Source organism: Ranitomeya variabilis, chromosome 6 (genome assembly GCF_051348905.1).
Source record: "Ranitomeya variabilis isolate aRanVar5 chromosome 6, aRanVar5.hap1, whole genome shotgun sequence".
NCBI lineage: Eukaryota > Metazoa > Chordata > Amphibia > Anura > Dendrobatidae > Ranitomeya > Ranitomeya variabilis.
The window spans coordinates 493644268-494740504 of record NC_135237.1 but is presented as its reverse complement, the minus strand read 5'-3'; the positions used below and the strand labels follow the sequence as shown (position 1 = coordinate 494740504).

Sequence of the window (1096237 nt, the reverse complement as noted above, 5' to 3'; positions counted from 1 at the left end):
CTCAGGGAACCATCTTTTTTGGCCACGAAAAAAAAACCTGCTCCCAGAGGGGACGAAGATGGACGAATATGTCCCTTTTCCAAGGACTCCTTAATATAATTCCGCATAGCAGTATGCTCTGGCAGTGACAGATTAAATAAACGACCCTTAGGGAACTTACTGCCAGGAATCAATTCTATAGCACAGTCACACTCTCTATGAGGAGGGAGCGAATTGAGCTTAGGCTCCTCAAAAACATCCCTATAGTCAGACAAAAACGCAGGGATCTCAGAAGGAGTAGATGAAGCGATTGAAATTGGAGGTGCATCATCATGAACCCCCTGACATCCCCAGCTTAACACAGACATTGTTTTCCAGTCCAGGACAGGATTATGAGTTTGTAACCATGGCAGACCAAGCACTAGTACATCATGTAAATTATACAGTACAAGGAAGCGAATCACCTCCTGATGAACGGGAGTCATGCGCATGGTCACTTGTGTCCAATACTGCGGCTTATTCATAGCCAATGGTGTAGAGTCAATTCCCTTCAGAGGGATAGGAACTTCCAGAGGCTCCAGACTAAAACCACAGCGTTTAGCAAATGACCAATCCATAAGACTCAGGGCAGCGCCTGAATCCACATAGGCATCGACGGAAATGGAAGACAGTGAAAAAATCAGAGTCACAGACAAAATGAACTTAGGCTGCAGAGTACCAATGGCAAAAGATTTATCAACCCTTTTTGTGCGTTTAGAGCATGCTGATATAACATGAGCTGAATCACCACAATAAAAACACAATCCATTTTTTCGCCTATAATTTTGCCGTTCACTTCTGGACTGAATTCTATCACATTGCATAGTCTCAGGTGCCTGTTCAGAAGACACCGCCAAGTGGTGCACGGGTTTGCGCTCCCGTAAACGCCGATCAATCTGAATGGCCATAGCCATCGACTCATTCAGACCTGTAGGCGTAGGGAACCCCACCATAATATCCTTAATGGCCTCGGAAAGACCATTTCTGAAGTTTGCAGCCAGGGCGCACTCATTCCACTGAGTAAGCACCGACCATTTCCGAAATTTTTGACAATATATTTCCGCTTCATCATGCCCCTGAGAGAGGGCTAATAAAGCCTTTTCAGCCTGAATCTCCAGGTTGGGTTCCTCATAGAGCAATCCCAATGCCAGAAAAAACGCATCCACATTGAGCAATGCAGGATCCCCTGGTGCCAATGCAAATGCCCAATTCTGAGGGTCGCCCCGCAGGAAAGATATTACAATCTTAACCTGTTGAGCAGGGTCTCCAGAGGAGCGAGATTTTAAAGAAAGAAACAATTTACAATTGTTCCTGAAATTCAGGAAGGTAGATCTATCTCCAGAAAAGAACTCTGGAATAGGAATTCTAGGTTCAGACATGGAAGTGTGAACAACAAAATCCTGTATGTTTTGAACTTTTGCCGCGAGATTACTCAGGCTGGAAGCCAAACTCTGGACATCCATGTTAAACAGCTAATATCAGAGCCATTCAAGGGTTAAGAGGAGGTAAGAAGCAGCTAGACAGCAATTAAGGGCTAGGCAGCAAAACTCTGAAGGAAAAAAAAAAAATTTCCCTTACACACTTCTTTTTCTCCTGCTTCAGCCCAAACAATTAACACTTTGTGGGCCGGCTATACTGTCATGAATCCCAATGGCTAGGGATAGCAAGGGACAAGCAAAGTAATACAAAATATCGGACGAGCTCTAGGGTGATGGAACCTGGGCTGACCGCTGCCCTACGCCTGACAAACGCAACTAGAGATAGCCAGGGAGCGTGCCTACGTTGGTTCTAGACGCCACGCACCAGCCTAAGAGCTAACTAGTACTGCAGAGAAAATAAAGACCTCACTTGCCTCCAGAGGAATGAACCCCAAAAGGTATAGTTGCCCCCCACATGTATTGACGGTGAAATGAGAGGAAGGCACACACATAGAGATGATATATATAGGTTCAGCAAATTGAGGCCCGCTGTAAACTAGAAAGCAGAACGATACAAAAGGGGTCTGAGCGGTCAGCAAAAAACCCTAATCAAAAAAAACATCCTGAGATTACAAGAACCCATGTGCCAACTCATGGCACATGGGGAGAACCTCAGTCCACTAGAGCTACCAGCTAGCATAGAGACATAATAAGCAAGCTGGACAAAAAAACCAACAACTGAAAATCAGCACTTAGCTTATCCTGAAAGATCTGGGAGCAGGTAGGCAGGAACCAAACAGAGCACATCTGAATACATTGATAGCCGGCAAGGGAATGACAGAAAGGCCAGGTAAAATAGGAACCACCCAGCCTCTGATGGACAGGTGGAAACCAAAGGCCGCAACCCACCAAAGTCACCCAGTACCAGCAGTAACCACCAGAGGGAGCCCACAAACAGAATCCACAACAGAACACGCTGCGTATTTCTCACAAGTCACACTGCTGGTCCGTGTGTAATCCATATTTTTCTCGCCCCCATAGACTTTCATTGGCGAATTTTTTGAGCAATACAGTGACGAACGCAGCATGCTGTGATTTTCTACGGCCGTAGAAGACCGTATAATACGGATCCATAAAATACGGCTGATAGGAGCTGGGCCATAGAGAATCATTGGGCCGTGTGTTATGCGTATTTTACGGATGTATTTTCTGCGCTCTTACGTCCGTAAAACTCGCTAGTGTGACGCCGGCCTTATATAGATGTATTTAGCTGTAGCTGGATACCTAAGTGCTTGCTCACACATTGTGTTTCTTCCGAGTTTATTCTGCGCTTTTGCTGCCCAAAAATGCACGACTTTACTGTACCTACAAAGTGAATAAGATTTCCGAACTCTCATGTACCTGCTGTTACTTTTCTGCAGTTTCTAATCTGCAGCATGTCATTTTTGTCAGCGTTTTTCACTCATTGAAATTAATGGGAAAAAATGCATTAAAAAAACGCATTAGAAACGCACGCAAAAATGCATTGTTTTAAGAAGTTTTCCCTTCTCAAGAGATACTTTTTTTGGTGCAGAAATGTCTGCTGCAAAGTCTGCTAACACGGATGAGCCATTGAAAATGTCAAGTTAGGTTTCCAGTTAAACTGGACATTAAACTGAATCATGTCACATACAGGAAATGCTACGTCTGTTCCTTCCGGCAACCTTGTGCATCTCATGTTCAGAGGCTTAGCTACTAGAACTAACTTGGAACCGTAGCTTTGCATCTTAAAATCAGTTGTGGCATGGTATAAAATGAAAAAATTCATGGTTACCTGCTGCCTGGTGAAGGTCTTATTTACGCCTAAAAAACCACTTACCCGTTCATTATTAGAATAACACACAGAACTGATTTCAGCTTGATATTTAAATAGTGAGGGAGATTTTATCATAAAGTTCTTAAACTTTTGTATTCCGCACAGTCGCTTGCTCTAATCAATGTCATTATCTACTCGCAGTACAACTTATCATTATGGAGGTTTTCAAACTTGATAAAGGCAGTTACCAAATAGAATAAGATGGCCTTATGTTGTTATTGTGACCTTTATAAGCACGCATTTTCAGAAAAAATAATGACGTCTCCTGACATTTGATAATCAGAACAAAATGGTCTTTAGTCTTCAAATACCTAGAAGTTAGGTGAAAGAAAACCACAAAACATCAAAACATATGCAGATGGTACAGCTCTATAAAAGAGGCCAAAGCATGACCAGTAAGTATAAGACTTTGAACCGTCTTCTGTATTTTTCTGTCCTTTCTTGATTATGTCTATTAATGCTCATGCACACAACCGATTCTCTCGTATGAGTGCTATCTGTGGTTTTCACAGAGATAACTTGTACTCATTATGCTCTATGGGGCTGAGCACGTCTGAAAAAAAAATCAGAGACATGTCTGATTTTTAGCTGAGCGTCGGATCAAAATCGACAATGCAAGCCGGGAAAAACATCGGACTGTAATCAAATGACATTACGGATTAATTTCACGGACTGACAGAATGGAGAGGGAGGAGAAACTTTTTTTTCTCTCCACCTCCAAGAAAAAAAATGCCATAATCGGACAGTTTTTCTTGGCTGAAGAGAGAGCAGTCATGTGCACCTACCTTTAGGCTCGCTCACATGAACGTATAATCGGACGAGTGCAATCCGATAAAAGGGGATTGCACTCAGACCAATGTTATTCAGGGAGCCGGTGTACATCTACATTTTTTTTCTCAGCTCTATTCGGCGTGAGGAAAAAAAAAAGCAGCATACTAAGATTTCACTCCGAAATTGGATGGGTGCGAGAAAAAAAAAACAGATGCCATGTAGACCACCAGAATGGCATCCGATTTTTACAGATACATTGCAATTCTGTAGTATAGGAAACTGTAAATATTTCTGTAAAAGATAAAAGATGCTGAGTAAAAAAATGGATTGTGTATGGATGACAAGTGAGAAAGAAATTGTCTGACTTTTCTCGATGAGAATGGGACCGATTTTTTCATATGCTCGTGTGACCCCGGCCTTACTGGGAAAGTGGGATGATGGCTCCTTTAGGGTATGTGCACACGCTGTGGATTTTGCTGCAAAAAACGCGCGGAAACGCAGTGGTTTATTTTCCGCAGCATGTCAATTCTTTGTGCAGAATCCGCAGCGGTTTTACACCTGCTCCAATAGAAAACTGCAGGTGTAAACCCGCAGCGGAAACCGCAATAGAGACCGCGATAAATCCGCAGAAAAAAACGCAGCGGTTTTGCCCTGCGGATTTATTAAATCCGCTGTGGAAAATTCCGCAATGGAATCCGCAGCGTGTGCACATGGCCTAAGAGGTTGTTGTACAGTTTTCTCAGCCTGTAAATTACTGAAGTAATCAAACCATTAGAAGCGATAGTTTTGGTAGTATAGAAGCCATCACATCTTGATCGATAAAGTCTGAGTAATTTTAGTACTAATTTTATTTCACTAAATAAACTCTTTCCTCTTCAAACTGTGATTAGGTCTGAATTAAATTATGCGTGTGACCTGAATTCTGTACGATAAATATATTATAAACACATGTACATACCACATGCTAAGGAGAGCGGAAAAAACCCCATCCGAATCCAGGACTCTCCTACATATAATAAATACAACATCTACACAACATCGTGCTGATAAGATATGTGCAGGGTAAACTCAGCACATAATTAAGGATTATTATTCCTAGATTATATGAGGATGGTGGCGACAGGACTGGGAAGACAATTGAGAACAAAAGTTACTGAATGGCCAAACTCACCATACGATCAATGCCATCAATCTTTATACATAACTGAGAAAGTCCCAATATGTGAATAATGTGCTGACAACTACATGAAGAATCAATCCCACACCGTATGCTACTAATATGGAATAGTAAAAACAATGTGAAATTATGAGGAAAAGAAAAAACTTGTTACCACAATATGTTTGCACAGCATAGTGCATGGTGTGACAGTTCAGTCCATTATTAATCCTGATCTATTTCTTGATGTTGAAAAACATGTCTACCTTCACATCCATTTGACTGATGTTCTTCATTCTATAAAATATGCTTTTATATTCTTCAAAATATAAAGTGTCATGCTGTTCTTTATTTATCAGTTAAATTGACCAAAGCCAATCTGTGTGTGTAAGGGGTGTACCGGGACCGGGTGATGCTCCACTCCCTTTCCTCATGTTGATATTATCTTGTTCGTATAATTGTACATACAATTACATGATGCTGCTATATGTATATACAGTATATATCTATGTGTTGTGTAGAAAGGGACAGTGCAGTTATAGGATTAGCCACTAGAGGGGGGCATAGTAGAATAGGTACTTAGTATGATAAATAGTTAACTTAGGAGGGGCCTACTGTAAGTAAGACAGGAGTATTACCTGATAGGACACAGTCGGCCAGGGAACCCAGTCAGGACAGGGAGCCCAGGCAGGTCAGCTGGGCCTGGGAGCCCCCAGTTATGCAGTGGGCCATGCAATGTTCAAGTGCTAGCCCAGTCATCCAGGAGCAGAAGTGACAGCAAAAGTGGAGCAGAAGTGACTGCAGGACAGCAGAAGGGACAGCAGAAGTCACCGCAGAACAGAAACGCAGGTCGCACCAAGATGTGGTGGCTTACTACGTGGGCAGATGAACTAGGGATCTCCTGAAAGTAGTTGAGCCAGATAGGGAGGACGCTGCAGTTCCGAACGAGATGGTACGACCCGGGAGCACCCCGGGAGATGACAGGAGAAGCACAGGGAAAGTGAAGGATGCATACTGTCTGAATTTCCATGTCAATGCTGTGATTTATCTGGATGTGCTGAGGATGGATTCAAGTATTTTTTTTTGTTTTTATCCCTATAACAGGGAATTTTTTTCATTTTTGTGCTTTTGATTTTTCCCTCCCTTCTTCCAAGAAACAAAACTTTTTTATTTTTCTGTCAACATAGTGATATGAAGGCCTGTTTTTGGTGGGACAAGTTGTCCTTTTGAATGATACAATTCATTTTAACAAATAATCTCCTGAAACACAGGAAAAAATTACAAGTGGGATGAAATGGTGAAAAAAATACAATTCCACCAAAGTTTTTGAGTTTTGTTTTATGTAACTCATTGTGCAGTAAAAATGACCACAAAGAAACAATAATCCTGGTCAGTTCAATTACAGCAATACCAAACATGCATCAACTGGTTTCTATTTATGTGATGAAAAAAAAATCAGGATATTAAAAAAAAACGGTATTTAGACCCACCAGTAATTGTATTTCCAGGAATCCATCCTGACAGCACCATGGAGGACGTAATTCTTATCCATAGTGGGACAGAAGACCACGAGTGTTTAAAAGGACCATCCCCCTACCATCCTCCAGTGATTTTCCAAAGTAACACCTCTGGATGGATGCAAAAAGAGAATTTTATTTAAACATAACACTCATTATACAAATGTTACTTCACATAAGTATGCAGCGTATTTGTAATAGGGAGGGAACTAACAGTGCTGTCAGGATGGATTCCTGGAAATACAATTACCGGTAGGTCTAATTACCGTTTTTCAGGTCATGGAGAAGTACCAAAGGAGATTTTTTTGGTCCTAGGGTGGGACTACTGCATGAAGCACCTTCCTGTCAAAGGCTAGCTGAGATGACACTACATCTGGTTTGTAATGTTTAGAAAAGGTACTGAGACTAGACCAGCATGCAGCCCTGCAGATCTGATCTGCCGAAGCACCCCCTTTCTCTGCCCATGAAGCGGCTATAGCCCTGGATGAATGAGCTTTAAGGCTGCCTGGGGGCCTCTTTCCCTGTGCCTGATAAGCTAGGCTAATGGTGGACCTAATCCATCTCGCAATGGTAGATTTCAATGCTTTTGTCCCTTTATTAGGACCTCTAAAAAGGATAAACAGATTACTATCCTGTCTCCAGGCCCCAGTTGCCTCCAAGTACTTAAGTACGGTCTCCCTAACATCCAAGTTATGGTAAAATTTCTCCTTCTGGTTTTTGGGAAACTGACAAAATGATGGAAGCACTACCTCCTGATTCATATTTGAATCTGAGACCACCTTAGGAAGAAAACCTGGATCAAGTCTTAAGACCAGTCTATCATCAAATATTTGCAGATAGGGGTTCTGAGTGGACAGGGCCTGAAGTTCCCCCAGTCTTTTAGCCGATGTAATGGCTACTAGAAAGGCTGTTTTGAGGGAAAGATTAGCAATGTCTATATCTTCTGCTAGATCAAAAGGATTTTTGCACAAGTCATTAAGGACAAGGTTAAGATCCCAAGGGGGGACAGTTTTCCTTATTAAGGGTCTTAGCCTCAGAATTGCCCTGGAAAAATGAGCTATCCCGGGGTGGGAGGCTAGGGAAGAATCATAAAATGCGCTCAGGGCTGCCACTTGGACTCTTAGAGTACTCGGTTTAAAACCTTTCTTAATTCCCTGCTGCAAAAAATCAAGAATTTTGGGAATGTCAGGATGGTCAAAATCAACCATTGTGTCTCCACAAAAACTGCAGAATTTTTTCCAAATTTTTAAATAAATTGCAGAAGTTACTGGCTTCCTACTTGCTTGGAGGATGGAGATGACCCCTTCTGATAGCCCTTTTGCTTTCAGGATCTGGCGTTCAGGATCCAAGCCGCTAATTGGAGACTGTCTGGGTTCTGATGAAGAATCGGACCCTGAAGGAGTAAATCTCTTCTTTTTGGAAGGAGAAAAGGTTCTTCTACCGCCAACTTTTTTAGTAAGGGGAACCAGCTCCTTTTGGGCCAGAAAGGAATCACTAGAATGATCTGAGCTCTGTCTTCGTATATCTTCCTGAGGATTCTTGGGATTAATGCAAGAGGGGGGGAAAGCATATAACAGACCCCTGCTCCATGATTGAGAGAGAGCATCTATACCCGCCGGTCTTTCCCACGGGTTCAGTGAATAAAAGGTTTCGACCTTTGCGTTCCGTCTGACGGCTGAAAACTTCGTTGTTTAGCTCCCACTCTGTAGCTGACAGATTTTTTCTGCTCAGAAAATCCGCAACCTGCTTCTTCAAACCCTCCAGATGCACTGCTGAAATTGAGAGCACCAATCTTTCTGCCCAACTGAAGATCTGATCCGCTAGATGTTCTAATTTTGGATGTCTTGCACCACCCTGATGCCGAAGAAAGGCTACCATCATTGTGTTGTCTGACAGAATCTTCAGGTGTTTGTTCTTTAGTAGAACCTGTGCTGAATACAGGACCTTCCAAACCGCGTGTGATTCTCTGTGATTTGAGGAATTCTTGCTGTCTTATGAATTCCACTGCCCCTGATAGTATCTTCTGAGGACTTGACAACCCCAATCTTGTTGGCTTGCGTCTGTGGTCACCGTAACTGCTGGAGACTGGATCCACGGAACACCGACCTGGAGATTTCTGGGAACAGTCCACCACCGTAGGGATCGTCTGATCTGATGGGATAGATGGAACTCCCTGTCCAGTGAGGCTTGTCTTCTGTCCCAGGAAGCAAGAACTGCCCTCTGTAACTGATGGGAATGAAACTGGCTCCAGTTGACACAGGGGATGCAGGCTGTCATTAATCCGAGGATCTTCATTACATCCCTGATGGAGAGTCGGCTTCTTAAAAAATGACGAATCCTTTTTGTTAAATCGGTCCACTTCCCGTCTGGAAGAAAAGATTGTCTGACGTTTGAGTCTAGGATAACTCCCAGAAACTTTATTCCTGGTTTGAGTGTCAGGTATGACTTTGACCAGTTCACCACCCAACCTAATTTCTGCAGAGTGGAGATCACCAACTGACAGTCGATTTTGAGGTACCCTATAGAGTCTGCCACTATTAGGAAATCGTCTAAATAGGGTACTATCATGATGTCTCGATTTCTCAGATAAGCCACTATTTCTATGACAAGCTTTGTAAAAATTCTGGGCGCTGATGCCAAACCAAATGGGAGAAAAAAATCACAGAGAAAAAAGCAGAGATGATTACCTGCTGAAGCCTCCAAACAAATGCACTAGCAGGGCGCATCGGACCCGATTAATGATGGCAAAAACACAGGTGCAAAAAATACCGATGAAACAACCACTTTCAATCCAGTATTGGCTGTTTGGCATTAGTGCACAAAAAGATAAGCGATAATAGTCTGTATGTGGCATTGCTCACACAGGCAATGCAGAGCATCTGGTTTACAGCCTATTACTAACGCACATACAGGCGTGCCGCCCAGTGCTACAAAATGCATGCTGTGTGAATAGAGGCCTACAGTTTACAGAGCCATCTTAGTCCGACTGCGCCCTGCAAGATAAAGTGCAAAAAAACCCACATATCAATGTATGTAAGGTATTAGTTTATATTTGTAGCACTGGGCGGCCCGCCTGTATGTGCGTTAGTAATAGGCCATAAACCAGATGCTCTGCATTGCCTGTGTGAACAATGCCACATACAGACTATTATCGCTTATCTTTTTGTGCACTAATGCCAAACAGCCAATACTGGATTGAAAGTGGTTGTTTCATCCGTATTTTTTGCACTTGTATGTTTGCCATCAGTAATCGGGTCCGATGCACCCTGCTAGTGAATTTGTTTGGAGGCTTCAGCAGGTAATCATCTCTGCTTTTTTCTCTGTGATTTTTTTCAATTTTCTGGAGGATTTTTAAGTCCTCTTTTTGTGTCTGTGAGCTTTTACTCAATGTTTAGCGTTAGGACCGGCAAAAACGTAAGGACCTTGACGCGGGTTGCCGGCTTACGTATTGAGGCCCCAATATAAACTAACCCCTTACATACATTGATATGTGGTTTTTTTTGCACTTTATCTTGAAGGGCGCAGTCGGACCAAGATGGCTCTGTAAACTGTAGGCCTCTATTCACACAGCATGCATTTTGTAGCACTGGGCGGCCCGCCTATATGTGCGTTAGTAATAGGCTGCAAAACCAGATGCTCTGCATTGCCTGTGTGAACAATGCCACATACAGACTATTATCACTTATCTTTTTGTGCACTAATGCCAAACAGCCAATACTGGATTGAAAGTGGTTGTTTCATTGGTATTTTTTGCACCTGCGTTTTTGCCATCATTAATCGGGTCCAATGTGCCCTGCTAGTGCATTTGTTTGGAGGCTTCAGCAGGTAATCATCTCTGCTTTTTTCTCTGTGATTTTTTTCAATTTTCTGGAGGATTTTTAAGTCCTCTTTTTGTATCTGTGACCAAACCAAATGGGAGGCAACGAAATTGGTAATGGTAGACTCTTCCTTCTTTTTCCACCGCAAATCTGAGGTATTTTTGGTGATCTGTGAAGATTGGTACGTGATAATATGCACTCTTTAAGGGTACAGTGCACATTACCATGTCTTTTCCTAACAGGGGAATTGTAGAACGTATAGATTCCATCTTGAACCTTTTGTATTCTAGCCATTTGTTTAGGGGCTTGAGGTTTATTATCGTTCTGGATTCCCCCGAGGGCTTCTTTATAGAGAAGATGCCCAAGTAATGACCCCTTCTATCTCCTGAGAAGGAACAGGGGATATCGCTGCTATCCGCAGAAGATCCTGGATGTCCAACACATAGGGGAGACTGAAGAGATATGGACGTTGGACACAAAAAAATTTCCTGGGTGAAGGGTGTCAAATTCTATTCTGTACCCCTGGGAGATAACCTGGAGAACCCAAGGACTTCTGGTAATCTTCCCCACTCTATCCGGAAGTTCGACAGCTGCCCCCTATTCTGACGGCATCATTTCCTTCGAAATTCTGACCTAGATGTCGAGGGACCTGAATCCCTATTTTCGTTCCTACTTTCTCCCCCTTTTTGACAGCTCTTCTCCCCTGCTTTCCCTTACCCCTATAGTCTGATCTTTGACTATGATAGGGCCTGCGAAAGGGCTGATACTTTCTACATTTTTCCTCTGCAAACTCCTTTTTCTCATCTGAAGCTTTTTCCAGAATATCATCAAGAATGGGTCCAAAGACTCTACTCCCTAAGAAAGGGATGGAGCACAGCTTATTTTTAGAATGAACATCACCTGACCAGTTTTTCAACCATATAGCCCTCCTGGCTGCATTTGATTAAGACTGGCCTCTAGCTGTGAACCTAACCGACTCTGCAGTAGCATCTGCTAGAAAGCTGGTCGCTAGCTTTACACTGTGTTCCAAATTATTATGCAAATTGGATTTAAGTGTGATAAAGATTTAATTGTTTTGTTTTTCAAATAAACTCGTGGATGGTATTGTGTCTCAGGGCTCATTGGATCATTGAAATCAATCTTAAACACATGGGATAATTAGTTTCCCAGGTGATTCTAATTAAAGGAAAACTACTTAAAAATGATGTTCCACATTATTAAGCAGGTCACAGTTTTCAAGTAACATGGGAAAGAAAAAGGATCTCTCTACTGCTGAAAAGCATCAAATAGTGCAATGCCTTTGTGAAGGGATGAAAACATTAGAAATTTCCCGAAAACTTAAGCGTGATCATCGTACTGTTAAGAGATTTGTGGCTGTATCTGAGCACAAATGTGTTTGTGCTGATAAAGGCAGAATGAGGAAGATTTCTGCCAGGCAAGTTCATCGGATTAAGAGAGCAGCTGCTAAAAAGCCATTACAAAGCAGCAAAAAGATATTTGAAGCTGCTGGTGCCTCTGGAGTCCGTCGAACCTCAAGGTGTAGGCTCCTTCAAAGGCTTGCTGTGGTGCATAAACCTACTATTCGGCCACCCTTAAACAGTGTTCACAAGCAGAAATGGTTGCATTGGGCCCACACATACATGAAGACTCATTTCAAAACATGCTTGTTTACTGATAAGTGTTGAGCAACCCTGGATGGTCCAGATGGATGGAGTAGTGGATGGTTGGTGTATGGCCACCATGTCCCAACAAGGCTGCAACAACAGCAAGGAGGTGGAGGAGTCATGTTTTGGGCCAGAATCATGGAGAAACAGCTGGTAGGGCCCTTTAAGGTTCCTGAAGGTGTGAAAATGACCTCTGCAAAGTATATAGAGTTTCTGACTGACAACTTTCCTCCATGGTGTAAAAAGCAGAAATGTGCCTTCAGGAGCAAAATCATCTTCATGCATGACAATGCACCATCTCATGCTGCAAAGAAAGCCTCTGAGTCACTGGCTGCTATGGGCATAAAAGGAGATAAACTCATGGTGTGGCCACCATCTTCCCCTGACCTCAACCCTATAGAGAACCTTTGGAGTATCATCAAGCAAAAGATCTATGAGGGTGGTAGGCAGTTCACATCAAAACAGCAGCCCTGCAAGGCTATTCTGACTTCATGCAAAGAAATACAAGCAGAAACTCAATGGATGCAGGAATTGTGAAGGTGATATCAAAGGTTTCCTATGGTAACATGTAACTTGGCCTGTTAGGATGTTTTGGAGTTAAATAGCTTTTTGTTCAGTGAATGTGACCTCCTAATGCTGCAAATTCCACAAATGAGCATTTTCAGTTCTTTAAAACATATCAAATGTTTTGATATTCTACTGTACCTAATAATTTGGAACAGTGCATTTTAAGTTTTTATTCATTTTGGAGATGATACTGTTATCATTTGGAGGTTTATTCACTAAAATTCGATGTATACTCTAACGGGTGATGACTTTTATTAGACTGACTGTCATTTGCACCAACCATTTAGGAAAATCAGAGAAAAATGTCATTTGCATAATAATTTGGAACATAGTGTAGTAGAGGAATTGCTTTTATAATGGTCTCTCCAGGGGTTCTAGCTGAAAACTGATCTTTCAAGTCATCTACCCACAAATGCATAGCCCGCGCCACAGATGTTGCCACTATATTTGTGCGGATTACCGCCACTGAGCTTTCCCAGGCTCTTTTTAAGAGCCCGTCCGCCTTGCGATCCATCGGCTCCTTTAAGCTAGAGGAGTCCTCAAATGGAATGGCGGTTCTCTTAGAAACTTTTGCAAGAGGAATGTCAATTTTTGGGATATCTTCCCAGTCATTGACTTCTTCATGATTGAAGGGGAGGCGGAGTCTGAAGTCTCTAGGAATTGATAACCTCCTTTCCGCTTCTTCCCATTCTTCTAAAATCATAGAACGAATAGGGGCATTAACGGGAAAGACTTTTGAGGTCTGTGAACGTAGCCCCCCAAACATTTCATCCTGAACTGTCAGAGTAGATGCGGGTTCCTCAATCTGCATAGTCTGTCTAACTGCTCCCAGGAGCTCTTCTATATCATTAGACGAAAACAAATATTTCTTCCCTCTCTCTGGAGGATCCCTGCTTAACTCCAATTTTCTCTGCCTTTCCTTGGATCTCTTTGGATCCTGGGGGTCAGACTGGATGGGCTGGGGAAATGTTAAGCCAGATATTGAGGCCTGCACCTCCTCTCTGACAATGGCTCTCATATTCGTGATGAGAGAGGCCTGTTCTTCTCCCACAATACGACTTGTGCAAGACTCGCAGAGAGACTTCTGCCAGGAGTCCTTAAGACTTATGGCACAAATGGGACATTTCTTGCACTTCCCGGACTTCTTAGCCACCGAAGAGGACAAGCCCTATAACACACAATATAAAAATGTTGCATGAGCCTATATGCTTTAGTGAAGATATGAGGGAGCAAGCCCCTGCCCGGGACTTACATGTGCCTGGGCTCCTGTAGTATCTCGGGTTTTGCATTATCATCCATACCGCCAGTTAAGCTGGTAACCCACATAGCCCACACATACCATTATACTGTTGCCGCCCTGTCCCGGACCTCCTGATGCCTCAAGGAGTAGGAGGAGAGAAGACGCTGCCCCATGCTGTCGGCCGTGACCTGGAAGTAAAGTGCGCGGAAGCCGCGAACCGGAAGTGACTTGCGCAGGAGCGCGATCCAGAAGCGAGCACCCGCCGTGCTCCCAGATCCTGCAGACACACCGGATCCTACTCCAAGATGACCTGTGGCACTACCCCTGGATCCACTTGCTAAGGGTGTACCCTGCAGAGGCGTTCAATGACAGGTACATCGGGGTCTTGCGCCAAGGGTCGAGAGCCCCCCAGGGGGAAGCAACCCTGAACCAGGAGCAACGACACACTGGTGCTGCTGAGGGACTCTATAACTCGGTTGTCAGCACAGCAGAGTCTTGTAGTGGGAAGGAAGAGGCTGTGAGCTCCCCGATCCTCACTCTCTGCACAGGACGGACGGACGAACTCTCGTCGTTCCCATCCACAGTGGGACAGGAAAAACACTGAAGAGTGGTAAGGGGAGGGTCCTTTTAAAATTTCGTGGTCTCCTGTACCACTATGGATAAGAAGGACATCCCCCATGGTGCTGTCAGGTGGTGACCTGGAAAAAATGTTTTGATACAATAAATTGGTTTGATAAGTAGTGTGAAGGAACAAATTAAGAAAGATTCTCCATTTTGGGCTTTTGACTCCATTTTCTTGTTGCTTAAAGGTTATTTAATTAGGTAAAAGGTTATAGCTGCCATGAAGTAACTTTATCTTGTTGTTCACAAGTCTGTTATTCAACTAGGCTATTGTTTATGTTCTGCTACAAGGCCAGAGTTTTCTCTTGAACCAGATAAGGGACTCGGGGGTGTATCGCTATACAAGACTCTGAGGCACCTGTTGGTATGCTTTTTCTATGCCAAGAAGACCATATCTGTAGTTTCTGGTTTTTCTGTATCCTCATGGGTTAAGTTTTTCCGGCATTCTTATAGGTTAAGAACTGTGAGCATGTTCTCATGCTGATTGGTTGAAGCATAATTTCTATGATTATGAAAAGTGATACACAATCAACGGGGGCCAGAGATCTGCTCGATCCCCCCAAACAGAGACACACGTCTGGTCATTTTCAGTTGCCGGCAACGCCCTGTAGATTAATTTGGAAATCACTGAGTCAACCGTGAAGGATCAATTTAGATCCTCCCTCAACAGTAGAGGCTAAAAAAATGTCTTGAGTTTGTGTTGCCACCTGCAGGTAATTGTTTTTTTCTGCAGGTTTCTGAAAATGAATGCTTAAACTGTATTTATTGATCAGATCATGAATGTGTGATTTGTTTGTGTCTTTTCTTGCTGAAGGGGGCAAGTTTACCTTTCAAATGGTGTATTATTTGTGTTATGTGGGGCGAAGTAATCACAGAAAAAGCAGTGCATATTTACAAATGTGTTTGCATATGTGACTGACCATTTGTAATGTGGGGTGAAGTAATCACTGAAAAAGCAGTGCATGTTTACAAATGTGTTTGCATATGTGACTCACCTGCAGTGAAGTGTGCAATCCTTGAATTTGCCTGGAATAAGCTGGATAAGCACTTTCGCAAGCTGGAAAGACCCCAAGGCAAATGCCACCTGCAGGTAACTTGACCTTTGAAATGGTGTATCATTTGTGTGTGTCGGTGGAGTATAAACGGAGCAAGTGTGCAATTGAATAGGCAGTGCATGTTTACAAATGTGTTTGCATATGTGACTCACCTGCAGTGAAGTGTGCAATCCTCAAATGTGCCTGAAATCCCCAGGGAAAGGAGTTCGGCAAGCTGGAAAACCCCCAAGGCAAATATTAGGATTTGTTTGTGATGTCTGTAAGCAGCATTGCCCTAGTGTGCTTTGGGGCAGTGAGTAGTGTGGTGCCACTTGCAGGTCATTTTTCCTTACTGTAAGTTTATGAAAATTAATGTTTAAACTGTATTTTGTGATCACATTGTGGATATGTGGTTTGTTTGGCTATTTTCTTGCTGAAGGGGGCAAGTTTACTTTTCAAATGGTGTATCATTTGTGTGTGTGGGTGCAGTATGAATGGAGATACAAAGTAATCACCGAAATAGAGTGTTTTGAAATAATATAGAAGGATCAAGGTTATAATAAATAAATAGCACCAAATTATTGTAGCTTTCCTTTACTATACAGTATAGTGAATACTAGGGTTGAGCGAAACAGATCGGCCAATTTCAAAAGTCGCCGACTTTTAGCAAAGTCGGGTTTCGTGAAACCCAAGCCGATCTCACTGTGGGATCGGGTCGGCGGTCGGCGATCTTCGCTCCAAAGTTGGGTTTCGTTTTATATATATATATATATATATATATATATATATATATATATATATATATATATATATATATCATTGAGACACATATATATATATATATATATATATATATATATATATATATATTTACTTCAGCGCGATATATGTGAAAAGCCGGTAATTCAATTGCCGGCTTTTCATTTCTCCTGCCTAAACCCGACATGATATGAGACATGGTTTACATACAGTAAACATGTCATATCCCCCTTTTTTTTGCATATTCCACACTACTAATGTTAGTAGTTTGTATGTGCAAAATTTCGGCGCTGTAGCTATTAAATTTAAGGGTTAAATCGCGGAAAAAATTGACGTGGGCTCCCGCGCAATTTTCTCCACCAGAGCGGTAAAGCCAGTGACTGAGGGCAGATATTAATAGCCAGGAGAGGGTCCATGGTTATTGCCCCCCCGTGGCTAAAAACATCTGCCCCCAGCCACCCCAGAAAAGGCACATCTGGAAGATGCGCCTATTCTGGCACTTGGCCACTCTCTTCCCACTCCCGTGTAGCGGTGGGATATGGGGTAATGAAGGGTTAATGCCACCTTGCTATTGTAAGGTGACATTAAGCCAGATTAATAATGGAGAGGCGTCAATTATGACACCTATCCATTATTAACCCAATTGTATGAAAGGGTTAAAAAAAAACACACACACATTATTAAAAAGTATTTTAATGAAATAAACACACAGGTTGTTGTAATATTTTATTGCTCTCTCAATCCACCTGAAGACCCTCGCTCTAAAAATAATAAACCAACAATATACATACAATCCGAGGATCTGTCACGTCCCACGATGTAAATCCTTCTGAAGGGGTTAAAATATTTTACAGGCAGGAGCTGTGCTAATGCACTCGCTGCTGCCTGTAAACCCCGGCGAATGAATGAAGGTAATGTAGGTCAATGACCTGTAGTTACCTTCATTCGCGGTGAGGCGCCCTCTGCTGGATGTCCTCATGAACTGCAGCCTGGTAAAAGTTCCCACGCTCGAGGTCATATGAGGACATCCAGCAGTGGGCTCATCACCGCGAATGAAGGTAACTACAGGTCATTGACCTACATTACCTTCATTCATTCGCCGGGGTTTACAGGCAGCAGCGAGTGCATTAGCACAGCTCCTGCCTGTAAAATATTTTAACCCCTTCAGAAGGATTTACATCGTGGGACAAGACAGATCCTCGGATGGTATGTATATTGTTGGTTTATTATTTTTAGAGCGAGGGTCTTCAGGTGGATTGAGAGAGCAATAAAATATTACAACAACCTGTGTGTTTATTTCATTAAAATACTTTTTAATAATGTGTGTGTGTTTTAACCCTTTCATACAATTAGATTTATAATGGATAGGTGTCATAATTGACGCCTCTCCATTATTAATCTGGCTTAATGTCACCTTACAATAGCAAGGTGGCATTAACCCTTCATTACCCCATATCCCACCGCTACACGGGAGTGGGAAGAGAGTGGCCAAGTGCCAGAATAGGCGCCTCTTCCAGAGGTGCCTTTTCTGGGGTGGCTGGGGGCAGATGTTTTTAGCCACGGGTGGGCCAATAACCATGGACCCTCTCCTGGTTATTAATATCTGCCCTCAGTCACTGGCTTTACCGCTCTGGCGGAGAAAATTGCACGGGAGCCCACGCCAATTTTTTCCGCGATTTAACCCTTAAATTTAAAAGCTACAGCACCGAAATTTTGCACATACACACTACTAACATTAGTAGTGTGGAATATGCAAAAAAAAGGGGGATATGACATGGTTTACTGTATGTAATCATGTCTCATATCATGTCGGGTTTAGGCAGGAGAAATGAAAAGCCGGCAATTGAATTACCGGCTTTTCACATATATCGCGCTGAAGTAAATATAAAAATATGTAGATTTCCCATTCACTTGCATTGGGTTTCGTGTTTCGGCCGATCCCCCGACCCCGACTTTTCAAGAAGATAGGCCGATTTCACCCGAATCGACCTCAAAAAAGGAAAAGTCGCTCAACCCTAGTGAATACATTAAGACATAGAATGCAAAAAAATATGCAGTACATAAAACCATATAGAAACAATTGAGTCCCAGCTGCAAGATCACAGTGAAACTGTTCATTTAATCCATTAGACATCACACTGAGGTAATTTCCTCTTGAGCAGCAACCCTCTGAGATTATCTCCCTGGTTTTACTTTAAAATTAACTATCTGAGGTCTGACACTTTAATTTTAATTAAATGCTTGATTTTGGTCGTTTTATCCTGGTTTTTATTATTTTGACACTTAATTTTAAACATTTCTTTATCGCTTTGACCACAGTTCCAAATGATTGACCTATGTTCATTTGAAAAAGCACTTCCATCAAAATTTGTATCCGAATATTATAATATATCACAATCATCATATTACATTGCACTGTGTACTTACAATTCATCATTCATCAGTCACTTCCAAAGTCAATGACGGGGGAGGAGGGAGCAGCTGGGATAGGAGGTGAAGAAGGGAATGATAAAAGCAGGAACAAGAGACTTCCTGTTTCTACAAAAAGCAGAGAAAAGAGAAGAATTACCTGGGTGGAAGGAGAAAATGAGTAATTGTAAATACACAATGCTGTATAATATGATGATTGCAATATAATAAGAGGATAAAAACTTTCATGGGAGTCCTTCTTTAAGCTACAGTGGGGAAAATAAGTATTTGATACACTGCTAATTTTATGTTTTCCCACCTACAAAGAATGGAGAGGTCAGCATATTTTTGCTATGTAATCTGAGAGCACCATAATGCAGTGAAAGATGGCCTGATTCCAGCGATGTGTCACTTACTGGGTTATGTTTTGCTGTTTCATTGCAATCAGTGTTTTATTAGCAGGAGATTATCACTACAGGACTAGTAGTTCTTGTGTCTCCTAGTCCACCCAACCCCCAGCACTGATTAATAGCTTTCTGTCAATATAAATAAAAATCTGCCCATCATTAATGTGGCTGAGTTTATACAGGGCTCAACATCTCAGCTCTGCTAAATCTGCAACAAAGGAAACTGTGAATAAATTACAACTGTTGCAACCAGTAAACTGAAACATCGCTGGAATCAAGGTCTCTGTCCCTACATCATGCTGATGTTGGATACAAAGCAAAAAACCTGCTGAAAGATTCCCTTTAAAGGTATGTGAACACAGCGTCTTTTTAAGGCAGGTTTGCTCTGAAAGCCGCTTGAAAAAGTCACTCTAAAAACACTTAAAAACATGAATAAATGCATTTCTTTGTCAACAACTTGGTATCTATGTATTCAGTCTTTTGATTGTCTTTTAACAGCTTCTGGTTTTCAAAGATGCAAAGTGGATAAAAGAAGTGACCTGGCAACTTTGGCTTTTGAGGACACGAAGACAGATGGGAGATGCCTAGTATCTTCTGCTGTGTTTAAAAATGTTAAAAAAGCGCTTTTCCTGAAGTGGGTTACACTTAAAAAACTTGGCAGGTACGCTTGAGTTTTAAAGATATCATGTACACATAACCTAAGCCACATCTCTCATTTTGTTCAAAGCATAAATAAACTTTTACATTTTTTTTAGATATTTTATTGCTTCATAAAAGCAAAGTTGATCATTGTGGTTTTGGTTAGATCCAGATCCACATAACAATGGCTTAAAACACAGGGTGCAAGCGCCTGGCTAATATGGGAGTGTAACACCCCAGGTAACCGGTTGTTACAGTGGCATTGCTTTCCTCATGGGGAGAGTGATTTCACGTTTGGAAGCAGGGAAGGATCCATTTGTCAGGTAATCAGCACATACAACGCCATTCTGACTTCAGGCCAGAAGGGGGAGCTCTACAAACGACTTCAGGGGAGCTTCTCTCTCTGGTCAGGAGGAGGAGTCAGTTGCTAGGCAGTTAGGAAGAGTTAGTAGTTGGTGAGAGGAGAGTGACGTGTGAGGAGGGAAAGCTGGAGCCGTGCAGCTCCTGGAAAGAAAAGACAGAGCAGAGCAACTGATAAAGAGACTGAAAGGGAAAAGAGGCAAAGGCGAAGTTAAGACCAGAGAAGAATAGCTGCAATTTAGCTACCTCTTGACAGAGCGGAGACACCGGTGGCTGGAAAACCGAGGTTGTGAGGGGCTCTAAGACTCACAGCAGAAACCGGCAGGACAACTGAAATACAGGTCACTTGCCCGCCCTAACACCTGAAGACACAGTGGCGTATGGAGCCCGGGTCATGATAGAGACCCTGTGAAAAGGCTCGAGCCGCCTGTCATACAGGTTAGTGTCCCACTTACACAAAGGACAGAAAACTCTTGAGGACCTTGTTGGACAGCTATAGGTAGCAAGGAAATACACCACAGCGATAAAGGGAAGGCTTCTAACCCCACCTGGTAAGGGGGAAATCCCAACTTGCTTCCAAGCCGGCCGGACCACCACCAGCACCTGCGATCCGGTACCCTGGACCGTGGCTGCCTGAATTGCTTCAGTAAAGAGACTGCAACCTTGTGTCCTCTGTTTCTTATTACACCATCTTCATCTACACACGGGAGCCCTGGGGACCTACTTCACCTGTGGGAAGTTATGCCATCTAGCTGCCATAACATCACCCCAGAGGACCCCTTTAAGGAGCGTCGGTCCCTACTGACCGAGTACTGTTATGATTAGTGTTGAGCATTCCGATACCGCAAGTATCGGGTATCGGCCGATAATTGCGGGTATCGGAATTCCGATACCGAGATCCGATACTTTTGTGGTCTCGGGTATCGGTATCGAAACAACATTAATGTGTAAAATAAAGAATTAAAATAAAAAATATTGCTATACTCACCTCTCAGACGCAGCCTGGACCTCACCGAGGGAACCGGCAGCGTTGTTTGCTTAAAATGCGCGCTTTTACTTCCTTCCGTGACGTCACGGCTTGTGATTGGTCGCGTGCCGCCCATGTGGCCGCGACGTGACCAATCACAGCAAGCCGTGACGTAATTTTCAGGTCCTCAATGCCTAATTCTAGGCATTCATGATTTTAAAATTACGTTCCGGCTTGTGATTGGTCGCGTCGCGGTCACATGGGCGACGCGACCAATCACAAGCCGTGACGTCACGGGAGGCAGGAGACGCGCGCATTTTTTAAATTACGTCACGGCTTGTGATTGGTTGCGTGCCGCCCATGTGACTGCGACGCGACCAATCACAGCAAGCCGTGACGTAATTTCAGGTCCTGATGCCTATTTCTGCATTCAGGACCTGAAATGAATGAAAATCATGAATGCCTAGAATTAGGCATTGAGGACCTGAAAATTACGTCACGGCTTGCTGTGATTGGTCGCGTCGCGGCCACATGGGCGGCACGCGACCAATCACAAGCCGTGACGTCACGGAAGGAAGTAAAAGCGCGCATTTTAAGCAAACAACGCTGCCGGTTCCCTCGGTGAGGTCCAGGCTGCGTCGGAGAGGTGAGTATAGCAATATTTTTTATTTTAATTCTTTATTTTACACATTAATATGGATCCCAGGGCCTGAAGGAGAGTTTCCTCTCCTTCAGACCCTGGGAACCATCAGGAATACCGTCCGGTACTTGAGTCCCATTGACTTGTATTGGTATCGGGTATCGGTATCGGATTAGATCCGATACTTTGCCGGTATCGGCCAATACTTTCCGATACCGATACTTTCAAGTATCGGACGGTATCGCTCAACACTAGTTATGATCCCTAGTGGCGGAGGATCACAAATAGATCAGCAAGTGATTAAACTAAGGACGAGCTCTAGGGAGATGGTAACTGGACTGATCGCAAATCTGAACCTATCCAAAACAACTAGAGGTAGCCGGTGAACGTGCCTAAAAAATTCTTAGACGTCTCGAGCCAGCCTGAGGAACTAGCTACCCCTAAAGAGAAAGAAAGACCTCGCTTGCCTCCAGAGAAATAATCCCCAAAGATATAGAAGCCCCCAACAAATATTAACGGTGAAGTAAGAAGAAGGCACATACATAGGGATGAAATCAGATTCAGCAAAAGAGGCCCACTAGTACTAGAAAGCAGAAAATAGAGCAGGGGTCTATGCGATCAATAAAAAACCCTTACAAAATATCCATCCTGAGATTTCAAGAACCCACACACCAACTAACGGTGTGTGGGGAGAAACTCAGCCCACTAGAGCAACCAGCAAGCGAGGGAATTACATTTTAGCAAGCTGGAACAGAAAACATGATAAACACTGCTGATCAAAAAATGAGCAAACAAAACTTAGCTTATCCTGGATGGACTGGGAGCAAGGTAGTCAGAAGGAATCTGAGTAGCACTGATTACATCGACAGCCGGCCACAAGTGGAAGTAAAACAGAGCTATATAGGAACCTCCCAGAGGATAACGAACCAGCTGATAGCCAGAGACCAGCAGGATAACAAACAAAGCCACCAGGGGGAGCCCAAAGCAAAAGTCACACAATACCACCAGTGACCACAATAGGGAGCCCGAAAACAGAGTTCACAACAGTACCCCCCCCTTAAGGAGGGGTCACCGAACCCTCATGAAAACCCCCAGGGCGATCAGGATGAGCCACATGGAAGGCACGAACCAAATCGGCCGCATGAACATCAGAGGCGACAACCCAAGAATTATCCTCCTGACCATAGCCCTTCCACTTGACCAAATACTGGAGCCTCCGTCTAGAAACACGAGAATCCAAGATCTTCTCCACCACGTATTCCAATTCTCCTTCAACCAGCACCGGGGCTGGAGGCTCAACCGGAGGAACCACAGGTACCACATACCTCCGCAACAACGAGCGATGGAACACATTATGAATAGCAAATGATGCCGGGAGGTCCAGACGGAATGACACATGGCCAAGGACTTCCAGAATCTTATAAGGACCGATAAACCGAGGCTTGAACTTAGGAGAGGAGACCTTCATAGGAACGAAGCGAGAAGACAACCACACCAAGTCCCCAACGCGAAGTCGGGGACCCACACAGCGACGGCGGTTGGCAAAGAGCTGAGCCTTCTCTTGTGACAACTTCAAATTGTCCACCACATGATTCCAAATCTGATGCAACCTTTCCACCACAACATCCACTCCAGGACAGTCAGAAGGCTCCACCTGACCCGAGGAAAAACGAGGATGAAACCCCGAATTACAAAAAAAAGGAGAAACCAAAGTAGCAGAACTAGCCTGATTATTAAGGGCAAACTCGGCCAACGGTAAAAAAGTAACCCAGTCGTCCTGGTCAGCAGAAACAAAACATCTTAAATAAGTCTCCAAGGTCTGATTAGTTCGCTCGGTTTGGCCATTCGTCTGAGGATGGAAGGCCGACGAAAAAGACAATTCAATGCCCAACTTAGCACAAAAGGTCCGCCAAAATCTAGAAACAAACTGGGATCCTCTGTCAGAAACAATGTTCTCAGGAATCCCGTGCAAACGAACCACATTTTGAAAAAACAGTGGAACCAACTCGGAGGAGGAAGGCAACTTAGGCAAGGGCACCAAATGGACCATCTTAGAAAAACGATCACACACCACCCAGATGACAGACATTCTCTGAGAGACAGGGAGATCTGAAATAAAATCCATGGAAATGTGCGTCCAAGGCCTCTTCGGGACCGGCAAAGGTAACAGCAAACCACTGGCACGAGAACAGCAAGGCTTCGCCCGAGCACAAATTCCACAAGACTGCACAAAGGAACGCACAGCCCGCGACAAGGAAGGCCACCAAAAAGACCTGGCCACCAAGTCTCTGGTACCAAATATTCCAGGATGGCCCGCCAACACCGAAGTATGAACCTCGGAGATGACTCTGTTGGTCCATCTATCCGGGACAAACAGTCTCTCCGGTGGACAGCGGTCAGGTCTATCCGCCTGAAACTCTTGCAGCACACGTCGCAAATCTGGGGAGATGGCAGACAAAATCACCCCTTCTCTAAGGATACCAGCCGGCTCTGAATCTCCAGGAGAGTCAGGCACAAAACTCCTAGAAAGAGCATCAGCTTTCACATTCTTCGAACCCGGCAGGTACGAGACCATGAAATCAAAACGAGAGAAAAACAACGACCAACGAGCCTGTCTGGGATTCAGCCGCTTGGCCGACTCGAGATAAATCAAATTCTTGTGGTCAGTCAAGACCACCACACGATGTTTAGCTCCCTCGAGCCAATGTCGCCACTCCTCAAATGCCCACTTCATAGCCAACAGCTCCCGATTACCGACATCATAATTCCGCTCGGCAGGCGAAAACTTTCTTGAAAAGAAAGCACATGGCTTCATCACAGAGCCATTGGGGCTTCTCTGCGACAAAACAGCCCCCGCTCCAATCTCGGAAGCATCAACCTCCACCTGGAAGGGAAGTGAGACATCTGGCTGACATAAGACCGGAGCCGAAGAAAATCGACGCTTCAGCTCCCGAAAGGCCTCCACAGCCGCAGAAGACCAATTAGTCACATCAGAACCCTTCTTGGTCAAATCCGTCAAAGGCTTAATAACGCCAGAAAAATTAGCTATGAAGCGACGGTAAAAATTAGCAAAACCCAAGAATTTCTGAAGACTCTTAACAGATGTAGGCTGCGTCCAGTCATGAATAGCCTGAACCTTGACTGGGTCCATCTCAATAGTAGAAGGAGAAAAAATGAAACCCAAAAAAGAAATCTTCTGGACTCCAAAAAGACATTTTGAGCCCTTCACAAATAAAGCATTGTCACGTAGGACCTGAAAGACCATCCTGACCTGCTTAACATGAGACTCACAATCATCCGAAAAAAACAGAATATCATCCAGATACACAATCATAAACTTATCCAGATATTCACGGAAGATGTCATGCATAAAGGACTGAAAGACTGAAGGAGCATTAGAAAGTCCAAAAGGCATCACCAAGTACTCAAAATGGCCTTCAGGCGTATTAAATGCAGTTTTCCATTCATCACCCTGTTTTATACGCACAAGGTTATACGCACCACGAAGATCTATCTTGGTGAACCAACTAGACCCCCTAATGCGAGCAAACAAATCAGTTAACAATGGCAAAGGATACTGAAATTTGACCGTGATTTTATTCAAAAGGCGATAATCAATACAGGGTCTCAGGGAACCATCCTTTTTAGCCACAAAAAAGAATCCTGCACCAAGAGGGGATGAGGACGGGCGAATATGTCCCTTCTCTAAAGACTCCTTTATATAACTCCGCATGGCAGCATGCTCCGGCACAGATAAATTGAAAAGTCGTCCCTTAGGAAACTTACTACCAGGAATCAAATTTATAGCACAATCACAGTCCCTATGAGGAGGTAGAGAATTGAGTTTGGGCTCCTCAAATACATCCTGGTAGTCTGACAAAAACGTAGGGACTTCAGAAGGAGTGGACGAAGCAATTGACACCACAGGAGCGTCACCATGAATTCCCTGACAACCCCAACTTGACACCGACATAGCTTTCCAATCCAGGACTGGATTATGAGTCTGCAACCATGGTAGACCCAACACGACGACATCATGCAAATTATGCAGTACAAGAAAGCGAATCACCTCCCGATGAACAGGAGTCATGCACATGGTCACTTGTGTCCAGTACTGAGGTCTATTCGTAGCCAATGGTGTAGAATCAATTCCCCTTAGTGGAATAGGGAATTTTAAAGGCTCCAAATCAAAACCACAGAGCCTGGCAAATGACCAATCCATCAGACTCAGGGCAGCACCTGAATCTACAAAGGCATTAACCGGGTAAGATGACAGGGAACAAATCAGGGTAACAGACAAAATGAAGTTAGGCTGTAAAGTACCAATGGTGACAGATTTATCAACCTTTTTTTTGCGCTTAGAGCATGCTGAGATAACATGAGCTGAGTCACCACAGTAAAAGCACAACCCATTTTGCCGTCTATAACTTTGCCGTTCACTTCTGGTCAGAATTCTGTCACATTGCATAGATTCAGGTGTCTGTTCAGAAGACACCGCCAAATGGTGCACAGGTTTGCGCTCCCGCAAACGCCGATCAATCTGAATGGCCAGAGTCATTGACTCGTTCAGACCTGCAGGCGTAGGGAACCCCACCATGACATTCTTAATGGCTTCAGAAAGACCTTCTCTGAAATTTGCAGCCAGGGCACACTCATTCCACTGAGTAAGCACCGACCATTTCCGAAATTTCTGGCAGTACACCTCTGCTTCATCTTGCCCCTGCGAGAGGGCCAATAACGTTTTTTCAGCCTGGTTCTCAACATTAGGTTCCTCATAGAGCAATCCAAGGGCTAGAAAAAACGCATCTACACTAAGCAATGCAGGATCCCCTGGCGCCAATGCGAAGGCCCAATCTTGGGGGTCACCACGCAAAAAGGAAATGATAATCTTAACTTGCTGAACAGCATCACCAGAGGAACGAGGTTTCAAAGAAAGAAACAACTTACAATTGTTCCTAAAATTCAGGAACCTAGATCTATCTCCGGAAAACAACTCCGGAATAGGTATCCTAGGCTCTGACATAAGACTGTGAACAACAAAATCCTGAATACTTTGAACCCTAGCAGCAAGATGATCCAGACTGGAAGCCAAGCTCTGGACATCCATGTCAGCAGCTGAACTCAGAGCCACACCAAGATTAAGAGGAGGAGAGAAGCTAGCCACAGCAGCTAGACACACGGCAACAAAAAAAAAAAAAAAAAATGTCTCAAGGCTTCTTTTCTCCTGCTTCTGCCATGCAATTAACACTTTATCGGCCGGCTGTACTGTTATGATCCCTAGTGGCTGAGGATCACAAATAGATCAGCAAGTGATTAAACTAAGGACGAGCTCTAGGGAGATGGTAACTGGACTGATCGCAAATCTGAACCTATCCAAAACAACTAGAGGTAGCCGGTGAACGTGCCTAAAAAATTCTTAGACGTCTCGAGCCAGCCTGAGGAACTAGCTACCCCTAAAGAGAAAGAAAGACCTCGCTTGCCTCCAGAGAAATAATCCCCAAAGATATAGAAGCCCCCAACAAATATTAACGGTGAAGTAAGAAGAAGGCACATACATAGGGATGAAATCAGATTCAGCAAAAGAGGCCCACTAGTACTAGAAAGCAGAAAATAGAGCAGGGGTCTATGCGATCAATAAAAAACCCTTACAAAATATCCATCCTGAGATTTCAAGAACCCACACACCAACTAACGGTGTGTGGGGAGAAACTCAGCCCACTAGAGCAACCAGTATGCGAGGGAATTACATTTTAGCAAGCTGGAACAGAAAACATGATAAACACTGCTGATCAAAAAATGAGCAAACAAAACTTAGCTTATCCTGGATGGACTGGGAGCAAGGTAGTCAGAAGGAATCTGAGTAGCACTGATTACATCGACAGCCGGCCACAAGTGGAAGTAAAACAGAGCTATATAGGAACCTCCCAGAGGATAACGAATCAGCTGATAGCCAGAGACCAGCAGGATAACAAACAAAGCCACCAGGGGGAGCCCAAAGCAAAAGTCACACAATACCACCAGTGCCCCACAATAGGGAGCCCGAAAACAGAGTTCACAACAGTACCCCCCCCTTAAGGAGGGGTCACCGAACCCTCATGAAAACCCCCAGGGTGATCAGGATGAGCCACATGGAAGGCACGAACCAAATCGGCCGCATGAACATCAGAGGCGACAACCCAAGAATTATCCTCCTGACCATAGCCCTTCCACTTGACCAAATACTGGAGCCTCCGTCTAGAAACACGAGAATCCAAGATCTTCTCCACCACGTATTCCAATTCTCCTTCAACCAGCACCGGGGCAGGAGGCTCAACCGGAGGAACCACAGGTACCACATACCTCCGAACAACGAGCGATGGAACACATTATGAATAGCAAATGATGCCGGGAGGTCCAGACGGAATGACACAGGGCCAAGGACTTCCAGAATCTTATAAGGACCGATAAACCGAGGCTTGAACTTAGGAGAGGAGACCTTCATAGGAACGAAGCGAGAAGACAACCACACCAAGTCCCCAACGCGAAGTCGGGGACCCACACAGCGACGGCAGTTGGCAAAGAGCTGAGCCTTCTCTTGTGACAACTTCAAATTGTCCACCACATGATTCCAAATCTGATGCAACCTATCCACCACAACATCCACTCCAGGACAGTCAGAAGGCTCCACCTGACCCGAGGAAAAACGAGGATGAAACCCCAAATTACAAAAAAAAGGAGAAACCAAAGTAGCAGAACTAGCCCGATTATTAAGGGCAAACTCGGCCAACGGTAAAAAAGTAACCCAGTCGTCCTGGTCAGCAGAAACAAAACATCTTAAATAAGTCTCCAAGGTCTGATTAGTTCGCTCGGTTTGGCCATTCGTCTGAGGATGGAAGGCCGACGAAAAAGACAATTCAATGCCCAACTTAGCACAAAAAGTCCGCCAAAATCTAGAAACAAACTGGGATCCTCTGTCAGAAACAATGTTCTCAGGAATCCCGTGCAAACGAACCACATTTTGAAAAAACAGTGGAACCAACTCGGAGGAGGAAGGCAACTTAGGCAAGGGCACCAAATGGACCATCTTAGAAAAACGATCACACACCACCCAGATGACAGACATTCTCTGAGAGACAGGGAGATCTGAAATAAAATCCATGGAAATGTGCATCCAAGGCCTCTTCGGGACCGGCAAAGGTAACAGCAAACCACTGGCACGAGAACAGCAAGGCTTCGCCCGAGCACAAAATCCACAAGACTGCACAAAGGAACGCACAGCCCGCGACAAGGAAGGCCACCAAAGAGACCTGGCCACCAAGTCTCTGGTACCAAATATTCCAGGATGGCCCGCCAACACCGAAGTATGAACCTCGGAGATGACTCTGTTGGTCCATCTATCCGGGACAAACAGTCTCTCCGGTGGACAGCGGTCAGGTCTATCCGCCTGAAACTCTTGCAGCACACGTCGCAAATCTGGGGAGATGGCAGACAAAATCACCCCTTCTCTAAGGATACCAGCCGGCTCTGAATCTCCAGGAGAGTCAGGCACAAAACTCCTAGAAAGAGCATCAGCTTTCACATTCTTCGAACCCGGCAGGTACGAGACCATGAAATCAAAACGAGAGAAAAACAACGACCAACGAGGCTGTCTGGGATTCAGCCGCTTGGCCGACTCGAGATAAATCAAATTCTTGTGGTCAGTCAAGACCACCACACGATGTTTAGCTCCCTCGAGCCAATGTCGCCACTCCTCAAATGCCCACTTCATAGCCAACAGCTCCCGATTACCGACATCATAATTCCGGTCGGCAGGCGAAAACTTTCTTGAAAAGAAAGCACATGGCTTCATCACAGAGCCATCGGGGCTTCTCTGCGACAAAACAGCCCCCGCTCCAATCTCGGAAGCATCAACCTCCACCTGGAAGGGAAGTGAGACATCTGGCTGACATAAGACCGGAGCCGAAGAAAACCGACGCTTCAGCTCCCGAAAGGCCTCCACAGTCGCAGAAGACCAATTAGTCACATCAGAACCCTTCTTGGTCAAATCCGTCAAAGGCTTAACAACGCCAGAAAAATTAGCTATGAAGCGACGGTAAAAATTAGCAAAACCCAAGAATTTCTGAAGACTCTTAACAGATGTAGGCTGCGTCCAGTCATGAATAGCCTGAACCTTGACTGGGTCCATCTCAATAGTAGAAGGAGAAAAAATGAAACCCAAAAAAGAAATCTTCTGGACTCCAAAAAGACATTTTGAGCCCTTCACAAATAAAGCATTGTCACGTAGGACCTGAAAGACCATCCTGACCTGCTTAACATGAGACTCACAATCATCCGAAAAAACCAGAATATCATCCAGATACACAATCATAAACTTATCCAGATATTCACGGAAGATGTCATGCATAAAGGACTGAAAGACTGAAGGAGCATTAGAAAGTCCAAAAGGCATCACCAAGTACTCAAAATGGCCTTCAGGCGTATTAAATGCAGTTTTTCATTCATCACCCTGTTTTATACGCACAAGGTTATACGCACCACGAAGATCTATCTTGGTGAACCAACTAGACCCCCTAATGCGAGCAAACAAATCAGTTAACAATGGCAAAGGATACTGAAATTTGACCGTGATTTTATTCAAAAGGTGATAATCAATACAGGGTCTCAGGGAACCATCCTTTTTAGCCACAAAAAAGAATCCTGCACCAAGAGGGGATGAGGACGGGCGAATATGTCCCTTCTCTAAAGACTCCTTTATATAACTCCGCATGGCAGCATGCTCCGGCACAGATAAATTGAAAAGTCGTCCCTTAGGAAACTTACTACCAGGAATCAAATTTATAGCACAATCACAGTCCCTATGAGGAGGTAGAGAATTGAGTTTGGGCTCCTCAAATACATCCTGGTAGTCTGACAAAAACGTAGGGACTTCAGAAGGAGTGGACGAAGCAATTGACACCACAGGAGCGTCACCATGAATTCCCTGACAACCCCAACTTGACACCGACATAGCTTTCCAATCCAGGACTGGATTATGAGTCTGCAACCATGGTAGACCCAACACGACGACATCATGCAAATTATGCAGTACAAGAAAGCGAATCACCTCCCGATGAACAGGAGTCATGCACATGGTCACTTGTGTCCAGTACTGAGGTCTATTCGTAGCCAATGGTGTAGAATCAATTCCCCTTGGTGGAATAGGGAATTTTAAAGGCTCCAAATCAAAACCACAGCGCCTGGCAAATGACCAATCCATCAGACTCAGGGCAGCACCTGAATCTACAAAGGCATTAACCGGGTAAGATGACAGGGAACAAATCAGGGTAACAGACAAAATGAACTTAGGCTGTAAAGTACCAATGGTGACAGATTTATCAACCTTTTTTTTGCGCTTAGAGCATGCTGAGATAACATGAGCTGAGTCACCACAGTAAAAGCACAACCCATTTTGCCGTCTATAACTTTGCCGTTCACTTCTGGTCAGAATTCTGTCACATTGCATAGATTCAGGTGTCTGTTCAGAAGACACCGCCAAATGGTGCACAGGTTTGCGCTCCCGCAAACGCCGATCAATCTGAATGGCCAGAGTCATTGACTCATTCAGACCTGCAGGCATAGGGAACACCACCATGACATTCTTAATGGCTTCAGAAAGACCTTCTCTGAAATTTGCAGCCAGGGCACACTCATTCCACTGAGTAAGCACCGACCATTTCCGAAATTTCTGGCAGTACACCTCTGCTTCATCTTGCCCCTGCGAGAGGGCCAATAACGTTTTTTTCAGCCTGGTTCTCAAGATTAGGTTCCTCATAGAGCAATCCAAGGGCTAGAAAAAACGCATCTACACTAAGCAATGCAGGATCCCCTGGCGCCAATGCGAAGGCCCAATCTTGGGGGTCACCACGCAAAAAGGAAATGATAATCTTAACTTGCTGAACAGCATCACCAGAGGAACGAGGTTTCAAAGAAAGAAACAACTTACAATTGTTCCTAAAATTCAGGAACCTAGATCTATCTCCAGAAAACAACTCCGGAATAGGTATCCTAGGCTCTGACATAGGACTGTGAACAACAAAATCCTGAATACTTTGAACCCTAGCAGCAAGATGATCCAGACTGGAAGCCAAGCTCTGGACATCCATGTCAGCAGCTGAACTCAGAGCCACACCAAGATTAAGAGGAGGAGAGAAGCTAGCCACAGCAGCTAGACACACGGCAACAAAAAAAAAGAAAAAAGTCTCAAGGCTTCTTTTCTCCTGCTTCTGCCATGCAATTAACACTTTATCGGCCGGCTGTACTGTTATGATCCCTAGTGGCGGAGGATCACAAATAGATCAGCAAGTGATTAAACTAAGGACGAGCTCTAGGGAGATGGTAACTGGACTGATCGCAAATCTGAACCTATCCAAAACAACTAGAGGTAGCCGGTGAACGTGCCTAAAAAATTCTTAGACGTCTCGAGCCAGCCTGAGGAACTAGCTACCCCTAAAGAGAAAGAAAGACCTCGCTTTCCTCCAGAGAAATAATCCCCAAAGATATAGAAGCCCCCAACAAATATTAACGGTGAAGTAAGAAGAAGGCACATACATAGGGATGAAATCAGATTCAGCAAAAGAGGCCCACTAGTACTAGAAAGCAGAAAATAGAGCAGGGGTCTATGCGATCAATAAAAAACCCTTACAAAATATCCATCCTGAGATTTCAAGAACCCACACACCAACTAACGGTGTGTGGGGAGAAACTCAGCCCACTAGAGCAACCAGCAAGCGAGGGAATTACATTTTAGCAAGCTGGAACAGAAAACATGATAAACACTGCTGATCAAAAAATGAGCAAACAAAACTTAGCTTATCCTGGATGGACTGGGAGCAAGGTAGTCAGAAGGAATCTGAGTAGCACTGATTACATCGACAGCCGGCCACAAGTGGAAGTAAAACAGAGCTATATAGGAACCTCCCAGAGGATAACGAACCAGCTGATAGCCAGAGACCAGCAGGATAACAAACAAAGCCACCAGGGGGAGCTCAAAGCAAAAGTCACACAATACCACCAGTGACCACAATAGGGAGCCCGAAAACAGAGTTCACAACAGTACCCCCCCTTAAGGAGGGGTCACCGAACCCTCATGAAAACCCCCAGGGTGATCAGGATGAGCCACATGGAAGGCACGAACCAAATCGGCCGCATGAACATCAGAGGCGACAACCCAAGAATTATCCTCCTGACCATAGCCCTTCCACTTGACCAAATACTGGAGCCTCCGTCTAGAAACACGAGAATCCAAGATCTTCTCCACCACGTATTCCAATTCTCCTTCAACCAGCACCGGGGCAGGAGGCTCAACCGGAGGAACCACAGGTACCACATACCTCCGAACAACGAGCGATGGAACACATTATGAATAGCAAATGATGCCGGGAGGTCCAGACGGAATGACACAGGGCCAAGGACTTCCAGAATCTTATAAGGACCGATAAACCGAGGCTTGAACTTAGGAGAGGAGACCTTCATAGGAACGAAGCGAGAAGACAACCACACCAAGTCCCCAACGCGAAGTCGGGGACCCACACAGCGACGGCAGTTGGCAAAGAGCTGAGCCTTCTCTTGTGACAACTTCAAATTGTCCACCACATGATTCCAAATCTGATGCAACCTATCCACCACAACATCCACTCCAGGACAGTCAGAAGGCTCCACCTGACCCGAGGAAAAACGAGGATGAAACCCCAAATTACAAAAAAAAGGAGAAACCAAAGTAGCAGAACTAGCCCGATTATTAAGGGCAAACTCGGCCAACGGTAAAAAAGTAACCCAGTCGTCCTGGTCAGCAGAAACAAAACATCTTAAATAAGTCTCCAAGGTCTGATTAGTTCGCTCGGTTTGGCCATTCGTCTGAGGATGGAAGGCCGACGAAAAAGACAATTCAATGCCCAACTTAGCACAAAAAGTCCGCCAAAATCTAGAAACAAACTGGGATCCTCTGTCAGAAACAATGTTCTCAGGAATCCCGTGCAAACGAACCACATTTTGAAAAAACAGTGGAACCAACTCGGAGGAGGAAGGCAACTTAGGCAAGGGCACCAAATGGACCATCTTAGAAAAACGATCACACACCACCCAGATGACAGACATTCTCTGAGAGACAGGGAGATCTGAAATAAAATCCATGGAAATGTGCATCCAAGGCCTCTTCGGGACCGGCAAAGGTAACAGCAAACCACTGGCACGAGAACAGCAAGGCTTCGCCCGAGCACAAAATCCACAAGACTGCACAAAGGAACGCACAGCCCGCGACAAGGAAGGCCACCAAAGAGACCTGGCCACCAAGTCTCTGGTACCAAATATTCCAGGATGGCCCGCCAACACCGAAGTATGAACCTCGGAGATGACTCTGTTGGTCCATCTATCCGGGACAAACAGTCTCTCCGGTGGACAGCGGTCAGGTCTATCCGCCTGAAACTCTTGCAGCACACGTCGCAAATCTGGGGAGATGGCAGACAAAATCACCCCTTCTCTAAGGATACCAGCCGGCTCTGAATCTCCAGGAGAGTCAGGCACAAAACTCCTAGAAAGAGCATCAGCTTTCACATTCTTCGAACCCGGCAGGTACGAGACCATGAAATCAAAACGAGAGAAAAACAACGACCAACGAGGCTGTCTGGGATTCAGCCGCTTGGCCGACTCGAGATAAATCAAATTCTTGTGGTCAGTCAAGACCACCACACGATGTTTAGCTCCCTCGAGCCAATGTCGCCACTCCTCAAATGCCCACTTCATAGCCAACAGCTCCCGATTACCGACATCATAATTCCGGTCGGCAGGCGAAAACTTTCTTGAAAAGAAAGCACATGGCTTCATCACAGAGCCATCGGGGCTTCTCTGCGACAAAACAGCCCCCGCTCCAATCTCGGAAGCATCAACCTCCACCTGGAAGGGAAGTGAGACATCTGGCTGACATAAGACCGGAGCCGAAGAAAACCGACGCTTCAGCTCCCGAAAGGCCTCCACAGTCGCAGAAGACCAATTAGTCACATCAGAACCCTTCTTGGTCAAATCCGTCAAAGGCTTAACAACGCCAGAAAAATTAGCTATGAAGCGACGGTAAAAATTAGCAAAACCCAAGAATTTCTGAAGACTCTTAACAGATGTAGGCTGCGTCCAGTCATGAATAGCCTGAACCTTGACTGGGTCCATCTCAATAGTAGAAGGAGAAAAAATGAAACCCAAAAAAGAAATCTTCTGGACTCCAAAAAGACATTTTGAGCCCTTCACAAATAAAGCATTGTCACGTAGGACCTGAAAGACCATCCTGACCTGCTTAACATGAGACTCACAATCATCCGAAAAAACCAGAATATCATCCAGATACACAATCATAAACTTATCCAGATATTCACGGAAGATGTCATGCATAAAGGACTGAAAGACTGAAGGAGCATTAGAAAGTCCAAAAGGCATCACCAAGTACTCAAAATGGCCTTCAGGCGTATTAAATGCAGTTTTTCATTCATCACCCTGTTTTATACGCACAAGGTTATACGCACCACGAAGATCTATCTTGGTGAACCAACTAGACCCCCTAATGCGAGCAAACAAATCAGTTAACAATGGCAAAGGATACTGAAATTTGACCGTGATTTTATTCAAAAGGTGATAATCAATACAGGGTCTCAGGGAACCATCCTTTTTAGCCACAAAAAAGAATCCTGCACCAAGAGGGGATGAGGACGGGCGAATATGTCCCTTCTCTAAAGACTCCTTTATATAACTCCGCATGGCAGCATGCTCCGGCACAGATAAATTGAAAAGTCGTCCCTTAGGAAACTTACTACCAGGAATCAAATTTATAGCACAATCACAGTCCCTATGAGGAGGTAGAGAATTGAGTTTGGGCTCCTCAAATACATCCTGGTAGTCTGACAAAAACGTAGGGACTTCAGAAGGAGTGGACGAAGCAATTGACACCACAGGAGCGTCACCATGAATTCCCTGACAACCCCAACTTGACACCGACATAGCTTTCCAATCCAGGACTGGATTATGAGTCTGCAACCATGGTAGACCCAACACGACGACATCATGCAAATTATGCAGTACAAGAAAGCGAATCACCTCCCGATGAACAGGAGTCATGCACATGGTCACTTGTGTCCAGTACTGAGGTCTATTCGTAGCCAATGGTGTAGAATCAATTCCCCTTGGTGGAATAGGGAATTTTAAAGGCTCCAAATCAAAACCACAGCGCCTGGCAAATGACCAATCCATCAGACTCAGGGCAGCACCTGAATCTACAAAGGCATTAACCGGGTAAGATGACAGGGAACAAATCAGGGTAACAGACAAAATGAACTTAGGCTGTAAAGTACCAATGGTGACAGATTTATCAACCTTTTTTTTGCGCTTAGAGCATGCTGAGATAACATGAGCTGAGTCACCACAGTAAAAGCACAACCCATTTTGCCGTCTATAACTTTGCCGTTCACTTCTGGTCAGAATTCTGTCACATTGCATAGATTCAGGTGTCTGTTCAGAAGACACCGCCAAATGGTGCACAGGTTTGCGCTCCCGCAAACGCCGATCAATCTGAATGGCCAGAGTCATTGACTCATTCAGACCTGCAGGCATAGGGAACACCACCATGACATTCTTAATGGCTTCAGAAAGACCTTCTCTGAAATTTGCAGCCAGGGCACACTCATTCCACTGAGTAAGCACCGACCATTTCCGAAATTTCTGGCAGTACACCTCTGCTTCATCTTGCCCCTGCGAGAGGGCCAATAACGTTTTTTTCAGCCTGGTTCTCAAGATTAGGTTCCTCATAGAGCAATCCAAGGGCTAGAAAAAACGCATCTACACTAAGCAATGCAGGATCCCCTGGCGCCAATGCGAAGGCCCAATCTTGGGGGTCACCACGCAAAAAGGAAATGATAATCTTAACTTGCTGAACAGCATCACCAGAGGAACGAGGTTTCAAAGAAAGAAACAACTTACAATTGTTCCTAAAATTCAGGAACCTAGATCTATCTCCAGAAAACAACTCCGGAATAGGTATCCTAGGCTCTGACATAGGACTGTGAACAACAAAATCCTGAATACTTTGAACCCTAGCAGCAAGATGATCCAGACTGGAAGCCAAGCTCTGGACATCCATGTCAGCAGCTGAACTCAGAGCCACACCAAGATTAAGAGGAGGAGAGAAGCTAGCCACAGCAGCTAGACACACGGCAACAAAAAAAAAGAAAAAAGTCTCAAGGCTTCTTTTCTCCTGCTTCTGCCATGCAATTAACACTTTATCGGCCGGCTGTACTGTTATGATCCCTAGTGGCGGAGGATCACAAATAGATCAGCAAGTGATTAAACTAAGGACGAGCTCTAGGGAGATGGTAACTGGACTGATCGCAAATCTGAACCTATCCAAAACAACTAGAGGTAGCCGGTGAACGTGCCTAAAAAATTCTTAGACGTCTCGAGCCAGCCTGAGGAACTAGCTACCCCTAAAGAGAAAGAAAGACCTCGCTTTCCTCCAGAGAAATAATCCCCAAAGATATAGAAGCCCCCAACAAATATTAACGGTGAAGTAAGAAGAAGGCACATACATAGGGATGAAATCAGATTCAGCAAAAGAGGCCCACTAGTACTAGAAAGCAGAAAATAGAGCAGGGGTCTATGCGATCAATAAAAAACCCTTACAAAATATCCATCCTGAGATTTCAAGAACCCACACACCAACTAACGGTGTGTGGGGAGAAACTCAGCCCACTAGAGCAACCAGCAAGCGAGGGAATTACATTTTAGCAAGCTGGAACAGAAAACATGATAAACACTGCTGATCAAAAAATGAGCAAACAAAACTTAGCTTATCCTGGATGGACTGGGAGCAAGGTAGTCAGAAGGAATCTGAGTAGCACTGATTACATCGACAGCCGGCCACAAGTGGAAGTAAAACAGAGCTATATAGGAACCTCCCAGAGGATAACGAACCAGCTGATAGCCAGAGACCAGCAGGATAACAAACAAAGCCACCAGGGGGAGCTCAAAGCAAAAGTCACACAATACCACCAGTGACCACAATAGGGAGCCCGAAAACAGAGTTCACAACAGTACCCCCCCTTAAGGAGGGGTCACCGAACCCTCATGAAAACCCCCAGGGCGATCAGGATGAGCCACATGGAAGGCACGAACCAAATCGGCCGCATGAACATCAGAGGCGACAACCCAAGAATTATCCTCCTGACCATAGCCCTTCCACTTGACCAAATACTGGAGCCTCCGTCTAGAAACACGAGATTCCAAGATCTTCTCCACCACGTATTCCAATTCTCCTTCAACCAGCACCGGGGCAGGAGGCTCAACCGGAGGAACCACAGGTACCACATACCTCCGAACAACGAGCGATGGAACACATTATGAATAGCAAATGATGCCGGGAGGTCCAGACGGAATGACACAGGGCCAAGGACTTCCAGAATCTTATAAGGACCGATAAACCGAGGCTTGAACTTAGGAGAGGAGACCTTCATAGGAACGAAGCGAGAAGACAACCACACCAAGTCCCCAACGCGAAGTCGGGGACCCACACAGCGACGGCAGTTGGCAAAGAGCTGAGCCTTCTCTTGTGACAACTTCAAATTGTCCACCACATGATTCCAAATCTGATGCAACCTATCCACCACAACATCCACTCCAGGACAGTCAGAAGGCTCCACCTGACCCGAGGAAAAACGAGGATGAAACCCCAAATTACAAAAAAAAGGAGAAACCAAAGTAGCAGAACTAGCCCGATTATTAAGGGCAAACTCGGCCAACGGTAAACAAGTAACCCAGTCGTCCTGGTCAGCAGAAACAAAACATCTTAAATAAGTCTCCAAGGTCTGATTAGTTCGCTCGGTTTGGCCATTCGTCTGAGGATGGAAGGCCGACGAAAAAGACAATTCAATGCCCAACTTAGCACAAAAAGTCCGCCAAAATCTAGAAACAAACTGGGATCCTCTGTCAGAAACAATGTTCTCAGGAATCCCGTGCAAACGAACCACATTTTGAAAAAACAGTGGAACCAACTCGGAGGAGGAAGGCAACTTAGGCAAGGGCACCAAATGGACCATCTTAGAAAAACGATCACACACCACCCAGATGACAGACATTCTCTGAGAGACAGGGAGATCTGAAATAAAATCCATGGAAATGTGCGTCCAAGGCCTCTTCGGGACCGGCAAAGGTAACAGCAAACCACTGGCACGAGAACAGCAAGGCTTCGCCCGAGCACAAAATCCACAAGACTGCACAAAGGAACGCACAGCCCGCGACAAGGAAGGCCACCAAAAAGACCTGGCCACCAAGTCTCTGGTACCAAATATTCCAGGATGGCCCGCCAACACCGAAGTATGAACCTCGGAGATGACTCTGTTGGTCCATCTATCCGGGACAAACAGTCTCTCCGGTGGACAGCGGTCAGGTCTATCCGCCTGAAACTCTTGCAGCACACGTCGCAAATCTGGGGAGATGGCAGACAAAATCACCCCTTCTCTAAGGATACCAGCCGGCTCTGAATCTCCAGGAGAGTCAGGCACAAAACTCCTAGAAAGAGCATCAGCTTTCACATTCTTCGAACCCGGCAGGTACGAGACCATGAAATCAAAACGAGAGAAAAACAACGACCAACGAGCCTGTCTGGGATTCAGCCACTTGGCCGACTCGAGATAAATCAAATTCTTGTGGTCAGTCAAGACCACCACACGATGTTTAGCTCCCTCGAGCCAATGTCGCCACTCCTCAAATGCCCACTTCATAGCCAACAGCTCCCGATTACCGACATCATAATTCCGCTCGGCAGGCGAAAACTTTCTTGAAAAGAAAGCACATGGCTTCATCACAGAGCCATCGGGGCTTCTCTGCGACAAAACAGCCCCCGCTCCAATCTCGGAAGCATCAACCTCCACCTGGAAGGGAAGTGAGACATCTGGCTGACATAAGACCGGAGCCGAAGAAAACCGACACTTCAGCTCCCGAAAGGCCTCCACAGCCGCAGAAGACCAATTAGTCACATCAGAACCCTTCTTGGTCAAATCCGTCAAAGGCTTAACAACGCCAGAAAAATTAGCTATGAAGCGACGGTAAAAATTAGCAAAACCCAAGAATTTCTGAAGACTCTTAACAGATGTAGGCTGCGTCCAGTCATGAATAGCCTGAACCTTGACTGGGTCCATCTCAATAGTAGAAGGAGAAAAAATGAAACCCAAAAAAGAAATCTTCTGGACTCCAAAAAGACATTTTGAGCCCTTCACAAATAAAGCATTGTCACGTAGGACCTGAAAGACCATCCTGACCTGCTTAACATGAGACTCACAATCATCCGAAAAAAACAGAATATCATCCAGATACACAATCATAAACTTATCCAGATATTCACGGAAGATGTCATGCATAAAGGACTGAAAGACTGAAGGAGCATTAGAAAGTCCAAAAGGCATCACCAAGTACTCAAAATGGCCTTCAGGCGTATTAAATGCAGTTTTCCATTCATCACCCTGTTTTATACGCACAAGGTTATACGCACCACGAAGATCTATCTTGGTGAACCAACTAGACCCCCTAATGCGAGCAAACAAATCAGTTAACAATGGCAAAGGATACTGAAATTTGACCGTGATTTTATTCAAAAGGCGATAATCAATACAGGGTCTCAGGGAACCATCCTTTTTAGCCACAAAAAAGAATCCTGCACCAAGAGGGGATGAGGACGGGCGAATATGTCCCTTCTCTAAAGACTCCTTTATATAACTCCGCATGGCAGCATGCTCCGGCACAGATAAATTGAAAAGTCGTCCCTTAGGAAACTTACTACCAGGAATCAAATTTATAGCACAATCACAGTCCCTATGAGGAGGTAGAGAATTGAGTTTGGGCTCCTCAAATACATCCTGGTAGTCTGACAAAAATGTAGGGACTTCAGAAGGAGTGGATGAAGAAATTGACACCACAGGAGCGTCACCATGAATTCCCTGACAACCCCAACTTGACACCGACATAGCTTTCCAATCCAGGACTGGATTATGAGTCTGCAACCATGGTAGACCCAACACGATGACATCATGCAAATTATGCAGTACAAGAAAGCGAATCACCTCCCGATGAACAGGAGTCATGCACATGGTCACTTGTGTCCAGTACTGAGGTCTATTCGTAGCCAATGGTGTAGAATCAATTCCCCTTGGTGGAATAGGGAATTTTAAAGGCTCCAAATCAAAACCACAGCGCCTGGCAAATGACCAATCCATCAGACTCAGGGCAGCACCTGAATCTACAAAGGCATTAACCGGGTAAGATGACAGGGAACAAATCAGGGTAACAGACAAAATGAACTTAGGCTGTAAAGTACCAATGGTGACAGATTTATCAACCTTTTTTTTGCGCTTAGAGCATGCTGAGATAACATGAGCTGAGTCACCACAGTAAAAGCACAACCCATTTTGCCGTCTATAACTTTGCCGTTCACTTCTGGTCAGAATTCTGTCACATTGCATAGATTCAGGTGTCTGTTCAGAAGACACCGCCAAATGGTGCACAGGTTTGCGCTCCCGCAAACGCCGATCAATCTGAATGGCCAGAGTCATTGACTCATTCAGACCTGCAGGCGTAGGGAACCCCACCATGACATTCTTAATGGCTTCAGAAAGACCTTCTCTGAAATTTGCAGCCAGGGCACACTCATTCCACTGAGTAAGCACCGACCATTTCCGAAATTTCTGGCAGTACACCTCTGCTTCATCTTGCCCCTGCGAGAGGGCCAATAACGTTTTTTCAGCCTGGTTCTCAAGATTAGGTTCCTCATAGAGCAATCCAAGGGCTAGAAAAAACGCATCTACACTAAGCAATGCAGGATCCCCTGGCGCCAATGCGAAGGCCCAATCTTGGGGGTCACCACGCAAAAAGGAAATGATAATCTTAACTTGCTGAACAGCATCACCAGAGGAACGAGGTTTCAAAGAAAGAAACAACTTACAATTGTTCCTAAAATTCAGGAACCTAGATCTATCTCCAGAAAACAACTCCGGAATAGGTATCCTAGGCTCTGACATAGGACTGTGAACAACAAAATCCTGAATACTTTGAACCCTAGCAGCAAGATGATCCAGACTGGAAGCCAAGCTCTGGACATCCATGTCAGCAGCTGAACTCAGAGCCACACCAAGATTAAGAGGAGTAGAGAAGCTAGCCACAGCAGCTAGACACACGGCAACAAAAAAAAAAAAAATGTCTCAAGGCTTCTTTTCTCCTGCTTCTGCCATGCAATTAACACTTTATCGGCCGGCTGTACTGTTATGATCCCTAGTGGCGGAGGATCACAAATAGATCAGCAAGTGATTAAACTAAGGACGAGCTCTAGGGAGATGGTAACTGGACTGATCGCAAATCTGAACCTATCCAAAACAACTAGAGGTAGCCGGTGAACGTGCCTAAAAAATTCTTAGACGTCTCGAGCCAGCCTGAGGAACTAGCTACCCCTAAAGAGAAAGAAAGACCTCGCTTGCCTCCAGAGAAATAATCCCCAAAGATATAGAAGCCCCCAACAAATATTAACGGTGAAGTAAGAAGAAGGCACATACATAGGGATGAAATCAGATTCAGCAAAAGAGGCCCACTAGTACTAGAAAGCAGAAAATAGAGCAGGGGTCTATGCGATCAATAAAAAACCCTTACAAAATATCCATCCTGAGATTTCAAGAACCCACACACCAACTAACGGTGTGTGGGGAGAAACTCAGCCCACTAGAGCAACCAGCAAGCGAGGGAATTACATTTTAGCAAGCTGGAACAGAAAACATGATAAACACTGCTGATCAAAAAATGAGCAAACAAAACTTAGCTTATCCTGGATGGACTGGGAGCAAGGTAGTCAGAAGGAATCTGAGTAGCACTGATTACATCGACAGCCGGCCACAAGTGGAAGTAAAACAGAGCTATATAGGAACCTCCCAGAGGATAACGAACCAGCTGATAGCCAGAGACCAGCAGGATAACAAACAAAGCCACCAGGGGGAGCCCAAAGCAAAAGTCACACAATACCACCAGTGACCACAATAGGGAGCCCGAAAACAGAGTTCACAACAGTACCCCCCCCTTAAGGAGGGGTCACCGAACCCTCATGAAAACCCCCAGGGCGATCAGGATGAGCCACATGGAAGGCACGAACCAAATCGGCCGCATGAACATCAGAGGCGACAACCCAAGAATTATCCTCCTGACCATAGCCCTTCCACTTGACCAAATACTGGAGCCTCCGTCTAGAAACACGAGATTCCAAGATCTTCTCCACCACGTATTCCAATTCTCCTTCAACCAGCACCGGGGCAGGAGGCTCAACCGGAGGAACCACAGGTACCACATACCTCCGAACAACGAGCGATGGAACACATTATGAATAGCAAATGATGCCGGGAGGTCCAGACGGAATGACACAGGGCCAAGGACTTCCAGAATCTTATAAGGACCGATAAACCGAGGCTTGAACTTAGGAGAGGAGACCTTCATAGGAACGAAGCGAGAAGACAACCACACCAAGTCCCCAACGCGAAGTCGGGGACCCACACAGCGACGGCAGTTGGCAAAGAGCTGAGCCTTCTCTTGTGACAACTTCAAATTGTCCACCACATGATTCCAAATCTGATGCAACCTATCCACCACAACATCCACTCCAGGACAGTCAGAAGGCTCCACCTGACCCGAGGAAAAACGAGGATGAAACCCCGAATTACAAAAAAAAGGAGAAACCAAAGTAGCAGAACTAGCCCGATTATTAAGGGCAAACTCGGCCAACGGTAAAAAAGTAACCCAGTCGTCCTGGTCAGCAGAAACAAAACATCTTAAATAAGTCTCCAAGGTCTGATTAGTTCGCTCGGTTTGGCCATTCGTCTGAGGATGGAAGGCCGACGAAAAAGACAATTCAATGCCCAACTTAGCACAAAAGGTCCGCCAAAATCTAGAAACAAACTGGGATCCTCTGTCAGAAACAATGTTCTCAGGAATCCCGTGCAAACGAACCACATTTTGAAAAAACAGTGGAACCAACTCGGAGGAGGAAGGCAACTTAGGCAAGGGCACCAAATGGACCATCTTAGAAAAACGATCACACACCACCCAGATGACAGACATTCTCTGAGAGACAGGGAGATCTGAAATAAAATCCATGGAAATGTGCGTCCAAGGCCTCTTCGGGACCGGCAAAGGTAACAGCAAACCACTGGCACGAGAACAGCAAGGCTTCGCCCGAGCACAAATTCCACAAGACTGCACAAAGGAACGCACAGCCCGCGACAAGGAAGGCCACCAAAAAGACCTGGCCACCAAGTCTCTGGTACCAAATATTCCAGGATGGCCCGCCAACACCGAAGTATGAACCTCGGAGATGACTCTGTTGGTCCATCTATCCGGGACAAACAGTCTCTCCGGTGGACAGCGGTCAGGTCTATCCACCTGAAACTCTTGCAGCACACGTCGCAAATCTGGGGAGATGGCAGACAAAATCACCCCTTCTCTAAGGATACCAGCCGGCTCTGAATCTCCAGGAGAGTCAGGCACAAAACTCCTAGAAAGAGCATCAGCTTTCACATTCTTCGAACCCGGCAGGTACGAGACCATGAAATCAAAACGAGAGAAAAACAACGACCAACGAGGCTGTCTGGGATTCAGCCGCTTGGCCGACTCGAGATAAATCAAATTCTTGTGGTCAGTCAAGACCACCACACGATGTTTAGCTCCCTCGAGCCAATGTCGCCACTCCTCAAATGCCCACTTCATAGCCAACAGCTCCCGATTACCGACATCATAATTCCGCTCGGCAGGCGAAAACTTTCTTGAAAAGAAAGCACATGGCTTCATCACAGAGCCATCGGGGCTTCTCTGCGACAAAACAGCCCCCGCTCCAATCTCGGAAGCATCAACCTCCACCTGGAAGGGAAGTGAGACATCTGGCTGACATAAGACCGGAGCCGAAGAAAACCGACGCTTCAGCTCCCGAAAGGCCTCCACAGCCGCAGAAGACCAATTAGTCACATCAGAACCCTTCTTGGTCAAATCCGTCAAAGGCTTAACAACGCCAGAAAAATTAGCTATGAAGCGACGGTAAAAATTAGCAAAACCCAAGAATTTCTGAAGACTCTTAACAGATGTAGGCTGCGTCCAGTCATGAATAGCCTGAACCTTGACTGGGTCCATCTCAATAGTAGAAGGAGAAAAAATGAAACCCAAAAAAGAAATCTTCTGGACTCCAAAAAGACATTTTGAGCCCTTCACAAATAAAGCATTGTCACGTAGGACCTGAAAGACCATCCTGACCTGCTTAACATGAGACTCACAATCATCCGAAAAAAACAGAATATCATCCAGATACACAATCATAAACTTATCCAGATATTCACGGAAGATGTCATGCATAAAGGACTGAAAGACTGAAGGAGCATTAGAAAGTCCAAAAGGCATCACCAAGTACTCAAAATGGCCTTCAGGCGTATTAAATGCAGTTTTCCATTCATCACCCTGTTTTATACGCACAAGGTTATACGCACCACGAAGATCTATCTTGGTGAACCAACTAGACCCCCTAATGCGAGCAAACAAATCAGTTAACAATGGCAAAGGATACTGAAATTTGACCGTGATTTTATTCAAAAGGCGATAATCAATACAGGGTCTCAGGGAACCATCCTTTTTAGCCACAAAAAAGAATCCTGCACCAAGAGGGGATGAGGACGGGCGAATATGTCCCTTCTCTAAAGACTCCTTTATATAACTCCGCATGGCAGCATGCTCCGGCACAGATAAATTGAAAAGTCGTCCCTTAGGAAACTTACTACCAGGAATCAAATTTATAGCACAATCACAGTCCCTATGAGGAGGTAGAGAATTGAGTTTGGGCTCCTCAAATACATCCTGGTAGTCTGACAAAAATGTAGGGACTTCAGAAGGAGTGGATGAAGAAATTGACACCACAGGAGCGTCACCATGAATTCCCTGACAACCCCAACTTGACACCGACATAGCTTTCCAATCCAGGACTGGATTATGAGTCTGCAACCATGGTAGACCCAACACGATGACATCATGCAAATTATGCAGTACAAGAAAGCGAATCACCTCCCGATGAACAGGAGTCATGCACATGGTCACTTGTGTCCAGTACTGAGGTCTATTCGTAGCCAATGGTGTAGAATCAATTCCCCTTGGTGGAATAGGGAATTTTAAAGGCTCCAAATCAAAACCACAGCGCCTGGCAAATGACCAATCCATCAGACTCAGGGCAGCACCTGAATCTACAAAGGCATTAACCGGGTAAGATGACAGGGAACAAATCAGGGTAACAGACAAAATGAACTTAGGCTGTAAAGTACCAATGGTGACAGATTTATCAACCTTTTTTTTGCGCTTAGAGCATGCTGAGATAACATGAGCTGAGTCACCACAGTAAAAGCACAACCCATTTTGCCGTCTATAACTTTGCCGTTCACTTCTGGTCAGAATTCTGTCACATTGCATAGATTCAGGTGTCTGTTCAGAAGACACCGCCAAATGGTGCACAGGTTTGCGCTCCCGCAAACGCCGATCAATCTGAATGGCCAGAGTCATTGACTCATTCAGACCTGCAGGCGTAGGGAACCCCACCATGACATTCTTAATGGCTTCAGAAAGACCTTCTCTGAAATTTGCAGCCAGGGCACACTCATTCCACTGAGTAAGCACCGACCATTTCCGAAATTTCTGGCAGTACACCTCTGCTTCATCTTGCCCCTGCGAGAGGGCCAATAACGTTTTTTCAGCCTGGTTCTCAAGATTAGGTTCCTCATAGAGCAATCCAAGGGCTAGAAAAAACGCATCTACACTAAGCAATGCAGGATCCCCTGGCGCCAATGCGAAGGCCCAATCTTGGGGGTCACCACGCAAAAAGGAAATGATAATCTTAACTTGCTGAACAGCATCACCAGAGGAACGAGGTTTCAAAGAAAGAAACAACTTACAATTGTTCCTAAAATTCAGGAACCTAGATCTATCTCCAGAAAACAACTCCGGAATAGGTATCCTAGGCTCTGACATAGGACTGTGAACAACAAAATCCTGAATACTTTGAACCCTAGCAGCAAGATGATCCAGACTGGAAGCCAAGCTCTGGACATCCATGTCAGCAGCTGAACTCAGAGCCACACCAAGATTAAGAGGAGTAGAGAAGCTAGCCACAGCAGCTAGACACACGGCAACAAAAAAAAAAAAAATGTCTCAAGGCTTCTTTTCTCCTGCTTCTGCCATGCAATTAACACTTTATCGGCCGGCTGTACTGTTATGATCCCTAGTGGCGGAGGATCACAAATAGATCAGCAAGTGATTAAACTAAGGACGAGCTCTAGGGAGATGGTAACTGGACTGATCGCAAATCTGAACCTATCCAAAACAACTAGAGGTAGCCGGTGAACGTGCCTAAAAAATTCTTAGACGTCTCGAGCCAGCCTGAGGAACTAGCTACCCCTAAAGAGAAAGAAAGACCTCGCTTGCCTCCAGAGAAATAATCCCCAAAGATATAGAAGCCCCCAACAAATATTAACGGTGAAGTAAGAAGAAGGCACATACATAGGGATGAAATCAGATTCAGCAAAAGAGGCCCACTAGTACTAGAAAGCAGAAAATAGAGCAGGGGTCTATGCGATCAATAAAAAACCCTTACAAAATATCCATCCTGAGATTTCAAGAACCCACACACCAACTAACGGTGTGTGGGGAGAAACTCAGCCCACTAGAGCAACCAGCAAGCGAGGGAATTACATTTTAGCAAGCTGGAACAGAAAACATGATAAACACTGCTGATCAAAAAATGAGCAAACAAAACTTAGCTTATCCTGGATGGACTGGGAGCAAGGTAGTCAGAAGGAATCTGAGTAGCACTGATTACATCGACAGCCGGCCACAAGTGGAAGTAAAACAGAGCTATATAGGAACCTCCCAGAGGATAACGAACCAGCTGATAGCCAGAGACCAGCAGGATAACAAACAAAGCCACCAGGGGGAGCCCAAAGCAAAAGTCACACAATACCACCAGTGACCACAATAGGGAGCCCGAAAACAGAGTTCACAACAGTACCCCCCCCTTAAGGAGGGGTCACCGAACCCTCATGAAAACCCCCAGGGCGATCAGGATGAGCCACATGGAAGGCACGAACCAAATCGGCCGCATGAACATCAGAGGCGACAACCCAAGAATTATCCTCCTGACCATAGCCCTTCCACTTGACCAAATACTGGAGCCGCCGTCTAGAAACACGAGATTCCAAGATCTTCTCCACCACGTATTCCAATTCTCCTTCAACCAGCACCGGGGCAGGAGGCTCAACCGGAGGAACCACAGGTACCACATACCTCCGAACAACGAGCGATGGAACACATTATGAATAGCAAATGATGCCGGGAGGTCCAGACGGAATGACACAGGGCCAAGGACTTCCAGAATCTTATAAGGACCGATAAACCGAGGCTTGAACTTAGGAGAGGAGACCTTCATAGGAACGAAGCGAGAAGACAACCACACCAAGTCCCCAACGCGAAGTCGGGGACCCACACAGCGACGGCAGTTGGCAAAGAGCTGAGCCTTCTCTTGTGACAACTTCAAATTGTCCACCACATGATTCCAAATCTGATGCAACCTATCCACCACAACATCCACTCCAGGACAGTCAGAAGGCTCCACCTGACCCGAGGAAAAACGAGGATGAAACCCCGAATTACAAAAAAAAGGAGAAACCAAAGTAGCAGAACTAGCCCGATTATTAAGGGCAAACTCGGCCAACGGTAAAAAAGTAACCCAGTCGTCCTGGTCAGCAGAAACAAAACATCTTAAATAAGTCTCCAAGGTCTGATTAGTTCGCTCGGTTTGGCCATTCGTCTGAGGATGGAAGGCCGACGAAAAAGACAATTCAATGCCCAACTTAGCACAAAAGGTCCGCCAAAATCTAGAAACAAACTGGGATCCTCTGTCAGAAACAATGTTCTCAGGAATCCCGTGCAAACGAACCACATTTTGAAAAAACAGTGGAACCAACTCGGAGGAGGAAGGCAACTTAGGCAAGGGCACCAAATGGACCATCTTAGAAAAACGATCACACACCACCCAGATGACAGACATTCTCTGAGAGACAGGGAGATCTGAAATAAAATCCATGGAAATGTGCGTCCAAGGCCTCTTCGGGACCGGCAAAGGTAACAGCAAACCACTGGCACGAGAACAGCAAGGCTTCGCCCGAGCACAAATTCCACAAGACTGCACAAAGGAACGCACAGCCCGCGACAAGGAAGGCCACCAAAAAGACCTGGCCACCAAGTCTCTGGTACCAAATATTCCAGGATGGCCCGCCAACACCGAAGTATGAACCTCGGAGATGACTCTGTTGGTCCATCTATCCGGGACAAACAGTCTCTCCGGTGGACAGCGGTCAGGTCTATCCACCTGAAACTCTTGCAGCACACGTCGCAAATCTGGGGAGATGGCAGACAAAATCACCCCTTCTCTAAGGATACCAGCCGGCTCTGAATCTCCAGGAGAGTCAGGCACAAAACTCCTAGAAAGAGCATCAGCTTTCACATTCTTCGAACCCGGCAGGTACGAGACCATGAAATCAAAACGAGAGAAAAACAACGACCAACGAGGCTGTCTGGGATTCAGCCGCTTGGCCGACTCGAGATAAATCAAATTCTTGTGGTCAGTCAAGACCACCACACGATGTTTAGCTCCCTCGAGCCAATGTCGCCACTCCTCAAATGCCCACTTCATAGCCAACAGCTCCCGATTACCGACATCATAATTCCGCTCGGCAGGCGAAAACTTTCTTGAAAAGAAAGCACATGGCTTCATCACAGAGCCATCGGGGCTTCTCTGCGACAAAACAGCCCCCGCTCCAATCTCGGAAGCATCAACCTCCACCTGGAAGGGAAGTGAGACATCTGGCTGACATAAGACCGGAGCCGAAGAAAACCGACGCTTCAGCTCCCGAAAGGCCTCCACAGCCGCAGAAGACCAATTAGTCACATCAGAACCCTTCTTGGTCAAATCCGTCAAAGGCTTAACAACGCCAGAAAAATTAGCTATGAAGCGACGGTAAAAATTAGCAAAACCCAAGAATTTCTGAAGACTCTTAACAGATGTAGGCTGCGTCCAGTCATGAATAGCCTGAACCTTGACTGGGTCCATCTCAATAGTAGAAGGAGAAAAAATGAAACCCAAAAAAGAAATCTTCTGGACTCCAAAAAGACATTTTGAGCCCTTCACAAATAAAGCATTGTCACGTAGGACCTGAAAGACCATCCTGACCTGCTTAACATGAGACTCACAATCATCCGAAAAAAACAGAATATCATCCAGATACACAATCATAAACTTATCCAGATATTCACGGAAGATGTCATGCATAAAGGACTGAAAGACTGAAGGAGCATTAGAAAGTCCAAAAGGCATCACCAAGTACTCAAAATGGCCTTCAGGCGTATTAAATGCAGTTTTCCATTCATCACCCTGTTTTATACGCACAAGGTTATACGCACCACGAAGATCTATCTTGGTGAACCAACTAGACCCCCTAATGCGAGCAAACAAATCAGTTAACAATGGCAAAGGATACTGAAATTTGACCGTGATTTTATTCAAAAGGCGATAATCAATACAGGGTCTCAGGGAACCATCCTTTTTAGCCACAAAAAAGAATCCTGCACCAAGAGGGGATGAGGACGGGCGAATATGTCCCTTCTCTAAAGACTCCTTTATATAACTCCGCATGGCAGCATGCTCCGGCACAGATAAATTGAAAAGTCGTCCCTTAGGAAACTTACTACCAGGAATCAAATTTATAGCACAATCACAGTCCCTATGAGGAGGTAGAGAATTGAGTTTGGGCTCCTCAAATACATCCTGGTAGTCTGACAAAAATGTAGGGACTTCAGAAGGAGTGGATGAAGAAATTGACACCACAGGAGCGTCACCATGAATTCCCTGACAACCCCAACTTGACACCGACATAGCTTTCCAATCCAGGACTGGATTATGAGTCTGCAACCATGGTAGACCCAACACGATGACATCATGCAAATTATGCAGTACAAGAAAGCGAATCACCTCCCGATGAACAGGAGTCATGCACATGGTCACTTGTGTCCAGTACTGAGGTCTATTCGTAGCCAATGGTGTAGAATCAATTCCCCTTGGTGGAATAGGGAATTTTAAAGGCTCCAAATCAAAACCACAGCGCCTGGCAAATGACCAATCCATCAGACTCAGGGCAGCACCTGAATCTACAAAGGCATTAACCGGGTAAGATGACAGGGAACAAATCAGGGTAACAGACAAAATGAACTTAGGCTGTAAAGTACCAATGGTGACAGATTTATCAACCTTTTTTTTGCGCTTAGAGCATGCTGAGATAACATGAGCTGAGTCACCACAGTAAAAGCACAACCCATTTTGCCGTCTATAACTTTGCCGTTCACTTCTGGTCAGAATTCTGTCACATTGCATAGATTCAGGTGTCTGTTCAGAAGACACCGCCAAATGGTGCACAGGTTTGCGCTCCCGCAAACGCCGATCAATCTGAATGGCCAGAGTCATTGACTCATTCAGACCTGCAGGCGTAGGGAACCCCACCATGACATTCTTAATGGCTTCAGAAAGACCTTCTCTGAAATTTGCAGCCAGGGCACACTCATTCCACTGAGTAAGCACCGACCATTTCCGAAATTTCTGGCAGTACACCTCTGCTTCATCTTGCCCCTGCGAGAGGGCCAATAACGTTTTTTCAGCCTGGTTCTCAAGATTAGGTTCCTCATAGAGCAATCCAAGGGCTAGAAAAAACGCATCTACACTAAGCAATGCAGGATCCCCTGGCGCCAATGCGAAGGCCCAATCTTGGGGGTCACCACGCAAAAAGGAAATGATAATCTTAACTTGCTGAACAGCATCACCAGAGGAACGAGGTTTCAAAGAAAGAAACAACTTACAATTGTTCCTAAAATTCAGGAACCTAGATCTATCTCCAGAAAACAACTCCGGAATAGGTATCCTAGGCTCTGACATAGGACTGTGAACAACAAAATCCTGAATACTTTGAACCCTAGCAGCAAGATGATCCAGACTGGAAGCCAAGCTCTGGACATCCATGTCAGCAGCTGAACTCAGAGCCACACCAAGATTAAGAGGAGTAGAGAAGCTAGCCACAGCAGCTAGACACACGGCAACAAAAAAAAAAAAAATGTCTCAAGGCTTCTTTTCTCCTGCTTCTGCCATGCAATTAACACTTTATCGGCCGGCTGTACTGTTATGATCCCTAGTGGCGGAGGATCACAAATAGATCAGCAAGTGATTAAACTAAGGACGAGCTCTAGGGAGATGGTAACTGGACTGATCGCAAATCTGAACCTATCCAAAACAACTAGAGGTAGCCGGTGAACGTGCCTAAAAAATTCTTAGACGTCTCGAGCCAGCCTGAGGAACTAGCTACCCCTAAAGAGAAAGAAAGACCTCGCTTGCCTCCAGAGAAATAATCCCCAAAGATATAGAAGCCCCCAACAAATATTAACGGTGAAGTAAGAAGAAGGCACATACATAGGGATGAAATCAGATTCAGCAAAAGAGGCCCACTAGTACTAGAAAGCAGAAAATAGAGCAGGGGTCTATGCGATCAATAAAAAACCCTTACAAAATATCCATCCTGAGATTTCAAGAACCCACACACCAACTAACGGTGTGTGGGGAGAAACTCAGCCCACTAGAGCAACCAGCAAGCGAGGGAATTACATTTTAGCAAGCTGGAACAGAAAACATGATAAACACTGCTGATCAAAAAATGAGCAAACAAAACTTAGCTTATCCTGGATGGACTGGGAGCAAGGTAGTCAGAAGGAATCTGAGTAGCACTGATTACATCGACAGCCGGCCACAAGTGGAAGTAAAACAGAGCTATATAGGAACCTCCCAGAGGATAACGAACCAGCTGATAGCCAGAGACCAGCAGGATAACAAACAAAGCCACCAGGGGGAGCCCAAAGCAAAAGTCACACAATACCACCAGTGACCACAATAGGGAGCCCGAAAACAGAGTTCACAACAGTACCCCCCCCTTAAGGAGGGGTCACCGAACCCTCATGAAAACCCCCAGGGCGATCAGGATGAGCCACATGGAAGGCACGAACCAAATCGGCCGCATGAACATCAGAGGCGACAACCCAAGAATTATCCTCCTGACCATAGCCCTTCCACTTGACCAAATACTGGAGCCTCCGTCTAGAAACACGAGATTCCAAGATCTTCTCCACCACGTATTCCAATTCTCCTTCAACCAGCACCGGGGCAGGAGGCTCAACCGGAGGAACCACAGGTACCACATACCTCCGAACAACGAGCGATGGAACACATTATGAATAGCAAATGATGCCGGGAGGTCCAGACGGAATGACACAGGGCCAAGGACTTCCAGAATCTTATAAGGACCGATAAACCGAGGCTTGAACTTAGGAGAGGAGACCTTCATAGGAACGAAGCGAGAAGACAACCACACCAAGTCCCCAACGCGAAGTCGGGGACCCACACAGCGACGGCAGTTGGCAAAGAGCTGAGCCTTCTCTTGTGACAACTTCAAATTGTCCACCACATGATTCCAAATCTGATGCAACCTATCCACCACAACATCCACTCCAGGACAGTCAGAAGGCTCCACCTGACCCGAGGAAAAACGAGGATGAAACCCCGAATTACAAAAAAAAGGAGAAACCAAAGTAGCAGAACTAGCCCGATTATTAAGGGCAAACTCGGCCAACGGTAAAAAAGTAACCCAGTCGTCCTGGTCAGCAGAAACAAAACATCTTAAATAAGTCTCCAAGGTCTGATTAGTTCGCTCGGTTTGGCCATTCGTCTGAGGATGGAAGGCCGACGAAAAAGACAATTCAATGCCCAACTTAGCACAAAAGGTCCGCCAAAATCTAGAAACAAACTGGGATCCTCTGTCAGAAACAATGTTCTCAGGAATCCCGTGCAAACGAACCACATTTTGAAAAAACAGTGGAACCAACTCGGAGGAGGAAGGCAACTTAGGCAAGGGCACCAAATGGACCATCTTAGAAAAACGATCACACACCACCCAGATGACAGACATTCTCTGAGAGACAGGGAGATCTGAAATAAAATCCATGGAAATGTGCGTCCAAGGCCTCTTCGGGACCGGCAAAGGTAACAGCAAACCACTGGCACGAGAACAGCAAGGCTTCGCCCGAGCACAAATTCCACAAGACTGCACAAAGGAACGCACAGCCCGCGACAAGGAAGGCCACCAAAAAGACCTGGCCACCAAGTCTCTGGTACCAAATATTCCAGGATGGCCCGCCAACACCGAAGTATGAACCTCGGAGATGACTCTGTTGGTCCATCTATCCGGGACAAACAGTCTCTCCGGTGGACAGCGGTCAGGTCTATCCACCTGAAACTCTTGCAGCACACGTCGCAAATCTGGGGAGATGGCAGACAAAATCACCCCTTCTCTAAGGATACCAGCCGGCTCTGAATCTCCAGGAGAGTCAGGCACAAAACTCCTAGAAAGAGCATCAGCTTTCACATTCTTCGAACCCGGCAGGTACGAGACCATGAAATCAAAACGAGAGAAAAACAACGACCAACGAGGCTGTCTGGGATTCAGCCGCTTGGCCGACTCGAGATAAATCAAATTCTTGTGGTCAGTCAAGACCACCACACGATGTTTAGCTCCCTCGAGCCAATGTCGCCACTCCTCAAATGCCCACTTCATAGCCAACAGCTCCCGATTACCGACATCATAATTCCGCTCGGCAGGCGAAAACTTTCTTGAAAAGAAAGCACATGGCTTCATCACAGAGCCATCGGGGCTTCTCTGCGACAAAACAGCCCCCGCTCCAATCTCGGAAGCATCAACCTCCACCTGGAAGGGAAGTGAGACATCTGGCTGACATAAGACCGGAGCCGAAGAAAACCGACGCTTCAGCTCCCGAAAGGCCTCCACAGCCGCAGAAGACCAATTAGTCACATCAGAACCCTTCTTGGTCAAATCCGTCAAAGGCTTAACAACGCCAGAAAAATTAGCTATGAAGCGACGGTAAAAATTAGCAAAACCCAAGAATTTCTGAAGACTCTTAACAGATGTAGGCTGCGTCCAGTCATGAATAGCCTGAACCTTGACTGGGTCCATCTCAATAGTAGAAGGAGAAAAAATGAAACCCAAAAAAGAAATCTTCTGGACTCCAAAAAGACATTTTGAGCCCTTCACAAATAAAGCATTGTCACGTAGGACCTGAAAGACCATCCTGACCTGCTTAACATGAGACTCACAATCATCCGAAAAAAACAGAATATCATCCAGATACACAATCATAAACTTATCCAGATATTCACGGAAGATGTCATGCATAAAGGACTGAAAGACTGAAGGAGCATTAGAAAGTCCAAAAGGCATCACCAAGTACTCAAAATGGCCTTCAGGCGTATTAAATGCAGTTTTCCATTCATCACCCTGTTTTATACGCACAAGGTTATACGCACCACGAAGATCTATCTTGGTGAACCAACTAGACCCCCTAATGCGAGCAAACAAATCAGTTAACAATGGCAAAGGATACTGAAATTTGACCGTGATTTTATTCAAAAGGCGATAATCAATACAGGGTCTCAGGGAACCATCCTTTTTAGCCACAAAAAAGAATCCTGCACCAAGAGGGGATGAGGACGGGCGAATATGTCCCTTCTCTAAAGACTCCTTTATATAACTCCGCATGGCAGCATGCTCTGGCACAGATAAATTGAAAAGTCGTCCCTTAGGAAACTTACTACCAGGAATCAAATTTATAGCACAATCACAGTCCCTATGAGGAGGTAGAGAATTGAGTTTGGGCTCCTCAAATACATCCTGGTAGTCTGACAAAAACGTAGGGACTTCAGAAGGAGTGGACGAAGCAATTGACACCACAGGAGCGTCACCATGAATTCCCTGACAACCCCAACTTGACACCGACATAGCTTTCCAATCCAGGACTGGATTATGAGTCTGCAACCATGGTAGACCCAACACGACGACATCATGCAAATTATGCAGTACAAGAAAGCGAATCACCTCCCGATGAACAGGAGTCATGCACATGGTCACTTGTGTCCAGTACTGAGGTCTATTCGTAGCCAATGGTGTAGAATCAATTCCCCTTAGTGGAATAGGGAATTTTAAAGGCTCCAAATCAAAACCACAGCGCCTGGCAAATGACCAATCCATCAGACTCAGGGCAGCACCTGAATCTACAAAGGCATTAACCGGGTAAGATGACAGGGAACAAATCAGGGTAACAGACAAAATGAACTTAGGCTGTAAAGTACCAATGGTGACAGATTTATCAACCTTTTTTTTGCGCTTAGAGCATGCTGAGATAACATGAGCTGAGTCACCACAGTAAAAGCACAACCCATTTTGCCGTCTATAACTTTGCCGTTCACTTCTGGTCAGAATTCTGTCACATTGCATAGATTCAGGTGTCTGTTCAGAAGACACCGCCAAATGGTGCACAGGTTTGCGCTCCCGCAAACGCCGATCAATCTGAATGGCCAGAGTCATTGACTCATTCAGACCTGCAGGCGTAGGGAACCCCACCATGACATTCTTAATGGCTTCAGAAAGACCTTCTCTGAAATTTGCAGCCAGGGCACACTCATTCCACTGAGTAAGCACCGACCATTTCCGAAATTTCTGGCAGTACACCTCTGCTTCATCTTGCCCCTGCGAGAGGGCCAATAACGTTTTTTCAGCCTGGTTCTCAAGATTAGGTTCCTCATAGAGCAATCCAAGGGCTAGAAAAAACGCATCTACACTAAGCAATGCAGGATCCCCTGGCGCCAATGCGAAGGCCCAATCTTGGGGGTCACCACGCAAAAAGGAAATGATAATCTTAACTTGCTGAACAGCATCACCAGAGGAACGAGGTTTCAAAGAAAGAAACAACTTACAATTGTTCCTAAAATTCAGGAACCTAGATCTATCTCCAGAAAACAACTCCGGAATAGGTATCCTAGGCTCTGACATAGGACTGTGAACAACAAAATCCTGAATACTTTGAACCCTAGCAGCAAGATGATCCAGACTGGAAGCCAAGCTCTGGACATCCATGTCAGCAGCTGAACTCAGAGCCACACCAAGATTAAGAGGAGGAGAGAAGCTAGCCACAGCAGCTAGACACACGGCAACAAAAAAAAAAAAAAATGTCTCAAGGCTTCTTTTCTCCTGCTTCTGCCATGCAATTAACACTTTATCGGCCGGCTGTACTGTTATGATCCCTAGTGGCGGAGGATCACAAATAGATCAGCAAGTGATTAAACTAAGGACGAGCTCTAGGGAGATGGTAACTGGACTGATCGCAAATCTGAACCTATCCAAAACAACTAGAGGTAGCCGGTGAACGTGCCTAAAAAATTCTTAGACGTCTCGAGCCAGCCTGAGGAACTAGCTACCCCTAAAGAGAAAGAAAGACCTCGCTTTCCTCCAGAGAAATAATCCCCAAAGATATAGAAGCCCCCAACAAATATTAACGGTGAAGTAAGAAGAAGGCACATACATAGGGATGAAATCAGATTCAGCAAAAGAGGCCCACTAGTACTAGAAAGCAGAAAATAGAGCAGGGGTCTATGCGATCAATAAAAAACCCTTACAAAATATCCATCCTGAGATTTCAAGAACCCACACACCAACTAACGGTGTGTGGGGAGAAACTCAGCCCACTAGAGCAACCAGCAAGCGAGGGAATTACATTTTAGCAAGCTGGAACAGAAAACATGATAAACACTGCTGATCAAAAAATGAGCAAACAAAACTTAGCTTATCCTGGATGGACTGGGAGCAAGGTAGTCAGAAGGAATCTGAGTAGCACTGATTACATCGACAGCCGGCCACAAGTGGAAGTAAAACAGAGCTATATAGGAACCTCCCAGAGGATAACGAACCAGCTGATAGCCAGAGACCAGCAGGATAACAAACAAAGCCACCAGGGGGAGCTCAAAGCAAAAGTCACACAATACCACCAGTGACCACAATAGGGAGCCCGAAAACAGAGTTCACAACAGTACCCCCCCTTAAGGAGGGGTCACCGAACCCTCATGAAAACCCCCAGGGCGATCAGGATGAGCCACATGGAAGGCACGAACCAAATCGGCCGCATGAACATCAGAGGCGACAACCCAAGAATTATCCTCCTGACCATAGCCCTTCCACTTGACCAAATACTGGAGCCTCCGTCTAGAAACACGAGATTCCAAGATCTTCTCCACCACGTATTCCAATTCTCCTTCAACCAGCACCGGGGCAGGAGGCTCAACCGGAGGAACCACAGGTACCACATACCTCCGAACAACGAGCGATGGAACACATTATGAATAGCAAATGATGCCGGGAGGTCCAGACGGAATGACACAGGGCCAAGGACTTCCAGAATCTTATAAGGACCGATAAACCGAGGCTTGAACTTAGGAGAGGAGACCTTCATAGGAACGAAGCGAGAAGACAACCACACCAAGTCCCCAACGCGAAGTCGGGGACCCACACAGCGACGGCAGTTGGCAAAGAGCTGAGCCTTCTCTTGTGACAACTTCAAATTGTCCACCACATGATTCCAAATCTGATGCAACCTATCCACCACAACATCCACTCCAGGACAGTCAGAAGGCTCCACCTGACCCGAGGAAAAACGAGGATGAAACCCCAAATTACAAAAAAAAGGAGAAACCAAAGTAGCAGAACTAGCCCGATTATTAAGGGCAAACTCGGCCAACGGTAAAAAAGTAACCCAGTCGTCCTGGTCAGCAGAAACAAAACATCTTAAATAAGTCTCCAAGGTCTGATTAGTTCGCTCGGTTTGGCCATTCGTCTGAGGATGGAAGGCCGACGAAAAAGACAATTCAATGCCCAACTTAGCACAAAAAGTCCGCCAAAATCTAGAAACAAACTGGGATCCTCTGTCAGAAACAATGTTCTCAGGAATCCCGTGCAAACGAACCACATTTTGAAAAAACAGTGGAACCAACTCGGAGGAGGAAGGCAACTTAGGCAAGGGCACCAAATGGACCATCTTAGAAAAACGATCACACACCACCCAGATGACAGACATTCTCTGAGAGACAGGGAGATCTGAAATAAAATCCATGGAAATGTGCGTCCAAGGCCTCTTCGGGACCGGCAAAGGTAACAGCAAACCACTGGCACGAGAACAGCAAGGCTTCGCCCGAGCACAAAATCCACAAGACTGCACAAAGGAACGCACAGCCCGCGACAAGGAAGGCCACCAAAAAGACCTGGCCACCAAGTCTCTGGTACCAAATATTCCAGGATGGCCCGCCAACACCGAAGTATGAACCTCGGAGATGACTCTGTTGGTCCATCTATCCGGGACAAACAGTCTCTCCGGTGGACAGCGGTCAGGTCTATCCGCCTGAAACTCTTGCAGCACACGTCGCAAATCTGGGGAGATGGCAGACAAAATCACCCCTTCTCTAAGGATACCAGCCGGCTCTGAATCTCCAGGAGAGTCAGGCACAAAACTCCTAGAAAGAGCATCAGCTTTCACATTCTTCGAACCCGGCAGGTACGAGACCATGAAATCAAAACGAGAGAAAAACAACGACCAACGAGCCTGTCTGGGATTCAGCCGCTTGGCCGACTCGAGATAAATCAAATTCTTGTGGTCAGTCAAGACCACCACACGATGTTTAGCTCCCTCGAGCCAATGTCGCCACTCCTCAAATGCCCACTTCATAGCCAACAGCTCCCGATTACCGACATCATAATTCCGCTCGGCAGGCGAAAACTTTCTTGAAAAGAAAGCACATGGCTTCATCACAGAGCCATCGGGGCTTCTCTGCGACAAAACAGCCCCCGCTCCAATCTCGGAAGCATCAACCTCCACCTGGAAGGGAAGTGAGACATCTGGCTGACATAAGACCGGAGCCGAAGAAAACCGACGCTTCAGCTCCCGAAAGGCCTCCACAGCCGCAGAAGACCAATTAGTCACATCAGAACCCTTCTTGGTCAAATCCGTCAAAGGCTTAACAACGCCAGAAAAATTAGCTATGAAGCGACGGTAAAAATTAGCAAAACCCAAGAATTTCTGAAGACTCTTAACAGATGTAGGCTGCGTCCAGTCATGAATAGCCTGAACCTTGACTGGGTCCATCTCAATAGTAGAAGGAGAAAAAATGAAACCCAAAAAAGAAATCTTCTGGACTCCAAAAAGACATTTTGAGCCCTTCACAAATAAAGCATTGTCACGTAGGACCTGAAAGACCATCCTGACCTGCTTAACATGAGACTCACAATCATCAGAAAAAAACAGAATATCATCCAGATACACAATCATAAACTTATCCAGATATTCACGGAAGATGTCATGCATAAAGGACTGAAAGACTGAAGGAGCATTAGAAAGTCCAAAAGGCATCACCAAGTACTCAAAATGGCCTTCAGGCGTATTAAATGCAGTTTTCCATTCATCACCCTGTTTTATACGCACAAGGTTATACGCACCACGAAGATCTATCTTGGTGAACCAACTAGACCCCCTAATGCGAGCAAACAAATCAGTTAACAATGGCAAAGGATACTGAAATTTGACCGTGATTTTATTCAAAAGGCGATAATCAATACAGGGTCTCAGGGAACCATCCTTTTTAGCCACAAAAAAGAATCCTGCACCAAGAGGGGATGAGGACGGGCGAATATGTCCCTTCTCTAAAGACTCCTTTATATAACTCCGCATGGCAGCATGCTCCGGCACAGATAAATTGAAAAGTCGTCCCTTAGGAAACTTACTACCAGGAATCAAATTTATAGCACAATCACAGTCCCTATGAGGAGGTAGAGAATTGAGTTTGGGCTCCTCAAATACATCCTGGTAGTCTGACAAAAACGTAGGGACTTCAGAAGGAGTGGATGAAGCAAATGACACCACAGGAGCGTCACCATGAATTCCCTGACAACCCCAACTTGACACCGACATAGCTTTCCAATCCAGGACTGGATTATGAGTCTGCAACCATGGTAGACCCAACACGATGACATCATGCAAATTATGCAGTACAAGAAAGCGAATCACCTCCCGATGAACAGGAGTCATGCACATGGTCACTTGTGTCCAGTACTGAGGTCTATTCGTAGCCAATGGTGTAGAATCAATTCCCCTTGGTGGAATAGGGAATTTTAAAGGCTCCAAATCAAAACCACAGCGCCTGGCAAATGACCAATCCATCAGACTCAGGGCAGCACCTGAATCTACAAAGGCATTAACCGGGTAAGATGACAGGGAACAAATCAGGGTAACAGACAAAATGAACTTAGGCTGTAAAGTACCAATGGTGACAGATTTATCAACCTTTTTTTTGCGCTTAGAGCATGCTGAGATAACATGAGCTGAGTCACCACAGTAAAAGCACAACCCATTTTGCCGTCTATAACTTTGCCGTTCACTTCTGGTCAGAATTCTGTCACATTGCATAGATTCAGGTGTCTGTTCAGAAGACACCGCCAAATGGTGCACAGGTTTGCGCTCCCGCAAACGCCGATCAATCTGAATGGCCAGAGTCATTGACTCATTCAGACCTGCAGGCGTAGGGAACCCCACCATGACATTCTTAATGGCTTCAGAAAGACCTTCTCTGAAATTTGCAGCCAGGGCACACTCATTCCACTGAGTAAGCACCGACCATTTCCGAAATTTCTGGCAGTACACCTCTGCTTCATCTTGCCCCTGCGAGAGGGCCAATAACGTTTTTTCAGCCTGGTTCTCAAGATTAGGTTCCTCATAGAGCAATCCAAGGGCTAGAAAAAACGCATCTACACTAAGCAATGCAGGATCCCCTGGCGCCAATGCGAAGGCCCAATCTTGGGGGTCACCACGCAAAAAGGAAATGATAATCTTAACTTGCTGAACAGCATCACCAGAGGAACGAGGTTTCAAAGAAAGAAACAACTTACAATTGTTCCTAAAATTCAGGAACCTAGATCTATCTCCAGAAAACAACTCCGGAATAGGTATCCTAGGCTCTGACATAGGACTGTGAACAACAAAATCCTGAATACTTTGAACCCTAGCAGCAAGATGATCCAGACTGGAAGCCAAGCTCTGGACATCCATGTCAGCAGCTGAACTCAGAGCCACACCAAGATTAAGAGGAGGAGAGAAGCTAGCCACAGCAGCTAGACACACGGCAACAAAAAAAAAAAAAAATGTCTCAAGGCTTCTTTTCTCCTGCTTCTGCCATGCAATTAACACTTTATCGGCCGGCTGTACTGTTATGATCCCTAGTGGCGGAGGATCACAAATAGATCAGCAAGTGATTAAACTAAGGACGAGCTCTAGGGAGATGGTAACTGGACTGATCGCAAATCTGAACCTATCCAAAACAACTAGAGGTAGCCGGTGAACGTGCCTAAAAAATTCTTAGACGTCTCGAGCCAGCCTGAGGAACTAGCTACCCCTAAAGAGAAAGAAAGACCTCGCTTGCCTCCAGAGAAATAATCCCCAAAGATATAGAAGCCCCCAACAAATATTAACGGTGAAGTAAGAAGAAGGCACATACATAGGGATGAAATCAGATTCAGCAAAAGAGGCCCACTAGTACTAGAAAGCAGAAAATAGAGCAGGGGTCTATGCGATCAATAAAAAACCCTTACAAAATATCCATCCTGAGATTTCAAGAACCCACACACCAACTAACGGTGTGTGGGGAGAAACTCAGCCCACTAGAGCAACCAGCAAGCGAGGGAATTACATTTTAGCAAGCTGGAACAGAAAACATGATAAACACTGCTGATCAAAAAATGAGCAAACAAAACTTAGCTTATCCTGGATGGACTGGGAGCAAGGTAGTCAGAAGGAATCTGAGTAGCACTGATTACATCGACAGCCGGCCACAAGTGGAAGTAAAACAGAGCTATATAGGAACCTCCCAGAGGATAACGAACCAGCTGATAGCCAGAGACCAGCAGGATAACAAACAAAGCCACCAGGGGGAGCCCAAAGCAAAAGTCACACAATACCACCAGTGACCACAATAGGGAGCCCGAAAACAGAGTTCACAACAGTACCCCCCCCTTAAGGAGGGGTCACCGAACCCTCATGAAAACCCCCAGGGCGATCAGGATGAGCCACATGGAAGGCACGAACCAAATCGGCCGCATGAACATCAGAGGCGACAACCCAAGAATTATCCTCCTGACCATAGCCCTTCCACTTGACCAAATACTGGAGCCTCCGTCTAGAAACACGAGAATCCAAGATCTTCTCCACCACGTATTCCAATTCTCCTTCAACCAGCACCGGGGCAGGAGGCTCAACCGGAGGAACCACAGGTACCACATACCTCCGAACAACGAGCGATGGAACACATTATGAATAGCAAATGATGCCGGGAGGTCCAGACGGAATGACACAGGGCCAAGGACTTCCAGAATCTTATAAGGACCGATAAACCGAGGCTTGAACTTAGGAGAGGAGACCTTCATAGGAACGAAGCGAGAAGACAACCACACCAAGTCCCCAACGCGAAGTCGGGGACCCACACAGCGACGGCAGTTGGCAAAGAGCTGAGCCTTCTCTTGTGACAACTTCAAATTGTCCACCACATGATTCCAAATCTGATGCAACCTATCCACCACAACATCCACTCCAGGACAGTCAGAAGGCTCCACCTGACCCGAGGAAAAACGAGGATGAAACCCCGAATTACAAAAAAAAGGAGAAACCAAAGTAGCAGAACTAGCCCGATTATTAAGGGCAAACTCGGCCAACGGTAAAAAAGTAACCCAGTCGTCCTGGTCAGCAGAAACAAAACATCTTAAATAAGTCTCCAAGGTCTGATTAGTTCGCTCGGTTTGGCCATTCGTCTGAGGATGGAAGGCCGACGAAAAAGACAATTCAATGCCCAACTTAGCACAAAAGGTCCGCCAAAATCTAGAAACAAACTGGGATCCTCTGTCAGAAACAATGTTCTCAGGAATCCCGTGCAAACGAACCACATTTTGAAAAAACAGTGGAACCAACTCGGAGGAGGAAGGCAACTTAGGCAAGGGCACCAAATGGACCATCTTAGAAAAACGATCACACACCACCCAGATGACAGACATTCTCTGAGAGACAGGGAGATCTGAAATAAAATCCATGGAAATGTGCGTCCAAGGCCTCTTCGGGACCGGCAAAGGTAACAGCAAACCACTGGCACGAGAACAGCAAGGCTTCGCCCGAGCACAAATTCCACAAGACTGCACAAAGGAACGCACAGCCCGCGACAAGGAAGGCCACCAAAAAGACCTGGCCACCAAGTCTCTGGTACCAAATATTCCAGGATGGCCCGCCAACACCGAAGTATGAACCTCGGAGATGACTCTGTTGGTCCATCTATCCGGGACAAACAGTCTCTCCGGTGGACAGCGGTCAGGTCTATCCACCTGAAACTCTTGCAGCACACGTCGCAAATCTGGGGAGATGGCAGACAAAATCACCCCTTCTCTAAGGATACCAGCCGGCTCTGAATCTCCAGGAGAGTCAGGCACAAAACTCCTAGAAAGAGCATCAGCTTTCACATTCTTCGAACCCGGCAGGTACGAGACCATGAAATCAAAACGAGAGAAAAACAACGACCAACGAGGCTGTCTGGGATTCAGCCGCTTGGCCGACTCGAGATAAATCAAATTCTTGTGGTCAGTCAAGACCACCACACGATGTTTAGCTCCCTCGAGCCAATGTCGCCACTCCTCAAATGCCCACTTCATAGCCAACAGCTCCCGATTACCGACATCATAATTCCGCTCGGCAGGCGAAAACTTTCTTGAAAAGAAAGCACATGGCTTCATCACAGAGCCATCGGGGCTTCTCTGCGACAAAACAGCCCCCGCTCCAATCTCGGAAGCATCAACCTCCACCTGGAAGGGAAGTGAGACATCTGGCTGACATAAGACCGGAGCCGAAGAAAACCGACGCTTCAGCTCCCGAAAGGCCTCCACAGCCGCAGAAGACCAATTAGTCACATCAGAACCCTTCTTGGTCAAATCCGTCAAAGGCTTAACAACGCCAGAAAAATTAGCTATGAAGCGACGGTAAAAATTAGCAAAACCCAAGAATTTCTGAAGACTCTTAACAGATGTAGGCTGCGTCCAGTCATGAATAGCCTGAACCTTGACTGGGTCCATCTCAATAGTAGAAGGAGAAAAAATGAAACCCAAAAAAGAAATCTTCTGGACTCCAAAAAGACATTTTGAGCCCTTCACAAATAAAGCATTGTCACGTAGGACCTGAAAGACCATCCTGACCTGCTTAACATGAGACTCACAATCATCCGAAAAAAACAGAATATCATCCAGATACACAATCATAAACTTATCCAGATATTCACGGAAGATGTCATGCATAAAGGACTGAAAGACTGAAGGAGCATTAGAAAGTCCAAAAGGCATCACCAAGTACTCAAAATGGCCTTCAGGCGTATTAAATGCAGTTTTCCATTCATCACCCTGTTTTATACGCACAAGGTTATACGCACCACGAAGATCTATCTTGGTGAACCAACTAGACCCCCTAATGCGAGCAAACAAATCAGTTAACAATGGCAAAGGATACTGAAATTTGACCGTGATTTTATTCAAAAGGCGATAATCAATACAGGGTCTCAGGGAACCATCCTTTTTAGCCACAAAAAAGAATCCTGCACCAAGAGGGGATGAGGACGGGCGAATATGTCCCTTCTCTAAAGACTCCTTTATATAACTCCGCATGGCAGCATGCTCTGGCACAGATAAATTGAAAAGTCGTCCCTTAGGAAACTTACTACCAGGAATCAAATTTATAGCACAATCACAGTCCCTATGAGGAGGTAGAGAATTGAGTTTGGGCTCCTCAAATACATCCTGGTAGTCTGACAAAAACGTAGGGACTTCAGAAGGAGTGGACGAAGCAATTGACACCACAGGAGCGTCACCATGAATTCCCTGACAACCCCAACTTGACACCGACATAGCTTTCCAATCCAGGACTGGATTATGAGTCTGCAACCATGGTAGACCCAACACGACGACATCATGCAAATTATGCAGTACAAGAAAGCGAATCACCTCCCGATGAACAGGAGTCATGCACATGGTCACTTGTGTCCAGTACTGAGGTCTATTCGTAGCCAATGGTGTAGAATCAATTCCCCTTAGTGGAATAGGGAATTTTAAAGGCTCCAAATCAAAACCACAGCGCCTGGCAAATGACCAATCCATCAGACTCAGGGCAGCACCTGAATCTACAAAGGCATTAACCGGGTAAGATGACAGGGAACAAATCAGGGTAACAGACAAAATGAACTTAGGCTGTAAAGTACCAATGGTGACAGATTTATCAACCTTTTTTTTGCGCTTAGAGCATGCTGAGATAACATGAGCTGAGTCACCACAGTAAAAGCACAACCCATTTTGCCGTCTATAACTTTGCCGTTCACTTCTGGTCAGAATTCTGTCACATTGCATAGATTCAGGTGTCTGTTCAGAAGACACCGCCAAATGGTGCACAGGTTTGCGCTCCCGCAAACGCCGATCAATCTGAATGGCCAGAGTCATTGACTCATTCAGACCTGCAGGCGTAGGGAACCCCACCATGACATTCTTAATGGCTTCAGAAAGACCTTCTCTGAAATTTGCAGCCAGGGCACACTCATTCCACTGAGTAAGCACCGACCATTTCCGAAATTTCTGGCAGTACACCTCTGCTTCATCTTGCCCCTGAGAGAGGGCCAATAACGTTTTTTCAGCCTGGTTCTCAAGATTAGGTTCCTCATAGAGCAATCCAAGGGCTAGAAAAAACGCATCTACACTAAGCAATGCAGGATCCCCTGGCGCCAATGCGAAGGCCCAATCTTGGGGGTCACCACGCAAAAAGGAAATGATAATCTTAACTTGCTGAACAGCATCACCAGAGGAACGAGGTTTCAAAGAAAGAAACAACTTACAATTGTTCCTAAAATTCAGGAACCTAGATCTATCTCCAGAAAACAACTCCGGAATAGGTATCCTAGGCTCTGACATAGGACTGTGAACAACAAAATCCTGAATACTTTGAACCCTAGCAGCAAGATGATCCAGACTGGAAGCCAAGCTCTGGACATCCATGTCAGCAGCTGAACTCAGAGCCACACCAAGATTAAGAGGAGGAGAGAAGCTAGCCACAGCAGCTAGACACACGGCAACAAAAAAAAAAAAAAAAAATGTCTCAAGGCTTCTTTTCTCCTGCTTCTGCCATGCAATTAACACTTTATCGGCCGGCTGTACTGTTATGATCCCTAGTGGCGGAGGATCACAAATAGATCAGCAAGTGATTAAACTAAGGACGAGCTCTAGGGAGATGGTAACTGGACTGATCGCAAATCTGAACCTATCCAAAACAACTAGAGGTAGCCGGTGAACGTGCCTAAAAAATTCTTAGACGTCTCGAGCCAGCCTGAGGAACTAGCTACCCCTAAAGAGAAAGAAAGACCTCGCTTGCCTCCAGAGAAATAATCCCCAATGTATAGAAGCCCCCAACAAATATTAACGGTGAAGTAAGAAGAAGGCACATACATAGGGATGAAATCAGATTCAGCAAAAGAGGCCCACTAGTACTAGAAAGCAGAAAATAGAGCAGGGGTCTATGCGATCAATAAAAAACCCTTACAAAATATCCATCCTGAGATTTCAAGAACCCACACACCAACTAACGGTGTGTGGGGAGAAACTCAGCCCACTAGAGCAACCAGCAAGCGAGGGAATTACATTTTAGCAAGCTGGAACAGAAAACATGATAAACACTGCTGATTAGTGTTGAGCATTCCGATACTGCAAGTATCGGGTATCGGCCGATACTTGCTGTATCGGAATTCCGATACCGAGATCCGATATTTTTGTGGTATCGGGTATCGGTATCGAAACAACATTAATGTAAAAATGTGTAAAAGAGAGAATTAAAATAAAAAATATTGCTATACTCACCTCTCCGACGCAGCCTGCACCTTACCGAGGGAACCGGCAGCGTTGTTTGTTTAAAATTTGCGCGTTTACTTGGTTACGTGAAGTCCCGGCTTGTGATTGGTCGCGGCGGCCATGTTGCCGGGACGCGGACCAATCACAGCAAGCCGTGACGTAATTTCAGGTCCTTGCAGGATTTTAAAATTACGTTCCGGCGTTGTGATTGGCGCGTCGTGGTCACATGGGCGCCGTGACCAATCACAAGCCGTGACGTCACGGGAGGCTGGACACGCGTGCATTTTAAAATAAGCGCGTGTCCAGCCTCCCGTGACGTCCCGGCTTGTGATTGGTCACGGCGGCCATGTTGCCGGGACGCGGACCAATCACAGCAAGCCGTGACGTAATTTGAGGTCCTGCAGGATTTTAAAATTACGTTCCGGCGTTGTGATTGGTCCGCGTCCCGGCAACGTGGCCGCCGTGACCAATCACAAGCCGGGACGTCACGGGAGGCTGGACACGCGCTTATTTTAAAATGCGCGCGTGTCCAGCCTCCCGTGACGTCACGGCTTGTGATTGGTTGCGCCGCGGTCAACCAATCACAAGCCGGGAGGCTGGACACGCGCTTATTTTCAAATGCGCGCGTGTCCAGCCTCCCGTGACGTCACGGCTTGTGATTGGTTGCGCCGCGGTCAACCAATCACAAGCCGGGAGGCTGGACACGCGCGCATTTTCAAATGCGGATTTTCAGTTTTGTGAAAAAAATCTTACATCTTTCTTTGTCAATCTCATTTTTTTTAAGACGCATTTCTAATTTACTAGATCAATCACCAGGTCCTGCTCAGTATGCAGCGCCAACGCTCCATCAGTGGCACAGCACTCTGAAGGTTGCACTGGCATGGATATAGTACAGCGGCTTCTTGGAATACTGAAGAGGCTTTTCATAGCCCAGAAATCAATGTGATGGATATGGACGTTCTAGCTTTCAAATCTTAAAAAGAAGAATAAATACATAAATAGAATAAATACCGCGGTCAACCAATCACAAGCCGGGAGGCTGGACACGCGCGCATTTTAAAAAGCGCGCGTGTCCAGCCTCCAGTGACGTCCCTGCTTATGATTGGTCACGGCGCCATGTTGCCGGGACGCGGACCAATCACAGCAAGCCGTGACGTAATTTCGTCACGGCTTGCTGTGATTGGTCCGCGTCCCGGCAACATGGCCGCCATTAACCAATCACAAGCCGTGACGTCACGGGAGGCTGGACATGCGCGCATTTTAAAAAACGCGCGTGTCCAGCCTCCAGTGACGTCCCGGCTTATGATTGGTCACGGCGCCATGTTGCCGGGACGCGGACCAATCACAGCAAGCCGTGACGTAATTTCGTCACGGCTTGCTGTGATTGGTCCGCGTCCCGGCAACATGGCCGCCATTAACCAATCACAAGCCGTGACGTCACGGGAGGCTGGACATGCGCGCATTTTAAAAAACGCGCGTGTCCAGCCTCCAGTGACGTCCCGGCTTATGATTGGTCACGGCGCCATGTTGCCGGGACGCGGACCAATCACAGCAAGCCGTGACATAATTTCGTCACGGCTTGCTGTGATTGGTCCGCGTCCCGGCAACATGGCCGCCCTGACCAATCACAAGCCGGGACTTCACGTAACCAAGTAAAAGCGCGAATTTTAAACAAACAACGCTGCCGGTTCCCTCGCTGAGGTTCAGGCTGCGTCGGAGAGGTGAGTATAGCGATATTTTTTATTTTAATTCTTTCTTTTACACATTAGTATGGTTCCCAGGGCCTGAAGGAGAGTTTCCTCTCCTTCAGACCCTGGGAACCATCAGGAATACCAAGAGTTCAGAATGAAGGACAGCATCCAATCCAGGTGAAGTTACAAACGATTTATTGTGCCATAATGCAACGTTTCAACCCTTGTGGGTCTTTGTCAAGCATACATATCAGTGAAACTGACGGCCTTAAATAGGAAGTAGACAACTACCCCCACCCAGGTCCGCCCATACAAATTTACATGTTACATAACCGGTGATAAAAGATTACAAAAACTGTGAAAATCATCTCATATACATAATTAAAAACACATCATGATGTCCTTGAGAAACATAGTAATTAATAACTCTCCCTACGATCCATTTAGTGAGCACATGTGTCCAGTTCTATATAAACAAACAACGTTATCTATTAGCCACAGACCTATCAGCATCACCTCACATAATAGTGAGACTACCAATGGCAGCCGCCGTTTCATATCTCCAAACCACCCACCATTAAGAAAGGCCAATCATTCATCACATTACTCTAATGTCAAAGCTGTTCCTCGCCCAATACCTGCACAATAGCCAGCGATTCATGGTGTCTGTCCGCAGCTGTTAATCTCACCGACCGGAAGCAAAGGGCTGGACATGACTATTGCGCATGTCTGTTGGCTCCATGGCAACGCTGTGAATAAGCAGCGCCTCAGCGATGTATTACAAACAAGAAGGAGACTGGCTATTCCAGGTAACGGAGTTAATCCAAACTCCGTCCCGCAGTACAAAAACTTTGCCGCTGGAACTATAATCCGCGGAGAACCACCTCTGATCGCTAAAAAGAACGGAGTCTAAAAAGGTTCTATTGCATATATACCGGCTAAAAATAAAAAAGCCGGATGTAACAAATGCGCATGCCCGCCCTCCCCATGGTAACGCTGTAAATAAACAACTAGCAGCGCTATAGCGTCAGTAATGTATCTCACCCACCGTAGGGAACTGGCTACTCCAGATAACGGTGTCAATCCAAACTCCGTCCAGAGGCCAAGGAACTGCATCACTGAGGCTATAGTCTGCGATCCAGAGCCTCCGATCACTAAAAAGGGGGATAGAATCCAAAAAAAAATTATTACAAATGGGACGGTCCTCTGGCTATGCATACATCATCACCACAGTTAACCCCAGAGCACATCCCATCAGAACATGGGAGTTATGACATAAAAGGGGAAAAAAACAAAACATATTATTAGCAACTATTAGGCCCACTATGACATAACCCGCATGGCCTAAAAAGCCATGATTATTCGCGGGTCTCTTAGAATAACGGACATATTCATGACGAAAAAAATAGGGGAGGGGGAAGAACATAACGTTAAATTAATACTGCCCACTATGATCACAAAGAAGAACATCACGAGGACAAAGTGATGACCAACCACCCATTAAAAACAAATAAATCCCACAGACTCCGAGTCGCACGAATCACAAAACGCCTATCCAACTATACCGATCAGGATACACATAATAAGAGGTTGTAATCAATGTTTAGCCCACCAGGCTGGCGAGAACCTAACCTGGAAATCCATTTGAGTTCCTTCTTTTTGAGTAATTTAACCCTATCACCACCTCTACGTAGAGGGGGTACATTATCAATCACTCTAAAACGTAACTGACTAACCGAGTGCCCGCATTCCACAAAATGTTTAGGTACAGGTAAATCTACTTTTTTGGTTCTGATGGTACTCTTGTGCTTTCCAATACGGGATTTAATTTCCATAGTGGTCTCACCTACATAGGTAAGACCACAAGGGCAAACAATTAAATAAATAACGAAACTGGACGTGCATGTATATCTCTCTTTGATATAGAACCTCTTTCCCGTATGTGGGTGACTAAATTGATCTCCCTTAATCATGTTCCCACAGCATGCACATCCCAAACAAGGGAAGTTACCAGATCTCAAAGGACCCAACAACATCTGTACATTACCAACCGTTGACCCTATATCAGATTTTACAAGCTGGTCCTTCAAGTTACGTCCCCTTTTGTAGGATAGAATCGGTGGTAGGGCAAATTCTGCAATATCTGGAAATCCTTTATGTAAAATATGCCAATGTTTAAAAATCACATTTTTTACATACCCACTAGCCGTATTAAACGTAGATACAAAGGGAATTCGCTTTTGTTCCACCCTCACTTTCTTCTCCCTTACCGACACTCTCGGTGTCTCCTTGGCCCTGTTCAAAAAAATTTTAACACTAGTCTCCGGGTACCCTCTTCTCAAAAATTTGTTACACATTTCATCAAGTCTGATGTCTAGACGGGATTCATCTGAAACTATTTTCCTGACTCTGAGCATCTGGCTCCAAGGTAATGACTCCAACATATTCCTCGGATGGTGACTGCTAAATTGCAACAGACTATTCCTGTCTGTTGTCTTCACATACAGATCCGTTTTCAAGGAGGACCCCTCCTTATACACCATTGTGTCTAAAAATTGTACCTGCTCTTGAGAGTGTGTTATAGTGAAGCTAAGCTCTGGGAATATATTGTTAAGTTCATTGTGGAAATCCATAAGTTCATCCAGTGATCCCTCCCAGACCACAAATACATCGTCGATGTAGCGCCACCAGGCCCGAACGAGGGGCCAAAACCGGGAGGAATACACGTGCTGGTCCTCGAGCACCGCCATGTAGATGTTAGCATATGTGGGGGCCACGTTGGACCCCATGGCGGTGCCCCTCAGCTGCAGGTAGTAATCATCCCCAAAAAGGAAATAGTTCCTTCTGAGGATGAACCCCAACAGCTGGAGGACCAGACGTGCACGGTCCGGCCCCACGTCCGCGCCCGATAGCGCCACATCAACAGCTGCCAAACCCCTGTCATGATCAATAGAGGTGTACAACGAGACCACATCAAAAGACACCAAATATGTGCCAGTTGTAACATCAAGATTTTCAATCTTATTCAAAAAATCATCCGTATCCCGGATGTAGGATTTTGCTTGTGAGGCAAAACCCGACAACACTTTGTCAAGAAAAATTGAGACCCTGTTGAAAACAGAGTCCCGACCCGACACAATCGGGCGGCCGGGGGGATCAAAATAATCCTTGTGGATTTTCGGCAAAACGTATATTAATGGCCGAACTGGACACTTAATAACCAAATATTCAGACAGCTTAGAGTCAATCAGGCCATCTAACAGGGCCTCATTGACTATAAGCTGCAACTCTTGCTGGAACCGCAAAGTGGGATCACTTGTAAGTTTACAATAAACACTGGTATCGGCTAATTGGCGTAGTATTTCCCCTTTGTATTTAATAGTATCCATCACAACCACTGCTCCGCCTTTGTCGGCTGCCTTAATCGTGATGGATGTATTCATAGAAAGATTTTTCAAAGCCTGTCTCTCTCCAGCAGTAAGGTTACATTGAACACGATTTCTATGCGTCCTTTTTAATATCTCAAAGTCTTTTTCAACCAGCTGTATAAAAGCCTCAACTACATGGGTTTTAGTGGGTGGTACAAAGTCACTCTTATTATATAAACCAAGGTCCTGAGAAGAAAAAACATCGGTATTACCAACATCAGTATTATCAACATTAACCGGACTCATCACGTCCCGTTTTTTATCTGCAAAAAATGATGTCAAGCGACATCTCCTAAAGAAGGCAAAAAGGTCAGTTTCAAGTTCAAACCAGTCAGGAAGATTGGTAGGGCAGAATGACAGGCCCTTCTCCAGAACTTTCAATTCAACTGGGGACAACGTTACAGAAGAGATATTGACTACTAAAGCCTTGTCTCTTAGTTGTTGAGTCCCCGTCTCTCCTCTCCAGTCCTCTGCTTCATTGCTGTATTCCGTGTCATTCTCTGTCCTTGTATAGATTTTACTCCTCTTATGTTTCCTTCCGCCCCTCCGGTATCTCCTCCCGGAGCGGTATCTGTCACAGTTTCCTTCTCCAAAAAATGTGTGGATGTTGCAGCTCCCATATTCGAATCGTCCGTAGAGTCAGAGTCGCCGGTAGTAAAACCAAAGTGCTGTTTACCCTCATGGGCTCTCCTACGGCGACGAGGTTGAGAGGTCCTATTGTTCCTATATGGGTATGTCTGTTTCCCCATATGCCAGGGAAAAACCCGTCCTGTCTTATAGTCTTCATTGTCACGAAACCATTTAGTCCTTTTCGTGCTCTCATTATCAGCACGGAATTTCATCAGGTTAGTGTTCAACCGCGTCATAAAAGCACTCATATCAGCTGTTGTTAAATTAACTGTAAGCAACTGCTCGTATTCAATGATTGTTTTCCTAAGAGTCTCTATTTCCTTATTCAGAAATTCAATGTTCAATAGCATTAGATCAAAGCAATATTTGTTTGTTATAGACTCAAATTTAGAGCAAAACAGAGTGTTATCAGTTAATAATGTAGGCCGAAGGTGCGGACGTAGTCCACGAGGTATTCTACGCACCTTATAATATTCCGTCAATGTAGACATATGTAGTTCCAGTGAAATCAACCTCCATTTTTCGTTCTCATATTTCCTTTTCAACATGTCGCCAGAAGGAACACTCAAGAAGGTAACATCAGTCTGTGCAGCGTTAATGATTCGTGCGGCATCATCATCCGTGTAGGAAAAAATATTACTGGCACCATCCAGTTCACCAATATCTGGATTAAAGTTAATTTGAGTCATTGTTCACAGGTGCACGCTGGCCAAGATCCAAATGCAATGTAAACTCAAGAAAATGGCGGCTAACAGCACTACCGTAACTTGTGGCTGCACGTCCTAGCTCCACAGGATCCAAGTGGAGATTTACATACCAAGAGTTCAGAATGAAGGACAGCATCCAATCCAGGTGAAGTTACAAACGATTTATTGTGCCATAATGCAACGTTTCAACCCTTGTGGGTCTTTGTCAAGCATACATATCAGTGAAACTGACGGCCTTAAATAGGAAGTAGACAACTACCCCCACCCAGGTCCGCCCATACAAATTTACATGTTACATAACCGGTGATAAAAGATTACAAAAACTGTGAAAATCATCTCATATACATAATTAAAAACACATCATGATGTCCTTGAGAAACATAGTAATTAATAACTCTCCCTACGATCCATTTAGTGAGCTACGAAAAACGGAGGTTGATTTCACTGGAACTACATATGTCTACATTGACGGAATATTATAAGGTGCGTAGAATACCTCGTGGACTACGTCCGCACCTTCGGCCTACATTATTAACTGATAACACTCTGTTTTGCTCTAAATTTGAGTCTATAACAAACAAATATTGCTTTGATCTAATGCTATTGAACATTGAATTTCTGAATAAGGAAATAGAGACTCTTAGGAAAACCATCATTGAATACGAGCAGTTGCTTACAGTTAATTTAACAACAGCTGATATGAGTGCTTTTATGACGCGGTTGAACACTAACCTGATGAAATTCCGTGCTGATAATGAGAGCACGAAAAGGACTAAATGGTTTCGTGACAATGAAGACTATAAGACAGGACGGGTTTTTCCCTGGCATATGGGGAAACAGACATACCCATATAGGAACAATAGGACCTCTCAACCTCGTCGCCGTAGGAGAGCCCATGAGGGTAAACAGCACTTTGGTTTTACTACCGGCGACTCTGACTCTACGGACGATTCGAATATGGGAGCTGCAACATCCACACATTTTTTGGAGAAGGAAACTGTGACAGATACCGCTCCGGGAGGAGATACCGGAGGGGCGGAAGGAAACATAAGAGGAGTAAAATCTATACAAGGACAGAGAATGACACGGAATACAGCAATGAAGCAGAGGACTGGAGAGGAGAGACGGGGACTCAACAACTAAGAGACAAGGCTTTAGTAGTCAATATCTCTTCTGTAACGTTGTCCCCAGTTGAATTGAAAGTTCTGGAGAAGGGCCTGTCATTCTGCCCTACCAATCTTCCTGACTGGTTTGAACTTGAAACTGACCTTTTTGCCTTCTTTAGGAGATGTCGCTTGACATCATTTTTTGCAGATAAAAAACGGGACGTGATGAGTCCGGTTAATGTTGATAATACTGATGTTGGTAATACCGATGTTTTTTCTTCTCAGGACCTTGGTTTATATAATAAGAGTGACTTTGTACCACCCACTAAAACCCATGTAGTTGAGGCTTTTATACAGCTGGTTGAAAAAGACTTTGAGATATTAAAAAGGACGCATAGAAATCGTGTTCAATGTAACCTTACTGCTGGAGAGAGACAGGCTTTGAAAAATCTTTCTATGAATACATCCATCACGATTAAGGCAGCCGACAAAGGCGGAGCAGTGGTTGTGATGGATACTATTAAATACAAAGGGGAAATACTACGCCAATTAGCCGATACCAGTGTTTATTGTAAACTTACAAGTGATCCCACTTTGCGGTTCCAGCAAGAGTTGCAGCTTATAGTCAATGAGGCCCTGTTAGATGGCCTGATTGACTCTAAGCTGTCTGAATATTTGGTTATTAAGTGTCCAGTTCGGCCATTAATATACGTTTTGCCGAAAATCCACAAGGATTATTTTGATCCCCCCGGCCGCCCGATTGTGTCGGGTCGGGACTCTGTTTTCAACAGGGTCTCAATTTTTCTTGACAAAGTGTTGTCGGGTTTTGCCTCACAAGCAAAATCCTACATCCGGGATACGGATGATTTTTTGAATAAGATTGAAAATCTTGATGTTACAACTGGCACATATTTGGTGTCTTTTGATGTGGTCTCGTTGTACACCTCTATTGATCATGACAGGGGTTTGGCAGCTGTTGATGTGGCGCTATCGGGCACGGACGTGGGGCCGGACCGTGCACGTCTGGTCCTCCAGCTGTTGGGGTTCATCCTCAGAAGGAACTATTTCCTTTTTGGGGATGATTACTACCTGCAGCTGAGGGGCACCGCCATGGGGTCCAACGTGGCCCCCACATATGCTAACATCTACATGGCGGTGCTCGAGGACCAGCACGTGTATTCCTCCCGGTTTTGGCCCCTCGTTCGGGCCTGGTGGCGCTACATCGACGATGTATTTGTGGTCTGGGAGGGATCACTGGATGAACTTATGGATTTCCACAATGAACTTAACAATATATTCCCGGAGCTTAGCTTCACTATAACACACTCTCAAGAGCAGGTACAATTTTTAGACACAATGGTGTATAAGGAGGGGTCCTCCTTGAAAACGGATCTGTATGTGAAGACAACAGACAGGAATAGTCTGTTGCAATTTAGCAGTCACCATCCGAGGAATATGTTGGAGTCATTACCTTGGAGCCAGATGCTCAGAGTCAGGAAAATAGTTTCAGATGAATCCCGTCTAGACATCAGACTTGATGAAATGTGTAACAAATTTTTGAGAAGAGGGTACCCGGAGACTAGTGTTAAATTTTTTTTGAACAGGGCCAAGGAGACACCGAGAGTGTCGGTAAGGGAGAAGAAAGTGAGGGTGGAACAAAAGCGAATTCCCTTTGTATCTACGTTTAATACGGCTAGTGGGTATGTAAAAAATGTGATTTTTAAACATTGGCATATTTTACATAAAGGATTTCCAGATATTGCAGAATTTGCCCTACCACCGATTCTATCCTACAAAAGGGGACGTAACTTGAAGGACCAGCTTGTAAAATCTGATATAGGGTCAACGGTTGGTAATGTACAGATGTTGTTGGGTCCTTTGAGATCTGGTAACTTCCCTTGTTTGGGATGTGCATGCTGTGGGAACATGATTAAGGGAGATCAATTTAGTCACCCACATACGGGAAAGAGGTTCTATATCAAAGAGAGATATACATGCACGTCCAGTTTCGTTATTTATTTAATTGTTTGCCCTTGTGGTCTTACCTATGTAGGTGAGACCACTATGGAAATTAAATCCCGTATTGGAAAGCACAAGAGTACCATCAGAACCAAAAAAGTAGATTTACCTGTACCTAAACATTTTGTGGAATGCGGGCACTCGGTTAGTCAGTTACGTTTTAGAGTGATTGATAATGTACCCCCTCTACGTAGAGGTGGTGATAGGGTTAAATTACTCAAAAAGAAGGAACTCAAATGGATTTCCAGGTTAGGTTCTCGCCAGCCTGGTGGGCTAAACATTGATTACAACCTCTTATTATGTGTATCCTGATCGGTATAGTTGGATAGGCGTTTTGTGATTCGTGCGACTCGGAGTCTGTGGGATTTATTTGTTTTTAATGGGTGGTTGGTCATCACTTTGTCCTCGTGATGTTCTTCTTTGTGATCATAGTGGGCAGTATTAATTTAACGTTATGTTCTTCCCCCTCCCCTATTTTTTTCGTCATGAATATGTCCGTTATTCTAAGAGACCCGCGAATAATCATGGCTTTTTAGGCCATGCGGGTTATGTCATAGTGGGCCTAATAGTTGCTAATAATATGTTTTGTTTTTTTCCCCTTTTATGTCATAACTCCCATGTTCTGATGGGATGTGCTCTGGGGTTAACTGTGGTGATGATGTATGCATAGCCAGAGGACCGTCCCATTTGTAATAATTTTTTTTTTGGATTCTATCCCCCTTTTTAGTGATCGGAGGCTCTGGATCGCAGACTATAGCCTCAGCGATGCAGTTCCTTGGCCTCTGGACGGAGTTTGGATTGACACCGTTATCTGGAGTAGCCAGTTCCCTACGGTGGGTGAGATACTTAACTGACGCTATAGCGCTGCTAGTTGTTTATTTACAGCGTTACCATGGGGAGGGCGGGCATGCGCATTTGTTACATCCGGCTTTTTTATTTTTAGCCGGTATATATGCAATAGAACCTTTTTAGACTCCGTTCTTTTTAGCGATCAGAGGTGGTTCTCCGCGGATTATAGTTCCAGCGGCAAAGTTTTTGTACTGCGGGACGGAGTTTGGATTAACTCCGTTACCTGGAATAGCCAGTCTCCTTCTTGTTTGTAATACATCGCTGAGGCGCTGCTTATTCACAGCGTTGCCATGGAGCCAACAGACATGCGCAATAGTCATGTCCAGCCCTTTGCTTCCGGTCGGTGAGATTAACAGCTGCGGACAGACACCATGAATCGCTGGCTATTGTGCAGGTATTGGGCGAGGAACAGCTTTGACATTAGAGTAATGTGATGAATGATTGGCCTTTCTTAATGGTGGGTGGTTTGGAGATATGAAACGGCGGCTGCCATTGGTAGTCTCACTATTATGTGAGGTGATGCTGATAGGTCTGTGGCTAATAGATAACGTTGTTTGTTTATATAGAACTGGACACATGTGCTCACTAAATGGATCGTAGGGAGAGTTATTAATTACTATGTTTCTCAAGGACATCATGATGTGTTTTTAATTATGTATATGAGATGATTTTCACAGTTTTTGTAATCTTTTATCACCGGTTATGTAACATGTAAATTTGTATGGGCGGACCTGGGTGGGGGTAGTTGTCTACTTCCTATTTAAGGCCGTCAGTTTCACTGATATGTATGCTTGACAAAGACCCACAAGGGTTGAAACGTTGCATTATGGCACAATAAATCGTTTGTAACTTCACCTGGATTGGATGCTGTCCTTCATTCTGAACTCTTGGTATGTAAATCTCCACTTGGATCCTGTGGAGCTAGGACGTGCAGCCACAAGTTACGGTAGTGCTGTTAGCCGCCATTTTCTTGAGTTTCCATCAGGAATACCGTCCGATACTTGAGTCCCATTGACTTGTATTGGTATCGGGTATCGGTATCGGATTGGATCCGATACTTTGCCGGTATCGGCCGATACTTTCCGATACCGATACTTTCAAGTATCGGACGGTATCGCTCAACACTACTGCTGATCAAAAAATGAGCAAACAAAACTTAGCTTATCCTGGATGGACTGGGAGCAAGGTAGTCAGAAGGAATCTGAGTAGCACTGATTACATCGACAGCCGGCCACAAGTGGAAGTAAAACAGAGCTATATAGGAACCTCCCAGAGGATAACGAACCAGCTGATAGCCAGAGACCAGCAGGATAACAAACAAAGCCACCAGGGGGAGCCCAAAGCAAAAGTCACACAATACCACCAGTGACCACAAGAGGGAGCCCGAAAACAGAGTTCACAACAGAGTACCACAGGTGGCGTCACAAACTTTCCTTATTTCTACAAATCCCTTTAAAGACTATGCCTTTAACATGAACGCCCAGGGCCAGGGACCGGGTTGCCTCCTCCGTGACACATCCTTTTAAGTACCGGACCTGGTACCGAGTACCCCATGGCCCTGGCGGGCACACCATCAGCAGACCACAATGATGTACAGGCTCAATGGAGAATCGTCTGTACACCAACATGCTCATGCACTAAGGCCGGTTTCACACATCCGTTTATTTCCGGTAACGAAAAAAACAGTATCGGAGATATCCGTGTCCCTGTATCCATGTGTCCGTGTGTGTACTACGTGTGGCACACGTGTGGCAACCATGTGCCATCCGTGTGCTACATCAGTACCACACTAACAGCCGCCGGGGAAGAAGCGCTACAGTAAGCACTGTTCCCCGACGGCTGGTGCTGAAGCCGGCTCTCATCATTCTCCCCTGCCAGCGAGCAGAGGAGAATGATGAGTGTTATGTTAAAGTCTGAACAACAGCAGGTGGGGGATTTTGGGACTCTTACCACCATCATCCAACACCTACTGCCGCTAATAACAGTGACAGTAGGTGCGGATGATTGGGGTATTCCACAGCCGCCGGCTGCGATCTAAGGAAATAAATGAATGAAAAACCCAACTCCCAGCTGTCAGCTTCTGCAAGGTTGGTTATCAAGAATAGAGGGTTGCACACGCTGTTTTTTTTATTATTTAAATAAATAATTTAAAAAAACGGCATGTGGTCCCCCCATTTTTGCCAACCAGCCTTGCTGAAGCTCACAGCTGGGGGCTGCTATTCTCAGGCTGGTAAGGGGCCATTGATATAGGACCCCCAGCCTAAAAATAGCAGCCCGCATCTGCCCAGAAAAGGCGCATTCTCGCTGGTGAATGATGCTGCGCTCGCAGCATCTCATTCACCAGTGGTTTTTGCCTTTTCGCATCTTGGCACCGTCCAGGTTGAAAATTATTTATCCCCCAGACGTGGATTACAGTGTGGGACACAACGACGGACAGGTATGGTATATTGTTGGTTTATTATTTTACTTTTATTACAGGAGATCGAGGGCATCGGGGAATTCGGTGTTGCAGTAAGTATGGCTTAATTTAGAACATTAAGGAGTCTGTGTAATTTTTTCAAATAAAGGATTTTATTCTGGTTGTGTCTTTATTTAACATTACAACTATAGGGTTAGCAATGGATAGGTGTCTTATAGACGGTTCTCCATTACTAAGCTGTGGGCTTGATGTCACCGCAAAGGTGACATCAACCCCACAAATATTACCCCACTTGCCATCGCTACAGGGCAAGTGGGAAGAGCCGGGCAAAGCACCAGAAAAGGCGCATCTAATAGATGCGTCTTTTCTGGGCAGCTGCGGGCTGCTGTTTTTAGGCTGGGGAGCTTATATCAATGGCCCCTTACCAGCCTGAGAATAGCAGCCCCCAACTGTGAGCTTTAGCAAGACTGGTTGTCAAAAATGGGGGTGATCCCACGCAGTTTTTTTTTTATTATTTAAGTAATTTTAAAAAAAACAGTGTGGGGACCCCTCTATTCTTGATAACCAACCTTGCACAAGCTGACAGCTGAGGGTTGCAGCCCCCAGCTGTGAGTTTTGGCTGGTTGGTTCAATAAAATAGGGGGGAACCCATGCCGGGATTTTCATTAATTTATTTCCTTAGATCGCAGCTGATGGCTGTGGTGTTGTGAATTCTGCTCTTGGGCTCCCTCAGGTGGTTGTTGGTGGTAGTGCAGTTGTCTTGGGGTTGTAATCCGGGCAGGTGTTTCTGCTGATTGCAGCTCTATTAGGTATTTAGGTGTGCAGGCTCCATGAGTCAGTGCCAGTTGTCCATTGTACTTGGAGGGATTGCATCTCTCTCTTGCTCCTCGTGCCATGCTGCCAATTCAGATAAGATAAGTGTCTGTTTTTTTGTCTCTGTGCACACATGCAGTGTGCTTTGCAATTCAGTGCAATTTATTGTATTTTTTGTCCAGCTTAGACTTGTTTGGATTTTTCTGTCTGCTGGATTCTCAGGAGATGCAGATATACTTTCTATGTTAGATGTGGAATATTTGTATTTTCTGCTGTGGATATTTTTAGGATTTTAATACTGACCGCTTAGAATTCTGTCCTATCCTTTACTATTTAGCTAGAAGTGCCTCTTTTGCTAAATCCTGTTTTTCTGCCTGCGTGTGTCTTTCTCTTGTACTCACAGTCAATATTTGTGGGGGGCTGTCTATCCTTTGGGGTACTGCTCTGAGGCAAAATAGAATTCCCATTTCTATCTATAGGGGTATTTAGTTCTCCGGCTGTGTCGAGGTGTCTAGGACTCGTTAGGTACATCCCACGGCTACTTCTAGTTGCGTGTTAGTTTAGGGTTTGCGGTCAGTATAGGTACCACCTCTCCTGAGAAAGTCTTTCATGCGGCTCCAAGGTTACCAGATCATAACACTGTGGAATACCCCAATCATCAGCACCTACTGTCACTGTTATTAGCGGCAGCATGTGTCGGATCATGGGGCAAAACACTGACGATACCGGTACTGGTTTTACATATATGTTTTTAACATGAGAACTATGGTTATTGTTGTGAAATTGGATTTTGGGCTCCCCCGGTGGCCACTGGTGGAATTGAACTGGTGTGCATCATCCCCTCTGTTCACCTGTTTCCATCAGGATGTGGGAGTCGCTATTTAACCTTGCTCCTCTGTCACTTCCATGCCGGTCAACATTGTAATCAGAAGCCTTTCTGTGCATGTTCCTGCTACTAGACAACTCCCAGCTAAGTTGGACTCTTGTCCTCGTTTGTTTTTGCATTTTGTTCCAGTTCACAGCTGTAGTTTCGTTTCTGTGTCTGGAAAGCTCTTGTGATCTGAAATTGCCACTCTGATGTTATGAGTTAATACTAGAGTCTTAAAGTAATTTCAGGATGGTATTTTGATAGGGTTTTCAGCTGACCATGAAAGTGCCCTTTCTGTCTTCCTGCTATCTAGTAAGCGGACCTCAATTTTGCTAAACCTATTTTCATACTACGTTTGTCATTTCATCTAAAATCACCGCCAATATATGTGGGGGCCTCTGTCAGCCTATCGGGGAAATTTCTCTAGAGGTGAGCCAGGACTATATTTTCCTCTGCCAGGATTAGTTAGTCCTCCGGCCGGCGCTGGGCGTCTAGGGATAAAAACGTAGGCAACGCTACCCGGCTACTGTTAGTTGTGCGGCAGGTTTAGTTCATGGTCAGTTTAGTTTCCATCCTTCCAAGAGCTAGTACTCATGTTTGCTGGGCTATGTTCTCTTGCCATTGAGAACCATAACAGTTTGACCGGCCAAAAAGGGTTAAATTAATTGACAGAGAAAGGAGAGAAAAGAGAAGTCTGCTGAAGATTTATTTATTTTTTTTTTTTTCCCTTCCCTTCAGTTCTGAGTGTGCTTGCAATCGAATCTCTTGCAAGTCTGCCTATATTGCAGCCTTTCTCTCTCTCTCTCTCCTTCTAATCCTGGAATGGCTCTGTGTTCACCTGTTTAAAATGGATATTCAGAGTTTAGCTGCAGGTTTGAATAATCTCACCACGAAAGTTCAAAATTTACAAGATTTTGTTGTTCATGTTCCTATATCTGAACCTAGAATTCCTTTGCCTGAATTTTTCTCGGGGAATAGATCTTGCTTTCAAAATTTCAAAAATAATTGCAAGTTGTTTTTGTCCCTGAAATCTCGTTCTGCTGGAGATCCTGCTCAGCAGGTCAGGATTGTGATTTCCTTGCTCCGGGGCGACCCTCAGGATTGGGCTTTTGCATTGGCTCCAGGGGATCCTGCGTTGCTCAATGTGGATGCGTTTTTTCTGGCCTTGGGGTTGCTTTATGAGGAACCTCAGTTAGAGCTTCAGGCGGAAAAGGCCTTGATGTCCCTATCTCAGGGGCAAGACGAAGCTGAAATATACTGCCAGAAATTCCGTAAATGGACTGTGCTTACTCAGTGGAATGAGTGCGCCCTGGCGGCGAATTTCAGAGAGGGTCTCTCTGATGCCATTAAGGATGTTATGGTGGGGTTCCCTGTGCCTGCGGGTCTGAATGAGTCCATGACAATGGCTATCCAGATCGATAGGCGTCTGCGGGAGCGCAAACCTGTGCACCATTTGGCGGTGTCTACTGAGAAGACGCCAGAGAATATGCAATGTGATAGAATTCTGTCCAGAAGTGAACGGCAGAATTTAAGACGAAAAAATGGGTTGTGCTTCTATTGCGGTGATTCAACTCATGTTATATCAGCATGCTCTAAGCGTACTAAGAAGCTTGATAAGTCTGTTTCAATTGTCACTTTACAGTCTAAGTTTATTCTATCTGTGACCCTGATTTGTTCTTTATCATCTATTACCGCGGATGCCTATGTCGACTCTGGCGCCGCTTTGAGTCTTATGGATTGGTCCTTTGCCAAACGCTGTGGGTATGATTTGGAGCCTCTTGAAACTCCTATACCCCTGAAGGGGATTGACTCCACCCCATTGGCTAGTAATAAACCACAATACTGGACACAAGTAACTATGCGGATTAATCCGGATCATCAGGAGATTATTCGCTTTCTTGTGCTGTATAACCTACATGATGTGTTGGTGCTTGGATTGCCATGGCTGCAATCTCATAACCCAGTCCTTGACTGGAAAGCTATGTCTGTGTTAAGCTGGGGATGTAAGGGGACGCATGGGGACGTACCTGTGGTTTCCATTTCATCATCTATTTCCTCTGAGATTCCTGAATTCTTGACTGAATATCGTGACGTTTTTGAAGAAACTAAGCTTGGTTCATTACCTCCGCACCGGGATTGCGATTGTGCCATAGATTTGATTCCGGGTAGTAAATACCCTAAGGGTCGTTTATTTAATCTGTCTGTGCCTGAACATGCTGCTATGCGAGAATATATAAAGGAGTCCCTGGAAAAGGGACATATTCGTCCTTCGTCATCTCCCTTAGGAGCCGGTTTTTTCTTTGTGGCTAAGAAAGATGGCTCTTTGAGACCGTGTATTGATTATCGGCTTTTGAATAAAATCACGGTTAAATATCAATATCCGTTGCCACTGCTGACTGATTTGTTTGCTCGCATAAAGGGGGCCAAGTGGTTCTCTAAGATAGATCTCCGTGGGGCGTATAATTTGGTGTGAATTAAGCAGGGGGATGAGTGGAAGACTGCATTTAATACGCCCGAGGGCCACTTTGAGTATTTGGTGATGCCTTTTGGTCTTTCAAATGCCCCTTCAGTCTTTCAGTCCTTTATGCATGACATTTTCCGTGAATATTTGGATAAATTTATGATTGTGTATCTGGATGATATTTTGATTTTTTCGGATGACTGGGACTCTCATGTCCAGCAGGTCAGGAGGGTTTTTCAGGTTTTGCGGTCTAATTCCTTGTGTGTGAAGGGTTCTAAGTGCGTTTTTGGGGTTCAAAAGATTTCCTTTTTGGGATATATTTTTTCCCCCTCTTCCATCGAGATGGATCCTGTCAAGGTTCAGGCTATTTGTGATTGGACGCAACCCTCTTCTCTTAAGAGTCTTCAGAAATTTTTGGGCTTTGCTAACTTTTATCGTCGATTTATTGCTGGTTTTTCTGATGTTGTTAAACCATTGACTGATTTGACTAAGAAGGGTGCTGATGTTGCTGATTGGTCCCCTGCTGCTGTGGAGGCCTTTCGGGAGCTTAAGCACCGCTTTTCTTCCGCCCCTGTGTTGCGTCAGCCTGATGTTGCTCTTCCTTTTCAGGTTGAGGTCGACGCTTCTGAAATCGGAGCTGGGGCAGTTTTGTCGCAGAGAAGTTCCGATTGTTCCGTGATGAGACCTTGTGCCTTTTTCTCGCGTAAATTTTCGCCCGCCGAGCGGAATTATGATGTTGGGAATCGGGAGCTTTTGGCCATGAAGTGGGCTTTTGAGGAGTGGCGTCATTGGCTTGAGGGGGCTAGACATCAGGTGGTGGTATTGACTGACCACAAAAATCTAATTTATCTTGAGTCCGCCAGACGCCTGAATCCTAGACAGGCGCGCTGGTCGTTGTTTTTCTCTCGGTTTAATTTTGTGGTGTCCTACCTGCCGGGTTCTAAGAATGTTAAGGCGGATGCCCTTTCTAGGAGTTTTGAGCCTGACTCCCCTGGTAACTCTGAACCTACAGGTATCCTTAAGGATGGAGTGATATTGTCTGCCGTTTCTCCAGACCTGCGGCGGGCCTTGCAGGAGTTTCAGGCGGATAGACCTGATCGTTGCCCACCTGGTAGACTGTTTGTTCCTGATGATTGGACCAGTAAAGTCATTTCTGAGGTTCATTCTTCTGCGTTGACAGGTCATCCTGGAATCTTTGGTACCAGGGATTTGGTGGCAAGGTCCTTCTGGTGGCCTTCCCTGTCTCGAGATGTGCGAGGCTTTGTGCAGTCTTGTGACGTTTGTGCTCGGGCCAAGCCTTGTTGTTCTCGGGCTAGTGGATTGTTGTTGCCCTTGCCTATCCCGAAGAGGCCCTGGACGCACATCTCGATGGATTTTATTTCGGATCTTCCTGTTTCTCAGAAGATGTCTGTCATCTGGGTGGTGTGTGACCGTTTCTCTAAGATGGTCCATTTGGTTCCCCTGCCTAAGTTGCCTTCTTCTTCCGAGTTGGTTCCTCTGTTTTTTCAAAATGTGGTCCGTTTGCATGGTATTCCGGAGAATATCGTTTCTGACAGAGGAACCCAATTCGTGTCTAGATTTTGGCGAGCATTCTGTGCTAGGATGGGCATAGATTTGTCTTTCTCGTCTGCTTTCCATCCTCAGACAAATGGCCAGACCGAGCGGACGAATCAGACCTTGGAGACATATTTGAGGTGTTTTGTGTCTGCAGATCAGGATGATTGGGTTGCTTTTTTGCCTTTAGCGGAGTTTGCCCTCAATAATCGGGCCAGCTCTGCCACCTTGGTGTCTCCTTTTTTCTGTAATTCGGGGTTTCATCCTCGATTTTCTTCTGGTCAGGTGGAATCTTCGGATTGTCCTGGAGTGGATGCTGTGGTGGAGAGGTTGCATCAGATTTGGGGGCAGGTAGTGGACAATTTGAAGTTGTCCCAGGAGAAGACTCAGCTTTTTGCCAACCGCCGGCGTCGGGTTGGTCCTCGGCTTTGTGTTGGGGACTTGGTGTGGTTGTCTTCTCGTTTTGTCCCTATGAGGGTTTCTTCTCCTAAGTTTAAGCCTCGGTTCATCGGCCCGTACAAGATATTGGAGATTCTTAACCCTGTGTCCTTCCGTTTGGACCTCCCTGCATCTTTTTCTATTCATAATGTTTTTCATCGGTCATTGTTGCGCAGGTATGAGGTACCGGTTGTGCCTTCCGTTGAGCCTCCTGCTCCGGTGTTGGTTGAGGGCGAGTTGGAGTACGTTGTGGAAAAAATCTTGGACTCCCGTGTTTCCAGACGGAAACTCCAGTATCTGGTCAAATGGAAGGGATACGGTCAGGAGGATAATTCTTGGGTGACTGCCTCTGATGTTCATGCCTCCGATCTGGTCCGTGCCTTTCATAGGGCTCATCCTGATCGCCCTGGTGGTTCTGGTGAGGGTTCGGTGCCCCCTCTGTTGTGAATTTGGATTCTGGGCTCCCCCGGTGGCCGCTTGTGGAATTGGACTTGTCATCCTCTTTCCTGTTTCACCTGGTTCCATCAGTAGTGGGTGTCGCTATTTAAGCTCATTTCTCTGGTGGTTTCTTGCCGGTCAACAATGTTATCTGATGCCTCTCAGTGCTTGTTCCTGCTTCTAGACTACTACTAGATAAGTTGGACTTTTGTCCATGTTTTGTTTTTGCCTATTTGTTCCAGTTCACAGCTGAAGTTTTGTTACTGTGTCTGGAAAGCTCTCGTTGATCAGGGATTGCTACTCTGGCGTTATGAGTTAATGCCAGAGTTTAAGGTAATCTCTGGATGGTGTTTTGTTAGTGTTTTTCTGCTGACCATGAAAGTATACTATCTGTCTTCTGCTATCTAGTAAGCGGACCTCAAATTTGCTAAGACTATTTTCCTGCTGCGTTTGTTGTTTCATCTGAACTCACCGTCATTATATGTGGGGGGCTACTGTCTTCTTTGGAATATTTCTCTAGAGGTGAGCCAGGTCTTATATTTCCCTCTGCTAGCTATTTAGGTCTTAGGCCAGAGCTGGGCATCTAGCGATAAATAGGAAATGCTACCTGGCTATTTCTAGTTGCGCGGCAGGCTTAGTTCATGGTCAGTATAGTTCCATCTTCCGAGAGCTTGTCCCTCTATAGGCTTGCTATGATCTCTGCCTGCAGAGATCATGACAGTTTGACCGGCCAGTAAAGTGTTAAAGACCCAGGTTGAGAAAGGAGAGTTATAAGAAGTCTGCTGGAATTTTTTTTTTTTTTTTTTCCTCCAGTCTGCCTTGCTGCAGTCTTTTTTCTCTCTCTCCTCCTAATCTCTGTATGGCTCTGTGTGCACCTGACCAGGATGATTGGGTTGCTTTTTTGCCATTGGCAGAGTTCGCCCTCAATAATCGGGCCAGCTCTTCCACCTTGGTGTCCCCGTTTTTCTGTAATTCGGGGTTTCACCCTCGATTTTCCTCCGGTCAGGTGGAATCCTCGGATTGTCCTGGAGTGGATGCGGTGGTGGAGAGATTGCATCACATCTGGGGGCAGGTTATGGACAATTTGAAGTTGTCCCAGGAGAAGACTCAGCGTTTTGCCAACCGTCATCGTCGTGTTGGTTCTCGGCTTTGTGTTGGAGATTTAGTGTGGTTGTCTTCTCGTTTTGTCCCTATGAGGGTCTCTTCTCCTAAGTTTAAACCTCGGTTCATCGGCCCTTATAGAATATTGGAGATTCTTAATCCTGTTTCTTTCCGTTTGGACCTCCCTGCGTCCTTTTCCATTCATAACGTTTTTCATCGGTCGTTATTGCGCAGGTATGAGGTACCTGTTGTACCTTCAGTTGAGCCTCCTGCTCCGGTGTTGGTTGAGGGTGAGTTGGAGTACGTTGTGGAGAAAATTTTGGACTCTCGTGTTTCCAGACGGAAACTCCAGTATCTGGTCAACTGGAAGGGTTACGGCCAGGAGGATAATTCTTGGGTCAATGCATCTGATGTTCATGCTTCTGATCTTGTTCGTGCCTTCCATAGGGCTCATCCTGGTCGCCCTGGTGGATCTGGTGAGGGTTCGGTGCCCCCTCCTTGAGGGGGGGGTACTGTTGTGAATTTGGATTCTGGGCTCCCCCGGTGGCCGCTTGTGGAATTGGACTTGTCATCCTCTTTCCTGTTTCACCTGGTTCCATCAGTAGTGGGTGTCGCTATTTAAGCTCATTTCTCTGGTGGTTTCTTGCCGGTCAACAATGTTATCTGATGCCTCTCAGTGCTTGTTCCTGCTTCTAGACTACTACTAGATAAGTTGGACTTTTGTCCATGTTTTGTTTTTGCCTATTTGTTCCAGTTCACAGCTGAAGTTTTGTTACTGTGTCTGGAAAGCTCTCGTTGATCAGGGATTGCTACTCTGGCGTTATGAGTTAATGCCAGAGTTTAAGGTAATCTCTGGATGGTGTTTTGTTAGTGTTTTTCTGCTGACCATGAAAGTATACTATCTGTCTTCTGCTATCTAGTAAGCGGACCTCAAATTTGCTAAGACTATTTTCCTGCTGCGTTTGTTGTTTCATCTGAACTCACCGTCATTATATGTGGGGGGCTACTGTCTTCTTTGGAATATTTCTCTAGAGGTGAGCCAGGTCTTATATTTCCCTCTGCTAGCTATTTAGGTCTTAGGCCAGAGCTGGGCATCTAGCGATAAATAGGAAATGCTACCTGGCTATTTCTAGTTGCGCGGCAGGCTTAGTTCATGGTCAGTATAGTTCCATCTTCCGAGAGCTTGTCCCTCTATAGGCTTGCTATGATCTCTGCCTGCAGAGATCATGACACCCCTCCTTGAGGGGGGGGGGGGTACTGTTGTGAAATTGGATTTTGGGCTCCCCCGGTGGCCACTGGTGGAATTGAACTGGTGTGCATCATCCCCTCTGTTCACCTGTTTCCATCAGGATGTGGGAGTCGCTATTTAACCTTGCTCCTCTGTCACTTCCATGCCGGTCAACATTGTAATCAGAAGCCTTTCTGTGCATGTTCCTGCTACTAGACAACTCCCAGCTAAGTTGGACTCTTGTCCTCGTTTGTTTTTGCATTTTGTTCCAGTTCACAGCTGTAGTTTCGTTTCTGTGTCTGGAAAGCTCTTGTGATCTGAAATTGCCACTCTGATGTTATGAGTTAATACTAGAGTCTTAAAGTAATTTCAGGATGGTATTTTGATAGGGTTTTCAGCTGACCATGAAAGTGCCCTTTCTGTCTTCCTGCTATCTAGTAAGCGGACCTCAATTTTGCTAAACCTATTTTCATACTACGTTTGTCATTTCATCTAAAATCACCGCCAATATATGTGGGGGCCTCTGTCAGCCTATCGGGGAAATTTCTCTAGAGGTGAGCCAGGACTATATTTTCCTCTGCCAGGATTAGTTAGTCCTCCGGCCGGCGCTGGGCGTCTAGGGATAAAAACGTAGGCAACGCTACCCGGCTACTGTTAGTTGTGCGGCAGGTTTAGTTCATGGTCAGTTTAGTTTCCATCCTTCCAAGAGCTAGTACTCATGTTTGCTGGGCTATGTTCTCTTGCCATTGAGAACCATAACAGGTTATGTTTTTTGAGATATTGCCTTGTTTGCCTACAGAAAGGTACAATGTAGATACAAACTTTTTTCCTGACATATTCTATATATTTTAGGCCATGTGCCCACGCTGCGGATTCCATTGCAGAATTTTCCGCAGCGGATTTGATAAATCCGCAGTGCAAAACCGCTGCGGTTTTTACTGCGGATTTATCGCGGTGTCTATTGCGGGTTCGGCTGCGGGTTTACACCTGCAGTTTTCTATTGGAGCAAGTGTAAACCCACAGCGGAATCCGCACAAATAATTGACATGCTGCGGAATAAAAACCTCTGCGTTTCCGCGCGTTTTTTCCGCAGCATGTGCACATATTTCACGGATTTCGTTTCACATAGGTTTACATTGTACTGCAAACTCATGGGAAACCGCTGCGGACCTGCAGCTGTGGAAACGTTGCGGTTCCACAGCGAAATCCGCAGCGTGTGCACATACCCTTAGGGTGCGTGTCCACGTTCAGGATGACCGGCGGTATCGTCGGAGCGGCTAAGCCGCTCGTCGCTGAGCCCCGCCCCCTTCTGGGACGCGATGATGCCGGATGTGTTCATTGTACACATCCGGGATCATCGCACCCCTCGCATAGGGCCCTTTGTTATTCCTTGCGGCGACGCAGCGTCGCCGCAAGGTACACGGACATGCTGCGATCTGAAAAGACGCGCAGCATGTCCGGAGTCGCAGGGCCGCCGCGTGTGTGTTTCCACGCATAGTGGACACGGGATTTCAAAAAATCCTCTCCACTATGCTGGAACATCTGGACGCTGCGTGTTTGACGCTGCAGCGTCAAACACGCAGCGTTTCCTGACCGTGGACACACGGCCTTAGGCTATATCCAAGCAAACATTCTGCCAGTCAGCGTGCTATGTGCACCAATAAATCTCTATATGTTTACAATGGCAGCACACACTGGTCTCCTCCATTTAGCAGACAAGTCAATGCTAGCTTATTGGCAGAAATCTCCTGCACCTGTCCATGATATAAACAAATATACGTACCAGCAAGCAGACCCAGTCATTTCTGCAATTTGTGGATGTGAGGGGTCTAACAATTGTAGAGTTTGTGTGAACATACCTTCATCACATACAGCTTGTCATACATTTTTTAAATAATCCTTAGCAACATTTTTTCCAACACTTGTCCTGCATTTTTTGTATGTAGTTTTGTCTTGAAGGGAATCCATTGCCAGGTTTTTTCCACCTAATCTGAGAGCAGCATAGTGTAGATACAGAGACCCTGATACCAGCCATGTGTCACTTTCTGGGCTGCTTGCTATAGTTTTGATAAAATCACAGTTTTATCAGCAAGAGACTATTACTAGAGGTCTAGTAACTCAGCTGACATGTAGTCCTCCATATTTATAAGCTCTGTATAAACCCAAGACACACATGCAGCTGTAAAACCCTTAACGACCAGGGGTATTTCAGTTTTAGAATTTCTGGTTTTGCTCCCCTTCTTCCCAGAGCCATAACTTTTTTAATTATTTATATCAATATGGCCATATGAGGGCTTGTTTTTTGCAGAATAAGTTGTACTTTTGAATGACACTATTGGTTTTAACATATAGTGTAGTGGAAAACGGGAAAAAAAATCCAAGTGTGGTGAAATTGCAAAAAACGTGCAATGCCACGGTTGTTTTTTTTTTCTTACCATGTTCACTAAATGCTAAAATTGACCTGCCAATATGATTATGCACATTGTTATGAGTTCACAGACACCAAACATGTCTAGGTTCTTTTTTATTTAAGTGGTAAAACAAAATTTAAAAAAAAAAGGCCCCATTTTCCGAGACCTGTAGCGTTTCTATCTTTCATGATCTGGGTCTGGTCAAAGGCTTTTTTTGCACACTGAGCTGATGTTTTTATTGATACCATTTTGGTGTAGATGCAGTCTTTTGATCTCCCATTATTGCATTTTATTGCAATTTAGTGGCGACCAAAAAAACGTAATTCTAGTGCTGGAGACTGATCTGGGACGGTTGGTTGCCAAATAGATTCCTGACCACCCTCCCAGATCCGGTAATTCCTGTGATCAAAATGCTGATTATGTGAAAGTTAATTTGATGCATGATGATAAGATATCTTGTGGTACAGGAGAACTCAGCAATGTCATGCTGTGGGGTGCTGTTGCTGAGGATCCCCAAAAAGGAGCCAGCATTAGTACTAAGGGTGAAGGCAGCAGGCATTGAGACCATGAAGCAGGAGGTCCCGTGCAGCTGACCATTGTCACGGCCATCTGTGATATGGCTGGTAGTACCTGTCCCATGCTTAGCACTGCTCCTGAGGTATTGGGGGAGAAAGGGGAAGTGGTACCCACAACCTGTCAGGAAAGGGTTGTCCTCCAGGGAGATGGCCTACATAGCCACATTTTCTTATAGCATGAGTGCCCAGAATGCAAGTGATGCGCTGTCTTCTAGGCCCTCATCACCCTGTGGGACAACTGAACTGGCTGCGGATTCAGAGCAGGTCCCAGACGGTTCCAGTGAGGTGGTCACAATGGAACATGTCAAACAAGTGACTGGAGTGGTAGATAAAATGGAGGCATAGTCCTGTGGGCTGAGAAGTCAGTTACCTGGGAGTCGGTAGTCTCTAGTGCGGCACACACCCCGACGCGCGTTTTGGAACTGGTCCTTCATCAGGGGGTGATAAACCCCCTCCAGTCTCTTGTTTGACATGATCCATTGTGAACATTTCATTTAATCCTTTTACTCCACTCACTGCCATGTAGTCCATTGTGACTAAATTCACCTTCTAGCTATATTATTTGTTTGTTATTCATCTTCCTTTTCCACCTTGCACTTTGCACCTTGCATTTGCACATTTGTGTGCATTTATTTTTATCTTTATTTATTTTTCACTAACTTTATAATAATTATCCATATATATACTTTTTATTTGGTCCACATATGTTTGTTTGACTATTTTTGTTTTTCCACTTAGTGCATTTCTTTGTTTGGCTTTTTAGCTACTCATGCTGCTACTGTATATACAGGGTGGGCCATTTATATGGATGTGGAGCGCCCCCACACCGCCGCAGGGCCGAGGGGTACCCGGAGCCGGGCCTCTAGGTCTCAGTCCTGGGGTTGTCACGGTGGCTAGACCCGGTCCGTGGCCCTGTCTGTCAGTGGGGGACGTCCGGTGCAATAAGTGATGTTATAGCGGTGCAGTTGTGGGGTGCAGGTCGCGGTAAATAACGAGGACACCAGGTTGCAGTCTCTTTACCTCTTTACTGAAGCTCTCTGGGTCCTCAGTCCGGAATACGGCTCACCAGGCTGCGCAAGTCCGGCCGGTCCAATGGCACTTCCAGAGCTCTCCTTGCAGGTGGAAATCGGTGCCTTCCTTCTAGCGCTATGTGTTGCAGTCCTTCCCTGCTGTGCTTACGGAAAGTACCCCACAACTGTTGTGTCTGTTTCTCGTGTTCCCTCACAACAACTTAATTCGCAATGATCTTCCTCGTCCCTCCAGATACTATGGTAGAAACGCACCCGTATGACGGGGAGGCTCGGAGATCTTCCGGGACTCTATCTGCGCCCCTCTCCTGTTGGTACCCCCCTTTGCCTTCCTGGGTGATGCGTGAGACAGTCCGCCTCAAGCTAACTGCCCTGCCGTAGGTCTGAGGTATGGCTTGAAACTCTTTACCTCCTCGGCGTTCCGGCCACCGGTAGTGCGCCTCAGTAAGGTGCTGCCTCTTTCAGCACAACCCTCACTGGTATCTCCTTTCGCTTGATTTCGTTTCTCACTCAGCACAATCTATCTCGCTTCTTAGTCCTTCCTTGGGCACCGCCGCTATGCTGAGCAGGCACGGTCCCTTTACGTTCTTTCCATGCCAAGCCTCTGCCAGGATCCCACCCCTGGCAGAGACCCTACAGTCTCTCCCTTCACAACACCCTCTGCCACCAGGTGTTGCTCCGTTCAATCCCGTCAGCGTTCTCTCTCTAACTTCCTGCCTGACCCCCAGTTTACCCACTATGGTGGGGAGTGGCCTAATGAATAGCACCCTTAGCTCCCCCCGGAGGCCCAGCTGTGAAATGTATTGGTGACTGTGATACCTGCTCAGAGAACTCCTTCCGTGCCATCGAACGCAGCATGGCCCCCCTTAGTGGCTGAACCATGCTACTGCAACGACCAGGACTCTGGGGCGCTGCACTCCCCCCTGGTTAAACACAGTACTCCGGGACTGGGAAGAAAAACAACAATACAGGTTAGCAAAAAGACATACAATTTTGTTGAGTGCAAATAACAATAAGTATACTTAAGTAGGCTTCCCTTTATGGGAGGTGAGGACACTTGTAACGTTACAAACATAATTAACCTTATAATTTACAGAGTATAAATAACTTCTGTTACCCAACCGGGTATTCTATTTAGTGCAATTTTTGAAATAATAACTTAACATTGCCTTTAAGAAACTCACACTCTTAGTCTATCAAAGGCCTTCCTATAATCACATTATAAGGCATTTCAACTTTACATTCTCCTTCTTGTGAACCTGCAGGACCGCCTGTCCCTACGGCACCAGACCTACTGCCTCTCCTTTCTTCTACAGGACCGCCCTGTTCAGCCAGGGCCTACTGCCTTTCGCTACTATACACAGTATAGACATAACATTCCTTTCGGTTGAAGAACTCTGAGCCAGCTCTACTCGGCCCCTTTAAGGACTCACTCTCTAACCCCTACGGGTTCACTCTCTGTCCTTAGCAATAAAGTAACTTTTCAATGGGGACGCAGGGTTTACCTTCTATCCTCACCCTCATTATTACTTCTCTTACTTTCAACTATGCAGACCTCTACTTCTACCCCTACGGGCTCTCTGCATCTTTCCTGTCTTCAAAACATTATTCAAATTTCACATTTTAACAAATTCAACACATATAACTCGGCATGTAAAACAGTTACATTTTCTTTTCAAGGCATCATTACCACATTACTGTTCTGTAACAGTATCGCTTTCAAGTACAATTCTTCACATCCCCTTTAAGAGGGGACCAGGTCTCTCTGAGGTAGCTCGTCTTCTCAGCCTACCAGTCTCATGCAAAGTTCCGGTCCGGTATCTTCACAAAGTGTCTTTAACTAGGACCAGTAGGAACGGTTTCTTCGCAAAGTGTCTTTTGACTAAAACCAGTAGGGAGCACCTTTAAGAAGGTGCAACTATTTACAAGGAAGTTCGAATCATGCACAGTTCATGATTTCTGCAGTTCTTATAACATTGTGAACCAAAAAGCAAAAATGAAAGTGAAAGCAAAAATAAAAAGCAATAGGGATCCCGAGTAAACAAAGGGATCCCTTTAAGAGTTAACCCAGGACGGGTTTTAGCAGCAAAACAGCAAGGAAATAAACAGTTAACTATTTACAGTTTCAGGTTTCCGAGGCTTAGTTGGACGGCTTCCAGGGCTGCACCTGGCACTTAACCCTTCTCGGCCTGGGAAAAGTGAGGTCCAGGGTTACACCCAGTGCTGGACAAACGCCGTTAATCCGTCTTTCATGTATGGTTAAATCATGCGCAGCGATGGAGGTCTGCGCAGCTTGAGTATGGGCATCTGCTGCAGCAGAGGTAGCGGCCGCTGCAAGATCAGTCACTGGAACGGGGTCAGCAGTTGTGGCACTAGCAGTCGCGGGAGGGGTGTCAGTTGTCAGGGCAGGGTCGTCCTTCATACCTGCTTCAGATGCGGTTCCTCCAGTGCTGGTCTGCTCTGCCTCCGCTGGGGTCTGGAACGCTGGCTGCAGGGCCTCGCGCTGCGGCGTTGTCATCTCTGCTTGCAGTGTCCCGCTTTCTGGCTTCAAAGCGCTGGAACTTCTTCCCTGCTCCGGACCAGATGAGGCTGCCGACGGACGTCTGATGAGGCTCCTGATGATGGCCTTCTTCCACCCGGCCTCAGTGCTCAGCTGCGTCCGCCGGGGTCGGTCGCTGAGCTCGTCCACTCCGGCCTGCAGGAATTCAGCATCAGCGGTGGAGGCCTGGTTGCGGTGCCCCTCCGGGTGGCTGGGGGAGTCCTCTGCTCCGACCCCACGCTCCGGCTCCGGGCGGCTCGCCATGGCGTCCTCCATGTCGCTCACTTCTTCTTCCTGGTCCTTTTCCCGCTCTCTCCTTCGTGGGCGGTTTCATTTTCTCTGTCTCTGCCCACCATTGAGGATCAGGAGGCGGATCTCGGCTGCTGACGGACACGTCCTCAAGGGGCCGAGATATTTAGATTGGGCGGCCATTGTCTTTCGCGCTCTTCAGCTTGTTCACGCCCACTTCCACGCCCTTCTTCTTCTCCTGCGCTCTCCTTAGCGCTGTAATGGCGGCGGTTTTGGCGGGAACTTTTGGCGGCAAGTGGCAATCCACAGTCTTTGCAATAAAGTACAGTCCAAGCACAGTAAATCACAGTTCCAAGGCACACATGACCTGATTCTTCAGGCTTAAGTAGATCCTGTTCGTGACGCCAAGTTGGAGCGCCCCCACACCGCCGCAGGGCCGAGGGGTACCCGGAGCCGGGCCTCTAGGTCTCAGTCCTGGGGTTGTCACGGTGGCTAGACCCGGTCCGTGGCCCTGTCTGTCAGTGGGGGACGTCCGGTGCAATAAGTGATGTTATAGCGGTGCAGTTGTGGGGTGCAGGTCGCGGTAAATAACGAGGACACCAGGTTGCAGTCTCTTTACCTCTTTACTGAAGCTCTCTGGGTCCTCAGTCCGGAATACGGCTCACCAGGCTGCGCAAGTCCGGCCGGTCCAATGGCACTTCCAGAGCTCTCCTTGCAGGTGGAAATCGGTGCCTTCCTTCTAGCGCTATGTGTTGCAGTCCTTCCCTGCTGTGCTTACGGAAAGTACCCCACAACTGTTGTGTCTGTTTCTCGTGTTCCCTCACAACAACTTAATTCGCAATGATCTTCCTCGTCCCTCCAGATACTATGGTAGAAACGCACCCGTATGACGGGGAGGCTCGGAGATCTTCCGGGACTCTATCTGCGCCCCTCTCCTGTTGGTACCCCCCTTTGCCTTCCTGGGTGATGCGTGAGACAGTCCGCCTCAAGCTAACTGCCCTGCCGTAGGTCTGAGGTATGGCTTGAAACTCTTTACCTCCTCGGCGTTCCGGCCACCGGTAGTGCGCCTCAGTAAGGTGCTGCCTCTTTCAGCACAACCCTCACTGGTATCTCCTTTCGCTTGATTTCGTTTCTCACTCAGCACAATCTATCTCGCTTCTTAGTCCTTCCTTGGGCACCGCCGCTATGCTGAGCAGGCACGGTCCCTTTACGTTCTTTCCATGCCAAGCCTCTGCCAGGATCCCACCCCTGGCAGAGACCCTACAGTCTCTCCCTTCACAACACCCTCTGCCACCAGGTGTTGCTCCGTTCAATCCCGTCAGCGTTCTCTCTCTAACTTCCTGCCTGACCCCCAGTTTACCCACTATGGTGGGGAGTGGCCTAATGAATAGCACCCTTAGCTCCCCCCGGAGGCCCAGCTGTGAAATGTATTGGTGACTGTGATACCTGCTCAGAGAACTCCTTCCGTGCCATCGAACGCAGCATGGCCCCCCTTAGTGGCTGAACCATGCTACTGCAACGACCAGGACTCTGGGGCGCTGCAGATGCACCTAAATAAAATGGGAATGGTTGGTGATACCAACTTCCTGTTTGTGGCACATTAGTCTATGAAAGGGGGGAAACTTTTCAAGATGGGTGGTGATCATGGTGGCCATTTTGAAGTCGGCCATTTTGGATTCAACTTTATTTTTATGTTTTGGGCACATGTCAGCTGTTCAAAACAGCTGACATGTGCCAGGAAAGATGTGGGCTTACCACCGAAGCCCACATCAAAGGGAGCAAGTCCAACATCGGCGTACATTTAAACCCGATGTCAGAAAGGGGTTAAAAGCTTAAAAGCAACAGGAAATAATCCAGTTATGTATCTCCAATATAAAGACATAAGATACCACACAGTAAGTACAGCTTTCCAAAAAAAATGCAAAGATTACAGTTGTTTAACCACTTAACGATCAGCACCACACTTGTATGGCTTTCATTGGCAGACGATGAGTAGAGAAGGCTCAGAAGCTGTGCCCATCCCATCTCCATTCTCTTTGGCCCAGAAAAAAACAAGCCATCATATGGCTATGTGTGTGGAAATATAAAAAGTTATGGCTCTTGTAAGAAAGAGAGGAAGAAACAAACGCTCATAAATGAACAATTGCCCTGTTCTAAAGGGGTTCAAAGTGTTGTCCAGTAATGGACAACCCCTTACTAATGCCCCAGAATGCTGCATAAATGGAAAAAGAAAACTATACTTACCTCCCAGACCAGCGCCGCTTCTCCGCTCTCATTCACTGAACTGGCAATTCATGGATCAACCAAATGAATGATTCTTTAGGAAGTTACCAAGTCTTGTTACAAGGTGCTCTACAATATTACAAGAGAACTTTCCTTGTACAGTAGTAGAGTTTTAAACTATGACTATGAAAGACTAGGAAAGGTGACTACTTTAGTGGGAAGCGCAATATAAAGTGTAAGCTGAGAGCGGCTTCATTTCTGTTTGTCTCCATTTTATAGAGCTGAGTAACAAGTGAATTCATCATGTTTGACTGCAGATGAGGCCAGTCTCACACGTCCAGATAATTCCGGTACCGGAAAAATCGGTACCGGAGTTATCCGTGTCCGTGTGTCCGTGAGCTCACGTGGCACATCAGTGTGGCACATGTGCGGCAGCCGTGTGCTGCCCGTGTGCTGACTGAGTACCACACGGACGTGCAGGAGACAGCGCTACAGTAAGTGCTGTCCCCAGCGTGGTGCTGAAGCCGCCATTCATCCCTTCTCTCCAGCAGCGTTCGCTGGAGAGAAGGAATGAAAAATCAATGTTTTTTTTATTATTTTTGTCTTTAAAATCAAGTTCCTTGTCACCTCCCCCCTCCCACCCCCTGTGCTCCCACCCGCTGGAAATAAAATACTCACCCAGCTCCCTCGATGCTTCCTCTCAGCGCCGCAGCTTGTCCTGTATGAGCGGTCACGTGGTGCCGCTCATTACAGTGATGAATATGCGACTCCACCCCTATGGGAGGTGGAGCCGCATATTTATCACTGTAATGAGCGGCACCACGTGACCGCTCATACAGGACAAGCTGCGGCGCTGAGAGGAAGCATTGAGGGAGCTGGGTGAGTATTTTATTTCCAGCGGGCGGGCGCACAGGGGGTGGGAGGGGGGAGGTTGCCGGGAACTTTATTTTAACCACAAAAAAAACAAAAAAACAATGATTTTTCATTCCTTCTCTCCAGCGAACACTGCTGGGAAGAAGGAATGAATTCTGGCTTCAGCACCCAAAGCAGGGGACAGCGCTTACTGTAGCGCTGTCTCCTGCACAGTCCGTGTGGTACTTAGTGGGCACACGGGTGGCACACAGACAGCATCCGTGTGCGGTACGTGTTTACACGGACCCATTGACTTTAATGGGTCCGTGTGATACGTGCGCTCCCACGAACACTGACATGTCTCTGTGTTTTTCAAACGGACACACGGTCCGTGAAAACACGCTGACATGTGCAGAGACACATTTATTTCAATGTGTCTACGTGAGTCAGTGTCTCCAGTACATGAGGAAACTGTCACCACACGTACCGGAGCCACTGACATGTGAAACAGGCCTAACCATTATTTTGGAGTCAGTGATATTTTAGAGGCTTTGCCAAAGCCAAAGGGTTTTTTTGCCATGTAAATTGCTTTCTTTGCAATTCAGATACAGGCAATGGGGAGAAAATGCCATAAGAACATTTTGCTGCTTTATTTTAAATTACATTTTGAAAATAAAATATCTTTACTTTCTTTATGCCTCCATCAGGGACGGACATAGCATTGGTGCAACCTGTGCAGTCACACAGGGGCCCATAAAGTAAAGAGACCACTTCTACCTTCAAATGATGAGATATTGGACTGCAAAGGGCCCACGTACTGTTCTTGTTCATGAGCTTCTTTTCCCTAAAGGTACCGTCACACTCAGCGACGCTGCAGCGATATAGACAACGAGCCGATCGCTGCAGCGTCGCTGTTTAGGTCGCTGTAGAGACGTCAAACACAGCAGCTCCAGAACGATGCAGGAGCGATCCTGTGACGTAACGGCGACTCACTTATCGTTCTCGCAGGTCGTTAGCTCCATGTAAAACATTGCTGGCATTGTTGCTTTTGCTGTCAAACACGACGATACACACCAATCTAACGACCAAATAAAGTTCTGGGCTTCTAGCTCCAACCAGCGATATCACAGCGGGATCCAGATCGCTGCTGCGTGTCAAACACAACGAGATCGCTATCCAGGACGCTGCAACGTCACGGATCGTTGTCGTTCTCGTTGTAAAGTTGCTGAGTGTGAAGGTACCTTTAGTCATCCACTGGCCTCCATGTCCTCAATGTCTCCTGGCATTTCTACTAAGAAGCCACTGCTCTGAAGACTCATTTTCATGCAAATTCACTAATGATCTATTCAGTATGACCTTACTTCCTGTTCCCATGGTCCAAATAAGTGGCACCATGCTGCTTCTGCACGTTACTTTTCAACTTCCTGGTGTAGGGAGTAAGAGTGTTAAGAACAAGTGAAAAAGAAAAAAAGGGGTTGAGATTTTTGGACCTCTTCTGGGTGGCCACTTGGAAGAGTAGGAAAATTATTAGATAGCAAATGTGGTGAGACATCATCTCCATGAGACGGTGTTGACCCACTGGATTGAAAGCAGACTCGACATGGGGTAAAAAAAAAATAAAGTCTATGAGACCACCTAGTGTTCAGTCTTTGACCTTCATACGGCGATGTCCACCTCTTTTTAGGGAATGCCTGGGTCGGTTCCCCGAGATGTAGGCTATGTTAATAAGCACTGACCTGAACATGTTTGAAAAGCTCAATTATTATTATTATTATTTATTTATATAGCACCATTAATTAATTACACTGTCTGCAACAAAAATGATGGAAAGGATTTCTAACATGGAAATGGGAGAAGCACCATTTTTCTTTTTGCACTTTATAATGCAGCATAAAATCTAGGTACACCTCCTTGCCACATACACAGCCGCATGACAGGTCAGTAAAGTCTGTATCAGCCGAAAAGTCTGAGGGAACACCATAAGAGAGCCTAGTATAGGGAATATGCCACCTGCTTTGCCTGTTCTAAGGGGCATATCGTAATTTATTGCAGTAAACTTTGCAGATGGCATATACGCAGGCTTGGACTGGCCGACAGGAGAACAGTAGAAGCCTCCGGTGGGCCCCTGTGCAGGAGTGGGCCGCCACCCTCTTATATGAGCAGTACTTAGCACAATATAGCTGAATCACTATGGCCAGACAAAGGCAGCATCTTATCCATTTACCAGTCTGCCTAGTTCATTGTTATATACATTTGTGAATGATGATAATGTCACATTTGCATGTAGCTGAAAAGTGCAGAGTTGGTTACTGGTGGGCTCTTGGCACCTCAATCCGGCACTGCGGATATATATACTGGATCATCATCTACTTCTTAGCAATCGGGCCGATTAAAGAAGATTAACTTTGCCCTAGAGTATTATCAGGAGTGAACGTAAAGCAATTTTAAATCTCTGCCAGGATAAGAATTAGCTGTGAGTACATGATGTTTTTTAAGATCAGTATTTAACACATTTCCATACCCTTATTGTCCAGGGAAACATTGGGCACCTAATTATAGTAAGCCATTAATCATATTCAGGTATAAATGTCAATGAAAACTTTTTATTATTTTAATTAACTTTCTTATCACTGATTTATGGTTTAGAGCAAAAACTATTTGTGAACTGTACAAGATACCAGTTTCCCTGAAACAACTCCAAACTGCTTTGTGCTAGAATTCAATAGTTTTATATGGTACAGATTCATCATTTAGTTAAATGTCACTGTGTCAAATATCATCTAGGTTTCTAAGACCTGAAAGGTTTATTGTATTCTCCTTTAACTGTGCTGGAGATAGAGCCCATTTTAGGCCAGAACTGTTTCTTGACCCCTTCCCACACTGGTGTACTGTACCTTGCTCATATGTTAGCTAGTAGTAACAGAGCTACCACTATGGAAAATATAAGATCTGTTATAAAATCAGGGTAAAAATAAACCTAAAATGTAGTCATTTACTTGTTCAGTGGAATGTCATATTAGGTTTGCTAAGTGTCTTTACATACTTTGTAAGGTGGTTGTAGGACGCCTAGCATATGGGAGGTAAACCTGGAGAAATGTTTTAGCACATATAGGACTAAAAGGGGTTAATCAGCCAAGACAGTTTGATTATGAGCAGCTGAAGAGTTGAGAGAGACGGCTGCTCACCATACCTCCACCCCTGGGTGTGGTTCATTCTGTAAATTGAGAGCTGTTTCCCTCACACAGACTGTGTGTATGGAGGTGTGCAGATCTCATGGATTGAGTGCCTTTGCTAAAGGACTAATAAGCTGAACTCTAAACCATGAGGATTTTTTTCTTTAGCTCCAAATTTTGCATTTTCATAAGGGTAAAGGGAGAAATTGCTCCATACAATTTGTTGTACAATTTCTCCTGAGTGAGCAGATACCCCATATGTGGAGGAAAACAACTGTTAGGGTGCACGGCATTTAACTTTTTGAAAGTAAAATTTACTGGAATAATTAGTGGATGCCATGTTGCGTTTGGAGAGCCCCTGATGTGCCTAAACAGTGGGAACCCCACAAGTTAAACTGTTTTGGAAACTAGACCCCTTAGGGAACTTATCTAGATGTGTACTGAGCACCTTGAACCCACAGGTGCTTCACAGAAGTTTATAACGTAGAGCCGTAAAAATAAAAAAAAAAAGACATTTTTCCCAGGTAAATCTTTTTTAGCTCCAAATTTTGCATTTCCAAAATGGTAAAAGGAGAAATTGCTCCATATAATTTGTTGTGCAATTTCTCCTGAGTTCACCAATACCCCATTTGTGGTCGAAAACTACTTTTGAGGCACAGTGAAAAGCTCAAAAGGGAGGTAGCGCCATAGTACACTGCAGATTTTGCTGCGCTGGTTTGAGGGTTCCATGTTACATTGGTAGAGCCCCTGAGGTGCCAGAACAGCAGAACCCCCATAAGTGACCCCATTTTACAAACAAAACCTCTCAATGAATTCATCTAGGGGTGCAGTGATTACATTGAGACCATGGGTGTGTCACAGAAGTTTATACCACTGGGCAGTGAAGAAAAAATAATTCACATTTTTACCACCAAAATTGTGCTAACAGCAAATTTTACATTTTCATACTGGAAATGGGTGAAATGGCACAAAAATGTGTCCCACAATTTCTGCTGAATGTAGAAATACATTCAGAAATATATTTCAGTTTTTCTTTTTAATTAAATTTGCAAAAATGTCTACATTTCTGTTTTTTTTCCGGTCAAGATGGGGTGCAGACTGTACATTAATTAGAAAAAAAAATGAACTTTTTTGAATTTACCAAATGGCTGCAATGAAACAAAGAGGGAAAAATTTAAAGGGGTCTGAATACTTTCCGTACCCACTGTATGGTCTCAGCCAGTCCTGTCTCCTGCCTCTTCCTCAGTGCCTCTGACTGCTGCTGGGAACAGTACATCTGTCACCTCTCCTGCCTCCTGAGCAGTTCTGACAACTGAACTGCCTGATCAATGTTCATATGAGCTATCACATCAATCCCTCCTGCCCCCTGTAGCTACCTCCACCACCTGTACTGAGGGGGCTTTATTGAAAAACTGCTGCATTGGCCCATTCAGATGCAGGAGCTGCAGTGTGAATGTTGCCTGAGTGGCCAGTGCAGCCATTCTTCAGTAAAGACCCCTCAGTACAGGAGTGGTAAGTGGCTACGGGGGGGAGGGGAGGTTGATGTGATGGCCGATGTTCACATGGGTCAGACACCTGACAGAACTTCTCAGGAGGAAGAAGTGTCGGATCCACTGACTGCGGGGAGTACACTCTGCAGCTATCAGAGGCAGTGAAGAGGCAGGAGGACTGGCAAGAGCTGGAGATCTGGCCAGTAAGTGCTAATGGAGGACTGAAGTGAAGACCCCTAGGATGGAGCTGCTGGAGATGGAAGAATGCACCTGACAGAGGGACGACACGTGTAAGTAACAAAATGTGTACAGACTTACTATCACCTATGTGTATTACCATACTTCTGTGCACCTGTTTGTAAAAGTCTATATATAAGTATCTATATAGTAAAGAGTAAAAATTGGAACAGCACAAATCCACTACTTATCTTCGGGTGCAAAGCCCAGACAACCCGTCCTTGGTTGTTTCCTGTCAATATTTTTCACAAAAGCAGGCAGCACTCCATAGTCTTTGGGACAATATGTAGGTGTTTATTAAACCCACATTTCCATGCAACGTTTCGGCTCAACTGAGCCTTTCTCAAGCAGTGAACAAACCCTTTTCCAACATATATAGGGACATATCCCTTTCATCCCCTTAATCTAGCCATCCGTGAATCCCATTAGTTTACATATAATAATATCTCATCATAGTGTGTCAGCAGTGTACTGTTAAAAAATACATTGAATAGCTCATTTATACAGTGACCTGTCATACCTTGGAAGAGACATACCAGTAATGGAGGGGCAGCATGTTATCGGCGTACCAGGGCCGCTAATGCGCATGTCAGAGCGCTTCTATGTACGTAATTATCACGTTTGGAGGGAGGCCAATAGGAGACGCTAGGATCCATATGACGTCACGCGCCTGCGCAGTAGCGCTCAAAGTCTCCATCTTCATTAGGGAATCAACTACCTTCACTGGCGCACTGCGCATGCACCGTAAGATATGGTCTTATTATAGATCATGTTATGATCTTAATAGCGTTACTATGGGAGCGGTATACACAGTCACGGGCGCCATTATATTAGTAGCCTCATGCTGCTCATACCAACATCATTTAGGATGTGGCACATAAACCGCTACCAATAGTGATACATATCATAAAACACAGGGCACTCTGTACTAGTTTGTACACAACATGGTGTTATCAGTAAACCACCTTAACGTTCTCAGAAGCAACACCGCTCCTTCTATGCCATATTGACTATTAAAACTGTGCGTGGTCCTGCTCTGAGCTACCAGGGAGTGTCTTGATTCAGACCATCACCAAGCACTCATGCAGTGTCTAGATGGTGCCTCTCACCACTCCGAGCAAGCTGCTTCCATACATGACTTCTGCTTAGCAGTAGCACAGTAGTCCTGGCTGCTATGAACATATGTGGTTTAATCCACTGGAATACACCTGTGTACCTATTGCACTTTGCCCTTTTTGGCCACAACGTCAATAGTAAATAAATAATTATATAAAAGCAAGTATTTTTAAATGATTTATTAATTGGCCTCCCACCATCAATGTGAATAATAATATTATATATATAAATCAAAATATATGTATTCCCAAATATGCAAAGGTTTTTTTGAATTCCTCCTCCAAACAGTGTGTCTCTCCAGTCAAGGTCTTCCATCATATTTAGCAGCAACAATACCTAGACAAAAGTGTAAACAGAATAAATTTAGGAACATACTCATATAAACAAAGTATTCCCAAATATAAAATCCCAAACTTCTAACTATACATTTCCAATGCAGGAACGCTTTCTTATATAACTGTATGTAATTTGAAATCTACATTGAGGCCCATGGGCCTAAGTGTATTGAGTTTATAGATCCACATAAGTTCTTTTTTACGGAGGATCAGCTCTCTATCTCCCCCCCTCCTGTTAATCGGCACCCTATCGATAATTTTACACTTTAGATCCATTTCTGAATGGTTACATTCCACAAAATGTTTAGGGACCGGGAGATCCGTCCTCTTTTTTCTTATAGAATATCGATGTTGGTTCATACGTACTTTAAATTCGCACGTCGTTTCTCCAACGTACCGCAACTTACAAGGACACATCAAGAGGTACACTACGTAATCCGAGCTGCATGTCAAATAATGTTTTATATCATACATTTTCCCTGTTATCGGATGTTCAAACGTATCACCCTTCACCATGTACGTACAATTCACACAGTTTAGACATGGGAAACAACCAGTTTTCCATGAGCCTGTTAGTGATAATTGTCTGCTCTTTTTTCTTGGACCGATATCAGATTTAATCAGATAATCTTTTAAGTTTTTATTGTGTCTGTAAGAGTATAACGGCGGTAATTGTAGTTCCTTTATGCCTGGCAGGCATCTGCCAAGCATCCCCCAATGTTTAGTAATCACGTTAGCGACCTCTCTACTCTCCTCGCTATATGTAGTAACAAATGGAACTCTTTTTTGTATCTTCTCGCGTCTATTGTTTATCTTTTTATGGATAAGTTTCACCCTGTTCTCCAGTAACACCTTATTCTTAGTTGTTTCTAATAGTCTCTTGGGGTATCCAATTTTTAACCAATAAATCCACCACTGTGTATATATCATTATCCTCTCTAACAATCCGCCTGACCCTAAGTAATTGGCTCAGTGGGATAGACCTCACCATAGACCGCGGATGTTGGCTATCATAAAGTAAAATGTTATTTCTATCCGTCTTTTTCACAAACAGTGTGGTACTCAGTTTCCCCTCCTTTAGACTTACAAGGACATCTAAGAATTGAATTTCCTTTTTTGACATGACAAGTGTGAATTTGATTGTGTTATCAATGGTGTTTAAGTAGTGGAAGAATTCTTCCAACTCATCCTGAGTACCCGTCCAAAGGAGGAAGACGTCATCTATGTACCTCCACCACGTCAGAACATGCCCAAAGTGGTGGGATACATAGACAAAGCCCTCCTCCAAGGCTTCCATGACCAAATTAGCATAAGCGGGGGCCATATTGGCCCCCATGGCTGTTCCTCGCTTTTGCGTGTAAAACGCGTCGCCGAACATAAAATAATTTCGTTTTAAGATAATTTCTAACATTTTCAATAGGAAGTCTCTGCCTTCAGGTGTGCACCTACTCGGATTTAGTTTATTACCTATTGCTTTTAACCCCTGTTCGTGGTCTATCGAAGTATACAGAAACACCACATCGAAGGATGCTAAAATGACATCCCCCTCTAACTGTAGTGCCTCCAATTTACTTAAAAAGTCCGTCGTATCTCTGATATATGACTTGCATTCTCTGGCAATCGGGTTCAGTATCCTATCCAAGAAGATGCCCATCTTGTTAAAAATTGATCCTACCCCCGAGACTATGGGATGCCCCGGGGGATTAATTAGGGTTTTGTGTATCTTCGGTGTTATGTATAGCACCGGAGTGCGTGGGTTCTCTTCTAATAGGAAATCATACACATCCTGATCAATCACACCTGAATCCAGTGCCTCCTTAAGACAAGCCTTAACATCTTTCATAATGGCAAATGTTGTGAATTTGGATTCTGGGCTCCCCCGGTGGCTACTGGTGGAATTGAACTTGTGACATCATCTTCCCTGTTCACCTGTTCTGATTAGATCTGGGTGTCGCTATATAACCTGGCTTCTCTGTTAGATGCTTGCCGGTCAACAATGTTATCAGAAGCCTCTCTGTGCTTGTTCCTGCTCCCAGACATCTACTAGATAAGTTGGACATTCGTCCATGTTTTGTTTTTGTATTTTGGTTCCAGTTCACAGCTGCAGTTTCGTTACTGTGTCTGGAAAGCTCTTGTTGATCAGGAATTGCCACTCTGGTATTATGAGTTAATGCCAGAGTCCTAAAGTAATTTCTGGATGTGTTTTGTTAGGGTTTTCTACTGACCATGAAAGTATGCTTTCTGTCTTCTGCTATCTAGAAAGCGGACCTCAAATTTGCTAAAACTATTTTCCTGCTGCGTTTGTTGTTTCATCTCATATCACCGCCAATATATGTGGGGGGCCTCTGTCTCCTTTTTTTGGGCATTTCTCTAGAGGTGAGTCAGGTCTTATATTTCCCTCTGCTAGCATTATTTAGTTCTCCGGCCGGCGCTGGGCATATAGGGATAAAAAGTAGGACATGCTACCTGGCTACTTCTAGATGATGCGGTAGGTTTAGTTCATGGTCAGTATAGTTACATCTTCCAAGAGCTTGTTCCTATAGAGGCTTATGCTAGTTCTCTGGCCATGGAGATCATGACAGTAGTGGAAGGGATATGGCCAGGAGGATAATTCTTGGGTCACTGCATCTGATGTTCATGCCTCTGATCTGGTTCGTGCCTTTCATAGGGCCCATCCTGATCGCCCTGGTGGTTCTGGTGAGGGTTCGGTGCCCCCTCCTTGAGGGGGGGGTACTGTTGTGAATTTGGATTCTGGGCTCCCCCGGTGGCTACTGGTGGAATTGAACTTGTGACATCATCTTCCCTGTTCACCTGTTCTGATTAGATCTGGGTGTCGCTATATAACCTGGCTTCTCTGTTAGATGCTTGCCGGTCAACAATGTTATCAGAAGCCTCTCTGTGCTTGTTCCTGCTCCCAGACATCTACTAGATAAGTTGGACATTCGTCCATGTTTTGTTTTTGTATTTTGGTTCCAGTTCACAGCTGCAGTTTCGTTACTGTGTCTGGAAAGCTCTTGTTGATCAGGAATTGCCACTCTGGTATTATGAGTTAATGCCAGAGTCCTAAAGTAATTTCTGGATGTGTTTTGTTAGGGTTTTCTACTGACCATGAAAGTATGCTTTCTGTCTTCTGCTATCTAGAAAGCGGACCTCAAATTTGCTAAAACTATTTTCCTGCTGCGTTTGTTGTTTCATCTCATATCACCGCCAATATATGTGGGGGGCCTCTGTCTCCTTTTTTTGGGCATTTCTCTAGAGGTGAGTCAGGTCTTATATTTCCCTCTGCTAGCATTATTTAGTTCTCCGGCCGGCGCTGGGCATATAGGGATAAAAAGTAGGACATGCTACCTGGCTACTTCTAGATGATGCGGTAGGTTTAGTTCATGGTCAGTATAGTTACATCTTCCAAGAGCTTGTTCCTATAGAGGCTTATGCTAGTTCTCTGGCCATGGAGATCATGACAGGCAAATTTAGGATCACCATCCATTCTCAAATATACATCTTCATCCATTAATTGCCTAAGTACTTCAGCGACATACAGTCCCTTGTCCATGACGACGACTGCTCCCCCTTTATCAGCGGGTTTCACCACTATATCGCCGTCATGGACAAGTTCCTGCAATGCCTCATCAAACTCCTCTTTGCGGATGTTAGGATGTGCATACTCTTTTATTGCCTTATTCCTCAACTGTTCGATATCACCTCTAACCGCCCGCTCAAAGGCCTCAATAACAGCCGGTGCTGAAGTAAAAAAGATACAGCATAATATAGAAGATATGGAGAAAAAGATGCAGGAAATATTGACTAAAGATGATTGTACAATTTTTAAAGATAAAGTTGATAAGGACATGTGCAAATTTCGTGGAGAATTGGAGGAAACGAAAAGAAAAAAATGGAGTCGGGATATTAGTGATTATGAGACTGGTCGTATTTATTCTTGGCAAACTGATAATACAAAAGCGTCATGGAAGAAAAGAGGTCCTTTGGGTTTAAAAGAAATGTATGCAAATTATGATGGTTATATAAATAATGATTATGTTCCGTATAGATCTAGCGAACATCCCAGAGGAAGAAAAAGACGTGGAGGCAAGCGCCAGCACCGGAGGCAAAAAGAAGTCAGAAAAAATCAAAGCCCAGCCCCTAAAGACACTGAACCTCAGAAGGAGGGAACAGACCTCATAGTAAACATTTCTAAGAAGGTATTAACAGATATGCAAATTTCTGTGTTAAGCAAAGGATTAAGTTTAGCCCATGTTCCCATATAGACTGGCTTGAATTACAATTAGATCTTGAACGGTTCTTTAGACAGATTAAACTTAGAGAATGGTTCAATGATAAAGATAGTGATAAGAGAGTCAAAAAAAGTGAATTTGATTTGAAAGGTGTAGAGTTGAGAAAATTGAGTAACTTCATACCACCAGTAAGTTCGGCTGTTATTGAGGCCTTCGAGCGGGCGGTTAGAGGTGATATCGAACAGTTGAGGAATAAGGCAATAAAAGAGTATGCACATCCTAACATCCGCAAAGAGGAGTTTGAGGCATTGCAGGAACTTGTCCATGACGGCGATATAGTGGTGAAACCCGCTGATAAAGGGGGAGCAGTCGTCGTCATGGACAAGGGACTGTATGTCGCTGAAGTACTTAGGCAATTAATGGATGAAGATGTATATTTGAGAATGGATGGTGATCCTAAATTTGCCATTATGAAAGATGTTAAGGCTTGTCTTAAGGAGGCACTGGATTCAGGTGTGATTGATCAGGATGTGTATGATTTCCTATTAGAAGAGAACCCACGCACTCCGGTGCTATACATAACACCGAAGATACACAAAACCCTAATTAATCCCCCGGGGCGTCCCATAGTCTCGGGGGTAGGATCAATTTTTAACAAGATGGGCATCTTCTTGGATAGGATACTGAACCCGATTGCCAGAGAATGCAAGTCATATATCAGAGATACGACGGACTTTTTAAGTTAATTGGAGGCACTACAGTTAGAGGGGGATGTCATTTTAGCATCCTTCGATGTGGTGTCTCTGTATACTTTGATAGACCACGAACAGGGGTTAAAAGCAATAGGTAATAAACTAAATCCGAGTAGGTGCACACCTGAAGGCAGAGACTTCCTATTGAAAATGTTAGAAATTATCTTAAAACGAAATTATTTTATGTTCGGCGACGCGTTTTACACGCAAAAGCGAGGAACAGCCATGGGGGCCTATATGGCCCCCACTTATGCTAATTTGGTCATGGAAGCCTTGGAGGAGGGCTTTGTCTATGTATCCCACCACTTCGGGCATGTCCTGACGTGGTGGAGGTACATAGATGACGTCTTCCTCCTTTGGACGGGTACTCAGGATGAGTTGGAAGAATTCTTCCACTACTTAAACACCATTGATAACACAATCAAATTCACACTTGTCATGTCAAAAAAGGAAATTCAATTCTTAGATGTCCTTGTAAGTCTAAAGGAGGGGAAACTGAGTACCACACTGTTTGTGAAAAAGACGGATAGAAATAACCTTTTACTTTATGATAGCCAACATCCGCGGTCTATGGTGAGGTCTATCCCACTGAGCCAATTATTTAGGGTCAGGCGGATTGTTAGAGAGGATAATGATATATACACAGTATTGGATTTATTGGTTAAAAATTTTTTAGATAGAGGATACCCCAAGAGACTATTAGAAACAACTAAGAATAAGGTGTTACTGGAGAACAGGGTGAAACTTATCCATAAAAAGATAAACAATAGACGCGAGAAGATACAAAAAAGAGTTCCATTTGTTACTACATATAGCGAGGAGAGTAGAGAGGTCGCTAATGTGATTATTAAACATTGGGGGATGCTTGGCAGATGCCTGCCAGGCATAAAGGAACTACAATTACCGCCGTTATACTCTTACAGACACAATAAAAACTTAAAAGATTATCTGATTAAATCTGATATCGGTCCAAGAAAAAAGAGCAGACAATTATCACTAACAGGCTCATGGAAAACTGGTTGTTTCCCATGTCTAAACTGTGTGAATTGTACGTACATGGTGAAGGGTGATACGTTTGAACATCCGATAACAGGGAAAATGTATGATATAAAACATTATTTGACATGCAGCTCGGATTACGTAGTGTACCTCTTGATGTGTCCTTGTAAGTTGCGGTACGTCGGAGAAACGACGTGCGAATTTAAAGTACGTATGAACCAACATCGATATTCTATAAGAAAAAAGAGGACGGATCTCCCGTCCCTAAACATTTTGTGGAATGTAACCATTCAGAAAAGGATCTAAAGTGTAAAATTATCGATAGGGTGCCGATTAACAGGAGGGGGGGAGATAGAGAGCTGATCCTCCGTAAAAAAGAACTTATGTGGATCTATAAACTCAATACACTTAGGCCCATGGGCCTCAATGTAGATTTCAAATTACATACAGTTATATAAGAAAGAGTTCCTGCATTGGAAATGTATAGTTAGAAGTTTGGGATTTTATATTTGGGAATACTTTGTTTATATGAGTATGTTCCTAATTTTATTCTGTTTACACTTTTGTCTAGGTATTGTTGCTGCTAAATATGATGGAACACCTTGACTGGAGAGACACACTGTTTGGAGGAGGAATTCAAAAAAACCTTTGCATATTTGGGAATACATATATTTTGATTTATATATATATACGTGTTGCTTGAGAATATTATTATTCACATTGATGGTGGGAGGCCAATTAATAAATCATTTAAAAATACTTGCTTTTATATAATTATTTATTTACTATTGACGTTGTGGCCAAAAAGGGCAAAGTGCAATAGGTACACAGGTGTATTCCAGTGGATTAAACCACATATGTTCATAGTAGCCAGGACTACTGTGCTACTGCTAAGCAGAAGTCATGTATGGAAGCAGCTTGCTCGGAGTGGTGAGAGGCACCATCTAGACACTGCATGAGTGCTTGGTGATGGTCTGAATCAAGACACTCCCTGGTAGCTCAGAGCAGGACCACGCACAGTTTTAATAGTCAATATGGCATAGAAGGAGCGGTGTTGCTTCTGAGAACGTTAAGGTGGTTTACTGATAACACCATGTTGTGTACAAACTAGTACAGAGTGCCCTGTGTTTTATGATATGTATCACTATTGGTAGCGGTTTATGTGCCACATCCTAAATGATGTTGGTATGAGCAGCATGAGGCTACTAATATAATGGCGCCCGTGACTGTGTATACCGCTCCCATAGTAACGCTATTAAGATCATAACATGATCTATAATAAGACCATATCTTACGGTGCATGCGCAGTGCGCCAGTGAAGGTAGTTGATTCCCTAATGAAGATGGAGACTTTGAGCGCTACTGCGCAGGCGCGTGACGTCATATGGATCCTAGCGTCTCCTATTGGCCTCCCTCCAAACGTGATAATTACGTACATAGAAGCGCTCTGACATGCGCATTAGCGGCCCTGGTACGCCGATAACATGCTGCCCCTCCATTACTGGTATGTCTCTTCCAAGGTATGACAGGTCACTGTATAAATGAGCTATTCAATGTATTTTTTAACAGTACACTGCTGACACACTATGATGAGATATTATTATATGTAAACTAATGGGATTCACGGATGGCTAGATTAAGGGGATGAAAGGGATATGTCCCTATATATATGTTGGAAAAGGGTTTGTTCACTGCTTGAGAAAGGCTCAGTTGAGCCGAAACGTTGCATGGAGATGTGGGTTTAATAAACACCTACATATTGTCCCAAAGACTATGGAGTGCTGCCTGCTTTTGTGAAAAAGAAGTATCTATATATATATATAATTGCCTAAGGGGTACTTCCGTCTGTTTGTCTGTAACTTCCGTAATGGAAATCCTGGGTCACTGATTGGTCGCGCCCGGCCGGCCGAGACCAATCAGCGATATTGGGGCGGGAGTTAAACACCACTTCACTTTTTACTATTGATGCTGCCTATGCAGCATCAATAGTAAAAATGTATAATGTTAAAAATAATAATAATTAAAAAAAAATTATATTGTCACCGTCCACCGCCATCCGCGCCAGCCTTTCCCGCTCCTTGCGCTCCGGTCCCAAGAATGCATTGCAGCAATGAGGCGAGACCGCTACATAATCACGGGTTATTGCTGCAAAGCATTACTGAGAACGGAGCGTCGCAAGGAGCATCGCTAAAGGCATGCGCTGGACCCAGGAGCCGCCGGAGGGTGAGTATATAACTATATTTTATTTTGATTTTTTTAACAGGGATATGGTGCACACATTGCTATATACTATGTGGGCTGTGTTATATATTGCGTGGGCTGTGTTATATACTGCGTGGCCTGTGTTATATACTATGTGGGCTGTGCTATATACTATGTGGGCTGTGTTATATACTGCGTGAGCTGTGCTATATACTACATGGGCTGTGTTATATACTGCGTGGCCTGTGTTATATACTACATGGACTGTGTTATATACTACGTGGGCTGTGCTATATACTACATGGCCTGTGTTATATACTTCGTGGGCTGTGTTAGATACTACATGGGCTGTGCTATATACTGCGTGGGCTGTGTTATATACTACATGGGCTTTGCTATATACTGCGTGGGCTGTGCTATATACTATGTGGGCTGTGTTATATACTGCGTGGCCTGTGTTATATACTATGTGGGCTGTGCTATATACTGCATGGGCTGTGCTATATACTATGTGGGCTGTGTTATATACTGCGTGGCCTGTGTTATATACTACGTGGACTGTGTTATATACTACGTGGGCTGTGCTATATACTACATGGCCTGTGTTATATACTACGTGGGCTGTGTTAGATACTACGTGGCTGTGTTATATACTGCGTGGGCTGTGTTATATACTACATGGGCTGTGCTATATACTGTGTGGGCTGTGTTATATACTACATGGGCTGTGCTATATACTGCGTGGGCTGTGCTATATACTATGTGGGCTGTGTTATATACTGCGTGGGCTATGTTATATACTATGTGGGCTGTGCTATATACTATGTGGGCTGTGTTATATACTGCGTGGGCTATGTTATATACTATGTGGGCTGTGCTATATACTGCGTGGGCTGTGTTATATTCTGCGTGGGCTGTGCTATATACTACATGGGCTGAGTTATATTCTGCGTGGGCTATGTTATATACTATGTGGGCTGTGCTATATGCTACGTGGGCTGTGTTATATACTACATGGGCTGTGTTATTTTCTGTGTGGCCTGTGTTATATACTACATCTCTGTGCTATATACTACATGGGCTGTGTTATATACTACATGGCTATGCAATATACTGTTTGGCTGTGCAATATACTATGTGGGCTGTGTTATATACTACGTGGGCTATGTTATATACTACGTGGGCTGTGCTATATACAATATGGGCTGTGCTATATGCTACTTGGGCTGTGTTATATACTGCTTGGGCTGTGTTATATACTGCGTCGCTGTGCTAATATACTGCGTGGGCTGTGTTATATACTGTGTGGGCTGTGTTATATACTACATGGGCTGCGTTATATACTGCATGGGCTGTGTTATATACTATGTGGTTGTGTTATATACTTCATGGGCTGTGTTATATACTACGTGGCTGTGCAATATACTATGTGTGCTGTGTTATACAGTATACTGCGTGGGCTGTGTTATATACTATGTGGCTGTGTTATGTACTGCGTGGGCTATGTTATATGCTGCGTGCCTGTGTTATATACTACGTCGCTGTGCTAATATACTGCGTGGGCTGTGTTATATACTACGTGGCTGTGTTATATACTACGTGGGCTGTGTTATATACTGCGTGGGCTGTTATATACTGCGTGGGCTGTGTTATATACTGTGTGCCTGTGTTATATACTATGTCGCTGTGCTAATATACTGCGTAGGTTGTGCTATATACTATGTGGCTGTGCTATACACTGCGTGGCCTGTGTTATATACTATGTCGCACTGTGTTATATAGTAGAATACCCGATGCGTTAGAATCGAGCCACCGTCTAGTGTATGTATATGTACCTATGCACAGTGCTCATATGTATCTGTGGGACACAAAGATAATCACAGTACACTATATACATATATATGTATATATATATATGTATGTGTGTGTATTAGAACCTGAGTATACAGTAGTTATCTGTGTGTGTATAATTATATATATACAGTATACTGTATATGCTAAATATAATGCACACACTTACATACAGTCATGACCAAAAGTGTTTTCATGTATCGATGTGTACTTTGGTTATCTATGCATGTATGTACAACATATATATATATATATATATATATATATATATATATATATATATATATATATATATATATTAGTACCTGAGACACAGTAGGTAGTAATTGTAATGGTAAATATCACTTAAAGGGAACATGTCAGCAGTTTTGACCGCTATAAGATAGGGCCACCACCACCTTTCATGGCTTTTCTACAGAATTCTGTAATGCCGTAGATAAGCCCCCGATCCTACCTGAAAGATAAGAAAAATAAGTTTTATTATACTCACCTGGGGGCAGTCCGGTCCGATGGGTGTCGCAGGTCAGGGTCCGGCACCTCCCATCTTCTTGCGATGCCATCCTCCTGTTGCTTCATGGCTCCCCGGCAGATAAGTATGACTGCGCAGGAGCACAATGCCGGGGAGCCATGATGCAAGTAGGACGGTTGCGATCATAAGAAGATGGGAGGCGCCGGACCCAGAGCTGTGACACTCATTGGACCGGACCGCCCCCGGGTGAGTATAATAAAACTTATTTTTCTTCTCTTGCAGGTCGGATCGGAGGCTTATATACAGCATTATAGAATACTGTAGATGAGCCCTGAAAGGTGGTGGCTGTATCTTATATCTGCCAAACCTGGTGACAGGATCCCTTTAACGGGGCATTCCCGGGGCTAGACAAATCGCCAATGCAGCTGCATCGGGCCCAGGAGTGGAGTGCGGCCACTGATACCAGCGAATATTTCAGCTCGATCTGCATCCTTGGACGCACATTCAGCTGAAATATATTGCAGTGCCGGTGATCCGCCAGTTCCGCTGCAGTACACGCCGCTGACCAATTTGCATCCAGCATTTGACCTCGGTGTGTCCATGACTGGGGGGCATATGGCAGTGTCGACAAGTCAGCTGGCGGCTCTTGTGCCGGTTGCAGAAGAGGACGCCGTGTGGCGTGGGAGCGGAGAAAGGTGAGTAGAATCCAGGTTTTTTTCATGTGTTGCAGAAGAACAAGACAAATTATCAGAGAAAGGGGCATGTAGTGCTATGCCTGACATGGTGCCCCTCCTCCCTCCATGCAGGGACACCAGCTTACTCACCGGCCCATGGCACTGTCTCCAACATGCTCCTGCCTTCTACCTCCACTGTGCATGCTGCACTGTGTCCCGATGGCGTGCCTAGGGTGCATGTGTGTGCACTCCCCTGTTCTAAAAGGGGCAGCACGTACACATGGTAAATGCTCAGCTGGGAGGCATTTAGTTAAATGTGTGTTCACTTGCAACGTGTCTCCCAGCCAAAAGAGTGGAGACATCTTGTATAAAAAGCACCCTCCTCAGTAGGGAGGTGCCTGAGCAATCCCTATAGTTACAGTATGTTAGGTGGTTGATGTGTATGCAACTGTATGTTGCCAGGTCCCCCATCCCTAGTCTGATATAGTATCCCATACCCTGTGTACTGCTATTAGTGCTCACTTCCTGTGACTGCTTCGGCGGTGTCCGTGTCCTGAAATCGCATCTGCGGTACCGGTACCCTCCCGTCCCTTATTACGTAACATCCTCTCTATTTATGTATGGTGCCGTCCTTTATTATATAGCATCTAGTGATGAGTGAATATACTCGAGTCGTTACTCGATATTTTTTTTTGAGCACGCTCGGGGGTCCTCCGAGTATTTTTTATTGCTTGGAGATTTAGTTTTCTTCGCCACAGCTGAATGTTTTACATCAGTTAGCCAGCATAAGTACATGTGGGAGTTGCCTGGTTGCTAGGGAATCCCCACATGTACTAATGCTGGCTAACAGATGTAAATCATTCAGCTGCAGCAAGAAAAAGTAAATCTCCGAGCACTAAAAAATACTCGGAGGACCCCCGAGCATGCTCAGGAAATCTCGAATAACGAGTATATTAGCTCATCACTAATAGCGTCCTGTAATGTGGAGCGCCGTCCATTATTACACAGTATCATCTCTTGTCATCTACAGCACCATCCCTTACTTTGATTATTCTCATTATTTTGGTTATTCACAGCGTCTTCTCTTTATTGCATGGTGTCCTCTCCTGTAAAATGTAAAATGACTGCTGAGGGAGCAGCATCTAACCAGAAGACCAGTCCATCAGCCGCATCCATCACAAAAGAAGCTTTCCCATGCTCCATCAGCCGTCATTTCAGTTTATATCTAACAAGAGTGGATGATATGTAATAAAAAACAGGGAGGTATAAATAACAAAAATAATGAGAATCTGATATGTAAGGGACGGTGCTGTACATAACAAGAGGGAACTATATTATAAGGGACGGTGCTATACATAAAGAGAGAGCACTGTATAATAAGGGGCGGCAATATATATGAGAGGAGACTGTAAAAAAAATGTGTATCTGTAGCTTGGTCGCGATGAAAGGAGGGGGGGGGCAGAAACATTTCTTGCACAGGGGTCCTAAGCTGTCTGTGTCCGCCCTTTAGTCCATTACCACAAGGCCAAGCAGCAGACATTGGGGACAACAAAGCTACAGACCGGCAGAGAGCGAAAGCGACTCTTCACTGACCGGGATGACCGTCATCTTATTCGAATATCACTCAGCAACCGCAGGATGACATTGAGTGACCTACAAAAGGAATGGCAAATGGCAGCTGTGGTGAAGTACACGGCTAGAACAGTTCATAACAGGCTCCTAGAGACAGGACTCAAGTCATACAAAGCTAGAAAAAAGCCTTTCATCAACGAGAAGCAAAGGAGAGACAGGCTGAAGTTTGCCAAAGACCATAAGGATTCGACCATAGAGGACTGGAATAAAGTAATCTTCTCTGATGAGTAGTGTTGACCATTCCGATACCGCAAGTATCGGGTATCGGACGATATTTGCGGTATCGGAATTCCGATACCGAGTTCCGATATTTTTGCGATATCGGGAATCGGGATCGGGATGCATATTCATGTGTAAAATAAAGAACAAAAATAAAAAATAGGGATATACTCACCCTCTGACGCGCCCTGGTTGTAACCGCGGCAACCGGCAGCCTCCGTTCCTAAGAATGAGCGAGTGAAGGACCTGCGATGACATCGCGGTCTTGTGATTGGTCGCGTGAGCGGTCAGATGAGCGGTCACGCGACCAATCACAAGCCGCCACGTCATCGAAGATCCTTCACTCGCTCATTCTTAGGAACGGAGGCCGCCGGTTGCAGCGGTTACAACCAGGGCGCGTCAGAGGGTGAGTATATCCCTATTTTTTATTTTTATTCTTTATTTTACACATGAATATGGATCCCAGGGGCTGAAGGAGAGTTTCCTCTCCTTCAGACCCTGGGAACCATCCAGGATCACTTCCGATATTTGTGTCCCATTGACTTGTATTGGTATCGGGTATCGGTATCGGCGATATCCGATATTTTTCGGATATCGGCCGATACAATCCGATACCAATACTTTCAAATATCGGAAGGTATCGCTCAACACTACTGATGAGTGTAATTTTCAGCATTGCCCAACACCTGGTCATCTAATGGTTAGATGGAGACCTGGAGAGGCGTACAAGCCACAGTGTCTTGCACCCACTGTGAAATTTGGTGGAGGATCGGTGATGATCTGGGGATGCTTCAGCAAGGCTGGAATTGGACAGGTTAATCTTTATGAAGGACGTATGAATCAAGCCGCATACAAGGTTACCCTGAAAAAACAATTGATTCCTTCTGCTCAGGCAATGTTCCCCAACTCCAAGGACTGATTTTTCCAGCAGGACAATGCTCCATGCCACACAGCTAGGTCAATCAAGGTGTGAATGAAGGACCACCACATCAAATTCCTGTCATGGCAAGCCCAATCTCCAGACCTAAACCCCATTGAAAACCTCTGGAATGTAATCATGAGGCACATGGATAGTCACAAGCCATTAATCCATTGAACTTCTTAAATTTTTGTACCAGGAGTGGCATAATGTCACGCAAAAGCAGTGTGAAAGACTGGCGGAAAGCATAGCAGGACACATGAAAGCTGTGATTAAAAATCATGGTTATTCCACAAAATATTGATTTCTGAACTCTTCCCGAGTTAAAACCTTAGTATTGTTGTTTCTAAATGATTATGAACTTGTTTTTTTTGCATTACTTGAGGTCTGCAAGCACTGCATTTTTTTGTAATTTTGACCATTTCTCATTTTCAGAAAATAAATACAAAATTTATTGCTTGGAACTTCGGAGACATGTTGTCAGTAGTTTATAGAATACACAAACAATTTACATTTTACTCAAAAATAAACCTATATAGAGAAAAATCAGACAAACTGAAAATTTTGCAGTGTTTCCTAATTTTTGCTAGAGCTGTATGTTGGAAGAATTTATGTCATGAAGATTGAGTTACCCATACATATTGTGCATTGTTTGTGCTATTTGTACAGTGGCATACAAAAGTTTTGGCACCCCTGGTCAAAAGAGCAGCTTGTTCTATAGTGATAATCTCCTGCTGATAAAACACTGATGAAACAGAAAAACATAACCCAGCAAGTGACACATCACTGGAATCAGGCCATTTTCTACTACATTAGGGTGCTCTCAGATTACATAGCAAAAACATACTGACTGATTCTATTTATTAAAGAAAGGAACAGTCTATAAAGTGGCATGTAAAAGTTTTGGTTCCCCTGGTCAAAATTATTCTTATTGTGAACAGTTAAGCAAGTTCAAGATAAAATGATCTTTAAAAAGCCTAAAGTTAAAGATTACACATTTTCTTTGTATTTTAGGCCAAAAAATAATCTCTGGAGGCAGATTCTCAGGGAGATCTATATCTGGCCCAAAGTTCTGAACAGTTCATTTACATCTAAGAAAAATGTGGATTTATCTGGAATAAGACACCGGATCGCAGATATCAAGGCATCATGTTATTCAGCTTCCTACTGACAGATTCCATTTAACCTTTGCCTTTTTATTATCTATTGGGTTGCAAGAAAATACACACATACACACAGTCATGGCCAGAAGTGTTTTCATGTATCGATGTGTACTTTGGTTATCTATGCATGTATGTACAATACTATATATATATATATATATATATATATATATATATATATATATATATATATATATATATTAGTACCTGAGACACAGTAGGTAGTAAGTGTAATGGTAAATATCACTTAAAGGGAACATGTCAGCAGTTTTGGCCGCTATAAGATACGGCCACCACCTTTCATGGCTTTTCGACAGAATTCTGTAATGCTGTAGATAAGCCCCCGATCCTACCTGAAAGATAAGAAAAATACGTTTTACTATACTCACCTGGGGGTGGTCCGGTCCGATGGGTGTCGCAGGTCAGGGTCCGGCACCTCCCATCTTCTTGCGATGCCGTCCTCCTGTTGCTTCATGGCTTCCTGCAGATAAGTACGACTGCGCAGGAGCACAATGCCGGGGAGCCATGATGCAAGTAGGACGGTTGCGATCATAAGAAGATGGGAGGCGCAGGACCCAGAGCTGTGACACTCATTGGACCGGACCACCCCCGGGTGAGTATAATAAAACTTATTTTTCTTCTCTTGCAGGTCGGATCGGAGGCTTATATACAGCATTATAGGATACTGTAGATGAGCCCTGAAAGGTGGTGGCTGTATCTTATATCTGCCAAACCTGGTGACAGGATCCCTTTAATGGGGCATTCCCGGGGCTAGACAAATCGCCAACGCAGCTGCATCGGGCCCAGGAGTGGAGTGCGGCCACTGATACCAGCGAATATTTCAGCTCGATCTGCATCCTTGGACGCACATTCAGCTGAAATATATTGCAGCGCCGGTGATCCGCCAGTTCCGCTGCAGTACACGCCGCTGACCAATTTGCATCCAGCATTTGACCTCGGTGTGTCCATGACTGGGGGGCATATGGCAGTGTCGACAAGTCAGCTGGCGGCTCTCGTGACGGTTGCAGGAGAGGACGCCGTGTGGCGTGGGAGCGGAGAAAGGTGAGTAGAATCCAGGTTTTTTTCATGTGTTGCAGAAGAACAAGACAAATTATCAGAGAAAGGGGCATGTAGCGCTATGCCTGACATGGTGCCCCTCCTCCCACCATGCAGGGACACAGCTTACTCACCGGCCCATGGCACTGTCTCCAACATGCTCCTGCCTTCTATCTCCACTGTGCACGCTGCACTGTGTCCCGATGGCGTGCCTAGGCTGCATGTGTGCGCACTAACCTGTTCTAAAAGGGGCAGCACGTGCACATGGTAAATGCTCAGCTGGGAGGCATTTAGTTAAATGTGTGTTCACTTGCAACGTGTCTCCCAGCTAAAAGCGTGGAGACATCTTGTATAAAAAGCACCCTTCCCAGTAGGGAGGTGCCTGAGCAATCCCTATAGTTACAGTATGTTAGGTGGTTGGTGTGTATGCAACTGTATGTTGCCAGGTCCCCCATCCCTAGTCTGATATAGTATTCCATATCCCATACCCTGTGTACTGTTATTAGTGCTCGCTTCCTGTGACTGCTTCGGCGGTGTCCGTGTCCTGAAATCGCATCTGCGGTACCGGTACCCTCCCGTCCCTTATTACGTAACATTCTCTCTATTTATGTACGGTGCCGTTCTTTATTATATAGCATCTAGTGATGAGTGAATATACTCGAGTCGTTACTCATTTCTTGAGCATGCTTTGGTGCCCCTGGTCAAAATGATTCTTATTGTGAACAGTTAAGCAAGTTCAAGATAAAATGATCTCTAAAAAGCCTAAAGTTAAAGATTACACATTTCCTTTGTATTTTAGGCCAAAAAATAATCTCTGGAGGCAGATTCTCAGGGAGATCTATATCTGGCCTCATGTTATTCAGCTTCCTACTGACAGATTCCATTTAACCTTTGCCTTTTTATTATCTATTGGGTTGCAAGAAAATACCGAGGGCAGCACTCAGCAGTCCCAGAGGGAATGAAAGGAGCAATAGTTGTGCATGCATTTTTATGCTCCATTCTAATGGGCATAAAAGTGCTCAGTTTTGCTGATCGGGTCCGGAAGGTACTGATGGGTTTTCACTGGACATCCCTTTTGATACCCTTTGTATTTTGATCAAATTACAAGCAATGACCCAGACTGTACTCCCCCCAATAGGGCTCAAGGGAGGGCCTCATGATTCAGGATGCTTGCTAGGCCTTAGTTTCGGGTGCTAAGGGGTTAATGGTGTACAATGTTTTTTTAAGTGGAATTTTTAAGGGAAGGGGGATAGGGAAAACCAGCAGCAAGGGGCTTAACTGATAAGTGGGGAGAGAGTCTCAAATTAAGGGGCATATTGCTTGCCTTTAAGGGGCGGCCTTCTTCTGCAATGCCCTTTGTACCCAGAGTATACCTCCCACACGCACTTTTAGATTACTTACTTGAATATTATTTTACGGATTTAGTAATCTGTCCCAGCAGTTGGCGTAAAAGGAGGGGGGTTTTGAATGAGGTTGTTTGCATTGAAGGATGGGGGAGCCCAGTGCAGGGATGGGTGACTCCCATCGGTTTCAAGGTTCCTACACAATTGTAAGTGGACCCCTACTGGACTAGGTCTCAGCGGGACATTTTGAGGGTTGGTGTGGAGGAGCTGTTTTGTTGAGGTTTAAGAATGGCTTTAGAGCCTTCAATCCCCCTTTCTTTCTGGTAGTCATATTGATAAGTAATTATAATTGTTCGATGTTTGATATGATGTTTGTTCAGTAAAATGAGGCTGCTGTGGCCATTATAAACGTCAGGCAGTGTGGTGTTTATTTATTAGATTAGGGGTTGGGGGTGGAGTGAGTCTGCCGATCAGTTAGATAAGGCCATGTAGTCACATTACGCAGTCATATTCTAACATACCTTAAAAAATGATTTTTTGAATGGGCAACATGTAATAATAAACTTCCCCTTTAGTGATTACACTTCTATCGAGCTTTCAGCCAAGATTTTCATTTTATAAAATGTTGTGGCTTTATGAAAAAATTATTTCCTTTCTGTTACATTTTTGTTTTTTAGGGCATCTTAAAGTGCCACCACCCAATAGCCATCTTTTTTCACTCAATAGCAAATGTTGTGTGCTTCCCTGTAGACATTTGGGCTCCCCGATCCATTAAGTTCTTGGTGAACATTGCGCGGGAGTAAGATGCACCAAATATATTAGGAGACATCTGCCTCTCAATGAAAACAAGGTATCTTTCAGCAGTGGTGCAGCACCACAAATCAAGGACTGGAGTACACTTCTGTTGTAACTTACTGTTTTTTAGCCTTAAATTATAATTTATGATTAATTTGTGTGCCCCCTTTCTGACTAAACTCTACTCTTTGTTTTACAAAAGTTTAGGGCTGGCCGGCTTTGGTGTAACAACCCCAAGTTTAAAACTTTTTGCTCAAAACTTTACATTTCAAGTACTGTAGTTTTATGCTTCTCTGAATTAGGGCGTTAGTTTAACAGAGCAATTTTCCTTTAAATCTATATATTATATATATAAAAGTGTACTTTATTGTACTTTAGTGCTCTTAGAACATAATAAAATTGCAGTTATCTTGAAATGTTTTAGAAGTCAGCTTGTCTCACTCCCTGTGAATCATTTTTCCAATTTTCAGTAATTTTTTTGAGTTTTCTTTTCACAAGTTAAAGCATAAATAAGGAACAGGTTGCATACAATGGAGTGTCCATGGTAACCAGCAAAATAAACAAGAATAAAATAGCATTTATTCCAACACCAGTCTTTTATACTCATCTCCTGCATTGTCACATAAAGAGAGGTCCTTAAAGGGAATCTGACAGCAGGTTTTTGCTATGTAATCTGAGTGCAGCATAATATAGGACAAGAAACCCTGATTTAAGTGAAGTATCACTTGCTGAATTCTAGGTTTACTTTTGATAGAATCCTTGTTTGTCTGTTGTAGATCAGGGGCGCAGAGAGTATGACCGCGACTGAGCCATGTGGGACGGGGATCTGCTGATGCCAGTGGATATTTCAACTGGATGTGCATCTGGATCCATTCATTGCAATAAAAGCTATGGCCAATTAGAAGCCGGCAGCTGACGTTGGCAAGTCACTGGTGGCTCATGGCAGTGATGTCCTTGCATGCTAAAGTCAGCTCTCAGATTCTGTGCTGGCTACAGAAGAGGACGCTTCACAGCTTCGGAGCGGGGGAAGATGAGTAGAATCGTTTATTTTTTTTAAACAGAGGGGGGAATTAAGTAATAAAGGTCCTTGTTTCCGTCTTTAACAGGGCACCTCCTCAGTATTACTAACACATCCAGCCCAGAGGATACTATTAAAATTAACTTTCAATGAAATCATAGCATAAAAATTCAGCAGAGCAGCAAGAGCCCAAATCCAAACCTAGCACCTACTATCAAGACACTACAAACCACACAAAAGCATTTCCATCCTACAGTAACAATGCTAGCTAACGTATCTGACTAGTGATGCTAGGACTAAATAAGTAAAGCGTTACAGCGCAATAAAGTGAATCAAAAAGGAAGAAACAGCGTGGATCTCACCCAACTCAAATGCAGACTGTTCTCCGGGTCACGTCCATATTGGTAGAAGCATCCCTCACGCTGCCCTGTCGTGCCCTCTGCAGTTGCTCCTGCCCTAACAAGGGCAGTACCCAAGTAGAGCTAGCATCCCAAAAAGAGGTATGGACGTGACCCGGAGAACAGTCTGCACTTCAATTGGGCAGGATCCTCGATGATTCTTCCTTTTTCATTCATTCATTGGATTTGGGCTCTTGTTGCGCTGCTGAATTTTTAAGCTATGATTTAATTAAATGATTACTTTTAATAGTATCCTCTAGGCTGGATGTGTTTACCCCTTAACAACCATTGGTATTTTTGGTTTTTCATTTTCATTTTTTGCTCTCCTTCTTCCCAGAGCCATGACTTTTTTTTTTTTTTGTCAAAATGGCCATGTGAGGGCTTGTATTTTACAAGACGAGTTGTACTTTTGAACGACACCATGTTTGTACTCCAAAATGGGAAAAAAATTCCAAGTGCGGCGAAATTGCAAAAAAAAGTGCAATCCCACACTTGTTTTTTGTTTTGCTTTTTTACTAGGTTCACCAAATGCTAAATCTGACATGCCATTATGATTCTCCAGGTCATTACGAGTTCATAGACACCAAACATGTCTAGGTTCTTTTTTATCTAAGTGGTGAACAAAATGGTGCCATTTTCCGATACCCGTAGCTTCTCCATTTTTCGTGATCTTGGGTTGGGTGAGGGTTTATTTTTTGCTGGACGAGCTGACATTTTTAGTGATACCATTTTGGTGCAATTCCGATCTTTTGATCGACAGTTATTGCATTTTAATACAATGTCGCGGCGACCAAAAAAAGGTCATTCTCGTGTTTTGTCTTTCTTTTCGCTACGCCGTTTAATGGTTGGGTTAATCTTTTTTTTATTGATAGATCAGGCGATTATGAAAGGGGAGATACCAAATATGTGTAAGTTTAATTCTTTTTTATTGTTTTATTTTGAATAGGGCAAAAGGGGGGGGGTGATTTGAACTTTTATATTTTTTTGTCTGTATATCTATATCTAATATATAAAGCTGAATGTGTGTGTGTATGTATGTGTGTGTATATGTCCGGGATTGGCATCTGCACCGTGGCAGCTACAGCCACAAAATTTTGCACAGTCACACGTCTGGACCCCGAGAGCATCATAGGCAATATTTTAACCCTGCACATTCCAATTCACCAAACAATTTTGCCGCTATCTACATAATGGGGAACAAGTGAAAGGAAAAGTGTTGGAGGCAAATTGACAGCTGCCAGATGTGAAGAAGGGGGACTTAAAGAGTGAGAGTGATGGCGCCAAAGAGTATATACTGTACAGTTGGTAAGGTGGGGCCCCGACATGGGATACTCACCACACAAGGGGATATGAACACACACACAAAATGCACCACACACTACCACGTGCTTGAACACATATCACCCTCAGCACACATTTCACCACACATACACCAACCTCGCCACATAAAAGTTGAAACACAAAAGTCGCCGCTCAAAACTCGCCACATGCAAAACTCGCCACACGTGCAAAACTAACCTCATGGAAAACTCACCACACGCAAAACTTGCACACGCGGAAAAATTGCCACATGCACAAAAGTTGCCTCACACAAAACTTGCACATACTCAAAACGTACCACAAATGTACCATATAGGAAATCCGGCAGCTGTCAGTCACATGACCTGTCTATTATGTGTATGTGTGAGCTAATATATACTGCCAGGGGGGAGGGCTTCCTGTTGGCTGGAGATTTATCAGGCTGCCAATTTAGCTTACAAATAGTGAGGTAAAAATACTGACCAAATAACGTGTGAATGAGGTCTAATACAGGAGGAGATGACATACAGGTATATACTATATACAGGAGGAGATGACATTCAGGTACATACTATATACAGGAGCAGATGACACACAGGTATATACTATATACAGGAGCAGATGACACACAGGTATATACTATATACAGGAGGAGATGACTTACAAGTATATACTATATACAGGAGGAGATGACACACAGGTATATACTATATACAGGAGATAACATACAGGTATATACTATATACAGGAGGAGATGACATACAGGTATATACTACAAACAGGAGGAGATGGAACAGGTATATACTATATGCAGGAGGAGATGACATACAGGTATATACTATATAAAAGAGGAGATGACACATAAGTATATACAGGAGGAGATGACATACAGCAGGTATATGCTATATACAGGGGAGATGACATTCAGGCATATACTATATGCAGGAGATGACATACAGGTATATACTATACAGGAGGAGATGACACATAGGTATATACAATATACAGGAGGAGATGACATACAGCAGGTATATACTATTTACAGGGGAGATGACATACAGGTATATACTATATACAGGGGAGATGACATACAGATATATACTATATACAGGAGATGACATACAGGTATATACTATATATAAGGGAGATGACAAACATGTACATACTGAGGTGAAAATGAGAGGTGTGAGGTGAAAAGAGGTGTGAGGTGAAAATGAGAGGTGTGAGGGAAAATAGTGGAGTGATCGGAAAATGACAGATGTGAGGTCGAAATGACACGTGTAAGGGGGAATGAGAGGAGTGAGGGGGGAATGAGAGGAGTGAGGGGGGAAATGAGAGATGTGAGGGGGAAAATGAGAGGCGTGATGGGAAAATGAGAGAAGTGAGGTGCTAAATGAGAGGCCTGATGGGAAAATAAGAGAAGTGAGGTGCTATAACTAACCACAGATATTTACTATGCCCAGGCAATGCCGGGCTCTTCAGCTAGTATATATATATATATATATATATATATATATATATATATATATATATATATATATATGTGAGTGTATGCATGTGTGTATGTATGTATCAAGCCATGCCCACTCCACATAGCCCCACCCACTCCACATAGCCCTGCCCACACCACACGTAGAAACACAGCTCAGCAGACAGTATCACACAGAATGGGATTATATACACAGCTCAGCAGACTATGTCACAGGATTGGATTATATACCCAGATCAGCAGACTGTATCACACAGGATAGGATTAGATACAAGGCTCAGCAGACAGTATCACACAAGATAGGATTAGACACACAGCTCAGCAGACTGTACCACACAGGATAGGATTAGATATACAACTCAGCAGACAATAACACACAGGATAGGATTAGATACACAGCTCAGCAGACTGTACCACATAGGGTAGGATTAGATACACAGCTCAGCAGACTGTACCACACAGGATAGGATTAGATACTAGGCTCAGCACACAGTATCACACAGGATAGAATTAGATACACAGCTCAGCACACAGTATCACACAGGATAGGATTAGATACACAGCTCAGCAGACAGTAACACACAGGATAGGATTAGATACACCGCGCAGCACACATTATAATAGAGGATAGGATTAGATGCACGGCTCAGCAGACAGTATCACAAAGGATAGGATTAGATACACAGCTCAGCGGACAGTAACACACAGGATAGGATTAGATACAAGGCTCAGCAGACAGTATCACACAGGATAGGATTAGATACACAGCTCAGCAACAGGATGTGCCAAAGGAGAGGACATTTTCATTCCAAGAATTCCACTCATTCCATCTGATTTGCCTTTTCATTTTAAACGCCTCCAGTTTCCAGCTCGACTGGCATTTGCAATGTCCATTAACAAGGCTCAGGGACAGTCCTTGAAAGTAGTAGGGATCTATTTGCAATCTCCATGCTTTTCTCATGGTCAACCTTACGTGGCCTGTTCAAGAGTTGGAACTGCCAAATATCTGTTCATCTTTGCACCGGAAGGAAAACCCAAAAATGTTGTTTATCAAAAGGCTTTTGAATGAGTTAAAAATAAAATACTATCAATACTTGGATAATCATTTAGTTAATTTGTGTTGCAAATCTGTAGTGTTGAATATATGATGTAAAATGTTTTTATGCACAATATAATCATTATAATTTGTTATAACTAACAACACTTAGTTACTATGCCCGGGCAATGCAGCTAGTTTTTTATATTTTTAAAAACATTTTTTTTTTTCACTTCTGGCATGGGTCAATACTCTCCATGGGAGACTAGAAGCTGCCATAACTCGATCGGCTCTGCTACATGCAGGCGATGATCAGATCACCTGTATGTAGCAGAATTGCTGACTTGCTATGAGCACCGACCACTGGTTACACACATTGAAACCAGACTATATAGGAGCCTTAACAGAATAAACCTACATAGGCTGTAACCAAACAGCAACTGTTAATTTTTACAAGGAAAATGAAAAAAAAAATTGTGTGGGCTCCCGCGTAATTTAGGTGCCAGTTTCAATTGTGAATCTATTTAAACAGTATGTAACGTTATTGTACATCTATGTCCCCTCCTGAAGAAGAAGTCTCTTTTGACTTGGAAGCGCTTTGAGATTCTGAATAAACCACCAAGCTTTATCTTCAACCTGCCTGGATTTCTTATTGCACAGTAGTGCGGAGGATATCCACAATTTTCCAAGTTTTTATACTATGCTACTTGTTATGATCCAGTGACCTTGGAGCCACATGAGAGACTTTCTCAGGAGTAAGTGGTATCTGTACTGACCGCAAACCCTAAACTGACACCGCAACTAGAAGTAGCCGTGGGGTGTGCCTAACACGTCCTAGACACCTCGACACAGCCGGAGGACTAAATACCCCTATAGGTGGAAATGGGAATTCTATCTTGCCTCAGAGCAGAACCCCAAAGGATAGGCAGCCCCCACAAATATTGACTGTGAGTATAAGAGGAAAGACACACGCAGGCAGAAAAACAGAATTTAGCAAAAGAGGCACTTCTAGCTAAATAGAAAAGGATAGGACAGAATTCTAAGCAGTCAGTATTAAAATCCTAAAAATATCCACAGCAGAAAATACAAATATTCTACATCTAACTAAAGACATAGCAAGTATATCTGCAACTCCTGAGAATCCAGCATGACTGAAAAATCCAAACAAAGTCTAAGCTGGACAAAAACACAATGAATTGCACTGAATTGCAAAGCACACTGCATGTGTGCACAGAGACAAAAAACCAGACACTTATCTTAGCTGAATTGGCAGCAGAGCATGAGGAACCAGAGAGAGATGCAATCCCTCCAAGAACAATGGACAACTGGCCAGGAGTAATGGATCCTGCACACCTAAATACCTAGTAGAGCTGCAATCAGCAGAAACACCTGCCCTGGATTACAACCCCAAGACAACTGCACTGCCACCAACAACCACCAGAGGGAGCCCAAGAGCAGAATTCACAACAGCTACTGTGCTGAAAGAATCACAGCACAAGTGCAGAAGAGACAGAGAAAGTAATTTCTACATCACCTCCATTGCCTGTCTTGGTATGTATCGGACTGCACTGGGATGTTTCAATCGCACCCATAGATTTATATGGGTGCTTGTGAGCCAAGTCTCACTGTCAACTGCAGCATGCTGTGATTATTCTCTCATGCCAAATCAGCATGAGAAAATAATTGGAGATCTGAGTTCCCCATAGAATAACACTGGGCTATCACAATGTGAAGTTAAATCGTGTAGCCCTTGGCCGTTTTATACAGTAGTGTGACTCCCTCCTAACTGTTACTTTCACTTTTCTAACACATGTGCTTAGAGGGCCCTTAGTCACACATCAACATATGGAAAATGCAGCAATTTAACACATATCTGCGCTCTAAGGCTTTCAGGAGGGTGTTCCTTCTCTTTTCACATTCTTAAATCTTCTTACGTTCTATTATTTTATAGGAACTGTTGGGTTAGTTGGGTTATTGAAATTCCACCTGCCAGATCCTTCTTAGCCTCCATATTGTCTATCGAGTGAGGCACGAATACACTTCAGATGGTTGACTAATCCCACCAAAACTGAAGGATTTAGTAGATTATCTAATGTGTGTTAGGGGTCTTATGTTTATGGCTTTGTTAACAGAATGTTAGAATGAGAAAAAAGATGATTAATTCTTATGAGATGAATCATAGTTTAATTATGACCCTTTGGTATAAGGAATTTTATAATGATCACTTATTCTCCTGCCAACAATTTAGGTATTGTGGATGTAGAATTGTGCCAAACCAGATCTTACACTTTGCATTGACAAGTGGCAGTACCTGGAAACACAGTGACTGCAAATTGCAATTTTGGTTTTGTTTTTAACCTCAGTTATGTGACAAGGCTTGTTAGGGAGTCGATATTGACTTTTAGGATTGCTACTTCCTATATGTGGCATTAGAATTCTAGTCCTCTTTCTCTCTGAAGAGACAATTTGCATATCCAGAGAGAGACAATTTGCATATCCACATATTAGTCAATTAGAAATTACAAGTTATTCCAATACAATAACCTTCATATTCTCTACATTCTGAACATCAATGAAAACAATAAGTTTCCCACAAATAACCTAATGAGGTACACCAATGATTGCAAAGGTATTTCACTAATTAGCGGCAGATTCCCTTATCACAGTAAGTGGATGCATAGTCTGTGTTCCTTCTGTTTTTTTCAGTCATCAACAAACCTTAGAGGGAACTTCCGGCTCAATCACAGCCATGTCAAGTATTGGCATGGCTGTGACTGGCCAGTGTACACTGTGTAAGAAATAAAAGATCTGAAATCCATTCTTTTTTTGATAACCAGCGCAGGTAAAAGCGACAGTTGCGGGCTTCAGTCCCCAGCTGTTGACTTTACCTTGGCTGGTTATGAAAAATGGGGGAACTCCAAGCTGTTTTTTTTTAAATTTATTTAACCCCTTCATGACCCAGCCTATTTTGGCCTTAATGACCTTGCCGTTTTTTGCAATTCTGACCAGTGTCTCTTTATGAGGTAATAACTCAGGAACGCTTCAACGGATCCTAGCGATTCTGAGATTGTTTTTTCGTGACATATTGGGCTTCATGTTAGTGGTAAATTTAGGTCGTTAATTTCTGAGTTTATTTGTGAAAAAAACGGAAATTTGGCGAAAATTTTGAAAATTTCGCAATTTTCACATTTTGAATTTTTATTCTGTTAAGCCAGAGAGTTATGTGACACAAAATAGTTAATAAATAACGTTTCCCACATGTCTACTTTACATCAGCACAATTTTGGAAACAATTTTTTTTTTTGCTAGGAAGTTATAAGGGTTAAAATTTGACCAGTGATTTCTCATTTTTACAACAAAATTTACAAAACCATTTTTTTTAGGGACCACCTCACATTTGAAGTCATTTTGAGGGTTCTATATGGCTGAAAATGCCCAAAAGTGACACCATTCTAAAAACTGCACCCCTCAAGGTGCTCAAAACCACATTCAAGAAGTTTATTAACCCTTCAGGTGTTTCACAGCAGCAGAAGCAACATGGAAGTAAAAAATGAACATTTAACTTTTTAGTCACAAAAATGATCTTTTAGCAACAATTTTTTTATTTTCCCAAGGGTAAAAGGAGAAACTGGATCACGGACGTTGTTGTCCAATTTGTCCTGAGTACGCTGATACCTCATATGTGGGGGTAAACCACTGTTTGGGCGCACGGCAGGGCTCGGAAGGGAAGGAGCGCCATTTGACTTTTTGAATGAAAAATTGGCTCCAGTCTTTAGCGGACACCATGTCGCGTTTGGAGAGCCCCCGTGTGCCTAAACATTGGAGCTCCCCCACAAGTGACCCCATTTTGGAAACTAGACCCCCCAAGGAACTTATCTAGAAGCATAGTGAGCACTTTAAACCCCCAGGTGCTTCACAAACCGATCTGTAAAAATGAAAAAGTACTTTTTTTCACAAAAAAATTATTTTAGCCTCAATTTTTTCATTTTCACATGGGCAACAGGATAAAATGGATCCTAAATTTTGTTGGGCAATTTCTCCTGAGTACACCAATACCTCACATGTGGGGGTAAACCACTGTTTGGGCACATGGTAAGGCTCGGAAGGGAAGAAGCGCCATTTGACTTTTTGAATGAAAAATTATCTCCATCGTTAGCGGACACCATGTCGCGTTTGGAAAGCCCCTGTGTGCCTAAACATTGGAGCTCCTCCACAAGTGACCCCATTTTGGAAACTAGACCCCCCAAGGAACTCATCTAGAGGCATAGTGAGCACTTTAAACCCCCAGGTGCTTCACAAATTGATCTGCAAAAATGAAAAAGTACTTTTTTTCACACAAAATTTCTTTTAGCCTCAATTCTTTCATTTTCGCATGGGCAACAGGATAAAATGGATCCTAAAATTTGTTGGGCAATTTCTCCTGAGTACGCCGATACCTCATATGTGGGGGTAAACCACTGTTTGTGTGCACGGCAAGGCTCGGAAGGGAAGAAGCGCCATTTGACTTTTTGAATGGAAAATTAGCTCCAATCGTTAGCGGACACCATGTCGCGTTTGGAGAGCCCCTGTGTGCCTAAACATTGGAGCTCCCCTACAAGTGACCCCATTTTGGAAACTAGGCCCCCAAGGAACTTATCTAGATGCATAGTGAGCACTTATAACCCCCAGGTGCTTCACAGAAGTTTATAACGCAGAGCCGTGAAAATAAAAAATAATTTTTCTTTCCTCAAAAATGATTTTTAGCCCAGAATTTTTTATTTTCCCAAGGGTAATAGGAGAAATTGGACCCCAAATGTTGTTGTCCAGTTTGTCCTGAGTACGATGATACCCCATATGTGGGGCTAAACCACTGTTTGGGCGCACTGCAGGGCTCGGAAGGGAAGGCACGCCATTTGGCTTTTTGAATGGAAAATTAGCTCCAATCATTAGCGGACACCATGTCGCGTTTGGAGAGCCCCTGTGTGCCTAAACATTGGAGCTCCTGCACAAGTGACCCCATTTTGGAAACTAGACCTCCCAAGGAACTAATCTAGATGTGTGGTGAGCACTTTGAACCCCCAAGTGCTTCACAGAAGTTTATAACGCAGAGCCATGAAAATAAAAAATAATTTTTCTTTTCTCAAAAATGATTTTTAGCCGACAATTTTTTATTTTCCCAAGGGTAACAGGAGAAATTGGACCCCAAAAGTTGTTGATCAGTTTCTCCTGAGTACGCTGATACCCCATATGTGGGGGTAAACCACTGTTTTGGCACACGTCGGGGTTCGGAAGGAAAGTAGTGACGATTTGAAATGCAGACTTTGATGGAATGCTCTGCGGGCATCAGGTTGCGTTTGCAGAGCCCCTGATGTGCCTAAACAGTAGGAACTCCCCACAAGTGACTCCATTTTGGAAACTAAACCCCCAAGGGAACTTATCTAGATGTGTGGTGAGCACTTTGAACCCCCAAGTGCTTCACAGAAGTTTATAACGCAGAGCCATGAAAATAATAAATGTGTTTCCTTTCCTCAAAAATATTTTTTTAGCCCAGAATTTTTTATTTTTGCAAGAGTAACAGGAGAAATTGGACCCCAAAAGTTGTTGTCCAGTTTCTCCTGAGTACGCTGATACCCCATATGTGGGGGTAAACCACTGTTTGGGCACATGCCAGGGCTCGGACCCCCCAAGGAACTTATCTAGATGTGTGGTGAGCACGTTTAACCCCCAAGTGCTTCACAGAAGTTTACAACGCAGAGCCGTGAAAATAAAAAATCATTTTTCTTTCCTCAAAAAAGATGTTTTAGCAAGCAATTTTTTATTTTCACAAGGGTAACAGGAGAAATTGGACCCCAATATTTGTTGCCCAGTTTGTTGTGAGTACGCTGATACCCCATATGTGGGGGTAAACCACTGTTTGGGCACACGTCAGGGCTCAGAAGGGAAGTAGTGACATTTGAAATGCAGACTTTGATGGAATGGTCTGCGGGCGTCACATTGCATTTGCAGAGCCCCTGATGTGCCTAAACAGTAGAAACACCCCACAAGTGACCCCATTTTGGAAACTAGACCCCCGAAGGAACTTATCTAGATGTGTGGTGAGCACTTTCAACCCCCAAGTGCTTCACAGAAGTTTATAACGCAGAGCCGTGAAAATAAAAAATAATTGTTCTTTCCTCAAAAATTATGTTTTAGCAAGTAATTTTTTATTTTTGCAAGGGTAACAGGAGAAATTGGACCCCAACAGTTGTTGCCCAGTTTGTCCTGAGTACGTTGGTACCCCAAATGTGGGGGTAAACCACTGTTTGGGCGCACGTCGGGGCTTGGAAGGGAGGGAGCACCATTTGACTTTTTGAACGCAAGATTGGCTAGAATCAATGGTGGCGCCATGTTGCGTTTGGAGACCCCTGATGTGCCTAAACAGTGGAAACCCCTCAATTCTAACTTCAACACTAACCCCAACACACCCCTAATCCTAATTTCAACTGTAGCCATAACCCTAATCACAACCCTAACCCCAACACACCCCTAACCACAACCCTAACCGCAACACACCCGTAACCCTAATTCCAACCCTAACCCTAATCCTAACCCTAATCCCAACCGTAACCCTAATCCCAACCCTAACCACAACTGTAACCCCAACACACCCCTAACCCTATCTGTAACCCTAACCACAAGCCTAATCTTAACCCTATTTCAAACCCTAGCCCTAATTCCAACCCTAACCCTAAGGCTATGTGCCCACGTTGCGGATTCGTGTGAGATTTTTCCGCACGATTTTTGAAAAATCTGGAGGTAAAAGGCACTGCATTTTACCTGCGGATTTACAGCAGATTTCCAGTGGTTTTTTTGTGCGGATTTCACCTGCGGATTCCTATTGAGGAACAGGTGTAAAACGCTGTGGAATCTGCACAAAGAATTGACATGCTGCGGAAAATACAACGCAGCGTTTCTGCACGGAATTTTCCGCACCATGGGCACAGCGGATTTGGTTTTCCATAGGTGTACATGGTACTGTAAACCTGATGGAAAACTGCTTCGAATTCGCAGCGGCCAATCCGCTGCGGATCCATGGCCAATCCGCTGCGGATCAGCGGCCAATCCGCTGCGGATCCGCTGCCAATCCGCTGCGGATCAGCAGCCAAATCCACACTGTGTGCACATGCCATAACCCTACCCCTAACCCTACCCGTAACCATAACCCTACCCCTAACCCTAACCCTAGTTCTAACCCTAGTTCTAACCCTAACCCTAGTGGAAAAAGAAAAATAAATATTTTCTTTATTTTATTATTGTCCCTACCTATGGGGGTGATAAAGGGGGGGGGGTTATTTATTATTTTTTTATTTTGATCGCTGCGATAGAACCTACCACAGCGATCAAAATGTACTTGTAATGAATCTGCCGGCTGGCAGATTCGGCGGGCGCACTGCGCATGCGCCCGCCATTTTCCAAGATGGCGGCGCCCATGGAGAAGACGGCTGGACACCGGGAGGGACATCGAAGCTAGGTAAGTATGGGGGGTGGGATCGGAACACGGGGGGGGGGGATCGGAGGACCGGGGCAGCGGACAAGGGGACCGGGGGAGCGGACAGGAGGGAGGAGGGGAGCGGACAGGAGATTGGGGCAGAAAGGACGACTGGGGGGGGCGATCGGTGGCGGTGGGGAGGGGCAGATCGGGGTCTCCAGCCATGGCAGATGCTATTGCAGCATCGGCCATGGCTGGATTGTAATATTTCACCATTTTCATAGGTGAAATATTACAAATCGCTCTGATTGGCTGTTGAAAGTGAAACAGCCAATCAGAGCGATCGTAGCCACGGGGGGGTGAAGCCACCCTCCCTGGGCTGAAGTACCACTCCCCCTGTCTCTGCAGATCGGGTGAAAATGGAGTTAACCCTTTCACCCAATCTGCAGGGACGCAATCTTTCCATGACGCCACATAGGCGTCACAGGTCGGATTGGCACCGACTTTTATGACACCTACGTGGCGTCAAAGGTCGGGAAGGGGTTAAATATATTGGACCTGTGCTCTGCGAGACCAAGCTTCTGGGAACTGAAAGGACATCAGTAAGGTTATCTTAGTTCACAGCGCCCAGTTTTCACAAGGGCAGGGCCGCTGTGAACAGAAATAACCTTACTGTAAGGTCACCTGAGTTCATACCAGCTGGATCTCATGCTGTGCTGCTCCAGTGCTGGACTGATGAGCGACCGTGAGCCCACCTCTTGGCACTCTGGCATTCATCAGTTCAGCACTCGAGCTACCATGAGACCCGCTGACTGTGAACTCAGTTAAACTTTCCAGAGTTCACGGCCACCAGATCTCCCGGCAGCTGCAAGGCCCGGAAACCTCATGGGAGACTTTGAAGGACACTTTAAGGATACTTGTGTTTCCAGTTGCTGGAGCACCTGGAGGCAGGGCCGGCTCCAGGTTTTCATGGGCCCTGGGCGAAAGAGTCCTGGTGGGCCCCTTTAACACATACCACAATTCATAATGCACCGATACGGCAGAGAAATATAGGTATAGTACAATGCCAAAGATTTCACTTACATCTTACATTACATGAGTGATATCTATTGTACATTGGCTCAGAAACCGGACAGTATAGTCCTCTATACAGAATAATGAGCCCCATATTTTGCTCCAAACAGAATAATGAGCCCCATATATTGCCCCATACAGTATAATGGCCCCATATAGTGCTCCATACAGTATAATTGGCACCATGTAGTCCTCTATACAGAATAATGAGCCCCATATATTGCTCCAACTAGAATAATGAGCCCAATATTATGCTCCATACAGAATAATGAGCCTCATATAATGCTCCATACAGTATAATGGGCACCACAGAGTGCTCCATACAGAATGAGCCGCATATATTGCTCCATACGGAATTGACCCCATATAATGCTCCATACAGTATAGTGAGTCACATATAATTCTCCATACAGTATATGATGGGCCCCATCTATTGCTCCATACAGTATATGATCGGCCCCATACAGTATACTGAGTCCCATATATTGCTCCATACAGAATGGGCCCCATATTATGCTCCATACAGAATGGGTCACATATAGTGCTCCTTACTAGGGTTGAGCGACTTTCATTTTTTTAAGATCGAGTAGGGTTTTGGGAAACCCGATTTTGTCCAGAGTTGAGTCGAGTGCAGTCGGCCGATTATCGCTAAAAGTCGGGGATCGACCGAAACACGAAACCCAATGCAAGTCAATGGGGAAGCATAGTCGGCAGTGAGTGGAGGCCAGGAAAACACCTACAGTGCCCATTTTAATACCAAAAACATCCATTCTTGTTTCTGAAGCTTGCCAATCTTAATTAACTGTATAATAATAGTTGGGCATAGGGAATTGGGGGAAAGTTGTGGGGGGAGTAGGGCTGGCTCAAGTTTTTCGTGGGCCCAGGAAATGCGGACTACGTCACGGCGGTGTTGCAGGGAAAGGTAAGTATTTAAACGTTGCAAGTGCTGTGATCCTGAGCAAGCAGGGGGGGCCCACTCGTTCGCATTGGCACTGGCACAGGGCCCCTCAAAGTACGGCGGTGTGTTTGCATGGCGGGGGCGCCTCCCACCAGCAGCGACACTTTTGCGTACTCTGAGGGGCCCTGTGCCAGTGACGTCGCCAACGAGTATGCCCCCCCACCTGATGAAGGAACCTGCACTTTCATCTGCACCTTCCTCTTTGTCCCTGTGTAAGGTGGTATAACATGCGGGAAGGGGAACCTTACTTTCAGCAGGGTCAGATTCTGGCTGTGTAGAGTACAAGGGGAATGTAGTGGTCTAGGTCAATGTACCAGCAGACTCATTTAGCAGTGGCTGGGCAATGGGCAGGATGAGGAGGAAACAGATATAGGGCCAAAGAATAAAGTAGGCTAAATGCAGTTCAAAATTGGTAACAGGACTAAACAGGCGGCATTGCTTTGTTCAGTGGAGTAGCAAACCCAAGAGCAGCAGACACTGTTTCAAGGGCCTAACCACACTAGTAGGCCAAATGCAGTTTAATATCTGATAGTATAGGGCGAAAGCCAGAATGTGGAAGCTCAGCTTTGTTCAGTTGAGGACAACACCAGGGAGGGGCAGACACCTTTAGTAGGCCAGGAAAAGCCTATTGCATTTTTTAAAATGGTAATTTGGAGCAGAAGGTTGAAGCTCAGCTTTATTTAGTTGAGGACAAAACCAGGCAGGGGCACACAGACAGACACCTTTAGTAGGCCGGAAAAGCCTATTGCATTTTTTAAAATGGTAATTTGGAGCAGAAGGTTGAAGCTCAGCTTTATTTAGTTGAGGGCAACACCAGGCAGGGGCACACAGACAGACACCTTTAGTAGGCCGGAAAAGCCTATTGCATTTTTTAAAATGGTAATTTGGAGCAGAAGGTTGAAGCTCAGCTTTATTTAGTTGAGGACAACACCAGGCAGGGGAACACAGACAGACACCTTTAGTAGGCCGGAAAAGCCTATTGCATTTTTTAAAATGGTAATTTGGAGCAGAAGGTTGAAGCTCAGCTTTATTTAGTTGAGGACAACACCAGGCAGGGGCACACAGACAGACACCTTTAGTAGGCCGGAAAAGCCTATTGCATTTTTTAAAATGGTAATTTGGAGCAGAAGGTTGAAGCTCAGCTTTATTTAGTTGAGGACAACACCAGGCAGGGGAACACAGACAGACACCTTTAGTAGGCCGGAAAAGCCTATTGCATTTTTTAAAATGGTAATTTGGAGCAGAAGGTTGAAGCTCAGCTTTATTTAGTTGAGGACAACACCAGGCAGGGGCACACAGACAGACACCTTTAGTAGGCCGGAAAAGCCTATTGCATTTTTTAAAATGGTAATTTGGAGCAGAAGGTTGAAGCTCAGCTTTATTTAGTTGAGGGCAACACCAGGGAGGGGCAGAAGCCGTTAGTAGGCCCTAACCACCATTTTTTTTTTTAAAAACCACTTAATGAGAGCCGGAAGGTTGAAGCTCAGCTTTATTTAGTTGAGGACAACACCAGGCAGGGGCACACAGACAGACACCTTTAGTAGGCCGGAAAAGCCTATTGCATTTTTTAAAATGGTAATTTGGAGCAGAAGGTTGAAGCTCAGCTTTATTTAGTTGAGGACAACACCAGGCAGGGGCACACAGACAGACACCTTTAGTAGGCCGGAAAAGCCTATTGCATTTTTTAAAATGGTAATTTGGAGCAGAAGGTTGAAGCTCAGCTTTATTTAGTTGAGGGCAACACCAGGGAGGGGCAGAAGCCGTTAGTAGGCCCTAACCACCATTTTTTTTTTAAAAACCACTTAATGAGAGCCGGAAGGTTGAAGCTCAGCTTTATTTAGTTGAGGACAACACCAGGCAGGGGCACACAGACAGACACCTTTAGTAGGCCGGAAAAGCCTATTGCATTTTTTAAAATGGTAATTTGGAGCAGAAGGTTGAAGCTCAGCTTTATTTAGTTGAGGACAACACCAGGCAGGGGCACACAGACAGACACCTTTAGTAGGCCGGAAAAGCCTATTGCATTTTTTAAAATGGTAATTTGGAGCAGAAGGTTGAAGCTCAGCTTTATTTAGTTGAGGACAACACCAGGCAGGGGCACACAGACAGACACCTTTAGTAGGCCGGAAAAGCCTATTGCATTTTTTAAAATGGTAATTTGGAGCAGAAGGTTGAAGCTCAGCTTTATTTAGTTGAGGACAACACCAGGCAGGGGCACACAGACAGACACCTTTAGTAGGCCGGAAAAGCCTATTGCATTTTTTAAAATGGTAATTTGGAGCAGAAGGTTGAAGCTCAGCTTTATTTAGTTGAGGACAACACCAGGCAGGGGCACACAGACAGACACCTTTAGTAGGCCGGAAAAGCCTATTGCATTTTTTAAAATGGTAATTTGGAGCAGAAGGTTGAAGCTCAGCTTTATTTAGTTGAGGACAACACCAGGCAGGGGAACACAGACAGACACCTTTAGTAGGCCGGAAAAGCCTATTGCATTTTTTAAAATGGTAATTTGGAGCAGAAGGTTGAAGCTCAGCTTTATTTAGTTGAGGACAACACCAGGCAGGGGCACACAGACAGACACCTTTAGTAGGCCGGAAAAGCCTATTGCATTTTTTAAAATGGTAATTTGGAGCAGAAGGTTGAAGCTCAGCTTTATTTAGTTGAGGACAACACCAGGCAGGGGAACACAGACAGACACCTTTAGTAGGCCGGAAAAGCCTATTGCATTTTTTAAAATGGTAATTTGGAGCAGAAGGTTGAAGCTCAGCTTTATTTAGTTGAGGGCAACACCAGGGAGGGGCAGAAGCCGTTAGTAGGCCCTAACCAACGTTGAAGGCCAAATGCAGTTTAATTTCTGATACTATAGGCCGAAAGCCAGAAGGTGGAAGCTCCGATTTAGACAGTGGAGGACAATTTGAATTAGGGACTGCAGACAGACTTAGTAGGCTGTCCCCTGTGGACCATGCATCCACCACATTAACCCATTGCGCCGTAATGGACACGTAATCTTCCGTGGCCATGCCTACAGGTCCATGCGTCTGTTGTCAGGTGCACCTTTGTACTCACAGATTGCCAGAGTGCATGGACAATGCGGTCTTCTACATGCTGGTGGAGGGTTGGGATGGCTTTTCTCGCAAAAGAAGTGTCGACTGGTTAGCTTGTAGCGTGGTACAGCGTAGTCCATCATGGCCTTATTAATAGTAAATAAAATATATAACTAGGCTCTATGAACTTTTAAATAGGTTCCAGGGGTACACGGGCAGCATTGGTGTGGTCAGTGGAGGAGTATTGCAAGTAGGGGCTGCAGACAGGCTATCAAAGGCCTAAAATACCAAACAGTAGGCACTCATGGCAGTTTTACATCGGTTACATGGATACACAGGCAGGCACTCCAGGCAGCATTGTGGTCAGTGGAGGAGTATTGCAAGTAGGGGCTGCAGACAGGCTATCAAAGGCCTAAAATACCAAACAGTAGGCACTCATGGCAGTTTTACATCGGTTACATGGATACACAGGCAGGCACTCCAGGCAGCATTGTGGTCAGTGGAGGAGTATTGCAAGTAGGGGCCGCAGACAGGCTATCAAAGGCCTAAAATAACAAACAGTAGGCACTCATGGCAGTTTTACATCGGTTACATGGATACACAGGCAGGCACTCCAGGCAGCATTGTGGTCAGTGGAGGAGTATTGCAAGTAGGGGCCGCAGACAGGCTATCAAAGGCCTAAAATAACAAACAGTAGGCACTCATGGCAGTTTTACATCGGTTACATGGATACACAGGCAGGCACTCCAGGCAGCATTGTGGTCAGTGGAGGAGTATTGCAAGTAGGGGCTGCAGACAGGCTATCAAAGGCCTAAAATACCAAACAGTAGGCACTCATGGCAGTTTTACATCGGTTACATGGATACACAGGTAGGCACTCCAGGCAGCATTGTGGTCAGTGGAGGAGTATTGCAAGTAGGGGCCGCAGACAGGCTATCAAAGGCCTAAAATAACAAACAGTAGGCAGTCATGGCAGTTTTACATCGGTTACATGGATACACAGGCAGGCACTCCAGGCAGCATTGTGGTCAGTGGAGGAGTATTGCAAGTAGGGGCCGCAGACAGGCTATCAAAGGCCTAAAATAACAAACAGTAGGCAGTCATGGCAGTTTTACATCGGTTACATGGATACACAGGCAGGCACTCCAGGCAGCATTGTGGTCAGTGGAGGAGTATTGCAAGTAGGGGCTGCAGACAGGCTATCAAAGGCCTAAAATACCAAACAGTAGGCACTCATGGCAGTTTTACATCGGTTACATGGATACACAGGCAGGCACTCCAGGCAGCATTGTGGTCAGTGGAGGAGTATTGCAAGTAGGGGCCGCAGACAGGCTATCAAAGGCCTAAAATAACAAACAGTAGGCAGTCATGGCAGTTTTACATCGGTTACATGGATACACAGGCAGGCACTCCAGGCAGCATTGTGGTCAGTGGAGGAGTATTGCAAGTAGGGGCCGCAGACAGGCTATCAAAGGCCTAAAATAACAAACAGTAGGCAGTCATGGCAGTTTTACATCGGTTACATGGATACACAGGCAGGCACTCCAGGCAGCATTGTGGTCAGTGGAGGAGTATTGCAAGTAGGGGCCCCAGACAGGCTATCAAAGGCCTAAAATAACAAACAGTAGGCAGTCATGGCAGTTTTACATCGGTTACATGGATACACAGGCAGCTAGGTGGTGAGTGGAGGAGTATTTAAAGTAAGGACCGCAGACAGGCTATCAAAGGCCTAACATAACAAACAATAGGCTCATGGCAGTTTTACAGCGGTTACATGGATAGACGGGCAGGCAGCTTGGTGGTGAGTGGAGGAGTATTTAAAGTAGGGACCGCAGACAGGCTATCAAAGGCCTAACATAACAAACAATAGGCTCATGGCAGTTTTACAGCGGTTACATGGATACACGGGCAGGCAGCTTGGTGGTGAGTGGAGGAGTATTTAAAGTAGGGACCGCAGACAGGCTTCAAAGGCCTAACATAAGAAAATGGGCTGGCTGTAGGCACTTTATAATTGGTTCCAGGGGTACACGGGCAGCAGTGGTCTGGCCAGTGGAGGACTAGTGGAAGGAGGGACCGCAGACAGGCTTCAAAGGCCTAAAATAAAAAAATGGGCTGGCTGTAGGCACTTTATAATTGGTTCCAGGGGTACACGGGCAGCAGTGGTCTGGCCAGTGGAGGACTAGTGGAAGGAGGGACCGCAGACAGGCTTCAAAGGCCTAACATAAAAAAATGGGCTGGCTGTAGGCACTTTATAATTGGTTTCAGGGGTACACGGGCAGCAGTGGTCTGGCCAGTGGAGGACTAGTGGAAGGAGGGACCGCAGACAGGCTTCAAAGGCCTAACATAAAAAAATGGGCTGGCTGTAGGCACTTTATAATTGGTTCCAGGGGTACACGGGCAGCAGTGGTCTGGTCAGTGGAGGACTAGTGGAAGGAGGGACCGCAGACAGGCTTCAAAGACCTAACATAAAAAAATGGGCTGGCTGTAGGCACTTTATAATTGGTTCCAGGGGTACACGGGCAGCAGTGGTCTGGCCAGTGGAGGACTAGTGGAAGGAGGGACCGCAGACAGGCTTCAAAGGCCTAACATAAAAAAATGGGCTGGCTGTAGGCACTTTATAATTGGTTCCAGGGGTACACGGGCAGCAGTGGTCTGGTCAGTGGAGGACTAGTGGAAGGAGGGACCGCAGACAGGCTTCAAAGGCCTAACATAAAAAAATGGGCTGGCTGTAGGCACTTTATAATTGGTTCCAGGGGTACACGGGCAGCAGTGGTCTGGCCAGTGGAGGACTAGTGGAAGGAGGGACCGCAGACAGGCTTCAAAGGCCTAAAATAAAAAAATGGGCTGGCTGTAGGCACTTTATAATTGGTTCCAGGGGTACACGGGCAGCAGTGGTCTGGCCAGTGGAGGACTAGTGGAAGGAGGGACCGCAGACAGGCTTCAAAGGCCTAACATAAAAAAATGGGCTGGCTGTAGGCACTTTATAATTGGTTCCAGGGGTACACGGGCAGCAGTGGTCTGGCCAGTGGAGGACTAGTGGAAGGAGGGACCGCAGACAGGCTTCAAAGGCCTAACATAAAAAAATGGGCTGGCTGTAGGCACTTTATAATTGGTTCCAGGGGTACACGGGCAGCAGTGGTCTGGTCAGTGGAGGACTAGTGGAAGGAGGGACCGCAGACAGGCTTCAAAGGCCTAACATAAAAAAATGGGCTGGCTGTAGGCACTTTATAATTGGTTCCAGGGGTACACGGGCAGCAGTGGTCTGGCCAGTGGAGGACTAGTGGAAGGAGGGACCGCAGACAGGCTTCAAAGGCCTAACATAAAAAAATGGGCTGGCTGTAGGCACTTTATAATTGGTTCCAGGGGTACACGGGCAGCAGTGGTCTGGCCAGTGGAGGACTAGTGGAAGGAGGGACCGCAGACAGGCTTCAAAGGCCTAACATAAAAAAATGGGCTGGCTGTAGGCACTTTATAATTGGTTCCAGGGGTACACGGGCAGCAGTGGTCTGGCCAGTGGAGGACTAGTGGAAGGAGGGACCGCAGACAGGCTTCAAAGGCCTAACATAAAAAAATGGGCTGGCTGTAGGCACTTTATAATTGGTTCCAGGGGTACACGGGCAGCAGTGGTCTGGCCAGTGGAGGACTAGTGGAAGGAGGGACCGCAGACAGGCTTCAAAGGCCTAAAATAACAAACAATAGGCTCATGGCAGTTTTACAGCGGTTACATGGATACACGGGCAGCTTGGTGGTGAGTGGAGGAGTAGTGCAAGGAGTGTCTGTCCCAGTACTCCCAAAATATAAATAGATGTTAATGTCTCGCAAAACAACCAAAACAAAAAAAAAGGTGGCATACTTAGGTACAGGGGTGGGCTCATCTGCTGAGTTTCTGACATAGTAATTTGGCAGTAACTATTTAATGGTGCCAATATAGGACACAGACACAGACTACTTTAAGTTGCATCATAGATGTCTACAAATTTGTATTGTCAGTGCCAGACATTGAATGATGTCAGCGAATAGACTAAAGATTGGTGGAGCTGTGCGACATAATTTTGCACGTGGTAGAGCACATTTTGAGCTGGGGTAGGGGGGAACTCTCTTGAGGCCGGCGGGACCGCCCCAGGGCCCCTCATGTTACAACGGTGTGTCTGACGTTGGGTGCGCACCACCACCGCCAGAGACACTACATTGTACTATGAGGGACCCAGTAGCAATGCCGTCAACCAAAAGCGAGCACACCCACCTCTTCAGACAAACAGCAGTCTCACGGGTGCTTGCGCCAAGTCGCGATACCACGGCCCCGTGTGGGGAGTTTTGCCATTTAGGGAGGTGTAAACATGTCGTATGCTGTACAATCAGCTGCAGCAAATTAGACATTAGAAAAGTAATTCACAGGCAAGAGCTTTTCATAGGAAAGCTAGGTGTCGGCCGGGCAAGGTGGGGCAAAAGATTTCGAAATCCAGTTGTGGTTCATTTTAATGAATGTTAGATCGTCAACATTTTGGGTAGCCAGACGAGTCCTTTTTTCGGTTAATATTGAACCTGCAGCACTGAATACTCTTTCTGATAGGACACTTGCTGCCGGGCAAGCAAGCTCCTGCAATGCATATTCTGCCAATTCTGGCCAGGTGTCTAATTTGGAGGCCCAGTAATCAAATGGGAATGACGGTTGAGGGAGAACATCGATAAGGGATGAAAAATAGTTAGTAACCATACTGGACAAATGTTGTCTCCTGTCACTTTCAATTGATGCAGCAGTACCTGTCCTGTCTGCGGTCATAGCAAAATCACTCCACAACCTGGTCAGAAAACCCCTCTGTCCAACGCCACTTCTGATGTGTGCACCCCTAACACTCCTAGTCTGCTGCCCCCTGGAGCTCGTGTGAGAACGATCACGTGCGCTGTGTGCTGGGAATGCCTGAAGCAAACGGTCAACAAGAGTTGATTGTTTGGTTGCTAATATTAGTTCCAAGTTCTCATGTGGCATAATATTTTGCAATTTGCCTTTATAGCGTGGATCAAGGAGGCAGGCCAACCAGTAATCGTCATCGTTCATCATTTTCGTAATGCGTGTGTCCCTTTTTAGGATACGTAAGGCATAATCCGCCATGTGGGCCAAAGTTCCAGTTGTCAAATCTCCGGTTGTGATTGGTTGAGGGGCAGTTGCAGGCAAATCTACGTCACTTGTGTCCCTCAAAAAACCAGAACCCGGCCGTGACACGCAACCAATTTCCTGTGCCCCCGGGAAAGGTTCGGCATTAAAAATATACTCATCCCCATCATCCTCCTCGTCCTCCACCTCCTCTTCGCCCGCTACCTCGTCCTGTACACTGCCCTGACCAGACAATGGCTGACTGTCATCAAGGCTTTCCTCTTCCTCTGGTGCAGACGCCTGCTCCTTTATGTGCGTCAAACTTTGCATCAGAAGACGCATTAGGGGGATTCTCATGCTTATTACGGCGTTGTCTGCACTAACCAGCCGTGTGCATTCCTCAAAACACTGAAGGACTTGACACATGTCTTGTATCTTAGACCACTGCACACCTGACAACTCCATGTCTGCCATCCTACTGCCTGCCCGTGTATCCTCCCACAAATAAATAACAGCACGCCTCTGTTCGCACAGTCTCTGAAGCATGTGCAGTGTTGAGTTCCACCTTGTTGCAACGTCTATGATTAGGCGATGCTGGGGAAGGTTCAAAGACCGCTGATAGGTCTGCATACGGCTGGCGTGTACAGGCGAACGTCGGATATGTGAGCAAAGTGCACGCACTTTGAGGAGCAGGTCGGAGAACCCAGGATAAGTTTTCAATAAGCACTGCACCACCAGGTTTAAGGTGTGAGCCAGGCAAGGAATGTGTTTCAGTTGGGAAAGGGAGATGGCAGCCATGAAATTCCTTCCGTTATCACTCACTACCTTGCCTGCCTCAAGATCTACTGTGCCCAGCCACGACTGCGTTTCTTGTTGCAAGAACTCGGACAGAACTTCCGCGGTGTGTCTGTTGTCGCCCAAGCACTTCATAGCCAATACAGCCTGCTGACGCTTGGCAGTAGCTGGCCCATAATGGGACAACTGGTGTGCAACAGTGTCATCTGCCGATGGAGTGGTTGGCAGACTGCGTTCTGTGGAAGAGCTGTAGCTTCTGCAGGAGGACGAGGAGGAGGAGGAGGAGGGGGTGCGAACGCCTACAGCCAACTGTTTCCTAGACCGTGGGCTAGGCACAACTGTCCCTAAATTGATGTCGCCTGTGGACCCTGCATCCACCACATTCACCCAGTGTGCCGTGATGGACACATAACGTCCCTGGCCATGCCTACTGGTCCATGCATCTGTAGTCAGGTGCACCTTTGTACTCACAGATTGCCTGAGTGCATGGACGATGCGCTGTTTAACATGCTGGTGCAGGGCTGGGATGGCTTTTCTGGAAAAAAAGTGTCGACTGGGTAGCTCGTATCGTGGTTCAGTGTACTCCATCAGGGCTTTGAAAGCTTCGCTTTCAACTAACCGGTAGGGCATCATCTCTAACGAGATTAGTCTAGCTATGTGGGCGTTAAAACACTGTGTACGCGGATGCGAGGATAAGTACTTCCTTTTTCTAACCAGAGTCTCATGTAGGGTGAGCTGGACTGGAGAGCTGGAGATCGTGGAACTTTCGGGTGTGCCGGTGTACATGGCAGACTGAGAGACGGTTGGAGACGGTATTGTTTCCGCCGGTGCCCTAGATGCAATATTTCCTCCTACAAAACTGGTGATTCCCTGACCCTGACTGCTTTTGGCTGGCAAAGAAACCTGCACAGATACTGCCGGTGGTGCGGAAAATGGTGTCCTTACAGTGACGGAAGGGATGTTGCGTTGCTGACTAGCTTCATTGGCCGAGGGTGCTACAACCTTGAGGGACGTTTGGTAGTTAGTCCAGGCTTGAAAATGCATGGTGGTTAAGTGTCTATGCATGCAACTAGTATTTAGACTTTTCAGATTCTGACCTCTGCTTAAGCTAGTTGAACATTTTTGACAGATGACTTTGCGCTGATCAGTTGGATGTTGTTTAAAAAAATGCCAGACTGCACTCTTCCTAGACTCGGATCCCTTTTCAGGGATTGCAGACTGAGCTTTAACCGGATGGCAACGCTGTGCTCCAACAGGTTTTGGCTTTGACACGCGTTTTGGGCCAGATACGGGCCCGGCAGATGGAACCTGTTGCGATGTTGATGCCTGCTGCGGCCCCTCCTCCACCTCCGCTTCTGAACTACTGCCGCCTGCACCCTGTTCCCCCAATGGCTGCCAATCGGGGTCAATAACTGGGTCATCTATTACCTCCTCTTCGAGCTCGTGTGCAACTTCGTCTGTGTCACTGTGTCGGTCGGTGGTATAGCGTTCGTGGCGGGGCAACATAGTCTCATCAGGGTCTGATTGTGGATCTGTACCCTGAGAGGGCAATGTGGTGGTCTGAGTCAAAGGAGCAGCATAGTACTCTGGCTGTGGCTGTGCATCAGTGCACTCCATGTCAGAATATACTTGTAATGGGCATGGCCTGTTAAATGTTTCACTTTCTAAGCCAGGGACGGTATGTGTAAAGAGCTCCATGGAGTGACCCGTTGTGTCGCCTGCTGCATCCTTCTCTCTTGTTGTAGTTTTTGCTGAGGAGGACAAGGAAGCGACTTGTCCCTGACCGTGAACATCCACAAGCGACGCGCTGCTTTTACATTTACCAGTTTCGGAAGAGGAGGCAAAAGAGCTAGAGGCTGAGTCTGCAATGTAAGCCAAAACTTGCTGTTGCTGCTCCGCCTTTAAAAGCGGTTTTCCTACTCCCAGAAAAGAGAGCGTTCGAGGCCTTGTGTAGCCTGACGACGAAACTGGCTCCACAGCTCCAGACTTAGGTGGAATATTTTTATCCCCACGACCACCTGATGCTCCACTACCACTACCATCATTACCAGCTGACAATGAACGCCCACGACGACCTCTTGCACCAGACTTCCTCATTGTTTTAAAATCTTAACCAAAGTAACTTTATTTGTTGCTGTCAAACAACTTACACGGTGAGCTATAACTTCAGTATGATTTCAATATCCCTTAACAGGTTGGTGAGACCACAAGGAAAATCAGGCACAATGTTACACACTCTGTTTTCTGTGGCACAAAATCACAGAGATGACACACACGCAGGACTGTCACTCAAGCACTAATGTCAATATTAATCTCCCACCTAATTTATTTTTTTTTTTTTCTCAGGGAGACTTTAGAAACCAAATAATATTAAAAAAAAAAAAAAAAAAAAAAAAGGCTTTCTATGGCCCACAATTAGAGAGAGAGAGGTGGCACACCCAGGAGTCAAGACTGGCGCACAAGCTGAAAGGGCAATATTACTCTCCCACTGTTTTTTTAATTTTTTTTTTTATTTCAGGGAGACTTTAGAAACCAAATAATATTAAAAAAACCAAAAAAAAAATAGCCTTTCTATGGCCCACTGAATGAGAGAGAGAGGTGGCACACCCAGGAGTCAAGACTGGCACACAAGCTGAAAGGGCAATATTACTCTCCCACTGTTTTTTTATGTATTTGTTGTTTTTTAAGGGAGACTTTAGAAACCCAATAATATTTTAAAAAATAAATAAATAGGCTTTCTATGGCCCACTGAATGAGAGGGAGAGAGGTGGCACACCCAGGAGTCAAGACTGGCACACAAGCTGAAAGGGCAATATTACTCTCCCACTGTTTTTTTATGTTTTTTTTTTTTTTTCAGGGAGACTTTAGAAACCAAATAATATTAAAAAAACCAAAAAAAAAAATAGCCTTTCTATGGCCCACTGAATGAGAGAGAGAGGTGGCACACCCAGGAGTCAAGACTGGCACACAAGCTGAAAGGGCAATATTACTCTCCCACTGTTTTTTTATGTTTTTTTTTTTTTTAAGGGAGACTTTAGAAACCCAATAATATTTAAAAAATAAAAATAAATAGGCTTTCTATGGCCCACTGAATGAGAGGGAGAGAGGTGGCACACCCAGGAGTCAAGACTGGCACACAAGCTGAAAGGGCAATATTACTCTCCCACTGTTTTTTTATGTTTTTTTTTTTTTTTTCAGGGAGACTTTAGAAACCAAATAATAAGAAAAAAAATAAATAAATAAATAGGCTTTCTATAGCCCACTGAATGAGAGATAGCACACGCAGCAGTGGCACACAAGCCCTGACTGAGGCCAATATTTTTCTCCCACTGATTGATGTAGTGTTTTTGTGTTGAGGTAGATTTTAGAACACAAATCAAGGAAAAAAAAAAAAAATGCTTTCTATGGCCCACTGAATGAGAGGGAGAGAGGTGGCACACCCAGGAGTCAAGACTGGCACACAAGCTGAAAGGGCAATATTACTCTCCCACTGTTTTTTTATGTTTTTTTTTTTTTTTCAGGGAGACTTTAGAAACCAAATAATATTAAAAAAACCAAAAAAAAAAAATAGCCTTTCTATGGCCCACTGAATGAGAGAGAGAGGTGGCACACCCAGGAGTCAAGACTGGCACACAAGCTGAAAGGGCAATATTACTCTCCCACTGTTTTTTTATGTTTTTTTTTTTTTTAAGGGAGACTTTAGAAACCCAATAATATTTAAAAAAAAAATAAATAGGCTTTCTATGGCCCACTGAATGAGAGGGAGAGAGGTGGCACACCCAGGAGTCAAGACTGGCACACAAGCTGAAAGGGCAATATTACTCTCCCACTGTTTTTTTATGTTTTTTTTTTTTTTTTCAGGGAGACTTTAGAAACCAAATAATAAGAAAAAAAATAAATAAATAAATAGGCTTTCTATAGCCCACTGAATGAGAGATAGCACACACAGCAGTGGCACACAAGCCCTGACTGAGGCCAATATTTTTCTCCCACTGATTGATGTAGTGTTTTTGTGTTGAGGTAGATTTTAGAACACAAATCAAGGAAAAAAAAAAAATGCTTTCTATGGCCCACTGAATGAGAGAGAGGTGGCACACCCAGGAGTCAAGACTGGCACACAAGCTGAAAGGGCAATATTACTCTCCCACTGTTTTTTTATGTATTTTTTGTTTTTTAAGGGAGACTTTAGAAACCCAATAATATTTTAAAAAAAAAATAAATAGGCTTTCTATGGCCCACTGAATGAGAGGGAGAGAGGTGGCACACCCAGGAGTCAAGACTGGCACACAAGCTGAAAGGGCAATATTACTCTCCCACTGTTTTTTTAGGTTTTTTTTTTTTTTCAGGGAGACTTTAGAAACCAAATAATATTAAAAAAAAAAAATAAATAAATAGGCTTTCTATAGCCCACTGAATGAGAGATAGCACACACAGCAGTGGCACACAAGCCCTGACTGAGGCCAATATTTTTCTCCCACTGATTGATGTAGTGTTTTTGTGTTGAGGTAGAATTTAGAACACAAATCACGGAAAAAATAAATAGGCTTTCTATGGCCCACTCAGTGAGAGATGGCACACACAGGGATGGCACTGTAGCAGAAATGCCAATCTTAATCTCCCACAAAAAAAACAAAAAAAAAACAGGGACTGTCCTACAATTACTATCTCCCTGCAGTAATCTAAGCCAGGTATGGCAGGCAGCAATAGGAGTGGACTGATGCACAAATTAAATAAAAAGTGTGGACAAACAAAAAAGATAGCTGTGCAGAAAGGAAGGAACAAGAGGATATGTGCTTTGAAAAAAGCAGTTGGTTTGCACAGTGGCGTACACACAGCAATACAGCTATCACGGAGCCTTCTAGGGCAGCCCAATGAGCTACAGCGCTGAGGGGAAAAAAAAAAAAAAATAGCTTCCACAGTCCCTGCACACCGAAGGTGGTGTTGGACAGTGGAAATCGCTGCAGCACAAGCGGTTTGGTGGTTAGTGGACCCTGCCTAACGCTCTCCCTGCTTCTGACGAAGCGGCAGCAACCTGTCCCTAAGCTCAGATCAGCAGCAGTAAGATGGCGGTCGGCGGGAACGCCCCTTTATAGCCCCTGTGACGCCGCAGACAGCAAGCCAATCACTGCAATGCCCTTCTCTAAGATGGTGGGGACCAGGATCTATGTCATCACGCTGCCCACACTCTGCGTTCACCTTCATTGGCTGAGAAATGGCGCTTTTCGCGTCATTGAAACGCGACTTTGGCGCGAAAGTCGCGTACCGCATGGCCGACAAGCACAGGGGTCGGATCGGGTTTCATGAGACGCCGACTTAGCCAAAAGTCGGCGACTTTTGAAAATGATCGACCCGTTTCGCTCAACCCTACTCCTTACAGAATGGGCCCTATATGATGCTCCATACAGAATGGGCCCCATATAATGCTCCAAAAATAATTGGCCACATAAGATGCTCCATGTATAATGGGCCCCATATAATGCTCCATATATAATTGGCCATATAAAATGCTCCATATACAATTAGTCCCATAAGATGCTTCATATATTATTGGCCCTATATACTGCTCCATATGTAATTGGCTCCATATACTGCTCCATATTGAATTGGCCCCATAAGATGCTCCATATTAAATTGGCCCCATATAATGCTCCCTATAGAATTGGCCCCATAAGATGCTCCCTATATTATTGGCCCCATAAGATACTCTATATAGAATTAGCCCCATATAATGCTCCATATATGGGCCCCTTCTGATGGTCCCCATATATTGCTCCAAATATTTAAAAAAAAAAAAATGAAATACTCACGTCTCGTTGCTTGACGCTGCTCTGCTCTGGACTCCTCAGCGTTGTCCTCTTTCTGCTCTCTGTGCTGCGACTGCTCAGGCAGAGGGCGCTCACTGGTGACATCATCACGGCCTCTGACCTGAACGTCACAGCCAGAGGATGGAAGATGCTGCAGCGCTGGAACTGGGACAGGTAAGTATCGCAAGTGCCGGGGCCTGGAGCAGGCTGGGGGGTCCACTCGTGGGGGCCGGCAATATAGCACGCCAGTGTCCCCGACGGCGAGTGGGCCCCCTGCCTGCCCAGGGCCCCAGGTGCTGACGCCAGCCCTGCCTGGAGGATAGGAACTAAGGTTACCTTGGGTGTGTATTTTACGTTATGTGTTAGTAATGTAGTGCACCGGTAGCCAGTGATGAGGCAATGACCCACAAAGTTCAAACATAAAAGTCTTCTTAATGTGTTATCTTCACACAGAAAAGGTTTCAATAAACACAAATGCAAATAACTTCAGTGCATATAACTTCAGTGTTCAATTCACACCAGTTCATAACAGCATCCTTTAGATTGCAGTCAGTACACACGATAGTCCTCCTCTTACTAGTTCTGTGGGTGTCCTGCATCGCTGTATCACAGTCTCTACTCATAGCCGTACACAGACTTTGACATCCTCCTGTCTGCAGCTGTGGCACACGCCAGTCCTTCCTTGTATGCATGGCTCCTTATCCCCATCCTAGTATACATGGCTCCTTATCTCCATCCTTGTCTGCATGGCTCCTTATTCCCATCCTTGTATGCATGGCTCCTTATTCCCATCCTTGGTATGCATGGCTCCTTATTCCCATCCTTGTATGCATGGCTCCTTATTCCCATCCTTGCATGTGTGGATCCTTTTCTCCATCCTTATCCTTACATGCGTGGCCCCCATGACAGAAGCATAAAAAAAATCCTACTTACCTTCCCTGCGTGCCCTCGCAGCATCTCATTCCAGTGCCAGCAGCTCCTGCGGCTGAGCGATCACATGTCACCGCTCATTAAGGGAATGAATAAGGTGAATATGGGAGTAGAGAGGTGAATGTTCATTACCTTAATGAGCTGGCACCTGTGATAGCCCGGCAGCTGCTGGAAGCCGGCAGCTGCAGCTGTAACTGTGCGCGCTATAAGAGAAATTAATATTCATTGCCAGTGCAGTGAATATTCATTTCTCTTTAGCAACGGGCACATGCTTTAGCCACAGCTGACGCTCCTGCCTCCTGTGACCCATTGCACGCCGCTCCCTCTCCACTGCCGCCTTCTGGGACAATGACTCGTGTATGAGCTGAGGGGGGCGTTTTCTACACAAAAATGTGCTGAAAAACTTGGCTTATACATGAGCATATACGGTATATTGCACCAGAAAAAATAATTTGAAATCTGTCATAATAATTTTTTTCTTTAGTGTTAATATTTACTCTGAAACACCACAGCGCTTCAGAGTAAAGGATACCTGACTGTTCTTGTGCAGCCAGACTCTGATTCATAGGAAGCATGAATTTGCTGACAGGTTCCTTTAAAGGGGTTGCACGGTGTTAAGTTACAAGTCTGCAGTAACTCTGTGACTGCAGACTTGTGAATCCTCACATCGCGTGTATTGCGCAAGGAGCAGGGGCTGCATGACCGCAAGTATCTGATTTGCATACATGCGGTCATGTGGTGACTAGATGGATGTATTGAGTAAGGCCGCACACATCTATTCGGAATGTAACCGGAAGTCAAATTGCAGACTTGCATATTGCATATAACCGCCCACTCCCGGGACACCAAATAATCCTCACTGTGCACAGTGTTCACAATTTGAGAATTCACAAGTCTGCAGCCACACAGAGTGACTGCAGATTGGTAGCTTAAAGGGAAGATGCCGCATTTTTTTTTTTGCATTAAAAATTATTGTTTATATAAACAATTATTTATAATACAAAATTAATTTTTTTAACTTTAATATCTTTTTTGTTATTAATTATTTTTTCAGCCACTGGGCACCGCCATTTTGCTTTGCAGGAGTGTAAGTGTGGCTGCACGACACTTACACTCTGCAAATACGGCAGCCCTGGGCATAGGACTCAGCGGTCAGGTGCCGACCCCATACCTATCATTGAGCTGCTCCCTGCTGTGATCCGGCCACGCTCCCTGGGCTGTCCACACATCACAGCAGAGGCAGGAGATCGGCACCATATTTCTGGAGCTGTGATTGCTGTGTATCTGTGAGCTCCACGTGAGAGCTGCGCTGTTGGAGGGGCAGCTCTATCTGTCTCCCCTTCACACTATCAGCGGGCATTCCCTGTCTCTTCTATGCTGCCTGCTGCGCTGGCTGTAATCTCTAGAGAGGATGAAGTGCTGCTGTCTGATGTCGTTATTATGAGCTGCAGAGGTAAGAGAGGGGGGAAGGGAAGGCTCTCTGTGCTGCTCCTGTCCTGCCTCTCACTGCAGCTCCTCATCGGGACATCAGACCGTGGTGTTTCTATTCCAGCACTGTGCTGAGCCATGTATCTAAATCTATTCTGTGTGATACTGTGCTGAGCCGTATATCTAATCCTATACTGTGATACTGACTGCTAACCCATGTATCTAATCGTATACTGTGTGATACTGTGCTGAGCCATGTATCTAAACCTATTCTGTGCGATACTGTGATGAGCCATGTATCTATTCCTACACTGTGTGATGCTGTCTGCTGAGCTGTGTATCTAATCCCATCCTGTGTGATACTGACTGCTGAGCCGTGTATCTAAACCTCTCCTGTGTGATACTGACTGCTGAGCCGAGTATCTAATCCTCTCCTGTGTGATACAGTCTGCTGAGCCGTGTATCTAATCCTCTCCTATGCACTCCTCTCTCACCCTGTTATGTGTGATCTATATGGCGGTATTGTGAGAACACTGGTGGTATTATGTGAGAATTATATGGCGGTATTATGTGAGAACACTATGGAGTTGTTATTTGAGATCTATATAATGGTATTATGTGAGAACTATAGGACAGTATTATGTGTAATCTATATGGCGGTATTATGTGAGAACACTATGGCAGTATTATCTTCAGAAAGGGGACCCATTCTAGGGTGGTTCTGGCTGAGCCCCTTCCCACGGGTCTGGGGTAATAGAGGGGGCAGCATGACCTCCAGTTAGGTGCCATCAGGGGAGGACTAGTGAGGCAACTGAAGAGGGGGGTCTCATTTTTATCATTACTATATGGCTACATTTCCCCTCAGCCAAGACAGGAGCTGAGGGGAATGGGGTCTTTGCATGCAAAGTCTGGATCAGAACAGGCCGTCAATCCACAGAAATGTTTCCTGCATTTGTGTGGAGCGGACGATCCATCCATGTGTATAAAAGACAGCGCTCTATGTACAATCCCTGGCTGCTCCGCGCACCAAACATGGTGCACCCCATAGACCAGCACACTGCTCTCCTGAAATACTTTTTGCTGCTGTCACCCTGCTCCCTCCACCACATATCTCCCAGAATCCTTGCTGCCTGCCATCCTCTGTGACTGTCTACTTGTCAGTATAAGGCCGGGATCACACATACGCGAGATATGGCCGAGTCTCACAGGTGAAAACCCAGCTCTGGCGCCGGCACTCCGGAGCAGAGCGCGCAGCTCCATGTATTGCTGTGCAGCCGCACGCTCCAGAGTGCCGGCGCCAGAGCAGGGTTTTCACCTGTGAGACTCGGCCGTATCTCGCGTATGTGTGATCCCGGCCTTACTCTGCAGTCACCAACAAAATGGCTACTCACTGGGTTCCTGAATATCATCCTCTCTTATTCCTTAGCAAACACCCAGAAGAGGAGGAGAGGAGACATCACACACGTCAGCAGACTCCGCCCATATTTACTGCAGTGCAGTAATGTGAGCTAGTTGTACACTAGGTTTTTGTCAAATTTCATTAGCTGCTCCCCCTAGTGTTTAAAAGTGGAAATGCCAAACCTTTTAAAATTATTTTTCATATTTTACTAAATTATAAACAAATGATAATATTTTTTAAGAAAATGTAAACATTAATTCTATACATTTTTTCAATCGCTGGAAAAAAAATGATGGCACCTTCCCTTTAAAGGGAATCTGTAATCAGGTTTTTGCTATGTAATCTGAGGACCAGGGGCGGACACAGACTGCAGAGGGCCCCTGTGCAAAAAATCTTCCCCCTCCATAGCGCAGCAAAGTTATGTAAACATATAGGTTGTAATATTTATCAGTTTAGAACACAACTATCAACTCTAAATAACAAATTTAAGTTCCATATTTAACAACTGAATATGACACAAAGCAGTCATGCAATTGATATCATAGCTGCACAGAAGACACTTGCAGATCATCCTGTCAGTCAATCACAGATGTGCTTGTAAGGCAGTGTGTGATTGGCTGAGAGGTAACCATGCACAAATGTCACTGTGCACTCCATATAACCTTAAACATGTACCAGGTGCTCTGTAGATCTCTATCCCCATCTACCCGCTACATAGTGGATCGATCATTTTAATACATTTATTCCAGGGGGCCGGCCCTTCCCCTACCTAGACCAGTGATTAATTAATTCCTCCCCTCACCCCCCCATTTTAATGCGGAATGTAAAGACCCAGTCCCGCGGATCACTGAGGCTCTGGGAAGAGTGCACGAACTACTGCCAGTGCACAGCAACAGTGAGTCACAAGCAGAGCAAGCAGGGGTGGGATTCAAATTTTTAACAACAGGTTCTGTGTTTGTGTGTAGGAAACCACACCCATTTTTTAAGCCACACCCATTTACACACACCTTTTCCTCAAAAATATACATGTAGGGGCACAGTTAAACCATACCTCCCAACTTTTGAAGAGGGGAAAGAGGGATAAAGTTTGCGGCGCGTTGTGCATGCCACAGCAAATTTTAAGCCACGCCTCTCACCACACCCATTTCACAACTAGTCACACCCATATCCACATCTAAACCACAGCCATTTAGCACTGCTGATCACACTGTTTCATAAACAATAATTATAAACAAAAAATATGGCCACACAGTGCTCCATACTGTATAATGGCCACACATGATGCTCCATACTGTATAATGGCCACACATGATGCTACATACTGTATGATGGCCACACATGATGCTCCATACTGTATAATGGCCACACATGATGCTCCATACTGTATAATGGCCACACATGATGCTCCATACTGTATAATGGCCACACATGATGCTACATACTGTATGATGGCCACACATGATGCTCCATACTGTATAATGGCCACACATGATGCTCCATTCTGTATAATGGCCACACATGATGCTACATACTGTATGATGGTCACACATGATGCTCCATACTGTATAATGGCCACACATGATGCTCCATACTGTATGATGGCCACACAGTGCTCCATACTGTATAGTGGCCGCACATGATGCTCCATACTGTATGATGGCCACACATGATGCTCCATACTGTATGATGGCCACACATGTTGCTCCATACTGCATAATGGCCACACATGATGCTCCATACTGTATGATGGCCCACATGATGCTGCATACTGTATGATGGCCTCACATGATGCTCCATACTGTATAATGGCCCCACATGATGCTCCATACTGTATGATGGCCCACATGATGCTACATACTTTATAATGGCCACACATGATGTTCCATACTGTATAATGGCCACACATGATGCTACATACTGCATAATGGCCACACATGATGATACATACTGTATGATGGCCACACATGATGCTCCATACTGTATATTGGCCACACATGATGCTACATACTGTATGATGGCCACACAGTGCTCCATACTGTATAGTGGCCACACATGATGCTCCATACTGTATAATGGCCACACATGATGCTCCATACTGTATGATGGCCACACATGATGCTCCATACTGCATAATGGCCACACATGATGCTTCATGCTGTATGATGGCCCACATGATGCTACTTACTGTATGATGGCCCCACATGATGCTCCATACTGTATAATGGCCCCACATGATGCTGAATACTGTATAATGGCCCCACATGATGCTGCATACTGTTTAATGGCCACACATGATGCTACATGCTGTATAATTGCCACACATGATGCTGCATACTGTATAATGGCCACATAGTGCTCCATACTGTATAATGGCCCCACATGATGCTCCATACTGTATAATGGCCACACAGTGCTGCATGCTGTATGATGGCCCACATGATACTACATACTGTATAATGGCCACACATAGTTACTCCTACACACGCTGCTCCGCTCTGTACACCTTGCATACACGGCTCTGCTCCATACACCTCATGCACACACGGCTCTGCTCTGTACACCTCATTCACACACACGGCTCCGCTCCATACACCTCATACACACACAGCTCCTTTTCGTACACCTCATACACACACAGCTGCGCTTCGTACACCTCATACACACACGGCTCCGCTACGTACACCTCATACACACACAGCTCCGCTTCGCACACCTCATACACACACGGCTCCGCTACATACACCTCATACACACACACGGCTGCGCTCTGTACACCTCATACACACACACGGCTCTGCTCTGTACACCTCATACACACACACATGTCTCTGCTACATCCACACTGTAAACAACTCCTGACACCACACATAAGCTTACCGTCTAGCATCATGACAGCAAAGCAGTGTCCTGCAATACACGGAGGCTCCTGATCATGTGACTCCTGACTCCTCCCCTCCTGTGAACTCATCACAGGTCCTGAGCAAGTTTCAGTGACTCACTGTGACTGAGAGGCCCTCCCCCTCCCTCCTCTCTTCCTGGTCCAGCGTCTGCTACCCGTCACCTCACCGCAGACCGCAGCAGTGACAGCAGCATAATATATGCTAGCAGGTGAGAGGGGCCCCTTTAACTGTCATATCACATGTGGGCAGCAGAGTGGGCCCCCCTGCTTTTCCTGTTAGCAGTAATACTGCCGCCGGCTGTCATTCACATTCATTGCTTTGTATGCCCGTCGGGGGCCCACTCCCGCTCTGGGCCCCTGTGCGGTTGCACAGGTTGAGCAGGCGGTATGTCCGCCCATGCTGAGGACAGCATGAGGTAGGGGATAAAACACAGATTTCAATGATGTGTCACATGTCAGGTTGTGTGCTGTTGTTTACTTACTGTGAAAGTTTTGTTACCTGGTGATTTTTATTGCCTGGACTATAGCAGTTACAGGAGTGTGTACATGCTAGTCTGACCATACGCCCCCTCCTGTGATATGCAGCTTACTGTCTATAGACAATGTACATTCAGAGCCTGTTGTGGGCGGGGGCTGCTTTCTCAGCTCTGCAGCTTTCTACATCTAAGAACTCTAATTGTGTCACAACTACTGCACTCAACATACTGTATTAAGTGATACATGTTTGGATTCAGTGTCTCTTTGTCTATGTCAGTGTTACCCAACTACTGTCCTCAAGAACCACAAACAGGTCATGTTTTCAGGATTTCCTTGGTATTGCCCAGATGATAATTGCATCACCAGGACAGTCTAGAATTCCATCATCTGGGCAATACTAAGAAAATCCTGAAAATGTGACTTTTTGGGTCTTGAGGACTGTAGTTGGGGAACACTGGTCTACATAATGCTGGCTCAGATGGGGTAGCAAAAATCTGCTATCAGATTCCCTTTTAGACTGGTTAACCCCTCTACATAAAACTTGTCTGTTTGCTACCAAAGTGCATCTGAAAAAATAATCACAAGAGGTAGAACTGCTCTCAATAAATATTCTATATCAGAAGCTGGGCTATGTGATTTTACAAACTTTGGATGAAGTTTGCATATAAAAATAATCACTGAACTCATGAGCTGTTGGTGAGCGGCAGTTGTTACATTTTTTAAGACATAAAATATGGGGAGAACACAATCGAGGAAATGTATCAGAACTAGTACAAATGCAAAGTAGAGCAATGTGTGGCATAAACTACAGCGTTTAATCCTTGGCCATAAAAGCTGAATGTGGCATCATGGCCAAGTCATGTGCACTCCCAACTGCTGTTAGAGTTATTTCTTCTGGTCATTTATTGTCATTTTTATATTCTTTTTAAACTGTGCATAAATTTAGCAAAAAAGCTGCAGAAATCTGTTCTCATTCTGAGTTCATAGACTTGGTCCAAATGAATAATCAGTAAAGAGCAAGGGACTTGAGAATCTAAAAAGGGAGAAAACTGTAGATAATTTCACTGAACTGTATGAAGCAAAACTAATCCTGAATAATTTACAATAATCAGCATTTCAAAGGCGTCTGCTACTGTGTACAAGACAACGGTGCAAAACTACTCTTAGAGGATTTACCTATAATGAAGTGGTTCTGCACTCATCACAGATGCTGCATAATTAGTATTAAACATCAAACCTCTATATTTGCTACATATCTTATTTTAGGGAGTCTGTCAGAAACTTGACATTGGTATTGTCGATGCTTCCGGTGGGATAGCCCCATATTTTTAACACCAAACAAATTGCCCAATAACCTCCCCCAATTAATTTTTGGATAATTTTGTCCACAGCAGCCTTTACTTAAAGAAACATACAATATTAAAACACAAGATAATATAACACACTGGGAGGGTCCTTGAAGGTCCAAAAATCTGGTGATTACCTAAACACAAAATGTGAACATAGATAACAAGACCATAATTACTCCAAGCCATTACTCCACTGGCTCATGTGCTCCATAACCCAAGGGTTCCATTGTCCACTCAAACTCAATCCATTGCCGTAAATCCCCCCAAAATTCACCGGATCAAAAAAACATATTTTTTATTTCCAATAGAGGAATCCATATCCCAGTGGATCCCCAATTTACAAACAACTTCAAGGACCCCCCCCCCCCAACTGCCAAAAAGCCACCATGTCCAAGAATTGCCCTTAAAAACCACACCGAAACATACAAAAATATGCATAAAGGGCGGGTGTGACTAATCTTGACCCCTGTGAGTGAGAACTAGGGATCCATTCCTCTTAACTGGCCATATAAATGACCAAACCCAGACCCACCCCACTAAAATGATGTCCCCACCCCCTCCAACCCATTGTCATGCCAGACTCCACCCATGCTGGGGGGAGGGGGCTTTTCTCTGGCCGTCACTTTCTGCTTATTAGAGGGTTATTCAGAAAATACCAAGGTATCCTATACCCATAGGATAGGAGATCTGCTGTGTAGTGATGGGCAAACCCCTGCATGTTCAGGTCCGACGGATTCGTCCAAACGTTTACCTCCGGCTACAGAGGTGTCGGCTGATGCAAGTGTACTACTCCTTTCAGCCTGTGCCTGCAGCCGCTATTAAGAAAAATTTCTCACTGTGAACTGCAGTGAACACACTGAGCTCAGAGCTGCACCATGAGACATTTCTCACTGTGCTAGCATTGATCTCACTGAGGTCACAGCAGTTCATATGCCTGGCCCTGTGGTAACCTCGTTGACATCACCACTAGTCACTAATGCTGCATGGTCGCATCTTGGCATCGTATTGGACATGAATCATGGCGAGGAACAGCATGTCGGACAGGTGGGGGATTTTGTTGTTTTTATTTTTGCTTTTCTTTACATGAGACCAGGGCTTCAATGGAATGGGCGTTAGGTGAATATTTTTGTTGTTTATTATTTTCTGCCTTTTATAAAGGACCAGGGCTTCCATGGAATGGGCATAAGGTGAGTTTAACTGTGTTTATTGTTTTTAAATAAATTTGGAAAACGGTGTGTGTTTTTATTTCAAATAACAGACTTTATTCTGGGTGTTTTTTACTGACAATATGACTTTGGGGTTAATAATGGATAGGCGTCTTATAGACTACTGGACTTGATCTCATCTGAAAATACAAAGAAAAGTGCATCTGAAAATACAAAGGTGACATCAACCCCACAAATATGAACCCCACTGCCACCGCCACAGGGAAAGTGGAAAGATACGGACAAAGCTCCAGAATAGGAGACACCCCTTTTCTGGGGCAGCTGCGGGCTGCTAATTTTATGCTAGGGGGCCAATATCCATGGCCCTTACCAGCCTGAGAATGCCAACCCCCAGCTGTCTGCTTTAGCTTGGCTGATTGACAAAAATGAGAGGGACCCTATGTCATATTTTTTAATTTTTCTTGATAACCCCCGTGATAAAGCTGACAGCTGAGGACTGCAGCCCACATTTATCAGTTTTGCCATGCTGGTAATCAAAAATAGAAAGACTCCAAATCATTTAAAAATATATATATTTATCTATAGCACAGGTATTAGCGGCAGCAGGCGCAGGCTCTGTGACCGGAGGTAAACTTTTTACCACCGGTCACAGCTGCTGGCACTCTGACCGGCCATAATAATCTTACCGCCTAATAGAGCCACTGATGTTTCTCACGCTGTCATGCAGATGACCGCTTTGGAAACACCCGATGTTCAGGATGCCAAACCCGAACTGTAACACGGACTTCCTTGAGAACTTCGTGTTCAGGTTCTCCCATTGTGACGCAACATGAAGGAAAGGCTAAGTGCAACACAAAGGGATAAGGTAAGGGGGGTCCAAGACTGGGGAAGCGGGGAATGGAGACCCCTAGGCAGATCTAACATCATCCTGTCTGCCCTAAGAGACCCTAAATAGGTTCCACACCTATCGCCAAGCAGGATACCTAGTACCTATCAAACCCTAGCGAAAAGCCCTGCTTAGGGAAGGAAGGGGCGCATGCTGGTCAAACCCAACTAACACTAAAGACAGCTAGGATACACAAAACAAGGGGAAACTTAGCTTGAATAAACTCAGAGAGAAACACCGTCGTCCCTCAAACTCCAAGGAGGATGCTAGCCGTCTGCTGCAGCTCCAAACCTCAACAGGCAAGTGCAAATAGAAAATATCACTTGCAACTCCCAACAGGAAGTTGGGAGTTATGAACACCAAGATCCAGATGTGACAATTAGAGCGAGGGGAGGTCGCCAAAGGGTCCTAACATCAGATGGACCAGGTAAAAGTCTACAAAGCAAACTGCTGAGACCCTCTACAGCCAGATGCAGTGCAACGGTCTGCAGCCTCTGACACACCTGTGACCCCATCACAACTGCTGAGATCTGCTAACAGTTGAGAGTCCAACCATTGGGACCCACAGGAATCATGAGAATGGGACTCTGGAACCTGGAACTGGACTCTGCAGCACTCTTTAGAACGGAGTGGAGGTGCACGTGCTCTGCCTCTGCTCTATGCATTGTCAATGGACTGATAGAAATAGCCACAGTGTTTGACTTTCTGTGGCAGTCCCATAGACAATGAATGGAATAAAGGTTGAGATTGTGCATCTCCGCTCCATTCAATATAAGGCTGCAGAACCTCAAGATCACTGGGAGTCCAACTGGTTGGTCCCATAACAATCAAAAAGTTATCCCCTATCCTATGGATTGAGAATAACTTTTTGGGGAAAATAAGCTTTTAAGTCAATTAAAGCGCAAAGTAGTGAATTGTGGTGGCAGGAATAGTTTCACAGAGCCTAGGAATCACTGATCATTGGACAGAAGCCTTGAGAACGGCTTCTTACCTGCTGGTATTTGTGGCACTTATTTTGATTAGCTGACAACGTCTCTTGTGCATCACTCCTCAATGATGACAAATGTGCCAAATCGGCCATTCAAAAGAAGAGCTAGAGATCCTGGCAGGTACAAGGCGACTCTCATGGCTCCAGCCAACACGCACAGATTCCTGGCCTGGCTGCTGGACAGTGTTCTGCAAATCGATTAGCACCAAGTCTACTGAAAACTAAAAAATATCAAAAGCATAAGGCAATGTTTGACCAATAGCTTAGCTTTCCAAATGCAGCATGAACTGGTATAGCAGATGGATGCATTACAAATATCTGTAGATTTCAGTGTGTCTTACAATGGTTTCCCCCCATACAATGATTAATGAAGATCCATGCGAATCCATTTATATGCAAATGAAGAATATTACTATACATATTTCTGCACTAACTATACCGTGGGCATAGAAAACAGCAGCCGGGAATGCCAGCATCAAACGGACAGACACAAGATAACTTATTACCTCGCTGTACTTGCTGATTTTGCTCTCATTGTGTGTTAAAAACCTTTATGTTGTATATACGGTATGTATATTTTATTATTTTTGCAGAGGGTTCTGAACCTTTTCTTTCTTTGCTCTTTTAAAGTTTTTGCATTTATAAAGCAACAAATTATAAAGTCTGAGGAGGTAAAATAAACAATATCTGGCAATAATAAATGAATTCTTTGTGACCATACACTAGCAAAAATGGTTCACAAGTTGGGATACAAAATTCTGCTAAATAAAATAAATGTGGAGCCAGATTAAGATTCTGTCAATGATATCTGATGTAGGTCTCACTGAAGGGAAACATAAAGGGGGAGGGGACACGACCATGATATTGATGACTTACACCAAGCACTCCCACTGTTCGGCTGTTTGCAGGTCTTGCGGTCACCCGAGGTGCACAGCTAAGGAGCCAATCCCTACCCCACATTCTTCCATACATGGTGTGTTGGCCATTTTTGGGCCCTGCTGCTCAATTCCCCTTAACTTCAGTGTGGATTGAGCTATGGTGTTCTGGCTCCATTTACTGTGTCTGTCGTGATAATGTAACAAAACACACGGTAAAACAAGTAAATCACTAAAAAACTGCAACTGACAAAGCCGATTCTTGTACAGGCTGGAGATTCTGAACCTGCAGTCCCTAGTGGTTCCTACATGGCCTAGCATAGCTCTAACAACAGATTAAACAATGGCAGCCCAGACCTATACTGCCCGAAGGCTGTTGAGAGCTTCACATTAATCCTAAGGACCCAGAGTGCAGAGCAGAGCGCAATTTACCTACATAGGAGGAATGCTGAGACAGAAAGAGATCCCAGAGTGAATTAAAACAAACCATGAAATGCAAAATGAAAAGATAAGGTACGTACTGCTAGAGAATATGCCGCCTACTTCCTAAAAAGAAACAGAAGATAGGTGCAGGGTGTAAGGCATAGTCATCAGAGAGATAAACGCTAGCTCGTCTTTCACTGACTGGCTTAAACTACAGCAGTATGGCTGGACATCAAAATGAGACTATCACCACCAGGGAACACCAGCAGGGGGAAGTATATATAGCCACACCCAAAAGGTAATTGGGCAGACAAATGAATAAATAAACATCTGCTAACCTCAAAAGACTTTGCTGGATAACCAGAGGCATAGCTAGGATTTTGGTTCAGGAGAGGCGAAACTTCTGAGTGGGCCCCTAACTACATAACCTTGATTACATCTGGGTGACGCACTCTAACAGTGGATGTAGGAGAATCTCAGCAGATGACCACGCTGTTGCTGAAAATAATCTCTATACAAAGACTAACATTGATATTACTGCCATATGGTCAGTGGTAGATACCAGTCCTATGGAACATATAAGAGATTACAGCACAGTTATAGATGATGACTCACAGCTGATGTTCCTTCTGATGGAGTCTTTCACTTTTCATGTATTTTCCATCTGGCCCACACCGACATGACAACTTCTCCAGCCAGGAGTCGGCTGCAGGTATTACAGCAAAGACACTTATGACTTCTCACATTTCAGGCACCGTACTCATCTATCCCTAACTTGCACAAACTTTTTATCCTGCTGATACCTATTACTCAACCTACTGTGTGGTTCTGTGTGCCCTCTAGATGGCAAAACAAACCTCTAGAATATAGTAATGCCCTGTGCAAGTACCCTAGAAAACAGTGCCCACATTTTACCCCCTACAAAGTAATAATGCCCTGTGTGTGCCCCTTTGACAGTCACAGAAAACTGAGTGACCCTATAACAGTAAGGGCCCACTTTACATTTAATAATGTCCCGAGTGTCCCCCAGTACAGCTCTCCTATAGACAGTATCGTTATACTAACTGTATAGTATCACCCACATAGTATACTGACCCCTTACTAGCCCCAAAATGTTTGATGGCTCCAACACTGTATGATGGCCCCCTCACTGTAATCTCCATACTGTGTGATGGCCCCATAGATAGCCTCCATATAGTATAATGCACCAGAAAGTTCTCAATATAGTATAATGCACTCCCCATAGGCCTCCATATAGTATAATGCACTCCTCATAGGCCTCTATAGTATAATGAATTCCCCATTGGCATACTCTATATAGTGTCATGCATGCCCCATAGGCATACTCTATATTGTTTAATGCACCCCCCATAGGCAAACTCTATATAGTATAATGTATTTCCCATATGCGTAATCTATTTAGTATAAACCACTCCCTATAGGCAGACTCTATATTGTATAATGCACTATCCATAGGCAGACAATATATTGTATAATGCACTCTGCATAGGCAGACACTATATAGTATAATGTACCCCTGATAGGCATACTCTATATAGTATAATGCATTCCCCATAGCCATACTCTATATAGTATAATGCACTCCCCATAGGCAGACTCTATATTGTGTAATGCATCCCCATAGGCAGACTCTATAGTATACTGCATCCCCAAAGGAAGACTCTATATACAATAATGTAGCCCTATAGGCAGACTCTATAGTATAATGCACTCCCCATAAGCACTCTATAGTATAATGCGCTCCCCATAGGCAGACTCTATAGTATAATGCTCTTCCAATAGGCAGACCTATAGTATAATGCGCTCCCCATGGGCAGACTCTATAGTATAATGTGCTCCCCATTGGGAGACTCTATATGGTATAATGTAACCCCCATAGGGAGACTCTACATAGTATAATGCACTTCCCTAGGCATACTCTATACTAGTATAATGCACTTCCTAAAGGCAGACTCTATATACTATAATGCACTCCCCATAAGTAGACTCTATAGTATAATGCACTCCCCACAGGCAGACTCTATAGTATAATGCACTCTCCAAAGGCACACTCTATATAGTATAATGCACCCCATAGGGAGAATCTATATAGTATAATGCAATAATGCACTCCCAAAAGCAGACTCTATATAGTATAATGCAGCCCCCCATAGGGAGAATCTATATAGTATAATGCATTCCCCATAAGCAGACTCTATAGTATAATGCACTCCCCATAGGAAGACTATATAGTATAATGCAGGCCCTATAGGAGGACTCTATATAGTATAATGCAACCTCCATAGGCAGACTCTATATAGTATAATGTACTTTCCATAGGTAGAATCTATAGTATAATATACTCTCCATGGGCAGACTCTATAGTATAATGCACTCCCATAGGCAGACTCTGTAGTATAATGCACTCCCCATAGGTAGACTCTATAGTATAATGTACTCCACATAGGCAGACTATAGTATAATGCACTCCCCATAGGCAGAACCTATATAATATAATGCACTCCCCATAGGCAGACTATAGTATAATGCACCCTCCATAGGCAGACTCTATCTCCCTCTTTCCCCTCAGTAGCTATACTTCTGAAAATATCAGACAAACACCTGGAGAAAAGGTGTAACTGCTGTGACTCAGCGATTAGAGAAGCTGACCACAAATCACATTCACCTTTCAGGTGCGTCTATATACAGTATACGTTCCCTCTGCTGGTATGTCCTGCTGGTGATAGTCTTATTTGGATGTCCAGCCATATTGTTGTTGTTTAAGCCAGTCAGTGAAACACCAGCTACGGTTTGTCTCTCTGCCGATTATGCTTTTCACCCTGCACCTATCTTCTGTTTCTTGTTTAGAAAGTAGGTGGCATACTCTCTAACAGTACGTACCTTACCTTCTCATTTTGCATTTCGTTATTTGTTTTAACTCACTCTGGAATCTTTCTATCTTGGCATTTCTTCCCATCTGTAGGTAAATTGCACTCTGCTCTGCCCTCTGATTCCTTACGAGGAAGGTTCGAGTTGACAATGCTTTTTAGGGCTATTCCAGCACACGTTGGAACCACTAGGGACTGCAAGGTAAGGATCTCTAGTCTGTACAGGAAACGGCTAGGTCAGTTTTTAAGTGCTTTACCAATTTTCCCATGTAAGTGCTTACAATCAGTTTTCAGCTCCGGCCCGTTATTTATATTTTCATTATCATCACAGACAGGTTTATGACAGTTAACAATCTCATATAAGCAACAAGTGATTGTCCAGTGCCATCTTTCATTTATTTGTCTATAACTGTGTTCTCAAAGTAACTTATTTTCGATACCCAAATGTGTATGTGGACGTTGCAGGTATAAGCCATGTTCACAAGTTCAGTATTTGGTCAGTATTTTACATCGGTATTTGTAAGCCAAAACCAGGAGTGGAACAATCAGAGGAAAAGTATAATAGAAACACGTCACCACTTCTGTATTTATCACCCACTCCTGGTTTTGACTTACAAATACGGGTGTCAAATACTGATCAAATCCTGAACGAGGGAATGTGGTCTAAGAAAGGAAACTCTTACTGCACAGAAGGTCAAGAAATTCTTTATTTATAAACATTTAAAAATTATCTTACACATATGAGCAAAAATGTGACAACATTCTGCAAACATAACCGGTGTCTAGATAATGTTACATTAAGAGCGTTAAATAAACACATGGTAAAAAAAAAAAAAGAGACAAGCAAACAAAAGCATTATGCAATTAAATAGTTTATCTGAGAATAAATAAAAAGAGTCAGGCAGTTTCCCAGGAACAGCGACATTCTTGTCCATGTTTGGTATTGCAGATCAGCTTCATTCACTTGAAAGGAGCCAGGGTGCAATAGTGGAGACAACCAACGGGCAAGTGTAGCCATATTTCTGGATGATCTCTGATTAGATATGAGATTAGATAAATAGGGTCAGCTAATTTTGCGGAAACAATTCCGCACTTGATCATTGGTCGATATGTCAAACATGATATAGACAGTTCCGGGTTTACACCAAGTGCGGCATTAAATGACTGATTGGCGGTCAATTAATAGTGGATATAGACAGGCAGACCTATCGTCAAATGTCCATCGAACGACCTGTAATAGATTGTTTAGTGTGCAAAGGCTGCCATTGTTCTCGGCAGCACACGTCTATGACAATGTGCTATCGAGAAAGATGATTTTTTAAGCAAATACAACCCAAAAAATGTTTTATCTGACAAACAAGTATTTTACTTATTGGTCGGCTGATTGGCAGCCTATTTACACAGCAGGATTATCGGGAAACTAGCGCTCCTAGGATAAACAACCAATATAAATGCCCCCCAGGACCGGCGGTTCTTCTAGAAAATTTGCAGACCCTCTTGATCTAATCCCAGACAACCGATTCAATGCACATTTACAAAGAAGTCACGAACAATGGAATTGTTATTTTGACAGTGATCTGAGCAAATCTGTCTAGAGCCGTAAAAACATATGACATTGGTAACACCATAAACATGTCTGTAATAATACCTTGACAGGCACTGATGAGCAAATTTATGGACACATTTTATTGTTTTATTCCCACCTGAAAAATAATTGACTCAAATGTGTTATTGTTATATAAATGATATCTCCGATATAATGGCTGAGAACAAAATGGGCCCGAACGTAATTAGCGCAAAACTCCACCAACCTAGAGAAAGCCAATTATAGAGATGAAGGCCAAGCTATTACTTACACCTCCCTCATCTCCCTCAGTGCTTATGATTTCATTATCATTCCTATGTTACTGAACACAGAGTTGGACCTGTAGTAATAGTTCTTTATTAGATTATACCCCAGGAGAACTAATTGTACCACTTTGATGCTAAAAGATAATATTGCAATGGTGAAAAAAAGCAATTTAATTAATTTTAATATGATATTTTTTTTACCAGAAGCATTGTACTGTAGATTTCCCTGCTTTATCATTATCATCTCAACACCCGCTATTTTTCATACTGATTTTTCATAGTTTAAAGTTAAATACCACATTTTAATAATCATATCATTTGCAATCTTAAATGTTGTGCTAATAAATTTTATAAATGTATTATTTTCAGTGTTGAAGTCCAGTTATTTTTACGCAGAAATCCAAATCCTCTGCGTAGATACAGAATAAAAATAAAATGTGGGTTTCCTACAGCGGCCAATAGAGGGAACTCATGAGCTGATTGCATTCTGTCTTATTGTGAAATTTAAGGGGAATATGTCAGTAGGATCAACCCTCCTAAGTCAGACATGTAGGTCATAGGAAGCTGAATAAAATGATAGCTTGATATCTGTGATCTGATGTCTTATTTCAGAGAAATTCACATTTTCCTATATGTAAATGAGCTGATAAGATCTATGGGCGGGACATAAATCTCCCTGAGAATCTGCCTCCAGAGATTATTTTAAGTAAAAGCGACGTTACCAGTGTGAGACATGTAGTTCACACAGAGCAGTAGAACTGAACTTTGTCTTCTTACAAACACTTTTGCAGTTGCAGGTCTCACAGCTCTGCTGTATTACAACCCTGTCTGCCCATGAGATGGGATCTGAGAGGAACCTGCAGATGTGTTAGTTATAACCACACACAGCTCTGCAGTGAGGTCAGGAGAGCAGAGAGCGGCCATCACACATCACACTGGTAACTCCCCCTTTTATTTAAAATGATCTCTGGAGGCAGATTATCATGCAGATCAGTGTCCGGCCCTTAGATCTTAAAAGCTCATTTACATATAAGAAAAACGTGGATTTCTTTGGAATAAGACATCAGATCGCAGAATCAAGATATCATTTAATTCAGCTTCCTATGATTTACATGCCCATATAGATAACTTAGGAGGGTAGATCCTACTGACAGATTCCCTTTAATGTATATGCAGTAGGCTCTTATGCGCCCTCCAGTGATGGTTACAGGCAGTCAAAACCTGAGCAGCCAACTCTAAGTTTGTGCAGGAGATAAGGAGCTCGGTATCAGTAAAATTTAGCTCTGACACTAGAAGTATATATTAAGAAACTGATAATTTTTTACTTATATAGATCAAAAATGCAAAAGAGTGTTCATGAATAAAACCTAAGATGTGGGCAGGAAATAAATAGATTAACTACAATAATATTATTTTATGTAACATTTACATCTGAATAAAAATACTAAATTCCCAAGGAAAATGTTCTCATTCCAGATATATCTGTATGTAAAATGTATTCTTGTATTTATTTTGATTCCTATCTATTAAAAAATATCCACTCTGGAATTTAATTAAAGTAGATATTTATTTGATGTTATATACTATAAAAAAGGAAAGATAAATATATATAAATATTTCATATATATATTTACTAAAATAAATTTGTCTTTGTGTTAATATACCAACCAAAGATGGAAGAGACATTATATGTGCAAATAAAAAAAAATAATCTTCATTATTTTGCTTAATTGTAAAGAATGTCCCTCTTGAGAACTTGTCAATTCTGTTTATTAAATGGACCACCCGTTTGTTTCAATGCGCTGCATGTAATGCTTCGTCTTTCCAGTGGTGGTGCTGCAGAGGAGTGAAGCTGATTTCTAAGGGCTGCACGGGTGCTCAGTTTATTATTGGAGGACCCTTTTAACAAAGGAACATTGTAAAAAATGGTCCACCCCTTTAAAGACATTGTCAACTTACGATAGGCCATCAATGTCTGATTGGTGGGGGTGCGACAACCGGCACCCTGCCCATCAGTTGTTCTCATGCCGGCGGCGGCAAGAACAGCTCAGTCTACTGTCTACTGATAGTGGCCGCGACCGGGTACTGCACATATGCTCCCTATTCAAATCAGAAGGAGGTAGATGTGCAGTACCTGCCCACGAACACTATCAGTAGATAGAGTAGCTCCGCAACTGAGCACTTTCATCGGCCGCCGACACCGAGTATAGCTGATTGGCGGGGGATGCCGGAGGTTGCAAGCCACCGATCAGAAATTGATGACCTATCCTATGGATAGGTAGTCAAGGAAAAAGTAGTGGACAACCTCTTTAAGACTGATATGATCAATTTTATTATTTACATGACAATAACCAAATGTGTGAATAAAGCACGATAGTGCAATCGTACTCCTATATACATCTATTTTAGTACAGACAGAGATGCACACACAACCCAAATGCCGCTGCAGCAACTGACAGACAAGTCCTATTCATAGAAAATGGCTCATACAAATTTACATATGTGTACAATTTCTTGATGCTCTTTCCAAATTATCGCACAGCTGGATCAAAGATTATTTATAATATTAACATAACAATCTACAAAAAATTTGAAAAAGAAAAATGAAAATAAAAAATAAAGAACACCTTTACAACCTAAATAGCAAAACTATGTTACTAGCAATACAGTTGGAAAACATGAGAAAATGTAAAGTCAATATTTCTTCAGGCTTTTTGTGCGCCATTAAATAAACGTTGTTCTGTTATCACAGTACCTAGGATTGTACCTGCAAAAGGGATAAAAGGAAAGTGGATTAAAAAATGAAATGAGCAGATATATTGCAAGAAAGGCTTTTTTCCTTTTATATAATCAGTGGTATAAGCTGTAACTGTCTTTTCAGGAGAACTTGCAGCAGAAAATCATCATCAATTTTTAGGAGCCTGCAGTTCCTTGCCTGCATGATCTATGTAGAAGGTTCAGAAACCTTCACAGGTATAGCGTGACACAATAGAAGGGGGAGTAAGCGGAATGCAGCATTTTCTCAGTTCCTTCATTAATGGAGAAGAGTCTGCCCACTCAACAATCAAGGAAAGAACAGTTGAACATTTATAGAAACCAAAAATGGTAAAGGGTAAGGGCTCAATCCCACTTGCAGAAAGGTGAGGAATACTGTTGTTTTCAATGCCAACATGGCTCCTCATAAAAAGTACACCATTGACAATGAAAGGAAAGCAACAAAGGCACAATGTCAAAGACAACAAAGGGCAAATAAGACTCTTGAAGTGCAACAGCATCGCTGGGACAAAAACAATGCATATAAGCGTAGGCGTCAAGCACATGAGTCCCCTGATGCAAAAGTTATTAGATTATCACAGGATGCCATTAGGCAGCATCAGCCCCGCATGCCTACCCCCATCGTGACATTACCGCTGTCGCATCGGGCCTCCATCTAGTATATATATATATATTTATGTTTTGAAGACTATTTCCTTTGAAAATGATGTGTAAACTTAGAGAATTTCTCTATGTAAAAGCGAACGTTAAAATCGCATTGCAGTCGGATAGCAATCACACTGCATTCGGATGTAGATTATACTCGTCCGACTTTGCAGGAACAAAATCAGATCAATTTTAAAATCGCTAGTGTGACTCCAGCCTAATACGCCTAGTCTGCAGATTAGATTCAACATTTTTGACTATTCATCTATTGCGGGGGATTGTAAGTTTGTTTTTAACAGTTCTGTGATGAAGTTTTATCATGGCACTGAAAATGTTAACTGCTGGGATTAGAATGGTCTCAAATCCCGGCGGTTGCAAAAGGACAGCTGTGTATTCAGTACTCCAGCCATCCTTCACTGATGTGTCCGTGGCAGTCCTCACGTGATCACCTTATTTTAGCAATGTGTTATTGTGCACCATATAACTAAGTCCCTTGATGAACTGTTATAATCAAGACACAAGTAGTGGTAAAAGTAACACTAACCCTAGAAATTAATGCTAAACACTAACATTAGATACAAGCAAAAACATTTACAGACCATTGCCAAGGGGCCATGTTGGTATGCAATGGCCGCTGAATGGGTGCCCAGTGAGCCACCTCCTGCCTTCCGATATCCACGGCTCCCCTCCAGATTAGCTGTTCTGGCTTGACATTGTATCTGCCTCATGCCATAATGAGGATATAGTTCCAGGTCAGCTAATGAAAGGAAGAGCCTCTGATACTGCCAGGCAGGAGACGGTTTGCAGGGCTCCCATCAAGCAGCCATGGAATACAGACCTGACCATTAGATCTGAGTCCTGAAAATGGATTTGCTCATCTCTAGCTAGCACAATATTTTCTTGCCCCCACTATTTCTCAGTTACCAGGATTTTCTACATATTGCTGCAGATATGTTCCATTTTGGCTTATATATAACTGGGAGGTTGGGTTAAGCCCGGTAGTTAGGGCCAATAATCTTATTGTCCTACTGGACTCAGAGCAGACGGTGAGGCTGCCGGTGCAACCGGGTGTCCTACAGCCACATATAGGCAGCGAGGAGGGGTAGAGGCGAACATGGCTTAGCTTATGAGACATACACAGACGATTTAGGAACTTAGTTTAAAAGGAATTTGTCATGTAAAAAAATACTATCAACCTGCAGATATGGGGTTAATATGAAGGTTATTAGCTTTCTCAAGCTGCCTGAGGCCTGCAATAAGAGCCCCATTGCCCGGAAGAATTAAACTTTGTTCCTCCCCACAGCCTCAGGCTTTCAGTCATAGAGATGGGCTGGTGTGGCTTCAGGCACTGCTCAGTACATAGTGAGCAGCGGCTGCAACCGATCCCCTGACTCTGACAGACAGCTGCATCAGTATTAGAATCAGTCAGTGGCCATGCGTGGGTACAGCCACCAGGGACCATGTACTGAGTGGGGACTGAAGCAGGGCCAGCGCCTATGACTGAAAGCCAGATGTGGCCGGGAGGAAGGAAGTTCATTTCCTCCCAGCAGTGGGGCTCTCAGTGTGGGTGCTGGGCAACTTGAAAATGCCATTAACCACCATACTGTCCCCATATCTGCAGATTAATTGCAGTTTTTTTTATGACAGGTTCCCTTCAACAGTTATGGGGATATTTACAGAATCACAACAAGAGAAGTATAAAAGCCATAAAATGCTCTTCAAAAGCAAATCTATAATTGAGAACCAACCATCAAATGTCACAGAGGCCAATACAGCACATTAAGAATGTATAATTTTAGATAACAACATCATCTGTGTTTGTCAATGAAAACAAAAACTCCTCGGTGTACGGGGCACATGAGACCATGGGACTACTTGAAGATGCTCATGCCCATAATAACACGGTGCTTCTAAATGCATTGCACATAGGAAAGGAATCATCAAAGTAAATGGATTCACATCTGCGAGTCACGACTCACAATTCAATTTTCTGATTCCCACTTCAATATGTTGCTATTTATCTGCTTCTCTAAGTGGCAGGATGAGGCTTTTATCATTAAGGAGATTGGATTTCCAATTATCTGTGGCTGCCACAAAATGATCCTATCTTCATAATCTTGTTACATTCATATTATTTTATATTATTTGTTCTGCCTTATTAATAGTATTGCAGGAGACAAAAGTATTTGTATAGACAGATCGATTGGAAAATGGAATTCATTAACATGGTTCTGAACATTACACCATTACATTTTCACAATCTAACACTGACTCTGAATATCATTTTGTTTTTAAAAATAACCTGTCGCTTGCTCAAAAAATTGACTTAAATGCCTAGTAAAAATCTGCGAGCTCCCCTGATTAGGAAGCTTTTTTCCATTTTACGCTGCGTCGCTCCATTATAAAGATATTCACATTTCTTGCTATAGGAGTCCAATATGTGAAATCTCTGCTTGCAGTTCAGTTGGGCATTTATTTAGATCTTTCCCTGGGGGTGTGCAATTTTACCCTGCCCCCAAAACGCTGCCAATCTCACCTTGGCAGCTGACCTAACATTCTAGCAGTGTCAGATGCTGCCGAGCTGAGAGTGGCAGTGTCTGGGAGGGAGGGATAAAAAGTACATACTCCTAGAGAAGATTGAAGAGGTGCCCAGTTGAGCTAGAAGCAGAGATATCACATACTGCGCACCCAAATAAACAAATGTATCTTTGCAATGGAGCAAGGCAGCTTAAAATGAAAACAAAAAAAACATTAGAATCAGGGGAGCTCAGGGATTTTTAAAAGTAGTTAAAATTCTTTTAAAAAAGTGGCAGTTTTTCTTTAAATTCAACAGAAAAAGATTCAATTACTTTTATACCATAAAAATTAAACTGTATTATATACATTTAATGTAAAAATAAGGGGACTTCCTTGGAGAACTAAAACAAAAGGCAATAACATCACAACATGGGAATGGAGACATATTATATGATTCTGAATCACCAATTTATGAAGCACCAAGATACAGAATAAATAGGGTCATAAGAATGATGGTGTTCACTCATCCACAGTGGTCCTGTCAGCTCATTATGAAGCTACTTTTACTGCCCAACCATATCACTATTATATTCATGTCACGTCATGAATTTAGGGTTGTTAGCTATAAAATGTCTCTGATAGCGATACCCGCTTGACGTTCACGTGTCCATTTCCTCAGGGGGAGCAGAAAGAGCTCAGATACATAGTAGGTGTATTGGGAACAGTGGTTTCATTTACATTTTAGTTGCTAGATAATGTTGCTTTTGATGGTCCAAAAGAGGAGATTCTCCAATACCAAAATTAAGCAGTTAAAACTTAGGCTTTAATCATATAGGATAAAAATATGGCAGGATGTGCACATATTAACCTCTTCACAACATTTTACCTAAGTTTACATCATGTTTAGGAAGCATTTTCCGCAAAATGACATAAATAATTGAGAGATGAGATCTCTCCTGAGATCTTGGTGCCGAGATCTCCATCTGCGCATGCGTCTCCTCTGGCAGCCATTTTCCTGGAGTCCACCGTATAGTAAACCATGTAACTGCGGGGGCTCTGGGCTTTCACAAAATGTCGGCAGAGTCCCCGCACCACCGAACACCCGCAGCGGCGCACATTCGAACACCCCCTCATCCCAGCCTGCGGCCTGCAGCAACACTCCACTCTTGCTCCACCAGCAGCGACCCTGGGACCCCGCTTCACCGCAGCCACCACCCCCGGTAAGCAATAAGACACATGGATTATAAAAAGCACCATCATTTTATTAAAATTGTTTTTGTTCCGATTTTTCTCTTCAAAATTTGTGGTGCATCATATTCAGGTGCGTCTTATAATCTGCAAAATATGGTAAGACATTTTCACATTTTTTGTTACATTTTTGATATTTTTATAAAAAAAAAATGTAAATCATACTGACCGAGTTTTACCACTAACATGAATTACAGCATCTCACAAAAAACACCCTCAGGTTCAGTGGGATCAGTTGAAGCGTTACAGAGCATTTACCTCATAAAGTCACACTGGTCAGAATTGTAAAACTTGGCCTGGTCAGGAAGGTGAAAACAGGTTTGAAGGTGAAGGGGTTAACCCCCCCCCCCCCATAAATTCTTATGCTTTTCAGGTAGAAAACCCCTTAATCATAGCTAGGCTTTTCTTTTCGAAAATGCATAAGAGCTGTTTAATTGCACATTCTGCCAATTTTTATTGATCCTATATGATTAAAGACTAAGTTTTAACTACTTTCCTTTAGTGCTGGAGAACATCCCCCTTTTGGACCATTTGAGCTATGGGACCTGGAAGCCCGACAAGTGCAAACTCGGTGCACCACACCAAGACCACGAACTGTCTACCCTGGAAGTTTGCTGAGATACTTATCTCTTCTATTTCCTCCATGCTGCAGGGCTGGCTGCAGAAAGAGTTAACTGACTGATAGAAGGGTAGCCCTTACCCTCTTCCTTCTTCTGAGCTCCTGTCAGCTGATATATGATGGTATGAAAGACAAATTGAACTTTGTCCTCATAATTCAACTGAGAGGAGCTCAGAAGAACAAAGATAAGAGTTGTAAACTTTCTTGTTAGGATGACTGATGGATGCTCAGTTGACTCATTCTGTAGCCAGTAATAGTCAGTGCAAGACAGAGGCTATAGCAGGTAAATGGTTTATATTTTTCAATGACTATCTAATTGCAAAAAATATTTTTGGCCACAAAAATTGACCCCAAAAGGTGTTCATATCCTTTAAATTGATGAATCGCATTTTTGTTTCAGGTTTTTGCATATTCCAAACAGTTCTCGAGCAATAACAGATATATATATATATATATATATATATATATATATATATATATATATATATATATGTGATAAATGTACACCTAAGCCTGTTTTTCTTTACAAAGGAGTAACATACATCTAAACATCAAGGATTATTATGTAAGACATACCAGGAATCTCCATTCAGTTACTTGTATCTTCAATGTCTGATACATGATTTTCCATCTAAAGTAGCAGAAAATAAAGGCAAAAAGTAGAATTAGCCTGGACAAAGAAAATGCTTTTCTGATCAATACAGGATTAATTAAGTACCCTGTGTTATTTACATGTACTATTACTATTCACTTACTACAGGGTATTTGCTCACTTTATTTTTATCTTAGGTTCTGTCTGTTAAATGGCCACAGTATGAATGGACACCCATGCATTGCACTTACACCAACATATGCTGCGGCTCACTTTTTTGGTTTTGCTTTAGTTTTTTGTACTTTGCACAAACGGCGGCATGGCTCCCCCTTTTTAGGCTGCTCATTTTGTTTGTATAGCTTTCCACAGGAAGATGTCTGAACATTCCGGACCCAGGACCTGCCCTGCTCCTATGTATTTTGACATCTGCTGACACATGGGGAGATGAAATGTAAGAGCCATGGACAGTCTCAATTTGATACATCTTGTAGCGGTGGGATGGCTGTTATGCTTTTTTTTTAATCAAAACACTGTTAACTAAGAATCCTGATATTTACATACATTATTACTAGCTATTCATTTTTCATAATACAGGGTATTTGCCCATTTTGTTATTTTGTTTGTATCTTGGGTCCTTTTTATTATAGTTAGATGGAATTTGTTTAATTTAAAATAGTGTTAAAAATAGACATCCTTAAATCTACAGCCCAAGTCCAGAATTTTCCATACCCTTTGCTAATGCTTATATACGCCATACCCAGTGCTCTGATTTCCATCTTAAAGACTGTTGTTCCTAAGTGCTGGGCTACTTCCTCGATGTCCAAAATGGCCCGAAACCTGTGGAAAATTTGAACTACACTTTCTCTCATTTCGACTGCGGCCCCTATCTACAGGGACGAATGCAGTGGTAAAGCTGTCAACTTTGGTCCATTCCATGGCAGCTGAGGTGTGGTTTAAGAGGGATTAAAAGAAGTAGGAAAGAACATATACTTTTTTTCTGTTATTTCTGTGGCTTTCACATGTGACTTTAAAGTGTGATTGGTAGAGGCAGATGATGGCCGACTTATTACAGCCATCAACTGCCGGTAAAGATGCCATCAGAGTCAGGAAGCCGACATATGATGAAACTTTACATCATATATTAGTGAAGGGTTAAATGAGGGTGTACAGTGGGTACGGAAAGTATTCAGACAGCTTTACATTTTTTGCTCTTTGTTTCATTGCAGCCATTTGGTAAATTCAAAAAAGTTGATTTTTTTTCTCATTAATGTACACTCTGCACTCCATCTTGATTGAAAAAAAAATAGGAATGTAGAAATGTTTGCAAATTATTATTTAAAAAGAAAAACTGAAATATCACATGGTCATAAGCTAAGTAAAATTAATAGTGCCACTGAAAACAATTCATCTCACAAACAAACAAGCCCTTGTATGGTGACACTGAAGCAAAAAAAAAAAAATTAATTATGACTCTTGGAAGAAGGAAAGGATAAAAGCCAAAGGGCAGAAAAACTAAAATTGGCCACAGGAGGAAGGGGTTAATGTCCTATAGTAGTAAATATTAAAGTCAGAGGTAAATGTAACATTCATCCTCCTTCTGTGTAATACACAAATAATGCATTAGTCCTTCATTTTTTTTATTTACCGTATTTTACGCTTTGTAAGACGCACTTTATTTCCCCCAAATTTGGGGGGGAAATGTGGGTGCGTCTAACAAAGCGGATATACCGCTTACCATTACAGGCTGGGATGAGGGGGTGTCCGCCGCTGCTATCGCCCGCCGCCGCTGTCACCCGCCGCCACTGCCGGGGTTGTCCGCTGCTGCCCCGGGTGATGCTGGAGGCTCCGGTGCTGCGGGGGGCTCTGGCGACATTTTGTGAAAGACCAGAGCCCCCCGGCAGTTCGTCCATGCGTTCTAGTCTAGTATGACTAACTCCTGGAAAATGGCCGCCGGAATCTCGGGAGATGAGATTTCAGCACTGAGATCTCATCTCTCGAGATTCCGGCGGCCATTTTCCCGGAGTCAGTCATACAGGAACGCATGGACGAACTGCTGGGGGCTCTGGTCTTTCACAAAATGTTGCCAGAGCCCCCCGCAGCACCGGAGACAGCCCTGCAGCACCACAGCCCCCTGTAGCACCAGAGCCCCCTGCAGCACCAGAGCCCCCTGCAGCACCAGAGCCCCCTGCAGCACCCCTCATCCCAGCCTGCAGCACAGCAGCCCCCATGCAGCACCGAAGCCCCCCTGCAGACCCCATCATCCCAGCCTGCAGCAATGCTCCACTCCTGCCTCCAGCAACGACCCTGGGACCCTGATCCACCGCAGCCACAACCCCTGGTAAGCAATAAGACGCATGGATTATAAGAAGCCCCCTCAATTTATTAAAAAAAGTTTTTTCCTATTTTTCTCCTCAAAATTTGGGGTGCGTCTTATAATCCGGAGCGTCTTACAAAGCGAAAAATACGGTAGTTATTAAATAGACTTTCAAGAATTCATTGTAAAGGGGTTTTTTTTGCTCTTTCTTTAACCTTAGCAAAATAGATACATTTCGGGAAGAAAAGAGGCACTGCAAATAAATTGTACCAAGTCATTGCTTCCATCTTCATCAAAATCTTCTTCTATCCCATCTGTCATCTCTTCGCCATCTGCGTCATGTGCTCCTTCAACATGCTCTTCAATGGAATTTTCAGCAGTCTCCGACTTACATTCTTCTGGAGCCAAATCTGCAGGATCGTCTAAATGCTTTTTTTGACCTAGAAAATAAAAAAAAATATCATTCATTACTTTTAGATTTATGGCAATTGATAGGTTTTTGCATATGGGTGGTAGGTAATTAAATAGCTTATTTGGAAGAAAATGAAGTCAAATTATTGTAATTAAAATGACTGAATATTACCCAGTATTTCCAAAGGTCAAATTTCAAAAATTGCACACAAGGGTAATATTACGGTGCAACCTGTTTGTCCATTTCTGCATAATTAGTGCGCCAAATATAGCTATAAAATCATCATAATATTCATTGCTTCTAAGAAGCTATTTAATAATATGTGTAACATACAGGATAACGAACACAATCTATGAAACTCTTCTTGCTTCAGCTGTTTCCCCGTCTTGGCATAAGAATACCATGTGTCTGCCAGAGTGTGAAATCTGCTTGTCTGACTCTAACTAGGCAAAACAAACTGATGTTAAATGGGAGGCATAAAAAGTTGTTCCCTTATATACTATATATAATTTGTTTAGGTATTATTTTTAGTTCCCTGGAATTGTTTTGGTTTTTATTACTCGCCTCTCCAGTGATCAGCATCATTGTGTTCTCAAGAGAATATGTAGGCCGTAAGACAAAATAACCCCCCCGACTCATCATCTGCATTTTTTTAGGTCAATTTCCTTTTTTTGTCTTGTGGTATCAGTTGTCATCTTTGGCACTAAATTCAACAAAATGGCGCACGTGATTCACAAATTTGGCACAAAAGAATGTTTTTATTCCAACATTCCAACATTCCAACCAACGCATTTCGACCATTCAGGTCTTATACATGAATAAGACCTGAATGGTCGAAACGTGTCGGTTTGGACCACCAGGGACCCCATTCCCATGATGCATGTAGCCCAACATTGGTTTCAAAATATGTCTCCAATAAAATTGATATTTTAACTCCATGAAAATCCACGCTGGAGATCTTTCTCTTTTCACTATTTTCTATGGACAACGTCTCTGGTCAGGGCGGCTCTGTGTGTGGACGAACATTGGATTTCTTCTGAGACTGGTGAGCTGACTTTTTTCCTATTTTTTTCCCCTATCCTCAACACAAACGTTGTACTTTGGCGCCAAGAGTTGTAAAAATTGATCCAAAGCGCTGGGGTACTTGAAATACTCCAGGGGAAACAGATTTAGAGATTTTTTAAAAAGTTGCAATTTATTGAATCAGGTGAAAACATTTGGAATTGCTAAACTCTGCCCAAAAAAGTGGAACCCCCTCCAAAAAAAACCAGATATATAAAATAAATTGAGTGTAAAACAACAAGTACAAAAAATAGTACTAAACTAGACAAAAAAACAGGCATAAAAGCAATGATGAATCGAGGCCAAAGAGTTGTAATCAGTAATCACATCTCTGCTTTATACCCAAGAGGTCAGTTATCTTGTAACTTTAAACTTTCTCACATTCACTTGTATGGCAGACCATTATGTGTCAAACAATTTCACTGTATTTTAGGTTTTAATGCATTTTTACATCGTTATATAGCAGTATTTGATGTACTTTATTGGCAGAATTATCTTGGCAGCATAAAAGTATTATATAGGTTCAAAATATGAGTAATTTGTCTAAAAAATGGAGGTAAGGGCTAAGCATGTTACAGAGGGCTGTCATTTTTCTTTATAAAATGAGCCTCACAAAATATAGTCTATTCTGCCGAGGCCAGCTCAGATGCAAGAGCTGCTATTTCAGCGTGGTGACTCTGTGGTTAATACTTTTGCTTAACAGCACTGGGGTCCTGGGTTCAAATCCCACCAAGGTCAACATCTTCAAAGAGTTTGTTTTTTCTCCTGTGTTTGTGTGGGTTTCCTCCAGGCTCTCCTGTTTCCTCCCACACTCCAAAGACATGCAGATAGGGAATTGAGATTGTGAGCCCCGATGGGGACAGTGATGATGTCTGTAAAGCGCTGTGGAATTAACAGGTGCTATATAAATGAGTAAAATAAATAACAAATAAATATCCAGCAGTCTCATAGACAATGAATGGAGCACAGTGGCGCTTAAGCAGCCATCACGCTCCAGAGTTCCATTCTTGGGATTAGTGGAGGTCCCAGAAGCCAGTGATCAGCACGTTATTACCTACCCTATGGAGTGGTGATAACTCACTGGGTTGAGACAACCTATTTAGCCGTCCTGCTGAACAGTGCATGGTAGCCTTTTTGGTTATTTACACAAAATGTTCAACTTATTAACAGGCAAACACTATTAAGAAATGATCATTGTAGAAATAAATACGTAACGTAAGCTGGAGGAGAAAGTTTTTGTAAATTCTTTGTATTTTTTTATGTCAGAAATGTGCAATTCTAAATTTGTGTGTCTGGCATAAATAATTCATTGATGCCAGCGGCTCCTCTGAACAGAGGAAGAAGAGGCTTTTCAAACTTTGTCTTTGAATAGTAAAGCTTTAGAGACAAGCTTAGCAATGCATGCTGAGTGTATCAGGCAAAAGACCAATTCAGCAAGTGGAATTTTACCATAAAAATCTTTAGAAATTGCTAGACGAAAGAGAATTTTATTCAAACTTGCAGAGTGGACAAAGTTCTAAAAGATCATATAAACAAGGGTACAATGGTCAAGTAACAGCGTGATCCAATAATCACGGGAGTGGCGGAAATATTTGTCATTAAAATTTACATTTTCAAGTTGTTTATCAGGTATTTAAGGAGTTTAAAGGGAATTTAATATTCATGAACTAGCCTTAGGATAGCGCATTAATATTATGACTTGGGGGTCCTGGCACCCACACCAATTAGTTTACAGAAACTTTAGGAAGGCTAATTTTTATCACCTAAAAGTTTACCTTCTTGCTATAAATGTGTCATGGGTGTGTCAGATGCTACAGACAGTCACTCTACATCTACACATTCAAATAAAAAATGAAGACAGCGCCTCATGCATTGGTGAAAAATCGCAGTTCCTTTATTCTGCCCTCTGTGGCGATGTTTCGATCTACATGATCTTTTTCAAGCACCTTGAAAAAGATCATGTAGATCGAAACGTCACCACAGAGGGCAGAATAAAGGAACTGTGATTTTTCACCAACGCATGAGGCGCTGTCTTCATTTTTTATTGGAATATTTGGACGTTTTCCGGGAAGGACTCTCTGGAATTGACATGCGCCTCTCTTGTGGGTAATAGTTAACCACCAGTTTATTTGCTATGAGGTGCTGTGAATTGTTTATTCTTTGAGTCACTCTACATCTGTCTGCAGAAGGTCTCTGCGTTTGGCATTGCAGACGCCTTCTTAATCCTTCTGACTTTTGGACCCTCCGGCTCTAATTGACACACCTGGACTTGGGTGTGTATAGACTCCCAGTCTGCTTCAGGGAGTCACCTGTGATATTCACATTTTCCCCTTGTGAAGGCTTGGTGCTATAGCAGTCGGCTTACTTCCTCTCTGGTGCTGTTGGAGGATGTTTGGTGTGATCTCTTTGGGGGTCTGCTCAAGTTAAGTTGCTTTCGCTTGTTTGTCTCCCTTCTTATCTTAGTGTTCAGTGGGGACTGACCAGTGCTCATCCCCCCTTCCTTATTCAGGGCCTAGCTCTAGGATATACAGGGCTTAGGTTCCTGCTCAGCGATTGGTGTGGAATCAATAGGTAGGTGTCATGATTCTCAATGGCGAGAGAACATAGCCCAGCATATATGAGAACTAGCTCTTGGAAGATGGAAACTATACTGACCATGAACTAAACCTGCCGCACAACTAGAAGTGGCCGGGTAGCATGCCTACGTTTTTTTTTATCCCTAGATGCCCAGCGCCAGCCGGAGAACTACCTAATCCTAGCAGAGGAAAAGACAGTCCTGGCTCACCTCTAGAGAAATTTTCCCAAAAGGCAGACAGAGGCCCCGACATATATTGGCGGTGATTTTAGATGAAATGACAAACGTAGTATGAAAATAGGTTTAGCAAAAATCGAGGTCCGCTTACTAGATAGCAAGAAGACAGAAAGGGCACTTTCATGGTCAGCAGAAAACTCTATCAAAACACCATCCAGAAATTACTTTAAGACTCTAGCATTAACTCATAACACCAGAGTGGCAATTTCCGCTCACAAGAGCTTTCCAGACACAGTAACGAAACAGCAGCTGTGAACAGGAACAAAATGCAAAAACACACAAGGACAAAAGTCCAACTTAGCTGGGAGTTGTCTAGTAGCAGGAACATGCACAGAAAGGCTACTGATTACATTGTTGACCGGCATGAAACTGACAGAGGAGCAAGGTTATATAGCGACTCCCACATCCTGATAGGAGCAGGTGAACAGAGGGGATGATGCACACAAGTACAATTCCACAAGTGGCCACCGGGGGAGCCCAGAATCCAATTTCACAACAGGTAGGGTGCTATTAAATTTACCTAGGGGTCTTCACTTACCCTTTCCCTAGCGTTTGGGCCACCCTCCCCTCGTCCCCTCGTGTTGCACTTAGTCTTCCCACACTGCACGTAACAAAAAGTATTTCAAAATTTAAAAAACACAAACTAAAATTAGAGTCTGTTCAACAGGACTAGCAGGTAGAAAATGCAGTGCCGATATTTAATAATGGGTCCAAAAATAAGCCTGGAAACTCCAGCACCGACTTACCAAAGTGTTTATAACAGAAATATAAACAGTGATAAAGTTCCTAAATGAGAAAAAAAGTGGTGCTGTCTAAGTGTAGTAAGATTTAATCAGTTGAGAAGGTGAGTATCTACAGGAAATTGCTCACCTGTTGCTGTTGTGCACAATGCCTGCTTGAAGTATGGATGTATTTGCAAAAGACTGCCACCAACTGGTGAGGAGGGACTAGACCCTGAAACAGGAGTATCCCACAGTGTGGATGCCAGAATGTGGGACCATTGAATAGCGCTGTCTTTGCCACAGAGACAAATCAAGGTTCAGGAAGTTCAGGTAGCTTGTAGGTAAAAATGTTTTATTCAAACTGATATAAAACAAATAAAAACTATATCCACAATGTGTTTCTGCGGTTTGCAGCCTTATTCAGGAAACACTTTGTGTATATAGTTTTTATTTGTTTTATATTAGTTTGAATAAAAAAAAATTACCTACAAGCAACCTGAACTTCCTGAACCTTGATTTCTCTCGATGGCAAAACAGCGTCATTCAATGGTCCTCTATTCTGGTATGACAAAAATATGTTTATGTTAAAAAAAAAGTTACACAACCCAAGGTTGCGTGAAAATTTTATGACGTCTGGCATTTTCACACCAGTTTCTGATGACTTTGCCATAATGGGCAGAGCTGGGCTATTACAGGGTTGGAGCATGGTAACGTCCACCTGCTTCGTGACAAGCTGTGGCATACCTTATGCCACAAATAGGCTGGAGTAAGATTTGTGGCTAGATGTCATTGAATTAACAACTGACTCAGTGATAAGAAAGAGGGTGGAATTATTGGAACACACTCCGATTGGGTCACAGTTATCAGTGAGGCACCAAAGGAGTCATTATTGGGCCCTCTTATTTTTAATATACACTTCTCAAAAAAATAAAGGGAACACTAAAATCCCACATCCTAGATATCACTGAATGAAATATTCCAGTTGTAAATCTTTATTCATTACATAGTCGAATGTGTTGAGAACAATAAAATCTAAAAATAATCAAAGTAAATCACAACTAATATGCCACGGAGGTCAGGAGTTGGAATGATGCTCAAAATCAAAGTGGAAAATGAAGTTACAGGCTGATCCAACTTCAATGGAAATGCTTCAAGACAAGGCAATGGTGCTCAGTAGTTTGTGGCCTCCACGTGCCTGTATGACCTCCCTACAATGCCTGGGCATGCTCCTGATGAGGTGGTGGATGGTCTCCTGAGGGATCTCCTCCCAGACCTGGACTAAGCATCCGCCAACTCCTGGACAGTCTGTGGTGCAACGTGACATTGGTGGATGGTGTGAGACATGATGTCCCCTATGTGTTCAATCAGATTCAGGTCTGAGGAACAGGCGGGCCAGTCCATAGCTTCAATACCTTCATCTTGCAGGAACTGCTGACACACTCCAGCCACATGAGGTCTGGCATTGTCCTGCATTAGGAGGAACCCAGGGCCAACTGCACCAGCATATGGTCTCACAAGGGGTCTGAGGATCTCATCTCGGTACCTAATGGCAGTCAGGCTACCTCTGGTGGGCACATGGAGGGCTGTGCAGCCCTCCAAAGAAATGCCATCCCACACCACTACTGACCCACTTCCAAGCCAGTCATGCTGAAGGATGTTGCAGGCAGCAGATCGCTCTCCATGGCGTCTCCAGACTCTGTCACATCTGTCACATGCGCTCAGTGTGAATCTGCTTTCATCTGTGAAGAGCAAAGGGTGCCAGTGGCGAATTTGCCAATCCTGGTGTTCTGTGGCAAATGCCAAGCATCTTGCACAGTGTTGGCTTGTGAGCCCAACCCCCATCTGTGGACATCGGGCACTCAGATTATCCTCATGGTTTATAACCGTTTGTGCAGACACATGCACATTTGTGGCCTGCTTGAGGTCATTTTGCAGGGCTCTGGCAGTGCTCCTCCTGTTCCTCTTTGCACAAAGGCTGAGGTAGTGGTCTTGCTGCTGGGTTGTTGCCCTCCTTTGGCCCCCTCCACGTATAGCTCGCATTGATGTGCCATCCTGGATGAGCTGCACTACCTGAGCCACTTGTGTGGGTTGTAGAGTCCGTCTCATGATACCACGAGTTTTGAAAGCACAACCAACATTCAAAAGTGACCAAAACATCGGCCAGAAAGCATTGGTACTGAGATGTGGTCTGTGGTCCCCACCTGCAGAACCACTTCTTTATTGAGTGTCTTGATAATTGCTAATAATTTCCATCTGTTGTCTATTCCATTTGCACAACAGCATGTGAAATTGATTGTCAAACAGTGTTGGTTCAGTTTAATTTCACAGAAGTTTGATTTACTTGGAGTTATCTTCTGTTGTTTAAGTGTTCCCTTTATTTTTTTGAGCAGTGTATTTATTAATGACCTTGTAGGGGGCATACAGAGTAACATTTCAATATTTACAGATGATACTAAACACTGGACCAGAGCTCTCATGCATGATACAAGAACAACTCTCTAACACTATGCTTCTATAGCTCTGTAAGGAGAAGACCCGAACCAGGCCTACCTACTCCGTGATGGATCCAGGACAGTCGGGGCTGTCACCCAGGTATCATGGGGGAAAGCTTAAAGCCCAGGACTGACCTCTGCACCTAGGAGTAGGGGGCATGGCTAAGATAAAAGGGCCACAGAGCGCGGGAAATCAGTTAGTTGCCGTGGGAACGTGCATCGCGCAGGAGGGCAGTGTCAGGGCTTCTGCGGAGGGGCCAACTGTCAAAGAGGGCAAAAACCAGCAGAGGCTAAAAGCTGTTAACAGAGCCTGCCGACAATGATGCGCCAGGTCCCCGCTGACATCGCTGACTGTGAGTGACAGGACGGCCAGTCAGGACATAAGCCTGCGCACGCACCGGCGGGAGAATTGGGACACCCGCTGTGAGGGGTTTCCCTTTGTACCTGAATCGAGTTGCTCATTGTCACTCTTCGCTGACAGGGGGAAAGACTGTGCTCTGTCCGGCTCATCATTTCTTGGCACACCGATCACTGACCGGACCACAAGAAATCACCGTCACCGCCAGGAGCCAAGACATAATCTTTTCCAGGACTACACTGGACCACAACAAATCATCGTCGCCACCAGGATCCAGGGCGCCATCTTTTTCAGGACCATACTGGACCCATTATGTGCCACTGCTTTGTCGCCAACGTCCACATCCTGAACTAACCGCATTCTGAAGTTGTCAGACTGATAAGTTTGCTATCCTTGAACTTCCTATCCTATGCTTCACACCTGCTTCCCCTAAGTTACGTCCTCTGTGTTCCTTTATATTGTTTTATCTGTTTTCTCCCTGCGAGGAGTATTCCTGTTAAATTGAACCCCACGTTCACACTTGCTCTGCCTCCGACCCGTTACTGCATCTTCCTACCTGCTCACAGCTTTTTGAAGGGGATCAGGGCACTTACAGCTCTGTGTTAGACAAACAGCGATTAGTCAGCTATAAAGAGATTCCAAATTCCAAGATTTGACCTAGTCGTGTTAAATTGAAATAAATTATACATTGAACTTTAAGTCATTTAAAGTTCTAGCCTTTGGCAGATGATACCACCAACCACTTTACCATCCTATATGACTTAGGATATATTAGATGGTTACTAGTGTTGAGCGATACCATCCGATACTTGAAAGTATCGGTATCGGAAAGTATCGGCCGATACCGGCAAAGTATCGGATCCAATCCGATACCGATACCCGATACCAATACAAGTCAATGGGACTCATGTATCGGACGGTATCCCTGATGGTTCCCAGGGTCTGAAGGAGAGGAAACTCTCCTTCAGGCCCTGGGAACCATATTAATGTGTAAAATAAAGAATTAAAATAAAAAATATTGCTATACTCACCTCTCCGACGCAGCCTGCACCTCACCGAGGGAACCAGCAGCGTTGTTTGCTTAAAATTCGCGCTTTAACATCCTTACGCGAAGTCCCGGCTTGTGATTGGTCGCGCGCCCGCCATGTGGCCGGGACGCAACCAATCACAGCAAGCCGTGACGTAATTTCAGGTCCTTCAGGATTTTAAAATTACGTTCCGGCGTTGTGATTGGTTGCGTCGCGGTCACATGGGCGACGCAACCAATCACAAGCCGTGACGTCACGGGAGGCAGGAGACGCGCGCATTTTAAAATAGATCCTTTTTGGTTCTGTGTGCAGTTTTCAGCCGTTCACGTGGAACATCACGTGCATGTGACGTCACACGAGGTCCTTCAGCCTCTCTGCGCCTCGTCGGCAACAAGCGTGTGGAAGCGCTGGCTCACGCTGAAGACCCAGGTTCACTACAGACGAGGTAAGGGGTGACTGTCACCGGCCGGGACAGATCTTTTTCACCCGCTCCTCACAATTTTAGTAGAAGGAAAGAACGTTAGAAGTATCATCATTGTTCACCTACTTAGAAGACTCTGATTGTGCTACACGCGGCAACCTGTGGTTCTAATCCAGGAAACTTGGACTGCAACCGCCCGGTAAATATCAATATATATAATTCAGAGGTATTTAGTAACTAATTTCAAACTGGGCTACTCACGGTAGAGTGTATGTTGGGTGACATATGTAAAATATTATTTCTATCAACAAATCTCCCTTGTAATCTACAGCGCAGATATATATATATATATTAATCTAAATACATGCATGTTTAGCTTAAAATCATTTTTGTAACTGGGTTTTGTTAAGAATGTTGCACCGTTTATCTTCTATAGCCTCTGTTCTACATTGTCTATTTGTGGGTGCAGAATGGGTTAACTGAGAATCTGTCAGCCAGCTCAGTCTGAAAGGCAGTTTGTAACTCTTAAAGGGAACCTATCACCCCGTTTTTTAAAGATTAGATAAAAATAGTGTGAAATAGGGGCAGAGCTGGGCTTTACATTAGTGCCTCTTTGGTGCCTTTACACCCCCGTTAGGCTGCCGAAATACCTTAGTGAAGTGTCCGTTTTGTCCTGTCACTCAAGCTGGTCAGGTCGGATGGGCGTGGTCACAGCGCTGTTTGTCCCCCAGGATCCTGCTCATCATTACGTTGGTGGCGTAGTGGTGTGCGCATGTCCAGCAGATGAATCCACTGCCCAGGAGATGAATAACGGCGCGGTCTTCGCTATTCAGCCGTTTACCGGTGGGCGCGGCCATCTTTCCTGTGGCCGCGCCTGCGCAGATGGAGCGCTCTGCTGCCCGGGGCTTCAGGAAAATGGCCGCGGGATTCCGCGCGTGCGCAGATGGAGATCGTGGCGGCCATTTTCCTGAAGCCCCGGGCAGCAGAGCGCTCCATCTGCGCAGGCGCGGCCACAGGAAAGATGGCCGCGCCCACCGGTAAACGGCTGAATAGCGAAGACCGCGCCGTTATTCATCTCCTGGGCAGTGGATTCATCTGCTGGACATGCGCACACCACTACGCCACCAACGTAATGATGAGCAGGATCCTGGGGGACAAACAGCGCTGTGACCACGCCCATCCGACCTGACCAGCTTGAGTGACAGGACAAAACGGCCACTTCACTAAGGTATTTCGGCAGCCTAACGGGGGTGTAAAGGCACCAAAGAGGCACTAATGTAAAGCCCAGCTCTGCCCCTATTTCACACTATTTTTATCTAATCTTTAAAAAACGGGGTGATAGGTTCCCTTTAACTATCTTTTTCTTTCCTCCTCTGGGTTGATTTATGATTGCTGAGAACATCAATGTTGAACGTGCTGGGAAACAAAGAGCCCATAAAGGCCAAATACTGATTTTTTTTTTTTTTTTTAAAGAAACCCAATTATAAAATGCATGTATTTAGAAAAAGAAATGTCCCCTGCAGGTGGACAACCTCTCTAATTACCACTGATTTTATAATAAATTCAGTCACGTCTACTAACAGTGTATGAAGGAGAGAAAAAGAGTATTTTATCTTTCTGCTATTTAAACAGCCAAAATGCATTCGAGTATCCGAAACTTCCTTTAAGATTTAGTGATTTTTCTGATTAATTTTTGCCTTTATAATGAGATATGAATAATGTGACCACAGAAACATGATTAAAGATTCATCTCATGTCACTTACATATTCTGATTTTATATTCACAGTAACAACAGTTCATTACCGCTATAGCCGTATTAACATTCATGAATGCTTTATCAGCTTTGTACTGTATTTTTTGAAGTTTCAGCCATTAAATATAATTACTATTGGTTTGTGTTAAACAATCAAAGGACACATTGGTGAAGATGCCACATTAAACAAAAGTGAAATGACTTTCAATTCCTTAGTGAAATATCCTGCTGTAATTCACCCTGCAAGGTGAGAACCATAAATAAAAATGGACACAAAGGGACTGACAGGCGGGAGTAACGCGGCAGGATAGCAGGGACATAGAGATATACAGACACTTTGGCAGAATAAGAATGAAACACTGTCCTTAATACAAAAGTTAGACAGCTAAGAGGGGATAGAACTGCCCAAGCAGCAAAATTAACCATAGAATCATAGAATGTTAGAGTTGGAAGGGACCTCCTGGGTCATCGTGTCAAACCCCCCGCTCAATGCAGCATTCACTAAACCATCTCAGACAGATGTCTGCCCAGCCTCTGTATGAAGACTTCCATCGAAGGAGAACTCACCACCTCTCGTGGCAGCCTGCTCCACTCATTGATCACCCTCACCGACTAAAAGTTTTTCTAATATCTAATCTGTGTCTCCTCCCATTCAGCTTCATCCTATTACTTCTACTCTTTCCTCGTGCAAATGAGAATAAAGACGATCCTTCTACAATGTGAGAGCCCTTGAGATATTTGTAGACAACTATTAAGTCACTTTTTAGCCTTCTCTTTTGCAAGCTCAGCATTCCCAAATTCTCTAACTGTTCCTCATAGTACATACTTTGCAGTCTGCTCACCATTCTGGTTGTTCTACCCCGAACTTGCTAAAGTTTGTTCATGTCATTTTTAAAATGTGGTGCCCAGAGCTGGACACAGTATTACAGGTGAGGCCTGACCAAGGAGGAGTAGAGGGGGATAATTACTTCATGTGATCTAGACTGTATGGTTCTGTTAATGCAACCCATAATTGTATTTGCCTTTTTTGCTGCTGCATCACACTATTGACTCATGTCCAGTCTGATCTATTAGTACACCAAGTCTTTTTCACATGTGCTGTTGCTTAGTTCTATTCCTCCAATTGTGTATATGCCTTTTTCATTTTTCTTGTCCAGATGTAGGACTTTGCATTTCTCCCCGTTCTGTTAATTGCTGCCCATAGTTCCAGTTTGTTCAGATGTTTTTGAATCCTCTCTCTCTTCTCTAGTTTAGTTATCCTTCCTAGCTAACACAGAAACAGGCAAAATGTAAAAAACTAGTGGGAGAGGAACCCTGGGCCCCATGAACAAATATGATGTAGCACCTGGGAGCACCACAGTCTCAGAATATCCCTACACTGATATCCAATATACTATTACTACCTTGCTGAGGAGGGTGGCATCCTAAAGGATAAGGGATAAATGGTGCCCCACTCAATGCTAGCTGTCCCTAAATTACCCTACTTTCCCATCTATGTAACACATAACACTGGTGTGTTCCACTTATATGGTGAGACAACAAGGAACATATAAGTGTAAGGGTACCGTCACACAGTGCCATTTTCATCGCTACGACGATTCGTGACGTTGCAGCGTCGTATAAATATCGCTCCAGCGTCGTATACTGCGGTCACACGTTGCAATACACGGCGCTGGAGTGATAATTTCATGACGTATTTGCGATGTAGAAGCCGTTGGTTACTGTGCGCACATCGTATACAACCTGTGTCACACGATGCAATCATGCCGCCACAGCGGGACACTAGACGACGAAAGAAAGTTTCAAACGATCTGCTACGACGTACAATTCTCAGCGGGGATCCGGATCGCAGTAGCGTGTCAGACACAACGATATCGTAACGATATCGCTAGAACGTCACGAATCGTGCCGTCGTAGCGATCAAAATTGCACTGTGTGACGGTACCCTTAGTTGGACAGGCTTAAAAGATAATAATGCACATGCTCCTCAGAGGCTTTCAGTTTAAGGCAGGCAAGACGTTTAACAATGATAAGCACAATGCTGACTGGGAAGTGAGGACAGGGAAGATACAGTACCTACAGTGCTGGCAGAATGCCAATCATTAGGAACTGCAAGTTACACAGTTTCAGTGTATATAAGACCAGTATGTGCATCAAAAGCAGTTTTAACATGATATGGTGCATGAGGGCTGAACTTTTCTATATATTTTGTGTAAAACGATGCTATTAATATGGTGTACACCTAAATTGATTTCAGAATTTTCATTGCCCAGATAATGGCCTATTTAAATTTCTTTTTCTGTTGTCAGCCTTTTCCACTTTACGTCTTTGCCTAATTTCAACATTTTATAATTTTTCTAACTTTCGAAGATTTATCGATTATTCATTCTGCTAAGTTTTAACTTAAGTTGTTTTTATTCCTTCCACCTTCACAGCATCGCTTGACCTTTCACTGAAATATTCCTTTCTGGTTCATTTTCATACAAATGTAATTGAGTCTATCCACACTACAATGATTTAATGGATAACCATGGTGGGAATGGCATTTTACCTGAGGCAATCACTTACGTTTGAAGAGCTTCATTAGTCACGTTGAGCATTTTAAGAACATTTCCTTTGGAAACGTTCTAAGTCTGATGTTCTTATATTGTATTATTGTTATTACAGAAGGACTGAGAGCTTCTTTGTCTTAGCAATGTTAGTAATGTAGCAGGGATTATATTCATTCTCAAGAAGAACTTACTAGTCACTTTAGATGATTCTTACCAAAGGGGAATTTATAGAAGGCTTCATGCATGTGATAAAGTTAAAAGGTTATGAATCAGCTAAATGTGACCGCCAGGTCTGGTGACCAGAAAACTCATTGGTAGAGTTACTATATACTGTGCCAAGCAATTAGAGTACCAAAAAAGATACCCTCTCATAAACAAAAATAAAATGAGCCATGCAAACACACATAACTTAAAGGTAAAAATGTTAAAATGCAAAAATGCTAACACACAGATTACTGTTTTTTTAGAATATAAAAGTGCCCATGATGACAACAGTGCAGGTAAAGAATGGAAAGGTCTCATCTGTATCCTTTGTAGCAGATGCAACTTAAGGAAAAAGGCACTGGAGGAAAGGGAAGATAATAAGTTGACCTTAACATCCCATATCATGCCCCATGTATAGACTCCTGTCCTAACAAGGGCAGTACCCAAGAATGGACCTACTGTACGTGGCCCCCAAAGTCCCTACGATTTTAGCCTAGGTGTCCTCATCAGGGTAATCAGAAGTTTGGAGGGGGAGGAAATTGTAAGTAACATGTAATATTAGTAGATGCTATGGTCCTATGTAGGGTCGTGCAGTGTCACTGTACCCCGTTAGATGCATATGGAGTCTAGCCTAAAGAGTGCCTAATAGCCTCTGTGCTGAGTGTCCAGAGACTATGAAGGTACAGTCACATGTATAAGTGCCGGCGTGTGACGTCAGCAATGCTGGGCCAATTGTGGGGCACGTCTCAAGGAAATCTATAATAAAGAAAACTTGGCACTCAACGGCTAGAATATTTTTGGATTTTTTTAATGCAGCCAGAAAGTAATATAGACATTTCGGCCTTACTGGCCTTCATCAGTAACGGACTGCAGTATAATGGTTAATCGCGTTCAGTGCGATAATATAAGTGACACCATAGGCACTTTAAATGTGTCTGGTCATGCAGACACCGCTGGTCAGCCTCACTGATGACTGCACGCTGGCACCCCCACCCACCCAGGTACTATCTTATACAGGCTCCATGCCCAGCGCCTAGTGCCTGACCAAACACATTTAAAGTGCCTATGGTGTCACTCCTATTATCGCACTGAAAGCGATTAACCATTATACTGCAGTCCATTACTGATGAAGGCCAGTGAGGCCGAAACGTCTATATTATTTTCTGGCTGCATTAAAAAAATCCAAAAATATTCTAGAAGTTGAGTGCCAAGTTTTCTTTATTATACATGTATGGTGTGGGGCCCTACTTGAGCACCTTCTGAGGTTGTGCATATGGTGTTTTTCCTTTACTCAAGGAAATCTATGACTGCAGCCAGAGAAATAGTGACTCAGTGAATGATGGGGGAAGGCATGTACAAGGTTCGGCTAATGCTGCAGTCTGTAACAATAACAGCCAATCTCGGAAGGGGGTGGGAATATGTAGCCAGGGGTGTGCTTAAAGAAGTGCACTGCCAACCCATTAGCTTCATTATCCCCAGGAAGGACCCCTGTCCCTGGAGGCGTGTTGTCAACGTCCTAGGGCGCGTAGGGAGACGTCCTGGTAAGAGTAATAAAGAGTATTCTAGTAATAGAGTAATGTAGATTATTCTCCCCAGCCTCTGTGCATGTTGTAGGGAGACATCGCTCACCAGTGCTTTGATTTTGAAGGACAGATCCACATATACCATCATTCTCAGTAACCCCATTGGTTAAGAAACTTACTTCCCTACTGCTAGAAGCCCTTAACTTGAGACTGATCGGGATAGATGAATATATGTTAATTCCAGTGATAGTGACATTTTATGCCCTACGAAAAGTGCACAAGGATCTCTCTCAGAAGTAGACCCAGTGTCAGACATTGACTGCCTAGGACACAAACTAGGTACTTACCTGGACCAGATCTTCAGACATTTTATTAAATTTCCTTCTAATATAAAAATGTAGCTTCGACCATCTTTGCTCATGCCTTTATTTATGTGTTCAATGTCATTTCTATGTCTTATGTTATTGAACAGATATAACAGATCTTTATGTGGCAATCATTCTACTTTTCTATTTTACTGAATTGAGTCTATCACTCACGAGTCATTGGGAGCAAGAGAGGCCAAGGAATCTAAAGTAGGGCCACCCTTGTCGGCGCAAGTTCGATTTATACCTTTTTTTTGGTATGTTACACACTTTTGGGTGTTCTTAGTTACTTCATGGGTTTTTCAAGTCATTTCAAAAGTTTGTATGGTATGTGTTTCACAAGAAAAAAATTAATTCAATTTTTATCAAAACACATAAAACATATCACTGCAGATCCTGATAGCGCTCTAGGCAAAGCATAAATCCCAGAGAATGAAGTGAAGTCACATTATTTCCTTCCAACTAAATAAGCATATAGTGTATGCAAACCCTTAACATTGCTTGTTGTGACCCGGCAATAATATTTTCATTATTTCAGAAGAACATCAGCAATGCAGGTTTGCTTATTTTATCTCAATTCTGGTTGAATCATTATTTGCAGCGTGTTTATAGATTTTCTATTCATTCCTAGAAAATCCACAACTTTGAGTTATGCTTTCTTGGGGTTTAATTTCCTTCTTAATGAGATTCTCCTGCCTGTGACATAAATCATTCTCACCAACCTGCTTCAGCCTTCTGCTGCTTTTCAATTTTTTCCAGCCTTCCCAGCAACGAGTCGATTTTAGTTTTGATTTGGGTCAGTTCCCTTTTGATTGTTTGCAGCTCATCTGATTTCACTGGAGAGAGAAAAATGGAGCAAATCATGAAAACAATAATTTTATCCCAACAGAGCGATTGTACAACTATCTCAAATGTTCCGTGTATTATGGTACAGTCATGAGCTATCATTTCTAAGTCTGTTATTTTCTATAATATGAATTTTTAGCCAATATTTTCCAGCAGAAAATTAGGTTCTTCTAATGGATCCCTGAATTTAGTACTCTCAAAATAAGTCCATCTTCCAAAATTAATCTATAATTATGGGCTGCTGGAACAAACATTTCTTTTATCCTTGTATCTACTGGCTCATAAATGTAACATATACTGCCAATATGATCTGTACTCGGCATCTCTACAACACAATGTTCAACACCTGTACTGGAGACTTCATCAGATTTGTAGCTCCATTCTTCTTGTTAAATGATATGAACGACTACAAAACCCAGTGATGCCATTATATCAGTTGACGGCATAAATCCGTGATGGTATCAGTCAACGGTATTAGTCAATACTAAACTGTGTATACCAATTACATTAGTAGAGATGAGCGAACTGTTTGCCAATTTCAAATTCGAGCTGTTTTGGGCGGTGTTCGAGTCGTTCGACGAACTCGAACAATTTGCTTAAAATTCGGATGTTCGAGTTTCTGTTCGATAACTGTTCGTTCCCCAAAAGACTAACTTGATTTTCACATTAAAACTGATTATCAATGTTAATAGACTGTTTGCTGAAATTATGCCGATTTCCATTTTTTTTTTCTTTCCCACATTTACAGTGGGACGGTGCAGTCTCTCAGCCTATCAGCAGTGCACACACACACAGCAAAGTGCATGTGATGCACACAAGCAAGGGCATGTGTCATTGGCTGTGTATGTCACATGTCCTTGCCCTATAAGAATCAGCCATTTTCCCCGTCGCCACCATTTCCTCACTGCTGTAGTTTAGTGTTAGATGGCACCGCTGCTGCTGTGGGCGCTATACAGTCTAAGAGTGTGAATTGTGAGCGAATTTGCAGTTAGATAGAGAGAGATAGGTTTAGGGAGTCGGGAGTCGGGACTAGTTGTAATATCAGCCCTTTCCAGGGTAGTTTACAGCAGTTCATAGAACTTTTTGCCAGGCAGGTCTGTGCCAGTGCTGTGCAAGTGTTTGTCACAGCATTTGGTGTAATGTAGCTCAGCCTTTTGGGCTAGTAGCATTGTCTGGTAGTCATCTACGTAGCCCGCCTGTGAAGCTAGCTACACCACCTGTGTATCTAATAATTTTTTACTACATCTAACCCAGTAAATCATTTTGGGCTTAGTAGCAGTGTCTGCACATCAGCAGAGTAGCCCGCCTGTGAAGCTACACCACCTGTGTATCTAAATTTTTACTGCATCTAACCCAGTAAATCGTTTTGGGCTTAGTAGCAGTGTCTGCACGTCAGCGGAGCAGCCCGCCTGTGAAGCTAGCTACACCGCCTCTGTATCAAATTTTTTACTGCATCTAACCCACTAAATCGTTTTGGGCCTAGTAGCAGTGTCTGCACGTCAGCGGAGCAGCCCGCCTGTGAAGCTAGCTACACCACCTGTGTATCTAAATTTTTACTGCATCTAACCCACTAAATCATTTTGGGCCTAGTAGCAGTGTCTGCACATCAGTGGAGTAGCCCACCTGTGAAGCTAGCTACACAGCCTGTTTATCTAATTTTTTACTGCATCTAACCCAGTAAATCGTTTTGGACTAGTACCACAGTTTGGCCACTCAGCTCTGCTCGGTTTCCATCCATCGTTTTTTGTGCCAACAACTACAGAGTTGCCAATTAGTTAAGCACCAAAATGAGTGGCAAAAGGCCTGCTGCTGGTGGAAAGGGGAATAGGCATGTTGGAAAGGGGAAAAAAGGTTGTGTCCGTGTGGTAAGTGGTAAAGCAACAGTAACATCTGCAGAAGAAAGACCATCTTCCAGCCAAAGTAAGATGTCTACTTCTTTTCGTGGGTAATCTGATATGATCCCTTTCTTACGAGCATCGCTACGAGCATCGCTACAAATTCCAGATGAGGCACAAAAACAGCAGGTGCTTGAGCGGATATCAAGGCTCGTTCAAGTGGGCGCTCCTCCACCTCAACTTCAACATCACAAAAAACTCCAGTCCTCAGAGGTGTCACCCCAATCGCACTTGCTTCCTCACAGCTCCCAAGTCTCCAGCCACCCTTCTGAGTATGGGGTAACACAGATGGTTGAGTCTGCAGAGCTGTTTACTCATACTATAGCCTGGGAATCTGTAATAATTATAAGGGATAACGCAGGAGAATCTTTGCATGGAACAAGACAACTACAGGACACAGTTTTATAAGTGGTAAAGTCTATATTATCACACGGTGATTCAAACAGGTGCAGAGAGAAACTCAAGTCCACAACACTTGGAGTAAATATTAAATGCAGCTTAGCAGTCTATAGGAAACTTCAGAGGAAAATGTAACCATGCAGAAAGTCTATGAAGCACAATTATTCTTGAGGATACTTGACACGAATAAGTCCTTGCTTAGTCCAAAACACAGATAGATATGCTTATAAGGCAGTTCAAATAATATCTTAGCTCAACCAGGGAGGCCTGGGTAATAGTCTCAGGTTCTTGCAGAGCAGCAACAGCTTACATGTCCAGCAAATGCAGATGGAAGTAAACACGAGCAGCAGATGAAGGAGGATTACTGGAACTGGTGTATGCAGCAGGAACTCAGAGAGTAGCAGGATATCCCCACAGGTTCACAGGAGCAGGTATATATCCAGGGAGTCACCAGAGGTCAGGAGCTGGATGCAAGGCAGAATACTCTAGCACAGACTGAAGGCTGGGGTGGAGTTTTATAGCAGGAAGACACAGTGCACATGAGGCCAAAGACGCTATCTTGGAAAAGGGCAGTAACGCACAAAAGGTAAGAAAAAATGTCCTGACAGAATCAGAGGTCTGCTCCAGAGCTTCTGAATCCAGATGAGGAAATGATCTGCACTGATGCCCAGAATCTTTGTGAGTCGGATCCAGGCCCAGATGAAGAAGGTTCTGAGCATAATGTAGACCCTCGTTCCCAAACTGTAACTCCTGTTGGTGGAGACAATGAGGAAGATGATGATGAGACTAAGATACCTGATTGGAACGAAAACTTTACTTTTCGGTCAGGGCAGGAAGAGTTTGGCTCTGAGAACGACGGGTGTGAGAATACACAGGGTGATGATGAGGAGGTTGGAGACCCCACTTACTGTCAACCCACAATCCGCCAGTCCATGAGGTCAGCAGAGAAGGTGGAGGAGGATGCTAGAGACGACGAGGTTAGGTTGCGTATTCCTGGACAGAGACAGAGTACTGAAAGCACGTCAACAACTGCATCCTCAACCACAACTGTGCCTCTGAGCACAAGTCGTGGTGGCTCTTCAGGTCGCATGGGCTCTAAGCCTTGCATAGCCTGGGCATTTTTTGAGATCGCAAAGGATGACCCAACTCATGTTGTCTGTAAGATTTGTCACCAAAATCTCAGTAGAGGCCCAAAAATTATTAGTTTGAGTACTTCATGCATGAACCGTTATATGGATATGAGGCATAAGTTGCAGTGGGAAGCTCACTGTGCTACAATGTGGCCTAGTGGGCCGGGCCAACAACTGTCTGCCCCATCAAGTGCATCCACGGCCTCTTCATCCTCTGTGACTGTGGGGACAGCAGCCGCACATGGTTTTGGACGCAGACCTTCCACCTCTTTACCCACAACAGCCAGTGTGATTGGCAGGTTGTCAGTACATTAACAAGTGGAAACACCTGCTGGTGTTGAGCGCTCTCCGACATCGAGACCACCACATTTTGATCAAGGAAACATAATATCTCCACCTGCATCTTCCTCACAGACCAGCAGTTTGCCGGGGACACCCTACTCAACCCCGTCTAAGCACGGCAGCCAGCCCTCGGTCCCTCAGATGTGGACAAGTAAAAGACCATTTCCTCCTAGCCATGACAAAGCTAAGAGGTTGAATTTCACCATCTGCAAGCTGTTGGCTACAGAAATGCTGCCTTTCTGCCTGGTGGACACAGAGGATTTTCGAGACCTTATGTCCATCGCAGTGCCCCAGTACCAGATGCCCAGTCGCCACTACTTCTCAAAGAAAGCTATGCCTGCGTTACACCAGCATATCGCACACAACATCACCACTTCCTTGAGAAACTCTGTGTGTGACAGGGTGCATTTCACCACAGACACTTGGACGAGTAGACATGGACAGGGGCGTTACATGTCGGTGACTGGGCACTGGGTAACTATGGTGACAGCAGGAGAAGGGGCTGCTGTCCAAGTCTTGCCGTCCCCACGAGTTGCACGTCGATCCTCTGTATCTATAAGTTCCTCCACTGTTTCTGCCTCCTCAACCTCCTCTTGGTCCTCCACCTGCACCCAAAGCCTGTCTGGTAATGCTACCCACATTCTAACTGCACAGAAGGAATCCTGCACACCTCCTTACTATGCTGTCACCAGGGCTCAATGGCATCAGGCGGTGTTTACCTTGAAATGTCTGGGAAATGTGAGTCACACAGCTGAGGAGTTGTGGTCAGCTCTGGAGACCAAGTTCCATCAATGGTTGTCTCCACTGAAGCTGCAACCAGGGAAGGCTGTGTGTGACAATGCTTCAAACCTGGGTGCGGCCCTTCACCGGGGCAATGTCACACACGTGCCTTGTATGGCTCACGTTTTGAACCTGGTTGTCAAGCAATTTTTATCCCACAATCCCAAACTAGATGGGCTTCTGCAGAGGGCAACGTCACTGTGTGCTCACTTCCACTGTTCGCTCAACGACTTACATCTCTACAGAAGTCGTTGGGCCTGCAAGTTTACTGGCTGAATTGCGATGTGCCCACATGGTGGAATTCAACTCTGCACATGTTGCAGCGACTGTAGAAGCACCGATGAGCCCTGGTGCAATATGTTATGACGTATAGCCTGGGCCAACAAGTTCCAGAGGTGGGGCAAATCACGCTGCAGGAGTGATCTCAGATCAGGGACCTATGCACCCTTCTGCACAGTTTTGAAATAGCGAAGAAGATGTTTAGTGCTGACGATGCCATTATCAGCATGACTATTCCAGTCATTTACATGCTGGAGCACACCTTAAACAGTATTCGGAGTCAGGTGATGGGACAAGAGGAGGAGGAACAGGAGGAGTCGTATGCGGAAGGGATAATATCTCCAAGGTCCAGATGGTCGGCAGCACCAAGATGGCTGGCATTGGAGGGTGGGGGAGAGGGATTACCGAGGGTGCATGGTAGCAGCCAATCTGTTGAGGAAGGTGCAGGAGCCAAGGAAGAAGTGGAGGACGAACTGGTGCTGGTCATGGAAGACTCATCAGATGAGGGAGACCTTGATCAAATTTCTGTTGTGCGAGGTTGGGGGGAGAGGGCAGAGGAAGAAAGCATGATTTTCACCTCGCTGCCACCAAGACAACAAGGACTTGGTCCTCCTGGATGCGTAAGACAAATGAGTGCCTTCTTGCTGCACTACCTGCAACATGACCCTCGGATTGTCAGAATCTGAAGTAATGCCGACTACTGGGTTGCCACACTCTTAGATCCCCGGTACAAAAGTAAATTTGGTGAAATAATTCCTGCCATAGAAAGGGATTCACGCATGCAGGAGTATCAGCAGAGACTGTTACAGAATCTTACATTGTCGAGTCATCACTCAAACCGTAACAGTAACATTGTATCTGGTGGTAACAGCAATTTTTTCCAATCATTTCAAGAATTTTTTAGACCATCCTTTGCAAGGCCACAGGAGACAAGAAGTCTGACGCATAGCCAACGCCTAGAGAGGATAGTGCAGGAGTATCTCCAAGTTAACATCGATGTAATGACTGTGGAACTGGACCCTTGCTTATTTTGGGCTTCCAATCTGGAAAAATGGCCTGAGCTCGCCATTCACGCCTTGGAGATCTTGTCGTGCCCTGCAGCCAGCATTCTCTCTGAACTTGTGTTCAGCACTGCTGGTGGTGTGCTGACAGATAAGCACACGCGGCTGTCTAGTGACAATGTAGACAGACTAACGTTCATCAAGATGAACAAATCCTGGATCCTCAAGGACTTTTTTACCCCTGTGTCATCCTGGGGAGACTAAAAGCTTGATGATTTTTGAAAATCACCTCACCAACCATTTTAAGAAACTCTGGCGAAATTGATGCCACTTAAGTGGTGTCTGTGGCCCAATTTTTGGAAAAAATGGAGACTCTTTTTGTAGTCCCCTTGCTGTGTTTTACATGGCGTTGGCATCGTCAATTCAAGCTGGGTGGGGTCGCTCCACCCCCCTTTTAACCTTTAGAAACTACATACACTATGGCTTGGGGTAACACAGATGGTTGAGTCTGCAGAGCTGTTTACTCATACTATAGCCTGGGATTCAGAGGTCTGCTCCAAAGCTTCAGTGTCTGCTAGTCAGCAGAGTAGCCCACCCATGAAGCAAGCTACACTGCCTGTTTATCTAATTACTCATTTTAACTGCATCTAGCCCAGGCAATACTTTGCTGAGTACCCCACCCATGAAGCAAGCTACACCGCCTTCTTCCTTTCTCAATCTAACCCCTCGGCTCTGGGGTGTCCGCTCTGCCTCCAGCTCTCTCCTCACAGGTGGACTACCGAGTGTATTTACACTGTGGCGAATCTTTTGGGCCCAGGCATAAGAAGTCGTCGAGGTAATGGATAATATGTGCCCCCTTAGAAACGTCCATGACGACCCATTCAAGGAAGCAACTAAACGCCTCAAATATTGAGCAGGATATGGAGCACCCCATGGGCAAACAGCGATCTATGTAGTATGAGTGAGTCCTTCACAGAAGCAGCCCAATAGGCGGACACTATTCGGAGGCACAGGTAGTAACCGGAACACCCCCTCAATGTCTGTTTTGGCCATTAGGGTGCCCTTTCCCAACTTCTTGAACCGCCTGATTGCCTCGTCAAAGGAGGTACAGTATATAGTACTGTAATGGTTCCGCGTCGATGTTGTCGTTTACTGACCTGCCCCTTGGATATGACAAATGGTGGATTAGTCTGAATGTATTGGGTTCATTTTTTGGCACGACTCCCAACGGGGATACCACTACGTCTTCTAAGGAAAGTGTTCTGAATGGACCCGCCATTCTACCTAAAGATATTTCTTTTTTAAATTTTTTTGTCACGATGTCTGGGTATTGGTTGGCTGATTTTAAATTTTTACTCCAGTCTTTCTTGATTTTAGAAGGGCATGACATGCCTATATCTGTGTCTCCCCCTCCTTTTACTCCTCCACCTCTTTTCTTTTCGCATGACTATATGTACAGTACTTGTAACTTTTCCATGTGTTTGTTGTGTCTTCTGAGCAGTCTGTCAGCTTTTGGACACCTTTTAAGGTGTTTTCTATGTGTTTGTATGTGTTTGTGTTTGCCTGCCATTGGTTTCAATGGGGTTCGATGGTGTTCGTTGAACGTTCGACGAACATTTGTCGAACACGCCCCAATTCGACGAACTCTAACGCTAGGGGGGTGGCTCAACACTATACATTAGTTTACAGTGTAATTGTATATGTTTCCATACAGCAAATTCAGCAAAGAAGTTGGGAATGAAGAATTACTACAATATCTACAAATCAGCCATTAAAATGTAGATTTTTGGAGCTAATTAGATATTGTACAATGATTTACTGTTTCTTTACTTAACACTACTTTTAGATTAATATCACCTTTACCCCATAAAAGTTTTTTGTTTTTTGTGTCTGGCCTAAATTTCATAATTCAAATTATTTAAGTAGTTTTTCAGATCTGAAGTGCTGTTGTTCTTCTTCACAGGACAGACGCTATGCACCAGAAATTACAAGATCTTCACTTTGAAGTTCTGAAAAACCCAGTCTACTTACTGTACCTCCTTCTCAAATTACAAAAATACCTAAAGTGAAAAAAGATTTTCAAGCACTGAGGAGGCCAAATGTTTTTTTAATGTTTTATAGAATTTGAATCAATGACATCATAAGTGAGTGAAGAGCAGATGGGGCTATAATTCACCTGCTGACTTGGATTTTACTGGGAAATTCGATTCATAGAGAAGTTATCCTCTGCAAACTTAATGTCCTTTATTATGCTCTAGGATCTCTCAAGATCCCAGAGCATAAGCATCTTAAGATTTAAATAATAAAAGAAATACTTACCTCGGCCACTCCCACTGCTTCACACCTCCATTGCATCACACCTCTGGCCCAGTGTTCACTCTAGGCTTGGACATCCATCTGTGAGTTGGCCTTGAGGCATGCATAGTCAATCATGCGGCCTATTTATGTCCGCAAGCCCCAGCCAAGTGTGAACACCATCCCGGAGATGCGATAGGGGTGCAGAGGACTGTCCAGAGGACAGGAAACAGTGAGGTCGACCAATGAGGTGAGCGTTGAGGTGGTTATACCTTTTTCCTTTAAACCTTTTGCCAACCTTCTAATGTTCAACAAATCGGTAACCACAACTGGTCGCCACTGTGCTGAATTCGAGCAAAGTGAATTACAAAAAACTTGTATTCTCCACTCAAATTCTCCCATCTCTAGTGTGGAACTACTCACACATTTTTTTTTAATGGATCAATATACCTGTTCTGTTAAGCTCAGTTCATGGCCTGTTTTTCCAGATCAGTCCAGTTGCCCATTTGTCAATGTATAATTATTAAACTACATACGGAAACCATTGGTTTTAACTGATGCATTTTTTCGGGTCCTCAAAAACACACATGGTTGTCTAAATGTGCTTTATGGCATATCTAGATGTACCAAGACATCAAATAAGTTGGTGTCACCTATGAAAACCAATGAATAAGGAAAAGTCCCCAACTCCACTAGATTAAGTGACCACCAGGTAACTCAGTCAAGCAAATAAGGCAGCACACTGCAGCGCTAAAACATGCAAACATGAAATACGAAAATTGAACCGCATTACTGCACTAGAAATATGAAAAATGAGAGCATTTAGCGCATAAAAAAGGCCAATTTTATGTGTACCTGGTAGCCACTTTACGGCATCTCTCTTATACCAGGTCCTATGCTTTCCTTCCTCGCTGAGAACAAACGTCTCCATCTGAATGGGTACCTATGAAAACCTCTTATGAGACTAACATTCTCTCTCTCTGTGGAGGGGTACTGGACCTGTTGCAATTAAAACACCTGTGACTAGGAGGCGGAGTGCTCGGTCAGATGGCTAAATAATACATTTCAAAAAACTGACCGTCACATCCAAACATAGACTAAGTGTGAACAGGTGCTGAACCTTAGAGTCACCAACTCCTATACAGTCAAGCAAATAAGGCAGCACACTGCAGCGCTAAAACATGCAAACATGAAACACGAAAATTGAACTGCATTACTGCACTAGAAATATGAAAAATGAGAGTGTTTAGCGCATAAAAAAGTAACACCAGGTAACTCATTGAAGCCAGGAAGTTGAATGGAGAGGTGACTACACCCATATGCATATGACTTTCTCCATTCAACTTCAATTACTCCAGGCATTAAATCAATAAATGAACAAGTTTCCATACTTTTTTCATCATTGATATCCAATGTCTGGTGATTTGAAATGGAAGCATGCCTCAGTTGAATACATTCTGAGAAGAAGCTATAGGATCTTATGTCTGAGCTGCTTGATGAGTTGTGGTTGATAAGTAGAAACTATTTTACTGAAGAGAAGAGTTTCAGCTGGACTACGCATTTCAAGAGCAGATCGCTTTCTTCATCAGGTCAAATGCATATAATCCTTTGAATATATCGTACTTCTTTGATTGAGATGGAACAGATGAGGGAATCGGCCAGGTAACTGACCTACTGATCTCCAATGCAACTGTTATACTAGAGAACTTTAAATATACAGCATAATGAAAATCTAAAAAACTGTATTGACAGCCATAGAAAACGTGTATTGGCAGTGATTGAAAGGCTAAAGAGCAATAATCTATTTGAACTAAATAATAGTAATTAAAATAATAGTAATAACACGGGTCTGCAAGGCTAAAATTGTTTGAAAAGTAAGGTGATTTTTATACACTTTCGATCACTGAACTCTGTAAAAATATCGAAAAAATTCCATCACATACAGTTTTTTCACAAACACTGACTCCATAGGTTTTTTTGTGACACCATTCTTTGACCTTTTGGCGTGACCTCTGGTGGATGATTTTAGTGTCATTAGATTGGTTAGAAATGTTTTTTCATGGCACAAAAGCAGAGAAAAGAAATCCCTTCATTACTTTTCCCAAGATGGTGTCCTTGTGTATTGCAGTGATGTTCCTGGGGTGATGGAAATATTTAACATTGAGTACAATGTGAGACAATGGAGACAATTGATTCATCCAAAAAAAGAGTCTGGAAGCTGTGCTACTGCACAATGGCGGCAAGTAAGCATTAAGTGCCTGTAGGGCACTATGTGAACTTGAAGGAAATCTATGAGAATTTAGACTTTTTTATCAAGAAACTTAACTATAAGGATCAAGGACGGTCAATACGTGGTGAGCTGGAACCATGATACCAAGGTAGATGGAACATGATAATATATATGAAGCTGGGTACTAATCCAATAGGAATAAAGTAGTATTAGCAATTGGATAAAACTTAACCTTTAATTGGTCTAAGTAAAATGATGTATATAAATAGACTATAAAAATAGACAATAGGGAAAAACAAAAAAACACCCTAGTGCTGAAGTGCAACCTAACCAAACAGAATGGGGGGAGAACAAAAGGGGAAAAAACAGATAAATGACAGTGATTACGGGTCACTATATAGCAATGACCCTAATACCTGGCTAGGGATTCTGGTACCCAATGTCTACTATGGTATATAGAGCTCATAGATTTGATAATATGTTATCCCTTTATGCTTTGGAGATGTTCCACATGTGTGCCGTGGTTGTGGTAATGGTCATATGAGGTGGTCACTTGACACAATTAACTTAACATATCCCCGTATGATACCAAAAATTCCTCACATGAACACGTGTGGATAATAAACCACAATGCCTATTGGCCCAGGGTATACATAAATCCTTGGTTTATGAGCCTATAAAGGGTGCCCTCCAGGTATATTTCATACTTAAACACTGTCAGTAGTTAATAGCAGCAAAAAAGAGGCTTATTACAGGCAAATCACGACCCAACAATGTGCCACTATACTTGAACAAATTAGGACCCTGCTACCTCATGAACATACGCCACGAGCATCCCTTTCAATCAAGATAGTGAGATCAGTATATTCCTGCACAAGACCCTGTTGCCATCAGGTCCCATATGTGCAGATCTATGTGAAATGCAAAATATCCTTATGTTGGATAGATCTCACCCGGAGATGGAGAGAATAACGTTATCTCTCAAAGGGTGAGAAAGCCTCTGTCCTGTGTAGCGTCTCCCGACGCGTTTCGTCCATCCGGACTCATCAGGGGAGTGTGAAGACCTGGAATAGCCGCTTTACAGGTCTCCCCACTTCTGTGGTTTAAAAGCTCTAAGCACGGAGGCGCGCCAAAGAGACTCCGCCCCCGGCGTGTGACGCGTCTCCTGTGCATTGCTACGTATTTCCGGTATGACGGAGCTGGCTCACGGACTGTGCAGCGCTGGGTGTCATGGAGACGGAACGCTGACGCTCCACTCCTGTACTATACGCCGTCTGGCTCAATAACTATCTTAGCTCCATACCTATGCACAGTAGAAATAGAACCGACTGGTACCTATTACAAATTGCGCCCAATGCATTCCAAATCATGCCCAAATGTACATAATGGGCATAAATGATAGGCACGGCACAATAAAGGAAGGACAATTGATTATAACCTTGTCCTATCCACCCATCAATATGATACAGTGTTCATCTAATCATCATCTCGACACTTTACAAATGGTTTTAAATGGACAGATGTCTCTGAAAAGACCTCTGAAGAGACATCTGTCCGTTTAAAACCATTTGTAAAGTGTCGAGATGATGAGATGAACACTGTATCATATTGATGGGTGGATAGGACAAGGTTATAATCAATTGTCCTTCCTTTATTGTGCCGTGCCTATCATTTATGCCCATTATGTACATTTGGGCATGATTTGGAATGCATTGGGCGCAATTTGTAATAGGTACCAGTCGGTTCTATTTCTACTGTGCATAGGTATGGAGCTAAGATAGTTATTGAGCCGGACGGCGTATAGTACAGGAGTGGAGCGTCAGCGTTCCATCTCCATGACACCCAGCGCTGCACAGTCCGTGAGCCAGCTCCGTCATACCGGAAATACGTAGCAATGCACAGGAGACGCGTCACACGCCGGGGGCGGAGTCTCTTTGGCGCGCCTCCGTGCTTAGAGCTTTTAAACCACAGAAGTGGGGAGACCTGTAAAGCGGCTATTCAAGGTCTTCACACTCCCCTGATGAGTCCGGATGGACGAAACGCGTCGGGAGACGCTACACAGGACAGAGGCTTTCTCACCCTTTGAGAGATAACGTTATTCTCTCCATCTCCGGGTGAGATCTATTCAACATAAGGATATTTTGCATTTCACATAGATCTGCACATATGGGACCTGATGGCAACAGGGTCTTGTGCAGGAATATACTGATCTCACTATCTTGATTGAAAGGGATGCTCGTGGCGTATGTTCATGAGGTAGCAGGGTCCTAATTTGTTCAAGTATAGTGGCACGTTGTTGGGTCGTGATTTGCCTGTAATAAGCCTCTTTTTTGCTGCTATTAACTACTGACAGTGTTTAAGTATGAAATATACCTGGAGGGCACCCTTTATAGGCTCATAAACCAAGGATTTATGTATACCCTGGGCCAATAGGCATTGTGGTTTATTATCCACACGTGTTCATGTGAGGAATTTTTGGTATCATACGGGGATATGTTAAGTTAATTGTGTCAAGTGACCACCTCATATGACCATTACCACAACCACGGCACACATGTGGAACATCTCCAAAGCATAAAGGGATAACATATTATCAAATCTATGAGCTCTATATACCATAGTAGACATTGGGTACCAGAATCCCTAGCCAGGTATTAGAGTCATTGCTATATAGTGACCCGTAATCACTGTCATTTATCTGTTTTTTCCCCTTTTGTTCTCCCCCCATTCTGTTTGGTTAGGTCGCACTTCAGCACTAGGGTGTTTTTTTGTTTTTCCCTATTGTCTATTTTTATAGTCTATTTATATACATCATTTTACTTAGACCAATTAAAGGTTAAGTTTTATCCAATTGCTAATACTACTAGATGGAACATGAACATGATGGAGGACTACTGCTGGATGCTTCACAGAGAAGATCCGCAGGCTTTCTATAAGAGAAAAGGTATCAAGAGAAGCTTTGAGGAGAAAAGGAAAAGGTGCAATAATTAATTTACAACAAAGTTGCAGAATGAATGTTAAATAAATTTTTATATATATTATTGAGTATATTTTTGGCTACAATAAAGATTTTTCTTGATCATCTCGCCTGTACATAATTTCAAGAGTATTTTCTGAAACATCCTTATCTGACAGTTAAAAATGAAAGTGTTTTTATTTTTTTTTAAATTAAAGGCATAAGAAAACATAAGAAAGAGTCATTCGATTTGAAACAATATTAATAAATCCATATTTTGAATATCTGTTTAATTAGTATTTGCTTTTTTCTCTGAAATTTTAATAAAATGTCCCAATTTTTGTTGGCCCACGTTTTCTTGAAGGCATTGGGAGAAGTTGCATTGCAATTCTGTCTGCCATCTCATACTAATATGATGCTTTTCTTGGTAATGGAGTTTTTTTCTTATTTTAATAAGGCAGTTGGACATATTTTCACAATGAATGGTTCTCAGCTGAAGCCACTTTTCTTCCTTTAGAGGAAACCTCATCAATGCTATAAGCGATCTGTGAATTTGTGCAAATTCAATTTCAAAAGATGTCTAATGAAAAGGAATAAAACTCCGATCTGAGAGAAATGACTTCTGTAAGATGAATGGCATGGGAGTAGCTCTCTAAATACATTTCAAATCATCCAGAAGTCAAATCCTTTGCAGTAACGCCATGAATAATCTCAGACAGAATAGACACTATTTCTACAAGTAGATTATAATAACAAATATTTCCAGCATTTGCTATCAGTGTTATAAAGGCAGAAAAAAAAGCAAGCGGGAACCCACAAGAAATATATGAACAAACAGCCTAAAAGCTTAGAAGTAAATAGGGTTTGGCATTACTGACAACACCATCACAGTGGTGTCAGATTCTGAGACATCTAATAAAGATACGTGTGGCGCCCCTGGGGTCCAGTCGCCACAGAGATACTGCACCTCACCCAGAGGTGCGGTATTCCACTCTCAGGTAAGGAGGGGGCACGGCACAGAACCCTACACCTGCATCCAACACTAGACACTTCAGTTAGGGCACTTGGGCATACTCTAAGAGAGGAAGGCCTCATCCCAGGCTGGATAGGAAAGGGTGTTGGAGGAGTGGGTGGGGTAGGTAGAGTAGGGGAGGAGCTAATTAGTAGGGAAAGTTCAGAGATTGAGAGAGAAGTGGAGCTAAGAAGACATGCGGTTCTGCAGCTCCTGACAGACAGAAGAGAGAAATAAGTGGGAGAAGCAGAAGGAAGCTCCCAGAAGGACAGAAGAGGTCCTAGGGGCACGGATAGTGAGAGATCCATCCATGAGGCCTGTATCCACCGGCATGGTCGGTGGAGGGACCAGGTCACAGTCGGGGAACCGGCTCCATTCTAGTGGAGAAACTAAGGACTCAGCTAGCTGACCGAAGGCTGTGGCTTTTGTAAGAAGCACAGCCACATCTGCACACATTCGCTGAAAAGGCAGCCATATAGGATCCAGGAAGATTTAGTGCACACCATCCTACAAGATCTGAGGCTGCTGGCTTAGGACACTGTGTGGCAGGCGCAGGGCAAGAGAGGTGAAATCAGCGCAGAGAGACGACCAGAGAAAGGAACAGAAAGAGGGTTCTGGAAAGTGCACCCAAATTGCTTGAGAGCTGGCTGGACCACTTACTCGGAGGACACAGCACCCCAGCTGGGGCAACTAAGAACTTTGAGTAAAGCTTTGGAAACTGCACCTTGCTGTGTCTTCACACTTATTTACTTCGCCATCCACCCTGCACTACAACTACCACAACTGCCAAAAGCACCATATTACAACCTGAGTGCCCTGGGACTAAAGCTCTACCTGTGGAGAGCTGAACCAACTCTGCTGCATCACCATCAGTCCCAGTGGACCCCTTTAAGCAGTGTCGGCTAACATCTCTTATTTGCCGAATACCACAGGTGGCATCACGAACACTTATCCTATAAACTTCAATTCCCCTTTTCCACATATATTATTGGACGCCCAGGACCACGGACCGGGTCATTGCTGCCATGACACATCCCCTTTAAGTACCGCCGGACTTGGCCCAAGTACCCCACGGTCCTAGCGGGTGCTCCATACGCACCTCTTGCCATCCTCTAGTTACAAAACATAGGAATCCAAATGCCAGCTCTGTGTAATAGGTACTCATTTTAAGCTATACTTCTCAAACTATTGAAAAAAATGTAAAGTTTTCTATTAAACAGTTTATAAAGTAAAAGTGATGGAATAAAAGTTTCTAATAAAGCAACTTACTAATAATTTTAAACTTTTTTTAAGCATGTAACCACATTTGGGACACGGTTATTTTTGAACTGGTGGTTTTGAGAGCTATAACTTTTCATTACTGTATGTGCATGAACACAAAAAGAACATTTTACTGGCCATGATCCGATCAGGTGACTAGAACGGCCTAATATTTATACCGGACAGCTAACACACGGTGGCCACTCCCCCTGAGGAAACAAAATCCACACGAAACGCGCGTTGGAGTATGTGGCCACAGTCCAAGTGGGATTACTTCAACTAATGGGTAATTAACCTTTTATTCAATACTATTACCGTATGTTATATATAAGATGAGCACTAAATACCCATCTTGAATTTTACAATAGACCTTAAACTGTAGCGCCCATACTGGGATCATCTTTGCTATATTCTTTGCATGGCGTCTTTTGTGTAGGTTGTCATAATTTATAGGTGGTTCACATACTTTTTCTTATTAAGTAATCCTGAATTGGCCTTCTGCCACTTATTTCACCTACGGATCAAAATTCTTTGTACCCACTGTAATGAATTTCTTGAATTATGTAAAGATTTTTCTGTATTTTCATGACTATGAAAATTGTAATTTCACAATGGAGGCATCAAAGCTATGAACTATGAATTAACACATGTGGAATTATATACTTAACAAAAAAGTGTGAAACAACTGAAAATATGTCTTATATTCTAGGTTCTTCAAAGTAGCCACCTTTTGCTTTGATGACTGCTTTGCACACTCTTGGCATTCTCTTGATGAGCTTCAAGAGGTAATCACCGGAAATGGTCTTCCAACAATCTTCAAGGAGTTCCCAGAGATGCTTAGCACTTGTTGGCCCTTTTGCCTTCACTCTGCGGTCCAGCTCACCCAAACCATCTTGATTAGGTTCAGGTCTGGTGACTGTGGAGGCCAGGTCATCTGGCGTAGCATCCCATCACTTTCCTTCTTGGTCAAATAGCCCTTACACAGCACAGCCTGGAGGTGTGTTTGGGGTCATTGTCCTGTTGAAAAATAAATGATGGTCCAAATAAACGCAAACCGGATGGAATAGCATGCTGCTGCAAGATGCTGTGGTAGCCATGCTGGTTCAGTATGCCTTCAATTTTGAATAAATCCCCAACAGTGTCACCAGCAAAGTACGCTCACACCATCACACCTCCTCCTCCATGCTTCACGGTGGGAACCAGGCATGTAGAGTCCATCCGTTCACCTTTTCTGCGTCACACAAAGACACACTGGTTGGAACCAAAAATCTCAAATTTGGACTCATCAGACCAAAGCCCAGATTTCCACTGGTCTAATGTCCATTCCTTGTGTTCTTTAGCCCAAACAAGTCCCTTCTGCTTGTTGCCTGTCCTTAGTAGTGGTTTCCTAGCAGCTATTTTACCATGAAGGCCTGCTGCACAAAGTCTCCTCTTAACAGTTGTTGTAGAGATGTGTCTGCTGCTAGAACTCTGTGTGGCATTGACCTGGTCTCTAATCTGAGCTGCTGTTAACCTGCGATTTCTGAAGCTGGTGACTCGGATAAACTTATCCTCAGAAGCAGAGGTGACTCTTGGTCTTCCTTTCCTGGGGCGGTCCTTATGGGAGCCAGTTTCTTTGTAGCGCTTGATGGTGTTTGCAACTGCACTTGGGGACACTTTCAAAGTTTTCCCAATTTTTCGGACTGACTGACCTTCATTTCTTAAAGTAATGATGGCCACTCATTTTTCTTTACTTAGCTGCTTTTTTCTTGCCCTAATACAAATTCTGTCAAAACAAAAACAGTCTATTCAAGTTGGACTATCAGCTGTGTATCCACCAGACTTCTGCTCAACACAACTGATGGTCCCAACCCCATTTATAAGGCAAGAAATCCCAGTTAATAAAAACTGACAGGGCACACCTGTGAAGTGAAAACCATTTCCGGTGACTACCTCTTGAAGCTCATCAAGAGAATGCCAAGAGTGTGCAAAGCAGTCATCAAAGCAAAAGGTCATATATTTAAGACTCAGGTTCTCCTTCCTAAATAAGCTATAAATAGGTGGGTACTGTGTTATTTTGAAACTGGTATATTTTTTACAATTTTCATTAATGTAGTAGTAATTTTATAAATTTTGTAGTTTTAATTGCAAAATTATGGTATGGGCTGACAGAAGAAGCTCTCTCCCTCTGCATAACTGCTATTAACTATAGCACCTAAGAGGTTAAATAATAGAGATTGGGGTTGTCTCCGTTCCAGCAGATTAGGCAGGGGCATTGCTCTGTATATTCTGCTACTGATCTGTTGGACATAGTATCAGATTCCAAAAGATCAAGAGACCCTGCTCCCGATGAGTATATACAGGTGCATCTCACAAAATTAGAATATCATCACAAAGTTAATTTATTTCAGTTCTTTAAAGCAAAAAGTGAAACTCATATATGAGATAGATTCATTACAAACAGAGTGATGTATTTCAAGTGTTTATTTCTGTTAATGTTGATGATTTTGGCTTACAGCCAATGAAAACCCAAAAGTCATTATCTCAGTAAATTAGAATACTTTATAACACCATCTTGAAAAAATGATTTTAAAATATGAAATGTTGGCCTACTGAAGTGTATGTTCAGTAAATCCACTCAATATTTGGTCGGGGCTACTTTGGCATCAATTATTGCATCAAAGCGGCATGACATGGAGGCGATTAGTCTGTGGCACTGCTGAGGTGTTATGGAAGCCCAGGTTGCTTAGATAGCAGCCTTCAGCTCATCTGCATTGTTGGGTCTGGTGTCTCCCCTCTTCTTCTTGACAATACCCCATTCTCTATGGTGTTAAGGTCAGATGAGTTTGCCGGCCAATCAAGCGCAGTGATATTGCTGTTTTTAAATCATGAATTGGTACTTTTGGCAGTGTGGACAGGTGCCAATTCCTGCTAGAGAATTAAATTTCCATCTTCAAAAAGCTTGTCAACAGAGGGAAGCATGAAGTACTCTTAAAATGCTCTTAAATTTCCTGGTAGAAGGCTGCGCTGACTTTGGTCTTAATAAAAAACAGTGGACCTACACCAGCAGATGACACGGCTCCATGAACCATCATTGATTGTGGAAACGTCACACTAGACCTTGGAAATCAAGGTCCCAGAGTCTGGAGTAAAGGCCCCGTCACACATAGCGATTTACCAACGATCACGACCAGCGATACGACCTGGCCGTGATCGTTGGTAAGTCGCTGTGTGGTCGCTGGGGAGCTGTCACACAGACCGCTCTCTCCAGCGACCAACGATCAGGGGAACGACTTCGGCATTGTTGAAACTGTCTTCAACGATGCCGAAGTCCCCCTGCAGCACCCGGGTAACCAGGGTAAACATCGGGTTACTAAGTGCAGGGCCGCGCTTAGTAACCCGATGTTTACCCTGGTTACCAAAAAAAACAAACAGTACATACTCACCATCTGATGTCCATCAGGTCCCTTGCCGTCTGCTTCCTGCTCTGACTGAGTGCCGCCGGACGTCACTGCTGTGCTGTGCTCTCACTGTACGGCGGCAGTCAGTCAGAGCAGGAAGCAGACGGCAAGGGACCTGACGGACATCAGATGGTGAGTATGTACTGTTTGTTTTTTTTACATTTACGCTGGTAACCAGGGTAAACATCGGGTTACTAAGCGCGGCCCTGCGCTTAGTAACCCAATGTTTACCCTGGTTACCAGTGAAGACATCGCTGGATCGGTGTCACACACACCGATTCAGCGATGTCAGCGGGACCTCAACGACCAAAAAAAGGTCCAGGCCATTCCGACACAACCAGCGATCTCGCAGCAGGGGCCTGGTCGCTGGTACATGTCACACATAGCGAGATCGCTACTGAGGTCGCTGTTGCGTCACAAAACTTGTGACTCAGCAGCGATCTCGCTAGCGATCTCGCTATGTGTGACGGGGCCTTAAGAGTGGAGAGACAGACAATCCAAGCTGATTGAGGTCTAGTGTCAAGTTTCCACATCAGTGATGGTTTATGGAGCCATGTCATCTGCTGGTGTAGGTACACTGTGTTTTATCAAGACCAAAGTCAGCGCAGCCGTCTACCAGGAAATTTTAGAGCACTTCATGCTTCCCTCTGCTGATAAGCTTTTTAGAGTTGGAAATTTCATTCTCCAGCAGGACTTGGCACCTGCCCACACTGCCAAAAGTACCAATACCTGGTTTAACCCCTTCCCGACATGTGACGGTATAGTACGTCACATGTCGGGACCCCCGCTTTGATGTGCGCTCCGGCGGTGAGCGCACATCAAAGTCGCGACATGTCAGCTGTTTTTTACAGCTGACATGTACGCGCAATAGCGGCGGGTGAAATCGCGATCACCCGCCGCTATTAACTAGTTAAATGCCGCTGTCAAGCGCAGACAGCGGCATTTAACTACCGCATCCGGCCGTGCGGCCGGATATGAGCGCATCGCCGACCCCCGTCACATGATCGGGGGTCGGCGATGTGTCAGGAAGGTAACCATAGAGGTCCTTGAGACCTCTATGGTTACTGATTGCCGGTGGCTGTGAGCGCCCCCCTGTGGTCGGCGCTCACAGCACACCTGCAAATCTGCTGTGTAGCAGCGATCTTATGATCACTGCTGCATAGCAGAGCCGATCGGGCTGTGCCTGCTTCTAGCCTCCCATGGAGGCTATTGAAGCATGGCAAAAGTAAAAAAAAAAAGTTTTTAAAAATGTGAAAAAAATAAAAAAAATATAAAAGTTTAAATCACCCCCCTTTCGCCCCAATCAAAATAAATCAATAAAAAAAAAACCCAACCTACACATATTTGGTATCGCCGCGTTCAGAATCGCCCGATCTATCAATAAAAAAAAAGCATTAACCTGATCGCTAAATGGCGTAATGAGAAAAAAATTCGAAACGCCAGATTTACGTTTTTTTGGTCGCCACGACATTGCATTAAAATGCAATAACGGGCGATCAAAAGAACGTATCTACACCAAAATGCTATCATTAAAAACGCCAGCTCGGCACGCAAAAAATAAGCCCTCACCTGACCCCAGATCACGAAAAATGGAGACGCTACGAGTATCGGAAAATGGCGCAATTTTGTTTTGTTTTGTTTTTTGCAAAGTTTGGAATTTTTTTTCACCACTTAGGTGAAAAATAACCTAGTCATGTTAGGTGTCTATAAACTCGTAGTGACCTGGAGAATCATAATGGCAGGTCAGTTTTAGCATTTAGTGAACCTAGCAAAATAGGCAAGCAAAAAACAAGTGTGGGATTGCACTTTTTTTGCAATTTCACTGCACTTGGAATTTTTTTCCCGTTTTCTAGTACACGACATGCTAAAACCAATGATGTCGTTCAAAAGTACAACTCGTCCCGCAAAAAATAAGCCCTCACATGGCCAAATTGACGGAAAAATAAAAAAGTTATGGCTCTGGGAAGGAGGGGAGCGAAAAACGAAAATGGAAAAACGGAAAAAGCTCCGGGGGTGAAGGGGTTAAAAACAACAGTATCACTGTGCTTGATTGGCCAGCAAACTCATCTGACCTTAACCCCATAGAGAATCTATGGGGTATTGTTAAGAGGAAGATGAGAGACACCAGACCCAACAATGCAGACAAGCTGAAGGCTTCTATCAATGCAATCTGGGCTTCCATAACACCTCAGCAGAGTCAGCAGTGCAACAGGCTGATCGCCTCCATGCCACGCCGCATTGATTCAGTAAGTGATGCCAAAGGAGCCCTGGCCAAGTATGGAGTGCATTTGCGAACATACATTTCTGTAGGCCAACATTTCGGATTTTAAAATAATTTTTTCAAGCTGGTGTTATAAAGTATTCTAATTTATTGAGATAATGACTTTTGGGTTTTCATTGTCTGTAAGCCATAATCATCAACATACACATCAAAGGAGATCAGTCATCAGATTTTATTGAATACATTATTAGGTAAATCCCTTAAACCTGATGAGGCTGGTTTACTTACCATATACACTCGAGTATAAGCCGACCCGAGTATAAACCGACCCGAGTATAAGTCGAGACCCCTAATTTTGCCACAAAAAACTGGGAAATCTTAACCCCTTCACCCTCAAGGGTGGTTTGCACGTTAATGACCGGGCCAATTTTTGTAATTCTGACTACTGTCTATTTATGAGGTTATAACTCTGGAACGCTTAAACGGATCTTGGCGATTCTGACATTGTTTTCTCATGACATATTGTACTTCATGATAGTGGTAAAATTTCTTTGATATAACTTGCGTTTATTTGTGAAAAAAACGAATATTTGGCGAAAATTTTGAAAATTTCGCAATTTTCCAACTTTGAATTTTTATGCCCTTAAATCACAGACATATATCACGCAAAATACTTAAGTAACATTTCCCACATGTCTACTTTACATCAGCACAATTTTGGAACCAAAATTTTTTTTTGTGACGGAGTTATAAGGGTTAAAAGTTGACCAGCAATTTCTCATTTTTACAACACCATTTTTTTTTAGGGACCAGATCTCATTTGAAGTCATTTTGAGGGGTCTATATGATAGAAAATACCCAATACCACTTTCAATAAGTTTATTAACCCTTCAGGTGTTTCACAGGAATTTTTGGAATGTTTAAATAAAAATGAACATTTAACTTTTTTTCACACAAAATTTATTTCAGCTCCAATTTGTTTTATTTTACCAAGGGTAACAGGAGAAAATAGACCCCAAAATTTGTTGTACAATTTGTCCTGAGTATGCTGATACCCCATATGTGGGGGTAAACCACTGTTTGGGTGCATGGCAGAGCTCGGAAGGAAAGGAGCGCCATTTGACTTTTCAATGCAAAATTGACTGGAATTGAGATGGGACGCCATGTTGCATTTGGAGAGCCCCTGATGTGCCTAAACATTGAAACCCCCCACAAGTGACACCATTTTGGAAAGTAGACCCCCTAAGGAACTTATCTAGATGTGTGGTGAGCACTTTGACCTAACAAGTGCTTCACAGAAGTTTATAATGCAGAGCCGAAAAAATAAAAAATCATATTTTTTCACAAAAATGATCTTTTCGCCCCCAATTTTTTATTTTCCCAAGGGTAAGAGAAGAAATTAGACCACAAAAGTTGTTGAGCAATTTGTGCTGAGTACGACGATACCCCATATGTGGGGGTAAACCACTGTTTGGGCGCATAGCAGAGCTCGGAAGGGAAGGAGCGCTATTTTACTTTTCGATGCAAAATTGACTGGAATTAAGATGGGATGCCATGTTGCGTTTCGAGAGCCCCTGATGTGCCTCAACATTAAAAACCCCCACAAGTGACACCATTTTGGAAAGTAGACCCCCTAAGGAACTTATCTAGATGTGTTTTGAGAGCTTTGAACCCCCAAGTGTTTCACTACAGTTTATAACGCAGAGCCGTGAAAATAAAAATTATTTTTTTTTTTTCACAAAAATTATTTTTTAGCCCCCAGTTTTGTATTTTCACAAGGGTATCAGGATAAATTGGACCCCAAAAGTTGTTGTCCAATTTGTCCTGAGTACGCTGATACCCCATATGTGGGGGGGAACCACTGTTTGGGCGCATGACAGAGCTCGGAAGGGAAGGAGCGCCATTTGGAATGCAGACTTAAATGGATTGGTCTGCAGGCGTCACGTTGCATTTGCAGAGCCCCTGATGTACCCAAACAGTACAAACCCCCCACAAGTGACCCCATATCGGAAATTAGACCCCCCAAGGAACTTATCTAGATGTGTTGTGAGAACTTTGAACCCCCAAGTGTCTCACTACAGTTTACAACGCAGAGCCGTGAAAATAAAAAAATCCTTTTTTTCCCACAAAACTTATTTTTTGGCCCCCAGTTTTGTATTTTCCCAAGGGTAGCAGGAGAAATTGGACCCCAAGAGATGATGTCCAATTTGTCCTGAGTACGCTGATACCCCATATGTTGGGGTAAACCCCTGTTTGGGCACATAGGAGAGCTCTGAAGGGAAGGAGCACTGTTTTCCTTTTTCAACGCAGAATTGGCTGGAATTCAGATCGGATGCCATGTCCCGTTTGGAGAGCCCCTGATGTGCCTAAACAGTGGAAACCCTGCAATTATAACTGAAACCCTAATCCAAACACACCCCTTACCCTAATCCCAACAGTAACCCTAACCACTCCTCTAACCCAGACACACCCAACCCTATTCCCAACCGTAAATGTAATCCAAACCCTAACCCTATCTTTAGCCCCAACCCTAACTGTAGCCCCAACCCTAGCCCCAACCCTAGCCCTAACCCTAGCCCTAACCCTAGCAATAACCCTAGCCCTATCACTAGCCCTATCACTAGCCCTAACCCTAACCCTAGCCCCAACCCTAGCCCCAACCCTAGCCCTAACCCTAGCCCTAACCCTAACCCTTGCCCTAACCCTAACCCTAGCCCTAACTCTAGTCCTAACTCTAGCCCTAACCCTAACCCTAATGGGAAAATGGAAATAAATACATTTTTTAATTTTTTAATTTTTCCCTAACTAAGGGGGTGATGAAGGGGGGTTTGATTTACTTTTATAGCGGGTTATTTAGCGGATTTTTATGATTGGCAGCCGTCACACACTGAAAGACGCTTTTCATTGCAAAAAATATTTTTTGCATTACCACATTTTGAGAGCTGTAATATTTCCATATTTGAGTCCACAGAGTCATGTGAGATCTTGTTTTTTGCGGGACGAGTTGACGTTTTTATTGGTAACATTTTCGGGCACGTGACATTTTTTGATCGCTTTTTATTCCGATTTTTGTGAGGCAGAGTGATCAAAAACCAGCTATTCATGAATTTCTTTTGGGGGAGGCGTTTATACCGTTCCGCGTTTGGTAAAATTGATAAAGCAGTTTTATTCGTCGGGTCAGTGCGATTACAGCGATATCTCATTTATATCATTTTTTTATGTTTTGGCGCTTTTATACGATAAAAACTTTTATAGAAAAAAATATTATTTTGGTATCGCTTTATTCTCAGGACTATAACTTTTTTATTTTTTTGCTGATGATGCTGTATGGTGGCTCGTTTTTTGCGGGACAAGATAACGTTTTCAGCGGTACCATGGTTATTTATATCAGTCTTTTTGATCGCGTGTTATTCCACTTTTTGTTCGGCGGTATGATAATAAAGCGTTGTTTTTTGACTCGTTTTTTTTTTTTTTTCTTACGGTGTTTACTGAAGGGGTTAACTAGTGGGGCAGTTTTATAGGTTGGGTCGTTACGGACACGGCGATACTAAATATGTGTACTTTTATTGTTTTTTTAATTTAGCTAAAGAAATGTATTTATGGGAATAATATATATATTTTTTTCTTTATTTAGGATTTTTTTTTTTTTTTTTTTTTTTTTACACACATGTGGGGAATTTTTTTTTTACTTTTTTACCTTGTCCCAGGGGGGGGACATTACAGATCATTGATCTGACAGTGTGCACAGCACTCTGTCAGATCGACGATCTGCTGTGCAGGGCTGCAGGCTTACCAGCGCCTGCTCTGAGCAGGCACTCGGTAAGACACCTCCCTCCCTGCAGGACCCGGATGCCGCGGCCATCTTGGATCCGGGACCTGCGGCGAGGAGGGAGGTAGGAGACCCTCGGAGCAACGCGATCACATCGCGTTGCTCCGGGGGTCTCAGGGAAGCCCGCAGGGAGCCCCCTCCCTGCGCGATGCTTCCCTATACCGCCAGTACACCGCGATCATGTTTGATCGCGGTGTGCCGGGGGTTAATGTGCCGGGGGCAGTCCGTGACCGCTCCTGGCACATAGTGCCGGATGTCAGCTGCGATATGCAGCTGACACCCTGCCGCGATCGGCCGCGCTCCCCCCGTGAGCGCCGCTGATCGGTGATGACGTACTATCCCGTCGGTGGTCATACGGGCCCACCCCACCTCGACGGGATAGTACGTCAGATGTCAGAAAGGGGTTAATGACTCGAGTATAAGCCTAGGGTGGAAAATGCAGCAGCTACCGGTAAATGTAAAAAATAAAAATAGATACCAAATAAAAGTAAAATTAATTGGTACATCAGTAGGTTAAGTGTTTTTGAATATCCATCTTGAATCAGAAGCCCCATATAATGCTCCATACAGTTCATGATGGGTCCCATAAGATTCTCCATACAAAATACGCCCCATATAATGCTCCATGCAGGTTATGATGGGCCCCATAAGATGCTCCATATTAAAATCTGCCCCATATAATGCTGCACAAATGTTGATTATGGCCCCATAAGATGCTCCATAGGCACATTTGCCCTGTATAATGCTCCACAAATGCTGATTATGGCCCCATAAGATGCTCCATAAGCACATTTGCCCCGTATAATTCTCCACAAATGCTGATTATGGCCCCATAAGATGCTCCATAGAAATATTTGCCCCATATAATGCTGCACATGGCCCCATAAGATGCTCCATAGAAATATTTGCTCTGTATAATGCTGCAAAATGCTGATTATGGCCCCATAAGATGCTCTATAGAAATATTTGCCCCATATAATGCTGCACAAATGCGGATTATTATTATTTATTATTACATTTATTCCATGGCGCTTTACATGTGAGGAGGGGTATACATAATAAAAACAGGTACAATAATCTTGAACAATTCAAGTCACAACTGGTACAGGAGGAGAGAGGACCCTGCCCGCGAGAGCTCACAATCTACAAGGGATGGGTGAGGATACTGTAGGTGAGGGTAGAGCTGGTCGTGCAGTGGTTTGGTTGATTGGTAATTACTGCAGGTTGTAGGCTTGCCGGAAGAGGTAGGTCTTCAGGTTCTTTTTGAAGGTTTCGATGGTAGGTGAGAGTCTGATGTGTTGTGGTAGAGGGTTCCAGAGTAGGGGTGATGCGCGAGAGAAATCTTGTATGCAATTGTGGGAAGAGGAGATAAGAGGGGAGTAGAGAAGGAGATCTTGTGAGGATCGGAGGTTGCGTGCAGGAAAGTACCGCGAGACAAGGTCACAGATGCATGGAGGAGACAGGTTGTGTATCTCTTTGTATGTCATGGTTAGGCTTTTGTACTGGAGTCTCTGGGTAATGGGGAGCCAGTGAAGGGATTGACAGAAGGGAGAGGCCGGGGAATAGCGGGGGGACAGGTGGATTAGTCAGGCACACTAATAAGATAAGATGCTCCATAGAAATATTTGCCCCGTATAATGCTTCACAAATGCTGATTATGGCCCCATAAGATGCTCCATAGATAGTTATGCCCCATATGCTGTTGCTGCAATAAAAAAAAAAAAGTGACATACTCACCTCTCATCGTTCAGGCCCCCGGCACTTGCTATAGTCACTTGTATGCGTTCCACAGTCGAGCGCCGCTGTGTCTTCCTTCCGCATCTTCTGCACTGACTGTTCAGGCAGAGGGTGTCGCGCACACTAGTCATCTTGCCCTCTGACCTGAGCATCACTACAGAGGACGCGGAAGATGGAGCTGAGCCAGACGGTGGAATGTGGGACAGGTGAATATTGCGCACTGCCCCCGTTATACTCACCTGGTCCCTGCACGTCCCTGGCTCTTTGGGCGCTGACAGCTCTTCCAGCGTTGAGCAGTCACATGGTACCGCTCATTACAGTAATGAATATGCGGATCCACCCCTATGGGAGTGGAGTCGGGTCCATATTCATTACTGTAATGAGCAGTACCATGTGACCGCTCAATACAGGAAGAAGCTGCCGGCGCCCGGAGAACCAGGGATGTGCAGGGACCACGCCAGGAGCAGGTGAGTATGATTAGACAGCTGCTGCTCCCCCTCCCCTGCCGACTCCTGGGAATGACTCGAGTATAAGCCGAGAGGGGCAATTTCAGCCTAAAAAAATGGGCTGAAATTCTCGGCTTATACTCTAGTATATACGGTACTTTGAAAATTCATGTCATAATGGCAATATTATCCTGGTATTAAGATGAGCATTTTATGGGTGCAGCTCTACTGCTGGACTCAGGCAGGCAAACTTTAAAAAAAATATTATACAGTATAGATGACTGAATTTGGAAAAACACAACGGAATAGAAACACACCGGCGCTCCCAGGCTGCATGTGCCTAGACAGCTACTGTGCTAACTCTGTCATATGGCAAAAAGAAGAAGTGTAAGTAGATTAGGACACCGCGCTAACTAGATATAGAAACACATAATGGGTATGTGTAATCAAAGGAATGGGTGAACGTCTAGCTAAACAAGAACTGTGGATAGAGAATAGCAAGCAGCAGGGGCAGCCAGTAAGGAATGGTCGCAATCACCAGCAAAAGAGCAGTAGTATGACGTGTAGCACAATGAGAGTGTAACAAATGTTAATAAACAAATGACCAATTGCTCAAAAAAGCCAGCAAAATTGCCTATTATGACCGCAGTATAGCGGAAAAATAATTAAAAAGTGTGTGGCAGATGTATATTATAAAAACCGCACACTTACTTAGTTATGGTGTGACTGCTGTGGAGGTGCTGGCGCTGTCCCAAGAGATGCTGGCGCCGTCCTAAGAGATGTAGGAGCGGGATCACCAGTGGCCCGGGTGTCCGGAAATACAGAGTCCAAAACGGCAGCGTGGGGCGGCAAAAACACCTGTTGGTATGGGGAGCGTCCTCCCTGGTGAGTGCACAGCCACCGTGCGCCTGGAGTGCCGCTGACCGGCACACGTGGGCCGGAAAAAAGCCGCTGCAAAGAGCGGTGAGAAAGGGGGGCGTGGTCTGGGTGACGTCACCAAAACAGAAGGGTAAGGAGCAAAGGACGGGTGCCGCACAGGACCAAATTGGCGGTAGCATCATATATAGAAATAGGTGCTATGTGAGACAAATATATAAACCACGTAACGTGAGGAGGGGTCGCTGTTCATTCACTTCATTCATTAGGCTACGTGCAACATCTGAGACGTGCGCCTCTTGGTATGGACACAGACAGATGCAAACTACCATTCAGGATCCTGGGAATCACGAGGAACAAACTTTAACCTAATGAGCTAATTAAGGACAAATGGACAATCTCTTTGTAATTACTTCACCAATTTTATGTTTTGGTGCAATGATTCTTTTTGGAGGAAAATCCAGTAAACCATTACATTTTTATAAGAATTATCATGACATTTTCTTTGGAGTATCACATCAGGAAGGAAGTCCTGTATAAATTATACAAAATAAGTATATTTAACACAAAGAGGACTACCAGATCAAAGAGGACTAGTAGCAACCTGACCTGTTAAGTTAGATCCATGCAGGCAGTTATAGAGTAACTCTAGTTTCAAGTACATAAGCTGTCATATGTGAGTTTCATAAGGAATAACACTATTTCTGGCCATTATATGACTTTTATTCTGCATTTTTGCCAATTTTCCCCTCTGCAGGCTCTATCTCTCAATTGAAATCCACTAGGAGCTGGAGTGGAGAGATAAGGTGAGCTGCTGGGATCTTTTCTGCACACAGCACAGCATATGGAGAGGGAGTCTTGCTCTTCGTTAATTTTTTAGCATCCAAAGAGACCCTACAGCAGCATGGAGGGCACTAGACAGCAGAGCTGAGCTTTATTGATCGAAATCAAGCTCATATGTGAAGTAAAATAATTGTCAGAGAGCTCTGCACTATGATTTTGCCTCCCTCTGCCTGTTTCCTCTCCCTGGTCCTGACTCCTCTGACTCCTCCTCCCCACAGAGTATAACGGATTGTTTCATCACCTGCATTTTGTCTTGTTTGAACCGCATGGATTACAGCTGTTTTTTCAAAGTAGAGGAGATGTCCAGGAGACAGGGGGAGGAGAAGAAGAAGAAGTGGGTGATAACTGGGGAAGGAAGCAGATTTATCTCTATAGTGTGTCACAAAGTTTCTTATATTCTCCTGTACTATTGATTTATGCAAAATTTGCTGAAAATACAGTTCCATTTTAAATGCAGAAGCAGTGGATTTATCATATTTCATACATACAGAGTAAGAAAGAATTTTACGCTTGTTTTGCCTTCACTCTTGTATGATGTGCACATAGTTTCAGAGACTGATTTAGTTATATTTGTCCTGGCACAGTTTCCCCGCAGGTGAACTACTGTATTTCGGGAACTATAAAAAAACCCAAAGTGACTTGTTCAATGCCAGGAGGGAGTGACATTGGAATTCATGCCAGGTTCTCTGGGAAATTGAGTTAGGTCACCATTACTCATTGCGTGTAGCCACTGGCTGTATCCTGTCATAGCTGCACATACATTTATAGTAGCAATAGACCTAAAATCTGTCCTATTTTTACTTGTTTCACTGTTGAACGCAATCTGTTGTTCACTGCTATCAGGGATTCAACAGATGACATCTGTACCCAGGTTCAGTCGTATTATTGAGATTAGGTCCTCTACAGTATGTTTCCATCCTCTTTACAAACCGACAGAATAATTAACTTACATAAGAGGCTCACTTTTGGGCTACCTTTCGGTAACATCTTTTATTCCATGGATGGTGAACTTGTGGCACACGTGAGCCATATCTCCTGCTGGTCGTTACATTTTTACAACCACCCATTGTTGGCACACCGCATTTATCACTGATGGACAAGCACATGTTCAGTATTTGGTCAATATTTCACATCAGAATTTGGGAGCTAAAACCACGAGTGGGTGAAAAAAAACAGAAGTGGTGACGTGTTTCTATTATACATTTCCTTTCATTGCTCCTCTCCTGGTTTTGGCTTACAGATACTGATGTGAAATACTGACCAAATACTGGTAGCGTGAACTTGGCCTAAGAGGGATTCTGCAGCCGTGAGGATTCTGTGGCCTCCATTTTTAGCGTATGTGTTCATGATGGCGTTTTTTTGATGAAGCATCTTTTTTAGCATTTTTTTTGTTGGCTCATCAGCACTTTCGCGATATTTTGAACTGCTGGTGTTGTTTTTTAAGTGTTTTCACATTGGTTTTGTAGCATATTTTTTGCTAGCGTTTTACAGATATTTTGAATTCCATTCCACAATGAGAAAGCCGCTAGCAGTTTTTCAAATAAAATTGCTGGCAAAACTCTTAAAAAGATACCCGAGTGTCTTCCAGACACCATTTGAGCCATCCCATTGACTTGTATTACAATTTTATTATATATTATAATTATACACTGATTTCAAAGTAAGAATGGACCCGTGACTTTAACTTCTCTGGCGTCTTTGGAAACCTTAAGTGGTTAAAGAACCCTCAGATGCCTGAACATATGTACAACAAGTCCTTTTTACATAGAAATGCATATGTTCATTCTTTTTAATTTTTTCTATGCTTTTCTTTTGGCAGGTTTTGGAGTGGACACAATTGAAAAATTTGTTGTGTGCAAATATACTAAATAAGAAATGTTTTTCGCTGTCACTGTTTTGAATGCACCATTGGGTGCTTGCTATTATACTTTTGTGTCAAAATTAGGACATGGGTTAAATAATCACAGTAAATCCCTGTCAAATCATGCCATAATCAAATTTTTGCAATTGCCGATTTAAAGTAATTTACCCCAATGAACTGTCATCGTGTACACCAACCTTTTTTGATAGCTAAGCACATGAGAAAACTTAGAAAAATTACTGCAAAAAATGCCTCCCACTTCTATATCCGATTATTTTAATGTACTTTTATAATTTGAACAAACTTTTTTTTCCTTAAATTCTCCCTCACTGCTTTACACAATGTAGTCTTTAGCAATGGGGCGTGATTCACATCAATCTCTGGGTGGGGTAGGGGTGTATTTGGGCTGCACTGCATTAATAAATAATAAAAATCTAAATTTGTACTATTTATTATTTCAATTATAAAAAATATTCTAAATAATAAAAACCATAAAAATGTGCAGTAACTAAAAAAAAACCATATCTCTAGAACTGTATGGCCAATTTAAAAAACTAACAAAAAAATAAATAAAAACTGAATACTAAGGAGAACAGTGGGAATAAAATAAGAGCAAAAACTGGCCATTTGAGTTGGAGACAGGTCCTCTTTAATGAGTCAAAAGAATGAAAGTTTCATTTTTTTAATATAATGTAACATTTATGGATATAACACAAGTTTATATAATATTATGCTGTAAATTATAACTATATTTAATTGTTTATTTTTACAAGATCTTCTATAGACTCCTTCTGTTGCAAGAAATTCTAAAGATGATATTACCTGCAGTTCTTTCTGCCACCATTGACAGCACTTCAGGCCAGGAGAGCGATCTAATAACAATCATGACTTTCTCTTGCAAATGGGTGACCAATGTGAATTCTTTTCTGCCCAATAACGACACAAGTATTCTGGGAGTGATATCTTTATTGGCTAACCAGAAAATAATATGTTTGCAAGCTTTCAGAGCACAGTGGCTCCTTCTTCAGGCTAGATTACAAATAGCTGCCTGAAGAAGGAGCCACTGTGCTCTGAAAGCTTGCAAACATATTATTTTCTGGTTAGCCAATAAAGGTATCACTCCCAGAATACTTTTGTCGTCAGTGGGCAGAAAATTATTCACATCGATTTTTCTGGCTAACACGGTACTACAATATCATTTGTTATTGTACACAAATGGGTGATCAAAATTTTTTACTGCTGTTATTTCATTCTGAAGCTCAGTGGTCTGTTGGGTAAGAATTTGTCACAGCTCACATATTGCTACCCAATCATCTGATGTACCCTAACTGCTCATGCAAATTTGTTTTGTTTTTCTTCGATAAAATGGTTACAGAATTAACATTACAATTGCATGTAAAAAATGGCCAAATTTTCTTAAAAAATCAATCCTGTGCTTTGAAATAGAAAAACAAAAGAGAAGAGCGTATTACATATTCTTATGAGTACTGTTCAAGTGAAATCAGCCATACTCATGTCTGAGCAGTGATGATGACCTATATAGCTTTTATATCTCAGTCTTTAGTAGACCATGAATAGTAGTTTTTAGATTTCTCAAAGATAATTTTTTTAGGTGAGATTTACTAGGCCAATGTTATTAAAATATTTCTGATGTTTGCAGATATTATATTCTGTAGGGTATGGATACAAGTTATTAAGCCAGGACTTCACGATGCATGCTTTAGTTTCCACATTGGCAATACACTGATTGAGCCAGACCCAGCACATGGGCCCATAACACATAAGACCGGATTCATGCACCATGTTTTGCAGTCCAAGTTCGAACCCCAATCCATGGACCGGCCACAGATCTCCTGACTAGTGATGAGCGAGTATGCTCCTTACTCGGGTTTCTCCGAGCATGCTTGGGTGGTCTCCGAGTATTTCGGTGTGCTCGGAGATTTAGTTTATGTCGAAGCAGCTGCATGATTTGCGGCTACTAGACAGCTTGAATACTTGTGGGGATTGCCTGTTTGTTAAGCAACCCCCACATGTATTCAAGCTGTCTAGCAGCCGCAAATCATGCAGCTGCTTCGACATAAACTAAATCTCTGAGCACGCCGAAATACTCGGAGACTACCCGAGCGCGCTCTGGAGAAACCCGAGTAACGAGAATACTCGCTCATCACTACTCCTGACTAGTGTTGAGCGATACCGTCCGATACTTGAAAGTATCGGTATCGGAAAGTATCGGCCGATACCGGCAAAGTATCGGATCCAATCCGATACCGATACCCGATCCCAATGCAAGTCAATGGGACTCAGGTATCGGACGGTATTCCTGATGGTTCCCAGGGTCTGAAGGAGAGGAAACTCTCCTTCAGGCCCTGGGAACCATATTAATGTGTAAAAGAAAGAATTAAAATAAAAAATATCGCTATACTCACCTGTCCGACGCAGCCGGGACCTCAGCGAGGGAACCGGCAGCGTTGTTTGTTTAAAATTCGCGCTTTTACTTGGTTACGTGAGGTCCCGGCTTGTGATTGGTCAGGGCGGCCATGTTGCCGGGACGCGGACCAATCACAGCAAGCCGTGACGAAATTACGTCACGGCTTGCTGTGATTGGTCCGCGTCCCGGCAACATGGCCGCCATTAACCAATCACAAGCCGTGACGTCACGGGAGGCTGGACACGCGCGCTTTTCAAAATACGCGCATGTCCAGCCTCCCGTGACGTCCCGGCTTGTGATTGGTTAATGGCGGCCATGTTGCCGGGACGTCACTGGAGGCTGGACACGCGCGCTTTTCAAAATACGCGCATGTCCAGCCTCCCGTGACGTCACGGCTTGTGATTGGTTAATGGCGGCCATGTTGCCGGGACGCGGACCAATCACAGCAAGCCGTGACGTAATTTCATCACGGCTTGCTGTGATTGGTCCGCGTCCCGGCAACATGGCCGCCCTGACCAATCACAAGCCGGGACTTCACGTAACCAAGTAAAAGCGCGAAATTTAAACAAACAACGCTGCCGGTTCCCTCGCTGAGATCCTGGCTGCGTCGGACAGGTGAGTATAGCGATATTTTTTATTTTAATTCTCTTTTTTACACATTATTACATTAATGTTGTTGCGATACCCGATACCCGATACCACAAAAGTATCGGATCTCGGTATCGGAAATTCCGATACAGCAAGTATCGGCCGATACCCGATACTTGCAGTATCGGAATGCTCAACACTACTCCTGACCCAAATTCAGCAGCCTCATATATTTGAGGCTGGTAAGATTAGGTCAGGAAACCCATGTCCTGTCCATGCATTGTAATATGTAATTATAACTATAATTTAATACTTTACTGACCCCCAACACCAGTATATATCATGTGAAAAATAAAGTATCAACTCAATAAAAAACGGTCTTTATTTCATCACATTAGAAAACAATAATACTCCATATTATGGAGCATCAATAATGCTCCACGATAAAAGCAGAACAACAAAAATCACAGCAGTGCCAGGCTCAGCACATGATGTACTCCAATGGCGAACGACTTACGCTATTGACTATATTGTAGTTAGTCCAGTTTCAATGATGGTGTCATCCATTTCACAGGACAATTTAGTGCGTCTTGCTCTGTTATTTTGTCTGGTATTTTTAGAAGACTCTTGCAGTAAGAGTTTCCAAAACACAACTGAAAACGGCCTTATGGTCCCCTTACACATTAGATAGAAGTTGCCCAAACCCACCTATTTACTGAGGTTTGGCCGACCATCTAAAGTGCATGTGGGAGTCTCACCCAATCCTTTTGTTTGACAGGGAAATAAAGCCACCAACAGATGTATCTGGCAGTGGCTCTCTCATAGAGAAGACAGGAATGAGCGTCCTTGTGTATGGAGAGGTTGAGAAAAATAGCGGTAAGACAAAAGATATTTCACCTGACAGCTATCTCATATGTATGGTCAGGTTTAGTGAGAAAAATTACTGTGCATTACTTTTTATTCACAAATTATTCTGGATATATAGTTATGTAGGTTGAAAAGAGACCTGGGTCCATCAAGTTCAAGCTTTCTAAACACTGGCTATGTCTATGACTCCAGTTCCCCAGAGCTATTACGTCAGAATTTTGTTACAAACCGTTATAAAAAGTTACTAAATTTGTGTGCAACACGAATTTGCCCCAAAATGTTGCAACGTTTGGCATTTTCACACCAATTTAAGCCAACTATGCCAAAATGAGAAGAGCTGAGGTGGGAAAGGTGCACAATCGGTCGTGGTCATGCCTGCTTGACAAATTCATGACGAGCTATGGTTTACATCACTCACAAGTTTTGGTCCATAGAGGCGCTCACCACTTTTCAGATGCCCCTGAATCTTAATGAATCAGTCGCCTCTGACTCCAACACGCATCTTCATCAAGACCGGCATGAGCTACGCTATTCTTGATGAAATATGCAATTATTTTTATTGGAAGAACAACTAGTGTGAAAACAAATTAAGAAAATATCCAGCTAAAATATATGGCTCTAAAATTAGAATAAAATGTGAAGATTTATTTTAGCATCAGAATTCTCTATAACATGCTCACTTTGAATTTCATTTTCTTGCACTTGGTTTCTCCTATTTTATTTGCTTTATTTCTTTCATGCCAAATTTCCAAGTACAATATTATTGCTGAAATGGCAATGATTACCTAACACAGTAATGAAGGGCACTTACATCTTGCTGAGTAGCCGCTTGAGGCAGATCTTGATCCTCCTTTTAAAGAGAAAACTCCTTTGCCTCTACGTGTCGCTGTCACTGCTATACGTGGTCGTTTCAAAGGGATGACCGCGCGAGGAGGAGGTGGAACACGTCCATGTCCGTAATCAAACAACCTGTAAAGTAATGACATTATAATATTACTTCTCATATATGTATCTGAAACTTTGCTTTATCAATCTGCTAATATACGAATAGAGGACTGAAGGTGATAAAAGATCGCTAGTTGTCGGGCTAAAATACATCTGTTTGTAAAAAAAAAAGTTCAATGGAGTTTACCACATTATGAAGTGAATGGTCCCTTAATTCTCATCATAAATAAGTGTCGTAGAGGTGATATACTATTACCTTATTAGATAGAAATATCTTCTGTTTTCCTCTATGTAATTAGTGATAGTAATTTATTGTCTTCATGCTTCAGCTCTGATTGCCAGGGGAGTAACTATAGTGGGAGCAGAAGTTGCAGTTGCACTTGGACTTAAGTCTAGAGGGGGCTGAACAGGTCCCTTTGGATCATATAAGAAGACCAATGACCCATGATAGTGTAGGGCCCTGTTGGAGATTTTGCACTGAGGTACACAAGATTCAAAGTGCGCTACATACAAGTGCATTGATAATCTATGCGTAGGTAATGTCATTAATTGGTGGGGGTCCAACACCCTGCATCCCCCACTATTCAGCTGAAATCTACTCTGGCAGCAATTGTATTTAGGCAACATAAGTAGGAGGCACATGTGCTTAGTTGCAGAGTTGCACTGCACAGCACCATCAACAGTACAGTGTCTGCTGCCGCTGGCATTGGGAACTGATCAGTGGGGGTACCCCTCTCACGAGATATTGATAACGTAACTGAATCTTTTGGCACGATTTTGCAGTGTAAAGATGTAGCTGTAATGGTGCTGCTATACTGACTATATTGATATCTTTGGTGAAGAAATCTGCTTTGTTGTTCTTCTTTAATCACCATTTGAAGTTTTCTGCTAATTAGATTTCAGTGCACAGGGGCCGGACTGTGCTGGGTCTTCTCCTCCCTGTCTGTGATTCCCCTGCCACTCCACCTGCCACCGGTCTTTGAATGACAGGTCACTGTTGAAATTTCAAAACAGAGGAGGCTGGTCACTGAAAAAGCAGTGGCCTGATATACAAAGAGGCAAGTGGAGGAACCGGGGAGTCACAAGCAAGGGAGGAGAAAACCTAGTGCACTGTGCACCAATATCTAATTAGCAAAAATCTTCAAATGGTGATTAAAGAAGAGCAACAAAGCGGATTTCTTCACCAAATAAGTCAATGTAGTCAATACGACAGCGCCATTACAGCAATTTTTCAGCACAATTTTGTAATATAAAGTTATCTTTAACTTGCACAGCTGAAAAAGTGCTATTTAGCGGAGCTGGTAAAATAACCAGTAGTGGATTCTCGATCAGTTCTATAGACGGAAGAGAGCTTGCTGCCATATAGTATCATGTAAAGTTGAATGTTTTAAAATCTAGAATATGACCATATTTCCAAACCTATTTTATTTTATATGATTGACCTTAGATATCCATTGATGTATGTAGAGGAAATCTGCAGAGTTGTAGCTTAGTAGCAATGAGAATAAGGGCGCCAGCATTGGGAGGTAGAAGCTGAAGACAATCTTTGGGATGTAAAGCAGAGCTAAGTTGGTGTTCCATGATGGTCTGCCTGACCACAGCCTAATCTGCAGATCTATCAGTATAAAGATATATGATATGTTATGTGTTCTTGTACCTGATGTCCTAAACTAGCTGTTTGTATTTTTTTGGTTTCTTATATATAGCTTTTTATCAACAGTTTGATCATTTGCTTTATCCTCTTTTGGGTGAGTCTCTCTTATGGGAGTTACTCAGTGTCTGTTTGATGTAAGCCAAGCCACTCATCATCTCACATGATTAATATAACATTGGATCATCCTAGTATAAAAGTTAATAAAGTATTCTTCATAGAAAAGTTCTGGTGTTTAGTAAGAAAGCTGCATCCACCCACACGAAGTACAGCACTGCGTTTTGATTGACACATGACAGCTATACAGGGCTCATCTGCTACCATATGCTCTCCTGGCTTCTAAAAGAAATGATCGAATAGGAAATATGTGCACAGGGAGCTCTGCTGTACTTAAGTTTGAAAACGTATGGCTTAAATATTAAACCAGATTAATCTGTTATCGTTAGCAGAGAGAAGCCAATCTAATTCACTTTGTCATCATAGCTGGCCATTATTCACATGTAAGGAGAAATGGTTCCTTGGAGAGATGATTTCTAATCTCTGTTCATGCAAATATCTTCTTATGTAATGAATAAATAAAATATAAGGCGCTGGGAAAGATGGAAGCCTATAAATAAATACGATTTGTACTAATCTGTTGCCTTTGTTGACTACGTTAAAATAGATCTACTTTAATGCTTATTATGAGGAACTTGGGGAAAGTTGTCACATAAATGATTATCAATAGGCTCATAGATTAAGCTAAGCAATCAAGGAGACTGTCAGGCAGATCAAGGGAACTTAACCCAATTTTAGTCTACTAATAAATTCATTTGCCTAAAAAAACTACTTTTAAAAAGTAGAACTCAGAAGTAGAAGAATGAGGCAACATTATGTTAAAACTGAACTTAACGATGACTCATTTCTGGCCATAACGAGTGCTCTTTGGTGATAAAACATGTCCAGTGATGCTCGTTTAATGCTTTATAAACACGAGATAATGTAAAATGTATAGTGCTAGAACGATCGAGACTAATGTTAAGGATCATTTAGTCCTCATACAATTTGCATATTGTCAGCAGCACATCCCAAATTTTCATGGGAAAGAATGCTGCCAAGAGCGATGATTTAGGACCTGCCTGAACTATGCAATCAACAGATGATCGATCAAGAGGGAGACTCATCCACAAGAGCTTAACACAAATGATTTAACTACTGATAAAAAAGTATTACGTATGACAAGCTTGTGTTGTGATAATGCTTCTACAATGCAAACACAAACAGCTACAATACCAGTCGCAGTACAGAACATCCCTGACAACAATGATAGGAACTATCTGATCAGCTGATGAAGGAACATTTGCTTCACATGGACCAGTTATCGGCAATGACTGGTTGTTAACCAGTGTAAAAGAACCTTTAGTCACGAGAAATGACGAAGGGCCATGATCAACAAAATTCACCACCAATTAGTCTACTTATGGTAAGAAGACATCCTATCTCTAATAAATCTGGAAATCTTTGCCACACAGCTTAAATTTAGCTATAAAAAATCAAGGTTTGTATGCATTCAAGGCGATATCTTACTATTCCATAAGAAATACTGTAGTTTAAAAAATATATTCTAGGAAGGTGTTTACAAATGTCCACACACTGCAGAATAACTTTTACTGCGATCGGACCTCAAGAACTAACATGAAAGAAATACTGTGGTAAACATAACCCACTATCTATTAAAATCAGCAAATTACTCAGAAGGTAAGTAGACCCTAATTAAGGGATGCAATAAAACATGATTTTTATTCATTTTAGTTAAAATGTGCTCTAAATTTAAAATTACCATAGTGAGCCTGTATTGTTCCAATATCTAAACGGGGCTCCTAATATTAGAACCCTTTCTCCAATCAGCTCCAATAAGGGACGTCACTGAGCGCCGGAAAGGTATGGTATATTGTTGCTTTTTTCTTTTTTTTCTTTTACAGAATGAGGGTCGTCATTTGGATTGAGAGTATAATAAACTATTACAAGACCCTGTGTCTTTATTTCAATAAAATACTTTTTTCCTAATGTGTGTGTGTTTTATTAACCATGTACTACTATTGGATTAATAATGGATGGGTGTCTTATTGACACCTCTCCATTATTAACCAGGCTTAATGTCACCTTACAATAGCAAGGTGACATTAACCCTTTATTACCCCATATCCCACCGCTACACGGGAGTGGGAAGAGAGAGGCTAAGTGCCAGAATAGGCGCATCTTCCAGATGTGCCTTTTCTGGGGTGGCTGGTGGCAGATGTTTTTAGCCAGGGGGGCCAATAACCATGGACCCTCTCTAGGCTATTAATATCTGCCCTCAGTCACTGGCTTTACCACTCTGGCGGAGAAAATTACGTGGGAGCCCACGCCAGTTTTTTCCGTGAGTTAAACCTTTTTTTTAACAGTTAGAGCCCCCAAATTTTGCACACACACTACTAACATTAGTAGTGAGGAATATGCAAAAAAAAAAGGGATATGAAATGGTTTACTGCATGTAAACCATGTCTTATATCCTGTCGGGTTTGATAAGGAGATAGCAAAAGCCGATAATTGAATTACCGGCTTTTATGCTATCTAGCGCTGTATTAAATATAAATATAAATATATATATATGTGTCTCACTGACTATATATATATATATACCTATACTATGTGTAGACATTTATTCTATCTATTCTATTCTAACCTGTCAGTGTGATTTTACTGTACACCGCACTGAATTGCCGGCTTTTCTCTAGAACACCGCTGCGTATTTCTCGCAAGTCACACTGCTGGTCCGTGTGTAATCCATATTTTTCTCACCCCCATAGACTTTAATTGGCGGATTTTTTAAGCGATACGCTGACAAAAGCAGCATGCTGCGATTTTCTCAGCCCGTAAAATACAGCTGAGAAATATACGGCAGATAGGAGCTGCCCCATAGAGAATCATTGGTCCGTGTGCAATGCGTAGTTTTTGCGCCTCTCATACGTCCGTAAAACTCTCTAGTGTGACGCCGGCCTGATCCACTGCGAGCGAGTATGGTGAAGGTCTACTGAATGTGGTTATGTGCAATGGATATTTAATAGATGGAATTTTCTGCTGTAGTAAATGAAAGTATGGATTGAAGGGGAATGAGAGATCCTTATTGAAACACACCTCGTGTCTCGTCAAAGAAAATTTGTAGTAGGAGGCCATTACTATACGGCACAAAGATGATTACGGTATTCCTTTGCTTTTTTTCACAATGCAATATCATACAGCTTATGTAAAAGCTATTAAAGAGCAGAATAAAGTGGCAGTGCTGAAGGTTCCCTTTAATTTATTTCCCCAAGGTTTTGATTTGGTTAGTTGCACAAATATAATAGAATGAAAAAAATGGGTTTATTTTTATTTTGCCTAGAATTGCATTTTTTTTTTCAAACTGATTGCGATGATGTGCCAGCACAGAGAAGCTGGATAGTGTTGATGTGGAAATCAGTTTCTCTTACATGTTTTGCCAGATTATTCCTGTGTGCTAGTTTTGAAGCTTAATTTGCAGAACTGGATTTAACACTCAGGAACCTGGTGGTAAAAAATGCTCTTAGAAATGGTTTTGATCAGACAGTGATCCATGGGTACCAGTTGTGTACATAGAAATCATGGGGCCCCATAGCAAAAATCCTAATTTGGCCCTCCCCCCCCCCCCCAAATTTTGATGTAGTAGACAGGATCATACCCCCAACTTTTAAAATCAGGGAGAGGGACACTTATTATAGTAGGTATGCAGTATTTATGCCAATACTAAAGTCCCTTTATGTTGCCACCCACTACTATACCACTTTCTTGCCCCTTATAGAGTATAATGCCCTAAAAAATGCCTCCATATTGCATGATACCCCCACAATGAATTCCCTCCGCAATCCCCTCTTATGCACATTATGATGACACCACAGTGCCTCCAGCAAAGGATGATGCCGTCACAGTAATTCCAACACAGTATAATTCCTCCCAACAAAATGATCCCCATAAGTGGCTAACATACAGTATGATAGCCCCACAGCACCCCTATATATAGCATGGAGGCTGCACAGCCCCCTAAAAACACTATGGTGGTCCCCACAAGCCCAACACATGGTAGGAGGGCCCCCACACACAATTTGATATCACCAACAGATCTCACAGTCAGTGTGAGGGTCCCCCCACACATAATATAATGTCACTCTCAGCCCTCACAAAGTATGATGGACTCCACATACAAAATGATGTCCCCTACAGCCCCAACATGCAGTATGAGGACCCCACAACCCTCTACATAGAATCAGGGTCCATACACACAGGCAGTGTGAGGACCCTCACACAAACACACTATAATGAATTTCAGAGTTCCTCAACAAAGTATGAGGGCCCGCACAGCATGCAACACAGTATAGGTTACACCACAAACAGTTTGATAGAACTGCAACCCCCCTCCCACATACACAAACACAATATGATGCCAAGACTCATATCCCCCACAAGTGCTGATAAAAAATACAAACTAGTCACCTTCTGCTGTTCCCTCGACATATGATCTGCTAAGTACACTGTGCCAACTGAAGCTATATCGGCACAGGAAGTGCGATGTAATGAATGAATCATTCAGCTGCACAGGCACGGACGCAGATACCTTAAAAATTGTGTCAAAAGGCGATGGGAGTCCAATACAAGCCAGGAGGTTTGCCGCTATGGGCGGTACGTTCCTGATGGGTGCCTAAACTTTTACCAGATGAATACTGTAGTACAACTATGTATCAGTGCTTACTGCAGAGAGCTACATCACCTGTATATAAGTAGTGTATGGAGGGCACAACACCAACTCCCAAAATGTCAGCTACAATCTGGCCATTTTGCTAAAGATCAGGGTCCAGTATTTCTCTTTAGGAAGGACATTTTATGCCTAATATTCAAAGCCACTCACTATCTAGGGAACTACAGAGATTATACTCAAAAAATAAAAAATTAGTTTATTAAATATTTAATAAACTAATTTTTTTATTTTTTGAGTATAATTATGCTTTCTAATAAATTCCTACTCTAAAAAGATTTATCCAAACGTTTAAAAAAAAAAAAAAAAAAGGAACTACAGAGATGCCTCATTCATGTAAGGCCCCTTTCACACATCAGTTTTTTGCCATCAGTCACAATCCGTTGGCTCCATGGCTTGACGGATCCTAATTGGATCCTAAATAAATCGGAGCATGCTCAGTTAAAAAATGGAATCTGTCACCGGATTCCATCATTTGACAGATCTGGTGCCCATAGGCTTCCATTCGAGCAAACGACGGACCCGTCGCTGTCCAATTTTTCTACGTACACCAAAGACATTACTTTGACCATTGTCTTCGGCCACCGGAAAAACTATTTTCAACGGATCCGGCGAACAACGGATGAAACGTGAGGCCATCCGTCGGAATCCATTGCTAATACAAGTCTATGAGAAAAAAACGGATTCGGCAGCATCAGTCGCCGGATTCATTTTTTTTTCATTATTCGATGGATTGCGACTGATATGTGAAAGGGGCCTAAATGGGGTTATGCTGCAGCTTGTGCACAGCGGCGCTCCCAGCTGTAGAGGTTACAGCAGCACAGCCTCAATTACAAAATGGGCGGAACATTAAATCCTTAAAAATCATAATGTGATAAGCCATAATTTTATAACAGGGAAATAACCCTATAAGTAATGGGTGTTCGACAACAATGCATATTTATTGGATAAACTCAACTGTATTTTCATGTGCATTTTAATTATGAATTGTGTCCATGAAACATGAATAATTGCAGATAATGCCTCTCCTGGATGAAGTCCCTTTAATATTGAACAGTACTTGATTCTAATCAGTGGCTCGTTGTGTCAGACAGGCACTTCATGCTACAATAAGCAGTTCTGAAAGCCATCTAAAAGTAGGATTCAAGTGTCAGTAGACTTAATGGCTGCATTTGTAAGAATACATTATTATTCACTTTGGTGTTTTGTTGCTGTGCCTCAATGAGTTTTACATCAAGAAGGTTGAAATTTGTTATTCAATTCTTTATGCCCATTGTTCAAAGATTCATGGATGCTGCCATAATTAACAAAAGAGATCAGATGTGGAATACAATTCTTCCATGGCTCATGGTGTCCAGAAAACTAGACATTGCATGTATAAAAGTAAAATGATGCTGAATTACTGCAAGTATTTCACAGGTGTCATCCCTTTCTAATCTAATAAATCACAGAAAATGGTATCAAAATAACTCTTGTGGTGCACTGAGCAGTCCGCCGAATATAATAGTATAGGTGTGACCAATAGGCTGGTAGTTCTTCCTGGTGCAGGTAAATTTACCATTCTCCTGAAAGGTAGAAAACTTTCGGATGCCCAGTAGAGTTGTTATAACTTGAGTTGCTGAAATAGCCTCCTGGAAACCTCCCTGAATGTTTTCTATGAATGGTGCTGAATGTTTAGCCAACAGATCAACCTTGGAATCTAGAAGCAAATTCAGGGTTTGAGCAAATGCAATAAGTTATTTTTGCCTTACATGCCCTGCGTTCATCCCCTATTTCCAGAACACTGTGTGTTTAGAGTCTGGGGCTCCACCTGACTGCAAGGCAGCCCAGCTCCTTACACAGTAAACCTCAAGGAAATATCTGCATTTCAAGAGGTCCCGGGAGGCTTGAATGGGACCAGAAATTTTTTGCCAAATCTGGAAGTCTCCACTTTTATTGACAGCCCGGAGACCCAGGAAAGTTTGCAAGTGTTCTGTAGCCTGTTGTTAAGTCTGCCAATGCTGTTGTTAAGGCCACCACTCAAATGGCTACCTTGGACAGACATGATGCTTGCTGCTCCATCTAGCAATTTCCCAAGGAACCCTGACCTTCACCCTGTAATCCATATACAAGGATTTGGACTTACAAAGGGGCCCTCTGGATTGCATCCATATAGTCACTGCTAACTGGAAGAGTGATCATCAGTCAAGGATGGTTAAATGAGGTTGGGTCAGTATCAGGAGGAGCAAAACCAAAAACAGAATCACACCCGCAGTCAAAGCAATAGCCACGGTCAGATACCAGAAGGTCAGCCAATAAGAAGAGTCAATCAAGGGAGCTGATTACTCCTGCTGAATTGCTGAAGAGCACAGACACCCATTCCTCATAACTTGGCATCACCACTGCTTCCAGACACACCAAAGTATCTCTGGCTCTACAGTACTTGCACTGCCCTGTAACAGTAACCCTGATGTCATCTCCATCACCAGCACCACGCGCGGGGAAGAAAAAGCATTCTTTGGCAGCAGAGATCTCTCGAGTTGGTCAAGATCAGTATTCAAGTGAATTTCAATAAGACTATGATGCTGACAAAAATTAACAATGTAGAAGGACCAGAATTTATTCATTTCATAATAGTAATAATATATATGATATTATGTTACGATTAGACAAACAATCCAAACGCTTTGGCAATAACAATCTTTACATTGGTGAGATATTTAATGAAAGAAATGTTTTTGTTCTTTATAAAAGAACAAATTTGAAGATGAGAAAATAGCTTGAAAGTGAATATCTGCAGCCAAAAATGAATGCATGAATTTAAATCCTCTGTCAAGTTAATTACATATTATCTAGATAACTGCTATCTGCAAGCGGCACAGTGACTTGTTAGCAATGAAATGTGAAAAGACTTCAGAATTACACGTTGGGGATATTAACTCCTAAATAGGATGAATCTGCTTTTATATGGAAAATACTTGTTAACTAAAGTTGATAATAAGCTAAGTAGCTGTCTTGATAGAGAAAACTGGGTTATACTACAAATGGCATGTAGACAATGCTAGATAACGTCTTACAGGATTTGCTTTCTAAATTTAATTGCATTTCTGAAGGAATGAACAAAATGGGTTTCAGACTTGGTAATAATATATTTGGTTTCCAATTCCAAGTATGATATAAGGAAATGATACATCGTTTTCTTAATATTTTAAAAATAAAAATCCTGAAAATTGTGATGTGCATTTGTATTCAGCCCCCTATAATCTGATTCACCTAAATATAATCTTGAGTGACCAATTGCCTCCAAGTCACATAGTTAGTATATTGAGTCTACCTGTGTGTAAGTTATTCTCCGTGTAACTACAGCTGTTCTGTGAAGGTCTCAGAAGTTTGTTTGAGAACATTAAGGGTCAAACAACATCATGAAAATAAAGGAACACAACAGACAGGTCAAGTATAAAGTTTTAGCGAAGAGTAAGCAGGGTTAGGTTATTAAAAAAAATATCCCAAGCTCTGAATAACTCATGGAACAATGTTCAATCCATCATCCAAAAATGGTAGCTGTATGGCACAACTCCAAACCTACCAAGACATGGCCATTCACCCATAATGACATCCCAAGCAAGAGAGCACTTGGGTGGAGAAGCAGCCAAGAAACCCATGGTCAATTTGGAGTAGCTGCAGCTCAGGTGGGAAAATCTGTCCACAGGACAACTATTAGTTATATACTCCACAAACCTGGTTATAAAGGGTAGGCAAGAAGAGTGGCAGAAACAAAGTCATTTTTAAAGCAAGCTACAAGAAGTTCCATTTGCATTTTGCAAAAATCCATATGGGGACACAGCAAGCATCTGGAAATGGTGCTCTGGTCAGATTAGACCAAAGTAGAACTTTTTGCGTAAAATGCAAAACGCTATGTGTGGCAAAAAACTAAAATTGCATATCACCCTGGAAACATCATCCCAACCATCAAGCATGGGGGTGGCAGCATCATGCTATGGGGATGCTTTTCTTCAGAAGGGACAGAGAAGCTGATCTGAGCTGATGGGAAGATGGATGGTACTAAACACAGGGCAATCTTAAAGGAAAACCTGCTAGACGCTGTAAAAGACTTGAAACTGGAGTGTAGGTATCCATCCAATCTCACTGAGTTAAAGCTAGTTTGCAAAGAAGAATTGGCAAAAATTTCAGCCTCTAGATGAGAAAAGTTGATAGAGGCATACCCGAAAGACTTGCAGCAGTAATTGCAGTAGAAAGTGGTCCCCTCATGGGGGATGATTACAAATTCACATCACAATTTTCAGATTTAAAATAATTAGAAAACCATGTATCATTTCCTTTACACTTCCCAAATACTTGTTACTTTGTATTGGTATATGGCATAAAATCCCAATAAAAAACATTTAAGTGTGTGGGTGTAATATGAAACATTTTTTAAAAGTTCACGGGCTATGAATACTTTGTCAAGGAACTGTTTGTGGGTGACCCCTATAACAATTAGGCCATGGTTTCACATGCAAAAATGCAGAATGTTTTCCTATTTTTTTCTGCAGGTGTCCATACCAAAATACGAAATAGCAATCTACTATGATTACTGAGTATTTGTTGCATTATTTTCATGCATTTTTTCCTTATTTTTATGCATTTTTGCAGATATGAAGCAGTATACTTTAACACATTTTATTTTTTAGTCTAGAAAAAAATGGGATTCCTCTCTTAATAATGCAACTGCTCTTTTACATGCATTTTTTTCAGGCTCCCCAGAGAAGCCTATAGGAGACAACAACGCACCAAAAAATGCACCATTTGAGTATGTGCACACAGCATCTTTTTCAAACATAAATAAAGCATTGCAAAAACAGCTGTAACCCTGAAACAGTTAAAAGACATGACTTGTTAATTTTTCGGGGGAGTTCATTGGGTAAATGCCCACTCTCTATACTTGACCATTTAAGATAAAAACTATCCATACAAGTGTATGGAGAGTGAGGCTGCGCCCAATGGCCGGGTGTATGTATGAGTTTTGTCTTAGTATACAAAATCTAAGATCAAAACAAAATGAGCAAATAACCTGCAGTAAGTATATAAATAATAGCAATAGTTATGAGCTATAATAGCTATATTAGCTATAATAAATAGCTATCTATTTATTTACCAACTGCAGGGTATTTTCTCATTTTGTTTTTATCTTGGGTTTTGTCTGTTTAGCGGTCAGTGTGAACATGCGCCTACACTTTGCATTCATACCAACTTATATTCCAATTCATCTCTTCAGATTTTTGTTACAGGATTTTGCAGTCAGTGCACACAAGGTCACGGCCTTCCTTTTGTTTGAGCTGGACTTTATGTTCATATAGCTCCCCATTGCTGAGTGGCCATTAGTCGGGCCCCGATCCTGCTCGGCCCTAATTCATAGTTACGTCATTTGACAAATGATAAGGTTTTAATATTAGAGGTTAGGACTGTTCCGAATAGGGTCACCTTGACATGGTAGGATGGCTTTTATATTTTTTTAATCAAAATTATGTAACTAAGTACCCTATGTTATTAATATGTACAATCGCTATTTATTGTTTTATTTACTGCTGGGTATTTGCTCATTTTGTTTTTTATCTTTGGGTTTGTCGTTTAATGGTCAGTGTGAACATACGACTACACATTGCATATATACCAACCTATTTTGCAGTTCATCTCTTTAGGTTTTTATGTACAGTATTAGTACAGTAAAACATGGAATACTCAATGATGACATGAATGCTGTTTGGAATCATGAATGTATAAACTGTTGACATTGAAAATCCTGTAGGTAGTGTACAACTCACACAGACTTTAAACTGGTTGAGAGATCAAATTTTCCAAAATACCATGACAATAATAAGTCGTTTGGAAAATTGGGTAATTGGGACATTGTAAGTGTTTTTTCTAGACCGGAATTTTTGTAGAGCAGCAGAAAGGTGGGTATGGGACCAATCATTTCCTTTGTCTCCAGTGTTAATTTTCCCCATATTTAACTCAGTTGAAGTCACAAGCTTGCTACTGGTCCATAATAGATCTGCATACATGGCAGAAACAGTCAGAGAAAGAAATGAGAGGATTGTTTAGTGCAAACCCGCTCATGGTCCAGGTCAATATGGCGTGATCAGGAGCTACGTGAATTTTCCTACCTGGAATCCAAGCTCACCTTATGATTTGCCAGGCTGCACTGAGGATGTCACACCAGGCTGGTGAATCAAAAGTTGTGCCGGTGGGTGATCGGCCAAAGAGCACTGACCTCGACCATGGAGTGGGGTTGCGTGAATCAATCTGCTCACCTCTAGTCTGAGAGCCAAAAAAGGCTACAATGAATGTGGCATAATGCAAAATGTACACAGCTTGTTCTATAAAGCCTGCATTGATGTGTAGTCCTCAGCCAGGCTGGAAGGTCTGGCTTTTGCATAACATTGCTAATCGGTGCCATTTGGACTGAGCAAAGCTAGGTTTGGATTTTACTCCTGTGAAGATATCACTGCCAACCTCATGCCCCACACTCAAGGATCCTCACATCTTTTACATTAACTTCTGTGAAATGAAGCATTTTCAGAATAAATGTTCCATTCGGATCCTGTGAGGTTTAATATCCTCTTTAGAATTTATGTTTGATGTTGATAATAGCGCATTCACTGACTAAAGCAATCTGAAGACATTAAAAACAAAGAACTTCTGTGAGCATTATTAAACTAATTGTATTTTATAATTACCGAAGCTATCATTATTCAAAAAGAAGCTTACTATTCCATAAGATAACAAAAAAGTTCACAGAGAATAACTGTTTCTAAGGAAAAGTAAGGCAGACACATGATTCTTGAGTATTATATTATAAAGCACTAGCTTTGTTACGATTTCTGATACTAAACATTGTGGGTTATTACATGCATTTAACTTTGAAATTTGAATTTTGGCTTGAATATAACTACAAAGAAATAGCATTTTTCCAACAGTATTTTTCATAACTTTCATGCCATAGAGTAAATGGTGTAAATTGGTATAAATGGTATACACCATTATAAACACCTACCTGCTAAATCATCTGCCACCCCAGGACTACCGGACCAGTGCCCCCACTGGTCTTTTTACTTCCCTGCAGCGGTCATGCGCTGTCTACCCACAAATTAGAAAATATAGTAGAAGGATTTAGGTTACACATGACATTTTAAACTCCATATGAATAATCAAGGGACTTAAAATTAGTTTTTAAGAATCTGATCAGGAAAATTCTCTCAGCTGTTGGTGTGTAAATTCTGTGTCAGGTAAAAAATGCTACAGTTAAGGGGTTGTCCAGTCTTAAGCTACAAGTCTGAAGTCACTCTAAATGACTGCAGACTTGTGAATCCTCACATCTCACATAGCATGCACTGTCAGGATTCTCCGGTGCTGACGCCAGGAGCAGGCGGCCATGTGACCACAAGTATGCAAGTTGCATACTTCTGGCCACAATCCGACTAGACATTGAGGCTGTGCCCATCTAGTTGGCATGTGACCATATGTATGCAAATCACATGCTTGCGGCTATGCGCCCGCAGTGCCTTGCAAGTATCCTTACAGCGTGCAATATGTGTGATGTGTGGGTTCACAAGTCTACAGTCATATAGAGTGACTGTAGACTTGAACTCCATTAATCGCCAGTCATATTCTTTATTCACACACTGGCTAATTATCAAGGAGTCAATTGGAAACTGAGAAGTTTTGACAATATTTGACCTAATTAAAAAATGCTATCATGATCAGAGTCCTTGGATTAAGGAGAGTCAGAGGAACACCGCACATATATGCAGCGCCCCAGGGACCTGGTCATTGCAGTAACATCGCTCCGCCGCTAAGGGGAGTGATGGTACGTCTGATGGCACTGAAGGAGTTCACCTGACCAGGTATCACAGACACCAATACACTTCACAGTCTGGCCTCCAGGGGGAGCAAAGGGCACTATGTATTAGGCCACTCCTCACAATCTGGTAAAACTGGGGGTTAGATAGAAAGTTAGACAGAAAGCTGACTGGGTTGGAACCAGGCAACATCCTGTGGCAGAGGGTGTTGCAGGGGAAGATTCAGGGGGGTCCCTGTCAGGGGTGGGATCCTGACAGAGGCCTAGCGAACAGAAAGAACGTTACGGGACCGCGCCTGCACTTCATCGCGGCGGTACCCCAAGAAAGGACAAGAAGCGAGGTTTATTGAGAAGAGTGAGAAACGAGATCAAAGCAACAAGTAGAAAACACCAGTAGGAGTCGTGCTGTAAGATAGAGGCAACATCCTACTGAGGCGTGTAGCCGGTGGCCGGAAACGCCGAGGAAGTACTGGCTCCAAGCCTTACTTCAAACCAACGGCAGGACAGTCAGTTACAGGCGGGCTGTCTCACCTAAATCACCTAAGCAGACATAGGGGGCAACAGTGGGAGAGGGGCGACTCTAGGGTCCCGGAAGAACTCCAGGCCTACCCGTCATACGGGTGCGTCCTAGCCATATCATCTGGGGGACGGAGAAGAACATCAGAATCAGTTGTGAGGGAACATCAGAAACAGACACAGCAGTTGTGAGGACTATCCCGTGGTGCTCAGCAGGGAAGGACTACAACACACAAGCGCTAGAAGGAAGGCACAGATTTCCACCTGCAAAGGGAACTCTGGAGGTGCCATCGGACCGGCTGGTCTCAGACAGCCCTGTTAACCGTACTCTGGATTGAGGATCCTGAAGCCTTCAGTAAAGAGGTAAAGAGACTGCAACCCTGTGTCCTCGTTATTCATCGCACCCTGCACCACACATTATCACTCTCAACTTTTACTGGACGCCCCTTAGCAGGGTCACGGACCGGGTCTAGCCACCGTGACAATCCCAGAACCGAGATAGAGAGGCCCGGTACCGGGTACCCCTCGGCCCTGCGACAGTGGGGGCGCTCCAACTACGTACCACATAACTCATAATAATGAATATAATTGGCATTATTTGTTACCTGAAATAATAGGAGACTTACACAAGTGGTCAAAATCGTTGGTACCCCTTGTTTAATTACAGAAATACCCACAATGGTCACAGAATTAACTTGAATCTGATTTAACATGTCCCTTTTGTCACATTATTTTCAGGGGTACTATTATTTCTGTCCCGGCCTATTTCATGAGTTTTATTTTTTTTTTATTCTGTGGAAGCATGGGTGAAAAGCACTGTCTGTCTTTCATTTGTTCATTTTCATGGATTTTTTTACATTTAAAATTACTTTTGTCAGATTCAAGCTATTTCTGTGACCATTGTGGATTTTTTTGTCATTAAACGAGGGGTAACAACAATTTTGACCACGTGTGTAAAAGTTTCATATGCATCATTTCATAATTTATTACTCAAGATAAGAGAAAAAAAATCTGGTTTCATCAGAAAAATGTCAGAATTTAGTAAAATAGCTAACACAGTGAAGATATTTTTAATGACAGTAGAAAAAAATAGATGTTGAGAAAGGGTAACGCTTCCTTTCAACATGAACTCCACCATTGTCATAATAAAGGATGTCGTTCCAGACATTGCACTGAAATACGAAGACATTCTCTCTTGACAAAAAACTAAAGCCATAGTATGTCAACTATCTCTACAACTGTCATTTATCTGGAGGGAAGAAGATTTTTTTTGTAAAGAATCAATGTTCTTGTTGAAATAGGAAGAAAATATGAGCTTATATATCACAAAAACACATTCTGTACTGTATCCTCTAAATTGCCCTTGTAGTTTACAAAGATTTATAGTGGCTTAATCCACACAAAAGTAAAATGGTAAGACCCTTCTTTTTACCTTCAGATATTATTTTTTTTTATGAAGAACAGTTAAATGGTTTTGTAAGAAGCCCATATATTTTATCATATCAAGTGTCAAGTGTTTCTCCAATTTCAGGACAAAATGTTTCTCTCTTTCGGAGATTATTTTTACAATTCAAAGAAATTGGTAGACTTGAGCGTTAATGATCAGATTTGGCTACCTGGAAATGATTTTTAGAAAAAAATAGAGGTGATCCTATAATTAAGGTAATAGAAAACAGTTGTAGAATTTCTGTAGAAAATTAGAAACAAACTGTGGGTGTCACCGTGAGAGTGTAAGATGGCATGGTGCAGTAGGCGTACCATTGTCCCATGTCTTATGGAAGCATTGCATGTGTGCATGTATAATACAATGCAGCCAGGCTCCTCAAGAATGGTCAGCTGGCCATACACATTAGATTGTAGTCAGCCAAACGTTTGGCTGACAGCTATGTCTCCCTCCTCCACCAGTCGAACCAAGCGTTCTCCATAAAAGAGCCACTTACAGAATCATCTGGTTTTTCTCTCTGTTGAACAAAAGGACCCATAGACTGAATGTCAAATCCCCAATCTTTATATCCCCCAACAAAATCTGTCATCGGGACAGTCATGGGGCCACCATGAAAATTAGATTGTTAGATAATCCCACCAAAATTAGCAAATTCAGATTTATTTTATCTAATCATTACAGGGACCTTTAGATGTTTGTTTGTTGAGCAGCATATTTGACTTGTGCACCCTCCTCCATATACTGTAGCAATATGGCTTCTGACATGTGGTGGAATATGGGGTCTAAATTTGTCATTCTTTCAGTAAATACAGCCTCTTTCTGTAATTTTAACATAAATTTGATCCAATTTTCTGTAATTTGTAACTCTCTAAGTCTCTAACTAGAGACTGTAAAAATTTGTCAGGCTATATACTGTTCCCACTGCGAGGGAAAAAATAATGAAAAATAACCGTTGTGGTTTCAAACGTTGCCGCCTTTTAAATGTTTGTTGCTTTTCTACATCTTCTCATCCTTGTCTTCACTGTGACAGATCCCATCACAACTTTTTTAAACCCCTTCATGACAGAGCCCTTTTTCGTTTTTGCGTTTCTGTTTTTCGGTCCCCTTCTTCCCAGAGCCATAATTTTTTTATTTAACAGTCAATATAGCCATGTGAGGGCTTGTTTTTTTGCGGGACAAGTTTAATTTTGAATAACACCATTGGTTTTACCATATTGTGAACTAAAAAAGAGTAAAAAAATTTCAAGTGATGTGAAATTGCAAAAAAAGTGCAATTCCACAACTGTTTTTGGGATTCTTTTTTTACCATGTTCATGAAATGCTAAAACTGACCTGCAATTATAATTCTCCAGGACATTACAAATTCATAGACTCCATACATGTCTAGGTTCTTTTTTATTTAAAGGGAACCTGTCACCCCCAAAATCAAAGATGAGCTAAGCCCACCAGCATGAGGGGCTTATCTACAGCATTCTGGAATGCTGTAGATAAGCCCCTGATGTATCCTGAAAGAGGAGAAAAACAGGTTATATTATACTCACCCAGAGGTGGTCCCGCTGCGGTCCAGTCCGATGGGCGTCGCGGTCCGGGGCCTCCCATCTTCTTACAATGACGTCCTCTTCTTGTATTCACACTGCGCTCCGGCACAGGCGTACTATGTCTGCCCTGTTGAGAGCAGAGCAAAGTACTGGAGTGCGCAGGCGCCGGGAAAGGTCAGAGAGGCCCGGCGCCTTCCACTGCAGTTCTTTGCTCTGCCCTCAACAGGGCAAATCAGTACGCCTGCACCGGAGCCGCAGCGTGAAGACAAGAAGAGGACATCATCCTATGAAGATGGGAGGCCCCGAACCGCGACGCCCATCGGACCGGGACCGCCCAGGTGAGTATAATCTAACCTCTTTTTCTCATCTTTCAGGATACATCGGGGCTTATCTACAGCATTCCAGAATTCTGTAGATAAGCCCCTGATGCTGGTGGACTTAGCTCATCTTCAATTTTGGGGGTGACAGGTTCCCTTTAAGTGTTGAAAAAAATTCAAAGTTTGTTAAAAAAAAATTACCCGCAGGCCGCAGCGTCTCCATTTTTCGTGATCTCGGGATGGGTGAGGGCTTATTTTTTGCGTGCCGAACTGACATTTTTAATGATACTACTGTATTTTGATGTGTATATGATCTTGCGATCACCCATTATTGCATTTTAATGAAATTTTTCCTGCTACGCCGTTTACCAATTGGATTTATTCTTTTTATAGCTTGATAGATCAGGCTATTCTGAATATGGGGATACCAAATATGTGTATGTTTAATTTTTTTATTGTTTTATTTTGAATGGGGTGAAAGGGGGGTGATCTGAACTTTTGTATTTTTAAAAATATTTTTAAAACATTTTTTTTTACTTTTGGCATACTTCAATAGTCTCCATGGGAGACTAGAAGCTACCATATCCCGATCGTCGTGCGGCGCATACCAATCCAGCAGTGACAACCATAGAGGTCTGCTGGAGACCTCTGATTGTCATGCCAACTCATCAGTGACCCACGATCACATGACAGGGTCACTGATGGGCGGGATTTCCAGCGCACTTGCCGGGAGCTTGCGTTAAATGCCGCTGTCATAGATTGACAGCAGCATTTAACAGGCTAACAGCCGTGGGTGGATCGTGATTCCACCCGCAGCTGTTAGAGGCAAATGACAGCTGTTCAAAACAGCTGACATGTGCCAGGGAAGATGTGGGCTCAGCGCCGGAGCCCACAACAAATGGGGAGACACGACACGTGCAGTACTAGTATGGCTCATGTTGTGAAGGGGTTAATTTTTTTACTTACAATTGTTTTATTGAAGTAAAACAAACCAGATAATGGACGCTCCTCTCGAGATAAAAAGGCAAATGGATCTGACAAGTGCAGATTTTATGTATTTCTTTATCATATTTTTCACATTATAGGGCACATTTTTTTACCCCCAAATTTGGATGAAAAATGTGGGTGCATCTTATAATGAGAATGTAGCTTACCAGGGGGCAGCTGCTTCAGGAGGCCGGGGGCGGCAGTAGTGGGGTAATGCTATGGGCACCGCCGCCAGCTTTCTGCTTCAGCAACCCTACCTCCAGTGACCCCGCTCCACTGCTCCACCACATTCACCCCAGCAGAAGCTGTCATAACCTCGGACTATGAGATGCTCCACCATTTTATTTTTTCATTTTTCACCCCACAATTTGTGGTACATCTTATAGCAAAATATGGTATTTATTTACCTCACTTATATAGCGCCATTCATTCCACAGCACTTTACAGACATTGGGGCTCACAACCTTGATTCCCTATCAGTATGTCTTTGGACTGTGGGAGGAAACCAGAGAACCCGGAGGAAATCTATGCAAACAGGGGGAGAACATATAAACTCCTTGCAGATGTTGTCCTTTGTGGGATTTAAACCCAGAACCCCAGTGCTTCAAAGCAATAGTATTAACCACAGAGCCACCATGCTGCCCATAAAACAAAAGTATTATGCTATGGATGCAGCTGTAATGCATAGTGCTTTTTAATAAAAAGTATTTTTTACATAATACTTCTGGAACTTCACACGGGAGATATTTCCACAGTATACCAGGTTGGCTGCACCCGCTGGAATCCACTATAGTGCAATTGGAGTTGTGCCTATAGGGCATATATTGGTTTTATAGTACTATGCTCAGAAAGTGCTCCTTTCTCTCCTTTTCCCACCAACGAAAATTCACTATTGGTTTAATTGTTTTAATGAACTGTTCTGTCAACTTCAATGGGTAGAGCATCAGTCTATAGGAGGAATACTACTTCACTACTACTCACATAAGAGTTGTGCCTGACCTGCGCATCTCCACCAGGCGAGCAGATTCCATCTACTCTTCCAGTTTTTTATTACCAGGATTTATCCATGGAGCCCTCCTATTATGTCTTCTAGTTCACATTATTCCCATTATGCTTTCCATGTTCCATGTTCACAGATGCAATGACAAATTTAATCATTGTGTCATAAATTCTATCAGGTCTTTATGAATTCCATATTTTTGCAGACCATGAAATTTTGGCAATTAGAGAACAATGAAAACATCATAGTAGAGACCTAAATGCCAGTGTCAGTCAATGGAGAATATAATGATTTGCCCGAGTCTCAGAACTAATGCAGTCTCAGGATGCAGCAAAACCCATGTAGTAAAGATGGTGGCAACACGAGTGCAAAATACTGATGAGACAACCACTCACATCCTACCAATACATGGCGGGGACAATTGCTTAGTATTAAATTGCACTGTGCAATACCTGTGTGTGACCAGCGCCATATACAAGCCATTTTTGTGCAATTTAAGATTAAGCAATCACCCCCTCCATGAATTGGTAGGTTGTGAGCGGTCGTCTCATCAGTTTTTGCACCTGTGTTGCCACAATCTTTACTACATGGGTTTGCTGCATCCTGAGAGTGCATTAGTTCTGAGACCTGGGCAGTTAAATACTGCTGTCCCTTTTTCTGCTGTGTTGATTTTTGAATTTCTTGAGGAATTGTATTCCTCTTTTGTGGCTTTGCTTTTAGTTTAGCATCTGGGCAAAAGGCATAAATATGCCTAAAATCAGCTGGGAAGAGAAGTGCATAAGCTCTAGAGGGGGTAAGCCAGGATTTTCTGATCCTGCAGAATTTAATTGGCCATCCTAACGACATATTATTATTACTTATTATTATTATTTATTTATATAGCACCATTGATTCCATGGTGCTGTACATGAGAAGGGGTTACATACAAGTTACAGATATCACGTACAGTAAGCAAACTAACAATTACAGACTGAAACAGAAGGGCGAGGACCCTGCCCTTGCGTGCTTACATTCTACAGGATGGTGGGGATGGAGACAATAGGTTGAGGGTTGTAGGAGCTCCGGTGTTGGTGAGGCGGTGGCTTCGGTAGTGATGAGGAGGCAGCGGGGTCAGTGCAGGTTTTAGGCTTTCCTGAAGAGGTGGGTTTTCAGGTTCCGTCTGGAGGATCCAAATGTGATTGATAGTCGGATGTGTTGGGGCAAAGAATTCCTGAGGATGAGGGATATTCTGGAGAAGTCTTGGAGGCGGTTGGGTGATGAGCGGATAAGTATGGAGGAGAGAAGGAGGTCTTGGGAGGACCGGAGATTACGTGAGGGAGGATATCGGGAGATTAGTTCAGAGATATATGGAGGAGACAGGTTATAGATGGCTTTGTAGGTCAGTGATTTGAACTGGATACGCTGAGGGAATGGGAGCCAGTGAAGAGATTTGCAGAGGGGGGAAGCGGAAGAGTAGCGAGGAGAGAGATGAATTAGTCGGGCAGCAGAGTTAAGGATGGACTGGAGAGGTGCAAGGTTGTTACCAGGGAGGCCGCAGAAAAGGATGTTGCAGTAGTCAAGGCGGGAGATGATGAGGGCATGCACAAGAATTTTAGTAGATTGATGGTTGAGGAAAGGACGGATTCTGGAGATATTTTTGAGCTCGAGGCGACACATGACATTACAATGAACTAGTTGTATCACTGCTGACCTCAGATAGGTCTAAGTGATTCCTAGTGAAAATAGTTACTTAATACATTATTGATTTTCATTGTTTCATAATTAAATATTAATGATTAAACTCAGCTGTGGTCCTTAGAAATTGGACATCAATTTATTTTAATGGCACAGAAAAATCTGTAAGGAATTTTACATGGGATAATAATCATACACAAACACTTTGCAGCCTAAACCATACAATTACTGCAAAACCTAATGAGAGACGAGATTGTTCAATGGCAAGTCGTTCCAAAAAACTCATGAATCACTGCACCACATTAATGCACGTAAACGAGAGCTAATCGACTCCTTATATCGATGCATGCTGTTTGGGTTGGGTGTTTTGGTTGTGTAAGAGTTTCATCATCCCACAACTTATATCTTTTGATAATTACTGCTTGTAACCATTGGAAATGAGAAATTGCTCCCAGGTTTAAGTCACCTTTTAGGTCTACCTATGAAGGAATCCATATTTTTCCTTATTTTACCATCTACCAAAATAAAATACATTTTAACTGCCCTATTACATTATTCCTGTTCCAACCATCTTAAAGGGTTTGTTCGTATTATCTTCATTTTAACAACCTTGTAGGGTGGAGCACAATTTTGTGGCACTTCCTAGGATATGAGTATTACCGGTTCTCCTCTCACACTATTTACTGCGGCCTTCACAACTCTCCTATCCATAATAAGGCAGCTGATAGATGGGCATGGGACCAAATCTGTCCATCAACTTCCAATGGAAAAACACCTTTCCCTTGTGAGGTGTTTTTGAATTAGACAAGGATGCCGGACAGATCTGGTCACTGCTCCTCTACTAGGAGTCATATTGTGGACAGACTGCTTTACAAAGAATTACAGGAAGAAACTACGACATAATTACATCATAGGGGCTACAAAATCACATCCCCAACACATTTGATAACATATGGCCAACTCCTTTAACATTTTTTATAAGGTAATCATTGGGTTCATTCACTAGTTGTTCAAAGCCAAATGACTTCATCCAACAATAAAAATGTAAAGCTCATATTGATAGCTTTTAAAGGGGTTGTCCAGGACTATTTTTTCACTATGGGCCTAAAAACTAACAGGCAGGTAGGTGCTAACTGAAGTAACTACCTGCCTCTTTTATCTGGCACTGCCTCAGAGTGGTCATCGACCGTTCCTGCCGTCGATTTAGCTGCTACTTGTCAACAGAGCAGCTCTTCTTCTTCAGGGCTGCTCTGCTGATGAGGCGTGACTGCCGATATCATGCTGATTGACAGCCGACTTCCTGCAGTTAGGTAGGGGCGAGATGGCTGACAATCTACATGGCCTCGGCAGTCACACTCTGTCAACACAGCAGAGTGGAAGACAAGTTGCTGCTCTGTTGATGTGACATCATCGGAAGTCACCAAATCGTGAAGCGGTCAGTGACCTCACTGTACTGGCAGAGATCGGGAACAATCACAACAGGCAGGTAGTGAACAACTACCTGTCTGTAAGTTCTTAGACCCACAGTATTAAAAATTAAATAGTCCTTGTTAAACCATTTAAATATCACTATTAAAAATATTTAGCTTTTTTATTAGCTGCCAATGTCGTGTTTCCATCACTGGGACTCTCTACTCCTTCTCCTGTTAGGTAGAGTGGTATACACTGCCATGTGACCATTACAAGCAAGTAGCAACATAGTCACAGCCACGTGCTGCTGATCAAGTCATTATCCTGAAATGACAATAGTAAATGGCCAGGGACCCAGTAAAAAACTGTTGCTGGAGTAGCAGGTAGCACATATGTTACGTGTGTACAGTATATATTTCTCTTTTTCATCGTACATGTTGAGCCACTTTTATTGAAAACTACAACAGGAAACAACAAACGTTAGTGCAATATAGAAGAAGTGGAGAAGGAAACAGACAGAACAGGGAGGTAGGAAAGCAGAAATTAAGGGCATAATGGCTGGCAAATTTACATAAATTAATACATAGTTGAGGGAGAAGCCAAGTAATGTCAAAAGACAAAAAAATAACTCCTCCTGCTCTTAAATCTGATTTAGTAAGTAGCTCATCCATGCGGAAATTGCAAGTGATGTATCTGAAATTTGTAAGAAGATCAAGACTTTTATTTCATCTATACACAATTCATATATAAAATAAATTATATTATATTGAATGCCGGATTCCGGCTGTTTATATCTGATATTTGTAAGCCACAATCACTCTGACTCCTGGATGGAACCTCTAGCCCATGCAACGTTTTTTTTTTCAGGCGGGCAAACATGTCGAGTTACTCAGGAATTGCAAAAAATGGGGAGACAGAGCACAATAAGGTCTTATCCACGTTACACAGGAGAGAATATACACCAAATTTGCTCACCTGGTTAGGATGAGATAAGAGCATAGCATACAGGTAGCTGCTGCTGCACATCCACATGTCTTCAACGACCAGAGGAAGTACTGTATTCAATGGGAAATTCGTAGTTAAAATTCCGCGCTGCCACTGGGATGAATTTCAGGAGAATGTAGTCGATTCACAGTGGTTTTATTCAACGCGTTTCAGGGGTCTCATGCCTGTATATACTGTGTGGTATTTCCTGATGAAGGAGGCATGAGACCCCTGAAAGGCGTTGAATAAAACCACTGTGAATCGACTACATTCTCCTGAAATTCATCCCAGCAGCAGCGCGGAATTTTAACTACGAATTTGCCATTGAATACAATGAGTTACTCAAGAGGAATATGCTTCAGGAGAGGTAGACATTTTTTCCTTAACTGTCTTTTTTAACATTTGTTTGGTTGTTTTCTGAGTGCTTTTTTGTTTTTGACCTCCACCATTTTTTTTAGCATTTCTCCAGCATTTTTGGATCTGTTTTATTTGCTTTCTGGCAATTTATTTTAACTCCATTCAACAACGAAGAAATTGTTAACGGTTGAGATTGCTTAGTAATTACTAAAGAACATCTTCTTTGAAACCATCTCATAAACAGATTGGTTTCTAATCTACAACCATTAACATAAATATCAGAAAATACATCAGATGTGAAAAGCAATAATCACTCACATCACAACAATTACCAGCGCATTATGTAACAGTAATTGCTTTCTATAATCGGGCAAAACAATCCATATACTGAACATAGTTAATTGCTGATGTTGATTTCTTATAACAAATATTGGAATGGCCTCCCATCCATATACAGTTTAAACCAGAAGTTTACATACACTATATAAAAAGTGTGGTGCAGTGACCAATCTTCTGTATGTGCGCTGCAGGATGCGCTTGGATGTATAACTGTGTTGGTGAGAGAAAGTCCGGCAGGATAATAAATGGCCGGTATGTGTGTCGCAGAGGAGGACACTCTGCGCTGTCAGTCTAAAGATATGTTGTGTTCTGGGACCTGTAGTCCCACAAGTAATTGTATAGTTCTGATGGGAGACTGGCGGGGCTAGTTGTGAGAGATGGGAGGGTCAAACTAGCCACACACCCATGGGAGTGGTTACAGGTATGTAATGTGACCAGGGTATGGGTCACATGTGCCTGGGAGGTTCCTGTGCAAGGTCCTGGACGGTCGGTGTTGGAGACTCCTGGTATTGGAGAAGTCCTGCAAGCACCTGAGACCGTGGACCTGATGTACGGTCAGTGTTGGATTGTCCTGGTATGGGCTGGAGTCCTGGAGGTACTGAGACCGTGAGTCCTGCAATAGCCTGGGTGTTGGATTGTCCTGAAGTGGGCTGGAGTCCTGGAAGCACTGCTGAGGCTATGGACTGAATGCTCGAGGGTGTTGGATTGTCCTTGGATGGGCTGGAGTCCTGCAAGCACCTGGTAAGGCTGTAGGTCCTGTATGGTCAGTGTTGGAGGCTCCTGGCTGGTGGAGTCGTCCTGGAAGCACTGTGAGTCCGTGTTGAGGACCTGGGACTGACGTGAAGTCATGCATGAGGAGTGGAACTCCTGAAAGGTAACCCTGGACAAGGAGATTGTAATATGTGGCAGAGAAGTTTATCTGCTGCATGAATAGACTTATGTCATGTGGTTTATGATGTGTAATAAACCAAATAAGACCGATTTGTGTGAGGTACCATGCCTGAGTGCTTGCATCCTATGCTAAGCGAGTGTCCCCCCAACACACTCAGGTAGCGTATCACCACAAAAGACACATACAGTATGCATGTTTTTCTCTATATCTGAAATGAAAGTAATAAAAATGCCTTGAAGCAAACCTGTCAGCAGTTTTGGCCGATATAAGATACGGCCATCACCTTTCAGGGCTTAGATGACTCAGTGACTGTAGGGGGCATTGTGGGGGGCCGGGGGGAGGAGGAAAATAGAAGAGTGGTCTCTGACCTTGTGGATAGGTGCCCGACTAACTGTCTAGAACTAAATGTAAAGAAAACCAAGGAGTTGGTGGTGAGATATAGAAAGAACAAGGTGGATTACTTACCGATCAATAATGCTGGCCAGGAGGTTGAGATTGTTGAGAGCTACAAATATTTGGGGGTTCACCTTGACAGTAAACTCGATTGGAGGTGTCATACAGAAAAGGTTTACAAGAAGGGAATGAGCAGACTGTACTTTCTTCGGAAGCTCAGGTCAGTCTATTTGTGCAGAAAAATGCTGGAAACGTTATACCAGTCCGTTGTGGCAAGCGCCATTTTTTCTGCTATCATATGCTGGGGCAGTAGTGTGCGAGTATCTGACGCTAATAAGCTCAACAAACTTATCAAGAAGGCAAGCACAGCTGTTGGCCTCCATCTGGACTCTTTTGAGGAGGTATTGGAGGATAGGATTCAGAAGAAGTGTAGGGCAATAATGATCAATAATACATACCCTCTATATGAGCTGTTCTTGAAGCAGAAGAGCACATTCAGCAGCCGTCTAATCCTACTAAGGTGTAAGAAGGAGAAATTCAGGAAATCGTTTGTACCTACTGCTATGGGGATGTATAATAATTTCCTAAGGGTGCTAGACAACAATGACTGATTGCTGGTGTACTAATGTCAATTAACAGTGACTTATATACCTGAACTACCCACATTTACTTGCTATGTAATGGTGGTATACTTGTGCAAGATTTGTGTCCTAATATTTTATGTACTGCTGTTTGTATTCCTGCTGTAATACTGTAACTTCCCCTGGGATCAATAAAGTGTATTGTATCGTTTCGTATCGTGTCGTATATACTGCATTCTATAATGCTGTATATAAGCCCCCATCCCAACCTGGAAGAACTGAAAAATAAGTTTTATTATACTCACCTGAGGGGCGGTCCAGTCCGATGTGTGTTGCTGGTCTTGGTCCGGCGCCTCCCATCTTCTTATGATTGCCACCCTCCTGCTTGCTTCTTGTGGATGACGCCACCCTGCATCATCCACACAGGCTCCCCAGCATCCCGCTCCTGCGCAGGCGTACTTCCCTACCCTTTTGAGGCACCGGGAAAGGTCAAAGAGCCCCGGCACCTACGCATTGCTGTACTTTGCTCTGCCCTCCACAGGGCAGAGAAGTACGCCTGCGCAGAAGCGCAATGCCGGGGAGCCTGTGTGGATGATGCAGGGTTGTGTCATCCACTAGAAGCAAGCAGGAGAGCGGCGATCATAAGAAGACCAGCGACAGCCCCGCAAGTGAGTATAATAAAACTTATTTTTCAGTTCTTCCAGGTCGGGTTGGGGGCTTATATACAGCATTATAGAATGCTGTGTATAAGCCCTGAAAGGTGATGGTCATATCTTATATATCGGCCAAAATTGCTGACAAGTAGTGTTGAGCATTCTGATACCGCAAGTATCGGGTATCGATATAGATTCCGATACCGAGATCCGATACTTTTGTGGTATCGGGAATCGGTATCGGGATTAATATCAATGTGTAAAAGAAAGAATTAAAATAAAAAATAGGGATATACTCACCTCTCCGGCGGCCCCTGGACTTTACCGCCATAACCGGGAGCCGTTGTACCTAAGAATGCGCGCTTGAAGGGCCTTAGATGACGTCACGGAGCTCTGATTGGTCTGTAGCGGTCGCGTGACCGCTACGCGACCAATCACAAAGCCGTGACGGTCACCTAAGGTCTTTCAAGCGTTTGAAAGACCTTAGGTGACGTCACGGCTTTGTGATTGGTCGCGTAGCGGTCACGCGACCGCTACGCGACCAATCAGAAGCTGCGGACGTCTTCTAAGGTATTTCAAGCACTTGAAAGACCTTAGGTGATGTCACGGCTTTGTGATTGGTCGCGTAGCGGTCACGCGACCGCTACGGACCAATCAGAGCGCCGTGACGTCATCTAAGGCCCTTCAAGCGCGCATTCTTACGATTACGGCGGTAAAGTCCAGGGCGCGTCAGAGGGTGAGTATATCCCTATTTTTTATTTTAATTCTTTCTTTTACACATTGATATGGATCCCAGGGCCTGAAGGAGAGTTTCCTCTCCTTCAGACCCTGGGAACCATACAGGACACCGTCCGATACTTGGTGTCCCATTGACTTGTATTGGTATCGGGTATCGGTATCGGATTAGATCCGATACTTTGCCGGTATCGGCCGATACTTTCCGATACCGATACTTTCAAGTATCGGACGGTATCGCTCAACACTACTGACAAGTGCACTTTAAAACATTATCTCTCTCATTATTCTGGCATTTGGCAAATATTAATAATTATGGAAAACCTAACTGACCTAAAATGGAAAAGGTTTATTCTGATTTCATGACAGATATGTAGAAAAACATGCATATGTGTCTTTTTATATGGAAACTTCTAGTTTCAACTGTATATGCCTTAGGTGAAGACAAAAATTTTTACAAACTGGACTAAACTGAAATTGCTAATTGATGATCTAAACAGATTCTGAACCCAATCCTGTAGTATCCTTTTATATTTTTGTGGAACAAAAATAGTAATTATTGGAGATGATAGATTGTGATTTGTATAACTGAGAAATAACTATGAGTCATTACCATTGTATAAATCACAGAGTCTCATCGGCCTGAAGGCTGTAATACCTAGACCGATCAGACATAGCATTAAAATCAATGCGGTGATGTCAATAACATGTATTATCTTGTGGCATCTGTTAAAGGGTGGGTGCGGTTTTTCACAATACAACAGACCATGCTGTTCTCACCTTCACGTTTCCTCGGTCTCACCAACGAGTCTCTGCTGCTGCTCTCATTGTCCGGCATTGGCTACAGTGTTGATATTTTTGACAGCATGGCAGCCAATCAGTGAGTTCAGTCAGCGCCTCTGAAGGGGGCATTTCATGTACACTGGCAGAGCTGAAGACGTCACTGATTGGCTGTCGTGCTGATGACATGACGTCAGCACCACAGCTAATGCTAATGGCAGAGACTCACTGGTGGATCTGGGTAAGGTGAGTAAATTGTTGCTTGTTGTTTTGTTATAAACTGCATCCGGGATCAAAACTTGATTCAAAGGGAACAACCCACTTTAGAATTATTTCTTGAAGTTAAAAGCAAACAAAAATGGGCAAGCTTAAGAATCTGTGTGAGTTTGAGATGGACTAAACAGTGATGACTGGATGGTTGAGCCTGAGCATTTCCAAACAGCATGTCCTGTAGGATGTTCCTTGTTTGCATCGATTAGTACCTACCGACAGTCATCCAAGGATCATATTATGAAGCATATTATGGTCCCCAGGCATCACTGATGCATATGGGGTATGAAGGCAAGTCTAGTTGCTAACAGTTATGAAAGAACGTCTTGTTCTAAAGAGCTTACTGATAGCAGTGTGGTCCTGTAATAGAAGCCACTGTTGTAACAACTGTGTTCCGTTTGTGTAATTCAAAAGTTTGTGGAATAGTTAGGACAGAAGAAATTTCATAATCACCAGTCAGTACTATTGTTAAAATGTGGAAGTATTTATGACCCACAACAACTCAGCCACAAAGTGGAGACTATGTAACGTTACAGAGCAAAGTCACTAAGTGTCGAGAAGCAGAATGCTCAGCTGATTCCAAAACTGCCGCGTCTAAAATTGGACATGCCCAATCAACTCCACTCCGTCTACTCTTCACTGGTGTTAACATAAGCACAAATACTGCACGGGGACACACAATAGAATGGCGTGGTGTAAAGTATATCACCAAGGGACTTTGGAGACGTCAGTTGGATGATCCTGGTTTTTGAGAATGTGAGGAGAACGTTAATTACCTGCTTACATTGTGTCAACTGTAAATATTGGTGGTGAAGGAATAATGCCATGGAGGTGTCTTTCATGGGACGGCCAAAGCCCTTTAGTTGCAGTGAAGGGAACTTAATGCTTCAGCATAACAAGACATGTTGGCCAAGTATAGCTTTATAGCTTACAACTCTATTCATAACAGTTTGGGAGGACTCTTTTCTATACCAGCATGACTGTGTCCAGTGCACAAAGCAAAGTCCATAAAGACATGATTGGGAGATTTTGTTTTGGAAGTACTAAACTGGCCACACAAGGTTCTTACTTTAACCCGATTGAAAGCTTTTGACATGAACTAAAAATGGAGTTTGCAAGCCAGGTCCCCCTTGCCCAACCTCAGTGTCTGACCTCTCATTTTGGATAAATGTGCAAAAATTCCCACAGGAACACTACAAAATCTTGGAGAAAACCTTCCCAGAAGAGTGGAAGCTGTTTTACTTTTAATGGGGGACCAGCTTAATATTAATGCCCATAAATACAGATGTAAATTTCATAAACCTACTATAGTTGTAATCTGTTGGTCTCTCAATACTTTTGCCTATGCAGTGTACCATAGTGCCTCCTTTATTGTTATAGCTGTCACTATACTTTACCTACAGCTGTTACTTCTTCCTAGAGTAAGTGTACATCACCCCTCTGCCCTGCCCTGGGCTAGAAGCTATATTAGCCATCTGACAGTATGTGAGACACAAACTAGCTAATACTTCTGGCCCAGACTCCAGAAACACTACTCGATTTGTCAATAAGCATTGCACTGAAAACGAGTCTGGTGAAACATAAAACTAGCAAAAGAACAGCTTGGTGTCCAACTGTCCATCTATTGAGATTTCCTTTCCTAGTCCACAGTCTTAAGCCTCCAAAACACATACTAATGTTGGTCGCACCTGATGATATTGACTGGTCCTGCTGACAGTCTAATTTGTACAGATTTATCGGCCAACTATTTGTCAATAGAGTTAATTGGGCATGTCCAATTTTGGACTGCCGATCACTTTGCTCTCACAGATAATTCACCAGCAGAGATGTCTGTTGATGGCTTTCTCAAACAAAACAAGAGTGGTCCACCTAACGAGAACAAGATGCCTCTCAGACGCATTGAAGCCTTCAAATGTGAATGAGAGTCATTAGATTTACCTTTATATTGCAATCTACTACTTGACCATCATGGGTTTAGTTAGAGAGTTGTCAGTTGTCTACATTAAATGAGGAAGGATATTGCTGGGGGCTAAAGTAGCTAAATATTAATCCGAAATGTATTTACATGGTGCAGATATATTTGTACTTAAAAGTAAAAAAAACTGCACATACCGATTGTAGAAATCTTCCCGATAGTAATCGTAATCAAACTCATATGTGCTGTGAAAAGAAAACAAAGAACAATAATGATCTGGTGCCTAAAATAATTACATCCATTGATGTCTGCTGAATGAACATTGCAATTTAGCTCCATACTGAAAGGCATCATTTACAGCCTATTTTCTGGAAGTGCACATAAGACTAGTTAAGTATGGTAATTTTTCAGCAGTCTACAATGTCACATCAAACTACTTTACCATTACGACAGAACACCATCTAATGATATACCTTTCAGGCAGCATAGAACAAATTTATAGAGAACAAATTATTTGCATATTGTATCATTGTGAGATGTGGATGAATATTACTAGTATTAATAGTGGTTGTGTTCTGATCTTAGATGCATAAGCAGAATGATTCACCCTGTAATGTTATTTGTACACACAGGTACAATATTAACATGCAAAATGCAGAGTTCTGAAAAATTCAGAAAAAAAATAACGGTTTACATTTTATACCTCATCAGTTATTTGTATTATTGTGATTTTGTTTCTCTTTATTTATTTAGTCCCATTGTGCAGTAATGCCAATAGTAATAATAATATAATCCCTCTATAAAAGAGGGTGCACTTATACAAATACAGAGCAAAAATGTATCATACAAACATATTGTATATAAGACAAAGTATAGTCCTGCCCATTTGAGCTTACATTCTATATGATAGGTAAACTACAAGGTGGATTTTGATGTGATTGTTCAAATTTTATTAACTTACGCCAGAATTTCTGATTCATTTTTAACTGGAACCTCACCACATAAAATAGGAGGTACCAAGACTGACTTATATACATCATATAGGAAAAACAGAAACTCATATATACATCACATAGGAGACACCAAGACTGCTGTATATACATGATATAGGAGACATGAGACTGCTGAATTTGCATCACAAAGGAGACACAAAGATTGTGGTGTACATGAAGAGACACTGAGACTGCTGTATATCAAGAAAGTGACACTGGGGAAGGAATATATACATCACTTAGGAAGTTAGGATACATCGGAGCAGGAGTATATGTGGAGCGCCCCCACACCACCGCAGGGCCGAGGGGTACCCGGAGCCGGGCCTCTAGGTCTCAGTCCTGGGGTTGTCACGGTGGCTAGACCCGGTCCGTGGCCCTGTCTGTCAGTGTAGGACGTCCGGTGCAATAAGTGATGTTGTAGCGGTGCAGTTGTGGGGTGCAGGTCGCGGTAAATAACGAGGACACCAGGTTGCAGTCTCTTTACCTCTTTACTGAAGCTCTCTGGGTCCTCAGTCCGGAATACGGCTCACCAGGCTGCGCAAGTCCGGCCGGTCCAATGGCACTTCCAGAGCTCTCCTTGCAGGTGGAAATCGGTGCCTTCCTTCTAGCGCTATGTGTTGCAGTCCTTCCCTGCTGTGCTTACGGAAAGTACCCCACAACTGTTGTGTCTGTTTCTCGTGTTCCCTCACAACAACTTAATTCGCAATGATCTTCCTCGTCCCTCCAGATACTATGGTAGGAACGCACCCGTATGACGGGGAGGCTCGGAGATCTTCCGGGACTCTATCTGCGCCCCTCTCCTGTTGGTACCCCCCTTTGCCTTCCTGGGTGATGCGTGAGACAGTCCGCCTCAAGCTAACTGCCCTGCCGTAGGTCTGAGGTATGGCTTGAAACTCTTTACCTCCTCGGCGTTCCGGCCACCGGTAGTGCGCCTCAGTAAGGTGCTGCCTCTTTCAGCACAACCCTCACTGGTATCTCCTTTCGCTTGATTTCGTTTCTCACTCAGCACAATCTATCTCGCTTCTTAGTCCTTCCTTGGGCACCGCCGCTATGCTGAGCAGGCACGGTCCCTTTACGTTCTTTCCATGCCAAGCCTCTGCCAGGATCCCACCCCTGGCAGAGACCCTACAGTCTCTCCCTTCACAACACCCCCTGCCACAGGGTGTTGCTCCGTTCAATCCCGTCAGCGTTCTCTCTAACTTCCTGCCTGACCCCCAGTTTACCCACTATGGTGGGGAGTGGCCTAATGAATAGCACCCTTAGCTCCCCCCGGAGGCCCAGCTGTGAAATGTATTGGTGACTGTGATACCTGCTCAGAGAACTCCTTCCGTGCCATCGAACGCAGCATGGCCCCCCTTAGTGGCTGAACCATGCTACTGCAACGACCAGGACTCTGGGGCGCTGCACTCCCCCCTGGTTAAACACAGTACTCCGGGACTGGGAAGAAAAACAACAATACAGGTTAGCAAAAAGACATACAATTTTGTTGAGTGCAAATAACAATAAGTATACTTAAGTAGGCTTCCCTTTATGGGAGGTGAGGACACTTGTAACGTTACAAACATAATTAACCTTATAATTTACAGAGTATAAATAACTTCTGTTACCCAACCGGGTATTCTATTTAGTGCAATTTTTGAAATAATAACTTAACATTGCCTTTAAGAAACTCACACTCTTAGTCTATCAAAGGCCTTCCTATAATCACATTATAAGGCATTTCAACTTTACATTCTCCTTCTTGTGAACCTGCAGGACCGCCTGTCCCTACGGCACCAGGCCTACTGCCTCTCCTTTCTTCTACAGGACCGCCCTGTTCAGCCAGGGCCTACTGCCTTTCGCTACTATACACAGTATAGACATAACATTCCTTTCGGTTGAAGAACTCTGAGCCAGCTCTACTCGGCCCCTTTAAGGACTCACTCTCTAACCCCTACGGGTTCACTCTCTGTCCTTAGCAATAAAGTAACTTTTCAATGGGGACGCAGGGTTTACCTTCTATCCTCACCCTCATTATTACTTCTCTTACTTTCAACTGTGCAGACCTCTACTTCTACCCCTACGGGCTCTCTGCATCTTTCCTGTCTTCAAAACATTATTCAAATTTCACATTTTAACAAATTCAACACACATAACTTAGCATGTAAAACAGTTACATTTCTTTTCAAGGCATCATCATGGCATTACTGTTCTGCAACAGTATCTCTCTCAAGTTCAGTTTCTCACATCCCCTTTAAGAGGAGACCAAGTCTTTCTAAGGTAGCTCGTCTCCTCAGCCTACCGGCCCATGCAAAGGTTCCGGCATGGTATCTTCGCAAAGTGTCTTTAACTAGAACCGGTAGGAAAGGTATCTTCGCAAAGTGTCTTTGGCTAAAACCAGTAGGGAGCACCTTTAAGAAGGTGCAAACTATTTACAAGGGAAGTTCGAATCATGCACAGTCCACGATTTCTGCAGTTCTTTAAACTTGTGCAAAAATTTTAGGAAAGGAAAACAAACACAGGGATCCCGGGTCAGCAAAGGGATCCATTAACCCTGGGCGGGTTTAGCAGCAACTTAAAGGAATAAAAGACAAACAGTAACTATTTACATTTTCATAAAGTGACTCTTCTTTCAGAAGTTTCCATGAGGCGCCTCCTGGCGGGCGGACCCCTGCAATCCAGGTTTCAGGTCCACTCCCGCTGCCAGATACACCCCATGGGTTCGGGTCTGTTGCACGACCAGGTCGTGCGCGGCGATCAAGGTCTGTGTTCCCACTTCTCTCTGTGCTGGCACATCCGGAACATCGGTCACTCGCAGGGGCACCTCTTTAGGCACGACAGTGGTGGCGGCGATCGGGTGGCAGATCGCAAGTTCCGTGGTCAGGCAGGTGGGGCCGACCAGGGTGGTTACAGATCGGTCACACGGCGGCACTTTGGCCACAGGGGCTGGTTTCTCTTTCTTGTAGACGTTCAGAGCGAACCACCCCTTTTCCCCAAGGTGCCGGGTGTAGGTAACACTGTCTCCCGGATAGAGGTCTCGATCGGGGTGACCCTCTCTAAGGTGTGACTCGACATCCCGTCGGTTAACAAAGACCTCTGCGTATAGCCCCGGTTCTTTAATGAAGCCCCAGCCTCCTTGGAGTTTAAAGACGGTGATGATGCCCTGCCTGCGCGGGGCCTGGTGAGTGGTGGGGTCCTTACGAGCCCGGTCCTTGACCGCCAAATCTTTTTGATGATAGGCCTCCCGTTTAGCCTGATGTGTTTTCTCTTCCTCTCGCCACTGCTGTTCTAGCTGGATCTGGTATTCCTCCCAGCTTAGGGCCTGCACCATTTCTCCCTTCTGGGTCTCCACCCCGGGGAACCCCATGAGATTGGATCCAGGGTTCACCCAGCGGCACACCGTGCGCTCCGCGCTGACCTCACACGGCAAGGGAGTAGGGGTGATTGGGGCTCGCATACGGTGTTCCATGCCCGTGGCTTCCTCCCATGGTAACAGGTGCTGAAGTCTATGGGTCCCCGGGAGAGGTGGTGCTGCTACGGGACCCACTAACACACCCTCTGCTAGTGGGGTAGGATCGGCGGACTCACCCACTGGTACGATTCCACTTTCCGCGACAGGTCCCGCTGGTTCTTCCGATGTCCGGGAATCCACTGCCGGTCCCACCTGATGCGGGGCCTGGACTCTTACATGCAGTTGGAGGAGCTGGTTATATAAATCCTCCATCTCGGCTCTAAGGAATTTGGTGTTATCCACTGAGGACAAGCTGCTGGGCTCAGCCGGGTAGTCAGGGGAGACTTCCACTTCAACCCCGCTGTCGGGTTCGGAGCTGCTGGCCATAGCGTCCTCCACGTGGGTCGCTTCCTGGTCTTTTTCCCGCTCTCTCCTGCGTGAGCAGTTTCGTTTTCTCTGCCTCCGCCCCCCATTAAGGATTAGGAGGCGGATCTCTGCTGCTGACGGACACGTCCTCACTGCACAGAAATATTTAGACTGGGCGGCCATTATTCTTCGCGCTCTCCAGCTCGTCTACGCCCACTCCACGCCCCTCTTCTCTTCCTGTGCTTTCCTCAGCGCTGCAATGGCGGCGGATTTTGGCGGCAAATGGCACAGCACACAGTCTTGCAATAAAGTACAGTCCAAGCACAGTAAATCACAGTCTCTAGGCACACATGACCTGATTCTTCAGGCTTAAGTAGATCCTGTTCGTGACGCCAAGTTGGAGCGCCCCCACACCGCCGCAGGGCCGAGGGGTACCCGGAGCCGGGCCTCTAGGTCTCAGTCCTGGGGTTGTCACGGTGGCTAGACCCGGTCCGTGGCCCTGTCTGTCAGTGGGGGACGTCCGGTGCAATAAGTGATGTTGTAGCGGTGCAGTTGTGGGGTGCAGGTCGCGGTAAATAACGAGGACACCAGGTTGCAGTCTCTTTACCTCTTTACTGAAGCTCTCTGGGTCCTCAGTCCGGAATACGGCTCACCAGGCTGCGCAAGTCCGGCCGGTCCAATGGCACTTCCAGAGCTCTCCTTGCAGGTGGAAATCGGTGCCTTCCTTCTAGCGCTATGTGTTGCAGTCCTTCCCTGCTGTGCTTACGGAAAGTACCCCACAACTGTTGTGTCTGTTTCTCGTGTTCCCTCACAACAACTTAATTCGCAATGATCTTCCTCGTCCCTCCAGATACTATGGTAGGAACGCACCCGTATGACGGGGAGGCTCGGAGATCTTCCGGGACTCTATCTGCGCCCCTCTCCTGTTGGTACCCCCCTTTGCCTTCCTGGGTGATGCGTGAGACAGTCCGCCTCAAGCTAACTGCCCTGCCGTAGGTCTGAGGTATGGCTTGAAACTCTTTACCTCCTCGGCGTTCCGGCCACCGGTAGTGCGCCTCAGTAAGGTGCTGCCTCTTTCAGCACAACCCTCACTGGTATCTCCTTTCGCTTGATTTCGTTTCTCACTCAGCACAATCTATCTCGCTTCTTAGTCCTTCCTTGGGCACCGCCGCTATGCTGAGCAGGCACGGTCCCTTTACGTTCTTTCCATGCCAAGCCTCTGCCAGGATCCCACCCCTGGCAGAGACCCTACAGTCTCTCCCTTCACAACACCCCCTGCCACAGGGTGTTGCTCCGTTCAATCCCGTCAGCGTTCTCTCTAACTTCCTGCCTGACCCCCAGTTTACCCACTATGGTGGGGAGTGGCCTAATGAATAGCACCCTTAGCTCCCCCCGGAGGCCCAGCTGTGAAATGTATTGGTGACTGTGATACCTGCTCAGAGAACTCCTTCCGTGCCATCGAACGCAGCATGGCCCCCCTTAGTGGCTGAACCATGCTACTGCAACGACCAGGAACCTCACCACATAAAATAGGAGGTACCAAGACTGACTTATATACATCATATAGGAAAAACAGAAACTCATATATACATCACATAGGAGACACCAAGACTGCTGTATATACATGATATAGGAGACATGAGACTGCTGAATTTGCATCACAAAGGAGACACAAAGATTGTGGTGTACATGAAGAGACACTGAGACTGCTGTATATCAAGAAAGTGACACTGGGGAAGGAATATATACATCACTTAGGAAGTTAGGATACATCGGAGCAGGAGTATATGCACTACCGTGTAAAAGTTTAGGGTCACTTAGAAATTTCCTTATTTTTGAAAGAAAAGCACAGTTTTTTCCAATGAAGCTAACATTAAATGATTCAGAAATACACTCTATACATTGTTAATGTGGTAAATGACTATTCTAGCTGCAAACGTCTGGTTTGTAATGCAATATCTTCATAGGTGTATAGAGGCCCATTTCCACCAACCATCACTCCAGCACTCCAGTGTTCTTATGGTACCTTGTGCTTGCTAACTGTTTTAGAAGGCTAATGGATGGTTAGAATACCTTTGAAAACCCTTGTGCAAGTATGTTAGCACAGCTGAAAACAGTTTGGCCGATTAGAGAACCTATAAACCTGACCTTCCTTTGAGCTAATTGAGACTCTGGAGCATTACATTAGCTGGTTCCATTAAACTCTCAAAATGGCAGAAAAATAGAACTTTCATGTGAAACTCGACAGTCTATTTTTGTTCTTAGAAATGAAGGCTATTCTATGCAAGAAATTGCCAAGAAACTGAAGATTTCCTACAATGGTGTGTACTACTCCCTTCAGAGGAGAGCACAAACAGGCACTAACCAGAGTAGAAAGAGAAGTGGGAGGCCCCGATGTACAACTGAGCAACAAGAAAAGTACATTAGAGTCTGTAGTTTGAGAAATCGATGTCTCACAGGTCCTCAACTGGCAGCTTCATTAAATAGTACACGCAAAACGCCAGTGTCAATGTCTACAGTGAAGAGGCGACTGGCTGGTCTTCAGGGCAGAGTGGCAAAGAAAAAGTCATATCTGAGACTGGTTAATAAAAGGAAAAGATTAATATGGGCAAAAGAACACAGACATTGGACAGTGGAAGATTGGAAAAAAGTGTTATGGACAGACGAATCCAAGTTTGAGGTGTTTGGATTACACAGAAGAACATTTGTGAAACGCAGAACTACTTAAAAAAAGGCTGGAAGGGTGTCTGACGCCATCTGTCAAGCATGGTGGAGGTAATGTGATGGTCTGGGGTTGCTTTGGTACTGGTAAAGTGGGAGATTTGTACAAGGTAAAAGGGATTTTGAATAAGGAAGGCTATCACTCCATTTTGCAACACCATGCCATACCCTGTGGACAGCACTTGATTGGAGCCAATTTCATCCTACAACAGGACAATGACCCAAAGCACATCTCCAAATTATGCAAGAACTATTTAGGGAAGAAGCAGGCAGCAGGTATTCTATCTGTAATGGAGTGGCCAGAGCAGTCACCAGATCTCAGCCCCATTGAGCTGTTGTGGGAGCAGCTAGACCGTATGGTGCCAAAAAGTGCCCATCAAGCCAAACCAACTTGTGGGAGGGGCTTCTGGAAGCATGGGGTGAAATTTCTCCAGAATACCTCAGCAAATTAACTGCTAGAATGCCAAATGTCTGCAATGCTGGAATTGCTGCAAAGGGAGCAATCTTTGACGAAAGCAAAGTTTGAAGGAGAAAATTATTATTTCAAATAAAAATCTTTTTTTCGAACCTTGTCAATGTCTGGACTAGATTTTCAATTCATTTGGCAACTCATTTGATTAATAAAAGTATGAATTTTCATGGAAAACACAAAATTATCTGGGTGACCCCAAAATTTTGAACGGTAGTGCATATCCCATAGTATACATTAGGGCTGGAGTATATACTTCACAAACGATACACTGGAGCTGAAATATATACACAGGAGACATGAGACTTAGGTATATACATCACAGGAGACATGGGGCTGGGGTATGTACACCACACGAAGAGACACAGGGGCTGCAGTATATACATCACAGCAAGAGTCACATGGGCTGCAGTATATATATCACAAGAAAAGACACAGGGGAAGCAGTATATACATCACAGGAAGTGAGACAACAATATTAGGCAGGCACCACTGCCAGGGATCACCAATAGCATGCTACAAAAAACACGACATAAAATGGAAGAAAAAAGAGGTAGCATGCATATTAAAGGGATCACCACAAGGATTATCAGTAATAAAGGTTTATTTCAACACACTTAAACACTGCAAAAAGACATTAAAACCAATTAAAATTGCGAAAACACCGCAAAGGATAGAAACCAAGACCTATAATGAGGTCATACCATGGTGCCACCCTCAGTATATACAAATCAAGCACATATTATTATTCTTCATCCATAATTGACTCTAAATGCCACACAGATAACAAAATGCTCTAACACAGCAGGACTGAATGTAAAGGGACCAAAAAAGGAATAGGGGTTAGAGGGTTGGAGAGATTATGATTACTCATATAAAGATCCCCCTAAAGCTCAGATATCAAGCAGGGGCCCCTGAGGAAGCCAGTATCACTGGCGATACGCGTTGGGCATTTGTGCCCGGTGCCACCTCTCTCTTTATTTTCCATCTTTCATTTCTATGCTACACAGGGACTTCATCCTGGAAATCTTACTAACAGCGACAGGTTGTATGGGGTGCTATACTGCTTGATATCTGAGCTTTAGGGGGATCTTTATATGAGTAATCATAATCTCTCCAACCCTCTAACCCCTATTCCTTTTTTGGTCCCTTTACATTCAGTCCTGCTGTGTTAGAGCATTTTGTTATCTGTGTGGCATTTAGAGTCAATTATGGATGAAGAATAATAATATGTGCTTGATTTGTATATACTGAGGGTGGCACCATGGTATGACCTCATTATAGGTCTTGGTTTCTATCCTTTGCGGTGTTTTCGCAATTTTAATTGGTTTTAATGTCTTTTTGCAGTGTTTACGTGTGTTGAAATAAACCTTTATTACTGATAATCCTTGTGGTGATCCCTTTAATATGCATGCTACCTCTTTCTTCTTCCATTTTACATCACAGGAAGTGACACAGGGGCTGCAGTATATACATCACAGGAAGTGATACAGGGGCGGCAGTATATATCACAGGAAGTGACACAGGGGCAGCAGTATATACATCACAGGAAGTGACACAGGGGCAGCAGTATATACATCACAGCAAGAGTCACAGGGGCTGCAGTATATACATCACAGGATGTGAAAAATGGGCAGCAGTGTATATATCACAGGAAGTGACACAGGGGCTTGCGTATATCACAGGAAGAGACAGAGGGGCTGCAGTATATATATCATAGGAAGTGACACAGGGGCAGCAGTATATATCACAGGAAGTGACACAGGGGCAGCAGTATATATCACAGGAAGTGACACAGGGGCAGCAGTATATATCACAGGAAGAGACAGAGGGGCTGCAGTATATACATCACAGGAAGAGACTCAGGGGCTGCAGGAAATACATCACAGGAAGAGACACGGGCTGTGATGTATACATCACACTAGGAGACACACAGGCTGTGGTATATACATCACAGGAAGAGGCAAAAGGTTTACGCTGCTGTCTTCTTCTTTGGGACAGTAGCACATTGGCACTAACTCCACCCACAAAGTAGATCCTGACGCTGCTACTGGCCAGGACGTAATTTTCGTTGCACGTGCTGCAGTGTTCAGTAGTGAATGTTGGTTGCTCGTGCTCGCAGAGCAAGAAGAAATGAAAGGGCCGGCAATTATCAAAACCAAGCTGCCGGCCTGAGCACCACGGTCCCTGGAAATCTGTCATGGGGCCGGAGAAAAGTTAATTGCAGATCCCCAATCCTGCTCTTAGTCGTCATCTGTGATCCATCCTAAAGTTAAACGTGTACCGCAATTTATTTTTCACTTGTGTTCGGAACCTATTAGGACAATAACCCTTTCCCAGAGCGGTAACTAATATCAGAGGGCTCTAGATATAACTTTAGACCTGGGCTTACCACTACCACATGGATGTTGTAATGTTCGCCTTTCTCAAAATGATTTATATTACACCTATAAGTAACACAAGCATACAGTTAATAAAAAACAAATATCGCCATACTATTGATAAAGAAAATCCAGGTTTCCGACACCAATGTAACCAATGTCGCAATACCAGCATATACTATACAGTAGTGACTTAAATGGAATCTGTCAGCAAGTTTTTGCATTCTCATCTGAGAGTAGCACAATGTAGGCAAAGAGACCCTGATTCCAACGATGTATCACTAAGTTTACTTGGTGCAATAGATGTAATACAATCAGAGTTCTTAGATTTATCATGAAGCAGAGCTGAGAAAGCTAACCCCGCCCACACCACAGTTTACCCCGCCCACACCAGGCTTTCTATATGTACATTGTATTGACAGTGAGCTGCTTATCAAATGAGGGACCAGTCCTCATGTGCCAACTAGGATAAGGAATGAAAATATCCTAGTGATAAAACCTTCATTGCAAGTAACCAACATCACACAGCCTGAAAAATGATATATCACCGAAACCTGTATTTTAACCCCAACTATATGACCCATGTTGCCATCAGATTACATAGCAAAAACCTGCTGACAGATTCCCTTTAGTAATACTACCATACTGCTACCACTGAGATAACTGTTCCAACATTGAAATTGCAACACCAAGAAGGACAAGGTGTGGAATTATGAAAATGATAGCATTGGTATCATTGTTAATAATAAAAAATGGAAACAAATTCAAATTCAATACACATCTGTTTCTTCAGTTCGGAGTAAGAGCACTATGCGCAGAAATTCCCACAGTTACACTCTTTAAATTTTATCAACAAGGTCATTAATAGCTGTCTGAGGAATATTTTACCTTGCCGAGTGCACTTATCCAAACAAATCATCAAGATCCACTGCCGGCAGCTCCTTTTGCAATTATCAATTATCACATTTAGGCCATTCCGGCTGCTCACAGTAGCACGAACAACATGTGGTCTTGCATTATTATGTTGAAAAACAGCTGTAAGTGTACCTGAAATGAAGACTATAGGGGACAGTGAGGCCAGTGCTTATTGGGCACAGGGCTCACGAGACACAACAATCTCACGTGAGCTCAGGGAATGTGACACCGCCAGATCAGCGCCGACACCGTAAGTGTGTATAGGTGTTTTTATCTTAACGGGGTCAATCATTAGGAATGAAAAGCTGTGCTTATTTTTCCACCTTTAATGTAAGTCTATGGGAAAAATCTGCACATAAAACTAAGCGTAACCGCAATCGAAATCGGCATGATCCAAATTTGAAATATGAAGCACAGGTCAGTTTAGGATGAGTAATAAAAAGCACAGTGGGTGTGAAATTTCTATATTGTGGTGTGCAAATTGCCTCTTCTGAGAAAAAGAGGACTTAACTCTATTGCGCCACCTGTTGGAAGTTGTGGTGGTCAGAAATGCACAGTAATTTCTCCATTTGGTCACCTCTGGGGTCTCATGATTAACACTGCAGAAAGTTCTGAATTTATTTTGTAATACATCAGTCCAGTTATTGATAATATAAACCTTCACAAAATTATTCATTGTATGATTTAATCAGGGACATGTTCCAGTTTGAAACATCAAATTGTGACAGTATTGACATTGGAAATTGTTGACTTATGAAAGAGAAAATATTTGCAGTACATCGAATGGCCAAACCATCAACTATATTAGCATGAAATAGAAATTTGCTTTCATCTTATCATAAAATCAGTTTTTACAGCTAAATGTTGATCTAAAAAAACAAACCAACTGAGGCTGATAAATGTTCAAATCTCCATACATAAGCCTTAGCGTCTGGTATGCTAATGTCAGCTCAGTACGTGTCCAAGTATAAGAAAGTGAAATTATGATTTTTTTTTCAATTTTTGTTGCTCTATCTGAGGCTTGGATAAATTAGGGAATTAGGGATAGATACACGGAATCCAGAGTTATTGATTTCCATGCTGTAGCTTTCATAATTTTACTATGTATTGTTAACGTTGTTACTTATGACTTGTGTTTGAAACTGTTAAACTGTAAAGCGCTGCAGAATATGTTGGCGCTATATAAATAAAGATTATTGTTATTATTATTACTATATATCAGATGCTGCAGGAGCTTTTAAAAGGCTTCTTCAGTGTTCCTTAAGAGAGGAAGAGGACTTGGACTCTAGTGCCACCCATTGGAAGTAGCAATACTAAATTCAATATCGACTCTTTAACGAGCCTTGCCACATGACTTAGGATATTATTATTATTTCTATTATTTATTTATATAGCACCATTAATTCCATGGTGCTGTACATGAGAAGGGGTTACATACAGAGTTATAGATATCGTTTACAGTAAACAAATTTACAATGACAGACTGGTACAGAGGGGAGAGGACCCTGTCCTTGCGGACTTACATTCTACGGGATAATAGGGAAGAGACAGAAGGTCGGCGGTGCGGCAGCTCTGGTGGTGGTGAGGTGGCAGCTCTGGTGGTGGTGAGGCGGGAGCTTGGGTGGTGGTGAGGATAAAGGCCAAACCAAAATCTTAATTTGTAGACATGGGTTTTGAGGTGTTGCCCCTTTTCAATGCAAAGCATAAGATCTGATTTGGCTGTATAAGAGGCCCCTGACAAGGTTTCTCCTTGTAGAGAGGGACGTGCCTGACATGCTAGTGTATGGAGACTTATAGGCCATGCAATGTCTTAGTAAAACATAGCTGCTTTTCCAATGGTTATGGCATTATGTTTGAAAAAAATGTTTTTCTAACTCTGGACCGTAAAGTGAAGCCAGATATTGTATAGCAGAGATGTCACTTTTGACATATCTGGTAATTCTAGACTTTCAAACTCTTCAATTCAGGTAGGATTACAGAAAAAAGGCAGTCCTATTTGACTACTGGAAGAGTTGATTTGCCAAAAACTTCCAAAAATCAACAATTTTGGAAGGTGTCTTGTGACCCTATGTCTCAGAAAGCTGGGCTAAGGCTCTGAGAGTGAGGAGAATGGAGATTGAGTGGACAGAGAAGGGACACAAAGGGGTGATTACTATAAAAGAGCCATTGACAGGTCTGAAATTTCCTCCCCTTAATATCAACCTTCAGAAGTCGGCAACATACCTTATACACTGCATAGACCTTGCACCAATCTCTGGTTTAGCAAGACACCCAACACATATCAACATATAATACTTTTCACTTTGGTTTAGGAGACAGATTTTATGATAAATTGAGGTAATTTGGAAGATCCCATTTTTTGACCTTTTCTATGATAAAAATCTTTCTCAGTTTTCTATTAACTGACATTTTCCAATCTCCTTATAGATTAAGCTGTCTTATTCTGATTCTTGATTATCCTTTTATACTTTCAATTTGCCAAGTATCTGCCTAGTGTTTGAGATGGAAATTATGAGATCTCATAGAGGCAAGACTGTGGTGATTGAGGGAGGAGTGATGAGAACCTTGATCAGAACATCATCATATTGACCCACAGAGAGCAAATTTCTCTGATAAGCAAACACAGATCAGAAGGAGAACGTTGGATATTTTTCCATTTCATTTGAAAAAATTATCTAATTTAAAAATTGATGGCAGCAACACATCAGAAAACGTTTTGATAGGTCCATGTTGTGTAGCATCCCCACTTTTTTTATAGCAGTCTGCAAACATCTGGCAAGAGAGTAGACCAATTGCTGGAGTGTTCGGAGATGAAAGTTGTCCTATTCCTAGCTGATTAGTCCTTGGTCCTGTTAGCTGGATTTTTTATTTCATAGTGTGCCAAATACCTGGACTTCAGGTGGTCAGTTCATCATCGAAACTCTTCTTCTGTGGAGCCAAGCTGTTGTGATACATGAAGTTTGTGGTATAGCATTGTCTTGCTAAAATATTCAAGAACGTTCGTAAAATAGACATCTATATGGGAGCATATGTTGTTCTAAAAACTCTACATAATGTCTAGTATTGATAGTGCCTTCAAGATGGATAAGCTGGCCATACCATAGGCACTAATAAACCCCATGCCAAAAGAGACGTAGGCTTCTGAACTGATAAGAAGCTGGATGGTCCATTTTCTGTTGAATCCGCAGGACACAACATCCATGGTTTCCAGAAATAGTTTCATGTTTTGACTAATCTGACCACAGAGCTGTTTTCCATTTTGCCTTAGTCCTTTTTAAATCCGGAAAAAGATTGACATGTCTCCATGAGTTTTGCATGGACACATAGTCCGAGATAAATCACAGACATGTGAAAAGCCCCAATGGGTATGTGATGTATCTGTGAAAAGCACAGATAAAACACGTATGTGCAACAGGCACATCTGAATGAGGCTTAAACATGAGTTTTGAATGTTTTGAGGACCAGAAAGTGTTATATCCTCAGCATTGTCATTTGATTCATCAAATCTAAGTGTAGATAGAAGATTGCAAGACCTGGATTGTTGCTTATTACAATAATTATCAAATAAACATACCTGTATTCAGAAAAACGAATTACAACTTGGGTATAAAATGACTATAATTAGGTGTGCCCAGTGGGATAATACATGATTAAATTGCCTCTGCTTCAAGGTGAGAACTGAGGAGGGCAGAACTGGTATCAACGGAAACTTAACATAAAGCTACAGCAACAGATGAAAGGTAACACATAGCTGTAATTAACCTGCAAATCAAGCTGTGGGCATGCATTTCATTTCAATGTGTGCTCATGGATATGATTCATGTCTAGTCAGGCTTCTGGGTTTTATTCTCTTGCTTTATCAAATTTTCATTTCACCCCATTCACCTTTTGTGATGTTTTGCTTTTTTAATTGATTTAAATGGATTAAACAACTATTGAACAAAAACGCATTCAGCTTTATAGAACAGAGTTTTTCGCATCTATTTTGAAGGCCAAAACCACCATCCCATCCCCATGGATGTTCACAGAGATGCCTATGTAACTGCTATTAGCGCATCTAGCTCTTTCTGCCATAAAGATGCATCAAAAACCACATTACACATGCAGACTTTGTCACTGATTTGTCACAGATTTGTTGAAGTTTTTTCATACTTTTTTGAAGTGTGTTGAAAATAATCTTAAGGTAACTACTGCCGATTTTGTCTCTACCCCTATTATAATGTTGGGGAAAAATCAGAATTATGTCAAATTCTAATTCCTTTGTTCTTCAGAACCTAGCTAGAGAGACTGCTGTTAGGGCTACATCGGGGAAGTCAGGAGAGAGCTGATCAGATCCCATAAGGTGTATGGGCACTAGAGATGAGTGGAAATAAACAAATTTCCTGATCTTCTGTGTTCCCCTCGCATTTGATTCACCGGGCCTGGGATGACGTCATCGGTGCGGTGTGCAGTACACTGGTGACATCTCGCTATACCAGCTAATCACAGGTCTGGGATCTTGAAGGGTAAGGAAATTTGTGCCAGTCCTGTACACACCAAAGAGATGACTGACCTGAAACGTGGTCTGTGCTTGGACGAAGCAATCTGCTCAACACCTCTAATGGGCACCTAAAGTCTTAGTGTGTAAAAAGGAAGCTAAAATGATATGGGGATAGCCATTTCTAAATTCACTTCCCTGATAACTGTAGGTACAAATTGCCAAGCATCTTTCACTCCAACATCAGCTAGGCCACATCTTTCAAGGTTGTTTAGTTTATAAAAGAATATAAACAACTGAAACTCTAGTGGCAATATGGCTGCAGAGGTCACAAAATGGCTACTTGTATCAGAGGGTGCAGTAGTCATGTTCTGTACATTATCAGCACCTGGCAATGTTGCTCAGTGACTTTTCCTACTCAGTGCCTAGTAGCATGTCATGCAACTATTTTTTCTTTTTCATATAATATTTGAAGGTTATTTTTAAATCTTTCAGGTTAGAAAATCCATTTATGTCTAGTTTTATAGATCATAAAACTTAACAGTGAATGCTAAAAGTAATCAGGAGATATTCGTGTCCCCACTGTTTGTCAGCGGAGTGCCCGCTAGGACCATGGGGTACTCGGGCCTTAAAGGGGAGGGTCGTGGCAGTGGTGACCCGGTCCGTGGCCATGGGCGTCCAATTAAAAGGGATGAAGTGTAGTGGCAAATAAAATCTATGGAGAAATGTTTGTGACGCCATCTGTGGTACTCGGCCAGGGAAGGCCGATGCTACTTAAAGGGGACCACTGAGACTGATGGTGTTGCAGCAGAGTTGGTATAGCTCCCCACAGGTAGAGCTTAGTCCCCAGGGCTACCAGTGCAGTTGATAAGGGCTGATAAATGGTGGGGTGCAGGACTGAGGGTGCAGGAAATAATTGGAGGACACTGGGTTTGCAGTTTCCTTTACCTTTTTACTGATGTATTTCAGCTGCAGTCCAGGGCACAGGTTACAGGTGTAGATGGGGTCTGGACAGCCTGGGAGTAACATGGGATCCACTTGGCCAGGTGGGTTCGGAGGCCTTCCTTCTGCGCTGAATTCACTGTCCTTTGCTGCTGAAGCTTTACACAAGTTCTTCTCAGTGTCTGTTACTCCTAACCCATATGGTTGACAGCATGAGCCTCTCATGGGCACTGTCTTCTCACTGGCAGCCCCAGGCTCCTGACTTACTGTGGTACCTCCAGGTATTAGATGGGCCAGGAGATTTGCAATCTCCTGCCCTCCAGTTCTAGCTGTTGGGCCTTTAGTACTCGTGCAACCACGGACTCCGGTGTCCAGTTTCTTTGTGCTTAATCCTTGGAACAGCTCAGTTATAGCTCCTTTCCCAGTCTCTCTCCTCACGTGTTTACTTTCCCTTCAGCGTCTCACACTACACTCACTAACTCCGCCTTCAGACCAGAACTTATAAGGAAGCTACCCTGAAACCTGGTTAAGAGCTCCCACTTCTGGCCTGGAGTCAGGAAGGTGTTGTATGTTTGTATTACCTGCCAAGGTGATCCCTCCTTACCTCCAGACATGACATCACCCCCGTGAGGAAGGCAATGCCATTGTGGCAACTGAACTCCTGGTGTGCCACATCAGTCTATGGTATTTTTATACATTCCTGAAACAGATAGGCCTCGATTCACCAAGATCTGCATCGCTCATGCCGGTCTTGATGAGGACCGTGGTAGAGTCAGATGCATTTGATTGAAGAGGCGCTGGAGTTAGATTTGTGGAGTAAAGCACACTGGGAAGGTGTGCGAGATGGAGGAAGGATAATTAGTTCAGTTTTGTCCACATTGAGTTTGAGGAAGAGAGAGGAGAAGAAGGAGGATATGGCTGATAGACACTCTGGGATTCTGGAGAGCAGAGAGGTGACAACACCATGCCCTGTCTTGCCCATTTTGGCAGAGCAGGTCGATACTGGTCTGAGAACATAAACAGTCACAAGGTTGCGCAAAGAAATTTGTGATTTTTCAAAGCGTTTCATGCCAAATTTTTTTTACGTAAAACCCTTCATGAATTGAAAACTCTATATTGTTGAAATCCTGTAGAAAACAAATGGATCAATCTTCTACATCTCTTCTATATTGTGGCTTAGCTAAGATGTTAGGGATTTGCAATATTTGTATTCTGCTGCGGACAGGGCAAAGAGAGGCTCCTTCTTCGATCAATTTTCCTATGCAGCCAGACTCAATATATCTTGGGATACATAGAGAAGATTTCTTTATATATTTTTCCAGTTTAATTGCAATAATAAAAAGATAAGATCAAACCAAGAGCAGAAAAAAATACTTTTCTTTGTGTATTGTTTCTTTAAATTACCCCTTTAAGTTATATGTCTGCTCTTACAAAATAAATTGTAAGAGTGAAGAGTGCTTCTTACTTCCTCTTCCCTGCAAGTGTCTCATTAACATACCATGTGGCCAACTTAATACAGGATCCTAGCAGAGGGCAGTAGAAACAATAATGGCAAATAGATGCAATAAGATCCAGGCCATAGAGTGGAGGTGGTCCTCAACCAATACTGGATGGGGACGGGTTAGAAAGAAAAATAATGTCAACAGATTTCCATGCCCTTCCCTGTTGGCAAGCTCCAGGAACTCAGTTGTCACCCCATATAAGTAAGTTAGAACACATTATAGACTTCAGTAGGAAAACCTCCAGGCTGCTTGTGGGTTGACAATGTGAAAGATATTTTCTCTAAAGGTACTGTTACACTAAACGACTTACCAATGATCACGACCAGCGATACGACCTGGCCGTGATCGTTGGTAAGTCGTTGTGTGGTCGCTGGAGAGCTGTCACACAGACAGCTCTCTCCAGCGACCAACGATCAGGGGAACGACTTCGGCATCGTTGAAACTGTCTTCAACGATGCCGAAGTCCCCCTGCAGCACCCGGGTAACCAGGGTAAACATCGGGTTACTAAGTGCAGGGCCGCGCTTAGTAACCTGATATTTACCCTGGTTACCATTGTAAAAGTTAAAAAAAAAAACCCACTACATACTCCCACTACATACTGTGTCAGCGCCGGCCGTAAAGCAGAGCACAGCGGTGACATCACCGCTGTGCTCTTCTTTACGGCCGGCACTGACAGTCAGTGCGGGAAGCTGATGGCGGGGGACGTGACAGACATCGGAATATGAGTATGTAGTGGTTTTTTTTTTTTTACTTTTACAATGGTAACCAGGGTAAATATCGGGTTACTAAGCGCGGCCCTGCGCTTAGTAACCCGATATTTACCCTGGTTACAAGTGAACACATCGCTGGATCGGCGTCACACACGCTGATCCAGTGGTGATCAGCGACCAAAAAAAGGTCCTGATCATTCCCTACGACCAACGATCTCCCAGCAGGGGCCTGATCGTTGGTCGCTGTCACACATAACGAGATCGTTAACGGGATCGTTGCTACGTCACAAAAAAGCGTGACGTTGCAACGATGTCGTTAACGAAATCGTTATGTGTGAAGGAACCTTAACTCAGATTGCTCCCAATACTAACTTAGCAGATCTGATTACCATGCTATTTTACCAAATTGCTGTTTATGCAACTTATCTGTATTGCATATGAAGTTCAGTGGAACATCTCTGAGACGATAACCCAAAATTGCATAAAAGTTGATTATCTACATGGGGGTCTTCTTTGAGAAAACCAGTATGCATAGTATATGATGTAGCTGAAACTATGGTCTAGAAGGGAGGTTTTCTCAAAGTAGTGTTCTTTTGCAGAAATAACACTGTACAGTATCTTCAAAGTAAAGCTATTGTCTAAGCCGTGGTTGCCCACCATCAAGAAATTCTCAGACAGTCCTTAAAAATAGGGTGGTAAAAAATATTTGATGTGTCGGAAATTTTTTTGAGGTTGGAGAAATTTGTACAGGTTATTATGACTGTAATTATCATCATAGTACAGTTCACAGGGAATGCTCTTGATGTTTTCATATCAGAATTATGAGCCACAGACATTATCACCGAAAATGTTAATGATTTATTATGGCATTCCAATGGGTTCATAAAAAATATTGGCTGGTCTTAATTTTTGGGTACGCTGTCCTGAAAAAGTGAAAAATCAAGTTGGCAAACCTGGTCTAACCCATACAGTGTAGTAGGATAGATAATTTTTTCAGTCTACTTAAAATGCAGCTTCTTCTTGTGTGTTTAAAAGGCTAGGGTCACATGCCCGCTTTCTCCACATCCGAGAAAATCGGTTCAATTATGCTAATTATACACCGATGAGGGTTTGATGAGAGTGTGATCTGAGTTTCTCGAATATGGAGAATTAACAAAAAAATCTCCTTCTTCATTCAGTCAGTCCGTGAAAATAGGTCCACTCTCAAATGTTTTCCATGGAACCAAAGATATGAAAGGGCGAGTGTCATCTGATTGTTGGAGGCAAATTGTACATGCTGTGATTTTGTTCTCAGACCGGACATGTTCAGAGCCTTATAGAATAACATGCGGATGAGTGCTGTCCATTAAATCTACGGATAGCAGTTGTTCGAGTTACACGGTCATCTGTACGATCCCTTAGGGATACATATTAAAAATGTATTTGTCTTTCTGTTTAATTGTAAAAATTATAAACCAAAAAGTTATAGGGAGTGAAATATGACTTTGAGGACACATGTTGCAGATTAATTAAAACTCACCACATAGGGGTCAGACTGTGAGAAATAAAAGTCAGAATGTGCAAGTAGATGGCTATTTCATTCTCTTTTCAGATACAGTCTTGACCTTTAAAGTAGATTTATGAAGCTGTCAGCCACAGTTATAAATATGAGTAGTTTATAGATGCGTGCCAGACTTTTTCTTTTTTATTCTACATTTTTTACTGCTTGGATCTTGAACTTGGACACTAGACATAATTTTTTTTTTACAATCTTCGCAATGGCAACACATCATCATATTTCAATTTATCACTAGTGTCAAATAACCATCTGACTACCACTCATGTAAATGTAAATCTAGCCAATCAATGTTTTACAATTTACCAGCTTCATGCACACAATACACCCCCATTTATCAATAACCAATTAATAGCATGCTCTCGGGATCTCGCCCATGGCATATGGTATACCGTCGTCCAATTCTGGAGAAGAAAAAAGAAATCTCTCTTCAGATGACTTTGCTGACAGGCGCCCATGACTCTGTGACTGAATATATAGAAAAAGACAGAACGGTATTCATCCTAAACCTACCCTTGAGCTCTCATCCATCATGATCACATGAGATTGCTCACTCAAAATTACTTCTGTGACCAGGAACTCATGATGAAAACTAAAAAAGTCACAATACATATTTAGATATGTATGGGTTTTACTTCTATCAGGAACATTGGTAATGACATACTATGCTGCTTATGATCATGTCCATGAATATAAAGCCATATATAACAAATAACTGACAGTGCCTAACAATATCACTGTAATAATGAGCTGCTTGTGTCTATCGTAGCCAAGTAACTAACAAAAAACAATATGGCATTCAGGAGATTAGTCGCCCTTCTCAATAGTCACCAGGGTAAAAGGTTCTTACAGTTGCACTGCAGGTCTTCTTCACACATCTGTTTTTTATGTCTGTATGCAGTCTGTTTTTTAAGAACCGCAAATACAGACATACGCGTACCCGTTGTATTCAATGGTGGTGCGCACATGTCCAGTTTTTCACCATGTATGATGTCCTTTTTTTTCACGCAGCACAGACAAAATGCGTGCTGCACATGTGCACACTGATATGTGTATCATAAGTGTGACACGCACCGTCACCTGGTAAAAGCAGTACAAATAGCGATGTTCCCAGGCAGTGGGAGTTGAATGCAGATCTCTTCATTGTCACCTGGTCTCCATGCGCTCAGCAAGACCAGGTGACACTGATAGGAGTTGGAGTCAGCACCTGCTGTCTGTGTATAAATACATAAATGAAAACAACATTGGGTCCTCTTTAATTTTCATAACGAGCTGATGTAAAGCTGACAGCTGCGGGCTGATGTTATTCCGGGAAGGGACCAATAGCCATAAAGGTTCCCAGACTATTATTATCAGCTCACAGCTGTTTGCTTAGTCTTTACTGGTTATTACAGGGGGACCTCCCAAAAAAATGATGTGTGGTCCCCCCTTACTTACTATCCAGTAAAATATAAACAGACAGCTCTATTTCACTCTTGATCAGGAGTACACAGCAACTTTGCCACAAATGAACATGTTTTTTTCACACGTACTATTTAAAGACATATTCCCAATAGGTAACTTCACCACTTTCAGGAGAAAAGAGAGCTAACAATGATTTGGCTAATTGTCCAATCACTATTTAGACTGATTTGTTGCTCCTATAGTCAAAGCAAACACAATCTATCCTACTGTTGGGCAGTCAAACCTCACTATATGCTGATCCTGATTTTGGACTCATATATCCATATATCCATGATAACTTAGCTTTGGCTCCTAAACGCTTTGGATATGTTCACAGTGAGATGTTTTAATAGTTTTTTTTTTTTCAGACAGATCCTTCCCACAAAAAATTTGCTATTCCTTAGAGAATTTTTTCATTTTTTCCCGAAGAGGTTTTGAAAAATATCTGGTGGAGAAAAGTAAGTAAATGTCACTTCTTTTGACAAGGATTCTGAAGGAAACTTCTCCAAACTAGGCACTGTCCAATGAAAACGTTGCAAAGAAAAATTAGGCTATGTTCCCAGGATGAGTATTTGAGGCTGCAGATTTTCTGCAGCATTTCTGCAGCAATTAGGTAAATTAAGCTACTTGTTGATTTAAAAAAAAAAAGAAGTTGTCTGTTACGTGCATTTTTGACGCCATGGTTTTCATGTCTTTTTCGTATGTCATGTTTTAAAATAAGCTGCTTTGTTGTTGATACTTTTTGGTATTTGGCTTTGACAAAATTTAATTAATGTTGACGTCACTTGCGAGGCCGTGCTGGTCTCTGCTTTTCATGTACACCGGGTTTTCTACTTAATATGTGCACTGACTGTTTGCTCTCTTGCCAGCAGTCACTTCGTGAAGGGAGCGCACTGTCACTGTGCATGTTGCACAATCGGGGCATGCTCTGTAGACCAGGGACTAGCCCAGCCCCTGAAACGAACATTACTAATGACTCTTTATCTGAGTATCTCAGCATCCACTGGGGATTCTCAAATGAAGCATCATCAAACGGGAAGAAGATTAAAAAAGCAGATAGATACAATAGTGAGGGAATGATTGGGACTTCAGAGATCAGATTATGAAATTAAATAGACATTTATGATTAATATATATGTTAGTTTTGAGCTACCCCTTTAATCAGTGTGAACACTGAGTCTTTATGCTGTTTTTGTAGTGAAAACTGAGCAGAGGCTCTATATTTTTGAGATATTGAGGAGTATTTGGAGAGTTTCCGCTCAGTTTATGATCCAAAAAATTCCCCCAAAAAGTCAATATTAAAATACCTTTAAGGAAAAAGGCATTCCGAAAACTCTTCAAAACTGATTAAAGAAATGCTACAGACAAAGAAATGTCCTCCATAAGCTCCAAAAGGGAGTCTGTACATGACATATTTTCCAAGTGGATTTCCCCTGAAATTGGCCTGACAAAAAGGCCAAAAAAGTGCCAAATAAAATTATCATAATGAACAGCAATGTCGAAACTATACTGCTGTGCATGTTTCATCCTTTGTTTGTAAAGACTGAAGCAGTTAAAAGAAATGACATGCTCATTCTTCTGGCAGCTTCCATTGGACAGGTGACCGCCCGGCATATTTCACAGTATCAAGCAAAAGACAACAGAGGCAAATCTGCCTCCAGAATGACGGCAAGACCACCAGTGAAGCTGCTTCAGGAAATGACCACCGGATTTGTCTAAAAGATACTGTGTGAACATAACTGAAAACAGGAAAGTTTCCTGAAATGGTTTCTGCTTGAAAAACTTATTGTTTTTGAACTTTTCATAAAAAAGCATTGTGAACAAAGCTTTTGAGTTACTCTCAGACTCGCTCTCTATACAAGCTTTTTAGCTCGTATAGTGGGGGAGACCTTACTGTTTAATGCTTGGAGGCCTTACTGTGCATTTCTTTGGGTATCATAGACCCATGAGTAACCACTTCTTGTTTGCTTATCTTTCTCATAGCTGCTAATTTAAGGCTTTTACTTCGGCTGCTCTCAGACTCTACATCACTCATTTCCCCCCTTGGCCGCTCTGAGTTGCTCGTCGGTGGGTGAAACACATTCCTAATTTAACGTCCCAATGGTCTTTTGTTACAACAGCACAGGGTTCTGACTTCAGTATCCGCTGCTTCCAATACCTTTTTCTTCAATCCTTCAAGCTGTACACCTCAGATATCTCTACATCAATGCAATATACTATACTATAATATAAAGCATTAATGAAACACTATGCATTCTTATTTTGGATGGCTGAAGGGACACTCACGCTAATAATTCTTGCATCTGGGTCAGTCACCAAAATTCTTGGCTTTAAAGACCCATGGGATATCTTTCTGTGTGATTACATATCACAAATCAGGAGGACGCTCAAAATCTGTTCTACTCTTCAGAGGACAGGAAATCAAAATGCTATTAAATGATATGAGATCTTTCGTCTTCATATGATTGAATCAGATACCTCTTGCTTGCGGGCGTATCACAAAGTAAGATATGTGCTGCAATATTCATCCAATTCAAACTGTGTATTCAGCTCATTTATTTAGAATTTCATTTTAATTAGTGTACAATACCGCTAACACTGCTTTGCCCGTTAATATATTCCAATTATTAATTTTATTGTATTTGCATTGTAATTTGCTGCAGGCTCTTTTAATAATTCTAATGTATATATGAAAATTAGCCTATTTTACTCAGTATTTTTACATTTTTTTTTTTACTCTGATTGTGCAATAAATCTCCTACGATATGTAGAGTATAATGGCCGCAAGGTTCTGCTATTTGTACATTCAGGCACAAGATATATAAGCTCATGATAAAAATCACAAACATTGTACCATATTGTAGAGTACCTTTTCATACAGTTTACAAGCTCCAACCTCTCCCATAGTCTCTGGCCAGGGCCCACATGATATCGGCTGCTGGGTCACCATAACAGCTTTATCAAAGCTTTGCATCATGGCTATACATGCGAGCGATATATTTAGGGCCAATACGTTTTTCTGTATTTTCATGATGAAATCCATTTCAATTTTTGGCACTAAACATATAGCTCCTATGCAAAACCCAATTTTGCACAGTAATTTTTTTGCATGCACAGTGCTTTCCAATAAAGCTTGAAAGCGCTCCCCTGAAAGTTGGTCGGATCGAGGGAGTGCATTCTAGATCCCGATACTATCAGCTCAGTGTTACTATATTCCTCCGGTGCTGCATAGGCTCCGAACTATCAGTCAAGCAGGAGCACACTGCTCCCCAGGAACGCTGAAGTCTGGAGAGTTGTACGCTCCGGGAAATGAAGAGACAACCCCTTCAAGTACAACGATGGGAAAATGGTTCCTGTAATAATACAAAGGATTGGTGGATAAAAATGGTGACGTTATGAAATTTAATTCTTTCCTATCCTTTAGTCCATGTAATAAAAAAAATGTAGATGATACAGCCATTATCCCAATCTAAACCATTTCAAATTTTCAACCCATCACCCCACTTAATTTGGACCATATTAAAATTTAGGGGAAAGTGTGTGGTAGATTGTTTCTCCATGGTAAAATCTACAAACCCCTATCTCTTTTTCTTCAGTCCGTCCCCATTTTCCACCAATTTCTATTTGAGTCCTGGCCCAAACTCATTCCCCCACTAAGGCTACTATCACACTAGCGTCGTGCACTGCACGTCGCTATGCATCGTTTTGTAGAAAAAACACATCCTGCAAAAGTGCTTGCAGGATGCGTTTTTTCTCTATAGACTTGCATTAGCGACGCAGTGTGACGCATTGCCACACGTCGCAACCGTCGTGCGACGGTTGTGTCGTGTTGCGTCGGTCCGTCGCCACCAAAAAACGCTGCATGTAACGTTTTTTGGTGCGTCGAGACCGTCTTTTCCGACCGCGCATGCGCGGCCGGAACTCCGCCCCCGCCTCCCCGCACCTCACAATGGGGCAGCGGATGCGTTGAAAAACAGCATCCACTGCCCCCGTTGTGCGGCGCATTCACTGCTAGCGTCGGTACGTCGCAACGGCGCAATTCGTCGTGCGTCGTACGACGCTAGTGTGAAAGTAGCCTTATGCTCTTTCCTTAGTTCGCCTCTCTGAAGCTCTAAAATTACTGATCACCCAATAATCATATGCACTGAGCTTATCTCCTGGCACATATGCTGAAAGAATACAACAAATGTTAGACCCCCAAACAGTTTACATGTAGATATTTCCTTCATAAACCAGCATCTTACTTGACAAAACCAATAATATACGCAGGAAGACAAATGACCTTAAAACTTTCGGAAATTTGCAAATTATTCCTATTCCAGATTTTAAAGTATTTTTGTCAGTTTCCAATTTCAAGCTCCTTTTAAGAAGTCATATCTTGTGCAGGGTTTATTGATTTTCATTTTAAAGCCGATAAGTCATAGCTTCCTTATCCATAATAATTGCCCAGAGTCTCAGGTGCTCTTGACATCGCTGTCAAGATGTACGCATGCATGATTGATTATCCAATTTATTGGTAATATTGTAGCTGTCACTGTAGTTCAGTTGTGCTGGCTTTGACAAGTGCAAAAGGCTGTTTGTGACAGTTGCGCGAACAAGTGATGGGTTTAAGCACTCGGACGTTACCTTGTACTATTCTGAATGACAGGCTGAGAAATTAAAATTACAGTTCAAGAAAAAGACTTGGGGAAAAAAGGAGCACAATACTGATAGCAGGCGGCCAGCAGTGAATACAGGCGGTATTTCAAGCTTCTATAACCTCCATGTGCCATAAATCATTCTAAGGTGGAGACATTCCCTCAAGGAAGTTTATCAAAATAGTTCTCCAACCAGAAGGAAGGTAACTGGACTAGAGTGGGAAGGGATCAAAAGGCAAAAAACCTTAAGGTCTGAAACTTATACAATTTGGAAGAAAGACATTTGCAAAGTGTCACCTACACTGTTATTCAGTGTCTGACCCCAGAGGAATGACTTGATGAAAAGAGGAGCAGTCTTTTATATAGAGACCGTCCCCTGATGAAGCTGGCTTGGCCTGCTATACACTTGGGTTTTCTCCACTGACAATCCTCTGATTTGAACTCCATATTATGGGTTTGATATATTAAATATTACGTATATCATTAACCCCTATATATTACATGGCTGTTTAGGTTTATCTTTAAACATTAGACATAAGTTTATTATTATTATTAGACATAAGTTTATTATTATAAGTTTATTATTATTATTATTAGACCATATCTCTTTATTTATGGGCTATAATTGTGATTTATGTGTCTTATTTTATATATATGCTTTATTTTTGCATGCTCCTTCATATTTCTGTATAGGTATTCACATTTTATTAGCTTTACTGTTTGCACTTTGATATGAGCATATATTTGCACTCTTCATAATATCCTTCACATTTCTCATACACAGGGCTTTAGTCCTGAATATATTGTCACCAATATCTGCACATGGGATTCATTTATTTATTTTTTTGTATATTTTGTACATGCATATTTATGCTAGAATATCAGTATTGCGGATTTTTTTTAGATACAGTATAAATTGTTTTTATGGAGTATTGAGCTTTGGTTTTTAACGGATCAGTTACTTGGGGGTTGTCTGGGAAAAGTATCTACTTTTTGGAGCATGCGCAATTGAAAAAACGGATTGGGGCGACGGATCCGTCGCCCATAGGCAGCCATTCTATGGAATGACGGATGCGACGGATCCGCTGTGAACCGTCATTTCGGCGTTGACAAAAAACGTTTCAATGTCCGTCTATATCTAGACAACGTCCGCCAAATTTTGACGGATCCGTCGCATGACGGATGGAACTGACGACCATCCGTCACAATCCGTCGCCAATGCAAGTCTATGGGAAAATAACGGATCCGCCGAAAAAAAATGACGGATCCGTTATTTGAGGAAACTGGCGGTTTTAGACTGACGCCAAAAAACTGAAGTGTGAAAGAGGCCTTAGTCCCCAATTACCCCGTAAATATAAGTGCTTGGCTATTTATATATTTTCAATGGCTCCCCAGCGACTTACAACAAAAAGGATGGGCTGTTGAGATTTCAAAGACTCAATCTTACTCTCCCTCCAATGTTATCAGTCAGGGAAGAGTTGGGAGGTTTGTATACACATCTGATGTTCGGCCGGTCACAAGGAAGTCATCAAATTCGACCAACTTTCACCTAATGTGTGTGGGCCTAAAGAATCATTCTCTGCACAATTATTTCTTCTCAAGTTGATGGCTTCTTTATTCAGTTACAGGACGCAAAGGAGCTAAAGAAAGCTTATAGGTTGGTGACTAGTCTTAAAAATAGAAATGGAGGTTTCTTAAAGTACGAGTAGACACTAGAAAAATAACTGAAAAGATGATGCAGATAAGCAACAATGGAGCTGCATGAAACGTTACTTAACTTTTGGGATAATAAAATCTACAAAACTCTATTTTCAAAAAGAACTCAAATGAGCAATTCTTTATGTGTTTTCAAAAGATGGGGTACAGAAAACACATAAAAAGTGTGATATTATGAGTATTATTATAGTTATTATTAACGTTTCAATACAGAGTCTTGAAGAAGGTCTCCATGTGATTTTTTATGGCTGTGCCTGAATATCTGATTTAACTCACATAATTTTCTTCTTCTCTTTCTGAAGGTCAAGAAACAGCTATACGCTTTGGCATACTGAGCACATAGGCCTCTTCTCTAGGGCTTTTCACTTTCTCAAAGCTGGACACATCCAATTCTGCTGATTGACAAGAACGAATTTCAAGTTATTTGACCATTTACCTTAGCGTTTAGGCGAGTATTATCTCTGCTGTTCAGCCAGGGATTTTTGAACTGCTCAAGCCTGTGCTCGGGGTCATTGACCGGTGTGTAATACAGAGAATATGAAATAAGTGGGAAAGGTCATCTAAGAGTGAATGGTAGGTTAGTAAGTTTAAAACAATATTAAATGATTAATATTGTAACTTTTAGTAATAAGAAACTCTATTACATAGTGTATGAATATGAAGTACTATAGGTGTTGTAGGGTCCCATTAAGGCTCTATTCACATTCTGTTTAAGCCAAAATTTGAGACATACTGTACATGGCCCACAGTAAGAAACCACCCAAAAACATATGCCATGAGTTCTACATTCTTTTTCTGTATCTCTAGCATAGGAAAAGTTAGTAGACAACACTTTCCTATAAAGTAAAGAAAGGGTTATGTTTAGTGTTGAGCATTCCGATACTGCAAGTATCGGGTATCGGCCGATATTTGCTGTATCGGAATTTCCGATACCGAGATCCGATACTTTTGTGGTATCGGGTATCGCAACAACATTAATGTAATAATGTGTAAAAGAGAGAATTAAAATAAAAAATATTGCTATACTCACCTCTCCGACGCAGCCTGGACCTCAGCGAGGGAACCGGCAGCGTTGTTTGTTTAAATTTCGCGCTTTTACTTGGTTACGTGAAGTCCCGGCTTGTGATTGGTCCGCGTCCCGGCAACATGGCCGCCATTAACCAATCACAAGCCGTGACGTCACGGGAGGCTGGACATGCGCGTATTTTAAAAAGCGCGCGTGTCCAGCCTCCAGTGACGTCCCGGCTTATGATTGGTCACGGCGCCATGTTGCCGGGACGCGGACCAATCACAGCAAGCCGTGACGAAATTACGTCACGGCTTGCTGTGATTGGTCCACGTCCCGGCAACATGGCCGCCATTAACCAATCACAAGCCGTGACATCACGGGAGGCTGGACATGCGCGTATTTTAAAAAGCGCACGTGTCCAGCCTCCCGTGACGTCACGGCTTGTGATTGGTTAATGGCGGCCATGTTGCCGGGACGCGGACCAATCACAGCAAGCCGTGACGTAATTTCGTCACGGCTTGCTGTGATTGGTCCGCGTCCCGGCAACATGGCCGCCCTGACCAATCACAAGCCGTGACTTCACGTAACCAAGTAAAAGCGCGAATTTTAAACAAACAACGCTGCCGGTTCCCTCGCTGAGGTCCAGGCTGCGTCGGACAGGTGAGTATAGCAATATTTTTTATTTTAATTCTTTATTTTACACATTTATATGGATCCCAGGGCCTGAAGGAGAGTTTCCTCTCCTTCAGACCCTGGGAACCATCAGGGATACCATCCGATACTTGAGTCCCATTGACTTGTATTGGTATCGGGTATCGGTATCGGATTGGATCCGATACTTTGCCGGTATCGGCCGATACTTTCCGATACCGATACTTTCAAGTATCGGACGGTATCGCTCAACACTAGTTATGTTGGCATGGTATGCACAAAAAACCCAGATATTTGGTACATGCTAGGTGTATGAGGTATATCCGCAACTGGAGTAAGATTTGTGGTGAGGAGCACACAGAGGCTAACGCCACTTGTCAGTTGCTCCTGATTCATTAAGAGGTGCGTGTCCGTCTCCATCAAGACAGGCATGACAAAACCCTTGCAGAGCTCCTGTCTCTTTACAACAGATGTTGGGTCTGTAGAATAAATGGGGTAGGGAGGGAGGTGCTGGTGGAGTTGCAGAATGACATTTGCATCATCCACATGGTCAACAATTCTGTTAGGCTCTAGGGCTGGCGTGCGACTGCAACCCTTGCACCCATTGTAGTCAGGCTCGGACTGGCCCACATGGTAACAGGGAAATCCCCTGGTGGGCCCATGTGTAGATCTGGACCCCCAACCCCACTGTATGGGCAGTACTTGGCATAATTCACTTGATACACTCTGTACAGAAAAAAGCAGCATCTCATCATTCATTAACCAAACTGTCCAGTTTATTATTATATAGCGATATAGGTAATTTTGTGAACGAAGGTAGTATAATATTTACATGCAGGTGAAAAGTGGCCCCCCCAAAGTCCATGTTATTGGTGGGCCCTTGTTACCCCAGTCCAACACTGATTGTAGTGACACCCCTGCAATCAGGAAGTCGGCAGCCACTTTGCCAATCTAAGAAATAAGGGGCTTTTTAATCCCTTGTCTATAGCAATTATTAATTTAGGCCACCTGGTCCTTTTTGTACAATGTTACTACTTTGCTCTGATCCGGTTTGACATCTGACCCCGATTTTGGATTCTTTTCTTATCTTTTTGTTATCCTTCAGACTGACTTCTCTTTTGCCTGCTCTTCACTTGTCATGTCAACTCCATTTTTAACCACATCTTGGTCATCAAATAAACTTCCAATCAGCAACCATTAAGGATTGGTGAACTGGAAATCTCTGCAGCCAAATCCAGATCTCCAGATAGGAGTTAATGGGTGAATTCCAGGAATTCCTTACACCCACTGCATGGTTTAACCAGTGCTAAACATGTTGTGGTTCTCCTCACCCTTCTGCTAAACTTGCTCAACACACTAATATAAGTGAAAGAGTAACCATTGTTTTTTTTTTCTCACAAGTCAATAGTACACATGAAAACAAGAAACATTGTGACATATCTTATCAGAGAAATCTGCTTATTTCTCCTCCTGAATGGATATTTGATTATTAAATTCTCATTTCATAGGTAAAATCTGACTTCAATGAATACAGATTTAGGGTAAGTTCACACAGTGCGTTTTTGCTGCTTTTTTTTTTTCTGCAGCAAAACCTGATCTTCTTGGCAAGAAAGAAGCTGCATCAAAAGCACAGGTTTAGGTGCGTTTTTCGTCGTATTTTTGGTGCATTTTTTTCATGTTTTTTTTTTCTCTTTGTGCACGCCAATAAAGTTAAGTGCCCCCAGAGGAAAAAAAAAACTTCCTGTAGATAGAATGAATAGATAGATATGTTATTTTTATTACAGGAGATCGATGGCTTCACTTGGATTACCTGAATAATAAAATGGTAAAACTGTGTGGTGTTTTATTTCACTAAAGGACTTAATTCTGGCTGTGTCTTTATTTACATGTAACAACTATAGGATTAATAATGGATAGGTGTCTTATTGACGCTTGTCCATTTCTAAGCCGTGGGCTTAATGTCACTGGTGACATTAACCCCACAAATATTACCCCACTTGCCACCGCTACAGGGCAAGTGGGAAGAGCCGGGCAAAGTGCTAGAATAGGTGCATCTAATACATGCGCCTTCTCTGGGCAGCTGCAGGCTGCTATTCTTAGGCTGGGAGCCTATATCAATGGCCCCTTACCAGCCTGAGAATACCAGCCCCCAGCTGTGAGCTTTAGCAAGGCTGATTGTCAAAAATGGGGGTGACCCCCACGCCGTTTTTTTAAATTATTTATTTAGATAATTTAAAAAAAGCATGAGGACCCCCATATTCTTGATAACTAACTTTGCTGCAGCTGACAGCTGGGGGTTGCAGCCCCAGCTGTGAGTTTTGTCTGGCTGGTTATAAAAAATAAGGCGGAACCCAAGCTGTTTTTTTTTAAAATTATTTATTTATAGCACAGGAGCGGCAGATGAAAATTCCCATCCGCCGCTCCTGCGGTCACTGTAATTAGCGTTAGCAGGTGTCAAATGATGGGATCGGTAGTCCCATCAGCTGACACCAGTGACCGGAGGTAAAGTTTATACCTCTGATCACAACTGAGCTGTCTTCTGACAGCATGGGAACCACAGCTTTCTGACCGGCGGGGAGGATTCCCCCGCCGATCAGAAGTGGTGTTTGCCGTGCTGTCATGCATATGACAGCGTGTCAAGCACTGTAGTCGGACCCCCGATTCAAGTGAATGGGGTTCGGGTCCGCTCTGCTGGATGACAGGCTGTATGGATGCATCATGCAGCCTGCCATCTCAAGGTAGCAGAGCCGAATGTGAGGTCACTGTCTTTGCAGCATTTTTTCATCATCCATTCAAGTCAATGGATGAAAAACGCTGAAAAAACGCTGAAAGAAGTGACATGCTCTATGTCCAAAAAACGCAGCAAAGCACAAAATCCTGATTATAGAAACTTGATTCCAGCTCACCCAGTTGCTCATGAGTAAGACTGCCTAGTGCAGTCGAAACGCGTCGACTGGGTCATGTTGACCATGTAAATTTTTCTTTTGTATGCACTATATTTTCTTTTTAAAAAGAAAAAGAAAAGGAAAATCCAGTCCTGTTGAGCCGGACTCCAATTTTTTATATTTTACAAAATCCTGATGACACAAAAAACCAATGTGTGGGCATGAGATTTCTGAAATCTCATAAGCTTTTTTGGTACTGTAAAAAGCAGCAAAAAATAGCTTCAAAAAAACGCAGCAAAAACGCCCTGTGTGAACTTACCCTTACCCATTACTGAAAAGGGAGATGACAGTTGGTGCTTATAAAGTGCTTATAAAGGAGAACTGTAAACACGCAGCAGAAAGTCTGTGTCCGCCTCTAGCTCCTCTCCCTTCACAGAATTTTAAAAGCATCAACTGTCATCTCCTGTCTCAGTAATGGGACAATGCGTCTTCACTGAATACATATTTTACCCATGAAATAAGAATAAAAGATCAGTCTAGGAGGAGAAAGAAGCAGATTTCTCTGATATCATATACAGTGTGTCCGTAAAATCATGGTGCACTTTTGACCAGTCACTGGAAAGCAACAAAAAAACCATAGAAATGTGAAATCTGCTCCAAATAAAAGAAAAACTCTCCCAGTTTCACACCTATTCAGTGCAGTTCGATGTGGGCTCCCTTTGTTGTCCTACACACATCCAAACGATAGTGAAGTTCTTGCCACACACGGGTAAGGACGTCTGGTGTAACAGAGTGAATAACGTCTGTGATTCTCTGTTTTAAGTGATTAATGTCATTGATACGTTCAATGTACACATGTTGCTTCACATAACCCCAAAAGGAAAGTCTAAAGGCGTCAGAATTGGGGATTGTGGTGGCCATGGCTTGACAGAAACCCTGCCTATCCACCGCCGGGGGAATGTTCTTTCCAGAAACTCATGAACAATGGTGCCATAGTGTGGAGGAGCACTGTCCTGTTGAAAGATGACACCTTCTGGAAATTGTGTCATATAATTCCAACATGTCAAGAAACGTTTTTGCCATCACAGACCGCTCCGCAAAAAAAATATCACCTTATCATGCATCAGGCCACACCACACGTTCACTTTAGGGGTGTTATGTTCATACTGAACGTAGGCATGAGGATGTTCGGCAGCCCATATTCGGACGTTATGGCGATGAACATGTCCACAGATACGGATTCTAATTTAGCGAGCCACAGAACACACAACTTTCCTCTGTACCGTCCACATCTCGACTGGAATGGAAAACCACACAGCTGGCATAAGCTTGTGGTTGCATGATGTCACAGACCTGGCAGTGTATTAATCCCAGTTCAGTTTATCTGGGGTTAGTCTGACTGGGGCTCAGCAACAGCTTAAAGGAGTTTGTATTGTTTGATTGGTTCTTGTTATCTCTCCTCATGAACAGGTCGGATATGATTGGGCCAGAGAAAGGGCGCCAAAATGTAAACTATAAATAGATCCTGTGACTTGTGTGAGGCTGTGGCCTCTGATACAGCTAGGGGCGCTGTTTGTTCTCCCCAGAATGTGCATGCAGACGGATGAAGTCCATAGATGTGCATGAGAGTCACGGATTTCCGGTCCGGGTTTTCCCAAAGCATGCCGCATAGCATGGTGCAAAGTTGGCTGGGAATTTTTTTTTTCCTTTCTCAAGACTGTGACAGAGAATGTGTTATGTACTGTTTTGGGCGTAGAACCTGAAAATATTGAGATACCTGCCATAGGGGTCGCCAAATTAGGGTCAGAGTGTAATCCCGATAGGCTCCCCCTAGAAGTATTGGCAGGAGAAACTGAAAACGTTGTTTTGGGCGGGGATGTCACAGGGTCATATGGATAGTGAGGTATGTCGTGGCACTACTGTGTTGGTGCACAAGGTAGGTTCCCCAAACCAGTGAATATAGATAAAGAAAGGTAACTCGGCACTCAACTCGGGTATATAGGTGGTTTCGAATATGCTTTTTTATTTCAAAATAGCAGTCCCAAATTAAACGTTTCGGTCTGCCTAGACCTTCTTCAGTAGACTGAATCAAAAAAATATATATAACAAACATTGTTCAATCACAATATCAGGATTTACAGAGAATAACAAAAAAGCAAAAAACTAACAAGATAAATCTAACAATGATTTAGTGAGTAGTGCTGGATAAGGGAATAGGGAGGTAAGGAGAGGAAAGAAAATTATGACACATACCCGACTGCTCAGGAGATTGTTGTATAATGTATCTCTGGATATAGCACAAGTCCATATGTGTAAGGCTACTGGTGAACCAGATAAGACGACTAGAAACGGTCGTTCTATGATATAGTAGAACTCTTAGTATTGCCGAACATATGGTACTACAGAAGGGACTCTCTTTTTGTCCCTCATACAAATTGAATACTTTTGACATGGACATGGACCTACATAGGTTCTATCGCCGTCTAAGACTACTAGTACATTTTGAAGACTCTGATATGCCATCTACCTCCTCTTCTGATCCTGCTGCCCCTATTATCTCTGCGCAGGGCCTGGGCTTACGTAACAAGAGCACATTTAGGCCCCCTAAGGGCTCCCATGCAGTAGAAGCGTTTATTGGTTTTGTCGACCAGGCCTTTAATAAACTTCGTCATGACATTGAGACACATAAGCTACACACCTCTCCTAATCTTAGTGCCATAGACTTCCAAGCGTTACAATCACTACGTAACGATAAGGACATAGTAATAAAGCCAGCCGACAAAGGCGGGGCTATTGTAGTGATGAATAAAACTGATTGCGTAAAGGAAGTATATCGCCAACTCAATGATGACTCAGTCTATCAACTACTGCCATCTGACCCCTCAACCACGATTAGGGACCTGATCAGGGAGACTCTTCTCCCCTATGTTAGGAGAGGTATTATCGATGAAAAAACACGAGACTACCTGACCAAAGCCTACCCTATCACACCAGTATTCTACATATTACCTAAAGTCCACAAAAATCTCGAACAACCTCCAGGCCGCCCTATTGTGGCCTCTACCGAATCAATTCTTTCTCCACTTGCTATCTTTCTTGAGAAAATCCTCACCCCTCTGATACGCAAGTTACCATCCTTCTTACTAGATACAGGTGACTTCTTACAACAATTACGGGAATTAACTTCCCCTCCAGGGGAACTGTTACTAGTTTCCCTGGACGTCAAAGATTTGTATACATCAATTCCACACTCCCAGGGGATTCATAGCGTAAAACATCTATTACACTCCTCACAACTTAATCCAGACATTATCAGCTTGTGCCTGGATCTCTTGACATTGGTCTTAACCAAAAATTACTTCATGTTTGAAGATCATTACTTCTTACAGACAAAGGGTACCGCGATGGGCTCAAATGTAGCCCCACCTTACGCTAATAGCTATATGGCCCTATTTGAGGAAGAGATCGTATACCCTGACCCACTGTTCCAGGCCTACTGCCCCTTCTGGAAACGATACATCGACGATGTATTTTGCCTTTGGACAGGCACGCCACAATCTTTAGATCTGTTCTTCCACACTCTCAATACAGCATGGCCTGGCCTAACTTTCACTATCACCAGCAGCACACAGCAGGTCAATTTCCTAGACACTTTGATCAAGAGAGACATACTGGGTACCCTCACTACAGATTTATACACGAAACCGACGGATAAGAACAGCCTCCTACACTTTCAGAGTCTGCACCCGATTGCGACTAAAAAGTCTATTCCCCGCTCTCAGTTCAAAAGAGTACAAAGGATAGTCACGGAACCCAACCTCATCAAAATAAGAACAGATGAGATGTACTCTAAGTTTAGAGAAAGGGGTTATCCTCCTGATCTACTTACGGATGCCAAAAATCCCTCCAGGGTGGCACGTACGCCTGCAAACAAAAGAGTGCCTTTTGTCCATGTCTACCATCCCTATGTACATATTCTACACCATACAATAAGACGACACTGGAATATGTTACGTACAGCCCATCCTGAAATCTCTGAGTTTCAGGAACATTTCCTCCCTTGCTACAAACGCCCCTCTAATATTCGGGATTCTCTGGTTAGAGCAGACTTTGGGGGTAAAAAAGAGGTCTCTACACAACGCTTTCTTGGCACACCCCAGCGAGGCACCTTTCCGTGCTTACACTGCAACCAATGTAATAACGTTATAAGGGGAGATCACTTTTACCATCCTCATTCCGGTAAAAGGTATGAAATCAAATGTTTCTCAACCTGTGATACCTCCTTTGTTGTTTACGCTATCAAATGCCCCTGCGGCCTTCTTTACATCGGGGAAACCACTCAGGCCATCAAAACCCGTATTTCTAAGCATAAGTCGACAATCCGTTGCAAAAATATGTTACTGCCACTCCCTTTCCATTTCATCTCTATGGGGCACAACATATCCCAGTTAAGATTCCAGATATTAGAACACATTCCAACACCAAGACGGGGGGGAAATAGAATATATACCCTTAAAAAAAGGGAAGCCTTTTGGATCCATGAGCTGCAGACCTTAACACCAAGAGGTCTTAACAGGGACTATGATCCACTAGCCTTTACCTAAAGTCTATGACCTACCCCCATGAAATCACATTTTCTGTCTACATGGAAGAGGCGGACATTAAGCAACCAAAATAACGAATCAATCTCAAATGTTTACCATTATTGTTACCTGTGTCTTGTTTGCTCACTCATATTATGTTACTAATATATTTGTTTTTTTCTACAGAGTCGTTTATATTGACTACTTCACTCAAGTCACCTCCTCATCCCTCCCCACCCTCGGATTCTCCCTTCCTCCTCCCTCCACCCGACTGCTATATTGTGTCTCCCTAGGTATACAATATATTTCATTCTAACAATTTTCTCATGTGCCCTGTGTTAGAGCCGTTTTACATGTACCTACAGCACATAGTGCGATCATGTGACCATTATGTTTACACATGTGACCGTCCATCCCAGTCTAGGATCGGTCCCATTTCATACCAAATTCAAACATCTCCCACATGGGTACACTTTCGCCATCTATATTATGCCCCCCTCCTAATCCTCGTTGCACTACGCACACTCTTTCTACTTGTCCGCTCGTGTTGTCAGTATCTATGACGACCGAGCACTTCCTAGACCGGAAGTTAGCGTCATACCCCGTGACGCACGTCCGGTTCCCGGCCACACGCTTAATCCCGCCCCTGGTCTATTTAGACACACTTCACCTGTCAGTATGCCAGCAACTAGCGGCGGACACCGCGTTGTGGGGCGTTCTACTAGTTTGCACATTGAGGTAAGCGCATAGCCACTTTTTGATCCCCATACTACGGACACTTGTCCTCATAATGGGATCTTATACTTATATCCAATAGGTACGCCTCTCTTATTATTGGTCCCACCTATACTCCACTATCTTGGAGACCCTAGTACAGCGGGTGAGTTATCATGTATACCCCCTTTACTCCACTCTGAGCACCACTTATTTACAGCCTCTGTTGCCTTATAGATATATATCATGTCCTGTGGCCACACTTGTATATCATATACGTGAAGTTCTCACGCATAAGGATCCCATCTGTTAATAGGTGAGAAGCCACCCCCTATACAGGGAATCTTACCAGCAGACTTTTTTCATTAGGCAATTATAACAGACAGCATTTTTTCTTGCAGCTACGTCATACATGATTGTAACCCCATCATTTACTGATTATTCTATCCACCGGACTATACCGGGTCAGTATACACACATGGGACTATAGCAGCAGCCTCCCTTACACTGTATACCTAACATTTGGATATGTTCCTTTATATCATAGAACGACCGTTTCTAGTCGTCTTATCTGGTTCACCAGTAGCCTTACACATATGGACTTGTGCTATATCCAGAGATACATTATACAACAATCTCCTGAGCAGTCGGGTATGTGTCATAATTTTCTTTCCTCTCCTTACCTCCCTATTCCCTTATCCAGCACTACTCACTAAATCATTGTTAGATTTATCTTGTTAGTTTTTTGCTTTTTTGTTATTCTCTGTAAATCCTGATATTGTGATTGAACAATGTTTGTTATATATATTTTTTTGATTCAGTCTACTGAAGAAGGTCTAGGCAGACCGAAACGTTTAATTTGGGACTGCTATTTTGAAATAAAAAAGCATATTCGAAACCACCTATATACCCGAGTTGAGTGCCGAGTTACCTTTCTTTATCTAGGGTCATACGGATGCCTTATTATCTCGTGCCCATATGGGGTAACAAGTGTTCAACCCCACAGGTATGAACGGGGGGGAGGGAGGATATGTGAGGTTGTGGCCTTTGATACAGCTAGGGGGCGCTGTTTGTTCTCCCCAGAATGTGCAAGCAGACTGATGAAGTCCATAGGTGTACATGAGAGTCACGGATTTCCGGTCCGGGTTTTCCATGTGGCTGAAGGCCACAGGTTTGTGTGTGTTTAAAAACCCTGCAGTAAGGGGTATGGGTGTGTCAGGACGTGTCAGGTGTGCGAGGTGCACATCAGTGTCAGTCTGGTGTGTGCTGGTCTGCAGAGTGCATGGAGGCCAGCAGAGCCAGCACCCAGGGCAGCTGAATAGCCTGGCACCCGCAGTTTACACAGAGATGCAAGTCGTCCATGGTACTGGTCTCAGATGTGGACAGTCCTGTGCCCGGAGGTGGATGTCCTGTGCCCGAAGGAGTCGGATGTGGACAGTCTTGTGCCCGGAGGTGGATGACCTGTGCCCAAAAGAGGACTAGCATGTGCAATGATTGCAAACAGGTGGATATGGTGCCCGGCTGCCATCCGGAGGATATCCTGAACTGTGTACGACTGTGTGAGTAAAGAGTCTGTAAGAGACTGTGATGCAGGACACCCACGAGAATTAGTCAGAGTAGGGCTGGCGTGTGTAGTGTCTGCAACATATGAGGCTGTGTGTATGGAGACGTATAGAGACTGTGAGATGGCATGCGGTCGCCCAGGGAAACTGGACAAGGGAAGTGTGGCCTGTTTAGGGACTGCAAATCTAAAGCCATGTGATATGTATTGCTTTGAACTGGTGTAAACAGGTCACTAATAATATCCACTGAAGTTATATGCATTTATGTGAATTGGACTTTAATGCTGTGAAGAAACACATTAAAAGAGACTTTTGTGTTTGAATTTGTGGGTCACTGCTTCTTCACTGCGTACGATGCTACTGCAGCTTTAAAACACTGTTAAAATGTGCACCATGACTATACGGACACACGGTATTACAATAGTTGCTGAAATTAAAGTGTCCTCTTGATTTATGAAATAAAAATTAAAACGATGGATGTTGTTTACATTTATACTTGTGGTTTGCAGAATTTTATAACTCTCAAAGCATATCAAGTATAGAAAGTGTTCACTTTATGCATGACTGTGAAATAAAGCGGAGGCTGTTCTGTATGTTACCATAGTGCAAGCCTAACCTTGCGCATTCTAGACATGTCCGTGGTCGTCTTGCTCTGATTGATTGAAAATGCATTGTTCCTACATTAAACTATTCATCCAGACTAGCTCGGAAGGCTTCTAAATGAGTTTTATAGTTCTGTATTCATCCTTGATGTATTGAATGTATTATCCAGAGAAAGGACTGCAGACTCTTTTCTATGCAAAGTTCAGGTTATGCAATTTCCACTTGAAGTCTACCTTCCTGCGCTCATTGCCCTTTTCGGCACGCCATTATGAACAATAACTAACTTTCATGGTAAAAGACATAATAGAAAGGAGGAGTACAAAAGCAGGATTTACTCAACTTCAGATATATTCATATCATTTCCAGCGGAATAATGGGGTTTAGGTTATCTTCTGACGAAATCTTGGAAATAATTTTATCCTTTTGTATAATTTTTGTTTATATATCACAAACATATACCTCAGATCGTAAACACGCACATCAGTCCCCGACCCTAGCTGCTAACCTAATATTCTCATTCCAGATACCTAGAATATTTAGTAAGATCAGAATCCTGAGTTGCCATACTGAGAGCTATGGACCTTTATGTTCTGAGAGTCAGCGGGAATCTTACCGACCCCCAATGATCCGGTGTTGGATTCCAAGAACTTCTTCTGGGGTTCCGTTTTAGTGGAGAGAAAGAGAGATTCTGTGGAGGAACGCTGCCTTCTTTGGCAGCCCCCTATCCTTTGCTACGACCATTTTACAGCACCAAAGTTCTGGTCCCCATTAACTTCTATGGGGTTAGGGCTCAAGTTTGGTTAAAGTTCTGGGACCCAAACCGAACTTTGGACTAAAGGGTCCACTCACACCTACCACTGAGGCCACCTTCTTGCATGTCCTAATATATACAGGTGCTTCTCACAAAATTAGAATATTAAAATGTTAATTTATTTCAGTTCTTCAATACAAAAAGTGAAACTCATATTATATAGAGTCATTACAAACAGAGTGATCTAATTCAAGTGTTTATTTCTGTTAATGTTGATGATTATGGCTTACAGCCAATGTAAACCCAAAAGTCTTTATCTCAGTAAATTAGAATACTTTATAACGCCAGCTTGAAAAATGATTTTAAAACCCAAAATGTTGGCTTACTGAAATGTATGTTCAGTAAATGCACTCACAATTTGGTCGGGGCTCCTTTTGCATCAATTTCTGCATAAATGCGGCGTGGCATGGGGGCGATCAGCCTGTGGCACTGCTGAGGTGTTATGGAAGCCCAGGTTGCTTTGTTAGCAGCCTTCAGCTGGTGGATTTGCAATTTGATTATTTAAAAATCATACAATGTGACTTTCTGGTTTTTATGTTAACATTCTGTCTCTCCAGTTGAAGTGTACCTACGATAAAAATTAAAGACCTCTCCATTCTTTGTAGGTGGAAAAACTTGCAAAACCAGCAGTGTATATAATACATATTTTCCCCACTGTAGGTGTCCAACAGCCACGTACATAGAGACTTAGGCTGTGTTCTCAAGCAGTGTTTTTGCATCATATTTTTTATGCAAATAAGAAGCTGATTTTTACAGCACCAACAAAAGCTATGTGATTTCATAAATCTCATGCAGATATTTTTTTCAACTGAATATGATAACTGCAATGTTTGTTAAATCTGCAGAACGTCAGTTTTTGAGTCTTTTTGCAGCATTTTTTCACCCATAGAAAACAATGAGAAGCTGCAAACACATTGCAAAAAAAACAGCATTTCTTCCTGCATTTTAGGTTAAAAAAATAACTTTATTAAACATGTCTTGTAGACAAATTACACATGAAATCTACACAAAGTAATCTAATAACACTTAAAGCAAAGAAAAATTGCAGCAAAACTTAAATTCTGAATGCAGCATTTTTACTGCCAAGAGAGCAGAAAAAAAAACGCTTTGTGCGAACAAAGCCTTAGACTAGTGATCTATGTTAAACATATGGAGATCTCTGCAGGGGAGATGTAAAAATTAATGCACATGGATAAAATAATAATAATTAACTTAAGACATTTTCCATTACAAAAACTGCATGAGGAACACAAGACATCTGCAGCATGCCGGGTAATACTTTACAGATTGATGCTCTCTCTTACAAGGTTGAACTTTTTAACAAGCATTGGGTCTACATTTTCTTTGATAAATAGAGGCTTAAACCTATTTTATCCTCCAGAGACAACCTGGGTTCCAGGAAAGCTTTCCGAATGCCAAATGCAGCCATTGTGATGTTCTCCGCAGTAAAGCCGCCCTATTTTTACTCTGCACTGAATTCCACATGACAGTTCAGTCACTACAAAAGTGAAATGGGAAAACTCAGCTTCATCCTGCATACTAATCACACCATGATTAAATAGGTGACACGTAGAGGATGGGAATATTAAAAAATAGATATTTTCTGCAACCTCTGCTATATATATATATCTTTTACAGCTTCAATTTCTCTTCTTTAAAAGTCTTAGCACACTAAAGTTTGCTCAGGCAAATGCATTAAGATATAATAAAAGTTGAATATATTTGCAAAGTCATAAAAGGTATCATAAAAAGCTAAATACTAAAAGGACCCAAAACTTATATATATATAGGAATAAAAGTATTTACTAATTCTGGTACCGGAAAAATATATATCTTGCTACCGTGTTAGCCAGTGGATAGAAAAATATTTAGAATTTAGAGTCCTCAGTAGTGTTGAGCGATACCGTCCGATACTTGAAAGTATCGGTATCGGAAAGTATCGGCCGATACCGGCAAAGTATCGGATCTAATCCGATACCGATACCCGATACCAATACAAGTCAATGGGACTCAAGTATCGGACGGTATCCCTGATGGTTCCCAGGGTCTGAAGGAGAGGAAACTCTCCTTCAGGCCCTGGGATCCATATTAATGTGTAAAATAAAGAATTAAAATAAAAAATATTGCTATACTCACCTCTCCGACGCAGCCTGGACCTTACCGAGGGAACCGGGAGCCTTCTTTGCTTAAAATGCGCGCGTTTACTGCCTTCCGTGATGTCACGGCTTGTGATTGGTTGCGTGCCGCCCATGTGACCGCGACGCGACCAATCACAGCAAGCCGTGACGTAATTTTCAGGTCCTGAATGCCTAATTCTAGGCATTCAGGATTTGAAAATTACGTTACGGCTTGTGATTGGTCACGTCGCGGTCACATGGGCGACGCGACAAATCACAAGCCGTGACGTCACGGGAGGCAGGAAACGCGCGCATTTTAAAATTACGTCACGGCTTGTGATTGGTTGCGTGCCGCCCATGTGACCGCGACGCGACCAATCACAGCAAGCCGTGACGTAATTTCAGGTCCTGAATGCCTAATTCTGCATTCAGGACCTGAAAATTACGTCACGGCTTGCTGTGATTGGTCGCAACGCGGTCACATGGGCGGCACGCGACCAATCACAAGCCGTGACGTCACGGAAGGCAGTAAACGCGCGCATTTTAAGAAAAGAACGCTGCCGGTTCCCTCGGTATGGTCCAGGCTGCGTCGGAGAGGTGAGTATAGCAATATGTTTTATTTTAATTCTTTCTTTTACACATTAATGTTGTTTCGATACCGATACCCGATACCACGAAAGTATCGGATCTCGGTATCGGAATTCCAATACCCGCAAGTATCGGCCGATACCCGATACTTGCGGTATCGGAATGCTCAACACTAGTCCTCAGTGGTTGATACCTTTTAATGGCTAACTGAAAAGATGGTAACAAATTGCAAGCTTTCGAGACTACTCCGGTCTCTTCATCAGGCATAGATTAAAAGAAATTCTGAAGAATCACATATTATCTGTTCCAATATTTATAGACATAACTGTTTATCACTCACATAATGGTAACTCTGCTTCACGTCACCTGTCTTATCTATGGAATTTTTCTGCTCTGTGTTGTGCATAAATATGTGATTCTTCAGAATTTCTATTAGTTTTTGCCTGATGAAGAGACGTATGTAGTCTCAAAAGCTTGCAATTTGTTACCATCTTTTCAGTTAGCCATTAAAAGGTATCAACCACTGAGGACTCTCAATTCTAAATATTTTATTAATTCTGGAGCATTGCTGAATGGTATAACATATGGAATTCAAGTGAGAAGCTGACCATATTCTACAATCGGTATGTGCCGTGTAGAGGAAGATGACACATGTATGTGATACATCCAAAGGCGGGGAGAGTAAAACCAGCACTGACTAACCACAGGGATTGCATGACATATTGTCAAGTGAGCCCTGGGTGAGCCAGTGCCTACACCACTGGAACAACACCTATGCCGAGGTGAATATAAGTGATATTATTATACAAAGGGGAATAGTAATTGAGAAGAGGCTGTCTGGGTGGTGGGCAGCCCCTTTGAAGGAGAATTGCACAATTATTTAGCTACACTTAGGCTGTACTTGGTGTAGCTCATTGCCATTTTTCCATGAGCTAACCTTTAGTAAATATGAACATATACAATTTAACAGGCACATTACCTTTTTAGTTGACATTGTGCCTGATTCATCATTTGCAATTTTTCAAAGTCACACATTTTTTTGGGGGGGGGCATTTGCAGAATTTTTTTTTGCCAAATTCTTCAAAATAGGGCACACAGTTGGTGAATTTGGCACAAAAGCAAAAAGGTTTTTTGGCCCAGATCAATTAAGATTGGAATTGAACATGCCAGTCTTAATGATGGCGTGAAGAAGTAAGATGCTCCTAATTCATTTAGAGGTGAGTGTCATTACTTTTTTAACGATGGCCTATCACCCCTGCTGATCAGCTGTTACCGACACCGTTGGCAGCTGGAAGTTCTTGGATGCTTCTGAAGCACAGTAATTTCTATAGTGGTAGCAGTCGGGTACTACAGATCCACCAATATTCATTTAAACAGGAAGTGGATCTGCAGTACCCACCCGCGGACACTGTAGTATTGAAAGAGCTGCTAGCCAGTTCTGGTAACAGCTAATCAGTGGAGGTCTGGGGTGTCGAACCAGTTTTGCATATTTTCAAAGTTTTTTCTGCTAGTACACACTTTAAGGAATCAAGGGCTTTATTTTTGTATTTAACCAGTTCTCGACTTTTCGCAAATCCTAATTGAAAACTCTAATTGAAAACACTGCCTTTACTCCAGACAAGGGCTAGAGAGAAAAAAAGACTTAGAAAGACAACATAAAAAGTGGTGATGCAAAACATGTAGGAAAATAGGTGTAGGTACTAAAGCCACTAAAAAGGAGCAAAGAAAAAACAGCAATGAAGAATCAGAGCTTTAGACTAGACAGTCTTACGATTCACTAAATTGATCATGGAGGTTTATGCTGGATAAAAAAAACCTGATGATTTTTTTGACTGATTAGTGTCATTTTGCACAAGCTATTAGTTGCTTTACTCCAGTTACTTATTTAAGGCCACATTCACTCGTTCAGTAATTGGTCAGAATTTTACATCAGAATTTTTAAGCCAAAATCTTAAAAGGAGAGGAATCTTAAGGAGAGGAATAATAAGTGGAAAAGCACAGGGTGATCATAAAAGGTTAATCGGTTTTGCATTATTGCAAACATATAAATTACACAAGTTTGCATTAATAATAATAACACATTAAAAAGGTCACATCTTAGAGTTTGTGACTCATCAGGTGGCATGGCGGCATCTTATCCCAAAATGGCGACTATGCAAGAGAAAGCATTTTGTGTTTCAGAGTATGAGAAGTGCAACTCAATTGTTACCTTGTAGCGAGCGTACCAAAACAGTATGAAAGTGACCCACCTGGTCACCAGAGCATTCTGTGGTGATATCAACAATTTAAGAACACAGGATGCTTATAACAACGTAAAATCCCTGGACGACTGAGTATTACAGGCGAAGCAGTGGAGAGGGTTCAAGAGACCTTTGAACATAGCCCACAGAAATCAATACGTTGCACATGTTGTGAACTTGGCATTCCTTAGCCAACTGGAATATTCTGCGATGGAGACTGTGCCATTTCCGCCCAGCCAACTATGGCATCCAATACTAATTCTATGCACTTTCTCAGACAGCATTGGAAGATGATGAATTTATTTCTCCGCTATTGTTCAGTGATGAGGCAACCTCCCTCTTATATGGGAAACGGAAAATCCCAATGCCACTGTGGAAATCAAGAGAGATTCTTCAAAAGTAAATGCTTTCTGTGCAATCTCAAAAACAAAGGTATATGGGACCTATTTCCGTTGAAATGACTGAAAGCAACTGACAATTGATTCCAGAAACTTTATTTTCCTACAAGACAGGGCTCCACTCCATTAGTATTCAGTATTATGCTGCTATCTCAAAGAGGAACTCCCAAACCGGTGGATTGGGTGCTGTACTGGTGTTGACTTGGCACTCTTCAGATGCCCCCCAGGTCTCCCAATCTGACAGTGTGTGACTTCTTCCTTCAGAGGGTACATCAAAAGACTGCATTACCGCTGGTCTAATGACCATCAATGGGGACATGCCCCAGCATGGTTGGGTCAAACTGGATTACCACATAGATGTCTGTCGTGTGACAAAAGGAGGACATATAGAATATTTTCAAACATTATGTGCTAAACTTGGAGACTTTAGATTGGTTATCATGTGTCATTCATTATTGTGCATGTAATATATTTTGAAATATACCATATTTTGAGGATTATAAGATGCACCGGACTATAAGACGCACCCTAAATTTTGTTGTGGAAAATAGAAAAAAAATGTTTTAAGTAAAATGGTGGTGCACCTTATAATCTGCTTTAACAGTGGTTTACCTGGAGGGCAGTAGTGTTGGAGTGGGGTCACAGGAGGCAGGGTCGACAGGAGTGGGGTGATATTGTAACACCACAGGTAACCGGTTGTTACAGTGATGTTGCCTTCCTTTCGGGGAGGGCGATATCATGCTTGAAGGCAAGGAGGATTCTCTTTACCAGGTAAGCACACACATGCAACACATTCTGAATCCAAGCCAGGAGGGGGAGCTCAGGACCCGGATTCAGGGGTGCTTCCCTAAGATTTTAGTGTCCTGGTTTGGAGGAGGAGTTAGCCAGTGAGAGAGAGACTGAGACAGAAGGAAGTCTGAGAGAGCAGACAGCGGTGCTGGCAGCCAGGATTGAGCTGCAGCTCCAGGGAAGGAAGTAAACCTGAAGGGTTGGAATGCAGTGGAGCTTTGAGGAAAGGAGCACAGGAGAGGAACAGGGCTGAGAGGGGAACTGTGACCGGACACCATCAGAGCCGAAGCGCAAGAACTGGGAACCGGGAGCCCGAGGCTTTTGTGGGACTCTAACACACATGGCAGAATGGGAGGGCACTAAACTACATGTAAACTGCCCACACCAAGCCTACAGCAGTACTCTAAGAGCCCGGGTCATGGTAGAGACCCTATAAAAAGGCTCAAACTGCCTACTGTGCTGGCAGCTGTTCCAGGACAGGAGAGAGAGAGGATACCTTGCCAGCAAGCTACAAGCAGCAGGGGCCTCACCATCTTAGTGCTGGTAGGAAAGGCTTACAGATCTCACCTCGGAGAGGGATCACCTTTGCCTCCAAGCTGGCCGGACCACATCACCACCTGTGCCTGGTACCCTGGACTGTGGACTATTACTACTAGTAAACCAGGTAAAGACTTTGCAACTTGTGTCCTCCACTTAATCATTGGCATACACCACCCTTGCCACACACCTTGGGGGCCCTGGAGACCCTGCTTCACCTGTGGGAAGCGTCACCATCCAGCTGCCATACCATCACCCCAGAGGACATCTTTAAGCGGCGTCGGACCCTACTGACCGAGAACCACAGGTGGCATCAAGAACAATAGACTTTATTTGCAATTCCCTTTAAAAGACCTCTCCCCTTTAATTGGGCACCCAGGGCCACGGACCAGGTCACAGCTACCGTGACATTCTTTTTAAGTACCGGACCCGGTACTGAGTATCCCCATTGCCCTGGTGGGCTACTCAAATTGGCATCACGAACAGGTTGGACCATCCCATTGGCATGGGTCCTGTGCGCCATGGATTATAATGGACTGTGTAAAATTGTTGATGGCCGCCATTGCTGCACCACGAGGTGGATAAAGAAGGAAGAGGATGTGTTGCCATGGGTGGAGTTCAAGAACTGGCACGAAAGCTGGATCCACCCCTACAGAGACAGTAATACCAACCAGAAATGTCCGTCATCAGGACGGATCCGCCCCCAGAGATGGCTGGCAGGAAAGTGGAAAAAACACCGCCCACGAGAGGAGAGAGACAAGATAGAGAAGGAGAAAGATGCGGGAAAGCGTGGCAGCAGCATAGCTGCATGCTACCATGAAAGCACAATGGCGGACAGCTGTGAAGATCTGCCGGGACCCGCCAACACCAGGAGAGATGTCCCCGGTCCGCAGAGGCAAGAAACCCAGGACATGAAGCCTGCCTTAGACCCGGAGCTGCTCGCCGTGGAGATGGCGGAGCTGGCCCCACGACTTTTGCAGACCCAGATGTCAGCAGTGGCCACTTGGAAAGAGTCCCTGATCTGGAGGATGATGACCGCACTGCTTGAGACCACACCACCAGTGCTCACAGCCCCAGCAGAGCTGGAAGGAGTGACGCTGTTGCAGGAGATGGCACCAGTGACAGATCCGGGGCCTGCATCTGTGACCCTGACAGAGCCAGAAAGAAAGGCACTGCCGGAAAGTGAGATGACACCAACAGAGAACCCGGAGCCCGCACCTGTGACCTCAGCGGAGCCAGAAAGCGAGACACCGCAATCGGAGAATACCACACCGCAGCTCCAGGCCCTGCAACCAGCACATCAGGTCCCAGTGGAGGCTGAACAAGACCCTGGCATTGGCAAGACAGGTATGCTAACCGCCCCGGTAGCTGATGACACCCTAGTGGGATCCCTAGCAAACCCACCAACTTTATCACCTAGCCAGTCAGTAACAGTCACAGTAACCTGGGACTGCATGATTGATATGGGAGACGCACTTACTGAGCCAATGGTACCTGAACCACCGGCCTTGAAAGTATGTAGGCCCAAAGAGACTATTCATTGGAGGCGCTCTAAAACAGACTTAAGTAGAGATTCCCAATAGAGGCCCAATCTGCACCTATTAGTGTTACAATCACTGAAACTGAAAACTACTGCAGACAGCAGATCCTAAAATTGGCCACAGAGGGAAAACAGCGTAGAGCTAGATGGGAAGTTATGGAGGAAAGGAACCTGCTAGCTAAAGCTCAATCCCGCACAGCTATACCTACTAATAGTGGACCTATACATTCAGGAACAGTTGTAAGTTTTGTAACCTTTAATTTGGACAGAGGATGGGGATTTATTAGAGAACAAGGAAGACATAAAGAACTATTTGTCAATCGCAGAGACGTTGAGTCACATCTCCTAAGAGGACACCCTGACCGTGACTTGCACCTGGTGACTAAGTGACTTTTACCCGGCACCTTGGAGAAAGGGGATATTATGCCCTTCACGTTAAAAGGTGCCCAATCCAGCATACTAATACCCTTGTAGCCACTGAAAGTGGAATGCAGTCCCGGGCTACACAGACTTTGGAAGCAGAACAATTTTCAACAGAGTCACCAGTTGTGACACACACTAAAAGACTTCCCCAGTCAGGAAGCTGTGCACAATAGGACCTGCCCTGGAAGAAAAAGTAAAAGAGACATTCACCTGCGTGAAAGTGATGTTGTGAATATGCTATGTTCATGTTTTCTTTTACAGTTTAAATGGACAATTGTTACCTGAGAACTGTCTTATAAATAGTTTGGCACCTGTTCCGGTGCCCCCTCTTTTTGATATTACCACGTGCCGGTTGCATGAGCAGGACTGTATGTACACATGTTTTGCTTTTCAGACCTGGAGCAGAACTGCATGGTGCAATGGCGACCAGGATTGGTCAGTGCGCCTTGTTACTTCAATGTTTGCACTTATCATAAATAGTTTTGGTTATGTAAAGTTTTGTTATGCAACGTTCAAGAACCATACCTCCTATAAAGGGATGCTTAAGTTTTTCACCTGTTAACCTGTTGACATGCATGTGCAAAAATACTTTAATGTCTTTAACCTGTAATTCTTATGTTTTTCCTTTCCCAGTCCGGGAGTACTGGTGTTAACTGGGGGAGAGTGTAACACCCCAAGTAACCGGTTGTTACAGTGATGTTGCCTTCCTTTCGGAAAGGGCAATATCATGCTTGAAGGCAAGGAGGATTCTCTTTACCAGGTAAGCACACACATGCAACACATTCTGAATCCAGGCCATGAGGGGGAGCTCAGGACCCGGATTCAGGGGAGCTTCCCTAAGCTTTTAGTGTCCTGGTCTGGAGGAGGAGTTATCCAGTAGGAGAGAGACTGAGACAGAAGGAAGCCTGAGAGAGCAGACAGCGAAGCTGGCAGCCAGGATTGAGCTGCAGCTCCAGGGAAGGAAGTAAACCTGAAGGGTTGGAATGCAGTGGAGCATTGAGGAAAGGAGCACAGAAGAGGAATAGGGCTCAGAGGGGAACTGTGACCGGCCACCATCAGAGCCGAAGAGCAGGAACCAGGTACCGGGAGCCTGAGGCTTTTGTGGGACTCTAAGACACATAGCAGAACCGGAGGGCACTAAACTTCATGTTAACTGCCCACACCAAGCCTGAGGTACAGCACTACTCTAAGACCCCGGGTCGTGGTAGAGACCCTATAAAAAGGCAGCCTACCCTACCATGCAGGCAGCTGTTCCAGGACAGGAGAGGATACCTTGCCAGCAAGCTACAAGCAGCAGGGGCCTTGACATCTTAGCGCAAGTAGGAAAGGCTTACGGACCTCACCTGGGAGAGGGATCACCTTTGCCTCCAAGCCGGCCAGACCACATCACCACTTGGTACCCTGAACTGTGGACTATTACTACCAGTAAACCAGGAAAAGCCTTTACAACTTGTGTCCTCCACTTATTCTTCGGCATACACCCCCCTTTGCCGCACACCTTGGGAGCCCTGGGGACCCCGCTTCACTTGTGGGAATAGTCACAATCCAGCCACCATACCATCACACCAGAGGACCCCTTTAAGCGGCGTCAGTCCCTACTGACCGAGAACCACAGGTGGCATCAACAACAATAGACTTTATTCACAATTCCCTTTAAAAGACCTCTCCCCTTTAATTGGACCCCCAGGGCCACGGATCGGGTCGCAGTCACCGTGACATCCTCTTTAAGTACCGGACTCAGTACCGAGTACCCCACGGCCCTGGCAGGCGTTCCAATACTGTCTTGCCTGACCCTCATTAGAAGTCGGCGCCAGTGAGTGGAGTCAGAGGCAGCGCATGCGCAGATTCAGATCTTGGAAAATGAGTGTGGGTTGAGTGCAAGCATGTTTTCGTTCAGTTCTTGTGTTTTATGCTAATAGAACACTATGAGACCAATTCATCAAGGTGTTTATCCCAGAATTCTGGAGCACCTTGAAATGCCACAAATGTTTTGCAAAGCTGAACTCTGCACAAAAATGTTGTGATCTATTACATTTTTACGCCATGATCAAAGTTGAGGCAGGAGGGAATGAGGAGAAGCCTGCCTGGAACATTGATGAAAATTTACACCACAAATGTAGTACAGTTCCAGACTCACATACATTTCTGTCTGGCGTATAAAATGTCGGTCTTAATGAGTCAGGCACTATAGCTATTGGACCACTCCGTTAACCCTTTATCCACATTTCTGATGACTGGGGGAGGGTTGATTCTGAAGCTATATGTTTTATCAGCAATAAAAATATTCATAAAAGTGAAATTCTTCTTTGCCTTTAACTTCGAGCCTTTTACTGTTCACATTTTTAAAAATATGTCATAGATAATAGCAGAAAATGAGGAATGCTGATAACTAAGCACAATCATGTAAGAGGAGGTAATTAAATATTCCAGTTAGAACGAGATTTTCAAACACATAATGGTAGGATAATGCCTCAGGCAGGACTTTTGCAAAGACAGCAAATTTCAGAAAAAAAGACATTATAGCCTGTGCAGAATGCAGCTGAGATCAGTGGTCCTGGCAGATGCTTTATACAACATGGAAGGAACTGCAGGGAACAGCAATAAAACAGCGATAAAATCAAATGGAAAAGAGACGTCTGTGTATACATAACTGTACAAAGCAGGACAGGGAGGTATGTGACATGAGCCCTGAGTATGGGAGTCATAAGGTGAGGTATTGATTCATATCTCATCACAGACACCTCTGTTAACATGACGTTCACCACAACGACCAGCTGATCCGTCTATCTCTGGGAATCTTGTAACATAAGAAAAGGAGTTTACTCTGATCTATTCAGCAAAGGCAATTTTGGCAATTTTTTGCATGATAAACATCCTATAATAAAATGTAGTTTACAAGGTCTTTGCTTGCTATCAAAAGAAAAAAAACAGATAATAACATGCTGGAACAGCATGTCCATCTTGAACTGTCCTCCTACCTCTCCTCCTGCTCCCTCTTTGACCGGTTACAATCTGGTTTCCGATTGCATCACTCAACTGAAACTCCCCTAACTAAAGTTACCAATAACCTACTAACCACCAAGAGCAAGCAACACTACTCTGTCCTCCTTCTCCTGGACCTGTCTTCTGCCTTTGACACTGTGGACCACTCCCTCCTGCTACAGATTCTATCATCATCTCTTGGCATCACAAACTTGGCCCTATCCTGGATCTCGTCATATCTAACAGACCGAACATTCAGTGTCTCCCTCTCCCACACCACCTCCTCACCTCGCCCCCTATCTGTCGGTGGTCCCCAAGGCTCAGTCCTATGACCCCTGCTCTTCTCCATCTACACCTTCGTCCTGGGACAGCTCATAGAATCCCACGGTTTGCAGTATCATCTGTACGCCGATGACACGCAGATCTACCTACCTGGACCCGACCTCACCTCCTTACTCACCACAATCCCACGTCTGTCTGCTATTTCTGCTTTCTTTTCTGCTCGCTTTCTAAAACTGAACATGGACAAAACAGAATTCATCATCTTTCCCCCTTCTCACTCTACCCTTCCACCAAACCTATCCATCAATGTCAATGGCTGCTCGCTTTCCCCAGTCCCGCATGCTTGGTGCCTCGGGGTGACCTCGACTCTGCCATCTCTTTCAAGCCTCATATCCAAGCCCTTGCCTCCTCCTGCCGACTCAAACTCAAAAATATTTCATGGATCCGTCCATTCCTTGGCCATGAAACAACAAAAATGCTAGTACATGCCCTTATCATCTGCCGCCTTGATTACTGCAACCTCCTACTCTCTGGCCTCCCCTCTAGGACTCTGGCACCACTCCAATCCATCCTACACTCTGTGGCCCAACTAATTCACCTGTCTCCCCATTATTTCCCAGCCTCTCCTCTCTGCCAAGCCCTTCACTGGCTTGATATTGTCCAGAGGCTCCAGTTCAAAATCCTTACTATGAGATACAAAGCCATCCACAACCTGTCTCCTCCATACATCTGTGACATGGTCTCCCGGTACTTACCCACGTGCAACCTTCAATCCTTTCAAGATCTCCTTCTCTACTCCCCTCTTATCTCTTCTTCCCACAACTGCATACAAGACTTCTCCTGCACTTCCCCCATACTCTGTAGCTCTCTACCCCAACACATCAGACTCTCGCCTACCATGGAAACCTTCAAAAAGAACCTGAAGACCCACCTCTTCTGACAAGCCTACAATCTGCAGTGATCCTTAGTCTGCTGACCCGCCGCACGAACAGCTCTACCCTCTCCTATTGTATCCTCACCCATCCCCTGTAGACTGTGAGCCCTCGCGGGCAGGGTCCCCTCTCCTTCTGTACTTGTGTGTGCCTTGTAGTGCTCATGTTTATTGGGCTTGTCTATATCTTCCCCTTTTCACAGGTAAAGCACCATGGAATAAATGGCACTATATAAATGTATAATAATAATGAAAAGGTGTATTGTGTCTGTGTTTTTATTATTCTCAAAGGGAATCTGTTGTGAGAATTTTTGACCTCAAACTAATGATATGTATGTACAGTCACTTTGAGGCTGATGATTGCTGTCTTTTTGGCATTTCTTAAAGGGAACCTGTCCAATCCAGCAGCATTCACCAATGTATGATTAAACTCCCTCCCTAAGCAGCCCTGTATAACATAATTCAGGTAAATAAATGCTTTAAAAAAGCATTTATAATGTTCTTGTTTCCCATGCTAATTAGGGTTTTGACTAATCGATGTTAGGTGCCCCAGACTAGTCAGCCCTCATTATAATTGCTTTTTAAGGCATTCATTTAACTTAATATGCTATACAGGGCTGGTTAGGAATGGAGTTTAATCATACATAGGTGAATGCTGCTGGGTTGGAGGGAATGGGGGACCTGACGGGTTCGCTCCCGATGTCTGACTGACAGGTCAGTCTTGTCTCAATCATCCTTCTCCCCAACTGAGAACTCTCCCAAGCCAGGAGTTGCAAATGCAAGGTACCACTAGACCAAGTGAGTTAATCTGAACAAGGGCTGTCCCTGGCATTAATGGGAATGTAGGTCACAGAAACAAGAGTGACCTGTCAGTCAGACACAGGAGGCAGGTTATGGGCAGGGAAAAGGGAGGTAAAGTAGAAGTGCCACAAGTACTTTGTTCAACCCTGAAGCACTTGCGGCTCAATTGCATAAGATTTCAATGCTGAATTGCTGAGAAAAGTTTAATCAGATTTCTACAATCAAGAATGGAGTTAATAAGCCTGATATCGCCTTTATATACTGTACATGCCATTAGTTTGAGGTTTATCTAATATATAATTGCCTAGAATACTACTTCCTGCAATTTGTGCCAACTTCCGTGGCTTTGTCCGGAGCTAATGTTCGGAGATAATGTTCGGAGCTAATGTCCGGAGCTAATGTCCGGAGCTAATGTCCGGAGATTAATTGCCTAGAATACTACTTCCTGCAATTTGTGCCAACTTCCGTGGCTTTGTCCGGAGCTAATGTCCGGAGATAATGTCCGGAGCTAATGTCCGGAGCTAATATCCGGAGCTAATGTCCGGAGATAAGTCACGTCACCAGTGTCCTACACCCAGGCAGAGCACAGGGGCCCCAGGCAGCATATGGGGCCCCAGGCAGAGCACAGTGGCCCCAGGCAGCATATGGGGCCCCAGGCAGAGCACAGTGGTCCCAGGCAGAGCACAGGGGCCCCAGGCAGCATATGGGGCCCCAGGCAGAGCACAGTGGTCCCAGGTAGAGCACAGGGGCCCCAGGCAGCCTATGGGGCCCCAGGCAGAGCACAGGGGCCCCAGGCAGCATATGGGGCCCCAGGCAGAGCACAGGGGCCCCAGGCAGCATATGGGGCCCCAGGCAGAGCACAGTGGCCCCAGGCAGAGCACAGGGGCCCCAGGCAGCATATGGGGCCCCAGGCAGAGCACAGTGGTCCCAGGCAGAGCACAGGGGCCCCAGGCAGCCTATGGGGCCCCAGGCAGAGCACAGTGGTCCCAGGTAGAGCACAGGGGCCCCAGGCAGCCTATGGGGCCCCAGGCAGAGCACAGGGGCCCCAGGCAGCATATGGGGCCCCAGGCAGAGCACAGGGGCCCCAGGCAGCATATGGGGCCCCAGGCAGAGCACAGTGGCCCCAGGCAGAGCACAGGGGCCCCAGGCAGCATATGGGGCCCCAGGCAGAGCACAGTGGTCCCAGGCAGAGCACAGGGGCCCCAGGCAGCCTATGGGGCCCCAGGCAGAGCACAGTGGCCCCAGGCAGAGCACAGGGGCCCCAGGCAGAGCACAGGGGCCCCAGGCAGCATATGGGGCCCCAGGCAGAGCACAGGGGCCCCAGGCAGCATATGGGGCCCCAGGCAGAGCACAGTGGCCCCAGGCAGAGCACAGGGGCCCCAGGCAGAACATGGGGCCCCAGGCAGAGCACAGGCAGAGCACAGGGGCCCCAGGCAGCATATTGGGCCCCAGGCAGAGCACAGGGGCCCCAGGCAGCATATGGGGCCCCAGGCAGAGCACAGTGGCCCCAGGCAGAGCACAGGGGCCCCAGGCAGCATATGGGGCCCCAGGCAGAGCACAGTGGTCCCAGGCAGAGCACAGGGGCCCCAGGCAGCATATGGGGCCCCAGGCAGAGCACAGGGGCCCCAGGCAGCATATGGGGCCCCAGGCAGAGCACAGTGGCCCCAGGCAGAGCACAGGGGCCCCAGGCAGCATATGGGGCCCCAGGCAGAGCACAGTGGTCCCAGGCAGAGCACAGGGGCCCCAGGCAGCTTATGGGGCCCCAGGCAGAGCACAGTAGCCCCAGGCAGAACATGGGGCCCCAGGCAGAGCACAGGGGCCCCAGGCAGAGCACAGGGGCCCCAGGCAGCATATGGGGCCCCAGGCAGAGCACAGGGGCCCCAGGCAGCATATGGGACCCCAGGCAGAGCACAGTGGCCCCAGGCAGAGCACAGGGGCCCCAGGCAGAACATGGGGCCCCAGGCAGAGCACAGGGGCCCCAGGCAGAGCACAGGGGCCCCAGGCAGCATATGGGGCCCCAGGCAGAGCACAGGGGCCCCAGGCAGCATATGGGGCCCCAGGCAGAGCACAGTGGCCCCAGGCAGAGCACAGGGGCCCCAGGCAGCATATGGGGCCCCAGGCAGAGCACAGGGGCCCCAGGCAGCCTATGGGGCCCCAGGCAGAGCACAGTGGCCCCAGGCAGAACATGGGGCCCCAGGCAGAGCACAGGGGCCCCAGGCAGAGCACAGGGGCCCCAGGCAGCATATGGGGCTCCAGGCAGAGCACAGTGGTCCCAGGTAGAGCACAGAGGCCCCAGGCAGCCTATGGGGCCCCAGGCAGAGCACAGGGGCCCCAGGCAGCATATGGGGCCCCAGGCAGAGCACAGGGGCCCCAGGCAGCATATGGGGCCCCAGGCAGAGCACAGTGGCCCCAGGCAGAGCACAGAGGCCCCAGGCAGAACATGGGGCCCCAGGCAGAGCACAGGGGCCCCAGGCAGAGCACAGGGGCCCCAGGCAGCATATGGGGCCCCAGGCAGAGCACAGGGGCCCCAGGCAGCATATGGGGCCCCAGGCAGAGCACAGCGATATTTTGGACCACTGTGCGGTGTTTCAGACCCCCTGTGTGATGTCTGGGGCCCTGTTCTTAAGTATATTAAAGATTAAAGTAACGTATATTAAAGTATATTATAGATCAAATTTGACACGTTTATGAGCACCATTGAGTGATATACTCAAGTATGACATAATTTTTCAACATTTTATGGTTTCAAACTGTAAACACTCAGAGTTTTTTTTACTTCAACCAGAAAACCTTAACGGTTCATAAAAAACTTGACTGTTCAGGATATGATAAAAGTCATAGTATTCTGAATATTTAACTTATAAAGATACCTTTACATGGGGTGATTATTGGTTCCAGAGAGGCTTTCGGCCGATAATCGTACACATGGCTGGTGACAGGACAATACAATATAAACGTTCAAAGGTAAACACTGATAACATTAAAATCTAATATATAATTGCCTAGATTACTACTTCCGGCAATTTGTGCCAACTTCCGTGGCTTTGTCCGGAGATAATGTCCGGAGATAAGTGACGTCACCAGCGTCCTACACCCGCTCAGGGTGGACAAAGATATATGCCTTCGTGGTGCGCGGCACTTTTCTGATTGGTTGCTGCCTGCAGCGAGCGACCAATCAGAAATGTGCTGTACTGTGACACACTCCGCCCGCCATTTTGGTGTGATTTTTGAATTTTTACCTCACAGCAAGTTTCTACTGCGTGGAGGCGGTCCCAGTGACGTCGCTCTTCAAGCTCCTGCCGAATTTCGTCAAAAAAATGATAATACCATTTACCAAAACTATATATATTTAGTTGTGAAGTGGTTCAGTGACATTTTCACACCAATTTTGAACTTTTGTTTCGTGTTTTCTCCATATACTGCCTATTATTCACTGACTGTTATACTGAGAGACTGCCGTTTATTAACCTCTTCTTTGCCACACTGGGTATATTGCTCTATTATTTGCCACATAAGGACATTGTCCATTATTGCCCAGCAATTTCTCTGCAATATAAACTGCCTATTCCTGCAAAGAACTATTGCCTAATATTAACTGGCTATTTTCCTACTACCTGACACTGCCTCTTATTAACCTGTTGTTTGCCACCACCACGCTTAAAGCTGTTTAGCTTAGCCAACATGAGCTCTAATAGTAAGGATACTAATGACACAGAGCCCAAAGCTGCTGATGGCGCACGTAAGATCAGGTCTGATATAAAGTATACTAATAATGCAGAGCAAAAAGACGCCGATGCCGCACGTAAGCGTAAACAGCGTGCTAACAAGAGTACAGAGGATAGATGCAAGCGCCTGGACACTGTTAAGTATAGTAATGACACAGAGCCCAAAGCTGCTGATGGCGCATGTAAGATCAGGTGTGATATAAAGTATGGTAATGATGCAGAGCGAAAAGCCGCCGATGCCGCACGTAAGCGCAAACAGCGTGTTAACAAGAGTACAGAGGATAGATGCAAGCGCCTGGATACTGTTAAGTATACTAATGACACAGAGTGTAAAGCTGCTGATGGCGCACGTAAGATCAGGTCTGATATAAAGTATGGCAATGATGCAGAGCGAAAAGCCGCCGATGCCACACGTAAGCGCAAACAGCGTGTTAACAAGAGTACAGAGGATAGATGCAAGCACCTGGATACTGTTAAGTATACTAATGACACAGAGTCCAAAGCTGCTGATGGCGCACGTAAGATCAGGTGTGATATAAAGTATGGTAATGATGCAGAGCGAAAAGCCGCCGATGCTGCACGTAAGCGCAAACAGCGTGCTAACAAGAGTACAGAGGAGAGATGCAAGCGCCTGGACACTGTTAAGTATACTAATGACACAGAGCCCAAAGATGCTGATGGCGCACGTAACATCAGGTCTGATAATAAGTATACCAATGACGCAGAGCGAAAAGCCGCCGATGCTGCACGTAAGCGTAAACAGCATGCTAACAAGAGTACAGAGGATAGATGCAAGCGCCTGGACACTGTTAAGTATACTAATGACACAGAGCCCAAAGCTGCTGATGGCGCACGTAACATCAGGTCTGATAATAAGTATACCAATGACGCACAGTGAAAAGACACCGATGCTGCACGTAAGCGCAAACAGCGTGCTAACAAGAGTACAGAGGATAGATGCAAGCGCCTGGACACTGTTAAGTATACTAATGACACAGAGCCCAAAGCTGCTGATGGCGCACGTAACATCAGGTCTGATAATAAGTATACCAATGACGCAGAGCGAAAAGCCGCCGATGCCACACGTAAGCGCAAACAGCGTGCTAACGAGACTACAGAGGACAGACAGAAGCGCCTGGACACTGTTAATGCTGCTTGCAATAAACGCATTACTAATGAGTCTTTTGAGGACAAAACTAATCGATTAAGTAATAAAGCTGCTGCTGCACGCTCTCAACGTTGCAAACATAATATTTCCACGTCCTCAGTCATAGATTCTGCCCACAATACAGCTTCTTTGTCTCCATTCATAGAATGTGTGCAGCCTGAAGCTCCTTTAACCGTTGGTAAATCTGCACGTAAGCGCAAACACTGTCCTACTTACACTCCAAATGATAAACGCCGTCGCCTGTACACCGTTAAGTCTGCTTATAAGACATGCTTCACACCTGACTCTTCTAAGGCAACAAACAAACCATTACCAAATGCAGCTGGTGCACGCCGTGAACGGCGCAAAAAAAACGCTTGCACCTCCATATTAATAAACCCTGACCACGATACACCTTCCAACTCCTCAGTGATTGAATCTGTGGACAGTGAAGATCCTCTACCAGGTCCACGCTTTATATATGTTGGCTTAAAGAAACATTCCAATGCTCCGTTACCACAACCTGTACCTCAACATCCTACAGGTTTTACTAATGATGACAGTACCATAGTAGAACACTCCTGTGGTCCTATGAACTATTTATGTGAACATTGTCAAGCATTACATTTTAATGCTGAGATACCAGCAGATAAAAATTTTACTCTGTGTTGTCACAAGAGTAAAGTGCATATACCTATACCCCAATATCCCGAGGTCTTTAAACGATTGCTGACAGGGGAGAGTGAGTTCAGTAAGAATCTCATGGAAAATATTCGTAGTATTAACAGCTCATTTGCTTTCGCCTCCATGGGTGCCAATATATCCCCTCCACCTGGACATGGCCCTTACTGTTTCCGTATACGTGGACAAATATATCATCGTACTGGAACCCTACATCCCAGTGATGATCAAGTTCCAGCTTATGCCCAACTGTATATTTTGGATACCGCTACCGCGAATGAACAACGTTTAAACTGTGAACAAAATCAAAAATGTCATCCCACTTTGATGAGTATAATTGCTCTTCAGTTAGACAATGTGAATGCCTTTGTTGATGCCTACAAAATGTTACGAGATGTGGAACATGAAGAACATCTTAAAGCTGAAGGTAATGGCACTCTCATGCCAAATATCATCATGGCCCTTAAACAAGATCGGAATCAAGACCCTCGCCGATATAATAATCCAACTGTCAATGAAGTTGCTGTCGTATTTGAAAATGACAATGGAGAGCCACCATTTAATCGTGATATTTTAATACATTTACAACCGGACCCCAAAAATCCTTTGGCGCCAAGAACACAGCAGGTCAGCATTCTACACAGTAATTTAGATGCTTTACTCTATCCTTTATTTTTCCCTTACGGAGACCAGGGCTGGCATGATGGCCTCAAGCAACTAGGGCAAAGTCCACGCAGAGTTACACAACTGCAATATTACTGCTATGTGCTGTCTGTCCGTAATCAGTTTAATCCACTCCTGAATGGTGGCAAACTCACTCAGCAGTACTTAGTGGATGCTTATGTGAAAATCGAGGCAAATCGCCTAAATTATATCCGTCAACACCAAAAGGATTTGAAAGTAGAGGATTATTGTGTACTCCAGGAACATCTCCAGAAAAAATCCATTGAGAAGGGCATCCCCATTGGAAAAAACGGTCATTTTACCATCTTCGTTTGAAGGCAGTCCCAGGAATATGCAGCAGCGGTACCAGGATGCCATGGCTATTGTGACTAAATATGGTCGTCCTGATCTATTCATCACCATGACCTGTAATCCGAAATGGAATGAGATTACTGAGAATTTGGAACCTTGGCAGCGTGTGGAACATAGACCTGATTTGGTGGCACGTGTTTTCAAAATAAAACTGGAAGCACTCTTGAAAGACATTAACAACGGATTATTTGGGAAAGTTTGCGCTATGGTTCATGTAATTGAATTTCAAAAACGTGGCCTTCCACACGCTCACATTTTGATTATTCTGGACAGCAACTCCAAATTAAGGACTGAGGAGGACATAGACAATACAGTGTGGGCTGAAATTCCCAATCCTACCCACTACCCTCAGCTCCATAAAATTGTTCTCCAACATATGATTCATGGTCCGTGTGGAGAACACAACCCAAATTCTCCCTGTATGGATCTGGGGAAGTGTACAAAAGGTTTCCCTAAAGATTTGCAACCAAGAACCATCATAGCTAAGTACGCCTATCCTACTTATCGCAGACACTTTGGCCCATCTTTTCAACACCATTCTAACATGATTGACAATTCGTGGGTGGTTCCATATAATCCGTTCCTGCTATTAAAATACAAGTGCCATATAAATGTCGAAGTTTGTGGTTCCATTCAGGCTGTGAAATATTTATTTAAATACGTCTACAAAGGACATGATAAAGCCAATCTTGAAATCTGCCAGACTAACATCCAACATGATGAAACACACCAATTCATGGATTCAAGATATGTCAGTGCACCAGAGGCAGCTTGGCGAATATTCTCATATCCAATGCATAAACAATCTCATAACATCATTCGCCTTGCTGTACATCTACCGCATTCTCAGCCACTCTATTTTCATGAGGATGACTCTATTGGAAACATCAAACAAAAGCTCCATCAAAATTCTACACTTATGGCCTACTTCAAGCTTAATCAGAACGACCATCATGCTCATATTTATTTATACCGTGAAATTCCCGAAAACTATGTTTGGAAAGAAGGTTCTTGGGAAGTTAGAAAGCGAGCAGGTGGTTCTGTGATAGGACGAATGTATACTGTCAGTGTGAAAGACCAAGAACGCTACTATTTAAGATTGTTATTGTTACATGTCAAAGGTGCAACCAGTTTTGACAGCATAAAAACTGTACACGGAGTCACACATGAAACCTTCAAAGATGCGGCATTAGCTCTTGGCTTACTATTTGATGATAGTCTGTGGAGAAATACATTACTTGATGCCAGTATTCTCAACATGCCAGCACAGCTACGTGACATGTTTGCCTACATTTGTATTTTTGGTCCTCCAGCTAAACCTCGGGACTTATGGGATGAATTTAAGGAACACTTTGTCGAAGACTACTGCTATGCATACCACTCCGACACTCTGGAGTGTGTCAATTGTGAAGGCTATGCTATGACAGATGTCCAACATGTTCTTAAAGCTTATGGCAAAACTTATACTGATTTTAATTTGCCACGTCCAGTCAAGAAACAACACCTCCTCCCACAGTATGATAAAGATTATGAGTTATCAGCAGCTGCTGAAATGAAAGCTACTCTAAATGAGGACCAACTTTTTGCTTTTGATGCTATCACTCAAGCTTTAGAAGACACTAATTCTACAGCAAAGTGTTTTTTCCTTGATGGTCCTGGTGGCAGCGGAAAAACGTACCTATATCATCTACTCCTACATCAGCTAAGAGGACAAGGAGACATTGTGTCACCTGCTGCCACTACTGGAATTGCCGCCAACTTGCTACAAGGTGGACGAACCATTCATTCTCTTTATGGGATTCCAATTCCTGTGAATGAAACATCTGTTTCCAGGATTAAGAATGATACCGATGCAGCAAAAGATTTGCACAGCACTAAACTTTTTATTATTGATGAGTGCACAATGCTATCCAAATATGCATTGCATGTCATTGATAGAGTTTTACGTGATGTCATGACAACAAATGTAGCTCACAAAGAAAAAACACCGTTTGGAGGTAAAGTGATTGTTTTTGGAGGCGACTTTAGACAATGTCTTCCTGTCATCCCTCATGGGACAAGAACTGATGTTGTAGAGAGCTGTATAAAATATTCACAACACTGGCAACATTTTACTTGCCTGCCACTTATTAACAACATGCGCTCCATTGATCCTCACTACAGCAGTTGGTTGCTTCAACTGGGAAATGGTGAACTATCTAATGAACATAACCTTGGAGATGATGTAATTGAAATTCCTCCAGACATGGTATGCACTGGCTCTTTAATAATTGAAATTTTTGGAGATAATCTTTGTATTGATGTGAATGACACCGAAAGCATAAATACAGCTGCAACTCATGCAATTTTATGTCCAAAAAATGAGGACGTTGAGAAAGTCAATTCCCAAGTCATGGATTTATTGATAGGTGACTATACTGAATATATCAGTGATGATTCCATGGATCCTGATGAAGCTGATGACCTCGATCAATACCCACTTGAGTTTTTGAATTCACTAACACCAACTGGAATGCCTTCACATCGGCTGAAACTTAAAATTGGCACCATTGTCATGTTATTACGTAATCTGAACACTAACAAAGGTCTCTGCAATGGTACGCGGCTCATTGTCACTGCCTTACATGCAAATATCATACTGGCTAAAGTAATTAGTGGGTCAGCAGCAGGAAATGTGGTATTCATTCCACGAATTGATTTGTGTCCATCAGAGACTGGATTACCTTTTAAATTAAGACGGAGACAATTTCCCATCAAGCCCGCATTTGCAATGACCATAAATAAATCTCAAGGCCAGACCCTCCATCGAGTTGGCATTTATCTACCAGAACCTGCTTTTGCCCATGGTCAATTGTATGTTCCTTTTTCCAGGGTGAAGCAATGTTGCAATGTGAGGGTTAAAGTGGTTAATACACCACTTCAAGGACAATTATTGGCTGATAGCACTAAAGTCTTCACACGTAATATTATCTACAAAAATATTTTAGTTTAAAGTTACTTTTCTTTTTTTCCATTATTCAGTTTTTCTAATAACATAGACAGCAATAGAATAACAACTTATATGACTCATCACCATGGTAACTCATAATATAACAGAAATCTGTACCATATGTGAACAAGGACCAACAAGACCTATCATCACGATAAGGATTAAACTTAAAAAGAAAAAAAGCGATGACAAATGGTCACACACAATACATGGAGATACTATAAACTTTATTGGTAATATATAACAACATTAAGAACAGGTGAAAGGAGGGAAGGTAGTAGCAGCACAGAAACCACTGTTAAAGAGTTAACAGGAAGGGCGCCACCAGAAATAACAGTCCTCCAGGCTTATATATTATCAGAGTAGAAAAAATAAGCAAAAGTAGGAAAACCAAATAGTAAAAAACTGAATAGTTTTTTTTTGAATGGGAGTCCTGATGAAGGTGTGATCGCCGAAACGCGCGTTGGGGTGGAAGCGCGCCTCCAGTACTACAGTCCTCCGTGCGGTGGGTACCCTGCTTTAATAGTATTTATTATGTTTGTTTGATAGGCCATGGGACTATAATTAGGATAGCAATACAGCGGCCCTTGTATTTACCTATCTCATATGCTGTGAACGGTTGCTATTTGCTCGGTATTCCTGCCTGCAGTAGGATCCAGTTATTATTATTTTGTGGTTTATTCAGTTTTTTACTATTTGGTTTTCCTACTTTTGCTTATTTTTTCTACTCTGATAATATATAAGCCTGGAGGACTGTTATTTCTGGTGGCGCCCTTCCTGTTAACTCTTTAACAGTGGTTTCTGTGCTGCTACTACCTTCCCTCCTTTCACCTGTTCTTAATGTTGTTATATATTACCAATAAAGTTTATAGTATCTCCATGTATTGTGTGTGACCATTTGTCATCGCTTTTTTTCTTTTTAAGTATAGACAGCAATAGGCAAATTCTATGTATAGAGATAAGGAAAAAAAACAAAAACAAAAAAAAATTAGTGTAGCCATAGATATATAGATTTTAAGTACTTATGTAGGAAACTAGACTGTGGCCCGATTCTAATGCATCGGGTATTCTAGAATATGCATGTCCCCGTAGTATATGGACAATGATGATTCCAGAATTCACGGCAGACTGTGCCCGTCGCTGATTGGTCGAGGCAACCTTTATGACATCATCGTCGCCATGCTGTGCCCGTCTCTGATTGGTCGAGGCCTGGCGGCCTCGACCAATCAGAGACGCGGGATTTCCAGGACAGACAGACAGACAGACAGAAAGACAGACAGACAGACAGACGGAAAAACCCTTAGACAATTATATATATAGATACGTATATAACATACGTACTCATTAGCATATATGGTTAATAACTCTATATCATATCTACATAAATTTAGAAATATGATATATCAATACATATTTTTATAGGTAAGTAGAACACACATTAAGTACAAGATGTAAGATGTGTATCATCCAAATGCCTGTATTTGGTGATAGGAACCTGTATTTGAAGCTCCAGCAGTATAGCTGCTGAGAGATTTCATTTTGTTTTTAAAAAGGGTGAGGTTTTTGTGAAGAGGTAAGAGACGGGTGGGATGGCTGTTCACACACATCTCTATCTCCAGGTGTGTTCTGTACATAGAAATAGATATATAGATAGGTACATATTTAGATAGATAGGGAAAGAATAGAGATTTTGCTTTCACATCAACATTTTTCTGCTATTTGGAGAATTTATGGTGGAAAAAAGGCTATTTCTGCACTTCCTGCCTAAGGGCTGACCCACGCCACTCTTGCTGTAAGTTGCATGCAATGTATACGGAATTTGTACTTCACTTGCGGCAGGTGCGGCACATGTGGTTTCTGCAGTTTTCGCCACAAAATCTCCACTTACCAGTGTTTTTGTTGTGGCTGCATTTAATGCAATTGTCGAAGCCGCGTTTGCCGCATTTACTGCAAGTTAACTCCAAGCTTCATCTACATTGCATGGCACTTGCTGAAAGTGTGTTGTAGGTCAGTTCTTTGGTGCCAAGTGTGGAAGTTGTATTGTTTTTAACATTACTTCTGCAAATATCAGAAACATGCAGATGTGAAAGAGGTTTGAGTATTAAGAAATAGGAATCAGTTAGTTAGGACCCATCAGTTCAAAGGCTACCGTGACGTGGTTGATGGGCATGCTTATATTAGCCCATCGGTGTACTATGAACGTTGATTTCTTAAATTTTACACTTCTGTAAAAATAAACACAAAAAATTTGGATACACAAAAAGGCTTTTATTTCTGTTGTACTTATTAGAATTATTTAAAATGAAGGCTTAGCTAAGCCCAAGAGATGATTAAAAACGTTTCATACCAACCCATCAGATGTAAAATTACTGTGAAAATACCTGATGGGCACACAAGTATGCGCCAGTATGGGTACTAAGAGCTTTTCCACATAATAATGAAATATTTTAAAATGTCATAGAACATACCAATATACATAGTTATTGATACATATTATTTATTATTTACATTATTGTTCTTAAGCAAAGAACCGTTGTTGTGGCATTTGCCACAACACACAAAGTTGTTGTCTGATGTCTTTCATCACTCCCCTCATAAGCATGTTCATGGATCCTGTGTAACTGTACCTTAAATAACAAGAATTGTCAAGAGCTGGTGAGTGCAGCCATTTTTTGTTCTTTCTTACTATTATTTATTAATTGTATTATTCTTACATTTGAATAAATAAAGTATATATGGATTCTAGACTCCCGATTCTTTAGAATCGGGCTGCCATCTAGTAATGTATAAAGCCTTCCTGAGGTTAACTTTAACATTCTTATTGATATCTATTTATTCTATGTGTATACACTGTATGTAATCTATCTCTTCTATCCTGTTGGCTCCTGCTGTGACAGTACACGGCAGATGAATTGCCGGCTTTTCTTCTATCTATCTATCTATCTATCTATCTATCTATCTATCTATCTATCTATCTATCTATCTATCTATTCTATGTGTATATACTGTATGTAATCCATCTATTCTATCCTGTCGGGTTCTGCTGTGATTTTACTATAAGCGGCAGATGAATTGCCGGCTTTTCATCTATCTAATATATATATATATATTGCATTAGGATGTAAATCGGATGCTAGGTGTTAAGAATCGCACTGTACTCGCATTAAAAACGTATGACACTCATTCGACTTTGCAGGAACAAAATCAGACCGATTTTTAAAATTGCTAGTGTGACTCCGGCCTTCGCAAAATATCCTCACTCAGTTTGATTATCACAGTGAATTAAAGAAACAATAAAATACATCTCATCTCTGCTGCATCATTAAAAAGGTCTCACTGCAACCAACACGTTACAACCAAAGTCCTGGGGGCGCTGTCAGTCTGGTACACCGGCAGGTTCCATCTTTATGCAGAATGCAGGTTGTGTTTGTAGAGGAGACAATCACACCTCGTAGCTCCAGACTGACGTTTGTCTTCCGTGCAGTGACAGCCATTTGCGTGTTGCTGATGTTTAACTTTTTTATTTTCTCAGTGAGATCGGCATTAAATAGAACTGTCAGACAGATGTTTACATGCATAAAATGTGCCTATAACTAAGGTGCCAGTTTTCAGGATGAGACGTTTCCCAGCAGGGCTTTTCTCTTCCTTTGTGTCATTTCTACTTGATGAGTTCTGCTTTTGCTATTTACCATATAGTGCATTTTATCAGAATAATTATCTGCACTTTTGCGTAAATCATTTGTGAGCGCTGAATTTGTCATTAAATCTGTTTACAGCAAATCTCAGGAGTGTCAGAAAATGTGAGCACAACAAATAACTGAAAATAGCAAGAAAAAGAGAATTAGAAAACTTTTATTGTCTAATAAGGTGGCTGCGCTGTGTAGGTCTGTGCCATCTTTTGAATGACAGTGCTATGGAAGGCTTTGAGTGAAGGAGTGTGGCTTAAAATGCCATAAACCTACACAAAACAGTATATTAGTAAGGACTTACATATAACTATTAGAGGTTCTGCACATAGATTCACAGGACTCAGTCGGTCATTAGTCTGTGGCCCAGGGAGGCATCTCCCACCTACCGGCATCAGTGGCTCTTCATCTGATTAGTTGTTCCGGCCACTGGACGGGGTCCTGTGGTTCATTTTGCACCAACTCTTATTACTATTTAACCCAATTTTTAATATTACATCTAGAGGGACCTAAGCCTTTAAGGTTACTGAGAAGAAATTCAGCTATTTTGGCAGCAGTGAAAGTAATATTTTACTATACAAAGTGTCTCCCAACCATCCGCCTTTCTGAATAGTACACAACTTAAAGAGGACCTTTCACCAGGTCAAAATTGGGCAGCTATTGCTTTTATTTTATTCCCGCTGATCCCATGAGCATTCCATTTTTTTATTTTAATACATCAGCTATGCAGTTCCAGAGATAGACGCCTTTTTATTTAGTGCTCATTTTTGTAATCATTACCAAAGTAGCATTGCTTACTAGGTAATAATGCAGGGAATTATGTGAGCCATTCATTCTTGGTAGAAATCATAAAACTTAGCAACAAATAATATGGTCCATATCCCTGGAACTATTTGGCAGATTTTTCGGAAAAAAAAAACAAGATTAAAAACTGGCCACTTTTGACCTGGTGACAGGTCCTCTTTAAAACTTTATAATATGTCTTATTAGAGAAATATGCTTTCTCCACTTGTGAGCCTCTTCTTCCCCTTCCCCACTTCCTGAACTCGCTGTCCATTCTGAAAAATAGCTGAAATCCATTTTAACCAAAACAGGATGGACTGCCAGCACAGTGAGGGATCCTCACATAGTGAATTCTTTGGAGTTGGAAAAGTGGAAGAGGAGAGTGAGAGAGACAGACAGTGCTTCAGGTTTCTAGTGTTTTATCTCACTCCAGTGCTGTATTCATGGCAACACTGCTCAGTACTGCTGTATAATGTCCTCCACGCTGCTGTAGCTTCTGGACATGTGCTATAGAGACAGAAGTGCCGGAATCTTTCATGCCTCTGTGTACTGTATATGGGAGGCACAACTAGTTATCATCTTTCCCACAGGTTCCGATACAACTTTTGCCAACCCTAACCCTAGCTCTAACCCTAGCCCGAACCCTAACCCTAGCCCAACCCTAACCTTAGCTCTAACCCCAACCCTAGCTGTAACCCCAACTTTAACCCTAGCCCCAACCATAACCCTAGCTCTAACCCCAACCCTAGCTCTAGCTCTAACCCCAACCCTAAACCTAACCCTAGTCCCAACCCTAACTCTAATGGAAAAATAGAAAAAAAACCTTTTTTATTTTATTATTTTTAGCAAACTAAGGGGGTGATAAAGGGGGATTTTATTTACTATTTGTTTTATTTTGATCACTGTGATAGGGTCTATCACAGTGATTAAAATGAACCAGTAGGAAAAATCTCCTTTTGTTGCTGGGTGCAGGTCAGCAGATGACGGCGGGCGATTTGAACATGCGCCAAACATTTTCTTCCCAGAAGAAGATGCCGGGGGACAGAGCCTGAGGGTCCAGGGACTCTCCATTTCTCTCTCCACTGGTATGCTAGATCATATCAGAGGAGAGAGAAATAAATGGAAAATCAGCCTGTTTTTTTTGTGGTCGCCGTTATTCAGTGAATAAAGGCGATCGCAACACTGGGGACAGTAAAAACTGCCCCGAATCATGTTCTCTGGGGTCTCAGCTACCTGCGGAGACTTTCCAATGCTGGGGGGGCGCTATAACCTTATTTCTCAGCACTGTTAAAAAGTAGCGCAGAGGAATAAGTACCCTTAACTGCCGCCTTTAAAAGGCGTATCGGTGGTCGTTAAGGGGTTAACTTTGTTGGGATTTTTTTTCAGTGGATGTTTACAATAAAGCACGCTTTTGGTTGTAAGTAACTCTATAAAATGACTTGTTCTGCAATGACAATTAAACTATTTCTGGTCGTTACATGACTTGTATCCTTTTGCTTTCCACTCTGCATGCTGCGGCTCTATTTTTCAGCTGCATCTTTTCGGTAAGCTCTATTAGCAAGCCGAATAAGTAGGGATCTGACGATATTCACTCATGTCTAATAATAACCCATTGGACCTTATCCTCTATACCTGCCTGTAAATACTGCCTTTCATTAAGTAAAAGTTTGGTTGTTTTTATGAACCTCATGACTCCTGGATTGATTGCCGCCCTGGTCCAAGAAGAAGGATTCCTGGAGTCAGAAGATGCCTGCGGCCCTGAAGTAAGCGAGATGCACCTCACACATAGCAGCACACTGGGACTAGGACACCAGCTGTCTGTAGGATGCCAAAGTGAGAGGGAACAGAAGCTCGCCCTTGACTACCTCCCTTGGGCATCTTTACATAACAATGGCAGTGAGGGGGGCTGCAGTAATTCAATTCCAAGCTTTGCATCATACTGAAATGGATGATGTGTGCAGCCTACATGTAGAAGACTCTAGGTCACAGTACAGAGTGCTCATTTATGAAAAAAAATCTCAACTCAAGAACAGGGTCCTTTCTCGTAGCGCCTGTGTATGGAAAGCTTCTCTCTGAATTAAGTACTATTGGACTTAAAAAATGGTTAATAAACTACACCCAAGCTGGTGGTCTGGAGACAGCTGGTCTTTACATAGGTCTTTATCCAGATTTTGTGGAAATGCAATAAAGATCTGAGATGGTTACACCCCCTTAAGTTTACACACTGAGGAATATAACCAAACAGGTATTCAAAGCAGGTCACAGCAGGTGTGCATCACATCTCTCTTGTTCCATCTTCATTTCTCCTGTTTCTTCATCTTGTCTATACTAATGCCTGACTAGTCTGTCCAGCTCTGATATAGAATACATATATATCCTTAAAGCTTCAATGGGTTTCAATCAATTCTCTAGGTGATATCTAGTAAAGCCCTTAAGATGAAGTGAGCCTCCGAGTGAAGAAAAGCACAAATAAAGCCACATCTGCTTGAAGGTTGTTTCTGTTCCTTATACAAATAGGTCACAGCGTTCTTTATAAGAGGATGTCTTTAGTGTAGATCATTTTAAGGTTTGGCTTTTTTATAATTTATAAAAACATTTTTGGGAGTTTTTTAGAATTTAGTTTCAAAATGTAAAACATTTTCAACTAAAATGAATGAAACTAATAAAAATATCCAGTAATGAGACTTCGTTCCAGTTGAAGCATCAATGGTCTGGCACAGCTGGAGCATAAAGTTCCGCTTCCTCCGGAGCTTCCCATCTGTTTTCCCTCTGTTTATGGCCCCTCTTTAGGTTGATACAACTTTATACATAGTGATTATGTTATCAGAACATATTGCAAACTAACTCCAAATAGTACGTTTTGGCTTCCCCGAAAGATGTTGGAAGCTAGTAGGACATTGATTGTTTCACATTTCCTAGTTTTTTCAATGCAACATCATTTACTGTTACAAAGTTGGGATAATTGTCTGCATTCTAATTTTCGAGAATGCCGCTAATAAGTTATTTCTAGTCAGGTCTCAGTTTCAGCACATTCCCATTACAAACAGACACATCTGTTCCTGGGAGTTATTGCCATCGAAATTTTACGCGAGGAAGTACATTTCCAATCAGAATCCTTTTCAGTCACACTCTGCTGATTTTTCTATTCAGCTGGAGTTTAAAAATATACTTTGACTTTGATTGCTTTTCTAATGTGGTCCCTTGTTTCAAAACCACCTACGAAAAGGGTGCACCTGTTGCACTCGCTCCGGAGAATTAGACTGTTAAGGAAAATATTCATGAAGAGTGAATAGGAGGGGATTGCTCTTGATTTATACGGCAATGACAGGTAGGAATATTTTTCTCTCTAAAGCAACAATGTCATTTTCAAATATTATAGGGTTTTATTAAGTAGGGATTCGGCAGATTGCATCTGAAGAAAAGCTGGAGCTCAGGCTGAATACTGATGGCAGACAGGAGATGTCAGAGTTGGATACCAATGCAATTAAAACCTCTGCTGTGCCGTCCGGCAGTGATACACATCGGTGACATATTGTTTCTCTAAAGGCTGAGCAGGTTGGATGTTCATCATCATCTGCATTGATCTAGATCTTTTCATTTTGTGTCCTTGACAAACAGCAGTATCTCAAAGGGGTTTTGACTTTATTGGCTCATTGAATCTGCCCGATTATGGCTCAGTCTTGAAGAAATGTATGTGTTTATTTTTTTGAATGGGTGGAAAATGCTGCAAAAAACTCAAAACAAAAAGGATAGATGTGATGCAGACTTGAAACTGCTTCAAATCCGCAGGGAAAAATTACATAGCGCGTGCATGAGATTTCAGAGATCTCATGAACTTTGCTGGTACTAGAAAATACTGCATTTTCTTCTTGACAAAAATTAGGGGAAAAAAGCAATGTGTGAACATACAAATACCATAACAATAGACCTCCATCGGACCCCTAGTGTATCTTGATATATATCTTTTTTTTTATTATGCGTTGCCTTTACAGTGTCATCATATTCCATTTACAGACCTCATCACTATCTTCATTGGGGCTGTTGCTGAACGCAAAATGTTGCATTTTTGCAGGCGTCAAAAATCCATCAAATATGCGCAGGCATGCGGATGAGTGCGTTAAAAAATGCATTACTGTTTATGGTAACGCATACGTACGTAAGGACATGCGTAAGCATGCGTTCGAGGTGCTTGCGTACTTCGGACTGCGCATGTCCAGGAACTGACTGAAACACGCCCATTGAGACAGGCCCTCACACATGCGCATGAACAATGCAAACGCAGGCAAAAAAACGCATACAAACGTATGCACTCGCAGCGCTTTTTTTTTTACGTCATGCGTAAGCTCATGCGGATAAAAAACCGCTGCATGAACATGCATTTGCATGCGTTTTGGCATGCGTTTGCGCATGCAGATCATACGCTGTGCACATATACGCAAATGTGAACTTAGCCTTATTAAGTGTATAGAACTAGTTGCACCTGCCCTAATTTCTTTATTGGTAAAACCGTTGCGACTACCGAAGCATCTGAGCTCTATTAATAACAGTGGATACTCCATATCTAGGCAGGGTTACTGTATTTTGTACACAATGTGATCTAAAATATATCTGGGGGATTTTTCAGATTAAATTGAGCAGACATTAACATGTTCGATTCTCAATGGCCTTAATGGAAGCTTTCCTTTTTCAAATTTTTTTCAGTATTTTTGACAAGCAGTTTATTCTTCGGTTCATATGATTTTGCCCTTGTTAACTTTATACACTTTTTTAGTGGATGTGTTGTTACATTGGAAAACAGCGTGCATTAGATATTCTTGAAAATGTTTACTTTCTAACATTGCTGTAATGTAATCTACTTATATAATTGCCTTGTAATGATTTAATTTCCCGTTCTGTTCTGTCCAGATGTCACCATATCCCAGAATTCCAAGCGACGGAAGTTTACTGACCGCCATATTGGGACACCCAAGTGATGGGTGTCTCACTCAGACACTCTCATACACTCTCACACACACACACACTAGCACTCACTCACACTCATGCAGCCTCTTGCGCGGTACCACCAGCAGAACACCGTCGCGAACAAGCCGCTGCCGGGTTCAGCTGAATGATTCACTGACTGCCGCCATCTTTGTACAGGATGAGCGCATGTGCAGTTTTAATGACCACCGCTATCTGTCTGCACAAAGATGGCCGGTCACTAGTGTTGAGCATTCCGATGCTGCAAGTATCGGGTATCGGCCGATACTTGCTGTATCGGAATTTCCGATACCGAGATCCGATATTTTTGTAATATCGGATATCGGTATCGAAACAACATTAATGTAAAAAGGTGTAAAAGAAAGAATTAAAATAAAAAAAATCGCTATACTCACCTCTCCGACGCAGCCGGGACCTCAGCGAAGGAACCGGCAGCGTTGTTTGTTTAAAATTCGCGCTTTTACTTGCTTACGTGAATTCCCGGCTTCTGATTGGTCAGGGCGGCCATGTTGCCGGGACGCGGACCAATCACAGCAAGCCGTGACGAAATTACGTCACGGCTTGCTGTGATTGGTCCGCGTCCCGGCAACATGGCCGCCATTAACCAATCACAAGCCGTGACGTCACGGGAGGCTGGACACGCGCTTATTTTGAAAAGCGCGTGTGTCCAGCCTCCCGTGACGTCACGGCTTGTGATTGGTCACGGCGCCATATTGCCGGGATGCGGACCAATCACAGCAAGCCGTGACGAAATTACGTCACGGCTTGCTGTGATTGGTCCGCGTCCCAGGAACATGGCCGCCATTAACCAATCACAAGCCGTGACGTCACGGGAGGCTGGACACGCGCTTATTTTGAAAAGCGCGCGTGTCCAGCCTCCCGTGACGTCACGGCTTGTGATTGGTCACGGCGCCATATTGCCGGGATGCGGACCAATCACAGCAAGCCGTGACGAAATTACGTCACGGCTTGCTGTGATTGGTCCGCGTCCCAGGAACATGGCCGCCATTAACCAATCACAAGCCGTGACGTCACGGGAGGCTGGACACGCGCTTATTTTGAAAAGCGCGCGTGTCCAGCCTCCCGTGACGTCACGGCTTGTGATTGGTCACGGCGCCATATTGCCGGGACGCGGACCAATCACAGCAAGCCGTGACGTAATTTCGTCACGGCTTGCTGTGATTGGTCCGAGTCCCGGCAACATGGCCGCCCTGACCAATCAGAAGCCGGGAATTCACGTAAGCAAGTAAAAGCGCGAATTTTAAAGAAACAACGCTGCCGCTTACAATCGCCGAGGTCCCGGCTGCGTCGGACAGGTGAGTATAGCGATATTTTTTATTTTAATTCTTTATTTTACACATTTATATGGTTCCCAGGGCCTGAAGGAGAGTTTCCTCTCCTTCAGACCCTGGGAACCATCAGGAATACCGTCCGATACATGAGTCCCATTGACTTGTATTGGTATCGGGTATCGGTATCGGATTGGATCCGATATTTTGCCGGTATCGGCCGATACTTTCCGATACCGATACTTTCAAGTATCGGACGGTATCGCTCAACACTACCGGTCACATTAAAAGGGTTTTCCCATGAATGAAAGTTAATTTTAAAAATTGAGTGTGTCTGACCATACCACATCATCTGGGCAGAGGAGGAAGCAAAAGACAATACTGGCATTACGGCAGGGGATCACAGTGGATTCATTTTTTGTGAGGTAAAATATTTCACTGACTGTTTTTAAAAAATATTTTACCTCACAAAATGTATCCTCTGCGATCTCCTGCTGTAATGTCAGTATTGTCTTTTGCTTCCTCCCCTGCCTAGGAGCTGTGGTATGTTTGGTACACAGTAAGGCACAATTTTTGAAATGAACTTTTGTTTGTGGAAAAACCCCTTTAAAAAGCAAATATCAATGCCAACTTGGCTCCTCCTAAAAAGTACGCCAATGACAATGAAAGGAAAGCAGCAAAGGCACAACGTCGAAAACAACAAAGGGCAAATGAGACTCTTAAAGAGCAACAGCATCGCTGGGGCAAAAACAAATCATATAAGCGTAGGTGTCAAGCACATGAGTCCCCTGATGCAAAAGTCATTAGACTATCACAGGATGCCATTAGGCAACAACAGCGCTGCATGCCTGCTCCCATCGTGACATTACCACCTTCCCGATACAATAGCATTGGGCCTCCATCTAGTAGTAAAATAAACTATTACATTGCACTTTCCAGTAGTCAATGTTTTTGTGTGTTTATTCTTGCCTCATGCTTTTTTTTGCCGTGATAATCCTTTTTAGTCTCTTTCTGTGTACACTTCATCTATCATGTATATATATCTATCTATATCTATCTATATATCTATCTATATATATATATATATATATATATATATATATATATATATATATATATGATTGCTGTGTGTGATGGGTGTGTGCAATGGGTGTGTGCGATGGGTGTGTGCGATGGGTGTGTGCGATGGGTGGGTGTGTGATGTGTGTGTGTGATAAGTGTGTATGATGGACGTGTGCGATGGGTGTGTATGATGGGTGTGCGTGATGAGTGTGCGTGATGAGTGTGTGTGATGAGTGTATGGAATAGGCAGCAAGCCCTGAATCCGCCAGCTGTATTATACAGCTATATTTGCCTGTTACAGCAGCAATTTTCTCTTATCCACCTAAATGCTGCGGTAATTTTCTGACAGCAGCATTTAGGGCATGCAGTCCTGGGGACACACAGTTCTGGGCACCTGTACGAGGGACGTGATGCGATTGGGGGTTGCCGATGGGTTGTCATGATGGCCAGAATCTGCTGAAGGCCCCCATGGCTGCGATGTTGGTACTTCTGTGAACTCCAGCCAAAGGTGGGGCTTTGTAGGAGACTGTGATTTTTAGCTATGTGTTATAATACAAAGAAAGAGTGATCAGATGATCGTGGGTTCAAGTCCCCTAAAGGATGTGAAAAAAGGGAAAAACTATTTTTTTAAAATATAAAATAATAAAACAAAAATATAAATTCAAATCAAAACCTCGTCCCTCTTTAAAAATAAAAACATTGTAAAATAAATGCAATAAAGCAAAGAAAAATCAAAAGGACAGAATTGCCATTTTTCAATTGCTGCACCTCTCACACAAAAAAACCCAATAAAAAGTAGTTAAAACATCATATATAAAAGAATGGTATATAAAACATTAGCTTGCCACTTAAATAATAAGCCAACATACAGCTCAATTGACAGAAAAATAAAAAACATTTCCAGTCTCAGAAACTGGCGACACAAATAATTTCTTTTTACAAACTTCACTATTTTTTTCTTTACTAAAATAAAACAAAAATGATAAAAGTTTGGTATCACCATAATCATACTAAGCTAAAGAATTATGCTGCAAGGTCACTTTTACTGCACAATCTTTTTCCTGTTCTCTAGTACATTATATGTTAAAATAAATGGTGTCACTCAAAACTAGAACTTCTCTAGTAAAAAATATAAGCCCTCATATCACTATGTGGATAGAAAAATTAGAAAGTTATTACTTTTGAAAGAAGGGGAAGAAAAGACGAAAGCACAAAAATTGGCTGAGGTGGGTAGGGGTTATCATAGAAGGATTGAGCAAAGAAAGTAGCCGTTTACTTGGACCACACCAAGGTCTATAAAAATCTGAGGCATTTGAGAAAAAATAGTTTGCTAACAGCTTCAGCCTCTCATAGGGAAGCATATTCCTAAGAAGCAATCCATTTTGATTCCTCAAGTGTATAATGCCACTGCAAATAGACACTGAATAAAAGTCTGAAAAAAGAGGACACATTTTCGTCTTCGAGCCATGTTAACTTATCTTCTATTGACATTTAAAAAATGACAAAATAAAAGTATAGAACTTTTATCTAAAAAGGAACATAATTCTATAATTTAGATCTGAATGTATATGTAGTTACATTAAACCAGAAAAGCTGTTACTTTTAGTATGCTGCTATGCTAAAATAAGTACATTACCGTCATGAAGAACTGCTTTAACCCCTTCACCCCCGGAGCTTTTTCCGTTTTTCCGTTTTCGTTTTTCGCTCCCCTCCTTCCCAGAGCCATAACTTTTTTATTTTTCCGTCAATTTGGCCATGTGAGGGCTTATTTTTTGCGGGACGAGTTGTACTTTTGAACGACATCATTGGTTTTAGCATGTCGTGTACTAGAAAACGGGAAAAAAATTCCAAGTGCAGTGAAATTGCAAAAAAAGTGCAATCCCACACTTGTTTTTTGCTTGCCTATTTTGCTAGGTTCACTAAATGCTAAAACTGACCTGCCATTATGATTCTCCAGGTCACTACGAGTTCATAGACACCTAACATGACTAGGTTATTTTTCACCTAAGTGGTGAAAAAAAATTCCAAACTTTGCAAAAAACAAAACAAAACAAAATTGCGCCATTTTCCGATACTCGTAGCGTCTCCATTTTTCGTGATCTGGGGTCAGGTGAGGGCTTATTTTTTGCGTGCCGAGCTGGCGTTTTTAATGATAGCATTTTGGTGTAGATACGTTCTTTTGATCGCCCGTTATTGCATTTTAATGCAATGTCGTGGCGACCAAAAAAACGTAAATCTGGCGTTTCGAATTTTTTTCTCATTACGCCATTTAGCGATCAGGTTAATGCTTTTTTTTAATTGATAGATCGGGCGATTCTGAACGCGGCGATACCAAATATGTGTAGGTTTTTTTTTTTTATTATTGATTTATTTTGATTGGGGCGAAAGGGGGGTGATTTAAACTTTTATGTTTTTTTTATTTTTTTCACATTTTTAAAAACTTTTTTTTTTTACTTTTGCCATGCTTCTATAGCCTCCATGGGAGGCTAGAAGCAGGCACAGCCCGATCGGCTCTGCTACATAACAGCGATCATCAGATCGCTGTTATGTAGCTAAAATGCAGGTGTGCTGTGAGCGCCGACCACAGGGGGGCGCTCACAGCCACCGGCAATCAGTAACCATAGAGGTCTCAAGGACCTCTATGGTTACAATGGAGGAGCATCGCCGACCCCCGATCATGTGACGGGGGTCGGCGATGCGCTCATATCCGGCCGCACGGCCGGATGCGGTAGTTAAATGCCGCTGTCTGCGTTTGACAGCGGCATTTAACTAGTTAATAGCGGCGGGTGATCGCGATTTCACCCGCCGCTATTGCGCGCACATGTCAGCTGTAAAAAACAGCTGACATGTCGCGACTTTGATGTGCGCTCACCGCCGGAGCGCACATCAAAGCGGGGGTCCCGACATGTGACGTACTATTCCGTCACATGTCGGGAAGGGGTTAAGTAAGCATCTGTGGTCCTTCAACAACTTTTAATGTGGTTCTGTCACCGAATCTCATTTTAATGCCATTTCAATCATTGCTGGTGTATAAAATAAAACGCAACATCAACTAAGTCAGTTCATTGGCGATTCTGTCATTCTCCCTGGAGGCTAATCAGTTGCTCTTTAAGTTCAACATCATTGACTGCTATCCTCACATGCAGAGACTAATCGGTAGTGACACATCTTATAGCTCAAAGGCGGGTGACAAGAAAATGTATTAGTGTTTCAGGAAACACCATGATCATCGCTTTACATGCAAAGAGCTGATGGATATTACATTTCAACAGTTATCCGAGGCCGAAATGCCAAAGAGGATATTCAACCAAGATTCTTCAATTTTCAAAGGGTTCTTAAATTCTTGTGAGTGAAGGATTGGGGTCAAAAATACACATAGGGCTCATTTTCTTTCACTTTATAATCTTCTCTTGCCAAAAGCTGGGTGAGTGACCTGTTTCCTCATGTGCCACCTTATATAGACTGTCTGCAGAATGTCATCATTATTTAACACTTCTTCAGGCAGTTGATGAAAGATTAAAACTTTACTCTGAAGTAGACTAACTTATGCCACCAGTGATCCTCCGAGAACCATTTGTTGGTAGACCCTTAATATTTTTTCATTAAAGAGAATTTCCCCCCAGGACATTTTATAAATGCCTTAATGGGGCTGTCCTGTTTTAACTTTTAATAATCCAAAGAATTAGAGACTGATAAAATAATAAACTGAACTTATACTTATCCTCACTATGTGCAGCAATTTACAACATCTCTGCTGGTCACTACTTTGGCTGCTAGACAGCGTCATCACCTATTGATTATGGGGCTCCATACACCAGCATCCGACTTACGCCGTACATGTACGTCACATGACATGAAGGGGTTAGACAGATATTGAATGATAAGGTGTTTTGTTTTTGTTTGAGTTTTTTTTTTAAATGCAATGAAAACTACAGGACAACCTCTCATTTTATTTTTGGACCTTTACCTATCTGAGGAACAGTTGTGGAGCCTGGGTGTGGGCCATCACTTAGACAAGGCCTATTATATTTTCTAGTAGGACATTACAAATGTACTGTATTAGCTCAGAGGGAGAGCCACCATAAAAAAAATTGCACACACTGAAATTTTATTTTTGAATGGTATACTGTGGATTAAATGGGTTGTTCCACAGTTGCAACCTATCAGTTATCCATGGTATAGGTGGTGTCAAATTACTGGGAGTCCCAACGCTGGGAACAGCCCAACAACAGGGCCGGACTTAGCCCAAAAGGCGCCCTGTGCGAGACTGCAGGACGGCGCCCCCCCCCCCTCCAAACTTTGAAAGAAAACAATAACTCTTTAATATTCACAACAACACGTTTACTTAGAAAACTTGTGTTTCCCTGCAAAACACTTGAAGAAACACTAATATTGCAATAACGGGAATTATAAAGTGCTTTAAAGCGGACCAAAAGGAAAAAATGACGCTTGGTCCAAAGCCATATGGGCTGACAGCCAATCAGAGTGCAGAGCGGCGGCCTGCAAGGCCAAACACCGCCCTGCACTCTGATTGGCTGTCAGCCCAACGCTGACAGCCAATCGGAGTGCAGAGATGATGGCCAGCATGGAGAAGAGTTCTGGACGGGTGGCAGCAGGTCGGGTGCCGTGCGGACCAAGAGTCATTCTATGACTTTTGATCCACCTTAATACTAAATAAAATATCTTAAAATATCAAATATAAATAATATAATAAATATGCAACATACATGAGAAAAACTGTCATTAAATATGTGCACAATTTTCAACCTTCAAGACAAAAAAATAAAAATAAAGTGCACTATACTGTAATCCAGCAACAACAAGAACATAATAACGTGCTACATAAACTGATTTAAAAAGCAACTTTCCGTGCTTTTACTTTGGCAAACTCATCAATAGTTTCATTTAAGTCTAGAGATGCCAACACATCATTTTTAATTGACAAGACTGCAAGTGAGGATAACCTGCTCTCTGTCATGGTGGACCTTAAATATGTCTTAATGAGCTTAAGTTTTGAAAAACTGCGCTCTCCTGAGGCCACAGAAATCGGGATGGTGCACAGAATCTGAAGTGCAGTCCAGGTTTGTGGAAAGTGCTCTGTAAACTCATTTTTGGTGAGGAAACCAAGTATCTGCAGCGGAGTCTCAACATCATCAGGGAGCACATTCCGAATGTGCCAGAGTTCATCAGAAAGTTCAGCACCATTTATGTCAGACTTATTGCCATAAGTCAGAGACTTCTGCAGTTCTACACTATGTGCCAACAAGTCTTCCCGTGATTCATGGCTCTTTATATCGTACAAAAAGCCCCATTTTTTATTATGAATACTGAGTTGCTGGAAACGCTCCTCCATTGAATTTAAAGCAGTATCCACCAACACATTGAAGAACTCAACCTTAAATTTCTGCTTTGCATCCACAATTGGTTCATCCCGTCCTTCATAGCTAAAAGTGGGTTTTTTAATTCTAACACGTGAGGTACTCTTAAATATGGGGTCCACACCATTTTCCTCTGCTATATTCTTTGCTCTTTGGAAAGAGCCTTCAAAACCATTCTCCCTGAATTTCTTAAGAAAATCATGGGTTTTTTCAATCATGTCTGCTGCTGTGATGAGGTTGGCGGTCTGGTTTTGCAAAGCTTTGCTCACAATATTGATTTGAAATAATATGTCATACCACACAATTAAGGACACCATGAATTTAAAATTAAGGATATGTTGGGACAACTCTAGAGCATCATCTTTTGTTTTTGGCTCTGTACTGCTGTCTTCAGAAAGGGCAAATAATGCCTCCTGTATACCTGCTAGATTTTGGATCAGTGGTTTGAGGCAGTTTATCCGGCATTCCCATCTTGTGGTACATAGAGGTTTTACAGTAAGACCTGATACATGGTCTGTCAAAACCTTCCATCTCTTGGCTGACCCAGCAAAAATAGTATATACACGCTGAATAATTCCAAACAGGGTTATAGAATCTATGTTAGATTCTGCTGCATCTCCAACCACTAAATTGAGGCTGTGGCATCCACATGGTACAAAAAACGCCCTTGGATTTTTTTTAGTATGTTGGCTTGAACACCATTATTTTTGCCTGCCATATTGGCACCATTGTCATAGCCCTGGCCACGACAGTCATCAATATCTAGCTCTTTGCTAATTAGGAAATTAAGAATAATATCTGATAATCCTCTACCAGTTGTGTCTGTTACAGCAACATATCCAAGAAAATGTTCCCTGATCTGGCATAACCCAAGTTTAACATCAATAAAACGGATGGTAAAAGACATCTGCTCTTGATGGGCTAGATCAGTTGTACAATCAAGAATTAAGGAATAATACTTTGCCTTTTTGCATCTTTCAAGAATTTCACTAATAACCTTTTTGGCCATCAAATTAATTATTTCATTTTGAATAGTTTTACTACAGTAGTGGTCAGATGTCTCCTTTGACTTGACTCGTCGCAGATGTTCTGCCATTACAAAGTCATAATTTCCTAATAACTGTACTATAGCAAGAAAATTTCCATTATTTGCGGTGTATAGACGATCAGAAGATCCTCGAAATGCCAAGTTCCGTTCAGCCAACAACTGAGTAATACGCATGAGTCTTTCCAGTACGTTTCTCCAGTGCTGCTGCTCTTTCTGTATTCTGCTCTGTAACTGATGGTCAATTGTTTTTTTGTTTTTCATGCGAAGCTGAACTTCTATCCACTTTGTTTCTGCTGAGTAATGGTTAATGGAAGTTTCATGGGCCTTTAACATCTGACTCATATGGCTCCAATCCTGTGATCCATCCAATGCAAGTGCCGTACGGGATCTTCTATCAAACAGTTTGCAACAAAAGCAAAATACTTTGTTCAAACTTTTGGAGTACACCAACCACTTTCTTGCTCGTTTCACGCCATTGTCCAAAATTCTAGAGTAAAAGTCCTCTGAAAAATGTCGATTCCTCTCATCTCTCTTAAATTCTATATTTTTAAGTTGCACAGGGCCTGCTTCTACGATTAGATCAATTGATGAAGAATTTAATGTAGGCCAAAGTGCAGGATCTGAGTCAATGATTGCAGAAATTTCACTGCTTTCAGCCTCATCAATGCCCTCCACATGCTGGCATGTGTTATCCCCTTCTGATGTGAGGGCTGGTGTGGTAGACTGATCTTGTTCTACTGCAACCTCATAAACGTCTGCTATGGTAGACTCTTGGTCAACTTCGCTGATCCTAATTTTCAATGACGTTGATGGTTCCCCTGGCTCCAATGGGATTGTATCCATACCACTCCTTATTTCACATTCTTGCTGTGGAATATCTGATGTTGATTCCTCAGCAGTGCTCGGTACATTGGTGCCACCATGTTCAGAAGATTTTTCGAACAGTCTTTTTAAAGACCCTGCTTGCTTTTGATTTGCCTGTTCTGCTAAGGCCTTTCGCTTTCTGTTCTGTGCACCAGATGCTTTCTTAGGGCTCATCTTGCCTGACAAATGTTATTCTTCCCTGAAAAGGTTAGGTGTGGACCAAAAGTCTTATTAGTGCAGTCCACATGTTACTATAACCATCTATCTGCTCATTTAAACCTAAGGTGGCAGAGGTGAGCAGGTGATAAGTAACTAGAAACAAGTAAGCCACTGTACACTGCACAAAGTCTGGGAAGAGTGGGAGGGGGAGAAAGGAGAAGGAGAAGGATGGATGAATACATTTAGCAGAGAGGAGCGGGAGGAAGTGAGAGTAGGGTGGCTCCTGAGCAATGCACCTAACCCCCAATTGCCCCCCCGGTTGCCATGGTTAGGTTAGGCACCATAGGGCTATTTTAGCCCCTTCTGCCCTGGACATAGTAGTATGTTACATGGTAGACCCATAGGACGCCTGAAAATCAGGCTAAACACCCTTTTGTGTTCCTAGAGCCATATGCAGTGGCGTACACACCATAGATGCGACGGATGCGGAAGCACCCAGGCCCGTGGCTTGGGGGGGCCCAGTGCCGCCCGCCCGCATCCATGGTGTGTCCTTTTTTTTTATTTATGCCACAAGCACAGTGCCCAGCCACACAATGGGCCCCACAGCAAAAGGGTCACAGCAATGGTGCCCAGCCACAGTGTCCGGACCCAGTCACAGTGACCGTGCTTGTGGCTGGGCCCCATTGCTGTCGCTGGGCCCTTTTCTTGCGGCTGGTCCCCTTTTTTTGTGGCTGGGCCCCATTGCTGCTGTTGGGCCCCGTGCTTGCTGCTGGGCCCCATTGCTGTGGCTAGGCCCCACCACAAGCACAGTGCCCAGCCACAGCAACAGGGCCCAGCCACACAATGGGCCCCACAGCAAAAGGGTCACAGCAATGGTGCCCAGCCACAGTGTCCGGACCCAGTCACAGCGACCATGCTTGCGGATGGGCCCCTTGCTTGCGGCAACACATAATACGTTTCCAAAATAAAGCTGCACCCCAACCCCCCGCCCCCCCCACACATAATACGTTTGCAAAATAAAGCAGCACCCCAACCCCACCCCGCCCCCCCCCCCACACACACACTGAAAAAAATAAGGCTGCACCCCAACCCCACCCCCCCCACACACACCAAAAAATAAGGCTGCACCCCAACCCCCCCCCCCACACGCACACTGCAAAAAAGCAAGCTGCACCCCAACCCCCCCCCCCCCCGGGGCGACCGCCAGCATAGTGGAGGCCATGTGAGGTGGTTATTACTCACGCTTTGCTTGGCTGAGTAACAGTTGGCTCCTCAGGTCCACCTCTGCTCTGCTCTTCAGTGCCGGGAAGAGAGCGGCGGGGCACGAGCGGGGACGTGTGGCGTAATCATGTCACACGCTGTGCAGCCGTTCTCTCCCGCCGGGGACAGCAGAAGGCGGAACTAAAGTTCCTCTGCGTGCTGTCCCTGCCCAGCGGGGAGAACGGCTTGCGCGTGTGACATTACGTCACACGCAGAGAGCCGAGCGACAGGGCGGGCGGCACTGGGCAGGAGCAGGCGAGCAGCAGATACAGATAGCGCAAATGGCGCGGCGGGGGGCGCCACAAGAGGTGCGGGCGCCCTCAGGCCATTAAGCGTCTACATTGTGATGTAATGTGACATTAATCTGCTGAGCTCAAATGCGCCCCTTGTATGCTAACGAGCCTTGGCGCCCTGTGCGGCCGCACAGGTCGCACAGGGCAAAGGCCGGCCCTGGTTACCCCATACAGTCACACACAGCTCCTCTGTCCTCACATATAGGTAATTGCCCCTCACACACACAGTTGCCCCCGTACAGTCACATATAGGTAATTGCCCCTCACACACACAGTTGCCCCGTACAGTCACATATAGGTAATTGCCCCTCACACACAGTTGCCTCCGTACAGTCACATATAGGTAATTGCCCCTCACACACACAGTTGCCCCCGTACAGTCACATATAGGTAATTGCCCCTCACACACAGTTGCCCCCGTACAGTCACATATAGGTAATTGCCCCTCACACACAGTTGCCCCCATACAGTCACATATAGGTAATTGCCCCTCACACACAGTTGCCCCCGTACAGTCACATATAGGTAATTGCCCCTCACACACAGTTGCCCCCGTACAGTCACATATAGGTAATTGCCCCTCACACACAGTTGCCCCCGTACAGTCACATATAGGTAATTGCCCCACACACACAGTTGCCCCCGTACAGTCACATATAGGTAATTGCCCCTCACACACAGTTGCCCCCGTACAGTCACACACATCCGCTGCCCTCCCTGCTGCCCCCTCACACAGTTGTCAGAACTTGCCGCCGCCGTCGCTGCTGCTCCTCATCCTCCGGTGCTTACCTGGAGCCGGGGTCTGTGCCGGGGCTGCTGCGGGCTCCCTGCTGGACCTGGTGATGGAGTAGAGCGCCAGCTCCCTGCCTGTCGTGCTCTGCCGGTGGCTGCCGGTGCGGTCGGTGCTGTCGCTGCTGCTCTCTCCGCTTCTATGGCTTTTATGTGGCGCTCTCCTTTGTTGTGATCCCGGCTCCTACCACTGCGCCGCACGACAGAGGGGGCGGCTCCTTCCTCCGGGCTCCACTGCCTGCACGGGGCGGCGGCGGGAGCTTCCGCGGTGCTGGTGCCGGCAGCTGCCCCCGGAGGAGGCTGCACCTGGGGCTCCGGCGCTGGTCACAAGCCCCTGTACACCGCTGTGCACACGGGGGGCTCACAGCACACCGGGCTGCACGGAGGACGACCCTGACAGCGACCACCTCCGGGGAGCGCGGCTGAGCTCAAATCTGCTGAGCTCAAATGCGCCCCTTGTATGCTAACGAGCCTTGGCGCCCTGTGCGGCCGCACAGGTCGCACAGGGCAAAGGCCGGCCCTGCCCAACAATAATGGGTGTCTAACATCACAAAATTCTCAGCACTGGGGCACACAGTGATCCAACATTTTTAACGAATCTGAATTGATAAGTTGCAATTTTGGGACAACCATAACTATAATAAAAGCTAGCTTTCAAAAAGTTACCCTGAATCAGGGATGAGAATCATGCCTGTGGCCATAAGAATGCATTCCAGAAAATTAAATGGTACGTTTTTGGAGTAGGTCACTGATACTGGAGTGTAGCTCATTTCAAGGAAGTATTCATTCTCATGTCGCCACTTTCAGATGGATTTTTTTTAGCTAATTGTGCACCCAAGAAATCTTTTTAATCTGCATTAGGGTATGTGCACATTATTTCAGGCAGATTGTACCTGGAAAAGATCTCGATAAGGCAGGTGCATACGACCGGACCGTATGTTTTCTCATCCAAGAAAATTGAGTCGATTATGCAAGTCACACTATGATCAGATTCTCTTGGATGAGGAGAAGGTGGAGAAAACATTTTCTCCATCTTCTCTATTGTGGGAGGTCCTGGAAACCAAACTGCACTCAAATGTCATCTGAGTACAATTATATGGTTTCTTCGCACTCACTGACTTGCATAGCCAAGAGCAATTTGAATATTAGATCAATCTCGGACATGCTGCAATTTTTTCACCGGCTCTGTCCGTGGAAAAAATCGGGCATGTGTGTGCTCCCATAGCATAACGTAAATACCATGCAATGTTACTGTTGGATTGCACTCAATCTGATAATAGGGTCATGTGCACGAGCTCTAAATCTTAAAATTAATGAGCATGTACACAGCAATGTCAAAATGACTTGCTGTGCCTGTGTTCCATCTTTTTAACCTTTTTACCTGCTCCGGGCTTCGATAGTCGTGAAGTGTCTAAAAGACGTTCAGGCTGCTTATGCTTGAAAGCCGCCACTATTTCAAAGCCCACCGGCAGCAAAGCTACAGTAAAACAAGTAAGAAGATAAAGAAGACTCTTCAAGAAAAACACTCCGGGCGTTTTCCTCAATCATCTTCTGCTTCAAAAACTATTTGGGGGTCTCTACATCTGTAAGATACTGTGTGCACATACCATTAGTCTTTATATGCTTGAGTTCAGTTGTGTATTTTACACTTGGGTTCAGAATCCTATTAATATACAAGTATGAACCAAGAACTTGAGAATTGTTAATAAGTATCATCACGCCACTCATCCTTTTTTACAAGTTTTTACATAAATCTACAGAGTAGAGCAAAAGTTGGGAATAAATAACACAATCCTACCTGTATAAAGAGGAAATTGGCCTCTTACTTCCCAGTTTTGGTCTATAAGGTTTCGGTTCTCCGGCCATGTTGATGTCTGTAAGAAATTTTTAAAAAGTGTTATTAGATCATCTAAAACATTTATTGTAAAGTACACCCAAACTTGAGTTTCTTATGAATCATAGTCCTGTTTGGATAGAAACTCCTAGTTTGGGGCAACAGTATAGTTTAGGGATAGTTGATCTAAATTTCTCATGAAACTTATAGGCTTGCAGGAACAATATTAATTCTACATTCGGCCATAGAATTAACAGAGCTCTCTGCCATCTTGGAGGTATGACTAAATTTAAATGACTTTCAACAATGCAGGTGCCTAGAAATCTGTACTAGAAACACATTATGGAATCTTTTAGTATGCAATTAGTGACTCGTTTGTAATTATCTTGTCTGAAATGATACCTCGAGCTAAATTGTTTTTGTTTTCTCAACACGAAACACTCAATTTTACAAGATAAAAACCTAATGAAAGGTTCCCTTTAAGGAGAAAGAGTTGTAGGTAATAATTTTTTTCTTCACTGGTAGATACTTAAGTTGACATTATACTGGATGTTTCATGTTACCAAAACAATTTTAGTCGTAAGAGACAATTCCTCTAAAATTTTTGAAAAGTCACTCAAGTATTGTATTTAGGAGCCTTTCTCATGAGTAGTTGACCTGAAATTGGCAAAATTTTCTCTGCTTTTGTCTTGAATTTGTTCTCTACCAGTTGCTGTAAATGCGCCTTTTTCACCCAAGATTCAGATCTTTAGAAACAGAAAAAATTGTCAAGTATTCTGATTTTCTATCATCTTAATATCAAGATTACTTTTACAACCAAAGGAAATGATAATCACCTAATTATTTTTTTATGGAACACAGTTTAGACATAGCCCATGTTAGCGTCTAGTGTGCCCTGCTGTTCCATGCATGGCTTCATCTTGAAGGTCATATTTAATTACCTCATAGTTTGGCACATAAGTTTTAGTTCAAGATAGAAATATCAATGTTTAGAGCGCCAAGGCTCAGGTGTGACTACAAATTTTGCAACCCCTATAGCTATGCATTTGAAGGGGCATGTAAAGTCAAAAGTAATTAGTTGTGGAGGTTCATTTAATGCATATGCATTACATTCCAAAACAACCATAGCTAAGCCTCCAGACATTAGCTAAAGGAAATCTGTCAGTAGTATAAGCCGTCAATATGGGCATATAGGTTATAGGAAGCTAAATAAAATTCCAGAGAAATCCATGTTTTTCTTATATGTAAGTGAGCTTTCCAGACTGCGGGCTGGCTATAGATCTGTATGAGAATCTGCCTCCAGATATTATTATAAATAGGGAGAGTAACTAACACAGAACAGTAAAACTGAACTTTGTGATCTTTGTCTTCTTGCAAACACATTTGCTGCAGTTCTCACAGCTCTGCTGTATTGTATCAATATTGCAACCCTGCCTGCCTATGAGATGGAAGCTGAGAGGAACCTGCAGATGTGTCAGGTATAATCACACACAGCTCTGCAGTGAGGTCAGGAGAGCAGAGAGCGACCATCATGCATCTGCATTTTGGGGTACATGGAATTGTTATTTATCACTTTTTAGTTCCTTTTTTTTGCAGGGCAGAATAAACATGAACAAAAACTCTGGCATTGCTTTTATTTTTTTATTTTTACAGTATTCATCCTGAAGGACAAAAAGTTAAATTATTTTTCATTGTCTTTGAAAACACAGCAACACCACATTTTCGTGATTTTGTTTTATTTTCACAAAATAAATCATATTTGTTTAAACTGGGATTTTTTTGCCACTTAAAAACATTACTATTATTTTTTTTACATTATTTATCAGTCTCAGGATAATACAGGTGACTTCTTATAGCTCACTCCTAGCTGCCTATAGGAATTTTGCCTCCCACAGCTCTGTTATGCTACTGCTGTATGCTGCTGTATGCTGGAACCATGTTAATACTCTTTCGATCTTTGCACTCAGGCTGTGTAAGATATCAGTTGCTACAGAACTTGTTCTAAAATTTGCTATCCATGGATTTTTTGTAGGTGAACATACTTCCCACTTGTGACCTATAATGTAGACAATAGTGCAACTCTGTGCCCGCTGCTGAGGAGAAATAAATATTGACTGCTCTCCACATCCATGGGAGTGGAGAGCAGTGAATATTTATTTCTCTTTAATAGCGGACATGCTGTTAACCACAGCCACCTGCTTCCTGTAGCTGCCATTCTCTGAAGTGTGTCCACTACTTGAGAGAATGAATATTCACTGCTATCCACTCCCATGGGCATGGAGGGCAGTGAATATTCATTGATCTTTAATTGCGGGCACAGAAGTCGCAGCAGCCGGCTTCCTGCAGCTTCCAGGCTATTATGTGTGCCCGCTATTAAAGATAATGAATATTCATTGCTCTCCACGTCCAAGGGAATGGAGCGCAGTGAATATTTATACCCTTAAGTAGTGTATACACATGATCGCATGACGGCTGCAGCAAACACTGTGCCCGCTACTAAAGAAGATCAATATTTATTGTTCCACATGCCCATAATCCCAGCATGGGGAGCAGTGAGTATTCTGGAAGCTGTCCTCTGCAGCACATGAAGTGACACCATGCACTGCTTACAAGCTGAAAGCTGCTGGCAACAACATGATACTGCGAGGGAGCGCAGGGAAGGTAAGTAAAATGGTTTATTTTTGTAATTTTTTTTGATGGAGCCATGCACACCAGAATAGGGATGAGAGGGCCAATCATAGCAGGATAGGGATGAGGAGGCCATGTATGCCAGGATAGAGATGAGAAGGTCATGCATAGCAGGATAGGGATGAGGGGGCCATGCATACCAGGATAAGGATGAGGCGGCTATGTAGCTCAGAATGGGGATGAGAGGACCATGCATACCAGGATAGGGATGAGAGGACCACATATAGCAAGATGGGGATGAGGGGGCCATGCATACCAGGATGGGGATGAGAGGACCAAAGATACCAGGTTTGGGATGAGAGGGCCATGTATACTACGATAGGGATTTGGGGGCCATGCATACCAGGATGGGAATGAGGGGACCATGCATATTAGGATGGGGATGAGGGGGCCATTCATACAAGGATGGGAATGAGGGGACCATATATACCAGGATGGGGATGAGGGGGCCATATATGTACAGATAGTGGATAGTAGTACAGAATTGACCACATTTTTTTCTTCAATTTTTTTCTATTTTCCTCCTCTAAAACTTAGGTGCGTCTTATGGTCTGGTGCATCTTATAGTCTGAAAAATATGGTAGATTTCTGAAGTCTCACGCAGAAGCCGCTTAATTATCTTTGCAGATTCGAAGGAGTTTCACATCTCCAGCATGTCAATTCTTTCAGCGTTTTTGCAGTGTTTCACACCCATTCAAATGAGCAGGGGGAATAAAAAGCATAAAACAAAACAAAAGCAAAAATGTAAGTATTTTAGGTAGCATTTTTCCTGCCAACACTCCAGTATTACAGCAGATTTTTCTGCTGCGAATACAGAATGTGTGCACATTATAAGTAAAGTGGTCGTATTATTGCATGCACTTTACATATAACTATACCTTAGGGTTCCTTCAGTAAACCACGCAGCCGGGAGTTGAGAGCGACATCTGGCTTCTGCAGCGGCCGCGGCTGGGGACTTCATTTCTAGGTGAAGCACTTACAGAAAGCACTTAATGGATTATATACAGTAACTAAATATTTTATGGGATGGAGGCTAATGTACAATACATCTGATTAGACCTTCAGTTGTGGGAAGAATAACTAAAACCATAAACCTTTTCATAAACATTTATTCATAACCAATGATTTTATATCAGGCCTAATTTGTATAATCTTTTATTGAGTTTATTCATATGCAATATATTGAGAGGATATTAAGTGCTATGATGCCTTTGAAAGAAAACGTATTCAATTGTTATCTAAGAGGGGATCAGGAGACTCTTCTTCAAAGCACCATGGAATAGATTGTACAGCAATCACTCATCTAAAGCAAGCAGAACAAAAACCTATTTACATAAGCCACAGGCAAGATACATTATAGCATGAGACATATAAATAAATAATGCACGATGGATTTTGCATTGCGTGGGATTTATTTTATGTCTCAGCCTAGTTCAGACCTTCTATCAGTGAGTTACACCGCTTTACTTCCACACCGTGGTGTGAAAAATTCAATACTTGCGATTCCTATCATCTTACTGGAAATGCAGAGCATTCACATTTGTATTAGTTTCCCGTCTTTCTTGGATAATCTGTTCTACCAGTTCCACCAACAAACGGATCTATTCAGGGCGAAGCTAAGCAGCTTATGTATATTTTCCAAACAATAAAAGACCTTGTTTGATTAACGGTGGAAGGACAACTCTGCAAACTTTTCCTTGCCCGTTAGATTTATCCTACTTATTACATTTAAAAGAACATTCCAGCAATACACTGGGAAAACAATCTGAATTCTTTACCATGTGACATCCAAAAATAATATGGTGAAAAAAGTTTTAAAAAATTAAGTTACAATTATTTTAAGAATATTTAGGAACAAAAACACCCAAACAGCACTATGTGAACACAACATTTGCACTGTACAAGGCAGAGCTCGTATCATGGTAAGGGAGGTCTGTAGGTCCCATAAAATAGAGCCATAATGGCTATATGTGCCATCACATGGTGCTTTCAGTTAGCACCGTATTAATGAGACATTACCATATCAAAACACTGGTGCAAAACTGTATTATTTTTTGGTAGTGTAAATTTAACAATCTAATAATTTGACAAATGTATTACTCTGGATAGATTTGGCGCATCTTTATAGGGGTTGTCCAATACTAGGAAAACCCCTTCTTAAACTAAATGCACTGATAAAATAATAAAACATATACTGACCTTCCGTTCCGATGCCATTCCAGCAGTGTCAGCACTTGTGGTCCCAGGGCTGTGATGCAGTAGAGTTACACATGATGTCCAGAGCCCAATCAGCGCTGGCGTCACTGTCTCCGCCTTCGCACAAACTGAACATGAAGAGGAAGTCTAGGCTGCAGCTGATTTCTGACTTCCTCTTCGTGTTCATTGTCTTGTGTCACAACACCGCATCACAGCCCCGAGGAGATCGAGTGCTGACACTGCGGGAACAGCGCCGCCATAGGAGGTGAGAGTAGGCTTTGTTATTTTATTGGGAGCGAACATTTAGTTTATGAAGGGAGAACTAGTAGTGGACTAGAAGTGGACAACCCCTAGTCTACATTTATACCACCCATTAGCTGGTTTACTTTATGTCAGATAAGCGCCCTGCAATTTTGGTAAATCAGATGTATGAGGATCTGTGAATGTTTAGCTTGCAAAACAGAAAACTGAGAGGAGACTTTATAGCTGTCTTCAAATATCTCAAAGGTTCTCACACTGTAAAGGGATCAGCTTTATTCTCATTTTCACATGGAAACACAAAAAGCAATGGTATAAAACTTAAAGGGAGGAGACATTACTGTAGATATTTGAAATTTTTCTTTTGACAGTGAGGGTGATCAATGAGCAATGGAACAGGCTGCCACAAGAGGTGGTGAATTCTCCTGCAATGGAAGTCTTCAAACAGAGGCTGAACAGACATCTGTCTTGGATGATTTAGTGACTCCTCTGCTGCATTGAGCAGGGGGTTAGACCAGGTGACCCAGGAGGTCCCTACCAACTCTACCATTCTATGATTCTATGATACATGGTGTTGCATCACAAGCCACCCCCTTTTACTGTGAAGGCATAAGCTAGACAACACTCCATTGCTAAAAATATATATAAAGGAGTCAAACACATAAACAATAATAATAAATGCAGTGCAAGGCACATCAAACTTTTTTTGTGCAAACAAAGGTAGAATTCTGCTGTCTTTAACTCTATCTTAATGTTTCTCATAAGGAATATCTCAGTAAGACAGCATCTGGTGGAGCACAGTACACTTCTACATTTGCTGACTTTGTACTGGGGAACATCATGTCATACTGTAAGTCTTTGAAATAAGGAAAACAACTGTGCCCACTAAATTGTTAAATGCCAATCCAAAGTGTTAAAAAAGAGGGCAAGAAGACCACTGAGCCACCTTAAAATGAGGTCAAGATTGAAAAGTGTTTCACATGACACTCCTATTAGATGGACAGGGAGAAAGTATAGGGTATTGTATGATAAAGCTAGTTTCAAAAGTGGTTATGGTGCAATGAGAGATATTTAGAAAGGACAATTTAGGTGCGTGACCAACCCATTAAGAATGATGTTTCGTACCCCAGTCTTAATGATGGGCATGCAGGAAGAACATGCATGTAATTAATTAAGAGGCACACGCCATTTAATAAATTAGGTGCAATTTATCAGTGGCGTGCACATCCATGCACCTCCCCAGAAATGTCACTCCGGTCTGGAGTAAAATTTATGATATAAGGAGCAACGCCACTTTCCCCAAATCCCCCAATTTGGTGGAGATGCCTGAAACTGGTGTGAAATTATCAGAAATTGCTACAACTTTGTGTTGCACAAAAATTCTGCGATATTCAAAGGTTTTTTTTTAAGCATCATGATGAATGGTGGTGAAAATTTATGTAAACAACAGACTTAATTAAAATAGGTTTCCAGTTGAGTCAGGAGCGTCCAATTAAAGTAAAATGCATCAAATATTCTCCTGTACAGCACCATGGAATTAATGGTGCTATATAAAGAAATAATAATAATAATATTTATTCCAGGACAGCGCATTTTGTGAATGGTGTGTTCTCTTCTCAGTAGCTGATAACCTGATGAAAAGAACATACAAATCTGGACATTTTTGTCTCAACTGGCAGCATAACTTACTCAAGTTTGTTGTTTACAAACATCATAGCAGCATTCGGCTGATTTGAGCAGCGCATTATCGGATGTTTAATTTTGACGCACTGCTCAAAGTCAACTAAACACTGCAGCCAATCATAGGCTGCATCAGCCCAGCGGCTAGAGGAACGGTGACATCACCGCTTCCTGCCTATGTGTAGACAATGAAAGGACCTATGTTGGATCCAGGTGAGTGTCGGTAGGTGAGTATAACTAATTTTTTTTTTACTTATTACATCCCTTAGGGAAAGTTTTATTTTAAGCACAGATTAGATATTAGGTGTAAAACATGTATTTTTCACATAAAATGATTAGATTATCCATCTCTAAATACGTACTTTTGTGTCAATGTTTTTGAAAATTAAGAACATGGCATATCTTCCAGAGAACATTGCTCTAAGTAAAACCACTGACATAAGGAAAAGGAAACAAGAAATAGTAAGGATTTATCCTTCGAAAATGAGGACAGTCTTATTAAATTCAGCAAAACATGTTTCCAAGGAGGTAGTAGATTAGGAGCACTCACATCACGCTACAAGACTTGAACTCTGATCTAGCGGCAAAACCTCTTGGAAATGAAAAAACAGTTAATGCATGTTTTCTGGAATCAATCTTAAGCAACAAGCAATGAAAAGGAAATGGATTCAGCTTTATCTTTGGGTAGATTATTCCTATGTTAAAAATATGGAACACGGTTACTCTGTGGTTTCCCCAAAGTGATGAAAATAAAAGATATCTTTACTACTATACAATAGAAGATGGTATATTTGCTTTGTAACCTGTACAAATTGGATAGTTCCTCAGTTGTTATCTCTGCTGAGAACTGTGACCAAGCGATGATATCTAACTAGGGCAATATCAACATGGAGCTTATATTTCCTCCCTTCCTACCTGAATTTAGTTTCTTCATTTCTGTACTACCAAGACTCCTAGACAGGAATGCCAAGTGTCTTGGGGTTAAATTTGACTCAGATCTTTCCTTTACGCTTTATATCCAATTACCTGCTAGTGTGACTCACACCGTAAAAACATCTCCAAAATCTGCCCTTCTCTTACCTTCGAAACTGCAAAAACTCTTACTGTCCCCACTCTGATTCTTTTTCATCTTGAATTCTGCAAATCTCCTATCTATTCTGAATGCGGCTAACATTTCTGTCCAGCCACTACACTGGTGCCTCCTCCTTGCGCCAGTCAATGCATTGGTTGCTCATCCTCTTTAGAACAAAATAAACACTTAGCACACTCATCCATAAAACTGTCAACACTTTTGCACCACCCTATATCTCCTCCCTAAACTTTGCCTTCTAACATACCTGTTCTCTCTGTTCTGCTAAAGATCTAAAACTAACAGCCTCCATAATCTGTACCTCCACTTTGATCCCCACGACTTTTCTCAAGCTGCACCAGTTCTCAGGAAAGCACTACCCCGGACAATCAGGTTAATACCAATATCCATAGTTTTAAACATACCCAAAAATACAAATACATCTTTTGAGGCAGGTCTATCACAACACCTCACTAATTTTCATACATTCTTTGTTCCTACATTTCCCTTACAATCTGGTCAATGTAATCACCAATTACATACACTCCACATACCCAGCAGTACTTCATATCTACATTTACAGATACTGAAGTGTGACTGTTTCACTCAGCTTCAAAATGATTAAATACTCTTAATTATCTAAAAATATAAAAACGTAAGACACCTCAATGCTCTACATTGTCACATTAAATTTTCTCGATGCCTCCCTGTATAATTTCTCTTCACCTTGAGAAAATGCACTAGTCTATGTTTCCATAATAAGTATTTGAGTTTTTGGTGTTGCCGATTTTCTGTACCTATTAAGTAAATTAGGTGACTTGCGTTTTTTTTTGCCTTTTTTGAGTGCATTTTTTACATGGCGCTATATAGCATTTTTGATGCTGCGGTTTTTTGCCTCTTTTTGGTATGTCATGCGTTAAATAAAGCTGCTTTGTTTTTTATACCACTTGGTATTTGGCTTTATTAATACAGTCCTGTGCGGATTTAGAACTACCTATCACTCTGTATGGCTGGGTGTCATGATCTCTGCAGGCAGAGATCATAGCAAGCCTATAGAGGGACAAGCTCTCGGAAGATGGAACTATACTGACCATGAACTAAGCCTGCCGCGCAACTAGAAATAGCCAGGTAGCATTTCCTATTTATCGCTAGATGCCCAGCTCTGGCCTAAGACCTAAATAGCTAGCAGAGGGAAATATAAGACCTGGCTCACCTCTAGAGAAATATTCCAAAGAAGACAGTAGCCCCCCACATATAATGACGGTGAGTTCAGATGAAACTACAAACGCAGCAGGAAAATAGTCTTAGCAAATTTGAGGTCCGCTTACTAGATAGCAGAAGACAGATAGTATACTTTCATGGTCAGCAGAAAAACACTAACAAAACACCATCCAGAGATTACCTTAAACTCTGGCATTAACTCATAACGCCAGAGTAGCAATCCCTGATCAACGAGAGCTTTCCAGACACAGTAACAAAACTTCAGCTGTGAACTGGAACAAATAGGCAAAACAAAACATGGACAAAAGTCCAACTTATCTAGTAGTTGTCTAGAAGCAGGAACAAGCACTGAGAGGCATCAGATAACATTGTTGACCGGCAAGAAACCACCAGAGAAATGAGCTTAAATAGCGACACCCACTACTGATGGAACCAGGTGAAACAGGAAAGAGGATGACAAGTCCAATTCCACAAGCGGCCACCGGGGGAGCCCAGAATCCAAATTCACAACAGTACCCCCCCCTCAAGGAGGGGGCACCGAACCCTCACCAGATCCACCAGGGCGACCAGGATGAGCCCTATGGAAGGCACGAACAAGATCAGAAGCATGAACATCAGATGCATTGACCCAAGAATTATCCTCCTGGCCGTAACCCTTCCAGTTGACCAGATACTGGAGTTTCCGTCTGGAAACACGAGAGTCCAAAATTTTCTCCACAACGTACTCCAACTCACCCTCAACCAACACCGGAGCAGGAGGCTCAACTGAAGGTACAACAGGTACCTCATACCTGCGCAATAACGACCGATGAAAAACGTTATGAATGGAAAAGGACGCAGGGAGGTCCAAACGGAAAGAAACAGGATTAAGAATCTCCAATATTCTATAAGGGCCGATGAACCGAGGTTTAAACTTAGGAGAAGAGACCCTCATAGGGACAAAACGAGAAGACAACCACACTAAATCTCCAACACAAAGCCGAGAACCAACACGACGATGACGGTTGGCAAAACGCTGAGTCTTCTCCTGGGACAACTTCAAATTGTCCATAACCTGCCCCCAGATGTGATGCAATCTCTCCACCACCGCATCCACTCCAGGACAATCCGAGGATTCCACCTGACCGGAGGAAAATCGAGGGTGAAACCCCGAATTACAGAAAAACGGGGACACCAAGGTGGAAGAACTGGCCCGATTATTGAGGGCGAACTCTGCCAATGGCAAAAAAGCAACCCAATCATCCTGGTCAGCAGAGACAAAACACCTCAGATATGTCTCAAGGGTCTGATTAGTCCGCTCGGTCTGGCCATTAGTCTGAGGGTGAAAAGCAGATGAAAAAGACAAATCTATGCCCATCCTAGCACAGAATGCCCGCCAAAACCTAGACACAAATTGGGCACCTCTGTCAGAAACAATATTCTCAGGAATACCGTGCAATCGGACAACATTCTGAAAAAACAGAGGAACCAACTCAGAAGAAGAAGGCAACTTGGGCAGAGGAACCAAATGGACCATTTTAGAGAAACGGTCACAGACCACCCAGATGACAGACATCTTCTGGGAAACAGGCAGATCTGAAATAAAATCCATCGAGATGTGTGTCCAAGGCCTCTTAGGAATAGGCAAGGGCAACAGCAGTCCGCTAGCCCGAGAACTACAAGACTTGGCCCGAGCACAAACGTCACATGACTGCACAAAGACTCGCACATCTCGTGACAGGGAAGGCCACCAGAAGGATCTTGCCACCAAATCCCTGGTACCAAAAATTCCGGGATGACCTGCCAATGCAGAAGAATGTACCTCAGAAATGACTCTGCTGGTCCAATCATCCGGAACAAACAGTCTATCAGGCGGACAACGATCCGGTCTATCCGCCTGAAACTCTTGCAAGGACCGCCGCAGATCAGGAGAAACGGCCGACAAAATTACTCCCTCCCTAAGGATACCTGTGGGTTCAGAATTACCAGGAGAGTCCGGGTCAAAACTCCTAGAAAGGGCATCTGCCTTAACATTCTTAGAACCCGGTAGGTATGACACCACAAAATTAAAGCGAGAAAAAAATAAAGACCAGCGCGCCTGTCTAGGATTCAGGCGTCTGGCAGTCTCAAGATAAATCAAATTTTTGTGGTCAGTCAATACCACCACCTGATGCCTAGCCCCCTCGAGCCAATGGCGCCACTCCTCAAACGCCCACTTCATGGCCAAAAGCTCCCGATTCCCAACATCATAATTCCGCTCTGCGGGCGAAAATTTGCGAGAAAAGAAGGCACAAGGCCTAATGACGGAGCAGTCGGAACCTTTCTGCGACAACACTGCCCCAGCTCCGATCTCCGAAGCGTCAACCTCAACCTGAAAAGGCAGATTCACATCAGGCTGACGCAACACAGGGGCAGAGGCAAAACGGCGCTTAAGCTCCTGAAAGGCCTCTACAGCATGAGGGGACCAATTAGCAACATCAGCGCCTTGTCTGGTCAAATCAGTCAGTGGTCTAACGACATCCGAAAAACCAGCAATAAATCGGCGGTAAAAGTTGGCAAAGCCCAAAAATCTCTGAAGACCCTTAAGAGAGGAGGGCTGAGTCCAGTCACAAATAGCTTGCACCTTGACGGGATCCATCTCAATGGAAGAGGGAGAAAAAATATACCCCAAAAAGGAAATTTTCTGGACCCCAAAAACGCACTTAGACCCCTTCACACATAAAGAATTAGACCGCAGAACCTGAAAAACTCTCCTGACCTGCTGGACATGAGAGTCCCAGTCATCAGAAAAAATCAGAATATCATCCAGATATATTATCATAAATTTATCCAGAAAATCGCGGAAAATATCATGCATAAAAGACTGGAAAACTGAAGGGGCATTAGAAAGACCAAAAGGCATGACCAAATACTCAAAGTGGCCCTCGGGCGTATTAAATGCGGTCTTCCACTCATCCCCCTGCCTGATCCGCACCAAATTATACGCCCCACGAAGATCAATTTTAGAGAACCACTTAGCACCCTCTATACGAGCAAACAAATCAGTAAGCAATGGCAATGGGTATTGATACTTAACAGTGATCTTATTCAGAAGCCGATAATCAATACATGGTCTCAAAGAGCCGTCTTTTTTTGAGACAAAGAAAAACCCAGCTCCCAAGGGAGAAGAAGATGGACGAATATGTCCCTTTTCCAAAGACTCCTTTATATATTCCCGCATAGCAGCATGTTCCGGCACAGACAAATTAAACAAACGACCCTTTGGATATTTACAACCCGGTATCAAATCTATGGCACAATCGCACTCACGGTGCGGAGGTAACGACCCAAGCTTGGGTTCGTCAAAGACGTCTTGATAATCAGAGAGGAACTCAGGGACTTCAGAGGGAATGGACGACGAAATAGAAACCAAAGGTACGTCCCCATGAATACCCTTACATCCCCAGCTCAACACAGACATTGCTCTCCAGTCCAAGACTGGGTTGTGAGACTGCAACCATGGCAATCCCAGTACCAAATCGTCATGTAAATTATACAGCACCAGGAAACGAATAATCTCCTGGTGATCCGGATTGATACGCATGGTTACTTGTGTCCAGTATTGTGGTTTATTATTAGCCAATGGGGTGGAGTCAATCCCCTTCAGAGGAATAAGAGTCTCCAAAGGCTCTAAATTAAAACCACAACGATTGGCAAAGGACCAATCCATAAGACTCAGAGCGGCGCCAGAGTCAACATAGGCGTCCGTGGCAATGGATGACAAAGAGCAAATCAGGGTTACAGACAAAATAAACTTAGACTGAATGGTGCCAATGGAAACAGACTTATCAAGCTTCTTTGTACGCCTAGAGCATGCTGATATAACATGAGTAGAATCCCCACAATAGAAACACAATCCATTCTTCCGTCTAAAATTCTGTCGCTCGCTCCTGGACAGAATTCTATCACACTGCATACTCTCTGGCGTCTTTTCCATAGACACCGCCAGATGGTGCACCGGTTTGCGCTCCCGCAGACGCCTATCAATCTGAATAGCCATTGTCATGGACTCATTCAGACCTGCAGGCAAAGGGAACCCCACCATAACATCCTTAACGGCATCAGAGAGACCTTCTCTGAAAGTTGCCGCCAAAGCGCACTCATTCCACTGAGTAAGCACAGACCATTTACGGAATTTTTGGCAGAAAACTTCAGCTTCGTCTTGCCCCTGAGATAGTGCCATCAAAGTTTTTTCTGCCTGAAGTTCCAAATGAGGTTCCTCATAAAGCAAGCCCAAGGCCAGAAAAAACGCATCCACATCGCGTAACGCAGGATCCCCTGCTGGCAATGAGAAGGCCCAATCTTGAGGGTCACCCCTGAGCAAGGAAATCACAATCCTAACCTGCTGAGCAGGGTCTCCAGCTGAACGAGACTTCAGGGACAAATAAAGCTTACAATTATTTCGGAAATTCTGGAAGCTAGCTCTATTCCCTGTGAAGAACTCCGGCAAAGGAATTCTCGGCTCAGATACCGGAGCATGTACCACAAAATCTTGTAAATTTTGTACTTTCGTGATGAGATTATTCAAACCCGCAGTTACACTCTGGAGATCCATTATTGTCAGGTGCACACAGAGCATACAGAGATTAGGAGGAGAGAGAGAAAAAAGACTGCAGCAAGGCAGACTGGAGGAGAAAAAAAAAAAAAAAATTCCAGCAGACTTCTTATAACTCTCCTTTCTCAACCTGGGTCTTTAACACTTTATTGGCCGGTCAAACTGTCATGATCTCTGCAGGCAGAGATCATAGCAAGCCTATAGAGGGACAAGCTCTCGGAAGATGGAACTATACTGACCATGAACTAAGCCTGCCGCGCAACTAGAAATAGCCAGGTAGCATTTCCTATTTATCGCTAGATGCCCAGCTCTGGCCTAAGACCTAAATAGCTAGCAGAGGGAAATATAAGACCTGGCTCACCTCTAGAGAAATATTCCAAAGAAGACAGTAGCCCCCCACATATAATGACGGTGAGTTCAGATGAAACTACAAACGCAGCAGGAAAATAGTCTTAGCAAATTTGAGGTCCGCTTACTAGATAGCAGAAGACAGATAGTATACTTTCATGGTCAGCAGAAAAACACTAACAAAACACCATCCAGAGATTACCTTAAACTCTGGCATTAACTCATAACGCCAGAGTAGCAATCCCTGATCAACGAGAGCTTTCCAGACACAGTAACAAAACTTCAGCTGTGAACTGGAACAAATAGGCAAAACAAAACATGGACAAAAGTCCAACTTATCTAGTAGTTGTCTAGAAGCAGGAACAAGCACTGAGAGGCATCAGATAACATTGTTGACCGGCAAGAAACCACCAGAGAAATGAGCTTAAATAGCGACACCCACTACTGATGGAACCAGGTGAAACAGGAAAGAGGATGACAAGTCCAATTCCACAAGCGGCCACCGGGGGAGCCCAGAATCCAAATTCACAACAGCTGGGGCCCATCAGGACTCATAGTCTTAAGTCTTTTAAGCATCTAAAGAACTTTTTACATGACATAGCTAAATCAACTTATAAAAACGTATAGGTCCTAAAACATAGCATCTTCTACTCTATTCCTGTCCTTAAATATGGGAGACCCGAAAAAAATCGCTTTAAGCTGAATAAACTGGTAAAAGTAGTCTATAGTGGACAAAATAAAAAGAAAGCTCTAAACTCCTCCAAACCTTTACAATACTTCTGAAACATAATAGAATGTAAAAGTCTATTATGTAAATGTAAATCATTTTCAACAGAACAGAAAAGAACTGCACAAACCAGCTCAAAATATTTTTGCTGATAAGCTTTGATTGCTGTTGTAGCTCAAATGACAGTTTGCTGACGATAAGTGAAGTGCTAACTGCGTGATTATTTCACTGTCGGAATTGCATTGACCTTTTAAAATTACTCTATGCTTCAACAATTTCATACTTACTGTAGTGTTGCCTCATTTGCACTAACAGATGGACTGTGGGCTCAGATTTATGGCACTCGTCATATTGAATACAGAGGAATTCTTTTATCACCGGTGCATGCATTATTTAGCACGGCACGTCTGATAGTTTCCTGCAAAGTTTACATACAATAAATGTTTTACATAAATATCCATAAAATTAGGTCAATTTAATGAATTGCACCTATTCAATATTCCCCTTGGATCATAGGGCTGAAAGGAATCATGAAAGCACTTGATAGTTTGCATAATTCAGAATAATTTCCGTGTATAACAAAAACATTTCTGAATGACAGCCCATTTTAGAATACGAACCTACCATGGAGGCCCAATTAGGCACAGATCACACGTGCAGTTGGGATTTCTGTTTGTCTGTTCCATTTAAGGAACAAAAAATGGAATTCATGCTCAAAGCAGGCCAGTTTGCTAGTTGATGCAAGCAGAAGCAGATTAACATTGATTATTCTGTGGTTCATTTGGTTTAAATTTGGTTTCGGTCTTCTAAAACACAAAGAAATGGTCTGAATGCTGCACTTTTTCTTCCTTCTTTAAAAAAAAAGAGAATACCGAGTAGAAACCAAACAACATAATATTCCGAGCCTGTAGAAAAGAAGAGGCAGGGAATGCAGCAGCCATTTTGTAGTGAATCTGGATTGTGAGAGGATAGCTTGGCTCAAAGCTTAGCAATAGAAATTTGGAGAAAAATTCATATATACTGAATAAACATCAGTGTGTCACAGCACAGCAGTCAAAAATGGTCACCATCCATTTACCCACAACCATTTCTGTATATGTAAAAATCACTTTGATATTACTAAGGCTGTGTTTCCATTAAACAGTTTGAAATTGGTTGTTATGGTCTGAGAAGACTTCAGAATGTTAGACATGTTTTTTCAGGGCACCATGAGTACCTGCGATTCATCGCAAATCAAATTTTTCAGAAAAATTTGGTGAAGCTGGAAAATTCAAATGTCAAAATATTCACTCATCTCTAGTTTTCCAAACACAGCTGCGTATGGAGTTGTCTTCTGCAAATGTGTAACATATGAAATATTGAAACTTTTATGTTATGTTTTATTCTATTCAATAGACTGAGAGTCTCATAACTTATTTGTGGTCTTTGAGTCTTGTGGACACAGCTGATCTGTGATCATTATTAGGCCATCTTCACACGTTCAGTACTTTGTCAGTATTTTACATCAGTATTTGTAAGCCAAAACCAGGAGTGGGTGATAAATACAGAAGTGGTGACGTGTTTCTATTATACTTTTCCTCTAATTGTTCCACTCCTGCTTTTACAAATACTGATGTAAAATACTGACCAAATACTGAACGTGTGAACGTGGCCATACTGAAAGTAAAGAAGTGCAGTACTTAACCTCTCTTACTAAGGCCTCATGTTTCATCAGTGATTTTCATCAGAGTGTCATCAGGTTTTTTAATTGAGAAAACAATTTTTTTCCTACCTTTCTCTCCCTGTCTCTAAAAACAGACAGAACTCGGATGGCATCCAAATGCTTTCTGATTATTTTCACGGACCCATAGACTTTGATGGGCGAGTTTGATCCGACACTCAGATCAATATCAGAAGTGTCTACGTGATTTTGCACAGACCACTTGGTCTACAAAAAACACAGACATGTGAATAGCCCCATAAACTGTCATAGGTATGAGTGCTGTCCATGAAAAAACAGATAGCACTTGTACGTACATGAGCGTGAGCACTAACCTTGTGCTGTATTGAAATTGAAGTCACATAAACTCCCTATGTTGGGAGTAGGATTCATTTTAAGAAAAAAACCAAGGGGTGATAGATGCTGTGGTAAGGTAACGGCAACACTGACACATTTTTTTGTCACTCCCGGCCTGCAGCTTGTTTCTCTGAAACAGAATGTCATTAGGCGGTAGTGATACAAGAAGGGTGAGTGACAATGGTTTCGCTGCTTGATGACGATTCAATTCAGGGCAATGATAAAAGTTGTGATGTGGTCCTGCTGTCACTCACCTGGTTTCTGTCATCTCCCCCTGATAATGATTTCTTTCAAGGTGATGATAGAAGCTGTGGGGTGGCATTGGTGTCACTCACCCTGCTTCTATCACCTCCCCCTGATAATGATTTGTTTCAAGGTGATGATAGAAGCTGTGGCGTGGCATTGGTGTCACTCACCCTGCTTCTATCACCATCCCCTGTCAGGGAAACAAGCTGCAGGTTGGCAGTGACAGAAGTGTGCCAGCATTGCACTCGCCTCTCCCACGGCAGTCTCTCAGCGCTATTAATTATGGATGACATCATAGGGTTGTAATGAAAGAAGCTGTAAGGTACAGTAAGTGATCCTAGAGCTCCTCCCAGATAAAGTCCTCTTCCAGGCAAGATGATTTAAGGTAAAAGTGACTACTGATTCATCCTCCTGATGACATATCCTTTGAGTTCTCCTCAGGAAGTAAAGTAATAAAAACATATAGGGAATAGCAGGACAGGGAGGTAGTAAGGTATTTTAAAATAAAACATATTACAAAATGCTAGGGGTTAAAAGTGATTAAATACAAAAATGTATGAAGGACATTTTAGGTATTATTCATCATATTTAAGACAAGAACTGTTTTCATTTTACATACATACTTACAGGAACCCCTTTCTACAGAGGAATACACGGGTGCTATGTAGTAATTTTGATTTATAATATGCACTTTTCTCCTGTTGCTTCCTGATAAATAAAGTTTTGGATTTATTAACCCCTTCATGACCCAGCCTATTTTGGCCTTAATGACCTTGCCATTTTTTGCAATTCTGACCAGTGTCCCTTTATGAGGTAATAACTCAGGAACGCTTCAACGGATCCTTGCGGTTCTGAGATTGTTTTTTCGTGACATATTGGGCTTCATGTTAGTGGTAAATTTAGGTCGATAATTTCTGAGTTTATTTGTGAAAAAAATGGAAATTTGGCGAAAAATTTGAAAATTTTGCAATTTTCACATTTTGAATTTTTATTCTGTTAAACCAGAGAGTTATGTGACACAAAATAGTTAATAAATAACATTTCCCACATGTCTACTTTACATCAGCACAATTTTGGAAACAAATTTTTATTTTGCTAGGAAGTTATACACCATGTCAGGTTTGGAGAGGCCCTGTGTGCCTAAACATTGGAGCTCCCCCACAAGTGACCCCATTTTGGAAACTAGACCCCCCAAGGAACTTATCTAGATGCATAGTGAGCACTTTAAACCCTCAGGTGCTTCACAAATTGATCCGTAAAAATGAAAAAGTACTTTTTTTTCACACAAAATTTCTTTTAGCCTCAATTTTTTTATTTTCACATGGGCAACAGGATAAAATGGATCCTAAAATTTGTTGGGCAATTTCTCCTGAGTACGCCGATACCTCATATGTGGGGGTAAACCATTGTTTGGGTGCACGGCAGGGCTCGGAAGGGGAGGCGTGCCATTTGACTTTTTGAATGGAAAATTAGCTCCAATCGTTAGTGGACACCATGTCGCGTTTGGAGAGCCCCTGTGTGCCTAAACATTGGAGCTCCCCTACAATTGACCCCATTTTGGAAACTAGACCCCCCAAGAAACTAATCTAGATGCATAGTGAGCACTTAAAACCCCCAGGTGCTTCACAGAAGTTTATAACAAAACAAAGGAAACCCAGACAAAAAGGTCCAAAAATATGAAATAACAATATTTATTTGTGAATAAACAATAAGTCGGTGGGGGACTACCAAAGAGACACAAAACCAGGGACATATAAATAATGAAAATAATAATAACTAACAATGTGTGATGGTAAATATACAGGTTAATACATCATAAAAAGGGGACCATATAGCAGCATGGGGATCCAGATGGCAATATAAATATATCATAAAGTGCATATGCAAAAATGTATGTAAACAATAATAGACTGGCTGAAGTAACCCGAAAGATGAGTGTAAGGTCAATAGTGACCGATGCTTATAAGTAAGCAAAATGAAGGTCAAAAGAATCCAAAAGCCAAATAGATAGAAAGCAGCATAGTGGCAAGTGCCAAAATCAGATAGAGTGCTACTATAATAAAGCAACCGCGGCCATGAGTATTACCTGCTATATGGTGGATATGTCCAGGGATGTGCCTGACCCCGACGCGCGTTACGGCGTCTGCCTTCGTCAGGGGGCCCCCCAAGAAACTAATCTAGATGCATAGTGAGCACTTAAAACCCCCAGGTGCTTCACAGAAGTTTATAACGCAGAGCCATGAAAATAAAAAAATTATTTTTCTTTCCTCAAAAATGATTTTTAGCCCGGAGTTTTTTATTTTCCCAAGGATAATAGGAGAAATTGGACCCCAAATGTTGTTGTCCAGTTTGTCCTGAGTACGATGATACCCCATATGTGGGGGTAAACCACTGTTTGGGCGCACGGCAGGGCTCGGAAGGGAAGGCACGCCATTTGGCTTTTTGAATGGAAAATTAGCTTCAATCATTAGCGGACACCATGTCGCGTTTGGAGAGCCCCTGTGTGCCTAAACATTGGAGCTCCTGCACAAGTGACCCCATTTTGGAAACTAGACCTCCCAAGGAACTAATCTAGATGTGTGGTGAGCACTTTGAACCCCCAAGTGCTTCACAGAAGTTTATAACGCAGAGCCATGAAAATAAAAAATTATTTTTCTTTCCTCAAAAATGATTTTTTAACCCACAATTTTTTATTTTCCCAAGGGTAACAGGAGAAATTGGACCCCAAAAGTTGTTGTCCAGTTTCTCCTGAGTACGCTGATACCCCATATGTGGGGGTAAACCACTGTTTGGGCACATGCCGGGGCTCGGAAGGGAAGTAGTGACGATTTGGAATGCAGTCTTTGATGGAATGGTCGCGGGAATCATGTTACGTTTGCAGAGCCCCTGATGTGCCTAAACAGTAGAAACCCCCCACAAGTGACCCCATTTTGGAAACTAGACCCCCCAAGGAACTTATCTAGATGTGTGGTGAGCACGTTCAACCCCCAAGTGCTTCACAGAAGTTTACAACGCAGAGCCGTGAAAATTAAAAATCATTTTTCTGTCCTCCAAAAAAGATGTTTTAGCAAGCAATTTTTTTTTCACAAGGGTAGCAGGAGAAATTGGACCCCAATATTTGTTGCCCAGTTTGTTGTGAGTATGCTGGTACCCCATATGTGGGGGTAAACCACTGTTTGGGCGCACGTCAGGGCTTGGAAGGGAAGTAGTGCCGTTTGAAATGCAGACTTTGATGGAATGGTCTGCGGGCGTCACGTTGCATTTGCAGAGCCCCTGATGTGCCTAAACAGTAGAAACACCCCACAAGTGACCCCATTTTGGAAACTAGACCCCAAAAGGATCTTATCTAGATGTGTGGTGAGCACTTTCAACCCCCAAGTGCTTCACATAAGTTTATAACGTAGAGCCATGAAAATAAAAAATAATTGTTCTTTCCTCAAAAATTATGTTTTAGCAAGTAAATTTTTATTTTTGCAAGGGTAACAGGAGAAATTGGACCCCAATAGTTGTTGCCCAGTTTGTCCTGAGTACGCTGGTATCCCATATGTGGGGGTAAACCACTGTTTGGGCGCACATCGGGGCTTGGAAGGGAGGGCGCACCATTTGACTTTTTGAACGCAAGATTGGCTGGAATCAATGGTGGCGCCATGTTGCGTTTGGAGACCCCTGATGTGCCTAAACAGTGGAAACCCCTCAATTCTAACTTCAACACTAACCCCAACACACCCCTAACCCTAATCCCAACTGTAGCCATAACCCTAATCACAACCCTAACCCCAACACACCCCTAACCACAACCCTAACCCCAACACACCCGTAACCCTAAATCCAACCCTAACCCTAATCCTAACCCTAATCCCAACCCTACCCACAACTGTAACCCCAACACAACCCTAACCCTATCCTTAACCCTAACCACAAGCCTAATCTTAACCCTATTTCCAACCCTAGCCCTAATTCCAACCGTAAGGGTACCGTCTCACATAACGATTTACCAACGTTCACGACCAGCGATACGACCTGGCCGTGATCGTTGGAAAGTCGTTGTGTGGTCGCTGGGGAGCTGTCACACAGACCGCTCTCCAGCGACCAACGATGCCAAGGTCCCGGGTAACCAGGGTAAACATCGGGTTACTAAGCGCAGAGCCGCGCTTAGTAACCCGATGTTTACCGTGGTTACCAGCGTAAAAGTAAAAAAAAAAAACCGTACATACTCATATTTCGGTGTCCTTCAGGTCCCTTGCCGTCTGCTTCCCGCTCTGACTGAGTGCTGCCGTACAGTGAGAGCAGAGCGCAGCGGTGACGTCACTGCTGTGCTCTCACTTTCCGGCCGGCAGACAGTCAGAGCGGGAAGCAGACGGCAAGGGACCTGAAGGACACCGAAATGTGAGTATGTACGGTTTTATTTTTTTTACTTTTACGCTGGTAACCACGGTAAACATCGGGTTACTAAGCGCGGCCCCGCGCTTAGTAACCCGATGTTTACCCTGGTTACAAGCGAACGCATCGCTGGATCGCTGTCACAACGATCCAGCGATGACAGCGGGAGATCCAGCGACGAAAGAAAGTTCCAAACGATCTGCTACGACGTACGATTCTCAGCAGGGTCCCTGATCGCTGCTGCGTGTCAGACACAGCGATATCGTATGGATATCGCTGGAACATCACGGATCGTACCGTCGTAGCGATCAAAGTGCCACTGTGAGACGGTACCCTAACTCTAATTCCAACCCTAACCCTAAGGCTATGTGCCCACGTTGCGGATTCGTGTGAGATTTTTCCGCATGATTTTTGAAAAATCCGCAGGTAAAAGGCACTGCGTTTTACCTGCAGATTTACAGCAGATTTCCAGTGTTTTTTTGTGCGGATTTCACCTGCGGATTCCTATTGAGGAACAGGTGTAAAACGCTGCGGAATCCGCACAAAGAATTGACATGCTGCAGAAAATACAACGCAGCGTTTCTGCACGGAATTTTCCGCACCCTGGGCACAGCGGATTTGGTTTTCCATAGGTGTACATGGTACTGTAAACCTGATGGAAAACTGCAACGAATTCGCAGCGGCCAATCCGCTGCGGATCCGCAGCCAAATCCGCTGCGGATCCGCGGCCAATCCGCTGCGGATCCGCAGCCAAATCCGCACATGCCATAACCCTAACCCTACCCCTAACCCTACCCGTAACCCTAACCCTACCCCTAACCCTACCCCTAGTTCTAACCCTAACCCTAGTTCTAACCCTAACCCTAGTGGAAAACAAAAAAAAAAAAAAAAAAAAAAAAAATGTCTTTATTTTATTATTCTCCCTACCTATGGGGGTGATAAAGGGGGGGGGTATTTATTATTTTTTTTATTTTGATCGCTGTGATAGAACCTACCACAGCGATCAAAATGTACTTGTAAGGAATCTGCCGGCTGGCAGATTCGGCGGGCGCACTGAGCATGCGCCCGCCATATTGGAAGATGGCGGCGCCCAGCGAGGAGACGTACGGACACCAGGAGGATCGGTAAGTATGAAGGGGTGGGGGGGGGTGGATTGGAGCACAGGGGGGGTGATCGGACCACAGGGGGGGTGAATTGAAACGAGGGAGCGGACAGGAGGACGGGGGAGCCGGCAGGCGGACGGAGGGGACCGGACCCCATAACGGAGGACTGGGGGGGCGATCGGTGGGTGTGGGGGGGGGTCACTTAAGTATTTCCAGCCATGGCCGATGATATTGCAGCATCGGCCATGGCTGGATTGTAATATTTCACCATTTTTTTAGGTGAAATATTACAAATCGCTCTGATTGGCTGTTTCACTTTCAACAGCCAATCAGAGCGATCGTAGCCACGGGGGGGTGAAGCCACCCCCCCTGGGCTGAAGCACCACTCCCCCTGTCTCTGCAGATCGGGTAAAATGGGAGTTAACCCCTTCACCCGATCTGCAGGGACGCGATCATTCCATGACGCATACGCTGCGTCATAGGTCGGATTGGCACAGACTTTCATGACGCAGCGTATGCGTCAAAGGTCGGGAAGGGGTTAAAGCTACATGCAGTATTTAGGATGATCTTATGATTACAGCCCTCAGTGAAATTATATTTGAATAGATCTATTGGGGAAATGAAATAGGTGCACAGCTTCCTATCATTAGCAGGAGACAATATCACAACATTCATTTACAAGATATTTTCCATTTTCTACTTACAATTGCAATATTGATTGCTGTGTAGTATCTGTCAAACCGAAACGAATGGCAACCAATCACAGTGCTGCTTTTTTCGTAAATGTGAAGTTACATAAACCTAACCCATGAATTTAATGGACAACTTAATTTTTTCTGCTAAAAAACTAAAGGATTGATTTTCTTGTCATTTGTTTTTTCAATGGAAACTGTCTCCAAAAATGTTATTTACCTGGTAATGGTAAAACATATTTCAGAGAGATGCTGTAATCTTTTTCAGCACATTGATTGACAGTGTGTGTGTGTGAGAGTGATTACTGTAGCCACTCCTTGCAGCACCCTGATGACTGGAAGTGAGTGGCTGCAGGTACAATATAACTTCATATTCTCCCTGTAGCTGCTGCTCCAGTAATCCTACCAGACATGATGAAACTCTCATTTACTTCCAGATTAACCCTAAATATACAGGTAAATTCATCTGTATGCATGGAAGGAAAAAAAATCCTCTCACCAAAACGATGTCTCCACTACTGCATATTAAAACACAGAGTTCCAGCAATCCCGTCAGTCAAAACAGGCAAACAGTCCATAAAAAACAAAAAAGCTAGGAACTCCATAAAGTTGGTAACTTTACTTAAATTCCATTAAAAGGTTGCCATAGCAAGGCAGAAGTAAATGTTGACGCATTATGACAAAACAGTCTTAATCATAACGATTAAAATTAAGATTGTTTAGTCGAAACGTGTCAACATTTACTTCTGCCTTGCTATGGCAACCTTTTAATGGAATTTAAGTAAAGTTACCAACTTTATGGAGTTCCTAGCTTTTTTATTTTTTTATGGAAAATTCAGCTATAGTACATCACCAATAAAAAATTGCTGCCAATTTTATTTACCAACATGAATAAATAAAAAAACAAACAAACCGTATATACACCCTATGTAGTCTGATCCACCAGAGACAATGGTTCAGATTCATCAAAACTTTTACACCAGAAAACTGATGTAAAAAATCTTTATAAGATCCCCAGACTGCACAAAGATGTTGAGACTTTTAGTATTTTCGCCCCGCTCTCCCAAATTGGGTGGCTGGGCAACCCCTGCTCATCGAATTCATGAGCGGTGGTGGGCTCACATGGAAGCATGCACCTCTTCATGAAACAGGCTCCTTGCTCTCCATCCCACCCCCTCAGCAAGGGGCTTATTTCCCTTACCATTGTCCCTTACCTCTTTCATTGAGCAGGATATCAAAATGTTAGGAACAGGTGGCACTTACTATGACTGCACGATCCGACCACATAGAGTATGTGTATGTAACTATTTATTTTTCCTTTCTAACTCTATAGGGTTATTTCCATTAAGTTATCACCACCTAAGATAAGTGATAATGTGGTAATTAATAGAAGACAGTTGGGACCCCCATGGTGATGAAAATGGGGTACTGACTGAATTAGGCAATGGCCACACACATACAGCATCATCATCTGCAATCAAGATCTCACACAATCATATTTATTTCAAGAATGGTAATTTCATGGATACTATTCATTATCCTTGAATAAAGACTGAGTTAAAGGCTGAAACACATAGGCAAAGGAAAAGGAAATTCTGCATAGGGATACATGTGAAAAGTTCTTATCTTTTTAATACGTTAGCATGAAGCTTACGTTTCTATTTGGAACATGGCTGGATGACTTTCTTTCTTAGATCTTCATTGTGCCATACCAGGCAGGAATGGCGCCCTCCGTGCTGAGAGGGTGAGCTGTTTTTTTTCTATATTATTGTTTCTAATTTCACACCACTCCTCTCTGCGTATGTTAAGCCAAGAGTAAAGGGAAGAGGGACATGTGTATCATGCTGAACATAAGAGACCTAGAATAAAATGTCGATTCACTAAATTCACTACCTAAGGCACCAAGAACCATTGTCCAAGCTCCTACTTACTCCTATACAAAGGTGTAGCTTGAAGTTCCTGGACACCAATACAAATCTGGAACAGAACCCCATCTCCTTTGTCCATTTATGTGAAGTCTTCTTTTGTCATAGTTTGAAGTCTAGCACAATGAGGTATAAAATCCAGTTATCTTAATTGTAAATACATTTAAATATGTAAGGTGTAAATGAGTTTTCTGATGCGTTTCAAGTTGATGACTCTCGAAACACATCAGAAAAACTATTCTTACTTTCTATATTTTCATAAATTTACAACAAAGGTTATTGGATTTTAAACCAACGTGTGCTGGACTTCGAGCTGCCATTGGACTTTGGCAAGAACATCTGGAGCTTCACCAGCTTTCTATAGGCACCACAACTCATCACCTGCAGGCCATCAAGCGGGGGTGAGCTGTGTCTACCCATACTCACCAAAATGCAAGGAAGGGGAATAAAGGAAAAATCATCAGCTCTCCATTGAAGGAGTAACGCCAGATAGAGGGCAGTGCACTGATAGCTCCAGACCGGCTCTTGGGTTGAATATGCAAGAGAGAAGGTTGTTCATTCAGCAACCTATATATCAGGACAACAAGATCTAAAACTTCACATTTATTAGGATAAACATTAAAAGCTGGAAAAAATTAAAATCATAGCAGTAGATGTCCAGACGTCTGGTCTACGTGTTTAAAGCAAAAACACTTTTAGCCATGACTGCCTAGAGTGTTTTTGCTTGAAACGCGTAGACCGGACATCTGGACACCTACTGGTATAATTTTATTTTTTCCCACATTTTAATGTTTATCTCAAAAAATGTGATGTTTTAGATTATTTTGTCCTGCTATACCGGCTCCATGATGAACAACCTTCTCTCCTGTATCTACCAATACTATTCACCTTCTTTTGTGGTGGATTGGGTGGGTGTTGGGTGTTGGGGGTAGGCAAGTTGGATATGGCTGCATACCTGATCGCTATTTTTTTGCTGAATATAAGGTTGTAAATATTAACGTTATCGCTTTCTGAATGCTACATATGTAACACTCAATTATTTTCAATCCTATAAACCCCACACAATGTAAGAGGATTTACTTTCTTATTACTGATTTTCTATTCTGGCTAACATTGATAATATATTGTTATTTTTTTACGTATCTCCATTAATCTTGCTTTTCTTATAAATAATTACCCGGCCGCCCTAATGAATAAACCGATATAGATATAATTAATCTCAGAAATAGGGATCAATTTGTAATTAGTGAACTTATCTCTGAGTAACAGAAGCTTCCCAGTCTCATATTTGCAGTCACACAATGGTTGGGCAGTAACCTACGAAGCGATCGCCAGTCATCACTAATAATAGACTGCACATTTTATCATTTATGCTGGAACTATTAGGTCCCGGCATTTTTGGTTTGCAGCAGTGTTGCTAAGCAGAGCCTATTCTGTTCTTTCAATAGACAATTATATTGCATTGTTCCCTGCAGGACTTTCTATCTTGTTATGGGTGGAATGCGTATGCTGTTTATCGCCCTATTGTTGATACATTTTTTAAGAAATGCTTTTTTTCTGCTAATTGGAGTTAATAGTGTTCTGCACGGGCAATAAGCATGCCTATGTATCAACGATATAAGATAGTTCTGTAATTTTCCATATAGAACCATGTTTCTATTTCATTTTATATGTTATGCATTAACATTATGGGAAGGGAGATCAGCTCTGGAAAATAATAAGAAAATGTCACATACAATTAGTATAGCAGTGATTTTGCACATTCTGCAATATTTTTCATCTTTAGAGATAAATTAATCAATGGGTGACTCTACCTTATACAATATGCACAGATCATGTTGAACGTGGATGATATAGATTTGTGGTGTCTGTGATAATTCAGAGTGTGGTCACTGACGATGTACTGAAAAATGCAGATAAAGCAGAAATCCATTATGATTCATTAAGGAGACCTTAAACTATCTCAATGCTTTTCTATCTGGACTCTGCTGATCATAAGAGCTTACACTATACTGGAGAGAGAGAGGACCCCACTGATCATAAGAGCAAACACTCTACAGGAGAGAGGACCCCACTGATCATAAGAGCTTACACTCTACAGGAGAGAGGACCCTGCTGATCATAAGAGCTTACACTCTACAGGAGAGAGGACCCCACTGATCCTAAGAGCTTACACTCTACAGGAGAGAGGACCCTGCTGATCATAAGAGCTTACACTCTACAGGAGAGAGAGGACCCTGCTGACCATAAGAGCTTACACTCTACAGGAGAGAGAGGACCCTGCTGACCATAAGAGCTTACACTCTACAGGAGAGAGAGGACCCTGCTGACCATAAGAGCTTAAGGCCCCGTCTCACTAAGCGATTTACCAACGATCACGACCAGCGATATGACCTGGCCGTGATCGTTGGTAAGTCGCTGTGTGGTCGCTGGGGAGCTGTCACACAGACCGCTCTCCCCAGCGACCAACGATCAGGGGAACGACTTCGGCATCGTTGAAACTGTCTTCAACGATGCCGAAGTCCCCCTGCAGCACCCGGGTAACCAGGGTAAACATCGGGTTACTAAGCGCAGGGCCGCGCTTAGAAACCCGATGTTTACCCTGGTTACCCAAAAAAACAAACAGTACATACTCGCCTTTCGGTGTCCAGGTCCCTTGCCGTCTGCTTCCTGCTCTCTGACTGAGCCGCCGTACACTGAGAGCAGAGCGCAGCGGTGACGTCACTGCTGTGCTCTCACTTCTCACTGTACGGCCGGCAGTCAGTGAGAGCAGGAAGCAGACGGCAAGGGACCTGACGGACATCAGAAGGCGAGTATGTACTGTTTGTTTTTTTTTACATTTACGCTGGTAACCAGGGTAAACATCGGGTTACTAAGCGCGGCCCTGCACTTAGTAACCCGATGTTTACCCTGGTTACCAGTGAAGACATCGCTGGATCGGTGTCACACACACCGATTCAGCAATGTCAGCGGGGCCTCAACGACCAAAAAAAGGTCCAGGCCATTCCGACACGACCAGCGATCTCGCAGCAGGGGCCTGATCGCTGGTACGTGTCACACATAGCGAGATCGCTATGGAGGTCGCTGTTGCGTCACAAAACTTGTGACTCAGCAGCGATCTCGCTAGCGATCTCGCTATGTGAGACGGGGCCTTTACACTCTACAGGAGAGAGAGGACCCTGCTGACCATAAGAGCTTACACTCTACAGGAGAGAGAGAGAGAGAGAACCCTGCTGATCATAAGAGCTTACACTTTACAGGAGAGGGAGGACCCTGCTGATCATAAGGATTTACACTCTGCAGGAGAGAGAGGACCCTGCTGATCATAAGAGCTTACACTCTACAGGAGAGAGAGAGAGAGAGAGGACCCTGCTGACCATAAGAGCTTACATTCTACAGGAGAGAGAGAGGGAGAGAGGACCCTGCTGACCATAAGAGCTTACACCCTACTCGAGAGAGAGAGGACCCTGCTGACCATAAGAGCTTACACTGTACAGGAGAGAGAGAGGACCCTGCTGACCATAAGAGCTTACACTCTGCAGGAGAGAGAGAGGACCCCACTGATCAAAAGAGCTGAAACTTCACAGGAGAGAGAGAGGACCCTGCTGACCATAAAAGCCTACACTCTACAGGAGAGAGAGAGGACCCTGCTGACCATAAAAGCCTACACTCTACAGGAGAGAGAGAGGACCCTGCTGACCATAAGAGCTTACACTCTACAGGAGAGAGAAAGAGAGAGAGAGGACCATGCTGATGATAAGAGCTTACACTCTACAGGAGAGAGAGTGGACCCTGCTGACCATAAGAGCTTACACCCTGTAGGAGAGAGAGGACCCTGCTGACCATAAGAGCTTACACTCTGCAGGAGAGAGAGGACCCAGCTGACCATAAGAGCTTACATTCTACAGAAGACAGGGAGGACCCTGCTGACCATAAGAGCTTACATTCTACAGAAGACAGGGAGGACCCTGCTGACCATAAGTGCTTAAACTCTACAGGAGAGAGAGAGAGAGGACCCTGCTGACCATAAGAGTTTACACTCTACAGGAGAGAGAGAGAGAGAGGACCCCACTGATCATAAGAGCTTACACTGTACAGGAGAGAGGACCCCACTGACCATAAGAGCTTACACTCTACAGGAGAGAGAGAGAGGACCCTGCTAACCATAAGAGCTTACACTGTACAGGAGAGAGAGAGGACCCTGCTGACCATAAGAGCTTACACTATACAGGAGAGAGAGAGGACCCTGCTGACGATAAGTGCTTACACTCTACAGGAGAGAGAGAGGACCCTGCTGACCATAAGAGCTTACACTCTACAGGAGAGAGAGAGGACCCTGCTGACCATAAGAGCTTACACTCTACAGGATAGAGAGAGGACCCTGCTGACCATAAGGGCTTACACTCTACAGGAGAGAGGATCCTGCTGACCATAAGGGCTTACACTCTACAGGAGAGAGAGAGAGAGAGAGGACCCTGCTGACCATAAGAGCTTACACTCTACAGGAGAGAGAGGAACCACCTGCTGATCATAAGAGCTTACACTTTACAGGAGAGAGAGAGAGCGGACCCTGCTGACCATAAGGGCTTACACTCTAAAGGAGACGATGACTCTGGAGATGGAAAATGACTCTGCTGGGAATAGCTGATCTGGGATGGCCCAGGTACTGACCACCACTGTACAAGATATGATAATCTGCTACATGTCGTAGCTACAGGTACAGGGCAGGAGATGCTCGAGCAGCAACTAAAAATGATGTCAGCCTACTCTCTGATGCTTTAGCATCGTGGGAAATTGTGTCTGGTAAGTTTTTTTTGTGAACAGAGAATCAAATTTCAAAATGTTTGAATTTCTGTGGAACCACAAATTTCAGGAAATTCGACTCAAATTCGATCTTCGGCTAATGAATCTGCTCATCTCTAACATGTACCTTTGTGCACTATGCTGCAAAAATGGAAGCTGGAGTGTATTAAAGGGTTCACCTGAGCTTGTCTAAATATATATATATATACAACTAGCATCTCAATACCTGGCACTGCAGCCAGCACTCGGTAGCAGAGCATGTGACTGCATGCATTTCTATGCAGCTGAGTGCTCCGTCCAAGTGCCGGCGGCATCCGTGGTATTGAGATGCGAGACTCGTGCGAGTTTCTCGCACGTGTGATCCCGGCCTTAGACTGATATATAAACTATAAAAGCTAATCAACATCGCTTTGCCATTATATTGTTATAATAAACATTAAAAAATCATTGGAAATGAACAGGAATGTCTTTAAAAGCGTAACTGTCCTCTTACACAAAATTTGTAGAAGGGTTCTGCTGCTCTCATTCCCCCAAAACAAGTAACAACTGCATTTGATATTTGATTCACAAACCAGCCTGGTTTGTCCAGGAACTATCCTGATTCACAAACTCTGGAATTCTTTCTTTGCCTTTTTGTTGTGGGTGGTTACTCGATATTAGAATTCTGCCAGCACCAAGAATAGGCTATAGATAAGGAGGAAAGTACTAGAAGAGAAAAGTAGAATATTGAGATGTGCTGATGCGTGAAAGCAAGCGAAGACAGCAGCAACTTGGTTATATACCGATTTCACATTCAGCCTGTATTACAGGGAGGGACACTCTCATAAGTAAATAATCTATCACTTGGATAAGGCAGCAAAGTGCATATAAAGGTACTGTCACACAGTGCCATTTTGATCGCTACGACGGCACGATCCGTGACGTCGCAGCGATCGTATGATTATCGCTCCAGCGTCGTAGACTGCGGTCACACGTTGCAATCACGGCGCTGGAGCGATGCCGAAGTCCCCGGGTAACCAGGGTAAACATCGGGTTACTAAGCGCAGGGCCGCGCTTAGTAACCCGATGTTTACCCTGGTTACCAGCGTAAACGTAAAAAAAACAAACAGTACATACTCACATTCCGGTGTCTGTCCCCCGGCGTTCTGCTTCTCTCCACTGTGTAAGCACAGCGGCCGGAAAGCATAGCGGTGACGTCAGACATCACCGCTGTGCTCGCTTTCTGGCTGGCCGGCGCTCACAGTGCAGAGAAGCTGAGACGCCGGAGGACAGACACCGGAATGTGAGTATGTACTGTTTGTTTTTTTTACGTTTACGCTTGTAACCAGGGTAAACATTGGGTTACTAAGCGCGGCCCTGCGCTTAGTTACCCGATGTTTACCCTGGTTACAAGCGAACACATCGCTGGATCGCTGTCACACACAACGATCCAGCGATGTCAGCGGGAGATCAAGCGACGAAAGAAAGTTCCAAACGATCTGCTACGATGTACGATTCTCAGCAGGGTCCCTGATCGCTGCTGCGTGTCAGACACTGCGATATCGTAACGATATCGCTAGAACGTCACGAATCGTACCGTCGTAGCGATCAAAATTGCACTGTGTGACGGTACCCTAAGGGTTCTAAAAACTAATGACGCAATCAAGATTGCAGACTGAAACATAATGCAGTTTTGTTAACTTAAACTAACCATTAACATATGTAACAATAATATGCTCTACATCAAAGGTGTGTATAGCATTTAATTCAGTGGAATTAGTTATTACCACCGTAGAAAGCCATATCTGACTAATGATATATATATTTAATTAAATGGCTGCATACACTGTATAATCCAGTGACATCCAAGACTCGCTAGGGCAATACAGAAATATTTAGTGCATGTTTATGTGGCAGATTTGCTTCGGAAATTGATTTAACTGAAAACCTCTTCCATATATGAGAATCTATTTATTTCTGCAGCTATTTTAAGAAATTCTGAAAACATAATTGAAAAATAAATATTAATGGTACAATCCCCGAAATATCTGCAACAAATCTGCCATGTGTGGATATACCCTTCTAAAGTGACTTTTCACTTTTTGGGCTATGGACACCTTTGCACTGAATATCTTTCTTTATTTGCTTCTAAAATGCAAAATGAATCAACTTATTAAATAATCTTCATTAACGATTTCTTAACATTTTTCAGCTGCAAAAGTAATTCACCTATCTAGCGGGTATGCAAATTTTGACAAAATATTGTTAGAGCTGTATTAATGCCTCTGATGGGTCTCCCACTTCCTTCTCTGTGTCAAGGATAGAACCACTAAGGGAAAAAGTAATCCACAGATTAGAGTGTAGAGAAGAGATAAATAATCTACTATCTTAGATAGAGCAGGGAAATCAAGCAGTAGATAAGGAGGAAAGCACATACAGGGGAAATCAGTACAGGAATGAAGCTGTGCTGATACATGACAGCTAGTGACAACAGCAGTACCATGGACATTTGGTCCTTACATCTGGTATGTATTTCTGAGAAGGACATGGCCATATCAGAAAAGACCGAAACAAAAGGAATATCATAAACAAACCGAATATAACGGGGTCTGATAAATGAAGGAATGAAGATTGCAGACAAACTTTTAACAGAAGCCAATAACATACTGTGGCGACCAAAAGTTTTGCATTTTTATTAAAAGCATGATTACTTCTGTATCTTTGTGTTATGATGATATTTTCCTGGTGATGAACTGAAAGTGCATGAAAATGTCATCATGCAAGATCTTAATTTTAACCAAAATGCTGTAGAATATAGACATGGTCATTTAACTAAAGAGAACTGACTGCCAAAAGTTTATCATATACTATTTATTGATCACATCATAGAGAGTAATTCATTGTTTACAATGCCATAACTTAGTATTTTGTAGCATAGCCTCTTGCTTTATTACTGCACCACACCGACGGGGCATTGAAGCTACTTGGGTATTCAAGACATCCTGAGGGATCTTGCTCCATTTCATTTGCAAATTTGCAAACAATTCCTCTTTATTACTATGGGTACAGGCCACAACTCATCATCACCCTAACTCATCCAAAAGATGCTCTTACAGGGTGTAAATCAGTTGATTGGCTTGGCCATTGCAACAGGCCAACATTTTCTTTGCTAACCAATTTTTAACTAAATTGGATGTGTGATTAGGATCATTGTCTAGCTGGAATTTCCATGCCCTGCCTACTTTGGTTTTACCATGTGGCAGCATTACATTCTCCAGTATATCCTTGTGCATGGTAGCATTCTTATTTACATCAATTCTATGCAGAAGGCAAATGGCAGATGCAGAAAAGCAGCCCCAAACCATGACATTGCCTCCGCCATGTTTCATTGTAGGTGTTTGGTACCTTACATCATTATGTTTTCCAGTTGAGTGGTATATATAATGCTTGCCATCACTACTAAACAGATTGAACATGGATTCATCAGACCACAATACCTTATACCATTAGCTGTGTTTTTGGCAAACATCAAGTCCGACCTTCTGGTTCTTTGCAGAGATGAAAGGCTTAATGATTGGAACTTGAGCATTCAACCCTACTGCTTTTAGCCATAGCACCAAATTTGTCAACTCACTTTGACCCCCATATTCTTCTTCCATTTCGTGCAAAATCTGTACAGCACTTTTATGGACATCAGATACTGACTTTTTCTTAATAATGTGATCACCTTTGGAGGATGTTTTTCGTGGTCGTCCACTTCTAGGTTTGTCAGCTGTTTCATAACCTTCTCTGAGAGCAGTTGAATTCCATAGCTACCTCTTTTTGGCTTTTGCCTGAATTCACTCTCAGAATAATAAGCTTACAGACATCTGGTGATAAATTTGGCTTTGTATTTGCCATGCACACACACAAAAAAAAAATTAGGCAAAATTTGACTATCCATGATAAAATATGCAAACAATTTGGCCCAGCAAATGTTGAAAACTAACACATAAAGGAATAAAACAATGTCAAACACAATTTTCATCCATATAGCTGGCAACCATTTGCTTCCGGTTTACTAAAATCACCAAATGTACATTTTATCGCTGCCAAGTGAGTGTACCCCAACCCGCTTAGTGATCGCTACATCACACACAATAAAGCAATGAAGCCTAAACACGCTTTCCATTTGCGCTAGATTTCAAGGCTATGATTCTTGGACCATTTTATACAATTGTCATGTCAACTCATCATCCTACATTTTTTTTCCATTATCAGGATTTAATCAAGCGGAAAAGTGATACATGGCCTGACCATCCACTATGCAAAACCACTAATGAGCGAGCTCTTGGCAATGTCTATTAAGATGTCTGGTCTGATGCTAAGATGTGGCTGTGATCACAGTGTGTTCCAGCCAGTGTGACATTGAATGGTAACATAATAATTATGTGACAGTGAGTAATGACCGCAGAAGTTCCTCTGTTCTAAAGATAAAATGCTACCTTCATTCACAAGCAAGAAGCTGAACTCTAAGACGTATCATTGACTTTCCCTGCCTGCCAGTAAAACAGAAATGATGAAAATGATCCAGCAGAGTGGAAAGCATCCGGAAATATCAGTGTTAAGGCCAATCTTCTTATGTCAATACAAAATATTGCTAAATCCTTTCATGTGTAGGGTCTTATCTGTAGATAAACACAGGGGCAGAACATAGAAAGCTTTCAGCCAGTCATACATGCCACTTTCACTATTCAATTCCCGCATGTAAAGATTGCAAAAGTGTGAATTTTTCCATGAACTTTGATGTTGCTGTCAGGAGGACAGAATAATAAGGTATCAGGTGTAGTTTTTGCAGACTAGAACTGTTCTGTTCTGATTGTGAAGTTTCCACAATCAGTGATGGTTTGAGGAGCCATATCATCTGCTGGTGTAGGTCCACTGTGTTTTATCAAGACCAAAGCCAGCACAGCCGTCTACCAGGAAAATTTAGAGCGCTTCATGCTTCCCTCTGCTGACAAGCTTTTTGGAGATGGACATTTCATTTTCCTGCAGGACTTGGCACCTGTCCACACTGCCAAAAGTACCAATAACAGGTTTACAAACAACAGTATCACTGTGCTTGATTGGCCAGCAAACTCGCCTGACCTTAACCCCATAGAGAATCTATGGGGTATTGTCAAGAGGAAGATGAGAGACACCAGAGCCAACAATGGTGACGAGCTGAAGACTGCAATCAAAGCAACCTGGGCTTCCATAACACCTCAGCAGTGCCACAGGCTGATCGCCTCCATGCCACGCAGCATTGATGCAGTAATTGATGCAAAAGGAGCCTTGACCAAGTACTGAGTGCATTTACTGAACATACATTTCAGTAGGCCAATAATTTGGATTTTAAAATCATTTTTTCAAGCTGGTGTTATAAAATATTCTGATTTACTGAGATAATGACTTTTGGGTTTTCATTGGCTGTAAGCCATAATCATTAACATTAACAGAAATAAACACTTGAAATAGATCACTCTGTTTGCAATTATTCTATATAATATACGAGTTTCACTTTTTGTATTGGAGAACTGAAATAAATTAACTTTTTCATGATAGTCTAATTTTGTGAGATGCACCTGTGTACAGGTCCTTCTCAAAAAATTAGCATATAGTGTTAAATTTCATTATTTACCATAATGTAATGATTACAATTAAACTTTCATATATTATAGATTCATTATCCACCAACTGAAATTTGTCAGGTCTTTTATTGTTTTAATACTGATGATTTTGGCATACAACTCCTGATAACCCAAAACACCTGTCTCAATAAATTAGCATATCAAGAAAAGGTTCTCTAAATGACCTATTACCCTAATCTTCTGAATCAACTAATTAACTCTAAACACATGCAAAAGATACCTGAGGCTTTTAAAAACTCCCTGCCTGGTTCATTACTCAAAACCCCCATCATGGGTAAGACTAGCGACCTGACAGATGTCAAGAAGGCCATCATTGACACCCTCAAGCAAGAGGGTAAGACCCAGAAAGAAATTTCTCAACAAATAGGCTGTTCCCAGAGTGCTGTATCAAGGCACCTCAATGGTAAGTCTGTTGGAAGGAAACAATGTGGCAGAAAACGCTGTACAACGAGAAGAGGTGACCGGACCCTGAGGAAGATTGTGGAGAAGGACCGATTCCAGACCTTGGGGAACCTGAGGAAGCAGTGGACTGAGTCTGGTGTGGAAACATCCAGAGCCATCGTGCACAGGCGTGTGCAGGAAATGGGCTACAGGTGCCGCATTCCCCAGGTAAAGCCACTTTTGAACCATAAACAGCGGCAGAAGCGCCTGACCTGGGCTACAGAGAAGCAGCACTGGACTGTTGCTAAGTGGTCCCAAGTACTTTTTTCTGATGAAAGCAAATTTTGCATGTCATTCGGAAATCAAGGTGCCAGAGTCTGGAGGAAGACTGGGGAGAAGGAAATGCCAAAATGCCTGAAGTCCAGTGTCAAGTACCCACAGTCAGTGATGGTGTGGGGTGCCATGTCAGCTGCTGGTGTTGGTCCACTGTGTTTCATCAAGGGCAGGGTCAATGCAGCTAGCTATCAGGAGATTTTGGAGCACTTCATGCTTCCATCGGCTGAAATTCTTTATGGAGATGAAGATTTCATTTTTCAGCACGACCTGGCACCTGCTCACAGTGCCAAAACCACTGGTAAATGGTTTACTGACCATGGTATTACTGTGCTCAATTGGCCTGCCAACTCTCCTGACCTGAACCCCATAGAGAATCTGTGGGATATTGTGAAGAGAAAGTTGAGAGACGCAAGACCCAACACTCTGGATGAGCTTAAGGCCGCTATTGAAGCATCCTGGGCCTCCATAACATCTCAGCAGTGTCACAGGCTGATTGCCTCCATGCCACGCCGCATTGAAGCAGTCATTTCTGCCAAAGGATTCCCGACCAAGTATTGAGTGCATAACTGAACATTATTATTTGATGGTTTTTTTGTTTGGTATTAAAAAACACTTTTATTTGATTGGTCGGGTGAAATATGCTAATTTATTGAGACAGGTTTTTTTGGGTTATCAGGAGTTGTATGCCAAAATCATCAGTATTAAAACAATAAAAGACCTGACAAATTTCAGTTGGTGGATAATGAATCTATAATATATGAAAGTTTAATTGTAATCATTACATTATGGTAAATAATGAAATTTAACACTATATGCTAATTTTTTGAGAAGGACCTGTATATACTGTGTATATATATATATATATAGTGGAAGATAGGCTCACTTGGCTGTGCACTGGGGTAGACACAGGTACACTGTCTCTTTAGATCTTCAATTGGTTTATTGTATATGCGGAATAAACCATCCTAAATGGAAAATAAGCAAAGTCCTTCTGGCAAAGCCGGAGAGCATAACAAAATGATATCTCACAGTCTCTGCAGCTGTTGTGATCTGCCACACCCATTATTAGCAAAACCTCTAGGTTCAGTTTAGCTCTTAGATCAACACTTTCCTGGAGTTCTTCTCTCCTCACATGCTGAACAATGTCTACCTCTGGAGGCCTGCTATTTAAGCCACAGACCACACCCTGGGGTAAAGATAAGGTGGACAACCTCCCATCCGCTCTATGGTTGTCCACAAAAAACCCAGCCCTTGAAACAAATTGGCTGTTAATCCCTCACAGCACTTACTGTGCTGAAGGAAAATTTCTGGGTTTCACATCACTGAAGCCATTAAGCGCAGTGAAACGTATCTCCTCTCCAGCACTTTGCCAGTGCCTTTGTCACAATATATAAATAGTAAATATATAGTAAATATATTAGGAAAGGCAGAAAGGATTTAATCCTTGTTTATCACTACAGGTTCTGATTAGGTGCACCTGGATAGCTATGACTAGAACCAGGCTATATGTTTACTGCTCAGTCAGCTGGGGGAAGCTCAGCAGAGTGGTTTGTTTTGGAGCTACAGAAAGACAAGCCAAAATCTCTCTGAGTGGAGACTGCCCAGGCCGTGTGCACTAAACAGCCAGTGTCACCAACTGCTATGGACAATAGCCATCTTGTGTGACCGAACTAGGACTAGCACAGAGGTGTCAGAGTAGCCAGTGAATGCTTGTTACTCCGACACAGCTCAGCTAGTCCTAGTTTGGTCACACAAAACCATAAACATAAAATCCCTAGCCCATAGCAGGACCTGAGTTACTATCTGGGTGATAACCTATTCTTGCTTTGCCTTCATTGAAAAAGGACAGTGATTTTTGCTATTAGGTGTGTGCCAGAAAAAGGCTTTTAAGACCTTTACGGACAAGTGGATTGGATAGTGGCATTATGAAAACATTAGAACCATGGCACAGTAAGCAATGGCAGTGTGTTATTTCTGTGTAGAAGTGACTATATCAGTGTAGGCTAAAAAGAGGTATATTATTACCATGTGGGGGGCACTAATGGGTCACCATTACTGTATGACGCTCAGCAAGGGAGATCAGGCACTATTCATCTGTTTCCATCATTAAATCATTAAATCACTGCATTATTGGGTACAGGTGGAGATGGATAAGAAGGGCCAAGTATATTGTAATATTTCTTAATTCTGCCAATTCGAACCCATAAAAAGGATGGGAAAGCTATTGTAGTAATAGGCATCATACTCCTCGCTCAGTAAAAAATAGCCATAAGAAACATGAAATATCAGACACAGCTCAGCTACACCTGTACTATTCATTTTGTAAGATGCATCATACTTCAATTATATTAATACAAGTGTAAGGGGGTGCATTATGTCCTTGCATTTTTCTTGCCCGTCCCGGTACCGTATGTTATAATATATATTTATATATAATATTATGCTTTGCCTTCGACTACTGCTATTGGGTATGTTTCATAATGTACATATTTATTACTGCTGCTTTGTATAAGGAGATTGTTTATCATAGGGAAAGCGTAGTACTCTGTTTGGCCCACTAGATGGGGATATAGTGATGCTCAGAGTGTAAATAGTTAATGTAGGAGGGGCTAGCTGTGGTTAAGCCGAGGCACATCCGGCATTTTTGTCAGTTGGGCCAGAGAGCCATGACAGGGCAGTCAGCCCCGTGACATTTTAAGACAGGAGCCCAGCCGTTAAGGGCCTGAGGGCCACAGATGGCAGCACAGATTACAGAAGCACAGATTATGACAGCGCAGATGGTAGCGAGACAGCTAACAGCAGTACAGCAACACAGGTCGCTCATCATGTGGCAGCTTGCTTGGTGGACAGATGCCCTTTTATCTGGGGCGAAGCGGACAGGGGAGCATCTGAGTGTGGTAAAGCTAGACAGAGAGGACGCTGTGATGCTGGATGGGACAGGATGACCCAGGTACATGCTGAAGGTTGACAGGGAGAGCACAGGGAAAGTGAAGGAGACAAACTGTGTGGAACCTGAAGTGTATGCTGTAATTGATTTGAATGGGCTGAGAACAGACAACAGTAAAGTTACTTGTTTAAAGTTGGAAATGGACTGTGTCTCTGTTTGTGAGCTAGAGTCCAGAGGAAGCCCTGATGAAGTGGAGCATGGAGCAACAGGTAGGCTGACAGAGAACTGTGAACTGCATGTGATGGGAGACCAGGGCACGTTGGAGCCCTTTACCTCAGCCACGACTATGGCCCTAGCGCTCCCTTACACAAGGATGACAGTAGTATAAGCCACTGCATCTCTAATGTGATACATAGGTTTTTGGTATTTTCTGGTTGGGATTGTGGCAGGACATCACATTTAGATACCATTGAATGCAATAACCAAGAACACATAGTAAGAGCACTGAGTGCAAGAAAAGTAAATGAGGCACGGAGACTGTGAGATTGTACAGGAATTACTATTCATCCTGTGCATGCCTTATGTCTAACTAATTCTGTCTACTTTTATCTAATAAGCATCTCTGATCCTTTTATCATCCTGTCATTAAAGCCATCAGTATTATTAAAGCCATCAGTATTATTAAAGCCATCAGTATTCATCTATGCAACAGCAATCAATGAATTCAATCAGCAAGAAACAGGGAGAAGATAAAGGTGCAACTGAGTGTGACAACGCTCCAATATTTAATAGAAACAAGACGTTTTGTGGTGTCAGCAATACTTGCTCCAACAGGGAAAATAAAATATCTGCAAAAACTTTCCTATGAATGAAAGGAAAACATTTTGGGATCATCATATAAAAGCATGCTTTTCTTAGTGGCTTCTAGCTCAGATGGGTGCTATTTTTTTAAAAAGTGTTGGGTCCAACAGGTCCCCTGTTCAAAAGAGAGGCAGTTAAAGGGTTTTTCCAGCCTTCTGGTATTGCTCGTCTATGCTTAGGACAGGTCATCAATATCAAATTTGAGGGTCAATTACCTGGCGCCTCCACCGATCAGCTGTTATCAGCTCTAGTGACAACCAGATGTGAACAATGCACAGATATGGAACAGCACAGCTCTATGCACTCTGTAGAGGCTGCTGTCGAAATCTGTAGCTCAGCTATTATTCAAGTACAAACATGGCTAATGAAGCTGTGCTCTTCGAGTTGTGTTCCCTGCTTACTTCGGCTGCCACTGGAGCTGGTAACAGCTGATGAGTGGAGGTGCCAGCTGTTAGACCACCAGCAATCTGATATTGATTACTCAATTTTAGGATAGGTCATCAATACTGTAAAGCTGAGATACTATCCCTGCCAGTGAAAGATTAGTCTTCCTGTACTGTGTGCTAAAGCTAAGTGGTTGGAGTGGGGTTGTTGTAGTAGTGAATTGTGGTTTGCTGTAGTACATGTGTATTTATCTTCTGGTCCCTTTTCCCATTTAGTTTATTCCTCCCTGTCCCTATCCTCCTCCCTATTGTTGGTTAGTGCTTTTGTATAGTAGAGTTTTTCTGTTATCCCTGTATTGTCTGTGTGTCTTTTTTAACTTGCATTTCTGTCCCATACCTCCTGGGGACCAGGATGGGGTGTTACTACAAGAAAGGGACCAGGATGGGGACATTACTACAAGATGAGGATCAGGATGTGGCATTACTAAAAAAAGAGGGTCAGAATGGGGACATGACTACAAGATGAGGACATTACTACAAGATCAGGACCAGCATGGGGACATTACTACAAGAAGAGGACCAGGATGTGGACATTACTACAAAAAGAAGACCAGGATAGGTGACATTACAAGAAGATGAGGACCAGGATGAGGGACAGTACTCCAATGTGAGTATGAGGACCATGATGGGGACATTACCCCAAGATGAGGACCAAAATAGGGCATTACTACAAGATCAGGACCAGTATGGGGATATTACTACAAGAAGGGGACCAAGGTTGGGGACATGACTACAAGATGGAGACCAGGATAAAGCACATTACTACAAGATGTTTGCCAGAATAACTATATGGTGGTAATTGTCAGGCAATATTTCTGCATGTGGCCAATTGGGGGAAACAAAATTGTAAAAATAAAAAGTTCAAAATAAAAGCATGATATAATATTTTGCCACTAAAAATGCTGCTTTATATATAAACTAAACAAAAAAGTGCACGTGTGTTATCGCCACATCCATAATGACCCAAGCTGTAAAAAAATAAAATAAACATGGCAAAAAAGTTCAAAAGGTGTAAAAAAGGTATCACTAAAAATTTCACTTTGGCCTGCAAAGAATGCGCCCCCTAAATTCAATTTTTTTCTATGTGCGGCCTATATGTCCAGCAGAGTTTGAGATTTCTGCCATATGATGTTGTAATGAGTGATTCATTACTAAAAATTAAGAGGGGACTGGATGCCTTTCTTGAAAAGTATAATGTTACAGGGTATATACACTAGATTCCTTGATAGGGCGCTGATCCAGGGAACTAGTCTGATTGCCGTATGTGGAGTCGGGAAGGAATTTTTTTCCCCAATGTGGAGCTTACTCTTTGCCACATGGTTTTTTTTTGCCTTCCTCTGGATCAACATGTTAGGGCATGTTAGGTTAGGCTATGGGTTGAACTAGATGGACTTAAAGTCTTCCTTCAACCTTAATAACTATGTTACTATGTTACTATGCTGTAGATGATTGCTTCCCCTTTGACCATTCTTGGTTGGATGTTTCCTTGTTTTTCTTATGGTAACTACAGCTTAACTTATATATAATATATCTTTGGATGTGCACTCCTCCCATTTGGCACAGGTTGTTTTAATTAGCAGGAGACTGCAAAGTAAGGGGTCTAGCCCATTTTTGCTCTCACTGAAGAGCCTGATGGAGGTGAGTTTCATTGCTCCTTACACTTTGTATTGGTGCTGTGTGGCGGCCATTGCTGCTGTGGTTTTGGGCTGGTGGGGCGGCACGGTCTGGAGTCATGGGGACTCCGTCTTGCAGCATGGGTGCTGTGAGACTCCAGGTCATCTGCCTTGCTGCTGCATTGCTGCTGTGGCAGTGGTCGGCGCACGGCTCCACTCCTTGGGGCGATGGGGACTCCTTTCATTTTGTGTTGTGTGGTGGCCATTGTTGCTGTGGTTTTGTGCTGATGGCTGCGCGGTCTGGAGAGTCTGGGCCATCTGCTCTGCCAGTGCATGGCTGCTGTGGTGGTGGTCGGCTCATGGCTCTGCTCTGTTAGGGCGGTAGTTCCCACTATGAGGTTTGCCGTGACATGGCAGTGGGCTTCATACAGTCTGATCAGAATGTTAAACTAGGAACCTCATGTTCAGTTATATATATTCTTGTTGAGAGGCATTAGATCATTGTATGATTTCTGATGGTTCTGTCCTCTCTCTTTTTTTCTTTATATATAATATATACAAAACATTTTAGGCACACTTGTGATTTATCATGTGATATGATTTTTTTCAGTAACATTTTACCTGAAATTATTTGCGTCTTTCCATCTTAGTTGTAGTCACACATTTTGACTTTTCCATTATGAGCAGCTGTGTTGTATGACCATCAGTCCAGTACATGCAAATCTATGTTCAGAGGTGTTCTGTCTCATACTTCTTGTGAACTACAGGTTGAGATCACTAACTATTGAATCCCTCCTGAAATTTCCTAGACCTTTTTTCTTCTCACCAAGCAAAGGTCTCCTTTGTCCGTGTAGGTGAGTCCATGCAATGATTAGTTGTAGTTATCAAATTCCTCTGACTCACACTGGCCACCTGTATTCTCTATGAATGCTATGTGCAAAGAAACCAATCAAATTACATGCTACACATTCTCAATGGTTTCCTGCCTCCTGCTTGTAAGGTTGATAGGAAAAAAACTATTACAAGCAGGAGGTAGGGAAACGAGCTAAAGCTGAGATTTTGTAATATAAGGCTACATTGACACTTATAAATGTATGTGTGCTGCCCTATATTTTATTGACTGACACACAGATCAATATGTCCTATTCTGATCCTAAAAATTGGATCTGAATAGGATAAGCTCATGGAGTCTCTTGGCTCTAACACCAGAATTAATGATTTTAATGTATGTGTGAATACATCCATTCTACTCTATGGGTCCAAATACTTTCCTATATCAAATTGAATAGCACTCGGTCATGTTTAAGGCTTGGAAAGCAGTTACATGTCACTGATCTTTCACTATCTGCCCATGCATAACATTTGGGGCAGAATAATTCCAGTGTAATGAGACGCTGCTGCAAATGCAACACTAAACGCCTTATAGGAAATGTAGTCTGCTTTGGATTAACAATATTTGGCTAGATTCACATTGCGTTAACAGCAGCCCATTCAACACATGCGTTAAAGGGCTGCTCTTAACGCAAGTGACGATATATCATATCGCTAGCGCAGATAGAGCTAGCAGATGCTCTATCTGCGCTAGCAGTGATGGACTCGGAAACGCTGCAGCCCGCGTCCCAGGGTCCGTCACTCAATGACAGCACATCGCTAGCGCATGCCCATTGTGGGTGTGCGCTAGCGATGCGTCCGAAATAGGACTTAATGGTGGCGTTAACGGACTACGTTACACCGCGTTATGCCGCGGTGTAACGTAGTCCATCTAACGTGCCATATAAACGCAATGTGAACCCAGCCTTAGAAAGGGAGACAGAATTAACATGGCACACAGCTCAGAAATGACACAGTAAGTGAAATAGGTATACACATGTCATATACTCATAAGTATAAATAGTGCCTACAGTAAAACATGGTGGTGGTGGTGGTGTACTTATGTAGAGCTGCATAAGTGCTGCTGGTGTCAGGGAGCTACATTTTATTGATGATATCATGAATTCACAGACGATTTGCTATGTATTGAAAGAGAAGATGCTACCATCAATCCGTGCCCTTGGTAGAAATGCCAACATGACATTGGTTCTGAACATACATCTGCAGCATTTTTAAAGAAAAAAAGAGTGAAAGTCATTCAGTGGCCAAGTATGTCTCCAGAGCTCTACAATCAAACACATTTGGGGAATTCTGGAAAAACAAGTAGTACATCACTCTCCATTTAGCATTCAGGCTCTAAAAGAGGTCGTTCTTGAAGAATGGGAAAAGGTTGATGTTGCAATATGTCACCAACTTGATCAATCCATGCCTAGAAGACTTGGTGATGTCATTAAAAGTCAAGGAGGGCATGCAAAATAGTAGATGTAGTAGTTTTTGATGTGTGGTGTATTCATTTATGCATTAATTAAATGGAGTAAAACTGAAAATGTTGTAATCGAAGTTCTATTATTAACCTTACTTTCATGTTATGGGTTAAAAAATGTGTAAAACTCAGTCTTGTCAAAAATGTGGAAATTGTTCTTACATTCAGTAACATATTGATTAAGAATGATAGTACTTTTCAAAGGGGGTGTGCTCAGTTATGCTGAACACTATATCTATAAGGCTCTAAATTATTCTATCATAGTACCATATTTTTACTTATAAAGACAAAAAAAATTGTGCTGCTTTTAAAAAATGATCTAAAAGTAATACGTATATTGATGCACAGACATGAATTTGTAGACAAATCTCAACATAAACTGTTCAGAGAAGACTACAAGAAGCAAGACTGCAAAGAAGCCATTACTGAGGGCCACAAACAAGTATATACTGGACATTAGATCAGTGAAAATCTGTTCTGTGGTCTAATGAAACAAAAGTTGATATTTTTGGTACCAATCACATTTCTTTTTGAGAAACAGAAATTGTGAACAGACAGTGTCTACATGTGCGATGCCCACCGTGAAGCATGGAGGAGGAAGTTTAATGGTGTGGTAGAGCTTTGGTGGTGACAGTGTTGTTTAATTATTCCAAATTCCAAGCACACAATTAACCAGCACGGCTACCCCAACATTCTGCACCAATTTGCCATTTCATCTGGCTTGAGCTTAGTGGGACCATTATTAGTGTTGTAAAAGAACAATGATGACCCAAAACACACCTCCAGACTGTGTAAGAACGATGTGACCAAGATGGAAGGGGATGGAGTGCTTTGTCAGATAACATGGCCACCACAATAAACCAACCGCAACCCATTTGAGATGATTTGGGTGAGTTGGACCATAGTGATGGCAAAACACTAATGTGTAACACATATTCTAGAAAAGGGTAACCTTTGGCACTCAATAAGTTCAAATAATTTTTCTTTGAAAAGAAAATTTTATTGGTGACCAGCCGACTATAGACCAACAGACATATTTCCAACGTTTCGGCAAAGTGCCTTTCTCAAGGAAGTCTTTTCAAAGAGGAACATCACTATAAATAATCCATATACACATCATGGAACCTCATGAAAACAACTGTACAAAGACATATAGGGCTGAACAAATCACTCAATATATGGAAGAAGAAAACATGTAAAGGAAGCATGTGTAAAAAAAGGAAAAAAGAAAGTGAACCAGATAAACCAATAAGAAATCACCATAGTAACCAAAAAAGAAGAGAAGCAAGTTTATTTAAAGACTTTATTTTTATACATATATATATTTATATTTATGCAGACGACACTGCAAAAAAAGGAGGAAGAGCCTTCTTCCTCCTTTTTTTGCAGTGTCGTCTGCATATTTTTTGGCTCATAGATACACTGAGCCTCCATTTACTCGTTTATTCATTTTTGTTCCTTCTCTATTTTTAGCATATTATGCTTTTTCCTATGTAATACCTTGACTTGCGGTACCCCATACAGTATTGACCTTATACAAGTACTATAGGTCTTTTGATTTGACCGGGCACTTTATCTTTTTTCTACATCCCCTTCCCCTCATTTTGCCAATTTTACAATGCTTCGTGGGAATTTTTTTTCCTGTTCCTATATCCCCTCTTCCTTCACCTATGGACTGTTTATATACATACATATATATATATATATATATATATATATATGTATAAAAATAAAGCCCTTAAATAAACTTGCTTCTCTTCTTTTTTGGTTACTATGGTGATTTCTTATTGGTTTATCTGGTTCACTTTCTTTTTTCCTTTTTTTACACATGCTTCCTTTACATGTTTTTTTCTTCCATATATTGAGTGATTTGTTCAGCCTTATATGTCATTGTACAGTTGTTTTCATGAGGTTCCATGATGTGTATATGGATTATTTATGGTGATGTTTTTCTTTGAATAGACTTCCTTGAGAAAGGCACTTTGCCGAAACGTTGGAAATATGTCTGTTGGTCTATAGTCGGCTGGTCACCAATAAAATCTTCTTTTCAAAGAAAAATTATTTGAACTTATTGAGTGCCAAAGGTTACCCTTTTCTAGTATTCATATATTCCTTTGAGCACCATCTATATTTGCTGAGTGCTCCATTTCTGACCCTTTATTGTTAACACATATTCTAGTTTGTTTCACAAGTGGTTTTTTTTTAGGTCTTTTTCCATCTTTGTTCCCTTTTTCTTTTGCTTCCTTCAGTCTGAATCTACAATCTGCACATTCCAATATGAAAACCCATCCATGAGCCGATGTGTCCAAACTTTTAACTGCTTCCACACATCTTCCATAGTTTAGAAATACTGACCATGGGAAGCAAACGCATACAAGTCCACAAAATCTGGCCATCAAGATCTTAGAGACCACCTTGATAAATGGACAGCACTGCACAGTTTAAGTACTAAGTGTGTTGATCCTGAAATCTAGAAACCTCATGCATATGCATTGTATATGATCCAGATAAACCTTATATAAGTCATTAATTGAGGCAACAGCTTTTCTGTGCAATGGTCACAGTACACACCAAGATGTCACCAAGCTGTGAAAGGGATCATGGCTGTAACTAAGCAAAAACATTCAGACAAAGAAATGTCTCATCATTTGTAATAGTGAGCAAGAATACGAGGAGAAACAAAGCCTGTATCCACAACTACAGAATGAACACAAAGGAAAATATTGAAAGGAAATAAGTAAGTAAAAAAAAGAATATTCAGATACAGTTTACTTTCCCTGGCTGAAAATAATGAGTTCACTTGAAGTCTTGTCCAAAACCAAAAATGACACATAATGATATCACAGGGATGAAAACTTGGCTCTGATACCGTGCATCTTTCAATTACTCAGATTATGAAAACAGTAACTATAGTATTGTCAGGGGAGGTAAGTATTGTAAAACATACCGCAGACTTATATTACAGAGGGCAGGAGGATAGAAAGCAGCAGTGTCCACAATGCACCCACCCATATTTACAGCATTACACCGAGAAAAATAATATAATAGATTAGAAATATATATATATATATATATATATATATATATATATATATATAATGTATATAAATATAAAAAGAAACCAGCAGCAGTGTAAGATGTATGAAAACATTGAACATATGAAATTTGGATGGCATTACAGCTACATGGAATATGCTTATAAAAATGAAGGTACTTATTGATTTGCTCAATTCATGAGAGCCCATTAGCCGAGGCAATGTGTACCTCTTTGATGTGACCCTAATGTAATATCATGCCTCTCCTGGAGTAAAAGCCCACAAATTTAAAGGGTAAGTAGGATCCAGACATGTATAATTTAATATACACGTATGTACTGTATATACAGTATGTGTATATATATTTATTTGCTTATTTTACTCACTTATATAGCACCAGTAATTTCACAGCCCTTTATAATATAAATATATGTATACACATACACATTTTACATTTATCTAACCTTATACAGTATATATATATATATATATATATATATATATATATATATATATATATATATATATATATATTTAGATTAAGGGAAAAAGGAACAGAATAAACTTCACCTTTTTTCACCTGAATATTTTGGAGTGCTGCCTTCATTTTTATTATTTGGTATATATATGTTTATGTACATATATATATACATATATATATATACATACAATTTTACACATTTTTATAAATAAAAATATATACACACACACATTATAAATATATCTAGCCGTGCATCTATATATCTATCCTATACATATATCTACAATATTATATATATATATATATATATATATATATATATATATATATATTTATTTATTTATAATTACATATGTATACATATACACACACACATACACACACTGGTGTGTGTATATATATATACAATATACATATATATATATCTACTATTGTGGAAATATGTATATGTAAAGGCTATGTATATATAATGCAGCTGTATCAGCTCTGAGCGTGTAATGTACTTAATACAATGAAGAACTCGTCTCTGCTGCATGGAGCGGCTCGGCTCTGCTACGCCTATACACACATGAAGCAGCATTGTACATTTTCTCCCCTTGATGAGCAATATCTGTATCATTAAGATGGAAGCAGCTGTCAGCCGATGAACCTCTTCCTCCTAACTGCTGGAACATCTCATCACTCCATAGGACGAGACCTTGCGAGCTCCATGCCTGTAATTTGTGGACCAGGCTGTTAGACGCCATCGGGTGGCATCCTGATGTGTCAATTCGAGGCCACATTAAACAGAGAGCATTCGGCTAAACTTAAATTTGCAAATGTATTTCTTCTGCTCTAAAGCCGTTCATTTCGGAGAGTTTCCATAGTGACAAAGGAACTATTTTCCCTAATACATCGGATTCTGCCCCCCTTTTCATTTTCTGGAAAATGCATCATTGACGAGCAAGTAATTCTCACCGATGAATGTCATTTATTGATTTATGTCTTCCTCCTCAAGAAAATAAGCAACCCCATCCCACGTCTCATCGTCTAAGGGTTTTTAGAAAGAAATGAAATGTACTTACATCTCTGATTCCTGCGCTTACTCTTGTACATGGTCAGCGAGGACGGATGACACTTTTCACCAAGTAATTATTTCGATTTTATTCACAGGGCGACACAAAGGGAGCAGATTGTGCTTCTGCTTTGCAGAGAGACACTTGGCTCTGATGGGAGCTAACCAGCAATTTCACACTGTCAACATGGTAGAAACCATTCTGGAGAAATAAAGGGGGGAGCACGGCACAGAGGAAATCATCGATAGGATGAACCGTGAATGGCGGATCCAATTGCTTAAGTTATTAAGAATCGCGTCTGATTTATATCTTAAGTCTTTACCAAGTTGATGATGATTTATTAGAAATAATAATATTACTAATATATAACTATATTAATAATAATAATACTTATTGCAATTATCAGGTTATTAATAATGTTCCTAAAGGGGCGTTCTCTTTGTTTTAAAGGGTTTTTGGACAATAAGCAGACTACCAAGTTTCACTTCTGCAATATGCCGTCAAATATTCCACCCCCCTACTAATTCAGTTTATTAGCTAAATTCACAAACTTTCTGATGTTTTACAATAAAATATTCAAAAAAAGCAAAAAACAAAACAATATTAATACCTCAACACAACTAATATAATAAGGGGTTTCTCCAAATTCAACAAAAATGTCACTTTTACCGACTACTATAGCCTCCAAATTAGTCAGTTTTTTTGTGACAAACATATTGAGCATCTTTGGCTGTTATAACCTGCTGCAAACATGATGCATAGCTAAAGAAATCAGCGAGAACACATGTGGGGGAGATGCAATGTGTAATTAACCATTCACACTGTCGCCATTTAGCAGATAAAACCTTGGATAAAAACAAAAGGAGCAAATACCCTGCAGTAAGTAAATAAATTAGTAATAGTACATGTAAATAGCATACGGTACTTAGTTAACACTGTTTTGATCAAAGAAGCATAAAAGCCATCCCACCGCGACAAGGTGTACTCAGTCAGGATTGTCCAAAACTCAAGTAGTTCACCTCCCCATATCTCAGCAGACCTTAAAATTGACAGGGGCGCAGAGCAGTGCCCAGATCTGAATGTTTTGCACTTGATCATGGAAAGCTATATAGACAAAATGCACAGTTGAAAAATGTGGAGCTACGTTCCTGTATGAGCAAAGTACAAAAAACTAAACTAAAACCAAAGACATGAGCTGGAACACATGTAAGTGTGGCACCCTTGAAGGTCCAGTCGCCACAGAGGTATTGCATCTCATCCAGAGGTGTGGTACCTCAACTCTCTGGTAAGGAGGGGACACTATACAGAACCCTAACACTTGCACCCAACACCAGACCTCCCCAGGCCAGGGAGGGATTACGTAGAAGGTGTGGGTGGAAAGTGAGGAGTTATCAGGGAGACAGAAGGGAGGAGTTAGAGAGAAGTTGAGGAGAAGTGGAGCTGAGCAGATGTGTGGGTCTGCAGCTCCTGACAGTAAGAAGGGAGAAAGAAAGGAAGGAAGCTCCCAGAAGAAAAAAAGAGTCTTAGGGGCACAGGAAGTGCAGGAGCCACCCGTGGGGCCCGCATCCAGGCTGACCACCGTCAGGTGGAAGGACCAGGTCACAGAAAGGGGAACCGGCCCCTGATCTAGTGGAAGAACTACAGGTTTCAACTAGAAACCCGGAGGATGTGGCGTCTGTATGAGTCACAGCCACATCCACCCATAACAGACTAAAAAGGCAGCCAGATAGAATCCAGGGGACTCAGAGGATGTCATCCGGCCAGGTTTGTGGTTGTGGGCTTAGGACACTGTGGGTGAGATGTTGGGCAGGAGGAGTGGAAGCCTGCGTAGAGAGATGGCAGGAAAGGCATACAAAAAGTGGGGTTCTGGACAGAAACCCTGAGTTGCTGGACCACTCAATTGGAGTACACAGCACCCCGGCTGGGGAATAACATCTGACTGTAAGTAATACTTCATCTTGCTGTGTCCTCACAATTCGTTCCTGCGATGCCTGCCCTGCACCACTTCCACCAACAGAACTCTACAAAACATCTTTAGCTGCCCTGGGGACTAAGTTCTACCTATGGGGAGCTATACCAACTTTGCTGCAACACCATCAGCCCCAGTGGTCCCCTTTAAGCAGCGTCGGCCATCCCTTGCCAAGTACCACAAGTGGCATGATGAACATTTCCCCTTTATTCCTATACAAACTTTATTCCCATTTCCCTTTCCTTTCCATCATCCATCCCTTTTTAATTGGACGCCCAGGGCCACGGACCGGGTCACTGCTGCCGTGACCTTCCCCTTTAAGAACTGTTTCTGGCCCGGTACCAAGTATCCCACGGCCCTAGTGGGACGCTCCATAAGTACAATGCTTAGGTGCACGTATTCTCTGAATTTTTCCACCTCTTCATGACAAATAATTTTAGTCCATAGTAGAGCAATTTGGGCAGTTATGACCTGTTGCAAACAAGATGCATAGCTAGACACCAGATTCTGGTAGCATTCCTGAGGAATTGTAGCTCATTCCTTATGGGCAATGGCCTCCAGCTCACCAATATTCTTGAAATATTCTTGATTAGTCAAAAGAGTGGTACTAAAAGTTAAGCTAAGAGATCTTTGTTTTGCATAAAAAGGAAAAGTATACAAAAAAATACAAAATAGTGATGGGCGGACCCGTGGATATTCAGGTCTGTCGTGTGCAGCTGAACTTTAAAAAAAGTTCAGTTCGGGTACCAAAATGGTATACGAATTTGAACAAACCCAGATCCCATTCAAATGTCATCTGTGTAACAGCACAAGAAACACAGGCTCTAATCTATGTCAACCTTTCATGTTACCGCTGGTCATAGGGCTGAGGTTCCCATGCTGTCACCCAGATTACAGCGTGTGAGCAAGCAGCTGTGATCAGTGGTGAAAAGGTTGCCGCCGGTCACAGGCATCGGCTGATTAATTACTATTCTCCAGAATATTCTCCAGCTTCTGTCCTTACTAAGAAATATGTCAGTGAGAAAATTAGTGCAGGTCATGTATAGCTTAATAAACAACACAATATTTACTGAATAAATGAAAAAGAAAATGGTGTGGGGTCCTCTCTATTCTTGATAACCAGCACAGGCAAATCTGACAGCTGTGGGATGCAGCCCTAAGCTGTGAGCTTTATCTTGGATGGTTATCAAAAATAGAGGGGTCTCGAAGTCGCTTAAATAAATAATTTTTAAAAACAGCATAGGATTCTCCCATTTTTGATAGCTAGCCAAACTAAAGCAGACAGCTGGGATCTAGTATTCTCAGACTGGGCAGGGTCCTCCCCAGCCACCTTAGAAAAGGCGCATTCTTTAGATTGACCAATTCTGGCACTTTACACGGCTCTTCCCACTGGTGCGATGGCAAATGGGGTAATAGTTTTGGGGTTGATGTCAGCTGTTTTATGTCTGCTGACATCAAGCACCAGCATTTGTAGTGGAGAGGTGGCTATAAGACACCTCCATTACTAACCCCATAATCAAAAGTAAAAAAGACACAGGAAAAAGTATTTTAATTGGGATAAACACACAGAAAAAAGTCCTTTAATTGAAATAAACACACCTCGACCTTCTTTTACCCATTTATTAATTTTAAAATTAAAAATCATAATAACCACAATAACTGTAATAACCATGGACCTTCCCAGCCTGATAATATCAGCCTGCAGCTGTCTGCTTTAGTTTGGCTGGTTATCAAAAATGTAGGGGGACCCTACGCTGTTTTTTAAAATTATTTAAATACACTGGAACTTCAGCAACTGCAGGATGTCACACTGCGGTATGTGTTGTGAAATTGGATTTTGGGCTCCCCCGGTGGCCACTGGTGGAATTGAACTGGTGTGCATCATCCTCTCTGTTCACCTGTTTCCATCAGGATGTGGGAGTCGCTATTTAGCCTTGCTCCTCTGTCACTTCCATGCCGGTCAACATTGTAATCAGAAGCCTTTCTGTGCATGTTCCTGCTGCTAGACAACTCCCAGCTAAGTTGGACTTAGTCCTTGTTTGTTTTTGCATTTTGTTCCAGTTCACAGCTGTAGTTTCGTTTCTGTGTCTGGAAAGCTCTTGTGATCTGAAATTGCCACTCTGATGTTATGAGTTAATACTAGAGTCTTAAAGTAATTTCAGGATGGTATTTTGATAGGGTTTTCAGCTGACCATGAAAGTGCCCTTTCTGTCTTCCTGCTATCTAGTAAGCGGACCTCAATTTTGCTAAACCTATTTTCATACTACGTTTGTCATTTCATCTAAAATCACCGCCAATATTTGTGGGGGCCTCTGTCTGCCTTTCGGGGAAATTTCTCTAGAGGTGAGCCAGGACTATATTTTCCTCTGCCAGGATTAGTTAGTCCTCCGGCCGGCGCTGGGCGTCTAGGGATAAAACGCAGGCTACGCTACCCGGCTACTGTTAGTTGTGCGGCAGGTTTAGTTCATGGTCAGTTTAGTTTCCATCCTTCCAAGAGCTAGTTCGTATGTTTGCTGGGCTATGTTCTCTTGCCATTGAGAACCATAACAGTTTGACCGGCCTTAAAGGGTTAAATTAATTGACAGAGAAAGGAGAGAAAAGAGAAGTCTGCTGAAGATTTTTTTTTTTTTTTCTCAGTTCTGAGTGTGCTTGTAATTGAATCTCTTGCAAGTCTGCCTATATTGCAGCCTCTCTCTCTCTCTCTCTCCTTCTAATCCTGGAATGGCTCTGTGTTCACCTGTTTAAAATGGATATTCAGAGTTTAGCTGCAGGTTTGAATAATCTCACCACGAAAGTTCAAAACTTACAAGATTTTGTTGTTCATGTTCCTATATCTGAACCTAGAATTCCTTTGCCTGAATTTTTCTCGGGGAATAGATCTTGCTTTCAAAATTTCAAAAATAATTGCAAGTTGTTTTTGTCCCTGAAATCTCGCTCTGCTGGAGATCCTGCTCAGCAGGTCAGGATTGTGATTTCTTTGCTCCGGGGCGACCCTCAGGATTGGGCTTTTGCATTGGCTCCAGGGGATCCTGCGTTGCTCAATGTGGATGCGTTTTTTCTGGCCTTGGGGTTGCTTTATGAGGAACCTCAGTTAGAACTTCAGGCGGAAAAGGCCTTGATGTCCCTATCTCAGGGGCAAGACGAAGCTGAAATATACTGCCAGAAATTCCGTAAATGGGCTGTGCTTACTCAGTGGAATGAGTGCGCCCTGGCGGCGAATTTCAGAGAGGGTCTCTCTGATGCCATTAAGGATGTTATGGTGGGGTTCCCTGTGCTTGCGGGTCTGAATGAGTCCATGACAATGGCTATCCAGATCGATAGGCGTCTGCGGGAGCGCAAACCTGTGCACCATTTGGCGGTGTCTACTGAGAAGACGCCAGAGAATATGCAATGTGATAGAATTCTGTCCAGAAGTGAACGGCAGAATTTTAGACGAAAAAATGGGTTGTGCTTCTATTGCGGTGATTCAACTCATGTTATATCAGCATGCTCTAAGCGTACTAAGAAGCTTGATAAGTCTGTTTCAATTGGCACTTTACAGTCTAAGTTTATTCTATCTGTGACCCTGATTTGTTCTTTATCATCTATTACCGCGGATGCCTATGTCGACTCTGGCGCCGCTTTGAGTCTTATGGATTGGTCCTTTGCCAAACGCTGTGGGTATGATTTGGAGCCTCTTGAAACTCCTATACCCCTGAAGGGGATTGACTCCACCCCATTGGCTAGCAATAAACCACAATACTGGACACAAGTAACTATGCGGATTAATCCGGATCACCAGGAGATTATTCGCTTTCTTGTGCTGTATAACCTACATGATGTGTTGGTGCTTGGATTGCCATGGCTGCAATCTCATAACCCAGTCCTTGACTGGAAAGCTATGTCTGTGTTAAGCTGGGGATGTAAGGGGACGCATGGGGACGTACCTGTGGTTTCCATTTCATCATCTATTCCCTCTGAGATTCCTGAATTCTTGACTGAATATCGTGACGTTTTTGAAGAACCTAAGCTTGGTTCATTACCTCCGCATCGGGAGTGCGATTGTGCCATAGATTTGATTCCGGGTAGTAAATACCCTAAGGGTCGTTTATTTAATCTGTCTGTGCCTGAACATGCTGCTATGCGAGAATATATAAAGGAGTCCTTGGAAAAGGGACATATTCGTCCTTCGTCATCTCCCTTAGGAGCCGGTTTTTTCTTTGTGGCTAAGAAAGATGGCTCTTTGAGGCCGTGCATTGATTATCGGCTTTTGAATAAAATCACGGTTAAATATCAATATCCGTTGCCACTGCTGACTGATTTGTTTGCTCGCATAAAGGGGGCCAAGTGGTTCTCTAAGATAGATCTTCGTGGGGCGTATAATTTGGTGCGAATTAAGCAGGGGGATGAGTGGAAAACCGCATTTAATACGCCCGAGGGCCACTTTGAGTATTTGGTGATGCCTTTTGGTCTTTCAAATGCCTCTTCAGTCTTTCAGTCCTTTATGCATGACATTTTCCGTGATTATTTGGATAAATTTATGATTGTGTATCTGGATGATATTTTGATTTTTTCGGATGACTGGGACTCTCATGTCCAGCAGGTCAGGAGGGTTTTTCAGGTTTTGCGGTCTAATTCCTTGTGTGTGAAGGGTTCTAAGTGCGTTTTTGGGGTTCAAAAGATTTCCTTTTTGGGATATATTTTTTCCCCCTCTTCCATCGAGATGGATCCTGTCAAGGTTCAGGCTATTTGTGATTGGACGCAACCCTCTTCTCTTAAGAGTCTTCAGAAATTTTTGGGCTTTGCTAACTTTTATCGTCGATTTATTGCTGGTTTTTCTGATGTTGTTAAACCATTGACTGATTTGACTAAGAAGGGTGCTGATGTTGCTGATTGGTCCCCTTCTGCTGTGGAGGCCTTTCGGGAGCTTAAGCGCCGCTTTTCTTCCGCCCCTGTGTTGCGTCAGCCTGATGTTGCTCTTCCTTTTCAGGTTGAGGTCGACGCTTCTGAAATCGGAGCTGGGGCGGTTTTGTCGCAGAGAAGTTCCGATTGCTCCGTGATGAGACCTTGTGCTTTTTTCTCGCGTAAATTTTCGCCCGCCGAGCGGAATTATGATGTTGGGAATCGGGAGCTTTTGGCCATGAAGTGGGCTTTTGAGGAGTGGCGTCATTGGCTTGAGGGGGCTAGACATCAGGTGGTGGTATTGACTGACCACAAAAATCTAATTTATCTTGAGTCCGCCAGACGCCTGAATCCTAGACAGGCGCGCTGGTCGTTGTTTTTCTCTCGGTTTAATTTTGTGGTGTCCTACCTGCCGGGTTCTAAGAATGTTAAGGCGGATGCCCTTTCTAGGAGTTTTGAGCCTGACTCCCCTGGTAATTCTGAACCTACAGGTATCCTTAAGGATGGAGTGATATTGTCTGCCGTTTCTCCAGACCTGCGGCGGGCCTTGCAGGAGTTTCAGGCGGATAGACCTGATCGTTGCCCACCTGGTAGACTGTTTGTTCCTGATGATTGGACCAGTAAAGTCATTTCTGAGGTTCATTCTTCTGCGTTGGCAGGTCATCCTGGAATCTTTGGTACCAGGGATTTGGTGGCAAGGTCCTTCTGGTGGCCTTCCCTGTCTCGAGATGTGCGAGGCTTCGTGCAGTCTTGTGACGTTTGTGCTCGGGCCAAGCCTTGTTGTTCTCGGGCTAGTGGATTGTTGTTGCCCTTGCCTATCCCGAAGAGGCCCTGGACGCACATCTCGATGGATTTTATTTCGGATCTTCCTGTTTCTCAGAAGATGTCTGTCATCTGGGTGGTGTGTGATCGTTTCTCTAAGATGGTCCATTTGGTTCCCCTGCCTAAGTTGCCTTCTTCTTCCGAGTTGGTTCCTCTGTTTTTTCAAAATGTGGTCCGTTTGCATGGTATTCCGGAGAATATCGTTTCTGACAGAGGTACCCAATTCGTGTCTAGATTTTGGCGAGCATTCTGTGCTAGGATGGGCATAGATTTGTCTTTCTCGTCTGCTTTCCATCCTCAGACTAATGGCCAGACCGAGCGGACGAATCAGACCTTGGAGACATATTTGAGGTGTTTTGTGTCTGCAGATCAGGATGATTGGGTTGCTTTTTTGCCTTTAGCGGAGTTTGCCCTCAATAATCGGGCCAGTTCTGCCACCTTGGTGTCTCCCTTTTTCTGTAATTCGGGGTTTCATCCTCGATTTTCTTCTGGTCAGGTGGAATCTTCGGATTGTCCTGGAGTGGATGCTGTGGTGGAGAGGTTGCATCAGATTTGGGGGCAGGTAGTGGACAATTTGAAGTTGTCCCAGGAGAAGACTCAGCTTTTTGCCAACCGCCGGCGTCGGGTTGGTCCTCGGCTTTGTGTTGGGGACTTGGTGTGGTTGTCTTCTCGTTTTGTCCCTATGAGGGTTTCTTCTCCCAAGTTTAAGCCTCGGTTCATCGGCCCGTACAAGATATTGGAGATTCTTAACCCTGTGTCCTTCCGTTTGGACCTCCCTGCATCTTTTTCTATTCATAATGTTTTTCATCGGTCATTATTGCGCAGGTATGAGGTACCGGTTGTGCCTTCCGTTGAGCCTCCTGCTCCGGTGTTGGTTGAGGGCGAGTTGGAGTACGTTGTGGAAAAAATCTTGGACTCCCGTGTTTCCAGACGGAAACTCCAGTATCTGGTCAAATGGAAGGGATACGGTCAGGAGGATAATTCTTGGGTGACTGCCTCTGATGTTCATGCCTCCGATTTGGTCCGTGCCTTTCATAGGGCTCATCCTGATCGCCCTGGTGGTTCTGGTGAGGGTTCGGTGCCCCCTCCTTGAGGGGGGGTACTGTTGTGAAATTGGATTTTGGGCTCCCCCGGTGGCCACTGGTGGAATTGAACTGGTGTGCATCATCCTCTCTGTTCACCTGTTTCCATCAGGATGTGGGAGTCGCTATTTAGCCTTGCCCTCTGTCACTTCCATGCCGGTCAACATTGTAATCAGAAGCCTTTCTGTGCATGTTCCTGCTGCTAGACAACTCCCAGCTAAGTTGGACTTAGTCCTTGTTTGTTTTTGCATTTTGTTCCAGTTCACAGCTGTAGTTTCGTTTCTGTGTCTGGAAAGCTCTTGTGATCTGAAATTGCCACTCTGATGTTATGAGTTAATACTAGAGTCTTAAAGTAATTTCAGGATGGTATTTTGATAGGGTTTTCAGCTGACCATGAAAGTGCCCTTTCTGTCTTCCTGCTATCTAGTAAGCGGACCTCAATTTTGCTAAACCTATTTTCATACTACGTTTGTCATTTCATCTAAAATCACCGCCAATATTTGTGGGGGCCTCTGTCTGCCTTTCGGGGAAATTTCTCTAGAGGTGAGCCAGGACTATATTTTCCTCTGCCAGGATTAGTTAGTCCTCCGGCCGGCGCTGGGCGTCTAGGGATAAAACGCAGGCTACGCTACCCGGCTACTGTTAGTTGTGCGGCAGGTTTAGTTCATGGTCAGTTTAGTTTCCATCCTTCCAAGAGCTAGTTCGTATGTTTGCTGGGCTATGTTCTCTTGCCATTGAGAACCATAACAGGTATGCAAGACCCAGCTGCTGGTAAGTGAGGTGACATCAGTAAGTTTATTTTAGTTCACAGCGCCAGGTTCTCACGAGGGCAGGGCCGCTGTGAACTGAGATAACCTTATTGTGAGGTCAGCTGGTTCTCATGCTGTGCGGAACCAATGCCGGACTTATGAACGACTGCAAGTAAAGCACTCAGCACTCTGGCATTCATCAGTCTAGCAGTCAGGCTACTGTGAGATGTGGTGGCTGTGAACTCAGGTAACCAAAAGTTACCAGAGTTCTCCGCCACTGAGTCTCGTGGCAGCTGCGAGGCCTGGAGACCTCATGGGAAACGTTTAAGAACACTTTAAGGTTACTGGAGTTTCCAGTTACTGGAACACCCGGTGGCTGTTAACTAAGGCTACCTTGGGTGTGTATTTTACTGCACTTGTTAATAAATTAAAAATAAATGAAAAAAATGATGCGGTGTCCCCAAGTGATTTTCGTAACCAGCTAAGGGAAATCTGACGATTGAGGGTTGATGTTAATATTCAGTGAAGGGGCCAATAGCCATAAAGGATCCAATACTGTTAATATCATCTCACAGCTGTTTGCTTAGCTTTTACTGGTTATTATAGGGGAGACCCCTAAAAAACCGATGTTGGGCCCCCCTATATTCACTAACAGCCTAGGAAGGGGCCATGGATATTGGACCCCTCCCAGACTAAGAACATTATTCCTCAGTGTTCCCAGAAATGGCGCATCCATAAGATGCACCAGTTCTGGTGTTAGACCCGCTCTTCCCATTTTTTTCTGGTGCGGTGGCAAATGGGGTAATAGTTATGGTGTTGATGTGAGTTGTTTTATGGCTGCTGACATCAAGTCCAGGGGTTGGTAATGGAAACGAATCTATAAAACACCCCCATTACTAACCCCATAGCCAAATTTAATAAATGCGCAGAGTACAGTCCTTTATTTGAAATAAAAACACACTGACCCTCTTTTACGCATTTATTCCACAAAAATAAAAAAGCAAAATTATGCTTACCTTTCTGCCAATAATCCATTAATGGCCATGTCCCACAATGATCCGCATAGTTTGGTGAGTGATCACATCAGTGATGCGACCTCTCTCCATGCCAGCCAGAAGACGCTGAGAGTGAGAATGCGGTTGCAGTGACCGGTGTTACCTCAATGACTTTACCGCCGGTCTCTGTTATGATCTGGTGGCCTAGGAGCAGCATGAGACGTACTCTGGAGAAGGTGGTACATGTACTGACCGCAGACCCTGAACTTAACACCGCAACTAGAAGTAGCCGTGGAATGTACCTAACACTCCCTGGACATCTCGACACAGCCGGAGGACTAATTACCCCTAGAGATAGAAAAGGGAAAACTATCTTGCCTCAGAGAAAATCCCCAAAGGATAGACAGCCCCCCACAAATATTGACTGTGAGAGGAGAGGGAAATAACATATGAAGACTGAAATCAGAATTTAGCAAAGGAGGCCACTTCTAGCTAAATAGAAAGAATAGGACAGAGTACTATGCGGTCAGTAGGGTTTAGCGACTTTTCATTTTTTGAGATCGAGTCGGGTTTCACGAAACCCGACTTTCTCAAAAGTCGGGTCGAGTGAAATCGGCCAATCTTATTGAAAAGTCGGGGTCGGGGATCGGCCAAAACACAAAACCCAATGCATTTCAATGGGGAAGCATACTTTTTTAATATTTGCTTCAGCGCGATAATGTTGAAAAGCCGGTAATTCAATTGCCGGCTTTTCATTTCTCCTGCCTAAACCCGACATGATATGAGACATGGTTTACATACAGTAAACCATCTCATATCCCCCTTTTTTTTGCATATTCCACACTACTAATGTTAGTAGTGTGTATGTGCAAAATTTCGGCGCTGTAGCTATTAAATTTAAGGGTTAAATCGCGGAAAAAATTGGCATGGGCTCCCGCGCAATTTTCTCCGCCAGAGCGGTAAAGCCAGTGACTGACGGCAGATATTAATAGCCAGGAGAGGCTAAAGAGCCCCCCATGGCTAAAAACATCTGCCCCCAGCCACCCCAGAAAAGGTACATCTGGAAGATGCGCCTATTCTGGCACTTGGCCACTCTCTTCCCACTCCCGTGTAGCGGTGGGATATGGGGTAATGAAGGGTTAATGCCACCTTGCTATTGTAAGGTGACATTAAGCCAGATTAATAATGGAGAGGCGTCAATTGTGACACCTATCCATTATTAATCCAATTGTTTGAAAGGGTTAAAAAACACACACACATGATTAAAAAGTATTTTAATGAAATAAACACACCGGTTGTTTTAATATTTTATTGCTCTCTCAATCCATTTGAAGACCCTCGCTTGGCAAAATAATAAACCCACAATATACATACCCTCTGATGAACTGTCACGTCCCATGAGGTAAATCCATCTGAAGGGGTTAAAATATTTTACAGGCAGGAGCCCTGCTAATGCAGCTGTGCTCGTGCCTGTAAGCCCCGGCAAATGAAGGAAATGTAGGTCAATGACCTATAGTTACCTTCAGTCGCGGTGATGCGCCCCCTGGTGGATGTCCTCATATGAACTGGAGCGTGGGAAAAAGTTCCCAGGCTGCAGTTCATGAGGACATCCAGCAGGGGGCGCATCACCGCGACTGAAGGTAACTATAGGTCATTGACCTACATTTCCTTCATTTGCCGGGGCTTACAGGCACGAGCACAGCTGCATTAGCAGGGCTCCTGCCTGTAAAATATTTTAACCCCTTCAGATGGATTTACCTCATGGGACGTGACAGTTCATCAGAGGGTATGTATATTGTGGGTTTATTATTTTGCCAAGCGAGGGTCTTCAAATGGATTGAGAGAGCAATAAAATATTAAAACAACCGGTGTGTTTATTTCATTAAAATACTTTTTAATCATGTGTGTGTGTTTTTTAACCCTTTCAAACAATTGGATTAATAATGGATAGGTGTCACAATTGACGCCTCTCCATTATTAATCTGGCTTAATGTCACCTTACAATAGCAAGGTGGCATTAACCCTTCATTACCCCATATCCCACCGCCACACGGGAGTGGGAAGAGAGTGGCCAAGTGCCAGAATAGGCACATCTTCCAGATGTACCTTTTCTGGGGTGGCTGGGGGCAGATGTTTTTAGCCATGGGGGGGCTCTTTAGCCTCTCCTGGCTATTAATATCTGCCGTCAGTCACTGGCTTTACCGCTCTGGCGGAGAAAATTGCGCGGGAGCCCACGCCAATTTTTTCCACGATTTAACCCTTAAATTTAATAGCTACAGCGCCGAAATTTTGCACATACACACTACTAACATTAGTAGTGTGGAATATGCAAAAAAAAAGGGGGATATGAGATGGATTACTGTATGTAAACCATGTCTCATATCATGTCGGGTTTAGGCAGGAGAAATGAAAAGCCGGCAATTGAATTACCGGCTTTTCAACATTATTGCGCTGAAGTAAATATAAATATATATATATATGTGTCTCTCTATGATATATATATATATATATATATATATATATATATATATATATATATATATATATATATATATATATATAAAACGAAACCCGACTTTGGATTACAAATCGTGTACCGCCGACCCGATCCCAGAGTAGGATCGGGTCGGGTTTCACGAAACCCGACTTTGCTAAAAGTCGGCGACTTTTGAAAAGTGCCGATATGTTTCGCTCAACCCTAGCGGTCAGTATTAAAACACTAGAAAATATCCACCACAGAAAATACAAAATCTCCACATCTAACTAAAGACATGGAGGGTATATCTGCATCTCCAGAGATACCAGCTTGGCTGAACAAATCCTTATACAGACCAAGCTGGACAAAACAAAACATGGAAAATAACTTGAACGATCAGGCCCACAGCATGTGGACTGCAAAAAACAAAGCCAGAACTTATCTTTGTTGAAATGAACAGCAAGCAAGAGAGACCAGGCAGGGAAGTGAATCCTCCAGGAAACAATGGACAACTGGCACTAACTAAAGGGTCAAGCAAGACTAAATAGCCCAGTCAGAATTGCAATAAGTGGACACACCTGATGAATGCTGCTATCCAAAGACAGCAGCGCTACCACTTATAACCACCGGAGGGAGCCCAAGAGCAGAATTCACAACAGGTCTCCCTGCAACTGCATTCTCACTTAAACACATCTAATTGTGGAAGATATTATTTTTCCATCTATTGATCTTTTGTTTGTGGTGAAAACCTGTTTCATGAGAATCTGTCACAGGTTTTTGCTACCTCATCTGAGAGCAGCATGGTTGAGAGAAAGAGACCCTGGTTCCAGCAATGTATCACTTAGTTTACTGAGTGCAGCAGTTGTGACACAGAGTTTTTAGATGTAGCATGAAGCAGAGCTCAAAAGCTGCCCCCGACATACCATAGTTTTCTGTGTACAATGTCTGTTGACAGTGAGCTGCTAATCAGTGCTGGGGCGGAGTTGGACCAGGATAATCTTCTGCTAAAAAAATACTCATGCTGTTGAAACAACAGCACACAGCCTAATAAGTGACACATTACTAAAATCAGTGTCTTAGCCCATTCCTCATACTGCCCTTAGATTACATAGCAAAAACCTTCTCTTTAAAGAGGCAATTTCTGGTTGACATTGCTTTACGGGGGCAAACTCAGGCTAAGACTGTTTAATGGGTTCATAGAGGCATTGTCCATTGTATATTGACAGTAAGCTGCTAATCAGTGTTGTAGGCGTGGTCAGTCTAGTAGGCACAGGAGCTGTAGTCTGTGCAGTGATAATCACTTGCTGATAAAACACTGATTGTATTGAAATAACCACACACAGCCTAATAAGTGACACTTTGCAGAATCTGTGTATCAGCCCCTACATTATGCTGCCTTCAGATTACATATAAAAAATTCCTGAAAGATTTCCATTAAACAGAAAACCGTCATGTCAGATAATGGTATTTAGCTGAAGATATAGGGTTAATCTACACGTAAATAGTGTTAGAAAGATGCCTGGCCACTGCACTGAGAGTACAGCTCCTTAGAGAAAATGAACTTTATTTCTCTTGAAAGCTGCATTAAGTCATGCAGATGTGCCGACATAGTTAGTCCCCACTGTAATCACATCCTGACATGACTGACAGATGGCTCTGCAGTGCATTAGGGCCATGGCTGCTACTCATAGTGCACCTTTATGACAGCCGATGGCTCCTGGGAGGAAAATTAATTTTCTTCTGGGTGCAGCACTTTTAGTACAGCAGCTATTTGAAATAACACTTTGATGGTTCAAGTTCGCAAATAAAATATAATCAGCATTTGAGTGATATTTCAGAAACCTCATTCACTTTCCTGGTACTGTAAAATGCAACATTTTTACCCATGGAAAATAATGCAACTTGTGAAGGCGCCCTTACAAGAAAGAGAATTAAGAAATTTCCTGGACATACAGTAGATTACTGTGTCACCAAAAGCCGTTTTAACTTGTTGTATATAGTGATGGCAGCAAAACTATGGTTTAAAGCTTGTTAACCCCTTTATGACCTATGACTAGTGTTGAGCGATACCTTCCGATATCCAGAAGTATCGGTATCGGATTGGATCGGCCGATATTCAAAAAATATCGGATATCGCCGATACCGATACCTGATACCAATACAAGTCAATGGGACCAAAATATCAGAATTAAAATAAACCCTTTCTTTCCTTGTAGGTTAATTCTACATGAAGGAAAACAACTAAGAATAATGTAGGATGTATTGGGGGAGGTGGAGGAGACATTAAAGGCATACAGGGACACAGAGACCGACCGTGCAGACAGCCGTGAACGGCGCTGCAAGGCCAAAAAAGCTCCTCTATGTAATCCTATATAGTGTTTTTCCACAATCTAGCAGGAAAGCCACTAATAGGATAAATTTGAAAAAATGTGCAGCAGGCTGCACTAATTGAAAAAAGGACGATGGAACAGTATGAGGCAGTGACGCACCCTGAGCTGACTACAACCAGCGGTGGCTGCAGACCAGATTACAGAGTAAGCTGCACTCACACAGAGACAGACAGACAGCTGTAAACAGAGCTGCAAGGCAAAAACAAGGTTCTCACACAGCGGTGGCTAAATTAACCTGGGTAAAGCACAATGAAGCAAATCGCTATCTCAAAACTGGCCCTCAGTCAGAACACAGCGTCCTGTCTCTAACTGAATTCACAGCAGAGTGAACCCAAAATGGTGGGGGCGACTTTTATAGTGCATCATGACATAATTTCAGCAGCCAATCACAGCCATGCCAGTACTTACATGCCCACCATGCAGAACAGGATGTGCCCACACTTCTAATGATTCCTCATTGGCTGAATTCTGGCTCTTTGAATTAATGGGAACTTCCGATTCCAGTATCCGATATACTGAAAGTATCGGAACTCGGTATCGGAATTCCGATACCGCGAATATCGGCCGATACCCGATACTTGCGGTATCGGAATGCTCAACACTACCTATGACGTATAGGTACGTCATAGGTTGCCTCCAAGGCTTTGATGCGGTCTCCGGCGCTGATTCCGCATCTTTTGATTTGATCAGCTGTCATGTACCCTTAACAGCCGTGGATGGAGTTGCCATCCACCCGAGGCTGGTAACATGTTAAATGCCACTGTCAATCTCTGACAGCGACATTTATCATGCACGCGCCGGAAGAGCATCACTAACCCCGTCCATCGGCACCCTGTCACATGATCGTGGGGCGCCGATTGGTTTGCATCACAACCCGGGTCTGCCAGGGACCCCTATGGTTGTCATTGCCGATCTGCTATGAAGCCCTGCTATATGTAGCATAAGCAATCAGAAGATTGCAGTTTCAGCTCTCCTAAAGAAACTATTGAAGCAAGTGGAAAGTCTATAAAAAAGTTTTAAAAAATATTTTAAAAAATATTAAATTTCAAATCACCCTCCTTTTTCCCCATTCAAAATAAAACAATAAAAATAAATATAACAACACATATTTGGTATCGCAGGGTTCAGAAACACCCAATCTATCAAAATAAAAAGAATGAATCCGATCAGTAAGCACCATATTAAGAAAAACAATCAAAACACCAAAATTACATTTTTTGGGTCGCCACAGCATTGCATTAAAATGCAATAACGGGCAATCAAAAGATGATATGTACCCCAAAATCATATAGATAAAAACGTCAGCTCAGTACGCAAAAAAATAATCCGACATGTTTGGTATCTGCGAACTAATAATGACCTGGAAAATCATAATGGCAGGTCAGTTTTATCATTTAGTGAACATGATAGAAAAAAAAAACACAATTGTTGAATTGTGCTTTTTTTTGCAATTTCACCTCATTTGGAATTTTCTTCCCGTTTTCCAGTACATTATATCGTAAAACCAATGATGTTGTTCAAAAGTACAACTCGTCCCTCAAAAAACAAGTACTCACAAGGCCATATTAAAAAAAAAGAAAAAAAAAGTTTTGGCTCTGGGAAGAAGGGGAGCAAAAAACAGAAATGCAAAAATGGAAAATCCGAAGGTGGTGAAGGGGTTAAAGAGAACCCGTTAGCACGATTTTGGAATGTAAAGTAAAGACATGGCTGTAATGGCGCTGTAATACTGAGATTTTATGATTCTGTAATCAGCATTTGAAATTTTCTACTCGTTAGATTTCGGGGATTAAAAAAGAACCACAAAGCGGAGTTCATGACTAAAGGTGTCACTGTACTCAGTATTACAGCGCCATTACAGCCAGGTCTTTACATTACAATCGTGATGGCAGGTTCTCTTTAACTAGACATGTCATATTGATGTGCCAGCAGAAAATTCACAGATTATTTCATTCTATCCACTATTTCAGTATTGCGCAGAAGGCCATGATTTACTCAAGAGTGTGACCCAGAGTATTGTCAGGTAATGAATCCTCAATGTCACAACGGAGTCTCATAAGTCATAGTGATCACTGCATGCTGCTTAGTGTCGCCATGTTTCTGTAAAAATCCATTTCCCGTCCTCAATCACTGACTGTGATCATCTCATAAACGTCCCGTAGAAGTCTCATCTTATATCACTCTGCCAGCTTGTAACTGCACGGACATTACCGGTATCAGGCTCCCGTATGTCAGCAGAACATAAGCAGCTTATTAGAAGAGAATCAATTCCTTCCTTGTCAATCAGTACTTGCTTCCAGTCCATGAATAACATGGTGCTAGTGCTTTGCCTGCTTGGTTTGTTCACACTCCATTCTTTAATTTCACATAAAAAATCAAAGGGATCACAGCATCGGGACAATGAACACATCGTGGGCACCATGACGTTGGGAAGGGGCTATATCATATAAGGAACTCCTTAACTCTGTTCATTTTGGCCCCCATCTTTGGTGCTCAGCACGTGGCATATCTACCTGAACCTCCTTCTGGTCGGTGCCAATTTCCAATGCCAGTTTTTGCTAAAGAAGACTACTTTGACCCCCTCTAAGTCTAAATCCCTTTACACAGTTTTCAGGGTAAAACTTAGGAATCCTGTAGACTTCGCTGATCAGTTTAGTCCTAAGCCAAATCTGTTGCAAACCAAGAAGTCTAAATTTTTGAGGTAGGTCTTGTGTCAAACATATGAAGCTTTTGTATAAGATACCGATCAGCTCTTCCTTTTCTGGATTGCCCTATCAATGGGGCTTTACTGCCGACATCATGCTGATTGACAGCCAGCTACCCGCAGTTAGGTAGCGGGTAGCCGGCTGTCAATCAGCATGACATCCACATTCATGCCCTGTCAACAAAGCAGAGGGGAAGAGAAGCCACTGCTCTGTTCAAAACAGCTGACATGTTGCCGGAAAGATGTGAGCTCACGTCCGGAGCCCCCATCAAATGGAGGGAGTCCAACATCGGAGTACTATTATGCCCAATGTCAGTAAGGGGTTAAAGGAATTGTTCCCAAATAATAGTTTATTTTATTCACTAGATCTTGGAATAACAATAATTTCCACAATAGGAAGTGATTAAAAAAATGTTCCTGTGCTGACACAATCATATAAATGTGTCCCTGCTGTGTACTGTGTGATGGCCGTGTCTGACTGTACAGGAACATGGTCTGATCCTACCATAGCTCCTGGGCAGGGGAGGAGGCAAAAAAGAGTATACAGACAGGGCAGCATGGGATCACAGCTGATTCTTTTATGTGAGGTAAAACATTTCCCTGCCTGTATTTAAACAATGTTTTACCCCACAATGTGATCCCATGCTGTCCTGTCTGTATAGTTTCTTGCCTCCTCCCCTGCCCAGGAGCTGTGATTTGATCAGACCATGTTCCAGCATGGTCAGACACGGCCATTACACAGTACACAGCAGGGGCACATTAATAAGATTATCTCAGCCCAGGAAAGTGTTTTTTAATCGCATCTAATTGTGGAAATTATTTTTTTTTTCAAATATTCAGTGAATAAAATGAATTTTTGTTTGCGGAAAACCCGCTAACATTGGTTATAGAAAACCAACTTAAGGTAATGCGTTGCTACACTGAAACAACCATCATCTGAGACATATTAAACGATCATTGCCCTATAGCCAGTTCTTGAGATTAAAAAGAATAGCTCAGATGAAGATTTTGAGAGGCAAGTCACTGAGTTGAAAATCAGATTAAATGACTTGGGTTGGAGGAGGGGGTATCCTCGCTATCTAATAAGCCGTGACTTAAGGTACCTTCACATTAAGCGACGCTGCAGCGATAGCGACAACGATGCCGATCGCTGCAGCGTCGCTGTTTGATCGCTGGAGAGCTGTCACACAGACCGCTCTCCAGCGACCAACGATGCCGAGGTCCCCGGGTAACCAGGGTAAACATTGGGTTGCTAAGCGCAGGGCCGCGCTTAGTAACCCGATGTTTACCCTGGTTACCAGCGTAAAATGTAAAAAAAACAAACAGTACATACTTACATTCGCGTCCCCCGGCGTCCGCTTCCTGCACTGACTGAGCGCCGGCCCTAACAGCAGAGCGGTGACGTCACCGCTGTGCTGTGCTTTCACTTTCACTTTACGGCGCTCAGTCAGTGTGGGAAGCGGACGCCGGGGGATGCGAAGGTGAGTATGTACTGTTTTTTTTTTTTACATTTTACACTGGTAACCAGGGTAAACATCGGGTTACTAAGCGCGGCCCTGCGCTTAGTAACCCGATGTTTACCCTGGTTACCAGCGTAAAACATCGCTGGTATCGCTGCTTTTGGTGTCAAACACGACGATACACGCCGGTCTGACGACCAAATAAAGTTCTGAACTTTGTTCAACGACCAGCGATATCACAGCAGGATCCGGATCGCTAGCGATATCGTTTAGTGTGAAGGTACCTTAAGGCTCAGTCACAGGATAGGACTAAGATGGTACAGCCTGGCAGGAGACACAAAAAATACAAGAAGATCAGAAGAGCTTGATCTTCGGTCTTGAATTCAACCCTATGGTTGGAAAAATGAAATCTGTAAGTGATAAAAACTGGCATATGGTTGAATATGATGCAGTTCTGAAAGAAGTAGCTAGCTGTACACCCATTATTTCCTTTAGAAGACGCAGGAATATAAAGGATTATCTTGTGAGAGGGAGTTTAATAGATGATGAAAACTTGGCTCAAAAATAGCATCTTTCTAGGCAATCAAAGATGTGGTAACTGTTCTTGCAGTTTACATTCCCTTGTATTTTTTTTAATCAATTGTGTATATGTATGTGAATTAAATAATATTAAATTAAATAATTATAATAATAACATTATAACATTAATATTGTATAATATTTAATTTAAAAAATTAACGGACTACTTCTGTAAAGATGTGGATTGAGACTTGGAGCAGTTAGTAATCATGTATGGAACTTTTTAAATTGTCGGAGTGACTTTGTGGCCTATGATTTTTCACGACTGTGGATTTTATGAAATTGGCAATCTCTCGTTTACATAAAATAATTAAAAAAAAACATACTTTCATTATACATAAGATTTGGCAGCCAAAAAGAAATAAAACATCTTTGTGAGGAACATAAAGGTGATCTAAATATTGATCACTTGGTGCATTAGGTATGAATGGCTGCAATGATAGAAGTGTGATTATTTACACTCACTGGCCACTTTATTAGGTACACCTGTCCAACTTCTTGTTAACACTTAATTTCTAATCAGCCAATCACATGGCGGCAACTCAGTGCATTTAGGCATGTAGACATGGTCAAGACAATCTCCTGCAGTTCAAACCGCGCATCAGTATGGGGAAGAAAGGTGATTTGAGTGCCTTTGAACGTGGCATGGTTGTTGGTGCCAGAAGGGCTGGTCTGAGTATTTCAGAAACTGCTGATCTACTGGGATTTTCACGCACAACCATCTCTAGGGTTTACAGAGAATGGTCCGAAAAAGAAAAAAAATCCAGTGAGCGGCAGTTCTGTGGGCGGAAATGCCTTGTTGATGCCAGAGGTCAGAGGAGAATGGGCAGACTGGTTCGAGCTGATAGAAAGGCAACAGTGACTCAAATCGCCACCCGTTGCAACCAAGGTAGGCCTAAGAGCATCTCTGAATGCACAGTGCGTCGAACTTTGAGGCAGATGGGCTACAGCAGCAGAAGACCACACCGGGTACCACTCCTTTCAGCTAAGAACAGGAAACTGAGGCTACAATTTGTACAAGCTCATCGAAATTGGACAGTAGAAGATTGGAAAAACGTTTCTTGGTCTGATGAGTCTCGATTTCTGCTGCGACATTCGGATGGTAGGGTCAGAATTTGGCGTAAACAACATGAAAGCATGGATCCATCCTGCCTTGTATGGAGCATCTTTGGGATGTGCAGCCGACAAATCTGCGGCAACTGTGTGATGCCATCATGTCAATATGGACCAAAATCTCTGAGGAATGCTTCCAGCACCTTGTTGAATCTATGCCACGAAGAATTGAGGCAGTTCTGAAGGCAAAAGGGGGTCCAACCCGTTACTAGCATGGTGTACCTAATAAAGTGGCCGGTGAGTGTAGTTCTTATTCTAGGGGGCGATATGCATTGTCCTTCATACCAATTAATGTGATGTATATGTGTTCTCTTATATCTGTTTACTTCTACTATAATTTGTATATACTGCACACAGGTTATTAAGTTTGGAGATGTGCTCTATCCCCAAATTATATAAACAGGAGTGTGGATGAGTGTGGTATTCATGACCAAGAGGAAGCACGTACCTAGTGCGAAACAGCTGCTGTACATGCTGTTTAATACTCCACATGCCTCCCTGCTGTTTTTGAAACCTTTTGAATAAAGTCATGCAATTATTTATGGACTGGTGATTGCTGCACTTTAATAGTTCTTGTTGTTACCATACAATGGTGCTTTTATGAAATAACATCCACTTTGCTTGAACTGTAGGTTGGGGCTACAAGGTGACCTTGACCATAACACAAGTTGCACGGCCAAAAATTTATTGGCGTTGCTACTACATTGCATCTCAAAACAAGTAAATAGGGTCTCATTGCTCCCCCAAGAGTAATGGAACCTTGACAAGCAAGTCACAAAAAATCATACCTGTCTGGATTTTTTACAGCTTATTAGTGTTGTGCTATTCTAAGTGACACAATGCAAGCCCACTTGCTCATATTGCTCTGTGAGTAGTACCTGTCAATCTTTGGTTGTGTGACAAGGTAAGCAGAGATTGTAGGTACACCCCTGCAGATTATTTACTTTTATTTATTCATTTTACTTGCTTATAAAGCGCCATTAATTCCACAGTGTTTAACAGACATCATCATCATTGTCTCCACTGGGGATGACAATCTAGATTCCCTATCCTTATCACTATGGGTTGCGGGAGAAAACTGGAGAACCCACACATACACAAGGAGACATACAACAGATGTTGTCTTTGGTGGGATTTGAACCCAGGACCCCAGAGTTGCACTGTATCTGCCAGTTGTGTTATCTGATGTATCTGGTCCCCTTTAACAATTATTCAATGAATCGTGTACCCTATAAGAGTCAATGGATAAAAATGAATTTCAGACAGTTGTGGAAGGTCGGCTCACTTAGCTGCTCCTCGAGGTAGACACAGGTACACCTGGGGTTAAAGTCTCTGGGTGGTTTATTGTATCATAAACCCAATATGGTAAAAGAAAAGTGGCCTTTCTGGCTCAAAAGGAAATAAAAAGTTCATATACAGTCCTGCCCAGCACTTCTGGGCCAACACATAAAGCAGCTCTCATAGGAGTGTCAGCCTAGAGCAGGGATCCCCAACCTGTAGTTCAGGAGCCACATGTGGCTCGCCGTCCCAGAAATTGTGGCTCACGACTGTCTGCCAGCTTGGTGCATTAGCTCCAGGTCTAGCAAACAGGTATGAAGAGTACATCTCAAAATTGTGAATATTTGAGTAGCCCTGCACAGAAGATAAGATCAGGATGCACATACAGTATACTGGGGTTTAGAGATGTTTTAGGTATGGTACGCTGGAGGATGATACTACCTGTTAGAGGAGTTTCTTGAAGCTGGATACAACAGAGAGTTGGGAGTCCTTGATGGGATAATACTGAATTGGGGCTTGGTGGGAACCCCTGGATCTCACTGCTTTGGAGTGATTTCTGTGGAAAAGCTTTGGTTATCATTATACCCATAATGGTGGCTTTGGTTGACACGAATTTGAGGGGGACATAACCAGGATGTTGCTCGTGACCCCCTCTCAGAGATGAATGTGGCTCGCGACCCTCTCTCAGTGCTGAATGTGGCTCTCAAGGTCAAAAAGGTTGGGGACCGCTGGCCTAGAGGCTTGCTTGCCTCTCCACAACACAGACCAAAGAAAAAAATACTGGCTGGACAATTATTTCCCCAGCCATACCCTTGAGGTGGAGATATGGTGAGTAGGCGTCCCACCCATCTCTTACCTACTCACCTAAAAACCCATCCATAACATGACCGCTTAACTCCTTCAGCACATATCATGCTGAAAAGAAACGTATGGGTTTCTCGATTATGGAGGAAAGCAGTCTACGTGACACATATCTCTCCTCACATATCGTGCCAGTGTCCCTGTCACACAGTTTATATCTGAAACTACAGATGACACACCAGAGAACATTGATGTGTTTTACGTGGATATGAAAATAGACACAGATGTGTGAATGTGGACAGATAGAGATGGATTTGTAGCCGGTAGAAAACCGGGTACTAAGCATTTATCAAAACCTGTAATAAAACCAAACACTATGCAGCTGACTCATTCTGAAAGAAAGTATGTATACGGTAAAATAATTTTATGTTGTGTATTTGCTTTAGGACATTGCTGCACTCCAGTGATTTTACCATTATTGACCTCCCTAATGACATATAAATTGCTGACACCAATAATACTGCAGCTAATAGGCAGCAAGAAATAAGGAAAACATGGGAATCCAATAAATGACTATTACTTTCTGCTTCAGGTTTTAAGAAATAAAAGTAAAGTAGCTGCTGAAATTTGCTTTTCAGAAACACATTCCCATGACAGGCAGAGGCTTAAGTGCTCGGGTTATAAAATGTCACTGTCGGTTTAACTATAATATAATGAGCCTACTCTTCTACAGCATAAATCATTGCTCATTACTTATATGCAAACCATTAGGTGAGGCTATGCTCACATTCTACTGTCTCCTGGGACATACTATCATCTCTATGTATTACTGTGCTGATACAATATGCTTAATAAATAAGGTAAGGCTATGTTCACATTACAGTAGTATTGCCTGCTTCATATCATTATCCCTTTGTAGTACTGGGCTGATACAGTATTTGGCATTAATAAGATTAATGCTCATGTTCTAATGCCGCCTTCGCCATATTGTTATTTCTTTGTATTACTGGGCTGATACAGTCATAGAATCATAGACTGTAGAAGGAAGTTGGAAGGGACCTCAAGGGTCATTGTGTCCAACCCCCTGGTTAATGCAGGATTCACTAAACCATCTCAGACAGATGTCTGTCCAGCCTTTGTTTCAAGACTTCCATTGAAGAAGAACTCACCACATCTCGTGGCAGCCTGTTCCACTCACTGATCAACCTCAATGTCAAAAAGTTTTTTCTAATATCTAATTTGTATCTTCTCCCTTTAAGTTTCATTCCATTGCTTCTCGTGTTTCCATGTGAAAATGAGAATTGTGACATCCCTTCAGATATTTGTAAACAGCTATTAAGTCTTCTCTTAGACTTCTTTTTGCTAGCTATTCCCAGATCCTTTAGCCGTTCCTTGTAGAACATACCCTGCAGTCCGTTCACCATCCCGGTAGCTCTTCTCCAAACTTGCTCCAGTTTTTCAATGTTTTTTTAAATTGCGGTGCCCAGAACTAGACACAATATTCCAGATGAGGACTGACCAAGGAGGAGTAGAGGGGGATAATTACTTCACGTGATTTAGACTCTAAGCTTCTCTCAATACATCCTAGGACTGTGTTTGCCTTTTTGCTGCTGCATCACACTGTTGACTCATGTGCAGTCTCTGATCTATTAGTATACCCAAGTCTTTCAAATGCGCTGTTGCTTAGTTCTATTCCTCTCATTTCTTGCCCAGATGTAGAATCTTTAATTTCTCCCTGTTAAATACCATTCTATTAATCACTGCCCATTGTTCATGCTTATCTAGATCCTTCTGAATCCTTTCATCCTTTCTCTGTCTTCTCTATTGTTAGCTATCCCTTCTAGCTTTGCATAGTCTGCAAATTTGATTAGTTTACCTTCAGTTCCCTTATCTAGATAATTTATAAAAATGTTCAACAACACTGGGGCCAGGACAGGGCCTTATGGTACTCCACTTAAAACAATTTTCCAATTAGATGTGCAATAATTTATTACTATTATTTGAGTACGATCACTGAGCCAGTTATGAATCCACCTAACTGTAGTCTTGTAAATCCCATACTTGTTCATTTTTTCAATATACTGTAGATTGTATGAGATACTTTATCACATGATTTGCTGAAGTAGAGATATACTATATCTATCACATTTCACTGATCCACCAGTCAGTGATTCCATCGTAGAAGGAAATTAGACTAGTCTGGCATGACACTTTTGCTACAATCCCATGCTGGCTCTGGTTAATTACCGTATTACTATCCAAGTACTTTCATACATGCTGCTTAATAAGTAGTTCAAATTTCCTTCCTGGTATAGAAGTAAGGCTCACTGGCCTGTAATTTCCTGGCTCCATCTTTTTTCCTTTTTTGAAGATATGGACAACATTTGCCCTTCTCCAATCTTCTGGGACTTCTCCTGTTTTCCAGGATTTTTCAAAGATTCTGGCTAGTGATTCTGCAATTTCCTCTTCCAACTCTTTCAGTACCCTAAAATATAATTCATCTGGACCAGGAGATTTAAATTCATTTAAATTAGCTAAGTGTTCCCTCACCATTTCTCTGTTTATGGAGGGAGTGGATTATTTTATTCCTTCAATGGCACTGTGCAGATTAGTTGATGTTACATTTGCTTTCTTAGAGAACACAGATGCAAAAAAAGAATTTAGCTTTCAGCCTTCTCAACATCAATTTTGACCACTTCACCTTTTTCATCCTGTAAAAATCCTATAGCATCTTTGACCTTTTCTTTTGCTTTTGCTTTTGCCATACCCCCCAAATCCTTTTTTGCTGCTTTTGGTCTCCTTTGCAAGCTTTACTTCATTACTGACTTTAGCTCTTCTAACTCTTGCCCTGCATTCCCTGCCAACAGCATTATATTCTTCTTTATAAATGTTTCCCTATTTCTTTTTTCCTCTTTAAATGCTTCCAATGTTTCCTTCTTTTCGGGATTGTCACCGATTGTACGGTGAGAATTTCATTTAGCAAAATCTCCCATCCTTCTTGGACATTTCTGTCCTTTAGAACAAAGGTCAATAATTGACATTAATATGATAAGGCTATGCTCACATTCTAATGCTGCCTTCGCAATATAATTATTTCTTTGTACTACTGGGCTGATACTGTATTTCACAAGGTGAGGCTATAAGGTGAGGCTATGCTCACATTATAGATTTGCCTGCTTCACATTATTATCCCTTTGTAGTACTTGGCTGATAAAGTATTTGATAGTAATAAAATAAGCCTATGCTCACATTCAAATGCCCCTTTGCCATATTATTATCCCTTTGTATTACTGGGTTGACACAATATGTTACAATAATAAGGTGAGGCTATGTTCACATTCTAATGTTGTCTGCACCACATTATTATCCATTTGTATTGCTGGGCTGATACAATATGCTACATCAATAAGGTAAGGCTATGCTCAAATTCTAGTTCTACCTACATTATGTTATCATTCCCTTATATTACTTTGCTGCTATATTACATAAATGATGTTGGCCTGTTTCAGTCAACGATTCTTCAAACATGGGGCTCACATGTTCTAGTGACATTATTCCACATATAGTAAGGTGCCACAAATCAGATTAGGATCAAAGATGAAAAACTGATGATATCCTTTATGGAAACAACAAGCTCTACAGTTAGAGCACCTTTAATTACACTAATTACTTTTACTAGATACCGTATTTTTCGGACTATAAGACGCACCGGACTATAAGGCGCACCCAGGTTTTAGAGGTGGAAAATAGGGAAAAAAATATTTGAAGCAAAAAAAAGTGGTAAAATATTAAGTATATTTAATAACATAAATAACATACTATTATATGTGGTGTTATTATATATAATAGTATGTTATTATGTTGGAAGCTGCGGGACCAGTGTGGTGTCTGTGAAGTACGATATGAAGACGCTGGAGGGTGAGTATAAGGGCTCATTTCCACATGCGAGGCACACGTCCGTATCTCGCATGTGGAAACCAAGCTCTGGCGCCGGCACTTTGGAGCGGAGCTGTGCAGCTCCATGTGTTCCTATGCGGCCGCACGCTCCGCTCTGGAGTGCCGGCTCCACAGCTTGGTTTCCACATGCGAGATACGGACGTGTGCCTCGCATGTGGAAATGAGCCCTAAGAATGGGGGCACAGGGCTTATAGTGAAAGCACCACTCCAGCACTGCAAAATAACACTGGAGTGCTGCTTTAAAATCCCATCATGTCCTGCAGATCCTATGACATGCTGGGAGTTATAGTTCACCAAAGGAGTGGCAGAGTGCTTTATTGTGTTTTGTAAAGACTGACCTCTTAATTGTGGCAGCCAGCCAGCCTGTAGTGAGGTAAAAGCTGGAGCATCCCATGGCTGCACACACAGAGCCCTCCCTGTTGTTGTTGCCTTTCCACAGCGCAGGACATAAGAGGAAGCTGCAGATTCTAGGTGGGAGTCTGAAGGACCTGTGATGATGTCAGAAGAGGGAGGGCTCTGAGCTGCCATGTGATGCTCCAGCCCGCCCACTTCTGACATCACACAGGTCCTCCCTGTGCACCAGACAGCTCAGCGTCCAGCACAGGCAGGTATGCAGCGATCTCCTGGCCCCTGCTGCTGCTGCCTCTTCCCCCGGACACACAGATTCTCCCCGGAATCAGTGCTGGGGAAACTGTGTGTCGCTGCTTAAGTGCAGTATTCATTTGCTGCTCCAGGCTCACCGCTCAGCTGGGGTGGGCGGGGAGCAGCTAATAAATATTCACTGCACTTAATCAGCGGGGCCATGTGCTTTCCACAGCAGCTGATTCGGCAGCGGGGACATCCTGAAGTGGGATAACAGTGCGATCCCACTCGCTGCTGCCCCCCTCCCCACATGCTATATCCGTACTATAAGACGCACCCACACTTTCCTCCCAAATTTGGAGGAAAAAAAGTGCGTCTTATAGTCCGAAAAATACGGTAAATGAGTTTGCCACCCTTTCTGATTATTCTGTACCCATTTCTAAGAGACAGCACAGAAAATAATAGAGAGCAAAAGACAATTTACTGGCTGCATTTTATTCTATTTTCCTCCATGGTCATACAGCGGAAAGGCTGTGTATAACCATGGTGTGTGGAGCGCATCAGGCAGGAAGCACAATGGTGGCAGCAAGGCCCACTATTTCACGCTACCAGCAAAAGTAGGTGTAACGGGGTCTGCTGTGCTGGAGTATCTCTTTCAGTACCACCCCGTGTTTTAGGAGGTCCACTCTGCTTTGGCTGGATTCTGAATGAAGGACGCTGACTGGAATGGCTTCATTACATGGGCGCATATAAAATATCACTGCTTCTCCACGTATTTCCAGTGTGACAACACTTTACTCACAGGACACAGAATATAACACACAAATACAGACGGCAGGCCAGACATACATTACAATAGCCGCAGGTGGCCGGAGCCTGCCGATATTTACAATGGGAATTACAAAGGTGGGGGAGGTCAGAAGGAGAATATCTTGTCCCCTCTGCCCAGGGGCGCAGCCTGTGGACTGATGCATTTCACATGGAACCTATTATACATACATACATGCACAACATATTCTGGGTGCTGGGGGGTTCCATAACAGTAGGTAAAGGTTGAAGCCTGTGTATATCTTTATAGGGGATGTCTTCTCTAAAATGACAAGTCTGCAGTCACTAATATGTGAAAGCAGACATGTGAATCCGTACCCTGCGCATTGTGAAATTTTCTGGTGTCAGTGTCAGGAGCAGTGACCCTTGCCATCTTCAGTTCCTCCTGGGATGAACACCTGGGATGAATTCCTGTGTGTAGCTACAGTGGCCTTTAAGACCAAATATATCACAACAGGATAGGCACAGAAATAGCCTGTCCATACGGAAACCGCAAAGACAGGTCTCCTAGCTGGTGGGATTGGGGAGCCCAGCACTCAGCCAAAAGTGAGAAACACATTACTGCTTAACTGGGGCTCCCAGCCAAGACATGTTTCCACTTAAATTAACCTTCAGGACTTGCTGAGCATAGTGATAGCTTTGTCTTTCTGCTACGAGGTTCATAAGCCGAAATATGTGTAAAAATGGCATTTCATAACTCTAAGAAAAGGGGAAGATTCAGCCCCTGAATGAGGTCACCACGGGGGGGTGCCTTGGTTTTAGGCTGAGAAATAAGTGAGTGAAGCAGCAGTCTTCACGTGCCTTTGTCCGGGGTCTAGCTGCTATACAGATGTGTGGGCAAATATGTGACATGCATACTACTGGCCAGCCCAGAACCTAACTACACTAGGACAGTATGGGGGGAATATCCAGGGACAGTATGGGGGAATAGTGTGAGGGGACAGTAAGGAGGGAGTTTGAAGGGACAGTATTGTTGGAAATAGTGTGAGGTGACATTATGGGGAAGGAGAAAAGTGTGAAGGGGTGCAATATAGAGTCAGGTTAGTGGGTGGTACAGTTTACAGACTGGGCACTGTGGGGGTGCAGTTTGAGGTTACAGTATGTAGAGGACAGAATCCAGAGAAAGTGGGAAATGTGAGTAGGTGGCACAGTACAGACACTGAGCAGTATAGGGGCACCCAGTGTGAAAGGGCAAAGCAAAGAGAGACCCAGTATCGAAAAAAGAAAACAGTGTGGTGGCTATGTTCCATAAGAGGGATAGTGTAAGTGTCCTATTTTACTCAGGGAGTACATTGAGGGAGAAAAATGTATTCAGGGTCACTGAGTAGGGGAGAAACGTTTATTCAAGAGCATTATAATATAAGATAGCATAATAATAATATGTTATTTTTATGGGCACCATGTCGGATGTGCTACAGAAGACCAGAGAAGAGGGCGGTCTGTAGGGATGAGCTGTGGATATGAAAACCCATCATGGCATTTGGACAAGACGAAGAAGAGAAGAGAAAATTACTCCAATTAGAGAAGATGTCACCTATAAGGTACCTGAATGTAAATGCTTACTTGTGATACTAACTGCATCTCATTAGTGCTGTGGTTCGTGCATGCTCTGCAATCTGATGGCTATTAACTTCCAGCATTCTCTTACCATTGTTAAGGACATGCTAGAAGTCGTAGCTTCATGAAATACAGTTGTATATGGAACCCGACATTACAAGTGATCGATATACTAAGGTTAGTGATGTATCCCTTTACTGATGATGGATCTGGTGATGTATTCATGAACTGATGGTGGTTCTGGTTACTTATTTCTGTACTAATGGTTATTTTGGTGATGTATTCTTGCACTGATGATGGTTCTGGTGCAGTAATCATGTACTGATGATGGTTCTGTTGAGGTATTCATGTACGATTGATGGTTCTGGTTATGTATTTCTGTACTGATGGTGGTTCTTTTGTTGTATTCCTATTGTCAGAACTCGAAGACAGCGGCTCTTTTGCACCATGCAGCAGCTCTTCCCTTTGATCTATTCAGCTTGCTGGACAGCTCAGCGAGATACTTATACCTGTGTTTTTTTTGATTGTCCCCACCCTGAGTTCCTGATTGTCTCCACTCTGATTGAACAACCTACATAAACCTGGCATTACAGTCCCTTCCTTGTGAGATTATTGAGCTACAAGCATCTAGTCAAGCTTCCTTTCACCTGTTCCTTCGTTATAAGATTACATTGCTGCTTCTGTGTACCAACTTCTTGGCTATCTTTGACTATGCTACCTGTCGGTGCTGCTCATAGTGGTTGCAATACCACTACTCCACCCCAGGTCAGTCCATAACACCTATACTGCTATTGGCTCTGATCTATAACTTGTCAAATAATGTGATTCATGACTGTGTGAAAAAGTATTGTCATATGACAAGTTAAGATTATCACCTTTGTATTTATGTTATAGCATTAACTATAATATTAAGCACTGTAGCACGACAATTCCTAACAGTGGGAAATGTACTCACTGTCAGAATTAGGCTCTGGCTACCGATTCCAGCTGTCATCACATTCCGACTCATGTGCTTTACTTACAGTTGAGTGCCAACTAGCTTCTTTTCCTGCTTCTCTTCATGAGGTAAGGGTTGCAGTTTTTCACTGAACATTGAGAGATTCAGGAAGAAAAGCTAGCCGGCATATGACTGTAAGTATGCAAATCGTATGTGAGTTGTCACATGACGACTACTAAAACTATTTAAGCTATGTATAGGAGGGGGTGCCAAAATAATTTTTTTGCCATGGGTGCAGAAAAACCAAGATTCGCCTATGGCAGCCACTATGTGTGGCATCTGGGAAACAACAAGTTGGCTAGCATGAGTCCTGATTTTTCCATAGTTTCTTTACTTTGCATTTGGAGGAGTAGTGGAAAGATTGCACACCTCTCATCAAAGCGGCTCCTAAAATAAATAGTATTATTTCTAGTAAGGCAATATGTAGTCATAATATGGAGAATATAGCAATTTAGTTCAATTTTAGACGTGTATAGTACAGTAGGTAGAATATAGCTGGAACATTGAAGCTACAATTAAATGGTATAAAATAGAGTTGAGCCACCTTTACTTTTTTAGGATCGAGTCGGGTTTCGCGAAACCCGACTTTGTCAAAAGTCGGGTCGGGTGAAATCGGCCGATTATTGCGAAAAGTCGAAACCCAATGCAAGTCAATGGGGAATCAAAGTCGGCAGTGAGTGGAGGACAGGAAAACACCTACAGTGCCCATTTTAATGCCAGAAACATCAATTCTTATTACTGAAGCTTGTCAATCTTAATTTACTTTTTAATAATAGTTAGGCATTGAAAACTGGGGGTCATTTGGCTAAAGTTGTGGGGGGTAGGGCTGGCTCAAGATTTTCGTGGGCCCAGGAAACGCAGAATACGTCTCGGCGGTGGAGCAGGGAGAGGTCAGTATTTCAACTTTGCAAGTGCTGTGATCCTGAGCAAGCAGGGGGGGGGCACTCGTTGGCACTGGCACAGGGCCCTGTTGTGAACTCTGTTTTCAGGCTCCCTCTTGTGGTCACTGGTGGTATGGAGTTACTTTCGCTTTGGGCTCCCCCTGGTGTCCTTGTTTGTTTTCCTGCTGGTCTCTGGCTATCAGCTGGTTCATTATCCTCTGGGAGGTTCCTATATAGCTCTGTTTTACTTCCACTTGTTGCCGGCTGTCGATGTAATCAGTGCTACTCAGATTCCTTCTGACTACCTTGCTCCCAGTCCATCCTGGACAAGCTAAGTTTTGTTTGCTCATTTTTTGATCAGTAATGTTTATCATGTTTTCTTGTCCAGCTTGCTAAAATGTGATTCCCTCGCTTGCTGGTTGCTCTAGTGGACTGAGTTTCTCCCCACACACCGTTAGTTGGTGTGTGGGTTCTTGAAATTTCAGGATGGATATTTTGTAGGGTTTTTTATTGATCGCATAGACCCCTGCTCTATTTTCTGCTTTCTAGTACTAGTGGGCCTCTTTTGCTGAATCTGATTTCATCCCTATGTATGTGCCTTCTTCTTACTTCACCGTTAATATTTGTTGGGGGCTTCTATATCTTTGGGGATTATTTCTCTGGAGGCAAACAAGGTCTTTATTTCTCTTTAGGGGTAGCTAGTTCCTCAGGCTGGCTCGGGACGTCTAAGAATTTTTTAGGCACGTTCACCGGCTACCTCTAGTTGTGTTGGATAGGTTCAGATTTGCGATCAGTCCAGTTACCATCTCACTAGAGCTTGTCCTTAGTTAATCCACTTGCTGGTCTATTTGTGATCCTCAGCCACTAAGGATCATTACAGTACAGCCGGCCAAGAAAGTGTTAATTGCATGGCAGAAGCAGGAGAAAAGAAGCCTTGAGAATTTTTTTTTTTTTTTGTGTGTGTTGCCGTGTGTCTAGCTGCTGTGGCTAGCTTCTCTCCTTGGTGTGGCTCTGAGTTCAGCTGCTGACATGGATGTCCAGAGCTTGGCTTCCAGTCTGGATCATCTTACTGCATGTTTCAAAGTATTCAGGATTTTGTTGTTCACAGTCCTATGTCTGAGCCTAGAATACCTGTTCCGGAGCTCTTTTCTGGAGATAGATCTAGGTTCCTGAATTTTAAGAACAATTGTAAATTGTTTCTTTCTTTGAAACCTCGTTCCTCTGGTGATGCCGTTCAGCAAGTTAAGATTATCATTTCCTTCTTGCGTGGTGACCCTCAAGATTGGGCTTTCGCATTGGCGCCAGGGGATCCTGCATTGCTTAGTGTAGATGCGTTTTTTCTGGCCCTTGGATTGCTCTATGAGGAACCTAATCTTGAGAACCAGGCTGAAAAAGCGTTATTGGCCCTCTCGCAGGGGCATGATGAGGCAGAGGTGTACTGCCAGAAATTTCGGAAATGGTCGGTGCTTACTCAGTGGAATGAGTGTGCCCTGGCTGCAAATTTCAGAGAAGGTCTTTCTGAAGCCATTAAGAATGTCATGGTGGGGTTCCCTACGCCTGCAGGTCTGAATGAGTCAATGACTCTGGCCATTCAGATTGATCGGCGTTTGCGTGAGCGCAAACCTGTGCACCATTTGGCGGTGTCTTCTGAACAGACACCTGAATCTATGCAATGTGATAGAATTCTGACCAGAAGTGAACGGCAAAATTATAGACGGCAAAATGGGTTGTGCTCTTACTGTGGTGACTCAGCTCATGTTATCTCAGCATGCTCTAAGCGCAAAAAGAAGGTTGATAAATCTGTCACCATTGGTCCTTTCAGCCTAAGTTCATTTTGTCTGTTACCCTGATTTGTTCCCTGTCATCTTACCCGGTTAACGCTTTTGTAGATTCAGGTGCTGCCCTGAGTCTGATGGATTGGTCATTTGCCAGGCGCTGTGGTTTTGATTTGGAGCCTTTAAAATTCCCTATTCCACTAAGGGGAATTGATTCTACACCATTGGCTACGAATAGACCTCAGTACTGGACACAAGTGACCATGTGCATGACTCCTGTTCATCAGGAGGTGATTCGCTTTCTTGTATTGCATAATTTGCATGATGTTGTCGTGTTGGGTCTGCCATGGTTGCAGATTCATAATCCAGTCCTGGATTGGAAAGCTATGTCTGTGTCAAGTTGGGGTTGTCAGGGAATTCATGGTGAAGCTCCTGTGGTGTCAATTGTTTCGTCCACTCCTTCTGAAGTCCCTACGTTTTTGTCAGACTACCAGGAGGTATTTGAGGAGCCCAAACTCAGTTCTCTACCTCCTCATAGGGACTGTGATTGTGCTATAAATTTGATTCCTGGTAGTAAGTTTCCTAAGGGACGACTTTTCAATTTATCTGTGCCGGAGCATGCTGCCATGCGGAGTTATATAAAGGAGTCTTTGGAGAAGGGACATATTCGCCCGTCCTCATCCCCTCTTGGTGCAGGATTCTTTTTTGTGGCTAAGAAGGATGGTTCCCTGAGACCTTGTATTGATTATCGCCTTTTGAATAAAATCACGGTTAAATTTCAGTATCCTTTGCCATTGTTAACTGATTTGTTTGCTCGCATTAGGGGGTCCAGTTGGTTCACCAAGATAGATCTTCGCGGTGCGTATAACCTTGTGCGGATAAAACAGGGTGACGAATGGAAAACTGCATTTAATACGCCTGAAGGCCATTTTGAGTACTTGGTGATGCCTTTTGGACTTTCTAATGCTCCTTCAGTCTTTCAGTCCTTTATGCATGACATCTTCCGTGAATATCTGGATAAGTTTATGATTGTGTATCTGGATGATATTCTGTTTTTTTCAGATGATTGGGAGTCTCATGTCAAGCAGGTCAGGATGGTCTTTCAGGTCCTGCGTGACAATGCTTTATTTGTGAAGGGCTCAAAATGTCTTTTTGGAGTCAAGAAGATTTCTTTTTTGGGTTTCATTTTTTCTCCTTCTACTATTGAGATGGACCCAGTCAAGGTTCAGGCGATTCGTGACTGGACGCAGCCTACATCTGTTAAGAGTCTTCAGAAGTTCTTGGGTTTTGCAAATTTTTACCCTCGCTTCATAGCTAATTTTTCTGGTATTGTTAAGCCTTTGACAGATTTGACCAAGAAAGGTTCTGATGTGACTAATTGGTCCTCTGCGGCTGTGGAGGCCTTTCGGGAGCTGAAGCATCGGTTTTCTTCGGCTCCGGTCTTATGTCAGCCAGATGTCTCACTTCCCTTCCAGGTGGAGGTTGATGCTTCCGAGATTGGAGCGGGGGCTGTTTTGTCACAGAGAAGTTCCGATGGCTCTGTGATGAAGCCGTGTGCTTTTTTTTCAAGAAAGTTTTCGCCTGCCGAGCGGAATTATGATGTCAGTAATCGGGAGCTTTTGGCTATGAAGTGGGCATTTGAGGAGTGGCGACATTGGCTCGAGGGAGCTAAGCATCGTGTGGTGGTCTTGACTGATCACAAGAATTTAATTTACCTCGAGTCGGCCAAGCGGCTGAATCCCAGACAGGCTCGTTGGTCGTTGTTTTTCTCTCGTTTTGATTTCGTGGTCTCGTACCTGCCTGGTTCGAAGAATGTGAAGGCTGATGCTCTTTCTAGGAGTTTTGTGCCTGACTCTCCTGGAGATTCAGAGCCGGCTGGTATCCTTAGAGAAGGGGTGATTTTGTCTGCCATCTCCCCAGATTTACGACGTGTGCTGCAAGAGTTTCAGGCGGATAGACCTGACCGCTGTCCTCCGGAGAGACTGTTTGTCCCGGATAGATGGACCAACAGAGTCATCTCCGAGGTTCATTCTTCGGTGTTGGCGGGCCATCCTGGAATATTTGGCACCAGAGACTTGGTGGCCAGGTCTTTTTGGTGGCCTTCCTTGTCGCGGGATGTGCGTTCCTTTGTGCAGTCTTGTGGAATTTGTGCTCGGGCTAAGCCTCGCTGTTCTCGTGCCAGTGGTTTGCTGTTACCTTTGCCTGTCCCGAAGAGGCCTTGGACGCACATTTCCATGGATTTTATTTCTGATCTCCCTGTCTCTCAGAGAATGTCTGTCATCTGGGTGGTGTGTGATCGTTTTTCTAAGATGGTCCATTTGGTGCCCTTGCCTAAGTTGCCTTCCTCCTCCGAGTTGGTTCCACTGTTTTTTCAAAATGTGGTTCGTTTGCACGGGATTCCTGAGAACATTGTTTCTGACAGAGGATCCCAGTTTGTGTCTAGATTTTGGCGGACCTTTTGTGCTAAATTGGGCATTGATTTGTCTTTTTCGTCAGCTTTCCATCCTCAGATGAATGGTCAAACTGAGCGAACTAATCAGACCTTGGAGACTTATTTAAGATGTTTTGTTTCTGCTGATCAGGATGACTGGGTTACTTTTTTGCCGTTGGCCGAGTTTGCCCTTAATAATCGGGCTAGTTCTGCTACTTTGGTTTCTCCTTTTTTTTGTAATTCGGGGTTTCATCCTCGTTTTTCCTCGGGTCAGGTGGAGCCTTCTGACTGTCCTGGAGTGGATGTTGTGGTTGATAGGTTGTATCAGATTTGGAATCATGTGGTGGACAATTTGAAGCTGTCACAAGAGAAGGCTCAGCTCTTTGCCAACCGCCGTCGCCGTGTGGGTCCCCGACTTCGCGTTGGGGACTTGGTGTGGTTGTCTTCTCGCTTCGTTCCTATGAAGGTCTCCTCTCCTAAGTTCAAGCCTCAGTTTATCGGTCCTTATAAGATTCTGGAAGTCCTTGGCCCTGTGTCATTTCGTCTAGACCTCCCGGCATCATTTGCTATTCATAATGTGTTCCATCGCTCGTTGTTGTGGAGGTATGTGGTTCCTGTGGTTCCTCCGGTTGAGCCTCCTGCCCCGGTGCTGGTTGAGGGAGAATTGGAATACGTGGTGGAGAAGATCTTGGATTCTCGTATTTCTAGACGGAGGCTCCAGTATTTGGTTAAGTGGAAGGGCTATGGTCAGGAGGATAATTCTTGGGTTGTCGCCTCTGATGTTCATGCGTCCGATTTGGTTCGTGCCTTCCATGTGGCTCATCCTGATCGCCCTGGGGGTTCTCATGAGGGTTCGGTGACCCCTCCTTAAGGGGGGGGGTACTGTTGTGAACTCTGTTTTCAGGCTCCCTCTTGTGGTCACTGGTGGTATCGAGTTACTTTCGCTTTGGGCTCCCCCTGGTGTCCTTGTTTGTTTTCCTGCTGGTCTCTGGCTATCAGCTGGTTCATTATCCTCTGGGAGGTTCCTATATAGCTCTGTTTTACTTCCACTTGTTGCCGGCTGTCGATGTAATCAGTGCTACTCAGATTCCTTCTGACTACCTTGCTCCCAGTCCATCCTGGACAAGCTAAGTTTTGTTTGCTCATTTTTTGATCAGTAATGTTTATCATGTTTTCTTGTCCAGCTTGCTAAAATGTGATTCCCTCGCTTGCTGGTTGCACTAGTGGACTGAGTTTCAGGCTCCCTCTTGTGGTCACTGGTGGTATGGAGTTACTTTCGCTTTGGGCTCCCCCTGGTGGCCTTGTTTGTTTTCCTGCTGGTCTCTGGCTATCAGCTGGTTCATTATCCTCTGGGAGGTTCCTATATAGCTCTGTTTTACTTCCACTTGTTGCCGGCTGTCGATGTAATCAGTGCTACTCAGATTCCTTCTGACTACCATGCTCCCAGTCCATCCTGGACAAGCTAAGTTTTGTTTGCTCATTTTTTGATCAGTAATGTTTATCATGTTTTCTTGTCCAGCTTGCTAAAATGTGATTCCCTCGCTTGCTGGTTGCTCTAGTAGACTGAGTTTCTCCCCACACACCGTTAGTTGGTGTGTGGGTTCTTGAAATCTCAGGATGGATATTTTGTAGGGTTTTTTATTGATCGCATAGACCCCTGCTCTATTTTCTGCTTTCTAGTACTAGTGGGCCTCTTTTGCTGAATCTGATTTCATCCCTATGTATGTGCCTTCTTCTTACTTCACCGTTAATATTTGTTGGGGGCTTCTATATCTTTGGGGATTATTTCTCTGGAGGCAAGCGAGGTCTTTATTTCTCTTTAGGGGTAGCTAGTTCCTCAGGCTGGCTCGGGACGTCTAAGAATTTTTTAGGCACGTTCACCGGCTACCTCTAGTTGTGTTGGATAGGTTCAGATTTGCGATCAGTCCAGTTACCATCTCACTAGAGCTTGTCCTTAGTTAATCCACTTGCTGGTCTATTTGTGATCCTCAGCCACTAAAGATCATTACAGGGCCCCTCATAGTACGGCGGTGTGTTTGATGGTGGGTGGCGCCTCCCACTGGCAGAGACACTTTTGCGAACTATGAGGGGCCCTGTGCCAGTGACGTCGCCATTGAGTATGCCCCCCCTCACCTGATGAAGGAACCTGCACCTTCCTCTTTGTCCCCGTGTAAGGTGGTATAGTATGCGGGAAGGGGAACCTGACTTTCAGCAGGGTCAGATTCTGGCTGTGTAGAGCGCAAGGGGAATGTAGTGGTCTGGGTCAATGTACCAGCAGACTCATCTAGCAGTGGCTGGGCAATGGGCAGGATGAGGAGGAAACACAGATATAGGCCCAAATAATAAAGTAGGCTAAATGCAGTTCAAATGTGGTAACAGGACTAAACAGGCGGCATTGCTTTGTTCAGTGGAGGAAAACTGTAATGAGTGGCAGACAGTTAGTAGGCCCAAATAATAAAGTGGGCTAAATGTCTGCCAAAAAATTGTTCATAAATAAACAGGTGGCATAGCTAGGTACAGGGGTGGGCTCCTCTGCTGAGTAGTAGACAGTGGTAGTTGGCGCAAAGTATTAACTGGTCTAAATGGAGGCCAGGGCCCCTGTATATTTTAACTATCATCTATCATTTCAACAAATTTGTATTGGCAGTGCCATTGAAGGATTTAACAGCACAGACTACACAGTGGTGGGGCAGGGAGAGGTACTGGCACAGGGCCCCTCATATTACGACGGTGTGTCTGACGTTGGTTGTGCACCACCACCATCAGTACCAGCTGGCAACCACCGCCCCCAGGCTCTTCCACCAGACTTCCTCATTTTTTGGAAAATCTAACCAAAATAACAACCGTTATATGGTACTGTAAAACAAGGTAGAAGGTGTATATAAACTTGTTGAGAATTTAAATCTCCCTTTTTTTTGGGAGACTGAACCAAAACTCAGGCACTGTGCATAAAACAACACAATGTAAGTGGCAGAACGTGGCTGGCTGATATACGACAAACTAACAGAACTGACGCATATCCACTTTGTGAGAATCTGAATCTCACTTTTTTTTGGGAGACTGAACCAAAACTCAGGCCCAGTGTATAAAACAACACAATGTAAGTGGCAGAAAGTGGCTGGAAGATATATAAAAAATACAAGGACTGTAGTACAATTTCAATCTCCCTACAATGATCTCAGGACAAGTATGGCAGCAATACAAAGGACTGCTGCACACAAAAGTGTGGACAAATAAACAAGATAACTGTGCAGAAAGGAGCAACAGGATTTTTGCTTTTAAAAAAGCAGTTGGTTTGCACAGCAGCGTGCAAACAGCAATGCAGCTATCAGGGAGCCTTATAAGGCAGCCTAATAAGCTACAGAGCTGATGCACAGAAATCTAGCCTCCACTGTCCCTGCAAAAAAAAGGTGGTGTTGGACAGTGGAAATCGTTACAGCACAAGCAGTTGTGGGGTTAATCTTCCCTCCCTATCTATATCCCTTCTTCTGATGAAGCTACAGCAATCTCTCCCTATGCTAAGATCGGCAGCAGTAAGATGGCGGTCGGCGTGCACGCCCCTTTATAGCCCCTGTGACGCCGCAGAAAGCAAGCCAATCACTGTCATGCCCTTCTCTAACATGGTGGGGACCGAGACCTATGTCATCACGCTGCCCACACTCTGCGTCCTCCTTCATTGGCTGAAAAATGGCGCTGAAAGAGTCATATGAAACGCGACTTTGGCGCGCAGATCGCCGACCTCATGGCCGATCCCACACTAGGATCGGGTCGGGTTTCATGAAACCCGACTTTGCCGAAAGTCGGCGATTTTTGAATTTGTCCAATCCGTTTCGCTCAACCCTAGTATAAAATGATATAATTGCACCTCAGTGTAATATCTGTTTCCCTATTTGTTCCAAGGTTTCAAAAAGTGCATATTTTTATTCACCATTAGTGTTGAGCGATACCTTCCGATATTTGAAAGTATCGGTATCGGATTGGATCGGCCGATATCCCAAAAATATCGGATATCGCCGATACCGATACCCGATACCAATACAAGTCAATGGGACACAAATATCGGAAGTGATCCTGGATGGTTCCCAGGGTCTGAAGGAGAGGAAACTCTCCTTCAGGCCCTGGGATCCATATTCATGTAAAAAATAAAGAATAAAAATAAAAAATATGGATATACTCACCCTCGGACGAGCCCTGGCTGTCACCGCTGCAAGCGTCTTGCCTCTGTTCCTAAGAATGCAGAGTGAAGGACCTTCGATGACGTCGCGGCTTGTGATTGGTCGCGTGACCGCTCATGTGACCGCTCACACGACCAATCACAAGCCGCGACGTCATCGCAGGTCCTACACTCACTGCATTCTTAGGAACGGAGGTTGCCGGTTGCACCGCTGAGGTCCAGGGTCTGTCGGAGGGGTGAGTATATCCAGATTTTTTATTTTTATTCTTTATTTTTTACATGAATATGGATCCCAGGGTCTGTAGGAGAGTCTCCTCTCTTCCAGACCCTGGGAACCATACGCACCGCACACGCCTGGGAACTTATAGGAACTTCCGATTCCGATTTCCGATATCACAAAAATATCGGAACTCGGTATCGGAATTCCGATACAGCGAATATCGGCCGATACCCGATATTTGCAGTATCGGAATGCTCAACACTATTCACTGTTATGACCTGGTGGTTACGGAGTGGTACTGAGATGACCTGGTGGGTAAAACCAATCATGGACAAGCTCAGAGGAGGTGGCAGCTCCACAGACAGTAATCACCAATATGACCTAGTGATTACAGAGCAGCACTGAAATGACCTAGTGGATAAAACAAATAATGTACTAGCTCTGAGGAGGTGGTAGCTTTACTGACCGAAATCCCTACTCCTAACACCAACACTAGAAATAGCCGCGGAGCGTTCCTATCTCTGCCTAGACGCCTCTTCACAGCCTAAGAACTAGCTACCCCTGAAGATGGAAACGGAAAACTATCTCGCCTCAGAGAAACCCCCAAAGGAAGGATAGCCCCCCACAAATATTAACGGTGAGTGGAGAGGGAAATGACAAACTCCGAAATGAAACTAGATTTTAGCAAAGGAGGCCAATACTATCTAAATAGACAGAGATAGAAAAGGCTACTGTGCGGTCAATATAAAAACTAAAAGTCCACGCAGAATTTACAAAAAATAACCTCCACACCGACTCATGGTGTGGAGGGGCAAATCTGCAACCCCAGAGCTTCCAACTAGCCGGAATATTTCATAATGACAAGCTGGACAAAAGAGACATAACTTAAACTGAACAGAAGGTCATAAGCAGGGAAACACCCAAAAACTAGCAGAACTTATCTTAAGCTGAAATGGACTGGCCAACAGAGAACTTCCAGGAAAGGACTGAATCCACAGGAAGAAACATTGGCAGCTGGCATCAACTACAGCCAAAAGCCCAGTTAAATAACAAGGCCAGGGAACCGATTAGTGAAAGCAGCTGCTAAGTTCCACTTGAAACCACCAGAGGGAGCCCAAGAACAGAACTCCCAAAAATACCATTCGCAACCACAGGATGGAGCCCAAGAACGGAATTCACAACAGTACCCCCCCCTTGAGGAGGGGTCACCGAACCCTCACCAGAGCCCCCAGGCCGATCAGGACGAGCCAAATGAAAAGCACGTACCAAATCGGCAGCATGGACATCGGAGGCAAAAACCCAAGAGTTATCCTCCTGGCCATAACCCTTCCACTTGACCAAATACTGAAGTTTCCGCCTTGAAAGACGAGAATCCAAAATCTTCTCCACCACATATTCCAGCTCCCCCTCAACCAACACCGGAGCAGGAGGGTCAGCGGAGGGAACCATGGGCACCACATATCTCCGCAACAAAGATCTATGGAACACATTATGAATGGAAAACGAAGCTGGAAGGGCCAAATGAAAAGACATCGGATTGATAATTTCCGAAATCCTATAAGGACCAAAAAAACGAGGTTTGAACAGAATCTACCCCAGGACAGTCCGAAGGCTCAACCTGTCCTGAAGAAAAGCGAGGATGAAAACCGAAATTACAAAAAAAAGGCGAAACCAAAGTAGCCGAACTAGCCCGATTATTAAGGGCAAACTTGGCCAACGGCAAGAAGGTAACCCAATCATCCTGCTAGGCTTGCTGCCTATTTAACTCCATCTGGACCTTTACTTGTTGCCGGCTGTCGTTGTATTCAGCTCTGGTTCAGATCTCTCTGGGACTTCCCTTGTTACCTGTCTCCTCGTGGAGAAGCTAAGTTCATTCTAGTCCATTTTTGCTCATTGTTTTTTGAAAATGTTTCTCAGCATATTATGAGTTCAGTCCAGCTTGCTTATATGCTATTTTATTGCTAGCTGGAAAGCTCTGGGGTGCAGTATTGCGCCCCTCACATCGTGAGTTGGTGTGGGGGTCTTTTTGCATTCGCTGCGTGGTTAATTTTGTAGTGTTTTATACTGACCGCACAGATTCCTTACTATCTTCTGACTATTTAGTTATTAGCGGGCCTCATTTGCTAAAACCTGTTTTCATTTCTATGTTTGTGTTTTCCCCTTAACTCACCGTTATTATCTGTGGGGGGCTGCCTTCACTTTGGGGAAAATTTCTCTGAGGCAAGTGAGGCTTAATTTCTCTCTAGGGGTAGCTAGTTTCTCAAGCTGTGTCGAGGCGTCTAGGCCTCGATAGGAACGCTCCACGGCTGCCTTTAGTGTGTGTTTGATAGGATCAGGATTGCGGTCAGTACAGTTCCCACATTCCCAGAGCTTGTCCTTATTTTTGGTTTACCCATCTGGTCAGTTCATGTGTTCCTTACCACCAGGATCATAACAGTACAGCAGGCCCGTAAAGTGTTAATGCATCGCAAAAGAGAGATAAGAGAAGCTCTGAGGTTTTTTTTTTTCCTCTGCAGTGTGTTTAGCCTCTCTCCTCCCCTTAATCTCTGGGTGGTTCAGAACTCAGCTGCAGATATGGACATTCAGGGTCTGTCTTCTTGTGTGGATCGGCTCGCTGCAAGGATACAGAGCATTCAGGATTATGTGGTTCACAGTCCTATGTCAGAACCTAAAATACCTATTCCTGAGCTGTTCTCTGGAGATAGATCTAGGTTTTTGAATTTCAAAAATAATTGCAAATTGTTTCTTTCTCTGAAACCTCGTTCCTCTGGTGATCCTGCTCAGCAAGTTAAAATTATTATTTCTTTGTTACGTGGTGACCCTCAAGATTGGGCATTCTCCCTGGCGCCAGGAGATCCTGCATTGCTAAATGTAGATGCGTTTTTTCTGGTGCTTAGATTGCTGTATGAGGAACCTAATCTAGTAGATCAGGCAGAAAAGATTTTGCTGGCTCTCTCTCAGGGTCAGGATGAAGCAGAGGTTTACTGTCAGAAGTTTAGGAAGTGGTCTGTGCTCACTCAATGGAATGAGTGTGCCCTGGCAGCGATTTTCAGAAAGGGTCTTTCTGAAGCCCTTAAGGATGTTATGGTGGGGTTCCCCACGCCTGCGGGTCTGAATGAGTCAATGTCTTTGGCCATTCAGATTGATCGGCGTTTGCGGGAGCGCAAACCTGTGCACCATCTGGCGGTGTTTTCTGAACAGAAGCCTGAGTCTATACAATGTGACAGGATTCTGACCAGAATTGAACGGCAAAATCACAGACGTCAGAATGGGTTGTGCTTTTACTGTGGTGACTCCACTCATGTTATCTCTGATTGTTCTAAGCGCACAAAAGGGTTCGCTAAGTCTGTCACCATTGGTACTGTACAGCCTAAATTCATTTTGTCTGTTACCTTGATTTGCTCTCTGTCATCCTACTCTGTTATGGCTTTTGTGGATTCAGGCGCTGCCCTGAATTTGATGGATTTGTCATTTGCCAGGCGCTGTGGTTTTATCTTGGAGCCATTACAAGTCCCTATTCCACTAACGGGAATTGATGCTACGCCATTGGCCAAGAATAAGCCTCAGTATTGGACTCGAGTGACTATGTGCATGACTCCTGCACATCAGGAGGTTATTCGCTTTCTGGTGTTGCATAATTTGCATGATGTTGTTGTGTTGGGTCTGCCATGGCTGCAGGTTCATAATCCAGTCCTGGATTGGAAAGCAATGTCTGTGTCAAGCTGGGGTTGTCAAGGGGTACATGGCGATGTTCCTTTGGTGTCAATTGCTTCTTCTACTACTTCTGAAGTCCCTGAATTTTTGTCGGATTACCAGGATGTATTTGATGAGCCCAAATCCAGTGCCCTACCTCCTCATAGGGATTGTGATTGTGCTATAAATTTGATTCCTGGTAGTAAGTTCCCTAAAGGTCGACTTTTTAATTTATCTGTACCAGAACATACCGCTATGCGGAGCTATATAAGGGAGTCTTTGGAGAAAGGGCATATTCGTCCGTCCTCGTCACCTTTGGGTGCAGGGTTCTTTTTTGTGGCCAAGAAGGATGGTTCTCTGAGACCCTGCATAGATTATCGCCTTCTAAATAAAATCACGGTGAAATTTCAGTACCCTTTGCCTCTGCTGTCCGATCTGTTTGCTCGGATTAGGGGGGCTAGTTGGTTCACCAAGATAGAGCTTCGAGGAGCTTATAATCTTGTGCGTATAAAGCATGGCGATGAATGGAGAACAGCATTTAATACGCCCGAAGGTCATTTTGAGTACTTGGTGATGCCTTTTGGGCTTTCTAATGCCCCTTCCGTGTTTCAGTCCTTCATGCACGACATCTTCCAAGAGTTTCTGGATAGATTTATGATTGTCTACCTGGATGATATTTTGGTCTTTTCTGATGATTGGGAGTCTCATGTGAAGCAGGTCAGGATGGTGTTTCAGGTTCTGCGGGCCAATGCCTTGTTTGTGAAGGGTTCTAAATGTCTCTTTGGAGTCCAGAAGGTTTCCTTTTTGGGCTTTATTTTTCCCCTTCTACTATCGAGATGGATCCAGTTAAAGTCCAGGCCATCTATGACTGGACTCAACCTACATCGGTGAAGAGTCTTCATAAGTTCTTGGGCCTTGCTAATTTTTACCGTCGCTTCATCATTAATTTTTCTAGTGTGGTTAAGCCTTTGACTGATTTGACTAAAAAGGGTGCTGATGTGACGAATTGGTCTTCTGCGGCCGTTGAGGCCTTTCAGGAGCTGAAACGTCGGTTTTCTTCTGCCCCTGTGTTGCGTCAGCCTGATGTCTCTCTTCCCTTTCAGGTCGAGGTTGATGCTTCTGAGATTGGAGCAGGAGCTGTCTTGTCACAGAGAAGCTCTGATGGCTCGGTGATGAGACCATGTGCTTTCTTTTCTAGAAAGTTTTCGCCTGCCGAGCGGAATTATGATGTTGGTAATCGGGAGTTGTTGGCAATGAAGTGGGCATTCGAGGAGTGGCGACATTGGCTTGAGGGAGCCAAGCATCGTGTGGTGGTCTTGACGGATCACAAGAATTTGATTTATCTCGAGTCTGCCAAGCGCTTAAATCCTAGACAAGCTTGTTGGTCGCTGTTTTTCTCCCGTTTTGATTTCGTGGTCTCGTACCTTCCGGGCTCAAAGAATGTGAAGGCTGATGCCCTTTCTAGGAGTTTTGTGCCTGACTCTCCGGGAGTTTCTGAACCGGCTGGCATCCTCAGAGAGGGGGTGATCTTGTCTGCCATCTCCCCTGATTTGCGGCGGGTGTTGCAGGAGTTTCAGGCCGATAGACCTGATCGTTGTCCACCGGAGAGACTGTTTGTCCCGGATAGATGGACCAGTAGAGTGATTTCCGAGGTTCATTCTTCGGTGTTAGCGGGTCATCCTGGGATTTTTGGTACCAGGGATTTGGTGGCTAGGTCCTTTTGGTGGCCTTCTTTGTCGCGGGATGTGCGTTCCTTTGTGCAGTCCTGTGGGACTTGTGCTCGGGCGAAGCACTGCTGTTCTCGTGCCAGTGGGTTACTTTTGCCCTTGCCGGTCCCAAAGAGGCCCTGGACGCATATTTCCATGGATTTTATTTCGGATCTTCCAGTCTCTCAGAGGATGTCTGTCATCTGGGTGGTTTGTGATCGTTTTTCTAAAATGGTCCATTTGGTGCCCTTGCCTAAGTTACCCTCCTTTTCTGATTTGGTGCCGCTATTTTTTCAGAATGTGGTTCGTTTGCATGGTATTCCGGAGAACATTGTGTCTGACAGAGGGTCCCAGTTTGTGTCCAGATTTTGGCGGTCCTTTTGTGCTAAGATGGGCATTGAATTGTCTTTTTCTTCGGCCTTCCATCCTCAGACGAATGGCCAAACCGAACGAACTAATCAGACCTTGGAAACTTATTTGAGATGTTTTGTTTCTGCTGATCAGGATGATTGGGTGACTTTTTTGCCATTGGCTGAGTTCGCCCTCAATAATCGGGCTAGTTCCGTTACTTTGGTTTCTCCTTTTTTTTGTAATTCTGGTTTTCATCCTCGTTTTTCCTCAAGTCAGGTTGAGCCTTCTGACTGTCCTGGGGTGGATTCTGTGGTGGATAGGTTGCAGCAGATTTGGAACCACGTAGTGGACAATTTGACGTTGTCACAGGAGAAGGCTCAGCGCTTTGCTAATCGCCGTCGCTGTGTGGGTCCCCGACTTCGTGTGGGGGATTTGGTATGGTTGTCATCTCGTTTTGTTCCTATGAAGGTTTCCTCTCCTAAGTTCAAACCTCGTTTCATCGGTCCTTATAAGATTTCAGAAATCCTCAATCCTGTGTCATTTCGTTTGGACCTCCCAGCATCTTTTGCCATTCATAATGTGTTCCATAGGTCATTGTTGCGGAGGTATGTGGTGCCTGTGGTTCCTTCTGTTGATCCTCCTGTACGGTGTTGGTCGAGGGAGAATTGGAGTATGTGGTGGAGAAGATCTTGGATTCTCGTATTTCGAGATGGAAGCTTCAGTACTTGGTTAAATGGAAGGGCTATGGTCAGGAGGATAATTCCTGGGTTGTTGCCTCTGATGTCCATGCTGCCGATTTAGTTCGTGCCTTTCATCTGGCTCGTCCTGATCGGCCTGGGGGCTCTGGTGAGGGTTCGGTGACCCCTCCTCAAGGGGGGGTACTGTTGTGAATGCCGTTCTCGGGCTCCCTCCTGTGGTCATGAGTGGTACTTTGTGAGTTCTGTTCTTGGGCTCCCTCTGGTGGCTTTGAGTGTTACGGCTGGTCTTTAGCTGGACCTCAGCTGCCTCGTTTCCTGCTAGGCTTGCTGCCTATTTAACTCCATCTGGACCTTTACTTGTTGCCTGCTGTCGTTGTATTCAGCTCTGGTTCAGATCTCTCTGGGACTTCCCTTGTTACCTGTCTCCTCGTGGAGAAGCTAAGTTCATTCTAGTCCATTTTTGCTCATTGTTTTTTGAAAATGTTTCTCAGTATATTATGAGTTCAGTCCAGCTGGCTTATATGCTATTTTATTGCTAGCTGGAAAGCTCTGGGGTGCAGTGTTGTGCCCCTCACATCGTGAGTCGGTGTGGGGGTCTTTTTGCATTCGCTGCATGGTTAATTTTGTAGTGTTTTATACTGACCGCACAGATTCCTTGCTATCTTCTGACTATTTAGTTATTAGCGGGCCTCATTTGCTAAAACCTGTTTTCATTTCTATGTTTGTGTTTTCCCCTTAACTCACCGTTATTATCTGTGGGGGGCTGCCTTCACTTTGGGGAAAATTTCTCTGAGGCAAGTGAGCCTTAAATTCTCTCTAGGGGTAGCTAGTTTCTCAGGCTGTGTCGAGGCGTCTAGGCCTCGATAGGAACGCTCCACGGCTGCCTTTAGTGTGTGTTTGATAGGATCAGGATTGCGGTCAGTACAGTTCCCACATTCCCAGAGCTTGTCCTTATTTTTGGTTTACCCATCTGGTCAGTTCATGTGTTCCTTACCACCAGGATCATAACAGGTACCTCTGTCAGACACAATATTCTCCGGAATACCATGCAAACGAACCACATGCTGGAAAAACAAAGGAACCAAATCAGAGGAGGGCAAAGGTACCAAATGGTCCACTTTAGAAAACCGGTCACAAACCACCCAGATGACAGAGATCTTCTGAGAAACAGGAAGATCAGAAATAAAATCCATGGAAATATGCATCCAGGGCCTCTCAGGGATAGGCAAAGGCAAAAGCAACCCACTAGCACGAGAACAGCAGGGCTCAGCCCGGGCACAGATCCCACAGGACTGCACGAAGGAACGCACATCCCGTGACAAAGAAGGCCACCAAAAGGACCTGGCAACCAAATCTCTGGTACCAAAGATCCCAGGATGACCAGCCAACACCGATCAATGAATCTCAGAAATCACCTTACTAGTCCATCTATCAGGAACAAACAATTTCCCCACAGGACAGCGGTCGGGTCTATCAGCCTGAAACTCCTGAAGCACCCGCAGCAAATCAGGGGAGATAGCAGAAAGAATCACCCCCTCCTTGAGAATACCAGCCAGCTCATGGACTCCAGGAGAATCAGGCAAAAAACTCCTAGACAGGGCATCAGCCTTCACATTCTTAGATCCCGGAAGATACGAGACAACAAAATCAAAACGGGAGAAAAACAAAGACCACCGAGCCTGTCTAGGATTCAACCGCTTGGCCGACTCAAGGTAAATCAGATTCTTATGATCGGTCAAGACCACAACACGATGCTTGGCTCCCTCAAGCCAATGTCGCCACTCCTCGAATGCCCACTTCATAGCCAACAACTCCGGATTGCCGACATCATAATTACGCTCAGCAGGCGAAAACTTTCTGGAGAAGAAAGCACACGGCTTCAACACAGAGCCATCAGAACTTCTCTGAGACAGAACAGCTCCTGCCCCAATCTCAGAAGCGTCAACCTCAACCTGAAAAGGGAGAGAAACATCTGGCTGACGCAACACAGGGGCAGAAGTAAAACGACGCTTAAGCTCCTGAAAGGCCTCCACAGCCGCAGAGGACCAATTCACCACATCTGCACCTTTCTTGGTCAAATCGGTCAGAGGTTTAACCACAGTAGAAAAATTAGCAATGAAGCGGCGATAAAAATTAGCAAAGCCCAAAAATTTCTGAAGGCTCTTCACAGATGTGGGTTAAGTCCAATCATAAATAGCCTGGACCTTAACAGGGTCCATTTCAATAGCCAAGGGAGAAAAAATGAACCCCAGAAAAGAAACCTTCTGAACTCCAAAGAGGCACTTAGACCCCTTCACAAACAGTGTATTAGCACGAAGAATCTGAAATACCATCCTGACCTGCTTCACATGAGACTCCCAATCATCGGAAAAAAACAAAATTTCATCCAAATATACAATCATAAATTTATCCAGATACTCCCGGAAAATATCATGCATAAAGGACTGAAACACAGATGGAGCATTAGAGAGCCCGAAAGGCATCACAAGATATTCAAAATGGCCTTCGGGCGTATTAAATGCTGTTTTCCATTCATCACCCTGTTTGATGCGGACCAGATTATACGCCCCTCGAAGGTCAATCTTGGTAAACCAGCTAGCCCCTTTAATCCGAGCAAACAAATCAGAGAGCAAAGGCAAATGGTACTGGAATTTGACCGTGATCTTATTGAGAAGGCGATAATCTATACAGGGCCTCAAGGAGCCATCCTTCTTGGCAACAAAAAAGAACCCCGCTCCCAACGGTGACGAAGACGGGCGAATATGCCCCTTCTCCAAGGACTCCTTTACAAGTCCGCATAGCGGCATGCTCTGGCACCGACAGATTGAAAAGTCGACCCTTAGGGAACTTACAGCCAGGAATCAAATTAATAGCGCAATCACAGTCCCTATGAGGAGGCAGAGGACTGGATTTAGGCTCCTCAAATATATCCTGGAAATCCGACAAAAACTCAGGAACTTCAGAAGAAGGGGACGAGGAAATTGACATCAGAGGAATGTCACTATGTATCCCCTGACAACCCCAACTAGTCACAGACATAGATTTCCAATCCAGCACTGGATTATGTACCTGTAACCATGGAAACTCAGCACAACAACATCATGCAAATTATGCAACACCAAAAAGCTAATATTTTCCTGATGTGCTGGAGCCATGTTCATGGCTAACTTTGTCCAGTACTGAGGTTTATTCTTGGCCAATGGCGTAGCATCAATCCCCCTCAATGGAATAGGATTCTGCAAAGGCTCCAAGGAAAAACCATAGCGCTAGGCAAATTCTAGGTCCATTAAGTTCAGGGCAGCGCCAGAATCCACAAATGCCATTACAGAAAAGGATGACAATGAGCAAAACAGGGTAATAGACAAGAGAAATTTAGGCTGTACAGTACTGATGGTAACCGACCTAGCAACCTTCTTAGTTCGCTTCGGGCAGTCAGAGATAGCATGAGTAGCGTCACCACAGTAAAAACACAGCCCATTCTGACGTCTGAACTCCTGCCGTTCTGCTCTCGTCAAAACTCTATCACATTGCATAGGCTCAGAACTCTGCCCAGAGGACACCGCCATATGGTGCACAACCTTACGTTCACGTAGGCGCCGATCAATCTGAATGGCCAGAGACATTGATTCGTTCAAACCAGCAGGCGTGGGAAATCCCACCATAACATCTTTAAGAGCTTCAGAAAGACCCTTTCTGAAAATAGCCGCCAGGGCATCTTCATTCCATTTTGTAAGCACAGACCACTTTCTAAATTTCTGACAATATATCTCTGCCACTTCCTGACCCTGACAGAGCCAATTTTTTCTGCCTGATCCACAGAATTGGGTTCGTCATAAAGCAATCCAAGTGCTTGAAAAAATGAATCTACATTGAGCGATGCAGGATTCCCTGGCTCAAGGGAGAATGCCCAATCCTGCGGGTCGCCACGCAGCAGAGAAATAACAATCTTCACCTGCTGAATGGGGTCACCAGAGGAACGGGGTCTCAGAGCAAAAAACAATCTGCAATTATTTTTAAAGTTCAAAAACCTAGATCTATCCCCAGAAAACAAATCAGGGATAGGAATTCTAGGCTCAGAAACAGGAGTTTGAACAACATAGTCTTGGATACTCTGTACCCTTGCAGCGAGATGATCAACACGCGCAGACAGACCCTGAACCTCCATATCAGCACCAAGCTCCTGCACCATCCAAAGATCAAGGGGAAAAAAAAAGACGAAACAAGCAACAAGAAAAAAAAAACAATGACTCAGAACTTTCTCTTCCCTCTTTTGAGATGCATTTAACACATTGTGGGCCAGCTGTAGTGTTATGACCTGGTGGTTACGACGTGGTACTGAGATGACCTGGTGGGTAAAAACAATCATGGACAAGCTCAGAGGAGGTGGCAGCTCCACAGACAGTAATCACCAATATGACCTAGTGATTACGGAGCAGCACTGAAATGACCTGGTGGGTAAAACAAATAATATACTAGCTCTGAGGAGGTGGTAGCTTTACTGACCGCAATCCCTACTCCTAACACCAACACTAGAAATAGCCGTGGAGCATTCCTATCTCTGCCTAGACGCCTCTTCACAGCCTAAGAACTAGCTACCCCTGAAGATGGAAACAGAAAACTATCTCGCCTCAGAGAAACCCCCAAAGGAAGGATAGCCCCCCACAAATATTAACGGTGAGTGGAGAGGGAAATGACAAACTCAGAAATGAAACTAGATTTTAGCAAAGGAGGCCAATACTATCTAAATAGACAGAGATTGAAAAGGCTACTGTGCGGTCAGTATAAAAACTAAAAGTCCACGCAGAATTTACAAAAAATAACCTCCACACCGACTCACGGTGTGGAGGGGCAAATCTGCAACCCCAGAGCTTCCAACTAGCCGGAATATTTCATAATGACAAGCTGGACAAAAGAGACATAACTTAAACTGAACAGAAGGTCATAAGCAGGGAAACACCCAAAAACTAGCAGAACTTATCTTAAGCTGAAATGGACTGGCCAACAGAGAACTTCCAGGAAAGGACTGAATCCACAGGAAGAAACATTGGCAGCTGGCATCAACTACAGCCAAAAGCCCAGTTAAATAACAAGGCCAGGGAACTGATTAGTGAAAGCAGCTGCTAAGTTCCACTTGAAACCACCAGAGGGAGCCCAAGAGCAGAACTCCCAAAAATACCATTCGCAACCACAGGATGGAGCCCAAGAACGGAATTCACAACAATTCACTATTGATCTAAATATGTAACTCTTGAAAATTACAAAGTACCATATCTATAATTTTCTCCACTTTCTGCAAAGTGACCATGAAAACATTTTATATCTTCTTTAGTTTTATCTTCTTCTATCTACTGTTGTTCTATCTCACTTCTTTGGACATCATTGCAAATCCTTCATCCCTAAGTCTTTTTGAAGCTAGTGACATATCTTTCCACTAATTTTAGAACTTTTCCCCTAAAGTTTCTTGAGCAGTTTTACATTTTTCTAAAATATGCACAAGCATGGTAGATACAGGAAGACAGGATGAACTCGGGTAAAGGAGCACTGGTGTTGGTTCATACAGAACAGGAGGAGGCAGTATAGGTGCGGACAAGGCGGGTCAGGCTCAGGGCTGAGTAGAGACAGAACACACTAAGGAATGGGTTACTGCAGGACGGACAGGATCAAGTACAGACAGCATGGACAGGATCAGATTTATGGAGCACAGCTACAGGGACCTTACAATTTAGATAACTGAACTATACTCTGATACAAATGTTGGTAAGGCACCACCCATTTGGGGAGGGTGCCTATAATATCTAATGTCTCCCGTTGGCTGGGGAATGGGGACTTTTTCAGAAGCGCGCGCTCTTTTAAGCAGCAGGGAGAGAACACGCCATAAGCATGCTCGCAGGAGACCTGCATGATGTGCGCACACCCTGGGAGGAAGAGGAGACCGGAGTGGCATGGGAGGCAGAGTAAACATGCCGGCGTCCCTGCTGAAAGGAAGAAGGGGACTCGTGCAGGGGTGACAGCACGGTTCTAGCATATAATCTGTATTTGGCATGTTGAAGGGGGTGGTCACTACTTTTTTAGTGATGGCCTATTCTTTATTCCTGTCTGATCGTGGGGGTGTGATGTCCGTCACCTCCCGCCGATCAGCTGTTACCGGGCCCTGACGAAAGTTCTCAGATGATGCAAAAATACAGCAGCTCCATTATTTCTATAGTGGCCACAGCTGGGTACTGCAGATTCACCCCATTACGGGTGGATCTTCAGTACCCAACAGCGAACACTATAGTTTTGATGGAGCTTCTGTGTACCGGCAGCATCTGAGAACTTCCAGTCACTGCCAGGGCTGGTAATAGCAGGGGTGGCAGTGGTGCTGGGTGTTGCACCCTCACATATCAGATATTGATGGCCTATCCTAAAATAGCCAATCAGTAGAAAGGCAGTGGCCAACAGTTTTACAATGTTGCCCGGTATTCTTACTGAACGTACAACTACATTCCTGCAGTGCTAATCTGTCTGACATCATTCACTGCGGTTAAAAATGTCTGTTGAGTGCAACGTTGCACAGATGAATGGTTCAATAACAATATCATTTGGATCTGTATTAGTGCTGTGGCATTTGTCATTACCTGTATCTCCACTACAACTGAGCACCAAACATTTACCCATGAGTGCCTGCCATATCTTCCTCAAGATAATAATGTATTGCCGGTGGTGCTGGACCTCACACCCACACTGATCAGGTATTGGTGGCCTATACTAAAATAGGCCATCAATAAAAAACCAGTGGCCAACCTCTTTAACAGCCTTACAATGATGTGCAGTCTCTTTACTGAAAGTACAACTACCGGGAAAGTGAAATTTATTCATCTTGAGAGCCTCTTGCTTTCAGTTGTGGAAATGTGCTCGGAACCGCTATAGTCATCACTCAGTACCCAATGAAAAGAGGCTGTAAGCACGCCCTGGTGCATCTCATTGTCTTTGGCCCAACTTCTTTAACTTTCACAATCTGCAGTTATCACCAGAACAAGCCACGTCTGGCCTCACAATATTCTATTATATGACAGACATTCATATGAAAAAGTGATGCAAGAAAGAGATGGGACCACCAGCGTGTTCTGGTTTATAGAGAGACAATGCCAGGGCCGACTCCAGGGTTTTGTGTGCTCCTGTCGAAAGAGTCTCAGTGGGTCACTTTAACACATACCACAAATCATGATGCACAGATACAGCAGAGAAATATAGGTATATCAAAATGCTAAATATTTCACTTGCTTTTTATCTTACAGGAGTGATATCTATTGTAAATTTTACAATAGCTCAGAAATCGGTGAATGCTCGCAGTGCACAGTGCGTGACCTGGGGGCTTCAAAAGGCTGCATTCACACAGATGGCATTCTTTTCATTTTAGACCAGACAGTGTAGACCTCAGTACAGCATTATGGACACCATATAGTCCTCATACAGTATTATGGGCACCACATAATCGTCCATACAGTATTATGGACACCACATAGTGCTCCATATATCATTATGGGTCTCACATATTGCTCCATTCAGTATAATTGACCCCATATAGTGATCCATACAGTATAATGGACCACATATGGTGCTCCATACAGTATAATGGGCCCCATATAGTGCTTTATACAGCATAATGGGCCCCATATAGTACTTCATATAGTATAATGGGCCCCATATATTGCTCCATGCAGTATAATGGTCCCATATAGTATGATGGGACCCTTATATTGCTCCATATAGTATAATGGGCACCATATATTGCTCTATACAGTATTATGGGCACCATATATTACTCCATACAGTATAATGGGCCCTATATAATGCTCCATACATAAAAAATAAATAATCAAATACTCACCTCTCCCCATTGCCTGCTGCTCTGGTCTCCTCAGTGTCTTTTGACCCTCTACACTGCTCGGCACAGAGGGCGCGCTATAGTGATGTCATGACTGCACTGATACGTCACAGAAGTGACACACAGAGGGGGAATGATGGGGGGATGATACATTGTTTTCAACTGTATTGACAGTTGAAAGTAAGTTGTGGAGGGGGGCCCCTCTGGCACCAGGCCCCCCCACTCATGGGCTTTATAGTGTGCCGGTGTCCCCGACAACGAGTGGGCCCCCCGCTTGTCCAGGCACTTGCCCGGGTGCCCCAGGTGTTGACGCTGGCCCTGGACACAATCCCTGCCCATATATTATATTGTGGCATGTGTGCCCAATAGAGGGTAAACTACGTTTGATCAATATATTCTACATTAGCAACGTGCGTCATGTACCTAGTCACTCACAATGGCTCCATTCTAGTTGCTGAGAACTATCACACAATGAAAGTCAGCATTGGTCATTTGCAGTAATAAATAACCTTTGCTACACAATAAGTAATTTACCGCTATCAGAAATTGATAGAAATGTCACTCTGTCAAAAAACCTATTTCTTCTAAACACGGTATGAAAAACATCGACACAAAGTAGTTTTTTGTGTTTGTCACATAGGGCAAAAGGTTTTGGTTTTATAAATAGACAGATAAGGCAATCTCAGATTCCCAGGGGTATCATTAATTCTCCTGCCCATTCTTCCTTAAAAATAACACAAAATGTAATTGTATGACAGAGTAATAACACTATGTTATTGTAATTGTGACTCGGACTGCTCCAATGAGCTGGAACAAATAAGGAAAATACCTTATTGTGAATAATAATGATTATATAGTTGACTCATTACAATGGTAAATATTGGTCACGTCTTTGTAGAAGAACTGATGACATACAGTATATTACTAGTATAGGGTTCTTTAAATTAAAAGAAGGCTTAAAATTCAAACTCAAAATAAGATCTTATTTATGGTCTTTTTTTTTTATCATAAAAGACTATAGGAAATAATAAGGTGATGATACATAACTTAATAGGTTAAAGGGGTATTCCCATCTCTACACAAATATGTACTAGGTGTATTAATGATATTAGCAAATACCTCCAATTAGAAATGTAGTATAGATTTTCTTATTTACTATGTCGCTAACCCCATGTGCAGGCATTACAGTGGTTTAGTATCCATGGTTATGACCACTAGCAACTAACCAGCAAACTGTCGCTATATGAGTGGTCATAACCATGGATACCTAATGTACTACAATGCCCTGCACATGGGGTAATCGACATAGTGAATCAGAAGAACTAGACTATATTTCTAATTGGCGGTATTTGCTAATATTGATTTTTACATAGTTACATATGTTGAAAAAAAATCTAGGTCCATAAAGTTCAACGTTTCTTCATCAATTGTTCATTTTGTCACTAACTATAACCCGGGATGTTTTGTGTATTGAGGAAATCATCCAGCCCTTTTTTAAAACCTGTTATAGTGTCTGCCATTACTACCTCTTGTGGTCAGCAGTCCACATTTAGCTGTCGGAATCGCCTTTCTTCGACCCGTAATGAGTGCGCCCTGGTCCTAAGTATGGTCCTTGGAAGGAATAAGTCATGTTCCAGTCCTCTGTACTGACCACACATATATTTAGACATGTAAATTAGATCTCCTCTAAGGCATCTTTTTTCTAAGCTAAACAAGCCCAACTTTTCCAACCTCTCCTGACATGAGAGGCCTTCCATCCCTTGTAATAATCTAGTTGCCAACCTCTGAACTGACTCTAATTTCTGAACATCCTCACAAGCAATTTATAAAGGGGTAACAATACATTTGGATAGCGGGATTTTATCTCTCTTTTTATACACCCTAAAATCGTGTTTGCTTTTGCGGCTGCTACTTGACATTGAGTACTGCTGCTCAGCTTACTTGTAACCAGAATACTCAAGTCCTTCTCCTGCTCTGTAGTCCCGAGTATAATCCCATTTAATGTATATGCAGCAATAGGATTACTCCGTCCTATTTGCATTTTACTACATTTATTTACATTAAACTTCATTTGCCAAGTGTTTGTTATTACTATTAAGGCCCCGTCACACATAGCGATTTACCAACGATCACGACCAGCGATACGACCTGGCCGTGATCGTTGGTAAGTCGCTGTGTGGTCGCTGGGGAGCTGTCACACAGACAGCTCTCTCCAGCGACCAACGATCAGGGGAACGACTTCGGCATCGTTGAAACTGTCTTCAACGATGCCGAAGTCCCCCTGCAGCACCCGGGTAACCAGGGTAAACAAACAGTACATACTCGCCTTTCGGTGTCCGTCAGGTCCCTTGCCGTCCGCTTCCTGCTCTGACTGAGTGCCGCCGTACAGTGAGAGCAGAGCGCAGCGGTGACGTCACTGCTGTGCTGTGCTCTCACTGTACGGCGGCAGTCAGTCAGAGCAGGAAGCAGACTGCAAGGGACCTGACGGACATCAGATGGTGAGTATGGCCTGTTTTTTTTTTTTTTACATTTACGCTGGTAACCAGGGTAAACATCGGGTTACTAAGCGCGGCCCTGCGCTTAGTAACCCGATGTTTACCCTGGTTACCAGTGAAGACATCGCTGAATCCGTGTCACACACACGGATTCAGCGATGTCAGCGGGACCTCAACGACCAAAAAAAGGTCCAGGCCATTCCGACATGACCAGCGATCTCGCAGCAGGGGCCGGGTCGCTGGTACGTGTCACACATAGCGAGATCGCTACTGAGGTCGCTGTTGCGTCACAAAACTTGTGACTCAGCAGCGATCTCGCTAGCGATCTCGCTATGTGTGACGGGGCCTTTACACCTACTGCATATTGTGATTGGATTTTGGAGATGGGTATACCCCTTTAACCCCTTTCTGACATCAGACGTAATAATCTGTCCATGTGACCTGGGCCTATTTGACCACAGATGGATTAATATGTTCACGCGATCACCCGCGGACATGGGTGTCAGAATCAGTTGACACCGGGCACTAAGTGCCAGGAGCAGTCACGCACAGCTCCTGGCACTTTACTCCCTGAATTGCTGTGATTAAAAATGATAGCAGCATTCTGGGAGCTGTGTTATGATCTGGTAGCCTAAGAGCAGCATGAGACGTACTCTGGAGAAGGTGGTACCTGTACTGACCGCAGACCCTGAACTTAACACCGCAACTAGAAGTAGCCGTGGAATGTACCTATCACTCCCTAGACATCTCGACACAGCCGGAGGACTAATTACCCCTAGAGATAGAAAAGGAAAAACTATCTTGCCTCAGAGAAAATTCCCAAAGGATAGCCAGCCCCCCCACAAATATTGACTGTGAGAGGAGAGGGAAAAAACATACACAGACTGAAATCAGAATTTAGCAAAGGAGGCCACTTCTAGCTAAATAGAAAGGATAGGACAGAGTACTATGCGGTCAGTATTAAAACACTAGAAAATATCCACCACAGAAAATACAAAAATTTCCACAGCTAACTAAAGATATGGAGGGTATATCTGCATCTCCAGAGATACCGGCTTGGCTAAACAAATCCTTATTCAGACCAAGCTGGACAAGACAAAAACATGGAAAAGAACTGAACAATAAGGCCACAGAATGTGGACAGCAAAAATCAAGGCCAGAACTTATCTTTGTTGAGAGGAACAGCAAAGCAGGAGAGAGCAGGCAAGGATGTGAATCCTCCAGGAACAATGGACAACTGGCACTGACTAAAGGGTCAAGCAAGGCTAAATAGCCCAGTCAGGATTGCAAAAACTTGACACACCTGATGAATGCTGCGATCCAGAGACAGCAGCACTACCACTTATAACCACCGGAGGGAGCCCAAGAGCAGAATTCACAACAGAGCTGGCAGACTGCTAACAGCCCCCCTGCCTTTGGATCGGAGGTCCAGTGGCGTGATGAGGGGTCCTGATCGTTGCCATGGAGACCGGATGTCCTCATGACAACATCTGGGTCACCAGAGGTAGGAAACTTGCAGATCATGCTCAGTGCATGATCAGCAACTTTCCCTATCAGGCCCTGGGATCCATATTCATGTATAAAATAAATAATAAAAATAAAAAATATTGATATACTCACCCCTCCGGCGGACCCTGGCTCTTAGCGGTGCCTCCGTTCCTAAGAATGCAGGGAGTGAAGGACCTTCGATGACGTCGTGGCTTGTGATTGGTCGCGTGAGCGGTCACATGAGCGGTCACGCGACCAATCACAAGCCACGACATCATCGAAGGTCCTTCACTCTGCATTCTTAGGAACGGAGGCAGACGCTTGGACCGGTGAGAGCCGGGGCCGTCAGAGGGGTAAGTATATCAATATTTTTTATTTTTATTCTTTATTTTATACATGAATATGGATCCCAGGGCCTGAAGGAGAGTTTCCTCTCCTTCAGACCCTGGGAACCATTCCGATATTTTTATTTTTATTCCCATTGATATGCATTAGTATCGGGTATCGGTATCGGCGATATCCGATATTTTTTGGATATCGGCCGATCCAATCCGATACCGATACCTTTGCATATCGGAAGGTATCGCTCAACACTATTTGTGACTAAAACAACATTTTTTGTGAGAAAAATGTGATTGTATTATTTTCATGGCTCAAAGTTATAAACTTCTGTGAAGCACCTGGGGGGTTCAAGGTGCTTACCATGCATCCAAATACATTCCTTAAGGAGTCTATTGTTGGAAATGGGGTTACTTGGGGTTTTTCCACTGTTTAGACATATCAGGGGCTATCCAAATGGGACATGACTTCCGCTCATGATTCCAGGAAATTTTACATTCAAAAAGTCAAATGACGCTCCTTCCCTGCCGTGCGCCCAAACAATAGTTTTCTTCCTCATATGGGGTACTCGGGAGAAATTGCACTACAAATTGTATGGGGTAATTTCTCCTGTTAGCAACTCCATGATTAAGACTTGCCTGGGTTGAAACATGTTGGTTTCTATGCCTTTTTTTAATCATGAGTGTATCCAAACTGTCTGACCTTTTTTGTTTTTGTTACTTACTTGTTTTTAATATGAAGAAATAAATAGATGTTTTAAGAAATCTTGGATTTCCTGAGATCATTCATCCAAAGAGGCGCTGGATGTTAACTATTTGATGCATATCAACCTTCACCCAATGGATCCGTGCAGCCTGGAGGACATATTAACCAGAGGAGGAGGTGAGCTGACAATCTCATGTTATATATAATTTCTCCTGTTATCCTTATGAAAATGCAAAATTTGTGGCTAAAATAACATTTTTGTGAGGAAAATGTGATTTTATTATTTTCACGGCTCAACGTTATAAACTTCTGTGAAGCACCTGGGGTTCAAGGTGCTCACCACACATCTAAATACATTCTTGGAGGGGGTCTATTTTCCAAAATGCGGTCACTCGTGAGAGCTTTCCGTTAATGATAATTGTATTATTGTGCGAAGATTCTCATTCCTGACACTCTATAAAGAAAAGTTAAAACGTGTCTCCTCTTCAGAAAGATGCAGAACTATGCTGAATTATTCATTTTAAGTGCTTCTTCCCCAGGTCCAGGGACTTGCAACATGTCCACCAATATCTGGTTCTTCCCAAAGTGACTGTCAGCCTTTGCCTGTCTTTCAGTGCCCCTGAGGGTCTCTCACCTACTTATCTGCTACTTGTGCGTTGCACCTTTGACTTAGTGAGGATGCTGCTTTGCCTCCATGGTCCTTGCGGCTGTTACACCACAAGTTTTGTTACAAAATACATGCTCTTATGTGGAGATATGAGAATGAAAGAAATTAGCGAGTTACGCCAAATATATAATTTTGCATATGTCATTTTTTTTTTTAAATCTGGTAAAACTTGTACCAGTCTCATCGAATTACTTAATCGGCAACAATTTTGTTCAATCTCCCTCTTTGTGTTTTATGTTACATCCCATTTATTAAAACTGTCTGTGACCCAAATGTGATCACAGTATCTACAGTATGGAGTTTGGGGAAAGATTGCTGCAGCTAGGGCTGGAAATGATATTATTTTTCCTAGATGCATAGTTATAGTGGGTGCAGAGGTAGTAGGACCATATACACTTCGGCCACACATCCAACACACCATTATTATAAATGACACATGGTGGGAATGGGACCTTGTTACAGATGATACTTTGGGGTCCATTAGCTTCAAAGTATGTTTTGGTTAGTGCTACAGGTGACTGATGTTATCATGTAACCTAGAACTTACAAAATGTAGAACTATAAAAAGGGTATTGGTTATTAAAGGGGATGTCCGAGTCTTTGACACTGATGATAGATGGCTATCAGATAAGTGAGGGTCTGGCACTATGCACTCCTACTGATCAGCCGTTAGCAGATCCTGCATCGGCTGGATGTAAACCGAGTCGGAATATCACAGCGCCATGCGCTTTCTTGTGGCCATTCTTAAGTACTACACCTCAAATCTGGAAAAACATCTCTAATGTTGTGTTGCTTAAAATGTTTAATTTACCTTTATACGTATCTCATCAGATCACTTATGAAAGACTCCGTCCTGTTGACCGGAGCAGAGCGCAGCAGCACCTCTCCATTTGGTTGACTTGACTCTGTCACTGACTTCCATGAATGCCATGTAGTTCTCCATACAACCAAGTGCTGAAACCCCAATGCTCAGGAGGACATTGTCACTATCCATACAGGACAATCCCTTTAGAAAACAATTTGCATGTTTTTCATTTGCACATTAATTACCAGGTTTCTGCAGTGTAATAGTCTACCATTGTATGACTTATTTTTTTAAATCTTTTTTAGCTTCCATCTTTACACCCATTGTGCTTGGAAAAATTACTCAGTCTCCATTATCCTTTTCTTAGTCTTTTTTTCACAAGGTAATCTACAGTACTTGTTCTAAAGGGAACACCACCTCCACTTAAAATATCTGTATATCTTGAGAACTCATTAGTGTCCTTGTGAATAAAGGTCTCTCATGTACTGGAGCGGTAATACCATATATCTTATGGAAACCCAGAGTGTTTTCTGGTGCTGTGCACATGCTAATTACTTCCAATATGTGTCTCCTATCAGCTGATCTACAGGCTGATGGAAGCAGCGTTCTCCGCCAGGTCCCTCGGAACAATACCTTTAATTAATAACATTCTGCTTGAATCAATTATGAATTACAGAGCAAAGAAAAAGCAGAGATAGTGCAGCCTAATAAGAATCCCCGCAGATTACCAAGTAGAGGCTTTTGTCATTTGGGGAAAACAAAAAATTTTCTAAAATAGATAATAGATGAAATGTAATAAACATAATCCGTGTGACAGCAAATGACTATAAAAAAAAAAAAAAAATCGTTAGGACAAAGTTTAATATAATTCAATGGGCTAGCTCTTCATAGGGAAAAATACAAATAAAAAAAGATTTATCTGTTCCTATGGGCAATTAACATGCAAATGATGCAAATATTGGCAAGCGCATCATCGCCATTAGGGTTGAGCGAAACGGGTCGATCATTTTCAAAAGTCGCCGACTTTTGGCTAAGTCGGCGTCTCATGAAACCCGATCCGACCCCCGTGCTTGTCGGCCATGCGGTACGCGACTTTCGCGCCAAAGTCGCGTTTCAATGACGCGAAAAGCGCCATTTCTCAGCCAATGAAGGTGAACGCAGAGTGTGGGCAGCGTGATGACATAGATCCTGGTCCCCACCATCTTAGAGAAGGGCATTGCAGTGATTGGCTTGCTGTCTGCGGCGTCACAGGGGCTATAAAGGGGCGTTCCCGCCGACCGCCATCTTACTGCTGCTGATCTGAGCTTAGGGACAGGTTGCTGCCGCTTCGTCAGAAGCAGGGAGAGCGTTAGGCAGGGTCCACTAACCACCAAACCGCTTGTGCTGCAGCGATTTCCACTGTCCAACACCACCTTCGGTGTGCAGGGACTGTGGAAGCTATTTTTTTTTTTTTTTCCCCTCAGCGCTGTAGCTCATTGGGCTGCCCTAGAAGGCTCCGTGATAGCTGTATTGCTGTGTGTACGCCACTGTGGAAACCAACTGCTTTTTTCAAAGCACATATCCTCTTGTTCCTTCCTTTCTGCACAGCTATCTTTTTTGTTTGTCCACACTTTTTATTTAATTTGTGCATCAGTCCACTCCTATTGCTGCCTGCCATACCTGGCTTACATTACTGCAGGGAGATAGTAATTGTAGGACAGTTTTTTTTTTTTTTTTGTTTTTTTTTTGTGGGAGATTAAGATTGGCATTTCTGCTACAGTGCCATCCCTGTGTGTGCCATCTCTCACTGAGTGGGCCATAGAAAGCCTATTTATTTTTTCCGTGATTTGTGTTCTAAAATCTACCTCAACACAAAAACACTACATCAATCAGTGGGAGAAAAATATTGGCCTCAGTCAGGGCTTGTGTGCCACTGCTGTGTGTGCTATCTCTCATTCAGTGGGCTATAGCAAGCCTATTTTTTTTTTTTTTTTTTAATATTATTTGGTTTCTAAAGTCTCCCTGAAAAAAAAAAAAACCTAAAAAAACAGTGGGAGAGTAATATTGCCCTTTCAGCTTGTGTGCCAGTCTTGACTCCTGGGTGTGCCACCTCTCTCCCTCTCATTCAGTGGGCCATAGAAAGCCTATTTATTTTTTTTTTTTAAATATTATTGGGTTTCTAAAGTCTCCCTGAAAAAACAAAAAATACATAAAAAAACAGTGGGAGAGTAATATTGCCCTTTCAGCTTGTGTGCCAGTCTTGACTCCTGGGTGTGCCACCTCTCTCCCTTTCATTCAGTGGGCCATAGAAAGCCTATTTATTTTTTCCGTGATTTGTGTTCTAAATTCTACCTCAACACAAAAACACTACATCAATCAGTGGGAGAAAAATATTGGCCTCAGTCAGGGCTTGTGTGCCACTGCTGTGTGTGCTATCTCTCATTCAGTGGGCTATAGCAAGCCTATTTTTTTTTTTTTTTTTTTTAATATTATTTGGTTTCTAAAGTCTCCCTGAAAAAAAAAAAAAAACCTAAAAAAACAGTGGGAGAGTAATATTGCCCTTTCAGCTTGTGTGCCAGTCTTGACTCCTGGGTGTGCCACCTCTCTCCCTCTCATTCAGTGGGCCATAGAAAGCCTATTTATTTTTTTTTTTTAATATTATTTGGTTTCTAATTCTCCCTGAAAAAAAAAAAAAAAACCTAAAAAAACAGTGGGAGAATAATATTGCCCTTTCAGCTTGTGTGCCAGTCTTGACTCCTGGGTGTGCCACCTCTCTCCCTCTCATTCAGTGGGCCATAGAAAGCCTATTTATTTTTTTTTTTAAATATTATTGGGTTTCTAAAGTCTCCCTGAAAAAACAAAAAATACATAAAAAAACAGTGGGAGAGTAATATTGCCCTTTCAGCTTGTGTGCCAGTCTTGACTCCTGGGTGTGCCACCTCTCTCCCTTTCATTCAGTGGGCCATAGAAAGCCTATTTATTTTTTCCGTGATTTGTGTTCTAAATTCTACCTCAACACAAAAACACTACATCAATCAGTGGGAGAAAAATATTGGCCTCAGTCAGGGCTTGTGTGCCACTGCTGTGTGTGCTATCTCTCATTCAGTGGGCTATAGCAAGCCTATTTTTTTTTTTTTTTTTAATATTATTTGGTTTCTAAAGTCTCCCTGAAAAAAAAAAAAAAACCTAAAAAAACAGTGGGAGAGTAATATTGCCCTTTCAGCTTGTGTGCCAGTCTTGACTCCTGGGTGTGCCACCTCTCTCCCTCTCATTCAGTGGGCCATAGAAAGCCTATTTATTTATTTTTTTTAATATTATTTGGTTTCTAATTCTCCCTGAAAAAAAAAAAAAAAACCTAAAAAAACAGTGGGAGAATAATATTGCCCTTTCAGCTTGTGTGCCAGTCTTGACTCCTGGGTGTGCCACCTCTCTCCCTCTCATTCAGTGGGCCATAGAAAGCCTATTTATTTTTTTTTTTAAATATTATTGGGTTTCTAAAGTCTCCCTGAAAAAACAAAAAATACATAAAAAAACAGTGGGAGAGTAATATTGCCCTTTCAGCTTGTGTGCCAGTCTTGACTCCTGGGTGTGCCACCTCTCTCCCTTTCATTCAGTGGGCCATAGAAAGCCTATTTATTTTTTCCGTGATTTGTGTTCTAAATTCTACCTCAACACAAAAACACTACATCAATCAGTGGGAGAAAAATATTGGCCTCAGTCAGGGCTTGTGTGCCACTGCTGTGTGTGCTATCTCTCATTCAGTGGGCTATAGCAAGCCTATTTTTTTTTTTTTTTTTTTTTTTTTAATATTATTTGGTTTCTAAAGTCTCCCTGAAAAAAAAAAAAAAACCTAAAAAAACAGTGGGAGAATAATATTGCCCTTTCAGCTTGTGTGCCAGTCTTGACTCCTGGGTGTGCCACCTCTCTCCCTCTCATTCAGTGGGCCATAGAAAGCCTATTTATTTTTTTTTTTAAATATTATTGGGTTTCTAAAGTCTCCCTGAAAAAACAAAAAATACATAAAAAAACAGTGGGAGAGTAATATTGCCCTTTCAGCTTGTGTGCCAGTCTTGACTCCTGGGTGTGCCACCTCTCTCCCTTTCATTCAGTGGGCCATAGAAAGCCTATTTATTTTTTCCGTGATTTGTGTTCTAAATTCTACCTCAACACAAAAACACTACATCAATCAGTGGGAGAAAAATATTGGCCTCAGTCAGGGCTTGTGTGCCACTGCTGTGTGTGCTATCTCTCATTCAGTGGGCTATAGCAAGCCTATTTTTTTTTTTTTTTTTTTTTTTTTTTTAATATTATTTGGTTTCTAAAGTCTCCCTGAAAAAAAAAAAAAACCTAAAAAAACAGTGGGAGAGTAATATTGCCCTTTCAGCTTGTGTGCCAGTCTTGACTCCTGGGTGTGCCACCTCTCTCCCTCTCATTCAGTGGGCCATAGAAAGCCTATTTATTTTTTTTTTTTAATATTATTTGGTTTCTAATTCTCCCTGAAAAAAAAAAAAAAAACCTAAAAAAACAGTGGGAGAATAATATTGCCCTTTCAGCTTGTGTGCCAGTCTTGACTCCTGGGTGTGCCACCTCTCTCCCTCTCATTCAGTGGGCCATAGAAAGCCTATTTATTTTTTTTTTTAAATATTATTGGGTTTCTAAAGTCTCCCTGAAAAAACAAAAAATACATAAAAAAACAGTGGGAGAGTAATATTGCCCTTTCAGCTTGTGTGCCAGTCTTGACTCCTGGGTGTGCCACCTCTCTCCCTTTCATTCAGTGGGCCATAGAAAGCCTATTTATTTTTTCCGTGATTTGTGTTCTAAATTCTACCTCAACACAAAAACACTACATCAATCAGTGGGAGAAAAATATTGGCCTCAGTCAGGGCTTGTGTGCCACTGCTGTGTGTGCTATCTCTCATTCAGTGGGCTATAGCAAGCCTATTTTTTTTTTTTTTTTTAATATTATTTGGTTTCTAAAGTCTCCCTGAAAAAAAAAAAAAAACCTAAAAAAACAGTGGGAGAGTAATATTGCCCTTTCAGCTTGTGTGCCAGTCTTGACTCCTGGGTGTGCCACCTCTCTCCCTCTCATTCAGTGGGCCATAGAAAGCCTATTTATTTATTTTTTTTAATATTATTTGGTTTCTAATTCTCCCTGAAAAAAAAAAAAAAAACCTAAAAAAACAGTGGGAGAATAATATTGCCCTTTCAGCTTGTGTGCCAGTCTTGACTCCTGGGTGTGCCACCTCTCTCCCTCTCATTCAGTGGGCCATAGAAAGCCTATTTATTTTTTTTTTTAAATATTATTGGGTTTCTAAAGTCTCCCTGAAAAAACAAAAAATACATAAAAAAACAGTGGGAGAGTAATATTGCCCTTTCAGCTTGTGTGCCAGTCTTGACTCCTGGGTGTGCCACCTCTCTCCCTTTCATTCAGTGGGCCATAGAAAGCCTATTTATTTTTTCCGTGATTTGTGTTCTAAATTCTACCTCAACACAAAAACACTACATCAATCAGTGGGAGAAAAATATTGGCCTCAGTCAGGGCTTGTGTGCCACTGCTGTGTGTGCTATCTCTCATTCAGTGGGCTATAGCAAGCCTATTTTTTTTTTTTTTTTTTTTTTTTTAATATTATTTGGTTTCTAAAGTCTCCCTGAAAAAAAAAAAAAAACCTAAAAAAACAGTGGGAGAATAATATTGCCCTTTCAGCTTGTGTGCCAGTCTTGACTCCTGGGTGTGCCACCTCTCTCCCTCTCATTCAGTGGGCCATAGAAAGCCTATTTATTTTTTTTTTTAAATATTATTGGGTTTCTAAAGTCTCCCTGAAAAAACAAAAAATACATAAAAAAACAGTGGGAGAGTAATATTGCCCTTTCAGCTTGTGTGCCAGTCTTGACTCCTGGGTGTGCCACCTCTCTCCCTTTCATTCAGTGGGCCATAGAAAGCCTATTTATTTTTTCCGTGATTTGTGTTCTAAATTCTACCTCAACACAAAAACACTACATCAATCAGTGGGAGAAAAATATTGGCCTCAGTCAGGGCTTGTGTGCCACTGCTGTGTGTGCTATCTCTCATTCAGTGGGCTATAGCAAGCCTATTTTTTTTTTTTTTTTTTTTTTTTTTTAATATTATTTGGTTTCTAAAGTCTCCCTGAAAAAAAAAAAAAACCTAAAAAAACAGTGGGAGAGTAATATTGCCCTTTCAGCTTGTGTGCCAGTCTTGACTCCTGGGTGTGCCACCTCTCTCCCTCTCATTCAGTGGGCCATAGAAAGCCTTTTTTTTTTTTGGTTTTTTTAATATTATTTGGTTTCTAAAGTCTCCCTGAAAAAAACAAAAAAAACATAAAAAACAGTGGGAGAGTAATATTGCCCTTTCAGCTTGTGCGCCAGTCTTGACTCCTGGTTGTGCCACCTCTCTCTCTCTAATTGTGGGCCATAGAAAGCCTTTTTTTTTTTTTTTTTTTAATATTATTTGGTTTCTAAAGTCTCCCTGAGAAAAAAAAATAAATAAATTAGGTGGGAGATTAATATTGACATTAGTGCTTGAGTGACAGTCCTGCGTGTGCGTCATCTCTGTGATTTTGTGCCACAGAAAACAGAGTGTGTAACATTGTGCCTGATTTTCCTTGTGGTCTCACCAACCTGTTAAGGGATATTGAAATCATACTGAAGTTATAGCTCACCGTGTAAGTTGTTTGACAGCAACAAATAAAGTTACTTTGGTTAAGATTTTAAAACAATGAGGAAGTCTGGTGCAAGAGGTCGTCGTGGGCGTTCATTGTCAGCTGGTAATGATGGTAGTGGTAGTGGAGCATCAGGTGGTCGTGGGGATAAAAATATTCCACCTAAGTCTGGAGCTGTGGAGCCAGTTTCGTCGTCAGGCTACACAAGGCCTCGAACGCTCTCTTTTCTGGGAGTAGGAAAACCGCTTTTAAAGGCGGAGCAGCAACAGCAAGTTTTGGCTTACATTGCAGACTCAGCCTCTAGCTCTTTTGCCTCCTCTTCCGAAACTGGTAAATGTAAAAGCAGCGCGTCGCTTGTGGATGTTCACGGTCAGGGACAAGTCGCTTCCTTGTCCTCCTCAGCAAAAACTACAACAAGAGAGAAGGATGCAGCAGGCGACACAACGGGTCACTCCATGGAGCTCTTTACACATACCGTCCCTGGCTTAGAAAGTGAAACATTTAACAGGCCATGCCCATTACAAGTATATTCTGACATGGAGTGCACTGATGCACAGCCACAGCCAGAGTACTATGCTGCTCCTTTGACTCAGACCACCACATTGCCCTCTCAGGGTACAGATCCACAATCAGACCCTGATGAGACTATGTTGCCCCGCCACGAACGCTATACCACCGACCGACACAGTGACACAGACGAAGTTGCACACGAGCTCGAAGAGGAGGTAATAGATGACCCAGTTATTGACCCCGATTGGCAGCCATTGGGGGAACAGGGTGCAGGCGGCAGTAGTTCAGAAGCGGAGGTGGAGGAGGGGCCGCAGCAGGCATCAACATCGCAACAGGTTCCATCTGCCGGGACCGTATCTGGACCAAAACGCGTGTCAAAGCCAAAACCTGTTGGAGCACAGCGTTGCCATCCGGTTAAAGCTCAGTCTGCAATCCCTGAAAAGGGATCCGAGTCTAGGAAGAGTGCAGTCTGGCATTTTTTTAAACAACATCCAACTGATCAGCGCAAAGTCATCTGTCAAAAATGTTCAACTAGCTTAAGCAGAGGTCAGAATCTGAAAAGTCTAAATACTAGTTGCATGCATAGACACTTAACCACCATGCATTTTCAAGCCTGGACTAACTACCAAACGTCCCTCAAGGTTGTAGCACCCTCGGCCAATGAAGCTAGTCAGCAACGCAACATCCCTTCCGTCACTGTAAGGCCACCATTTTCCGCACCACCGGCAGTATCTGTGCAGGTTTCTTTGCCAGCCAAAAGCAGTCAGGGTCAGGGAATCACCAGTTTTGTAGGAGGAAATATTGCATCTAGGGCACCGGCGGAAACAATACCGTCTCCAACCGTCTCTCAGTCTGCCATGTACACCGGCACACCCGAAAGTTCCACGATCTCCAGCTCTCCAGTCCAGCTCACCCTACATGAGACTCTGGTTAGAAAAAGGAAGTACTTATCCTCGCATCCGCGTACACAGGGTTTTAACGCCCACATAGCTAGACTAATCTCGTTAGAGATGATGCCCTACCGGTTAGTTGAAAGCGAAGCTTTCAAAGCCCTGATGGAGTACGCTGAACCACGATACGAGCTACCCAGTCGACACTTTTTTTCCAGAAAAGCCATCCCAGCCCTGCACCAGCATGTTAAACAGCGCATCGTCCATGCACTCAGGCAATCTGTGAGTACAAAGGTGCACCTGACTACAGATGCATGGACCAGTAGGCATGGCCAGGGACGTTATGTGTCCATCACGGCACACTGGGTGAATGTGGTGGATGCAGGGTCCACAGGCGACATCAATTTAGGGACAGTTGTGCCTAGCCCACGGTCTAGGAAACAGTTGGCTGTAGGCGTTCGCACCCCCTCCTCCTCCTCCTCCTCGTCCTCCTGCAGAAGCTACAGCTCTTCCACAGAACGCAGTCTGCCAACCACTCCATCGGCAGATGACACTGTTGCACACCAGTTGTCCCATTATGGGCCAGCTACTGCCAAGCGTCAGCAGGCTGTATTGGCTATGAAGTGCTTGGGCGACAATAGACACACCGCGGAAGTTCTGTCCGAGTTCTTGCAACAAGAAACGCAGTCGTGGCTGGGCACAGTAGATCTTGAGGCAGGCAAGGTAGTGAGTGATAACGGAAGGAATTTCATGGCTGCCATCTCCCTTTCCCAACTGAAACACATTCCTTGCCTGGCTCACACCTTAAACCTGGTGGTGCAGTGCTTATTGAAAACTTATCCTGGGTTCTCCGACCTGCTCCTCAAAGTGCGTGCACTTTGCTCACATATCCGACGTTCGCCTGTACACGCCAGCCGTATGCAGACCTATCAGCGGTCTTTGAACCTTCCCCAGCATCGCCTAATCATAGACGTTGCAACAAGGTGGAACTCAACACTGCACATGCTTCAGAGACTGTGCGAACAGAGGCGTGCTGTTATTTATTTGTGGGAGGATACACGGGCAGGCAGTAGGATGGCAGACATGGAGTTGTCAGGTGTGCAGTGGTCTAAGATACAAGACATGTGTCAAGTCCTTCAGTGCTTTGAGGAATGCACACGGCTGGTTAGTGCAGACAACGCCGTAATAAGCATGAGCATCCCCCTAATGCGTCTGCTGATGCAAAGTTTGACGCACATAAAGGAGCAGGCGTCTGCACCAGAGGAAGAGGAAAGCCTTGATGACAGTCAGCCATTGTCTGGTCAGGGCAGTGTACAGGACGAGGTAGCGGGCGAAGAGGAGGTGGAGGACGAGGAGGATGATGGGGATGAGTATATTTTTAATGCCGAACCTTTCCCGGGGGCACAGGAATTTGGTTGCGTGTCACGGCCGGGTTCTGGTTTTTTGAGGGACACAAGTGACGTAGATTTGCCTGCAACTGCCCCTCAACCAATCACAACCGGAGATTTGACAACTGGAACTTTGGCCCACATGGCGGATTATGCCTTACGTATCCTAAAAAGGGACACACGCATTACGAAAATGATGAACGATGACGATTACTGGTTGGCCTGCCTCCTTGATCCACGCTATAAAGGCAAATTGCAAAATATTATGCCACATGAGAACTTGGAACTAATATTAGCAACCAAACAATCAACTCTTGTTGACCGTTTGCTTCAGGCATTCCCAGCACACAGCGCACGTGATCGTTCTCACACGAGCTCCAGGGGGCAGCAGACTAGGAGTGTTAGGGGTGCACACATCAGAAGTGGCGTTGGACAGAGGGGTTTTCTGACCAGGTTGTGGAGTGATTTTGCTATGACCGCAGACAGGACAGGTACTGCTGCATCAATTGAAAGTGACAGGAGACAACATTTGTCCAGTATGGTTACTAACTATTTTTCATCCCTTATCGATGTTCTCCCTCAACCGTCATTCCCATTTGATTACTGGGCCTCCAAATTAGACACCTGGCCAGAATTGGCAGAATATGCATTGCAGGAGCTTGCTTGCCCGGCAGCAAGTGTCCTATCAGAAAGAGTATTCAGTGCTGCAGGTTCAATATTAACCGAAAAAAGGACTCGTCTGGCTACCCAAAATGTTGACGATCTAACATTCATTAAAATGAACCACAACTGGATTTCGAAATCTTTTGCCCCACCTTGCCCGGCCGACACCTAGCTTTCCTATGAAAAGCTCTTGCCTGTGAATTACTTTTCTAATGTCTAATTTGCTGCAGCTGATTGTACAGCATACGACATGTTTACACCTCCCTAAATGGCAAAACTCCCCACACGGGGCCGTGGTATCGCGACTTGGCGCAAGCACCCGTGAGACTGCTGTTTGTCTGAAGAGGTGGGTGTGCTCGCTTTTGGTTGACGGCATTGCTACTGGGTCCCTCATAGTACAATGTAGTGTCTCTGGCGGTGGTGGTGCGCACCCAACGTCAGACACACCGTTGTAACATGAGGGGCCCTGGGGCGGTCCCGCCGGCCTCAAGAGAGTTCCCCCCTACCCCAGCTCAAAATGTGCTCTACCACGTGCAAAATTATGTCGCACAGCTCCACCAATCTTTAGTCTATTCGCTGACATCATTCAATGTCTGGCACTGACAATACAAATTTGTAGACATCTATGATGCAACTTAAAGTAGTCTGTGTCTGTGTCCTATATTGGCACCATTAAATAGTTACTGCCAAATTACTATGTCAGAAACTCAGTAGATGAGCCCACCCCTGTACCTAAGTATGCCACCTTTTTTTTTTGTTTTGGTTGTTTTGCGAGACATTAACATCTATTTATATTTTGGGAGTACTGGGACAGACACTCCTTGCACTACTCCTCCACTCACCACCAAGCTGCCTGTGTATCCATGTAACCGCTGTAAAACTGCCATGAGCCTATTGTTTGTTATTTTAGGCCTTTGATAGCCTGTCTGCGGCCCCTACTTGCAATACTCCTCCACTGACCACCAAGCTGCCTGCCCGTGTATCCATGTAACCGCTGTAAAACTGCCATGAGCCTATTGTTTGTTATTTTAGGCCTTTGATAGCCTGTCTGCGGTCCCTACTTTAAATACTCCTCCACTGACCACCAAGCTGCCTGCCCGTGTATCCATGTAACCGCTGTGAAACTGCCATGAGCCTATTGTTTGTTATGTTAGGCCTTTGATAGCCTGTCTGCGGTCCCTACTTTAAATACTCCTCCACTGACCAGACCACTGCTGCCCGTGTACCCCTGGAACCAATTATAAAGTGCCTACAGCCAGCCCATTTTCTTATGTTAGGCCTTTGAAGCCTGTCTGCGGTCCCTACTTTAAATACTCCTCCACTGACCAGACCACTGCTGCCCGTGTACCCCTGGAACCAATTATAAAGTGCCTACAGCCAGCCCATTTTCTTATGTTAGGCCTTTGAAGCCTGTCTGCGGTCCCTACTTTAAATACTCCTCCACTCACCACCACCAAGCTGCCTGCCCGTGTATCCATGTAACCGCTGTGAAACTGCCATGAGCCTATTGTTTGTTATGTTAGGCCTTTGATAGCCTGTCTGCGGTCCCTACTTTAAATACTCCTCCACTGACCAGACCACTGCTGCCCGTGTACCCCTGGAACCAATTATAAAGTGCCTACAGCCAGCCCATTTTCTTATGTTAGGCCTTTGAAGCCTGTCTGCGGTCCCTACTTTAAATACTCCTCCACTGACCAGACCACTGCTGCCCGTGTACCCCTGGAACCAATTATAAAGTGCCTACAGCCAGCCCATTTTCTTATGTTAGGCCTTTGAAGCCTGTCTGCGGTCCCTACTTTAAATACTCCTCCACTCACCACCACCAAGCTGCCTGCCCGTGTATCCATGTAACCGCTGTGAAACTGCCATGAGCCTATTGTTTGTTATGTTAGGCCTTTGATAGCCTGTCTGCGGTCCCTACTTTAAATACTCCTCCACTGACCAGACCACTGCTGCCCGTGTACCCCTGGAACCAATTATAAAGTGCCTACAGCCAGCCCATTTTCTTATGTTAGGCCTTTGAAGCCTGTCTGCGGTCCCTACTTTAAATACTCCTCCACTGACCACCAAGCTGCCTGCCCGTGTATCCATGTAACCGCTGTAAAACTGCCATGAGCCTATTGTTTGTTATTTTAGGCCTTTGATAGCCTGTCTGCGGTCCCTACTTTAAATACTCCTCCACTGACCACCAAGCTGCCTGCCCGTGTATCCATGTAACCGCTGTAAAACTGCCATGAGCCTATTGTTTGTTATTTTAGGCCTTTGATAGCCTGTCTGCGGCCCCTACTTGCAATACTCCTCCACTGACCACCAAGCTGCCTGCCCGTGTATCCATGTAACCGCTGTAAAACTGCCATGAGCCTATTGTTTGTTATTTTAGGCCTTTGATAGCCTGTCTGCGGTCCCTACTTTAAATACTCCTCCACTGACCACCAAGCTGCCTGCCCGTGTATCCATGTAACCGCTGTGAAACTGCCATGAGCCTATTGTTTGTTATGTTAGGCCTTTGATAGCCTGTCTGCGGTCCCTACTTTAAATACTCCTCCACTGACCAGACCACTGCTGCCCGTGTACCCCTGGAACCAATTATAAAGTGCCTACAGCCAGCCCATTTTCTTATGTTAGGCCTTTGAAGCCTGTCTGCGGTCCCTACTTTAAATACTCCTCCACTGACCAGACCACTGCTGCCCGTGTACCCCTGGAACCAATTATAAAGTGCCTACAGCCAGCCCATTTTCTTATGTTAGGCCTTTGAAGCCTGTCTGCGGTCCCTACTTTAAATACTCCTCCACTGACCACCAAGCTGCCTGCCCGTGTATCCATGTAACCGCTGTAAAACTGCCATGAGCCTATTGTTTGTTATTTTAGGCCTTTGATAGCCTGTCTGCGGTCCCTACTTTAAATACTCCTCCACTGACCACCAAGCTGCCTGCCCGTGTATCCATGTAACCGCTGTAAAACTGCCATGAGCCTATTGTTTGTTATTTTAGGCCTTTGATAGCCTGTCTGCGGCCCCTACTTGCAATACTCCTCCACTGACCACAATGCTGCCTGGAGTGCCTGCCTGTGTATCCATGTAACCGATGTAAAACTGCCATGACTGCCTACTGTTTGTTATTTTAGGCCTTTGATAGCCTGTCTGCAGCCCCTACTTGCAATACTCCTCCACTGACCACACCAATGCTGCCCGTGTACCCCTGGAACCTATTTAAAAGTTCATAGAGCCTAGTTATATATTTTACTAGCTGTACTACCCGGCTTCGCCCGGGTTAATGACTGCTGTTAGCAAAATAGAATGTGTTAACAAAAATTTATTCTGCACACAAAAACCACAAAACAAATAGATAGAAATGTAATTATTAAAAGGCAAAAACTAAGCAAATAGAAGCATTTCACAACATATATTAGCTTTGTTATACTGAGAATGTCTTTGTTGCCTATATTAACCAATCAGAGCTCAGGTTAATTAACTGTAGCAAAATAGAAGCTGAGCTGTGATTGGTTGCTATTGGCAGCCTGATAAATCCCCAGCCAACAGGAAGCCCTCCCCCCTGGCAGTATATATTAGCTCACACATACACATAATAGACAGGTCATGTGACTGACAGCTGCCGTATTTCCTATATGGTACATTTGTTGCTCTTGTAGTTTGCTTATTAATCAGATTTTTATTTTTGAAGGACAATACCAGACTTGTGTGTGTTTTAGGGCGAGTTTTATGTGTCAAGTTGTGTGTGTTGAGTTGCGTGTGGCGACATGCATGTAGCGACTTTTGTGAGATGAGTTTTGTGTGGCGACATGCGTGTAGCAACATTTTGTGTGTTGAGTTGCATGTGACAGGTTAGTGTAGCAAGTTGTGTGCAGCAAGATTTGTGCATGGCGAGTTTTGCGCGTGGCGAGTTTTATGTGTGGTGCATTTTGAGTATGTGCAAGTTTTGTGTGAGGCAACTTTTGCATGTGGTGCAACTTTTGTACATGTGGCAATTTTTCTGTGTGTGCAAGTTTTGCATGAGGTGAGTTTTCCATGAGGTGAGTTTTGCACGTGTGGCGAGTTTTGCGTGAGCCTAGTTTTGCATATGGCGAGTTTTGCATGTAGCGAGTTTTGAGTGGTGACTTTTGTGTTTCGACTTTTATGTGGCGAGGTTGGTGTGTGTGTGTGGTGAAATGTGTGCTGAGGGTGGTATATGTGTTCAAGCACGTGGTAGTGTGTGGCGCATTTTGTGTTTGTGTTCATATCCCCGTGTGTGGTGAGTATCCCATGTCGGGGCCCCACCTTAGCAACTGTACGGTATATACTCTTTGGCGCCATCGCTCTCATTCTTTAAGTCCTCATTGTTCACATCTGGCAGCTGTCAATTTTCCTCCAACACTTTTCCCTTCACTTTTTCCCCATTATGTAGATAGGAGCAAAATTGTTTGGTGAATTGGAACGCGCGGGGTTAAAATTTCACCTCACAACATAGCCTATGACGCTCTCGGGGTCCAGACGTGTGACTGTGCAAAATTTTGTGGCTGTAGCTGCGACGGTACAGATGCCAATCCCGGACATACACACATACATACATACACACATTCAGCTTTATATATTAGATATACCTGTATGTAATCTCCTGTATATAGTATATACCTGTGTGTCATCTCACCTATATATAGTATATATCTGTGTGTCATCTCCTGTATATAGTATATACCTGTATGTCATCTCCTCCTATACATAGCATATACCTGTGTCATCTCCTCCTGTATATACTATATACCTGTAGGTAATCTGCTCCTGTATATAGTATATACCTGTGTGTCATCTCCTCCTGTATATAGTATATACCTGTATGTCATCTCCTCCTGTATGTAGTATGTACCTGTATGTCATCTCCTCCTCTATATAGTATATACCTGTGTGTCATCTCTCCTGTATATAGTATATATCTGTGTGTCATCTCCTCCTGTATATAGTATATACCTGTGTGTCATCTCCCCTGTAAATAGTATATACCTGTGTGTCATCTCCTGTATATAGTATATAGCTGTATGCCATCTCCTCCTGTATTAGCCCTCGTTCACACGTTATTTGGTCAGTATTTTTACCTCAGTATTTGTAAGCTAAAATGGCAGCCTGATAAATCCCCAGCCAACAGTAAGCCCACCCCCTGGCAGTATATATTAGCTCACACATACACATAATAGACTGGTCATGTGACTGACAGCTGCCGGATTCCTATATGGTACATTTGTTGCTCTTGTAGTTTGTCTGCTTATTAATCAGATTTTTATTTTTGAAGGATACCAGACTTGTGTGTGTTTTAGGGCGAGTTTCGTGTGTCAAGTTGTGTGTGTTGAGTTGCGTGTGGCGACATGCATGTAGGGACTTTTGTGAGATGAGTTTTGTGTGGCGACATGCGTGTAGCAACTTTTTGTGTGTCGAGTTGCATGTGACAGGTTAGTGTAGCAAGTTGTGTGCAGCAAGTTTTGCGCATGGCGAGTTTTGCGCGTGGCGAGTTTTATGTGTGGTGCCTTTTGAGTATGTGCAAGTTTTGTGTGAGGCAACTTTTGCATGTGTTGCAACTTTTGTGCATGTGGCAATTTTTCTGCGTGTGGCAATTTTTCTGCGTGTGCAAGTTTTGCGTGTGGCGAGTTTTGCACGTGTGGCGAGTTTTGCATGTGGAGAGTTTTGCGCGTGGCGAGTTTTGAGCGGCGACTTTTGTGTTTCTACTTTTATGTGGCGAGGTTGGTGTATGTGTGGTGAAATGTGCACTGAGGGTGGTATATGTGTTCGAGCACGTGGTAGTGTGTGGCGCATTTTGTGTGTGTGTTCATATCCCCGTGGTGGTGTGATTATCCCATGTTGGGGCCCCACCTTAGCAACTGTACAGTATATACTCTTTGGTGCCATCGCTGTCATTCTTTAAGTCCCCCTTGTTCACATCTGGCAGCTGTTAATTTGCCTCCAACACTTTTCCTTTCATTTTTTCCCCATTATGTAGATAGGGGCAAAATTGTTTGGTGACTTGGAAAGCGCGGGGTTAAAATTTCACCTCACAATATAGCTTTGACGCTCTCAGGGTCCAGACGTGTGACTGTGCAAAATTTTGTGCCTGTAGCTGCGACGCCTCCAACACTTTTCCTTTCACTTTTTCCCCATTATGTAGATAGGGGCAAAATTGTTTGGTGAATTGGAAAGCGCGGGGTTAAAATTTCACCTCACAACATAGCCTATGACGCTCTCGGGGTCCAGACGTGTGACTGTGCAAAATTTTGTGGCTGTAGCTGCTACGGTTCAGATGCCAATCCCGGACATACATACATACATACATACATACACACACACACACATTCAGCTTTATATATTAGATTTACTATTAATAAGGCCATGATGGACTACGCTGTACCACGCTACAAGCTAACCAGTCGACACTTCTTTTGCGAGAAAAGCCATCCCAACCCTCCACCAGCATGTAGAAGACCGCATTGTCCATGCACTCTGGCAATCTGTGAGTACAAAGGTGCACCTGACAACAGACGCATGGACCTGTAGGCATGGCCACGGAAGATTACGTGTCCATTACGGCGCAATGGGTTAATGTGGTGGATGCATGGTCCACAGGGGACAGCCTACTAAGTCTGTCTGCAGTCCCTAATTCAAATTGTCCTCCACTGTCTAAATCGGAACTTCCACCTTCTGGCTTTCGGCCTATAGTATCAGAAATTAAACTGCATTTGGCCTTCAACTTTGGTTAGGGCCTACTAACGGCTTCTGCCCCTCCCTGGTGTTGCCCTCAACTAAATAAAGCTGAGCTTCAACCTTCTGCTCCAAATTACCATTTTGAAAAATGCAATAGGCTTTTCAGGCCTACTAAAGGTGTCTGTCTGTGTGCCCCTGCCTGGTGTTGTCCTCAACTAAATAAAGCTGAGCTTCAACCTTCCGGCTCTCATTAAGTGGTTTTAAAAAAAAAAAATGGTGGTTAGGGCCTACTAACGGCTTCTGCCCCTCCCTGGTGTTGCCCTCAACTAAATAAAGCTGAGCTTCAACCTTCTGCTCCAAATTACCATTTTGAAAAATGCAATAGGCTTTTCCGGCCTACTAAAGGTGTCTGTCTGTGTGCCCCTCCCTGGTGTTGTCCTCAACTAAATAAAGCTGAGCTTCAACCTTCCGGCTCTCATTATGTGGTTTTAAAAAAAAAAATGGTGGTTAGGGCCTACTAACGGCTTCTGCCCGGTGTTGTCCTCAACTAAATAAAGCTGAGCTTCAACCTTCCGGCTCTCATTATGTGGTTTTAAAAAAAAAAATGGTGGTTAGGGCCTACTAACGGCTTCTGCCCCTCCCTGGTGTTGCCCTCAACTAAATAAAGCTGAGCTTCAACCTTCTGCTCCAAATTACCATTTTGAAAAATGCAATAGGCTTTTCAGGCCTACTAAAGGTGTCTGTCTGTGTGCCCCTCCCTGGTGTTGTCCTCAACTAAATAAAGCTGAGCTTCAACCTTCCGGCTCTCATTATGTGGTTTTAAAAAAAAAAATGGTGGTTAGGGCCTACTAACGGCTTCTGCCCCTCCCTGGTGTTGCCCTCAACTAAATAAAGCTGAGCTTCAACCTTCTGCTCCAAATTACCATTTTGAAAAATGCAATAGGCTTTTCAGGCCTACTAAAGGTGTCTGTCTGTGTGCCCCTCCCTGGTGTTGTCCTCAACTAAATAAAGCTGAGCTTCAACCTTCCGGCTCTCATTAAGTGGTTTTAAAAAAAAAAAATGGTGGTTAGGGCCTACTAACGGCTTCTGCCCCTCCCTGGTGTTGTCCTCAACTAAATAAAGCTGAGCTTCAACCTTCCGGCTCTCATTATGTGGTTTTAAAAAAAAAAATGGTGGTTAGGGCCTACTAACGGCTTCTGCCCCTCCCTGGTGTTGCCCTCAACTAAATAAAGCTGAGCTTCAACCTTCTGCTCCAAATTACCATTTTGAAAAATGCAATAGGCTTTTCAGGCCTACAAAAGGTGTCTGTCTGTGTGCCCCTCCCTGGTGTTGTCCTCAACTAAATAAAGCTGAGCTTCAACCTTCCGGCTCTCATTATGTGGTTTTAAAAAAAAAATGGTGGTTAGGGCCTACTAACGGCTTCTGCCCCTCCCTGGTGTTGCCCTCAACTAAATAAAGCTGAGCTTCAACCTTCTGCTCCAAATTACCATTTTGAAAAATGCAATAGGCTTTTCAGGCCTACAAAAGGTGTCTGTCTGTGTGCCCCTCCCTGGTGTTGTCCTCAACTAAATAAAGCTGAGCTTCAACCTTCCGGCTCTCATTATGTGGTTTTAAAAAAAAAAATGGTGGTTAGGGCCTACTAACGGCTTCTGCCCCTCCCTGGTGTTGCCCTCAACTAAATAAAGCTGAGCTTCAACCTTCTGCTCCAAATTACCATTTTGAAAAATGCAATAGGCTTTTCAGGCCTACAAAAGGTGTCTGTCTATGTGCCCCTCCCTGGTGTTGTCCTCAACTAAATAAAGCTGAGCTTCAACCTTCCGGCTCTCATTATGTGGTTTTAAAAAAAAAAATGGTGGTTAGGGCCTACTAACGGCTTCTGCCCCTCCCTGGTGTTGTCCTCAACTAAATAAAGCTGAGCTTCAACCTTCCGGCTCTCATTATGTGGTTTTAAAAAAAAAAATGGTGGTTAGGGCCTACTAACGGCTTCTGCCCCTCCCTGGTGTTGTCCTCAACTAAATAAAGCTGAGCTTCAACCTTCCGGCTCTCATTATGTGGTTTTAAAAAAAAAAATGGTGGTTAGGGCCTACTAACGGCTTCTGCCCCTCCCTGGTGTTGCCCTCAACTAAATAAAGCTGAGCTTCAACCTTCTGCTCCAAATTACCATTTTGAAAAATGCAATAGGCTTTTCAGGCCTACTAAAGGTGTCTGTCTGTGTGCCCCTCCCTGGTGTTGTCCTCAACTAAATAAAGCTGAGCTTCAACCTTCCGGCTCTCATTATGTGGTTTTAAAAAAAAAAATGGTGGTTAGGGCCTACTAACGGCTTCTGCCCCTCCCTGGTGTTGTCCTCAACTAAATAAAGCTGAGCTTCAACCTTCCGGCTCTCATTATGTGGTTTTAAAAAAAAAAATGGTGGTTAGGGCCTACTAACGGCTTCTGCCCCTCCCTGGTGTTGCCCTCAACTAAATAAAGCTGAGCTTCAACCTTCTGCTCCAAATTACCATTTTGAAAAATGCAATAGGCTTTTCAGGCCTACTAAAGGTGTCTGTCTGTGTGCCCCTCCCTGGTGTTGTCCTCAACTAAATAAAGCTGAGCTTCAACCTTCCGGCTCTCATTATGTGGTTTTAAAAAAAAAAATGGTGGTTAGGGCCTACTAACGGCTTCTGCCCCTCCCTGGTGTTGTCCTCAACTAAATAAAGCTGAGCTTCAACCTTCCGGCTCTCATTATGTGGTTTTAAAAAAAAAAATGGTGGTTAGGGCCTACTAACGGCTTCTGCCCCTCCCTGGTGTTGCCCTCAACTAAATAAAGCTGAGCTTCAACCTTCTGCTCCAAATTACCATTTTGAAAAATGCAATAGGCTTTTCAGGCCTACAAAAGGTGTCTGTCTGTGTGCCCCTCCCTGGTGTTGTCCTCAACTAAATAAAGCTGAGCTTCAACCTTCCGGCTCTCATTATGTGGTTTTAAAAAAAAAAATGGTGGTTAGGGCCTACTAACGGCTTCTGCCCCTCCCTGGTGTTGTCCTCAACTAAATAAAGCTGAGCTTCAACCTTCCGGCTCTCATTATGTGGTTTTAAAAAAAAAAATGGTGGTTAGGGCCTACTAACGGCTTCTGCCCCTCCCTGGTGTTGTCCTCAACTAAATAAAGCTGAGCTTCAACCTTCCGGCTCTCATTATGTGGTTTTAAAAAAAAAAATGGTGGTTAGGGCCTACTAACGGCTTCTGCCCCTCCCTGGTGTTGCCCTCAACTAAATAAAGCTGAGCTTCAACCTTCTGCTCCAAATTACCATTTTGAAAAATGCAATAGGCTTTTCAGGCCTACAAAAGGTGTCTGTCTGTGTGCCCCTCCCTGGTGTTGTCCTCAACTAAATAAAGCTGAGCTTCAACCTTCCGGCTCTCATTATGTGGTTTTAAAAAAAAAAATGGTGGTTAGGGCCTACTAACGGCTTCTGCCCCTCCCTGGTGTTGCCCTCAACTAAATAAAGCTGAGCTTCAACCTTCTGCTCCAAATTACCATTTTGAAAAATGCAATAGGCTTTTCAGGCCTACTAAAGGTGTCTGTCTGTGTGCCCCTCCCTGGTGTTGTCCTCAACTAAATAAAGCTGAGCTTCAACCTTCCGGCTCTCATTAAGTGGTTTTAAAAAAAAAAATGGTGGTTAGGGCCTACTAACGGCTTCTGCCCCTCCCTGGTGTTGTCCTCAACTAAATAAAGCTGAGCTTCAACCTTCCGGCTCTCATTATGTGGTTTTAAAAAAAAAAATGGTGGTTAGGGCCTACTAACGGCTTCTGCCCCTCCCTGGTGTTGCCCTCAACTAAATAAAGCTGAGCTTCAACCTTCTGCTCCAAATTACCATTTTGAAAAATGCAATAGGCTTTTCAGGCCTACAAAAGGTGTCTGTCTGTGTGCCCCTCCCTGGTGTTGTCCTCAACTAAATAAAGCTGAGCTTCAACCTTCCGGCTCTCATTATGTGGTTTTAAAAAAAAAAATGGTGGTTAGGGCCTACTAACGGCTTCTGCCCCTCCCTGGTGTTGCCCTCAACTAAATAAAGCTGAGCTTCAACCTTCTGCTCCAAATTACCATTTTGAAAAATGCAATAGGCTTTTCAGGCCTACAAAAGGTGTCTGTCTGTGTGCCCCTCCCTGGTGTTGTCCTCAACTAAATAAAGCTGAGCTTCAACCTTCCGGCTCTCATTATGTGGTTTTAAAAAAAAAAATGGTGGTTAGGGCCTACTAACGGCTTCTGCCCCTCCCTGGTGTTGCCCTCAACTAAATAAAGCTGAGCTTCAACCTTCTGCTCCAAATTACCATTTTGAAAAATGCAATAGGCTTTTCAGGCCTACAAAAGGTGTCTGTCTGTGTGCCCCTCCCTGGTGTTGTCCTCAACTAAATAAAGCTGAGCTTCAACCTTCCGGCTCTCATTATGTGGTTTTAAAAAAAAAAATGGTGGTTAGGGCCTACTAACGGCTTCTGCCCCTCCCTGGTGTTGTCCTCAACTAAATAAAGCTGAGCTTCAACCTTCCGGCTCTCATTATGTGGTTTTAAAAAAAAAAATGGTGGTTAGGGCCTACTAACGGCTTCTGCCCCTCCCTGGTGTTGTCCTCAACTAAATAAAGCTGAGCTTCAACCTTCCGGCTCTCATTATGTGGTTTTAAAAAAAAAAATGGTGGTTAGGGCCTACTAACGGCTTCTGCCCCTCCCTGGTGTTGCCCTCAACTAAATAAAGCTGAGCTTCAACCTTCTGCTCCAAATTACCATTTTGAAAAATGCAATAGGCTTTTCAGGCCTACTAAAGGTGTCTGTCTGTGTGCCCCTGCCTGGTGTTGTCCTCAACTAAATAAAGCTGAGCTTCAACCTTCCGGCTCTCATTAAGTGGTTTTAAAAAAAAAAAATGGTGGTTAGGGCCTACTAACGGCTTCTGCCCCTCCCTGGTGTTGCCCTCAACTAAATAAAGCTGAGCTTCAACCTTCTGCTCCAAATTACCATTTTGAAAAATGCAATAGGCTTTTCAGGCCTACTAAAGGTGTCTGTCTGTGTGCCCCTCCCTGGTGTTGTCCTCAACTAAATAAAGCTGAGCTTCAACCTTCCGGCTCTCATTATGTGGTTTTAAAAAAAAAAATGGTGGTTAGGGCCTACTAACGGCTTCTGCCCCTCCCTGGTGTTGTCCTCAACTAAATAAAGCTGAGCTTCAACCTTCCGGCTCTCATTATGTGGTTTTAAAAAAAAAAATGGTGGTTAGGGCCTACTAACGGCTTCTGCCCCTCCCTGGTGTTGCCCTCAACTAAATAAAGCTGAGCTTCAACCTTCTGCTCCAAATTACCATTTTGAAAAATGCAATAGGCTTTTCAGGCCTACAAAAGGTGTCTGTCTGTGTGCCCCTCCCTGGTGTTGTCCTCAACTAAATAAAGCTGAGCTTCAACCTTCCGGCTCTCATTATGTGGTTTTAAAAAAAAAAATGGTGGTTAGGGCCTACTAACGGCTTCTGCCCCTCCCTGGTGTTGTCCTCAACTAAATAAAGCTGAGCTTCAACCTTCCGGCTCTCATTATGTGGTTTTAAAAAAAAAAATGGTGGTTAGGGCCTACTAACGGCTTCTGCCCCTCCCTGGTGTTGTCCTCAACTAAATAAAGCTGAGCTTCAACCTTCCGGCTCTCATTATGTGGTTTTAAAAAAAAAAATGGTGGTTAGGGCCTACTAACGGCTTCTGCCCCTCCCTGGTGTTGCCCTCAACTAAATAAAGCTGAGCTTCAACCTTCTGCTCCAAATTACCATTTTGAAAAATGCAATAGGCTTTTCAGGCCTACAAAAGGTGTCTGTCTATGTGCCCCTCCCTGGTGTTGTCCTCAACTAAATAAAGCTGAGCTTCAACCTTCCGGCTCTCATTATGTGGTTTTAAAAAAAAAAATGGTGGTTAGGGCCTACTAACGGCTTCTGCCCCTCCCTGGTGTTGTCCTCAACTAAATAAAGCTGAGCTTCAACCTTCCGGCTCTCATTATGTGGTTTTAAAAAAAAAAATGGTGGTTAGGGCCTACTAACGGCTTCTGCCCCTCCCTGGTGTTGTCCTCAACTAAATAAAGCTGAGCTTCAACCTTCCGGCTCTCATTATGTGGTTTTAAAAAAAAAAATGGTGGTTAGGGCCTACTAACGGCTTCTGCCCCTCCCTGGTGTTGCCCTCAACTAAATAAAGCTGAGCTTCAACCTTCTGCTCCAAATTACCATTTTGAAAAATGCAATAGGCTTTTCAGGCCTACTAAAGGTGTCTGTCTGTGTGCCCCTCCCTGGTGTTGTCCTCAACTAAATAAAGCTGAGCTTCAACCTTCCGGCTCTCATTATGTGGTTTTAAAAAAAAAATGGTGGTTAGGGCCTACTAACGGCTTCTGCCCCTCCCTGGTGTTGCCCTCAACTAAATAAAGCTGAGCTTCAACCTTCTGCTCCAAATTACCATTTTGAAAAATGCAATAGGCTTTTCAGGCCTACTAAAGGTGTCTGTCTGTGTGCCCCTCCCTGGTGTTGTCCTCAACTAAATAAAGCTGAGCTTCAACCTTCCGGCTCTCATTATGTGGTTTTAAAAAAAAAAATGGTGGTTAGGGCCTACTAACGGCTTCTGCCCCTCCCTGGTGTTGTCCTCAACTAAATAAAGCTGAGCTTCAACCTTCCGGCTCTCATTATGTGGTTTTAAAAAAAAAATGGTGGTTAGGGCCTACTAACGGCTTCTGCCCCTCCCTGGTGTTGTCCTCAACTAAATAAAGCTGAGCTTCAACCTTCCGGCTCTCATTATGTGGTTTTAAAAAAAAAAATGGTGGTTAGGGCCTACTAACGGCTTCTGCCCCTCCCTGGTGTTGTCCTCAACTAAATAAAGCTGAGCTTCAACCTTCCGGCTCTCATTAAGTGGTTTTAAAAAAAAAAAATGGTGGTTAGGGCCTACTAACGGCTTCTGCCCCTCCCTGGTGTTGTCCTCAACTAAATAAAGCTGAGCTTCAACCTTCCGGCTCTCATTAAGTGGTTTTAAAAAAAAAATGGTGGTTAGGGCCTACTAACGGCTTCTGCCCCTCCCTGGTGTTGCCCTCAACTAAATAAAGCTGAGCTTCAACCTTCTGCTCCAAATTACCATTTTGAAAAATGCAATAGGCTTTTCCGGCCTACTAAAGGTGTCTGTCTGTGTGCCCCTGCCTGGTGTTGCCCTCAACTAAATAAAGCTGAGCTTCAACCTTCTGCTCCAAATTACCATTTTAAAAAATGCAATAGGCTTTTCCGGCCTACTAAAGGTGTCTGCCCCTCCCTGGTGTTGTCCTCAACTGAACAAAGCTGAGCTTCCACATTCTGGCTTTCGCCCTATACTATCAGATATTAAACTGCATTTGGCCTACTAGTGTGGTTAGGCCCTTGAAACAGTGTCTGCTGCTCTTGGGTTTGCTACTCCACTGAACAAAGCAATGCCGCCTGTTTAGTCCTGTTACCAATTTTGAACTGCATGTAGCCTACTTTATTCTTTGGCCCTATATCTGTTTCCTCCTCATCCTGCCCATTGCCCAGCCACTGCTAAATGAGTCTGCTGGTACATTGACCTAGACCACTACATTCCCCTTGTACTCTACACAGCCAGAATCTGTCCCTGCTGAAAGTAAGGTTCCCCTTCCCGCATGTTATACCACCTTACACAGGGACAAAGAGGAAGGTGCAGATGAAAGTGCAGGTTCCTTCATCAGGTGGGGGGGCATACTCGTTGGCGACGTCACTGGCACAGGGCCCCTCAGAGTACGCAAAAGTGTCGCTGCTGGTGGGAGGCGCCCCCGCCATGCAAACACACCGCCGTACTTTGAGGGGCCCTGTGCCAGTGGCAATGCGAACGAGTGGGCCCCCCCCTGCTTGCTCAGGATCACAGCACTTGCAACTTTTAAATACTTACCTTTCCCTGCAACACCGCCGTGACGTAGTCCGCATTTCCTGGGCCCACGAAAAACTTGAGCCAGCCCTACTCCCCCCACAACTTTCCCCCAATTCCCTATGCCCAACTATTATTATACAGTTAATTAAGATTGGCAAGCTTCAGAAACAAGAATGGATGTTTTTGGCATTAAAATGGGCACTGTAGGTGTTTTCCTGGCCTCCACTCACTGCCGACTATGCTTCCCCATTGACTTGCATTGGGTTTCGTGTTTCGGTCGATCCCCGACTTTTAGCGATAATCGGCCGACTGCACTCGACTCGACTCTGGACAAAATCGGGTTTCCCAAAACCCTACTCCATCTTAAAAAAATGAAAGTCGCTCAACCCTAATCGCCATATATCATTTATAAGGCTTATACCCTGGCCACCATATGCCACCTAACTTCAGAGATCCAGAGATTCCTCAATAGTGTAAAGGCTTGTGCAGGCGACACGGACAAGTGCAATTTGTGGTTCTGACGGATGGCAACATACCCATGTGATTCTGTGGGGATGTGCACATTATTAGCAATATTAGTCCTTCTAAAGTAAAGCTACCATTTGGTGGTAGAAAATACTCCAACTACAAATGATCCTCAAACAAATATTACCAAGGATGTGTATCATCCAAGTAAAAAATGAAGTACAATAATCAATATTAACCCATTACTTGCCAAATTAAATTTTTTTACAAGTACGGATTTTTCAGAAAAGGGCGTCCCAATATTCGATTAAAAATGACAATGACATGATTTCCTATTTTGAAAACATTCATTTTACAAGCACAACACAAAAAATTGGACCTAATAATAAAAATTATAAAATCTTAGTTGCTAGAAGCTAAAGATTAGGCGTCCCGAAAAAAGGACATTGGTAGATAATGGGTTAAAACATAATGTTTTTATTAGCAAAAATATATAAAATCAATTTTAAAATAGAAAGGTGCTAGAAAGAAAAAAGGGAACATGTTCCAAAGAATGTAATGCATTTAGTAGCAGTTCACTAAAACCGTCCTAAAAGATTCAGAAAAGAAAGGAAGGTTGGACATTCATTGCTGCTTAATCCTGCATGCTGTCATGGAATCCTATCCAATACACTGAACTGACATTTGCCTGACAGACAATAGATGCATTACTAGTCTAAACCCCTGTAATAAAGTGTCTGTTGTAAGGTGCATTTATCGTTATAAGACAAAAAACATGGGTGAAAAGACTTAGTGTAAGGTCACTGTTACCTGTCAGAATGAACCGTTGGGCATACAATAGCTTCCCTCTGCCCCGATGCGCGTTTTGAGCCTTAAAACCATACCATGCGTTATAGTGACATCTGTGTGAATAAGAGCTGAGCAGGACTGGGTCCTGAACATGGACATACAGCTAGTGGAAAGTAATATAAATGTAATGTTCAGTTCAAAGGAAGGGAAACCACTCTCTTACCTGATCTAAATACAGAAATCTAAATCTAAACTGAAAAAATGAACTGGAGTCTAAGTTGGTATACAGGAATGTGGAGAAGCATGTTCACACTGGCCATAAACGTTACTGTGTTTATTAAGTACCCAATATTGTATATTTGAATTATTGCTTTTACTTATTTACTTGTAGCAGGGTATGTCTTTATTTTTTTTCCAGTCTTATGTTTTGCCTGTTTTATGGCCAGTGTGAACATGCTGCTAGGTAAGCCCAACTCCATGGTACAGTGGGTCCGACAACAGCGTTATAGTACCCCCCTTCTGCCACCTTTTCTTCAAGCCTGTGAGGAGGTTGGAAGCCAACACCTCTTCACGGATTCCCATGACTTCTCTTCAGGACCACAACTTCTCCTGCCAACTAGAAGAAAAGTGACACCTCTCACCATCTTCACAACTATGATGCTTCTCTCCATCATGCCAACCTCAGCATAGAACAAAACGGGTGTAATACCAGGAACTTAGCATTGGGATGTCTCTCTCTATTCACTGAGATCAGCTACCACTCAGATGATTCAAGGGCCAACTGGAGTTCTTCCACCTGGTTGGTGGATTGCAGACACTTGGAAGATGCTACCACCTTGACATTCTCTTCACTAATAGGTTCTTGATCCTCTGCAGAATGGTTACTGACACAGACATGCACTCGGGCTCCATTCACTCTACTAGGTTCAGGATTCACCGGAAGAACAGTTACTGACATGGAGTCTCAGATATGGCTGATTCAGAGATTTATAGGGCAGTCACAATACATGGAATACTCGGCTAGTCACACATTCAAACACATGGGTCTCTTATTCTGATTCATGGACTGGCCGCACACAGATCAGGGACGAGGTTCAGGCACTGGCCGCACTAGGACCAATGACTTTGGGTTCAGGCCTAGCTGCACAAGTTCAAGGGACATCAGGTTCAGGACTGGCCACACTAGGACCAGGGACTTTGGGTTCAGGACACTGACCACCCCAGGACCAGGGGACCTCTCAACTCATTAGTAGACTACTAAACTGCCTAATGATATCTGGGCTTCTTGATACTTCCCTGTTAGAGAGGGGAGTGCCTTTTAAACAAGATCCCTCACAGCTATTGGCTGGGAGAATCTTGCAGTTTTATTAGTATACTAAATTCCTCCCAGCCATTGGCAAGAAGGGAGAAGGAAAACCATGCAGGGGTGCCGGCAATAGCACTACAATTTTTTTTTTCAGCTTAGCTTTAGGTTTCTGTGTTAAGTGCAGTTGAAGATGTGTCCTCCCTTCCATTACATTTATATAGCTTCCCAATTGCTGTGTGTCTGTGTTCGGGGCCCAATCCTGATCAGCCCTTATTCACACAGACGTCACTCTTACACATGGTAAGGTTTTAATCTTAGAGGTTAGGATCATCCTGAATTTGGGTGCACCTTGACGCTGGTGGGATGGCTTTTACATTTTTTTTTCAAAAACTCTGTTTATTAAGTCCCCTATGTTATGTACATGCATTGTTGCTTTTACTTATTTACTTGCAGCATGGTATACAGTACGTCTATTTTGTTTCAGTCATGGGTTTTGTCGATTTCAAATATTGCAGCATTCATGATTTGCCTCCGAGAATCAGATGGCGCTAGCCCCTTCATGTCAATGGATCCGTGAAAAAAATCTTATTGAACTTGGATGACATCCAATTGTGGCCCGATTTTCATGGACTACCATAATGGAGAAACTTTTTTTTCTCTCTCCAACTCAGATCCAACTCTGATCAAATTTTGATCAGCACGTGATTAGCATAAATGGACTGAGTTTCTAGGATGTAAAGAAAACGGTTGTCTGCACCTGACCTGATTAGTGACTTTACAAAATAATTACCCTGTCAATGACAGCACATCACAGCGGCCATGTAAACCATAACTCTGTGGGGACTAGTTGTTTTTCTATAGCCAACAGGGATGTGACCATATGAGACTATGCTTTTTACTATACACAGTTGGGTTATGCCTAGTGTGTGTAAAACTGCCCTACCCCTTAACTCCAGTAATAATAGGCTTCATTGATTTTTATACACTTTGGACCCCATTTCAGGCTTTATTCACAAATCAGTATTTTTCATCAGTATTTCATCACTATCTGAATGTCAAAACCAGGAGTGTCTTCAGAACCCAGAACAGGTGTCAATTTTTCCATTAGTTTTTCTCTGTAAGTTCCACTCCTGGTTTTGGCATATAAATACTGATGAAAAATACTGACCAAATACTGACATGTTAATAAGAGCTAACAATGTATGGAATACCTCGTTAAGCAATGTACCGTAGGTGTGCTATAGCTATGTTGCTATATTAAATCCAACAATAAATACAAAGGCATCTATTCATCAAAGTTTTTACTCCAGAAAAACAGTAAAAAATGCAGTGAAAAGTTGCAAAATTTTTACGTTGACTTTTGGGGTTTTTACACCATTTTTGGCCAGATTCATCAAAAGAGGCAGAGCTAATGTGGAATGGGGCAAGATGGAGCATAGTGACATCTGCAAGTCTAATTCACGATGACCTGTGGCATACCTTACATCAGAAATACTACTCCTGTCCCCAAATGGAGTAAGATTTATGGCGAAGGGCACACCATTTTCTAAGATGCTCCCGATTCATTAGGACTGGAGGCATGTGCCTCTTTTCTAAGTAGACGTGTTTGACTCTAGCACGCCCGCCCCTTTATCACGCCTGGTGTGGACAACGCCAGCCTTGATGAAGAATCAGGGACAAATTATTTTTCTTCATTACTTCTGTATATACAAAACTTCAAAGGTTACACTACAAATAAATGATGCAAAAAGATCCATCACCCGTCGTCCATCATCCATCTCCTCGAAGTGAAAACACTGTATTAACACACGGTGTTCACGGCTCCATTTCAGCCAAGTTCTTCTGAGATGTTGCATGAGGGACACGACATCTGCACATGTCGCAACGTTTTGTGGATCTCCCCTTCCTCAAGCACTCGAGACGTTACAATAGGTCTCCCTAATGCAGCACCTCTACAGAGATGGAGCCGGGAACACATCGTCTTAATGGACTGTTTTCACTTCGGTGAGACGGGTGATTGATCTTTTTACATTGTGAATTTCTATTCCAACCTTTGAAGTTTTCTACATAAAGAAGTTTTGAAGAAAAATACTTTGTACCGCTGCTTATTGCTGGGCAGCATTAATGCAGGTGAATTGAATATTCCATGAAATTAATGTGATGTGCACATAAAACATAATACCCTAGCAGACCTCTAAAGTGAGATTTGGTCATGGCACTATCAAAATAGCCACATGTATTCCCCTTTATCTTTAAATTAAATGATGTCTGTAAATCGCTGTGGAATATGTTAGAGCTATATAAGAAAAGCATAATAAATAATTAAATAAATAAATAAAGGTGATCTCAACTAATTATTTTAATCACTTCCGGAAAAAACAATCTCCAGTGTCCAATAAATTGATTCCCTTCCATGATCAGTTTCTCCAAACATAGCCATTATTAAATGTAAAGGGCTGTAGCATTTAGCGCATGACAGGTTTTGCCAACATACATCAGAAATAGTTAGTTTTTGTGTTGTTCTGTGCTGCACGACTAAAGTTCCCATGATTCTTTTAAGGGCGCAGTCAGACTGCGGTATTAATTGGCGCGAGATTGGAATGCAGGTCACGGACTGGTCAGCGGGTCTCTCCAAACCCCCCCTTCACACGTCCTGATATTTCTGGTACTGGAAGAAACACTACAGGTGCTATCCATGTCCATGTATCTGAGTGTGGCATCCATGTGGCATCCTTGTGCACTATCCATGTTACACCTACTGGAGTAGCATGCAGAATAGCAATGACAGAAGTTTAGATGTTAGATGTGTAAAGACAGAAAAAGAAAGAAAGAAAGAAAGAAAGAGAAAGAGAAAGAGAAAGAAAAAAGAAAGATAGATAGATAGATAGATAAATATCCATAACCAGCCAAGGTAAAGCAGATGTCTGTAGGCTGATATTATTAGGCTGGGAAGCTCTCTAGTTATTGGGCCCTTCCCAGCCTAAAAATATCAGTATGCTGCCTCCTCATTAGATACGCCAATTCTGGCACTTTGCCCGACTCTTCTTGATTGCCCTGGTGCGGTGGCAATCTGGGTTATGATAGTTAGAGTTGATGACAGCTGTGATTTGTTAAAACTCACAGCTGCCATCAACCCCTGGGGTGGGGAAATACGAAGAAGGTGTTGGAAAAGTGATAAGCCAAAGATGTTTATTGTTACATTCTGCAGAGACGAGAAATGGATGGAAGAAATGGTCTGAACCTAATGGAGAGCGAGTGACTACAATCACGAGAAAAAGTCACCATTGAGTCACTAACATCCATCCTTACATGGTTACTGTATTGTGGTGGTAATATCAGTCTTAGTAGTTTTGGTGATTAACCAAACAGCGATAGTAACAGTAGTAACAGTAATATTATTTCTATCATATGTGTTGGTAATACGTGGTTATGATTATGGTCTGCTGGTATTATTTGTTTGTTATATTGAGCTATAGATGGTAATACTGATCTTGGTGCAGTCGGGTTTGCTTCAGATCAGTATGTTGGTGCTAATCTGTCACTATGCGGTGGCATTACGTGGTCGTAGTTTGATGGAATTATTTGATGGTATACAGCAGTGTTATTGATATTATTGGTCTTGCATAAATCTTTGTTCCCTCCTACATCATTCAGGGTCATATCTGTAATAGAGACCACCATTGGGCTAAATAGGAGTATGTGTGGGGTGAGGAGGTGGGATGGGGAGTGCGGAATGGGCCTTTGTGCTTTCCAATGCCAGGGGTAAAGTTCAGCCCCAGTCTTGCCCAGGTCTTGGGTGGTGCTCACCTCCAGATGTAGAAGTGCGTGACACCCGACAACCCTGTAACTATAGAGTTTGCAGAGGTCTGCTTCATAGATAGAAGAACGTTATAATTACTGAGGAAATAAATACTGAATAAAGCAGGATGTGTTTATAAATGTGCATTTTGCTCCACGGCACAAAGTCAATAGTAAAGAAAGGATAAGTTTTTTAGAAATTGGTATTTCTACAACTCTAATTTTAGAAATGAATTAACATCAAACAACATCTCACTTTATGACAGAAAATGCAATTTTCTGACAAATAAAATGTTGTAGTCACCGATGTCATTATATTACACAGAATTTCATTATGTGACAGTTAAGGGAAGCTGTCATTAGATTCCCACGGGCAGCGTGAATCAGAGCCTGGCGGAGCGATATCAGCCAGGTGTGTCTTACTCTAAAGTATTCTGCCATTTCAGAGAAAACAGAGTTTGAAAAGCCGTCCGGAGACAATAGGGAGAGACGTGACTTGTAGGATGACGTTCCCCGCCAGATTCTCCTCCCAACGCTCCGGTTGATTAACAGATCTTTCCTTATGTATCCTCTCCTGTCCTAGGCGGTGGAGATGGTGATGCCAGTGATGTGGAGAGACACGTGTCCCAATGCTAGAAGAAGTCCTGACTTTGACCTATTCAGAAGAAGGCATGACTCTTGATAGTCACAGCTCACATGAGGCGCAAAGCTTTGAAGCAAAACTCAGATGGCGGCATGGCTTTCGCTACAGCAAACATCATCTGAGGACGTCGCCTTCTATCAAATTTGCTGGCAGAAAATTAGTATTGGAATCTGTTCTGTAGGTCTGGGGGATATTTCTCCACGCTGGCTGCAGGCTTCACATGTATCCTGTGCACCATGAAAGCAGCAAACAACTCAATTATAAAAGACAAATGTCATAAATACACTCATAAATATAGTAAATTCTGATGATATAATGACTAATATACATGGTACATGATTCTGCTCCAACAAGTCAAAGCTTACAACCAAAAAGTCAAGGCCAATTAAATAATAACACAAAAGAAAAATATTACAAAGTCTTTATTTCATAGAAGATTAATGCATCAATGGATTAAAAAAAAAAGATAAAAAAAAAGGGTCACACGATAGGGAATAAAGAACGGCGTCTCCAGAGGGAGGTGGTTAGAGATGATTGAATAGATCCCATTCATAATAACAGAAATAATAGAAATAACTAAAGGGCACAAGAGGGCAGAATAATATAAGACATTTTGCTATGTGATTTCTCTCCACATGATTTAGCAGTGTCTCCTACATGTATATTCTACATTATTGATAGTGTAATCTTGCTACTTATGTGTCTTCATGCCTCTCTAGGATCTTGGTCATCTGATGTTATGAGGACAGTGCATATTACTATTAACATTTCATTCTATCAGTATTGGATATTATTAGGTCTAGGGAAATTCATTTTCTTATATTATACTGCCCCCTTGTGCTCACTTGTAGCATTTTATCAGGGATTTTTTTTATTGGCCATGCTTGACTATTAAGACTCCTCACACTGAGATGCCAGGTCTTTAGCCGTCAGATCCCGATATTGGCCACTTATTTCTATTATTTATCATACGAATGTCATCAATCATGTCTCTATAACATGACGACTTCCCTCTGGTGACGTTGCCTTTTTTTCTCCAATTATGTGACGCCACTTTTATCTTTTTTAAGCCTTGCTGTATTCCCTTTGTATGTAAGGTTTGGTAATAGTTTTCACTTTACCTGGCGTCAAATGTTTGGTTGTAGGTTTTGAGTTCACAAGCGTGATGGAAATGCGTCAGTGCCACACAGTCTCTAGTGCAGCCCACTGCCCCTCTCACCATCAGCCAAGAGTAAGGCTCATCAGGACTAGGTGTCACACACTGGACTGTGTCCCAGGAGTAATCACATGGCAGGCATGGGGGTCATCAGCACGCCACAGGCTGCTATAGCAACCCATTTGCTCCCCACAATTATCTCACCAGGTGGACACTGGATGCCCAAATGAGCTGTAGAATCAAGACACTTACAGGTTCTCACAAAGTTAGAATATCATTAAAAACTTAATTTATTTCAGTTCTTCAATACAAAAAGTGAATCTCATATATTATATAGAGTCATTACAGAGTGATCAATGTCAAGTGTTTATTTCTGTTAATGTTGATGATTATGGCTTACAGCCAATTAAAAACACAAAAGTCATTATCTCAGTAAATTAGAATACTTTATAACACCAGCTTGAAAAATGATTTTAAATCTGAAATGTTGACCCCTGGGTGCAACAGTGATATGTCTACTCATTAGTAACCATGTAATGCATGTAAACAGCAGGCGGCTCCTGCACCCGACCTTCGGCCATGACTTTTCCAATAAATTCTGTTAGGGCTCGTTCACACAACCGTATTTTTGGTCCAAGTGCTGTCTGCGAAAAAGAAGGATCTCCATTGGACCAATGTTATTTAATGGGGTAGCGCAGTTGAACGATTTTTTTTAACTGAATGAATCTGAGCAAAAAAAGCAATGTGCACTAGTTTCTTCTGTAAATTCAAGTATACGGGTGCAGAAAAAAAAATCGGATGCCGTACGGAGCCACAGTATAACATCCATTTTTAAAAAGATACATTGCAATTCTGGAATGGTCTTATAAATGGTTAATAGCTTCTGTAAAAAACAGATTATATACAGATAACAAGTCTGAGTTTTCTGGATGAAACTCGTATGAACCTGCCCTAACCCAGAGAACGTATCCTAAAAATGATGGCATCTAAACCCAATCGAGATGTGTATTAATAATGTGTGCTGCCATACCGTGCGTATGAAGGGGCAGGATGATGAGCCTGGCCTCTCCGGGGAGCCTGGAGCAAAGTGAATGTATAGGAGACTCTGTAGGGTAATCGCTCTCTGCTCCATCGGTTTTACACATTTTAAATTTTCTGATAAATAAAAGATGTGTTGGTGCCATCATGTGGTCAAAAATGAGTACTGCAGAAGTCTCTTTCTACCACTGCTGGTAATGGATGATAATATAGATTATTGTTGATGGTATATGAGCCATGATGTTTGTCAGTCTCACAACAGAAGGAATTGAAGCTGTTTATGTGAACATTGCTCTGCTTAAGGCGTCTTTCAGATGTCACACAAAAAAAGGTACAAGTGACATCAATGTTTTCAATTTGTGTCTCATCAATGTTTGGTCAGTTTTAGGTTTTACCATCAGGGTTTCATCAGTGATTTCCTCTTATGGATTAATAAATTACAAAACTCCTACCATACATTGCGATGTTAATCATGGACTGTACATTGAGGCCACCCGTGTGCTTCCATAGACCTGTACTGATACTTTTCATTTTTGCTGATTAAAAAAACAGATATCTCCATGTTGGTCTGTAAAAAACACGGATGTGTGACCAGCCCCATAGACTGCCCTGGGAATGTGTTCTGTCTATGAAGCGGCTTCATGGTGCCCTTTGACAACGTTCCTCTGGAGCAATCACCCGTTACTGTATGGCCTTCAGTCTTGATTTTCGTCCGTCCTATAGAGGACATGTTTCTAGTATGTTGCCTTCATATTGAATTCTGCTGCCCTTTATAACATTTACTAGTAGAGGCGATATTGAAAATGTATTATAATTTTACCTGCAAACGTGACATATAATGGGGAACACATCAGCTTAGACTCCATCACGGCTGGTCCGCGTCCCCAGTTTTTATGGCCTCCATCACATCTGGCATAGGGAGACTGTGGGGCGGCATCACCGAAGTGACAGGGAATAACAAGATGGAGCTTTTTGTGTTACCTAATAGATGGCAGTTGCAGGTAATATTTTGATTAAGTTGTCTGGGATAAAGTAACAGTTTCCCAGGGAAAAGTAACTGCTGCTCACCTCCCGGCACCACCTGGATCCAGTGCAGGCCGCGCTCTGGTTTTACCTGACACAGAAAGAAGAGACGTCACCGTTCTACAGGTAGCAGGACCGTCAGCGCTTGTGATTGGCTGCAGCAGTCAGGTGACCTGGGCAGCACATCATTGGATGTTTTTATGATGGCATGCTGCTGAAGTCACCTGACTGGTTACAAGTCGCAATGGTTCTGCTGCCAGTGGATCCCGGTGGGTGCCGGTAGGTGCGTATCACTGAGTTTGTTACTTTTTTGCAGCTCCAAATCCCCGATCAACATTTCTGTTTGGCCAGGCATTCTCTAATTTTCAGAACCCCCGGGTAAGCCCCTTAGGGTGCTGTCACACTAGCAGTATTTGGTCAGTATTTTACCTCAGTATTTGTAAGCCAAAACCAGGAGAGGAACAATCAGAGGAAAAGTATAACAGAAACATATGCTCCACTTCTGTATTTATCACCCACTCCTGGTTTTGGCTTACAGATACTGAGGTAAAATACTGACCAAATACTGAATGTGTGACGGCAGCCTTAAAGGAGTTTCCACCACTCGGACCGCCACTTCTTAACAACCCCAATGTAAAATAAAAGCACTCCACACTCGCCTCCCGCCCCGTCACCACTCGAGCAGCGTTAATACCGGGGCTCTCATGATATTGTTATGCTATGGGAGTCCTGCAGCCAATCAGCACTTCTTAGTGGGCTGCTGCCCTGACACCGCCCCTGGATGTCTGAGGCCATGTTCACACGTTGCGGTTTTTACCGCGGAACCGCAGCGATTTTGCCGCTGCGGGTCCGCTGCAGTTTCCATTGCGCTTACAATAACATGTAAACCTATGGAAACCGCAAACCGCTGTGCACAAGCTGCGGAAAAAAACACGCAGAAACGCAGTGGTTTACATTCCGCAGCATGTCACTTCTTTGTGCGGAACTGCAGCGGTTCTGCACCCATAAACCTCCATTGTGAGGGTCAAACCTGCAGTAAAACCCGCAGAAGAAAAAATATTGGCGGGTTTTCTGCGGTTTTGGTGTAGAAACCACTGCAGCAGGAAGTGCGGGGAAGCGGGCGGAAGTGCGTGGGTGGAGTGTGACCGTCAGCATGGAGGCATATCGTCACATGGGGATCGATGTCGGTCGTTTGATCGATCTGGTATGTATGTGTGTGTGTCTGTCTATGTGTGTGTCTGTGTATGTGTGTGAAGTCTGTGTGTGTATCTGTCTGTGTGTGTCCCCATGCGACGATAGTGCCACCCAATTGTGCTAAATCGCCGTATGGGATTACTACTCCCATCCGATATTAGAATGGGAGAGTTGTCCCTGTGCTTCTGGCGACTTAGCACAATTGTCAGTAAAACACAAAACACAAACACATACAATACACATACAATAAACATAACATACATGACAGACATTACATACACCATATAACATAGAGTATATACTCACCATACAGCACACTGGTACGCGAAGCCCTCGGTCCCCTAGGAAAAAAAAACAAAAAAACCCCAAAAATCCATACTCCCTGTCCGCCGAATCCAATAACGAGTGTCCCACGCCGATCGCTTGCTCTCCGGCGATACACTACCAGTAGCGAAGCTCCTAGCAATGTATCGCGTACTTTACCGGAGTTCTGCGGCTTCAGCGTCTCTATTTACGGCATTAGAGCTGCGTGTGAACTTTCACACGCATCACTGCCGTAAAGCGAGAGTACCAGGGTCAATGAACGCCGGTAAACTCTCGCGCATGCGCAGTTACACACCGACAGGAGCCGGAGCTCCTGTCAGTGTGTTGCTGCAGCCGTGGAGAGAAGACACCTCTCCGGATGTGTCTGTTCCCCATGGCAGATCGTCGTGGGACCCTCGTTGGATTTCTGTGGACAGGGCCAGGGAGTATGAATTTGGTTTGTTTTTTTATTTCTTTTTCAGGTCGAGGGTCTTCAGGTGGATTGAGCGTATAATAAAGGGTTTGTCAAAAAGTGGGTGTTTATTTCATTAAAATATTTTTTTCTAGTGTCTGTTTTTTTTAACCCTTTAATAGGATTAATAATGGATAGGCGTCTTATTGACGCCTCTCCATTATTAACCGGGCTTAATGCCACCTTACAATAGCAAGGTGGCATTAACCCCTCATTACCCCATATCCCACCGCTACAAGGGAGTGGGAAGAGAAGGGCTAAGTGCCGGAATTGGCGCATCTTTTTGATGCGCCTTTTCTGGGGCGGCTGCGGGCTTCTATTTGTAGCCAGAGGGGGGCAAATATCCATGGCCCCTTTCCTAGGCTATGAATATAAGACCACAGCTGTCTGCGTAGCCTTTCTGGCCTAAAAATATAGGGGGACCCCAACACTTTTTTTGGGGGGCTCTCCCTATATTAGGCTACGTTCACATTTGCGTTGTGCGCCGCAGCGTCAGCGCTGCAGCGCACAACGCAAACAAAAACGCAGCAAAACGCATGCACAACGCTGCGTTTTGCGCCGCATGCGTCCTTTTTTTCATTGATTTTGGACGCAGCAAAAATGCAACTTGCTGCGTCCTCTGCGCCCGGACACGGGCGCCGCAGTGACGCATGCGGCACAAAACGCAAGTGCGACGCATGTCCATGCGCCCCCATGTTAAATATAGGGGCGCATGACGCATGCGGCGCCGCTGCGGCGCCCAACGCTGCGGCGCTGACCGCAAATGTGAACGTAGCCTTAGAGAGCCAGAAAGGCTTTGCAGACAGCTGTGGGCTTGATATTCATGGCCTGGGAACAACCAGGGGTATTTTAACCCCTTCCCAGGCCACAAATATTGGCCCACGGCTGTCTGCCTAGCCTTTCTGGCCTAAAAATATAGGGGGACCCTACGCAATTTTTTTTTGGGCCCCCCCTATATTTTACAGCCAGAAAGGCTACGCAGACAGCTGTGGGCTAGTATTCCTAGCCTGGGAACAGCCAGGGGTATTTTAACCAAATATGGAGGATGGAAGAAGAAGGGGTTGGACAAGGAAATGACATCATGTGTTTTTTTTTGTTTCCCACTGCAGTTCAAGCTTTATTTGTGTCAAAAACACATACAATCTGCAGGGAAAAACACATTAAAAACTGCACTACAAACCGCATCAAAAAACGCACCAAAACCGCACCAAAAACCGCACCTGCGTTTTCTGCCAAGATCTGCGGTTTTTAGTGCAGAAAAATCCGCAGGAAAATCTGCAACGTGTGCACATAGCCTGAGGGAACTGAGAGCCCAGCAGCCCAATAGCGTCCCCTGATTGGCTGCAGGGTTCAGATGGCATAACAATAACCTGTACTAAATAAGAAATGCACTTCAGATTTTAAAGTCCACAGCATGTTCATTACTGCTGTGATTCTGTAAATATGGCTAATATGTGAGGGATATCTGGGCCAATCAGAAACCAGAGATCAGGAAACATTAACAATATCCAGAAGACAGAAGAAGAAAATGTCTTGTTATACTCTGCTGACACCTAGTGGCACGTTATGAACTTGCTATAATCTGTAATAGTGCATGACATTTACACTAAGTGTAGCTAATTCTGTAAATTTACCTATTATGCCAGTGTTGAGAAATTGAGTTTTGACGCTCCATGCAGATTTGTGTGGAACTGTAAGGCCATGTTCACACGTTCAGTGTTTGGTCAGTATTTCAGTATTTGTAAGCCAACACCAGGAGTGGGTGATAAGTACAGAAGTGGTGACGTGTTTCTATTATTCTTGTCCTCTGATTGCTCCTCTCCTGGTTTTATGTAAAATACTGACCAAATACTGTGAACGTGGCCTAATGGGTATGTGTCAATGTACAAGCCCCCAGCGCACTCCCAGGGTAAAGCAAAGCTCAATTCTCAGCACTGCCACGTCAGATTAGCACAAAGCAGGTAACAGTCAGACCTATAACATTCCATAACCTTAGTCTCAGTAGTGATGGGTTCCTTTAAATTATTGGACATATTGTAGGTACAAATATCCCAAAAATGTATACATTGTCCAGCTGTTTGGGGATGTCTTATAGGCCTAATAAACTTTACACTCTTTTTAACCAATAGCTTTTTTGTATTTGGGCTGGAAGTAAACAACGAGTCTGTGCCCAGATATTGATACAGTTTACTGAAAAGTGGTATAACCTTCTGCTATACAAAGGTAAGAATTAATTAAGTTTTATAACATCAATGGGCTGAAATCTCCGTATTAGGGGCACATTGCTATAGAATGGCTAGCGGCAAAATCCGCAATGGTAAAATCCACTGTGGATTATGATGCAGAAAAGGTGTGGATTTTCCTCACATTTTCCTCTTTGCATAAATTGCAGATTTCAAGTCCATTTATACTGCAAAAATATTCTACAGCGTGTATATATATAACAAACTTGCTGCATGTGTATTTGTAGTGGAAAATCTGCTACATATTCATCCTGTGTGAATCTACACTTAATATTCTGCATGGACCAAACAGAAAGGCCTAGCCGATATCAGAAGCACCTACAAGAAAGATAGTGATGTCCGCCACCTGCTGTTCCACTGGCAGTACTGCAACAGCAATACAGTAGATGCCGCATTACTAGGACAGCGCTTGTCTAATAGCGTCGGCATTACTAAATTAACCAGAAAATAAATACAGCTGTAATTCTTATATGCTATCCAGGGCCCGTGACATTATTTTTTAACTTACAGCATGCATCCTCAAGCAATACAGAAATTAGACATTGTACGGGGCGAACCTGGGAGGAATAGGTAGGGCATTTCCACTGGGAATAGCCAGCAAGGGGGCAGCATAGGGTCACCTCATGCTGTGATCCGGAGTTTCTCCTGTATGGAGGACATTGTATGAGGGGGCAATGTGAAGAGGGGGCAGTGTAGTGCGGGACACTTAAGATAGGAACAGTTTGACAGTAATTGCTACTAAGGGTTGATGGAGTGTCAGTTATACAGTTGTGGCCAAAAGTATTGACACCCCTGCAATTCTGTCAGATAATACTCAGTTTCTTCCTGAAAATGATTGCAATCACAAATTCTTTGGTATTATTATCTTCATTTAATTTGTCTTAAATGAAAAAACACAAAAGCGAATGAAGCAAAAAGCAAAACATTGATCATTTCACACAAAACTCCAAAAATGGGCCAGACAAAAGTATTGGCACCCTCAGCCTAATACTTGGTTGCACAACCTTTAGCCAAAATAACTGCGACCAACCGCTTCCGGTAACCATCAGTGAGTTTCTTACAATGCTCTGCTGGAATTTTAGACCATTCTTCTTTGGCAAACTGCTCCAGGTCCCTGATATTTGAAGGGTGCCTTCTCCAAACTGCCATTTTTAGATCTCTCCACAGGTGTTCTATGAGATTCAGGTCTGGACTCATTGCTGGCCACCTTAGAAGTCTCCAGTGCTTTCTCTCAAACCATTTTCTAGTGCTTTTTGAAGTGTGTTTTGGGTCATTGTCCTGCGGGAAGACTCATGACCTCTGAGGGAGACCCAGTTTTTTCACACTGGGCCCTACATTATGCTGCAAAATTTGTTGGTAGTCTTCAGACTTCATTATGCCATGCACACGGTCAAGCAGTCCAGTGCCAGAGGCAGCAAAGCAACCCCAAAACATCAGGGAACCTCCGCCATGTTTGACTGTAGGGACCATGTTCTTTTCTTTGAATGCCTCTTTTTTCTCCTGTAAGCTCTATGTTGATGCCTTTGCCCAAAAAGCTCTACTTTTGTCTCATCTGACCAGAGAACATTCTTGCAAAACGTTTTAGGCTTTTTCAGGTAAGTTTTGGCAAACTCCAGCCTGGCTTTTTTATGTCTCGGGGTAAGAAGTGGGGTCTTCCTGAGTCTCCTACCATACAGTCCCTTTTCATTCAGACGCCGACAGATAGTACGGGTTGACACTGTTGTACCCTCGGACTGCAGGGCAGCTTGAACTTGTTTGGATGTTAAGCGAGGTTCTTTATCCAACATCCACACAATCTTGCATTGAAATCTCTTGTCAATTTTTCTTTTCCGTCCACATCTAGGGAGGTTAGCCACAGTGCCATGGGCTTTAAACTTCTTGATGACACTGCACACGGTAGACACAGGAACATTCAGGTCTTTGGAGATGGACTTGTAGCCTTGAGATTGCTCATGCTTCCTCACAATTTGGTTTCTCAAGTCCTCAGACAGTTCTTTGGTCTTCTTTCTTTTCTCCATGCTCAATGTGGTACACACAAGGACACAGGACAGAGGTTGAGTCAACTTTAATCCATGTCAACTGGCTGCAAGTGTGATTTAGTTATTGCCAACACCTGTTAGGTGCCACAGGTAAGTTACAGGTGCTGTTAATTACACAAATTAGAGAAGCATCACATGATTTTTTGAACAGTGCCAATACTTTTGTCCACCTCCTTTTTATGTTTGGTGTGGAATTATATCCAATTTGGCTTTAGGACAATTCTTTTTGTGTTTTTTCATTTAAGACAAATTAAATGAAGATAATAATACCAAAGAATTTGTGTTTGCAATCATTTTCAGGAAGAAACTGAGTATTATCTGACAGAATTGCAGGGGTGTCAATACTTTTGGCCACAACTGTAGCTAATCAGGTTAGACAGCTTTGGTGGTTATAACTAACTAGCTGAAGAGCCCTGTGTTGCCCAAGCATAGTAACTAACTGTGTTTAGTTATAGGACCTCACTCCTCTCATTTTCCCCCTCACATCTCTCATTTTCCCCTCACTCCTCTCATTTTCCCCTCACACATCTCATTTTCCCCCTCACTCCTCTCATTTTCCCCCCTAACACCTGTCAATTTGACCTCATGCCTGTCATTTTCCGATCACTCCACTATTTTCCCCTCACTCTTCTCATTTTGCACTCACACCTCTTCATTTTCACCTCACATCTCTCATTTTCACCTCACACCTCTCATTTTCCCCTCAGTATATGCCTGTATGTCATCTCCTGTGTATAGTATATACCTTTATGTCATCACCCCTGTATATAGTATATACCTGTATGTCATCTCCTCCTGTATATAGTATATAGCCCTCCTGTATACAGTATATAGCTGTATGTCATCTCCTCCTGTATATAGTATATTAACTGAAGAGCCTGGCATTGCCCGTGCATAGAAACTAACTCTTTTCCTCCTGTATATACTACATACAGTAGCTGTATGTCATCTCCTACTGTATATAGTATACTAGCTGAAGAGCCTGGTGTTGCCCGGGCATAGTGACTAACTGTGGTTAGTTATAACATCTCACTTCTCTCATTTTCCCATCACGCCTCTCATTTTCCCCCTCACATCTCTCATTTTCCCCCTCACATCTCTCATTTTCCCCTCACTCCTCTCATTTTCCCATCACACCTCTCATTTTCCCACTCACTCCTCTCATTTTCCCCCTCACACCTCACTTTCCCCTCACTCCTCTCTTTTCCCCCTCACTCATCTCATTTTCCCTTCTAACACCTGTCATTTTGACCTTACACCTGTCATTTTCCAATCACTCCACTATTTTCCCCTCAATCCTTTTATTTTGCATTCACACCTCTTCATTTTCACCTTACATCTCTCATTTTCACCTCACATCTCTCATTTTCACCTCACACCTCTCATTTTCCCCTCAGTATATATCTGGATGTCATCTCCCCTGTATATAGTATATACCTGTATGTCATCTCCTCTGTATATAGCATATACCTGTATGTCATCTCCTCCTGTATATAGTATATACCTGTATGTCATCTCCTTCTGCATATAGAATATACCTGTATGTCATCTCCCCTGTATATAGTATATACCTGTATGTTATCTCCTCCTGTATATAGTATATACCTGTGTGTCATCTCCTCCTGTATATAGTATAGACCTGTATGCCATCTCCTTCTGTATATAGTATATACCTGTATGTCATCTCCTCCTGTATATAGTATATACCTGTATGTCATCTCCTTCTGTATATAATATATACCTGTATGTCATCTCCTTCTGTATACAGTATATACCTGTGTGTCATCTCCTCCTGTGTATAATATATGCCTGTAAGTCATCTCCCCTGTATATAGTATGTACCTGTATGTCATCTCCTTCTGTATACAGCATATACCTGTATGTCATCTCCTCCTGTATTAGACCTCGTTTCCCACGTTATTTGGTCAGTATTTTTAGCTCAGAATTTGTAAGCTAAAACTTGGACTAAAACAATCAGAGGAAGTATATTAGAAACATGTCACCACTTCTGTATTTTTCTCCCACTCATGGTTTTGGCTTATAAATACTGAGGTAAAATACTGACCAAATACTGAACGCGTGAATGTGGCCTTATACACAGCCTCCACCTGCAGCGCCTAACTTTTCTCTATACACAGCTTCATACTGCAGCAGCATCTCACTTCTGTAATTTTCCTCCTGACATCTCTCATTTCCCCCCTCACATCTCTATCCATGAGGCTCCTCCATTTCCCTTGATGTCATGCCTCACAGGAGCAACTCCATATAGACACGAGGGAGCTAGATGTGGCCTGTGCCTGCTATATGGAGTGGGCGTGGCTATGTGGAGTGGGCGTGGAACTATACATACACACACACATATACACTCACCGGCCACTTTATTAGGTACACCATGCTAGTAACGGGTTGGACCCCCTTTTGCCTTCAGAACTGCCTCAATTCTTCGTGGCATAGATTCAACAAGGTGCTGGAAGCATTCCTCAGAGATTTTGGTCCATATTGACATGATGGCATCACACAGTTGCCGCAGATTTGTCGGCTGCACATCCCAAAGATGCTCCATACAAGGCAGGATGGATCCATGCTTTCATGTTGTTTACGCCAAATTCTGACCCTACCATCCGAATGTCGCAGCAGAAATCGAGACTCATCAGACCAAGCAACGTTTTTCCAATCTTCTACTGTCCAATTTCGATGAGCTTGTACAAATTGTAGCCTCAGTTTCCTGTTCTTAGCTGAAAGGAGTGGTACCCGGTATGGTCTTCTGCTGCTGTAGCCCATCTGCCTCAAAGTTCGACGCACTGTGCGTTCAGAGATGCTCTTAGGCCTACCTTGGTTGTAACGGGTGGCGATTTGAGTCACTGTTGCCTTTCTATCAGCTCGAACCAGTCTGCCCATTCTCCTCTGACCTCTGGCATCAACAAGGCATTTCCGCCCACAGAACTGCCGCTCACTGGATTTTTTTTCTTTTTCGGACCATTCTCTGTAAACCCTAGAGATGGTTGTGCGTGAAAATCCCAGTAGATCAGCAGTTTCTGAAATACTCAGACCAGCCCTTCTGGCACCAACAACCATGCCACGTTCAAAGGCACTCAAATCACCTTTCTTCCCCATACTGATGCTCGGTTTGAACTGCAGGAGATTGTCTTGACCATGTCTACATGCCTAAATGCACTGAGTTGCCGCCATGTGATTGGCTGATTAGAAATTAAGTGTTAACAAGAAGTTGGACAGGTGTACCTAATAAAGTGGCCAGTGAGTGTATACACTCAACTTTATACACACTGCTCAAAAAATAAAGGGAACACTAAAACCCCACATCCTAGATATCACTGAATGAAATGTTCCAGTTGTAAATCTTTATTCATTACATAGTGGAATTTGTTGAGAACTTAAATAACAACTAATATCCCACGGAGGTCTGGAGTTGGAATAATGCTCAAACTCAAAGTGGAAAATTAAGTTACAGGCTGATACATCTTCAGTGGAAATGCCTCAAGACAAGGAAATGATGCTCAGTAGTGTGTGGCCTCCACGTGCCTGTATGATCTCCCTACAATGCCTGGACATGCTCCTGATGAGGCGGTGGATGGTCTCCTGAGGGATCTCCTTCCAGACCTGGACTAAAGCATCTGCCAACTCCTGGACAGTCAGTGGTGCAACATGACGTTGGTGGATGGTGCAAAACATGATGTCCCAGATGTGTTCAATCGGATTCAGGTCTGGGGAACGGGCGGGCCAGTCCATAGCTTCAATACCTTCATCTTGCAGGAACTGCTGACACACTGCAGCCACATGAGATCTGGCCTTGTCCTGCATTAGAAGGAACCCAGGCCCAACCGCAGCAGCATATGGTCTGTCAAGGGGTCTGAGGATCTCATCTCTGTACCTAATGTCAGGCTACCTCTGGCGGGCACATGGAGGGCCGTGTGGCCCTCCAAAGAAATGCCACCCCACACCATTACTGACCCACTGCCAAACCGGTCATGCTGAAGGATGTTGCAGGCAGCAGATTGCTCTCCACGGCATCTCCAGACTCTGTCATGTCTGTCACATGTGCTCAGTGTGAACCTGCTTTCATCTGTGAAGAGCACAGGGCGCCAGTGGTAAATTTGCCAATCCTGGTGTTCTGTGGCAAATGCCAAGCGTCCTACACGGTGTTGGACTGTGAGCACAACCCCCATCTGTGGACGTTGGGCACTCAGACCATCCTCATGGAGATGGTTTTAAACCGTTTGTGCAGACACATTTGTGGCCTGCTGAGATAATTTTGCAGGGCTCTGGCAGTGCTCCTCCTGTACCTCCTTCCACAAAAGCTGAGGTAGCGGTCCTGCTGCTGAGTTGTTGCCCTCCTTCGGCCCCCTCCACATCTCCTTGTGTACTGGCCTGTCTCCTGGTAGCGCCTCCAGCCTCTGGACACTACGCTAACAGACATAGCAAAACTTCTTGCCACAGCTTGCATTGATGTGCCATTCTGGATGAGCTGCACTACCTTGTGTGGGTTGTAGAGTCCGTCTTATGCTACCACGAGTGTGAAAGCACAACCAACATTCAAAAGTGACCAAAACATCAGCCAGAAAGCATTGGTACTAACATGTGGTCTGTGGTCCCCACCTGCAGAATCACTCCTTTATTGAGTGTGTCTTGATAATTGCCAATAATTTCCATCTGTTGTCTATTCCATTTGCACAACAGCATGTGAAATTGATTGTCAAACAGTGTTGCTTCCTAAGTGGACAGTTTGATTTGACAGAAGTTTGATTTACTTGGAGTTGTATTCTGTTGTTTCAGTGTTCCCTTTATTTTTTTGAGCAGTGTATATAGATCAGGATAAATCTATCAACATATCACTAACAACTGGTATTTTCCCCATCATGCTTCAAGCATGCCTTAATCACACCCATCCTCAAAAGCCCTCTCGATGCCTCAAAACAGCTGGAACAACACGTCAATTTCGAATTGTCCTCCCACCTCTCTTCCTGCTCCATCTTCGATCGATTGCAATCTGGCTTCCAACAGCATCACTCCACTAAAACTACCCTGACTAAAGTCACCAGTGACCTACTAACCGCAAAAGCCAAGCAAGACTACGCTGTCCTCCTCAGGGCCACCATCAGGACATTACTGCTCTCACTGGTGTATGGGGCCTGATGAGCAGAGGGGGCCCGCTGACGAGTACACACTTGAAAAACCTGGGGTGGAAACTCAGCGCTGGAGCCCAGCCAGGTAAGGAGAAAGTGTTTTTTTTATTATTTTTATTGAAAGCGGCAAACCCAGGGCAGAATGGAGACACGTGGCAGAATGGAGGCACATGGCAGAATGGAGACAAAGGGGGCAGAATGGAGACACAGGGGGCAGAATGGAGACACAGGGGGCAGGATGGAGACACAGGGGGCATGATGGAGACACAGGGGGCACGATGGAAACACAGGGAGCAAGATGGAAACACAAGGGGGCAAGATGGAAACACGGGGCAGAATGGAGACATGAGGCAGAATGGAGACACGGGCAGAATAAACACATGGGGGCAGGAATATGGGGCAAGATGGAGACAGATGGGGCAGGATGGAGATACATGGTGCAGAATCATGGGGCAGGATGGAGACATGGGCAGGATGGAGACACATGGTTCAGGATCATGGGGCAGAATGGATACAATAGAGACAGATGGGGCAGCATCATGGGGCAGATGGGGCAGGATCATGGGACAGATGGGGCAAGATCATGGGACAGATGGGGCAGGATCATAGGACAGATGGGGCAGGATGGGACATCACATGGGGGCAGAATGGATACTCATGAGGGCAGGATGTGAAAACATATGGCTGGAGCCAGGAATGAGACACATGGGGCCACGATGGGGGATATTATTATAATAGGGGCTAATTAAGGGATATTATTACTGCAGTGATGTACTTATTTTATTTTTTGAGGATACTGTTTTAAATAGTGGGGGGCTGTCTTGTTACTGTGCAGAGCGACACCATGTCACCTTTTTTTCTTCATCTGGTGTAGTGTAGAAGATGGGAAAAAATTAAGTAATGTGTAGTGATGAGCAAATATACTCGTTACTCGAGATTTCTCGAGCATGCTCGGGTGTCCTCCAAGTATTTTTTAGTGCTCGGAGATTTAGTTTTTATTGCCGCAGTTGAGTGATTTACATCTGTTAGCCAGCATAAGTGCATGTGGGGATTCCCTAGCAACCAGGCAACCCCCACATGTACTTATGCTGGCTAACAGATGTAAATCATTCAGCTGCAGCAATAAAAACTAAATCTCCAAGCACTAAAAAATATTCGGAGGACCCCCGAGTATGCTCGAGAAATCTCGAGTAACAAGTATATTCGCTCATCACTAGTAATGTGTAGGGTTGAGCGAAACAGATCGGCACTTTTCAAAAGTCGCCGACTTTTGGCAAAGTCGGGTTTCGTGAAACCCGACCTGATCCCGCTCTGGGATCGGGTCGGCGGTACACGATCTGTAATCCAAAGTCAGGTTTCGTTTTTATATATATATATATATATATATATATATATATATATATATATATATATATGTCATAGAGACACATATATATATATATATATTTACTTCAGCGCGATAATGTTGAAAAGCCGGTAATTCAATTGCCGGCTTTTCATTTCTCCTGCCTAAACCCGACATGATATGAGACATGGTTTACATATAGTAAACCATGTCATATCCCCCTTTTTTTTTGCATATTCCACACTACTAATGTTAGTAGTGTGTATGTGCAAAATTTCGGCGCTGTAGCTATTAAATTTAAGGGTTAAATTGCGGAAAAAATTGGCGTGGGCTCCCGCGCAATTTTCTCCGCCAGAGTGGTAAAGCCAGTGACTGAGGGCAGATATTAATAGCCAGGAAAGGGTCCATGGTTATTGGCCCCCCCGTGGCTACAAACATCTGCCCCCAGCCACCCCAGAAAAGGCACATCTGGAAGATGCGCCTATTCTGGCACTTGGCCACTCTCTTCCCACTCCTGTGTAGCGGTGGGATATGGGGTAATGAAGGGTTAATGCCACCTTGCTATTGTAAGGTGACATTAAGCCAGATTAATAATGGAGAGGCGTCAATTCTGACACCTATCCATTATTAATCCAATTGTATGAAAGGGTTAAAAAACACACACACATGATTAAAAAGTATTTTAATGAAATAAACACACAGGTTGTTTTAATATTTTATTGCTCTCTCAATCCACCTGAAGACCCTCGCTTGGAAAAATAATAAACCAACAATATACATACCCTCTGATGAACTGTCACGTCCCATGAGGTAAATCCATCTGAAGGGGTTAAAATAGTTTACAGGCAGGAGCTCTGCTATAATGCAGCTGGGCTCGTGCCTGTAAACCCCGGCGAATGAAGGAAATGTAGGTCAATGACCTATAGTTACCTTCAGTCGTGGTGATGCGCCCCCTGGTGGATGTCCTCATGAACTGCAGCCTGGGAACTTTTTCCCACGCTCCAGGTCATATGAGGACATTCACCAGGGGGCGCACCACCGCGACTGAAGGTAACTATAGGTCACTGACCTACATTTCCTTCATTCGCCGGGGTTTACTGGCACGAGTACAGCTGCATTATAGCAGAGCTCCTACCTGTAAACTATTTTAACCCCTTCAGATGGATTTACCTTGTGGGACGTGACAGTTCATCAGAGGGTATGTATATTGTTGGTTTATTATTTTTCCAAGCGAGGGTCTTCAGGTGGATTGAGAGAGCAATAAAATATTAAAACAACCTGTGTGTTTATTTCATTAAAATACTTTTTAATCATGTGTGTGTGTTTTTTTAACCCTTTCATACAATTGGATTAATAATGGATAGGTGTCATAATTGACGCCTCTCCATTATTAATCTGGCTTAATGTCACCTTACAATTGCAAGGTGGCATTAACCGTTCATTACCCCATATCCCACCGCTACACGGGAGTGGGAAGAGAGTGGCCAAGTGCCAGAATAGGCGCATCTTCCAGATGTGCCTTTTCTGGGGTGGCTGGGGGCAGATGTTTGTAGCCACGGGGGGGCCAATAACCATGGACTCTCTATAGGCTATTAATATCTGCCCTCAGTCACTGGCTTTACCACTCTGGCGGAGAAAATTGCGCGGGAGCCCACGCCAATTTTTTCCGCAATTTAACCCTTAAATTTAATAGCTACAGCGCCGAAATTTTGCACATACACACTACTAACATTAGTAGTGTGGAATATGCAAAAAAAAGGGGGATATGACATGGTTTACTGTATGTAAACCATGTCTCATATCATGTCGGGTTTAGGCAGGAGAAATGAAAAGCCGGCAATTGAATTACCGGCTTTTCAACATTATCGCACTGAAGCAAATATTAAAAAAGTATGCTTCCCCATTGAATTGCATTGGGTTTCGTGTTTTGACCGATCCCTGACCCCGACTTTTCAATAAGATCGGCCGATTTCACTCGACCCGACTTTTGAGAAAGTCGGGTTTTGTGAAACCCGACTCGATCTCAAAAAATGAAAAGTAGCTCAACCCTAGTAATGTGTTCTGCAAGCGATGTGGATCACCCCCCCCCCACGTAGTAGGGCAATGGGGTACTCGGCACTGGGTCCTTCGGTTCGGGGGATGTCACGGTGGCCCGACCCGGTCTGTGGCCCTTTGAGGGACGTCCAATAAAAGGAAGAGTTTTTATGGTTTTGGGAAAGGTCTTTAAAGGGGAAATGTTCGTGATGCCACCTGTGGCATTCGGTCAGGGTGACCGACGCTGCTTAGGGGTCCGCTGGGGTGATGTTATGGCAGCAAGATGGTATACCTAACCACAGGTGAAGAGTATCCCCAGGGCTTCCCAGAAGTTTAGATGGTGATGGTGGACGATGTAAGGCGCAGTGAATAACAAGGACACAAGGTTGCAGTCTCTTTACCTTTTACTGAAGACTTCAGCATCCACAGTCCAGGGTACAGACCACAGGGTAGGCAGAGTCCAGCCGGTCTGAAGGCAAATCCAGAGTCCCCTTATCCAGGTGGAAATCAGTAGCCTTCCTCTAGCGCCTGTGTGTTGTAGTACCTCCCTGCTGAGCTTCTCGGTAAGGTCCTCACAACTGTTGTAGATGTTCTAGATGTTGTTTCTTCCTCTCTGTCCCCCAGATGGTGTGGATAGGACAAACCCGTATGACTGATAGCCTGAGGCTTGTTTATAGGGACCCTAGAGACGCCCTGACCCCACAAGTTGCCACCGTGTCTCCTAGGTATTAAGGTCGGGCAGCCAACTTGGAATTGACTGTCCTGCCGGTCTCTGGAGCAAGGCTTAGAGACAGTTGCTCCCTCGGTGTTCCGGCCACCGGCTTCACACCTCAGAAGGAGGCAGCCTTTACAGGGCAGAACTCCCACTGGTGTTTTCTCCTTGTGCTATGACTTTGTTTCTCACCCTCTACAACACAATTCTCTTTGTGTTCTTTCTTACGATGCTGCCGCACGTGGGACAGGCACAGCTCCGTGTCTTTCTGTCTAGCTAGGCCTCTGACAGGATCCCACCCCTGTCAGGGACCCTCTGTCTGCAGTTCCGATGTTCCTCCTTCCCCTGTCTGCCTGACAGGTGTTGCCTGGGCAAAGCCCAGCCAGCTTCTCCCTAACTTTCTATCCAGCCCACCAGTTTTACCCAACTGTGAGGAGTGCCCTAGTAGATAGGAGAAAGGCTCCCCCTGGTGGTCTGGAGTGTGAAGTGTGGTGTATGGTTTGTGATACCTGGTAGGAAGATCTCCTTTATTGCCATCAGACGTAATATCACTCCACCCTAGTGGAAGAACGACATTACTGCAACGACCAGGACTCTGGGGCACTGCACTCCCCCCCCCCCCCCGTTAAATCCAGTACTCCTGGACTGGTAAAAGAAAACAACAATACATTAGCAAAAAGACATACAAAATTTTTGAAATGCTATGAAACAAGTTAATATAACAATGCTTCCCTTTATGGGAGGTGAGAACACTTGAACGTTACAAATAAGAACATATTTGCATTGTTAGCTTACTTCTGTAGATTGACCAATTACGGATACACTAATTAACTATACTATTACCCGTACAGGTATACTATCTATTAACTACTAAGTGCAATTACCCTTTAAGGGTGTTTTATCATAAAACCTTTAAATACCAATTAACATTTTCTTTATTCAAGCATAAAACAGTTATTCTTCTCTAAGTGCAAAGTCTTTTAACTAACTACCTAAGACTCACTAAATGACTCACTAACCCCTACGGGTTCACATTTATTGAAATGCAGAACAGGTGTTACCCCCCCTACGGGTTCACTGTATCCTTCTTTCAATTTATTTAACCTCAATTTTGTTTAAAGTACATCATCTAACATTTCCTATTCTTAAAGGGAACCTATCACCCCGTTTTTTTCGGTATGAGATAAAAATACTGTTAAATAGGGCCTGAGCTGTGCATTACAATAGTGTAGTTTGTGGACCCCGATTCCCCACCTATGCTGCCGAAATACGTTACCAAAGTAGTCGTTTTTGCCTGTCAATCAGGCTGGTCAGGTCGGATGGGCGTGGTTTCTTCCCCCAGATATTGCGTAGTTTTCCGTTGGTGGCGTAGTGGTGTGCGCATGTCCAAGGTCCCGAATCCTGTACAGGGGTGTGAAAATAGCAGCGATGTCCGTTATTCCATTGGTGATCGGTGGGCGCGGCCATCTTGCTTTGGCCGCGCGTGCGCAGAAGCGGCGCTCTGCTGGCCGCGGCTTCAGGAAAATGGCCGCGGGATGCCGCGCGTGCGCAGATGGATATCGCGGCGGCCATTTTCCTGAAGCCGCGGCCAGCAGAGCGCCGCTTCTGCGCACGCGCGGCCAAAGCAAGATGGCCGCGCCCACCGATCACCAATGGAATAACGGACATCGCTGCTATTTTCACACCCCTGTGCAGGATTCGGGACCTTGGACATGCGCACACCACTACGCCACCAACGGAAAACTACGCAATATCTGGGGGAAGAAACCACGCCCATCCGACCTGACCAGCCTGATTGACAGGCGAAAACGACTACTTTGGTAACGTATTTCGGCAGCATAGGTGGGGAATCGGGGTCCACAAACTACACTATTGTAATGCACAGCTCAGGCCCTATTTAACAGTATTTTTATCTCATACCGAAAAAAACGGGGTGATAGGTTCCCTTTAACTACAAACTACCAGCTATGTATAAACATTATTACTATCTAACTACTCAAGGCAACATTGTTTCTCTTAGGCAAAGTGCTACGAATAAACATTCCCTTTAAGGGTAAATCCAAGTCTTTTCGAGGTAGTGCAAAATAATCACATCATCAGTATCCAAGTTTGTTTAAAGCGATATGACGTGATATGATATGAGGGACCCTTTACGAACCCCCGAACGTTGGTCTTGGGTGGGCTACAAGACGTGTAATCCTGACCCGGAATTATGCCGCACCAACAGGTTTTTCTTCAGGTCTATAAGGCAGAGCAGTTATTTTTACAGCATAATTAACAGCAATTTCCGTTAAGAGGCAGTCTCTGTAAAAGTCTCCTATGTAAAACCAGTAGAAAGCACCCTTAAGAAGGTGCAAACTACATACAAGCAGTTTGTGATCATGCACAGTTCATGATTCTGCAGTTCTTTGGTGATAAAACAACTTGTGCAAAAACATACGGTCCCTTTAAACAGGGGATCCCTTTAAGAGTTAGCCCTGGACGGGTTCAAGCAGCAAAGAAAGAACAGTTAACTATTTACATTCTAGTGTTTCGAGGTTTATTTAAACCATTCCGGAGGTAGTACCGGTGCAGGTAGTCCTTTCAGATACTGGAGACCACCTGGTAACACACAGGGAGCTCCTACACTCCAGTTGGGAGTCTGAGTACCCACTGTTTTCCATTCAGGAATAGCCGAAGCACAGGCCATCACTGGAGTCAACTCTTGAGCCACTACAGTGGTAGTAGTTGTGACGGTACATGTAGTGGTCCTGACGATGGTACATGTCGGAGTAACAGTTGTGGTCGTGGTGGTAGCAGTAGTCCGTACGCATGGGGACGAGGCGGTCACGGGAGTTAGCACCACTGGAGCTCCGGTAGGGTGTGCCACTATGTCTCTCTTTTTGTGCACATTTAAAGCGAACCAGCCCTTTTTACCGAAATGTCTGGTGTAGGTATTGGTGTCTCCCGGGTTCAAGTCCCGGTCCGGGTGGCCTTCCCATAGGTGGGATTCCACGTCCCTTCTATTTACAAAGACCTCAGCATACAGTCCTTGCTCCTTGATGATGCCCCATCCCCCTCAGAGTTTGAAGGCTACGACTGGGCCCTGCTTACCCGGGGCCTGGTGGGTGGTGCGGTCCTGGTGGGCCTTTGCCTTGACTGCTAGGTTGGGTTGGTCATGAGCCTTCCATTGGGCCTGGTGTCTCTTGTCTTCCTCCTCCCACTTACGAGCAAGCTGGGCCTGGTAATCCTTCTAACTCAGAACCTCAACAGTCTCCCCATTTTGGGTTGCTGAACTGGGGAACCCCATAAAGTCAGACCCAGGATTCACCCAGCAGTAGACAGTCCGCTCCGCGTACACTTCGCCTGGCAAGGTGATGGGCGCAATTGGGGTCTTCAAGCACTGCTCCATGCCCGTGGCCTGGTCCCAGGGTTCAAGGTGCTGGAGTCCGTGGGCACCGCGGAGGGGTGGTGCTGTGACGGGGCCTATCAGTAGGTCTTCTGTCACTGGGGCAGGGTTAGCGTTCTTACCTGCCGCAGTGGTGCCCCCGGTGTCGGCTGGTTCTGTTGGCGGAGTCATTGGTGATGGGGCTGGCAGCGGCACCGGTGGCGGTGCAAAGAGCGGTATCAATGACGGTGCTGGTGGATCCTCCGCAGGCGTCGTCTGGTGTGGGGCCTGGGCACTCACTCGTAGCTGCAGGAGCTGATCAATCAGCTCGTCCACTCCGGCCTGTAGGGAGTCGGCGTCAGCGGTGGAGGCCTGGTTACCGTGCCCCTCCAGGTAGCTGGGGGAGTTCTCTTCTCCGACCCCACGCTCTGGTTCTGGGCAGCTCTCCATGGCACCCTCCACGTGGCTGGCTTCTTCCTGGTCTTTTTCCCGCTCTCTCCTCCTGGGGCGGTTTCGTTTTTGTTGTCTCCCCCCGCCATTGAGGATCAGGAGGCGGATCTCAGCTGCTGATGGACACATCCTCAAGGTACAAAGATATTTAGACTGGGCGGCCATTATTCTTCGCGCTTCTCTGTTCGTTCACTCCCACAACTCCACGCCCTTCTTCTTCTCCTGCGCTCCTCGTGGCGCTGTAATGGTGGCAGTTTTGGTGGGAATTTTGGCGGTCTTTTGCAATACACAGTCTTTAAGCAAATCACAGTTCAAATACAGTTCTGGCACAGTTCCTAGGTGCACATGATCCAATTTCAGGCTTAAGTAGATCCTGTTCGTGACGCCAAAGTTGGATCGCCACCCCCCACGTAGTAGGGCAATGGGGTACTCGGCACGGGGTCCTTCGGTTCGGGGGATGTCACGGCGGCCCGACCCGGTCCGTGGCCCTTTGAGGGACGTCCAATAAAAGGAAGAGTTTTTATGGTTTGGGAAAGGCCTTTAAAGGGGAAATGTTTGTGACGCCACCTGTGGTATTCGGTCAGGGTGACCAACGCTGCTTCGGGATCTGCTGGGATGATGTTATGGCAGCAAGATGGTATACCTTCCCACAGGTGAAGTGTATCCCCAGGGCTTCCCAGAAGTGTAGATGGTGATGGTGGTGTCATGTCGGACGCTGTTCAGACCAGGTCGTCCGACAGACAGCGGTAATTCCGCTTTTGTCCACTATGCGCTCATTGGCGTCGGCTAGATTTTATCTAGCTGGTCCGGGGTTAATTTACCTGGTGCTCGGATTGGAAGCTGGGTCATGCCCACTGCCTTTAAATAGTTCTCCTGAACATTGGGCGTCGCCGATTATAGCTTCTGTCTTGTGCGTGGTTATCTCGGTCTGGAGTGGTGAGCTAAGTAGTTGGGAGTATCGTTGCTGGTGGTGTATTTCCCTTTGTCTTATTTTCTCCTTCCCATATTTGTATTTGTTTTGCCCTTTGCATTTATAGTGTATTCCTGAGTGACTGTGGCGTGGTGCTTATTTTTCCGTTATCTTTGTCTGTGCTAACTGTGGGTATTGGAGTGTGGTCTCTTCACTGGTGGGGGGGTGGTGGTTTCAGCCTAGGGTTGAAACAGGAGATAGAGCGAGGGTGGAGGCCCAGACATGCACACCATCAGTGTAAACTCTGGGAGAGGGTCAGTCAGGGTTTCCCTAGTCTGAGGGAAATCGCAGGGGCCCGGGTTATTAGCTCTTTCCTACCTAGGTCTCCTGTGACAGGTGGACAATGTAAGGTGCAGTGAATAATGAGGACACAAGGTTGCAGTCTCTTTTACTGAAGACTTCAGCATCCACAGTCCAGGGTACAGACCACAGGGTAGGCAGAGTCCAGCCGGTCTGAAGGCAAATCCAGAGTCCCCTTATCCAGGTGGAAATCAGTAGCCTTCCTCTAGCGCCTGTGTGTTGTAGTACCTCCCTGCTGAGCTTCTCGGTAAGGTCCTCACAACTGTTGTAGATGTTCTAGATGTTGTTTCTTCCTCTCTGTCCCCAGATGGTGTGGATAGGACAAACCCATATGACTGATGGCCTGAGGCTTGTTTATAGGGACCCTAGAGACGCCCCGACCCCCACAAGTTGCCACCGTGTCTCCTAGGTATTAAGGTTGGGCAGCCAACTTGGAATTGACTGTCCTGCCGGTCTCTGGAGCAAGGCTTAGAGACAGTTGCTCCCTCGGTGATCCGGCCACCGGCTTCGCGCCTCAGAAGGAGGCAGCCTTTACAGGGCAGAACTCCCACTGGTGTTTTCTCCTTGTGCTATGACTTTGTTTCTCACACTCTACAACACAATTCTCTTCGTGTCCTTTCTTAGGGAGCTGCCGGCACGTGGGACAGGCACAGTTCCGTGTCTTTCTGTCTAGCTAGGCCTCTGACAGGATCCCACCTCTGTCAGGGACCCTCTGTCTGCAGTTCTGATGTTCCTCCTTCCCCTGTCTGCCTGACAGGTGTTGCCTGGGCAAAGCTTAGCCAGCTTCTCCCTAACTTTCTATCCAGCCCTCCAGTTTTACCCAACTGTGAGGAGTGCCCTAGTAGATAGGAGCAAGGCTCCCCCTGGCGGTCTGGAGTGTGAAGTGCGGTGTATGGTTTGTGATACCTGGTAGGAAGATCTCCTTTATTGCCATCAGATGTAATATCACTCCCCCCTAGTGGAAGAACGACATTACTGCAATGACCAGGACTCTTTTGCACTGCAGATGCTCTAGATAACTGTTTTATTTTCTGCAGAGACGAGCCCTGGCTGGAAGAAGTGATGGCGGTCTGTGCTGGATGAAGATGAAAAGTGAAGATGAAGGACTTTACCTAGAGACATCACTGGTAAGTCAGTGTATTACCTGCACACTGACGCTATACACTGTATACTATATACAGAGGTCGTGTGTACAATGTCACCAGTGATCACTGTATTACCTTTACACTGACACTATATACAGAGCTCATGTGTATAATGTCATTGATCACTGTAAAATCGTTACACTGAAATTGTATACAGAGCACCTGTGTATATTGTCACTGGGAATTACTGTATTACCTGTACACTATACATTATATACAGAGCTCCTGTGTATAATATCACCGGTAATCACTGATACCTGTATACTATACACTATATACAGAGCTCCTGTGTATAATGTCACCGGTAATCACTGTATTACCTGTACCAGGACACAGCACACTAAGTACAGATCTCCTGTGTATGATGGCACTTATGGTGATATTAGTATTGTGTTTTTTTATTAATGATCAGTATTGTAGCATTCAGTCACTATGTGGTGGTAATATGTTGTCTGGCCATGCTGTGGCGGTATTTGCTCCTTGTATGTGCTGTTATTTGGTCACACTGTGGTGGTAATGTGTGGCCTGGTCATGGTGTGGTGGTATTTGTTCCTTGTATGTGCTATTATTTGGTCACTATGTAGTGGTAATATGTGGCCTGGTCATGGTGTGGTGGTATTTGTTCCTTGTATGTGGTATTATTGGTCACCATGTAGTGGTAATATGTGGTCAGGACATGGTGCGGTGGTATTTGTCCCTTTGTGTGATATTATCCGGTCACTGTAGTGGTAATATGTGATCTGGTCATGGTGTGATGGTATTTGTCCCTTGCATGTGATATTATTGGTCATTTTAAAAATTGAAAAATAAATAAAAATATACCTAAATGGTATTGCATATTTTAACAAACGTTTAATAGGTTAGAGTAGAGTAGAGTCTACCTTGTTGTGGGGCGGCTTAAAAATCTTTTGGCCAAAATAAAAGCTGCTGGCTATGTATGAGATCTGGTGATGGGAACTGTTAATGTGTGATTGGTGAGGACGTAGTGCAGATGTGGAGTTTTTCTATGAGTGGGCGGTGGGACTATGGAAGGTTCGAGGAGTGGAGGTGGGGCTGGGGTGAAGCCTGGGCGGAGTCTTAAGGGGTCCCTGAAAAATTTGCCAGTATGGGGCCCCAAAATTCCTAGTGGCAGCCCAGGTCACTGTGGGTGGAGATAAGGGGAGGGCAAAAAAGTAAAAAATTACTGATAGGGGTTTGTTATAAGTCAGCAAAAATAATGTAAGCAACGAGAATATCTTATTAAAGCATATATGTGAAGCAGCGGCTCAAGGAGAAGTCATTGTTATGGGGGACTTCAACTACCTTGAAATACATTGGGGAACAGAAACCTGCAGTTCCAGCAAAGATAATAGGTTTTTGACAGCTATGAGAGACAATTACCTTTCACAACTGGTTCAGGACCCAACAAGAAGGGGGGCACTGCTAGACCTAATATTAACCAACAGGCCAGACCACATAGCAAATATAAGGGTTGTGGGTCAATTGGGTAATAGTGATCACAAAATAATACGTTTTCATGTATCCTTTAATAAGATGTGTAGTAGAGGGGTTACAAGGACACTAAACTTCAGGAGGGCAAATTTCCAACGGATGAGAGATGATCTTAGTGCAATTAACTGGGACGATATCCTGAGATATAAAAATGCACAAAGAAAATGGGAGATGTTTATTAGCATCCTGGATAGGACCTGTGCACAGTATATACCGTATGGGAATAAACATACTAGAAATAGGAGGAAACCAATATGGCTAAATAGAGCTGTAAGGGGCGCAATAAGTGACAAAAAGAAAGCATTTAGAGAATTAAAGGACGTAGGTAGTGACGAGGCATTAAATAAATACAGAAAATTAAATAAATTCTGTAAAAAGCAAATCAAGGCAGCAAAAATTGATACAGAGAGACTCATTGCCAGAGAGAGTAAAAATAACCCCAAAATATTCTTTAACTCAATAAATAGTAAAAAATTTAAAAATGATAGTGTTGGCCCCCTAAAAATAGTCTGGGTGAAATGGTGGATGAGGATGAGAAAAAAGCCAGTATGCTAAATGACTTTTTTCAACAGTATTTACACAAGAAAATCCCATGACGGACAACATGATTACATATTTGCTTGGACAACAGGCACCCGGCAACAATAGGAGATTTTTCCTATTGATTCATTTTGATCACGGTGATAGATCCTATCACAGTGATCAAAATGAAAAAGCCCCCTTTTTCACCCCCTTAGTTAGGTAAAAATAATAAAATGAAAAAAATGTATTTTTTTCAATTTTTCCATTAGGGTTAGGGTTATGGTTAGAGATAGGGTTATATTGGGCTAGGGTTAGAGTTTGGCTATGGTTAGGGTTGTGGCTAGGGCTAGGGTTGGGGCTAAGCTTAGAGCTAGGGTTAAAGTTGGAACTAGGATTGGGGCTAGGGTTTTGGTTGTGTTGGGGTTAGGGTTACAGTTGTGCTGTTGGGGTTATGGTTGTGTTGGGGTTAGGGCTGTGTTGGGGTTAGGGATGTGTTGGGGATATGGTTGGGGTGTTGGGGTTAGGGTGGTGTTGGGGTTAGAGTTGTGGTTAGGGTTAGGGTTGAGATTAGGGTTAGGGTTGAGATTAGGGTCAGGGCTAGGGCTGTGTTAGAGTTGAAGTTAGAATTGGGGGTTTCCCACTGTTTAGATACATCAGGGGGTCTCCAAACACAACACGGCACCCGCCATTGATTCCAGCCAATTTTGCGTTCAAAAAGTCAAACGGTACTCCCTTCTGAGCCCTGTCATGAGCCACAGTGACTTTCCCCCACATACAGGGTATCGGCATACTCCGAAGAAATTGCACAACAAATTTTGTGGTCCACTTTCTCCTGGTACCCTTGTGAAAATAAAAAAGTTTGGGTCTAAAATAATTTTTTTGTGAACAAAAGTAACATTTTTTCCTTCACATTGCTTTAGTTCTCGTGAAGCACCTGAAGAGTTAATAAGCTTCTTGAATGTGATTTTAAGCACCTTGAGGGGTGCAGTTTTCAGAATGGTGTCACTTTTTGGTATTTTCTGTCACATTGACCCCCAAACTCACTTCAAATGTAAGGTGGTCCCTAAAAAAATGGTTTTGTAAATTTTGTTGGAAAAATGAGAAATCGCTGGTCAAATTTTAACCCTCACAATTTCCTAACAAAAAAAAATTATGTTTCCAAAATTGTGCTGATGTAAAGTAGATATATGGGAAATGTAATTTATTAACTATTTTGTGTTACACCACTCTCTGATTTAAGGGCACAAAAATTATAAGTTTTAAAATTGCTAAGTCTTCTAAATTTTTGCCAAATCTCCATTTTTTTCATAAATAAACGAAAGTCAAGAAATGTTAACACTAACATGAAGTACAATATGTTACGAAAAATCATTCTCAGAATCAGTGGGATCCGTTGAAGCTTTCCAGAGCTATGACCTCATAATGTGGTCAGAATTGTAAAAATTTGCTTGGTCATTAAGAAAAAAATTGGCTGTCACTAAGGGGTTAAGTCATTTTCTTATCAAAACCGGTTTGCAGGGAAATTGTCCTGCTCTTATTCCCATTTTGCTTTTCATCGCAGCCCAATAGCCCTTATTATAACCACTTTACTGCCATGTTACAGCACCAAAGTTCAGGTCCCCATTGACTTTTATTGGTTCGGGTATAGTCAAGTTCAAGTATAGTTCTAATACCCGAACCGAACTTTGGACTACAGTTTGAATGAACCTGACAAAGCAGAACATCCATGGGTCCGCTCATCCCTACTTACTGCAAAATCTGAGGAATCTGTTGCAGAGCCAGTGAGGGCATCAAGTCTCTAATCTTACATGGATATTGGTTGTCTAAGGGGGATGTTTCTCCCTGTGAAGAGTTACATGAAGATGTAAGGAGACTAACATCTCCCCTGGATCAACATGTTAGGGCATGTTAGGTTAGGCTATGGGTTGAACTAGATGGACTTACAGTCTTCCTTCAACCTTAATAACTATGTAACTATATGTATGTAATCGGCCATCAATGCTTTTCTGGGAAACTAAATATTCACATAGCCTCTTCAGAAAGAACATGATTTGGCCTCTGGCGCCATCTATTGGATAAGACGATGTTGAATCAAGTTTATTGAATACAAAATATTATAAAAATTTTAAGGGGAAGACTATTGCACAAATATATATTAAAAATGCATACACCTGATGAGAGGAAAACTAAATATGATTGGTAGAGAACCATATTCATATATTATGCAGAATATTATTACTGTTTATTATTATTATTTATTTATTTTGTGGTGCCTAACACAAAAGTCACTGGTGCATACAGAAATAAAAATGTATCCATTCATAATAACCAGTGTATGCTCAAATGTTTACATACCCCAGCAGAATTTTTGCTTTCTTGGCCTTTTTTCAGAGAATATGAATGATAACACCAAAACTTTTTCTCCACTCATGGTTAGTGGTTGGGTGAAGCCATTTATTGTCAATCTACTGTGTTTTCTATTTTTAATTCATAATGACACCCCAAAACATCCTAGTGGCCCTGATCAAAAGTTCACATACCCTGATGATTGCGGCCTGATAACATGCACAGAAGTTGACATCTATGGTTTTGAATGGCTACTAAAGGTAACATCCTCACTTGTGACCTGTTTTCTTGAAATCATTGTGTGTGCATAAAAGCTGAGTGAGTTTCTAGGTTCTAGACAGACTCTTGCATCTTTCATCCAGCCACTGAAGTTTCTGGATTGTGAGTCATGGGGAAAGCAAAAGAATTGACAACAGATCTACGGGAAAAGGTAGTTGAACTGTATAAAATAGGAAAGGGATACAAAAAGATATCTGAGGAATTGATAACGCCAGTCAGCAGTGTGCAAGCTGTGATTAACAAATAGAAAATCAGGGGCTCTGTAAAAACAAAACCACGGTCAGGTAGACCAACAAAAATGTCATCCACAACTGCCAGGAAAATTGTTCGGGATGCAAAGAAAAACCCACAAATAACATCAGCTGAAATACTGGACTCTCTGAAAACTTGGCGGTGTGGCTGTTTCAAGATGCACAATAAGGAGGCTTGAAGAAAAATGGGTTGCATGGTCGAGTCAGCAAAAGAAAGCTATTACTGTGCAAATGCCATAAAGTATCTCGCCTACAATGCGCAAAACAGTGCAGAGACAAGCCTCAAAACTTTTGGAACAAGGTAATTTGGAGTGATGAGACCAAAATTGAACTTTTTGTCCACAACCATAAACGTTACATTTGGAAAGAGGTCAACAAGGCCTATGATAACAGAAACACCATTCCTACTGTAAAGTACAGAGGTGGATCGTTGATGTTTTGGGAATGTGTGAGCTACAAAGGCACAGGAAACTTGGTCAAATTTGAAGGAAAAATGAATGCAGCACAATATCAGCAAATACTGGAGGCCAATTTGCAATCATCAGCCCAGTAGCTGCACAAGGGATGTACTTGGATGTTCCAACTTGACAACGATCAAAAACCCAAGGCCAAGTCGACCTGTCATTGGCTACAGCAGAACAAAGTGAAGGTTCTGGAGTGGCCATCTCAGTCTCCTGACCTCAATATCATTAAGCCACTCTGGGGAGATCTCAAGCGTGCAGTTCATGCTAGACAGCCCAGGAATTTACAGGAACTGGAGGCTTTTTGCCAAGAAGAGTGGGGAGCTTTACCATCTGAGAAAATAAAGAACCTCATCCACAACTACCACAAAAGACTTCAAGCTGTCATTGATGTTAGAGGGGGCAATACACGGTATTAAGAAATGGGGTATGTGAACTTTTGATCAGGGTCATTTGGATGTTTTGGGTTGTCATTATGATTTCAAAAGAGAAAACACAGTAGTCTGACAATAAATGGCTTCACCCAACCACTAACCATGAGTGGAGAAAAAAGTTTTGGTGTTACCATTCATATTCTCTGAAAAAAGGACAAGAAAGCAAAAATTCTGCCAGGGTTTGTAAACTTTTGAGCACAACTGTATGTGCTCTATATGTCAGATCCCTAAAAATTTTAAAGTTATGTATAAATGCAAAAATACAACAACGAGAATAAACAAGTAAGAGGGTCAAATAACCAAGGGGTATCAATGGGTCCATGTAATGAGGTCAGTACGTTACATGAATATGCAGATACAATATAAGACTTTATTTTTCTGTGTTCTAGCTATATGGATTAACACACAACCCTCTTGTGTATTCTCTTTTGTTGCAATATTACACTTATACACAACTTTATAACCTTTAACCCCTTAACGACCGCCGATACGCCTTTTAACGGCGGCCGCTAAGGGTACTTAAACCACAGCGCCGTTAATTAACGGCGCTGTGGAAAAAGTGAATAGCGCCCCCCAGAGTTGGATTTTCTCTGGGGTCTCGGTTGCCGAGGGTAGCCGAGACCCCAGAGAACATGATTCGGGGGTTTTTTACCGACCCCCGAGTTGCGATCGCCGGTAATTAACCGTTTACCGGCGGTCGCAAAAAAAAAAAAAAACGCGATTTGCCGTTTAATTTCTCTGTCCTCCGATGTGATCGCACATCGGAGGACAGAGAAATGTGGTCCCCGATGGCCCCCAATAGCCCCCCGATACTTACCTACCTCCCCCGGTGCTCCTCGTGGCTCCCGATGGGCGCCGCCATCTTTTTTTCCGGGAAAAAATGGCGGGCGCACGCGCAGTGCGCCCGTCGCCCGGCACCCGGAAGTTCTTTGGGGTCTCGGCTGCCGGGGGTAGCCGAGACCCCAAAGAACATGATCGGGGTCGGTTTGCACCGACCCCTGTTTTGCGATCGCCGGTAATTAACAGTTTACCGGCGACCGCAAAAAAAAAAAAAGCGATCTGTAATTCTCTGTCCTCTGATGTGATCGCACATCGGAGGACAGAGAAATAGGGGGATTCGGGGACCCTAACATACTCACCCGGTGTCCCTGGGTCCTCTTCTGTCTCCTCCTGCCGGCCGGCTTTTTCCTTATGGCGGGCGCATGCGCAGTGCGCCCGCCATCTGCTGCCATCTGCTGGCTGGCAGGAGAGACGAGTTGGGGCTAAAATTAGTGTTAGGGTTAGGGTTAGGGTTAGAGTTAGGGTTAGGGCTAGGGTTAGGGTTAGAGTTAGGGTTAGGGTTAGGGTTAGAGTTAGGGTTAGGGTTAGGGTTGGGGCTAAATTTAGGGTTAGGGTTAGGGCTAGAGTTAGGGCTAGGGTTAGGGTTAGGGCTAAATTTAGGGTTAGGGTTAGGGTTAGGGCTAGGGTTAGGCTACTTTCACACTAGCGTTTTTTGGCTTCCGTCGCAATGCGTCGTTGGAGAAAAAACGCATCCTGCAAAAGTGCTTGCAGGATGCGTTTTTTCTCCATTGGCTTGCATTAGCGACGCATTGTGACGGATTGCCACACGTCGCATCCGTCGTGCGACGGATGCGTCGTGCTTTGGCGGACCGTCGGCACAAAAAAAGCTACATGTAACTTTTTTGTGCGACGTGTCCGCCATTTCCGACCGCGCATGCGCGGCCAGAACTCCGCCCCCGCCTCCCCGCACCTAACAATGGGGCAGCGGATGCGTTGAAAAAACAGCATCCGCTGCACCCGTTGTGCGGCGCTTACAACGCTAGCGTCGGTATGTCGGCCCGACACACTACGATGGGCCGAGTACGATGCTAGTGTGAAAGTAGCCTTAGGCTTCTTTCACACTTGCGTCGGTACGGGGCGGTCGCAATGCGTCGGCCCGACGTACCGACACACGTTGTGAAAATTGTGCACAACGTGGGCAGCGGATGCAGTTTTTCAACGCATCCGCTGCCCAGTCTATGTCCTGGGGAGGAGGGGGCAGAGTTACGGCCACGCATGCGCGGAAATGGCGGACGCGACGTACAAAAAAAAGGTTACATTTAACTCTTTTTGTGATGACGGGGCTAAAGTTATGGTTAGGGTTGGGTCTAAAGTTAGGGTTAGGGTTGGGGCTAAAGTTAGGGTTAGAGTTGGGATTAGGGTTAGGGGTGTGTTGGATTTAGGGTTTTGATTAGGGTTATGGTTAGGGTTGAGATTAGGGCTGTTTTGGGGTTAGGGTTGTGATTATCATTAGGGTTGTGATTAGGATTATGGATCGGGTTGAGATTAGGGTTAGGGGTGTGTTGGAGTTAGGGTTGGAGTTATAATTTGGGGGTTTCCACTGGTTAGGTACATCAGGGGGTCTCCAAACACGACAGCCAATTTTGCGCTAAAAAAGTCAAATGGTGCTCCCTCCCTTCTGAGCTCTGCCGTGCGCCCAAACAGTGGTTTACCCCCACATATGGGGCATCAGCGTACTCGGGATAAATTGCACAACAACTTTTGGGGTCCAATTTCTCCTGTTACCCTTGTGAAAATAAAAACTTGGGGGCTAAAAATCTTTTTTGTGGGAAAAAAAAATATTTTTTTATTTTTGCTACTCTGCATTATAAACTTCTGTGAAGCACTTGAGCATTCAAAGTTCTCACCACATATCTAGATAAGTTCCTTAGGGGGTCTAGTTTCCAAAATTTGGTCACTTTTGGGGGGTTTCTACTGTTTAGGTACATCAGGGGCTCTGCAAACACAACATAACACCCACAGACAATTCTATCAAAGTCTGAATTCCAAAATGGCGCTCCTTCTCTTCCGAGCTCTGCCGTGTGCCAAAACAGTGGTTTACCCCCACATATGGGGCACCAGCATACTCAGGACAAATTGGACAACAACTTTTGGGGTCCAATTTCTCTTGTTACCCTTGTGAAAATAAAAATTTGGGGGCTAAAAAATCTTTTTTGTGGGAAAAAAATATTTTTTATTTTCACTACTCTGCATTATAAACTTCTGTGAAGCACTTGAGCATTCAAAGTTCTCACCACATATCTAGATAAGTTCCTTAGGGGGTCTAGTTTCCAAAATTTGGTCACTTTTGGGGGTTTCTACTGTTTAGGTACATCAGGGGCTCTGCAAACACAACATAACACCCACAGACAATTCTATCAAAGTCTGAATTCCAAAATGGCGCTCCTTCTCTTCCGAGCTCTGCCGTGTGCCAAAACAGTGGTTTACCCCCACATATGGGGTACCAGCATACTCAGGACAAATTGTACAACAACTTTTGGGGTCCAATTTCTCTTGTTACCCTTGTAAAAATAAAAATTTGGGGGCTAAAAAATCTTTTTTGTGGGAAAAAAAAATATTTTTTTATTTTCACTACTCTGCATTATAAACTTCTGTGAAGCACTTGGGCATTCAAAGTTCTCACCACATATCTAGATAAGTTCCTTGGGGGGTCTAGTTTTCAAAATGGGGTCACTTGTGGGGGGTTTCTACTGTTTAGGTACATCAGTGGCTCTGCAAACGCAGCATAACGCCCGCAGACCATTCTATCAAAGCCTGCATTTCAAAATGGCGCTCCTTCCCTTCCGAGCTCTGCCGTGCGCCCAAACAGTGGTTTACCCCCACATATTGGGTACCAGCATACTCAGGAGAAATTGGACAACAACTTTTTTGGTCCAATTTCTCTTGTTACCCTTGTGAAAATAAAAATTTGGGGGCTAAAAAAATCTTTTTTGTGGGAAAAAAAAATATTTTTTATTTTCACTACTCTGCATTATAAACTTCTGTGAAGCACTTGGGCATTCAAAGTTCTCACCACATATCTAGATAAGTTCCTTGGGGGGTCTATTTTCCAAAATGGGGTCACTTGTTGGGGGTTTCTACTGTTTAGGTACATTAGGGGTCTGCAAACGCAACATAACGCCCGCAGACAATTCTATCAAAGTCTGCATTCCAAAATGGCGCTCCTTCCCTTCCGAGCTCTGCCGTGCGCCCAAACAGTGGTTTACCCCCACATATGGGGTACCAGCATACTCAGGACAAATTGGACAACAACTTCTGGGGTCCATTTTCTCCTGTTACCCTTGGTAAAATAAAAATTTGGAGGCAAAAAGATCATTTTTGTAGAAAAAATTCGATTTTTTTATTTTCACGGCTCTACGTTATAAACTTCTGTGAAGCACCTGGGGGTTTAAAGTGCTCACCACACATCTAGATAAGTTCCTTAAGGGGTCTAGTTTCCAAAATGGTGTCACTTGTGGGGGGTTTCTACTGTTTAGGCACATCAGCGGCTCTCCAAACGTGACATGGCGTCCGATCTCAATTCCAGCCAATTCTACATTGAAAAAGTAAAACGACACTCCTTCTCTTTCAAGATCTGCGGTGCGCCCAAACAGTGGTTTAACCCCACATATGGGGTATCGACGTATTCAGGAGAAATTGCACAACAACTTTTGTGGTCTAATTTCTCCTGTTACCCTTGTGAAAATAAAAATTTGGGGGCAAAAAGATCATTTTTGTAGAAAAAATGTGATTTTTTATTTTCACGGCTCTACGTTATAAACTTCTGTGAAGCACTTGGGGGTTCAAAGTGCTCACCACACATCTAGATAAGTTCCTTAAGGGGTCTAGTTTCCAAAATGGTGTCACTTGTGGGGGGTTTCCACTGTTTAGGCACATTAGGGGCTCTCCAAACGCGACATGGCGTCCAATCTCAATTCCAGCCAATTCTGCATTGAAACAGTCAAACGGTGCTCCTTCACTTCCAAGCTCTGCGGTGCGCCCAAACAGTAGTTTACCTCCACATATGGGGTATCGGCGTATTCAGGAAAAATTGCACAACAAAATTTGTGGTTAAATTTCTGTTTTTACACTTGTGAAAATTAAAAAAAATGGTTCTGAACTAAAATGTTTGCAAAAAAAAGTTAAATGTTAATTTTTTTCTTCCACATTGTTTCAGTTCCTGTGAAGTACGTAAAGGGTTAATAAACTTCTTGAATGTGGTTTTGAGCAGCTTGAGGGGTGCAGTTTTTAGAATGTTGTCACACTTGGTTATTTTCTATCATATAGACCCCTCAAAATGACTTCAAAGGTGATGTGGTCCCTAAAAAAAACATGGTGTTGTAAAAATGAGAAATTGCTGGTCAACTTTTAACCCTTATAACTCCCAAACAAAAAAAAAAATTGTTTCCAAAATTGTGCTGATGTAAAGTAGACATGTGGGAAATGTTATTTATGAACTATTTTTTGTGACATATCTCTCTGATTTAAGGGCATAAAAATACAAAGTTTGAAAATTGCAAAATTTTAAAAATTTTCGCCATATTTCCATTTTTTCCATAAATAATCGCAATTAATATCGAAGGAATGTTACCACTATCTTGAAGTACAATATGTCACGAAAAAACAGTCTCAGAATCAGCGGGATCCGATAAAGCGTTCCAGAGTTATAACCTCTTAAAGTGACACTGGTCAGAATTGTAAAAATTGGCTCGGTCATTAAGTACCAAATTGGCTCTGTCACTAAGGGGTTAAAGATCGCACTGACTTATTTACACATTTGCACTTACTTTATTGATATTTACGCAGTAGCTTTTAGACACTATTATAGCTTTTTATTTCTGTATGCACCAGTGACTTTTGTATGTGCGTAATAAATGGATACGGTTTTCTACTGATCAGATTTACTTTTCCTCTCATCAAGCGTATGTGTTTTTAATATATTTGTGTTTAGATAAAAACTGGAATGACAATAAGCTAAATAGGGTCTTATCCGGATTAGAAAGGAAAGAGTAAAACGGGACTTGTGAAAGTCACTACCCCTTTATCAGCTTTTAAGTAAAGATGGCGGCTGCAGATCCACCGCGAACCAACAGCAAACTTAGAGATGAAAATGGATACAATATACGATAGGAAACCAGTTGCGGTATGGATGCGGTTTTATTTATCAACGCGTTTCGAGGTGATCACACCTCTTTATCAGGACAAATCACAATGGTCTCTCATCATCCGTATGTGTTTTTAATATACTTGTGCAATTTGTATAATAGTCTTCTCCTTGAGGCTTTTATAATATTTTGTATTTAATAAACTTGATTCAACATGTAATAAGTCTTTTCAGGACATATTAATGTAATTAGGAAAACACGACACTACTGCAATTCTGGTGGTGGACAAGTAAGATAACCAAATCCATCAACTGTTATGTAGAATACTTTGCACTCATATAGGTGTGTTCAAGAACTTATTTACAAAATGAAGAAATTCCATAAAAATGAGACATTTCGGTCAATAGTATACCTGATCTTCATCAGTCATCTGGATAGATAGAGGGCGGCACGGTGGCTCAGTGGTTAGCACTGCAGCCTTGCAGCACTGGAGTCCTGGGCTCAAATCCCACCAAGGACAACATCTGCAAGGAGTTTGTATGTTCTCCCCGTGTTTGCGTGGGTTTCCTCTGGGTTCTCAGGTTTACTCCCACATTCCAAAGACATACTGATAGGGGATTTAGATTGTGAGCCCCATCGGGGACAGCGATGATAATGTGTGCAAACTGTTAGCGCTATATAAAAATAAAGATTATTATTTATTATTATAGAGTAGATCTGTGTGAGAGTCTGCAGTGTCTACTGCTAAGACAGGAAGGTCAGATATTGACCGAAACGTCTAATTTTTTCTGCAATTTCTTCATTCAATAAATTAGTTCTTGAACACACCTATGTGAGTGCCAAGTATTTCTACATCACAGTTTTCGGGACATATAACCATTTATTATTTGTATTAGTATTTAATGCATCTATTGGAGGTAACAATCCTAGAAAGTCAATATCAACCCTTTAAGGAGACCTGATGCATGGCTCTTTTCTGGCTTGTTATCCTAAGCCATGTAGCAAGGCTTCTTAAGGGTCGATATTGACTTTTAGGATTGTTATATCTAGTAGATGGAGATCACATCCTTTCCCTTCTGTAGAGGCTATTTGCATATGGGTCATATCGGGACAATAAAACTTTCACACCACATTTCTGATCTAATCAAGGATTCAGTCTCTGAGATCAGTTTTTTGTTTTTAAGTGTCCATTTATTACCCGATGTCCCTGCTCTTTCAGTGTGTATATTTGTGTTTCTTCACATACTTAAGCTTGCCTTATGACATCACTTATTTTATTTTTGTTAGCCATTAGAAAGTATCCTAAGTCGTAACTATAAACTTACTATTTTGTTTCTCCTACTGAGAGCAATCAAACTGTTATCCTATTCAATAACTGACATTGGCTGCACAAATACTGTTTGTATCTGCGGTTTTGTGTAAAAGCAGATCAGAGATTCAAATACTTAGAATAGGAACCAATGTAATAGGTCATAAGTAAAGAGCAAACGGCTGATGGTCCCTGAGCCCAACGAGTAATGTGCATTCTTAAGTTGTGCAATTTGAATGAGTATTGCTCAAAAATTGAGTATACAAGTTATATATACCAAATGAATGAACACTCTAAATGCCCAAATAATGCGCATGTGCATATAAACCAGAAATGAATAAAATAGTAGAAAAGATATAATGTCAGCACAACTGTGAAAGTTGTTCCAAATATAGAAAAGGTGAGAAATGAGACAAAAAGAGTTAACCTGTATGATGGTACAAAAGAGGGATCCCCTATGTGTATCATCACTAGGGGTAGGTCTTCCTCAGGGGAAATAAAAGTGGCAGACTTTGATATGTTCCTAATAACTTATTTACAGTTATTGATGGTTTCCTCAATTATAAAATTGACAGTATAGATCTAGAGCTCCATAGCTCCTTGATCTGGTTATTTTCTAAAGCTGTTTGTCCCTTTTAAATGTTTTTAATGTGAGTTGTTTGCTTTTATGTTAATAAACATTTAATACTTTGGAAGATCACTATTTAGCAGACTTCTTTTCTTTTTTGGTAGCCGTTGCATTTTGGTATGCTGTAAGTTGATCCCAACAAATACTTAGTTGTGCTCTCTATCTTCTTGTTCCATGCCGCTCTCCATACTGCACACACATACTATCAAGTCACTATACTGTGCCTCCTCACACTTTTCTCCCCCATACTATCTTTTTACACTATTCCCCTCAATACTGTCTCCTCACATATTTCACCCATCCCACCTCATATTGTCTTCTTAAACATTTTTCTCTCCCATCACTCTCCATACTGTCTCCTTACATATTCCCCTCCTGCTCCCCATACTGTTTCCTCACACATTTCCCCATTTCAATACAGTCTCCTCAAATTTCTCAATCCCACTATATTGTCCCATGAAAAAGTCCCCAATACAATAACATTTTGTTTTTTTCCAGTTCCATTAGAGTGCTTACTGTTCCAACCTTCACCGCATTTGAGTGGCACCAGACAGTGACGTCAGCAACATGACCAGATGACCTGATCACGATGATGTTGCATCAATATGGAAATGCCCCCTGTCAGGGCTTGAAAGACACGAGTACAAATAAATGCTGGGAGCTAGCGTATTTCACTTTCTCCGAGCTCACAGAGCAGCCATATCCCACTCTGGCAGAGGAGGCGATAGAATGCAGCCATTGGGAGAAACCTGAGACTTCCACATCAGGTGGCCTGACAGCGCCCCGGTGCAAATGCCCTACCTGCCCCCACCACATATCCACCTCTGACCCCAGGTGTGGTGCAATATACTGTTGCTAAAATATAGTGGCTAAAATGTATGACTCGAGGCTAACAGATATTGTATGATAGGGAAACAGGCTTCTTTTAGTACAAAATCAGCAACGGAAAGCAATGCTAGTTTGCCATCTATAAGAATTCAAAATGCACATGTGTATTTCATTTAATAGCATATTAAAAATAATTGCACGGCATAAAAACAGCTACTACTGAAGCTGTCAAGTGACAAAAAGTGGATGCAGTCTTTGCCATAGCAATAAAATTAATTTGTGGTGCACTTACACCAACTACCACTAGATGGCGATCACGGATTGCAAACTGTATGAGGAACTTGCTGCACACAGAAAAAAGTCTCAATCATAAGAGATAATTGAAATTAACCATTACCCATCTTTTTGCCTAAAGTCCAGAAAATATATTGGTTTTCTTTGTCGATAAAAACTGTTGTAGATTGATAGAAGAAAACGTATAATTGCTTTTCAGCTTTGTAAAAATCATGTTCCCTGTCTTGTTTCCATTCTATCTGCAAGAAATAAAATTACGGTTGTTCATGTTCATATTTCCCGAAGCTCAAAACATTGACAGGCTTAGAATTCAGGCCTGAAAATTTTACTTATGGTAACTTTTCAGTAATCAACAAGAGTTGTGATTTCTCTTTAGACTTCTGCAAAAAAAAACTTCACACCCTCTTATTTCCATAATTAATTCCTGGATAAATGAAACCAAAGTATATTTATATAAGTTTGACGTTACTAAGTAAAAATATTTTTCTACTTAGGATCTACCCCGTGGCTTCTATTCATAACGGAATGGCGGATTCCATTGATTTATTAGGGATTTATAATAATTATCACTGTTTTGACGGTAAGAATAGCACGACTTGCTGTTCTATTTCTGAGCAAAATGTAACAGAACTCCTGATGGCGGCTCCAAACAGAGCGCAGTGGTATAGTAAATGCAGGCATGTTATAGATGTCTGACAGCAGGAAGGACAGGCGACACAAAGCTCATAGCAGTGCTCCCCATCAGGCTTAATTGGCTAAGGAGCCATGTACAAACAGAAACTGCAAAAGTGAAGAACGGCATCCTCAAACTAAAAACAACAACTGCATAAATGTACTATTAGGGAGCTGCGACTCTTTTGAAAACTCATCGACTTCAATAAAATTTTTCTCCAAAAAATTGATTTGAGACACATAAATGATCTCAATACTGGAAAGCTTGTAATTGCTTGGAGAGGTGAGAGAAAGAGATAGAGAACACAGCCGACCATAAGAGCTTACATTCTACACGAGAGAGACAGAGGAGGACATTGACCATAAGAGCTTACACTCTACAGGAGAGAGAGAGAGGACCCTGCTGACAATAAGAGCTTACACTCTACAGGAGAGAGAGAGAGAGGACCCTGCTGACCATAAGACCTTACACTCTACAGGAGAGAGAGGACCCTGCTGACCATAAGACCTTACACTCTACAGGAGAGAGAGGACCCTGCTGACCATAAGAGCTTACACTCTACAGGAGAGAGAGGACCCTGCTGACCATAAGAGCTTACACTCTACAAGAGAGAGAGAGGACCCTGCTGACCATAAGAGATTACACCGTACAGGAGAGAGAGAGGACCCTGCTGACCAAAAGAGCTTACACTCCACAGGAGAAAGAGAGGACCCTGCTGACCATAAGAGCTTACACTCTACAGGAAACAGAGAGGACCCCGCTGACCATAAGAGCTTACACTCTACAGGAGAGAGAGGACCCTGCTGACCATAAGAGCTTACACTCTACAGGAGAGAGAGAGGACCCTGCTGACCATAAGAGCTTACATTCTACAGGAAACAGAGAGGACCCCGCTGACCATAAGAGCTTACACTCTACAGGAGAGAGAGGACCCTGCTGACCATAAGAGCTTACACTCTATAGGAGAGAGAGAGGACCCTGCTGACCATAAGAGCTTACACTCTACAGGAGAGAGAGAGAGGACCCTGCTGACCATAAGAGCTTACACTCTACAGGAGAGAGAGGGCCCTGCTGATGATAAGAGTTTACACTCTACAGAAGAGAGAGGACCCCGCTGACCATAAGAGCTTACACTCTACAGAAGAGAGAGAACCCTGCTGATCATAATAGCTTACACTCTACAAGAGAGAGAGAGGACCCTGCTGACCATAAGAGATTACACTCTACAGGAGAGAGAGAGAGGACCCTGCTGACCATAAGAGCTTACACTCCACAGGAGAGAGAGAGGACCCTGCTGACCATAAGAGCTTACATTCTACAGGAGAGAGAGGACCCTGCTGACCATAAGAGCTTACACTCTACAGAAGAGAGAGGACCCTGCTGACCATAAGAGCTTACACTCTACAGGAGAGAGAGAGGACCCTGCTGACCATAAGAGATTACACTCTACAGGAGAGAGAGAGAGGACCCTGCTGACCATAAGAGCTTACACTCCACAGGAGAGAGAGAGGACCCTGCTGACCATAAGAGCTTACACTCTACAGGAGAGACAGGACTCTGCTGACCATAAGAGCTTACACTCTACAGGAGATAGAGGACCCTGCTGACCATAAGAGCTTACACTCTATAGACGAGAGGGGACCCTGCTGATCATAAGAGCTTACATTCTACAGGAAATAGAGGACCCTGCTGACCATAAGAGCTTACACTCTACAGGAAACAGAGAGGACCCTGTTGATCATAAGAGCTTACACTCTACAGGAGAGAGAGAGGACCCTGCTGACCATAAGAGATTACACCGTACAGGAGAGAGAGAGGACCCTGCTGACCAAAAGAGCTTACACTCCACAGGAGAAAGAGAGGACCCTGCTGACCATAAGAGCTTACACTCTACAGGAGAGAGAGAGAACCCTGCTGACCATAAGAGCTTACATTCTACAGGAAACAGAGAGGACCCCGCTGACCATAAGAGCTTACACTCTACAGGAGAGAGAGGACCCTGCTGACCATAAGAGCTTACACTCTACAGGAGAGAGAGAGGACCCTGCTGACCATAAGAGCTTACACTCTACAGGAGAGAGAGAGAGAATGCTGCTGACCATAAGAGCTTACACTCTACAGGAGAGAGAGGACCCCGCTGACCATAAGAGCTTACACTCTACAGAAGAGAGAGGACCCTGCTGACCATAAGAGATTACACTCTACAGGAGAGAGAGAGAGGACCCTGCTGACCATAAGAGCTTACACTCCACAGGAGAGAGAGAGGACCCTGCTGACCATAAGAGCTTACACTCTACAGGAGAGAGAGGACCCTGCTGACCATAAGAGCTTACACTCTACAGGAGAGAGAGAGGACCCTGCTGACCATAAGAGCTTACATTCTACAGGAAACAGAGAGGACCCTGCTGACCATAAGAGCTTACACTCTACAGAAGAGAGAGGACCCTGCTGACCATAAGAGCTTACACTCTACAGGAGAGAAAGAGGGAGGACCCTGCTGACCATAAGAGCTTACACTCTACAGGAGAGAGAGGACCCTGCTGACCATAAGAGCTTACACTCTACAGGAGATAGAGGACCCTGCTGACCATAAGAGCTTACACTCTATAGACAAGAGAGGACCCTGCTGATCATAAGAGCTTACACTCTACAGGAGAGAGACAGACAAGGCCATTGGTACCATTGTCGGGCACATGTATTTTTTTGATTACTTTCTATTCTGAGTTTTGGGAAGTAGCATGAACAAAAACTAACAATTCAGGAATTTTTTTAAATTCTTTTTTTGGGGGGGTTTATGCCGTTTCATGTATGGTAAAATTGATAAGGCAGTTTTATTCTTCGGGTCAGTACGATTACAGGATACCTCATTTATATCTTTTTTTTATGTTATGGGGCTTTTACACAATAAAAACTATTTTATAAAAAAATATAATTTTTGCAGCTCTTTATTCTGAGAGCTATAACTTTTTTATTTTTCTGCTGATGGAGCTGAAATGTGGCTTGTTTTTTGCAGGACAAGATGATATTTTCAGCGGTACCATGTTTATTTATATCCTTCTTTTTGATTACGTTTTGATCCATTTTTGTTCGGCGGTATGATGATAAAGCACTGTATCCTCACCCATCCCCTGCAGACTGTGAGCCCTCGCGGGCAGGGTCCTCCCTCCTTCTGTACCTGTTAGTGCCTTGTTTTTTGCTCTGTTTATTGTATTTGTCTATATTTGCCCCGTTTTCACATGTAAAGTGTCATGGAATAAATGGTGCTATAAAAATGTATAATAATAATAATAATAATAATAATAATAATAATAAAGCATTGTTTTCTGCCTTGTTTCTTAATTTTTTTTATGATGTTCACTAAAGGGGTTAACTTAACTAGTGAGACAGTTTTATTGGTCAGGTCATTCTGGATGTGGCGATGCCAAACGTGTACTTTTTTTGCTTATTTTTTTTTCATACAAATATTTATTTTTAAGTACAAATCCTTTTGATTTTTTTATTATATATATATATATATATATATATATATATATATATATGTATATACACAGTGTATATATATATATATATATATATATATATATATATATATATATATATATATATATATATATATATACTAGATGGCAGCCCGATTCTAAAGAATCGGGAGTCTAGAATCCATATATACTTTATTTATTCAAATGTAAGAATAATACAATTAATAAATAATAGTAAGAAAGAACAAAAAATGGCTGCACTCACCAGCTCTTGACAATTCTTGTTATTTAAGGTACAGTTACACAGGATCCATGAACATGCTTATGAGGAGAGGGATGAAAGACATCAGACAACAACTTTGCGTGTTGTGGCAAATGCCACAACAACGGTTCTTTGCTTAAGAACAATAATGTAAATAATAAATAATATGTATCAATAACTATGTATATTGGTACGTTCTTTCTTGGCACAAATTGCAGGAAGTAGTATTCTAGGCAATTATATATTAGATGGGCATTTCCTGAAGGAAATACATGGTGCTTGAACAGCGCTACCAGCTTTACAGCAGCACTTTTCACACACGGGACTGGGGGGCGCGCTTACTTTTGCACCCGGGGCCGGGGGCGCGCTTACTTTTGCACCCGGGGGCGCACTTACTTTTGCACCCGGGGGCGCACTTACTTTTGCACCCGGAGGCGCACTTACTTTTGCACCCGGGGGCGCACTTACTTTTGCACCCGGGGGCGCACTTACTTTTGCACCCGGGGGCGCACTTACTTTTGCACCCGGGGCGCACTTACTTTTGCACCCGGGGGCGCACTTACTTTTGCACCCGGGGGCGCACTTACTTTTGGTGGGCGGGGCTCCTCGGCCTCCGATTTGGTTGGTGGGGCCCCTCGTCCTCCGATTTGGTGGGTGGGGACCCTCGGCCTCCGATTTGGTGGGCGGGGACCGGCCTCCGATTTGGTGGGCGGGGACCCTCGGCCTCCGATTTGGTGGGCGGGGACCCTCGACCTCCGATTTGGTTGGCGGGGCCCCTCGGCCTCCGATTTGGTGGGCAGGAACCCTCGGCCTCCGATTTGGTTGGCGGGGCCCCTTATCCTCCGATTTGGTGGGCGGGGACTCTCGGCCTCCGATTTGGTGGGCGGGGACCCTCGGCCTCCGATTTGGTGGGCGGGGCCCCTCGGCCTCCGATTTGGTGGGCGGTGTCCCTCGGCCTCCGATTTGGTGGGCAGGGACCCTCGGCCTCCGATTTGGTGGGCGGGGACCCTCGGCCTCCGATTTGGTGGGCGGGGCCCCTCGGCCTCCGATTTGGTTGGCGGGGCCCCTCGGCCTCTGATTTGGTGTGTGCTCTGCCTGGGGCCACTGTGCTCTGCCTGGGGCCCCATATGCTGCCTGGGGCCCCTGTGCTCTGCCTGGGGCCCCATATGCTGCCTGGGGCCCTTGTGCTCTGCCTGGGGCCCCATGTTCTGCCTGGGGTCCCTGTGCTCTGCCTGGGGCCACTGTGCTCTGCCTGGGGCCCCATGTTCTGCCTGGGGCCACTGTGCTCTGCCTGGGGCCCCATAAGCTGCCTGGGGCCCCTGTGCTCTGCCTGGGACCACTGTGCTCTGCCTGGGGCCCCATATGCTGCCTGGGGCCCCTGTGCTCTGCCTGGGGCCACTGTGCTCTGCCTGGGGCCCCATATGCTGCCTGGGGCCACTGTGCTCTGCCTGGGGCCCCATATGCTGCCTGGGGCCCCTGTGCTCTGCCTGGGGCCCCATATGCTGCCTGGGGCCCCTGTGCTCTGCCTGGGGCCCCTGTGTTCTGCCTGGGGCCCCATGTTCTGCCTGGGGCCCCTGTGCTCTGCCTGGGGCCCCTGTGCTCTGCCTGGGGCCCCATATGCTGCCTCGGGCCCCTGTGCTCTGCCTGGGGCCCCATATGCTGCCTGGGGCCCCTGTGCTCTGCCTGGGGCCACTGTGCTCTGCCTGGGGCCCCATAGGCTGCCTGGGGCCCCTGTGCTCTGCCTGGGACCACTGTGCTCTGCCTGGGGCCCCATATGCTGCCTGGGGCCCCTGTGCTCTGCCTGGGGCCACTGTGCTCTGCCTGGGGCCCCATATGCTGCCTGGGGCCCCTGTGCTCTGCCTGGGTGTAGGACACTGGTGACGTCACTTATCTCCGGACATTAGCTCCGGACATTAGCTCCGGACATTAGCTCCGGACATTATCTCAGGACATTAGCTCCGGACAAAGCCACGGAAGTTGGCACAAATTGCAGGAAGTAGTATTCTAGGCAATTATATATTAGATATATACAGTTAGGTCCATATATATTTGGACAGAGACAACATTTTTCTCATTTTGGTTACAGACATTACCACAATGAATTTTAACCAAAACAATTCAGATGCAGTTGAGGTTCAGACTTTCAGCTTTCATTTGAGGGTATCCACATTAAAATTGGATGAAGGGTTAAGGAGTTTCAGCTACTTAACATGTGCCACCCTGTTTTTAAATGGACCAAAAGTAATTGGACAGATTCAATAATTTTAAATGAAATGTTCATTTCTAGTACTTGGTTGAAAACCCTTTGTTGGCAATGACTGCCTGATGTCTAGAACTCATGGACATCACCAGACGCTGTGTTTCCTCCTTTTTGATGCTCTGCCAGGCCTTCACTGTGGTGGTTTTCAGTTGCTGTTTGTTTGTGGCCTTTCTGTCTGAAGTTTAGTCTTTAACAAGTGAAATGCATGCTCAATTGGGTTGAGATCATGTGACTGACTTGGCCATTCAAGAATATTCCACTTCTTTGCTTTAATAAACTCCTGGGTTGCTTTGGCTTTATGTTTTGGGTCATTGTCCATCTGTAGTATGAAACGACGACCAATCAGTTTGGCTGCATTTGGCTGGATCTGAGCACACAGTGTGGCGGCTCTGAATACCTCAGAATTCATTCGGCTGCTTCTGTCCTGTGTCACATCATCAATAAACACTAGTGACCCAGTGCCACTGGCAGCCATGCATGCCCAAGCCATCACACTGCCTCCGCCGTGTTTTACAGATGATGTGGTATGCTTTGGATCATGAGCTGTACCACGCCTTCGCCATACTTTTCTCTTTCCATCATTCTGGTAGAGGTTGATCTTTGTTTCATCTGTCCAAAGAATGTTCTTCCAGAACTGTGCTCGCTTTTTTAGATGTTTTTTAGCAAAGTCCAGTCTAGCCTTTTTATTCTTGATGCTTATGAGTGGCTTGCACCGTGCAGTGAACCCTCTGTATTTACTTTCATGCAGTCTTCTCTTTATGGTAGATTTGGATATTGATACGCCGACCTCCTGGAGAGTGTTGGTCACTTAGTTGGCTGTTGTGAAGGGGTTTCTCTTCACCATGGAGATTATTCTGCGATCATCCACCACTGTTGTCTTCCGTGGGCGCCCAGGTCTTTTTGCATTGATGAGATCACCAGTGCTTTCTTTCTTTCTCAGGATGTACCAAACTGTAGATTTTGCCACTCCTAATATTGTAGCAATTTCTCGGATGGGTTTTTTCTGTTTTCGCAGCTTAAGGATGGCTTGTTTCACCTGCATGGAGAGCTCCTTTGACCGCATGTTTACTTCACAGCAAAACCTTCCAAATGCAAGCACCACACCTCAAATCAACTCCAGGCCTTTTATCTGCTTAATTAAGAATGACATAACGAAGGGATTGCCCACACCTGTCCATGAAATAGCCTTGGAGTCAATTGTCCAATTACTTTTGGTCCCTTTAAAAACAGGGTGGCACATGTTAAGTAGCTGAAACTCCTTAACCCTTCATCCAATTTTAATGTGGATACCCTCAAATGAAAGCTGAAAGTCTGAACTTCAACTGCATCTGAATTGTTTTGTTTAAAATTCATTGTGGTAATGTCCATAACCAAAATTAGAAAAATGTTGTCTCTGTCCAAATATATATGGACCTAACTGTATATATGTATATGTATTTATAATTATTTAAAAAAAAAAAAAAACCTAAACTTGTTTTAATTTTTTTACGTTGTTCCACTATGGGACTATCATTCTTTGCAGGGTGATCGCTTCTATAGCATGGGGATGCAGCAGCAACCTCTGGCTTGCAGTATCATCTCTATGCTGAGGACACACAGATCTACATTCTCTGAACCAGCTATTACCTCCCTACTAACCAGAATCCCTCAATGTCTGTCCCCTATTTAATCCTTCTTCTGTGCAAGATTTCTAAAACTTAATAAGGACAAAACAGAATACATCTTATTTCCCCCATCTCACTTGACTCCCCCAACGGACCTATCCATTAATGTAAATAGCTGCCCACTTTCCCCAGTCCCACAAGCTCGCTGCCTCGGGGTAATCCTTGACTCTGATCTCTCCTTCAAACCACATATCCAAGCCCTTTCCACTTCCTGCTGACTTCAACTCAGAAATATTTCCCTGATCCCTACATTCCTCTACCTATAATCTGCAAAAAGCCTAGTCCATGCCCTCATCATCTCCCACCTTGACCACTGTAACCTCCTACTTTGTGGCCTCACCTCTAACACTCTTGCAACCCTCCAATTTATTCTAAACTCTGCTGCCCTAATCCACCTGTCCCCCCGCTATTCCCCGGCCTCTCCCCTCTGTCAATCCCTTAACTGGCTCCCCATTACCCAGAGACTCCAGTTCAAAACCCGATCCATGACATACAAAGCCATCCACAGAAAGGGGCTAATCATATGAAAATAAAGGACAATGTAAAATGTAGGTAAAGATATATCATTGGTTCAACGTATGCAGCTGCACAAGGGTCCAAGAGGCAAAGGGTCCAATTTCACCTTCAAATCTGCAAGCATCTCCTGTCACAGACACAAAAAGGGGCCCATACTATGTTCTTCCACAGGGGCCCTTTTCTGTCTGTACCCTCCACTGGTAAAATGTGTAATTTATGGGCTCAGATTTTTTATGACAAGTCACATGTTGTAAGGTGAGTCTGCTGAACTGTTATACACAACTCACAACTGCAAGGCAAGATGGATATCCCCATAATTGTGACAAGGAAACCTAATGGAAAATGCAAAATCAAAAAATAAAACGTCGGTGCTGGGGAGGAGTCGGTGCAAGATGAGGCCTGGCTATGCCCAACTGTCGAATTTAGCAAATATGTCGGCTATTCTTATGCCAGAAATGTTAGTCCAGTAACATTTCAGGCAAGGCACCCAAAGGCACTAACATGCACCAAATTCAGTAAGTGGCATGCACCTGTCAATGAATTTGGCGCATCCTACTCTTACACGCTGCTCATTAAGACTAAAGTGCAAAATACCTGTTAATGAATCTGCCCCTATGTATTTACACATTTTTATTTATTTTAATAGATGAATTGACATTATTCTTCATTGCAGAGTTGAATTTAAGATATTCCAAATAATTGTTTTCAGACGGAAACAGTGTAACAGAATTATATTCGGGGGCACATTGCTCGATTAATATGGTGCTTGAGATTCTCCTTTAAAAGTAAGGAGCCTGAACGGCAACTCTGCAAAGTCAACATGTAGCTGGAAGAAGTTGTCATAGAGGTCTGGACCATATGGAGAAGAAAAGGAAAGAAAACGACTAGAAAAGAACCACTGGGTGTAAATTTTTACTTTCTACTGACTGTATCTGATCAGTCTTGGAGTAACAAGTAACATCTGCAGTGAGATGATATTTGGCATCCATCTAGTTGGTGAAACAACTCTTCGCCTATCCTTACCTTTGTGCTGGTCATCTGCTCGTATGTTCCAGGAGCTGTAGTTTAACAAGGCTCAAGAGTTCCAGAGTAACTAAAAATTTCAATCTCACCTCTGCACAGAAATAGCGATAGATTCTCCTGTCAAGACTCAAGACACATTTTTATGGATAAGATGAATATATAAGATGAATATTATTTGGTTTCTTTAAAAAAAAAAAAATTCTGTGAGATTTTAATTTCAGACGATCGCTCTAATAGTCTCATGGGACTGAGCTTATAGGGTCAAATCACAGCAGATTAAACTTTATTCTCCTAATTAAAGGCATATAAGCAGATGTGATCATCAAAAGAAGATAATGTGCCTTTAGCAGATAAATAAGACATTCTCAGTTCAAAAGAGGACTCAGAACACTTTAATTAGGAGATGACTTCAAACAAGAGACAGTTATATAGTGCTCGGGAGGAAAAACAAACTCTCTGAAGAGCAGGCTTTATTCATAGAACTAAGACCCACATTAGTTTTCTAGGCTGGATTCCTACATTACAGTTTCAGTGTGTTTTTGATACAATTTTCCGCATTCGCTGAGATTTTCTGAATGACTGCAATTTCAGAATATTGCTGCAAAGAAACATACAGATCCCGGTCCAAAGCAACGCCACAATGCTTTATTACATATACTTTCAAGTTTTAACCCTGCCAGTGCCTCCACAATCTGGGCTAAAGATGTCTATGTAACCTACGCATCAGAACCTGGCAGAAACACAATGTGGCCTATATGGAGTAGGCGATCACATAAGGCCACGTTTTCACTAAATACTTGAGATTCAAAAAAATTTTTCTCTTGCACTCATAAGAGTTTCTGCTGTCTGAAGAACTTTGGGATTGATGAGAAAGGTGCAGGAAGGGATAATTCCACAAATATTGATAAATTACTGTAGAGCTGAGTAGATTTGGCGTAATTCATATACGCCAACTAATGTAGATTGAATTTTCCCTATTCAGTACTGGGGTCTGGAGAGACCCCTGAGCATAATGAATGTGGAATGTAATAATACAAAAACACCCCAATACTCACTCCACCCCTCAGCTGTCCAGGAATCACCACCACCTCTGGTGCCCTCTGCCCACTTATCCAGTCCTCAGTGCCTCTTCCTTCTGTATGTGTCTGGTATCTCACTCTACCGTAGAACAGGAGCGCTAAAAAAAATGTCCGGCACCATTTACCACACTGTTGAATTCTTAGAGAGCGACATAATATCTTTTTGCATAGTTGTGCTGGCTTTGCGATAATGCCCTGCAGAGGTTCCCAGTGGAGCACAGTTTATGGGGCAGAGTCATTTTCCATCCCCAGAGTCACTCTCCAAAGTCTCTCTTTCCTCTATCTCTTTCCTGTAAAGTGTAAGTGCAGGGCAGTAATAATGAAGGCAATCTGGCTTGTTTCTCAGAGCCCGAGGCTCCAGGGGTTCTGTTGCCAGATTACCCTCATCATAACAGCATATCGGGCAGGGAGGGGGGTCCAGACACATTTCTCGCACAGGGGCCACAAGCTGTCAGTGTCTGCCCCTGATGGATAGCAAAGTTTTCTCTCTCCTGTAGAGTGTAAGCTCTTATGGTCAGGATTGTCCTCTCCCTATCCTGGTAAGGTGTAAACTCTTAAAATCAGCTGGGTCATCTCTCGTCTGTAGTATATAAGCTCTTATGGTCAGCAGGGTCCTCTCTCTTACTCTCTCTCTCTCTCCTCCCCTCTGTGTATTTCCCCAGCAATTACAAGCTTTCAAGTGAGAATTCATGCAAATTTATTAATCACAAATTAAATGTACAGCATAGTGGATGGGATTTCAAGAAATCCCATGTCCACTATGCATCCACAGACGCCCGCTGCTCACCTGCGGAGACGGACATGCATTGCGTCTTTCCAGACGGCAGCATGTCAATTTCTCTTGTGGAAATACTAGTCTCTGCAAGAGAAATTTCACCCATAGAATGTATTGGACGCGGTGAATCTGCACGGTTCAGTGAACACATGCGGATTCACCTGCGTTCAATAGACGGCCGCGAACATGCTCTGCGTCCAAAGCGCTGCTACTTCAGGATCATGTGCACCCGGCCTAAGTGTTACTGTACTTTACTTAGGACAACTGATAAATTGTCGTTTCTAATTAATGAGACACTATAGATACACATACAATTTACTGTACATAATATGCATAGAAATTTCTGGTAATCCATATTTTAATCTATCAAAAATGTGCAATAACATTCTTTTTTTACCAAATAACATTTTGGGGAGATCAGAAAGTATTTTGTTGTTTTATTGTTTAAACCTAGAATTGCTCCTTGTATCAAAGTATATTAGTCTAGAAGTTAACAATTCCCTTGGGGAAACACTGAATGGTTTTTACTGTTATACTTTGAAATAACAAGTCAGAAAAAAAGAGATTTCTTGTAGCAAAAGAAACGCAGGTGACAGTTACGAGATTGATGGATAAAGCAAATAAAATGTGAACCTTTATTGAAGTTTGGAACTACGAAATGAATAAAGCAATTGAGGAATTGACAGATATTAATGCATTATACTGTGGAGAAGAAATTATATTTTTATTACCTACTGTAGATGTTTATCAGTGACTTCAAATAGGGTTTTAAACCCCTATAAATTGTTAGTTTGTAGAAATGCAGGAATCGGGATGTTGTCAGGGACAGGAGGCAAATCAAGAGTTAACAAATTTATTAACAGATTTAACTCCATGCAGGGAGAAAATGAATATGGGAGGCAAAGGATGTAACGATATGGAAACTGGAGGGGAGAACAGGGTAAACAGGTGTTAGGCAAATGTTCAAAAGGGGGAAGATGAGTAAAACTTATCAGTCTGTCAGCTTCTTGATTGCAGCTTCTCGGTCTCCATCGATGGCACCAACAACAGTGGCACGTGAGGTCTTGGGGTCATCCTGGATAGACGGAGGTCCGGTTCCTTGATGCAGGCAGAGAGTCTTTGCTGTACTAGATCGGTTCCCGTACCCGCAGTTTCTATGTACTGGTCTCAGTTCTATATGCGATATCGCTGGAACGTGGCTCTGCTCCATGGTGTATGCGGGTGAGGAGTCGGTATGCTCTGGCTCAGTCACAGGTGCTAGGCTAGGCCGCACGCACGCAGCAGTCACTGGTCTCACGTGTGAATCAGCTCCCGGAACCGAGGTGGTCAGGCAAGTAGCCATTCGATATCCGCGAGCAGTGGACACAATTACAGGGGTCGTGCTAGGTGGGCCTATGCACATGAGATGCTCTGCTATCAAGGCCTGCACCTCACTCTGCTGTGCTCTCTGTCTTCATGCCAGAACTCCTGCCTTTTTCCCGCGCGCAGCCCTTTTTTATCCCTGACCCAACCCCTGCTGAAAAGTATAAAGGTTGGTCCAGGCCAGAAAGCTCTCCCTGTGCAACAACGGTGACAGTTCTGACAGTTCCGGGAACTGAGAGGTACCCTCGGTCCACTTCATCTTCTTACAAGTTCATAGAAAAAAATTTTGGCGGACAAAAGTGGAATTATAATCTGAATCTGAATGTCCATTTTTTTTAATCCCAGTTCTCCACAGTGAGATTACTAAGGATATGGCGTCATATGTGTGGACTTGTGGATAGGAAAGTCTCATCATGATGTAGCGTTTAGTCAAGCAACCATGTAGATCAATCTCGTGGTCAGTCACTTTGATGCACAATATAGCCACTATATCATCACTACTGATTGAACTAGCCATCACTTTTGCTAAATTCGACAGATGGCCAAAGCCACACATCATTTTGCCCTCTCTCCTCCCCAGCACCAACGATTTTGGTGGCACTGCTTTAAACTGGCATGAAAACAGCTAAAGTAGTAACATTTTAGCTCAATTCTGAGTTGCCTAAAAGCATTGACATTTTTCAACGTGTTGTATTCCATTTTTTCAGTTGAATCGTCCCCATAATGTTGCCTACTGTGCACCCTAAAATGATTCATAATATACACTGTGCATCCTAAAGTAAGTCATATACACTATTAATCCTGAAATCCAATAATACTATGTTACCAGAAAATGCTCACCTGTTCCAGTTCCTACACCTGTTATAATCTGGTGGCCTAAGAGCAGCATGAGACGTACTCTGGAGAAGGTGGTACCTGTACTGACCGCAAACCCTGAAATTAACACCGCAACTAGAAGTAGCCGTGGAATGTACCTATCACTCCCTAGACATCTCGACACAGCCGGAGGACTAATTACCCCTAGAGATAGAAAAGGGAAAACTATCTTGCCTCAGAGAAAATCCCCAAAGGATAGACAGCCCCCCACAAATATTGACTGTGAGAGGAGAGGGAAAAAACATACACAGACTGAAATCAGAATTTAGCAAAGGAGGCCACTTCTAGCTAAATAGAAAGGATAGAACAGAGTACTATGCGGTCAGTATTAAAACACTAGAAAATATCCACCACAGAAAATACAAAATCTCCACAGCTAACTAAAGATATGGAGGGTATATCTGCATCTCCAGAGATACCAGCTTGGCTAAACAGATCCTTATACAGACCAAGCTGGACAAGACAAAAACATAGAAAAGAACTGAACAATAAGGCCACAGCATGTGGACTGCAAAAATCAAGGCCAGAACTTATCTTTGTTGAAATGAACAGCAAAGCAGGAGAGACCAGGCAGAGATGTGAATCCTCCAGGAACAATGGATAACTGGCACTGACTAAAGGGTCAAGCAAGACTAAATAGCCCAGTCAAAATTGCAAAAAGTGAACACACCTGATAAATGCTGCGATCCAGAGACAGCAGTGCTACCACTTATAACCACCGGAGGGAGCCCAAGAGCAGAATTCACAACAGTACCCCCCCCTTGAGGAGGGGTTACCAAACCCTCACCAGAGCCCCCAGGCCGATCCGGATGAGCCAAATGAAAGGCACAAACCAAATCCTCAGCATGAACATCGGAGGCAACAACCCAAGAATTATCTTCCTGGCCATAACCCTTCCATTTGACAAGATTCTGAAGCTTCCACCTCGAAAAACGAGAATCCAAAATCTTCTCAACCACATACTCCATCTCCCCATCAATCAACACCGGGGCAGGAGGATCAACAGAGGGAACAACGGGCACCACATATTTCCGCAACAAAGATCTATGAAAAACATTATGGATGGAAAAAGAGGCTGGAAGGGCCAAACGAAAAGACACTGGATTGATAATCTCAGAAATCCTACAAGGGCCAATAAACCGAGGCTTAAACTTAGGGGAAGAAACCTTCATAGGAACATGACGGGAAGACAACCAGACCAAATCCCCAACCCGAAGCCGGGAACCAACACACCGACGACGGTTAGCAAAACGCTGAGCCCCCTCCTGAGACAACACCAAATTGTCAACAACATGAGCCCAAATTTGCTGCAACCTGTCAACCACAGAGTCCACCCCAGGACAATCCGAAGGCTCAACCTGCCCTGAAGAAAAACGAGGATGAAAACCAGAGTTACAAAAGAAGGGTGAAACCAAGGTAGCAAAACTAGCCCGATTATTAAGGGCAAACTCGGCCAATGGCAAGAAAGCCACCCAATCATCCTGATCAGCAGACACAAAGCATCTCAAATAAGTTTCCAAAGTCTGACTAGTTTGCTCGGTTTGGCCATTTGTCTGAGGATGAAATGCAGAAGAAAAAGACAAATCAATGCCCAGCCTAGCACAAAAGGCCCACCAAAACCTAGAAACAAACTGCGAACCTCTATCGGACACAATATTCTCCGGAATGCCATGCAAACGAACCACATGCTGAAAAAACAACGGAACCAAATCAGAAGAGGAAGGCAACTTAGGCAAAGGTACCAAATGAACCATCTTAGAAAACCGGTCACAAACCACCCAGATAACCGACATCCTCTGTGAAACCGGAAGATCCGAAATAAAATCCATAGAAATATGCGTCCAAGGCCTCTCAGGGACCGGCAAAGGCAAAAGCAAACCACTAGCGCGGGAACAGCAAGGCTTGGCCCGCGCACAAGTCCCACAGGACTGCACAAAAGAACGCACATCCCGTGACAAAGAAGGCCACCAAAAGGACCTACCAACCAAATCTCTGGTACCAAAAATCCCAGGATGACCAACCAACACAGAACAATGAACCTCCGAAATCACTTTACTAGTCCATCTGTCAGGAACAAACAGTTTCCCCACTGGACAGCGGTCAGGTTTATCAGCCTGAAACTCCTGAAGAACCCGTCGCAAATCAGGGGAGATGGCAGAAAGAATCACCCCTTCCTTCAGAATGCCGACCGGCTCAAGGACCCCAGGAGAATCAGGCAAAAAGCTCCTAGAGAGGGCATCAGCCTTAACATTCTTAGAACCCGGAAGATACGAGACCACAAAATCAATACGGGAGAAAAACAGGGACCATCGGGCCTTTCTAGGATTCAGCCGTTTGGCAGACTCGAGGTAAATCAGATTCTTATGATCGGTCAAGACCACAATACGGTGCTTGGCCCCCTCAAGCCAATGTCGCCACTCCTCAAATGCCCACTTCATAGCCAACAACTCACGATTGCCGACATCATAATTGCGTTCCGCAGGTGAAAACTTTCGAGAAAAGAAGGCACACGGTTTCATCAAGGAACCATCAGAATTCCTCTGAGACAAAACGGCCCCTGCCCCAATCTCAGAAGCGTCAACCTCAACCTGAAAAGGAAGAGAAACATCCGGCTGACGCAACACAGGGGCAGAAGTAAATCGGCGTTTAAGCTCCTGAAAGGCAGAATCAGCCGCAGAGGACCAATTCGTCACATCAGCGCATTTCTTCGTCAAATCGGTCAGGGGTTTAACCACACTGGAGAAATTGGAAATGAAACGGCGATAAAAATTAGCAAAGCCCAAAAATTTCTGAAGGCTCTTCACGGATGTGGGCTGGATCCAATCATGAATGGCCTGAACTTTAACCGGATCCATTTCTATAGATGAGGGAGAAAAAATGAAGCCCAAAAAAGAAATCTTCTGTACTCCAAAGAGGCACTTAGACCCCTTCACAAACAAGGTATTATCACGAAGGATCTGAAATACCATCATGACTTGTTTCACATGAGACTCCCAATCATCTGAAAAAATCAAAATATCATCCAAATATACAATCATGAATTTATCAAGATAATTCCGAAATATATCATGCATGAAGGACTGAAACACAGATGGAGCATTAGAGAGTCCGAATGGCATCACAAGGTATTCAAAATGGCCTTCGGGCGTATTAAACGCAGTTTTCCATTCGTCACCCTGCTTAATACGAACAAGATTATATGCCCCTCGAAGGTCAATCTTAGTAAACCAACTAGCCCCCTTAATCCTAGCAAACAGATCAGAAAGCAAAGGCAAAGGGTATTGGAATTTGACCGTGATCTTATTCAAGAGGCGATAATCAATACAGGGTCTCAAGGAGCCATCTTTTTTGGCAACAAAAAAAAACCTGCTCCCAATGGTGAAGAAGATGGCCGAATATGCCCCTTCTCCAAGGACTCCTTAACATAGCTCCGCATGGCGGTATGTTCTGGCACAGACAGGTTGAAAAGTCGGCCCTTAGGGAACTTACAGCCTGGAATCAAGACAATAGCACAATCACAGTCCCTATGCGGTGGAAGGGAACTGGACTTGGGCTCACTGAATACATCCTGGAAATCTGACAAAAACTCAGGAATTTCAGAAGAGGGGGAGGAGGCAATTGACATTAAAGGAACTTCACCATGAACCCCCTGACAACCCCAACTAGTCACAGACATAGATTTCCAATCTAATACCGGATTATACACCTGTAACCATGGGAAACCCAGCAGAATAGCATCATGCAAATTATGCAACACCAGAAAACGACAATCTTCCTGATGGGCTGGCGCCATGCACATGGTCAGCTGTGTCAAAAACTGAGGTTTATTTTTAGCCAACGGTGTAGCATCAATGCCCCTCAAAGGAATAGGACTCTGCAAAGGCTGCAAGGGGAAACCACAACGTCTGGCAAATTCTAAGTCCATTAAGTTTAGAGCGGCGCCTGAATCCACAAATGCCATGACAGAAAATGACGATAATGAGCAGATCAGGGTCACAGATAACAGAAATTTAGGTTGTACAGTACTGATGGTAACAGAACTAGCGATTCTCTTGGTACGCTTAGGGCAATCAGAAATAACATGAGCAGAATCACCGCAGTAAAAACACAACCTATTCTGATGTCTGAATCCTTGTCGTTCAGCTCTAGACACAATCCTATCACACTGCATAGGCTCAGGACTCCGCTCGGAAGACAATGCCATAGTGTGCACAACTCTGCGCTCGCGCAAGCACCGATCAATCTGAATGGCCAGAGACATAGAATCACTCAGACCAGCAGGCGTGGGGAACCCCACCATAACATCTTTAACGGATTCAGAAAGACCCTTTCTGAAAATTGCCGCCAAGGCATCCTCATTCCATTTAGTCAGTACAGACCATTTTCTAAATTTCTGGCAATATGATTCTGGCACTTCTTGACCCTGACACAGGGCCAACAAGGTCTTCTCAGCATGATCCACTGAATTAGGTTCATTATACAATAACCCAAGCGCCTGAAAAAAGGTGTCTACATTAAGCAATGCCGGATTCCCAGGTTCCAGGGCAAATGCCCAATCCTGGGGGTCACCACGCAGCAGAGATATAACAATTTTAACCTGCTGGATGGGATCACCAGAGGAACGGGGTTTCAGAGCAAAAAACAGTTTACAGTTATTTTTAAAGCTCAAAAATGTGGACCTGTCCCCAAAAAACAAATCAGGAGTTGGAATTCTAGGCTCTAAAACCGGAGTCTGAACGATATAATCGGAAATACCCTGTACTCTAGCAGCAAGTTGATCCACACGAGAAGCCAATCCCTGAACATCCATACCAGCGCCGAACTCCTGAGCCACCCAGAGGTAAAGAGGGAAAAAAAACACAACAGACTACAGAAAAAAAAATGGCTCAGCACTTTCCTTCCCTTCTTCTGAGATGCGGTTAACTCATTGTGGGCCAGTTGTACTGTTATGATCTGGTGGCCTAAGAGCAGCATGAGACGTACTCTGGAGAAGGTGGTACCTGTACTGACCGCAGACCCTGAACTTAACACCACAACTAGAAGTAGCCGTGGAATGTACCTATCACTCCCTAGACATCTCGACACAGCCGGAGGACTAATTACCCCTAGAGATAGAAAAGGGAAAACTATCTTGCCTCAGAGAAAATCCCCAAAGGATAGACAGCCCCCCACAAATATTGACTGTGAGAGGAGAGGGAAAAAACATACACAGACTGAAATCAGAATTTAGCAAAGGAGGCCACTTCTAGCTAAATAGAAAGGATAGGACAGAGTACTATGCGGTCAGTATTAAAACACTAGAAAATATCCACCACAGAAAATACAAAAATCTCCACAGCTAACTAAAGATATGGAGGGTATATCTGCATCTCCAGAGATACCAGCTTGGCTAAACAGATCCTTATACAGACCAAGCTGGACAAGACAAAAACATGGAAAAGAACTGAACAATAAGGCCACAGCATGTGGACTGCAAAAATCAAGGCCAGAACTTATCTTTGTTGAAATGAACAGCAAAGCAGGAGAGACCAGGCAGAGATGTGAATCCTCCAGGAACAATGGACAACTGGCACTGACTAAAGGGTCAAGCAAGACTAAATAGCCCAGTCAAAATTGCAAAAAGTGAACACACCTGATAAATGCTGCGATCCAGAGACAGCAGTGCTACCACTTATAACCACCGGAGGGAGCCCAAGAGCAGAATTCACAACATACACCATCATCTAGCTACTGTGTATAGGTCACTGCAGAACGATGACTTAATAGCGCTACCTGTATCACCAAAGGAGTGCCGAATATGCACTGAGGGTCACTGGTATTGTATGCAGGTCAGGTGGTCGTCTTTGTTTTTTTTTCCTTTGGGTATTCCAGTTTTCTCCCAAATTAATTTAGTCTACTCTCAAATGTAGCTTGTATTACTAAATTAACCCCGACAAGGCCTGAACGAGGCCTGTGACTCCACAATGACATTTTGCATGCTGGTAAGCGAGCTAGACAAAACTTCCTTTGCACAAATGATAGAAATCGTTACCATAAGTTTTCTCATTAACATTTCACCATGTGATTCATAAACCCTTCATTACAGTTTTATTAACATTTAATACTGAGCTCTTGCAGCTCGGTGTCAGCCAGGTCACTTGTTTTATAAGGCTCACAGAGCCGGTATCCTCTTAGGCTTGGGGCATTGGAGTAATCCAAATGTATGAACAATTTTTGATTAATGGTTTTTCAGCTTGAGTGAACAAAAGGTCGTGATAAATGGTACAGTCAGTCTTTATAGGCTTAGGAAGGAGAATGTTAAGTTGCACTTCAGGTCATTCTTCATGCTCTCGCAGGACAATGTCTGCAGTTATGTTTGTTCCTTTATCATTACAAATATTGTCCTTTATTTAGTTTCTGCTGCACATGGATTAAAAAGAACTTGTGGAAAATGTAGAATGTCAGATTAGCACAATAGCAGCTGCTATGGACATTTCACTGTTAAGGAATCATTAGAAATGATGAACATACATGCATATGTTTTGCAGAGGGTTTGGACATATGCCTCGACGGGCCACCGAGCATGTAACTAAACGCAGTGTGACAGCGCCCTTATTATTCTTCTGTGCCCTGCATCCACACTGTAATTTTCACTTTCCTCACACAAGAGCATAAATGGGGAATTAATCACACAATAAATAACTGCATCAAACATCAACAAAAGGAAAGGTTAGCAATATAACAAATCAGCACTATACAATCTTCAGGAGAGTGTTTCTTCTCTTTTCACACACGTCCAAAATGTTTCTTTAGTTATGTTTCCAGTATAGGAGTCTTGTGAGTCGTGTGAGGCAGTGAGTGGAATCATATACGAGCGTCGTTTTGTGTCCCCCTGGATGTGCATAGAACCATACTAAACCCACTGGAGAGCATTGTTATTACAGCCACAGCTGTGGTTACAATGAAACATAAAAGAGAATGTGGACTTGGTTAAGCTATTTGATCAAGTTAGATTTAGCAAAACGTGACATGGGCTTTTATTTTTGGAGAAATCTGCAGGATGGTAGTGGGGCAGATCTCTCCCTCCACTCTGGGTCTTGGGAGTGGCTCATGTCCACGATTCTCATTTAAACTTTCAATTAAGGTTTGAGCTTGTGTTTGGTTTGCAAACATCAGGGCAGGAGGCTCTGTGCAAGAGAGGTCTATGTGAGACTGAACACAGGCCAGAGAAAGCAAACTTATTGACGCACTCATGAGTGATACGGCAACAACAGATGTGATATGGACTGTAATGGTCGATCTGGCTGCGAACTGGAGGATAAAGTTTGAGTTATTTTTGTAAGTTGCCAAAATAAAGATGTTTAAGTTGGACCAACCTGGATAAAGAGCTATTTTCTTGAAACATTTTATAATTGTTGCATACAGGGCAGCATGTTGGCTCAGTGGTTAGCACTGCGGGTTTGCAGCAGCTGATGTCCTGGGTTCAAATAAAGCAAAGGACAACATCTGCAAGGAGTTTGTATGTTCTCATTATGTTTGTGTGGGTTTCATTCCTCCCTCCAAAGACATACTGATAGGGATTTTAAATTGCGAGCCCTAATGGGGACAGTGGCGATAATGTACATGTAAAATGTACATAAAGCGATGTGTAATTAGTGGCACTGTGTAAGTGAGTGAAATAAAAAAAATACACTATTGATTTATTAAATAGTTGAATGATAGGACAAAATTGGCCAGTTTTTTTTTCTTGTTTTATTCCTGCTGTTCCAGATTTTCTAAATCTACCATACTTTTTCAGAGTTATGCGCCTTTTTATTTAGTGCTAATTATTATGATCTTTTCAAGGAGGAGTTGCTCAAAGGAAAATTTGCAAAGCAGTGTAAATATACAAGCCTAGGGAATCAATGAGCCACACCCCCTTGTAAAAACCATAAAATATAGCAGAAAATAAAATGGTCAACTCTGGAACCATATGCTGGATTAATAAAAGAAAACCAAAACAAAATATTCACAGGAACAGCAGAAACAAAACAAGCGCAATCACTTTCCACTCTTCTCCTGATTAAAAGTCCTATTTAAGTCTAAATAGTAATACATAGGATAGGGTCACGCAAGCGTAGATTCTTTCATCCGAGAGAATTGGGTCAATTATGCAAATCACACTCTGATCAAACGATGATCTGAGTGTGATCCTAGTGTGATCCAATACTCTCAAATGAGAAGATGGAGAAGAAAATTTCTCCATTCTCTCCATTGTGTGGAAATTTGGACTGGACTCAGGAGTCATCCAAGTGCATTTAGCTGTTTTTCATGGACTCACTGACTTGCATGGCCGAGTGTGATGTGAATATAGGATGAAACTAGTACACGCTGCAATGTTTTCTTTGGACCAACTCAGAAAAATCGGACATGTGCAAGGCCCCATAGAATAACATTGTTCCGAGTATGATGCCATGTTTTCTCGAATAGCACTCGGACCGATAAGGCTACTTTCACACTAGCGTCGTACAACGCACGTCGCAATGCGACGTTGCGACGTATCAACGCATACTGTGGAAGCGCCGCACAACGGGGGCAGCGGATGCAGTTTTTCAACGCATCCGCTGCCCCATTCTGAGCTCCGGGGAGGAGGGGGCGGAGTTACGGCCACGCATGCGCGGTCGGAAATGCTGCAGACGACGCAACAAAAAACGTTACATGCAACGTTTTTTGTTGCCGACGGTTCGACGCAACACGACGCAACCGTCGCATGATGGTTGCGACGTGTGGCAGTGCGTTGCACTGCGTCGCTAATGTTAGTCTATGGAGAAAAAACGCATCCTGCAAGCAATTTTGCAGGATGCGTTATTTCTACAAAACGACGCATTGCGATGTGCAGTGCACGACGCTAGTGTGAAAGTAGCCTAATACGGTCATCTACACAAGTCTCTTGTTTATTCATCCCTATAATATTATTAGAGGTTGATTACACTTTTACATGCAGCCGAAAGAGGAAGGAGATAAATATATTTTATAGGCAATTTACACACCTTTTATGCACAGCGTTCTGTTCTTGCAGTTATGTATAATTATTGAAGATTGAGGTTCTTAAACATTTCATCCACTAAAAAGAGCATGAAAGTGTCATCAATGCTATGTCTCTTTATTATTAGTATTATTATTATTCACACTTTACATTGATATTTTTCCTCCTGTTTTTATTTCACTATTATACTTTAGCCTTAAAAATACATTCCTCACTAAATAATACTAGTGTGTGCATTTCTCAATATCACCCAAGCCATTCATTTAATTTATTAGCAAAGTTTGCTTTCATTATGCTACAAATCATCCACATTCCATTTTGCCGGCCATTACTGGCTGAAATACGAAATCTTTCGATAATTTAGCAAGATCTCACAGAATAGAGTATCCATTGTTCTGGGTAACTAATTGCTTTATGGACAGCACATTTTTATTGTGTAGATTCATCTAGGCGCTCTCAGCGCTTGTAATGCGTTATTTATCTAAATTGCATTACATTTGTGTTATGTCTTTTCGGCTGAAATGATCATAATTCAGGAAATCAATCAAATTCACATTAAACTAAATTATAAAATGGCTGAAGATAAATTACAAAGGCAGCGGCCATTTATTACTCGGATTTGTTATGAAACTTTTCTTGCGGTGTTAAATAATTTATTACTAAAAGTAATACTCTGTTTTATATTTTAAAATTGGTTTTGGATATACAAAACACAACAGCGAGAAAACACAAAGAGATGCCCTTTTAGAAGAAAAATGTAAAGCCTCATAGTGAAAAGTTTTGTCAAGTAATTCACATATTACGTAACATAGGATATGTCAGGGCTGACTGGGGAGTCTGTAGTCATTTCGGTGAATATTCTCGATGCATGTGAAGTACGATTTATACAGGGTGCCCTTCTTTCGGCCACGTCCAGGTCTTGGAGGCTACTATGTGTTACAAGATTACGACACTGTGATGTCAAGACGTGCGCCGTGACCAAATAACGCACAGTGACCTCCGAGGCTTGGAAGTGGCTGAAAGTCCTGGACTTTAGTGAAAAGATTTGTCATGCGACGGCAGAAAGAAGAGGATTGGATGGTGGGCAGCAAAAAGTGGGGAGGCCAGAGAGGTGATTATTAGTTTCTTATTTTATTTTTTACTACTACTTGCCTCATCACTCATTTCTCAGGCTGCCATAAAACTATTCTACACTGACAGGCAAAAACAATAGGCGCATAGGCAGGGGTGCAGCTATATTGGATGCAGAAAATACCTGTTTTAAAGAACACTGATAGTTGGGGCCCCTGTTGGAGATTTTGTATTGAGGCCTCATGAGATTCACCATACATCACTGGGCATTTACAGATGGTTGTTTCAGACCTGGGGTTACTTGTACAGGCCATGGATGCCATAATAATTGCATCTCAGGTGCTGATCTGCTGACAGAGGAAGTCTGCTCCCTCTGTCAAGCACCTTAGATATTGCCGTTACTATTGACCTTTTCATCCAAGGGATTAAATGGTCAACTTCAGTTGCTTTTTTGATCAGAAATTTTAAGCCATAGTGTTCCAATTTTCTCCTGAGGCAGCGTAGTGAAAAGGTGACTTGCCAGAAGTCCTCTGAATCCCTATAATAACAGTATGCAGTACCCAACAGTGGTTAAGGGGCTAAACGAACTTTAAATGAATGGATGGATTAAAATCTGAATATCTTACCTTCCTTACACTCCCTATATTCACTGTACCTAGTTGTAGTCAAAGATCATTGTAGACACAGAACTCAAGGGGAAGTCAAGTAAACAGCAGCCAAGCAACAATCAAAGAGAGAAACCGTAGGACAGAAGCAAAATGAACATATACCCTGCTGTACGTAAAAAAGTAAAAGCAGTAGTGCATATAATTAAATAGGATACTTAATAAACACCGTTTTTGATTAAAAAAAAGCATAAAAGCCATCCTACCAGCGTCAAGGTGTACACAAATTCGGGATGGTTTCTAATGTGTCAGAACATTTTGAAAAATCTGGTCCTTGGAAGATCTTAAAATTAGGTGAATACAACCTCAGATTAAAAACACATGACGAATTACACCGTGGCTTTTTTGTAAAACAAAAACTAGGCAAAAAATGCAGTAGCGAATGTGAAAAATTAAGTACACCCTGAAGGTTTCCATTGGAGTAAAAAAAATTTATGTAGCAGCCAATTGTTGCTAATAAAATGCTCTTGATAAAGTGATCATCAGCAAGTGTGACCACTTTTAAAAAAATAATATGTTTTTCCAGTTTGCTGATTTAAAGCATTCGGGCATAAGTTAACATATTACCAGGAATGAAAGACATCAGTAAAGATCTTAGAATTTGGTACTACCCATCAACCTGTGAGGGGTTATAAGGCCATTTACAAACAGTTTGCAGTCCTTCATTCTACAGTAAGAAAGATTATTCATATGTGGAAACCATTCAAGAGAGTTGACAATCTTCTGAGACAACAGTGGACATCTTAGTAAATCCTCTCCAAGGTCAGATCATGTAATGATCAGAGCACCCAAGAGCTACAGCTCAAATTCTAAAGGCTTCCATTAACAATTTCATGGCAGAATCATTAGAAAAAGACAATAATGACTTGCTTGGAAGGGGTAACATTTTAAAATGAACCTGGCAGTAGAGCTAATGTTTTCAAAGTTGCATATAAAGAAAAATACAAGACTTGTAGAACAATGTTCTTTGGAAATTTGAAACCAAAGTGGACATTTTTGGTCACAAAGCCCAGTACTATAGTGAGAACCAAACTCAGCATAACAGTACACAAATCTCATATCAACTGTTAAATATTGTGGAGGAGGGGTGATGATTTGGGCATGTTTTACAGCCAAAGGACTTGGGCTCCTAACAGTCATTGAGTTGACCTTTAACTCCACTAGCTGGCTACCAAAGATTTCTATACCAAAGCTATAGCTAAAGTGAGTCATGCAACAGGACATTGATCTGAAGAACGCTTGCAAATGTACAGCAGAATATCTACAAGAGAAATGATTCAAGGTATCGCAATGCCCAGTAAAAGTCCAGATCTCAAACAACTAAAGGGGAATCTGTCACCAAGTTTTGTTACCTCATCTGAGAGCAACATAATGTAGGAAAAGAGACCCCGATTCCAATGATGTATGACTTTAGTTTAGTGGGTGCAATAGCTGTGTCAGAATCAGAGTTTGTAGATGTAGTATGTAATGGAGCTAAAAGCTAATCCTGCCCACAACAGGCTCTTTGTGTACATTCTATATTGACAATAAACTGCTTATCAGAGGAGAGAGCGTAGTCAGACCAGGTGGCACGAGGGAGCTAGTCTGAGTAGTGATAATGTCCTGGTGATAAAATATTTGTTGTATGGAAACTACACCACACAACCTAACTAGGGACACATCCCCGAAATCTGTGTCTCAGACCCTACTTCATGTCAACCTCAGACTACACAGAAAAAAACTGCTGACAGATTTCCTTTAAAATGCAGGTGACCTCCGAGGAAACAGCAGTCCGGCTGTGAAACGCCCATCAAGGTTTCTTTTTGCCTCACTCAGGATGTCTCAAAGTATTATTGGGAAGCTATTTGTCTTGCTATTTTCTATATAGGGCACTATATTAGATAGCGTTACCTTCTATTGTCGTCACATAAATGACATCCCTCTTATTACTCTGTGCAATCACTAGACTGTCATACTAACTGATACAAACATGCACTAGGCACTTCATATGTATCCAGTGATTCCTTGGGGATGACATGCCATTGGGCACACGTAAAGGATATCCTGTACATATTTGCTTATATTTGTGTCCATTGTATTTGATGTATTCATTATTAATATGGTCCTATTTGTGAGACATTATCCCACCTTGTCTATAGGAGTTCCCCTGCCCTTCCTTGCCCCCTTTCTCCTTTATTTCATTTTTCCTTATGAAATGATTATAATTTTTCTACTTATTGTGTTTTATTGTTAATATTTAATAAATTATATATTTTTGCATGTAGCAATTAGTCTGAATATTCTTGATAATGTTTATAGGTTAATACACCAATTGTTACATGCACAAATATATACAGGGTGGGCCATTTATATGGATACAAATAAATAAAATGGGAATGGTTGGTGATATCAACTTCCTGTTTGTGGCACATTAGTATATGGGAGGGGGAAAACTTTTCAAGATGGGTGGTGACTATGGCGGCCATTTTGAAGTTGGCCACTTTTGAATGCAACTTTATAAATGGCCCACCCTGTATAGTTTACAGCTGTATTGTGTTTTATTGAGCTTCATAGTGAAGTTTTTGGCTGCATAAAAATACAAAATTGCATCCAAAAATTAAATAAAAAAAAAAAAAATGAAACAAATGGTAAATATAGTGATTCAAGTACAGTATTTCGAGGGTGTCAAGCTTCATTTTAGTTCTGAAACTATAGTAAATGAAATTGTAACGGATTCAATGTCAAGCAGAAGGACAATGCTCATCTTGTAAATGTGCAGACTAATCATATTTCCAACATAGTAAAATAATCATATTTGTCAGACAGGATTCAAAGCCAAATGCACTTGATTAATGTCTATCTAAGACGCACTTATCTCCCCAGTAAACACACGTGGTGGGGATGCCCTCTAGTCTCGGAGAAGTTTCTCCTTGTAAACATAGTTCTATGGATAATGAATTCCTCAGTTCTAAGAGTTTTCAATCTTACTTATCTTTTTCTGCAACGCTACACACAATATTCCTATGTAAACCCGCCGACGTAAGGAAGAACGGCGTACCATTGTTCACAAACATATAAGAAAGAACACTTATATTATGCCGATGTAAATGTCCTCATCTATATCTGCACGATCTGTCCCAGTAAAATGCAATTTATATAAGGGAATGCAGAGATAAAACCTAAATAAATGCACATAAATAACGTATGCGATCACAAGCCATGATTACATGGCTGACAGAGACTCACTTTCTATGCTGGTTGCTCCATTGGGGCTTTTACCATTAATTATACTGACGCAACATGGGAACAATGCACAACTTTTATTTGTTACTATCAATACTAATACAGGAGTGTCCAGCAATATTATTTGTAAGGGCAGACATTAAGTATCTAAATATCTTAAAATTTTTTACATTTTGGATTTTTTTTTATTTTTATTGAAATACTATAAAAATACTTTTCTTTTTTTTTTTTTTTTTTTTTAAATAAAAAGGCATGTGTTATAAAACAACACTTTGCTCAAGGGATAAGCGGATTGATCTACAGAGAAATGAGGTCAAGTTGAATTTCCTGAAATGTTGAGATTTCAAGTGAATTTGAATGCTTAACATCATTTTGTATTGCCATACATTGCCACACGGGCCTCCTCATAATGCCCTGCAGCTGTAAACTATAGTGTATTATTATACCGCATACAATGGTGGTCAGTACCTGGGCCATCACAGATCAACAGTTCCCAGTGGAGCACACTTTGTACAGAAGAGTCATTTTCCATCTCCAAAGTCACTGGTAAGACTGTCTCTCCTGTAGAGTGTAAGCTCTTATGGTCAGCAGGGTCCTCTCTCTCTCCTGTAGAGTGTAAGCTCTTATGGTCAGCAGGGTCCTCTCTCCTGTAGAGTGTAAGCTCTTATGGTCAGCAGGGTCCTCTCTCTCTCTCCTGTAGAGTGTAAGCTCTTATGGTCAGCAGGGTCCTCTCTCCTGTAGAGTGTAAGCTCTTATTGTCAGTGGGGTCCTCTCTCTCTCCTGTAGAGTGTAAGCTCTTATGATCAGCAGGGTTCTCTCTCTCTCCTGTAGAGTGTAAGCTCTTATGGTCAGCAGGGTCCTCTCTCTCCTGTAGAGTGTAATCTCTTATGGTCAGCAGGGTCCTCTCTCTCTCCTGTAGAGTGTAAGCTCTTATTGTCAGTGGGGTCCTCTCTCTCTCTCCTGTAGAGTGTAAGCTCTTATGGTCAGTAGGGTCCTCTCTCTCTCTCCTGTAGAGTGTAAGCTCTTATGGTCAGTAGGGTCCTCTCTCTCTCTCCTGTAGAGTGTAAGCTCTTATGGTCAGTAGGGTCCTCTCTCTCTCTCCTGTAGAGTGTAAGCTCTTATGGGCAGCAGGGTCCTCTCTCTCCTGTAGAGTGTAAGCTCTTATGGTCAGCAGGGTCCTCTCTCTCTCCTGCAGACTGTAAGCTCTTATGGTCAGCAGGGTTCTCTCTCTCCTGTAGAGTGTAATCTCTTATGGTCAGCAGGGTCCTCTCTCTCTCCTGTAGAGTGTAAGCTCTTATTGTCAGTGGGGTCCTCTCTCTCTCCTGTAGAGTGTAAGCTCTTATGGTCAGCAGGGTCCTCTCTCTCTCTCCTGTAGAGTGTAAGCTCTTATGGGCAGCAGGGTCCTCTCTCTCCTGTAGAGTGTAAGCTCTTATGGTCAGCAGGGTCCTCTCTCTCTCCTGCAGACTGTAAGCTCTTATGGTCAGCAGGGTTCTCTCTCTCCTGTAGAGTGTAAGCTCTTATGGTCAGCAGGGTTCTCTCTCTCCTGTAGAGTGTAAGCTCTTATGGTCAGTCGGATCCTCTCTCTCCTGTAGAGTGTAAGCTCTTATGGTCAGCAGGGTCCTCTCTCTCCTGTAGAGTGTAAGCTCTTATGGTCAGCAGGGTCCTCTCTCCTGTAGAGTGTAAGCTCTTATGGTCAGCAGGGTCCTCTCTCTCTCCTGTAGAGTGTAAGCTCTTATGGTCAGCAGGGCCCTCTCTCTCCTGTAGAGTGTAAGCTCTTATGGCCAGCAGGGTCCTCTCTCTCCTGTAGAGTGTAAGCTCTTATGGTCAGCAGGGCCCTCTCTCTCCTGTAGAGTGTAAGCTCTTATGGCCAGCAGGGTCCTCTCTCTCCTGTAGAGTGTAAGCTCTTATGGTCATTGGTGTCTTCTCTCTCCTGTAGAGTGTAAGCTCTTATGGTCAGCAGGAAACTATAATCTAAAAATTACCTACAGCATACCGTAAATCATGTTTTTTCGCTACATGTATTTAAAAAAAATTGGCAATTTTTTATCATATCACAATTAAAAAAAATAGCTACAATTGTTAATCTTGTAATTTTTACACTGACCACTGGGGCTTTTTTTAGACTCCTTATCAGCAGAGACAGGATTACAATGACAGGTATCCCCTCCATACTCAGCTGTATAGTAAATGTCACAGCATACTCTGGTCCCCCTCCCTTCACAATAACTTTTGCACACGCATATTACACACTTCAATACAAAAAGATGCAGTTGAGATCCAACTATTGTGGCTAATGTACATGTGTAATTTCCTAAAACAAAAAAATGTATAGTCTAAAAAAGCCTCAGTGGCCAGTGTGAAAATGGCAAAACTTCTATTTTTATTTTAATACAAATTATACTATATAACGTTACCCTTTAGATCACAGTTAGAAGCCTCTCAAGTTGACAAATGAGATGTCATACTTTGCACTGATGAGGGGCAGCACCCAAAAACACAGTGTCTGCAAATTGATATTCTGGTTTGGCTTTTCTTCTAAGTCATGTGACGAGGCTCGTTAATGCGTCAATATTGACTTTTATGATTGCTCCTTCCAATCGGTGACACTAGAGTTCAAGTCCTCTTCCATTCTGACAAGGCAATTTGTATATTTAAAAAAAAAAGAATTTATTGCAAAAATCTGATTTAACAGTAGGTCAGTAGATCAATAGTTTTATTTTAATTTCCCTGCAAGTAAAAATTTAGGGCTAATTTTGGCAGTAGAAGAACTTACGGTCAGCTTATTTTTTTTAACCCCTTAACCCCTGGAGCTTTTTTTCGGATTTGCATTTTCATTTTTCGCTCCCCTTCTTCCCAGAGCCTTAACTTTTTTATTTTTCCATCAGTTTGTGAGGACTTATTTTTTGCAGGACAAGTTGTACTTTTGAAAGACATCATTGGTTTTACCATGTCATGTACTAGAAAATGGGAACAAAACTCTAAGTGCGGTGAAACTGCAAAAAAAGTGCAATTCCACACTTGTTTTTTGTTTGACTTTTTTGCTAGGTTCACTAAATGTTAAAACTGACTTGCCTTTACGATTCTCCAGGTGATTATGAGTTCATAGACACCTAACATGTCTAGGTTCTTTTTTTATCTAAGTGGGGAAAAAAAAATCCACACTTTATTAAAAAAAAAAAATTGCGCAATTTTCCAAAACCCGTAGCGTCTCCAATTTTCGTGATCTGGGGTCGGGTGAGGGCTTATTTTTTTGCGTGTTGAGCTGACATTTTTAATGATACCATTTTGGTGCAGATATGATGTTTTGATCGCCCGTTATTGCATTTTAATATACACTCACCGGCCACTTTATTAGGTACACCATGCTAGTAACGGGTTGGACCCCTTTTGCCTTCAGAACTGCCTCAATTCTTCGTGGCATAGATTCAACAAGGTGCTGGAAGCATTCCTCAGAGATTTTGGTCCATATTGACATGATGGCATCACACAGTTGCCGCAGATTTGTCGGCTGCACATCCCAAAGATGCTCCATACAAGGCAGGATGGATCCATGCTTTCATGTTGTTTACGCCAAATTCTGACCCTACCATCCGAATGTCGCAGCAGAAATCGAGACTCATCAGACCAAGCAACGTTTTTCCAATCTTCTACTGTCCAATTTCGATGAGCTTGTGCAAATTGTAGCCTCAGTTTCCTGTTCTTAGCTGAAAGGAGTGGTACCCGGTGTGGTCTTCTGCTGCTGTAGCCCATCTGCCTCAAAGTTCGACGCACTGTGCGTTCAGAGATGCTCTTAGGCCTACCTTGGTTGTAACGGGTGGCGATTTGAGTCACTGTTGCCTTTCTATCAGCTCGAACCAGTCTGCCCATTCTCCTCTGACCTCTGGCATCAACAAGGCATTTCCGCCCACAGAACTGCCGCTCACTGGATTTTTTTTCTTTTTCGGACCATTCTCTGTAAACCCTAGAGATGGTTGTGCGTGAAAATCCCAGTAGATCAGCAGTTTCTGAAATACTCAGACCAGCCCTTCTGGCACCAACAACCATGCCACGTTCAAAGGCACTCAAATCACCTTTCTTCCCCATACTGATGCTCGGTTTGAACTGCAGGAGATTGTCTTGACCATGTCTACATGCCTAAATGCACTGAGTTGCCGCCATGTGATTGGCTGATTAGAAATTAAGTGTTAACAAGAAGTTGGACAGGTGTACCTAATAAAGTGGCCAGTGAGTGTAAATGTCATAGTGACCCAAAAAACGTAATTCTGGGGTTTTGACTTTTATTCTCGCTACGCCGTTTAGTGCTCAGGTCAATCCTTTTTTTATTGATAGAGTGGGTGATTCTCAGTGCGGTGATACCAAATATGTCTATGTTTGATTTTATTTTTATTGTTTATTTTGAATGGGGCGAAAGGGGGGTGATTTGAACTTTTAGTGTTTTTTATTTTTTTCATATTTTTAAAAACATTTTCTTTTTACTTTTACCATGGTACAATAGCCTCCATAGGAAACTAGAAGCTGCCACAACCCAATCGGCTCTGCTACATAGGAGCGGTGATCAGATCGCCTCTATATAGCAGATTTACTCACTTATTATGTGCACCGATCACTGGGTGGCGCTCACAGCAAGCCAGCACTGACAACCAGAGACCTCCAGTTGTCATGCCAACACAACGATGACCCGCGATCACATGACGGAGGTCACTGATGTGCGTATTTCAGGCATGATTGCCGGAAGCGCTTGTTAAATGCCGCTATCAGCATTTGACAGCGGCATTTAACGGGTTAATAGCTGCAGGTGGATCACGATTCCGCCCGCGGCTATTCTGGGCATATGTCAGCTGTTCAAAACAGCTGATATGTGCCGCGAAAGATGTGGGTTCACCGCCGGAGCCTACATCAAAGGGAAGGAGTCCGACATCGGCGTACTATTACGCCTGCTGTCGGAAAGGGGTTAAGGAAAGCCCTAACGCAAAGGAAGTCTAAAAAGTGGACGATTCATTTATGGAGTTGTTGATCTTGAAAAATATTGGTATTACCTGCTATGAGATTGATTAAAAAAAATTTCCTCTCTTACAAATTCGCATGTACAATTGCTTCTCCTCCGCAAATTAACACAGAGAATTGTTTTATTAGTCTGCACAAAGTAAATGCCCAGAAAGTCCAGCAAAAGTTCACTCTATTCATGGAAGATGGGCGCATTTTAAAAATGTAAATTAACAATAGCAATTCTCCATTACTTGTCCTCCCCTTCTTATTTATGAAGATGAAAGCTCATTTTGGCTTTCCAATCCATTATCTCATTAAGTGAGTTATTCTCATGTGGGCTCATTTATGTTATTATGCCGCATAAACTCATTTAATGTCTTATATTAGATTGTCTGCAGCCTTTATTGCTGTTTTGATTTAATGTTTTGTGCCAAATATTAACAGCTTCGTAGTCGTGGGATTTTATGGGTTGAAGTTAGCTCATTGATGTACATTTAATTTTCATTTTCACTGGAATAGATTTCTTAAAGGTTGACAGGGTTCACATGACTCACAGTGTTTGTGTTGTTCTATTTTCTTAAAGTTTCAAAACTGACTTGAATTTTGTTTAGCTGGTTGATACTTTCAATTTTTCCATTTTTTAAAAATATTTTATATGTTTTGAAAAAAAAATGAAGATTATACATCCAACCGACATCACTGACTATTTAGAATAGAATTCCGAGAAAAGTTTCCTGTGATTTCTGTATGAAGATGGCTCATTTAATTTTGACACATTAACTCATGACTTATAGATAAGTATCTGCATAGCAGCTACATTGTACATCTTGATCTCTCTGAACTACACCAGGAGCCTAATGAAGAGAATTATGCTATTTATGATAGTTGGGGGACCCTGTTACAAATATAACATTACAGCCTATGAGACCCAAGGTTAGGATGGCTGTAATTTCCCCTGGGATCAATGAAGTGTATCGTATCGTATCGTATATTAAATGTCAAAATACATTTTGTAAAAACTTATTGTAATTACAGCAGAGCAATGTTCTATAATTTTAAGGAATTCTCTGGCCATAAATTACTAAAAATTGCCAACCTTTAGTAAAGCAATTATCTAGAGCCCAGAGTATGGTGGCCCATTATGTACATTATGTAGTCAATTTTTCTTTACTTTATTAAAGGGGTTTTCTATTACTCAGATAACACCTTCTAAATCCATATGTTCCGCCTTTTAAAATAACAACATTTATACTCACCTCCAGTGCCGGAGCATTTCCAGAGGTGCCGGCATTGTCTCTCCCGCAAATTGCATAAAAGTGTGATGTCATGTGAACCCTGTCCAATTACGGCCAATTCACTCTTCCAGCCTTGGGACTTATCACATACATCCGGAGGAAGAGAGCAGAACTGATATTCCCCGTCTATAAGCAATTTGTCCAAAGGAAGGGAGTGTGAAGCTGGCGCTGTGTGGCCATATGGTTCACATGATGTCACCATCACCAAGAGAGACAGTGCCGACTCTGCTGGAGTGGCACCAGAATCGGAGGTGAGCTTAAGTGTTGTTGTTTTAAAAGGGGGAAACATACGGATTGAAAAGGGGTTGTCTGAGCAGTGGAACACCTTTAATAATTTTAAAGGGATGATAGTATGTGGGTTCTACTCGCTCTGCAACTAAACTGTGCTAACCGCACACAAGAATGAAGCAGATTCTGAGCCAAAAGAAAGAACTCATATGACGCTAGGTACAAAGCCCAGGTGCTCTCCCTTAAAGGTGTAGCCTGGGGGTTGGACTTGCTCTGTAACTCAACTGTGCTAACTGTACTCAAGAAGGAGACAGATGCTAAGCCAATGGACGTTACGCAGTCCTAACCCTACCTGCCAACAAAAGTACTCTCAGAGTATACATACAAACAGAGTGGTAGAGTATCCACTCACATACTCCTCACATAAGTGGTCGATGGGGGCCTTTTATACACAAGGCTCCACCCCAAACACTCACTCCTAGTCGGGCGAGAAATCACTCACAGATCAATCCGGGGCTGCCACCTCACCAGAGCATCAAACGTCCAACCACCAATGAGAGGACGCCACATCACGGACATGCTCAGTCGGTAAACTATGGACTTAGACTCCCGAGTGTCAGGCTGTACATGCCTCTCGCATATTGCCATAGACTTGGGTGGAGAGCCAGCAGTAACCACATAAATATCACGAGCCTGAGCAAAACGCTGGGACCGACGTCTGTGCACTCGCAGAGGCCGCGCCAGAATGGGAGACCACAGCCCGGGATCTATTCTGCGCAGCGGGAGAATCTCGATGCCAAACAGGATGTTTCGTGTGATGGTGCATGGATGCAGATATTCCCAATGTCAGCTATGAATGGCTCATACAGTAATAGCCCTTTAATTATATAATTTATTACACAAATATGAGAAAAGAATGCAACATCAAAGATGTAAAACCTTCATATACTCAAACACATGAATGCACACAATTTTACCAAAATCCACAACATATGTCTAATAGGTGAGGGTCTACTGGGAGAACAGGAATCCCCTGAATAAACCAGCCATCAATTTCTGCATCCAATAATGGTAGAAATGGCCACATTCGATGTCATTTCTCTAAATTCATTATTTATGACAATTCTATGGATGTGAAGAGAAAGCCACAGAGCCCTGTTCTACTGTTAGGTGCAGTTGTCAGAATTCAGAATCCCATTGTAACACATTTATCACATATTCTGGGGATATGTAAAAATTTCAAAACACAACCAAGATGATTTTCATAACATTTTGGGAATTAGTAGGGAATTACAAAATAGCCTGAGGCTATCGGTGAAACAGTGCCCTAGTGTAGAAGTTTAGCTTATTTTTCCTCAAGCCAGAAATCAAGACTTGGCCCATGGGTCATAGTTTGAATTTACAATAGGAGAGAGACAGTACTTATCTTCTGCCATTTTATAGTAGCATAGTTCCAACCACAACTAGTTTATGCTATTCGAGCAACTAAAATTCAATGTTTTCTAATTATTTCAGAATTTCTGATAATTGTACAGTATGGTAGCACCTACCTACTGATTGAGATAAAAATGGTATTCCCATACACGTAGCTGTTGTAGGGATTCACTTTCTCAGGTAGGCATAAGGTAGCATTCACACAGGTAATGCGGTTTGGTCGAAACATGTACAGCTTTATTGCTTTCATAAAACTTCAAGGGATTCATAACCAACACAGCCTCTTCTGGGCACAAAGGTATCACAGCAAATAAATAGTTAAAGGGAACCTGTCAGTAGATTTTGCTGCTATAAGATACGGCCGCTGACTTCCAGGGCTTATCTACAGTATTCTGTAATGCTGTAGATAAACCCCCGGTCCAACCTGCAGCTCCAACTCACAGACTTCTCTGCTTTCCTTGCTGACCCATGCAGTCTCCATTCAGAGAAAGATTCTGGCTTGTCTCTCTCCCAGGTACAGCTCACATTTTGGCTGGTCACTCACCAGTTTCAACACACTACACTCTGCCCCAGCAGACTGACACAAGGTGAATCCAATTCCTGGTTCTTTGTCACAGCTAGCCATGAACATCTAATTAAGACGAGCAGTGCAAGGATTTATCCCAGTCCTACCTAGCTTTGCTAAAATATATACAAACACATAAACATACACATAAACATGCACATAAACACACAAATATTCTGAATTACAGTTTTTTTTGTTTGTCTTTATCAAGCATAAAATGTATAAAAGCATCAGTTTTCAACAATAGTTTTTCCAATCTTACCGTCATCTCTACTTTCCTGCATGTGCATATTTTCCGTACAATCATTCAACACCAATGAGAAGTTGAAAAGAAAAAAAAAATAGGACTGGAGAAAACAAGCATATAAAAAGCATTGTAAAAAATAATTGTGAGAATTCTTCCTTTATTTCTGATTTAATAACCATGATGTACACCAGGCAGGATGACGTGGGAGTACAGCGTAAATTATACACATTGCCTTGTTGCTTCTTTAGGTGTCATGCCATTTTGAAAGTAACTATACCTGAAGATTGTTATCACAAATAAGACTTAAACATACATTTCTCAAGTGGTTCTTGAACCAAGCCGGTGGGCAGTTTCTTCTTTCCTATAATCATAGTTATTCGAGTTGTAAAATACGTCAAAGAAAATGAAAGCTTTACAGATGGCCCTATAAAAATCAAAGCTTCCAACTTGCTGCTTACAGAACCGGAGTTGTGGTGTAATTTCCCATTACAATGACAGCATTGTGAACATAAAAGTTGACTGCAAAATATAACACAGGTTATTACCTGCTTTAAATAAAACACTAAACTTCTGAATCACATTTCAATATGTTATTGTTACAGATTCCCCTGGTTCCTCCTTACATCTGTGTGCAGTTTATCACTTTTTGCAGACATCATGTTACCTAACATGTGAGCTATGACTTTTGTTCAGTTTGGGCAATTTTGGCATCATAACATTGAGATCCGGGAAAAAAAATCAAAGATAAGATATTCATTATTTGTCACACTGTAGAGATTCGCGCTCTCTGGTAGACATTGACATTTGGTCTTAGTTAGCGTTCACACAGGCAATGCAGCTTTGGCAAAAACACTTGCAGTTTTTTATTGCTTTTCACAGGTTGCACAGCACTAAAATCTACTATATAATTGTCTAAGGGTCACTTACGTCTTTCCGTCTGTATGTCTGTCTGTCACAGATATTCATTGGTCGCGGCCTCTGTCTGTCATGGAAATCCAAGTCGCTGATTGGTCGTGGCAAAACGCCCACGACCATTGCCACGACTAATCAGCGATGGCCATAGTCTGGCAGCGAAATGGACGCTGCTTTACTGCCCTGCAGTCAGCGCTGAGAGCTCACACAGGGTTAATGGCAGCGTTAACGGACCGCGGTGTAACGCACTCCGTTAACGCAGCTATTAACCCTGTGTGACCATGCAGCATCAATAGTAAAAAGATCTAATGTTACAAATAATAATAATAATAAAAAAGTTATTCTCACCCTCTGACGTCGCGCACTGTCCTTGGCAGTGCAAGCGGCAGGTTCCGGTGCCAAGGATGCTATGCGAGAAGGACCTGCCATGACGTCACAGTCATGTGACCGTGATGTCATCACAGGTCCTGCGCTCATACCAACCCTGGGACCGGAAGCTGCTGTGTGCACAGCACACAGGTGCCAGGACTTCAAGGGGCCTTCGGAAGGTGAATATATGTTTATTTTTTATTTTAAGTCTTTTTTAACCACGCATATAGTGCCCACATTGCTATATACTACGTGGGCTGTGTTACATACTGCGTGGGCTCTGTTATATACTACATCTCTTTGCTATATACTATGTAGCTGGGACTGTCCAATATACTACGTGGCTGTGTAATATACTACGTGCTCTGTGTTATATACTACATAGCTGTGCAATATACTATGTGGCTGTGTCGGTTCTGTTATATACTACGTCGACTGTGCAATATACTACGTGGCTTCTTATATATACTACGTGGCTGTGCAATATACTACGTAGCTATGCAATATACTACGTGCCTCTACAATATACTACGTGGCTATATTATATACTATGTGGCTCTGCAATATACTATGTCGCTGACCAATATATTACATAGCTGTGCAATACACTACGTACCTGTGCAATACACTACGTGACTGTGTTATATACTATGTGGCTGTGCAATATACTACGTGCCTGTGCAATATACTATGTGGCTCTACAATATACTATGTGGCTATGTTATATACTACGTAGCTCTGATATATACTTCGTGGCTGACCAATATACTATATACCTGTGCAATACACTATGTGGCTATGTTATATACTACGTGGCTGTGTTATATACTACGTAGCTCTGCTATATACTACGTACGCTGTGTTACATACTACGTAGCTCTGTTATATACTACGTAGCTATGTTATATACTACGTCGGTTGTGATATATACTACGTCACTGTGCAATATAGTACATAGCCTGTGCTATATACTACCTACATATTCTAGAATACTCGATACGTTAGAATCGGGCCACCATCTAGTAAACTCATAATCATACAGTGGAGAAAAAGAGTATTTAGTCAGCCGCCAATTGGGCAAGTTCTCCCACTTAAAAAGATGACAGAGGCCTGTAATTGACATCATAGGTAGACCACAACTACAAAACCTGGCAAAAATTATGGAATCACCGGCCTTGGAGGATGTTCATTCAGTTGTTTAATTTTGTAGAAAAAAAGCAGATCACAGACATTGCACAAAACTAAAGTCATTTCAAATGGCAACTTTCTGGCTTTAAGAAACACTAAAAGAAATCAAGAACAAAAAATTTGGTAGTCAGTAATGGTTACTTTTTTGAACAAGCATAGGGGAAAAATTATGTTATCACTCAGTTCTGAGGAAAAAATTATGGAATCATGAACAACAAACAAACAAAAAACACTCCAAAACATCACTAGTATTCTGTTGCACCACCTGTGGCTTTTATAACAGCTTGCAGTCTCTGAGGCATGGACTTAATGAGTGTCACACAGTACTCTTCATCAGTCTGGCTCCAACTTTCTCTGATTGCTGTTGCCAGATCAGCTTTGCAGGTTGGAGCCTTGTCATGGACCATTTTCTTCAACTTTCACCAAAGATTTTCAATTGGATTGAGATCTGGACTATTTGCAGGCCATGACATTGACCTTATGTGTCTTTTTTCAAGGAATGTTTTCACAGTTTTTGCTCTATGGCAGGATGCATTGTCATCTTGAAAAATGATTTCATCATCCCAAAACATCCTTTCAATTGATGGGATAAGAAAAGTGTCCAAAACATCAACATAAACTTGTGCATTTATTGAAGATGTAATGACAGCCATCTCCCCAGTGCCTTTACCTGAGATGCAGCCCCATATCATCAATGACTGTGGAAATTTGCATGTTCTCTTCAGGCAGTCATCTTTATAAATCTCATTGGAACGGCACCAAGCAAAAGTTCCAGCATCATCACCTTGCCCAATGCAGATTCGTGATTCATCACTGAATATGACTTTCATCCAGTCATCCACAGTCCACAATTGCTTTTCCTTAGCCCATTGTAACCTTGTTCTTTTATGTTTAGGTGTTAATGATGGCTTTCGTTTAGCTTTTCTGTATGTAAATCCCATTTCCTTTAGGCGGTTTCTTACAGTTTGGTCACAGATGTTGACTCCAGTTTCCACCCATTCGTTCCTCATTTGTTTTGTTGTGCATTTCCTGTTTTGGAGACATATTGCTTTAAGTTTCCGGTCTTGATGCTTTGATGTCTTCCTTGGTCTACCAGTATGTTTGCCTTTAACAACCTTCCCATGTTGTTTGTATTTGGTCCAGATTGTAGACACAGCTCACTGTGAACAACCAACATCTTTTGCAACATTGCGTGATGATTTACCCTTTTTTAAGAGTTTCATAATCCTCTCCTTTGTTTCAATTGACATCTCTCGTGTTGGAGCCATAATTCATGTCAGTCCACTTGGTGCAACAGCTCTCAAAGGTGTGATCACTCCTTTTTAGATGCAGGCTAACGAGCAGATCTAATTTGATGCAGGTGTTGTTTTTGGGAATGAAAATTTACAGGGGGATTCCACAATTTTTTCCTCAGAATTGAGTGATTCCATAATTTTTCCCCTATGCTTGGTTAAAAATAGTAACCATTACTGCAATCAGAGAAAGTTGGAGCCAGACTGATGATGAGTACTATTTGACACTCACTAAGTCCATGCCTCAGAGACTGCAAGCTGTTATAAAAGCCACAGGTGGTGCAACAGAATACTAGTGATGTTTTGGAGTGTTTTTTGTTTGTTTGTTGTTCATGATTCCATAATTTTTTCCTCAGAACTGAGTGATAACATAATTTTTCCCCTATGCTTGTTCAAAAAAGTAACCATTACTGACTACCAAATTTTTTGTTCTTGATTTCTTTTAGTGTTTCTTAAAGCCAGAAAGTTGCCATTTGAAATGACTTTAGTTTTGTGCCCTGTCTGTAATCTGATTTTTTTCTACAAAATTAAACAACTGAATGAACATCCTCCAAGGCCGGTGATTCCATAATTTTTGCCAGGGGTTGTATGAGAGTAAAAATGAGAAAACAAATCCAGAAAATCATCTTGTCTAATTTGGCAAGATTTATTTTGCAAATTATTGTGGAAAATAAGTATTTGGTCACCTAAAAACATGCAAGATTTCTGGCTCTCACTGACCTATAACTTCTTCTTTAAGAGGCTCCTCTGTCCTCCACTCATTACTTGTAGTAAAGGCACCTGTTTGAACTTATCAGTATTAAAGACACCTGTCCACAACTTCAAACTGTAACACTCCAAACTCCACTATGAAGACCAAAGAGCTGTCGAAAGACACCAGAAACAAAATTGTAGCCCTGAACCAGGCTGGGAAGACTGAATCTGCAATAATTTGTAAAATAAATCTTGCCAAATCAGACAAGGTGATTTTCTGGATTTGTTATCTCATTTTTACTCTCATAGTTGTGGTCTACCTATGATGTCAATTACAGTCCTCTCTCATCTTTTTAAGTGGGAGAACTTGCACAATTGATGGCTGACTAAATACCTTTTTCCCCACTGTAAATCCCTAGTCTTGTCCAGGTGCTAACTAAACAGAATATAACATGGCTACTCAAACAGGGCTGAGCTAGTCCCTGCTCGATCAAACAAAACAGCTATTGTCCATAGCAACTACTGATACTTGCAATTCTCTGCAATTGGCCAGGGCAGGCGGAGACTCTTCTCAGAGAGGAAATCTGTCCTGTTTCTATCTTTAAGCCAAGACACATCCAGTGTGGTCAGCTTCCCTAAGCTGACTGCCTAAGGTGAACATCTAGCTTGGTTATGTTGGGCTAGCCAGGTAATCTAATTAGAACTCAGAGAGCTAGGATTTAACCTTAGCCTAAATGTCTTTGCTACAAAATGTTGAACTGATTTTCCAATAATATAGAATCTACAGACAAAAAACATGTTTCAGAAGCCATCATAGAAAAAACATCATTATTTTTTTAAGATAAACAGATTAGAGTCCTTTCTCCCAGAGAAAACTTTACACATAGAAGTGGTATGGTCCCACCAATCTCGATACCCACTGTATATTTTTGGATTTAACCTTCCATAGATCTGTGTATCACAAATGTTTTTATGCTGCCAGGAACTTCTGTGGGCAGGATTGTCAATGTTAAGGACTACTATTTAAAGCACCGCTTCAGTATTATTTTTTATTTCAGCGCTGGAGTGGTGCTACTAATCTAAATTCTATGAGCCTAGTTTTATACTTACCAGACGCCGTTTCCTGTTCCATAGCGCCATCCTATGGTTGCAACTTCTGACTAACCGGAAGTCAGAGGTAATGGTCACAAGCTCTCAAGTCTATGGGAGTCATGTTCTCACTTTCATAGACTTACATTGAGTTGTGACTTCCGGATCGCTCGAACAAACACTGGAGCAATCCAGCAGGTCACAAATTGCTGGAAACAAACCAGAGTGGCGCAGAGAACAGATGAAGACGGCTCCTGGTAAGTATGATACTAGGTGCAGGGAACTTAGATTAGTAGCACCACTCCAGCACTGTGATAAAAAAAAGAAAATTGCTGGAGTAGTTCTTTAAAGGGAATCTGTCAGCAGGTTTTCGCTATGTAATCTGAGGATAGCATGAGGTAGGGGTTAAACACAGAGTTCAAGAATATGCCATATGTCCAGCTCTGTGGTGTTGTTTATTTACACTAAAGGTTTAATCATCTGATGATTATCACTGTCCTCACTATAGAAACTACAGCAGAGCGTGCTTCCTGGTATGACTCTGCCCTCTCTATAATGAGCAGCTCACTGTCTATAGACAATTTACATATACAGCTTGGTGTGGGTGGGGTTAGCTTTCTCAGCTTTGCAGCATTGTTAAATCTAAAAACTCTGATTTTGTCAGAAAGGCTGCACCCAATAATCTAAGTGATACATCGTTGGATTCAGGGTCTCTTTGACTACATCATGCTGCTCTCAGATGAGGTAGCCAAAACCTGCTGACAGATTCAATGTAAATGATTCTTTTTATCCTTTCTATCCACTTAAACACTGCTCTACTCTAAATCACACTGCAGAATCTGCTGCCCAGCATGGGAAACATTGTCCCTCCAGAGACAGGGAAGGATGGGAAAGAACCAGGGTGTAGATGATAAGAGATGAGATGTGCAATGACTCATACATACAGTCATGACCGAAAGCTTTGACACCCTTGAAGTTGTTTCAGAAAATGAAGTATTTCTCCCAGAAAATTATAGCAATCACACCTTTTGTTATGCACATGTTTATTTCATATGTGTGTATTGGTACAACACAAAAAAAAAAAAAAAACAGAGGAAAAAAATGCAAATTGGACATAATTGCACACAAAACCCCCAAAATGGGCTGGACAAAATTGGTGGCACTCTCAACTGTACCCCTCAACCCGACCTATCCAACAATGTCAATGGCTGCTCACTTTCCCCGGTCCAACACGCTTGGTGCCTCGGGGTGATCCTTGACTCTACCCTCTCTTTCAAGCCACATATCCAAGCCCATGCCTCCTCTTGTCGATTCCAACTCAAAAACATTTCCCGGAGCCGTGCATTCCTTGACCATGAAACCACAAAAACACTAGTATATGCCCTTATCATCTCCCGCCTCGACTACCGCAACTACAGCGCCCCAGGGTCCTGGTCGTGGTAGTAATATCATTCTCCTCTAGTGGAAGTGATGCTAGGTTTGGAGGCAAAGAAGGACAACTGAATCCAGGTATCACAAACATGCAACACATTTCGCACTCCAGGCCACCAGGGGGAGCTACACTCCTATTTATTAGGGCACTCTTCACACTTAGGTAAAACTGGTTGCCTGGGGAGGAAGTTAGTGAGTTGCTGGCTGAGCTTCGCTCAGGTAGTTGGTCCCTGACAGGGGTGGCATCCTGTCAGAGGCTGAGACAGAAGGACACAGAGCTGTGCCTGCCCTAAGTGCGACAGCTTCTAGAAAGAGACATTGAAGGAGAACTGTATTGTAGAGAGGGTGAAGAAGTTGTAGCAAAGGAGTGGATATCAGAGGAGTTCTGCCCTACACAGGCTGCCTCCTTCTGAGGCGCAGGATCCCGGTAGCCGGAACACGGAGGGAGCAACGATCCTTTATGCCTTGCTCCAGAGACCGGCAGGACAGCTAATTTCATGTTACCTGTCCGCCCCTACACCCAGGAGGCAAGGTGGCACCCCTTAGAGGCTGGGGCATGATAGAGTCCCTGTAAAATGCCTCAAGCCACCAGTCATACGGGTTTGTCCTATCCATCTGGGGGACAGAGAGAGACATAACATCGATAACATCTGCAACAGTTGTGAGGACCTTATGAGAAGCTTAGCAGTAAGGTACTACAACACCATGGCGCTAGAGGAAGGCTACTGATTTCTACCTGGACAATGGGACTCTGGATTTGCCTCCAAACTGGCCAGACTCTGCCTGCCCTGTGGTCTGGTGCTCTGGACTGTGGATGCTGAAGCCTTCAGTAAAAGGTAAAGAGACTGCAACCTTGTTTCCTCGTTCTTCACTGCGCCTCTAACCATCCACCATCTACACACCGGGAAGCCCTGGGGACATACTTCACCTGTGGGAAGGTATACCATCTAGCTGCCATAACATCACACCAGCGGACCCCTTAAAGCAGCGTCGGTCACCCTGACCGAATACCACAGGTGGTGCCACGAACATTTTCCCCTTTAAAGACCTTTCCCCCTTTACCACGGACGTCCCAAGGCCATGGACCGGGTCAGCCACCGTGACATCCCCCTGTGAACCGAAGGACCTGGTACCGAGTACCCCTAGCCCTTGGGGGCGCTCCACAACCACTTACTCTCTGGCCTCCCCTCTAGAACTCTGGCACCACTCCAATCCATCTCTGCTGCCTGACTAATCCACCTGTCTCCCCGTTACTCCCCAGCCTCTTCTCTCTGCCAAGCCCTTCACTGGCTTCCTATTGCCCAGAGGCTACAGTTCAAAACACTAACAATGACATACAAAGCCATTCACAACCTAACTCCTCCATACATCTGTGACATGGTCTCCTGGTACCTACCTACATGCAACCTTCAATCCTCTCATGATCTCCTTCTCTACTCCTCTCTCATCTTTTCCTCCCACAACCGCATCCAAGACTTCTCCCGTGCTTCCCCCATACTGTGGAACTCTCTACCCCAACACATCAGGCTCTCGCCTACCACGGAAACCTTCAAAAGGAACCTGAAGAACCACCTCTTCCGACAAGCCTACAACCTGCAGTGATCCCCAGTCTACTGAACGGCCGCATGACCAGCTCTACCCTCTCTTGGAGTATCCTCACTCATCCCCTGTAGATTGTGAGCCCTCGCGGGAAGGGTCCTCTCTCCTCCTGTACTTGTGTGTGCCTTGTTTTACTCATGTTTATTGTACTTGTCTATATTTGCCCCGTTCACATGTAAACCGCCATGGAATAAATGGCGCTATAAAAATGTATAATAATAATAATAATAATAATAATGTATATGCAGGGGAAGAAAAGGATAACTATCTGTCAAACAAGCATGCATTAACACCAGGAGCATGGTAATGTGACTGCCTATGGGGCTGTCTTACCGAGACATTTCAGCTACAGATAGAGCATTAGTAAGCAAAAAAAAAAAATAAAAGCAAAATCATACTGCATTTGAACCACAACTTTTAAAGATCGGAGAACTCTAAAAATATATTCAATTAATTAAAGAGAAACATTATGGAAGTTAATTCATTTTGAGTTTTTCAAGAAAGATTTTTCTGCTCTTGGATGATACCGATCATTTAATATCAACAGTAATTTAAAAAATAAACTGATTTACGATATATTTTTTGAAATACTATAGGCTGATTTGATATTTTGTCAACCACTAGCTGGCGCTGTGGCTCTAATCTCTCAGCCGTAATAATGTCTGTCTGCAGCCTGTGATAAGTCAGCGTCTGTTTATATGTTGAACGCAATAAATATAAGGAAAGCAAAGTAGTTAGGCATGTAAAGATGGATCATTTACATGACAGGCTGCGTAATGCTACGGGAAAGCACAAGTTCATGTCTAATGGAGACTCAGGTCTGTAGCCACCAAGTGGGTTGTTCTGATCTGAGGATCCCTTCAGGGCAGCCCAGCGTAACAATGAATTGTGCGATGGAGTTTGTTGTCCAAGACAATTATCTGTATGCTGCTGTCTTACCTAACACAGAGTTTCTGGAAGATCTGTCTGCAATCTAGCTCACTACATCAATACGGAGTCTTGGTAAATGCCGTAAGGCTCTGTTCACATGTCCAATAGCTATTTCCAAATTTGGATCAGTTTATGGATCCTAAAAAATAAAATGTTACAATGCAAGACTCATTTATTTGGATGAGAATAAGAAGTGTCATAAAACGTCTTCCGTTTGCCTCCTTTATAGCTGCTATACATTTTTTTCGCCGGATCAAAAAACTTTGTCTGCACAACTTTTTTCTCTGGACAAAAACAAAAAATACTGATAGCAAGTGAATCCAATTTTTTAAATAATGATGAAGTCTATGGGAAATGGATCATATTGGCCATTCGTTATGTTATCGGCGTTGTAGCCTTGTGTTTACCAAGAACACTAGGAGCTTTTTAGAGACACCTGTAGTGAAAGCAGATCAAAAAATGGAAAAAAAGACAAATGCAAAAGGAGAAAACAAAGTGTCTATTTTTAAAAGGATCCTTTTTTCACTAAAGATGGAGCCATTCAAAAAATTGAAAATTTGCATCCAATCCAGTATTTTTTTCTATTTAAATAAACTGCATCTATTCCAAAGTTATGAGAGCTGGACATGTGAACAGGGCTCTAGCATGTGAATAACTACTGTAAATGCACATTAATATGTTTACTTATTATAACTACTTTACATCGCTGTCCCCATTGGGGCTCACAATCTAGATTCCCTTTCAGTATGTCTTTGGAGTGTGGGAGGAAACCGGCGAACCACATGGAAACCCATGCAAACATACAATTACCTGAAGATGTTATCTTTCATGGTAATTGAACCCAGGATCCCGGCACTGCAAAGCCACTGTGCTCATTGCTGGCTCATGCTGGCTCATTGGTTAGCACAGTGGCTCATTGGTTAGCACATTGACTCAGTGGTTACACTGAGTCAATGTGCTAACCAATGAGCCACTGTGCTAACCAATGAGCCAATGTGCTGTCCTTGATTTTAACAGGCGAAAACTAGTAATTTCATTAAATTGATGTCCTGAAAGCAGGAAAGATGTTTCAGGCTTCACCAGTATCAACATTAGGCTCCAAACTTTCCCACTGCATCTGTTTTATACTGTTTGCGTTTCTTGGAAGACAGTAAGTCTCGTTGTGGAGATCAATCATGGTCTTCAAATAAAAGAAAATCGCTCTCTTCCGGAAAGTAGAGGACAGTCCCTCCAGTGCTACCTACTAGTGGTTACTCTGAAAGTCGATGTCAAACTATTGCAATAGGGTTGAAACTTGACTCGGGTTGCGGGAAGCTGATACTAGAGACACAGGTTTTATTTGCAGGAGAGCTGTTCTGTGTTCTGTACATTGCAGAGGCAAATAGATATCCTGAAGTTTTAGGGTACTGATGCAAATTCACTAACGGAGCCCATTAACCCCTTTCTGACATCGGACGTACTATCCCGTCGAGGTGGTATGGGCCCGTATGACCACTGACAGGATAGTACGTCATCACCGATCAGCCGCGCTCATGGGTGGAGCGCGGCCGATCGGGGCCGGGTGTCAGCTGACTATCGCAGCTGACATCCGGCACTATATGCCAGGAGCTGTCACGGACCACTCCTGGCACATTAACCCCCGGCACACTGCGATAAACCATGATCACAGCGTTCTGGCTGCATAGGGAAGCATCACACAGGGAGGGGGCTCCCTGCGTGCTTCACTGAGACCCTTGGAGCAACGCGATGTGATTGTGTTGCTCTGAGGGTCTCTTACCACCTCCTTCCTGCAGGCTTGGATCCAAAATGGCCACGGGGGCCTTCCGGGTCCAGTAGGGAGGTGGCTTCCAAGTGCACAGCAAAGTGTCAGATCAGCGATCTGATAATATATAGTCATGTCCCCCCCAGGACAAAGTAAGAGAGTAAAAAAAAAAATTACATGTGTAAAAAAAAAATAATTCCAAAATAAAGAAAAAAAAATATTGTTCCAATAAATACATTTCTTTATCTAAATAATAAAAAAAACAATAAAAGTACACATATTTAGTATCGCCGCGTCCGTAATGACCCGACCTATAAAACTGTCCCCCTAGTTAACCCCTTCAGTGATCACCGTAAAAAAAAAAATGAGGCAAAAAACTACCCTTTATTATCATACCGACAAACAAAAAGTGGAATAACATGTGATCAAAAAGACGGATATAAATAACCATGGTACCTCTGAAAACGTCATCTTGTCCCCCAAAAAAACGAGCTGCCATACAGCGTCATCAATGAAAAAAAGAAGTTATAATCCTCAGAATAAAGCGATGCAAAAATAATAATATTATATGTAAAATAGTTTTTATCATATAAAAGCGCCAAAACATAAAAAATGATATAAATGAGGTATCGCTGTAATCGTACTGACCCGAAGAATAAAACTGCTTCATCAATTTTGCCAAACGTGGAACGGTATAAGCGCCCCCCAAAAGAAATGCGTGAATAGCTGGTTTTTGTTCATTCTACCTCACAAAAATCGCTATGAAAGTAAATCAAACCCCCTTTCATCACCCCCTTAGTTAGGGAAAAATAATAAAATTGTAAAAAATGTATTTATTTCCATTTTCCCATTAGAGTTAGGGTTGGGGCTAAAGTTAGGTTTAGGGTTGGAGCTAAAGTTAGGGTTAGGGTGGGGGCTAAAATTAGGGTTAGGGTTGGGGCTAAAGTTTGGGTTAAGGTACCGTCACACTAAACAATATCGCTAGCTATCCGTGACGTTGCAGCGTGTGTTTGACACGCAGCAGCGATCAGGATCCTGCTGTGATATCGCTGGCCGTTGATTAAAGTTCAGAACTTTATTTGGTCATCAGATCGCCGTGTATCGTTGTGTTTGACAGCAAAAGCAACGATACCAGCGATGTTTTACAATGGTAACCAGGGTAAATATCGGGTTACTAAGCGCAGGGCCGTGCTTAGTAACCCGATGTTTACCCTGGTTACCAGTGTAAAATGTAAAAAAACAAACAGTACATACTCACCTTCGCGTCCCCCGCCGTCCGCTTCCTGCACTGACTGAGCGCCGGCCGTAAAGTGAAAGCACAGCACAGCACAGCGGTGACGTCACCGCTCTGCTGTTAGGGCCGGCACTCAGTCAGTGCAGGAAGCGGACGCCAGGGGACGCGAAGGTGAGTATGTAGTGTTTGTTTTTTTACATTTTACACTGGTAATCAGGGTAAACATCGGGTTACTAAGCGCGGCCCTGCGCTTAGCAACCCGATGTTTACCCTGGTTACCCAGGGACCTCGGCATCGTTGGTCGCTGGAGAGCGGTCTGTGTGACATCTCTCCAGTGACCAAACAGCGACGCTGCAGCGATCGGCATCGTTGTCTGTATCGCTGCAGCGTCGCTTAATGTGACGGTACCTTTAGGGTTGGGGCTAAAGTTAGGGTCTGGATTACATTTGGGATTAGGGATTAGGGATTAGGTTGGGATTAGGGTTGGGATTAGGGTTAGGGGTGTGGTTAGGGTTATGGTTGGGATTAGGGTTAGGGGTGTGTTTGGGTTAGCGTTTCAGTTAGAATTGGGGGTTTCCACTGCTTAGGCACATCAAGGGCTCTCCAAATGCGACATAGCGTCCGATCTCAATTCCAGCCAATTCTGCGTTGAAAAAGTAAAACAGTGCTCCTTCCCTTCCGAGCTCTCCTGTGTGCCCAAACAGGGGTTTACCGCAACATATGGGGTATCAGCGTACTCAGGACAAATTGGTCAACAACTTTTGGGGTCCAATTTCTCCTGTTACCCTTGAGAAAATTCAAAACCGGGGGCTAAAAATAATTTTTATGGAAAAAAAAATAATTTTTATTTTCATGGCTCTGCGTTAGAAACTGTAGTGAAACACTTGGAGGTTAAAAGTTTTCACAACACATCTAGATAAGTTCCTTAGGGGGTCTTCTTTCCAAAATGGTGTCACTTGTGGGGGTTTCAATGTTTAGGCACATCAGGGGCTCTCCAAACGCGACATGGCTTCCCATCTCAATTCCAGTCAATTTTGCATTGAAAAGTCAAATGGCGCTCCTTCCCTTCCGAGCTCTGCCATGTGCCCAAACAGTGGTTTAACCCCACATATGGGGTATCAGCGTACTCAAGACAAATTGCACAACAACTTTTCAGGTCCAGTTTCTTCTGTTACCCTTGGGAAAATAAAAAAATGGGGGCAAAAAAATCATTTTTGGGAAAAAATATGATTTTTTATTTTTACGGCTCTACATTATAAACTTCTGTAAAGCACTTGGTGGGTCAAAGTGCTCACCATAAATCTAGATGAGTTCCTTAGGGGGGTCTACTTTCCAAAATGGTGTGACTTGTGGGGGGTTTCAATGTTTAGGCACATCAGGGGCTCTCCAAATGCGACATGGAGTCCCATCTTAATTCCAGTCAATTTTGCATTGAAAAGTCAAATGGCGCTCCTTCCCTTCCGAGCTCTGCCATGCGCCCAAACATTGGTTTACCCCCACATATGGAGTATCAGCGTACTCAGGACAAATTGCACAAAAACTTTTCGGTCCAGTTTCTTCTGTTACCCTTAGGAAAATAAAAAAATGGGGGCAAAAAATCATTTTTGGGAAAAAATATGATTTTTCATTTTTACGGCTCTACATTATAAACTTCTGTGAAGCACTTGGTGGGTCAAAGTGCTCACCACACATCTAGATAAGTTCCTTAGGGGGTTTACTTTCCAAAATGGTGCCACTTGTGGGGGGGTTTCAATGTTTAGGCACATCAGGGGCCCTCAAAACGCAACATGGCGTCCCATCTCAATTCCAGTCAATTTTGCATTGAAAAGTCAAATGGTGCTCCTTCCCTTCTGAGCTCTGCCATGTGCCCAAACAGTGGTTTACCCCCACATATAGGGTATCAGCATACTCAGGACAAATTGGACAACAACGTTTGGGGTCCAATTTCTCCTGTTACCCTTGGTAAAATAAAACAAATTGGAGCTGAAGTAAAATTTTTGTGAAAAAAAGTGAAATGTTCATTTTTTTTTAAACATTCCAAAAATTCCTGTGAAACACCTGAAGGGTTTATAAACTTCTTGAATGTGGTTTTGAGTACCTTGAGATGTGCAGTTTTTAGAATGGTGTCACACGTGGGTATATTCTATCATATAGACCCCTCAAAATGACTTCAAATGAGATGTGGTCCCTAATAAAAATGGTGTTGTAAAAATGAGAAATTGCTGGTCAACTTTTAACCCTTATAACTCCCTTACAAAAAAAAATTTGGTTCCAAAATTGTGCTGATGTAAAGTAGACTTGTGGGAAATGTTACTTATTAAGTATTTTGTGTGACATATCTCTGTGATTTAAGGGCATAAAAATTCAAAGTTAGAAAATTGCGAAATTTTCAAAATTTTTGCCAAATTTCTGTTTTTTCACAAGTAAACGCAGGTAATATCAAAGAAATTTTACCACTATCATGAAGTACAATATGTCATGAGAAAATGTCAGAATCATCAGGATCCATTGAAGCGTTTTAGAGTTATAACCTCATAAAGGGACAGTGGTCAGAATTGTAAAAATTGGACAGGTCATTAACGTGCAATCCACCCTTTGGGGTAAAGGGGTTAACCTTTTACCCCATAACATCATCTGTTGTGTCGGTGAGGCCATTACACCCACTGATACAGCAGGGCCCTGGTGCATCTGCAACCTCTACATCTCCTGCAGTTACACTCTTGGTTATGCGATTAAGTATAAGTATTGTCTATAATTACTAAGGCATATATGAGAATGATTCGCCATTTGTGCTATGTTACAATGAATTCCGGCATAACATAGAGTACCTGTGCAAAGATGACCAAGAATAACTGTGACAAGTGACTGAAAGTAATGGATGTGTGAATAATGAGTGGCAACGAGTAGAAATGTGACATTTCAGTGCAGCATTCGGTCTGAAAAACTTTTTATCCTTGAGCTTAACCAGGGCATAACATACTGTAGAAAAAAAGATATGAATATATATATATTTATATCCTACATTTGTATAGATATATCCTTAGCTATATGGAAATGTACAGGTGAAACCAGAAGTTTACATACACTATATAAAAAGACACAACTACGTTTTTCTCAATATCTGACATAAAATCTGAATAAACCTTTCCGGTTTTAGGTCAATTAGGATTACCATAATTATTAATATTTGCCAAATGCCAGAATAATGAGAGAGAGAGAATGTTTAAGGCATTTTTATTACTTATCACAAAGTATACAGGATACATCCACAGTATCACAGGAAGAAGTAGGAAAAACAATACGCATAAACAATAAAAAACGCATATTTCTCTATCCTGGGTGTTCTGCTTCATCCATGGAACTTTACCAGAAGCGCAGAAAACCACCTTTACATTCTAAATCAAATTTATGTAGTTGTGGGTCATTGAGATACTATGCAAGGAGGCAGTATGATGTTCTGGGCAAAGGATTGTCTATAATCAGCTGCTGATGGAGTTCTACTAGAGATGGTGCGAATCGATTCACAGGACACATGCCATGGCAGGAATCTTTGGCCGATGGATGGGGGCACTTCAACCATTGACCACTTCTCACCTGACAGCATTCCTGACTTCTCATTTGATTAACCTAATCAAAAGAAGAACTGTGGGTGCCGGCAAGTAAGAGGCGATACTCAGTGCTCCCACCATGCAGCCACCGATCTCTGACGTGGCCTCTGGACTGAGTCCTACAAATCGATTCATAGCATTTCTAAGTGCAAACCAGTACCAGTTCATTACACTGGACCCTTTTCTAATATCCCTGAACCTGCAGTGAAATGCAGTACTGTTTGCTGTTCAGGACAGCATTCACAATGTGTCTTGGAGAGTGTAGGGTTGTTCTCGACAAGCCGACAAGAAGCATTTCAATAAGCTGAGAAACTTTTGCAGGAGCGACATGATTATGTAGCTATTATTCCCAGAAGGGACGTGTTGAACAATCTTATACTGATGAACAGAATTTTAGTGTCATATGATTTGCATTTGGTTGAATCTCTTTTTCTGCTTAACTGAAAAGGAAATAATAAAAGAAAACCTTGTTATTTATTGTATGTTTACAAATGTATACATATTCTCAACCGGTCACACAGATATGGAATGCTAATACACTATACAAGATGCATGTACTGAAAAACTGATCTGCGCTTGTTTCCTTGTCTGTTAGACAGGTTGACGATCATCCCGTGTGCACAGGATATGATTTTATTGTCAGCACATCACTTATTTACATGGGCAATGTTCCCCTGATAATGATTTATTTGCACTGCAGCATAGAGATCACTGCCCCCAACAAAAGAGCATGTTACTAATTTTTAGGATGATTTCCAACCTTTTTAGGTGGGAAGATAGTCAGGAGCAGCGTTCCTATGAACACTTAGCGCAATTATTAGCGCATGTAAATTGGCTATAAGTCTTACTCCTGCTCACGTAAATAGGCCATAAGTGTTAGTCCAGTAATTAGTATTAATAATAATATTCTGTGATGTCATGGGCTATATGTAAAAAAATAAATAAATAGAAAATGCCAATCTTAAGCGCATTTAAGCAATGTTACAGAAGGTTCTTTTAAAATTGTTCAGGAAACAGTTCAGTCAATGCTCCCTTAACTTGCAGCACTTAAATCTGATTAGAATGAACAAATTTAGCAAATACTTAAAGAGAACCTATTATGTTCTCCAAAAAATTCAGTTAATTACATATAAAAATATCTAAGCTCTCTTGAATATGCGTTTTTTTTCCATTTTGCTCTGCGTCGTTCAATTGCAGAAATATTCACACTAGTTCATTTGGAAGCACAGTATGTGAAATCTCTGCTTGCAGTCTAACTGAAGAGTCTTTTCTAAGAGCCTGTGCTTTCACTCGTCTGTCTTAGACACAGGCAATCACATCATCTGCTCTAGCAGTCTAAGGCTGTGTGCACACGTTCCGGATTTTTCGCGTTTTTTGCTATAAAAACGCGATAAAACTGTGAAAAAATGCATCCATTAAGCATCCTATTAAAAGAATGCAATCTGCATTTTTTGTGCACATATTGCGTTTTTATTTAAAAACGCATTGCGGTAAAAAATGCAGCATGTTAATTAGTTTTGCGGATTTTTCGCAGATTTCCCACTATTTAATGCATTGGGAAGCTCTGGAAAAAAATGTAAAATATGCGCAAAAAACGCAAAAAAAAACATGCGGATTTCCTGCAGAAAAAGTCCGGTTTTGTTCAGGAAATTTCTGCAAAGAATCCTGATGTGCGCACATAGCCTAGTACTCTCAGATGCTGCTGAGCAGTGATTGACAACATCTGGGAAGGGACAAGTCTTCTCTGAGCGGTGAAAGTGCATAACCCCAGAGATGAATCACCCAGTTGGACTGCAAGCAGAGATTTCACATACTGCATTCAAAAAGCAATAAATGTGAATATCTCTGCACTGGAGCAACACAGCGTGGAGCAGAAAAGAGTGGCAGAATCAGAGGCTCTCTGGGATTTTTGGAGGAAGTGACAGGTCCTGTTTCAAGGGGCTACCAGGGTTGGAAGAAAGGGTCAAATATTTCCCTGTTGTGTCTGGTATTGCAGCTAATTTCCATTTTAGTTAACAGGGCTGTCATAGAAACCATTGGATACATGTGGCATTGTTTCTAGAAAAAAACAAATTTTTTGTAATTGTGAATAAACCCTCTTTGGTTTAGAAAATCTCTTTTAAATTCTATTAAGACATTTTGAGTTAATAGAAGGGAGGGGAATCTCCCCTTCATGACCTCCATGAGTTAGATGGAGAGGAAAATGGTGAAAAAAAGCATCTTTGCCTCAGGAGGACCCAAAATATTTATTACATAAACAACAACTGATTTTAGTAGATATCATGTAATGCTTCATTTTCCCTGCGGGAGTGCTGTAGAGGATTTCAATACATTACCAATTTCTTCATAGAGAACCTTTTTAAAGTGTGACTAATACTGGAGAACCTCTTTAAATTTAAATCAATTATATAAAAGTTCCATTCTTTTAGGTTTCTATTGCGACTTATGGCCAGAGCAGAGTTATGTAATCTGACATGCTATTCTGCCTGCTTTTTTTTAAAAAAAAGAACTCAAGATCCTGTAACAAGTAATTAGGATCTATTTAAAAATCTTAAACATTTTGTATATATATATATATCCATCTTGGATGATTTAAAACCTTGACATCAGTGTGAACACAGTCTTACATACCTGTTCGCTAATATTTTGATGTGATTAGCATGCATCTAGAATCGCTCAATCTAAATCATGGTATCTGAGCTCAGAAATGTAAATGCAGCCTCTGAGCACCATGTCATGAATATACAGTACATTATAGTAAGAAATATTTTGATCCCATCATAGTGACACAACAGTGTAATATACATGTTCATTGGGATTCATTTCATTTGATAAAATTGTGCTTGACATTTTACCCATCATATCATCAGCTTTTGTCAGGCAGCTACTATTTTTTGTCAAGTGAGGCTCAGTACGTGCTTTACATACATGTATAATGTGTCAGAGTCTCACTTGTTTCAGCGTGGTATCCACATAACGATATATCAACAAGACAAAATACATTTTCTGGTAAATACAACTCCACAATTTATACTTTGCTAATGCTGATTCTTGTCAGTTTATTAAAATCGAGTAAATACATTTCTCCCAAGCTGCTCAGCCATGTGTAACAAAATATTACATTACTTGGAATTTCAGAAAATGTAATTAGTAATGCCATTAACCGATATTGTCCCTGACAGTCGGAAGCCAAGGTCGCAAACAAGGTCTTCCACTAGTTGTCACTCTGGTCAGGGGAGACCAGCACAGACCCTCTGTTAGAACATAATAACTGAGTTTAGGGTACTTGATTCTGAACCCAAAGCTGCCACAACGTATAGGCTGAAATCAATGAAGGTCGATTAAATAATAGACCCACAATATGAGAACTTATATAAACATTTTACTTCGTTTTACTATTGTTTTAATACTTTAATTCCTAAAGGTTGAGGTTTACGTTCCATAACTCTAAGGGGGTAGCTAATTGTCCTACGGAAGGACACCATTCTCATCTAATGACTCTATGTCTCATAACAGCAATAGTCAAAGAATTACAAAAAAAGAATATAAAACATATTATTTTTAAAAAAGTAGAAGTCAGTAATTTGAGATAAGCCCTGACTATATTAGTGCTACCTGCCTCCTAACTTGTTAACTGTCTACAACTGTCCCTTTGGTTGTCGTGAAAGCTGCTTGTCTTGGCTCAGGCTGTACAATAAATCAGACTTTGTGACAATAACTTACTAGGCATCTATTTACTGGTAAAATTAGGCAATAACATTTTATATAACATATTTTTTTACTCCTAAAACCTACAATTATATACTTCAGCATTTGAATGTTCTAATTAGCATAGATATCCAATGTAAAGTGAGCTTATAGGGATGTGAAAGAATAATCCAAAGCAGAAGAGAACCTTGGTTCCTTGGTCATTGTTGACAGTCTACAATCGTGATGTCATGATTATGTTGTATGTAACAGCTACAATCAGTGATCCAATGGCAGAAGAGTGACTGCTCAGACCAGTGATTAGTTGCAGCCATCATGTGCACTGCTGCGGCTTCTCAACAAGGAGAAGGGGTGGCAGAGAAGAAGGCTTGGACCTGCAGTGGATGAGCACAGTTTGAAAAATTATTAGTCCTTGAAAGCCCCTTTTGGAAATCTTCCATAGCTTTCTTTATGGTTGTTATGAATTACACGAGAGGTATCTCGGCTACTTTTTGGATGATTAACCTCTGCTGTAATGTCAATTCATGTAAACACAATGAGAACTACATAGGTTTGGATCAATCAGCTGTGACTGATACTCTAGAGTACAGTTACAAATGTCTATGAGAAAATGTAACTATTGGAAATATGAAAAAAGTTTACAAGAGAATGTTGCTGTCCTCTCCTCAGCAGTAAAGTTGTTAAAAGTCAAAATAATTTATGTATATATTGTATGCTAACCATATTGCAGCTAAGATTAGAAAATGATAGAGATGAGAAAACAGATTCACCCTACGCTGATCCAGTGTCCGTTCTGCTTCAATACTCTTTAGCAGCTGGCACTTCAACGTCTGTATCTTGGGCGCTTCTTTCAATCCCATGGCCCCATTGGCGTAATGATGTGACGCACATCATCATGTTTTGGGACTAAACCTCGTGCATCGTAAGGTCCAAGTAATCGCAAGAGGTGCCCAGGATGCTGGAATTTAAATGCTGACTGAGGGAATATGCACTACCCTAGGTCAGCTGCCATAGAGTACCAAAAGGAACACTGGATCTTACTAAGGGCTCCTGAGTGCGAGACAACAAAACATCATATCCCATCCAGACCAATGTAATTCTATGGGGCAATTCACATGTCTGAGTTTGGTCCAATATTTAAATCGCACTCGGCCATGCAAATCCGTGGAAATCATCGGCGTGTACTTGGATGACATCTGAGTCCAGTCCGATTTCCACGCGCTGAACCCAATAGAGAAGATGAAGACATTTTTTTCTCCATCTTCTCATCCGAGAGAATCGGATCACACTATGCTCACACTGATCATAGTCTGATCAGAGTGTCATTTGCATAATTCTCTCGGATGAGAAAATCTATGGCTGTCTTCACCTACCGTAAGGCAAATCCTGAGTAAACAAATTTTAATATTTCCTATATATATGGGATAAAATGTGACTTTGTAAAAAAATATACCATGATTTATATAATATCTGATGGATATTTTCTAACCAATGTGACTTTTCATTTACTTAAAAAAAAAATCACTCCCTGTCTCTTGTGCAAGTCAGTTCTTTGTAAACCCCATGGGAAGTTTTTCCTATTTTATGATGTGAATTCTGTCTCTTGCAATTTCATCTAAGGTTTGCTCATTTACATCCTGCTGTTTAATGCTCGGAAGTATAAATCTTATTCTAGCATCTAGGAAATACCTTATTTGTTGGTTTCAATGCCAATTCCAGCTCCTCACAACTACTGTATATGGATCATGCAGTCTACAATGTATTGTAATCCAGACTATTCTGCGGAGACTACAGGTGGGGCTTTGCTTTGTTCATCTGCGAATCACTGGTATTTTCTCCATATATTCATTGCTAAACTTTAAACTGTTTTTGACAGCCAAAAATGAACATAGCTTGACATAAGGTTCAATCCAAAGGTCAAGTCATATCAGGAAAAAATACGGGAGCAGAATAAATGGCCTTTATTCTCTTCTGCTAGCGTTACATTAAAAGCATTCACCTTTTACACCCGCATAATTTTCTTGGCGTGATACCGACCTCCCTTCATGCTTACAGCACATTTTTTGCTCCAAAATGCTGATGTCACAGCTTAAACTGATTAATAATTTCTTGTCCTAATTGGCTGGAGTGTAGTCATTGGTGGGTATAATGAAGCAATAAAACCTGCTCCATCTACATGCACATTAATACACAAGTTTAGATCAATCATTTCACCACGAACAATGTTATTGTACGACTCAGCATGTACCACAATTGAGCAGCCATGGAGTTGAAAGCTATTGTGGGATTGCAAGCTCATTTGAGGAAGAACAGTGTTTTAATAAGTGTATGCATTTTAATTTACAATTATTTTTCTATTTTTCAAAATGTTTCTAGATTTCTCCGGTATTGTCTGTATCGGCAAATTTGGGTGATTTATGGAAGAATAGCTGCATACAGAGCCTTATTGTATGTATCTTGCGTCCTCTAGGCTCCCGACAATACATCTAACGTGTAATCAGCCATTAAATTGGTTATTACATAATGAGGTGACTCTGCTAACTGTGTTCCAGTTAACACAGCAAAGCTGATAGAGGAATTTCAGAAACTAAACAAACAAAAAATGTTAGCCTACTGTGAATGCTCCAGATTCCAATGTAAAAATGTAATTTTTGGGGACAGTCACATAAAATTTAAACACCACAATTAAACATTTAGAGTTAAAGCCTGAATTTAATTTTTTTTGTTAATACATGCAAGCTCATTTGACTTTCTTGAGTACTGCATACATTTAGACTGTGAAAATGAAAAGAATTGAAAGTCTGAAATATAGTTAAAACATTTAATATGATTGTTTTAAAATTGAAGTGTTAGTGCCGGAAATCATCTGAAAGTTTATTTCACTAAAAATAGTTCAAAATAAAATAAATGAAAAAAAATCAAGTTTTTGCTCAATTTCTGTAAGTACTTTACGAGTTCTTTCAAAGCAAATCTTTTAATACTGTGGACTCATTTCCACTTCCAAAAAGTTATTTAGAGCCAAACAGAAAATATCAAGGCTGAAAAATAGTGCCTTTTATGGTCGGATTAAAACCTCGGAAGCGAAGAAATTACTCAGAACCACACTGTGCTATACAAGTGCTTTATTGGTTGTAAGTTTTTGAGCTTATGTTTGGTAATATGATTTTTGTCATGATTTGCTGTTCTCTGATAATATATATTAGTAGCCTATAATAATGTAAAACTTAGCTAATAAGGGAGAATTAAAGAGAAGCGAAGTTGCTTTTAACCCATTATCTACCAATGTCCTTTTTTTAGGACGCCTAATCTTTAGCTTCTAGCAACCACGATTTTATAATTTTTAGAATTAGGTCCAATTTTTTGTGTTGTGTTTGTAAAATGAATGTTTTCAAAATAGGAAATCATGTCATTGTCATTTTTAATTGAATATTGGGACGCCCTTTTCTGAAAAATCCGTACTTGTAAAAATTTTAATTTGGCAAGTGATGGGTTAATCTTCACATCGATACACAATTTTTGCAAATTCTAATTTTCCACTTATAGAGGTTCATAAGGAATATGTCACGATTGCTCCACTCAGTGTGGTGAATGGCAGCTCAGCCATCCAATCTGGGGAAGGGGCATACTGAGCTGTCAGTATGGAGAACTTAATTTTTCCATCTTCTCCATTGTATAAGCCAGTGTATATCGCACTGCACTTGTATGACACTGCAATGTTTTGCACAAACACATAGATTTGTATGGGTGAGCACCGTCCGATATTTTTTTTCTTGCTGAATCGATTGTCAGCACTGCTCCATAATATAACATTAGAGCGAGTGCTATCCGATCAAACATCGGATTGCTCTTGTCCGAGTTATACGCTAGCTACTTGCCAGTGTAAGCAAACCCTTATGCTTATGAAAATCTACTCGGTATAGAAAAAGCAAAAAATTAAATAATATGTATATAATAAAAAAAGGATGAAGACTTTGACCATTGACATTCTGTTTTATCTCAAAGGTTGTATCATTTCTAAGCCAGGCTTAAGTCGAATATTTCAATCTGTTTCCTACTTCTATCCAATGATCCCTCACTCTTTGGAAAGAACATGAACATTTATAAGAGGAACGTTAATGTTACACTCCTGCTGGTTAATTCCCTTCTGTAATCATGAGCAATTTTATTCAAGTAGATTTTCTTCTTGTAACATGTATGAATGGTTATGAATAAATATTCAGCACAGCAATCCAAAATCGCTAAGTACTTCACACTTATATTTCACATCCCTGGGGGAAAAAAAGGATTTCAAGACACAGAAAGACAATGAGATGGATTAAGAGGCATTTATGTACCATACGGATATTCCTAAATTACAATACAACCTGCTTAGTCTAGTGGGCATTGGCAGTAAAGAGATGGAGTAGTGCGTGCGATGGCATTAAGCATTGGTATCAATAAAATTTTCTTCCATAAATTGGTTAGTTCGTAATTGTGCATATTTGGGGAAAATGTCATCTTTGTCACCTAATGTTTGAGCCATTTTGAATGAAGTCTGTATGTCTGTATATATTAGGTTTACAAGAGCTTCTTATTTTTATTTGAAGGGTTGACCAGTCTTGAAGGGTCTCTCCACCCAATTTGCAGAACACAAGATGTGGCAAGTGCAAACACAGGAGCAATTAAACATCAAACAGTATTTTCCAGGAGAAGACACACAAAGTGTCCTCAAATGGGTACCGTTTCCTTTGATGGATAGAATACACCACACTCTCTGGGAATATATGTTGCAGTAATAATGAAATTTAATTATGATACATTAAACATAAGATTCAATAATGCAGAAAGCGACCAGAAATTCGTCCCGAGTCTTTATCATATGAACGCTTTACATGAGATTGGTAAGATATACAGGGAGATCCCTTAAGAGATATAAGTGCTCTATAATACTGTGTGATTGGGATCGGACAATTAGTCAACTGTCCCAGCAAATGTGGGGCCTGGAATAATGGCTGTATAAGCGGCGCTCCCACGCCTAGCTGAACGTGAGCGTGTCACATATATACCCAGAGAGTGCGGTGTATTCTGCTTATCTTGACTATTGCGGACTCATATAGTCCATTACACCAGCACCTCACCATCCATTTTAAACACCTAGTGCACACCAATTTTTTCTCAATTTGATACCTTTGATGGAGACGCAGTTTTATGGACAGGCAATGCTACCTGGGCCTATGGGGTGGAAATGAAGAATTAAGAAGAAGAAATCTGACTCTCAACTGCCACTGCTTAGAGGTAGCTACATTATAAGAGAATGCTCGACCCTTTAACAAAAATTGCCACATGTTTTAACAACTTGCCACATGACTAACGTAATTAAATAAAAAAGGGTATCCTCCAAAAAAAAATCATGTGGCAAACCTAGTTTAAGTGTCAGACATCAACACATAAGGTAGCAACCTGCAATTGGTGGAATAAGAGAGCAAGCTTTCTTACTTCTAGAGGAAAGCTAACATGCCTTCCAGTAGGTAGTCTCTGGACTGGATAAAATATGTGATCTGAATTCTCCAAAACCCATAAAGACATTCTACATTCTCTATTTTTCTTTAATCCAGTAAGTAGTATTTAAAGACAGAACAATCAACTACAGAGTACAGCATTTATGGCCCATTAAGAACGACGTTGGGGAAAATAGCAAAGTCAACTGAGCAGAAAGGGAAAATAAGAGATAAAAACAGTTAAAGATGAGTTAATCCTCTCATTGGTGGCAGGATCACAAAACTTGAAAGTTTAAACTATTTCTATCAGGACCATAATTCTGTCTACATTACAAACATTGAAAGTGAATGGCAGGTAAAGAGTAAGGATGGGAGTGTCCGTGCAAGGACACCAAACAAGGACTTCTCCCTGAAGTCAATGTTACTGTTTGGGTTCGGGAGCCCGAACATCCAGCAGATACAGTAGATGCGCTGAAGGTTGCTATTTTTAGGCTGGGGAGGGTCAGTTTCCATGGCCCCTTCTCAGTCTGAGAATTCCAGCCCCCAGCTGTCTGCTTTAGATGGCTAGTTGTCAAAAATGGTGGGAACCCCACAACATTTTGTTTCATTATTTATTTAAGAAGTTAAAAAATACAATGTGAGAACCCCTCTATTTTTCATAACCAGCCAATATAAAACTGACAGCTGGCGGCTGCAGTCTGCAGCTGTCAGCTTTATCTTTGCTGGTTAGCAAAAATAAAGTGGTTCTCATGCCATTCTTTTCTTTTATTTATTGCCCAGGCGACAGCAGATGATTCTGAATACTCTTATTATTGTTCACCTGCTCTCGCTGCTATGAGTGAGACCAGGCATACGGTGATGAGATAAGTACTCTCATCAGCCGAAACCTGTCATGGGTGGAACCTTTTTAATGTTGGTCAGAGGTGCTGTGACAGGCGGTAACAAACTTACTGCTGATCAGAGCAGTAGTTTCTCACGTTGTCACATAGATGACAGCGTGAGAAACACTGGATGTTTGGGCACCCCATTCAAGTGAGTGGGGCCGGCTTCGAGTTCGGGTACCATTCAGGTACCCAAACCAAACTTTTTTAAAATGTTTGGACCTGAGACCGACAGATCCGAACATCCACGGACCATCCATCACCAGTAAAGAGTAAACGGACAAATATTCCTTTCTCCTGCCTTTATATTGTACTTCTAGCTCCAAGTATAAGAAAACTTGGGATTGAGTTGAATGTTCTTCAACTTGGTGCATTACCATATATGTCCATTCTTATTCTTTAAAATATTAATATTAGACATCATGCTGTGTTTGACCACACTCCACTACAGTACCATAACAGCAAGGGAAAATTGTGGAGTTTAACACTAAATACATTGACTGCTCGGGCCGATTTGAAAAGAAAATTCTAAAGTCCCCATCGTGAATTGAGCGGTAGTGCACATGCTCCATTGGCTATTTCCACCACTTTCATAGAAATGAATGGAGTGGAGGTACAGTATGTAAACTACCTCTTTCTTTGGATCATATGGGTCCCAATGGTCTTTGTAAGGACATTTATACTCCCTTAACTATTGTAAATAATGGATTGCAATAGTACACAAAACATTCCGAAGTGTCTCCTGATATACTGGACAGTACTTAATGAGAACATGACAGTAACAGTAACAAACAGAAATAAATTGTAGCCGACAGCACTTCAACGCAGGAATGCACATTCCAATCCAATGGCCCAATTGGAGAGAAGTCACAGTCCAGCACAAAAAAGGAACAGCATCCCATCCAGGTGATGAAAGATTAAAAGAGCTTTATTCTGCCATCATGCAACGTTTCGACCATAATAGGTCTTTGTCAAGCATGTATAAAACATTATGAAAGACAGCTATTTTGACACCATCTGAGGTGCCATTGCATCAAAATGTAATTTACATTTTGCTATAAGGCAACAAATCCCTTAACTAGTAAAGACCTAAAATTTAACTTTTATTATTAACAACTAAAGGAACCAAAATATTAAAACTCACACAAAATCAGTTTCTATTTGTGGACACCAGCGTGCCAGTATTAGAATAAGCTTACAGCATATTTTGAGTACTAATAGTCCTACCTATATATTTTTGTATTTCATTCAGGTATAATAATACCACATCTAATGCCCCAAGAAATTCGCTGCCATGTGCTGTTAAAATCTGCCCTAAGCCTCCCCAACATGTTTCACCAGTATAATTGGCGTCATCAGGGGCACTCAAAATATGCTGTAAGCTTTTTCTAATACTAGCACGCTGGTGTCCACAAATAGAAACTGATTTTGTGCGAGTTTTAATATTTTGTTTCCTTTAGTCATTAATAATAAAAGTTAAATTTTAGGTCTTTAGTTAAGGGATTTGTTGCCTTATGGCAAACTGTTAATTATATTTGTTGATTGACGAAAATAGAGTTGGAAACAGCTCATGAGCTGGTTCCAACTCTATTTTCGTCAATCAATTTCAGCACTGTGTAGCAGCAGGGACGCCGTGCTCCTCCCGGATTGGAATAGCATCTCAGAGGTGAGCTGAATTTTTTTTCTTATCAATTATATTTGTTACCTTACGCTGAACTTGGACAGCAATTGGTGTGTTAATGTATTGCGTTATTGATATGCAAATTTGATCTCTAAGTAGCATAGCGGGTATATGAGTACACTTGCAGTCCAGAAATAAATCTAGATGTGCAGAACAGAGCGATATCCTAGGGTAGGAGAGTGAGTGAGCTTGCCACGCTCACCTGGTGGAGTTGTGACATGTACAACTCCTATGTATACATGAAGAACAATAGCAGCTGCTGCCTTGTGGCCGGTAGATAAATCCTCCAGGAGATATTGGATCCAGTTGGTCATTTATTCACAATGTGCTTTGACGCCATGCAGGCGTCTTTATCAAGGGAAAAAAACACATTTTAACACGTTGTGAATAAAAAGCCTTATTTTTATCACTGTTGAAGAATCGATTTACTCCGTTAGCACACATTACGTATTTCAGCCAACTGGATCCACTTACAGTCTACAGCTCCTCTTTGCTTCTCTCCACCAAGGCCAGCCAGCGCTTCTTGATTGAGAGCAGAGACAGAGGTGGTGCTGCTCTCCATGGACAATCAAAAGTGGGGAGAAGTGAAGAGATGCCAGAGATGTCTTCAATACTATACTGTATAGAAAGTAAGGCCATTAGTGAAATGTTCTTCTGTGCATTAACACTTACTGGTTTTCGTAACGGCACCCATTATCAATGTCAATAGACACATCATAAAGCTTCCATGCATGGTTATGTGCACGAATCCATTCATCTGAACGGATCTTGTATATTTTTCATGACCTAATGCGGGTCATACACCCCAGCATTAATGCAGACATTGGCTCAATAAAGAACCAAGGCTAAGCCCTGAATACTTATGTAGATATAATGACATGTACTGTACGTATGGTATATGCTCAGATATTTCAGGGTTTTTTTTTTATTCGTAGTACATATATAGAAATTCTATAAACCATGAGAAATTATATGTAAACTGATTAGAAAAACTAATAATATACATTTAAGAATAAGATAATAATGTAACAAAATGAGGAAAATAATGAAAGGGTCTGAATAATTTGTGAATGCACCGTATATCATTACGGGATTGCAAGAGAACCGCTGAATTGTAAAACCAAATGCCTATCGGCAATGTGTCTCTTCTCATTAGTGATAGAGCGGGCTGGACCACTCCCGAACTTTTTCAGATGAACAATTTATGAAAATTAGACTTTTGTGTTATACGTGACAGATAAGTGGAGAATAAGAGATTCAGCGGGATTATAAAGTAGAATCGCCAAGAAGCTTCGATTGTTTATATTGTGGCTAGACGATCAGATCTGTTTTTATTTACCACATATCCTTTAGTCGCCGTGTTCTCAGAAATCACCATTTAATGTACATTACTGGACATCAGTTTCTGAGACTGACTGGGGTAAAGTCGAATATGAGCCAAAGGATATCATATCTCTGTGCGGTTATCCAGCAAGATGTAATGACCGCGGACAGGAGTTTCTCATTTTATTCAGAGGGAAATAGAATAAAATGAGGTCGGGTTATCTCAGAGCTCACATATCGCAGCCGCTCAGTCCTGCGCAAAGTGGCACTTTAGCATTTTGCAGTCAACTTCTGATATATTGTAAATTATGTAACTACATACAGTATATATCCATATATAAAATGCACAATATGTCAGAATTTCAGAATTCCCATATATAAAATAGTCACAGAGAAGCGAACAAAATCATTGTTAGCGCTCACTCACACCACCAATCTTGTATGAGTGCTATCCATGATTTTCATGAATAGCACTCGAACCCATGACATTCTATGGGACCGAGTGAAAAAACAGAGACAAGTCTGATTTTGATCCAAGGGTCGGATCAAAATCCTTAATACAAGTCTATGGGACCTTGGAAAAAAATCGAACCGAACTTGGATGACATACGATTGCAGTCCAAATTTCACGGAGTGTCAGAAACGAAAAGGTGGATGAAAATTCTTATTTTTTCACTCCATGTAAACGAGAAACTGATGCCACTTTGATCAAACTCTTATTAAAGTCTGTTTTTATCGTATGTTGGGTTATGTCAACCTATCCTTAGTCTGAAGGGACAGAGGAGACACTCCATAAACTACACATCTCCATAGACTATTAAGATTTGCCCCGGATGAAATTGTAAAGAAAGATTGGGTATAAAATATCATACAAGGGTTGTACGGTATTTAATATATATATATATATATATATATATATATATATATATATATATATATATATATATATTTTACTTATTTAAAAAGTAATATAAAATAGTATATATGCTTTTTGTTGCTTTTTGGAATGTAATGTTTTAAATGGAACTGCTTTGTTTTGCAAACTTCCTGTAAGGGCTCATTCAGACATCAGTGATTTTTCTCGTACACAAAAATTGCACATCAGTATCTTTGATCACAGGGTCAGAGTTCGGTGACTGTGTCATCTTTACCACTTTACCAGAGTTTGGTCAGAGTTTCATCAAGGTTTTTCAGACAAAAAAAATTAATGATGTTTCTCAAGCTCCTCCTATCAACCAGTCCATGTAAAACGGACAGCACTTGGCTGGCATCCAATTGTTCTTTAATTTTTTTCATAGATCCCTAGATTTGCATTGGTGAGTTTGATCTTACACTTCAAATAATATCGGACAAGTCTCTGTGCTTTTGTGCGGACCGCTAGAAAAAATTGGTCTTGTGAACTACCCCATAGTCTATACTAGGTATGAGTGTTATCCATGGAAAACAAATGAGAAATTATATAAGAAAATTTAGGTCTGAATAAGTTGTACTTGTGCTAAAACTTGATTGAAAAACTTAAGTGTGAATTACATGCACTTTTATTATGTTTCCGCTGAGTACTAGTTTTTTGTCTGCAGATTTTCTTTGTCTCATTCAAGTGGAAAATCCACAAATAAAACAAGTATTTACTGCAAGATCAATTGACACATATATATATATATATACAGTGGGGCAAAAAAGAATTTAGTCAGTCAGCAATAGTGCAAGTTCCACCACTTAAAAAGATGAGAGGCGTCTGTAATTTACATCATAGGTAGACCTCAACTATGGGAGACAAACTGAGAAAAAAAAATCCAGAAAATCACATTGTCTGTTTTTTTTTATCATTTTATTTGCATATTATGGTGGAAAATAAGTATTTGGTCAGAAACAAACAATCAAGATTTCTGGCTCTCACAGACCTGTAACTTCTTCTTTAAGAGTCTCCTCTTTCCTCCACTCATTACCTGTAGTAATGGCACCTGTTTAAACTTGTTATCAGTATAAAAAGACACCTGTGCATACCCTCAAACAGTCTGACTCCAAACTCCACTATGGTGAAGACCAAAGAGCTGTCAAAGGACACCAGAAACAAAATTGTAGCCCTGCACCAGGCTGGGAAGACTGAATCTGCAATAGCCAACCAGCTTGGAGTGAAGAAATCAACAGTGGGAGCAATAATTAGAAAATGGAAGACATTCAAGACCACTGATAATCTCCCTCGATCTGGGGCTCCACGCAAAATCCCACCCCGTGGGGTCAGAATGATCACAAGAACGGTGAGCAAAAATCCCAGAACCACGTGGGGGGACCTAGTAAATGAACTGCAGAGAGCTGGGACCAATGTAACAAGGCCTACCATAAGTAACACACTACGCCACCATGGACTCAGATCCTGCAGTGCCAGACGTGTCCCACTGCTTAAGCCAGTACATGTCCGGGCCCGTCTGAAGTTTGCTAGAGAGCATTTGGATGATCCAGAGGAGTTTTGGGAGAATGTCCTATGGTCTGATGAAACCAAACTGGAACTGTTTGGTAGAAACACAACTTGTCGTGTTTGGAGGAAAAAGAATACTGAGTTGCATCCATCAAACACCATACCTACTGTAAAGCATGGTGGTGGAAACATCATGCTTTGGGGCTGTTTCTCTGCAAAGGGGCCAGGACGACTGATCCGGGTACATGAAAGAATGAATGGGGCCATGTATTGTGAGATTTTGAGTGCAAACCTCCTTCCATCAGCAAGGGCATTGAAGATGAAACGTGGCTGGGTCTTTCAACATGACAATGATCCAAAGCACACCGCCAGGGCAACGAAGGAGTGGCTTCGTAAGAAGCATTTCAAGGTCCTGGAGTGGCCTAGCCAGTCTCCAGATCTCAACCCTATAGAAAACCTTTGGAGGGAGTTGAAAGTCCGTGTTGCCAAGCGAAAAGCCAAAAACATCACTGCTCTAGAGGAGATCTGCATGGAGGAATGGGCCAACATACCAACAACAGTGTGTGGCAACCTTGTGAAGACTTACAGAAAACGTTTGACCTCTGTCATTGCCAACAAAGGATATATTACAAAGTATTGAGATTAAATTTTGTTTCTGACCAAATACTTATTTTCCACCATAATATGCAAATAAAATGATAAAAAAACAGACAATGTGATTTTCTGGATTTTTTTTCTCAGTTTGTCTCCCATAGTTGAGGTCTACCTATGATGTAAATTACAGACGCCTCTCATCTTTTTAAGTGGTGGAACTTGCACTATTGCTGACTGACTAAATACTTTTTTGCCCCACTGTATATATACAGTATATATATATATATATATATATATATATATATATATATATATATATATATATATATATATATATACACTCACTGGCCACTTTATTAGGTACACCTGTCCAACTTCTTGTTAACACTAAATTTCTAATCAGCCAATCACATGGCGGCAACTCAGTGCATTTAGGCATGTAGACATGGTCAAGACAATCTCCTGCAGTTCAAACCGAGCATCAGTATGGGGAAGAAAGGTGATTTGAGTGCCTTTGAATGTGGCATGGTTGTTGGTGCCAGAAGGGCTGGTCTGAGTATTTCAGAAACTGCTGATCTACTGGGATTTTCACTCACAACCATCTCTAGGGTTTACAGAGAATGGTCCGAAAAAGAAAAAAAATCCAGTGAGCGGCAGTTCTGTGGGCGGAAATGCCTTGTTGATGCCAGAGGTCAGAGGAGAATGGGCAGACTGGTTTGAGCTGATAGAAAGGCAACAGTGACTCAAATCGCCACCCGATACAACCAAGGTAGGCCTAAGAGCATCTCTGAACGCACAGTGCGTCGAACTTTGAGGCAGATGGGCTACAGCAGCAGAAGACCACACCGGGTACCACTCCTTTCAGCTAAGAACAGGAAACTGAGGCTACAATTTGTACAAGCTCATCGAAATTGGACAGTAGAAGATTGGAAAAACGTTGCTTGGTCTGATGAGTCTCGATTTCTGCTGCGACATTCGGATGGTAGGGTCAGAATTTGGCGTAAACAACATGAAAGCATGGATCCATCCTGCCTTGTATGGAGCATCTTTGGGATGTGCAGCCGACAAATCTGCGGCAAATGTGTGATGCCATCATGTCAATATGGACCAAAATCTCTGAGGAATGCTTCCAGCACCTTGTTGAATCTATGCCACGAAGAATTGAGGCAGTTCTGAAGGCAAAAGGGGGTCCAACCCGTTACTAGCATGGTGTACCTAATAAAGTGGCCGGTGAGTGTATATATATATATTAATCATAAAGGTGAAGAAATACACTGGCACTGAAGGAACAGATTGTTCCAATTAATCCTTTCTCCAACACGAGATCCTTTTTTCGGCTATGAGGGTACAGCAGCCCATGGAAGATTTGGGAGGTGCTTTGCATATATCGTAAGCAGTCCAAGCAAATTAACTAAGAAATAAAAAAGATGCAGCACTCACCCACAATTCTTCACTTCTTTATTGTGCAAAACGATCCATTGTTTGGATGTGGCACAAAGACGGCTTGGGCTTGTGAGGGGAGCAGGGCTGTGCAGGAACGAGACAGACGACGGCCGTTTCGCGCACTTGCGCTTCTACGGGTCCATGTGAGTTGTGCTAGTGATGTCATTTCCTTTTATAGGATTTAGACATTTCACAAATTATACAAATACATATGTGATTACAATTAAAAACAACGTTATACTCGTATTGCATATTACGGCGGTGCGACCACTTAGATGAACACTGACATATCAAGTTTTTCGTGCAATCCCCAGGGACCCTGTGCATTGGTTCTAAGGATCCACCTGGCTTCCCGTTGTAAAAGTAATCTATTGTGGTCACCACCTTGTTTTGGTGGATTAACCATTTCTAGCCCGGCAAACCTCAATGCATTAGGATCACCGCCATGACTTTCCTGTATATGTTTTACTAGGCGTGCTCTCCCCCTACCCGTGAGGATTGAGTTATAATGCTCACGGAATCGCACCATGAGCGGCCTTATTGTTTTGCCTATGTAAAATCGATTGCAGGGGCAGAAAATTACGTAGACAATGAATTTACTTTTACATGTTATGAAGTCTTTTACTGTGTGGATATGTGTACCTATCCTTAATGGATTATCTGTTTGGTGCAGAAAACACATACTACAATTTCCACACTTGTGGTTACCTGGTGGTGCAGATTTCTCAATCCAATTTGTATTACGTTTTTCTATACGATTTTTTACCACTAAGTCACCTATGTTATTTGATCGTTTATACGAAAATAGAGGGGTAGTTGTTACGAAGTCTGTATCTTTTTGCAAAATGTGCCAATTCTTGCGTATTGCCGCATGTATTTGGTTATCAAGCGGACTGTGCTTGAATATAAATGGGAACTTGCGATTTTCATTGCGTTTTTTTGTCCCATCATTTTTCTTATTTTGTCTTCTATTTCCCTTTTTCAAAAGGTCTATTTGGGACAATGCTGTTGCACGTGTGTCGGCCTCATCCAACAAGTGTTCCGGATATCCTCTTTTTCTAAAACGCATTTTTAGCTCCTCAATTTGTTTTCTATAAATCTCATCACAGTTATTGATTCTTCTTATTCTTACCATCTGACTAAACGGAATACTACGTTTTGTATGGCTCGGGTGTGCACTATTAAAGTGTAAAACGCTATTTGTTGCTGTTATTTTTCTATGAACACTAGTTAATATGGAACCCTCTTTTATTTCCACCTTTACGTCTAGAAATTCTAATTCACTACCTCCAAAAACCGATGTAAATTTCATGTTTTCATTATTATTTTCATTTAGGAATCTAACAAACTGATTAAAAATTTGCTCCTCCCCATCCCAAATTATAAAGATGTCATCAGCAAAACGTAAAAAGAGGCGAATATGTTTTAAATAGGGATTTTGGGGTCCGGTGACATGTTTCTCCTCAAACGCTGCAAGAAACAGGTTTGCAAAGACACATGCCACCGGAGTCCCCATCGCGGTACCAACCCTTTGGCGATACCATTTGTCCAAAAATTTAAACGTGTTGTTTGACAAAACGAACTCTAGACTATCAGTTATAAAAGATACAAAATCCTGATCTTTGTCAGTGTTTGATAAAATGCGGTAAATTGATTCTATACCCTTCTGTTGTGGAATTCTCGTATAGAGATTGACTATATCTATGGATGCTAAAGCAAACGTGGGTTGCCAAACAAAATCCTTTAGAGCCAAAAGAAAGTCTCCTGAATCTTTTACAAATGAAGGAATTTCCCATAATAGTGGTTTCAACAGCCAATCTAGAAAATGCGACAAAGGTTCCGTTATTGAATTTATTCCGGAGACGATAGGTCGACCTGGAGGTTTTTCTGCATTTTTGTGGATTTTTGGGATGCTATACCAATTCGGATAGCTGGGGAATTCAGGTATTAATTTTTCCGCCCCTTTTTTGGAAATAGTACCTTTTTCCACATACTTTCGTAGCAGGGACCTTAATTTGTCTTTAATACCGTTTGTTGGATTTTTTTCTAAGAGTTGATATGTATTTAGATCATTTAACTGAGATAACGCTTCTTCTATATAATATGTTCTATCTAAAATGACTAAATTACCCCCCTTGTCCGCTTTTCTAATTATGACGTCCTCCCACCTTTGTATCTCCTTCAGGGCTTTTTGTTCCGACATAGACAAATTTTTGGGGGGTATATATATATATATATACACACACACAATACAGACCAAAAGTTTTGACACACCTTCTCATTTATAGATTTTTCTGTATTTTCATGACTGTGAAAATTGTACATTCACACTGAAGGCATCAAAACTATGAATTAACACATGTGGAATTATATACTTAACATAAAAGTGTGAAACAACTCAAATTATGTCTTATATTCTAGGTTCTTCAAAGTAGCCACCTTTTGCTTTGATGACTGCTTTGCACACTCTTGGCATTCTCTTGATGAGCTTCAAGAGGTAGTCTGTCATGGTTCCCAATGGCAGGGGAACATCAGGAGCATAGAAAAACGGACAAGCTCTCGGGTGATGGAAACTAGAGCTGACCACGATGCTAAACCTATCACACAACTAATAGTAGCCAGGGAACGTATCTGCGTTTTTGCTAGACGTCTCGCACCAGCCGGAGAACTAACTACCCCTGGTAGATGAAATATAGTCCTGGCTTGCCTCCAGAGAAAATCCCCACAGGAGATAGTAGCCCCCCACATATAATAACGGTGAGTTCAGATGAAAAGACACACGTAGTATGAAAGCAGATTTAGCACAGCGAGGCCCACTAACTAGATAGCAGAAGGATACAATAGTGGACTTCGCGGTCAGCTACAAAACCCTATCAAATACCATCCTGAAGTTACCTTAAACTCATGTGCCAACTCATGACACCGGAGTGGTAACTTCAGCCCACAAGAGCTTCCAGCTGCAGAGAATCACATAACTGCAAACTGGACAAAACATACAAAAATAGACTAAGGACAAAAGTGTCCAACTTAGCTGGTCAGCAGACTGGGAGCAGGTACATGCAACAGAATGACTCTGGTTACATTGATGGCCGGCACTGGAAAGACTGAGGAGCAAGGCTAAATAGGAAACTCCCATATCCTGATAGAAACAGGTGGAAAGCAAACAAGACACCAGTACCACCAGTGACCACTGGGGGAGCCAAATAACCGAATCACAACAGTACCCCCCCCTTAAGGAGGGGGCACCGAACCCTCACAAGAACCACCAGGGCGATCTGGATGAGCCCTATGAAAGGCACGGACCAAATCAGAGGCATGAACATCAGAAGCTGTAACCCAAGAATTATCCTCCTGACCGTAGCCCTTCCACTTAACCAGATATTGAAGTCTCCGTCTGGAAACACGGGAGTCCAAGATCTTCTCCACCACGTACTCCAATTCACCCTCAACCAGCACAGGAGCAGGAGGCTCAACAGAAGGCACAACTGGCACCTCATACCTCCGCAATAACGACCGATGGAAAACATTATGGATAGCAAAGGACGCTGGGAGGTCCAAACGGAAAGACACAGAGTTAAGAACTTCCAAAATCTTATAAGGACCGATGAACCGAGGCTTAAACTTAGGAGAAGAAACCCTCATAGGGACAAAACGGGAAGACAGCCATACCAAGTCCCCAACACGAAGACGAGGACCAACACGACGATGGCGATTAGCAAAATGCTGAGTCCTCTCCTGGGACAACTTTAAATTGTCCACCACCTGACCCCAAATACGATGCAACCTGTCCACCATAGTATCCACTCCAGGACAATCCGAAGATTCCACCTGACCTGATGAAAAACGAGGATGGAACCCCGAATTGCAAAAGAAAGGGGAAACCAAAATGGCAGAACTGGCCCTATTATTAAGGGCAAACTCTGCCAACGGCAAAAAGGTGACCCAGTCATCCTGATCAGCAGACACAAAACACCTCAAATAAGTCTCCAAGGTTTGATTAGTACGCTCCGTCTGGCCATTCGTCTGGGGATGAAATGCAGATGAAAAAGACAAATCAATGCCCATCCTGGCACAAAACGCCCGCCAAAATCTGGACACAAACTGGGATCCCCTGTCAGAAACTATATTCTCCGGGATACCATGCAACCGAACCACATTCTGAAAAAACAGAGGCACCAACTCAGATGAGGAAGGCAACTTGGGCAAAGGCACCAAATGAACCATCTTAGAAAAACGGTCACACACCACCCAGATGACAGACATTTTCTGAGAAACAGGGAGATCAGAAATAAAATCCATAGAGATGTGTGTCCAAGGCCTCTTCGGAATAGGCAAGGGCAACAACAATCCACTAGCCCGAGAACAACAAGGCTTGGCCCGAGCACAAACATCACAAGACTGCACAAAAGTACGCATGTCCCGAGACAGGGAAGGCCACCAGAAGGACCTAGCCACCAAATCCCTGGTACCAAAAATTCCCGGATGACCTGCCAACGCAGAAGAATGAACCTCCGAGATGACTCTACTGGTCCACTCATCCGGCACAAACAATCTACCAGGCGGACAACGATCAGGCCGATCCGCCTGAAACTCTTGTAAAGCACGTCGCAGGTCAGGGGAGACAGCAGACAAAATCACCCCATCCTTAAGGATACCCGTAGGTTTAGAATCACCAGGGAAATCAGGTTCAAAACTCCTAGAAAGGGCATCTGCCTTCACATTTTTAGAACCTGGCAGATACGAGACCACAAAATTAAACCGAGAGAAAAACAACGACCAACGCGCCTGTCTAGGATTCAGACGTCTGGCCGACTCAAGATAAATCAAATTCTTGTGATCAGTCAAGACCACCACCTGATGTCTAGCACCCTCAAGCCAATGACACCACTCCTCGAATGCCCACTTCATCGCCAAAAGCTCCCGATTACCAACATCATAGTTTCGCTCGGCGGGCGAAAATTTTCGAGAAAAGAACGCACAAGGTCTCATCACTGAACAATCTGAACTTTTCTGTGACAAAACCGCCCCCGCTCCGATCTCGGAAGCATCAACTTCCACCTGAAAAGGAAGTGAAACATCAGGCTGGCGCAACACAGGGGCAGAAGAAAAGCGGCGCTTAAGCTCCCGAAAGGCCTCCACAGCAGCAGGAGACCAATCGGCAACATCAGCACCTTTTTTAGTCAAATCAGTCAAAGGCTTGACAACGCTAGAAAACCCAGTTATGAATCGACGATAAAAATTAGCAAAGCCCAAAAATTTCTGAAGGCTCTTAAGAGAAGTCGGCTGCTTCCAGTCACAAATTGCCCGAACCTTAACAGGATCCATCTCAATAGAAAAAGGGGAAAAAATGTACCCCAGAAAAGAAATCTTCTGAACCCCAAAAACACACTTTGAACCCTTTACAAACAGAGAATTGGTCCGTAAAACCTGAAAAACCTTCCTAACCTGTTGAACATGAGACTCCCAGTCATCCGAAAAAATCAAAACATCATCCAGATACACAATCATGAATTTATCCAGATATTCACGGAAAACATTGTGCATAAAGGACTGAAAGACCGAAGGGGCATTTGACAGACCAAAAGGCATTACCAAATACTCAAAATGGCCCTCGGGCGTATTAAATGCGGTTTTCCACTCATCCCCCTGCTTAATTCGCACCAAATTATACGCACCGCGAAGATCAATCTTAGAGAACCACTTAGCTCCCTTAATGCGAGCAAATAAATCTGTCAGCAATGGCAAAGGATACTGATATTTGACTGTGATCTTATTTAAGAGTCTATAATCAATACAAGGTCTCAAAGAACCATCTCTTTTGGCTACGAAAAAGAACCCTGCTCCTAAAGGAGATGAAGAAGGACGAATATGTCCTTTTTCCAAGGACTCCCTAATATACTCTCGCATAGCAGCATGTTCAGGTACAGACAGATTGAATAAACGACCCTTAGGAAATTTACTGCCAGGAATCAAATCTATGGCGCAATCACAATCTCTGTGAGGGGGAAGAGAATTAAGAGTAGACTCCTCAAAAACATCACAATAATCAGACAAAAAAGCCGGGATCTCAGAGGGAATAGATGAAGCAATGGAAACCAAAGGTACGTCCCCATGATTTCCCTGACATCCCCAGCTTAGTACAGACATTGTTTTCCAGTCAAGGACTGGGTTATGAGTTTGCAACCATGGCAATCCCAGCACTAATACATCATGTAGATTAGACAACACAAGGAAGCGAATCACCTCCTGATGGTCTGGAGTCATACGCATAGTCACTTGTGTCCAGTATTGTGGTTTATTACTAGCCAATGGCGTAGAATCAATACCCTTTAAAGGTATAGGGACTTCCAGAGGCTCTAGATCAAACCCACAGCGCCTGGCAAAGGACCAATCCATAAGACTCAAAGCGACGCCGGAATCCACATAAGCATCCGCAACAATAGAAGATAACGAACAAATTAAAGTCACAGACAAAATAAACTTGGACTGCAAAGTGCCAATAGCAGAGGATTTATCAACCTTCTTTGTTCGTTTAGAGCATGCTGATATAACATGAGTAGAATCCCCACAATAGAAGCACAACCCATTTTTGCGCCTATAATTCTGTCGTTCGCTTCTGGACAGAAAACTATCACATTGCATACTCTCTGGTGCCTTCTCAGAAGACACCGCCAAATGGTGCACAGGTTTGCGTTCCCGTAAACGCCGATCAATCTGAATAGCCATTGTCATGGACTCATTCAGACCCGTAGGCGCAGGAAACCCCACCATGACGTCCTTTACGGCATCAGAGAGACCTTCTCTGAAATTTGCCGCCAGAGCGCACTCATTCCACTGAGTAAGCACAGACCATTTTCGAAATTTTTGGCAATATATTTCGGCTTCATCTTGCCCCTGAGAGAGGGCTATCAAGGCTTTTTCAGCCTGTATCTCTAAATTAGGTTCCTCATAAAGCAACCCTAAAGCCAGAAAAAACGCATCCACATTGAGCAACGCAGGGTCCCCTGGCGCCAATGAAAATGCCCAATTTTGAGGGTCACCCCGCAATAATGAAATCACAATTTTAACCTGCTGTGCAGGATCTCCAGCAGAATGAGATCTCAGAGAAAGAAACAATTTACAATTGTATTTAAAATTCAGAAAACAAGATCTATCTCCGGAGAAAAACTCTGGTATAGGAATTCTAGGTTCAGATATAGGAGCATGTATAACAAAATCCTGTAAATTTTGAACTTTAGTGGCAAGATTATTCAAACCTGTAGCCAAACTCTGAGGATCCATTTTAATCAGGTGAGATCAGAGCCATTCAAGGGTTAGAAGGAGAGGGAGACAAAGACTGCAATTAGAGCTGAAATGCAACTGATTCAACTATAGAGCAAGTACAGAGGGAAAAAAAATAAAAATTTGCAGACTTCTTTTTCTCTCCTTTCTTCTGCCAACAGTTTTAACACTTGGCCGGCCATACTGTCATGGTTCCCAATGGCAGGGGAACATCAGGAGCATAGAAAAATGGACAAGCTCTCGGGTGATGGAAACTAGAGCTGACCACGATGCTAAACCTATCACACAACTAATAGTAGCCAGGGAACGTATCTGCGTTTTTGCTAGACGTCTCGCACCAGCCGGAGAACTAACTACCCCTGGTAGATGAAATATAGTCCTGGCTTGCCTCCAGAGAAAATCCCCACAGGAGATAGTAGCCCCCCACATATAATAACGGTGAGTTCAGATGAAAAGACACACGTAGTATGAAAGCAGATTTAGCACAGCGAGGCCCACTAACTAGATAGCAGAAGGATACAATAGTGGACTTCGTGGTCAGCTACAAAACCCTATCAAATACCATCCTGAACTTACCTTAAACTCATGTGCCAACTCATGACACCGGAGTGGTAACTTCAGCCCACAAGAGCTTCCAGCTGCAGAGAATCACATAACTGCAAACTGGACAAAACATACAAAAATAGACTAAGGACAAAAGTGTCCAACTTAGCTGGTCAGCAGACTGGGAGCAGGTACATGCAACAGAATGACTCTGGTTACATTGATGGCCGGCACTGGAAAGACTGAGGAGCAAGGCTAAATAGGAAACTCCCATATCCTGAGAGAAACAGGTGGAAAGCAAACAAGACACCAGTACCACCAGTGACCACTGGGGGAGCCAAATAACCGAATCACAACAGTAGTCACCGCGAATGGTTTTCACTTCACAGGTGTGCCCTGTCAGGTTTAATAAGTGGGATTTCTTGCCTTATAAATGGGGTTGGGACCATCAGTTGTGTTGTGCAGAAGTCTGGTGGATACACAGCTGATAGTCCTACTGAATAGATTGTTAGAATTTGTATTATGGCAAGAAAAAAGCAGCTAAGTAAAGAAAAACGAGTGACCATCATTACTTTAAGAAATGAAAGTCAGTCAGTCTGAAAAATTGGGAAAACTTTGAAAGTGTCCCCAAGTGCAGTGGCAAAAACCATCAAGCGCTACAAAGAAAATGGCTCACATGAGGACCGCCCCAGGAAAGGAAGACCAAGAGTCACCTCTGCTTCTGAGGATAAGTTTATCCGAGTCACCAGCCTCAGAAATCGTAGGTTAACAGCAGCTCAGATTAGAGACCAGGTCAGTGCCACACAGAGTTCTAGCAGCAGACACATCTCTACAACAACTGTTAAGAGGAGACTTTGTGCAGCAGGCCTTCATGGTAAAATAGCTGCTAGGAAACCACTGCTAAGGACAGGCAACAAGCGGAAGAGACTTGTTGGGGCTAAAGAACACAAGGAATGGACATTAGACCAATGGAAATCTGTGCTTTGGTCTGATGAGTCCAAACTTGAGATCTTTGGTTCCAAACACAGTGTTTTTGTGCAACGCAGAAAAGGTGAACGAATGGACTCTACATGCCTGGTTCCCACCGTAAAGCATGAAGGAGGAAGTGTGATGGTGTGGGGGTGCTTTGCTGGTGACACTGTTGGGGATTTATTCAAAATTGAAGGCATACTGAACCAGCATGGCTACCATAGCATCTTGCAGTGGCATGCTGTTCCATCTGGTTTGTGTTTAGTTGGACTATCATATATTTTTCAACAGGATAATGACCCCAAACACACCTCCAGGCTGTGTAATGGCTACTTGACCAAGAAGGAGAGTGATGGGGTGCTACGCCAAATGTCCTGGCCTCCACAGTCACCAGACCTGAACCCAATCGAGATAGTTTTGGGTGAGCTGGACCTCAGAGTGAGGCAAAGGCCCAACAAGTGCTAAGCATCTCTGGGAACTCCTTCAAGATTGTTGGAAGACCATTCCCGGTGACTACCTCTTGAAGCTCATCAAGAGAATGCCAAGAGTGTGAAAAGCAGTCATCAGAGCAAAAGGTGGCTACTTTGAAGAACCTAGAATATAAGACATATTTTCAGCTGTTTCACACTTTTTTGTTAAGTATATAATTCCACATGTGTTAATTCAAAGTTTTGTTGTCTTCAGTGTGAATGCACAATTTTCATAGTCATGAAAATACAGAAAAATCTTTAAATGAGAAGGTGTGTTCAAACGTTTGGTCTGTACTGTATATATATATATATATATATATATATATATATATATATATATTCAAAAGACAAAAGAAAATGAACAGGGTGTGTGCAAATATAATGCTCCAAGGTTAGTGTTAAGCATTCCGATACTGCAAATATCGGGTATCGGCCGATATTTGCTGTATCGGAATTCCGATACCGAGTTCCGATATTTTTGCGATATCGGAAATCGGAATCGGAAGTGTGCGGTGCGTATGGTTCCCAGGGTCTGGAGGAGAGGAGACTCTCCTTCAGGCCCTGGGATCCATATTCATGTAAAAAATAAATAATAAAAATAAAAAATATGGATATACTCACCCGTCCGGCGGACCCTGGACCTTAGCGGTGTAACCGGCAGCCTCCGTTCCTAAGAATGCAGGGAGCGAAGGACCTTCGATGACGTCGCGGCTTGTGATTGGTCGCGTGAGCGGTCACATGAGTGGTCATGCGACCAATCACAAGCCGTGACGTCATCGAAGGTCCTTTACTCCCTGCATTCTTAGGAACGGAGGCAGACGCTTTGACCGGTGAGAGCCGGGGCCGCCGGAGGGGTGAGTATATCAATATTTTATATTTTTATTCTTTATTTTATACATGAATATGGATCCCAGGGCCTGAAGGAGAGTTTCCTCTCCTTCAGACCCTGGGAACCATTCCGATATTTTGTGTCCCATTGATATGCATTGGTATCGGGTATCGGCGATATCCGATATTTTTTGGATATCGGCCGATCCAATCCGATACCGATACCTTTGCATATCGGAAGGTATCGCTTAACACTATCCAAGGTGTGACAGTATGGGAGGATCACAAAGGGAGAGCTGAGCCAGTGCAAACACATGAGCAGACCAAGGTGCAAAATCAAATAACAACCACATGTATCCCTAATATGTTTAATACACCTGTAAACAATGCAGGGGATATCCACCAAATCAATGTGCCCCAGAGAAGCCCAGGGGGGGATTTGACTCTCCTATTGACACTGAGACCAAATAGGTTATTATTATCTATTTCTATAGCATTCACTGCAGACTAAAAAAGCATGCAAAAACCACAAGCAAACATGCTGCCAATCCGCAATAATTTTTAGACCTGTGTTTTTATAGGGATGTCAAGTCTACCAAGCATTCCTTTGTGCACACATTGTCTTCTAAATGAAGGCAAACCCATCGAGTTTTGCAAGCAGAAGACACTGCAGGAAACTTTGGTGTTTTTTTCCTGAAGCCTCTTGTATCATTTTTATAGTTGTTTCCTGAGTGTTTTCCTTATGGCTTTGGCCACTTTGAATTTTTTTCTTTTGAGGCTTTTGTTATGGTATTTGTGATGTCTCTTTTATTCGCTTTGTTGTATAATGAAAAATCACTAGAGTTTTTTTTAAACAAAAACAATGTAAAAACGCTCCAAAAGAGATTTCCCATTAACTGGTAAAGTAGAGAACATCTTCCAAGCTGTTACTTCTTTTAACCGCTGGGCATATTCAAAAACCTGAAGCTGTTAAAAGATGTTCAAAATCCTGAACATATACACTGCAAGTCATTTTTACAAAGGAATGCTTATGTTCATTCTTTTAAACATTTTCTGATATTTTTTTCAAGCAGTTTCCGAGTTGTTTGTGTGGCACCCCAGGAGTCTGGTTGCCACAACAGCATAGCCTCTCTCACAGGGGTTGATGTCATGCCTGGGAGCAAAGAGGGGTCCCCTTACCAGCATACAACACCTTTCCAGACTCCAGACCAGAAGGGGGAGCTCTAACACCTGTTTTAGGGGAGCTTCCTTATAAATTCTGGCCTGGAGGTGGGGTTAGAAAAGGGAGAGTAAGTGTGAGTCTGGGAGCAGACAGTGAAGGAGAAATAGGCAAATGAGGAGAACCTGTAGGATTGGAGCTGCGACTGAGCTTGCCCCAGGACTGAGCGCCAAAGACTGGACACCGGAGTCCATGGTTGTGTGGGAACTGCGGGCCCAGCAACTAAAACTGGAGGGCAGGTTGCAGGTCTCTTGGCCCCAGCTGACACCCTGAGGCACAGCAGCATAAGAGAACCCGGAGTCATCACAGGACAGTGACACCTGGAACAGGCTCAAGCTGCCTGCCATGCGGGGAAATGTTCCATTTCATGGACAGAATGTAACAGGGCTTGTGAGGAGCTTAAGGCACCTAAGGAGCAGCACAGAGGGAAGGCCTCCAAATCCACCTGGCTAGGTGGACCCTGAAATATCTCCATGACCACCTGTCACCAGTGCCCCAGACTGCATCTGCCATTAAAGGTAATAGAAACTACAGTCTTTGTGTCTTCTAGTCCTTTTCCCACACCCTCAGTCCTGCACCCCAACATCCATGATCCCTAATAGACTGTTCTCGTAGCCCTGGGACCTTGCTCCACCGGTGGGGAGCAGAACCATCTCAGCTGTGACACCATTGGCCCCAGCGGTCCCCTTAAGCAGCATCGGCTACCTACTGCTGAACACCACAGGTGGCATCATGTTAAATCCCCTACAAACATTCCCTCAAGACTTTTATTGCGTGCCCAGGGCCATGGACCAGGTCCTTTCTGCCATGACCACCCCTTTAAGAATCATCTGACCCGGTTTTGAGTACCCCACGGCCCTAGTGGGTGTTGCATCTGCACATTGCCTGAAGGAGAAAATGGAGATCTCTAATCTTGGATGAAAGACCCAGCCATGCCAAGAAAAGTCAGACTTTCAGAAGTCCTTATACTTTTCAAGACTAGTACCACCCTGGTTTGATTAGTCTGAGTCTACTAACAAGCATATTACGTTTGTGCATTGAATCATAGAATGTTAGATTTGGAAGGGACCTCCAGGGTCATTGTGTTAAACCCCCTGCTCCAAGCAGGATTCACTATACCATCTCAGACAGATGTCTGTCCAACCTCTGTTTAAAGACTTCCATTGAAGGAGAACTCAACACCTCTCGTGGCATCTCTGCCTTCCTGGAATATGGAGGCAATAGATGCACAGTCCCTTATAGTGAATAACGGAACTCAAAGTGGCTGATTAGTGTGAAACTGGCCTTAGTTTACATGATTTTTTTACAACTCTCATATAATATGCAGAGACTACCAACATGCATCTAGCATGAAGCATTGAAAGTAATATGCATCAACCAGTGAGGTCACGTAGGCCATAAATAAGTTATCCGTGCTTTAGGTGGACCACCATTGGTCTAACCCGTTATTACACTCATATTTTAAAGGATGACAGTCCACAACTTTCCTTGTAAATATTTGTTATTAGCATAAAGCATCATGCAGACATCAGTTTTTTTTTATGTATGAGAAAAACGGACCGAGTTTCATCAATGTTTTTCATCAGATTTTCAGAAGAGTTTGGTTAGAGTTTCATCAGCGTTTTTTACTGATGATAAAAAGTAGTTTCTCCACCTTCTCCGATCAGTCAGTGAAAAACAGACAGCTCATAGTTCGCAGCTGAGTGCTGTTTGAATTTTTCACGAGATCATAGACTTTCATTGGTAAGCTTCATCCGATACTCGGATCAATATTGGACACATCAACGTGATTTTGCACAGACAACTCGGCCAGCAAAAAGTCACTGAACTGTGAACTGCACCATAGACTGCAATATTAAAAAAAATTGATAGTGCTTGTACGTGAAAAACTGACGTGTGAATGAGTCCTTAGATGTCTATTTAAACAGAATGTTAGTCCAGAAAAATTCCACACTTTAAAATAGGATTTTATATTAAATGTATTTGTTTAAAAAAATCTGGTAATGTTTACTTTTTCTTTCAATTTCCATATCACTATGCTGAAAAATTAGGAAATGTCTCAATTTTCCATTTGGTCACAAAACCTGATATTACCTGTTCTATAGTGATCACTTTTCAGTGGTCATCTCATTATTGCCACCGGCAGGATTACAATGACTGGAAGCATCTACATATAGATAACACATGATCACACCATTAACTGTAGGTGATGGCCCTGACTCACCTCCTCTGACTCCCTGCACAATAACCTCTGCACAGGTCACAGAGCATGTCTAAAAAAAGGAGTGAATTAACATCTTCAGACTATAGAGGTCATTTAGCATGTGGCTTTTTTGAAAGAATCCAGCATAACAGCAGCCCCATACAATATGACTGTCACCATAATCATCGACAGAAAATAAAATAAAAAAGGTACAGAAATCTAAAAATAAAAACATACAAAAAAGAATGTTTCTTTATCTGGTTTTAATCATTACAAATAAAATAAGTGATACTATCCCTTGAAGTTACAAAGCCATGGACAATAAATTTATTTTGGCCTCTCGCAGCATACTAACTCTCCAACGCATGAAGATGGAAACTCCCTTGACTTGGTCTTCTCCCGGCTTTGCTCAGTGGATGATTTCACAAACTCCCCTCTCCCGCTCTCTGACCACAACCTTCTTTCATTCTCTATCAAGAACTGCCATCCCGCTCAGGTCACCCCCCCTTTCCACACTTATAGAAACATACAGGCCATTAACACCCAGAAACTTAAGAAGAACTTGCAGTCCTCATTGGCCCCAATCTTCTCCATCTCATGTCCTGATTCTGCGCTGAAGCATTACAATGAAACCCTGCAAAGTGCCCTGGATGAAGCTGCACCTCCTATACATAGAACAACTCGGCACAGACGGCGACAACCGTGGCACACGCTGCAAACACGTTTCCTGCAGCGGTGCTCCAGGTGCGCCGAACATCTGTGGAGAAAATCTAATCTACCCGAAGATTTCATCCATTATAAGTTCATGCTAAAAACATACAACTCTGCCTTTCACCTCTCCAAACAAACCTATTTCAACACGCTCATCACCTCACTGTCAAATAACCCTAAACGTCTCTTTGACACTTTCCAGTCCCTACTCAACCCAAGAGAGCAGGCCCCAACCACGGATCTCCGCGCTGACGATCTGGCCAATTACTTCAAAGAAAAAATTGACCACATTCGACAGGAAATTATCTCCCAATCTCTTCATACCATGCACTGTCCTCCCTCCCCCACTGCATCTAGTTCACTCTCTGACTTTGAACCAGTTACAGAAGAAGAAGTAATCAGGCTCCTTGCATCTTCTCGCCCCACCACTTGCACCAGTGACCCCATTCCGTCACATCTCCTCCAGTCCCTTTCCCCGGCTGTCACCTCTCACCTAACAAAAATATTCAACCTTTCCCTCACTTCCGGTATTTTTCCCTCCTCATTTAAGCATGCCATCATACATCCATTACTTAAAAAAACCCTCCCTCGATCAAAATTGTGCCGCAAATTATAAACCTGTCTCTAATCTTCCCTTCATCTCTAAACTCTTCGAACGCCTGGTCCACTCCCGTCTTACCCGCTATCTCTCAGACAACTCTCTTCTCAACCCTCTTAAATCTGGCTTCCGCTCTTTACACTCTACTGAAACTGCCCTCACTAAAGTCTCTAATGACCTACTAACAGCTAAATCTAATCGTCACTACTTCATGCTAATTCTCTTGGATCTCTCCGCAGCATTCGACACTGTGGATCATCAGCTCCTCTGTTGTGAAATTGGATTTTGGGCTCCCCCGGTGGCCACTGGTGGAATTGAACTGGTGTGCATCATCCTCTCTGTTCACCTGTTTCCATCAGTATGTGGGAGTCGCTATTTAGCCTTGCTCCTCTGTCACTTCCATGCCGGTCAACATTGTAATCAGAAGCCTTTCTGTGCATGTTCCTGCTGCTAGACAACTCCCAGCTAAGTTGGACTTTAGTCCTTGTTTGTTTTTGCATTTTGTTCCAGTTCACAGCTGTAGTTTCGTTTCTGTGTCTGGAAAGCTCTTGTGATCTGAAATTGCCACTCTGATGTTATGAGTTAATACTAGAGTCTTAAAGTAATTTCAGGATGGCGTTTTGATAGGGTTTTCAGCTGACCATGAAAGTGCCCTTTCTGTCTTCCTGCTATCTAGTAAGCGGACCTCAATTTTGCTAAACCTATTTTCATACTACGTTTGTCATTTCATCTTAAATCACCGCCAATATTTGTGGGGGCCTCTGTCTGCCTTTCGGGGAAATTTCTCTAGAGGTGAGCCAGGACTATATTTTCCTCTGCCAGGATTAGTTAGTCCTCCGGCCGGCGCTGGGCGTCTAGGGATAAAACGCAGGCTACGCTACCCGGCTACTGTTAGTTGTGCGGCAGGTTTAGTTCATGGTCAGTTTAGTTTCCATCCTTCCAAGAGTTAGTTCTTATGTTTGCTGGGCTATGTTCTCTTGCCATTGAGAACCATAACAGTTTGACCGGCCAAAAAAGGGTTAAATTAATTGACAGAGAAAGGAGAGAAAAGAGAAGTCTGCTGAAGATTTTTTTTTTTTTTTTTCAGTTCTGAGTGTGCTTGTAATTGAATCTCTTGCAAGTCTGCCTATATTGCAGCCTTTCTCTCTCTCTCTCCTTCTAATCCTGGAATGGCTCTGTGTTCACCTGTTTAAAATGGATATTCAGAGTTTAGCTGCAGGTTTGAATAATCTCACCACGAAAGTTCAAAATTTACAAGATTTTGCTGTTCATGTTCCTATATCTGAACCTAGAATTCCTTTGCCTGAATTTTTCTCGGGGAATAGATCTTGCTTTCAAAATTTCAAAAATAATTGCAAGTTGTTTTTGTCCCTGAAATCTCGCTCTGCTGGAGATCCTGCTCAGCAGGTCAGGAATTATGATGTTGGGAATCGGGAGCTTTTGGCCATGAAGTGGGCTTTTGAGGAGTGGCGTCATTGGCTTGAGGGGGCTAGACATCAGGTGGTGGTATTGACTGACCACAAAAATCTAATTTATCTTGAGTCCGCCAGACGCCTGAATCCTAGACAGGCGCGCTGGTCGTTGTTTTTCTCTCGGTTTAATTTTGTGGTGTCCTACCTGCCGGGTTCTAAGAATGTTAAGGCGGATGCCCTTTCTAGGAGTTTTGAGCCTGACTCCCCTGGTAATTCTGAACCTACTGGTATCCTTAAGGATGGAGTGATATTGTCTGCCTTTTCTCCAGACCTGCGGCGGGCCTTGCAGGAGTTTCAGGCGGATAGACCTGATCGTTGCCCACCTGGTAGACTGTTTGTTCCTGATGATTGGACCAGTAAAGTCATTTCTGAGGTTCAATCTTCTGCGTTGGCAGGTCATCCTGGAATCTTTGGTACCAGGGATTTGGTGGCAAGGTCCTTCTGGTGGCCTTCCCTGTCTCGAGATGTGCGAGGCTTCGTGCAGTCTTGTGACGTTTGTGCTCGGGCCAAGCCTTGTTGTTCTCGGGCTAGTGGATTGTTGTTGCCCTTGCCTATTCCGAAGAGGCCCTGGACGCACATCTCGATGGATTTTATTTCGGATCTTCCTGTTTCTCAGAAGATGTCTGTCATCTGGGTGGTGTGTGATCGTTTCTCTAAGATGGTCCATTTGGTTCCCCTGCCTAAGTTGCCTTCTTCTTCCGAGTTGGTTCCTCTGTTTTTTCAAAATGTGGTCTGTTTGCATGGTATTCCGGAGAATATCGTTTCTGACAGAGGTACCCAATTCGTGTCTAGATTTTGGCGAGCATTCTGTGCTAGGATGGGCATAGATTTGTCTTTCTCGTCTGCTTTCCATCCTCAGACTAATGGCCAGACCGAGCGGACGAATCAGACCTTGGAGACATATTTGAGGTGTTTTGTGTCTGCAGATCAGGATGATTGGGTTGCTTTTTTGCCTTTAGCGGAGTTTGCCCTCAATAATCGGGCCAGCTCTGCCACCTTGGTGTCTCCCTTTTTCTGTAATTCGGGGTTTCATCCTCGATTTTCTTCTGGTCAGGTGGAATCTTCGGATTGTCCTGGAGTGGATGCTGTGGTGGAGAGGTTGCATCAGATTTGGGGGCAGGTAGTGGACAATTTGAAGTTGTCCCAGGAGAAGACTCAGCTTTTTGCCAACCGCCGGCGTCGGGTTGGTCCTCGGCTTTGTGTTGGGGACTTGGTGTGGTTGTCTTCTCGTTTTGTCCCTATGAGGGTTTCTTCTCCCAAGTTTAAGCCTCGGTTCATCGGCCCGTACAAGATATTGGAGATTCTTAACCCTGTGTCCTTCCGTTTGGACCTCCCTGCATCTTTTTCTATTCATAATGTTTTTCATCGGTCATTATTGCGCAGGTATGAGGTACCGGTTGTGCCTTCCGTTGAGCCTCCTGCTCCGGTGTTGGTTGAGGGCGAGTTGGAGTACGTTGTGGAAAAAATCTTGGACTCCCGTGTTTCCAGACGGAAACTCCAGTATCTGGTCAAATGGAAGGGATACGGTCAGGAGGATAATTCTTGGGTGACTGCCTCTGATGTTCATGCCTCCGATTTGGTCCGTGCCTTTCATAGGGCTCATCCTGATCGCCCTGGTGGTTCTGGTGAGGGTTCGGTGCCCCCTCCTTGAGGGGGGGGTACTGTTGTGAAATTGGATTTTGGGCTCCCCCGGTGGCCACTGGTGGAATTGAACTGGTGTGCATCATCCTCTCTGTTCACCTGTTTCCATCAGTATGTGGGAGTCGCTATTTAGCCTTGCTCCTCTGTCACTTCCATGCCGGTCAACATTGTAATCAGAAGCCTTTCTGTGCATGTTCCTGCTGCTAGACAACTCCCAGCTAAGTTGGACTTTAGTCCTTGTTTGTTTTTGCATTTTGTTCCAGTTCACAGCTGTAGTTTCGTTTCTGTGTCTGGAAAGCTCTTGTGATCTGAAATTGCCACTCTGATGTTATGAGTTAATACTAGAGTCTTAAAGTAATTTCAGGATGGCGTTTTGATAGGGTTTTCAGCTGACCATGAAAGTGCCCTTTCTGTCTTCCTGCTATCTAGTAAGCGGACCTCAATTTTGCTAAACCTATTTTCATACTACGTTTGTCATTTCATCTTAAATCACCGCCAATATTTGTGGGGGCCTCTGTCTGCCTTTCGGGGAAATTTCTCTAGAGGTGAGCCAGGACTATATTTTCCTCTGCCAGGATTAGTTAGTCCTCCGGCCGGCGCTGGGCGTCTAGGGATAAAACGCAGGCTACGCTACCCGGCTACTGTTAGTTGTGCGGCAGGTTTAGTTCATGGTCAGTTTAGTTTCCATCCTTCCAAGAGTTAGTTCTTATGTTTGCTGGGCTATGTTCTCTTGCCATTGAGAACCATAACACTCCTCCTCACTATGCTCCGCTCCATCGGCCTCAAGGACACCGTTCTCTCTTGGTTCTCCTCCTACCTCTCTGACCGATCCTTCACTGTATGTTTTGCTGGTTTCTCCTCCTCTAACCTTCCCCTTACTGTTGGGGTTCCTCAAGGATCAGTCCTAGGCCCCCTCCTCTTCTCTTTGTATACCGCCCCTATTGGACAATCAGTAGATTTGGTTTCCAGTACCATCTCTATGCTGATGACACCCAATTATACACCTCTTCTCCTGTTATCACGCCGACCTTTTTAGAAAACACCAGTGATTGTCTTACCGCTGTCTCTAACATCATGTCCTCCCTCTATCTGAAACTGAACCTGTCAAAAACTGAACTCCTCGTGTTCTCTCCCTCTACTAACCTACCTTTGCCTGACATTGCCATCTCCGTGTGTGGTTCCACCATTACTCCAAAGCAACATGCCCGCTGCCTTGGGGTCATCCTTGATTCCAAGCTTTCTTTCACCCCCCACATCCGATCACTGGCTCGTTCTTCTTATCTGCATCTCAAAAACATTTCTAGAATTCGCCCTTTTCTTACTTTCGACTCTGCAAAAACTCTTACTGTCTCACTTATTCATCCTCATCTGGACTATTGTAACTCTCTACTAATCGGCCTCCCTCTTACCAAACTCTCCCCGCTCCAATCTGTCCTGAATGCTGCTGCCAGAATTATATTCCTCACCAACCGTTACATCGATGCCTCTACCTTGTGCCAGTCATTACATTGGCTACCCATCCACTCCAGAATCCAGTACAAAACTACTACCCTCATCCACAAAGCACTCCATGGCTCAGCACCACCCTACATCTCCTCTCTGGTCTCAGTCTACCACCCTACCCGTGCCCTCCGCTCCGCTAATGACCTCAGGTTAGCATCCTCAATAATCAGAACCTCCCACTCCCGTCTCCGAGACTTTAAACGTGCTGTGCCGATTCTTTGGAATGCATTACCTAGGTTAATACGATTAATCCCCAATCCCCACAGTTTTAAGCGTGCCCTAAAAACTCATTTGTTCAGACTGGCCTACCGCCTCAATGCATTAACCTAACCATCCCTGTGTGGCCCATGAAAAAAAAAAACATAATCAGTTTCCTCTCATCATGTTCTCATACACTTTATGCAGTTAATAGCCCTCTGTGTCTGTACTGTTACATACTTAGGCAGTTAACTGGTTCATGCAGCTTTACATGAACACCCGAGCCTTACACTATGGCTGGTCCAAATAACTAAAGCAATTGTTACCATCCACCTCTCGTTTCTCCCCTTTTCCTCATAGTTTGTAAGCTTGCGAGCAGGGCCCTCATTCCTACTGGTATCTGTTTTGAACTGTAATGTCTATTGTCTGTACAAGTCCCCTCTATAATTTGTAAAGCGCTGCGGAATATGTTGGCGCTATATAAATAAAAAATATTATTATTATTATTATTATAAATTGGTTTCATATGTCCTGGTGCCATCTAGAAATAACTCAAATAAAAACACAATACAATTATGCAAAATTAATCGCCTGAAACCAAAGCTACAACTATTACAAAGTAGGGAAAATCATCAATACATATAACATGTGCACAAATGCTTTATTGCCTGCTTAACCCCCGAGTGACCACCGATATGTCTTTTCACTGTACTGAGATATAAGAGAATAGCTTCCCCTCCGATGGATGAAACTGCACCATTTGTTGGCTGTACATTGTAGTTGACGCCCTGCTGCGTCAGCCACAATCGGTGTTGGCACCGACCTTGGCCATTTAACCCTTTAGAATCTGCTATAATTAACAGTGACTATGGTATCTAGGTGGTTAACAGAGTGTGAGGGCTCCTTCTTTAACCCCAACAACACCCTGAGATCATGATTATGTGGTCCTGATGGTTGCCATGACAATTCACAGCCTCAGAGTCTTTCGACTATAGGGACCTGTTCAGACATTAGCAACATTTAAGTTGTAAAAAGAACAGTTTTCCTTTCCTGTCACGCTACTTTGCATTAATTCCTGAAGAGCACCTGAAGGGTTAATAAACTACCTGAAAGCAATTTTGAATATGTTGAGGGGCGCTGTTTCTAAAATAGAATCACTTTGGGGATATTCCAATAGTTAGGACCCCCAAAGTCATTTCAAAACTGAATAAGTCTCTAAAAAAATAAGTTTTGTAAATTTTCTTGAGAAAAAAAACAAGAAAACTTGCTACTACATTTTTAATCCTAAGAGGATGAAAGAACATTTTACAGACGGCGCTGATTTAAAGCAGATATGAGGGAAATATTACTCATGAACTTATTTTGTGTGGTATGACAATCTGAACTAAGGGGAGGATCATTCAAAGTTTCAAAATTGCAAATTTTTGGGACATTTTTGTCTAATTTCTGATATTTTTCTAAACGCAAAATGCAACTAACTAAATTTACTATTAAGATAAAGTACAATGTGTCATGAAAAAACAATCTGAAAATCGCTGGGATGTGTTGTAACATTTCAGAGTTATTGCCACATAAAGTGACACGTCAGATTTGAAAACTTGGCTGGTCACTAAGGGAATAAAACTATTCCAAAGCCAATTAATAAACCTTTTCTAAAACCATATTGTTTTTAAGGACAAACATTTTGAAAACAGTTCCTAATGTTTCTTGACATTTTTTTAATCTGAACCTGAGCTATAAATCTCTGGCTGAATGTAATGCCAATTTTTTAGCACAGAATTGTGAACATATTTAGATACCAAACACAGTATTCAGAGGGTTACATTTACTTTAAAACACAGAAAGAGGCCCGATCTGCTGACACCACTCACAGAACACAGACGATAGCGAAATACTCATAGCAGAGATTTCTTAAAGGAGCCATATCTGAATTCTTACCTAGTGGTTGACCTCCAATGATCCTCGCGTACTCTCCTGCCACCGCAGCCCTTGCATGTCTTTCACTGACGTACTGTACAAATGCATATCCTTTATGTACCGAGCATCCAACTATTTTCCCATATTTTGCAAATATTGCTTCAATGTCACTTTTTTTCACAATGCCTGTATTAAGGTTGCCAATGAAAACTCTGGAATTGATTGACCTCGGATCATTCTTGTTTGTGACGTTGCTAGTCTGTGTTTTGCCAGTCATTATTGGAGATAGCTCAGGTCAACTGCAACAATAATAAAGAAAAAAGAAAAATGAATAATGATATCATTAATGTAACAAAGATCACAAAATGAATGAACCATATATTGTTTTTAACAGACAGATCTCTTTTTAACATGGAAAGCTGATAAGACATTTGCCCATCCTAAGGCTGTTGGCCAATAATGCCAAAGTGCTGTACAAACATTTCTTGCCCTGATCATAATATTACACCATGAAATTAATGTGCCTTCTCAAGTTAAAAGGCTATTTTTCAGGAAACATATTGAGCACTTTTCCTGAATATCAACTTTTTAAATAGGTAAAATTGCAAAGTGCACGAAGAAACAACTAACTTTGCAATTTACTGTGCCTCTTATAGTTTATTGTTCATTTTCAAGGATACCGACCACCTCTGATGGTATCCAAGGAGCATGCACTTGCAATATGTTGGCTATGTCACTGGATCCAGCCATTGTCAGTCCCAATGAGCTTCTTCGATGCTGGAGAGGAAAAGTTCTCTACTTGCACATGAGAAACTGCGCAGTTCATACTAGTTAGTCAGTTTTTATTGTACAATGCATTTTCACAAAGGACTGGCGTCTTTCTCCAAGGTAATGAACAATTTTACCAAATGAAAGGCCTAGCATATTTACACTCTGTGACTTATTCATATTATTTGTGGATTATTCAAAAAGCCATAAATTATTTTATTTGGATCGCGGGTAGTGGATATTTCTTGATTTTCCTCTCATTACTCATAGACCGTTGGATTTGTGCACATGGTGGTGAGTGAGTTGGACTAATATAAATAATAATTAAATAATATAAAGAAGTTGATTTTATTCCTCAATGTGTTTCCACTCCAAATGTGCCGTACAGTTAGCTTTTACACTTGCGAAAGACACCAGTCCAGTGTGGAAATGTGATGTGGAAGAAAAACCTCTTCTTTATGTTATTGGATCAAGAATCTTCATTCCAGTTAGCACAGCTGAAAAGTATGAATTGTCTTTACCTTCAAGCATCCTGGTGGACTTCATCCCTTCAGTCACCGGGCAGCAACAGCCATTTTGAGCATTCACAGGAATCGCGCCTAGACAACTCGCTCACAAGAGCACATTACCTGGATCTGTGTGATCTTTTCATTAAGGTACTACTCTATGGTCTAGTGCATTCTGTTTCTCTACAGTGTTTATCAGTTCATACTAGTGGAATGATCATGCCGCTTGTTTGAATTGTTAATCTTCAAAAGTTCACTGTAATCTATGGTATTATTCACATGTCCATTTTTTATGGACCATGTGTCTAGGAAAAACTCATGGAGACAAGTCCATATTTTCTGATACCACAGATGATTTGGTGATTTTGGATTTGTGAAAAACATTCTTTGATGTACATATGTCCCATTAGATAGATGTTAAAATTGAGGTTTCCCACCATCCACTTACAAGTCTCAATAGTTGATGGATTCTTTATGAAAATTCCTTTAGACTAGGTTCACATTAGCGTTTATGTGCGCAGCATATCATCTGCCTGCGCAAACGCATGCCAAAACACATGCAAAAGTATGCTTACGCCTGCTCATCAATTTGCGCATGACGCAAAACAAAAATGCTGCGTGTGCATGCTTTTAAATGCATTTTGGCATGCGGTGACATCATTTTCTGGACATGCGCAGTCTAAAGTACGCATGCGTATCGAACGCATGCATAGGCCTGTCATTGCGTATCAATGCATTTCCATAGTCAGTAATGCGTTTTTTGAGGCACTCATCCGCATGCGCATATTTGACTGATTTTTGACGCCTCTAAAAATGCAACATGTTGCATTAGCCGCGCCCCGCCACACACTGCGAAACGACGCATGCATACGCAAAAGCATGTCCATGCGTACAACATGTTAAATATATGTATGCATGATGCATGCGGATCTATGCGGATCAAACGCTGTGCACAAAGACGCAAATGTGAAACCAGCCTTATTTAGGTGTAATCCATACAATGTGTTTCGAAAGTGAACCAAACTCTTATCAAGTGCAGAGCACCAATAACAGATCCCGACAGAATCTCTCTGGCAGTGCGATGACTCCAGAGAATGGTGTCTCCTTTATTGGATTGGAAACCAAGTCAGATTTGCCGGGAGCGCACTTCACAGCTTTGCAGTCTGGATTCTGGAGCAGAGATAATCCAGTAAGACTTCAGCAGATTTTCCAGGACCTTACACTTTCTACCAGTCTGCTCTATGTTAGTATTGTTAGGACAGGTGACTGATTTCCCTGCTCCAAAACCTGGACTGCATGACTGAGAAGAGACTTCCTGCTAAGTCTGAGAAGGTATCCAATACACCATTATCTGGAGTTATTGCAGTGCTAAAGAAATTATGTCTGGATCTGTTAATAGTGTTCTGTACTTGGTAAAGAGATCAGCATGCTTTCTAAATGTGTTGTATCTGTTACGCATAAATAAAAGAATTTCCTAAATAATCCATCATCTTTCCAGATTTGTACCCAGGTGTGCACTGTCTGGGAATGATTGTTTTTCAAATCTGTTTACATTTATCACACTGATGCCTTTAGTCACTCGGGAGAGGACATCTGGCTGTGGTCACATCACAGTTTTACTTTACGTATTAAGCCACGTTCACACATTCAGTATATGGTCAGAATTTTCCACCGGTATTCCCCTGGATGAAGCTTTTCATAGCGAAGCGCACGTTGCTTGTGGTGGGTACCTGGACCCTTGCACTTCTGGTAATGTTACTTTCAGTACTCTTGTTTGTCTAATGATGTTTGCACACCTTTGCTAATTTATGTGCATGTGTGGTGCCCCTGAGGGTTCAGTCGCCACAGAGGTACTGCACCTCAGCCGGAGATGTGGTACTCCGCTCTCAGGTAAGGAAAGGGGCACTACTCAGAACCCACACACTCGCATCCAACACCAGAGCTCTCAGGCACAGGGAGGGACTGGGTAGTGGGTGTGGATGGAGAGAGTAGAGATGTGATGGAAACAGGAGGGAGGAGTGAGTTGGGGAGTTAGACAGTTAGTGCTGGAGATTGGAGCAGTGAGGAGCTCATCCCTACACTGGACTAAAGAAGAAAGAAAGTGATAGAGGAAGAAGGGGTCTTAGGGGCATGGGTAGTGAGAAATCCACCCGTGGGGCCTGTATCCACCCCAACTGTAGTTGGGTGGAGGGACCAGGTCGCAGTGGGGGGAACTGGCCCCCAGACTAGTGTAGAACTACAAGGCTCAGCTAGCCAGCCGGAGTCTGTGGTATCTGTAGGTGCCACAGCCACAACCATACACATTTTCTGAAAAGGCAGCCATTTAGGTTCAATGGAACCAAGAGGATGTTGCCTGACAGGACCTGAGGCTGCTGGCTTGTGACACTGTGTGTGAAGGCGCAGGGCAGGAGAGGCGAGAGCAGTAAGACAGCCAGGGAAGGAACATAAGAAGGGGATTCTGGCAAAGTGTACCCCAAATTACCTGAGAGATGACTGGACCACAGACGCAGGGGACACAGCACCCGGCTAGGGATTGCATATAAGAACTGTGAGTAAAGTGTGGAAACTGCACCCTGCTGTGTCCTCTGAATAATTGCTGTGCCACCTGTCCTGCACCACAACATCCATCAGTGACTTTAACACCATAACTGCCCTGGGGCCTAGCTCTACCTGTGGAAAGCTGTACTGTACCAACTTTACTGCGTCACCAACTGCCCCAGTGGACCTGAACCGCAGTGTTGGCCATCTCCTTATTGCTGAACACCATGGGTGGCGTCATGAACTAATCCCCTATAAAATTTATTTTTCCCCCTCTTTAACTGACTTTTATTGGATGCCCAGGGCCACGGAATGGGTCACTGCTGCCGTGATCACCCCCTTAAGAACCGTCGGATCCGGCACGAGTACCCCACGGCCCTGACGGGCACTTCACATGCTTTATTCTGGTCCCACATTTAGACGCTTAATGTGACTAAAAGAGTCTACCAGGACTCTCCTTGTATTGACATTGATTAAACGTTATTGCTTATACCTAATATTATACAAGTGTTCATTTGTGCTTTAAGTGTCACAATAGTCCCAGCATGTCATTAACTCATCATTATTAGTGATGAGTGAGTGTACTTGTTGCTCGGGTTTTCCCCGAGCACGCTCCGGTGGTCTCCTAGTATTTATGACTGCTCGGAGATTAAGTTTTCATCGCCTCAGCAGCATGACTTACAGCTATTAGCCAGCTTGATTACATCTGGGGATTACCTAGCAATCAGTCAACCCCCACATGTACTCAGCCTGGCTAATAGCTGTAAATCAATCAGCTGCCGTGATGAAAACTAAATCTCCGAACACTAACAAATACTCGGAGGTCACCCGAGCGTGCTCGGGAAAACCCAAGCAACGAGCACACTTGCTCATCACTAATCATTATGGGTAAGTCCACTCTCACTATTATTAGAGCTTTGAAGAATCATGATTGATCAATAATATATTATTGTAGTGTTTTAAATGCAATTTACTTCCAGGTTCTTTTCCTGCATTTGCATTCATATATGTATGTATATATATATATATATATATATATATATATATATATATATTTATATATATATATATATATATATATATATATATATATATATATATATATATATATATATATAATATTTTTTCCTTATTCTTAATGTATTCCAATAAAAGATTTTTTTAGCCTTTTCTAAAAAAAAAAAAAGCCTTGCGCTTACAGAGTTTGTTTCAGTATTTGTCAGCCAAAATCAGGAGTGGATCAGTCAGAGGAAAAGTATAATAGAAACACGTCACCACTTCTGTATTTATCACCCACTCCTGGTTTTGGCTTACAAATACTGAGGTAAAATACTGACCAAATACTGAACGTGTGAACGTGGCCTTATAAGGAAGTTGCACCAGCTGACCAAGATTCACCCTTTGAAGCGCTGTCTGCTTTTTTCTCTTTTATACACATATTACATTAAATTAATGCCATAATCCCTTTTGAATCAGCTGCACTTCAATTACTAAATAACACATAAACTGCTGTGTTTATCCCTTGTGATTTGCTGTACCCTTCCCTGAATATTTTGGAGGTTTACTCCCTTTCCCCTGTCTTCTTAATTCAAGTTTTAACTCTTTGTACTTAAAGAATTAATTTTAATTTACTTTTAATTTCTCGGTCACTTTGTACTGCTATGGCTTCTTACCACAGCAGTTTATGTGTTACATATTACATTAAGGCAAGGGGTAGGCTTCTTAAGAAAACCTTTTTAATGACACATTTTTCTGCTCTTAGATTCTTGATTAAATTATCTATGTGCCATTTATACCATTTTTTTTTTTTTTGTAATCCTATACAAGTCCACTAAAGGGAACTTATTACAAAAATATGCATTTCTCTCTGCCATTATATCGACATAGTGGGGATGCTAATACTAAATTCTATATATATATTACATTTTAATACTGATGACTTTGTTATTTATAATAAATAATAAATACAATGATGTTATAGATATAAAAATATATGACCTCCATTCATTTGCTCATTGTAAGATTTTCATGATATGAGTTGCAGAGTTGAGATATTTCTAACATGTATTCCCTAATTACTGTATGTGCACTGGAAAGGCAGACAGGAATACTAACAAGACGAGAACAATATCCACTATCTATCCTCATATTGAGGATTGAAGCATGCATTGAGCTGGCACTCTAACAACAGTACATTTGAAAAATATTCAGCTATGACATACTGCTGTGAAAAGGTAAAGTAGGTTATCTGCAGGAGAACAGACACAAGGTCTGGACCCAGTGTAAACCAGACAATGGGAGACCTCCGAAGAAAACACTTCAGGTCATCAAAGGGATTATATCAGACACTCTGGCACCGAAGTCCAGTTACGAATATTGTTTTTTGTGAACAGCGCAGGTCATATAGTTATGGGAGACATATTTTCAGCATCGCACCAAAGTGGTACCCCACGCCGATTTTTAAAATGATTCATTTTAGACATATTTTCAGCATCGTACCAAAGTGGACCCCATGCCGATTTTTAAAATTATTCATCTAAATAATCAAAAAACAGTGTGAGGATCCCTGTATTCTTCATAACAGCCTTGCTAAGTTCACAGCTGAGGCTTGCAGCCCACAGCTGTCACTTTTGCCTGGCTGGTTATCAAAAACACAGGGGAACCCATATCAATTTTTGTTGAAATTATTTATTTACAGTGCAATTCATAGGTCAATTGATGTCACGTTTCCTGTTGTTTGCCCCTTATTTGAGCTGTTTTGGCAGCTTTTGGGCCCCTCTGAAGGTGTTGTCTCTGTGTTTGGTTTTGCCTCCCATTGAATTCAATGAGGTACGATTATGTTCGGCCAACTGTTCGGCAAACATCGGGAAGTTCGCTGAACTCAGCCAAACACAACCTTAAAAGGTTTGTTCATCTCTATTCACAATAACACAAATTTTGACTAGGGCTGCCCAAGCTTTTACATGCCACTGTATATGCATAGGAATCGGAAGTGCATATACTATATGTTTACTATGAGTTCCCCTATAACCGACCTAGTATTAAAAGCATCCGTGACCTCGTACATCAATCGCCAGTAATTATTGCAAAATTATCCCCACAATTGAAGGCACTGAAGTGCTGGTTCGTGACAACATGGTAACAGTGGGGGGATATCTGCGGCATCCCCAGGCTGGTTTCCCATCAAATTGATGGAAACGATAGGGTATCAGCATGATCCTCCGGCTGTTCCTTGACAAAATGTATTTTTATATGCATAATTTACCGCTGATCTCAAACACAGATCACACAGATGCTTAAAGAGGGAGGTTGCAAGAAATCTCTATATTAATTCCCAGAATAGGCCCCAATGTAGGTTTTTCAAACCTACTGCACATTTACAGGTTGTGGAAAAATAATTTTTAACTGCTAGTGGTTAGCTTTAGTGGATACAATGCAACAAATTTCAGACTACAAACACCATTTATTGACTTTCAGGTACCCTGAAATATGGTTTTCTGCCTGATCCAAGTTTCACAGCTTTCTCTTGTGGGAGAATCTCTCCCAGTAATATAGGCTGGATGTGAGGTTTCCATTGTACTGCTATCTTCATTAGCATAGAGATTACCACAGCTTCAATCCTATAATTTTTGTTCTCCTTGTCCTAGCTTTTTTCTAAGTTTTTCATTAAAATTAAGATACTTTTCCGCTCTCCACTACCGATGTCTATAACACCCTTTACCGCACCCTGCTGTTATATTTAACATTGAGAAAGAGGAGAGGGGAGCAGATAGAGCTGTCAGGAGTAAGAGATAAGACAGATTTATATCATTTTTGCAAACATTCATCTAGATAATGGACTTATCAAAAAAACTGCTACGCTTAACTGCCAGACAGAGGCTAAAAAAAAGTATTTTGGCTTTCCATCTGACCAGTGTATGTTAGTATAATGCAAAATAAAAAAAAACTGGTAAAGAACTGCATGTATCAGACAGCTTCAGCATGGTTCCAGCTATACATGTTTAACTCTGAAATGTTGTGGCATTTAAGAGAAAAACATAGTTTAATAGCTGCCGGGAAGACTAGTGGGACTGGTGGGTCCCTAGTAGCTTCCAGCTGCCCTAGATTGACAGGTGTATGCCTAGTGCACCGGGTTGGGAGAAGCTGCCGGGGACCTGCCTGTCTACACTATTCTACAGTGTAGAAGCATTTCAGAGTTAAACACATATGACTTGAATCCTGCAGCAACTGTTTGATTAATGGTGCCTATGGATTAGGCAGAATGTATCAGCATATGTATTACACCCTCTCTGAAGACCCCAGTTGTTATATTGTGTGTAAATTGTATTTTTGGTTGTTTTACCCTCATCCAAGATGCAGTTTCCTTTTAGCCGGGGATGACAGGGTTAACTGTAGGGCCAGCCCATGGTTGAGGAGGAGTTAGTAGGGACTGAGAGCTTAGTTCCTGTTTTTTTAGAAACAGTGTGAGTTCAGTGACAGTGACAGTAAGAAGAGCATCACTCAGAAGCAAAACCTGTATTGAGTGTGTGTGCCAGAAGTAGAGCAGATTTAACAAAAGGCAGCAGCATGCACCTCACCACACACCTAACAGAGATGGCAGAAATATCTATAATAAGCATGCTGTGGACCTGTTGCAAGAGACGAGTAGTGCAAGTTGTCAGTGTTAGCCAGTCCTGGAGATCAGCATTGAAAGAATACAGGATCAGCCAGGCTGGGTACATCCGTAAGGTGATAGCTAGTGGAGCTCCCTTACACTATTCACAGAGTGCAGATAGGGGGCAGTGGGTACAGCGTAACACACTGACCTATATGTCCTCGTACCGGGAAGATGGAGGTACTCAATTTGTCTCATCATCATTCCTTAGCAATGTTCATCACAAGTGCCGCCATAACCTCTAAGATTATGCCTCTGTATTGTGTAGAAGGAAAAGAAAACAAGTACTTTACCTGCTACCCAATGTACAGTATATAGATTTAGTTAACAGTAAACCAGAGTTTATTTTATAAACTGTCTGGCATGTTCTTCACAGAAACAAAGGGTCCTCACTTGCACCAAAACACGGCAGAATTCTCACTGAGAGTAATGCTTGCTGCAGTAAATGCGGGCAAAGACACTCAGGGACGGACCCCTATATATGGTGTTTAGGAGCATGGAAATAGTTATTGATTAAATTCCCACCTTGCAAGCTATTATGTTCACTTTAACATGGAGGTCTATGAATGACAGATGCCACCGTTTGGCATGTGTCAGCAATGTCACATACATGTAGTGAACCTTTCCTGAACTTACACGTAAGTGGAGGACTAAATGAGGTGTGAGCATAGCCCAGCAGACACTATGCAGCAGCAAAATCGTAGAACATCTCAAATTTGCATTTTGCAAGCAAATGAACAATAAAATAAAAATCTGTGTGAAGGCTTACACTGCCTTTAATCATGTGCACCATTCACTATTAGGTCCAAAATTCAATCCTAGTTTTCTGAATTGCAGTATTTTTATGTTGCTTATATAGTGCCAGCTAGATGCTGCAATTTGTGTCATCAACGTCTATGCTCACTGCGTACACCTCAATCCTAGCACTAAAAATATGCACGCAATTAACCCCTCCTAAGATGGCTACATATAGCTAATACGTCATTTAGGGGCAGCACAGTGACTCCGCCATGCCGCAGTGGTTTGAATCCAACCAAGGACAACTGGATGGAGTTTGTATGTTCTCGATGTTTGCGTGGGAATCAGCCACGTTTCCTCCTACAAAGCAAAAACATACTGATATGTTTATGTGTGAGTTTTGGAAATTAGATTGTGAGTCCCATTGAGGACATAAATCAATAGTACACAGGAATAAGTAACTTTGTAATATATCTTATCAGAGAAATCTGCTTCTCCACCTATAAGCCACTTCTTCTCCTCCACCTTGCCTCCTGAACTCATTGTCCACTCTAAAATACTGCCAAAATCTGACTTAGTAAAAAAATGGACTGGCAGCTCACTGAGGTGACAAATTACAGCTGCCTATTGAAGTCTATGGAGTGGGGAGAAGGAAGCAGAAGGAGGAGCACGGAGAGAGTACAGATAGAGGCAGACACTTACAAATCCTGCAGCAGTTGTCTAGTAAGGGCTTTGTCTCATGCTACAATTCTGAGAATGGCTGTATAATGTCCTCCATGATGCTGCTTCTGAAACTGCCTGAGATAGGGAGCAGGAATCCCTTAAGTTTTTGTGTATTGGGAATGGAAGAAGTCATAGCAGCTGGTGTATAATCACAGCTCAGAGACAACTGAACCATACAGAATATAAAGCAGTGAGTCAAACTGATAAAACATATAGGATGCAAGTCATGCAGATATTATATTATTCCTCACGTACGCATATGATAGCTTATTAGAAAGTGACAGATATGTTTAGGCCCCTTCACACGGCCGTATAAAACTGATCCCGCAAAAAACAGTACTGGTGTCATCAGTGTGTGCACTAGACCAGATTAGTACATCAGCACTAGGGTGCTTATATGTTTTATTTCATACAGTTCTGCTCAAAAGTTTACATGGCCTTTGTTCAGAGAATATGAATGATAACACCAAAACTTTTTCTCCACTCATGGTTAGTGGTTGGGTGAAGCCATTTATTGTCAAACTACTGTGTTTTCTCTTTTTAAATCATAATAACTTTTTTATTTTTTGGTCAATATGGTCATGTGAAGTCAGCGCTCATATCAGTTAAGCAATGACAACCACAGGAGTCTCCTGCAGACCCCGAGTTGTCATACCAACCCATCGGCACTTCGCGATGATGTGATAAGTGTGCCGATGGATGGGATTAGTGACATGCTACTGGCACCATGTTATATGCCGCTGTCGGAGATTGACAGCGGCATTCAACATGTTTACAGCCACAGGTGGATCGCGACTCCACCCGCGGCTGTCAGAGGCACATGTTAGCTGATGAAATCAGCTGTCATGTGCAGGAAAACATTCGGGCTCAGGGAATGCAGGGATTTGACCTATGATATATATATATATATATATATATATATATATACTGTATATACTGTATATATATATGTCATTGGTGGTGAAGGGGTTAAGGACATGGGTAGCATTTCTGGAGCTTTTGGTACCTCATTTGAGTGCAGCATGATCTAAGCAAAGACACTCTGAATGTAACAATGTACTACTTAGTTTACTGGGTGCAGCAGTTCTGACACAATCAGAGTTCTTCGATTTAGATGACCCCACCCAAACCACAGCTGACCCCACCCAAACCACAGCTGACCCCACCCAAACCACAGCTGACTCCGCCCACACCAGGCTCTCTGTGAGCATTGTGTATTGATAGTGAGCTGCTTATCACAGGAGGGAGCAGACTAGCATGCACGCTCTGTGTAGCTGCTGTATTCCGGACAATGATAATCAGCAGGTAATAAAACTTTCAGAGTAAGTAAACAACAGCACAAAGCCTAACATATGACACATCATGGAAATCTGTGTTTTAACCCCTTCAACATGCTGTTCTCTGATAACACAATAAAACCTGCTTACAGATTCTCTTTAAGTGCACATCTTAATGAATTTGGTGCCGTGTACTCTGTGAAGGCTGGCGTAGAGCGAGCTTGTCCAAGGTCAGTCATGATGTATCGGCCCCTATGACTGCAGCAGTTCTACCATCTGCCACAGACAGCATCTCAAACATTTTATACTCACACCGTGCTTCTGGTGAAGATACAGAACATTGCCAGTAATACATCTGTACTATTAACTTCACTACAAATACCAATCAGTATAAAGAACTTGCAGATGGCATTATTGGAGAAGGTACATTTGGCCTATGTCACACTAATGTTTTAGGTTCACATGTGCCATAGTCCTATCTCGCCATGCACAGAGCTTCAAATTGTTATAATCGGCTCCTTTGACAATCAAGGCCAAGAATGGAACAGTAAAAGACTCCTTTCCTTTTGTCCAGTAAATAGCAGCTAGAGAACATTATCTTTTCTATCTTGTTAGATACCCTTGATGGTTGTTGAGGGAGCAGAAAAGGTTATATGTGGTTCTTTACTGCAATCAATGCATCGCTATGACAAACTAATATTCCTTCTATTCAAACATAAGGGAACAAAAAGCAGAAAGAGACAAAATAATACAAAAAATTGCTCTGTGAACCAGAATAACACAGTGCCTTAACAGAATTAGGTGCATTTTTTTTTATGTCTACCTCCGTGCCCCAGTTTTGTGCACCATGTGATTTGTCAGTTCCTGTAAACACACACGACGTCCTACATTGCTGGTAAAGATGCACAAAAACACACACACCGTCTCTTTAAGCATTTGCGGCTGGAGCATATTAGAATTCATGTCCTTTTATGCATTTTGACAATCATAGTATTTTGTGTTATGAATAGAATGGGTAATTTCTAAGGGGTATCGTTTCTCCTTATGGAGAGTGACATACCATCTCTGGCTTGTCATGGTAAGGACTCAGGCTTATTCGCTGTGCAATGCTCCTCTGGGAAATATTATATGCAAATTGCCTCTTCTGAGAAAAAGAGGACTTAAACTCTATAGCGCCATCTGTTGGAAGTAGCGATCCTACAAGTCAGAAGAGGCAATTTGCATATGGGTAATTTCTGTCATTTGATAATGTTGTTCCACATATTTAACGATGGTGGGTACCATGCAAAAAAGAAGTGAAGGAAATCAAGAAGGTGAAATAAAATTGAATATCTATATTGATAACATTGGTATATAAAATTGATTAAAAAGGCAGGGTAAGGGCCTCCAAAATTGGAGGGGGTAATCCTACAGCAGAATAATTATATTTGCATCAATGCACATAAATCCAAATTAGGATTTTTGTGCGTTGATGCAAATATAATTATTCTGCTGTAGGATTACCCCTTCTAATTTTGGAGGCCCTTACCCTGCCTTTTTAATCAAATTTATATACCAATGTTATAAATAAAGCTATTCAATTTTATTTCACCTTCTTGATTTCCTTCACTTTTTTTGTGCATGGTACCCACCATTGTGAAATATGTGGAACAAAGTAATGAAGTGACCAATTGCCAAATATACAATTAAGACCATTTGATAATGTTGTAAGGCATTGTAAGACCTCCTTCTCTCCTCCACACTTATTCGCTCCTCATCCAATCGCCTCCAAGACTTCTCCCGAATATCCCTCATCCTCTGGAATTCTCTGCCCCAACACGTCCGGTTATCCAACACATTCGGATCCTTCAGACGGAACCTGAAAACTCATCTCTTCAGGAAAGCCTACAGCCTGCACTGACCTCGCTGCCTCCTCATCACCACCGAAGCTACCGCCTCACCAACACCGGAGCTCCTGCAACCCCCAACCTATTGTCTCCTTCCTCATAATCCTGCAGAATGTAAGCCCGCAAGGGCAGGGTCCTCACCCCTCTGTATCAGTCTGTAAGTTTGTTTACTGTAAGTGATATCTGTAACTTGTATGTAACCCCTTCTCATGTACAGCACCATGGAATCAATGGTGCTTTATAAATAAATAATAATAATAATAATAATAATAATGTAAAAAGCAATTTAAAAATCAAAATGTATTACACAAGATGGATACATCAAAGTAATAAAGCAGAGGAACGCATTTATCGGTTCATAGAACAGTTTTAGTGGTAGATCAATATTAATAAAACTCAGAATAATAGTTATTATTGTTCATTAACTTTAGATGATGTGAGATAGCGCTACCTGAGTGGGTTGAGGGACACTCGCTTGGCAACGGGATTAAAGCACTCAGGCACAGTTTCTCACAAAAACAGTCTATTTGGTTTATTTAAATGCCATAAACCGCACCATAGGCCATGTTGCACATCACAGGCCTACACATTGTCCATAGCACTTTAACTCGGCAAACAGTTCATTAACGTCAAAGGAACACATAAAGCACCGACAGTCTGTTCCAAAGGCAGATACTTCTCTGCCCATAACCCCGTTTATCTGGAGTTACCTTACAGGAGCTCCTGCTCCACACAGTGACTCCTGTCAGTCCTGGTTCCCAGGGAAGCTGCAGAACTGGGATTACCATCCTTGTGACCAGGGCACTTCAGATAGTCCAGACCCACAGACGGAACTGTAGCTTCCCCAACACAGTAGCCATCACAGGCTCTGCAGATATGGCCTCTCCGTGTGCTATTCAGGAAGTCCAGTCCCAGGCACTTCCAACACAGACCCTCAGTCCATGGCCTCACCATGTGCCTCCAGGAATCCAGTCCACTCCAGGACATTCCAACACAGACCACCCAGGACTTTACACACTGACCATTCCGGTCCATACACTCTGAACATGTGACCCAAACCCTGGTCACCTTATGTACATGTAACCACCCCCAGAGGTGGGAGGTGTGTGTGGTTAGTCAGTCCTGCCCAGCTCTGCAATGAACCCTGCAAGCCTCCCTTTTAACTATAGGACTACAGGTCCCAGAACAACAATACTACAGGCTGACAGCGTAGGCTCCCTCTGCGACACATACCAGCCATTTACAATCATGCCGGACACTGTTTCATTATGACCATTGCAGATACGCCTCCATGCGTATCCTGAGGAGCACATACAGAGCCCCCTGGCTGTAACATGGGTCACTGCATCACACAGAATATATACAATATAGAGGATAGAACATATCTGTAAGGTCGATGTACAGTACAGACCAAAAGTTTGGACACACCTTCTGATTTAAAGATTTTTCTGTATTTTCATGACTATGAAAATTGTACATTCACACTGAAGGCATCAAAACTATGAATTAACACATGTGGAATTATATACTTAACAAAAAAGTGTGAAACAACTGAAATTATTTCTTATGTTAGGGCTGGCGGAATGCACCGAGTAAATGTAGAGATGTTATTTGGTGCGTTCACAGCCCGGGGTCCACCATGCAGGAAAAGAACCTGCTACTGGCAAACGGCGGCACTATATGGCGGTAGAAGCGATCTCTGTTGCTTCACAGAGTCAATATAAAGAAAGGACTGCATCCTGTTAAACTCCACAGGAATACACAATAATTGCTGAGCAGATAGCAGCTTGTGGTCACGCAGTCAAGGAGGCAAACATACAATCTCCTCACCGGAGGAGCCGGTATTCTAGGTGGCTTATTTCAGCCGGGGCCCTGAAACCATACACACAATCTCCTCACCGGAAGTGCCGGTATTCTAAGTGGCTTATTTCAGCCGAGTCCCTGAATCCACACAAGTGTGACCACATTGGCGCAAAACTCATAACGTGCATTGATACTAGCGCATGGCTTAGCTGCTATTTTCTTGCCGTAATACAAATTCTAACAGTCTATTCAGTAAGACTATCAGCTGTGTATCCACCAGACTTCTGCTCAACACAACTCATGGTCCCAACCCCATTTATAAGGCAAGAAATCCCACTTATTAAACCTGACAGGGCACACCTGTGAAGTGAAAACCATTCGCGGTGACTACCTCTTGAAGCTCATCAAGAGAATGCCAAGAGTGTGCAAAGCAGTCATCAAAGCAAAAGGTGGCTACTTTGAAGAACCTATAATATAAGACATATTTTCAGTTGTTTCACACTTTTTTGTTCAGTATATAATTCCACATGTGTTAATTCATAGTTTTGATGCCTTCAGTGTGAATGTATAATTTTCATAGTCATGAAAATACAGAAAAATCTTTAAATGAGAAGGTGTGTCCAAACTTATGGTCTGTACTGTATATAAAACAAGATGGACCCTGACAATGCAGCTAATCAGGCACTCACTATAGTGAGGTGTGAGTCTAAAGGTCCCAAACACATTACATTAATGTTGGATGATCCAGCCGATATTCTTAGCTTTGGCCAGCGGTCTATTATGTATGAAGGGACCGGCTGACTGATGGCTGGAAGAGAAGTCGATCACACGTCTGATTTTGGACGGCCAAACTGGACTGCATTTTTCTCTTGGAGATAATAGCAGATACAGAACCCAGGAGCGGTTAGTTGAATTAACGCTTTTGTGTATGGGAGAGTCAGCTGAGATGACTGTTAGCCGAACGATCGTCCGAAGCATCGTTTAGACTGACAGCTATCTACTGTATATGGCCAGCTAATGCGAGTCTTCTGTTCGTCACTAGGGACTAACATAAGGAACTGTGGACTTAAAGGGAACCTGTCACGTGAAAAAACGCTATGAATCTGCAAATATGGATCAGCACTAGAGCCGACTGTCAGTCAATGCAGGTGGCGCGGTAACAACTGCCACTCTCTATGCACAGAGCAGTCATTGAACCCACACCGACGCCCCCACCATGACTGAAGCCTGAACACTGTGTGGGTGGGGATGGGAGAAATAAGGTTAATAGCATTTTTTTCGCTTGACAGGTTCCCTTTAAAGAGGATCTATCATCAAATCAAAAATGGATAGTTTTTGCTCTTATTATATTCCCTTAGTATAAACTACAAAGTTACAGCATTCAAAAAATAAAAGGTTTACATTTATTAGTAATTACAATAATCTAAAAAATTATTATAAAATATATAAAAATGGAGATAATGATCATGCTATCAATACTTATTCCAGGAATGAGTTCCTATATAATACTATTCCAAATTAGAACACTATTGATGCTTTAAATAGCTAAAAAAAATACAAACTGCAATGAATTGTTCCATAGGAAATCTTGTATATGTACAATCATGTAGTAAACTGCAATCACATGTATAATTATATACTACAGAATACAATAAATAACCCTCATATAATTAATTGATGGCTTATATTACTAGATAAAGGACAAAAGTGAAAAAGTGAATAGGAAGGTCCCCTAATACTATTAGATAAATGGAGAAACAGAGGTCTAGAAAATCCACATGCACACAGGTGGGAGAAGAGATGGCCATGTAGCATATACCAAGTCATATTGTAATAAACATGAACAGAATAGTAAATAACCACAAAAAAACGGGGTCAAAACTTGGTTAGGATATGCAGGCTAGAGGCAATGCCTAATTACAGGAACTGACGCTGAGGCAAGTGTTTGGAGTACCTATGTAAGTAGGCAACCTGAATTGACACAAAAACATGGCATAGACATGAATAAGTGGCACTAGAGTTGGGAGAGGTGTGCAACAATTTCTGAAATTCAATTATCTTATTTTTTATTCACAGTTCCATTTTTTTTTACTAAAAATAATTTTTTTATTGTCGGTCAGAATTTTTTCCCAGCACAAAGCTCCACATTCCCAATATACCTCTAGTCGTATAGTTAAAGGATAAGCTATTGGCTGTGAGCTGACACTCAACTCTACTCGCCGTTCCTGAGCCTAAGTTTTAAAAATATTAAGCTCAGTATCCAAAAAGTGAATCTTCCATCACAAAAATCACTATAAAGATGCATTACAAATAATTAATTATAGCCATTTTATATGTAGTGGAACTTTACTGAATAGAAATTGTATCTGTGTGAACCTTTGGTTTTAAATCTTATTTTACAGATGAACATTACATTGTGACCATGTTAAGGACTCGTTCACACTGTTGTAGATTCTCTCATGAGAGAGAATTGGGCAGATTATGCTAATGGCACACGACTCAAAGTTTGATCAGAGTTTGAGCCAATTGTCAGTTTACTGTGATCCAATTCTCTCGCATGCGAGAATCAAGGCACAAGTGGGGAGAAGATGGAGAACTTAACTTCTTCATTGTCTGAGTATGATGTAGGATTGCTTTCGCATGAAATCTGACTGCGCTACGATGTTTCGCACAGACCTACAGACATATGTGAGTGCGCGTGATGTGAATTCCTGTGCCACTCGCGGCATGCTGTGATTTTTTTTCTCATGCCAAATCAGTCTGTAAAAAATGTCACAGATCTGCACTACCCTACAGTATAAGATTGGTCTGAGTACTATCCAATAAATCATTGCATAGAACTCGTCGGTGTCAAGCACTCATGTGAGCGAGTCCTAATGGCGGCTCTCTTTTATGGCTAATAAGAAACGGAGCGTGATCTGTGATGGCCATATGTTATGTTATGGGGTATTTAATGACATCAGCTCTACACATTTCTGTTAATGAGATGGGCAAAAGAATTATATTAATCAAAGATAATCTGTATAGATGAGATCAGGGCATAGACAGATGATTATTTCAGTTTTTCTCATCAAAAAATGTTATGTAGACAAGCATAAGAGTTTTTTACAGTGTGATCAGTGAGCAAAAGATCGTTGGATCAAGCAATGTTGTAAACGAGCAACGAGAGAGTAATCATTTATTGTCGATCACAGTTACAAATAAACAGAATACAATTATTGAAACATACGGTATTATATGAAGAAGTCATGTGCACACTAAGGGCTTGCTTACATTTTTGATCAGAGCTTACCAATTGATCTTCTCATGTAAAAGAACACTTACAATTGAGAGAAAGTGCAAAATAAAAAAAACAAAAACAAGAAATACAATAAAAGAAGAATGAAAGAAAAAAGGTGAAACACAGAAAATGAGACAGACCAAAAGAAAAAGAAAGATTGTGATAAAGTAATGAAGAGAGAAGAAGAAAGGAAGAATTAGATAAGTGAAAAGAGAAAATGAAAGAGACAAAAAGAGTGAGATAGAGAGAGAAAGAGAGAGAAGAGCTAAACAAAAGCTTAGGGCCCCCATACAAATTAGACTAATGTCGACTGAGCCCACCAATATCAATGGGTTTGGCAGATGATTTAATGTGTATTGGCTCATGTCTGATTTTGGACTGTTACATTGTTCTCCCAGAGATAAGCTGCCGAGCCGACATGTAACAGTTGGTGGCTTTCTCATAGAGAACACAGGAGTGAGTATCGGCTGATAGCTGTCAGCTAAACATTCTAAGGGACGCTGAAAAAGAGAAAGACTGAGAAAGATAACAATAGAGAGAGACCAAAAGAGAGTGGAGAGAGAAAAAAAGAGAAAGAGATACATCTAGAGAGAGGAAAAGACAGAAGAAAAACAAAAAAAGAGACAGAAACTAAGAAAGAAAGGGAGGGCAAGAGAAGGAAGACGGGAAGAGAAGAATGTGAGAGAAGTGAAAAAATTGAGATGGGAAGAGAAAAATAGTGATAATGAAACAGCGAAAAAGAGACAGAGACAGAAAAAAGAGAGTGGGAGTCCAAATGAACTTGCAAGTTATATTTATGGAATTACACCTAGCATGCATCCCTCGTTATCAATAGAATTACACAAACTTGAATATTTTATCAGTCCAAAAAGTTTATGATTTTATTTTCGACAATATTAGAGAAAATGAGAGAATGTCATGCACAGCGCATCCTCTTTGTGCTTCCACACTTGTAAATGAGAAGCTACCAAATCTTCATAAATTTAAATACATTTGCAATTATTTGTCCAAAATATTCCTAGTACTTAACTTTTCTCCAATGTCCCTAATTTACTGCAGCTGCCACAGCAGGCCTTTAATGGAGATTTGCAAATCCTGCTTGCCTCAAGCTGCATACCCTTCATTTAAAGCAGTTGTCATTTAAGAGTTGGTTGACTAAGCAACATCACACCAATTTAAATGAGGCATCTCAATATGGCTTCTGGGAAACTTCAGCTGTTCTGGGAAATGCAGAGAAAGGAACACATAATGCCACTGACAAGTGAATATATGGCCTCACAGTTACCTGACAGAATGGGACTGGACTTCGTGGCTCAGCTAAAAATCACAACTGCTCTCAATGGGTATTATAGACTTACAGCTATAAAATAAAATATAACCCATGGGAAAATGAATCTTCAGCTAAAGTAGAACGTAAAGAGAACATATGTCTAACATCTTCTACTATGCTCTATCTTAATTGAGCTTAGCAGGTCAAGAATCCAAAATAGACTCCAACAGCAGAATGCAGCTGTAATTAAAGAAGATCTGTAACTTGCTCAAAAAAATTAGTTATGTACCTTGTAAAAATCCCTGCGTTTCCCTGATTCTACTGATTTTTTTCCATTTTGCGTTGCATCACTCCATTGGAAAGATAATCAAGTATATTACTTTTGGAGCACAGTATGTGAAGTTTCTTCTTGTAGTTCAACTCGACGTTTCTTCAGAGTTTTCTCTGGGGGTGTGTACACCCCTTCCTCCCAGATGCTGCCAATCACAGCTTGGCAGCTGATCTAGAAATAAAGGAGTGAAGTGTGAAAGTACACCACCCAGGGAAAACTCTAAAAATACACCCAGTTGAACTCCAATCAGAGATTTCACATACTGCTCTCCAAAAGCGATGCAATGCAATGAAGTAATGCAGCACAAAACTGAAAAAATGTGACACAATCAGGGGAGAGCAGGGATTTTTGCAAGGTTTTTAAACACAATTTTTTTAGCAAGTTGCAGGTCCTCTTTAAAGGATTCTCATCATAAATATCTTTATTGAATATTATTATAATCAACTACTCTGCAAAAAATAAAAATTTGCAGATTTGCTTGGATTTGTTCAGGTAATTGAATTTGCATTAAATTTATTTTATGCAAATTGAATGAACATTTTTCACACTGGGAAGAGCAAAAAACATAGCAGAGACTGAGGGTTCGCTCACATGACCATATAACACAGTCAATAGGCTATCCATCGTCTTATCAGGTAGAACTTGGACCAATCTTATACTATGGGTATGTGAAAAACATGTACAGGCCCTTCTCAAAAAATTAGCATATAGTGTAAAATTTCATTATTTACCATAATGTAATGATTACAATTAAACTTTCATATATTATAGATTCATTATCCACCAACTGAAATTTGTCAGGTCTTTTATTGTTTTAATACTGATGATTTTGGCATACTCCTGATAACCCAAAAAACCTGTCTCAATAAATTAGCATATTTCACCCGTCCAATCAAATAAAAGTGTTTTTTAATAACAAACAAAAAAAACCATCAAATAATAATGTTCAGTTATGCACTCAATACTTGGTCGGGAATCCTTTGGCAGAAATGACTGCTTCAATGCGGCGTGGCATGGAGGCAATCGGCCTGTGACACTTCTGAGATGTTATGGAGGCCCAGGATGCTTCAATAGCGGCCTTAAGCTCATCCAGAGTGTTGGGTCTTGCGTCTCTCAACTTTCTCTTCACAATATCCCACAGATTCTCTATGGGGTTCAGGTCAGGAGAGTTGGCAGGCCAATTGAGCACAGTAATACCATGGTCAGTAAACCATTTACCAGTGGTTTTGGCACTGTGAGCAGGTGCCAGGTCGTGCTGAAAAATGAAATCTTCATCTCCATAGAGCATTTCAGCGGATGGAAGCATGAAGTGCTCCAAAATCTCCTGATAGCTAGCTGCATTGACCCTGCCCTTGATGAAACACAGTGGACCAACACCAGCAGCTGACATGGCACCCCACACCATCACTGACTGTGGGTACTTGACACTGGACTTCAGGCATTTTGGCATTTCCTTCTCCCCAGTCTTCCTCCAGACTCTGGCACCTTGATTTCCGAATGACATGCAAAATTTGCTTTCATCAGAAAAAAGTACTTGGGACCACTTAGCAACAGTCCAGTGCTGCTTCTCTGTAGCCCAGGTCAGGCGCTTCTGCCGCTGTTTATGGTTCAAAAGTGGCTTTACCTGGGGAATGCGGCACCTGTAGCCCATTTCCTGCACACGCCTGTGCACGGTGGCTCTGGATGTTTCCACACCAGACTCAGTCCACTGCTTCCTCAGGTTCCCCAAGGTCTGGAATCGGTCCTTCTCCACAATCTTCCTCAGGGTCCGGTCACCTCTTCTCGTTGTACAGCGTTTTCTGCCACATTGTTTCCTTCCAACAGACTTACCATTGAGGTGCCTTGATACAGCACTCTGGGAACAGCCTATTTGTTGAGAAATTTCTTTCTGGGTCTTACCCTCTTGCTTGAGGGTGTCAATGATGGCCTTCTTGACATCTGTCAGGTCGCTAGTCTTACCCATGATGGGGGTTTTGAGTAATGAACCAGGCAGGGAGTTTTTAAAAGCCTCAGGTATCTTTTGCATGTGTTTAGAGTTAATTAGTTGATTCAGAAGATTAGGGTAATAGGTCGTTTAGAGAACCTTTTCTTGATATGCTAATTTATTGAGACAGGTTTTTTGGGTTTTCAGGAGTTGTATGCCAAAATCATCAGTATTAAAACAATAAAAGACCTGACAAATTTCAGTTGGTGGATAATGAATCTATAATATATGAAAGTTTAATTGTAATCATTACATTATGGTAAATAATGAAATTTTACACTATATGCTAATTTTTTGAGAAGGACCTGTACAGTCCACGGATGGCATCTATGTGCCATCAGTGTGCGGTCTGCAGGGCCATAACGAGGGGTAGGCAAGGTAGGCACCTATCTAGGGCGCTACCTCTGCTTAACCAAGGGGGGCACATTTTGGATTAAAAAAACCCTGACATAGTTGAATGCTTGTGGCCGCATGTCACCTTCCTCTGTTCACAGGCATTCAGCACAGTGACACATACAATTGATGTCGGTGCCGCCAGGCTCACGACCAGAGGATCTGTAATCAGCTCCATCGTCTCCAAGTAACTCCAGTGCATGCAGAGGGCATCATAATCCAGTGATGTCATCGCATCGTCCAATGCCAACTGCTGCACCAGATGGAAGAGGAAACAGAGCTGATGGGATTAGCCTGGATTAAGAGAGTATAAGCTTTTTTAATTTTTATTCTATTTTCCATTTAATAGAATTGAGGCTATTATACCTAGAGCCTGTGGGGACTGTTGTGAATTAGACTTTTTGGCTCCCTCTTGTGGTTACTAGTGATATTACTCTGGGAGTTTCTTCCCTCAGTTTGCACCCACCTGGGCCGTTAGTCCAGGGGTGTTGCTATATAAACTTCCTGGATCCTTAGTCCAGTGCCTGGCATCGTTGTAATCAGATCCTTTCTGTTTGCTCCTATCTGCTGGTCCCGGTTCGTGCTAAATTAAGCTAAGTCCTGCTTCTTTGTTTTTTGGGTTATTTGCTTGCTCTCATTTTTGTCCAGCTTGTACTAAATGTGATTCCTGACCTTGCTGGAAGCTCTAGGGGGCTGGTGTTCTCCCCCCGGGCCGTTAGACGGTTCGGGGGGTTCTTGAATTTCCAGCATGGATATTTTTGATCGGGTTTTTGCTGACCATATAAGTTATCTTACTATATTCTGCTATTAGCTAGTGGGCCTCTCTTTGCTAAATACCTAGCTCATTCTTACGTTTGTCTTTTCCTCTTACCTCACCGTTATTATTTGTTGGGGGCTTGTATCCAACTTTTGGGGTCTATTCTCTGGAGGCAAGAAAGGTCTTTCTTTTCCCTTCTAGGGTTAGTTAGTTCTCCGGCTGGCGCGAGACGTCTAGAATCAACGTAGGCACGTTCCCCGGCTGCTGTTATTTGTGGTGCTAGGATTAGATATATGGTCAGCCCAGTTACCACTGCCCTATGAGCTGGTTTTTGTGTTTGCAGACTTAGTAAATATTTCTGAGACCCTCTGCCATTGGGGTCATAACAGGGGACATTTTAAGAGGGTCTGGCTATGAGGACATAAGGAGCTGGCTATTGGGACATTCCAAAAGGGATGGCTATGGGGACATAAGAGGCTGGCTATGGGGACATAAGGGCTGGGTATGGGGACATTTGAAGAGGGGCTGGCTATTGGGACATTCCAAGAAAGGCAGGCTATGGGAACATTCCAAAAGGGGTTGGCTATGGGGACATAAGGAGCTGGCTATGGGGACATTCCAAAAGGGATGGCTATGGGGACATAAGAGGCTGTTATGGGGACATAAGAGGCTGGCTATGGGGACATTTGAAGAGGGGCTGGCTATGGGTACAAAAGGGGCTAGCTATTGGGACATTCCAAGATGGGCTGGCTATGGAGACGTAAGGGACTGGCTATGAAGACTTAAGCGGGTTTGTGGGGACATCCCAAGAAGGGTTGCCTATGGGGACAAAAGAGGCTGGCTATGGGGGCAGGGCATAAGAGGGGCAGTGGGCACATCACAAGAGGGGCTGCCTACAGGGACATAAAGGACTGTGGGGACAAGCTAAGAGGAGCTGGCTATGGTGACAAAATGGGTTGGCTATGGGGACATAAGAAGGCTGTGGGGACATCAAAAGTGGGGCTGTGTATGGTGCATTCAAGAGGGGCTGACTATGGGGACATAAGAGGTTGCAAACCCTACTATCCCCTAGAACAAAAAGTGTGAATTGGGGGTGAAGTAAGGAGAGAGGTTAGTATGGTGGGGGGACAGTGTGGTGCTGTAGAGGATGTAAGGGAAAACGATGGAGAGGGGACAGCCATGGTATAGGTCGGAGTTTATGGGGCAGATGATGTAGCAGCTATAGCTGATAATGTCACACAATGGGACGATTATACCTCAGTAAAGCAGATAGTGTGGTGGGTGTAGCTCATAACAGCAGGCAGTGTGGAGGCCACCGCCACAGGGCAAGTGGGAATAGCTGTGCAAAGTGTCATAATTGGTGCATCTAACAGATGTGTCTCTTCTGGGGTGGCTGCAAGCTGCTACTTTTAGGCTGGTGGGCCAATGCCCATGGCCCCTTACCAGCCTGAGAATACCAGCCCTCAGCTTTAGCTTGGCTGGTTTTCAAAAATAAGGGATACCCTATGCCATTTTTATTAAATTTATTTAAATAATTAAAAAAACTGTGTGGGGTCAGCTCTATTCTTGATAACCAGCCTATAGCTGTCAGTTTTGCTTGGCTGGTTATCAAAAATACGGGGGAACCCACTTCATTTATTTTTTATTACTCCTATCAGATGCGCTTGCTCTCGCTGTTATTAGTGGTTACTAGCATAGGCTGATGAGAGTATTAACCCCTTCATGACCCAGCCTATTTTGGCCTTAATGACCTTGCCGTTTTTTGCAATTCTGACCAGTGTCCCTTTATGAGGTAATAACTCAGGAACGCTTCAACGGATCCTAGCGATTCTGAGATTGTTTTTTCATGACATATTGGGCTTCATGTTAGTGGTAAATTTAGGTCGATAATTTCTGAGTTTATTTGTGAAAAAAACGGAAATTTGGCAAAAATTTTGAAAATTTTGCAATTTTCACATTTTGAATTTTTATTCTGTTAAACCAGAGAGTTATGTGACACAAAATAGTTAATAAATAACATTTCCCACATGTCTACTTTACATCAGCTCAATTTTGGAAACAATTATTTTTTTTGCTAGGAAGTTATAAGGGTTAAAATTTGACCAGTGATTTCTCATTTTTACAACAAAATTTACAAAACCATTTTTTTTCGGGACCACCTCACATTTGAAGTCAGTTTGAGGGTTCTATATGGCCGAAAATACCCAAAAGTGAAACCATTCTAAAACTGCACCCCTCAAGGTGCTCAAAACCACATTCAAGAAGTTTATTAACCCTTCGGGTGTTTCACAGCAGCAGAAGCAACATGGAAGGAAAAAATGAACATTTCACTTTTTAGTCACAAAAATGATCTTTTAGCGAAATTTTTTTTATTTTTCCAAGGGTAAAAGGAGAAACTGGACCACGAACGTTGTTGTCCAATTTGTCCTGAGTACGCTGATACCTCATATGTGGGGGTAAACCACTGTTTGGGCGCATGGCAGGGCTCGGAAGGGAAGGAGCGCCATTTGACTTTTTCAATGAAAAATTGGCTCCAATCTTTAGCGGACACCATGTCGCGTTTGGAGAGCCCCTGTGTGCCTAAACATTGGAGCTCCCGCACAAGTCACCCCATTTTGGAAACTAGACCTCCCAAGGAACTAATCTAGATGTGTGGTGAGCACTTTGAACCCCCAAGTGCTTCGCAGAAGTTTATAACGCAGAGCCGTGAAAATAAAAAATAATTTTTCTTTTCTCAAAAATGATTTTTTAGCCCACAATTTTTTATTTTCCCAAAGGTAACAGGAGAAATTGGACCCCAAAAGTTGTTGTCCAGTTTCTCCTGAGTACGCTGATACCCCATATGTGGGGGTAAACCACTGTTTTGGCACACGTCGGGGTTCGGAAGGGAAGTAGTGACATTTTGAAATGCAGACTTTGATGGAATGCTCTGCGGGCGTCAGGTTGCGTTTGCAGAGCCCCTGATGTGCCTAAACAGTAGGAACTCCCCACAAGTGACTCCATTTTGGAAACTAGACCCCCAAGGGAACTTATCTAGATGTGTGGTGAGCACTTTGAACCCCCAAGTGCTTCACAGAAGTTTATAACGCAGAGCCGTGAAAATAATAAATGTGTTTCCTTTCCTCAAAAATATTTTTTTAGCCCAGAATTTTTTATTTTTGCAAGGGTAACAGGAGAAATTGGACCCCAAAAGTTGTTGTCCAGTTTCTCCTGAGTACGCTGATACCCCATATGTGGGGGTAAACCACTGTTTGGGCACATGCCGGGGCTCGGAAGGGAAGTAGTGACGTTTTGGAATGCAGACTTTGATGGAATGGTCTGCGGGCATCATGTTACGTTTGCAGAGCCCCTGATATGCCTAAACAGTAGAAACCCCCCAAAAGTGACCCCATTTTGGAAACTAGACCCCCAAGGAACTTATCTAGATGTGTGGTGAGCACATTCAACCCCCAAGTGCTTCACAGAAGTTTACAACGCAGAGCCGTGAAAATAAAAAATCATTTTTCTTTCCTCAAAAAAGATGTTTTAGCAAGCAATTTTTTATTTTCTCAAGGGTAACAGGAGAAATTGGACCCCAATATTTGTTGCCCAGTTTGTTGTGAGTACGCTGATACCCCATATGTGGGGGTAAACCACTGTTTGGGCACACGTCAGGGCTCGGAATGGAAGTAGTGACATTTGAAATGCAGACTTTGATGGAATGGTCTGCGGGCATCACATTGCATTTGCAGAGCCCCTGATGTGCCTAAACAGTAGAAACACCCCACAAGTGACCCCATTTTGGAAACTAGACCCCCGAAGGAACTTATCTAGATGTGTGGTGAGCACTTTCAACCCCCAAGTGCTTCACAGAAATTTATAACGCAGAGCCATGAAAATAAAAAATAATTGTTCTTTCCTCAAAAATTATGTCTTAGCAAGTAATTTTTTATTTTTGCAAGGGTAACAGGAGAAATTGGACCCCAACAGTTGTTGCCCAGTTTGTCCTGAGTACGCTGGTACCCCAAATGTGGGGGTAAACCACTGTTTGGGCGCATGTCGGGGCTTGGAAGGGAGGGAGCACCATTTGACTTTTTGAATGCAAGATTGGCTGGAATCAATGGTGGCGCCATGTTGCGTTTGCAGAGCCCCTGATGTGCCTAAACAGTGGAAACCCGTCAATTCTAACTTCAACACTAACCCCAACACACCCCTAATCCTAATCCCAACTGTAGCCATAACCCTAATCCCAACCCTAATCCCAACCCTAACCCCAACACACCCCTAACCACAACCCTAACCCCAACACACCCGTAACCCTAATTCCAACCCTAATCCTAACCCTAATCCCAACCCTAACCCTAATCCCAACCCTAACCACAACTGTAACCCCAACACACCCCTAACCCTATCCGTAACCCTAACCACAAGCCTATTCTTAACTCTATTTCCAACCCTAGCCCTAATTCCAACCCTAACCCTAAGGGTATGTGCCCACGTTGCGGATTCGTGTAAGATTTTTCCGCACGATTTTTGAAAAATCTGCAGGTAAAAGGCACTGCGTTTTACCTGCGGATTTACAGCAGATTTCCAGTGTTTTTTTGTGCGGATTTCACCTGTGGATTCCTATTGAGGAACAGGTGTAAAACGCTGCGGAATCCGCACAAAGAATTGACATGCTGCGGAAAATACAACGCAGCGTTTCTGCACGGAATTTTCCGCACCATGGGCACAGCGGATTTGGTTTTCCATAGGTGTACATGGTACTGTAAACCTGATGGAAAACTGCTACGAATTCACAGCGGCCAATCCGCTGCGGGTCCGCGGCCAATTCGCTGCGGATCTGCGGCCAATCCGCTGCGGATCCGCGGCCAATCCGCTGCGGATCCGCGGCCAAATCCGCACATGCCATAACCCTAACCCTACCCCTAACCCTAACCCTACCTGTAACCCTAACCCTACCCCTAACCCTAACCCTACCCGTAACCCTAACCCTAGTTTTAACCCTAACCCTAGTGGAAAAAGAAAAAAAATATATATTTTCTTTATTTTATTATTGTCCCTACCTATGGGGGTGATAAAGGGGGGGGGGTTTATTTATTATTTTTTTTATTTTGATCGCTGTGATAGAACCTATTCACAGCGATCAAAATGTACTTTTAACAAATCTGCCGACTGGCAGATTCGGTGGGCGCACTGAGCATGCGCCCGCCATTTTGGAAGATGGCGGCGCCCAGCGAGGAGGCGGACGGACACCGGGAGCCTCGGTGAGTATAAGGGGGGGAGATCGGGGCACGGGGGGGCGTCGGAGCACAGGGGGGTGGCATAGCAGCACGGGGGGAGCGGGCAGGAGCACGGGGCAGCGGAGCACAGGACCGAGGGGACCGGACCCCATAACGGAGCACTGGGGGGGGGGGCGATCGGTGGGGTGGGAGGGTCACATTAGTGTTTCCAGCCATGGCCGATGATATTGCAGCATCGGTCATGGCTGGATTGTAATATTTCACCAGTTTTTCAGGTGAAATATTACAAATCGCTCTGATTGGCAGTTTCACTTTCAACAGCCAATCAGAGCGATCGTAGCCATGGGGGGGTGAAGCCACCCCCCCCTGGGCTGAAGCACCACTCCCCCTGTCTCTGCAGATCGGGTGAAATTGGAGTTAACCCCTTCACCCGATCTGCAGGGACGCGATCATTCCATGACGCCACATAGGCGTCATGGGTCGGATTGGCACGGGTTTTCATGATGCCTACGTGGCGTCATGGGTCGGGAAGGGGTTAATTTCATCAGCCTACGCCTGTGACTGGATGTAAACCTTTTACCTCTAGTCACAGCTGCGGGCCCATGTTGACAACGTGGGAGACGCAGCTCTTTGACCTGTGGTAATGATCTTACTTCCCATTAAAGGCACTGTTGGCTGCAATGCCATGCACATGACAGTGTGGCAAACATTGGATGTTCGCCACCCCCAATTCATATGAATGGGGTTCAGGTTCGGGTACTGTTCTTGTCCCCAAACCAAACTTTTTTTAACTGTTCGGCTAAACCCGACGGACCTAAACATCCAAGGGTTCGCTCATTACTACTGATAACTCCAAACATCTCCTATTTTTAAGGACATAATGGAAATTGTAGGCTCATTAGATAAAAATGTATATGGGCCTGATTTGACATTACAATTGATTGCTATACTAAGCTTGATGCTGTATTCACGTACAGATGGTGATCTGATCATGTATTTCATATACTGACAGTGGCTCTGGTGATGTATTCATGCACTTATGATGGTACTGGTGTTGTATTCATCTAATGAGAGTGGTTCTTGAGATGTATTCATGTACTTATGGATAAAGATGGGCAGATCCGAACAGTAAAGTACGGCGTCCATACGTAACACCTACTGTTCGGGCATGAACATCGAACATGGGCTTCTTCAGGAAGTCCGTGTTACGGTTTGGGTTCAGCAGCCTGAACACTGGGTGTTTGTCATGTGCATGACAGCGCAGCAAACACCGTTTCTGATCGGCGGTAAAATCATCATCGTCAGTCAGACAGCCACAGTTCCCATTCTGTCAAAAGAAAGTGTAAGCACGCAACTGTGATCGGAGGTATGACTGGTGTCAACTTATGGGACTACTGCTCCCATCAGCTTCTGTCTGGGAGTATTCATCAGTCGGCTCCTGTACTGTAAATTAATAATTTAAAAACAAATGGCATGGGTTCCCCTGTATTTTTGATAACCAGCCATGCAAAACTCACAGCTGGAGGATGCAACCCTCAGCTGTTAGCTTCAGCAAGGTTGGTTATTAAGAACAGAGGGCTCCCCATGCAGTATTTTTTAATTATTTAAATAAATAATTAAAAAAACAGTGTGGTGGTCCCCCCATTTTTGACAATCAGCCTTGCTAAAGCAGACAGATGGAGCCTGGCATTCTTAGGCTGGTAAGGGGCCATGGATATTGGCCCCACTCAGACTAAAAACTGGCATTGTAGCGTTGGCAAGTGGGGTTCATATTTGTGGGGCAGATGTCACCTTTGTATTGTCCAGTGACATCAAGCTATCAAAACCACGGCTTAGTAAAGGAGAGGTGTCTATAAGACAGATATACATTACTAATCCTACAGTTATATGGTAAATAAAGACACAGCCAGAATAGTCATTTTATTTGAAATAAAAAATAACACACTGGATGTTCGAGCCCCCCATTTAATTGAATGGGGTCCGGGTTAGGGTCCAGGTACCATTCTGATACTTTTGTAACTGTTTGGCTGAAATCGCCAGACCCAAACATCCAAATGTCTGCCATCCCTACAGATGGAGGTTCTGGTGATACATTAATTATTATTATTTATTTATATAGCACCATTGATTCCATGGTGCTGCACAGATATCACTTACAGTAAGCAAACTAACAATTACAGACTGATACAGAGGGGCGAGGGACCCTGCCCTTGCGAGCTTACATTCTATAGCATGGTGGGGAAGGAGACAATAGGTTGAGGGTTGCTGGAGCTTCGATGTTGGTGAGGCGGTAGCTCCAGTAGTGGTGAGGAGGCAGCAGGGTCAGTGCTTTCCTGAAGAGATGGGTTTTCAGGTTCCGTCTGAAGATCTGAATGTGGTTGATAGTCGGACGTGTTGGGGCAAAGAATTCCAGAGGATGGGGCATATTCCGGAAAAGTCTTGGAGGAGGTTAAGTGTGGAGGAGTGAAGGAAGCCTTGGGAGGACCGGATATTACGTGAGGGAAGATATCGGGAGATTAGGTCAGAAATATATGAAGGAGACAGGTTGTGGATGGCTTTGGAGGTCAGTATTAGTAATTTGAACTGGATACAATGAGGGAATGGGAGCCAGTGAAGAGATTTGCAGAGGGGAGAAGTGGAGGAGTAGCAATGAATTAGTCGGGCAGCAGAGTTAAGGATGGACTGGAGAGGTGCAAGGGTGTTAGCAGGGAGGCCACAGAACAGGATGTTGCAGTAGTCAAGGCGGGAGATGATGAGGGCATGCACAAGCATTTTAGTAGATTGACGGTTGAGGAAAGGATGTATTCTGGAGATATTTTTGAACTGAGGCGGCAGGAGGTGAAAAGAGCTTGAATGTGCAGTTTGAAGGACAGGGCAGAGTCATGGGTTACTCCGAGGCAGCAGACGTCCGGTAAGGGGGAAAGTGTGATGTTGTTAATTGCGATAGATAGGTCAGGTAAGGAAGATCTATGAGATGGAGGAAAGATGATGAGTTCAGATTTGTCCACACTGAGTTTGAGAAAGCAAGAGGAGAAGAAGGAGGATATGGCTGATAGACACTCCGGGATCCTGGAAAGCAGAGAGGTGACATCTGGGCCAGAGAGATAGATGTGAGTGTCATCAGCATAAAGATGGTACTGGAATGCATGGGACTTTATGAGTTGTCCCAGGCCAAGTGTATAAATTGAGAAGAGTAGGGGTCCTAGAACAGAGCTTTGCGCGACTTCAACAGAGAGAGGGTTGGATGAGGAGGTAGTGTGGGAGTGGAAGACACTGAATGTGCAGTTGGAAAAGTATGAGGAGATCTAGGATAGGGCGAGGTCTTTGATGCCAAAGGAGGAGAGGATCTGTAGTAGGAGGCAGTGGTCAACTGTGTTGAAAGCAGAGAACAGGTCTAGAAGGAGGAGTATAGAGTATTGTCAATTAGCTTTGGCTGTAAGTAGGTCATTAGTAATTTTGGTCAGGCCTGTCTCAGTTGAATGATGGGGGCGGAAACCAGATTGTAGATTGTCAAAGAGCAAGTTAGATGAGAGGTGGGGGAAAGTTCAGCGTGGACGTGCTGCTCCAGGAGTTTGGAAGTGAAAGGGAGCAGCGATATTGGGCGATAGCTGGACATAGCAGTTGGATCAAGGGTTGGCCTTTTAAGGATAGGCGTGATTGTGGCATGTTTGAAAGCAGAAGGGAAGGTACCAGAAGTTAGTGATAGGTTGAAGAGATGGGTTAGGGATGGGATAAGTGTGGCGGTGAGGCTGGGGAGGAGGTGGGATGGGATGGGGTCGAGCGCACAGGTGGTGAGGTGCGATTTGGAGAGGAGACAATTAAGCTCCCCTTCAGTGATGTCGGATAGGGAGCTTATGGGGTTTGGGCATTGGTCTGGTATACAAAGGGGTTGTGGTGGCTGAACATTGAAGACTTGCCTTGTTTGGTCGATCTTATTTTTAAAGTGTGTGGCAAAGTCCTCAGCAGAGATGAGAGAAGTTGGAGGGGGCAGTGGGGGGCAGAGGAGGGAGTTAAAGGTTGTGAATAACTGTTTGGGGTTGTAGGATAGGGAAGATACGAGGGTTGTAAAGTAGGCCTGTTTAGCAGAGATGAGAGCAGATTTGAAAGTGACTGTAGCCTGTTTGAATGCAGTGAAGTCGTCTTGTGAATGTGTTTCTTCCAACGCCACTCTGCAGCCCTGGACACCTGCCAAAGCTTTTTAGTGGTGTTATTAGACCAGAGTTGTCTATTGATGCGTTACACTCTGCCATGAACGAGAGGGGCAACCGTGTCAATAGCTGATGCGAGAGTGGCATTATAGAAAGCAGAAAATATTAATGTACTGAAAGTGGTTCTGGTGATGCATTTATCAACTGGTGTGGTTCTAGTAATGTATTTATGTACTTATCGTGCTTCTAGTGACCTAGCAATTTGCTGATAATGGTTCTGGTGCAGTTTATATGCACTTTTGATGGATCTGGTGTTGTATTCATGTACTGATGATTATTTTGGCTTCATATTCATGTACTGATGATAGTTCTGGTCATGACTATAGCACCAGAACAACCATCACTACATGAAGATGTTAGCACAACCACCATCAGTACAGGAATATGAGACCAGAACCTCCATCAGTATATGAATATGTCACTAGAACCACTATCCATACAGGAATATGGCACCAGGACCACCATCAGTTTTGTTTCAAATGGTATTTGTTGCATGACAGATATAAACACAACCATAAATATCCCTTTATAATGGGGTCTGTTTAGCTTTCTTTGGGGTATCTGACAAATGCTGCACACCTTAATTGAAACCAAACAGCCTCCTTATAGTTAAAGAACATTAGTTTTCATGACTGTCCTTGGGTTTAACTTTTAAGATATAGCATGTCAGGAATTAATTATCACTATTTTTCCCTGGTATCATGGTCTACAAGCAATGAAAGATTCCATATCTAACTATGAAAACACACTCACTGTTGAGTCTTAACTCTAAAGTACACTACACACAGAATCAGGAGGTAAATTTGCCCTGCATGAATCATAAGTCACTGCAAAAGTCCCTTGAAGGGGAGAAGCTGGGTCAGGAGTTGAAGAGGGGAATGATAAATGCAGGGACAGGAGACTTCCTGTTTCTACATAGAGCGGAGAAAAGAATTAGCTAGTTAGAAAGGCAAAATGAGCATTTGTAAGAACAGTGCTATATAATATGCTGATTGCAACATAGTAAGAGGCTACAAAAACTTTGATGGGAGTGCTTCTTTAAGTGTCCATTCATATTTTTATGCATGAATGTGGTTAATGTCTGTTAGATGAAATGCTACATTTGTGCATGTAATGACATATCATCTGTAAAGTGCATGTGAAGAGAATTGGATATATAATTTCATAACAATAATTTGTATTATATTTGGCATGGGATTATAACCCCCCCATGTGCAGCTGTAACTGTAGCTCAAGCTGTAGCTCAAAAGGCTGTGAGTGACAGATCTCACACCTTGAGCCAGATATGCTCACTACCAGAGGCGTGCTTGCAAAATAGATACCATGTGGTCTAATTGCTTTGTTGAGTCAGGTATGATTTAATAAGGAGAATATGGACTTATCGTTCATCCTAGTCACACACCAGTTAGGCTGGGTTCACATTGCGTTCCTGGCGTCCGTTAGACAGACTACGTTACACCGCGGCATAACGTGGTGTAAAGTAGTCCGTTAATGCCGCCATTGAATGCAATATCGGACGCATCGCTAGCGCACGCCCACAATGGGCGTGCGCTAGCCATGTGCCGTCATTGAGTGAAGGACCATGGGACGCGGGCAGCAGCGTTTCCGGGTCCGTCACTGCTAGCGCAGATAGAGCTAGCAGATGCTCTATCTGCGCTAGCAGGATGACAAATTGGCACTTGCGTTAACAGCAGCCCGTTAACGCATGTGTTGAACGGGCTGCTGTTAACGCAATGTGAACCTAGCCTTACATTTTAGAGATCTTTTCCATGATCTCAATCCGTTCAAGCACTACAGGGTGGGTGGGGAAGTATGTAGGAGCCAGGTAGAAAAGTTGTGTTTGGTCTCAACATGTATCAGGGACCTGCTTGGATCCAATGGTGCTGAAACCGCCTCCCTTGGACTGTCCATTAAGGCGTTATGACCTATTTTCGGTTTTGGAGTTTTTAGATGCTAGAAGCAAGGGGAGGGGATTTAGGTTCAGCCCAGAGGGCAGGAGGGAGTGACTCAAAGGGGATGAAGGCTAGTGTAAAGCCATGTGGCCTCTCTCTGTTATGCTTGCAGTTCACTTTGATGGAGGGGGCTATGTTAAGTAATATGCTGTGAAGGACCTAGGAACCAGCTGGCATCCCATGCCTCCTGCAGCCCAGAACACACATGGTCGAACATCAGCCCAGTAATTGACATGATCCATGTGCTTATATCTTTTGTACTACCACTATTTGTATTTGCTTATCTGACCATTGTATATGTATAACCATCGTGTATACAGTGTATTGTCTAGTGTGCCCTTAAGTCGATTAAACATATAATTTAACCTTGGGCTGCTCTTTTATCTCGATCCATGAATCCACACATCCATTTCTTGGTTTAACTTTTTATGATACCAGGGTTAGTTTCTGGCCTGATGTAATTCAGATAACTGTCCAGTCTTATATCTAACAAGGAACTGGTGGCAGTCCTACCTGGCTAACCATGTGCTGTTTTACTGCTGTTAGTGAAAAGGGGCCACTCAGCCTGTCAGCGTTGTTAGTGAGTGTGGTGCCACGTCAGTGACTGCATGGGCCACATCCCCTCTCTTCCTGTTCTTCTCTGGGCCAGGGAGACAGGGGTGTCTGTGTAAAATTATATCAAGCTGACCTTACGTGTTCCCAGGAAATGTGGAACATCACATTGATGAAAGTGGGGAGACCACATTACGTGATCCTTTTAATGTAACAGTGACGCCAGGCCGGATGGCGAGGTGCTAGTTCATCAAAGTGCACATTATTATACTGTATCTGTCACACTTTTGCTGTTTTCAAAACTGAAATTGCCCAATACTCTCTTAAGATACTCTTAGATGACTGAAAGGGCCAATAGGTTTGTCTGCCAAATAAAATGACACCAGTATTAAAAATAAGACATGGTAGGTGAGAGACCAAATTTTGCATTGGGATTCAAAAGATATGAATATTGCTTTTTTTGAAGCTCAGTTGTTAGAGTTGATTTTTTTTGTTTAATTTTACACCTTTTTTTGTTTTACACACAATTCATTATTATTGTAGATAAGCCCCCGATGTATCCTGAAAGATGAGAGAAAGAGGTTAGATTATACTCACCTGGGGGGGTGGTCCGATCCAATGGGAGTCGCGGTCCAGTCCAGGGCCTCCCATCTTCATAGGATGACGTCCTCTTCTTGTCTTCACACGGCGGATCCAGCGCAGGCGTACTTTGTCTGCCCTGTTGAGGCAGAGCGCCGGAGCTGCATCATGAATACAAGAAGAGGACGTCATCATAAGAAGATGGGAGGCCCCGGACCGGATCGTGACGCCCATCGGATCGGACCGCAGGGGGACCGCCCCTGGGTGAGTATAATCTAACCTCTTTTTCTCATCTTTCAGGATACATCGGGGGCTTATTCCAGAATGCTGTAGATAAGCCCCTGATGCTGGTGGGCTTAGCTCATCTTCAAGTTTGGGGGTGACAAGTTCACTTTAAGGTTGTTAACCCCTTTATGACATGCTCCATACATGCACAGCGCATGTCATGTCTCCCCCGCATGTCAGTTGATTTCATCAGATAGATGCGCCTTTTCTGGGTGGTTGTTTGCTGCTATTTTTAGCCTGGTGGGGCCAAGATCCACAATTCCTTACCAGCCTGAGAATACCAGCCCCCAGCTGTCTGCTTTAGCTTGGCTGGTTGCCAAAAAATGGGGGGACTCCACACCATTTTTAAAATTATTTATTCAAATAATTTAAAAAATTGGAGTAGGAACCTCTCTATTCTTGATAACCAGCCTTGCTGAAGCTGACAGCTGAGGGATCCAGCCTCCAGCGGTCAGTTTTGCCTGGCTGGTTATCAATAATACAGGGGAACCCAAGTCATTTTTTTTTTATTATTTATTTACAGTGCAGGTGGTGGCTGATGAATACTCCCATCAGCTGCTGCCTGCTCTCTTTGTTATTAGCGGCAGCAGGAGTCGGCTGATGGGATCAATACTTTGACATTATGGGATGACTGTCTGAATGACGGTGATGATTTTTTCACTGATCAGAAGAAGTGTTTGCCCGTTGTCCTGTACAGTAACACAGACTTTCTGGTGAAGTCTGTGTTCAGTGTCTGTGTCCGAGCAGTAACTGTTCAGTACGGATGTCGAATTTTACTGTTTGGATTCGCTCATCTCTATCAATGAACTTGTAAAGATCTGGAGATTCATAGTGGCAGGTCAGTTTTAGCATTTGGCGAACATGCTAATAAAAAAACAATTGTGGAATTGCACTTATTTTGTAATTTCACTGCACTTGGCATTTTTTTCCCCGTTGTTAAATACATTATATGGTAAAATCAATGATGTCGAACAAAAGTACAACTTGTCTCACAAGAAACAAGCCCTTACATGTCAACATTGACGAAAAAATAAAAAGTTATGGCTCTAGGAAGAAGGGGAGCAAAAAACCGAAATGCAAAAATGAAAATGGTCTGCAGCGTAAAGGGGTTAAGTATTTCCATTACCAGAAGATTGCAGCTCTGACTTGCAGTCTGCTATAGGACAGTATAGTACCTCCAGGTTGCACTGATTGCACAAAGAGACATTTCAATAGATTTTTGAAAAAGACAGTATACACGCACATTTATCGCCACTGCTCCATTGCAATGGCAGACATAGATTATCCTTCGGGAGATGTCTAGAGACTACATGAGTCAATCACCCATTGACTTAACATCTGATGATTGTTGATGATCTGATGATCTGATGATCTGGTGATGATTTGTTAAAACTTGAATTCCCCATCACTGAATAAACTGCAAAACCTGCATACAAATTTATACAGCATGTGGTAACAAATGACAGATGTGCAGTAAGATTCCGGTAGTGGCTGCAGCAGGTTGTTCCGATGATAGTGTCACTCAAAGCAGGGAAAGGAGATTATCTCCAAAATCTTTACCATCAGGAGACCCACAGCAGTCCAATGCTCTGCCTGTATAGTAATTACAATGGTATATTGAATGCACTGTAACAAGGGTGACACTGGTACATCGCTTATCTAAGAATACATTACACATGTAGACAACTTACAGTAATTAACCATGAAGCAAACTTTCCAGTCAGGGCCACAATCAATCTTCAGCAGTCAGCAATGAGAAAATTACAAAGTTTCTTTCATAATAAATTACCAAAATAGCATAGTGATCATTCATTTTAATTAGTGTGCTACTTACATAAACTACTTTACATTTCAGATTATAAATATTTATACTGACAAGATAAATCAATTATCAAACCATGGCACAGAAACAATGATTTGAGACGTGTAGGGTGATTCCATTTTGCAGAGATAAGCAATTTCCTTTTTGTTACAAGTTGTCTACCAACATCCGTACTCTATAAAAAAAAAAAAAAACAAGCAACCTGATTACAGCTTTTTTATTTCTTTTTATATTATTATATTAACTTAATTCAAGCTGTCAAAATGGTTATGGTGATATAAAAAATATTGTTTTTTATGTTCTATGAGTTTTGCTCTCTTCTTCTCGTCCGACTACATGCACTACCGACCCCATTCCCTCACACCTCCTCCAGTCTCTCTCTCCAGTCGTCACAACTCACCTAAATACAATCTTTAATCTCTCCCTCTCCTCTGGCATTTTCCCCTCCTCCTTCAAACACTCTATCATTACTCCATTACTAAAGAAACACTCCCTCGACCCATCCTGCACAAACAACTACAGACCAGTCTCCAATCTCCACTTCATCTCTAAACTCTTGGAGCGCCTGATCTACTCCCGCTTTACCCGTTACCTCTCCACTCATTTCCTCCTAGACGCTTCACAGTCTGGTTTCCAACCCTACATTCGACAGAAATGGCACTCATCAAGGTGACCAATGACCTTCTGACAGCAAAATGTAACGGTGACCACTCTCTGCTCATTCTTCTCGATCTTTCTGCAGCTTTTGACACTGTTGACCACCCTCTCCTACTCTCTAGGCTCCAGTCACTAGGCATTAAGGACACTGCTCTCTCCTGGTTCTCCTCCTATCTTTCTGACCACTCCTTCAGTGTTCTGTTCCATGGCTCCACTTCGTCTCCTCTTCCTCTCACTGTCAGGGTACCTCAGGGCTCAGTCCTTGGCCCTCTTCTTTTCTCCCTCTACACGGCCCCAATTGGACAGACCAACAGCAGACTTGGCTTTCAGTACCATCTTCATGCTGATGACACACAACTATACACATCATCCCCTGACCTTACTCCCACTGTACTACAAAATGCCACTGACTGTCTGTCCGCAGTCTCCAACATCATTTCCGCTCTCTATCTGAAACTCAACCTCTCCAAAACTGAACTTCTTCTGCTCCCACCATCTACTAACCTCCCTAAATCTGACATTTCCCTCTCCATACGTGGCACCATAATAACACCCCGGCAGCAGGCATGCTGTCTGGGTGTTATGTTTGACTTCAATCTTTCCTTCACATCCCATATACAATCTCTTGCCCGCTCGTGCCGCTTACACCTAAAGAGCATCTCTAGAATCCGTCCTTTTCTCACCATGGAAACAACAAAAACCCTCACTGTCGCCTTGATCCACTCCCGCCTGGAATTCTGCAATGCTCTACTAATTGGCCTCCCCCTCACTCAACTTTCCACTCTCCAGTCTATCCTTAATGCACCAGCCAGGGTTGTCCATCTAGCTAATCGTTATTCGGACGCATCCGCTTTTAGCCAGTCTTTACACTGGCTGCCTATTCATTAAGGATACAATTCAAAGTACTTGTTCTCACCCACAAAGCTCTCCACAGTGCGGCACCCTCTTACATCTCCTCCCTCATTTCGGTCTATCGGCCTAACCGACCTCTGTGCTCTGCAAATGACTTTCGACTAACCTCTGCGTTAATCCGTACCTCCCACTCCCGACTCCAAGACTTCTCCCGCACTGCGCCAATCCTCTGGAATGCTCTACTTCAAGATATTAGGACCATCCACAATTTACATAGTTTTAGGTGCTCCCTCAAAACACATTTGTTCAGAGTGGCCTACCATGTTCCCTAATCAAAGTCATTTTATGTTTGTGTGTGTGTGTGTGTGTAGCCCATTCACTATCCCTATCTATCCCCCACCCCCTGAAGATGGCTGGACCATCATTATAAATACATCATTGTAAATACACTCCTGTACTTTGTATCTCCCCCACCTCATTGTAGATTGTAAGCTCTCACGAGCAGGGTCATGTTATTTTGCTTTAATTATTGTAATGCTAACGTTATTACTTCACTCCCTGACGAAGCAACGTGTGAAACGCGCGTTGGAGTGTGGGGTAGCAGCGGCACCACGTGGGAAATGAATCCTGGTTAGTATATGGATCTCCTAATCATGTCTCAGTAATTTTCTTACTAGGAATCACTATATGTGACTTTCACTTATGCACTTTATGATAGGTTTTTGGGGCTACATGTACCCTATAACATATGCACTTTATTTAATTTGATACTACTAGGATCTGGACATATATTTATAGCACTTTATTGAATATTATTTATGATATTGTGAATATGAAATACCTGTTTCCCTATTTATGACTAGCTGGATATACATAGTACCGTATGATATACTATTAACTAGATTGCTGCAGAATATGTTGGCGCTATATAGATAAAGATTATTATTATTATTATTATTATATATACAGGGTGGGCCATTTATATGGATACACCTAAATAAAATGTGAGGGATTGGTGATATCAACTTCCTGTTTGTGGCACATTAGTATATGGGAGGGGGAAAACTTTTCAAGATGGGTGGTGACCATGGCAGCTATTTTGAAGTCAGCCATTTTGGATCCAACTTTATTTTTTCAATGGGAAGAGGGTCATGTCATACATCAAACTTTTTGAGAATTTCCCAAGAAAAACAATGGTGTGCTTGGTTTTAACGTAACTTTATTCTTTCATGAGTTATTTACAAGTTTATGACCACTTATAAAATGTGTTCAAAGTGCTGCCCATTGTGTGATTGTCAATGCAACCCTCTTCTCCCACTCTTGACACATTGATGGCAACACCACAGAAGAAATGGAAACTGTTGATGTAGGAATGCTCGGACCTGAAACCCAAGATGGTGCACCACCACATTATGGGTATCAGGTCCGAGCATTCCTACATTAACAGTTTCCTGGAAAGTGGATTGGTCATCGTGGGCCAGTTGAATTGCCACCAAGGTCTCCCGATCTGACCCCATTATACTTTTATCTTTGGGGTCATCTGAAGGCAATTGTCTATGGTGTGAAGATACGAGATGTGCAGCATCTGAAACAGTGCTAGCACTGCTAGCCTGTGCTAGCATTTCTTCTGCATTATTGCTCTAAGTGTGTCAAGAGTGGGAGAAGAGAGTTGCATTGACAATCCAACACAATGGGCAGCACTTTGAACTCATTTTATAAGTGGTCATAAACTTGTAAATAACTCATGAAAGAATAAAGTTACGTTAAAACCAAGCACACCATTGTTTTTCTTGTGAAATTCTCAATATGTTTAATATGTCACATGACCTTTCCCCATTGAAAAAAATAAAGTTGGATCCAAAATGGCCAACTTCAAAATAGCTACCATGGTCACCACCCATCTTGAAAAGTTTTCCCCCTCCCATATACTAATGTGCCACAAACAGGAAGTTGATATCACCAACCATTCCCATTTTATTTAGGTGTATCCATGTACAATAAATGGCCCACCCTGTATATCATATTCATTATGTAAAATAGGGGGCAGATCACTGAGGGATCAGTGACCTGTCAGAAGCCATACTGGTGAATACCTAATCAGAGCACCACATGAAGACCCCCTCCACAGGCCGCCCCGGAGCACGAGCATATCATTAACACAGAACTGAAAATAAAGATTATACAACAACCATAGAACAGATTTTATCAACCATTGCATCATTTTAGTCAGTGTAACGGCCCCGACCAGACACTGTCTGTAGGATACTGGGCACAATCCTGCTGACAGGTTCCCTTTGTCTATTGTGCATCACTCTGTTGCATAAACTTTAGATGCATTGCTATTACATTTGCGAATAGACGAACAAATATCATGGAATAATTGTAGCACATCTCCCATTTTATGCACTTCTATGAGATTTATATCTAGATAATTGATGAAAACCTGAAATGCATACACCATTATCTATGGGCACTTACAGGAGCAAACAGTTCTAGTGTAGCTAAACTTGATGTATGAACATTGGGACAGATTGTTGAATAAATGAGCCTCCAAAGAACATTTAAATTCATTAATATAAATTCTCTTTGTCCCAACTGCATTTTTAAATAAGCTTGTTGCTGTTTATAAACCATTGTTTTAACAAGAAGACTTTGATAAATGAGATTCCTGCTGTATTACAGAGACTTGCATAGTAATGCAGGCTCAGTTCTCAAAGACTACTAAGCACTATAACTGAAAGAAGTGAAAATAGCGGACTTAATTCTAACAGCCTGTGTGGTACAACTGCTTACTTCTCATAAATAGTCCTCACCCTGATATCCCCAGTCCTGCACTTACAGTGTACTTTCATATCGTAATTTTCTTTTATTTATTAAGCAATAAAAGATACACATGGCTAGTTTGGGGGCATTATTTTAAATGATTTTTTAGTCAAAAATAGTTATTTTTTATAATTTAGGGTTTATTAAAAATAATGCTGTAATTTTTTGTCACATACTTACCCCGCCACAAGGTAAAAATTGCATCAGGGCTGACATGAAGTTTAAGCAGGCTATGCTCAGGTTATACACTGTACTTACCAAGGGTAACTACGTTCGGAATTTACCGTGCCTTCCTTCATTTTGACCCTGGCTACTCTTTACTGCTCTGTTCGTGACTGTACCATTAGTTTTACATCATACTTGCTAGACTTTCCTCCTTTCAACAGTTGACGACTACCTTGCAGGCAGCCATTTGAGGATATAACAACAGCAAAATAACAATAGGATAAAGACCATTGGCTTTTTCTTGAAGCCACTTCACCTAGGATAACATTGGCGTATCTACCGGCATCTTAAAGACGTCATGTGCACATACCCTTAGGGTATAAATCAGTATTTCCCAAACTCCAGTCCTCACGGCTCCCAACAGGTCATGTTTTCAGGATTTCCATAGTGCTGCACAAGTGGGAGAACTCCTGATACTTCCATCACCTGTGCAATACTGAGGAAATCCTGGAGGACTGGAGTTTGGAAAACACTGGTATAAATGAAAACATGCTTCAGATTCATACCTTAAATTAGCCAGCACTCAAGTCTTTGCATTTATTATAAAGTAGAGCCATCATTAAGTCTGCATGTATTCTCATACATTGCTGACTGCTCAGTCCTGTTAAAGGGAACCTGTCACCCCAAAATTCGAGTATGAGCTGCGGCCACCGGCATCAGGGGCATTCTGTAATGCTGTAGATAAGCCCCCGATGTATCCTGAAAGATAAGAAAAACAGGTTATATTATACTCACCCAGGGGCGGTCCCAGTTCGGGTCCGATGGGTGTCGCGGTCCGGAAGACAAGAAGAGGACGTCATCGTATGAAGATGGGAGGCGTCGCACATGGACTGTGACACCCATCAGACCCGAACAGAACTGGGACCGCCCCTGGGTGAGTATAATCTAACCGCTTTCAGGGTACATCGGGGGCTTATGTACAGCATTACAGAATGCTGTAGATAAGCCCCTGATGCCGGTGGCCGCAGCTCATTCTCGAATATTGGGGTGACAGGTTCCCTTTAAGTGTAAACAGAAGAGCTCCCTGACTTTTCGGTTAGTCTTCCCACTCTCTGCTCCTCTGAACGCTCACATGACTACAGACTTGCCACCCATCATTTTGAAGTAGGTTGTGGGTCTCAACATAAATCCCTTGATAATCTATATAAGCAATGTAGCAATGCAACACTAGAACTTAGAATGTAGTTTAACAAATGTCATAGTATAGCCCTTATCTATAACTAACTCTCTTTTTAATCCTGCTTTAACAGAAAAAGATAGAAAATCCAACATCACAAACCTTTTAAAAAAAAAATATATATATATTTTTTTTATTACTGAATAATAGTAATCTAGTGAAACAAATGTGTTAGAATTCCAAACTCATGGCTACAGGATCCATGGAGAAGACATAGTATAGATCTAGGTGTTTCAGGTAATCATGATACTGACCATTACTGGTGCATTTATATAGTGGTTACTGGTTAGATCCGGTCTGCAGAAGGGCAGCCTTATTAATGTGCTCAGGAGACATAGTAAATTCAGAGGTCTGTGGAGACAATCTGATTAAATAGAGGGCGTGCAATGGTTAAACTAGGATCTTGTTCACACATAATCATTAACCAGTATGGGAGAATGTTTGAAATGCTATAATATATGTTGAAAAAACAAAATTGCATAATGAGAGTATGGCAATATAGCTTGATAATAGCACCAGCAAGTAGTGACGGGCGGATCCATAGATGTTCAGGTCCGTCAATTTAGGCCGAACTTTGGTTCAGGTATCAGAACAGTACCCAAACTCAAACACAGACACTATTCAAATGAATGGGGGGCCCGAACATGCAGCATTTCCCACACTGTCATTTGTGTGACAGCGTGAGAAACAACTGCTCTAATCAGCAGTATCCTTCCACATTACTGCTGGTCAGAGAGCTGCAGTTCATATGCTGTTGCAGAGCTGACAGCGTGTGAACCAGGAGCTGTGACCAGCGGTAAAAAGGTTACCACCTTTCACAGGCATTGGCTGATGAAAGTGCTACTCTCATCCTCTTATGGCTCATCTTGCAGATAGCAGCAGGAGCAAGGGAGGCTGATAAGAGTATTCACCATTCAATGCCTTTTCATAGTAATAAATGTCAGTGAGATAATTAGTGCTGTACATATGTGGCTTAATGTACATGTATTTATTGAATAAATAAATAGTGCCAGAATTGACTTTCTAATAGATGCACCTTTTTGTGGGTGGTTGTGGGCTGCTATTTTTAGGCTGGGGAGGGCCAATATCCATGGCCCGTCTCCAGTCTGAGAATACCAGCCCCAAGCTCTCTGCTTTAGCTTGACTGGGTATCAAAAATATGGGGACCCCATGCTGCTTTTTTAAATTATTCATTTAAATAATTGAAAAAAAGTGTGTGGAGACCCCTCTATTTTTGATAACAGGCAAGAGAAAGCTAACAGCTGAGGGTCAAAGCCCGCAGCTATCTGCTTTAGCTTGGCTGGGGGGTTAACACTCCGTTTTTTTAATTATTTATTTAAATACACTGGAGCTGCATCAACTTTAGTGAGTCACCCTGTGCTCTGCGAGACCAAGCATCTGGGAACTGAGGTGACATCAGTTTATCTCATTTCACAGTGCCCGGTTCTCACGAGGGCACAGCCGCTGTCAACTGAGATAACCATACAGGAAGTTCACCTGAGTTCATAGCAGCTGATTCTCATGCTGTGCAGCACTAGTGCTGGACTGATGAACGACTGCGAGTTTGGCACTCGGCACTCCAGCATTCATCAGTGCACATGAGCTACCGTGAAACACCGTGGCTGTAAACGTAGGTAATCTTAATGGTCAACAGCATTCACAGCCACCAGATTTACTGGCAACTGTTAGGACTGGAAACCTTAAGATAGACTTTAAGGGAAATTTTAATGTTACTGGAGTTTCCAGCTGCTGTAACACCTAGAGGCTGTGAACTAACATTACATTGGGTGTATATTTTACTGTACTTGTAAATGGCTTGGATCACTGCTATATTTACAAAACAGCCAAAGCTTTACAGGACAGCTGAGGGCTGATATTAATAGTCTAGGAAGTGGCCATGGATATTGGCCCCCTCCCATACAAAGAACAACAACCCTCAGCCGCCCCCAGAAGTGGTACATCCATAAGATGAGCCAATTCTGGCTCCTAAACTCTTTACACTAGTCCTAACTAGGAGTTAATGTCAACTGTTTTATGACCGCGGACATCAAGCCCAGGGGTCACTAACCCCATAGTCAAATTTAATAAAGACTGAGACAGAGTAAAGTCCTTTAATTGAAATAAACACACAAAATCCTTTTATTTGAAATAAAACTCCTCAACACTTTTTTTTACCCATTTTTCAACAAAAATAAAAAAAGCAAAGTCATACTCACCTTTCCATCAATGTTTCATTAATGGCCATGTCCCACATTGATCCAGATGCCTTTGGTGAGCAGTCACATCAGTGATGCAATCTCTTACCATGCCAGCTGTAGTGTACTGAGTAGAGCATGAGAACGTAGCTGCAGTGACCAGCGGTAACCTTAATGACGTCACTATCGGTCTCAACTGCAGCAGTGTTCTCAAGTTCAGCTTAGTGTCTCCCAGCTTGGGTGGTGAGAGGTTGCATCACTGATGTAATCGCTCACTAAACTATTATTGGCACAAAGGTGAGTATAACATTGCTGTTTTATTTTTATTTTTGTTGAATAAATGAGTGAAAAAAGGTCAGGGAGTTTTTATTTCAAATAATGTCATATTTTATTTTGTAACATTTAAAAAATGTTTTTGTTTGGAAAGGGGAATTTTTCTAGCTTTATGGGGAAACTTCTGGTAAAAATGCTGAATTCATGCCTTACCTAGATCATGCTCCATACTGAACAAAAGCACTATTGACCAGAAAAATTCCACAAATCAAAAATCATCACCTTTTATAGTTTATGGTACCCATCAAAAAATGGTATTGAAAATGCCACTAACTTGTTATACAATCATTCTAACGGTATGTTCACATATTGAAGATTTGTTGAACACATTTATGTGACTATCCCTTTCATATGATGTGCAGGAGTCCATATGCATACAATCCCATTTAGATGTACAGTATGAAAGATTTTTTCAGTTGCAGAAAATGCCGCAATTAATTTGACATTTATAAAGCGGCACCTCTATGCTAATTAATTATGATACAGTGTTTCAGAAACTTGCATGCAATACTGACATGAGACATTGATGTCGGCTGACACATAACAAGGTTTTAATACTAGAGGCAGGATAGGACCATCCCGATTTGGTGCACCTTGTCACGGTGGGATGGCTTTTACACTTTTTTGATCAAAATAGTGTTAACTAAGTACCCTATGTTGCTTATATTTCCTATTACTATTTACTTACAGTGTGGGAAATAAGTATTTGATCCCTTGCTGATTTTGTAAGGTTGGCCACTGACAAAGACATGAACTGTCTATAATTTTAAGGGTAGGTTAATTTTAACATTGAGAGATAGAATATCAAAAATAAAATTTATAAATTTATTTGCATTTTGCAGTGAGAAATAAGTATTTGATCCCCTACCAGCCATTAAGAGTTCTGGCTCCTACAGACCAGTTAGACGCTCCTAATCAACTTGTTACCTGTATACCTTGTATTAAAGACAGCTGTCTTACATAGTCACCTTTATAAAAGACTCCTGTCCACAGACTCAATTAATCAGTCAGACTCTAACCTCTACAACATGGGCAAGACCAAAGAGCTTTATAAGAAAGTCAGGGACAAGATCATAGATCTGCACAAAGCTGGATTGGGCTGCAAAACCATAAGTAAGACGTTCTGTGAGAAGGAGACAACTGTTGGTGCAATAGTAAGAAAATGGAAGAAATACAAAATGACTGTCAATGGACATAGATCTGGAGCACCATGCAAAATCTCACATCGTGGGGTATCCTTGATCATGAGGAAGGTGAGAGATCAGCCTAAAACTACACTGGGGGAACTTGTTAATGATCTCAAGGCAGCTGGGACCACAGTCAACAAAAAAAAACATTGGTAACACATTACGCTGTAAAGGTTTAAAATCCTGCAGTGCCCGCAAGGTCCCCCTGCTCAAGAAGGCACATGTGCAGGCCCATCTGAAGTTTGCCAATGAACACCTGGATGATTCTGTGAGTGATTGGGAGAAGGTGCTGTGATCAGATGAGACAAAAATTGAAAGTCTTTGGCATTAACTCAACTCACCTTGTTTGGAGGAAGAGAAATGCTGCCTATGACCCAAAGAACACCATCCCCACTGTCAAGCATGAAGGTGGAAACATTATGTTTTGGGGGTGTTTCTCTACTAAGGGCACAGGGCTACTTCACCGCATCAATGGGAGAATGGATGGAACCATGTAGAATCCTGAGTGACAACCTCTTTCTCTCCGCCAGGACATTAAAAATGGGTCGTGGCTGGGTCTTCCAGCAAGACAATTGCCCACAACATACAGCCAAGGCAACAAAGGAGTGGCTCAAAAAGAAGCACATTAAGGTCATGGAGTGGCAGAGCCAGTCTTCAGACTTTAATCCCATAGAAAACTTATGGAGTGAGTTGAAGTTGCCAAGCGACAGCCTCAAAATCTTAATGATTTAGAGATGATCTGCAAAGAGGAGTGGACCAAAATTCTTCCTGACATGTGTGCAAACCTCATCATCAACTACAAAAAACATCTAACTGCTGTGCTTGCCAACAAGGGTTTTGCCACCAACTATTAAGTCTTGTTTGCCAGAGGGTTCAAATACTTATTTCTCACTGCAAAATGCAAATAAATTTATATAATTTATACATTGTTATTTTCTGGATTTTATTTTTGATATTCTATCTCTCAATGTTAAAATTACCCTACCCTAAAAATTATAGACTGTTCATGTCTTTGTCAGTGGGCAAACTTACAAAATCAGCAAGGGATCAAATACTTATTTTCCCCACTGTATCTTAGGTTTTGTTTCTTAAAAGGTCACATTGTGAACGTGCTCTGGTTTTGCAATATTTCTTTTGTCCATCGAGCAACATGAAATGAAAAAGAAAGGAGTAAAATAAGGAGCTGCACAATAAAATGTCTGCAAAGAACAACAATAAATAAAAAACAGTAAAATAACAGTGAAAATAGAACACAATTACCAAGTAAGCACACGTTCCTATATCAGTCTTGCAGATCGCAGCCCGGGAAGATTAGTCTTGGCATTCTTTCTGATACGCAGTTTACATTTGGCTTGACCAAAAACAGAAGTGAAATACAAATTCTTGACTGACTTATTGGCTCACAATCTTCTTCCTTAATTGCCATTTGGCGATGAATGCTAAAAGCTCTGACTGCCACATACAAGGTTCCCATTTGTTCTTCCTCTATCCCGTGGACCATGTTATAGGGTACAAGCCATGTTGTTTTTCTAACCTCTTAATTTTTTTTATTTCCAGCATTTTATAAAAATATTTATATTATCTGGAAAGAAATGCTGCAAATAAAATAATGTGACCTTTAACAGAACCACAAGCGTGAAAGTACTGAAATAGAAAAGTTCGATGTTCTGTTGCCATCTAGTCCGAGATGACTTGCTGAGCTAACCTTTCCCTGTAGAAATTTGTTTTGGCTAACAGCTCATTTCGCAGCATATCTGGCATTTCTTACTCTATTCCCAAACCCCGTGGTTACACTGCCAGAGTGGGCAGTAATCCAATTAGGCAGGAAGAATATAGAGTCATTTCTCATCCTGCTTAAGTCACTCTCCACACAAGAAATTTCAGATACCCTCTTTGTTCTATCAGAACCTTTAATTGCTGAAAATAAATTAATCACCTGCTGGAAGACAGCACAAACAATCCTTAGTGACAAGATCCAATTTCCTTTCATCCATCCTGACACTGGACCATTACTCTAATCTTTTTGCCTAATATAAACAACGCCAACTTAACGGCAGAACATCGTTTTGCATAATATGCAGGTTATTTCGGCTGCTTGGTCACAGTTTAGACTGACAGGGAAGATTAATAGGAACTCATTGCAGATTAGGACCCACATGCATGTTTATCTGCATTGAATTGCCTTCTATTCACGCATGTAGGAACATAGCAGTGATGATCTACTATATAATTGTCTAAGGGTCACTTCCGTCTGTCTGTCTGTCCTTCTGTCTGTCTGTCTGTCACGGATATTCAATGGTCGTGGCCTCTGTCTGTCATGGAAATCCAAGTCGCTGATTGGTTGCGGCAAAACGGCCACGACCAATCAGCGACGGGCACAGTCCGGCGGCAAAATGGCCGCTCCTTACTCCCCCCAGTTAGTGCCCGGCGTCCGCTCCATAATCTCCTTCAGTCAGCGCTCACACAGGGTTAATGGCAGCAGTAACGGACCGCGTTATGCCGTGGTGTCACGCACTCCGTTACCGCTGCTATTAACCCTATGTGACCAACTTTTTCCTATTGATGCTGCCTATGCGGCATCAATAGTTAAAAGATCTAATGTTAAAAATAATAATAATAATAAAAATCGTTATATACTCACCGTCCGTCGGCCCCTTGGATCCAGAACCGGCCTTTCCCGCTCCTCGCGACGCCCCGGTGACCGCTCCATGCATTGCGGTCTCGTGAGATGATGACGTAGCGGTCTCACGAGACCGCTACGTCATCATCTCGCGAGACCGCAATGCACTCTTGGGACCGGAGCGCTCGAGGAGCATCGGTAACCGCTTTGCCTGGATCCAGGGCCAACGGAAGGTGAGTATATAACAATTTTTTATTTTAATTATTTTTTTAACAGGGATATGATGCCCACATTGCTATATACTGCGTGGGCTGTGCAATATACTACGTGGGCTGTGCAATATAATATGTGGGCTGTGCAATATACTACGTGGGCTGTGCAATGTACTACGTGGGCTGTGCTATATACTATGTGGGCTGTGCTATATACTACGTGGGCTGTGCTATATACTACGTGGGCTGTGCAATATACTACGTGGGCTGTGCAATGTACTACGTTGGCTGTACAATGTACTACATGGGCTGTGCAATGTACTGCGTGGGCTGTGCAATATACTACATGGGCTGTGCAATATACTACGTGGGCTGTGCTTTATACTATGTGGGCTGTGCTATATACTACGTGGGCTGTGCTATATACTACGTGGGCTGTGCAATAAACTACATGGGCTGTGCAATAAACTACTTGGGCTTTGCAATATACTACGTGGCCTGTATTATACACTACGTGGCCTGTGTTATACACTACGTGGGCTGTGTTATACACTACATGGGCTGTGTTATACACTACGTGGGCTGTGTTATATACTGCATGCGTGGGCTGTTATATAGTACGTGAGCTGTGTTATATGCTACGTGGGCTGTTATAAACTACGTGGCTGTGTTATATGCTATGTGGGCTGTTATACACTCCGAGGTCTGTGCTATATACTATGTGGCTGTGCTATATACTCCGTGGGCTGTGTTATATACACTGTGTTCCAAATTATTATGCACAAAGAGTTTAGGAGTGATAAGGTTAGAATTTTTTTGTTTGTCATTTAAACTCATTGTGGAGATGTGTGTCAGGGCTCTTTATATCACTGAAAGCAATTGCAGATACCTGTGCAAATTAGTTTGGCAGGTGTGTCCAAATAAAGGCAAGACTACTTAAGAAGGCTGTTCCACATTATTAAGCAGCCTACATTTTTTGCCAAAATGGGAAAGAAAAAGGATGTGTCGGCTGCTGAGAAGCAACAAATTGTGGAGTATTTAGGTCAAGGCATGACTACAATCAACATTGCCAAGACACTTCATCGTGATCATCACACAATCATGAAGTATGTAGCTGATTCCCAGCATACACGTGTGCGTGCTGATAAGGAAAAATTGAGGACTCTTTCCAACAGGCAATTGCGTAAGGTTAAAAGAGCAGCTGCAAAAATTCCTTGTCATAGCAGCAGACAAGTTTTTGAAGCTGCTGGTGCCTCCAACTTCCCCAGAACAACAAGATGCAGGGTCCTTCAGAGGTTTACAGCTGTGCGTAGGTCATCCTGTCGACCACCTTTATCCACTCCACGCAAGCAGAAATGGCTCCAGTGGGCCAAACGATACATGAAGACTGACTTCCAAACTGTTTTGTTCACCGATGAGTGCCGTGCAATGCTCGATGGTCCAGATGGATGGAGTGGAGGATGGCTGGTTGATGGACACCCCATGAAAACACGGCTAAGGCGCCAACAAGGAGGAGGTGGAGTAATGTTTTGGGCTGGAATCATGGGGAGAGAGATTGTCGGCCCCTTTATGATCCCTGAAGGGGTAAAGAGATGAACTCCATAATCTATGTGGCGTTTCTAAACCAACACTTCCTGCCATGGTTCAAGAGGAAGAACCGTGATTTCCGCAGCAAGATCATTTTCATGCATGATAATGCACCGTCTCATGCTGCAAAAAACACATCTGCATCTCTGGCTGCTATGGGCATAAAAGAGGACAAACTTATGGTGTGACCACCATCTTCCCCTGACCTCAACCCCATTGAGAACCTCTGGAGCATCATCAAAAGGAGTGTCTATGATGGCGGGAGGCAGTTCACATCTAAGCAACAGCCCTGGGAGGGTTTTCTGTCCACATGCAAAACAATTGAAGCAGAAACCATCCAAAAACTGACAAATTCAATGGACGAGAGAGTTCAGAGGCTTCTTTCGAACAAGGGGTCCTATGTGCAAATGTAACATCACCTAGAATAAAGTTTTCACTTGAAAACTGTTTGATTTCATTTTGTAATAAGCTGATAATGCTTATAACTTCACAATTGACCATTTTTTGTTCAAAATAAAAAAAAAGGTTGAAAACTCTGCTGCGCATAATAATTTGGAACATGCATTTTGAGTGTTTATTTTTTTAAAAAAAGATACTGTTTTCATAGGCAGTTTGTTCCAAAACATTGCAATTATACTAGAATAGTAGATGACTGGAAAATAACAATGACTGCAATTCAGATAGGTAATTTAAAGAAAATATGAGGAAATATTATTTGAATAATAATTTGGAACACAGTGTATTACGTGGCTGTGCTATATACTCTGTGGGCTGTGCTATATACTCTGTGGGCTGTGCTATATACTACGTGGCTGTGCTATATACTACGTGGCTGTGCAATATACTACGTGGCTGTGCTATTTACTACGTGGGCTGTTATATACTACATGGCCGGCCGCGAACAATCAGCGACAGGCTGGGATTTGAACCATGCTTCGCTAATTGGTCGCGGCCAGCCGAATCCTGTGTATTCAATGTATTATTCTAAAATCTTCATAAATAAACTACATACATATTCTAGAATACCCGATGCATTAGAATCGGGCTACCATCTAGTAGTGATATAATGATATGGGTATTAAAAAAAAAAAATATGGAAATACTGTCAGTAAAGGTAGATACTCAAATACTTACACAAAGGCTACATTCCCACGATGAGTTTTTGGTGAGTTTTTACGCTGTGTATTTTCAAAAATTGCAAATTACCTGTTTTACTTAATGGGTGCAGAAAATCTACAGCATTCAAAACTCACCAAAAGGTAAAAACAACAAAGAAAAATAGTCCAATTACTCAGATAACAAGTTGATGAGAGTTTGATCAGAGTGGCAAAAAACTAAGTTTTCTCCACCTTGTCCTTTCTGTCAATTCATGAAAATCGGACCACACTCTGATGTCATCCAATTGCGCTCCAGTTTTTTCCACAGCTCAATAGACTTGCATTGCTAATTCTGACCCTATCAAAGTTGAACAAGGAGAAAAAAACGTACATGAGCACAGGCCCATAGAATATCATGAATACAAGTGATGTTGGTGAAAACCACGGATAGCACTTGTCTGAGAAATTCAGTCGTGGGCACGAGCCCTAATAGTAATTATAGATATCTGAAAATAAACAAATGAAACATATTGTGAGAAAATGTAAAAAAAAGAAAGAAAAAAAAGAGTGCCTTTGGTAGAATAATTTATTTTTTTTACGCTTGTTACAACCCAGCTGTTAGAGAGGGGTCACTTTTTATGTAAAAGTGTTTTTCCCATTGCTACAATTTATTATCTACCCACATGATAAAGTTTAAGAGAATGGAACTTGGAACAACCCACATGTCCAACCATGCAGATTTGGTAGTACATCGGGCTAATCTTCCTCATATACCCTGCAGCCATGACTGCTGGCTCTTAGAGGTGACGCTTTACCCAAGCTAGTATTGGTATTGCTACTAATTTGGAAAAAATAGAAATAGTTGACACTCCTCAAATTCAAGCGCTTTCTTTTATTGCTGCAGATCCATGAATATAATCAAACAGGTAAATAGGAAGTAGCGAAGAGGCAACAGTTGTTTCGCCTTACATGAACGTTCTATGGGCTTGTAAAAATGTCATGCAATTCAAAACACCCATTGCCTGCTATGCATTTCTGCAACCCCCTGTTTACCTATTTTTCCGTTTGCACTGTTTTCATGGATTTGTACCAATAAAAAAAGATAAAGCTTGAGTTTGGTAAGAGCCACCTATTTCCTATGTTCCAAATTACCTATCCATACTATAGTTGATAACTCTTAGGCCTCATTCAGAGGTCTGACATTCTCGTATGATTTCTATCTGGGGTTTTCATGGATAGCACTTGTACCTGTGATAGTCTATAGGGCCATTCACATGTCCGTGATTTTTCACAGACCAAGTGATCTGCAGAAAACTGCCAAGGCATGTCCAATTTGGATCTGAGGGTCTCAGAGACATCCAAGTACAATCCGATTTTTACAGATTGTCAGAAAGGAGAAGTGGAGAAACTTTTATTTCTCCAAATCTGAAAAAATTGATGCCACTCGGAGCACACTCTGATCAAAGTCTGATTAAAATAAACTTTCCGTTTGTCTCCTACATGGAACATATTGGCATCTGAATGATGCCTTATTCATTGTCTGTGGGGAGTGCTGATTTGAGCTTTAAATGGCAGTCCCGTACAATACGGATCAGTAGGATTCTCCCGTTAGACTCACAGTGATCAGCAGTTATCACCTGTAGGCCGGGGTCACACTTGCGAGTGTGATGCTAGAAACTCACGCGAGTCTCTTGCATCAATACCTGGCACTGCCGCTGGCACTCGGGACCAGAGCGTGGGGCTGTATGTATTTCTATGCAGCTGCACACTCCGGTCCCGAGTGCCGGCGCCAGTGCCGGGTATTGATGCAAGAGACTCGCGTGAGTTTCTAGCATCACACTCGCAAGGGTGACCCCGGCCATATTGTGAATAGCCGATAACTTGTGAGATGGGAATGACCCTTCATGTGTCTAAAAACTGTTTTATAAGTGTGGCAAAAGTTTACACTTCCAATACCAATTCCTTTTTCTGTTTTATAACAGTGTACACTTGTCTTACCTGGAAACCTTCTAAAAGCTGCTTTAAGAATTTGTTACAAAAAGAGTGTGCCACTTTTCTGGAGTCACATTATGTCGGATTGATATCTATTGCATATGATATTGAAATTCAAGATTGTAAACCCCATATTGCTCTGGTCTAATACTCACTAAATAATTGCCAAACTATGCTTCTTAAAAGTAAGACCCTCCTGGTTCTAGAGTTAGAGTTAGTTAGCATTTCCCAGTTGTATTGTGTGACATGATCTTCTTGACTTCTCAGAAACAGAAATCACTAATTTAGGAATCTGTATTTGATCATGTAGAATTTTTATTGTAAATGTATGAAAGTGGATCGCACACAGACATCAAACAGATGTCGAATGGAGATAAAAAGTTGATGTACGGATGGCACTGAGATGAAAATCGGATGAAATTTTGAAAAATATTATCTGAGTTTTTTTGGATGAAACATGGATGAGCAATGTTCAAGTTTTCTCAGATGATTTCTCATACGTTTATCTGCAGGGGACCTTAGTGGGAGATCCATGGCCAACTGTGGCTCAGCACATTTGCTATACACCAAATTTCATTTTATGGCCCCAGGGTGTTGCCTGCAATCCACCAAAGTTTTGTCAGTACATGTCTGTAGATCGTCTAAGCGAAACTCTTATGCAAAGTTTGAATGATAAAAACAGAGTATTCTGTTAGTTACTTCCAGCAGAAGATGTGGGTGCGTACCATCTGGGAAAAGTGATTTATCTGACAATACTGTTAAGAAATATTAGCAATCATCCTTTGTTATACACATAACACTATCGAATAGAATACACTTATGAAATTAATTTTCCATTTACTTCTGAGGTCCCATCTACCGATCTATGTTTGACTGCTCCATATATTTGGTGCTGAGTTTCTAATTTTGCTCTTGAGGGCTGCGTTGTTTGTTCATCAAGATCTCACACGGCTAATACTTGTTTAGACAAGTGTATAGTACAAACGTGTACTGACCGAGCAATAATTGGACCACACACTGACCGACGTAACTCAATAGGACTGTTCAGCTTTTTCATCCACATGGACTGAGTGTCCATGTGAGAAAAGTCACAATATGCACTATTCTCTTCCGAGACTCAGATGAGACTCATCCATTCAAGTCTACAGGTGCATAAAGAATCAGATTCCACAGATCAAACATATAACATCCGATTTTATGGATACCTTTCCATTATTTAGATTTATAAATACGGATGGCACAAGGATGTCACATAAACAGCACATGGATGTAAAAAGAGGAGATACGGATGACAATACAGATGCAAATTGAATTAATATTACCGTAATCTAGTTTTCTGGATGAAATTTGGATGATTTTTCACATTTGTCTGGCCTTGGTCTATGTTCCCATAATGGGTATTTGGTGAGTTTTTGATCTTGCTGATTTTTTGCACTTATTAGGTAATTTAGGTAATTTGTGTTTTTTATTGCATTTTGAAGTGTTTTTTTTCTGCGTTTTTATTACGTTTTTCAGCTGTGGTTTTTGTATCCTTTTGGTGTATCATGTGTTAAAGAAAACTACTGTGTTTTTATGCTTACTGTTACTTAGCTTTGATAAGGCCTTATCGATAAAGTAATGTGCGGATTACATGAATGTTTAGTGTGTTTCCACTGCGGAAACACACTTATAACGTATATGCATTTTTTACCTGTAGATTTTCTTCATCTCAATCAAGTTTTTAGGGGAGAATCCACACAAAAAGGCATGTTTAGAGATATTGACATGTTGTGGATTTCAAACACGCACCCCAAGTCAGTTTATGCTGTGTTAAAAAAAATCCCAGTGGGCATTAGATAACTATGAATCCCATCCACTTTGCTGTAACTGTAATACATTGTTGTTTTTTTTTGAGCATCAAAAATATGCACGTCAACACAACCAAAAATTCACAGAGGGAACTTATCATTAGGCTATGCGCAACCAGAGTTTTTTATTTTGGGGTTTATCACTTTATCATCAGTATTAAGACTTATTAGGGTTACCTATGGTTTCTTATCATTGAGCGAGGGCACCATATACGATACGATACGATACGATACGATACACTTTATTGATCCCGTGGGAAATTATGGTATCACAGCAGCACAACTTAAATCATAAAAATCATAAAATGAATTACTTAATTGACATGACAGTGGAGTTGACAGAAGAACATTATACATTATACATTAGAATAGGACATACACAACGAGTGAACTGAAATGTAGAGAAAAAATATTGTTTACATTAGAGTGCCAACCTACGCAAACAGGCAGGGACAGTCCTGGGAATATTTAGGGGTTTTCTTTGGGATCTTATCCTGCTTTTGTTGTTGAGTGTTACTTCTAATGTATATCTAATGAAATATATTTATAGGAAAGGATAAAAACAGAAGATGGACCTTTTTTTTTGCTTCCTGAAGACACCAATAATGGTTGCCACAGATGCTTTTTCCACCATCTATTCGGGTAAGACCCTAAATTGTGCTATTATTTTCCAGCTTTCCCATTGCAAATCAGTGGTGGACACAAACAGAAGAACATGAACAATATATGGGCCATTTGCAGTACAATATTTCATTATAATGCACAATTTCACCTGTTGTGCTGGTGAAAATGGACCCGCTTACCATTTGGGCTTCAGTATGGCTCTTCAGGTTGCACCTATGATATATTCGCTCAAGTTACAAACTATGACATCTAATCTGATCTGTGTTAACTAAGCGCAGCACTGTATGCAAAAATATAGATATAGATTAGAATTATTGCTTTTGTTTAGTATTTTTTAACAAGGAAATAAGATCTTGTACTCATTGGCATTAGTTGTTTTTCATCGGCGTTCCTGTATTTATTCTTGCCCACTTGTGAAGTGAAGTCTTGGCGCATACTAGATTGGGTGAATATGTTACAAGGGTGAATATGTTCCAAGGTCATAAATATTGGAGCCCCAGTAGAAATCTCCCTGTATTTTTGGTGACATACACCATGACACTAGGGTTGAGCGACTTTCATTTTTTTAAGATCGAGTAGGGTTTTGGGAAACCCGATTTTGTCCAGAGTCGAGTCGAGTGCAGTCGGCCGATTATCGCTAAAAGTCGGGGATCGACCGAAACACGAAACCCAATGCAAGTCAATGGGGAAGCATAGTCGGCAGTGAGTGGAGGCCAGGAAAACACCTACAGTGCCCATTTTAATGCCAAAAACATCCATTCTTGTTTCTGAAGCTTGCCAATCTTAATTAACTGTATAATAATAGTTGGGCATAGGGAATTGGGGGAAAGTTGTGGGGGGAGTAGGGCTGGCTCAAGTTTTTCGTGGGCCCAGGAAATGCGGACTACGTCACGGCGGTGTTGCAGGGAAAGGTAAGTATTTAAAAGTTGCAAGTGCTGTGATCCTGAGCAAGCAGGGGGGGGCCCACTCGTTCGCATTGCCACTGGCACAGGGCCCCTCAAAGTACGGCGGTGTGTTTGCATGGCGGGGGCGCCTCCCACCAGCAGCGACACTTTTGCGTACTCTGAGGGGCCCTGTGCCAGTGACGTCGCCAACGAGTATGCCCCCCCACCTGATGAAGGAACCTGCACTTTCATCTGCACCTTCCTCTTTGTCCCTGTGTAAGGTGGTATAACATGCGGGAAGGGGAACCTTACTTTCAGCAGGGACAGATTCTGGCTGTGTAGAGTACAAGGGGAATGTAGTGGTCTAGGTCAATGTACCAGCAGACTCATTTAGCAGTGGCTGGGCAATGGGCAGGATGAGGAGGAAACAGATATAGGGCCAAAGAATAAAGTAGGCTACATGCAGTTCAAAATTGGTAACAGGACTAAACAGGCGGCATTGCTTTGTTCAGTGGAGTAGCAAACCCAAGAGCAGCAGACACTGTTTCAAGGGCCTAACCACACTAGTAGGCCAAATGCAGTTTAATATCTGATAGTATAGGGCGAAAGCCAGAATGTGGAAGCTCAGCTTTGTTCAGTTGAGGACAACACCAGGGAGGGGCAGACACCTTTAGTAGGCCGGAAAAGCCTATTGCATTTTTTAAAATGGTAATTTGGAGCAGAAGGTTGAAGCTCAGCTTTATTTAGTTGAGGGCAACACCAGGCAGGGGCACACAGACAGACACCTTTAGTAGGCCGGAAAAGCCTATTGCATTTTTTAAAATGGTAATTTGGAGCAGAAGGTTGAAGCTCAGCTTTATTTAGTTGAGGACAACACCAGGCAGGGGCACACAGACAGACACCTTTAGTAGGCCGGAAAAGCCTATTGCATTTTTCAAAATGGTAATTTGGAGCAGAAGGTTGAAGCTCAGCTTTATTTAGTTGAGGACAACACCAGGGAGGGGCAGAAGCCGTTAGTAGGCCCTAACCACCATTTTTTTTTTTAAAACCACTTAATGAGAGCCGGAAGGTTGAAGCTCAGCTTTATTTAGTTGAGGACAACACCAGGCAGGGGCACACAGACAGACACCTTTAGTAGGCCGGAAAAGCCTATTGCATTTTTCAAAATGGTAATTTGGAGCAGAAGGTTGAAGCTCAGCTTTATTTAGTTGAGGGCAACACCAGGCAGGGGCACACAGACAGACACCTTTAGTAGGCCGGAAAAGCCTATTGCATTTTTCAAAATGGTAATTTGGAGCAGAAGGTTGAAGCTCAGCTTTATTTAGTTGAGGGCAACACCAGGCAGGGGCAGAAGCCGTTAGTAGGCCCTAACCACCATTTTTTTTTTTTACAACCACTTAATGAGAGCCGGAAGGTTGAAGCTCAGCTTTATTTAGTTGAGGACAACACCAGGCAGGGGCACACAGACAGACACCTTTAGTAGGCCGGAAAAGCCTATTGCATTTTTTAAAATGGTAATTTGGAGCAGAAGGTTGAAGCTCAGCTTTATTTAGTTGAGGGCAACACCAGGCAGGGGCACACAGACAGACACCTTTAGTAGGCCGGAAAAGCCTATTGCATTTTTCAAAATGGTAATTTGGAGCAGAAGGTTGAAGCTCAGCTTTATTTAGTTGAGGGCAACACCAGGCAGGGGCAGAAGCCGTTAGTAGGCCCTAACCACCATTTTTTTTTTTTTAAACCACTTAATGAGAGCCGGAAGGTTGAAGCTCAGCTTTATTTAGTTGAGGACAACACCAGGCAGGGGCACACAGACAGACACCTTTAGTAGGCCGGAAAAGCCTATTGCATTTTTTAAAATGGTAATTTGGAGCAGAAGGTTGAAGCTCAGCTTTATTTAGTTGAGGACAACACCAGGCAGGGGCACACAGACAGACACCTTTAGTAGGCCGGAAAAGCCTATTGCATTTTTTAAAATGGTAATTTGGAGCAGAAGGTTGAAGCTCAGCTTTATTTAGTTGAGGACAACACCAGGCAGGGGCACACAGACAGACACCTTTAGTAGGCCGGAAAAGCCTATTGCATTTTTCAAAATGGTAATTTGGAGCAGAAGGTTGAAGCTCAGCTTTATTTAGTTGAGGGCAACACCAGGCAGGGGCACACAGACAGACACCTTTAGAAGGCCGGAAAAGCCTATTGCATTTTTCAAAATGGTAATTTGGAGCAGAAGGTTGAAGCTCAGCTTTATTTAGTTGAGGACAACACCAGGGAGGGGCAGAAGCCGTTAGTAGGCCCTAACCACCATTTTTTTTTTTAAAACCACTTAATGAGAGCCGGAAGGTTGAAGCTCAGCTTTATTTAGTTGAGGACAACACCAGGCAGGGGCACACAGACAGACACCTTTAGTAGGCCGGAAAAGCCTATTGCATTTTTCAAAATGGTAATTTGGAGCAGAAGGTTGAAGCTCAGCTTTATTTAGTTGAGGGCAACACCAGGCAGGGGCACACAGACAGACACCTTTAGTAGGCCGGAAAAGCCTATTGCATTTTTCAAAATGGTAATTTGGAGCAGAAGGTTGAAGCTCAGCTTTATTTAGTTGAGGGCAACACCAGGCAGGGGCAGAAGCCGTTAGTAGGCCCTAACCACCATTTTTTTTTTTAAAACCACTTAATGAGAGCCGGAAGGTTGAAGCTCAGCTTTATTTAGTTGAGGACAACACCAGGCAGGGGCACACAGACAGACACCTTTAGTAGGCCGGAAAAGCCTATTGCATTTTTCAAAATGGTAATTTGGAGCAGAAGGTTGAAGCTCAGCTTTATTTAGTTGAGGGCAACACCAGGCAGGGGCACACAGACAGACACCTTTAGTAGGCCGGAAAAGCCTATTGCATTTTTCAAAATGGTAATTTGGAGCAGAAGGTTGAAGCTCAGCTTTATTTAGTTGAGGGCAACACCAGGCAGGGGCAGAAGCCGTTAGTAGGCCCTAACCACCATTTTTTTTTTTTAAAACCACTTAATGAGAGCCGGAAGGTTGAAGCTCAGCTTTATTTAGTTGAGGACAACACCAGGCAGGGGCACACAGACAGACACCTTTAGTAGGCCGGAAAAGCCTATTGCATTTTTTAAAATGGTAATTTGGAGCAGAAGGTTGAAGCTCAGCTTTATTTAGTTGAGGACAACACCAGGCAGGGGCACACAGACAGACACCTTTAGTAGGCCGGAAAAGCCTATTGCATTTTTCAAAATGGTAATTTGGAGCAGAAGGTTGAAGCTCAGCTTTATTTAGTTGAGGACAACACCAGGGAGGGGCAGAAGCCGTTAGTAGGCCCTAACCACCATTTTTTTTTTTAAAACCACTTAATGAGAGCCGGAAGGTTGAAGCTCAGCTTTATTTAGTTGAGGACAACACCAGGCAGGGGCACACAGACAGACACCTTTAGTAGGCCGGAAAAGCCTATTGCATTTTTCAAAATGGTAATTTGGAGCAGAAGGTTGAAGCTCAGCTTTATTTAGTTGAGGGCAACACCAGGCAGGGGCACACAGACAGACACCTTTAGTAGGCCGGAAAAGCCTATTGCATTTTTCAAAATGGTAATTTGGAGCAGAAGGTTGAAGCTCAGCTTTATTTAGTTGAGGGCAACACCAGGCAGGGGCAGAAGCCGTTAGTAGGCCCTAACCACCATTTTTTTTTTTAAAACCACTTAATGAGAGCCGGAAGGTTGAAGCTCAGCTTTATTTAGTTGAGGACAACACCAGGCAGGGGCACACAGACAGACACCTTTAGTAGGCCGGAAAAGCCTATTGCATTTTTCAAAATGGTAATTTGGAGCAGAAGGTTGAAGCTCAGCTTTATTTAGTTGAGGGCAACACCAGGCAGGGGCACACAGACAGACACCTTTAGTAGGCCGGAAAAGCCTATTGCATTTTTCAAAATGGTAATTTGGAGCAGAAGGTTGAAGCTCAGCTTTATTTAGTTGAGGGCAACACCAGGCAGGGGCAGAAGCCGTTAGTAGGCCCTAACCACCATTTTTTTTTTTTAAAACCACTTAATGAGAGCCGGAAGGTTGAAGCTCAGCTTTATTTAGTTGAGGACAACACCAGGCAGGGGCACACAGACAGACACCTTTAGTAGGCCGGAAAAGCCTATTGCATTTTTTAAAATGGTAATTTGGAGCAGAAGGTTGAAGCTCAGCTTTATTTAGTTGAGGACAACACCAGGCAGGGGCACACAGACAGACACCTTTAGTAGGCCGGAAAAGCCTATTGCATTTTTTAAAATGGTAATTTGGAGCAGAAGGTTGAAGCTCAGCTTTATTTAGTTGAGGACAACACCAGGCAGGGGCACACAGACAGACACCTTTAGTAGGCCGGAAAAGCCTATTGCATTTTTCAAAATGGTAATTTGGAGCAGAAGGTTGAAGCTCAGCTTTATTTAGTTGAGGGCAACACCAGGCAGGGGCACACAGACAGACACCTTTAGTAGGCCGGAAAAGATTATTGCATTTTTTAAAATGGTAATTTGGAGCAGAAGGTTGAAGCTCAGCTTTATTTAGTTGAGGGCAACACCAGGCAGGGGCACACAGACAGACACCTTTAGTAGGCCGGAAAAGATTATTGCATTTTTTAAAATGGTAATTTGGAGCAGAAGGTTGAAGCTCAGCTTTATTTAGTTGAGGGCAACACCAGGCAGGGGCACACAGACAGACACCTTTAGTAGGCCGGAAAAGATTATTGCATTTTTTAAAATGGTAATTTGGAGCAGAAGGTTGAAGCTCAGCTTTATTTAGTTGAGGACAACACCAGGGAGGGGCAGAAGCCGTTAGTAGGCCCTAACCACCATTTTTTTTTTTAAAACCACTTAATGAGAGCCGGAAGGTTGAAGCTCAGCTTTATTTAGTTGAGGACAACACCAGGCAGGGGCACACAGACAGACACCTTTAGTAGGCCGGAAAAGCCTATTGCATTTTTTAAAATGGTAATTTGGAGCAGAAGGTTGAAGCTCAGCTTTATTTAGTTGAGGACAACACCAGGCAGGGGCACACAGACAGACACCTTTAGTAGGCCGGAAAAGCCTATTGCATTTTTTAAAATGGTAATTTGGAGCAGAAGGTTGAAGCTCAGCTTTATTTAGTTGAGGACAACACCAGGCAGGGGCACACAGACAGACACCTTTAGTAGGCCGGAAAAGCCTATTGCATTTTTCAAAATGGTAATTTGGAGCAGAAGGTTGAAGCTCAGCTTTATTTAGTTGAGGGCAACACCAGGCAGGGGCAGAAGCCGTTAGTAGGCCCTAACCACCATTTTTTTTTTTTTAAACCACTTAATGAGAGCCGGAAGGTTGAAGCTCAGCTTTATTTAGTTGAGGGCAACACCAGGCAGGGGCAGAAGCCGTTATTAGGCCCTAACCAAAGTTGAAGGCCAAATGCAGTTTAATTTCTGATACTATAGGCCGAAAGCCAGAAGGTGGAAGCTCCGATTTAGACAGTGGAGGACAATTTGAATTAGGGACTGCAGACAGACTTAGTAGGCTGTCCCCTGTGGACCATGCATCCACCACATTAACCCATTGCGCCGTAATGGACACGTAATCTTCCGTGGCCATGCCTACAGGTCCATGCGTCTGTTGTCAGGTGCACCTTTGTACTCACAGATTGCCAGAGTGCATGGACAATGCGGTCTTCTACATGCTGGTGGAGGGTTGGAATGGCTTTTCTCGCAAAAGAAGTGTCGACTGGTTAGCTTGTAGCGTGGTACAGCGTAGTCCATCATGGCCTTATTAATAGTAAATAAAATATATAACTAGGCTCTATGAACTTTTAAATAGGTTCCAGGGGTACACGGGCAGCATTGGTGTGGTCAGTGGAGGAGTATTGCAAGTAGGGGCTGCAGACAGGCTATCAAAGGCCTAAAATAACAAACAGTAGGCAGTCATGGCAGTTTTACATCGGTTACATGGATACACAGGCAGGCACTCCAGGCAGCATTGTGGTCAGTGGAGGAGTATTGCAAGTAGGGGCCGCAGACAGGCTATCAAAGGCCTAACATAACAAACAATAGGCTCATGGCAGTTTTACAGCGGTTACATGGATACACGGGCAGGCAGCTTGGTGGTCAGTGGAGGAGTATTTAAAGTAGGGACCGCAGACAGGCTTCAAAGGCCTAACATAAGAAAATGGGCTGGCTGTAGGCACTTTATAATTGGTTCCAGGGGTACACGGGCAGCAGTGGTCTGGCCAGTGGAGGACTAGTGGAAGGAGGGACCGCAGACAGGCTTCAAAGGCCTAACATAAAAAAATGGGCTGGCTGTAGGCACTTTATAATTGGTTCCAGGGGTACACGGGCAGCAGTGGTCTGGTCAGTGGAGGACTAGTGGAAGGAGGGACCGCAGACAGGCTTCAAAGGCCTAAAATAACAAACAATAGGCTCATGGCAGTTTTACAGCGGTTACATGGATAGACGGGCAGGCAGCTTGGTGGTGAGTGGAGGAGTATTTAAAGTAGGGACCGCAGACAGGCTATCAAAGGCCTAACATAACAAACAATAGGCTCATGGCAGTTTTACAGCGGTTACATGGATACACGGGCAGGCAGCTTGGTGGTCAGTGGAGGAGTATTTAAAGTAGGGACCGCAGACAGGCTTCAAAGGCCTAACATAAGAAAATGGGCTGGCTGTAGGCACTTTATAATTGGTTCCAGGGGTACACGGGCAGCAGTGGTCTGGCCAGTGGAGGACTAGTGGAAGGAGGGACCGCAGACAGGCTTCAAAGGCCTAACATAAAAAAATGGGCTGGCTGTAGGCACTTTATAATTGGTTCCAGGGGTACACGGGCAGCAGTGGTCTGGTCAGTGGAGGACTAGTGGAAGGAGGGACCGCAGACAGGCTTCAAAGGCCTAAAATAACAAACAATAGGCTCATGGCAGTTTTACAGCGGTTACATGGATACACGGGCAGGCAGCTTGGTGGTCAGTGGAGGAGTATTTAAAGTAGGGACCGCAGACAGGCTATCAAAGGCCTAACATAACAAACAATAGGCTCATGGCAGTTTTACAGCGGTTACATGGATACACGGGCAGGCAGCTTGGTGGTCAGTGGAGGAGTATTTAAAGTAGGGACCGCAGACAGGCTTCAAAGGCCTAACATAAGAAAATGGGCTGGCTGTAGGCACTTTATAATTGGTTCCAGGGGTACACGGGCAGCAGTGGTCTGGTCAGTGGAGGACTAGTGGAAGGAGGGACCGCAGACAGGCTTCAAAGGCCTAAAATAACAAACAATAGGCTCATGGCAGTTTTACAGCGGTTACATGGATACACGGGCAGGCAGCTTGGTGGTCAGTGGAGGAGTATTTAAAGTAGGGACCGCAGACAGGCTATCAAAGGCCTAAAATAACAAACAATAGGCTCATGGCAGCTTTACAGCGGTTACATGGATACACAGGCAGCTTGGTGGTGAGTGGAGGATTAGTGCAAGGAGTGTCTGTCCCAGTACTCCCAAAATATAAATAGATGTTAATGTCTCGCAAAACAACCAAAACAAAAAAAAAGGTGGCATACTTAGGTACAGGGGTGGGCTCATCTACTGAGTTTCTGACATAGTAATTTGGCAGTAACTATTTAATGGTGCCAATATAGGACACAGACACAGACTACTTTAAGTTGCATCATAGATGTCTACAAATTTGTATTGTCAGTGCCAGACATTGAATGATGTCAGCGAATAGACTAAAGATTGGTGGAGCTGTGCGACATAATTTTGCACGTGGTAGAGCAGATTTTGAGCTGGGGTAGGGGGGAACTCTCTTGAGGCCGGCGGGACCGCCCCAGGGCCCCTCATGTTACAACGGTGTGTCTGACGTTGGGTGCGCACCACCACCGCCAGAGACACTACATTGTACTATGAAGGACCCAGTAGCAATGCCGTCAACCAAAAGCGAGCACACTCACCTCTTCAGACAAACAGCAGTCTCACGGGTGCTTGCGCCAAGTCGCGATACCACGGCCCCGTGTGGGGAGTTTTGCCATTTAGGGAGGTGTAAACATGTCGTATGCTGTACAATCAGCTGCAGCAAATTAGACATTAGAAAAGTAATTCACAGGCAAGAGCTTTTCATAGGAAAGCTAGGTGTCGGCCGGGCAAGGTGGGGCAAAAGATTTCGAAATCCAGTTGTGGTTCATTTTAATGAATGTTAGATCGTCAACATTTTGGGTAGCCAGACGAGTCCTTTTTTCGGTTAATATTGAACCTGCAGCACTGAATACTCTTTCTGATAGGACACTTGCTGCCGGGCAAGCAAGCTCCTGCAATGCATATTCTGCCAATTCTGGCCAGGTGTCTAATTTGGAGGCCCAGTAATCAAATGGGAATGACGGTTGAGGGAGAACATCGATAAGGGATGAAAAATAGTTAGTAACCATACTGGACAAATGTTGTCTCCTGTCACTTTCAATTGATGCAGCAGTACCTGTCCTGTCTGCGGTCATAGCAAAATCACTCCACAACCTGGTCAGAAAACCCCTCTGTCCAACGCCACTTCTGATGTGTGCACCCCTAACACTCCTAGTCTGCTGCCCCCTGGAGCTCGTGTGAGAACGATCACGTGCGCTGTGTGCTGGGAATGCCTGAAGCAAACGGTCAACAAGAGTTGATTGTTTGGTTGCTAATATTAGTTCCAAGTTCTCATGTGGCATAATATTTTGCAATTTGCCTTTATAGCGTGGATCAAGGAGGCAGGCCAACCAGTAATCGTCATCGTTCATCATTTTCGTAATGCGTGTGTCCCTTTTTAGGATACGTAAGGCATAATCCGCCATGTGGGCCAAAGTTCCAGTTGTCAAATCTCCGGTTGTGATTGGTTGAGGGGCAGTTGCAGGCAAATCTACGTCACTTGTGTCCCTCAAAAAACCAGAACCCGGCCGTGACACGCAACCAATTTCCTGTGCCCCCGGGAAAGGTTCGGCATTAAAAATATACTCATCCCCATCATCCTCCTCGTCCTCCACCTCCTCTTCGCCCGCTACCTCGTCCTGTACACTGCCCTGACCAGACAATGGCTGACTGTCATCAAGGCTTTCCTCTTCCTCTGGTGCAGACGCCTGCTCCTTTATGTGCGTCAAACTTTGCATCAGCAGACGCATTAGGGGGATGCTCATGCTTATTACGGCGTTGTCTGCACTAACCAGCCGTGTGCATTCCTCAAAACACTGAAGGACTTGACACATGTCTTGTATCTTAGACCACTGCACACCTGACAACTCCATGTCTGCCATCCTACTGCCTGCCCGTGTATCCTCCCACAAATAAATAACAGCACGCCTCTGTTCGCACAGTCTCTGAAGCATGTGCAGTGTTGAGTTCCACCTTGTTGCAACGTCTATGATTAGGCAATGCTGGGGAAGGTTCAAAGACAGCTGATAGGTCTGCATACGGCTGGCGTGTACAGGCGAACGTCGGATATGTGAGCAAAGTGCACGCACTTTGAGGAGCAGGTCGGAGAACCCAGGATAAGTTTTCAATAAGCACTGCACCACCAGGTTTAAGGTGTGAGCCAGGCAAGGAATGTGTTTCAGTTGGGAAAGGGAGATGGCAGCCATGAAATTCCTTCCGTTATCACTCACTACCTTGCCTGCCTCAAGATCTACTGTGCCCAGCCACGACTGTGTTTCTTGTTGCAAGAACTCGGACAGAACTTCCGCGGTGTGTCTGTTGTCGCCCAAGCACTTCATAGCCAATACAGCCTGCTGACGCTTGGCAGTAGCTGGCCCATAATGGGACAACTGGTGTGCAACAGTGTCATCTGCCGATGGAGTGGTTGGCAGACTGCGTTCTGTGGAAGAGCTGTAGCTTCTGCAGGAGGACGAGGAGGAGGAGGAGGAGGGGGTGCGAACGCCTACAGCCAACTGTTTCCTAGACCGTGGGCTAGGCACAACTGTCCCTAAATTGATGTCGCCTGTGGACCCTGCATCCACCACATTCACCCAGTGTGCCGTGATGGACACATAACGTCCCTGGCCATGCCTACTGGTCCATGCATCTGTAGTCAGGTGCACCTTTGTACTCACAGATTGCCTGAGTGCATGGATGATGCGCTGTTTAACATGCTGGTGCAGGGCTGGGATGGCTTTTCTGGAAAAAAAGTGTCGACTGGGTAGCTCGTATCGTGGTTCAGCGTACTCCATCAGGGCTTTGAAAGCTTCGCTTTCAACTAACCGGTAGGGCATCATCTCTAACGAGATTAGTCTAGCTATGTGGGCGTTAAAACACTGTGTACGCGGATGCGAGGATAAGTACTTCCTTTTTCTAACCAGAGTCTCATGTAGGGTGAGCTGGACTGGAGAGCTGGAGATCGTGGAACTTTCGGGTGTGCCGGTGTACATGGCAGACTGAGAGACGGTTGGAGACGGTATTGTTTCCGCCGGTGCCCTAGATGCAATATTTCCTCCTACAAAACTGGTGATTCCCTGACCCTGACTGCTTTTGGCTGGCAAAGAAACCTGCACAGATACTGCCGGTGGTGCGGAAAATGGTGGCCTTACAGTGACGGAAGGGATGTTGCGTTGCTGACTAGCTTCATTGGCCGAGGGTGCTACAACCTTGAGGGACGTTTGGTAGTTAGTCCAGGCTTGAAAATGCATGGTGGTTAAGTGTCTATGCATGCAACTAGTATTTAGACTTTTCAGATTCTGACCTCTGCTTAAGCTAGTTGAACATTTTTGACAGATGACTTTGCGCTGATCAGTTGGATGTTGTTTAAAAAAATGCCAGACTGCACTCTTCCTAGACTCGGATCCCTTTTCAGGGATTGCAGACTGAGCTTTAACCGGATGGCAACGCTGTGCTCCAACAGGTTTTGGCTTTGACACGCGTTTTGGGCCAGATACGGGCCCGGCAGATGGAACCTGTTGCGATGTTGATGCCTGCTGCGGCCCCTCCTCCACCTCCGCTTCTGAACTACTGCCGCCTGCACCCTGTTCCCCCAATGGCTGCCAATTGGGGTCAATAACTGGGTCATCTATTACCTCCTCTTCGAGCTCGTGTGCAACTTCGTCTGTGTCACTGTGTCGGTCGGTGGTATAGCGTTCGTGGCGGGGCAACATAGTCTCATCAGGGTCTGATTGTGGATCTGTACCCTGAGAGGGCAATGTGGTGGTCTGAGTCAAAGGAGCAGCATAGTACTCTGGCTGTGGCTGTGCATCAGTGCACTCCATGTCAGAATATACTTGTAATGGGCATGGCCTGTTAAATGTTTCACTTTCTAAGCCAGGGACGGTATGTGTAAAGAGCTCCATGGAGTGACCCGTTGTGTCGCCTGCTGCATCCTTCTCTCTTGTTGTAGTTTTTGCTGAGGAGGACAAGGAAGCGACTTGTCCCTGACCGTGAACATCCACAAGCGACGCGCTGCTTTTACATTTACCAGTTTCGGAAGAGGAGGCAAAAGAGCTAGAGGCTGAGTCTGCAATGTAAGCCAAAACTTGCTGTTGCTGCTCCGCCTTTAAAAGCGGTTTTCCTACTCCCAGAAAAGAGAGCGTTCGAGGCCTTGTGTAGCCTGACGACGAAACTGGCTCCACAGCTCCAGACTTAGGTGGAATATTTTTATCCCCACGACCACCTGATGCTCCACTACCACTACCATCATTACCAGCTGACAATGAACGCCCACGACGACCTCTTGCACCAGACTTCCTCATTGTTTTAAAATCTTAACCAAAGTAACTTTATTTGTTGCTGTCAAACAACTTACACGGTGAGCTATAACTTCAGTATGATTTCAATATCCCTTAACAGGTTGGTGAGACCACAAGGAAAATCAGGCACAATGTTACACACTCTGTTTTCTGTGGCACAAAATCACAGAGATGACACACACGCAGGACTGTCACTCAAGCACTAATGTCAATATTAATCTCCCACCTAATTTATTTTTTTTTTTTCTCAGGGAGACTTTAGAAACCAAATAATATTAAAAAAAAAAAAAAAAAAAGGCTTTCTATGGCCCACTGAATGAGAGAGAGAGGTGGCACACCCAGGAGTCAAGACTGGCACACAAGCTGAAAGGGCAATATTACTCTCCCACTGTTTTTTTATGTATTTTTTGTTTTTTAAGGGAGACTTTAGAAACCCAATAATATTTAAAAAAAAAAATAAATAGGCTTTCTATGGCCCACTGAATGAGAGGGAGAGAGGTGGCACACCCAGGAGTCAAGCTTGGCACACAAGCTGAAAGGGCAATATTACTCTCCCACTGTTTTTTTGGGTATTTTTTTTTTTTTTCAGGGAGACTTTAGAAACCAAATAATATTAAAAAAAAAAAAAAAAAAAAAATAGGCTTTCTATAGCCCACTGAATGAGAGATAGCACACACAGCAGTGGCACACAAGCCCTGACTGAGGCCAATATTTTTCTCCCACTGATTGATGTAGTGTTTTTGTGTTGAGGTAGATTTTAGAACACAAATCAAGGAAAAAAAAAAAAATGCTTTCTATGGCCCACTGAATGAGAGAGAGAGGTGGCACACCCAGGAGTCAAGACTGGCACACAAGCTGAAAGGGCAATATTACTCTCCCACTGTTTTTTTATGTTTTTTTTTTTTTTTTAAGGGAGACTTTAGAAACCCAATAATATTTAAAAAAAAAAATAAATAGGCTTTCTATGGCCCACTGAATGAAAGGGAGAGAGGTGGCACACCCAGGAGTCAAGACTGGCACACAAGCTGAAAGGGCAATATTACTCTCCCACTATTTTTTGTATGTTTTTTTTTTTTTTTCAGGGAGACTTTAGAAAACAAATAATATTAAAAAAACAAAAAAAAAAATAGCCTTTCTATGGCCCACTGAATGAGAGAGAGAGGTGGCACACCCAGGAGTCAAGACTGGCACACAAGCTGAAAGGGCAATATTACTCTCCCACTGTTTTTTTATGTATTTTTTGTTTTTTAAGGGAGACTTTAGAAACCCAATAATATTTAAAAAAAAAAATAAATAGGCTTTCTATGGCCCACTGAATGAGAGGGAGAGAGGTGGCACACCCAGGAGTCAAGACTGGCACACAAGCTGAAAGGGCAATATTACTCTCCCACTGTTTTTTTATGTATTTTTTGTTTTTTAAGGGAGACTTTAGAAACCCAATAATATTTAAAAAAAAAAATAAATAGGCTTTCTATGGCCCACTGAATGAGAGGGAGAGAGGTGGCACACCCAGGAGTCAAGACTGGCACACAAGCTGAAAGGGCAATATTACTCTCCCACTGTTTTTTTAGTTTTTTTTTTTTTTTCAGGGAGACTTTAGAAACCAAATAATATTAAAAAAACCAAAAAAAAAATAGCCTTTCTATGGCCCACTGAATGAGAGAGAGAGGTGGCACACCCAGGAGTCAAGACTGGCACACAAGCTGAAAGGGCAATATTACTCTCCCACTGTTTTTTTATGTATTTTTTGTTTTTTAAGGGAGACTTTAGAAACCCAATAATATTTAAAAAAATAAATAAATAGGCTTTCTATGGCCCACTGAATGAGAGGGAGAGAGGTGGCACACCCAGGAGTCAAGACTGGCACACAAGCTGAAAGGGCAATATTACTCTCCCACTGTTTTTTTATGTATTTTTTGTTTTTTAAGGGAGACTTTAGAAACCCAATAATATTTAAAAAAAAAAATAAATAGGCTTTCTATGGCCCACTGAATGAAAGGGAGAGAGGTGGCACACCCAGGAGTCAAGACTGGCACACAAGCTGAAAGGGCAATATTACTTTCCCACTGTTTTTTGTATGTGTTGTTTTTTTTTTTTCAGGGAGACTTTAGAAACCAAATAATATTAAAAAAACCAAAAAAAAAATAGCCTTTCTATGGCCCACTGAATGAGAGGGAGAGAGGTGGCACACCCAGGAGTCAAGACTGGCACACAAGCTGAAAGGGCAATATTACTCTCCCACTGTTTTTTTATGTATTTTTTGTTTTTTAAGGGAGACTTTAGAAACCCAATAATATTAAAAAAAAAATAAATAGGCTTTCTATGGCCCACTGAATGAGAGGGAGAGAGGTGGCACACCCAGGAGTCAAGACTGGCACACAAGCTGAAAGGGCAATATTACTCTCCCACTGTTTTTTTATGTATTTTTTGTTTTTTAAGGGAGACTGTAGAAACCCAATAATATTTAAAAAAATAAATAAATAGGCTTTCTATGGCCCACTGATTGAGAGGGAGAGAGGTGGCACACCCAGGAGTCAAGCCTGGCACACAAGCTGAAAGGGCAATATTACTCTCCCACTGTTTTTTTATGTTTTTTTTTTTTTTTAAGGGAGACTTTAGAAACCCAATAATATTTAAAAAAAAAAAAAAAATAGGCTTTCTATGGCCCACTGAATGAGAGGGAGAGAGGTGGCACACCCAGGAGTCAAGACTGGCACACAAGCTGAAAGGGCAATATTACTCTCCCACTGTTTTTTTAGGTTTTTTTTTTTTTTTCAGGGAGACTTTAGAAACCAAATAATATTAAAAAAAAAAAAAAAAAAATAGGCTTTCTATAGCCCACTGAATGAGAGATAGCACACACAGCAGTGGCACACAAGCCCTGACTGAGGCCAATATTTTTCTCCCACTGATTGATGTAGTGTTTTTGTGTTGAGGTAGATTTTAGAACACAAATCAAGGAAAAAAAAAAATGCTTTCTATGGCCCACTGAATGAGAGAGAGAGGTGGCACACCCAGGAGTCAAGACTGGCACACAAGCTGAAAGGGCAATATTACTCTCCCACTGTTTTTTTATGTTTTTTTTTTTTTTAAGGGAGACTTTAGAAACCCAATAATATTTAAAAAAAAAATAAATAGGCTTTCTATGGCCCACTGAATGAGAGGGAGAGAGGTGGCACACCCAGGAGTCAAGCCTGGCACACAAGCTGAAAGGGCAATATTACTCTCCCACTGTTTTTTTATGTATTTTTTGTTTTTTAAGGGAGACTTTAGAAACCCAATAATATTTAAAAAAAAAAATAAATAGGCTTTCTATGGCCCACTGAATGAAAGGGAGAGAGGTGGCACACCCAGGAGTCAAGACTGGCACACAAGCTGAAAGGGCAATATTACTCTCCCACTGTTTTTTGTATGTTTTTTTTTTTTTTTCAGGGAGACTTTAGAAACCAAATAATATTAAAAAAACCAAAAAAAAAATAGCCTTTCTATGGCCCACTGAATGAGAGAGAGAGGTGGCACACCCAGGAGTCAAGACTGGCACACAAGCTGAAAGGGCAATATTACTCTCCCACTGTTTTTTTATGTATTTTTTGTTTTTTAAGGGAGACTTTAGAAACCCAATAATATTTAAAAAAAAAAATAAATAGGCTTTCTATGGCCCACTGAACGAGAGGGAGAGAGGTGGCACACCCAGGAGTCAAGACTGGCACACAAGCTGAAAGGGCAATATTACTCTCCCACTGTTTTTTTAGGTTTTTTTTTTTTTTTCAGGGAGACTTTAGAAACCAAATAATATTAAAAAAAAAAAAAAAAAAATAGGCTTGCTATAGCCCACTGAATGAGAGATAGCACACACAGCAGTGGCACACAAGCCCTGACTGAGGCCAATATTTTTCTCCCACTGATTGATGTAGTGTTTTTGTGTTGAGGTAGAATTTAGAACACAAATCACGGAAAAAATAAATAGGCTTTCTATGGCCCACTCAGTGAGAGATGGCACACACAGGGATGGCACTGTAGCAGAAATGCCAATCTTAATCTCCCACAAAAAAAACAAAAAAAAAACAAAAACTGTCCTACAATTACTATCTCCCTGCAGTAATGTAAGCCAGGTATGGCAGGCAGCAATAGGAGTGGACTGATGCACAAATTAAATAAAAAGTGTGGACAAACAAAAAAGATAGCTGTGCAGAAAGGAAGGAACAAGAGGATATGTGCTTTGAAAAAAGCAGTTGGTTTCCACAGTGGCGTACACACAGCAATACAGCTATCACGGAGCCTTCTAGGGCAGCCCAATGAGCTACAGCGCTGAGGGGAAAAAAAAAAAATAGCTTCCACTGTTCCTGCACACCGAAGGTGGTGTTGGACAGTGGAAATCGCTGCAGCACAAGCGGTTTGGTGGTTAGTGGACCCTGCCTAACGCTCTCCCTGCTTCTGACGAAGCGGCAGCAACCTGTCCCTAAGCTCAGATCAGCAGCAGTAAGATGGCGGTCGGCGGGAACGCCCCTTTATAGCCCCTGTGACGCCGCAGACAGCAAGCCAATCACTGCAATGCCCTTCTCTAAGATGGTGGGGACCAGGATCTATGTCATCACGCTGCCCACACTCTGCGTTCACCTTCATTGGCTGAGAAATGGCGCTTTTCGCGTCATTGAAACGCGACTTTGGCGCGAAAGTCGCGTACCGCATGGCCGACAAGCACAGGGGTCGGATCGGGTTTCATGAGACGCCGACTTAGCCAAAAGTCGGCGACTTTTGAAAATGATCGACCCGTTTCGCTCAACCCTACATGACACTATAGCATTGTAATACTGAAACATATCCAAGCGGGCATTCTCTTCTTCTGTTTGGAAGAGCTAGACAAAAGATAAAAATGTACCCTTCCTGCAGCTGCCACTTGAGAAAGCTCAGAATATAGATTTATGCAAGTGCATTGGACTTTAATGTAAACTGTATAAATAAATCTTCATTACCCAAATGTTGGCTGCAGACCGGCAGAATTTTATTATGTAACTCTATAGCTACATAAAGCTAAGTTAAGGATTCCAAGCACTGAAATGAAAAAAAAAATCTATTCTAAAAAATGTAATTAAGTGGTATTGTAAATTGTATGAAAATGATTAAACCACAGCAAGATTAGTCACTTACCAATGTTCTGCCTATAGACTGGAGGCCTCATATAGTCAGTAGAGCACTCTCTTAGTGTTTGTCTCCTGATTATATGACATCTTCTACTCAGAAATGATGGTTAATTGCCCTTCTTCCCATCCCTGTAGTGGAGGACATCACAGACAATAGGCCTCTTGGCGCTAAAGCTCATTGACTCTCCTTCTCCCTATCTCAGAAAAGATCCTGTTTCTCATGCTGAGCAGCAGAACTGTCTTAGCAGCACATTTGTTTCTAGGAAGAAAACTTTGCTCTCTATACAGATAGGGAATAATCACAGCGCTACTTGACACCCGAGAGACAAATCATGGGACCTGTTGTCTTTTACATGGTGAAATCTACTTTTTAAGCATTGAAGCATCACTTAGTTAAGCATTCAGAAACATATAGTTGTTTTTATGTATTTTCTATCAGCTAATAAACATCTTAAGACATTTACCTCCTAAACCATGTGATTGTAAATGTAAATGAATGTAAAGTACATAGCCGTAACCAACTCTAGAACTCCAGAACTAAGAAGCGTGAGGGTATGTTTACACGTCAGGATTTCTTGCAGAAATTTTCCTGACAAAAAAACCCAGACATTTCTGCCAGAAATCCGTATGCGTTTTTTTCACGTTAATGGCGTGTTTTTGATGCATTTTTTGTGCGTTTTTTTGCGAGTTTTCCCAATGCATAGATCAGCGGGAAAAACGCAGAAAATCTGCAAAATTAATTAACATGCTGCTTTTTTTTTACCGCGGAAAAAAACGCACCATGTGCACAAAACATGCAGAATGCTTGCTAAATGATAGGATGCATAATGTATGCATTTTTAATGAGTTTTTATAGCATTTTTATCACAAAAAACACGAAAAAAATGAAAAAAAACCTGAACGTGTGCACATACCCTTAAACCTTACTTTTAAACCTTTTTAATCTATTGCTAAAATAAGCATCCCAAACAAAAAAAAACCTGACCATTTTCTATTCATTTAGAACAGAAGGTTATGTCCTGTCTGGATAATTCTTCATTGTTAAGTGCCTATAAAAAAACCTCATCTTTAATTAGATAAATACTAAATCTAAAATTAAAAGATACCTTGAAAAAAAAAAAACAACAAAAGCCATATCTTCTTCATTATAAATGAATGAAACAAACTAAGGTAAAAAAAACCCGCAAAAGTGAAAAATCGTAAACATTTCAGAACTGTGAACTCAATCATTACATGTCCTGGAATGATTAACGGCATAGCTGTGAAATACGTTTGCGATTCTCAACTTTTGCACGTTTTATTCTGAGATTTTTGATGTATAAGAAAGAATGAAGAATTTTAGCAAGGCATGAATCCTAGTGCTGGATCGTATCATTCCTATAGATCAGTGTTTCCCAAGCTCCAGTCCTCATGGACCCCATGGGTCGTGTTTTCAGGATTTCCATAGTGTTGCACAGGTGAGACCATTACTGATGCCTTGATGATACTTCCACTACTTGTGCAATACTAAGGAAATCCTGAAAACATGACCCGTGGGGTCCGTGAGGACTGGAGTTTGGGAAACACTGCTATAGATGATAACTACCTCTAATTATTGCATCTGATAATAATTTTTTCTAGTGGGCTAATGAATCATCAAGAGTGTGGCCAATTCCTTTACTACTCAGACTTTGTTTGAAAAAATAGTTATATTTTAATATTATTAATAATTTTGTCCACCATGTAAAGTTAGTAAAGTTTCCAATTCACTTCATTAGTTGAATTGCCATTTTTTGTGTGAAAAGCAGCCTAAACGTGGCCACTAGACCCTTTTTCTTCCCCAGTCAAAATGCTTAGCTTCAGTTATTCTTACTGAATATCCATATTTCATCTCTAAGTACTTGGAGTATCGATTCTCACTGTGAAGAGGGATAGCAACCAAATTAGCCAACTTATAAGTATACTCATTCTTTAGAGAAGTAGTATAGTCATTTGGTCTTTGGCATTATGATGTCGCCCCAAAACCACCATTACGCCTCTCTTTTCTACTGTGCCAGTATTCTTTAATGCTCATATGATGTTCAAGAGAGGAGCTCAGAAAAAACACAAGAAATGATGTACAGCAATGAGAGAGGAGGGCTGAAGCCTCAGGAGAAGCGTGCTGCAGCAGACATCAAAACGCAGAAGAACAACTGATCACACTACACTGCTAGAGAGCAAGTACACTCCTGAAATGAATTGGAAACTTTATTAACTTTATATGCCGGATTCAACTTTTAAAAAAAAAATCATTATTAAATAATACCACCTAGACAAGTTTTTAACTATTTTTAATATAGAAAGACTCTTAAAACTGAAGATAGACAGATGTAGTTAATGGTAAACTTAATAATTCATCAAAACCAGTTCTTCATTTTGATAATAAGTCAGAAATTTAAATATTGCAATAATAGTATTGCGAAATTATGATACCAGGAATTGTCTACTTTTCCCATTAGATACTTACCTAAAATCAAGAGTGTATACATCTTTAGGTCTACAAACTTTAAGAATATAATTGAAGTTGTCAGAACAAAGCACACCATATTTTTCGAATTGTAAGATGCACTTTTTTGCCCAAAATTTTTTGGAGGAAATGGAAGTGCGTCTTATAATCCAAATGTAGCCTATCGCCCGCTGTGGTGCAGGGTCCCAGGGTAGCTTCTGCAGCGCATTGGAGGCAGTAGCAGCAGTGAGGCAATGTTGCAGGTCCCAGGCTGGTAGGAGGTGGTGTTGAGCGGTGCAGGGGCTCCGCTGACATTTTATGAAAGCTGGATCCCCCGCAGTTTCCATGGTCTTCAATGCGGGGGGACTTTGGGAAAATGGCCAACAAGGATGGCGCATGCACAGATTGAGATATCAGGAGCCAAAGTCTCGGTTCCAAGATCTTAATTTGCGCATGCACCGCCTCTGCAGCGTCGCACCTCCGAACACACCCTCTTCCCAGCCTGGGGCCCCAAGCATCACCCACTCATGCCTCCACCACCAGTTTCCTGCATCAGCAACCCTGACTCCAGGTACCCCGCTCCACTGCTGCTGTAGAGTTGTAAAATCTTTTTGTCTCATAGTGCTCCATAACATTACCAACCACAGAAGTCATGGTATCACAGTAACCTACATGGCTCTCCTAGTGTTTAAAATATTTTGTATACAATTATATAACCAGAAAAACATTACAATTGAGGTTTCACACATATTTCACACATGCTTATATGGCGCTATTTTATTCCACAGTGCTTTACAGGCATTATCATCACTGTCCCCAATGGGGCTCACAATCTAAATTCCCTATCAGTATGTCTTTGGAATGTGGGAGGAAACTGGAGTACTTTGGAATGTGGAGGAAACCCATGCAAACACGGAGAGAACATACAAACTCCTTGCAGATGTTGGCCTTGGTGGGATTTGAACCCAGGACCGCAAGACTACAGTGCTAACCACTGAGCCAACGTGCTGCCATTTTATCTTCTTGATCCTACGCTGATTCATACAAACACCATCAATCAAGAAATTGCCTCTACTTGAGCAGCAGGGTTAGGGTTCTGATGAGTCTGGAGGGCGTGAAGCATGCCAGTTTTCAATTACTGTGAGATGCCTACTGGTGGCACAGTTTGGGAAGTGTTTTTCTAAAATATTCTACATTTAGAATAGTTTACATTTTGTTCACATTTAGAAATATCCCAGTGTTTCTACAGATATAGTAAATGCAGTAACCTAGTAACACGTATTAAATGGAGATGCCAGCACTGAAGATACAAGATTGGTAAAGTGTCTCTTTTGGATATTTTTTTATTTTGTGCTCACAGAGATGTGGAGCTCCTACTCGGTGAATTCATGCTAGAAATACATCTCTACAGGTGATCATTGCACTGGTTGCCTGGAAACTGGAGTGGTAGATGGCTTGCCGTAACATTTTGCAGTTTTACATTTTAGGCTACTGTGAAAGTTTTTCTGCTATTGTCTAACATATTTTTTTCATGGGTGAAATGGGGGGAGGTGGTTGGTAATTTTTTAAATAATTAGAAATATGTGATAATCTGGAAAATTGAAGTCACAAAAATGCTGGATTAGGTCTCATTCAAACATTTCACGTACATGAAAAAATGGTACCAGTGTCATCAGTGTTTAGGATCAGAGTCTCATCCGTATGTACGTTTTTTTACCTGCAGATTTTTTGCATCTAAGGCAACTCTATGAAAAAAATCTGTACATAAAACAGTGTACCTACAAGAGAAATTGGCATGTTTTGGATTAGAAACACACACACCAGTTTACAATGAGAAAAGAAAATATTTTGAATTAGCATATTCCATTTATATTGTCTAGTAGGCAACCACTATAGTAAAAGGATCACTTGTCCTGGAATGTGAATAGGACTGGTGCCTGTGAGCATGCGCAGTAGGAAGCCCCGCCACTGCTTCTTCATGTGTTGGAGGCTCACAGAAGATAATGTGATGCTATATTGGAGATACCAGAAGTGGTGTCAGAAGAAGACGCCAGTCACACTGCTTTCTATAATTTATAAACCATTAGCTATATTAAAGAAGAACTCCCATCAAAGTTTTTATCCTCGTAAAATATTGTAGTCACCACATAATACAACACTGTGTATTTACAATTGCTCATTTTGCCTTTCTACCCAGCTAATTCTTCTATTACCCATTAGGTTTATTACATCATGTGATCAAAAACTGACTAGCTGAATAGTTTTAAGTTCTACATAGAAATGGGAGGTCAATTTTCCCACATGAGTCATCACTGCAAAAGTCCCTGGCAGAGGGGAGGAGTGTAACAGCTGGATCAGGAGGTGAAGATGAGGAGGATTTTTGCATGGACAAGAGACTTCCTGCTTCTTCATAGAGCAGAAAAGAGAGAAAGAATTTACTGAGTAGAAAGGCAAAATGAGCAATTGTAAGTACACATTGCTAAATATTATGATTGCAATATATTAAGAGGATAAAAACTTTTAAAGGATTGCTTCTTTAACATAACACCTAGAGATAATCGAATCTTTTGAAACTCAAAATTTTCCTAAGATTCCATTCAAAGCAAATTGTTTTGCTGCAAATCGCAGGAAACGGATTCAAATGCCATAAAAAGACATGTGTAACAGTCTATCTCTTATGACTATACCCAACTACATTCAAGCACTTTAACAAAAATACAGCCTCAGTAATGTAAAAGTGACCTCACCATGAAAACGGATTGTAATCGGGTAATAACAACAGACCATTTATTCCTCTCACAATCAGCATTTTTTCTGTTTTTACTCTTCATATTTTTTACTCCACTTCTTCCTAGAGCTATAACTTTTTTAATCATTCATCACCATAGTATTATGAGGACTTGTAGAGAGGAGAATGGTAAGATGGGCTTAAGTATATTTTTTGCTTTTACATCTTATGTTTACTGAACCTGTGGATGTTCAGGTCAGGTTAGGTTCGGCTGATCATTTTAGTAAAGTCTGGTTCAGGTACTGGAACAGTACCCAAACTCAAACCTGAACCCAAAACCTATTCAGATGAATGGGTGCCCAAACATCTGTTGTTTACCGCGCTGTCATCTGCATGACAGCGAGGCGAATAAGAGCTCCAGACTGTGGTAAGTTCATTACCGCTGGTCAGTGGTAATGTGGGGGGACGGAGCCTCGTGTGGTAATGTGTGGGGACGGAGCCTCATGTGGTAATGTGTGGGGACAGAGCCTCGTGTGGCAATGTGGGGGGGCGGGATTATGTGTGGTAATATGGTGGGGGGTGGGATTATGTGTGGCAATGTGGTGGGGGGCGGGATTGTGTGTGCTAATGTGGTGGGGGGTGGGATTATGTGTGTTAATGTGGTGGGGGGCAGGATTATGTGTGGTAATGTGGTGGGGGAGGGATTATGTGTGGTAATGTGGTGGGGGCGGGATTATGTGTGGTAATGTGGTGGGGGGAGGGATCATGTGTGGTAATGTGGTGGGGGTGGGATTATGTGTGGTAATGTGGTGGGGGGTGGGATTATGTGTGGTAATGTGGTGGGGGGCGGTATTATGTGTGGTAATGTGGTGGGGGGGCAGGATTATGTGTGGTAAGGTGGTGGGGGGCAGGATTATGTGTGGTAAGGTGGTGGGGGGGGCGTTATTATGTGTGGTAAGGTGGTGGGGGGCGGGATTATGTGTGGTAATGTGGTGGGGGTGGGATTATGTGTGGTAATGTGGCGGGGGGCAGGATTATGTGTGGTAATGTGGTGGGGGGGCGGGATTATGTGTGGTAATGGGGTGGGGGGCAGGATTATGTGTGGTAATCGGGTGGGGGGCAGGATTGTGTGTGCTAATGTGGTGGGGGGTGGGATTATGTGTGGTAATGTGGTGGGGGGGGTGGGATTATGTGTGTTAATGTGGTGGGGGGCAGGATTATGTGTGGTAATGTGGTGGGGGGAGGGATTATGTGTGGTAATGTGGTGGGGGCGGGATTATGTGTGGTAATGTGGTGGGGGGAGGGATCATGTGTGGTAATGTGGTGGGGGGGCGGGATTATGTGTGGTAATGTGGTGGGGGTGGAATTATGTGTGGTAATGTGGTGGGGGGTGGGATTATGTGTGGTAATGTGGTGGGGGGGCGGTATTATGTGTGGTAATGTGGTGGGGGGGCAGGATTATGTGTGGTAAGGTGGTGGGGGGCAGGATTATGTGTGGTAAGGTGGTGGTGGGGCGTTATTATGTGTGGTAAGGTGGTGGGGGGCGGGATTATGTGTGGCAATGTGGGGGGGCGGGATTATGTGTGGTAATATGGTGGGGGGTGGGATTATGTGTGGCAATGTGGTGGGGGGCGGGATTGTGTGTGCTAATGTGGTGGGGGGTGGGATTATGTGTGTTAATGTGGTGGGGGGCAGGATTATGTGTGGTAATGTGGTGGGGGGAGGGATTATGTGTGGTAATGTGGTGGGGGCGGGATTATGTGTGGTAATGTGGTGGGGGGAGGGATCATGTGTGGTAATGTGGTGGGGGTGGGATTATGTGTGGTAATGTGGTGGGGGGTGGGATTATGTGTGGTAATGTGGTGGGGGGGCGGTATTATGTGTGGTAATGTGGTGGGGGGGCAGGATTATGTGTGGTAAGGTGGTGGGGGGCAGGATTATGTGTGGTAAGGTGGTGGGGGGGGCGTTATTATGTGTGATAAGGTGGTGGGGGGCGGGATTATGTGTGGTAATGTGGTGGGGGTGGGATTATGTGTGGTAATGTGGCGGGGGGCAGGATTATGTGTGGTAATGTGGTGGGGGGGGCGGGATTATGTGTGGTAATGGGGTGGGGGGCAGGATTATGTGTGGTAATCGGGTGGGGGGCAGGATTGTGTGTGCTAATGTGGTGGGGGGTGGGATTATGTGTGGTAATGTGGTGGGGGGGGTGGGATTATGTGTGGTAATGTGGTGGGGGGCAGGATTATGTGTGGTAATGTGGTGGGGGGAGGGATTATGTGTGGTAATGTGGTGGGGGCGGGATTATGTGTGGTAATGTGGTGGGGGGAGGGATCATGTGTGGTAATGTGGTGGGGGGGCGGGATTATGTGTGGTAATGTGGTGGGGGTGGGATTATGTGTGGTAATGTGGTGGGGGGTGGGATTATGTGTGGTAATGTGGTGGGGGGGCGGTATTATGTGTGGTAATGTGGTGGGGGGGCAGGATTATGTGTGGTAAGGTGGTGGGGGGCAGGATTATGTGTGGTAAGGTGGTGGTGGGGCGTTATTATGTGTGGTAAGGTGGTGGGGGGCGGGATTATGTGTGGTAATGTGGTGGGGGTGGGATTATGTGTGGTAATGTGGCGGGGGGCAGGATTATGTGTGGTAATGTGGTGGGGGGGCGGGATTATGTGTGGTAATGGGGTGGGGGGCAGGATTATGTGTGGTAATGGGGTGGGGGCAGGATTGTGTGTGTTAATGTGGTGGGGGCAGGATTGTGTGTGGTAATGTGGTGGGGGCGGGATTGTGTGTGGTAATGTGGTGGGGGTGGGATTGTGTGTGGTAATGTGGTGGGGGTGGGATTGTGTGTGGTAATGTGGTGGGGGGGCGTGATTATGTGTGGTGATGTGGTGGGGTGGGATTGTGTGTGGTAATGTGGTGGGGTGTGGGATTTTGTGTGGTAATGTGGTGGGAGGTGGGATTGTATGTGGTAATGTGGTGGGGGCGGGATTGTGTGTGGTAATGTGGTGAGGGGGCGGGATTATGTGTGGTAATGTGGTGGGGGGGTGGGAATGTGTGTGGTAATGTGGTGGGGGGGCGGGATTGTGTGTGGTAATGTGGTGGGGCAGAATTATGTGTGGTAATGTGGTGGGGGGGCGGGATTGTGTGTGGTAATGTGGTGGAGGGGCGGGATTATGTGTGGTGATGTGGTGAGGGGGCAGGATTATGTGTTGTAATGTGGTGAGGAGGCAGGATTGTGTAGTGATGTGTTGGGGGCGGGATTATGTGTGGTGATGTGTTGAAGGGGCGGGATTATGTGTGGTGATGTGGTGGGGGGCGGGATGTGTTTGGGGCGGGATTGTGTTTGTGATGTGGTGCGGATTGTGTGTGGTAACGTGGTGGGGGTGGGATTGTGTGTGGTAATGGGGTGGGGGGTGGAGCTACTGTGCAGGGGGCGAGATAAGCGAGTAATCACGATGCCTCTTGTATATATAGATTTGGTATTCTGCAATATTTGTAAGCTTCAATATATAGGGTGCACTACTGGACTCCTTAAAATTTAAACTAGGTGTCATTTATCAGATATTGGCAGCAAGGAACGCAATATATCTGCCATTTCCTTTCACTTTACAGTACACCGATTCATAATTCTAATCCATCTGTATTTTTTCAGGCAAGACTGAGAGTGTGAACCCTATAATTAGAGACATTGATCACCAGCGCAAATAGTTCAATAGGGAGGCATACTGGATTTTGAAGGGATTCACTCGCTCAGGTGCATTGGAGGAAACAGGAGGCACATTCTCTTTAATGTCCATGTGGGTTTATTTGCTAAATAAACCAGCAAGGCAGCAACAAAAAGGAAAACAGTCCGTACATCAGGCCGACATAGCATAAAAGTCCATAGAAGAGCTCCGCTCTCTCAGGTCTGTAGGCATGCAGGCACAGTCCTGGAGCCTTAACACACTGTGGAGGCTTTCTCCTCCACACACACAGACTCATGTCTGTAGTGTCCTGCCTGGACACAGGGATCTCTGTCCACACTCACAGATTCCCAAACACTCACCGCCATTTGTGCCAAACACACCTCCATTATGAAGCCTGAAACCACACCCAGGAACCCATCACATGATTAGATATGTGGTTCTGACACACACATAGATAGGCATGGTTATGCCCCTCACCCAGGGGTGAGGTATATGGGTAGCCAGACCCTCCCATCTCTCATAGCTACCCGTAACCCGGACCCAAATATACTTAAACACTTCCTTATTGCTTTATGTGCCTTACAGAAAACACTCCGGGTTACATCACAGCGACAAGCCTTCTCTGTGATACATACCTCCCGTCGACTATACAACCTTTAGCCACGCTACATACCTCCCCCCTCTGCCTAAAGCCATGGGGCTTGGCACTTATCCTAAACCAACTAGAGACCCCTCTCAGTCGTCCCTGACAGTCAAACCGTCTGTCTAAGTCAGGGCCTGTTATTGAACCCTTTCGTCAGCATTCGTCATACCTTTCTATCACATCCTTTGTTAACGATGACCCCTTGTCATCTTGTCTGCTACAGGATCTCCCGCTTAAGTCACTGAGCCCTGAGCTAACTGAGGAGTCACTATTTCTAGCTCTTCCACCTGACCACCTTCGGTTCTCTCTCAGTCGTTGATCTCTCCTATTGTCTTTCTTCGGAGAGCAGCTCTTCTCTTTACGTCTATATCCTCTGTTAACTTCAGCTTGAGGACTTCCAGGCTTTAGAGCACCTCTTCGCCTCTCTGGCAGCTGTTTATTAACTTGCAGTCTCTCAAGTCTCAGCTGTTCTACCTCCCTTAGGTATGCCATGCGATATTCCAGGAGCATGCGGATATTCCTAAGACTCTCTCTGGATCTGACAACCAGGAACGGAACCATCCCATCTTCACCCATGACCTGGACCTCTTCATCAGCCGGTATCCTCAGTCTCTTCAGACCGGATTTATCCACTATCTCCTGCATCACTCTCCCAAGTTTCCCAATGACTTTCGCCACCAGACCTTTGGGTACTTGGACTGTGTCTTCCACTAAGCCCAGCCGACTAAGAGCTTTCCTTTCACGCTCTAAACGTCGAACGGCTTCATCATTCTTCAAAATGATCTTCTGCTTTGTACAGAGGCAGTGTAGGTGCATATCCCTCAGGACAGCCACCCGCTTCACTGTCTTCCCTAGTCGACAGTATGACCAATTGCTGAGTTTCAGGCGCCCAGTGCACACTACACGCCTCTACTGCCTTTCTAAATGCCTCATGCACACCCTTCCTGGTGCACGCTTCTCGCATGTCTTCGGGTACTTCTATTATGCTCTTGAAAAGCGGGGTCTCATCTTCATGGACATCTGCCACGACTGTCTTGTTCCGCTTTTAGCACGAACTCTTCCTCAGTCTTGTCTTCTGCTTTAGCCTTCGCCAAGATGGGCATTGGCAACTCCTCTACCAGGCAGCGACGCTCCTCCTCTCTCTGGAAAAGCTCCTGCTGATGCTTTTCTTGAGCCACTCTGAGCACATCCATATCTTTCAATATGGCCCTATTCATGGTTTGACACACTGATAGGTGACCTCTGAGCTCAGAGACTTCCTTCTCCTGCTGTCTTTTGGCTAGCACATGTCGCACCACTCGGAATCACTACAGCCACCTGTTGTGGTGGGGCTCCCTTAGGGTCATTCTGGATCCTTTTTGAGCAACAAGACACTCCCCTTTCCTTAGAGATGCTCAGACGCACTTTCTCTGGTTGGAGGAAACAGGAGGCACATTCTCTTTAATGTCCATGTGGGTTTATTTGCTCCATAAACCAGCAAGGCAGCAACAAAAAGGAAAACAGTCCGTACATCAGGCCGACATAGCATAAAAGTCCATAGAAGAGCTCCGCTCTCTCAGGTCTGTAGGCACGCAGGCACAGTCCTGGAGCCTTAACACACTGTGGAGGCTTTCTCCTCCACACACACAGACTCCTGTCTGTAGTGTCTTGCCTGGACACAGGGATCTCTGTCCACACTCACAGATTCCCAAACACTCACCACCATGTGCCAAACACACCTCCATTATGAAGCCTGAAACCACACCCAGGAACCCATCACATGATTAGACATGTGGTTCTGACACACACATAGATAGGCATGGTTATGCCCCTCACCCAGGGGTGAGGTATATGGGTAGCCAGACCCTCCCATCTCTCATAGCTACCCGTAACCCGGACCCAAATATACTTAAACACTTCCTTATTGCTTTATGTGCCTTACAGAAAACACTCCGGGTTACATCACAGCGACAAGCCTTCTCTGTGATACATACCTCCCGTCGACTATACAACCTTTAGCCACGCTACAATTTTTAAAATGGACACCAGAGCTCTTGTAGGGTTAAATAGAAAACAGAATCTATTTTTACACTATTAGATAAAACATTTTTCTGTTTTTTTTGTCTATTGCTGTATTTTCAATTTTCTATTCTAATTATGTTATATATAAATTTTCTCTGATTCCCTAAATGATCTTACTGCATCATGAACAATATATATGTTATTTGTTATTATATGCTCTGTGCTTTTAAGCGTTAAATTCTCACCTGAGTCTCTCTTCCGCATTTCATTAACTGAGGAATTATGGTTATTTCTAATTTGTATTTTATATGTATTTATGTGTTATTTGGGAAATACCAGCAATGCTACAACTAAGAACGCAAATTGCTGGATGATTTAAATTTTTTCTGAAATAAAAGAGGTTTTTATATATTAAAAAAAAAAAGCACAAGTAGTCAGCTCACCTGGAAATCTGCCACCTCTCATCTGTTCCTGCACGGAAGTCGGAGCATACAGTCCACAGGAGAAAATACGATAAATCCAGCAGGAAATTCAAGTAAAAATTCTTGTTTATTTCTTCATATTTAAAATATAGATAATGGTAAACCACTCAAAAAGTATTACACAGCATCACACATAAAAAGTTCATGGAGTGGCAGCGTTATTCCGACGCGTTTCTACTTGATGTCTTAATCATGGCTTGTGTAATACTATTTGAGTGGTTTACCATTATCTATATTTTAAATATGAAGAAATAAACAAGAATTTTTACTTGAATTTTCTGCTGGATTTATCGTATTTATATATTTTACATCCACATAATAATGCCGGATTTCTTCTATTTATTTCCAACAATCTTTTCAATCCCAATTATTCAACCCTTGCCCAACACAACATAACAAAAAAAGACCCCTGATGAAGCTTTAGTGAGTCGAGTGTTTGGTGAGTGACATTTACTTCTGTATGTACTACTTGCACTTAAAATTACTTGTTACTCAGGATTTTGATAGTTTTGGCACATTAAAATATACTTTTATATCCCTCTTAACTTTTGATCATTATTTGTCTATCTTTTGAATGCACCCTCTTGTATGCATGTCACTCAAACCTTTGGAACAAACCATTATCTTACTTTTATTTATTTATCTATGACAGGCATCAAGGTGCCATTAGCACCAGGGTTGGACTGGCCCACCAGAGAACCGGAGAATCCTCCGGTGGGCCCTGGCTTCTCCTTCAGGAGAGTTCATAGTGCAAACCTTGCAGTTGCTAAGGGGCTCTTCAGTGGGGGAGAAAGGTGGGACCTCAGAATCAAATCCTCCGGTGGGCCCAATGTTCTTTAGTCTGACACAGCATAGCACTACAGCTTTATGGCGCTCAAATGGGATCTAATCACTTCATACTAAAGAGCAAAAATCTTGGCACTCAAAGTAGATGCAAATTAATTATTCATGTAATATGCAATCCAAAAGAAAAAATGTAACAAATGTTTCGGTCTATACTAGAACTTCCTCAGTGTACCTAAGGTCCAACTGTATGACAGTCAGGATTGTATCAAGGTGCGCACATCCCTTGCTTAGCTACCACTTTGGAGTGTGCCCATATTTAGGGTAAATTTATTTATTTTCAGCTCTACCACCTTTCATGTCTGCATTTGTTATGTTGGATATTTATTGTTTGAAATGTAAAAAAACCAATATTAATAAAGATTCATGCCATTTACTGTATATTTAATTTTGGCTTGGTACATTTTCTTTTCTTTTTGGTTCTGTATCTAATCAGTGTATGTGGGACACTTGCCCCAGTTGGGGTTACAATCTCTTGCTCTCGGATGAGGTTGTAAAAACCTGGTATATTCCCTTTGAGAATTAAAAAAATCTGTAATTCAAGGACAGATGCCAGCTATACCATCTCACTGATCAGGCACACTGCCACTGCTGCTGGCTCTATGTCTATCTATGTCTCTCCGTCTATCAATTAAATCTCTGTATTATGAACATACTACTAAACTCATCCTGTTCAGTGCTGCTGTTGTAAAAGTCATCTGGTGTAGGCTTGAACTGGCCCAAATGGTAACAGGAGAATCCACTGTAGGCCCATATACAGGAGCGAGACCCCATCCCTTTATGTGAGAAATAGTTACACAATACACGAAATGCCAGCATCTCAACATTCATTTAATAAATTAATCACTTTATTAAGATTATAGAAACACATGCAGATTTGTGAATGAGGGTGATGCAATATTTGCATGTAGCTTGAGGTGGGCCTACTTGCTCCTACAAGTGGTATTGTGTATTATTATGAGTTCAGTGGCGTAATTAGAGTCCAGTAGGCCCCAGTGTTAGAAAGCATAGCATGATATTTCTGTGTCTCCTTTAAGTTGTTCTCTCACTCTGCTGATCACACCTCGTTTCCCTCCCCTATTCACAGAGTATAATAAATACTCCGACTATTTGGGTGTGCTCGGAAATTTAGTTTCTGTCACCGTAGCTGCATGATTTGTGGCTGCTAGATAGCCTGAATAGATGTGGGGATTACCTGTTTGTTTGGAAATCCCCACATGTATTCAGGCTGTCTAGCAGCCGCAAATCATGCAGCTACGGTGACAGAAACTAAATCGCCGAGCACGCCCAAAATACTCGAGTAACGAGTACACTGGCTCATCACGAATAATAAACTTTCAATCCTGACACCTCATTGTTCTCGAAGTCTGTCTTGTCTTGAGCAAGACAGTGTTGAGCTGTTTTCAGATTAGGTGATGACTGAGTTCAGGTTGCAGGGGCAGCGCTGCTTTCAAAGTCTTAATCCCCTTAATATATTGCTATCATATTATTATACAGCACTGTGTTCTTGCAATTGCTCATTTTACCTTTCTACTCAGTTTTGTTTCTTCTCTTTTCTCTGCTATATGTAGAAACAGGAAGTTGAGGTGAGTGAGTTTTTTTTTTATTATACTTTACCTGTGGCAAATTCACAAAAAGGAATAATTCGAGGCACTATTGGTAATGTAATAGATGGGAGGCACAGTGGGTAGATAAATAGGGGTGAGGCACTGTAACTAAATTGGAGAGCTGCAGAGTTGCAAATAATATATTATAGGGAACCTGCCAGCGGGTTTTCCCTTTATGTACCAATACTACAACCTTAATACATACAGCATAGCTTTGAAAAAAAGTTAGAAAAGTCCCACCCTGCTCACAAATCTGTACAAGTAATCCAGTGGGTGTCTCTGAGAGGTAGTGTCGAATACAGTTCAGAGACAGCCATCGGATTATTCTGCGGAAATTGCTTGCATCATGGGACCTTTAGAAAATCATCTTTCAATTGTATCCTGTGCTACTATGGGGATATAAAGAGATTGTAGGGCCATGGTGGCAGCACCACAGAAAGCAAAAAATTGCTGGTATCTTCCCTTTAATAGTGTATTGATTTTTTTTTTGTGTGTACATTTTTATTCCGAAGGTCATATATACACTGCTCAAAAGAATAAAGAGAACATTTAAACAACACAATGTAACTCAAAGCCAATCACACTTCTGTGAAATCAACCTGTCCAGTTAAAAAGCAACACTGATTATGAATAGTGTTGAGCATTCCGATACTGCAAGTATCGGGTATCGGCCGATACTTGCTGTATCGGAATTTCCGATACCGAGATCCGATACTTTTGTGGTATCGGGTATCGGGTATCGCAACAACATTAATGTAATAATGTGTAAAAAAGAGAATTAAAATAAAAAATATCGCTATACTCACCTGTCCGACGCAGCCGGGACCTCAGCGAGGGAACCGGCAGCGTTGTTTGTTTAAATTTCGCGCTTTTACTTGGTTACGTGAAGTCCCGGCTTGTGATTGGTCAGGGCGGCCATGTTGCCGGGACGCGGACCAATCACAGCAAGCCGTGACGAAATTACGTCACGGCTTGCTGTGATTGGTCCGCGTCCCGGCAACATGGCCGCCATTAACCAATCACAAGCCGTGACGTCACGGGAGGCTGGACATGCGCGTATTTTGAAAAGCGCGCGTGTCCAGCCTCCAGTGACGTCCCGGCAACATGGCCGCCATTAACCAATCACAAGCCGGGACGTCACGGGAGGCTGGACATGCGCGTATTTTGAAAAGCGCGCGTGTCCAGCCTCCAGTGACGTCCCGGCAACATGGCCGCCATTAACCAATCACAAGCCGGGACGTCACGGGAGGCTGGACATGCGCGTATTTTGAAAAGCGGCCATGTTGGCGGGACGCGGACCAATCACAGCAAGCCGTGACGTAATTTCGTCACGGCTTGCTGTGATTGGTCCGCGTCCCGGCAACATGGCGCCGTGACCAATCATAAGCCGGGACGTCACTGGAGGCTGGACACGCGCGCTTTTCAAAATACGCGCATGTCCAGCCTCCCGTGACGTCACGGCTTGTGATTGGTTAATGGCGGCCATGTTGCCGGGACGCGGACCAATCACAGCAAGCCGTGACGTAATTTCGTCACGGCTTGCTGTGATTGGTCCGCGTCCCGGCAACATGGCCGCCCTGACCAATCACAAGCCGGGACCTCACGTAACCAAGTAAAAGCGCGAATTTTAAACAAACAACGCTGCCGGTTCCCTCGCTGAGGTCCCGGCTGCGTCGGACAGGTGAGTATAGCAATATTTTTTATTTTAATTCTTTCTTTTACACATTAATATGGTTCCCAGGGCCTGAAGGAGAGTTTCCTCTCCTTCAGACCCTGGGAACCATCAGGGATACCGTCCGATACTTGAGTCCCATTGACTTGTATTGGTATCGGGTATCGGTATCGGATTGGATCCGATACTTTGCCGGTATCGGCCGATACTTTCCGATACCGATACTTTCAAGTATCGGACGGTATCGCTCAACACTAATTATGAATCAATTTCTCCTGCTGTTGTGCAAATGGAACAGACAGCAGGTAGCAACTGTAGGCAATTAGCAAGACAACCCCTATAAAGGAGTGGTTTTGCAAGTGGTGACCACAGACCATTTCTCTGGTCACATCCTTTTGGCTGTTGTATTAGTCACTTTTGCATTTTGCCATTGCTCTCACCTCTAGAGGTACTGTACAGTAGTATGAGGCGGTGTCTGCTGTACAACCCACAGAAGTTGCTCATGTAGTGCAGCTCAACCAGGATGACACATGAATGCGAGATGTGGCAAGAAGGGTAGCTGTGTTTGTCAGCACAGTATCCAGAGCATGGAGCAGAAACCAGGAAACGTGGAGGGGCCCATAGAAGGGCATCAACCCCGCAACAGGACCGCTACCTCCTCCTTTGTGCAAGGGGTGACAGGAGGAGAAGTGCCAGAGTCCTGCAAAATTATCTCCAGCAGGCCATTAACATCCATGTGTCTGCTCAAACTGACAGAAACAGACTTTATGAGGGTGGTATGAGAGCCAGACATCCACAAGGGAGTGTTATGATTACAGCCCAACACCATGCAGGGCGATTGGCATTTACCAGGGAACATCAAGATTGGCAGATTCAACAGTGGTGCCCTGTGCTTTTCATGGATGGGAACAGATTTCCCCTGAGCATATGTGACAGACGTGACAGAGGCTGGAGATGCCGTGGAGCATGTTCTGCTGCCTGAAATATTCTCCAGGATTACCAGTTTGGCAGCGGGTCAATAATGATGTGGGGAGGCATTTCTTTGGTGGGCCACACAGAACTCCATGCCACACAGACCTCCATGTGCTAATCAGAGGTGGGACTGCCACTAGGTACCAAGATGAGATCCTCAGACCCATTCTGAGACCATATGCAGGTGCAGTGGGCCCTGAGCTCCTTCTGATGCATGACAATGCTAGGCCTCATGTGACCGAAGTGTGTAAGCAACTCCTGCATGATGAAGGCATTGATGCTAAGGACTGGCCTGCCTGTTCCCCAGACCTGAATCCAATCTAGCACATCTGGCACATCATGTCTCACTCAATACACCAATGTCACGTTGCACCACAGACTGTCCAGGAGTTGACTGATGATTTAATCAAGGTCTGGGAGGATATCCCTCAGGAGAACACCTGCCACTTCATCATGACCATGCCTAGGTATTGTAGGGAGGTCATACAGGCACGCGGAGGCCACACGCACTACTGAGCATCATTTCCTTGTCTTGAGGGTTTTCCACTGAATGTCTCTGCAAGATAAATTTCACCCATACAGTGTATTGGACATGGTGATTCCGTATGGTTCAATGTACACATGCGGATTCACCAGCTTTTAATAGCCGGCAGTGCTTTGGACACAGCAGACTTGTGCTGAGTCCAAAGCGCTGCCAATTACTGAACGTCTGCACATATCCTAATGCTTATCTCAAATGTATATGTCTCCATAGTTACACACTACAAGCAAACAATGTGCACTCTGATCCTGTAGCAGTACGCATTTCATTCTGTCCTTTAGTTCTTACTAACACAGGGCTAGAAACACATAGGATACTCACACAAAAAAGGTGTGGCGATAGAATCAGACTACAATGGGTTTGTTTGTAGTCTGTATCCATGTAGACTCATGGATCTTAATTTGAGCTGTAAACACAAGATTTTTAATTAAAGGGGTTTTCCACTATTTGGAGAACTCCTTCTCAATTGATAATATTTTCCCATGTAAAATAAAAACAGCCTACACACACCTCCGCTGCTGGCACCGCTCTAGCAACAATGGTGCCTGATTTCTCTGAACTCATGTCACATTGTTATACCAAGTGAGCCCTGCAGCCAGTCAATGGCTGCTTCACTCTCACTTTCTTCGGATAAAACTAACACCTTGAAGAAGTGGGAACTGCTGCTGCTCTCTGACTTCCTCCGAATGTCAGTTACATCTGAAAGAAATCAGAGTGAAGCTGCTGCTGATTGGCTGCAGGGGTCGCATGATATAACAATGTGATATGAGTCCTTGGCGACCAAGCACCAACATCACTAGAAGAGTGCCGGCCCCAGAGGAGCGTAAGGACTGTTATTATTAAAATAGCAATTGAGAAGGGTTTGTCTGAGTATTGAACAACTCTTTTAAGACTATTTCCAAACTTACTAATAAATAGTGACTTGACTAACCTTCCCAAAGTTTGGTGCATAAACTATTACACAATCTGCATGACAAGCTCCGTTATATTATTTATCAGTACAATTATCATAATAATAATACATTTTTGATTACAGGCTCCTCATTACAAAACTGCGGAGATGCTCAAAGATTCCCAGACGGAGAGGATATCTCTCATTTGTAATACTGTTACTTATCAAAGCCATAGACGTGCAATGGTAATTTGCATAATCAAGCTTGATTACTAGGTAGTTATAACACAATCACAGAAAGCTATTATATATAGTAATGTTTTATTAATGTCATTAGAATGACGTTTTTTTACATGAAAGTTACTTTTAGGATAAGTGTCCCTGTAATTTGTATGACCCCAGCTCTCATGAGAACTGCAACACCGTGTGCTTAAAGGGGTATTACGTTTTTGTTAAAGTTACATTTCTATTATCAGAGTTCTGCACCTGTATGTTTATCATATGTCCAAGAGAAATTGAAAAAAAAAAAGAAGATTCCAACTAAGTAACAGGTCTTGAGAGCTACATTGTATTCAGTAATGCATTGACTAAGGCCACAATCACATGTTGAGCATTTGGTGAATTTTTTACCTCAACGGATGAAAGCTAAAGCCAGAAGTGGGTAAAAAATGCAAAAGTGGTGACGTGTTTCTATTGTACTTATCCTCTGATTGTCCCATGCCTGATTTTGGCTTACAAATACTAAGGTAAAATACTGACCAAATACTGAATGTGTGAACATGTCCTAAAGAGGACTCCACCTCCATATACAGGTGCATCTCAAAAAATTAGAATATCATCATAAAGTTAATGAAACTCATTTCTACAATCAGTGATGGTTTGGGGAGCCATGTCATCTGCTGGTGTAGGTCCACTGTGTTTTATCAAGACCAAAGTCAGCACAGTCATCTACCAGGAAATTTTAGAGCATTTCATGCTTCCCTCTGCCAACAAGCTTTTTGGAGATGGAAATTTCATTCTCAAGCAGGACTTGGCCCCTGTCCACATTGCCAAAAGTACAATACCTGGTTTACAAACAACACTATCACCGTGCTTGATTGGCCAGAAAACTCACCTGACCTTAACCCCATAGAGAATCTATGGGGTATTGTCAAGAGGAAGATGAGAGACACCAGAGCCAACAATGCAGATGAGCTGAAGACTGCTATCAAAGCAACCTGGGCTTCCATAACACCTCAGCAGGCTGATCGCCCACATGCCATAACGCATTGATGCAGTAATTGATGGCAAAGGAGCCCCGACCAAGTACTGAGTGCATTTACTGAATATACATTACAGTAGGCCAGCATTTCAGATTTTAAAATAATTTTTTCAAGCTGGTGTTATAAAGTATTGTAATTTACTGAGATAATGACTTTTGGGTTTTCATTGGCTGTAAGCCATAATCATCAACATTAACAGAAATAAACACTTGAAATACATCACTCTGTTTGTAATGACTCTACATAATATATGAGTTTCACTTTTTGTATTGAAGAACTGAAATAAATTAACTTTTTGATGATATTCTAATTTTGTGAGCAGCATCTGTAGATTAAGGCCACATTCACATGTTAAGTATTTGGTGATTTTTTTACCTCAGTATTTGTAAGCCAAAACCAGGAGTGGAACAGTAAGGCTACTGTCACACTAGCGTCGGGCTCGGCCCGTCGCGGTGCGTCGGGCCGAGGTCCCCGACGCTAGCGCAGTCTCCGCCGCACAACGGGGGCAGCGGATGCATTTTTCCAGCGCATCCGCTGCCCCATTGTGAGGTGCGGGGAAGTGCGTGGAGGTGGGGGCGGTCGGAAAAAGCGGACCGTCGGGAGCAAAAAACGTTACATGTAACGTTTTTTGGTCCCGACGGTCCGCCACAACACGGCGCAACCGTCGCACGACGGTTGCGACGTGTGGCAATGCGTTGCAAATGCGTCGCTAATGTAAGTCAATGCAAAAAAAAACGACGCATTGCGACGTATTGCAGAAAACGCCAGTGTGAAAGTAGCCTAAGAAGAAAATAATAGTAGAAACACGTCACCACTTCTGCTTTTTTCCCCCACTCCTGGCTTTCGATTTCAAATACTGAGGTAAAAAACTCACCAAATACTAAACGCGTGGACGTGACTTTAGTCGATGCATTACTGAATACAAAATTGAGTCAAATGCCACAAAAGTTCATACATTTTTTTGGGAATAAATGGAGTAGTAGGAATGTGACTAAAGGTAGGGTATAACAATCGTTCTCTGCACATCTGAGAAAAACCAGCCGATTATTCTGATCAGACTTTTGACCAGAGTGGGATCAGTTTTTCTCGGATGTGGAGATGTCATCTGTTAGCGGTCCATTTATTTTCAGAGATCCATACACTTGCATTGCTGATTTTGATTAAAATTGGACATGCCTCCGATTTTTTTCTGCGGACTTCTCGGTCCAAAGAAATCATCATGTGCATCGCCCCATACAATATCGTAGGCATGAATACTGTCAGTCAAATCCACGGATAGCACTCAGATGAGAAAATCGTCCGTCTGTACAAGCCCTAATGGTGATATAGACCTATTTCCTTACTGCTCATATCAACAGATAGTTTTCCACATACTTTGCAAAATTTAGTGGGAACCATCTATGACAATAAGCTGCGGTGATAGTTCTGTGTCACCATTAATAACATTCCTACTCTATTTTATATAGCTGCAGTCCTTTTAGTAAATGTCACGGTTTACACAGGACTTAAGCCAGTATGTGTGTACTGTTCATTATATGTGACTCCTGCCCATGCTTCCTGTTTCAGGATATGTATGATTCACCTGCACTCTTGATTAATGTATAGATTTATTCCGTCCTTGTGTTTGCATTCTTCGGGTTGAGGGATGATGCCTTATTATATTGCTTTTCTTTATTACCATTTATATTAAAGGCATTGGTGTGGGCAGTTCTACATCTATATGTTTTTTAAGAATATTTAAAGGGAAACTGTCAGCAGGTTTTTGCTATGTAATCTGAGAGGAGCATGATTTCAGTGATGTATTACTTATTTTTTTCTATTCTGGTTTTCCGTTCTGGTAGTGTCCATATGTAAACTGTTAATGGAACTGAACAGCACAGATTTATTCACTGTATAGTGGAGCGAATAGGACCTGAGCCGCAGTACCCACAAATGGCCACTAGTGAATGAAGCCTAATACCACCGCTCCTTTCACTGTTTAATTTCAACCATGCAGAGCCAAAAACCTGATCTGTATCAATGGAGATTTCCAGGATCACTGAAGAGTAATATTTGTGAATTATAGAACCTTTTTATATACAGAATAACATTAATTTTAAAAAAAATAAATAATCATTTCCTTTTAATTGTTTTATAGTTGTTTAAAATCTTTTATAGCTTTAAATCCAAAGACAGCAGTCTAGAGAGACTGCACAGAAGTGAAATTAGAGATGTTTGCAAAAATAGTTGCAGAATCTAGGATAATCCTAGGATGTTATTGTAATTATATACCAAGGTTCAACATTCCTACATGAAGTACCAATACATCAAAGTGCGATTACCAACTCACTGGGGAACGGCTAATGGAGGCAGTTAATAACTTGGAAAAAATGTTTTCTTTAAAAACGTTGAAAAAAAAACCAAGGACAAAATAGAAAAGTTGTTATCTCTCTCATTCTGTTTTTCTCCTCTCTCTCCTCTTTACCATCCTGCTCCTCTTTATCCTCTTTCTGCTCTCTCTCCTCTATGTCTGTCTCTCCTCTCTCCTCACTCACCTCTATATCTCCTCTTCATCCTCCCTCTCTTCCATCTCTCTCTGATTTCTTTCTTTCCTCTCTCTCTCTACCCCCCTGTGCTACCAAAACAGCTTTGACGAACATGGTCAAACATGGCCTCCACAAGGCCTCTGAAGGTGTTGTGTAGTATCTAATACCAAGAACAACATATAGTCCTGTGTAGGGGTATTAAACTGTGTGGGGGGCATTATGCTGTGTGGAGAGCTGTTTGACAGAGCTGATGACAAAGGTAATGGTCACAATCTCTCAATGCAAGTCTATGAGAGCCTCATTCTGGCTTTCATAGAGCTACATTGAGTAATGACTTCTGGAAAGCCCAGCAAACACGGGAGCGATCCAGCAGGACTCAAGCTGCAGATGATGACTGACGTGATGCTGATAAAAGATGAAGATGACAACTGGTATAATGCTAGGGGTATGGAATTTAGATTAGTGGCACCACACCAATGGTAAAATAAAAACCGCTGGAGTGGTGCTTTCATGGATCTTCAATTTCTGACTTAAATAAACTGCAAATCAGAAACATGCCAGAGGAAATATCACCTGGGGGTTACTGGCATGTGCAGATGATGAAAAATAGCAGAGAATTGTGTCATAATTGGACAGGGGTAAGCCAGTTAGCACTGCATCCTTGCAGCGCTGGAGTCCTGGGTTCAAGTCCCACCAAGGACAACATCTACAAGGAGTTTGTATGTTCTCCCCGTGTTTGCGTGGGTTTCCTCTGAGTTCTCCGGTTTCCTCCCACACTGAAAAGACATACTGATAGGGAATTTAGATTGTGAGCCTCATCAGGGACAGCGATGATAATGTGTGCAAACTGTAAAGCGCTGCGGAATATGCTAGCGCTATATAAAAATAAAGATTATTATTATTATTGAGTTCTATGAATTTTGGAGGTACAGTTAAATTCAAACAATTTGCTATTCGATTTACGTGAATCCCTAAAAAAGTGCAAGCTTACATTTTACACATTGCAGAAAACTACATCAGCAACAGAAGGCTTACAAGACCCTTCCAGCTTGCCCATAATGCCTTAAAGGTATTATATCACATTGTATAACATTATTACACATTCACACTATTTTCTCTATTCTTAATGCATTAGAGTACAACAGCAAGCCATCACCATTTTTTTTTACATATGAAGAAAAATCTGAAATCAGCGTCAACCAGAGGAGATGCATTTTCTTGTTGCAAGCGACTGCATTCAGTTTTTTAATTTCTTGTGCAATCCCTTTTGTCAAGCGAGAAATAGTTGTTTATTAAAAAACATTAGAAAGTTCCCTCAAATCCACACATTTGTCTGTGACTATCTATCTCGAAAAGTAGGTGTGCTACAAACATTTTTTTACACACATCTTTTACAAGTCAAATTTGAAAATGCATCATTCTGCACAATTAAAAAAACTTGAAGTACTATAAAGAAATGTAAACAGAAGAAAAGCTCTCTTTCCTCTTTGAATGAATTCTCTATTACTTAGTCCAAGTGTTAAACCATCTTCAAGATAGGTATACAAACATTTGATGTTTTTAGTAAAAATATTCCTTATTCATATTGTTTCATTTTTTTCTGAAATGTGTCAAATGTTTGTACTTGTGTTGAAGATGCTTTTAATTAATTCAAGAACAAAGTGTTAGCTTTTCTTCTGTTTAAATTTCTATATCTGCTATGGCTGCCGTGCACCCTGGACTGAAATGCTGCAGGTGTAGTGACTCTAAGCTGTTTTGTAGTTTTTGATGAAGTACAAAAAAAGTTTCAAGATTACTGGTACTTCCTATAGTGCCCACAAGCTTCTCCCCCTTCTTTGGTCATTTAATCTTAATTTTAAGTATAGCAAACTGAGAAGAGCACATAGTAGCAACCTTTTACTATGCATTCTTGAGTGTTCGGACTCTGGCTCTGCCAAAATAGAGCTTGATGAATACCTCAGTTGTGTATGTCCTCAAGACTATTGAGTTTTTTTCCAAATTGGGCTTGGCACATCATATAGGTTGCAGTATTGTCACAGGGCTTCTCTGATAGGTATCACACTGCTGTCGTGGTCCATTTTGGTTTTGCATTAGTCTTTTAGACGTGCACTCATCTGTCATTTATTATCCAGTCCTTTTTGGCAAAGGTTAAATATTTGGGTTGGGAAAGATTGTCAAATGTTAGTTATAGTGTTGAAACTGAATGGTAAAAGAGCAGTGTGGCAATGGCAATGAAACGGGGTAGTGAAAAAGAAAAAATGTCCATGCCATGGCTAAGAATGTGGAAGTCGCTAGCAGCAGAAGCACCATCTCCAGCACTGGCTACAACAATTCAGACAGTAATATTCCTGAATGCAGGTCTTAATTTGCCTCCTTAGACTCTGACAAGCGTTCTAGAATAAATGGCACATCACAGAACATCAGAATGATGTTACCTCTGGCAGTAACACCATCAGTTTGAGTCAGTGTTCTGAACAATCTTCATCCGCTGCCACCATAACAATTAAGGGTTGTGTAGAGAAAACAAGATATTATCACCTATCCACAGGATCAGTTAAACCTGCCCCAATCGGTATAATGGGAAACCATTAGAATGGAATGGCAGTGAGCATGCTCAACTGCTGCTCATTTCATTGTCCTTTGAGGCACTATTCAGCAGCCCTATGAAAAATGAATTAATCAGCAGTTGGTTGTCTGACCTCCTGCACTATTTTGCTATTGGGATAAAACCTCCACATTGGGGATAATAAAGGATCATTCTCCTGATCGGTGCGTGCCCCAGTGGTCGGATAGACGATAACTTGTGAAGTCTAGCCATTTGAAAAACTGTTATCCTTTGGACAACCCTTTTAAGCTTTACTCCTTTTTTAGATTAGTGGCAGGGACATGGATACTACACAGAGATTAGCTGGCACAAATGTGAACGCTGCCAGGCCCGACTGCCATAGAGGACTGAGATTTTCGCTGACCAGAGAAGTTTGTATTTTGTTGCTCATCACTAGAGATGAGCGAATTTGTTCGGTTTTTGTCCCCGAATCTGATTATGACTAGTGTTGAGCATTCCGATACCGCAACTATCGGGTATCGGCCGATACTTGCGGGTATCGGAATTCCGATACCGAGATCCGATACTTTTGTGGCATCGGGTATCGGTATCGAAACAACATTAATGTGTAAAACAAAGAATTAAAATAAAAAATATTGCTATACTCACCTCTCCGACGCAGCCTGGACCTTACCAAGGGAACCGGGAGCCTTTTTTGCTTAAAATGCGCGCTTTTACTTCCTTCCGTGACGTCACGGCTTGTGATTGGTCGCGTGCCGCCCATGTGGCCGCGACGCGACCAATCACAGCAAGCCGTGACGTAATTTTCAGGTCCTCAATGCCTAATTCTAGGCATTCAGGATTTTAAAATTACGTTCCGGCTTGTGATTGGTCGCATCGCGGTCACATGGGCGACGCGACCAATCACAAGCCGTGACGTCACGGGAGGCAGGAAACGCGCGCATTTTTAAAATTATGTCACAGCTTGTGATTGGTTGCGTGCCGCCCATGTGACCGCAACGCGACGAATCACAGCAAGCCGTGACGCAATTTCAGGTCCTGATGCCTATTTCTGCATTCAGAATTGAATTTATTTATTGGTATCGGGTATTGGTATCGGCGATATCCGATATTTTTTGGATATCGGCCGATCCAATCCGATACCGATACTTTTGAATATCGGAAGGTATCGCTCAACACTACTAATGACAATGTGCTGTGTTCAATGAATATTGCAAAAACAATATTCGATGCCGATCGTATTTGGAACCGAATCCGAACAAATTCGCTCATCTCTACTCATCACTACTCCCTATTCTGCATCTTAGGCTTCGACCTTCCTTATACACATTTTTTTAACACATGTTAAAAATGCTATGTGTTAAAGCAGAACTGCTCATTAATAAATGAGAACAATTTATATCTAACCGATTAGAGTGGCATGTTGTGGATCTTGACTTTGGACATCAGTAAGCACTTGAAATATTTTGTTTATAAATAGTACCTAAATGCAGAGCTGCTAAATTTTGTAAGAAATGAATTAATGAATTTCTGCAATAGAGTAATATCATAAACACATAAAGATAATAATATAAAGATATAGGAACTGAACAAATGATTTTTTTTTAATTTTACTTTTGTCTTTTTTCTGGAATGTAAAGTAGCATTTTAATACACTGAAATAAAAAAAGATATTTCTAAAGAAGATGTTTTGGTTGAGAAACAAAGAGGATTTTGTTGCCCTTAATGGCAAATAGCTATTGATCTGTTTAGGGAATGGCATACATAAAAACGATTCCCTGATGGAATTTTTCTGATAATAACCCTAAAGGCTGATTTATTTCAGGCACTATCATTATACTCTAGGCTCAGTATAAAGCAATGTCTATATATTGTTGCTGGGATTACTCGATAGATTTTACATTAGCCTTTGACTTTATGTGGTATTAGTTAGTGGTGTAAACAACTACTGCAGAGATAGTTGGGAGGATAGGAATGCTCTCTTGGACACGCAGGAGGTCACAATAGTCACAGTAAGGAGATTTGTCATGAAATGTACACAGAAATCAGTTTTAGCATGCAACTACCGGACCCTGTCAGGCGCAATGAGGGATGATTATGGGGAACTTTGAATATATATTTTTTTGCACATTGGTGTGACTTTAGGTGCTATGTGGGTACCATGTGGGTATTAACCCATTACTTGCCAAATTAAAATTTTTACAAGTACGGATTTTTCAGAAAAGGGCGTCCCAATATTCAATTAAAAATGACAATGACATGATTTCCTATTTTGAAAACATTCATTTTACAAACACAACACAAAAAATTGGACCTAATTATAAAAATTATAAAATCTTAGTTGCTAGAAGCTAAAGATTAGGCGTCCCAAAAAAGGACATTGGTAGATAATGGGTTAAATGAACCGTCTTTTCAAGGTACAATGTCTCATCTGACACTGTGTTCACCTTGTAGCTTTTGTAGCTAATGGGTAAAGTATTGCAATCTCTGGGCACTGTGGAGTAGTAAGGGTAAACTTTTCAGCTTAATTTGGGCCCCTTTTGACACTGTATAGGTAAAGTATGAAACTATGTGCACCTCATGGCAATATCATTGAAATATTCACTACATACTGTGTCTGGGTACTGCTTTGATTTACTTTCCCTTGGGCACTTCTGGCAGTAACTTTATGAACAAAAACACAAGTGTTACAGAGTCGGTAGAAAGTCAGAGACTTGGGAAATGTGCAGATGTAGCATTACTTTTATTTGCTAATGACAATTATATTTCCATCCATTCAGATCCCATTTTTATCTGTAGTAGACAGAAACATATCCAATCTATGCAAATCAAACTTTTATTTTTGGAAATTTGCTTAACCTGGCAAATTCAAGCAATTGAGGTTTTTTTCACTTCATTTCTAAAAATTGCTTGCCACCAATTTACACAATTGGCATCACAGAAGGTGTAGGACATGCCCTTTTCCTCCCACGTCAATGCAAGAGCCCCCACGGGGACTTCATCCTCAATATCTCCACACCAGTCCTTTCTATTTTCAGTGAGGTTTGACAAAGACCCCAGAAGGGTTGATACTTAACCTTACCATCAATGTTTCATCTCTCTGTGGTGTTTTCCTGCACATGTAATAAACACAAACATTTTTTGCAAACTATATCATTGGTTGAGTGAGGCTGTTTCCTTCTTGGTCAGAATGCTGGGCTCACCCAAGTTCAGCCAGCACCTTTTGTTGATCAGACTGCGCCTCATTTATCTTCCCTACCAATTTACTCAAAGCAAAAGACTACATTAGACAAAGAATAAAAGCTGAAGCGAGGAATGCAGCAGCCATTTTTGTTGTGACTCTGGATTGTGAGAGGATGTCATAGGTCACAGATTAGTAATATAGACAGTGAAAGTCATAAAACGATGGGTAAATTCCACAAATAGTGTGCGACAGCACACCAACAAAAAGAGGTTACCATACTTTTACTCATAGCCATATATGTTGAGATAGCTTTGATATTGCTAAGGCTGTGGAAAAGTTAAAGCGTTTGAAGGGGTTTAGGTACAGTCTTAGGGGAGGTCAGAGTCTTCTACACATCTGTTTAGTGCAATTGAAGTACCAAGCATTCAGTAGACAGCATTAAAGACTAGAGATGGGCAAATTTAATCAACATAGCAAAATCACAGCCTGCTGGCAACCATTTTGCTGCTTCAAGCTAAGCTGGGATTTCCAGACTCAACAGGCCCATGACAGCCTCTCCACATGCACGCCGTAATGTTAATAATAATTTAATAATAATTTTATTTATATAGCGCAAACATATTCCGCAGCGCTTTACAAATTATAGAGGGGATTTGTACAGACAATAGACATTACAGCGTAACAAAAAATAGATACCAAGAGGAGTGAGGGCCCCGCTCGCAAGCTTACAATCTATATCTAACATTAGAATCTAATGTTGCAATGTTGTGATATCACGACGTGCACCACGACCTTGTGTGTCCAATGACTTCTTCCTTACTGAAGGATCTCTGGTTTTCCCCCAAAAGTGACCTGTTAGCCAGAATGGCTGACAATCTTAGGTTACATTCACATGACCATAATTTCAGTTCAAGTGCTGTCCATGAAAAAAGCTGACATCCCATTGACCATTGTTATTCAATAGGGCTGTCCAGATGACTGATTTTTTTCCTGCAGCAAATGTCCAAGTGAAAACAAATTCCATCATTCACTAGTCTCTTCTGTATTTTGGAAAAAATCTATCCTAATCAAGTCTATGGGTGCACAAAAAAAATTCGTCCTACAGAGATCAACCGTATGGCTTCTGATTTTTACATACATAATGCAATTCTTTAACATAGGAAAATGTGCTTGGTGTTATAAAGTTTAATCACTGCCATATAGATGACAATACAATACAAATCCTCAGGTTTTTTTCAAGATAAAATTCATTGATTATTTTTATATGCTTGTATGAACTTAATCTTTCCATGAAACTCCACGTCCTGCAGACTTGCAGTTAAGGGGTTATGGGGGCACTGCCATTCTTTGCACTACTTATTGGTGGAAATTCCCATTATGGGGACTATGGACGATGTTCTGAATAGATAATAGATGTTACAAGTAGGAAAACCCTTTAACGCCATAAGGGCAACCATTTTTATGTCCATCCAATAAAATCGATCAGATTACGATCATCCGACACTGATCACAGTTTGATCAGTGTGGGATCAGTTTTTCTTGGAGGTGGACAGATTAAAAAAAAAAAAATTCTCCACCTTCTCCATTCAGTCAGTCCTTAAAAATTGGACCTCAATCAGATGTCATCAGAATGTGGTCCAATGTTTTCCACGGACCCACAGACTTACATTGCTATATAAATCACTCGGATCAAGATCGGACATATCACCGATTTTGTTCCTCGGAGCAACCAGTCCGAGGACTATATTGGACACGTTCACAGGCCCCATAGAATATCATGGGTATGAGTGCCATCTGTCAGAACCACCCATCCCATACAAACAGTTGTGTGAGCCTGCCCTAATTTATTAGCTAAACAGACATCTCAGTGTTTGACTTGAATACAATCAGCATTAAAATGTAAAAAGTTTTTATCAATGAAATAAATAGAATTATTTAGTGGATAAAACACGTCCCCCTCACTTTGAAGCTAGAGCGTCACAAAGTGTCTATGTAAAGTGATATCTTCAACCATAACATTGAGCTAGTTGGTTCCGCAGCAATAAATTACTAAACTAATTATCTAGTAGCAGGCTAGCTGAATCATTTAGAGGGGTAATTAGCAATCAGATATAATGAGCACTTCTACTATTTCATGTCATACTGTATTTAGCTTCCACACAGCCTAAAGGAACTAAATTATATCTTCTTCTTTACTGAGGGCATTCGAGTTATATTGAGTGCATCAGCCCATATTATTAGTCTCCAATGTTTAATTCTTCACCGGACTGAACACCCAGATTCTTCTTGTCAAACTTTTCACATGTCTTATGGGCACTTTTAAGCACATAATTATTTAGCAATGCAAATGTAAACTACAAGCTAACGAAATTATGGGTCTATTGTACAAACATTATTGGCTTCGTAAATGGCGTGAGAGCAAAACTGCCTAGGCTTAATATACTTCTTAATTGAATGTATAAAACAGCGCAAAGATTAAACACAAACACAAACAAGCTGGATTCAGAGTCATGGGAAGGAATGACATGGCATCATGGAGGCAAAGGAGACACGTCATCATATTTCTTCATGAGAAAATGATGAGTTTAGGTAATAACTTCAGAATAACACTTGACACGTATAGGTATACAAGTGTTCAAATCCATTTCCTTTTTTTGTATGATATGATTAAATACTTTTCATTCTGTTATCAGACATTGCAGGTTAATGACTACAGTGTTTTCCAATAGGGTTAGTGATAGTTAAAGGAGTTTTCCCATCTCCAAGATCCTATCCCAATATGTAGTAGGTGTAATAATAATAATATTAGCCAACTCCTCCAATTAGAAATGTAGCATAGTTCTTCTGATTTGTGGTCACTTTCCTCATGTGCAGGCATTGCAGAACCTTGGGTATCCATGGTTATAACCACTGCTATAGTGACAGCTAGTTGCTAGTGGTCTATACTACATTTCTAATTGGAGGTATTTGCTAATATTATTATTATTACACCTACTACAAATTGGGATAGGATCTTGGAGATGGGAATACCCATTTAACCCTGACAATGCTAGACTTGTGGGTGCTATTGGACTTACTAAACGGTTCTCTGAAGCAGAGATGTAGTAGCAAAAGAGTCCTAGAACATTCGTGCAAAATTTGGGCATAAGGAAAAGTTGATTTGCAAACACAACTTTTCAAATTACATATATCTCAGCCTCCTCAGTGAACACTATAAAACTAGACTCGCAGTTCCTGTTGACAATTCTAGACTTGTGGGTGCTGTTGGACTTACTAAACGGATCTATATTGCAGAGATGAAGCCAAGAGTTGAAAAACAGTGTTGTAAAATTTGGACATATGCAAAAGTTTTTTCACTGCCACAATGTTTCAGGCCAGCTATGTATACCATCTCTTCAGTTAAAGAGTACCGGTCACCATGAAAATTCTGACTAATCTGCAGGAATCATGGCGTACAGCAGGGGATGCTGAGCAGATAGCTTTGTGAAACAAGATTCAGTATTATTGGTGTTTTAAATATTTAATCAACTGCTCTTTCTGGGATTTTTGATCCAGTGGGCGGTCCTATCAGTGACTGACAGCTTTCTTTGTATAAGTGTGCCTAGAGAGATGACTGAAAGTCACTGACAGGACCGCCCACTGGACAAAAAATTCCAGAAAGAGCAGAGGATTAAATGTTTAAAAGATAGGTTATACTGAATCTATTTCACAAAACTATATATCAATCTAATCAGCTTCCCCTGCTCTATAACATGGCGCCTGCAGACTGGACTGCATATTTATGGTGAAAGGTTCCCTTTAACACAAAACAAACTAGACTTGTGAGACCTGTTGACCCTACTAAATATTCCTCTGGAGCAGAGATATTGCTAAGAGCCCCAGAACACTTGTATAACATTTCTATCAGTGAACCCCAGTTGTCAAGTGTCATTGGTGTTGCTCTTCTCTTACATGGGAATAGGACAAAGTTAATCCAAAGCCAGAAAGTTTTTTAAGTTACATATACTGGAAAAAATAACAATAAAAAGGCAGTGTATTCATTTTTTCTTCTTAAATTTACCATAGATTTTAAGATATTTGGCTGCTTGGAACCAAAAAGAAAAAAAACCAAACACACAAAAAAAGCATCGTGTGAGAAGCTTTGAAGAAGTGTTTCGTTAACAATTCCGTAATATTGATTTCGATAAAAATGTCATAAAAGCAGTCCAGTATATACCAATGCAACGTAAAAAGCAAATAAAAGTATAAGTATGAAACCAGGAAATTATAAAAGAGGTCACTTAGAGGATTTGGCTGATTGCTGCTTTTCTGCACAGAACCCATTTAAAAAAAAATACATATAATATCATAAATTATTAGGAAAAAGAGATTTGCTATGTTTTAAAGCTGTTTAACAATGGTTTACATGAGAAATGTTTGCATTTTCATGTGCCATTTATATTGTTGTCCTCTTATGTGTGCCAAAAAGCTTAGGTGAGGGCCGTGCGGCTAATCTCTAGAAAGTATCATACGCTCTTCTCGTCTATGAGCACCCATAGTCAATCTTCATAACTAAGGAAACCTACATGCCTATCTTTGATGATCTTCTAATTGACTTCTTAGACACTTTAAAATTGTCTTGAATTGTGCTAGCTTGTACAGCTTTTAAGAGGGACTTGTACATACTGGAGCTGCCAGACGTAGGCAGGTCCTGGATGGTTTCAACAGACCTGGGTTATCAAATTCAACAGAGAAGAAAAGTTCAGGTCAACTCATCACACGGATGTATCTTCACAGGCAGAAAAGTACATCAAATAGATTAAGAGTCACTCTTTCTTTTTTATTGTAACATCCCTTTGAGGCCGTGGTCACACATGCGAGTTCAATGTGAGAAGCTCACATAAGCCTAGCGCCTCAAAACCCGGTGCTGCCGCCGGCACTCGGACCGGAGTGTGCTGCATGTATTTTTATGTAGCTGTGTGTCGGCGGCAGTGCCGGGACTTGATGCCAGAGACGTGTGCGAGTTTCTGTCATTGAACTCGCAAGTGTGACCCCGGCCTAAGTCTCATCCTTGGGCATGGTGTCCGGTTGTTCTCACCTCAGTATGGTTAAGTGTTTCCACCTAAATCTTGCTAAGAGATATAGGGGAATGCTGGAGGGTTTTCCTCCTCTCCTGTCAGGGGATGAAAACCCTGTCCATGCCCCATACACACTAACAAAAGATGAACCAGCAGGATTATTGTAAAGGGGTTAAAAGGTGTAAAAGGCAGGGGATATAACACGATTCAGCAAATACATAATGTTGCACAAGCACAACAGAAATGTGACACTCTTAAAGATAAAGTTTAGCCTTGCAGTAGGCTTGGATGTTGTGATAGCACAAGGTGATCCTTAGGATGTCCAACAGTAGAGCTATCACACCATATGTTCCCCAATTCTACCTGTTCTGCTGACCTACAATTAAAGATAACACTTTTCCTTTAAATTTCAGCAAACACAGTCTTAATAACACTTAACCCAGAAATAGATGCAGAAATGCAGGTAACAAAGGTGGTGCACATGCAGGAACCATTGGTGCACAAAGTCACAATCAAACCAAAATTCCTTCAGCAATAGTTTTCTAATAAACTTCTTAGCAGTAGAACCACAAGTGCCAGTAATATCTTCTCAATAAAAGTTTTGTTATAGATTTCTTAGTAGTAGAAGCACAAGTTCCAGCAGGAGGTATTGACTCCTTGATGCAGAAACTTTCTGCTCAGACTGTTCTCCTGTTTGGGGCTGCAGCATTCAGACACCTGGGAACTAGGGTTGAGCGAAACGGGTCGACTATTTTCAGAAGTCGCCGACTTTTGGCAAAGTCGGGTTTCATGAAACCCGACCCGACCCCTGTGTGGGGTTGGCCATGAGGTCGGCGATCTTCTGAATCTGGAATCGGAATTCCGATACCGATTCCCGATATGTTTAAGATATCGGGAATTGGTATCGGAATTCAGATTTAAGTGTAAAATAAAGAATTAAAATAAAAAATATCGCTATACTTACCCTCTGATGCGCCCTGGTACTAACCGGGAACCTTCCTTCCTTAGAATCAGCCTTCCAGGGCCTTGCGGTGACGTCACGGTGACGTCGCGGCTTGTGATTGGTCGGGCGGCCCCCATGTGACCGCTCGCGCGACCAATCACAAGCCGTGACGTCTCCGTGACGTCACCGAAGGTCCTGGAAGGGCTGATTCTTAGGAAGGAAGGCTGCCGGAAAGAAGCAGGGCATGTACGAGGGTGAGTATATAGCTAATAGGAATATACTCACCCTCGGCTTCTTTCTGGCAGCCTTCCTTCCTAAGAATCAGCCCTTCCAGGACCTTCGGTGACGACACGGAGACGTCGCGGCTTGTGATTGGTCACGCGAGCGGTCACATGGGGGCCGCCCGACCAATCACAAGCCGCGACGTCACCGTGAGGTCACCGCAAGGCCCTGGAAGGCTGATTCTAAGGAAGGAAGGTTCCCGGTTAGTACCAGGGCGCATCAGAGGGTAAGTATAGCGATATTTTTTATTTTAATTCTTTATTTTACACTTAAATATGGATCCCAGGGCCTAAAGGACAGTTTCCGCTCCTTCAGACCCTGGGAACCATTGGAAACCCAATGCACTGCATTGGGTTTCGAGTTTCGGCCGACCCCGACCCCGACTTTTTTATAGGATCGGCCGATTTCACTCGACCCGACTTTTGAAAAAGTCGGGTTTCGTGAAACCCGACCCGATCCTATAAAAGTAAAGGTCGCTCAACCCTACTGGGAACACATGGAGTGAGGACAGTGTCTTTCTTTGGGACCAGACCAGGTGGTGGACATCTCCTGGTAACCTGGTTGGTCTGGGGATGTGGTTCAACTCTAGGATTATCTCCTCCCCTCACACACTGAGCTGCTGAGCTGTCAGGACTCACTCTGTGTCTCTGTACTCTGCTCTCCAGTGTCAGTCTTTTAGCAGTCTGCAATGGAGAATGCTAATTATGCAAATTGTCTCTTCAGAGAGGAAGAGAACTAGAACTCTAGTGCCACCTATTGGGAGGTAGCAATCATGTCAATCTCAAGGAGAAATTATACTTCTTTTATATCGGTCTGACGCCTCTCACACAGGAAAACCAGATCTCCACTTTGCACTGATGAGGGGCAGTACCCCGAAATACAGTGTCTGCAAATTGAGATTCTGGTTTGATTATTATCCTAAGTCATGTGACAAGGCTCGTTAAAGGGTGACATTGACTTGTAGGATTGCTACCTTCCAATAGGTGGCACTAGAGTTCTAGTTCTCTTCCTCTCTGAAGAGACAATTTGCATAATTAGTATATTTCCCAGAGGAGCATTGCGGTTTTAAGTCTCCTCATGTCGGCCAGCTTAGCATGTCAATCTCCGCAAGGAGAAACGATACTTCTTGGATATCAGTCAGACGCCTCTCACAGCCAAACCAGATCTCCACTTTGCACTGACGAGGGGCAGTACCCCGAAACACACCATCTGCAAATTGAGATTCTGGTTTGGCTATTATCCTAAGTCATGTGACAAGGTTCGTTAAAGGGTCGACATTGACTTGTAGGATTGCTACCTCCCAATAAGTGGCACTAGAGTTCTAGTTCTCTTTTTCTCTGACGAGACAATTTGTATAATTAGCATATTTCCCAGAGGAGCATTGTGGTTTAAAATCTCCTCATCTCGGTATGCTTTACATGTCAATCTCCACAAGGAGAAATGATACTTCTTGCAATGGAGAATCACACACATCTTTGTGCCCAGCTAACTCCTTCCTTCTTTTCAAACTTGCTCAGCCAGGCCGTCTCTTGTTCTACTACTCAAAGTCCGCCGGAAGTTGTAGTCCAGGGCAGTGCAGTAAAAGAAGCATTAATGTCTGAATGTAGTGAATGTCTGTGTAATCCCAGCAGCGGTTGTCTCTGTACACAAAGCTCCCACTGCAGACATTGCATTATTATTCAAATAGATAAGAAATGTAAAAAAACGTATAAAGATTATAAAAAAAACATATCGAACATTGTTTCTTAGCAGAACTCATAAGGTACTCTACATTTTGTCCTCATACAGAGCTCTTTATCATGCAAGTATATAGCTGACAAATTGCTCTGCACAACACAAAACTTTTTTCAGGAACTTGTAGAAACCAATGGATATAGCAAATATCTATTTTTATATTTTTCCATTAATTTCAAGGTCTAGTGTCTATTGAAATGGGAGTTCTATAATACATGGCTGGGTGAGGCTATGTTTTGAAACTAATCTACTCAAGTTGCACTCAAGACACTCAAGTCTAAATTGAAGTAAAGAAGGAGAAAGCCGACTGATTCATTTGGTCTAATAAGTGCACAAACGTTTTAGCGCAATGTTTTGGAGATAAAAACGAGACTTAAAGTAAGAAAAATATAGTATCTCTGGAACATCAGACATTATGCTTTTCATTATACTCAGCCTTGATAACAAAAAGAAAAATCCTCTTTAATATTCTGTTTTTCTTCTTTTTTAACAGCTGCCATCTGAATCAGATGCCCTAGGAGTATAGCTTTGTGGACGGCAAATTATCATATTAGAAAACGCTACCTTCTGAATGAAGTGAATGTTCTTTCAAACTCCATTACTTAAAATGCACGCCACGTACGTGTCTATGCGATCAATGCAACGCTGGCCAAGAGGAATTGTTGGACCTCTAATATGTAAATATTAACAGGAAAACAGATGGAACCATCACTGGTTCAGACCTTTGTGAGTCATAAATTGAGCTCCCGGCATAAGTAATAAACATAGCTTCTGGGCACAACAGTTTGATAAAAAACATGCATATCAATTTGGTTGAGTCTTCAAAGGATCATAAAAGTGAATGGTTATTGACTTAATAAAAAAAAATTGATATTCCTAAAGTCCACGATTGAATTTAAAAAGCATTTCTTACAGACAATTTAAAACTACGAAAACTAACTAGTAAAAAAAAAATCAAGATTGTAAAATGTATGCGCAGGTCTCCTGGCTTAAGTGTGACAGCCTCATAGAATTATATGAAGCTATCACACTTAGGTCAGGAGTCTCATGGTCAGTCTATGCATTGCACGGGAAATATTTCCACGGCGCTCGCGCTGACATCAGAAAGGTGGGGTGAGTTCATTGGCCGTGAACTCGCAGGACATGTCAGATGGCACCGCGAGAACGAGAACTTTCTCAAGCTCATGGTGCCGTCAGATAGGTAATAGGAATTCACCGAGAGACACGGAGCACACGGTGAACAGTTTCTCTATTGGATGACTGGCTGCATGGTCGCATCATGCAGCATGCAATCTAGATATAGCAGAGCTAGACCCGTCGTGGGACAAATTAATTAAAAGCATCTCTGCAGAAAGGTGAGGAATATTGTTGTTTGTTTGTTTCAACTCTTTTGCAGATGACGAGGTCATAAGTATGGTTTAGTTAAGAATATTAAAGGAGTCTGTGTCATTCTCTCAATTAAAGGATTTTTTCTGGGTGTCTGTGTTTTCTTACAATGTGACTATGGGGTTAGTAATGGGGGCGTTTTATTGATGTCTCTCTATTACTAACCTCGGGGCTTGATGCCACCTGACAATACAAAGGTGATACCAACCCCCCAACTATCACCCCACTTGCCACTGCTACAGGGCAAGTGGGAAGAGTGAGACTAAGACTAAGTGCCAATATTGGCACATCTTAAAGATGCGTCTTTTCTGGGGTGGCTGAGAGCTGATGTTTTTAGCCTGTGGGGGGCAGTATCCATAGCCCCATTGTAGGCTATTTGTATAAGCCCGCAGCTGTCTGTATAACCTTTGCCAGTTATTAATTATAGGGGGACCCCATGTCATTTTCTTTTTGGGGTCCCCCATTTTAATAACCAGTAAAGGCTAAGTTTACAGTTGAGAGCTGATATTAACAGCCTTGGAAGCTCTATGGGTGTTACCCCCTTCCCAGGCTATAAACATCGGCCCCCAGCTGTCGGCTTGCTCTCTGCTGGTTAAGAAAATTGTGTGGGAGTCCACGCCATTTTTTTCCGAAAAATAATCTTTTATTAATAAAATACATGTAAATTAAGCTGCACACACACTGTACTAATTTTATTTGTCACATACATCTATATATCTATCTATTCTATTTGTATTTACTATATGTAATCCATCTTTTCTCTCCTGTCGGCTCCTGCAGTGATTTTATAGTACACTGTAGATGAATTGCCAGCTTTTCTTCTATCTATGTAGGAGAAAGGATACTACATCCGAAATGTCGCCACACCATTAGGCAATAAAGTCCACTTTTTTCAATTTTTTTGTGCTGTTTTCCTTTATTTATTTTTCTATTTTATCTATGTAATATATATATATATATATACATATTATATATGTATGTATTAAACATGCACCCAGATGGAGCTTTCATAGGATGCCAGTCACACAGATAGGTGTGATGCGCAGTGTCTGGCTTACAGACTGTTGATGACGCCTATACTATTAGATAAGACGGGCTGCCCAGCATTATATAAGTACACCCCACAAGATGTTGTTTATGTTTAATACTACACCCCCACCCCCTCCATGAATTGGTAGTTTTGTGAGTGGCTGTTTTCATCAGTATTTTGCACCTATGCTGCCCCCGCCTTTATCATGGGGGTCTGCTGCATCTTGCTAGTGCATTGGCAATATGGCTTGGTGTTGGTAAGGCTGTATCTATTTTCTGTGATGTTTTTTAAATCAATGTTAGCCATCTAAAACTTGTTATCTAGTAAATTGCTACTAGCGATTTTTAGAACTGTTTGTATGTCGTATGTTTATTTCTAAAAAATTACAAGATAATTTTAATGGATAAAATACAATTAAAACAAAACATTAAATTGCCGAGCTGATTACACATAGTATATATACAAAACAAGCAAATCCAGATGACTCAACACTTCATGGTATCAAATATTAAATCCAACCTACTGTACAGACTGATGAGCCATAAAAATCCTAATCCCTGACCTACACAAAGTACACATTGAACTGGGCACATTCTTTGCTGAGTCAGATTGGGTGAATGATACATCAGATAAGAAAGCTTAGCAATCAATATACCCATCGCCAACATTGCGGCTGAATATAAACCAGTATAAAGATTCTTTAGGATTAAGAACTAATAGTCAGTAGTGAAAACCAATGCACAATATACAGGAGCACGGCCAATGAGCAGATAATATAAGGGAAATGTTTACATTTGCCTCAAGTCAAAACTTAATTCATCAGCTTCTCTTCGAGAGCAAGTCAAGGACTAACTAGAGCAAAACTCCTGTCAGAAGATATTTAAGTCCACCAGAGTTTAGGTCAAGGTTAATAGCTAGTAACATTGTTTTAGATTTCAAGTGACAAACTGCAGAAAGCAGCCATTTGTCACTGTGAAAGAAAGACAAGCACATCACAGACTGCCTAAACATCTCTTCAATAACCTTAGGGTTGACAGTCCTTTGCAGATCTACAAACTGGGAATATTTATACACTGCGTGGAGAATATGGAAAACCACAGTGCTCTAGAAAAAATAAAGGCAGAGCCATAACGTGAAGATCCTGACCCCAGTACAACATTTTTACAAGGTCACCATCTAACATCAGTGAGTGAAGGCATATCATAGTAATGTGCAGTTGCTTGCTGAGAAACAAACTCATGAAGTAAAACTCCATTGATGGGTATAATTGGTAACATTTTGTAAAAATATGAAACTTTCCCACTTATATCCTATTAAAAGTATGCTTCTTATGAAAATTAATATTGTAATTATCGTTTATAGCTTGATGTCTAGACCAGTGTTTCTCAACTCCAGTCCTCAAGACCCCACAACAGGTCATGTTTTCAGGATTTCCTTAGTAGTGCATAGGCGATGTAATTAATGCTTGAGCAGGTGATGAAATTATCACCTGTGCAATACTAAGGAAATCCGGACAACATGACCTGTTGTGGGGTCTTGAGGACTGGAGTTGAGAAACACTGGTCTAGATTATTGACCTCCTCTGCAGCAGTGATGAAATGTGCAGTGCTTAGAAGCTCTTTTCTATTGAGCTTGTAAGTAGTGATGGCTGAACCCAAACAATAAAGTTTGAGGTCCTTACCCGACACATAGTGCACTCCGAACATTGGCTGTTTCCCATGCTGCCATCTCTGTGACAGCGTGAGATACAGTGGTGGCTCTTATAGGCGGTAAGTTTGTTACCGTTGGTCAGAAAGCTGCGGTTTCCACGCAAAATATTTTAAAAAAATAACATGGGGCGTCTTCTATTTTTGATAACCAGCGCATGCAAAACTAACAGCTGCAGGCTGAAACCCCCACCTGCAAACAGCTTTATCATGGCTGACCAGGGAAATCCACAAGATAAAACCATTTGAATACGTTTAGATTTTTGTGCAGATTTTGGATTGGAATAGCCACTGTGAATTTTTCTGTTCTTCCCAAAAATAAGATTAAAAAGTCAATGGTTTTATATCCACAATACTTTATTCGTGAATTTTTACTTTTTTCCATTTTTGCTAATGGAGAAATGTATAAAGATCCACAAAATTATGAACTTGCCCTGTCTGGACCTTGCCTAAGAGTGTTCATTTAATACCATACATTTTTTTACAAAATGTAGAAAATGGAAAGAGATTTACAAAGTTTTACAAAGGCTTATGTTCACGCTAGCACAGTTTAAGGCCTTACATCTCCTTGTACGGAGATGTAATTCAGTTCTCATAGACTTCTAAGATGCCCTCCTGAACTTTCCATTTTCATATGAATCAGACAGGAAGAAAAGTAATAGTGCTTTATGGAGTTAGACGCTATTTGAAACATCACTTTCAAGACGGAATATGTACCTAATACATTGCTGTATGGAGCACCATATTCTGTCATGTGGAGTGCCTAGAATGTCATAGTACAAAGCCACAGAAAGAGACCGAGGTATTTTCATTTTATTAAATGGTGTGACTCTCCAGCGATTGAAACACTACAACATTCATAGTTTCAACTGTATATTTTTAAGAAGCTAAAGTAAAGCTTGTAGGCCATAGTTTTTGGACAGTTGTCCAATAATTAATAGAGATGAGTAAAATTGTTCAAAACAAATTAAATGTGCCCTAAATTTTACTTCAAAAAGTGCTTTCCCCTGAATCCAATTTTTTGTAATTCTCATGGCCTGACATCCAGTCCACTGCTTTGTTTGGCCCCTTTCACGTGTCTGTGTTTCCAGCACATATGATATCCATTTTTTTTCTCATATACCACATATACCCATTATAATCTACTAGATGATGGCCCGATTCTAACGCATCGGGTATTCTAGAATATGCATGTCCACGTAGTATATTGCCCAGGCACGTAGTATATTGCCCAGGCACGTAGTATATTGCCCAGCCACGTAGTATATTGCCCAGTCACGTAGTATATTGCCGAGCCACGTAGTATATTGTCCAGTCACGTAGTATGTTGCCCAGCCACGTAGTATATTGCCCAGCCACGTGCACCGGAGGTGCAGGTATTCTAGGGGCTTATTTCAGCCGAGCCCTGACCACATGCAAGCATGACCACACTGGGGTGAGCTCATAACTTAGGTTAATACTACCGCATGGCCGTGTGGCCATGCGAGCCTTTTATAGCTGCAGCAACTTCAGGACCTTCCTAGAGGACCAATGGGAGCTGCTACAGTACCTGAGCAACTTCAGGACCTTCCTAGAGGACCAATGGGAGCTGCTGCAGTACCTGAGCATGTGACCCCCGACCTCCAATGAGAGGTCTTACCCTGGGCATGTTCAGAAGGGAAAAAGCAGGACTTAGTCCCAGAGACGTCTGCTCGCCACTGACCAGTACTGGCGACAATGGCTGAGCCTGGAAAGGCAGCAGTAATCATGTGCACCGTATCAGGCTGAGACTGATGCTGGGACCAACGTCTCGGCTGAGCAGGCTCCACTGTGGCTGGAGAAGAATGGGAGACCACAGCAGAGAAGGTTCGAGATTCCCCCTGTGCAGAGGCAGGAACTCGACCCCTAACAATAATTCTGCAAAGAGGGATCCATCATACCATTAAAAATACAAGTAGATTTTCATTGGCCCATCCAGTATGTGGGTTCAAAGGCGTAATGTGGTGCATATTACTGACTATGCAGCAGGGCTGGCCTTGCTGTCAATGTGTAAAACAAAGGAATATGGGAGTACAAAATGCATATTGTGAAGTGGATTTTCCTGGGCCCATCCAGTATGTGGGTTCCAAGGCTTAATGGGGTGCAACTGACTATTCAGCAGGGCTGGCCTTGCTGCCAATGTGTAAAACAAAGGAGTACGAGAGTACAAAATGCATATTGTGAAGTATATTGCTCAGCCACGTAGTATATTGCCCAGCCATGTAGTATATTGCCCAGTCACGTAGTATATTGCCCAATCACATAGTATATTGCCCAGTCACGTAGTATATTGCCCAGCCACATAGTATATTGCCCAGCCACGTAGTATATTGCCCAGCCACGTAGTATATTGCCCAGCCACGTAGTATATTGCTCAGCCACATAGTATATTGCCCAGCCACGTAGTATATTGCCCAGTCACGTAGTATATTGCCCAATCACATAGTATATTTCCCAGTCACGTAGTATATTGCCCAGCCACGTAGTATATTGCCCAGCCATGTAGTATATTGCCCAGCGACATAGTATATTGCCCAGACACGTAGTATATTGCCCAGCCATGTAGTATATTGCCCAGCCATGTAGTATATTGCCCAGCGACGTAGTATATTGCCCAGCCACGTAGTATATTGCCCAGTCATGTAGTATATTGCCGAGCCACGTAGTATATTGCCCAGTCACGTAGTATATTGCCCAGCCACGTAGTATATTGCCCAGCCACGTAGTATATTGCCCAGCCACGTAGTATATTGCCCAGCCATGTAGTATATTGCCCAGCGACGTAGTATATTGCCCAGACACGTAGTATATTGCCCAGCCATGTAGTATATTGCCCAGCCACGTAGTATATTGCCCAGTCATGTAGTAAATTGCCCAGCCACGTAGTATATTGCCCAGTCATGTAGTATATTGCCGAGCCACGTAGTATATTGCCCAGTCACGTAGTATATTGCCCAGCCACGTAGTATATTGCCCAGCCACGTAGTATATTGCCCAGCCACATAGTATATTGCCCAGCCACGTAGTATAGTGCCTAGTGACGTAGTATATTGCCCAGCCACGTAGTATATTTCCCAGCCACGTAGTATATTGCCCAGTCACTTAGTATATTGCACAGCCCATGTAGTATATTGCCCAGTCACGTAGTATATTGCACAGCCCACATAGTATATTGCCCACCCACGTAGCATATTGCCCAGCCACATAGTATTTTGCCCAGCGACGTAGTATATTGCCCAGCCATGTAATATATTGCCCAGTGACGTAGTATATTGCCCAGCCACGTAGTATATTGCCCAGCGACGTAGTATATTGCCCAGTCACATAGTATATTGCCCAGTGATGTAGTATATTGCCCAGCGATGTAGTATATTGCCCAGCCACGTAGTATATTGCCCAGCCATGTAGTATATTGCCCAGCCATGTAGTATATTGCCCAGCCACGTAGTATGTAGTATATTGGTCAGCCATGTAGTATATTGCCCAGCCACGTAGTATATTGCCCAATCACATAGTATATTTCCCAGTCACGTAGTATATTGCCCAGCCACGTAGTATATTGCCCAGCCATGTAGTATATTGCCCAGCGACATAGTATATTGCCCAGACACGTAGTATATTGCCCAGCCATGTAGTATATTGCCCAGCCATGTAGTATATTGCCCAGCGACGTAGTATATTGCCCAGCCACGTAGTATATTGCCCAGTCATGTAGTATATTGCCGAGCCACGTAGTATATTGCCCAGTCACGTAGTATATTGCCCAGCCACGTAGTATATTGCCCAGCCACGTAGTATATTGCCCAGCCACGTAGTATATTGCCCAGCCATGTAGTATATTGCCCAGCGACGTAGTATATTGCCCAGACACGTAGTATATTGCCCAGCCATGTAGTATATTGCCCAGCCACGTAGTATATTGCCCAGTCATGTAGTAAATTGCCCAGCCACGTAGTATATTGCCCAGTCATGTAGTATATTGCCGAGCCACGTAGTATATTGCCCAGTCACGTAGTATATTGCCCAGCCACGTAGTATATTGCCCAGCCACGTAGTATATTGCCCAGCCACATAGTATATTGCCCAGCCACGTAGTATAGTGCCTAGTGACGTAGTATATTGCCCAGCCACGTAGTATATTTCCCAGCCACGTAGTATATTGCCCAGTCACTTAGTATATTGCACAGCCCATGTAGTATATTGCCCAGTCACGTAGTATATTGCACAGCCCACATAGTATATTGCCCACCCACGTAGCATATTGCCCAGCCACATAGTATTTTGCCCAGCGACGTAGTATATTGCCCAGCCATGTAATATATTGCCCAGTGACGTAGTATATTGCCCAGCCACGTAGTATATTGCCCAGCGACGTAGTATATTGCCCAGTCACATAGTATATTGCCCAGTGATGTAGTATATTGCCCAGCGATGTAGTATATTGCCCAGCCACGTAGTATATTGCCCAGCCATGTAGTATATTGCCCAGCCATGTAGTATATTGCCCAGCCACGTAGTATGTAGTATATTGGTCAGCCATGTAGTATATTGCCCAGCCACGTAGTATATTGCCCAGCCACGTAGTATATTGCCCAGTGACGTAGTATATTGCCCAGCCACATAGTATATTGCCCAGCAATGTAGTATATTGCCCAGCCATGTAGTATATTGCCCAGTGACGTAGTATATTGCCCAGCCACGTAGTATATTGCCCAGTCACGTAGTGTATTGCCCAGTGACGTAGTATATTGCCCAGCGATGTAGTATATTGCCCAGCCACATAGTATATTGCCCAGCCATGTAGTATATTGCCCAGCCACGTAGTATATTGCCCAGCCACGTAGTATGTAGTACCGTATATTGGTCAGCCATGTAGTATATTGCCCAGCCACGTAGTATATTGCACAGCCACATAGTATATTGCCCAGTAACGTAGTATATTGCCCAGTGACGTAAAATAAAAAATAAACATATACTCACCTTCCGAAGTGACGTTGAAGTCCTGGCGCCTGTACGGTGCACGCGGCAGCTCCCGGTCCCAGGGTTCGTATGAGCGCAGGTCCTGTGATGATGTCGTGGTGGTCACATGACCGTGACGTCATGGCAAGGTCCTTCTCGCATAGCATCCTTGGCACCGGAACCTGCCGCTTGCACTGCCGAGGACACCACGCCACGTCGGAGGGTGAGAATAACCTTTTTTTTTGTATTATTATTTGTAACAGATCTTTTTACTATTGATGCTGCATAGGCAGCATCAATAGTCAAAAGTTGGTCACACAGGGTTAATAGCTGCGTTAATGGACTGCGTTACACCGCGGTCCATTAACGCTGGCATTAACCCTGTGTGAGCGCTGACTGGAGGGGAGTATGGAGCGGGCACTGACTGCGGGGAGGAAGGAGCGGCCATGTTGCTGCTGGACTGTGCCCGTCGCTGATTGGTTGTGGCAATGGTCATGGGCGTTTTGCCACAACCAATCAGCGACCTGGATTTCCATGACAGACAGAGGCCGTGACCAATGAATATCCGTGACAGACAGACGGAAGTGACCCTTAGACAATTATATTGCAGATGCTGCTGTGCACATGTTCAGGATTTTTACACAGACTGTAGACTTGGGCTTTTCGTTTTCCAGCAGCACAAATGACAAGGGCCAATACAATATGACTTAGGATAAAAGCCAAATCAGTATCTCAAATGTCATTTTGACATTTTTTTTGACATTTTTAAGGGAAATAGTCCAACTTCATCAGGCTTAGATATGTATTTAAAGGGACTCTGTCAGGCACAAGATGACTGTTCAAACCAAGTGTAGGCACTCGGTGCATTATCAAGACAATAATCAAAAAGCATACCATCGAAACAGGGCCGAGAGTAAACAGATGTCACCCCCCCAATATCACTGCCCAGATTTACTTGACTAACAGGACAACTCCAAAGAGCACAAAAAACAAGAGAGCGGACTAAAGCAGTCCCACAAAGCATAATAGTACTTAGAAAAAGTTAATATTTTATTGATACATAAATAACCAGCAAGTCAATTTAATAAAGTGCTGTTATAGCACATACAGAGAGGCAATATGGAGGAGACATACAGGTACACTGGGTTGTATAGGAGAAACTAGTACATCCAGAGTAAGTTACATAGGAACGGTAATCAAATATAAACTAACGTGCAGAGATACATGAGAATAGTTCTCCATATATGCTCCTAATCAAAGAGTCATTCCCACATGCTTACCCATATGCAAACGGATGGTTCCCAACACACCCAGTGGCCCCCTGACGCGCGTTTCACGGTCCAGCTTTCTCGGTGCGTTATGTTGTGGCCAAACATTTAAATACACCTTCACATCTGATTGTTTTCCCTCTATCTCCATCCTTTCCTCTACTTTGATTTATAGATCTGGGTTCATAGAGCCAGGGAAGGGAGGAGATAGATTGGAAACAAGCAGGTGGGAAGGTGTATTTAAATGATCGGCCCCATCATGGGGCACTAAGCGCCTGTACTTGGTTTGAACACTCATTCTGTGCTGACAGAGGTCCTTTAATAATGGTCACTGTTTGTATTGTGAAATCTAAGCTATGTAACCATGAGATGTTTGTGATTTTCAAATATTAGGAAATACTAATACCATGACTCTTGTATCAGGAACTAGAGGATGCTGCAAGAAATGGTTTCAAGGTAGTGTTTCCGTAGTTCAGCACTTTAATTCCCAGAAATTCTATAGGAACGTCTAAACAGAAGTAACAATAATTACAGTTGTACAATTGTGCATTTTGCAAATATAAACTGACCTGGTGCCTTTGGCTTTTACATATGATTGTCTCAGTTGGAACCCATTTCATTCCTCTAGATGAGCCACAATCAGGGCCAGACTGGCCATCTGGCAATTCTGGCAAATGCCAGAAGGGCCGGTCTGGTCATGGGCCGCCTTGTCTGCTATGTTGTTAACAGAATCAGTGTTCTCTAGACACCCATACTGTTAAGAGTTGTGATGGAGCACAAAGTTGCTGACTCCGTCACTTACCCCAGCAGGCCATGGGTATCATTAGAAATACTGGTCTTGAAGAAAATCTTCCTTACCTCCATCCAGGGTAATCTTAGTAATATATCCCATCTGGTTCATGTGGACGGGGACAACATGGGCCTGTGTGATTTCAAATGCCAGGGCTGATTTTCAGCCCCAGCCCATAGCTGGCCACAATACATTACAGCCTTTCCAGTATGGCTGAACATCATAATTGCAAACATACTGTAAGTCACCACTTATACCAGCAGCACAAGCTCCAGGATGCTGAGATGCCAGAGATTTCAGGCAACTCAAAAAAACGATTGTTTTCTGGCAATTGTCCATGTCTTTTTTGTAACATGATAGTGTGGCAAAGGCCAACAGAAAATATCTGCTAAGTTGGATTTTTTTAGCTAGTTTTTCTTGCAGTTATTAGCAATACATAGAAATTAATTTGTGACAGATAAACACATGCTTAATAGAAGCAAAGCCGTAGGCTCATTCACACATCAGTTTTTCACATATGATTGTGGCAGCACGGTGGCGCAGTGGATAGCACAGCAGCATTGCAGCGCTGGAGTCCTGAGTTCAAGCCCCACCAAGGACAACATCTGCAAAGAGTTTGTATGTTCTCTCTGTGTTTGCGTGGGTTTCCTCCGGTTACTCCGGTTTCCTCCCACATTCCAAAGACATACTGATAGGGAATTTAGATTGTGAGCCCCAACGGGGACAGCAATGATAATGTGTGCAAACTGTAAAGCGCTGCGGAATATGTTAGCGCTATATAAAGATTATTATTATGTCACAGATAGCATTCATACCTATCATAGTCTAAGTCTATAGGGTAGGGTTCACAAGTCTGACTTTTTCCTTGGACAAAGTGGTCCATGCAAAATTGAGTAGATATGTCTTATATTGAGACGAGTGTTGGGTCGTGAAAAAAGTGGACAACACAAGGATGCCATCTGTGTGCAGTCTTTTTTTCCTGTACTAATTGAAGCTGGAGACATTTTTTTCCCCATTAAAGAAAAACTGATGAAACTCTAATGACACTCTGAAAATCGGATGGCAGTGATAAAAATCACTGATGAAACTTTTTCCATTACGTGAAAAAAAAACTGATGTCTGAATAAGCCATTAGTCATTACCATCAAGATCAATCTTCACAGCTGAAAACATCTAATTGTTATGGTTATATTAAAAGGCAAGTTGGTGAGATTAAAGGGGTTGTCCACTACTCAGACAACCCCCTCTCAATGTTATTGTTTTCCCTCGTTAAAACAAAAACACTTATATTCACCTCCCGTATAGGTGCTGTTCCAGCGGTGTCGACACTTGCTCTCCTAGTGCTCACGTGAGGTTGTTAAGTTACATGAACCCTTAGTCCAATCAGCACCGACTTCACTGTCCCCGCCTTCGGACGTATCGATCATCAACAGGAAGTCGGGGCCGTTGCTGCTCTCTGACTTCCTCTTGATGTTCAATTTGTCCAAAAGTGGGGACAGTGAAGTCAGAGTTGATTGGGCAAAGGGCTCTTGTGATGTAAGAACCTCACGTGTGCTCTGGGAAAGCGAGTGCCGACACCGCTGGAACGGCACCTGTATGAGAGGTGAGTATAAGTGTTTTTATTTTAATGGGAGCAAACACTCAGATTGAGAAGGGGTTGTCCAAGTAAAGTAAAGTTGTGGACAAACCCTTTAGCAAGTTATTTTCTAGCTGCTTGGAAACTACCCATCCTAGCCTGGTATTAGTGGTTTATTCCCTAAATAGTGCCCATTAAATTATTGCATGTGTTTTATAGTCATAACTCAGCCTTCAAACAATGCTAATAAGAACAGAATGGTGCAATTAGTAATTAATTAGTCTATATTCCACTGAGATCACGCTGTTACATTGCTGCCAAACCCCTTCATACTGGCATTTATATTGGAGAAAGCTTTCTGCCTCTATAACAATTTCTTCCAAGAAAACAACTTTCAAACACACAATTCCATAGAAATTGGATTTGATGGACTACAATGCTGCAAGTTTAAAGAATCCAGGTATAATAATAATAGCGGCTGAGAAATCATGCCTAAACAAACAATAGGACAATTTTTAGAAACACTTAACTTCCTCTCTGAGGGAAAAACAAATACGCTTTGCTTTGCTAGCAAACACATATTCTATTACTTGGAATGTAAGGTGATTTATTTTTTCAATTACTTTAGAGCATTTTTCTAGTGGAGTTTTTATGTTGTAATTTATTTCTGGATCTCATCGCAATTTCTATTTTTATTGATGACTTCAAGAGCCTCATGTTTAAACCTCAAGAAAAAAAAATCCAGCATAACACCATTACTTGATAACTTTTTTGCAAATCCAAGCAAACTTATTACCAACAAGATTCAGCTTTCCAATAATGGTGAAATCTACCTCGACTAGAAAAACTGCTTTTCCAAGATGAGCTATCAGCTTGATATGTTCCATTTATCCCTCTGGTCACCGTGCCTGGAAAAGGTTGATATAAGCCGAAATTGTGTCCAATTTATCAATGATGAAGAATAGTCAATGGATAAAAAAATAGGTCAAGAAAACTTTTATATTAGAGGCCTTTTGGAAAATGAAAATAGAGACCTAGTTGGTCATTATTAGTGTATACCTTTTCCTTTTTTGCTTTTTTTTATACTTTTTCACCAATATCTTTTACTTTTTGCCATGGCAGGCAATGATCACTTTTAAACAATGAGTATTAAAAATATGTATAGCACTGGAGATGAGCGCAGTTTGCCTCTTCACAAGGATTTTATCTGGAGATTCAATTTGTGGAGAAGTTATTCTCCATAAATTTAGTGACTCTAATTAAAGTATGCTCTAAGACAGTGTTCTCCGACTCCAGTCCTCAAGAGCCATCAACAGATCTTGTTTTGAGAATTTCCTTAATTAATATTCCACAGGTGAAGGAATTTACACCTGGGCAATACTAATAAAATCCTGAAAACATGATCTTTTGGTGGCTTTTGAGCACTAGAGTTGTTGAACACAGCTCCATAATATAAATCCCTTCAGTGTGAGAGACCCAGGATTTTTTATCGCAAGCAGTGGGGATAAGAAGATATGATGTGGGGCAGACGGGTGATGGTAAAAAGCGAAGGAGCCAGAGAAGTGAATGGTAATGTGAGATTAAGTACTTATTTTATTTAGAAGGGTTGTCCAGTCCAAATTGATAAGTCTGCAGTCACTCTGTATGCTTGCAGACTTATGAATCCCCCAGTGCATGGACTGTGTGCTGCGGGAAATAGTTGGTTTCAGACATAGGAACAGTGGGTATGTATGAGTTACACATACTCCCACACAGTGGGTGTAGCCTCTCTCACTTCATACACTTGTATGGAGTAAGGCTGAGCCCTCTAGTCGGCCACACCAACTGTCCAGCTGCATCACTAGATGTGGCGCGGCCTCTGCTCAATAAAGCGAGGTCACGCTCACTGGCTGATATAACTCATACATACCCTCTGGTCACGGGTCTCAAACTGCTGAATCCTCGCAGTGCACAGTGTGAGTGTTGTAGGGATTCATAAGTCTGCAGCCAAACAGATTGACTGCAGACTTTTCTAGTTGGGCCATACAAACCCTTTAACCTTTTGATGGTTCTTTATAGTTCAGAAAAATAGCATCCAGTCATTACATGATAATTTGTTACTATCTTGGTAAGTGTTTTGCAACTTGACTGCATTGTTATCATTACTTCAAACCATTAATAGAAAACTCTCAATTATAACTCAAGCAATCTAGCCTTAAAATCCTTAAATTGTCACCTGTCCACAGGATAAGTGTTAACTTATTGAACAGCAAGGGCCTGACTTCTGGGACCCCCACTGCTTGGCAGCCTGGGAAACTTTAATTGGTTACAATGGATTGGCAGTGCACATGCTGGACCACCAATCCTTCTAATCTCTATGTGATTAGTAAAGGCTGAGCTTGGCTTTTTCTGGTAGCCGGCTTTTTCCGGAAGCCCCATGGGGAATGAATGAATAGGCAGTCCGGCATGTCACTCCATTCTCACTTGCTAAACAGTGAACCTTTCTCCCGATAAGATGGACTCCCACTGGTCCACCAGTTATCACTTCTCCCGTGGACAGGTTATACATTTTCTTCACTGGGAAACTCCTTTAAGGGGAACCTGTTATGTAAAATAACTCTATTAACCTTCAGATTTGGGGTTACTCTGCAGGTTAATAGCGTTCTGACACTGTGTGACACCAGCACTGAGAGCCCCACTGTTTGGAGGAAATGAACTTTATTCCTCCCGGCAAACTTACTCTTTTAGTCATGGGGTGTGCAGTAACATCTACCGCTCACTATGTGACTGAAACCGTGTCGGCGCCATCATTATGACTGAAAGAGCAAGGCTGGCGGGAGGAATAAATATAATTTCCTCCAGGCGCTGGGGCTCTCAGTGCCGGTGCCACACAATGTCAGAACGCTATTAACCTGCAGATTAACCCCATATCTGCAGGTTAATAGCATTTTTTCACGTGACAGGTTCCCTTTAAGGCATGTGCCACAATCCTGACTGCTTAATTCATTTGATAAAAATATAGTTGTCTGTAACTAAATTCTACACTTAGCTAATTATTAATTATTCAACTCTATTGCTAAATGTACCCCAATGCTATGACATGAAGACGAATGACATTTTTCTATTTCTGTACTGTATGCAGTTTGGACATAAAAAAGGGAAATTGGTGCAACATATTTAAGATACAATCTTCAAGTCAATTAGATATTTATACCAAAATGAATGTGGAGTGCCATCCAGCATTCGTGTAAATATATACAGATACTTCTCACAAAATTAGAATATCATCAAAAAGTTAATTTATTTCACTTCTTCAATAAAAAAGTGAAACTCATATATTATATTGAGTCATTGCAAATATTTTATGATCTATTTCAAGCGTTTATTTCTGTTAATGTTAATGATTATGGCTTACAGCCAATAGAAACCCAAAAGTCATTATCTCAGTAAATTAGAATACTTTATAACACCAGCTTGAAAAATGATTTAAAAATCCAAAACGTTGGCCTACTGAAATGTATGTTTAGTAAATGCACTCAATACTTGTTCGGGGCTCCTTTTGCATCAATGACTGCATCAATGCGGCCTGGCGTGGAGGTGATCAGTCTGTTGCACTGCTAAGGTGTAATGGAAGCCCAGGTTGCTTGACAGCAGCCTTCAGCTCATCTGCATTGTTGGATCTGGTGTCTCTCATCTTCCTCTTGACAATACCCCATAGAGAAGTTTAGGTCAGGCAAAATTGCTAGCCAATCAAGCACAATGATACTGTTGTTTTTAAACCAGGTATTGGTACTTTTGGGAGTGTGGACAGCTGCCAATTCCTGCTGGAGAATGAAATTTCCATCTCCAAAAAGGTTTTCAGCAGAGGGAAGCATGAAGGGCTTTAAAATTTCCTGGTAGACGGCTGCGCTGACTTTCGTCTTGATAAAACACAGTGGACCTACACCAGCAGATGTCATGGCTCCCCAAACCATCACTGATTGTGGAAACTTCACACTAGACCTCAAGCGGCTTAGATTGTGTACCTGTCCACTCTTCTTCCAGACTCTGGGACCTTGATTTCCAAATGAAATGCAAAATTTTATTTAATCTGAAAGCAACACCTTGGACTGAGCAACAGTCCAGTTCTTTTTCTCCTTGGCCCAGGTAAGACGCTTCTGGAATTGTCTATTGGGCATGAGTGGCTTGAGACAAGGAGTGCAACACCTGTAGCCCATGTCCTGGATACGTCTGTGTGTGGTGGATCTTGAAGCAATGACTCCAGCAGCAGTCGTCTCCTTGTGAATTTCTCCCAAATTTTGAATGGCCTTCTCTTAACAATCCTTTCAAGACTGCGGTTATCCCGATTGCTTGTGCAACTTTTTCTACCACACTTTTTCCTTCCACTCAACTTTCCATTAACATGCTTGGATACAGCACTCTGTGAACAGTCAGCTTCTTTAGCAATGACCTTTTGTGGCTTACCCTTCTTGTGGAGTTTCAGTGGCTGCCTTCTGGACATCTGTCAAGTCAGCAGTCTTCCCCATGATTGTGGAGCCTACTGAAACAGACCCTTTTAAATGCTTAGGAATCCCTTGCAGGTGTTTTTTGTTTCATTCTAATTTACTCAGATCATGACTTTTGGGTTTTCATTGGCTGTAAGCCGTAATCATCAACATTAACAGAAATAAACGCTTGAAATAGATCACTCTGTTTGTATTGACTCTATATAATATATGGGTTTTAGTTTTGGTATTAAAGAACTGAAATAAATTAACTTATGATGATATTCTAATTTTTTGGATGATTCTACTTTTTTCCCAATTATACATTTATGACTCAATAAGACATAGGTAATGACAGATTTTTAGTAAGACCTTGAATATCTCATATTTTAGCTATTCCTATTGGTATCTAGGCTCTAGTGTAGGTCACAAGGGCCTAATAACACCATTATCTGAGCCGGGATATATTCAATGTCGCAGTTGCATATAGCATTGTGGAACAAGATCTCAGCAGCTGTACGGTTGTGTTACAATTGCCAGAGAGCTGTGTATAACTACCCGTCAGCAATTCACTTAGAATTCAGAACATTTACCAATTGTTCCTACTGACAATAAACCCACAAAATCACATGGTCAAATGTGAATGGTAATAACAATGAATAATTCATAAAGTAACAGCAGACTGAATCAAGATTTAATGTGTACTTCACAATACAAAATAATGGCGTGAAAGTGGTTATGAATCCTTTTCAAGCTCATGAAAAGTCAGCCGTGTACTAAACAGCCGCAATTTAGTTGCTTTGAAGAGATAGAATAGAAAAAAAAATGGAAACCTATATACAATGTCATATATTTATCCATAAACAAGCATGCAGGACAATGCGGCATTAATTATTTATGCCTTCAATACGTTCAGCTTGGCAGGTTCGCTTTTATTGCAAAAATACAATATAGTTGCTTGAGACCTGCTAAGGCTTCTATCATCTGCGGATAAATAACACATTAAACAGCACGAAGAGGAGTAATCTGTTTATTGGCTTAGAGTGATTTGGAATAATAGGCAATTTTAGCTATATGATTACATTTATCTATAGACGGTACAGAGGAGTGAAGGCCGCTCTCACCAACGGTAAGTGTGATCTCTATTTCCAGTGCAATTCAATTTAAAAAATGTGGTGATAAAGAAAATGTCTAGGAATACATAGTGACAGATAATAAAATATCCCAAGAGATTGGCTTAAACCAGAGCACTTTTCCAAATGTTCAAATACTACCTGTCTTCATCATGTAATAGAGTTATTCGTTCTGTAACCTGGTTCTATGGTAGCCCATGCAGGTGCTATGTGCCCCTAGATAGACAGGATCCAGCCGAAACTGATGGCATATCCTAATTGTCATGATATGCTAAGATCTTGTACAGGTCCTACAATAATGCTTGTTAGGGACCCTTTAAATGGTGGGTAGGGGCCAATTAAAGCACCACTCCAGTGTTTTTTTTATTGCACCTCTGGGGTAGTGCTTTAAATGTAAGTCACCTACCTCTGGTCATATACTCACCTTTCGTCCCATTCATTTTTTCCCAGAATTGCTCCGGTCCATCTCTAATGAAAAGTGACCTGCAAGCGCGCACCAGTGTTTGTTGGAGCGCGTCGGAGGTCCCTTTTCAATACAAGTCTGTGAAAGCCTTGTTCTGGCTCTCATAAACTTGCACTGGAAAGCTTGCAGTCAGAAGCTTCCCGTCAGAAGCTACTATACAAGATGGCGCCGAGGAACTGTAGCGGCGTCAGTAATAGGTGAAGCTGCCGACAGGTGTGTAAATGACTGGGGACAGGGGCTTACATTTAATGTGCCACTCCAGTGGTTAAAAAAACACTGGAGTGGTGCTTTAAAGAACTTAGGCAGCCCAGACAAAGCATTGGGGATACTCCTCCTAGGGCAACACAGATGCATAACACAAAACAGTGTCGTTCAACAGTGGGAAAACTTTCCCTTTCTCACAAAGGCACAGTCATGTTAATGTTGCAAAAAAATATTTTTACAGCTTCTTTACAGAACTGTTACTTACTCGGTGTACTCAGTCCTTTTTTGAACTCACCCTCCATCCAGAACCAGCTGATGACTAGGACCTCCGTTTTGAAGGTACATGTCCTTGTTTGGTCACAGCTCACTTTCTGGTCTCACTTCTAGCACTAGCTAAACCAGAACCTCGCTTCCAGCAATGGCACACTTCAACACTCCCAGTATGCTCTCTACTGGGTAACAACTCTTGGCACTATCACCTCACTTGCTTAGATGTCTGATTCACCTCATCCTCCCTCAAAGCTTAATCTCCATCTTACTGAGAGACCATAGCAGTTCTCTAGACAATCCTCCACTCCCTCAATCATAAATCTTCACTCCTTACAGGTGGACCCACTAGATTCTGCCACCTTGAAAAATGAAAGAGGACTTTTTATTTCTCTTTGATATAGCCTAGGGCAGAACACTGTAACTGTTCATCATACGTGTCCCCAGATACAAGTCACAGGATATGCAGGATACTGAGCATACAAATGACAGCTGCAACTGATGCCTAGAGAGGCCCAGTGACAATCCATGTAAACTAATTACATCATCCACTTCATAAAAGACATAGCCCCCCATGGTAGCTCAAAGCAACCCCAGCACATTCCCACAAATGCACACAACACAGTCAAAGGCATCATAAGTTATACACCTAGGCTGACCATACAAAAACTGGTAAAGCGAACAGTAAAACCTAAGTGAAATAACATATTAGAGTGCAGGGGCTTTAAGCAGGCAATACTGCTGCATGTATTTAAAGCAATCCTTCACCCTACAAATTAAATGAAACCATACATTTCTATATGCGAGATAATCATCATACACAGTATTTATTTGGATGGTACTAAATACCAAAGTAGATTACTCAAGGGCATAAATCAACTAATATAAATCATAAACCTACCCTATAAAAAACAATTTTTATTATTCATTATTAAAACCAATAGATAGGTCACAAAAAGAACCAAAAAAACACCGTAAAATACCCAAACAAAACTATGGGATATTAGGGGAATCCTAAGCCATGTGGCTTCTATCGTTGCGGCCATTACCATATGTGTAAGTGGATGAAGCCAAACAAATCCTTTGAGAGTTCATCCACGGGTAAAAAATTCTACCAGAGAGACTTCTCCAATTGTAAAACGACTGGTGTTGTCTATAAGGCCACCTGCCCTTGTCCAAAGGACTACGTAGGGAAGACGAAACGTGAGTTCCAGAGAAGGGTGGGGGATATAAGGAACAATAGGGATACCCCCCTGGCCAAACACATGAGATCAGCCCATGGAGACCAACTGGACAATATTCACTTTATGATCATTGAAGTGGTAATACACAATAGTAGAGGTGGAAACCGGGATAAATCCATCCTCAAAAGGGAATGTGAGTGGACATTCAGACTGGACTCACTGGTGCCCAAAGGTCTAAATGAACAAATATCTTTTGCCTGCTTCCTGTAGGCCGGTTGTGTGGCTCCAGCCATACGGGTGAATTGTCCCACTTGGACTGTTTAGATATAGACATAGAAAAGCTAATAGGGAAGTACTGGACTAAAAAAATTCCCCCCCCTATGTTGGGGTCTTACATATTGTTGTAACCTATTTTTAATAAAAATCCTCTATTGGTTCCTGACCTATTCTCCCTCCCCCCTCCCCTTTAATTATAATGGCTATTGGGGGTTCTTTTGTAATTTAGAATCAATGTTACTACTTGTAACTTAGCTGCTTAAAAACAATAATTATGGGCCAATCGAATAATGTGACTCAATCTAGGGGTCGCCCCTTTAATCTATTATCAGCCACGTGAGATATGCAGCGTTTGGTTTTGTTTTGATTTATCTATACTTTATAGGGTTAACAATTCTGTAGCAGTCATTTGACTGCATTTAGCTAGGATCACGTATTCTGGTGGGCGCATGCGCCATCGGCTATCCATTGAAAAGTCTGAAGATGTTGTCATAGCGCAGCCCTTCCACATTGCAATGGCTGCGCGTTCCATACTGAGTCTGCGCAGTTTTGTGCGTTCCAACTTGGGCATGAGCAGTGGGATTTTTCCCACATTACTGTGCGGCCACGGCACTTCCGGATTGGTGCTGCGGAAGTGTAAGGGGAGAGAGACAAGAGCGGGACTATTTAAATGGAGGGATCTCATCCATCGGTAAGCATCATATCAGAATCGGAACACTTTCTTTATATCGGGCCTCCTGATGAGCCAGAGGGGTGAAACGCGTTGAGGCGGAAGTGGCGGGTGGACATGCATGGATGAGTACCAATATACACAAAAAAATTTTTGTCATGTCTTAATTTGTGCTCATGCTCTTAAAGGGCAAATAGGGCATGGTTTGGACTGCAGCAAACCTTTGTCATTAGGAATAGACATGACTGTATGGTACTTGTTGTTCTAAAGGGTTAACCATATTTATTATTGAGTTTTTTTCTTTACGGTTACCCCATTGTTATCAATTAAGCAGGATTTATATGCATAATGTTTCCACCATTCGCCGATTGTGTTCATCATTTGGTTTTATTTGCACGCACATTTGGGTGTTAGGGTTATCTTTAGCTTTGTAGGAGTGATCATTGTATAGACTCAGAGGTGCCCTTTATTCCCTATTTGGGGAGGGTTATGGCTCATGATATTTTTAGGGCCAATAGGGGCAGCCATCATTGAGTGGGGGCACCAATCCGTTTCCCATAGGGTGCCAACCCCCGCTGGTAGGAAGGTGACAGCATAGATACAGTACTAGGGATTCCCCTAATATCCCATAGTTTTGTTTGGGTATTTCACGGTGTTTTTTTGGTTCTTTTTGTGACCTATCTATTGGTTTTAATAATGAATAATAAAAATTGGTTTTTATAGGGTAGGTTTATGATTTATATCTTATTTGGATGGCCCAGTAGATTAAAGGGAACCTGTCACCATGAAAATGTCATCCAATCTACATGCACCATGTTATAGAATAGGGGAAGTGGAGAAGACTTATGTATAGTTTTGTGCAAAAATTAAATTTAGGTGTTTTACCCTTTTAAACCTCTGCTCTTTTGAGGAATTTTGTTCCATGAGGTGGTCATATCAATGACTGTCAGCTTTGTAGATTTAGCAAGGGAGAATGGCACATTCACATTGCTGAAAATGTCGAATCTTCTTTATTAGAATTCCATTAAAAAGATCTAAGATATATTCCCCATAAGTAACAGACTGATGCGTCTTTGGTAGACAAAGCATCTCTAGTCACAGTCAAACTCAGATTATGGGTGCATTAACTGAGACCATGACTAGGTGCCAGAGTTGCGCCAGTCTCTTACGGTGAACAGCTTTTACGTTTTTTAATGGAATTCTAATCAAGAAGATTTGACGTTTTCAGCAATGTGAATGTGCAATTCTCCCTTACTAAATCTGTATTGAGTGTTGGTGGTCTGTGGCAGGTCAAGTACCAACAAATCTGGTACTCCATCTGAATGGTGTAAACAGAGACATGGTAAGCCTTATCATGGACTGTGTTATTCTATAGACTGACAGCTATCTCCATATGCACACTTATGCAGAAACCCAAATGTGACAGCTTCATATTTTTCTCTGAGGCTGTCACTCCCTGGTCGAGAGAGCCACAGTCAATCCGTGCATTGTGGCCTATCTTGCATGTCGGAATGCCCCCTTACTTATAAAACTGCCCACTTGACTGAAAATCCAAGAAAGAGCAGAGGATTAAATCATGATGACTGATTCCCTATAACTATTCCAAGGATTTCAATTGACCAGATGATGATCCATGTATTCAGACTGGACATTTTCCTTTTATCCCATTTTTCGTTTACAAATCAAAAACATTCTATGGTCAGTTAAAGAGGTTCCCCAAGAATGATATAAAATGGAGTCCTTGATAAACAGTAAATCAAACTCTAGCCTGTCCTGTCATGTGTCTGTACAGGCTGTAGACTGAAGACATCCAGAGACGTGAGTCTCAATTGATGAGAGCTGTATTGAACATACTCCATCAGCATCCATGAACACAGCTGCAAATATCTAAAGAAATATATTTTAACCCAAGTTGTACTCAGTGAGGAGATCTCCAGCTTCATCCTCCTCCTCCTTCATCAGTCTTATAATTTTATAACAGTGCACACAGACTGTGCCAAACTGGAAAACAATTAAACATTGAGGAAGATGAAGCTGGAGATACCCCCTTTGTGCTCATTGAGGAAGAGATATATTTCTTCACATATGATAGCCGTGCTCCCGGCTGGTCATTGAGGTATGTATGATACAACTCTTGTCAGTTGAGACACAGGTCTCAGGAGCTGTATGTCTTCAGTCTGCAGCCCATACTTACATGTGACTAAAACAGGATGCAGTTTGAATTATATCAGGGTTGTCCTTTTATTTTATACTCGAAGGACCCTTTTAAAGATAATAGATAGAGTTTGATCTTCAATGGATTCAGTAGCCCATATGATTCTATGTACAGAGTTTGGTACCGAATATGCTGGAGCTGTATCAATAACAATGAGTCATGACTACTACATTGACAGCAGAAGAACAAAGATGAATCATCTGTGACATGTCAAATGCATCATAAAAAAGTAATAATTTCAGAGTGTAAAAGTTGTGTCCATATCAATAAGTTATCTTCTTTACCTTTTACCCTCTGAATACACTTAAGTTAAACTTGTAAAATGAGCCATTACACAGGTGCCAATCTGGCATAGAGCGTCTACTTAGCGGAGCAGCTCAATACCATAATATCAATTCTTACAATGTAATGTAAATTGAAAATCAATGTGTTTCAAAGTGAACGACATCGTTTTAGGATTTTAGCCCAGCACTTGCTTAATCAGCATACAGTGGGTCAACTCATAATAGTCTATCCAGACCAAGGGTTTCTGTACATGGGAAAAGTTGAACAAGATATTTTTACAAGTATATTATGAAATATTGTAATTAAATGGTCGTAATGGTTGTTTATTGCTAAAATCACTTGGGACCAGGTTAGAAAAGTACCTTTTACTTCATACCTACATTGTGGTCTTATTTTTACCAATGTTAAAGAGATTTTAATGTCTTCAGTTGTCCTTTATAGGTCAATTCGGGGGCCCGGCTTTATTTGCTGAAGGCCCCCTGACCGACCGGCCTGGTTATATTGAGGTTTTCCACGCCTTGTTTTTCCGGCACATGTGGAAAGAGTTAATGTTTGAAATTCCCGTCTTTGCATGCCAGATCAGGTGATATTGTCACTTCCGGGATGGGGGTTTTATCTATTTCCCCTGGTGGGATATATTTAAGCCGTGCCTGAGGCGTTTTTCGGCCTTTTTGAATGCCTGAGTCATCGAGCTGACCACCCTCCCTCCCCTTTTTTGTTGTTTTATTTATGTGATTAATTAGTTGAAATTTTTGGTTATTTTGTTATTAAGGTTTATGAAAGTCGCAGCGGTTGGCGAAAGAACAAGATGGGTAACATGTGATGGGAGTCCGGTGGCATATCCCCAACAACTTCAGGTGGTTAAATGAGAGAGAGCTGTGACTAGGGTTGAGCGACTTTTACTTTTTTTGGGTCGAGTCGGGTTTTGCGAAACCCGACTATCTCAAAAGTCGAGTCGAGTGCAATCAGCCGATTATCGCGAAAAGTCGGGGATCGACCGAAACACGAAACCCAATGCAAGTCAATGGGGAAGCATAGACGGCAGTGAGTGGGGGCCAGGAAAACACCTACAGTGCCCATTTTAATGGCAAAAACATCCATTATTGTTTCTGAAGCTTGTCAATCTTAATTAACTTTATAATAATAGTTGGGCATTGGAAATTGGGGGTCATTTGGCTAAAGTTGTGGGGGGTAGGGCTGGTTCAAGTTTTTAGTGGGCCCAGGAAACGTGGACTACGTCACGGCGGTGGAGCAGTGCGAGGTAAGTATTTTAACTTTGCAAGTGCTGTGATCCTGAGCAAGCAGGGGGGGCCCACTCGTTCGCATTGGCACTGGCACAGGGCCCCTCAAAGTACGGCGGTGTGTTTGCACGGTGGGGGCGCCTCCCACCGGCAGCGACACTTCTGCGTACTCTGAGGGGCCCTGTGCCTGTGACATCACCAACGAGTATGCCCCCCCACCTGATGAAGGAACCTGCACTTTCATCTGCACCTTCCTCTTTGTCCCTGTGTAAGCTGGTATAGTATAGTGCGGGAAGGGGAACCTGACTTTCAGCAGGGTCAGATTGTGGCTGTGTAGCGTGCCAGGGGAATGTAGTGGTCTGGGTCAATGTACCACAAGACTCATCTAGCACTGGCTGGGCAATGGGCAGGATGAGGAGGAAACACAGATATAGGCCCAAATAATAAAGTGGGCTAAATGCAGTTCTAAATTGGTAACAGGACTAACCAGGCGGCATTGGTTTGTTCAGTGGAGTAGAAAGCCCAGGAGCGGCAGACACCGTTTTAAGGGCCCAACCACAGTAGTAGGCCCAATGCAGTTTAATATTACAAATAAAGGCCGAAAGCCTGAAGATTGAAGCTCGGGTAAACAAAACAGGAGAAAACCCAGGAGCGGCAGACACCGTTTTAAGGGCCCAACCACACTAGTAGGCCCAATGCAGTTTAATATTACAAATCTAGCCCGAAAGCCTGAAGATTGGAGCTCTGGAAAGTAACACAGGACAACACCAAGGTGTGGCAGACACCGTTACTAGGCCCAACCAAAATAGTAGGCCAACTGCAGTGTTATATAAATAACAACTTAATGAGAGCCTGAAGATTGAAGCTCAGCTCTGTTCAGTGGAGAACAGAAAGCAGCGGCAGACACCGTTAGCAGGCCCCAACCACACAAGTAGGCCAACTTCAGTGTTATATTAACAACAACTACTTAATGAGAGCCTGAAGATTGAAGCTCAGGCAAGTAAACCTGGAGAACACCTTGGAGTGGCAGACACCATTAGTAGGCCCCAAACAAAATAGTAGGCCAACTGCACTGTTATCTTAACAACAACTACTTAATGAGAACCTGAAGATTGAAGCTCAGCTTTGTACAGTGGAGAACAACACCAGGGAGCGGCATACACCGTTAGTAGGCCCCAACCACACATATTAACAACAACTACTTAATGAGAGCCTGAAGATTGAAGCTCAGCTTTGTACAGTGGAGAACAACACCAGGGAGCGGCAGACACCGTTAGTAGGCCCCAACCACACATATTAACAACAACTACTTAATGAGAGCCTGAAGATTGAAGCTCAGCTTTGTACAGTGAAGGACAACACAAGGGAGCGGCAGACACCGTTAGTAGGCCCCAAACAAAATAGTAGGCCAACTGCACTGTTATCTTAACAACAACTACTTAATGAGAGCCTGAAGATTGAAGCTCAGCTTTGTACAGTGGAGAACAACACCAGGGAGCGGCAGACACCGTTAGTAGGCCCCAACCACACATATTAACAACAACTACTTAATGAGAGCCTGAAGATTGAAGCTCAGCTTTGTACAGTGGAGAAGAACACCAGGGAGCGGCAGACACCGTTAGTAGCCCCAACAACACATATTAACAACAACTACTTAATGAGAGCCTGAAGATTGAAGCTTAGCTTTGTACAGTGAAGGACAACACAAGGGAGCGGTAGACACTGTTAGTAGGCCCCAACCACACATATTAACAACAACTACTTAATGAGAGCCTGGAGATTGAAGCTCAGCTTTGTACAGTGGTGGACAAAACCAGGGAGCGGCAGACAACGTTAGTAGGCCCCAACCACACATATTAACAACAACTACTTAATGAGAGCCTGAAGATTGAAGCTCAGCTTTGTACAGTGGAGGACAACACCAGGGAGCGTCAGACAACGTTAGTAGGCCCCAACCGAAATAGTAGGCCAACTGCACTGTTATCTTAACAACAACTACTTAATGAGAGCCTGAAGATTGAAGCTCAGCTTTGTACAGTGAAGGACAACACAAGGGAGCGACAGACACCGTTAGTAGGCCCCAAACAAAATAGTAGGCCATCTGCACTGTTATCTTAACAACAACTACTTAATGAGAGCCTGAAGATTGAATCTCAGCTTTGTACAGTGTAGAACAACACCAGGGAGCGGCAGACACCATTAGTAGGCCCCAACCACACATATTAACAACAATTACTTAATGAGAGCCTGAAGATTGAAGCTCAGTTTTGTACAGTGGAGAACAATACCAGGGAGCGGCAGACACCGTTAGTAGGCCCCAACCACACATATTAACAACAACTACTTAATGAGAGCCTGAAGATTGAAGCTCAGCTTTGTACAGTGAAGGACAACAACAGGGAGCGGCAGACACCGTTAGTAGGCCCCAACCACACATATTAACAACAACTACTTAATGAGAGCCTGAAGATTGAAGCTCAGCTTTGTACAGTGGAGAACAACACCAGGGAGCGGCAGACACCGTTAGTAGGCCCCAACCACACATATTAACAACAACTACTTAATGAGAGCCTGGAGATTGAAGCTCAGCTTTGTACAGTGGTGGACAACACCAGGGAGCGGCAGACAACGTTAGTAGGCCCCAACCACACATATTAACAACAACTACTTAATGAGAGCCTGAAGATTGAAGCTCAGCTTTGTACAGTGGAGGACAACACCAGGGAGCGTCAGACAACGTTAGTAGGCCCCAACCGAAATAGTAGGCCAACTGCACTGTTATCTTAACAACAACTACTTAATGAGAGCCTGAAGATTGAAGCTCAGCTTTGTACAGTGAAATAGGCTCTATGCAGCTTCCATTATGTGGCAGGGGTACACAGGCAGCATTGGTGTGCTCAGTGGAGGACAATTTGAAGGAGGGACCGTAGACAGACTTAGTAGGCCTAAAATAACAAAATAGGCTCTATGCAGCTTCCATTATGTGGCAGGGGTAGACAGGCAGCATTGGTGTGCTCAGTGGAGGACAATTGGAAGGAGGGACCGCAGACAGACTTAGTAGGCCTAAAATAACAAAATAGGCTCTATGCAGCTTCCATTATGTGGCAGGGGTACACAGGCAGCATTGGTGTGCTCAGTGGAGGACAATTGAAAGGAGGGACCGCAGACAGACTTAGTAGGCCTCCAAAAAACTAAATAGATGTTAATGTCTCGCAAAAAAAAAAAAAAAGAAGGTGCCATACTTAGGTACAGGGGTGGGCTCCTATGTTGACTTTCAGACATTGTAATTTGGAGCAAAGTATTTACTGGTGTAAATATAGGACAGGGCCCCTGCCTATTTTAAATAGCATCATACATGTCAACAAATTGTTATTGTCAGTGCCAGGCATTGAAGGATTTCAGCGCATAGACTAAACTGTGGTGGAGCAGCGAGAGATAATTTTGCAAGTGGTAGAGCACTGTTTGACCTGGGGGGGACACTCTCTAGTGGCCGGCGATACAGGCCCAGGGCCCCTCATGTTACAACGGTGTGTCTGACGTTGGGTGCACGCCACCACCGCCAGAGACACTTCATTGTACTATGAGGGACCCAGTGGCAGTGCCGTCGACCAAAAGTGGGCACACCCACCTCTTCAGACAAACGGCATTCTGACGGGTGCTTGCGCCAAGTGGTGAGACCACGGCCCCGTGGGGGGAGTTAGGCCATTTAGGGAGGTGTAAACATGTCGTATTCTGTACAAACAGCAGCTGCAAATTAAGAGATTGGAACAGTCAGTAACACCAGCCTAAAGCAAGACCTATTTTCAGGAAAGCTAGGTGTCAACCGGGAAAGGTGGGGCAAAATAATTAGAAATCCATGAGTGGTTCATTTTAATGAAGGTTAGATCATCAACATTTTGGGTCGCCAGACGAGTCCTTTTTTCAGTCAGTATTGAACCAGCAGCACTGAATACTCTTTCTGATAGTACACTAGCTGCTGGGCAAGCAAGCTCCTGCAATGCATATTCGGCCAATTCAGGCCAGGTGTCTATTTTGGATGCCCAGTAATCAAAGGGGAATGACGGTTGAGGGAGAACATCGATAATGGAGGAAAAATAGTTAGTAACCATACTGGACAAATGTTGTCTCTTGTCACTTTGAATTGATGCTGCAGTACCTGTCGTGTCTGCAGTCATTGCAAAATCACTCCACAACCTGGTCAGAAAACCCCTCTGTCCAACGCCACTTCTGATTTGTGTACCTCTAACACCTCTGCCCTGTTGCCCCCTGCAGCTCGTGTGAGAACCATCACCGGCGCTGTGTGCTGGGAATGCCTGAATCAAACGGTCTACAAGAGTAGCTTGTTTGGTTGCCAATATTTGTTCAAGGTTCTCATGTGGCATGATATTTTGCAATTTGCCTTTATAGCGAGGATCAAGGAGGCAGGCCAACCAGTAATCGTCATCGGTTATCATTTTTATAATGCGTGGGTCTTTTTTGAGGATACGCAAGGCATAATCCGCCATGTGGGCCAATGTTCCAGTTGTCAAATCAGTGCATGTGCTGGGTTGAGGAGCACTTTCAAGCAAATCAACGTCACTTGTCTCCCTCAAAAAACCTGAACCCGGCGTTGCAACGACAGCAGTTTCTATTGCCTCATGAGAAGCTTCCTCATCCAAAAAATACTCATCCCCATCATCCTCCTCATCCTCCTCCTCTTCGCCCCCCACCTCGTCCTGTAGACTTCCCTGAGCTGACAATGGCTGACTGTCATCAAGGCTTCCCTCGTCCTCGGCTGCAGATGCCTGCTCCTTTATGTGTGTTAAACTTTGCATCAGCAGGCGCATTAGGGGGATGCTCATGCTTATTATGGCGTTGTCTGCACTAACCAGCCGTGTGCATTCCTCAAAACACTGAAGGACTTGACACAGGTCTTGTAGCTTCGACCACTGCACACCTGACAACTCCATGTCTGCCATCCAACTGCCTACCCATGTATGTGTATCCTCCCACAAATACATAACAGCACGCCTCTGTTCGCACAGTCTCTGAAGCATGTGCAGTGTGGAGTTCCACCTTGTTGCAACGTCAATGATTAGGCGATGCTGGGGAAGTTTCAAAGACTGCTGATGGTTCTGCATACGGCTGGAGTGTACGGGCGAACGGCAGATGTGTGAGCAAAGTCTGCACACTTTCAGGAGCAGGTCGTGTAACCCCGGATAACTTTTCAGAAAGCACTGCACCACCAGGTTTAAGGTGTGAGCCAGGCAAGGAATGTGTTTCAGTTGTGAAAGGGCTATGGCAGCCATAAAATTCCTTCCGTTATCACTCACTGCCTTGCCTGCCTCAAGATGTACAGTGCCCAGCCATGACGGAGTTTCTTGCTGCAAGAACTCGGACAGAACTTCCGCGGTGTGTCTGTTGTCGCCCAAACACTTCATTGCCAATACAGCCTGCTGACGCTTGCCACTAGCTGTTCCATAATGGGACACCTCGTGTGCAACAGTGCCAGCTGCGGATGGAGTGGTCGTGCGACTGCGGTCTGTGGACGAGCTCTCGCTTCTGCTGGAGGACGAGGAGGAGGAGGGGGGATGAACGCCTACAGCCAACTGTTTCCTAGACCGTGGGCTAGGAAGAACTGTCCCAATATTGTTGTCCCCTGTGGACCCTGCATCCACCACATTAACCCAGTGTGCCGTGATGGAGACGTAACGCCTCTGGCCATGCCTACCGGTCCATGCATCTGTTGTGAGGTGCACCTTTCTACTCACAGATTGCCTGAGTGCATGAACACTGCGGTCTTTTACATGCTGGTGGAGGGCTGGGATGGCTTTTCTTGAAAAGAAGTGTCGACTGAGTAGCTCGTAGCGTGGTACAGCGTAGTCCATCAGGGCTTTGAAAGCTTCGGTTTCAAGTAACCGGTAGGGCATCATCTCTAACGAGATTAGTCTAGCAATGTGGGCGTTCAAACCCTGTGTACAGGATGCGAGGATGAGTACTTCCTTTTCCTAACGAGAGTCTCATGTAGGGTGAGCTGGACTGGAGAGCTGCATAGGGTGGAACTAGCGGGGGTGCCGGTGGACATGGCAGACTGAGAGAGGGTTGGTGATGGTATTCTTGCTGTTGCCCTACATACAATGTTTCCTACCATGAACCTGGTGATTCCCTGACTGTTTTGGCCTTGCGACGAAACCACCACATTTACTGCAGGTGGTGTGGTAAACGGTGGGCTTACAGTGAGGGAAGGGATGTAGCTTTGCTGACTAGCTTCATTGTGAGAGGGTGCTACAACGTTAAGGGACGTTTTGTAGTTAGTCCAGGCTTGCAAGTGCATGGTGGTTAAGTATCTACGCATGCAACTTGTATTTAGATTTTTAACATTCTGACCTCTGCTGAAGGTCCTTGAGCATTTCTTACAGATGACTTTGCACTGATCATTTGGATCTTGGTTAAAAAAATGCCAGACTGCACTCTTCCTACTATCGGATACCTTTTCAGGCATTGCACACTGAGCTACTTTAACGGGATGGCCACGCTGACCTACAACTGGTTTTGGTTTTGCCACACGTTTTTGACCAGATACGGGCCTGCCAGATGGAACCTGTTGCAATGTTGATGCCTGCTGCGGCTCCTCCTCCTCCGCTTCAGAGCTACTGCCGCCTGCACCCTGTTCCCCCAATGGCTGCCAATCGGGGTCAACAACTGTGTCATCTATGACCTCCTCTTCTATGTCCTGGGCACCTTCCTCTGGGTCACTGTGTAAGCCGGTGCTATAGCGTTCGTGACGGGGCTTAATAGTCTCATCAGGGTCAGATTCTGGATCAGTACACTGCGAGGTCAATGTTCTGATCTGAGTCAAAGGAACAGCATAATAATCTGGCTGTGCCGGGGCATCTGTGCACTCCATGTCCGATTCATCTTGTAATGGGCATGGCCTGTTAACAATTTCCCTTTCTAACCCAGGAACGGTATGTGTAAAGAGCTCCATGGAGTAACCTGTTGTGTCGCCTGACGCATCCTTCTCTGTTGCTCTGGGTGAAGAACACAAGGAAGCAACTTGTCCCTGACCGGGAACATCCACTGACGACACTCTGCTTTTACATTTTGCACTTTTCGAGGAGGAGGCGAAAGAGCTAGAGGCAGAGTCAGCAAGGAAAGACAAAACTTGTTCCTGCTGCTCCGGCTTTAAAAGCGGTTTTCCTACTCCCAGAAAAGGGAGCGTTTGAGGCATTGTGTAGCCAGACGATGACGCGGGCTCAACAACTCGAGACTTAGGGTCTATATTGATTTTCCCATGACCACCTGATGCTCCATGACCATCACCACTACCATCATTATCAGCTGGCAATGACCGCCCACGGCCACAACCTCTTCCACCAGACTTCCTCATTCTTGTAAAATGGAAACCAAACTAACAACCGTTATGTGGTCCTGTACAACCAGGTAGAAGGTGTATGTAAACTTGTTGTGAATTTAAATCTCCCTTTTTTATGTGTGGGAGAATGCAGGAAAAAATCAGGCCCACTGTATTACACTACACAGTTTGATTGGCAGAAAGAGGCTGGCAGATATGCCACTAACAGGACTGACACACGCAGATGCACACACTGGCAATAGAAATCTCCCTCTTTATGTGTGGGAGAATGCAGGGAAAAATCAGGCCCACTGGATTACACTACACAGTTTGATTGGCAGAAAGAGGCTGGCAGATATGCCACGAACAGGACTGACGAACGCAGATGCACACACTGGCAATAGAAATCTCCCTCTTTATGTGTGGGAGAATGCAGGGAAAGATCAGGCACACTGTATTGCACTACACAGTTTGATTGGCAGAAAGAGGCTGGCAGATATGCCACTAACAGGAGTGACGCAGATGCACACACTGGCAATAGAAATCTCCCTGTTTATGTGTGGGAGAATGCAGGGAAAAATCAGGCCCACTGGATTACACTACACAGTTTGATTGGCAGAAAGAGGCTGGCAGATATGCCACTAACAGGAGTGACGCAGATGCACACACTGGCAATAGAAATCTCCCTCTTTATGTGTGGGAGAATGCAGGGAAAAATCAGGCCCACTATATCACAGTATAGTTTCTGTGGCACAAAATGAATGACAGATACCACAGACAGCACTGGCACAGATGCACAGATTTGGCAAGATTATTCTCCCTTTATTTTAATTTTTTTTATTTATATGGGAGACAAGTGAATTAATCAGGCCCACTATATCACAGTATATTTTCTGTGGCACAAAATGAATGACAGAAACCACAGACAGCACTGGCACAGATGCACTGATTTGGCAAGATTATTCTCCCTTTATTTTAATTTCTTTTTTTATGATATGGGAGACAAGTGATTTAATCAGGCCCACTATATCACAGTATAGTTTCTGTGGCACAAAATGAATGACAGATACCACAGACAGCACTGGCACAGATGCACAGATTTGGCAAGATTATTCTCCCTTTTTTTTATGGGAGACAAGTGATTTAATCAGGCCCACTATATCACAGTATAGTTTCTGTGGCAAAAAAAATATGACAGATACCACAGACAGCACTGGCACAGATGCACAGATTTGGCAAGATTATTCTCCCTTTATTTTAATTTTTTTTATTTATATGGGAGACAAGTGATTTAATCAGGCCCACTATATCACAGTATAGTTTCTGTGGCACAAAATGAATGACAGATACCACAGACAGCACTGGCACAGATGTACAGATTTGGCAAGATTATTCTCCCTTTATTTTTTTTATTTTTTATGGGAGACAAGTGATTTAATCAGGCCCACTATATCACAGTATAGTTTCTGTGGCACAAAATGAATGACAGATACCACAGACAGCACTGGCACAGATGCACTGATTGGCAATATAAATCTCCCTTCTTAGGTGTGGGACAGTGCAGAAAAATACAGGCCCACTGTTTTACACTACACAGTTTCAGGGGCTGAAACTGGCTGGAAGATATTAAAAAAAAAAAAAAAAGGGACTGTACTACAATTACTATCTCCCTACAATAGTCTCTGAAAAGTATGGCAGGCAGCAATAAAAAGGACTGCTGCACACAAAAAATGAGGACAAACAGAAAGGAAGGAGCAACAGGATTTTTGCTTTTAAAAAAGCAGTTGGTTTGCACAGCGGTGTACACACAGCAACGCAGCGATCAGGGAGCCTTATAAGCTACAGAGCTGTTGCACAGAAATCTTGCCTCCACTGTCCCTGCAAAGAAAAGGTGGTGTTGGACAGTGAAAATCGCTACAGCACAAGCAATTTGGGGGTTAATATACCCTGCCTAACGCTATCCCTGCTTCTGACGAAGCGGCAGCATCCTCTCCCTATGCTCAGATGAGCAGCAGTAACATGGCGGTCGGCGGGAATGCCCCTTTATAGCCCCTGTGACGCCGCAGAAAACAAGCCAATCACTGCCATGCCCTTCTCTAAGATGGTGGGGACCAGGACCTATGTCATCACGCTGCCCACACTCTGCATGCACCTTCATTGGCTGAGAAATGGCGCTTTAAGCATCATATGAAATGCGACTTTGGCGCGAAGATCGTGTACCGCATGGCCGATCCCACGCTGGGATCGGGTCTGGTTTCATGAAACCTGACTTTGCCAAAAGTCTGTGACTTATGAAAATGACCAATCCATTTCGCTCAACCCTAGCTGTGACCTTACCCCTTCAACAAAACAGGGTTGTTATACAGAAGATGAGAGCTGTTTTACCTTGTTACTCTCCAAATAAATTTTTGAATTGATTTTAAGTGTGGTTCTTCCTCTGCGTCGGAGGAACAGGGGAGGAAGTTTTATGGTACGGGCAGTCTGTCTGACACTATCACATATCTAACAGTATTAGAGGATTTGATTACTTACCTTTTTTGGAATCCCCACTTGTTATAACTTTTTCACTCGAGAATCCAGTTTACTTCGCCAATAGTTTGTCTCAATATCCCAAATAACCTGCAAAAAATGATATTTTCAGATTGGTTAAGATCCAGTACAATAAACAATTGTTCATTAATCAAATACATTCTGATAACGTTATTAGGACCCGTCTCTTGACACTGTACAATCGACTGTAAAATTACCACTGTTTATAGGATAGAAATGAACAATCAATCCTTAAAGGGGTATTCTTATCTCCAAGATCCTATCCCAATATGTAATAGGTGTAACAATAATAATATCAGCAAATACCTCCAATTAGAAATGTAGTATAGTTCTGATTCGCTATGTCTCTTACCTTATGTGCAGGCGTTGCAGGACCTTAGGTATCCATAGTTAGAACCTCTAGCAACTAGCTGTCACTATATCAGTGGTCATCACTAGGGTTGAGCGACTTTTATTTTTATAGGATCGGGTCGGGTTTCACGAAACCCGACTTTCTCAAAAGTCGGGTCGAGTGAAATCGGCCGAACCTATAAAAAAGTCAGGGTCGGGGTCGGCCGAAACACGAAACCCAATGCAGTGCAATGGGATACTATGGTTCCCAGGGTCTGAAGGAGAGGAAACTCTCCTTCAGGCCCTGGGATCCATATTTAAGTGTAAAATAAAGAATTAAAATAAAAAATATTGATATACTCACCCTCTGACGCGCCCTGGTAGTAATTGGCATCTTCCGTTCCTAAGAATGGCGCTTGAAAGACCTTTCGATGACGTCACGGCTTGTGATTGGTCGCGGCGGCCCACGTGACCGCTCAGCGACCAATCACAAGCCGTGATGTAATTCTCTCAGGTCCTAAATTCCTCATTCTAGGAATTTAGGACATGAGAAGTACGTCACGGCTTGTGATTGGTCGCTGAGCGGTCACGTGGGCCGCCGCGACCAATCACAAGCCGTGACGTCATCGAAAGGTCATTCATGCGCTCATTCTTAAGAAGGAAGGCTGCTGGAAAGAAGCAGGGCACGTCCGAGGGTGAGTATATACCTAATAGGAATATACTCACCCTCGGCTTCTTTCCGGCAGCCTTCCTTCTTAAGAATGAGCGCGTGAAGGACCTTTCGATGACGTCACGGCTTGTGATTGGTCGCGGCAGCCCACGTGACCGCTCAGCGACCAATCACAAGCCGTGACGTAATTCTCATGTCCTAAATTCCTAGAATGAGGAATTTAGGACCTGAGAGAATTACGTCACGGCTTGTGATTGGTCGCTGAGCGGTCACGTGGGCGGCCGCGACCAATCACAAGCCGTGACGTCATCGAAAGGTCTTTCAAGCGCCATTCTTAGGAACGGAAGATGCCGGTTACCAGCGGCGATGTCCAGGCTGCGTCGGAGAGGTGAGTATATCAATATTTTTTATTTTAATTCTTTATTTTACACTTAAATGTGGATTCCGATACCGATTTCCGATATCGCAAACATATCGGAACTCTGTATCGGAATTCCGATACCAGATTCAGAAGATCGCCGACCTCATGGCCGACCCCACACAGGGGTCGGGTCGGGTTTCATGAAACCCGACTTTGCCAAAAGTCGGCGACTTCTGAAAATGACCGACCCGTTTCGCTCAACCCTAGTCATCACCATGGATACCTAAGGTCCTGCAATGCCTGCACATGAGGAAAGAGATATAGCGAATCAGAACTACACTACATGTCTAATTGGAGGTATTTGCTAATATTATTATTACACCTACAATATATTGGGATAGAATCTTGGAGATGGGAATACCCTTTAAGTTATCACTCATTTTTTCATGTATTTTCAACCCATGATTACTTATATATTGATTTTAGTTGAAACCAAAGTAGGAAGGGCTGCCAGCTACCTCCTACCTCACCCACATCTTTCTGGTCCTATACTTTAAAGTCTACGTAGATCTTTACTTTTTTATTTTTTATTATTTTTTTTATTGATCATTTGCTTTTGAGTAATTTTCTTACACAGTCTTCATTAAAAATTCTACTATTTTGCTTCTGCAGAGTGTTTATAAACCCTTTATCTAATCGAGTGCTTCTGAAAAAATGTTATACATAGATCAGAGATCTGGTTCCTGGTTAAGATGTTACTCAGTTCTTCCGTGACTTTCTTTTTAGCATTAGGCTAAAAATGTTTATTGCATCTTCTCAATGTTTTTCCACTTTCTCATTACTTTCTATGGATGAAAAAATGTTGCAAAAATGCTTCAAAATGATGAAATAATTTCCATGCTGTAAGCAAGCATGTGCCTGACATTTCTTAAGCCTCATAGCATTTGCTGGTACCGTAAAAGGGAGCTTATTTCATTTAAATACAGACAAGCAACCTTATATTCCAACAGAGAGGAGGTGGTTGTTACACAGATCTCAACAGTATGGGGATAGAAGAAATTAAATACAATTTAAAGGGGTTTCCAGTCCTAATCAATAAGTCTGTAGCCACTTTGTGTGACTGCAGGCCTTTGAATCCCCTCAGCACACACACTGTGCACTGCAGGCATTCGCTGGCTTCAGACCCTTCCCCCAGGAGTATGTACAAATCATGCATACCCTCTGGTCCCAGGTCTGAAGCAAAGAGTGACTTATTGATCTGGACTGGACAACCCCTTAAAGCAAGGAGAAAAGCATGTGAAGTGAAAATAAACACAGGATAGAAGCTGTGCTAATATGTTAGCCAATGAAGACAGAAGCACACTGGACAAACAGACCACACATCCAGCCTGTATTACTGGGAGAGACACTTTCACAAGAGAAACATTTTGAAACTTTGTCAGGCTGTAAACTCCACATTAGGGTTCTCAAAATAAATGAAGGAATGACAACTGCAAACTAAGTGTAACTGCATTTTATCAATAGATTGGGATAATTGTGGAAAATTTCTGCGCTGCTGAATCACTAGAATTCCAGAATTATTAGTACATGTGGCTTTATTATTCTACGTGTTTCAAAGTTCAAGACTCCTTCATCAGGAAACACCACAGGAACTAGAATTCCAGAATTATTAGTACATGTGGCTTTATTATTCTATGCAAATTGCCTCTTCTGAGAAAAAGAGGACTTAAACTCTATAGCGCCACCTGTTGGAAGTAGAGATCCTACAAGTCACAATCAACCCTTTAACAAGTCGTGCAATATGACTTAGGATAAAAGCCAAATCAGTATCTCAATTCGCAGACACGGTGTTTCGGGCTGTTGGCCCTCGTCAGTGCGAAGCATGAGAACTGATTTGGCTAGATGAGAGGCTCTGGACTGGGGTCTAAGGGGTAATGTTTCTCCTTATGGAGAATGACATACCAGCTGGCTTGTCAAGGCAATGCTCCTCTGGGAAATTAAATATGCAGATTGCCTCTTCTGAGAAAAAGAGCATTTCAGAGTTCAAGACTCCTTCATCAACCTGTGGTTCCTGTGGTGTTTCCCAATGAAGAAGTCTCGAACTCTGAAACACGTAGAATAATAAAGCCACATGTACTAATAATTCTGGAATTCTAGTGATTCAGCAGCCCAGAAATTTACCACAATTATCCCAATCTGTATCTGACAGCTGGTCCTTCCTGGACTCATGGATCTGCTGCAACGAATCCTTTCAATGCTTCAACTCAGCTACTTTTGGTGAGTGCGATCCTATGGATTAACCTTTTAACCTTCTCAGATAAGACACTATTTGCGCTCTTTCCTTCAACAGTTTTCATTGCATTTTATCAATATGAGACCTTCTAGGTTGATGTTGATGCACCAGAAGGCCAATCTCTCACTCATGTTTAAAGTGGTCTTGAGAGAGTACACATTGAAGGCTTGTTCTTTTTAAAGACCATAAATGTATAATAATCACTGGGAGACCGACTCGCAGGAACCCTACCTATCAGAGAAATAACTAAGCTACAGTACCAGGTACAAACATACCGTATGTGCAGGTTTGTAATTGTACCTGACAGACTGTCAAACAGATTGAATACTCGAACTTGAAACTAACTCAAAATTTTCGTGAAGCAATTAATTAGTAAAAATCAAAATATTGTAAGTCAGAGCAAGACATTACCATAAAATCCTGAGGGCAGTATTTATTACAAGGAGATATATTCAGAAAACACAGCGATACATTTGCATCCGGCACACATACATTTGCATAGTGATCATTGACATCATTATGGCCAGTCATAAAGGTGAATTGTATAAATATATAAATTCTCGATGTTTCGGAATTCAGCTTCCGCAGCATAATTTCTGCATAATACCGTAAATATCCACTGGTTATGTGTCTTAAGTTAAATATTTGGTTCTCTACAATGAGAACACATTTCCTATATTTTCCAGTGCAACACGAGGCAAGAGAACAATTGCGGTTCCCTGTCGGAAGCTACCACTGATGAATGCCTCCGAATTGGAATGAATTTCCATAATCCTTATATTTGAAATCTTGCCATAAGAAGGAATATTCTATTTACTGTGTATTATTTTAATTTATTGAATGATGAAATTGTTTTCCTGCGGAGCGTACGGATTCTTTGCCGATTTACACTTTACTAATTCCTACAAACTAACTTCCTGCAAGAGCTTTCCGAATAAGATTTAGAGTGGGTCATATTTAGAACAGATTAATATTGTATGCCTATTGTCGAGGTCATAATACACCTATGCGACTTGCTGAATAGCTCAAGTCTTTTCCTAGGTACCGCGCGCTTCTAAGCTGGAAAGTGTATGACTAAGATTTAATTTGTCAAAATGTATTTACATGGCTTAAAACTAAGCTATACTTTTATATATTACACTAAGCCTCCGTCTGCCAGAAATTTAGTTCCAAAATGTGCAGTAATAAAAAGATTAACAAGTATACGCTACCATTTATTTTATTTCTTACACATTTATTTATATTCTACTTTGTTTAATTTGCCACATAGAAATTTTTTTCTACATTTCATGCATTATAATTGTCATCAAGACCCAAATATCCTATTCGCCAATCCAGCCTTAGCATTAGCTTCATTCTTTTGCTACCAGGGGTGTCAGGACATTTTGTTAAAATACCACTTAGCACTTTACACTCATTGGTGCCTTTTTTGGAATATTGAAACAAATTATAGCTAAAAAAAATCCGTTAACATATTCATATTTAGAGCTAAAAGTCTGAGCAAAGCATACCTTAAAGCACCATTCCAGCATTTTTTTAGTTTACCGCTGGAGTGGCGCCACTAGTCTAAGTTCTTTGCCCTAGTAATATACTTACCAGCCACCATCTTCTTCTGTTATCGGTCATTTTCCAGCAGTTTCTGACCTGCTGGATTACTCCAGTGTTGCTGCGTGAGCCAGAGATCACTTCTCAATGTAAGAATATGAGAACCAGATGAGACGAGTACGAGGCTCTCATACACTTACATTGAGCGCTTTTGACAATTACCTCTGACTACTGGTCAGTCAGAAGTTGCAGTCACTAGATGGCAGAGTGGTGCCAGAGCTGAAAATGGTGGGTGGTAAGTATCAAAACCAGAGGCATAGAACTTAGATTAGTAGTATAAAAAATGCTGGGTTGGTGCTTTAAATGGTCGAGACTTGCTAAAAGTAATTATTTGCGAAGCATATGAAGATAAATTAGGCTCTTGCTTCCTCTGTCAATTTTCATTATTGCATTTTTCCCTTTCCTTCTTCCAAGAACCATAACTTTATTATTTTTTTCAGTCTACATAGCCATATGAGGGCTTGTTGTTTGCAGAATGAGTAGTAGTTTTGAGTTTGTCAGAATGGCACCTCTAGAATTGGGAATCTTTGGCCAATCTTCCTTCCAGTAGCGCTCTAAATCTGTCAGATTGAGCAGGCATCTCCTATGTATAGCACCCTCTTCTGGTCTACCCACAGATTTTAAATTCGGTTAAGGTCTGGTCTCTGAGAGGGCCATTGTATAACTTTGATCTTCTTCTTGGAAAACTATTCTTGTGGATTTTAAGTTATGCTTAGGGTCATTCTTGTGTTGAAAATTGAAATTCCTCTTCATTTTCAGCTTTTTAGCAGAGGCCCGAAGGTTTTGTTACAACATTGTCTGATACAGTATATACTATTGACCAGACTAATGCATGGAAATGGCAGGAAGCTCCTGCACTTGTGTTATATGCATGTGAGCATTCACAGCTGCACACCGAGCAATTTGTGGATATGACCGGCCTGAGTTTTAGTAGAGCTGTCTGAACCAGACCTTACTCTAAGATCTTTGGGATTAGATTTCATAAATACCACATCTGCCTCTGTCTTTGGCAGCTGCAGGAAGCGACAGCAGGCATATTTTATGACTACCAAAACACAAACTACAACACAGTGAATTAATCCAACAATATCTATCACCAGCAGGAAATACTAGTAGAGAAAGGTATTTAAAGCTGCACCTGAAAGGTGATAGGACAGACAAAAAGAGTAAATGAAAAACATTGTTATCCCAAACCAACAGAAACAAAGATAATAGAACTAAAACACTCGCAGAAAAGGTGTATCAGTTGTGGCTCAGCAGAAAGAGAAGCCAACCACAGAACCAAGTGTTTGAATCCAGAAGCATTACAGCATAACGCCACTTCACCTTCCACCTTCCACGAATGATAAACAAACTTCACACTACAGGATTATATGTCAAATTTGTATTATTTGGAGATTGTTTTTTAGTACTGTGGTCTTTAATCCATAAGCTTTTCTACACAGTTGTCTTCAATGATCAGCTTCTAACAATGAATCTAAGATCCCCGATACAACACTCATCCCAGAAATGTGATGGATATATTTAAAATTTTTATAGCATTTTTCATCTGTGGCTTCTAGTCATAAAGTCGCAGCTCACAAGTAAAAAATCGCTGTTATGTCAAGAACTTGATTTACAGTAGTCAGATTACGCTGCTACTTCTCATAGACAGCTGACTTCTATTGTACTTGGCTCTGACATGAGCCCGGGGCACAGAAATTTCACTGTGATATCTGTAACAACGAGAATTTATGTATCTCGGAAGGATCTCAATGTATGTTGGTGCTGGGTAAAGACAGAGTCTATCAAATGAGGGAAAACAAGTGTTTATAATAGAATTTATACCAAGCTCTACAGAGCTTCTAAAAGCTTGAGATTTTCAGTGGAAAATCTGGAGCAATGCTCTACCTCCACCTGAAATGTGTCCTTTATAACACTGGTATCTTTCCATCAAATACCAAGAGCTCATTGTGACTGCTGTCTCATTATCCACCACTGTAGTCATACCCTACATATCCACAAACACAGCGGCTGACACAGACAGAGGAGGGACTCTGCACAAGAAAAATATATGGGTCTATTGCAGCCCAATAGCTCATCATTGTCAGCAGCCATGTACCTGATACCCCTGGTGAGTAAGTCTCCTGTGGAATGCAGGCAAGTGGGGCTTGTGGCATCCAGGCCAGCACACAACTGCCAATGTACAGGACCTGCGGCATGTGACCTCAGGGGGAGGGACCATGGCGGAGCTAACTACTGGGTACCTGGAGATGATAGCAGGCCATGGCAGAGACTGACCGACAGGACAACTGACAGGACAACAGAAAGACCAAGTGAGTAAAGGACCACCGGGTATGAGCGCCAGAAATGTGGAGAGCAGTCAGGGCCAAGCCAATGTGTCAGAAACCCAGAGAGGCAAATAACAGTACCGAAGGGACAGGCAGAATGGGTAGTCTCAAATCACGCAGGAGTCAGGAACCAGACAAATCAGAAGACAGTATTAAATCAGCAGACAAAACCACAATAGAGAAACGGACCGTGTCAAAACCAAAAGATAATACAAGATCATAGGCACAAGGCACAGGCACACAAGGGTCAACTAACTCAGCCGAGGTCGAAAGTATAACTGACAAGGAGCAAGGCCCTACAGAGGCTATAAAAGGCCCTCGCCAAGCCAGAGAGAGGCTACCAGCCTTAACCCCTGGAGCGCTGACCAAGCAACTACAAAACAGGCCATGGCAATCATGATATAATAGTCAACCTGCTTTGGAGGTAGAAGTAGCTCCCTTACCTTTTGGCCCCTATGAGGTTGCATCAATGATATGTCCGCCTCTACATAAACATACATATCAAAACGTCCAACAAGAAAAAATGAAGAAATGGCACCAGGGTCATATGCACTATTTGTATGGTGGATCCGTAAGTTAGACCAACGTGCAGTTTTGCAAAATATCGGGTAGTATGTGCTCAGCATAAGTCAATGAGTAAATAGATGGAAATAGAAGAAAAAGTGCGCCACTCACCCTTTTGCATTGATATCATAGTCTTTATTGCTCCATAAAAGGTTTAAACAAATTCAGTTCATGGGCACGGCAGGTAGTTTGAGGGGTGCGGGGAGAAGAACGTGGACCACCTTCTTCTCCCCACACCCCTCAAACTACTTGCCGTTCCCATGAACTGAATTCTTTTAAACCTTTTATGGAGCAATAAAGACTACGATATCAATGCAAAAGGGTGAGTGCCGCACTTTTTCTTCTATTTCCATTTATATACATATCAAAATTATGTGATATTCTGGTTATGGACCAAACATATGAAAAAAGTAGTACATTTTGGCAAATGTTTGACAGCTTAAAGGGATTGTTCCATCAAAGATAATTCTGTAATATCCCCAGGATTTGACATTTCCCCCACTCCAACTGGTCTGTGTAATGCAACATGCAACCTCCACAAGGGGATGCAATTAAGGGAAAAAAGGTAGCACTCACCATTTAGCACAACAGTGCAAAGTGAGGAGCACCACCAGGAGGTGGCAGAGTAGTCAGACAGGCCAGTCAGCAACAAACAGGAAGACAAAATACCAGAGGTCACAATAATGCATGAGGTCAGAGACAAGACAGAAATGGGAACCAGACGGGAACGCAGGATCCAAAACGTGAGTCAAGAGACGTAGTCAGGGTACAAGCCAGAGAGTCAAAGCCAGACGGGAAACATAGTAACAGAAATGTAAAGCAGGAGGCAGGGTTCAAAGTACAAGCCAAGTCATACATTTTAGGAAAAAACCAAACACACAAAAGTCAGAGACAGGGAACGGGTCAGGCACAAATATGGGTAATCAGAGGCAGAAGGATCACAAGGGTATATGGGTCAGCTGCTCAAGCCAGGGACTGGAACTATCACAGACACATGCTACCAGGAGTGGCACCAATAAATAGCCACCCATGAACCAAAGAGAGGCAGGAAAGGTTAACCCCACCAGAACCAGGCTGGGGAAGGATAAGCAAGAAGCAAACCACGACGTGGAGCATGACAGTCTGTAGCTGCTGTAAATATACAGTATTGATGTAAAGGTGTCTGCGCATGCGTAGATCTCTCTTACCACTTCTGTCGAAATTTGTGGAAACAGCTAACCTCAACCATACGTCACCCCAGAGAACACAGCTGCACTCTGAAATGCTACAGTACGCAAACATTGAATATATGAAATTAGAACTACACTACTGCTGTAGAAAATATGATAAAAAATGAAGATACTTGGCACACAAATTGGCCAATTCATGAGACCCCAATAGCCAACAAGGTGTAAGATATCTATAAGACATTCTTGCAAAAAATTATTCAGATATTAAACATGTCAGTAACTCTTGCTGATAACCAAAAAATAGTGCTAGATAACCCCTTCAACCCAAAGCCTGTTTTCACCTTCCTGATCAGCTTCAACGGACCCTAGTGATTCTGAGATGATACATGATTCTGTTTTCATGTAACCTATTGTACTTCATGATAGTGGTTACATTTGTTCAAAACAACTTGTGTTTATTTGTGAAAATATCGGAAAGTTGAAAAAAAGCTGGAAAATGTTTCAATTATCAACAATCTTTTAATTTTTATGCCCTTAAACCAGAGAGTTATGCCACACAAAATAGTTAATAAATTACATTTCTCACATGTCTACATTACATAAGTGCATTTTTTGAAACATCATTGTTTTGCTAGGAAGTTACAGGGGTTAAAAATTGATTAGCAATTTCTAGTTTTTCAAACAAAATTTATAAAACCATTTTTTTAGGGACTATGTCACATTTGAAGTGACATCGAGGGGTCTATATGACCCTAAATACCCAAAAGTGACACCAGTCCTCAAAAACACATTCAAGAAGTTTATTAACCCTCCAGGTGCTTCACAGGAATTAATACAACGTGGAAGGAAAAAATGAACATTTAACTTTTTTTTGCAAAAAAATGTATTTTTTATTTTCTCAATAGTAACAGGAGAAAATGGACCCTAAAATTTGTTGTGCGATATCTCCTGAGTATGCCAATACCCCATATGTGGTAGAAAACCGTTGTTTGGGAGCACTGCAAGGCTTGGAAGAGAAGAATCGCCAATTGACTTTTGGAACACAAAATTGGCTGAAATACAGTTGATACCACGCTGTGTTTGCAGAGCCTTTTAACTGCCTAGACAGTGGAAGTCTCCCCCCAAGTGACCCTATTTCAGAAACTACACCCTTCAAGGAACTTCTCAAGATGTGTGGTGATAACTAGTGTTGAGCATTCCGATACCGCAAGTATCGGGTATCGGCCGATACTTGCGGGTATTGGAATTCCGGTACCGAGATCCGATACTTTTGTGGTATCGGGTATCGGTATCGAAACAACATTAATGTGTAAAATAAAGAATTAAAATAAAAAATAGGGATATACTCACCTCTCCGACGCAGCCTGGACCTTACCGAGGGAACCGGGAGCCTTCTTTGCTTAAAATGCGCGCGTTTCCTGCCTTCCGTGACGTCACGGCTTGTGATTGGTTGCGTGCCGCCCATGTGGCCGCGACGCGACCAATCACAGCAAGCCGTGACGTAATTTTCAGGTCCTGAATGCCTAGAATTATGAATTAGGCATTCAGGACCTGAAAATTACGTCAAGGCTTGCTGTGATTGGTCGCGTCGCGGTCACATGGGCGGCACGCAACCAATCACAAGCCGTGACGTAATTTTAAAATGCGCGCGTTTCCTGCCTCCCGTGACGTTACGGCTTGTGATTGGTTGCGTCGCCCATGTGACCGCGACGCGACCAATCACAAGCCGTAACGTAATTTTTAAATCCTGAATGCCTAGAATTAGGCATTCAGGACCTGAAAATTACGTCACGGCTTGCTGTGATTGGTCGCGTCGCGGCCACATGGGCGGCACGCAACCAATCACAAGCCGTGACGTCACGGAAGGCAGGAAATGTGCGCATTTTAAGCAAAGAAGGCTCCCGGTTCCCTCGGTAAGGTCCAGGCTGCGTCGGAGAGGTGAGTATAGCAATATTTTTTTATTTTAATTCTTTCTTTTACACAATAATATGGATCCCAGGGCCTGAAGGAGAGTTTCCTCTCCTTCAGACCCTGGGAACCATCAGGGATACCGTCCGATACTTGAGTCCCATTGACTTGTATTGGTATCGGGTATCGGTATCGGATTAGATCCGATACTTTGCCGGTATCGGCCGATACTTTCTGATACCGATACTTTCAAGTATCGGACGGTATCGCTCAACACTAGTGATAACCTTGAACAAACAGGTGCTTCACAGAATTATATAGTGAAAAATAAATATTCACAAAAATGTTGCTTTAGCCCCAAATATTTAACTTGCACAAGGTTATCAGAAGAAAATGGATCATACATTTGTTGTGCAATTTCTACATATGTGGTGGAAAACTACTGTTTGGGCGCACAGCACGGTTCAGAAGGGAAGGAGCGGCAATTGACTTTTGTAATGCAGAATTGGTTGGAGTAGATAGAAGTCATGTCATGTTTGCAGAGGCCCTGATGTGTTTGGACAGTGGAAGCCCCCACAAGTGACAACATTTTGGAAACTACATCCCTCAAGGAACTTAACTAGAGGTATGGAGACCACCTTGAATGGACAGGTTCTTCACAGAATTTTTAAATCAATGAGCCAAAAAAATTAAAAAATACATTTTTCCCACATAAAGGTTGCTTTAGGCCCAAATTTTTCATTTTCGCAAGGGTAACAGTAGAAAATTGACCATAAAATTTGTTGTTCAATTTGTCCTGAGTACAAAGATATCTCATAATTAGTGGAAAACTATCACTAACGCACGGCGGGGCTTGGAAGGGAAAGAGAGCCAATTGAATTCTGGAAAGAGCTCCATATTGTAGTGCACATTTTGCTGGAATGATTTGGGGGTGACATATCACATTGGCAGAGCCCCTGATGTACCTGAACAGCAGATACCCCCATAAATGACCTCATTTTACAAACTACATCTCTCAATGAATTCACTTAGGGATGCAGTGATCACATTGACAGCATGGGTGTGTCACAGAACCTTACCTCATTGGGCGGTGAAGAAAAAATAATTACATTTTCTCTACAAAAATTTTGTTTTAGCCTCAGATTTTACATTGACACACAGAGAAATGGGTAAAAAGGCACCAAAATTTGTCACACGATTTCTGCTGAATGTGGCAATTTTCCATATGTGCTGTACTGCTTAGCCAAACATAGGGGCTTGAGAGGGAAGGAGCACTATTTGACTCTTGGAGAACAAATTACTTTAGAATAGTTGCGATCTCCATACACAGAGCCCCTAGGTACCAGAAGAGCAAAATCCCCTCTCAAGTGACCCCATTTTGAAAATTACACATATCTGGGAATGTATGTACAGGCGTAGTGACAATTTTGACTCCATGGGTGTTTGCCAGAAGCAAATAGCAGTGAATGTTGCTGAGCGAAAATTACAAATCTGCCTGTGTATTGCCCATTATGTTGAAATCACCAGTACGTTGTAATGCCCATACATTGTGCCCAGCCTAAGCTTCTGAAGACATGCACCCCTAAATTAGACAAGTTCTCATCACTGCAGAAATTCCAAACATGTGGATGCTAATTGTGGTTTAGGCACACCGTGCGGCTCAGAATGTCGGGCGGAATTGGATTTGGGAGCAGATAATTAGCTGGATTTCTTTTGGGGTGCGAGGAGCCATAGAGCTTTTTCAGAGTCTTTGTATCAGTAACGTGGAAGCCCCCAATATTTGCATTGACAGATAGCCAACCTGACTTGGGGCTTGCTTTTTTGTTGATTGAGTTGAAGCTTTTGTTGGGAACATTTTACATTTGAAATCATATTTATCCTGCTCTCTTCGCTGAGCACTTCCATCTGAGTTTCCATCTAAATCTTCAAGTGACGTGATTCGGATGAAACCCTTGAGAGATCCATTCACTATAATGAGGCAGCAGTTTTACTCTGGACTCCATCTGGCCTCTGTTCAGCGTTGTCCTTCTTTTCAAAGGTGTACAAAATTATTGCCGACTTCGCTTTTATGCATGCCTAAAAAGATAGACACCGCAAGATCAAAGGACAGACAGCATCCACAGTGCCTCCATCTGTCTCATCATAGGGAATCTTCCACTGGGGGTTCCATCTGAATCACATATTTCAGAGATCTACATGGAAACCCTACTGTAAGTTCTCAGCGTAGAGAGCAGGATAAATGTGAGCCAAGCCATACTGCAATCTTTGGGAGACAGAATGAACAAATCAACAGCAGGTGAAGAATTGGTTTTATTTATTTTTTTAGCCAATGCTCCTGCAGTATAAGTGATTAGACAACTTTATTCTTTGGGTCGGTGCGATTACAGCGATACCAGATTTAAATATTTTTTTTCAGTTTGGCTGCTATCACACACTAAAAGACACTTTTACTTTGCAAAACAACGTTTTTGCATCACCATATTTTGAGAGCTATATTTTTTCTATATTTTTGCTGACAGAGTCAAGTGAGGGCTTGTTTTTTGGGGAACAAGTTGACGTTTTTATTGGTACCATTTTCGGTCAATCTGTTTCTGATCACTTTCTATTCCGAGTTTTGGATGCAGAATGAATAAAAATCAGCAATTCAGGATTTTTTTTCATGCCATTCACCATGTGCTAAAAGTGATAAGGCAGCTTTATTCTTCCAGTCAGTTTGATTACAGCGTTACCACATTTATTTCATTTTTTCTGTTTTGATGCTTTTAAGCAACAAAAACTATTTTATAGAAAAAAAGTGATTTTTTTGCATAGCACTATTCTGGGAGCTATACCTTTTTCATTTTTGTGTTGATGGAGCTGTTTGGCACCTTATTTTTGTGGGACAAGATGACGTTTTAAGGGATATCATTTTTTATTTACATTTGACTTTTTGATTGCATTTTGTTCCACTTTTTGTTCACAGTCAGATGAAAAATAGCTTTTTGCCACTTTTTTTACCATGTTCACTGAAGGGGTTAACTAGTTAGACAGTTTTATAGGTCGGGTTGTTCCAGACATGGCGATATGAAATATGTGTACTTTAGTTGTTTATTTTTGTTTTTACATAAATATATGTATTTATTGGATTAATATTTTTTCATTTTTTAATTCTTTATTTTGTTTTTTTTTAAATATTTTTACATTTTCTTTACTTTTATTACCTAGTTCCAGTATGGGACATCAACTTTTCCTGCCCTGTTCGCTGATCTATACTCTGCAATGCTTTAGCATTTCAGGGGAGCAGATCAGAGTCCCGCAGACAGGAATGAGGCATGTCAGCTCCTGCTCTGAGCAGGAGCTTACAGGCAACCGCCCCTGGGTTACCCTCCAGCCATCTTTAGGTTACAATCGCGTTGTACTGATGGCTGCAGAGAAGGAGCTCCCTCCCTCTGTGATGCCTATCAATGTGGCTGTCACTATTGACTGTGGCATCAGAGGGGTTAAATGACCACCATCAGGGCTAGCACCGATCATGGGCTTTGCTGCAGGGTGTCAGCTCTATATGAGAGCTCTATATGAGAGCTGACACCCACAATTAATCGCGTTGAGCCCACACGATCAACACAAAGTAAAAATGGAATCAGCATAACACCTTATTAGGCCTAATTTACCCATTATAGTTGATGGGGCTGTTCATGTATATTGTGTTTTTGCAGACTGAAAGTCACAAAACAAAAAAGGGAAATGCCCATTTTTGATCCAAGTCACAGCTTATATGCCTGATCAATGGATGCATGTAAACGATGGACGGCACAAGGATTCCATCCATGTATCATCATCCATTATTTACAGCTTGATTGATAGGAGAAGCTTGGAATTTTTTTTACATAAGAGAAAAATAAATGCCACACTAATGGTAATAATCACCAGAAGTTAAAACTTGATCTTGTACGCTGATCTAAATTGGTCCATTTTTTCTTGTTTGAGAGAAAACCAAATGTCTCAATGAGGTGATTTAGTACTTTGTAGTATCTGCAAAAAAAGCTGCTTTTTAAGTTATCTTTTTGCAATTTTTTTTTAGCAAAAAACTTTAGCCAGACAATGGTAGGAGAAAAAAATTATTAATCACACTAAGCGCACGTGCACAGGGTCGTATTTTTGGTCCGAGTTCGATCCAATGAAACATCGTATTGCACTCTGACCAATGTTATTCTATGGGGCCGTGCACATGTCCAATTTTGATTTTTTTTTCCTTCGAACGAGCCAGATATTTGGATCGCACTCGAGTCAGTGGAAAATATTGGACTGAGCTCAGATGTTATATGAGTGCAGTCCGATTTCCACGGACTGACAGAACGGATACATTTTTTTCCATCTTCTCCTCATTGAGGAAAATCAGATCACACAAAAATCACACTCTAATCTTAGCTTGATCAGACTGTCATTAGCATAATCGACCAGATTCTCTTGGATGAGAGAATACACGCTCGTGTGACCTTAGCCAATAAATATTGTATCACTTGCTTATATTCTTTAGAGTTTTTCGGGTCCCTATCATTTTTCCACTCTAAAGAATGTTTTTTACTTTATTTTCCTACCGGTTTCTCTTTAGAAAGAAAAATGCGTAATAAAAATACATATAAAGCTAACAAAAAAAGGAAAAAAAAGCTTATTGAAAATTAATGAAAATATCTTTTTTGTATGGTTAAAAAAAATCACAAGAATAATCAAGTGTGAAGGACGTTTAAAGGATTAACACAGAAGGAGATTTTCTCCCAAATTGAAGCTATGCAGTTAGAAGCATTTATCATTTTACAAATATGTGCCACTTTAAAAGAAGTGTAATTTTTGTAAATCAGTTGTTGGTAGCAAAGTCATTGGCAAGATCAAGGAAACAAGCTCCAAGTATTGTAATTTATGGCACAACAATTACAGCCAAATTAACAGCTCATTAAGACCATTTAAATAAACAGTGGAAGACTGGGAGACAATGCGTCAATGTTTTCACCACGGGGAAGTAATTATAGTTACATTAGTGGATAAGGATGAATAATTAAGAAAACATTGCCTTTAAAATAAAGCAGGAGCACAGCATGCCTTATGCCTTGTAGTCGATGCATATAACCTGCTCTTACATGTCGACTACGCAGTCAATACATGGCATGGAATGGGCAATGTGCATACAATGTAAGTGCATGTTCACCTGTGCATTAAAAAATGCAAGTAGATGATGTTTTAAAAAATTCATACATTTTATTTATTGTAGTTCTTTAATTTATTGGATTATTGTAAAAGCATGGTGAGTTTCTATGGCTTAAAGGAAAGATATTGTCAATAGATGAATTATTGGTTAAATCCTTGGTTTATGCTACAAGTATTTAAAAAAAATGGTAAAGATTTGTTTTCATATCAGGGCAGCATGGTGGCTCAGTGGTTAGCATTGCAGCGCTGGCGTTCTGGGTTCAAATCCCACCAAGGACAACATCTGCAAGTAGTTTGTATGTTCTCCCCATGTTTGCATGGGTTTCCTCCGGGTTCTCCGGTTTCCTCTCACAGTCCAAAGACATACTGATAGGGAATTTAGATTGTAAGCCCCACCAGGGACAGCGATGATAATGTGTGTAAAGTGCTGCAGAATATGTTAGCGCTATATAAAATTAAAGATTATTATTACTATTTATTAAAAATAAAATTTGCAAACGTGCTATTTTCACATTGGCTGCCGAGGCTTTTTTAGGCCTATAGTTACTATTGTTTCAGGAAACAACACATGTACATAGCTGCAATGGTCAGAGCTCCGACCCTATCTGTTGTATGGAAGCATCCAAAGAGGTTGTGTAAGGGTCACTCTGAAGGGAGATGGAGCAAGGGAGCTGTGACATCACCTATTGTGATTAGTGGATCCTTTGACATCAGCTGTGTATAGAGGTGATACCTGTCATTGTAACCTGGCCTCTGCAAGATTATTAATCTTGCTTTTTAATAAAGATTGATATATGAAAAAACACATTGCAAAAAAGCATGTTACACAAAAACATGATCCAGACAACAACTGATTATTGTTTCTCTTTAACCATTTAACGCTCCGTGATGTACAATCCCTTCATGGATTGGGTGGGAAGTGTCATGGAATGTAGATGCAACATAGATTACATAGCATCTGCCTTTAATAGCAGTGGCTGTCGCTACTACCAATCTCTGCTCTTAAATGCCACTGTCAATCACAGACAGCAACATTTAAGCACCACAATCCCGCTCGGGTGTTCACTCTGAAATCCATAGGCCCCCCGCAATGACATCACTAGGATATGATGGGCTAACAAGTCAGTTTGGGGTCTGCTGAAGGCTCCAATGCTTGTTATTTGTCTTTTCCTGTGACGTCCAGTCACAGGTTGGACTCTATAGGAAACGGTGATTTTTACTATTTACAGCAATACTGTAGTATAAACTATAAAACAATAGCAGATTCAAGTCCCTTGTGGAAATTGAAACAAGAAGAAAAAATTAAAACAAAAATGTTTAAAAAATATATATAAAAAAATCCTAATAAACATACAATTAGAATTACCCCTTTTCTCCTGTAAAAATAAAGAAATATAAAAAAATTTACAAATTTGATATTGCAGCATCCGTAAATGTCCATTTCAATGTTCATTCGTATATTGGCCACCAAGGTCTTCCGATCTGACCCCCTTAAACTTTTATCTTTGGGGTCATTTGAAGGCAATTGTCTATGCTGTGAAGATACGAGATGTGCAACATCTGAAACAACGGATACTGGAAGCCTGTGCTAGCATTTCTTCTGCGGTGTTGCTATCAGTGTGTAAAGAGTGGGAGAAGAGGGTTGCATTGACAATCCAACACAATGGGCAGCACTTTGAACACATTTTACAAGTGGTCACAAACTTGTAAATAGCTCATGAAAGAATACAGTTACGTTACAACCAAGCACACCATTGTTTTCCTTGTGAAATTCTCAATAAGTTTGATTACACGTGACCCTCTTCCCATTGGAAAAAATAAAGTTGGATCCAAAATTACTTACTTCAAAATGGCCACCATGGTCACCACCCATCTTGAAAAATTTTCCCCCTCCCATATACTAATGTGCCACAAACAGGAAGTTGATATCACCAACCATTCCCATTTTATTTAGGTTTATCCATATAAATGGCCCACCCTGTATATCATTTACAATCACAATGACCTGGAAAAACTTGATATCAGGTCATGTTTACTGACCGATGAACGTCAAAAGAAAAAAACAAAAAAAAAAAAAACAATGGCGGAATTGTGTTTTTTCCCCCCTTATCTCAGTTCACTTGGAATTGTTTTGTCATATTCCCTTATTTTATATGGAGAAATTAATGATTTCATTCAAACCTACAACTCGCCCCTTATAAACAAGCTCTCTACATCTGTGTTGGCAAAAAAATCAAAAAGTTATTGCTATTTGAAAAAGCAGATATAAAAGTAAAAATGGAAAAGTGAAAAATTTGCTGTGTACTAACGGATTTAACTAGCTGTGAGAGCATTAATATACGGTACTTGAAAACGGCAAATGATAGTTTGTGTCCTTTAATAAAAAATAAAAAGGAACTTGATGTGAATTTGATTTCAGTTATCTGAATCCGGGCATCTGAGGATGTAACAACATATCAACGATTCATTCACGTTGAGAAAACCCACAAGAAATAGAACAATTACTCCAAGAATCAAAAGTGTTAACAGGCGCAGGTATCAAAACAAATTAGACCTGTGGGAAAACCATTGATTTGCAGGCGAGGGGGCAATATTTCTAAGAATACGAAGATACAATAACTTAAATAACCATGAAATCCCAACACAGTTGTGCACATTCAATAAAACGAGATATGAACAGAAAAGGAGACGAAGTCAGAGCCGCAAGGGAACGAGATAAATGGAAGAACAAAATCGTACAGATAGATGTCAGGAAGACAATGTAAAGCTGCCACTGTCCACTCAACAGACGACCTGAGCTTTAAAGACTCCGTATTATCTACACTTCTAAAAGATATGAAATGCTTGAGGTTAAGAAAAAGAGCATTGAAGTCAAAGACAAATTAGACACGGCTTTCCATGTTAGGTAAAGTCTTTTATATGGTACCTCAAAGCAGCTAAATTCTCTGCATAGAATTAATCAAAATTCTGTATTTCCAGTTGTCTCGAATTTATTGTATAGAACAACCTCAATATATTTTTACTTATTTTTTAAGTCAACGTTCAACCTATTTTAGACCTCTTTCACACACACAAAATGTCTGCACGCATCTAAAAAACTCCATGTATCTCATATACATCTAATAGGATTATCTGAGAGACATTTTTTATATATATTTTATGCAAGGCTAAAAAGTAAAAGAAGAAAATGTATGCCAAATATTAATTTTTGTATATTTGTGACTGTCCTCCACCATGATTAAAGGGGTTGTCTGGTCTTAAAGGGAATCTGTCACCAGATTTTTGCTACCTCATTTGTGAGCAGCATATTGTAGGAAAATAGACAATGATTCCAAGAATGTATCACTTAGTTTACTGGTGTAGCAGATGTGACACAAACAAAGTCCTTAGTTGTAGCATGTAGCAGAGCTAAAAAGCTAACCCCGTCCACTTCGCAGCTTTCTATGTACACTGTATATTGACAGTGTGCTACTTATCAGAGGAGGTGGCATGGCTGGACCAGTGCAGTTTAGTCCTAGCAGTGATAATCTCCTGGTGATAAAACCTTCATTGTATGCAAACAACAGCACACAGCCTGATAAGTGACACATTGCTGAATTCTGTGTCTAAACCTCTACATTATGCAGTCCTGAGATTACAAAGACAGATTTCTATTAAGTTACAAGTATGAAGTCACTGTATGTATAAGTAGACTTGTGGATACTCAAGTTGCATGCACTTCACACTGTGAGGATTCTCTGGGTGCGGCGTGCACGTGATCACAAGTATGTGATTTGAATACATGTGGTCACATGCCAACTAGATGGGCGTTAGCCTCACTGAATGCAAGTGCTTGAGTGAGGCCGGATACAGTCTAGTTAGAATGTGGCCGGAAGTATGTAAATTGCACACTAGCAATTGCATGACTGCCCGCTCCCGGGACCAGATAATCCTCACAGTACACGCAATGAGGGGATTCACATGTCTGCAGTTACACAGAATGACTGCAGACTTGTAGCTTAAGATCGGACAACTCCTTTAACAGAAAAATAAATAAAGTAAAATATTGTATAGAAAAAGCACAGAGATATTAAGTATGATAACTAGAGTTGAATAAAAAGCAATAAATAACTCTCAGAATCCATGACTGTGGGAAAGAGCGCTATGAACCTTCGCCTACCTATTGGCATCACTGGTGCCTCTTTTGATTAGTAGGTGTGATGCGCACATGATGTCACAGATGCCCACTAATCAGGAGAGATGTGGGAATGTAGGCAGGTAGGAAGAGGATGGCAAGGTTTGGTCCTATGGCCACAGACTATCAGCGTGGCTACTGCACTCGGGTTCTGTAAATTATTTTGCTCAGTTCTAATGATAATCCTATTTATTACCATCCGAGCCCATCCATCTTCCATACAAGTTCAATAAAAGTAATACATTTTGGAATCAACCTGTCTATTCTTAAAGAAATGTTCATTCTTCAATTCTGATCCGGTCATAACAAGGATCCTGTTGATGAGACTTCTGCACATACAGAATATAGCTTCTAATGAAAAATTCACAACAGCCATCTGTGGTAAAAGGAGGATATTTTAGGTCCTGCCCAAATTTTTCTTTTATCTTAGGACCTTTCCCACTAGATGAGAACATGATTCCTTTGGCATAACATTGACGCCAGCACCGGATTTTTCAGGATAGGACTTGGCAAGTCTAACTACGGGTCAGTAGCATCTCAATTACAATATTTGTGAAGCCTAAATTATACAATCCTATTATTGAATCATACGTTGTATTGGTCACCCCCTGGTATTAATAGGATCCTTAATCTGGAAGTAAATGCCTGAGTTTGGAAAATTGTATATTGTCGATATAACATTTTCCCATTTTCTCCAAAGGACTTGAAAAATGGTAGAAAAAAGCTAAATCTTGAGTATGCTTAATAAAAATACTACTGACTTCAAAAACATCAGAAACACCACAAATCTCAATGTGTACTGTGAAGGCTCTTCAATATTTCACTATAGACTTTAATATAACATTTGGCTGTTTCTCCAGAGCTTTTTTTTAACCCCCAAACAGACTGTAAAACATACCAACATATAAGCCACAATATGATCCTGTTGTGGTAATTCCAATCCTTACTAATGCAGTCTCAACCAAACCAGAATTCTAATATGCTACACATTATGAAAAGGGACGAGCGGATCCGTGGAAGTTCCAGTTCATCAATCAAACTGTACCCAAACTTGAATATCTCTCTCTTAATTATGGATCAGTATTACATCACTTAGCCTAAACCATCTGACTTATGACTGCCTAGTGCCTACATCTCAAAATGAAAAAAAATACAGAAGCCAATAATTCACAGAGTCAAATACAGTGCCTGAAGTCCATCAACAATGGATACATATAAGGGATTTATTTGGAATCCTGTAGACCAGGGTCCTCAAACTTTTTCTACTTCGGCCTCACCCAGGTGATGTCTAGGCCTCTCTGCCATCTGTAGTGAAAGTCCACTCTGCAACATATGGCTTAATTTTCATTTTTGTCTGTTGAATCCTCATAAAATTATCATAAGTACAAAATGAATCAATTAGGTTGTTAACCTACAGTTTGCTGCAGCCAAAGACTGGACAGTTCAGCATTTAATATCGTTTATGAAAGTTTCCTCATCAACAACTAGCTGGAGCTTCAATGCTAAGACCGTCCTCACAGATTGGGACACAATGCTCGAAATGTAATGTATGCACTGCTTGATGTTCATGGGTTGTGGCTAGCCTCAGCCTCCATTCCTTGATTGACAGATTTCTCCTTATAATATACACAGGTAGACAGCTGTCAATCAGGGGGAAGTTGTATTTAAAGAGGATCCGTCACCAGGTCAAAAGTGGACAGCAAATGCTCTTATTTTTTTCCTGCTGCTCCTCTGAGTTTTCCATTTATTTTTTCAAATCTGCCATACAGTCACAAAGATATCAGGGTTTTCATTTCATGCTTACTGTTATGTTCTTTACCAAGGAGGCGAGGCTCACAGGATAAGATCAAAATATGGCTACACTTCACCTGCTGAGAAGTCCTCTTTAACCCCTTTCTGACCTCAGACGAGATAGTACGTCCGAGGTCAGATCCCCTGCTTTGATGCGGGCAGCGGCGGTGAGCCAGCATCAAAGCCGGGACATGTCAGCTGTTTTGAACAGCTGACATGTGTCCGCAAAAGCAACGAGTGGAATCGCGATCCATCCGCCCCTATTAACTAGTTAAATGCTGCTTTCAAATGCTGACAGTGTCATTTAACTACCTCTTCCGGCCGGAAATGAGAGCATCGCCGACCCCGTCACATGATCGGGGGTCAGCGCTGCGTTGGCATGACAACCTGAGGTCTCCTTGAGACCTCTATGGTTGTTGATGCCGGCTTGCCGTGAGCGCCACCCTGTGGTCGGCGCTCATAGCAAGCCTGTAATTCAGCTACATAGGAACGATCTGATGATCGCTTCTATGTAGCTGAGCTGATCCAGTTATGCCAGCTTCTAGCCTCCCATGGAGGCTATTGAAGCATGGCAAAAGTAAAAGAAAAATGTTTTAAAAAGTATGAAAAAAATAAATAAAAGTTTAAATCACCCCCCTTTCGCCTCATTCAAAATAAAACAATAAAAAAATCAAATATGCACATATTTGTTATTGCCGAGTTCAGAATTACCCGATCTATAAATAAAAAAAGGATTAACCTGAATGCTAAACGGCGCAGCGAGAAAAAAAATCAAAACGCCTGAATTAAGTTTTTTGGTAGCCGTGACATTGCATTAAAATCCAATAACGGGCAATCAAAAGAACATATCTGCACTAAAATGGTATCATTAAAAACATCAGCGTGGAGAGCAAAAAATAACCCTCACCTGACCCCAGATCAAGAAAAATGGAGACGCTACGGATATCGGAAAATGGTGCAATTGTTTTTTCAGCAAAGTTTGGAATTTTTTTTCACCACTTAGATAAAAAAGAACCTAGACATGTTTTATGTCTATGAACCCGTAATCACCTGGAGAATCGTAATGGTAGGTCAGTTTTAGCATTTAGTGGACCTAGCAAAAAATCCAAACAAAAAAACAAGTGTGGGATTGCACGTTTTTTGCAATTTCACCGCACTTGGACTTTTTTCCCATTTTCTAGTACACAACATGGTAAAACCAATGAAGTCTTTCAAAAGTCAAACTCGTCCCGCAAAACTTAAGCCCTCACATGGCCATATTGACAGAAAAATAAAAAAGTTATGGCTCTGGTAAGGAGGGGAGCGAAAAACGAACACGGAAAAACGGAAAATCTCAAGGTCATGAAGCGGTTAATCTGTAGTTTATGGTTGAATATTAAAGACTTGGTAGAACATCATGGTACTATGTACATCCATTTATTCATGGGAGATTCTCTCTGGCTATATACGTCACGACTCGGTTGTCAGGTGACCTGGGACCAGGGGCTCCTACCCTGAACCTAACACTACTGGGCACCCCCAGCTTGCCTTATTCCCCAGGTTACTTCTGAAGGTGAAGATTTCGGGCCAACAACCTTTTCTTATCTCCTATATCCACACCTGGTCTGTTCCCTTTCCCCACACAGGGAAGAGGAGAGCTGCCTTGCACCGCAGTACACCAACCCGACGAACAAGGCTACACAAATAAAGGTAAACTGAGAATACCAAGCATACAAATATTCACTCACATATAATAGAGGAATGCACTGTGGAGTGGAGGATGGGGAAAAAGCAAAGTAAAAGGAGGGAAGGGAATCATCCCACTTACAAACCCATGCAACAGTGACAGATAATGCCTCCAAACTCCTTCTCATAAATCCACCAAAACACCTCTCCTCCAAGCCATGCAGCATAAGCTAGCTCTGGAGATGTGTCTCAATCAGGACCAGATTGTATAGGGGATAGGAGTGACTTAGGCTACTTTCACACTAGCCCGTCGGTACGGGCCGTCGTGAACTGTCAGCCCAACGTACCGACGGACAGTGTGTTAAAGTAGCACAACGTGGGCAGCGGATACAGTTTTACAATGCATCCAATGCCCCATTGCAATGTCCGGGGAGGAGGGGGCGGAGTTTTGGCCGCGCAAGCACGGTTGAAAATGTCGAACTCGACGCACAAAAAAACGTTACATGGAACTTTTTTTGTGCCGACGGTCTGCCAAAACACGACGCATCCATCGCATGACGGATGCAATGTGTGGCCATATGTCGCAATGCGCCGCTAATGTAAGTCTATGGGGAAAAAACACATCCTGCAGACAACTTTGCAGGATGCATTTTTTCTCCTAAGCGACGCATTGTGACGTAGGCAAAACGACCCTAGTGTGAAAGTAGCCTAACCGAGCTCAGCTGAGAGCTCAGACTCCCAGAGCTCCCAACAAGGCCGATTAATATCTACTGAACTTTTTCAGTTGTTCATATAAAACCAGTTTTCTATAAATACATTTTGTACCATTTAAGGACAAGTAATATTTTGCAATGTTGTGAATATTGCCCTCAATTTCAATGGTTCTGCAAATAAACTCATTATGGATAATTTTAAAAACATTGATCATTTACCAGGAAAAAACTGTATTTTACATTCTTTATTTCCTATTGCTAAGTCATAACATTATGAATATCAATATCCCTGTATTTATTGAGACCTGCGTAGCCATTCTTTATTTCTTTGCATACTACAATCTGACAATCAGCTCTAAATATCTTGTTCTTCTAGAATCAATTATCTGAGATAGTGCCAAATCTATACAGTCTATGCAGAATAGACACATTCATTGCATTGTCTAGTAAATTAGTGTCAGAAGGGCAGGGAAGTGAGCCATTCAATGGAAGGATTAAAATAGGAATACAATATAGTTGCACAGATAATAGAGATGCAATATACTGTACTCCGGAGACATGTAATTCCTTTTGACTTTCTTGGTCTTGTAATTTAATCCACAATTATAAACAATTTCTATCCAAGTGCCTCCACCATAATCTCATCATCACTGACAGATCATTGTAATCCATCGGCTCCATAAACCATGGATTCTTGCAGGAAGGACAGTGCTGATGCCAGGGGGCACATTTCAAGCTTAAATTTAACATTACTCAGATTCCTTTTTACATGAACACATTATTAATAATGTGATTTAAACCTTGTCATTTACATTCATAATATCTGGTGGAAAAATATGTCGTAGATGCGATACCTTATAGTATGTACTGTCCGGCACCTTATAGTATGTACTGTCCATGTTTTCAGCAAGGAAGCATTAGTATGTAGTCAGTAATGCAGAGTATGTGATAAATATGGAAAATGGTAGGTGGGGAATCAGCAGGTTGGACCGGCCTACAGGGGAACAGGAAAATCCTCTGGTAGGCCCCGGTGAATGCATGCTAATGAGTAGTGTTCTTACACTTGATTCACAAGCTGCAGAAAAAAGTATTATGTCATCATTTATTAAACAGGCTAGCCAAATTAATATTACATAGGAGTAAAAGTAAATTTGTGTACTCAGGTGAGGTTATCTTTCCATGTACAGTGGGCCCCAAGAATTAATGTAACTGGTGGGCATTTGCCATCCAAGTTTGACATTGAGTAGCAGTCATTCCAGGAGGGACACCGGTATCATAAATGGTGCAATGTTGGGTAATCTATCACATAGGAAGCCAAATGGTTCCTCCAAGCCTCAACCAGACCCAAAGGACTGAAATGTTCCAAGAGATCTGATCAAATCTATGAATTTACTTGACAAACAAGTGAAAACAAATGACCACTTATCCACATTATAAGTGCTAATTTGCTGATCAGTGGATGCCCCACTCTGGGACCCCCACCAATCAGATAATCAGGGAACTTTTTTAGCTTAGAAAAACGATGTTTCAGAGGAGATCTCATTTATATATATAAATACATGGGTGGTCAGTAGTGATGAGCGAATATACTCATTACTCGAGATTTCTCGAGCACGCTCGGGTGACCTCCAAGTATTATGACTGCTCGGAGATTTAGTTTTCATCGCCTCAGCTGAATGATTTACAGCTATTAGCCAGGCCAAGTACATGTGGGGGTTGCCTGGTTGCTAGGGAATCCCCACATGTAATCAAGCAGGCTAGTAGCTGTAAATCATCCAGCTGTGGCGAAGAAAACTAAATCTCTGAGCACTAAAAAATACTCGGAGGACACCCGAGCGTGCTCAGGAAATCTCGAGTGAAGAGTATATTCGCTCATCACTAGTGGTCAGTACAGAGGACTGGAACATGACTTATTCCTTCCAAAGACCATATTAAGGACCAGGGGGCACTCATCCCAGCAGATAAAGATGAAATGGATAGACAGACAGACAGATAGATAGATAGATAGATAGATAGATAGATAGATAGATAGATAGATAGATAGATAGAATGATTTGGGTATCCTCTTGTACAACTTCTAATATGAGAAGCGCTTACTTTTTTTGTAGCGGCCTCCTCTAACAATGTCCTGACTATTTTAGTAATATGGAAATGATACGCTTCGCTCCTCCAGTGTGTTATTGTTCAGGTTTCTTTTTCTTTCACTCTTTGATAGAGATGGAGCTCAGTTAAAGGTCAGGAATTCAGATAAAGAATAAATGGAGTGAGACTTCTCTTATGCACACACTGTCAGAGGACTCCAGGTATCTTTAATCATAATGAAATGAACTATATCGCAGTACCTATTGAAATTAAATAGGACCAAACACCTGCTGTGAATACAGAAGATGTGTAGTGATGAGGATTCCCGTAATTGCAATTTCAGATTTCCATACCCAATACACCACCCTACGCTATTACTCATTTATGAATGGGAGACACAAAATGTACAACAAGACAAAATGATCTTACCAGTCTGCTCCAATGCCGATCACCACCATCTGGGGCTGACACCTGGATGTGGCACAGAAGGAGGTGGGGGCGGTAACCTGTCTCATTCCGGTTGGCATCTATGCACCGCCCAGCTACTATGCTGGATAGCACTGGTAGCATCACTAATGGTCCTGCTGACCGGACTCATGAGCAGGTGGGCGATCTATTGCATTTGTTGCCATTATGTTTGGTATTGCATGTTTTTACTGCTCTTTTTTTGTTAATTTGGCTATTTAAACTCTGGATGTGTTCTTGGATTTGACCCTTGCACTGCCAGACCATTCACTTTGCCACAGATCACTGTGTGACCTCCTGGACTATCGTTGACTACACTCTGGCTAACATTTGGTCCTCTTACCTGAATCGCTATGTAAGGCAATACCTTATATAATAAGTGCTGAATGATAACATTAGTTCACCCTTACACATTGAATTTAGGCTGTTAAGTACTTTTTATGTATTTATACAGTTTTAATCTATAAATTACCCCATACTTGGCTCCCTAAGCAGCTTTCTTTATAAAAGTTATAAGTGGCTTAGACAAAAAGCGTGAATAACTCTAATGAAGAGAACTTCAGTAACGAATCAACCAGCCAAACTCAGGATCTTCTAATAATGTACCATACGGAATATCTTAGAGTTCGCACAGCAAGACCCATGTCTATCAGAGTACCATAGGCCCATGTCTATCACAGAGCACTGTTAGATTATACATATAGTCCAAATATTACAGTAGAGAGAGACAGCATAAAATAGAAATTCCTTTCCTAAAATGCTTGCACCATTATTTTTCTTGATTTACTGTTATAAAATCAAATGCAATAAATATATTTCTGGACTTCTATCGTGCCTCATAAATTGGGCTGCATAAGGAATTTATGTGGATCTTGTTATAGACCACCACGTTTATGACTCTCTATAAAAGCCCCGACTGTGGTGCCAAATATTACTGTGCCCGAGCGTTCTTAATTACACTCATTCTACCGAACACCTGATTTACAAGCAAAACGCTAATTTATTGGGTGAAATGATCTTTTGTGCAGCACTATTCTCGGTGGTGCATCATCCTGTGTAAACAGGACTCACACTGCCTAAAACCATGGCAGTCTATGTGCACTGAGCAATCTGTTACAGATCTACTAAAGATCACTCAGTGCCCATCATTTGCAGTGGTCTGCCACTATTAAATGACCACGATCAGTAAATGTCTATTTAGAGCCTTTGATTGTCCTGTGTAAACGGACCCTTAAGTGTTTTCTGAAAGGTAATAGGGAGCTCTAAAATGTTCTATCTAGCATAAGTTGAACATAATATGTCTGCCCCTAGGAGCAGAACTTCCTTGAAGGCTTAGTTGTATTTGCAACCAAAAAAGTTTCTAAATAAGTTATCTCTGCTCATAAGATATTACCTAGCTGATATTATGACAGACAAGAATTCTGAGACTGAAGATGTCTATAAATGTTTTTGCTTCCTTTTAAAATAGACTCATATTTGGCTGACATGAACTGACTTTAATCCTGATGGAGGACAAATAACTTTTTCCATTGAAACACTGGTGGTAAATAAGTTTCCATACCATACAAATTTTATAAAGAATGCTAGGGGAGCGCCCCCAGACGCAGGGCCGCGGGGTACTCGGTACCGGGCTTCTCTGTCTCAGTTCTGGGATGGTCACGGTGGCTAGACCCGGTCCGTGACCCTGCTAAGGGGCGTCCAATGAAAGATGAGATGATGGTTGTGCGTGGTGCAGGTCGCGATGAATAACGAGGACACAGGGTTGCTGTCTCTTTACCTCTTTACTGAAGTCTTCAAGGTCCTCAATCCGGAGTACGGTTAACAGGGCTGCAAGAGACCGGCCGGTCCGATGGCATCTCCAGAGTTCCCTTTGCAGGTTGAAATCTGTGCCTACCTTCTAGCGCGTGTGTGTTGTAGTACTTCCCTGCTGAGCACCACGGGATAGTCCTCACAACTGTTGTGTCTGTTTCTGATGTTCCCTCACAACTGATTCTGATGTTCTTCTCCGTCCCCCAGGTGATATGGATAGGACGCACCCGTATGACGGGAAGGCCTGGAGTTCTTCCGGGACCCTAGCGTCGCCCCTCTCCCACAGTTGCCCCCTATGTCTTTTTAGGTGATTTAGGTGAGACAGCCAACCTAAAATCAACTGTCCTGCCTCTGTTTGAAGTATTGCTTGGAGCCTAATACTTCCTCGGCGTTCTGGCCACCGGCTACGCGCCTCAATAGGATGTTGCCGCGATCTTACAGCACGACTCCTATTGGTATTATCTCCTTGTTGCTGCGATCTCGTTTCTCACTGCTTCACAATAAACCTCGCTTCTTGTCCTTTCTTCAGATACCGCCGCGATGTAGTGCAGGCGCGGTTCCTTAACGTTCTTTCCTGTTCGCTAGGCCTCTGTCAGGATCCCACCCCTGACAGGGACCCCCTGAATCTTCACCTGCAACACCCTCTGCCACAGGATGTTGCTTGGTTCCAACCCAGTCAGCTTTCTTCCTAACTTCCTATCTAACCCCCAGTTTTACCAGATTGTGAGGAGTGGCCTAATACATAGCACCCTTAGCTCCCCCTGGAGGCCAGACTGTGAAGTGTATTGGTGTCTGTGATACCTGGTCAGGTGAACTCCTTCAGTGCCATCAGACGTACCATCACTCCCCTTAGAGGCGGAGCATCAGTACTGCAATGACCAGGATTCTGGGGCGCTGCACTCCCCCCGGTTAAATCCAGTACTCCTGGACTGGGAAGAAAACAACAATACATGCCAGCAAAAAGACATACAATTTTTAGAAATGCAGAAACAAGTACATTTTAACAGAGCTTCCCTTTATGGCAGGTGAGAACACTTGAACGTTACAAACAGAACATGGTTAAATATTTTTAAATAACATCCTATAAATAACTTTTCTTACCCAGCCGGGTATTCTACTTAGTGCAAATTCTCAACAATAATTTAACTTTGCCTCTAAGGACGTTTAAGCTGAATCCACTAAAGGCTTACTATAAAAACTCCTAAAATATAAATTAACATTTATTACTTCTCTCTTCTAAGTGCAACACTTTCTTCTTGATTTGTTTATGCAGGACCGCCTGTCCATCTGCCCAGGCCTACTGCCTCTTTGCTTAGTACAGTAACACCGAACCATCTCTCTATGGCTCCTAGGAGGACTCGCCATCTAACCCCGTACGGGTTCACTTCCCTGTCCTCAATCTCTAGCAACATTATCAAACATTTTCTTATAACTAACTAACTACATGTAAACATTATTGCTACTCCTCTCAAGGCAACATTATACTTTAAGTGCTATTAGTGAACGTTCCCTTTAAGAGGGAACCAAGTCTCTTGGAGGTAGCGCAACTTCTCAAGCTGCAAGTTCGTGTAAGGCAGAAACTCCTGTACTGTTTCCAGGAACAGTGTCTTCGCAAAGAGTTCTCTTTCTTGTAAAACCAGTAGGGGGCACCTTTAATAAGGTGCAAACTATGTACAAAACAGTTTGTGAATCATTCACCATCCATGATTCGGCAGTCTTTAAAACAGTGATGAACCAATCAAAAAGGCAAAAATAGGGATCCCGGGTCAACTATGGCATCCCTTTAAGAGATAACCCTAGTCGAGTTATAGCAGCAAACACAAAAAGAGGAACAGTTAACTATATACATTCTCGTGGTTCCGAGGTTTATCCTCACAGAAGGCTACACTGCATCAGTTGGTGACGGACACTCGCCGGCCGGGAAGGCTGCGGTCCTCTGTCCTCAGCGAATGCAGAATCATTATGATTAGTTGGTGTCCCAGACACGGCCAGATCACCCGGCGTCCGGAATCGAATGTCGGCTGTACTTGCCAGCTCAGTGGCAGCAAAGATACACACCGTAGCGACAGTAGTGATGTTGGTCAAATCAGAGTTAGTCGTGGTCGGGACAGTAGGTGGCGCTATGGCCGGCTCGCATCATTGGACGTCTCGAGCGCACCACCCCTGCGCGCTCTGGTGGCGGGTGTAGGTCACCTGGTCCCCTTTACATGGTAGTTGATTGTCATATCGATTGCGGGATGGAGTTTTTACATTGTAGCTGGTAAAGAAGATGTCAGTCGGTAGTCCCGGTTCCTGTATAGAGCCCCAACCCTGCTTCGGGTGGAAGGCTAGTACAGTCCCCTGCTTGACCGAGTTCCTCCTATTGTGTTCAGTCTTCGGTCTCTGTACTCTCGGTGGGTCATGTGGTTCTGTCTCTTTTTGGTTTTGCCATTGTCGAATTAAGCATTGCTTATACTGTTCCCAGGTGAGCGCAGCAATGCTAAGGCCCTTCTGCCTGGCCCCATCTGGCCCGATCCGTGGGGTGTCCCACTGGAAGGTCACCCCCTCTGAGCTCACATCTAGCGGTTTCCCCATCGTTGTTGGTAACGGGGGCACCACCTTCTCCATGGTGCCTGGGGTTAGTATTACTAGCTCAGCGGTGAAAACTCGGTTATTGTCAGGCTGGGGAGCGGTCACGGGAGCAGGGTCAGTCGGGGGAGCAGTAGCGCTTTCCATACCTGCGTCTGATGTGATTCCACCGATGTCGATCCGTTCCGTTGACAAGGACACTGGAGTCGGCTGCAGCCCGGACCGCGGTTCCTCCAAGGCGGCCTCCTGGCATGGCTCCGCTCCCCATTGCTTCGCATCGGCTGGCTCCGTGGTTGGGATAGGTGGACTCAGCTCCTCCACCGGCGGCTCCAAGGAGTTCGGGTCCTTCAGCTTTTGTGGGTTCAGGCCCGCCTCCAGCTGGTGGGGACAATCCTGGATCGCTACATCGCCGCTCAGGTACTCACTGGTCACCTTCGCTGTCTCGAGATCGGCAGCCGTGCATGCACCTGACTCCGCCATTTCTTCGAGGCCGACGCCACACTTGTCTCGGCTCTTGCCATTGCAAGCCAGGGGGCGATTCCTCTCAGTTTCTGGGCAGGTCATCATCTCGCAGCAAAAGTCGGAGGGGGTGGTCACCACTTTTGGCGCCGTTTTGATAGTCTCCGCCCATGGCACGCCCTTCTTCGTCGGCGCTGCAATGGCGGCGGTTTGGGCGGGAATTTTTGGCGGCAAGTGGCAATACACAGTCTTTGTGATAAATCACGGTTTAAGCTCAGTTCAATCACAGTTCCAAGGCACACATGACCTGATTCTTCAGGCTTAAGTAGATCCTGTTCGTGATGCCAAGTTTGGAGCGCCCCCAGACGCAGGGCCGCAGGGTACTCGGTACCGGGCTTCTCTGTCTCAGTTCTGGGATGGTCATGGTGGCTAGACCCAGACCATGACCCTGGTAAGGGGCGTCCAATGAAAGATGAGATGATGGTGGTGCGTGGTACAGGTCGCAATGAATAACGAGGACACAGGGTTGCAGTCTCTTTACCTCTTTACTGAAGGCTTCAAGGTCCTCAATCCGGAGTACGGTTAACAGGGCTGCCAGAGACCGGCCGGTCCGATGGCACCTCCAGAGTTCCCTTTGCAGGTGGAAATCTGTGCCTACCTTCTAGCGCCTGTGTGTTGTAGTACTTCCCTGCTGAGCACCACGGGATAGTCCTCACAACTGTTGTGTCTGTTTCTGATGTTCCCTCACAACTGATTCTGATGTTCTTCTCTGTCCCCCAGGTGATATGGATAGGACGCACCCGTATGACGGGAAGGCCTGGAGTTCTTCCGGGACCCTAGCATCGCCCCTCTCCCACAGTTGCCCCCTATGTCTTCTTAGGTGATTTAGGTGAGACAGCCAACCTAAAATCAACTGTCCTGCCTCTGTTTGAAGTATTGCTTGGAGCCTAATACTTCCTCAGCGTTCTGGCCACCGGCTATGCGCCTCAATAGGATGTTGCCTCGATCTTACAGCATGACTCCTATTGGTATTATCTCCTTGTTGCTGCGATCTCGTTTCTCACTGCTTCACAATAAACCTCGCTTCTTGTCCTTTCTTCAGATACCGCCGCGATGTAGTGCAGGTGCAGTTCCTTAACATTCTTTCCTGATCGCTAGGCCTCTGTCAGGATCCCACCCCTGACAGGGACCCCCTAAATCTTCCCCTGCAACACCCTCTGCCACAGGATGTTGCTTGGTTCCAACCCAGTCAGCTTTCTTCCTAACTTCCTATCTAACCCCCAGTTTTACCAGATTGTGAGGAGTGGCCTAATACATAGCACCCTTAGCTCCCCCTGGAGGCCAGACTGTGAAGTGTATTGGTGCCTGTGATACCTGGTCAGGTGAAATCCTTCAGTGCCATCAGATGTACCATCACTCCCCTTAGCGGCGGAGCATCAGTACTGCAATGACCAGGACTCTGGGGCGCTGCACTAGTACCCCTAATCCTATGCTTTGAGTAATGCCGGGGTCACACTTGTGTGTGCAATGCAAGAAACTCACGCATCAATCCCCGACACTGCCGCCGGCACTCGGGACCGGAGTGTACGGCTGCATAGAAATACATGCAGCCACACACACTGGTCCCGAGTCCTCATGGCAGTGCCGGGGATTGATGCTTGAGACTCGCACGAGTTTCTCTCATTGCACACTCAAGTTTGACCCCGGCCTAACACATTTTGTCCAGTGAACCAGTACCTTGCTCTGCACTGATGAGAAGCAAGAAAAGGCTTCTATAAGTGGTTCTTTCTTCCTTCTGAAATAGTCTCTTGTCTGGCCGACATGAACTGACTTTATTCCTCCTGGAGAATAGGTAACTTGCATACTTTTTTTTACATTGAAGCACTGGTTATAAATATGTTTCCGTACCATTCTACATTTCTTTAAGAAATACCAGTACCCCAAATCCCAAACTCTATGTAAGGCATCTCATCCAGTGAACCAGTAACCTGTTCTGAACTGATGAGAAGCAAGAATCCTGAAACAGCTTCTGTAAATGGTTCTTTCCTCCTTTTGAAAGAAACTCTTGTTTGGCTGATATGAGCCAACTTTATTCCTCTTGGAGGATAGCAACTTAAATACCGTATATACTCATATATAACCTGAGATTTTCAGCACATTTTTTTGTGCTTAAAATGCCCCCTCGGCTTATACACGAGTCACGGTCCCAGAATGCCGGTGGGGGAGGGGGAGCCAGCGGCTGTAGCACAGTGACAGCTGCAGCTGCCGGCTTCCAGAAGACATCAATACTCACCATCCATTGCTGCATCTCTGTCCCTGCATCTCTGTCCCGGCACTGGCAGCTCTTTCCTGTTCCTGTGCTCAGCAATCACATGGTACCGCTCATTAAGGTCATGAATATGTACGTGTCTCCACTCCCATAGGCATGGAGTGCATATTCATGACCTTAATGAGCGGTACCACGTGACCGCTCAGCACAGGAAGAAGCTACCGTGCCGGGACAATGGAGATGCAGGGATGTTCAGCGACGGCGCAAGGAGAGTGAGTATGATGGGGGAGGATGCCGAGCCATGCCTACAAGGGGGAGGATGGGGGAGCCCAGCAATGCATACAAGATGGAACTGGGAGCCAAGCATATAAGATGGGATGGCGAGATTGCCTTGTGCAGGCGTGTACTACGGAGGACAGAGAATGAACTTCAATCCAATATTGCAGCCAGCATGCAGCCAGCGGGTAAGGAAAGGGTGAATCAAACACCGGAAAACCCCGCCTCTATGGCTGAAAATTGTTCCCTCTAAATTCAGGTGACAGAGTCCCTTTAATGGAAACATGTACTCCCCAATACTGCATCTCATGCAGAGAACTAGTATCCTGCTTTGCACTGATCAGAAGCAAGAATCCTGAAACAGCTTCTATAAATAGTTTGTTCTCCCTTTTGGAGTAGTTTCCGATTTGGCTGGTATGAAATGGCTTTCTTCCTTTTGGACCAGATCTTAATTACATATCTTTTTGGTATGGAGCATTGCCAGTATATAAATCTCCATGAAGCTGATTCTCTTTAACCCTAGAACGCGTACCTGGGGCCTCGCAGGCCTGCTAGGTTACTTGTTTTCTATTATCTGTAAAACTACATTAGTTAGAATTTTGAAACTCAAGGTAATCCTCAGGTATATAGTTGTTAATAATATCCAGTTGTTCATATATTTTTATGTTATAGGCATCTCGTATAGCAACGCTTTTTTTGTGACTACCCCAGATTCACGTACCTGGGGCCTTTGAGGCCTGCTTTGGTTTACATGTACTCCTCAGTCTTTTTGTCTGTGCTGTTGTTGGGGAAGAACTTATGACTCAGTCTTTATGACTATTGGTCGATGGCTGTTGCTGGGAAGAGTGTGGATTCTGCCTGACATGGTAATGTGATCCTGGAAGGGAGTTTCCCCTCACAAAGTAACGTGATTATGATGTCAGTACAGGTCCTTTAGTCCTAAATCCTAGTTGCTGGAGAGACTTTGGAGGAAGAAGTCAGCTTTCTTTGGTCTGTAACAAAGAACCTTTCTGAGCTCCAAAACCAGAGGCTTCTACTGCACTTACAAGAAAGTGATCTGTTGAAGGTAAGAGTAGGGGGGCTGTACTTTACCCTAAGCACACAAACACTAACAAAGTCTTAGCACACACAGTGTATAGTGCACAAGCCTGATTGTAATCTTTATTTTTTACTTTTCATTTTAGTTTACTCACATCTAAGATTACAATGGCACAGTCTACATCAAGGGGATTGACTGTCCAAGAAATTGAGGCGATTATTTTCAATAGTGATGAAGACAGTGACATTTCTTTGTCGGATGAAGAGTATATTCCACCAGCTAATGTATCAACTTCATCGTCCAGCGATTCCTCAGATGATGAAGAAGTAATGGATCCAGCAGAATGTGCAAGTAGAACATCTAAAACAAATGTTTTTTGGAACAGTACTGCTGTGGCTCATGCACGCACCCCATCACATAACATTATTATAGTTCCTCAAGGAGCTGTCGGAATTTCCCAATTCATGTCCAAAAAAGATGTTTTCAGTAAATTTGTTTCAGATGATATTGCAGATGAGGTAGTTTTGTGTACGAATGTGGAAGGTAAACGTATTGCTTCGGAAAAAAAAAAAACTTGGAAAAATTTAACTAAAGAGGAACTATATGCCTATATTTGCCTTAGGGTACCATCACACAGTGCCATTTTCATCGCTACGACGGCACGATTCGTGACGTCGCAGCGTCGTATGATTATCGCTCCAGCGTCGTAGACTGCGGTCACACTTTGCAATCACGGCGCTGGAGTGATGCCGAAGTCCCCGGGTAACCAGGGTAAACATCGGGTTACTAAGCGCAGGGCCGCGCTTAGTAACCCGATGTTTACCCTGGTTACCATCGTAAATGTAAAAAAACCAAACACTACATACTTACATTCCGGTGTCTGTCCCCCGGCGTTCTGCTTCTCTGCACTGTGTAAGCACCATAGCCGGAAAGCAGAGCGGTGACGTCACCGGTGTGCTCGCTTTCCGGCCGGCAGGCGCTCACAGTGCAGAGAAGCTGAGACGCCGGAGGACAGACACCGGAATGTGAGCATGTACGGTTTGTTTTTTTTATGTTTACGCTGGTAACCAGGGTAAACATCGGGTTACTAAGCGCGGCCCTGCGCTTAGTTACCTGATGTTTACCCTGGTTACAAGCGAACACATCGTTGGATCGGTGTCACACACAACGATCCAGCGATGTCAGCGGGTGATCTAGCGACGAAAGAAAGTTCCAAACGATCTGCTACGACGTACGATTCTCAGCGTGATGTCTGATCGCAGTAGCGTGTCAGACACAACGATATCGTAACGATATCGCTAGAACGTCACGAATCGTGCCGTCGTAGCGATGAAAATGGCACTGTGTGACGGTACCCTTACTCTTCTGGCAGGGTTGACTAAATCATATGATGTGCCAATCAGAGAGTTATTTCTGAACCCATTTGCAGATCCACATTACAAAGCCACTATGTCCGTAGATAGATTTGAGGCTATTCGGAGATGCATTCCTTTTGATGAAAAGAGAACTCGGCCTGTGAGGTTGGCAACCGATAAATTAGCACCTATTAGCTATATATGGAATCTTTTTATCAAGAACTGTTACAAACTTTACAATTCTAGCGAATATGTGACAGTGGACTTACAACTTCTTGCCTTTAGGGGACGTTGCAAATTTATCCAATATATGCCCAGTAAGCCAGCTAAATACGGCATAAAAATTTTCTGGATGTGCGATTCAGCAACTTATTATGGGATGAATGGCATGATTTACTGTGGAAAAGAAGCTGACGCTCCAGTCCCGAAAGATCTATGTTCCAACATAGTGAAAACACTAGCTTTACCAATTTTCCATTCTGGAAAAAATATCACTATGGATAATTATTTTACTAATTTAGAACTGGCCAATTTTTTGCTTCAGAAACAACTAACACTTGTTGGTACAATGAGACCAAACCGCCACGAAATTCCACCAATAATGAAGCACAATGCACAGCGACCAATCTACGAGAGTGTATTCGGTTTCTGCAATGAGGCAACAATGGTGTCCTATAAAGCCAAGAAAGAAAAATCTGTGATATTACTGAGCACAATGCATCACGATGAAAGTATTGACACCAATGACAGGAAACAAAAACCTGAAATTATACTTCATTATAATAAGACAAAAGGAGGTGTCGACAAGATGGACGAAATGATTACTGAATATTCGTGTAAAAGGCAGACTAAACGTTGGCCTGTTGCCCTTTTTTCCAATATCCTTGATGTGTCATCCCTCAATAGCTATATTGTTTATTGTCAAACTAATCCAGAATTCCATGCCAACAGGAAGGACAATAGACGTATTTTTTTTACAGAACTTTGTTATGAACTTTTGATGCCTACTATGCTAGAGAGAAGCAGCACAAAATGCTTATCAAGGCAAATTACAGAGGCAATGATCCGATGTGGAATACGCTTTCAGGAACAGCCAGAGCAAAGAGAAAAAAAAAGAAAGCGCTGCTATATTTGTACAGCAAAGAAAGAAAGAAAATCGGAGCGTTTCTGTTCTACTTGCGGACAAAATGTATGCAGGGAACATTCTGAAGAAAAAATAATATGCAAGAATTGTCGGGGGAATATGTAAAGTGGAAAATAAATATTCCTGCACCAAGTTTGCTACAGACTTTATGTAAAAACTTTTTATAAGAAAAAATGTATCCATCATAAAAAATTGTACTGAGTGAATATATTGGGTGTGCCCGTTTAGTTACATTTTTGTTGTTTTATGTACATAATTTTTTTTGGGAATTTTACACATCTTAGGCTATGTTCCAAGTAGCGCTGGGGTTCACCAGAATGTGATCCATAATGGATCTGACCTCCTGGTAACTCCAGCTAAGGCTGATGGAATGCCGGGATTCCACCAGCCTTAGCTGAGGTCACCAGGAGGTCAGATCCATTACGGATCCCCTCCTGGTGGACCCCAGCGCTAGTGGGAATGCATCCTTACTTTGCAAATTTAAAATAAACTTTGAAAAGTATTTTTATTTGAGTTATTCCATGTTATTTGCACACAGGCCTAAAAGGCCCCAGGTACGTGAATATGGGGTAGTCACAAAAAAAGCGTTGCTATACGAAATGCCTATAACATAAAAATATACAAACAACTGGAAATTACTAACAACTATATAGCTGAGGAATACCTAGAGTTTCAAAATTGTAACTAAAGTAGTTTTACAGAAAATAATAAAAAAGTAACCTGACAGGCCTGCGAGGCCCCAGGTACGCGTTCTACCAGCCTTAGCCGGGGTCACCAGGAGGTCAGATCCATTACGAAATCCCATCCAGGCGGACCCCAGAGCTAGTGGGAATGCATGCTTACTTTCAAATAACTTTGAAAAAAAAATTTTTTTGAGTTATTCCATGTTATTTGAAAACAGGCCTCAAAGGCCCCAGGTACGTAATAGTGTAGATTTCTATGGTCACGCATTCTAGGGTTAATGAGAGCCAGTATTCTAATTGAGCTGGACTAGCAGGCAAGTAATGGACTGTACTACCACTAGCTGTACGGTTATAATGCTATTATTAATGATAAACTCTACACTGAGTCAGATATATACGGACAAAGGGGCAATTTCACTGAGGGTCTCCACATCCCCAAACCCCATTGTGTATAGCCATCTCAATCCTGATATTTTATTTTGATCGGGAGCATCTAATATTCTGTAGACATGGTATATTGTGTGTATGTGTGCATACGGCAGTGTATGGTGGAATTATTTGGACACATTCTAGCGCTATTATTTCCATGTTTCAGTGCTTGCTTTGTTTCCGTCTATTGCTGGGATTTATAACTTTAAATTCTATTCTGCGTGTGGCAATTTGGACAAAAACCCAGGCCATAATGAAACATTTCACTAGTTAATTGCTCTCGATCTGGCTGGAATAATAGTTTCTACTGCATTATAAACAAAACAAAACAAGATAGATGCCCGCTGAGATGGAGGATACAGAAAGCCGGGACATGGAGCCTGTGCAGAGCGTGGAGAAGCCAGCTTTTACAATGGGAGAGACGTTTTGGCAGGGCTGAATGAGTGCGAGACAATATGGTGTATCGCTTGAGAAACATCTTTTCTAATTCCCTTTCAATTCGAAGCCACAGACATCCTGCCCGAGAAGTTTTATCATGTGGAGGTTCGGGTAAACTGCTTTGATCGTTATTGCCTTTTTTGTTTCTACTCTTTCCCTATACCTGGCTGTAACAAGTGAAGCACTTCCATCTATCTTAATGACTTCTTTAAGCCAAGTGCTTAATGTCCTGTAAATGCTTTACTGGGTGATGGGTGTCCTCTGAATTAGGCATTATAGGTGAAATATGCTACTTATTAAGTTTCCAGTACAGAACTGAGACTCAATTAAAGAGTTTACTGTGAGTTGATTACAGTCATTTAGTGAAATGTGTGGATTGCTTGACCCCCTTTAACCTTCTTTGTTTTGTGATTTTGCTGGAAACAATGAAATAGATATCTTAAGTGTCTGCTTGCCTATATAATATACTATTTTATAGATTAGAATACAAAAAAGTTAAGTTTAAAATATAATGGAAATTATACTGCGGCTAATAGTTAAAGGGCTAATCCAGCCTCAGCCAATTAAGCTTCTTTACTGTGTAACTGCAAAATTACTTATTGTTATCAAGATCTCTGCTTGCTTATAGTAAAGAGGGACCGTGATTTTTAGCTTCCAGAGGAAATAAATCCATCCTGCTCATGTGACAAACATAATAATCCAGGCTTTGGTCGCAGGGTGGATTTTTGGCATGTTGTCGGAGCTCAAGTTGCAGTTCAAGTGAAGGTCTTGGGTGCTGGGTCTCTTTTTATTTTAATTAACTGATCATTTACTCAGCACAGGTAAGGATGTAAACTAGGATTGGGTGCATTATATGACCAGGCGACAAAACTTTTGTCTTGCCAAAATCTGACCATTCCGTGTCCATTAACTGATCAATATTTCTGCATTGATGCCAATTTTTTTCCTTAGCCTAAACCACATTTCGGAGGGTTTCAGCTTTCAAAAGAATAATTTTTACAACCAATGGAAGGCACGATATGTGAGGGGAGATATGTGTCATGAAGACTGCTTTCTTCCATGATCTAGAAACCCATATGTTTCTTTTCAGCATGATATGTGCTAAAGGAGAGGTGGCCATGTTATGGATGGGTTTTATGTGAGTAGGTAAGAGATGGGCGGACACCTACTCACCATATCTTCAACTCAAGGGTGTGGATGGGGAAATAAATGTCCAGCCAGTTTTTTTCTTGCCGTGGTCTGTGTTGTGTAGAGGCAAGCAAGCCTCTAGGCTGACACCCCTGTGAGAGCTGCCATATGTGTTGGCCCAAAAGTGCTGGGCAGGACTGTTTGTGAGCTGCTTATTTCCTTTTGAGCAAGAAAGACTGTGTTTTTCTTTTGCCATTTTGGGTTTTTTAATGCAATAAAACACCCATAGACTGTAACCCCACGTGTGTCTGTGTCTAACTCGAGGAGCAGCTACAATGGGGGAAATAACTATTTGATCCCTTGCTGATTTTGTAAGTTTGCCCGCTGACAAAGACACGAACACTCTATAATTTTAAGAGCAGGTTAATTTTAACATTGAGAGACAGAATATCAAAAATAAAATCCAGAAAATCACATTGTACAAATTATATAAATTTGCATTTTGCAGTGAGAAATACGTACAATGTTATTGTTCCTTGAAGCAAGGATTACCAAACTATGACTTCCCTACTTTAGACACATCGTAAAAAGAGAGCAATCACTGGATAAGGATATCATGGTTGGAAGAATAGAAGGAACAAGGTGAAGAGGAAGACCAGCATCCCAATGGCATGATGCTATGGATAACGGCGGAGAAGGCCTTCATGGACACATCTAGGCTTGCACAAGATCATTCTTTCTACAGATCGTTCATCCCTCAAGTTGCCATGGCTTGAGATTGAGCAGAAGGACATAAAAAAAATCATCTAGGCACAGGAAAGGATGTGTACTGCACGAGAAGGGGCCAAATAATGTGTAAGAGTTGGATTTTTCTGTCTCTGTTCAGCATGTTTCAATTACGAGGTACCTTTTATTTTCTTCATCACCTTGTTTTTGAGGGTCTTTTGATGAAACACATTGGAGTAGTGTTGTTCTAGGGCACCATTGTTAAATGTAGCATTGATTAATTGTACAGTGCAGTGATATCATTTAAGGGAAGGCGCAATATATTTAGCGTCATTCTGTCATATATTGATATATTGGTACTGAAATCCCCCCATACCTTTTCTATTCCTTTTTTCTTCCTTTTGTCATACTCCATCTTCCCTCACCCTTCTGACAATTTTCCTGTTTTCCATTACATCTCATTGTAGGTTAGAAGGGTCTTACCACAAAATATGTTATCATACCCATGTCTTAAGGTACTGAACTTTTCAGAGTGACTTTAGTAGAAGCCAGTCAATGTCACTGCAACATTACAACTGAGTGGCGTAAGTAATGACTCTCTTTCTTTCATATTTCGTGGAAAGAGTAGAATCTTGAATTAAACATATTCAGTTCTGGAACCAAAACTTTTTAAAAAGTGCTTTAGATTCTACTCTATGACCTAGTTTCTCTAGCTGCTATGCTGAATAATTCAATGTAAGATCAGAGCATACAGTTGAAAGGTTTATGCAGCAAATCCAAAATAGTTTAATGCATGAAGAATACTTACAGTGCATAATTTGTTAAAGGGACACTGTCACATATCATGTGTGATAAACATTTAAATATCGATTTTCCAAGAAAATATTTATGATGTGATTATTTTGATGCTGAAATTTTAAATTCACAGTCATCCCTTGAGCGTATACTAAAGGTGACATAGAATAACTACAAGTACTCTCATTGACATTATGCCATTTACATCTTTCATGGTACATTCATGCCACAAGAGATTAGTCTAGACATCTTGTAGGCAGGGGCTTGCAAATCTCTTAATTTAATCTTTTCATCAGTTTAGAGAATTAATTTAGAATTAGACTGTTAAATTTAAATTTTGGTTGCCTAATGACAATTTTAACAATCATTTTATTTATAGAAATGATTCATCATTGCAAATAGTTTGGAATAAATATCTATTGCTTTGTGTTTACAACTTTTATGAATACTTTTGTGTTTCCATGGTTACAGACTACAAGCAAACCCTCTGTAGTCTGATCTTGCAGCCATATTTCCTTCTTTTTGTCATATTTTTTACTGCTAATAACAACACAATTTGTTTGTAAGCTAAAACAATGTACACAATTAGATCTGTATTAAAGCTGTATATATTTAGAAAAGGTAAGGAATTATGAGTCAAGCCTTGATCCACAATACCGGCTAAGACATGGAGACATGATGGGTGAAGTTTCTACCTCTGAGACCCTGATATTTTAGGAGAGTTCTACCTCTGAGACCCTGATCTTTTAGGAGACCATAGGTCCTCTGATCCTATTTTTTCTTTTCTGTGTGGCCATCATCTCCATAGAGTTCAGTGAAAAGATGGTCATACTTTTATTTCACCCTCGCCATTGAAGTAGATTATAGTTAATAAAAGAAAAATCAGCGCATCATTCATCATGTCTGGACAAGATCAGCTTATAGGAATCACAGTCTCCTGTTCTTTCAATTGATGACGGTCCTGGTGGTGGGACCCATATCTTTGATCCATTCACCATAACATAAATATTGTCTACAGTTAGTTTTAACCAATGGCAATGGGGGAAGACTGTGAATGATCTGTGCTTCATGACAATAAGGATAATAGATTGTCCCCCCTCCGAAATACTACAGATTTACTAACTATATATTTTTATCTAAGTATATGTATATTTTTAACTATGTACTAAATACATATTCTCTATGAGCCCAATTCATCAAAGCTTTTATGGCAGAATCCTGGCGTAAAAAGCTTTGAAAAGTCACAAAGTTATAGCACAACACGAAATGTGTGCAAGACGCGTGCGCCTTTTAAAGGGGTTGTCCACTACTTGGACAACCCCTTCTGAATCACTATTTTTCCCCAGTAAGATAATAACTCCTATACTCACCTCCTGACCTACCAGAGTTTCAGACTTCTCGTGTTTGGCTCTTCGGGCGCATGCGAGACATAACAATCCCTAAAACCAATCAGCACTTGCTTCACGCTAGTCTCCTTTGGCCAAATCAAGACATAAGGTGGAAGTGATAGAGCACTTCCTCTGGATGTCAATTGTGTTCATAGGAGGGGAGATTGGAGCCAGCTGAATGGTCGAAGGGGCTATGTGACATAACAATGCCACGTGAGCCTCGGAGAGCAAATGTCAACACCGCTGGAACACGAGAGGTGAGAATAGGTGTTATTATTTTAGGAATAGTGGATATCCCCTTTAAGGAATTGTCATTTCTAAGGGTACCGTTACACTAAACGATTTACCAACGATCACGACCAGCGATACGACCTGGCCGTGATCGTTGGTAAGTCGTTGTGTGGTCGCTGGAGAGCTGTCACACAGACAGCTCTCCAGCGACCAACGATGCCAAAGTCCCCGGGTAACCAGGGTAAACATCGGGTTACTAAGCGCAGGGCCGCGCTTAGTAACCCGATGTTTACCCTGGTTACCATCGTAAATGTAAAAAAAAGACAACAGTACATACTCACATTCCGGTGTCACGTCCCTCGCCGTCTGCTTCCCGCACTGACTGTGAGCGCCGGCCGTAAAGTAAAAGCAGAGCACAGTGGTGACGTCACTGCTGTGCTGTGCTTTACGGCCGGCACTCACAGTCAGTGCGGGAAGCAGACGGCGAGGGACGTGACACCGGAATGTGAGTATGTAGTGTTTGGTTTTTTTTACATTTACGATGGTAACCAGGGTAAACATCGGGTTACTAAGCGCGGCCCTGCGCTTAGTAACCCGATGTTTACCCTGGTTACAAGCGAACACATCGCTGGATCGGTGTCACACACACCGATCCAGCAATGACAGCGGGAGATCCAGCGACTAAATAAAGTTCCAAACGATCTGCTACGACGTACGATTCTCAGCAGGGTCCCTGATCGCTGCTGCGTGTCAGACACAGCGATATCGTATGGATATCGCTGGAACATCACGGATCGTACCGTCGTAGCGACCAAAGTGCCACTGTGAGACGGTACCCTAACTTCAGCATGCATCATCAAGATCAGTGTGTAAACCATTGGTCTTGATAAATCAGGGGCCAATATCTCTAATTCCGTTCATAGAGATTTCTCTGTCATTAAAAATATGTCTGACTACAGCTGTCATTATATTGTTTCAGAGCTGTATAATTCTTTACACAATTGCTCCTCCTAGTGGTGGCTGGAAACAGATTTTTTTTCGTTTAATTTAGTTGTCTAAAGGAGTTTCCAGTAGTCAGACCTTCAACCAATCAAGCATTTACGAAATATCAAATGATTATGCTTAAAGTGTCTTTGATGAGAAAATCACTTTTAATGATAATATAACCCAAGAAAGTGTCTAATTATACACAATTGCCTTACAAAGCTTATCTACAACAAGTCTTCATCCTGCACAATTACACACTTCATTCCAAGAAAACTAAGAAGGGCGTTAAGTTTATGATGTATAATTCACACCCCATTAGTGAAGAACATACAAGACAAAATCTACATCAAGAGCGACTGCTCAAATATGCACAATTACCAGGCATTCAGAATTCATTTTGTAAGGATAAAAACATGCCACATTTAATTTATCAGATGCTACTTTTCATCACATTTCTCTTTTGCGCAATGTTCTGAAAAGCTATAATGCATTCTCACATTTTACCAGTAAAGACATCACAATGAGGTGCACTGTACAGATAAGAGACATCACACAAAATGCAGTTTTCAGAACCAGAATGATGAAAATAAATTAAATTTATAGTGATGCGAACAGATCCAGCAATGACACGTCACTGAGAACACGTGTTCATTTTCTCATTGGTTTAATGTGTTCAGTTGAATCTGGATATTATGTGTTTCCAATAAGTTTTATTTGTGTAGAATTTGGCTTATAAATATTTCACTTTTGAGATTTTGCTTATTTTCTCCCCTGCTTCCAAGAATCATACCTTTTTCATTTTTCCTTAAGCATGTTTTTTTTTATGTGTGATGAATTTAAGTTTTTAATGACACCATTCACTTTACCATACAATGCACTGAAAAACTGGAGAAATACATTCTGATCTGTATCATTTTATGGAGTAGAGATAGACAGATCTGGCAACATTCGAATTGAGATGTTTGCACAGTTTTTCCCTGGGAATTTCGACTCACAGAGAAGTAATTCTCAAATTTAATGTCTCGTATGTTCTGGGGTCCCTCCAGACTGCAGGGCATATTAAATGTAAGATGTAGAAAATACATACAAATCCTTACACTCACCTCACCACTAAGGCCACTCCTCGTCACCCATCCATTATCGTTGCATCCTCAGATTGCCACCACTTATGCAGGAATCCCCAAACCTCTTACAATAGGACAGGACTTCCAGCTTTGATGTGGCCTGACTGGGTCCTGCGCATGCACGCACAAAATCACGGTGCATGATGTAATGTCGTGATGCTGTAACCTTTCACACATTTCTCCAAGGTCTCATCAAATCTGAAAGTCTCAGCCCAGTGTGAGAGGTTTGGGGATTTCGGCGTGACTGTATGCGATCTGATGATGCAGCAAGGACGGATGACATTGATGGACCAGAGCTGTAAGTGTTTTTGTGAGTAGTTGGTGGGACGACTACTCACAATATCTCCAACCCAAGAATGTGGTTCGGAAAGTCAAATTTCCAGCCACTGAGTTTCCTTCTCTGACTGGGGGCCTGGAGGCAGGAGAGCTCCAGAGAAGTGTTTATGTGCAACTGTGCTGGACTCTGTTTATTGTACCCTGAGCGGGCTCATTCCCACAAGCCTAAGGACTCTGCTGTGTGTTATCTTTTGTTTCCTGGTTTTGCGAGAAAGGCCATGTTTATGTTGTCGAACCCTGCACTGGTATACAGTTGGGAAATAAAGTATTTAATATACTGACAATTTTGCATGTTTTCCCACCTACAAAGAATGGAGAGGTCTGTAATTTTTATCGTAGGTACACTTCAACTGTGAGAGATATAATTTAAAAATAAACACCAGAAAATCACATTGTATGATTTTTAAATAATTAAAATGCATCTTAGTGCATGGAATAAGTATTTGATCACCTACCAACCAGGAAGAATTCTAGCTCTCACAGACTCGTTGGTTTTTCCTTACGAAGCCCTCCTACTCTATTCTCACTGCCAGTACTAATTGCACCTGTTTGAACTCATTAACTATATAAAAAACACCTGTCCACACACTCAGTCAATCACACTCCAACCTCTCCACCATAGGCAAGACTAAAGAGCTGTGCAAGGACACCAGGGACAAAATTGTAGACCTGCACAAGGCTGGCATGGACTACAGGACAATAGGCAAGCAACTTGGTGAGAAAGCAATAACTGTTGGTACAATTATCCTAGGTCTGGGGCTCCATGCAAGATCTCGCTTCATGGGATAAGGATGATTCTGATAAAGGTCAGGATTCAGCACAGAATTACATGGCAGGTCCTGGTTCTGTCTTTATCTAGAATATAACTATAGGATTAGTAATGTACAGACGCATCTCTATTACTAACCTGTGGACTTGATGTCACCTGACAATACAAAGGTGATATCAATCGCACAAATATGAACCCCACTTGCCACCGCCACAGGGCAAGTGGGAACAGCCATGCAAAGCACTAGAATTTGCGCATCTAATAGATGCGCCTTTTCTGGGCAACTGTGGGCGGCTATTTTTAGGTGGGAGGGTCTATATCCATGACCCATTACCAGCCTGAGAATACGAGCCCCCAGCTGTCTGCTTTAGCAAGGCTGGTTGTCAAAAATGGGAAGACCCCATGCAATTTGTTTTAAATTATTTATTTAAATAATTTAAAAATATGGCATGAGGACCCCTCTATTCTTGATAACCAGCCTTGCTGAAGCTGACAGCTGAGGGTTGCAGCTCACAGCTGTGAGCTATGCTTGGCTGGTTATCAAAAATATGGGCTAACCCATGCTGGGTTTCTTTTTAATTATTTATTTACAGTGCAGGAGTGGCTAATGAATACTCACCTCAGCCGCTCCTGCTCCCGCTGTTATTAGCGGCAGCAGGCATCGGATGATGGGAGCTGTAGTCCCATCAGCTGACACCAGTACACCTCCAATCACAGCTGAGAATTCATGCTGTCTTTTGACAGCATGGGAACCGTGGCTCTCTGACTGGCGGGGATGATTTCACCGCCGATCAGAAGCGATATTTGCTGTGCTGTCATGCACATGACAGCGCAACAAACACCCGGTGTTTGGGCTGCCAATCACAGTAATGACACACCAAAGATGAAAATGGTGCCAGCATTACTGTGATTGGCAAGCAAATAAAGCGCCAAACATACTGGGCAGGTCACCTGAACACACCGAGGCAAATACCAAATTACTCGTCGAGTAACGAATAGCCCGAATAGCGTACTAGTCGTGCGAGTAATAAATAGTGCCGAATGTATTCGCTTATCACATATATATATATATATATATATATATATATATATATATATATATATATACTGTATATATATATATATATTTATATATATATATAGTTATTTACAGCTCTGGCAAAAATTAAGAGACCACCACATTAAAACCCTGTCATGGGCAGTCCAATCTCCACACCTGAACCCCACTGAAAACCTCTGGAATGTAATCAAGAGGATGATGGATAGTCACAAGCCATCAAACAAAGAAGAACTGCTTAAAGTTTTGCGCAAGAAGCAGCGTGAAAGACTGGTGGAAAGAATGCCAAGACGCATGAAGTTGGATCGCCCCCAGGCGCAGGGCAGTGGGGTACTCGGTACCGGGCCCCTCTGTCTCGGTTCTGGGGATGTCACGGTGGCCCGACCCGGTCCGTGGCCCTGCTAAGGGGCGCCCAATCAAAGGGTGTAGTTAGTCAAGTGTTCGTGACGCCACCTGTGGTATTCGGTCAGGGTGACCGATGCTGCTAGGGGTCCGCTGGGGTGATGGAATGGCAGCTAGATGGTATACCTTCCCACAGGTGAAGTATGTCCCCAGGGCTTCCCTTGATGAGTAGGTAGTAATGGTGGATGTTGTAAGGTGCGATGAATAACGAGGACACAAAGGTTGCAGTCTCTTTACCTTTTACTGAAGACTTCAGCATCCACAGTCCAGAGTACCGTTCACAGGGCTGGCTGAGTCCGGCCAGTCCGAAGTCACATCCAAAGTTCCCTTTTCAGGTGGAAATCAGTAGCCTTCCTACTAGCGCCTGTGTGTTGTAGTACCTCCCTGCTGAGCACCACGAGATAGTCCTCACAACTGTCGTGTATATTTCTGATGTTCTTTCTCTCCGTCCCCCAGATGGTATGGATAGGACGACCCGTATGACGGGGTAGGCCTGGAGGTGTTTTATAGGGACCCTAGTGACGCCCCTCTCCCACAATTTGCCTCCGTTGTCTTCATTAGGTTAAAGCCAACTTGGAATTAACTGTCCTGCCGTTGTTTGAAGTAATGCGTAGAGCCTATTACTCCCTCGGTGTTCCGGCCACTGGCTACGCACCTCAGAAGGATGTTGCCGATCTTAAGGCAGGACTCCTCCTGGTATTATCTCCTTGTGCTGTGATCTCGTTTCTCACTTCTCCACAATATACTTCACTTCTTGTCCTTCCTTAGGATTCTGCCGCAATGAGGTGCAGGCGCAGCTCTGTAACGTTCTATCTCTTGCTATGTTTCTGTCAGGATCCCACCTCTGACAGGGACCTCTGTCTGCAGCTCAGATGTTCCTCCTTTTCTCTCCCTGTCTGCCTGACAGGTCTTCTCTGGGTCTCACCCAGGCAGCTTTCTCCTAACTTCCTATCCAACCCTGTCATGGTTCTCAACACACAGAGAACATAGTTGAGCATACAAAAAGGACTAGCTCTTGGAAGATGGGAACTCGAGCTGGCCGTGAGCTAAACCTATCACAACAACTGAAAGTGGCCGGGTAGCGTGCCTACGTTTTATCCCTAGACGCCCAGCGCCAGCCGGAGAACTGACTGACCCTAGCAGAGGAAAATACAGACCTGGCTCACCTCTAGAGAAATTTTCCCCAAAAGGCGGACAGTAGCCCCCACAAATATTGCCGGTGATATTAGAGGAAATTGACATACGAAGTATGAAAATAGGTTTAGCAAAATTGAGGTCCGCTTACTAGATAGAAGGAAGACAGAAAAGGGGACTTCACGGCCAGCTGAAAACCCTATTCAAAATTCCATCCTGAAATTACTTTAGAACTCTAATATCAACTCATGACACCAGAGTGGCAATTTCAGTTCACAAGAGCTTCCAGTCTCAGAAATATTCAAACACAGAGAACTGGAACAAAAATGCAAACAAACTTAGGACAAAAATCCAACTTAGCTGAAAGTAGTCTAGGAGCAGGAACATGCAACAGAAATGCTTCTGGTAACATTGTTGGCCGGCATAGAAATGACTGAGGAGCAAGGCTAAATAGAAACTCCCACATCCTGATGGAAACAGGTGAACAGAGGAGATGACAAACCCACGTTCAGTACCACCAGTGACCACCGGGGGAGCCCAGAAACCAAATTCACAACAGTACCCCCCCCTCAAGGCGGGGGCACCGAACCCTCACCAGAACCACCAGGGCGATCAGGATGAGCCCTATGAAAGGCACGGACCAAATCGGAAGCATGAACATCAGAGGCTGTCACCCAAGAATTATCCTCCTGACCGTAGCCCTTCCACTTGACCAAATACTGAAGTTTCCGTCTGGAAACACGGGAGTCCAAGATCTTCTCCACAACGTACTCCAACTCACCCTCAACCAACACCGGAGCAGGAGGCTCAACGGAAGGCACAACAGGTACCTCATACCTGCGCAACAATGACCGATGGAAGACATTATGAATAGAAAAAGATGCAGGGAGGCCAAACGAAAGGACACAGGGTTAAGAATCTCCAATATCTTGTACGGGCCGATGAACCGAGGCTTAAACTTAGGAGAAGAAACCTTCATAGGGACAAACCGAGAAGATAACCACACCAAATCCCCAACACAAAGACGAGGACCAACACGACGACGGCGGTTAGCAAAATGCTGAGTCTTCTCCTGGGACAACTTCAAATTGTCCACCACCTGCCCCCAAATCTGATGCAACCTCTCCACCACAGCATCCACTCCAGGACAATCCGAAGGCTCCACCTGACCGGAAGAGAAACGAGGATGAAACCCCGAATTACAGAAGAAAGGAGAAACCAAAGTGGCAGAACTAGCCCGATTATTGAGGGCAAACTCCGCCAAGGGCAAGAAGGCAACCCAATCATCCTGATCCGCAGAGACAAAACACCTCAAATAAGTCTCCAAGGTCTGATTAGTTCGCTCGGTCTGGCCATTAGTCTGAGGATGGAAAGCAGACGAAAAAGACAAATCAATGCCCATCCTAGCACAGAACGCTCGCCAAAATCTAGACACGAATTGGGTCCCCCTGTCAGAAACGATATTCTCCGGAATACCATGCAAGCGAACCACATTTTGAAAAAACAGAGGAACCAACTCGGATGAGGAAGGCAACTTAGGCAAGGGAACCAAATGGACCATCTTAGAGAAACGGTCACACACCACCCAGATGACAGACATCTTCTGAGAAACAGGGAGATCAGAAATAAAATCCATCGAGATGTGAGTCCAAGGCCTCTTCGGAATAGGCAAGGGCAACAACAATCCACTAGCCCGAGAACAACAAGGCATGGCCCGAGCACAAACATCACAAGACTGCACAAAACCTCGCACATCTCGTGACAGGGAAGGCCACCAGAAGGACCTAGCCACCAACTCCCTGGTACCAAAGATTCCAGGATGCCCTGCCAACGCAGAAGAATGGACCTCCGAGATGACTCTACTGGTCCAATCATCAGGAACAAACATTCTACCAGGCGGGCAACGATCAGGTCTATCCGCCTGAAACTCCTGCAAGGCCCGTCGCAGGTCTGGGGAAACAGCAGATAAAATCACTCCCTCCTTAAGGATACCCGTAGGTTCAGAATTACCAGGAGAATCAGGCTCAAAACTCCTAGAAAGGGCATCCGCCTTCACATTTTTAGAACCTGGTAGGTATGAAACCACAGAATTAAACCGAGAGAAAAATAACGACCAGCGCGCCTGTCTAGGATTCAGGCGCCTGGCAGACTCAAGATAAATCAAATTCTTGTGGTCGGTCAATACCACCACCTGATGTCTAGCCCCCTCAAGCCAATGACGCCATTCCTCAAAAGCCCACTTCATAGCTAAGAGTTCATGATTACCAATATCATAATTTCGCTCCGCGGGCGAAAATTTACGAGAAAAGAACGCGCAAGGTCTCATCACGGAGCAGTCGGAACTTTTCTGCGACAAAACCGCCCCAGCTCCAATTTCTGAAGCGTCGACCTCAACCTGAAAAGGAAGAGTAACATCAGGCTGACGCAATACAGGGGCGGAAGAAAAGCGGCGCTTAAGCTCCCGAAAGGCCTCCACAGCAGCAGGGGACCAATCAGCAACATCAGCACCCTTCTTAGTCAAATCAGTCAGTGGTTTAGCAACATCAGAAAACCCAGTTATAAATCGACGGTAGAAATTAGCAAAGCCCAAGAATTTCTGAAGGCTCTTAAGAGAAGAGGGTTGCGTCCAATCGCAAATAGCCTGAACCTTGACAGGATCCATCTCAATGGAAGAGGGGGAAAAAATATACCCCAAAAAAGAAATCTTTTGAACCCCAAAAATGCACTTAGAACCCTTTACACACAAGGAATTAGAGCGCAAAACCTGAAAAACCTTCCTGACCTGCTGGACATGAGAGTCCCAGTCATCCGAAAAAATCAAAATATCATCCAAATACACAATCATAAATTTATCCAAATATTCACGGAAAATGTCATGCATAAAGGACTGAAAGACTGAAGGGGCATTTGAAAGACCAAAAGGCATTACTAAATACTCAAAATGACCCTCAGGCGTATTAAATGCGGTTTTCCACTCGTCCCCCTGCTTAATTCGCACTAAATTATACGCCCCACGAAGATCAATCTTAGAGAACCACTTGGCCCCCTTTATGCGAGCAAACAAATCAGTAAGCAATGGCAAAGGGTACTGATATTTAATCGTGATCTTATTCAAAAGCCGATAATCAATACACGGCCTCAAAGAGCCATCCTTTTTAGATACAAAGAAAAAGCCGGCTCCTAAAGGAGATGACGAAGGACGAATATGTCCCTTTTCCAAGGACTCCTTAATATATTCACGCATAGCAGCATGTTCAGGCACAGACAGATTAAATAAACGACCTTTTGGAAACTTACTGCCCGGAATCAGATCTATTGTACAATCGCAATCTCTGTGCGGAGGCAGTGAACCAAGTTTAGGTTCCTCAAAAACGTCACGATAATCAGATAAGAATTCCGGAATCTCAGAGGGAACAGATGACGAAATGGCAACCAAAGGTACGTCCCCATGAGTCCCCTGACATCCCCAGCTTAACACAGACATTGCTTTCCAGTCGAGGACTGGGTTATGAGATTGCAGCCATGGCAATCCAAGCACCAAAACATCATGTAGATTATACAATACAAGAAAGCGAATAATCTCCTGGTGATCCGGATTAATACGCATAGTCACTTGTGTCCAGTATTGTGGTTTATTACTAGCCAATGGCATGGAGTCAATACCCTTCAGAGGTACAGGAACTTCCAAAGGCTCTAAATCATAACCACAGCATTTGGCAAAGGACCAATCCATAAGACTCAAAGCGGCGCCAGAGTCGACATAAGCGTCCGCGGTAATTGACGATAAAGAGCAAATCAGGGTCACAGATAGAATAAACTTAGACTGTAAAGTGCTGATTGAAACAGACTTATCAACCTTCTTTGTACGTTTAGAGCATGCTGATATAACATGAGTTGCATCACCACAATAGAAGCATAACCCATTTTTTCGCCTAAAGTTCTGCCGTTCGCTTCTAGACAGAATTCTATCACATTGCATATTCTCTGGCGCCTTCTCAGTAGACACCGCCAAATGGTGCACAGGTTTGCGCTCCCGCAAACGCCGATCAATCTGAATAGCCATTGTCATGGACTCATTCAGACCTGCAGGCACAGGGAACCCCACCATAACATCCTTAATGGCATCAGCGAGACCCTCTCTGAAAATCGCCGCCAGGGCGCACTCATTCCACTGAGTAAGCACAGACCACTTACGAAATTTTTGGCAGTATATTTCCGCCTCATCTGTACCCTGGGACAGGGCCATCAAGGCCTTTTCAGCCTGAATCTCTAAATGGGGTTCCTCATAAAGCAACCCCAAAGCTAGAAAAAACGCATCCACATTGAGCAACGCAGGATCCCCTGGTGCCAAAGCAAATGCCCAATCCTGAGGGTCGCCCCGGAGTAAGGAAATTACAATCCTGACCTGCTGTGCAGGATCTCCAGCGGAGCGAGATCTCAGAGACAAAAACAATTTACAATTATGTTTGAAATTCTGAAAGCGAGATCTATCCCCGGAGAAAAATTCAGGTAAAGGGATTCTAGGTTCAGATATTGGAGCATGAATAACAAAATCCTGTAAACTTTGAACCTTATTAGCAAGATTACTCAAACCAGTAGCTAAACTCTGAGGATCCATTTTAATCAGGTGAGATCAGAGCCATTCAAGGATTAGAAGGAGAGAGAGACGAAGGCTGCAGTATAAGCAGAGAAGCAAACTCAGGGGGAAAAAAAAAAAAAAAAAATTCTCTGCAGACTTCTAATTCTCTCCTTTCTTCAGCCAATTATTTTAACCCTTGGCCGGCCAAACTGTCATGGTTCTCAACACACAGAGAACATAGTTGAGCATACAAAAAGGACTAGCTCTTGGAAGATGGGAACTCGAGCTGGCCGTGAGCTAAACCTATCACAACAACTGAAAGTGGCCGGGTAGCGTGCCTACGTTTTATCCCTAGACGCCCAGCGCCAGCCGGAGAACTGACTGACCCTAGCAGAGGAAAATACAGACCTGGCTCACCTCTAGAGAAATTTTCCCCAAAAGGCGGACAGTAGCCCCCACAAATATTGTCGGTGATATTAGAGGAAATTGACATACGAAGTATGAAAATAGGTTTAGCAAAATTGAGGTCCGCTTACTAGATAGAAGGAAGACAGAAAAGGGGACTTCACGGCCAGCTGAAAACCCTATTCAAAATTCCATCCTGAAATTACTTTAGAACTCTAATATCAACTCATGACACCAGAGTGGCAATTTCAGTTCACAAGAGCTTCCAGTCTCAGAAATATTCAAACACAGAGAACTGGAACAAAAATGCAAACAAACTTAGGACAAAAATCCAACTTAGCTGAAAGTAGTCTAGGAGCAGGAACATGCAACAGAAATGCTTCTGGTAACATTGTTGGCCGGCATAGAAATGACTGAGGAGCAAGGCTAAATAGAAACTCCCACATCCTGATGGAAACAGGTGAACAGAGGAGATGACAAACCCACGTTCAGTACCACCAGTGACCACCGGGGGAGCCCAGAAACCAAATTCACAACACAACCCCCAGTTTTACCCGAGTGTGAGGAGTGGCCTAATAGATAGAACCTTTTGCTCCCCCTGGTGGCCGGAGTGTGAAGTGTAGTGTGTGACTGTGATACCTGGTCAGGTGAACTCCTTTAGTACCATCAGACGTACCATCACTCCCTTTGTGGAAGAGCGACAATACTGCAACGACCAGGACTCTGGGGCGCTGCAAAAGCAGTGATTAATAATCATGGTTATTCCACAAAATATTGATTTCTGTACTCTTCCTGAGTTAAAACATTAGTATCCTTGTTTCTAAATGACTATGAACTTGTTTTCTTTGCATTATTTGAGGTCTGAAAGCACAGTTGTTTTTTTTTAATTTTGACCATTTTTCTTTGTCAGAGAAAAAATACAAAATTTAGGTTATGTGCACACGCTGCGGATTTTGCTGCGGATCCGCAGCGGATTTGACGCTGCAGATCCACAGCAGTTTTCCCTAAGTTTACAGTACCATGTAAACCTATGGAAAACAAAAACCGCAGTGCACATGCTGCGGAAAATTCCGTGCGGAAACGCTGCGGGAAAAAAGAAGTAGCATGTCACTTCTTTCTGCAGATTCCGCAGCGGTTTTCAACCTGCACCAATAGGAAAGTGCAGTTGAAAACCCGCAGAGGAATCCGCAGAAGAAACCGCGTGAAAATCTGCAGTGAAAACCGCAGTGGTTTTGCACTGCGGATTTTTCAAATCCGCTGGGGATAAATCCGCAGCAGAATCCGCAACGTGGGCACATACCCTTATTGCTTGGAAATTTGGAGACATGTCAGAAGTTTATAGAATAAATGAAAAATTTACATTTTACTCAAAAATATACCTATAAAGAGAAAAATCAGACAAACCGAACATTTTTGCAGTAGTCTCGGAATTTTTGTCAGAACTGTATATATATATATATATATATATATATATATATATATATATATATATATACAGTATATATATATATATATATGTATATATATATATACTAGATGGTGGCCCGATTCTAACGTATCAGGTATTCTAGAATATGCATGTCCACGTAGTATATTGCCCAGTACACGTAGCATATTGCCTAGCCACATAGTATATTGCCCAGCCACGTAGTATATTGCCCAGTGACGTAGTATATTGCCCAGTGACGTAGTATACAGCACAGAGCCACGTAGTATATTGCACAGTGACATAGTATACAGCACAGAGCCACATAGTATATTGCACAGCGACGTAGTATACCGCACAGAGCCACGTAGTATATTGGCCAGTCACGTATGTCACAGGTTAAAAAATAAAAACGATCTCCATCAAACCTCACTGAGCCCAAGCTGTTTGCCAAGGAAGAATGGGCAAAAATTTTAGTCTCTTGATGTACAAAACTGATAGAGACATACCCCAAGCGACTTGCAGCTGTAATTGCAGCAAAAGTTGGCGCAACAAAGTATTAAGTTAAAGGGGCCGAATAATATTGCACGCCCCATTTTTCAGTTTTGGAATTTCCACAAAAATTTAAAATAATCAATAAATTTCGTTCAACTTCACAATTGTGTTCCACTTGTTGATTCTTCACCAAAATTTAACATTTGGTATCTTTATGTTTGAAGCATGATATGTGGGAAAAGGTTGAAAAATTCCAGGGAGCCGAATACTTTCGCTAGGCACTTTATATATGTTAAATAGGTTTGAAAAAAAAGCCATTTTCTTGTCATATTAGCTGTATGAAGGCTTGCTTTTTTGTGTGATGAGCTGTAGTTTTTATTTTTATAGTTTTAGGGAACATACATTTTCATATCTTTATATTGCTTTTATTGGGAAAAGATGGAGTAAAAAAGAATTTTTGGCATACATTACCGTTCAAAAGTTTAGGGTCACCCAATTTTGTGTTTTCCATGATAACTCATACTTTTATTATTCAAATGAGTTTCCAAATGAATTTAAAATCTAGTCCACACATTGACAAGGTTTGAAAAAAAATAATTTTATTTGAAATATTCATTTTCTCCTTCAAACTTTGCTTTTGTCAAAGAATGCTCCCTTTGCATCAATTACAGCATTGCAGACCTTTGGCATTCTATCAGTTAGTTTGCTGAGGTAATCTGGAGAAATTTCTCCCCATGCTTCCAGAAGCCCCTCCCACAAATTGGTTTGGCTTGATGTCACTTTTTGCTTACCATACGGTCAAGCGTCTCCCACAACAGCTCAATGGGGCTGAGATCTGGTGACTGCTCTGGCCATTCTATTACAGATAGAATACCAGCTGCCTGCTTCTTTTCTAAATAGTTCTTGCATAATTTGGAAATGTTCTTTGGGTCATTGTCCTCTTGTAGGATGAAATTGGCTCCAATCAAGCGCTGTCCACAGGGTATGGCATGGCATTGCAAAATGGAGTGATAGCCTTCCTTATTCTATATCCCTTTTACCTTGTACAAATCTCCCACTTTACCAGCACCAAAGCAACCCCAGACCATTACATTACCTCCAAGACGCTTGACAGGTGGCGTCAGACACTCTTCCAGCATCTTTTCAGTTGTTTTGTGCCTCACAAATGTTCTTCTGTGTGATCCAAACACCTCAAACGTGGATTTGTCTGTCTATAATACTTTTTTCCAATCTTCCTCTGTCCAATGTCTGTGTTCTTTTGCCCATATTAATCTTTTCCTTTTATTAGCCAGTCTCAGGTATGGCTTTTTCTTTGCCACTCTGCCCTGAAGGCCAACATCCCGGAGTAGCCTCTTCACAGTAGATGTTGACACTGGCGTTTTGCGTGTACTATTTAATGAAGCTGCCAGTTGAGGACCTGTGAGGTGTCAATTTCTCAAACTGCAGACTCCAATGTACTTGTCTTGTTGCTCAGTTGTACAGTGGGGCCTCCCACTTCTCTTTCTACTCTTGTTAGAGCCTGTTTGTGCTCTCCTCTGAAGGGAGTAGTACACACCGTTGTAGGAAATCTTCAGTTTCTTTGCAATTTCTCTCATGGTATAGCCTTCATTTCTAAGAACAAGAACAGACTGTCGAGTTTCACGTGAAAGTTATTTTTTTCTGGCCATTTTGAGAGTTTAATGGAACCAACAAATGTAATGCTCCAGATTCTCAACTAGCTCAAAGGAAGGTCAGGTTTATAGGTTCTCTAATCAGCCAAACTGTTTTCAGCTGTGCTAACATACTTGCCCTAGGGTTTTCAAGGGTATTCTAATCATCCATTAGCCTTCTTACACAGTTAGTAAACACAAAGTGCCATAAGAACACTGGAGTGATGGTTGTTGGAAATGGGCCTCTATACACCTATGAAGATATTGCATTACAAACCAGACGTTTACAGCTAGAATAATCATTTACCACATTAACAATGTATAGAGTGTATTTCTGAATCATTAAGGGTATGTGCACACGTCCGGATTTCTTGCAGAAATTTCCTGAAGAAAACCGGAAATTTTCTGCAAGAAATCCGCATTTTTTTTTTTTGCGTTTTTTTTCTGTTTTTTTCGCGGTTTTTTTTAGCATTCTGCAAGCGTCATTAGCTTGCAGAATGCTAAAGTTTTCCAAGCGATCTGTAGCATCACTTGGAAAACTGACTGACAGGTTGGTCACACTTGTCAAACATACTGTTTGACAAGTGTGACCAACTTTTTACTATAGATGCAGCTTATGCAGCATCTATAGTAAAAGATAGAATGTTTAAAAATAATAAAAAAAATAAAAAAAATGGTTATACTCACCCAGACATCTCATCAGCGGCGTCCGTTCCTCTTCCTATAGCTGGTGTGTGCGCGCAGGACCTTCCATGACGTCGCGGTCATGTGAGCGGTCACGTGAGCGGTGAGCGGTGTCGATGGGAAAGAAAATGAAAGCTAAGGCTCTTGGGAGAAAATTGGAAGAGGAGAAAATTGAAAAAGAGAAATCTATACGTGGATGTAGTGGACGCGTACTGTACAAATAGCATACATACAAACACACAGACACACAAAAAGACACACACATACACAAATACAGACACATATTCACAGACACAGACACAAACTCAGACACAAACACAGACACATGCACACACATACACAGACACATAAACACATATATATATACACACTAGATGGTGGCCCGATTCTAACGCATCGGGTATTCTAGAATATGTATGTATGTATATAGCAGCCACACAGTATATAGCACAGGCCACGTAGTATATAGGAGCCATATAGTATATAGCAGACAAATACTATGTGGCCTGTGCTATATACTATGTGGCTGCTATATACATACATACTGTACATACATACATAATGTAGAATACCTGATGTGTTAATACAGCCCAAACAGTATATAACACAGCCCACGCAGTATATAACACAGGCAACGTAGTATATAACACAGGCCACGCAGTATATAACACAGGGCACATAGTATATAACACAGCCCATGCAGTATATAACACAGCCCACGCAGTATATAACACAGCCCACGCTGTATATAACATTGCCCACATAGTATGTAGCACAGCCCACGCAGTATAATGCAGCCCACGCAGTATAATGCAGCCCACGCAGTATATAGCAGCCCACGCAGTATATAGCAGCCCACGCAGTATACAGCAGCCATATAGTATATAACACAGCCCTCATAGTATTTAGCAGTGTGGGCACCATATCCCTGTTAAAAAAATAATTAAAATAAAAAATAGTTACATACTCACCCGCAGGGATCCAGCGAAGTCCTGGCAATGCGCGCGCGGCTGCCGCCATCTTCCATTCCCAGGATGCATTGCGAAATTACCCAGAAGACTTAGCGGTCTCACAAGACTGCTAAGTCTTCTGGGTAATTTCGCAATGCATCTGTGGGAACGGAAGATGGCGGCGGGCGCGAGCGCATCGTCCGACGATGGAAGGTGAGAATAGCCGTTTTTTTGTTTTTTTATTATTTTAAACATTACATCTTTTTACTATTGATGCCGCATAGGGAGCCTCAATAGTAAAAAGTTGGGGACACACAGGGTTAATAGCAGCGGTAACGGAGTGCATTACCCGGGCCATAACGCGGTCCGTTACCGCTGGTATTAACCCTGTGTTTACGGTGACTGGAGGGGAGTATGCGGGCGCCGGGCAGTGACTGCAGGGGAGTAGGGAGGGACTAATCGGACTGTGCCCATCGCAGATTGGTTGCGGCAGGCATGACAGGCAGCTGGCGAGACCAATCAGCGACACGTGATTTCCGTGACGGAAGTTGCAGACAGAAAGACGGAAGTACCCCTTAGACAATTATATATAGATATACACACAGACACATAAACACACATACAAACAGACACATCCACACAGATACATACACAAACACAGACACAAACACAGACACATACAGACACATGCACACAGATACAGACACACACATACACGCTCAGACAGACACATACACACACATACACAGACACACACATACACCTACACACAGACTCATACGCATTCACAGACACATACACAGGCACAGACTCAGACACACACATACACAGACACATACATATGCACACACACATAATCACATACATATACACAAACACATACACAGACACATAAACACCTATATATATATACACACACACACACAAATACACACAGACACATACACACATGCACACACATACACTTAAACACACACATATATACCGATATATATATATATATATATATATATATATATATTTATATATGTATATATATATATATATATATATATAGACACACACACAGACACACACAGACACATACACATAGACACATACACACAGACACACACAGACAGACACAGACACATACACACACGTGTAGTAAACACATAAGTAAATGCAATTTATACACTACAAAGAAATAGACACAAGACAATACACATACACCCACATTCAATGCTATTATAAGCTGCATGCTGTATATTCTTTCCTACACTTTATAAAGTAAGTAAGGCGCAGGGCTACTTTCTAAAAGGCAATTACTTTAATATAAAAGTTTTTGGTTACATTTAAATTTCTTTTTGATATCTCTGTTTATATTGAGTTATATTGTTTTGGCTGCAAGCAATTCCAGGCACATGTTTTCATATATATCTCTCTAAATATTAAATCTTGGCCGCAAGGCAGCATTTTGAGTTAGGAATGATATTGCTTTGCTTGCTATAATATTGTAACTTTGTAACGGAAGTACATTACATAATGCAGGGGGTTTAGCATATATTGGCAAACTATATTACTTTTAAGGTCAGTGTTTATTGCTGAGGATCCTCTGGGATAGCAATGACTCTCAAGCACTTCACTACATTTGTCTGCTTGTAGGTAGGAATAAGAATATTCCTGAATATCTCCTGCTCAGGCTTTTCATACGTTTTTATTCTTAAAAATTAATTTAATCCAAATATTCATTAGAGCATACAGTTCTGTGCCAGCAGGTCGTGTGACTCGCTAACATGATGTGACCACACAATTTAAAAGGGTAGTTCAGTCTTAAACTACAAGTCTGCAGTCACTCTGTATGACTGAAGACTTGTGAATCCTCACAGCGCGGATTCTTTGGTGCCGCAAGCATCAATCATGTGACAACAAGTATGCACACTCCTGGCCACATTCCGACTAGACTGTTTCCGGCCTCGCTCAATGCAATTATATTGATCGAGGCCAGAAAAGTCTAGTTGGAATGTGGCTGAAGTATGCCTGACCACCCTTTCCGGCACCATCACCATCGCGTGCTGTAAAGATTCACAAGTCTGCAGTCACATAGACTGTCTGCAGACTAGTGGCCTAAAACCAGACAAGCCCATGACGATGTGGCTCTTTCTACCCACATCAGTTCCAGTGAAGTTGGAAATAATATTATACATAAAGTTACAGATGGCTTAAACTTTGAAATTAAATTCTCCATTTTTGCGTGAAGTTGAACTCTGGGATTTTTTTTGGGATGGGTGGTGATTTTGGGATGATTAGGCTTTGTATTAGGAATCAATTTTTGAGTTGCTGTCATAAAACAGTGAATAAAGTTTGGTTGATTTATTTTCACTTTTAACTTTCCATGTTTTAGATCTTCTGATCTAAAAGATGAGAGTCAATCTCAAATGCAAAAATCTTCTTTTTTTTTTTAAAGTTTAAAAGCAAAGTTTGCAATATAAGGGAAAGATTATTAAATACATTGCTACTGATTGCAGAATTAAAATGTAGAGATATATGAGTGATTTTTTTGTAATCAATAATAAACAAACATATTGTGAAATTATGTTGCAGTGGAATTTAGCATGGCGCATCCCACAGGCTTATCCAATATTGAACAACACCTTTTAAATTGCTTTAGTGTCCCAGATAAAATGAATTATGCAAATTGTCTCTTCAGAGAGGAAGAGAACTAGAACTCTAGTGCCGCCTATTGGAAGTAGCAATCCTAAAAGTCAATGTCGACCATTTATCGAGCCTTGTCACATGACTTAGGATAAAAGCCAAACCAGAATCTCAATTTGCAGACACTGTGTTTCGGGGTACTGCCCCTCATCAGTGCAAAGTGGAGATCTGGTTTGGCTGTGAGAGGCGTCTGACTGGGATCCAAGAAGTATAGTTTCTCCTTGTGGAGCTCGACATGCTAAGCATGCCAAGATGAGGAGACTTAAAGACGGCTTTAAGTCTCCTCATCTCGGCATGCTTAGCATGTCGATCTCTGCGAGGAGAAACGATACTTCTTAGATAAAATGAATAAAACATAAACCCTTAACTGTCGCCGTTCCTGCGATATCGGTGCCATGTCGCTTGGTGGTCATGTGACATTATTATGTCACACAATCGCTGCAGTGCTGTGATGACATAATGCCATGTGACCTCAAGGAGCCACCGCACCAACATCGCTGGACTGGCAGTAGTCCAAGAGGTATTTGTATTTTTATTTTATCTGGGACACTTTTGCATTTATCTGGGGGCACATTAGTATTTTTAGAGGGTTAACAACCAATTAACTACACTGTGTTACAAATTATAATGCAAATAATATTTCCTCATATTTTCTCTAAATTACCTATCTGAATTGCAGTCATTGTTATTTTCCAGTCATCTACTATTCTAGTATAATTGCAATGTTTTGGAACAAACTGCCTATGAAAACAGTATCTTTAAAAAAAAAATAAACACTCAAAATGCATGTTCCAAATTATTATGCACAGCAGAGTTTTCAACCTTTTTTTATTATTTTGAACCCAAAAATGTTCAATTGTGAAGTTATAAGCATTATCAGCTTATTACAAAATGAAATCAAACAGTTTTCAAGTGAAAACTTTATTCTAGGTGATGTTACATTTGCACATAGGACTTCTTGTTCGAAAGAAGCTTCTGAACTCTCTCGTCCATTGAATTTGTCAGTTTTTGGATGGTTTCTGCTTCAATTGTTTTGCATGTGGACAAAATACCCTCCCAGAGCTGTTGCTTAGATGTGAACTGCCTCCCGCCATCATAGACCCTCCTTTTGATGATGCTCCAGAGGTTCTCAATGGGGTTGAGGTCAGGGGAAGATGGTGGCCACACCATAAGTTTGTCCTCTTTTATGCCCATAGCAGCCAGAGATGCAGATGTGTTTTTTGCAGCATGAGACGGTGCATTATCATGCATGAAAATGATCTTGCTGCGGAAAGCACAGTTCTTCCTCTTGAACCATGGCAGGAAGTGTTGATTTAGAAACTCCACATAGATTATGGAGTTCATCTTTACCCCTTCAGGGATCATAAAGGGGCCGACAATCTGTCTCCCCATGGTTCCAGCCCAAAACATTACTCCACCTCCTCCTTGTTGGCGCCTTAGCCGTGTTTTCATGGGGTGTCCATCAACCAGCCATCCTCCACTCCATCCATCTGGACCATCGAGCGTTGCACGGCACTCATCGGTGAACAAAACAGTTTGGAAGTCAGTCTTCATGTATCATTTGGCCCACTGGAGCCGTTTCTGCTTGTTGCAGTGGATAGAGGTGGTCGACAAGATGGCTTACGCACAGCTGCAAACCTCTGAAGGACCCTGCATCTTGTTGTTCTGGGGACATTGGAGGCACCAGCAGCTTCAGAAACTTGTCTGCTGCTATGACAAGGAATTTTTGCAGCTGCTCTTTTAACCTTACGCAATTGCCTGTTGGAAAGAGTCCTCAATTTTTCCTTATCAGCACGCACACGTGTGTGCTGGGAATCAGCTACATACTTCTACATTGTGCGATGATCACGATGAAGTGTCTTGGCAATGTTGATTGTAGTCATGCCTTGACCTAAATACTCCACAATTTGTTGCTTCTCTGCAGCCGACACATCCTTTTTCTTTCCCATTTTGGCAAAAAATGTAGGCTGCTTAATAATGTGGAACAGCCTTCTTAAGTAGTCTTGCCTTTATTTGGACACACCTGCCAAACTAATTTGCACAGGTATCTGCAATTGCTTTCAGTGATATAAAGAGCCCTGACACACATCACCATCAATGAGTTTAAATGACAAACAAAAAAATTCTAACCTTATCACTCCTAAACTCTATGTGCATAATAATTTGGAACACAGTGTATAGTGACAGTTAGTTGTTAGTGGCCATAACCATGGATATCTAAGCTACTGCACATGGGGTAAGTGAGATAGCGAATCAGAAGAACTGTGCTAATTGGAGGTACTTGTTAATGTTTTTAATACACCTACAACATATTGGGATAGGATCTTGGAGATGGGAATATTCCTTTATAGAAGAACACACACTAAGTTTTTATTCATTAACCCCTTCCCGACATGCCCCGTACTAGTACGGCGCATGTCGGGACCCCTGCTTTGATGTGGGCTCACATCAAAGTCGCGACAGCTGACATGTGCGCGCAATAGCGGCGGGTGAAATTGCGATTCACCTGCCGCTATTAACCTGTTAAATGCCGCTGTCAAACGCTGACAGTGGCATTTAACCGGCGCATCGCTGACCCCCGTCACATGATTGGGGGTCGGCGATGCATCAGGATGGTAACCATAGAGGTCCCTGACCCCCTGTGGTCGGTGCTCATAGCAACCCTGCATTTCAGCTACATAGCAGCAATCTGATGATCGCTGCTATGTAGCAGAGCCGATCAGGCTATGCCAGCTTCTAAGCCTCTCATGGAGGCTATTGAAGCATGGCAAAAGTAAAAAAAAAAATGTTTTTAAAAATATGAAAAAATAAAAAATATATAAAAGTTTAAATCACCCCCCTTTCTCCCCATCCAAAATATAACAATAAAAAAAAATCAAACCTACACATATTTGGTATCGCCGCGTTCAGAATTGCCCGATCTATCAATAAAAAAAATGCAATAACCTGATCGCTAAAAGGCGCAGCGAGAAAAAAATTTGAAACGCCAGAATTACGTTTTTTTGGTCGCTGCGACATTTCATTAAATGCAATAACGGGCGATTAAAAGAATGTATCTGCACAAAAGTGGTATAACTAAAAATGTCAGCTCAGCACGCAAGAAAATAAACCCTCACCCAACCCCAGATCACAAAAAATGGAGACGCTACGGGTATCAGAAAAGGCGCATTTTTTTTTTTTAGCAAAGTTTTGATTTTTTTTTCACCACTTAGATAAAAAAAAAACTAGACATGTTAGGTGTCTATGAACTCATAATGACCTAGAGAATCATAATGGCAGGTCAGTTTTAGCATTTAGTGAAGCTAGCAAAAAAGCCAATCAAAAACAAGTTTTGCATTGCACTTTTTTTGCAATTTCACCGCACTTGGAATTTTTTTCCCGTTTTCGAGTACAAGGCATGGTAAAACTGATGGTGTTGTTCAAAAGTACAACTCGTACCACAAAAAATAAGCCCTCACATGACCATATTGACGGGAAAATAAAAAGTTATGGCTCTGGGAAGGAGGGGAGCGAAAAACGAAAATGCAAAAACGAAAAAGGGCCGCGTCTTGAAGGGGTTAAATGTGTGTATATGTGCACGTAATGTAGTGTAAATGTATTTATGTACTCAACTAACGCTGTTTTCTCTGGTGTCCAGCGCCGTTCTTCTCCTCTTCTAAGGTACGTCTCCATAATTGCGACTATCTGGCTCAAGCTATATATAAGCCGGAAATCCCTTTTACAATGAAAGATTATGAAGCATCATTCTGACGCTCCATAGACTTAGGCTATGTTCACACAAGGCATTTTTTTCAGCTTTTTTGATTCATTTTTTAATGCAAATTTTCAACTGCGTTTCACAGTACCAGCAAAGTCTCTGAAATTTCACAAATCTCATGCCCACACATTGCTTTTTGTCATCAGTATTTTGCATGTTTTTTTGCACAATAGAGCATGTCATCTCTTTTGGTGTTTTTTACAGTGATTTTCATCCATTGAAAGTAATGAGTGGAGAAAAAACACTGAAAATCCGAGACAAAAAAACAAAGGTGTCAAGTTTTGCACCGCTTTTTGTGCCAAAACCCGATTAAATAGAATGAGATTTTTTTTTTGCACCTAACTTTAACAGCATGCAAAAGAGACAAATGTAGCATGACAAAAACGCAGGACAAAGTGCATGCAAAATGCAAGAAGAGGCATGCAAAACTTGCTTGTTTTCTGCAGCTTCTTTCCTGCCAAGAGATCAGGTTTTGCTGCAGAAATAAAAGCTGAAAAAACGCCCTGTGTGAACATAGATTTACATTTTTAGGGTATGTGCACACGCTGCGGATTTTGCTGCGGATCCGCAACGTTTCCGCAGCTGCGGATCCGCAGCGGTTTCCCATACATTTACAGTACCATGTAAGGCTATGGGAAACCAAATCCGCAGTGCACATGCTGCGGAAAAAACCACGCGGAAACGCAGCGGTTTATTTTCCGCAGCATGTCAATTCTTTGTGCGGAATCTGCAGCGGTTTTTCACCTGCTCCAATAGGAAACTGCAGGTGAAAACCCGCAGCGGAAACCGCAATAAAAACCGTGATAATTCCGCAGGAAAAACCGCAGCGGTTTTGCACTGCGGATTTATCAAAACCGCTGCGGAAAATTCCGCAATGGAATCCGCAGCGTGTGCACATGGCCTAAAAGTCACTTCTGGGTCTCGCACAGCACAGCGTCTGCAGAGTGGTGACATCACTAAGAGGAGAAGAACGGCTCTGTATCAGGGAGAGAGCAGCGGTAGCTGAGTATATTAATACCCTCACATTACATTATGTGCACATTCACACACATTTATTGAATGTAGTGAGAGCGTTTCTGTAAGTGTAAGCACTGCACGGCGGCCGTCACCATTGCTATACTGTACAGAGCTACGCAGGTGGGCTGCAGCATCTCTGCTGCCGGAAATATCCCCTGTAAAAAAAAATTAAAATATGTACAAGATCAGTCTTTCCAGTTGAATTGATTGACAGCACCGAAATAATGATTATTACTGTTGCCAGTAGGGGTTAAATAATCATTATGTCTGAGGACTTCACTACATACTGTATACTATACATTTATGTGGCAGTATTTTGTATCAGCACAGTTGCAAACTCTTTTCTGCAGAGTCAATCAATATTTGGATTAATTAGGGCCATAATTGGTCAAAAAATAACTGCAAACCATTTCCAGCACAGTTTGTCTGACCGGCATACGTAACACTTATCATATCTAGATTGAGTCTTTACAAGGTAAAAGCTTAATGTGTTGCCAAACAGGAAGCCTAGAAAATGATGGATAATGGAGAGACTTTGCTAGCTGCCTTATTTTGACTATATAATCCAAGGAAAATCTGAAATTCTTGCATTGCCCAGTAACAAAGTTAATGTTGACAAGTTCTCACAAGCTGTGCCCGCTTCGGGTCACATCTACTACGAATTTATTAAATGTTCTTAACTTCGGTGACAGACGCAATATAAAAGTAAAGAATCTTCCTGCTTAGCATCTGTAGAGGTTCATATTGAAAATGAATGTATGAGTGTTGGATTAAAATGGAAGGTTTGGCAGAAGAACAGCATAAGTAGTTAGAGAAAGTGGAAACATATCAAGGTATCGCTACCGGGAAGGGAGGTGATGCTCAGGGGCAAACCTACTGTGCAGGCTGCATAGCACTGTGTAGGGTAACAACTCCAAAAAGTATTATACCCTATACGTTTAATGTAAAACCCATACAGAGGTATTAATAGCAACTATAATGTCGGATGAATAAGAATGAGCAGAATTGCAAATATTCTATGTTCACAGTTTCAGTCGAATTTGTCATAACATTCCATTCATATAACAAAAGTAAAAAATATGTCCGTTCCAGTCATGTTCTTCTCTGTGTTCTTCGTTGCACCACCTTTGGCATCTTCTGGCGTTCTACATCTTCACTAACTTGGCCCATCGATATCTTGACATGCATAACTAGTCATGATGTCAAGTTAGTTGTGATGCACACAGGGATGAGTGGACCTGTGGAAGTTCGGGTTCTGGTACCAGAACTCTACCCAAACTAGAACCAGAACCCAAACCCCACTGAAATGTATGGTGACCTCCACTTTGGAGCTAGAAAGTTCACTCTCTCCTCTTCCCTCCCAGACTTCTCCTGAAGCTTTGAACATTGAAACAAACTTCCGGGAGAAGTCTGTTTTCGGCCATCAGCACCGGAAAAGATGCTACTGTCTGGTACAAATCCCAAACATTAATTTTGGGTTCGCTCATTTCTATACATGATGACATCACATGAGGCCTCATGACATTGCAAGGCTTCGTCAGTGCAGAAGCGATTTCCCTTCTCCACAGGGCCATAACTTTAGGTTACCATCTACATAAATGTATAAGGCTAGGTTCACATTTGCGTTCAGGAGGGCTGTGGATGGCTGCGCAGTTCCTCCCTTCTTCCTGCATACAACGCATGTCCCTGCATACCCAATGTTAAAGATAGGTACGCAGGGAAATGAGGATGCATACGGAAGTAGACGGAGCATAGGATGAGCTTCAGGGAGGAAGTACGCAGCCATTCTCAGCCCTCCTGAACGCAAATGTGAAACCAGCCTATGGGTTTATTTTTTACCTGTCATGTTGTAGTTGTGAATAACACCATTCATTTTAGAAGGATGAAATTGTGAAAAAATGCATTTATTTAATTTTTTTTAGCCTTTTTCACATAGTTTTTGTTCATTAAATAGCAAAATTGACATGGAAAAATTATTCTACAGGTCAAAGCGATTACAGCAATATCAAACTTGTATAGTATTTTTTATATAAGTAGTGAGGAAAATTTAGCAACTTTGTAAATAAAAGAAAAAGCTTTTTATTTTTGTGCTGATGGAGCTATGTAAGGGCTTGATCTTTCCATGCAACGCTTATGGTTTTTTTGATACCAATTTGGGATTCGTACATTTGATTTTTTTTTTAGTATTTTGTTTAAGGAGGTGTAAAGAGTGACCAAAAAAACACAAGTTCTATGTTTCAAATTATTCCTCCTTACCCTACGAGTTAGTTTATTTTATATATTGATAGACTGGACTTACAGCTACCAAATATATGTATTCTTTTTTTCTTTTGTTTTATTTTCTTACTGTTAACAGGAAAAGACGAGTGATTCAAATTGGCATAGTTTTTTTTAAATATTTGTTATATTGTTAAAATCTTGTAAAGATCTTTTTTTTTTAAATCTGGTAAGTGTAAATCATGGTCACCTATGAAACACAGCCAGTCAGTTCCAAGATAGCAGCCAGTGGAGGCTTCAGCTGACTCACAGCTAAAATATTAATTCATCGGTACCCTGTGTTTTTGTTGTGTGGGGATCAATGGGAGCCAATGCATGGTGGTTACAAAAGGGAAAGTTGTCCCCTTTGGGAGAGAAAGGAACATTTTTGTGTCTAGAACATACCTCCCAACTTTGAATATTAAGAAAAAGGGGCACAAAGCGGTACGTGGTAAATTTTATTTTTCACTAACCAGTACCTGTTATGGTTTCCAATGGCAAGGAAACATCAGAAGCACAGAATAAACGGACAAGCTCTCGGGTGATGGAAACTAGAGCTGACCGCGATGCTAAACCTACACACCACACTAGAAGTAGCCAGGGGGCATTCCTGCGTTGTCTCTAGATGCCGCGCGCCAGCCGGAGAACTAACTACCCCTGGTAGAAGAAAACAGAGTCCTGGCTTGCCTCCAGAGAATGTCCCCACAGGAGATAGCAGCCCCCCACATATAATAACGGTGAGAGCAGATGAAAAGACACACGTAGTATGAAAGCAGATTTAGCACAGAGAGGCCCGCTAACTAAATAGCAGAAAGATACAACAGAGGACTTCGCGGTCAGCTGCAAAACCCTTCAAAACACCATCCTGAAATTACCTTAACTCATGTGACAACTCATGCCACTGGAGTGGTAATTTCAGCCCAACAAGAGCTTCCAGCTGCAGAGATTCACATAAGTGCAAACTGGACAAAACATACAAAAATAGACTTAAGGACTAAAGTGTCCAACTTAGCTGAGCAGAAAACTGGGAGCAGGAACATGCAACAGAATCACTCTGGATACATTGATGGCCAACATTAGAATGACTGAGGAGCAAGGTTAAATAGGATACTCCCACATCCTGATAGGAACAGGTGAACTGAGAAGGCAAAGCTTGCAGGACACCAGTACCACAAGAGACCACCGGGGGAGCCCACGAACCGAATCACAACAGTACCCCCCCTTAAGGAGGGGGCACCGAACCCTCACAAGAACCACCAGGGCGATCTGGATGAGCCCTATGAAAGGCACGGACCAAATCAGAAGCATGAACATCAGAAGCTGTAACCCAAGAATTATCCTCTTGACCGTAGCCCTTCCATTTCACCAGATATTGAAGTCTCCGTCTGGAAACACGGGAGTCCAAGATTTTCTCCACCACGTACTCCAATTCACCCTCAACCAGCACAGGAGCAGGAGGCTCAACAGAAGGCACAAGTGGTACCTCATACCTCCGCAATAATGACCGATGGAAGACATTATGGATAGCAAAGGATGCTGGGAGGTCCAAACGAAAAGACACAGGGTTAAGAATTTCCAAAATCTTATAAGGACCGATGAACCGAGGCTTAAACTTAGGAGAAGAGACCCTCATAGGGACAAAACGGGAGGACAACCACACCAAGTCCCCAACACGAAGACGAGGACCCACACGACGATGGCGATTAGCAAAACGTTGAGTCCTCTCCTGGGACAACTCCAAATTGTCCACCACCTGCCCCCAAATACGATGCAACCTATCCACCATGGTATCCACTCCAGGACAATCCGAAGACTCCACCTGACCAGATGAAAAACGAGGATGGAACCCTGAATTGCAAAAGAACGGGGAGACCAAAGTGGCAGAACTGGCCCGATTATTAAGGGCAAACTCAGCCAACGGCAAAAAGGAGACCCAGTCATCCTGATCAGCAGACACGAAACACCTCAAATAAGTCTCCAAGGTCTGATTAGTACGTTCCGTCTGGCCATTTGTCTGGGGATGAAATGCAGATGAAAAAGACAAATCAATGCCCATCCTGGCACAAAACGCCCGCCAAAATCTGGACACAAACTGGGATCCCCTGTCGGAAACGATATTCTCCGGAATACCATGCAGCCGAACCACATTCTGAAAAAACAGGGGCACCAACTCAGATGAGGAAGGCAGCTTGGGCAAGGGCACCAAATGAACCATCTTAGAAAAGCGGTCACACACCACCCAAATGACGGACATCTTCTGAGAAACAGGGAGATCAGAAATAAAATCCATAGAGATGTGTGTCCAAGGCCTCTTAGGAACAGGCAAGGGCAACAACAACCCACTAGCCCGAGAACAACAAGGCTTGGCCCGAGCACAAACATCGCAAGACTGCACAAAAGTACGCACGTCCCGAGACAGGGAAGGCCACCAGAAGGACCTAGCCACCAAATCTCTGGTACCAAAAATTCCCGGATGACCTGCCAACGCAGAAGAATGAACCTCCGAGATGACTCTATTGGTCCACTCATCCGGCACAAACAATCTACCAGGCGGACAACGATCAGGCCGATCCGCCTGAAACTCTTGTAAAGCACGTCGCAGGTCTGGGAAGACAGCAGACAATATCACCCCATCCTTAAGTATACCCGTAGGTTTAGAATCACCAGGGGAATCAGGTTCAAAACTCCTAGAAAGGGCATCCGCCTTCACATTCTTAGTACCTGGCAGATACGAAACCACAAAATTAAACCGGGAGAAAAACAATGACCAGCGCGCCTGTCTAGGATTCAGACGTCTGGCCGACTCAAGATAAATCAAATTTTTGTGATCAGTCAAGACCACCACCTGATGTTTAGCACCCTCAAGCCAATGACGCCACTCCTCGAATGCCCACTTCATCGCCAAAAGCTCCCGATTACCGACGTCATAATTTCGCTCGGCGGGCGAAAATTTTCGAGAAAAGAACGCACAAGGTCTCATCACTGAACAATCTGAACTTTTCTGCAACAAAACCGCCCCCGCTCCGATCTCGGAAGCATCAACTTCCAACACCGGAGCAGAAGAAAAACGGCGCTTAAGCTCCCGAAAGGCCTCCACAGCAGCAGGAGACCAATCTGCAACATCAGCACCCTTTTTAGTCAAATCAGTCAAAGGCCTGACAACGCTAGAAAAACCAGTTATAAATCGACGATAAAAGTTAGCAAAGCCCAAAAATTTCTGAAGGCCCTTAAGAGAAGTCGGTTGCGTCCAGTCACAAATAGCCCGAACCTTCACAGGATCCATCTCAATAGAAGAGGGGGAAAAAATGTACCCCAAAAAAGAAATCTTCTGAACCCCAAAAACACACTTTGAACCTTTAACAAACAGAGAATTGGTCCGCAAAACCTGAAAAACCCTCCTAACTTGTTGAACATGAGATTCCCAGTCATCCGAAAAAAATCAAGATATCGTCCAAATACACAATCATAAATTTATCCAGATATTCACGGAAAATATTGTGCATAAAAGACTGAAAGACCGAAGGGGCATTTGACAGACCAAAAGGCATCACCAAATACTCAAAATGGCCCTCGGGCGTATTAAATGCGGTTTTCCACTCATCCCCCTGCTTAATTCGCACCAAATTATACGCACCGCGAAGATCAATCTTAGAGAACCACTTCGCCCCCTCAATGCGAGCAAATAAATCTGTCAGCAATGGCAAAGGATACTGATACTTGACTGTGATCTTATTCAAGAGTCTATAATCAATACAAGGTCTCAAAGAACCATCGCTTTTAGCTACGAAAAAGAACCCCGCTCCAAGAGGAGACGAAGAAGGACGAATATGTCCCTTTTCCAAGGACTCCCTAATATACTCTCGCATGGCAGCATGTTCAGGTACAGACAGATTGAATAGACGACCCTTAGGAAATTTACTGCCAGGGATCAAATCTATGGCGCAATCGCAATCTCTGTGAGGAGGAAGAGAATTAAGAGTAGATTCCTCAAAAACCTCACGATAATCAGACAAAAACTCAGGAATTTCAGAGGGAATAGATGAAGCAATGGAGACCAAAGATGTGTCCCCATGATTTCCCTGACATCCCCAGCTTAGTACAGACATTGTTTTCCAGTCAAGGACTGGGTTATGAGTTTGCAACCATGGCAATCCCAGCACCAACACATCATGTATATTATACAGTACAAGGAAGCGAATCACCTCTTGATGGTCTGGAGTCATACGCATAGTCACTTGTGTCCAGTATTGTGGTTTATTACTAGCCAATGGTGTAGAATCAATACCCTTTAAAGGTATAGGAACTTCCAGAGGCTCTAGATCAAACCCACAGCGCCTGGCAAAGGACCAATCCATAAGACTCAAAGCGGCGCCAGAATCCACATACGCATCCGCAACAATAGAAGATAACGAACAAATTAGAGTTACAGACAAAATAAACTTGGACTGCAAAGTGCCAATAGCAGAGGATTTATCAACTTTCTTTGTTCGTTTAGAGCATGCTGATATAACATGAGTAGAATTTCCACAATAGAAGCACAAATGATTTTTGCGCCTATAAATCTGTCGTTTGCTTCTGGACAGAAAGCTATCACATTGCATACTCTGTGGTGCCTCTTCAGAAGACACCGCCAACTGGTGCACAGGTTTACGTTCCCGTAAACGCCGATCAATCTGAATTGCCATTGTCATGGACTCATTCAGACCAGTAGGCGCAGGAAACCCCACCATGACGTCTTTTACAGCATCAGAGAGACCTTCTCTGAAAATTGCCGCCAGAGCGCACTCATTCCACCGAGTAAGCACAGACCATTTTTGAAATTTTTGGCAATATATTTCGGCTTCATCTTGCCCCTGTGAGAGGGCTATTAGGGCTTTCTCAGCCTGAATCTCCAAATTCGGTTCCTCATAAAGCAAGCCCAAAGCCAGAAAAAACGCATCCACATTGAGCAACGCAGGATCCCCTGGTGCCAATGAAAATGCCCAATTTTGGGGGTCACCCCGCAGTAAAGAAATAACAATCTTTACTTGCTGGGCAGGATCTCCAGCAGAATGAGATCTCAGCGAAAGAAACAATTTACAATTGTATTTAAAATTTAGAAAACAAGATCGATCTCCAGAAAAAAACTCCGGTATAGGAATTTTAGGTTCAGACCAAGGAGCATGTAACCAAAAATCTTGTATATTCTGAACTTTAGAGGCAAGATCATACAAATTGGTAGCCAGACTCTGGGGATCCATATTTCAACAGATAAAGTCTGAGCCATTCAGGGGTTAAGAGGAGAGGAAAACAGGAGACTGCAATTAGAGCTGGAGTGCAACTTCAGAGGAAAAAAAAAAGGTTTCACAGTTCCTTTTCTCTCCTGCTTCAGCCTATAGATTAAACATTCGGGCTGGCTATACTGTTATGGTTTCCAATGGCAAGGAAACATCAGAAGCACAGAATAAACGGACAAGCTCTCGGGTGATGGAAACTAGAGCTGACCGCGATGCTAAACCTACACACCACTCTAGAAGTAGCCAGGGGGCATTCCTGCGTTGTCTCTAGATGCCGCGCGCCAGCCGGAGAACTAACTACCCCTGGTAGAAGAAAACACAGTCCTGGCTTGCCTCCAGAGAATGTCCCCACAGGAGATAGCAGCCCCCCACATATAATAACGGTGAGAGCAGATGAAAAGACACACGTAGTATGAAAGCAGATTTAGCACAGAGAGGCCCGCTAACTAAATAGCAGAAAGATACAACAGAGGACTTCGCGGTCAGCTGCAAAACCCTTCAAAACACCATCCTGAAATTACCTTAACTCATGTGACAACTCATGCCACTGGAGTGGTAATTTCAGCCCAACAAGAGCTTCCAGCTGCAGAGATTCACATAAGTGCAAACTGGACAAAACATACAAAAATAGACTTAAGGACTAAAGTGTCCAACTTAGCTGAGCAGAAAACTGGGAGCAGGAACATGCAACAGAATCACTCTGGATACATTGATGGCCAGCATTAGAATGACTGAGGAGCAAGGTTAAATAGGATACTCCCACATCCTGATAGGAACAGGTGAACTGAGAAGGCAAAGCTTGCAGGACACCAGTACCACAAGAGACCACCGGGGGAGCCCACGAACCGAATCACAACAAGTACCCTAACTTCGCCCAATTATACAAACGTCACTGAATTGTTTAGCTTGTGAATAAATATCCTTATTCTCATCATAATTTCTGAAAAATCGATTTACTCCAGCAGCGCTGCCCACCTTCGTCTTCATCCAACTGGATCCAATATCAGCAGCTGCTTCTCTTTATGCCTACATGGGAGTTGTGCCTGTCACAAATCCGCCAGGTGAGTGTAACAAGAACTCACCTGTTCCCCCTCCATTGATTATCACCCTATTGTGCACTCTGTTTCCCTCTTCTAGATTTATTCAACTCTGTTACATCAACACACGCTTCTGCTGCAGCAACACAATTACCCAACTGCGCTACACCAACAAATTTAAACTCTGCTACATCAACACACCACAGGCAACTTTTCTACATGAATACACACAACTTTGCTACATAAAAACACACACCACCCTGCTACATTAAAGCATACGTCTCGGCTGCCTCAACACACAACCCTGCTACATCAACACACATAACTCTGCTAGATAAACACACATTTCTGCTAATTCAACACAACGCACTACAACTCTGCTGCATCAAAATATGTAAACAAAACAATTCTAGTACATCATCACACACACGCCTCAGCAACATGAACATACACACTACAACATCATAACAAACACACATCTTGCTTGTGTACTGCTCCTCATCTTTACTGCTTTTTAATGTGACCTGATCATATCCCGTGATGAGAAGTTCCCTGCATTATCTTCAGTCTTTACATAGTCTGAACTGAGGAGGAAGGATCTGTCAGCTCCCTGCTCCACTGTTATTTTTAGCAGTATCTGCGTCCTGGGAAGGAATCCAAGGAAGAAGTGTCGTAAACTTAAGGCGCTTGTTCATTATTGGGTTGAAATTCTCTCATGCCTTCATACACCATGGAGGGAGATATAACTGAATTAAGTCACTAACATTTTAGAAAACTGAATCTCAGATAGGTACATAATTAGTCACTGGAATCTGACACATTGGGCTTGATTAATCAAATATTTAACTCCAGTATTGTGGTGTAAAAAGCTTTAAAAAGTCGCAACATTTTGACCCAACTCGAGGCTGTACTAAAATTTTGCAACTTTTGCTGCTCTCACACCGCTTTTGGCCAGCCTCCAAAGTGGCCAGAGATGGGCCTAGACCAGGGCATGGCGACAGCCGCTTGTCAAATTCATGATGAGCGGCAGCATTCACTGCTCCATAAATATTACTCCAGTAGGGACTGTAATAGGATTTGCATTGAGGCGCACACAGAGGTACATGCCAATCGTCCGAAGCTCCTAGTTCATTAACCCCTTAATGACCAGGGATATTTTTGGTTTTGAATTTTCATTTTTTTCTCACCTTCTTCCCAGAGCCATAGCTTTTTTTTTGGTCAATATGGCCATGTGAGGGCTTGTTTTCTGTGGGACGAGTTGTACTTTTGAACGGCACCATTAGTATTAACATATTGTGCACTGGAAAACGGGAAAAAAATCAAAGTTCGGTGAAATTGCAAAAAAAGTGCAATCCCACAATTTTTTTTTTTACCATGTGCACTAAATGGTAAAACTGACCAGCTACTATGATTCTTCATGTCATTATGAGTTCATAGACACCAAACATGTATATGCTCTTTTTTATTTAAGGTAAAAAAAATGCCAAAGTTTGTAACAAAAAAAAAATTGTGCCATTTTCCGATACCCGTAGCATCTCCATTTTTTGTGATCTTGGGTTGGGTGAGGGCTTATTTTTTGCACACCGAGCTGTCATTTTTATTGACATCATTTTGGTGCAGGTATGATCTTTTGATTGCCCGTTATTGCATTTTAATACAATGTTGCGGCAACCAAAAAATATAATTCTGGCATTGGGACTTTTGTCTCATTATGCCGTTTAGCAATCGGGTTAACTCTTTTTTTATATTGATAGACTGGGTGATTCTGAATGCAGTGATACCTAATATGTGTATGCTTTAATTTTTTGTTTTATTTTGAATGGGGCAAAAAGGGGTGAATTGAACTTTTATTTTTTATTTTTTTAAATGTAAATATTTTTTAAACTTTTTTTTACTTTTGGCATGCTTCATTAGTCTTCATGGGAGACTAGTAGCTTCCATAATCCAATCGGCTCTGCTAAATACAGGAGATGATCAGATCGCCTGTATGTAGCAGAATTGCTCACTTGCTATGAGCTTTGACCACTGGGCGGCACTCATAGCAATGCGGCAGTGACAACCATAGAGGTCTGCTGGAGACCTCTGGTTGTCATGCTGACCCATCTGTGACCCACGGTCAAGTGACAGGGTCACCGATGGGTGGGATTTCCGCTGCGCTTGCTGGAAGCGCGTTAAATGCTGCTGTCAGCATTGACAGCGGCACGTAAATAGTTGACAGCCATGGGTGGATCACGATTCCTCCTGCGGCTGTTAGAGGCACATGTCAGCTGTTCAAAACAGCTGACATGCTCAAAAACTGTGGGCTCAGAGCTGGAGCTCACATCAAAGGGAGGGAGTCCGACATCTGCGTACTATTACGCTCGATGTCGGAAAGGGGTTAAGAGGTGTGCACACAAATGCCACAAATCTTACTTCATCCGTTACTGCAGTAGGATTTGTGGCATGGTACACACGGAGGTGCTTCCCTCATCGGCACTCCTGACTCATTCAGAGGTGTGTGCCTCTTAATAAATCTGGAGTATCTGACTCTAGTGCGCCGCTTCATCAAGACCGGCAAGAACAACAGAGCCTAAACCAGGGGTCGGGAACCTATGGCTCGCGAGCCAGATATGGCTCTTTTGATGGCCGTATCTGGCTCGCAGACAGGGCTCCTACCTGTCTATGGGAAGGATCAGTGGCGTAGGAAGGGGGGTGCGGGGGGGGGGGCGGTCCGCCCCGGGCGGCACAATGCGGGGGGCGGCACAATGCGGTGGTGAGTCAGTGGCATATCTAGGGGGGCGCAGCCGGCAGGGGGGCGCAGTCGGGCCGCCTAAAGCGGCGGTCCGCAGTGTCTCCCCCGGCGGCTGCATTCTGTCACCCCCCGCACTGGGAGTCAGCTGTTCTCTGTGCCGACTGTCAAGCTGACAGCCGGCACAGAGAAGCTGCGGCGCGCCGGCTCCCAGTGTTCAATTGTACTCGTATCTGTGATGCGAGTACAATTGAAGCTCTGACTGCCGGGTCAGAGCGACGCCAGCAGCGTGATCAGGTCATGTGATCACGCTGCTGACGTCACTCACCTGCGCGGCAGAGCAGGAGCTGCAGATCGACCAGGAGACACAGAGCGGTGGAAAGTGCTCCAGTGGAGCTGAAGACACCGAAGGTGCAGGGGGGGATTTACTGTGAGTGGGGATGGGGGGCATATAATATTGTGGGGGGATTTACTGTGAGTGGGGATGGGGGGCATATAATATTGTGGGGGGATTTACTGTGAGTGGGGATGGGGGCATATATTGTGGGGGGGGATGGGGGCATATATTGTGGGGGGGGATTTCATGTGAGTGGGGATAGTGGGATATATTATTGGATTGGGGATATTTAATATGAGTGGAGATGGGGGGATTTATTGTGGGGGGAAATTTAATGTGAGTGGAGATGGGGTATTTATTGTGTGTGGGGGGAGATTTGTCATGGGGATGGGGGGATTTAATGTGTGGGGGAGATCTGAGGACACAAAATGAAGAGCAAAGGGGGAGATGGGGGGGCATATATGAGGAAACAGTATGGGGGATGGGTGCAGACAGCTTGGGGTCAAACGGGGGAATGTATGCGGACACAGTATGAGTAGCGATGTGAAAAACGTATGTGGACAGAGTACGGGGAGTGAGGGTGTTGGGATGTGTGCATGCGTAGCATGGGGGACAGTGTAAGGGCACAGCCAGGAGGGGACAGTATACAAAGGAGGGGGAGTGTGATGAGAGAGTACAGTATAAATACTGGGCCCTATAGGGGGGACACAGTGTGAGAGGTCAGTGTGAAGAGGGGTCCGGTATAGAAAGGGGAGGTCAGTGTGAAGAGCATGTACCATAAGACAGACAGTGTGGGGGTCATATTTTATGCAGACAATATAGTGAGGGGAAATTTTTTATTCAGGAGCATTATAATGACACTTGTATCTTTAAGGGCGTCATGTGGAGATTTTCTGCAAAAGAACAGAGAAGATGGAAGTCTGCAGAGACGGCTGTGGATGAGAAAACTCAACATGGGGAGAACGGCTCCTGAGGAGACGTCATCTATCAGGTACCTGGATGTAAATGTTATTTGTGATACTAACTCTCATGTTTTTATTTATGTTAGGAGCATTAAAGGGGATGTCCAGGTTTGTGATGAGTCTGCAGTCATTCTTTGTGACTGCAGACTTCTGACTTCTCACAGTGCGCCCTGCACACTGTCAGGATTCTCTGGTGCTGGCGATTTACATACATGCGGTCACGTGCTGACTAGACATGTGTGGCCTCACTCTATGAAAATGAACTGAGTGAGGCCGGGCACGTCTAGTCGGAATGTGGTCAGAAGTATACAAATCACATGCTTGTGCTGACATGACTGTCCACCGGCAAGGGAGAATCCTAAAAGTGTGCAGTGCATGCGTTGTGAGAATTCAGAAGCGTGCGATGTCAGGATTCAGCTCCGCAGGTTCCAGTCGTCGACACATGGAAACTTCACTCATATGCGATTTTCATACTCATGGTCCTGTGACAACGAGCTTCTCTTCTGCTTCTCTCAGTTTTTCACTGAACATTGGGAGCTTAAGGGAGAGGAGCTCGTCGGTACATGACTAAGTGTGAAAATCGCATACGTTCTGGGGGGGGGGCGCCAAACTCGGGAACAGCCCCGGGCGGCAAAAGCTCTAGCTACGCCCCTGGGAAGGATGCATGCACCGCGCTCCATCAGGCCGCGGTGCACGCTGATATTGGTAGTTCTTTGATGGCCTGATAAGCATTGGCAACAGTGGTGAGCGGCAGGGAGCATGGACTACATTTCCCATAACTCCCTGCATAGCCGCGCCGTCTGCAAGCACGTACGGCTCTCGCGGAATTATATTTCAAAATATGTGGCGTTTACGGCTCTCTTAGCCAAAAAGGTTCCTGACCCCTGGCCTAAACCAATGAAAGTGTAGATTGTTTCTTTTATATTCAATTTTTTTAAACATTTACTTGTTTTCTTTGTATTTTTGACATTTTAGGTTTACTTCAATGTTTTATTCTTATGCCGTCTGTATTTATCCTGCTCCGCTTAAATCCTTGTGAGCTTATTTCTTCTCACTTGAGAATTTTGCTCGGGTGTTCCCTATCTGTATGGAAACCCCCAGCTAACCAGGGAAGTGGATATACACTGGGCGAAATAAGTATTGAGCACACCACCAATTTTCGAAGTAAGAATATTTATAAATGTGCTATTAATATGAAATTCTCACCAGATGTCGGTAACAACCCATTCAATCCACAGAGGCAAATAAATCAAACCACATTCATCCATAAATTATGTGCAATAACGAGAAACGACACAGGGAACAAGTATTGAACACGCACAAAAGCCTATTCTATTTACTTAGAAAATTGGTGACGTGTTCAATATTTATTTCACCCGCTGTATAAATGAGACATATGATCTGATTTTTATATGCCAGAATTGAGAATGTTATATAAGTTTGAAATGAATTGGTTTTGTGGAGATTTCTTGCACTATTGCAATATATTTTGATTTTAGCAAGAAGACAAATAAACATATGGTTTTATTCTACAATCTTTTACCTGGAAACCGAAGCTAAAGAAACGCCGATCAGTGATGTGGCCTCATGCTTCCAAACCATCTGGATCTATTGCAGAATGGGTGATGGGTTTTTCTTACTTTTTGTGTCATTTCATATCGGTGACATACTATGTAGTAATGTATAATCTGGAGTGTTTTTCACTATATCAATACAAACATTATAACCTGATAATAAGGTGCCGACAGGTTTTCCTTTTGTAAATGCACACTTTTATTCTTGCTTTCTGCATTTCAAATTAGATATAATGTTCACCACACACATAGATAAAACATTTTATATTGAAAAACCAGAAGCAGAGACATGAATACTATCTATTTTCTAATCATCTTGAATCAAAACAGACGAGATGTTCATTTTTTCTCCCACTATAAATAGACACGTTATTTGCATTCCATCAAAATGTATCTACAGCAGCAATGAGTAAAGCACTACTATCTGAAGACTAATTATACAGTGAGGAAATAAGCACTACTGTATATTTCCATATGTAAATATGATAATAATACACCTAGGTGTGTAGACGTGTCTTGTAATTTTTTGTTGTGGATCTCATTTACACTCTTTTACACCAGAATTAAAGGGGCCTTGCATGTTTGAATGACAAATCTACTTTAGTTAATATTTATGGAAGTCTCCTGCCGGCTGGGCATTTTTTATGCAGTGTAAACTGACCTGCGGTGCGTGTTTCAAATCTGCAACGTGTCAATTTCTCTTGCGGGTACGCTGAGCTTTATGTGCAGATTGTACTCATAGACACACATGTATTTTTTGTGGGTTTCCACGGCAGACAACCGCAAGCAATCTGCATATGACGTTATCAATAAAGTTTTGTCAAGACTATATACCAGGAGGTATAAAAAAAGAGAAGTTTTATTTAACCCCTTTAAGACGAAGCCTGTTTTCACCTTAATGACCGGGCCAATTTTTACAATTCTGACCACTGTCACTTTATGAGGTCATAACTCTGGAACGCTTCAATGGATCCTGGTGATTCTGAAAAGGTTTTCTTGAAACATATTGTACTTTACGATAGAGTTAAAATTTATTCGATATGACTTCCGTTCATTTGTGAAAAGAGAAAAATTTGGTGAACATTTTTAAAAATTTAGCAATTTTAAAACTTTTGATTTTTATGCCCTTAAATCAGAGAGTCATATCACACAAAATAGTTAATAAATAGCATTTCCCACATGTCTACTTTACATCAGCACAATTTTGGAACCAAAATTTATTTTTGTTGGGAAGTTATAAGGGTTAAGGCTATGTGCACACGTTGTGGATATTGATGAGGATCCGCAGCGTTTTTGGAAGCATCAAATCCACAGTGTAGTGCACAAGCAATGTTAGTCAATGTGAAACTAACATTTGGTGTGCACATGCTGCTGAAAAAAATGTGCAGAATCGCAGCTTTTTGTTTTCCACAGCATGTCAATTCTTCTTGCGGATCTGCGGCGTTTCTGCCCCTATTGACTTCCATTGTGTCAGGACAATCTGCAGCAAAACCGAAGATTTAAAAAAAGATCTGTGGATTTGCTGCGGATGTGCCTGTGAGAAATGCTGCAGATCGGGAGGGGGAGAGTGTGTGAGCGGAGTCTGTGTGTGTGTGGAGAAGATGTGTGATGCTGTGTGCGGGTGTTTGTGTGTGTCTGTAGGGTTGTGCAGGGTTGTGTGTGTGTGCGGAGAAGATGTGCGGGGCTGTGTGTGCGGTTTTATTGTGTATCTGTGTGTGTGCGGGGCTGTGTGTAGGCAGGCATCGTTCGATGGGACTACTAGTCCCATCCGGCTATGCCTGCTACAGTGACAGGTAGCCGGATGATGGGACAGTAGTAGTCCCATCATCCAGCTACTGTGTTGAAGTGTAAAAAAAAAAAAAAAAAACATACACACATATACATTACACACATACAGTACATACAACATACAGTATATACTCACCAATCACCTAGTCCCCGAAGCCCTCGATCACCTGTAAAAAAATTTAAAAATAATAAACCAACAATATACTCCCTGATCCGATGTAATCCATTTAATAGCGAGTGCCCCACGACAATCTCCTGGGGAGAGCTGTCACATCAGCGGATGCGACCACTGTCTAGGAGCCCGGGATACAGTGATGGAAGGTATCCTTCTGCACTGTATCCTTCCACCGCTGTGAGTACAGTATAGTTCATACTGTCACTTGCTGCACCTCTGTATGGGAAAATTCTACTATAGGATTAGTAATGGATAGGTGTCTTATTGAAGCCTTTCCATTACTTACCGGGCTTAATGTCACCTTACAATCAAAGGTGACATTAACCCCTTATCACCCCATATGCTACCGCTACAGGGCAGTGGGAAGTGAGAGGCAAAGTGCCGGAATTGGTGCATCTTACAGATGCGCCATCTCTGGGGTGGCTGGGGTCTGGTATTTGTAGCCAGTGGGGGCCAATATCCATGGCGGTCTAGCGAGATCGCTACATCATCACAGGTCATTGTCTCTTAAGGCATTACTAGGAACGGCAGCTGCCGGCAGCATCACGAACATCAGGAAGGCTGCGGGGGATGCCGGAAGGTAAGAATATTGCGATGTTTTATTATTTTTTTTAACATGGGTTGTGTTGTGTATGCGTTTTCGCAGCGGAAAAATGTGGCGAAGACGCATACACAATGTGTGCACATACCCTCGACGGATCCGTCAAACAAACTGACCCAGTGCACCCGTTTTTTACATTCTGCACAGGATCCATCTTTTCAACATTTTGACGGATTGTGACTGATTGTAAAAAACTGAAGTGTGAAAGATTCCTTACATTAAGAGAACCCCTGAGGTGCCAGAAAAGCAGAACCCCCAATAAGTGACCACATTTTGGAAATTATAACCTTTTGGGAATTTATTTACAGATGTAGTGATGATTTTGAGTCCATGGGTGTTTTCCAGAAACAGGCAGCAGTGGATGTTGCTGACAGAAAATTGCAAACTGCCATTGTAGTGACTAGTAGGGTTGAGCGAAACGGATCGGTCAATTTCAAAAATCGCCAACTTTCGGCAAAGTCGGGTTTCGTGAAACCCGACCTGATCCCAGTGTGGGATCGGCCATGCTGTCGGCGATCTTTGCGCCAAAGTCGCGTTTCGTATGATGCTTTCAGTGCCATTTCTCAGCCAATGAAGGAGGATGCAGAGTGTGGGCAGCGTGATGACATAGGTATCGGTCCCCACCATCTTAGAGAAGGGCATGACAGTGATTGGCTTGCTTTCTGCGGCATCACAGGGGCTATAAAGGGGCGTGCATGCCGACCGCCATCTTACTTCTGCCGATCTGAGCATAGGGAGAGGTTGCTGCAGCTTCATCAGAAGCAGGGATATTGTTAGGAAGGAAAGATTAACCCCCAAACCGCTTGTGCTGTAGCGATTTCCACTGTCCAACAGCACCTTTTCTTTGCAGGGACAGTGGAGGCTAGATTTCTGTGCATCAGATCTGTAGCTTATTAGGCTCCCTGATAGCTGCATTGCTGTTTGTACGTCGCTGTGCAAACCAACTGCTTTTTTAAAAGCAAAAATCCTGTTGCTCCTTTCTGCACAGTTCTATTGTTTATTTGTCCATACTTTTGTGTGCAGCAGTCCTTTTTATTGCAGCCATACTTGTCCTGAGATCATTGTAGGGAGATTGTTATTGTAGTACAGTCCCTTTTTTTTTATATCTTGCAGCCACGTTCTGCCACTTACATTGTGTAGTGTAATACAGTGGGCCTGGTTTTTTGCAGCAGTCTCCCACATAATATAGGGAGATTTAAATTGCCCCTAAGTGGATCTGCGTCAGTTCTGTTTGTCGCATATCTGCCAGCCACTTTCTGCCACTTACATTGTGTAGTGTAATACAGTGGGCCTGGTTTTTGCAGCAGTCTCCCACATAATAAAGGGAGATTTAAATTGCCCTTAAGTGGATCTGCATCAGTTCTGTTTGTCATATATCTGCCAGCCACTTTCTGCCACTTACATTGTATAGTGTAATACAGTGGGCCTGGTTTTTGCAGCAGTCTCCCACATAATAAAGGGAGATTTAAATTGCCCTTAAGTGGATCTGCGTCAGTTCTGTTTGTCATATATCTGCCAGCCACTTTCTGCCACTTACATTGTATAGTGTAATACAGTGGGCCTGGTTTTTGCAGCAGTCTCCCACATAATAAAGGGAGATTTAAATTGCCCCTAAGTGGATCTGCGTCAGTTCTGTTTGTCGTATATCTGCCTGCCACGTTCTGCCACTTACATTGTGTAGTATAAAACAGCGGGCTTGGGTTTTTGCAGCAGTCTCCCACATAATAAAGGGAGATTTAAATTGCCCCTAAATGGATCAGCATCAGTTCTGTTTCTCGTATATCTGCCTGCCACGTTCTGCCACTTACATTGTGTAGTGTAATACAGTGGGCCTGGTTTTTGCAACAGTCTCCCACATAATAAAGGGAGATTTTAATTGCCCTAAGTGGATCAGCGTCAGTTCTGTTTGTTGTATATCTGCCTGCCACGTTCTGCCACTTACATTGTGTAGCGTAATACAGTGGGCCTGGTTTTTTGCAGCAGTCTCCCACATAATAAAGGGAGATTTAAATTCTCAACAAGTTTATATACACCTTCTACCTTGTTTTATAGTACCATATAACGGTTGTTAGTTTGGTTACATTTTCCCAAAAATGAGGAAGTCTGGTGGAAGAGGCCGTGGGTGGTCATTGCAAGCTGGTAATGATGGTGGTGGTGGAGCATCTGGTGGTAGTGGTAAAAGCAAAATAGCACCTAAGGCTCGAGTTGTTGAGCCAGCGTCATCGTCTGGCTACACAAGGCCTCGAAGGCTCCCTTATCTGGGAGTTGGAAAACCGCTTTTAAAGCCGGAGCAGCAGGAACCAGTTTTGGCTTTCATTGCTGACTCAGCCTCTAGCTCTTTCACCTCCTCTTCTGAAATTTCGAAATATAAAAGTTGTCAGTGGATGCTCCTGGTCAGGAACAAGTCGCTTCCTTGTATCCTTCACCCAAAGCAAAACTGAAGGATGCGGCAGGCGACACCACAGTTTACTCCATGGAGCTCTTTACACATACCGTGCCAGGGTTAGAAAGGGAAATAGTTAACAGCCCATTACAAGATGAATCGGACATGGAGTGCACAGATGCACAGCCACAGCTAGATTATTATGCTGTTCCATTGACTCAGATCACTACATTGCCCTTGCAGTGTACTGAGCCAGAATCTGACCCTGATAAGACAAGACAATCTTGCCTTACGCAGGCATGTACTATGGAGGACAGAGAATGAACTTCAATCCAATATTGCAGCCAGCATGCAGCCAGCGGGCAAGGAAAGGGTGAATCAAACACCCGAAAACCCCGCCCCTATGGCTGAAAATTGTTCCCTCCAAATTCAGGTGACAGAGTCCCTTTAATCCACCTGAAGACCCTCGTTCTGTAAAAAAAGGAAAAATAAAAAATCAACAATATCCCATACCTTCCGTCATTCAGTCACGTCCCACGATGTAAATCCATCTGAAGGGGTTAAATGATTTTACACCCAGGAGCTGTGCTAATGCAGCTGTGCTCCTGTCTGTTAAATTTTGAGAATGAATGGAATGCAGGGGAATGTCCTGTAGTTACCTCGAGTCGCGGTGATGCGCCCTCTGCTGGATGTCCTCATATGAACTCGAGCGTATGCAATATGCAAAAAAAAAAGGGATATGAGATGGTTTACTGTATGTAAACCATGTCTCATATCATGTCGGGTTTGTGAAGGGGATAGGAAAAGCCGGCTTTTCTCTATAACACCGCTGCGTATTTCTTGCAAGTCACATGCATGGTCCGAGTGTAATCCGTATTTTTCTTGCCCCCATAGAGTTTCATTGGCAATTTTTTTGCGCAATACGGTGACAAACGCAGCATGCTGCGATTTTCTTCGGCCGTACAAGACCGTATAATACGGTTCCATAAAATACGGCTGATAGGAGCTGGGCCATAGAGAATCATTGTACCGTATGCAATCTGCATTTTCTGCATCTCTCATACATCCGTAAAACTCGCTAGTGTGACGCTGGCCAAAAGATGTTTATCCCATTCCCCCCATAGCCCTAAAATATTTCGTCTTAGGCGGCGTCACATCTAACTTATAAAAATACAGTCCGCTTTTTACGGCTGAGATACGCAGTCAAGTCCCATGCTGTAAATCTATCTCAAGGGGTTAAATACATTTACAACCAGGAGCCTGCTAATGATGCTGCTCCCGGCTGCAAAAGACTGGGGAATTAATGAAATCCAGGGAATAGGAGCTTTGGTAACTAGTGGTGCTGTCACTGAAGCTGCGCCCCCTGGTGGCATGAACTCATATGATCTCTGTAGAGTGAGAAAATATTCAGAAACATTCCTACGCTACAGAGTTTATATGGGTTCATGTCTCATATCCTGTCGGGTTCGGTAATGATTTAGCAAAAGCCGACAATTGAATTACTGGCTTTTTTGCTATCTAGCTCTGTATGAAATATATATATATATATATATATATATATATATATATATATATATATATATATACAGTTAGGTCCATATATATTTGGACAGAGACAACATTATTCTAATTTTGGTTCTAGACATTACCACAATAAATTTTAAACAAAACGATTCAGATGCAGTTGAAGTTCAGACTTTCAGCTTTCATTTGAGGGTATCCACATTAAAATTGGATGAAGGGTTTAGGAGTTTCAGCTCCTTAATATGTGCCACCCTGTTTTTAAAGGGACCAAAAGTAATTGGACAGATTAAATAATTGTAAATAAAATGTTCATTTCTAGTACTTGGTTGAAAACCCTTTGTTGGCAATGACTGCCTGAAGTCTTGAACTCATGGACATCACCAGACGCTGTGTTTCCTCCTTTTTGATGCTCTGCCAGGCCTTCACTGCGGTGGTTTTCAGCTGCTGTTTGTTTATGGGCCTTTCTGTTTGAAGTTTAATCTATAACAAGTGAAATGCATGCTCAATTGGGTTCAGATCAGGTGACTGACTTGGCCATTCAAGAATATTCCACTTCTTTGATTTAATAAACTCCTGAGTTGCTTTGGCTTTATGTATTTGGTCATTGTCCATCTGTAGTATGAAACGACGACCAATCAGTTTGGCTGCATTTGGCTGGATCTGAGCACACAGTATGGCTCTGCATACCTCAGAATTCATTTGGCTGCTTCTGTCCTGTGTCACATCATCAATAAACACTAGTGACCCAGTGCCACTGGCAGCCATGCATGCCCAAGCCATCACACTGCCTCCGCCGTGTTTTACAGATGATGTGGTATGCTTTGGATCATGAGCTGTACCACGCCTTCGCCATACTTTTCTCTTTCCATCATTCTGGTAGAGGTTGATCTTGGTTTCATCTGTCCAAAGAATGTTCTTCCAGAACTGTGCTGGCTTTTTTAGATGTTTTTTAGCAAAGTCCAGTCTAGCCTTTGTATTCTTGATGCTTATGAGTGGCTTGCACCGTGCAGTGAACCCTCTGCATTTACTTTCATGCAGTCTTCTCTTTATGGTAGATTTGGATATTGATCCTCCTGGAGAGTGTTGGTCACTTGGTTGGCTGTTGTGAAGGGGTTTCTCTTCACCACGGAGATTATTCTGCGATCATCCACCACTGTTGTCTTCCGTGGGCGCCCAGGTCTTTTTGCATTGATGAGTTCACCAGTGCTTTCTTTCTTTCTCAGGATGTACCAAACTGTAGATTTTGCCACTCCTAATATTGTAGCAATTTTTCAGATGGGTTTTTTTCTGTTTTCGCAGCTTAAGGATGGCTTGTTTCACCTGCATGGAGAGCTCCTTTGACCGCATGTTTACTTCACAGCAAAACCTTCCAAATGCAAGCACCACACCTCAAATCAACTCCAGGCCTTTTATCTGCTTAATTCAGAATGACATAACGAAGGGATTGCCCACAACTGTCCATGAAATAGCCTTGGAGTCATTTGTCCAATTACTTTTGGTCCCTTTAAAAACAGGGTGGCACATGTTAAGGAGCGGAAACTCCTAAACCCTTCATCCAATTTTAATATGGATACCCTCAAATGAAAGCTAAAAGTCTGAACTTCAACTGCATCTGAATTGTTTTGTTTAAAATTCATTGTGGTAATGTCTATAACCAAAATTAGAAAAAGGTTGTCTCTGTCCAAATATATATGGACCTAACTGTATATATATATATGTGTGTGTCAATGACATATATATACACTCACCGGCCACTTTATTAGGTACACCTGTCCAACTTCTTGTTAACACTTAATTTCTAATCAGCCAATCACATGGCGGCAACTCAGTGCATTTAGGCATGTAGACATGGTCAAGACAATCTCCTGCAGTTCAAACCGAGCATCAGTATGGGGAAGAAAGGTGATTTGAGTGCCTTTGAACGTGGCATGGTTGTTGGTGCCAGAAGGGCTGGTCTGAGTATTTCAGAAACTGCTGATCTACTGGGATTTTCACGCACAACCATCTCTAGGGTTTACAGAGAATGGTCCGAAAAAGAAAAAAAATCCAGTGAGCGGCAGTTCTGTGGGCGGAAATGCCTTGTTGATGCCAGAGGTCAGAGGAGAATGGGCAGACTGGTTCGAGCTGATAGAAAGGCAACAGTGACTCAAATCGCCACCTGTTACAACCAAGGTAGGCCTAAGAGCATCTCTGAACGCACAGTGCGTCGAACTTTGAGGCAGATGGGCTACAGCAGCAGAAGACCACACCGGGTACCACTCCTTTCAGCTAAGAACAGGAAACTGAGGCTACAATTTGTACAAGCTCATCGAAATTGGACAGTAGAAGATTGGAAAAACGTTGCTTGGTCTGATGAGTCTCGATTTCTGCTGCGACATTCGGATGGTAGGGTCAGAATTTGGCGTAAACAACATGAAAGCATGGATCCATCCTGCCTTGTATGGAGCATCTTTGGGATGTGCAGCCGACAAATCTGCGGCAACTGTGTGATGCCATCATGTCAATATGGACCAAAATCTCTGAGGAATGCTTCCAGCACCTTGTTGAATCTATGCCACGAAGAATTGAGGCAGTTCTGAAGGCAAAAGGGGGTCCAACCCGTTACTAGCATGGTGTACCTAATAAAGTGGCCGGTGAGTGTATATATATGTATCTACCTGTACTATGTGTAGACGTTTATTCTATCTATTCCATTCTAACCTGTCAGTGTGATTTTACTGTACACCGCACTGAATTACCAGCTTTTCTATAGAACACTGCTGCGTATTTCTTGCAAGTCACACTGATGGTCTGTGTTGTGTGTGAGTTTTTCTCGCACCCATAAACTTGCATTGGCGTATTTCGGGCGTAATACGGTGACAAACGCAGCATGCTGCGATTTCACTCGCTTGTATAATACGGCCGAGAAAACAACGGATGATAGGAGCTGCCCCATAGATTAACATTGGTCCGAGTGTTATGCGATTTTTTAACTCATAGCATCGGTCCGTATTACGCTCTAGTGTGACTCCAGCCTTAAATCTAAAAAAGTTTTAGTAGCTTACTGTTAATGACAGAAACCTGCACAAATTCCTTCCTTCCACTCGCTGACGACTGATTCAAAGCTTGTGTCCAAGTACATTAACGATGTCACCACATCAGGGTCATTATCGTCGTACATTTCTCCTTCAGGAAACCTTAGAATAGTTATAAAGGATGTGTTCACATTGGCAACAACAACAACTTTCAGTTAAAAATATCTAATAATTTTGTGCATACATCTCCGATGAAAACTTATATAGCCTCATGGCTACAGGTAATAAAAAGTTTTTGTATAGTGTGATCCCATAATCTTCTTCTTCCTGTTACTCTACAATGAGAAAGGGGGCACATGGAGTGCTTTTCAATCCCATTTTTTTCATTACAGTGTATACAGTTTTGGCCAAAAGTTTTGAAGTCTTCTCAAATTTTGGTGTCTGCTTCAGAGTATTTAGATCTTTTAGTTGGCTGTTTCTATGGTTACTGAAATACAATTTCCTAAGTTTTTAAACTTTTATTGACAAATACATCAAGTTTATACAAAGACTCAATATTTACAGGGTTGGCCCTTATTTTACAAAACTTCTACAGTTCCCCTGACAGCTAGATATCAGCTTCTGGGCCAAATCCTGACTGATGACCGCCCTTTCTTGAATAGTCAGAATTTGTTTCAGTCTAAAAACTTTGACACAAATGTATATGTACAGCTTCTGTGATGAAGACTTACAACATATTATTGACTAAACTAATGTGACTAAAAAGCGCACAAAAGCATAAAGGCTTGGGGACAGTCACATGAAGTGAGATAACCACTTAGACGGGTTGTGAAGCCTCTTTGGAAGAACACAACAATTTTATATATGGGGTATTGTATTTTACAGATGTGCATTGCAGGAACTACTATCCCGTCCTTAAGAAGGTTAAGGGGCCGATTATACTATTGCCACTCTGCTCAAACTCTCTCAGAGCTTGATCTGAGCGTGATCAGATTCTCTCACATAAGAGAATCGCCTAACAAGAGTGGAGAAGATGGAAAACTTAATTTCTACATCTTCTCCTTTGTCTCTGTGAGCAGGCATCAGACTGCACTTGGACGACATCCGAGTGCAGTAAGATGTTTCACAACCATACATTTACTTGTATGGGTGCGCATGATCCAATCATAGGTGGCACCTACATCACACTATGATTGTTTTCTCATGCTAAATTGGCATTATAAAAAATAGCAGATCTGCACTGCCCCATAGTATAACACTGGGCCGAGTGCTATTTGATAAAACGTCAGACAACACTCAGCCGTGTTATACCCCAGTGTGAGTGAACCCTAATACTGATGATTTTGTCAGATGCTGCGTCCTACCTGATGTCTACATGTACATTTAATATAAATGTCTTTTTAATAAGGAATATTTTGAAGCATTTGTATTTAGAACAGACAAAATATCATGGGAAAATGGTACAACTGCAAAACAGCAGAACTATACCAAAGAAGTAAGAAAAGAAAGAAAATCAGAATCAAAGGAAAACGTCTGCTTCAGCGTGAAGCAAGCAGTCTGCCAGCAGAACAATCAATATTACGAGTGACCTGGAGGGGAAAAGACAGTGCAGTATTACATGTAGGTGGTGAACAGTTAATACTGTAAGTGCATGTATAGGCCGCAAAGGTTTCTAGCTGTTCAGCAATTAGCTAAGGAGTGAATAATAAAAGGAATACTGCAAGAGCCAAATTTGTCATGATCTCTGCAGGCAGAGATCATAGCAAGCCTATAGAGGGACAAGCTCTCGGAAGATGGAACTATACTGACCATGAACTAAGCCTGCCGCGCAACTAGAAATAGCCAGGTAGCATTTCCTATTTATCGCTAGATGCCCAGCTCTGGCCTAAGACCTAAATAGCTAGCAGAGGGAAATATAAGACCTGGCTCACCTCTAGAGAAATATTCCAAAGAAGACAGTAGCCCCCCACATATAATGACGGTGAGTTCAGATGAAACAACAAACGCAGCAGGAAAATAGTCTTAGCAAATTTGAGGTCCGCTTACTAGATAGCAGAAGACAGATAGTATACTTTCATGGTCAGCAGAAAAACACTAACAAAACACCATCCAGAGATTACCTTAAACTCTGGCATTAACTCATAACGCCAGAGTAGCAATCCCTGATCAACGAGAGCTTTCCAGACACAGTAACAAAACTTCAGCTGTGAACTGGAACAAATAGGCAAAACAAAACATGGACAAAAGTCCAACTTATCTAGTAGTTGTCTAGAAGCAGGAACAAGCACTGAGAGGCATCAGATAACATTGTTGACCGGCAAGAAACCACCAGAGAAATGAGCTTAAATAGCGACACCCACTACTGATGGAACCAGGTGAAACAGGAAAGAGGATGACAAGTCCAATTCCACAAGCGGCCACCGGGGGAGCCCAGAATCCAAATTCACAACAGTACCCCCCCCTCAAGGAGGGGGCACCGAACCCTCACCAGATCCACCAGGGCGACCAGGATGAGCCCTATGGAAGGCACGAACAAGATCAGAAGCATGAACATCAGATGCATTGACCCAAGAATTATCCTCCTGGCCGTAACCCTTCCAGTTGACCAGATACTGGAGTTTCCGTCTGGAAACACGAGAGTCCAAAATTTTCTCCACAACGTACTCCAACTCACCCTCAACCAACACCGGAGCAGGAGGCTCAACTGAAGGTACAACAGGTACCTCATACCTGCGCAATAACGACCGATGAAAAACGTTATGAATGGAAAAGGACGCAGGGAGGTCCAAACGGAAAGAAACAGGATTAAGAATCTCCAATATTCTATAAGGGCCGATGAACCGAGGTTTAAACTTAGGAGAAGAGACCCTCATAGGGACAAAACGAGAAGACAACCACACTAAATCTCCAACACAAAGCCGAGAACCAACACGACGATGACGGTTGGCAAAACGCTGAGTCTTCTCCTGGGACAACTTCAAATTGTCCATAACCTGCCCCCAGATGTGATGCAATCTCTCCACCACCGCATCCACTCCAGGACAATCCGAGGATTCCACCTGACCGGAGGAAAATCGAGGGTGAAACCCCGAATTACAGAAAAACGGGGACACCAAGGTGGAAGAACTGGCCCGATTATTGAGGGCGAACTCTGCCAATGGCAAAAAAGCAACCCAATCATCCTGGTCAGCAGAGACAAAACACCTCAGATATGTCTCAAGGGTCTGATTAGTCCGCTCGGTCTGGCCATTAGTCTGAGGGTGAAAAGCAGATGAAAAAGACAAATCTATGCCCATCCTAGCACAGAATGCCCGCCAAAATCTAGACACAAATTGGGTACCTCTGTCAGAAACAATATTCTCAGGAATACCGTGCAATCGGACAACATTCTGAAAAAACAGAGGAACCAACTCAGAAGAAGAAGGCAACTTGGGCAGAGGAACCAAATGGACCATTTTAGAGAAACGGTCACAGACCACCCAGATGACAGACATCTTCTGGGAAACAGGCAGATCTGAAATAAAATCCATCGAGATGTGTGTCCAAGGCCTCTTAGGAATAGGCAAGGGCAACAGCAGTCCGCTAGCCCGAGAACTACAAGACTTGGCCCGAGCACAAACGTCACATGACTGCACAAAGACTCGCACATCTCGTGACAGGGAAGGCCACCAGAAGGATCTTGCCACCAAATCCCTGGTACCAAAAATTCCGGGATGACCTGCCAGTGCAGAAGAATGTATCTCAGAGATGACTCTGCTGGTCCAATCATCCGGAACAAACAGTCTATCAGGCGGACAACGATCCGGTCTATCCGCCTGAAACTCTTGCAAGGACCGCCGCAGATCAGGAGAAACGGCCGACAAAATTACTCCCTCCCTAAGGATACCTGTGGGTTCAGAATTACCAGGAGAGTCCGGGTCAAAACTCCTAGAAAGGGCATCTGCCTTAACATTCTTAGAACCCGGTAGGTATGACACCACAAAATTAAAGCGAGAAAAAAAATAAAGACCAGCGCGCCTGTCTAGGATTCAGGCGTCTGGCAGTCTCAAGATAAATCAAATTTTTGTGGTCAGTCAATACCACCACCTGATGCCTAGCCCCCTCGAGCCAATGGCGCCACTCCTCAAACGCCCACTTCATGGCCAAAAGCTCCCGATTCCCAACATCATAATTCCGCTCTGCGGGCGAAAATTTGCGAGAAAAGAAGGCACAAGGCCTAATGACGGAGCAGTCGGAACCTTTCTGCGACAACACTGCCCCAGCTCCGATCTCCGAAGCGTCAACCTCAACCTGAAAAGGCAGATTCACATCAGGCTGACGCAACACAGGGGCAGAGGCAAAACGGCGCTTAAGCTCCTGAAAGGCCTCTACAGCATGAGGGGACCAATTAGCAACATCAGCGCCTTGTCTGGTCAAATCAGTCAGTGGTTTAACGACATCCGAAAAACCAGCAATAAATCGGCGGTAAAAGTTGGCAAAGCCCAAAAATCTCTGAAGACCCTTAAGAGAGGAGGGCTGAGTCCAGTCACAAATAGCTTGCACCTTGACGGGATCCATCTCAATGGAAGAGGGAGAAAAAATATACCCCAAAAAGGAAATTTTCTGGACCCCAAAAACGCACTTAGACCCCTTCACACATAAAGAATTAGACCGCAGAACCTGAAAAACTCTCCTGACCTGCTGGACATGAGAGTCCCAGTCATCAGAAAAAATCAGAATATCATCCAGATATATTATCATAAATTTATCCAGAAAATCGCGGAAAATATCATGCATAAAAGACTGGAAAACTGAAGGGGCATTAGAAAGACCAAAAGGCATGACCAAATACTCAAAGTGGCCCTCGGGCGTATTAAATGCGGTCTTCCACTCATCCCCCTGCCTGATCCGCACCAAATTATACGCCCCACGAAGATCAATTTTAGAGAACCACTTAGCACCCTCTATACGAGCAAACAAATCAGTAAGCAATGGCAATGGGTATTGATACTTAACAGTGATCTTATTCAGAAGCCGATAATCAATACATGGTCTCAAAGAGCCGTCTTTTTTTGAGACAAAGAAAAACCCAGCTCCCAAGGGAGAAGAAGATGGACGAATATGTCCCTTTTCCAAAGACTCCTTTATATATTCCCGCATAGCAGCATGTTCCGGCACAGACAAATTAAACAAACGACCCTTTGGATATTTACAACCCGGTATCAAATCTATGGCACAATCGCACTCACGGTGCGGAGGTAACGACCCAAGCTTGGGTTCGTCAAAGACGTCTTGATAATCAGAGAGGAACTCAGGGACTTCAGAGGGAATGGACGACGAAATAGAAACCAAAGGTACGTCCCCATGAATACCCTTACATCCCCAGCTCAACACAGACATTGCTCTCCAGTCCAAGACTGGGTTGTGAGACTGCAACCATGGCAATCCCAGTACCAAATCGTCATGTAAATTATACAGCACCAGGAAACGAATAATCTCCTGGTGATCCGGATTGATACGCATGGTTACTTGTGTCCAGTATTGTGGTTTATTATTAGCCAATGGGGTGGAGTCAATCCCCTTCAGAGGAATAAGAGTCTCCAAAGGCTCTAAATCAAAACCACAACGATTGGCAAAGGACCAATCCATAAGACTCAGAGCGGCGCCAGAGTCAACATAGGCGTCCGTGGCAATGGATGACAAAGAGCAAATCAGGGTTACAGACAAAATAAACTTAGACTGAATGGTGCCAATGGAAACAGACTTATCAAGCTTCTTTGTACGCCTAGAGCATGCTGATATAACATGAGTAGAATCCCCACAATAGAAACACAATCCATTCTTCCGTCTAAAATTCTGTCGCTCGCTCCTGGACAGAATTCTATCACACTGCATACTTTCTGGCGTCTTTTCCATAGACACCGCCAGATGGTGCACCGGTTTGCGCTCCCGCAGACGCCTATCAATCTGAATAGCCATTGTCATGGACTCATTCAGACCTGCAGGCAAAGGGAACCCCACCATAACATCCTTAACGGCATCAGAGAGACCTTCTCTGAAAGTTGCCGCCAAGGCGCACTCATTCCACTGAGTAAGCACAGACCATTTACGGAATTTTTGGCAGAAAACTTCAGCTTCGTCTTGCCCCTGAGATAGTGCCATCAAAGTTTTTTCTGCCTGAAGTTCCAAATGAGGTTCCTCATAAAGCAAGCCCAAGGCCAGAAAAAACGCATCCACATCGCGTAACGCAGGATCCCCTGCTGGCAATGAGAAGGCCCAATCTTGAGGGTCACCCCTGAGCAAGGAAATCACAATCCTAACCTGCTGAGCAGGGTCTCCAGCTGAACGAGACTTCAGGGACAAATAAAGCTTACAATTATTTCGGAAATTCTGGAAGCTAGCTCTATTCCCTGTAAAGAACTCCGGCAAAGGAATTCTCGGCTCAGATACCGGAGCATGTACCACAAAATCTTGTAAATTTTGTACTTTCGTGATGAGATTATTCAAACCCACAGTTACACTCTGGAGATCCATTATTGTCAGGTGCACACAGAGCATACAGAGATTAGGAGGAGAGAGAGAAAAAAGACTGCAGCAAGGCAGACTGAAGGAAAAAAAAAAAAAAATTCCAGCAGACTTCTTATAACTCTCCTTTCTCAACCTGGGTCTTTAACACTTTATTGGCCGGTCAAACTGTCATGATCTCTGCAGGCAGAGATCATAGCAAGCCTATAGAGGGACAAGCTCTCGGAAGATGGAACTATACTGACCATGAACTAAGCCTGCCGCGCAACTAGAAATAGCCAGGTAGCATTTCCTATTTATCGCTAGATGCCCAGCTCTGGCCTAAGACCTAAATAGCTAGCAGAGGGAAATATAAGACCTGGCTCACCTCTAGAGAAATATTCCAAAGAAGACAGTAGCCCCCCACATATAATGACGGTGAGTTCAGATGAAACAACAAACGCAGCAGGAAAATAGTCTTAGCAAATTTGAGGTCCGCTTACTAGATAGCAGAAGACAGATAGTATACTTTCATGGTCAGCAGAAAAACACTAACAAAACACCATCCAGAGATTACCTTAAACTCTGGCATTAACTCATAACGCCAGAGTAGCAATCCCTGATCAACGAGAGCTTTCCAGACACAGTAACAAAACTTCAGCTGTGAACTGGAACAAATAGGCAAAACAAAACATGGACAAAAGTCCAACTTATCTAGTAGTTGTCTAGAAGCAGGAACAAGCACTGAGAGGCATCAGATAACATTGTTGACCGGCAAGAAACCACCAGAGAAATGAGCTTAAATAGCGACACCCACTACTGATGGAACCAGGTGAAACAGGAAAGAGGATGACAAGTCCAATTCCACAAGCGGCCACCGGGGGAGCCCAGAATCCAAATTCACAACACAAATTATAAAAAGGTTACATTGTATAAAATCACACCACTTGGAATATGGTGAGAAAATAATTACTGTTACCGAGCTTGGGAAAAATGTATAGAAAGTCATATGACTTGTCTGCGAAACTTCCCCCCAAAAAATTCTCGAGTCCTGGTCTGTAGTCTGCAAACCATACAGTAGCGGTCTAGTGAAGGAATTATCTAGAACAATTTATTTATTTATTTACCATGGGCTTAAGAACTAACATGAAGGTGTGCTCAGCCCCAATCTCTGCCAACACCAAGTGGTAATGTCCACAGAGCAGAGGCTTCTCTTCTGCTCTGCTCTGTTGAAGGGGTGTGTCTGTCGACGTCATGCTGACTGACAGCCGGCTTAACACTACCTAAGTGCGAGAATTTAGTTGTCAGCTGTTAATCAGCATAACGTCGGTAGTATTGCCCTTGTTTTAGAGTAGTAAAACACAAGAAGAGTTGCTCTGTTGAGGTGAAACAGCTAAATCGCCGGTTGGTGACCGCTCTGTCCCGGAGCTGGATAGAACAATCATGTAGTTGCCTCTGTTAGCAACTACTTGCTTGTTAGTTTTTAGGCCCATAGTTAAAAAAAATAATCTTGGACAGCCCCTTTAACTTGACAAAGAGGTTCATTTTGTCAACCAAAAGAAATAATTTTTCGCCCTCATAGTACTACAGAATCCCCCGCAGCTAACTGGACATAACAGCATCCAGGACGGATCATCATTGCAGCATAAGGCACGTTACAATTGTTTTCTATCTGGTTCAGATACCTCACAGAAGAAAGAATCTATAATTATAGCATGGCCTCATATAGTATAGGTGCCGTATTACGGTAAGAAATTATTGTATTGCAGAACTGTAACATACGCGTGCTTAATAGGCCTAAAGTGTCAAGCGTTGTTACCACCAAAAGTATATTAAATAACAATGTTTGATTTCTTAAAATGCAATTTATTTTTTTTGCAATTTTATTTTTAAGTGAAATAACAAGCACTACTCACCTATTGTGTCCCCCCCATTTCCTTGTAGATTGTAAGCTTGCGAGCAGGGACCTCACTCCTTATGTCACTGTTTAAATTGTCTTAACTCGTACCAAATTTATTGTTTGTACATGTCCCCGCTAATTGTAAAGTGCTGTGGAATATGCTGGTGCTATATAAATAAAAATTATTATTATTATTATTATTAAGGGTCACATTTCAGTTCCACAACTTGAAGCCATAGCTTCCCTAAATTAATATTAGATCCCCCAAAGTGTTCTATGTTCTAGTTCAATAAAACTGTAGGGGTCCAGTTTAGTCGCCTGGTCAGACTGAAACGTCCCAGTCTTTGTCAGATTACAATGGGCCGCAAAGCTAACTTTTGAGTGCACCCTGTCTTCAACATTTGCATCCCCTAGCTTTTCATTCATTCCGTTGCACCATCCATCTCACCAGCTCATCGTTCTGTGACAACAGCCTACCCTAGATGCCATCTTCTCTGCTCAATGACATCAAAATGTATGAAGAGAACTCATTTCTAGGGATGGGCTGACCCGTGGATGTTCAGATCCATTAGGCTCAGACAAACTTCATGAAAAAGTTTGATTCAGGTACCAGAACATTATCCAAACTCAATCATAGAATCATAGAATGTTAGAGTTGAAAGGGACCTCAAGGGTCCAACCCCCTGCTTAATGCAGGATTCACTAAACCATCTCAGTCAGATGGGCACCAACAGAGAAACATGAAGAGACTGGATTAAATATTAAAAGCAAATATATTTATTGTAAACAACATTATAAAACCAACATTAAACACACAATATTGCGGTGAGATATAGTGCAAGTACGAAATCTAAGCAGAGCTGAAGACTAGAGAGTCCCCCCACTGACTGATACTGCGTAGGACACAAATGTGTAACTACATGCTCCTAATATAACCATAGACCATGCCACAGAGTAAGGCTCTTATACGAAATATGGTGCAAATATCTAATGGAGAGACAAACGTGCCATATAAACAAGGCAATCTGGCTAATATTTAGCATTAGGCCGGCACGGGCATCATAACCAGTAATAGTACACAATACTTATTTATTTACCTGCGGTCATATTGTCAGAATCAGGAAAGAGGGGGGATCACTCAGCCAGAGCGCACCTCGACGCGCGTTTCGCTATAATAATACCTTCGTCAGGAGGTGGGATACTGTTGTTACCTAAGTCATTTTATAGCTCTCTATAAATGCTCAATTGCCGGCATGTGTGAAATCGCGCACCGCCGCCATGATGTGACGTCACTGAGGGGGCCGCGCTCAGTACGCGCGTCATCCGGTCATATATTGATGGAGGGATTTCTATAATCATATGAGGATAATTTTATTGGTTATACATCTCAGTCAGATGTCTGTCCAGCCTCTGTTTGAAGACTTCCATTGCAGGAGAACTCACTACTAATCATGGCAAACTGTTTCTCTCACTCACAAAAAGTTTTTTCTAATATCTAATCTGTATCTTCCTTTTAGTTTCATTCCATTGCTTGTGTTTCCATATGCAAATGAGAATAAGGATGATTCCTCTACACTGTGACATCTCTTCAGATATTTATACACAACTATTCGCAAAGCTGGACCACATTCAAACAAATGTATTATGTAATATATTATGTAATATATTTAATAACCAGCAAATGATAAACAGACAGCTGCAGGCTGATATTAGTAAGCTGGAAAGGGGACATGGTTTTTGGCACCATACCAGACTAATAATATCAGTCCTCAGCCATCCAAGAAATGGGGCATCCATTAGATGAGCCAATTCTGGAGCTTAGCCTCGGCTCTCCCCATTTGCCCTGGTGTATTGGCAAGTATGTTAATGGTTTTGTGGTTGATGTCAGCTAGCACCAAGCACAGGGGTTTGTAATGGAGAGGCGTCTAAAAGACCCTGTAAGTTTAAGAAAAGAAAACAAACACAGAGCAAAGTTTTTTAATTTGAACAAAACAGTCCCCGACCCTCTTTTACCCATTTATTAATGAAAAAATAAAAAATGAACGTTTAACTCACCTGTTCGCCGATAATCCATAATGCTGATGTCCTAAAACGAGTACCAACTTTGCTACTTCTGGTGGCATTGCTGAATGGTGACATGAGTAATCTTACCTCTCAGCAAGACAGCCAGATGACACTAAGCTCAGGATGAGAACGTGGCTGCATGTGACCGGCTATAATCTTAATGATATCACAGCCTGTCACACGTAGTTGCGTTCTCGCGCTCAGCACAGGGTTGTCTGACAGAAGTCTATCCATTACTGACCCCTGGACTTGATGTCAGCTGACTTTACAAAGCTGACATCAACTCCAAAATATTACCCAGCTTGCCAATGCACTTGGGCAAGCGGGAAGAGCAGGGCAAAGCACCAGAATTGGCACATCTAATGGATGCACCATTTCTGGGGTGGCTGTGGGCTGATGTTAGTCTGGGAGAGGTCCAATATACATAGCCCCTTCCCAGTCTACTAATATCAGCCAATAGCTGTCTGCTTTAGGTTGGCTGGTTATAAAATATGAGAGGGACCCCATGCCTATTATTTTTTAAAATATAAAAAAAAATAGTGAGGGGTCCCCCCATTTTTTGATAACTAGCCAAGCTAAAGCAGACAGCTCGGGGCTGGTATTCTTATGCTTGGAAGGGGCCATGTATATTGGCCCTCCCCAGCCTAAAAATAGCAGCAAGATTGGGGCTGATGTCAGCTTTGTACGGTAAGCTGACATCAAGCCTAGGGGCTAGTAGTGGAGCGGCATCTATCAGAAGTCCCTATTTCTAACCCCGTAGTGAAAATTAATATTTTTTGATGGGCGGTAACATCAGTAATGTTACTGGTCATCAAAACAGCTAGATTAACCTTAATGACGCCACCGCCAGTCACATGCAGATGCGTTCTCACTCTCAGCTCAGTGTGATCTGATTGCCAGGCTGAGTGGTAGTTTTACTGATGTCACTGCTCAGCAATGCAACCAGAAGTAGCAGAGTTGGTGCTCATTGTGGGACAACAGCATTTTGGATTATTGGCGGACAGGTGAATATAACTTTAATTTTATTTTTTACTTTAATAAATGAGAAAAAGAGGGGATTTGTCTGGTAAAGTTTTGCTCAATTAAAGGACTTTTTTGCTTGTCTTTATTAATTTTCACTACAGGGTTAGTAATGGGGGTGTATGATAGATGGCTCTCCATTTCTTACCCCTAGGCTTGATGTCAGCTGACACTGCAAAGTTGATATCAAACCCCAAACCATTACCCCACTTGCCAATGCACCAGGGCAAGTGGGAAGAGCCAGGGAATTTATTTAAATAATTAAAAAAATGGCGTGGGTTTGATAACCAGCCAAGATAAAGCTAAAAGCTGAGGTCTGCAGACAGCACTTGTTATCAAGAATAGGGGAGACCTTATGGTATTTTACTTATTTATTATTTTTTTTAGACAGTACACCAACCAATCACAGCCATGCCAATATTTAACATAGCTGAGGTGGGACCAGAAGTGCCCAAACAGGAAAAGCTTGTTGATTGACTGCGCTGCAGCCTTTCAAAAATCTTTGTTCGTGCTGCCGAACTTGAACAGTAACACAAACTTACGGGAGAAGTCTGTGTATGGGATCTGTGCATGGACCCTGAACTTTACCATTTGGGTTTGCCCATCATCACCACTCATTTCCAATCCTACAGTCCAATGCATTCAGTAGCTATTACTACTATTATTACTGCAGCCTCTTTCCTCTCTGAAAGGACCCTGCCTGGTCATGGTCTTACTCATTGTGATATTACGGGTCGGATTGCTTGTGAAAAGGTTTAATGTGTAGTAGTTATTGAAACCATGAAAGTATATACCTGAATGTTCAGTTAGTAAAATGTCCACAGCTTGTATAATTTAGGAAAAGACTTGACTGTCATTTTTTTTTCGTGTCAGTGACAGACAGAAAGTACAGTCCTGTTTTTAACTATGAGCTGCCTTCTGGTGATTGCCTTCCAGCCACTAAATGTTGCTTCTCCTGGCAATTCCCAGCTGCAGGAGCGTACATCTGTGTAGTTACATCTGTATCTGAACAGGTTCCTGAGGAAATTACACTCAGCTACTGAAGCACTTCTGAGCCTGTCAAGCGAGTAAATCTAACACTCCTGATAAACAATGTTTTGCAGAGGACTCCAAGTTGGATTTGCACACATGTTTACCTGATTCTCAAGAGCTCTTCCAATCCACTGTCTTTGACGCACAGACTTAGATCCCGAATGCCTGCCATGCTGTTACAGTCTGGAGTCATTTTTCATTTATTTTCTCTACTGAGAGGGGAAGAACCACATGATCTATCACTACAATTAGTACAGCCGGACGCACCAAATACGCAATAATCTGTTCCTATGCTGTAAATATTGATTTATAAATAATAGTCCCAAATAATCTGAAGCTTGATATTACTTTATTAAAAAAGAACTGTCAACAGGTCAAAAACGGGCAGTTTTTGCTCTTCTTGTTCCTTCTGTTTTTCATAAATCCGACATACGGTTCCACAAATATCGACCTTTTCATTTGGTGCAAATGAAAAGGGGGCAATGTAGCTTAAAGCTATGCCGTCAAAGAATCCCACCAGCCAAGACCCCTGTAAATATAATACAAATTAGCACTAATTAGTGCTGCCTCCAACCTGCACATTAAATTTGTAGGCTTTTAGCCCGGCTCAGACATGCATGATAAATTCGAGATTAGGGTCCCATCAAAGAATGGTCACCTTGTCGGAGCTGATGGGCTCTCATGAATTGGTCATTTTATTCACACATTCATTTTATAAATATGTTCTATGTAGGAGCAATGTTGTAAAAAATTCTTATATTCAGTGTTTGCGTATATGCTAATGCTTGCAGAGGCTGCTGTATTTTATTGTTTGTATGCAACCAAGCAGCTGGCACCTGTTCACACTTATTCTGTTCAGAGGTTCTGGTCAGTTTTTGGAGCATTCTGTTGGAGGTGCTGGTGGCCTTCATATTTGGCTGACCTCCTACTATGAGCTGGTGTGTTTTGGACCAGTGTCCTGCCGGATAACCCAAGTGTGCTCCATCATGAGGTGGCCATACATTCTCCTACAGGATTATATGGTAGACAGTAGAATTCATGGTTCCATTTACCACAGCAAGTCTTCCAGATACTGAAGCAGCAAAACAACTGGTTTAGGGGTAATCACTGTTTCACACAGGACCCTGTAGGTTTGAATTTCTTTTTCCCTTAATAATAAAGACCTTCATTTATAAACTGCATTCTGTGTTTACTTCTGTTATCTTTGTCTAATATTTAAATTTGTTCCTTGATCTGAAACATTTAAGGGTACTGTCACACAGTGCAATTTTGATCGCTACGACGGCACGATTCGTGACGTTCTAGCGATATCGTTACGATATCGCTGTGTCTGACACGCTACTGCGATCAGACATCACGCTGAGAATCGTACGTCGTAGCAGATCGTTTGGAACTTTCTTTCGTCGCTTGATCACCCGCTGACATCGCTGGATCGTTGTGTGTGACAGCGATCCAGCGATGTGTTCGCTTGTAACCAGGGTAAACATCGGGTATCTGTTCCGGTGTCTGTCCTCCGGCGTCTCAGCTTCTCTGCACTGTGTGAGCGCCTGCCGGCCGGAAAGCGAGCACAGCGGTGACGCGGTGACGTCACCGCTGTGCTTTCCGGCTATGGTCCTCACACAGTGCAGAGAAGCTGAGACGCCGGGGACAGACACCGGAATGTAAGTATGTACTGTTTGTTTTTTTAACGTTTACGCTGGTAACCAGGGTAAACATCGGGTTACTAAGCGCGGCCCTGCGCTTAGTTACCCGATGTTTACCCTGGTTACCCGGGGACTTCGGCATTGCTCCAGCGCCGTGATTGCAAAGTGTGACTGCAGTCTACGACGCTGGAGCGATAATCATACGACGCTGCGACGTCACGGATCGTGCCGTCGTAGCGACGAAAATTGCACTGTGTGACAGTACCCTAAGTGTGACCATCATGCAAAAGAATAGGAAATCAGGAAGGGGGCAAACAGTTTTTTCACACCATTGCATAGATAACTGCTTCATGTGTTTTGCCCCTCATCAGGACAGAGCAGGAGTTTGGTTGGCTGAATGAGATAGTATTGATGTAGATTTTAAAGAGTACTGGTTTTCATTAAGTAGAGCAATTGTGTATGCAATCTCACAAATCAAAGTGTGACCTTTTGATAAGCTTTCCGACATGACTGGGAATTTGGATAATACAGGGTGATTTATTCGCTACTTTACACAGAAAAAATAGCTGTAACTTCTAAAAGGGACAATGTATCATACTGAAATTTGGACTGTACATATCTTGGTTTGTGAGAAACTGATGTTTTAAAGATGGTGTTGAAATTGTCCACCATTTTCATCCAATCACGCCTGCATGTGTCATGGCCACACAAGGCCCATTCATACAAATAAATAAAGAATCCGGACAATGTTTGGAAGGAAATGGCCGTGTCATTTATTTTTGAGTTAGGGTACCGTCACACAGTACCATTTTGATCGCTACGACGGTACGATTCATGACGTTCTAGCGATATCGTTACGATATCGCAGTGTCTGACACGCAGCAGCGATCAGGGATCCTGCTGAGAATCGTACGTCGTAGCACATCGTTTGGAACTTTCTTTCGTCGCTTGATCACCCGCTGACATCGCTGGATCGTTGTGTGTGACAGCGATCCAGCGATGTGTTCGCTTGTAACCAGGGTAAACATCGGGTAACTAAGCGCAGGGCCGTGCTTAGTAACCCGATGTTTACCCTGGTTACCAGCGTAAATGTAAAAAAAACAAACAGTACATACTCACATTCCGGTGTCTGTCCTCCGGCGTCTCAGCTTCTCTCCACTGTGTGAGCGCCAGCCGGCCGGAAAGCGAGCACAGCGGTGACGTCTGACGTCACCGCTCTGCTTTTCGGCTATGGCGCTTACACAGTGGAGAGAAGCAGAACGCCGGGGACAGACACCGGAATGTAAGTATGTACTGTTTGTTTTTTTTACGTTTACGCTGGTAACCAGGGTAAACATCGGGTTACTAAGCGCGGCCCTGCACTTAGTTACCCGATGTTTACCCTGGTTACCCGGGGACTTCGGCATCGCTCCAGCGCCGTGATTGCAACGTGTGACCGCAGTCTACGATGCTGGAGCGATAATCATACGATCGCTGCGACGTCACGGATCGTGCCTTCGTAGCGATTAAAATGGTACTGTGTGACGGTACCCTTACTTGAATTCCAATCACATAACAGTTTAACTTTAAACTTAACTCTTTAAGTTAACCACCAGATTTTTAACCACTGTAAAATGACCAATCCACCCAATAAGGGCAATTTGCCCACAAAATAAATGATCACGACAGGAAAATACATAAAATTAAGGGAGGGAGGGCGGGATCTTCGGTTTCTTCAGGTAACCGCTGAATGAGGGAAATCCATACATACAAATAGCCCATAAAACACCCGCCAAACAACAACCCACCAATAAGAAAACGTTATTTTGGGCACAAAACAGCCGGAAAAAAACGGTTATAACTGCTCATGGTCTTAATACCACAGCTAACATCAGTTAACAATTTACCTCATAAACCCCTATCATGAGGTAAATAATTCATATATTCAGGGCCTGTGTGTCCATGAGACCCCCCCTATAATTTTTTATTATGGACGGGGGGGGCTAACATTCCATATTGTTCAATGTATTGCGTAGGATGTCTGGAGTCACAGCCTGAATTTCTCGCTATATATTCTCTGTAATATTTGTGGCTTGTTACTGTACACTTCAAATGGCCCCAACAGAAAAAATCTGGCGGTGTTAAATCAGGCGATCTTGGTGGTCACAGACCTTTGGAGATTATTTTGTTATCAAAAAAGGTTTCAATCTCTGCCATGCTGACAACCGACATCCGACAAGTTCCCCCATCCTGTTTGAAGTACCCCATTCTAATTTCTTCATCTTCCATCTGATGAACGAAGGTTTAAAAGATTTCCATGTGCAGCACTGTGTTCACTGTTACTTCAGAAAGTATGAGGCCAATTATGCACTGCCTGGAAATGGCACACAGACTTTTTCTGGGTGAAACAGCATCTTGTCAGCTGCCCAAATATGGGTGTCTTTGGAATTGATGGTTCCACATAGGTGAACCAGGCTATGTCAATGTAACAGGTATAGTCTAATATGTCTTCTTTTTCAGCAGTGAGGGCCTGAGACCACTTACAATAATGAATTCTTCTCTCTTAATCGGGCACTTTCAGTTCCTGAATGACAGTTACTCTGTACGGGCGAACATGACCGTTCTTAACCACTCGTTGACACGTGGAATGCAACATGTCTGTTTCCTGGGAAAGCCTGTGCAATGATTTACATTGAGATGATGGAAGTTGCTGCTTCACATCTTGAGTTGTTTCCTCAGACATTTTCAGATGTCCTCCATCATGCTTATCCAGTAATGTTTGTGGAAGTTGCAGCTTATTCACCAATGATAGAATACACAGTTTGGACTGCAGATGTCAATCTCCAAATTTCTTTAGAAACTCACTTTGACACTTCTTTAAGGAATCAGCTTTAAAATAAGGTTTCACAATGAAAATGCTCTCCTCCAAACTGTATCTGTACATTATTTACAAATGAAGAAGGAATTCGGCAGAAATTAAATGCGAGCTTCAAGCATAAACCACTGACGTGTAAGGGTGTGACAGGGACTGTCATGTACCTGCCCCGGAAGTCAACAATTGTAAAGTGTGTACTGTTACATGTGGTTTATTGCAGTTTATGGTGTAATGTAAAGTGTGAAATGCATAGAATTTTATAAGTACTGATGCAGCTGTGTGGGTACTGTATTGGTAATGCCTAATTTAACTGTGTACACTCAGTTTGGGTTTAGGGAAAGAATAGGATATAAGTTAGTATTTAGGTAGTGATAGATAAGAACTTTAGGACCCAGAGTAGTTACAGATAGATTAAGATAGGCAGTGGTGGGCCTATTAGTTTCTAAGATATAGGAATAGGGCAAGATATAGGGAAATGTTTGGAACCAGTCCAGCATGGGAAGTGGAAGGTCAAGGAAAAGGGGAAGCATTTCCTGGTTTAGTCAGACAGTTTTAGCGTGAGGTTTGCGTGAAGTTTAGGTTCAAACTGTAGTGGGCTTTAGGCACGTAGAGTACATAACGTTCTGCTATTCCTATAACATCTGGAGCCAACAGCCCAAACTAGGCACTGGGAAGTGTGCCTTATTCCCTACAGAGGAAGCCAGATGGGATCTCTTAATGAATTCAGCGCATCTTATTCCTGAAAGGCCCTTCATTAAGACTGTAGTATGAAACGCTAGTCTTAATGAGGTTGTCCCATGAACAATGTACATTTTAATAAATAGATCTTGGAATACAAATAAGTGCCATAATTGGATGTGTTAAAAAATGTTCCTGCTCTGAGATAACGTTATAAATGTGTCCCTGCTATGTAATGGCCGTGTCTGATCGTGCAGGAACATGGTCTGACCATATCACATCTCATGGGCAGGGGAGGAGACAAAAGAGAGGATACAGACAGGACAGCATGGGATCACAGCTGCTGCGTTCTGTGAGGTAAAACATTTCCCTGAATGTTTTTGAACATTTATTGATTAAAATGTATTATGTTCCTATGATAACCTCTTTAATGAATTAGTGCCATAGTGCCTATCCTGTCAGAAAGAGTTTTCAACAAAGCTTTTTTTTCGGATAACTCCTCTGTACACAGAGGATCCACCAATCACAATAGGTGATGTCATAATTCTCCTGCTCCCCCTCACTTCACAGTGACATTGTGCACGCTCAATAGATGCTGAGATACAAAAGATAGGATCGGGGTCTGTTCATTGAGATTAAAGGATAAAAAGTAAAGTGAGTAAAATGGAAGTAGCAAAAAAGGAGAAAAGCAGTTAGATAGTACAGTTAGGGAAGGATTGGTCATTTTCAATTCAAGTATATTAGAAACTAGTTTAGATTATGGGATTAAATAGATAAGGATTTGGGATGAAAATTACTTTTATGTCAGACTATCCCTTTAACCCTTTAGTGACAGAGCCAATTTTGTACATAATGACCAACCCAATTTTTACAATTCTAATCACTGTTGCTTTATGAGGTTATAGCTCTGGAATACTTCAACATATCCCATTGATTCTAAGAATGTTTTTTTGTGACATATTGTAATTCATGTAAGTGGAAAAAGTTCTTCGATATGATGTGTTAATTTTTGAAAAAAATGGAAATTTGGCAAAAATGTAGAAAATTTTGCAATTTTCAAACTTTTAATTTGTGTGCCCTTAAATCAGTCATATCACATAAAATAGTTAATAATAATAATAATAATAATAATCTTTATTTTTATATAGCACTAACATATTCCACAGCACTTTAATAAATAACATTTCTCACATGTCTACTTTACATCAGCACAATTTTGGAAACATTTTTTTTATTAGGGAGTTATAAGGGTTAAAAGTTGACCAGCGATTTCTCATTTTTCTAACAACATTTACAAAATAATTTTTTTTAGGGACCACCTCACATTTGAAGTGAGTTTGGGGGGTCAATATAACAGAAAATTCCCAAAAGTGACACCATTCTAAAAACTGTACCCCATTCAAGAAGTTTATTAACCCTTCAGGTACTTCACATGAACTAAAGCAATGTGGAAGGAAAAAATTAACATTTTACTTTTTTTCACAAAACTTTCACTTTGGAACCAAACTTTTTTATTTTCACAAAGATATCAGGAGAAAATGGACCCCAATATTTGTTGAGCAATTTCTACTGCATAAGATGATACCCATATGTGGGGGAAAGCCACTGTTTTGGCACATGGCAGGGCTCAGAAGGCGGGAAGCACTGTTTAACTTTTTGAACGCAAAATTGACTGGAATGAATGGCAGGTGCGATGTTGAGTTTGGAGACCCCTTAATGTACCTAAACAGTGGAAACACCCCAATTCTAAGTCCAACCCTAGCACAGCCCTAATCCCAACCCTAACCCCAACACTCCCCTATCTCTAATCCTAACCTTAACCGTAACCCTATTCACAACCCTAACCCCAACACCACCCTAACCCCAACACCACAACCCTAACCCCAACACAATCTGACCCCAACACTACCCTAGCCCCAACCCTAACCCTAACCCCTACCCTAACCCTAGCTTAACCCTAGTCCAACCCTAACTCTAGCTCTAAACCTAGCCCCAACCCTAACCATAGCCCAATCATAACCCTAGCCCCAACTCTAACCTTAACCCTAGCTCTAACCCCAACCTATACACAAACCATAGCCCCAATCCTAACCATTATGGAAAAATGGAAAAAAAGACTTTTTATTTTATTATTTTTTCCTAAAAGCGTGATAAAGGAGGGTTTGATTTACTATTTTTTTATTTTGATTACTGTGATAGACCCTATCTCAGTGATCAAAATGAACCAATAGGAAAAATCTCCTATTGTTGCCGGGTGCAGGCCAGACTTTTTTTTTTGCGGTCGCCATTATTAGGTGAATAACGGCAATTGCAACACTGGGGAAAGTAAAAACTGACCCGAATCATGTTCTCTGGAGATTTTCTGATGCTGGAGGTCACTGTACACTTTCAGCGCCGTTAAAATGCGGCGCTGAGGAATAAGTACCCTTAACTGTTGCCGTTAAAAGGTGAATGGGCGGTCGTTAAGGGGTTAATGTTTTTTTCTAAAGCAAAAATATTTTAAATGTTTAGACAAATTTGATCACAAAAGCTTAGCTTAAACCAAGCTTCCTTTACATACACATCGGAGGAATCCCTCCCTTTGATGTGGGCTCTGTCACTGAGCCCACAGCTTTCCCGGCACGTCAGCTGTTTTGAACGACTGACATGTGCCTTTTAAATCCGCACGTGGAATCGCGATCCACCCGCGGCTGTTAACCTGTTAAATACCGCTGTCAATCTCTGACAGCGTCATGTAACTCGCACTTCCGGTAAGTGCGTTGGAAATCCTGCCCATCGGTGTCCCCGTCACGTGATCATAGGTCACTGATGGGTTGGCATGACAATGAGAGATCTCCAGCAGACCTCTATGGTTATCATAGTCGGATTGCTAGCAAGGGATCTGATCATCGCCTGTATGTAGCAGAGCTAATCAGAAAACTGCACCTTCTAGTCTCCATGGGAGTATTCAAAAAGTAAAAAAAAGTTATTAAAAATATTAAAAAAAATAAATAATATATAAAAGTTCAAATCACCCCCCTTTCGCCCCATTCAAAATAAAACAATAAAAAAGATTAAACATACACACATTTGGTATCGCAGCATTCAGAATCGCCCGATCTATCAATATAAAAAAATAATTAACCCAATTGGAAAGCGGCATAACGAGAAAAAAATTAAAAATGCCAGAATTACGTTTTTTGCTCGCCGCTACATTGCAATAAAATGCAATCATGGGCAATCAAAAGATCGCATATACACCAAAATAGTATCGGTAAAAACATCAGCTTGGTGTATAAAAAATAAGCACTCACCCAGCCCCAAATCACGAAAAATAGAGACTCTACAGGTCTGGGAAATATAAAAAATTTTTTTTTACCATAGATTGGATTTTCTTTTCCACCACTTAAGTAAAAAATAAGCTAGACATGTTTGGTGTCTATGAACTCATAATGACCTGGAGAATCATAAAGTCAGGTCAGTTTAAGCACTTAGTAAACATGGTAAAAAAAAAGTGTGGAACTGCACTTTTTTTGCAATTTCCGTTCACTTGGAATTTTTTTCTGTTTTCCAGTGTACGATATGTTAAAACCAATCATGTCGTTCAAAAGTACAACTTGTCTTGCAAAAAACATGCCCTCACGTGGCCATTTTGAATGAAAAATAAAAAAAAGTTTGGGCTCTGGGAAGAAGGGGAGCAAAAAAACAAAAATGCAAAAATGAAAATACCTTTGGCTGTAAAGGGGTTAATGTAAGGAGGACTCCTCATTATATGCGCCTTTTAAAGTTTCCTGGTACTCCCTAAGGTAAACTCATTGTAGAATATACTTGAACTGTATAAAAAAAGTTAATATGACAATAATAATAATGGTAATAAATAATTATAGTAATACATAGTATTCTTCAGCTGATATAAAGTTCTTAGCCGTAACACCACCCAGCAGTGACCTGTAAATATAAATTGCTTCTAGCCTTTCCCTTTCCGTGGCCATCTGCCTGACAACTGAACACATTTTACTAAATCTATATGATTTTTTTCTGTGTTCTGAATGTATTTAATTATTTACAATTTCATAAAATGCTTTTAAAGCGATGTATTATGTAAGAGTTTCATTTACCATATAACAGTTCAATGCATTTTATTACAACCTAGATATTATCATACGAGAAGCCTGCAGCAATTCTGCAATGTAACAAACACCCTGTAATGTGACATACAGCCATAAACAATAATCACCTGCTATATACTGTCGTCCTCGACATTAACTGCACAACAATGTCCAAAACAACATGTAAGAGCCCGACAAGAAGCAGCCGCCGTCACAGTGCTCAGCATGCTTTCCATACACTTCCATTCAATTCCTTTAAATGTGAAGCATGTTCTGTGCTACTACAGCTCTGGCAAAAATTAAGAGACCACCACATCAAACCCTGTCATGGGCAGCCCAATCTCCAGACCTGAACCCCATTGAAAACCTCTGGAATGTAATCAAGAGGATGATGGATAGTCACAAGCCATCAAACAAAGAAGAACTGCTTACATTTTTGCACCAGAAGCAGTGTGAAAGACTGGTGGAAAGCATGCCAAGACGCATGAAAGCTGTGATTAATAATCATGGTTATTCCACAAAATATTGATTTCTGAACTCTTCCTGAGTTAAAACATTAGTATTGTTGTTTCTAAATGATTATGTACATGTTTTCTTTGCATTATTTGAGGCCTGCAAGCACTGGGGGTTTTTTGTTTTATTTTGACCATTTTTCTTTGTCAGAAAAAAACTACAAAATTTATTGCTTGGAACTTCGGAGACATGTTGTCAGAAGTTTATAGAATAAAAAAAACAATTGACATTTTACTCAAAAATATACCTATAAAGAGAAAAATCAGACAAACTGAACATTTGCAGTGGTCTGTTAATTTCTACCAGAGCTGTATATTCACTATAGAGATACAGTACATTTGGTACATTACCCGGATGTAGACGACCAATATAGAAGTGTGTATGACTAAATGATGGGAATACAAAGGGTTTGCTGGTTGTCTGTTACCAAGGAAACACATCATTCTGAATAGCTGCTGTAAATGCAAAATAAGGTAAATAAGATGGATTGCAGCAATAAAAGAAAAATGGAAAAATGTATGTGAGCCTAAGATACACAGATACTTTTTTCATACGTGCTTTTTTTGTTGCCGATTTCCATATATATATAGCATATATTACCTTTTGTTATTTAGGAAATGTTTTTCTATTTTCTGTAACTGGCCAGACACCATAAATAATATGTTAATTTTATTGTATGTGTTGCTATGGTTACAAGCCCACCAACTACAACTATGGCATTTACTGATTTATGATGTTTTGTTTCATAATGCGCATTACAAAAATGTGTTTATTGTATTTTTTTTTTTTACTTAATTCGAGGGACTTTTTTTTGCTTTCCCTAAACTCAATAATGTATTAGTGTTTCTCAATTTTTATATCCCTGTACATAAAAAATAAAACTTCCAGGACACTTCAGCAAGCAAAATCTACTTACAAATAACTGTGCAGTCTGTGGTTCAGTGTTAGAACGCAGTCAGACGGCCATATAACACGGATGACGATCACATCGCAGGGCACGGACTGGCCGGCAGCTCTCCTGATCCGAGCGTGACAGCCATGTATTTATATGCACCTGTACTGCTCGTTTCAGGAGAGCTGCTGGCCAGTCCGTGTCCTGCGATGTGATCATCTTCTGATTTATATGGCCGTCTAACTGCAACTTTAGGGTATGTGCACACGTCAGGATTTTTAGCGTTTTTTTCGCGTTTTTTCCGCTATAAAACCGCGATAAAAACGCAAAAAAAACGCTAACATATGCCTCCTATTATTTACAGTGTATTCTGCATTTTTTGTGCAAATGTTGCGATTTTTTCCGCGAAAAAATCGCATCGCGGAAAAAAATAATTACGCTTGCAGAATGCTAAAAAGAACGCGAAAAAAACGCAAAAAAAAAAATGCGGATTTCTTGCAGAAAATTTCCGGTTTTCTTCAGGAAATTTCTGCAAGAAATCCGGACGTGTGCACATAACCTTAATATTGCTTCCTTTAATGCACCATGGCCTTGTGAAATAGCAATGGTCTACCTTCCAATGTCAGAGAAGCTTTAGAGTGCCATAGTGCCATAAGTGACTACTTTACACCTGCAGGCAGCGGCCCAATCTTTCTAAATGCCAGCAATCTACGTATTATTTCTGTAAATGGTCTTAGGTTTTCCTTAGAACATACCAAGCAACATTTCAGAAAATATAGTTGTGTGTCTACATAAGTGATAACACGGTTTCTGGTCATTATTTGATCCAGCATTTTCACCAGTTATTTCTAACTTTCAGTTGTTCCTGATCTAGTGGTTGGAGACTAAGTGCCACAATGTCTCTCATACACCAAACACAGAGACATGGATTCCTGATCTTTATGCTCTGCAGCAGACAGAAGCAACAGCATGTAGGACATTATACTGAAGTACTAAGCTGTGTGGCTGTGAATCCAGCAAAAGAGGGAAATTAGCTTTCTACAAACTGCAGCAGGATCTGTCTGTCTCTATCTGTGTCTACGCTGTCTCTCACTGTACTAGGAGCTCCTCTGTTGTGAATTCCGTTCTCGGGCTCCCTCCTGTGGTCGTGAATGGTACTTTGTTGAGTTCTGTTCGTGGGCTCCCTCTGGTGGCTTTGAGTGATACTGCTGGTCTTTAGCTGGGCTCCAGCTGCCTCGTTTTCTGCAGTGCTGGTTGCCTATTTAACTCCACCTAGATCTTTACTTGTTGCCAGCTGTCATTGTATTCAGTATTGGTTCAGTTCTCTTTGGGACTTCACGTGTGACCTGTCTCCTCCTAGAGAAGCTAAGTTCATGCTAGTTCATTTTTGCTCATTGCTTTTGAAAAATGTTTCTCAGTATATGATAAGTTCATTCCAGCTTGCTTATATGCTATTTTCTTGCTAGCTGGAAGCTCTGGGGAACAGAGTTGCTCCCTCACATCGTGAGTCGGTGTGAGGGTCTTTTGTTCTCTCTGCGTGGATATTTTGTAGTATTTTATACTGACCGCACAGTTCCCTTGCTATCTTCATACTATTTAGTACTAGTGGGCCTCTTTTGCTAAAACCTGTTTTCATTCCTATGTTTGTATTTTCCTCTTAACTCACCGTCATTATTTGTGGGGGGCTGACTTTACTTTGGGGAAATTTCTCTGAGGCAAGTGAGGCTTTTGTTTCTCTCTAGGGGTAGGTAGCTCTCAGGCTGTGAAGAGGCGTCTATTGAGAGTTAGGTACGCTTCACGGCTGCCTATAGTGTGTGTGATAGGATCAGGTTTGCGGTCAGTAAAGTTCCCACGTCCCCAGAGCTTGTCCTATATTTCTGGTTTATCTATCAGGTCATTCCAAGTATTCCTAACCACCAGCTCCATAACAGTACAGCTGGCCAGAAAGTGTTAATGCCTCACAAAAGATGGATAAGAGAAGTCCTGAGTTCATTTTTTTTTTCTCTGCGGTGTGTTTTGCTTCTCTCCTCCCCTTAATCTCTGGGTGGTTCAGGACTCAGCTGCAGATATGAACATTCAAAGTCTGTCCTCTAGTTTGGATCATCTCACTGCAAGGGTACAAAGCATTCAGGATTTTGTAGTTCAGAATCCTATGTTAGAACCTAGAATACCAATTCCTGATTTGTTTTATGGAGATAGATCTAAGTTTCTGAATTTCAAAAACAATTGCAAATTGTTTCTTGCTCTGAAACCCCGCTCCTCTGGTGACCCTACTCAGCAAGTTAAAATTATAATTTCTTTGTTACGTGGCAACCCTCAAGACTGGGCATTCTCCCTTGCGCCAGGAGATCCTGCATTGCTAAATGTAGATGCGTTTTTTCTGGCACTTGGATTGCTTTATGAGGAGCCTAATTCAGTAGACCAGGCAGAAAAGACTTTGCTGGCTCTGTCTCAGGGTCAGGATGAAGCGGAGGTTTACTGCCAGAGGTTTAGGAAGTGGTCTGTGCTCACTCAATGGAATGAGTGTGCCCTGGCAGCGATTTTCAGAAAGGGTCTTTCTGAAGCCCTTAAGGATGTTATGGTGGGGTTCCCCATGCCTGCGGGTCTGAATGATTCAATGTCCTTGGCCATTCAGATTGATCGGCGTTTGCGAGAGCGCAAACCTGTGCACCATCTGGCGGTGTTCTCTGAGCAGAAGCCTGAGTCTATGCAATGCGATAGGATTCTGACCAGAATTGAACGGCAAAATCACAGACGTCAGAATGGGTTGTGTTTTTACTGTGGTGACTCCACTCATGCTATCTCTGTTTGTCCTAAGCGCACTAAAAGGTTCGCTAGGTCTGTCACCATTGGTACTGTACAGCCTAAATTTATTTTGTCTGTTACTTTGATTTGCTCTCTGTCATCCTACTCAGTTATGGCTTTTGTGGATTCAGGCGCTGCCCTGAATTTGATGGATTTGGAATTTGCCAGGCGCTGTGGTTTTTTCTTGGAGCCTTTGCAGTTTCCTATTCCACTAAGGGGAATTGATGCTACGCCATTGGCCAAGAATAAGCCTCAGTACTGGACTCAAGTGACCATGTGCATGACTCCTGCACATCAGGAGGATATTCGCTTTCTGGCGTTACATAATTTGCATGATGTTGTCATGTTGGGGTTGCCATGGCTGCAGGTTCATAATCCAGTATTGGATTGGAAATCAATGTCTGTGTCTAGCTGGGGTTGTCAAGGGGTACATGGTGATGTTCCTTTGGTGTCAATTGCCTCTTCTACTCCTTTTGAAGTCCCTGAATTTTTGTCACATTACCAGGATGTTTTTGATGAGCCCAAATCCAGTGCCCTACCTCCTCATAGGGATTGTGATTGTGCTATAAATTTGATTCCTGGTAGTAAGTTCCCTAAGGGTCGACTGTTCAATTTGTCTGTGCCAGAGCATGCCGCTATGCGGAGTTATATAAAGGAGTCCTTGGAGAAAGGACATATTCGCCTATCCTCATCACCATTGGGAGCAGGGTTCTTTTTTGTGGCCAAGAAGGATGGTTCTTTGAGACCCTGTATTGATTATCGCCTTCTTAATAAAATCACGGTCAAATTTCAGTACCCTTTGCCGCTGCTGTCCGATCTGTTTGCTCGGATTAAGGGGGCTAGTTGGTTCACCAAGATAGATCTTCGAGGAGCGTATAATCTTGTGCGTATAAAGCGGGGCGATGAATGGAAAACAGCATTTAATACGCCCGAAGGCCATTTTGAGTACTTGGTGATGCCATTTGGGCTTTCTAATGCCCCTTCCGTGTTTCAGTCCTTTATGCACGACATCTTCCGAGAGTATCTGGATAGATTCATGATGGTTTACCTGGATGATATCCTTGTCTTTTCTGATGATTGGGAATCTCATGTGAAGGTCAGGATGGTATGTCAGGTCCTGCGTGCTAATGCTCTGTTTGTGAAGGGCTCTAAATGTCTCTTCGGAGTCCAGAAGGTATCCTTTTTGGGCTTTATTTTTTCCCCTTCTACTATCGAGATGGATCCAGGTAAAGTCCAGGCCATTTATGATTGGACTCAACCTACATCTGTGAAGAGTCTTCAGAAGTTCCTGGGCTTTGCTAATTTTTACCGTCGCTTCATCACTAATTTTTCTAGTGTGGTTAAGCCTTTGACTGATCTGACCAAAAAGGGTGCTGATGTGACGAATTGGTCTCCTGCGGCCGTTGAGGCCTTTCAGGAGCTGAAACGTCGATTTTCTTCGGCTCCTGTCTTGTGTCAGCAGGATGTTTCTCTCCCTTTTCAGGTCGAGGTTGATGCTTCTGAGATTGGAGCAGGGGCTGTCTTGTCTCAGAGAAGCTCTGAAGGCTCTGTGATGAAGCCATGTGCTTTCTTTTCTAGAAAGTTTTCGCCTGCTGAGCGTAATTATGATGTTGGCAATCGGGAGTTGTTGGCAATGAAGTGGGCATTTGAGGAGTGGCGACATTGGCTTGAGGGAGCCAAGCATCGTGTGGTGGTTTTGACGGATCACAAGAATTTGATTTATCTCGAGTCTGCCAAGCGGCTAAATCCTAGACAGGCTCGATGGTCTCTGTTTTTCTCCCGTTTCGATTTTGTGGTTTCGTACCTTCCGGGCTCTAAGAATGTGAAGGCTGATGCCCTTTCTAGGAGTTTTGTGCCTGACTCTCCGGGAGTTCCTGAACCGGCTGGTATCCTCAGAGAGGGGGTGATTCTGTCTGCCATCTCCCCTGATTTGCGGTGGGTGCTGCAGGAGTTTCAGGTCGATAGACCTGACCGTTGTCCACTGGAGAGACTGTTTGTCCCTGATAGATGGACCAGTAGAGTTATTTCCGAGGTTAATTGTTCAGTGTTGGCGGGTCATCCTGGGATTTTTGGGACCAGAGATTTGGTGGCTAGGTCCTTTTGGTGGCCTTCCTTGTCGCGAGATGTGCGTTCTTTTGTGCAGTCCTGTGGGATTTGTGCTCGAGCCAAGCCTTGCTGTTCTCGTGCCAGCGGATTGCTTTTGCCTTTGCCTGTCCCAAAGAGGCCCTGGACGCATATTTCCATGGATTTTATTTCGGATCTTCCGGTCTCTCAGAGGATGTCTGTCATCTGGGTGGTTTGCGATCGTTTTTCTAAGATGGTCCATTTGGTGCCCTTGCCTAAATTACCTTCCTCCTCTGATTTGGTTCCGCTGTTCTTTCAGAATGTGGTTCGTTTGCATGGTATTCCGGAGAACATTGTGTCGGACAGAGGGTCCCAGTTTGTGTCCAGATTTTGGCGGTCCTTTTGTGCTACGATGGGCATTGATTTGTCTTTTTCTTCGGCTTTCCATCCTCAGACAAATGGCCAAACCGAAAGAACTAATCAGACCTTAGAAACTTATCTGAGATGTTTTGTTTCTGCTGATCAGGATGATTGGGTGACTTTTTTGCCATTGGCTGAGTTCGCCCTCAATAACCGGGCTAGTTCTGCTACTTTGGTTTCGCCTTTTTTTTGCAATTCTGGTTTTCATCCTCGTTTTTCCTCAGGGCAGGTTGAGCCTTCTGACTGTCCTGGTGTGGATTCTGTGGTGGACAGGTTGCAGTAGATTTGGAACCACGTAGTGGACATTTTGGCGCTGTCACAGGAGAAGGCTCAGCGCTTTGCTAACCGCCGTCGCTGTGTGGGTCCCCGACTTCGTGTGGGGGATTTGGTTTGGTTGTCTTCTCGTTATGTTCCTATGAAGGTTTCCTCTCCTAAGTTTAAGCCTCATTTCATTGGTCCTTATAAGATTTCTGAAATCCTCAATCCTGTGTCATTTCGTTTGGACCTCCCAGCATCTTTTGCCATCCATAATGTGTTCCATAGGTCATTGTTGCGGAGGTATGTGGTGCCTGTGGTTCCTTCTGTTGATCCTCCTGCTCCGGTGTTGGTCAAGGGTGAATTGGAGTATGTGGTGGAGAAGATCTTGGATTCTCGTCTCGAGACGGAAGCTTCAGTACTTGGTTAAGTGGAAGGGCTATGGTCAGAAGGATAATTCCTGGGTTGTTGCCTCTGATGTCCATGCTGCTGGTTCGTGCCTTTCATTTGGCTCGTCCTGATCGGCCTGGGGGCTCTGGTGAGGGTTCGGTGACCCCTCCTCAGGGGGCGGGTACTGTTGTGAATTCCATTCTCGGGCTCCCTCCTGTGGTCGTGAATGGTACTTTGTTGAGTTCTGTTCGTGGGCTCCCTCTGGTGGCTTTGGGTGATACTGCTGGTCTTTAGCAGGGCTCCAGCTGCCTCGTTTTCTGCAGTGCTGGTTGCCTATTTAACTCCACCTAGATCTTTACTTGTTGCCAGCTGTCATTGTATTCAGTATTGGTTCAGTTCTCTTTGGGACTTCACGTGTGACCTGTCTCCTCCTGGAGAAGCTAAGTTCATGCTAGTTCATTTTTGCTCATTGCTTTTGGAAAATGTTTCTCAGTATATGATAAGTTCAGTCCAGCTTGCTTATATGCTATTTTCTTGCTAGCTGGAAGCTCTGGGGAGCAGAGTTGCTCCCTTACATCATGAGTCGGTGTGAGGGTCTTTTGTTCTCTCTGCGTGGATATTTTGTAGTATTTTATACTGACCGCACAGTTCCCTTGCTATCTTCATACTATTTAGTACTAGTGGGCCTCTTTTGCTAAAACCTGTTTTCATTCCTATGTTTGTATTTTCCTCTTAACTCACCGTCATTATTTGTGGGGGGCTGACTTTACTTTGGAGAAATTTCTCTGAGGCAAGTGAGGCTTTTGTTTCTCTCTAGGGGTAGCTAGCTCTCAGGCTGTGAAGAGGAATCTAGGGAGAGTTAGGTACGCTCCACGGCTGCCTATAGTGTGTGTGATAGGATCAGGTTTGCGGTCAGTAAAGTTCCCACGTCCCCAGAGCTTGTCCTATATTTCTGGTTTACCTATCAGGTCATTCCAAGTATTCCTAACCACCAGCTCCATAACACTCCTCCCTCTACTCCACCTACCCCTCCATAGAGTATACTCTCTTCAACTCCCCTACTGATCCATAGCGTTTAATAGGACTTATAACGTGATACTTCATTATGATGGCAATCAATCTTTCTTTAGCCTAGATGTTTTTTTAGCTGTTTTTCAGAGTGAATGATGTGTTTAGGAGTGGGTAAAGTGGCTCATAGGTTTAGTTTTTCCTGAGGAAGAAGTGTATTATATGAGTCGAGTAAAACCATATGTCTAATTCATTTTCTTAAATTGGTGTCTTCAATAAACAGCAGAGCAATTAAGTCCACAAATCCTTCCTGGTTTCTATAGCAAGTTTTTTGACGACCAGTAGATTCACAGCAGCTGAACAATATTCTGAAACGCACAATTCTATGGGTCAGGTTACCATAATCTGGTATTCTTAACTCTGAGTGTTTATTGGATAAGACCCTATTGTCCTATTTTTTCTTCGGCCTATCTACTTCATAACAAGAGGAAGAAAAAAGCAGAATTCTCTGATAGCGATAGAAAAAGTCTATTACATGCACTTGTACTATTGATTTATGCAGTTTGTTGAAATAAAAATGAGCATATAAAATTTGAACCTTCTACATTATGCAGCAGACCTGTATAAATGTGTGTAGTATGGAGAACCTTTAAGAAACTGGTTTTGCTTTATAATTTCAGATGCTAGCAGTTCTCCGACAATTTTCTGGATTTACGAAAACTGAATTTATAATTGCCTAAATTTGCAAACTTTGGTAAATTCCAAAATAATTTGATTTGATTAGAACTCAATCATCTTTAGTAGTGAGAGTATTGCTTATACAGCATCAACCAATGTGTCTGCCTAAGATCCAACATTATTGTTATAGGTACTTGAGTAGAAATGGTCAAGTTGTTCAGTCAATCACCTACTCATCCCTCGTAATCCCAGGCAGCTGTTTTCTGTGCAAAAATCTGCAGTGAAAGTACTTGGCTACCCAGAAAAGTGCTGTATTTTGAAGGCATATTGTTGTCTCCCAGGACAACTCTGCATAGGATTCCTTTTTACTTGCTTTGTCTATAAGGCATACAAATAAAACAAAAAATATCGACGAGCTGGTGCCAGTCCCCGTTATTCCCCGCTGGGAAGTATATATTTCGCATCAGGAGAATATATGTTTTGTTACTATATGTCCTTACATCTATAAAAAATGTTTACATCACAACAATATTATCAGACTAGAACAAGCTCCGAGCCTATATTTCTCAGTTTGTGTGTGCGAATATCTACCTCGGACACTTATCTCCGTAAACAGACTCCCTTTGTATTGCTCATATGTATATGCATCTCAGATGCAGCCAATGCTTTCTTCTTTTATTACAGTATATTTCTCCCATTACAGTGATTTTCTCTTGTATGTCTTATTTTGCTGGCTCTCTCGGTTTTTATCTTCAGAGGCTACACTATGTCTCCCAGTAGTCTCCATCTCATCTTTGTTTGTTTTTTACCTTGTAAAGGATAAATTCTATCAGGTCTTTTGAGTCCACTGGAAACCCTGGCAAACTCAGATAAACTTTTAAGATCAAAGCACTTGTCAAAGGAAAGTTTTCTTGTCAACTTGAGGTAAAGCAATCTTAGACAGGAAATGCAATAAAACATGTAAAACACCGATAGCAAAAGCTACTGGCTTGGAAAATATTGATTGACACATAAAACCTTTAATAAAAACTTATAAGGCATTTTTAGTTCACTACTGTAATAATGGTGGAGCCATGGTGTCCAAGCAGGGAACACAGAAGATCAGAGCACTGCTTATACTCCTCAGATCAGAATAATCCTGGTTTACTTCAAAGCCTTACAAGAAAATTCTGTTATGCTCCTCCGAAATGTAGTGCTTTTTTCTTGAACCATGATTGTTATCACAGCAGCTGATCTATCATTAATGTATATATAGAAAGATCACAGCAAATCTTTCCATTGTAGAAACACTGGTCATATTTCTGCCACTTTTGCTTAAGGAAATGTGACATAAAAAAATACATATAGTTTAAATCAGGTTTTTATGTTATATGTATTTAAATGGAAAATATATATATATATATACCATGAAAATTGACTCCTACCCAAAAAGACTGACTACTGTCATAAATTCAAATGGTTCTTCAGCAAAGTATTAGTTTGATGGTGTGTGCATTTATGCAACCACATAATTATAGTTCCTTATGTATATGTAAATGTATACAAGGAACTTTTATAACGTGGTTGCATAAATATGCCCACCATCAAACTAAAACTATGTATATTGTAGGGATTACCACTCTCAGGTAGGCATTAGGTAGTGTTCACACAAGCACTGGATTCTTTTGTCAAAATAATGTGAAGTCTGTTTCCACAGGTTGCACAGAACCAAAATAAAATCGTAAATGTAAACCCTTCGCCTTGCCCAGGTGCTAACTATACAACAAAGACCCTGGCTACTGATACATGGCTGAGCTAGTTCCAATCCGGTCAAACAAAACAGCTATCGGTGATAGCAACCACTGATGCTTGCAGCTTGCTGCACACAGTCAGTCCACTCTAAAAAAAATATTAAGCTGTCTTGCTGTTGTCTTCTAGTGCTTTAAAAGAATGTGTAAATATAATTCTAATGGAGCAGGACAGCTACCAGCCACTGATCTCTCATACTGAGTTTATTGCTGCTGCTGCTGCTGCTGCTGTTGGAGCCTCTCCTATCTCTCTTTTCAAATAGGTCTCCTTTTCAATTAAAATGCTGTTCACACACTACTATACTCATCTTCATCACTGCTGACGCACTGCAGTGCCAGCTGTCAATCAGCGCCAGGGCATGCTTACAGCCATCGCTCTCAGTGCTGTGAGTGGTGACTGTAATTGCTCCAGGAACGCCAGCATGGCTAAAATCCAGTGGCTTCCAGGAGGAATAAAGTTAATTATCTCCAGGTGCTGCACTTTCAATTCTGTGGCTGGATAATTTCATAATGCTTTTAAACTGCTAATTAACCTTTTATATGCAGGTTAGTAGCGTTATCAAACATTACACTGTTATCATGTAACCTTTATGTGGCCTTGGGTTGATTTGGCCATCTCAGACAAGCATGTTGACATGGAGTGTTTGTTGCAGGCTGCCATGTTTGTGTGGATAGAGAAGAGCTGTCTAGGTGAAGAGGAAGCTTTATGCCAAATCCAAGGAGTGTGCATTGAGAAAATAATGGCCACACATCTGTTTTAGTGGTCCTAAATAAGATGAATCATTGTTGGAGCCTTAAGTGCTGTGCTTATTAGGCTGTGCCTAAGATTAGAAGTGAGTACACATGAAGAAAAGAGAAGTGAGAGCAAGCTGTAACACTAGAAAAATATCCAAAGTTTAGACCAACCATGTGACCAGTCGTGACTCTACAATGTAGCAAGTTGCCCTTCCTTTAGAAAAGATGCACAAAACCCTGTTTATATTAAGCGGTCTCCCAATGCTTCACATTCACCTATCAAAAGACCCTATGTTAGACACCAATGCTGGTAAATGTGACAGTACTGGCTCCCTTCTTCTAGTGCTACCTCCTTTGCAGTAGTCCACACCTGGTTCCTCAAGTAACCTGATTAACTCCTCTGACATCATCACCTTAGGCCTTTTAAGACCTGCTCTGGCAGAGGTCATATGCCTGGCTGTTAAGTATTCACTTGGTTGAGCTTGAACCAGTTTTCTAACCATCCACATCAGGTGCTCCTGACTTCTATGTAAGGCTTCTTTTACACTTGCGTCGGTACAAGCCCGTCACTAAGCATCGGCGTGACGTACCGACGCACGTTGTGAAAATGTGGCACGACGGGGGCAGCGGATGCAGTTTTTCAACGCATTCGCTGCCCATTCTAAAGTCCAGGGAGGAGGGAGTGGAGTTCCGGCCGCGCATGCACGGTAGGAAATGGTGGATGCAACGTATGAAAAAACGTTCCCTTGAACGTTTTTTCGTGCCGATGGTCCACCAAAACACAACGCAACCAGTGCAAGATGGACGCGACGTATGGCCATACGTCGCAATCCGTCAGCAATACAAGTCTATGGGAAAAAAACGCATCCTGAGGGCACATTTGCAGGATCCGTTTTTTCCCGAAACGACAGATTGTGACGTACGTCACACAACGCAAGTGTGAAAGAAGCCTTACAGCAAACATTATTTCCAAGCTCAGTTAAACTTCCTAGCATGGAAGTTACCAACTCCTCTCAACTGCTCTCAATTCTGTTCACACGTGGCCTCTGCAATCAAGATACCGCACCTCTTCAAACATGTCACCAGTGTGCATTTATTTCTATGTTACATCGCTGCTAGTAACCATTTCCCTACAAGAAACACACCATAGCACATTAACTTCTCTAACATATTGGTGCTATTAACCATTACCCTACTGGAAGAAGCAGACTGCATTTATTTCTCGATAACTTCTGTAATTATCTGCTTTCATTCCAGAATATACCAGTTTCCTATACAGTTACTGTTCCTATATTCACTCATCTAGGTTTGCTTCACCAGTGCTACCTATTCAGCTTGTTTGTTTGTCATCCTGAAAATACTGCTGTCCTGGTGTTCACTGATCCATCAAGACCCACTCCACTGTGCCATTACTTATTGTCCCTCAGTCGAGCATTTTAAATTTAGACAACCACAATCAAATAACTTATTAGGTTGTAGATATTATAAAATGGGAGCCACTACTTGGCCCCAACTCCTTATTAGCAAGAACAAAGAGCTATAGTAATAAGAGTAACTCCCATCATTCAAATGTAGAAAAAAATCCAGCTCCAGGAATCCCATAAAACAAAATTTATTGAAAATTCATCACAAACAGCATAATAGTCACAATCCCCAAAGGGGAAAGTTCCCAATGGTAGATGCGTTTCAGACCCCAAGGTCTTTAGTCATTGCATCCCATAAAGACATAACCATTGACCTTACATACTGCTTCCTTTTTGGAACAGCTGATTGTTCTAGCCAATCATATTTTACCGCAATAGATAAAGTTAAAAGCATACAATGCAAATCAAATAAAAACAAATGATATAACCAATATCTATGTTTTACACATGATCTCAATATAATTCCAAAAAATAACATGATTATTCATAGTGGTAGGAAAGATTGTATTTTACGTTCATGCCTACTGGAGCCCTGGTCTGCAGCAAATATATCCACCAGGACTCTCTGTTGAGAAGTTTCCTGTGGTGGTCACCACCTCTCAAAGGTTTAGAATCTCTATGCCTGTGACTCTACAAGCCAAGGTGTCTCCATCTTGGTATATAAACCCCCAAAATACTGAACTAAATTTACCATTGACGTAAAGTATAATGTGTCAAAAAAAATCTCAGAATCACTGAGATTCTTTCAAGAGTTCTAGAGTTATTACCACATTTATAATATGTTTTTCCATTTCTGTTGAGTATGCCAATACCTCACATGAAAAGTTCCTGCCCAGCCCGACTCCACCTCATCTTCAAATCCTGACCCATCTACTCCACTCCTCTCCCTGCCAGGGACTTTGCAGTGATGTAGAATTGTAGTTCTAATAATAACTCATGCAAGGAAAATAGACTTCCTGTTTCTACACAGAGCTTAGAAGGATTCAGCTAGTCAGTTTTTAATCATGTGATGTCATAGACCTAATGGAAATCAGAATAATTAACTGGGTAGAAGGGCAAGATGCACATTTATAAGTACACAGTGCTATTTAATATGATAATTGCAATATAATAAGAGGATAAAAACTTTGATGGAAGAGCTTTTTTAATCTGTACAAGTATATGAATGACCAAGGCACAACATATTGTCAAAAGATGAATCATGTAAATCCCCTTGAAAAAATAAGAAGGTACTCCATCTGTCTAGCCAAAAAAAATGTTCAATCTCCATAGGAGGCAAGACTTCTATACCATGAGAACTAGTAATCTGAGAAACAACGTAACTCAGGAGTTGGGCACGGTGGGAATAGTTGGTTGTTTAAAAAAAATCTTAGGGTTTTTTTAGAATAACAAATGCTTTTGTAAATGTATAACATTCTTGTTTAGAAGGTTCAAGCATCGGATAGACAATGAGGATCGGGGGGGATTTGCTTTTTGAGGGCATATTGGTTCATATACAGTACAGACCAAAAGTTTGGACACACCTTCTCATTTAAAGATTTTTCTGTATTTTCATGACATTTCTGTACATTGACACTGAAGGCATCAAAACTATGAATTAACACATGTGGAATTATATACTTAACAAAAAAGTGTGAAACAACTGAAATTCTTTCTTATATTCTAGCTTCTTCAAAGTAGCCACCTTTTGCTTTGATGACTGCTTTGCACACTCTTGGCATTCTCTTGATGAGCTTCAAGAGGTAGTCACCGGGAATGGTCTTCCAACAATCTTGAAGGAGTTCCCAGATATGCTTAACACTTGTTGGCCCTTTTGCCTTCACTCTGCGGTCCAGCTCACCCCAAACCATCTCGATTGGGTTCAGGTCTGGTGACTGTGGAGGCCTGGTCATATGGCGTTGCACCCCATCACTCCCCTTCTTGGTCAAATAGCCCTTACACAGCCTGGAGGTGTGTTTGGGGTCATTGTCCTTTTGAAAAATAAATGATGTTACAACTAAATGCAAACCGGATGGAATAGCATGCCGCTGCAAGATACTGTGGTAGCCATGCTGGTTCAGTATGCCTTCAATTTTGAATAAGTCACCAACAGTGTCACCAGCAAAGCATCCCCACACTATCACACCTCCTCCTCCATGCTTCACGGTGGGAACCAGGCATGTAAAGTCCATCCGTTCACCTTTTCTGCGTCGCACAAAGACATGGTGGTTGGAACCAAAGATCTCAAATTTGGACTCATCAGACCAAAGCACAAATTTCCACTGGTCTAATGTTCATTCCTTGTGTTCTTTAGCCCAAACAAGTCTCTTCTGCTTGTTGCCTGTCCTTAGCATTGGTTTCCTAGCAGCTATTTTATCATGAAGACCTGCTGCACAAAGTCTCCTCTTAACAGTTGTTGTAGAGATGTGTCTGCTGCCAGAACTCTGTGTGGCATTGACCTGGTCTCTAATCTGAGCTTCTGTTAACCTGCGATTTCTGAGGCTGGTGACTCGGATAAACTTATTCTCAGAAGCAGAGGTGACTCTTGGTCTTCCTTTCCTGGGGCGGTCCTCATGTGAGACAGTTTCTTTGTAGCGCTTGATGGTGTTAGGGTTTGCGGAACGCACCGAATATATTTATTGATGTGATTGGTGCGTTCGCAACCCGGGGTCCACCGTGCAGGAAATATCCTGCCGCTAAGTGAATGGAGGCTCAATATGGCAGTATTAACCAGCTCTGTTAGCTTCACAGAGCAGCTGAGAAAGCAAAGCTCTGTGCCCTGTTAACTCTCACAGAGACACAGGCTAACTACCCAGAAGAGAGCAGTCAGTGGTCATGCATGCACACAACACTCCTCGCCGGAGGTGCCAGCATTCTAGGGGCTTATTTCAGCCGGGTCCCTGAACACATTCACGCATATGACCACAGTGGCGCAAAGCATGTAACTTTAGAAGATACTAGCGCATGACCGTGCGGCCATGCGAGCCTTAAATAGCAGCAGCACGTACAGGACTTTCCAAAAGAGGACCAATAAGAAACTGCTACAGAGCCTGCGTACCTACAGGACCTTCCTAGAAAGACCAATAGATTTGGCTGCAGTACCAGAACATGTGACCCTTAATCTCCAGTGAGAGATCCTACCCTGGGCATGCTCAGTGTGTGCAAAGCAGGACTTAGTCCCAGAAAAGCCTGTTCGCCATAGATCAGTGCAGGGTACAATAGCAGAGCCTGGAGAGGCAGCAATAACCCTTTGCACTGAATCAGACTCAGTGAGACGCTGGGACCGACGTCTCCACTGAGCAGGCTCCACTGCGGCCGATGGAGAATGGGAGAACGCAGCAGACAAGGATCGAGATTCCCTCTGTGCAGCAGAGGAAACTCGACTCCTAACAGATGGTTTTTGCAACTGCACTTGGGGACACTTTCAAAGTTTTCCCAATTTTTCGGACTGACTGACCTTCATTTCTTAAAGTAATGATGGCCACTCGTTTTTCTTTACTTAGCTGCTTTTTTCTTGCCATAATACAAATTCTAGCAGTCTATTCAGTAGGACTATCAGCTGTGTATCCACCAGACTTCTGCACAACCCAACTGATGGTCCCAAACCCATTTATAAGGCAAGAAATCCCACTTATTAAACCTGACAGGGCACACTGTGAAGTGAAAACCATTCCCGGTGACTACCTCTTGAAGCTCATCAAGAGAATGCCAAGAGTGTGTAAAGCAGTCATCAAAGCAAAAGGTGGCTACTTTCAAGAAACTAGAATATAAGACATAATTTCAGTTGTTTCACACTTTTTTGTTAAGTATATAATTCCACATGTATTATTTCATAGTTTTGATGCCTTCAGTGTGAATGCACAATTTTCAAAGTCATGAAAATACAGAAAAATCTTTAAATGAGAAGGTGTGTTCAAACTTTTGGTCTGTACTGTATATCTCTTTTCTTTACTCTTTTCCATCCCTCAATTGAACTAGATGGACGTGTTGTCTTTCAACTGTACTAACAAGGTCAATTATTTTCTATTGAGCGATATACTTTAAAATATTTTGTGACCGACTACCCTATGCACCTCTATTTAGTAAGTCTAACTCTAAGATATATGATCTCTGGCAATTTTAAAATACTTTTTAAATACTTAAAATATTCACGTGTCTCCTAAATTTTATTAAACTTGCCACTAAGTACTTTTCTCAATGTTATTGAACCATTGCTAATCAGTCTGTACTATTAATTAAAACCTAATGACCTGTATCTTTCTGTCATTAACAATGTGTGACTTATAACTACAAAGGAATGTTAATGAACGTAGCCATATCACTGCAAGTCTGTTTACACAAAAAAGAAAAGATTAAAAATAAAGCGTAATGGAAAAATTATCTGCCTCCCCATTCAGTTCATCATTTCTGACACAACAAACTGTCTTTGAACGAACAACAAACTTGCATTTAATGGAAATGTTTGTTCTTTCTCGAAATCAAGGACAATATTTTACATGTCTGTTTATCCATTATTCATGCATTGACTTATTTTTTTTACCATTCTGTTTATGCTAAGATCTGTGTGCTAAATAAAATGTTAACCTAAAGTCCAGAAATTACAAGTAAATATCTGAGAGAGGGAAAAATTATGCTAAAAAATTAATATTGGGAGTCTGTAGGGGGTGCAGATATAGAAGTTACACCCATGTCCTGGTATCTAAGGGGCAGAATTGCTTATCTGTCGCATAAGACACTTGTTCATAGAAGGCAGTGTGGAAGGGTCAAATTACTCCTCTGAATAAAAGACAATTTAGTGTAGGCTTCAATTTTTTTGCAATTATTTGCCTATCCATTACATACTGATGTGTCCACCCTTGATGATTTCTTGAATTGTACAAAAACAGTTCTGTGGGCACCTGACAACAAGTTTGCAAAAAAACAGTTCTGCTATGACTGAGATAAGTGATGCGCCACATATTCAATAAGGCCTTCCATTTCCTGCCTACTAATATGCTTTCCAAAGGCAAAGGAGGTCAATTGTGGCTTATGTTTGGTAGTACTACTGCTTGGATAGCTGGTGCTCGTACTGCTGCTAGTGGCTCCTACAAGTCCTAGACGTTGGATGGGTTTTTCTGCTTTTGCATTAACCCAAACATTGTCATAGCCACTTTTTCACACTATAATTAACACTTGACCTCCAAATATCCAACTTTTGCCAAAAATGACATGATAAATGCTAGATAGCTGTGTATACAGTCAGAAAGCAAAATGTGGTCAGAGACCAATATATATATATATATACACTCACTGGCCACTTTATTAGGTACACCTGTCCAACTTCTTGTTAACACTTAATTTCTAATCAGCCAATCACATGGCGGCAACTCAGTGCATTTAGGCATGTAGACATGGTCAAGACAATCTCCTGCAGTTCAAACCGAGCATCAGTATGGGGAAGAAAGGTGATTTGAGTGCCTTTGAACGTGGCATGGTTGTTGGTGCCAGAAGGGCTGGTCTGAGTATTTCAGAAACTGCTGATCTACTGGGATTTTCACGCACAACCATCTCTAGGGTTTACAGAGAATGGTCCGAAAAAGAAAAAAAATTCAGTGAGCGGCAGTTCTGTGGGCGGAAATGCCTTGTTGATGCCAGAGGTCAGAGGAGAATGGGCAGACTGGTTCGAGCTGATAGAAAGGCAACAGTGACTCAAATCGCCACCCGTTACAACCAAGGTAGGCCTAAGAGCATCTCTGAACGCACAGTGCGTCGAACTTTGAGGCAGATGGGCTACAGCAGCAGAAGACCACACCGGGTACCACTCCTTTCAGCTAAGAACAGGAAACTGAGGCTACAATTTGTACAAGCTCATCGAAATTGGACAGTAGAAGATTGGAAAAACGTTGCTTGGTCTGATGAGTCTCGATTTCTGCTGCGACATTCGGATGGTAGGGTCAGAATTTGGCGTAAACAACATGAAAGCATGGATCCATCCTGCCTTGTATGGAGCATCTTTGGGATGTGCAGCCGACAAATCTGCGGCAACTGTGTGATGCCATCATGTCAATATGGACCAAAATCTCTGAGGAATGCTTCCAGCACCTTGTTGAATCTATGCCACGAAGAATTGAGGCAGTTCTGAAGGCAAAAGGGGGTCCAACCCGTTACTAGCATGGTGTACCTAATAAAGTGGCCGGTGAGTGTATATGGTAGTCAAACTCGACTACTAAAACAGATTAAGCACGGGAACATGATTATCTTCTACAATCTGGATTGTTTATATGTTCTATGAAAAATTCCACTAAAAATAATGTATTTTAAAAAAAAAACAGATTTGCAAAAACTTCCATCCCCAAAATTACATACATAATGTTAGCTAGGTACACATCCAATAAGCCAGCACTAGCACCAGAGCGCAAATTGTTTTTGACACACACACTTTGTGATGCAGACAGTTGCAGTTAAATGTCTGTAGTTTAGGACATTTTCTTTTGTAGTTTTAAAAAGCCGTTATTTTCCTTTACAAAAACCATTGCATAAGAAATATAAAAACTCAGTACCGTTGCTGGTAACAAGTAAATACACCACCTCTAACATTGATTTCAGATTTTTCTTATATTGTTCTGCCTAGTTACTGCTTTTTAATGCATTAAGAATACAAAATTGTATTTTGTAATTCAAATGCAGCAGACCGATGCTAGCAACACCATTTTACTGATCAATCCACAATCTGCAGGAAATGACTGGAGCGGCTCTGATAACAAATGAAGATGACAGCTGGTGGGTACATTACTGGGTGCAGGGAAATTAGATTAGTGACTAGTGTTGAGCATTCCGATACCGCAAGTATCGGGTATCGGCCGATACTTGCGGGTATCGGAATTCCGATACCGAGATCCGATACGTTTGTGGTATCGGGTATCGGTATCGAAACAACATTAATGTGTAAAAGAAAGAATTAAAATAAAAAATATTGCTATACTCACCTCTCCGACGCAGCCTGGACCTTACCGAGGGAACCGGCAGCGTTCTTTGCTTAAAATGCGCGCGTTTACTGCCTTCCGTGACGTCACGGCTTGTGATTGGTCGCGTGCCGCCCATGTGGCCGCGACGCGACCAATCACAGCAAGCCGTGACGTAATTTTCAGGTCCTGAATGCCTAATTCTAGGCATTCAGGATTTGAAAATTACGTTATGGCTTGTGATTGGTCGCGTCGCGGTCACATGGGCGACGCGACCAATCACAAGCCGTGATGTCACGGGAGGCAGGAAACGCGCGCATTTTAAAATTACGTCACGGCTTGTGATTGGTTGCGTGCCGCCCATGTGACCGTGACGCGACCAATCACAGCAAGCCGTGACGTAATTTTCAGGTCCTGAATGCAGAATTAGGCATTCAGGACCTGAAATTACGTCACGGCTTGCTGTGATTGGTCGCGTCGCGGTCACATGGGCGGCACGCAACCAATCACAAGCCGTGACATAATTTTAAAATGCGCGTGTTTCCTGCCTCCCGTGACGTCACGGCTTGTGATTGGTCACGTCGCCCATGTGACCGCAACGCGACCAATCACAAGCTGTAACGTAATTTTCAAATCCTGAATGCCTAGAATTAGGCATTCAGGACCTGAAAATTACGTCACGGCTTGCTGTGATTGGTCGCGTCACGGCCACATGGGCGGCACGCGACCAATCACAAGCCGTGACGTCACGGAAGGCAGTAAACGCGCGCATTTTAAGCAAAGAACGCTGCCGGTTCCCTCGGTAAGGTCCAGGCTGCGTCGGAGAGGTGAGTATAGCAATATTTTTTATTTTAATTCTTTCTTTTACACATTAATATGGATCCCAGGGCCTGAAGGAGAGTTTCCTCTCCTTCAGAGCCTGGGAACCATCAGGGATACCGTCCGATACTTGAGTCCCATTGACTTGTATTGGTATCGGGTATCGGTATCGGATTAGATCCGATACTTTGCCGGTATCGGCCGATACTTTCCGATACCGATACTTTCAAGTATCGGACGGTATCGCTCAACACTATTAGTGACACCAACCGAGTGGTAAAATTAAGAAAAATGCTGAAGTGGTGCTTTAAAGAGAGCCTGTCACGTGATCAAGAGCTATTAACCTGGAGATTTAGGGTCAAACTTTAGGTTAATAGCTTTCTGACACTGCCTGGCACCTGAATTTAGAGCCCATCTGCTGAAAGGAAATAAACCTTATTTTCCCTGGCAGTGTTCATGTTTCAGTCACTGGGATGGCTCAGGTGCAGGTTCAGTCACCACTTTGTACATAGAGAGAGAAGTGGCTGTTACCGCATCCCCAGCACTGAGTAACAGCAGGATCATCATTAGGGCCTGGTAAGTGTCAGGGGTGTAGTTACGGCCGCTGCTCTCTATATACAAACATGGGGTGGGTCTGGAGTGGATGCGCTCTCCCCAGGACAGCAGCTGGTAGGACTCCTTTAGTTTACATTGTATACTTATATCATGTGATACGTACTGGCTGGTTCAAGGTTTTTTTTTTTTTTTTGTTTTTTTTTGTGTTCCATTTATGGCATACTTATTGAGTCCTAAAAATGTAGCAGTAAGCAAATTATGTTATGCTCTGCCTGTCTGCTGACTTGTGGTGAGGTGCCATTTATCTCCAGACATACGGTACATGTTACCTGCATCTTTTATCCACCATTTCTGCATTCCTTGTTGTTATATCTTTTATATTTATTTAATAAAGATTTTTGTACATTTTGGACATTTTCTTGCACCATTTTTTTGGTAGTTTGTCTCTATATACAAAGCGGTGACTGAACCCATGCCTGCACCATACCAGCGACTGAAACCCGAACTCTGCCAGGTGGAATAAAGATAATTTCCTCGCGGCAGCGGGGCTGTAAGTGCCCATGCCAGGCAGGTTAGAACGCTTTTAACATGCAGATTAATCCCATATCTGCAGGTTAATAGCATTTTTTCTCTTGACAGATCTGCTCATCTGTACTGGAGGCTTCAAGGTTCCACCTCATAAACAGAGACATAACATTTGTAACCAATGTGTAGCATTGGTTATCCCTGGGCACATGTCACAACCAATGGGTACTCTTATAGTATGATAGGCATTCGGATTGACATTGGTATTAACAATCTAGAGAACATATTTATTCAAGTTAATGCAATACAAACACAAGACAGGCGGAAAAAAATGGAGTTTGAAAACAAATCAGATAGAAGTAACGTTAAAAATAAAGATCATCTAAAACTTCATATCTACAGTAAACCCACAAAAGCCATTCTCTGTCATTGAGTCAAATGCTCAAGACAAATAATATTATGACCATGGAATAAAGAAATGCAAAGAGAAGAAGAGCCGTGTTGTATAAGGCATTCTGGGAACCGTAGCTCAAAAACAACTGAGAAACCAAGGATAGTCTAGCTATTATACACCCTCGTCTTTGTTATGGTTGCAGTAAAATGAAAAGCGTCCATAAATATTTCATATATAGCAATAAAATATAAACCTGACCACGTTTATACAGCCGAATGAGCAAATGTTATATTCTAGGTCTCCAATTCTGGCTGCATACTGCAGATTCCCATATGTCAATATAAACGTACATTAAGCAAGTCGTAAAAGAAGATTTCAGTTTACACATTAGCTAATTGCCATGCACATTAGTCAGAGTTTATTTTTGACCTTACCCAGTTTTCAGATTTTCCTAAATAGAACCCCCTTGATATTTGCTCATGCTATCAATGTTTTGCAGCTTTCGACAAACACAGCATTCCTTCTGTTGCCTTTCTCTGTATAAATTGCTCTACTTGACAGTTGTATGAATCAAGCATTAACAACCTAGATTCCACTGAAGTAGGAAAAGCATCAGAATGAAAAACTCTCATTTATCACTCTACTTTATCCCAGTGATGGGATTTTATGAGCACAATTTATCAATCTCAGCAAGGCATTAAATTCAGACTTAGGGCCATATTGGCAAAACGACCCAAATTTTGCTTGATGTGAAAATTTTTTACATAATAAAATTACAATAATAAAACATTTTAATAAATTACGGTAATCTCAAGAACGATTTCATACAATTCATAAAAATTACAGAAAACTTTTTGGGTTAAGATGTTTTGTGTCACTGATTAAACAGGATGAGGATTATGGTGACATGTATTAAAAGGGTTTTCTAAGGAATAAAAATTTGAAACCGCTTAAACTGCACGAAAAAATATATATAATTATTATGGTTTGACCTAGAATTTAATGGCAACAAGAACGTGATCGGATCAGGCAAAATTTAAATTCTAATGTTTCCGCAAATTTTCCAGAGAAATTTGATTTGCTGTAATGATATTAATATTATAATCATCATTATTATTCTTACAAATAATAAATTCAAGATGTAAGAACTAAAAGAAATGTTTATAACTTATCTCTCCATTCACCTCTCCTAAACACCATCCATCCAGTCCTTGTTACACCTTGTTACAGCTCTGATTAGGCCCAGGACCATTTTGTGTTAGCAAGAAGAAGATCACAGCATCTTGAAGTCACAACGTTGGCAGCAACCTTGCGTGTGCATGCGCAAAACCATGTTGGGGATTTAGCAGTTGGGGCAATGACAAGAAAATGCAACAGAGACCAGATGGGTGATGGTGAGGATCAGAGGGGTGGAGAGGTAAGTGGTAGGGTGAGTATAAGTATTTTTTTCAGTGTTTTTAACATTTTTATGATCCTTTACTGGCTGCCTTTTTGCTAAGTTGGTACGGAAGCAAATTCTAAAAAATTCACATTTTTGTGAATGCAAATTTTTGCAATATTTGAGCAGAGTTCAATTCCATTCCAATGTATTCGCTCTTATTTAGTTACAAAAGATTGTGAGATACTGTTATGCCTAAGATATACTGTGCTTCAGTAAATATCTTATCTTTTCTCATTGTGACACTATTTGTTATATCCTTATAAAAAAAATTGTGTATCTTCCTTTTGCCATTGTCACTTTTTTTTGCATTGGAAGGCTAATGTGGGTTTTATAAGGGGTGGTCGCCTTATTCTGAGCCAGCGCTTAGAGGTTGATCACATAATATTGCTCTATTTCTTCTACTTTTATGTTTTAAGTGTTTTTTTCATTCATGTTTTTCCTTCCTTTTTGTATGTGCACAGTAATTAATACCCATTGTAGCTTATACATTCATATAGTTGATTTTTTTCTCTTTTATTGCCCCCTATTAGCCCCAGGTGCACATTTAGGCATGTCATGAAAGGAAATGGAAGAATAGACTAGTAGGAGCCTGGTGACCAGGACAGCATCGGAAGACTACCTGCATAGTTTTTAGAACTCCGCGAAAACTTGGAAAACACCCTTATCTATTTATTCTTATAATATGTAGAGCTCTTAAAAGACCCTGACACAGCACATCATGCCACTATTCCAGAAGACCAAATAACACTGTTGACATTTTAAAGGGAAGTTATTTAACCTGCTAGTGTATAGAGAAAATACATAGAGAAACAAGTAGTGGTCCAATAGTGGGCAAAATAGTAGCTTAGGATCTAAAAATGCAGCTCAGAGAGGTGATCAGTAATTTTAAGTCATTTTTATGTTTACAAGTTTTTCCATTTTGATCTTCCTTGCAACAGTGGAAAAACTGTTAGCGGCTGGTTCACTGACCATGGCAGCTGTAGTACAGAGAGTATGAGTCCATGGCAAACTGGATAAAGCCTGTAGAAAGCAGAGTTGTTTAGCAAGTTTCAGAGCATCAAAAAGATGGGCATGCAGAAAATATCCAACCTCCGCTACCTGTTACTGCTCCCTTGGTAGGTTGCCTAACCTATCTACTTGGAAAATCTCTGTTGATCTCAATGCCCCTGTAAAAATAAAAGCACCTATACTCACTTCCTGTGTCGGCGCCATTCCAGCGGTTTGGCATTCTCTTTCCCAGGGCTCACAAGTGGCTGCTATGGCACGTGAGCCCAGCGTCCAATCAGTGCCAGCATCACTGTCTTCACCTTCAGATATATTAGAAATCAAGAGGAAATGAACAACCAGCCACATCTCTCACCTCCTCTTGGTTACATATACATCTGAAGGCAAGGAAAATGAACCCAGCACTGACAACCGCATATGAACCCTGGAAATGCAGGTACGGACACCGCTGTAACGGCTCCGGCACAGGAGGTGAGTATAGGTATTTTCATTTTACTATAAAAGAAAAGATTTTTGCCTCATCATGGGTGTATGCTGGATGACCGTTCACATCCATAAATGTATTTAGATAGAAAGGGAGTTCCAAAATCGGGCAAAATGGATAAAATCTTCAATCCTTTATTTCATATTTAGCAAGTAAAATCAGAAAAAACTTGGCACTCAAGAAGAATTTTGGTTTAAAGAAGAAGATCATTTAATGTGCATCCACAAAGATATATATATATAGTGTCCTGTCGTTTGCAGGCATTGAGAAGGTTACTCTACCTAAAAGAGGGGGTGATCTACATAACATGCTCCTACAAAAGGAAGCTAGATGGATCATACGAACCCACGCGATGGGCCCACTAGGCTTCAATGACAGGGTGGACATGTCCATTTTCTTATAGCCCGCACAGTGCTTATTGTTATTAGTATAGTTAATCTTATTATTCAGTTACAGGCCCCATAGTTGATATTTGTTAGCACAGTAAAAATGTTGCAGAACTTTGTATCATATAACAAAAACGTGGTGGTTTGTAAAAGTAGTTCGTTATTAGTGGAATAGGACGCTATGTTTTCTTTCATTGTTTGACATTAATTCTGGTACAATGTGTATTGTTTTTAAGGTATGTTTTAAAATCTTGTCACATGGTGGGGTGTGGGCAGATTCGTACGGGAGGAAGTGGGAGGGAGGCGCCCCGGCCTCACCTGACCCTATTTCACCTAGCGTTTCTGTCGACACGTTTACTGACCTGTTGAAGCGCCAGCCAGGCGCGAAACAGCTGTTGTCCAGCTTTGCCGCACTCCCCATCCAGCACCCCCGGCCGTGAAGACTTGTATTATGCATCAATAAAGTCACCTGCATCGGATGTCCAGCGAGTGCGTTCCTTTCTTTACGTTCACGGATACTCACCATTGGATTTCTTCTGTGGAACTCGGCACCCATGACTTGTTGTCTTGGCCAGCAGCGTGCAGGTGAGCGGTTCCCACCACATCTTTCTCAGACTGTTGGTGCGGTCCGACTTTTTTCTTATTTCACGGACATATATATATATATATATATATATATATATATATATATATATATATATATATATATATATATATATTATATCTTTGTGGATACACATTAAAGGATCTTCTTTACACCAAAATTCTTCTTGGGTGCCAAGTTTCTGATTTTGGATTCCTGGGCTGGATACCCTACTTGAGCACCTATACTGATTATTAGTACGAGTGCCATGTTGTTTCTTTTTCAGATTTACCAAGTAAGTTAAAAGTCCACTCATTATTTTGATTTTGATGGGGGCAACCCTTCAGATTGAAAAGGGTTTGTCCTAGTAGTGGACATCTTTAAACTGTAGAAAAAGTGCAATACAAAATAGTGCAAAGAGGATCTACCACAGTATGCACCCGATGAGCGATTCTTTTCTGTCTGTGCTTTTGCTATGGCCTCATCTGCTAGAGCTCTGGCAGCTCATCCGTTTGGCGTGGCACAGACAAGCATATGGAAATTTGTCCGAGTTTATTGGGTGGAACTCGAATGATATTCTTTCATATTGTCATCCATGTGCTATCTATGTGTCCATTTATTACATACATGTGACATCTATGCTGCATCTGATTTTATATATCAACAATTTAAAATGTACATGACCAAATGCAGTTTTTGGTTAATAATGGCAATGTGTACATAAAAACGGAGACTACAGAGATGATCCTTATGTTTTTTTAAAGCACCCACAGAGTTGAATAGGTGACTCTTTTCCGAGATATGGAAGAGAACAGTGTATGCTGTGAGTTTTTTTTACACAGATACTCGGTCCTTGTGAACAAACTGTCATAGTGAATTACATTAGTCTATGAACTGAACAATTTTTGCTTGGACAGCACATGTCCTTGTTATAATATCCTCTGAAAAAGTCCTTAAACTGACTTTTTCTGGGCTCCTTCCTCCACCTGGGTATTTTCACTGCTCTCATAGAACGTACTATGACTATGATCTAATAGGCATTTCTGGATCAAGCCACCTCATGCCAAGTGATAGACTTCAAAGTCATCTGCAAATGGGGTTGTCTTCTTTTGGATCGTTGACACCATGAACCATTCAGGTCTCTTTGTACTTTACCTAAAATTCAATTCTTTTTTCTTGAGTAACCAATAATTATACTGAAATGTCAGCACCTAAAATTAAGGATGGTGTTCATTGGGAAAAAGGTGAAAAAAGGACCTTAACATAATAACTAATACCTAAAATAGATTCTTTATTGATAATTATTAAAACCTTTTAGACAAATTGCCACAAACCAGCCGCCTGAAAAACAAATAAATCATAGAAAGAGCTCCTAGCACACCCTACTACTCCCTAATATACCCTTTCTAACAGCAGAGGTTGGCACCCTAGCTTGTACACAATGTGGCGCCCCCGCTCACCGACGGCTCACCCTAGATACAATCTGTTGAACCCTAGAAAGGTGATATACAACCAATACACAACAAATAGACCAGTCAACAGAAAATCGTGCCATACAGATAAAGGAAATGGAGGGTAGAGGGTAATCAAGTAAAGAAGGTGATGTCTTTACCTATAATAGCAGACACTAATCGTCTTCCTTATTCCAAAAGGAGCCAGATGTAAACACAAACTGATAAAATAACACACATGACTAGAAAAAATGGAAACCCAGATACAAATGGAATGTCACAGGGGCAGGGGTGAAAAAGCAATGAAAGATTAAAGGCCTATACTGGCTGGCCCTCAGTTCACCCTATGGCCACTGTCCCTGCCTAACAGCGGAAGTTGGCACCCTATAACCCAACGTAAGTGGTGCCCCTGCTCCCGTCGGTTGACCCTCAATTACCCTACACACTTACCCTCACCTCTCAAAATAAAGATAGTGAGGTGACCACATGTGTAAGAAAAAATGGGCAAAGGATGCATAGGACAGTAAATAGCCTCAAAATAGTGCACTCAAAAAGGCAGCAATAAGGGGTTCAGCCTAGACCCAGAGTCAAGATGGGTGCACCACACAATACATCATTATGGTAGACGCAAGTTCCAGTCACTAGATAAATTGCTTTACTGGTACAGTGTCATATTGGTCCCAAAAAAAGCAAGAACCAGCCCTCTAAATCATGCCATAGACCAGTACCACGGCTGAAAAAGGTGAAAAAAGGAAAAGGTGGACTTGGATTTTTTATTATTTTATCCTTTTATATGCATAGTTTTTTGCTATTTTTGATCAACATCATTGAATCAGAGCTTTGTCATTAGGTGAAATGTTTTATATAATATACTTTGCTGTTTATGTCAAATTTTATAAATTTCAATTTTGAAAAAACAAATTGAAAAACTATTTTACTGCAGTATATTTTTCCCTTTTACTACCATACAATGATCATCATAAACTAAACACAGTTCCTGTACATTGTACTGCACATAAATATACTAGTTATGTGCATATTATGCGAAGATTTTGGGACAACAATTTGTTTTTATTTATTTATAATATTTTATATTTTTACTTATTTTTTCCCCCGTAAAGATATGTTTTAAAATTTATTTTCCACAGATATCAAGATGTACCAATTTCTTAATCTAACATGGTGTGCCAGTTACTTCTCAATTACATAGAGTGCATTGTAATCACTCCCTCGCCCTTTGATTGACAGCCTCTACACACAAACAGACATGTTAGTCCTAAAGGACTGCTCACCTTCCCATCCCTTAAGGGGGCTGACAGACCTTTATTAATTTTCTACATCCCTTCCTACATATGTCATCATCATGTTTGTAGCAGACAACTGCTTCAAAAAGGCTGCCCAACTCTGAGGACATTTTGTTTTACTTAAAGGCATGTATTCAGATCTTTTCAGTTTCATAAACAATTTTGCACTGTTTTGTTTCCCTACCTATTCAACTTTGATATGGTCTGTGGTCAGAAATGATAATAATTAATTTAATTTTTAGCGACAATGAATTCCGCAGTACTTCAGCAGAGAGAAGATAAAAAACAGAGAATGAACAAAGAGTTAGAAACTCTCCCAATGGACCATCAGAATGAGCTCACTGACTTTCTGCAGCAACAGCCAGTGCAACGCAGAGCTTACAGATGGCAAATGGTGCAAAAAAATATTAATAAAATGCAAGTAGAAAAAAATGAACTTTAGCCAAATTGCAGGAAAGATATATATCTTGGTACCGTGTTAGCCAGTGGATAGAAATATATTAAGAACTGAGAGTCCTCAGTGGTTGATACCTTTTAATGGCTAACTGAAAATGGCTAACTTTTCAGTTAGCCATTAAAAGGTATCAACCACTGAGGACTCTGAAAGCCAAATTGCATGCACTTAAATAAGGAAAAAAGTCCCCAAAGATAGACAAACCATTAAATAATAAAGATTATGCAACCAAAGAACATATCCTTTGCTATTTTGTTATTTATATCATCCTTGGAGTATTGGAAGGATAAATTGTGAGGAGGGGCAGAGACACAGTAAAACATCTTCTTTGCTTCTGCTGTCACTTGCTACTTTCCCTCCACCACAAACACACTAAAACGGGAATTAAAACTTTCCAATTTTTCTCCCTACTTCCCTTGAGTCCGGGGACATGAATATAATATGATAGTGAGATCTGACATCTGGCCTTTCGAATCTAGTTACAGAAATAATTTAAAGTGAACATATGTCCTTGGCAATGGAAGGGTTATTCATGATTATTCATCATTTATTGATACAAAGTAGCAATGGTTGTTTTTTTGGTAAACAGCTATTAAAGTTTCACAATTCCTCATTTCCATGTAGTGTAATTTGCAAAAGCCGGGGACTAGTGAAAAAGAAAAATTAATGGCTCTAAGGAAAATTATATCCTTCAAGCAGCAATCCACATTTCTCTGCTTGCAGTAACAAGAAAGGTATTGATTGTTCTCCTATCCCAGGAGAACCCTTCTACAGATAGATCAATTAAGAGTCAGTTCCTAATAAATAAATGTAGTCTACTGTTTGACATGCCGGCCTGTTCATAATTGCAATGATTTCCACATATACTGACAAAATACCGTGAATAATTCTCCTCCCATAATGAATATACCATGATAATATTCCATAGCATTTATTCTATTAATGACAGCATTTAGACTCTACTATTTATTTCCCATTGTAGAGGAATTATATGTCCGATCTAATTGAATCAGAACACAAAAATGCATTCTGATTTTAATATTCGCAAGATAGAAATTCAACACTCTAGAGATAAAATAATAGCAATTATTAGATAAAACTAAAGCATGTCTGCGCCATAGGCCTGACAGTCATGTAGCAGAAACTGGGTTACCATATGTTCACAAAACAATGAATGGAATTGTATTTGACAGCACGCCAACTCCATGATACATTCACAAATAAATAAATATCAGATAACAAGCCAGATTTTACTTCTTCATCTGGCCTACATTTTTAGATTTGCAGATATGTTTATTCAATATACTATTTTACTCGTTAACCCCTTAAAGCAAAATCAGGTATATATGTCAGTGATTGTGGAGAGGGCTCAGAAGCCGACATGTATGTATAACGCTAGTGGACGGAGCTGAGATATGATTGCAGCTGTTAACCATCTAAACACCACTTTCAATCCCTGACAAAGACTTTTAAATGAAATGCACACATTGGCCACATGATGCGATTGTGGGGGAACATTGGGTCACCATGGCACTTGGGTCTGCTGAAGACAATGAAATGGTAATAAAGAGGAGCCTGCCACCACCTATCATTTTTTGTCCCATTTGTTACTTTTTTAAACTTTTTTTATTACTGTAGTTTCTGATTCCTTTGTGGTTTCCATTAGATGAGAATAGATGGCTTGGCACAGTGGCTCAGTGGTTAGCACTATAGCGCTGGTGTTCTGGCTTCAAATCCCACCAAGGACGACATCTGCAAAGAGTTTGTACGTTCTGCCTAGGTTTTCTCCCACACTCTGGGATCCATGAAGTATCGTTTCTCCTTGCGGAGATTGACATGTTAAGCATGCTGAGATGAGGAGACTTAAAGCCACAATGCTCCTCTGGCATATCTCCCTCACACTGAAAACATACTGAGATGTTGCCTGGCTCTTCCCACTTGCCCTGGTGCAGTGGCAAGTCAGGTAATATTTGTGTTATTGATGTCAGCTATTTTATGGCTGCTGACATCAAGGCCACATGTTAATAATAGAGAGGTGTCTGTAAGAAATCTCCATTACTAACCTCATAGATAGATTGTAAAATAAAATACAGCCATAATAAAATCCTTTAGTTGAAATAATGACAGGGTTTTCTTTACTTGAAATAAAAATAAAAAAGCACAGTTATACTCACCTTTATGCCTAATTCATTAAAGCTCATTTCACCTGTAAAATACAGAAAATAATAAACAATCATAATAAAAACTTTCTCACGCAGCCAGCAGTGCCATAAGTGAGGTCACCTTGGTTCATCAGCTATGAACTCTGGTGAACTTTCTCACAGCAGCTCAGCGCAACACATTGCAGGAGTGTGATTATACTCCTATGTCAGTGTGAGCTGACTAGCAGGGAGAATGTATTGGTAACTGATATAACAGCTCTCCAAATCATCTGGGTAGTCATGGGACAGTATGGATTAGCTTCATGTTGCACAGGTGAGGGATAAAGGTGATTGTTTATTATTCTCTGTCTTTTACAGGTGACATGGGCTTCAATAGATTAGGTGAAAAGGTGAGTATAACTTTGCTTTTTATTTTTATTTCAAATGAAGGAGTCTTCTGGCTGTGTTTTATTTTCATCTAATTATGGGGTTATTAATTTAGTAATAGGGACATCATATAGACATTTCTCCATTACTAACCTGTGGGCTTGATGTCAGTGGCCACAAAACAGCTGACTTCAACATTACAACTATTACACCACTCCACTTGATACCACATTAGGGCTAGTGGGAATAGCCAGGCAAAGTGCCAGAAGTGGCACATCAAATAGATGTGCCTTTTGTAGGGCGGCTGCGAGCTATCTTTAGCTTGAAACTGAACCTGTCAAAAACTGAACTCCTCGTGTTCTCTCCCTCTACAAACCTACCTTTGCCCGACATTGCCATCTCTGTGTGCGGTTCCACCATTACTCCAAAGCAACATGCCCGCTGCCTTGGAGTCATCCTTGATTCCGAGCTTTCATTCACCCCCCACATCCGATCACTGGCTCGCTCTTCTTATCTGCATCTCAAAAACATTTCCAGAATTCGCCCTTTTCTTACTTTCGACTCTGCAAAAACTCTTACTGTCTCACTTATTCATTCTCGTCTGGACTATTGTAACTCTCTACTAATTGGCCTACCTTTTACCAGACTCTCCCCGCTCCAATCTGTCCTGAATGCTGCTGCCAGAATCATATTCCTCGCCAACCGTTACACCGATGCCTCTACCTTGTGCCAGTCATTACACTGGCTACCCATCCAATCCAGAATCCAGTACAAAACTACTACCCTCATCCACAAAGCACTCCATGGCTCAGCACCACCCTACATCTCCTCTCTGGTCTCAGTCTACCAACCTACCCGTGACCTCCGCTCTGCTAATGACCTCAGGTTAGCATCCTCAATAATCAGAACCTCCCACTCCCGTCTCCAAGACTTTACACGTGCGGCGCCGATTCTTTGGAATGCACTACCTAGGTTAATACAATTAATCCCCAATCCCCACAGTTTTAAGCGTGCACTAAAAACTCATTTGTTCAGATTGGCCTACCGCCTCAACGCATTAACCTAATTATCCCTGTGTGGCCTATTAATAAAAAACAACAACATAATCACGTTCCTCCATCATGTTCTCATACACTTTATGCAGTTAATAGCCTCTGTGTCTGTACTTTTACATACTTAGGCAGTTAACTGGTTCATGCAGCTTTACATGAACACCCGAGCCTTACACTATGGCTGGTCCAAATAACTAAAGCAATTGTTACCATCCACCTCTTGTGTCTCCCCTTTTCCTCATAGATTGTAAGCTTGCGAGCAGCAGGGCCCTCATTCCTCCTGGTATCTGTTTTGAACTGTGATTTCTGTTATGCTGTAATGTCTGTTGTCTGTATAAGTCCCCTCTATAAGTTGTAAAGCGCTGCGGAATATGTTGGCGCTATATAAATAAAATTATTATTATTATTATTATTATTTAGCCTGGGGGGGCAAATATCCATGGCCCCTTACCAGTCTGAGATTACCAGCCACCAGCTGTTGGCTTCAGCTTACCTGGTTGTCAAAAATGGGGGGACCCCTCTATTCTTAATAACCAGCCATGATAAAACTGACAGCTGAGTGTTGCAGCCCGCAGCTGTCAGTTTTGCCTGCACTGATTGTCAAAAATAGAAGAGACCCCATGTCATTTTTGATATTTACACTCACCGGCCACTTTATTAGGTACACCATGCTAGTAACGGGTTGGACCCCCTTTTGCCTTCAGAACTGCCTCAATTCTTCGTGGCATAGATTCAACAAGGTGCTGGAAGCATTCCTCAGAGATTTTGGTCCATATTGACATGATGGCATCACACAGTTGCCGCAGATTTGTTGGCTGCACATCCCAAAAATGCTCCATACAAGGCAGGATGGATCCATGCTTTCATGTTGTTTACGCCAAATTCTGACCCTACTATCCGAATGTCGCAGCAGAAATCAAGACTCATCAGACCAAGCAACGTTTTTCCAATCTTCTACTGTCCAATTTCGATGAGCTTGTACAAATTGTAGCCTCAGTTTCCTGTTCTTAGCTGAAAGGAGTGGTACCCGGTGTGGTCTTCTGCTGCTGTAGCCCATCTGCCTCAAAGTTCGACGCACTGTGCGTTCAGAGATGCTCTTAGGCCTACCTTGGTTGTAACGGGTGGCGATTTGAGTCACTGTTGCCTTTCTATCAGCTCGAACCAGTCTGCCCATTCTCCTCTGACCTCTGGCATCAACAAGGCATTTCCGCCCACAGAACTGCCGCTCACTGGATTTTTTTTCTTTTTCGGACCATTCTCTGTAAACCCTAGAGATGGTTGTGCGTGAAAATCCCAGTAGATCAGCAGTTTCTGAAATACTCAGACCAGCCCTTCTGGCACCAACAACCATGCCACGTTCAAAGGCACTCAAATCACCTTTCTTCCCCATACTGATGCTCGGTTTGAACTGCAGGAGATTGTCTTGACCATGTCTACATGCCTAAATGCACTGAGTTGCCGCCATGTGATTGGCTGATTAGAAATTAAGTGATAACAAGAAGTTGGACAGGTGTACCTAATAAAGTGGCCGGTGAGTGTATTTATTTATAGCACTGGCACATGAATACTCCCATCTGTGGCCCCTGCTCTTACTCTTATCAGCAAAAGCAGGCATAGGCTGATGAAAGTAGTACTCTCTCATGAGCTGATGCCTGTTACTGGCGATAACCTTTTTACCGCAGTTCACAGCTGCGGGCTCATGCTGTCATCTGACAGTGTGGGAACCACAGCTGTCTGACCAGTGGCAATAATCTTACTGCCGATTAGAACCCGTATTTGCTGCAGTCATGCAGATTACAGCGTGGCTAACAACGGATGTTCAGGTCCCCATTCATTTGAATGGAGTCTGGGTTCAGGTTCAGGTAACTTTCTGGTACCCAAACCAAACTTTTTTAGATGCATCCATGGGTTTGCCCATGACTACTTAACTATAATCCCGGAACTTTGGGTGTGACCAGGCCTTGGACATTCCTGCACACTCTACTGATGCAGCAGATTTCTTGTCATCATTACAATAAGATGGAAGTCTTGATTTTACCATGTGCAGGGACATCTGAAGCATGGTTGTGCTCGGAAGTCTTGGCATAGAGTGAAGAGGCAAAAAAGTGCGGAAAGAGGACCCGATGACAGTCAAGGAACAGAGGGGTCAGTTGGACAGGTGAGTGGTGAGGTGGGTATTAGTTTGTGGTTGTTTTTTCCATCATCTGTTTATTATGCTCAGGAGTATGAGGATACCTTAGAGCATAATAAGGAACATTCAATTCACAGCAAATATCTCATATTTCATCATCAATTCGTAGCAAATTGATTTTCCTGGTGAAATCCAAGCAATTTGGTGAATTTGTCTCTTGCTACATTGACTCATCTCTAGAATTAGCCCATAGAAAACAAACACTGATGTTAAGTGATTGGCCTCAAAGTCATAACTAAATAGAGCTGTCTGTCACCACTTGCCTGATAATGAAAATAGTGGGGGACCCAGAAAGCCACATTTCTGAGATCAGGCACTCTACCACAGCAAAGGACACAATCAATGAAACCTATAAACTTGTCTAAGAAAAATATAATCATCATTTTGGAAAGTTTAAAAGGGAATTTGACAAAAGGATCATCCCTCTTAAACCGTTTACATGGGCACTCAGGTCATAGGACTGCAATATTGCTACAATATAGCAGAGCTCTGAGAGTGGAAAAATGTGTTTGTAAGAAGACAATGTTCAGTTCAGTTCTACATTTCTAGGTTAGTTACTTGTCTCCCATTGCTAATGCACACTTTTATTTACAGTCATCTCTGGCGGCTGTGAAGGGGCCTGGAAGAGGTCCTTTACAATTAAGAAATATGTGGAATCTTCTGGAATAAGACATCAGATTGCAGATATTATCATATCATTTTATTCAACTTCCTATGACCTACATGCTTGTATAGATGGCTTAGGAGGGTTGATTCTGCTGACAGATTCCCTTTAAGATTGATTTCCTATAGTCCCTACTTACTATGGCTTATGACTTATGGAATCCGATGCAAGGTCTGGTACATCTATGCAGAAACAGACAGTTAAATTTGACAGATTTATTGCCAGATGAGAACCTACAGAATACAATTGTAAGGTCAAATATAATTCTAGAGTGTTAACTCATTTTAGGCTTTATTAATATTATTTTTGACTGTTTCTAAAGTGGTAGTAGAATAATGAGGATTCACATTTCTACATCTGGCACTAATGTCTTCTAATAGGAACGTAAGACTCAGTCTAATAAGTCTAGCGCACCCATTGACAGCAATGTGATTTTTCCCTGTAGTGCATCGCTAGCGCATGCCATTTTCGTCACGCGCTAGCGCTTTGCCGTTCTTTTGTGATGGACCTCGGGCGCTGCTTGCACCATCCGAGGGGCGCCCGAGGTCTGTTCCTCGCTAGTGCAGATCAGGGATCTGCGCTAGTGGGGACGGCGAACGTGGACCCTAGAGAAACATTGCGTTAGCGCAATCCGCTAGCGCTATGCGCTTAACGGATTGCCCTAACGCAATGTGAACCTAGCCTAAGATTGCAATCTAAAAAAAGTGAAATTTTGTGCTGTATTTTGTGAACGATCAACAAAAACTGTGAATCTTTGCTTGTAATTTTATTTCACATGATCATTATTCGGATGTTATAAAAGGCTGAAGCAGTCCTCTTCCTACCTCTGGAACGTCTTAGGCCCTACCAGATCTCCAATGGCAGAAATATATAGGAGAAGTGACCATGCTTGGTTTTCTTCATTAAACTGTCTTGGACTTATTAATACAATCAAGCTTCCATTGCAGAGAGACTCTCCCCCTCTCATTGGATGAATAGGTTCACAAAACTACTATTATGACAGGTAGGGGGGTATAGAAAGGATCCAGTACACTGTAAATGCCATGACAACAATATAACATTTGCTCTGTTCACTGAGAGGGAAAAAAAACAGAATTTGTTTTAATCACTATAATGATGATGTATGACTAATGCACCCCATTGTATAAACTCACAAAGCACGTAAAAAGGTTGAAAAAAATAATAATTTCACCTGAAAATAAATGATGTTAAGTTTATGCTGATGCACAGGGTGTCCTTCAAAATGAAAGGTCCATCTAATGTTATCTCGATTTATGCATGCCTACGGCGCAATGCAAATTACAAAGGTAAGCATATATTAAATTTACATTTTGCTTGAAGCATTTAAATAACTTCACTCCACTTCCCCTGCTATGAGTTTTTTTTAGTCTGTTCTATCATAATAAACACCTAAATAAACATATATATATATATATATATATATATATATATATATATATATATATATATATATATATAATTTATTTATTTCTTTACAAAATAATAAACCACTGAACTTAAATTGCTGAAAAAATGGTATAAAAACACTAAAACTAAGTTTGGCCAAATGCATGAAATTTTGCAAAGTAAGTAGAACATGATGCATACTAAGTAGTTTTTAGCAACATCACAATGAAAAATTATTTACACAATTTCACATTAAACATCCCGATAAACCAGCACATTTTCATCATATTTTAATTAGTAAAATATATTTAATTTTGAGAAGAAGAAGAATTTGTGGTGAACGTGTCTCATCTCTGCTGCTTCTTTATTATACAGTAATAACAATTCTATGTCTCTCCCACCAATTTATTAGCATCAGAGATAAGTGAAATTATTTCCTGAAAATTGAATTCAAAATGAATTTACAAAATGTTTCCAAAATTTATAGGTGCAATTGAACAATTTGCTATTTGATTAGTGTGAAGAGCCCCCCCAAAATGCCTGTTAACTATTTACACATTACAGAAGATTGCATCTGCCTCAGAAAGCGGATATTGTAAATGCATGGCGTTTCGCATGATGCCTTGATCACATCACATGGTATAATGCAGCTAATTAGGGGGAAATAGTTGCAGCAAAGCAGCATATTTTTACAGGAAAAAAATTCAAGTCGGTGTCATTAAAAGACAGGGTGCTATTTGGTCACAAGCGACTGTACTGAATTTTTGCATTTCTTGTATAATCCTGTTTATGATGAGGGAATACTTATTTTTTCTAAATACAAAAGAAAACAACACAAAATTCAGATATTCAACTGCCACTCTCTACCTCACAAAGTGTGAGTGTCGCAAGCAATTTTGTTTTGCACATCTGATTTACTACTCAAATTTTATATCTGTGCACACCCCATTTCAGGTCATTTTTGAGAAGCGGTTTGAATTCTGTTAAAAGATTAAATAATGTAACCATTGAACTTTGCTTGTTTTTTGGACACCTTGTTCTACTTGTTGACAACCAAACGTGCAACACCTATGCTGCGGTCTCCTGCCGCATTTGCTTCGTATATGTGCTCCTACCTACAGTATTTAACATTTTTTGTAACATCCTTTTAGGGCAAGGTTTGAATAACTGGGGCTGAAAAGTTTGTCAAGTATTAAATACAATGTTGTAAAAAAATGTATGGAAAAAGAAAAAATGGTAAGAGTAGAGTTAGGCTAGGTTCACATTGCGTTAGGGCAATTTGTTTAACGGAGCCATTACTAAGCGGCACTAATGCAATGTAATGGATCTGTTAATGCACCCATTGACATACATTATCATAATGCTTCCTAATGCATGTCAAAATCAGCATGCGTTATCGATGATGCTTTACTTTGTGATGCACCCTCGAACGCGGTCTACTGCGTTTTCGGGTACGTTAGGTCTAACGCACAGCGAAGGGACGCGTTCGCTGTGCATAGACCTCTATTGCTAACGCATGCCAACGCAATGGTACCATGCATGATTGTAGAAAAAAAGATTTAGGGCATCAGCGTTAACGCATCCGTTTAACGGATCGGTTAAACAGATGGCACTAACGCGATGTGTACCTGGCCTAAAAGAAAAAGATCAAACATACCACGTCTACAAATATGGGAGCTGGTAGCAGCAGAAGCACAACCACTGCAACCAACCATCTTGACAGTAGTGCTACTAAACGCTGGACAGGAAGGGTATTAATAGAAAGGAAGTAGATAGATTAATGGATTATTTGGTGCATCACTTGTCTCAGTCATGATAGGATGATGTCATTTTTACATCAATAACATCAGTATTCTAATAATAACTAATAGGAATAATTTTGAGTATAAATGATCATTTTGGACCACTTTCAATTTTATAAAACATAAAAAGTTGTGTTATTAACCCCTTCATGACCTTGTGTTTTCCATTTTTCTGTGATTGTTTTTCGCTCCCCTCCTTCCCAGAGCCATAACTTTTTTATTTTTCCATCAATATGGCCATGTAAGGGCTTATTTTTTGCAGGACGAGTTGTACTTTTGAACAACATCATTGGTTTTACCATGTCATGTACTAGAAAACAGGAAAAAAATTCCAAGTGCGGTGAAATTTCAAGAAAAGGGCAAACCCACACTGGTTTTTTGTTTGGCTTTTTTGCTAGGTTCACTAAATGCTAAAACTGACCTGATATTATGAATCTCCAGGTCATTACAAGTTCATAGACACCAAACATGTCTAGGTTCTCTTTTATCTAAGTGGTGAAAAAAATTCCAAACTTTGCTAAAAAAAAAAAAATTGCGCCATTTTCCGATACCTGTAGCGTCTCCATGTTTCGTAATCTGGGGTCGGGTGAGGGCTTATTTTTTGCATTCCAAGCTGACATTTTTATTGATACCACTTTTGTGCAGATACGTTTTTTTGATCGCCCATTATTGCATTTTAATGCAATGACGCGGCAACCAAAAAACGTAATTCTGGCATTTCAAATTTTTTTCTCTCTACGCTGTTTAGCAGGTTAATGCTTTTTTTATTGATAGATTGGACGATTCTGAATGCGACGATACCAAATATGTGTAGGTTTGATTTTTTTTATTGTTTTATTTTGAATGGGGCAAAAAGGGGTGATTTAAACTTTTATATATATATTTTTTTTTAACTTTTTTTTTACTTTTGTCATTCTTCAAAAGCCTCCATGGGAGGCTAGAAGCTGGCACAACTTGATCGTCTCTGCTGCAGCGGTTAAATGCCGCTGTGTGCGCTTGACAGCGGCATTTAACTAGTTAATAGCGGCAGGCGATTTCACCCGCCGCTATTGCGGGCACATGTCAGCTGTTCAAAACAGCTGACATATCCCGGCTTTGATCTGGGCTCACCGCCGGAGCCCGCATGAAAGAGGGGGTTCTGACCTCGGACGTACTATCCCGTCCGAGGTCAGAAAGGGGTTAAATGAGTTTTGGTGATTATCGGTTACCACTAGAGTTTGGCAATTTTTTTAGAGTGAAATTGAATTCTATTTGAGATTTACAAAAACCCTTATTCTCCAGGATGCCAATATTTTTGTCATTCACCAGCCGGCCATCATTTTTCTTAACTGCAAAGGTTACTTAAAAGTATATATATATTACTCATCTCAACTCACCACTCACCTTTCTATCCTCCTCCGCTGCTTACTCTTCACCGTACGATCCTCAGCACCTCTTTTTACTATTGCTGCATGCTTTAACCCCAGGCATCTTCACGATAGGCTAGGACTTCCATCCAAGACATCTCTGCGCATGTGCATTTCAAGGTTGTAAGATCACTGAAAAGTTGTTATATGATGACGTACACCAACACTTCACGAAGCGCACCTTAGGCTGGGAGTTCTGGCCATGGGTGGTTCAGGACATGCCAGGGCTATTTACAGCTTCAAGTCCCAAGATTTGAAGATGACTGGGGTTTCAGTGCTCGGCAGTGGTGAGAAGAGGCACAAAGGACTATATGGGGGACAGTGAGTAGCAGAGGTGAACAGTGAGTATTTGTTATTTTATTGTTGTAAATTAGTATTTCAAAAGGTTCAATCATCTTTAATAGGCATACATCCACTAAAAATCTCATCAAGGTGACCCTTACAATTGAAGTTTTCTGAGTAATTTGCAGGTCTTTACTCATTTGGCTTTTGGAATACTTTGCAATAATCTTAAATCATTTAATAATGTTGCTTCTGCCCAAAGATTAGTTGGCAGAACATAACATGTACTGCATGTATTCTATTGAAATGATTTGCCAGGGTGGCTAATAGAAAAGTGTCCAAAGAATGGAACCCCTCTTAAGGAAGCACTGCTATCTAAGTTGTAATCCTCTTAATATACTGCAGTCATCATATTACATTGCACTGTGTACTTACAATAGCTTATTTTTCCTTTCTACCCCATTAATTATTCTCGTTTCTCTGCTGTATGTAGAAACATGAAGTATCTTGTCCCAGCATGACTCATTCACCTCTCCAACGTCTGACCCAGCTTCTCCGCTCCACCCATCTGCCATAAACTTTTGCTGTGACTAATAACTTGTGAATAGTAGGGTTGAGTGACCTTTACTTTTATAGGATTGGGTCGGGTTTCACGAAACCCGACTTTTTCAAAAGTCGGGTCGAGTGAAAACGGCCGATCCTATAAAAAAGTCGGGGTCGGGGTCGGCCGAAACTCGAAACCCAATGCAGTGCATTGGGTTTCCAATGGTTCCCAGGGTCTGAAGGAGCGGAAACTCTCCTTCAGGCCCTGGGATCCATATTTAAGTGTAAAATAAAGAATTAAAATAAAAAATATCGCTATGCTTACCCTCTGACGGGCCCTGGTACTAACCGGGAACCTTCCTTCCTTAGAATCAGCCTTCCAGGACCTTGCGGTGACGTCGCGGTGACGTCGCGGCTTGTGATTGGTCGCGCGGCCGCCCATGTGACCGCTCGCGCGACCAATCACAAGCCGTGACGTCACCGTGACGTCACCGAAGGTCCTGGAAGGGATGATTCTTATGAAGGAAGGCTGCCGGAACGAAGCAGGGCGTGTCCGAGGGTGAGTATATACCTAATAGGAATATACTCACCCTCGGCTTCGTTCCGGCAGCCTTCCTTCCTAAGAATCAGCCCTTCCAGGACCTTCGGTGACGTCACAGTGACGTCGCGGCTTGTGATTGGTCGCGCGAGCGGTCACATGGGCGGCCGCGCGACCAATCACAAGCCGCGACGTCACCGCGACGTCACCGCAAGGTCCTGGAAGGCTGATTCTAAGGAAGGAAGGTTCCCGGTTAGTACCAGGGCCCGTCAGAGGGTAAGTATGGCGATATTTTTTATTTTAATTCTTTATTTTACACTTAAATCTGAATTCCGATACCAATTCCCGATATCTTAAACATATCGGGAATCGGTATCGGAATTCCGATTCCAGATTCAGAAGATCGCCGACTTCATGGCCGACCCCACACAGGGGTCGGGTCGGGTTTCATGAAACCCGACTTTGCCAAAAGTCGGCGACTTCTGAAAATTGCCGACCCGTTTCGCTCAACCCTAGTGAATAGAAAATGTGCCTCCTGTTTCTACATAGAGCTTAGACGGATTCAGCTAGACTGTTTTTAAACACGTGATGTTACAGACCTAATGGAAAACAGAAGAATTTACTGGATAGAAGAGCAAAATGAGCAATTATAAATGCACAGTGACATATATTATGATGACTGCAATATATTGCGAGGATTAAAAACATTGATGGGAGGAGGACTTCTTTAATATTGATTATGTGCCCTAACAGGGAATATTAAAAAAGTTTACTTTTTGAAACTTTTAGAGGAATAAGACATTAAGCACTAGCAAGTAACGATGAGCGGTAACATGTAAATCCATATAATTATTGCTGCAGCATGACAGGTACAGTTGTGTGAAAAAGTGTTTGCCCCTTCCTGATTTCCTATTCTTTTGCATGTTTGTCACACTTAAATGTCTCAGATCACTAAACAAATTTAAATATTAGACAAAGATTACACAAGTAAATACAAAATGCAGTTTTTAAATGAAGGTCTTTATTATTAAAGGAAAAGAAATCCAAACCTACACGGCCCTGTGTGGAAAAGTGATTGTCCCCCTTCCTTAAAACGTAAATTAACTGTGTTTATCACATCTTTAGGAAACTGAGTTCAAATTCCCTAGCCACATCCAGGCCTGATTATTGCCAAACCTGTTAACAATCAAGAAATCACTTAAATAGGAGCTGCCTGACAAAGTGAAATATATCAAAATATCATCAAAAGCTAGACATCATGCCGTGATTCAAAGATATTATGGAACAAATGAGAAACAAAGTAACTGAGATCTATCAGTCAGGAAAAGGCAATTAAGCCATTTCTAAAGCTTTGGAACTCCAGCGAACCACAGTGAGACCCATTATCCACAAATGTAAAAAACATAGAACAGTGGTAAACCTTTCCAGGAGCAGCCAGCCGACCAGAATTACCTTCTACTGTATGCGGTCACGTGGGGCCGCCGATTACAGTCATGAATATGTGGCTCCACCTCCCATAGGGGTGGAGCCGCATATTCATTACTGTAAATGAGCGGCCCCACGTGACCGCATACAGGAGAAGCTGCGGCCAGGACAGGAAGCAGCGACAGCCAACGAGGGAGCCGGGTGAGTATTTTCAGAATAGCGGGGGGGCGCACAGGGGGTGGGGACATGGAGCTTTATTTTAAACCCGAAATACCACTAAAAAAATGGATTATTCATATCTTTACAGCAAATGCTGCTGCACAGAAGATATGAATCACGGCTTCAGCAAGATGCAGGGGACAGCGCTAAACTTTAGCGCTGTCTCCTGCACAGTGCATGTGGTACCCAGTGGGCACACGGGAGGCACACGTGTGCCACACTGATGTGCCACAGAAACGCAGGGGCACACGTGCACGGATAATTCCGATACCGTTTTTTTCCGGTACCGGAATTATCTGGACATGTGGGACAGGCCTAAGAAAGAGAATGGGCAAAAATGGGCTGCATGGCTGAGTTCCAAGACAAAAAACACTGCTGAGCAAGAGGAACATAAAGGTTTGTTTCAGTTTTGCCAGAAAACATCTTGATGATCCTCAATACTTTTGAGAGAGTACTCTGTGGAGTGACAAGACAAAAGTTGAACTTATTGGAAGTTGTATGTCCCATTACTTTTGGTGTAGAAGTAGCACATCATTTCAGAAAAGGAACATCATACCAACAGTAAAATATGGTGGTGGTAGTGTGATGGCTGTTTTGCTGCCTTAGGATCTGGAAGACATGATGTGGTAAATGGAACCATGAATTCTGCTATCTACCAAAAAATCTTGAAGGAGAATGTCCGGCCATCTGTTTGTGACCTCAAGCTGAAGTGTACTTTGATTATGCAGCAGGACAATTATCCAAAACACACAAGCAGGTCCACTTCTGAATGGCTTAAGAAAAATAAAATTAAGACTTTGGAGTGGCCTAGTCAAAATCCTGACATCAATCCAATTGAGATGATGTGGCATGACCTTAAAAAGGCTGCTCATGCTTGGAAACCCTCCAATATGGCTGAACAACAACAATTATGCACAGATGAGTGGGCCAAAATTCATCCAGTGCATTGTAAACGACTCATTTCCAGTTATTGCAAACGCTTGATTGCAGTTGATGCTGCTAAGGGGGCCCAACCAGTTATTAGATTTAGGGGCCGATCACTTTTTCACACAGGGCCCTGTTAGTTTGGATTTTTTTCCCTTAACCCTTTCACGACATGTGCCGTACATGTACTGCGCATGCCGTGAATACCCCTTTGATGTGGGCTCCGGCGGTGAGCCCACATCAAAGTCGCGACATGTCAGCTGTTTTGTACAGCTGACATGTGCGCGCAATAGCGGCGGGTGAAATCGCTATTCACTGCCGCTATTAACCTGTTAAATGCCGCTGTCAAACGCAGACAGCGGCATTTAACTAAAGGTTCCGGCCGGGCGGCCGGAAATGACATAATCGCCGACCCCTGTCACATGATCGGGGGTCCTCGATGTGTCAGGGCAGTAACCATAGAGGTCCTTGAGACCTCTATGGTTACTGATGCCGGCCTGCTGTGAGTGCCCCCCTGTGGTCGGCGCTCACAGCACACCTGCATTTCAGCTACATTGCAGCAATCTGATGATCGCTGCTATGTAGCAGAGCCGATCGCGTTGTGTCAGCTTCTAGCCTCCCATGGAGGCTATTGAAGCATGGCACAGGTAAAAAAATGTTTTTAAAAATATGAAAAAAATGGAAAAAACATAAAAGTTTAAATCACCCCCCTTTCGCCCCATCCTAAATAAAACAATAAAAAAAAATCAAACCTACACGTATTTGGTATCGCCGCATTCAGAATCGCCCGATCTATCAATAAAAAAAAGCACTAACCTGATCGCTAAACAGCGTAGCGAGAAAAAAATTCAAAAGGCCAGAATTATGTTTTTTTGGTCGCCGCGACATTGCATTAAAATGCAATAACGGGCGATCAAATGAACGTATCTGCACAAAAGTGATATTATTAAAAACATCAGCTCGGCACGCAAAAAATAAGCCTTCACTCAACCCCAGATTATGAAAAATGGAGACGCTTCGGGTATCGGAAAATGGCACTTTTTTTTTTTTTTTTTTAAGCAAGGTTTTGAATTTTTTTTCACCACTTGGATAAAAAATAACTTAGACATATGGCAGGTCAGTTTTAGCATTTAGTGAACCTAGCAAAAAAGCCAAACAAAAAACAAGTGTGGGATTGCACTTTTTTTGCAATTTCACCGAACTTGGAATTTTTTTCCCGTTTTCTAGTAAAAGACATGGTAAAACCAATGGTGTCGTTCAAAAGTACAACTCGTCCCGCAAAAAATAAGCCCTCAAATGGCCATATTGATGGAAAAATAAAAAAGTTATGGCTCTGGGAAGGAGGGGAGTGAAAAACAAAACGCAAAAACGAAAAAGGGCTGCGACTTGAAGGGGTTAATAATAAAGACCTTAATTTAGAAACTGTATTTTGTGATTGCTTGTGTTATCTTTGTCAAATATTTAAATTTGTTTGGTGATCTGAAACATTTAACCGTGACAAACATGCAAAAGAATAGGAAATCATGAAGGGGCAAACAATTTTTTCTCACAACTGTATATGTAATCAAAACTATCAGAATAAAGCAGATATAGGCCCTGATTCATCAAGACAGGTGATTTTCACACCAGTCTTCATGATGGGGCATGGTGGAATGAGACGCTCCTGATTCATTAAGAAACACGTCTCTTAATGAATCAGAAGCATCTGACAAGTGTGCCTTTGTGCACCACACCATAAATTTTACTCCAGTTGAAGACTGGAGCAAGATTTCTGCCATAAGGTATACCACGGTTTATGATGAATTAGATGAACTGTGATGCCTCGCCCTTGTCTCGCCCCCGCCATACCCCAGTTCCACTCATTTTCTAGAGCTGGGCAAAACTGGCATGAAAATGCAAAAGTGGGATATTTTTTGAGCAACTCTGAGTTGTACAAATATCTGGTGACATTTCAAAGCTTTTTATGCCAGTTTTTTGGCATAACAGCTTTGATGAATCAAGGCCATAGTAAATTTATTGGTTGTGTAATAACAATATGGTTTAAAAATAATAAGAAAAAATGTGTTTTAAAAAGTTAAATTTGTTTACTTTATAATTTTAGTTTTCTCTAAGTTTGCCCTCTTTAAAAGTAACAAAATTAGTTTTACCATCTGCTGTTGCGGTATTGCCTCTCCGCTGCTCCTCAGGTCTTTTCTGATATGGCAATAACTGGACTGTGTGGCTTCCCACCAGATAACTGGGCATCACTGCTGTGATCATTTTTTTCTTGAAAATGTTCCTCATATTGTCTACTCCGCTCCTACAGCTAAGCCCATACTGCCTCATTATGCCAACATTTTAACTTTAACTTCTCGGAATAAAATGTTTATATATTTTTTATGCTTTCATAACTCATTATAATAAATTGTGCTGCGGCCATAGATTTTTAGAAAACAAAGGTGTAATTAGTTCCTATAGAGAAGAACACTAATGAGCAGCTGACTTATACTAGACCTTTGGAGCATACACAAATTACCACATCAATATTACACATTTCATGGTGCGGTTCTATTCCTTAAACCAAGCAAGAGCACGAACAGATGAAAACAGAATATGTCCAGTTAGGAATCCTCAAATAAAGAGGACAAAATGTATCTCTGAAAATTGAATATTTCCTCAGTTCTCGGCTTCTTTGTTTTTTAGTTTGTAATATTGAAATACAATTATTTATAGTTGCAATAAATATTATTCAACCATATTGCAAATTAAGTTTATTATGAAATTTCAAAATGTTCTTGTCTCAAAAGCACAAGGAAAGTCAGCACCAATATTGACACAATTCCACCACTCATAGTATTCTAGGGACACTATGAATGACAATTCTTACGCTCTATGGGATCGAGGGCTTGCTGACCTGTTAGTATTCTGACAGCTAAACCTCCCCATCTGATGCAGATGTGTGAGTATTGTGACTGACAGCTCAACTGTCCTGTCTGGCTGGGTCTTTTTTTGCAATTTCATAAAGATTATTATTATTATTATTATTATTATTAATTTCACCACACTTTGAACTTTTTTATGTTCTACAGTACGATATGTTAAAACCAATAGTGTAGTTCAAAAGTACAACTTGTCCCACAAAAAACAAGCCCTCATATGGCCATTTTGACCCAAAAAAATAAAAAAGTTATGGCTTTGTGAAGAAGGGGAGCAAAAAATGAAAATGCAAAACCAAAAATACCTTTGCTCATTAACCCCTTAGTGACAGAGCCAATTTGGTACTTAATGACCGAGCCAATTTTTACAATTCTGACCAGTGTCACTTTATGAGGTTATAACTCTGGAACGCTTTATCGGATCCCGCTGATTCTGAGATTGTTTTTTCGTGACATGTTGTACTTCAAGTTAGTGGTAACATTTCTTCGATATTACTTGCGATTATTTATGAAAAAAATGGAAATATGGCGAAAATTTTTAAAATTTTGCAATTTTCAAACTTTGTATTTTTATGCCCTTAAATCAGAGAGATATGTCACAAAAAATAGTTAATAAATAACATTTCTCACATGTCTACTTTACATCAGCACAATTTTGGAAACAATTTTTTTTTTTGTTAGGGAGTTATAAGGGTTAAAAGTTGACCAGCAATTTCTCATTTTTACAACACCATGTTTTTTTTAGGGACCACATCACCTTTGAAGTGATTTTGAGGGGTCTATATGATAGAAAATAACCAAGTGTGACACCATTCTAAAAACTGCACCCCTCAAGCTGCTCAAAACCACATTCAAGAAGTTTATTAACCCTTTACGTACTTCACAGGAACTAAAACAATGTGGAAGAAAAAAATTAACATTTTACTTTTTTTTGCAAACATTTTACTTCAGAACCATTTTTTTTAATTTTCACAAGTGTAAAAACAGAAATTTAACCACAAATTTTGTTGTGCAATTTTTCCTGAGTACGCCGATACCCCATATGTGGAGGTAAACCACTGTTTGGGCGCACCGCAGAGCTTTGAAGTGAAGGAGCACCGTTTGACTGTTTCAATGCAGAATTGGCTGGAATTGAGATCGGACGCCATGTCGCGTTTGGAGAGCCCCTAATGTGCCTAAACAGTGGAAACCCCCCACAAGTGACACCATTTTGGAAACTAGACCCCCCAAGGAACTTATCTAGATGTGTGGTGAGCACTTTGAACCCCCAAGTGCTTCACAGAAGTTTATAACGTAGAGCCGTGAAAATAAAAAATCGCATTTGTTTTCACAAAAATGATTTTTTCGCCCACAAATTCTTATTTTCACAAGGGTAACAGGAGAAATTAGACCATAAAAGTTGTTGTGCAATTTCTCCTGAGTACGTCGATACCCCATATGTGGAGGTAAACCACTGTTTGGGCGCACCGCAGAGCTTGGAAGTGAAGGAGCACCGTTTGACTTTCTCAATGCAGAATTGGCTGGAATTGAGATCGGATGCCATGTCGCGTTTGGAGAGTCCCTGATGTGCCTAAACAGTGGAAACCCCCCACAAGTGATACCATTTTGGAAACTAGACCCCCCAAGGAACTTATCTAGATGTGTGGTGAGCACTTTGAACCCCCAAGTGCTTCACAGAAGTTTATAACGTAGAGCCGTGAAAATAAAAAATCTCATTTTTTCTACAAAAATGATCTTTTTGCCCCCAAATTTTTATTTTCACAAGGGTAACAGGAGAAATTAGACCACAAAAGTTGTTGTGCAATTTCTCCTGAGTACGTCGATACCCCATATGTGGAGGTAAACCACTGTTTGGGCGCACCGCAGAGCTTGGAAGTGAAGGAGCACCGTTTGACTTTTTCAATGCAGAATTGGCTGGAATTGAGATCGGATGCCATGTCGCGTTTGGAGAGTCCCTGATGTGCCTAAACAGTGGAAACCCCCCACAAGTGATACCATTTTGGAAACTAGACCCCCCAAGGAACTTATCTAGATGTGTGGTGAGCACTTTGAACCCCCAAGTGCTTCACAGAAGTTTATAACGTAGAGCCGTGAAAATAAAAAATCTCATTTTTTCTACAAAAATGATCTTTTTGCCCCCAAATTTTTATTTTCACAAGGGTAACAGGAAAAATTAGACCACAAAAGTTGTTGTGCAATTTCTCCTGAGTACGTCGATACCCCATATATGGGGGTAAACCACTGTTTGGGCGCACCGCAGAGCTTGGAAGAGAAGGAGTGTCGTTTTACTTTTTCAATGTAGAATTGGCTGGAATTGAGATCGGACGCCATGTCACGTTTGGAGAGCCGCTGATGTGCCTAAACAGTAGAGACCCCCCACATATGACACCATTTTGGAAACTAGACCCCTTAAGGAACTTATCTAGATGTGTGGTGAGCACTTTAAACCCCCAGGTGCTTCACAGAAGTTTATAACGTAGAGCCGTGAAAATAAAAAAATCGCATTTTTTCTACAAAAATGATCTTTTTGCCTCCAAATTTTTATTTTACCAAGGGTAACAGGAGAAAATGGACCCCAGAAGCTGTTGTACAATTTGTCTTGAGTACGCCGACACCCCATATGTGGGGGTAAACCACTGTTTGGGCGCATGGCTGAGCTCGGAAGCAAAGGAGCGCCATTTGACTTTTCAATGCAAAATTGACTGGAATTGAGATCGGACGCCATGTCGCGTTTGGAGAGCCCCTGATGTGCCTAAACAGCAGAAACCCCCCAAAAGTGACCCCATTTTGGAAACTAGACCCCCCATGGAACTTATCTAGATGTGTAGTGAGAACTTTGAATGCCCAAGTGCATCACAGAAGTTTATAATGCAGAGTCGTGAAAATAAAAAATATATATTTAACAATAAAGATTTTTTAGCCCCCAAGTTTTTATTTTCACAAGGGTAACAAGAGAAATTGGACCCCAAAAGTTGTTGTCCAATTTGTCCTGAGTATGCTGGTACCCCATATGTGGGGGTAAACCACTGTTTGGGCGCATGGCAGAGCTCAGAAGGGAAGGAGTGCCATTTTGGAATGCAGACTTTGATAGAATTGTCTGCGGGCGTTATGTTGCCTTTGCAGACCCCTAATGTAACAAAACAGTAGAAACCCCCAACAAGTGACCCCATTTTGGAAAATAGACCCCCCAAGGAACTTATCTAGATATGTGGTGAGAACTTTGAATGCCCAAGTGCTTCACAGAAGTTTATAATGCAGAGTAGTGAAAATAAAAAATATTTTTTTTCCCACAAAAAAGATTTTTTTAGCCCCCAAATTTTTATTTTCACAAGGGTAACAAGAGAAATTGGACCCCAAAAGTTGTTGTCCAATTTGTCCTGAGTATGTTGGTACCCCATATGTGGGGGTAAACCACTGTTTGGGCGCACGGCAGAGCTCGGAAGGGAAGGAGCGCCATTTTGGAATGCAGACTTTAATAGAATTGTCTGCGGGCGTTATGTTGCGTTTGCAGACCCCTAATGTACCTGAACAGTAGAAACCCCCACAAGTGACCAAATTTTGGAAACTAGACCCCCTAAGGAACTTATCTAGATATGTGGTGAGAACTTTGAAAGCTCAAGTGCTTCACAGAAATTTATAATGCAGAGTAGTGAAAATAAAAAAATATATTTTTTTCCAACAAAAAAGATTTTTAGCCCCCAAGTTTTTATTTTCACAAGGGTAACAGGAGAAATTGGACCCCAAAAGTTGTTGTCCAATTTATCCCGAGTACGCTGATGCCCCATATGTGGGGGTAAACCACTGTTTGGGCGCACGGCAGAGCTCAGAAGGGAGGGAGTACCATTTGACTTTTTTAGCGCAAAATTGGCTGTCGTGTTTGGAGACCCCCTGATGTACCTAAACAGTGGAAACCCCCCAATTCTAACTCCAACCCTAACCCCAACACAGCCCTAACCCTAATCTCAACCCGATCCATAATCCTAATCACAACCCTAACGATAATCACAACCCTAACCCCAAAACAGCCCTAATCTCAACCCTAACCATAACCCTAATCAAAACCCTAAATCCAACACACCCCTAACCCTAATCCCAACCCTAACCCTAATCCCAACCCTAATCCCAAACGTAACACTAATCCCAACCCTAATCCTAACCCTAATCCCAACTCTAACCCTAACTTTAGCCCCAACCCTAACTTTAGCCCCAACCCTAACCATAACTTTAGCCCCCGTCGTCACAAAAAAAGTTCAATGTAACCTTTTTTTTGTACGTCGCGTCCGCCATTTCCGCGGATGCGTGGCCGTAACTCTGCCCCCTCCTCCCCAGGACATAGACTGGGCAGCGGATGCGTTGAAAAACTGCATCCGCTGCCCACGTTGTGCACAATTTTCACAACGTGCGTCGGTACATCGGGCCGACGCATTGCGACCGCCCCGTACCGACGCAAGTGTGAAAGAAGCCTTAGGCTACTTTCAGACATAGCGCATTTTTGAGCGCTATTTTGCGGGCGCTTTTCAAAAATGCGCAATGTCATTTTCGTCTGCCGGCAAAGTGAATGAGAAATTCACTTTGCCGTTCAGACACACCGCAAAAAAACGCGGCGCTTTTGTCTGCAAACACGCCGGCGTAAAAAGAATTGACATGTCAATTCTTTACGCAGCGGCGTGTCTGCGTATCCCCCTAGGGCCCCATATTACCTTCCACACACAGCGCCTTTGTCCTGGGTGTCGGCGTCTTTGTACGGAGGGGTTGACACCCAGGACCGGACGTGACGTCGGACAGGAAGAGGGAAGCCCCCGCCCCCCAGTGAAGCAGCATGGAGTCCTTCTGTGTGTGTGTGTGCGTGTGTGTGCGTGTGTGTGTCCCCATGCGACGCTAGTGCCACCATTGTGCTAAGTCGCCGTATGGGACTACTACTCCCATCCGGTATTAGGATGGGAGAGTTGTCCCTGTGTCCGGCGACTTAGCACAATTGTAAAGTTACACAAAACACCTACACACAATACACATACATGACACACAGTACATACAACATATAACACAGAGTATATACTCACCAACAGCACACTTGTAGGCGAAGCCCTCGATCCTCCAGGAAAAAATCCAAAAATAATAAACCAAATTCATACTCCCTGTCCGCAGAATCCATAAAACGAGTGTCCCACGCCGATCGGCTGCTCTCCGGCGATACACTGCCAGGAGCGAAGCTCCTAGCAGTGTATCGCGTACTGTTCCGGAGTTCAATGGCTCCGGCGTCTCGGTTAACAGCAGTACAGCTGCGTTGAACTTTCCCACGCAGCACTGCCGTTAAGCGAGAGTGCCGGGGTCAATGACCGCCGGTAAACTCGCTCGCGCATGCGCAGTGACACACCGACAGGAACTATGGCTCCTGTCAGTGTGTTGCTGCAGCCGTGGAGAGCAGACATATCTCTGGATGTGTCTGTTCTCCATGGAAAATCTTGATACGTTGCACTTAAATATGTGGCAATTAAATACGTGACACGTGGCACTTATACGTGATACGTGTCACTTAAATACGTGGCACTGAAATACGTGATACGTGGCACTTTGATACGTGGCACGTGTCACTTAAATACGTGGCACTGAAATATGTGGCACGTGGCACTTTGATACGTGGCATGTGTCTCTTAAATACGTGGCACTGAAAGATGTGGCACGTGGCACTTTGATACGTGGCACGTGTCACTTAAATACGTGGCACGTGGCACTGAAATATGTGGCACGTGGCACTTTGATACATGGCACTTTGATACGTGGCACGTGGCACTTTGATACGTGGCACGTGGCACTGAAATATGTGGCACGTGGCACTTTGATACGTGGCACGTGGCACTTTGATACGTGGCACGTGGCACTTTGATACGTGGCACTTTGATACGTGGCACGTGGCACTTTGATACGTGGCACGTGGCACTTTGATACGTGGCACGTGGCACTTTGATACGTGGCACGTGGCACTTTGATACGTGGCACTGAAATATGTGGCACGTGGCACTTTGATACGTGGCACGTGGCACTTAAATACGTGGCACGTGGCACTGAAATATGTAGGACACGTCGCACAAAAAAGTTACATGTAGTTTTTTTTGTGTCGACGGTCTGCCGAAGCACGACGCATCCGTCGCACGACGGATGCGACATGTGGCAATCCGTCGCAATGCGTCGCTAATGCAAGCCAATGGAGAAAAAACGCATCCTGCAAGCACTTTTGCAGGATGCGTTTTTTCTCCAACGACGCATTGCGACGGAAGCCAAAAAACGCTAGTGTGAAAGTAGCCTAACCCTAACCCTAGCCCTAACCCTAACCCTAAATTTAGCCCCAACCCTAACCCTAACTCTAACCCTAACCCTAACTCTAACCCTAACCCTAACCCTAACCCTAATTTTAGCCCCAACTTGTCTTCTCCTGCCGGCCGGCAGATGGCAGCAGATGGCGGGCGCACTGCGCATGCGCCCGCCATGATGAAAAAGCCGGCTGGCAGGAGAAGACAGAAGAGGACCCAGGGACCCCGGGTGAGTATGTTAGGGTCCCCGAATCCCCCTATTTCTCTGTCCTCTGATGTGCGATCACATCAGAGGACAGAGAAATAACTGATCGCTTTTTTTTTTTTTTTTTTTGCGGTCGCCGGTAAACTGTTAATTACCGGCGATCGCAAAGCAGGGGTCGGTGCAAATCGACCCCGATCATGTTCTTTGGGGTCTCGGCTACCCCCGGCAGCCGAGACCCCAAAGAACATCCGGGTGCCGGGCGGCGGGCGTACTGCGCGTGCGCCCGCCATTTTTTCCCGGAAAAAAGATGGCGGCGCCCATGGGGAGACACGAGGAGCACCGGGGGAGGTAGGTAAGTATTGGGGGGCTATTGGGGGCCATCGGGGACCACATTTCTCTGTCCTCCGATGTGCGATCACATCGGAGGACAGAGAAATTAAACGGCAAATCGCGTTTTTTTTTTTTTTGTTGCGACCGCCGGTAAACGGTTAATTACCGGCGATCGCAACTCGGGGGTCGGTAAAAACCCCCCGAATCATGTTCTCTGGGGTCTCGGCTACCCTCGGCAACCGAGACCCCAGAGAAAATCCGACTCTGGGGGGCGCTATTCACTTTTTCCACAGCGCCGTTAATTAACGGCGCTGTGGTTTAAGTACCCTTAGCGGCCGCCGTTAAAAGGCGTATCGGCGGTCGTTAAGGGGTTAAAACTCACAGGCCTCTTATCCCTTTGCTCCCTGACTCTTCTTCTACCTTTCTTTTCCGGAGCAATCATGTTTCACATGCTGGGAAGCAGATAATCCGGAGTCATAAAACAGAGCAGTAGAGAATTTTCTTATTAGTAGATATTTCTCCATTGCATTCAAGAATTACAGCTTTACCTTAAGGCTGAGTCACACATAACGATATTGCTTTTGGTGACGTAGCAACGATCCCGCTAACGATCTCGTTATGTGTGACAGCGACCAACGATCAGGCCCCTGCTGGGAGATCGTTGGTTGATGGGAATGATCAGGACCATTTTTTGGTCGCTGATCATCCTGTCATGATCTCCATGGCCAGAGAACTAGCATAAGCCTATATAGGAACAAGCTCTTGGAAGATGGTAACTGTACTGACCATGAACTAAACCTACCGCACAACTAGAAGTAGCCAGGTAGCATGTCCTACTTTTTATCCCTATATGCCCAGCGCCGGCCGGAGAACTAAATAATGCTAGCAGAGGGAAATATAAGACCTGACTCACCTCTAGAGAAATGCCCAAAAAGGAGACAGAGGCCCCCCACATATATTGGCGGTGATTTTAGATGAAATAACAAACGCAGCAGGAAAATAGTTTTAGCAAATTTGAGGTCCGCTTTCTAGATAGCAGAAGACAGAAAGCACACTTTCATGGTCAGTAGAAAACCCTAACAAAACACCATCCAGAAATTACTTTAGGACTCTGGCATTAACTCATAATACCAGAGTGGCAATTCCTGATCAACAAGAGCTTTCCAGACACAGTAACGAAACTGCAGCTGTGAACTGGAACCAAAAAACAAAAACAAACAAGGACGAAAGTCCAACTTATCTAGTAGATGTCTGGGAGCAGGAACAAGCACAGAGAGGCTTCTGATAACATTGTTGACCGGCAAGCAACTAACAGAGAAGCCAGGTTATATAGCGACACCCAGATCTGATGAGAACAGGTGAACAGGGAAGATGATGACACAAGTTCAATTCCACCAGTAGCCACCGGGGGAGCCCAGAATCCAAATTCACAACAGTACCCCCCCCTCAAGGAGGGGGCACCGAACCCTCACCAGAACCACCAGGGCGATCAGGATGGGCCCTATGAAAGGCACGAACCAGATCGGAGGCATGAACATCAGATGCAGTGACCCAAGAATTATCCTCCTGGCCGTATCCCTTCCACTTGACCAGATACTGGAGTCTCCGTCTGGAAACACGGGAGTCTAGGATTTTCTCCACAACGTACTCCAACTCACCCTCAACCAACACCGGAGCAGGAGGCTCAACGGAAGGCACAACCGGTGCCTCATACCTGCGCAATAACGACCGATGAAAAACGTTATGAATAGAAAAGGATGCAGGGAGGTCTAAACGGAAGGAAACAGGGTTAAGAATCTCCAATATTTTATACGGACCGATGAACCGAGGCTTAAACTTAGGAGATGAGACCCTCATAGGGACAAAACGAGAAGACAACCACACCAAATCTCCAACACAAAGCCGAGGACCAACACGACGGTGACGGTTGGCAAAAAGCTGAGTCTTCTCCTGGGACAACTTCAAATTGTCCATCACCTGCCCCCAGATATGATGCAATCTCTCCACCACCGCATCCACTCCAGGACAATCCGAGGATTCCACCTGACCGGAGGAAAATCGAGGATGGAACCCCGAATTACAGAAAAACGGGGACACCAAGGTGGCAGAGCTGGCCCGATTATTGAGGGCGAACTCCGCCAATGGCAAAAAAGCAACCCAATCATCCTGGTCAGCAGACACAAAACACCTCAGATATGTCTCCAGGGTCTGATTAGTCCGCTCGGTCTGGCCATTAGTCTGAGGGTGAAAAGCAGACGAAAAAGACAAATCTATGCCCATCCTAGCACAGAATGCCCGCCAAAATCTAGACACAAATTGGGTTCCTCTGTCAGAAACGATATTCTCAGGAATACCATGCAAACGAACAACATTTTGAAAAAACAGGGGAACCAACTCGGAAGAAGAAGGCAATTTGGGCAGGGGAACCAAATGGACCATCTTAGAAAAACGGTCACACACCACCCAGATGACAGACATCTTCTGGGAAACAGGCAGATCTGAAATAAAATCCATCGAGATGTGCGTCCAAGGCCTCTTAGGAATAGGCAAGGGCAACAATAATCCACTAGCCCGAGAACAACAAGGCTTGGCCCGAGCACAAACGTCACAAGACTGCACAAAGCCTCGCACATCTCGTGACAGGGAAGGCCACCAGAAGGATCTTGCCACCAAATCCCTGGTACCAAAAATTCCAGGATGACCTGCCAATGCAGAAGAATGCACCTCAGAGATGACTCTACTGGTCCAATCATCAGGAACAAACAGCCTATCAGGCGGACAACGATCCGGTCTATCCGCCTGAAACTCCTGCAAGGCCCGCCGCAGGTCTGGAGAAACGGCTGACAAAATAACTCCATCCTTAAGGATACCTGTGGGCTCAGAGTTGCCGGGTGAATCAGGCTCAAAACTCCTAGAAAGGGCATCCGCCTTAACATTCTTAGAACCCGGTAGGTATGACACCACAAAATTAAACCGAGAAAAAAATAATGACCAGCGCGCCTGTCTAGGATTCAGGCGCCTGGCGGTCTCAAGATAAATCAAATTTTTGTGGTCAGTCAATACCACCACCTGATGTCTGGCCCCCTCAAGCCAATGGCGCCACTCCACAAACGCCCACTTCATGGCCAAAAGCTCCCGATTCCCAACATCATAATTCCGCTCAGCGGGCGAAAATTTACGGGAAAAGAAGGCACAAGGCCTCATCACGGAGCAGTCAGAACTTTTCTGCGACAACACTGCCCCAGCTCCGATCTCAGAAGCGTCGACCTCAACCTGAAAAGGAAGAGCCACATCAGGCTGACGCAACACAGGGGCAGAAGAAAAACGGCGCTTAAGCTCCTGAAAGGCCTCCACAGCATCAGGGGACCAATTAGCAACATCAGCACCCTGTCTAGTCAAATCGGTCAATGGCTTAACGACATCCGAAAAACCAGAAATAAATCGACGATAAAAGTTGGCAAAGCCCAAAAATTTCTGAAGACTTTTAAGAGAAGAGGGCTGCGTCCAATCACAAATAGCTTGAACCTTGACAGGATCCATCTCAATGGAAGAGGGAGAAAAAATATATCCCAAAAAGGAAATTCTCTGAACCCCAAATACGCACTTAGAACCCTTGACACACAGAGAATTAGACCGCAAAACCTGAAAAACCCTCTTAACTTGCTGGACATGAGAGTCCCAGTCATCCGAAAAAATCAGAATATCATCCAGATACACTATCATAAATTTATCCAAAAAATCGCGGAAAATATCATGCATAAAGGACTGGAAGACTGAAGGGGCATTAGAAAGACCAAAAGGCATCACCAAATACTCAAAGTGGCCCTCGGGCGTATTAAATGCGGTTTTCCACTCATCCCCCTGCCTGATCCGCACCAAATTATACGCCCCACGGAGATCAATCTTAGAGAACCACTTGGCCCCCTTTATGCGAGCAAACAAATCAGTCAGCAACGGCAATGGGTATTGATATTTAACCGTGATTTTATTCAAAAGCCGATAATCAATACATGGTCTCAAAGAGCCGTCTTTTTTTGACACAAAGAAAAAACCGGCTCCTAAGGGAGATGACGATGGACGAATATGTCCCTTTTCCAAGGACTCCTTTATATATTCTCGCATAGCAGCATGTTCAGGCACAGACAGATTAAATAAACGACCCTTTGGGTATTTACTACCCGGAATTAAATCTATAGCACAATCGCACTCACGGTGCGGAGGTAGTGAACCCAGCTTGGGTTCTTCAAAGACGTCACGATAATCAGACAGGAACTCAGGGATTTCAGAGGGAATAGATGATGAAATGGAAACCAAAGGTACGTCCCCATGAGTCCCCCTACATCCCCAGCTCAACACAGACATAGCTCTCCAGTCAAGGACTGGGTTGTGAGACTGCAGCCATGGCAATCCTAGCACCAAATCATCATGTAGATTATACAGCACCAGAAAACGAATAGTCTCCTGGTGATCCGGATTAATACGCATAGTTACTTGTGTCCAGTATTGTGGTTTATTATTAGCCAATGGGGTGGAGTCAATCCCCTTCAGAGGAATAAGAGTCTCCAAAGGCTCTAAATCATACCCACAACGATTGGCAAAGGACCAATCCATAAGACTCAAAGCGGCGCCAGAGTCGATATAGGCGTCCGTGGTAATAGATGACAAAGAGCAAATCAGGGTCACAGACAAAATAAATTTAGACTGTAAAGTGCCAATGGAAACGGATTTATCAAGCTTTTTAGTACGCTTAGAGCATGCTGATATAACATGAGTAGAATCCCCACAATAGAAACACAACCCATTTTTCCGTCTAAAATTCTGCCGCTCGCTTCTGGACAGAATTCTATCACACTGCATGCTTTCTGGCGTCTTCTCAGTGGACACCGCCAGATGGTGCACTGGTCTGCGCTCCCGCAGACGCCTATCGATCTGAATGGCCATTGTCATGGACTCATTCAGACCCGCAGGCACAGGGAACCCCACCATAACATCCTTAATGGCATCAGAGAGACCCTCTCTGAAAGTAGCCGCCAAGGCACACTCATTCCACTGAGTAAGCACAGACCATTTACGGAATCTTTGGCAGTAAATTTCAGCTTCATCTTGCCCCTGCGATAGGGACATCAAAGTTTTTTCTGCCTGAAGTTCCAAATGAGGTTCCTCATAGAGCAACCCCAAGGCCAGAAAAAACGCATCCACATTGCGCAACGCAGGATCCCCTGGTGCCAATGAAAAAGCCCAGTCTTGAGGGTCGCCGCGGAGCAAGGAAATCACAATCCCAACCTGCTGTGCAGGGTCTCCAGCAGAACGAGATTTCAGGGACAAAAATAACTTGCAATTATTTCTAAAATTCTGAAAGCCAGATCTATTCCCTGAGAAGAATTCCGGCAAAGGAATTCTCGGCTCTGATACCGGAGCATGAACAACAAAATCTTGCAAACTTTGTACTTTCGTGGCGAGATTATTCAAACCTGCAGTTACACTCTGAAGATCCATTATAGACAGGTGAACACAGAGCCATTCAAAGATTAGAAGGAGAGAGAAAAAAAAGAAAGACTGCAGCATAGACAGACTGGCAAGTGATCCAATTAAGAGCACAAAAAAAAAAAAAAAAAAAAAAAAAAAAAACTCTCAGCAGACTTCTTATTTCTCTCCTTTCTCAGCCAAGGATTTTAACCCTTTAGTGGGCCGGTCAAACTGTCATGATCTCCATGGCCAGAGAACTAGCATAAGCCTATATAGGAACAAGCTCTTGGAAGATGGTAACTGTACTGACCATGAACTAAACCTACCGCACAACTAGAAGTAGCCAGGTAGCATGTCCTACTTTTTATCCCTATATGCCCAGCGCCGGCCGGAGAACTAAATAATGCTAGCAGAGGGAAATATAAGACCTGACTCACCTCTAGAGAAATGCCCAAAAAGGAGACAGAGGCCCCCCACATATATTGGCGGTGATTTTAGATGAAATAACAAACGCAGCAGGAAAATAGTTTTAGCAAATTTGAGGTCCGCTTTCTAGATAGCAGAAGACAGAAAGCACACTTTCATGGTCAGTAGAAAACCCTAACAAAACACCATCCAGAAATTACTTTAGGACTCTGGCATTAACTCATAATACCAGAGTGGCAATTCCTGATCAACAAGAGCTTTCCAGACACAGTAACGAAACTGCAGCTGTGAACTGGAACCAAAAAACAAAAACAAACAAGGACGAAAGTCCAACTTATCTAGTAGATGTCTGGGAGCAGGAACAAGCACAGAGAGGCTTCTGATAACATTGTTGACCGGCAAGCAACTAACAGAGAAGCCAGGTTATATAGCGACACCCAGATCTGATGAGAACAGGTGAACAGGGAAGATGATGACACAAGTTCAATTCCACCAGTAGCCACCGGGGGAGCCCAGAATCCAAATTCACAACAGTACCCCCCCCTCAAGGAGGGGGCACCGAACCCTCACCAGAACCACCAGGGCGATCAGGATGGGCCCTATGAAAGGCACGAACCAGATCGGAGGCATGAACATCAGATGCAGTGACCCAAGAATTATCCTCCTGGCCGTATCCCTTCCACTTGACCAGATACTGGAGTCTCCGTCTGGAAACACGGGAGTCTAGGATTTTCTCCACAACGTACTCCAACTCACCCTCAACCAACACCGGAGCAGGAGGCTCAACGGAAGGCACAACCGGTGCCTCATACCTGCGCAATAACGACCGATGAAAAACGTTATGAATAGAAAAGGATGCAGGGAGGTCTAAACGGAAGGAAACAGGGTTAAGAATCTCCAATATTTTATACGGACCGATGAACCGAGGCTTAAACTTAGGAGATGAGACCCTCATAGGGACAAAACGAGAAGACAACCACACCAAATCTCCAACACAAAGCCGAGGACCAACACGACGGTGACGGTTGGCAAAAAGCTGAGTCTTCTCCTGGGACAACTTCAAATTGTCCATCACCTGCCCCCAGATATGATGCAATCTCTCCACCACCGCATCCACTCCAGGACAATCCGAGGATTCCACCTGACCGGAGGAAAATCGAGGATGGAACCCCGAATTACAGAAAAACGGGGACACCAAGGTGGCAGAGCTGGCCTGATTATTGAGGGCGAACTCCGCCAATGGCAAAAAAGCAACCCAATCATCCTGGTCAGCAGACACAAAACACCTCAGATATGTCTCCAGGGTCTGATTAGTCCGCTCGGTCTGGCCATTAGTCTGAGGGTGAAAAGCAGACGAAAAAGACAAATCTATGCCCATCCTAGCACAGAATGCCCGCCAAAATCTAGACACAAATTGGGTTCCTCTGTCAGAAACGATATTCTCAGGAATACCATGCAAACGAACAACATTTTGAAAAAACAGGGGAACCAACTCGGAAGAAGAAGGCAATTTGGGCAGGGGAACCAAATGGACCATCTTAGAAAAACGGTCACACACCACCCAGATGACAGACATCTTCTGGGAAACAGGCAGATCTGAAATAAAATCCATCGAGATGTGCGTCCAAGGCCTCTTAGGAATAGGCAAGGGCAACAATAATCCACTAGCCCGAGAACAACAAGGCTTGGCCCGAGCACAAACGTCACAAGACTGCACAAAGCCTCGCACATCTCGTGACAGGGAAGGCCACCAGAAGGATCTTGCCACCAAATCCCTGGTACCAAAAATTCCAGGATGACCTGCCAATGCAGAAGAATGCACCTCAGAGATGACTCTACTGGTCCAATCATCAGGAACAAACAGCCTATCAGGCGGACAACGATCCGGTCTATCCGCCTGAAACTCCTGCAAGGCCCGCCGCAGGTCTGGAGAAACGGCTGACAAAATAACTCCATCCTTAAGGATACCTGTGGGCTCAGAGTTGCCGGGTGAATCAGGCTCAAAACTCCTAGAAAGGGCATCCGCCTTAACATTCTTAGAACCCGGTAGGTATGACACCACAAAATTAAACCGAGAAAAAAATAATGACCAGCGCGCCTGTCTAGGATTCAGGCGCCTGGCGGTCTCAAGATAAATCAAATTTTTGTGGTCAGTCAATACCACCACCTGATGTCTGGCCCCCTCAAGCCAATGGCGCCACTCCACAAACGCCCACTTCATGGCCAAAAGCTCCCGATTCCCAACATCATAATTCCGCTCAGCGGGCGAAAATTTACGGGAAAAGAAGGCACAAGGCCTCATCACGGAGCAGTCAGAACTTTTCTGCGACAACACTGCCCCAGCTCCGATCTCAGAAGCGTCGACCTCAACCTGAAAAGGAAGAGCCACATCAGGCTGACGCAACACAGGGGCAGAAGAAAAACGGCGCTTAAGCTCCTGAAAGGCCTCCACAGCATCAGGGGACCAATTAGCAACATCAGCACCCTGTCTAGTCAAATCGGTCAATGGCTTAACGACATCCGAAAAACCAGAAATAAATCGACGATAAAAGTTGGCAAAGCCCAAAAATTTCTGAAGACTTTTAAGAGAAGAGGGCTGCGTCCAATCACAAATAGCTTGAACCTTGACAGGATCCATCTCAATGGAAGAGGGAGAAAAAATATATCCCAAAAAGGAAATTCTCTGAACCCCAAATACGCACTTAGAACCCTTGACACACAGAGAATTAGACCGCAAAACCTGAAAAACCCTCTTAACTTGCTGGACATGAGAGTCCCAGTCATCCGAAAAAATCAGAATATCATCCAGATACACTATCATAAATTTATCCAAAAAATCGCGGAAAATATCATGCATAAAGGACTGGAAGACTGAAGGGGCATTAGAAAGACCAAAAGGCATCACCAAATACTCAAAGTGGCCCTCGGGCGTATTAAATGCGGTTTTCCACTCATCCCCCTGCCTGATCCGCACCAAATTATACGCCCCACGGAGATCAATCTTAGAGAACCACTTGGCCCCCTTTATGCGAGCAAACAAATCAGTCAGCAACGGCAATGGGTATTGATATTTAACCGTGATTTTATTCAAAAGCCGATAATCAATACATGGTCTCAAAGAGCCGTCTTTTTTTGACACAAAGAAAAAACCGGCTCCTAAGGGAGATGACGATGGACGAATATGTCCCTTTTCCAAGGACTCCTTTATATATTCTCGCATAGCAGCATGTTCAGGCACAGACAGATTAAATAAACGACCCTTTGGGTATTTACTACCCGGAATTAAATCTATAGCACAATCGCACTCACGGTGCGGAGGTAGTGAACCCAGCTTGGGTTCTTCAAAGACGTCACGATAATCAGACAGGAACTCAGGGATTTCAGAGGGAATAGATGATGAAATGGAAACCAAAGGTACGTCCCCATGAGTCCCCCTACATCCCCAGCTCAACACAGACATAGCTCTCCAGTCAAGGACTGGGTTGTGAGACTGCAGCCATGGCAATCCTAGCACCAAATCATCATGTAGATTATACAGCACCAGAAAACGAATAGTCTCCTGGTGATCCGGATTAATACGCATAGTTACTTGTGTCCAGTATTGTGGTTTATTATTAGCCAATGGGGTGGAGTCAATCCCCTTCAGAGGAATAAGAGTCTCCAAAGGCTCTAAATCATACCCACAACGATTGGCAAAGGACCAATCCATAAGACTCAAAGCGGCGCCAGAGTCGATATAGGCGTCCGTGGTAATAGATGACAAAGAGCAAATCAGGGTCACAGACAAAATAAATTTAGACTGTAAAGTGCCAATGGAAACGGATTTATCAAGCTTTTTAGTACGCTTAGAGCATGCTGATATAACATGAGTAGAATCCCCACAATAGAAACACAACCCATTTTTCCGTCTAAAATTCTGCCGCTCGCTTCTGGACAGAATTCTATCACACTGCATGCTTTCTGGCGTCTTCTCAGTGGACACCGCCAGATGGTGCACTGGTCTGCGCTCCCGCAGACGCCTATCGATCTGAATGGCCATTGTCATGGACTCATTCAGACCCGCAGGCACAGGGAACCCCACCATAACATCCTTAATGGCATCAGAGAGACCCTCTCTGAAAGTAGCCGCCAAGGCACACTCATTCCACTGAGTAAGCACAGACCATTTACGGAATCTTTGGCAGTAAATTTCAGCTTCATCTTGCCCCTGCGATAGGGACATCAAAGTTTTTTCTGCCTGAAGTTCCAAATGAGGTTCCTCATAGAGCAACCCCAAGGCCAGAAAAAACGCATCCACATTGCGCAACGCAGGATCCCCTGGTGCCAATGAAAAAGCCCAGTCTTGAGGGTCGCCGCGGAGCAAGGAAATCACAATCCCAACCTGCTGTGCAGGGTCTCCAGCAGAACGAGATTTCAGGGACAAAAATAACTTGCAATTATTTCTAAAATTCTGAAAGCCAGATCTATTCCCTGAGAAGAATTCCGGCAAAGGAATTCTCGGCTCTGATACCGGAGCATGAACAACAAAATCTTGCAAACTTTGTACTTTCGTGGCGAGATTATTCAAACCTGCAGTTACACTCTGAAGATCCATTATAGACAGGTGAACACAGAGCCATTCAAAGATTAGAAGGAGAGAGAAAAAAAAGAAAGACTGCAGCATAGACAGACTGGCAAGTGATCCAATTAAGAGCACAAAAAAAAAAAAAAAAAAAAAAAAAAAAAACTCTCAGCAGACTTCTTATTTCTCTCCTTTCTCAGCCAAGGATTTTAACCCTTTAGTGGGCCGGTCAAACTGTCATGATCTCCATGGCCAGAGAACTAGCATAAGCCTATATAGGAACAAGCTCTTGGAAGATGGTAACTGTACTGACCATGAACTAAACCTACCGCACAACTAGAAGTAGCCAGGTAGCATGTCCTACTTTTTATCCCTATATGCCCAGCGCCGGCCGGAGAACTAAATAATGCTAGCAGAGGGAAATATAAGACCTGACTCACCTCTAGAGAAATGCCCAAAAAGGAGACAGAGGCCCCCCACATATATTGGCGGTGATTTTAGATGAAATAACAAACGCAGCAGGAAAATAGTTTTAGCAAATTTGAGGTCCGCTTTCTAGATAGCAGAAGACAGAAAGCACACTTTCATGGTCAGTAGAAAACCCTAACAAAACACCATCCAGAAATTACTTTAGGACTCTGGCATTAACTCATAATACCAGAGTGGCAATTCCTGATCAACAAGAGCTTTCCAGACACAGTAACGAAACTGCAGCTGTGAACTGGAACCAAAAAACAAAAACAAACAAGGACGAAAGTCCAACTTATCTAGTAGATGTCTGGGAGCAGGAACAAGCACAGAGAGGCTTCTGATAACATTGTTGACCGGCAAGCAACTAACAGAGAAGCCAGGTTATATAGCGACACCCAGATCTGATGAGAACAGGTGAACAGGGAAGATGATGACACAAGTTCAATTCCACCAGTAGCCACCGGGGGAGCCCAGAATCCAAATTCACAACAGTACCCCCCCCTCAAGGAGGGGGCACCGAACCCTCACCAGAACCACCAGGGCGATCAGGATGGGCCCTATGAAAGGCACGAACCAGATCGGAGGCATGAACATCAGATGCAGTGACCCAAGAATTATCCTCCTGGCCGTATCCCTTCCACTTGACCAGATACTGGAGTCTCCGTCTGGAAACACGGGAGTCTAGGATTTTCTCCACAACGTACTCCAACTCACCCTCAACCAACACCGGAGCAGGAGGCTCAACGGAAGGCACAACCGGTGCCTCATACCTGCGCAATAACGACCGATGAAAAACGTTATGAATAGAAAAGGATGCAGGGAGGTCTAAACGGAAGGAAACAGGGTTAAGAATCTCCAATATTTTATACGGACCGATGAACCGAGGCTTAAACTTAGGAGATGAGACCCTCATAGGGACAAAACGAGAAGACAACCACACCAAATCTCCAACACAAAGCCGAGGACCAACACGACGGTGACGGTTGGCAAAAAGCTGAGTCTTCTCCTGGGACAACTTCAAATTGTCCATCACCTGCCCCCAGATATGATGCAATCTCTCCACCACCGCATCCACTCCAGGACAATCCGAGGATTCCACCTGACCGGAGGAAAATCGAGGATGGAACCCCGAATTACAGAAAAACGGGGACACCAAGGTGGCAGAGCTGGCCCGATTATTGAGGGCGAACTCCGCCAATGGCAAAAAAGCAACCCAATCATCCTGGTCAGCAGACACAAAACACCTCAGATATGTCTCCAGGGTCTGATTAGTCCGCTCGGTCTGGCCATTAGTCTGAGGGTGAAAAGCAGACGAAAAAGACAAATCTATGCCCATCCTAGCACAGAATGCCCGCCAAAATCTAGACACAAATTGGGTTCCTCTGTCAGAAACGATATTCTCAGGAATACCATGCAAACGAACAACATTTTGAAAAAACAGGGGAACCAACTCGGAAGAAGAAGGCAATTTGGGCAGGGGAACCAAATGGACCATCTTAGAAAAACGGTCACACACCACCCAGATGACAGACATCTTCTGGGAAACAGGCAGATCTGAAATAAAATCCATCGAGATGTGCGTCCAAGGCCTCTTAGGAATAGGCAAGGGCAACAATAATCCACTAGCCCGAGAACAACAAGGCTTGGCCCGAGCACAAACGTCACAAGACTGCACAAAGCCTCGCACATCTCGTGACAGGGAAGGCCACCAGAAGGATCTTGCCACCAAATCCCTGGTACCAAAAATTCCAGGATGACCTGCCAATGCAGAAGAATGCACCTCAGAGATGACTCTACTGGTCCAATCATCAGGAACAAACAGCCTATCAGGCGGACAACGATCCGGTCTATCCGCCTGAAACTCCTGCAAGGCCCGCCGCAGGTCTGGAGAAACGGCTGACAAAATAACTCCATCCTTAAGGATACCTGTGGGCTCAGAGTTGCCGGGTGAATCAGGCTCAAAACTCCTAGAAAGGGCATCCGCCTTAACATTCTTAGAACCCGGTAGGTATGACACCACAAAATTAAACCGAGAAAAAAATAATGACCAGCGCGCCTGTCTAGGATTCAGGCGCCTGGCGGTCTCAAGATAAATCAAATTTTTGTGGTCAGTCAATACCACCACCTGATGTCTGGCCCCCTCAAGCCAATGGCGCCACTCCACAAACGCCCACTTCATGGCCAAAAGCTCCCGATTCCCAACATCATAATTCCGCTCAGCGGGCGAAAATTTACGGGAAAAGAAGGCACAAGGCCTCATCACGGAGCAGTCAGAACTTTTCTGCGACAACACTGCCCCAGCTCCGATCTCAGAAGCGTCGACCTCAACCTGAAAAGGAAGAGCCACATCAGGCTGACGCAACACAGGGGCAGAAGAAAAACGGCGCTTAAGCTCCTGAAAGGCCTCCACAGCATCAGGGGACCAATTAGCAACATCAGCACCCTGTCTAGTCAAATCGGTCAATGGCTTAACGACATCCGAAAAACCAGAAATAAATCGACGATAAAAGTTGGCAAAGCCCAAAAATTTCTGAAGACTTTTAAGAGAAGAGGGCTGCGTCCAATCACAAATAGCTTGAACCTTGACAGGATCCATCTCAATGGAAGAGGGAGAAAAAATATATCCCAAAAAGGAAATTCTCTGAACCCCAAATACGCACTTAGAACCCTTGACACACAGAGAATTAGACCGCAAAACCTGAAAAACCCTCTTAACTTGCTGGACATGAGAGTCCCAGTCATCCGAAAAAATCAGAATATCATCCAGATACACTATCATAAATTTATCCAAAAAATCGCGGAAAATATCATGCATAAAGGACTGGAAGACTGAAGGGGCATTAGAAAGACCAAAAGGCATCACCAAATACTCAAAGTGGCCCTCGGGCGTATTAAATGCGGTTTTCCACTCATCCCCCTGCCTGATCCGCACCAAATTATACGCCCCACGGAGATCAATCTTAGAGAACCACTTGGCCCCCTTTATGCGAGCAAACAAATCAGTCAGCAACGGCAATGGGTATTGATATTTAACCGTGATTTTATTCAAAAGCCGATAATCAATACATGGTCTCAAAGAGCCGTCTTTTTTTGACACAAAGAAAAAACCGGCTCCTAAGGGAGATGACGATGGACGAATATGTCCCTTTTCCAAGGACTCCTTTATATATTCTCGCATAGCAGCATGTTCAGGCACAGACAGATTAAATAAACGACCCTTTGGGTATTTACTACCCGGAATTAAATCTATAGCACAATCGCACTCACGGTGCGGAGGTAGTGAACCCAGCTTGGGTTCTTCAAAGACGTCACGATAATCAGACAGGAACTCAGGGATTTCAGAGGGAATAGATGATGAAATGGAAACCAAAGGTACGTCCCCATGAGTCCCCCTACATCCCCAGCTCAACACAGACATAGCTCTCCAGTCAAGGACTGGGTTGTGAGACTGCAGCCATGGCAATCCTAGCACCAAATCATCATGTAGATTATACAGCACCAGAAAACGAATAGTCTCCTGGTGATCCGGATTAATACGCATAGTTACTTGTGTCCAGTATTGTGGTTTATTATTAGCCAATGGGGTGGAGTCAATCCCCTTCAGAGGAATAAGAGTCTCCAAAGGCTCTAAATCATACCCACAACGATTGGCAAAGGACCAATCCATAAGACTCAAAGCGGCGCCAGAGTCGATATAGGCGTCCGTGGTAATAGATGACAAAGAGCAAATCAGGGTCACAGACAAAATAAATTTAGACTGTAAAGTGCCAATGGAAACGGATTTATCAAGCTTTTTAGTACGCTTAGAGCATGCTGATATAACATGAGTAGAATCCCCACAATAGAAACACAACCCATTTTTCCGTCTAAAATTCTGCCGCTCGCTTCTGGACAGAATTCTATCACACTGCATGCTTTCTGGCGTCTTCTCAGTGGACACCGCCAGATGGTGCACTGGTCTGCGCTCCCGCAGACGCCTATCGATCTGAATGGCCATTGTCATGGACTCATTCAGACCCGCAGGCACAGGGAACCCCACCATAACATCCTTAATGGCATCAGAGAGACCCTCTCTGAAAGTAGCCGCCAAGGCACACTCATTCCACTGAGTAAGCACAGACCATTTACGGAATCTTTGGCAGTAAATTTCAGCTTCATCTTGCCCCTGCGATAGGGACATCAAAGTTTTTTCTGCCTGAAGTTCCAAATGAGGTTCCTCATAGAGCAACCCCAAGGCCAGAAAAAACGCATCCACATTGCGCAACGCAGGATCCCCTGGTGCCAATGAAAAAGCCCAGTCTTGAGGGTCGCCGCGGAGCAAGGAAATCACAATCCCAACCTGCTGTGCAGGGTCTCCAGCAGAACGAGATTTCAGGGACAAAAATAACTTGCAATTATTTCTAAAATTCTGAAAGCCAGATCTATTCCCTGAGAAGAATTCCGGCAAAGGAATTCTCGGCTCTGATACCGGAGCATGAACAACAAAATCTTGCAAACTTTGTACTTTCGTGGCGAGATTATTCAAACCTGCAGTTACACTCTGAAGATCCATTATAGACAGGTGAACACAGAGCCATTCAAAGATTAGAAGGAGAGAGAAAAAAAAGAAAGACTGCAGCATAGACAGACTGGCAAGTGATCCAATTAAGAGCACAAAAAAAAAAAAAAAAAAAAAAAAAAAAAAACTCTCAGCAGACTTCTTATTTCTCTCCTTTCTCAGCCAAGGATTTTAACCCTTTAGTGGGCCGGTCAAACTGTCATGATCTCCATGGCCAGAGAACTAGCATAAGCCTATATAGGAACAAGCTCTTGGAAGATGGTAACTGTACTGACCATGAACTAAACCTACCGCACAACTAGAAGTAGCCAGGTAGCATGTCCTACTTTTTATCCCTATATGCCCAGCGCCGGCCGGAGAACTAAATAATGCTAGCAGAGGGAAATATAAGACCTGACTCACCTCTAGAGAAATGCCCAAAAAGGAGACAGAGGCCCCCCACATATATTGGCGGTGATTTTAGATGAAATAACAAACGCAGCAGGAAAATAGTTTTAGCAAATTTGAGGTCCGCTTTCTAGATAGCAGAAGACAGAAAGCACACTTTCATGGTCAGTAGAAAACCCTAACAAAACACCATCCAGAAATTACTTTAGGACTCTGGCATTAACTCATAATACCAGAGTGGCAATTCCTGATCAACAAGAGCTTTCCAGACACAGTAACGAAACTGCAGCTGTGAACTGGAACCAAAAAACAAAAACAAACAAGGACGAAAGTCCAACTTATCTAGTAGATGTCTGGGAGCAGGAACAAGCACAGAGAGGCTTCTGATAACATTGTTGACCGGCAAGCAACTAACAGAGAAGCCAGGTTATATAGCGACACCCAGATCTGATGAGAACAGGTGAACAGGGAAGATGATGACACAAGTTCAATTCCACCAGTAGCCACCGGGGGAGCCCAGAATCCAAATTCACAACATCATCCGCTGTCATCGCTGGATCGGCGTGTGTGACGCGGTGACGTCACCGCTGTTACTGCCGGCGCTGAACCCTGTAGACAACAGCGGGGGACGTGACAGACATCAGAATGTGAGTATGTAGTGTTTTTGTTTTACTTTTCCAATGGTAACCAGGGTAAATATCGGGTTACTAAGCGCGGCCCTGGTTACCCGGGTGCTGCAGGGGGACTTCGGCATTGTTGAAGACAGTTTCAACGATGCCGAAGTCATTCCCCTGATCGTTGGTCGCTGGAGAGAGCTGTCTGTGTGACAGCTCCCCAGCGACCACACAGCGACTTACCAACGATCAAGGCCAGGTCGTATCGCTGGTCGTGATCGTTGGTAAGTCGTTTAGTGTAACTCCAGCTTTAGGATCTGTTTAGATGAACTTACCAATGGCACTAAATAACCTCTGATCAGTAAATATTTTCAGATCGTTGGTTGTTTAAAAGCCTGTTTACACAGTCAGAGTACATTAAACAATGCGCACTGAGTGATCTTTAATAGATCTTCAATCATTCAATGCACAGAGGCTGCCATTGTGCTCGGCAGCATGAGTCCTGTTTACATAGGAGGATGTGCTGCTGAAATTGATGATATTTAAGCAAGTTTAAAAATCTTTTTTTATGATGAATGATCATTTCCTTTCATCAGTGATTTACACCTTAAGGTACCATCACACTCAGCGACGCTGCAGCGATATAGACAACGATCCGATCGCTGCAGCGTCGCTGTTTGGGTCACTGTAGAGACGTCAAACACAGCAGCTCCACAACGATGCAGGAGCGATCCTGTGACGTAACGGTGACTCACTTATCGTTCTCACAGGTCGTTAGCTCCATGTAAAACATTGCTGGCATCGTAGCTTTTGCTGTCAAACCTGACGATACACGCCGACCTGACGACCAAATAAAGCTCGGGACTTCTAGCTCCGACCAGCGATATCACAGCAGGATCCAGATCGCTGCTGCGTGTCAAACACAACGAGATCGCTAACCAGGACGCTGCAACGTCACGGATCGTTGTCGTTCTCGCTGTAAAGTTGCTGAGTGTGAAGGTACCTCTAGTATTATTGTGAGTATTGTCACAATGTTCATTCAGTGTAAATGCACCTTTACAAATTGTTCTTGAGTGGTATGTAGGCAGATGTATTATCAGAACAAAAAAATCATGGAACCTGTGGACTTTCACATTGGTAATCTCACCCACAGCAGCATTAAAATGTATGTGCAGCAAGAAACTAGGCAGGAAATAAAAACTATGTACGCTTATTTATAGTAGTAGCATCATCTGTTAGGCATCCTGACTAGTGTTGAGCATTCCGATACTGCAAGTATCGGGTATCGGCCGATACTTGCTGTATCGGAATTCCGATACCGAGATCCGATATTTTTGTGATATCGGGTATCGGTATCGAAACAACATTAATGTAAAAATGTGTAAAAGAGAGAATTAAAATAAAAAATATTGCTATACTCACCTCTCCGACGCAGCCTGCACCTTACCGAGGGAAGCGGCAGCGTTCTTTGTTTAAAATTCGCGCTTTTCTTTCCTTTACGTGAGTCCCGGCTTGTGATTGGTTGCGTGCCGCCCATGTGACCGGGACGCAACCAATCACAGCAAGCCGTGACGTAATTTCAGGTCCTTCAGGATTTTAAAATTACGTTCCGGCGTTGTGATTGGTTGCGTCGCAGTCACATGGGCGACGCAACCAATCACAGCAAGCCGTGACGTAATTTCAGGTCCTTAAGGATTTTAAAATTACGTCCCGGCTTTGTGATTGGTTGCGTCGCAGTCACATGGGAGACGCAACCAATCACAAGCCGTGACGTCACGGGAGGCTGGACACGCGCGCATTTTAAAATGGGCGCGTGTCCAGCCTCCCGTGACGTCCCGGCTTGTGATTGGTTGCGCCGCGATCAACCAATCACAAGCCGGGAGGCTGGACACGCGCGCATTTTAAAATTTTAAAATGCGCGCGTGTCCAGCCTCCCGGCTTGTGATTGGTTGACCACGGCGCAACCAATCACAAGCCGGGACGTCACGGGAGGCTGGACACGCGCCCATTTTAAAATTTTAAAATGCGCGCGTGTCCAGCCTCCCGGCTTGTGATTGGTTGACCGCGGCGCACAAAATGAGTGAGGATGAACTAAACCAAACAAGGGGAAACTGTCAATGTTGTCAAAACATCAATTGTTGCATAATAAGTTTGGTCGAATTTGCAGGATGTGTCTCACATTCCCATGTATCACCTCTCAGCTGATGTATTATACAAGCCTCCCGGCTTGTGATTGGTTGACCGCGGCGCAACCAATCACAAGCCGGGACGTCACGGGAGGCTGGACACGCGCCCATTTTAAAAAGCGCGCGTGTCCAGCCTCCCGTGACGTCACGGCTTGTGATTGGTTAATGGCGGCCATGTTGCCGGGACGCGGACCAATCACAGCAAGCCGTGACGTAATTTCGTCACGGCTTGCTGTGATTGGTCCGCGTCCCGGCAACATGGCGCCGTGACCAATCACAAGCCGGGACTTCACGTAACCAAGTAAAAGCGCGAATTTTAAACAAACAACGCTGCCGGTTCCCTCGCTGAGGTCCAGGCTGCGTCGGAGAGGTGAGTATAGCGATATTTTTTATTTTAATTCTTTCTTTTACACATTTATATGGATCCCAGGGCCTGAAGGAGAGTTTCCTCTCCTTCAGACCCTGGGAACCATCAGGAATACCGTCCGATACTTGAGTCCCATTGACTTGTATTGGTATCGGGTATCGGTATCGGATTGGATCCGATACTTTGCCGGTATCGGCCGATACTTTCCGATACCGATACTTTCAAGTATCGGACGGTATCGCTCAACACTAATCCTGACACTTGTAGGAATGTTCTATACTTTTTATTAGCTCGGTAAAGCCCATTAAAATTGCTAGCCCAGTGGAAAATTTGCACCAGCTAATGGAGGCTTGACTGGAAGTGTCTTGCATAGCATCATGGTACTACATTTTTAGACTGTCAAAAGTTTGAAACTTGAAAAGGAGAATAAAGACGAGAAGGAAATAAGTTACATAGCAGAATGGATAAATCATATGTAAGAATACTGTCATTCTGGAAGACTGTGAAGTCATCCCTAACGCCACTCATAAGAAGTTTAGTAAATCAAATTCATTATATGTTTTAGAAATGTCTATTTAGTTCTAAATTATATTTTAGTAAAATGTCACAAAATTATTAACTGAACTTAAGACAATGATCTAATCAAAGTACCTTAACTTGTACAACATAAATTCTGATTTTTAATTGTACTCAAGTCGATTTCATTGGAAACTTGCTGAATCATAATTTCTTTGATTTTATTGGAAGTGTCCTGGAGACAGCAAATTCCTTTATTGCATGGAGAAGACACTAAAATGCCATAAATCTATATAATCTATATACAGGTCTGTACTGTTAGGATGGTCGTTTATTTTCCATAGCCGCCTCAAGAGGAAAATAAATAATTTGAACCTTTAGTTGTGTAGAGATTATTTAGCATGTATACCATTATCTTTTCATAGAAGTATAGAAGTGTACACACATAAATGGATACAGCTAAAGAGAATAAGTCAAAAAGGTTTTTGCTATGTAATCTGAGGACAGCATGAGGTAGGTCCTGAGACACAGATTTCAGAGATGTGTCACTTATTAGGCTTTGTGGTGTTGTTTTCACATAATGAATGTTTTATCAGCAGATTATTACTGCCCAGACTAGCTCCCTTGTGTAAAGTGTTTCCAACCACACCCCTCCTCTGATAAGCAGCTTATTGTCAATATACAATGTACACAGAAAGCTGTGGTGTGGGTAAGGTTAGTTTTCTGAGCTCTGCTGCACTAAGTGATACATCTTTGGAATAAGAGTTTATTTTCCTACATTATGATGCTCTCAGACAAAGTAGAAAAACCTGCTGACGGATTCCCTTTAAGGGTTTTTCTGGTTGTTTTTCTTTAACTATCAGGATAACAAAAGAATGATTATAAAAGAAAAAGCTAAGGTATGCTTAACCACGAAATCTGATCCTGTTCAATAAGTCACCTGACCCTTCAGCCAATCAGTGGCCTCAATAGTCATGTGACTGGTGGTCATAATGCTATCTCTTCTGATCTGTTGGACATGGCCACAGTGGCAGAAGTGCTGAAACAAAGGGAAGATTCTGGAAATAAGGATACTTTCTTTTTTATTTTCTAAGCATTCCTTCCCACTGCTGGATAATCTTTTAAAAGGTAATATATCAGTAATCTGTAATTCCACACTGGATTTGTTTGAAATAGTTTGAATGCAGTTGCAGCCCCTGTGCAATCTATCTTTACATCAGATCACAATATAATGAGGTGAATGTGAAGGCTCTAACCGAGCCTAAAAGTGCAACTAGTGCTCGAAACGCGTCTAGTTTCTCCTCTCATACCCCTTATCCCCTAATCACACCCATGCCTGGGTGCACGCAGTGGTGTCTTGTTTTAAGAAGAAATAAAACTTTATGGAATTTATGGATTGAATCTGGAACTTTACCTTTTTGTAAGTCCATGTTGATGCATGGAAGAGATTGGTTCTAAACATTGAAACTCATAGGTAGCTTCCACCAAGGCTGAGTTGATCTTGGTTTGTCTTCATAGTCCGGGGTCACACTTGTGAGTGCAATGCGAGAAACTCACACAAGTCTCTCACATCAATACCCGGCACTGCTGCCGACTCTTGGGAATTGAGTGTTCTGCTGCACTGTTTCTGCATAGAAATTGGCCAAATTGTCTATTACCATGCATGGCGGTAAGTCTAAGAAGGCCAAACCAAGTAAGAATAGCTCTCAACATAAACTGATCACCAAGGCCAAATAAATTCAGCAGTTTTTGCTAATTTTCCGGCAGCTGAAAGATGCAACACATTCATTTAGAGTAGCACACCTAGTCTCCTATTAATGAATTTGACGCATCTTACTCCAGGCGCACTCTTCATCGAGATTGGGGTGCAAAAAGCATTCTTGAAGACTCAGTCAGGGCCAATGAGTACAAGAGTTTTACAATTACTTAAATTTGGGTACAGGTAATAGACAGCTTAATTTAAAAGAAAAATGCTTTTAATGCTTTCCCACATGAGCCACAATCAAGTATGTAAATTGTTGATGAGTTCAATCATAGGCCAACCAGTAAAGCCCCTCGAAATATAGTCCGAAAGGAAAAGATGCTCCATGGCATCGGTGATAAAAGTTTGTGGCGTTCTTGGAAGTAACAGGTTCATAACATAAAATCTATGTTTCTAGAAATGGAAAATCACTGAAATGCATGCATGATAAATATATAAGCCATGAACGGTTGGATAACTATGATATATAATAGATGAGTGACTTACAAATTGATTGGAAGTATTTTTTTAATCTGTTATATATGAGAACAAAAATTGGTTTTACTGAATTATTTTCCATAGACCAAATGAAAGCAAAGTGCTAAATCGTGATCTGAAATCATCTTGCAGAGAGTGATACTGTAAAAAGGTTCAGAGTTTCTCAGACGGATGAATCTCTAAATATGGAGAAGTTTCTCCATATGAAGGCTGATATATGGATCCAACATTTCAACCTCCATTGAGTTCTATGTGGCAAATACAGCTCCGTAATAGGAAATGTATCCAACCGTGAAACACTGGCAAATAGAATTTTCACAGATTCACTCATCTCTTGATCTCCTATTTACAATCCATTTTATAAACTTATGGGGCACTTGTACACAAACTTTACTGGCTTAAATCTTAAGTAAGAGTTTTTTACTTTTTATCAAATTTTCGTTTTCATTATTCCCATACAATATTTTTTTTCAGGTGGGTTTGGAGGGGGTCCAATCTGAAACCCACCTGAAATAGTGCTAACAAAATGCTCAAAAGAATTAACATATTCATGCCTATGTATGCATGGCCTATTAGTCCCCTTGCACGGGCATATCAGGCATGTCACTTTCCAAAAGCAGAAGCGTTACCCCTTAGACCTGTCATAGCCCAGATCTCTTACTTTGCACTGAAGAGGGGCAACAGAACAAAACATGTATCTGCAAACATATATCATAAGATAATGTAGAGTTTATCATAAGTCATGCGACAAGGCTCATTAAAGGATCAATATTGATTTTTAGGATTGCTACTTCTGGTAGTGGGCACTAAAGTTCAAGTCCTCTTTATTTCTGAAAAGGCAATTTGCATATGTAAAAAAATACATCACATGTATCAAGCTTTTGATACTCTTTTAACTTAGTTTACAAAAATGCTAAGTGGTTAAAAGAAGTAACCTGAAAATTATTCAGAATTTTTTCACTTTGAAGATATTCTATACTTACAATACAAGTCAATGGAAGGTTTCAAAAGAATCCCAGAAGATACCCGAGCATCTTATTGAACATTTTGTCAGCGAAATGGATTGAAAAACCGCAAGCAGTTTCTTTATTACTGAATGGCATTAACAAAAAAGACAGGAAAAAGCCAGTGCAAAAGATGCCCCAAAATCTCAGATAATAACAATCAAATGAAACACTAGCCTTAAAAAAACATCAAACAGCCAAAAACTACTAAAAAGGCAGATTAATGTTTATAAAACTCCAGAAAAAAACAAAAGATTCTTGAAGCATTTTCTGCTTGTAAAATGGACACTTTTGACCCCATAGAAAAGGTGCCATTTGTGCATAACCCATATATGACTTTTAGCGTGAGCCTAGCATACCGCATGTGACATTTTCAATGGCGAATTGCTGTCAGACAACCTATTTCTAGCCACAATGGGCAAACATTTTCAAAGAGTTGTAGATGAGTCATTTTATTTATTACTCAACTTTAGTACTTCATTTAGGGTCCATAGGAGTCTAAGCCAAAAAATAATACTAAGAACTTAAAATTACAAATATCCATGTAACAACTGTGCTAATCAGGCACACATATATTGTATTTAGCTATTTTAAGATGAGGCCTGATTTCAGTCTTCAAAACAGCATATATATATATATATATATATATATATATATATATATATATATATATATATATATATATACACAGTATATAAAGTTTTTCCTTTGCTTTTATTTGACATATTTTGTTAGTGATTTTTTTTACCTATATATTTTTCTTTCATTCTTACGTTTGCTTTGATTGTGGCATTTTACCATGGAATAGTTTTGCTAAATTCCAACATAAGGAGATAACTGTGCTGATGAGAATGTTTTTCCAAGAACCTCTTTATCAATTGTTTTATATCACACACAACTACACAAATACCTACACAGGTTTATTTTACCTTGAAGCACAGCCATTCATTCTACATCCTTTCTAAAATGAATCATGGAAGACATGAAGAAGAAAAGTCTACCGAATGCATATAGAAGTAAGGACACATAAATAAAGAACAAGGTCAAAAGGAAGCGAAAGAAAGAAGATAAAATATGTGCAAGTCAATGTTTAGTGAGCTTCACTAATATATACCCTACCGAGCCACCGGAAAGCCAATGAGATTCAGTGCTTGTCTTTGACACACTGTACATTTATTGCCAGCATTTCATTACATAGAAAACGTATGTATGTAATATTTATCTGCAATATATATATATATATATATATATATATATATATATATATATATATATATATATATATATTGGAGATATTACACATTTGCCTATATACTTTTGAATTACAATCATTTTCTAGTGAGGATACAGTTGCATGTGGCCACATTTTTGGAATTCTGTTAAGCACTTTTTTTTTAACCTAGCTGTAAATGAATTTAATGGTCTTCTCTGCTCCTGAAAGAAACTAAAGACAGGAATATCAGCGACAGCTTTAGATAATCACACTGAAAGTTTTACAGAAGTAATTGGAAGGTTACAGGACAGGCCAATCAGATGTCAGCTTGTAGAGGAAGATATTAAATTAACTGCATCCGGACTGCCAGTAGACTTTAAACATCTGGATGGTCTCGCTCCTACTCTGCAGTGATTTTCGTGCAGCTGTAGAAGAGGGGATTCTCATAAAGAAGGCACAGACAGTTCATTACTGTCTATGCCTTCTCTATCACGGTATACACAGCACTAAAAAAGCCATGACTACACATTAATGGTGTAGTCCAGCCTTAGGGTATAAGTGTCACGCACAGTGTGGGAAGACTAAGTGCAACACAAGGGGAAGGAAGCCCAAACACTAGGTAAAGGGGAAGTGGAGACCCTAGGCAGATCTAATAGAACCCTGCCTCTCCTACCGTCCCTATATTGGTTCCACACCAATCGCTGAGCAGGAACCTAAGCCCTGTGTATCCGTAGAGCTAGGCCCTGAATAGGAAAAGGGGTATTAATACTGGTCAGTCCCCACTGTACACTAAAGAGAAGAAGGGAGACAAACAGGGGGAAGCAACTTAGCTTGAGAAGACTCAGAGAACTAACACTATACGTCCTCCGACAGCACCAGAGAGGAAGTAAGCAGACTGCTATCTCTCTACGCCTTCACAAGGGAAAATGTGAATATCACTGGCGACTCCCTGAAGGAGACTATGAAAAAACAGGTCCATGTTGTCAATTAGAGCCGGAGGGAGGTTGCTACTGGGTCCAAAAGTCCAAAATTATTATTATTATTATAGAAGGCATCTGCAATGCTGAACGAAGAGACCTTCTGCAGCCATATGCAGAGCGACTGTCTGTAGCATCTGACACACCCGTGAAAATAAGTCTATAGTCACTCCATGTGACTGCAAACTTGCGAATTCTCACAGCATGTGCATCATAAGCTATGAGGATTCTTTGGTGCCGATGCCAGAAGCCGGAGGTTATGTAACTGCAAATATATAATTTGCATACTCCACACCCCACATTCCAGCTAGTACTGAGCGAGGCACATCTATTTACTTGGAAAGGGACCACATGTATGTTAAACACATACTTGCAATCTCCTGCCCACATCTCCCAGCGCTGGCACTGGAGAATCTTCACTGTACTCACATAGAATGATTGCAGACTTGTAGTCTAAGGCTGGACAACACCTTTAATAGGAAGCACTGACTGAACTTCCTCCTTCATGCACAGCGGTCATGTAATCACGCGTATAGTCAGGGAGCAGGAGTTGCTGGGTCATAGGAGACACAGGCAGCTCTCTTTTGCAGCCAACAGGCTGCATTTCTCTTGTAACTGGTGATAATGTACTAGCCCCAGTTACAAGGGAATAACGATGAAAATAAAAAATAAATAAATAAAATAAAAATATTTTAACATTTAAATGCTCCTCAAAGATCTTTTATAACCTTATGGGGTTGGAGTGATGTGATACAGTGTATAAAATAAATAAAAAATAAATAAGTAAATAAAAGAAAAAAAATCTAAAAATTAATAAAAAATGACACTGTCAATCCAAATTAATGTTTCCTGTGTGGTTATGAAAAAAGAAAATAAATTTATAGCTCTTTTAATGTATGTACAAAAGAAAATGAAAATGTCACTAGTCAGGAACAGGGGTAAATGGCCTGGTCTTGAATTATCCATAGAAAAGAAAGCGGACATACCGTCCCGTGCAACAAAATCCTTTATTGTGGCATCATCATACCAAGAGCAGGCAGATAGAACGATGGAGCAAATACAGACGACGATCGTTTCACGCTTGCATTTCGCTTCAACAGGTCATATGTAGGACAAAGCTCACAGGTGAGCACTTTAATTCCATCACCTCAGGTAAAGGGGTCCGTAGATTAATTGAACATCTAAGGAAAAAAACACGCAGTCAATCCTGAAGTGTGGTGGTTTGCAGGGATTGAAACCGTTAAAATGCCTGGGCAAGGAGGTGACCTCAATAAATTATTATTAAGAAAGGAGGCTAGATGGATTATTCGGACTCGTGCTCAAGGTCCATTAGGCTTTAATGACAAACTCGACATGGCTGTGTTTATGTGATTTGTTTTTATTTATCTGTTTTTAACAATATTTTTTGTACTGCATGTATCTGGCTTTCACTTGTTCACAATTAATGATACACTTTCACCTGATGGTGGGTGGGACAAGGGCAATGGCTGCTGATAAATATTCTGTGAGCTTTGTCCTACATATGACCTGTTGAAGCACAATGTAAGCGTGAAACGATCGTCGTCAGTATTTGCTCCACTGTTTTATCTGCCTGCTGTTGGTATGATGATGCCACAATAAAGGATTTTGTTGCACGGGACGGTATGTGCCAATCCACTTTCTTTTCTATGGACATACAGATTATTTTTCTTTGGAAGTGGCATCCGTAATCCATGGTGTGTGTGCAGCTTCATCAACCCGAGGTCATACAGCTGTGCCTTTGTCCTGCTTCTCTTCTATGTTATGTGAACTGGTCTTGAATTGGTTAAGTATTTTAAAAGGCCAAAACCACTAATCAATATCCCTGATCAGCCATTTTGATTTAGATACACAGATTAATTCAGGATCATGACAACTGCAGTTTTAGGCCATATTCACATGTTCAGTATTTGTTCAGTATTTTACATCAGTATTTGTAAGCCAAAACCAGGAGTGGAACAATCAGAGGAAAAGTATAAGGCTGGGGTCACACTAGCGTAGAATACGGATGAGTGCTATGCGAGAAAACATCGAATAGCAGTTGGACCACTGTTAATCTATGGGGCAGCTCTCATCACCGTATTTTTTCTCAGGTGTATTCGACGTGCGTGTAAAATCGCAGCATGCTGCGATTTGCCGCGTATATCGGCCAAGTCTTGCCAATGCAAGTCTATGGGTGCAAGAAAAACTCGGACACCACACAGACCATTCGTCTAGCTTGCGACAAATACGCACACATTTTCCTCATTTCATCCCATTGAGCCATTAAATTCAATGGGGAAAAGCAGTGAGAAATGTAAAGCCATACGCATGTCATACGGATGTTATACAGATACCTAGGTGCAAGAAAAACGCATCATCGCATTGAAAACGCATTACATACAGATGACCATACAGAGAACACTTGTGAGACTCTACGCAGGGAGACTCGCACCGATTTTCCATAAGTTTAGTGTGACCCTGGCCTAATAAAAACATGTCACCACTTCTGCATTTTTCACCCACTGCGGGTTTTGGCTTACAAATACTGATGTAAAATACTGACCAAATCCTGACAGTGTGAACATGGCCTAATAAAGACAAAGCATATGTATTTGACGGTTTTTACTTGCCGTTTTGGTGCAGATTTTTTTGCACTCATTATTAGGCCGGCGTCACACTAGCAGTATTTGGTCAGTATTTTACATCAGTATTTGTAAGCCAAAACCAGGAGTGGAACAATCAGAGGAAAAGTATAATAGAAACATATGCACCACATCTGTATTTATCACCCACTCCTGGTTTTGGCTTACAAATACTGAGGTAAAATACTGACCAAATACTGCTAGTGTGACGGCAGCCTTATAGGTGAAATCTGCAACAAATCTGCAAGGCACAAATAAGCAACGTGTGCATGAGGCTTCAGGATTCTCATTCGTTTCCCTGGCATCAGGAAACCTTTCAGGTTTGTGACAAATCTGCACTAAAAAACACAGCAAAAATGCAACAAAAATGCAAAGTGTGCACACAGCCTAATGATATAGAAGTTGCTGTGTACCACAGAGAAAATACACTTTTGTTTTGGATTTTATATAAACAGTAATTAATGACTGAAATACTAGTACCTCTATTAGTCCATGAGGCCTCATAATTGATTACATGATCAATATGATCAACAGGACACGAGTACAGCTACTGGTCCAACTTAGTGGAACATACCATCTATATATATAAAGCTGAGTGTATGTATGTGAGTGTATGTGTATGTATAAAGCCATGCCCACTCCACATAGCCACACTCATTCCACACGCAAAGCCCCGTCCACACGGCACACATTGTTAGTGAACACGGGCGGAGACACATTAACCTCAAAAGCCACCCTGCACAATTCACCGGTTGTGACGTCCCAGGCCACATCTAGCTCCGTCGTGTCTAGAATAGAGTTGAGGCATGTCAAGGGAAAGGGAGGAGCCTCATGGATTACACTGATGTGCTCATAATACGAAGTTGCTGTGCACGTGTGAGGGGAAGAGAGGAGTGAGGGGAAAATGAGAGGAGTGAGGGGAAAATGAAAGGTGTGAGGTGAAAATTAGAGGTGTGAGGTGAAAATGAAGAGGTGTGAGTGGAAAATGAGGAGTGAGGGGAAAATAGTGGAGTGATCCTAAAATGATAGGTGTGAGGTCAAAATGACAGGTGTGAGGGGGAAAATGAGAGGAGGGAGGAAAATGAGATGGGTGAGGGGGAAAATGAAAGGAGTGAGGGGAAAATGAGAGATGTGAGGTGGAAAATGAGAGAAGTGAGGGGAAAATGAGAGGCATGATGGGAAAATGAGAGAAGTGAGGTGCTGCTGCAGTATGAGGCTGTGTAAAGAGAAGAGTGAGGCACTGCAGGTGGAGGCTGTGTTTAAGGCCACATTCACACGTTCAGTATTTGGTCAATATTTTACCTCAGTATTTATAAGCCAAAACCACGAGTGGGAGAAAAATACAGAAGTGGTGACGTGTTTCTAATATACTTTTCCTCTGATTGTTTTACTCCCAGTTTTAGCTTACAAATACTGAGGTAAAAATACTGACCAAATAACGTATGAATGAGGTCTAAAGCAGAAAAGTGTGGTGCTGCAGAAGAAGTAGGTTGTATATATGATACGCTTTATTGCAATTATAGTGCAATTTCTCTCAGGATCAAGTGTTTCCAATTGTATATGTAAGAGGAGTGTGAGGTGCTGTCGGAGGCGGTGACTATAAAGGAATAAAAGCTGTGCTGCAGAAAAATGCTGTGTATAAAAGAGGAACGTGGGGTGCAGGAGGAGGCTATGTTAAAAGAAGGAGCATGAGGTGCAGGAGGAATAAGGCCCCTTAACTAAGGGTTAATATTGTGAAAAAAACTTTTGCTTCAACAAAGAGTTTTTATGTGCAATATAATCATTATAATTTGTTATAACTAACCACAAAAACACTAAAAAAAAGTCAATCCCAATTCATATCAAACAAAATGGATAGATAACAGTTTACTGTTATGTTAACCCAAATATAAAGTTCAATAAAATAAAGTTTTCTGCTACATAGTTTGGAGAAAAATGTGCCTGAGTAGACAAAAAACATAGGTGACTAGTAGTGTTGAGCGATACCGTCCGATACTTGAAAGTATCGGTATCGGAAAGTATCGGCCGATACCGGCAAAGTATCGGATCCAATCCGATACCGATACCCGATACCAATACAAGTCAATGGGACTCAGGTATCGGACGGTATTCCTGATGGTTCCCAGGGTCTGAAGGAGAGGAAACTCTCCTTCAGGCCCTGGGAACCATATTAATGTGTAAAAGAAAGAATTAAAATAAAAAATATCGCTATACTCACCTGTCCGACGCAGCCGGGACCTCAGCGAGGGAACCGGCAGCGTTGTTTGTTTGTCCCGGCTTGTGATTGGTTAATGGCGGCCATGTTGCCGGGACGTCACTGGAGGCTGGACACGCGCGCTTTTCAAAATACGCGCATGTCCAGCCTCCCGTGACGTCACGGCTTGTGATTGGTTAATGGCGGCCATGTTGCCGGGACGCGGACCAATCACAGCAAGCCGTGACGTAATTTCGTCACGGCTTGCTGTGATTGGTCCGCGTCCCGGCAACATGGCCGCCCTGACCAATCACAAGCCGGGACTTCACGTAACCAAGTAAAAGCGCGAAATTTAAACAAACAACGCTGCCGGTTCCCTCGCTGAGGTCCCGGCTGCGTCGGACAGGTGAGTATAGCGATATTTTTTATTTTAATTCTCTTTTTTACACATTATTACATTAATGTTGTTGCGATACCCGATACCCGATACCACAAAAGTATCGGATCTCGGTATCGGAAATTCCGATACAGCAAGTATCGGCCGATACCCGATACTTGCAGTATCGGAATGCTCAACACTAGTGACTAGTCATTTTCTCTGGAGAAAGATTTCTGTCTTAAGGAACACCCCAGCCGATTTAATTCACGCCCGGCCATGCAGCTGCTCTATCCCAGCTCCTCCCATTTTGTTGGAACTGGGGTAAACTGGTGTGAAAAAGCCAAAAATCTAACATTCAACTGTGAGTTGAACAAACATTTTTCAACTTTTCAAAGCAATTTATGGCAGAATTCCGACAAATTTGCTTTGATGAATGGAGTCAATGTTTTTTACTTTTGTACAAAATAGACCTAATTATTGTAAAATAATAACTATTTATAAAACTTTCTACAAAAAGAAAGTCAATATATGTACATCATAGGTTGTGTCCCGGCATTTGATTTGATCAGCTGACATGTGCCCCTAACAGCCACTGGTGGAATCACAATCCATCCACAGCTGTTAATATGCTAAGTGCCACTGCCAATCTGTGACAGTAGCATTTAGCACTCGCTTACAGGAAGCGTGTCTCAAACCACGCCCATAGCGCCCCTGTCACATGATTGCGGGTCAGCATGACAATCAGAGGTCTGCAGAAGACCCGTGTTCTTGTCATTGCAGATCTCCTATGAACAACTATAAACATAAGGATGAATGACCTCGGGGAGATCAAAACATCCAACACCGCGGAGACACCATCACGTGTTTCTCAACGCAGTGATCCAGAACACTGCCCCCATCCCTTAATGGAAATATGTCAGCTGTCTGTGGATGGATACCATGTTTTGGCATAGGTGGTTTTCCTTTATTGGATGCTGCCCTTCCCGTGGTTGTTCCTTCCCGGTGAAAGACCTGGCTATTCATTGCTTGCGTTGAGAAACACGTGATGGTGTCTCAGCGGCTTTTCTACATGTACTCCTATGAACAACGGCCTGTGGCCACTGTTCATAGAAGATGATGAATTTTGCTACACATACCAGGGAGGAAGAAGCTCAAAATTCAGGACATATGCACAGCAAATGTTTTTTTTTTTATTATTGCTATGCCTGTGCTCATTCTTTTTAATGTTCATTAAGTGTTTTTTTCAGGTAGGATACAGAAGGTACATGTTTGAAAAAGACATTGGGGGCGATTCATGAAAGCTTTTACACAAGATTTCTGGAGAAAAAGCTTTGAAAAGTGGCAGTTTTTTGCACAGCGTAAGGTTGCGCAAAAAATGCAACTTCTAGCATTTTCACGACAAATTTTGCCCCAGCTCTGACGAACTGGATAGAGATTGGGCACGACAGGGCATGACGAGCATTACAACCCCATTTATCAAATTCATAAGGCTGGAGTAAGATATGTGGGTAGTCGCACATAGCGGTGCACGCCAATATGCGCTTTGCCTGATTTATTAGACCTCATGTGTTGGAGAAAACTACACTGCGTATCGTACATATTAGTATGAATGCTTCAAATGGTTTTCTATACCTCTAGATAGTTAAAAAAAGTTAAAGAATATAAGTAATAAAAATGGAAAACATAAATATAAGTAAGGGAGTGAAAAAACAAACAAGAAAACCCAACAATGCCAAGGTCAGGTTCACGCATTGGGGATTTGTAGTGGATTCCATACCACAAATCCTCAACTTTTTACAGTGCAATAAAAGTAAAAGGATTTTTAAAAATATCATTTAATCATTATGGAAAAATCCATAACTAAGGAAATTATAGCATGGTGCAAAGAATTACAAATTTGCAGAAAATTTTGTGGATTTTCATTGCAATTTTCACCCTATCAGTGCTTTTTAATACAGTGAAATCTGTAGCCAAATGCACAAAATCCGAAAATTACACAAGTGGATTTGTGACCAAATTTGAAGAGCTAACTTTCTGAAAACTGTCAACCTGGCCTTACTGTACCCAGAGCCTGTTTAAATGACCAAAATTTGCTTTATGTGTCATACATAAGGTGTAACTAAAGGGGGATCCAAAAAATGTCAAAATCTTACAAAATCCAAAGAGGCACAAAAATTAAGTGAATTTTCTTTGTGGATGCATAGAATAAAATCAACTATGAATGTGGCTTAAAGGAAATAACTTTACACAGAGGTGCATTACATTATATCACTATTTGCCTTAGGGAGCAGAAAATCAAGGTTTATCCCTGTGATCCAGTAAGACATGTCTGATCTTAAGCATTGAAAGCATGTCCAGGAGTGGACCACTAGATCAGGAGATATAAGAAAAATTATATGACTTTTTCCATTAGGTACTCAATTTTTCCCCTAAAAACTTATTTAATAAATCTATATAATACACTACTCAAGCACAAATCTGAGAGCATACATAACATTTTTATCAGCCAAATATACATGTCAGTTACAAGACATTATTTTTCCCCAACTGTCCTGTCTCGACATAGAGATATCAACATGTTTTATTTAAATAAAATTATCATCTGCGTTTTGAACGAGCAAAGAAAGCCATCCTCTGCCTTCATCAGATCCATCACTCAACATCCCTTCAGCTCATCGTGACTGTTTGTCAGTTGGATTTTATCATTCCTCGAGGCAATCAGGGAGTGAATGCAATTTTACATTATCATGTTATTGGAGATGCCTCTGAAGAAAGTTTATCTTTATCTGCACGTCATAAATTCTCTGCCCGAGAGATTACATCAAGATTGCTAAAACATATATATATATATATTAAGTTATACTTCTTCCGTCTGTTTTTTGAAGGCATTAGAACCACTGATTCAGGGAACCACTCATGTCAATTCATGAGACATCCACTATAGCCTAAAATATCCTACAGGGAATCTCTCAGTAGGATCAACCCTCCTAAACTGCCTATATGGACATGCAGGCCGTGGTCCAAGCTGTCTCCCAAGTTTTCACCTCCATCGTTGTAGAAGGTACTGCACTTGAGATGGAAACCTAAGTAAAAGTGCAGATCATGACAAATAGTGTGATCTATTAAAATTCTTATTTTCTGTATAATGGGAAATGCTCTTTAAAGGGGTTGTGAAGTTGTTAAAATTAGTGGAGTAATACAAGGCTGCATAGAGCATTTTTTACATAGCACATTTTCCGCTGGGGTGGGGGGCGTGCTATTTTTTCTTCAATGTATAATCAAATGAAATAATGTTATAGATTATAAAACTAAACAGTCATGTTCAAGGGTGGAATAAATTACACTGAGCATCACCTCTTTGTATTTCAAAATTGAATCTGAATGGCATACTATGGCACCATGCTGTTACCTTCAAAGTCTATTGATATGTATTGAGTCTGACAGTTCATCTGGAAGCAAGCAAGTAGTTTTGAGTTGGGATGATGGATGAAGTGATTAGAAAGCTGAAAAAGTGGCAAACATGAAGCATATACGGAATGTCATAGACTGACATTTATTACTCTGTGCATACTCTTTTTAGTCCGCCGCGTAACTAATGCTGTACTCCAGAGGTCAGCAGAATGAGGATAGCCCTCTACTAAAAGGGTTATCTGCTATTTTTCTGTATGTGGCTAAGAACTTAAAGTCAGGTAGCTTCTCCCTGCCTTTTCTTCCTGGCACTATTCTCTGTCAGCTCAGACCAGTCACAGACCACTACTTGCAGCAATTCTGCTGCTTCATTTGACCTCATGTCAACAGAGCAGCTCTCGCTTTTCCAATCTACTTTATCAATGTTGTGTCATTGCTGACATCATGCTGACTAACAGCCATCTCCCCACAGTTTAGAGGCTGGAAATTGGGTGTCAATCAGCATGACATCAGCAGTGATGCCCTATTGACATGACATCTTTGGAAGTCACAGAATCACTAATAGCAGTGGTCTATGACCACTCTGATCTGATAGAGATCCCCGCCGGGCAACAGCAACTACTGGCCTATTATTTCTTTGTCCCACAGGGACAAAAGCAAAATCTCGGAAAACCCCTTTAACCTAGAGTCCTCTTAAAAGGCATTTCAAAATGAGGTTGCAAATGAGACAAGCATGTGATGCTTGTTCAAACCCACCTGTGGAAAGTAACAGGTGTGGGTAATATGAAAATCACGCCTAAAACTAGATAAAAAGGGAAGAAATTGACTTAATTTTTACATTTTGAGTCACACTAAGCATAAAGAACAGAAAGAAGAGAAGAGAACTGTCTGAGGACATGAGAATCAAAATTGTTGAAAGATATCAACAATCTCAAGGATAAAAGTCCGTCTTGCTGTTCCTTTGTCCATGGTGTGCAGCATGATTAAGGAGTTTGCAACCCATGGCACTGTAGCTATTCTCTCTGGACGTGCACAGCAGAGAAAAACTGATGAAATGTTGAAAAAGAAGTAACTACTAACAGTCAAACATGGTGGAAGTATAAATATGTTTTGACGTTGTTTTCCTGCCTCTGTCATTGGGTGCCTTGACTGTGTGCAAGGCATCATGAAATCTGAAAATTACCAAAGGATTTTGTGTCGCAATGTTGTGTTCAGTGTCAGAAAGCTGGGCTTGTGTCCTAGGTCATGAGTCTGCCAGCAGGACTGTAACCCAAAACATACTTCAAAAAGCACACAGAAATGTATGGAAACAAGGTGCTGGAGAATTGTGAAGTGATCAGCAATGAGTCAGGATCTAAATCCCATTGAACACCTGTGGAGAGAAGTACGTCCGATGGAAGAACCCCCCGCTTTGATGCGGGCTCCGGCGGTAAGGCCACATCAAAGCCTGGACATGACAGCTCTTTTGAACAGATCGCGATGCGCCTGCACCTATTAACTAGATAAATGCTGCTGTCAAACTCTAACAGCATTTAACAAGCACTTCTGGCCATGCGGCTGGAAATGCGTGCATCGGTGACCCCGTCACATGATCGGGGGTCATCAGTGCATCAGCATGACAACCAGAGGTCTCCTTGAGGCCTCTATAGTTGTTGATGCCATACTGCTATGAGCGCCACCCAGTGGTCGGTGCTATAGCAATGCAGTAATTTTGCTTCATAGGGTCGATCTGATCACCGGCTGTATGTAGCAGAGGCGATCGAGTTATGGCAGCTTCTAGCTTCCCATAGAGACTATTGAAACATGCCAAAATTAAAAAAATGTAAAAAAATGAAAAAAAATATATATAAAAGTTTAACCCCTTTCTAACCTCAGACGAGATAGTACGTCTGAGGTTAGATTGCGATCCACCCGCCGCTATTAACTAATTAAATGCCGCTGTCAAACGCTGACAGCGGCATTTAACTTCCGCTTCCGGCCATCCGGCCCCCATCACATGATCGGAGGTCAGCGATGCATCGGCATAGTAACCAGAGATATCCTTGAGACCTCTATGGTTCCTGATGCCGGCTTGCTGTGAGCGCCACCCTGTGGTTGGTGTTCATAGTAAGCCTATGATTCAGCTACATAGGAGTGATCTGATGATCGCTCCAATGTAGCAGAGCCGATCAGGCTATGCCAGCTTCTAGCCTCCCATTGAGGCTATTGAAGCATGGCAAAAGTAAAGAAAAAATGTTTTAAAAAATATGAAACAAATAAAAAAATATAAAAGTTTAAATCACCCCCCTTTTGCCCCATTCAAAATAAAACAATAAAAATAAAATCAAACCTACACATATTTGGTATCGCCGCGTTCAGAATCGCCCGATCTATCAATAAAAAAAGGATTAACCTGATCGCTAAACGGTGTAGCGAGAAAAAAAATTGAAGCGCCCGAATTACGTTTTTTTGGTCGCTGCGACATTGCATTAAAATGCAATAACGGGCGATCAAAAGAACGTATCTGCACCAAAATTATCACTAAAAACGTCAGCTTGGCACGCAAAAAATAAGCCCTCACCCGACCCCAGATCATAAAAAATGGAGGCGCTACGGGTATTGGAAAATGGCGCAAAGTAAAATTGTACTGTAATAAAAATACAATTATAACCAATAACTCCTATCACTATATTGTAGATCCACTGCACATTTTGCAGATTCTCTTCACTTTTGATACTATGGCTTGAAGACATGCAGGCTGTTTTGCTGTTACATGATGTGGCCACATTGCTGTAAAGTATAAAGCCCAATTTTCTATTTTTCTTCAGTAAATATGCAGCTCAATTTTCCCTTTGAAGGGGTACGGGTAGTCATGGTAATCCTGACGTGCTGCAGTTATGGTCATTTCTTCCAGGAGACAGAATGTAAGAATTTATAATTGTTTGCTAACAGGGGCTTCGTTCTTTCTAAAACCATTTGTGTTCTAAACAGATTATCTCTCGGAAATTGCTGTACAGACCATTAGTAAGCACGTCTATAGCGCCTATATATTTTTTTCTTTCTCGGTCTCTTTCTAAATGATCTACCTGTTGTTTCCACTTGTTCGTGATGTTTTTCTTACCGAGAGTCATGTTGTGCAGACCATAATTTGTCTTAATAATATGTGACGACTTCTATTTTATGTCTTTTTTTGCAGATGTAGCCTCCAGAAAATCTCACTGTACTAGTTTACCATCTAAGAAGTTATTTATAAAATGACATTACCTCCTCTGGCTCTCTGTTGCCAATAAGACGGACTGCATTTATTGTACAAAAAAAATGCTCCTCTCTGGCTCTCTCATCCACTGACACATTGTTTCCTTATCATTAAGTCAACTATTGACTGCAATGTCTTCACACTTCCAGATTTATGCTTCAGTGGCTTCTTCTATCTGATATGTGGATACTGGGATCAATCAGGAAATAAATTGACCCTAAACGTTTTCATTATTTTTATATTGCAAAATTAGAATTCTGGTAACATTGAAGATTTGCTTATAGGTCTAGTATCATATTGGATAGAATATTTTCCAGTACACTGTTTTAATCAATGGACTCACGTGCTACCTATCAATCACCTTCTGCAAAAGCCATTCTGCATCATTCTGTATGAAATTAACTGTGAGAATTATGTTATTGTAGAATCAATAATATCTGGGAAAGCTAAAGTCTTCTCAACATGTTATGAACTAAGACAATATTTGGTATATATAAGAGACAAAGGGTCACACAACAAAGATTACAATCATGATGTTGGGTTAACCATTCAGCACAGATGAGGTTTTTTTTTCCTAATAATCTGTGAACTTAGCAAAACTCCCAAAATATTAATGATATTACAACTAAGGTAATAAAACAAAAGGTTTGCATTTTCAAAGATTAATGCAACTGTAGTTTTTACAATGCTTGGGTCATGGACATTGGACGTTGTATTTTGTAAGTTTGTTGTACAGATCTCTAATAAGGCTCCTGTCATAAATGTATGAGAAAAAAAGACCAAAGCATAGAATTATAAGAGCTAACACTCATTGTAAATTAAAAAAAGAGCTTTGACTCCTTTGCTCTACAATCCCCTGCTGGAAACAGTTAACCCCTTCATGACCTTGGGATTTTCCATTTTTCTGTGTTCGTTTTTCGCTCCCCTCCTTCCCAGAGCCACAACTTTTTTATTTTTCTGTCAATTTGGCCATGTGAGGGCTTATTTTTTGTGGGACGAGTTCTACTTTTGAACGACATCATTGGTTTTATCATGTCGCATACTAGAAAATGGGAAAAAAATTCCAAGTGCAGTGAAATTGCAAAAAAAGTGCAGTCCCACACTTGTTTTTTGTTTGGCTTTTTTGCTAGGTTCACTAAATGCTAAAACTGACCTGCCATTATGATTTTCCAGGTCAGTACGAGTTCATAGACACCTAACATGACTAGGTTATTTTTTATCTAAGTGGTGAAAAAAAATTCCAAACTTTGCTAAGGGAAAAAAAAAATTGCGCCATTTTCCGATACTTGTAGCGTCTCCATTTTTCATGATCTGGGGTCGGTTGAGGGCTTATTTTTTGCGTGCCGAGCTGGCATTTTTAATGATACCATTTCAGTGCAGATACGTTCTTTTGATCGCCCGTTATTGCATTTTAATGCAATGTCGCGGCGACCAAAAAAACGTAATTCTGGCGTTTCAAATTTTTTTCTCGCTACGCCGTTTAGCGATCAGGTTAATGCTTTTTTTATTGATAGATCGGGTGATTCTGAATGCAGCGATACCAAATATGTGTAGTTTTGATTTTTTTTAATTGATTTATTTTGATTGGGGGCGAAAGGGGGATGATTTAAACGTTTATATATTTTTTATTTTTTTCACATTTTTTTAACTTTTTTTTAACTTTTGCCATGCTTCTATAGCCTCCATAGGAGGCTAAAAGCTGGCACAACACGATCGGCTCTGCTACATAGCAGCGATCATCAGATCGCTGCTATGCAGCAGAAATGTAGGCGTGCTATGAGCGCCGACCACAGGGTGGCGCTCACAGCTACCGGTGATCAGTAACCATAGAGGTCTCAAGGACCTCTATGGTTACAATGGAGAAGCATCGCCGACCTCCGATCATGTGACGGGGGTCGGCGATGCGATCATTTCCGGCCGCCCGGCCGGAAGCGGTAGTTAAATGCCGCTGCCTGCATTTGACAGCAGCATTTAACTAGTTAATAGGCGCGGGCAGATCGCGATTCTGCCTGTGCCTATTACGGGCACATGTCAGCTGTTCAAAACAGCTGACATGTCCCGGCTTTGATGCGGGCTCACCGCCGGAGCCCGCATCAAAGCGGGGCTTCTGTCCTCGGACGTACTATCCCGTCCAAGGTCAGAAAGGGGGTAATTGAAGTAGGTTATCTGATGGAGAGCAGACATGGAGAGGAAACAACAGTTTTTTATGATACTTTTCATACCAAATATGAATATTGTTTTTTATTGTGATAGATAAAGGTCGTATAGTCATGGGAGACATATTTCTGGCATCGTGGAGCACTGTCAATCCCCACACATTTACTTTCATCACTGTGTAGTCTGCTATCAGAATTAATATCGGCTAGATGGATAACTTTGTATATGCAATGTCTCCTATCTATAGAAAGCTAAAATCATAATAGAAAATAACATCATTATTATCTTGAATTTGGAACCTCCAGTGGGGCAGATTTCCTTAATATTGAGTATGTCTTAATTTTTGGGTCTCTAGCCGCATCTCATTTACCAGCCCCCATGTGAGGTTACAAGAAGAGTGATTCATACTTGTTAAAAGTGGTTTCTGACTTAGGGCCTTTACTCAGTATTGGTACATTCAACTCGCTGTAAGACTGCACCATTTTCTAATGGGAGTGCTCCCTTCCACTAGATCTGCACCATTCCAATGACTACAGGTGTAATCTTCTTTTGTTTATCCCTTTATTTTTATGTAACTGTACATACTGTATCGTCTTGTCTCTTTAGTAATATTTTTTGTATAATTTTATAAACACTGCCTAACTGCTTAATTAAATGTATCAAATGTATTAGCTTCGTTCCTCTTGCTCTATAAACCGGACCCCTGAAGATTCATGAGGCTTCACGTTACAAGAAACAGGTGTCTAATTGGCCTGTATAAAGGATTGGTGGTGGCAGCTAGCCTTTCTTTGATTACTGCAAAGCTTGGCAGTGACCATAACGAAGTATACATATACCCGTGTGTTGGAATCAGATGTATATATACCCAATAACCTGCTTAGTAGGGAATCGTCCATCAATCGTCAGTCAATTGCATGATTGTCCTGACGATTGGAGGCACCAGAGGGCTGTTTCATGACAGCACCCTATAGACCAGTGTTCCCCAACTATGGTCCTCAAGAGCCACCAACAGGTCATGTTTTCAGGATTTCCTTAGTGTTGCGGTGATAATTGCATTACCTGGACAGGCAATAATTCCATCACCTGTGCAATACTAAGGAAATCCTGGACACATGACCTGTTGGTGTTTCTTGAGGACCGGAGTTGGGGAACACTGCTATAGACCTATATTGTCCAGTAAAAAGTCTCCATGTTCCACCAAACAGGTTTCAAGCACATGATCATGTACATCAGGAATTATCATTATAACTGTAGTGACACTGAAGATACATTGAGAGCTACAAATGTTTATACTTTTTTATGTTTTATTGAGTAGGAATAGTAAATCACTATGGATCTAATTAGGCTTTTTGTAAACCAACAGTACAAGATGCTTTGAAAATGACATATCAAACTGTAAGACGTAGCTTGCAAAGCATGAAGCGCACACTTGGACCTTTTGCTGTGTTTTATTATTTAACACTCACAGTGGATTTAACTACTTGATCACTTTATACAGCTCAAGCACGTCAAACAGAAAGACAATCTCTACAAATCTATTTCACTTTTTACTTTTGGCACATCGTAGTCCAAAGATGCCAACAGATGAATTTCGTGATGGCAGTTCCCCACCATATCTTCATTTGAAAGGTAAAAAAAAAACAAATTTCAGATTAGCAGTTTTATTTTCCACCTGTATAACCACAAGCAATAGTTGAGTGAATATTGGCATAGGGTATGAGCACACAACGAGTTTCATTGGCTGGGTCCACTCTGAAACCTGCATGAAAATATGCCCTAATTTGCTGTTCATATGTTCGATCTTTTGTTTGTCATTTAACCCCATCAGGTTTCAAAAGATGCAAAGCGGTTAAAAGACGTGACCATTCTTCTGGAGTCTTTCACTTTGAAGATGCCCCAAACTAAATAAAGAAGTCTATAGGTAGTCCAAAATTTCAGATGGATGACACCTTGCATAATTTTTAGCATTTTAAGAATGCTGCAGTATACTCAGACTGCCATTGTTCTGGGCAGTGAGACTCCTGTTTTGCACAGGACTATGCACCGCTGAGAATGATTTGCACTGCACAAAAGATCATTTTCCCCAATAAACAAGTGATTTGCTCATTCATCCAGGGGTTGGCAGCCTGTGTACACAGCAAGATAATTGTAAAATTAGCATTTTTAACACTTGTTCAGTGTAAATGCAACTTTAGGGCTCCTACTCACTTGCGCGAGACTCAGCTGATGTATTCCTATGCGGCCGCACGCTCCGATCTGAGTGCCGGCAGCAGAGCCAGGTATTAACATGTGAGACTCATGTGAGACTCATCCGAGTCTCGCGCAAGTGAGTAGGAGCCCTCAGACTCTTCCCACCCCTTGCTGATTCTAACTACAGCATCTACTGTACCTTGAGTAAATATCGCTTTCTTTCCACTATATATGAAAAATTAAGGTCTGGGGGATTTCAACCTCTCAGAAAATGGGGTATACCTGATTCCTGATGGCTGCAACATTGTGAGTGCCTCTCCCTTTTGGAGAGCTGTATAGGAGAGTCATTGGTTTTGCTATTTTGATAACTTCGATAGATTTTATTTGACAGGGTTATGCATAGGTAAGTCTGTATGTGGCTACCATACTGTATATGGCTTATAGAGATGGGATGGAGGCTCCGTCACCCTTAAATTAGTCTTGCTCACTACTGCAAAGTTAAACCTGCATATTCAAGAGTCATTTTGTACTTCAGTGCCTAATGGTATTTCTAAATGTACGCCAACTTGATGTAAGGTCATCCGTACAGAACAAATGCATCTAGAATTAAAGGGGTTGTCCAGCTTTGGCCAGAAAGTCTGAAATCACTCTATGTGACTTTAGACTTGTGCACACTGTCAGAATTTTCCGGTGCCGAGCGCAAGATTGGGCAGTCAAGTGCTGGCAAGCATGTAATATATATGGCCACAGTCTGACTAGACATGTGTGGTCTCACTCAATTCACTTGTATTGAATGAGGCTTCGCATGTTTAGTTGGAATGTGGTCGGAAGTATGCGTGTTGCATATTTGCAGTCACATGACCACCTACAGTTGAAACCAGAAGTTTACATACACTATATAAAATACACATATGCATATTTATTACTAGGCATTTTTATTACTTAGTGCAAAGTCAAAAGTTTACATACATTTCATTAGTATTTGGTACCATTGCAGTTAAACTGAATGACTTGGGTCAAACGTTTGGGATATCCTTCCACAAGCTTCTTACAATAGTTGGTCGGAATTTGGACCCATTTCTCCTGACAATACTGGTGTAACTGATCCAGATTTGTAGGTCGCCTTGCTCGCACCTGCCTTTTCAACTTTGTCCATAAATTTTCAATAGGATTGAGATTAGGGCTTTGTGATGGCCAATCCAAAACATTGACTTTGTTATCCTTAAGCCACTTTGCTACCATTTCGTCAGTATGCTTCGGGTCATTGTCCATTTGGAAGACCAATTTCCACCCAAGCTTTAACTTCCTGGCTGATGTCTTGAGATGTTGCTTCAGTATTGCCACACAATCTTCTTTACTCATGATTAGTGTTGAGCGATACCGTCCGATACTTGAAAGTATCGGTATCGGAAAGTATCGGCCGATACCGGCAAAGTATCGGATCTCGCCGATACCGATACCCGATACCAATACAAGTCAATGGGACTCAAGTATTGGAAGGTATCCCTGATGGTTCCCAGGGTCTGAAGGAGAGGAAACTCTCCTTCAGGCCCTGGGATCCATATAAATGTGTAAAATAAAGAATTAAAATAAAAAATATTGATATACTCACCTCTCCGACGCAGCCTGGACCTTACCGCTGTGAACCGGCAGCCTTCTTTGCTTAAAATGAGCGCATTCAGTACCTTCCATGACGTCACGGCTTCTGATTGGCCGCGTGCCGCTCATGTGACCGCCACGCGAACAATCAGAAGCCGTGACGTCATCCCTCAGGTCCTAAATTCCTAGAAGGGAATTTAGGACCTGAGGGATGACGTCGCGGCTTGTGATTGGTCGCGTGGCGGTCACATGAGCGGCACGTGACCAATCAAAAGCCGTGACGTCACGGAAGGTGCTGAACGCGCTCATTTTAAGCAAAGCAGGCTGCCGGTTACTACCAGGGCGCGTCAGAGGGTGAGTATATCCCTATTTTTTATTTTAATTCTTTATTTTTTACATGGATATGGATCCCAGGGCCTGAAGGAGAGTTTCCTCTCCTTCAGACCCTGGGAACCATACACTGGGAACTTCCGATTCCGATTCCCGATACCACAAAAGTATCGGATCTCGGTATCGAAATTCCGATACCGCAAGTATCGGCCGATACCCGATACTTGCGGTATCGGAATGCTCAACACTACTCATGATGCCATGTATTATGTGTAGTGCACCAGTCCCACCTGCAGCAAAACAACCCCACAACATGATGCTGCCGCCCCCCGTGTTTCACAGTTGGGATGATGTTTTTAGGCTTCCAAGATTCTCCCTTTTTCCTCCAAACGTAACCATGGTCATACTGTACAAAAACTCCAATTTTAGTTTCATCAGACCACAGAACATGTCTCTTAAAATTAAGGTTGTTGCTCCTATGTGCATTTGCAAATATTAATCTGGCTTTTTATGTTTCTTTTGGAGCAATGGCTTTTTCTTGACAGAGTGGCCTTTCAACCCATGTTAATACAGTACTCGTTTCACTATGGGTATTGACACAAACTTACCAGCTTCTGCCATCATCTTCACAAGGTCTTTTGCTTTTGTCTTTGGGTTGATATGCACATGTTGGACCAAAGCACGTTAATCTCTGGGACACAGAACCCGTCTCCTTGTTGAGCGGTATGATGGCTGGACATTCCCATCTTGTTTGTACTTGCATATAATTGTTTGTACAGATAAATGAAGTACCTTCAGGTATCTTTACATTGTACGCTAAGATGAGCCAGACTTGTGCAAGTCCACAATTCTCTTCCTGAAACCTTGGTTGATTTCTTTACACTTTCCCATGATGCTACAAAAGAAGTATTGTATTTGAGGTGTGCATTAAAATACATTCATAAGTGTGTCTCTAATTAACTCATATCTTGCCAAAAAATAGAAGCTTCCAAACACATGACATCATATGAGCAGTCCAGAAATGTTTTAAGGCATAGTTATCTTAGTGTATGTAAACTTTTTACTTTGCCGTAAGTAATAAAATGTCTTAACCCTTGTCAGGCTGCATAATTTTACAACCTTAACAGGCTGCATAGGTACAATTGTACCTTCACATATACCTCCACTGTGGGAAGACTTTACTTGGTTTCAGAAACTAAAGTTCATTCAGCTACAAATGTTATGCTGATATCTATTGTTCAGTGTTGTTACTGGTCACTTATGTTGCTGTCAATTAAGTTAATTCAAACTGGGAGTGGCTTCTACTTGTCTTCCTGCCTCCCTCCTCTCATTAGCCATTTTGCTGTTCATCTCATTGCTGTGAGCACACATTTCTAGGCTTGTGAAGTCTTCAATTTCTTGGAAACGAAGGTAGGAAAGTCTCACAGCATCTAACAGCCAGTTATACCTTTATTCTCATTATGTGGGGACAGAACAGTCAAATTGTCTTTCAGCCTGGACTTGGCTTACATATATTTTGTATGAAACTTATCACTATAGGTATAATTTTTATACGAAAAATGGATAATAATTAGTATCTACATATTGTTTTACGATGTTTTATTTATATTCAGCACAAAATACGAAGCCAAAATTCATCTAGCAAGTCATCATGAGTGATAGTAATGCTGGATCTAGTTTCCGCCATAATCCAAGAAAACGTGTTTGCAGGTTAGTATAATTTTGTGAAAAGCCAATAATGTAGTATTTCGGAAAATTTTTTATTTTACATTTTTCCATATTTACAGATTTACGTCTGACGAAATAATGCGAATGCTAGAAGAATCTGATTCTGAGCATGAGGATGAACCATATGTTGCATCTGATGATGAAAACTATGTACCACAAGTGGATGTTACTGAAGAAGATTCAGACATTGAACAAGAAATGGTCATAGAGCATGAAAATGAATACGAATCAGACGAAAGTGTTGAGGATGATTCTGTGCCTCAAAGTGCAGGCGACATTTGGACTGCTAAGGATGAAACTCAATGGTGCAGTAATCCACTGCCAAATGCACAAACAAAATCTCGTAATGTCCTACGACAAAGAGGTGGCCCTGCAGCAATCAGCAACCTATATACAGCAAAAGAGCTATTCAAGTCCATCATGACTCCCGAGATGTGTGACATCATATTACGGGAAACGAATCGAAAGGCCAAGAGAGTTTGTGATGCTTACAACAACGAACTGGTACAACGTTTTCCTGATTCTTCCAAACGGCCACCACAAAAAACATTCAAGCAATTTACTGAAACTGAACTTCATGCATTTTTGGGCATACTGATTGCTGCTGGTGTGCACAGAGCCAACAAAGAGAATCTGGAGGAAATGTGGAATGTTGCTGCTCTGCCTCTTATACGTGCAGCCATGTCTCGTGACCGCTTCAAGATGATACTCAGATTTATCAGGTTTGACAACGAAAATACACGTGCAGAACGTGTGCAAACAGATAAAGCTGCACCAATACGGGACATCTGGACAATGCTGAACAGTAATCTGGAGAGAGCCTACAAGCCATATCATTGTATCACCGTCGACGAGCAATTATTTCCATTTAGAGGTCATACTAAATTTACCCAGTATATACCTTCAAAACCAGCTAAATATGGCATAAAGATTTTCTGGGCTTGTGACTCATCAAATGCCTACCCTTTACAAGGTCAGCTCTACACTGGGAAACCAACTGATGGTCCTCGACAAGTAAACATTGGAGAACGAACAGTATTGGACCTAGTGAGCTCGTATAAAGGCTCTGGAAGAAATGTCACCACCGATAACTTCTTTACAACCATGGAACTAGCTAAGGTATTGAACTCCTGGAACATGACACTAGTTGGTACAGTGAGAAAAAACAAAAGGTTCCTACCTAACAACATGCAGCCTGCCAAAGAAAGGCCTGTAAACTCGACAAATTTTGCCTACAATCATGATGCAACAGTCTGTTCATATGTACCAAAGAAGAACAAATCAGTCGTGCTTCTATCATCTATGCACATGACGGGAGAAGTTGAAGAGACACTAGCAGCCAAGCCAGAGATAATAAAATACTACAACATAACAAAAGGTGGCGTTGATGTTATGGATAAAATGTTGGGAGAGTACACTGTGAAACGACGAACATCACGTTGGACTTTGGCATTTTTCTACAATATGATTGATGTCAGTGGGTTAGCATCCTACATCATCTACAGAGAACACAATCCAAGCTTCAGGGCAAAGGATCAACGAAGAAAGTTCCTGAAAGATCTCGCAAATCAGCTGTGTATGATTGCAATTGAAGATCGTAGTACAAACAAAATGATAATGAGAAACCATTTTCTTCGAGGTGCAGTAGAAATGGTGCTTGGACGATGCATTGTGGTAGCATCGCAGCCAGCAGCTGGCCCCAACATACCTCATGGTAGTCGTGGACCCTCCCCTGTTGTTGGTAGTTGCTATGTCTGCAGAGACCTGAGGCGAAAACAACGCAAGACTAGAAAGTCTTGTGTGGTTTGTGTGAAACCCATTTGCGATGAACACTCTGTAGCAAAGCCAACATGCATTACTTGCAAAGAAAATCAATAAAAAAAAGTTTCTTACATTTTCTTTTATAATGTAAATGAACAGTTTTTTACTTGTTTATAATAGTTAAATAGCATTATCATTAAAAAAAAAATTATGCTTTTTCCCTTGCATTATCTTCATTCAAAATATATGAGGTACATTTGTACCTATGCAGCTTGTTATGGATGCAAAAAGATCTCGACCCCTTATCTCGGAAGCGGGTGGAGATATTTTATTGAAATTTGGCCAATATATTCTGGACCAAAAATGTAGAGATGTCACGAAATTTCAGCCCTCTACGTCTTTTCAAAAAAAAGTTATTGCAATTTTAAAACGGAATAGTTACAATTGTACCTATTCAGCCGGATAAGGGTTAAAACATTCTCTCCCTCTCATTATTCTGGCATTTGGCAAATATTAATAATTATGGTAATCCTAATTGACCTAAAACGGGAAAGGTTTATTCTGATTTCATGTCAGATATTGAAAAAAACACGCAGCTGTGTCTTTTTATATACAGTACTGTATGTAAACTGCTGGTTTCAACTGTAGTCTCGCCTCCAGCGCTGGAGAATCCTGACTGCGTGTGCTTCAAGGATTCTCAAGTCTGCAGCCACATAGAGTGACCACAGACTTTCATGCCAAACTTGGACAACCCTTTAAGTGAAACAAGCTCATCCTAAAAGCCTCTTCATTCCAGGTCCATAAGCAATTCAGCTACTGTATAACGATCATTCTTTCCACAATGAGGCTAGCCATTGTCCACAAGGTAAGAATGCAGTATGTCTTCTTTACAATTTTTACCTGAAACATTAATGCCATGACTCATCAAGAGGAGGGTTTTTCACAACAGTCATGATGGGGCAGGGTAAGTGTGAGGAGTCTTATTTAATAAGAGGCATAATCAATCAGGAGAGGTGCAAAGTGACGGACACCTCCATATGCGTGTAGTAACAAATCTTATTTCAGTTATATATACCATCACTCGACATGAATGTCATGTGTAGAGGTCGCAATGCCAAATTTTGCCCATTTCCTGCTAAATAGGGGTTCAGCTCAGGGAGAGGCAAAAGTGGGTACCTAACCAGGTAACCTTAATTACAACTAAGGTGGCGCACCCTAATTGCGGCTTCAGAGGAACCTCAGCTGGTGACGATGGTATTACTGAAAATAAATCTCTATAAAAAGACCAACACTGATATTATCGGCATATGGTGGCCATATGGTGATAAATACCAGATCTGCAGAACATGTAAGAGATTACAGTACAGTTACAGATGGGGACTTGCAGTTGACGTTCCTTCCAATGAAGTCGTTCACTTTTCCCAGACCAACATAATTTTTTCCAGCCACAACTCATCTGCAGAGATTACAACTTAGACACTTCTGACTTCTTGCATTTTCAGCACCGCCCCACCTATTCCCAACTTGCACAAACTTCTCATAGTGCTGATACCCCAATGCTCAGCCACTGCTGTTGTATGTGTCCCTATTTCTACAATTGCTACATGGTACAAAAACTGTGCACCTTTTGCTGCCCACATATTAATGCCCATCACTGTGTCCCTTAAAAAGTAAATGACTCCTTTGGGCCCTCTAGATAATGAACTTATACCCTAGAAGATATGAATGTCCTGTGCAAGTAACGTAGAAAATAGTGTCCACATTTTGCAGTACCCTTATAACAATAATACTTCTTAAGTGCCCACTAAACATTTAATAGTGTTCCCTGAGTACCCTATACACAGTATGGTGTGTGTACAGCTCTCATATGGGCATTATGATGGGCCCACAGCACCCTTATAAACATTTTAATGAGTCCAGAGCTTCCCTATAATTGGTATGATGGGCCCACAAATCTGCTATACACAATATGATGGGCCCACAGCTCCACTATACACACTATAGTATCCCCACAGCTTTCCTATAAACATTATAATGGGACCACAGCTCCGCTATACATAGTATGATGAGACCACAGCTCCCTGTACACAGTATGATGTCCTCATTGCTCTCTAAAAACATAGTATAATGACCTCATAGTAGCCTCCACACTGTTTGATGGCCCCTACAGTAGGCCCCACATGGTATGATGGACCTCTCATTAGTCCCAACACTTTATGAGGGCCCCCACACAATAAGATGGCCTCAACATTTGCATCCATGCTGTATACTGTCCTCCATGTTTGCACCCACGCTGTGTAATGGCCCTCACATTTGTATCCATGCTGTGTAATGGTCCTCAGATTTGCACTTACGCTGTATGTTTCCCACATTTACACCCACGCTGTATAATGTTCCCAACATTTACACACACGCTGTATAATGTTCTACCCATTTACACCAATCCTGCATGTTTCCTACATTTACATGCACTCTGTGTGGTGTGACTGTGGGGGCATTATAAAGTATGGCAGCCCCTCATACATTGTAAGGGATAGTGTGGGGCCTTCAAACAGTTGGTGACTACTGTGGAGGGCTCTCAAAGTGTGAAACTAAACAGATGCTCTGGGCATAATACCCTGACTAGGGTTGAGCTTGCTCTGAAACTCTACTGTGCTAATGTAGGTGACAGGTGTAGTTAACAGATGCTAAGCCAAATGGCTAATAGCCCCACTGACGCTAGCTGCCTGCCTACATGTACAGTCCCGAAGCTTAGACAGACATACGACACTTGCAGACAAAGTGGAAGGGTTTACACTCACATAGCCACACACAAATGAAACTAGCGTGCGCCGCTGGGGGCTTTTTATACATAAGGCTCTGCCCCAAACACTTACGCCCAGTTGGGCGAGACATCGCACGCGGGCCAATCCGGAGCTGCCACATCACCCGTGCAGCAAGCGTCCGACCACAAATGAGACGCTGCCACCTCACGGACATGCTCAGTAAGGAAAACAGTGGACTTAAGCTCCAGAGTGGCAGGCTGCTCCTGTATAACACTGGTTACAAAGGCCTTGGCTGGAGAGCCTGCAGTAACCAACTGTATACCACGAGCCTGAGCTAGACACTGGGACCGACGTCTATGCTGAGCAGCACCGTCTATGGCTAAGCCCAAATGGGAGACTGCTGATGCAGTCAAGGCTTGGGATCTACCCCGTGCAGTGGGAGAATCCTGGCACCTAATAATACTGCTGCTAACCTTATAGGAGCGGGGTGAAAAGACACAAAAGGTCGTACAACTTTTATGCAACCTTTAGTTATGCACGAATTTTGCGACTTTTCAAAGCTTTTTATAAAACTGCGTGAAATGCTTTGATCATTCGGGGCCAATATTTCTACATTTAACTGTTTCGTATCTGAATATTATGAGAGAAATAGGCTCTGCCCTCAATGTTTTATATGTCTCAATTTTAAACACTGTACACAAGAGAGGACAACATTGGAACAGCCTATACTGCGCTGCTGTGGGATAATTTATTACTATGAGTCACATTCATTGCCCATTCATATATCATATCACTAACTGATAATTATTTTCATTTTATTAGTATTCATAAATTGTACTGAGACTAATTTACTGCAGTCAGTAGTCAAAACATCTTGGAATATTTCATGCTATATATAATTAAATATTTTTCTCGGGATTAAAGCACTAAAATGCACTTGCACAGATAACTATTTGCAAATGATGCTGACAAAAGCATAATATACTGCTGGCAAGCTATAAAATGTCATGATATTTCAAAAAAATATTCCTACAAAGTTTACAAATTAAGCTTCATGCAGCAGGGAAATGTTTCTTCCTTTAAAAAGATGAGACATTTAAAGCAGTCAAATTCCAGTGACAGAAGACTGAAAAAAATAAAATCATCAAGATGGAAGGGATTTCTAAATTGAAAACAATAATGGTACACCGGCGCTGTCCTAGTATACTGTACTGTGTGAGCTGCTGGCACCCTGGCAGGTGGGATGTGCAGACCTGCCCAAACAAATGACCAACCAGAAATACAACAAAAGACTGCCGCGCTCTAACACAGGTGAATGAACAAATAGCTGCGTGACAATGGTACCTTGAGGTCCCTTGAGGAAGAGGGACGTCTCCCTCGAAACGCGTCGGTCATTGGCCCCTGTACATGTCCGTCTTCCACGGACAGGTGACGTCACCGCTAAACCACGCCCCCCGCACACCCCGCTCTCACACGGCGGCGCCTTCGGCCGAGGCACACCGCCGTTCATCACACGCAAGCTCTCCAGGAGCCACCTAGGGTGTTTAGGGAGGACGCTCCCCATCTGCAGACCCAGCACAGGTAGCGGATACACCAGTGACTTTGGGCACACCAACCCGGTGTTGCTGCTTCATTTCCGGGATTGTGCAGACACGTGTGAATACAAGCATAACAAGGTGGGCATTGTCACGCAGCTATTTGTTCATTCACCTGTGTTAGTGCGCGGCAGTCTTTTGTTGTATTTCCGGATTTCTAAATTGATTTTTTTTTCTTTGATATTAAATTATAGTTGTGTAGTGTTTTGCTATACATACAATAAATCTGTTGATTAGACTGGGTAAGGTGACATTTATAGTAGTGCCAAAAAACACTAGGTGTGCGTGGAATCTTCCCCACTAGAAACACTTGTTTCTTAAAGATGGTTCCACAATTCCATGTGACTTATTTTGTCATACGGAAGTCAAAGTCATGCTTTAAAGGGACTCTGTCACCCTCTGGGACGTACAGTATATGACCTATTAATACAGAAATGTTACGCTAGTCCTACCTGTATTCCTCATATTAATGGTCTTGTTGTGGAGAAACGATATATTCTATTCTGTCTTTATGCTAATGATTTCTTCGAGGCTCCGGGGCGTGTGGTGCCTTGAAGAAATCCCAGCCTCCTGTCTTCATTGTAATATTACCCCTTCCCCATGCATGTCATTTAACCCCTTCCCGAACTTTGACGCCACGTAGGCGTCATGAAAGTCGGTGCCAATCCGACCTGTGACGCCTATGTGGCGTCATGGAATGATCGCATCCCTGCAGATCGGGTGAAAGGGTTAACTCCAATTTCACCTGATCTGCAGGGACAGGGGGAGTGGTACTTCAGCCCAGGGGGGGTGGCTTCACCCCCTCGTGGCTACGATCGCTCTGATTGGCTGTTGAAAGTGAAACAGCCAATCAGAGCGATTTGTAATATTTCACTATGAAACCTGGTGAAATATTACAATCCAGCCATGGCCGATGCTGCAATATCATCGGCCATGGCTGGAAACACTGGTCTGCACCCACCCACTGCCACCGATCGCCTCCCCAGTCCTCTGATCTGTCCCGTAGTCCCCTCCGTCGTCCTCTCCGCTTCCCCGTCCTCCTGTCCGCTCCCCCCGTGCTCCGATCCCACCCCCCCTGCTCCGATCACCCCCGGGCTCCGATTCCCCCCCTAATACTTACTGGGCTTCCCGGTGTCAGTCCGTCTTCACCACGGGCGCCGCCATCTTCCAAAATGGCGGGCGCATGCGCAGTGCGCCCGCCGAATCTGCCGGCCGGCAGATTCGTTCCAGCTACATTTTGATCACTGTGATAAAACCTATCACAGTGATCAAAAAAAAAAAATAGTAAATGACCCCCCCCTTTATCACCCCCATATGTAGGGACAATAATAAAATAAAGAAAATATTTTTTTTTCCACTAGGGTTAGAACTAGGGGTAGTGTTAGGGGTAGGGTTAGGGGTAGGGTTAGGGGTAGGGTTAGGGGTAGGGGTAGGGTTAGGGTTAGAACTAGGGTTAGCGTTAGAATTAGGCTATGTGCACAAAGTGCGGATTTGGCTGCGGATCCGCAGCGGATTGGCCGCTGCGGATTCGTAGCAGTGTTCCATCAGGTTTACAGTACCATCCGCTGTGCCCATGGTGCGGAAAATACCGTGCGGAAATGCTGCATTGTATTTTCCGCAGCATGTTAATTCTTTGTGCGGATTCCGCAGCGTTTTACACCTGTTCCTCAATAGGAATCCGCAGGTGAAATCTGCATAAAAAACACTGAAAATCCGTGGTAAATCCGCAGGTAAAACGCAGTGCCTTTTACCTGCGGATTTTTCAAAAATGGTGCAGAAAAATCTCACACGAATCCGCAACGTGGGCACATAGCCTTAGGGTTGGAATTAGAGTTAGGGTTGGAATTAGGGCTAGGGTTGGAAATAGGGATAAGAATAGGCTTGTCGTTAGGGTTATGGTTAGGGGTGTGTTGGGGTTAAAGTTGTGGTTAGGGTTGGGGTTAGGGTTGGGGTTGGGATTAGGGTTAGTATTAGGGTTAGGGTTGTGGTTAGGAGTGTGTTGGGGTTATGGTTGTGATTAGGGTTATGGCTAGAGTTGGGATTAGGGTTAGGGGTGTGTTGGGGTTAGTGTTGGAGTTAGAATTGAGGGGTTTCCACTGTTTAGGCACATCAGGGGTCTCCAAATGCAACATGGCGCCACCATTGATTCCAGCCAATCTTGCGTTCAAAAAGTCAAATGGTGCTCCCTTCCTTCCGAGCCCTGACGTGCGCCCAAACAGTGGTTTACCCCCACATATGGGGTACCAGCATACTCAGGACAAACTGGGCAACAACTATTGGGGTCCAATTTCTCCTGTTACCCTTGCAAACATAAAAAATTGCTTGCTAATACATAATTTTTGAGGAAAGAAAAATTATTTTTTATTCTCACGGCTCTGCGTTATAAACTTCTGTGAAGCACTTGGGGGTTTAAAGTGCTCACCACACATCTACATAAGTTCCTTGGGGGTCTAGTTTCCAAAATCGGGTCACTTTTGGGGGGTTTCTACTGTTTAGGCACATCAGGGGCTCCGCAAACGCAACATGATGCCCGCAGACCATTCCATCAAAGTCTGCATTTCAAAACGTCACTACTTCCTTTCCGAGCCCCGACGTGTGCCCAAGCAGTGGTTTACCCCCACATATGGGGTATCAGTGTACTCAGGACATACTGGGCAACAACTATTGGGGTCCAATTTCTCCTGTTACCCTTGGAAAAATAAAAAATTGCGTGCTAAAACATAATTTTTGAGGAAAGAAAAATGATTTTTTATTTTCACGGCTCTGCGTTGTAAACTTCTGTGAAGCACTTGGGGGTTCAAAGTGCTCACTACACATCTAGATAAGTTCCTTGGGGGGGTCTAGTTTCCAAAATGGGGTCACTTGTGGGGGGTTTCTACTGTTTAGGCATATCAGGGGCTCTGCAAACGTAACATGATGCCCGCAGACCATTCCATCAAAGTCTGCATTCTAAAACGTCACTACTTCCCTTCCGAGCCCCGGCATGTGCCCAAACAGTGGTTTACCCCCACATATGGGGTATCAGCGTACTCAGGAGAAACTGGACAACAACTCTTGGGGTCAAATTTCTCCTGTTACCCTTGGGAAAATTAAAAAATTCTGGGCTCAAAAAATATTTTTGAGGAAAGAATACACATTTATTATTTTCACGACTCTGCGTTATAAACTTCTGTGAAGCACTTGGGGGTTCAAAGTGCTCACCACACATCTAGATAAGTTCCTTTTGGCATCTAGTTTCCAAAATGGGGTCACTTGTGGGGAGTTTCTACTGTTTAGGCACATCAGGGGCTCTGCAAATGCAACATTATGCCCGCAGAGTATTCCATCAAAATCTGCATTTCAAAAGTCACTACTTCTCTTCCAAACCCGGACGTGTGCCCAAACAGTGGTTTACCCCCACATATGGGGTATCAGCGTACTCAGGAGAAACTGAAAAACAACTTTTGGGGTCCAATTCTCCTGTTACCCTTTGGAAAATAAAAAATTGTGGGCTAAAAATCATTTTTGAGAAAAGAAAAAATATTTTTTATTTTCATGGCTCTGCGTTATAAACTTCTGTGAAGCACTTGGGCATTCAAAGTGCTCACCACACATCTAGATTAGTTCCTTGGGAGGTCTAGTTTCCAAAATGGGGTCACGTGTGGGGGAGCTCCAATGTTTAGGCACACAAGGGCTCTCCAAACGTGACATGGTGTCCGCTAATGATTGGAGCTAATTTTCCATTCAAAAAGCCAAATGGCGTGCCTTCCCTTCCGAGCCCTGCCGTGCGCCCAAACAGTGGTTTACCCCCACATATGGGGTATCATCGTACCCAGGACAAACTGGACAACAACATTTGGGGTCCAATTTCTCCTGTTACCCTTGGGAAAGTAAAAAATTCCGGGCTAAAAATCATTTTTGAGGAAAGAAAAATATTTTTTTTATTTTCACGGCTCTGCGTTATAAACTTCTGTGAAGCACCTGGGGGTTTAAAGTGCTCACTATGCATCTAGATAAGTTCCTTGGGGGGTCTAGTTTCCAAAATGGGGTCACTTGTAGGGGAGCTCCAATGTTTAGGCACACAGGGGCTCTCCAAACGCGACATGGTGTCCGCTAACGATTGGAGCTAATTTTCCATTCAAAAAGTCAAATGGCGCGCCTTCCCTTCCGAGACTTGCTGTGCACCCAAACAGTGGTTCACCCCCACATATGAGGTATCGGCGTACTCAGGAGAAATTGCCCAACAAATTGTAGGATCCATTTTATCCTGTTGCCCATGTGAAAATGAAAACATTGAGGCTAAAAGAATTTTTGTGTGAAAAAAAGTTATTTTTCATTTTTACGGATCAATTTGTGAAGCACCTGAGGGTTTAAGGTGCTCACTATGCTTCTAGATAAGTTCCTTGGGGGGTCTAGTTTCCAAAATGGGGTCACTTGTGGGGGAGCTCCAATGTTTAGGCACACGGGGGCTCTCCAAACGCGACATGGTGTCCGCTAAAGATTGGAGCCAATTTTTCATTCAAAAAGTCAAATGGCGCTCCTTCCCTTCCGAGCCCTGCCGTGCGCCCAAACAGTGGTTTATCCCCACATATGAGGTATCATCGTACTCAGGACAAATTGGACAACAACGTTCATGGTCCAGTTTCTCCTTTTACCCTTGGGAAAATAAAAAAATTGTTGCTAAAATATCATTTTTGTGACTAAAAAGTTAAATGTTCATTTTTTCCTTCCACGTTGCTTCTGCTGCTGGGAAACACCTGAAGGGTTAATAAACTTCTTGAATGTGGTTTTGAGCACCTTGAGGGGTGCAGTTTTTAGAATGGTGTCACTTTTGGATATTTTCAGCCATATAGAACCCTCAAACTGACTTCAAATGTGAGGTGGTCCCTAAAAAATGGTTTTGTAAATTTTGTTGTAAAAATGAGAAATCAGTGGTCAAATTTTAACCCTTGTAACTTCCTAGCAAAAAAAAAATTTTGTTTCCAAAATTGTGCTGATGTAAAGTAGACATGTGGGGAATGTTATTTATTAACTATTTTGTGTCACATACCTCTCTGGTTTAACAGAATAAAAATAAAAAATGTGAAAATTGCGAAATTTTCAAAATTTTCGCCAAATTTCCATTTTTTTCACAAATAAACTCAGAAATTATTGACCTAAATTTACAACTATCATGAACCCCAATATGTCACGAAAAAACAATCTCAGAATCGCTAGGATCCGTTGAAGCGTTCCTGAGTTATTACCTCATAAAGGGACACTGGTCAGAATTGCCAATAACGGCCAGGTCATTAAGGTCAAAATAGGCTGGGTCATGAAGGGGTTAAGGTGCCGCAATTCTGCGCCTGCAGCCTGCACCCCTCAAAAATACATACCTCATCCTTCCTTCTATGGGCAATGCACTCAGGGATCTTCTGCGCAGATGCCGGCGACATCCACTTCAGTAACCTCCAGTGTGTGCTCCGCTAAGGTGCTCTCTCCACTTCCTCCCTACATAGTCATCGTCATGTACACATAGTTCCTATTGATGGCTATGCAGAGAGGAAGTGGGGAGAGCATCTTATAGTAGTGCACAGCGGAGGTCACAGTGAGTCTCTGTGCCTGCGCAGAAGATCACTGAATGCAGCGCTCACAGAAGGGAGGATGAGGTATGTATTTCTGAGGGAGTGCAGGACGCAGACACAGACGCAGGATTGCGGGGCCATGACTGACGCTGATAGGAGGGGGTAGTATTATAATGAAGACAGGAGGCAGGGATTTTTTTGCCCAGGCACTGCACGCCCCGGACCCTGGAAGAAATCTTTAGCATAAACACAGAATACCATTAACAACAAGACCATTAATATGAGGCAGACAGGTAGGAATAGTGTAACATTTCTATTACCTGTATGCCCATATTAATAAGTCATATACAGTGGGTACAGAAAGTATTCAGACCCCTTTACATTTTTCACTCTTTATTTCATTGCAGCCATTTGGTAAATTCAAAAAAGTTCATTTTTTTTCTCATTAATGTACACTCTGCAGTTGCACCTCATCTTGACTGAAGAAAACAGAAATGCAGTATTTTTTGCTAATTTATTAAAAAAGATAAACTGAAATATGACATGGTTATAAGTATTCAGACCCTTTGCTCAGTATTGAGTAGAAGCAACCTAATGAGCTAGTACAGCCATGAGTCTTCTTGGGAATGACGCAACAAGTTTTTCACACATGGATTTGCCATTCTTCCTTGCAAATCCTCTCCAGTTCCGTCAGGTTGGATGGTGAACATTGGTGGACAGCCATTTTCAGGTCTCTCCAGAGATGCTCAATTGGGTTTAGGTCAGGGCTCTGGCTGGCCCAGTCAAGAATGGTCACAGAGTTGTTCTGAAGCCACTCCTTTAGGGTCATTGTCTTGTTAGAAGGTGAGCCTTCGACCAAGTCTGAGGTCCAGAGCACTCTGGAAGAGGTTTTCATCCAAGATATCTCTGTACTTGGCCGCATTCATGTTTCCTTCAATGACAACCAGTCATCCTGTCCCTGCAGCTGAAAAACACCCCATAGCATGATGCTGCCACCACTATTGGGATTATATTGGGCAGGTGAAGAGCAGTGCCTGGTTGTCTCCACACATACTGCTTAGAATTATCACCAAAATGTTTTATTTTCATCTCATCAGACCAGAGAATCTTATTTCTCATAGTCTGGGAGTCATTAATGTGGTTTTTAGCAAACTCTATGTGGGCTTAGGAACCTTAAATACTGCAGAAATTCTGTTGTAACCTTGGCTAGATCTGTGCCTTGCCACATCTCTGTCTCTAAGCTCCTTGGCCAGTTCCTTTGACCTCATGATTCTCATTTGGTCTGACATGCACTGTGAGCTGTGAGGTCTTATATAGACAGTTGTGAGCCTTTCCAAATCAAGTCCTATCAGTTTAATTCAACACAGCTGGCCTCCAATGAAGTAGAGCCATCTCAAAGAGGATCACAAGGAAATGGACAGCATGAGAGTTAAATATGAGTGTCTGAGTAAAGGGTTTGAATACTTATGACCATGTGATATTTCAGTTTTTCTTTATATTAAATTTGCAAACATTTCTACATTTCAGTCAAGATGGGGAGCAGAGTGTACATTAATGAGAAAAAAATGAACTTTTTAGAATTTGCCAAATGACTGCAATGAAACAAAGAGTGAAAAATGTAAAGGTGTCTGATTATTATCTGTACTCACTGTACGTCCTGGGGGTGACACATTCTATTTAAGGTCTCATTCAGAAATCAGGTTTTTTTTACGTATTAGAAAAACGGACTGAGTTTTATCAGTGATTTTCATTAGAATTTCACCAGGGTGCTGTCAGAGACTTACATTGCCGATTTTGTTCCGACACTCAGATCAATATCGAACATATCTCAGTGATTTTGCATGGACCACTTGGTCCGAGGAATGAAAATTGACATGTGAACAACCCCATACAATATTATAGTTACAAGTGATATCCCTAAACAAAATGGATACCACTCATATTTGAAAAACTGACATGTGAATGAGCCCTTTGGCCGGTGTCACACTTTCAACTGCAATGTGCGAAACTCATGCGAGTCTCTCGCCTCAATACCTGGCACTGCCGCCGGGACTCAGGACTGGAGTGTGAGGCTGCATGTGCCGGGTATTGAGGTGAGAGACTCGCGCAAGTTTCTCGCATTGAAGTTGCAAGCTTGACAGCGGCCTTTAACAGAGTCCCCAGCAGATGCTTTGGAGGTCTAGACTTTCACATGTATTATATGATGAGCAGCTATTCATTTAAGGGTGCTTGCAGATGAGAGTATGAAAAATTGTACACGTTTCATCCAGAAAACTCAATTTTTTACTGACTTTCATCTGATTTTCATCCATCTTCCATGAGTATGCTATCTGCATGCGATTCAGTTTCATACAACTACATTAAAAGATGTACATGTTAAATACAGTTTCCTACCTTTATAATAAAAATCTATCCATAAAAATTAAATGCCATTCTGATTGTCCATGTGGGATACGATTTTTTAGACTTGAATGCATGAGTCTATTCTGAGACTCAGATGAAAGTAGTGCATGCTGTGATTTTTTGCTCACGGATAGTTGGACCGAGAAAAAAATCGTTCATCTGAACAGCACTACTAAAAAACATGGGTCTGATTAAAGATCAGATAGCAAATATCTGATATATACGCTCTTCTGAAAAAGCTCTTAAGGGTTGGTTTGCAATACACATTTCCTCTGTTAGGCCATTTTCACTTGGTAATTTTTTCGTCAGCATTTCTAAGCCCAAGCTAGTAGCGGAACAATCAGAGGAAAAGTATAATAGAAACACATCACCACTTCTGTATTTATCACCCACTCTTGGTTTGGGATTGCAAATAATAATGTAAAGTACTGACCAAATACTGAACGTGTGAATGTGGCTTTACCGTTTAAAATATTTTAGTTTTCAATATAGCAAATAGTTTGCAATAATAGGAAATTTTCTAACTGGCTAGTCACAAACTACTAACTTCCCTATTATAGCATAATATTTCTTCCATTTAAGCCAGCAGCATTCAATTTAGTTGCATAGTAGGAAAAAAGAAAATTGATGCTATGCAAATACATGAACTAATACGAACCTGTAAACTTGTTAATTGCTAATTAACCTGCTATATAAATAATGATCAATTACTTAAAAAATAATTTAGTCAATTATCTCCAAGCACAATAAAATTAGCCTTTTTATATGCTACAGTATTAATGAGTATTAACGTGACAGAGGGCCTATTAAAGGGAGTATGTCAGAACAAAGTGGGTGTTCAAATCAAGCACAGGAGCTCCTTAGTTCCTCCAGTTTTCTATACTTTCTCCCCTAATGAATTTCCATCTACCTAAATGCTCAGCTTCCATGACTGACAGCTCTGGCTTTACAGGAGCCAGAGGAGGGTGGAGATGGATAGAAAACAAGTAGAAGGGAAAGTGCTCTCAACTAGAGATTAGCGAATATGTTCTGGTTCCTCCTTATTCGGCAAGCTATAGCGCTTACCGAATAAGCTGCAGAGGAAACCTGGCTTCCTGGATCGCTCCTGCTGATCAGCTGTTCGCCCCCGCAGCTGCATGTGTCGCGGCTGTGTGACAGTCATGACACATGCATGGAGAGCCCAACAAACAGACTCTCCATGCATGTGTTGTGACAGTGAAACAGCCGGGACACATGCAGCTGCGGTGCCGGACAGCTGATCAGCAGGAGCGATCCAGGAAGCCAGGTTTCCTCTGCAGCTTATTCGGTAAGCGCTATAGCTTGTCAAATAAGGAGGAACCAGAACATATTTGCTCATCTCTAGTTGAGAGCACTTTCCCTTCTACTTGTTTTCTATCAATCTCCACCCTCCTCTGGCTCCTGTAAAAGCCAGAGCTGTCAGTCATGGAAGCTGAGCATTTAGGTAGATGGAAATTCAGTAGGGGAGAAAGTATAGAAAACTGGTCAGCCATGCCAAGGGTGCATTGCATTCGTGTGTTTGGTCTGGACAGTCAGTTTTTGCTGAAGGCTTCCTTATATGGGTATGTGCACACGATGCGGAAAACGCTGCGGATCCCCAGCGTTTCCGCAGCTGCGGGTCCGCAGCAGTTTCCCATGAGTTTACATTACAATGTAAACCTATGGGAAATAAAAAACGCTGTGCACATGCTGTGGAAAAATCCAAGCGGAAACGCAGTGGTTTACATTCCGCAGCATGCCACTTCATTCTGCGGATTCCGCAGCAATTTTACAGCTGCTGCTATAGAAATCCGCAGTTGTAAAACCACAGTTAAATCCGCAGAAAAACCGCGGTAAATCCGCGATAAATCTGCAGCAAAAACGCAGAATTTTTGCCCTGCAGATTTATCAAATCCGCTGCGGAAAAATCCGCAGTGGACCAGAATACGTGTGCACATAGCCTAAGTCCTCTCGTGCAGCAGGACTGAGTTTCAACTGGAACTTTCCAGTCCCAACAGACTACTGCTAATCTTAACCTCTTAGTGATGATCATAGTACATGGTTGGCAGAAATATGATATCAATGTATGGAATCGGCTCAGGAACTTAGTCCGCTCGATGCAGCATGAATACCGGTTGTGTCACACAGCTGACTGATGTAAGTGGGGTTAGCTCCAATGTCAAGTAGTATGACAGTGGCATTTAAAATTCTTCAAGAGAGCTGGCATCACTTCTAATGACCACTGTGTTGTGTAGGGTACTGATCAGGCTGCCATGTCAGCCATTTGAGATCTCTTGTGATGATCAGCATGTGGTTGGGTGGAAAGGTTCTGCTTAGTAATATAGTGCCTCCATGAAGCATTGGAATCTAACCTACAAGCAATGTACCCATAAAGTTGTATTAATTATATTGTATACAATCTAAGACACACGTGGGTTAGTTGGGATGCATAGCAGATAGCGATGATTAGATCAGGCAAAATTCAAATACCCCAGATTGTCCAGTTTTTCCCAGGATATATGATTTGTAGAGAAGATATTTTACGCAAATTGAATGTGCCTTATCTCTCTAGATCCCAGAATATGCTAAATGTAATATGTAAAAAAAATACTTATCCTCACCTTACGGGTATGTGTCGACATTCAGGATGGCCGGCGGTATCGCCGGAGCGGCGAAGCCGCTCGGCGCTAAGCCCCGCCCCCTTTCTGGGACGCGATGATGCCGGATGTGTTAACTGTACACATCCGGGATAATCGCCCCCCTCCCATAGAGCCCTGTGTTATGCCTTGTGGGGATGCTGCGTCCCCGCAAGGTGTACGGACATGCTGCGATCTGAAAAGACGCGCAGCATGTCCGTAGTCGCAGGCCCGCCGCGTGCGGGTTTCCACGCATAGTGGACACGGGATTTCAAAAAATCCCCTCCACTATGCTGGAACATCTGGACGCTGCGTGTTTGACGCTGCAGATCTACGCAGCGTCAAACAAGCAGCGTTTACTGACCGTGGACACACACCCTTACACTCACATCTCTGGCCCCTCCGTTCCTCACCATTAGAAGTTTGGCTCTTGTTGAATCTTCATAGTTCCACTGAAATCACTGAAATCCATTTGTCTTTATCTCTGATGAGGCCTGAAATGGTCCTACTCATGTGTGCAAAGTCATGGTGCATTTTGTGGGTCTCATCAGTATCGGTAGGCCCGGCCTAATGTGAAGAACCCCAGGATTTCAGTACTCACAGCAACAGTAATATGCGACGAAGACTGCATGGGGGACGATGAAAAGGGGATGGGCTGGAGAAGTGATTGGTAAGGTGAGTATAAGTATGTTGTTATTTTTAACCTTTTTGACGGCCTTATACATATTATTTAATCTCTATTTTGCTATATTGCAAAAAAAAAATCCCAATTTTGGAGAAAAATAATATTTCTAACATTCGAGAAGAATTCAATATCACTCGGATAAATTCTCTCATCTACTACATCATTGTCTAAGGGTCACTTCCGTCTGTCTGTCCTGCTGTCTGTCTGTCTTTCTGTCTGTCATGGATATTCATTGGTCGCGGCCTCTGTCTGTCATGGAATCCAAGTTGCTGATTGGTCTCGCCAGCTGCCTGTCATGGCTGCCGCGACCATTCAGCGATGGCCACAGTATGATTAGTCCCTCCCTACTCTCCTGCAGTCAGTGCCCGGCGCCCGCTCCATACTCCCCGCAGTCAGTGCCCGCTCCATACTCCCCTCCAGTCACCGCTCACACAGGGTTAATGCCAGCGGTAACGGACCGCGTTATGCCGCGGGTAACTCACTCCGTTACTGCCTCTATTAACCCTGTGTGACCAAGTTTTTACTATTGATGCTGCTAATGCAGCATCAATAGTAAAAAGATCTAATGTTAAAAATAATAAAAAAATAAAAAATCATTATGTACTCACCTTCCGCTGCCTTTCCCGCTCCTCGCGACGCTCTGGTGACTGCTCCATGCAAGCGGCAGGTTCCGGTGGCAAGAATGGTATGCGAGAAGGACCTGCCATGACTCACAGTCATGTGACCACGATGTCATCACAGGTCCTGCAAGAAGGACCTGTCATGACGTCACGGTCATGTGACCGCAACATCATCACAGGTCCTGCAATCATACCAACCCTGGGACCAGAAGCTGCCGCGTGCACCGCACACAGGGCCATGATTTCAACGGGCCTTCGGAAGGTGAGTATATGTTTATTTTTTATTTTAAGTCTGTATACTATGTGGCTCTGTGCTGTTTACTCCGTCGCTGTGCAATATACTACGTGGCTGGGCAATATACTACATGGCTGGGCAATATACTACGTGGCTGGGCAATATGCTACGTGACTGGGCAATATACTACGTGACTGGGCAATATACTATGTGACTGGGCAATATACTACATGGCTGGGCAATATACTACGTGACTAGGCAATATACTACGTGGCTGGGCAATATACTACGTGACTGGGCATTATACTACGTGGCTGGGCAATATACCACGTGGCTGGGCAATATACTACGTGACTGGGCAATATACTACGTGGCTGGCCAATATACGTGACTGGGCAATATACTACGTGGCTGGCCAATATACGTGACTTGGCAATATACTACGTGGCTGGCCAATATACTACGTGGCTGGGCAATATAGTATGTGGACATGCATATTCTAGAACACCCGATGCGTTAGAATCGGGCCACCATCTAGTCTCTCATAGAAGACTATGGCTCCCTTGATTTAGTTCTATACAGCTCATCTAGATTTTCCAGATTTTGTAGCAATTTTGCACTGCAGCTTATCCATTTGCCTATAACCCTTCCAAATCCCACCAACTGTTTATCAACACAGGCTTTGCTTTCAATCCCTATATTTTCAGAATTATGGCTGACCAATTAGATCATGCATTTTTAAAAAATCTGGGAAAATAAAAGCTAAAACACAGAAGTATCCATTACCATTTCTTTTAAATGTAGCGCCAAAATATTCCGCCAATTTGTACACATTTAGTAATTAATCAGTCGCTTAAAGATAATTATTTAAAAAAAAGGTGCAAACATTAAAGAGCAGAAACATAGAAGTAAAAATAGCCAGGATGGCTCAGCTTGCAAGGAAAAATACTTTCAATAAGATACAAAAAAAAAGAAAAAAAAAGCAGCTGGAAATCCTATTTATCTTGCAGCAAAGCTTGATTTGAAGGATTGAATAAAATCAAGCAATCAAAAGAAACAATGTATAACAAGCATCAAATTAGGAACAATAGAGACGCGGCTTTCACAGCTTCAGACTATTTATTTGCATAACTGATTAAAGGAAAAAGTTCAGTGACATCATTGGTGAGGAAAAATCAAGTAATAAACTTTGGAGGCTATATATTTTTTAAAGAGTAGTATCTTTTTCCAAAAATTCTTTTCAAAAACCTCTAAATCTTTCCACTATATACAGTAATATCTGGTGAAAATAATTTGCAATTTTGTAAAAACAATGTTTTGCTTTTCTTGGCATATTCCGAGACCTGTAATTATTTATTTTTCAAGATATTCGGCTTTGTAAGGGCTTATTTTTTGCGCCCTGAGCTGACATTTTGAGGCCGGTTTCACACGTCAGTGGCTCCGGTACGTGAGGTGACAGTTTCCTCACGTACCGGAGACACTGACACACGTAGACCCATAAAAATCAATGCATCTGTTCAGATGTCATTGATTTTTTGCGGACCGTGTCTCCGTGTGCCAAACACGGAGACATGTCAGTGTTCGTGGGAGCGCACGTTTTACACGGACCCAATAGAGTCAATGGGTCCGCGTAAAACACGGACCTCACACGGACATTCTCCGTCTGGGGTCCGTGTGCGTGCAGGAGACAGCGCTACAGTAAGCGCTGTCCCCCCCACATGGTGCTGAAGCCGCGATTCATATGTTCCCTGTAGCAGCGTTTGCTGTAGAGAAAATATGAAGAATAGTGTTAAAAATAAAGATCCATGTGTCCGCCGCCCCCCCACCCCCTGTGCGCCCCCCCACCCCCTGTGCGCCCCCCCGCTGGTCAGAAAATACTTACTCGCTCCTTCCTGGTCTGGCCGCGCCTCCTACTGTATGCGGTCACGTGGGGCCGATCATTTACAATCATGAATAGTCGGCTCCGCCCCTATGGGAGGTGGAGCAACATATTCATGACTGTAAATGATCGGGCCCACGTGACCGCATGCAGGAGAAGCCGCGGCCAGACCAGGAAGGAGCGACAGCCGACGGGGGACCCGGGTAAGTATTTTCTGACCAGCGGGGGGGCGCACAGGGGGTGGGGGGGCGGCGGACACCTAAATCTTTATTTTTAACACTATTCTTCATATTTTCTCTGCAGCAAACGCTACTGCAGAGAGGATATGAATTGCAGCTTCAGCACCATGCAGAGTGGGTACCACACGCTCCGTGTGGTACCCACTCGCCATACGGGCGGCACACGTGTGCCTCACGTATGGCCTCCGTGAGTTCCCAGGCACACGGACACGGATAACTCCGGTACCGATTTATTCCGGTACCGGAATTATCTGGACGTGTGGGACAGCCCTTACTGATACTGATATATGATGTTTTGATCACCTTTTACTACATTTTATTTCAATGTTTAAGCAACCACAAAAATGCAATTCTGGCATTTCGATTCTTTCGTCATTATGCCGTTCACCGATCAAATTATTTATTTTATATTTTGTTACATCATTTTTTGTTTTTTATAAATTCTTTCATTTTTAATGGGGCAAAAAGGGGGTAATTTTAACGCTTATATATTTATTTTATTTTTTTTATGTGCTATGTATAGGGAAGATCATGACCTCCTAGGATACCAGTGAACTGCTGGCTTTCACAGGAGCATCATAATCACAGGCACAGGGGTTGTCAGTAGACCCCTGGCTGTCATAGCAACCCATCTGCATGTAGCGATGATGCCATGCGCAAGCCGATGGACGTGTGGAATGATGCACCCACATGCTGACACATGTTAAATGCCACTGTCAAAGATTGACATTGACATGTATATGTTAACAGTCATGACCTCCACTCTACCAGCTGCTATTAAAGGCATATGATGGCTGGTTAAATCTGCCATCATCTGCTAGTTAAGTTGCGGGCTCGGCGTGTGAGTGTGTGCACATACCATAAATGAAGAAATATACAATCGTGGCTTCCAACAGAGGCTCCAACAAAGGTGTGAACAAAGCCTTAGGTCGGACAATGGAAATGTGTTCCTATCCATACATCCGGTATGCAATACTGAAGGCGTGGTCTAGTATGAGCCATTATACTGTATGAAGGGCTATGTGAGGGGCCATTATACTGTTTAGGGTGCTTTGTGGTGGCCATTATATGGTTTAGAGGGCTATGATGCTGTGTGGAGGGCTATGTAACTGCCATTATACTGCTTAGAGGACTATATGGGAGACCATTATACTGCTTAGAAAATTATGTGGGGGCCATCATACTGTTTGGAGGGCTATGTGGGTTCAATTAGGACTTCTGCTGTACGGCCTCATTATTTCTATGTACACTCCAGATATGTATCTATGTAGTATTTTTTTTTCTATCTCCATTTACTATTTGTAGCTGAATGCCAATAAACTTCTCTAACTTTCATTTGCCTCTGACTTCCTGATGCCCATTCATAATTTTCATAGTGTTGGTTTGTGCAATGAGGTTAGAGAAAATTATTAAAGCTGTAATTTGATAATGTGTTACAAAATTCCATGGTGAATATTTCCTGCAGGATTTTTTTTCCATTTCCAATTGCTGTTCAGTCATTTAAATGCAAATTCATTTCCATTTTTAACTCTATTCAAAGATGTTTTAAAAGTAAAATTAAGTCTTTCCATTTCTGGTAATATTTCCTTATTTATATGATGTAAATATTAGAGGGTGACTAAACTATGTTCTGCAATTTTTCTTTGACTGTGCCCTTGGGATTAACTATTTGTTAAAGCAGCCCTCTCATATCATCTTTTCCCTATACCGGTGTAAATTTATATGTTGTATAGTTTCACCGATCGCTGTTTTCTCCGGTATTCAGAACTGTTCTGCTCCTCTTCTTTTACATGTGATGGAAAATCAGACTCCAGGTCTCGCTATGCTCTGTGTATGAGCTGGAAGTCTCCTTACATTGTAAACACCACTTCTGGGTCACACAGAGTCTGAATTGCCAACATGTGGCACAAAAGAGGAGCAGAGCAGCGCTGGATACTCGAGAAGATGACAATCATTGAGTTTATTACCGTAAGGCTGGTGTCACACTTGCAACTGCAATGTCAGATACTTGCGCGAGCCTCTCACCTCAATACCCGGCTTTGCCGTTGGCGGGTCAGACTGGAGCGTTCAGCTGCCCAGAAATTCATGCCGCCGCAAACTCCGGTCCCAAGTGCCAGCGTCAGTGCCGGGTATTGAGGCAAGAGACTCGCACGAGTTTCTCGCATTGCAGTTGCAAGTGTGACCCCGGCCTAACACTGACTCTACACTACATACAGATCTCCTCAGCAACATGAAGGACTAGTTCTTTGAGTCCTCTCACGGCATCCACATACCTTGAAGCCTTATCACAGCACCTACAGAAGTACCTTGCTAAAGGCCACATACGGGCCAAAACGTTGGCTTACTTTGAATGTCTGTGATTTAAGTTTATACATAAACTTTCATTTACTTGCAACTTGGAGTGCCGAAGTTTATATTATATTTCATACAGTATATGCACAGGTTTAGGGGAAAAACATTAATAAGAGGGCTTCTTTAAAAAAAAAAAAGTTTTATTTGGTGTTAGCCTTGAGACTAATAAATTCTTGAAGATTATATATAAAAAATATTTTGGACACGGGTAAATACAGGCTTGCTGGGTGTCAGTAAGTAAAGCAATAAAAGGAGGCATAATCATCTTCCAAACACCTTGTGAGTCCAGCGCAGGCAGTTCAGCAGCTTGTCATCAGAGAAACATCGATGACACTCTGACCACTGCAGTCAATCCCAGGCATTTTTTACTTGCAATAGGGTATATGTTAATTTTGCTTCTATCTTAGGTTTTGTCTGTTTAATGGTCAGTGTGATCATGCTCCTACACATTGCATGTTTGCCAACTTATACTCGAGGTCATTTCTTTCAGTTTCTTTCTTTTTTTAGCCTGAAGTACTCCTCTTTATATTTTATTTTAATAGAAAATAATGAAATTGAATACATTATGAGTAGTGTTGAGTGATACCTTCCGATACTCAAAGGTATCGGTATCGGATTGGATCGGCCGATATCCAAAAAATATCGGATATCGCCGATACCGATACCCGATACCAATGCGAGTCAATGGGACACAAGTATCGGAAGGTATCCTGGATGGTTCCCAGGGTCTGAAGGAGAGGAAACTCTCCTTCAGGCCCTGGGATCCATATTCATGTAAAAAATAAAGAATAAAAATAAAAAATATGGATATACTCACCCCTCCGAAAACCCTGGCTGTCACCGCTGCAAGCGTCTGCCTCTGTTCCTAAGAATGCAGAGCGTGAAGGACCTTCGATGACGTCGCGGTCAGGTGACCGGTCACATGAGCGGTCATGGATCAATCACAAGACCGCGACGTCACCGAAGGTCCTTCACCCTCTGCATTCTTAGGAACGGAGGCAGAAGCTTGCAGCGGTGACAGCCAGGGTTCTCGTAGGGGTGAGTATAGCCATATTTTTTATTTTTATTCTTTATTTTTACCATGAATATGGATCCCAGGGCCTGAAGGAGAGTTTCCTCTCCTTCAGACCCTGGAAACCATACGCACCGCACACGCCGAAGATGACTGGGAACACTTCCGATTCCGATTTCCGATATCGCAAAAATATCGGAACTCGGTATCGGAATTCCGATACAGCAAATATCGGCCGATACCCGATATTTGCAGTATCGGAATGCTCAACACTAATTATGAGCTGGTAAACCACTTCAAAAGACCACATCTCTGAGAAGACCACAATAATATGTACATTGATGCATTCTTTAAAGAGAACAAGCCTCTAGACATCACATTTTCAAAGAAATGTTGGGTGTTTACTGCAAAAAGGTTTCATTATAAAGAACTCTTTGGCCACATTCAGACATCCTATTTTTTGTGCATGAAAAAATCGGATTGATTATTAAGCTCAGACTCAGAGTTTGATAAGAATGTGGTACGATTGTCACCCGATTTTCTCATATGTGGAAAAATGTAAAAGAAAATCCAATTTCTCCACCTTCTCCATTCTGACAGTTTATGAAAATTGGACCACACTCGAATTCAATCCCAGTGCAGTTCGATTTTTTTCACTCACTACTCAACTTGCATTGACGATTTTGATTCAAACCTCGAATACTTGGTCGGTGAAAAAATTCGGACATGTGAATGTCCCATAGACTATCACAAATATGAGTGTTATCCATGAAAATCACAGATAGCACACGTACACAAAAATCAGATGTCTGAATGAGGGCTCACTCAAATGCCTAACAATCCTTAGCACTGGTAAAAAAATACAATTGTATGTTTGCATCTCCTGTGTACATTTCTTCTAAAGGGGTTGTCCACTACTTGAGCAACCCCTCCTCACTCACCATATTCCGACATGTAAAATAATAATAAGCCTATACTCATCTCCCGTGTTGGAGCCATTCCTTCCATGCTGCAGCCAATCAGTGTCCACTAAAGGACCTCTTCACTTCCACTTCCTTCAGATGAAACTGACATCTGGAGCAGATCAGAGAGGGACAGTTTTATCTGAAGGAAACAATAGTGAAGGGGACTATTAGAGGCCAATGATTGGCTGCAGGGCTCACGTGATATAACGTTGCCACACAGGCCCTGGGAAATCCAGTGTCGACATCACTGGAACAGTTCCAGCACCGAAGGAGAGTTCAAGTTGTTTTTATTTTACTTGGAGGGAATTTAGTAATTGAGAAGGGGTTGGCTAAAGAGTGAGTAATGGACAACCCATTTAACTATACTACAAAGGATTGCTCTTGATGATTTACTATATTGTCTGTTTAAAGTTCTAGATTGCTGATATTATTTCAGTATATTGATACTACATGTGTTATTGGTACTCTTATGACAGTCCTAGAAGTTCTACCCAAACCCCAATACACAAGATTGTCATTGCCTTCTTCCTAGTCGTACAGCAATTTGGACAAGGTAAAGAAGGTCAGTCCCCTATAGTTTGGAAACTTGACATATTTGCACACCAGTCCTATTCTCCTGAAGTTGATAATAAGTGGAAGCTACAGTTCATTTGACAGCTTTTTCTTTATCACTATTGCTTCTTTTCAAAATCTGCAGAATATACAAGACTTGGATTTTTATTTTAAAGTTAAAGAAGGATTACTTTTGTTTGTAAAGAAATATCCCTTTTTGGAAGTTTCAGAAAAATGGAGTTAGCCTAGGTTCACACTTCACAGTAACATTAGAATTCCAAATGTCTGTTCTAGGGTTGAGCGAAACGGATCGGACATTTTCAAAAGTCGCCGACTTTCAGCAAAGTCGGGTTTCATGAAACCCGACCCGATCCCACTGTGGGATCGGCCATGCGGTTGGCGATCTTCGCGCCAAAGTCACGTTTCATATGGAGGAGGAGGAGGAGGAGGACCCATTGACTTGCATTGGGTTTCGTGTTTCGGTCGGCCCCCCGACTTTTCACAATAATCGGCTGATTTCACACGATCCGACTTTCGAGATAGTCGGGTTTCACGAAACCCGACTCGATCCTAAAAAAGCAAAAGTCGCTCAACCCTAGTCTGTTCCATTATAAAAAATAGACATAAGTTATCATCAGAAAATAACCTGTTACCTAAATTAGGCTTTTGCAATTAAATTTTTTGGTAATCTCTTTTTTCACATCATATTTTGTATTAAAAGATAACAAATAGATATCTTACCATTTTCACACTGATCACTGGGGCTTCTTTTGACTCTAACATCCTGCCTCTAGTAATAAGGAGCCTTACTTACTAGTATTAAGTAAGTAGTATTAATGTAATATAGCGCCAGTGGCTATTGTGAATACTGAACTATTATTTATTTAGTTTTTTTAGTAAAGATCGTAATATTAAAATAAATAAATAATTAAATATAATATCCTGATTTAAATAATAAGTCATTTTCTGATGATTGCTCTAATTTCAGAAGTGTTGGTTCAGTTGTGGCTCGCATGAATAATGTAAACGATGAAAAGTAGTTGTGCGCTTTAGACCCCAAATGCAAAATTGTTTTCTGTGGTGTTTTTAGTGGCATTTCTTTTCATTTTTTTGTTCAAAAACATGGAATAAGGTATTATTTTAAAGTCTATAGTAATGAACTGAATCTATATACCAGACCGGGGCAAAGTTCAGCCCATGGGCCATATCCGCCTCCATGGATGTTTCATTTTGGCCCTCAGATCGAAATAGCTGAAAGGCTGAAAACATTGGTCCATGAGCTGCACCATGTAGACACCCTCCCCTGACTGCATCTGGGTTTCACTGTTATCTCCATCTTCAGGATGTAGAGAACAGGGTATAAAATGGCAGAGGAGGGAGCCGTCAGCTCCTTCCACTATTCAGTGTGTATGACTGAAACAGCAGAAGCAATTACATCAATACATTAAATTTGCTATGCGTAGCATCAATCTGTACACTAAAGACCAGAGAAGAGCTCTGGCGGGTTAGAAGCGAGGTGAGTATATGTTTTTAAGGGTTTTTTTGTGTGAATGTGTGTGGGATGTGTTTCTGTGCATAGGATGGTTCTTTAAGGGCTTATACTGTATATGGGGGGCTTAAACTGTTTATAGGGGTTCTATGTGGGGGCTCATGAAGTATGAATGGGTGATTTGTGTGGACTCATACTATATGTAGAGATGCTATGTGTGAGCTTTTGCTGTATACGGGGCAGTATGTTAACTCATATTGTACATTAAAGTGCTATGTGGGAGTTTCACACTGTGTAGAGGAGGGCTATGTGAAAGCTAATACTGTATATAGGGAACTATGTGGGGGTTCATATTGTGTACAGGGGGCTGAGTGTGGCCTCATACTGGATATGGTGGTTGTGTGTTGGGGCTCATACTGTACTGTATATAGGGGGCTATGTGTTGGCTCATACTATGTGTGGAGATGCTATGTATGAGCTTTTGCTGTATGCAGGGCTGTATGTGGACTCATATTGGACATAGAAGTGCTATGTGGGAGTTTCACACTGCATATAGGGCTATGTGATGGCTAATACTGTATATAGGGAACTATGTGGGGGGTCATATTGTGTACAGGGGGCTGAGTGTGGTCTCATACTGTATATGGGAGCTGTCTGTAAGGGCTCATAATGTATACAGGGGGTGGTGTCTGTGGGCTCATATGGTATATAGGGCGATGTCAGCATATTTAATCCTGTTCAATGATAAGTGATCCAATTAATATTAATATCAAGTAATAATTTTAATTTACAAGTTAATATTAATATTGGTTAGAATTAATTTCAGCCTATTGATTTGGCCCTCTTCAACAGTCACGGTTGGGAAAATTAATTGTCCACCTCTGTTATAAATACAACATTTTGATTTAATGGCACTTTTGAAAAGAATTTTGGGTAAATGACGCTCTTCTCAAAGCTCATGCTCTAGCTTTGTTATTTTCTGATATATTTCTCCATGGGGTATTCTTCACAAATACCAGAAAAAAATACAAGTATGTGCAAAACAAAAAAAATCTAATAAAAAATATTTTTAAAAAAGCCACTTAAAAACGCAGTATAATTTCAGCAGTATTTTGAAGTACATTTTAAAAATGCAAAAAACACCTTCCAGCTAACGCGTGTGTATATATTTCACATGAACCTACGGTACTTCTAAATCTTGCAAAAACAATTTCTACAGCTTATGATGAGTATTACAAAGTTTCAAGACCATTTGTGAACAATGATTCATCCTTTATTTTTAGATATGAAATAACCTCTACATGTAGAGACAGAAAGCAACGGGGAACATTACAGGAAATTTTACAGAAGAGAAGCTTGATGGGGGGCAGATACACCGATGGAGCAAACCGCAGCTTTGCAAATGGTGAACAAATCTTTTTACTAGAGAGAAGCGAATTGATTTAAAGGAAATTGAATTTAAGTAAAATTTCTTGAAATTCACAAGTCCTGACAAGTCCAAACAATTTGTAATTCGATTTGCGTAAATTGCCTAAAAAATGTCTGCCAACTTTGGATAGATTACATAGGATTACATGAGCCACGGAAGGCTGACATGACCTAAGCGTGACCACATAATTCCTTGCACCTACCACATCACAAAGTATAGTGCAGCCATTCACAACAGCAGTGTCTCAGCCTATAAGAAAGCAGCAACCATTTCAGGGTGATTTAAAACAGTCGGAGGATGTCAAAGCTCCCAACTCAGCAATAGAGAAAGGCATAAACCATTGGACAAATACTTCAGACATTAATGTGTTATACACCTGCAGCAGTGAAGTAATCTGTGAATAGGGTCATGTGCACAAGTTCAGTATTTGGTCAGTATTTTACCTCAGTATTTGGAAGTCAAAACCAGGAGTGGGTGATAAATACAGGACGTGGGGACGTGTTTCTATTATACTTTTCCTCTGATTGTTCCTCTCCTGGCTTTGGCTTACAATTACTGAGGTAAAATACTGACCCAATACTAAATGTGTGACCGTGGCATTAATCCATTTTTCTGTAAATAAGCCAAATTGTTTCAGAAAGGGGAGTGGTTGTGCTGAGTTAATATGGACCCAGGTTGCCAGTATGTTGCCCTCTTCACTTTACTGGACATGCAGGTAAAAATTTCATGACCACATGCGGTACTGATAAGACAGGGGAGAACAATGGGAGCATGTAAAATATGATGGGGGCAACAAAAGTACACGAGTAGCAACGAAAACTGGCACCTGGACAGTAAAGACTGGCACCCCTGACAAGGAGAGCACTGAACGTGATTGAATGAGGTGAGATGTGAGCCGAATAAAAAATACACAGCCCGGCTCATGAAACGGAAGTCAATGGTAATGTCACATTTCATAGGCTGGGAGAGCAACCACAGCAACAGTAAAGGTTTACTGGTGCGCTGGTGAAGGAGAGCGCTGAAAGTGAGTGAATGAGGTAAGATGTGAGCCGGGAAGAAAATACACAGCCTAGTTCATGAAACAGAAGTCAATGGTAATGTCACATTTCATAGGCTGGGAGAGCAACCACAGCAACAGTAAAGGGTAACTGGTGCGCTGGTGAAGGAGAGCGCTGAAAGTGATTGAATGAGGTGAGATGTGAGCCGAATAGAAAATACACAGCCTAGCCCATGAAACGGAAGTCAATGGTAATGTCACATTTCATAGGCCGGGAGAGCAACTACAGCAATAGTAGAGGATTACTGGTGCGCTGGTGAAGGAGTGCGCTGAAAGTGAGTGAATGAGGTAAGATGTGAGCCGGGAAGAAAATACACAGCCTAGTTCATGAAACGGAAGTCAATGATGATGTCACATTTCATGGGTTGGGAGAGCAACTACAGCAACAGTAGAGGGTTACTGGTGCGCTGGTGAATGTGCACGCTGAAAGTAAGTGAACGTAGCAAGAAGCAAGCATAATGAGCATGCATCAGGCTTAACCACCATAGCAGTAGTAACAGTAGCATTAAGTAATAGTAATAATATAATTGTAGTAATATAAAAATAATATTAGTAGTAATAGAATTAAGGGGGAAAGTAGCAGTTTTCCCCTTATTTGCTAAATACTGACATATTTATATAACTGTATGAATTCCTTATGGCACAAAATATCCCACATTGTATACTAAATTTCTACAAATGTATTACACAGAGTGCAACCATTTTGATATGCTTACAAATTGATTCATTATTTACATTAGGTGCATTGGAACAGATATGGTCTCACAGAGAGAAAATCCACAAAACATTTTCAGTTTTATTGTATAATAAAAATATTTAAACTATGTCCATAAAAAAAACTACAGCCTTACACTTCAAGCTACAACGGTATTCCATATCTGTGTGATAAACATCTATTATGCCATGACCATAGAATTCTATATGTCCGTAATAGATCTCTGAGTGCCTTTAATGCTATACAGACGTATACTGAGGTTTTGTTCCAAACTACAGAAGAATTACACCCTTTAAGAATTGCCTCTAGGTGAGAATATAGTGCCTCAAGAAGCCTTCGCTAGTGACATAGAGATCTGTAGGACTTTCATTGGGAATACACCCTTTGATCTACGATACTTAAAATATCTTGTCCCTTTCGTCTGAAGTGCTTATTTTTAATATCCTTATAAGTAAAGTTTACGATTACAGAAAATTCTTCAAAAAATATGAGCATTGGTTGTTTCAGGGTGTCACTAAAAGCGTGTCTCTAAATAGTTCTGCATCATCTTTACATTGTTGCTATGGTTCACTATGTTGTAGTGATCATAATAATTCTTAACCAGATTCTATAACAGAACTGCCAAGTTTCCCCGAAAATAAGACCTACCCTGAAAATAAGCCCTAATATGATTTTACAGGATTTTTAAGTATAAGCCCTACTCCAAAAATAAGCCCTAATTACAGTCAGGGCTGGCACTGAGGGGGAAAAGAAACTGGGCAATTGTCCATGGTCCCCACTCTCGTATGGGCTTCCAACATTTCTATTCTGATGTTAAGACTGCTTAACCCCTTTCTGTCATTGGACGTACTATTCCGTCCATGTGGGGTGGGCCCTACTTCCCAAGGACGGAATAGTACGTCCAGCACGATCGGCCGCGCTCACGGGGGGAGCGCGGCCGATCGCGGCCGGGTGTCAGCTGACTATCGCAGCTGACATCCGGCACTATGTGCCAGGAGCGGTCACGGACCGCCCCCGGCACATTAACCCCCGGCACACCGCGATCAAACATGATCGCGGTGTACCGGCGGTATAGGGAAGCATTGCGCAGGGAGGGGGCTCCCTGCGTGCTTCCCTGAGACCCCCGGAGCAACGCGATGTGATCGCGTTGCTCCGAGGGTCTCCTACCTCCTTCCTCGCTGCAGGTCCCGGATCCAAGATGGCCGCGGCATCCGGGTCCTGCAGGGAAGGAGGTGGCTTACCGAGTGTCTGCTCAGTGCAGACGCTGGTAAGCCTGCAGCCCTGTCAGTGAGATCGGTGATAAGACAGAGTGCTGTGCACACTGCCAGATCAATGATCTGTGATGTCCCCCCCTGGGACAAAGTAAAAAAGTTAAAAAAAAATGTCCACATGTGTAAAAAAAAAAATAAAAAAAAAATTCCTAAATAAATAAATAAATAAAAAAAATTATTCCCATAAATACATTTCTCTATCTAAATAAAAAAAAAATCAAACAATAAAAGTACACATATTTAGTATCGCCGCGTCCGTAACGACCCCACCTATAAAACTACATAACTAGTTAACCCCTTCAGTGAACACCGTAAAAAAAAAAAAAAAAAAACGAGGCAAAAAACAACGCTTTATTCTCATACCGCCAATCAAAAAGTGGAATAACACGCGATCAAAAAGACAGATAAAAATAACCATGGTACCACTGAAAACGTCATCTTGTCCCGCAAAAAACGAGGTGCCATACACCATCATCAGCGAAAAAATAAAAAAGTTATAGTCCTCAGAATAAAGCGATGCCAAAATAATTATTTTTTCTATAAAATAGCTTCTATCGTATAAAAGCGCCAAAACATAAAAAAATGATGTAAATGAGATATCGCTGTAATCGTACTGACCCGAAGAATAAAACTGCTTTATCAATTTCACCAAACGCGGAACGGTATAAACGCCTCCCCCAAAAGAAATTAATGAATAGCTGGTTTTTGGTCATTCTGCCTCACAAAAATCGGAATAAAAAGCGATCAAAAAATCTCCCATGCCCGAACATGTTACCAATAAAAACGTCAACTCATCCCGCAAAAAACAAGACCTCACATGACTCTGTGGACTCAAATATGGAAAAATTATAGCTCTCAAAATGTGGTAACGCAAAAAATATTTTTTGCAATAAAAAGCGTCTTTCAGTGTGTGACGGCTGCCAATCATAAAAATCCGCTAAATAACCCGCTATAAAAGTAAATCAAACCCCCCTTCATCACCCGCTTAGGCTACGTTCACATTTGCGTTGTGCGCCGCAGCGTCGGGGACACAACACACAACGCAGGAACACCGCATGCACAACGCATGCACAACGCTGCGTTTTGCAACGCATGCGTCCTTTTTTTGCTTGATTTTGTACGCACAAAAAATGCAACTTGCTGCGTCCTCTGCGCCATGACGCGTGCGCCGCAGTGACACATGTGTCGCAAAACGCAAGTGCAACGCATGTCCATGCGCCCCCATGTTAAATATAGGGGCGCATGACGCATGCGGCGACGCTGCGGCGCAGAACGTTAATGTGAACGTAGCCTTAGTTAGGGAAAAATTAAAAAAATTTAAAAAATGTATTCATTTCCATTTTCCCATTAGGGTTAGGGCTAGGGTTAGGGTTAGGGCTAGGGTTAGGGTTAGAGTTAGGGTTAGAGCTAGGGTTAGGGCTAGGGTTAGGGCTAGGGTTAGGGTTAGGGCTAGGGTTAGGGCTAGGGCTACATTTAGGGTTGGGGCTAAAGTTAGGGTTAGGGTTGGGGCTAAAGTTAGGGTTAGGGTTTGGATTACATTTACGGTTGGGAATAGGGTTGGGATTAGGTTTAGGGGTGTGTCTGGGTTAGAGGTGTGGTTAGGGTTACCGTTGGGATTAGGGTTAGGGGTGTGTGTGGATTAGGGTTTCAGTTATAATTGGGGGGTTTCCACTGTTTAGGCACATCAGGGGCTCTCCAAACGTGACATGGCGTCCCATTTCAATTCCAGCCAATTCTGCGTTGAAAAAGTAAAACAGTGCTCCTTCCCTTCCAAGCTCTCCTGTGCGCCCAAACAGGGGTTTACCCCAACATATGGGGTATCAGCGTACTCGGAACACATTGGAGAACAACTTTTGGGGTCCAATTTCTCCTGTTACCCTTGGGAAAATACAAAACTGGGGCTAAAAAATAATTTTTGTGTAAAAAAAAAATATTTTTTATTTGCATGGCTCTGCGTTATAAACTGTAGGGAAACACTAGGGGGTTCAAAGCTCTCACAACACATCTAGATGAGTTCCTTAGGGAGTCTACTTTCCAAAATGGTGTCACTTGTGGGGGGTTTCTACTGTTTAGGTACATTAGGGGCTCTGCAAACGCAATGTGACGCCTGCAGACCATTCCATCTAAGTCTGCATTCCAAATGGCGCTCCTTCCCTTCCGAGCCCTCCCATGCGCCCAAACGGTGGTTCCCCCCCACATATGGGGTATCAGCGTACTCAAGACAAATTGGACAACAACTTTTGGGGTCCAATTTCTCCTGTTACCATTGGGAAAATACAAAACTGGGGGCTAAAAAATAATTTTGGGGGGAAATTTTTTATTTTTTTATTTTCACGGCTCTGCGTTATAAACTGTAGTGAAACACTTGGGGGTTCAAAGTTCTCACAACACAACTAGATAAGTTCCTTGGGGGGTCTAGTTTCCAATATTGGGTCACTTGTGGGGGGTTTCTACTGTTTAGGAACATTAGGGGCTCTGCAAACGCAATGTGACGCCTGCAGACCAATCCATCTAAGTCTGCATTGCAAATGATGCTCCTTCCCTTCCGAGCTCTGCCATGCGCTCAAACGGTGGTTCCCCCCAGATATGAGGTATCAGCGTACTCAGGACAAATTGGACAACAATATATAGGGTCTAATTTCTCCTGTTACCCTTGGAAAAATACAAAACTGGGGGCTAAAAAATAATTTTTGTGGAAAAAAAAATATTTTTTATTTGCACGGCTCTGCGTTATAAACTGTAGTGAAACACTTAGGGGTTCAAATCTCTCACAACACATCTAGATGAGTTCCTTAGGGGGTCTACTTTCCAAAATGGTGTCACTTGTGGGTTTTTTTTACTGTTTAGGTACATTAGGGGCTCTGCAAACGCAATGTGATGCCTGCAGACCATTCCATCTAAGTCTGCATTCCAAATGGCGCTCCATCCCTTCCGAGCCCTCCCATGCGCTTAAACGGTGGTTCCCCCCCACATATGGGGTATCAGCGTACTCAGGACAAATTGGACAACAACTTTTTGGGTCCAATTTCTCCTGTTACCCTCGGGAAAATACAAAACTGGGGGCTAAAATATAATTTTTGTGGGAAAAAATTTGTGTTTTATTTTTACGGCTCAGCATTATAAACTTCTGTGAAGCACTTGGTGGGTCAAAGTGCTCACCACACCTCTAGATAAGTTCCTTAGGGGTCTACTTTCCAAAATGGTGTCACTTGTGGGGGGGTTTCAATGTTTAGGCACATCAGTGGCTCTCCAAACGCAACATGGCGTCCCATCTCAATTCCTGTCAATTTTGCAGTGAAAAGTCAAACGGCGCTCCTTCCCTTCCGAGCTCTCCCATGCGCCCAAACAGTGGTTTACCCCCACATATGGGGTATCAGCGTACTCAGGACAAATTGCACAACAACTTTTATGGTCCAATTTCTTCTCTTACCCTTGGGAAAATAAAAAATTGGGGGCGAAAAGATCATTTTTGTGAAAAAATATGATTTTTTTATTTTTACGGTCCTGCATTATAAACTTCTGTGAAGCACTTGGTGGGTCAAAGTGCTCACCACACATCTAGATAAGTTCCTTAGGGGGTCTACTTTCCAAAATGGTGTCACTTGTGGGGGGTTTCAATGTTTAGGCACATCAGTGGCTCTCCAAACGCAACATGGCGTCCCATCTCAATTCCTGTCAATTTTGCAGTGAAAAGTCAAACGGCGCTCCTTCCCTTCCGAGCTCTCCCATGCGCCCAAACAGTGGTTTACCCCCACATATGGGGTATCAGCGTACTCAGGACAAATTGCACAACAACTTTTGTGGTCCAATTTCTTCTCTTACCCTTGGGAAAATAAAAAATTGGGGGCGAAAAGATCATTTTTGTGAAAAAATATGATTTTTTTATTTTTACGGTCCTGCATTATAAACTTCTGTGAAGCACTTGGTGGGTCAAAGTGCTCACCACACATCTAGATAAGTTCCTTAGGGGGTCTACTTTCCAAAATGGTGTCACTTGTGGGGGGTTTCAATGTTTAGGCACATCAGTGGCTCTCCAAACGCAACATGGCGTCCCATCTCAATTCCTGTCAATTTTGCAGTGAAAAGTCAAACGGCGCTCCTTCCCTTCCGAGCTCTCCCATGCGCCCAAACAGTGGTTTACCCCCACATATGGGGTATCAGCGTACTCAGGACAAATTGGACAACAACTTTTGTGGTCCAATTTCTTCTCTTACCCTTGGGAAAATAAAAAATTGGGGGCGAAAAGATCATTTTTTGAAAAAATATGATTTTTTGTTTTTACGGTTCTGCATTATAAACTTCTGTGAAGCACTTGGTGGGTCAAAGTGCTCACCACACCTCTAGATAAGTTCCTTAGGGGGTCTACTTTCCAAAATGGTGTCACTTGTGGGGGGTTTCAATGTTTAGGCACATCAGTGGCTCTCCAAACGCAACATGGCGTCCCATCTCAATTCCTGTCAATTTTGCAGTGAAAAGTCAAACGGCGCTCCTTCCCTTCCGAGCTCTCCCATGCGCCCAAACAGTGGTTTACCCCCACATATGGCATATCAGCGTACTCAGGACAAATTGTACAACAACTTTTGGGGTCCAATTTCTTCTCTTACCCTTGGGAAAATAAAAAATTGGGGGCGAAAAGATCATTTTTGTGAAAAAATATGATTTTTTATTTTTACGGTTCTGCATTATAAACTTCTGTGAAGCACTTGGTGGGTCAAAGTGCTCACCACACCTCTAGATAAGTTCCTTAGGGGGTCTACTTTCCAAAATGGTGTCACTTGTGGGGGGTTTCAATGTTTAGGCACATCAGTGGCTCTCCAAACGCAACATGGCCTCCCATCTCAATTCCAGTCAATTTTGCATTGAAAAGTCAAATGGCGCTTCTTCGCTTCCGAGCTCTGTCATGCGCCCAAACAGTGGTTTACCCCCACATATGGGGTATCGGCGTACTCAGGACAAATTGTATAACATCTTTTGGGGTCCATTTTCTCGTGTTACCCTTGGTAAAATAAAACAAATTGGAGCTGAAGTAAATTTTGTGTGAAAAAAAGTTAAATGTTCATTTTTATTTAAACATTCCAAAAATTCCTGTGAAACACCTGAAGGGTTAATAAACTTTTTGAATGTGGTTTTGAGCACCTTGAGGGGTGCAGTTTTTAGAATGGTGTCACACTTGGGTATTTTCTATCATATAGACCCCTCAAAATGACTTCAAATGAGATGTGGTCCCTAAAAAAAAATGGTGGTGTAAAAATGAGAAATTGCTGGTCAACTTTTAACCCTTATAACTCCCTAACAAAAAAAAATGTTGGTTCCAAAATGATGCTGATGTAAAGTAGACATGTGGGAAATGTTACTTATTAAGTATTTTGTGTGACATATCACTGTGATTTAATTGCATAAAAATTCAAATTTGGAAAATTGCGAAATTTTCACCAAATTTCCATTTTTTTCACAAATAAACGCAGGTAATATCAAAGAAATTTTACCACTATCATGAAGTACAATATGTCACGAGAAAACAATGTCAGAATCACCAGGATCCGTTGAAGCGTTCCAGAGTTATAACCTCATAAAGGGACAGTGGTCAGAATTGTAAAAATTGGCCCGGTCCATAACGTGCAAACCACCCTTGGGGGTGAAGGGGTTAAGGACCTTTCGTGACATCATAGTCATTTGACCATGATGTCACCAAAAGTACTTTAACTGCGGAAGTGTAGATGAACTGTAGAGACGACAGGCTGGTATGTACTATATGTGCAGTGTGCATAAATACATTTGTATGCATGTGTAGTGTGTGTGTAAATATGTGTGTTATGTATGCACAGTGTGTATGCATATACATGTATGCAAGTGCATTGTCTGTGTACATACATGTCTATGTGCAGTGTTGTTTATGGAAATGAAATAAGACATCTCATAAAAATAAGTAGTAACTAGAGATGAGCGAGTGTACTCGTTGCTCGGGTTTTCCCGAGCACGCTCGGGTGGTCTCCGAGTATCTGTAACTGCTCGGAGATTTAGTTTTTGTTGACGCAGCTGCATGATCTATGGCTGCTAGCCAGCCTGAGTACATGTGGGGGTTGCCTGGTTACTAGGGAATCCCCCACATGTATTTAAGATGTCTATCAGCTGTAAATCATGCAGCTGAAGCAACGAAAACTAAATCTCCGAGCAGTCACAAATACTCGGAGACCACCCAAGCGTGCTCGGGAAAACCCGAGCAACGAGAAAACTCACTCATCACTAATCGTAACCCATCTTTCAGAGTTCAAAATAATGTAAGACCCCGTCTTATTTTTGGGGAAACACAGTATGTATATAGTTGAAAAAACCTTATGGACTAGACCTGGTGCTTTTCAGGGTTTTTTTCTCCCTTGAATTTTATGTTCTGTATTTTTTGTGTTCCTGTAATAACTCTTTCAGTTCTTTTACTTTAAATCATCTGTTTCCCTTTGTTCCTAACATGACTGGCAACTAGCAGTGAGTCAGTACTTTCCAGTTCAGTGATGACTGATTAACAGGGTAGCAGAGCAAAGAAACATCACTTATGTGTAACTGGAAGAGGGAATTTCACATGATATTTTGTTATAAATATAGCTAATATTTAGGATTGTACAGGATGTCATCCTTCCCCTAGAATCCTCAAAACTTGTTCACAATAAATTGGAAATTGGAGTCAATGATGGCTTCTAATGTTACAGCAGAACGATAACATTTTACACTAGGCAGTCATAAATAATAGTTGACTCTTAGACTGATTTCAGACGTTCCTTGTTCTACGATCCAAGTACAAACCATCATTTCCTAGACCAGCCACGCATCTCCTCAACCAAACTCAGTGATGTAATTGGTCAATATGACACTGTTGAGTTCAGATCAGGAGATATGCAGCTGGTCCTGAAGTCTGCACTTCACCCATGAAGGTTGGACATCTGAATTTAGCTTTACATTAAAATGAACTTGCTATTGGTATCATTATTAATAAGACACTCTGATGTGGAATTTCTTTTGACAGCATAAAAAATATTCTTTAAAGAGTAACTGTCGCTTTCATCTTCATTTAGGAAATCAATAGTACACCTCAAAATAGGCAACTTTGTAATAGATCTTCCAGGAAAAAAATGTTCTTTCACTCTTAATTCATGAGTAAAATCTGTAAAATCTATATTCAGTGCAGACTGATTTTCTCAATATTGAGATAGGAGATGGCAGTTGGTGCTTTTTATATTCTATGGAGGGTATAGGAGGAGGGAGGAGCTAGAGGCAGACACCTAAATTCTGCTGCAAATTCTCCTGAAACCATAGTTACAGTTCTCCATAGAAATAGATATGTAAAATCTTAAGTCTTACCCATATCCCTGTGTCAGATCACATGGTGCAACCACAACATGCGTTTTGGATGGAATTCCTTGGGAGTTATACTAATGAAAAATATAATCTGTGCAAAACCACCTACGATTTAATATGTTGGACACACTACACACAGGGCTTGGCTGTAGTCTGATCATAAATCCATTTGTTATCACTGAGGTCAGTAGCACTTTAACATAATCTATCCAAAATAAGTGAGCAGTGCAACATGCCTACTAATACAGGAAAATTCACTCTCTACTTTACCTGGAATGATTGCTGTAACTTCTAAAAGAGACGCTTAACCATATTAAAATTTTGACTATACATACTTCATGAGAAGTGAGAATGCAATGAACCTTAGTGATAGCGACAAGAAACATCCTCGTGCCGAGAAATCTCACCGACTTGTCGCCCTTTTGGTCGTCTCCACTACGAAAGCATATTTTCATTGTGAAGACTTATTGGAAAACTGAGTCATTAAAAAGGTGCCAAAGTGAATTTCTAAGTTTCGAAGTGTGGCAATCGAAATCCGCCATCCAAACCTTGTATTCTGTCATTGGTGAATAAGTTGGAATGTACAGCAACATTACTGGATAGGTTTGATGGACAACATTCAAAAATGTCTCAGGAAACAATTCTAGATGTGAAATAGTGACTTCTGGCATCTCCACGTAAATCGTTGGAAAGGCTTTTCCAGGAAATACTGTAGATATGTCGTATTCCACTTGTCAAAAAGTGGCCAAGAAAGGTTGTATTTTGCCCGTACAGAGTTACTGTCATTCAGGAATTGGAAGTGCCCAATCAAGAGAAAGGAATTTGTTATTGTCAGTGGTTTCAGACGTCCATTGCTGATAAAGAAACATATTGTACTATATGTGATACACTGGCGAAGCCTGGTTCACCTAGGTGACTATGTCAAGTCATAAACCACAAAGCTAACAACCCACACATGCTTCATGAGATGCTCTTTCATCCAGAAAAAGTTGGCCACTTTTTTTTTAAACAACAGTGACAACAGCTGTGTAGATGGAAATCTTCCAAACCATCGTCAATTCAGTTGGAACATGAGGAAGTTAGAATGGGCTACTTCCAACAAGGTGGGGCAAAGTGTCACCGTTGTTTGTCAGCATGACAGAGATTGAAACCATCTTTGATGACAAAGTAATCATCAAGGGACTGTGGCCACCAAGATCGCCTGATTTGACACCGGCAGTTTTTTTCCTTTGGTGACATTTGAAAGATCGGGTGTTCGATGGCAATCAATGAACATTCCAGGTACTCTAAGAGAACATACAGCGAGAAAATCAGGCTGCGACTCCAGACATCCTGCGGAATACATTCACTAATATGGAATGGCACGTGCAGGCGTGCTTGGATGCGAACAGTGGACATTTTCAACATCTACTCTAAAGCATCAGTTGCTCATGAATTAGGGTATGTACAATCCAAATTTCAGTACTATAGATCACATTTTTTAGATTAATAGTAATTTTTCCAGGTAAAGTAGTCAGTAAGTCACCCTGTATTATCCGAGTCCCTGGTCATGTTGGAAAGCTTGAGAAAAGGTCAAACTTTAACTTGAAGGGTAGCTACAGTACCTACAGGGTGAGCCATGCATATGGATACACCTAAATAAAATGGGAATGGTTGGTGATATCAACTTCCTGTTTGTGGCACATTTGTATATGGGAGGGGGAAAACTTTTCAAGATGGGTGGTAACCATGGCGGCTAATTTCAAGTCGGCCATTTTGGATCCTACTTTATTTTTTCCAATGGGAAAAGGGTCATGTGACATCAAACTTATTGAGAGTTTCACAAGAAACAAATGTCGCAGAGGTTAACAAGTGAGGAGCGGATAGAAATTATATTGATGTCTAGTGAACGCAGTACCCGGGTCATTGCAGATTTCAATGCAAGACACCCTACGCAAGAAAACTGTCACCATTCCCATGTCATGTAGGTGTATCCATATAAATCGCCCACCCAAAAAAGTTTGCCTCATCACTGTACATAATGTTCTGTGTAAACTGAAGGTCCTGTTTTCGTTTTGAGCATTCTGCAAACTCAGCGTGCCGATCTGGGTCATCCTCATTGAGATACTGCAGCAGCTGGATTTTGTAAGAGTGCTATTTGTAAGTAGCTAATATCTGCCGAAGGGATGTTCGACTGATGCCAGATCGGCACGCTGAATTTGCAGAATGGACAAAACAAAAATTGGAACAGGACCCTCAGTTTGCAAAGAACATTATGTTCAGTGATGAGGCAAACTTTTACACCTAAATGGATACACCTAAATAACATGGGAATGGTGACAGTTTTCTTGTGTAGGGTGTATGGCATTGAAATCTGCTGCAATGACCTGGGTACTGCATTCGCCAGACATCAACACAATTTCTATCCGCTCCTCACGTGTTAACCTCTGTGACATGTCAATGGCTGTAAACAAAGAAAACTTGTAAATAACTCATAAAAGAATAAAGTTACATTAAAACCAAGCACACCATTGTTTTTCTTGTGAAATTCTCAATAAGTTTGATGTGTCACATGACCCTCTTCCCATTTGGATCCAAAATGGCCGACTTTAAAATGGCCACCATAGTCACCACCCATCTTGAAAACTTTCCCCCCTTCCATTTACTAATGTGCCACAATCAGGAATCTGATATCACCAACCATTCCCATTTTATTTAGGTGTATCCATATAAATGGCCCACCCTGTAGAATAGGTGACTTGTTCTGTGAGATTGCATACACAACTGCTCTACTTAATGAAAAACAGTACTCCTGAAAATCTACATCAATAATATCTCGTTCAACCAACCAAACTCCTGCTCTGTCCTGATGAGGGACACATTACATGAAGCAGTTATCTATAGATTGTTATCTATAGTTTTGGAAAATTTAACTCGTCATGTTTAAGGCTTGAAAAAATGTTAGACATTGAATTATAAGGTACCTACCTCCAATATGTGGCACTAATGAGATATCCTCTTTCGTATTTCAACGAGAAAATTTGCATTGCAGCACCGCTAGCAAGAATCTATTACAAAAATGGTATCCTTAATGATAAGTATTTCCCCCCAAGAGTTTACAAAAGAGATATATCATAGCTTTATGAAAGAACGTTTCTGCTGTATGAGCTTTACATAAGAGAGATTCCGGAAAAATGAGGTTTTTTTTTTTTTTGCTTAAAGGTGGAGAAGAGCGAACCCAAACTAAACGTACGAGATTCATAACAGACAGTTAGTGACCCGTACTAAATGCCCAACAAGGACTTCTCCTGGAAGTCTGTGGCAAAGCTCAGAGTTGTGGGAGAAGATAGTTGCAGAGAGAGAAATTTGCAGCTCAAAAATTTGGGTCCCAATTGTTTTCAATGGAGTTTGGTTCTGATCAAGTACAGTTCTGGTACCCAAATTGAACTTCAGGTTGAGTACCAGAACCCGAACTTCCACGCATCCGCTCATTCCTACTTAAAAGGAATCTGTCACTAAGTTATTGTCTCCTAATCTGGTAGCAGCATAATATAAAGACAGAGATCCTGACTCCAGTGATATTCAACATACTGGGCTGCTTAGTGTAGTTTTGTTCAAATCACTGTTTTATCAGCAGGAGATCATCACTAGATGACTAGTAAACCTGCTGCTGTGTAATCATCCATATTCATGAGCTATGTATAATACTACCCCCACCAGTCATTGGCAGCTTTCTGCCTATGCACAGTGTACACATAAAACGGCCAATCAGTGTGTGGGTGGTATTACACACAGCTCAGCAGATACAGTATGTAACAGATAAAACAGTGATCTTGTCAGTCCAACTGCAAAGACAAGATTTTTTTTTACAATTCTATTAGCTTAAACAAAATTCTAAATTTTGCAAAAAACATAAATTTGCCTTGGGTTGACATATTCTGAGACTTGTAACTTTATTATATTAGCATCAATGGAGCTGTTTTTCTGTGTCTAGACAATGTTTTTATTTATATCATTTTAGGGTACATACTGTTTTGACCTTAACTTAATGCAATTTTTTTGCGGCAACCAAAAAAACACAATTTTGGTGTTTTGATATTTTTCCTCTTTACAGCATTTACTAATCGGGTTAATTAATTTTATATTTTGACTTTTCTAGATGCAGTGATGCCAAATATGTATATTTTTTTTATCAGTCCTTTATTGTTAACCCCTTCACCCCCAAGGGTGGTTTGCACGTTAATGACCGGGCCAATTTTTACAATTCTGACCACTGTCCCTTTATGAGGCTATAACTCTGGAACGCTTTGACGGATCTTGGCGATTCTGACATTGTTTTCTCGTGACATATTGTACTTCATGTTAGTGGTAAAATTTATTCGATATAACTTGCATTTATTTGTGAAAAAAACGAATATTTGGCGAAAATTTTGAAAATTTCGCAATTTTCCAACTTTGAATTTTTATGCCCTTAAATCACAGACATATGTCACGCAAAATACTTAATAAGTAACATTTCCCACATGTCTACTTTACATCAGTACAATTTTGGAACCAAAATTTTTTTTTGTGACGGAGTTATAAGGGTTAAAAGTTGACCAGCAATTTCTCATTTTTACAACACCATTTTTTTTTAGGGACCACATCTCATTTGAAGTCATTTTGAGGGGTCTATATGATAGAAAATACTCAAGTGTGACACCATTCTAAAAACTGCACCCCTCAAGGTGCTCAAAACCACATTCAAGAAGTTTATTAACCCTTCAGGTGTTTCACAGGAATTTTTTGAATGTTTAAATAAAAATGAGCATTTAACTTTTTTTCACACACAATTTATTTCAGCTCCAATTTGTTTTATTTTACCAAGGGTAACAGGAGAAAATGGACCCCCAAAGTTGTTGTACAATTTGTCCTGAGTACGCTGATACCCCATATGTGAGGGTAAACCACTGTTTGGGCGTATGGCAGAGCTCGGAAGGAAAGGAGCGCCATTTGACTTTTCAATGCAAAATTGACTGGAATTGAGATGGGACGCCATGTTGCGTTTGGAGAGCCCCTGATGTGCCTAAACACTGAAACCCCCTACAAGTGACACCATTTTGGAAAGTAGACCCCCTAAGGAACTTATCTTGATGTGTGGTGAGCACTTTGACCCACCAAGTGCTTCACAGAAGTTTATAATGCAGAGCCGTAAAAATAAAAAATCATATTTTTTCACAAAAATGATCTTTTTGCCCCCAATTTTTTATTTTCCCAAGGGTAAGAGAAGAAATTGGACCCCAAAAAATGTTGTGCAATTTGTCCTGAGTACGATGATACCCCATATGTGGGTGTAAACCATTGTTTGGGCGCATGGCAGAGCTTGGAAGGGAAGGAGCGCCATTTGACTTTTCAATGCAAAATTGACTGGAATTGAGATGGGACGCCATGTTGCGTTTGGAGAGCCCCTGATGTGCCTAAACATTGAAACTCCCTACAAGTGACACCATTTTGGAAAGTAGACCCCCTAAGGAACTTATCTAGATGTGTGGTGAGCACTTTGACCCACCAAGTGCTTCACAGAAGTTTATAATGCAGAGCCGTAAAAATAAAAAATCATATTTTTTCACAAAAATGATCTTTTTGCCCCCAATTTTTTATTTTCCCAAGGGTAAGAGAAGAAATTGGACCCCAAAAAATGTTGTGCAATTTGTCCTGAGTACGCTGATACCCCATATGTGGGTGTAAACCATTGTTTGGGCGCATGGCAGAGCTTGGAAGGGAAGGAGCGCCATTTGACTTTTCAATGCAAAATTGACTGGAATTGAGATGGGACGCCATGTTGCGTTTGGAGAGCCCCTGATGTGCCTAAACACTGAAACCCCCTACAAGTGACACCATTTTGGAAAGTAGACCCCCTAAGGAACTTATCTTGATGTGTGGTGAGCACTTTGACCCACCAAGTGCTTCACAGAAGTTTATAATGCAGAGCCGTAAAAATAAAAAATCATATTTTTTCACAAAAATGATCTTTTCGCCCCCAATTTTTTATTTTCCCAAGGGTAAGAGAAGAAATTGGACCCCAAAAAATGTTGTGCAATTTGTCCTGAGTACGCTGATACCCCATATGTGGGTGTAAACCATTGTTTGGGCGCATGGCAGAGCTTGGAAGGGAAGGAGCGCCATTTGACTTTTCAATGCAAAATTGACTGGAATTGAGATGGGACGCCATGTTGCGTTTGGAGAGCCCCTGATGTGCCTAAACATTGAAACTCCCTACAAGTGACACCATTTTGGAAAGTAGACCCCCTAAGGAACTTATCTAGATGTGTTTTGAGAGCTTTGAACCCCCAAGTGTTTCACTACAGATTATAACGCAGAGCCGTGAAAATAATTTTTATTTTTTTTCTCAAAAATGATTTTTTAGCACCCAGCTTTGTATTTTTACAAGGGTAACAGAATAAATTGGACCCCAAAATTTGTTTTCCAATTTGTCCTGAGTACGCTGATACCCCATATGTGGGGGGGAACCACTGTTTGGGCGCATGACAGAGCTCGGAAGGGAAGGAGCGCCATTTGGAATGCAGACTTAAATGGATTGGTCAGCAGCCGTCACGTTGCATTTGCAGAGCCCCTGATGTACCCAAACAGTACAAACCCCCCACAAGTGACCCCATATTGGAAACTAGACCTCCCAAAGAACTTATCTAGATGTGTTTTGAGAACTTTGAACCCCCAAGTGTTTCACTAAAGTTTATAGCGCAAAGCCGTGAAAATAAAAATTCTTTTTTTTTTTCACAAAAATGATTTTTTAGCCCCCAGTTTTGTATTTTCACAAGGGTAACAGGATAAATTAGACCCCAAAAGTTGTTGTCCAATTTGTCCTGAGTACGCTGATACCCCATATGTGGGGGGGAACCACTGTTTGGGTGCATGACAGAGCTCGGAAGGGAAGGAGCGCCATTTGGAATGCAGCCTTAAATGGATTGGTCTGCAGGCGTCACGTTGCATTTGCAGAGCCCCTGATGTACCCAAACAGTACAAACCCCCCACAAGTGACCCCATATTGGAAACTAGACCTCCCAAGGAACTTATCTAGATGTGTTGTGAGAACTTTGAACCCCCAAGTGTTTCACTACAGTTTATAACGCAGAGCCGTGAAAATAAAACATCTTTTTTTTCCCACAAAAATGATTTTTAGCCCCCCAAATTTTTATTTTCCTAAGGATAACAAGAGAACTTGGACCCCAGAAGTTGTTGTTCAATTTGTCCCGAGTACGCTGATAACACATATGTTGGGGTAAACCCCTTTTTGGGCGCACGGGAGAGCTCGGAAGGGAAGGAGCACTGTTTTACTTTTTCAACGCAGAATTGGCTGGAATTGAGATTGGACGCCATGTCGCGCTTGTAGAGCCCCTGATGTGCCTGGACAGTGGAAACTCCCCAATTCTACCTGAAACCCTAACCCAAACACACCCCTAACCCTAATCCCAACGGTAACCCTAACCACACCCCTAGCCCTGACACACCCATAATTCTAATCCCAACCCTAATCCAAACGTAAATGTAATCCAAACCCTAACCCTAACTTTAGCCCCAACCCTAACTTTAGCCCCAACCCTAACTTTACCTCCAACCCTAGCCCTAACCCTAACCCTAACCCTACCCCTAACCCTAACCCTAAACGTGACTGAAATACGTGGCACTGAAATACGTGGCACTGAAATACGTGGCACTGAAATACGTGGCACTGAAATACGTGATACGTGGCACTGAAACACGTGGCACTGAAATACGTGATACGTGGCACTGAAATACGTGGCACTGAAATACGTGGCACTGAAATACGTGGCACTGAAATACGTGGCACTGAAATACGTGGCACTGAAATACGTGGCACTGAAATATGTGATACGTGGCACTGAAATACGTGGCACTGAAATACGTGGCACTGAAATACGTGGCACTGAAATACGTGGCACTGAAATACGTGGCACTGAAATACGTGGCACTGAAATACGTGATACGTGGCACTGAAATACGTGGCACTGAAATACGTGGCACTGAAATACGTGATACGTGGCACTTAAATACGTGGCACTGAAACACGTGGCACTGAAATACGTGATACGTGGCACTGAAATACGTGGCACTAAAATACGTGGCACTGAAATACGTGGCACTGAAATACGTGGCACTGAAATACGTGGCACTGAAATACGTGATACGTGGCACTGAAATACGTGGCACTGAAATACGTGGCACTGAAATACGTGATACGTGGCACTTAAATACGTGGCACTGAAACACGTGGCACTGAAATACGTGATACGTGGCACTGAAATACGTGGCACTAAAATACGTGGCACTGAAATACGTGGCACTGAAATACGTGGCACTGAAATACGTGATACGTGGCACTGAAATACGTGGCACTGAAATACGTGGCACTGAAATACGTGGCACTGAAATACGTGGCACTGAAATACGTGGCACTGAAATACGTGGTACTAAAATATGTGGCACTGAAATACGTGATACGTGGCACTGAAATACGTGATACGTGGCACTGAAATATGTGATACGTGGCACTGAAATACGTGGCACTGAACCACGTGGCACTGAAATACGTGGCACTGAAATACGTGGCACTGAAATACGTGGCACTATGACTGTCAGAAAATGTTCATTAAACGGTTAGGGGTGAGGTTAGGGGTAGAGTTAGGGTTAGGGTTTGGATCCCTTTATCACCTTGATGGTGGTGGGTGGCTTTTCAGTGTGTTTAAATGCATGCGTTTTTAACGCAAACAAACGCATGTGCTTAAAAACGCAAGAAAATACTGCAGGTTGTATTTCTGAAAATGAACGCATGCAGAAAAAAAACGCATGCGTTTGAAAACGCGACCAAACGCGTACAAAAAAACCGCATGCGTTTTCAATGTTAAATATAGGGAAAAAACGCATGCGTTTTTTTGTGCAAAAAACGCTGCAGACAAAAACGCAAGTGTGAAACCAGCGACGCTTTTTATAGCAAAAAAGTTTTTGCGTCTCCACATTTTGAGACCTATAATTTTTCCACATTTTGCTCCACAGAGTCATGTGAGGTCTTGTTTTTTGCGGGACGAGTTGACGTTTTTATTGGTAACATTTTCGGACACGTGACCGTTTTTGATCGCTTTTTATTCCGATTTTTGTGAGGCAGAATGACCAAAAACCAGCTATTCATGAATTTCTTTTGGGGGAGGCGTTTATACCGTTCCGCGTTTGGTAAAATTGATAAAGCAGTTTTATTCTTCGGGTCAGTACGATTACAGCGATATCTCATTTATATCATTTTTTTATGTTTTGGCGCTTTTATACGATAAAAACTAAAATATAGAAAAAATAATTATTTTCGTATCGCTTTATTCTCAGGACTATAACTTTTTTATTTTTTTGCTGATAATGTTGTATGGCGGCTTGTTTTTTGCGGGACAAGATGACGTTTTCAGCGGTACCATGGATATTTATATCAGTCTTTTTGATCGCGTGTTATTCCACTTTTTGTTCGGCGGTATGGTAATAAAGCGTTGTTTTTTGCCTCGTTTTTTTTTTTTTTTTCTTACGGTGTTTACTGAAGGGGTTAACTAGTGGGGCAGTTTTATAGGTTGGGTCGTTACGGACGCGGCGATACTAAATATGTGTACTTTTATTGTTTTGTTTTTTTTATTTAGATAAAGAAATGTATTTATGGGAATAATATATATATTTTTTTTATTATTTATTTAGGATTTTTTTTTTTTTTTTTTTTTACACATGTGGAAAATTTTTTTTTTAACTTTTTTACTTTGTCCCAGGGGGGGACATCACAGATCATTGATCTGGCAGTGTGCACAGCACTCTGCCAGATCGACGATCTGCTGTGCAGGGCTGCAGGCTTACCAAGTGTCTGCTCTGAGCAGACACTCGGTAAGCCACCTCCTTCCCTGCAGGACCCGGATGCCGCGGCCATCTTGGATCCGGGACCTGCAGCCAGGAAGGAGGTAGGAGACCCTCGCAGCAACGCGATCACATCGCGTTGCTCCGGGGGTCTCAGGGAAGCCCGCAGGGAGCCCCCTCCCTGCGCGATGCTTCCCTATACCGCCGGTACACTGCGATCATGTTTGATCGCGGTGTGCCGGGGGTTAATGTGCCGGGGGCGGTCCGTGACCGCTCCTGGCACATAGTGCCGGATGTCAGCTGCGATATGCAGCTGACACCCGGCCGCGATCGGCCGCGCTCCCCCCGTGAGCGCCGCTGATCGGTGATGACGTACTATCCCGTCGGCGGTCATACGGGCCCACCCCACCTCGACGGGATAGTACGTCAAATGTCGGGAAGGGGTTAACTGGGAAAAAGGGGGGGGGGTGATTTGAACATAGTAACATAGTTTTTAAGGTTGAAGGAATACTTTAATCATTTTATGACCCCAGCTTTTTTCGGTTTTGCGTTTTCGTTTTTTGCTCCCCTCCTTCCCACAGCCATAACTTTTTTTATTTTTTCAACAATATTGCCATATGAGGGCTTATTTTTTGCGGGACAAGTTGTACTTTTGATCGACATCATTGGTTTTAGCATGTTATGTACTAGAAAACGAGAAAAAAATTCCAAGTGCGGTGAAGTTGCAAAAAAAAGTGCAATCCCACACTTGTTTTTTGTTAGGCTTTTTTTGATAGGTTCACTAAACGCAAAAGCTGACCTGCCATTTTGATTCTCCAGGTTATTATGAGTTCCTAGACTCCAAACATATCTAGGTTATTTTTTATCTAAGTGGTAAATTTTTTTTCCAAATTTTGCTAAAAAAAAAAAGTGCAATTTTCCAATACCCATAGCGTCTCCATTTTTCGTGATCTGAGGCTGGGTGAGGGCTTATTGTTTGCATGCCGAGCTGACTTTTTTAATGATGCCATTTTGGTGCAGATACGTTCTTTTGATCGCCCGTTAATGCATTTTAATGCAATGTCGCAGTGACAAAAAAACACGTAATTCAGGCGTTTCAATTTTTTTTCTCGCTATGCCGTTTAGCGATCAGGTTAATCCTTTTTTTATTGATAGATTGCGCGATTCTGAATGTGGCAATACCAAATATGTGTAGGTTTGATTTTTTTTTTATTGTTTTATTTTGAATGGGGCGAAAGGGGGGTGATTTAAACTTTTATTTTTTTAAAAAATTTTCATATTTTTTAAAAGAGTTTTTTTACTTTTGCCATGCTTCAATAGCCTCCATGGGAAGCTAGAAGATGGCACAACTCGATCTGCTCTGCTACATAGGAGCGATGCTCAGATCGCTCCTATGTAGCAGATTTACTGCATTGCTATGAGCGCCGACCACAGGGTGGCACTCACAGAAATCCAGCTTCAACAACCATAGAGGTCTTCAAGAGACCTCTGGTTGTCATGCCGACGCATCGCTGACCCCCGTTCACGTGACGGGGGTCAGCGATGCGCTCATTTCCAGCCTGATGGCCGGAAGCGCTAGTTAAATGCCGCTGTCAGCGTTTGACAGCGGCATTTAACCAGTTAATAGCTGTGGGTGGATCGTGATTCCATGTCCCGGCTTTGATGTGGGCTCACCGCCGGAGCCCGCATCAAAGCGGGGGTTCTGACCTAGGACGTACTATCCCATCCGAGGTCAGAAAGGGGTTAAGTCCATCTAGTTCAACCCATACAGTATACTAGCCTAACATGCCCTAACATGTTCATCCAGAGGAAGGCAAAAAAAACTCCATGTGGCAAACAGTAAGCTCCACATTGAGGAAAAAAATTCCTTCCCGACTCCACATGCGGCAATCAGACTAGTTCCCTGAATCAACACCCTATCAAGGAATCTAGTATATATAAACTGTAACATTATACTTTTCATGAAAGGCATCCAGTCCCCTCTTAAATTTTAGTAATGAATCACTCATTACAACATTATACGGCAGAGAGTTCCATAGTCTCACTGCTCTTACAGTAAAGAATCCGCGTCTGTGATTATGATTAGACCTTCTTTCTTCCAGACGTAGAGGACTACTTAGGTAATAAATCAGCTCGGAATAAGAGGAGTTCACAAAATGACACCATAGTTACAGATTCCCCTTTTAGAATAAGCCGACTAACTGTTTCTCACTAGTTAACTCCTTCAACAGCCAGTAATGTGCAGGGCAGAGAAGAGGTTGTAGAAGTCAATAAGATCAAAACTATTAATGAAATCCAACTGGAAAATAATATTTTTAGCCTAAAAGAAATTAAGTAAAAAATAGAAACAAAAATGTTCCCAAAAGTTCTCCATGTCATTTACTTCTTTGTGAGTTTTAGGCCTTGTTCACACGATCCTTTTTTCTCTGCGGATTTTTCAGGTCCTGATTTGTGAAAACCGCAGTGCAAAACCTGCGGTGGTTTTCACTGCGGTTTTCAGTCCTTTTTCTACTGCGGATTCCACTGCGGGTTTCCAGCTGCATTTTCCTATTGGTGCAGGTGGAAACCCGCAGCGGAATCCGCAGAAAGAATTGACATGGTACTTCTTTTTTTCCGCAGAAAATCAGCACGGATTTTCCAGCAGAAAAAAGGAACGTGGGAACAGCGGTTTTTTTTTTCCATAGGGTAACATTGTACTGTACCCTGCATGGAAAAAGGATGCGGATCCGCAGCTGCAAATCCGCTGCGGATCCGCAGCAAAAACCGCATCGTGTGAACATAGCCTTAAGATGCCTGTTTATGTTAATGTTTAGAGGACCTGGTCCCATATACAGGTCATGTATGCAGGTGAATGTCTTGATACAGAGCAGATCTAATAACACTAAGGCCACCCATCTCAGAATGTTAAAGCTACTACAGACCGGCATGTCTTCAGTCTGTGTGCACAATGGACTCCAGACAGAGCTCACTGAATAATTTAAGTCAATGGGCTAATTTACGTGAGATACTTGGGTCCGCTGTGGGTCAATGGGGAAAAAAATCGCAACGTACACTTTAACTTTCCATTGTATGGTTGAAAAAGCAATACTTTAAATTAGGCCAAATATCACACAGCACATTGAGCATGGAGTCACAGAAAAAGACATATCCCCAATCTTTGGATGTAAATGTCTAGTGAATTCACATGCTCGTCTGAACTCACCCTTTTAGGACGGGGTCACACTAGCGTTGATTCTTTCATACGAGAATATCGGGATGATTATCCTAATGACAATCATCTCAAACTCCGAGTTTGAACCAAGTGCTCAAATGAGGGAATTGTATCACAGGTATGGAGAAGATGGAAAACTTAATTTCTCCATCTTCTCCATTGTCTGTGTCTCCAGTTTGACATTTTGCACGCACCCATAGACTTGTATGGGTGCACGTGATCCAAATTGCGGATTGTCATGAAAAAAAAAATGGATATCTACACTGCACCTTAGTATAATATTGGTCCAAGTGCTATCTGAGAAAATATCGGAGCCGTTACTTAAAATATAACAACCAGGCTTTCTTATCAATGCATGACAGCACAGATCATTAAAACTGCAAAGAATTAGATACAGAAAGTATATTAGAAAAGTGCATAACTTTTCACTACTCCTATTTCCTAACACATGGAAAACCTAAAAATTAAAAAAACCTGCAAATTCCAGTGTGGAACCAGCTCTCTCCTTCCAGTCCTTTGTCATACTTAGCAAATACCTACAACATTTTTTCTTTAATCCTAAAAAGGATCATGACAAGTCTATAATCAGTGTGTATGAGTTCTCCATTTCATAGTTTCCTAGAGCATGACATGACCATAGCAGAATCTACAGGAATGAACTATCAATGGCAGAAATCACAGATCTTCAAAACCATAAGCAAATGTTACAGAATGTATCTGACATAATTATATGACTCGATGATATAGTAATCTATATTTATTCAGACTGTACAACCTCCTTTTAGGAATAATGACAGCTGTAGGAAATTGAGAAAACGGAGCAAAGATGGACATGATAGGACTGGTAGATGGTCAATGGTGCGGTCCCGTTACGGTTCTCAGTAACCCCAATGCCATTCATAGGGAAGGATGTAGTGATACGTTACATTACCAAGTTACCTGAAGTTACGCCTCGAGAGCTGGTGGACTTTAAACTTATAGTTGGCAAAAGTGCTTCATTGTAAAAATAACTCGGGCAGATCGAATAAATTATACAGCAGGTCGTGCCTGTCGTCTTTTTCGACCAGGGTGCAAATAATATGACAAGTTCTTTTCACACATTTGTACACCTGACTTGATAGCCCATCACTACCTGTCTTCCCATGTATTCTTTCTTCTAATTGACTTTAACATACAATTCTCTAGCCTACCATAAAGGGAATGCATTTAGCCTTGTTTGTCTTGATCTACATCACGGCTGTCGTATCTCACCCCCTTAAATGACAGCATCACTGTCCCTGGCTGAAACCGCTTGGAGCAACGACATCTCCTTGTTGACTGATGGTTTTCACACTAAACTACTGTATGATGATGTGTAGCTATCAGCAAAGCAACGTCCATAACTCCGGCAAAACCTGGACAGCAGGTGACGGAAGTACAGTAATGTAATATATGCACTCATCTTCAGGAAGGACTTGTTCTAAATCATCGCAGATATTGAGAAACAATGGCAATAATATTATAGAAATGTGTATGCAGAGGAGAAGAATCCAAAAGCTTTTTGGCATCATGAAAACTTATACAGAAGCACATAGCACAGAATGCCAGGAAGATGTGACAAATCGTCTAGTGAGAAACTTGGAACAGTTTTGCATCTATCTATAATCTATGATCTATCTATCTATCTATCTATCTATCTATCTATCTATCTAAGTATCTATCTATTATCTATCTTATATCTATTATCTATCTATCTATCATCTATCTATCCATCTATTATCTATCCATCTATTTATCTATCTATCTATCATCTATTCTATCATCCATCTATTATCTATCTATCTATCTATCAATCAATCTATCAATCTATTTTCTATCCCTCTATCTATCTTCTAACTATCTATCTATCTATCCATAGATCGATCTATCTATCTATCTATCTATCTATCTATCTATCATCGATCTATTATCTTTCTATCTAATACCTATCTATCCATTTATCTATTTATCTATTAATCTATCATCTATCTATCTATCTATCTATCTATCTATCTATCTATCCATTTATCTATTAATCTGTCATCTATCTATCATCTATCTTTCTCATATCTATCTATCTATCTAATACCTATCTGTCCATTTATCTATCTATCTATCTATCTATCTATCTATCTATCTATCTATCTACTGTATCTATCTATCTATCTATCTATCTATCTATCTATCTATATATTATCTATCTATCCATTTATCTATCTATCTATCATCTATCTATCATCTATCTTTCTACACGACAGTCCACACTACATGACCACTCTATGTTGTTTGACCTTTGCAAGATCTGCAAACAAAAGGTTACCCGGCACCAATTTATAGGATGCCATTCAATATCAACATGGTCATTAGCTGGATGGACAATGACATGAACTTATCAATAGATCAACTAAAAATCAGATCCGCCATTAGAGACAAGTAAAGAAAACATCCCAACTTCTTTGTGAAGACTCACACGTCCATGTTGCTTACACTCAATATAACTAGGCATGTATATAAAGCAACTTATGTCACAAAAGTCTGAACACTGCATTCGGCACAAATATGCACATATCGTAAAATGCTGCCATAAGCTAGTTCCTGATTGCAAACAGTGGAAACGCCTTCAAGAGATGAAGTACCTGCACTGTGAGCGTCTCAGATGTTCACTTCATCTTCTGTTGACAAGGAAACCAAACCGCACTTCATTTTTTTCCAGAAAGAAAAAAAAAAATACCTTCCACTGCCATCAATGGGAAATAGCTTCACAAAGCAGATAGACATATATATACACCTTAAAAATGATTTCAGGAGAGGACAAATAAAATAATCACAAGTCAATGGCAACTGAATGAGTGAAGGAGGTAAGAAGAAAAAATGACCACTTTTTTTTTTTTTTTTAAAGAAAAAGTTGTCGAGGGCTAATTGGAAATTAGAGGAAAGAAAAAAAAAATAATAAAAAAAATAATAAAAACAATAAAAAAATGTGCTTTTTGGGGGGGCCAGGGTTCAAGAAAAGAAGAATAAAATGAATGTCTTGCAGCCAGAGAGGTTGCAAGAAGAAGAAGTAGAAGAAGAATACAAACTCTTGCAAACACTGTATTGCAAAGAAGACAAAGCAGCCGAAAAAGAGAAACAAGAGTTCTAAATATGTAAAAAAGCCAAAAATAAAAAAAGGAAAAATGAAAGAGCAATACGTCTACTTCACATCGTCAATGAAAACCAGTTGCACATAGTGAGCTGTGGATGTCTCCCAGCAACTCTGAGCTGCAGCACCTCTCTCTCTAGTACCCAGCCTGCTAGAAAAACTTGCACTCAGGGTTAAAAAGCATGCCCCAGCTCCCATCTTATACAAGTTCTAGGAAAAATAATAACAAGAAAAAAAAACCAAAAACAAAACAAGACAAAAAAAAAAAGACAAGAAGTCACCGAGAAGGTACTCACCCTGTGGGAGTAAAGGGATGCAATAAAAAGGGGGATATTAGGTGCAAAATACAGTATGGCGGTGGCACAAGGAGGACTGAGGAGCTTCTCTCTCTCTTGGTGTCTGCCTTGGGCACTGACACGTGACTTGGAGCCAGGCTGACTTGCAGGCAGAGGAGGTGGGATGAGGAGATGGAAGGGTATGGGGTGCTGGGGGTAAGGTGGGAGTCAGGCACCGAGATGCGGGAGATGAGCAGAGAGTGAGGCACAGGGGCTCCTGCAGTCCGAATGCACGAGTCCGAAGCCAAACACTAGTCCAGCACAAGTTTAGCACAGATGCCAGCAGGGTATTTCCAGCTGCCAGTCCCTGGCACGTCGGGAGCCGCCGCCGCCGCTGCTGCTGGTCGTGGTGCTGATGCTGGAGCTGAGGATGCTGCGTGCTGGGGATGGGGGAGGATCGCCACCAGTGCAGCTCACTGCAACACTGCCTCCTGCCTCCGCCGGGGCTCCGGGTGTGCATACATTACCGGCCAGCTGGGGGGACACCTGCGGGGGGCGTCGGAGCCGAGAATGCCGGCTCTGGGTGCTGGGGGACACCTGCGGGGGACTGGGAGCCGAGACGGCCGGCACTGGGTGCTGGGGGACACCTGCGGGGGACTGGGAGCCGAGACGGCCGGCTCTGGGTGCTGGGGGACACCTGCGGGGGACTGGGAGCCGAGACGGCCGGCTCTGGGTGCTGGGGGACACCTGCGGGGGACTGGGAGCCGAGACGGCCGGCACTGGGTGCTGGGGGACACCTGCGGGGGACTGGGAGCCGAGACGGCCGGCTCTGGGTGCTGGGGGACACCTGCGGGGGACTGGGAGCCGAGACGGCCGGCACTGGGTGCTGGGGGACACCTGCGGGGGAAGTGGGAGCCGAGACGGCCGGCTCTGGGTGCTGGGGGACACCTGCGGGGGACTGGGAGCCGAGACGGCCGGCACTGGGTGCTGGGGGACACCTGCGGGGGAAGTGGGAGCCGAGACGGCCGGCTCTGGGTGCTGGGGGACACCTGCGGGGGACTGGGAGCCGAGACGGCCGGCACTGGGTGCTGGGGGACACCTGCGGGGGGCGTCGGAGCCGAGACGGCCGGCTCTTGGTGCTGGGGGGACACCTGCGGGGGACTGGGAGCCGAGACGGCCGGCTCTGGGTGCTGGGGGACACCTGCGGGGGACTGGGAGCCGAGACGGCCGGCTCTGGGTGCTGGGGGACACCTGCGGGGGACTGGGAGCCGAGACGGCCGGCTCTGGGTGCTGGGGGACACCTGCGGGGGACTGGGAGCCGAGACGGCCGGCTCTGGGTGCTGGGGGTTCTTGCTCTGCATGCATAGTGTTCATGTTCAGTGTTGGATTTCCAAAGTTGGCGTCATGCAGCTTTATCACACACTGCATCTTTATATCACAACCGACGGCTCGTGTTTCTGAAGCAAAAGTAAATATATATAGAAATATGAGAAAAGCTCACAGCTGGAACCTTGTACCTTTGGCATGGGACTCTTTTTTTTTTTTTTTTTTTTGCGTTTGGAGTACAACCTCTGCTTCCTATATATTTATATCTATATATCCATATCTATATGTATATATTAAATATATATATATATATATATATATATATATATATATATATATATATTTATATTTATTTATTCAATCAAAAAATGCCAGCACCACTACAATAAGTGAACAAAAATGGTGTCTTGGAGGAGTGCTGCCATCTACTATAGACCTGGTTGAGGTCATATTTGCATGTGCACCCTTTGCCCATTGACTGTGCTTGGGATGCTTCTATTTTCATGTATTCATTTTACAAGACTGGTGCAACTTAACACTTCACTATATATATATATATATATATATATATATATATATATATATATATATATATATATATATATATATATGAAAAGTATAAAAATAAAGTGAAGTTGCTCCAGTTTTGCAAAATGTGGGTGCTCCAAATCCACTGGCAAGTTCATAATCATAAAATATAGTAGATAGAAAGTTGCACTCCAGACATAGCAAAAAAAAAGAAAAATGTAAAAAATGTATTTCATGCCACAGATGCACATTTTGGGTTAAGTTTTCTCCTATATACTGTATATGATTGAGTTCAAACTTGCACTTGCAACCCTTGAGTGTGGCCGGGGTGCTTCTGTTTTCATATATATGTAGGTATATGTCTGACCATGCAGAGACATGATCTGGTTATACCACAGCTCCTGGGCAGAGGAGGAGGCAGAAGTGAGTATACAGACAGGATGGGATCACAGCTGATTCTTTTATGTGAGGTAAAACATTTTACTGCCTGTTTATAAACAATGTTTTACTTCAAAGAAAGAATTAGCTGTGATCCCCTGCTATAATGTCTCTTTTGCTCCCCCCCCAGGAGCTGTAGTATGAGCCGTCCATGTTCCTGCAGGGTCAGACACGGCCATTACACAGTACACAGCAGGGGAACATTTATAAGATTGTCTCAGCACAGGAACATTTTATTTAAACATGTCCAATTGTGGACGTTATTACTATTCCAAGATTTATTGATTAAAATGAACTTTTTTTGTGGGAAAACCTCTTTAACCACTTCTCCACCACCAATGGTAGTTAAATGTCAGCGCTAGCAGGGCTTTGTGCAGCGCCGACGTTTCTCTACGGGGTTGGTGGTCTCGCAGCGCTCAGGACCCTGGGCCTGCAAGTGCTGATTCCTGTGCAGAGCTGTTGCTTTGCCAGGTGACATCATCGGGACCTGATTAGATCAGGTCCTAATGATGTTAACCCTTTGCTATCTTCTAGATCGCGGCATTTAGAAGATAGCAGAGGGAGACCCCTGCTATAATCACCTCTCTGACACCCCCCTGATAAGATCTCATCACATCATGGGGAATCCCGCATTGCCACGGCAACTGGAAGTCACGTGGTGACTTCCAGCTACGGTGGCTTGTTAGGCTCAGACTGCAGCTGAGTCTAACAAGCGATTTCAAAGTGCAGGGGTATGTGTCCACGTTCAGGATTGCATCAGGATTTGGTCAGGATTTTTCATCAGTATTTGTAAGCCAAAACCAGGAGTGGAACAATTAGAGGAAAAGTATAATAGAAACATATGCTCCACTTTTGCATTTATCACCCACTCCTGGTTTTGGCTTACAAATACTGATGAAAAATCCTGACCAAATCCTGATGCAATCCTGAACGTGGACACATACCCTTAAAGAAAATCACTAAATAAATAAAAAAAAGAAAAAACATTAAACTAATAAATAAATAAATAAATATATATATATATATATATATATATATATATATATATATATATATATATAAAACAAAAAAAGCACTTATATTTGGTATCGCCGTGTCCAGAACGAGCGAAACTATAAAATGGTCACACTTGTTCACTCCATCAGTACACACCGTAAAAAAAAAAAAAACGGAGCAAAAACCTTTGCTTTTTCATCATGCCGCCAAACAAAAAGTAGAATAAGACACGATCAAAAAGTCATATGAAAATTAAAATGGTAGCGATGAAAACATTATCTTGTCCCACAAAAAACAACCGCCATTCAGCTCCAACTGCGGAAAAAAAAGTTATAGCTTTCAGAATAAAGCACTGCAAAAACAATTATTTTTTCTATAAAATAGTTTTTATTAGTGTTGAGCATTCCGATACCGCAAGTATCGGGTATCGGCCGATACTAGCGGTATCGGAATTCCGATACCGGGATTCCGATACTTGGCGCGTATCGGATACCGGAATCGGAAGTTCAATGATTCAAAATTCAGAAATTCAGCCAATGAGAAAGATTCCAAGTGTGGGCACATCCTGTTTAGCATGGAGGGCATGAAACTACTGGCAAGGCTGTGATTGGCTGCTGAAATGATGTCATGATGCAGTTTAAAAGTCGCTGGCGCCATTTTCCGATCACTCTGCTGTGAATTCAGTTAGTGACAGGACGCTGTTTGCTGACTGAGGGACAGTTTAGAGATAGCGATTTGCTTCTTTGTGCTTTCCAAAGGCTAATTTAGCAACCGCTGTGTTCACCTACTATTCACCTTGCTTTTGCCTTGTAGCGCTGTTTTCACAGCGATCTGCAAGGTCTGTGTGTGTGTGTGTGTGTGAGTGCAGCCCACTCTCTAGTCTGAGTGCAGCCACATAGGCCATCCATAGCTGGTTGTATTCAGTTCAGGGAGGGTGGTTCATTGCCTCATACTGTCCTTTTTTTTTTTTTTTTTTTGAAGTAGTGCAGGCTGCTGCACATTTTTTCCAAAAATTCCTATTAGTGTCTTTCCACCCGTCTCCAGCTAATTTGTGGAAAAACACTACATAGGATAAAGTAGAGGAGGGTTTTTGGGCCTTGCAGCGCCGTTTACGGCTGTCTGCACGGTCTCCGTGTGACTGCAGCTCGCCCTGTAGTCTGTGAGCAGCCGTAGCCTGGTTGTCTGCAGCTCAGGGTTTTTCACTGCGTCATACCGCCAAATCAATTTTCTTTTTTTTCAAAGTAGTGTAGTCTGCTGCTAATTTATTTTAAAAAATCCTATTAGTGTCTTTCCACCCGTCTCCAGCTAATTTGTGGAAAAACACTACATAGGATAAAGTAGAGGAGGGTTTTTGGGCCTTGCAGCGCCGTTTACGGCTGTCTGCACGGTCTCCGTGTGATTGCAGCTCTATCCGTTGTCAGTTCAGCCCCCAAAAAATAAATAAATAATAAAGTTCACCAAACACACCAGTTACACCACTTTACATTTGTGTAGGCCACATTAGCTCATATTCAAGTCTAGTCCACACTTTAGAAAATTAGTGTGTCTTATACCTGTTAGGAGGAGTTGCTCAGGAATAAGCACACAAAGCCGTTAGTACTTTTCTGCTTATCTTTATCAGTCAACCAAGATGAAGAAGGCAGTGAGTAAGGCACGTGGGCGTGGGCGTGGGCGCGGAGCAGGGAGGGGACGTGGGGATTCTGTGCCTGCTGCGGGCACCGGTGAGTCATCAGCACCCACTTTCACAAGGGAACAGTCGTTCATGCGCAGCTTTGTCGCCGAGCGCCGTACACCGCTGCTGCGTGAAGACCAAATTGAAGCCGTTGTGGGATGGATGGCAGCTAATGCATCAACTTCCATTAGTGCCACATCCTCTCAGACACAGAGCACTAGAGAGCAGCCATCTGTCTCTTCACCACCTGCAAAATTGCCCAGGCAGACAGAGATCCCAGGACAGGAGCAGTCTCTACTTCTGTTCTCTGAATCATCTCTTGGCTTGGAAACAGGGGGCCAGCCAAGCAGCATTGGAGAAATGGAAGAAGAGGCAGGGTGCAGTGATGCCCAACAGCTTTTTCTGTCTTCCTCTGAAGAGGCGGGTGGGCCAGTGGCTCCGGTCACCACCTCGCAGGCCGCATCAGCTGATGATGACACTCAGGTGCCACTTACTGGTGCGTGCTCTGCTGCTGAGACTACCCAGGAGGAGCAGTTGGGGGCAGAGGGTAGTGTAGATGATGAGGTCCTTGACCCATCTTGGCGTCAGGGACAGGAAGGTGGTGGGAGCAGCTCTGAGGAAGAGATTCCCCGTACGGCCCAAAGAGGGAGAGGGAGGGGGAAGACTGCGGATCCTGCAGCCTCCGCTTTGGCACCCGTAAGGAGCATGTCTCTTCCAAAAGTCAAAAGGGGGGCTCCCAAGACTTGCAGTGCCTGGTCCTTTTTTGACACAGTTGCAGATGACATTTGCTATGTCAGATGCAAGGTGTGTCATCAAAAAATCAAAAGAGGTCAAAAAGTCGCCAACCTCAATACCTCCAACATGTGGAAACATGTGCGCAACAGGCACCCGGCGGAGTTAGACAAACACACTGAAGAGCTAGGCCAACCAACAGCGGCAGCTACCACCTCTTCAGCTCGTGTTGCCTCTTCCTCTAGCTCACACGCAGCTGGTTCGGCTTCCTCCCAGGATCGCCGTGGAAGAACCTCTGGCCCTGTTGTCCAGAGACCCGCTGTCATTCCACCCGCAGCACCACTTTCCCAGTCAAGCACACACTCCCAGCCCAGTCTACAGCCATCGGTAGTACAGGCATGGGAGAAAAGGCGGCCTTTCTCGTCAAACCACCCACGAGCACAGGCTCTGACTGCAGGCATTGCCAAACTTCTGTCACTGGAAATGCTGTCATTCAGGCTGGTGGAGACTGACAGCTTCCGTGACTTGATGTCATTGGCAGTCCCACAGTACAGTGTGCCCAGCCGCTTTTACTTCAGCAGGCAAGCCGTCCTGTCATGATCTCCATGGCCAGAGAACTAGCATAAGCCTCAATAGGAACAAGCTCTTGGAAGATGTAACTGTACTGACCATGAACTAAACCTACCGCATCATCTAGAAGTAGCCAGGTAGCATGTCCTACTTTTTATCCCTATATGCCCAGCGCCGGCCGGAGAACTAAATAATGCTAGCAGAGGGAAATATAAGACCTGACTCACCTCTAGAGAAATGCCCAAAAAGGAGACAGAAGCCCCCCACATATATTGGCGGTGATATGAGATGAAACAACAAACGCAGCAGGAAAATAGTTTTAGCAAATTTGAGGTCCGCTTTCTAGATAGCAGAAGACAGAAAGCATACTTTCATGGTCAGCAGAAAACCCTAACAAAACACATCCAGAAATTACTTTAGGACTCTGGCATTAACTCATAATACCAGAGTGGCAATTCCTGATCAACAAGAGCTTTCCAGACACAGTAACGAAACTGCAGCTGTGAACTGGAATCAAAATACAAAAACAAAACATGGACGAATGTCCAACTTATCTAGTAGATGTCTGGGAGCAGGAACAAGCACAGAGAGGCTTCTGATAACATTGTTGACCGGCAAGCATCTAACAGAGAAGCCAGGTTATATAGCGACACCCAGATCTAATCAGAACAGGTGAACAGGGAAGATGATGTCACAAGTTCAATTCCACCAGTAGCCACCGGGGGAGCCCAGAATCCAAATTCACAACAGTACCCCCCCCTCAAGGAGGGGGCACCGAACCCTCACCAGAACCACAAGGGCGATCAGGATGGGCCCTATGAAAGGCACGAACCAGATCAGAGGCATGAACATCAGATGCAGTGACCCAAGAATTATCCTCCTGGCCGTATCCCTTCCACTTGACCAGATACTGGAGTCTCCGTCTGGAAACACGGGAGTCTAGGATTTTTTCCACAACGTACTCCAACTCACCCTCAACCAACACCGGAGCAGGAGGCTCAACGGGAGGCACAACCGGTGCCTCATACCTGCGCAATAACGACCGATGAAAAACGTTATGAATAGAAAAGGATGCAGGGAGGTCCAAACGGAAGGAAACAGGGTTAAGAATCTCCAATATTTTATACGGACCGATGAACCGAGGCTTAAACTTAGGAGATGAGACCCTCATAGGGACAAAACGAGAAGACAACCACACCAAATCTCCAACACAAAGCCGAGGACCAACACGACGGTGACGGTTGGCAAAAAGCTGAGTCTTCTCCTGGGACAACCTTAAATTGTCCATCACCTGCCCCCAGATATGATGCAATCTCTCCACCACCGCATCCACTCCAGGACAATCCGAGGATTCCATCTGACCGGAGGAAAATCGAGGGTGGAACCCCGAATTACAGAAAAACGGGGACACCAAAGTGGCAGAGCTGGCCCGATTATTGAGGGCGAACTCCGCCAATGGCAAAAAAGCAACCCAATCATCCTGGTCAGCAGACACAAAACACCTCAGATATGTCTCCAGGGTCTGATTAGTCCGCTCGGTCTGGCCATTAGTCTGAGGGTGAAAAGCAGACGAAAAAGACAAATCTATGCCCATCCTAGCACAGAATGCCCGCCAAAATCTAGACACAAATTGGGTTCCTCTGTCAGAAACGATATTCTCAGGAATACCATGCAAACGAACAACATTTTGAAAAAACAGGGGCACCAACTCGGAAGAAGAAGGCAATTTGGGCAGGGGAACCAAATGGACCATCTTAGAAAAACGGTCACACACCACCCAGATGACAGACATCTTCTGAGAAACAGGCAGATCCGAAATAAAATCCATCGAGATGTGTGTCCAAGGCCTCTTAGGAATAGGCAAGGGCAACAATAATCCACTAGCCCGAGAACAACAAGGCTTGGCCCGAGCACAAACGTCACAAGACTGCACAAAGCCTCGCACATCTCGTGACAGGGAAGGCCACCAGAAGGATCTTGCCACCAAATCCCTGGTACCAAAAATTCCAGGATGACCTGCCAATGCAGAAGAATGTACCTCAGAGATGACTCTACTGGTCCAATCATCAGGAACAAACAACCTATCAGGCGGACAACGATCCGGTCTATCCGCCTGAAACTCCTGCAAGGCCCGCCGCAGGTCTGGAGAAACGGCTGACAAGATAACTCCCTCCTTAAGAATACCTGTGGGGTCAGAGTTGCCGGGTGAATCAGGCTCAAAACTCCTAGAAAGGGCATCCGCCTTAACATTCTTAGAACCCGGTAGGTACGATACCACAAAATTAAACCGAGAGAAAAATAATGACCAGCGCGCCTGTCTAGGATTCAGGCGCCTGGCGGTCTCAAGATAGATCAAATTTTTGTGGTCAGTCAATACCACCACCTGATGTCTGGCCCCCTCGAGCCAATGGCGCCACTCCTCAAACGCCCACTTCATGGCCAAAAGCTCCCGATTCCCAACATCATAATTCCGCTCAGCGGGCGAAAATTTACGGGAAAAGAAGGCACAAGGCCTCATCACGGCGCAGTCAGAACTTTTCTGCGACAACACTGCCCCAGCCCCGATCTCAGAAGCGTCGACCTCAACCTGAAAAGGAAGAGTCACATCAGGCTGACGCAACACAGGGGCAGAAGAAAAACGGCGCTTAAGCTCCTGAAAGGCCTCCACAGCATCAGGGGACCAATTAGCAACATCAGCACCCTGTCTAGTCAAATCGGTCAATGGCTTAACGACATCCGAAAAACCAGAAATAAATCGACGATAAAAGTTGGCAAAGCCCAAAAATTTCTGAAGACTTTTAAGAGAAGAGGGCTGCGTCCAATCACAAATAGCTTGAACCTTGACAGGATCCATCTCAATGGAAGAGGGAGAAAAAATATATCCCAAAAAGGAAATTCTCTGAACCCCAAAAACGCACTTAGAACCCTTGACACACAGAGAATTAGACCGCAAAACCTGAAAAACCCTCTTAACTTGCCGGACATGAGAGTCCCAATCATCCGAAAAAATCAGAATATCATCCAGATACACTATCATAAATTTATCCAAAAAATCGCGGAAAATATCATGCATAAAGGACTGGAAGACTGAAGGGGCATTAGAAAGACCAAAAGGCATCACCAAATACTCAAAGTGGCCCTCGGGCGTATTAAATGCGGTTTTCCACTCATCCCCCTGCCTGATCCGCACCAAATTATACGCCCCACGGAGATCAATCTTAGAGAACCACTTGGCCCCCTTTATGCGAGCAAACAAATCAGTCAGCAACGGCAACGGGTATTGATATTTAACCGTGATTTTATTCAAAAGCCGATAATCAATACATGGTCTCAAAGAGCCGTCTTTTTTTGACACAAAGAAAAAACCGGCTCCTAAGGGAGATGACGATGGACGAATATGTCCCTTTTCCAAGGACTCCTTTATATATTCTCGCATAGCAGCATGTTCAGGCACAGACAGATTAAATAAACGACCCTTTGGGTATTTACTACCCGGAATTAAATCTATGGCACAATCGCACTCTCGGTGCGGAGGTAACGAACCAAGCTTAGGTTCTTCAAAGACGTCACGATAGTCAGACAGGAACTCAGGAATTTCAGAGGGAATAGATGATGAAATGGACACCAAAGGTACGTCCCCATGAGTCCCCTTACATCCCCAGCTCAACACAGACATAGCTCTCCAGTCAAGGACTGGGTTGTGAGACTGCAGCCATGGCAATCCTAGCACCAAATCATCATGTAGATTATACAGCACCAGAAAACGAATAGTCTCCTGGTGATCCGGATTAATACACATAGTCACTTGTGTCCAGTATTGTGGTTTATTATTAGCCAATGGGGTGGAGTCAATCCCCTTCAGAGGAATAAGAGTCTCCAAAGGCTCTAAATCATACCCACAACGATTGGCAAAGGACCAATCCATAAGACTCAAAGCGGCGCCAGAGTCGATATAGGCGTCCGTAGTAATAGATGACAAAGAGCAAATCAGGGTCACAGACAAAATAAATTTAGACTGAAAAGTGCCAATGGGAACGGATTTATCAAGCTTTTTAGTACGCTTAGAGCATGCTGATATAACATGAGTAGAATCCCCACAATAGAAACACAACCCATTTTTCCGTCTAAAATTCTGCCGCTCGCTTCTGGACAGAATTCTATCACACTGCATGTTTTCTGGCGTCTTCTCAGTGGACACCGCCAGATGGTGCACTGGTTTGCGCTCCCGCAGACGCCTATCGATCTGAATGGCCATTGTCATGGACTCATTCAGACTTGCAGGCACAGGGAACCCCACCATAACATCCTTAATGGCATCAGAAAGACCCTCTCTGAAAGTAGCCGCCAAGGCACACTCATTCCACTGAGTAAGCACAGACCATTTACGGAATCTTTGGCAGTAAATTTCAGCTTCATCTTGCCCCTGCGATAGGGACATCAAAGTTTTTTCTGCCTGAAGTTCCAAATGAGGTTCCTCATAAAGCAAGCCCAAGGCCAGAAAAAACGCATCCACATTGCGCAACGCAGGATCCCCTGGTGCCAATGCAAAAGCCCAATCTTGAGGGTCGCCGCGGAGCAAGGAAATCACAATCCCAACCTGCTGTGCAGGGTCTCCAGCAGAACGAGATTTCAGGGACAAAAATAACTTACAATTATTTCTAAAATTCTGAAAGCTAGATCTATTCCCTGAGAAGAATTCCGGCAAAGGAATTCTCGGCTCTGATACCGGAGCATGAACAACAAAATCTTGCAAACTTTGTACTTTCGTGGCGAGATTATTCAAACCTGCAGTTACACTCTGTAGATCCATTATAGACAGGTGAACATAGAGCCATTCAAAGATTAGAAGGAGAGAGAAAAAAAAGAAAGACTGCAGCATAGACAGACTGGCAAGTGATCCAATTAAGAGCACACTAACTACTAGAGAAAAAAAAAAAAAAAAAAAAAAAAAATTTTCAGCAGACTTCTTATTTCTCTCCTTTCTCAGCCAAGGATTTTAACCCTTTAGTGGGCCGGTCAAACTGTCATGATCTCCATGGCCAGAGAACTAGCATAAGCCTCAATAGGAACAAGCTCTTGGAAGATGTAACTGTACTGACCATGAACTAAACCTACCGCATCATCTAGAAGTAGCCAGGTAGCATGTCCTACTTTTTATCCCTATATGCCCAGCGCCGGCCGGAGAACTAAATAATGCTAGCAGAGGGAAATATAAGACCTGACTCACCTCTAGAGAAATGCCCAAAAAGGAGACAGAAGCCCCCCACATATATTGGCGGTGATATGAGATGAAACAACAAACGCAGCAGGAAAATAGTTTTAGCAAATTTGAGGTCCGCTTTCTAGATAGCAGAAGACAGAAAGCATACTTTCATGGTCAGCAGAAAACCCTAACAAAACACATCCAGAAATTACTTTAGGACTCTGGCATTAACTCATAATACCAGAGTGGCAATTCCTGATCAACAAGAGCTTTCCAGACACAGTAACGAAACTGCAGCTGTGAACTGGAATCAAAATACAAAAACAAAACATGGACGAATGTCCAACTTATCTAGTAGATGTCTGGGAGCAGGAACAAGCACAGAGAGGCTTCTGATAACATTGTTGACCGGCAAGCATCTAACAGAGAAGCCAGGTTATATAGCGACACCCAGATCTAATCAGAACAGGTGAACAGGGAAGATGATGTCACAAGTTCAATTCCACCAGTAGCCACCGGGGGAGCCCAGAATCCAAATTCACAACACCGTCCCTGCCCTGCACAAGCATGTGGAGGGACACATAAAACACGCGCTACTGAACGCCGTCAGTAGCAAGGTCCACCTCACCACCGATGCGTGGACCAGTCAACATGGACAGGGGCGATACCTTTCCCTCACTGCCCATTGGGTTAATGTCGTTGAGCCGGGTACAGACCGTGCGAGTGGCGCAGGACGTGTCCTGCCCACTCCAAGGATTGCAGGAATCCATTCTGTACGCATTGACTCCTCCTCTTACACCAGTTCCTCAGAATCATCGCTGCAGGAGCCGTCACAGTCCACCTCCACATGGACCCGTGATGAACGTGTACCTGTTACGACTGACATGAGCACAGCCGTGGCCAAACGTCAACAGGCCGTCTTGAAATTAATTTTTTTGGGGAATCGTAGCCACACAGCGCAGGAGCTCTGGAATGCCATCAAGCAGGAGAGCGATGTGTGGTTTGAGCCAGCGAATCTCCAGCCAGGCATGGTAGTGTGTGATAATGGCCGAAATCTGGTGGCAGCCCTGGGCCTCGGCAACCTCACTCACATCCCATGTCTGGCACATGTGCTCAATTTGGTCGTGCAGAGTTTTTTGAGGGACTATCCGGATCTTGATGCACTGCTGCACAAGGTCCGCCTAGAGTGTGCTCACTTGCGGCGTTCCAGCACGGCAAAAGCGCGCATTGCGGCTCTGCAGCGCCGACACCGCCTGCCGGAACATCGCATCATATGTGACCTACCTACCAGGTGGAATTCCACGTTACATATGTTGGAGCGGTTGTGTGAGCAGCAGCAAGCTGTAATGGAGTACCAGCTGTATCAGGCGCAAAAAAGTCGCAGTCAGCGCCGTACAGACTTCACAACCACAGAGTGGGCCACTATGAAGGATGTCTGCCAGGTTTTGCGTCCCTTTGATTATTCCACGCGGATGGCGAGTGCAGATGATGCACTAGTCAGCATGACTGTCCCCCTTATCTGCCTGCTTGAAAAATCACTGCAAGCGCTAAGGGATGATGTTGTGGAAGAGGTGGAGGATGAGGATTCACCACTTCCATCATCTTCTGGACAGTCAGCGCCACGTGGTTCCTCACAAACGCGTAGGCAGGGGACAGTTTGTGAGGAGGATGAGGAGGAGTCAATGGAGGAGGAAGACATCCGTCCAGAGGAGGGAGTTCCCGAATTGTCCAGTACTCAGTGTGTACAGCGAGGGTGGGGTGATGACGAGCGGGCAGAGATCACGCCTCCAGCTGGGGACAGCGTTTCTTGGGCAGTTGGCAGTCTGCAGCACATGGTGGATTACATGCTGCAGTGCCTGAGAAACGACCGCCGCATCGACCACATTCTCAACATGTCTGATTATTGGGTGTTCACCCTCCTCGATCCTCGCTACCGGGACAACGTAGAAAGCCTCATCACACCGTTGAACCGGGAGCGAAAAATGCGGGAGTACCAAGACACACTGGTCAGTTCCATCATCTTCTCCATTCCAACTGAGAGAAGTGCTGCTAGTGCATTCCAAAGCAGCTCAGTGCGTCCAGGCAGTGGTGGAGGCTCTGCACAAAGAGGGAGCAGAAGCAGTTCCTCTGCCCAAGGCAAGACCAGTATGGCCGAACTGTGGCACAGTTTTCTGTGCCCGCCACAAAAGTCTACACCATCACAGACGGCTCCAGTCAGCAGGAGGCAACGGTTCCGTCAGATGGTGACAGACTACATGTCTTGCCCTCTTGCTGTACTCCCAGACGGCTCTTCCCCTTTCAAGTTTTGGGTCTCAAAGCTGGATACATGGCCAGAGCTAAGCCAGTATGCATTGGAGGTGCTGTCTTGCCCTGCGGCCAGTGTATTATCGGAACGTGTCTTTAGTGCTGCAGGTGGTGTACTAACTGACCGTCGCATGCGACTATCCTCCGATAACGTTGACCGGCTTACTTTCCTGAAAATGAACAAGGCCTGGATCTCGCAGGAATTTGCCACTCCTCCTCCTGATTAAATAATTAGGTCACTGTATACGTTATCCAGGTCTCCTGTTGTGTTCATCTTTCTACCACCTGAACTTAAATTCCTGGGCTCCAACACCGCCAGTTGAGGCTCAGATGTGCCGTCTGCACAGTCAAAACATACGACCCAGTGTTATTGGGTTTCAGTAACGTCAGCTGATCCCCAGCTGTGTAGCCGGCAATGTGTCATGCGACCGCCACGCTGACACAACAACTGAAATGTAAGGGAATCTGTCCCCCCCCCCCCAAGGCGTTTGTTACTGAAAGAGCCACCTTGTGCAGCAGTAATGCTGCACAAGGAAAAAGGTAGCTATTTTGGTTTTGCTCCTTGCACACGCAAAACTTAACACTTATAAAATGTGTCCACTGATACCGTAAAACCGTCCCGGAGGTGGGACTTTCCTTCGTAATATGACGCAGCACAGCCGTCATTCCTACCCCCCCGGCGCCTCGCCCCGGCTCCTCAGCGTTGTTTGATTCCGTCCCGGAGCCTGCGCTGTTATGTTATCCCGTGGCCAGGCACACTTAGCGCTGCCCGTCTTCTGGCATCATTTGGTGTCAGGCTGGCTGCGCCTGTGCGGCCACGCTGGCCGAGAGCCCGCCTCGCAGTGTCTTCTGATTTAATCCCACTGGGGGCCTGGGATCTATGGACATGCGCAGTGCATATCTGAACCTCCACCTCTCACTCATCTCCCTATGGCTTCTTCAGACTGTTCGGTGTCAGCTGGTCCCTAATAGCATGCCACGGCCGTGACACCGCACAGTCTGAAAAAGAAGCCGTAGGGAGGGGAGTGAGAGGATATGCACTGCGCATGGCCATGGATCCCAGGCCCCCAGTGGGATTACATCAGAAGACACTGCGAGGCGGGCTCTCGGCCAGCGCGGCCGCACAGGCGCAGCCAGCCTGACACCAAATGATGTCAGAAGATGGGCAGCGCTAAGTGTGCCTGGCCACGGGATAACATAACAGCGCAGGCTCCGGGACGGAATCAAACAACGCTGAGGAGCCGGGGCACGGCGGCGGGGGGGTAGTAATGATGGCTGTGCTGCGTCATATTACGAAGGAAAGTCCCACCTCCGGGACGGTTTCACGGCTTCAGGGGACACATTTTAAAAGTGTTTAGTTCTGTGTTTGCAAGGAGCATGATGAAAAGAGCCACCTTTTCCTTTTGCATCTTTTGTGCTGCACAAGCTGGCTCTTTCAGCTACAAACGCCTTGGGGGGGGGGGGTTAAAGGTTCCCTTTCGACTTTCTCAGGCTTCGGCCTACATTGTGTTCCTCTGCTTTTCCACCTGCCCCTGGGCTCCAACACCGCCAGTTGCCGTCCAGAAGTGCTGTACGCACAGTCAACAGTCCCTCCTCTGTTATTGGGGTTCAGTAACGTCAGCTGTTCCCCTGCTGTGTGTGTGGCAATCCCTCCTACCTCCTCCTACCTCCTCCAACCTCCTCCTCCTCCACCTGTCCCTGGGCTCCAACACCGCCAGTTGCCGTCCAGAAGTGCTGTACGCACAGTCAACAGTCCCTCCTCTGTTATTGGGGTTCAGTAACGTCAGCTGTTCCCCTGCTGTGTGTGTGGCAATCCCTCCTACCTCCTCCAACCTCCTCCTCCTCCACCTGTCCCTGGGCTCCAACACCGCCAGTTGCCGTCCAGAAGTGCTGTACGCACAGTCAACAGTCCCTCCTCTGTTATTGGGGTTCAGTAACGTCAGCTGTTCCCCTGCTGTGTGTGTGGCAATCCCTCCTACCTCCTCCTACCTCCTCCAACCTCCTCCTCCTCCACCTGTCCCTGGGCTCCAACACCGCCAGTTGCCGTCCAGAAGTGCTGTACGCACAGTCAATAGTCCCTCCTCTGTTATTGGGGTTCAGTAACGTCAGCTGTTCCCCTGCTGTGCGTGTGGCAATCCCTCCTACCTCCTCCAACCTCCTCCTCCTCCACCTGTCCCTGGGCTCCAACACCGCCAGTTGCCGTCCAGAAGTTCTGTACGCACAGTCAACAGTCCCTCCTCTGTTAAGGCCCCGTCTCACATAGCGAGATCGCTAGCGAGATCGCTGCTGAGTCACAAGTTTTGTGACGCAACAGCGACCTCCATAGCGATCTCGCTATGTGTGACACGTACCAGCGATCAGGCCCCTGCTGCGAGATCGCTGGTCGTGTCGGAATGGCCTGGACCTTTTTTTGGTCGTTGAGGCCCCGCTGACATTGCTGAATCGGTGTGTGTGACACCGATCCAGCGATGTCTTCACTGGTAACCAGGGTAAACATCGGGTTACTAAGCGCAGGGCCGCGCTTAGTAACCCGATGTTTACCCTGGTTACCAGCGTAAATGTAAAAAAAAACAAACAATACATACTCGCCTTCTGATGTCCGTCAGGTCCCTCGCCGTCTGCTTCCTGCTCTCACTGACTCCCGGCCGTACAGTGAGAAGTGAGAGCACAGCAGTGACGTCACCGCTGCGCTCTGCTCTCGCTGTACGGCGGCTCAGTCAGTCAGAGCAGGAAGCAGACGGCAAGGGACCTGGACACCGAAAGGCGAGTATGTACTGTTTGTTTTTTTTGGTAACCAGGGTAAACATCGGGTTACTAAGCGCGGCCCTGCGCTTAGTAACCCGATGTTTACCCTGGTTACCCGGGTGCTGCAGGGGGACTTCGGCATCGTTGAAGACAGTTTCAACGATGCCGAAGTCGTTCCCCTGATCGTTGGTCGCTGGGGAGAGCGGTCTGTGTGACAGCTCCCCAGCGACCACACAGCGACTTACCAACGATCACGGCCAGGTCATATCGCTGGTCGTGATCGTTGGTAAATCGCTATGTGAGACGGGGCCTTAATTGGGGTTCAGTAACGTCAGCTGTTCCCCTGCTGTGTGTGTGGCAATCCCTCCTACCTCCTCCTACCTCCTCCAACCTCCTCCTCCTCCACCTGTCCCTGGGCTCCAACACCGCTAGTTGCCGTCCAGAAGTGCTGTACGCACAGAGCCAAACACCTCGCCAATGTGTTAGTGGGGTTCAGCACCGCCAGCTGTTCCCCTGCTGTGTATACGGCAACGTGTACTGCGACCGCCACGCAGACACAACAAGTTAAATGTAAGGGAACCTGACCCCCCCCCCCCCCCAGGCGTTTGTTACTGAAGGAGCCACCTTGTGCAGCAGTAATGATGCAAAGGGAAAAAGTGCCTCTTTTCGTGATGCTCCTTGCACATGCTGAACCAAACACTTATGAAATGTGTCCCCACACAGCGTTAAACCGTCCGGTAGGTGGAACTTTCCTTTGTCGTGTGACGCAGCACAGCCATCATTTTTACCCCCTTGGCGCCGTGCGCCCCCTCCTCAGCGTTGTTTGAATCTGTCCCAGAGCCTGCGCTGTTAGGTTAGCCCTTGGCCATGCACACATGTTGCGCTGCCCGTCTTCTGACCTCATTTGGTGTCAGGCTGGCTGCGCCTGTGCGGGTGCGCTGGCCGAGATCCCGCCTCGCAGTGTCGTCTAATGTAATCCCACCGCGGGCCTGTGATCCGTGCCCGTGCGCAGTGCATATCCTCTCCTCTCACTCCCCTCCCTACGGCTTCTTCAGACTGTGCGATGTCAGCTGGTCCCTAATAGCATGCCACGGCCGTGACACCGCACAGTCTGAAAAAGCCGTAGGGAGGGGAGTGAGAGGAGAGGATATGCACTGCGCACGGGCACGGATCACAGGCCCGCGGTGGGATTACATTAGACGACACTGCGAGGCGGGATCTCGGCCAGCGCACCCGCACAGGCGCAGCCAGCCTGACACCAAATGAGGTCAGAAGACGGGCAGCGCAACATGTGTGCATGGCCAAGGGCTAACCTAACAGCGCAGGCTCCGGGACAGATTTAAACAACGCTGAGGAGGCGGCGCACGGCGCCAAGGGGGTAAAAATGATGGCTGTGCTGCGTCACACGACAAAGGAAAGTTCCACCTACCGGACGGTTTAACGCTGTGAGGAGACACATTTCATAAATGTTAGGTTCCGCATGTACAAGGACCATAATTAAAAGAGCTAAGTTTACCTTTTCCAGCATTAGTGCTGTACACAATGGCTCTTTCAGCTACAAACGCCTGGGGGGGGGGGGTTAAAGGTTTCCTTTCAACTTGCTCGAGTGCAGGCTTCGGCCTACACTCCGCTCCCCCTGCTCCTCCTGCTGACCCTGGGCTCTAACACCGCCAGTTTTTGCCCAGATGTGCTAGCTGCACAGAGAAAAACACCAGCCAATGTGTCAGTGGGGTTCAGCACCGCCAGCTGTTCCCCTGCTGTGTAGCCGGCAACGTGTCCTGCGACCGCCACGCAGACACAAGAACTGAAATTGAAGGGAACCTGTCCCCCCTCCCCCAGGTGTTTCTATGTTTTACAGCTACCTTGAACAGCAGTAATGCTGCATGTGTTCAAGGTGGCTCAGAAACGTATTCTCCTCGCACATGTGGAACTGAAAACACGTCTGAAATGTGTCCTCTGTGTGACCATTTAACCGTCCCGGTGGTGTGACTTTCCTTTGTAATGACACGCTGCAACCCCCTTGGTAGCGCTGCCCGTCTTCTGGCATCATTGTTTGGCTGGCTGCGCCTCTGCGGCCGCCCTGACCCACACAACGCCCCTCGGTGTCTTATTTATTGGGACTGCGAGGGTGTGATTGATGGGCAGGATCAGTGCATCAGTTCGCCTGTCCCTCCTCTCCTTCCGCCTTCTTCGGACTGTGCGGCTTCATGGCCGTGGCATGCGATAAGGGATCAGATGACGCCGCACAGTCTGAAGCGGGTGTAAGGACCCGAGTGTGAGAGGCGAACATATGTGCTGCGCCAGGCCCTGAATCCCAGCCCCGCAGTGTTTTAACAATGTTAAGACACTGCGGGGCTGGGATTCAGGGGCATCGCGAACCGCACCGGCCGACATTACATGATGCCAGAAGATGGGCAGCGCTAACGGCGCTAGGCCAGGGGATAACACGACAGCGCAGACTCCTGTACAGCAAATAACAACGCTCGGGAGGCTGCACCCAGCACCAAGGTGGGATTCTTGACACCTGTGCTGCGTCTCATTACAAAGGGAACTCTCGCCTCCATTACACAGTTTGACTGTATAAAGGGCTAAATGTTATACGTGTTCCATTCAGCGTGTGCAAGGAGAAAAATTACAAGAGCAACCTTTGACTTGCGCAGCACTGCTGCTGCATAAGCTGTGGCTCTTCTACTTTGTAACCCCTGAGGGGGGGTTAAAGGTGACTTTTGAAATCGGTTCAATTAGGCTTCGGCCTACACTCTGCTCCACCTGCAGAGCCCGGGCTCCAACAACGCTAGTTGCTGTCCGGAAGTGCTGGCTGCACAGAGCCAAACACCTCGCCAATGTGTCAGTGGGGTCCAGCACCGCCAGCTGTTCCCCTGCTGTGTAGCCGGCAACGTGTCCTGCAAAAGCCACGCAGACACAACACACCCAAAGCTGCCGCCTGTGCAGGCTTCGGCCTACACTCCCCTCCCCCTGCTCCTCCTCCTCCTGCTCCTCCTCCTGCTGTCCCTGGGCTCTAACACACCGCCAGTTGGGGCCCAGATGTGCTAGCTGCACAGAGAAAAACACCAGCCAATGTGTCAGTGGGGTCCAGCACCGCCAGCTGTTCCCCTGCTGTGCAGCCGGCAACGTGTCCTGCAAAAGCCACGCAGACACAAGAACTGAAATTGAAGGGAACCTGTCCCCCCTCCCCCAGGCGTTTTTACGTTATCCAGCCACCTTGTACAGCGGTAATGCTGCATGTGTGCAAGGTGGCTCAGAAACGTATTCTCCTCGCACATGTGGAACTGAAAACACGTCTGAAATGTGTCCTCTGTGTGACCATTTAACCGTCCCGGTGGTGTGACTTTCCTTTGTAATGACACGCTGCAACCCCCTTGGTAGCGCTGCCCGTCTTCTGGCATCATTGTTTGGCTGGCTGCGCCTCTGCGGCCGCCCTGACCCACACAACGCCCCTCGGTGTCTTATTTATTGGGACTGCGAGGGTGTGATTGATGGGCAGGATCAGTGCATCAGTTCGCCTGTCCCTCCTCTCCTTCCGCCTTCTTCGGACTGTGCGGCTTCATGGCCGTGGCATGCGATAAGGGATCAGATGACGCCGCACAGTCTGAAGCGGGTGTAAGGACCCGAGTGTGAGAGGCGAACATATGTGCTGCGCCAGGCCCTGAATCCCAGCCCCGCAGTGTTTTAACAATGTTAAGACACTGCGGGGCTGGGATTCAGGGGCATCGCGAACCGCACCGGCCAACATTACATGATGCCAGAAGATGGGCAGCGCTAACGGCGCTAGGCCAGGGGATAACACGACAGCGCAGACTCCTGTACAGCAAATAACAACGCTCGGGAGGCTGCACCCAGCACCAAGGTGGGATTCTTGACACCTGTGCTGCGTCTCATTACAAAGGGAACTCTCGCCTCCATTACACAGTTTGACTGTATAAAGGGCTAAATGTTATACGTGTTCCATTCAGCGTGTGCAAGGAGAAAAATTACAAGAGCAACCTTTGACTTGCGCAGCACTGCTGCTGCATAAGCTGTGGCTCTTCTACTTTGTAACCCCTGAGGGGGGGTTAAAGGTGACTTTTGAAATCGGTTCAATTAGGCTTCGGCCTACACTCTGCTCCACCTGCAGAGCCCGGGCTCCAACAACGCTAGTTGCTGTCCGGAAGTGCTGGCTGCACAGAGCCAAACACCTCGCCAATGTGTCAGTGGGGTCCAGCACCGCCAGCTGTTCCCCTGCTGTGTAGCCGGCAACGTGTCCTGCAAAAGCCACGCAGACACAACACACCCAAAGCTGCCGCCTGTGCAGGCTTCGGCCTACACTCCCCTCCCCCTGCTCCTCCTCCTCCTGCTCCTCCTCCTGCTGTCCCTGGGCTCTAACACACCGCCAGTTGGGGCCCAGATGTGCTAGCTGCACAGAGAAAAACACCAGCCAATGTGTCAGTGGGGTCCAGCACCGCCAGCTGTTCCCCTGCTGTGCAGCCGGCAACGTGTCCTGCAAAAGCCACGCAGACACAAGAACTGAAATTGAAGGGAACCTGTCCCCCCTCCCCCAGGCGTTTTTACGTTATCCAGCCACCTTGTACAGCGGTAATGCTGCATGTGTGCAAGGTGGCTCAGAAACGTATTCTCCTCGCACATGTGGAACTGAAAACACGTCTGAAATGTGTCCTCTGTGTGACCATTTAACCGTCCCGGTGGTGTGACTTTCCTTTGTAATGACACGCTGCAACCCCCTTGGTAGCGCTGCCCGTCTTCTGGCATCATTGTTTGGCTGGCTGCGCCTCTGCGGCCGCCCTGACCCACACAAAGCCCCTCGGTGTCTTATTTATTGGGACTGCGAGGGTGTGATTGATGGGCAGGATCAGTGCATCAGTTCGCCTGTCCCTCCTCTCCTTCCGCCTTCTTCGGACTGTGCGGCTTCATGGCCGTGGCATGCGATAAGGGATCAGATGACGCCGCACAGTCTGAAGCGGGTGTAAGGACCCGAGTGTGAGAGGCGAACATATGTGCTGCGCCAGGCCCTGAATCCCAGCCCCGCAGTGTTTTAACAATGTTAAGACACTGCGGGGCTGGGTTTCAGGGGCATCGCGAACCGCACCGGCCGACATTACATGATGCCAGAAGATGGGCAGCGCTAACGGCGCTAGGCCAGGGGATAACACGACAGCGCAGACTCCTGTACAGCAAATAACAACGCTCGGGAGGCTGCACCCAGCACCAAGGTGGGATTCTTGACACCTGTGCTGCGTCTCATTACAAAGGGAACTCTCGCCTCCATTACACAGTTTGACTGTATAAAGGGCTAAATGTTATACGTGTTCCATTCAGCGTGTGCAAGGAGAAAAATTACAAGAGCAACCTTTGACTTGCGCAGCACTGCTGCTGCATAAGCTGTGGCTCTTCTACTTTGTAACCCCTGAGGGGGGGTTAAAGGTGACTTTTGAAATCGGTTCAATTAGGCTTCGGCCTACACTCTGCTCCACCTGCAGAGCCCGGGCTCCAACAACGCTAGTTGCTGTCCGGAAGTGCTGGCTGCACAGAGCCAAACACCTCGCCAATGTGTCAGTGGGGTCCAGCACCGCCAGCTGTTCCCCTGCTGTGTAGCCGGCAACGTGTCCTGCAAAAGCCACGCAGACACAACACACCCAAAGCTGCCGCCTGTGCAGGCTTCGGCCTACACTCCCCTCCCCCTGCTCCTCCTCCTCCTGCTCCTCCTCCTGCTGTCCCTGGGCTCTAACACACCGCCAGTTGGGGCCCAGATGTGCTAGCTGCACAGAGAAAAACACCAGCCAATGTGTCAGTGGGGTCCAGCACCGCCAGCTGTTCCCCTGCTGTGCAGCCGGCAACGTGTCCTGCAAAAGCCACGCAGACACAAGAACTGAAATTGAAGGGAACCTGTCCCCCCTCCCCCAGGCGTTTTTACGTTATCCAGCCACCTTGTACAGCGGTAATGCTGCATGTGTGCAAGGTGGCTCAGAAACGTATTCTCCTCGCACATGTGGAACTGAAAACACGTCTGAAATGTGTCCTCTGTGTGACCATTTAACCGTCCCGGTGGTGTGACTTTCCTTTGTAATGACACGCTGCAACCCCCTTGGTAGCGCTGCCCGTCTTCTGGCATCATTGTTTGGCTGGCTGCGCCTCTGCGGCCGCCCTGACCCACACAACGCCCCTCGGTGTCTTATTTATTGGGACTGCGAGGGTGTGATTGATGGGCAGGATCAGTGCATCAGTTCGCCTGTCCCTCCTCTCCTTCCGCCTTCTTCGGACTGTGCGGCTTCATGGCCGTGGCATGCGATAAGGGATCAGATGACGCCGCACAGTCTGAAGCGGGTGTAAGGACCCGAGTGTGAGAGGCGAACATATGTGCTGCGCCAGGCCCTGAATCCCAGCCCCGCAGTGTTTTAACAATGTTAAGACACTGCGGGGCTGGGATTCAGGGGCATCGCGAACCGCACCGGCCGACATTACATGATGCCAGAAGATGGGCAGCGCTAACGGCGCTAGGCCAGGGGATAACACGACAGCGCAGACTCCTGTACAGCAAATAACAACGCTCGGGAGGCTGCACCCAGCACCAAGGTGGGATTCTTGACACCTGTGCTGCGTCTCATTACAAAGGGAACTCTCGCCTCCATTACACAGTTTGACTGTATAAAGGGCTAAATGTTATACGTGTTCCATTCAGCGTGTGCAAGGAGAAAAATTACAAGAGCAACCTTTGACTTGCGCAGCACTGCTGCTGCATAAGCTGTGGCTCTTCTACTTTGTAACCCCTGAGGGGGGGTTAAAGGTGACTTTTGAAATCGGTTCAATTAGGCTTCGGCCTACACTCTGCTCCACCTGCAGAGCCCGGGCTCCAACAACGCTAGTTGCTGTCCGGAAGTGCTGGCTGCACAGAGCCAAACACCTCGCCAATGTGTCAGTGGGGTCCAGCACCGCCAGCTGTTCCCCTGCTGTGTAGCCGGCAACGTGTCCTGCAAAAGCCACGCAGACACAACACACCCAAAGCTGCCGCCTGTGCAGGCTTCGGCCTACACTCCCCTCCCCCTGCTCCTCCTCCTCCTGCTCCTCCTCCTGCTGTCCCTGGGCTCTAACACACCGCCAGTTGGGGCCCAGATGTGCTAGCTGCACAGAGAAAAACACCAGCCAATGTGTCAGTGGGGTCCAGCACCGCCAGCTGTTCCCCTGCTGTGCAGCCGGCAACGTGTCCTGCAAAAGCCACGCAGACACAAGAACTGAAATTGAAGGGAACCTGTCCCCCCTCCCCCAGGCGTTTTTACGTTATCCAGCCACCTTGTACAGCGGTAATGCTGCATGTGTGCAAGGTGGCTCAGAAACGTATTCTCCTCGCACATGTGGAACTGAAAACACGTCTGAAATGTGTCCTCTGTGTGACCATTTAACCGTCCCGGTGGTGTGACTTTCCTTTGTAATGACACGCTGCAACCCCCTTGGTAGCGCTGCCCGTCTTCTGGCATCATTGTTTGGCTGGCTGCGCCTCTGCGGCCGCCCTGACCCACACAACGCCCCTCGGTGTCTTATTTATTGGGACTGCGAGGGTGTGATTGATGGGCAGGATCAGTGCATCAGTTCGCCTGTCCCTCCTCTCCTTCCGCCTTCTTCGGACTGTGCGGCTTCATGGCCGTGGCATGCGATAAGGGATCAGATGACGCCGCACAGTCTGAAGCGGGTGTAAGGACCCGAGTGTGAGAGGCGAACATATGTGCTGCGCCAGGCCCTGAATCCCAGCCCCGCAGTGTTTTAACAATGTTAAGACACTGCGGGGCTGGGATTCAGGGGCATCGCGAACCGCACCGGCCGACATTACATGATGCCAGAAGATGGGCAGCGCTAACGGCGCTAGGCCAGGGGATAACACGACAGCGCAGACTCCTGTACAGCAAATAACAACGCTCGGGAGGCTGCACCCAGCACCAAGGTGGAATTCTTGACACCTGTGCTGCGTCTCATTACAAAGGGAACTCTCGCCTCCATTACACAGTTTGACTGTATAAAGGGCTAAATGTTATACGTGTTCCATTCAGCGTGTGCAAGGAGAAAAATTACAAGAGCAACCTTTGACTTGCGCAGCACTGCTGCTGCATAAGCTGTGGCTCTTCTACTTTGTAACCCCTGAGGGGGGGTTAAAGGTGACTTTTGAAATCGGTTCAATTAGGCTTCGGCCTACACTCTGCTCCACCTGCAGAGCCCGGGCTCCAACAACGCTAGTTGCTGTCCGGAAGTGCTGGCTGCACAGAGCCAAACACCTCGCCAATGTGTCAGTGGGGTCCAGCACCGCCAGCTGTTCCCCTGCTGTGTAGCCGGCAACGTGTCCTGCAAAAGCCACGCAGACACAACACACCCAAAGCTGCCGCCTGTGCAGGCTTCGGCCTACACTCCCCTCCCCCTGCTCCTCCTCCTGCTGTCCCTGGGCTCTAACACACCGCCAGTTGGGGCCCTAGGAAGACAAGCTTGAATAGGTCCCCATCCGGGTTCCAGTACCGTCAGCTGGTTCTCGGCAGTGTCTTTTGCTCTTGTACCTTCTGCTCCCCATCCTGGTTCCAGTACCGTCAGCTGGTTCCGGGCAGAGCCTTTGGCTTAGGTGCCTCCCTCTGGGTATCCGAGTTCCACCAACGTCAGGTGGTCCTTGGTAGTGCTTTCAGGCACGGGTACCTCCTGCTTAGTAACCGGGTTCCAGTAACGTCAGCTGGTCCTCGGTAGTTCCATTGGCTCTTGGACCTTCGGCTACCCATCCGGGTTCCAGTACCGTCAGCTGGTTCTCGGCAGTGTCTTTTGCTCTTGTACCTTCTGCTCCCCATCCTGGTTCCAGTACCGTCAGCTGGTTCCGGGCAGAGCCTTTGGCTTAGGTGCCTCCCTCTGGGTATCCGAGTTCCACCAACGTCAGGTGGTCCTTGGTAGTGCTTTCAGGCACGGGTACCTCCTGCTTAGTAACCGGGTTCCAGTAACGTCAGCTGGTCCTCGGTAGTTCCATTGGCTCTTGGACCTTCGGGTAGCCATCCGAGTTCCAGTTCCATCAGCTGTTTCTCGGCATTTTCTCAGCCTTCTTGTACCTTCTGCTACATTTCCAAGTTCAAGACCCGAAAGACGATGACCCGGAAGACCACCCCTAAGATGATGACGACACCAGAGACGACAACCACCGAGATGACGACGACCCTGGAGACGATGACCCTGAAGACGACCCCGATGACGACGACCCCGATGACGACAACCCCGATGACGACGACCCTGGAGATGACGACCCTGGAGATGACGACGACAACCTGGAAGACCGAGAAGCAGAAGAACAAGAGGCTGCAGAACAAAGAGCAGAAGAACATTAAGCATAAGACTAAATATCAGAGCAAAAGATATTATCTAAATTATAAGCAGAAGAAGACTAAGCAGTGTATGGGGGTGAGTCCGTTCCTCCTCGTGGTGCCCCTGGATAAAGCCTGATGCTGCAGGCCAAACTGAACGCGGACAAATGTAACTGTTTTGTGACAGGCAGAACGGAAGGTGTAATCTTCAAACTTTTATAGATAACAACTACGGGAATGCCTGTCACAAATAAGAATATGATGAAGAAGTTGAATATAAAAAAGATAATAGTTAAATAAAAAGAATATGAACAATGTAAAAAAAAAAATATATATATACGTAGAAAAGAAGAAGATGAATAAGGTGAAGAAGTTGATGTCACAGAAGCTGATGATGAGGATAATGAAGAAGAAAGTGTGGGAGAAGTAAAAAATAGGGTGAAGGGCGTGGAAGTAGTGAAACATCAATATCTGACAAAATAAATAAAAAATTAACATAGTCAAATTCTTTCTAACGCCGAACGTCATAAAAAAATTAAAAATACTGCTATTCTATTTGATTGGGATAAACCCCTGTGCCTTTAATGTCTCCGCCACCTCCCCCAATACATCCTACATTATTCTTAGTTGTTTTCCTTCATGTAGAATTAACCTACAAGGAAAGAAAGGGTTTATTTTAATTCCAATATTTTCGTCCCATTGACTTGCATTGGGATCGGGTATCGGTATCGGATTGGATTCCGATACTGTGACGGTATCGGCCGATACTTTCCGATACCGATACTTTCCGATATCGGAAAGTATCGCTCAACACTAGTTTTTATTGTGAAAAAGCGGCAAAATGTAAAAAAATCCTAAATGTGGTATCGCTGCAATCGTACTGACCCGAAGCATAAAGCTACCTTATTAATTTTACTAGGCAGGAAAAGAGTAACAGCTGCACCCAAAAAGGTTTGTTGCTTTTGCAAAATAGTGCTCAAATTTATTTACAGTACACCACAAGAAAGGATAAGTAATACGAGCAATTCTTGTGTTACTTATCCTACCACATTCTCGTGTTACTTATCCTTTTTTGTACCACATTCTCGTGTTACTTATCCTTTTTTGTGGTGTACTGTAAATGAATTTGAGCACTATTTTGCAAAAGCAAAGAACCTTTATGAGTACGGCTGTTACTCTTTTCCTGTCATGTTATCTGTACTCTTCCAGGTTCAGCCTGCACCTAATATCCCAACAGATTGTGCATCATTCCTTTTTTCAACTTATTGATTTTAGTACACACGGAACATCATTAAAAAGAAAAAAAAAACAATTCCTAAATTCCTGGTGTTTGATCATTCTGTCTCCCAAAAATTAGAACAGCGATCAAAAAATGTCATGTGCCTGAAAATGGTACCAATAAAAACGTCAGCTCGACCCGCAAAAAACAAGCCATCAAATGACTCTGTCGGCCGAAATATGGAAAAATTATAGCTCTCAAAATATGGTGATGCAAAAACTTGTTTTTGCAATAAAAAGCGTCTTTTAGTGTGTGACAGCAGCCAAACATAAAAACCTGATATAAATCTGGTATCACTGTAATCACACAGACCTGAAGAATAAAGTCGCCTAATCACTTATACCGCATGACGAACCTCGCAAAAAATAAATAAAACCAATTCTTCACATGCTGTTGAATTTTTCATTCTGCCTCCCAAAGACCGCAGTAAGGCTCGGCGCACATCTATCCTGCGCTCTGCGCTGACTGCTTGCAACGGGGTTTCCTTGTAAATCTCTGAATTACGTGATTCAGAAGGAATCCCCGGCGGAAGATTCCCTATAATGAGGCAGATAGAGACACTGCGGACGCCATAGGACCTGTGATTCGGCGGTGTCTGTCTTTTTAGTCATACATAAAAGTGCAGTCAGCCAGTTTTGTGCATCTCTGAAAAGAAGGACATCGCTGAATAGAGGCCAGAGGGAGTCCAGTGTAACTCTGCTGCCTCATTAAAGTGAATGGATAAGGGGTTTCATCTGTCACGTCACTCAGAGATTTAGATAGAAACCCCAAAGTAAGTGCTCAGCATAGAGCGCAGGATAACTGTGATCCCAAATGTTATGTAAAATGTTCCCAATAAAAGCTTCCACTCAATCCACAAAAAAAGTAAGTGCCCACTCAGCTCTGTCATCTGTTAACGGAAATATAGAGGGCTACCACATTACTGCTAGTACAAAGGCTATGGAAAAGCGGTATGGCTACTCACCCCCCTAACATAAATTCTGCGCTCCCAAATTCAAATGCACCCCTCCCTTCTGAGCCCCACAGTGTACCTAAACCACATATTTCATTCACATGTTTGGCATTTCTGTAGTGATGAGAGTTCACCTAATTTATGGGTGCATGTATCCAGAAGCACGGGCTGGGCATAACGTACTGGTGACTGCAACCTACTGGTCACTATAGCGTACAGGTCACTACAACGACAGTTTGCATTTTTCACTCAGCAACATCCACTGCTGCTGGTTTCTGGAAAACACTTATGGAGTGAAAATCATCACTACACTTGTAGATAAATTCCTAAAGGGGTATAATTTCCAAACTGAGGTCACTTAAGTGGGGGAGATTCTGCTTTTCTTTCATTTAAGGATTCTTTTTATAGAGTCTGGAAACTATTCTATAATAATTTGTTGTCCAAGGGTCAAATAGCGCTCCGTCCCTCCAGAGTCTTGCTGTGTGGCTAAGCAATACTGAATGGTGACATATGGGGTATTCCCAAGTTCAGAAGAAATTGTGTAACACATTTTGGCACCATTTTTACCCATTTTCCACTGTGAAAATTTAAAATCTGGGGCTAAAACTATTTTTTTGCGGTAAAAATGGTAAAAATGTAATTATTTTTTCTTCACTGCCCAATGGTATCAAATTCTGTATCACACTTGTGGTGTCAATATGATCAATGCACCCCTAGATTAACTCATTGAGAGGTGTAGTTTGTAAAATGGGGTCACTTACGGGGGTTTCTGCTGTTCTGGCACCTCAGGGGCTCTGCCAATGTGACATGGCCCCCTAAACCAATGCAGCAAAAACTGCACTGCAATATGGTGCTCCTTCCCTTTCATGCCCTGCCGTGCTCCCAAACAATAGTTTTCCACCACATACTGGGTATTGGCATACTCAGGAGAATTTGCACAACAAACTTTGTGGTCCATTTTTTCTTACTACCCTTGTGAAAATAAAAAAGTAGGGGGCTTAAATATCATTTTTGTGATGAAAATGTTGTTTTTTATTTTGACGGCTCAATGTTATAAAATTCTGTGAAGTCCCTGGAGGTTCAAGGAGCATACCAGCCATCTAGATAAATTCCTTGAGGGGTCTAGTTTCTAAAATGGAGTCACTTGTTGAGGGTTTCCATTGTTTAGGCACATCAGGGTCTCTCCAAACGCAACATGGCATCCGCTATCGATTTCAGCCAATTCTGCATTCCAAAATTCAAATGTCGCTCCTTCTTTTCTGAGCCCTGCCATGCGCCCAAATAGTAGTATTCCCCCACATATGGGGCATCATCGTGCTCAGGAGAAATTGCACAACAAACTGTATGGTGCAGTTTCTCCTGTTACCTTTATGAAAATACAAAATATGGAGATAAAAAGATTTATTTTTGAAAGTTTTTTTGTTTTTAATTTCTACGGCTCTACGTCATAAACTTCTGTGAAGCACCTGTGGGTTCAAGGTGCTCAATACACATCTAGATAAGTTCCCTAAGGGGTCTAGTTTACAAAATAGTGTCACTTGTTGGGGGTTTCTACTGTTTAGGCACATCAGGGACTCTCCAAATGCGATATGGAGGCCACTAATTATTCCAGCATATTTTACATTCAAAAAGTCAAATGGCGCTCCTTCCCTTCTGAGCTCTGCCGTACGCCCAAACAGTAAATTTCTCCCACATATGGGGTATTGGCATGCTCATGAGTAATTGCAAAACAAAATGTATGGTCCAATTTCTCCTGTTATCCTTGCGAAAGTAAAAAAATTTTGGTCTAAAGGAAAATTTTTGTGAAAGAAAAGTAAATGTTCATTTTTTCCTTCCACATTCCATTCATTCCTGTGAAGCACCTGAAGGGTTAATAAACTTCTTGAATGTGGTTTTGATCACCTTGGGGTGCAGTTTTTAGAACAGTGTAATTTTGGAGTATTTTTCTTTCAAATAGACCCCTCAAAGTTACTTCGAATGTGAGGTGGTCCCTAAAAAAAATGATTTTGTAAAATGTGTTAAAAAAATGAAAAATCACTCGTCAACTTTTAACCCTTATAACGTCCTAACAAAAAAAAAGTTGGTTCCAAAATTGTGCTGATATAAAGTAGACATATGAGAAATGTTATTTATTAACTATTTTGTGTGATATGACTCTCTTATTTAAGGCCATAAAAATTAAAATTTGAAAATTGCAAAATGTTCAAGATTTTCACCAAATTTAATTTTTTTTCACATGTTATCGCAAGCCATATCAAAGAAATTTTACCTCTATCATGAAGTACAATATGTCACAAGAAAACATTCTCAGAATTACCGGGATCCGTTGAAGCGTTCCAGAGTTATAACCTCATAAATTGACAGTGGTCAGAATTGTAAAAATTGTCCAGGTCACCAAGGCAAAAAACAGGCCCGGGCACGAAAGGGTTAAGGGTGTTGAAAAATTGTCACTAAGGTCATGCTTATTAAGTGCTTTTCTTCTACTATAAGGCCGGGGTCACACATGCGTGTTTTACGGACGTAAGAGCGCAGAAACTACGTCCGTAAAACTCGCATTACATACGGCACAATTATTCTCAATGGGGCTGCTCCTATTAGCCGTATATTACGGTTCAGTATTATACGGCTTTCTACGGCCGTACAAAATCACAGCATGCTGCGTTTGTCAGCGTATTGCGCAAAAAAAATCGCCAATGAAAGTCTATGGGGGCGAGAAAAATACGGATTCCACACGGACCAGCAGTGTGACTTGCGAGAAATAGCGGTGTTAGTGAAAAGTCGGTAATTCAATTGCCGGCTTTTCATTTCTCCTGCACAAACCCGACAGGTTATGAGACATGGTTTACATATAGTAAACCATCTCATATCCCCTTTTTTTTTTTGCATATTCCACACTACTAATGTTAGTAGTGTGTATGTGCAAAATTTCAGCACTGTAGCTGCTGAAATAAAGGGTTAAATGGCGGAAAAAATTGGCGTGGGCTCCCGCGCAATTTTCTCCGCCAGAGTGGTAAAGCCAGTGACTGACGGCAGATATTAATAGCCAGGAGAGGGTCCATGGTTATTGGCCCCCCCGTGGCTAAAAACATCTGCCCCCAGCCACCCCAGAAAAGGCACATCTGGAAGATGTGCCTATTCTGGCACTTGGCCACTCTCTTCCCACTCCCTGTAGCGGTGGGATATGGGGTAATGAAGGGTTAATGCCACCTTGCTATTGTAAGGTGACATTAAGCCAGATTAATAATGGAGAGGTGTCAATTATGACACCTGTCCATTATTAATCCAATTGTTTGAAAGGGTTAAAAAACACACACACACATGATTTAAAAGTATTTTAATGAAATAAACACAGCGGTTGTTGTAATAATTTATTGTTCTCTCAATCCATTTCCAGGCCCTCGCTTGGCAAAATAATAAACGCACAAAATACATACCTTCTGATGTCCGATCACGTCCAACGAGGTAATCCATCTGAAGGGGTTAATAGTTTTACAGGCACGAGCCCTGCTAATGCACTCGCTCGTGCCTGTAATTCCCCGGCGAATGAAGGAAATGTAGGTCATTGACCTACATTTCCTTCAGTCGCGGTGATGCGCCCCCTGGTGGATGTCCTCATATGACCTGGAGCGTGGGAAAAAGTTCCCAGGCTGCAGTTCATGAGAACATCCAGCAGGAGCGCCTCACCGCGACTCAATGTAAGTACAGATCCAGCTTTCCTTTCAGCACCCGGGGAATTACAGACACGAGCGAGTGGTTTATCGCAGCTCGTGCCTGTAATATTAGTTAACCCCTTCAGATGGATTACCTCGTTGGACGTGATCTGACATCAGAAGGTATGTATCTTGTGCGTTTATTATTTTGCCAAGCGAGGGCCTGGAAATGGATTGAGAGAACAATAAATTATTACAACAACCGCTGTGTTTATTTCATTAAAATACTTTTAAATCGTGTGTGTGTGTTTTTTAACCCTTTCAAACAATTGGATTAATAATGGATAGGTGTCATAATTGACGCCTCTCCATTATTAATCTGGCTTAATGTCACCTTACAATAGCAAGGTGGCATTAACCCTTCATTACCCCATATCCCACCGCTACAGGGAGTGGGAAGAGAGTGGCCAAGTGCCAGAATAGGCGCATCTTCCAGATGTGCCTTTTCTGGGGTGGCTGGGGGCAGATGTTTTTAGCCACGGGGGGGCCAATAACCATGGACCCTCACCTGGCTATTAATATCTGCCCTCAGTCACTGGCTTTACCACTCTGGCGGAGAAAATTGCGCGGGAGCCCACGCCAATTTTTTCCGCCATTTAACCCTTTATTTCAGCAGCTACAGCGCTGAAATTTTGCACATACACACTACTAACAGTAGTGTGGAATATGCAAAAAAAAGGGGATATGAGATGGTTTACTATATGTAAACCATGTCTCATAACCTGTCGGGTTTGTGCAGGAGAAATGAAAAGCCGGCAATTGAATTACCGGCTGTTCACAGATATCGCGCTGAATGAAATCTAAATACAGAATATATATATATGTTTCTCAATGACATATATATATATATATATATATATATATATATATATATATACTGTATATATGTTTTCCCGAACATTTGAGCACATAAATCCATTAGATGTCGGTTTTGCAAGCCTGCGTGAAAATCTCGCAGTACGGATGCCATACGGATTACATACGGAGGATGCCATGCGCAAAATACGCTGAAACACCCTGCCTACGGATCACTATTTTGGGAACATTTCTCCGTATTACGGCCATAGTACGGACGTATAATACGTGGCGTATTGTCTTACGCCAAGTGTGACCCCAGCCTAAAGGACAGAGATGGATAGTCACATGTAATGACAGATATTTCTAAAAATGATTTGCTGCTTAGTAATGTTGACAAAGTGGTACGTGCTGTTACAGGAAGTTTGTTTCTGTAGAAATGTGTCTTGAGGCTCTTGATCCATATAAGTGCCATAGGAGTGAAAAATAAAGGACAATAACAAAACAATCAATGGTTAGTAATGCTCCAATAAATATGAGCAGCATAATTAATATATGCATTTTACTTTCCTTTACTTATAAATAATTTATAGCAATTTCTCCACTTACTGATTCTCTTTATACTTTCCTGTTCTTGCTGTGTGCTACAATAATAAAAATCCCATATAGACATAGATTGGCTCATGACATACGTTTGTTGCATATGTTACAAATACCTTATATATATTAGATTTGACTTTCTCAGAGACTTACCAACAATGTCTCTGCGTAATAATAAACTTGCATTATAACAAGTTTGCCACTAATGCAAAATACTTATCCTATACTCATCATAAATGGGTTAATTAATAATGACAGGCTAAGTCTGTTGTTAAGGAAAATGCACATGGCACTCAAGGTTCCTATGTGGTGCTCAAGTCAGGTTTCCAGCCCGTCAATCCAATAATCAAAATAACTTGGCACTCAGAGGATTATTTGCAAGATGATTATTCCATTTTATTATATTATTATTATTATAATAAAATGGAATAATCATCTTGCAAATAATCCTCTGAGTGCCAAGTTATTTTGATTATAAGTCTGTTGTTGCTACTTCATTTGTTAATAATAATAATAATAATAATAATAATAATAATAAAAGAAAACCCAATATTCCCATACATGGGAAAATAAACAGTTTTATTAATTCATCAATATTTATAGGGTTTTCCCATCTCATAAAATGATTGCTATACCACGACTTTATGATTGATGAGGATCCAATCATTGGAACCCCTCTGATCCTGAGAATGCAGTTTTTTCTGTACAGTAGCCTGTTTCCTGATGGAAGAGTGGAGCACTGTGCAGGGAACTACAGAGAAGCCCCAAGCAAATAAATAAGGCTGACTGTAGTTCCCTACATAGTAAGGTGGCTGGAAACAGTACTGCACAAGAAAACATTAAATGAGAATGTATCACTGCAACCCTTCATATTTAGGATTGGTGGGGATCCCAAACACCCCCCGTTGATCATAAAATGATTCCACATTATAGTGATATGTCAACATTTTATATGATGGAAAAACCCCTTTTATGCATATCCATGTCATCAGGGTCAGACTGGCCCACCAGGACACCGGAAAATTCTGTGGTGGGTTCCGGGGCCTTGGCAGGCCTCTGAGCAGAATGTATTGGGGACCCACTGGTTTCAACTGAATGTGCCTCCTCAGATGCACATTCAGTTGAAATGTAATGTCACAATCGGCCGCCGCCCTAGCAGTGGACAGAGGCTGACGTGTGTGGCACTGCGTGTGCCCGTCACAGGCGGCACATGGCAGTAATATCACGGGTGTATGATGTCACTGTCATGCGGCGCTTGCGACAGGCGCACTCACATCAGCCATGGCCTCTACTCAGTGGGCGGCCATTTTAACATGAGCACACCGGATCAATAAGAAGAAGACACTGCGCAGCATCGGGAGCGCAGGCAGGTAAGAGGGATCTTTTTTTTTTCTTCTCTCTCTCCCCTTCTGTCACTGTCGATGTGGTATGATGATAGGGCCAGACCAAGGGACCACAGCCAGGGCCAAGGGATCTAGGGGGCACAGCCAGGGCCAAGGGACATAAGGGGAACAGCCAGGGCCAAGGGACATAGGGGGCCAGGATGGGGCACATTATTAAATAAAGGGGGCTAGGTTGAGGGACTTAAAGGGAACCTGTCAGGTCCCCATGCCCTCCAACTCAGCCTTCTTTCCATGTTATCAAGGGGTTCAGAGGTGCACTGCACATGACCAGAAGTGCAGAAGATGGCTTCCGGTCATGCGCAGTGCGTGCCTCTGAAGCTGGGAAGTGTACACCTGGCTGCAGAGACAGAGTGATGCATGAGCTAGATTTACAGGGGTTGGCAACGAAGGCAGCTTCTGCAAATTATGTTATCATGCCCACAGGGGGGATTAACATAGAAAGAGGGGTCACTAGTAAAGGTACCTTCACATGAAGCGACGCTGCAGCGATAGCGACAACGATGCCGATCGCTGCAGCGTTGCTCTTTGATCGCTGGAGAGCTGTCACACAGACCGCTCTCCAGCGACCAACGATGCCAAGGTCCCCGGGTAACCAGGGTAAACATCGGGTTGCTAAGCGCAGGGCCGCGCTTAGTAACCCGATGTTTACCCTGGTTACCAGCGTAAAAGTAAAAAAAACAAACAGTACATGCTCACCTGCGCGTCCCCCAGCGTCTGCTTCCTGACACTGACTGAGCTCCGGCCCTAACAGCAGAGCGGTGACGTCACCGCTGTGCTTTCACTTTCACTTTAGGGCCGGCGCTCAGTAAGTGTCAGGAAGCAGACGCTGGGGGACGCGCAGGTGAGTATGTACTGTTTGTTTTTTTTACTTTTACGCTGGTAACCAGGGTAAACATCGGGTTACTAAGCGCGGCCCTGCGCTTGGTAACCCGATGTTTACCCTGGTTACCAGTGTAAAACATCGCTGGTATCGTTGCTTTTGCTTTCAAACACAACGATACACGGCGATCGGACGACCAAATAAAGTTCTGGACTTTATTCAGCGACCAGCGACATCACAGCAGGATCCTGATCGCTGCTGCGTGTCAAACTAAACGATATCGCTAGCGAGGACGCTGCAACGTCACGGATCGCTAGCGATATCGTTACAAAGTCGTTTCGTGTGAAGGTACCTTAAGGGGCAACTAATGCCCCATGGACTAGTCAAAGCTCTCATTAGCATTGCAAACAGAAACATTATGAATGCCTTTTTTTAAACCTCATTATACAGGGATAGTTAGTCAGGGAATTTACTCATAAATAAGTGAATGCTGCTGGATTGGAGGGCATGGAGTATTTGACAAGTTCCCTTTAATTACTGTGTGGGGGCCAGAATGAGTAACATACATTATTAGTTTATGGTGGCAAGTGAGGGACATTATTACTGCTGTAAAGATATTTACTTTTTAGGAGACTGTTTTCATGGGGGGAACAAAAAGTGATTCTGTAACTGTGCAGGGTGGCACTGTGTCACTTTTTCCTTCATCTGACATAGGGTAGAAGTCATGGAATAAGTGTGGAATGTGCTCTAAAAGAGATTAGCTATAACTGATTGGTATTTCCTACAGCGACAAGTCCTGGCAGGAAGAAGTGATGGCAGTCTGTGACAGATGAAGAAGAAAAATGAAGATGAAGGACTTCACCTAGAGACATCACTGGTGAGTCAGTGTATCACATGTACATGCACACTTTAAACTACAAGTGCTTCTCACAAAATTAGAATATCCTCAAAAAGTTAATTTATTTCTGTTCTTCGTTACAAAAAGTGAATCTCATATATTACATAGTAAATACAAGCAGAGTGATCTATTTCAAGTGTTTATGTCTGTTAATGTTGGTGATTATGGCTTACAGCCAATGAAAACTCAAAAATTATTGTCTCAGTAAATTAGAATAATTGACAAAAAACAGCTGTAAAGGCTTCCTAAGCATTTAAAAAGGTCCCTTAGTCTGTTTCAGTAGGCTCCACAATCATGGGGAAGACTGCTGACTTGACAGATTTCCAGAAAGCAGTCATTGACAAACTCCACAAGGGTGGTAAGCCATAAAACGTCATTGCTAAAGAAGCTGGCTGTTCACAGAATGCTGTATCCAAGCATATTAATGGAAATTTGAGGGGAAGGAAAAAGTGTTGTAGAAATAGGTGCATAAGCAACTGGGATAACCGCAGCCTTGAAAGGATTTTTAAGAAAAGGCCATCCAAAAATTTGGGGGAGATTTACAAGGAGTTGACTGCTGCTGGAGTTATTGCTTCCAGAGCCACCACTTACAGACGTATCCAAGACATGGGCTACAAGTGTCACATTCCTTGTGTCAAGCTACACATGACCAATAAGCAATGTCAGAAGCGTTTTACCTGGGCCAAGGAGAAAAAGAACTGGACTGTTGCTCAGTGCTCCAAGGTGTTGATTTCAAATGAAAGTAAATTTTGAATTTCATATGAAAATCTAGATCCCAGAGTCTGGAAGAAGAGTGGAGAGGCACACAATCCAAGCTGCTTGAGGTCTATTGTGAAAATTCCCCATGCAGTGATAGTTTAGGGAGCCATGTCATCTGCTGGTATAGGCACTTCATGCTTCTCTCTGCCGACAAGCATTTTGGAGATGAAAATTTTATTCTCCAGCAGGACTTGGCACCTGTCCACATTGCCAAAAGTACCAATACCTGGTTTAAAAACAACAGTATCACTGTGCTTGATTGGCCAGCAAACCCGACTGATCTTAACCCCATAGAGAATCTATAGGGTATTGTCAAGAGGAAGATGAGAGACACCAGACCCAACAATGCAGATGAGCTGAAGGATGCCATCAAAGCAACCTGGGCTTCCATAACACCTCAGCAGTGCCACAGGCTGATCACCTCCATGCCACGCTGCATTGATGCAGTAATTGATGCAGAAGTAGCCCCGACCAAGTACTGAGTGCATTTACTGAACATACATTTCAGTAGGCCAATGTTTCGGATTTTAAAATCATTTTTCAAGCTGTTGTTATAAAGTATTCTAATTTATTGAGATAATGACTTTCAGGTTTTCATTGGCTGTAAGCCTTAATCATCCACATTAACCGAAATAAACACTTGAAATAGATCACTCTGCTTGTAATTACTCTATATAATATATGAGATTCACTTTTTGTATTGAAGAACTGAAATAAATTAACTTTTTGGTAAAATTCTTATTTTGTGAGAAGCACTTGTATATACAGATCTCATGTGTATAATGTCACTGGTGATCATTGTGATCACTGTATTACCTGTACACTGACACTGTATACAGAGCCTCTGTGTATAATGTCACTGGTGATCACTGTATTACCAATACCCTTTACACTATACACTATACCAGTACACTATACGTCACTGGCGAGTCAGTGTATCATATGTACATGCACACTTTACACTATATATAGAGCTCCTGTGTTTAATGTCACTGGTGATCACTGTATATTACCTGTACACCGGCACTATATACAGAGCTCTTGTATATAACATCACTGGTGATCTCTGTATTACCTGTACGCTGACACTATACACTATGCACTCCTCTGTATAATGTCACTGGTGGTAATAACGGTGTTGTTATTATTGTGATTTATATTCATGATCAGTATTGTCAGGGCCGGCGTTTAGCACTCGCTGCACCAGGGCAAGTGCCTGGACCCTGAGCAGGTGTGTGGGCCCACATGCCGTCGAGGACACCAGCCCGCTATAGGGACCTGGTGCCTGTGCCGGCACCCGTGAGTGGGCCCCCTCTAAGGCCTCTTTTCACACTTCCGTCTTTTTCCTCCCGTCGAAATCCGTCGAGTTTTGAAAAAACAGGATCCTGCAAATTTTTTTATACATAGACTTGTATTAGCTACTGGATTGTGACGGATGGCCTTGCTTTTCATCCGTCGTGCACTGGATCCGTTGGAAAATAGCGGTCTGTCGTGTGGAGAAAATGTTCAGAGGAACGTTTTTTCTGCACGTCGGAAAATCCCTCAGCGACGGGTCCTGTGCTGTCCGTCGTCGGCTATAATGGATGCCTATGGATGCCGGATCCGTCGCTGACCGTCAAACACAGAAATCCAGCGACGCATCCCGTTTTTTCATTCTCTGCATGCCCGGAACGATTTTTCAAGTCAGGGAAAAATCTCTCTCTCTCTCCAGAATTTTATGCATTGAAATTCACGTACTAACAAATTTGACGCATCCGTCGGGTTACTGGCTGCATTACATCCGTTTGCCACTCTTTTTACAATGTCCGTCGATACGTTGCGCCGACGCATTATGATGGCCGTCTCAAAACGGAAGTGTGAAAGAAGCCTAACATGGCATCGGCACTTGTGATACTTACCTCTCCTGTTCCACCGCTCCGGCATCTTCCGCATCTCCTGACTGTAACATTTCAGGTCGGAGGGAGCGTTGATGTGACTAGTGTGTGCCCTCTGCCTGAACAGTCACAGTGCAGAGAGCCGGAAGACACATAGGAGTCCGAAGCGGAGCAGCAGTCAAAGAGGAGAGGTGAGCATTTCATTTTTTATGTTTGGAGCAATATATGCGGTCCATCATATACTGGAGGCCATTATATGGGACCCATTATATATGGAGCATTATATGGGGTGCATCATACACTGGAGCATCATACAGTGAGGGAAATAAATACTTGATCACTTGCTGATTTTGTAAGTTTGCCCACTGACAAAGGCATGAGCAGTCTGTAATTTTAAGGGTAGGTTAATTTTAACATTGAGAGATAGAATATCAAAAATAAAATCCAGAAAATCACATTGCATAAATTATATAAATGTATTTACATTTTGCAGTGAGAAATAAGTATATGATCCTCTGAAAAACAAGACTTAATGCTTGGCTGAAAAACCCTTGTTGGCAAGCACAGCAGTCAATCAAAACTTTCAAAATCGGCAGTGTATCAAATGCTTACGGTATTGTTTCCCACTGTAGATAGATAGATAGATAGATAGATAATATACCGTACATACTCATGTATAAGCCAAGTTTTTCAGCCCTTTTTTTGGCTGAAAAAGACCCCCCTCGGCTTATACACGAGTCACGGTCCCAGTGCAGAGGTCCCTGGCATCTCCGGGACATGTCCGCGCTCCCCTGCAGCCTTGGTAAGTATTTCCGGTGGCTGCTGAAGGCCGGTGGTCGGCATTGGAACCGGGACAAGTGGCAGTGTCCTGAGCAGGCGGGGACACCAGCGCACTATGGAGGCCAGGTGCCTGTGCCGCTGCTTGCTCTGGACCCCGGCACTTGCGATATTCACTTGTCCCCGTTCCACCGCCGCGCTGTGTCTTCCATGTCCTCTAGCTGTGATGTTCAGGTCAGAAGGCACGATGACGTGGTTAGTGCGCACCCTGTGCCTGAACAGTCACTGCAGAGAGCCGCCGACACTGGCGGGCAGCGACGAGAGGTGATTATGTCATTTTTTTATTGCAGCAGCAGCAATTTAGGATATAAACAAATCAGCATAAACTGCACTGATATCATGCAGCATTATATGGGGCCATAACTAATCTTTATGGAGCATTATATGGAGCATATTTTTCTATGGAGCATCTTATTGGGCCATCATCAACCTTTATGGAGCATTATATGGGGCATATTTTTCTATGGAGCATCTTATGGGGCCATCATCAACCTTTATGCCGCATTATATGGGGCATATTGTTCTATGGAGCATCCTATGGGGCCATCATCAACCTTTATGGAGAACTACGTATATGGGGCATATTTTTCTATAAAGCATCTTATGGGGCTATCATCACCCTTTATGGAGCATTATATGGGTTATATTTTGTATGGAGCATTTACCAGGAGCTGCTGCATTTCCCACCCTAGGCATATACCCGAGTCAATAAGTTTTCAGTTTTTTGTGGCAAAATTAGGTGCCTCGGCTTATACTCGAGTATATACGGTATGTGTAATTTTAAGGTACTGAAAACAATGTTCCCATTATTAGGAAGTGGTTCTCCCATACTGTTTGCCTATGCAGTGAATGCAAGGCCTGGCCAAAATGTAGACACACCCCAATACCCCTTTTATAGATGTACAAGAGGGCCTCCTGAAAACAATGTTCCCATTATTAGGAAGTGGTTGTTCCATACTGTTTGCCAAAGCAGTGAATGCTAGGCCTGGCCAAAATTTAGACGCACCCCAATACCCCTTTGAAGAGACGTGCAAGAGGGCCTTCTGAAAACAATGTTCCCATTATTAGGAAGTGGTTTTCCCGTACTGTTTGCCTATGCAGTGAATTGCAGTTTTGAGGCTGAAGAACCTGCAGAGGAGAATTGCAATATTGAAGCTGAAGAACCTGCAGCGAATTGCAGTGTTGAGGCTGAAGAACCTGCAGTGGAGAATTGCATTGTTGAGGCTGAAGAACCTGGAGTGGAGAATTGCAATATTGAAGCTAAAGAACCTGCAGTGGAGAATTGCAGTGTTGAGGCTGAAGAACCTGGGGTGGAGATTTGCATTGTTAAGACTGAAGAACTTGGAGTGAAAAATTGCAATATTGAAGCTGAAGAACCTTCATTGAACTGCAGTGTTGAGGCTGAAGAACCTGCAGTGGAGAATTGCAATATTGAAGCTGAAGAACCTGCAGTGAATTGCAGTGTTGAGGCTGAAGAACCTGCAGTGGAGAATTGCAATATTGAAGCTGAAGAACCTGCATTGAATTGCAGTGTTGAGACTGAAGAACCTACAGTGGAGAATTGCATTGTTGAGGCTAAAGAACCTGGAGTGGAGAATTGCAATATTGAAGCTGAAAAACCTTCAGTAAATTGCAGTGTTGAGGCTGAAGAACCTGCAGTGGAGAATTGCAATATTGAAGCTGAAGAACCTGCAGTGAATTGCAGTGTTGAGGCTTAAGAACCTGCAGTGGAGAATTGCAATACTGAAGCTGAAGAACTTGCTGTGAATTGCAGTGTTGAGGGGGAAGAACCTGGAGTGGAGAATTGCAGTGTTGAAGCTGAACAACATGCAGTGGAGAACTGTATTGTTGAGGCTGAAGAATCAACAATGGAGAATTTCAACGTTAAGGCTTTCCTGACAGTATTTGAAAGGGTCGCCGAGAGAAACTCCCGCCAGAGCAGTGGGCAAAGGTACTGGCGCCATACTTGATCAGGGAACTCCAGAAACCAAAAAGCATACTATTATTTAGCATTGCAGGATGCTAAATAGTATGGCAAGATAAAAACGAAGATTCTAGCACACTTGGGGGTAACAATGACTCTCAGGGCACAGAGGGTTCACCGTTGGGTGTATTACTGGGACAAACCACTGCACTCCCAAATGTTTGACTTGTTGCACCTTGTCCAGAAGTGGATGCAGACAGAGTACTCTATGCCTGCGCAGATGGTAGAACTTTTGTTGTTTGTTTGTGCACTTCCTGCCGGGGCCCGTACTGACTTGGTTGCCCAGGGTGAAACCCGGAATGTGGATGAAGTATTTGGACTGGCAAAGAGATACCAAGGGAAAGCTGCCCACTCCATATTGGGGTCCCAACAGGGGACGGAGGCCCAAAAGGGGGTGGGGCACCCTTACTGTTTGCCTATGCAGTGAATTGAAGAGCTGCCACAAATTTGGATGCATCCCAATACCCCTTGGAAGAGACGTGGAGGAGGGCCTTATAAAACAATTTTCCCATTGGTAGGACGTGGGTCTCCCATACTGTTTGCCTATGCAGTGAATGCTGGAGCTGCCAAAAATTTGGACAAACCTCAATAACCCTTGGAACAGCAGGGCCACCTGAAAACAATGTTCCCTTTATTAGGAAGTTGGTCTCCCCTATACTGTTTGCCTATGGAGTGAATGCACGGGCTGGCAAAAATTCGGAGGCACTCAAATGCCCCTTGGAAGAGACGTTAAGGAGGGCTTCTTAAATAAATGTTCCCATTAGAAATGAGAGGGTCTCCTATACTTGTAATGCCCATGCATTGAGTGTATGGGCTGATAAACATTTACCCCGGGGGGGTATACATGAACATACTGTATAACCATTTTCTGTTGTACGGGCATAGTAAACACCCTTTAAAAAAAATTATGCGGGTGTTGCTTCACAGACCACGGTCACCCTGGTGATCTGGTGGTGGAAGATGAGGAGAAGAAGGAGGACAACAGCAAATAGCCAAAATCAGGAAGCATATACCCATGTGTGGGTGTGAAGAGGTGCATGGGAATAGACCTCCAAAAAAAGACACTGGATTTGAGTTTATGTTACGCTGCTAAAATTCGGTGATGTTGAGAAGTCTGGCCCAATCCTGCCCTTGTTCATTTTTTTAAAGACTCAGCCTGTCAGCATTTTCAGTTGACAGGGGGATTCATTTAAGTTATAATTCCACCAGCTGCACTAAAATCCCACTCTGTTAAAACGTTAGTGGCAGGGCAGGCCAGGAACTCCAAGGCGTACAGAGCAAGTTCATGGCACGTGTCCAGCTTGGATACCCAATAGAGGAATAGCGGGGAACGTTGGTACATTCAGCAAGGTACCCCCTCAGCATCTTCCATAACTTTGCACTTCTTGTGAGAGTACCCCGAATCTCAGGGCCTGTGCGATGGGAGGGTCTGAGAAAACTCTCCCAGAACTTTGCCAGTGTTCCCCTGCCTCTGCTGGATTGGAGTTATGTCTCTCTCGCCTGTACTCCTTCATTGTCCAACGAACTGTGACCTCTACTGCCAGCGTTATCAGATGGGTTTTTTTTTTAAGAATTCTGCAACTAGGGCCCTCTTGTACTGCTCCATTTTAGTAGACCGGTCTGCTTCGGGAATAAGAGATAGAAAGTTCTTGTAGCATGGGTCTAGAAGTGTCATCAACCAGTAATGACTGTCACTCAAAATTTTGATAACGCGAGGGTCACGGGAAAGACAGGATAACATAAACTCAGCCATGCGTGCCAGACTGCTTACAGGCAAGACTTCCCTATCCTCACCAAGAGGACGACGGACCATGCTCTCTTCCTCCTCCTCCTCCCTGTCCTCAGGCCATCTACGCTGAACAGATGCTATGACAGTTGTGCAGGTATTACCGTATGAAACTAGCTCCTGTTCTTCCTTCTCCTCCTGCTCTTCCTCATTGTCACCCAATCCACATTGGGATGAGATGAGGCTGGGCTGTGTGTAATCACCCTGTTTGGTTCCTTGCTTCATCTCATTGTGCTCCACCTGCAATGCATCCTCTTTGATTGTAAGCAAAGAGCATTTCAGAACACAGCGAAGCGGGATGCTGAGGCTAATTATGGCGCCATCACAGCTCACCATCTTGGTGGAGTACTCAAAGTTTTGGAGGATGGTATATACACTCACTGGCCACTTTATTAGGTACACCTGTCCAACTTCTTGTTAACACTTAATTTCTAATCAGCCAATCACATGGCGGCAACTCAGTGCATTTAGGCATGTAGACATGGTCAAGACAATCTCCTGCAGTTCAAACCGAGCATCAGTATGGGGAAGAAAGGTGATTTGAGTGCCTTTGAACGTGGCATGGTTGTTGGTGCCAGAAGGGCTGGTCTGAGTATTTCAGAAACTGCTGATCTACTGGGATTTTCACGCACAACCATCTCTAGGGTTTACAGAGAAGGGTCCGAAAAAGAAAAAAAATCCAGTGAGTGGCAGTTCTGTGGGCGGAAATGCCTTGTTGATGCCAGAGGTCAGAGGAGAATGGGCAGACTGGTTCGAGCTGATAGAAAGGCAACAGTGACTCAAATCACCACCCGTTACAACCAAGGTAGGCCTAAGAGCATCTCTGAACGCACAGTGCGTCGAACTTTGAGGCAAATGGGCTACAGCAGCAGAAGACCACACCGGGTACCACTCCTTTCAGCTAAGAACAGGAAACTGAGGCTACAATTTGTACAAGCTCATCGAAATTGGACAGTAGAAGATTGGAAAAACGTTGCTTGGTCTGATGAGTCTCGATTTCTGCTGCGACATTCGGATTGTAGGGTCAGAATTTGGCGTAAACAACATGAAAGCATGGATCCATCCTGCCTTGTATGGAGCATCTTTGGGATGTGCAGCCGACAAATCTGCGGCAACTGTGTGATGCCATCATGTCAATATGGACCAAAATCTCTGAGGAATGCTTCCAGCACCTTGTTGAATCTATGCCACAAAGAATTGAGGCAGTTCTGAAGGCAAAAGGGGGTCCAACCCGTTACTAGCATGGTGTACCTAATAAAGTGGCCGGTGAGTGTATGTCTGACATCCATGCCCACTCCTGAGGACTTATGTGTGGAGTCTGAACAGAATACCAATGGCCATGTTGATGCTAGTTAACAACTGCCCTATTCTGCTCACAAATCCTTTCCAACATCTGCAGTGTAGAATTCCAAAGTGTGGGGTCATCACACAACAGTGGGTGAGCTGGAAGCTGCGAGTGCTGCTGAAGCACGGCAAGGGCGGTAAAAGCTGTAGCTGACTTTCTAAAATGGGCACACAGGCGGTGTACTTTCGCAATCAGATCCAGTAGCTCCAGGTAGGTTTTGAGAAACCATTGAACCATGAGGTTAAGCACATGGGCCAGGCATAGTACGTGTGTGAGCTCACCTCGCCTCAGAGCAGCCACTAGGTTCCCGCCATTGTCACACATGACCATGCCTGGCTGTAGGTTCAGCGGTATCAGCCACAGATCTGCCTGCTCTTTCAGAGCTGTGCACAACTCTTCAGCATTGTGCGGTTTGTCATCTAAGCATATTAGCTTCAGCACAGACTGTTGCCACTTGGCTGAGGCAGTGCTGCAGTGCTTCCGGCTTGTGACTTATGAGGTCATTTCAGGGATGGGGGCTGAAGAGGAGGAGGAGAAGGTGGTGCAGGAGCTGTAGACTGTGGGGGCAACCCTGATAGATGTAGGGCCTGCAATTCTTAGCGTCGGGAGGAAGTGTTCCATCCCAAGGTCCCACTGGGTCCTGGCTTCCACTATGTTAACCCAGTGTGCTGTCAGCGAGATGTATCGTAACCGGCCCACAAGTGCTTGTCCATGTTTCCATGGTTAGGTGGACTTTCCCAGTAACTGTATTATTGAGGGGAAGGCTAATGTTGTGGGACACATGCTTGTGTAATGTGGGGATGGCACACCAGGAGAAATAGTGGCGGCTTGGGATCGAGTACGGAGGGACGGCCACCGCCATCAGGTTGCAGAAATTTTCCATCTCCATGAGCCTAAATGGCAACATTTTGAGTGCAAGCAGTTACAAAATGTGTGAAATGAGTAGTGTGGCTTGTGGGGCGTTGGATGCATATTTGTGCTTGCGTTCCAAGGACTGGGGTATGGACGCCTGAACGCTGCACTGGGACAAGGATGTGGACGTGCTTGATGATGGTGCTAGTTGAGTGTGTGCAACGATAAGTGCAGGGCAGGAGGCATCTTTGCATGCACCATGGACAGGGGATTGGCTTTCATGCACAACAGCAGATGAAGCAGTGGTGTCACACGCAGACACTGTTCCTGGACCCTGGGGTTCATCCCACAAAGTCGGGTGCTTTGCTGCCATGTACCTGATCATGCTGGTGGTGGTCAGCTGGTAGTTTTGCTACCCTTGCTGTTGCTGGCCTGGCAGATGGTACAAATGGCCTTTTTGTGGTTATTGGTAGAGTCTTTAAATAACAACCAGACTCGGGAAGACCTAACAGTTGGACTGGCAACTTCCGTAGTGTTGGTGTTATGGGGAACGGTTGCCCTCCTTCCGTCTGCGGCCACCACACTGCTTCCAGCCTGTTGGGGTGATATGCAACCCTCCCCCTGTGTTCTTCTGTCCTCGCTCTGCATGTTCTCCTGCCAGCCTGGGTCAGTTTACTATATCATCCATCACCTCATCCTCCACTTCCGCACCCTGGTCCTCCTCCTTACTTTCTGGCAATTGTGTCTCATCATCATCCACCTCTTGTGACACTTTCCCACCATCGCCTTTGTGTGACCGTGGCTGTTCAAATATTTGGGCATCGCTACATGTCGACTCCTCTTGCCTCGCTTCAAGTCTACCGGGCGAGGTTGAAAAGTGAACAACTCTTCAGAGTGTCCAAGTGTGAGATCAGTTGTCTCTGGGCACTCAGCATGGTGGGAGGAAGGAAGATCAGGGTTAGGAATATGCTATCCAGACTCACAGCTACTGAGACTTGACTGTGTGGAAGACAGGGTGTTGGTGGTGGTGGAAAAGTGACTGGAAGCATAACCGCTATCTAACCAACAACCTTTTAACACTGCTTTGGGCTCGATAGTTGTGTGCTGCTGCAGTCCCCTAGTATTTTGGACAGGAATGTAGTGCGAGAAGATGTGGGTGTTTGTTTTGGCACAATTTCAGCTTTCCCACGGCCTTGGCCTCAGCCTCTGCATGCACCATCACCATCACGTCCAGTTCCCTGTCCCTTGATACACACCTTGCCTATTTGACATGGAGGACAATATTTTCCACGTTCACTACAAATGACTGAATTTGAAGCTAACTTATATGTGATCCGTGTGACGTAAAACCACAGTTTAAAATATCTGGCCTGTAGGTAACAATTTTTTTTTCGGCAAACTGGTGTCAATAACTAGGCTAAGACACTTCAACAAAATTTAAATGGAGGCCTGAAATGGCACAATTTTGACAGCACTGATATGTGATCCATGGCTCAGAAAAACCACAGTTTGAAATATCTGGCCTGTAGGAAACTAATTTTTTTCAGCAAACTGGTGTTAATAACTTGGCTAAGGCACTGCAAAAATGTTTAAATGGAGGCCTGAAATGGCACAATTTTGAGTGCACTGATATGTGATCCATGGGACGGACAAACCCTAGTTTAAAACAGCTTGATTTTTAGTGCTATAATATGGAAAGGATCTTGCTGAATTCTGCAGTACAACAAGCAAACTGAGCACAAAAACTGTGTTCTCTGGATTGCTTTTAAAGCAAATAATCAGGATTAAGATAAAAAAAATATTATTACTGGCCCATGATACCCAGGGCTATGTCTATAAATATCTGTAATAGGCAGCAGTAGCAGACAGATCTGGAATGGACCCTCTTGCTATATGCACTGCAGTCTGCCACACACACTGCCTGCCTAGCACTGATATCTCTGCAGCTTTATTAGTCCTCAGAAGGACTGTTATTTTAGATGGATATCTGTATAATATATGGTATACCCACACTAATTATGAAGCAAACAAATAGCCCCCTAGCTCAGCAGCAACTCTCCCTACACTGCCTGAATCTGAAGCTGACTGTGATGAGCATGGCGGTGTCGGGTCTGATATAGACCTAATGACACTGTGCGGCCAGCCAATCACTGTAATGCCACAACCAACCAATCCCTGCATGTTCATTGGCTCTCCAAAGAGCGCCAAGCATGCAGGGTGGAGACACAAGCTCCCACCGAGCAAAGCCAGAAATACTCGACGAGCACCGAGTAGTGGCAAGCATGCTTACTCATAACTAGTAGAAAGCACTGCTGTAATCTTTGTTGTTTTTCCTATTTTTCTCTTGTAGAATATGATTTTTTTTATACATTATATGAATCATAATTTAATGAATCTAAATATCAATGTGAACACAACCAGAGTTAGGTTAAATGTGTAGACACAGGATCTGTCATCAGATTGAATAATTTAATATGTATAAATTAATCATTAAATAGATCTGTTAGATCTGATAAAGCAGGTGTATCGTTTTTTGTTTTTTTTTAAATCTATGTCAGAGTAGCTGAATAATCCTGATATTAGATGACCATTATATGATTTCCAGGTCTATAATTCAGAAGCTCATATTAATATTAGGCAGAAAAAAATTCAAATAGAATTAAACAGTCATTCTGACAGGGATTTTCAAATAAATGGAATCCGTCAGCAAATTTTTGTTATGTGAAATGAGGACAGGGTGAGGTAGAGGTTAAAACATTGAACTCAGCAATATATCACTTTGTCACTTATCAGGCTGTGTGCTGTTGTTTTCTTACAGTGAAAGTTTTATCATTATGATATTATCTTTACTGTGACTAGCTGGCATGTTTCTCCTGGTCAGACAACGGCCCTCCTGTGATTAGCAGCTCATCGTCGACATACAATGTACATACAGAGCCTGGTGAGGGCGGATTTAGCATTCTCAGCTTTGATTCATGAAACATCTAAGAAGTCTGATTGTATCACAACTTCTGCACCCAGTAATTAAGATGGATTCAGGGTCTCTGTTACTATGTCATGCTGCTCTCAGAAGAGGTGGCAAAAACTTGTTGACAGATTCCCTTCAAAGTTCACCAGCTTCATCAGGGCTAAGATATCTGTTTTATAATATTTGGAATTCGCATTGTGAATCTAATGACAGATTCACTTTCGAGTATTGAATTTTCTTTATCAGCGCACATAAAATATAATTATTTGGATTATGGAGGAAACATATGCACTGTCTATGGTATTTTTTTTAAAGAACATTATGCATTAAAGAGATAATTGTATATACAAATATAAGGCCAGTTTCACATGTCCGTTTATTTCCGGTACTGGAAGAAAATGGTATCAGAGATGACAGTGTCTGTGTGTGTAATACTTGCAGCACATGTGTGGCAACCATGTGCCGCCCGTGTGCTGCATCAGTACCACACAGACGGGTGCCAGGGAAGAAGTGCTACAGTAAGCGCTGTTCCCCAGCGCCGGGTGCTGAAGACTGCTCTCATCATTCTCTTCTGCTCTGCCGGCGGTCAGCATGAGCAGGGAGAATGATGACAGTTTTATTCAAGTGATCACAATGACTATTACTCCCATCAACATACGCCTGCTGCAACTAATAACAGTGACAGTAAGAGCGGCTGATTGGAGTCTTCATCAGCTGCCACCTGCGCTATAAATAAATAAATAAATAAATAAATGAAAAACCCGGCGTGGGTTCCCCACTATTTTCTATAACCAGCCAGTCTAAAATGACAGCTTGGAGCTGCAACCCTCAGCTGTCAGCTTTAGCCAGGCTAATTATCAAGAATAGAGGGGTCTCCACGCTGTTTTTTTATTGTTTAAATAAACAATTTAAAAGATTTTTTGACAACCAGCCTTGCTAAAGATGACTATTGGGGGCTGGTATTCTTAGGCTGTTAAGGCAGCCATAGATATAGGCCCCCTCAAGCCTAAAAATAGAAGCCCGCAGCTGCCCATCTCGCCCCTATTTTGAAGAAGCTAGCAAAATGGCGCTTGTCAGGCGCAGGTTCTGGTACAGTCTCCTCGGGCACTGCTGGCCATTTCAGCATTCAACGGCAGGTAACACCATTTTTTGAATCATACCACCATCTCTAGTTAATAGAAACATTTCATGTTTGTGCGCACTTTTTGTAACAGCCGCAGTAGGAATTTTTCAGTATAATATAGACAACTTACCATTAAGGGCCCTTTTGGTACATATGATAAGTCTATTTCTCTGTTTGCAGGCGTTTAAGTTACACTAGATGGTGACCCGATTCTAACGCATCGGGTATTCTAGAATATGTATGTATGTATGTACGTCACGCTGTGAGTGGGGGTTAAATTCCGCGTGGTTCAAATCTGGCACCAATTTGCGGCCGGACTGCGCCCGTCGCCGATTGGTCGCGGCCGGCTGGGCACGACCAATGACCGAAGCAGTGTTTAAATCCCATGCCAATATCGCTGATTGGTCGCGGCCGGCCGGGCACGACCAATCAGCGAAGCGTGGTTTAAATCCCGCGTCAATTCTCAGCTGGACTGCATCTGTCGCTGATTGGTCGCAGGATGTCGGGGGTTCGGGGCGCTGGATGTCGGGGGTTTGGGGTGCAGGATATAGTACAGCCACGTAGTATATAACACAGCCACGTAGTATATAACACAGCCACGTAGTATATAGCACAGCCACATAGTATGTAGTATATAGCACAGCCACATAGTATTTAGCACAGCTACGTAGTATATAGCACAGCCACACAGTATATAGCACAGCCACATAGTATACAGCACAGCCACGTAGTATATAGCAGCCACATAGTATATAGCACAGCTACATAGTATATAGCACAGCCAAGTAGTATATAGCCCAGCCACATAGTATATAGCACAGCCACATAGTATATAAAACAGCCCATGTACTATATAACACAGACAACCACGTAGTATATAGCAGAGCCACGTAGTATATAGCACGGCCACGTAGTATATAGCATCCAAATAGTATGTAGCAGCCACATAGTATATAGCAGCCACATAGTATATAGCAGCCACGTAGTATATAACACAGCCCACGCAGTATATAACACTGGCCACGTAGTATATATCAGTCACGCATAGGGTTGAGCGACTTTTATTTTTATAGGATCGGGTCGGGTTTCACGAAACCCGACTTTCTCAAAAGTCGGGTCGAGTGAAATCGGCCGATCCTATAAAAAAGTCGGGGTCGGGGTCGGCCGAAACACGAAACCCAATGCAGTGCAATGAGATACTATGGTTCCCAGGGTCTGAAGGAGAGGAAACTCTCCTTCAGGCCCTGGGATCCATATTAATGTGTAAAATAAAGAATCAACATAAAAAATATTGATATACTCACCCTCGGACGCGCCCTGGTACTAACCGGCAGCCTTCCTTCCTAAGAATGAGCGCGTGAATGACCTGCGGTGACGTCGCGGCTTGTGATTGGTCACGTGAGCGGTCACATGGGTGGTCACGCGACCAATCACAAGCCGCGACATCATCTAAGGTCCTTCACGTGCTCATTCTTAGGAAGGAAGGCTGCCGGAAAGAAGCAGGGCGCGTCCGAGGGTGAGTATATTCCTATTAGGTATATACTCACCCTCGGACGCGCCCTGCTTCTTTCCGGCAGCCTTCCTTCCTAAGAATGAGCGCGTGAAGGACCTTAGATGACGTCGCGGCTTGTGATTGGTCACGTGACTGCCCATGTGACCTCTCAGGCGACCAATCACAAGCCGCGACGTCACCACAGGTCATTCACACGCTCATTCTTAGGAAGGAAGGCTGCCGGTTAGTACCAGGGCGCGTCCGAGGGTGAATATATCAATATTTTTTATTTTGATTCTTTATTTTACACTTAAATATGGATTCCGATACCGATTCCCGATATTCCCCCGGAAGAAGGCATATAGCGCCGAAACGCGCGTTGGGGACGGTGGCATCACAGAACTCCAGCACCCACTCAGGTATTATACTTATATCTACTTAACACCTCATTGGTTCCAGTCTGCTCTCAACTTTAGGGGTGGTTTACAGCCTCTCTTACACATCCTCGTCATTTGTTAAAAATGCACTATTATTTGGAGCCTGAGAGTGTTCTTTCACTATAGCTTTTGCATGATTGGGTTCTGGTTTCTGTGGTGCCATCTACTATTGGTTCACTTTGTCATATCCCTATTTTACCTTTTTGTTGTGGTATAGTGTTTTCAATAAACTTTTTGCTATTTCTATATTTGTTGTGGTGTTTCAGCTTTTATATGATTGTCGATTCCCGATATTGCAAATATATCGGAACTCGGTATCGGAATTCCGATACCAGATTCAGAAGATCGCCGACCTCATGGCCGACCCCACACAGGGGTCGGGTCAGGTTTCATGAAACCCGACTTTGCCAAAAGTCGGCGACTTCTGAAAATGGCCGACCTGTTTCGCTCAACCCTAGTCACGCAGTATATAACACAGGCCACGTAGTATACAACAGTGTGGGCACCATATCTCTGTTAAAAAAATAATTAAAATAAATAAAAAATAGTTATATACTTACCCTCCAGCGTCCACCAAAGTTGCGAGTCTGCCGCCAGCTTCCGTTCCCAGAGATGCATTGCGAAATTACCCAGATGACTTAGCGGTCTCGCGCGCATCGGTGGACGGCATAAGGTGAGAATAGCACCATTTTTTAATTTTTTTATTATTTTTAACAATATATCTTTTTACTATTGATGCTACATAGGCAGCATCAATAGTAAAAAGTTTGTCACACAGTGTTAATAGCAGCGTTAACAGACTGCGTTACACCGCGTTATGCCGCGGTGTAATGCAGTCGGTTTAACGGACTGCTAAAACACTGTGGGTGGTGGGCACTGACTGGGGGGGAGTATGGAGGGGGCACTGACTGCAGGGGAGTAGGGAGCAGCCATTTCCCGGCCGGACTGTGCCCGTCGCTGATTGGTCGTGGCCAGCTGGCCGTGACCAATCAGCGACTGGGGATTTCCGTGACAGACAGACAAACAGACAGACAGACAAACAGGCAAACAGACGGAAGTGACCCTTAGACGATTATACAGTATATATAGATAAGCACTTTATTTCATTGTATGTACCTTTTGCTTTTTGGTTGCTGCGTGGCCCCCAAAAAAGGTGCTGTAATGTGTTTTGGTATGATACCCATGTAGAGGTGTGAGTTTTTTCCTTTCCTTGCTACTCAGCAAGCTTATAGAATCCTCTATTGATTTTTTCGCAAATTGCAGTATTTATAAAAACATTCTACCTCACTGTACCTTTTCCCTGATTTTTTGGAGGTTTTTTCTTTTTTCCTTGTTTTCCCCTGTCTTTTTAAATTCAGTTTTTAATTGTTGCATTTAATAAAAAGTATTTCTTATTTTTAAATTTTCTCTTAGACATTTTGTACCAGTGTTGGTAAAAAATATGGTACACTAATAACAGTGACAGCAAGAGCGGCTGATTGGAGTATTCATCAGCTGCCACCTGCGCTATAAATAAATAAATAAAAAACCTGGTTCCCCTCTATTTTCTATAACCAGCCAGTCTAAAATGTCAGCTGGGAGCTGCAACCCTCAGCTGTCATCTTTAGCAAGGCTAGTTATCAAGAATAAATGGGTCTCCAAGCTGTTTTTTTAATTATTTAAATAATTAAAAAATTTTTGACAACCAGCTTTGCTAAAGATGACAGCTGGGGACTGGTATTCTCAGGCTGGTAAGGGGCCATAGATATAGGCCCCCTCAAACATAAAAATAGCAGCCCACAGCTGCCCAGAAAAGGCACATCTATTAGATGCGCCAATTCTGGCGCTTTACCTGGCTCTTCCCACTTTCCCTGTAGCAGTGACAAGTGGAGTTCATATTTGTGGGGTTGATGTCACCTTTGTATTGTCAGGTGACATCAAGCCCACAGCTTAGTAATGGAGAGGCATCTATAAGCATAGTGCCCTCTGTGGGGAAATGTTTGGCTGAATTCAATTTTGTTCAGAACAGAGGTTTCAGCAATCAGACTGCTGTGATAAGTTCATGGCCTGTCAGTCTTAGAAAGGGGGTAGCTCTTTGCGGAAAATCCATTTAAAATTAAAATCCAGATACATTTTAATTAAATTGATCCACTGTTCTACTGTAGGCAAATTTTTATTTCACATAACAGAGGCTAATGAGAGACCATACTGCCAGCTTCCTGCCAACATGTACAAGTCTTCCCAATCCCATTTTCCACTAACCTCCATCTATTCAAAAAACAACTTTTAATCCACAGAACTTGACTTTATATGGATATATTTTTTTATTTTTCTCTATATGTATTAATTTGTATAGTCAATCAATGAACATTGTTGTTTTATTATGCAAACTAACATATCTGGTGCACACAATCATTCCATTATCACATTATGCCATATTATGCAACAACTGTCAGGTACATCTAATTGGGCATGTATTTTGTTATACATATTTTGGATATTAGTGGATGCAGTCATTGTGATGATAGAATAGATTGATGGAAACTACAAAAAAATAATAAATAATTAACTGACCAGCACCTCCAAACAGCATAAAGCTAATTTGAACAGGTGCAAGCTACTAAAATTGCATAATATACAAACAAAAGAATACTGCAGGACATATGCATCATAGCACTTACAAAGTGCTGTTGTATTTTTTATATATGTATATATATATATATATATATATATATATATATATATATAGACATATAGATATCTCACCAAACGAGAGCTGCAATTATGACAATAAAAAAGGCCAAGTTTTGTTTAAGCTTAAATGTAGCTTTACATGAGAAATAAAACACCCTCAGTTATTCCTAATTTAAAATTAGAGTGCCACGCCTTTTTTGGTAATCTATTGAATTTGATTCAAGGGGTTGAGGACGTGGGGCTTGCACCTACACAATGAGTTAATATTTTGTGTCAGTGCTACTTCTTATGTTTTTTCATTGCATGGCTAGACAGATCAATAATACAGATAATCAAATCTTTTCGAATTTAAATTTGCCAGCTTTGACAAATTATTACTAAAAATTTGATTGATGGCAAATCAATTCACCAGAAATCTCAAGTGCTGAAAAAGCTTATAATGGCAATAGGTATAGAGGTTCATTAATGCAGACATGGAGTTAGAAATGTCAGAACAACCTCAACCTATCTGGCTAGGGGAAAAGAGATGGTATCCGGTGGTCGTCAACTGTTTATTTCAAGACACGCAGCACTTTAGACATTTTAGCCCACTTAAATTGTAAAAATTGTCAAAAATTAGCCCTTTTCTGTGCGAATGCCTTGCTTTCAAGTGTTTATATACAGGTTGTGCAAACTGAAGAGGCCATGGCTTTTTCACAAGGATTGATGCAAAAATTATGTCTTTATGGGAAATATCAAGATCTTTGTTTTTCACTAAATTAAAAAGTGATAGCTTTGTTATAAGCTTCCCAAAAATTATCCCTTTATTTATGAAGCAGGGACATGTTTGCTTTGTAGGAAGTGAAAAAGGGCTGCTCAACTAAGAATTAAAAATGGATATGTTTTTTTAAGGGTCGGCAGCAGGTTTGCTGTTCTCAAAATAATTAAACAGTTCCAAAGGCCATGTATAAAGCTGCCAAAAAATATTAGTTTTTCAGGGAGCAGGAGCAGGCTAGCTGTGTTCAAAGTGAAGAAGAAATAGCTTGTCAATATGCCATGGAAAAAAAATGAGAACTGTTTCATATTTTTGCAGAAGTAGTGCACTATAGCATTGTAAAACACAGCATGATTCCAAGTAATGTGAGGCTGTGCAATGGCACGTGCAGTGGCAAAATCCAAATTATATAAATATAGGACAAGCTAGGCAAGAAGATATATGGTAGTGTATGGTGAGAAACTGCAGCCCCCACAGCAGCAGTATAGTATAGCACTATCAAGCAGAATGTGCATCAAGGAGATGTGTGATATGTGGCTGTGCAGTGGTAGTGGCAGCAACAGAACCTGTACAGTTTAGAAAAGCTCAGACAACATGTAGCTTGGTATCTTCTAGTCAAACCACAAACAGAAAAAAAGTATATGCAAATAGTCAGGGGTCATCAAAAAATACAAAAAATTTTTAGCGAGAAACAACACACAATTCATTTAAAACCATTTAAAAAGTCCCATTAGGGACATCGCACTAGGAGATCCACAATGAAGAGTACAATGCTCAAAATACTGTTTGTCGTTTGTCTATATTGATATGCATTAGGTGATCCCATTACATTTATTTAGAGGATAGTGCTCGCTGATATACACTCATTACTTGGCATTTTCTAGTGAGGCTGATGTGGCACAGTCAATTCTCAAAAGTCAACTGACTCCACTAGGTGGTCCTGCAATCACTACACCACCTGAAACTTGACCAAGAGAGAGTTTTGTTGGCACACAAGACGATGACTGAAAGGATATGCCTATTTCCTTGACACAAAATCAGGAATGGATAACTGGTGGTGAGGTGAAGATTGAGGACTAAGAGAACTTGTAGTAGGAAAAGCAAAAATGGTGGATAAGTATGATGGTGAAGATGACACTAACCAGGTACTACTTTAGCATGCAACATGATTAATGGAAAGACGAGTGAGAGGAGAATAGGTAGAAGGAAAATTTGATACTTTAATTGCTAGCCGGCTTGCTTTTCCCAAATAAGCTGGTGATGTCTCTTCATGTGCTGATGGACAACCATGGTTCCTAGCTTTTGTGAGCATGGAGCATGCCAAATAATTGTACGACTTACCGCCACAACAACCAGAGCTTTTTCTATGAAGTTCCTAAAAAGTGCATTAATAAGTCATGTTCTTGGTGGTAAGAAGTCCACCTGTGTGCAATCTAAAAGTCACATGGTGTGTTAGTATATACACACTATTTCTGAAATGACATTAAAGGGGTTGTTCACTAGTAGGACAACCCCTTCACAATCCAAATGTTTAGCCCCAATAAAATTAGAGAGCTTATCCTCAGCTCCTGTGCCAGTGCCATTCCAGCAGTGTCGGCACTCACGGTCCCAGGGCTCTCGTGCACTTGCATGACTTGTGGTGCCCGGTGACCAATCGGCATTGGAGTCACTCTCACCGCCATGGGATAAATTAAACATAAAGAGGAAGTCAGGACTGCATCTGATTTCTGACTTACTCTTGATGTTCAATGTGTACGAAGGTGGGGAC

At 43.1% G+C, this 1096237-nt stretch overlaps 1 protein-coding gene across 5 annotated transcripts; it reads right to left on the bottom strand.

Moving 5' to 3' along the window:
• Positions 1–170019: 170019 nt before the first annotated feature.
• Positions 170020–1039851, bottom strand: RALYL (RALY RNA binding protein like). Of its 5 annotated transcripts, none has more exons than XM_077270743.1 (10): positions 1038505–1039851; positions 772401–772487; positions 626685–626962; positions 352828–352903; positions 265356–265403; positions 233969–234126; positions 198319–198432; positions 182162–182331; positions 179562–179616; positions 170020–173948 (listed from the first exon to the last, which is right to left on the bottom strand). In XM_077270743.1, the coding sequence occupies exons 3-9, from the start codon at positions 626938–626940 to the stop codon at positions 179575–179577; spliced, it is 864 nt and encodes a 287-aa protein (XP_077126858.1). In that variant the 5' UTR covers positions 626941–626962; positions 772401–772487; positions 1038505–1039851; the 3' UTR covers positions 170020–173948; positions 179562–179574. The 5 variants fall into 5 exon arrangements, with proteins under 5 accessions (XP_077126858.1, XP_077126857.1, XP_077126859.1 ...); XM_077270742.1 differs by having other exon boundaries at positions 1039307–1039835; XM_077270744.1 differs by lacking the exon at positions 265356–265403 and having other exon boundaries at positions 1039307–1039747.
• Positions 1039852–1096237: the final 56386 nt, after the last annotated feature.

Bases quoted from the DNA above. Each gene is read 5' to 3' on its own strand.
- RALYL (XM_077270743.1), bottom strand. From the start codon at position 626,940: ATGACTGGCAAAACACAGACTAGCAACGTCACAAACAAGAATGATCCG. The intron at 198,433-233,968 runs GTAAGTGCCCTT...TTCTCTCTCCAG, and splicing joins AAGCGGCTACTCAGCAAGAT to TGAAATCAGATGAGCTGCAA. The intron at 182,332-198,318 runs GTTGGTGAGAAT...TTTATTTTCTAG, and splicing joins GCAGCAGAAGGCTGAAGCAG to GTCAAAAAAAGCATTTAGAC.